General features: G+C 36.9%; 68 protein-coding genes, 13 long non-coding RNA genes and 1 other non-coding gene across 187 annotated transcripts in view; 44 read left to right on the top strand and 38 right to left on the bottom strand.

Moving 5' to 3' along the window:
* Positions 1-5,494: 5,494 nt before the first annotated feature.
* Positions 5,495-7,289, bottom strand: LOC105829610 (putative cryptochrome DASH, mitochondrial). 2 transcript variants are annotated; one of them, XR_004962477.1, is made up of 3 exons: positions 6,156-7,270; positions 5,821-6,089; positions 5,495-5,666 (listed from the first exon to the last, which is right to left on the bottom strand). XR_004962477.1 is itself a non-coding variant. In XM_036283928.1 (2 exons), the coding sequence occupies exons 1-2, from the start codon at positions 6,083-6,085 to the stop codon at positions 5,533-5,535; spliced, it is 399 nt and encodes a 132-aa protein (XP_036139821.1). In that variant the 5' UTR covers positions 6,086-7,289; the 3' UTR covers positions 5,495-5,532. The 2 variants fall into 2 exon arrangements, 1 of the variants encoding a protein (XP_036139821.1); XM_036283928.1 differs by having other exon boundaries at positions 5,821-7,289.
* On the top strand, positions 7,258-7,928 carry LOC118644723. The gene is made up of 3 exons (XR_004962478.1): positions 7,258-7,313; positions 7,675-7,730; positions 7,809-7,928. It is a non-coding gene; the product is annotated as an uncharacterized LOC118644723 (long non-coding RNA).
* Positions 7,929-14,429: 6,501 nt separating this feature from the next.
* On the bottom strand, positions 14,430-27,156 carry LOC105839727 (serine-enriched protein). 2 transcript variants are annotated; one of them, XM_036284389.1, is made up of 9 exons: positions 25,004-27,156; positions 20,731-20,851; positions 19,923-20,088; positions 16,374-16,567; positions 16,047-16,264; positions 15,793-15,975; positions 15,266-15,344; positions 15,017-15,195; positions 14,430-14,928 (listed from the first exon to the last, which is right to left on the bottom strand). In XM_036284389.1, the coding sequence occupies exons 1-9, from the start codon at positions 25,198-25,200 to the stop codon at positions 14,727-14,729; spliced, it is 1,539 nt and encodes a 512-aa protein (XP_036140282.1). In that variant the 5' UTR covers positions 25,201-27,156; the 3' UTR covers positions 14,430-14,726. The 2 variants fall into 2 exon arrangements, with proteins under 2 accessions (XP_036140282.1, XP_012541684.1); XM_012686230.3 differs by having other exon boundaries at positions 16,095-16,264.
* On the bottom strand, positions 17,143-18,078 carry LOC105839728 (probable small nuclear ribonucleoprotein E). The gene has a single exon (XM_012686231.3). It carries the CDS (start codon positions 17,963-17,965, stop codon positions 17,681-17,683), a length of 285 nt encoding a protein of 94 aa, XP_012541685.1. The 5' UTR covers positions 17,966-18,078; the 3' UTR covers positions 17,143-17,680.
* An 18,660-nt stretch (positions 27,157-45,816) lies between the features above and the next one.
* Positions 45,817-122,214, top strand: LOC105839724 (frizzled-2). 3 transcript variants are annotated; one of them, XM_012686224.2, is made up of 2 exons: positions 45,817-46,209; positions 115,958-122,214. In XM_012686224.2, the coding sequence occupies exon 2, from the start codon at positions 115,984-115,986 to the stop codon at positions 118,300-118,302; it is 2,319 nt and encodes a 772-aa protein (XP_012541678.2). In that variant the 5' UTR covers positions 45,817-46,209; positions 115,958-115,983; the 3' UTR covers positions 118,303-122,214. The 3 variants fall into 3 exon arrangements, with proteins under 3 accessions (XP_012541678.2, XP_012541679.2, XP_012541677.2); XM_012686225.3 differs by lacking the exon at positions 45,817-46,209 and adding an exon at positions 61,025-63,695; XM_012686223.3 differs by lacking the exon at positions 45,817-46,209 and adding an exon at positions 90,472-91,151.
* LOC105839726 lies at positions 85,344-94,525 on the bottom strand. Of its 5 annotated transcripts, none has more exons than XR_003626688.1 (2): positions 90,519-90,642; positions 85,344-85,722 (listed from the first exon to the last, which is right to left on the bottom strand). XR_003626688.1 is itself a non-coding variant. In XM_028194020.2 (2 exons), exons 1-2 carry the CDS (start codon positions 94,047-94,049, stop codon positions 85,577-85,579), a joined length of 420 nt encoding a protein of 139 aa, XP_028049821.1. In that variant the 5' UTR covers positions 94,050-94,525; the 3' UTR covers positions 85,344-85,576. The 5 variants fall into 5 exon arrangements, 1 of the variants encoding a protein (XP_028049821.1); XR_001139329.2 differs by having other exon boundaries at positions 90,401-90,535; XR_001139326.3 differs by lacking the exon at positions 90,519-90,642 and adding an exon at positions 89,646-90,293.
* Positions 122,215-131,179: 8,965 nt separating the features above from the next.
* On the bottom strand, positions 131,180-141,032 carry LOC105828379 (serine/threonine-protein kinase ppk1). Of its 3 annotated transcripts, none has more exons than XM_012666675.3 (7): positions 140,139-141,032; positions 138,896-139,145; positions 137,332-137,593; positions 136,184-136,466; positions 135,116-135,304; positions 134,278-134,396; positions 131,180-134,198 (listed from the first exon to the last, which is right to left on the bottom strand). In XM_012666675.3, the coding sequence occupies exons 2-7, from the start codon at positions 138,959-138,961 to the stop codon at positions 132,898-132,900; spliced, it is 2,220 nt and encodes a 739-aa protein (XP_012522129.2). In that variant the 5' UTR covers positions 138,962-139,145; positions 140,139-141,032; the 3' UTR covers positions 131,180-132,897. The 3 variants fall into 3 exon arrangements, with proteins under 3 accessions (XP_012522129.2, XP_012522130.2, XP_012522131.2); XM_012666676.3 differs by having other exon boundaries at positions 140,468-141,032; XM_012666677.3 differs by having other exon boundaries at positions 140,565-141,032.
* A 6,990-nt stretch (positions 141,033-148,022) lies between these two features.
* LOC105828915 (serine/threonine-protein kinase Nek4) lies at positions 148,023-175,709 on the top strand. Of its 2 annotated transcripts, none has more exons than XM_036284580.1 (8): positions 148,023-149,468; positions 164,474-164,677; positions 165,572-165,724; positions 166,070-166,316; positions 167,787-168,138; positions 168,263-168,391; positions 168,538-168,643; positions 168,778-175,709. In XM_036284580.1, the coding sequence occupies exons 2-8, from the start codon at positions 164,483-164,485 to the stop codon at positions 170,884-170,886; spliced, it is 3,291 nt and encodes a 1,096-aa protein (XP_036140473.1). In that variant the 5' UTR covers positions 148,023-149,468; positions 164,474-164,482; the 3' UTR covers positions 170,887-175,709. The 2 variants fall into 2 exon arrangements, with proteins under 2 accessions (XP_036140473.1, XP_028049520.1); XM_028193719.2 differs by lacking the exon at positions 148,023-149,468 and adding an exon at positions 158,095-159,524.
* Positions 175,710-175,821: 112 nt separating this feature from the next.
* Positions 175,822-201,792, bottom strand: LOC105828912 (choline transporter-like protein 1). 5 transcript variants are annotated; one of them, XM_012667477.3, is made up of 17 exons: positions 200,851-201,792; positions 182,198-182,361; positions 181,722-181,835; positions 181,498-181,646; positions 180,562-180,639; positions 180,272-180,362; positions 179,960-180,023; positions 179,514-179,622; positions 179,211-179,319; positions 179,005-179,124; positions 178,796-178,921; positions 177,933-178,039; positions 177,413-177,669; positions 177,089-177,261; positions 176,923-177,015; positions 176,747-176,839; positions 175,822-176,663 (listed from the first exon to the last, which is right to left on the bottom strand). In XM_012667477.3, the coding sequence occupies exons 1-17, from the start codon at positions 200,870-200,872 to the stop codon at positions 176,601-176,603; spliced, it is 1,932 nt and encodes a 643-aa protein (XP_012522931.1). In that variant the 5' UTR covers positions 200,873-201,792; the 3' UTR covers positions 175,822-176,600. The 5 variants fall into 5 exon arrangements, with proteins under 5 accessions (XP_012522931.1, XP_012522932.1, XP_012522933.1 ...); XM_012667478.3 differs by having other exon boundaries at positions 177,095-177,261; positions 200,851-201,780; XM_012667479.3 differs by lacking the exon at positions 200,851-201,792 and adding an exon at positions 190,575-190,924.
* On the top strand, positions 184,650-216,851 carry LOC105828914. Of its 2 annotated transcripts, none has more exons than XR_003626628.2 (2): positions 184,650-185,561; positions 216,409-216,851. XR_003626628.2 is itself a non-coding variant. In XM_012667486.3 (2 exons), the coding sequence occupies exons 1-2, from the start codon at positions 185,539-185,541 to the stop codon at positions 216,690-216,692; spliced, it is 363 nt and encodes a 120-aa protein (XP_012522940.1). In that variant the 5' UTR covers positions 184,665-185,538; the 3' UTR covers positions 216,693-216,851. The 2 variants fall into 2 exon arrangements, 1 of the variants encoding a protein (XP_012522940.1); XM_012667486.3 differs by having other exon boundaries at positions 184,665-185,617.
* LOC105828913 lies at positions 203,996-217,283 on the bottom strand. The gene is made up of 6 exons (XM_012667485.3): positions 216,858-217,283; positions 210,765-210,973; positions 209,072-209,207; positions 207,087-207,220; positions 205,732-206,038; positions 203,996-205,316 (listed from the first exon to the last, which is right to left on the bottom strand). The coding sequence occupies exons 1-6, from the start codon at positions 216,892-216,894 to the stop codon at positions 205,231-205,233; spliced, it is 909 nt and encodes a 302-aa protein (XP_012522939.1). The 5' UTR covers positions 216,895-217,283; the 3' UTR covers positions 203,996-205,230.
* A 167-nt stretch (positions 217,284-217,450) lies between these two features.
* Positions 217,451-218,222, top strand: LOC118644867. Its single transcript, XR_004962657.1, has 2 exons — positions 217,451-217,593; positions 217,910-218,222. It is a non-coding gene; the product is annotated as an uncharacterized LOC118644867 (long non-coding RNA).
* Positions 218,223-225,044: 6,822 nt separating this feature from the next.
* Positions 225,045-247,867, top strand: LOC105834747 (probable Na(+)/H(+) antiporter nhx-9). 11 transcript variants are annotated; one of them, XM_036284586.1, is made up of 18 exons: positions 225,045-226,064; positions 227,467-228,634; positions 231,997-232,260; positions 234,872-235,068; positions 236,517-236,773; positions 237,237-237,454; positions 238,617-238,819; positions 239,469-239,558; positions 240,393-240,463; positions 240,796-241,014; positions 241,106-241,241; positions 241,650-241,790; positions 241,875-241,947; positions 242,047-242,151; positions 242,412-242,513; positions 242,896-243,063; positions 243,344-243,502; positions 244,571-244,815. In XM_036284586.1, exons 2-18 carry the CDS (start codon positions 228,106-228,108, stop codon positions 244,813-244,815), a joined length of 3,177 nt encoding a protein of 1,058 aa, XP_036140479.1. In that variant the 5' UTR covers positions 225,045-226,064; positions 227,467-228,105. The 11 variants fall into 11 exon arrangements, with proteins under 11 accessions (XP_036140479.1, XP_036140480.1, XP_012532895.1 ...); XM_036284587.1 differs by lacking the exon at positions 225,045-226,064 and adding an exon at positions 226,239-226,465; XM_012677441.3 differs by lacking the exon at positions 225,045-226,064 and adding an exon at positions 226,546-226,795 and having other exon boundaries at positions 227,838-228,634.
* A 147-nt stretch (positions 247,868-248,014) lies between these two features.
* Positions 248,015-252,292, top strand: LOC105834748. The gene is made up of 12 exons (XM_012677444.2): positions 248,015-248,656; positions 248,951-249,028; positions 249,108-249,202; positions 249,295-249,372; positions 249,463-249,609; positions 249,933-250,008; positions 250,096-250,283; positions 250,408-250,552; positions 250,715-250,930; positions 251,197-251,315; positions 251,473-251,608; positions 251,747-252,292. The coding sequence occupies exons 1-12, from the start codon at positions 248,357-248,359 to the stop codon at positions 252,056-252,058; spliced, it is 1,890 nt and encodes a 629-aa protein (XP_012532898.1). The 5' UTR covers positions 248,015-248,356; the 3' UTR covers positions 252,059-252,292.
* LOC105834749 (uridine-cytidine kinase-like 1) lies at positions 252,205-257,852 on the bottom strand. Its single transcript, XM_012677445.3, has 11 exons — positions 257,725-257,852; positions 255,622-255,782; positions 255,367-255,491; positions 254,367-254,537; positions 254,159-254,265; positions 253,857-254,027; positions 253,702-253,773; positions 253,351-253,602; positions 253,066-253,275; positions 252,699-252,884; positions 252,205-252,619 (listed from the first exon to the last, which is right to left on the bottom strand). Exons 2-11 carry the CDS (start codon positions 255,675-255,677, stop codon positions 252,308-252,310), a joined length of 1,662 nt encoding a protein of 553 aa, XP_012532899.2. The 5' UTR covers positions 255,678-255,782; positions 257,725-257,852; the 3' UTR covers positions 252,205-252,307.
* A 299-nt stretch (positions 257,853-258,151) lies between these two features.
* Positions 258,152-261,029, top strand: LOC105834750 (ras-related protein Rab-10). Its single transcript, XM_012677447.3, has 5 exons — positions 258,152-258,598; positions 259,253-259,313; positions 259,375-259,513; positions 259,607-259,696; positions 260,172-261,029. The coding sequence occupies exons 1-5, from the start codon at positions 258,472-258,474 to the stop codon at positions 260,355-260,357; spliced, it is 603 nt and encodes a 200-aa protein (XP_012532901.1). The 5' UTR covers positions 258,152-258,471; the 3' UTR covers positions 260,358-261,029.
* Positions 261,030-261,439: 410 nt separating this feature from the next.
* LOC105834746 (protein lifeguard 1) lies at positions 261,440-266,907 on the bottom strand. Of its 2 annotated transcripts, XM_012677437.3 has the most exons (6): positions 266,674-266,907; positions 264,206-264,272; positions 263,492-263,605; positions 263,042-263,219; positions 262,689-262,959; positions 261,440-262,560 (listed from the first exon to the last, which is right to left on the bottom strand). In XM_012677437.3, exons 2-6 carry the CDS (start codon positions 264,252-264,254, stop codon positions 262,201-262,203), a joined length of 972 nt encoding a protein of 323 aa, XP_012532891.1. In that variant the 5' UTR covers positions 264,255-264,272; positions 266,674-266,907; the 3' UTR covers positions 261,440-262,200. The 2 variants fall into 2 exon arrangements, with proteins under 2 accessions (XP_012532891.1, XP_028049803.1); XM_028194002.2 differs by lacking the exon at positions 264,206-264,272.
* Positions 266,908-286,270: 19,363 nt separating this feature from the next.
* On the top strand, positions 286,271-289,247 carry LOC105831323 (U3 small nucleolar RNA-associated protein 4 homolog). The gene is made up of 4 exons (XM_012671367.3): positions 286,271-286,506; positions 286,647-288,186; positions 288,643-288,945; positions 289,037-289,247. Exons 1-4 carry the CDS (start codon positions 286,403-286,405, stop codon positions 289,151-289,153), a joined length of 2,064 nt encoding a protein of 687 aa, XP_012526821.1. The 5' UTR covers positions 286,271-286,402; the 3' UTR covers positions 289,154-289,247.
* A 2,818-nt stretch (positions 289,248-292,065) lies between these two features.
* On the bottom strand, positions 292,066-363,493 carry LOC105831316. The gene is made up of 4 exons (XR_003626437.2): positions 362,775-363,493; positions 292,741-296,413; positions 292,579-292,663; positions 292,066-292,445 (listed from the first exon to the last, which is right to left on the bottom strand). It is a non-coding gene; the product is annotated as an uncharacterized LOC105831316 (transcript).
* LOC105829083 (mitochondrial distribution and morphology protein 34) lies at positions 342,405-419,754 on the top strand. The gene is made up of 4 exons (XM_036284410.1): positions 342,405-343,743; positions 363,491-363,768; positions 413,162-413,473; positions 414,887-419,754. Exons 1-4 carry the CDS (start codon positions 343,482-343,484, stop codon positions 415,307-415,309), a joined length of 1,275 nt encoding a protein of 424 aa, XP_036140303.1. The 5' UTR covers positions 342,405-343,481; the 3' UTR covers positions 415,310-419,754.
* LOC118644807 lies at positions 359,639-363,216 on the top strand. Its single transcript, XR_004962584.1, has 2 exons — positions 359,639-359,819; positions 359,948-363,216. It is a non-coding gene; the product is annotated as an uncharacterized LOC118644807 (long non-coding RNA).
* On the bottom strand, positions 393,094-440,476 carry LOC118644808. 2 transcript variants are annotated; one of them, XR_004962586.1, is made up of 2 exons: positions 440,258-440,476; positions 393,094-395,351 (listed from the first exon to the last, which is right to left on the bottom strand). It is a non-coding gene; the product is annotated as an uncharacterized LOC118644808 (long non-coding RNA). The 2 variants fall into 2 exon arrangements; XR_004962585.1 differs by having other exon boundaries at positions 440,280-440,476.
* Positions 423,884-426,687, bottom strand: LOC114255527. Its single transcript, XR_004962587.1, has 2 exons — positions 426,603-426,687; positions 423,884-425,737 (listed from the first exon to the last, which is right to left on the bottom strand). It is a non-coding gene; the product is annotated as an uncharacterized LOC114255527 (long non-coding RNA).
* On the top strand, positions 428,135-431,312 carry LOC118644809. Its single transcript, XR_004962588.1, has 2 exons — positions 428,135-428,264; positions 428,595-431,312. It is a non-coding gene; the product is annotated as an uncharacterized LOC118644809 (long non-coding RNA).
* A 136-nt stretch (positions 440,477-440,612) lies between the features above and the next one.
* On the top strand, positions 440,613-444,625 carry LOC105829414. 2 transcript variants are annotated; one of them, XM_012668211.3, is made up of 2 exons: positions 440,613-441,097; positions 443,456-444,625. In XM_012668211.3, exons 1-2 carry the CDS (start codon positions 441,021-441,023, stop codon positions 444,189-444,191), a joined length of 813 nt encoding a protein of 270 aa, XP_012523665.1. In that variant the 5' UTR covers positions 440,613-441,020; the 3' UTR covers positions 444,192-444,625. The 2 variants fall into 2 exon arrangements, with proteins under 2 accessions (XP_012523665.1, XP_012523666.1); XM_012668212.2 differs by lacking the exon at positions 440,613-441,097 and adding an exon at positions 441,340-441,493.
* Positions 444,626-444,829: 204 nt separating this feature from the next.
* On the bottom strand, positions 444,830-489,972 carry LOC105829413 (tyrosine-protein kinase Src64B). 3 transcript variants are annotated; one of them, XM_028194503.2, is made up of 7 exons: positions 489,613-489,972; positions 453,175-453,427; positions 452,464-452,655; positions 451,649-451,859; positions 451,304-451,557; positions 450,318-451,028; positions 444,830-450,214 (listed from the first exon to the last, which is right to left on the bottom strand). In XM_028194503.2, the coding sequence occupies exons 2-7, from the start codon at positions 453,215-453,217 to the stop codon at positions 450,000-450,002; spliced, it is 1,626 nt and encodes a 541-aa protein (XP_028050304.1). In that variant the 5' UTR covers positions 453,218-453,427; positions 489,613-489,972; the 3' UTR covers positions 444,830-449,999. The 3 variants fall into 3 exon arrangements, with proteins under 3 accessions (XP_028050304.1, XP_028050306.1, XP_036140304.1); XM_028194505.2 differs by having other exon boundaries at positions 450,000-450,214; positions 452,524-452,655; XM_036284411.1 differs by lacking the exon at positions 452,464-452,655 and having other exon boundaries at positions 450,000-450,214.
* LOC114255521 lies at positions 465,080-478,412 on the top strand. The gene is made up of 2 exons (XR_003626778.2): positions 465,080-472,268; positions 474,080-478,412. It is a non-coding gene; the product is annotated as an uncharacterized LOC114255521 (long non-coding RNA).
* On the top strand, positions 481,863-488,806 carry LOC114255520. Its single transcript, XR_003626777.2, has 2 exons — positions 481,863-487,356; positions 487,942-488,806. It is a non-coding gene; the product is annotated as an uncharacterized LOC114255520 (long non-coding RNA).
* Positions 489,973-491,873: 1,901 nt separating the features above from the next.
* Positions 491,874-495,413, top strand: LOC105834326 (ubiquitin-conjugating enzyme E2 variant 2). The gene is made up of 4 exons (XM_012676723.3): positions 491,874-492,097; positions 492,942-493,084; positions 493,453-493,578; positions 493,670-495,413. The coding sequence occupies exons 1-4, from the start codon at positions 492,073-492,075 to the stop codon at positions 493,808-493,810; spliced, it is 435 nt and encodes a 144-aa protein (XP_012532177.1). The 5' UTR covers positions 491,874-492,072; the 3' UTR covers positions 493,811-495,413.
* Positions 495,414-495,764: 351 nt separating this feature from the next.
* Positions 495,765-499,691, bottom strand: LOC105834327 (cytochrome c1, heme protein, mitochondrial). Of its 2 annotated transcripts, none has more exons than XM_012676724.3 (8): positions 499,396-499,691; positions 498,357-498,404; positions 497,973-498,121; positions 496,963-497,095; positions 496,725-496,889; positions 496,469-496,582; positions 496,193-496,327; positions 495,765-496,123 (listed from the first exon to the last, which is right to left on the bottom strand). In XM_012676724.3, the coding sequence occupies exons 1-8, from the start codon at positions 499,465-499,467 to the stop codon at positions 496,010-496,012; spliced, it is 930 nt and encodes a 309-aa protein (XP_012532178.1). In that variant the 5' UTR covers positions 499,468-499,691; the 3' UTR covers positions 495,765-496,009. The 2 variants fall into 2 exon arrangements, with proteins under 2 accessions (XP_012532178.1, XP_036140305.1); XM_036284412.1 differs by lacking the exon at positions 499,396-499,691 and adding an exon at positions 499,019-499,314.
* Positions 499,692-500,608: 917 nt separating this feature from the next.
* Positions 500,609-508,850, top strand: LOC105834325 (protein LSM14 homolog A). Of its 2 annotated transcripts, none has more exons than XM_012676721.3 (7): positions 500,609-500,846; positions 502,578-502,732; positions 503,386-503,581; positions 504,511-504,703; positions 504,994-505,284; positions 505,577-505,753; positions 506,072-508,850. In XM_012676721.3, exons 1-7 carry the CDS (start codon positions 500,726-500,728, stop codon positions 506,355-506,357), a joined length of 1,419 nt encoding a protein of 472 aa, XP_012532175.1. In that variant the 5' UTR covers positions 500,609-500,725; the 3' UTR covers positions 506,358-508,850. The 2 variants fall into 2 exon arrangements, with proteins under 2 accessions (XP_012532175.1, XP_012532174.1); XM_012676720.3 differs by having other exon boundaries at positions 500,610-500,846; positions 503,386-503,680; positions 506,072-508,841.
* A 533-nt stretch (positions 508,851-509,383) lies between these two features.
* On the bottom strand, positions 509,384-520,282 carry LOC105834317 (peroxisomal hydratase-dehydrogenase-epimerase). The gene is made up of 13 exons (XM_012676710.3): positions 519,861-520,282; positions 519,332-519,458; positions 519,049-519,155; positions 518,579-518,752; positions 518,202-518,335; positions 517,981-518,127; positions 512,376-512,521; positions 511,954-512,129; positions 511,388-511,514; positions 511,156-511,262; positions 510,680-510,853; positions 510,372-510,520; positions 509,384-510,025 (listed from the first exon to the last, which is right to left on the bottom strand). The coding sequence occupies exons 1-13, from the start codon at positions 519,951-519,953 to the stop codon at positions 509,794-509,796; spliced, it is 1,893 nt and encodes a 630-aa protein (XP_012532164.1). The 5' UTR covers positions 519,954-520,282; the 3' UTR covers positions 509,384-509,793.
* Positions 520,283-522,277: 1,995 nt separating this feature from the next.
* Positions 522,278-531,643, top strand: LOC105834316. The gene is made up of 13 exons (XM_012676709.3): positions 522,278-522,413; positions 523,449-523,569; positions 524,203-524,326; positions 524,479-524,585; positions 524,915-525,088; positions 525,389-525,543; positions 526,602-526,713; positions 528,993-529,154; positions 529,468-529,594; positions 529,991-530,097; positions 530,166-530,339; positions 530,502-530,659; positions 530,978-531,643. Exons 2-13 carry the CDS (start codon positions 523,477-523,479, stop codon positions 531,111-531,113), a joined length of 1,629 nt encoding a protein of 542 aa, XP_012532163.2. The 5' UTR covers positions 522,278-522,413; positions 523,449-523,476; the 3' UTR covers positions 531,114-531,643.
* Positions 531,644-532,388: 745 nt separating this feature from the next.
* LOC105834322 (15-hydroxyprostaglandin dehydrogenase [NAD(+)]) lies at positions 532,389-534,705 on the top strand. Of its 2 annotated transcripts, none has more exons than XM_012676717.3 (6): positions 532,389-532,587; positions 532,668-532,794; positions 532,938-533,044; positions 533,210-533,383; positions 533,916-534,079; positions 534,410-534,705. In XM_012676717.3, exons 1-6 carry the CDS (start codon positions 532,492-532,494, stop codon positions 534,537-534,539), a joined length of 798 nt encoding a protein of 265 aa, XP_012532171.1. In that variant the 5' UTR covers positions 532,389-532,491; the 3' UTR covers positions 534,540-534,705. The 2 variants fall into 2 exon arrangements, with proteins under 2 accessions (XP_012532171.1, XP_036140704.1); XM_036284811.1 differs by having other exon boundaries at positions 532,390-532,587; positions 534,389-534,429.
* A 1,215-nt stretch (positions 534,706-535,920) lies between these two features.
* On the top strand, positions 535,921-538,087 carry LOC105834321 (15-hydroxyprostaglandin dehydrogenase [NAD(+)]). Its single transcript, XM_012676716.3, has 6 exons — positions 535,921-536,085; positions 536,148-536,274; positions 536,408-536,514; positions 536,763-536,936; positions 537,074-537,231; positions 537,871-538,087. Exons 1-6 carry the CDS (start codon positions 535,954-535,956, stop codon positions 537,992-537,994), a joined length of 822 nt encoding a protein of 273 aa, XP_012532170.2. The 5' UTR covers positions 535,921-535,953; the 3' UTR covers positions 537,995-538,087.
* Positions 538,088-541,117: 3,030 nt separating this feature from the next.
* LOC105834323 (15-hydroxyprostaglandin dehydrogenase [NAD(+)]) lies at positions 541,118-543,889 on the top strand. Its single transcript, XM_036284812.1, has 6 exons — positions 541,118-541,283; positions 541,356-541,482; positions 541,613-541,719; positions 541,999-542,172; positions 542,608-542,771; positions 543,298-543,889. Exons 1-6 carry the CDS (start codon positions 541,188-541,190, stop codon positions 543,419-543,421), a joined length of 792 nt encoding a protein of 263 aa, XP_036140705.1. The 5' UTR covers positions 541,118-541,187; the 3' UTR covers positions 543,422-543,889.
* On the bottom strand, positions 542,000-544,174 carry LOC118644921. Its single transcript, XR_004962698.1, has 2 exons — positions 544,069-544,174; positions 542,000-542,207 (listed from the first exon to the last, which is right to left on the bottom strand). It is a non-coding gene; the product is annotated as an uncharacterized LOC118644921 (long non-coding RNA).
* On the top strand, positions 544,151-553,014 carry LOC105830465 (double-stranded RNA-binding protein Staufen homolog 2). Of its 4 annotated transcripts, XM_036284808.1 has the most exons (9): positions 544,152-544,312; positions 545,561-545,638; positions 546,513-546,721; positions 546,796-547,410; positions 547,634-548,181; positions 548,276-548,801; positions 548,916-549,124; positions 549,325-549,511; positions 550,893-553,014. In XM_036284808.1, the coding sequence occupies exons 2-9, from the start codon at positions 545,586-545,588 to the stop codon at positions 550,895-550,897; spliced, it is 2,352 nt and encodes a 783-aa protein (XP_036140701.1). In that variant the 5' UTR covers positions 544,152-544,312; positions 545,561-545,585; the 3' UTR covers positions 550,898-553,014. The 4 variants fall into 4 exon arrangements, with proteins under 4 accessions (XP_036140700.1, XP_036140701.1, XP_036140699.1 ...); XM_036284807.1 differs by having other exon boundaries at positions 544,151-544,312; positions 546,796-547,404; positions 549,325-553,014; XM_036284806.1 differs by having other exon boundaries at positions 549,325-553,014.
* Positions 553,015-553,702: 688 nt separating this feature from the next.
* Positions 553,703-555,431, top strand: LOC105830466 (cilia- and flagella-associated protein 20). Of its 4 annotated transcripts, none has more exons than XM_012669795.3 (4): positions 553,703-553,977; positions 554,120-554,180; positions 554,277-554,646; positions 554,865-555,431. In XM_012669795.3, exons 3-4 carry the CDS (start codon positions 554,371-554,373, stop codon positions 555,168-555,170), a joined length of 582 nt encoding a protein of 193 aa, XP_012525249.1. In that variant the 5' UTR covers positions 553,703-553,977; positions 554,120-554,180; positions 554,277-554,370; the 3' UTR covers positions 555,171-555,431. The 4 variants fall into 4 exon arrangements, with proteins under 4 accessions (XP_012525249.1, XP_012525247.1, XP_012525248.1 ...); XM_012669793.3 differs by having other exon boundaries at positions 554,120-554,211; XM_012669794.3 differs by lacking the exon at positions 554,120-554,180 and having other exon boundaries at positions 553,704-553,977.
* LOC114254382 lies at positions 555,383-556,533 on the bottom strand. Its single transcript, XR_003625747.2, has 2 exons — positions 556,395-556,533; positions 555,383-556,248 (listed from the first exon to the last, which is right to left on the bottom strand). It is a non-coding gene; the product is annotated as an uncharacterized LOC114254382 (long non-coding RNA).
* A 231-nt stretch (positions 556,534-556,764) lies between these two features.
* LOC105831655 (zinc finger protein 891) lies at positions 556,765-564,855 on the top strand. Of its 3 annotated transcripts, none has more exons than XM_036284810.1 (5): positions 556,765-556,960; positions 560,903-561,142; positions 561,227-561,456; positions 561,760-562,140; positions 562,393-564,792. In XM_036284810.1, exons 2-5 carry the CDS (start codon positions 560,930-560,932, stop codon positions 562,736-562,738), a joined length of 1,170 nt encoding a protein of 389 aa, XP_036140703.1. In that variant the 5' UTR covers positions 556,765-556,960; positions 560,903-560,929; the 3' UTR covers positions 562,739-564,792. The 3 variants fall into 3 exon arrangements, with proteins under 3 accessions (XP_036140703.1, XP_012527385.1, XP_028049361.1); XM_012671931.3 differs by lacking the exon at positions 556,765-556,960 and adding an exon at positions 559,238-559,405 and having other exon boundaries at positions 562,393-564,855; XM_028193560.2 differs by lacking the exon at positions 556,765-556,960 and adding an exon at positions 559,434-560,586 and having other exon boundaries at positions 562,393-564,855.
* Positions 564,856-574,540: 9,685 nt separating this feature from the next.
* On the top strand, positions 574,541-584,937 carry LOC105831654 (nicotinate phosphoribosyltransferase). 6 transcript variants are annotated; one of them, XM_012671926.3, is made up of 12 exons: positions 574,541-574,788; positions 575,121-575,355; positions 576,394-576,564; positions 576,643-576,769; positions 576,983-577,194; positions 578,484-578,602; positions 578,721-578,914; positions 579,741-579,929; positions 581,313-581,538; positions 581,601-581,933; positions 583,015-583,143; positions 583,391-584,937. In XM_012671926.3, the coding sequence occupies exons 2-12, from the start codon at positions 575,151-575,153 to the stop codon at positions 583,466-583,468; spliced, it is 1,983 nt and encodes a 660-aa protein (XP_012527380.1). In that variant the 5' UTR covers positions 574,541-574,788; positions 575,121-575,150; the 3' UTR covers positions 583,469-584,937. The 6 variants fall into 6 exon arrangements, with proteins under 6 accessions (XP_012527380.1, XP_012527379.1, XP_012527383.1 ...); XM_012671925.3 differs by having other exon boundaries at positions 574,542-574,783; XM_012671928.3 differs by having other exon boundaries at positions 574,551-574,783; positions 581,613-581,933.
* Positions 584,938-587,879: 2,942 nt separating this feature from the next.
* LOC105838460 (palmitoyltransferase ZDHHC20-like) lies at positions 587,880-589,289 on the top strand. The gene has a single exon (XM_012684035.3). The coding sequence runs from the start codon at positions 588,299-588,301 to the stop codon at positions 589,181-589,183; it is 885 nt and encodes a 294-aa protein (XP_012539489.1). The 5' UTR covers positions 587,880-588,298; the 3' UTR covers positions 589,184-589,289.
* LOC105838461 (stromal cell-derived factor 2) lies at positions 589,215-591,924 on the bottom strand. The gene is made up of 4 exons (XM_012684036.3): positions 591,271-591,924; positions 590,786-590,981; positions 590,486-590,710; positions 589,215-590,398 (listed from the first exon to the last, which is right to left on the bottom strand). The coding sequence occupies exons 1-4, from the start codon at positions 591,332-591,334 to the stop codon at positions 590,230-590,232; spliced, it is 654 nt and encodes a 217-aa protein (XP_012539490.1). The 5' UTR covers positions 591,335-591,924; the 3' UTR covers positions 589,215-590,229.
* A 2,568-nt stretch (positions 591,925-594,492) lies between these two features.
* On the top strand, positions 594,493-597,372 carry LOC118644850. 2 transcript variants are annotated; one of them, XM_036284556.1, is made up of 5 exons: positions 594,495-594,707; positions 595,777-595,926; positions 596,138-596,197; positions 596,320-596,456; positions 596,645-597,372. In XM_036284556.1, exons 1-5 carry the CDS (start codon positions 594,701-594,703, stop codon positions 597,311-597,313), a joined length of 1,023 nt encoding a protein of 340 aa, XP_036140449.1. In that variant the 5' UTR covers positions 594,495-594,700; the 3' UTR covers positions 597,314-597,372. The 2 variants fall into 2 exon arrangements, with proteins under 2 accessions (XP_036140450.1, XP_036140449.1); XM_036284557.1 differs by lacking the exon at positions 596,138-596,197 and having other exon boundaries at positions 594,493-594,707.
* Positions 597,373-598,967: 1,595 nt separating this feature from the next.
* On the bottom strand, positions 598,968-600,853 carry LOC118644849. Of its 4 annotated transcripts, XM_036284553.1 has the most exons (5): positions 600,729-600,853; positions 600,237-600,542; positions 599,870-600,163; positions 599,630-599,697; positions 598,968-599,257 (listed from the first exon to the last, which is right to left on the bottom strand). In XM_036284553.1, exons 1-5 carry the CDS (start codon positions 600,790-600,792, stop codon positions 599,210-599,212), a joined length of 780 nt encoding a protein of 259 aa, XP_036140446.1. In that variant the 5' UTR covers positions 600,793-600,853; the 3' UTR covers positions 598,968-599,209. The 4 variants fall into 4 exon arrangements, with proteins under 4 accessions (XP_036140446.1, XP_036140443.1, XP_036140444.1 ...); XM_036284550.1 differs by having other exon boundaries at positions 598,968-599,697; XM_036284551.1 differs by having other exon boundaries at positions 598,968-599,697; positions 599,870-600,139.
* On the top strand, positions 600,849-602,873 carry LOC105832203. Of its 10 annotated transcripts, none has more exons than XR_004962645.1 (6): positions 600,849-600,967; positions 601,070-601,189; positions 601,267-601,359; positions 601,427-601,716; positions 601,835-602,050; positions 602,408-602,873. It is a non-coding gene; the product is annotated as an uncharacterized LOC105832203 (long non-coding RNA). The 10 variants fall into 10 exon arrangements; XR_004962646.1 differs by having other exon boundaries at positions 600,849-601,002; positions 601,441-601,716; XR_004962643.1 differs by having other exon boundaries at positions 600,849-601,002.
* Positions 602,874-603,816: 943 nt separating this feature from the next.
* Positions 603,817-612,126, top strand: LOC105841153. 3 transcript variants are annotated; one of them, XM_036284549.1, is made up of 6 exons: positions 603,817-604,000; positions 606,549-606,617; positions 607,000-610,206; positions 610,476-610,680; positions 610,770-610,972; positions 611,137-612,126. In XM_036284549.1, the coding sequence occupies exons 3-6, from the start codon at positions 607,035-607,037 to the stop codon at positions 611,535-611,537; spliced, it is 3,981 nt and encodes a 1,326-aa protein (XP_036140442.1). In that variant the 5' UTR covers positions 603,817-604,000; positions 606,549-606,617; positions 607,000-607,034; the 3' UTR covers positions 611,538-612,126. The 3 variants fall into 3 exon arrangements, with proteins under 3 accessions (XP_036140442.1, XP_012543747.1, XP_036140441.1); XM_012688293.3 differs by lacking the exon at positions 606,549-606,617; XM_036284548.1 differs by lacking the exons at positions 603,817-604,000; positions 606,549-606,617 and having other exon boundaries at positions 606,812-610,206.
* Positions 609,691-615,379, bottom strand: LOC105841155 (programmed cell death protein 2). Of its 4 annotated transcripts, none has more exons than XM_012688296.2 (6): positions 615,041-615,379; positions 614,566-614,983; positions 613,662-614,079; positions 613,331-613,433; positions 612,634-612,822; positions 609,691-609,824 (listed from the first exon to the last, which is right to left on the bottom strand). In XM_012688296.2, the coding sequence occupies exons 2-5, from the start codon at positions 614,927-614,929 to the stop codon at positions 612,634-612,636; spliced, it is 1,074 nt and encodes a 357-aa protein (XP_012543750.1). In that variant the 5' UTR covers positions 614,930-614,983; positions 615,041-615,379; the 3' UTR covers positions 609,691-609,824. The 4 variants fall into 4 exon arrangements, with proteins under 4 accessions (XP_012543750.1, XP_036140447.1, XP_012543749.1 ...); XM_036284554.1 differs by lacking the exon at positions 609,691-609,824 and adding an exon at positions 610,943-611,030; XM_012688295.2 differs by lacking the exon at positions 609,691-609,824 and adding an exon at positions 611,418-611,510.
* Positions 615,380-615,527: 148 nt separating this feature from the next.
* LOC105841156 (transmembrane protein 50A) lies at positions 615,528-617,686 on the top strand. Its single transcript, XM_012688299.3, has 4 exons — positions 615,528-615,730; positions 616,022-616,128; positions 616,564-616,724; positions 617,100-617,686. The coding sequence occupies exons 1-4, from the start codon at positions 615,632-615,634 to the stop codon at positions 617,204-617,206; spliced, it is 474 nt and encodes a 157-aa protein (XP_012543753.1). The 5' UTR covers positions 615,528-615,631; the 3' UTR covers positions 617,207-617,686.
* Positions 617,687-619,670: 1,984 nt separating this feature from the next.
* On the top strand, positions 619,671-625,050 carry LOC105840693 (hypoxia up-regulated protein 1). Of its 2 annotated transcripts, none has more exons than XM_012687702.3 (9): positions 619,671-619,886; positions 620,085-620,222; positions 620,381-621,341; positions 621,423-621,685; positions 621,788-621,921; positions 622,052-622,242; positions 622,821-623,112; positions 623,328-623,757; positions 623,925-625,050. In XM_012687702.3, the coding sequence occupies exons 2-9, from the start codon at positions 620,085-620,087 to the stop codon at positions 624,318-624,320; spliced, it is 2,805 nt and encodes a 934-aa protein (XP_012543156.1). In that variant the 5' UTR covers positions 619,671-619,886; the 3' UTR covers positions 624,321-625,050. The 2 variants fall into 2 exon arrangements, with proteins under 2 accessions (XP_012543156.1, XP_012543155.1); XM_012687701.3 differs by having other exon boundaries at positions 619,673-619,886; positions 622,052-622,287.
* Positions 625,051-625,494: 444 nt separating this feature from the next.
* Positions 625,495-627,657, top strand: LOC105838031. Its single transcript, XM_012683293.3, has 4 exons — positions 625,495-625,895; positions 625,969-626,171; positions 626,974-627,097; positions 627,297-627,657. The coding sequence occupies exons 1-4, from the start codon at positions 625,842-625,844 to the stop codon at positions 627,522-627,524; spliced, it is 609 nt and encodes a 202-aa protein (XP_012538747.2). The 5' UTR covers positions 625,495-625,841; the 3' UTR covers positions 627,525-627,657.
* A 220-nt stretch (positions 627,658-627,877) lies between these two features.
* Positions 627,878-629,895, bottom strand: LOC105838038 (N-alpha-acetyltransferase 38, NatC auxiliary subunit). Of its 2 annotated transcripts, none has more exons than XM_012683306.3 (2): positions 629,557-629,895; positions 627,878-628,446 (listed from the first exon to the last, which is right to left on the bottom strand). In XM_012683306.3, the coding sequence occupies exons 1-2, from the start codon at positions 629,629-629,631 to the stop codon at positions 628,201-628,203; spliced, it is 321 nt and encodes a 106-aa protein (XP_012538760.1). In that variant the 5' UTR covers positions 629,632-629,895; the 3' UTR covers positions 627,878-628,200. The 2 variants fall into 2 exon arrangements, with proteins under 2 accessions (XP_012538760.1, XP_012538769.1); XM_012683315.3 differs by having other exon boundaries at positions 629,569-629,883.
* A 195-nt stretch (positions 629,896-630,090) lies between these two features.
* LOC105828517 (GATA zinc finger domain-containing protein 14) lies at positions 630,091-637,933 on the top strand. Of its 7 annotated transcripts, XM_036284542.1 has the most exons (16): positions 630,092-630,671; positions 630,791-630,875; positions 630,966-631,037; positions 632,389-632,484; positions 632,932-633,301; positions 633,377-633,703; positions 633,831-633,875; positions 635,676-635,726; positions 635,843-635,990; positions 636,095-636,208; positions 636,330-636,440; positions 636,557-636,670; positions 637,130-637,243; positions 637,361-637,447; positions 637,554-637,664; positions 637,765-637,933. In XM_036284542.1, exons 5-16 carry the CDS (start codon positions 632,945-632,947, stop codon positions 637,878-637,880), a joined length of 1,695 nt encoding a protein of 564 aa, XP_036140435.1. In that variant the 5' UTR covers positions 630,092-630,671; positions 630,791-630,875; positions 630,966-631,037; positions 632,389-632,484; positions 632,932-632,944; the 3' UTR covers positions 637,881-637,933. The 7 variants fall into 7 exon arrangements, with proteins under 7 accessions (XP_036140434.1, XP_036140436.1, XP_036140435.1 ...); XM_036284538.1 differs by having other exon boundaries at positions 630,791-631,037; XM_036284540.1 differs by lacking the exon at positions 630,966-631,037 and having other exon boundaries at positions 630,092-630,875.
* Positions 637,934-638,929: 996 nt separating this feature from the next.
* LOC105828516 lies at positions 638,930-644,953 on the top strand. 4 transcript variants are annotated; one of them, XM_036284546.1, is made up of 14 exons: positions 638,930-639,165; positions 639,270-639,344; positions 640,776-640,886; positions 641,335-641,704; positions 641,777-642,103; positions 642,231-642,275; positions 643,179-643,229; positions 643,357-643,513; positions 643,618-643,731; positions 643,835-643,948; positions 644,183-644,287; positions 644,402-644,512; positions 644,587-644,670; positions 644,773-644,953. In XM_036284546.1, the coding sequence occupies exons 4-14, from the start codon at positions 641,348-641,350 to the stop codon at positions 644,886-644,888; spliced, it is 1,581 nt and encodes a 526-aa protein (XP_036140439.1). In that variant the 5' UTR covers positions 638,930-639,165; positions 639,270-639,344; positions 640,776-640,886; positions 641,335-641,347; the 3' UTR covers positions 644,889-644,953. The 4 variants fall into 4 exon arrangements, with proteins under 4 accessions (XP_036140439.1, XP_036140437.1, XP_036140438.1 ...); XM_036284544.1 differs by having other exon boundaries at positions 638,930-639,344; XM_036284545.1 differs by lacking the exon at positions 640,776-640,886 and having other exon boundaries at positions 638,932-639,165.
* Positions 644,954-645,526: 573 nt separating this feature from the next.
* Positions 645,527-651,478, top strand: LOC105835272. Of its 4 annotated transcripts, none has more exons than XM_036284533.1 (13): positions 645,527-646,039; positions 647,595-647,964; positions 648,037-648,363; positions 648,491-648,538; positions 649,452-649,517; positions 649,617-649,773; positions 649,880-649,993; positions 650,119-650,226; positions 650,344-650,445; positions 650,559-650,672; positions 650,782-650,868; positions 650,975-651,088; positions 651,184-651,478. In XM_036284533.1, the coding sequence occupies exons 2-13, from the start codon at positions 647,608-647,610 to the stop codon at positions 651,300-651,302; spliced, it is 1,713 nt and encodes a 570-aa protein (XP_036140426.1). In that variant the 5' UTR covers positions 645,527-646,039; positions 647,595-647,607; the 3' UTR covers positions 651,303-651,478. The 4 variants fall into 4 exon arrangements, with proteins under 4 accessions (XP_036140426.1, XP_036140429.1, XP_036140427.1 ...); XM_036284536.1 differs by having other exon boundaries at positions 645,531-646,039; positions 649,452-649,505; XM_036284534.1 differs by having other exon boundaries at positions 646,031-646,164.
* LOC105835273 (39S ribosomal protein L43, mitochondrial) lies at positions 651,422-652,720 on the bottom strand. The gene is made up of 4 exons (XM_012678388.3): positions 652,549-652,720; positions 652,267-652,373; positions 651,837-652,042; positions 651,422-651,709 (listed from the first exon to the last, which is right to left on the bottom strand). Exons 1-4 carry the CDS (start codon positions 652,683-652,685, stop codon positions 651,545-651,547), a joined length of 615 nt encoding a protein of 204 aa, XP_012533842.1. The 5' UTR covers positions 652,686-652,720; the 3' UTR covers positions 651,422-651,544.
* Positions 652,721-652,756: 36 nt separating this feature from the next.
* LOC105835271 (NADH dehydrogenase [ubiquinone] flavoprotein 2, mitochondrial) lies at positions 652,757-655,108 on the top strand. Its single transcript, XM_012678385.2, has 4 exons — positions 652,757-652,896; positions 653,364-653,426; positions 654,317-654,775; positions 654,859-655,108. The coding sequence occupies exons 1-4, from the start codon at positions 652,861-652,863 to the stop codon at positions 655,030-655,032; spliced, it is 732 nt and encodes a 243-aa protein (XP_012533839.1). The 5' UTR covers positions 652,757-652,860; the 3' UTR covers positions 655,033-655,108.
* An 877-nt stretch (positions 655,109-655,985) lies between these two features.
* On the top strand, positions 655,986-660,180 carry LOC118644987. Of its 4 annotated transcripts, none has more exons than XM_036285056.1 (5): positions 655,986-656,118; positions 656,385-656,593; positions 657,814-657,934; positions 658,120-658,293; positions 658,849-660,180. In XM_036285056.1, the coding sequence occupies exons 2-5, from the start codon at positions 656,417-656,419 to the stop codon at positions 659,454-659,456; spliced, it is 1,080 nt and encodes a 359-aa protein (XP_036140949.1). In that variant the 5' UTR covers positions 655,986-656,118; positions 656,385-656,416; the 3' UTR covers positions 659,457-660,180. The 4 variants fall into 4 exon arrangements, with proteins under 4 accessions (XP_036140949.1, XP_036140948.1, XP_036140951.1 ...); XM_036285055.1 differs by having other exon boundaries at positions 656,011-656,118; positions 656,373-656,593; XM_036285058.1 differs by having other exon boundaries at positions 656,012-656,118; positions 656,373-656,593; positions 657,856-657,934.
* Positions 659,705-663,490, bottom strand: LOC118644986 (protein ANTAGONIST OF LIKE HETEROCHROMATIN PROTEIN 1-like). Its single transcript, XM_036285054.1, has 6 exons — positions 663,430-663,490; positions 662,989-663,209; positions 662,106-662,505; positions 661,809-662,022; positions 660,735-661,007; positions 659,705-660,580 (listed from the first exon to the last, which is right to left on the bottom strand). Exons 3-6 carry the CDS (start codon positions 662,492-662,494, stop codon positions 660,251-660,253), a joined length of 1,206 nt encoding a protein of 401 aa, XP_036140947.1. The 5' UTR covers positions 662,495-662,505; positions 662,989-663,209; positions 663,430-663,490; the 3' UTR covers positions 659,705-660,250.
* Positions 663,491-663,542: 52 nt separating this feature from the next.
* LOC105834078 (mismatch repair endonuclease PMS2) lies at positions 663,543-667,373 on the top strand. Its single transcript, XM_012676298.3, has 5 exons — positions 663,543-663,795; positions 663,908-664,067; positions 664,995-666,193; positions 666,551-666,800; positions 666,958-667,373. The coding sequence occupies exons 1-5, from the start codon at positions 663,709-663,711 to the stop codon at positions 667,275-667,277; spliced, it is 2,016 nt and encodes a 671-aa protein (XP_012531752.1). The 5' UTR covers positions 663,543-663,708; the 3' UTR covers positions 667,278-667,373.
* A 69-nt stretch (positions 667,374-667,442) lies between these two features.
* On the bottom strand, positions 667,443-670,181 carry LOC105834079 (glutamate-rich WD repeat-containing protein 1). 3 transcript variants are annotated; one of them, XM_028194132.2, is made up of 4 exons: positions 669,873-670,181; positions 669,251-669,744; positions 668,492-668,893; positions 667,443-668,020 (listed from the first exon to the last, which is right to left on the bottom strand). In XM_028194132.2, the coding sequence occupies exons 2-4, from the start codon at positions 669,727-669,729 to the stop codon at positions 667,528-667,530; spliced, it is 1,374 nt and encodes a 457-aa protein (XP_028049933.2). In that variant the 5' UTR covers positions 669,730-669,744; positions 669,873-670,181; the 3' UTR covers positions 667,443-667,527. The 3 variants fall into 3 exon arrangements, with proteins under 3 accessions (XP_028049933.2, XP_028049936.2, XP_012531753.2); XM_028194135.2 differs by having other exon boundaries at positions 670,033-670,181; XM_012676299.3 differs by lacking the exon at positions 669,873-670,181 and having other exon boundaries at positions 669,251-669,777.
* Positions 670,182-670,645: 464 nt separating this feature from the next.
* Positions 670,646-673,188, bottom strand: LOC105834073 (diphosphoinositol polyphosphate phosphohydrolase 1). 2 transcript variants are annotated; one of them, XM_012676291.3, is made up of 3 exons: positions 673,054-673,188; positions 672,678-672,848; positions 670,646-671,524 (listed from the first exon to the last, which is right to left on the bottom strand). In XM_012676291.3, the coding sequence occupies exons 1-3, from the start codon at positions 673,150-673,152 to the stop codon at positions 671,228-671,230; spliced, it is 567 nt and encodes a 188-aa protein (XP_012531745.1). In that variant the 5' UTR covers positions 673,153-673,188; the 3' UTR covers positions 670,646-671,227. The 2 variants fall into 2 exon arrangements, with proteins under 2 accessions (XP_012531745.1, XP_012531746.1); XM_012676292.3 differs by having other exon boundaries at positions 672,693-672,848.
* A 1,980-nt stretch (positions 673,189-675,168) lies between these two features.
* On the bottom strand, positions 675,169-681,906 carry LOC105834074 (E3 ubiquitin-protein ligase ZNRF1). Its single transcript, XM_012676293.3, has 4 exons — positions 680,608-681,906; positions 679,445-679,540; positions 678,538-678,643; positions 675,169-678,212 (listed from the first exon to the last, which is right to left on the bottom strand). Exons 1-4 carry the CDS (start codon positions 680,987-680,989, stop codon positions 678,155-678,157), a joined length of 642 nt encoding a protein of 213 aa, XP_012531747.1. The 5' UTR covers positions 680,990-681,906; the 3' UTR covers positions 675,169-678,154.
* A 940-nt stretch (positions 681,907-682,846) lies between these two features.
* LOC105830437 (xylosyltransferase oxt) lies at positions 682,847-687,667 on the bottom strand. The gene is made up of 7 exons (XM_012669749.3): positions 687,228-687,667; positions 686,649-687,133; positions 686,426-686,568; positions 686,183-686,349; positions 685,308-685,689; positions 684,121-685,082; positions 682,847-683,413 (listed from the first exon to the last, which is right to left on the bottom strand). The coding sequence occupies exons 1-7, from the start codon at positions 687,396-687,398 to the stop codon at positions 682,955-682,957; spliced, it is 2,769 nt and encodes a 922-aa protein (XP_012525203.1). The 5' UTR covers positions 687,399-687,667; the 3' UTR covers positions 682,847-682,954.
* A 173-nt stretch (positions 687,668-687,840) lies between these two features.
* On the top strand, positions 687,841-690,845 carry LOC105830438 (protein ecdysoneless). The gene is made up of 5 exons (XM_012669750.2): positions 687,841-688,365; positions 688,456-688,949; positions 689,037-689,544; positions 689,660-689,861; positions 689,949-690,845. The coding sequence occupies exons 1-5, from the start codon at positions 688,086-688,088 to the stop codon at positions 690,373-690,375; spliced, it is 1,911 nt and encodes a 636-aa protein (XP_012525204.1). The 5' UTR covers positions 687,841-688,085; the 3' UTR covers positions 690,376-690,845.
* Positions 690,531-694,060, bottom strand: LOC105830439 (tether containing UBX domain for GLUT4). Of its 2 annotated transcripts, none has more exons than XM_012669752.3 (8): positions 693,926-694,060; positions 693,212-693,461; positions 693,051-693,106; positions 692,715-692,964; positions 691,941-692,411; positions 691,509-691,866; positions 691,255-691,420; positions 690,531-691,180 (listed from the first exon to the last, which is right to left on the bottom strand). In XM_012669752.3, the coding sequence occupies exons 2-8, from the start codon at positions 693,296-693,298 to the stop codon at positions 691,015-691,017; spliced, it is 1,554 nt and encodes a 517-aa protein (XP_012525206.1). In that variant the 5' UTR covers positions 693,299-693,461; positions 693,926-694,060; the 3' UTR covers positions 690,531-691,014. The 2 variants fall into 2 exon arrangements, with proteins under 2 accessions (XP_012525206.1, XP_036140946.1); XM_036285053.1 differs by having other exon boundaries at positions 691,047-691,180; positions 691,248-691,420.
* A 77-nt stretch (positions 694,061-694,137) lies between these two features.
* On the top strand, positions 694,138-697,166 carry LOC105830440 (N-alpha-acetyltransferase 60). The gene is made up of 2 exons (XM_028188882.2): positions 694,138-694,861; positions 695,777-697,166. The coding sequence occupies exons 1-2, from the start codon at positions 694,507-694,509 to the stop codon at positions 696,352-696,354; spliced, it is 933 nt and encodes a 310-aa protein (XP_028044683.2). The 5' UTR covers positions 694,138-694,506; the 3' UTR covers positions 696,355-697,166.
* On the bottom strand, positions 694,961-696,145 carry LOC118644988. The gene is made up of 2 exons (XR_004962750.1): positions 696,011-696,145; positions 694,961-695,931 (listed from the first exon to the last, which is right to left on the bottom strand). It is a non-coding gene; the product is annotated as an uncharacterized LOC118644988 (long non-coding RNA).
* Positions 697,167-697,870: 704 nt separating the features above from the next.
* LOC105830441 (cap-specific mRNA (nucleoside-2'-O-)-methyltransferase 1) lies at positions 697,871-702,020 on the bottom strand. The gene is made up of 4 exons (XM_012669755.3): positions 701,817-702,020; positions 701,515-701,623; positions 699,366-701,442; positions 697,871-699,020 (listed from the first exon to the last, which is right to left on the bottom strand). Exons 2-4 carry the CDS (start codon positions 701,555-701,557, stop codon positions 698,519-698,521), a joined length of 2,622 nt encoding a protein of 873 aa, XP_012525209.1. The 5' UTR covers positions 701,558-701,623; positions 701,817-702,020; the 3' UTR covers positions 697,871-698,518.
* Positions 702,021-709,360: 7,340 nt separating this feature from the next.
* On the bottom strand, positions 709,361-712,396 carry LOC105837578 (zinc finger CCCH domain-containing protein 15 homolog). Its single transcript, XM_012682471.3, has 7 exons — positions 712,183-712,396; positions 711,818-712,025; positions 711,427-711,665; positions 711,109-711,312; positions 710,671-710,845; positions 710,390-710,584; positions 709,361-710,119 (listed from the first exon to the last, which is right to left on the bottom strand). Exons 1-7 carry the CDS (start codon positions 712,249-712,251, stop codon positions 710,010-710,012), a joined length of 1,200 nt encoding a protein of 399 aa, XP_012537925.1. The 5' UTR covers positions 712,252-712,396; the 3' UTR covers positions 709,361-710,009.
* Positions 712,397-712,653: 257 nt separating this feature from the next.
* LOC105837577 (eukaryotic translation initiation factor 3 subunit E) lies at positions 712,654-716,248 on the top strand. Of its 2 annotated transcripts, none has more exons than XM_012682469.3 (9): positions 712,654-712,921; positions 713,002-713,118; positions 713,543-713,704; positions 714,087-714,209; positions 714,319-714,551; positions 714,631-714,748; positions 715,006-715,217; positions 715,325-715,562; positions 715,973-716,248. In XM_012682469.3, exons 1-9 carry the CDS (start codon positions 712,832-712,834, stop codon positions 716,000-716,002), a joined length of 1,323 nt encoding a protein of 440 aa, XP_012537923.1. In that variant the 5' UTR covers positions 712,654-712,831; the 3' UTR covers positions 716,003-716,248. The 2 variants fall into 2 exon arrangements, with proteins under 2 accessions (XP_012537923.1, XP_012537924.1); XM_012682470.3 differs by having other exon boundaries at positions 715,325-715,588.
* LOC105837576 (probable RNA helicase armi) lies at positions 716,235-722,388 on the bottom strand. Its single transcript, XM_012682468.2, has 7 exons — positions 722,250-722,388; positions 720,403-721,260; positions 719,422-720,301; positions 718,401-719,251; positions 717,372-717,941; positions 717,050-717,295; positions 716,235-716,958 (listed from the first exon to the last, which is right to left on the bottom strand). Exons 2-7 carry the CDS (start codon positions 721,228-721,230, stop codon positions 716,641-716,643), a joined length of 3,693 nt encoding a protein of 1,230 aa, XP_012537922.1. The 5' UTR covers positions 721,231-721,260; positions 722,250-722,388; the 3' UTR covers positions 716,235-716,640.
* Positions 722,389-722,895: 507 nt separating this feature from the next.
* On the top strand, positions 722,896-725,102 carry LOC114255531. The gene is made up of 2 exons (XM_028194587.2): positions 722,896-723,522; positions 724,078-725,102. The coding sequence occupies exons 1-2, from the start codon at positions 723,117-723,119 to the stop codon at positions 724,146-724,148; spliced, it is 477 nt and encodes a 158-aa protein (XP_028050388.2). The 5' UTR covers positions 722,896-723,116; the 3' UTR covers positions 724,149-725,102.
* A 193-nt stretch (positions 725,103-725,295) lies between these two features.
* LOC105837401 (maternal protein tudor) lies at positions 725,296-737,593 on the bottom strand. Of its 2 annotated transcripts, XM_012682164.3 has the most exons (12): positions 737,351-737,593; positions 736,021-736,703; positions 733,988-735,028; positions 733,485-733,898; positions 732,586-733,154; positions 732,414-732,484; positions 731,388-732,302; positions 730,771-731,188; positions 730,251-730,444; positions 729,405-729,566; positions 729,048-729,202; positions 725,296-728,970 (listed from the first exon to the last, which is right to left on the bottom strand). In XM_012682164.3, the coding sequence occupies exons 2-12, from the start codon at positions 736,659-736,661 to the stop codon at positions 725,448-725,450; spliced, it is 8,103 nt and encodes a 2,700-aa protein (XP_012537618.1). In that variant the 5' UTR covers positions 736,662-736,703; positions 737,351-737,593; the 3' UTR covers positions 725,296-725,447. The 2 variants fall into 2 exon arrangements, with proteins under 2 accessions (XP_012537618.1, XP_028046299.1); XM_028190498.2 differs by lacking the exons at positions 729,405-729,566; positions 737,351-737,593 and having other exon boundaries at positions 736,021-737,344.
* Positions 737,594-737,953: 360 nt separating this feature from the next.
* Positions 737,954-742,600, bottom strand: LOC105837402 (E3 ubiquitin-protein ligase RNF146). Its single transcript, XM_012682166.3, has 4 exons — positions 741,689-742,600; positions 740,518-740,769; positions 739,298-739,585; positions 737,954-738,906 (listed from the first exon to the last, which is right to left on the bottom strand). The coding sequence occupies exons 1-4, from the start codon at positions 741,768-741,770 to the stop codon at positions 738,659-738,661; spliced, it is 870 nt and encodes a 289-aa protein (XP_012537620.2). The 5' UTR covers positions 741,771-742,600; the 3' UTR covers positions 737,954-738,658.
* A 1,677-nt stretch (positions 742,601-744,277) lies between these two features.
* Positions 744,278-860,227, top strand: LOC105835896. The gene is given in 18 exon segments (XM_028193669.2): positions 744,278-744,739; positions 744,862-745,014; positions 773,975-774,060; positions 788,878-789,694; positions 825,082-825,304; positions 841,407-841,806; positions 843,675-845,168; positions 853,317-853,468; positions 853,470-855,290; positions 855,708-855,919; positions 857,045-857,309; positions 857,530-857,751; positions 858,047-858,196; positions 858,261-858,368; positions 858,496-858,648; positions 858,715-858,825; positions 858,911-859,012; positions 859,105-860,227. Coding segments are annotated over 14 exon segments (5,445 nt in total). The 5' UTR covers positions 744,278-744,739; positions 744,862-745,014; positions 773,975-774,060; positions 788,878-789,694; positions 825,082-825,178; the 3' UTR covers positions 859,234-860,227.
* Positions 745,997-765,228, bottom strand: LOC105836750. Of its 14 annotated transcripts, XR_003626605.2 has the most exons (29): positions 764,967-765,228; positions 761,436-761,767; positions 760,917-761,077; positions 760,726-760,829; positions 759,931-760,518; positions 759,741-759,856; positions 759,352-759,458; positions 758,546-758,891; positions 758,184-758,461; positions 757,638-757,878; positions 757,305-757,535; positions 756,533-756,940; positions 756,193-756,396; positions 755,595-755,994; positions 755,228-755,475; positions 754,767-755,042; positions 754,477-754,676; positions 753,892-754,189; positions 753,421-753,571; positions 753,145-753,310; positions 752,902-753,055; positions 752,595-752,773; positions 751,738-752,167; positions 751,332-751,411; positions 750,622-750,807; positions 748,934-749,025; positions 747,552-747,671; positions 747,286-747,340; positions 746,876-746,956 (listed from the first exon to the last, which is right to left on the bottom strand). XR_003626605.2 is itself a non-coding variant. In XM_028193658.2 (27 exons), the coding sequence occupies exons 2-27, from the start codon at positions 761,752-761,754 to the stop codon at positions 746,808-746,810; spliced, it is 6,075 nt and encodes a 2,024-aa protein (XP_028049459.1). In that variant the 5' UTR covers positions 761,755-761,767; positions 764,967-765,228; the 3' UTR covers positions 745,997-746,807. The 14 variants fall into 14 exon arrangements, 10 of the variants coding, with proteins under 10 accessions (XP_028049459.1, XP_028049463.1, XP_036139518.1 ...); XR_004962408.1 differs by lacking the exons at positions 747,552-747,671; positions 748,934-749,025 and adding an exon at positions 748,277-748,416 and having other exon boundaries at positions 746,871-746,956; XR_003626603.2 differs by lacking the exon at positions 747,552-747,671 and having other exon boundaries at positions 746,875-746,956.
* On the bottom strand, positions 765,538-769,142 carry LOC114255324. Its single transcript, XR_003626611.2, has 2 exons — positions 768,639-769,142; positions 765,538-765,734 (listed from the first exon to the last, which is right to left on the bottom strand). It is a non-coding gene; the product is annotated as an uncharacterized LOC114255324 (long non-coding RNA).
* Positions 860,073-861,496, bottom strand: LOC105835897 (dimethyladenosine transferase 1, mitochondrial). Its single transcript, XM_012679541.2, has 3 exons — positions 860,835-861,496; positions 860,607-860,760; positions 860,073-860,515 (listed from the first exon to the last, which is right to left on the bottom strand). The coding sequence occupies exons 1-3, from the start codon at positions 861,463-861,465 to the stop codon at positions 860,254-860,256; spliced, it is 1,047 nt and encodes a 348-aa protein (XP_012534995.1). The 5' UTR covers positions 861,466-861,496; the 3' UTR covers positions 860,073-860,253.
* A 9-nt stretch (positions 861,497-861,505) lies between these two features.
* On the bottom strand, positions 861,506-862,653 carry LOC105835898 (cytochrome c oxidase assembly factor 3, mitochondrial). Its single transcript, XM_012679543.2, has 3 exons — positions 862,526-862,653; positions 862,032-862,115; positions 861,506-861,961 (listed from the first exon to the last, which is right to left on the bottom strand). Exons 2-3 carry the CDS (start codon positions 862,039-862,041, stop codon positions 861,684-861,686), a joined length of 288 nt encoding a protein of 95 aa, XP_012534997.1. The 5' UTR covers positions 862,042-862,115; positions 862,526-862,653; the 3' UTR covers positions 861,506-861,683.
* Positions 862,654-881,957: 19,304 nt separating this feature from the next.
* LOC105840044 (regulating synaptic membrane exocytosis protein 2) overlaps positions 881,958-1,009,186 on the top strand; it is a 162,922-nt gene continuing 35,693 nt past the window's right edge. Inside the window, exons 1-12 of one of the 5 annotated variants that reach the window (XM_012686769.3) lie at positions 881,958-882,429; positions 922,073-922,413; positions 938,623-938,734; positions 952,637-952,715; positions 955,133-955,292; positions 957,924-958,175; positions 963,105-963,258; positions 963,813-964,118; positions 967,232-967,430; positions 978,749-978,924; positions 985,602-985,670; positions 999,301-999,425. In XM_012686769.3, coding sequence (XP_012542223.1) covers positions 922,378-922,413; positions 938,623-938,734; positions 952,637-952,715; positions 955,133-955,292; positions 957,924-958,175; positions 963,105-963,258; positions 963,813-964,118; positions 967,232-967,430; positions 978,749-978,924; positions 985,602-985,670; positions 999,301-999,425 — 1,668 coding nt within the window. In that variant the 5' untranslated portion in view covers positions 881,958-882,429; positions 922,073-922,377. Of the gene's footprint in view, positions 882,430-922,072; positions 922,414-938,622; positions 938,735-952,636; positions 952,716-955,132; positions 955,293-957,923; positions 958,176-963,095; positions 963,259-963,812; positions 964,119-967,231; positions 967,431-978,748; positions 978,925-985,601; positions 985,671-999,300; positions 999,426-1,009,186 lie in introns of all 5 variants that reach the window. The other 4 variants (XM_012686768.3, XM_012686770.3, XR_003625753.2 and 1 more) reach the window with 4 other exon arrangements.

Raw genomic sequence — 1,009,186 nt, 5'->3', positions numbered from 1 at the left:
TCTCTAACAAAATAATAATTTTCAAAAATTCTTATGCTGATATCAAACTAAAATTATAATTACATTACAAAATTATGTAAGATACTATGTAATTATTTTTACTTTGTAATTATATTTTTTTATTTTATTTTAAATGTTATATTGAAAATTGTAAAAATATTTGTAAAAATATTCTATTCATTTAAATCGATACTTCGCGAGCGAAATCATTAAGAAAGATGAGACCTGTAAAACGTGACAGCCAAAGCAAAAAAATAATTGTATGCGATTTTCAAAAAGAAAAAATCTGTACACTTGTTGTAACAATAAATATTTTTTTTAAATGTTATTACAGTTGTCACAAGATTTTTGCATAATTTAATTTAAATTGCGCTGATGATAATATAACATTTTTTTATTTAAAACGCAAAAATTAAATTTCATGAAGATATCAAGCTTGGTAATAATATTTTTAAGCAATTTTTAATAAAATTTTTAAGCAAAATATTAAAATTAAACGTATAATACACAATTTTGTTTATGAATTGTTTACGATTATTAACAACAGATCCATTATAAAAATAAAAGTGTTAAATAAATTCTAAATCTTTAACAGCAAAAAATAATTTTGAGAATAATAATTTTTATTTTCTTAATTATTTCAAAATTCAAATAATTTACCTTACATAAAGTATTTGTAAAAGAAATTACATTGGTTAATACTGCAGTGATGTATAAAAATGTGATTACATTTTTGTGTATTAATGCTTTTGCAATATTTAGCGATGTAATTTCTTATTATAGCTTTATAAAACGCAATAAACTTTAGTATAATAAAATTAGTGATTAGCATAAAAATTTTAAAATTCAATTTGAATTAATTTATTGTAAAATAACAAAATAATAATAATCTGTAAATTTGTAATTTCCATTTCTTGATTTCTTATTTCAAACATTTTCTGTTAACTTGTCGACAATACCAAAAAGTATATACTTTTATTATTAAAAAACACGAATAAATTTATCTTTATCGTAGAAATATTTCGTATTAGTGTTATAATTATTAGTATTACTAATATTTTTGTTTGTTAATAACGTGCCAAATAAATACTGACGCAAGTTATGTAGTCGTTAAATAGATTTAGAATTATTTTTATATCTAAAATCATATGTGACGCAGAACACACACAAACATACATATATAATGTATATAATATGATAGTAATATACATATGCGTATACATGGGGATGTATGTGTATGAAATTGTATTGCGTGGAAAGAAATGTTATATCTTGCACATATGTTACATTTGAAAGGTACAAATTTAAGGTAGCTCACTTGCATGGTCATGGGGTCACGCAAACGTGAAGTAATGGGAGAGCAATATAAAAGGAAAAGTGATAAACAATAGGAAAGCGGGATAAAGATTCGACTGCAATAACAATGAGCACTGATGGCGGTATTAGTCATTAGTATTAGATAATAATGGCCATAATATTGTCACGGTTTTTCGTCGTATATAACAAAGATTGACATGTAGCGAATTAATATTTGATGGGATTAATCCGTGCATGTTTGTATTATGAGAAATCAGGACAAATGGTCATGTATGAACAGTAACATTTGCAAATACGCAGTATTTCTGTTTTAGCCTTATTCCAAACAAACAATGCAGATAAATAAATGTAGATACATAACTCCGACAAAAAAAAGGCGTTTCATGCAACTGTATATGTTACGTTTTTAGAATCCAGTTTTAAATAAAAAATGTACATATAACATCAAATGTAAATATAATGTTATAATTTTCTGTATTTTTTATTTTATTTTATATTTTACACATATAATATTTATTTTATGGTATATTTAATTATATTCTTATGTGATACAAGAACCTTCGATATCCAAAATGTGATTGAAGGATCCCATAAATAGAATTTTTGTTCTTAATGTTAAAAAATCTGTTTTATTCAAAAAGAACATGTAAAATTCTGTACATTCATTATTTAATCGCATAAGAAGAAATCTAAATCCTCTTTCATTTCGTTCGTAGAACATTCGCAACTATGTGACTGACACAAAAAAGCGATGCAATGATCGCACATGTTGAATAGTCGCGTGAATGGCGTGTTTCACAGCATTTCCTAATTATCTTCTCGCTCGCGTATAATTGAAATCCCGCGATCTTCCTTGGCTCGCACGAGCCTAAACGCACGAGCACGCGCGCTCTATTCGCACGCGGGCGCGAACGAGTATCATGAAAGGAAAAAAAAAAAGATTCGACGGCCGACGTCTCAATTCCGAGACAGACGAATCGATGCTCGCTTGTGCAACAGCCAATTGCCTTTAACGAGATTCCACCGTTTTAATTAACAAGCGCGCAAGCCAGCATCATTCGCTCGCGGTAATCATTACGCGAGATGAAGATGAACGGCGGAGGACGCGAACATCGTCTGATAAATACATCGTGGCGCACACATGTACGCACTAGGTATACGAGACGTCGGTAGCCGTTTCACCTTACAAAGAATACAAAGCCTGCACCGCTGCTGATATCATTTTCGTTGCGATGGAGTTTTTTTCATGGCTCTCTCGTCCTCGATATATCCGATAGCGAGGAAGATGTAAAATTCATAATCTTATATTAATATATTTTCTCACAGTAATATTCTTATATTAATGTTAATATATTATCATTTTTTGTTTAGCCATAATTTCATGCAAACCCTCAAAGAAATTAGACTAACGTATAAAATGTAAAGTGACTTGTGTAATTCATTTTCAATTTTTCTATGAAAATCGAATATTTTAAAGATAAAATTTTTGTCGATTGACAATCAAATATTTAAATACCTTTCTAAAGCTATCTTTTTTTTAATGATTGCTATAAAGGTCTATATTTTGCAAATGAATTCACAACGAGTCATTTCGGGAAGACGTTTTCTCTCTGCATTTCAGTTTTGGATTCTCACAGGTGTCACGACCGATTTTTGCCGTCGTTTTGTCCGACAACGTAACCGTTGAACACAGCTTCGCTTTTAAGGTGAAGTTACGGTGCGATTTGTAGACCTGTTCGCACGACCAGTAGTGCCTTCTGCCAGGAATTTAATGCAGGCCGAACGAAGGACACACACAATCGCGATTCGGTAGACGAAGAAATTATTCGATTCGTGTAGCTCGTACCAGCTACGTGTCGACAATCGATACTTTGAGATTTTCATCGAAGAAAATAGAGAGAACGAGAAAAAAAAGAGAGAGAGAGAGAGAGAGAGAGAAACGATTGTATAATATAGTTTTGTATAGTTATTTATAAGCTTGAAAGTTAGAATTTCATGTAAATCAAAAGTAAAAAATAAAAAAAATATATAATTGGCTTATATCTCTATAAAAATATTATTTAATATCTTACTGAATGCTTCAATATTGTAACTTGTAAATTTAATAATCACCACCAGCAACGTGTTCTATCAAAGAAAAAAGAGCGATTTTAATATTATTATAAAATGTATAACTGGAATTAATATTTGATACTAAAATATTTAATGTTATTCGTTAAATCATATAAAAATAAAATTATGTTACGATTGTTAGTTTTGCGACATGATAAGTACACACCGGCAGAAATGGTGTCCCGCGACGTTCAGCGCGCGGCGATCACCCACACACGCGAAGCGCCGTACGTGTTACTGGGCGCGCGGAGGAGCCGAGGAGATGGGAGAGGAGCGAAAAAAGTGGGGATCGCGCCGGTGTTGCATCCTTTACCAACGTCGCACGTTGAAGAAGGATAGAGCTAAGATGAGTGAGAAGACGTGATACCGACTCGATGGTGTCCCAATATCCGTTTCACTCGCACTCGATACTAATATCGTCTCTCGCTCGCCAATACCGATGCGTCGTGCTTTCCTTTTTCTTTGAGAGACGGCTATCCGAGTGCACGAAGCGTCGACATTTATTCTATTAGCATGTCATTCATTACTTTATATTATGTAAAGTGATAAAATTTAATTTAAAAAAACACAAATTTTTATTGAAATATTAATTATGTTATACATAGAAAGAAAAAAATTAACGTTTATCCCAATTAATTATTGATTCACTTATGATTGTGTAATAATGCTTCTTTTTCATCCCGTAACAAATTTTTGTGGGAAATTATAACCATCGTTACGGATAATTTTCAGACTCACTATAAGAGTTTCTTATCCATTTACAAATTTAGAGTATAAGATTAATTTCTTGTATTGTAAGTAAGCTTGCAAAATTGTGTAAATAATAATTTTAAAAGATAATAAAAATTTTATTTTAACATTTAGATTTATTTAATGTTGATAGTTTGTAAGTTAATTGTAGTTTGTAAGATAGATTGTAAGTTAATTTTTTGTTTATCTAACATTTAACATAATTAAATTTTATATGCTATTTACTCGATTCAGTTAAAAAATACATAAACTTACCAAATCCCAATTATATCTGTTCAAAAACTGACAATTTTATCAAACTAATTCCAGAATACATAACAGAAATAATGCGATATGTTTATCAATTCAATTAAATAAATTTAGACAATATTTTAAATATTTGATTTTGTTGCCTGTTCCTTTTCCTTGCAACATTAACAAAATATATATTTTAATTTAAACAAAAGACTAATGATAAGATAAGTTTAAAACTTTATAATCTTTTATCACTATCACTATTTTTATACACTTACATTTAATTGTAAATTCAATTTTGCAAGCTTACTTACAATACAAGAAATTAATCTTATACTCTAAATTTGTAAATGGATAAGAAACTCTTATAGTGAGTCTGAAAATTATCCGTAACGATGGTTATAATTTCCCACAAAAATTTGTTACGGGATGAAAAAGAAGCATTATTACGCAATCATAAGTGAATCAATAATTAATTGGGATAAACGTTAATTTTTTTCTTTCTATGTATAACATAATTAATATTTCAATAAAAATTTGTGTTTTTTTAAATTAAATTTTATCACTTTACATAATATAAAGTAATGAATGACATGCTAATAGAATAAATGTCGACGCTTCGTGCACTTGGATAGCCGTCTCTCAAAGAAAAAGGAAAGCACGACGCATCGGTATTGGCGAGCGAGAGACGATATTAGTATCGAGTGCGAGTGAAACGGATATTGGGACACCATCGAGTCGATATCACGTCTTCTCACTCATCTTAGCTCTATCCTTCTTCAACGTGCGACGTTGGTGAAGGATGCAACACCGGCGCGATCCCCACTTTTTTCGCTCCTCTCCCATCTCCTCGGCTCCTCCGCGCGCCCAGTAACACGTACGGCGCTTCGCGTGTGTGGGTGATCGCCGCGCGCTGAACGTCGCGGGACACCATTTCTGCCGGTGCGAGATTAGAAAATTTTATGTTTTACAAATTATATTCACACGAAATTAAGAGATATTGTGAGTTCATGTATATAAAATCTGTAATTTTAAGATATATTTTTTTATTTAATCACAATTTCACAAATTTTTACTTCTCATGTTTTAATAACACATATAATATAGACATTATTTAATTTAAAAAAAAAAATTGTAATTATGAAAATATGTCCCTCCGCCACGGGCGCCTCGCCCGCCTCGCCCGCCTCGTCCACGCCATGCATTTCCTCGTCTGTGCCCCCGGCTGTGTCGGCTTTTTTGCCATCGTCGGGCTGAAAAAGTTTTCATTCATTTATTCAATAATTCATTCAATTGATATAAAACAGTTTTTTTTTAACCTCAAACATAAATTCTATAAATACGGAAAATTTATATAGCAATTTGAGGAAAAAAGGACCGTTCTAGATTTAATGCAAATATACTTACGAATGTTGGTCGCAGGTACTTCTTGTAGTTCGCTCGCCACCGATTGGCCCGCTTCCGGCTCGCTTTTCCCCGGCTCGCTTTTCCCCGGCTCGCTCACCCCCGGCTCGCTCGGCTCCGACCCGCTCGCCACCGGTTCACTCGGCCCCGCTCCATTTACTGTATCGTGCGGCCCTGTTGGCCCGGCCACATTTGCTGCAGCAATATACTGCAACAAATGTTTAACCTGGGCTTCCAGGGCTGCTATTCTTTTTTTATCTTCGGCCATAATGCTAGAAAAAGTTATATAATTTTAATAACTAATATTTTAAAATATTAGATGTAATACTCCTACTTACACTTCGTCGTTGGCGTCGTCCACGTTTTCTTTTAGTGGAAGATCACGGATCAAAAGACAGTAGATGCATTAACCCTAGAGCATAATTCATGGATTCTAACATTCGTGCACTATTGGTCAATTATTGACTAACCAATGTGCTGCTCGGATTTACGCTGTAACCAATACAAGAATTGACAAATGTTGTGTCAATGCTCTAGTTTACACCGTTAAATCGGTTGGTACCCGTACCAAGTTGGTACGGATTAAACGCTTGGTACATCTCTGTTTACACCATGGCTGCATTCCGAGATATTTACTGTTAGTACTGAAAATCTACAGTATATATAACGTAAACTATAGATTTTCAGTACTGGCAGTGAATTTCGGAACGCAGTCCATATACGATCAAACGAACCAAACGGACCAAGTGTTTACAGCGTGCTAAAATCTTTTGATACGCGTACCAACTTGGTCTGATATTCGTATTTCAGGAATACCAGACCAGAGCGTACTAAAATAGTCCATGAACGTTTACACCGTGCGCATTAAGCGATTTAGTACGAATATGGTGCTTGGTACGCGTATCAAGTACTCTGTGTAAACTAGGCTGGTGTAAACTAGAGCAATGTCTAACGATATCGGATCGATATTGGCAAATATCGATACTTTAAGGCTGATGTATTGGATATATCGATACAAAAACATTCAATACGTATCAATACCAAGTATCGATATTTTTTAATGTATCGCGCATCCCTACTTGACGTGAGCTGGCGCGTGGCGCGAGCAAGCAGGTGCGTGGCATGAGCGAGTTGGCGCGAGCGAGCCACTTGCGACTCACGTGACTTTTAGATGATATATGTTCACCCCAACGCACTCCAATACGTTGATTCCGATGACGCTAACCTATTAGAGTGCTTTGGAGTGAGTAGGAGCATATCGGGGCATGGCGACGCGAACAAACCAATGGTGTTATAGGGATTTTTTAAGTCGATAATCAGAAAGGGTGCATGTACTTTCTGACATCATGGCGCTGATAACGCGTTTTCTGAAAGTGGTTGTATACGATCAATCATTAATTTTATTATTAGTGATTGTATCTGTTATTGTGAGGAGACACGGTAGTGGCTTGCATTATTCGTACGACGAAAAGATTGTAGTTTTTAGCGATAAGAAGGTAATTTTATACATTATTTTATAACATTCACGTTATTTTATAAATACATTGACCGATACAAATTTTTGGATATGTCAAAAATCTGGAAATACAGAATATGATTATTTAAAAAAGGAATTAGGATGTGTATTATTCTTTCTTAATGCTTCTTCAATATCTTCTTGATGACATGTCTAGGTATTTGTGTCGGTTAATGTCTATTTGTAGTTAATTTATAATAAAAATCTTGATGACATGTCTAGGTTAATTTATATTAAAGTTTATATTAAAGTTTATATTATTGATAAAACTCAGACAGATTAATATAGTTTGAATTTTATTTTACTGCGTTTGATGTTAATAATTTTACATTAATTTATAGGTGAAAGATTTTTAAGCTTGTGCTGGTTGGTGCGTTTTTTCTTTGTGCAATAAAACGTGAGTATATATAAATATAGAATTTATAAACTTAATAATTATGATATGTAATACATAATATAATTTTATATTATTAAGGTAATTGGTGGTTTGCACAGAAGGTGGTTAAATCCAAAAGATATAAAGGATTTTTAAATTATTGAAATGTAAGTAATAAAATTATAAATATGTGTTATTATTTATTAAATATTCATAAAATTTAACAGGATATTATTACTTGAAATCATGTATTGTCTGTATATCTATGAATCTCTGGAACATTTGCTTGTATTTTTAGAAAAAACATTTTAAGAATTAAAGATTAGAATAAATATTTAAAAAATTAATAAGCATATGATTATGACGTTTTATTTTAAAGATATTTCAGAATCATTCTAGAAGATATTTTGACAGTGTTACATAACAGATATTTTGACATATGTGGATATCTCTGTGAATATATTTTGTTACTACGGAATAGATTTTATTAGTAGTATTATACATTTTTAACATGTCTTATTCTGAGGTATATTATAGATATCTTAAATTTTACTTTGTTGAAATGTTCAATTTGTTTAATGTTTTTAAATATAAAAATTAAAAATTAAAATAAACAAAAATCTAATATCTTGGAGACCGATATTTAAGACATATTTTTAAAATATATTGATGACTTGTGTCAACATCTATGTAACAGATATTCTGATATATACATATTTTCAAAATATTTCTGTGATATATTTTGTTGTGGAATATAAATAGATGTCTTGACATTTCTGTATATATCAAGATATTAATTTTTGTACGTATATTTTACTATGTGGAAACGATTTTTTATATTTATATTTTGAGAAGAAAATTTGTTTCAAAACCATTAAAGTTTTGTAAATTATGGATATATCTCAAGAGACGTGATAGTAGCTCGCGCCAAGTGAACGCGCAGCGAGACCGATCGTGTTCTTTACATAACTTACGCGACTTTTATTTTATTATATTTTTATGACAATTCTACTTGCACCAGAAATAGTTTTAGAGTTCCCGATAGGATTTAACAATAGTTCTGGCCTTTAAACATTTTTTAACAATTTTTTATTTTGGCCGCTAGCACCGCATCACAAGAGTAAAGTACTACTTTACGACGAGTTTCCAGATTTTACGGCATTTTCCAATAATTCGTTGACAGTTCTTGCCTTTAGCCATTTTTAAATATTTTTTAAGCACCGCTTCCATGGAACCACAAGAGTAAACTATCACCTTATAACGAGTTTCCAGTTAACTTTATGACATTTTCCGTTAGTTCTGCAATAATTTTGACGCTTTTTGTACGTTTCGTTGACAGTTCCTGCCTTTACGCGTGTTCCAACATTTTTTAATAAAATCAACTGGAACTCGTTATAAGGTGGTAGTTTACTCTTGTGGTTCTGTGGAGGCGGTCTTTAGAAAAATATTAAAAAATGGCTAAAGGCGGGAACTGTCAACGAAACCTACAAAAGCTTTGGAACTATTGCAGAACTATTGGAAAATGCTATAAAGTCGACTGGAACTTGCCATAAAGTGATATTTTACTTTTGTGGTACGATGCCAGCGGCCAAATTAAAAAATTGTTTAAGTGTTTAAAGACCAGAAGACTATTGCTGAAATCTATCAGAAATTCTAGAACTATTTGGGGTGTAAGTAGTAGAACTGTCATAAAAACTTGCGGTGCAGAAAGCTGTGGTGCCAACTTCACATATTGGATTATATGTAAGTCTTTTTTCCCAAACCTTCTGTATTACAATATGATTTTCAAATGAACCTAATATATACTTTTATGGATGGAAAAAATCAAAATTATTTATGTATTAAATAAAATCCACGATAATAATATTTTTCATCAAATTCAACTTAGGTAATATACTGGTGACTTATAGGGGAGTATAATATAATATCAAAATATTTTACGTCAACTATAATAATGGATATTTAAGTACTTATTCCGACAAATGTTATTAAAACAATTTTAATAAAGAATTATTATATTTACACACGCGCACACGCACACATAAATCTTTTTTACAAAAATAATATCAAAATATTTTATGTTAATTATAAAATCATGGATATTTATATAAACTAAAATATCTGCTTATTATTCTTTGGTTTTTGTAGTAAAATATTTATTTGTATTAAAATATTTGTAATATTTGTGATTATTTGTATTAAAATACTTATTTGCCAGCTCAATATTATCTCCTTTATTTGTTGCCAATATGCTTTCTGACAATTGTTTTTAGCAGGCGCACAGCAGCCTCGTATCGGCGCACAGCAGCCAATAATTTAATACAAAAGGCTAATATTAATAGTTTAATCTTATATTTAAGAATCTTCTTAAGTTTATCGTTAAAATACTTCGTAATTAACGAAATTGTATTTAAAGACAAACTTAAAACAATCAAAGCCAGACTAGAGATTGAGATTGAGATTGAATTAGAACCAACTAATTGGTTACATTTTAATTCAATCTCAATATCAATCTCTAGTCTGATACGGACTTAATGAAAAATCAAACTATAAATGCCAGCCAAAGAATAACAAAGTAGATGTTCTAATTCGTATAAACATCTATTTTATAGTTGGCGCATGTTCTATATATTATATCATTACTTTTATAGAAAAAAAACCGTAATATTCTCATTTTATAGTGTCAAATTTAAAAAATTCTTTTGTATTATAAAAACTGGCTAAAGAATAGTATTAATGTTTTAGTTTCTATAAAAATATTTGTTCTTATAATTGGCGCAAAATATTTAGATATCACTATTTTTGTAAAGAAGTTAATTTGTATATGTGAGTATAAACTTTAAAAATTTCAGGAATATACCCAGAGAACATTATGACGTCTTAAAGACGTCTAAAAGACGTCTTATATTTCTATAAGACGTCTTATAAAACTATCAGAAAGACGTCTTTTAGACGTCTTTAAGACGTCTTATGACCCGATTTAAGACGTTTTTAAGACGTCTAAAAGACGTCTAATTTTTTTTATTTATGACGTTTTTGAGACGTCTTATATAAAAATTATTTTAGACATCCCTGGCGAAAAAATTTCTACAAAATTCTAAAAAACTACAAAAATTTACAAAAATGTTCCAATTCTGGCATTTTTTTGTAGTTTTTACAGAAAAATGCTAAATTTGAAACACACTTTTGTAAATTTTTGTAGTTTTTTAGAATTTCGTAGAAAATTTTTCCACCAAGGATTCCAAAAGCTAGGTTTATTATTTTTTATTTTTTATTATTTTAAACAAAATACTTTATATTTATATTTCATTATTTTTATTTTATTATTAAGATAAGTTTTTTTATAAATAAAAAATTTTATATTATATATTTCAATTTTATTTCATGTTTTCGTGATTGGAAATTACAGAATTTTACAAAGATACTGGATTCAGTCACATATTTTACAGCAACTTAAGCGCAACACTATTATCGTCCGGTTTATTAATTGTCAAAAACTGTTGTCAGAAATGTTGTCAGAAAGGTTAATTATTTCCAATAACAGCCTACACACGCGATACGTACGAGAGTTAAAAAGTTGTGTTGTATTAACGTATCCACACTCGGCTGCGTTACACAGCAAACCGGGACAAAACGTCCCAACACACACGCGATACGTGCAAGAGTTCAAAAATTGATACGGGATAAGCACGTCGATCGACTTGATCGCATCACACGGCAGATTTGGTTATGTGCGTCATTCGACGTCTTAAAAACGTCTTTCTCAGACGTCGTAAAGACGTCTAAATGGCGTCTCAAAGAATATGTCTTAAAAAGACGTTTTAGACGTCTAAGAGAGACGTCTAAAATAAGACTAAGTTTAAGACGTCATAAAGACGTCTTTTTAATAAGTCTCAAAGACGTTCGCTTTAAGACGTCTTAAAGATGTCTTTTAGACATGCGTGTTGTCTGGGTATATTACTTAGGTTGATATGTATTATTTAGGTTGAATTTGACACACTTAGTATATAATACTTAGTTTGAATCTTTCAAAAGTATATACCACTTAGGTTAAATTTGATTAAAAATTTTATTTTGAATTTGTAATTTTTTTCTTAAAAGAAAATATCACTGAATTTAAATTCAGATATCACTATTTTTGTACAGAATTTATTTTGTGTGTGAGTATAAACCTTAATTTCAAAAATATATATTACTTAACTTAAATTTGGCGCATTTAGTATATTCTGTTATACCCGTAAATTTTACAATATTTTAAATCTAGTTTATGCAAATGTACATAAAAAATGTTCTATAAATGTGCAATACCATATATACATGATATAAATTCAATTAATTGATTTGATAAAAATTCACTCACCGATTGCTCCTACTGCTGATGCTGCTGTTGTTACACTGCTATATTCCTTTTCCGCTTTTGATTCTGAAGTAAAACAATTCGCTCCCAGAGTTTTGTATCTCTGTATGATTGCGCGACGACTTGTAAAGTTTCATTATTGGCACGATCGACATTCTACCGAACGGATTGCCCTCCTCGAGCGAATACGCGCACACGAAAACTTTGCCCGGAACGAAAATCAGCAGGACACGAAAGTGGCGTGACGTCACGTAACCTCATGGAAACGCAGGCCGAGGAAAGCGATGAGAAAACCGTTTGAATGAAAATTACGCGCCGAGATACAACAAACGGAGACAAATTCGTTTCGAGAATTTCGTATGCTCGCACGACGACTAGTAGCGCTTCACTTCACTTCACTTAATTGGCACTCGCGATACCGAACGTATCCCCTTTGAGAAACACTTTGCTCGAACACGCACACGAACATTTTACTCGAAACCGAAGAGACAAACGCATAACACGCGTTACAAGTGAATACGATCTCACATGCCTCGCGGGTCGTCTGTTAGCGCGACGGCATTCTCAACAGACCACCGTACCTGCGCACAATGAATTCTGAACGCGAGACACGCACGGAGTCGACAGTGCGTCCGACCGGCACTGGAGCGTGAGGGAACAATGGCGGCAACAGCGTACGGGACGTACGTGACCGTTGACCGGCAGACTCGGCGGTACTCGGCGCTAGTCGGCGCCACTCGCCGCGCCTGCGCCGCTGCCGCCATGTTGCTCCGTTGCTCCGCGCTCCAGTCGTCACGTACGCCTCTCCAGCGCCGGTCAGACGCTCCGTCGACTCCGTGCGTGTCTCTGCGTGTCTCGCGTGTTCAGACTTAAGGCCGAAGGCAGAGAACGAGACGTAGATGTCGTATTCGTAGTCGTAGGGTAAGGCAGAGAAAAACGTAAGTCGTAATATACTACTATTCTAGAGGATAGAATAGTATACTACGACATGTACGACTTACGTACCTACGACTACGACTGCGACACCTACGTCTCGTTCTCTGCCTTCGGCCTAAAGCCTCGTCTACAGAAGTCGCAAGCAGCCAGTTGCGACTTGCGACAGCCAATGAGTGCCTAGTTTCTAGTTAAAGCTCGTCATAAAGCACAATCATTGGCTGTCGCAAGTCGCAACTGGCTGCTTGCGACTTCTGTAGACGAGGCTTAAAGTGTGAAAAGGATACGTTCGGTAGAATATCGCGAGTGCCAATTAAAGTGCTACTAGTTGTCGTGCGAGCATACGAAATTCTCGAAACGAATTTGTCTCCGTTTGTTGTATCTCGGCGCGTAATTTTCATTCAAACGATTTTCCTCGGCCTGCGTTTCCATGAAGTTACGTGACGTCACGCCACTTTCGTGCCAGGTTGATTTTCACCGCCAATCAGACGAGCCGTCCTTTTCACTTTTTCAAATGTAACGGTCGCGCTAAGTGAAATTCTCGCGCGTAGTTTACGTTTTACTCGTGTGTGATATAGTATCCGTAATATCGGGAGTGCCGAATAAGGTATCGGGCGATCGTTATTAATGTGCGGTTCGAGAAAAGCAGGACGATGTCAGCAGAAAGCGGCATCCATGAATCAAGCGACTCGGTATTAAATATACTATTTTTTCAAGTGATACATTTCTTTACCTGCTTTTGTGTTTGAGTTTAGGAATGATATTTATCACATTTTCAGAATCAAAACTGGAAAAGGAATGTAGCAGTATCAGCAGCAGCATCAGCAGCAGAAGTAGTGACAGCAATCGGTGAGTGAATTTTTATCAAATCAATTATTTGAATATATATCATGTATATGTAGTATTGCACATTTATAGAACACGATATGCACATTTGCATAAAACAGATTGAAAACATGAATGCATATAATTGTAAATTTTACGGGTATAGCATGAAACAAAATCAAATAAACGTGGACATAGCATAGAAGAAATCCAAAAAGTCATACACATTATCTACGGGATTCATAGATATTTGACTACATATAGTTCAATGTGCACATTTTGTGCACATAGAAGCGTCATACTCATGGCAAAAGACACAACGATTGGTTAAATTGAACTTACAAACATAACTGTTCGTAAAAATATCAAATAACAAATGATATTCAAACAGTAAATAATATGTATGTGCCAAGAATATTTGAATAGTTTCAATTCAGTAAATATGTTCTCCTTGTCTATGCTCATTTATGCATGCTCTTCACGACGTTCTGTTTGGCGAACATACAAATTGTTTATTACATGTAGTTCCGAGAGCACGTTTATACTTATTTTTGTTAATTATCAAGTGCCGAAGCCAAATGAGTATTATATAAGTATCGAAAAGATTGACATTTATTCGATTGATATTTATTCGAAAAATTTACAAAAGGTATAAGTACATATACTTGTACAAATGCAACATAATTATAAAAATATAAAATGTAAAGAATAATCAGTCTTTCCTTATGTCGTTGCTTTAAAATTATATGTATGAATATAAGAGTATGATTTGCATGACTGGTGAATTATTGTTACTTTTCGATGTATAACACGAAATAATTCCCATGGACGGAGAATAAATCATTATATATTTATTAGATACAAGAAGAGCGATGTATATGCAAATGGTGGTGATAATTAATTTAGTGATTGGACTTGGGAGCAGGATGACTCGGGGTGAAAACCTCATAGTCGATTACTGAGAAATGATAGTCTCCCATGAGCAATTGATTAGATGCGTGGTCGCCATCGTAACTATGCGGAAGATTACTGTAACTCTCCTTGTTGACATTGCAATTGCTCGATATAAGTAGATCAGCTCCGGCACCAAAGATTGGTCCTATGCTGCAAGAACACAGATTATATTAAATTAAATTATCTTGAGAACACGGCAGCCGAAAAGATCTCTTGTAAAAATCGTAGTGATCCTTACTCCGGATGGTAGCAAATCGCGAATGATTTCTTCACAATATCAAACTTCGTTGGAGGTACGTCTTGATTATTTGTCAACGTGAAGAGAAAGCTCTTCTCTGAAGCAATGTACTGTGCCTTCGAGTTAGTTTTTCCCCACGGAACATCGCTGAATCCTCCGCATATCTCGCCACGCACTCCCTTAAACACAATGATGCGGAAGCAGTATTAGTAAAAGAAAAAGTTGAATGAAAATTATATTTATACTCACCAACACTATCACGTATGTCGGACAAACGTTATCGCAGTGCCGATGAAAAGATGCCGCTGAGTAGCCATGATTGGACGCTCTGAAAATAATTGATTGCAAACTGTGATTATCCAACATAAGTTGTATGTGAAATATATTTTTGCATATGATTTATGTACATATTTCATATATTTCTTATAATCATCAGCACTTTCTGTACAATTTGTACAATTAAATCTTATGAAAAACAATATTAATTTTGATCGAAATTAAGATATAGGATTTATAATGAGGAAAAATATACAATTCCCTTTAAATATCTCAATTTTAAAAGAAATTCATTTAATTTTGCTTTTCAAATAACCTATTTAATTATATAGATATCATAAATGATATTCACAATTGATAACTATGTACAGAGCACCGAAGGGAGAGTTATCGAAATGTTTAAAAAATAGAAATAAATAAATTACGTGAAATACTGTTATCGATTACTGTCATCTGATGCTTCAGTTTTAACAAATTTTCTGCACGGTCTTGAAACCTACCGATAGACCAATCGCCAACCCTGTTTCGACACGCCATACCACTGATTTAGGACCCGCTGGAAACCGACCTTGTCCCTGGAGAGGATCTGCGAACCCGGGAAAAGGAACGGGCTGACACGCGGCTGCAGTCGCTTGTCGGAGCAGACCTCCGAGTACTTGTTCGGCAGGGCTGCATACCTATACCTAAAGCAAAACGTCGAGATCGAAGGCGATTCCGCCAAATGGCGGGTGAATGCCGCCCCGTTAGATCGTACCTTAGAAATTTCGAGCCGCTCGATCGATCGGGATTGAAAAATTCGTACCTCTCCAACGACATCTCTATCGGCACCGCACCGGTCGGCTCTACCTCCTCTGCAAACACCTGGCTGTCAATCAACAGCAAGCGTACGTGATTTATTACACCGGACAGGTGCTGGCACACCCTCAAGCGCTCTTCTTCGGTCCAGTGTTGGGTAGGCTGCGTGACTCCTGCCTAAGTGTTATTTAAAAGTTCACAGTTAGTGAGACAAGTTTGTCTAACTTCTAATAAATAAATTTGGAGCGTTACAAGAGATACCACAAGACTTTTAAAATAAGTATACCTGATATTTAGCCCAGTTCAGGACTGCCCGCCACACGTCCTCTTCCTCCAACCCAAGATAATCCGATGATATTAATTTTACTAAAGCGTCCTTTGGAAGATTGCAGAATGCCGTCGTCTTTACTGTGTCCATAGCATTCTCGCCGATAAAAGCAAAACATTTCTCGATGAATGATGAGCAAGCAGCCTTCCCACCTGAGACATACAAATGAACAGCAATAGAAAAAAGATAAAAAATAATTTTAATCTACGAGTTTTTATATCTAAGAAATTATTTCTTAAAATTATTAAATATGTTAATAAATTAAATATATTATATTCAAAAAATTACTTATCTCTTTAAAAAATATGTATTTATCTATCTCTCTGTTTTAAAAATATAAAGTTATAATTTAAACTTATTCGTAATTATGTAACAGCTTGAGCATTAAAGTAAATTCATAATCGTTAATCAAACAAATTAAGAATTAAATGCAACATTGAATCACTTCAAATCTAAGCAAATCCAGGAATTTTTCTATAGAATTTAAAAAAATTTTAAAATATATCTACACATAAACTTTCATACAAGGACATTCTCAATAAATAAATAGTAATTCTACATTTTCAATGTAAATTTTGAGTTTTTAAATAACTTCAATATATTATATTATTTTATAAATACCTTTAATTGTTCTAACAGATATGTTATTTATATACTTTTCTCCATAAAACTCCTAATCATTTTTTATACAAATATTTAGGTATTTTAGGTAGTAATGACAAGAATATTTAGAATACGAAATTATTTAATAATTACTTATATACATTATGTTTATCTTGCGTGTTTACTATTTTCACATAATAAGTTCAAAATGGATTTCTACAAAAATTGTTACATTGTGACATACAAAATAAATTGATATATCTGTGCCCTTAAGCAGCACATATGATTAAAATTGCAAAATTAAATTTGTGTAAGTTAAATCTGATATTGGGATGTGCGTTTATGCTAAACATTTAGTGGTCCTTTTCTCACAGCAGGATTTAACTGTATCTCGCATTTAAGATTCACATACAGCAGAAAAAAAAACTTGTATCTCTGAATAACACAAATACGAATCTCCACTAGGTACAGTCATCATCAGTCACGCGATACATTTCTCTTTGTACGTCTAAAAAGTTATTGGCTTTCACATTCAACGCAACTCCCTGAGAAGAGCTTTTCTTGTCGTCACAGTCCAAGAAGAGACTCCAAGTTCTTCGGAGCCAATCTTCTTACCCGGCGCCCGCCGAAATCGCCGCCAGGTTGAGGTTATGTTCCCTCCTTTAGTTTACCGTGGGATTCGTATTTTGAATCAACGTGATGTTGTCGCCTTTCAACATAATCCGTCCAAGTGGCTTTCTGTTTTTCGTCTTCTGGTGATACTCCTCGGCGTCATCCAGCACCAGATTCATGTACTCGTCGAAGCCGACGATGTGTCCCTCGATCCGAAGGTTCACGTTCTCGAAGAGCCAGACTTGCACGCGCGAACGGTTCTGCAGGTAGCGAAATATCAGGTTGATGGGCTGCACCATCACCTTCTGGACTTTCTGCGGTCCTTTGTACGACATCCTTGGGCCGTTACGTAAAAAATAAGGGCGTTAAACAGCGATGTACTTCGCGTGCGTGCCTCGTGAGCGTGGGACGCCGGAAAATGGCGTTTTCAATTGCGACGCTAACGTAACTACGTAACAGCGCTGCTCGCCTGCTTGCCTCTAGTGCCTTTTGGTCTCGTAAAAATCATTACGATATTAGAAAATATTTCGTGTCTTCAATACAAAGTTTTGGATAAATAATTACTTTGATTTTGACATTGACAAAAATGTATACATATTATCTCAAAGATTATTTGGTTATGATATATGTATGTATTTATTTGGTGCAATCTATTTTGCTTTGAGAATCATAAATTGTCGTGCAATGAAATCTGCGTTTATACAATATAATTTATTTGTCAAATGTTAATTATTAGACGCACATAAATTATTTGAGCGGCAAAATTTATCGACTGCAGATTGTCTTGTCGATAATTCTAGCTGTGATATCTTCTAGTATTTAGAATTACCATTAGATGGCGTCATATAATACTAGACCGTGAAGCCGTGAATGTTGAGACCTGTTGTTTTATCTGTAGTGCTAATAGTATTTCGCACAATGTAGTCGTATTTTCTCCATGGAGCTAATAGAGGATCCCCGGAACCAATAATTTATTTGGTTAGAAGAGTTATTCGCTTTTGCTATTATGGATATTCGGATTAAGGAAGAAAATGTTTCAGTTTGAAATGAATGAATTTGGATCTTCCGATTCTGAACAAGAATCCGAGAAATCTATACTTTGTCGGTTATTTCGAGTTCTCTAGAAGAAAGAGATACTGGATTCTCTTACGAAACATACACCTTTATATCTTTAGAGATGGACAATTGGAGACAGTAACGAAGAGAATTTAATCAATAGACATTACTAGCATGTCTGATGCAACTTCTACTCTTGATCCCAAAAGAGAACAAATGTTCTTTCTAAATCTCGTACCATAACTAAAGAAGTTGAAATGTAGTACGAAAGCTCTACGTAAAATATCAGGTACAATAGTTTCTCGTTCTACAATCAACTTTACCAATTACATATTTCTTATCTAAATAATAATAGATAAGTAAACAAATCAACATTTATACATATATATAATTTTAATTACATTTTTAATGAGAAATTTTTGATAATTTTTCTTCTAACGCACTCTTTAATTTAATTAAAATTATAAAAAGAGTTTTTTTCAACTAAAAATTTTTATTGAAAATATATAGATATTATAAATGGTTTACTTTTTAGATATCTACTTATATTAAGACTTAGATATTATAAAAATTGTTTTATTATTAATAAAAAATTAAATAATTATTTGAAGCAAATATAATCAACACATTTTATTTTATTTGCTATTTTATATAATGAATTTGATGCACTTGAACCAAATTCTCTATAAATATTAGTAGCTTTTTTAAATATGCATTTGATTAAAAAAATCATAATTACTTACAGTAACTTTTTATTTTATCTTGTACTTTTAGTACTTTAATGTGTTTTACGATAAAGTATTTCTACAAAAGATATGTTTCAAGTAATATTTTTAAATTTAAATGTTTCCTTTAATAATTCTATATTCAATTTAATAAACATAATGCATATACAGTACATAGACAAAAAGATATCTTTTTTTTATCAAATATTTTATAATTATTCCAATTGATTTATATGTGCATTTTAAGTTCATACTAAAATTTTATATTTTATAATTAGCAGGGATGCTGCGATGAATGGATCTATATCGTGCTATCAGAAATATGTATATAATCAACGGAACATGACAATGCACTTGGCAAGAAAATATTCTTCGTTTGTTCTGTGAGTAAAACTATTCCATGTATTTTTTATATGCATGCATTATGATAATGCAATTAGAAGTCTAAAATGCATTACATACGGCGTTACTTTATCTCATAAAACTAAATATATAGATGTTACATAAATACCTGGAACTCGTTCTTGAGCTTCCAAAGCGGCAGTTAAAAGTGCACACGCGTTTCCGGGACTTAAAGTAACAGACACATGTTCTTCACAACTTCTCCAAAGTTCTTCTATTCCAAGTTCCTGCGCTAGACCCAGCATTTCGAAAATCCCACTATCTTGTAGTATTATCTACAATCAATTAAAATATTTATAACTAACATTATTATTTTACAGTATAATAGAATTGATTGTTCCAATTTCTCGATAAACCTATCTATCAGGTAAGCATGTGTCTATTTTCATTTTTGTTTTCTTAAATACGGACACATATTTACCTGATAGGTAAGTTTACAAAGAAGCTGGAACAACCAGTCCATAGAGTTACAGAATTTTATCACAAAATCTTATTATTAAATATATAAGTTTTTAAAATATAATTCTATGTAATAATAAAAATATAATATCATTTTTTGAAAGATAAAATTTTTTTAGAAAAAAGGGATTAATTAATAACATAAAACTTATGTACATTAAAAATTATATTTAATAAATTTTATTAATTTATATAACAGCAAAAATAATTTAAAAAAAATATCTTTTAAATGAATACAATATTTTACAAGTAGCATAACAGTCATTTAGAAAAGTTCCTTGAAATTTCTGAAATTACTTTCTTATCACTTTATCACTTTTCTGATTAAAAACAAATGTTAATAAAAGAAAGACTTTGAGATGTGTTGTGTTAGAAAAACACCGAATGACAGCGTTACAAAATTATTTATTTTGCTGATTGAATATAGAGCGTTATTAAATTTCACAACTGATACCTACCATACCGGTGTAGATGTAACGAATAAACTGGCGGAACGTTTCCGGATGCGCGTGTGGCATTCGTACCGGTGTCGGATTACCGGCTGTGCCGATTCTCTTGGCGGCCGTGAAGTTCTTGCATCTGCGAAATAATTTTTGACAACGTGTAATACACCGAATCGCCTCGAGTTTCAAATAATCTATTCTAACTTTATTTTTTCTTAAAACAAATAAGCACGTCTTTTCGCCATTGTTGTGCATGCTACTTTTCACGCGACGGTTTTCATAACAAAAGAGCTTAATTGACTTTGTCATGAAACCGTTGAGACATACGAAACCGAGGTACAGCACGACAGAAGTGTGCTCTTCCCCTATCCTTAGAAATTAATGGCAACCTTCGGTGGCACCCTCATGCCTCGTGTCCCTCTGCGTTAGAATGAGCACGAGATAGTGGAGAATGCGGAGATCAGGAGAAACCCCATGTCGTCCATTAATTGTCCGATCTAGACCTTTCGAATCGTACGAGAAATTACGCTCTATTGGTGTAATAAACGTGAAAATATGCGTGCGATGTGAAATAGATCGCTAAACTTTGGCATATCTTGCTCATTTTGAGTAAAAATCTATCAATTTTATAAGATTGCTGCTTTTTGCTTACATTTTGATTGTTATGTGAAACCAGGATGATTTCCCTCTAAATATATAATATTTAAATTTTATATTGGCAAATATTGAATTATCTAAATATTTAAATACTGAAGTATTGAATTTTTATTATGATTTTTGATAATAAACTAGGCGAAATTGAATTGCATATAGCAGAGTTAATTTCAAATATTGATATCGCATCTGTATAAAATTGTGACGCGATATACACGAATTAAATTTATTTTACATTTGTTATCTCAATCTAGAAGCATAATATTGTAAAACAAATCAAAATGAGAATTGACATATAATTAAATGAAACTCAAATAAATGTCACGCCTAGAAAAACACACTCCGACATCTTAATAGTATCTACCTACTGGATATATCGAACTGAAATTGGATTTAAGAGGTGGAGGGTTTTCAAGTGTAACGAGAAAGAATGAGAAGTGAAGTTACAAACGCCAGTCGTCAGACCGGGCGTAAATTGATTCGTTTTTCAATCGACTCAGACAGACTTTGTTTTTATTTCGCGTAGTCTTAACATCGTTAATTAGTTTTGCCAGACAGTTTTGTAAAAAGAAAAAGAAATCAATGATAATTTATGCCTTCAATAACGACACTTAAAAGTTAAATCCGTTAATAACCTTTGTATTATTCTCCTCGACTGTTATCCTGTGAGCACTCGAGGCAAGCATTTTTCTTATGAAAGTTTCTTATGCAATAGCCTTTCTTTTTAAAGAGAACTCTGTAACATTATCTGGCTAACATTAATTTCACGAATGCTATGAATAACAAGATTTATTTTTTTTATATTTTACTCTTATTTTACGTATAATTTTATATAGTGCAGTTTAATATTTTCTCGATAAAAAATATTACAAATTTGATTATTAAAAAGTATGATTACATTCTAACTACGTGTATAGTGTATACACAGAAAAAAAAATAATATAGCCAATAACATATGTGATTGCGGGCTGCCAACTACATAAAATATTCAATACAATATTTGCTATTAATGCAAGTACAATGTTGATACTGCAATAGCATATATTATTATATTGAGTATATCTGTAGTTGGCAGCCCGCAATAACATATCTTATTGAATATATTACGTTTTTTTTAGTGTATAAATTAATATATTGTAATATGTCACATTTACTGCAACGTTAAATTGATATCATTTTAGTTTTAGCGAAAAAAAAAGTTCTTTACTTGCTCCTATAGAATTTTATAATATAATACAATTTTCCTATCTAGAAATGCATTAATAAGATATTGCATAATAGTTGAAGAGCTAGTTTAAAAGGTTAAAAGAATTTAACATATCGGGACTTTTTAAAGTGCCGAAGCGCAATAGCGTAAAGTACATCAGCGCTTCCTATCGAATCAAAAAGAACTGTGTCAAAAGGCACGTAGGCGAAACAGTCTTTGAAGTCTAGCGTGAACTGACGTCAGAGAAGCACGCCAAATATATGTAACGTCTAGGTCGCGTGAGAAAACCGGAGATAAAGTGGATGAAAAGCGCGAAAATACAGCCAAGCGCTCTGGTCTCGGTTAAGCTGAACGTTTTCGACGGACGTGGCAAAAGTTTCGAGCTCTCGGCACGAGAGTGTTGACGATGCGTATGAAATCAGGAAAGGGTGAAACGATGTTTATCCAAATAAATTTTGTAAATCATGGTTATACACCAGAAAACATCACGCAGAAAATTATTGCCATATGTACAAGAAATATATATAAAAAGTTATTTTGTCATCTGATAAACGAATTACTCATATACCAAAAAATATGAATGTTTACAGTTCACATAATATATTTGTACATATAGTCATAAGCAAATAGCGTTTACTTGTATAAATACATTTAATGCTCGGTTATAATTACTGGAATTATTGCAATTGCCGCTAAACGCGCGATTATAGTGCTGTAACAACTTTTTTTACCTTCACATTCAAACAGATTAAAAAATAATTAATAGTTTTGGAAGACGTAAGTACTCGCGCTGAAATAACAATATAATATTTTACAAATATCCTAATTTTTATCCATATCATACGGTTGTCATCCAGTTCTTTAGCTCCATTTATATTTGTAAATTGCTTTACTCTACGGAAACTCCGTTGAAGTAAAGATTACCGGAGAAGAGTTTACCGGGAAGGACGTTAATATTACGCGTGCTCTTAGAAAATTTTATTTCCATCTTTTCAGAGTCCGCTACTCGTCGTGGACGGGCGAGTCCTCGAGTGCGCGTCTCTTTATCACGATTTTCAATGCAGAAGAGCGTCGTAAAGAGTTTGAGCGCGCAGTAGCACGCATTGTCCATTCGTTTCAACCGCGGACATCTGTCACTAGCACGCGTAACTTAATTTTCTCAGGTTCATGTTGACGGGTAGCCGAAACGAGAGAGAGAGAGAGAGAGAGAGAGAGAAATAGAGGGCAGGGAGGGAGGAAAGGAGAAAGAGAAAAGCGGGAGAGAAAGAGAATAATACTAAGGGGTGGAGATGACGGTGGAGATGACAAAGGTCCTACCGTTACTTTCCGCGCCTGATATTAAAGGGATTCGTGGAAATGTCATAATTGACTTTACAATTAGCGCCGCCTTGTCTCACGATGTGCCAACCCTTCGCCTTCAAGTTCGCCTTTCCTCTAAATATCAACCGAATTCTCCTTCTGTTCTTCGGAGAGAGAGAGAGCGCCAAGGGATGAAAGTGGTGTAGAGTTATAGAAAAAGAGTGCTCCTCTCGCTTTGTAACTAATTAGAACAGCCGATCGATCCGTAACTATCTTCATAAACCGTAACAGGCTTAATTAAAATTTATCGCTAGCACGAATTCCAGCGCCTCGCGAAAGTTCAATAAATCGCTTTCTTTCAACAGCCGTGCTTTTCCTATAATATTCCTTACAAGTTACGGTTGATAAGTTTTGTTCGTTTCATTTTGCATGAAAAAAAAAGTACGTTTTTAATGGAAATGAAGGGGCTTTGCATCTTATATTAATATCCTATTCAGTACTGTTAACTAATGGCCCTTTTCTCTCACTGAAGATCGTATTTCTTCTAGATATATTATTTTATTCCATATTAAATTTAATTCCGCATAATACGTATATTCATCGTTGAATATTTCGTGACGAATATCCGCAGTGGAAATATTTCCTTCACATCTGAAACTCGTGCTCATTAAAATCGCGATGTTAATTCTCCCTTGACAATTAATCGCGTACCTTTACGGTATTTAAGCTCTCTGAGGAAATCTCGCCCGTAGCAATTTAATCAACATAATAACGACGGGATGTTACAATAAAAATTACTATTACAATTAATCCAACACCCAGAGGGTATTACACTCATAACTTCATCGAAATAATTAGCATCATTCAATTTGGAGTCCTCACGGTATCGAGAAATAACTATTTAGTACAAATAATTTTACATCCACTTCTTGGAAAGTTCCACTCACACTAATCGAGATTTATTTTTCTACAAATATTCAAGATTTATAACTTGTACGAGTTTCTCCGCGATATTAAAAATTCCATTCGTTAATTACACAACATTGTAGGGATATCGCGAGATCTCATTTTCTTCAAATTAAGGGTAAAATTAGCGTTTTCATAAATAATGGCTCGTTAAGGCCTAACCTGGCTTGAAGTATTATTCTGTGGGCATAAACAGGGGTCTCGTCCCTCCCTAACAGGAACACGATATCAGCCGAGTCTTTATCCTCTGAGAGTCGCGCCAGATCCTCCAATAGTCTTGGTACACCAGCCAATCCCGCCTCACCAGACATCCCGGCAGCACCTGCCGCCGCCGCAACGGCAACAGCTCTAGTTCCCATTGTTCTCGTGCTCGTCCCTGTATACAGACGATCGTTAATCAAAAGTGAATTAAGTAATCGGCTTGAATAATTAACAAAACAAATCCTCCAGAGCGCAGACTTGTCACCCGTGCCATAAATATCAGTATTGTGCGCAGATCCAACTTAATTCCCATATTAAAAGCACGGGGCACAATTGTAATTTAAAAATTAAAATTTACATGTATCCTCCTAAAACGAAAATTTACTTGTGCTGTCTAAAGAATATTTCCTATATTACTTAATATAGGAAATATAGGGGGAACAATTTATTTATAATTAATCTGCACTCTTTCTGAATCGCGAATCCAGACGTAAAAACGTAAACGAGGAACGTATTTGCTCTAAAGGGAGGCACCCATTTATCATTTATTTCTTATCGCACCCCCCGTTGTGTCGGGAAAATCTCGTAATGGAAGACAACGCCAGCAATTTGCGATAATCCGAAATTAATAGGACTGCGAGAGCAGCAAGAAGTTGACAGTTGCGCGCAACGGATGGCGACGCGTCCGGTGGAGTTGTTCTCGTTTTTTACGAGTCGGTTGCGGCACATTACGGACGCGGAAATTCGCGGTCGTTGAAGAAAAAGCAAAAAGCGACAAAACCGATTAAGGTACAATTGGTGCTAATTGCGCCATTAATATTTGATTTGCGCGAGCATGCGCGTTTATTGGTTCATCCTGTCGATCGAGACTCGCAACCAAGAGGGATTTTGCGCCACTGCGGAGTGACGACGCCAATGGCGATCGGGCCTTCTGATTCCCTTTTAATTAGTTTGGGTTTTGTAGTTTTCGAACGCATTGGCCGTCGATTGTACCGTGACACGAGAGTTCGCAATCAGCAGCTATCATTACCCCTCCAGCGCGTCTCCCCACCGCACACGTCGTATCTAGGCAATGTGATTCGATTAAAATGTCATTGCCAGGGATGCTCTAACATCCACCTCTGATGGTGTCATAAAGAAGTAATTAGCGTTTAGATTGTCTCGGGGTAGAAGCTTGTGATAATACGCGTTGATTATTAATTTCCGCAATAGACTCTTGTGTTTAATATAGAGAAAAGTCATCAGTGCCGACGTAGGCCTTCTAACACAGCACCTCATTATTTCTTGAAGCTTAAACATTGTACTGTGTTAATACTGATAAAAACATAATAACATATTTAGATAATTTAAGACATAAAACCCATAGCTTATATTTTTCTCTTTCGTATTTTCCTCGTAATGCATTTCCTCATAATGTATGAAGCATAAAATCATCGCAAATAGGACAGTGTGTGATTTACAAATTTATATCTATTATACATAGATTTCGCAAACATAGTTCCCCAAAACAATATGCAGATACTTTTATCAATTTAATTAAATTAATTAAATCAATTTAATTAAAAATAACTTGCAAATTGCTTATTTCTTTAGAAAAGTTTTCATAGTTTCTAGTTTTTACAAAAAAATCAAGAAGTGTTGTAAATATAAACAGGAATTTGTATGACTACACATAAATAGGGACGACATAATGTACGATTTTTCAAAGCTTATCGTAAAACGCATCAATTATTATTGATCGCTAATATACTTGCTTTTGCCGAAACGCGTCTACTCTTATGAATTGAATTAACGTCTCATAAAAATCACGTGTGGAATATCAAGATCGTTTCGCTTCACTTAACAATCACCATTACAACAATCACACATTGAAATCTCATCTGTAATTTGATGCAAATAACACCTGTAGTAAAAAATATTTGAAGACGTTTATTTTTGATTCGTATGATCAAAAAATATATATCACGCAAATATATATCTGAAACTTCTACATTGACACGTGACAAAATATAAATGGAATCCGGTTACGAATCGAAGATTAAGAAAAACCAGATCGAATCTATCTGTATCTATATTCGGATATTTACATATTTAGAAACTTATTAATCATAAACACTTTTTTATTATCATTTAATATTGTAATCTTTGAATATATTTAAGATTATAATTAAATGTTAATATTATAATAAAAAAGCATTGAGATTAATAATAATAAGTTTTTACGTAATAATAAGTGTTTGATACATGTCCAATTACTGGGATGTTTACCTTACTTGTCACATTATGACACTGTTACACTATACTATTCGATTATGATAATGTTATTGATTGCATCCGGATTTTAACAAAGAAATCGCCGAAAATCCAACGCCACAAACAAGTAATCAATCGAGTATAACGCTTACCTCGCGCGCCCGACCGGATCAGCAAGTTGCTCGTCAAGAGCACGAGAGGAACTAATTCCTGGCAGATCACATGGACGAGGCGATAATCGAACTTTGCACTGTATATCTCTTTTTCCAGGTGTCGTTTTAAAACAGTTTCGCTTCCGGTCACTTTGTAGTTTTCGTCGTTTCGGAAGAAATCGTCGCGCCAAAAGAAAATTCTGGGAAAATTTACGTGCCTTTGCAGACGAGTATGTTTTACGAGCGCTGGACCATGTCCTCGCGCTCGACTATGCTGCCTCTCGGGCAATCTCAGAGGCCGGTCGCTCTTCCTCTTTCTCTTTCTCTCTTCCCGTCTTCCACCATCTCTTTAACTCAGTCGCACCGCGGCAGATACCTATGTGGCTCCTTTTTCCGCACGTGTTCACCGTGCCTCTATCTCACGGGACTTGTACTCCCGCAAGATCACTGCTCCTTGGGCCCCGTTGTTGCCAGATCGTCCGTGAATCACACGGTCAAAAAGCGTTCGCAATGTTATATTCCGGTGAGCTGCGACTCTTCCGTCTCTTCAGGTTTCATCGCATTTTCGCAGTGTTCTTCGCGCAGACAAATTTAATAGACCCATATCTCTGATTTAGAAATGAATTATATATTCTATTATTTATTAATTATGTATTCATATTTCTACGTCAGATATAAGATTAGAAAAATAATTTACGATATGTGAATATATTAAATAACAAGAAATTTTAATCTGCCAAAAACATTAATCGAAAGCCTATTTTATACCTTTGTAAAAAAAATTCTATTTTTTAATTTGAAATTTGGTAATAGGAAGTAGACTTATTACCATTTCGGAAATGATTTCGCATACCTTGCGGTTTTGTGGTGAAGTGGTGGAACGATGCAATTTCGTTTAGTCTTCGAACGAAAGAGATAGTCTTGTTTATTTTTACCATCATGGCCGTTCAACTTTCTTTCGATTCGGGACCAATTGTTTGAAACGCGGATCTAGGATTATTATATCACTGTGGAATTATTTTGGAATTCTTACTCACTCAACAATATAATTAAAATATTGTAATTTTTAATTAACACAAACACACAAAATGACTTTATAAAAAATATTTATAGACATTTTGTTACAATTTTTCATATATATAGTATTTTAAAACGTCAATAATTAGGATATAAAATATAAGAAAGAAAGAACATTTCATAATTTGTTTCTTTTCTAGTCTTCTTGTACTTTCACTATATTATATGAGTGTTTTGTTTCCTGCGAATCTGCAGGTACTGCAGCTACCGCTAATAGGTACAATACAACAAATGGAAAGTTCCTCGAAGGTATATCGAAGAATATAAAGAACCGTTTTTAACAGATCGGAAGAAAACATCGGTCGATGGTAAAGCAGGTTTAAAATTTTCACGATCCTCAATAGATGTCTAACATTGATTATTGATCCCACTAAACTAAATCATCACACAATAAATACGAAGTGTTTTTATTAACGACCGTTAATTTTATTACCATTAAATGATTTATTAGAAAGATATCAAATTTACTATTAAAAGAAATTAATATAGACAATAATAAATCAAATATTAAAAATTAACATAGTATTTACAAATTCTTTTTTTTACGATTTGATCAGTTTTTAATTAGTATAAACTTTGTAAATACTTAAAAATTTATATTAATTTTATTAGGTTAAAAATTTATACATTAGTAATATATTTTTTATTTAATTAGTTAATACTTTATTACAAGAGTAACATTATTATTAAATTAAGAGTGTACGAGAAATTTTACAATCATTATATAATCAATTATTTTGATTAATGAGAATATTAATATGAAAATATCGGGATATATTATTTTGAATTATTAGCGAACAAAGTAGGCCATAAAACGAAATATAGTGTCATTCGTAACATATACGCGTCTATTGATTTGTCATTTATTTATTATAAATTAATTAATAATACAGATGTGATATTGATTTTAAAAGTAAACTAAAAAGTAATTAGAGCTAATTTTGTTTGTTAGTTTTCCATGTTTATTTATTATATACATTATAGCAATCAGTTGATTGACAAAGTATTAATAGCAAATTTTCATATATACATAAATGTATTAATAAAATTTCAGAAAAGATTATTTTATATTTTTTTTATTTTTTGTAATGTTAAAACAATTTTGGAAACTGTTAGTGATATTTAAGAAAAAAAGTTAATTTAAATAACCTCTTTAAATCTTTTTAATAACTTTTTGAAATTAACGTATAATAGATTGTATTTGGTACACTAAAACATATTGTAATATATATTAAAAATTAACATATATTTAATTGTGCCGATCTATAATTGGGATTTATACGAACATTTTTTCAAAATTCATAATCAGTTTATTGAATAATAATAATAACTTTTGTTTGAAACTATAATATTTGTTACTTATATTAATAATTCTTTTAAATGTATCTAATAAAAATTATTTTGACTTTAAATGACCTATAATTAGGACTATCGTCTTAACTTCATAGTTGTGGAATTTATTTGTAATTGACACAAGGAACAAATTATTTACTTATGAATCAGTTTTTACCTTATAGTATATTAAATATTTTTTTACGACCTGCGTTTCTTGGCTGTTGCAAATGTATACACATTTGCTACCATCTGCACGTAAGTCTCAAGCAGAGAAGAGCGCAAGCTGCTCCTATATTACTATTCCTCGAGACATAATTGTTTTTTTCAACAATTACCGACTCACTTGCGTGGTAGCTTTTTATAAAATCTATGTCTATTTTATTTAATTTGTACATTCAATTTGTGACTATAATTTAATCATACGGTAATAATTATTTCTAATATATGTTTATATAATATATAATATGTATATGTGTGTGTGTATATATATATATATACACATATACGTGTGTGTGTGTGTGTGTGTGTTTTATAAGGAATGCAAAATAATATTTCTGTGGCACCAGATTAAATAATTCAAACTGAAATTGTGACACACTGATTATTTATTAACGATTGTTTGGGACGAAAAACAATAGTAAATAAATATTTGCCATACATTTATTTTACATTGAGTTAAATATTTTAAAGCGACAACGAATTGGCCAGGTTAAGGCGCGCAGTTTGTTTTTTGTAGTACACATAAGGTAATACGCATAATCACCTTGTTTACATTCGCATGATGAGATTGGAATCAGTCGTTAACGGTAAGCAGTGTCTTGTAGCATCATTAACCGTTGAGATATGATTGCGACGAGTACCGAAATGTCAGTTTTCTCGAATGCATTAGTGATTATTAACCTACGCAAGAAATTAATTCTCGCGATCAATAATTCCCAAGTGTATTGTGAGTATTCACTTACTCATGAATTTATGTGAGTGCTACGAAGAAATAAAGAGAAACGAAGAAACAAAAGGGAAAGAGCAGGCTTGTGAAGAAATCGAACGATGGCGGAGCAACTGTAGGGTGAGTGATTTGTTTATCGTTTTATTTGTTACATGCAAAATTAATCAGCCATAATTATTTCACTCATGCTACAATTATTTCTTGAAATATTAATTGCTTTCGACATTTTGGTGTAATTTGGATATATTTGATTTACCATTTAACGTAGTTTATGCTATAATTCCGTTGCTACGCGTGTATCGCGTGTTGGTGGGTAACAAATTAATTTTATTTTAATTTAAAGTAATCTATGAAAATTTTATTAGATATGTGTAATTATATTTACATATAGTATGATTATATTTAATTAAAAACGTGTTAATATTACAAATAAATATAATTTATATAACTATAGATTATTTCAAAATGGTAGCATTAAAACAAAAAAAATTCAAAAATGAAAATAATAAAATTTATAAGCAATATTTTATTAATAAATTTTATTGTATATTATTTAAACTGGTGTACGAGTAAATAATGTTCAAATTATTTTTTAATATGTTAATCAACGAGTATAAGTTTAAAAAATCAGAAATATTTTCTAAAAACATAAATATAAAGGATGCATTTGAATTAATATATTTCATAAAATCTAATAATTATTTGCATTTATTTTACTTTTTATGATGCTCCAATTTTGTTATAATCTTTCTCATAGTTTACTTAGAATTCTTGATTTCTTATTGATTGTGTGTGTGTGTGACAAAATAATAAAATATAAAAATAATAAAACGCGATATTTGACAGTCGAATAATTTAGTGCGTAATAATTATTAATTACAAAATTTTCTATTAATAATCAACTTGCCAAAATCAGTTGATTGCTACAGTGTACATAGGGGTTTGTACATAAGAAAACAAAATATACGAATGCTGAGCAGTCAAAATTTATATCATTTTGGTATTTAAATATTTGGACACTATGGTTTTCGATCTTAATTCATGATCGTGAAAATATAGTATTAAAATGTATAATGACGGAATAATTTATTTAACGGGATAATTAATTAACTATTAAAAGTGATTATTGCAAATGATTACATAATGTTAACATAATTTAAGATCATTAGGCTGATTATTGTTAATGCGATTTTGCTAGATAAGAATTAATCTATAGGCGAAAATGTGCAATTAGAGTTCACCCTACATCATTAGAGAGCTACAATAGACGATGTCGATAATGCTCAAGTGTTTTTTCCTACCGAAATTATGGTTGGCGTAATTAACACGGGAAGATTTTAACGAGCCTCCGAGGCAAGAACCAATAATAGTTGTTTGCAACTTTGTGAATTTATTCCCGTAACCGTTAACAAAGTTGTTGGGTCTGTCGCAATGGAAATTGCTAAGATCCGACGTAGTAAATGAGAGACGAGGTGGAGATGAAAGACCAGTAGAAAATGTCTCATATAGGATTTTCCCAGAGTGTATCGGCCTAACAAAAGAGGCCTAGCAGACGTGGAGAATCGTTTTGCATAATAGATTCCGTACAGCTTGTATGCTAGTGCAAATAGAAACGAATTCCTCGGCGCATTCGATGTAACAATCGAATCGGTAATCAAGCCGGCCTCGATAATCGAATCAGACCGGGTACACGTGTAATTGAAATTTCACAGTCGACCAGCGCAAATACCATGGCGCGCAGCCATTCTTCGAAATTACACCACCAAATTTCGTTTTGCTTGTCGGCGACATCGATCAGCAGAATGAGTTACGCTCATGGGAATTCCAATTGTAAACGTGTTCGATTTAAAGACTAATATGGAAATACATGGGTCAATAAATGGTAATGGAATACTAACCGAGGAAGCATTTGTTCTCCGAACATGTGTTATTATTTGAAAATGAAAATGGGGAATTACGATTTTCTGCAGCTTAATTAATTTTTTACATGAATTGTCTCAGTAATTAAATAAATTAAATTTTTATTATAAAACTAAACGCTATTTTAAATTAATTGGAAAACGAAGTCTGGTACATTCATTATATTCTAAATTTTACTCACATTTTAATTCTTTATATTAATCCATTTTCCGTAGGTAATGATGTAAAAGAAATTATCAAAGTTTATTATTTTATTATTGGGAAAGTTAGTATCAATAAGATAGTTTATGATAAATAATTTAAAAATATCAATTAATTCGAGGAGAAACAAGTATTTTTGACGAATAATTAATTATGATAGACAGGAATGGATACTCAATTATCTTTTATTCCTGGAGGTGTAGTCGATATTGGTCCAATTCGGCGCGAGAATAAGCAACCGACGGCGAGTTTTTTTTGACGTAAAAGAAAGGAAGCAAAGCAACAGAAGAAAGCAATGCTGGCGAGTCACTCTTCGACCTCGTCTTAGCTTCCTTCGTGCAAATTGACCCTAGCAAAGAAATCTTCTCTCGCCTTTCTTCTATCTCTGTGCGCCCCTGAGCGTCACCCGTCTTCGGCACGGCTTTGTCCCCAAAGCCTCCTAAAACCATGAAGTGTGCAGGAAGTAATGCAACAATATCTGTTACGATTTTCTAATAACAACAGACGCTATTGGCAAAGAATCGTATCGACTACCAGCGTTTCAAAGTTCGGATAATTTTCTCTCTCAGGATACTTTGTTTTGTTGCTTTGTTTAGCGCATTTATCATTACGATTACGGGAATAATGATAAAGTCACTGCATTGATACATTGATTATCATAAATTTTATTTAATATCTTAATTATCTCAATTATTAATGTTGTACAGGAAAAAATATTAATAAAAATAAAGTAAATTTATTTCAGAGCTATGTTAAAAAGTTCTGTAATTTTACCTGGAATTTCAAATAAAATTTCTAGAAATCCGGGAATCTCTGAGGAAATCTTGTTTTTTTTTCTTTTTTTTCCAGAAAATTTGCAAAATAAACACTCTGTCTTATGTTCGGCCGCATAGCATTCATTCTCTCTGTTTTTTTTTCCTTATTACGATGTAAGCAAAAAACTTGCATCACTGAAAAGAGAGACGGACGACGATGTACATATACACACCTGCCTTATGAACATGTTTGTTGAGTTTTTTTTTCCAAGGACGGGACATAGGGAATGCGTAATACGTCGGACAATAGGCGACACGCTTTCCAGCGACTTCACTTACATTCACGCATAGGCCGCGCCATTATCTTTTCAAGAACGTCCACTTTGCACCGTTTGTGCGAGTCGCCTCAACCGGGGGGAGCGACTCACCCCTCGCGGATACGAGAGACTCGATTCTTCGTCGGAAGAACCGGCGCACACGTGCGCGCATGCAGTGCGCGAATTTCGTATCGTCGATTAATCAAACGGGAAACTGGTTTTAATCCTCGCACGCTCGCCAGATAATACATCATCCGCGTGTATGACTTTCAAGTGTCAAAACTACGTGCGCGGCGAACGCGGGAATGTAATTTATGTGCGATGACAAAATTATTTTCTTCGCGCTGTCCAATGTGAAAATTACACCGGCGATAAAAATCTATAAAGGGAAGGATGAGCGAAGACTACGCTACGTCCACACTTTGCGTGCTTTTTAATTTCCCAACGAGGCGCTCGCAATCGACCAAATTTCGCGTGTTATGCGACACGAGAGAGGATCGTCGGTGACATATGAACAATGGTCCAGTATGCAAAATAAACGCGGCCGCCGACAGCCGAGTGTATCTCGAAAACGGACGAGGCGTTCCGCGCATATAATATTCGGCGGCACGCTATTGTGGCCGCTAATGGAGAGTCGGGGACGGCGCGCAGGAGGGTGGGTGCTAGAGGAGGAATATCGACGTGTATTTCCGCTTACGCGTCAACGCGACGGGCGTCGCCGGCGCCCTACGCTCCCTCTCTTTCTCCCCCTCTCTCTCTCTCTCTCTCTCTCTCTCTCTCTCTCTCTCTGGAGCCGGTAACTCCAGCGCTCTAGAGTATCAGAGAGCGCTCTCGTGAAGAGCGCGGAGCGTTCTATGTCCCACAGGATATAGGCGCTCACACGACGAATCCCGCTTGTCACGATGAACACACGCGCGCGCGCGCGCCGAAGTTCTATCTATCTATCTTCCCCTCTCCGTGTCCCCTTCCGCGTTTCTACCGCGGCCATTATGCCGGCGTGAATGGAGTCCGCGTTCGAGTACGAGATTCGAATCGGCGCGGCACAGCCCGGCGCACCCCCGGTCCATCGGACCGACACTTCGCTCCTCTGTTCGAATTGTCAATGGAAAGAGCTAGGGGCCCCGCACCGCGCTGGGGGAGACGCGCGGGAACCGACGCCTCTCGACAATGGAGGGACAACTCCGCGACACGTCGAGGCTAAGCTTTTTTTCTTCCCGGTGATAGTGGTGCCGGCTCTCCGCCGCTGTCACTCTCACGACTGACACGTCGTCTACTCCAACGGAAAGAGGTGTGGTATCGACTCCGCGAGAGAGAGGCCGGAGATTCGAAATAACACGTCGGCGACACGCGTCCGCGCGCGGGCTCCGGGTCCAGGTATTCACGGTGTCGGCTCATAACTGCGACAGCCTGCGCAAATCTCCATGAGATTTTCAGGAGAAAGAGAGAGAGAGAGAGAGAGAGAGATCTTTCCGCGGCAAAGCGGATTATACTTGTCCACGATGAAGGATTTTTATATATATATATCGCGTTTTTTACCTGTTGCTGAAACGAGTGCACTGTATTGAATGCCACGACGCACTTTTTTTTATTCATACGCGGCAACGTTTCAGAATGTACCTCCTGTTATACTTTTTATTAAATTTAATTTATCGCAATCGCACACAATCTGAGACTAAATTTCCGTTGAAGTCCGTTAGGATTTAAAACGGGAAAAAGAAATCTTATTATCGATTCGCTTTCTCTCTCTCTTTTTCTATTTTTCGAAGGAAATCGTTTTCTTTCATTCCATTATTAACACGCATCGTATCTTGCTCGTCGATCGCGAGGAGAAACCGAATTTGCGCCGACAATCGGACGGCGAGAGCAACACAAATTCCCATCCCAAGTTCGTGGATTAAATCGCTTGCGCTATTCCGCCCTCGAGTTAATCCGATTACTTTCTTTGATTCGCGATTGCTCGCAGGCACGCACACCAGATTACCCTCCGATCGTTCCTCGTCGATTCGCGTCGCTCATGACGTCACGAGGGACGTGCGGGTACGTACATACATCCTTCGATCTCGAGAAGTAGATTCGAAGCGAGTGATTGCGGGTTGTCGGCGCGGTTGCTTCGGTTCGTGCGCGTGCAACTACCGAAACGTACGGAAACGATAACGAACAGTGACTTCGACCCCCGCGGCGACCAATTACACGCCAGGGGTGTCTAAAGAAATGCCGGGGGCTCGCGCCACCGCTTTGTAACGGCACACAAAATCGTTACCTCGAGTTTTGACCTTTCCGTTTTGAACGGCTCCTGTAGCGTATAGCCGAACATGTGGACAATCGCGTGCCCCGCTGGCGGTAGCGTGAAACGTTTGTTTTGTTTCGAGAGCTTCATCGTGCCAAGGCTTTGCCCCTTCGACGATCACCTGCTTTCCATAAAGGACCCAACAAACTGTAGCTATGCATATGTAACATAGTTCAACAAAAAAGTGACTTTTTTCCTACACCAAAACTAGACCAGTCATTTCTTATTGTTGCGAAACGTTCTGCTGAATACACGAATCTGGTTTTGAAATTGCTTCATCACGTCATAATTTTGAGAAATTTGCAATTCTTAAAAGGACAATTTTCACATATTTTGTCGTTTTATAACTACAATATGTGATGATATTTTGTTACAATCAAAAGTTATGTTATGAATTTTAATGCTCAAAAGGAAGTTTTATATTGACGATTAATAAAATATTTATGATTAAATATGATGTATATATTACATGTGAGAAATCCCTATATGTAACTTTGTTAAAATTCAAACGTAATTTAACTTTTGCCTGTTATGCTAATTCCATCATTTTGAATTTGTAAAGTTATATGTGTGTGTGTGTGTATATATATATATATATATATATAATATATGTATATATCAGAAAGTTCTAAAAATGTTTCAACTTCTAATTAATTCCCAATTCTTTTGTTATTTTTATTACATTTTACTCTTTGTCTTTTATCAAAGTTAACATTAAATTAAAATCAGAACGTCAAAATTAGATTTATGACAATGATGATAATCATCATAATACGATTACATGAATCTTTTATAATTTATAACCTACAATGCATATGAATTACCCTCATTCCAGGCTTTTATCGTTTCATGAATAATTGTTCGTTACCCCATTGCCATTTATCCTTCGTTCAGTATAATTACTGTTGTCGTTATCACATTGCACGCGCATACGTTCATTTCCCAACACTCGTTTGATCAGTAATTCGATCGTGTTTTTCCGCTTATAGCTAAAAGAAACTTTTTTATAGAGGGAAGAGGATGGGAGGGTAATATCCACATGATTTCAAGGAGACGACGACACTCTCCGTCGTAATTCTCGTTTGGAAACTGCTCGGTAAAACCACTAATGCCGCTTCCATTATAACGTCACATTCGATTTGGCATACCGCTTTGGCGGCGAGCACCTTCTCCCTTGGGATGAGTCGAGGTTCGTAGAACGAAAGGTAGAGAGAACTTTGTTATGTATATCGAGACTCAAATTTCCGTGGCGTAATACCAAGACTACGCATACAATATCGGCTCTTATTTGCATTCATTAGATTAAAAGTAACCGCATCCATGACTTATCTAAAGGAAGGTGAAAGTACGAATCCATGTTACAATTTGAACAAGTTCCTCTTATAAGAAAATTAAGACTTAAATTATTTAATAATATAATTTTATCAATAAGTCGAGTAAATAAATAACAAAAGATTTTTTTATAATTAACCATTGTATTAAATATATAAATATAAAACGTATTTTTACAAAATTTTAATTTCTAAATTCAATTAAAGGGTAGATTTTTGTTAGTAATTGTTATAAAATATTCAATTGAGAGATTTAAACGACATATTTTTTGCCAGTGGCTCAATTTCCTCTGATTTTCTTTCATCTTGTATTCTCAATTTTTCGTCTGTCAAACGGACCGCGCATGGTGAAGTCATGTGATATTGCAGCGTACGCTAGTTCCTCGAAAAGGATGCAGCGATCCCATTTCACACGGATGACATTTAATGCTCATGCGAACTGCAGAAGAGCGATTCGAAGAAAACAGCTTCAAAGGAGAATAAATGAAGCTTCGTGGATTACGTCCTGAAAAGGGGGAGAAAAAAATGAGTGCAAGGCACAGAAAAAAGGTGAAGGAGGAGAGGAAAAATGAGGGTGTGAATGAGAAATATGAGGAAAAGAGGGATGCGATGAGGGAATGATCGCATGATAGTAAAGAAGCACCTATTTGTGAAACGTTGCTCGTATCACAAAATGCTGAGAAAGTAACGCCGAAGCGAGAATGTTAGGGCGCACGTGTCCTTTAATCCTTTAATCCGACGTTGCTCCACGAAAACTCTCCCTTCTCGAACGTTGCAGCTGCGAACTTTCAAGACGACGACATGTCGACATTAAAACCAATGAGAATTGTAGAACGAGATTTTTCATCCTGCAACCTTAGCATTTGTGCCACAAAAACAATACAATATTTAAAACTGAAGACCAAATAGCGTTACGCAGCTATATTTGCGGAATCAAGATTATTTGCAGAGCGATTTTATCTTAATTTTTAATTAATACAGTAAAACTAATATACAGTACGAATACAATTTATTCACATTTTGTTATTTTAACGGAATATTAATGATAGATGGAATTGAGTTAACAAAACATTATTTAACAATAATTTTATTATACACGTGAATACGTTTTGAATTGGAAGTTCTTTTAAAATAAATATACAAATAAAAACATATTTATTTTCAATTGAATGGCTTAACATTACGAAGTAATCTCGACATCACTTTGATAATGAAGAATTGCGTAGAACACGCATATACATCCGGAATCATGCATACAGCATTTGCATATGTAATTTAAGCGGTATCTGTGAATACAATACTAAGAGAAAAGGGCAAGAGTTCTTTCCAATAATGAAAATTACACAGTCGTCGCCGATGTATCAAAGGGACTTCGTTAATACATTTAGAAACGTCGATGCTCTTCCGTTTTTTTTCCTCTAATTATCTTTTTCACCCACACCATCCTTTTCTTTCGGTTCTCTTTTCAATCGCACAAACCAGTAATCTTTTCTGATTCTTTCTCGTTAAAAATGATGTTTTTATATAGAAATTGTACTATGATAACCCTTCACACTTTTTAAATAAATTCTTTTAAAGCAGAAAAATTTTAATCGTTATTTGAAGTTTTTGTAATAAAAAATAAACAATTGCAATTTGAATAGATAAATATATACTATCTATATTTTTTTTTAGAAACGATATTTTCTGTTAAATTTTTTTTAACAGAAAAAATACAACTAATTGCAAAAATATTCCGTAATTATTATATTTACAACTTTAGTTCATGTTTTTTAATACATTTACATTTCTAGAACTTATAGGATAAAAAATAATTTTTATGCATTAATACAATGAAATAAGTTGACTTGTTTAAATTCACCGTTAAAATAATTAGAGATCGTTGAAAATTTTAAGATAAAGCTATAGAAAGCTATATAGAAAAAAATACCACCCGGATGTTAGAGTTGACGATTTAACGAGTCGTTTTCACAATCTAAAATCATGCTACCAGAGCAAGTTTTGCGTTTCTTTTTTCGTAGCTCTGTCTCTCCACAACAAGACTGGAATAACAAACAGTCTGGAGAAGACGATACCGGATCGTGGATTATTTTCCGGCGTCGCTATAAAACTGTCTGGAACATCGTCTACCGATCATCACCCTCCGGCCAACATACGCCGCTCGATACGTAATACGCCATGTCGCTTGTCGTACAATGCTTACGAGAAAGAATAATAAATAATCATTTTGAAACGAAAACGAAATGACGAAATTAGTTAACAACATTGAAAAGAATTTTTCAATTATTAGATTGATAAAAAAGCTTAAAATTGAAACAAATAATTTTAATATTTAAGAATAATACAAATGTCAATTTTGTAACATTTTTTAAGGTGATTATAAGTAAAATTACATCGCAATAATTGCCGCTGCTAATGACACAGTCCAGTCAATCAATCAAGCGATTGGCGCGATCGTTGTGTTTCATTATCGTCCGTTACGACAGCGTTGCACGTGCAACAGCATACTATGACTTACAACTTTGCGAGGTGACAGAATGTTTACACGCCTCGGGTGTATATTGAAGGTAAACGAGAAGCTCGATTAAGTCTGTTACCCGTGCAATCGATAAATTAACTTCCCGTTCTTTGAAAAGGGAAAATGCAATGTCAATAACAAAAAAATAAAAAAATAGAATACAACAGATCTTCGCGTGCAAATTTTTATTTTGCTACAAATATTGATAACAGCACTACAAAACTGGACCATACGATATCTTATCACATGCCCTAATTACTTGCCATCAGCAAGTAGCGCAACGGACGACCTATATCGACGTTCGCTTACTTGCAATTTTCCACTTTAATGAAATTTGCCACTTCGATAAGCCACTTCACACGATCCGCATTTACAGCGGCTTAAATTTAGGTGCCTGTTAAGGACACTCTCTCGTTTTCGAAGTGCAACGAGGAACGCACCTTCGCGCAATCGAGCGACAAAACAAAAGTAGTTTAATGTGCGATGCAAAAATAGAAAATAGTAGATTAACAGATTTATCAAGACATAAGAAAACTTTACTTTACGGTTCATTAATATAACGTGATAACTTTGTTATCAAAAAGCTTGTTGTCGGGCGGAGTTTACGATTAAAATCGCATTTTCGTAACGTCACGCGACAAAATCGATTTAATAGTTAACGCAACTAATTGACTGTTTCTCTCACCGGGAGCCAATGATTAATTTTGACAGCTGCGTAAATTTGCAACATATAATTCCGGACGAGACGTAATTTGTATGCGCGAGATATTATACGGCTGCGCCGATTAATAACTATCGGTCGTGCCGCGATTTCCGGGCGGACGCTAATTTCCGCGCGATGAAGGAAAAACTCGTATTGTCCGAGAACTCGATACGCGACGATACCCTCGACCCCTTCTCTGCGGCAATCGTTATATAATGTTTCGCCTTAATTGCGGATTCGAACCCCAGAGCCATCCGCGCGGCAGGGCGGCTGCGTCGCCGCTGCCGGGTGATACACTTTTAATTGCGTCCAGATTTACAATTCAGATTTGTCAGACTCAAATCGGTCGCCCGTCCCTCGCGCGTACATCCTAAATTCACCCGAGTGCGTGAGGGCGAAATATGACACATTGCGTGTGGCGGGGTAAGCGCGTAGCTATCAATCGATGGATCCATCGGAAAAAAAAGAATGGCTTGATGAAAAGCGCAATACATTTGCGCGGATATTGTAACAAATATTGTTCCACACTGGGTATCCTCACGCTCTCCGGAAACGAAAACACAACAAACGAAACCGATACGAAAACCGTTTGATATTAAATCACTCTACCAGTTTGATATAAACGAAATTGGAATGCTTGCAGAAGAATGGAGTCTTTCGTTACAAAGCGAACAAAATATTCTCGACAACCTCGTTTAAACAATTGGTATCATCGGATGAGAGAATTTCTAAAGTCTTTCTCTTTATTGTATGGAATTATTCTTGCTATATAACGTAAAACCCATTTTGTCATGGATGAGAAATACATATGTCATTTATGTTCGCACATATGACTGACATCAATATTTCTCTAGATAACAACGCCGGCTTTTTGACTTCGTGTCTATTAAATATGACAGCAAAGTTCTAATAGTGTGATTTAATATCAAAGTTCTTCGGGATTAAAAGAGGAAATGATCACGTTTATTATTTTAAGTCTGAATTTTTTATAATCATCATATCATAGAATCACATAAAATATAAGAGAGAATATAATTAGAGATTAAAATTATCCCGTCATACACGGCTCTTTCTGAAGACTTACGCTAGAAAAATGTATATTTTATTGAGACAGATATAAAATTTATTATAAATAAAATAAAGGCAAATTGTTTTTATTTCTATTTAAATATAAATTATTATCATTAACACTCATGATATAAAAATAATACTTTGTTAATTCAATTATAGCGTCCAATTATTTTATTATCTGTTTAATTGGTTAAAAAAATCTCTAAAAATTTATGAACATATAATAGTTTTTAAAATAAATGTCTATCTTTTATTTTGAAAAAAATAAAATGTAGTTTTTATAATAAATGCATATAAAGAAATAATTCTAGAATTTTCCAATGTAAACATAAAATTTTGAAAAAAATACAAAAACTTTAAATTCCATAAAAAGTATAATTATTCAGATATAAAAATAAATGATTTTATTATAAGAAGCAAATAGAAAAAATCGAATATTGCACAAATAAGCACTTTTTATACTTTAGTGCAAAAATAACGTCTTTTCCAAGAAACTCAACGTTGACTTTCTGGCATATAATACGATTTGACACTTCAATTCCTTCTAAATTTACTTTCTTTTAAATAAGTGATTTTCTTTGGGAAAAAATAATTTTTAAATAAAAAAACAAACACGAATTTAGAATAAAATATTGTATTTTTGCAACTTTTTACTTTTCATAAAAAGGAGATTGAATATCTGAATCCGATACAAAAATGAATTTTATGTTATTCACGAGGAAATTGACGGCTTTTATCGCATAAAGATCTTTTCCGCTTCGAACATTTTTTAGAAGGGGATAAGGAATGAGGTATCCCTTGAAGTCGAGAAATATTCATAAAAAGTGATTGGACATGAAATATTCATATTTGTAGGAAAAAGGTTAATCAAATTTATATTTGATTATATAAAAAATTGGTGTACAGTTAACAGTAACTGTTTCAATGAAACCTTTTTACAAAATATCGCAAAATGACAGGTGACGTTATTTCTCGGCCGCCTTTCTTCTCGCTCTCCCAATATGCTCTCGACACACGCTACCGTCCTCCCGATAAGATGGCAAGCAAGAGACGCAAGCGTCACGCCGAATAGAGGAGCTCGATCGAGTGGCCGATTCTCCTCTTTTGAAGCCGCCGCCGACCGCGCTTCTTCATCATTTCGCGGTACATCCTCTCCTTTTCTTTCCTAGCCGGCGCGTTGGCAATGTAACGGGGAGTCAAAGACGTTCTCTCGACGGGTGTTGCCATGACACCGTGAAACCTGCATCCCACGAAATCTCTCTTCGAACTCTCGCACATTTTTCCCCTGCGGCGTTCTCCTCTGAGCCTAGGGTTCCTTGGCTTCGGATTCGATAGACATCTAAACGTGCGAGGGTAACGTAACGTCAAATTGTACACCTACATATTGCGTCGAATTATATATAGGGAATGTCTTCTCACAAAGTAAGTGCACAATGTGAATTGCTTTCAAAAAATTAAACAATGCAGCATCACCGTCGCGCTGAATTACTTGTCGAGCCAGAGTGAACCGTTCCATTAGACGAAATCTGCCGCGATTATCATTCACGGCTTAAAGTCTGCTGCTTAATTCTTTCTGGCAAGAGCGAGTCTGGAACTCATTTGAAAATGCAACCTGGCCGCTTTCCAGCGATTCTCTTTTCTATCTCTCGACTTTTACCGTAGGACGACGCGCTTTTCCACGCCGTTTCCCTTTTCATCGTGACGTCCGCAGCTCGATGCATTTTACAATTGCTTCCGATACAGTCTGAATCTGTTTGATCGCTATGGAGCTTTAGCCATTATATTTACGCTCCGCCTGTTGTGGATTTATCGATGTCAACTTTATTTTTATCGCGGTTACGCAGTTTGAATCGATCGATCGAGTCCATCCAGGTTACTGTGGTCACAAAGCAGCGTTGTTAAGACTATCTTTTAACCCGGCGCAATCAACGTCTTGCCCCCGCGGTGCTCATTGTACAAGTTTGCGAACAAGTTAATGGAAGAAACTTCGCTGTGGTATATTAAAGGCGCAGTAGTATATTAAACGTTTTCAGAACTATCCTTATAGAATGTTAACGTCGCATAAGTAATGAAATATCTAAGACTTAATAAAATTAATAATGATACATTATATGTAAGTTTATTTATACACATTGAATATTACTATATCACACGGAAAAAATTTTATGGTAAAAATTACTATGGTAAATTATAATAAGAGCGGACCAAGGAAGAAATTTTTATTATGTTTTTCATCAAATAGTATTTACATTACTTATGGTATAATTCTCTGAAATTTCTTCTTATGATCCGTAGTTGCTATCGTATATAGTAATATTTAATAAGAGTTTTATGTTCCGTGCACACGAGGATTCACGTTCCTAACGTCTGTCTTTCGCGCAACAAGTTTCCTATTTCTATTCGTAGAAATTCGCAGGCTTATTCAGAGAGCCATAAACGTTTACATAATTTCCAGCATGTTTCGAACCACGTTAGCGTATTTTATCGCGGCCGTGCCAATAAGTTTCAAGCCTATTCCAGCGGTCAAGCTTAACCGCGAGTTATATTGTACCTGACAGAATTTATCTCTGCCCGGCGTAACATTTGTAAGGAACGTCACGGAATGAATTTCTGGATTTTTCTCCATTATGAAAATGTGCCGAAGTACGCGCTGAAATTTACGACTGCGAAAATTTACCGGAATGGGCGGCCGCCCTGCCGGCCACCCTTTCCAAACGATAAATTTCTTGGACTTTATCCAGCCACGTTTATCCGTGATTGTCTTACGCATAGTTTGTTCTACTTTAGTTTGTTCTTTCGACGCTCCGTTGGTTCCTTACTGGTTTTCTCCGGCACCGTGCGTCACCGGAGACGCAATATTTCGTCGCACTAACCCTCGAGTGAAGTAGAACGACCTGAAACAAATTCCGCCATCTCGAGTCGCGCACCTCTAGTAAGTCTGATAGAAAAACTCAATCTCCATTCTTTAACTACAGTAAAGGTAAAGCTATTGTCTATAAAACGATAGTACTGTAACTTTAAATTTATTTGAGTTGTATTACTAAAGTGTGAAACTAAAGTAAAGAATATATTAACTGTAGGTTTAAATAAAGTACGGTGAAATGTGTCAGATTTTGATATATTAAAAAATTATTTTTTTATAATTTGTGATATATATTAAAAAATTAATTCTTTATGCTTTTAATTAATTTTTTAGTATAAAGATAATGTGTTAGAATGTCACTTTGTGGCACTAATTTATTGGCGCGAGGACCAGTTTTGTGGCACAGTGAACACATTGATTGCAACATTATTCAATAATATTGAATGCAGAAATCCGATACATTATATTCAAGAGTTTCACGTTAATCCGGAATACGTGTATGCATTGGCGATTCGCTTTGAATTGCGTATACGCTTTCGCAAGAGTTTCTGAAAAAAAAAAAATATCTAAGACGAGGCCCTCTTCGCGCGAATGATTGTAATACACCTTCCGGAAGGGGGATGCACGCTCCGCGATCCTCGTAAAGGGTCGAATAGAGAAACGACAGAGAGAGAAAGAGAGAGAGAGAGAGAGAGAGAAGGGGTGAAACGCGGTCCCCGGAAAAAAGCTCGCCGGAGAAGAAGAGGTACACACGGAGCCAGCAAACGCGCGCGAGAAAGAAATTCCCATTACTTTGGCCCCGGCGACGTCTACAACCCTGCGTCTTCCTCTTCTTCCGTTTCCTGCTCGCACTCCCTCCTCCCCTCCTTGCCTGCGCCGCGTCGCTTTACCGTACCGCCGCACCCTCGCCTCTACCGCCTCGTCGTCATCCTTCTCGCCGGTTTCTCCCCCTCGGCTAGGAGGGGATGAGGAAGGACCACGATGCACGCATGTGCCAGGGGCCATTCTATCGATTTCTCTGTTTCGCACGATAGTCACGGGGAGGCGTCCCCGGTGTGTCGCGCCGTGTTCTCCCGCCGTGCTGTACGCGCCACCCAAAACAGCCTCGCTATACGTACGGTCGTCGCCACCGGATTCCCTTTTCAAGGTTAACCCGTTAAACGTCGCCCCGACACCTACGCACCGGGCAGACGTTGACCGGTTGGCTAGAACTCGAGCTGCCGGCCGCTTCCTTTCGCACGACTTTCTCCGTTTTCCCTCATTCTCTCACTTTCTCGTGCTTCGATTGTGCGCCGCGATTGTACGAGTGACAAGGACAGTTTCCCGAAGGAGCACTGAACTACACAGATAACACAATCGAAAAGACACTTCGGCCGCCGAGGGAGTGCGGCGATTGCAAGTGTCTGGGCACGATCGTACCACGTACCTGTTTTTCTCGGTGAGTACAAGTTTCGATAAAACTTGACAAAATAGAAGTTGAATATCTGGTAATCTCACGATAACTCCAAAACTCTGACAGAACGGAGCGACAACCTTGCAGTGACTTTTTCGTGTATCTCTGACAAAACGCGATAATTATAATAAAGTTTTTTTTTTACGGCAATTATATCGGTTAAAAGATAAGGATAGAGAAGTCAAAGATTATCGTTAGACCTTCGAAAGAAGACCTTTCATCGCGTGACATTTCGATTCTGCTGTTTGACGACGGCATTTTTTAGTTGCCATGCATTAGCGCTAGTTAGCAGTTGAAGAATTCCTTTTCGCGCGTGTAACAATATAAAAAAGACGGCACACATTCAGCCTTGGAAATTGAGTTTGTTTAGCGAGTCTCAGCTGGTTGAGGAAATTCTGATTTAATTAGTAGTGAAAGCGCGTTGCTTCAATCTCGAATTTTGTCATAACAAGGTACGCAAAGAAAACGCGTATATTTTTCTAGCGTATTATCATTACAAGTATTTGTTTAAATTGAATCATTTACGAATGATTTGTGATTATCTTAATCATAAATATGATTCAGCATTTGAGGACATTTGCATTCAATATATACAAAAGGGTATAATTAAATTGGGATTTTAATATTATTGTACATCCAACGTATGTCGACGAAATGGATATTAATGTTTGGTTCAGGATTTCTAATACATTACACCTTACGCTCATTAAACTCGCGCTCGAGCGTATTGTCCACTCGCGGATTGACGCGAACTTTTTCCTTGCATACAATTTTACAAACTGCCGCTACGTCGCCGATTTTATTTTGAACGGCTGCGCATGAGATAGGGAATGTCTTCTTAACCGACGCGGCTTAACGGCGTCATTAATAACAAAGTTCTCGCTGTACATTCAACCACCGTACAATGGCACGCGACAATCTTTCCCGGCAAATCCCGTTATAAATGCGAGGCTGTAAACGCAGCCGTGAACGACGTTAGCCGACAATATCTCCATCGCCGACTGGGTTCTTTTTTTTTCTCCACGGCAATTTCCTTCCGCCTTCTCTCCGTCCGCGATAAGCACCATTATCTTTCGCCAGCGCGCGGATAATCCAAAGGACCATTCCAGTCTTTTAAGGATTGCGTGCGCGTGTTATCAGCAGCGCGGGCGCCGGTGGATGCATTCGCGAAAACCTCGAGCAGCGAGTAATCCTCGAACTTGTTACGTGAATCGCAAGCTCCAAGAGGAGAGAGAGAGAGAGAGATTTCTTTTTCTTTTCGCCTCTCTTTTTCTCGGCTTTGCTCTGTTCCTCTCGCCAAATCCTGTTGTCTCCTCCGAACCGAACCGCGAGCTCTGCCCGCTCATTTATCTCACTCTTTTTAGCACCCTCGTTTCTCGCATTTTCATACGCCCGCTCGTTCGCTCGCTCACTCTCTCGGCGCTAGGTAATACGAGAGCAATTTGAATTGACGTGCCGCGCCACGCTAGAGGAAAGTAATTACAGAGTGACGAACTACACTCGCGCGTGAGAGCAGACCTCTCTCTGCCGGGATTGTACAATACGTACGTGCCGATGTTGTACCCGTAATCTATGCGAAAGGCACACGTGTGCCCGTGTACCTCGCGCATATATTGCAGTTTGCGGTAACGTTGATTAAAATTACTATGCAAATTAGACGGAACCAGGCTAGGCGACGAGAGGCGCGCGCGCGCGCCCGCGAGAAAACCGGAACGGAGAGTAGGAAGTAACGAAAGACCAAGTCCTCTCCTCCTCTCCGGGAGAGCTGGAGCAGAGGAGCTCGGCGGCGGTCGTTAACGTTTTTAGTGGCTTCGTCTACAAATTTCGTCGGCGCGTACGTACGATAAGCGGCCGCTCTTAAACGACGTCGTCGCCGCGGTGCAGATAAAAAGTCGTCTTTTGTCTTCTCCGCGCGCACCGCGCAGTTGTAATTTAATTACGCGAATCTTCCTAAGTATTATTAGATGGACGTTCCCCTTGATAATATTAGATAGTGCAGCACGTCGGTTGTCGGCAGATGTATTATTAATAAATGCAGAGCTGTATTTTATTAGATATTGCATCGCGCGAGGAAAAATAGCTCCTTCCTCACAAAGATATGTTTTTTAAATATTTAATTGAGCGAGATTATTGCACGCACAAAAAAATTACAAATAAAATTGTGCGCTGATTTCTCGCGAATTATCAATTACCTAAAATAGATGCTTATAGGTACAACAACGGAGATAACAATAGACAGTAAACGGTGGAAAAGGTTAACTTTTTATAGCGGCTACGATTAAATCTTGTTCTTGCAGACAGATGCGTTTTTATCTTCTCCAGCTTGACTTTGGTTTCTTCATTCGACTCTTATCCAAGAATGTATGGAATGTTATATATCGATCGGGCGACTCGTCGCGACTGTACCATCGATTTCGTGAAACGAAATGATCCCTCTCCGCCGATTTGAGTGCTCGCGAGAGAGGAATGCACCTTCTCGTTAGATCGAGAGGAAGCATCGCGATTCCCGTAGCGAGCGACGCACGAGGGTAAGCTTCACCCTCGAGGCATGTGCGCGTAGGGCAGGCGAATTGATCGCGTTGGGGTAGAATCATCCATCACCGAGTGACAGTCCCGAGCTACCTACCATATCCCGCCACCCTCCACATCCCCTTTCGTCCTCTCTTGTCCCGTCCTTCTCCTTCGGTAAGAGGAATGGACAGAGGCAGGGTGGTAGTACAGGAAGGGTGAATATAACCGAGGGAGGGTGGCAAACGGTGGCGGCCTCCAGCGACGAGCGACGAAGCAGGCAACCCTCTCGACAATGCTCAGGCTTATCCCACGAGACAACGCGCGTTCCTCCTCTTCGTCTCTCTCGTCTCCGACGATGCCGGGTGTTTCTCCTCCCAATTCAGTGCCACCTACTACTGTCCGCTTTTATTCCTGTCGGCTCCTCCGCAACGAGCTGCTTACCTTAATCGCCGCACTCTGGCCCTTCGCATTCTCCGCGCTGCCTCGTCTCGTGATACTTAATCTAGCGTTTTCGTGAGCTGGCACGACGAAACTGAACGAGTAGCTGCGCTGAGTACCGCTATCAGCACTTTCCACGTTTATTAACGGCTCTCAACCGTCCATTGCTTCTCTGTCCGTTCATTTACATGCATTACCGTATCATTAGCGACCCGTTATAACACGTAGTAACATTTTACACGTTCCAATCCATCGTAAATTAATAACTGTTTCACTGTCACGTGCAACTCCTTATTCCTCAAATATGTTATCAACAGGCCGAGTAAATTTTCTTGATCGCGCTAACAACGACGTGTTGTCGTCCCGCGTGTATCCGTGTAGCGGTAATCACGGTGCACGCTCAGGCGGTTTTTTTTTTTTTTTTTTTTTTGGAGATGCAAATGCAAGGAATTGAAGTGCGGCCAAACGATTTCATCGTGGATTGTATACCACTTGACGCTCGGCGAATGATGAATATTCAGCCGGCTTCCGCGGCGAGCGATATCCCGCGAAAGAACGATAATAACATTATATACTGTATCATCGAGCCCGCGGTGCATTACTCAGCGACGGGTAATCGCATCACCGATTCCGGCTCGACCCCTCCGGCTGCGCCTCCTTGCTTTGCTCCGCCGCAATTTTCTCGATCACGCGACACAAAGGACGGAAATCAATAATCTGGTGAAGTTTCTATTTTTGGCCCCGATCGTTTATTCCTGAATTTCCGATTTCCGTATTCCACTATTCCTCAAATTGTTATTTACAGATGACTTGCTGTCCGTTTGGGAAATCGTCACAAACACGATTCAGATGTATCTTTTTTAATTCTTCTCTCTCAATTTAACTGTTGCATTAGTTACCAGAATTATAGTTATTTAAAAATGTGTTCTTTATTCCACGATTTTCTCGATACAGAAAAAATTTTATGTCCTTCGAATTCTCATAATGGGGACAATGGCCGATCACGCGCCCCTCTCTCTGTATTGACGCTTCGGAAGAAAATGCGGATATTAGATCGTCGGTCCTGCGCTCCTGTAATCTTAAAGCAATATTTGCGCTGTGCGCATTCAGATCCGCCCGGGGGCAACATCATGCGTTTTGCCTCCATCATGGTGCCGCTTACCGTTCGCGAACACCAATAATATTCGCATATGTGGTTAGTGCGTAATTGAACCGTGTACTATATGAAGCACCAGAAAAATATAAGAACAAATCTTCTGAATTTAAAGCCATTCCTTTCTTTAAAAAAACCTACAAAATTATCATTAAATAAACCGCGAAGAATAACAAATATTACAAACGTTTAATAGAAAAAGGATATTTTATAATAACAAGTAAAACGAAAAGGCAAAATATGTCAATCGTAATAAGCGGTGAGCAAATAAATTGTAAACATAATATCAAAGTAAGTAGATTTATTCAAATTTGTACATTTCAGCATATTTTTAAGTCATTTTTCGCACAAAAGAATTTGTTTTCAAAAGTAATTAAATTATACTACATTTTATTTTTTTCAAAACGAAGTACAGATATTTGTTCTAGAAATTTGTTTATGCAGAGACATTTTTAGAAAGGTGTGTTTATGTAGAGACATTTTTAGATATTTTTTTTAAATCACTTTAAATTTAAATGAACTGAATTGTGATGGATCCAACAAGGTACTTTTTTTTTATATCGTACCGTAAAGATCCAAATGATTAATTAGGTCCAATGAAGACCTTTTGAAGGATATTTTGAATCTTGCCGCATGGTAGTACACGTGTAATAATTGATAAGAGCTTACCCGATTATTTTGCGTCAATAGTAGTGCGCCACTAATTATATCCTTGATGCTTGACTGCATGTATAAAGTGAAGAGGAGGTGCAGTTTTAGTACGTTGACAGCGGGCGACACGGGGGCGTTTATCACATGGTGGGCGTGGGTGGCACATGTGCGTTTTACATATGCGTCTCAATTATGCTCCATTCGCTCTCCGATAATAAATTTAGGAACTGCTCGCATGGGAGACAGCAGGGTCATTCGCGTGATATTCGCGACGTTTGATGTGAATCTCATCTGTTCGCAAATTGGGGTACGTTGTGACATTATTTACTTTACGCAATAAATTTTATTTTGATGTATAACTCATACGATCGTACGAGATATTAAATAGAAATATTAAATTGAATATTAAACGTAAAGAGTAAACAAGTTTTCATAAATTGTTTCATTACTCGCAACATTAATAATACTTGCATTCTACATGCATATTAATTTTCCACCTATCATATAATTTTAGTAAACAGAATCCTTTATGTTCTTTTATTACGTAGACTTCATTGTGCAGAGTACGAAAAACAAGAGAGTAGATAAAAATAAGCAACACGCAAAAATATATAATATAAATATGTCTCTGTCTCTCTCTACTACAATACGTTATATCTGCGATATATTTACCTGTTGAAAGACAGTTTTATCGGAAAAATGACGGAAATTTCACAGCTGTTATAAATTTTACAAATATCAACGTTCTGGTTACAAAACTAAACTGTTACACAATATATGTTCCAATTTCCACGGAAACACATAGCCTTTTATAAATTTAGTAGTTTTGTGAAACTGCGATAAGACAAATAGTTCAACGCAACGCAAAAAAAACGTATTTTTCAACTTGGGGTTTAATTTACTTTTATACGACATTATTGTTTTCCATTTTAATTTGATCGATTTAACCAGTTCATCCGATTGAATTCTACGTAATATTGCAACGCCAGCGCGTGCGAGACGACCTGTTCAATCGCCCTATGAGAAGCTCTTTTGAGGTTAACGCTATGCGTGGCATATGCGAGGTGAGAGAGCATTGTGATCTCGTAATGGACCAATATTTGCGATATGTACGCGGGAGGGTTACCGCGGCTTACACTCGCAACCCTTGCGGGTTAACACACCAGTGGAATTTAATGAAATAATTACGAGCCAGACTTCTCTACATAGAAGACGACACGATAACCGATTTTACTCCCCAGAGATGAAAAAATGCAATGCTCTATATTTTTGTAGAGTATAAGAATTTTTTGTAATGATTAAATCATATCAAATATTTTATTTAAAGTCTTTTTTTTTTAATTCTAGATTTTCGATAACTTTATAATTATAAGGATCGTAAATATTTTTTTTACAATCTGCAAAAACTACACAAGCAAATACATTTTAATATTAATTAGATTAATTAAAAATATATATGTATAATATATATCGATAACGTAAGATTGGAATATATCAGGAAAAATGCAGGCGTGTGAAAATGTATGTCTATGCGGCGCGTAATATGGCCATTTTTGTCGGTTATACCGAACCTGTCGACTTATTGAGCATCGTTGCGCGTGGGACGATGGTTCTGTGAGTCGGCTATTCATATGAAGACGTAATTGGGCCGGTTGACAGTTTCCGAGTCACTCATTTGACATGTGACATGATTCAGAAGCGTCGAGTCGTTGTCACATCTTCAATTGGCTCCTCCGTTCGAGCAATCAGCGTCCCGCGATCAACAAGAATCGCATCGTCTCCGTCATCTTCGTCTACCACCGCTTAGTCGCCATAGCTCTTTGTTTGCCACTTCGAAGTCGCCCAATGACGACTGCCCGCTTTCTTTCTGCGATGATACTTGAGCAATTCATCTTGCGACACACACACACACATGTTCAGCATACATGCATACTATCGCTTTCTGATTAAAAGCGTTTGTCAAACTCGCGAAATATTTTAGAGGGAATAAAAGATTCATAGTTTTGTTTTGAATACAAAGTATCTCTGCAAAGTTGAAAAAGACGAATTATTGATGCGTCTAATATTTTTCTTGATTTTCTCTCAGGAACCCAACGAAATCAATTTATCTCTAGATATATTGCAGAATGTTAATATATCATCGCGTTGAACACGGAAACCAATTGTAACTTTCAAAGAGCAAGTATGCTATTGACATCTTTAATGTCAGCCTGGTCCCAGGTAATACAAGAGCGGTTGAAAAATATCGTGCGGCCAGGGAGAAATCGTGGTGGCCGAAAGGCTAATCGCGTCGCATAGATTTCCCATCGATATGTCAATCGTACCGCTGCGGGCGGTGTTCCGAGTGCCGATAACGGTAAAAGTTCGTCCGTAATGTACTTTATTATGCACCTTGGTAGTCGTTACACCTGTCTAACTCGATGGCAAATAGAAACCCTACGCGATAACGAGCGACGGCGACAAGTGTGAGGAACACGAGATTCGCCGGTGTTCGGTTCGGTATGAGCTCCTCGGAATTTGTTTATCAAAGCGTTTAGTCGGAAATGATAATTCCCGGCTGGCATTTAATCGTAATTATACCCGGCGCGCTAATTGTGCGTTATTAGACGCCCGTCAAGTGCCTGGCAAACAATCGCGTGCGGTGTCGAGATCCGCACATCCGGTGTTCTCGTCTCACCGACCCACGGGGTTGGCCGATCGCTGCTAGAGCAGCACCAGCAGGGCAACGCCAACAAGGTAATCTCTCGCAATTCCCCGTAAACTCGTTACGAATGTAGCAATACGGCCGGACGAATCGGCGACGAAAGCCCAGGAGGTGGGAGAATAGCGAGGGAGGGGAGAAGGGCAAGCGATGCACCGATCGAATCCGAATGATGAAGCGTTCAACGAAATTGCAAACTTCATTTCGCGTTATCAAGCGAAATCGATCCACGACGATGAGGCAGGCGCACGGTTGAGCACCTCTACGTGGTTGGCAACAAATCAGCATGACAAAGAGTATAGGGAAGGAGGAGGTGGTACTCGAACGCGTTCGGCTCGGTATACGCTGCCAGTTGAAGACCGAAGGGGTGTGCGGCCAGTGAAATCTGTCACCCGGATGTCAATCAATATTTCGTGGGGTTCGTACGCGCGCCCCCCCTCAACCAACCTTCTGTTCAGCCTCTCTTATCGTCCCCCGCCCCTCTTTCCCCGCTTCTCTATCGTCCCCGCGTGCTCGTCTATCTACCTCTCTCCTTTTCTCTCTCGCGTGCGTGGCGATCGCGTCATGCGTGCGCGTCAACTGGCTAGGTGGAATCTGCAGGACCCGCGTACGCGATCACCACCGACATCCGACCGACGGCAAATCCCCTCTCTCTCTCTCTCTCTCTCTCTCTCTCTGGAAGCGATTAATTTTCTAGTGGAAATTAATCAAGAGGAAAAAATACGTGCCGGGCGTGCGCGGACGGAACAATACAGTGATCTGATGGTAGATGGGAATGTAACAGCCGGTCGTAATCGTCCGGTCGTAGTCGCCCCCACGACATATAATGCCTAAGCGAAGCACTCTGTCCATTAATAAATCATAACAGGTTCTTCCGATTGCGTCGCGTTAATACGCCAGACGGGCAACTTCTGTTGTTGCCTCGTGACGTTCTAATTTCGCCGACGGGGCCGATAAAGGATTCTCATTATCCTTCAAGTCTAGCCGTTAATTCACTGTAAACGTTCATCATCGATTTTTCCTTGCGCAAAATGTATCACGCGAAAAAAGTGCACGGATATGATCTGTTCAAACTAATCGCGTGATCTTTCCGTACTGGTAGCATTTTCATATCCGCGCCAATAGCCTCGTCGCTTGTCGATATTCAGAATAGCTGCCCGTCCACGATAGGCGTAATTAAGCCGACTTTAAGGGAGCTAGAACGGAAAGAGCCCTCGATGTCGAAGCGAGAGGCCGGGCTATATGTAGGATGAAAAAGAGGGACGGGATTCATGATTTTCCCGTTATACGACCAGACGCACTTCACATTCGATTCCGCGTCGACGCCGACGCCAACGAACGTCGACATTCCCCATCATCATCGTCGAGCTAGCCGACCGGGCTCTCGTAGTTATCTGCGCGCCGCGGAATATTACGAAAATCGGGGGGGGAGGGAGAGGGTGCGCGCACCGTGGGTGCATGTTACCGTGCGCGTCCCTCAAAATAGAGTTACGAAACTGTAACTACGTTTCGATGCATTAATGCGACATAGGGCCTGGGGTTGGACCCCGGGAACTTTGTTGGAATTCATGGCGGCGTGGCGCGGCCGCTCGCTGTAACGAATCGATCGCGGTTACGTCGCTTTTCGGTTGCGCCAAGAGGGAAAGCCGTTTACGGCGGCCTGATCGCTTCGCTCGCTCGGGGGTGTAACCTCGTCATAATCGTCGAACAAGGAGTAGATTGAGAGACGTGACGGCACAGTGGAACGGACTTAGAATTACGTTGACACCGAGCCATTTACAAGAACGTGTCTCGCATCAGAAATTATCACCTCCGACAGGAATAGCAAAATAGAATAATAGTAAGATTAACATAACGTGATATAATAGGACATGTAATATGGTTTAAAAATAGTGTACGCGTATTATGACAATGTACAATGTAAAAATGCACATAAGAACCGGTGAGTTTTAAATATATTCTTTACATATTTCAATATCGTATCAGTCCTGGACAAGCAACAGAAGATAGATAATCCGCAAGGTACATAATCGATTGTTATTTCTCAAACAGTTTTCACACATCGTTGTTGATCTTACTCGCCGTATGCTTGATCTTTTACTTATTATTAGCTATATTTTGTTTCGCACCAAGTTTAGTCGGCGTTCGACTCCTAAGAGGATTATTACGTAACGGTGTTCGGCGATTAGTATGGGTCGTAGAAATACAATTCATCTTGCGTATTTTTAAACGTAAACAGAAGTTTCAGTTCTTCCAGTGATTAAATATTTTATGATTATGATTCCATAAGATAAATGGCAATAATAAAATTTAGTAGCGCGAATGGGACACGTGTCGTAGACTTATTTTCAGGACGTTGCAGAATGTAGAAAGTTGCATGCACATTTCGTGAATTCTGATTGCACGGGAGACAACAATGCGGGTCATTCCGAAAGAGGACCGCGAGCTATGCGTACAAAACCAAAACTGATTTCGGAACTGATCTCTAGAAATTCGAATGGCGTTCGGATTATCCGCGCTTGGTTTCTACACGGATGCATCAAATTCCCGCTCTGTGAGACCCCGGTTGAGCTTTCATCGCAATCCGCTGGCGTCACAGAATGTCTTGCATCGCGGCGCGTCGACGATGGCAAACGATGAACGGTACTTTAAGGGCGCGGAGTACTACACTCAGCAAGCGCCTCACAAGCGCCGAGCTTTGCCACTGGCGTGTATTACGCTCGAGAATATTATTTTTTCACGTTCCAAATTCCTCTCCTCTCCTCCCGCATGAAGTATCTGTGAATTTCGCGGAAAATCGCAAATTTACTCGGGTGGAAAAGCATTATTGAAACCATGAATAATTATTAATATTTGTTTTGTGTTACACTAATAATGCAATAATTAATATGCGTACAGTATATTATTATTAAGGATTGCAAAATCAGATTTGTCATGTAGGAATCCAATGTATCGCGCTGAAACACATAGGTTTAATTTCCAATAATATTCATGAAGCGCCAACTCTTCTACACATGGAAAGTTTATTCATCGATGAAATACATCCAGAACAGTGCAGCATTCGTCTGTTATTATTGTTCGCCGTCATCGACAACACGTGACTGTGTTGGCGGAGAGCAGAAGCGGAGGTTGGGCACAGGAAATTCTTTCTTTTCGAGATATTTCCTTGGTGCAGCAACCCTCGCGGCGGCACGGGGGCCACAGTCGAGCCACTTTGATCGCCACTAAAACATTTTCTCTACCCCTCTTCTATGAGCCGTCGACCCCTTCCGTACCTTGCCTTGCCGGCACCGATAGTAGAATTGCTGGCGCTATTTATACGTCGCGACGGCGACGGCGGATGGTCGCATTGCCCGCTACCAACTAATTACAGCGCGGATCAAAGAATTCATCGACGTCACTCCACGTCGCGTCGCGTCGTGTCGTATCGTGCACGAGAAAAGCATAGAAATGGAACCGAGGGAGCCGTACGTACCGAGCCCTTACATACCGCGTAAAACCCAGAGCAAGCGCCTATATAGACACGCTTTTGCTCGCACCAAAGAAACACGTCGCCATACGAGTGTTCTATTACACTCGCCCGCTAACTCAACGACGCCTACAAAAAGCTCAGATAAATTCGTTCCCATGCGGTTTCCCACGCGGGTGTTGTTTCCAGAGCTAAATGCTAGATTTGCGGAACGAAATTACATGGACCTGTCAATCGAAAAAAAAATTGTAGTACACTGACAGAAAAGAATGCTTGACTCAAATAAATATTCATTCGAATAGTACCAATAACATATTTTATGGAAAATTAATAATACTTATTTAAAACGAGTAATACTATAATTTCTATAATTTAGAAAATATTTCTCATTTGAAATAAATATTATTCATTTTCTATAAAATATGTTATTGGTACTATTCGAATAAATATTTATTTGAGTTAAGTATTTTTTTCTATTAGTGTACGAACGAATCTTAGAACAGTTATGATCATCAAGTTTCATGATATTTCCGAACGCTCATCGTGGCGTTATCTACAGTTGTTTCTACTCGGTCGAGTCTTTTTTTTTACCTATCTACACTTGTCTTCCAGACGGAAAGTTATGAGAAAACGACATCGTTGAGTCTCTTTAACGCTTGACAAGTCTATAAAAACCTCGAGAGAATATCTTCTCCCCTTCGAACAGACTCAACTTTGATTCGTTTCAGTTATCATTACTTGTCGACCTATTTTTCATCTTAATGTTTTACTTTTTAATTCCCTCCCTGCTCTTCTTCTTCCTTTTTGAGATAAAACGAATTTATATGTAAGAATAAATAAAGTCGGAACTCTTTTCTTTGTCGTGAATAGCTCTGTTCGGTGTTGCAACGCGATTTACAACGCGAAAATCACCGTCGCAACTCATCAACACGATCTTTTCCTCACAAGAAATCCACCAGGCAAATATAACGAGTGAAAACGATGCGGATAAAGAGGGAAAAGAGGCGAAGCTTTAGCGAAAGTTGGAGCGTCCCGACGCATCAAAGCAAGGATGCTCCTTCTGTCGGAAAATTAGGCCGCGTTACGTCTTTGAGGATTCTTTCCCTATCCGTCGACTATCAGCCGCTTCGACTACTTTGTTTCGATGTTAACGAAGACATTTCGCATTGATAAAAAAAAAAACAAAATTATTTTTGCGCGTTCGTCGATGCGAGACTTGCACGCGATGTCTTTGAGGATCGGGTGTCTTCTCGTGATGGCCTCGATGAGATCGAGAAACCTTCTCCCTCTTACCATCGCAATACGCGCTTGAGAATTACGAATTCATGGAAAAACAAGCGCACTCATTAAGATCCCATCGTGATTTTTTTTCTCTTTTGTCTCTGCGTACACGAGCGAATGTACTTTAGCCCGCGCACTCGACTATCATTCGTCAACGACAAAGACTTTTCGGCCGAGCGATTGTTGTTTCTCATTTTACTCATCCATCTGTATGAAAATTATGTACGCGATGAGTAGATGGAAAAGGACAAGGAGGAAAAAAAGATAGAGTGGGTTTCATTCAGCATACACGCACAAGGGTTGTCATCAAGTAAATGAAGAGTGCAAGACCAAATTCGTGATAGGATTCGAAAAAGGAGAAAACCATGGACGAGGGTAACGTTGAGAGAAGGAATGAGGAAAGGGCTTTCTTTCGCTTTTTGACCGACCGTTCTCTATGATGTCACAAAGTATAATACGAATTAATTACCTCGTCGTCAAAGCTACACTCGACTGCCACTAGGGGAATAATAAGTGGATACTTTCGTGAACTTTTCTGCATACGCGCCATCGAAAATAAACTCGCCTTCTAACGTAAGAAGACAAAGAGACGGAAAAAAATCAAAAATGAAAGCGAGAAATCTAGGGCAAGGAGAAAAAGACAAAAAGCAAAAGAACATTCAACAGTGGATGATTATTAAGAACGGGAAAATCCACCACGGAACGATAAAAATTATCGAAAAGGCATGAACGAGAAGAGCTTTCTTTCAGCTGATTAGATCCGCGAGGATGATGAATGGTAAAAGTTCTGATTTCTGCCAAAGATCCGGGTTCAAATCCTCCCAGAACAAGATTTTTCAAAATTAATTACTTCTCGGAAGGCAATGACAAATCGAGAGCACCTTTACCAAGGTAGTCACCATGGAGCAAGCATCAAATAGAGATTACGATCTTCAGTTATGACGAATCGACTTGAGAAAGAGAGAGAGAGAGAGAGAGAGAAAACCTGCAATACAAAAGAAACTAAAGACGAGTGAGAATGAGAAATAGGGGTGCGTGCATATTGTCATCTCAAAGCTTCGTCGCCCCTCGACTCTTTTATTTAGCGTGTAATGCTGCGTGTATAAAGAAAATCAAAGTAGGTACCATCATCCGGCTACGATGATCATCAAATGCAACTCTCCAAGAAAAAAACAGTGTAATTAGCCTCTTCAGCGTTTCATTCTCATTTGGATCCCGAGATTTGTCGGAAGCACGTTCGGCGACATTATCGTTGTATCTCTTGTACTCGAAGGAAGAGCAGAAGAACTTGTTCAGGTAGGCGGAAAAAGTGAAGGAGAACGAATGTGAGTGCGCACGTGAGTACCAGAGAGTGCCAGGATCTCCCTTACGTTGTTATCGGGATTGCCGTTCTTTCTAGTTGCGAGCGCAATGCATACGAACCTCAGGAGAGTCGGCGGGGCCGCGCGGCGGGAAACTTCAAAGCCACCGAAACGATTGTTCGGCAACGCTCCCGTGCGTGTGAGCCTCGAGAGGCAGGCGAAGGGACGCAAGCACTTGCGAACGCGCGCGCCCATCCCTTTGATTACCTTCGAGCTACTCATACCCATGCTCCTTTACTCTCTTTCTTCGTAATTCTCTCTCTCTTTCTCTCTCGGCAGAAGAGACGAAAAGCCGATAAAGAAGGGCTGAAACACGCCAGAAAGACGCGACGCGCATCGTGTTCCTTGTGCGTGAAGCGCGAACGAACGGAAAGAAAAAAAAAAGTCTGCATGATGAAGGAGCGCGCGTTAAAGGCAAAGGGTGGCGCGCGCGCGACCTCCTCACCAGGACGGAGCGAGTTCATTGATTTTACGAGCATTCGCCTGACCTCACCTCCGGTCGAGAAAGAGACGTCGGTAATTAATGCTCCATCGAATCTCATCTTCTTCGTTCATTCCTCTTGAACGATGAAAAAAATTCAAATTACCACCAGCTCGCTGTGAATATTTTCTTCGCACTGCATACTTCATTTACATTAACTCTCCGATGCAACAAACTTAAAATTTGTGTTTTGTAAGAAGGAGACATAAATGATTATTTACACGTATTATTATTATTATTATAGGAGTATTATTATTTATACAAAGTAGTCCTCGTATCGATCGCCAAGGTATTTGATACTTGGAATGGATTGATGGCAGAATATGTTTCGAACAAAGGTTTATACTTATTTTGAGAGGTACAAATAATTAATTTTTGAAGATCATATAATCATAAGGCTATCGCTATTTTTTTAAAAGGAGTTATATAATTTTTTTACGTATTGACAATTATTTTAAGTATTACATTTGTATATTGCATATTTTTTTGCATATTATAATTTTTTTAATTATTCAGTATATAAGAGTATTGAAATAGAGTTATCGACAATTCAATAGTTTGTGAAATATTTTATACTTTATGTTGATGTACATGCCATAATAAAGTATATATGAAATCTCTCAAACTATTGATAATACTCTACTTTTATATATAGAATAATTAAAGGAATTATATTGTACATAAAAATATATAATTTTATTTAAAATATTAGCAACTTTTTTATAGAATTTTTAAAGTTTATTTTTACCATTATTTATCAGATTTATTATCACCAAAAACACTAATTAATTTTTAATCGAAACATTTTAACATCAATCAATTGAAAGTATTTAAAAAATTGCGGCAACCGATACAAAGATCATTCTGTATATTATTTACTTATACAAATCTTTGTAAATATCCGTTAAGTTAAACTTTCAAAAACTTAGTATATCTTTAAAAACCTACCTGAAGCCCTTATTTCTAAAGACCTACCTGATAGTAACGTTGCGACTTGATGGATTAATCCTTCATCCATCATCTATTATAATCGCGCGTTCTTGTGGAAAAACACCAATAGTTTGGGTTATTGAAATAATCCAATTTAGGTAAACTTGTGGTATGTGTCTGTTCATCTTTTGCTACCTGCCAAGCCGGTTTTAGCAAGTCAACTATTTGTTGACACCCTGTTACAAGAAAGGCTAAATATCTGCGTGATGATCATAACTTTTACGGTCTCTGTCCTGAGAGGCGCCATTCGGCAACTGCAACGACAAACTACCACTCGAGCACTATCATCAAGAATTATGGACGTCATTAGCATTCGGAGTTGTATCAGACCAAGTTCTCTCGCGTCTTGAGAGATACGGTCCGGTTCCTAGCAATGCGGCGACAAGTTGCGAGTTGATTCTTGATAATCGGTGTTACGACATTCGAACGATCCTGTGAAATAATTGGCAAAGCTGTAACTCAACATAGTTCGCAATTTCTTTATGTAATTTATTCTACTTGACAGCCTCCTTACTTGATGTAATAATTTCGTGATAAGGTCTGATTTTTAAATTTAAGCCCTTGATCCACGATTGGAATTTTCCATCTCTCATTCTGTACTTCGGGATTCCATGAACTGGTTCTCGATTACCAACACGAATAACAGCTACGCTCGAAAGTTATTAATATCTTAATTACGGGCTCTTGTTTTTGCGAGGACGTCTGGTTCATCGGTTCTTTCAGGACAAGAGTCTGTCGCATGACTATTACGGCGATACATACGATTGCATGCAATCTTTATTAAACTCCTCGATCTATCTCCGTCGTTCTTATTGTATAATTTATATATTATAGATTTTATATTCTTAATATGATTAACATAATTATACTAAAAAAATTTTTGAAAGCGTTAGTACCAGTTTATCAAACACGCGTAAAATTGTCAATTTTGTTACAGCCATAATCTTTCTCAACGAGTATTGATCATTATATTCTTAATATTTTTTCTCTTTTTAAAACAATTTTTTTTTACATAAATTAATCTTTTTAGCAATTACATTATTTCTAAAGTTTTATTTAAATCAAACAAGTATTACAGTAAAAGAAAGGGAAAAATCTGATCTGAGCAAGAGGCGGCAAATCAATTTCTGAGCATATTTTCAAATTCTGTATTTTGTATTTTAATTATTATAAAGAAATTATCATATATATATAGAATCATTCCTGGCATAAAAATGTAGGGAAAGTTTTTCTTATCACATTAATATAATTTAATTATAATAATTAGCCGTATAAAATGTCGGATATCGAAATTGTGAAAACTGTCCCAATGAGCTCCAGTCTCCCCTATTGGCAATGCAGGGACATGGCAAGTTTCCGTATAGCGGATGATTGCGGGCGGGCGATATAAATCTGTGATATCTCCCAGGGGATCGCGAATCACGGGCGGAGGGGCACGCACGCGCTCGCGATCGGTGGAAAATTCGCAATTATGAGCGAGCGAGAGGGTGCGACGCGACTCTCCCGCGGGGCAGAACAGCAGCCGGAGAGCGCGACGACGACACGCGGACGCGCGCAGCCGACGCGCGCGAGCAATGGATAAAAGCGAGCGTCGCCGCGCGGCGCGTACATTTATCGCGCGTCTACGAAACCGTCAACCAGAACGACGGCACGAGGGGGAGGAAGACGCGCGCGTCGGTAGCTCCGCAAATCCACTCGTACGTGATCGGCCGGCGCACATTTTCCCGCTTTTAACTGCGATAAATTGCGCCAGGAAATCAGTGCAAACAAGCGTCGTCGAGAGTGCACTTCGCGCCCGGATACAAATTAAAGAGAAAATAAACCGAGCACTCCCCGTGCTCTTTTTTCTCTCTTCCTCGCGGAGGAACGGACTTCGGAGCGGAGATAAGTCCCGTCGCATGGAGAAGCACATCCTCGTCGAAACGGTGTGACGGATTTAAGACTGTTGCGGTAGATGATTCGGAGACGCCGGAAAAGCGCGATTTTCTCTGGAAAGAGAAGAAACGGTTGAGACGAATAGAATGTGACACTCCGGGCCGGACCAGAGGCTTTGCTCGAGAGGAAAATCGCATCGACGCGGACCGTGATGTCTGACGTGAGGATGCCGCTGTCCGCGACCAACCTGGCAGGATAGAGAGCGCGAGAGAGAGGAAAGAGAGTGTGTGTGTGTACGTGTGAAAATAGTCGGAAGAGAGTGAAAACACGAGAAATACATTCGTCCGCACGATTGTTCGGCGCGTGACGTCAATGGACTGGATGGCGAGCCGATAATCGCGGTGCGATAACTGCACGCTACGTCGATACTTTATCAGTCGGGCAGCGCGTAACATACAAGCAGAGAGACAGCACAACGAGGACAGGCATTGCTGGAGAGATTCCAAGGAGCTCGGCCGCCAACGTCGGCACGGCGTAATCTAATCGGGACCGGCTGTCAGGTGAGAACCCGAGAGATAGCGAGATGCGGAGTCCGCGGTGTACTTTATATACCGGTTATAGAGCGTTTATCGAAATTAACCAGTTGCTGCGCGAATCAAATTATCTCGCCTCCGGCGGTTCGTTGGACGATGCCCTTCGGTTGTCGCCTCGACGTCGCAAAACCATCTCGTACCTGAGGAAGACAAATTGTCTCCGCGGCAATTAGGAGCGCAGGAACGTAGATATTTATCGTGACAAAATCGCGTCTCGGTCTCGTTTTGACGTGAACGGAAGATGTCTGTGTCTTATCTTCAACCTGGCATCGCAAAACCAGAAAGTTGACGCGACAGAATCGCGACGCGACCAGTCGAATATTAAAGTACGAAAGACTTTGCCCCGATTTCACCGCATATATTAGCGTTTGTACAGGGAAATATATATATATATATATATATATGCGGTTGTAACATGCAAATATAAATCACACGTAACGTTAATCTATCCATATATCTAATCGCTGTTAATTAAAATGATTAATGAGGAAAGCTCATTAACATGTATGCGGATAGCAATCGGACTCGATCGGATTAGTAAGATTTCAATCTCGATGTTGCACGCCTTCGTGGCTTCATTCACGATTTATTTAAAATCAACGTAGCATGCGAGCCATGCATATTTAATAAGAGCACGCGAAAATTGTTTTCGCACTTCGAATCGCGGTGGCTGAAGGATATCTCGGTTTCTCTCGGTCCATCTTCATCTGCCGTACGTCGCGCGGTATCTGCAATCTCTCGTTGGTTCACCACTCGGGTTTGTTTCCGCGTCCGATCATTCATTAGCTTCGTGTACCGGATGCTGCCGCACTTCTGCCGATCGATCTCATCTTTGCCTAGCAGTACTTCGTGCTCTCGCGGCAAACACGTGATCGTCGTAACTACTTCGAGTAACGAGATCGGATAAGCGCGAGCGGTGAACCCGCTCGCGAGATGAACCCGACGATTTTTCTCGGCGATTTCGTGCGTGAACGCGCGAAGGGAGCGATCCTCGCCGGAAGGGAGGGAAGAGGGCGGCTGGTCGGGGCGTTCCTCGAATTACCGGCGGAATTACCAGGCGGAATTAGCCGCGACGCGGTACATCACAATTAATTCGTAATTAAATCCTTCAAGCGGGAGGGAGGAGGCGTGGTCCCCTTTTTCGCGTGGGCGTACAGGATACTCGAAAGCTACGCGCTCCGTCGAACGAACGAACGAACGAACGAACGAACACGATGATGTCGAGGGGGGAGCCGCGTATCGTCGCGCCGGTGTGACAGCAGGAAATAAAGGGCAAGCCGTGCATTAACGTCGACGGTCAAAGGGTCGCTCGAATATCGACCGAGAGACGGTCGACAGTGTTAAATTGCCATTTGTCGGTCGGGGAAAGTCCCCGCTCGTGCTTCGTATCCGCGCTCACTGTCGTCCGATATATGTCGCTCGTCTTGCGTATTTTGACTTCCCGTCAAAATCCCGTGTAATCCCAACGCTTCTCTCGCGATACCTACGAGTTCCCCCCTTTTTTTTGCATGTCGAGTATTTTCTTTCGTTTCGATTCATTTTTTATTTACCGTCCCGATTCGCTTTCACGCGTCCAAATAACCGCAAATAACAAGATATTTCATTGGAGTGGAAGTCGCGTTAATCGCAAGCGACACGTTTTTATAACGAGATCTGTCTCAACTTTCTTTCTGTATATGCGGGTATCTTATACATTAAGGAAACAGATAAGAATCACTAAATTACATTTGGAAAGAAGGAGAACGAAAAGAAAAAAAATTAGAAGTATAATAAAAGAGACAGATTCGTTATTTATACTTTAACAGATAAATTCATATACAATTTGATACTTTCTGAATGTTTCTATTTTTTTCAACTTTTTTTAAGCTTTTGCTTTATTTCTTAAATATACATTAAACGTATAGATTATAAATTAACTTATTTTAAATTGGCTTTTGGGCTTACTACGTATTTTTATGAAGAATACAATATTGTCACTCGATAAAAATTTATATTTAACATTGTTAAGAAATATGAGTTAATTTTTTTAACGAATTACTGCCAAATCAATACGATTATATGAATTGAATATTGAGTATAGTAAGAAAATGTCACGATAAATACTAAAGTATTAATGGTTTATATTAAATCGCAAATAATAAATATTAAGTGGCAATTTATTTTTGAAAATATTGATTAAAATATGACTTGACGAAGATAAAATTCGGGGAGAGAAAGAGAAGGAGAGAAAGAGAGAGAGAGAGAGAGATACTTAGTCTCGGAGAACTCTCAAAAATATAGATCCCAGATTGTTTACTATAGGATCGTACTCGATGTGCCCGAAGATTACTTTCGCCATCCTGATCGCATTTCTGATCGAGTTTCCGAGCAACGTGGAAAACTCGATACGAATTACCGCCCGGGGGTATAATATCGGCCATCCAAGCCTAGTCGCATCCTCTCCGACGCCAAGTGGAAATCCCGTCTGATCCCTTCTGCCGATTTCGCGTGCGTCACGTTTATCCTCTCTTCAATCCACATCGCGTGGCTTTTATTACGCTATTATTATTATTAAGACACGGGGGATTATTGATAAAAACTCAAAAATTTTACAAATAACTCCGGCAGAATTTCCGTTATCGAGCATCGTAGATTATACGGACTATGGATGTGCTGTCCCCATATGTGGGGCAAAACAGGCACTTAAGCTTATATCGATTGTTTTATATTCACTCAGTATCGAATATTCAATAGATGTTATCGAATCTTTCCCCCAAAAATGTCAATCATCTGTAATGTATCACTCATGATAATAGAAAATTTCCACGACACATTATTTACAGAATCATTGTCCACGAAATTATTAAAACTTTCTCTATCAAACTTTGTTTTACTATCTCATTTTTTATGAAGTGTTTAATCTAGCATCAGCAAACGCGCGATGCATCACGCGCACACTGTGCAAATTACAAGTACGAGTAAATAAAACAATCGATATCTTTTTTTTTTCTAAAATCCCGGTTCTTTATCTCCCGCAGCGGAATGAAAACTTTAAAGCGCCGGCAAATAATGTATATACCTGCACGGCATACAGAGCGCGAGTTTCTACTTCTCATTTAATACATATGCTTTTATAAAGTGTTTATCAAACAAGACGTATACGAGCCTCGTTTCTTTCCTTTTTGCATCTTCTTGCTATTCTCGTGTACGTCATGACCAAGTTTTAAGACAAGTCGTAACTGAGGAGTTGACTAAGAATATCGCAAGTCGTAAAAGTATCGCTTTAAAAGGAAAGAAAAATGCTTTGAATATTTAAATTACATACTTTCGACGTAAAATATTGAAATAGATTTTGTGAGTAGATTTATTATTAATATTTATAATACATTACGTGCGCTTATGGTATAGTATAGCATTTGATACAATCTCAAAATGCTTATCTTACTAGTCATTATTGTGGTGTTGAACTTTTATGTACAAAACGTGTTCTACATCGATAATTTTATACCTTCCGTGACGAAGGACAAAATTAAAATATCATCTAAATAAATGAGGGGTTACAATTACGAAATCCCATCTGGCGCAACATCGGAGCAAATCTGCTGACGTTACGTTATGGCAGCCAGCTTCTCGATCCTAATCTGACCACGCGAACGTAATCGCGCCGGTATAGTTATTCTCCATTTTGCGATCGTCGAAGTGTCGGCAGAACGAGAAGAATGAAGTCGCATTACTGGTGACGCCATTAGCGCTCCGTCAAAGGGGTGAACCGGTGACGCACACACGCCCACAAGTGACAGCTCGCGAGTTACGAGCGTGCTCGTTAAAAAAAAAAACCCCGGTATAATATTACACATATCGCGGAGGTACTTGGAAAAAACGCGGCGCGCCGTGACGCCTTTGTCGCCGGTATAACGAGTCGACGCCGCGACGTCGAGATTTCGGGGGCGAGCGAGCTCGAGAACGTCGGAGAAATCATCGTCACCCAAATTCCCGTATTTTCATGCAAATTCGCAGCTGTTGCAGCCCGTAACTCGCGCTCTCCTTTTTCCGACGCGTTGTTCATCTTTGCCTTCGTGTTCTTAACTTGCGTCGCGTCGCGTCGCACCGCGTCGTCGTCGTCGTCGTCGTCGTCGCCGCCGCCGCGTCTTTTGTCTGCTGTCTGCTGGTCCGTGCGAACAGTTAGGAATTAGTATTCGACGCCGCGTTTCCACGGCCCTTTTTCGTATGCCGCGAGGCAGGTCCGAAGCCGACGAAACATGCGGGAGCAACGGAATTTTTTCTACGACTTTTCCTGCTTTTTTGACGCCGGAGGGAGATACTTTCGTTTGTTGGTACGTACGGTGAGCTGGACGTACTTCGAATGCGAATCGTCGTTTACAACCGGCCGCAGGAACAACGCGCATCTCGGGCTACTTGCACGGACGAAACGTTATACGCCCGAAAGAAAAACATTGACGTGACTATGCTCATAACAATGAGAAGCTGTAGTAAGAAGAATTAAAGGTTAATTTAAATGAGTTTTGTTATATTTGATTAACGATTTTTCTTTCCGGGATTAAAGTACAATTTCTTTAAAATTTTACCTCATTTTATACTTGCGAGTTAACAATGGGGAAGAGGATTCCACAAGGGAACCTTAGAAAGGTTCGATATTAGGCTCCCGCTTATCGAAATGCATTACCGATACCTCGCTCTCTTTTGAGTCTCGAGTATAAAGAACGACACATCGGAATACCAGAGATCCAGTTATCTATCTATATGTCCTCTCTCCATTTTGGCAGGCGAGATCGATCGTCTTGGAGAAATATTGTTATGTTTCGTCGCGCAAGGAGAAGAAGAACGGCGACGGTTCCATCCGTTGGGAAAAGGCTTTCAAATAGATGAGATTAGGCTGCATCGAAAGGAGCGTAAATCCCTGTCAAAACAGGATTTCTAATGCGCGGCCTGAAAAGCAGACCTTATCGCTTCAGGTCCTTAGGCATACAGCACGTGCGTACCTACGCTACCCAGATTAGTTTTATGCATTGACAGATACGTCGCGCGCTCGGACGACACAAATCCGAGCGATCGTGACGCATATTGATGAGGCCAACCACCGACCCGTTAAACCGCAGGGCTAAGAAATTGATTTTGCAGACAAACAATTCCCCCGCAGTATCCAATTTGTATGATAAATGATAATAATCACACACAAAACAAAGATGCTACTTATAGATATAAGTATAATCTATTACATTAGTGAAATTTAATAAAGTTTAAAATTGTTTTGCATATAAAATTAATTTTGAAAGAATATGTCGTGAAACCACGCATAATCCTTAATTTAAAACTTTTATCTTCTGTTGTGAAATATCTTCTGATTTTATTCTAATTAATTAGATCTTTACTTCTCCTAAAATGAATAATTAACATTTCATTATATAGTGGTTTAATGTCTTATTATTTTATTATACATTTTATGACGCGTTCACCTATACATAACGGAAATGTTTCCTTATATTAGAATATTCTACGTTCTTGTTTTAGTTTCGCGTATCTGCTTGATGCTACTTCTCGCTCAAAGTTCGTGACTCGAAATTGCTTTGTACCTTCGCTTGTCCCTCGTTGATCCTGCGATTAACTTGCAACACTTTTGCTTGGCTAAACGAACGATAGGTATCTCGTAACCGAGGTTAAATTGCCATTATTTATACGCGCGGCACGCGTCTCATTGTCTCGCTGCTCACCGGATAAATCGTCTACCATGCGGCAATAAAATAATGAAACGCGCGCTTCCGTAGCACTGCTTCGTGCAAGATAATCGCGATGTCCGACAACCGATTACAAATTCGAATGCTGAATTACAACGACAAGTACACGTAGAATGATAAAATCTTTCTTCTGTTTGATAGAACGGGAAGTAGAAGAACACGAGATGTAAAAGTTTCAAGGTTTGGAAAAAATTAAAACTCAATATAAAGTTTATATCAATTGTCAATTAAAATTTAATAATGAACATTTTCACAGAAAGAAGATGTAGAACATATTTTAAACGGTAATTTTACAGTGAGATTGTCATCATAATGCTCTATAAAATTTTGAATTATATTAACGGTTCTAAATTTCTCATTTTCATGCTCGTATTTTACTAAGAATCCGGTTTAAAAAATATTTATGGTCTAGTTTGTTCCGCTTGCCTCCGTGTTATTAAACAAGATCAGTGCCGGTTCTAAAGTAGCCTCGTGTTGGCGATTTATCGGCAAAGGAGCGATAGCAGCGTCGCATAAAGCGGCGCGCGATGAAGAAGTAGATCACAGCAGAGGAGGAAGGAAGGAACGAGGTGGACGAGATGCAGGAAAGGCGACGGTCCGGACGAGAGGGGTCGGGGAGGAGGGGGAGGGGTTGCGGATTGACGAGAGTGAGGAAAAGGGGTGCAAGGTAGCGACAGGGAGCGCCCGTAACTAACGCACCGTGAAATCTACTAGGCACGCGCCATTTCACTTAGCCCACGGCGGCGGCTCCTTTTCCATGCAACCGCGAAGAGCCGGCGCATCCTCTTTTTTCCCCCTTCGCCCCGACCGCGCCCCGTCGGTTTTCCGTCGCACGACGGTCATCGATTCTCGAAAGAGTCGGGAACACGCGAAATTCAAATCGTTCCGCGAATTTGCGACGCAAAGGAAGGGAGAGAAAAATACAGCATCCGTTTAACATTCCTCCTCGTCGACAGCGGAGGAGTGGGAACGGAGGAGTGATCTTTCCAATCGCATACGCGACGGAGAAGGAAAGGCTTCGGAGTTTTTCGCTTCTCTTCTGACGATCGAAACGCTGACATAGTTACCATCGATCGTCGCTTTCGCGAAAATTCTCCTTTAGCGAATACCTCGAACCGTAACAATGCTCGTCGACCACTTTACCGCTGTAGCTAACAACTTTCCTCGATAAATCGTGCGGTAGGTTCTACAAAGCTGTCGAATATTCAAAAGAATTCCTAATGTCTCTTCGCGTTGCTGCTGTATGGCGAGAGAGAGGGAGAGAGAGAGAGAGAGAGGCGAGTGGAACAGCGCGCGAGGCTCGAGTTGAAACGCGCGAAGGGCAACGAACTTTCGTTGAAGTCACGACGGCAGACACGGTAAACGCTGCACTAGGGATTCCGCGGTGGTATGTGTCGCTTAAATAAACTTCAGCGAGAATAGATCGTCGAAGTGGAACATTTGATTTCAGCTACGACTGTCAACTGAAGGTGTACGTGCGGTTTTTACCACGGCGCAAAGAGCGATGCACTCTTGGCTCTTGTGCTCTTGGTTAGAACAACTTGGCCGAGGTATTTTGCTGCACCTAATCAATTCTTCGTAGAACTTATTTGCAGAGCTTTCTCGACCTCTTTCTAAATAAGTCTATTTTTTATAATCTTCTAAAATTTTATTTTCTTTAAGCATTAATATTTTATTATATAGAGCGAAGAATAGCATGCATACATTTAATAATTCAATAGAAATAGTTTTGAGAAATCATTGGTTACTTGACTAAGAGCATTTTAGGTGAATTGATCTATAATAAGACTATTATATGACATTTATTCCCCTATTTTTCTATAATAAGTAACACATCGTGATAAAAAGTCAGTTTTTGGCATTTAAGGGAGTTCCGCTGCTAAATAAAAATGAGCAGATTTTCATGAAACTTTGTAGAGAAGTTTAAATTAGTGATATAAATTGACTGTAAAAATTTCAGAAAGCTGAACTAGCTAGTTATTTAGATATTAAATATTTTTATTAACATGGGCTCTTATGGGAATCGATGAATTTTCAGGATTTTTTAGTTTTTATTGTCGTATTAAAGGTAGAAGTAATGAACACATGTTAATGAAACTTTACAACTGTATATTTTAGCTGTCTAAAAAAGTACTGTTAAATTTTTGAAACGATGCACTTGTTCGTTTGAGTGAAATAATTGATAAGATAAAAAAAGTTCACAATAATCGAAGTAATACTGCATACATAAGTGTGGTAAATGTATGCTAGTGATATAACATGAATTTCAAATTGTTGTATTTAATTATTTAAGGGTGGTATAATAGTGAAGGTTTATTCTCAATTTTTAAAAAAATTATTTCAGTAATGAAGGTAGTATTTTATAGCCGAATTTTTTCTTATATTCACCATTATTAACTTTATATCATATACAACAAAAAAAAAAAAGAAGGCAACAAAATGGTCATTTGAATATTTTTCTTTACTTGAACCCCTGTACCTCGTTGTGCCGGGCCTAAGCAGAGGAACTCCCTTAAGCGAAATTGGAAAGTCATCGTTTGGTATGTTAAAAATATCGCATTCACGAAGCCGAAGGGTGTGATCGATCAGCGTGACACGTACAATTAATACCGGGCGAAAGACGTATAAGGTAAATATCGCCGAGATTGCTTGGCTATCTAAAAAGAAAGAAGAAAGAATAATTGTGCTCAACGTACGTTTAAAAAGCTCCCGAAATACATCCATCATTTCTGTATACATTTTTCTGAAATGCCACTTGATATCGCGTATAAAACGCGGCGAATCCGAACGTCGATTCTACGTGCAATTTATTCACCCTCTTGATCGACCGTCTCCCCCGTGACGCAATCGTTCGTTCTTATAGGAACGTTACACGGTCAATACGGACAACAAATACTAACAGTAGCATTGATCGTGCATGGTTAATACCGATGAGAATATTGACATATGAGAATAAATTTCTTTATTCTCGAGCATCAGTATCGCTGTGTAGTAGGGATATTGACAGCAATACCAATTGTATGAAGAAGAATCAGTATTTCTGTCAGTGTAGTTCCACAATCATGGTTGACATAATCGCAAAAGTAATCTCAAGTTATAAACAAAATTGATGCATCCTGTCAGTATTACTGATCGGTATCACCAATCGTCTAAGGTCCCTTCATCTTTCGTGACATGTTTCTCACCGCGTACGTTCGCGTCTTCGGGAGTCCTTTTACCGCGCGCTTAGCGTAGGGACGAGGTGTGAACGAAGAACCACAAGTGGCCCGGAAAGGGCGTCCCTTTTCACCCCCGGTGGTAACTCAATCCGCCGACCAACCGACCGGCCAGCCGGCCGGTCAACTCTGCCGTCGTCCGCGACTTTCACGGAGTTACGCGTTTTCCACGGAGTTACCGTATATACCGACATTACATTCGGTATATACGGTATATACGGGGCCATCGCTGGAGGTCCGATCAGCCACGGTCGATTGGAGCTACGCCCTTATGCCACGGGAATGAACCGCGCACGCACACGTGAGAAAGAGAGAATAAGAGAGTGCGAGAGGAAGTGAACGCGGGAGTCTGGGGGGGTTGGCGTATCGCCAGGAATCCCCCCCCCCCCCCAAAAGCCAAAGTGGAGATATCACGGCGCGGTGTGGGTGATTCACGTGCGCGCGAGCGAACAGTTACCGAGCGACGATGCAACAAATTAACCGGCAGTAATTGGTTGTCGTATAACGTTACCTCGCAATTCGCGGAATTCTCTAGGGAGCCCCGCGGGCGTATATACGTCAAACAGCAACGTCCGCCGTGTTATTTCAATAGCAAACCGGCCGTTCGGCAAATGTGTAGATATTCTACATCGTGTTGCTTGAATCACTTAATCACGAGGTAGGTCGAGTGAAGATTTTGGAATTCTTTTCTAAACGTCGGGTAATTTTAGATTGGGATATTTATTTATGTTAGGACATACCGCATAGAGTGAGTTAGCGTTTCTGTGAACGAATAATAGCACGTGTTGAAAGATGGATCGAAAAAATAATCATTGACTCTTTTTAAATATGCATTTTTATTTTATTTATATATATATACTTTTGTGTGTGTGTGTGTGTATATGTACCTTTGTGTTTTGTAGATTATACATGTATCATGTATATATCTTATATGACTGTAGAGATAAAATGCCTATTTCTAGCAGAACATTAATCTTCATATAACTTGTCGCCCATTTATCTTCAGAAGCTTAATATACGATTTAATTAGTAAGCCAGTCGATGACGCAAAAGATCGTGTACAAAATTTATATTAATTTAGCGCTTCAAATACTTACGTTTTTATTTATTAATGTACAAATTTGTAAATAATTCAGTCTTAAATTTACGAAAAGGAAAAGAGAAGGGGAAAAAGAGGAGGCCGATATAATTTTTTGATACACAATATAGGTGTAAATGTTACATTTCGCCGGTTAGTAAATTTGTCGAGACTTCGAAGACGGCCGTGTGACGGCTATGGAGTTAAAGCGTAATGAGTATCACGGATTAAAGAGCCGCCTCCAAAAATTAATTGGTGTGCGACGGCCTCCGCGGCAGCCGACAACCGGCCGACATAGTAATTGGGAAGAGAAACGAGAGGGCCAATTGTGGCCACCTGTTCTGTTATGGGTACGTAAACGAAAGGGGCGCCTTAAAACACTTCGCGTACGCGTTTCACAATTCCCAGCCATTACCTCGCTTCAAAGCGTCCCGTCGAGTATACTCAAATAATCCCCAGGCAGGACCTTGGCGCGAATGCGAATGCCCGCTGAAGTTTTCAGCACGGTGTACACGGATGTCCGTTCAACATTGATCAAACATCGGGCGATATTAATGATATTAACAGCAGAGGTGTGGGAACCGAGGCTTCTCTTGACGCCGAATCCAATCGATTCATTGAAATGCAATTTTATTTGATAACATAATTATTGTCAGATTGAATTTTAAGACATAGTTGATACAAATTATTATGCAAAGAAAATATTGATTATATGAGACGTAAAGTTATTTTTAATACAATTTTATTAAATTGCTAATATAATTTGTATTCGAATAGTTTACACATCTCTAGTTGACAGCACTAATACAATGCAACATATATCAAGATTGTCCTCTCGATACTTGGCATTCAGTTTGTGGCAGACATTAAATTGGTTTTCTTTTTTTTTTCTCTCTTCTAAGATTAAGACACTTTACACAATTATGCACAATATTGTATGCTAAGCATAAAAAGACTGTAGGTTTAGCTCATTAGAATAAAAAACCTTGCTTCAATACCGAAAGGGAGGAAGTGAAAATACAGTCATTAGAAGTCATTAGTCGCCTACGTAGCTTTATACGCGTGAAAAGAAAATTTACACAATACACGCATGGGCCATTGTCGCTCACAGGTAGGACGGCAGGTTGAAGGTTTCTTCACGCCACTCATCGGCTAAACCGGCAGTAGCCGGCAGTTCGTTTATTTTACTCGTAAAATCTCGAGATGTATAAAATGTTCATGACGACGCATCGTGCGCGTCACGAGACTCGGAACTTTCACGCGAGTTCCCCTTTATATTAGAGAAATTAGGACTCGATCGTCACTATCGGACGGCCCGTTAGTAGGGTTTTTTGTCTCGCGCACGTCTCGAGGGGATAACGGCTCTCTCGAAAGCTTAATAGCGAGCGAGGCCTTGTGTGAGGCCTGTCAACTGTTTCCAACGTGCCAACAAGCGACGGCTTACTCCTTCTCCGAGTCTTTCTCTCTCTCGTTAAACGATGCTTACTACGGGATACAAGAGGCGTAGGTAGAAACATCTTTCCCAGGGTGCACAAGGACGCACGATAAACATCGAGATCGGAAACCACGCGTTGAGCTGTTTTTCGAGGAGGAGGGCCAGGTAGAAATCTCGAGAAACAATTTTTAACGACGGCCACTGCCGTCACCTACCGTCAAAACGCACCTAGCCAGCTGTCCTCTTGATGACGGTGCCTCTTCTTCTGGCAGTCTCAAGTATTCCTCGTTGTTCCGAGGAACATTCGCTGCTTACCTACCTGGTGGTGAACAAATTTCTCAGTTTTACATTCACGGATGTTACGGTCATCAGCCTTTTGTCAATCGGAGGTCTGTAGAAATATGCCGTTTAACAATTGGCCCGAGAGACGCGAGGAAACGCGTCGAATCGACGTAGTGACTGAGTATTCTTGTAACTCCAGAAATCGGAGGCCAGTTAACTGTTTTGTGTAAAACCAGTCTGTCATAAGTCTTCTTCCGTCTAAGATTAATTGATAGATAAAGATTAAGCCGTGAATCTCTTTCCGTCGGAGGAAGGGAATCTTAATAACGTCGATGAATTCAAGCGCATCCTCGCTTGAAAAACGTCATTGCCGGCAGCGAGGGTGATTACGTTGTCAGAGGTTCCGTGGGAAGTTATAGAGCGAGATTGCATCTTAATGCCTCCGCGACGCGGGGGAACAAAGTTTATTTATCGCCCGTTGTTGCGCCCCGCCGTCTGTTTGGCATTACGAGTAATTTTTAATAACTCTCAAAAGTTTCTATTCTCCCGTTAACAATCCCGGCCTCTCAACGGTCTCGTCCGCAGTTCTCGCGACGCGACACGGTACTCGCTTCCAACGAACGCGAGGTGCAAAGTTATCAGCGCGATTGTCCGCGTTTGATGCAACGACTGCCATATCTGTCTTTTTTTTTTTTTTTTTTTTAGTCGACTAACAGTCGACATATCGTATGTCGCGTATATCTTCCGCGAAGCTTATGACCTTCTTGCCTGATCCCGTGGCGAGTGTCCCGTTTCACGAAACTGGCAACCAAAATGGTAATAGGATCTACCACGCGGTAAATGGTTGGAAGAGTACCCTACTCTCGCAGATGGAACGGCAAGGGAATATTCGAAAGTTGCGCTATTGCCCGTATGAAATCGTCCGGCGCTAATGACACCAATAAATCCCGCGTCTTCGAGGGTCCAGCGCCGCTGAACGTGGCACCGTATTCGCGGCGAGAAAGTAACGACGACGCAACGGGAGGGAGCCGCACAATCGCGTTGAGAACCACTGCGATATCGCTTGTCATAAGTCACTCAGCGTGTGGTGTACAGCGAACACGGGCCCCGTAGGATCTCTCTACAGGCCCGTTCTCTCGACTTCTTCCCTTTCATTCTATTTTCCTTGGTCCCTCTTCTCGCGTTCCCTCCATCCGTGGCCTGCGATTCCTTTTTTTCCCCTCGGCCATCCTCCTCCAGCCCGTTCGCCACCCTCTGTATCCCTCTCCTCGTCGCACTCGCGCGACGTCCGTTCTCTCGTTATATATTCAACCAGATCCTGCGAGCGTTTTACGGACCACTTCCAGCAGGCCAGGACATCGCGCGTCCTCCGCCCCACTGAGCGGCCCGTCGCCGTCGAGCGAGCTGTTGTTCGTCCAGCACGCAAGGCTAATCCAGTCGCGCCATCGAATTCGGTGCCGCGATGCGATTTGGTTTAGTTGTTAAGCGAGACAAGTATAGAGAACGTCGATAATTCATTTTATGATCTACACACAGATAAAGTCCCACGAGGAAGATGAATCGAGACATTATTTATTACACGCGCCTCGACCACGCGTCTTGTACCTCGGCGAGTCAGGACGGTATGAAAACATTACTAAAAAGATTTAAATTAAAATACAGCCAACTCATTGCCTATAATAGAATAAAAGTAAAATAGACGGGCAGTAGAATAGAATTAAAATAGAAGTAATTCTCCAAACAAGAAAAGTGACTAAAGCAAAACCGTAGCATTAAAAAAAAACCTTTTTTGTGGGATACGATCCTTCGTGTACGATTCTTTTTATGGGTAGAGAAAGATGGACTCTCATAGAGTTTCACTTGTAAATGTCACGTAAACGACTATTTGCAGTCTCTAAAATATAACGTCTCAATATTCCACTCAGCATTAAACCAAAAAAAAAAGAAGACTATTGATTGCTTTATATAACGTGAATAGTCACGAACCACAGACGGAATGTTAGTATATCGACGCGGACTACTTTCAACAAACAACAACAAAAAAGAAGAGAACGAAGATTTATAACAGTCATAAAGCCAAGCGAAGGAAGCTCCGGGAGGTACTCTCGGGTACGTTCCCCGGTTTCCGATTTCGAGATTTTTTTTCTCCTCACACGAGGAGTCCGGCCGCCGACGCTACCTGGAGGAGGAGAGGAGATTTCTCGCGCTGCGATGTGACAGCGCGGTGTCGTGTAACAGTTTATTCCACGTCTCGAATTTCCCGGCGACACTTAATCGATCCCCCCCAAACGAGAAAAGTTCCACGCGGCACCTGGAAGTTAATCCATGTTTCGAATTTCGAAAGATATTTTCCCGCGATTCCGTCCGCCCGGACGCACCGCGCGGGAGGACGCACAATCGCTCGGGCGAGTTACCGTTCAGAAATAGCGTTCGGGCATCTGGCGCGTCGCTTTGAGATAACCCGTGAAATTGATTCGCGGGCCACTGGCAAAATATACACGGAGAGGAAGGCCGTGAGTTACGAAATCCGCGCGCGCGGCGTAAGCGAAAAAAAAAAAGAAGCGTTAACGTATCGCAATTCATCTTTTCGAGATTGTATGTAATTCTCGGGAAATTTACGTGACTTGTTCCAGATGACGTAAATCCATATCTACCGATCGAATTATCTTTTTCCTTCAACATCCAATTTGTATGTGGCACGACGCGCTCTTACTTACACGATTGTTTTTACGCCTCGTGAATATAAAACGTTCCGTCATACACATTTCTTCTTCTCGTGTATTCTTTCTTTTTCTCTCTTTCTCTTCTCTTTCTGCGATTCTCTCGTTCTCCCCGGTGCTCGGTTCCGCTTGCCAAAGCCAGCACGACGATCGTCCACGAGAAACGAGTGAAAGAGACAAGGGGAAGGAGGAGGGGAAGTTCAGTGAGAAGGAAAGAGAAAACACATAATGTCTATTCATCACCGCGATCGAAGATGAACGTCCTTTCCAAGGGTTTGCTAGCGTAGCACGCATTTGAATATGAAAATATGCCGAGAATTAAAATAACACTGAGCTACGGAGCGCGATCTTAAATAATTCATGGGATTTTTCACTTCATGTATGCCCAATGTAACGATGATCCCGAATGCCGAAGCGATCCGCTCATCTCATCGAAGAATATCGTGGGAGTCAGCTGTTTTTGATCGGTTACAAAGAAAGTTTTGATCTTATAGCAATAAGTGGAAGAGAACCTGGAAGAGAACTCAGTTACACTACTATTTTCTTGAAGATAGTTTTAAATTCCAATTCTCTCGACGCAATATTCTTCGGCGTATCGCGACTTAAAAGTACAAAGTTGACATGCACGTTATCGTTCGCGAAAGTTCAAAATGTTATCAGCAAAAAAAAAGTGCTATTCTCTTATGATTATTGTTCCATAATATGGTCACTAGGCATCATAAGCTATTAATACGGCTGGCACAAAAAGACGTTGTGTAATATTAACCACTGAATTAGGTCACGCACAAGTGATCCGTACAACATCAAAGAGATTTCGATTTAATGTATCGATATGCGAAGCACGATTTTCTAATTTTAAACACAATTGAATATTTCACGCTATTTTTATATTTACAACCATATATTATCATTTTTTCTGATATCAATTTTCTCAGTTACAAATTTAATTATATTTTTAATTAAATATAAAAGATTATAAAATTTTCCAAGGCGAGATATGAATTACAAATAAAAAATATCTATATAAATTTTTAATATAAAAGTGAAATTTTAAATACAATTAGACAAAATATTATACATAGAAAATTATGTAGCGTCAATCCACACCGCTTACAGACGGTGAATTGAGATAAATTTTTGCAAAGGTCAAGATCAACGCGACAAGATACAGCACCAGCAATTTATCTCATATTCATTTCATTTTATTCGCAACCGTTGCTGTTAATAATATAAGCGAAGACGTAATGTGTTATAAGTAACGACTTACTTCTATTTTTTTTATAATAATGATTTAGTGTAATAACGTTATAATTTTTGATTGTAATGATAATAATAATGGTTAGAATAACTACTTTTGACAAGTAATTCTTTACCATTACTGTTATGAAAACTTGTAACGTCATCCAAATTGTTATTATAAAAAAGTAACGGTAACAGTATATAAAAAAATTGTATTCTAGGAACTAAGAGGATACTCTAAAAATAAGAGGAAAATTCTAAAATTGAAAATAGCCTACTCAATTTTATTAAAGTTTTAACCTCAACTTTAGAATTTATTTTTATTTTTAGAATATCCCCTTGGTTCCTAGAATACAATTTTTTTCGGTGTAATGTACCTTTATGAAAGGTTATAAATTTCTGAGAATATTTTTTATTCAGTATCGCGAAGCACAATGTGTTTGTGTACCTCATTGGGTTCAAAATTTATGGTTTATAGGTGTTTAAAGTTCATCCCGCAGGTCATAAATAAAGGATTCAGTTTGCGGGTAAGGCTACAAGGGCACTGCGCAGCAGTGCAATTAAGGCAACTTACCGAGACGGCAAATGCGATTTGGACTGACTCACAAACTTTTCCACGTTGAAAAGAAAACTTTTGACTGTAATCTCGGGATTTATGAGCGCTCGCGCGCATGTTGCAGGTACCGCTAGTTTGCTCCTTAATCTATAGCCCGAGCATACATTATCTCACGCGCCATTATTTCGCAATTTTTAGATCGGATGCCGCAGATTCTGTGATAATCAATTATCTACATTAAACATTTATTAAAGTCATAATATTATACATTAGTTCTTTGAACGAGACTTTCCTCGTGGCCGACCGTAGAGCATGTGACATATCTTCTCGTCTTATCGTTATTTATCTGAGTTCAACCGATGTTCAGGTAAATAGGACCACCATGCAGTCTATACACAATGATAGAGATTTCTTTATGTTCGATTGTCGAGAGGGGCTTTCGGCGATAGCCGCATAACGGTTCGAATCTTTTTCCGAACTACTGTACTTACGCGACGATAGATAAGGCGGTTTATCTTCCATGAATACCAAACCGGATAATGTCGTAACACTCTTATCCACCATGCCCGTGCAAACATTCTTAGTTTTTTTTTTATATATCGGTAAGTCAATTTCCGGTCGTACTGCTCTTATCCGTAGAACAACCACAATAGAAGTTAATCTGTTGCATTTTCTAAATTTCTTTCTTATTATGCTATAACATATGAGATAAAAATTCTAAGTTTTTCATTTTTTTATTCAGAATAATTGAATTTTTTATAGGATATTTATCAGATAAAAAAAATTAACGTTTGAAAAAATAAGTTTTAAAACCGACAAAATAGTAGTACACTTGCAGCACTACATTAGCTTTTGCTTTTCATTTAACATGAGTCAAATAAGAGTGGTTATATAGGATAATTCCTAGAAATCTTTCACGTTCGAAACGCATTTTGTCGATTTATACAAATATCTTATGCTGTTTCGCAAGATGTAACACACAAGATGTAAACAATATCTAAAGATTAGATTAGATTACCGATAATAAATAGAGGTTCTAATATATTGTTTTATTCTATCCTAATAATTATTATTATAGTATATCTTATCAACAGGTATCAGTTTACGCTACACCTCGATTTTATCGTTTATAATCATGTAATGAGAAAAATAAAGAAAAAAGTTATAAATAAAACAGTTTTGGGACACTACAAACATGAAATAATCTAATATTATTAATAATTTTAATTATTATTATTTAAACTATGCAATTTGCAAAAGAAGAGCGTGTAAATTTTATTCTTTTTTTGGAGAATTTGTTTTTAGTAGAGTTTAGCAGAGAAAAAATCTACGAATGTGTGAACTATGAGTTTTTGGTTTTTTATATTATTTAAGAGATTGTTTTTATAAAAATACTGAATGTTTCATTTTCGAGAAATAAGAGAATATTATTTTAGAAGATCTATGTCGATATTAGCGACATTTCTTTCTACTAATTTCAATTTTCAATTATTAAAATATATAATCGTAATAAAACACACATATTAGAGCCCAATGTGAAGTTTCTCAAGTTAAGCTAAAAGTGATTATTTTATAATACTGGGAGACAGTGTCGATATATTATACTTATAAGGAGTTAAGCGCTTAGGCGGATTATATTTTACATTTTATAGCTCCAATATATTCAATAAGCTTCTAATTTATGTCAAGTGGACTTTATAGATACGTACAAGAACTTGATTTAGCTTTGAATTATCAGGATACCTTCGCTGAGGAAGACCGGAGAGTTCGAATGGGTAGAATATAAATTTCCAGAGTGCCGGCCACCCGGCATACTCAAAAACGTACACGTATAGTGCAACAGAAGTTTTGCTCTACGCGTTACATTTTCCATACGTCCGCGCTTTTAATGAAGTCCGTTTTGACGCATATAAAAAAAAATGTAACGGCACACAAAAATGGCCGTCGGCAAACGACGGGCGAAATTAATTGCGAGCGGCAGGTCCGCAGCCACGCGCCGCGGGAGAAACGTTCCGAAAGATTACACTGTATCCGTTCCTGGTAGGTGTCTGATGCGGATATCATGTAGCAGCGGCGCGGTATGTAGTTACCGGCGAAATCGGCGCGTTTCCCTGATAAATATACGCGCGTTTACACGCGCCGGAGGCGGAGAGGCATGCAACGCGCGGTTATACGATGAGAGCCGACACGTCGGTAAATTTCACCGTGATCACCGGCCGCGGGTCTTACGACAAACGGAAGAGAGGGGCTCGGGTGCGTACCGTAATATTCTGTCGAATTTACGGGGCGCCGTCCTTTACGGCTTTATTACCGCAGAATTCGCGCGCGAGAGTAAGCCACGGAAGTATATATGTATTGTACGTGCCTCCGATGTGGGAATGCGAATACCTTCTCTCGCTTCGATTCGTCGCGCCGATTATCGGGAAGAAACCGGGCGGGCTGTCGCACGCGCGAAATGGCATGCGAGCGTGCGGGATCCGTTCGTCGTGTGACTCTACGACGCGCCCGGATCGTTCGCCTCGGTCGTAATAAAATTGACATCGTTAACTTTTACTGCACCGTGTGTCACACGTGGCGTGCGGTGACTTTTCCAGATTTCGTTACGGATTTTACTGGCCCATTGTCCAACAAATGTAACAGTATATCGCGAGTACTCGATGGGTTGACATAAATATTTCCCCGCATAATGTTCGGGTTCTACTGTCTAAAATATACAGTGCTATATCGTATGCGTCGGAAAAACATGTTTTTTTTCTAAATATATATTTTTTTAACGAGCACCCTATTTACGATAACTTGTTATAAAATTATTTACATTTTTAAAAACAAAATTATTAAATTATTGAAACATTAATTAAAGAATATGCGTTCACCGTTATTAGACGTCGTGCAATTATGCTAAATAAATGTACTTGCATTTGATATTAATTTTGATTTATGAGTCATAATGAGTCCTCGTTATCCAACGTTGATGGCTCGTCATCGCGAGAGGCAGGCCGTGTAAGGAAGCTATCGACACGATATAATTTTCCCTCCCGTAAGAAATTGCGGATAGAACGTAATTAATTTCGCTTGCTTTATCGTTATCGTTAAGTTCTTTAATTAACTGGCGACATGCGGCCAAAACGACACGATGATGGCCGCCGCATACTAATGGAAAAACGCCTCGTCATTTGACGAATCTCGAGACACGTATATGATTGCTGCGTCGTCGATTTGATTGACAATCCGAGTTTTATATTACGCGTTCCTTGCGCAAGATAGAAATCTACATTGTTGTTTTTTTCCCTCGTGTACCGATGAGAACCGCCGTCGTCACGCACGGGTATTATTTGTGGAAAGAAGCTGGACAACTTAGCAGCGCGTTACACGGACTGGTGTAACGAGTACTCACGTCACCCGGGAAAATAGAATAGCATAGCTTTACATAAAAATAGAGGGCGAATTAAGGGCCTCATCCGAGAGTCCATAATCTTACGACGTAGGAGGGCCCACCATCCGGTACGAACTCGAGAGTTGCATCCATTGAAAGCTGATGGAGAGTGGCCATGCCGCTGGAGTACTGTTGAAATATATTTTAAATGTCGAATGTTTTGCCGTGCGCCCCCGTTCCCAAGAAGAAACCCAAGAAGATGAGATACTGAAGAGACCTTTAATCCTCGCGAAACAGAGAAAACCTCTTGTTCCACGTGTTTACGTCTTTGGAAACCGGATCAGAAATTTGTATTCCGTCGCCAGATAACCAGCTGAATTTTTTTTCGGGCGCCCGAAAAAGATTGTCTTACTTGCAGCACGCAAAAAAAATGTACAAACGTCGCGATTAAAATACAATTTAGAATGCAAGCTCCAAATAACTTATGAAAATTTACACATAAATGTAAATAATAAAATACACACACACACACATACTTTATTACTTTTTTTATATATGGGTGTTTGAAACGTAAAGAAAGATATTGAAGTCAACGAAAATATAAATAAAAAAAATATTTACTTATAGCACTGTGAAAATACAAAGAAGTTAAGTACAGCCTACTCGGTCAACCTTTTTGCATAGAGAATAACATAATTAATCAATACATTTTCCGTACAGTTTTTCCTTTATAAAATATCGTTCATTTACGCCTATGTATGTCTTATCGTCCACGACGGAATCGAGTCGCCACAGAGATCTGTTAATTAGGACCTTTGTCCCCGAATCGATACAAACCCAAGGCGGGAAGGGATTCGAGCGCACCAGCCTAGTAACACAGATAATAGAATCCGATAGCAGTTGTAATGGATCACGGAGATACGATCGAGATTTTGTATTTTCGCGACCACTGTGCCAGCGCGCGGTCTGCTCCTCGGTCGTGCTGGTACATTTCGGTAAGATACATCGATCGGCGGCGGGCGGATGCACGTCCCACGGGGCTCGTTAGGAGGACACGATCGCTTGCGCACCATCTCTCCCCCGTGTCCCTGTGGTGCCGCGACAAGGACAGAATTATCGGAGAACGGCAAGAAATCTGACTCTCCGTAGGCGGCTTTATAATGCTAAGACGTCGCCTACCTGTGCCGTGGCACTTATTAAATCTCGCTCTGGCATCTTCACCGTACCTTTCATCTCGGGTTACCCGCTCGGCGGTCCACTCGCTCGCGCGGGTACCCAATCGCGCGCTGCCTACGCTGCCTCGGATGTCAAGCTCCTTCGTCGCGATTTGTAGGAATCAACGTCTTTTATTCTCGAGCTGCGCGCGTCGTTTTCCGAATACTTCATCGCCGAATGCATTCACCGAAGAGTATTCATCTTAGCCGTATATATCTCCGTCGACAGCTGCGAAATGCTTGCGTTTCATCCGCTTTTATCGCACGCGACATGCACGATAACGCGGCTGCGTATGTATATAGCGAGCAGACGCGAGAATCGAACAAGTTCTCTCGAAGAAGAGAGCGTGTTCTTCTCTGTATGAGAGAATCGGTAAAGAATACCGATTCGTAAGGAAATGTGTTATTAGATTTTTCACAGAACCTTTCCGGGACAGTTTCCCATAGATGCGCTTGCAATATATAAATTTGCATATCATATACGAAATATTGAGGCAAACGCGTACAGAATATTAAAAATGTGTGTATAAATGGAAAAAGCATCGTTATTGCACAATTGTTGAAAAATAGAGAAAAATAATATGTAATAGTCTTCATGAAATTGAAGTAGTGATAGCTTCGAATTCTTTATTATAAATACAAGTGAAATACACATAATTTCTCTCTCTATGAAAAAATTATAAACAAATTACAAATAAATTTAATAAAATATAACGCACAAAGTTGAATAAAAATAAAACGGCGATTAAAAAAATATCTGGAACTTTTAGATTTACATTTTGTATGTGCCATTTATTTATTCAGTTTTTTTTTACAAATGTTTTTAATAACCGAAGCGCTATAAAGCAGCGATTCAATTCCGGGTCCAATTGTTCGGAAAGATGTATGAGTCTGATCGACTAGGGCGGGCCGGACTTTTTATGTTGTTTGCAAACTTCTGCCAGGCATACTGCAAGGGAGATCGCATGCTTTCTAGAAGCGTATAATAGGACGGAAGTTGCTGTCTAGAAACCGAAAGCCATGGCTACATCTTCCACTGAAGGGCTATGTGAGAGACTGTATTCTGAAAATGGCCCACAGACCCCCGGAGAGCTCGTGTAGTATAACGTCCTGGTAGTATCGTTCGTCGTCCTTCCATCTTCGACGCAACCTAGCAGACAAGGAAGAAACGTTTTTGGTCACTTGACTCCCTAAATATTAATCTATAGGCGATGGCACTCAAAAAAGAAACGTCTCTACCTAACATACATATGATGAGGGTTTCTCAATGAGGGGAGTCTCGTTTCTCTTTTGGAGGGAGAAAACGGGAGGAAGGGAAGCACTTAATTTATATTAATTTTATTCTCCGCGCCCAAAACAGATACGTAAACTTGACAAGACTATATCTCTCTTTGATAGTAAATGCACTCACACACACACACACATACGTACACACATTCGCTTACGCATTATGATTGACGTGCTAATGTAAGGAAACGACTTTACGATCTTTTCATAATAGCGACTGCTATTTTATTTGTAAAGAGAAAAATTATAAAAATCGAAATCGACTAGAATCGTAGAAAACGTCTGAAAGACGTTGCTTGTAAAAACAAACACCTAAACGGCCATGATTAATCAATTTCTCTTGGGCGTGTTTACAAAACCCGGACGAGCCAAGACTAAATCATACGGTCGTAGCGTGACGTATTATTATGAGAACCTCGAAAGCGCAAGAGTGCACCTGGAATTGGTGCAGTGTTCGCGCTGTGATACGACGACGGCCGTTATCTGCCGAGGGCCCTGACCACCCGACCCTACCTAAACGCAACGCGTTATGTAGCGCATACCACGCATATGTGATGATAGGTGACAGGAAGTCGTAATCTACCCCCCTCGCTATCTCCCGACAAACCGACGATTGTTTACATCGTGAGATTTTTAAACAAGCCTCCTAAGTAATTTATTCACGCCTCCCTCCCCTTCCCCCCCTTCCGTCATTATGTGCTCCGGTCTCTAGCGCGATTCACACGATAAACAGTATAGGCCGCAGCGGCGTGCATCGCGTGTCGTCGACTCGCGCGATCGACCCGTGAGACAATAAATTCTCTGGCCGGAGGGAAATTCGGTGGGGGATTAGCGCGCTCCCGTCTCTCCCGGATGAAGGAGAAGTCTCCTCGAGACGATTCACTCGAGCGACCGGGTGCGAAGGCGCTGGTGGTACGCCCCGCATCTATAAGCTAATTTTACGTTGAATAAAAACGCGTAATATCTCTGAAAGGGAAATCCATTTAACGTTCGCTCCGGCTTCTCAAGATAAATTGCTTTTCGAGGGAGGGCAGGGGGCGTGGGAGGTGAGGGACGCCTTTCTAAAGCTCGACATTGCTCGAAGTTCGGGGGTGACAGAGTTCCTTTGCCGAGAGACCCGACGAGACCTCCCTCGAGAATCCCCTGTTTTGGCTTCGTTGGCGTTGGTGTGGACGTCGCCGAGCGTAACAGTCAACCGTGACCCAACAATGAGCGCGGGCAGCGGGAGGGGGAGGTGGGGTATTCGGTATACGCAGCCGAAAATCCACAGGGGGCGAATATCTCAACGTAGACTTCAATACGCGCTTCGGGCACCGTTTCCTGCGTTTCTCTCTGTACGTCTCCCATCGTCTCGATGCGTCTCGGCGGTATTGAGTGTATATCCACTGCGCTCCACTCCGACGGAAAACTTGGCCTCGACAAGCGTGTCTCGCACAGCGCTGTCTCTATCGCGTATCTAGGAGACATTCGCCAGATTTGATGAAACGGGTATCGGATAGTTTCTTTTTGCCGGATACCCTTATCGAACTTTCCGAGACAGTAATATCGAGTAGTGACTTCTCTTTATATTATATTATATATATATATATATATGAAAGGGAGACATTTTACTTTAGAGTATTCCCTCTTATCTAGAGGGGAACGTACAATAAATATGAAATACGATGATGATAGCGCTGCTGCTCTATTTATAACGTTTTTTCTTATAACAATAGAAAGATTAAAGTGCGACAGTTATGAACGCAATAAATTGAAAGGCAAATAGATTCGCGCCAACGTTATCGTTATTCGGCCGGACTACGCAACATCGGCTTTATCGCTCCCTTACTGTTATAGAAATTACCTCCGCGCTTGTAAATCACTCTCGCAAATAGCGCGTTCCGATAAATCGCGTTAGCAAAACAGTCCGTTATTGGTTAGATCGTAGCGGTTCTCATAACGCGGTTATTGAACCGAAACGCGATTTATGCGCGTCAGCTCATCGGGGATACATTAGAAATGGATCCGTGAAATCGCATCTCGTGCCACTTGATACATTTTGCAGACGCATTTACCATAAGCATAGTGCAGCTCGTTGTGAAATTAGATCTAAACTGTGCCGCGACCACCGCAAACTCGCGAATAGGAATACGCGCGGCATCCCGTCAAATCGCCATTCCTCTTTTAACCTTTAAACTCCCGTCAAGAGTCACCCTCTTCCCCTCTCCTTTCCCCTCCCACCCGTTCCCTCATTCTTACCCTCTCGATCCGATTACCAGCCGAGAGAGATTGCAACGGACCACCTGGCTCGTACGGGGAATTACATTCGCCGCTGTCCGGTCGAGGTTTGAGAGTGGAGCGTCTAGACTCTGAAGCCTCGCGAAATGGTAATCGGAACTTGCTCCGGACCGATCGGCCGTCGTCGCTCCTTTGCGACGCGCGGACGACAAACGCTGGAGACGAGAGTAGCCGCTAACCAAGAATCTTCCCCTTGTCATTTCGGGGAAAAACCCTGATCGCCCCGAGGGCCCTTGTCTTCCCCTCGTCGCGGATATCGCGGCCACTACGGCAGGATATTACCGTCGGCCGAAGGGAAACCGACGACGTATACGCTGGCATGTAGTGTGCATCCGCATAGTGGCCGTCTGTGCGCGAGCAACGAAGGAAAAAAAGGTTTCCGAGGGATTGACGTCGGATCGCGATATGACACGGAATTCGTTTGAGAGCGTCGGAACGAATGTTTGGCACGAATGAATCTGCGAGCGACTATTGCTATTGGCATATATGCGAGAGATATCGTCGGCATACGCGGCGTTCAAAGATCAGTTTTTGACGTGTGGAAACTGAATTTTTATGTAGAAGATTCAACGCTCTCCGTGACGCTTGTTTCACATTGTTTGTTTACATTACATTCTCTTCCGAATTGCGTTTCGATCGAAATCAAAGCCGCGTTCAAAATAAATCACGATGCAAAGCTTTGTTTTCCAGTTTTATAATTGCGTATTGTCCCGTTTTTTTTTTTTTTTTTTTATTACATGGCCGTCTAGATTGTGGGTGTCCCGCATAAAAAATAAAAAATCTGGTATGTTGCGAAACTTTAAGTTACCGAATATTCGGCGTACAATATAATATTCGGCTTCGCGCATATCGCGCGCGAGTTTACGGCGCAATAAACATGCCAGTTTTCAGAGTCCTTTTTTTCTCTCACACACACTCTCTTTCTCTCTCTCTTGAAACACATAAACGACACCTCTCACACGCCTAATTTTTCGCACGCGTGTCCGCCGCGAACGTCCACCACAGCCGTAGATGCAGCATGACGTTCGCGAAAGCGCATAAAATTCAGTGGCAGACAGTTACACGATACCCTCTCTCTTTCTCTCTCCGTGCAATGATGCTGGACGGCTCCATTTTACATCGGCGTCACTCTCGAACGCGATAACGAACGGAATGGCGAGCAGCCGGGCGGAAAAAACGAAGGCCAACGGTATTTTTAGCCGTGAATCCCGCGACAAAAAAGCGTTTAAGCGGCTTCTCGTATCTCGCAGGTGTTCCGGATGAGGGGGTCGACGGTGTTACTTATTAATTCGCCTCCTCCTCCCCCGACACGGCCGGGCGTTACAATCACGCATTTTTGCAGACGCAGGCAACGGCGGGCATCGTTTCGCCAGCAGCGACACGCGAATTGGAAAGTTTATCGCGTCGACCCGGCGCACGCGGACCCGGGATCGTCGAACTCGACCGCCTCGTGTCCTCGAGCCCCGATCTCGATACGAGGAGGTAGGTAGGAACCGGTCGTGACCGTACCTACGCGAGACGTCGTTAATACCGCGCGAGAGCGAATCCACCTACGAGCCGAGGGGATGACCGCGTCTCGCCGCTCGTAACCAGCCCGAAAAGAAAGCAGCAAGTCGCTCAGCTCGGAAAGGAGATGAGAAAGAGGGAGGGAGAGAGAGAGAGAGAGAGGGAGAGAAAGGAGAAAAGGGGGAAGAAAGAGAAGAACTGCGAACCGATAATAAGTGGTCGTGAATCTCGAAGACCCGAAGCAGAAAGGGAGAAAGAAGGGAGGGTAGGAGGGAGAGGGACGGTCCTGCCGACCGTCTCTCGTTATCCACGCCACACGGCGTCCAGCCGCGTGACGTCACCACGCGCGTGTAGTGTGTGGCCCCGGCGATGCATCAGGAGGAAGGGAGGGGGATGGATGGATGCATCGCGCGTTCCGCATCGTACGTACGTACGTACACATCGAGAGATGCGATTCCTCTCCGAGGCCTATGCACCTACATACACACGCGCGCGCGCGCGTGCGAGGCGAGCGAGCGTGCATGGCTAAACAGAGGAGTCGAGTCGAGTCGAGTCGTGGCGACGGCAAGCCAGGCGTCCGAGAGAGAAAGAGAGATGCATGACGCTGCACGGTTCGCTAGCAAATATATACCAGCCGTAGGCTGCTGGTAGGGGGAACCGAGGGGCCGGTAGCCGCGACCGAGAGCCGACGGAATCGCACGAGAGCTCCGACCGTCGCGTCGCTCCGTCGCTTCCCTCTCTCTCTCTCTCTCTCTCACCCTCGTGTCCCCTCGCTCGGGTTCGCGTTGCCTCGGAGTTCGGAGTTCTCAGTGAGTCCGTGCCCGTCGTGGTGGTAGGATCGCGGCGCTCGTTTCCTCCGCGATCACGCGCGCGTACCTCTTTCTCTCTGTCCCTCTCGTCGTCGTGTTTTCCAAGAAAACGAGCGAGCGAGCGGGCGAGCGCGTACCCGTCATCTTGCTACAGCATAACAAAATATTTGGAGAAACCGTCTGTTGCTCCGTGTGCCCCGTGCGCACGTCGTGAGCGCGAGCATTCGGAGTATACACAGCAAAACACACACGCCCACCGGCCTGGTCGTTTTCATGTGCGCGCGCGGCGCGGTCGCCCGATGTTTACGGATCTGATGTAGTGTTCTCGATCTCGCGCGCCCGCGTATCGCGTGTACACACGGAACGCGCGCGCACGCCTGCCTCCGTCCGGCTGCGACGGCAGCAACAGCAGCAACGCGGCAAGTGACTACCGACAACGAACAGCGACGTCGGACTGGGTTTCTATATCGTCGATAGCGAGCGAGCGTGTTTCTATTCGGCGCGTCGGAAGCGCGCGCGCACGCCGCTCGCCGGCCGGTGTTCGCTTTTATCAGGACAGGGAGAGACAATGGATTAATTCCCGCGTGCCTGCTGGGTGCGAGCAGCAGCAGCAGCAACAGCAGCAGCTACCACCAGGCACTGGCGACTGCTCGATTATAAGCGGAGCGCGCGGCGCAGCGGGAGTACGCGATAAATCAAGGTGAGAATCCGGCTTTGTTTTCGAGAAGGGTTAGCCGATAGCCTTTCGTTGACCAGCCTCGCCAGCTCGCCGAGAACCCTTTTTCGCATTCTCTCTCTCTCTCTCTACTTCTCTGCGCGTTTCTTCCTCTAGTCCGTCGTCCCGTTCGGACGAGGCTTTCTCCTCTCCCTCTCTCTCTCTCTCTCCCTCGACTCTTTTCCGCTTCTCTCTGCCGGAGATCCCTCTGCAGCGAATGCTGCAAACGAGCATTCAACGAGCGCGGAGCATATATTCCTCCTGTCCTCATCCTCCGCGCTGCCGCTCCTCGCGCGAACCTCGAAGAAGAGAAGGAGAGAAAGAGAGAGAGAGAGAGAGAGAGAGAGAGAGAGAGAGAGAAAGAGAGGGACACAACGGGCTCGCATTTCTCCGGGTTCGGACGACGGATTTTGATTGCGAATCCACAGCCCCGGAAAGTCGTCACAGTTGAAAGCCGCGCGTGAGGATCTATGTCCCATTAAATTAGGTCCTCTCCTCTCGCGAAACGGAACCGCGCGCGCCGGGTTCGATAACCCCCTCCCCCCTTCCCCTTCCCTCCTCCTCCTCCCCCTCGCCGTTCTCCGCACTCGACGAATCAATTGTGAAAAATTGAACGATCCGCCGCTATCTCGAGCGTGACATTTCGAAAATAACTCCCCCGACTTCTCCCTCTCTCCGGGGCTATCGGAAGCTAATTCGTAGAAACTAGACGGATTGCAATAAGTGGCTTGCCTCGAAAATCGACCGGTCCGTTTTGAGAAAGCGGTGGTCAGCGGGGACTTCCAGCGGAAAAAAAAGAGAAGCGATAATTCGCTTGTTAAAGTCCGACGCAAAAAACACGAACTTTTTTTTTTTTCGAGCGATACGTAAGATTTAACCGTTACACATTTATACGCGATATATATATGTCGAGTCGGAATTCCTTGTAACGCTCTCTCTCGAGTTGTCGGAACGAACCCGCGCGTCGACGGGACGCGCGCCGCGATATTCGCGGTTAGGCGCGCTATAATTTATCGGATTTATACGGATGTACAACCGGACGGCGGAGTGCTTAATACAGTGCGATCATTGTTATCCCGCGGGATGGCGGATGCTTATTTGCTTAATGTCCCGGTTGACTGTACGAATGTCTGACGTTGTTGCTCCTTCCGCGCCTTCGGTGAGTCCGACGCGCGCGGAAGTTCATATCAGCATAAACGCATACATCGCATAGCGGCGCACGCGATAAATATTACACGCACGAAACCGCGATGAATTGAGGGGAACCTAGATATAAAATGTATCTCACAATTAGCGTGAAGTATATTATTATGTTAACGATGTATAAATATAATTTGTCATGTACACTCGCGGGGAAAGATACTTAAAAATTTATTTCGCTGAAATGAGTCTTTGCTTGAGTCTTTCGTTCCTGACTATGTATTTTCCCCTTTAAATTGAAGAGAGGACAAAAGTCCAGTTGTTTTGAAGTTAAACTGGAGATTTTTAGCGAAAGAATATTCGATTAGTACTTAATTTAAAATATTCGTGATATCTTGTGTGTATTACTCAGGACGAAAGATTTAAATAATTAATAAATGTCGAATGTTATAAGTGACATTTAATAGGTGATATTTCTATTTTTTCCTCATTGGAATTAATTGATTATGTAATTTATTAGGCATCGAAAAAACTGTTTTTAAAAGGAGAGGACTACATACTTTGCAATCTTTTTTAACACGTATTCTTAACGAATAAGAAATATTTTTTAAAAGAATATATATTTTTCTTTTTTAGAATCTTTGAAATTAAAATTTTTTTTTTTTTTTTGACAAGCTTCTGAGCGATGATATTTCATACAGACTATGTTTTATTTAGTATTTGCAACAGTTACAATTTAATTATTAATTTAATAATTTGTGACACTTATAATGCGGATCAGACGATAATAATAATTCAATCTAGTCGTTTCAGACAACATGTATACTTTAAAGAACGGTATCTACAATTTTTATTGGTTTGTTTTTAACTTTAACGGAAAACTGTGTGTTGAATAATATAAGATTCAATATTTGTGAAAATACATTTTCTTTCATATTAAGAAAATTAAAATACCTAGTATTGATCTATTCTTTTTAATATCTATAGTTTTTAAAAAATTTGGTTAAACGGTGCATTATTTTATATTACGTCGTTGTTTAGCTGCGGTATATCATTTGACATTTTATGTCATGACATTTATTTGCTTCTCGCAAGTGTTAAAAAAAAATTCAATACACCCGAGTCACTACCGATCCCCAGGACACCACTGAAAAGTCAGGGGTATCGGTTACGAATGACTATAGCAGCCATCGACACGTTAATCGTGAGTTTTCTTTTCAAAACTCACCAGGTTCAAAGTGCCATCACTTTTTTTCCTTTCGAAGAGACCTATGCAAATTAAGACAGACACGCACACACACACGTCGCATTATTTAACTCGGAGAACAAAAGCGCGCGTTTGTACTGAATTTCTGAAAGGAGGCCCGTAATCGCTCTTACCGCGGCGTCGTCGTTGTCGTCGTGTCACAATATACAAACGGCACACGAGATGCCGTGTCGTAAGCGTAGGAATGCGCATAACGTATTACCATAAATGCCGTGACGACAATGCGCGAAGTCGTGTTCGGTTAGGGCTCGCTCGTCGACGTGAAAGCGCGGCGGGCGACGATCGCGCTCGCATCCGGAGCGTATATTCCGCGCGGTACTATCGCGCACTGGGTAACGCGCGCGCGAGAGAAAGCAAACTCGTTCAAACTTGGACGCGGAGAAGAGAAGCGCCCACGAAAACACCGTCGTCGTTTCCGACGCGTGTCCGTCAGGCAGTTTTACGATTATCGCGCGTATACAGCTTCCGGCGTGCATACGTAAAACTCGTTAAACTCGCGCACGCACGCATGCAGGCGCGTTATTTATGGGCACGGCGAATACACGCGCGCGCGCGCGTTTAGGCGTATTCGCGCGCACGCGGTCGTCTCGCTGCTCCGCAGCTCTTTCGGCGCGCGCGATAGCGCCGCTTTATCGCGCGCCTTAATTTTCCCCGGCGGATGAATCGGATATTTACAAGCGACGATAAGGCCGGCGTTGCTTTGCGGGCTCGTCTCAAGGGGAAAGCCGAAAAGAAGCCGCCCTAACCTGCAACGCCGTCGTAACGCGCCTAATTACATTCGTCGCGGACATATCGTACATATTTGCATCGCAAATCCTCCATGCGGTAGCCAACGTCGTAGACGTTGTTAATTTCGTTATTCTCGCCTTGCACGAATACGTCGGAGATAGAGATAGATAGATAGATAGATAGATAGAGAAAAAGAGACCGGGAGAGACGGGGAGAGAGCGGGAGAGACGGGGAGAGACGGAAGAGACCGGGAGAGACGGATAGAGACGGGGAGAGACCGGGAGAGACGGGGAGAGATGGAAGAGACGGGGAGAGACCGGGAGAGACCGGGAGAGACGGGGAGAGACCGGGAGAGATCGGGAGAGACGGGGAGAGACCGGGAGAGACCGGGAGAGACGGGGAGAGACCGGGAGAGACCGGGAGAGACGGGGAGAGACCGGGAGAGACGGGGAAAGAGAGAGAAAGAGATCGAGATCGATATGAATATCGAAAGTATGCGCATTGTACATAAAATAAATATCAATAGCTCCTAACATAACTTAACAAAATTGCTTTTTAATTTGAGTTCTCGTAGAGAGAGAGAGAGAAAATTCTGACATGAGAAACATCTTGTAATAATAAAAGCAGCTGCTTGAAAGATGCTTGAAAGATGATTACTGTTTACGATATTAATAATTTATATCTCTCTTGAATGAAAACGGACTGCTGTTCTCTTTTGTCGTGCACCGTGGCGTATATTCGATATTAAGATTCCCATTTCCTTTCCTCCCCTCTCTCTCTCTTTCTCTCTCTTTTTTCCTACTATTGATATTGATATTGATAGATTATACTTTTAAAAATATCAGAACATTCCTAAAGTATCGGAATGTTGAAGCGGAAGTATCGATTATATGTTGCGAGACCGTATCGCAACATTGTTGTCTTAAACGCTGTCATAAAACTCCAAAGCTTTCCGCAAAACCCTCGATAAAATTTCACCGTAACGGAAAATCCTCGAGTATATTCTTGCTTAGGACAATCGCCCCCGATTATTGGAGTTGGAGCGATGTTATCTTATCGTTTTCCCACCCGAAGCGCGCTCGCGTGACTCTCGACTTTGTTTCGTTACGCAAAGTCGCCAGTTTAATCTTTGACCGGAGTTGTGCAATTTTCAAAATGTACGCCGCGCGGAACTCGTTCGTTAGGATGATCCCCGCGGTATATTAGCCGCGCTGCACAAAACTCTTGAAATGAATGCCTCGAAGTTTCCTCAGTCTGAGGTTATCGATATAGATTTTATTTGCTCCGACGAAAAACCACGGAGAGAGAATATTATAACGTTGCGCAATAATACTACGGCCATTTCGCCTACGCGTTAAAGATTAAAATGCGAGAAATGATACATAAAGGGATATTCGTTAGGCATAAGATTGAAAGTCTCATGAGCAGCGACACTTATGGCCAGTATAATGTCGTACAATAATAATTACCGTAGGCTTGTTTTGTTCGTGCTGGCCGCGATCGTCGCCTGGTGAGGCAATAAAAAAGCCGAGTTCTCTCGTTTGTAGTGATATATCGTTCCGCGCAGGTGGAGAACGTCTATGGGCGAGCGATTCTCTCTCTTTTTCTCTCTCTCTCTCTCTCTCTCTCTTTCTCCCTGCGATCCTTTTGGATATTTCAGCGATCGTTTGGGTCCTTTTAGTGCCCTCTTGGGCGAGGCTGCCACATAGCCGGCGCAATTAGAACGCGCTATAATTGACTCGTTCCGAATGCCGGCGAGAAGGTGAATTATGTCGCGTACGCGCCCGACTTCGGATAAACGATGAGATGCGACGAAACGGGTCGGGCGTTCAACATCGGAAAGCGATATAATTCGCCGCGATTACTTTATGGGCACTTCACTCGGGGGGTTGGCTTTAGGGTGACAACGCGTTAAACCGCATACAGCGATTTTATAGACTAGCGCTCTCGCTGAAAGAGACCATAAATCATTAACGAGATCAGGGGTACGTTGTTCCGTGACGATCCTCGGCCTCGTCTTCTTTACTCAAATTCCTTTGTATCTAAATCTCAAGGATACTAGACGATAATTATTTGGCGAAATGTCTTTTATTTGGCGAAAGATAAATAAATTACGTAAAGATTCCACATAACAATGTTTAAAAATAACAAAGAAAGATCAAATAAAGGGTTATGAGAGTCGAAAAATAATTTAAACGACATCTACATTTAATAAAATATTCGCATATATAAAATTTTAAAATACGACATAAATTAAAAAAATCAACATTTTGATTTATTTTAAAGTTTATTTTCATGATTCCCAGTTGCTGAAATGAAAATCAGAAAGCCATGCATGTAATAAACGTAGATAAAGAGAAGTCTCTTTGATCATTAAGTAAAGCTGGTATTTATTTTCAGTTTGTTTTTTTTCCCTCGCGTGAGATGTGTTTGTTGATGAATTATTTTATATAATTTTATTTTTTAGTAAAAGATATTCGTACGTTTAAAAACTGACGCGTTTTTTACCTTCAGCTCTACGTTAACTTTGTCCGCATTTGATATAATTTCTGGCGGCGAACTCGATCGAGAGTGCACGGAAACATATGTGCCCGCGTATCTCTCGACGTGGCGGGCGAGAATACATTTCGCCCGCCTCGCTTTGTCCGCTTTGTCAAAAGTGTACTCTGGCACACTTGATGCGCGGCCCCCGCGATGTTGGAGGACGCGTCCATCCGTTTTGCAAATGGATTCGCGGAGGCTACAGTGGCTTTTTGACGCGCTCGAGAGTCGGGCCCCGCGCCTAAAAAAATCCGTGAATGGCGGAGGCGATCCGGAGCCGTGAAAAGAAGGGGGCTTAATGAAAGAAGGAAAATGTTTACAGAGGCCGGAGAGAGAAAAAGAAAGAAAGAGAGACAGAGAACGAGAAGGGATAAAGGTGCGCAAGGAACGTTTAAACCTGCGCTGTCGACCGCACACTCGGCTCTCTCTTTTTTTTTTGTTCAGATACTCGACAAAAGTTTGTGGCTCTCTGTGTTATATCGCGCGGTCTCGCAATCTGGATGAGAGGCATTAGGAAAGGAGCGCCATTGTCGTAATTTTGCGTTCTCGAAGAACGTTATTATTTACGGCGAAACTTGGCTCGTTTTTCTTTTACGGATGATAGAACGCCGGAATGTTATATCTTCGCGGGCGACATTGAATTTTTATGCTTCTCCGATTGCGATCTGGTAATTTATCGAAGTGGCTCGTTAAAATATGCTGCGATTATTTCTAACAAATAAATTTATTTGCAGGACTAAATTGTATATTTGATCTTTAACGATTCCGTTTTTATGCTAATTGTACGAATTTCCCTGTTGAATGGAAAGTTTTTGTCAAACAAATTTAATTATCGGAAAAATTATTAGTAATAAAAAAACGATAATGCGCAATGTCTATAATGTGCCTTTTGTAATGACTGGATAGTTTCGTCATTCCAGTTGCGTTATTCTCGAGCACTGTGCGGTAACTCAACGCATTTGCATTTATATTTGCGGTAATGACTCACGTTAGCATTACAACCGTCTATAAAAAATCTTTGGACTTAATACGAAAAGAAAAGAGAAAGAAAGAGAGAGAGAGAGAGAGAGAGAGAGAGAGAGAGAAGGAAAGAGTATAATATATTTCATATTCGCTCAAATCTCAAATTCGCTGATAATATGGGTTTATCGATAAGAGCGAGGAGTAGCGCGATAGCGGAGATATCGTCATCTGCCAAATCCAATATTTGAGAACCTATGATTCGTCAGCCGTATGTTTCAACAATCCGTTAACACTCTTTTAATCCTGTTCTCTTATTTTACGATGTTTCGTTTTCGTCGAAATTTCTACACGTCGGCGTAACAAATCTCGGTAATAAAATCGGTAAAATAAAATACGTCGAGTAAACAATTAACATCAACGTTTCATCAACGAACGACTCGGGGATTTGCGGGAGAGTAGTGAAATTTCCACTTTCTGTTCTCTCGCCACTCAACATTTTTCACGACGTCGTGGTTGTTAAAAACGCCCATGTAAAAACGGACGCGGATTTTTCCGTCGACGACAGACGCGCGCGCTGGGACCGTGCGCGGAGGTTAAGCGTAATTATTCTCGCGCGTTACGCGCGTCCGCCACGGTGTTTTCCGTTCTGTTGTTTCGCGGAAAAGTACAACGAGCGTAAGTCCCGCACCACCGGATTTTTTCGCCCCTTCTCCCCGCGCACACGGTTACCGCGCGCTGCCGTTTCCCTCGCGGGTGAAACGTTCTACGAGAGAATCCGCGCGCGCCGAGCTCACTTCCGAACCTGCCTGTGCCCCCCTTCCCTCGCCACCTCTCTCTCCATCTCCGTCGTTCTACCGCGCCTCTGCGGCTGTTCGTCACGGTATAAACGGAGAAACGAGAAGGAGCGAAAGCGACACCCTCCCTTTGTCTTGCGTTCCTCCTCACATTCTCGGGGGCAGGTGAAACCACGATACGCGTGTGCGTGCGTGCGTGTGAATGTTCACTCGCGTGTGTGCGGGTGCATCCTCCTCGCTGCAACATTACTTATTCACTAACTACAGGTTACGGCGCAGGATCGAATCTTCACGATAAACTGCTCGTTGTGGTATAGAACATTGTAGACACTCTATGTACAGTCTTAATGGGATAATAAGAGACTTTTTCATCTCTCACGTTCAATCTCCGCCGTTGTATTGGTTTACAATACTTTTTTATTGCTTATATTTTTACATTTTTCTCTCCGTTACTTTCTTTATAAGGTATAATTAAGCTAAGATAAGGAAATTGAGTACCTTCGGCAAAAGTTTGTGTTAGTCGAGACATTTTTTGACGGCAACTAATTTTTTTTGTTGTATAGAACGAAAATTAAACGAAATATTTGTTATATAAAACAACTCAACTAAACAACTTTTGCTGGAAGCACAAAATTGTTTTCTACTGTAAATTTCCTAGTTTAACTATATATGCGAGTGTAGTCTAAAGAGCTGTTTTGTTTTTGCATTTTATTTAAAAAAGGCTCATTCAATTAAATTATCATTTACATCCGTTCTTTTATCCCACTAAAAGTATTTTCAGGAATAAGACGGGAATACTTCCGTCCACAATGATATTTTTGAGATGCAATGAAATAGCTGAAGGTTTCAAGATTTCCAGATTGTAAAAAAATTATGACAAAATAATGAAAGATTGACAATTACACAGCAATTAGGAAGAACGACAGGCTACAATATTTAACTGCTGCACCGCCATATCCGAGATCGCTGAAGACATGGTTTTAATAATAAGCTTCCGGAGAGATGCGAACCGGTTTTACATTAGATCCACTATTTTTCCGATATAATCTCTGCGTGAAAACGATCCGCACGCATTGAGCGGTGCGTGCTTCTTCTTGTTCTTCCGCTGCCGTTAACCTCGCGCTCCAAACGCGGTTTTCACATAACAATTACGTCGTCGTTAAACCGGTCCCGCGTTATCGTTAGCGGCTGGATTGTTGCCGCTCCGCGATTCTTCATCTCATTTAAACAGGGTGGGCCGGCGGAAGGAAGGAACGGGGTGGAACGGAGAATCGCATCTCGTGTGTCTTTTTTCGGCGCGCCCGAGGGAAACATGATCTCGCACGCCTTGTCGCGCTGACCGGAAGAAAGCGCCATTAGGAAGGATTTATCGCCGATTCGGGGCTGCCCGCAGGCTTTGTTTACGTTACAAAGCGCCGGCGTGGGGCGAGACAATGTCGAGGGAACCGTGCATGAATCTCTTCGTTTGCGTAGTACAAATCGGTTAACCGACTGTGAGTTTGGTTGAACTAACTGCTAGTTAGCGATTCGCCATACCTCTCTACGTTACGTGATTAACTGTAATATGCGGAAAAAGTTCCGACGCTTTAAGTTCGATCGGATTCATCGAATCGAGAACGTAAACACGCGTTAATGCAGTCGTTAATTTCTTTCGCATCCGGCCGGTGTAGACGGTATACACGTTGATGGAGAAAGTAATCTTTCTTATTGCTGAACGGCTCCTTCATAATACGTCTTTCAAATTACTTTGCTTAGGTTTAATTGTTTCAATAAACAGTACAAAATTTAACCCGAGAATAGTCCTGAGACTAATGTAAAATGCTCTTTACAATTGCTGAAATTAACTGTGGAAAACACCTAGCTGATCGTTACAGTAACATAACGAATAACAATATTTTAACAGAGATTGAAAATAAAGAGCAGAAGGTAATCGTGTTAACGCAAAAAAGTGGGATAACTATTTCCGGGTTAACAACGTAAATTAAGCAAATAATGTTACACAAACACATGTGTCCATTATTAAATTAATTTAACGTATCGCACACGTGATGCGGTTATTAATTTTTGGTTACTCGCTTTGTTACTCAACGTAACTATATTAAAGGGGAATCTCTGGCGCTGAATACGTGTGAGCATTTACGAGCACAAAAGGCTTAAATATAAATTCAGGATAATCCAGGTTTTAGCCCAGCGATCCGTGTAGGTGCAACAAGCCCCGTGGCGCCCGCCTTCGCTTCGCCGTCGCGATATTTCGCGGGGCACCACCTCCGCATTTCCGACGCCGCGAGAAATGATTAGCCCACGCGAGGGGAAAGACCCGCCGCTTCTCAGCCCTAATTGTGCAGCAGCGCGTAATTCGTACGTTTCGCTAATGCACGTGTGGGTCGCGCGTTTTCGCGGAATCGCAAATGTATATACTTAAACGGCCGTGTGCACACGTCACCGAAAGGAACCAAGAAAGAGCACGGGCCGCCTCTCATTCGTCGTGCGAGTTAACAACACTCGAGGAAATCGGAAGGGAGAAAGGGAGGAAATCAGTTAATACCTCCGTCATCTTTCCGGTCTCTTTCGGCCTCCGTGTTCAATCGCTCCTACCTCTTTTCCTCCCTCCACCTTTCAACTCCCCGCGAAGCTACCGCAGGAATCTGCATCGAGATGCCAGGTCCCCTCCTCCTCGGGAGGTTCGGGGGAACCCCCGTGGATCGCCGCGTGATCCCCCGATTGTGATTCCTCGTTCGGGAATCTACGGACCTCGCCGTTCCACGAAGCGACGCGCCTCGCGAATAAAGGAACAAAGTGTCGTCTCGCGCGCCGCAGGCTGCCTGCCTGATTTACCGAGGGAAGCAAGAAACAGTATGCAGACGCGAGAGAGCCGAGGATCGGGAAATATAAAAATAGAATACGGGAATAAAATACAATATTACCAATGCACAATGGCAGCAGCCGACCGTGCCGGTATACATACGTAAGGGATGGAATAAAGGTAAAGCGAACGTGCTGTTCTACGTTCATTCGACGCCGTGTTCTGCGACGTTTCGCGTTATATAGAAATAAAATGGAACAAAAGAAATATGAAATATTTGCGGAAGAGAAAATGCTTTTATTCAAGGGATGCACGAATTTATCAGGATATTATACATTAATAGATAATTATGCAAAAATAGATAATCATTTTTTTACGCTGTTAAAAGAAATTTTAAAAGACATCTTTTAGTGCGTATGGACTGTAATGTATATCTACGTGGAGTCACACATATGATGGGAATAACAGAAAAAAAAAGTTGATGGGAAAGTTTGATCGCATGCCATGAAATCATAACTTTGTTGTTTCGTCAGGACGTGTAATGCATGGGCAGACGGCGCGATTTTGTCGCGCGAGATTTTGCTCGCTTTTCCACCGGCAACCTGTATTTTAAGACGTGTAATACGCAGTCGTAGAATGTTCGCGTAATCGCTTCAAGCTATTTTTCGAAATTGTAGAGCTTCGAGAAACACTTTAACGACGCCACGGTGTAAATTAAAATCAAAATCTTTCTTTTTGTTATTAGAGAAGGGAAATGCGAGTACGCGTAATCAACGTATGCAGAAGTACAAGTTTAACGATCGAAGGAATACAAAATTAAGTCAATTACGGACACTTGTGCGATGTTATCTATAACTTAATCTCCAAGTTACGACGTAAATTTTTTTTTTATGAACACCGTTCGCACGCTCAAGATGTAAAACGAATCATTATTCTATTCAATTGTATTCTGTTCCACGAAGAGAGTACGTAGCATTGCGCTTTCAGAAATTCATGTAAATTTATGTAAATTCATGTTTGTTATAGAAAATTTTACTTACACACGATACACAACGTATACGTCCTCTCTCTGCATAATAAATGTATTTCGTAACAATTGTTTGCGAAGAGTAACTCTCGAGCGGCATATCAATGTCGCCGGGCGATGGAACTCACGCATTTTTAATAATATAATTTTCATAGTTTAAATTACCGTGTTCAAAGCTGATGGTTACATTGATTCTGAAAATTTAGCATACAGCTCCCGCGGGAGGCAAAGTTGGGTCGATAGCAACACCACCCTTGGAAAGCTCTTTCAAGGGTGAACCCTACGATGGGTGGGCGGCTCGTCGGTGATGGTAGGTAATGCCGGTGGTAGTGGAAGCGGTGGTTACGCTGATGTTGGTGTGACTATCGACCGAGTACCGACGACGTGGAACGTCGTCGTCGTGGTTGCGCCACGGTAAGATTTCTTACCGTCTCTCGCGCGGTTTCTTTTCTTTCCTTTATTGCCGAAAGTTTAATCAGGCGTGCATTTTTCCCCGGAACATCTTATAAATTATGTTTCTCCCGTCGGAGTAAAAATGACTGTAATGAAATATTCACGTCTTTACCGAATTACCGAGGACTCTGGCTCGCATTTTGATCAGAGGTATGATTACGAATCTTCTACAGACGAATGACGTTTCTTTCCGTAACGTTTCTTTTTTCGTAGCAACTGTCCTTGTTTGTTGATTACAATTAGTTAAAATATACTCGTCCAGTTAGGGGACTCCCCGGCATTTCCGTCAAATTTCAAGTTTGCGTTTAACCAGACTGTATTTGCCACGTAACAAACAACGCTAGCACCAGGTTGATTGACGACACGCCCTCCGTGGAGGCAAGTGCACACCAGTCTTAATTAGTTTCCTCGTGGAAGCTGCGGGACAAGAAGCGCGGCAACGTGCAGGAAGCTACCTCGCCGTAATCCCCATTGGTCAGCGCGCGCCTGCTCCCGACGACGGGCTTCGTTTTATTCGCGATTAATTAATCCTCGCCGAGCGAGTCCGCCGCGTGGTTCGGCCGAGGTAAGATTTCTCGATGCGGGGCAACGTGTGCAAATAATTCCGGTCGCGTTCGCGCTCGTACATACGTATGCGTTATGCACGGGTCCAGAGAAACGTCGCCGCAACGACGGCTTCTTTCCTCCTTGTCTTGCCCCTGCGAAAAAGTCACCGCTTCCTTAAGAGACGCGCAAAATAATGACGTACTTATTCGTCTCGTTCGAACAGGTCCTTTTTAAAACGACATCGTCTTATGGTGTCCGCAGGTGCGTGATCTCTTTAAAAAGAACTTCCAGAAATGTTACGGATCACACTTACAGTACAAGTCTAGATAGATATGTTAAATAAATAATGCACACTTGGGGTCTTCTAACTTCTGCAACAGTAGCGTCGATATCGTTATACTATTATTGCATGAGTGAGTATTTTATATTGGAAATACAATGACAATGTAAGAGTTACAGAATAGACTCCTGAGATTCAACGATAATCTTTCGATGTGTTAGACTTTTCTCCATAGCCTCTAAGGAGAAATATTCTGAAACCGCGCAACAACAAAAAAAGCGATTTTAAAATTTTTAATTTAAGTCATTTTTGTCATCTTTCTCACTTGTTATATTTAGCTAAATGGTTAAAAACGATATAAATGTTTGCAGTGTTACTTGATACTTTATATTATTTAACTTGTTACCATTATTGACCTAATATTTATTATTAAATAGAATGCCTCCAGAATTGAATGAAAAACGTAGAAAATCTTGATTGAACAAACTAACATTCTCTAATTAATGCTTAATCGTTGATTATCTACTATTGGATAAAAGATTCCTCACTTAGGATTTTAATTTAACTTTTCAGTTTGAAATAATATTTGGCGAAGGGCACTGGAAAACATTATCGTGCGTCGACATTGCGTTATGCGCTTTATCTCGTCGGTTCGCAGATAATCCGTGTAAACGCGCTGAATTTGCTGCACGTTAGGCACGTTAGACAGGGACGACGACGCAGGCGTTGTGTATCGGTCGTTCCCGACCTGTTTCTCCCTGGGCCTCGGGGCTGCTGAAGCGGACGGCAAGCGGGGAAACTTTATCGCGAACGCAACGAACGGTTGACAGCTCCGTGATGCATCGGTAGCGATTTGCATTGGCGTCGACCGCGCGGGAGCCAGCTGCGTACCTGCATGAACGAAGAAATTCTCGCCATTCTTCGGCGTGCATTCCGACCGCGCGTTTATCGCTGAACGAATCCGCTGGATTCTCATCTCATCTCACGTTTACCGCGAATTTCATGTTAAACAAATCAAGTCTGAGAAAGGGGTGATCACGTTTCACGCTAAACCGACTGATAACGATATGATGAGAATTATAAATGCTTGTTGTATATTGTTATTTGATACTTTATATTAATTTGGTAATTATTTACTTAATATTTATTGTTAGATCAGAATTCCCTTAGAGTTGAACGAAAAATGTAGACAGGATCTTGTTTAAACAAATATTCTCTAATTGCTTAATTGTTGGCGTTAATTGAGTTTGATTTTAATTATCTAAATTTGTCAGTTTTTTTTCCTAATACTAATGAAAATGGATTAGAGGGACTGAAAAATGTTTGTCCTTAAATTTGGACAACCTTATTTGTATAGATGCGTAGAGGAATAATAATCGTAAGCCACTGGGAAATTGATTTTCAAATTCAAACAGACTTTGAACGGCAAACACTCAAACGAACGAACCGTATCTTAACTTTGTTGATTTTCCTGTAGGTTCCCTGCAATATTGACGCAAAGTCGGCTAGGACAGACACGATACAGACAGGTTCAATTATGGAATCGTGATTGCCAGGAAGCTGTATAATACTTGTGTAACATCTGCTTAATACATTGTGCTATCGTTTCACCTTTGTAATTATTTTCGTTAGTGTATCACAATCAATTTGGCCTTATCGCACGATATTCACTAGTTGTTATTACTTCGGTAATCGTTACAATATTATAATATTTCTTATCATACTCATTTATTATTATGATTTAGTTTCTAATTAATTATAATTTTATTCCGCATTAATTGTAATTTTGCATACTTTTCACGTTGAAAGTTTCTTTTATGAAAATTACTTACTTATCGTGACTCTCACGGGCCCGCAAATTCCGATACAGAAGCTAACTTTGTAATTCATCTTTTATCGAGCTTGTAAAATTCTTGCAACGGTCAGATTCTCATCGTAACGCTCATGGATTCCGTAGATAGCCGTCGCGATAATGTCGCCAATTTGTCTTGTGGAAAGCGCTTCCCACGCGCTTGCACTGGCATTCACACTCGCATCGCTGTAACTTTCTAAGGCGCGGAGAATAATCAGCACAGCGAAACAAGGTGACATCGATTACAACTATTCATTTCGATTATATCTACACAATATATTTATATAAATATGCTAGAGATGTACGAATCAAGATTTTTTTACACGAATCGTTAAAACACAACTTTTAATTAACAACATAATTATTGTTGGAATGAATTTTAAGCCATAGATAATGAAGAAAGTTTTTCTATGTAAAAAATAATAATTATATAACATTTAAAATACATTTAAAATGATTTCATAAAGTTGTTAACATATATAATTCAAACTTCTTAGATTTGAAATTTTCAAATAAGGTTGGAATTGAAGAAAAGTTTGGATTGAAATAGTCTGCACATCTTTTTATTAAATATAATATAATACAAAGAATCCGTATTATAATTAAAATATATCAAAAACAAGATTAAAGATATATTTCATTATTGTAATACAAAAAAAAAACAAAATTATAATTAATAATTACCGTAGAAAACGTTAATTCGCTGATGAAAGTTAAAGTAAAATCGAAATCTGAAGTCAAACACAACAGAGCTGTAGTAGCACAACTTGCAAAGCGCGGAACAGCGCAAACAATAAATTCAATACACTTCTACCAGGTTCTTGCAGCGTCTGCGAGAAACCAGTCGTAAGAAGTTCTTTACTTGCGCTTCTCCTCACAGTAAAGCCGTAACGTTAAAGGCGATATCCGTAACGGATAACTAAAACTTGAAAACAAGTCAGCCACGCTTAGCACAGAATACGAATACAAGTCTCGGTCTTTGAATTTTCCTTGAGAATAATACGGTTACGCTGTGCCGCTTTTCCTTTTGCCTTGACTCCGGATTTTCACTTAAGCCCGAGCGGAGACTTACGACACGCTATTTAATTCCTACGAGTAATTAAGCGGCGCGAGACCTCGCAAGGTACTCACTAAACGCGGTCCAAGCCGGTCGCTTATCTACGCTCGACGCGTTAAGAGGACTCATAAAGGACCGTTGCCATAAATCGGACTTTGCTGCGATCTTAATTAAGGGCTGACTGCAAAATCTACTTTCCGCGAGACGCGTTGCCAAGTGCGCATTCTCGGCATTTCATATTCGTTGCCGTGGAAAATATCGTCGCCTCGAATTCGCCAATTATAAAAATTCAAACACTTGCTCGCTGAGAATGTGTGGGGCTTTTGAAAACATTTTAATTAAATCTAGAATTGGTAAAATTCCATTTGAGAAAAGATCAAAATTGTATCGAAACTTTACAGAACCGGTAGAAAAATTAAATATCCTTCGGCCACCGTGATGAACGTCGTCCGAATCATCGTTTTATCTCACCGTAATCAAAGGTCAAACCGGGTTTAATCTTGCGCGTCGTCTCGGGTGTTTCTCGAGAATACGCGAGAAGAGATCCCGAGGGATCTTGTCGGAAACATTTCGTTCGGGGTCAATATGTCAGGTAGGCGACAGATTGTCCCGGATATACTAAATTTTAGAATCCGAAGAAGGCAGTCGCATAACGAGCAGCGGATATCTCTCTGACTCCTTCGTCCCTATCTCTACACACACACACACACGCACCCGTCTACCTGTTTATCCATTTATCTCTCGATCTCTCCTCTCTTTCTCTCTCCCTCTCCTCATCCCCCGAGTTGCTCTCTGCTCTCTCCCTTCCTCACACGCGCCGTCATCCGCGCACCGTGTAAGGACGATGATTTACGGTTTTAAAGTCCCGTCTTGCTCGCACTCGCGTTGAAGACGAAGCGCGAAAGAAAGAGGGCCTGCCTGCCCTTCTCTCTCTCTCTTTCTCCGAGGAAAAAGTGCTCGGCCGGTTTCAGCTGGCTTCTCCGCGGCGCGTCGAGATGCGCCGGGATGTGGTCGTTGCTTTTGCTGCCCGTCGCACGTGAAAAGTAAATAGCGAATGTGGCAACGACTCGTTCATCTTCCACGGGTCTCGCGGGCCCGCCCTTCCTGTCTTCTCCGATCTCTACTGCCATCTCCTGTTAGCCGCGAGCACGCTGGGCTTCCCTGTGACCGGCCAGCCGCGACAAAGCTGGGGTATATACCGTCTACCTTATCAACGCGTTTCCATCGAACACGTTCGGGAACGTCAGCGGGCGCAAGACGCGGCCGGTATTTTCTGCATCGTTGCGGTTTCGAAAGATGAGCCCGGCGAATCGAACGCAGCGACCGACTTCTATCTTCCAGCTAACGTATAATCCGATACTCTTGGGTAACGATCGAACGATCATCATGGGGGCTGCTCAAAGAATATAGAATCGCTTCGTTTCACACCTTGCGGCTCCGCGGCTTTCGCTTTGGCGAACTTAATGAATTTGTACCGGAGCGATGACCGAATTCTATAATCGGCGAGGCCGTTAGGGTGAAGAACTGCCTCGTTTACCTCGGCTCCTCCCGGAGACCAAATTTCCCTCTCGCCTCTTGTACGCGAAGCAAACAAAACTCTCGACGATCACGGCGATAACGTGCCAAACGGCGAAATCATTAAGGGGCGGGCGAAATTCGCAGCGCGAAATTTCGGACGGTGCGCGATGTGCGTGTCGATAAGCCCGTCTCGATGGGCGATACGTTCGATAGCGGTGCGCGATTCAAGCTGCGGCCATTCTGTCGCCGATTATCGCGCGTGGTTCTCTTTCTCTCCCACTCTCCCGCCTTTCTCTCTCTCTCTCTTCCTCTCTCTCTTTCTCTGAATCGCGAGCCAAGGTGAATCGCAAAATAGCGGACGCTTTCTGGGGCCGAGCGCTTCGCGCCTCCACGGGGCAACGGATCCAATTAGGTGCGAGAGCGCATGAATCCATAATTCATTCGCTGATTAATTAGCGCGCGTACACACAGGCGGAAGGTGTGAGCGCGAAGTAAAGAACGGGGAGGGAAAGGTGGGACGTGGATGGTGAAACGATGGGGAAAGGGGCGTGACGAGATCAGTGATCCTTCTCGGCCGCAGTTTACTCGCGCTCATACGGCGGCGAGTGGTTGTACATAGGTGTGCGCAGCCTTGTAAACGCGCGGGAACAAAAGGAATCGCGTTTACCACCAGCCTTAGCGATAGCACCTACGTACGTACGTATCATCCCGTGTATTTGCGGTCGTGAGGTGTGCGCGTGTGCGTGTGTGTGTGTGTGTGTGTGCGAGCGCGCTCTTGCGTCGTTTTATAGGGAGATAAAAGGTATCCCGACATGACAATCTTGCTCGCTAGACCCCGCGGGAGATTATTACGAGCCTTGTGTATCAAATTGGGATCCTCCTCGCAGAACGTTGTTACGTTATTACGGAGGATTCTTTGTACGCCCGGCGATAACGCGCGCTAAAGACACCCGATTAATCTAATTGTAATTTTTTTTCGTACATTGTTTATTTACTTGTTTTTTTTTGTCTGTTGTTTGAAATTTGGAATTTTTATCTTGAAACGATGGGGAAAGATTTTCTCTTGTGAATTTACGTTTTACGGCACTTTTCAGTAGGAAATAATCAAACACTTTGTGATAATATTAAGTTTATTACGACTTATTCATTAAATACAATAAATATAATGATGAAATACTTGCAAATGGTGACAAATGCAACAATACAGTTATATACACACGGAGAAAGATTTCTTTAGATTTAATAAACAGTTTTGTTCAACTATTCCAAAGCATATATTTCTTTGTTCCTAATAAATTTCATTAAATCTAAAAAAATCCGTTTAAAATTTATTGAAATCAAAGGAATACATGCTTTGGAATAGTCGAACAAAACTGTTTGCTAAATCAAAAGAAATCTTCCTCTCCGTGTAATGGTGTTACAAAGACTAACCGGAGAAGAATGAGCTTACACACGTGGATTCAATTCGATAAAAATCACAGAAAGAAAATAAAAATGTTTCTCGACTAATGCAACTGTACTCTTTATAGAATTACGATCGAAGGAAAGTTTTGCTCTCTGCAATTGCGCGAGCAGGATTTTTCCGGTTAGGTTCTCGCGTATCGCAGCACAACAGGATACGACGACGCCGAATGCTGCTCGCGCGAGAGAAGCCTGTTCTCGCATTGCCGCTCCGTGTATTAAACGCGATGATTGCTGGGAACGCGTTGAGCGCGCGTGCTCGCTCGCGAGGAGGATCACCTCCGGTCTCACATCGGGCAGAACAGTAACGTCCGTACAGGGAGAAAGGCGCGTATGTACAGAGGAGGAAACCCGAGGCAGGAAATCGTTATATCAAGATCCACTTCGCGCGCAATCGACAAGCGCCCGTGTCGACGATCACAGGCGGAACTTCATCTCCCGGACAAATGATACGTTCGTCGCGTGTGTGTCCCGGGTTATCCCGCCGTTGCTGCGGATATGCCATGGTAACTCGACGGCGTGCGATTATCGTTCGTATCCTGATTGAACGAGCGATGCATCATCGGCTGTTACGCATTTCTTTATCGCGCTCGGGCAGCGCTGAAGCGAAAATGAGAGAGGAAATGGAGGATGATGGATCGCGAGCGAACGATGCTCGCGCGGTTTGCCGGCCGGCGCAATTACAAATACAAACAGATAAACCGCGAGCGATACGGGGGAGGAAGTGGCACTTTTGTGTCGTGATTGCGCGGCGTTGAGCGTTTCGATAAAATTTAAATAAGAGAAACTCTACCAAAACGAAAGCCCTCGATTGAAGAATGGCACTGCCCCCGTTATTTATTTGCAACTCTCGAATCTCGACGGGGTTCCCCGTAATTTTCAGGATTAATTAAATCGGTAATTACGTTTCCGTTTGAACTGTCGCGACGGAAAGGCCGACGTCGGATTGATCAAAGAATACGTCTGCGGCCTGACGAAAATTTAACGGAGCACCATGTATATATATATATATATATATATACCATACCATGGCAAACGCGCCGCTTTCACGCAGGCTTTGGTAAATCCGATCTTACGTGTATTCTGGGAATCGCGCGCCCGTGAGACTTGAGTAACAGTGTACAGTTTCGCGTAGCTGCCGCGGCGCGGATACGAAGGGAAGAAAGACCGGGATGGTTCAGCAGCTAAAATCCGCGCGCGATATTGGGAATATCTTCCGTACTCTTTTTACCGTGGCCGTCTGTTAATCACGCGTGAAAAAGGCGCGCGAGCCGCACACCTGTAACGTGCATCCTTCCCGCATTGTGTTCGAGAATAAATAAGAAAAATGTTCGCCTTTTCTCACAGCCACGTATTTCTTTGCGGAAATTCGTGTTCGAGGTTTTATTATTATTAAATGTCACGGCAGTACCATCGATTAATTTTAAATGTGGAAGATGTTTTAAAAAGGATTTCATTTCTTATTCGGTAAAGATTTTTATTTTTTTTTTATACTGGTTGGATTTTGTGTACTGTTGATTCAATTTTGTTCGTTGCAATATTTTACGAGACGACGTGACCGAAGCGCACCCTGTACGTTACGGCACGCGGGAGAAACGTGGCGTTCGAAATGCGTGAAAGCGTGCTTTATGTTCGCATAAAGGCCCGAAGTGCATGTTGTCGGGCGCGAATGTGCGTATCGCACCCGGGGGCTCTAACAAATAGTTCCGGTTATCGGTGCTTTCGCGCGCGACTTGGGCTCTCCTTCTCTCTCCCTCTCTGTCTCTCGCACACGCTCTGCATGTTGCACCATTAATAAACCCATCCAAAAGGAGAGGCCTGCGTTCTCGAAGGCCAAGTTTAGATGTCCAGATTCGTCGGGGAAGATAGATACCAGAAGGAGCTTGCTTGCTGCGCGCGCGTAAACTATGCGGAGTTAACTTCCCGGGGAGATATATGTATGTATACGCGCCGTGCGTCAAACGCCCTGTTCGTTCATGTCGAAATTGTGCTACTCCGTATCTCGATCGGAACGGAAGTTCGCTTCAACGGTGCGCGATATCTGCCGAATGCATAAATTGTTATTACAATAAATTCTTTCGTGAGAAATACATTTTGAGAATAGAAACGACCTCGGACGTACCATTTTCGTATCGTCCGATGTAATCGAGAAATATTGATTCACTCGTTTTGCTTTACCATAATAGTTTTATTAAATTAAGCTGCAAAATTTATTTTATATATATAATAATTAATACTTTCTGTTATAATTATTTTCCAAAATTTTTGTTACTTATATATTTATAATCTAAAATAGATAACTCTCGAGATAAATTGAAAATTAAAACAAAATGGCACGTTAAAATAGGACTGAAATTAATTATAGACGCTTTATGTGCGTCTCTTTTGCAATGGAAATCGTCACCACGTGAGGTTCCCAACATTCTTCTTGTATAATAAATCAAAACCCCGCGCGTGGAACGTTATTCCTGTCAATGCAAAATTTTTTATAACTCGTTAAATCAAAAAATTAGCATAATTGAGAAGATTCTATGTATACGACACACGTGGAATTTATGAGCGATGTTAATTGCGACAGTGTTTATTGCACAATTAGCATACAGTTAAATCTCTCGATAAGCTGCTTCTACGAACGACGGGACGGAAACTCTCTCGAATGATGATGCAAAATGATATTCGAAGGATCGAAGGCTGAATCTCGACGGGCCGTTTCTCGTACCTTGTTTTTCTCGGCTCCTCAGACGCTCCTTAGAGCGACAGATGCAAGGGAGCGGGCAAACACGGTGAATTCGTGATTAATGCCCGTGAGACGCGCGATTTGATATAAAACCCGACACCATCTGACCGCCGTCAGTTTTACCATCTAACGAGGGAGCATAACGCATACCTTATCCATACCTCACCATAAATCTCGTCGCTCGTTTTGATTTACGTACCTTTAGGAGCGTTTGCGAGGAAACGTGCGATATCACGGCGAGCTGCTGCTGCTGCTGCTGTGCTTGTGCTTACACCTCGCTGCTTTTCCCTTTTTTACGAGCCCCGGATGTAACCCCGACCTTCCCTCGCTAACGGCGAAAATCGAAAGCCTCGAGGAGACGGATTGACAGCGGACAAATCGCTGTTTTAACGCGAGATACGCGCGCTATCGACATGTTTTCTCTTCATCCTCGCCGATGATCAATCGAGCGAAAGCGAATAACGGCGTGGTAGAAAGGACTTGCGGGAAATATTAATATGTATAAAAATATAAATGTAAATATTAATATATGCTTTTAATTAGCTGTCGCGAGACGCTGACGATAAATGGATTGCGTTTATGCGCGCGCTATTCGCAGAAACTAGTTATGAGAGAGGATAGACGTGGGAGAGAGAGAGAGAGAGCAAAAAGAGCACACAATTTCCATAAGAGAGGAGTGTATCGTAACCCAAACAACGTTGGCCAGCAGCCCGCATAACCCGGGCAGCAGGGGCGAGATTTTAAAAGTGATTCATTGGCGAGGTCCCTACCTCCCTCATATTACCTCTGCTTTATGCAATACATTAACGGATATTCGTTTCGTTGAATAAGTTTTATGTATAATAGTTCCCCGTATCGCGTTCGTTGATATGCCAGCAGCCCGCAAGGTCAATTTCGTTATGTTATATCGCGATCCTCGGTGGGGTCCTATTGGTCACGCGAATTTATCTCTCGAAAGGAGGAGAAGACGAAAGACAGACAATAAAAGACGGAATTTTCCTAGGCGTCTTTTCCTTTGGCGTCGTCGCCAAAGTGATTAGGTGGTTATTTTTACATGATGAAGCGATGAAATAACGATTGGACGCGCGATACGCATGAAGCTCTTGCAAAAGTGACGAATGAAAAGCGTAAGAGATGCTCGTTGATGATTATATAATCGACGCGCACGTTCATTACGGCGCGATCGCGCGCCACGATTCATAATAACGCATTCTCTGTAATATTGTCGGACCGGGGTAGGGGGAGGGGGCGCGGTCGTGTCGAAGGGAGATCGCGATAATGCGTCGTTGACGGGTTCAACGATGCTCGGCGGAGGCGAGGCGAACTCCGTAACGAAGGGAAAATCAAAAGCGCATACGTCTCTATTGAGGAGAAGAGAAGGCATCGGGAGCCTCGTCTCGCGCTTCCGCGCAGCTGCGGCGGATGCATCGCGCCGCGGTGCATTTCGTTATACCGCGCGCAGCGCGCACGCCAATCGGCCGTATCGGGCATTTTGAGCCACACACGTAGCGGGACTTCTCCTCCCTTGATTCCCCGACGGCGGACGGGCGGGTGCATGTACGACGTCGACCGCGACGGCCGTGTCTTATAAATAGCGACGCCCCGCGTCTCGAGGCGCTAGCAGTTAACAAACGGTAAAACTAACACCGCCTCCTACGATAACATTTCGCTCCGGTCACGTGTTTTCCGACTATTATAAGATCCGTGAACTGCTTCGATCCCTTTCTCTGCCTCTTTTCTCTTCTTTCTTCCTTCTCTCTCTCTGTTCTCTTTTCTCCCCGTCTTTCTTCGTCCTTTCTCATTATACCCTTTTGCCTTTCGCGTTTCCTTCACTCTCTCCTCCGACAGCCTTCGATTCTTCATCATACAGAGAGCTGCATTCTTCTGAATAAATTTGTACGTATTTTGTTATTTGAATAAACTATTTTTTTGCATTATACACGGAAAAAAATATTCCTTTCGTGCAACAGAATTATGGTTGACAACCGAAATTTTCTGTTCCCTGGGAACCAGACGAAAATTCGGTTGCAGCAACAAAAATATTCTTGTGGGACATTTCTGTCGCTAAGACAATTGTTTTCGGTTATCTTAAATGACGGATTAATAACAGAAATCTTCGGTTCCTCCAATCGAAAGTATTTGTTGATAAAGACAGTATTTCAGTTAATGCAAATAAAGCTTTATGTTACTGCAACCAAACTGAACTAATTGAAAATTCTGATTGTTTTAGCCGAGTTACTTTTTCTGTGATAATTGAATCTTTTGTGGTAAGCACATTAATAACAGAAATTTTCGATTTTTTTAACCGAAAGCATTTGTTAATGTGAATATTTTAGTTAATGCAGATAAGCTTCATGTTACTTCAATTGAACTAAGTCAACTGAAAATTTCTAGTTGTTACAACTGACTTATTTTTTCCGTGTACACACACGAAGAATATAAAAATGTTATAGCATTATTATTTGTATCTCGCAAAAGGATAAATATTTGATTGAATAAAAACTCTGTAAAAATTGATAAAATAATTTATTTCTAAATGAAAAGAAAACTTTCCACACTCTAGCTCGATCATATTGATGTAACACATCGTTCGAACAAAATAAAACAAAAGAGTACATTATATACATTTATACATGATACGCAGAAAGATCTTATATATTCGAATAGAGTTATCTCTATTCACGAATAAGATTCTCTTCTTTATTTGTTATTCGTGAATTTATCCGGGCTCTCAAGCCGACCCTGCAGCTCTGCGAGAGGCGTACCGGTTTTCGAAACCGGGTATCTAGCGAACGATCGAAGCACCGACGTTGATTTATGTACGAGACATTCGAACGCTACGCCCTTGCTCGTTAAGGTCGGCCGAACGAACGAACGAGCGAGCGAGCAGCCAGACGCATCCCGCGCCGGCTGGCTATTTAGGCATCGATCGTCGACTCGGACTTTTACGAAAGAGCGGATACACGCGGTGCGGCTCGTCCCGCGAATTACCCGGCCGGGTTACCGAAACGGCACCGTGCTGCTGCTGCTGCTGCTTTGATAGTACGAATTGCAAACGGAACGAGACCCGTGCGTGCGTTCTGCCTGGCAGTCATCGCGCTCCTCGCACGGAATTCGAAACACGATACTCGATACGCCCAGTCTCTCCGAAACGGTGATGAATACTCTGTCTTCGGTAAATACTCCCTCATCCTGCGAGTTACTCGTTATCCGCGGAACAAGTTATTAGCGAGAATTGATGTTGGGAAAACTGTTATTGAATCACTCTTCGGAAGGTTCAAAGTCAATATGACTAATCAGATGTGTAGACAGTTGGATGTTTGATGAAATTTTATTATTATTGCAAGTCGTTTTTCGAACATTCAGTAAAACATTAAACATGTGTTTTACACGTATTATTAAATATAGAACATTTATTTATGTGAGTTAATAAAATATACAGACTAATTGGATGAACTTCTATTGTGACACTTCTATTGTATATATCAATTTCCTCAGCTGAATATTTTACAGAGAGACAAAACTTAGCAAATTGCAAGTGCGTCCCTATATTTTTTACAATAAAAGAAATTTTACCGTGAAAACATTAATACTAAAACAGTACTCTTCGCTTTCTGTTGCAGATTGCAGTTATGCGAGCTCCGCAGTCATGAACCGGACGTCTTTGAGTATGAGACCGGCGCGACGGACAAAGCTATTTCCCACACGAACAATGACAAATCTGTTAACGTTACTGGTACTCGCGACAACGTTCGCGAATGTATTACCAGAATCTGCGATAAATCCGATAGGTAGTATCGTCGGATCGGGATCAGGGGTTTCGTCCTCGTCTGGCAGCTCCTCGTCCTCGTCGTCATCGGTGATCGGCGTGGTATCCGACAGTTCCAGTCCTAACGGCAACGGGGTTGGTGGTGTCGGAAACAGCAACGGCGTTGGTGGCATCGGCGGTAGCGTCGGTGGTGGCCATTCCGGCATAAATGGAGGTGGCGGCGGACATTCCGGGATCGGGGGTGGCATCGGCAAGGGCCGATGCGAAGAGATCACAATACCCATGTGCCGCGGTATCGGCTACAATCTCACCGCCATGCCGAACGAATTGAACCATGACACGCAGGATGAGGCCGGCTTGGAGGTGCACCAGTTCTGGCCGTTAGTCGAGATAAAATGTTCATCGGATCTTAAGTTCTTCCTGTGCTCCATGTACGCACCGATCTGCCTACCGGAGTACACAAAACCGCTGCCGGCGTGTCGCAGCGTGTGCGAACGGGCGCGGACAGGCTGCGCGCCATTGATGCAGCAATACGGCTTTTCGTGGCCGGAGAGAATGGCATGCGAACGACTGCCGTATCACGGCGACCCAGAGAACCTGTGCATGGAACAGGATAATCACACCAGCACTAGCACAGGCCCCGGCGGTAACGGCGGTGGCGCGGCGAGCAGCGGTCTCCCGGCACCACCGGGCCCGCCGTCGCGACCTACGCGTCCCAGCAAGACTTCCCAGCCGGCTCGTTGCAAGCCGGGCAAAAATCAAAAAAACTGCCAACACCCCCCGGGGGAGAGGACGAGGGACTGCGTGTGCACTTGCAGAAAACCCCTCGTGCCCCTGGGGGCGGGTGGCACGGTGGGGATATCAGGACCGATAAGCGTCAGCGGCAGCGTCATCGGGGGCAACACCGGGGCCAACACGGGAGCTGGCTTGGCCGGCATGGCCGTAAGTGGAATAATGCCGGCGCCAGCGCCACCGTCGATGGGAGGTATCGGTCGAAGCATCATCCAGGAGATCGCAGGAGTGCCGGATTGTGCCCTACCGTGTCACGGCGCATTCCTCACCAACGAAGAGCGCGGGTTCGCGGCCGTGTGGTTAGCCGTTTGGAGCGGCTTATGCGCGGCCAGCACTTTCGTGACCGTCACCACGTTCTTGATCGACACCCAGCGTTTCAAGTATCCTGAGCGTCCGATCGTCTTCCTGTCAGCCTGCTACTTCGTCGTGTCCGTGGGATACTTGTCACGCACCGTGTTTGGCCACGAGGAAATCGCCTGCGACGGTCCAGCATTGAAATCGGGCGCACAGGGTCCGGGTATCTGTGTCACCGTTTTCCTCCTGATTTACTTCTTCGGTATGGCTTCCTCCGTGTGGTGGGTGATCCTGGCATTCACGTGGTTCCTCGCGGCCGGTTTGAAGTGGGGCAACGAAGCGATAGCGTCGTACTCGCAATACTTTCATCTAGTGGCGTGGCTGGCCCCGACCGTGCAAACGGTTTGGGCGTATATCGCGGGTGGCGTCGCCGGTGATCCCGTTGCAGGAGTTTGCACAGTCGCACCCGAAGGAGTACGCAATTTCATCCTGGCGCCTCTGTTTGTTTATCTTTTGCTGGGCACGACCTTTCTTCTGGCTGGTTTCGTGAGTCTTTTCCGAATACGATCGGTGATTAAGCGTCAACCCGGTGCTAAGGCAGATAAATTGGAAAAGCTGATGATACGGATTGGCGTGTTCAGCGTTCTTTATACGTTACCGGCCGGCGTGGTGTTGGCTTGTCATATCTACGAGTCATCTCTACGAGATGAATGGATCAGCTCGCTGGCGTGTCCCTGTCGTCCACGGTCAAGGCCGCTCTACTCTATCCTGATGCTGAAGTACTTTATGGCCCTCGCGGTCGGCATTACCTCGGGAGTTTGGATCTGGAGTGGCAAAACGGTCGATTCCTGGAAGCGGTTATGGAGGCGTTTATTTGGCGGCGATCACGGTCACATGGGCGCCGGTGGCGGGATGGTGGCCGGCGTGACCGGTGTTGGCGGCGGTATCGGCAGCGTTGGCATCAAGGGCGTCGTAGGACGAGGGATCGCGATGCCGTACCCGTCGGCACCGGGCCCGGGCAGCGCTCTGCTACCCCCTGGCAGCGTCGCCAGTGCGTCCCAGCATCATCTGCACCATCATGTACTCAAGCAACCACCGCTTTCGCACGTATGACGTCATCAGTCCGCGGGGGGCGATATGAACACCGCTGGATGCGCCGAACAGCAACAAGAGAGGCCTTCCGCCCTCAGCAATTACGGGCCCATCTAGCCCTTCGCCTCGGCTTCGCGCAGGCATAACGCGACGCCACACGCGACGCCGCATACGGCACCGCACACGCCTCACTCGGCGGCGACTATCTACTCCAGGAGGTCGCTCGCGTCCACGACCGGGCCGCTGACGCCGGCGCACGGGATCGCGCCCTCTTACACGCAGGCTACCGAAGTATGAAAGGAAGGATCACGTGGAGTCTCACGTGGAGATTGAAGAATTTGATTCAGCGGCCCGATGTCGCTGTCGTCGGATGCTGCATCCTCCTCCGCGCGACGGACGACGAGCGGCCGCGGTGCTTCTTGATTACCCGATATACGTATTAGCCTGTACGTGTCTTCTACCGCGGGAATCTCAAGGAATCCTCTCTCCAGTTCTCCGGATCATCGGCGATTTCTTCGGCGCCTTCATCTTGCCGATCGATTCGAAGGAATTTCTGTCCTGCGAAAGGACGAATCGCGAGGACGATCGATGAAACGAAGCCAGTACGTTTTGGTATTATCGACAGGGAGGGTCGCTCGAGTGTCGCGGTATAGTGAGATTGTGATTTAGAAAAAAAAAAGACCCAGCGAGTGGTATGCAAGAACGCATGTACGTTCATAGCGATGAACGATGTCGATTGATTTCTCTATCTTTATCTGTATCTATCTATCTATCTATCTATCTATCTATCTCTCTCTTTCTCCTTCTCTTTCTTACAGTCTTGTAAGTGGCGGCGTCGTAAAAATCCGCCAACGTGTCCGTCTAACGTGTATCGTCTCGTCTATTTATCTAATCTAGCCATTAAAGAGCCATGTTTGGGGGATGCACACACGGATGCGACGCGTACGCGAAAAGCGGCAGCCTGCCTTCTTTCCTCCCTTCTCCCGGAAGAGAAAGAAACTGCCAAGGTGTTCTCGATATCGCGCGCCGAGAGATATCCCTTTCCGGGAGATGTTCCCCTTTTCTCGCACCAACCACCCCTCGTCACTGCCACCCTTCGCGATCCGGGGGGTCGCGAAATTTTGAAAGTAGTTCTGACCGAAAGCAGGCCGCCGCCGCCCGCGATAGACGCGCGACGATAAAGGAAAAAGCGAATGTACAGGATGAAGTAACAAACGCTAAAGTAACAAACCAGGTAGAATGGACAAGTGTAAATACTTTAGATGTTAGCCGATGCTGTAAATAAATAAAACGGTCGCCGGACTCGTTTATAGAATGTTGAGGCGCGAAAGACGATCGCGCTTGTGGCGAGTGCTACGTCGTTTTCCTTTCACGAGCAATTATCAGACAAAACTTGTCGTACTCGATATAGAACGGAAAAGTCCGTTAATTGGTTCGGCGTTATGCAATGTCGACGTGAAATACGCCGCTTTCGCCAACTTTCCTTGAGATAATATTCAATTTGTGATGGTTCGTTGAAAGATTTAATCAGATACAGCCCTTTGTTTCGTTTAACTAGAATTCATTAATTAATCACAACTTATCGAGTTGGTTTTAACTTAAGATCCGAACCGTTAAAATTCAATAAAATTTATTCTCCATCTAATGAAAGTGAGATAAATTGATGAGATCTGGCATATATGTTATTTTTGTTGAAATTTTAGTTTATAAATATGTAAATCTCATTATATATGTAAATCATATATAGATGAAAGTTATATATTTTTTAGTTTATGTTAATAAATAAATCAATATAATTTATAATTTCAGATTACACAACAGATTGCGCGATTCGAACTGATCAATAATTTTGACAGATTTTAATCTGATTTCACAATAGTAGAATCGAGCGTTATTGTTATTGCCACGAGCGGACAATCGTCGCGGAAAACTAGATTCGTATGCGCGTCCATGGAAAATGCGTAATAATACAGATATATTATATATATATATATATACAGGACCGCCACGCGAAGAGATCACACGTAATTTAACACACACGTTGGTGTTGTACTAGTTTGAATCTTTTTATATCATAAGTAAGGATGTGTCGCGCTCTCTCTTGTACGCATTCGTGTAATTCACCAAGTCGCAACCGTCGCGCGGAACCAATAGTAACGGAGAGTAAGAGATGCGACGTTCTACTTTTAAAAAAAATTTTTTATTTTTTACTGTACTTCGTGCGGTGGTCGGGCTCCTTTTGCACACGTGTCGGGAAGGGCGGTCGACGCGATAGCGCAAGCACGTAAAAGGGCGATCAACCCTTCCTCGCGCGCAAAGGAGCACGGAGAAGGAAATCCACGTTCATCCCCCCGAAGCATAGTAAGTAAAGGAAAATTATGCACGCGCGCGTATGTAATTCTTATGTAAATCCCGATGATCTAGGAATAGTCCCCGAGCGAGATTACGGGCGAGATACAACGGAAGTAACAGCCCTTAAAAGTATATATTATACGCGTGACGACGTCAGTCACCAGCACACACAATCCAGAATCTTTTCTAGTACCGGAAACCGAGGTCGTAAAGAGAAAGCGGAATCGGAGAAATTTACAGCATCTCGTAAGCGAACTACGTTCGGACGTAATAAAATTTAATTATATACGACAGAAATTTGGGCAAATTTTACATAATGTATTTATCGTGACTCAGGGATACTATTTAAGCCCTGTAAGAATAATATTGTAAGCCAATAACGCGAAATTTAATTTTCGACTATAGATAAAGATAAAAATAGATAAAGCGATAAACAGGCTTGACAATTCTGGATTACTGCCCGCTGTATTTCTTTACGAGATGTTGCGAGCGCAGAGCACAAGCAAAAGAACTGAAAACAAAAAAAAACAAAAACTGCCTCATCCAACTTAGCACATCGACTGCCACATCTCATTCACGTATGAATGCGCTCAGTTTTATGACAGATTCTCAGATTGCCAAACGCATTTCGTTTCATAATTCATCTCTTTGCCGTAAAATGTCACTGAATGACTTCTTACGAAAATTTGATGTCACTTATATTTGAATGACGGGGCCATCTCGAAAATAACGAATACGTATTCGCATACGTGACACATGCGACTGTCACAGTCGATGTGTTAAATGCGTTAACCGTCGTGTGTCTTATACACGGTGTAGATAGAAACCTTTGCCAAAACGGAGCGTACACACGTAATGTTTGTAAATTAGTGGGAGTAAAGATGTCTTACAATTAGTGTCCACATATCACGCCAATAAGAGAGGGGGTAGTGAACGATATCGCGTTCGCACGAAGGCGAAAGGAAGGGATGCGAATTCGGAGTGTGAATGCCGGAAAAGTGCGATTTCTTCCGACGACAATTAAGATGAGCGAAAAGACGTCCAGGAGTGGCGTAGAGAAAACCAGAGGGTAAGAGGAGGTCTTTATAAGTAATTTGTATAAGCCACTTTTTGTCACACTAATTGTCAATAAAAAAGGAGACTACTGTGTGTAAATTGTGAGTGTGTGTTTCGAGATGTATGGAGTATGTAGCCGCTCTCCGCTCATTCTTCGCGACGATATCGGAGCCTCTCTTAGCCTCCCCTCTTTATTTTTTAATCCGTGCGTTTTCTCTCTCGTTCGATCATTTTACGTTTCTGGATTGCGCGACGAGTTTTACACGCGGTTGCCGTCGGCCGCATCTGTACAATTTTTACGTTGCCATAGTAACCATAGGTGTAATCGACCCCGCCGTCGGTTGCAAAAAAAAAAAATTAAAAATATACATATATAGGTATTTATATACATGTATATGTATATACATAATATGTATGAAAATATATTTATATAGATACATATACATGTATACGGCCGCGTGTACATACATTACGCGTATATATCCAAAATGTATACGACTTTTAATACATTTTATTATTATTTAATTTCTCCTGCGTTCAATTCTCCCTTCTCTCTTCGACAACGACGACGACGACGACCTTCACTCTCTTGTCACGGCGTCGTTCGTTCTTCTTACGTGAGTTTTCCTCGTGCTTTCTTAAGTGCGACATTGGAAGGCGTGATGTATCACGACGCGTCTCGCTGATAAATCTGCGTTCTCATCGCTGTTGGATGACGACCGTAAGAATAACGATTTATATTTATTTTTAAGCTGTAAACATTTTTTTATAAGCGCAATTTCTTTATATATATATATACACATATCCTCGTAATAATTCTTTTATTTATTATTTTTTTTATTATCCTTTGTTGTTTGAAATCGTACCTTCCACGTTACAGCATCGAAATTGTTTTAGCAGTCACGTAGAATCTTTGTTCAGTACTTAACTTTAAGCATCTGTGTAAGTTTTAGTTTATCTGACGTACTTTTTTTGTGTTAAAGAGCAAATGCTCGGATTCTTTTATTCAATTTACGAAGTTACGTCGCATCGTTGCTACAAAGTTTCGTATTCCTTGAGCAACGATAAGAAGGCAAAGACTGCACATCGCCAGGCAAGACGGGGGGTGTACCACCCCCGTAACGTGAGTCAGCGTGTAATGGGGCTGAAGAGGAAGGAGACGACCGGCAGAAAAGGGGTGCGGTTCGAATTTATGGTTCGCTTCGTGGATTATGCGTTTGCAGTCTGGCTACTTGGGCCGAGAGATAAAGATCTGTTCCGTAGTCGCTCGTAATTGTTGCATCAACCGATCGAGTTACGCGTCACTTCTAATTGGATCCTCACAACAGCGTCGTAGACGAAAAACATCGCTCTGACGAAGTACTGACTGTCGCAGTAGCGTAAATACTCCGAACGAACGTTCGTTGCAAAATTAATATCGCGTGCGAGCGAAACTACTCGAGATAATTCACCATTTATGTGAAATTATTGAATGGTCTTTTTAAATCATTGAGACGGCGCGGCGATGGTAAATCTAGAGGTACAGCCAGCTCTTTAACCATTTCGAAAGTTAAAGTGTCATATACGTCTGGCTAAATTAATGATTTAACTTGCTTATTTACGAGAACTATTTATTAATATTTTAATAAAGTCTGGAAGTCAATTACGGCATTCGATAATTATACATTTATAATGATCTGAATTCTAAATCAATGCAGACCGAAAGAGAGCACAGAATTAAATAATAGCGAGAGATGAAATTTTTTAATTGGTTTTATAATAGAAAATATAATATAAAATTTGTATAAGCGGTTCTAGAATGGTATATTAATGATTAACAATGCAGTCATTTCGAGCGCGGTTTAAGCCACTTAACGACATCAAAATACTCTTCGTTTCTTTCGATGACTGGTCCGTTTGATAGCTCGCTCCTCCGTCAATAATTAATCTGAATTATGAGTCGCGGGACGAACGTTTATCGCGTCTCGTTATTGAAATAAACGCGCGCCGTCGTCGTAATCTCGACCCAGCAGGACACGAATTATTATTGTCCGAGAGAGAAAGATGTCGCATAATAGCGCTATATTGACTCCACGGAGTCGTAAAATTGAAGTTTCATTGGCGATATCGGATATCGGCCGACCGTCTCGTTTGCATTCGTACATTCGTTGTATATACATGCACACATATAGATGGTGTCATAGAACCACTGTTATCCCTTTCCCATACAAATTCCTTGACCAAGTGAAAGTCGATTGTTATTTTCATAAGAATAAAAGATTATTTTAAAAGGTATAAATTATTAAAATTAATTAATCTGAATTACATTTGTCGAAAATACAAATTATCATTCTGACAATATTTTTCATTCAGTATTAAAATTAGTAAGGATATTTAGTGACAATTTTTTTATATAATTGTGACAATTTACAGCCGTTTATCAAGTTTTTATCAAAAAGAACTCTTTCCTAAGATCAGCAAAGAGTTTGTAGCATACGTCTGAAACACCCTGTACACACTGCTCCAGTGCACACAAGCAATCCTTGTCTCAGTGGCAAAGGTCGCCGCGATAGCGGCGATTCGATTTGTTTTTTTTCCGAGGAATCAATCTCCGCAGTAATAATATATAGAGAGTAATGATACAATTACTCTTTCTCTATCTCTTTCTTTCTTCTCTTTCTTCGAAGTGTGCAATATGATTTTTTTAAAGATTCCATTTCGCGTCGACTCGAATCAACGATCGATTGAAAACAACATTATGTTCTCCTATTCTCTATTCGTTCATTCGCAGAATCCAGATATTCCAAATTACTGAAAAAAAAACCCGATATACGTCGATGTCTTCTGTGAAAAATCCTTTTAAATGAGATCAGCCGAACATTAATTCCCGCCGCGACTGTGAGAAAGGATTGGTATTCGCTGATCCCTCATGATTAATTCATTCTGGAAGTGATTAAACAGAGAGGACAGTCCTCGTCTGTTCTTGAACGTTGACGAACTTCTCCATTACCATAAGATCGCATCAATTAAATAATTATTTCCATTTATCTTTTATGCCATACAGAAGAAGCGTGTAGAAGTCCTCCAGAATATTACGAAAACTGCAATATTTACAGATTGAATAATTAAAATATTATTTTATGAATTATTATTGAAATATTGATTCAGTTATATAATATTTTTCTCAGTTATATAATATTTATGATACATCAAGTAATAAATTGAGAGAATTTTATTTTTCGAGAAAAATAAACGCGAGCTACTTCTTTCATGAAAATTGTTAAAATAAAAATCAATGTAGTATAAAATTTAAAATCCGAATTATCAGCGGTTTATTTTTTCTTACATATTTTTTCTCTATAAACAACACGCCTTCGTTTGTAGCTCCATTGTCGAATGTTCACATCGAATGAGTTTCTGAATACCAGTTTAGGCCAGATATCGCCGCCAACGTCAACGCCAACAAAGAAGAGAATGAGAAAGAAAGAAAGTAAGAGAGGGAGAAAAAGAATTTCTCGTCATTTTGGCTCTGAAATAATATCAGCCTGTCCACGAAGTCTTGACGCGTTGAAATAATATTTTCACAAGGGCGTCTGTCCGTCGCGTCGTAACCTAGAATCCGGTAGGTACAATATCGCTGTTTTTCAACCAGCCGCCCCGGAACGTCCCGATGCGCTTCGGTCACCGACATCTCGTGGATCGATCTGCGGCATGCGGGAATAAACGCGGCAGATCTCGTGTTCTGGTAGAGCAGCACGAAATGGTTAACTGGTGGCTATACAGGGTGTTTCGTGCCAAACGTGTGTCGAACGTATAATCTCAAAATTATGGCTGTATAAAGTGTTGATATCTGTATCTCTATCTTCGTGTTTATTTAGGACATTTTAGGAATATAATAATTTCGACTGTCTTCCGTGTGTGTGTGTGTGTGTGTGTGTGTGTGTGTGTGTAGGAAAATAAAGCGTAAAACACAAAGCGTGCTCGCATATGCACGTGTTCTACGAGTGATATTTTATCGCGTGTTACGACATTCGTGCACGGTTACTTGAATGAGGGTGGCGACAGTTGAACACCCTATAACCCTTTCCGTGTCTCCGATATATCTCTCTCTGAATCTGAAGTATGCTAATTCTTTTCTTGCGTTGGAAGCACGTGCGTTCCTTAGATGACGCACAATAAAAATGTCGCAGAAATTATATAAAGTGCAATTTGATCATAATGCATATGTTTTTATTATGCTTAAATGTTGTACACATTTGTTTTGTTGTTTTACAAACAACGAAAGCTTCATAAAAGATTTTTGACGATTTTTCAAATATCTTTGTACAATACAAAAGTATCTGCTTTATTTTATAAGTCTTTATACTATTGAATTAATTGAATTATTATATATCTTTTAATTTTTTATTTTGTTGCTTAGAAAAACACATGTATACCCTTATATGTATAACAGACAACCGATTTAAGAGTTTCAAAATAATATTAACTTATAGTGCTACTGGAAGTAAATTTTCAACCAGATGCTAATTAATATTTAATACTTTAATACAGTTTTTGTTATTAAAATTCTAATAATTCAAAATAATATTTCAATAATATTCTAATAATTTACAATATGATTTTTTAAAAATTGGAATATTGTTAATTCAATTCTAACACCATGCAATCCATAAAATAGAAGAAATTAAAAAAAAAAATTTTTTTAAGTAAGAAAGTTCTCAATTACGTGAATGAATTTTCACTCGGAATAATACAGTATTATTCGCCAAAATTCAAACTTAAACTCTCTCAAGCGTTGCGTCACGTTTATTAAGACCCCACATCGAACGGTCGGCAAGAAGCGATATAAAGTGTGCTATTCACACGCAGTCCCTCGTATGCCTTGGTGAGATGCCACGCGCATTACTTACGCGGCCGCATTATCGAGATGAATTTACAACGTCGTTTGGCGATCCGCACTTCGCGGGCGGACCATAACGAACCTGTTAGTGCGGAACGTAGTTACGGCGCCCACACACGGCGAGTACGATTTTAGCCGGCATCTCGGCGCGCTCGCGCGACTGCCCTTTTTCCATATAAATTCGAAAGCGGACGGTATTGTGCATATTCTAGTTTTATTTTAACGAGCTCTCTCTCGGCTAAGCTAATTGCGAAACGGCCAAAACGCGCATCCGTATGTGTAAAACGAAGCCAGGCGATGAAAACGAGATCCTTCGCGAATATAATCAACAACTTTCGATCGCAATAATATTCTTGCCTCAACTTCTCAAGGCTTTCCAGTGGAATACTCGTTACGAATAATCTCTTTTTTTTTTTGCGTAATTTATTCCTATGATATTTCGTTCGTCCAGTTTTACCTTTAGTCATTTAATTTTTATGATGACAGTTGACACATAACAAGTCTTTATTAATTCAATTGATAATATTTCATTACTCAAAGTAATTTCGCAAATTTAATTGCGTTCCGCAGAATATGAAAATTTGTTAATTTGAATTGTGCAAATGTTCGATCATGCAATTCCGTGCATTTATCCATTATTCCGCCCCGGAACTAACAGTAGTCGCGAGAGAACCGACATCCGTTTTGTTACCGTAATATTGATATTGTTTTAAGCCGCTATTAAATTTCGATGCTTTTGAATATTTAATTGAATGACGATACCGGATGAAACTTTACGGCGCGTTCATTTTCAATCCGTTTTGCCAATGGCTGCATGCATTCGCGCCAACCAAAGCCAGCTCTATTTCACGCGTGATGATCAATCGATCATGCTGCACCTCTCAGTTATTAGGAATACGCGTTGTACCGCGAACAATCGACGTTTCCGTTCTCGTTTGCGACAGAAAGAGCTCGGAAAAGAGAACGAAGAAAGTTGGCGATTAGGGGTTGCCTGGCATATGAGCGCACGTGTTTGAAACGCTTTCGTCAACTCCGTGATTTCGCCAGAGTATACGGAAGGCGACTCACGCATCCGTTTCCGTTCGTTCATAAAGACGTTCACAGCGGAGCCGTCGGGAAACGAATTCCCCGGTAGTTCTCCCCACCAGCCTTGTTTCGGAGTTAAAAATGCTGGGAATAATGACGATGGCATATTCATTAAGAAGACTTAACGGAACAGTCGAGCGAAAGGTGGTGTTGTCGTTGATTAATTTGGACATTTTTTATTTTGCAAGGTTCATTTTGGCGTCTAAAGATGTGAAAACAATTCTAAAACGTTCTTTAATTTGTATTGATATATATTTTTTGTAAATTTAAATTTTTACTTTTCATATACCTTTTTTAACATTTAGAAAGAATTAAATTCTGGTCAATTCAAACTCATGACGTATCCATATACGGTGTATAAAAACAAGTTATAATATTTAATGTAGAATAATTATATAAGATATTTAAAGAAACAAAGAGAAGGAATTAGATAGTAAGACTGATTTATCACAATTAAATTCATACGAGAGGCTTTGGTCAGATCCGTTCCTTCATTGCATCCTGTTCTGTTTTTGGTATTTCGAGTCTTCGATGGCGACTTCGAAAGTCGGCAACCGGCTGGGATTAATTCAGCCCTTCGGACACCTACGTAGAAATGGAAGACGGTAATCCGACACCCGGTTGTCAGCTCGGCAGGAAACGGGCTGAGGGACCGAGGATGAGGAAGAGAAGGAAAAAATGGGCGAACGAGAGAGCAGGGAGAGAGAGTGAGAGAGAGAGAGAGAGAGAGAGCGATGAGCGATATTATAGCGAGTATTCTACCACGGCGCAGCACTTGGAATTCGCTTGTCGATATATTTTATTGTCGCGCGCGAAATCGTAAAAGAGCGACGTCTTCCGCTCGCCACGCATACGTCTACTTTACGACGTATTATAATGATCGACGTCGGCGCACCGGACCGTTTATGCCATCTCGGAGCCGCTGTTGCGACCGGCGATTAATGTCCACGAGGAGAGAGCCGCGTTTTACTCGGCGAGCCCGGGCACAGCCGGACAAAATCGAGCAGCGCGTTTCGAATTAGCGGGGCCGTGGAACGCGCGCTCGTCATCAGAGATCGGCGCGCGATGATTGCTTTCGATTTGATCCGATTTCGAGGGCCGGCAAGGATGACGATGTCGACTCGCGCGGGAGGGCAGCGAGGTCGGGCAGTTGCATTTGCACGCTCCATAAACGATTAATACGCTCTCTCGTCACGTCCCACGTGTCGGATGACGGCGCAACGCGCGGGCACACATTCTCCGCGCGAGAAACGCTCTCGCGCGAGAGATCGACCGTTCGCTCTCTCTTTCTCTCTCTTTTTCTCTCTCCGCGACAGGAAGGTTCTTTCCCCCTCGACTTTGCTTGCTCGAAGTGCTTCTCTCTCTCGTGCGAATATTACGGACGTGATGGGCTCGTTCTCGGCCGTGACACACTCATTGACTATGGATACCCGATACTTATCGTACCTACAATCTCCATATTCATTAAGGTGACATGCATGTGTTAATGTAATCAGATTAATTATTTTATTCAAAAAATATAATTGAGAGAGTGAGAAAGAAAGGGAGACAGAGGAAAGGTAGGTGTCAGATGTTAAAACACTGACTCCTTTAGTCAATTTATAACATTTATAACATCATTTGTATATCGTTATATATAACATTATTAATGAAATCAAGCATAGAGAACAATCAAGCATATCAAGATAAAAATCAAGATTGTATCATTGAAAAAATGAAAAGGTGACACACGTATGCAGTTACTGTAACTTTTTATTATATCTATAATAACTCGTATTGATTATTTATTGTTAATATAAAACTCTTATGTCAAATACATTATAATATCAAATAATTTATAATAATATAAGTTATTTTCCAGTTAATTCTTTTATATGTATAATAAGCTTTATGAATACTTATCTCAACATTAGAAACAAATTTAGTTTTTTGAGGATCTTTTTTTAGCGACCAAATATTATTTTACAATCAAAAATTTAGTTGTTTTAAAAAAATACATGTAAATAAAAAATATTTGTTTAATTAAATTATTCTGACCGATATTTTTTATCGAGCAATTTTATTTTATTCAATTAATATAAACAATTTATTTGCATCCACTTTGTAAAAACTACATTTTCTGCTACATGAAACTATTGAAATGAAAACATTTGATATTAAATAATGCCTCAATTAAAGCATTTTTGTTCAATTTTTTTCTAATAAAACGTGCCTAATTGAAAAGTTTGTTTAAAGGCAATTAATAATTTGTTATTAATAAGTTTATTTAAAGGCTATAATAATTATTATCAAATATATATTACAAAAATCTAAAAATATTGATACACAGTAGTATTCTTTGTCCATTTATGGTTAAAAATTAAGATTGACGTATGGGATATCTCTCTTTGTCGAAAAACGTAAGCAGAAACTGTAAGAAATCCGTTTTATTTATTGTAACAATATCATTAGCGATTACAAATTTGTACATCCCCTTGCGATTCCGCGCGTAGATCCCTGGGCTCCGAGACGAGTCGATCCCGAAATAAATGTCGCCGAAAGCGTTACACGTAACGAGGATGCAGAAGGTTGCTAAATGGTACCAACGAGGGGGAAGCTGTGGCACGCCATTAACACCAATTGTGGTTTCATCAATTTTCATCCGCGCGGCTTTTGGACCGGCACCGGACAGCAAAGGTGTCAAGCGTTACGCTCGGCAAAGCGACGATTTTCGGTCAGCCACGTTTACCAACTGCGCTCCACGACGTATCAAGGACAGCCACGACTGTTTCGTGAGCGGACGCGTGGTACACAGTCAATAATTACCCTGCAGCTCCGGGTGGTCCTGAACGTTGGCTTTACAACAGCGTCAAGACCGACTCCGACAGCCGCGCGCACATTTATGTGCTCTTATTAGAGCGCATATATGACAACGTGTGCATGCACACACTATACTCTGTACACCGGTGGCGTATAAAATCAGTAATTTGTTACCCAATAACGAAGCCGTCAGTACCAATATTAATTTACTAATGACAATCGACCAAGTATCCGCGAAACTACATTACAAACATACATTATGGGAAACGTGTTACGTCGTGCAATTGTAGAGAGATTTATTTCGTTGGTGCTACGAGAGCAGATTTATAATGACGTCACGCGCGATTCGAAGCGTCAATTAGTAATGTTAAAGCTGACTTAGGCACTAATTAACGCGCACGTCGCAGAATCTTCGAGTTCGCCGTCTCGCCGGTCCCATCGAAATACAGCCGGTTAGCTCCCCACGATAAACAACGTACCACCTTCGCGTTGCGGTCTCCTCCATATCTTTCGCACACTTCCGCGTTACTCCTCAACGTCAAAGACGACGGTAATTGCGCCTCTCGCGCGATATATGTTACTTTACGTATCTCTTAATTAATTCGTGCCACGATCCGCTCGGGAATTATTTTCACATCGCCGCATTTCGCCGTTGCCTCTCTCGCCCCCGTGATCCCCCCTCCCCCTCCCCCGCGAAGAGCCCCGTCCTCTTCTCCCCCCCCCCCTCGTTCTCGACATCCTCGCCGTCGTTCTTGCTTCCGTCGACCCGACGACGTCGGAGTTTAAGCGAAACTTGCCGCCGAAGGAAGCTTATCTAATAGTCACGGTCGCCACCCCATGGTAAATCAGGTAATATCGAACATCCGATAACTAATTAGCAACTCCGCGGAGCACCTGTATATATCTTTACCTGACAATCAGTTCGCAAAAATATTATCGATAATAAACGACCGTTTCGTGCTTTGTATAACATGCGCGAACGGTTTAATATACGCGTGTATATTTATCGCTCTTGTTTTTATTATTCTGTTCTGAAAATTGCGAAAAATATTGGGGTATTTCTGTAAATCGATCGTGCGATGTATAACTAGCGCAGGCAGGCCGATATGTTTTTCATGTGTTTATATATAACTGGCAAGAGTGCATGTCTGAGCTGATACCGTACATATTCAAACGTCTATGCGGAAACGTTAATTTTATCCTCGCTGCTCTTCTTGGTCTGCGACCACAAGTCGCGTCGAGCAAAATTACAAATAACTTATCATTCGATATGTGATATGTGATAATGTCTTAATGAGAAAAATAAAGTAACATATTAAAACAACAAGTATCGCCTCTCGAAGGTAACATGCCTTTAGAGCACACATCAATGTACAAATCATTATATTTATATGTTTCTCGTATTTTGAATTTCTCAAAATCTATTACGTTTGAATTAAGGGAACCGCGGGAAGTAATGTCGTATTTATAAATAACGCAAACAGTATGTATTTTTGTTAACATAATTCGTTATTTATTTAACTATATAATGGTTATAATTTTCTCTGAGAAATGGTCCTTGTTCATTTATTTGTTAATTAAAAAATTTTAATTTTTTTACTCGAAAAAAATTAACCGGCTTTGAGCTTAACATGACAATTTTTCAAATCAAAGTTAATTTACTTTTCCGATTGAGGATTAAAAAATTTAATTAATAAATAAGCGGACCATAGAAAACGATGGCAATTATATTATTGGGTAAATTAATCATATTGATAAAACTACACCGGTTACGTCATTTATAAAAATAACATTACTTTTTGATGCCTCTAATATAACATAACCAGATAATATACGATCTCTAATATCACAAAGCACGTATAAATATTCAATTCGCACATTTTCACATATCCCTCTGCTCTCAATCGAAAAGTGGAGCTGTTAATGAAACGCGCGCATCCTCGCGTCACGTTGGGACAATAAAAATTTTCACCGTTTCCCACGGTTCGGACGCTAATGGCCTCAGGAACATTCCTGCACGGTGCAACTCCTTCGAGACGCCGCGCTAATTTTATCCCGTTAGGCTCGGCGAAGCGAGCGACACGTGGCGACATAAGTGTCTCTCGAAACTAATGAAGTATAATGTACGTAACGTGACATCTCCATTCATTCTGTTACATACGTTATTTTTCGCGACGGCTTTACACATCGAGAAGAGTATCGCGTTGTCCTGTGCCAACACACGCGCTGGCTTCCCGAAGGAATCCCTTGATAATCTTTAATTGTAGCGATACGTCGAGAGCTACGTCAATATTATTACATATTTTCGCGCTTCAGGAATCTTTCGGGTTCGCATTTTAAATCCAATCTAATTGTATTTCTCCGCGTACATCGATAGCAATTGACTAGCTCGAGTGTCCAATTACTTCGAGGAGAATTCACGTGTACGTTCTCGAGTTAGTGTCTCAATTGCTCACGGATCGGCTACCGCTGCCAGTGGAATCTTGCCTAACAGTATTCACTCTCATCGGCAGGATTACTCCCTGGGCGATGCCGTAGTGTTGGTACGCGTCTTTTCCGTAAGCCACGTTCACCGCCTCCGCCCGGCCCTGACCGGGTTTACTCGTGCTCGACGATGAGCTCGCCTGCAGCGTGCCCGTGTAGCTCTGCGTTGCCACGTGAGAAACGGCCGACGTCGGGATTTGCGACGAGACCTCGATCCGGCCAGCGTTGCCGGGGGGTTGGGCCTCGGCTGGAGACGCGTTGCTCGTTATCGGCACCGCGGGTGCTCTGTCAGACGCCCGCGCGGCCGACGGACCGATCGATCTCGCCGGTGCTCGACCTGTCACCGGATACGGAGAGACGGGGTGCTTCGCCGACGCACGTGGCTGATCCTCCGTTGTTTCCGACGTCCGTAGGACCGTCGCGGACTGGGCCCTTCTCGCCAGCTCGGCCCGACTCTCGGCCGATGTTCGCGTGTCCGAAAACGGCGCCGTGTGAGCGCGATTCTTCCTGGCCGGGATTTGCGGGCTCATCGGTGCGGTTCTCCCGCCGCCGTCCGGGATGCCCGTAGCCGTCTTAGGCGGCGACCGTTTTACGGGGACAGCAGCGGTCGACGGCGATTCGTCTCGAGAGTTCTGGTTGACGCTGGGCGCGGTCGATTGAGGAGGATTGCTCGAGAAATTATTCGCCGCCGTCGTCGTCGTCGGTGCGTCGGCGGTGACGTGGTTCGCCGAAGTCGCGGGAAGATCGCCGCCGTTCCGCATCGCGGCGGCGAGCTTCGGATCGCCGTTGGGGAAGCTGGCGAACCGCGCGATCGTTTCCCGCTCCTCGGCCACTTGAGGAGCAAAGGGTACTTTCCTTTCGACGGGCGGCCTGTTCTTCGATGCGACGCGACGACTCGCGGCCCTGCTGCCTCTTCTCCTCCTAGGATCGGCGCTCGTCACGGCGGCCGGACGCCTCTCCGGGAAATGTCTGCCTCTCATGGAGACCGATTCCACCTCCTCGCTTCCGTTCCCGTCATTCTCCCGATCTTCATCTTCATAGAACTCCGAGTCTTCGTAAATATCCGACTCGTCCTCCTCGTTCTCCTCGACGATCGCGCTGGCCTGTATCCATTCCCTGATACGATCTTTCTTCTTCGAACGGTCCACCGTCGTCTCGATGCCGTACGTCGTGAGCGTGCGGAGAAGTTGATTCTTCTCTTCCAGGGAACTGTGGAAGCTGTACATAGACGGGCAAAGCTCGTCCCTCTCGTCGGCGCCGCCTGCGGATGTAAAAACGAGTGTCGCTGAGATATCGCTGACATATCACCGATACTGTCGCGATGCGAAGTCTGAACTGACCGTTCATAGCTTTTTCGATCCCGAGTTTCGCTAGCCACCTGTCCTCTAAATATTTATTTACCTCCAACACGCTGACTGGCCGCTTTTCAGCCTTTGGATCCAACAGCCTCTTGAACATTCTTTAAGAAGTCAAAGTACTCGTTTATTTATATAATTCATATTATCATTGTGTAGATAAATTTGCACTACACTCTTAATCATGTGTGTACTAGAGATTGAAATGAAAACCTTACGTAATTATAGGGGACATAAGTACCATATGTAATAAGAGGGAAAATAGTACCTCAAAATCGGGAATTTTTCATATCAAAAAATTATATTCATATTTTTGACATAAAAGTTTTAGAAATCTTTTTTTTTTTAATTGAAAGTGATAGTCGTCTAATTTAAAATTAACATGTACATCTAAAATGGTACGCCATTTGCTCAATCTATAAATATGTTATATATCTATTTATAATAAAATCAGTACGTGTAATTATATAATTTAATATTAGAAAAGTTAAATTATATCACCATTAATATTTCTTACTACTATACATATACATTACGTACTTATCACTAAATTCATTATTACCTCATATATTTCCGTTAATATATTAATGTATAACTCAAAATATCATTTCTGTTTAGAAATTTGTACTTATAATTAGAAATTTTCTCTACTACTTAATACATGATTAAGAATATATGTCGTTTTTAATAATTCAATTTTGTCTACACTTTTGATAATTTGATGACAAAGAAATGGTAACGCATGAAATGTGAATAATCAAATATATTAGATGTATGCATGGCGCTTAATTTCGTATTCTCGGATTCCCAAGTGTAGACCTACCTCTGCGCCCGCGAGCTGATCAGCTGAAATAATTTCGGTTTCTTGGCGATGTTGAGCGTCGCGTTGTGCCAGTTTTGATATCTGGTGTAGCGTGGATCGTCCATTGCCGCCTTCTGCCATGGCAGGCATCCGGTCAGACAGACAAATAGGACAATGCCGAATTGCCAGACGTCGTGCGACGTGCGAGCTCTGAAAGTCGACCGTCCATCACCATTAGAAAATAATATATTCTCGGCGACTATGGCCGCACTGCATTTCAAGTATTACTCATACGTAGCCGGTTACACTTTTATATCCGACAAAAATTTTGAATATGAAATAATAATAAAAAAAGATAGGATTCAAAAACTTTAGAAGAGACACAGGAGGAACAGTAAAATTGAATGCCCATTTTTGTAACGATAGGTAAAGAATTTACGCAATAATAGCAGAAAATTACGATGTACTGTTGATATATTTATATTCAATAGCATATCGTAATTACTAAAAATAAAATCCGTCTTTTCCAATTTTATACTTCTTTTTTTGTTCTTTCAATTTTCTATGAGCATAAATATCAATGATGACATCAATAAAAACATAATATACAGAGTTGATTAGTAATTAGTCTAAAAATTGAAAGTTAAATGATAAAGTTAAATTAAATAACTTTTAACTTAACCTAGTTATGGCGAAACCTAGTTAATTATAAATGAGTTAATTTCTAACTTCAACTACTTATTTTTAAAATACATAAACTTTAATAATTAACAATTAATTTTTCTAAATTGAAAACTTGTTTATATAAAAGAAAAAATATTCTCATCTAAAAAAAGTTTTTGTTTATTTTTATAAACTTAATTTACAAATATATATGATATTAAACTTATATAATTTCTTATAACTATTTTGTTATTTAGTGTAATCTAATTTTAAAATATAATGACATTTTAATTTAATATAATTTTCAAAATTAATTTTTTAAGGCATTAATCTTGCTTAATGTAATTTAAAAAATATTTACTTACCCAACCCTAGTAAAATATGTATATATAGGATTAATCATATTATACATTTATATATAATTACTTGTACGTCTCGTCAGTGTCGATCTGCAATACTTCGGGCGGTGAGTACGGTAGCCACTCGTTGTGCCTTCGCACGACGGTGTTCACCCGTCTGGTCTCGCCAAAATCACAGAGCTTGATACGCGAAAAGTCACTGCGAAACACGAGTATGTTGTCGAGTTTGATATCGCGATGCACCAGCTCGCGGCTATGTATATGATGCACCGCGGCGGCGAGCTGCCTGGCCACCCTCTTCGCGTGCAGCTCGCCCAACCCCGTCTCTGTTACATTCGACGTGAGATCGCCTGAAAATTGATGACACCGTAATGTATGACATTTATGAAATGTATTTTCATGCAATGGCAACGTGAATGTCATATTATTCTTTGCACAATGATACTTTCATTTATACATGACATCGCATTTCAGAAAATATTTAAAACTGTTGTTCAGTTTTCTTGTACTATAAAAGAGGTAAGTAAGTTGCATAAATAATAAGTGCAAAATTTATACAATTTTATATATAATTTTTAAATTTTTATTTATTAAATTTTATATTGTATACACCATTTTACAGTGTATACACTTAATGACATATATTGTGAAAGTGCTGCGGCTATTCTGTTTTAAAAAAAGCAAAAATAATTATTAAATTAATTAAAAAAACTATAAAAAATAAAAATATTTTACATAATCATAAATAATTTGTGAATTGAACTAAAGCACTCTTTCAATGTATTGTCATGAAACTAACTATCCGAACGTACGATACTAGAAATTTATTTTATGTTACAAATTAAATGTTATAATTTTTATAGGGAAAGCTTGATTGATTAGTTTCATAACTGTATCATGGTTTTTTTAAAGTTTATAGTATTATTATATTTACGCCAATTAAATAAATTAAATAATTATAATAAATTACCACATGTTTGCATATAGTTTTGAATATTTATTGAGATGAAACAAACACTACGACTTACTTGAATTAAAACGTTGCCTTGTGCCAATTTACACGGTAAAGAAAATAGATTGCGCAACGCGCGGACTTGGAATTCGTTAACGAAAGAGTTAACGAACGCACCTGATTCACAGGGCGCGCAAAAAAACGGCGCGCACGTGCGAGCGCGCCGAACGTCGTCAAGCAAAAAAAAAAAAGAAATCTCTCACCGAGCGGGGCGTATTCCTGGCTAAAAACGTAGAAGCCGGCTGTCTCGAACGCCACATCATAGGTGGTTATAATGTTTCGGTGCGCCGACAGATGTAATCCATAATGAAACTCCCGAAAGAAGTCCGAGATGCCGGTGTACGCCTTCGGCAGGGCCTTCAGCACCATCTCGGTCTGCGTGCTGCGATGCTCGGTCAGCAGAATCTTGCCGAACCATCCCTCGCCGACGATCTGCAGGATGTCGAACTCGTCGATCAGATTCACCTGTCCCAGAGAATAGTTAGCTCTCGACGCGCTGCCGTACATGACGTGATCGATCGGGAGTCACGTCGCCGTTTTTCGAGGCTTTGAAGTGCCAGTCGGGGCTTTCCTCAGTCGAATGGGAGCGACGCCCGAACTCGGGGGACTCTCGGGGACAAAGAACGCGACGCGAACAGGCGTGGGTGTCACGAGGGAAATGCAATCCCGATGGGAAACGATTCCGCGACGCACGACAACGACGACGACGGTGCGTTATCCGCTGCACGCCGAATAACGACGCGACGACGCTCACACGCCCTACGCCCGATCTTCACGCAACGTCTATTTTTACTCCGACGCACGTTTTCATCCCAATGCGAACTCAACGCACAAGACGGTTTTCCCTCAACATCATTTCATCGAACTACGTATCTTATTGCACGCGAGTTTCACGTCTTTTCGACGAAATCAAATAAAAGCTATGAATGTCTGCCTGAGATAATAAAGTTACTTTTTATTCCCATATTTGATGTAATGGAAAACTTTTTGTGTGCCGTTGCAATATAAATACAAATGCAAATTACCGCGAAATTTTGATTTAAACTTATGATTTTATTTACAAACGTTATTAATTAAACTGATAGTAATAATTGAACCGAGAGATATTGAATTAATTCTCAATATATTTAATTGACCCTGAAATAAAACACAGCCACCATCAATTCTCCCGTGTTTTAGCATACACGTGAAATAAATAAACTACCTTCGTTATATCGGGATATAAAGAAACGTCTTCCGCGTGAAACACAGATGTTTTCAGTGCCGTATTTCAACCGAAATATTTCCGGGAATTCATAAATGAATCTCAAATTTCATTTAGGCTCTGTGTCACCGTCGGGAATGCAATCACAGTATATAGCCGTGTGATTCAACGTTAGAGAAATACAAAGTCACAAAGTGATCCAATGACTGTACGACAACGACAGTTCGTCACGGTCGCAGGCGTCGTCGTCATGATTCTCCGTTAGGGAAACATTGGTGCAACGCCAGGCGGGAGAATGGCCGTTAGTCGAGCGAGCATAATGAAATGCCGCTCGTTCGCGAATCCTATTTCGGGATCTCTCAATGTCTCGAAACTGGAAAAGCTCCGCTCGCTGCAGCCAGCAGCCGCTGTCGCGTCGCTGTAGTTTGGGGCTTTATTCTCGAGGGGGAAACGCGAGGGACTTCAGGGAAATACCGAACAAGCTTGACAAAGGAAAATCCAATTGCGACCAGTTTTCGCGGGAGAGAACGTGGAGAAGATACGGAAAGAGAATGGCGCCTTACCTTCTCGAGCTCGAACTCCCGTATTCTGTGAATGGAACCCCCGATCGCCTTCTTCATGCCGCTCATCTCTCTCTCTCTCTCTCTCTCTCTCTCTCTCTTTCTTTCTCCGCCGCTAATCCGCAGCCCCTTTTTTTTTATATATCACCGAGAATAGGTTTTACGGTTCGACGCGTCGGATGTTACATCCTGTCGCTCATAAATCTCATCGTGGCATCGTCATCCGCGGCTCTTCGAACAGGCGCGCCCAATTCTGCAAAACGTTTGATCGATGTGTGAGAACGAAACGTTGCGGGGGAGGAGGAGGGCGGGGGCGAGAGAGGTATGGACTAATAGAGACGATCGTGTCATACGCGGCGAGTGTATATTTGCGTTTGTACAAATTACACGCGTCGGCGCACGTGCGCAAGATGAATAGGATTCCGACGGTGCGGCAGCAGCAGCGGTCGGATCGAGAAGTGGGACACGGATGGAAATCGTCGGACGTGTTGGTATATACCACAATATTCCGCCGCCTTTAAGGCGAGGTGTGCCTAACGACGCGACCGTTTTATTTCCGACCGTTAACGGGCACGAAACGATCGCGATTCCCTCGCTGTGTTTGTACGCGGGGGAACCGGCTATATAGGTATTTTTGCGTCGTGTACGATTGTTGCGCAAGAACGCCGGGCGAGAGCGGCTGCAAATTTCACGAGGAATGTACACGCGTATATACGACGTATGATTTGGCAGATCGCGCGCCCGGATCGACAATACGTATGCGAGATTAGCGGCGTTTCCGAAGAGACATCTCTAGCGGTGTTGGACGGCGAGCCTCCTGACGCAAAAAGGCAAAGGTCACCGACGCTTTCGCGAATAATTGCGTGCCGATTACGAGCGGCCTTTCCGGGTCTCGTCGCGTGATTCTTCCGCTCGTTCAACGAGCCTCGCACGTGCCCTCTCTTCATCCCGTCGCAAACGTACACGTTAGATACGAAGATTACCGCGTTATGCTGAAATTCGAGACGTCAGACATTTATCTGATCTTGACGAGGCAACGCGATCTAATTAAGTCCGTTTCGTCCGGTCGTTTTAACTCGCACGAACTCAACAAACGCGACCCTTATTGCCAGACCGATTGTACAAGAGTCCCTCTTCTCCTCTCTCCCCGCAGCAAGCGCTTTCACCGCGAAAATCGAGGAAAAAAAAAGAAACATCCGCAACCCAATAAATGCATTTTCATTGAAATCCCATTCGGGGAACTTACGGTTGATGGAACTCGCGAATCGGTCCCCCGTCGTCGTCGGTTATTTATGTAAGCGCCGATTCACGATTCACGCGAAACACGCACGGCAAGCACCGGGGTTGTCCATGCAAATTTACGGATCGCGTGCACCTGCACCACCCCGCCGCTCTCGTAATCCGTCCTCCGGTGCACGCCGCATCGGGGATTCGAGGAGGCACTCGGAGGCACGAAGGGGCACAATTAACACCACCGGGAAGGCGCGTTCCGGAAGAGGTAACATCCGCGAGGGTGAAACTGCGCGAAGAACACATACACACACGCGAGGGTGAACAACGCGCTATAAAATCCACCTCAGAATGAGAGATAAGTCAGATCTCTTTCTCTCGCTATCTTTTCTCTTTCTTCCTCGCAAGTCGCGCAAGTCGCGCAAGTCGAGCGGCCACGCACCTCGAATGATCTCACGACTGGTCTGCCGTGTTCGGTGCACTGTTTGCCTGTCTGCAGTATTTATAAAACGCTAACCGGAAAGCGCGGCTGGCGAGCTGATCTTGGCGTCTTGCCGGCTTGCCCGTGTACCATCTCTTCCTGGGGGCGCGGACCACGTTACGGTCACCAGTGAACCTAAACTCCAACGGGATTTGGGTGCGGTTGCGTGGAAGCAACAGATTAGATTTCAAGTAATTAAAATTGAGTTTTGATCTCAACAATAATGTTTATAAGATAAGTAAAAGAAAAAAGAACAATTTAACCGAAGAAAAAATAAAAGAGAAAGAATTAATCGAAGTTAGCTGTAAACATTTTCTGCTGGTACAATGAAACTGAGGGTTATTGGTTCCAAGTTATGAATACAACACATTTATATTAAAATATAGTTATAATAATAAATATCAAAATTGTATTGAATAATAATGAACATTAAAACATGGTAATTCTTTTGTGATGAGCCATGCGAGACTTTACAGGATGTGACTTGTGTTTTATTTATACGCGAGAGTATTCGCAAATATATGCGTAAGGTCGAGGAATGAAATAATAATATTGTATATTATAATTTTACTTCTCGCAGTCAATCTTTTACATTAATTTGGAATGTGTAATAATAATAATGGGATTTTAATAGAAAAGATTCCTATACTTTATTCTCGTTCTAGTAATAAGTACTTTCGCCGGTTTATTGATAATTCGAGCGTATCAAAATTTTTATTGTTTTCTAAACATAAAAAGGTACAATAAATTCGTGATACATCGCGAGCGCGAAAAATTATTACTTCGTTCACGCATAATTTTTGTATGTCATTGGTCCATTCATTTATATATCACTCGCATATATAGAGATACAAATTTACAAGCGGGCAATAAAATTAAATATTCATCACGTCGCGTCGTCCAAAACGTATGACGTTGCGTAATTTCAAAATCAACATGGTCGAATTTATAATATTCGCCGAATCGATAAATCTGGTTTCGCCGGTTATCGACCACGTTGACCTATCGTAATTTATAGCAAAAATATTTTTTGAATATTTTTCAACGAACAGCTCGGCGGTACTAAATGCTAATCATTTCCGAAAATCTTATAAGTTTATCATGTAAAAATTATCTTTATTTTTAAAATTACTTGTGAGAAAAAATTTCGTAAAAATATTCGTGGAAGAATAAAAAATTAGATGCGCGAACGTTTCAAGGTTTCTCAAAGAAACATTTCAACAGAGATCAACAAACAATACGATCATTTTCCGTCATTTTCATATTTAGATCACGTTAACATGCCTTTTACCATGTTGAATACAATCTTACGACATCACGCGGGAATTCACAGAACGTCGACAAAGATTAACCGACCGAGAACGCCAGTTTATAATTTGAATATCTACTTTTATCCAAGATTACGATATAATATTTTTTTGTCCTCTTTTCTTTTTTGTTCATTAATGTTACTTACTACATTTTAATAGCGATAAAATGTAGAAAAAACTCAACTGATTAAATGTATTCATAATCCACAGTAAATCTTAACCAACAAAATTACCTTTCTTATAGAAATACTTTATAAGAAATCTTATAAAATCTATCTAAAAGTTATTTAACAAATGGAAATGTTATCAATAATAACTGATAATCAAGCAAAAACTGATAGATAGTAAAACAAAACCCAATTAAGCCACATTAATCGCATTCTTGTATATATACTTATTGATATCAATAACATAGTCTTGGAAATATTGAAAAAATGCGATCCGGGCACGCCAAGTTTTTGCTTCACTATAATCCCATTAGTTGATTTTAATCATTCAATTATTTGAATATCAAGCCCGTTTATTATTAAATATTTTAATAAAAAATTATAATAAATAAATTTTGTATAAATATTCTAATAATTGGTGCATTTATTTTATATCATTATTTGCGTAGAGAAAACAATAAAACAATTTACCTAATATAATAGTTTTTTTCTTAGGAGCGCACATACAGACACTTGGCGCCTTTTTTTACCTTTTTTTAAAAAAGATAATTTTGTTAAGATATCGCGCATTTTGTAGTATTAAGCATTTTATTTAAAGTATATATATTTGTGCAATAAAGAATCATTATATATGACTTACATTGATTTACATTACACAATTCTTTATATTATATTATTTTTTATATTATTTTATTTTATATTATATTATACTACCGTGTCTCTTGATTTCTGCAATAGGCTGACAAGTGCAGAAAATATCGAACTTTTACAATACACAGAGTGTTGTAAAAATTAATTTCTGCAATAGGCTGACAATTGCAGAAAATAACGAATTTTTACAATACACAGAGCATTGTAAAAATTATTTTCTGCAATAGGCTGACAATTGCAGAAAATATCGAATTTTTACAATACACAGAGCACTGTAAAAATTATTTTCTGCAATAGGCTGACAATTGCAGAAAATATCGAATTTTTACAATACACAGAGCATTGTAAAAATTATTTTCTGCAATAGGCTGACAATTGCAGAAAATATCGAATTTTTACAATACACAGAGTGTTGTAAAAAATAATTAATGCAATAGGCTGACAATTGCAGAAAATATCGAATTTTTACAATACACAGAGCATTGTAAAAATTATTTTTTGCAATAGGCTGACAATTGCAGAAAACATAGAATTTTTACAATACACAGAGCATTGTAAAAATTATTTTCTGCAATAGGCTGACAATTGCAGAAAATATCGAATTTTTACAATACACAGAGCATTGTAAAAATTATTTTCTGCAATAGGCTGACAATTGCAGAAAATATCAAATTTTTACAATACACAGAGCATTGTAAAAATTATTTTCTGCAATAGGCTGACAATTGCAGAAAATATCGAATTTTTACAATACACAGAGTGTTGTAAAAAATAATTAATGCAATAGGCTGACAATTGCAGAAAATATCGAATTTTTACAATACACAGAGTGTTGTAAAAAATAATTTCTGCAATAGGCTGACAATTGCAGAAAATATCGAATTTTTACAATACACAGAGTGTTGTAAAAAATAATTTCTGCAATAGGCTGACAATTGCAGAAAATATCGAATTTCTACAATACATAGAGCATTGTAAAAATTATTTTCTGCAATAAGCTGACAATTGCAGAAAATAACGAATTTCTACAATACACAGAGCATTGTAAAAATTATTTTCTGCAATAAGCTGACAATTGCAGAAAATAACGAATTTTTACAATACACAGAGCATTGTAAAAATTATTTTCTGCAATAGGCTGACAATTGCAGAAAATATCGAATTTTTACAATACACAGAGCACTGTAAAAATTATTTTCTGCAATAGGCTGACAATTGCAGAAAATATCGAATTTTTACAATACACAGAGCATTGTAAAAATTATTTTCTGCAATAGGCTGACAATTGCAGAAAGTATCGAATTTTTACAATACACAGAATGTTGTAAAAAATAATTAATGCAATAGGCTGACAATTGCAGAAAATATCGAATTTTTACAATACACAGAGCACTGTAAAAATTATTTTCTGCAATAGGCTGACAATTGCAGAAAACATAGAATTTTTACAATACACAGAGCATTGTAAAAATTATTTTCTGCAATAGGCTGACAATTGCAGAAAATATCGAATTTTTACAATACACAGAGCATTGTAAAAATTATTTTCTGCAATAGGCTGACAATTGCAGAAAATATCAAATTTTTACAATACACAGAGCATTGTAAAAATTATTTTCTGCAATAGGCTGACAATTGCAGAAAATATCAAATTTTTACAATACACAGAGCATTGTAAAAATTATTTTCTGCAATAGGCTGACAATTGCAGAAAATATCGAATTTTTACAATACACAGAGTGTTGTAAAAAATAATTAATGCAATAGGCTGACAATTGCAGAAAATATCGAATTTTTACAATACACAGAGTGTTGTAAAAAATAATTTCTGCAATAGGCTGACAATTGCAGAAAATATCGAATTTCTACAATACATAGAGCATTGTAAAAATTATTTTCTGCAATAAGCTGACAATTGCAGAAAATAACGAATTTCTACAATACACAGAGCATTGTAAAAATTATTTTCTGCAATAAGCTGACAATTGCAGAAAATAACGAATTTTTACAATACACAGAGCATTGTAAAAATTATTTTCTGCAATAGGCTGACAATTGCAGAAAATATCGAATTTTTACAATACACAGAGCACTGTAAAAATTATTTTCTGCAATAGGCTGACAATTGCAGAAAATATCGAATTTTTACAATACACAGAGCATTGTAAAAATTATTTTCTGCAATAGGCTGACAATTGCAGAAAGTATCGAATTTTTACAATACACAGAATGTTGTAAAAAATAATTAATGCAATAGGCTGACAATTGCAGAAAATATCGAATTTTTACAATACACAGAGCACTGTAAAAATTATTTTCTGCAATAGGCTGACAATTGCAGAAAATATCGAATTTTTACAATACACAGAGCATTGTAAAAATTATTTTCTGCAATAGGCTGACAATTGCAGAAAATATCGAATTTTTACAATACACAGAGCATTGTAGAAATTATTTTCTGCAATAGGCTGACAATTGCAGAAAATATCGAATTTTTACAATACACAGAGTGTTGTAAAAAATAATTAATGCAATAGGCTGACAATTGCAGAAAATATCGAATTTTTACAATACACAGAGCATTGTAAAAATTATTTTCTGCAATAGGCTGACAATTGCAGAAAATATCGAATTTTTACAATACACAGAGTGTTGTAAAAAATAATTAATGCAATAGGCTGACAATTGCAGAAAATATCGAATTTTTACAATACATAGAGCATTGTAAAAATTATTTTTTGCAATAGGCTGACAATTGCAGAAAATATCGAATTTTTACGATACACAGAGCATTGTAAAAATTATTTTCTGCAATAGGCTGACAATTGCAGAAAATATCGAATTTTTACAATACACAGAGTGTTGTAAAAAATAATTAATGCAATAGGCTGACAATTGCAGAAAATATCGAATTTTTACAATACACAGAGTGTTGTAAAAAATAATTAATGCAATAGGCTGACAATTGCAGATATTATCGAATTTTTACAATACACAGAGTGATGTAAAAAATAATTAGTGCAATAGGCTGACAATTGCAGAAAATATCGAATTTTTACAATACACAGAGTGTTGTAAATATTAATTTCTGCTATAGTGCGTCAAAATATCTCCACTCGTAGGGCACGTAGAAAAATAAAAATAGTTCTCTTATAGGAATCAAACCCAAACTTTTGATTGAGCTTAGTTAGAACTCGATCGGTTTAGTCGTTATTGAGATCTGGGGCTCGATTCTTGAAGTCATTCGCAAGAGAAACGTATACGCAAGTACTCGCTCTAACAGAAAGTTGTAAGTTTATTGGTTAATAGCCATACGATAGCCAATAAATTTCCAACTTTTCTGTAAGATCAGAATTTGCGAATACGTTTCTCTTGCGAATGAATTCAAGAATAGAGCCCCTGGTAATTTCAGGAGCTTGCAAGTCGCGTACTCGCGTATAATACACGGGACGGTCTTGCGCTGCGCGTTCACTTGGCGCGAGACACTACCGTGTCTCTTGATTAAAATTTCAATTTTTAATACAAATTTTTCTAATATAATTAGATTATTATCGACATATATATTGTAATGTCTAATAAGATTAATATAAAATGTTACGACGAGGAGTGACGGGGAGAGACGGGGAGAGACCTGGAGAGACGAGGAGAGATCGGGAGAGACCGAAAGAGACCGGAAAAGACGGAGAGAGACCGGGAGAGATGGGAAAAACCGGAGAGAGACCGGAAGAGACCGAGAGAGACCGGGAGAGACGGGGAGAGACTGGGAGAGACCGGGAGAGCCAAAGAATGTTTCTGTTGTGTTTAAATTAAGGTAATAAGAAAAATAAAGATGGCTGTTATTTTATTGAAAAAAGGAACTTATTTAAAACAGTCTTTTGAATGGATTTCTAAATCCATGGCAGCTTTTAGAAAAAGATGTTGATTTATAAAATTAATTAATAATAAATTAAATACATACACTCTAATTCAAAATGCTTAATTAAAAAAAATGGGTATTTAAAAAAAAATTTGGTTTTTTTAATTGAAAATTATTTCAAAGTTTTAATAAAATAAGATTTATATTACATTATAATAAAAATACAAAACAATAAATAGAAACAAATTAATTGAATACAGTGCCAAAGGCAATAAATAAATAAAGTAAGTTAAAAGTACGTGAATAAATGAATTAGATTTATTAAAGATAGATAAATGCTTATTTAAAAATAAAATAAAAAGAGCAACAGTAAAGCAAAGCTGTTGAAAGTTAAACAATAAAAGCAAAGAAAATTTGAAAAAAACGTAGCATAAGAATAGAAAGCCGCAGCAACGCGTGGCAGGGCATAGCTAGTTGTATAATAATTATATATATATATATATATATTGTTAACATTATGATCTTATATATTATAAGAGACTCTAAACTCCATAAAATTAAACTTTAATAAAGTCAAAACAAAAATTTATTATTTTTGGATTTTCTATTAAAAAATTTTTATTTTTTTATTTTAATTTTGTATTCAGTAATTTTTAAACCTTTGACGATAATGACACATTGTATATTCGATTTCTTAAAAAATTTAGTTTTAAAAATTAATAAAATGTTTAATTATTTCACATTATTTATAAGAACGACGTTATTTGCAAAGTCTTTACTATTTTATTAAAGTTTGCGTTGAAGAAACCATTGTGCAGTAACGCCCTCTTGACTAAAATTACAACTACAACGAGAACCATGTACGGATGGTATTACATTATTTGGATAAAAGCACCATTTATTAAAGAGAAATAAAAGTTAAGACATGTGAAATCATTGAAAATCGTCGGCGTAATTCAAAAGCAGTTTTCCACTTTGCGTGTACTCGGCTTAAAATATTGCCGTGAAATTGGACGCGAGAAATGAGAAGGAAAAAGTTTAAGGGAACAGATTTTACATATTTCTATCTTAATCGCAATTCCCTATTTGCATTTTTTACAAGATATACTTTTCATTAATAACATTAATTAAGAAAAGATTTGATCAAGCAACTCTAATCAGAACAAATTTTCTATAATTTTCAACGCGTTGATGAATTCGTAATTAAAAATGTTCTATCATGTTTTTTTTTCAAGCAATGTAAACAATTCAAGTAATGAATCGTTTGCTTGTTTTCCTTCTCTCTAAAAAGAAAAGAGAGCGTAGGTTTGGTTCTGAAGTGTGGGAAAAGAACCAACAACGTATCTCATTTTTTCTTGGAGCTTCGTATTTCGCGCCATTTGCGGCCTCGCGCGACAGTATCCGTGTTCGCCGCGAGATGGCGGCTGCAGCGGCGACGAGCGGCCGGCTGGCGCTAGCAGAGCCGTTCCGAGAGAGTGCCGTCGCGGAGTCCGCGGAGTGCATCCTGGAGTATACGTTCCACCAGCTTTCCCGTGTATGCGCGCGCGCGTGTGTGTGTGTGCGTGTGGTGTGCGCACGCCCGTGTCACCGTCGTCATCGTCGTCGTCGTCGTCGTCGCGCCGTGTCGTCGCCTCCTCGCGCCGTTTACGTCGCCGTCGTCGTCATCGCCGACAGACCGGAGAGAAAAAGAGAAAGAGAGAGAGAGAGAGCGAAAGAGGTAGGGAAGAGGTGACCCGGCAGTGTCGTGCGTCGGTCACGGGGAGTCCGTGGTCCCGGATCTCGCGCGCGTGTTCCTCCGAGAGAATAACGGAAAAAACGGTGAAACGGTGAAACAGCGGGGCGGCGGACGACGTATGTACGTACGTACGTAGTAGAGAGGTACGTTCTCCTCCGTGTACACGTGTGCGTGTGCGTGTGTGTGTGTGCGTGTGTGTTGCGCGCGGAGCGCTCATGTGTCGGTGCGCCCATGCGTGTGCTTGCGCGCGCGCGGTCGTACGCGAGGGAGCGAGACAGGCGGCGGCGAATTGACGGAGCGGAGGAGTGAAAGAGGAGCGGAGGAGGTGCGAAAGAAAAAGTGGGAAGTGTGTCGCGCGCTCGCGGCACCGACGTCGCACACCGACGTCGTCATCGGCGAGGAAGGTGCCCGGAAGTCGCCTGCTAGTGTGCCGTAAACGCGCGACTAGTGTCCGACGGGCGAATAATAGACAAAGGGGAGAAAACTAGTGACCGCGAGTGGGCGAGGTAGCCCCCGCTGTGAACGGGGGGGTGGCGAGGGAGAGTAGAAAAGGAGAGAAAGAATACGGGACCAGAATACGGAGTGCCGTCGAGTGTAGGAAGGCGTACGGTTGCATCAAGAGAGAAGAGGAGGAGGAGGAAGAGGAGGAGGAGATCCATCAGCGAGCGCACGAGTCTCGCGAGACGGAGAACGGCGAACGAAGGGAAGAGAGAAAAAGAGAGAGAGCGAGAGGGCTGGAGAGGGGTCTGCGTCGCGGACGGAGGAATGCGAGAAGCGACCGAGCGGTGCCGTGTAAACACGCGTCTCGAGTGAACCAACCGACCGGAGGAGAGGCGGCCCACCAGCGACGTTCGATGTCGTTGGCTTCCCCGTCGTCGCCTTCGTCGTCCCGCCGACGGTCCGCGTCGTAGAAGCTCCTCTCGCGCGGGAGGAGCGACCGGGACATCCCCGTGTGTGGCATCGATCATCGTCGTCGTCGGCGCCGCCGCCGCCGCTGCCGCCGCCGCCGCCGCCGGCACGGCAGACACGCGTAAATGAATCCACATCACAAATGACGGTGGGCGGACTAGCGAGGTGCTGCCTGCTGGACTCGTCGTCTGCTGCTGCTGTTGCTGCTGCTGCTTCGTCGATTTAACGGACAAAGAGGTAAGTGTCTCTTTCTTTCTCTCTGTCTTAATTCTCTTCAGTGGACTCTCCTGTGAAAATGGCTTTGGACGTTCTCCCCGTCTGCCGTTTGTTTGTTTTATTGTTCCTAAGCGGTTGTTGCACCGGCCATATGATGTTACCGCCGATAAGATTATTTTAACGCGATTATGTGTATCGATAGCGCAACGTCGATACACGGACGGTTTTTCCGAGCGAAACGCCGCCGCGCACGTCGCTCACGACGACTCTCGTTTTGACGACTGCGTCGTAATTGACGCCGCGATGCTAATTTACTGCACAAATCAGTGCGTTCCCTTTTTTTTTTAATTTCGATCGTGTCTGGAGACAGAGCACAGAATCTCGCAGCATTTCGTCACGAATGAAACCTGATAAGTCACAGTTATCAAGTGAGATAAAATACTTTCGAAGATACAAAATTACATGCTCTTTTTGTTTCTGTGACATTTCAATTAGCCTTACGAGAAGAGACGAGGAATATGAGATTAGCGGGGAGAGTCGAGAGAATAGGCGAGAGCGATAGAATAGAGCGAGAGCGAGCGCGGAGAGGTAGAGACGCGAGCGAGATGCTATCTCGAGCATCTACTGCATATCGAGCCGGAAGAGAGGGCTACGTACGCTCTAGTTCGATCTCCTACTCTCGCTCAGATCTTCTCTTCTCTCGTCTCTACTCTCTATACCTCTCTCTCTCTCTCTCTCTCTCTCTCTCTCTCTCTCTACTCGTATCCTCTATATCTATCGCTTCGATCTCTCTCTTTCTCCGTTCTCCACGGATTTCTTCTTTTTCCTCCAGACGAAGGATGCAAGGATGCACCTCAATGGAAATTCGCCTCGATTAGACTGTAATTAACTGTAAGCTCGGTTAAACTCGCTCTCCACCTACCTCTGACTCTTGTTACATTTGTTTCGTGTCGGAGTATCAATATCGCAAGGCAATTAAAAGAGGACGAATCCATCGATCACGCATCTCGCGCCTTGATTATTCGCGCGAAAATGGTACCGCTCGCACATACCCCTGTCAAGCGCAATAATATCGAGGCTCTAGATTTCTAATACTTTTTTTATCGAGAAAAAGAAAGAGAGAGAGAAAGAGAAAAAAATAGTCCAAGGTAAACGTCTAGTTTTTCCGCGAACGGGCGAGCGAGAGAGAACCTTCCCGGCGCAGGAAACTTAGGCGAGAGAACCTCGAGAGCCGATGCATATCGGTTGCATAACGGTCCCGTCGCCGATCGGTAACGTCTTGCCAATGCACTCGCCAATAAATAGCAGGCCGGTCGTTAGTATAGACACTTTATTTACAGCGCTATCCCGCGATAATATCGATCCCCCTCTGTGCTGCGGAGGGAATCGCCCCGTTTCCGGGAAACCTATCTCCTCCGAGAGAGATATTCGGGCGGGTCCGTCGTGCATCCGATAAATTCTCGCGACGTTTCTCGCAACAGCTACGGCGGCGATGGTGGTGGTAGTTGGTGGTGGAGAATCCTCTCCTCTCGCGAGAAGTTCGAACGGGTAAACACGGCACGAGCGCGCGCGGCGTAGCCCAATGTAACGCGAGAGGAGTTGCTTGCTCCGTTTCTCTTTCACCGAATATACCTCGTATATCCCCGTATCGCGGTCTACATTGTGTACATTGTCAGGTGAAACAATAAGTTAGCCCGCCGGACTAATCGATTATCGTTCTACGGAAACCCGATATTTCCCCCGAGATCCGTATAAGTTTATCGAGGGCCGCGCGAATGTCGCAAAATCGCGTTTATCGCAAAATATCGCGGAGATAGGAAAAGTTGAACGGCACGCTCTAGTTACGATTAATAATTTATTCCCCGAGTTAGGCGAGGAGCAGCGGCGGCGATAATTCCGTATCGCGTATTATAAAATTTGCGAAATAATGCTGATAATGAATATTTCATAATTTTGCCGTCCGGGATGCGCGCGGCCGTGGTTACGTAATATTGCTGTAATAAGGCTAGCAGAAAAGGATTTTTACTGAAATATCCATCGCTGGGGATAAATTATTTAGTTCATTTAATAATAATAATAGTAATAATACTAATAATTGGAATTATTTGAGCTATTATAGTAATAATGATTAATAATACTTTGCCAGTCTTATTAATAAATAAATCGTAAATTTCGTTTTATGCAAATTCAAATAAATTTTATTAGGATCGAAGAATAATAAGCGGAATAGAGATGATTTACGAGTCCTCTGTATTAACTCCTTTTATCTTTTTAAATTACATATTCTGCGAAAGTGTTTCGCCGATTACAGTCTTTCGCCTAAATTAACATCTGGCTTTTAAATGGTCCAATAAAATTGCACACGTGAAACATTAATTACGTAGCTTTGGCAGAAATTACAATTCGTACAAAGCCGCAAAAGTGGTACGCGGCAATTCTGAATTTAATAGCGATATTATTGTGTGTTAACGCTTATCGCTGTAATATCGAATATACGGGCATAATGGAATAATTGGTGTTCGATTAATTAAAACTAATTAAAATTAGATACGATGTTTTGGATTATATAACGTACACAGACCATGTGTGACTTTAATATAGTTTTTCATATTTTCTCTCGTCATGAGAATTTTTACAATAATTTGCATTTTACCGTAATTGAAAGCCGATATGGTAAGAGTAAGAAAAATGATTGACGCGGAAATAGAAAGACTTATCTCCTCTGAAGTTTCCTGTGGAATACTACGCGTGTAAACTAATGTGAGCTACGATTATCGATACACAAACGATTCCACGAATATGTATACGTACACACGTGTCTATCATCTCAGATACACGCTGCTCGATAATAATTAATGCAATACATTTTTGTCAGAGTAAAAAGTTTTGCCTGTTTTTGCTCGTTTTGTTTTTTTTGTTGTTTCGTTTTACAATTGATGTTTGTTAATGATATACGATTGTATAACTCGGGAAAATAATTTTATGTCTTTAACTTAGTTTAAAACCAATATCTGTTAGGATTTTTTTGAATATTCTTGGGAAGAAATAAATTTATTAATTGGATAATGTTATTTTTAACTCATTCCGGTCGATATTTCTTTCCGTTTGTTATATTGATGAAACTTATTTGAGGAAAGTTTTACTAAAATATCACGTAATCTCGCATATTTTCCCCCAAGTTTCGATGAGGTATTTACATATAAAGTTTTTAAGAAATGGGTCTTTTCCAAGAAGTGTTGTATATTACTTTTAATGGATGGGCGTTTCACTCTACTGACTGAAGGATTAAAGCATCAAAGTGATGGACCAGGTCAGGAAATTTCAGACTAAATATAATTAAGTATTATGTAATTGATCGTATGACGAAGTTAATAAAGTTTCCTGTTATTGCAAAAATGCTTCTCTCGTCGTGATAAAACGGAAATGTTTGTCAGATCGTAACCATAGATTCGAAAAAGTCAGTAATTCCCACATGAACTGTTTAACATTTCTCTACATCGACCCTGAAGCATGAAAAAACAAATTCAATAAAACTGGTAGTCGTTTCTGGCCGCTAATTCTATTTGAGCCACGTGGCTTTACAAATTGATCTTAGTTGACTTTTTTGAGTGGTTACTTTTAAGGGTTTTTTCCTTCTCTAATGTATTTTTTTCCCGAGACACTTTACCCGAAACTTTAGATAAACAAAAATCGACTTTTCTTTAGTAAAATGTTTAAAAGCACTATTTCTTTTTCAATATAGAGACAATAAAATATATTAATAATTAACTTTTGGATTAAAATTTTGATAAATAAGGTAAGCTCGAACTTAAACTACATTTTGCTGTTTGTATCTTTGAAACTTGATTTGTTTGTTTAAATTCAAAACTCAATTAAACGAAGTTTTAGTTACGTAAAAATTTATCTTTAAGATTTTCTAGAAATGTGTTATATTGAAAGGATAGGAAATAGAAGACACTGTATTATATGACATTCTTGAAATAGTTTCTGTTCCTATTCATGTGTTTCCTCTGTATTTAAGTGGAAATATCAAGACTTTTGGCATTTCAAGAGCTTGAATGGGATACTCAATGGTACAGAATATTTGAGAAACTAATATCAATAAACACATTTATAATTTATAACTTACTAAATTATTATAAAGCAATTTATTTGCGTAGTTACTTCAGCATGAATGATCGCACATAAATAAGGAAATATTATTAGCGTTCTAATGTAATTATTGATATTATATTTTTATTAATTAAAATTTTTCTCGGTAGTAATGATGTCACTGCTAATTTTATTACGTAATATTACTGATAATTGGATAACAAACATCTCATTTCTTTATCAAAGAAATTTAAATATTGTAATAAAAAGTTTTTTTTAAACTTTTGCAAAAAGTTACAATATATTTTTTGTAATTTATAAAAGAGAATATGGTATTATGACCTTTATTTACATTTTAAATATACTCACAATAATTCCGTTAATCAATATTTAAATTAGAAACTAAATATTTAAATTAAAAACGTAATATTTTCATTCATCAATATATTGTTCAATCAATTCTAGACTCAAAATTATAAAATATCTAATATGTAGGATGTTACTTATGAAAATATGACGGCAACCATTGATTGAAGAAAAACAAAAATGGTAATGTAATTCCTCTATTAAAAAATAAATTTAGTGGAAAAATTGGTTTTGTGTATAAAAATAGTTTTTTTATAAAACTATATTTTTAGAATTAAAATAAAAAGAAAATATTGCAGAATATATATGCAAATATATGTACATACATATGATCTCTCTTTTTAGTACATAAATTGCAGTATTAAAAAATTGTAATATATGTAATGTAAACTATAGCTTAATAAAACGTCAATCAATTTATCGAATAATTATTTCGCTATAAAAACTGCATAATAAAATGTGTACGGAATAAAATAGATAAAATATTAAATAAGAAAACACTCAAATTTATATAATATTCATATAATATTTATTCATATAATAATATACAATGCTCATACAAGTTTACTAGGAATAAAGATACAAAAAAAAGAATAAAGAAGTATGTATAATTCAATTCAAAAATATATCTTAAAAAGGTTTTATAATTAAAAAAAAAAAAATAACAAATATCTTATAACAAATGTCGATTGTTGTGTATTAACATATCAGTGCTACTGTATAACTGCGGACTATCAAACAAATAAAATTCCCTTAGTAATCACTTCTCATTTAATAATAACAAATGATATTACGAGTGGCTATAATATTTACAAGAGCCATCTTCTTCTTCCCTATTAAATATTTTCTAAAAGCAATTTCTATCTCTCTACCGTTGTTCATCGTTCGAGACAAGTTCGGAAAACTCTTTAACTTGTCCTGTGAATAAAATAGATTATTTCCATTTATACTTTCTCTCGATTGCACGTGAACTATTGTTGGTTACCATCAAATGGCCAACGGTGTTTATGCGAGGGAAACGACTAAACGCAACGGCGTTCGGAAGTGGAGATCAATCCGTTTGTCGAGTGTATTATCTCAAATTACACAGATCCGGTCGCGTCAAAGTAATCCGTGCCAGCTCGCGCTGTAGAAACTGTAGAAATGACACTTGTCTCCGCGCGTTGCATTTCGAAAAGGAGAAGCGAGAAAGAGAAAGAGAGAAAAAGAAAGAGGAAAACGTGGATCCATAAAAAATATTAGTTTCTCGCCGCACCTCTATCGTTAGTAAAGTAATCAAGGAAAAAGTTTTCACAGTAATGGAAATATAAAGCCCGTATCACACAGACTCCGCGCGAGATTGTGATTCCGAATTATAGATTAAAGTTTGACCAATCAAATTAATTTAATTTTAATTAGTTTTCCTTTGATTGGATTTTAATCTCCAACTTACGCCTTCTCCAACGCGTAGTGTAATATAGACTAATGGATCATAGGGCCTCGGTGAATTGAAAAATAGAACATTTTTCAATACCACATGAAACTTTTATTTCAAAGAGATAAATCAATAATGTGTTTCTACTCTTTGAAAAAGTATGTACTTTTAAAAACAAAATTGACCATAAAATAAATATGAAATAATAACTTTCTAAATAAATGCGTGTGATCGTGTATATATTTTTTTTCAAAACAGAAACACATACATGATCGAACATATATTTCACGGTTTTTCCATAATTTCGAATCGTTTTTGAAATATAAGTGATGTGATCCTTGAACACATGATGCTGTTTCATGTGATACTTCATGAAAATTACTCCATTTTTCGATTCGCTAGAATCTTTATAACCCCATAACTCCTTAAGAATGGTACGTCTCGCACATAAGAAATCACTGAGGTCTCCATGTGCGGATGTAACATCTCTTCCTTTTTATCCCTTTTTTTTATCTCTTCTTTCTTCCATTGTCAGTCATATTGTCGCTAAATCCGTACGTACAAGTGCATCTGAAAATATTATTCTGATCAAATCTGCACGAGAGATTTCCATATACTTATTGCCGATAGCTTATCGACACTGCCTTTCTGCAACTCCATTTACCGATATCATCCGGCACTGTCAACATGTCATCGCGTATATCAAATACGCGAGTGCGGATTAAAGCTTGCGAAACTGACGGTATACAAAAACGTACAAAAACGAGGGGAATGCATTTCGCAACTTCTGTCAGACGCTAGAAGCGTGATCTCGGAGGACTTTCTTTCCCGGCGAAAGTTTGGATTGGATCCTCGACTCCTTCATAATTGGATCTTCTCCGCGACACTTTTGACTCTTTTCCGACAGTACGGATTTTTTTTCCCGTCAATGTCAGTACACTCTTAACGCAATAATATATGATTATTTCTCATAATATACGATGTTAAAGACGCGACTCGATTTTTTTTTTCTACACTTTTCCAAGGCCAAACCGGGCATAATTAATTTCGCCTTTGTTCGTGGCTGTTCGCAGTCACACACGGCAATACAAACGCTCTAATCGACGTAATTATCATCCTCCCGTGAGGATGAACGCCGCCGCTGTTCCCACTGGCGGCGGCAGGCGCGGATTAGTCGCACCCCTCGGGATAATATCATATCGTCTATTTCTTCGCGGCGCGCACGGTGACGCCGCGGAATCCCGATAACGGTATGCGAGCACTACCTGTTACGTGCCTACGGTACGTTTACGTTACGCATTATCGTCACGGGGCCATATTATCGTCGCTTCGATCGCGAATCCGCGCTCATCAATTACCGTTACCGGCCGCCGTATACCGCCGGTCGTACTTTTGGTTACGCAAGAAAAGCGGATTTTACCGGAAAGAAAAAGAAAAACAAAACGCGCTGCGTAAGAGATACATTGTGCGTGTCTCGCAATCCGGGATAAGTTCCCCTTATTTTTTTCAGTGCAGCCAGAATTCCGGATAATCCCACCAGAATTCAGATAATCTCACACCGGAATTCAGTTTCAACTTACCAAACCGTATAGTGAATAATCGTGTAACCAGAATTCTGCTTAATCTCACCAGATATTTTTCTCACCGTATCGTCACCCAAACCGACTGCTTCAGGCAACTTTTGAGAGAGATGCATCGCGTCCCGGTTCGGTATTCAGAGTGTGCTGCTGTTAGAATTATCCACTATTTCTTGAGGAAAACTCGACCTTTTTCCTCGGGACGAAATTTTTCAAGCAAGTTTGAGATAAGAATGTACGTCCTGTATAAATCAGGATGTTTATTTAGTAGCCACGTAGGTGGAGAATGTGCGAGGGCGAAACTGTGTGTAACCCTTCGCGCTGGATAATTTGCAACCGCCTTTGCTTCTCTGACCCGCACCTGATAAATATTACGTAAGCACTGAAGAATTGCCTTGCCCGCTCCTTTATTTTTCCCCCCCTCTGCAGAGATATCCCGACAAAAAGTGTTAAGGTCAGATCCCGAGAGTTTACCTGCTTCTCGGGTAAAGTAATGGGACAGATGTTTGAAAAATCATTTTCGGAAATGAACACTTTCTATTATATTACGAGATATATATACGTGATCCTATTATATACTTTATATTATACCAGAAGTAATATTAAACCATTCTATAGAAACTTCTTCTGAAGTTTCTTCTCTTAGTGAAATTTAATCCATTAACGCAATTCACGTCTCCTTAATGAACAATCGTGTTTTTCGAGTGAACTCGGCACACTGATATTTTCTATTAGAATTTCAAATTTATCCACTTTAATCGCAAAAATTGTTTTATGTTACGATTACTGCGTTTTTTTATTGCATTAAATGTTAGCCATATTTTTAAGAAAGTCTTGATTTATAATACAAAAAATTCTATACGCTAACAAGTTCTACTCTTTCCAAATTCTTACATTTGTGCTAATAAAAAGATAATTCTGCAAGTTTTCATCATTATGCTGATTGGATCTAAAAAGTCGCATTAAATTTATAAGGTACATCTTGTAGCCAATTTTGCAGAATTTATAACGCTACATTTATAATACTGCAATTTATAAAATACGCACAGAGAGAGAAAGATTTCTTTAGATTTAATAAATGATTTTGTCCGACTATTCCAAAGCACATTTCTTTGATTTTAATAAATTTCATTAAAAATCTAAAGAAATCTTTCTCTTTTCTCCGTGTAGAAATACTGTGTAGTATAAAAGTTAAAGTTACGCTAAACAGAAGAAACTTTCAAAAAGCCCCGATTCAAGCTTAGAATTCGTTTGGATTTCTCCGCTAAAAATTTGTACGTTGTACATCGTATTTTAAAGCTTTGACGCTTTAATAGCTTATCTCGTTAAATACTTTGAATAACGTTAATCTTATCTGCGCGTACGTAAAAATAAGATGGGATCATGCGATGGTGTTTTAAATGTCACGTTTTTTCCGATAGAGACGGTAAACTTTTCGCAAGAATGCACGCCTCGCCGGACAGATTAATTGATTTATCGAGCGAGAGAGAAGTGCGAGGCTTGTATTAGTGAGCACTTGGTTCCGTATACGCGTGTATTCGCATTGGAGTAATACACCGACACCATTACATCGTGACTCGATTTCCCGGATAGCGGCCAGTCGGCAGTCGTTGGCCGCGCCGGCACGTTGTTCGACCTTTCTGTAACATCGAACTCCACCGGCACGCCTGTCAATCTCTCCTCTACCGGTTATTACAGATAACACGGCGGTACGGTTTATTCCGAGTCCGCCTTGGTGATCCCATCGCCGACCTGCATCACGTGCACCATCGCGATGCGCCGCCACGCCGCCGTTCGCTAATTCGCGACTTCCGCGCGTATATACGAAAGTGTTCAAGAAAGTGTATACGACGCTCCGTTTACTGCCGCATCCGGGAAATGCGGTCTATGGAGAGAACGCATGGCGCGATCTAAATTTCAAATGCGGGTCCACGCGCGTTACGCTCATCAACAACGACGGATTATACTTTCTAAGCGCGAAGTTCCCGTTCCCGAGGCGGAATCTACGGCCTCAGACACGTACGTACGTACGTACGTTTGCGAGGGAAAAAAATCAGCGGCCCGCTGAAAAAAAATCTTCCTCCGCTTTTTGCATGAAGTGATAAACGTGTTACCCGTAAAATTATGGCGCGCGCAGTTTTATCTTGAATGTTATCCCGATATTGAAGGAGCGCGGTGTCGCGCGTAATGTTTACTTTCAGCCTCGTGCGGCTCGTATTATTTTCTTGCCGTTTAATCAAACCGGTAACGAAACACGTAACTTTCACACTTTTTATGGAGACTCATTTTGAAGTAACAATCCACGAGCGTCATCGATCGTCCGAATCCTCTCGATACTTCGCGATTGGTGCCGCAAAGTGCGTGTGTTTCAAGGTGTCGGCCCCAAACAGTCGTAAACTTATTACGTGTAACTGACGCTCGTGCATCTCATTATTGCACGGACACGTGCGGTAAAAGCAGGTCAGGCTGACATCGCGGACGCGCACAGGTAGATCTTGATAGCGGAGGACGAGCGTCGTTATCGGTTAAATGTCAAGTTCAATTCGCCGCGACCGACGTGACGGATCCGGATGGATAAAGGATGATTTGGACGTTCGCATTCCCCGCATGTGGAAAATCACTGCGACGGTAAACGCCTTGAATGTACAATTGATGTATTTCGTCGTTCGAGCAGCAGTCCTTTTATTGATTAGGGAGAATGCCAAGAAGCGTTTGACATACATTTAATATTTATAATATATTTTATAGATGATTTTTAATGTGTAAAAAATTAATGTACAAATAGAGAAAAAGAGATATAATTGTATCATGAATTTAATATATAATATAATAATCATTTCTATTAGATATGAAGTTGCGAATACAATTATCTCTCTATTATCTAAAAATAAATTAGTAGATTATAACGAAGCTGATTAAACATTCGTTAATTAATGATTTAAATTAAATACTAATTTTGTAATATTAAATATTATATTAAAAGTTATATATTTAAGAAAAAATTGTGTTTTTTTATCGGTTATTGAAATGAATGTATGTTTAAGCTAAATATTAATTTTATAATAGCAAATATTACATTGTGAATTATAATTAACAAAAATTTTGTATAATTAACTTAAAAAATAATGAAATTATTATTTTGCATGAAAAATAACGTTTTATTTATAAGAAATATAAATACTATTTGATTTCAACTTCGAAATCTCGAACATGTAGTTCCATCGTAAATAGAGAAATATCTGAACACACGTAACTTTATTTTTATGACATTACGAGCTTTGTGTCGCATTACTTGACAACTGTTTATCTTGTTTTCTTTCCGATGGATGTTTTATCCTATTATTTTTGTCGTGTTGTGTAAGCCCTTGTATTTTCTCAGAACTAGCGTAATTCTATAAAGCGCCAGTGCTGCGCCAACGATAATTTAAGAATCCCGTGACGTAGAAAACTCTAATGTTATTATTTAGATCGCTGCAAATACCTAACCGCCTTCGGATTTAAAATAAAACTAGGATGCTCACGTCAGTCAAATTGTTAATCGTATTCTACGCCTATTAATTGCACTACGCGTAAGTCCGGATAAAACCGATGGAACGTTCACGCGGTTTCGCGATAATTGCGAATTATCCCGTAATGCCGTAATGGCAGCAATTACGATTACATAACGGCAATTAATTTCTCATGATAACGGCGAAAAGAATCGAACGCGCCGTATTTTATTTAAATTGAATGCGCTTCCGAAGAGCGTGCAATCGGTCGCGCACACTGCGTCTCATCTCGCGAAAAAAAAAGACATCTGTTGCACGGCGTAAACGTTTCGAATTTTCTGCCAGTGAACAGGTACTTGCGACAAGCGTCAATTTGTCTTAATGGAATTAACACACGTTGACCGGATAATTTATTTTCTTAACAATGAACGGGGTGGTGCAGGGATACGCTCGTCGATAATAATAACAGCGACGAGAATGAGAGAGAATACTCCCGTCTTATTTATATCGCGACATAGGCAATGGACGCGTTTGCGCGAAATAAAAGCCGTAAACCTCGGCGGCGAGTGAATGTCAGTCTTGCGTCAGCATTTGCTATAAATTGCACGGCAAGCATGGATGATTCGATCGTTAAAGCATTAATCTGATCTGTTTTCGTCGAGAGGTACCTTTGGGACACGTAGCGCATTTTCCGAGAAGAAATTTTGACGTGCGGGTCGAAAGAAGCGGTTCGTCTCCTTTATTGGTACCTTCTCCGCGTCGCTCGAGAAGGTTTATTTTTGCGTTCTTCGTAATCCTCGTTAAGAGTATCCGGAGCACGCATGGTGAAGAAATGATTCGCGCAGCAGCTCCCGACGTGTGCTGCTACGCGTTCCGCACGGCAGGCAACGGAGGCGAGAAACTCCTTTGTGGATCCCAAAGGAAATCGTGGGTGTAGTCGTGGGTCGAGATTTTCGCGACCCGTTGTCGTATTGTATTTTCGTGCGCCTATATATGAGAGAACGAGAGGAAGAGAGAGAGAGAGAGAGAGAGAGAGAGAGAGAGAGAGAGAGAGAGAGAGAGAGAGAGAGAGAGGGAGAGCATTATTAATTTATCCTAGAAATGATCTCAAGCATAAGAAAAAGGAACAATGATGCACATAAAAGGAGAATAAATATTCCAGTATAAGCAATCTCATTTTTATCTTTATATTTGAAATAAATATTTATTATAACTAAACAGAAATAAGCCTTATTTGGTCAAAGCGTTTTAGTGCTTATTCTACTTTATTGGATCCAAAAAAGGCATATTTTTACAGTCTTTTTTTTATAGAAATGTATTGGAGCAATTAAGAATGCTTTTGCAATGCTAATTACATAAAAGTTATTGGAACTTAAAACTGCAGACTTCTTAAGTTTATTTCTTTTTTTAGTGATAAAAGTTTTAGCTAAGAATGTTTTAATTTTAATTTTGAAATTAGTTACAAAGAACGAAGCAACGAAAAATTTAGCTTATAATGACTTATGCAGCGAAATTGATCATATTTTGCTGCAGTTTGTAGTAAATAATTTTTAATTAAGTAAAAAGACTTTCAAGAGAATTACTTTTTGACACAAATACTTAAACATATGACAATATGAAATTTTTACATTTTTGGTGATGCCTTGAGATATGACACATCCTTAAGATGCAATTTTTGTAGAAATATTTATTGATTTTATATAATGGTTTTTTGTTATCGTAAATTATCCGAAGATAATATTGGGGACTGTAGATTACCCTCTGCGCGAGTGTTTGAAAATCATTGACCTAAATTACTTAAAAGGTGAAAAATAATTTTTTTATATGAGGTCATGTGCCAACTAAATTAGAATCACTATTTAAATTGAAAATTAATAAAATGGCGACTTTTCAAGATTATTTTAAATATTTTAATTTTATTTTAATTTTTAAAAAAACATCAATTTCGAATTTTTAATGATTCTAATTTTATTAATGCACAGTCTTATATTAATTAATAAAATTTGTTCGTTTTCATGTTAAGATCAATTATTTCTGCAGCACATTTCCAATTTAATACATGCATACATTATCAACTACAGTCCATTGCTTTCATATTTTTCTCTCAAAAAATTCTTGAAAATAAGCCTTTTTTCGGATTCAACAGAGTATAAAATACTTTCTTATATAAATATTTATTAAAATAGACAAAGAAACAGGAAGCACGGGGCATACATCCAATACGAAAGCAATGTAGAGGAGGGAGGTGCGGAATGCGAGAGATACTGCACCGGGCGAATCGCAGCCTCGGCGCGTCGTGTCGCGACGCGGTGCACCGTGGCGACGCGTTTCGCAATTACGTTCCGCCAAAGACAATGCGTTCCCTCGGCAGCAACATTGGCTTCTATTCCCATCCAGCGCTAAATTTGATCATGTACTGCTCACCCCGTGTTCGCATTAGCATTACCTTTGCGCTAGACAAACGGGAATGGGACGGACGAGCGAAGCGAAATCTCGCGCGTTTACCGTTATTTTTTTTTTTGAACTTTTATTTATAAGTTCGTCGATCCTTCTGCAAGTGAACGATCGTAAGCGATAAGCGATCCCGCCGCGTCGCGTCTCGATACAATCGATGGACAACAGATTCTCGCGCTCCAGTTACTCGAGTTTCTAACCCGATATTTCACCGAGGAAAAATCAATTCGCCGAGAATTATGCGCGATTTCTATGCACTCTGGGTGCATTCTGGGCGCGACGTAACTACGTTCACTCGCGGAGTAAAAGTTTGAATCGGATAACTATATTTATAGCGTCGAAGTGTACATTGTGTTCGGTACATTAGCTTTCCACTACGTATTTTTCCGAAGCGATAGTATACCTCTTGTCATTCCACGTAATGTACCTTTTTCACTGCTGTGCCGATCACACGTCTCCCGATGGCGAAGCGATTAATTATTGCTTCTACTAAGCGCTAAAAATAATAGTGACCTCTTTCTCGTGCGGAATGGACCGACCCGTCGTACTTACGCTGACTGTCGGCGAACATTTCTAAACGATCGATCAGAATTCGATATTTCGAGCTCGTCCATTCAACATTATCGTACGGGGGCGAGAATACACTCAAGACACTTTAAAAAAAGAACGGACGAAACACTCTAGAAACTGTAATACTCGCAAATGTGTGTGTGCGTGTATGAATAAAACATTTGGTTAATGTGACGTCAATTCGGACGGAGCTGTTTATTTTATAGAACGCGATAATACGTTTCAAAATGTATGTAATTCTATGTCATGACGACCACAAATTTGCAGGTGCTGCAAGATAAATTGCTCTCTTAAAACTCTGACTTAGATGAATATTTATTTTTCTCTTATGTGTGTCACATTTGATTTGTATGTGTATATAAACATAATACAGGTATTTCTCTACTTATGACTATCTCTTACAAAATCTACGGACTTACGACTGGCATGTTATTGACTAAAACTGAACTAGATTATAACGATGCTGAATAAAAGCATTCATTAATCAGTGATGCAAATTAAACGTTAATTTTTTAATACTGAATATTACACTAAGAACCGGTTGTTGCAACTTCTTGGTAAACTATTAAGTAAATATGTGTCTGTCTTTATTTATTTAAGAAAAAAAAAACAAAGATAAGATATATGCTTACCTGATAGGTAAGTTTACCAAGAAGTTGAAACAACCGGCTCTAAGAGTTACGTATATTAAACAAAAATAGGATATGTTGTTTTTTAATCACTTGTTGAAGTTTATCCATGTTTAAGGTAAATATTAATCTTATAATAGTAAAAATTATATTAAGAAATTAAAATTAAAGATATTTTGTTTTATTATAAGTGAGTATAATATTATATTTATATGAACAACTGTAGAATAGACTTTGTCATTTCTTAAGTAGAGATTATAATTATTTTTAATAATAAAATAATTATTTTGTATAAATAATGTTTTATTTATGTGAAGTATAAACGCTATTCGACTTAGGTTCAATTCGATTTACGTCATGAGTAGAGGAACACCTGTAGTTGTTTTAGATAAATGTCTTTTTTCATTACTGCATAAAAAAAACTTGTAACTTGCAGCGGCACGAGATGAATCGAAGAGTGGGATATAGCAATTACGATGGCAAGATCGCCGGGCTTTACGACCTGGAGGAGACCCTCGGCCGCGGTCACTTCGCCGTGGTGAAGCTGGCACGACACGTTTTCACCGGTGAGAAGGTCGCAGTGAAGGTGATCGACAAAAGCAAGCTCGACGAAGTCTCGAGAGCTCATCTCTTTCAGGAGGTGAGAGAAATGTAATCGCGGTTATTTCCAAATGCCAAATCTGTCGCGATATACTCAAAGTTCTTTGGCGGTTCTTTCTCCTTCATTTTTATGTCTCATTAATTTTAAGGAAAACGAATGACATACTTCCTTTACTCAAAAATGACTTAAGTAATTATTGGAAAATCGGAATGTATAAAACTCATACATCTTCCGTCCTTTTTAATATCTTTTTAACATAAAGCTAAAGATTTATTTTTTGTTTTATATTTCTCGTTCACAAAAAATAGAAAAGAAAGAACGTTTTTACTGAAGCATCAAAAATACTAGACTTTTAGCTGTAGCTAATCTAGCTTTAGCTATGCAGATTTAAAAATAGTTTTGTTGGCCCATAAAAATAATTATGGGATACTTAAGCTTATGATGAGTAAGATTGTAAAAAGTTTCCTAGAAAAAACATTTGATTTTGAATATCCTATATAATTCTTTGAATCATTATTTTTTAATCTGTTTTTAACTACATTTCCAGACACTTTAGCAAAGCCACTTATATTCAGATGCATTCGACAAATAGACGTTCTGATCTTTGTTTCTGTCTTGCATGGCACGTGACTGTGCAATCGGGTCACAGTTACTTTCCGCCTGTTTGATATCCTAATGGAAACGATAGAGAGTGATGACATCCTGATTCGCGTAATGTCATTTTGATGGCTAGTTCGTAAACGGAGATCGAATCATCTCGCGTAGTTGCATCATCGTACAAATGCACGATAAACCTCATGGCGGTGAATCTAAGCAAGATAATGATACAAATGGATAACAAACAGAAACTTGGTTGATATGTGAATTAAATTCGTTCAGGCGAAACGAATTTCGTTGCCTGTTTATCGTAATCGTGAGTTGTCTGTGTCGCAGGTGCGGTGCATGAAACTGGTGCAGCATCCCAATGTAGTGCGGCTGTATGAGGTGATAGACACGCAGACCAAGCTATACCTAATTCTAGAGCTCGGCGATGGGGGGGACCTCTACGATTACATCATGCGCCACGATAGCGGCCTCAGCGAAGAGGTATTGTGGCACGTCTATTGTCGTTTTATTATGCCATCAGCTTGCAATTACCGCGCGAACAAAGGATACAAGTTTAGCTCTTTGATATATAATATATACGTTGAAGGTAAATTTTCTTGAACGTAAATTGTCACAAATTGATATTTAAATTATATAAAAAATCAAGCTTTTCATGAAAGTTGTTTTATGTTAAATTTAAAGTTAATGTAATTAAACGTTTTCTTAATAGAACTTTTTATATGTAACTTTTTCACAAAACATGTTTATTAAATTTTTTAAATTATAGGATAATTATTATTCACAAGCGCGACAAGCATGTTATGAACGTTTGATTTTTTGCCTCAGGTGGCCAGGACTTACTTTCGCCAGATAGTTCGAGCTATATCATACTGTCATCGTTTACACGTAGTGCACAGAGATTTAAAACCTGAGAATGTCGTGTTCTTCGAAAAGCTCGGTACGGTAAAGCTGACGGACTTCGGGTTTAGCAATAGATTCTGTCCTGGTCAGAAGCTCGAGACTTCATGCGGTTCGTTAGCGTACTCTGCCCCAGAGATACTTCTGGGCGATAGTTATGATGCCCCCGCAGTAGGTAAGTTTATTAATTAACATAATTAAGAAAGAAGATGACCTAAGTTATTAAGACTCTGTTGCATTTATTCAACGACTCTAAATTCTAATTATAACTACAGAGAATTAGCGTTAAAGTTATGTCCTTCGTCGAAAGTTCTACAAAAGGTACAATAGACTCAAAATTTAAGAGAAAGAATTTTATTTAAAACTAGCTATGCCCTGCCACGCGTTGCTCTATTCTTATGCTACATTTTTTTCAAATTTTCTTTGCTTTCGTTGTTTAACTTTCAAGAGCCTTGCTTTACTGTTGCTCTTTTTATTTTATTTTTGAATAAGCATTTATCTATCTTTAATAAATCTAATATTCATTTATTCACTTCTAACTTTTTTTTTCTAAAAGCTGCCATGGATTTAGAAATCCATTCAAAAGACTGTTTTAAATAAGTTCCTTTTTTTCAATAAAATAACAGCCATCTTTATTTTTCTTATTACCTTAATTTAAACACAATAGAAACATTCTTTGCCTCTCCCGGTCTCTCCCGTCTCTCCCCGTCTCTCCCGTCTCTCCCCGTCTCTCCCGGTCTCTCCCCGTCTCTCCCGGTCTCTCCCGGTCTCTACCCGTCTCTCCCCGTCTCTCCCCGTCACTCCCGGTCTCTTACCGTCTCTTCCTGTCTTTACTCGTCTCTCCCGGTCTCTCCCGGTCTCTCCCCGTCTCTACCCATCTCTCCCCGTCTCTACCCGTCTCTCCCCGTCTCTCCCGGTCTCTCCCCGTCTCTCCCCGTCTCTCCCGGTTTCTTCCCGTCTCTCCTGGTCTCTCCCGGTCTCTTCCCGTCTCTTCTGGTCTCTCCCCGTATCTCCCGGTCTCTCCCCGTCTCTCCCGGTCTCTCTCCGTCTCAATGTGTCAAAATTTCAATAATATTAATGAAAAACTATTTTTTACACTTAAATTATGGCCATCATTTTTGAAACACCAGTATATCCAAAATCAAACCCCATAAGAACACTCCCGTTTTCGAATACAACATTGTGTCAAAATTTCAAATCCTGCCATTGATTCTAAATTGTCATATACACGCTAAAAGAAACATTCTTAAATTAAAGGCCTGCATTTATGAAACGACCAGTAATAAATCTAATATTTATTTATTCACGTACTTCTAACTAAATTTAATACAACGTTGTGTCAAAATTACAAAAAAATATCATTTAAAAAATATTGTTTAAAATTAAATTATAGCCATCATTTTTTAAATACACGGTATTTCTCAAATCAGACCCCATAAGAACACTCCCGGTTACGAATGCAACGTTGTGTCAAAATTTCAAAGCAATCGGTGAAAAACTTACGGAGATCTTAGATGAGGAACAAACATTTACATTTTTATTTATATAGATTTAAAATACAATACGCACATACGACTTAAAATACGAAAGTGAAATTGTCGTACTCGCTTTGATAAACTATATTTGTTATTTCAATTTGTTGTAGATGTTTGGTCCTTAGGTGTGATACTGTACATGTTAGTATGCGGCCAAGCGCCATTTCAAGAGGCGAACGACAGCGAGACGTTAACAATGATTATGGACTGCAAATATTCGATTCCGTCACACGTGTCCGACGGCTGCAAGCGACTGATCGCGAAGATGCTCGTGCGGGAACCCGAACGCAGAGCGTCCCTCGAGGAGATTGCCGCGGATCCGTGGTTGGCGATAGGTTCCGACTTGGACACGATGGAGACGCTGCCGCTCGTATCGCGTCAACAAGTCTCTGATGATCATCACAATCATATAATATCCAAAATGGTTAACGGTCACATCGCCACCAAGGAAGAGATATTGGAGTGAGTAGACATTAGGAAGAGATTTGACCATTTTGATCGTGCCTTTTTGCGTGTTAGTATATTTTAAGGATGCGTCTTTGGCGCTACGTTTTAGTAGCGATTTTCATAACTAGTCTTCTTACAGAGCGCTGGACAGGAATGAGTACAATCACATTACTGCGACGTATTTTTTGTTGGCCGAAAGAAAATTGCGCGCTCATCGACAAGAACAAATGCAGAAAGCTCGACCCGAAGCCCTGGACGTTTCATCAGGGTATGTGTTAACTACTGAATCACTCATTAGTATCGTTGCTGTATGTGACTCACTTAGAAAATATGCTACATCTAAATATTTATGTCGCATACCACCTTTAATGAAATCATTAATATACCACAACGCATGCTGTTAATTTTATGCAGCCGGCAGGACGATCTAACAACAACTCTACGCGCGGACGACAACTCCCTGAGCACTGCAAATCAGTCATTATTAACAGTGCCACGAACACCGGGTGACATACCACAGGTTTGTATCGCGCGTTTGGCGTCTAGAAAAACATCGATCAATACGTGACTGAATGTAACATTAAAACAGACAATCGCATTTTTACCGGAAAGCGTTTCTTGCGCGGAAAACAAAGATGACTATTCTCATTGCAGAATGTTCGTACGCGGAAATGTAGTATTGTCCAAGAAGAAGAAGATGAGGATGACGTATCCTCTGGCCGAGATGAACGCGGAAGTAACTCTGCACTCAATTCCTTCAATCGTCGTGGTTCTCGATCTGAGGGAAAACTATCTCATATACTACAAGAACGATTGGCACAGCTTCCGGAGAAGCCTGTGCCGAATCAACGGCATTTGCACCAAAAAGAGGATGCCGTTATTGCTGAATCGTCTCATAGGGGAGAAAGAAGACTGAAGACTACGAAAAACGAGAAAGATGATAAAACGTCGTCGCCGATGCATTCGAAAGGAGCGGACAAAGGAGGTAATGTACTTTTAGAAAAACTGCCCCCGAAGATTACCTTAACGTGTGAAGAGAATATGAAGAATCGATTGAGTGCGAACTGTCCATCGACCGGATGGGCGGCGAAAAAAGCCACGAGCACGGAGGCCAGGCCCAAATCGGTAACCGAATGTTTGAAATCGACTGGACCGATACCAGCAAATAAATGGAGAATGGGCGCTCAGCATCATAGATTTAGCGTGCCGCTTACAGAATCTTCGTCGGGGATTCCTTTAAAACCGTCCGATATACCTTCGACAACGGCGACGACGACGACGACTAAAACACTGCACGAGTCGTCGACTGTCTCAATACCGCTTCATCCAATCAGTGACAATCAAGTTACTTTAACACCTAAATACAAGACGATGCCGTCCCCCAGTGGTAACTCGTCTGCGACACTGAATGAAATCCTAGAGGACGGGGATGACACGCATGGATCAGTAAACTCTATGGAATGCGGGGATACGACGACGTCGAAATGCCGCGTTGTCAGGCGAACAACGTACGAGCAGCGAAGAAGCAAGTTTCATAAAACGCGCACGACCTCCTGCTCGAGTTCGGATGCCAGCGATGATGACAGTGAGAGCAGAAAGAAGAGGGCGCACAAACTCGGCGCTTCCACGGGTAAACCCTTACCTCCGAGACGCGACAGTCACGACGACTCAAGCGACTCACAAGATCCAGGAGGAAGCGGCGGAGGGCGTGGTGGTGTCGGCGGAGGAGGGAGCGGAGTGAGTAATGGCGAGCGCACGACAACGGATACACAACCGACGACAACCGAGAGCAATCGAAACCATACTAGTAGCGGCACTAACACGACAAATACGAGCACAACGAACGGAGGGGAGCGGCATCGGTGCACCGAGAATCAGGTAATGTTTGGTAGGAGGCATCGAGCTGGTAGGAGAAGAGCCGGCGAGACGCGATTACGTGAGAGCCAGTCGTTGAATCGTATCACCGAGGTCCAGGAGGCCGAGGCACCCTTGTCCTGTCACAATCATTGTCATGTGTCGCGCAATTCAACTGTAATTGGCACGCAAAACGTCTCATCGTCGTCGTCAGTGTCGCAGAATAGCACGGCTTCTCAGCACAATGTTGTCCCGCCTGTGTCTCAAATAGCAACCACTACTGTACAGAAAGCCAAAGGTCTCGGGGCGAGGTTGTTGCAAAGCTGGTCGCTCAGTGCCGGAAAATCCCTGATACCGCAAGGGTTAAAGCAGCAATCTGCCCGCAGTCCTGATGGAAAGAGGAACGGCTGTCCACGACAATCAGATGATTGTCAGACAATAAGCGGCACCAACGATGAGCGTCGCGGTACGGATCAAAAGTGCGCGAGTCAAATGATGTGCAACGACAAGGAGAACCGCGGTAACGGCTCAATAAATCGAAACGAGTGTAAGAACAGGAAGATTCGATTGTTGAGCCGTTACTTTGCCGTGCACAAGAAGCTCTGTGTACCGCTGCCAGGTATCTTTGGCAAAGGACGCCTTTACAAAGCTCGCTCATGCGGCAGCATTACTCGCGATCGCGTGAGCCCGCCGTCACCTAAATCGATGCTGTTGGTCGAGGACAAGTGGCGGGAACGTCGTCAGTGGTGTGATGCCGCGACAAAGCATCGTGGTAGCGACGGAGATATCAATCAGAATTTAGGCCTCGCGCATCTCGGGCAAGAGAACATCGGTAAGGGCTGCACCGGTATGCCCAACGTGTGCCACATTCATCTCGGAGACGCTTCCAAGTGTTGTAGCCTTTGTTGATAAATCGCTTCCGCTTGAAAGAGGCAGAGAACTCAACCCCCGCATCTTAGATACGCGAAATGAGAGACACGTATGAGTGCGAGTAAGTAAGATCAGATTCGTTCTCGTGTCAGTGACGTAGCTAAGTGGCATATGGTCGCGAGACGTCTTTCACGATAATCTTTTTTTGATACTGCGAATAATTTCTAACGGGTTATCAAGAAAAAAAAAATTCCTATAGTTTGAAAGATTTGATGATTTTTTGGAGGGGGGGGGGGGGGGGAAATCGTAATTCAGAACGGCGTAGATGCCACGTCTTTGATGCAATCTTAAGGAGAACAATAGTTAATGATTTCTGAATGTAAAATCGAAATCAGATCTGTTTAGGAATTATTTTATAAGCAATTCAGAGTGCAAAATGTGCTCATAATTAATATTTCCAGAAAAGTATGAACTGTTGCTCGCTGATGTCCAAGTTACGTTAAGGACGCGCAACTGATATTCGCGCGAGTGGTAATTGTTAACCACAATAGTAAAGATTACGTGACTCTGGTCTGCCATCAACGTATTTGACTGATCACATCATATCCCCGTTGATCTGTAAAGCACAGAGAACAAAGCAACAATAAGAGAAAGAAAAATGGAGCGTACCGATATTTGTTGGTCGTTCCGAGAGAGCTGTATCTAGTCCATATGAACAAACAATGTATTAAATATTACAGAGTTTATGATAATTATTATATTATTATACTATTATTATGATATTATTATTACCACTATTACTCTACTGCTACTATTACTACTATTTATCGCTACTATTACTATTACAGTCGCTATTACTATTGCGAGAGAGATCATTATCATCTCCATACTATCATCATCATCACTATTATTGCCATTATCATTATTCATCTCTCTAAATATTTACTGCGCAAGAAAACTAGCACGGGTGTAATGTATAATGCATCGCAAATAGTAAAACAATTCCACGTCACGATTGAAATTTGCAGTCGATCGATGCGGAGTCGTGCAGTATGAAAAGTGTCTTCCTCGTTCTTATTTTTCTTTCGATTTCTCCTTTTTCTTTAATGCGAGATTCCTCTTCTCTCTTCTCTCTTCTACATGACACATCATTGCCTTTACAAAGCTTCCTAACTTATTAAGACGAAAAGCAGATAGTTTTCAAATGGCGGTTGATTATATTTATATAAATATATATATTAACGCGCGCGCACAAATTAACATCGGATGGAAATATAAGTGTTCTACAACGGTAGTTTGCAACTGAGTTGCGTAAATGAAAAGGAATTAAATGATTAAGAGAGAGAAACTCGCTCCGTGGTATTTGTATACGTTAAACCCGGTGCGGGAATAGAAGTATTCTTGAGCAAGCAATGCGCAACGTAAAGCCCACCGAATACGTGAATATTCTGCGCGCAGATGTTAGAAGCTTAAGGGTAAGGCGATAATAGCAATCGTCATCTATATTGATTCATTCTTGTAGATCTAAATAATCGGCAGCGAACAATAGGTGCAAGATTTGTTGAACGTGCTTGCCGGTTAAGCCACGTTCTTTGATCATTCGTTCCTTCCAGTGTTCGCGCCACGTATTACGATGGCGTATACATCTAGACAGGATCAATACGAGATCTAACTTTGCAAGTTTTTTATGGAAAGAAATGGAAAAGTCGTGATTATTTCATTGTTAAGACCATACTTTTCTCTATTTTATATAAATATATAAATTGGCGTCGTTTTCATCAAATTTTTCTAAATCATAATTTTCATAAATACTACGTTTATCACTGCTCCTACAAGACTCATCAGAAAATAAAATGACAAACTTTATGAAATTTAAACATACAGCTAAAGCTTGACATGCTCGTTTTTTGAAATATTGAAAAATTTTTGAATAAAATGGCAATTAGTCAAGGTCAACATAGAATTTTTTAAATTTTGAATTTTTGTTCATTTTTAGCTATGACAAAAAAAAATGAATATCATAAAAAAAATTCTGCGTTAAACATTAGTTTTTAGTCTTTGGAAAATGTTTATAAAATTACATTGATCGAACCATCTTGAAGATATAGATAAGTAGTCACACGTTTTTAAAAATATAATTTAAAGTAACATCATATTTATTGCTTTATAATATAATTTAAATATTGAATAGAAACATATGATCTTACTATGAAATAGATATAGCTTATTATCTATTATTTATCTTTTTCTATTTTTTCTATAAAAAAATTCACAAAGCCTCGTCTAGGTGTACATGCCTCCTTAAGTCACTTATGTCACATATAGACGGATATCATCGTCTCTCTATCATCGTCATCATCGCGAGTGCATCCGTTGTTTAAAAATACACATGACAATGGTAAAATAAGAAGTGTTTCTCATTAATGTAGAAGAAATGCATCAGTTTTATTTTTTTCTTTCATCACGATGGATACTTTCAGAATGTTTCTTGCCGGGAAAAAATCTAAAATTTTCAAAGAATTTTTTCTTTATCTTTGAAAATCATGAATTTTTATGGAACTTTATTAATACGGAAATTTTTGAAATTTTACCTTTAAATTTACATTTTCTTTAATTTGTTTTATTTTAAAATCTACCTCTTTTCTGACAAAGTTTTGTTTCTTTGATCATTTTCTTGATAATGCAAAATTGATTAGCAATAAATGTGACATGTTCACGTATATTCTCGTGTAACTCGCAAAGTTTTTAACTTAAACAATTATCGACAATACAGTACATTGTTCTAAAATAATATTAATATTATTTATTTAATCACTTCACCGTTTTTGTATTTTCGGCGAGCTAAATTCGTGTATTGCCAACAGATCCTTATATACTATATTTAAAATTTATATTACTTTTTTAGTACTTTTTCAAACTTAATATTCAAAATTTAAAATAATTTTTTTGCAATTGTATAATTAGTGAATATTGAAAGGTATAACAAAATAAATTTATCTCACATAAAATTACATAAAAAGTTTTTCCAATTTTATCTGGAAGAATTTTGAATAAAATACTTAGAAAAGACCCAGAATTCTTAAGGAATATTTTTATAAAATTTTGAATAAATATCCTATAAACGCTTCTTTACAATATCGTTATCCGATCATTTCTCTCACAGATTAAAAAACGGTTTTGCTAAAGTATTAAAAAATTTAGATCTGAATACAGATCTGAAAATAATTTTATTAAACTATTAAAATAATTGCATAACATTATTCATTATGTTTAAATATCCTTCACAATTATTTTAATGGTTCTACAAAAGTATTTTGTGTGATAGATGTGTATCTAATTAAAATTTTAGATACTTGAGCAAAACCGTTCCTTTTTATGCAAATTCACGCATTTCTGTCCAATTTGCGAATCTCGATGATCGAGTGCTGGGCGTTCGACAAATATCGAGATGACTTCTCATGAGTTCATCCATTTTTTAGCTCATCCGTTTCACTTACAATATTATTCGATTAGCATAAAAGTGTAAGTTCGAAAATGATACATAATAAGAAGATGTTAACATAAGGTAACTATCGATTCGCCGCCGCTCGTCAAACTCCTCATTTGCTCCTCTGTTTTTCGTCTTTAAGTTCGCGTCTACAAGATGTGTCGATTCTAACTTTTTTGATAAAGACTGAAAATTCCGTAATGACTTCTCAATAATATCTCGACTACCAGATACCTGCGCGTCGCACGATGACGATGACCTAACGAGACCAAAAATAAATAATTCGTAAGATTCACAGACCTAAGTTTGCACTAGTTGCAAAGTGCAATACAAAGTCGTACAAAGCCAAGTACCTTGTGTCGATGTAGTCGTTGATTTTAAGGATCCGACTCAATTTTATCTTTTTCACCCATTATTGTAGCGTATTCAGCAACTCGGGAGCTACTTTCGAAACTCGAAGCTAATAATCGCGGTGTACACATGGGCATTAACGTTATTTCACTGTAACGAGAGTAAATATCTCGGAAATGATAGGACTTTAGGGTACAAGAGTCTCTCCGTTAGGAACAATCGAGCGAAGATTATTGTTGCTGTAATCGACGGCGAGAGAATTGTCTAGCGCGCGAAGCTCAAGAAGGATTTCCTCGCAGGCGCCCCTAAGTCACGTACGGCTTGTCTCAGTCCTATATTTATGTAACAAAACAAAGGCATCTCTCGCATAACTCGAACAATGTATTATATATTCTGGAGTTGCAAATAGAGCGAAGTGTCTCTTCCATGTACATATCTTTGGCATTTTCCTATATCCTGGGAAAACCGATTTATCCTAGGAGAGCTATTGATAAGTAAGAGAAAGAAAGAATGAGATATTTTCGTGCTAAAATACGGAACGTCGATTCGAACTGAAATGCGATAATCGCGCGCACACACACACATACACACACACATATACACACACATATATGTATATCGTGAAATTTACGTACAAGTTAACGTACCACATCGAACGCATGTGATTTCGTTGCAAATCTGCCGGCTTTATTGCTGTTGCGCTGCTCGTGTTAGTCGCCCATCCTCCCCGTTTTAGCGAGTAACGCCGCTATTTCGAACGCGCTGCACCGCAAGTATACGAGAGAGAATTTTCTAAACGGTCTACTCTTTTCATTCGTCCTAAACGTTTATCCGGCCTGAACAGACCAAAGTTTTCCCTCCCGCCCTTGTCATCTCCCGTAGTGTCCGACTCGTCACCCCGATTTACTGCCAAGCTCAGTGTTAACGACACACTACTTTGCTAAACCGGCATACCATAAGATCTGTAAACCGCCAAGCATGAACGTTCATGCACTGTGTGCCCAGATGAAATAAATTGAAATGATAAAGTTGACACTCACGAGACTTTCGTACTTCACCCTCTCTTTTTCATTATTGTCTTTCCCAGCATCCTATCTTTTTTATGAAAAGGATAAAAAAAAGTGACAAGTTGGTAATTAGGTTTATATTATAAACTTTTGTAATTGTAGGTTTTGTTTTTGTTAATCATATATAATATTAATATTTTTCTTTAAATATCATGACTATCATTAGCGCTGTCTAATTATATCCTACATATTTGTATCAAAATGAAAAATTATTCATCTCTTAGGCACTTATTTATAAAAAAGGAAAAAATATTTACAGCGATTGAGAACTGACACATTCGTAATACTATAATCTTACGTGTAAACTTACAATCTAATAATATATAGAACAGACGTCTTATAAATTAATTTGATCGTTAATCACTTCTGACTGTACGTGAAAGGTACAGATCGTAAGTTTAGGCTGCCAAATCAGTGTATTCGCAACAGCTGTGTCTATCTTGTTTCAGTTTATGTAGAAAAGCTATCCTGTCATATAAAAAATATTTTTAGAAATAGGAACTTCTAAAATAGAATGATTCGTAACATTCGTTGTAATCAGTCGTGGTCCATCGGATTGATCGAAACAATCGATTGTGCGCATTATTATACTTTGCTAGTGGAACGACTTTGATAATTATGTTGCATGCTAAGAGAAGACGATTTGTGCGTAAGAAAGGAAGCTGTTTCTGTCCCTTTTACAATTTCGTGGAACACCTCCCAAAAATTCGTATATTAAAAGAATACTCAATATTACTTTGTAAAAAAAATTCTATCGTACGTTTTATATCGTTCGTTGTACTGACCATCGAATTTCCGAAACAATCCACAAGACATTCTTTCAAACAAAAATCTAATTCTTAAACTTGTTATGTGACCGGAGAACCTTGTTCCAATTGCCTCAGAGCCTTCTTGCTGTTCTCGACGAATTCCTGAATAAGACAAATTTTTTTTACAAATAGTTTTACGGTTAAGGAATGATAATGTTGATACACTTATTACGACTAGTACGAACCATCAAACCGCGGCTCATGAAATAAGGCCGGCTGATGCCATCATTCTTTTCGCAATCCTCACAGAAGCATATAAATATCGTATCAATGATCATCTGTGAACATTTATATTTTTTCCAGTGATTATATTATTTATTTTATAATTTATCTACTATTTCTTGCTTTGTATGCCACTCACCTCGTAAATAGATATGAAGCAATGCGCGACCAAGAATGCGAATATCCCCGCAAGAGTGATTGGTATCCAAGGATGATTAAGTCCTTCCTTTTTCTGTGAAGAGATAAAAAGGATAAAGTGCTTAGTAAAGCCCTTGAAATATAAATATATAGTAGTATAAATTTACCTGTACCTGCATCAAATAAATTCCTGAAACGACCGTAAGAGTGACGACGAAGACTTTACCCAGAAATAGAACGAAATCACCGACGCTATTAATCGCTGCTACTCGCAAGATGTTACTGGACAAGACTTGGAAAGCCTTCCTTCCGCCTGTGCAAAAGTTGCATCCGTATATGGCTGAAAAAATAGTATTTTTTAAAATAAGTACATTAACAAATAAAAATGTTTTTAAATTTTTATTTTGATGTATCATCACATAATAGATGAATTTATAAAAGAATTTCTGCAGTATTAATGAAGAATTTAAATTTTTTATTTTCGCAGTTACCTGTTTCGATGTAAGCATTCCTAGTGAGAAATTTTAAAGCACACTCAAAACACCAGAGACAACATTGGCAACACCATAATATTCCTTTCGCGATAGCGTTATCGTAGTTCTTCAGATTTTTGTGGACGAAGGATATCATAGCCCTGATTACTCGAACAATACCTATTATCAAAGCCCCAAAAGCCACGGTACCCATGTGATATCTGATAAGATATCCGAAACCTTTTGCAACTGGTAGGGAAAGACGATTTTTGTCCCTGTTAAAACACAGAGTATTTTCTTCTGTATAAAATTTATGCAATGCCATATAAAAATATAATCTACATCGGACATTGTAACATGATATATATATATAAATAGAAAACTATTAATAAAAACTCAATAACATTTCAAATTTCTAGCAGATAATATTTTAAATTATTATTAGTGCTCAAAGTGCTTAAAATATATTGTCTTGTGCAAATATTCTACTTTTTAGCTGTGTTTTGTTTTATTTAATATTTTATACTAAAGATCTCACCTCGTGAAGAACCATCGAGCAACAGCGCAAGCAACCACCATGTGCTGGCAACCCAAATAGAATTCACACGCCACGAAGAACAAAAACAGATTGTACCATCTTGTTGCCTAAATTAATTCCATTTGTTATGAAAAAGGAAATAAAAGAAATATAGCTAAATCAATTTACATGAATAATAATCGATAATACAGAATAAATAACCACTAACATTTTCAATTGGAAGTATATCTTATACTTAGTAACAGTTCTTGTGAATTTTATATGTTCGAAAACAAAGAATAAAAGTAACACTCATAAAAATTATTATTAAGTATAAAATTCCATGTATAAACTGAAAATGTAAATATACATGATGTTTCAGAATTAAGAGCATATTCTATTCAAACTTTAGAGATAAAAAAAATCATAAACACTTTCTGCTTGAGGAAAAATTTCTTAATATTGTATCGATCGATGAAATGGCAAATAAGAGCCAATTGAATTTACGTTGTCCCAACTTAAATCTTAGGATTTTTATTTATGAGAACATCTCAAGACTCTTGATATCATATCGCTTCGTGTACAAATTATCGGAAAACTTTAAATGTCTTTAACTATTTATGTTGATGTAAGGCATGCACAAGAAAATCATATAATCTGATAATTTCTTTAAATGTTCTCTTGAAATGTTCTTAGTCTGTTGTAAATAAAATGTTTATAACTTAAAAAAGAAGCATTTTTGGATTTACGTTGACATGATCTTTTTTTTATCCTTACAGTGAGTATAAAATGTGTTTTTAAAGTTGAGCACATATTTCTGAAACGTTCTGTATATATTTATTCTAAGAATCTTTATTAGTCGACAAAGAAATATGCTCACGTACGATGAGTAATCCATCCTTCTTGAACCGAATATGATTTTTCCTGTTCATGTAAATATCGCCGGCGCTCTCAATCCACATCATACAGTAGATCCATGCCACTACTGTAAACCCAATCAACAGATACGTCTGAAAACAGAGAATTTCCGCGTTCACGAAATCAATTCAATATGGAGAACCGAATTCGCATAATTGAAACGAGAAATGCTCACATAAATCGGTTGTAACAGCAATGCCGGCATTGAATACACGGCTTTACCCGCCTCCCGGAAAAGTTGCACAACCAGCTCGATTCTTTTCCTCATCACCAAAATCACCAGGAGTACGATAACCTACGGCATATATATGCGTATTACGTATATTTTCGTAAAGTTTGCGCCGTTAGCGTAGTACACAGCACTATAACGATTTTCCTTACAGCAACGACCGACATAATAATAGCGTAGATGAAGTAGGGCTCCACGCTAGAATCTTCTGGGGAAATTTCGCCCCTATCCATGCTCTTCTTTTCATAATACCACGCCAACCTATACAGAAAGATTTAAATTATTTCGCTAGATTTAAGATTAAATATATAAACAAGAGATTTTCTATTTGCATAGGGATAGAATATCTATTTAATATCTCATGTAAAAGAGCATTTTTAAGTTAAAAAATTTAAGATTAATTTGATTTCTGCTATATCGTTTTAATTTTCAAAAATTAACGTAATTTTCTTTACCAGAGATATGTTGTGCCGCCAATGCAAGCTATAACTGCGCCAACCATTACGATATAAATGACATATTGTACCATATAACGGAAGGCCACCAAAATAGCGAGAGAAAATGCTGAAAAATCATCGGTCGCAATCAATCAAAGTTCCTATTTGACGTCGCGCAGAGAAGTGACATAAGAATTTAAATAATGAAATTTAATACGCGAAAGTTATTTCGATAGGATAAGATTATACTGCTAGTATTAAAAGATTTATAATCTGAAACTTTATATTTCTATTGTATTGTGCGAATTGCTTGGAAAACGTATAATCAAATATTTAAAAAAAATACTTGAAATTTTATAGATAGATATAAAGGAGAAATTAAATACATAGAAAGAAATTTTAGAAACTGTAAATGATATTCTAAAATAATATACGCTATCTGTATAAATTTTTTTAATACCTACCCAAAGCTATGAGTAAAAGGTAAATCAATTCACGCCATGCAATTCCCAGATCAGTAATTGCATCCTGAAATAATGATACATTAGATTACTTATTAGATTACTTATTTTAACTAATGAAGACAATGCGACATAGATAATATGACATTCTTGAAAGCTATTATAAAATAAAATGTCTTTTGTTACTGTAATAAAAAATATGAACTGGAAATATAAATGTAAAGTCATTAACAAAAAATCCAATTTTTTTAAACTCAAGATTAGCTATTTTTATGTGAATAATCTCAAAAACAATTCTCACAAACAGTTACTTACATTGTAAAAACTGTCTAAACGAAGAGTTCTTATTAGGGAACTGATAGTTTCTGTCACCTTCTTGTGTATACAGCGATTCAGGAATAATGCTCTGCAAGACAAAGAGAGAGAGAGAGAAAGAAATGAAAATTAATGTTAGAGAAAACAATCGAAAAAAAAGATTAAAATTATATTTGGCGCATGAAATCTTCTGCGAAATTGTAATTCTGGTAATCATTTAATTAAATTAACGTGAAATGCGCAATCAGAAACGCATGATACAAGATATAATGAGTCTCAATTTTACTAACTTGGTCTCGTCCACTGTGCAGTTTGCCACACACGAACGTTTCTTCACTCCATTCACTTCGAGGTCAATCTCGAGATACCTATAATAAACACAAAATGTAAATTATCAATGAAGAAAACAATCAATACGATCAAATTCTCAAGACCTTTCAGTACAATAGCGCAACAAATAAGATTATCAAATCAACGTTATACGTTTAGTATTGTTATACTTTATTTTTCGATAACTTAGCCTTTTTACTGATCTTAGTTAGACTACGTATATTTTTTCAAAGAGTTCTTGCTACAATACTTTAGCTCCGATAATTAATTCATTAATTTGCTAACAAATTTGTTAACTTGTGTTATTTTTCAATAGTATAAATCATCAGTTTCTACATAAATTTCAATTCTGCTACATGAATTATACCTTTTCAGAAAGGATTTCTGATACCAAGATAAAAAATATTCTTGACTTATTTAATCTTATTGCAATCTCATGTAGTATAAAAATAAAACAAGATTAAGATTAAATCAGAAATTTCTATTTTCGGAGCGGTTTACAAATTTACTAAATCATTTTAAGAAAATTAATAAGATAGCATTAAAATTCATTTTATTCTAAATTTAAGAACTTTCCATTTAAGGATTCTTCCAATTTCTTTGTAAACTTACCTACCAGGTAAGCATGTGTCTATCTTCATTTCTTTTCTTAAATAAAGACAAACATATATTTATCTGATAGACAAGTTTATCAAGAAGTTGGAACAACCGACCCTAAGAATAAAATATTCTTTCTTTGATAATAAATATGATTGGCGCTATAACAATCCTATTTTGTGATAGATTGAAAAGTAATATCATTAGGTCCAGAAATCTTTTCTGTGGGTATATATATACTAGCGAATCGCGAGGAAATTTTATTTCCAATTAATACAAATATTTAAAAATGCACTCACGGTTTTTTACTGTAATCTCCACCCTTGCAATGGAATTTCGGGTCGTTTTCGTATGCGGTAACGCGGCCGCAGACGTTCCCGCAATCGTCAAATCCGTATATCACGCGGAAAACGTCACCCTTCTTCGCCACGTTCGTCATCATGAAGATCTACACACGCGAATTACAAAATAATTTTTAGCAAACGTGTTAGCATTATGACGTGAACGAAAAAGTATCACTTACGAAACCACCCGCGAGAACAAGTATCAAGATCACAGCCCAAAAGTCGGTGCATGATCGGTCCTTTACGAATATCTGCGTTGAAATGTTCGACGGCGAGCCCTGATTATCGGGTGTCTAAAAAGAAAGAATTGTATAAATGTAAATCTGAAACTATCGAGAGAAAATAATATAAAAATTAAAATTGTTAAAAATTTAACGAGCCGTGGTAAAGAATGCAAGCGAATTAGTCAAGATGCGACCGAAAATTAATTCTTTATCGCGGCAAAAAAATTAGGTTGATTAATTTAACGAGTAAAACTAATCATGAAAGAGTTAATGTTGGACAATTTAATTTGAGTTGCGTGTTTGAAAAACATACGCGTTTTACGCTTCACACAGTAGATGCATAACGTTATTACTATTTTTAACGAGCATGCTAAATATTCATAAATATGCGGATCCCTTTTTTAACAAGCGTAGTAGGAAAAACTGTTTACCGTGGGCTCCACTTTGGACGAAGGCTCGTCCGCACAACCGCAACAACCCATCTCTAGACTCGCCGGGGCGACTACCTCCTCCAAACGATCGTGCTCTTCCTCCTCCTCCTCCTCCTCCTTCTGGTCGCCCTTCGACAAGTCTATCGCCTCCGAACACGCGCCAGCTTCAAGAGAAAACAAGCCGGAGATACGATTATCAATTGGCTACTGTCACGAATTCACGAAAATAATCAAAATCGTGTAGTCGCTAGCAACACGTGTGATAAATACATGGCAGCAAGCGATATAATGCTTTTTTTTTACCGTGACACTCGTGATTTGATCAGATCTTCACACAGATATAAATATTTCAGACTCTATTAAAGTAGCACGCTATGTTTCTGAATTTGAAACTTGTTGAAGCAATGATATCAATCACTATACTGAATTCTATCTAGTCAAGATTTCAATTGACGGAATTCAAAGTAAATTTCCATATTTTATTCTTAATGCATGGTTGCAGATTTAATTTCGAACACATTTAAACAAGTTTGACTTGTAGGTACGGATAAAGGATATTGAAATAGTTTAGATGTGAATGCAATTCGATTGCCATTGTTGTTTTCCGGGACATGTTCCTTAAATGAAACCTGGGTCACGTCAATATCGATCGATTAATACACACGGGAGGTTGCATGCTTGGATATTGTTGTCGCAACGCCGATGAGAATCACGCATCATCCATGGCAACAAAGTAGAACTTTCAAAAAGTAGAACTTGGAAAGATTGATTGAAATACATTGAATTTTCTAATGAGTTTACGAGAGATAAGTAGCTATTAATTCCCATCAAAATTTAAAATAATAAACTAATCAATAATATAAAGAAAATTGAGTATCCATGGCATTCGGATGGCACTCGCACAATGGACCTCACATCTCTTTGTCCATTAAATGATTGATATTAATAGTAATACTTATAGTTGGCATCTTTACAGGCCGTAAATTTATTAGCTACACACTATGAGACAGATATTCGGTAATGAAGTGGCGTGTAAGATTTATTTAGCGCAAAATCGCTCTTCACCAGCACTAACGAAAAATTACTATATATACACATGTAAAAGTCACACAAATATATATTGAGTGCAGTAGGTTAATGTTACTTCCGTGTTTCAGTCACGAAAGAAACGCGAGAGAAGTTTTTATCACGGCAACGTGAAGGCGAAAGGAGAGCTTTAGTTACGGCGACGTGGTGTTGAATGACAGCCGTGGATACGGCTATTGCCTCTCGAAGACGCTACAATTACGTCATTACTTCCTGCCTTTGTCGTGGCCGCTATTCCGAGATATTTCAAGTGAAATCATTGTCGCTCTCGTTAAATCGTGCTATATCACTTGTATTAAATGCGACTGATTACTTCACGTGAAATATCTTAAATAATATACGCACAGAAACACATATTATACTTAATGTAGATCCACTTTATTGACAGAAAAGTGACGCGCTTAAAATTAACTACTTTTTCAGGAGAGCATTTTTTAAATTCTAAATTGAAACATAAAAGATAGTAAATATATTTCTTTTACATTATATTTTTACACACACAATTATAATGTATTCTCTAAACTGTCACAAGTTTTCAAAATTTCATCCCTTATCAGAGTTGTAATATTTTTCATTATAAGTTGCACTTTTTCACTATAAGTTGCACTTTTTCAATAAGTTATATGTCAATTTTTGTTTAAAAAAAAATCTCTATTTTTCTTCATAAAGTATCCATTTTTGATTTGTGTTACTTTTCGACATATTTATTGATATATTCATATATTATTTCGAAAGACTTGCATTTTTAAATTCTTTTGTATAGGATTTTTTTCACTCTACTTTTATTCTTTTACTATTTTACATAGCGGCACATGAAAGTTTCCTCGGCATTTTACCTCGTCGAATTAATCATCAAGGCAAGATGCCATCAATCAAAAATCGACGCGGCCGAAATTAAACTTTAATCAGGCCCACGGAGAATCAAATTACCCTCCCGTACGTGTGTATATACCATGTCGCAAGGAATACTCGTTAGAACGTAGACGTAAGACGGATTAACGCTTCTCCGGCCCGGTCGATATCAAATAAATCGTGGTGCATCGCCCTATGTGCGAGTACACTGTCCGTAATTTCGTTCGTACGCTCAGACTAATAACACCTGATAAGGTCAGATTGTCACAAACAACATCATATAATTCCGCAATAATCAACGATTGCAAAAAAAAAAACGTATTCCATGTAATCGACAATTGATTATCCTTATCGCAACAATAGATTCGACTCAGTTCGCGCAAGTGTTATCTCGCATAATAAGTGCATATAATCTTTATTATCCTATGTTTTCAATTTTCACGAGACAAAGGAATTTTTTACGCGATTATGCGTATACGTACATGCGCACAGTGCAATGACTCCTTCAGCCTGACTGTCCTTGGAGTAACTTTTCCTGCTAAGGAAACGGATTCGAGGAGAGACGCGGCCCGGTAGATTTGACTACCGGGCCGCGTCTCTCCTTGCACGCGAGTGCAAGAAGCTGTAAATGTTTACAGAGCAAATCCGTCGTTAAATCCGATACGGGACATTTCGGGTTTGCAGTTTCGGACGCTCTTCTATTTGACTTGGGTTTAGCCGCGCGACGGGATTTCAGCCAATATTAGACGGCTCGGGTTGTCGCGCGGTATTACATATACCAACCGGTTTGCCAACCGCTATCTTACATGCCTCAATGAAATTACGCTGGTTTACGTACACACCCGCGCGAGAGAATAACTAAATACGTTAATCAGGCAGGCCTACCCGATAAAGGGGTAATCTCTCCCGCTGTTTCGCCGTCGGCGAATCGCGAATTATTTTCGCGCTGGTGACCTGCCAGCCTGCGATCTATTTTCGTGTATCCAAAGGCATCGCCCGTGGATTTCAGAGCGGAGTTGCCGTAAAGTTATGAAAGACGTATTTCTCTCGAAAAACTTGCGGGCATCGCGGCGGTATAGACCTTTTCAATGAAACTTCGGTGAAAAGATGCTCGAGAGAAGGAGAGAGAGAGAGAGAGAGAGCGAGAGGCTTCTACGCATTCCGTGGAAAAATTCCGAGGCACGAAGTTGCTGATTTTTCTTCTTGTGGATTTCTCACCAGTCGGCGAGCTTGGATATATAATCTCTTCTACCGCAACGCGTGGGACGAAAGATGCACACGAGAAAGAGAAAGAGAGAGAGAGAGAGAGAGAGAGAGAGAGAGAGGACTTGGAGATTACATCGAGCATAATATGGCAACGACACGAGTCTTTCACACGCCCGCGATGGAGATTACGCGGGACAATGGAAAAACAGCTAAACGACGAGTTAGTGCGAGATCCTTGTTCTAATTATACGCTCTTACGAGGAATTAAGAGGAATCGTGAGTCACGCTTGCACATGCATGCCCGCAAATACACACGGTATAACGTCACACACACACATAACAATTACATGCTTCTTCCATCTGTTATTACTTGATATCACATTCTATCTCTGTGTATCACATTAGTACCTACTCTGTTTAGCACGGTTTAGTAATCATTCGCGAAAACTAACAATAAGAAGGAAAAACTGAACTGACGGTAGATAAATTTAGTCCACACTATAAATTGATTTACACCAGTAATTGCTGTCGCACCTTTTCTCGTCGAAGCAAACGTCACCGAAGAAACCGACTACAACTGAACAGGTTGGTTCGACGTGCCAGACCGAATGAACGCAAACTCTGCTTCTTACCACAACTTCGTCCCCTCTCCAAGCTGTTTCTCCTCGATGAACAACTTTGCCACGAACGATATCATTACATAACAATGACGATAATGCTACATTATACCTGGTAACACTGCTATTGAAACGTGATATCTGATAAATAATTCGACCGAATGATATCTACAAGTTGCATCTTTGTCTTCACGTCCACGAGACATTTCGTACACTTATTGTCAGCGTCGCGTGCCTGTGCACATTTCACGTTTGAAGCTGGACATCGTCGCAAATCGAACACGTGCGAAGAATTAAGACAAGATTAAGAAAGAATCCTCCTAATCTTAGATTCCGTTAAAAGAAAAAAATAGCTTCGAATTGTTTAAGCAGTAAGATGACGGGCGAATATTGAGGAAGAATGCACTCGAAAATCTAAACTTCGTACATAAAAGAATACCTAGACGCTGGACAGTTCGGTTTCCGTGGACCAAAGGAACATCTGTATAGGACGTTTCGCGAGAAATGCCGAGCAGAACCGAAAAGACCCGATTTCCCCCTGTAGCCTTACTTTGTCCTGATCTCGTCACTCATCCCTGTCGGAATTGACACAGCATTTCAGGTATATTTCTAGCTCACGATCCTCAAGAGTCTAGGCTTGGTCTCCGAAGTATAATATTCAATATTATTAAAACTGTACATGAGAGAGAACTCAATATTGTTATCAAATCAATATGTACATGTAAATCGTGCGATACAGCTATGATCCATTATAATTATAATTTCTTAGCAAAATCATTGGTAATCTCGTTTCGGTTACGCAACTTCTAGCAATTAACACCGTCGTTGTATGTGGCAATCGTTAAATGCAAGTTAACAGATGGTACCTACGTCAGTCGCCAAGATGCTTCGTGAGTTTCTTTTTTCTTTTTTAATGAATTACGAGTCGGATAATTAACGCGTTTCAAGGCCAACGCTGGTTTCCATAATTTTCATCGATTTTACCGTAGGTTTCATAACAAATTATTTCAATGAAATAATCACGCCCAGCCCGGAATTCTCGTGTAGGTGCAAAATTATCGCTCCCGGAATTGCGCAAGAAGCTCGTTTGCCCACCAACGATATATTAGGCTTAAAAGTTAAATCGCTCCGCAGCCGTTGTACATAACGCTTCGAAATGGAGCAAATAATCGAATAGCGAATCAGGCCGATCAATCTTTATGCATGGAGATATAATTTATCTGAATAATATTCATTTCACAAACGTATTCAAGTGTAGTTAATGAGCTCGCGGTAATGAAGGATGAAGATATATATATATATATATATTATAATTGATTTAATTACATTTATTGGCGATAAGGAGATAAAAAGCACATATTCCCCTCGTGATTCACAATTATACGTTTTACTCTTGTTAAATAATTATTTATTCAAATTTACTTACATAATGAAATCACATTTCAAATTAAAATCGTTTAAAATATTCACGCGGCTCTTTTTAATATTTTCCAAAAAAACGCGTTTTATATTAAAAGCGTATACGTTCGAAGATAATCTCTGTCTTACACTGTATCAAGCTTAACCTCGACGGATAACAGAAGTAATAGTAGTATATAAGGATTATAGCACAACGTAAACGGATGTAGGTCGTACCTTGATGAGGATTTCCCCCGGCGTCATTCACGCATTATGATAATCCCAACGAGTTCTCCGTTCGTCAATTATTCATGAAACTCGCTCTGACTTTCCTGCTCAAGCTTCCTCCTCGCGTAAATAGATATCAGTACGTTCAATTCGTTTAGGTACATAGGTGGGCTATACGCTACATTTTCTGCATTTTTGACAACAAATATAACTCGCGTACCACTTATGCTTATCCTGGTCGCTCGAACTCGCGTAACCCCTTGGGTCACGATCGATGCACTATCAACACAACTGTCTGAAGATAGGCTTGTAGCGCGCGTTTGCATTTGCTCGATTTAACATATATCTATCATACCCTCTTTTCCTCGAGAGTATAAAAAGAAGTACAATTTATCCGCGAAATACAATGAAGCCGCTTAAAGGCAAAATGAAATCTGCAGCGGGATCATATTAAATCTTATGTCATGTCATGTCATTTATCCGAATTAGCGACTCATGAATTAATAATCATCTTTACAAATTGATAATCTTTGTGATAAACAAATTTGCAGAATGTGAGAATTTTTAAGCGAAGAAATATGAAGAGAAATATTGAATAAAAAATCGAAATGAGGCTGTTCCGTTTTCGCTCAAAGGTTCTTTGTTTTCTCGATTCTGATTCACTGACCCGGGGAACGCCTTGGTCTTCTGACGCATCGTCTACGTTGATCGAATGCGGTAGACTACGATTAAAATGAAGGACAGACAGCAAGTCATACGCTCTCTAAGTTAGGCGAATATTTGCTTGTTCAACGTGACGATAACGAGAATTAATATGCATACATAATTGATTGGCGTAAGTTAAACGATTTTGCATGCGATTATTAGCTTTCGCGAACAAAGTCGAAATCCGGAGGACATAGTACTGCTTGTGTAGAGCACGTTTAAAGATGTTTTGGTTCTACAATATCGCAGTTAAATAGTATCAAAATTTAAATTAAAAATTGAAAGCTTCTTGGATTTATTTTTTTCTAATTAATAGCAAAAAACTTTAACCGTGAATACACGAATTTTGGCCCCGAAATCAATTGCAGAGGACGAAAAATTTTGCTAATGACTTATGCAATAAACATGATCATATTTTTCTGCAATGTTTGATAAATAAATTTTAAACAAGAGTAAGTGGAGCCAAATAAATTTTTATATGAATATTTATTAGAGCTTTATTAGTATACGTAAGAAATTAGATTTAATCTATAACGTTACTTCCTCATTAAATTGGGTAATCAACGCTATTTTATATAAGAATTAAGAGGAAACGAAAAAAATAACATTCAACTCAATAAGAGAATTATGCTTAAATTGTGCCACAGATATTCGAACGTAATAAAAAAAGAATCAAGTTTTTATATTTTTTTTTAGACGTGTGACAAATTTATTCTTAAAAATATAACAGAATATTATCGCATTTTCAATTTTAACATCAACGTTATATTTAAAAAAATCACGAGATTTGTTATTTCAATCACCCATTACAGATATGTCCTGAATCGAAAAACTGCATTCGATAAAACATAACACAGAAAATGCTATTATTAGGACGCGTTATTTTCCCGTACCTTTCGATTTTTCTTAATTGAATACACCGCAACACATTTGTTATTATGAGCGCGTATCGCCTCATTCATCTTGCATCACTCACGTGCATCCAAGGACCCGCGCGTACGCGTGCACCTGCGTACCGTAACCCGCACCTGCGGTTGCGAAAATAACGGAAGAAAAAAAAGATACTCGCCCGAGAACACGTGAAACGTGGTTTTGTTGGTCGAAGCAAACGTGGGGCCACCTCTACAATAGGATTATCAATATTCATCGCTAAGTTGTGCGATAAATTATCGCGTCGACGAATATTGAAGAATTGTCAATACTGGAAATAACGCAGGGACAACTTCGTTGAACGGCAACACGTTCCCGTGTGTTGTCGATAAATATTGTCGATGTGGGTCACATTTTCGCGTACTATAATGATGAAATGGCTGAACAAACTTTCTCGGCGGCTTCATATATCTCGCCGACGTGAGCTGGATAACAATAAATATTTAGAAATTAACAACGGTTTATCGAGCATATACGTCCCGGCGCGACGGTGGAATAATTGGGAAAATAAACGTTGGCCGGCGTATGTTGCCGGCGGACTCTTAAGAGAGTGACGTACGTGGGTCGGAAGAGCGTCAAAACACTGGAAGCATTTCGCGTAGAGATCTTTCCGTGTTTCGCCAGCACGCAAATGGCGCCAACCCGTGAAGCGTGTCACGATCTGCCGTAACGATCGTGACACACCTGTGGGCGTAACTTGGGACGGGCGAGAGGGAAAAGAACCGTGCGAATGAGTGCGAAACAACAGCGTAACCGATTCCTGATGTTGAACGTTGCGAGGCATTTCCCGGTCGACGATATCGGAGGTCGTCTTATCGCGCGTCGGCGACTCCCGACGAAGCCGGGCGAAGAACTGAACTGTGCGCGCGTGTGTTGAGTCATCCGAGAGTAAACATACCTATCCCGATTAGATTAGAGCGAGTATGGCGGCGACCGGTTAGTAAACCGTTAGCATTCCAGCGAGAAGGCAAGCTTGCGCAAGCCGCGCCATTGCCGTGCCACCTGAAGCGAATCGGCTCGTCGCTCCGCTCCGCTCCAAGGTCTCAACGGGCTCGCGTTGGTTACAGCGCGGATCTACGGATTATCCCGAACGTCGTCTCACAAGCGCCGATATTGAATTGGTTTTATCAGTCGGGTCGGTTATTTTTGACAACTTCGAGAATAAACTCTGAGAACATTCTCAAAAGAATTCGAAGCTCCGAAGCTTTAAAGCTTCCAAGTTAACTTCCAACTTTGAAACTTCGAATCTTTGAAGTTTAAAGTTAACTCTCCAGGTTACAACAGTCTGGTGGATTCAGTTTCTTTTTTTTTCTTCCTCGCGCAAGTTCTCTCGATGATCGGAGAAGTAAACGTACCTCTCGGTAGGTCAGCCTTCCGAATCGGTGTCCCCGCAGCCGACCGCTAGAAGAGAAGAAGAAACTTCAACTTCGTGGACAACAATGGACGACAACGGCACGCGGCACGCATGTGGGATTCTATCTTGGAGAACGGAATACACCCGTACGGCGCGACGCGACGCGACGCTGGTCGCTCCGCTTTTGTTGTTGCGTGCGAGTCGCGGCTCGCGACGACACGAGTAGTCCGCTCGCACACTCTCGAGCTCAGGCACAATACTAACAGCCGCCGCCGACTCGTGTGATTACCAACGGGGTCTGGAGAATGGGCTCTCTGTATGCCTGCCGGTTAACGATACTCCGTTGCAGTCCACGCTCTGCTCCTCCTCGCGCTGTCCTCCTTTCTCTTTATCTCTCTCTCTCTCTCTCTCTCTCTCTCTCTCTCTCTCTCTCTCTCTCTCGTCCTCTTTCGGACGTTCCTCTCGCTCTCCTCCCACTTCTCTCGCGTCCTCTTCCTCTCTTTACGTCCCCCCCTCCGTCGTCTCTCTCACTCTCTCTTACGCTCTTTCTGAATCACTCTCTTTGTCGCATTGTCTGTCCGTCATGCACGCACTCGTTCTCGACTACTGACCTTTCTGTCACTCCCTCTGTTCCTCCTCGCCTCTCTTCTGTCTCTCTCTCTCTCTCTTTAGCCTTCTGTTTCTCCCCCTACGATCTCACGATATCTCCTGCGATCGAGTCTACGAATTATCCGCGACAACCAGAGCCGGTTCAAGGTCCTCTCACGTTAGCGACTACGTACGCTAATCACGACGGTAATTTCGTTAGTCAACTTGTCGGGGGCAATTTCGGGCATCGTGCGACATCCTATCAATCTCATCCGAACGATGTAAACATCTTATCGGTACGTCGCGCGTCGCGTAGTTAGTTAATAGTTTGCGCTGCAATTTTACGTCACGTAAAATTACGCATAATGATTTTCGCAAGAATCATTCTCTCTCTCTCTCTTCCTCTCTTCTTCTTCTTTTTTGTCTTCTAACGAATCATGACAAGATATGCGCCACTTTTACGCAGCACGAGTTTCTCTATCCCCGTTGTATAAATTATACTCTACAATTTTTAAGAGGTTTGATAAAATCTCGTGCAACGGTATAAAGTAGCACTCGTTTCTTTTTATATGAGATTTTAATGACAGCCCCCTCCCTCCCTTCTCCCTCTTCGGAAAAACCTAAGCCCGACTTTTCTCTCAGGCAAAAATTATAAAGAGCTAATTACTCCGAAGCTGTTTACCCCGTCGAGAAATCAAGGACCTTCGAGAGAGAAAATGAGTAAATAGATAACAGGGGCTTTATCTTTTGGTTAATTTTAAGTGGATTTTAATAGAATGGAATTTGGCCGGCTGGCCGAGCTCAATGTTGAACATTTGAAAATTGCAAGGGGGCATTTGATGCGCCATTTGATTTCCCGCGGTGGAAAAATCAATTTCCGTGAACTAGCCTCGCGGAACTTGCCATTAAAATTTTATAGCATGCCGGCATGTACGGCACGTTGTAATATCACGCATTAAACATGTCGAATGTGTCAACCAGCCTTTTGATTTGTATATATATTAATACGCTCCCTCCGTCCGTATATGTGGAACACGTAAACATACATAATTGAAATAACAGGAGACGAGTAATAAAAAGCGCAGGTAACATTCTATTATTACGTTTATTCCATTTATAATGCGCTCCGCCGCGAGACACATTGTATCGCAATATATCCCCCGCGCGAAATACGCACGGTTATTCAACGTGGCCTGAAATTGAGGCTGCCTGGAATCCCCGCGCGCGTTTCCCTTTCGTCTAATATCAGTTAAACGAGACCGCCGAGTGCATTTCAGCAAAGCGTTTCCAACAAGCGGCTCTTTGCGCACTAATAAAACATAACGCGATTCAGCGCAACCGGCGGTAGCATTGAATACTCGCTGTAAGAAAACGGGACGAGCTCTGTGCATCGTCGCGCGTAGCGCGCAGAGACCCGGGGCCTTTGAGCGCGGATACGCGGAATTGTCCACGCGCGCAAAAAAAAAACCCGGGAAAGAAGAAAAGAGAAAAAGCCGGACGCCTTGTAAATATTTCAGGACCGCTCTTTGGCGGGGGCAATGTAATTAGACCGCGCCCCGGCTGCCCCGTGAATGAGCTCATTGAAAAGCTGATTACCTCATCAGACTCGTCGAAAATAACTGCGATCTCCGCGACATTTTAAACATCTGGAAAAAAACTTTGTTCCAAAGTTTACATATACACACATTGAAATTCAACTGATTTCAAGATACGAGGGTAAATCGATAACGGAGTAAAGAGAGAGAGAGAGAGAGAGAGAAAAGAAGGGAGACAAACGCGTGCTCCCATGCAATCAGCCCTCCCATAATTTTTATGCGTTTCGCACCCTCTCCCGTCGAGGCTGATTACCTTTACGACCCGACGCTCCTCCGACGCTTTTCCTAGCCCCGTTAGACAATGTACACGCGGTCGCGCGATGGCCAGTTGAAAAATAGCGGTCGTTGCTCCGTGAATTTTTTATATGACGCGGACGACCCAGCCAGCACGCGACATGTCGGGCGATGCGTTACGGATAACTCGTAACGTAACGTTGTACGTCGAGCGCGCCGAACACAATAGCCGCGTTTCGATTCCGCGCGGCGAGACGACGCTCTCTCTCTCTCTCTCTCTCTCTCTCTCTCTCTCTCTCTCTCTCTCGGAGTGCAATTTGTATTAGCAATGATACATCGGTAATTGCGACCTCGCAGAGCACGGGGGTGCGCGCAATTGCGCTCGCGACAGACTCGCCGTTTCGCATATTCGCGACATCGACGAGTACAGCAAGAGTATAGCAGTGCGTCCAACTGTAACGACATTACCTTCTGTCATCGGACCGCGTCATTTATCGTCGGTTCTGCAATCGCGTCGCAATTATAAGGGATATTCGCTAGAATGTGTAAACAGGCCGCTATCAAGTTGCATTTGCACGAAGAAAATCTCTGGCTGATGCGTTACGGCAATAAAAACTTGGGGTATCGCAATCTACCTCTTTCGCTCTGTTTTTATATTATTAATTTTTATTATTTGTATAATGCAAACGTAATGTAATTATTTGACTGCTGAAATTAATGAATTTTTTATTCTGTTCTTATTATAGTCGAAAAATATGGCAAAACTTGTCGTGACAACTTGATAAATTATTTCTAATTTCGAAACTTGTTTTTCTTTTAGTGGAAAAACGAAAGATATTATCTGAAAATTTTCTTCGAAAATATCGATAATATTAAAGCTTGAGATACTAAATGTTTGTCGATTCCATTTACTTATTGATACACTAATAAATCTTGAAGAGGCTAACGCCCATTGATAAGTGGCATATTTACACACGTACACACATGTACATGTAACAAGTTCTTCATAAAAAAAAAAGTACTAATGCGAATGCAGTTTCAAGATATGATATTGCAACTTTCAGAAAAGAGGCGCTAACTCGGTGCCCTCCTCCACCCCAGACGTTCAATAATTCATCGAAAAATACATTTCTCTGAGAGGCCCTTCGCTCGGGCCACCTAAATATTTATCTCGGAAAACGTTGAGTTAAGTTTCTCGCCGTATGTCAAGCTGACAGAAATTGTTCTTGACGAACTCGCGGAACAAGCAAGCAACTTCCGTCGTCCCCGCGGAGGCGGAATACGTCCGTCCAGGATCCGGGGCTCGTATTCATATTGCACGTCTCTATAAACGGCACCGGATATATTTTGGGGTATTAATCTCGGGTATACGTATGCACTTATGTCCCAAATGTGACAATGCCGCTTGTCTCGCTTGTATATTGCGTTTACATCTTAGACGGCGGTCTCGGTTGTCTTACAACGTTACGCTGGTCGTATAAGAGGTCAAGGCACGCCTGGAAAAGACGTGCGCGTTCTCCGCCATCATGAAATACGCTCTCACCTAAAGACATCGGTAATCATGATAATTGATCGTAATTCGCTATCAGCCCTCGGAAACGCAATTAGAATCGCATGACCGCGTTTAGCGCTAAATGCGGCGTGGCCTAGGCGAACCCGAGTGACCCGAGCGCGGTGTGTGTTCGCCAGGTACGAGGTCGGTACCTGAGCACGCAGGCGTAACGGCTCCGGACGAGCGCCCCGAAAACGACGTTAAGCCAGCCGCATGCACGCGGCGGCGCGCACGACGACGCGACGTGGCCGTCCCGTTGATATACAGGCGCGCGGTCGCGAGATAATTCACCACGCGGATGGGCTTCGTGAAAAATTTAAGGCCGCATTAAATTAAGAGGGCGAAGCTCGTGCGCGCGCGGCACGACGTCGTGACACACGTCGCGCCGTGTTTTGCGCCCACGGGCTCCACGGACCCCGAAACCCCCGGTGAAACGCGCCCGTCCCGCGACGAATTAAGCCATTCAATTAGACCCGCGCGAAAATACATTTCTTTCCGGGATGCGCCGGACGCGTGTCGCGCCGCGATAATGAAGAGGCATAGACACGCTCGTGACGCTCGGGCACGCCTTCGTCCTCCGTCCACCTGCTGATGCGCTCGATGATTCCGTCACGCCGGCGAGCAAAACCCGTTTTTCGATAATTTCTACATGCGAAAGTAAAAACCCGAGACAGAAACCATAATCTTAAACCTGTAAAAATGAAAATATAATAAAACGTAATGGTAAAGTAACGATAAAACGATTTACTTAAAATCATCTACTTTCATGGGACTCTACAAGATTTAAAAAATCAAATAATGGGAGATAATGAGTTGATAAGTGATCAATGTAATGCATTGTGATCCTTTTACAAATGTTCTTCAAATATTATGATTATTATTAATTGCTTTGTGACACATGCAATGTGGTCTGAACGCGTTTTAATTTTGCTTCAAGTCATCATTGGCGAATTACAATTGAGCAAAGAATGGTTTAAAAAAAATGTTTTGTTACAATTATCATTGACCCAAGGTAAAGAATCGATAGATAAGAGCTCGAAAGGAAATGAGCATTACATTTTCCTATCCATGCTTAATAGGTCAGATAGATTATTCAGCTACAAGAAATTGTTAGACAACGGGAATTACGATAAGCGACACAATTGTAAAACGAAGCGCTTCGGTGACATACCAAGCAAACTGCCAATTTTCGATCTTTTTACTGTCTTGTTAGATATTTAAAGCGATGTGAAAATCAATCCGACGTAGGGCCGATTGTTTCAACTTGTTGGTAAACTTACCTATAAAATAAGCATGTGTCTATCTTCATTTTTTTTCTTAAATAAATAAAGACAGACACATATTTATCTGATAGGCAAGTTTACCCAGAAGTTGGAACAACCAACCCGTAATTAAAAACTTTACAAGTAATGATGACTTTCTCGAAGAGCACGAACGAAACAAAATGTTGCTAACAGTTGACAGTTCCGTTTCTTTTTGTATAATAAGAAAATTTTTCGCTGTAAAAAGAACTTGACATTGTTTGATTGAATAAAGAAAGCAATGAAAATGCAATTAAAAAATAATTAATTTAATTTGAATGTAGTACTTTATTATATTACATGATCTAGCAGCACCAAGTTTCTTTACATTAAAAATTACTTTCCAATTTAATTTTTTCATTTTATACCTCTTTAATTCTTTATGATTAAATCTTTTATTCAATTAAAATATACATATCACTTGGATTTTATTTTGTAAAATTACTATTATAAAAATATTATATTTGGTTTAATTTTTTAAATTGTGCAACAATTGTTATTTTTCGAGGAAATATATTCTCTTTCTAATTGACGCAATTTAAATATTTCATATATTTTTAAAAATATGTATCACTTGGGTTAAATTAAATGACGCGAAAAATGTTGCGATATTATTTTTAAAAAATTACCATTTAGGTTGTATCTTTAAAAACCTAAATAGGACACTTGTGGGTTTGTGGTAAAAGTTTTTTTATTCGAGCAGCACATACATTTTTTTTATTTTTTAAAGATAATTTTGTTCAGAGAGAGATTTATACTATATAAGCTGAAATAAAATGAAATCTTATCCACAATCTTAAATATCTTAAAACGGAAATATAATTCTGGTTCTCTGAAAAAAGCGTACAATATGCTAATGATATTTATATTTTATCAGCGTATAATTATATTATTTTATTTTTATTTTTAGATTCGTCCTTATTTTCGTCTTTCTCGTTATTAAATCACTTGTACTTCCTTATTTATAGCGAACTCAAAAAGATGTAGCCAAATAGAAATTAATTTAATTAATTATTATTTCTTATCTTGATTAAAGTACTTTTTTGCAATAAATTCTTATAGTGGAGAGCACTCTTACAAGTGCTTCTCAGTATCAATATTACTAATCTAATTCAATTAAAAAATTGAGTTTTAAGATTAAAAGTAACGGTATGCATTTCAAAGAATTAGAAAATGTAAAATTATATAAGAAATATTATTAAATACTAAAAATTCTGCTATAACTATTGATCTCTTGTATATAACTATTAAACTCTTTTCTTAGTTTTAATTGTGTTATACACATGTTTTATCCCAATTATTGTTGAATTTTAATTATTTCTTTGTTTGAAATTACACACACACACACACACACACACACACACACACACAAAACACATATTATAATCTATCAAAATATATTTGTACAAGAAAAGAACGTTTTTTTAGCAAAGTATCTAAAATTTTAATTAGATATTAATAATTTTGTCGAACCATGAAAATAATTATGTGTGAAATTCAAATAATGCTGGAAAAATTTTTAGCCACATTTTCTAATAATCAGTTTAAGTGTCCTACACAATTATTTTAATGGTCCAATAAAATTATTTCCAATGATTTGCATCCACCGAAATTTTTACGTACTCCAATGACACTGTTCTTTGTCGTGTAATTAGAATCTGTTACGAATTAAAAGTAATTAAATCCTTCATTTTCAACAAATAGATTAGAAATAAAATACCTCGCGTATTTCGTGGACGATAATTTTAATTTGTGTATTACATCTTCCGTGTTGCGTCGTATCTAAAATTTGCCGTCTATACGAAACGCAGTTAGCGTAATCTCGGCGCGCGCGCGCGGACGTGTAACTTTTATTTCAAACGTAACCCGCACGTATTCCGCGTGTAATTTCAACTCGTTGTAACGCCCGAACTTCCCCGGATTGTTATTTTCCGAGTTTCCGTCACCCTCGGTCCCCGCGTGCACGTGAGGGAATACGCTAGCGGGGAATCGTCGTCGATTTGCGCGGGGCCGTCGCCCGCGGCACACAACATCGTCGCATTCCACTGTGACACATTAGTGGTATCGGCGATCGTAGATCGCCCCCGCGATTGCGTGACCGTGCCCGTCACCTTACCGTCACCGATGCGCGGCATCGATACGATCGGGAAAATTATCGATCTCCCGGTGCCCGTTGGGTGTAAGTCGTGCATACGGCAACGATGATTCCAGCCCGCGGCTGAAAGTCGATACATTTCACAGAAACGGCATAGCATAAAGGATTCCGTCGGTTCTGCCTTCCCCCTTCCCCTCTTGCGCCAAGTTTTCTCCCGTCAAACGATATTCGGCACCGGGCTAATGACACGGTGTCCTCTCACGGTGTCGCGTGACGAGGCGAAACGGAAGAGAAGCCCTCGTCGAGTGTCGTCGTCGTCGTCGTCGTCGTCGCGATAAACGCCGCCCGGCGAGGTATATTTTACACCGGTTTCATATTTATATATATGAGTTTCGCGTTTGATCATGCAAAATGCAGCCGGAAACGTCGCACGCTTTATTAGCTCGGCATATATTTTGCGTGTGTACACAATAATTGAACATAACTTATTCATAAACGGGCGCTGTTTACGGCCGCGAGTCCGATCGGGTGGCAATTCGCCGCCCCCCGCTTTTGCGCCGTCGCGACCGGAAGATGATCGGAAATGAAAATATTCGCGAACGCGCCTGTTGACGCCGGCGCGCTCGACGCGACCGGCATTCCGAGCGAATATCGTCGGCGCTCATTTTTTCAGCGATATTTTTCCGCCGGGGTAGAACGTGGCCGGGTGAGGGGGGCGATGGACATTATCGCAATTAATCAAACGCCGTATCGACCGACGAAACGGGGGTTCGGGGGAGGAGGGGGAGGGAAAAAGCAGGACGAAGAGTGGTTGCGCCGCTGTCACGGCGCAAATTACGGCGCGATTAGCTTCGCCCCCGCCGCCGATTCGATTTGTTCGCGTTTAGGTGTCATCCGTTACCCTCGCGCGACTATCGGGAATATCGGGCCGCGATATTTTCACGCCGGGACGTGTATTTCCTGGAAAGGCAATTACCCATACGCGCGCCAGGTGGAGACGCGTGCAGGTGGTCGAAACTCGGCCGTTGTTTCGCGGACGCAGCTTATCGGGAGCACCTCGTTGCTCCCGCGCGCTTCCCGCTGATGACCACCCGCTCGGCTTGTAAGTTTTGCCGCTCGGCGCATGCGAAGCGCAGAAGCTTAACCATGACGAAAAACACGCGAGTGTACGTTGTACGATAGGCTCCGTCATCGTCTGACGTTTTTACATCAGAATTTTAAGACGCAAATTAGTATCGAATGTTCCTCTTTCGGAACATTTTATTTTCACATCGTCATATATGTAATTATAAATATATTTCTTAATTATAATTTCTGCTTTGTTTCGTTAACCTTAGAATGCTGCTCACTTTTTTTTTTCTTGTACTGACACTACTTGTGGTGAAAATTTATTCGTGTAATTAAAAATTTTATTTTTAACTTCTTTTTTTACCTTACATATGTTGCAAGATATTAGAATAAATGGTCTATTAGGTGAGTGCAAAAACCTTGGTCTTATCTGAAGAGACGCCACACGCTGTCACTCTTGTTACATGCAGTGTGTCAATTCCAATAAACGTTACGATGAATTGTTGGAAAGGTGATGTCAAAAGTTGTTTATAGAAAGAAAGATTTAGTGCATTTGAATTTGATTTGCAGTGCTATTTTGTATGAAAAAAATGGGATAAAATAGTAAAATTGAGATAAAGAAGATAAAAAAAAATTGCATATGCTACTACAATGTATTGGCTTCGGAAAAAAAGGTAAATGCTGTAAACATTAGGTATTCGCAAAATATATCACAAGTGCTTTTTACAATATCTACTTTATTTTTGCTCCTTTTCAAAACTCGGACATTATGATTGCATACAGGTTTGAATAAAAAGTTAATATATTTTGTAACTAAATTAAATTAAAGTTAATGAGTTATAAAAATAATTTAGTTACGTGGAAAGTTAAAAACAAAAACAAAAGTTTAATAAAAAACTAATTTAGTTAACAATTACATTAGAATAAAATTAAAGTAAAAGTTAATTTTTTGTAAACATTATTTATATTAAATCTAAAAGTCGCAATTTTAAAAAATTAGATTACTTAAAACAATTGTAATATGGAGCATCAAATAAATTTAATGTTTTACTTGTAAATTAAATTTATAAAATATAATAAACAACAAAGTTTTTCATATAAATATGTATTTTTCTTATATAACTTTTTCTATTAAATAAAAACAGATAAATTCTTCACTTAAAAAAAGATTCAGAAAAAAATTAAAGTTTGTGTTTAAAAAATATCTGGTTGAAGTTAAAAATTACATTATTTAAAACTAAAGTTAAGCTAAAAGTTATTAACTTTTTAACTAGTTGCTACCCAACTTCGATTACATAAATTTTTTTACCTTTACCTTTGCTGGCACAAGATAATACTGTAAATAACTCAAATAAAATCAATTTCTTATTATAGAGACTCTTGACGTCACATTTCTTATTATATAACTTGCCGTAATTGTTGACACACTGTACACAAAATCAATTCCCAAAAGGTCCAAGATTTTTGTACTCAATAACATTATTATAATGTAAAAATAATGTTTTACTAAAGTTAAAGTTAAAAAATACATATGATAAAAAGCGCATCTTTCATTTTGCGCATCGTAAAAGTAATTGGATTAAAGGAATTAGATCTTCCAGATAAAGACTCTGGAGAATTTGAAGAAAATTGCAGTTCTAAAAATAAATACTGCTGAATAATGTTTCTGGCGCACGGTGTTTTGACATGCATAGAAATTAGCGAGCTCCGTGCGAATTTATTAACAGTGTCCAATTGCTCGTGGCGCGATACGTCTTGCAAGTTCGCCGAGAAAACTCCTCAAGGGAGTAGTCGACGGAGGCAGGTGCGTACGCAGGCGGCATGCATCCCCGGGACTCACTCACCCTCCTCCAACAGCGACTCCATGGCGGGATCTCTCGGGCAGAGGTCCAAGTAGTCCGGAGTTCGCGAGAATTTCTACGGCGACGGGCGGCCGGGTGAGTGTTATGGTATTTCCGGCTGGTCCGGCGCCAAAGATCTCGGCGTACGTTCGTTTTACACGAACGATCGATGATATCGTCAGAGCCGCCCAGTACCCCAGATCTATCACCGTCGCGACTTCCACGCGGAGATACGAGAGATCAATTCCCCTCCCCCTCCCCCTGCGGACCCGCGCGCGTATCGATACCGGGTCGAGTCAAGGGTCAAAGGGTGGAAATGCGCGAAGCGAGTAATTTCGCGACTCGTCTCTATTGGATTCGCGCGGATGTTGTGCGCTCGCGGAATGTCACGCGCGCACACATTCGTGCTCGGCACGCAGGAACGACGCTCGCGCGGTAAGCAATTTCAGCATCTCGGAAGATTGGATGCGGAATACATTATACGCATTAATGCGTTTGCATTAAGTTTGCCGATTGTTGGGATTCGGCGCGCATCTCGTTTCACGTCTCTATAGACAAAGAGCCACGCGGTAATTCGCGATACGAACGCGAACGAGGCGCGAATTAACGCGATGTGCAAAACCCTCGGCCTCGATCGCGGATGATATCACCGTCCGAATACCGTGAGGCGTCGTCGTCAGCGAAAGGACGCGAACGCGATTCCAACCTCCGTGCCAATCCACGGATGCCTATAGCGCGAGTCCTTAGACTCTATTTTCGAGGCCCGCGGTTAGCCCGCAAATAGCACGCTTGCGTAAACCCGTAAACGCGGAGGAACTTCTTCGCGGATTCTCGTCACTGCGCCCATACGAATCGCACGCGTACGCGGCACGAATTTTTCCGCTCGCCACCCCGAGGGAAGGACCGCCCGGACTGTACGCGGCCGACCCCTCATCCTTTCTCGAATCCCCGACGTGACGCCGCTCCGGTTTTCCCGTCGCCAGGCAACGGGCACCCTCGTCCGTATCGCGCACTGGGCCACGGCGTCCTAGCCCGACGATATATCCACGAGCGCCTGACGTATGCCCGCACGTCTACGGTCTGGCGCCATCGATTGCCTGCCAGCCGCCCCTAGCCACCTCGTGGACCACATTTCCGAGGATCAGGAAACGAGGCGGTACCTATAATACTCCACGCTCTCAGAGTCCAGTAATTTTTCCCAAGGCGAGAAAAATACGATCCCCCGCTTACTGGTGTAGTAAATAATAAATACGTTTATTTATTACAATAGCCCATTGTTGTGAATAAATGCAACGACCGCTTTCGTGAGCGGCATCGCGGATGCTAAACTCGGCGATATTGCTGGTGGATCTCGAGCAGCGACGTGCCGAACGATGCGTATCCCTTTGTCTTATTTGGATACGCAATTCCCATACGTATAACTCGTCCGTTGCTTTCAGCCGTGATTATTTTTTGAAATTATTTAATCTGTTAACGCGATGCGGAGAAAATATGAAATTATGAGAAAATTTTTTTTTTGAAACTTTTGGACGCAGAGTTTTACTCCAGTCCCCTTCGTTATCCGAATATTGCGTTCCTGTAAACTCTTGGAAAAATGCAATTTTCCTCCATGCTTGCGAGAAGGACATTACAATGAACAATCGAATTGTTACTGTTGTATTTTACGAACACTTCAACGAGGAGAACTGTTCAACGAGATCCTGATGAGCTAAAAGAGAAGAATATCGAAGACTTTGAAAATCTTTTTATAATAACTATCCCGACTAAATCTGCAAGTAAGCCAAGTTTTGTTAAAAGATGAATTCTTAAATAATTTTAAATAATTTTTCGAAAGATTGTGTCAGATTATTTTTCTAAAAATTTAATAAAGGTTTGTCACCTGTCAAAAAATTAAAGAAGATTCAAACATGCAAATCTTAATAAAATAAAAATTAAACATTTAAAACCTTGTTACAATTTAAAAACTTATTGAAATATTAGTATATGATATACTATAATTATGACTGTATTTTTGGAAAAATGTGTAAAAGAAGAAGAATAAAATGGGGTATTTTAAGATACTAACCCAATTTCTCTGGTATACAAATGTGCGGTGCACAAATATCAAAAATACTCGTGTGTGTTCATATATTTCGCATAACGGCACAGAGTAAACATTACGGCGTGTAATAATTGAGTTATCACATTAACGGCGTACACACACGGCGGTCATGCATAAATAAATATAATAATCCGCAAAGCGGCGTTCCTCGATTTGCCGGGTGAATTAACGCGTGCTTTTGTCGAATGATATTTTATTTAATGTCCACGAGAATCGGCCGTTTTCACGGGTAGTCGACGACCGGTAGCCCTCTTCTTTGCGTTTGTGCATTATTTAAAAGACGGTATTGTTTTAACGCCGATCATTTAAAATGGATAGATGTTTTCCCTAGCGTAGAAAATAAAATTGTTGACCCAACGTGCTTACAAAATAATTACTATATATAATGAAATTTTGTTTTCCTCTGTCTCTCTCTCTCTCTCTCTCTCTCTCTCTCTCTCTCTCTCTCTCTCTCTCTCTCTCTCTCTCTCTCTCTCTCTCTCTCTCAACAAAAATAATTATTTTATACTCCTACTGTTGGGCTTATCATTGTAATAAATATATTTTTATATCACTATCAATATTAATATAATAAATATCTATATAAATATTTGTATTAATATTATGTACATATATATAATATACATACATAAATGTATATATACGAGAATTATACTGTGGACTAGCTATATTTGTTTCTGTAACATAAAAAAAGAAAACTGTAAAGAGTTGCTTTATTTTTAATATTTTTCTCGAATATTCTATTCTTATATTATAATTTTATTTGATAGCATACTTAGCTTGAACTCGATGTTATAGATTTATAGAAATATTGAAATATTCAGCGAAAATGCATTTAGAACAAAAAACGATTGATATCGAATATCAATAAGCGCAAACGGCGCATGATAATTTATGATGTTATCAGGCGATATGATGAATGGACATACCTACGCGCAGACAGATTCTATTTTGCATAATGTAAAGAAGTATTAGAATGCGGCGGTTTGAATTGCGTCGAGATGTAAGAAAGAATAGAGGTTACATACAAAGGAAACACAATGGCAATATACTTAATGAATTTATATAATAAACTCCAGTCGTACTGTACATCAATGAAATCAGCCTCATTAATAAATTAATTACGCTTTAATATATATGAAATGGAATGACCGAGATACACAAATTGTGTTATTATCATATATATATATATATAACTCGATATAGCACATCTTTTCCTCGCTTATTATATAGTACATAGTATCCCCTATAGAAATAGCAACACAAAAAAGAAGTTCGCACGAATATCCGATTCAGGTACATCATCTCGCACACTGTAAAATACTTAGGCGGGCTGCAATATATATTTTCTCGAACACTTTTTTTCAGTTATTCATACAGAGAAAAAGTATAATTGTATATGTGTGTGTGTGCGTGTATCTATGTGTGCTGTGTATGTCTGTGTGTGTGTATATAATCGAGCGAATTTACATACTCATCTGCCGTGTCACATTTGCGTATATTTCCGTAGGTGTGTGTTTGTATTACGTGTACATGTGTGTTTTTACGCTGTCGAGAACTCACGTACATTCATGCTACGTTATAGTCTCCTTCTGAGTTATAAAAGTACGAAAAAAAAACTATCTTTCCATACGATGCGACGTAAACGTACTATATGTATGTATACCTACACATTGCAAACACATTATTCCCGCTGGAAGGAAGCAAGAGTACACATGGTCTAATAATAATAATAATAAAATAACTCCCGAATATATATATATATATGTATATATATATCGCAAGTATATATAAATCCAGCCGTCTTTCGTCGCTGTAGTGCTTTTTGGACATTCGTTGATCGTCGGATGAGTGTGAACGTCGGATAAATCGTCTCGCGGGAATTCGCCCTTCGTCCACGATTCTTTTTTTCCTCCCCTCGTCCTCCTCTTCCGTCGTCCGCAACCGACATCGAATTCTCTGTCGCGTTCCGTCACTTCCATTCCTCCCCGCCGTTACAAGCGAGCCTTTCAGGGTTTCATCGCTGTGACGTGACCCAAGGAGCTCCCTGTGTTCGCTCCTCTGTTGTATATTGCTGCTGCGTGGTGATCCGAGGCGATCCCATAGAGGAAACGTCATCATCGCACAAAGCGTCTCTCGAGCCCTCCACCTCCTTCTCTTCCTCTTCCTTCTCGTCCACCTCCGTCCTCGCCTCCTCCTCCTTCTCTACCTCTTACAAGCACGTCGACATACGCAAAGTGTTCCACCAAAGCGCGTTTCTCGAACGATGCACTACATACCATTTAACGAATGACGATTAGAAGAAGCGCAAACAATTCCATGACCATCCTCGCCGACGGCCGCAGGTTCACCGCGAAGGACCTCAGCACTGAAAAGTCATCGAACGAGATGCTCTGATAATACTCGATATCCCATTCTTTGTTTGTGGTTTTTTTCCCCCCCGAGGGATTAAATCGTTCAAGAGGAGGAATTTAGATCGCGGTTCAGCGTGGCGTGGCTTCCTCAATGCCCCGGCTATGTCCGACTCAAAGCAAATGCTTAAAAAGCTCAAAGAGCTCGTCGAATTCACCGGATGTTATTCGAAAAGCTCGAAGAAAGAAAAAATAGAACGCGAACAAATGGACTCTGTCCGCGCCCAAAGATTCTAGAAGTATCGCGAATTTCGATAAATAATCGTCGGGCGACGATGTATTTACGAGAACCCTCCTCCCCCATCGTGATAATGAAGCCGCGTCGCGCTGACCCGACGCGAAGATCTTCCCGGCGGGAAGAAGCTTTTTTACCTTTCACTTCAGCCTGACCGTCAGGTTTCTTCTGGCCGGTCTGAAAATTTGGCGGTGGCTGAAGGTAGTTGATGCCGACGATAGTCGCGGCAGGCTCGTAGTGTATCACCCGCGGCCGGTCCTCCTCGGCGCTGACTTCCGTGCTCTGCCAATAAATGTCGTATATCGACGCGCTGCAACGTATCTTCAGCTTGCCGCTCACGAAATGGTCGTGCGTAACCAGGAACTGGAGTCCGATCTGCGAAATCTGCCACTCCGATTCGTTCGTGTCGAGCGGGCTGTACGTGCGAACGTGCGACTTGATCGGCTGAGGAAGAGACAGGAAACAGAAGAAAGACGTGAATTAGTCATTAGGGATTTATGGCAAACGACTCTAAACGCGCGGTCTATATATAAAGATAACATAGCTACTGTAGAGCGCGGCTATAAAGATAACATAAAGCGTCGCGCTATAAGCGTAGCGCACAAAAAAGAATGGATAAGATTATTAAATTTGTAATCGCGCGTGTACGCCAGAATCATATATTCTGATATGGCAGTAAATGACCTCGAATACGTTTAATTTAAAAAAAAAAACTAAAGTTAATTAGGTTTCATCATGACCGTGATGAGTTGATGATAGTATAATGGGCTGCTGAGGGATAAAATAAATACTAATATCTAGCGGTATAAAGGTAAAATGTGTACTCGCGCTTCTTCGTATATCGTTAATGCTACTGTTAAATAAATTTTCGGTATATTGCATGGCGATTTTAATTTTCCGACGATCGCGCGTTCGTGCCCAGCACGCGGAATAATTTAGACATAGAGGTGCGTCGACGTAAGGTGATTATGGAAACTATTTTGAATATTGCAAATGTGTGCGACGTTTCGTAAATATACCGAAATTTTGAAAATACATATCCAGTCTTCAAGTTTTTAGTATTATATTTTATCGCTATTTCCCTGGAAATCCGGATTTAATTATTTAAATAATTATTTGGTAATACATTGAACCTTTTAAGAGTATCGAAAAATGATTTAAAGCGCTTTCCGAACATTGTCTCCGTTAAGTCTTAATTAAGATAAATTAACGTTAATATCGCACGACAACCGAGGATCAGAATGTTAAATTATTTTCCGCACCGCGGACGCGCGCTACTCTCTCCAACTTCGGAACATCTCGAGGAGGAACGTATCCCATAAGCTCCCTTGTCTCTGACGTTTGATCAGGGATAATGGATCAAAGCCGGGGGTAAACTAAATAGAGGTATCTGATCCCCCCCCCCTTCCCTCTTCTCCCGTGCTCCTTTCCGTCCGTCTATCCTCCCGGTCTAACCGCGCGAGCATTACTATCATTAGCAGTTAGAGCATACCTGTCGATCGTTGATATACCAAGTGAGATTCGCGGCTGGTTTGCTCCGGCCGGATGTGCAGTTCAAACGTAGCGGATCTTCGACGCGGTATTTCCTCTTTAGTCCCTGTATCGACGGCATCTCAGAGGGCAATTCTGCGAAGGCAATATATACTCCACGTATATAGAGTGTTCCAGATCTAGCGGCCTCAAACCCTGGCTCGCTGCCTCGGCCAAGCCAGCCAGCCAGCCAGCCACCACCTCCGTGCATACATACCACTTCGCGGTGTCGAAAGCAGATTTTCTCTCTCTCTCGGCGAAAATATCAAGGGGAGGCTATCTCTCTCTCTCTCTCCCTCTTTTCAGCGAATCTTCAATCTCTCTCGCGTTAATGCGCTCGCAATAAATTCTCATATCGTATGTCGTATTCCAAACCGACGAGGTACAAAGCTCGTCTCGAGTCGGATTAAAATTGACGCTATAGGAAAATCCTCCGAGAGGAGAAGAAATCTTTCAATCGCACGTAACTCGACCGTTCCGGGTTTTCCAACGGTTTTTCTTTTCTCCTTTTGCGGAGAACGGATTAGACGAAGAGTACGTGTACGAGAGGCGATCCTTCGGTGATTTCGGACCACCCTGTACACGTACGTGTACGCGACCAAGCATCGCATGAGCTTGCGTGCAAGTCGAGAGACGTTCGACGCTTTGACCGAGCTTGACCGGACCCGTCGCCGTCTCCCCCAAAGCCCGACACAGTCGAAACTTTCGACTGGCAGCGGCGGCGGTGACGGTTGGTCGATACGAGGGGGTGAAAACGGTCTCTCGTATCCTCCCCGCCGTCCCTTCCCTCGGGGCACTCTCGTCCCTCGTACGAAAAATTCTTCTCTTACGATAGACGCAGCGATTCGGCGGTGCTCGCGTGCTCGCCCGCCGGCCGTTTTCGCTATCGTCGTCGTCAAGTGTAATGCGCACACACACACACACACACACACACACACGTACGCGTGCGAGTCGTTACGCGAGCGTTACCTGCACGTGTCGCCGGCGGCCCAGCGAAATATCGCCACTTTTTTTCGCTCTTTTTACGAGCGAACCGTAAATTCGCACGCGCGCGCCTCTACAACGACGTCGCCGCGTCTTTACGACGGGTGGGAAACGCAACGCAAATAAAAATGTCGCCGCTCTCCGAGACGCGAGAATTGAATAGTCCCATCCTCGCGGAAGATTTGTGTCGCATCCTCGAAACTCCGCGAGCTCGTTACGTACATTTCTTCCTCCTCATTCGCCCGCCAGCCGTGCTGCTGCTGCTGCTGCCGCCGCCGCTGCTGGCGGTGACGCGCGCGCGAGTAATTAAAAAAGACATTTAATTCTCTCCACCGAGGAAAGGCGGGAGGGTAAGAGAGGTGGTACGTACTGTAATATCAGAATAGATTACGGTAAATTTCGAAAAAGAAGTCCCTCCCCTCTTTCCCCGGGCAGAATGTTGTCGGCGTTGTAAATTTATCGGATGCCGCGTTTTAATGAAGGAACCTACGAAAATAGCGACATGCAATTTACGTAGTTAAAATATATTACGCTCGATGCGCAGCCTCCGTAAATTGCGAAAGAAGCCGCGAGGCGTAAAGGCCTTTCTCCTCGCATTTTTCCCTTTTTCCTTCCCCCTCCTCCCTTCTATTTTTTTCCACCCCGCTCGCGGCGCTTGATACGCCGAGTGAGTTATCGCGAGAGAGATATTTTATTGACGGCGAGAATGCGACTTAAATAGCGCGCTTATTATTATTCCCCTTATCAAAAACACGATATCCGCGGGATATGGTCGGACGGCGAGGCCGACCGCGCGTTAAACCGCCCCGCTGCCGCCGGTGGTGATAAACCGCTCCGCAACGTGTTTTTACGCGGTGTCGACGACGACAGAGCCCCGAGTTATTAACGTGTCGCGGGGAGAGTAAGAGGGTTGAAGTACGGGAGGAGGAGGAGGAGAAGAAGGACGAAAGGAGACACACTTACCGACGACGTTCATCGCCGCGTAAACTATGGCCGTGTGGAAGGAAGGCGCATCGGCTGACACCTCGCAGCTGTACACGCCCGCCGCCTCCAATTCCAACTTCGTCAGCACGACCTGCGTCGCGTTGCTCTCCGTTTTCTGCGGGACAACGGTAATTCATTACGAACTCGAGGACACGACGAGGCATCTTCGCCGTCGTGATTATCCCAGACACGAGGGGACCGCGGGAATTCTCCCGGATGATACACGTGCGGCATGTACGTGTATACATCCGAGAATACGTAACGGGCTTACGAGAGAGAGAGAGAAAGAGAGAGAGAGAGAGAGAGAGAGAGGAATCCGTTCAATCCATTAATGACCGATGCTTCCGCCAATCGGACGACATGCAATCCCGACTCGGTTATTCGATATCAGAGCTCACTCCGGTTTGATTCCCAAACGGGAATCCCCGTGTCTCCGCGCGGCGTTAAATATTCGCGATGTACTCGCGCGGCTTGCTTTCCTCTTTTTTTTCCCCCTCCCGTACGTATGTACACACGCCGGCCGCCGATTGCCGAGAGTCGTTATTATCGGCGATGTTAAAGGTAATGAATATCGCAGCAAGGTGTCCGAATTGCGTTTCGAATTGCAGCCCGCGGCGCTTGACGTCCGCGTGCAAAAAATCGCAAGAGCGCTGGGCGCGCGAGCGCCAACAAACAGTGTAAACGCAGGAAAAACGCTATAAAACCGCGCGTGCGAGCGCAATAATGCGGAATGATCTATTCGACGATGTCACCCGCGTCTCACCGTTCGCTCTGCAAACAGCCGTCATTAGATCGTAATCGGAGCTGTCGCGTTCGCGACACGCGGAATTTTAAACAGAACTGCCGCGCATAAAATTATATTTAACGGCGTTTTAAGCAACGGGATTGGCGCGCGTGAACGTGTGTACATCCACGAAACGCGGCCCGCCAGGTAGAATAGAGTGACGCAAAATGTAGTCTCATTTAGAAAAAAAAAGCACTTGAAAAGTAGTAAAAATTGCGATTTAACGGCGCGACATTTTGTATACGTTATAGCACGTGCTGCAACTACTGACAAAAATAATAGAATGACATCGATTCTCTCTCGCCCCCCTCTCTCTAGCTAAATTACAAAAATACAATTTTTAAAAACTGTAGAATTTGCGATACCATAAATCGAATATAAGACTACAGTATAAAAAAAAAAACGCGATAAAACTCCTGTCCAGTTAAAAAATTAAAAAGGAGAATAAAAAAAACGAAATTTAATGGAGGGAAAACGCAACACACACACACGCCGACGAGCAACGCGCATCAACGATGGCCATCAGTTACCCCTCTCGTAGGGAGACAGCTCGAATTCAAAAACTTCGATCAGCCGATATGTAGAACGGTGGAACGGCTATACAGCAAGCAGGAACTGTACGTTCCGGCGCTATCGGCGTTATCGTGTTCTATTCGCAACTTCTCGACCGCAATAAATCCTCATCCCTTCCCTCTCTCTCTCTCTCTCTCTCTCTCTCTCTCTCTGTCTCTCTCTCTCTCTTCCTCTTCTTGACACTCGCTTTTTTCTCCCGCCTCCTGGGACACCGTGGAAGGATCTCGAGATTTCGTGACGCACCCGCGGGACCCCCGCGCGGATCGCGCGAGCTCATTCGTCTCCCTGAATCGGGGACGATCGAGGAGAACTTACCTTCACCGTCAGGTTCCCGATGGGGAAAGTCTTGACGGGCGGGCTCTCGTTCGGGGCATAGCGATAAAACTCCCTGCCCCCTTTGTACCACTTGACAGCGTACAATTGGTCGCCCTCGGTGTCATACCAGCATTTCAGCGTCGCCGAGTCGCCCTTCCTCACGGCCGTCGGTATCTGGATGCGCACTCCCCGTAGACCCGAGCAAATTCCTGCGAGCAAAGGAGAGAGATCCGTTAATTATATTTTATCGGCCCGGGTATTATACACCCGTCGTCGGTTTGTCGTTGGCTGAAACGCGAGCCAGTCCGGCGCTCGCCTATCGGGACGGATGATCTCGGCGAGGTTATTAGGGCACGTGCGGGCTGCAGGAGAGACCCGGAGACTCGCGTACGGATCCGAATCTCGACTCATGCCCCCCCAGGGGGAAAAGAGGAAATGAAAGCCGAAGGTGAATTTCTGCCGTGTCATGTCACGCGAGAGAGAGAGAGAGAGAGAAAGAGAGAGGTGGCGCAACGCGGCGGCTGAATATCACTCGCGATGCATACCTCATCGATTACGTCCCGCGGACAGTGCCTCCCAAATAGGAAAAGTGACGACGGACTTTCGGAGGCCCGAAGGGCGCTGAAATAAAGGGCGCTGCTACGTCACACATAATATTCTGCGGCTATCGATTTTTTAAGTCGCCAGAGATGGTCTACTTCGATTTAATATTCCGTACGAGCCATTCTTTCCGTGACTCAATCTTCCCGCTAAATGTCATCTTGTTTGTTATTTTCGGTTCGATGATACGTACGGAGATAATAATTCGCGGTTGTCCGATCTTTATAGTGAAATGTCACTACACGTCGCTACGTTAATTTGAGTTTTTTTCCAACTTGAATTTCTTCACCTTTAAATATGCAGCATTTAACTTTTAAATGTATAAAATATGTAACAAATTAACGTACTTGAACTTCAAGTATTTAATACATCGAGCTGGAGGAAAATTCAATCAAGTTGAAAAATTCAGTCGATCCAACAACTTCTTTGCCCCTCGGCGTGCACCAAGGCTCTCGACGGAAACGAGAAGCCGTCCGAAGACACATTACGTTAATTAAAGATTATATTCCCTCTTTCAGTGCGAGTCTGTGTCGCGCGAGAAGGCCTCATCTTTTAATTAGATCAAACGATCGCGCGCCCGCGGGCTTGGGAACCACTGGGTTCGCTCCGCAGCAGACAGCTACACGGCCACGAAGCGACATATCGGAGCGACATCGTCATTACGCGGAAATCCCCGTAATGAAAGCGACCGATGAATACAATCACGAGAATACTCTCTCTCTCTCTCTCTCTCTCTCTCTCTCTCTCTCTCTCTCTCTCTCTCTCCCTATCTCTATCTCTCGCGAGAAATGGTTTTCTTATAATAATAACGGACGCGACGCACTCACTCACGCCCGCGGAAATTCGAAATTATTCGGCGAATCCCACGTCGTCGGCCGCCGGAATCCTTTATCGATCGCGAATAGAATCCTTCCCGCGTTGTGTGCCCCGTTGTTTCCTCCGTCCTTCCCCGCCACCCCGCCGCCGCCGCCGCCGCACCAAATATTCTCATTCACGAGGAATAGGATCGATCTCTCACGCGAGAAATAGAACTCCGCGCGTTTCCACCGAGACACACGAACCTCGTCGCCGCGGCCCTCGCGAAATTTCCACGTGTCGACGACGTCGTTCACTCTCTTTCGAAACGGGCCCTTTGTTCCTCGGCTATTTACGTCGCGCGCGTTGCGTAAGGTATTACGTAATAAATCCACGAAACATACGACATCTCGGTCAGTTTTCGAGTTTCATTATCCGAGACTTCCATTATTCGACGACAGTTTGTTAATTCCAGATTTTTTTTTTCCCTCTTTCCTTCCTCCCGCTTTTGACGTGCCTGTTCTGAAAGTATCTCAAAGGAGCCGGCTCCACCCGAAGACTTGAAATCGCATGACGCAGCATTGCAATGGTCCATCGGGCGCGCATTCAATCAAGCGGGACCAAACTTTGATGGTCAGCGACTCGTCGAGTTTAGCGATTCCGTTTACGTAAAGAAACCAGTCCGCGGTATGAAAGTTCCCGTGTAAATGACTCGCGTAGCGTACGCAACGGATTTCAATGCGACGGTCTCTTTACCCTATACGAGAGGAGTTCTCCGCGCGCGACGGGGGAGAAATTCTTAGCGCTCTTTCTTTCCGCTCGGGGATCGATATAATGCCGGCTCTCGCAGTTTCACGGATTGGATGAGGGAAGGGGAGAAAAAGGGGGGGAATCTACGTATCGTAGGGAAATATTGCTCCAGCGCATTAAAGGGTGTGACGATCCGGGGCGGAATGTCTCTCCCTACCCTGCGTTTAGAGGCACTTACGGGGTATTTAGTTACAAAACCACGAGACCATTCTCTCTCTCTCTCTCTCTCTCTCTCTCTCTCTCTCTCTCTCTCTCTTTCTCTTTCTCTCCCCCCCTCCACCTTTTTTCTCGCGGTCGATCGTTAGCCATTAATAAAAAGTGGATTTGCTGTGAGCACAGCGACTACGACTGACGAGCGAAGGGGGTTGAGGTGACGACTCGCGAGACTATCGCCGTCGCCGTCGTCGTCGTCGACCCGGCTGAAAGTAACGAACGTGCCGTCGTACGGAAGAAACAGATAAGCACGCAGGAGACGCCGTTAACGCACTTCTACTAGTACTCTCCCGTGGCGACGACGATTAACACCCGGCCCGGACGGCGTTAACGAGCCGAGCTCGTTCCGAGCCACTCGAGTTTTTTTTTTTTTCCCCGAGAAAGGTCGAACGTCGCGTATACATATCCATTCTCTGTCGCGGAATAAAAAAGTGAAAAGGAGAGAAGTGGATGCGCAAACAGGGCGCTACGCGATATAATTTCCATTCGATCCCTCTCACTCCCCCTTCAATGGCGAAGTGGGTAATATCAATCTGCTCGAGAGACGGGGCGGCTCGATTCGGAATATTCGATGCCGATACGGGAGCGAGTTCAGCTTAATTCGCTTACACTAATGGCGATACGCTCGGTTTAACGGACAGCTCTCGCACGCAATGAATGCGATTTCGCCCGATCGGACAATCGCGCGGACGGATCTGCAGAACGGATATGACGTTCGGTAGAGCGATCGGCTTAATTAGCTGCCGAGCGAAGCGACGAATCGCATTTCGAATCGAAGAGGGAGAGAGCGACAGAGAGAGAGAGAGGGAGAGAGAGAGAGAGAGAGAGAGAATGGGCCCGTATCGTCGTGCGCTTCGACGCTTCGCGTCCCTACACGCTCCAATAGGAAAGCTTATCTTTTGTGCACCGGCAAAAGGCTCGCGCACGATTGGACGAAAATTACCGGCGACACATCGTGCGAGACGCTTCGATTTGAAATTTCGCCAACGGAAATGTTATTTGAATTCTGTTATTTTCGGCACAAATTGATAAAGCGCGATGCCGTAATAAACGGAACAATCGCCGCCGCCGCCGCCACCGCCAGCGCGCATCGTTAGTGCGCGTCGTAAATGATGATAACGCGTAGATAGGCGAAGTTCCGTCATTCCGTTTTTTTTATCCTTCCGGAAAAAGGGGTAGAAAAAAAAGGGCGCGTTATAACTCGCGTTTTTCATACGGCAGCGGCGCGGATCTCCCCGCTCGTAAAAATATCGCGCTAATGCAGATGGGATATCTCGCGTTTAATATCGGGTTTCGGAATCCGTTCAATTTTGAAGCGCGTGGTGCTCGTTTCCAAGCGAGATGTTTGTTAACGTCAGATGCGCGGGTTTCCATGACGTAGACGTAGATGATTGCGTGGAGTATACATTTTAACACTTCATTTATCAAACGTTATTATTTGTTAGAGGGATCGAAAATAGTATAATTCCAGCGAGTTTATTCCCCGATATTACATCTCTCTGCCGTCTCTCCATTTCTGTTGCGACGAGGATACGTTGAGAGATTATTTTCTCGCGCATCTTCAGAACGGAAGTCTTAATTTATCAATTTCAATATGTAATTAGTCTCACACGTCGCGAAAGATGGAAATCTCTTATTAATACGTCAACGTGATGATAATTTCGATTTTCTGATTCATTAATTTATATTAATACCAATTTTCATATTGTCGGACGAAACGACGATGCTTTAATGTCGGTCCATCGTGCAAATTATACCTTTCCCGCAATCAAGTATTGAAAGAAATTTTTTCTAAAAAAAAATCTTTTACCAACATAACGTTTCCTTAATAACTTCGACCTGCTGATTTATTGATTTGCTGACATATCATACTGTCGGACGAAACGCCAATGATGTTTTAACGTCGATCCATCGTACACAAATCATGTCTTTCTTACAATCGCATATTAAAAGGAATTCTCTTCGGAAAAGAGTTGCTCTCTCCGACGGAACCGTTTTAAAATATACACATCCCCGCGAGAAGGAGAAACAAAGATTGACGTAGGACTGACAGCGAGCAGGAAGTCTCCATTTACAAACGCGAGAGTCGTCGCGAAGTTTCAGGATAATCGGACATTTGATCGCCCGCTCGACGATCGTTAATATTAAGGAGGCAAACACACGCGAGCGTGCGTGCGTGTGAGGGAGGGAGGAAGTTTTCGGCGAGACCGAAGAGTCTCGCTAGCGCGGAGCGCGCGACGGGAAATGGGGGGAAGGGAAAAACTCGCTCGCGCGCGCGGCGCATCGTAAAATCGCATTCGCCGGAATGTCATTAATGCGATTATATACCGGCTGTGATGGGAATTCGTTAAATTTGTTAATGCCCTATTACGAGGAACGCCCGCGCGCGTTTTATGGCGAACGCGGACGCGGTGCAACGACCCGACGCCGACCCGACGTCGTCGTCGTCGTCGTTCCGGCATTTCTCCGGGCACACCGCCGCCGCCGTCGCCGCCGCCGCCGCTGCTGGTTCAATGCTCGGGGGCGAAAAGGATCCTCTTTCTCAGACGCTGCGCCGCGCCGCGTCTCTCGTCTCTAGTTTTTGCGCTTTGTTCCCCGCGACGTAGCAACGCCCATTCTCGCCGAGACGAAATCCATTTCGCGGACTCGGGGAAATCCCGAGGAGAATCCGCGAGAGAGAGAAAGAGAGAGGGAGAGACGTCTCCTCGCCGGCGACGACGACGTTTGCGTGTCGCGTTATTATCCCTACGACGACGGCTTCGCATCGTCTATGCATGTACTTTATGCTAATGTCCGTAATGGAGAAAGTTCCTGATATCGTGAAAAAGTGTCTAACCCGGAGAGCACTCGGGCATGAATTTTACGACGGTGCTGGTAAATTAACGATACGTGGTAATGTATAAGTTGCACGGTTAGCTTGAAATTTTTATAGCTTGGCGCCATGCGCTTCGATGCGATAATACGTTAATTTAATCCCCCTTAATATCGGCAATTTAATTTAATCCATGTTAACATAATAAATTCATTGGGTTTAATGTAATAGCTTGACCGAAAAGTCGAATGTATGTGCGCATGTAAAATTTATATCGGCTCGCACTCGTATACGCGCGCGCGCTGCACATGTTTATTCAGATGTGTCATCGCGAAACTCGTCGAAATTCGTTTTCGAACCCGAAACATTTGGCCACGGCTAACTTAACAGCTTGTTGTTTTTGTAATTTTCCAGGTGCGGGCGCGTGCCACCGTCGCTCCGGCCGGAACGCGAAAACGGTCCATCGCAGCATCGTACTCGAGCGGAGTAGAGCGGCTCCTCGCGAGGACGATACACGCTGCCTGACGGCCATCGGGGGTGCAGCAACCCTCGGCCTCGGTCGCCAGGAACGGATCTATACCGAGGGTAGGATGCCGTTTGTCGGGGCAACGAATGTGCGAGCCAGTCAGCTATCGGGGAAAACACGCGAGTCGAGGAGGCAGGAGGGAAATTCTGGAGCGCGTGCATGCCGTCGATGACACCAGCGGATGCACGGGCACCATCGTTGTCAGATGCAACGCAGAGGGAGATTCTGCGTGCCGTGACGACGTGTACCGTGTATAGTGCGTACGCGTACGGACCTGTGTGCGTATACGCGTAAGTAACGTAAGGGGCGGTGGGAAAGGAAGACAGAGGCAACTCACCCACGATGTGAAGCCACAGCAGGATTTTCAGTTCCATGGATGCTCCTGTCGTCGCTCGTCGTCGCCGTCGACGTGTCTCACCACCTGCAGGGTTGCCTGCGATCCTCGCTCGTCGTCCGTCGTCGTCGTCGTCGTCGTCGTCGTCGCGTCGGACGCGTCTCTTCGCATGTCGTCGGAGAGGCACCTCTCCGCGCGCTCTCTGTCTCTCTCTCGCTCCTCTTCAACAGCAGCAGCAGCCAGCGGTATAGCGCGCGTGTAAAGGGATAGTAGCGTAGGAGACTGACAACGGTAACATTCCCTTTACATAATACACCGCGATCGGGCCGAGCTTGGGGTGCTGCGAATCCTCTCGCGACTCGATCACGGGGGAAAAATTACGCTCCCTCGGCGGTGGAGGAGTAAGTAGTATGCGCGGCGCCCACCGAGCCCGGCTTCTCTCTGGTGGTGCACGGCTGGCTCCGTCGCCGCTGGAACTCCCGTTTGCGCTTCGCGCAGAATCAATTTCCTCGCGGTGGAACGACAACGACGGCGGCGGCGCCGGCGACGCGCGCCGCGAGCGTGCGCGAGCGTGACCGCGCGAAACCGCGCCTGCGTCCCCGCGTCGTTTGAACGTGTCTTGACGACCGGGTGTACGTACGTAGGAACGTTCGCACTCATACACGCATACGCGCAGAGACGGAGAGCGACACGCACCCCCCGCCGCCGACGTCGTCGTGTACCGCGGGGGTGAATGTGCGTACGTACGAGTAAAATCTGGTCCACCGATAGATTCCGAACAACTCCGAGTCGGCCTCGATAGGCCAGTCTCCCCTTTCCTCCCCGCGTTCGTAGCGTTGTTTCCCCTTCCATCACCCCTCCCACCCTTCCCCCCGCACGTATGTGTGTTTGTGTGTGTGTGTGTTTTGTATGTATCCATTCGCAGAATGAACGCACTCCTACTACGAGACGGGCGGTCTTGTCACAATGTGTTCCTTTTCTCCTTTTTCGAGATATATACCGCTATCGATATTCTATCAGACCGCCTATCTGGATATCCGTTTGTCTATTTGCAGGTCTGGCTGTTCTGTGTATCGCTGTATTTTACTTGGGTAACTATTCACGATGAGACGCAATATCGCTTCGCTGCTTATTTAGGATCTCCCGTCCGCCGCTTCTCGTTTACCTTGACAACTAATTGCGAGAAATTACGCGATAATATTTAATTGATTAAATTATCGTTCATACATATCTCGATGTATCGTATAATTTGGCGTTCCTCTGTACATTCATATGCATCTGCCCTACTTTAAGAAAGAAACAACGAATGATTTATAGAAATAAATAGGAAAGAGATGACGATTCAAATAAAAGGAACAATTAATCCGGCGTGCTTGTTCATCCGTTCGCTTAACGGCATTGTCTTCCTGCCATTTCCCCGCTAGTTCTCGTACAACAGTTAACGTAACGCCGTGGCACAATGAACGAGACTTGTCTACGGCACAGATATTGTTCAGCTTTTATCCTCCAGAAATATGTGCGGACATAACTTACGTGAAGAGTATCATATACAGGGAGCACGGGGATATCCACGGATTATTTATCGCTGTCGCCCACCCCGCTGTAATACAAGAAAGTAGAGTGAACCGGGGGGGAAAGGATGGCCGTCGTATCGTAACGTAACGGCGCACAATTACTTGCGTAAGTAAGTAAGTGCCGTCGTCGTCGGCGTGTGTTTGTGCGCCGATTGCGGCAGTGACGTAGCCCCCCCCCCCCCCCCATTAGAAGGCGACAATGCAACACTACGGAACTGCATGGCTGCCGGACTTGCAATCCGAAATAAACTTTCGGGAAGGGAAACTCGTTCGATTCCCAATGCAGCCGGCGACTTAGCGGAATATTATCCGGTCTCCCGGGATTATCAATTTTAATTAAAACGAATTTTCGTCCTCCCCTCCTACGTTCCCTTTTGACGCCACCGACGCCTCCTCGTCGTTTCCGGTCCGGCCTTCGTGACCAATTACGGCGAATTAAAACTAATTCGAAATAATCTTCAAAACTTTTCACCCGCCTCGGTTCAGCGGCCTTTCAGTCCCGGCCCTATCGCCCGTTTCACCGCCCTTCCCCTTGCGCGAAATGATAAAACTCGAACTGTGAATCCCCGTCATTCGTCGCCACGTCCTAATTTATATTCCGACTCCTCGCCCGGAATATAAATAACTTTAATCGTCATTGCATCTACGTACCTGCATGTGTCCATTAAACGACGAGTGGACACTTGCGCGCCGCGACACGTTTACGTCGGGGAATTTATTTAAATTCACGCCGAACACTTCGCGCGTGTGTGTATCCGTTTCCCAAATAAACTAATTACATCCCCGCGCGTCCCGTCTCTTGATCAAATTATCCCCCACCCCTCTCTCTTTCTCTCTCACTCCTTCTTCTCCCTTCGCTCGATGCGTCGAATCGCGGTGAATTTCCGCGTGATGGACTTACGTTCCGTAAATAAATCGCGTCAACGCGTCGTCGCAAAAATAGTTGCGGTTACGCTGCGCGGCCTTCCGGTGAGCAAACCCTCCTTTCGCGAGGGTCTTGTTTACGCCGCAATAAACCTGAAAGGTCTCCGGTGAGGCGCGGAAAGATGGATGGCGCGTTTCAGCACTTCAGAAGCTGCGACGAGTCCCCGTGCTGAAATACACCTAATCATCGTAGACGAGACGCGGACCGCCGCGCGGGCGTGGAGAGGGACCCTCGTCGGCAAAAAGGACGGAGTGCGGGGCTAATCGCGAGGAAAAGTTCGCGGGCTGACGAACGCCAATTTTCCCCTTTCATTTCCGTATCCGGCACGGCGTGCCCATGGTATTTCCCGAGCGCCGGGGACGCCGCTGGACTGACGGTCTCATTTTGGATTCATAGGCGCGCGATCGCACGAATGAATAGCGGCTAATTAATATACCCATCGGCGCCCGGCATCTGTTTAACATCTTAATTACGATCCATTCGACTGTTCGCGGAACTATCGCCGCGCGCAACAACAGTGCCGTTCGTCCAATTTATCGGGAAAATCGATCCCCGCCGGCTTTCCATTTGTATTTCGCTGGTTTCGACATCGCCGATTTTTCTCGGATAGAAAGAGCGATGGATGCAAAAACATACGCCAACGTAATCGCGTGAGTTTGACGTGGTGACGCATACGTGTTAAGGCCACCATTCAACGTAAGACGCGGAACGCAAGGTCGCAGGTCGCAAATGCGGATGTGATACGTCTATCAGACACGTCGATGATATTATTAATACCTTTGTTTTGCTGTCGCATCGCGACCTGTGACTCGCGTTCCGCATCTTACGTAGAACGGCCTTTGTATTAAAAAAGCGTAACAAAAAGCAAAGTTGCAACACAGAAAAAGTGCACTGCGTGCGGTTACACTTTTTTATAGCAGCGATAACGAATTCAGCCGTTATTTTTTTGTCGTTACTTTAGTTCTCTATTATTTTTTACCTATTCGACATATTCGCGCCGATTCTTCAGTGTTCAAAATACAATAATTGACGCGCCGGATCAAAAATTACATTTTACATCAAATTCAATTATAAAATTAATTTGTTTTTATGTTTCGTGATATATTTTAAATGTTGAAAAATGTATTGTACTTTATATTTCAGGCTGCATTTCAATAATCACGCTCGTACATATAAAGCATACAATTTTTGTATTAATAATACCATATAATATTAGTAATAAAAACTGAAATGTAATAATAATATTAATGTTTTAAAACAATGAAAATGTTTAATAAAACTTGCGTTTGTGAATTACAATTTAAATTTCAATAAAGAATAAATGTACTAAAAAATAAAAATAAGGTATAATATAAAGAGAATTTTAAAAGTTATTAGAAAAATTTAATACACGAGGAGAAGCTTCAATATTGATTATATTAAGTAATGTAATTATAAACTCTAATATCATATTTTTTTTAATTACAAAAAAGTAACGCGAAAATAGCAGCGAGTCTTTGCTTTTATGAGAAGTAACGTTCCCAACCCTGACAAAAAGTACAATCTATTGTATAATGTTCCTTTATCCAGAGGCGTCTCAATAAACTCCAAGCGTGAATAGCGCTCGAGACGCGGCTACCGCCGCGCGACTTACGTAATATCCATTAATCCTAATGACGGGAGGTGTCGCGATTGAGTTAACGAACTCGGACCATTTCGCCGCGCGTAAATAAATCGCCAGGACATCTGAACGTCTCGTCTTATCTGCCCCGGTATCTGCGCGGAGCCGTCCTGTCAAAATCGTTACCATTATATAAATAGCTTCTGTTGAAGATGGATCCATTAATATGCGATGAGCGACTGTCGGCCAGCCGACATTCCTCCAGCGTCGCCGTATGAAAATTTCGTCGCCGAGACACGAACGCGACAATTCGCAAGTACCGTTGCTTTCAACGACGTTGAAAGTATCTCTCTCTCTCTCTCTCTCTATCTCTCCGCCTCCTCTCGCCGGCTTTCCCTCGCCCACGGCTTCCATGCCACCCTCGCGGTGGAACCCTCGCGCACCCTCGCTTTTCGCACCGGGGGACGGAGGAAAGCGGACGAGGGGCGACGTAGCGGCCCCGTTAACGCAGCGTTGACCGAGTGCGCTCGTCGTTATATACCTCTTTCGAATCATCGAGCGATACGCCGTTGTGCAAGGTATACCTTCTAAATAACGTAGCAGCGTATTCCCGCAATGTTGCTCGCCGGGGAATATAAGCCACCCCTCTCCAATCTCGCCGGTAATAGAGGCAAGAAATAAGACACAAATAAGACGAGCAGAATTTCGATTCGACGTAACGTCCGTGCCACTTTATTAGAGCCAACGTTTTATTCGCGACCGAAATATCGACAGCGGAAATGTGGGAAAGTCCGTCGCTTACATCCTGTGCAGCTGGGTTTCGTATAATTCTTTGAAAAGCGTAATAAATATAGCGGACTTGTGATAAGTTTGTGTCTGACTTTTTGTCGCAAGTTGCATTTATTTATCCAATCTGTATTTGCATTGCAGAATCGGAAATGCACCGTTAAATATTAAAGAATTAAATTTAAACCAATTTCTTGAGCTAAGTAATATTTTATTCTTTTTTTTTTCACACATGTGTGTCGAAATGTATTAGTTTAACGCAAAACACGTATAGTTGAAAGAAAGTTTAACCTCGTATAATCGACCCATTTCTGTGAATTATTTAGTTTCAAAGTAAACAGCGCCGATATTAACGTGTGCGCCTATAGTAAACAGTAAATTAAATCTGAGTCAAGTTTCAACATTTCTTCAATTAAATTGTTTAACTCTATTTTAATTAAATCAGGAATATATCGAGCAGGAACAATAACAATCTGGATTAAAAATAACTCAAGCTGAATATAATTCGACACTACACATTTTAAACCGTACAACTTTGTATAGTCGAGTGACGAATCTCGATGACGAAAGATCATTATCACAAAGGCATGTCATCATTTTAAAGTCTTCGCTTTTTTTTGATACTACAGGTTTAGTGTGCGAAACGTACACGTAACATACAGCTTATATTATACAACCATAACATGGCTTACGTTGCAAAGGGGGATTGTTAGCACACGCGTTTACGTGGATACACATCTATTGTTGTTTCACTTGCGCGATATGCCAATACTATTCGCAAACCGTTGCAACGATAGTTTCCATTTCGCGAGAAACGCAATCGTTAATATATGTACCGGTCTGATTAAAAATCTACGCGGGTTTATAACTCCCAGCTGTGTGCTGTTCTCTCTCTCTCTCTCTCTCTCTTTCTCCAGAATGCTCCCTTAAATTATGGAGCACGGGGAATGTCGTATACGTTATACGGTTGCGTGCCCCGCCGCAACAAGCGGTAGCCGATTGTCCCGGCAGGGTTGTTTGCAAACCCTTGCCTCACTTGCCCCGTATCCGCGGCCGGGCTTGGTATAACGCCGCCCAGATCGCTTCTGGAACGATACCCAGCAGGCTAATTTCAGGATAAGCCGCGGTAATGCCGCGTGCAATCGTCACGCAGCCGTCGCGCGAGGGTGAATTCGGAATCCGGGCTACGCGCGCGTCGCGTCTGGCCGGTTGAGGCTTGGGCTTGGATCAATGGCCGCCTCCTTTATTAAGACTCGTCCGTCAGAAATATTAATGACGATGAAATTACAGGCTCGATGTAATTGATGAGATACGACGTAGGGTCGGTCGCTCGTTACACGCGAGATCGCGGGCTCTCCGTCGTGCTTCGCAACCGCGCCTTCTCGTCCGTCCGTCCGCCCGTCCACTTCTGCTTCGTTTCCCCCTTGAAGGAGGGGAAGGGGAGCCTGCTTAGTCCACGACGCGGAAATAATGTTCCTCGATTATGCTCTCGGTACGAAAAACCCGACAATCCAAGGTTGCGCGTGGCGTAACGAAAAATCGATAGCCCGCTAGACACGAACGAACGACGACGAGTCGACGGGGGAACGAGGGTGAATAGAGCGGGCGAGACAGAGATGAAGAAAATAGATGTACAATGTCTCTCGCCGTCTGTTATTGCTGCTTTTATTAATAATGCATTCCAGGAATATGAGAATGATCTCTTTATCGTGAAAATTTTATGAGAAGATCAAATCGCAGAACAGCGCACGTGAAATTAATGACGTTTTGACAAATGAAATGAAATAAAATATGAAATCTCGTTTCCAGTTAACGCGTCAAGTGGCTGTAAAGAGATTTAAACGATAGGAATTCGCGAGAGATAATAGTCTCTTTCTCACTCTCGTACATGGCACGAAATATTTATTATAAGAGAGAAATCGACCTGTTCTTTAATCCGCCGTTATTAATGGCGATAGCGACAGAACGCAGAATAATAAAAAAATGGAGCGAGATTTTTTTGGGGAACGATTTCTCCCATCGCTTTTATCATCTCGTCGCGATTGCGCCGATGAATGGCGCGATAATGCGGTGTCCTAAATCAAACGGTGTGCACCGCGGGCTCCACCTCATCGCGCACGAAATTCTACGGAGGACGAGCGGATCGTTTCTTATCGTTCCGCCGCTAATCGCGCCTTATCGTTATGCAAACAAGCGATTCCTCGCATGCTGGCGTATACAAATAGCAGCGTAATCAAAGAGATCACGGTTTTCCGGTCGAATGACTCCTTTTGTCGATTCAATGTCTCGACAAGCGATGACGGTACGCAGAGCAATCAGGAATTTGAATCGCATGTGACTTGAAAAGCCGCTCCGATCAAACTCCGATTAATTTGATTGTTGATTAATAAGTGATATATAATCATCCTAAACCTAATCTTTCCGTCTGAAATACAACTGGTCATCCTGAATTACCTTGTCGCGTTGGCAACCCTTTAATACACGATTAAGTTAATTGGAGTTTGGTCGAAGTGGTTAATCCTAGAAGAAGCTGGAAAAGGGGAAACCCCCGGCGCTCTAAATGCAATTCTCGGGCCAACGATTCTTACATTCTGGGTGGATTTGCACTCGCCGCCGCGCGACAACGTACGGCGTCGGGGGTTGGGAGAGAAGGGGGGCCCCGTAAGCCTCTCTAGATCTTGATAAACACAGGACGGTTGTTGAGAAGGGTATATACGGGGGCAGAAGATAAGCGCGGGAGTTAAGCGAGAGCGCGCCATGCGCCTCTCTATCGTTCCGCAAACAGCAAAGCTGTCTTGCGAGCGTCATTTGTCAAGGCAGAAGCACTACTCGACGTCCCGATAATTTTTTTTTTCATTATGCAAGCAGGCCGCAATAAATCCTTATCTAACCGCATTTCCCGCGGCGCGTCGCATGCACTGCCGCGCCGCGTTGCGCAAAAAAAGGCTCGATCCGATCAGCGGTTCGCCGTGTCGGCGTCACGATAATCACGGAAGGGGAAAATTACGGGATCTCCAGTGTCTACGTCTACGTCTCCGTCGTCCTCGTCGACGCACGACGATTCTCGGCGAGGATTGATACGCGCCTGTCAACGCCGTCGCACCGCGCCAGAAGGACGCCGGTGAAGAGGAAAGTCTCCAATACTGGCACCACTTGGTTTTTGAATAGTATTTCTTGGACAAAAGCTGAAAATAAAACCTTGAAAACATAAATCTAAACTAGAAAATGTCTTCAGATGGTATAGCAGTTTATGTAACACTGCTTTATATTTTGTAATGATTAATATATGTTTTTATCAAGAAGAAATCAAGCAAGAAATCAACAATAAATGTCTGAGAAATTGAATCTCAAAACTGACATACAATTTTTTTCCTTCTTTTTTCCTTTAAATTATTTGTACAAAATATTTGCAAGTTAATATGAGAATTCTCTGAAGTTTTTCAAATGTGAAACATTTTTTCCGTCGTGTTTTTTTTTGTCGTCGGTTATTCAAAATACTTTGTTTTATTTTCCAATATGTAGTGCAACTTTGTGAGTATATATAACAGTTAGACTTTGTTTTTAAAATAGATTTTATCTAAAAAAAACTCATAAACTAATAATTTTTATTTCTTTAATTTCCTGAGCAAGTCATATTTTTATCAGTATCAACTCTAAGATGCCAGATGCCTTTTCTTGCTTACGCGAATGTCAGTCAAGATTTGTGAGACTCTGTCGTATATTTTGACATGCAATTCTAGTGTAACTGTAATCAATTTATAAAACTTTGTTTCCCACGATAATTTTAAACAGTATAGAATATATAAGGACATATCTCTCAAAATTTGAATTTTTTTCAGTTATACGTTGTATAAGTTAATTGTTTAAAGAAGTGTTTCCTATGATTGGGTGAAATGCACGAGTTTTTGACAGGGTTTCTCAGACTGATGACTACATCCTAGGATTAATACAATGCAATATTCAATGTTCAAGGGATAATTAGGTGCAGCTTTAGATAGTCTATACCGGTGTTGGCGCCGTTCTTTTACGATTTTCGCTGAAAAATTCAGCCGGCGGACCGGCCGCGAAGAATCGAGCGATGCCAGCACAAGTATCCGGCTTGCGCAAGGTCAAGGCCTCGCGGGAGGCCCGCGTTGCGTCTCTCCGGTTTAAGATCGGCGGCGTCAGTCAGGGCTTCGCGCGGCCGTCGCCGAGACGTCGAGACGCCGGGCATCGCGCGCACGTGTGAAAGTGGAACGTCTCGCTGTCGCGTCTACGCGGCTACGGAGCGGGCAAATAGCAAGTGCTGCTCGTTCGTGCGAAGAAAACCACTATCGGGGAAAGGGGTGAGAGGAGGCGAAAGGTGTCTCGCGTTTCAACCCCTTCGCGCGAGCTTATATCCTCTCGTTTCTCCTCGCCGGCGGACGATGCGGGCGTCAAATGCAAACGGGAATGAACGCTGAGAACCCTTGGATTCTCGCAGCAACGCAATTCGTAAAATCCAACCGCAAACGAGCGTGTATAATAACAACGGGCGCGAGAGAGAAAGAGAAAGAGGAAGAGAAAGAGAGAGAGAGTATTTCTGGCGGGAGAGAACAATTTCCGCGGGAACACATCGGCGGCGCGTCGGTGCTCGAGGGTAGCTAGCTATATCGGGGCGTCGCGACGCTTGCGCGGGTTTCATCGACGATCAGCTGGCTGGAAGTTCTCTCCCGTCGTGGTGGGAGCGCGCGACTCGCGGCGGAGGGTGAGAGGAACGCGAACGGAGATAGATGAGAGGAGAGAGAGAGAGAAAGAGAGAGAGAGACCGCGGTGTAACGTGTGCGTCCATTACCTAGCGTCGCCGACGACGAGGAGGGCAGTGCCGACGAGGGCGCCTACGCACGTTTTTGGCAGCGCTTCCCCGTCGCTCGGCGTTATCGGCGTTCGTCGTCGTCGTCGTCGTCGCCGCCGCCACCTTCGTCGACGACGAGGACGACGGCAGTGCGCGTCGGAATACGCGGCCGTGCGGTGCTGCCGTTCCGTCGGTCGGTCGGTCGGTCGGTCGGTCGATAGAGGCAACACAACGCCGGCGAAGGTGCGACGTGTGCGTCCGCTACTTCGATGAGTCGTATACTTTTACGATGCGGCGCGCCCGTTATCACCGCCGCGCTTCCTGTCCCTCCACCACCACGTCGTCGTCATCGTCATCGTCGCCGTCGTCGTCGTCGTCGTCACCCCGCGCTCGCCCGCGCCGACGGCGGGTGACTCCGTAGAGACTCCGAGAGCGTCGCGCGGCGTATTCGCGAGCGGCGCGTAAGACGAGCAGCAGCGCCGAGCGTCCGTCTTCCCGTCCGCGCGATCCGGTGTCAACCCGAGTCGCACGCGAAAGCCGGAAGTCGCGTTTCCTCCCGCGTTCCCGCATACGGCTTTTCCGTTTGTACCGTGGACCGTGAATCATCGCGAGCGTGGAAAAAAAGAGATAGAGAGATAGAGAACAGACCCGAGTTTTTCCTGTCCCGAGCCGGAAAGCGGTACGTACGACTTCGGTCTCCCGTCGATCCGAGGATTTGCGAGGATTTTCCTGACGACGGCGACGACCCGGTGCAACGTCTCTCTCCCTCTCTCTCTCTCTCTCTCTCTCTGTCTCTCTCGCGCGAGAAAGACATGGACCGCCAGCGGCAGCTGTCACTGTAGCGCGCGCGCGCGACGTCTCGGCGCCGAAGCGGTATGAGTCACTCCACTTAATTATTGGATTTGACGTTTTAGTGATTTGTAGCCGCGACACTTGCCATCCTTCATTTCGGATCGTGCCGGTCGGAACCGGGTTTATCCAGTCCACGCGCGCCGAACCGAACGGCAGAAATTAAGGTTCGACTTGGTTCTCCGTTGGAAGATGTTACATTCATGCAGTGTCGTTAGGTTGCTTTAGCTCGCGAAACAAAACCGGGACTATTGTCTGTCATTGAGGAAAACAGACTCTCTGGCGAATCTGAAATTCTTCCCGAAAGCGCTCTAAATCGGTGTTGCTGCTGCATAGCGTGACGGCCAGGTTGGTGGTGGTGGTGGTGGTGGTGGTGGTCGTGGTGGTGGTGGTGGTGGTAGCGACCGACAACGACGGTGTGTGTGATTGCACTCAGAGGGTGGCGGCTCATCGTGTAAACCGCCCCTGGTCGCCGCTATACGGGGTGGGATTAGGGGAGTCAATCGCAGGGAGGCCCGCAGCAGCACGTGCGAGTGCGCTCGTCGTCGTGGCGGTTCCCTTCTGATGGTACAACGAGTAGAAGTAGTGACTCACCGGCGACGGACGAGCGCGGACGACGGCGCGGATCGTCCACGGCAGAAGCACCGTCGTCGTCGTCGTCGTCCTCGTCCTCGTCCCTGTCGTCGCGCCGCGTCACCCGCGCCATGGGCCGCCTCGTCCCGATGATCGTCCCCGCGCACCACCATCCCCCCGTCGTCGTCGTCGTCATCATCGCCGTCGTCCTGTCATGCTGTCCGGGATGCGGCCGCGCCGACCCCGCGCCCTACCATCTCGGATCCTCCGCGGAGCAAAACTTCCCGGCGGAGAAGCCGGCAAGTCCCGACTCACATGGGCCGCAGGCCGACACCGGCGACCTCCCCAGCGATCCCTACAGCGCCTATCCGGGTCTGGGCTTCGGCCCGATGGGCCCGATACCCCGCTCGGTCCTCCCGAACGACCCCGCCACCGTGCCGCGCAGCCTCTCGTCGGCCAGCGACGGTGACGATGCCGCACAACGAAATACCCTTTCCGAGGGATCGCGGCAGCTCGCCTCGGCGGCGCGTTCCGCCGACGACACCGCGGTCCAGCAGTCGCCGAAACCGGAGTACCGCATCATCAACGTCGAGTTCACGCGCGTCGAGACGCCCTTTCTCATCGGGATATGGATTTTCTTCGCCAGTATCGCGAAAATCGGTAAGTGCCGGCGAGTTTCAGAGCCCCGAAATTCATTCTCCTTTTTTTTCTTTCCCTTTTTTCGAGATGTTTGGCAGAGAGGATACGTGTAGGCGTGAGATATATGTGTCTATCTGTTTGTGTGTGTATGTGTGTGTGTCGGCATCTCTGGAGCATATCGTTCAACGTAAACAACAGACTTTTCAGTATTTAAAAACGGACTCATTGTAAGAAACGACAGACAGATATGACACTTGCCATAAACATTTGCAATAAATCAAGTATGCTCTTAAATTAAACGATACACATAACGATAATTCGTCCACAAAGTTAATATCTCGTAGCTGTGTATTTTCCTCCTTATTTGCATCGATAATACAGCAAACGAGTATTTGCCGATGTACTTAAAAAAAAAGTGGTTCTTTGTTTCTCACAGCAGCATTAAAAATTTAACGTGTCAAACACGAGCATGTTACTCCTTATTGTAAATTTATGAGTTTAATACCTGTTTTTTGATAAAAAAAAATAAGGTAAAGGTTTTTCAGAAGAGAGATAAACATTCCGTCTGTGTATCTCACACGTAATACGTATAATTAACTTGCGATAATACGCGCTACAAAATTAAAAACGATTACAATAGAACAATACAACATACATTAGTGTATGATAATTTTAAACATTACGATAGACAGTAAGTTATTTGAAAATTATCGTGCCATAAACACACTTTGCGCCTATTGTTATATCCAAAAACATATGCGGCAATTTTGTTGTCACGCCGCCTGTGCGGCATCAGGTTTTTCGCGATAGTGACGTTTTTCGATGAATGCATTAAGCGCACAACATATTTTTCCATTTGCTTGCATAACAAAACCTGGCAAATGTCATTGAAAACCGGTTGCAACGTACTCGTTATGCAAGGCTCATTACCCTTTCTCATTACAATAAAATCTGTTTTTAATAATTTATTTTAATTTGTTTATTTTTTGCAATTTACTGCGAGTGAAAATTGCACAGAGGGGAAAACACGGATGAAAAATTATTACCGTGCCGAAAATTACATCAAATGAAAAATTTGCGACCTAACGATCTGTGACTTGTAATTTATTTCGCGTAAACTATCGGAGCGGAGTAACGCGTTCACGTAAAGTTCTCTTGAAAAATTGCTAGCGCGGCAGAAGGGCCGCGATTTTGCAGATTTCGAGATGCATGAAGACGCTCCCGGCACTTCCGGACTCAAGGGCGTAGCCTTACGATGCATTGTAGATTCATTTTTGTGTGCGCAGCGCACGATAAGCGCCTCGAATAAACTCGAACGTGAGCATTCCATTTACCGGATATACCCGCTCGAGCAATATGAAACTCGATGGGCGCAATTTTTCTCTCTCTCTCTCCCTCCCTCTCTCTCTCTCTCTCTCTCTCTTCGTGCAATTTCACTCGCACGCACGCGTGGATACGCAAGCACGCGGCAAGACGTGGCGCGGTTGAAGAAAAACAAACTCTGGTACTCGCGCTGATATTTCTGTTCCGTTTGACGGAACGGTGGTAAAAGTCACGGGAGTGAAAGAACGCGGGCGGGAATATAAAATACACCTGCCTATATAAAATTCACATGCACTAGTCGGCGGGACATAAAAATTTATGTTTTGCAAAATAATGGAGAATTGCTTTAGGTAAACACGAGTAAATATGAAACAACTGAATTTTCCAATAATGTCGCGAGTCTCGTTTCCAAATTCACGATGTCGATTTGTACCACCGTTACAATCAGCGGCTTGTTAAATAAAAACTAGTATCAATCAACAATTATTGTCTCGTATAAACACGAAAAAATAAAATCTCATTTTGTAAGCTTAAATTTCAGGAAATATTTTTATTTCAATATTATAATACCCCTCTAAAGAATACTATATATATATATATATATATATATATATATATATGTATGTAATTTTTCTGATAATAGTATTAACCCTTTGAGTACACTAAGGACCAATATGTCTTCAATGAAAGTTTGCTTTGAAATATCTCTAACTTAGAATGTCAAAACAAGCCTCGAGGCGACATCTGTTATTGATTTCAAATTTCTACTTTACTATCGAACAATTGCTGTACGCTCCAGAGCGTTTCAACAATTTTCTCTTTTCCAGATATCATTTTTTTGATATGTAAACTTTGTACCAGATTTTTTTCTGATAAAAAAAAAACCAATAGCATTGCTACGGTATTTCCTCAATTAGTTAGGGTCAATTTGATTCCATGTGTGTTACGTGCGTACTCAAAGGGTTCAAAGATTCTATTTCTCTGAAGATATTGTTATTTTTTATCTAACATTTTTTTCATCTCAATTCAATAAAAATTGTTATTGAATAACGAGACTGTATTCTCCTCTTGATAAAACTGAACAATAAAATTTTTTATACAAGCAAGTGATGCTGTTCAAGATTGATAAACAACTTGATAACTCTTCAAAGCAGATTTTACATTCTTGCTTATATACAATTGTTGAATTGAGACTAATTTTTTTTCCTGCGTTTTTCTATCGCATTATACGAGTCATCTGCAATCGAGGCGAAGATTCCACGAAGAGTATCGGACGAGATGTATGAAAACGTGAGACACGAACGCGGATACATCGCGCGTGATACAGCACGACGACGCGCGCCAACGGAACCCTCCGCGAGCGGCCGCGGCGGCGGCGGGGGATCCCGCACCACGTGCCGAGCGTGAAGAAATGCGGGGCACACGCGACACGTTGCACCTGCCGTACTCGGTTGGAATCTTCGCTGCCGCGCGTGCACATCCCGTCACGGTTAATGCTCCAGATCGAGGCCGAAGTAATTTCGGTGATTCTGAGTTCCTACGTTGCGAACTGCAAAAGACAGTTCGTGACATCGGAAAACACATAAAGACATACACGAAAAAATGTACAATTCTAACGGTATTAAATTGATTAGTGTTAATTACTTATTTCGAGTATTATAAAAGCAGTATGGTTAATATTTAAAATATGTAGTAATTTGTTACCAGCCAATTTAATACTGTCAGTTTTTACAAAGGTTGTCGTATCTTGAGAGGCCTGTTTTCGAAGTCTCGAAGAGATATCTTTGAAACATTTTGAAATATCAATTCAGATATCTGTGGTGATGTCTACATTTCTACAGATATCTGAAATGACATATCTTACATGTGACAAATATTTTATGAAAATACTTCTTAGACATCTTTTTCAAAAAGATATCTCTTTAACGAGATACCGTTTAGACCTCGATGTTTCCCGGGAACTGAACCACGCGTCAGAATCGTAGAGATTAGAGCGGCCTCGGTCTCCTCTATGATGATCGAACGATTAATGATTTAACACGGCGCGATCGGCGATCCAGGTTTCCACATGGCACCGAAGCTCAACAAGATCTTCCCGGAGTCCTGCCTGCTGATCGCCGTCGGCGTGATCGTCGGCCTGCTGCTGTTCCAGGCGAGCAGCGTTCACATCTCACCGCTGACGCCCGACACGTTCTTCTTGTACATGCTACCACCCATCATCCTGGACGCCGGCTACTTCATGCCCAATCGGCTGTTCTTCGACCACCTCGGGACGATACTCCTGTTCGCCGTCGCTGGGACTATATTTAATACGATGTCGATAGGTTGGTAGAGCGGCGACACGACACGACCAGCTGACGCGGTCGATCGGCACACAAGTCGCGAGCAAATTTTCGCGACTCTGATATTCTTCTCCCTCGGCGAGCCGGTCGTTTCTAACTTGAGGGTTCGCCTCCGCCTTGCCTGCGGAAACAAATTCTGCGTACGTAGAAACGAGAACACTTATCTATACCCGCGGGATCCCAGGAGACAACACCGTGCTAGACTCTCTCCGAGTGATTTCAACCATAAAATATCACAAAGTTAAATGCGGTCGTGTGACGTTATGACGATATTTGCATCCACGAAAGATCAGAAGGTAACTTAAATTGTAACATTATTACCGCGGTTTAAAATGAAAGTTCAAGCGTCTCGTCTTCAATAATAATAGAAAACTATTTTTTTTTTGTTGGAGACAATGTTATTTAGAAAGATGAGTAAAACTATAGTCTAAAAGATTCCCCTTGACATACCCCTAGTACAGCTGCACCAAACTGCTAACATCTGTTGGACTGTATCAAAAAGTGAAGCTTTATAGGACAGCTCTCGGTTTAGCTATTCGTGGCTTTAATCCTTTATATTTTGGGAAAGTACAGACTCTAATCTCTTATACTTCTTTTTAACTCTAACATTACGATACAATCTGTTATGTCTCTTTTTTTCTTGAAACTATGAATTTTAAGTGCGACAAATAGGTTGTCGTAAAAGAAAAAGGAAGAATGAACCTTAAGTCTAATTTGCAATTTGTTGAACAAGCATTCAGTGCGCAAAAACAATTCTTAAAAAATTAATAAAAAATTTGAAAGTGTAATAAGACTCGGGCAAGTTAGTTGCGTACGTTATACATATGTAATACATATGTAAATAATGGGGGAAGTATACATAAAGGAAACTCTCCGACCATCCACGCCGCAGATGGTGGAATTTTCATTCTTCACTTTTGCTCACTATGGTCTGTTCGCGGTCTAGCGTAAGCGCAGATGTGCGTCTTGAAAACACAGAGAATACGCTTGAGAACGAAAATAGCGCGCGCGTCGAGCGCAAACGATGCTCAAGCGACGACGACGACGATGACGATGATGACGACGACGACGACGACGACGACGACAATCATGTAGAACTGTACAACATGCACGGCAATTGTTGTCTCAATGATTATCGCTATCATCGCCGTGATAATGTGGCTCCGCGATAACCACAGATTTCCAGCGAAATTGTCGCTGTGAAACCACAAGAAAAAAAAAGAGAGCGAAACCGACGCGAAGAGTCCGAGTTATTTGACGCTCGATAAGACCGCGCAAAACAATATGTAATAGGATACGATGGACACGTCGGCAGTAAACGATAGGCGCGATTATTGATTAAGATTGATGACTTCACAAAGGATTGTCAGTGTCGTATTTTTCGAGCGGTTACTTCTTATCGTAAAAGACGCCAAAATTATGTGCCAAGGTTAATAGCACTGTAAAATGCCTCGCAGGTGCCATTTACGAGACGCAGAATAAAATGCGAAAAGCGCGTTCTTATTCTTCTTGTGTAAACAAATAGAATGTCACAAATATAGCGTGTCTCTTGAACTTTTTTCACGCTTGTCTCTCGTCACCTTTGCTTATTAAATTCGTAATTATTTCAATTAATTCAATTTTGAAATAAATTATTGTGTTTACGGTTAATATTTAATTAGTATTTATTCGAAAGCGTTCCGAGACGAAATGTGGAACGGGGTACGGCTCTAATTTATTCACAGTTTTAATTCTGGCATCAGAATTCTGCCGAATATCGAAACCGTAATTTGATGCAATTTTAATTAATGCAGAAGCGAAACGTGTAGACAAATAACTTAACTTTTCCGAGTGACGCAAATATTTCTGCGAATAAATCGCGACGGTGATTTTCACGAAGACGACGCGCGGCAAAATAAAACTGCGAGGGAAGAGAGAACGGCCACGGATAATGTTACATTAAAATTTAATTATTTTTAAACGACGCTTACCGTAATTACCACGGTAAGGTCTAACGATATCCGATTAACTGAATTAATCTGCAAGAACGGAACGGAACGGAAATGAAAACTCCTTGCCTTTCTAGAATCGTGCCGCGCGTAACTTCCAAGTAGAAAACGACACGGCGAGCACAACAATGGCACACCGATCGATAGTCTGAAATTATGGAATGATGTTAATTAACGTATGTACGATGGGAATAGATTAAAAAACTACACACTATTATTGCGGAGAATCTACGGAGGGTTTTATACCTAAAGGGTTTCGCCCGAAAAAAAGAAAAGGAAAAGTGTACTTGATAGGTACGAATATAACACGTGGGCGGGGCGTCGATGTCCGATAATGCAAATTTCTATCTTTGGCGACGTAAATCTCTTTTTCTCTTTCTCTTTCTCCCTCTTTCTCTCTCTTGCCGTGGTTCAACGTTCAATGACTTTGCGGATCGATGGGATAATAATAATCGCGATAAATTGGCAATTTATTCGGACGTATTTAAAACAGATTAACGACGATATTCGTAATAATTAAGGCGAATTATGGGCACGGAAAAATTACGACGTCGGATATTGAATGGTTTTTATTCCTGCTGTTAAAGGGCTGTTTGCACTTTAAGGTGTGTCGCTGTGGCTCTTGGGGAAAAGTGGTATGTTCGGCTGCGAGACGCCTATCCTCGACATGTTCCTCTTCTCGGCGTTGATCAGCGCCGTCGATCCCGTCGCCGTGTTAGCCGTCTTCGAGGAGATCCACGTGAACGAGATACTCTACATCGTCGTGTTCGGGGAGAGTTTATTGAACGACGCGGTCACTGTCGTGAGTATTATATTATAGTTCACATTCAAGGAGGCTTGTTGCGTAGGTGGCACGTTGCGCCGCAGAAATCTCCGTCCTTTTGTTGCAAACTGTTAAAGGTCTTCCATATGTAGAGAGAGAGAGAGAGAGAGAGAGAGAGAGAGAGAGAGAGAGAGAGAGAGAGAGAGAGAGAGAGAGAGAGAGAGAGAAATTAAAGCCGATCAGTCCTAGTCGCTTGATTTACGAGATGTGCGCATCTGATAAGCATAAGAGGAAAAAGACGAGTATGCAATTTTTTTTTAATATTTGTAACGTATAGAAAGGAAAGATTTGAACAATCACAAAATAGAATAGAAAATTATGAATATTACTTTTATAAGTTTTTGAAGAACCAAACTTCAAGTAAATAAATAAAACATAAAAAAAACATCTTGTGAAAAAATTAACTCTCTTCAGCTGTGTTATATAATATTTCTACTGTGTATTAATGGTCTTGAAACAATCAGAGCGAAGCAACAATGCACCAAAGAAAGACGATAATAGCTATCCCCAACGGGATAGCTATCATTTTACGTATGATGTTTTATATATAGTCTCTTGTGCGCTTTTCGCATCTACCCAGTATTGACCCTGAAGTTGACGTAGATTAATATCCTGTCTCTCACCCTCGCGCATATCGCGCATTTTAAAATATCTGTTAAATAAACGGAGATAGTAAATAACAAAGCTTGCACGTGACACCGCCGAACGACAAACACTCGTCGGACGGCGGGGGCGATCGATATAACATTGATCACCATTGTCCATAAGCGTGAGTTAAGTACCAAATACCTTTGCCTCGCTTAAGAATTAATGTCGTATTTGCCCGCGGGCTACGTGTATGTGATGTTACCGCTTGAATAATACAAAATGATGTAATGTAAACGCATTTTACACATGCACGGCCGACATCGCGACGACTTCGAGCGATAAACGTGTCGCCGACACTCGGCGCGCCGTACGGTTATTATTATCATTCATTATTCAATTATTATCATTCATGCACAATTAACTCTTAAAAAAAATACTCGTGTGCCGTTTAATGGTAAGAAGAATTGTAGCGTACCGCAAAAAGTGTCGGTGCGGTAGTTTTCAGGAATTCATTCATTCATTCCGTTCCAATTTTATCTGTTACGTAGCGAGGACTGAGTATATCCCTACAAATAGATCAGTATCGCTACTTCGGTACCGCTTTTTTATTTATAGTTCATATTATTTGCAATAAGTCGTTAAGTGACCGTCCGAAAAAGTTTGCCTCGCTAGAAAAATTGGGTCGTGCCGGCTAAGAATGGTAATGCGAAAAAGGCTGCGCCGTTAACGATCCGTCGCCGTCTATTAGTTTCGTGCTGTTGCGAGGTGAGCGAAGGAAAGTGTCAGGGGTTACTGCAACGACGACCAAGTAAAAGGCCAACTTTAATACGAATACGCAGGTGCTCTATCACATGTTCGAGACGTACAGCGAGATGGGCCCTTCCAGGATCGCCTACACGGATGTGCTAGCGGGCCTAGGCTCGTTTTTGGTCGTGGCGATCGGCGGTACCATCATAGGGGTCGTTTGGGGCTTCGCCACTGGCTTCGTAACCAGGTTTACCCATCAGGTGCGCGTGATAGAGCCGATCTTCATATTCGTGATGGCGTACTTGGCATACCTCACCGCGGAGATCTTCCACTTGTCCGGCATATTGGCGTAAGTAAATCATCGGCTTTTCGACACGTCGCGTTGGCGTCCCCTAGGTCTCGGGGCGCGTTCCAATAACGAATATGTGTAATCGCTAAATCGAGAAATTGTGAGATCCGGCTCGTCTCTAACGAACGCTATCGGGGGATCGTTTAATCTTGGATATTAAGCGTCTATCGGCGGTATCAATTTCAAGAATAAGTTGCAACAACTTGTTGCACTGGATCCTATTGGCACGAAATTACAAGGAACTAAAATAATCCGCCAAGAATCCGCCGCGAAGGAAATATTAGATGGATCAGTACCGAATAGAGTAGTTCTAAGCGTTACGGGCTCAATTCCCGTAGTTCCCCTTCGTTATAATTACTCGCGTTTACAGGCGAAATTCCTCGCTCGCGAGCTTTAACATAACTTTGCCGAAACAACGATGATTGCCGCTTGTTTCGTAATTTGCGATCCCTTTATTCCACAGGATAACCTTCTGCGGTATTACCATGAAGAACTACGTCGAGGCCAATATATCGCACAAGTCCCACACGACCGTCAAGTACACAATGAAGATGCTGTCGAGTAGCTCGGAGACCATCATATTCATGTTCCTCGGCGTCGCCACGGTGAACAATGCCCACAACTGGAACACGTGGTTCGTCGTCATGACGATACTCTTCTGCTCCATCTACCGAGCCGTGGGTAAGGAAAAGCCAGATTTTACTTTCGAACAGCTCTATTACGAGATACGCTGAGAGATTAGCTGTTCTCGAATTAATTGCAACGTACTTTTTCGTAAAGGTCACAGACGTTTGTGCAATGACTTTTTAAAGCGTCCATAATTTTACAATTTTACGTGCCGTTTTTCGACTCAACCTTTGAAAGATACAATTTAACTCTCCCTGTCCCAAAAATTATTCAACGAAAGGAAAATTGTTCAGCAAAGCTGACGCTGGCGCGAAGAAAGTTTGAAAGAGTAATGCGAACAGAGGGAAAATGCGTGATAGGAGTGAGTGATAGGAAAAAAATAGCGTGATAATAGCGAATTCGTGTCGAAGAATTCTTACACGAGCGCGCGGGCCTTGACCGGGCCAGCCGGACGGGCGCTAAGGGCGTCGCTTCGCCGGCGAAGCGGACTAGCGTGTAAACCGATATGATTAAACGATGAAATCATAATGGGACTTGAGACAATTGACTTCTACTTACACGAGTATATTACGTCACTCGCGCAGAGCGACGCGCTTCACTTATGGCTTCTCGTTTCTAACCGGACAATTTGTCACTTGGCCGCGTGGAAAGTGTGCGAAGAGAGATAAGAGGCCAAGCCTGAGACGCCACGCGTTCCATTAGAAGTATTATATCGCCGCAAAACTCACAACGTTTCGCAACAGGCGATTAACGGGGATCGCTTAATTGTAATCCAATAAGACGATCGGGACGGTAGTTGATTTTTATCGTATCTCTAAACTGAAAATGACGTCGTCGTCATTTCAAGAATCGAGAGTGATGAATATATGACAAATATATGAGTGCGGGATTCATAGAAAATTCTTTCCACTCTGCGCTGTAAACACATTGAATAATGCATGATTTTTAAAGGAGAAGAATCGAGACACGTTTGAATGTTTTTTTTTTTTTTTTGCCTTAAAAAAATGTTTGAAGGTTGCTGATGCAATTAGTCGCCCTCGCGCATTCCAATAAGGATTTTGTTTTGCCGATTTTGTTCCAAAATAATTTATTCAATGCTCAATAATCATATCATCTCCGCGGGAGACGGAAACCATCAAAAATTCATTTAATTTGTCCCCCCTTTTTTTAAGGGAATAATCTTGCAGCTATAATCGTGCTCGAATTCGTGTTCCAGGCGTGATAGTGCTGACGGCGCTGGCGAACCAATTTCGGCTGCACAAATTGGACAAAGTTGAGAAATTCGTCATGTCCTACGGCGGCTTGCGCGGCGCGGTGGCGTTCGCCCTGGTGCTTCTCATAGATCCCAGGCACGTGCCCCTGCAGCCCATGTTCGTCACCACCACTATCGCCGTCATCTACTTTACCGTGTTCATCCAGGTAGGATCCCACGATAAGCATACGCGGGTGCACGCTTGCGATCGACGATTGCACGACGAGTCCGTCGATGCGAACACGATACGCACGTAAGCGTTGCATAACGCTCACGACCGGGCATTGCGCGTGTTCCTACTTGCGCGGAGAGTGTAAAATTGCAGATCTTGCTCGAGCAAAACCGGGCCGACTCAGTCAGCGGGGTCTTTTTCACGGAACCGATGACTCGCGTGTATTTTGAGACGTGGCCAAAGGTGGTATCACGAGTTGAGAGAGAGAGAGAGGGGGGGGGAGGAGGTTATTTAATCGGAACGGAGGAGAAAGGCGGAGGGGAAAGAAGAGAGCGCGCTGATCGCCATTAGACCCGCCGCGGATGATCCGTCCGTTTGATCGACGACTAATGAGCGGCGCGACAAAGATGCCAGCCGCAAAAAAAGCTCGATACTGTGCTTTGCACGTGTGCTTTGTTGCGCGATCGATCGGAAACCTAATATCACTATGCCGCACACACTTGAGCATACACTTTTGCGTCAAGCGTTTTATCAGCCCCGCGCGCACGTTGCTCCTTCCCCGCTCGATAAATCCGCGTCGAGAGCTAGGCGCGCGTTCGCCCGCGCGATGACGCTGATGTGTGTAACCGCGATGTTATTTCTAGGGGATCACCATCAAACCCCTCGTCAAAATTCTCAATGTCAAGAGGGCCGAAAAGAGGAAGCCGACGATGAACGAGAGGATCCACGAGAGGGTACGTTTTTTCCATTTAGTACAAAACGGCGGTTCTTTGCCGTTAATTCGGGGATTGTCAAGCAATCGCGAACCCGATAGAGTTGTATTACAAAAATTCGATAAAATCGTTTGATCGTTATCGCCACTATGACGCTACGATAATGTAGTCCATTATCTCGGTTACGATACTTTAAGAATGTATATCACATTTCGAAGTATTATCAAGAGTTTAAAATGTTTACAGATCGTTCTAGTATTACGTTTGAAAAATTGGAACGTAATACCCTTATAGCATTACGAGTTAAATCAAATTGTGTACATATACTCGTAAAATTCTAATAAATATCCGTGCAAAAGTTCATTTGGATTCATTTGCTCGTTTAATAGTTATTTACGTAAAACTGTAGTAAAATGAAATTAATTTCTCTGCACGAATCGTTATAAGCCAAATTTTTCGTTGTTTTTGTTTTTGCAACTGTTTCTAGAGTCAAAATGTCAGATCTTTTTTATCATTGGATTTGGAAGAAAGAAATGAATCTAAGAAGCTTGCACAGCTTTTGAATTTCGATAACTTTTAGCTGATATTGTAGAGCCGGAATATCCTTAATGCGAGACGACAGAGCCATACGACCGATATGAAGAATAGGGTCGAATTGTGAAATAGGATAACGTTCGTCATTGTCAAGCCGCATTATAGAATGTGTATATAGCGGCAATTTTTACTGAGACTTTGACGCATCATTCTGCTTGCGTTTGCGTGTTACGTAGCAAATCCTTGCGGATCCCGTGACGTCTGCTCGTTGTGCTAATCGAACTGCTGCAAGATAAATAACGTCTGTCTCTTAATTCTTAGATAATGGATCATACGATGGCGGGTATCGAGGACATTTTGGGGCAGCACGGCAACTACCACGTCCGAGACAAGTAAGACGCTTAGTCATAACTTGATGTTTACTCAACTTGGCGGTGTTTGCCCGAGCGTTTGCGAACAATCGAACGAGAGAATCTGTATGAGTTATTAGCGTAAAATTATAAACAGAAGCAAGATTAGATTAAAACATCTATATTATGTGATCCGTATATCTTCTATATGTCTGAATGAAAGTACATCTTTTATTAATTAAGATGAAAAATGTGATGTAGATAGACATCACGCTTATCATCTAATCACCAGAATGTTTCTTTTTCTTTCTCTCTTTTTCCTCTCTCTCTCTCTTTCTCCTGATAAAAATATTATTTGACTCTGTTTGCTGTAGATTCAAGCGATTCGACAATAAATTCATCCGACCTTATCTCGTGAGAGATCATTGTGGCGCCGAGCCGAAGATTCTGGAAACTTACTCGAAGCTGGCGATGAAGGATGCCCTAGATTACATAAGAAGAAATGCCTCCACCATCGGTAACATTAGCGGCACCGAAAGTATGTCGGCGATATTCCGTAATTACAGCAATACCGGCGGACAGTTCAATGGAAGGTGCGGAATTCCCTCCCCGTTGTTCGCCGCTGACAGAATTCTCCTTGATAAAATAAAAAGCACAGTCTAATCGCATACTTTTTCTCTGTAGCCCCAGCTGCAGCCAGCTCGAATCGGGATGGAATATCGATCTCCAGGAACTGGAGTACAATCCTTCCAAAAAAGACCTGACGGACGCGAGAATTCACCATCTGCTCGCCGAAGAGCTTTGTAAACCATACAAAAGGGTAAGAGATTATGGCCGAATCTAGATTTTCTTCACATCCAGAGTCCGCTCGTGATATATGATCTATCACGTAATATATTACATGTAATAAAGCAGTAATCCGTCTATCATCAAACTTTTTATCCATATTCTCTGACAAATTTTAAGTCAATCTATCTGAAGAAAAAATATTATTTCTTGTAATTTTTTAATTCTCGCTTAAATATCCCGTTATTCTTTAAATTTTATTATTCATTTGTGTCTTTAGAAACTCATTAGAATTCTATTCTTTAAATTCAATATTTCAAGACTTTTTTGGTTAAAAAGATTTGTTTCAAAGAAGCTGTGAATAAAAAGTGCGCTATAGATCTATCACATTTAAAAAACGCATTAGATAGAGAATTTTGTACAAGCAAAATGTTATGTTCAGCATCGGCGTTTGAGCTACAGCCGTCACGCGGTGAACGATCGCGATCTCTCGACGCAAGTCAATTACAAAATGCACATGAACATACGACGGATGGTGGGGGAGCACAAGCATCGCCACAAGCGCAGCAAAAAGCTGCTCAAAGTAAGAATCGATCAACGTCTCGATCGTTTGTCATATTTAATTTCGACGTCTTTCCCTTTTCATTTATCAATTTCGATTGTATAGGACGGCAAACAGAATCACGTTAGTTTCCCGGAATTTCAACAGCAGAACGGCTCGACAAAGTTATTTACGCAAGGTACGTATGCAAAACGTCGTCGGCAAATAATTAATTGTAACCGTGAGGTTTCGCAATTTCTTTCCCCTCCCCCCTTTCTTCATAAATTGTCGTGCACAGATTACATCAATGGCGTGCTGTACGAGCTGGAGAATGGAGAGACCTCCAAGCCCTCCAGCAAAGAGGACTGGGATTCAGCGATCACGTTCACCGCACGAACATCTGGTAAGAAAAGTTTTCCCTAACTCACCAAATCGAATTGAATTGATAAATAGGATCGAAGTTAGAAATATATCGACGTGAGTGCGGCAATGAGAAAACGATAAGGGTACCGTTATACCGAGGATAAACCTCGTTTCTTTTTCCCTTTTTTCATACCAAAGATCACATCTCTTTCTCTTACAATTTGTGTGTGTACACGTAGTTATTTAGCGTATTCTTGGAAAGAGTCATGACTAATAAAGTTTACAACCTTTGAACGAAAGATTCGCCGAATGTAAACGCGGATAATCAACACGCTACCACCGCTACTACGTCGATGGACACGATAAATACGGACGAAGGAGACTTGAAAATAGGACGCGACGGTATGTTCTCGCAGTGAGGAAAAGAAAGAGTTCGTGCGTTGGCTTTGCGTTATTGTGAAGAATCGTTTCTTTCGTTTTGCCGTCTTTCTTTTCTTTTTACATTGTTCAGCATTCCCGAGATCAGCCGTTTTGATCTTGTATCACTGCGAATTGATTTTCTCTGTCTTTACGCCTGTCCTTTTTTTTTGCATTGCTGGCCATTACTTTTTTGTTCGTTTACTTTTGCTCGAGTTTGCGGAATCGATATAATTTCGGCGGAGACTCCGGAGGCCTTTTCGTGTTTACGGCACTGAAAATTGGCGCCCGCCGAAATCATAACGGTTTCAATTTCGATCTCCGTGTTACTCTCCTGTTGCTATTAACCGCGGTATTTGACCCATAGGCGCGGAAGGCTACAGAGTAACCACCCCTACGGCCACGGAAACTATGTTACCGTGGAAACGCGAGGACGATTACGAGTCGGGTCATCCGATCAAGCAGCACGAATTTCCAGCCTGGTGCTCCAATAAAGAATACCTCGCCTACAGCTCGCCCTCCGCCACTTTCTTAGGTAAAGAGAGAAAGAAAAAAAAGAATAATGGCGAAATGAGAGGATAAATCAGTTTAGCTGCTGAATATTAATTTACTACCACAGTTTCGATCTTTTTCATAAAAAATTAACGAGCATGAAAGCCGATAGACTGTCACGACAGTTAGTGGTAAAAGTCAGTTTTCCCTTAAGAAGATTAACTGCTCTCTGAAAACTTTCAGCTCGTGAAATCGCCTATTACCTATTTATTCTCGGCGTATAGCTCACGTACACATGCCCGTTATGTCTTTCCGCTTTTCAGGTGGGATCGAACAGCCGAAAGTCCAATCCGTGATTGGCCTATTTCGACGCGAGAGCGTGTGCACGCCCGACAGTATCGATTGCCAGGAGACCGTCGACGAGGCGGACGAGACGGACGAGTACACCCCCGCGAGAATGGATTCCCCCGCGAAAACCAAGGGTACGTGACGCAAAGCAGAAGGAGGGTACGTTCGGTTCATTTTTATTTTTATTTTCTTCCATTTCCTTCCTCCCCTCCACCCTTTTTTTTCCCTCACCGGGATACGGATTATTCCACTCCCATCTTTCACTACCGCCTTCAATGTTTTCGACGCATAGAGGGAGTACTCTCAAATACTTAGCGAGACGTTCGCCGATGTACATATAAAAAAAAAAAAAAAAATTGTATGTTCGAAGTTCTCAAACAATATTTCACAAAACTCGACGATACACAACGGCTGTAAATTAGTAGACTTAAGCGAGAAATGTTCCAAGTGACACGCGAGAGATGCGAAACGTTGAGAAGCACTGCCCATGCTATTTTTTAATGCACTGTGACGGGCGTCACTCACGTTGCGTTGCACGTCCGTGGCTATTTCTGCGAGCAATTGCAAAATGAGCGTCGTACACGCGAACGCCCGCAACCGACGTTTCGGTATAGAAATATTGTTTCGAGAATGGGTTGCATGCGTAAATGTAGATAGAGTCTCTCCGTTGTGGGAATCCAATTTCCTTTGTTATAGATCTAGGCAACTTTTTATTTTGCTTATCAATGTTATTATGCACCAAAAGCAATAGAAAATATAAACTTCTTATGTAAATTTTTTGTTTACTCAAATAGATAGTTATTCATTGTTGCGCTAATCATTTTTTATTTCCTATGCTTTTGTCATTTAAGACATTGGTGTTTCCTACGAGAAACCCCACAGCGGAAAAATCGATGTCCCCTAATAAATACACTTCGTATCTACCTGATTTCGAAATATTAAATTATCAATTTTATTATCCCACTTGACTTATATCAAATATTGTATATGTTTGTTAAAACTCTCCTAAACTACCTTCTGAAATATGAAATAATGTTATAATGGAAGGAGATCATTACTTGGAAACAATAAAAACGTTTTTATCGGAATTAATCTCGAGCTACACTACTTTCAGTAGTTAAGAGACATCGATAATCGGCCAAGGCAGTGCTCGCTGCCCGCTTTCTCCCCCCAAAATAAACGGAATTTTTCCCTTTTTTCAGGCAACCCGAGGAGGAGGGTGCCCGCGAGACGGGTGTCAATGATGGAGCTCGGCTTCGCCGACCGAACTCACTCGATGGACGACGGGTCCCACTCCTTACCGGACTGCCGGCATGTCCAGAGAGTACGCCTTAACTCCCTCGCCTGTACGCCCGCCCATCTGCCGAGCCTGTCGACCGCCCTGATCGCCGCCTCCTCCACGTCGGAATCGTCGGAGGACGTGGACGAGGAGGAGGAGAGGGCTTGACCCTTGGGGACCGTCGCCGAGGAGGAGCGGCCGTCCACCCTCGCGGACCTCGAACGTCGGCGACGTCGGCCCTTCCGGCGACCACCACGTCACTCGTTGCTCACCTCGCTCCTGCGACGACCGAGTGCCCCCGTATGAGAATACCTGCCCTTGACGAGCCGCCTTCCAGCTCAGGAGGCATCTCGCGAATCTGAATCTCGGCCTGAATTTCGTTGACGCGCCCCTCACCCACGCGCGAGACAAGGTGTTGCGAAGGGACAAATTCCGTGAGAAACAACGATGTGAAGGAAAAAAATGAGAAAGACTATGCAAAACGAAACTTTCGATTTCGTACGAGGAGAAGTATTTAGAAAAACGTGAGAATTTTGCGGATTACACGAAGAAAGGAAAAAAAGCGGGGGAAAGATAGTCTTCTGAAAAGTTTATGAGGAGTTTCTCCGGGCAACGCGAGAAAGTAACGCGAATCTCTTTGGTATGAACGGCCCTCTGTTCGCGTTCGGCATACAGTATTCGCGAGATCGCTCGCCGATTTCCGGAAGGGAGTACGGACGTATATTACGAAAAGTTGAAATTTTACGAATCACTGTTATTTTCTTCTGCACGCCGCGTGAACGCGTTTGCAAGGGCGAAGGCGCTTGTCAAGAGCAGGGGCTTATTTCTAAATCCGTCTCTAAGACGTCTTGGAATTGTGGCCTTAAAAGGACTGTAGAAGTGCTTGGGCGCCTCCCCCCGGCGACGGTGTCGTATGCCGCCGTCGTCGTCGTCGGCGCAAAATTTCACTTGTCGGTGCTATCGATAAAAATCTTGTAAAAATGCGCCGCCCAAACTTCCAAGATTTACCACGAGTACCCTTCTCCCGGGGGTGGATTCGACGGTGATACTCGCTGCTGTGTACTTCGCGATTAAGCCACGGTCAGGCTTGGCAGGAAGCCACGTGCGCAGTCGGATTAAACACTCAAATCGTTGTCATCACTTATAAATTCTGAAAATAATATATTCTTTCGTAAATAATAGAAAATAATATATTCACATGGTGCGAAAAAAATCTTTAGCTATTAGCTTGCGCTATCATATTTTTAAACATATTAGTATTATTCCTGCGAGCTATTTTATGGCATTATTTTCTTTAGAGAAACATAATTTTTATCTCCATCGTCGCTTAATAGGAAATACTTTTATTCCCCTTACCAAGATTGTGGAAAATCACTAATCGCTCATTCATCAAACTGTCAATTATAGTTGTAATATGACTCAGATCTCTGCCATACGTTTTGGAAATAAGGACGACTTTATCGTCATAGAAAATTATGCATTTTTTAGTTGGATCAAAGGTGCAGTTTCACGTGCTTGCTACACGAGCAATTAGAACGACAGATTTATCGCTCTTGTCAACGGCTAAAGTTTTGTAGTTTGAACAGTTTTAACTACAAGCATTAACGCTTATACGCTATGCGATGTAAATACGCTGTACGCTGTCGCTCAGCTGTTAAATTCATTGCTTTTTTGCCATTTCTTTATGACAACAGTTGTCGCTGTAATAATTCCGCGGCAAAAGTGACCTTTTCTGTCGTTCAAAACGGCGGGTTCGAGCGGCTCAGGAAATTGCATCTTGAAAACTTTGTCAAAACTAAGTCGCTAAGTCTGGCCGTAGCTTCGCGGACGACGAGTAATCCAACATTAGGTGCGTTATATCGTTAGTAGTCCCGTTATCGTGATTCTGACGCATGTACGCACGCATGCATACAACGCAGTACATCGCAGTGTACGTAGATAGACGACATCCCGTAGCGACGCATCCCCAGCTGAATTTAGGAGAATTCCTTTCGAGCAAACTGCTACCAGTTGTGTAGAACCAGACGAGAGAGATTGCGTACAGATGCGCGCCACTCTCCCTTTGAGTATGGCCTTAAAAAAAAAAAAAACTTTCCAGCAAGCGGATACTCGTGAGTAACACGGTGCCTGTGGTGTACGGATAATACACTGTTAAACAATACATTGTTAATATCGCGCGGCCACGGCACCGCTTGGTCAATATTTAGCGAAAAGCAGTCAGAAGCATGTACATACGGTTTTTCTTAAAGATACACTAGATAATCTTCGGCATCCTCATCATTGTCATCTTCAGCAGCATCCTCATTCACACTATTTTTGTTATGGTTTAGTATTATTTCTTCGGTGAAGTGAGAGAGAGAAAGAGAGAGAAAGAGACAAAGAGAGAGAGAGAGAGAGAGAGAGAGAGAGAGAGAGAGAGAGAGAGAGAGAGAGATGCGGAACGTGAACACTAGACAATTCGGTATTCTAGTTATTATTGTTACACTTGTTACTATCGCTAGTATGTGACTATACTAGTTCTACTACTAATAATGCAGTTAATAATGCAATTATAGCCATCGCTCGATGCAGGCGGAAAGCGAAAGCGTTGAGCTCTTGCTAGTTTCGAGGGGAACTTTGTCAACAGAGACTTTTGATAGTTGGAAACTTATTTTGATTATCAAATACGAATCGTGACAGTTACAAAATGGGATCATCTCAGATAGTCGAACCTTGTCATCGATGCCCCCCCCCCCCCCGCTAATACTTTAATGGTATACATTGCAGAAATTGCAATTCTTTTTATATTTGTTTTCGCGTCATTCGTAACGATTAATATCAATTTTATTAATACTACAATTAGCTTAGACTTTCAATCATTTCATTTTTGACCTTTTAACAATTACCTCATGGCTCTTGGGGACCTTGCGATTTTTATACTTCCTATAAATGCAATTGCGGAGTACTTAATTTAGCATACGCGATCTCTGATACCGATCCACTTTTGTATTTACATAAGGGTGACAGGGTATAAGTTTGCTCTATTTAAAATCAGAAAAAAGTACAATGGGAAGTTTAATGAAAATGATTTCGCATTCGGATTTGGAAGTTCCCCTCGTAAGGAATATTCCTCGCGGCCTTTAGTTACTTAGACCGGATAAAGAACGTCGGACTAGTCTCTAGGTGCTAGTCTCTACGCTGTTGATTTGTTAAAAAGGAAATAAATGTTTATTTCTTAAAAGACTATTACCTCTGACATTTTTATACTTCACACATGTCTTATCTCCCTATCTACTCCTTCCTTAAGTAGATTATTCTCGCCACGATGACACTTGAGTACTGGAAGATCGACAAGAATTTTTTCTAAATTGTTATCAACTATCTTGTTCTTTTTTTATCAACTTGCTTCTTACAATAAAAATTATAAGAGTTGTAAATATTTCTATATATAATTCCTTGAGTATATCCAAGCGCAAAATTATTTCCAATCGCCACACCTTGAACATTTCTAATGCCACGATCGCCTGAAAACAGCTTTGTAAAGTCTTACTCGCTGAACAATTACGAGCCAGGTAATAAAATAATTATCGTTAGCTGACGAATAAATTGCACCTTCGATCTTGTGAAGATCACTCGACGAAGCCAAGACAGAACAGTCTTGGCGATTGCACGAAGCAAATCGCGTGAGTGATTTTCGTGCAATAAAGTTGTCGAGTTGTACAGAACCAACATGCCCGGAGGTGTTGTATTTTTGGTTTGCATTCCCACTCTGAGCTACGAGCATGAACTTGTGTTCGGCGTGCCGCTAAAGCGATCTAAGAGGATCGAGAAGACCAAGAATAGAATCACGGCTCCGAAGGTGGACCTCCGTCTGAAGGAAGCGAAAAGTCGCGCGCAATTGCTTACGCTCGACGATGACGGTCACGGTGACGACGACGACGTCGGCGTCGACGTCGGCGTCGAATCTAGGAAACGTGCTCGCGGATATCCCGCGCGATCGAAAACGGCGGTCTTCGTATCGATGGAAACGGTAAAGTAGAAGATTAACTGTAGCGTGTGAAAAATAATTAAAAAATTAACTAATAATCAAAATTATGATTCTCAATTAAATTATCTTTATATTAAAGAAACAAATTTTGCGTACGTGTATAATGTTACAGACTTCGTGCCTCTTCATTTCTTTAACCATTTTACTAACTTCTTAAAAAATAAGAAATTTTACGAATACCTTTTTAAATTTAATTTCAAATCAATATTCATATACTTAGATTATTATATACTTAGATTATTCATTCTTAGATCATGATTTGTTGAAATTTCGCAGGTATTGGAAGAGCTTTTGAAAAAGCTGAGAGTAGAGCACGTTGTGTGGTGCAAGGACAAGGAAGATATGTATTATGAGGTACAATGAGAGGATATATTTCTATCTGTTTGTATGTATTTCTAAATATATAATTATAAACGAGGTCTTTTGATGTAAGGTGATATTTCCGGTACCGGCTGGCGATCCCTGCGAAAATTGTATACATTGCCTCACCGAAATGGGTATCGGCGTTAAAATGAACTCGATAGTAAGGTGATTTCACTGGTCAAACTGAAAAAGTCACACGAGCGAGTTCCAATGAATTCGCGGAGTCATGACTTTGGCCATTGATTTTTTATTTTTAGCGTAATCCCGACACAATGCACGTACAGCGGTGTGAACGAGACAGGATCGCTGGCTATCAAGGACGACATTGCACGCAGGTTTTCCCTAATTGACTTTTGCTAATTAGATTACCGGAATTAAAAGCGGAAATATTTCCGAGATGGTATCTGACATTTTCTGCCCTTCAGACGGAAAGAGTCGGAGGATCGTAAGAACGCTTGGAACGAATTCGTAGGATCTATCAGATCGAAATTGACGGTAAAACAAGTGGTCGATGGCGTTCGCAGTGGCGGTGATCTCTCTTTCGATTACGTGTGTCTGGTATTAACCGCGGAGTAAGAAGCCAAACTATCTCTCTTATACACATTATCTGTAAATAAATAATTAAGACACATTTTCGGTAAGTTCGTCCGTGACCGTGAGAGAATAGTGCTCTAATGTTATCCAAAAAATTCCCTTTATCATTCATTTGACGATTCTTATTTTATCATCATGTTTTATCCATTAATTTTATCATTAATACTACGACAGCGTGCATGCGGTCGTAAGGAGAGCATTATAGAATATTGAAAACAAATCATAAACTTCATGACATTTTGCTGCAATAAATAAGCTGCAATCAATAATAATCAACTTTATGAAAATTACAATCTTGCAGCTGTCTCGCTGCACTTGGTCTCGTCGAGAACAGTGCAACTAATGTCGTTGCAGCCATGCTAGTTTCTCCTCTCATGGTAAAACCCTTTAATGCAACTCTTTGCTAGTCGTCAAACAATGTTTCGCGCATCACCTCACACTTTTGATCGTCTCGTTGATCAAAGGGACCTGTGATGTCTCTGACTTTCGGGACGATCATAGCCGACCGAGACTTGCAGCTGGTCGGCCTGAAAAGCTTGATGCTCGGCATCTTCTTGTCGATACTCTTCGGCTTCATATTCGGTCTTATCCTCGGCACAACCGAAATGCCTTGGGGCTACAACGACTGGCCAACCGACGAAATGAAGGGCAGGTGAATATCACCAAGAGTGACCAGACATGTTATTATTAATGCAATAGCTTATATAGTTATTACATAATTATATACAATAAAATATAGCTATAAATTTTATCTCAAAATAACTTTCTTTTTATAGAGGCAATTATAGATCGCTCTGGATGGGTGTTCTTTGGGCCCTTCCCTCTGGCACAGGTGTCGCAGTCGCTTTGCTGCAAGGCAGCAATGGACCGTTAATTGGCGTCGCCATATCAGCTTCATTGCTACCGCCAGTCGTTAATTGCGTAAGAGAACAATAATGAATATATCGTATAAAAATAAAGTTTATCTAATAATAAAAGTGTATTGTGTAAAGATATCCGCCTTTTTCCCTTTGTATATGGAGTCGTTAATAATTAATTTAATTAATTGATCCGAGATTGAGAGTTCGTTTTTATTTTTCGCAGGGTTTGTTTTGGGCTCTGGGATGCATATGGCTCATATATCGGCCAATAAAAATGCCCCATATCAAAGGCGAATCTTATACAAACTTTAATAGCTCCTACACATATGTATACAGCGATTACTTGCCCGTAGAATTCTTCTGCAATGGTATTATCAGTGCGTGTCTGACGTTTATCAATGTAATGTGCATCTTTATTACGGCGATAATAGTCTTGAAGGTAATTAAAGTTAGCACGCAACTCAGCTCGTTAATAGCCGAGAACAATCGCAAATTGTAGCTGTAATTTGCATCCTGTATTATTACGTCACCGGCACGACATACACGTGGCGTCGTTAATTGTAACTTCGCCATCGATTACGCAAATTACATTGCTACACGACAAATTCGCCGATTTTGATGAATAATACGTATATTATAATCTCTTACTCTTATCGCGTATACGTTATTTTTATCTTCGCCGTAATCATTCGTTCACAACCGCAGATTAAAGAAGTGGCTGCACCATACACGTCCACGCCGGAACTACGTCGATTTTGGGAACACGATATCCGGCTGGTTCGCGATAAGAATATCTCCAGAGATAACAGTTCCTTGGATTCAAGGTAAAAAATGATTACTACTGTAAATATTAAAACTATGACGTTAAACTTTATCTTGGTTATAACCTATATGAGTCATAAGTAGTTATGTAAAAGTATGTATTATAACTGATAAAAAAATGTGATAATTCTCTCCTCCGTTACAACATATTTCAATTAGTTTCTACGAGGGACTAAGTAAAACTAAACAACGAGCGTTGGAACGCACACTAAATGAAGCGGTCAGGGAAGCGATGAATGACGAAACCTTCAGAAAAGTACAAAGACTCAGTTACGGGCAACACGGACCAGAAGAGGTACGATTCCCTTAATATTTTATCAATTTAGACATTTTCTAATCAATTTCTCTAAATTATTATTTATCTAAATAAATTTATCTACATAATATATTTTTTAATAGCTTCCTTCTTAATGGTTTGTAAAAAATATTATAGATTGGCTCGCGGTTTGGGCTTCATGGTCGTGGAACCACGGGCAGAAACAACGTAAAAGATGGTGGAAGTGTTGAAAATATAATAGGTGGTGATCTACCCAAAGGTTTAGCGAATTCTGCTAATACAAGCGAGGACTTGATCGCATTGGATCGTTTAATAACATATCTCTTGAGCCAACCGAATAACCCCACTGGCAACAATTTAGATTCGTGGAGACGCTCGCATCGAGCCAGTTCACGAGGTTATAGACAGTTACGTGGCAGTCCTGGCGATATCGCGGAAACCGGTGGCGTTGGCACAACGCCTCTTTGAATATATAAGTTGACATTTAAAAAAGAGCCAACATTGCATATAAAATTAGCAATACAATAGCTGATTTTGATTTAAATGTGCCTTAAGTGTGAAATAAAACTGTAACAAGGACGAGGTACATACATAGAAATGTTACAGTAACACAATTTTTGCTAAAGATATGATAGATATTATTGATATCTGCATTTGTATCACAATTTGCACAACATAGCGAATATAAGAATTTTAAATAGAGATCTATAAATCACCTTAATCATCAGACGGCTCGGTGCCAAAGTATCTGTCGCCAAAATTGCCAATACCGGGCAGTACGTAGAACTTTTCATTTATCTCGGGATCCAACGCAGAGGTGACAATCTTCACTCGCGGAAAGGCGTATGCGATCGAATGCACGCCGGATTCAGCCATCAGCAGTGACGCCAGCAGCACATTTTCCTCGGCAACGTCGTGATCCAAAAGCACCCTGATTGCCATGATAGCGGCAGCACCGGTCGCAACAGTGGCATCCATCAATATTACTCTGTAGTCTTTGATATCTTTTGGTAATCGGAGATAGTACAACTAGGTATAAAAAATAAAACAATTTAATCTTACTATCAAGAATATACTTGTAAACGAAAAAAAGTTTTCGAGTGCTTACTTCGGGCTCGCCTGTCTGCTGATTAGTCTGGATAAGAATTTTTCCTATACGTATGTCTTTACACACATCTCGAACAGCCTGCTCCATAGTTTCACCGGCGCGCAATATCGACACGCCGCATATCTTATCCGTTGCCCCTCGCTTGCCGCCGTATAACACTCCTTGTGGTGTCTCAACAGTTACATCCTTTATATAAAAATAGTAACAGTTATAACATGCCAAAAGTTAGAGAGGCATACAGTACATCCTTTAGCCATAAAAATAGCAATTACAATAAAATCAATTAAAAATTTTAGTTTATCCAAGATAGATAACGAAATACACTTTTGTAAATAATGTTGCATAACTGCAATAAGTTTATATTTACCTCAAAAGGCAGTAGAGATAACGCATATTCGATGACTAGGCGGATCAAGCGCTTAGAATAGAAAATAAATTCATCTCTATAAGTCTCCTTATTTCGTATAAACGTATGAAGACCCTTTATCTGCGGCGTGTCCGGTAATAAATATAAAGATGAAGGCAATGGCTGTCCAATATACGAATGCGCCAATTTTTCTCTTAATTTAAAACCTCTCTGAAAGCGACATAGAGATCGTCAAAATCGATAGTAATTTTACATTAAACTATAAAATAAAAGCTGGCAATTTACCAATTGAAGTTGGGTGTGAACGTGTTGTACGATTAACTCTATCGCCACTTCATTTTCTCCTCCGCGCGGTACAATGATATCCGCATGAACCATAAGAGGCGCTATATAATAATAAAAAGCTGGCTGCACATGCTTACTATATTGTTTTAATACACCCTCCAGATCTCTGCCTCTTTGCGAAATATCCCTTCGTAAACGTCTGGCCAATCTGACGTCCGCATCAGTATCGACGAAAACTTTCATATCGCACAGCTTGATGAAACGTTTTGTTATTGTTTTTCAATATATTTCCAATCTTTTATTAAGTTAAATTAATTTAACTTAATTTAATTTAGCTTTTTATCGATTTACCTTCAAAACGTCGACATTGTAAAAAGTCAGTATTCCCTCGAAGATAATGACGTTGGCACCATACATTGTTTTCTTCCAAAGAAAGAAGGAAAGAATTGCACAAATCATATTCATTTTTTGCATATTACATATAAAATTCCAACTAATTAACTTACCGTTCTACTTTCTCTACGATGTGTTAAAAAATTATAAATAGGAACTTCTACCATGCGTCCTTCCTTCAAACGCTGTAGTGTAGTCTTGAGAAGCTCGAAATCGAAGGCGTCAGGATGATCAAAATTGTACTCGTTGTGCGCAGCCATTTCGTGCTGCTTTTCGTTTAATACCTGTAAAATAAATATACAGTAATATTGTATCTACAATATTACAAAATTATTTTCCATTGTACTAATGACGGATTTATTAAACTGTACAAAGATATTTTTAACGAACGCTCTATTGAGAATACTTAACATACTTTATAAAAGGAATCCATACTAAGAAGGGTCACCCATGGTACATCTAGAGATTCTATGATTTTTGTCGCCACTGTGGTTTTTCCAGAGGCACTGCCTCCACAAATACCTATCGTAAATATTTCCTTAGTAATAAAAGTTATAATTAAGTTATAAATTAAAAATAATTTGCTTTTCAATTTTTTAAAATAAACAATAAGTATTACTAACCAATTACAAAAGGTTCTACTTGTTGACCAGCCGAATTATACCAAGGAGGTCTACCAGCTGTATAAATGGTTCGCGTTTTACTTCTCAGGATAGATTCTGCAGACGTCTTTTTACTCGATTGTGACATGCTAGTAGTGCGCTGCCTGCGTGATCGTGGTGACTTTTGTGAACCTGTTGTCATTATACATTTTTTCTTTGTTATTTCTATATAATAATCAATACTTATTTTTAGACTATAAATGCCTCCCATTTAATAACAAATCAACAGAAGTGTCGTTCTATCTTTGTTACTTGTTGAATATTAAGAAAAGTAGTGGTCGTGTTACCAAATGAAAACCAAGATGAAAACATTCTATTGCCATCCTGTTTATAAATATATTTATTTTTATAATTTATAATAAAAGGATTTAATTAATAAAAGGAGTAGGGATAGGAATAATGGTAAGGACCTTTTTATTCTTCTATTTTTTTGTATTAGTTGTCTTCGAGAAGGTTCATTAAGAAACTTAAGGCATTGGATTGTTTGGATCTTCTTCTACAGGTACAATTTCATCGAAGGTTTTGATTCTGCAAATAGTGTATCTATATACCAAAATATTATACTAAAATAAATATAACATATAATAAAATATTATTCATATATGTATATTATAAAGACTCATATTTTATCTAATTATTTCATTCACTGAAGAGATATTTATTTCTGATGCAATCTGTACTACAGATAACTCGTTAATAAATAATTGACCTAAGTTATCATCAGATTATTATCAATTACTATACATAAAAATAAATGATACATATACATAAGAATTTTTTTCATCACAGATATACCAACATATCCTAGCTTTTACCAATTCTACAGTACTAACAATAACTAATTTGTTTGCCAACAAATAAAATAAATTATTCCGTGTGAGATCAAAAAGTTGCTCTTCGAGATATTAGACTGAAACCGTACGAGACAGAGAGAGAGAGAGCCGATAGTAAGTAGATTTACCTGTGGACGGTGGCCTCGGGGATTGCGGCGTGCTGACGTCGGAATGCCTGTAGTGCTCGGCATCCTCGCAGAGCTCATCGGCGAGAAAGACCTCGCGGTCGTCGAGGCACACGTCGCCGTCGTCGCTGGAAAGATCTCAGCGATAAAAACATTCGTGGATTTTCAACGGACGTTGACGAGAGAAAAATATGTTACAAAGTAAAAAGAATAAATTAAAAAAATAAATAAAAGGTGGACCACTCCTCGCGCCCATACCTCTCGGAGCTCGCCGAGCTCGGTGGCTCGAACGGGGGTTGTATCTTAGCTGCCATGTTTCGTCGGCCACGCTACGGTCTCGGGGCTCGTCACCACCGATGGACGACGTGCACGTCGCAGACGGTCACCTGCGGTTTACTACGTCGTACGTGAGCACCACGCTGTGGGTAAAACATACGTACGATAAACGCCAGTAACACACAGCAGTGTCTCGCACGCGGTCCGCGCGGTCAGTGTTCCCAAACCGTGGGAAAGACCCCACCATTCATTCGTTCATCCTTGCAGTTTCCGCGCGCGTGCGTACAAACGACCACGTGACTGTTGCTGCAGTGTCGTGTCTGGAAGCAGCAAGTGACCTTCATTCCCGGGCATGTTCCTTTTAGTTTAATTTCTTGCACGATTTCATCCTTTCTCCTTTTCCTTTCCCGAGAAAAAGAGAAAAGATGAACTGCGTAAAGAGATTCGGGTAAAAGTTCTTTTGTGTAATATTAAAAATAAAAGAAATACTTTGTATAAATATTTGGCAATAAAGAAACTTTTAAACAATATAGCTGACACATAGAAATTTTTGTATCTTCTTCAACATCATGACGGGCGTAGCGAGAACCACTTATCGCGGTGAAATATGTACGCGACTGAGAGAACTAAGCGCATTGTTAAAATCTATTGCATACGCGGAATTTTTTTTTAGGAACACCGATCACGCGCAGTGCCGATACAAGAAATCGCGCGCATGCGGACCCCGTTGTAGAGCATATGTTTTTGATTCATACGAAGCCTCGCAGACTATGGCTATTCGATCGGCTCTCTACAAAATCAATTTTGGATTCGAATTACGCAATCTTTATATAATATTATATACTTTATGTCGTCAAGCTATTGCTGGGCAGATCTAGATTTTGTATTAATGTTAAAAGAATTTGTAAATATTAATTAAAAATACCGAGAATATTGTAGAAATATCGAAAAGTCATTCTCTTAAAAATGTTTTCTTTTAGAAAATTACTCGAGTCTCGCTGCGAAATGTTTATAGTTTAATGGCTGTGCCTTTTCGCTTTTTTTTCTCTCTTTGCCTCTTCTCATTTCTGACACACTTAAGCACGCGTACACCGCAGACGTGCAATGACAATATAATACATCAGAGACAATAAAAGGACTGAGGGAAGCTCCCGCCTACGTGCGTAGGCCAGGTCAGGCCAGGTTGACTATCTTTGGCATGTATGTTTGCGAAGAGAGTAACGTGAGACGAAAGCGCAGGCACGCTTCAAATATCATAGCGTGTTGCAAGAAAAATATACCTACGTTAGCTTTCGCTCTTGAGCTAGCCGCGTGCTCATCTTGACCGCTCGGTATGCAAAACTGATAAAAGACACGGGAATCAAGTAACCGATGTCATATCTACGTTACATCGATATCGTATGTAACGGCAATTAGCGATAATAAAAAATATTTTAACGTGTGTGCATTGATATTATAAATAAAATTTATAATGTAAGAAATAAAATTATATAAAAAATAATCTAATTAAAATGCACATGTAAATTCATCTTTTAAAGCGTTAATAATCCCATGGATACTTTTATCATCGAGAAATAATAATTAATTTTTTTCATGTGTAATGTAGCAGGAAGCAATTTGATATGCATCAAAAATTCGAAAATGAGATTCTCATTGCATCACATTAATATACGAATACGTATGCAAAAGAGACATGTGCTTTTATTGGAAAACTGAAATTATCATCAATATTTCCCGGATTTCAATTATTTCTATTATTATCATGTCTATGTAACAAACAATCGCTTTTAATCTGACTTTAATATTAATAAAATAGAAATATGGAATATAATATATTACTTAACAAAGTACATATAATTTTTATTCTGATAAAATCAGAATCTTCTGGGATTCACTGTTCACATAAACAACACGCAAAACATAGAGTTTACATATATAGTTTACATTGTAAATACGTGGTTTATTTATTTCAAATAATTCCACATAATAGTTTCATTCGAAAAAAAAGTAAAAAATAAATAGCATGCAATTATATACAAAACACAAATGCAAGAATAAAATTGTATAAAAAGAGAAATGCCTTACCCCTTCTCCTGTACCGGCGACACGCGCGGTCAGCGAAGATAAGTGACCCTCCGCGATAACAAGCGGGAGCCCATTGTCAAAAGGAATACCACTGCGATTCGAACCGCTGCCGCCGTCGTCGCCGCCGATGCGGCGCGACGCGCTGGACGCGCGCACTCATTCAGCCGGTAACACCGAATCGTCGCTCGATCTTGCGTTGCTGTCGGCCGGTCGAGCACGACGAAGTATACGAACACAGCACATGTAAGGAGAAAGAAGGAGCGCGCGCGCAAGAGAGAGAGAGAGAGAAAGAGGGAGAGGAAGAGACAGAGAGAAAGAGAAAGAGAGAGTGTGCCGAAAGTCACCCCGCCGCATTTACCCCCGATGGCTTCTGCGTCGTGTTGACTCTGCCGTCGCGTGACGTCGCGCCGTCTTTTAATAGAGTCCGCCGCCGCTCCGCCGCCGACCGGTTCGCCCGTATGATACGACACGCTACGTCTACATATAACGTACGTCGCAGCAGCTCGTCGGGAGACGCGCCCTCGTTCGACCTTGAGCGGCTATAACCGGTGCGTAACGTTCGATGTACGGAGCATTGTCGCTGCCGTTGATCGCAACAGCCAACCGACCGCCGCCGCCGCGAGTCATCGCAGCTCCGCCGCCGCCGCCGCCGTCGTACCAGGCCCGCCGTGCTCCCGGTTTTACTCTGTTTACTTCCTCCACCTCGGCGTCTCGTACTTTTCGACGTGGGACAGCCTCGGCGACGAAATGGCGAAGAAGACTTACGATCTACTGTTCAAGCTGCTGCTCATCGGCGACTCCGGCGTCGGCAAGACCTGTATACTGTTCCGTTTCTCGGACGATGCCTTCTCTACTACGTTCATCTCCACAATAGGTGAGAAAAAAAAAGAGAGAGAGAGAGAGAGAGAGAGAGAGAGAGAGAGAGAGAGTGGGAAACGAGAGTCAGAAAGACCGGGTAGAGGAGAGTCGTTCACGACGACGAACACGCATTCTCTTCTCCGACGATTAGGTTAGAACGCGACGCTATGGTAGAACAAGAATTATAAGGTCATCACATGCCTCGTTCTCCATTGTAAAATTCGATCTAATCGAGCCGATCGCCGCCTCGCTTCCGTGTGCGAGAGTCACACACGTGCGTACGCGCGCGCGTATGTGCATGTTTTTCTCTGGGAGAAAAAAAAGTGTAATCATTGTACTTTGATCCTGCGGGGTTTTTTTTAGCTACGTCAGACGTTCGTTTTTTTTTTAACATGAATATAAGTTACATTAGATGTAAGAAAATATATTACTCTCTCTCTCTCTCTCTGCATATATAAAGGATAACTTAAATGGAAATAAAAAATAAAAAGCTAAAAACAGTATAAATTAATAGAATATAAAGGCAAAGAAAGAATGTATTTTCCATAAATTAATGTATTGAGTTTTTGTTATCATAATGATAATAATTACATAAAGTATACATTTATTTCTAAAATATTTTATTGTTTAATAAACATATGATAGAAAAAGTGTTTTTTTTTTCTCATAGGTATCGATTTCAAAATTAAGACAGTGGAATTAAGAGGCAAGAAAATCAAATTACAGATATGGTGAGTTGTCAAGTATATTTTTAAAGTTATCTATATGCTTATATGCCTTTTTTATCTACAGGGACACAGCTGGGCAAGAGAGATTTCACACTATTACAACGTCGTATTACAGAGGGGCTATGGGAATTATGCTTGTTTATGATATTACTAATGAAAAGACATTCGAAAATATTGTGAAATGGTTGAGAAATATTGACGAAGTAAGTGCAGTTTACTCTACATTTACAAATTTATTTATAAATTTATTAAAACAAAAACACCTAGTGATTATCATAAATATTTATTTTCTGCAGCATGCGAATGAAGATGTGGAAAAAATGATATTAGGAAATAAGAGTGATATGGAAGAAAGACGCGTTGTCAGCACAGAGAAGGGAGAAGCAGTAAGTACTTTACATAAATATAATTTTTAGTAGGATTGGGCATTATATGTAAAATATAAATAATCTAAGGAATCTAAATTATAAAACTTTGTTTTACGTGTCATCTATGTAAATATTAATTAAAAATATTAATCAGAGATTTAAATTTTATCAGAAATAAAAGTATACCATTTTTTATTTTTAATATTACATATTTTTATTTTATCAATATTGTCACAGATATATTAACAATTTTACTATTTAATTACTTTTTCTGTATCGATAATTATTGAATTTACATTAATTTACACTGCTTATATTGTCTACACGAAAAAGATTTGTGTGAACATAACGTAAACAATACGTAAATTTATGCAAACGTAATCGTGACAACACAATTTCGATTTTTAATATATTATGGTAAACGTGATAAAACTTGCTTTTATAAAAAAAAAACATGGTTTTTTCTCAAGCAGAAAATTTTCTTCTTATACAGATAGCAAGAGAACATGGCATTAGATTTATGGAGACGTCCGCAAAAGCGAATATCAATATCGATCGAGCGTTTAGCGAACTAGCGGAAGCAATACTGGATAAAACTCACGGCAAGGAACCACAAGATGCACCCGACAGAGTAACGGTTGATCGAAGGGTAGAGAGAAGTTCGAATCGGTGCTGCTAATTTTATATACTATTTATTTTATTGGCGCATAACGAACTATATATCAGCTCGTGCCACACTTGGGATAAATCCCTCGATATAGGATTTAGAGCGTAATTTAAAACTTAATAACGTAAACACTTCACGACACTGCCTGGATCAGATATAATCTCACTTGTTCTCCAATGAAAAATACATCTGTTCTATGCTGTAATCGAAACTAAGACATTGCAAAAGATTACCAATACGATATTTTTTAAAAATTTTGTTTTTTAGTTGCGTTTATATGAAATATATATATATAATTACATGTAAAACTGTACGTGTAATATAATATAAAGTTTCTTTAGTTTATGTGGATAAGAAAAATAAAACGCAGATTTTACTGATGGATTTTCATATTTCATATAAAACGTCGCATCGTTGCACGAACAAAAACAATTAGGACGAATTGTTTGTTATGAGGCTGCAATTTGTTACCATGTTGAGTGATGTGAATATGAGTGTGTGGCTTTCAATCTTGATAAAACTTTTTAGACATTGGACGCTTTCCTACGTGAACAGGACGCTTTCCTATGTGAATCGCACCACATGCTTATTTGTATATTAAGTTAAGGAGGACTTAAAACCAAAAGCTTTTACCGTTTTGTGTACGGCCGATTTACTATAAATATAAATATTCACAATTTGGAATTTGTTTTTATTTCTCAACATACCTCTTGCAGAGAATGAGTTTGCATATTTGTTAATGCAAAGTTGCAGATAAGTAGAATTAGTAGTAATTATATGCAAATACTTTATACGTTAAAGTAATACCTATACATATGTGTTACGCATATTATTCAAATTAGATTCCAATTTTCTTAGAAATGCTAAAAAAACTTCGAATTTTCAGAGATGCTAGATAAACTGCATTAGTAATAAAAATGATATAATTATTATCCAATTATTTCTTTTGAGCTATAGCAGATGACGTTAAAATCAGAATCATGTTACATAACATTACGCGGAAATAGTCTTGTCATGATGTAGTATTAACATGTTTGTCAAAAAAGTCACAACATAGTTACACAATCATTTGGAATCGAAAGAAAGGTTATAAATACCAGAGAAGTAAATCGTTTTATTATTCAAATTTGAACAAAGAATAAACACAATCTCAACTTTTTCTACATGTATGTTTATGTAGGCAACAAGGTACAAGCGTCTCTTAAGTTGCCTGGAGTTACACACAGTCAAGTCCAGATAATACAATATTATAACTAATGTTTTATTTTTATTATACTATATGACATATATTTATAACAATTATGCATTAATAATTGGTTTTACGCACTTTTAATTAGATGTGTACATACATTCATCGATTATAATAGAGAAATCTAAGTCTTTTAAAGAGATAAAAAATAAAGCATATGCAAAATTGATCGTTGCTTTTATTAATAAACTGGTGGGACAATTATTCAAGATGATACAAACAAAAAAAGACTAATCATTTTTATAACAATAATAATGACAATGACATACTATTCTACACATTAGTAGTTACAAGAATTTATATTTAGTTTTCTCCCAAAAATATCGGGAAATGCTTTACTGTATTATGCCTTATGGAACTAGACAAAAGGCTTCAAATACAAGCGTGCTCTTTGTGTATATTAATATTCGAAAATTTGTAAAAGCTATCTTCGTAGAAATTAAAGTCTTGCCAATATGCCTCTTCGTACTTCACTGTTTATTCGCCTACAGTGCGCTCTCAGGATAATAACTGCGGAGAGCCAGAGCAGGACGGCGATAAGTAAAAACTGACTGTATATTTCTTAGTAATTATAACACAAGTCAGAAATATCATAATTGACATCAATTAGTCTCGCGAAGCGCCAATGATAGTTAAAATGTACAGGAAGATGTTGACGACATCCAAATATAGACTTAACGCAGCGAAAATATATTCTTCTGGTGAAATAGAATATTTATGTTTTCCGCCGATCATCATTTGCGTGTCGTATATCAAATATAGAGAGAATATCAGCGCGCCGAGTGCGGCGTAAACCAAGGTAATAATTTTTCCCTTCCAGATAATCGCGATTATACCAAAAATCATTAAGATAAGCACGGCGACGAACAAAACACTGTGCAATCCGGTAAAATCAATTTTCGTCTGAAATGCGAATATCGTCAATCCTAAACAAACCGCTGCTGTAATTCCAACGGCTAGCATTACCTGCAAAAGTATCTCTATGTAGATATGTTAAGTTTGTTACGTGCTATAACTTGTATAATTGTAGTCAAAAGTTTTATTTATACACTTATATAGCAAATTCCAAATTAAAATAATTTCGGTTAACTTACTTCATCAGACTTGTACGTTGATGCAGCTGTAGCCAGCAAGAAAGCCTCCGCAATTGTAAACAGGAACAAGAATATGAAGTTCATTGGAGCCTTACGTCTCACGTTGGTACAGCAAGCCATGCATATGATCAGAACAATAGTTACGACAAAAGAAATCCAAAATAATTCTGTGTGTCTCTGAACCCATCGCTGTGTTGGTTCATGGTAAAGGAAGAGAGAAATCATTCCGAGTGTGAGGACCAACTGGCACATTAGGATGCTGTATACTTTCCTATATAAGAAAAATACACATTTAATGCAAACACTCATCCTATACTTTGAAACCTATTAAATTTCAAAAGTCTAATAATTACCTAATGAAACCATTCCTGATAGTTTTATCACTGAACTCAAATCCTTTGACCTCATCCTGCATAGGATCTTCTCCATAACCGGAACCATACATTCCTGGGTGGCCTTGTGGAGGTATTCCTCCAAATTCTGGACCAATTGGCGGCGGTGGACCACTCGGTGGAGGTATAAATCCTGGACCTATAAAAAATAGTAATACTTGATAAACAAATAATTATGATAATTTCGTAGTTTAACATTTAGAAGTAGCATTTTTTATTCAGTAAATAACCAAGCGAATTGGATATAAAGAAAATACTGAAAAATCTAATATTTCCTTACGAAGGAAATAATTGAGAAAAAGTAAGACAATTTTAGAATTTTATCTTTTGCATAAGAAATAGAATAAAAAACGGTCAATAAAGACCGTTCGATTCTTCTGATACTAAATAACATTCTCAAGTTGTATCTACCTGGTGGATTTCCACCGGAGTAAGGTGGAGGATATCCCGGAGCTTGCCCTGGAGGATATGGATAGCCTTCCTGCGGTGGAGGATACCCTGGATTTTGAGGATACGGATATGGACCTGCACAGTCAAATGTGAGACACGTAAATATCAATGTTATAATATAATATGCATGTAACCTCGATATCCAATAAGGCTTATTAAGCATAATTTAAAGAACTCTGTGCAGTAACAGCAGCCACTATTTTTACATACATAGTGCGCGTTTTATGCTTTTGTAAAATTAAATTTCCATGACTATATGTGCGTGCGTGCGCGGGCGCGCGCGCGGTGTGTGTGTGTGTGTGTGTGTGCGCGTGTGTGCGCAGTTGGCTTCTTGACGACACTAATTACACCTGACAGAATCTGCTACAATGTGATACATGAGTACAATGTAATACATAACTAATTAGAGAGCCCTATTGATGATAATCAGTACTTTAACATGTTACTGCAAGATTTATTAATAATTTCCATTATTCTAAAGAGTATTGTTAAGTAAAAATGATTATATTGACAATGTGCTTTCGAATGTAAGACATGATATATCCATTTAAGCAAATAATTATACTAACTGCTGATTAAACGATTTGTGACATGAACTGAGTATAACACAATTAAAATAATGAAATATAGTAATGTGAAAAATATATTAAAAAACAGAAGGAAAAAGATCAGAACCTTGTTGCCCTGGATAGAACCCTGCACCAGGTGCTTGCCAAGTAGTCATCTTTTGGTTTTGTTTTAGCTGAAAAAAAACCTATTATTATAACTAGGCCTTTGTGGAAAAAAAGAACATCAATGGAAAAAACTTTGATCAACAAATGTATATTGGCAATCTTTAAGACGTGTAATATGTGAACTTATTAAAATAAATTTATCCTTTACTTGTCTTACATTAACAGTATAAATTTTATATCAAATCTTTATTTAAAAAAGATACAAGTAAATTATTAAAATAAAAACAATAACAGATACAAAGGTATTATAGTTTTATTAAAAGATAAATTTTATACTTTCTTTAATTTTTATACTATTAATTTGCAATTTTTTACCTAAAAATCTTATATTAATTTATTAATTATTTATAATTCTTTTTAGTCTTTTCAAACACACGAAATGCTTATAAAAAATATAGAAACAATGTTAGAGACACAATAGAATTAAAAAGGTTAATGTTTCACACTTTTTATATACTCAAGGAATCATGTATAAACACCTGAAAAAAATGTATATTTGTCCTACTAAACTTGTGGACCTCTGACATTTACAACTATAATTTATGAAAGATCTACATTACCTTGCAGTTGTGTTTATATCATTTCTCTTACATGCATACATATCTCTTGAAAAATTGTTATCTTTCTTGAGAAGAGAGATAAAAATCAACATAATGACATGTCATCAACTCATGTAATCAACTAATTACTCATAATTAGATTAAAAATTTTGACAATGGCAATCGTTAATTAAACAAAAACTATTCTTCAATTAATTTTAAGCATGTCATTATCTTGCAACAATCAATAATACTATATATCAATAAGTATAATAATATGTTAGAGAGAATATTGCCAATAAAAGCTAGCACTGGATATTTATGTGCAAGAACTTTATTTTGGTGATGTTAAAGGCATTACAACACAATTGCAAATATGTATCAGGTACGCAAACTCTGTGAGTTTTGATTCACATTTTGAGTCTTCTTTGGTGCAAAGTATAAAAATGTAGGATTGTCTGTAGTCACAAGTTACGTCATCTTCCAAAGATGTAAAAGCAGATGTCAAAAATGTAAAGGTTCTAATTTCATTCTAAATTCATTGTCAATCATGAAATAATGGTCATTAAAATTAAAAGACAGAAAAAAGGTGAACTGTGTTGTAGACCTGTGAAGATATGATTTTGTTAGTGTCAAACAATGAAATGATCTCTCTTATTGACAATATTCTCCCTGTATTATTTGAATTATTAAAGCCTTATTAACTGTTTTGTAATTTATCAATGAGTAAAGACACAAAATAAATTACCTCTATTACATACAGTTAGTAAATTACACAATGTACAAATATTAACACATTGTTATTGTTATTATTAAATATATTGATTCATATTAGCTGTTTGTCTCTCAAAAGAAAAGGACTTATATCATACTACATATAGACATACAATGATAAACGATACTTATCACTTGCAAGATTGCACTTTGCAGCAAGCAGCAGTTTAAATGTTTACGGTAATAACGCAGGAACAGGCTTCGTTTTGTTACTCGCGGAAATGCTATTATATTAGCGAAACAGAAAATGTTTAGATTACCGAAGACCTTCTGCTTTTTTTCCGTTACTATAGGATTAAACGCTGTTTCCAGATAACAGGCGATAACTTGCGATACTCGCGTTTATCGCGATTAACTGCGAAGTCCAAATTTATCAAATGTTTCTTCGAACGATCGTCAGCCTGTATATTATTCCGATTGTAGGAAATGTCGTTTCTAAGTAACAAGCGATAGACTGTAGTTGTATTTCAACAATGTATCGTTTAAATCTTTCTGAAAAATTTACGCGTTATGCGCGCGCGTTGCATATACACATATAAGTACATATATGTATATGTATATGTGTGTGCATGTGTGTAACACACACACGCGCACGCGATATATATATATATATATATATATATCGTATTAGTCATCGCAATACATCAATACTCAAGTGTAGACACGACATTGTAGCAAGTATTAGATAAAAAAAGAAAAGAAAAGAAAAGAAAAAAGAGAATCTCCAGTTTGAAGATTGGAACATTTCGAATCGACAGAGCGGCGCTACACAGTGCATCTGGATCGATTTCTCGCGACGGCAAGGTCACGCTTATTATCAGGCCGCGGTATATAATCTATAATCTCGTGTTTATGACGGACGGTGAATTGTGGGTCAGCGTTTCTTCCGCGAGCCCATCGCGGCAGACGCCGCGAATTAAAGGGACGGAGTTCGTGCGCGAGGCATACCGGTCGCGAGACCGGAAGGAAGGAACGCGGGAATCGCGTAAGGTAAATATACGTCAGTTCGATGCGTCACCCGTCGTCCTTTCCGGAAATAGTTCGCAATCGATAACCTGCCGTGCCCTTCCCGTCGAATATTGCGATGTGTATTTACCTCGTTTCACACGCGCGGGTCCTCGTTGTCCTCGTCACTCGTGTCCACGGTTACCAGCTGCGTATAGACGCACACGTAATATGTGGAACGCGATGGATGACAATCGGTCTCGGTTTATTCGGCCGGACAAGTCGGACGACGCAGTCGCACGCAACGCACCTCACGCGCCGTGACGAACGCCCGATGATCACCAACCCGCGTTCACACCGCGTTTCGACTGAAGTGCGCCACCGAATCCGCAAACAACGCGAAGTAAGCCGATAGTCACAGCCTGGGGAGTGTCGTGGGGCGCTTGCGTGTTGCGCGCATCTTCGCCCACGTTGCCGTCACGAAAAGTTCCCGGCCGATTGTTTCCGGTTTGGATTTTTTCGTTGAGTTTTGAGAAACAGCGCCGGAACAATAATCGCGCGCAAAAAATAATAATAAATAAAATTCTAAATCACGATGAAAATTTATATGTACGGCAAAGATGAAATTTCCCTCTATGTTTTAGTATTACATTTCAGCGATAGTACCTCGAGACAGTAGTACTTATAAAGACGATCATAAATACATATAAAATTGAACTATAAAATATCACCCTTTCTCATTTTACTTACAAAACTCGTCACAGAGATTAATACTGTCTTGGTAATATTGCATATGAGAAAAAATAACTGAAAAGAAGATTACATATATTGATGCAATATTATTAAAAATAAGTTTAGCCGTAGATAAATTCTCATGCATTTTCTCTTAGTAAATCATTATAATATTTTTATCGACAATGAGAAGTTCATATGTCTGTAATAAAAGAAAATAAAGTAATAATAGCACACACAGTTAAATTAGACAATAATAATTAAATTATATACTAAATATTATTAATAAAAAATATAATAATAAAATATTAACATAAAAAAATATAAGTTTTGAATATTATTTTAATTAATTATTAATAAATCTTTTTAGAAATATTTTTAGAAGTATTTATTTCTAAAGTTATTAGAAAAAATATATATGTATATGCGTTTCGACAGAGAGGAACCTGAGAGCGATCATCGCGTCGTTTTAAGTGTTTTCATCCATCAGCGCCTCTACGTGCACAAAATGTGCACATTGAACTATGTAGTCAAATATCTATGAATCCCGTAGGTAATGTGCATGACTTTTTGGGTCTCTTCTATGCTATGTCCACGTTTATTTGGTTCTGTTTCATGCTATACCCGTAAATTTTACAATTATATGCATTCATATTTTAAATCTGTTTTATGCAAATGTGCATAATCATGTTCTATAAATGTGCAATACCACATTTACATGATATAAATTCAATTAATTGATTTGATAAAAATTCACTCACCGATTACTGTCGTTGCTCCTGCTGCTGCTGCTACATTCCTTTTCCGGAATACCGAGTCGCTCCATGGATGCCGCTTTCTGCTGACATCATCCTGCTATTTTGAATCGAACCGCACATTAATAAAATTTACTTATTTAGTTTTAAAATTTAATAATTAAAATTAATACGAGTAATGAAATAATGTTTATTTTGGAAAATATATTATAGACTACGTATGCATACGAGCCGTTTGCAAATGGTCCAAATAAAAAAAATATAAGAGTAAAATTAATTGATAAATTAACTGATAAATTTAGATTCTACGGACAATAATAAAAATGTGCCTATTAATACAAGTACATCTAAAGGTATTTAAATTTATTGATTTAGATAATGATTAATTATTGAGTCATTTTTAATAGAATATTAGTAAACGAATTTGTCAAATTATATTTAGTAAAGGAAGACGAAGTATAAAACAGCCATTCAATAGCTGAAAATAAGTCGAGAATCATGGACTAACGTATTAAGAAATTGGAACTTAACTTATAATTTTCGACAAAAAGCACTACTGATCCGAAAGGTGAAAAAGAAAACCACTTTTGCTAACGGATTATTTTTTCCAATGGAAAGATTTTGTCTTCGCTTCAAGGGTATACTCTTGTAAGTCTATTAAATATTTTAATTTTATTATATTTAATATATTTATTGAAAATAATATAATATATTATATTTAATATATTTTATTATATTTAATTTTTACTCAGCCGCTCAATAAGTGCTGTCATTGGAAAAAAGCACGGTAAAGGAAATAAATAATTAAAATATTTAAAATCCCGGACGCACATAATTCTCCCGGACAAGTTTTCAATGCTTTGAAAAATCCCTCTGGACGTTTCCGAATGCCTTAAAAAAGAGGACAATGTCTGGGAAAAAGAGGACGAATGGCAACCCTAATTACAACAGATTGTAAAACCTATTAAGAATTTAGTATTTTGTATGGAGTATTTTTTATTTAGTATTTAGTACTTAATATAAGTAGGTAGACAGTTTCATTAATAAAACAATTTTTTCTTAAATGATAAAGTAGATCTACAGCGGAGTTGAAACTGGTCTTAATATACATATAACATAGATATATGTATGTGGAAAAATAGTATCTAAAGGTAATTATTACACGCAATCAAATTTTATTAATTTTTTAAACAAATATTTAATTAAAAAATAAAATAGTTTATGACAGTTAAATAATCTCGACATAGTGGTCATTACACATCTATCGATATTACGTTCGCCTCAGCTGACGGCAGTAAGCGACCTAAATGCTTATGGACCGTCCAACTTACGTCACGTCTCAGTCCGAACTTTGCCTACGTACAAATGCCGAGTAACTATCGTGAACAAAAAATTTATTTTATTAATCATTTTTTGGGACAACTAATATCTGTCTTAAAAAAACTTCATAAATCGCAGTTTATCTGATTTGTTAACATGGTATGTTAACATATACACATAGTAAAAGTTAATATACAAAATTTAAAAAAAAACTTCATGCAAAGTTTATGCAGAATTCATACAAAATTTATTCAAAATTTATAGAAAATTCGTAGTTTATTCCTAAAAAATTTTTAATTCTTTTAAATTTTTTATAAAATTTTTATTCATTTCACATTCATGAAGCAATGGAAAAAGCACTGGGGCACCAAGAGAAAAAACAATAAGTAAAACCCTATTAATTGGATGAAAAAATCGAGAACATTACAGAAAAAAGAAATAAGTACAGAGTATTTTTTAACTCAAAAATCAATAAAGATAAAACAGAATACAAAGCCCAAGCAAAAGTTAAAAGAAAGATTGTCAAGAAAAAAAACGAAGCATGGGAAACAAAATGTAACAGGATTAATTCCTTCCTAGAAGGACAGAAAAGTACAAAAAGCTGGATAATTATAAAATCACTACGACTGGATAAGAAAAAGGATATAATGCGCCAATTTCACTTCAGCGGTGAGTTACTTTTCAAAACTATTAAAAGAAAATAGACTAGAATTTCAGAAGTAGCAACAGCAACAGAATGTCCAAGTAATAGCATCCTCAATCAAAATAACTAAGTATAAACAAAGTCATAAAAATCTGCAAATGGTTAAAAAGCGGAAAAACACCGGCAGATCCCGGCAATATCCCTGCAGAAATAATAAAACATGAAACAAGAAAGCTTTGGCAACACATGACAAGTTTATTTCAGAAATGCATAAATGGAATGGCGGTGCCGCAAGAGTGAAAAATGTCAATAATATCAACCATCCAGAACAAGAGAAACAGAGTTGTTTAATCAATTCTAGACACAAAATTGTAAAATCTAATACTAAGGATATTATTTATGAAATGTGACGACAATGCGTAGTCGGATCGAAGAGAAACAGGTGTGATAATGTGGCCTCTCCATTAAAATAGCTTGTAATTATTATGTTAAATTTTTAAACACAAAAAGTAAAAATTTTTCCGTATTTACAAATAAAAGATTAAACTTTTTATTTGCATATTGAGCATCTTTTAATCTTTTAACATTTTTTTACTCCTATCGTCGGCGCCGTATTTGCGAGAGGTAAAGTGCAAACAGTTTCGATTATTTTTTGACAGTTCTCAATAGTTCTCGCATAGTTCCAACCTATTCCATGCGTTTTAATAACAATTCCGTCAATTAATTATTTTTTAACAATTTTCTATTTCCACTCCTGTCACTGCATTCAGCAGAGTTAACTCTGCTGAATGCAGTGCCGACGGTAAGAGTAAAAAAATGTTAAAAAATAATTAATTAACCAAATTATTATTAAAACGCATGAAATGGTCGGGGCTATGTGAAAACTAGTGAAAACTATTGCAGAAATAATGATCGACTCTGTTTGCATCTCATACCTCTGATGAATGCAGTGACAGGAGTCGAAATAGAAAATTGTGAAAAAATAATTAATTAACGGAATTGTTAGTGAAACCTACGAAATAGGTTGAAACTGTGCGAGAACTACTGAGAACTGTAAAAAAAGTGATCGAAACAGCACTTTGCGTCTCGCGAATACTGTGCCGACGGCAGGAGAAAAAAGTTTAGAAAAATAATTAATTAATAAAATTATTTATCAAAACGCATGGAAATGGTCGAGGCTATGTGAAAACTAGTGAAAACTATTGCAGAAATAATGATCGACTCTGTTTGCATCTCATACCTCTGATGAATGCAGTGACAGGAGTCGAAATAGAAAATTGTGAAAAAATAATTAATTAACGGAATTGTTAGTGAAACCTACGAAATAGGTCGAAACTGTGCGAGAACTACTGAGAACTGTAAAAAAAGTGATCGAAACAGCACTTTGCGTCTCGCGAATACTGTGCCGACGGCAGGAGAAAAAAGTTTAGAAAAATAATTAATTAATAAAATTATTTATCAAAACGCATGGAAATGGTCGAGGCTATGTGAAAACTAGTGAAAACTATTGCAGAAATAATGATCGACTCTGTTTGCATCTCATACCTCTGATGAATGCAGTGACAGGAGTCGAAATAGAAAATTGTGAAAAAATAATTAATTAACGGAATTGTTAGTGAAACCTACGAAATAGGTCGAAACTGTGCGAGAACTACTGAGAACTGTAAAAAAAGTGATCGAAACAGCACTTTGCGTCTCGCGAATACTGTGCCGACGGCAGGAGAAAAAAGTTTAGAAAAATAATTAATTAATAAAATTATTTATCAAAACGCATGGAAATGGTCGAGGCTATGTGAAAACTAGTGAAAACTATTGCAGAAATAATGATCGACTCTGTTTGCATCTCATACCTCTGATGAATGCAGTGACAGGAGTCGAAATAGAAAATTGTGAAAAAATAATTAATTAACGGAATTGTTAGTGAAACCTACGAAATAGGTCGAAACTGTGCGAGAACTACTGAGAACTGTAAAAAAAGTGATCGAAACAGCACTTTGCGTCTCGCGAATACTGTGCCGACGGCAGGAGAAAAAAGTTTAGAAAAATAATTAATTAATAAAATTATTTATCAAAACGCATGGAAATGGTCGAGGCTATGTGAAAACTAGTGAAAACTATTGCAGAAATAATGATCGACTCTGTTTGCATCTCATACCTCTGATGAATGCAGTGACAGGAGTCGAAATAGAAAATTGTGAAAAAATAATTAATTAACGGAATTGTTAGTGAAACCTACGAAATAGGTCGAAACTGTGCGAGAACTACTGAGAACTGTAAAAAAAGTGATCGAAACAGCACTTTGCGTCTCGCGAATACTGCGCCGACGGCAGGAGAAAAAAGTTTAGAAAAATAATTAATTAATAAAATTATTTATCAAAACGCATGGAAATGGTCGAGGCTATGTGAAAACTAGTGAAAACTATTGCAGAAATAATGATCGACTCTGTTTGCATCTCATACCTCTGATGAATGCAGTGACAGGAGTCGAAATAGAAAATTGTGAAAAAATAATTAATTAACGGAATTGTTAGTGAAACCTACGAAATAGGTCGAAACTGTGCGAGAACTACTGAGAACTGTAAAAAAAGTGATCGAAACAGCACTTTGCGTCTCGCGAATACTGTGCCGACGGCAGGAGAAAAAAGTTTAGAAAAATAATTAATTAATAAAATTATTTATCAAAACGCATGGAAATGGTCGAGGCTATGTGAAAACTAGTGAAAACTATTGCAGAAATAATGATCGACTCTGTTTGCATCTCATACCTCTGATGAATGCAGTGACAGGAGTCGAAATAGAAAATTGTGAAAAAATAATTAATTAACGGAATTGTTAGTGAAACCTACGAAATAGGTCGAAACTGTGCGAGAACTACTGAGAACTGTAAAAAAAGTGATCGAAACAGCACTTTGCGTCTCGCGAATACTGTGCCGACGGCAGGAGAAAAAAGTTTAGAAAAATAATTAATTAATAAAATTATTTATCAAAACGCATGGAAATGGTCGAGGCTATGTGAAAACTAGTGAAAACTATTGCAGAAATAATGATCGACTCTGTTTGCATCTCATACCTCTGATGAATGCAGTGACAGGAGTCGAAATAGAAAATTGTGAAAAAATAATTAATTAACGGAATTGTTAGTGAAACCTACGAAATAGGTCGAAACTGTGCGAGAACTACTGAGAACTGTAAAAAAAGTGATCGAAACAGCACTTTGCGTCTCGCGAATACTGCGCCGACGGCAGGAGAAAAAAGTTTAGAAAAATAATTAATTAATAAAATTATTTATCAAAACGCATGGAAATGGTCGAGGCTATGTGAAAACTAGTGAAAACTATTGCAGAAATAATGATCGACTCTGTTTGCATCTCATACCTCTGATGAATGCAGTGACAGGAGTCGAAATAGAAAATTGTGAAAAAATAATTAATTAACGGAATTGTTAGTGAAACCTACGAAATAGGTCGAAACTGTGCGAGAACTACTGAGAACTGTAAAAAAAGTGATCGAAACAGCACTTTGCGTCTCGCGAATACTGTGCCGACGGCAGGAGAAAAAAGTTTAGAAAAATAATTAATTAATAAAATTATTTATCAAAACGCATGGAAATGGTCGAGGCTATGTGAAAACTAGTGAAAACTATTGCAGAAATAATGATCGACTCTGTTTGCATCTCATACCTCTGATGAATGCAGTGACAGGAGTCGAAATAGAAAATTGTGAAAAAATAATTAATTAACGGAATTGTTAGTGAAACCTACGAAATAGGTCGAAACTGTGCGAGAACTACTGAGAACTGTAAAAAAAGTGATCGAAACAGCACTTTGCGTCTCGCGAATACTGTGCCGACGGCAGGAGAAAAAAGTTTAGAAAAATAATTAATTAATAAAATTATTTATCAAAACGCATGGAAATGGTCGAGGCTATGTGAAAACTAGTGAAAACTATTGCAGAAATAATGATCGACTCTGTTTGCATCTCATACCTCTGATGAATGCAGTGACAGGAGTCGAAATAGAAAATTGTGAAAAAATAATTAATTAACGGAATTGTTAGTGAAACCTACGAAATAGGTCGAAACTGTGCGAGAACTACTGAGAACTGTAAAAAAAGTGATCGAAACAGCACTTTGCGTCTCGCGAATACTGCGCCGACGGCAGGAGAAAAAAGTTTAGAAAAATAATTAATTAATAAAATTATTTATCAAAACGCATGGAAATGGTCGAGGCTATGTGAAAACTAGTGAAAACTATTGCAGAAATAATGATCGACTCTGTTTGCATCTCATACCTCTGATGAATGCAGTGACAGGAGTCGAAATAGAAAATTGTGAAAAAATAATTAATTAACGGAATTGTTAGTGAAACCTACGAAATAGGTCGAAACTGTGCGAGAACTACTGAGAACTGTAAAAAAAGTGATCGAAACAGCACTTTGCGTCTCGCGAATACTGCGCCGACGGCAGGAGAAAAAAGTTTAGAAAAATAATTAATTAATAAAATTATTTATCAAAACGCATGGAAATGGTCGAGGCTATGTGAAAACTAGTGAAAACTATTGCAGAAATAATGATCGACTCTGTTTGCATCTCATACCTCTGATGAATGCAGTGACAGGAGTCGAAATAGAAAATTGTGAAAAAATAATTAATTAACGGAATTGTTAGTGAAACCTACGAAATAGGTCGAAACTGTGCGAGAACTACTGAGAACTGTAAAAAAAGTGATCGAAACAGCACTTTGCGTCTCGCGAATACTGCGCCGACGGCAGGAGAAAAAAGTTTAGAAAAATAATTAATTAATAAAATTATTTATCAAAACGCATGGAAATGGTCGAGGCTATGTGAAAACTAGTGAAAACTATTGCAGAAATAATGATCGACTCTGTTTGCATCTCATACCTCTGATGAATGCAGTGACAGGAGTCGAAATAGAAAATTGTGAAAAAATAATTAATTAACGGAATTGTTAGTGAAACCTACGAAATAGGTCGAAACTGTGCGAGAACTACTGAGAACTGTAAAAAAAGTGATCGAAACAGCACTTTGCGTCTCGCGAATACTGTGCCGACGGCAGGAGAAAAAAGTTTAGAAAAATAATTAATTAATAAAATTATTTATCAAAACGCATAGAAATGATCGAGGCTATGTGAAAACTAGTGAAAACTATTGCAGAAATAATGATCGACTCTGTTTGCATCTCATACCTCTGATGAATGCAGTGACAGGAGTCGAAATAGAAAATTGTGAAAAAATAATTAATTAACGGAATTGTTAGTGAAACCTACGAAATAGGTCGAAACTGTGCGAGAACTACTGAGAACTGTAAAAAAAGTGATCGAAACAGCACTTTGCGTCTCGCGAATACTGCGCCGACGGCAGGAGAAAAAAGTTTAGAAAAATAATTAATTAATAAAATTATTTATCAAAACGCATGGAAATGGTCGAGGCTATGTGAAAACTAGTGAAAACTATTGCAGAAATAATGATCGACTCTGTTTGCATCTCATACCTCTGATGAATGCAGTGACAGGAGTCGAAATAGAAAATTGTGAAAAAATAATTAATTAACGGAATTGTTAGTGAAACCTACGAAATAGGTCGAAACTGTGCGAGAACTACTGAGAACTGTAAAAAAAGTGATCGAAACAGCACTTTGCGTCTCGCGAATACTGCGCCGACGGCAGGAGAAAAAAGTTTAGAAAAATAATTAATTAATAAAATTATTTATCAAAACGCATGGAAATGGTCGAGGCTATGTGAAAACTAGTGAAAACTATTGCAGAAATAATGATCGACTCTGTTTGCATCTCATACCTCTGATGAATGCAGTGACAGGAGTCGAAATAGAAAATTGTGAAAAAATAATTAATTAACGGAATTGTTAGTGAAACCTACGAAATAGGTCGAAACTGTGCGAGAACTACTGAGAACTGTAAAAAAAGTGATCGAAACAGCACTTTGCGTCTCGCGAATACTGTGCCGACGGCAGAAGAAAAAAGTTTAGAAAAATAATTAATTAATAAAATTATTTATCAAAACGCATGGAAATGGTCGAGGCTATGTGAAAACTAGTGAAAACTATTGCAGAAATAATGATCGACTCTGTTTGCATCTCATACCTCTGATGAATGCAGTGACAGGAGTCGAAATAGAAAATTGTGAAAAAATAATTAATTAACGGAATTGTTAGTGAAACCTACGAAATAGGTCGAAACTGTGCGAGAACTACTGAGAACTGTAAAAAAAGTGATCGAAACAGCACTTTGCGTCTCGCGAATACTGCGCCGACGGCAGGAGAAAAAAGTTTAGAAAAATAATTAATTAATAAAATTATTTATCAAAACGCATGGAAATGGTCGAGGCTATGTGAAAACTAGTGAAAACTATTGCAGAAATAATGATCGACTCTGTTTGCATCTCATACCTCTGATGAATGCAGTGACAGGAGTCGAAATAGAAAATTGTGAAAAAATAATTAATTAACGGAATTGTTAGTGAAACCTACGAAATAGGTCGAAACTGTGCGAGAACTACTGAGAACTGTAAAAAAAGTGATCGAAACAGCACTTTGCGTCTCGCGAATACTGTGCCGACGGCAGGAGAAAAAAGTTTAGAAAAATAATTAATTAATAAAATTATTTATCAAAACGCATAGAAATGATCGAGGCTATGTGAAAACTAGTGAAAACTATTGCAGAAATAATGATCGACTCTGTTTGCATCTCATACCTCTGATGAATGCAGTGACAGGAGTCGAAATAGAAAATTGTGAAAAAATAATTAATTAACGGAATTGTTAGTGAAACCTACGAAATAGGTCGAAACTGTGCGAGAACTACTGAGAACTGTAAAAAAAGTGATCGAAACAGCACTTTGCGTCTCGCGAATACTGCGCCGACGGCAGGAGAAAAAAGTTTAGAAAAATAATTAATTAATAAAATTATTTATCAAAACGCATGGAAATGGTCGAGGCTATGTGAAAACTAGTGAAAACTATTGCAGAAATAATGATCGACTCTGTTTGCATCTCATACCTCTGATGAATGCAGTGACAGGAGTCGAAATAGAAAATTGTGAAAAAATAATTAATTAACGGAATTGTTAGTGAAACCTACGAAATAGGTCGAAACTGTGCGAGAACTACTGAGAACTGTAAAAAAAGTGATCGAAACAGCACTTTGCGTCTCGCGAATACTGCGCCGACGGCAGGAGAAAAAAGTTTAGAAAAATAATTAATTAATAAAATTATTTATCAAAACGCATGGAAATGGTCGAGGCTATGTGAAAACTAGTGAAAACTATTGCAGAAATAATGATCGACTCTGTTTGCATCTCATACCTCTGATGAATGCAGTGACAGGAGTCGAAATAGAAAATTGTGAAAAAATAATTAATTAACGGAATTGTTAGTGAAACCTACGAAATAGGTCGAAACTGTGCGAGAACTACTGAGAACTGTAAAAAAAGTGATCGAAACAGCACTTTGCGTCTCGCGAATACTGTGCCGACGGCAGGAGAAAAAAGTTTAGAAAAATAATTAATTAATAAAATTATTTATCAAAACGCATAGAAATGATCGAGGCTATGTGAAAACTAGTGAAAACTATTGCAGAAATAATGATCGACTCTGTTTGCATCTCATACCTCTGATGAATGCAGTGACAGGAGTCGAAATAGAAAATTGTGAAAAAATAATTAATTAACGGAATTGTTAGTGAAACCTACGAAATAGGTCGAAACTGTGCGAGAACTACTGAGAACTGTAAAAAAAGTGATCGAAACAGCACTTTGCGTCTCGCGAATACTGCGCCGACGGCAGGAGAAAAAAGTTTAGAAAAATAATTAATTAATAAAATTATTTATCAAAACGCATGGAAATGGTCGAGGCTATGTGAAAACTAGTGAAAACTATTGCAGAAATAATGATCGACTCTGTTTGCATCTCATACCTCTGATGAATGCAGTGACAGGAGTCGAAATAGAAAATTGTGAAAAAATAATTAATTAACGGAATTGTTAGTGAAACCTACGAAATAGGTCGAAACTGTGCGAGAACTACTGAGAACTGTAAAAAAAGTGATCGAAACAGCACTTTGCGTCTCGCGAATACTGTGCCGACGGCAGGAGAAAAAAGTTTAGAAAAATAATTAATTAATAAAATTATTTATCAAAACGCATGGAAATGGTCGAGGCTATGTGAAAACTAGTGAAAACTATTGCAGAAATAATGATCGACTCTGTTTGCATCTCATACCTCTGATGAATGCAGTGACAGGAGTCGAAATAGAAAATTGTGAAAAAATAATTAATTAACGGAATTGTTAGTGAAACCTACGAAATAGGTCGAAACTGTGCGAGAACTACTGAGAACTGTAAAAAAAGTGATCGAAACAGCACTTTGCGTCTCGCGAATACTGCGCCGACGGCAGGAGAAAAAAGTTTAGAAAAATAATTAATTAATAAAATTATTTATCAAAACGCATGGAAATGGTCGAGGCTATGTGAAAACTAGTGAAAACTATTGCAGAAATAATGATCGACTCTGTTTGCATCTCATACCTCTGATGAATGCAGTGACAGGAGTCGAAATAGAAAATTGTGAAAAAATAATTAATTAACGGAATTGTTAGTGAAACCTACGAAATAGGTCGAAACTGTGCGAGAACTACTGAGAACTGTAAAAAAAGTGATCGAAACAGCACTTTGCGTCTCGCGAATACTGCGCCGACGGCAGGAGAAAAAAGTTTAGAAAAATAATTAATTAATAAAATTATTTATCAAAACGCATGGAAATGGTCGAGGCTATGTGAAAACTAGTGAAAACTATTGCAGAAATAATGATCGACTCTGTTTGCATCTCATACCTCTGATGAATGCAGTGACAGGAGTCGAAATAGAAAATTGTGAAAAAATAATTAATTAACGGAATTGTTAGTGAAACCTACGAAATAGGTCGAAACTGTGCGAGAACTACTGAGAACTGTAAAAAAAGTGATCGAAACAGCACTTTGCGTCTCGCGAATACTGCGCCGACGGCAGGAGAAAAAAGTTTAGAAAAATAATTAATTAATAAAATTATTTATCAAAACGCATGGAAATGGTCGAGGCTATGTGAAAACTAGTGAAAACTATTGCAGAAATAATGATCGACTCTGTTTGCATCTCATACCTCTGATGAATGCAGTGACAGGAGTCGAAATAGAAAATTGTGAAAAAATAATTAATTAACGGAATTGTTAGTGAAACCTACGAAATAGGTCGAAACTGTGCGAGAACTACTGAGAACTGTAAAAAAAGTGATCGAAACAGCACTTTGCGTCTCGCGAATACTGCGCCGACGGCAGGAGAAAAAAGTTTAGAAAAATAATTAATTAATAAAATTATTTATCAAAACGCATGGAAATGGTCGAGGCTATGTGAAAACTAGTGAAAACTATTGCAGAAATAATGATCGACTCTGTTTGCATCTCATACCTCTGATGAATGCAGTGACAGGAGTCGAAATAGAAAATTGTGAAAAAATAATTAATTAACGGAATTGTTAGTGAAACCTACGAAATAGGTCGAAACTGTGCGAGAACTACTGAGAACTGTAAAAAAAGTGATCGAAACAGCACTTTGCGTCTCGCGAATACTGTGCCGACGGCAGGAGAAAAAAGTTTAGAAAAATAATTAATTAATAAAATTATTTATCAAAACGCATGGAAATGGTCGAGGCTATGTGAAAACTAGTGAAAACTATTGCAGAAATAATGATCGACTCTGTTTGCATCTCATACCTCTGATGAATGCAGTGACAGGAGTCGAAATAGAAAATTGTGAAAAAATAATTAATTAACGGAATTGTTAGTGAAACCTACGAAATAGGTCGAAACTGTGCGAGAACTACTGAGAACTGTAAAAAAAGTGATCGAAACAGCACTTTGCGTCTCGCGAATACTGCGCCGACGGCAGGAGAAAAAAGTTTAGAAAAATAATTAATTAATAAAATTATTTATCAAAACGCATGGAAATGGTCGAGGCTATGTGAAAACTAGTGAAAACTATTGCAGAAATAATGATCGACTCTGTTTGCATCTCATACCTCTGATGAATGCAGTGACAGGAGTCGAAATAGAAAATTGTGAAAAAATAATTAATTAACGGAATTGTTAGTGAAACCTACGAAATAGGTCGAAACTGTGCGAGAACTACTGAGAACTGTAAAAAAAGTGATCGAAACAGCACTTTGCGTCTCGCGAATACTGCGCCGACGGCAGGAGAAAAAAGTTTAGAAAAATAATTAATTAATAAAATTATTTATCAAAACGCATGGAAATGGTCGAGGCTATGTGAAAACTAGTGAAAACTATTGCAGAAATAATGATCGACTCTGTTTGCATCTCATACCTCTGATGAATGCAGTGACAGGAGTCGAAATAGAAAATTGTGAAAAAATAATTAATTAACGGAATTGTTAGTGAAACCTACGAAATAGGTCGAAACTGTGCGAGAACTACTGAGAACTGTAAAAAAAGTGATCGAAACAGCACTTTGCGTCTCGCGAATACTGCGCCGACGGCAGGAGAAAAAAGTTTAGAAAAATAATTAATTAATAAAATTATTTATCAAAACGCATGGAAATGGTCGAGGCTATGTGAAAACTAGTGAAAACTATTGCAGAAATAATGATCGACTCTGTTTGCATCTCATACCTCTGATGAATGCAGTGACAGGAGTCGAAATAGAAAATTGTGAAAAAATAATTAATTAACGGAATTGTTAGTGAAACCTACGAAATAGGTCGAAACTGTGCGAGAACTACTGAGAACTGTAAAAAAAGTGATCGAAACAGCACTTTGCGTCTCGCGAATACTGTGCCGACGGCAGGAGAAAAAAGTTTAGAAAAATAATTAATTAATAAAATTATTTATCAAAACGCATAGAAATGATCGAGGCTATGTGAAAACTAGTGAAAACTATTGCAGAAATAATGATCGACTCTGTTTGCATCTCATACCTCTGATGAATGCAGTGACAGGAGTCGAAATAGAAAATTGTGAAAAAATAATTAATTAACGGAATTGTTAGTGAAACCTACGAAATAGGTCGAAACTGTGCGAGAACTACTGAGAACTGTAAAAAAAGTGATCGAAACAGCACTTTGCGTCTCGCGAATACTGCGCCGACGGCAGGAGAAAAAAGTTTAGAAAAATAATTAATTAATAAAATTATTTATCAAAACGCATGGAAATGGTCGAGGCTATGTGAAAACTAGTGAAAACTATTGCAGAAATAATGATCGACTCTGTTTGCATCTCATACCTCTGATGAATGCAGTGACAGGAGTCGAAATAGAAAATTGTGAAAAAATAATTAATTAACGGAATTGTTAGTGAAACCTACGAAATAGGTCGAAACTGTGCGAGAACTACTGAGAACTGTAAAAAAAGTGATCGAAACAGCACTTTGCGTCTCGCGAATACTGCGCCGACGGCAGGAGAAAAAAGTTTAGAAAAATAATTAATTAATAAAATTATTTATCAAAACGCATGGAAATGGTCGAGGCTATGTGAAAACTAGTGAAAACTATTGCAGAAATAATGATCGACTCTGTTTGCATCTCATACCTCTGATGAATGCAGTGACAGGAGTCGAAATAGAAAATTGTGAAAAAATAATTAATTAACGGAATTGTTAGTGAAACCTACGAAATAGGTCGAAACTGTGCGAGAACTACTGAGAACTGTAAAAAAAGTGATCGAAACAGCACTTTGCGTCTCGCGAATACTGCGCCGACGGCAGGAGAAAAAAGTTTAGAAAAATAATTAATTAATAAAATTATTTATCAAAACGCATGGAAATGGTCGAGGCTATGTGAAAACTAGTGAAAACTATTGCAGAAATAATGATCGACTCTGTTTGCATCTCATACCTCTGATGAATGCAGTGACAGGAGTCGAAATAGAAAATTGTGAAAAAATAATTAATTAACGGAATTGTTAGTGAAACCTACGAAATAGGTCGAAACTGTGCGAGAACTACTGAGAACTGTAAAAAAAGTGATCGAAACAGCACTTTGCGTCTCGCGAATACTGTGCCGACGGCAGGAGAAAAAAGTTTAGAAAAATAATTAATTAATAAAATTATTTATCAAAACGCATAGAAATGATCGAGGCTATGTGAAAACTAGTGAAAACTATTGCAGAAATAATGATCGACTCTGTTTGCATCTCATACCTCTGATGAATGCAGTGACAGGAGTCGAAATAGAAAATTGTGAAAAAATAATTAATTAACGGAATTGTTAGTGAAACCTACGAAATAGGTCGAAACTGTGCGAGAACTACTGAGAACTGTAAAAAAAGTGATCGAAACAGCACTTTGCGTCTCGCGAATACTGCGCCGACGGCAGGAGAAAAAAGTTTAGAAAAATAATTAATTAATAAAATTATTTATCAAAACGCATGGAAATGGTCGAGGCTATGTGAAAACTAGTGAAAACTATTGCAGAAATAATGATCGACTCTGTTTGCATCTCATACCTCTGATGAATGCAGTGACAGGAGTCGAAATAGAAAATTGTGAAAAAATAATTAATTAACGGAATTGTTAGTGAAACCTACGAAATAGGTCGAAACTGTGCGAGAACTACTGAGAACTGTAAAAAAAGTGATCGAAACAGCACTTTGCGTCTCGCGAATACTGCGCCGACGGCAGGAGAAAAAAGTTTAGAAAAATAATTAATTAATAAAATTATTTATCAAAACGCATGGAAATGGTCGAGGCTATGTGAAAACTAGTGAAAACTATTGCAGAAATAATGATCGACTCTGTTTGCATCTCATACCTCTGATGAATGCAGTGACAGGAGTCGAAATAGAAAATTGTGAAAAAATAATTAATTAACGGAATTGTTAGTGAAACCTACGAAATAGGTCGAAACTGTGCGAGAACTACTGAGAACTGTAAAAAAAGTGATCGAAACAGCACTTTGCGTCTCGCGAATACTGTGCCGACGGCAGAAGAAAAAAGTTTAGAAAAATAATTAATTAATAAAATTATTTATCAAAACGCATGGAAATGGTCGAGGCTATGTGAAAACTAGTGAAAACTATTGCAGAAATAATGATCGACTCTGTTTGCATCTCATACCTCTGATGAATGCAGTGACAGGAGTCGAAATAGAAAATTGTGAAAAAATAATTAATTAACGGAATTGTTAGTGAAACCTACGAAATAGGTCGAAACTGTGCGAGAACTACTGAGAACTGTAAAAAAAGTGATCGAAACAGCACTTTGCGTCTCGCGAATACTGTGCCGACGGCAGGAGAAAAAAGTTTAGAAAAATAATTAATTAATAAAATTATTTATCAAAACGCATGGAAATGGTCGAGGCTATGTGAAAACTAGTGAAAACTATTGCAGAAATAATGATCGACTCTGTTTGCATCTCATACCTCTGATGAATGCAGTGACAGGAGTCGAAATAGATAATTGTGAAAAAATAATTAATTGACGGAATTGTTAGTGAAACCTACGAAATAGGTTGAAACTGTGCGAGAACTACTGAGAACTATCAAAAGAATAACCGAAACTGTTTGGATTTCACGCCTCTCGCGAATGCGGTGCCGACGGTCGGAATAAAAAGATGTTTAAAAAAAATTAATTAATGAAATTATTAGTAAAACGTGTACCGGGGCCATGCGCCATTATCTGGAACATTATATCCCAACAAATAGTTGAAAGATTTTGTTACTCGCATGAATGTGATCGTAAAATTTTAAGATCGCGAGTATGCGTGTAAAAAAATTTTTCAACTATCTGTTGGAGTATAATGTACTAGATAACTAGATAATAGCGCGCTGTGGACGGGCAGACAAAAGTATTACTAAAATAATGTACTTACTGCTCTCGTTCGCAGCGGTCCACAGCGATCGTCCTGAAGCAGAGACCTGAGGCAACGGCGAAAGTGGTCCTGAAGTAGCGAGAAAGGCAACGGCGAAGATAATCCTGAAGCAGCGAGGAAGGCAACGACGATGCACTTCACACACCACACCACACCACACCACACCACACCACACACACACGAGGCGATCGCGATATTCTTTTCCGATAGACGAGCAGCGTACATGTTCACTACCGAAGCTTCGCGACACAACTGACTCACCGACCCCCTCTCGTCAGGCAACTGAGCTCAGTCCGCACGGACTGCCCGAAACCGTTGAAGCGTTTCAAAGAGGGAAGAAGAGAATAGTAGGCGGAGCTAGTAGCTGATTGGCTACCGTGAGTCGCCGGACTCGGGATTTCGCAGAAAAGGGGAGATAATCGCTTCTTGGAAATCGTCGATTTCCGAGAAGTTTCCGCTTCAATGCTTCGGGTAACCGTTTCTCGGAAATCGTCGAGGGGACTCGAGCCTCGCTTTTTTTTGACGACGAAAAAAACTTCGGACAAGCATCCCGGTGCCTCGACGATTTCCGAGAAGCGATTATCCGAAGCATCGAAGCGGAAGCCTCGCTTTTTTTCGATGACAGAAAAAACTTTGGACAAGCGTTTGCACTTAAAATCAAATAGGCCGAACGCGATTTCGCGGAAAAGGAAAGAGTCTCCTTGACAATTTCCGAGAAGCGATTACCCGAAGCATCGAGGCGGAAGCCTCGCTTTTTTTCGACGACGAAAAAAACTTCGGACAAGCACCCGGACCCTCGACGATTTCCGAGAAGCGATTATCCGAAGCATCGAAGCGGAAGCCTCGCTTTTTTTCGATGACGGAAAAAATTTCGGACAAGCGTTTGCACTTAAAATCAAATAGGCCGAACGTGATTTTCGAAGAATCCTATTCAATCACTATTCTCGTTCACATGAAAAAAAATTTATTTACAATTAGAACTTAAATAACAGTGGTATAATGCATGAGGTCACGAAACAAAACCCGAAAAAAGCGTCAAGAATCGTTGAATGCGTACATCAAAACACACTAAACAGAAGTAAATTAATTCGCTCCCAGAGTTTTGTATCTCTGTATGAATGCGCGACAACTAGTAAAGTTTCATTATTGGCACGATCGACATTCTGCCGAACGGATTGCGTACCCTCCTCGAGCGAATACCGAAAATTGGTGCATGCGCAAATGCCGTACAACATGTGTATACTAAGGACGGGATTCATAGGCTGGTATTCATAGTCGAATCTTATTTCAAGATCGTCTCAAGCAATATCTTTAAGATGCTAATACAGCTCTGTGATTGGCTGATGGCATCTTAAGACAGTACTTAAGATGATCTTAAATATAAGATCCGACTATGAATACTGGCCATAGACCGATCTTAAGTTCAAGCATTGTCTTAAGTCTAGCTTCGAGCCGACTTGAGACTTACTTAACCAATGAAATAACAGCATTGACGTCTCAAGATCGTGCTTAAGCTAGCTGGAACTTGAATAAGATTCGACTATGAATTCCGGCCCAAGATTGCAGTCAAAACATATACATATATACTAAGATTGCAGTCGGTAATTCCATCTCTCATGTTAAAAAGTTGGGACAGCCATTAAAACTCACCCTGTATATGTGGAACAAAATGATATGCAAGATAAAATATTGGTTCTGTTCCTTCCTATATCTGTACAGAGTCAGTATTGCACATTTGCATAAAACAGATTTAAAATATGAATGCATATAATTGTAAAATTTACGGGTATAGCATAAAACAGAACCAAATAAACGTGGACATAGCATAGAAGAGACCCAAAAAGTCATGCACATTACCTACAGGATTCATAGATATTTGACTACATAGTTCAATGTGCACATTTTGTGCACATAGAGGCGCTGATGGATGAAAACACCTAAAACGACGCGATGACCGCTCTCAGGTTCTTCTCAGGGCAGCGATCATGTAATTTTTTTTCCTTAAGGCGGAAACGTGAAAAATGAAAAGTTTCATGTAACTATCTCTTTCTATTGGTGTTGAATAGAAAGAGACAGTAACTTAAAACTTTTCACTTTTCACGTTTCCGCTCTAGGAGAAAAATTACATGATCGATACCCTGGTTTCGATAAGAGATAACGAAAATTGAATACATAAGGCTGGATCCTCATGCAGACACCGGCGCTTTGACACCGAGCGCTAATTGGTGAAAAACGGGTGGTGGTGGTAAATATTACCGCCATCACCCGTTTTTCACCAATTAGCGCTCGGTGTCAAAGCGCCGTTGTCTGCATGAGGATCTAGGGTAAAAGTTCATCGAGAATGTTACCACTATTCGTAAGAACACGACAAAATGTCACTAGCTTCCGTCAGATGACTCTGACTCTGACCAATAAAAGCATTTTCTCGTAAAGTTTGCGCCGTCCACGTGCGTAATACGGTTATGTTTGTTGATCATGTCAATAATCGTAATCAATTATATGTGAAATTAAATTTAATTATACAGAAACAAATATTCAATCATGACCTCGCATCGTATACATAACATAAAATTTTACAATCTGGTATCAAAATCAGTGACCTGTTTGTGTCATGAATCAAAAACGAAAAAGTTAGCTCTTGCCAGGTGAGACAGCACATATTTATATGGTTGTACATTTAATATTTGTATATTTAACACTACATTTTACATTCATGTAGTTAACTCGTCGTTTTTACGCACCTGAATTTTTTATGATTTTTAATTCTTTTTGTTTCTCTGTATAGGAACAACAACTCCATAGAAATTTGGAATGTAGAGAATGCACCATTTGTTGAGTGCACCATAGCCGGTCATACCGAGAATTCGGTGGAGAGCATACTGTGGATTGATTCCAGACTGTTCTCGACGGGTCTTCATGGTGCGGTAGTCGAGTACGACTTAAATACGCTAAGTATCAAGCATGAAGTTATGGTAATAGGAGGAGCAGCCTGGTGCATGGATGTGAATCAAGAGAAGACTTGCCTGGCTATTGGCACTGAGGAGGGATATATCAATACATTTACTGTACACAAAGATAAATTGATTTACGAGAGAATATTTGACAAGCAGAAAGGAAGAATTATGTGTATTAAGTGGGATAACACAGGGGAGATGATTTTTACAGGTTCTATAGACACCATCAGGGTTTGGAGTGCCATGTCTGGACATGCGATACATAAAATGACAACCTCTAGAAACAATATTAAGAAGAACACAATAATCTGGTGTCTCGCAGTTACTGACGACAATGTAATAATATCCGGTGACTCTCAGGGCTTCCTGTGCTTCTGGGATCCTCAAATGGGAATCCAAATAGAGTCTCACGAAAGTCATACGGCCGATATATTGGCTGTTACATTGTCGCACGACATGAATGTAGTATACTGCGCAGGTGTGGACCCAGTTGTAAGAAGCTTCTGCAAAGTCACGCTGAAATCGAGCGGAAAGCCACAGTGGGTGAAAGGAATCGAGAGGCGGTTACACGTTCACGATGTCAGAGCGCTCGTGGAAGCTAATGGGAAGCTGTATTCGGCCGGGGTAGACGGGTACCTCGCCGTGTCGAGTTACCCGCCGAAAAATCTCGTAAAGTATCCACCGCTATTGCAGCCGCCGTACGCTACGATTTGCCGAAAGTCTCGATGTATCTTGTTACGGTATACGAACTATCTGGAGCTATGGAGGCTTGGTTCGGCCACTAAGGATCCCCCAGAATTGGTGCGCTCTTCCATGCTGCATCAATTGGACGAGGAACCTATCAGACTGCTGCAGTTGCAAACCAAGGGTGATGAGAGCATCATCTCCTACGCCGTTAACAAGGACTCCAAGACGCTCGTGTATTCGACAGACACTCACGTCCGAGTTTTTAATTTCGACGTGGTGGAGGGAGACGCACAACTGTCCAGATATGATACCGACCTGTCTATGAAGCGAATACAAAAGATGCTGTTCAGTCCGAACGGCAAGTTATTCGTCGCCGTTAACAACGACGGCAGCGAGAGCACCGTGACATTGTTTAAGGTGAACAAAAAGAGCTTAAGTCTGATCGGATCGTTCCAGACGACGAAGGAGTCTATTAAAAATGTCGGTCTCGTGTGTTTCTCTCCGGACAGCAAGTATCTCGTATGCACAGATCGGCAACGCGGAATCGCCGTGTACTTTATCGGCGACGGCGTGACGACAGAATCGCTCAAGGGGTGGCAATTGTCCAAGTACAGCTGTCCGGCGACGGCGATAGCCGTGCAGAAGAGTACGCTCAATTTGGTCATAGCATATTCTGATCATAAGGTAAGAAAAGAAAATACAACGCGCTATATGTACGTTATAACGATTTAAGATGAGTAACACACGCATTGTGCATTTATACGTTGATATTAAAATAATAAAAAACTGCATTGTTGTAAAGTACTTTATAACGTTAATGACCCACGGCAGTAAAAGTTTGCAATTTACTGTTAACTGCTATCGCGGTTTTATTTTTACGCGACGACGTAATTGCCTATGATCACGTTATTGAATTATCCGTTCGGACTTTATGAAGTCCTACAGTTTATTACCCTTTAATGCAGGCGATATTAAGGTTTAAGACGTGTACAATAAGGCATGTTAAATCGTATGATTTAAATTAAAAGAGCAATTTTAAAACATCTTAGAACGTGAGCACACAATCGATGACCTCAATGTTTTAAGATATTGTTGAGATATTCTTGTTACTGATAATTGTGCAAATTGTGTGATTTTCAGATCGTTGAATACAATATTCCTACGAGGAGCTACACCGAGTTTTCCAATAATTTGCAAAATCGATTATCAAAGCAGTGGCTAGCACGACCATTCCCGATAATGAACATCATATTTGATCCGCGCAACGAGAATATTATAATCATGCAGGACGATTCGAGTGTGTACGTCATCAATAAGACTAGCGAGTTGCCAGAGAAAGAAACAAAGCTTCTTAAGCGAGAGAATGGAGAAAGCGCGGAAGATAGTAATTCAATTTCCAGCTCACAGTTTCAACATACGTTTCAAGTTGTTAAGAAATATAAGGTAATATATTGATAATTATAAAAAACATCTGTTTTAAACAATCGATGATAAAAGATAGAAAAAGAAAACAACATAATTTTAACATTTGCAGCATCTTGTTTACATAAATTGGTTGAACGACGAAGAGTTGGTTGCGGTTGAAGTCAATCCTGCCTCGCTGTTGGAGAAATTACCACCTACTCTGAAACAAAAATTCTTTGGCATGTAAATATTATGTACATGAAATAATAATAATAATAATAGTAATCAAATTTTATACACTATTTTGACATTAAAATTTGTGACTGGAGTTCACTATCAATATGTCGGTATTATTTTTTAAAAGTATTTTTTGTTAATATTATTTTCAATGCATTCAGCAACAAATTCTGATAAAATTCCCTATAATAATTTCTTTTTTTCTTACTAATAACTAATTACGGTTTAATAATAATTAATAACAAAACTATTTGCTTACTAACAGTCAAAATAATTTAAATTTAATTTCTATCGCGAAACAACTCATTGGTTCGCGGTTCGTTCTTTCTGATACTTCGAGAATCGATAGCTCTCGAACTTTGGTCAGTCACGACTGGTCACGACTCACGACACGCGTTTTGCAGTGACCGTAGTGGACCGTAGACTTCAAATTCGTTCCACATTTTTTACAATTTCTTTATTTCCTCAAATTTCGAGCGCGAACAATTATGACAATGTTTCTCGTAAATGAAATCTCTGGCATAACATATCGAGTGTGATTGATTACACGATATCTGCATTGACGAGCCTTTCTATGTGTGAAATCTATCGGATACATTCTACTTGCACGTCTCATTGGAAAAGCAACGAACGCATATTTGCCAGGTGTGTGCATATTTGATCAGCTCTAGTTAAACTGCGCCGATCATATTTCTCATAGTGATTCGCTCTACTCCATTCATTTCGAGTACCTAACAACATATTTTGAATTTGCTTCTGTTTCGTGAAGTAACGGCCATCTTGTCGTTGCCTCGGTCACTCGTTACCTCGAGACTCGCGAGATGACGCCTCGGTAGCTCTCGCGGAACTGCGATTAGTTAAGAAACGCGCCGCGGCGATCGCTGAATCGCATTCGAATCCGTGTTTTCCCGCGATCGTCGTCGTCAAGAGACGAGTCTCTCGTACGCCAACGGTTTACAGCGCGTATTTCTCTCAAAATTGCATTTTCCTTGTGACGCATCGAGTGTGATTAAAGTTGTTGCTGTACGTTTTCGATATCGATAATCCGTTTCGCGTGTGCAAGAGTCCGCGTCGGGCGCATTTTCCTCCTCGCGCATTTCACCGCGCAGGAACGGCGTGCAATTCACCGGAGGGCAAAACTATCGCTAACCGCGCGTACATTTTCGCTCTATTACAGTCGAATCGCGCCGACCATCATTTCCCATGATAATTCGCCGTCTCGATCACTTCTGGTGTGTTTGCTAGGACATGTCGCATTTTATTTCTCCGCGAAAAAGTAGGAGCCACGGCCATTTTGTCGCCGCTTCGGCCGCTCGTTCCTTCGAGACTCGCGAGATGGCTCCTCGATAGTTCTCGAAGTCCGCGACCAGTCGCGAAACGCGCCGTGACGGCCGCGCTGAATCGTATTCGAATCCGCACCGTTTTTACCTGCGATCTTTTTGTCGCCCGAAAGTGAATCTCGCGCGCGAGTGAGTGCCTCTCGTAAAATTGGATTTGCGTCGTAACGCGTGTGAAATTACTGTTATGTGACCTCGAGACGTTTTGCTGCGTACGGATGAGAGTCGGCCGGGCATGCCCTCTTCCCGCATTTCGATGTGCATCGGACGCATTATTACCAGGTACGTGCACGTTTTCGCATAGTTTATATTTCTCTAACTACTTTCAAATTATATTTCTATATCGTAACTCGCTATTATCGTCATTTCAAATGTTTGTTAAAATATTTTGAATTTCACTTATCCGCGAGGCACAACTGCGGCCATTTTGTCGATGCCTCGACCTTTCGATACTTCGAGAATCGCAATATCGTTTGAATACCGATTGGTCGTGGAACGCAACGACGATCGCACAGAGTTGCGTTTAGTTGCTATTCAATTACTATTTTTTGTAATGGTTGTTTTCTAAAAATAAATTTTTGAGAAAAATTGTCGCGAATATTTTTCGTAAAATAAAATCGGGTTTTTGTCGTAATTTATTAAATATCGCGCTTTATAATTATTATATGTATTGTTATCGCAATCTGTATGCTGGAGTCAATGGAAAAATGGAATTCATATTTAATAGATTGTATTCTCTTAAAAAAATACGAATTATATTATCAGATATATTATCGGATATTTTGTCATATACATGCTTATATGTAATTGATTATTTCTCTCATTTATTATACCTCGCAGTCGCTAAATTGCTTATCAAATTTTATCTTTTATTAAATACGATAAAAAAATACTTTATCTTGTGTTGGTGGTACAAATATTTCGAGAATTATTTTTTGTCGAGATAACTTCTTTTTTTTAGTTCTTTGTATATTATACATAAATCTGGAAAGTCTGTTTAAATTTAATCTATATTGTTTTAATATTTTGTAATATATATAAATATCTACAGGAATATATAATATAATTTTGTGAAATTTTTTGTTTTATCAATATTATGAGAATCGCAATAACTTTTCTAAAATTGAATTTATACGATTGAAATTATCGACAATTTTTACTCATTATTCATATATAAATTTAGATAGTTTGTTTAAATTTAATCTATGATGTAATATCAGTTTTAATATGTTGTAGTAAATACAAATGTGTGCGTGTGTGTGTGTGTGTGTATACAAGAATATTACATTATATATTTTTGTGAAATTTCTATAAATCAAAAAATTATTCTCGGTCACTTGGTACCGAGAATTTTTAATATTTCATTAATAATATAATTATTTCATTACTATCTTAATACGATCCAAGAAAAATGTTTTACAAAATTATTTTTCTTAATAATATTTAATTTTGATTGAGAAAGATTTAAAATTAACAAAAAATGTTTTCATACAAATCACAAAAATATATTTCTGTTTGAGATACAAAAGCTTAGATATACCAATTTTACTGGAAAGGAGCGATAATAAAATTGTAATAACAAAGATTATTTTTCTATCTTCTTGTTCATTAAAAATAATGTTATATCCAATGAACATGTACATAATTAAGTGTACGTACGAATACGCCATTTCCGTATGATCAAGGCATTCAACCTAGAAAGATAAATTTTTGTTGCACCGCGCGCAATTCCGGGGTTTCCGCGGGAGGGTCGATCGTCCACCTCGGCGAGACGTAGAAACGACCTGCGAATTCCAGGCTGTATTCCGTGCGAGATGAACGATGGCCGATCTGGGCGGATGTCGTCCTGGGGAAGGCCGGTGAGGCTTTCAAAGGAATCGGCGAACGTTCGGCCGCGTCTTCCGGCGGGTCACGCTCGAAAGTGTTCGCCGGAAGTCCCGCTTTTCTGCATTCCTCCGCCAGCACCTACGGTCAGTGACACGGGCGGGCACATTGAAATTCGTCTGCGGTTCGCGTACTCTTTCTGTTTCTTTTTTTTTTTTTTCTTTCTTTCTGCTGCCGTGCGCGACTCGCCAGCCAACCGGAGTTTTTAAGGTACCTGGCTGAAAAATTGTCCGCTCAGGTGCTCGTACTTCTGCGGCCACGATCGTCGCGACAGGCTTTCGTGAACGTTGGTTTCCTTGCTGGGAACCGTGTGAGTTTACTTTATTGTTATAAATATCACTGAAACGGTACAGTTTTACGGAATGAATGTATTTACCGAATGTTATCAGCGGCCACTTCGTTTTTAGAGGCATCACCGCGTTTCGTAAGGATCACCCTCTCGGTCACCTTCTTGCTCTCTCTGCCTTGTTTTTCCTCCGACATTTGAACGTGATATTTTCTTCACACACGGCGAACAAAGTCCTCGATATTGAGACCGGCCAAAGCGTATGCTGCGCGGTTTGTTCGATACCTCGGATTGTTGCTATAGTTATCGCGCGCGGTAATATTGAAATTCTCGGCCTGTTTTTTTTTTTCTGAGAATAAACATGGAACTTTTCCATCGCTTTCGTAACTTACGTCGTGAATAAAACCTTTGCAGTGAAAATATGAAACGCCATCGCAAAAACGAATAATTTCAAATGTTTTACTCATTTTTCTCTAAACCATCTGGCGTCACGAATTTTCCAATTTTCCTTTATCCAATACACATCAGACTATTTTGCAAGAATATCGAAATGACGAAATAGATGACAATTTCACAATTTCACTGAAAACCTTATAGATCCATCATCCGATATATAACATTTGTCGCAGTCGCGGTAATCTCGCGGTTACAAAGCTAGTAGAAACGTGAATGACCTCACCGGAGAATCTTCTTCGATTGTCGAGGTGACCGGCAAATAATCAAACGAACGATAGAACGACGATAGCGTCTATCTGGCCTGGGTATGTACGTCTACATCGTCGAGGTCGCCCCAAGTCGATGTAGACGTACATACGTTCGAATGTATGAGAACATACGGGTCGAAGGATGTACTGTGTAGAGCGTATAACATCGAAGTAAAGAGAAAGAGAGAGAGAGAAAGAGAGAGAGAGAGAGAGCAAGATGCATTTATTAACCAAAGAAGAGAGAGAGAGCTGCAGAGTGCAACGTACCCAGATTACGACTAATCTGCGCCCGAGACCACTATTCGTAGCGCCTGTAACTTACATCGCTTAAAACATCAACCCCTGACTTCAGCGCCGTAGTCTGCGCCTTCATCGCCATTCTCTTCCCTCCTCTCCCTCTTTCGATGTCGATCTAGCCATCCGTCTAGCCATCCGTCTTCCTTCGTCGTCGTAGCCTGCATCTCCGTTCAATTTATACCCCCAGGGAAAATCGCGCCATCCTCTGTTCCTCCCACTGTTCCGAAATTCGAAAGTTCATCGCCGTTACTCACTTGCTGTCCTAGCGCAACTATCCAGACAGTCTGCTGCTGAAAACTCAAAACGACGATTTTTATGTATAGAATATTAATTAATCGTGTAACATACTGTGTAACATAACTATAAGGCATTGTAAAGATAACTAAATAATTTAAAGTATTAAATATAATTATATATAATTACTTGGCTGTACTTGAACAAACTAAACTTGTAAAAGGATATATATACAGGTAAAAGGATATATATATGGAGTGTCCAGATACGTATCATGTGTCTGTTTTCCACAATATTTATTTATTTGGTTAAATCCGCAAAAATCATAGCGCGAGAGATGTGTCAAAATACCGATATACCTATATCGATTTATTTGTTTGGATAAAATCTTGGAAAAACAACGCGGCGTGCGGGCTACAAATGATTCACGATTATTTCGACTGTTAGAATGAATTAGAATGCCAAACGATACCGACGATTTTAAATTAAAGTTTACTGCGCCGCTTATTTAACGGGAATCGATTGGAAATTTTGCTTTGCCTTTCCAACCGCAGACGCATATTTCGTACTTTGGACGGGGTTTGTTTTTATCTAGTGTCAGGATTAACAGAGCTCTTCTCTAACCGCTATAGAATCGTCATATAAAAGTCTGGCTGTGGGAGGGATGACCGAATGGGAGATCGCATGCATGCATTCTACCGACCTTGATGCAAATATATCTGCGCATCAGTATTAATAAATGCGATAACGTCTGCAGCTTGCCACGCCATTGTTCCATGAAATTACAAACATCCAACTCTCGGCAACAATTTCCCGTTCTAATGAACGGCAACGCAAACGCGTGAGCGTGAATTTTCGACGAAACAACCGTAGACTTATATGTACATGTATATATGCGGTAACAATTCACGCGTTATATTGTCGAATGCAATTATCTCGTTTCCAACATCGCGTTTTATATGAGATTATAAGAAAAACGATCTCGCGATTCACAGACGCGAGATTTACGACAACGTCGGTGAACTTTCGATCCCAGTCACTCGAGCTGGTATCGAATGGCAGAAAAATGAAGGGACGTCAAGGCGGGAACAGGTGAAGAGGAGGGAGGCGAAAGGGGGCACGCGGAAAAACTCGAGCAGAGGAAGTGCAAGCGCGATCTTAGCCATCGTCAGAAGTGTGAAAGAGGCGGAGAAAAAGAAGAAAGAGAGAGAGAGAGAGAGAGAGAGAGAGAGAGAGTGAGTTTGTGGGTGTAGAGACACGGCGGGGGGGCGCTGTAAATTACAAGCGGAGCGCCAAACCGCTATGGTCTTCTCTCGGTGGCGCAGGGGTGTCTAGACGTATAGATAATGCCGGGTTGGCTTGTGCGGCGGGGTAGACGCAAGCTAGACGGTCCCCGGTTGATCCAGTCAGCCGAACCAACCAGCTAGCTACTACCCGAACCAGCCAGCCAGCCAGCCAGCCAGCCAGCCAGCCGGGTTGCGCTAGACACATCGACCATGTTCCGTTTCTCTTCGTTTCTCCCGTTTCCACTACTAGCTATCTATCCGCGTCTCTTTCTCGCGCTCGCCACGATCTACACGGTGGTCCCAAATTAAACACAACTTTTAATTTGGCTGGCGAACTCGGTGACAAATTTGCAGTCGATTCCTTTATGGTGAATATCTGATTGAAAGTTTCGCTCATCAAACAGATACTCAGCGGATACCATTAATTTTGCCCTTTTTGACACAGAAGTGATTTGTTCCCATTTAGTGATATATTATCTCATTTTAAAGAAAATCATAAAAATAACAAGATAATTTTCATCATATCACTTTCTATAAAAATTGTTTTTTTTTCTTTAATGCACTTTTTATATTAATTATTACTTTATGTCAGTTTCGAGTACATATAGCGACGTTGTTCACGTCATAGGTTCTAGAAGATTCGGTTTTGTCGAAGATTAAATCTCTTTCGATGACTAAATTTAAATAAAGATCGAAGGAGAAAGATTCGTTCTTATGAAACAAAGAATACGTTTATAAAAATTGATTTTTGGTTTAATTTGGAAGCACCCTGTATGCGTCCCTGGCTGCGTCCTCGTCTTACCCGCCTATATATGCAACGCAACCGGATTTCCCATCGTTCTCGTCGCGCCAGCCGGCTCACGGACGAGAGGGCCTCCTCACCTCTCTCATGCATTCGACGCGTCCAGGAGATGCAAATCCCCAATAGCATCACCTGATATCCAAGATCCCATTGGCAGCGATCGTGACGTGGATGATGCACGAGACCGTCGCCCGACCGCCAACCCCTCCTCTCTCGCCGACTCTCGTCTCTCCTGCTCTCCCTCTCTCTCTCTCTCTCTCTCTCTCGCTCTTCATTTCTCTCTGCACCCCCGCCAACAGTCACTCGTGTATGCACCGCGAGCGCATAGAATTATTCCGTTTCTCCGCGTGCCAGGAATCTCTCTCCCACCTCCGTCGCGTCCTAGAAAACGCCCGACCCTCGAACGCGATTGCCGCACTCTCCCGCGCTGACTGCGACAGCTGCAATCTCAGAAAAATAGGGAACTTAGACATCGCTTATAACCCTCGCGTTGCAAAACGTTCAGATTATATTGGGATGATCAAAAAATTCATTCCTAAAGCTTCTCAATGTTATACAAGAAAAATGATCTGGCATTTCTTATTTATACACACCGAGAAAAATTTTCTATATTAGCAAGCAAAGTTTTAGTTGACGTGTGAATAATATCGTTTGATTAATTACAATATTTAACCATGTTGAAATATTTTAATTAGATAATTAAAGTTTTTAATTAACGAAATGATATTATTTTATTGTGTTAATAATATATATATGTATATATATATAATTAATTGGATCATTAAAATAATTATGAAAGATATTTAAGTATGATGAGCGAGGCAGCAAAATGTCTTGACATAACCAGCAATTTAGTTCTACCTAATTATTTTGATAGTATCTTAATTAAATTTTTTAGATATTTTAGAGACCGCTTCTTCCGCGTATGCTCAACATCTAGTTACATTATAATTCGATATCGAAAAATATTATAACTCAATAATCAAATGAAACCTCTAATGAAAATAAAATAATTGTCACTTAACTTCATACGACGAAAACGTGTAAAGTCGTTATCTTCTAAGATTTCTGCTTTTAATTATCCGAACCCCTTTTGGAATGAAGTCAGAACTTTGTCGATTACTTATATCGAAATACTAAAAATGGCATGCTATTTTCAAAGAGATAATATCGACTGTGTTCCGATATACACGCTGCAAGTGCGGGAAATAATCTGTACACGTCACGTGAACTGTATATTTTACCGGCAAGGTACAACGAAACAGCGTTGCGCTACAGAATACTAATTATTTTTTTTCTTCTTATATAAAACATATATCCTTCTGGAATAAAGGTCACGATCTTGAGCTTCCGATGCAGCGCGTCGCGTGTTGATATCAACGCGACGCGGCGCGACGTTCACGTCGCATCAGCGACGCAATCGCGCGCGATTTTACGTCACGTAAAGTTTTCTCGTATGATGTATCTTTTTTTTTTTTTCCGAAAAAGAAACTCGGATGCGAACGTGTATACGCGCACGCGCTTCGATCATGGTGTAACTGCCGACGTAAAGGAAGAAGACAGACCCGGCATTAAGCTGGATCACGGCGGAGCTCTCACCGTCGCCGAAGGTAACGCGCCGCCGTAATCGTTTTCCGTATTTTTCACCGACACTGTGTGGTCCTTCTCGCCGCCGCCATTCCGCCGGCGGTTGTTTATCAGAACGGGCTATAACGAGGGATTAAGAGTACGAGATACGACGACCAGCGTCTGCATCCTCTCCTCTTCTCTCGTCTGCATCTCCCAAGCGCGGCGGCGGCGGCGGCGGCGGCAATGTGGCAGCCACCGCCGCGTCCTTCGCTAACCGCGGTGGCGTTTTAATCGGCCGACTCTCCGATGCATAAATCCACGTTAAATAATACGGCAGTTAACAGCGCCATTAAGCCGTTCGAGATACCACCGCGAAACCGAGAACGCGAGCCGCCGCCGCTCTTGCAAAGTCTCAGTATTTATCGATACCACACCGAGGCGACCGACGTCATTCGCGGCGGACGACGGCGGCGACGGCGGCGGTGGCAATAGTGTCGCGACGCGCCACCGAGAAATATTGCATCGCTTTGGTAGTTCACCCCATTCCGCGGGCAAATACCTGCTCCTGGCGACCTTATCCTGACCGCTTTCATCGTTTTCTCTCTCCCTCTCTCTTTCTCTGTCTCCTTGCAAATCGGTCGAAACATAAAACACCCGTGAGTTAATCCGACGCGACGCATTGAGAGTTCAGGCGGCGAGAGGTGCTTTCAACATTTTTATATAACCGGAATAAAACTAATTTCTCCTAATTACTCCTTCAAGTTGTACGAGTAGTGCCGTATAAAAGAGCTAAAAAAAAAAAAGAACCGTCGACAAAGTTACGTAATATATGAAGCAGAATAAAATTTTAGATTCAAAGTCAGAAATATCTATTAATTTGACATGTGACGGGATACCAAAAAATACTATTAAATAAAATAAAGCTATTTTTAAGAGCTTTTTCGATCACACACACATTACAAGAAAAATGAGCTGACATTTCTTATTTACACGTACACGGAGAGAAATGTTCTGTATTAGCAAACAAAGCTTTAATTGACGTGTGAGTAATATCGTTGGGTTATAATTACATAATTTTATCATATATTAATAAAATATTTTTATTAGACAATTAAACTTTTTAAATTAACATAATGATATTATTATTTCATTACTCATATGTCAATCAATTTTTGCTCGACTTTCTTAGCGTAGGAAGAACGGTTATCTCTTTCTTTTTCATACCAACATAAAATAAATTCCGAACGGAAATAGATCGCTGAAATTATCGCGACATGTTCTATTGTCAATTTCGGACAATTTCGGAATTGTCAAGAAATAAATTATTTTAGATATCTGGGTCTTCACCGAAGTGCAATGATAGCTCTTGTCAATCACTATATCGATTTTCCTTGCGCGAATATCTTATAATGGTAGGATCATCGTTACATTTTGTCAGCGTCGTGTTCCAACTTGGTTTTCGTTCGGTGCCAAGACGAATAAAGATTCAAAACGGATACGACTCGTTAATCAACTGACCCCGGACTCGCGCGTTCTCGTTGGCAGATAGGGGAGACAGGGGTGAACATCTTGTTTCCGGTGGCTTAATGCCGCGGTGTGATTTGTTTCTCAGCTCTTCATTCTCGAACGATCGTCGGAAACGATTCGACTCGTTGACTACGATAATCCTCGCCGTTTCTTCTTCGAGCAGCTCGGTCTTCGTTAATCACGAGGCCGGCGCGACGTGTCCCGCTCTTAACGACAAATCCCTTTTGATTATTTCTGTTATTACGAGACGCCGAGGAAGTAATTCCGGCATAAATATTCCGAAGGGATGGAAAGGGGATCTGTGAAGCTGGCACGACATTTTGTTAATATATTTTTAAAAAATTAGAGTTCTAGTAGCACTTTTCAATAGTTCTCAAGTTCTTTATAAAAATAAAAAAGATTCTGCAATCTTTATATGAAAAAAATAGAAATGAAAAAAGGTGCTAACATCGAAGTTAGCACGACACCTTTCCTCTAAAATATAAGAAAGCAATAAATATTATCATTTTTAGTACCAGTTAGTACAGCCAGAGTTTGAAAGTGTTGAAAAGTGCTACTAGAAATCTAATTTTTTTTTTTCCATATTAACAGAACGTCGTGCCAGCTTCACAGATCCATGGAAAGGTGCATGGCGGTCGCTTCTCCGAAGTAACGCGGCCGATTGTAAAGCCGCAACGGCAATAATCATAACTCGCAAGGACGCTACATAGGCATTCCTCCTTCCCGTTGGCCCTTCTCTCGCGGTTTCTTCCTTTTCCGCGCTTTAACGAGCGACCACGACAATCAACGTGGCGTCTGCACCGCCGTCGTCTCTCCACTTTCGCGACCGCGAAATCTCGATCCAATCTCATTCGCGTGCACGACGAAACTTTTTTACAGCCCCAACTGCTCCCGGTCGCCGCGGGGTCACGAGGACCCTCCCTCCGGGGGGCGCGGCGGGCACCCTCTCCTCTTCGCGAATTACGCGAGGAGAAAACGGTAGTCCTCATCCGACGGAGACAGTTTTCTCGGCGCGACGTCGTGTCGAAATGACTCACTATTTCCGTGCCCCGGCCGTGAAACAATAAGTTAACGCCGTCCCTCGTTTGCCGTCCCTTTACACCCGCCTTTAGTCTAAGGGACGCGATGAGATCTTATCTCGGTTGACTTCTGCCGGTTGCGCTTGTGCACTCATCCGGTGATCTCCGAGAAAGACCGGCGACGACGGCAATGACTTTTTTCCGCGAAAGTTACGTCAAGCGTAAGCTAGTACTCGGAATGCCGTAGGTTTCCTTCGCCTTGAGATTACAAATGTTTATATATCATTAAACGATAGTATATTAAAAGTAACGAAATGTGGAAGAGGAATCCTTTAAAAAGCTGAAATTAACAACGTTTAATGATCTAAAAAAAGTACACCTTTGTAAAATTACGGAGATACTTTTTCCAACACGTAAATCAAATACATTCGAGAGATAAAGCAAACGTTATTCGTCTAGATAAAAGTTCTATTGTAAATCTCTGTTATGTTATTTCATTCAACATACAAGAAAGGTTGACATTACTCCGTAATAAAGCCGAGAGTTTTCATGGAGATAATTTAATGATTCACTGCATATTACGGAACATGCGCATTTACGACCGATAAGACGAATTAGACATAACAAAATCAGGCGATGTGTGCAAATTCACACTCTTTTTCTCGTCGCGCGTGTATTCAATTCGACGAAAACATCGCCTTATCACACGCGACTTTTATCGCCCCGACTCCTTCGCGCGTGACGTCCGCGAGTCACACAGGCTGCCGTCTGCAAAAGTCCACAGGAAATCGCGTGAGATCTTAAAATAGCAGAAAATAGCGGAAATTTACTTTCGAGGAGATACTTGGACTTTTTTTTTTTCTCTATTACTACCATATTGTGCTCGGCGCGTGTATACCTTATGGAAGTAGACTCAAAGATTCGCTGTGACTTTTATCTTTACCCACACGTCTAATTGATAAAACGTATACGAGACTTTGATAGAGAAGATGACATCACGGTGACAACATACGTGCACGTTTTATTTGCCAAGCGTATTGCTCGAGCATGCCTAGACTTTGCATTACGACATTCGCGCTCTTGAGAACTCGTCACATCTCTGGACTTGTGTACTAAAGATTGCTTGCATTCGCGCGTGTCTCATTTGTGCAAGCCATATTGAGACTAATTATTGCGGTAAACTTTGTCGAATGACTTTCATCAACAAAAAAATTGATCAAAAGTAAAAATTACGAAGATATTATTCTTGTACTGTTGTAATTTAAAAAAGACATAACTTTTACACCAAAAAGATTATAATTTTTCCTCCAGTATAAACGTACATTAAAAAAAAGTTTGGTAATTTTATTTAAGTTTTTATAAAATAATTTCAATTAAATGTTTGATTAATATATAACTAAATGTTTAGTAATATTTAATAATTATATTATTAACTAAACATAATAATAGTAACCAATCAATTGCTACAAATATGATTATAATTATTAAATTATATTAATTGAACATTTAATTGAAAGTGATTCAGCTTAGCTGTCATCTGAGCTTGATTATTATTACAGAACGTTCTTTTTAATATAAATTGTATTATATCGCGTGGTGACAAAACGCGAATAGAAAAGAAACGTCCTAGAAGACACTTAGTATTGAATTAATTTCAAATATTTACATTTCAATTTCTTCATTGTTCCTCCAATTTCAAGACGATCTCAAAGATCGATGCAGTCATAAAAATGTGAAGAATGGACAGATCTATTATTTCGCGATTTCGAGATACAAAACGTAGGACGATCGTTCCGCTGTCGACTTTCGGACGGAAGTGCTTAAATCGCACTTTAATTCTATTCGTCGGAGCACGGCGCCTCGCGTACGTGGTGAAATTCCGAAAAAAGGCAGATCAAAGCGGCAGGGAGGCAACAGCAGGGCTGTCCGCTGCAGACGCGGGATGCAAGATCCATTGCCGAAAGGAAGACGAAACGACTCGAATAAAAGCTGAAATCCTCGGAACCACCCTACGCGAAATCGCCCTGCGCACCGAGTATCACGTCCGCCACCCTATACGACGCCCCCTCGTACCCTCGTAACCCGTCCCTCTCCCTTCTTCCCGTCCCCACCTCTCTCTCCCACGTTCTCCTAGTGCAATTCGCCCGCGCCAGACATCAGACGTCCTCGCCGCAGCCGCAGCCACAACAGTTATAACCGTTGACGTTTTTGTCCCTCGTTTCATCGTTGCTACGTTCTCGCATTGTCTCTCACGGAGATCTCTTTCTCTTTCTTTTCTTCTCTCGCTCCGTTTCACACAGTTCATCTGATTATCTAGCTACTTGCAGTCCGTTTGGTCTTCAATTAACGCTTTAGTTCACCATTATTCCTATGTCATTGAGAAAGTGCTCCATTAAGTTCTGTCTTATTAAGTATGAATGTTTAATTCTCCGAATATTATTATGAGTTTCGCGTATCTTTTAAAGCGGAAATGACACGAAGTGTGGACGAATAATTATTTTTAGAATACTTTGATGGTCTCATCGATACTAAAATGTTACTAAGTTATTTTTGATTTATTTACGTTTTACGATAGACGTGTGTGAAGTTAGCATCTCAAAGTTTAGCATCTCATAAAAATACTGCAGAATTACTTGCATCCAGCATAGTTCTACAGTTCTTGATTCAACAATAGTTCCGTTGAATTACGTATTTTAATTAAATTTTTATAAATGAGATGCTAACTTCCAAAATCACATAATAGCATCTTACCGTATTTCGAATATACGACGACAGAGAAGACTAAATCTATACAGTTTTATCGTTTAAAGACGTTCTGTCAATAGTTCTGATGATTAAATTAATTTAAAAAAATTTTTTGTTACAAAACATACGTATATATGCGTATAATGTTCAAATATCGACAGTTCTATTTATTTTAACGCAGTTCTCATATAGTTCGGGACGCGTACAATATGTTTCTATAGAGTTTAGGTGTTATAATTAATTAAAACATTTTTTAAACAATTATTATGTTCGAAAAACTTGAATTTCTAAGGCTACACGTCAAGTGTTAATCGAATATCGACAGATCTATTTATTTTAACGCAATTTTCATATAGTTCGGGACGCGTACAATATGTTTCTATAAAGTTCAGGTGATATAATTAATTAGAACATTTTTGAAACAATTATTTTGCCCGGAAAACTTGAATTTTGATGGCTAGACGTGAGATACTGGTCGAATATCGACAGTTTTATTTCTTTTAACGCAGTTGCCATATAGATACGGACGCGTACATTAATTTTCTAAAGAGTTCCGGTGATATAAATAATTAAAACATTTTTTAAACATTTATTTTGCCCTCAAAATTCAAATTTTTTGGGTGAGACCGGGAGAGACGGGGAGAGACCGGGAGAGATGGGGAGAGACGGGGAGAAACCGGGAGAGACGGGGAGAGAACGGGAGAGACCGGGAGAGACCGGGAGAGATGGGGAGAGACCGAAGAGATGGGGAGAGACCGGGAGAGACGGGGAGAGACGGGGAGAGACCAGGAGAGACCGGGAGAGACGGAGAGAGACGGGGAGAGATCGAGAGAGACGGGGAGAGACCGGGAGAGACCGGGAGAGACGGGGAGAGACAGCATCTCAAAATTTAAATTTTTCGAGCAAAATAATTGTTTAAAAAATGTTTTAATTATTTATATCACCGGAACTTTTTAGAAAATTATTGTACGTGTCCGGAATTATATGAGAACTGCGTTAAAATAAATAGAACAGTCGATATTCGACCAGCATCTCATGTCTAGACCTATAAATACAAGTTTTCCATCAAGATAGTTGTTGAAAAATACTTTCCAAATTTTTTAAATTAATTAATTTTGTCTATCTGAGATGCCAGTTACACCAAATCCACGTGCGCAGACGTATACGCATATATACGTATGTTTTGTAACAAAAAATTTTTTTAAATTAATTTAATTATCAGAACTATTGACAGGACGTCTTTAAACGATAGAACTGTATAGATTTAGTCTTCTCTGTGGTCGTATATTCGAAATACGGTGAGATGCTATTATGTGATTTTAGAAGTTAGCATCTCATTTATAAAAATTTAATTAAAATACGTAATTCAACGGAACTATTGTTGAAACCTATCAAGAACTGTAGAACTATGCTGGATGCAAGTAATTCTGCAGTATTTTTATGAGATGCTAAACTTTGCTAACTTCACACACGTTTACGATAATTACACTTTAAATTTACCATGGATTATTTTTGAAACCAATACCATAGATTAATTTTAAAAACAATAAGTAAAAAATGAATGTAATTATTGAAAAAAAAAAACGTAACGATTAAGGGTAGTTGTTTTTATAGTTTTTCTGAACAATTAAGTTTTAATTAAAATTTTTTTTGTTATCTCTATGATTAGCATACGGTGAAAGTAAAACATATTTATTTTTGCTTTTAATAGTAATACTATCTTGCTTGCGATAGAAAATAACAGGAAGTCGATCTAACGCGTATCACATACAGTTTCCCTTTCGTAACATGTAATCGAATACATGTATGTATATACGATAGCTGATAAATATTAATAAAATATAGGGGAAATATATATGTATATAATATTGTATATTATAGATAATAAATTTAAAATTTCTACAAGAAAGCTAAACAAGATATTTCTTTTTTTTTTTTAAATAAATGATTTTTAAATAAATGGAACATTTTACAATTTCTTGTAACATTTGTAATGACAAAAATGCAGAAAACGTTTTATTATTATTTTAATTATAGCAATAATTTTTTCACTTTTAATTTACAAAATTTTAATTTTTTATTTTCTCAAACAAAATTTATTTTTTCATAAAAGTCGTTTTTATATTTCTTTTATAATGTTTAAATACGATAAATAATTTTTATGTATATTTTCTCCGTACATATAATAATAAAAATTCTATACTTTAATTATTACTTTAAGGATCTATTAAAAAAAAATCTCTAGACTTATTTAATTCTTGTAGAAATTTGATATTTACTATCTACTTATATTTATATTTCTTCTATGAGTCTGTTTGAGTCTTCACGAAACTAACTCGCGGTGTGATGCTACTGATAGAAAAAGATTTATATATATATATATATATATATATATATATATATATATATATATCGTTCAGATTTGCAAGGTCGCCGTCAAGGTGCCTCGTTCGCGAAAATGGATCGATGCAACCGTCTCGAAGAAAAGCATTCATTTATAATTTATTGGAATTGTAGAGTACAAAATCGTAAGAGATCATATATCTTTCCTGCTCCAAATAAATGGATAACTAAAGTATTCACTTTAGTACGTTATGTAATTAAAATCATGAAATAATTTATAATACAATAATTTTAAAATAACTTGAAGAATTTCCCGTGTATCTTTTAAAATTGAAAAACAGCTGAACAATTTAGCTGAATTTCGGTTGTCCTCGATCGTCGGCTCATTCAACGTCACCGAAGGTGACTTTCCAATCCCCGAGCGAACTATACCGTCGAGACGTAACACGGGGATTCCCGATACCGGAGAAGGATCTACTAGGAGAAAACGAGACGAGATGGCACGGGACGAGACGGAACGGGACGGGACCAGACGAACGTAAGCTATACGTCGCGATGTAAGGCGTCTAGACGCCCTAGTGAGCGTGCCACTTGAAGATGCCGTCTCGCCTGAGCAAGGATCGCGTTATATCCCGACGGAGGTAACGCAGGAATGTTCGATTTCGTATGCGAAAAGGAAGGGGCGGGAGGGGCGAGGGTGAGCCGGAACAATGGCGTAAACGGTATGTGCACGTACGTTGGTGCGCGCAGCGTCGCGACGCGTCGCGTCGTGTCGCGTCGCGCCGTGTCGCGTCGCCGTAGACGGACAGACGGCGACGCTGCGGGAAATTACGTCGCACGCACGGAACGACCACGAAACCGTAACTCCTGTCCCCCCTCATTCACCCCCCCCCCGGTCTCCCTTTCCGCCATCCCTCCGGGGCATCAGGGTCCTGATGTCCTCCTTCCTGCCCACTTGCGGACGTCGGTCAGCCACCTGTCCCCGCTGTATCCTGCTCCGACAACCGACCGTTCGCCGCCTCATGTTCACGCTTCCGGGAGACCGATCACGCTTCCGGGAGAACACCGGTGAGATGTACAGAGACGTGGCCACCCCGATTCCGCTTATTTTCGCGACGACGGCTGTCGCTTGCGCGTATACAGAGTACCTCAAAGCCAGTGTAAATGTTTTTAATCACGCAAATATCTTCTCTCTTGTCAATACGTGGACGAACTTCTTGTAACAAGGTATACCAAGCAGATCGTCATTTATTGTATCTGTTTTTTTTTTATTTTTATTATTACACTGAAAGAAAAATTTACTGGATTGAAATAAATATTTTTTCAAATAGTACCAAGCAGAAATTTTGCATAAAATAAATAATATTTATTTTAAATAAGATAATATTTTCTAAATTATAGAAATAAATATTACTTATTTTTTTACAAAACTTCTGCTTGGTACTATTTGAAAAAATATTTATTCCAATCCCAAGTAATTTTTTTTTTTCAGTGTAACTTTATAACTAAATTGTGATTTAAGTATTTAAATATGTTAGAATAGAATCCACATACACACACGCGCACACACACGATTAATTAAAAACTTTTTTTATGTTAATTTAGTTTGCCAAAAATTTCTTAATTTCTAATTATGGTTACACATGTCCTAATATTTTAACAAACAAACGAAAACATTTGATCAAGTATAATTTTAAAAACTTGTTTTTTTAATGTAATTGCCGACGTAAATCGGCAATCGATACAACAATTGCTTGCAACAGATTGCTTTTGAAATCGAGTACTTGAAATATTATGGCAATCATCACGAGTAATTTTAGTATTACGGGTAATTGTAGCAATTACAGTAATTTTACATTACAAAATAATTACTGTAATTTTTCGGTAATTTTTGCTGTAGAACGCGAATAGGTTCAGCGAAGGAGTCAACAGAGTAAAACATTCGTAAACGAACTCGTACGGATATTGAAGATACGGATATATTGAAGACGCGGATGGCGAGATCTTCCATTGCCCTTGATCGCCCTACATTCTTTTAAATCGTGCGTGTGAGCGATGCAGCGAAGTCGAGTTGCACATCAAAGAGAATGAGTAACACTTGCAACGTCAGGAAATCCCCCTTTTATCTTGCACGCGCGTGGTCTTAGTAGCAATATCTTCTTCCTTTTGACCGTGTAACGCACGCCGGTGAAACGGCGACGACGGCAGCCGAGCCGTCGCTATATGATTTGCATGTTATTAAACATTAATTCAACGCACATTAATTTAACTACGACCTTACCCGCGATGAACCAACGAATTCTCAACTGGTTGTAACAAGAGATGTTAAGGTCGCTTTTGCTTCCATCACAAACATGTAAATAATCCTCTCTTTTTAAGGAAATAAGGTTTTTTTTAATGTTCTTTAGTGAAAATCTGAAATACTCTGTATTTATATGTTCGATAAAAATTTTTTCTTTGAAATAATCATTAGATATAACGTCTTTGTTATAGAGCAAACACTAATGATTTTGTGTGTGCACCTGTGTGTGTGTTCTTCAATAATAATAAATAATTTAATTTAATTTTTTAAATAATATTTTAAAAGTTACTTTAAAACATAAAATTTCAGATATTTGCCGTTCGTCTCTTTTTCGAATATTATAAAACTCTTTCTTGTTTTTAGAAGTAATAAATTTATATTAAAATCACACTAAATCTGATAATATTATTTATTAAACACATGATATTTTAACTAGGAAATATATATTTAATATATTAATTTAATATATATATATTAATATATATCCGCGCGCGACATTGAAATAATTTTAAAGTAAAAATGTACTTTTCTTGACGATACGAAAACATCGCCGTTGAAAAAATGCGATTGGTCTGCGCGACATTCTTATGAGAAAACTATGGAAATGACAGATGTCTCCTCATCTAGAATACCTTCGTCTCGACCTGGACCGATCCAGCTCAGCTCGGTCCAAGTGCGAACTCTCTATCGTCACTTGATAAAAAACAGTTCGCCACATCCCCGGTTCATGCCGATGCATTGGCGTAATGCACCACAGACTTCGATTGCATCAAAACATAATTGCATCGTGAAAATGTTAATGTCGCTGCTTTAAGAGAATGCCTTTTATATTATGTTCTTAACATTAAATATTTATCAAATACATATTTATTAAAAACAAACTTGTACATTGTATCAGTATATCTGCAAATATTATATATTGTCTCATTATTTATTTGTAAAATACATAGATAAATTAAATGTATTAGATGAATAAAATAAGATCAAAAATGCAGGAAGAAAAATGCAAAAAATACCCATAAATAAGGCTGATTTTGTCATGCGATTTTAGAATATCATTCGAGACTTCGACACTGAACAAATATATCGACGACACATCGCAGCAGTCACCTGGACAGGCGAGGCACATCGGTCGTGCCTCGCATTTGTGTCTTGCATATCTAATCGTGACACGTGCGTTCGCAAAGATCGGTGCAGGTGTGAGCGACGATGATTCCGGGAGGTCGTCGCGACGTCGTTGTAGACGCTTGCGACGATTTCCATCGAAATGACGTCGAATGCATCTCGTTTATCCCGGTGTGCGTCGACGCCATTGTAGAAATTATCCCCTGCGACCCCCTGGACCGTCTGAGCGGTGTCTAGCCAGCGCCCCCTACCTCGAACCGGCTGAGCTCTCGCCCCCGCTGAGCCCTCTCTCTCACTCGGTCACCCTGTCCTTCCCCTCGCCTGCCTACCCATCTCCCGCTGTCTTCGTCGAGCCCGTTCGTGCCCACGTTTCCCTCCCTCTCCCTCACGGGACCCCCTGAAACCAACCAACCAACCCGACCAACCACCCGCCCACCCACTTTGCCTAACCCGTCGCCGTCGCCACCGATCCCCTACCGACCCCCTTTAGTACCTACAATCTCTCTCTCTCTCTGCGCCGACCTTCTCTCCTCGGTCGTGCGGGGGTGCGGGGGTGCAGTCTAGCCAGCGACTATAGTTCCCGCGGTGCGGCAGCGTTATATTATATACCGGGCGGCCAGATGCACCGCATCGAACACCTAACGCAAACTATATCCGTTGAAAACTCATCGATGGGATAAAGACACCATCGCCGTCGTTGAATCGCGGAGAAATCTACTTTTTCCGCACTTGCTCTAAGTGCATCCACGATCCTATCTAGAGCATTGTACAGAGCGCTAAAAGATTATATTTGATAGGAAAGAATTTAGTTTTGAAGAAACTTATTATGTAAAATAATTGCTTACATGGACTCTCGCGTGAATAATTACATTTTAATTGAGTATTATACTACTATTACTGATAATAATTTAAAAGTGAGTTAATAATTTATTTAATAACAAACAAATTAAAAAATTGAAAGACCTAATAGCTTTGTATACTTACAATAATTGACTAATAAAATCAATTGTTCTTATCGTATAATCCTTTGTGTAGCAGGCTTTCTATGATGTATTATTTCCTAAATAAAATTATTTAATTATTCATTGTTTGTTATATTACAATACATAGTTTCAACGTCATATCCAATAATGCGCTTTAATTTTTAAATACTTGCAGAATAAAGAGGATATTTTACTCAATACGCGTGATTAGGATTTAAAAAAAGAGTTTGAATCGGACAATAAATTCACACGAATTATTCAGACAATTAATTTTCATTCAATTCCACGATCAATGAATGTAATCTAAAAATATTTCTCATTGAAAAAAGGTTCTTTAATACATGATTTTATTCGTGTGTTTAAGAAATACATCTATGAAATATAATATTATCGATTTGTTTTGCTCAATAGAATACATACAAGATGTTAGCCGGATCGCCTAACAAGCCTCGTACAAGCCCCATGAAACGCACGAAAACAGTGACTCGATTCGACGGGATCGAAGTGATTTAATGGTCTCGCGTATTAAAGGAGCTCTAATCCCGTTAGCGAGACGGGTCAGGTGAATGAGAAAGGGGATGATCTTGTTCGAACAACGGTGTCTCGATGTGTGTGATTCATCGAAAGATTTAGCGATTAGCCAGATATACGAATAGATTGTTATTTTATAATTATAACTTGAAGAAATAAAATCATGTCAATAGAGCATAATTTCGTAAATTGAAATAATCGTAATCTATTTTATTAAAAAGATTTTCTACCTGTACCTTTTCGAGGAATAAATCGATCAAACGCTTTAATTTCTAAGATTAAGTAATTAAACTCTTCTGAAACATTCATTCAATTCGAAATTGAAATCTTGACAGTTGGATACGCGAATACGCTTCGATAATGATTACTTTCTGTATGTTAATGTGTATGCGTAGGAAAATTAAATAATATCAGTTCGGTATCGTGACAGCCGTATTGAAAGCTTTTCTTGCTGTCTAAAGATTTTGCTTTGGCATCGTTTGCCAATGCCTACCAAACCTCTACTACCGAGTGAATGGTGGAACGCACGCGACAGGCTCCCTTGCGCTTTTCAGACTTACCTTCTTCTCTCGTCGCGTGACTCAAGACGATTACCAATACCATTGCCCTAGCAGGGAGCGCAGTTCGTTTAGCTTCGCTTTTGATTGGGGTAGGTCCCAAGGCATAGCCGAGGCGTTATCGCGATGCAACGGAAGACTTTCCGTCTGTGCCGTGACGAGGTCAGTGACGGTCGACCGTTAATTAAGACTTCGAATGATGAATCCTACGAAAATCCGCAAATGATACAATTTAAAGCCGCGCGATAAGGCTTGTTTTTTCAAACGTAAGAGACGTTTCGTTCTCTTTTTTTTTTTGCGTGTCTATCGGTGTTTTCCTTCCATTTTTAATGCCTCTAAATGAAGACCGTCAACACAACGTGCAAATTACGATGGCATATTTATCGTTGAGCGTGTCAGCGAGGGGTAATAGGCATCCTTAGGCGAAATTTTCACTCCCACTTAGCACCCGGTCGGTTTTGGTCAAGCTGAGAGGTATGACTAATACCACGAGCGCGTCGAATGTCAACACGGGACGAGAATCGGCGGCGGGCGGACACGTTTAGTGCTAAATATGCGCCGAGAATACGTGGCCTTTGTCTCCTCATGCATATACGTACGTACGGTACGGTACGGTACGGTGTGTCAGCGTCAGAGCGGCTGTTGACTTTGATATCGAGGTGAGCCGTTATATGTACGTAGCCAATGGTAACGCCGGCGGGCAGGCTATCCCTGGCAGGGCAGGGGCCAGATGGTTGTCGTAGGTTAGTGATCGATAAAAAACCCATTTCCCCCGTGTATGCGCGCGCGATATGGCCGTTGCATTAGTACTTCTATTACAAGCCCTGCGCGTTTTATCGGTGGTGCAGGGGTCCGAGTACGGGGCGTCATCGTCATTGCGAGATCGTTTTGTTGCGTTCGTTCGCGCGGAAGATCAATGGACGGGCACGACGATGACGACGACGACGACGACGACGACGATGACGGTGGCGGCGGCGGCGAGCCGAACGGCGAGTCGTGAGCGCGCTCGCGCCGACCGGGGCTTATTGAAAAGCACGGAAATGGGACGCACGTATGAGCGGTAATGCGACCAAGGAAGTGCGCACAAACTGCACATTCAATGAGCACCCTACGAGTTCGTTCCGCCGATACGGGAAACCCAGGATCGAGACGAGACGCAAACTAGTTGGGTACCCGTCTGGGGTCCCTATTCTGCGTTGATCATAGGGGTAAAATGCTCTCCCTCCCCACAATAAGCGTCATTTGAATCTATAATTGTCTATAATTCTTTTTATCATTTATATTATTCTATTTTTGTATTATACATTATATTTATTATATACAAGGTCTTTCGAAAATAGCGAGGCTAACGAGATAATATTATAAAAGTTCGTGAAAATAAGTAATAAAGGGGTGCATACCATCTTTTTATTCGCAAAGTAATTTTTTTCAAGTATAAAGGCTTATTGCATAACCGTGTAATACCATTACACGTATCGAACCCTTCGCGATCACCGGCACTCAACAAAACATCGTTATATAATATTGTTACATGGTTATACAATAAACCTTTATAAAAGTGTTTTGTGACAATAAAAAGATGGTATACACTTTTATTAGTTAATTTTTCACAAACTTTTATGCTGTAATCTTATTATCCTCGAATTTCGAGATATCCTGTACATTAGTACTTGAAAAAATTTCGTAAATTCTAAGACAGTGAACTAACTCTTTATATTTAAATATTGCAAAGCTCATTATGTGTGTGTGTATTTCTAATTTTTATAATATTTTCCTTGCATACAAATACAAATTGTATTAATTATAAAATTGGCATATATATATATATATATATATATATATATATATATATATATATATATATATATACTTTCTGTCAGTAGTAACATGTGACGTTGTTAGGGCAGAAGTTTAATTATCCCGATGTGTAGCATAGGGTCGCGCAAATATCTCGTTACGATTGGCGCGTCGGGATATCTCGACGCAACCCTCGCTCAGCCCTTGCCTGTGAGAAACACGCAAATAAATTGAACGCGTGTATCTCTTTTACAGTATGGTTACAGTGGTCTGTCATCAAGTAGAATTGCTGTTCTCACTCGATCATTTCGAGATATACATATAATAATCGTGCATTATCTAAAATGTCAATATGAAATTATGCGACAAAGTCTGCCGGTCATTTATTTAATGAATATTCTTTGGTCATCGGGGATAATTACAATGTACACCTATTTCAACAATATCATATTTTAAATCTGTGTAATTCATAATGAATATACAATATGCATATTTATATCCATAATACGCATCATGTATAATAATAATACGTAACGTAATACCATCTGTGACCAATCTCCCTCCCCCTCCCCCCGTTGTACTTTTTAAAGAGACACACGTTTGCGTTGGAAATATTCTTCTCAAAGTACATTTCCATATAACAGTCACTCGTCTTTGACGAATGCCGCTTCTCGTCAATCGGACTGCGAGAACAATATTTTGATACGTAAGCGCCGGGTATTTCCGATTTTTCCCGTCACCGAAATCCTTTCGTGCGCGCGCGCCGATATGATGTAACGCGGTGAGAGGTATACACGCGACCGTTCGCGCAAAAATACGCGAGACGCACGCACTCACGCACGCACGCACGCACGCTGGTATGCGCGCTCGAACGAAAACACGCCCGTGCCTAAAAATAGTCGGGCGTGAGTCAACTCGTGGGTCTAAATAGGAGGTTCGCCGCATTTAGAGCTCGTATCTAGATTATATACGGTCCACATACGCGAAATAACCCAGAAAATACACGACTGCCGAAAGAGGGTCGATCGTAACGGCAGCGCGCTGTGACGCTCGCGCGTTGGACGGCGAGATGCGGGATGCGATGGGCCGGAATAAAACGCGACAAGATCCGCGGGCGTGCGGCGCGTTGAGCGCGTCCAACGTCAACCGCAGAATTTCGAATGCTCCCTTCGGCAGCGGTGGCCGGTGATCGCCGCGCGTTTGTTATTCATAACGAAGTTTTGCCGGAATATTGGCGTGTTGCCCGTATATAATATATATAATAACGGCAAATGAAAAAAATGCTTTTTTATTTCCCGCGACACGACGCGAATTGGCGCGCGGAAAGATCTTTCTCGTAGGGGCGAGAGAGAGAGAGAGAGAGAGAGAGAGAGAGAGAGAGAGAGAGAGAGAGAGAGAGAGAGAGAGAGAGAGAGAGAGAGAGATCTGAAGTTGTGGAACCTCGTTTCGGAAACGATACGAATGAATTATCGTTTACGGCCGTTCACGTAGCGGAGAGCATTATACGCAGCCGATAAACGTAACCGCGGGGAACTTTCATCGCCGATCGCGCGATAATTACTCATCGGTATCTACGTCTCATCGTGACAAATGAAGCGATTCGCGCGTTCAAGAGTATCGGAGGCGCGCCGCGTATTTGCGGTCGCGGCCTTGATTGAAAAAAAGGGCGCGAAGGGACCGGTCGTCGTCGTCTGGGTCGCGCCGGGAGAAAAGAGTCGCCGGACAGTCGTAGGAGGATGGGGAGGAGAAGGAGGAGAGGGGCGTTAAAAGAGCGGTGAAGTCAGAATTACACGCGGCCCTCCCGAGGAAAATTCAATTCGCGGTCACTTTGACGTGTCCTCTCTCGCCGAGTCGTCCGATAGCCGCCGATACGACACTCTCTCTCTCTCTTTCTCTCTCTCTCTCTCTCTCTCTCTCTCTCTCTCTCTCTCCACGAGGTAGATACGACCGTCTTTGTTCGGGGCCGCTGTCGACTACATCGCTCTCCCTTGCCCCTCGTGCCGCGTCACCGCCACCGCCGCCGCCGCCGCCCCTCGTCGTTTACGAGCGCACAATCTCGACAGTTTTATCCTGTTGCCTATATCGTGTCGCGTTCTCTCTCTGGCAAACGTGTATCACGGGATACACGGGCACGGCCGCAGACTCGTACGTACGCTGGGCGGCCGGTAACAATTCCTAACCAAAAAGCCGGAGTCACCCTCGCCTCCTTCTCCCCTTCGCCCTTCTCCCCGGGTGCGTCTGACTGCGACCGTCATCGGAGCGCGGCATCGCATCGAGACGGCGGCTGACGCCCGGGGAAAGGGACGAGGAGCGAAAGAGGAGGAGGGTACCAAACACCCGGCGTAGGACCGTGGAGAGAGGCAGAAAGGGTGAGAGAAAGAGAAAGGGGGAAGGAAAGAGTCGGGGGTTTCGGGGACACACGCCGAAAGAGATGGTGGTGGTGATGGTGGTGGTGGTGGTGGTGGTCGTGGTCGTGGTGAGAGAAGGACCGAGGACGAGGCGACGGAGACGACGCGATTGTCTGCGCGAGGGAGCGAGCGAGCGAGCGAGCGAGCCCGGGCGCGTGTCAACGGGGTGGGAGGAGGGGGGGAGAGGGCGAGAGGGAAGAAGTGGAGTACGGACCGACGGCGGCGGGCCATGGGGCCGCGGCTGGCTGGTGCCGAGGGGACGGGGCTAGGTATTCGCGTGACGTTGCGTCTAGACGCCCCCTCCATCTCAACCCGAAACGACGGAACGGCGCGGAGCGGCGGCGGGCGGCGGTGGCGGCGGCGGCGGTGGTGGCGGCGGCGGCGGCGGCGGCCGTGTATGCGCGTCGAGTAAGCAACGTTTCGGCTCCCTCTGGCCCACGTGCACGCGAATTGGCGACGGCCGGCGTTTCGACCGCGTGTTGTTAGATGGCAACACGCGGAGTCCGGTCCGGATTACGAGACAGACGTGCAAGCGTAAGACGTACCCAATTTAGAGGCTCAGATAGATAAATAAATAGATAAGAGGAGGAACGGTGAATTGTCTTATCTAGTTATTTGTAGAGCCACGTAATCTTTAATTGCACTTATTTATTTAACGGGTTTTGGGCATACGAAAGCTGAAAAGAATATATCATTGTTGTATCAACAATATATTTCAAAAGAAGTAATCCGTGGCAATATTTATGTATAAAAATTAATCTGCGTTACAAGTTTCAAAAGATGTGACTTTCATACGATTACCAAATTTCTTTATTAATTTAGATTTAGAGCAACGAAGTTATTTCTCTCGCGCCGCATAAAATAGCGATAATTAATTATTTTAGTTTTATCTTACAATTTTTGAATTTTTAACTTTGCTAATTGAGAAAGTAATTAGTAACATATTGACCCCGTTCCTTCGACCGAAATAAGATATTCTTTCATTTATATAGAGAATTTATCAGATATTATTTTAGACGTCGTTTATTTTTAATGTCTCCGATTATAACATCTGTAACAAGATGTCATAAAATTTCAAGCATTTTCATCGCGACCTACCGATCTAATGTACACATATCTGTAAAGATGTGTCAATCAATATTTCTCAACACCTCTCTTGCTTACCAGACGGTCTTAATGTTGTCTCGGGACATTGGTCACCCTGTCTGGCGTGTATTTTTTTCACGTACGCACCACGCACACACGTATCCGCGCGCCAGACGGGCAAATAAAGCTCGATCCAGATTCAATGCCTCGTTTGGCTTCTTCAGCCGTCAACGAGAGCTATAACAATCGAATACGTGACAAGCGGTAGTTGCATGTGTTTATGACGATCGCAGTCTGCGCTCGTAAAGCTCGATTGGCTGGCCCCTTAAGGCAAGGCATCATCGGTCCCGCGCTCCTTGTTTTAAGCCCGAGCGAACCAACTTTCCTAGCGAGGGATATCGATACGTACCATCGGGACGCGTACGACATTAATCGATTCAAATGCCGTTTGAAAATTAAATAGAAAAAAAGATTGCACGCACCTTGTGTTAATGATAATGTGTGAAGCTGTAGCAGATAACAACCGCTTATGAAAAAATTAATAATGATTGAAACGAGTCATAGCGAGCGAAAATTCATCTGCCTATAAATTCAATATGATAAAGTTAAATTTTAACTTGTTTGTTTTTCGAAGAATTTAACATAATGTTGTATTTAATAGTTTACGAAAAAATTGACTCATTTTTTAAAAGAAAAGTAGGTTAATTATTTATGCAATCAGATGCAATTCAACAGCTCGAGAATTTTACCAATAGTATAAATAATAATAAAGACGATACGCAAGAACAGAATTGGGTGATACACAGAATAAAAGTGGCACTGTACTACTTGAAAGTGGAACCTTGTTGAATAAGGAATTAAGCGCGTAACCGACCGCTCTTGTATGCAACATTATTTCGCACCCGGATTTTTTTTTGTCAGTCGCACCGCCGTGTCGTTTGCAAGAAAAAAACCGCGTTTGGGGAAAAATTGGATTCGATATGTGGCAGTCGAATCGTGTCACCCAGGATTGTCGCTCGGGCTACCAACAACCAATGAACGCGAGCTATTCGATTTGCATTCGATCTCGCCGAATACAAGGCGTCTCTATTGCGAGCGGCGACGATATCGCCGGGGAAATTTACCTAAGGTGATTTCGCTCGAAACAGGCGCGCGTATGATCAGGATACGAAAATGGCGGAGGGAGGGTGGGGAAAAATGGGGGATGTGACGAGGGGAGGAGGACGTGTTATCGCGCTTTCGAAAGATTGAGGACATTCTTTGCGGTCGCGATCGCAGAAAATAGAGGAGGAGATTGCGCATATGCAAGCGGGCTCAGACTGTTATACAGAATATCGTAAAGAGACCGGACGTCCTGTCGATGGGGAAACAGAGACGAGGGAGATTGAGCGAACGAGATGTGAGTTTTACAATCGTACACGACGAACACGAAGATATGCTTTAATTATTTAGCTTCTAATACTTCATTCCGGAGCGCAAATCCACTACAGGCTGATAAGGAAGTTAATCAATTCCCACAAAAATGATCTAAATTTTATTTGAGAATTATCGATCATATAGATGTTAATATTTTTGTAAAGATTTTAATTGTAATTACATTCATCTTTAATCTCTATAAAATTTCCATGAAACATACGCTACCCTTACACGTATGTTTAGGAAAATCTAGAAACCTAAAAGCGTTATACATAAATAAATACATTGAAGAATCGTTTAACAAAACTGATACTCGCTTATGATTGGCGGGATCGAGGCGCAATTGAATCCGATGACCCTGCCGAAGCGGGAGTTGACTCTCGGCGAGTGTAAGACCGCGGGATTTGCGAGAGGCGAGAAGAGCGAAGGCAGCACGGGAGAGGGCGCGTCTTTTCGTTTTGCAATTAAATTTAGTCGGCGACCGAGAAGCACGTTTTTAAAATAGTTCCCATTCTTAGCTTGCCATGTAGGCATGTAAGCAACGCGATACGTCCTAACGGCGTCTTTCGGCGTTATAGTCGTGACGCGAAAACCTCTCGGTTGACTCCAAACGTCTTTCCGACGGTATCATTCAGCAAGGAGCAACGAAAACAGCGTCGTGTTTCTGAAAATACGTTGGATCCTTCGCATAATTTCGCCTCTCGTCTGGGTGGTCCGCGCAAAAGACTTTCCCCCTCTCCCAAAAGCGTCTTTATTCGTAATCTTCGTGATACTTCACAAAATTACGACGGTCTACTTTGCTTTTATGTATTTCTATTTTTTGCACCATATTTTTCACGATATTTTTCGATATCTTTCTGCGAAGTGTCTTTTGTCGACGAGCTCACGAGCTCACGAGTTGTGCATGGCGTGCTCTCGCACGCGAAGCGGTGCGTGACGCGCGTGTTTCACGTATTTCACGTCACTCCTTTCTTGCAGCTGCAGGATATTGTTATGCTTCGATTGCAGTCATAATAGAAAATATAGTCTCTCTCTCCGTCGCCGCTTTAGTCTTAATAATAATAATAATCGCGTGAAAAACCGTGAGCAGATGCTACACTGTTTAGTCTAAGCGTGAGACTTACTTAGCTCTCGAGTTTACTACTCGCACATACGTCTGACGTAGCCGCGTATTAAACTATATCGATGGGACGCGACGAGAATACGAGACGGATACGACGTATACAAAGCGTAAGAGATAATACGACGCGCCTTGCTTGAGCGTCAACCCTTGCGCCTATGCCATTCCTATTAATTATTCGTAATTATCGGTAATGGTGTATTACTCTATAATGGAAATCCAACCGTGCTACGCGATTTCTATCGTTTGACGATTAACCACGATTATAAGTGATTGTTCAAAATCGCCTGCGTAAACGTCATTGTGCGTAATTAAGCGCGATATTGAACGCCTAATTACGCAAGTTAAATTACTATTTGTTTTAATGCACACATGCGAGGATGTTTGCCGATGCTTCATCGAGTGATATTATTAATTTAAAAATATGAACGCAAAAGCGGGAAATCTAGTTATAAATGAAAGAATTTTCTAAAGACTTTTTTTAATAACTTAGAAATAAAAATATTACTCCATCGTATTATACGCTGGTCACATTTTGATGGGATTTAATAATAAAAATAAAAAATCTTAAGAATCGTGTATGTGACATGATAAAGCACAGTTTGCAGGAAATTCAAAAACCTGATATGAAAGAGATAGGTCGATTTCGGTCGAGGTCGAAAAAGGTAACGGATGTTTTGGAGTGTCAGTTTTATGTAAGTTTGTTTCACTGTGAAAAATAAGAATATTAATAAAAATGCAGTTAATGCTCAGTTATCTGTATTAGCAAGTAAAAAAGCAATTTTTACAAACATTCTGGCAACTTGATATGGAATTCTACCACAGGCTGACCCAGGTACCGGAAGTGATGAGGGGGAGAGTCCTTTTGGTACCACATGTTTTAGATTCACATTAAAGGGCTGCACGCGAGTGAGTTGAGTAAAATTGCAAAACTATTTATTATTCTTTTTATTATAATTATTATTATTTATTTTTAGCTTTTTTAGTTTTTCTTTAATTTAAAAAAAAAATTGAATTTTTAAACAATAGTAAAACTTTATTCTTTATTTGGTGTTAGGTGAATTTTATTTTAATTGAATTTTAATTTGAGATTTAAATATTTATAATGTTGGGGGGGGGATTTGTCGCGTGTTCGATTCAAACTTTCATCCAATAAATAAAACTACATAACTATATAATTTAACAAATATTCTGTATTAGATATATTTATTCCAGTATTAACAGCGTTTGTTGCGAAAAGAATGTCGCCGATGTGAACTGCTTTGCATATACCGCCGCGTATATAAATCTCCGATCGAGAACACCAGCGTCGGTGGTTTACATCTCAGCGAGAGACACGCGAACGAATGTGATGGGGGGATCGCGACAAAAATGTCTTTGTCGGTGCCTCCGCGCGCATACTTCGACGGCCCAACAATTACATTCCACGCGTCGTTCCGCGTCGTCCATCCCCGAGAGTTCGCGTCTCCTTCGGTCCCCGGCGCGCATCCTCTCACCCCATCACCTCCCCCCCTCCTCCCCCCGGTTCTATATTCCATCTGTGCAATTCTCCGAACGGAGCTGCCGCCTGGAAAATTTCGATACACGAGGCGTCGTGCACGGTCACTCTCGCGGAGATCAAAGCTGCATCCTTTACGTGCCCGGTATTTCAATACGTCTCCACCCTGTCTTTGGCGGACTTGGCCCCCGGATTCCGCTTTTGATTTCGCGCGAGAGGGTGTCGCGGCCACGTCGCGCGTCCTGACGTTTCAATTTGTACCTACCGGGCAAATTTACGAACGACTTTGGAGATTTACGCGTCGTATTGGCCGGCGCGTCGCCTCGGGGACGGTGGGGGTGGCGACAAAAAAAAAAGACACTCGGTATATCAGCAACGTTGCTGAATTAACAGTCCACCGGATAAAAGACTTCTATGCAAATGATATGTACGTTCCGTGCGCACGGACGCGGAATGCTTTTCGCGAATTAATTTATGGCAATGTTATGTGCACGTATGTTCCAAACGTATATGAATATAATTTTTCAAATATTGATTACGGCTGCCAGATATGAAATACGATTTGGATAATATGGATTTATAGAAGCCGTGTGTTAAAATAATGGACCTCTCTCTCTCTCTCTCTCTCTCTCTCTCTCTCTCTCTCTCTCTCTCTCTCTCTCTCTCTCTCTCTCTCTCTCTCGCTCGCTCTTGCTCTTTGGTGCGCTTTAAACTCGCGGTCGTCGCTCTGTCATTTTCGCATATGTAATATTATTCTCTCTTTCGTATCTTTCGTTTATTATCCCGTGCCGTGTAATGATATGGTGGATGCATGCATATGCACCGCATGTACGAAGGGGCGCATCGCGCGACGCCAGCATGTATACACGCGTAAACGCATTTATATTATCCTTAGCGTCCGCAGCGTCGTGCAAATTTTAGATTTTTCAAGACAAGTACAAAGCGTTAACGTAATAAATGTACGGATCAAATATAAAATTCATTAACTGATCCAGGGAAACGCGATACGCGTCATTAAATCGGTGACGAGGTGTTTCGTCTGATTCTTCTTGTTTCCACGTAAATCACGTATATCTGTGTTCAGACGATAGACTGCTCGTTCAGTTAAACGCGCCAGGTTAATTGCGTGTATGATGACACGTGCGTAACGGGAGTTTTTTTTATCCGTCGGGCACAGGGCCTGGCGGCGAAAATTTATTTGGCCAAGGGCATCGTCGGCGAGAGGCTGCCTCTCTCGCTACGACACTGTACTCGCAATCTGTCTGCTCGCAGTCTGAGTGGTGGTGTAGCGGCGGCGGCGGCGGCGGCGGCAGCGGCGGTGGCGGCGATGTTGGTGCAGACGGCGTTGCTCCGCTGCCGGAGAGAGGGTGGAAGTCGGGGGTCCTCCCGTCTAGACTAACCCCCTGGCTTCTCCCCCGATCCACCCCCGGCAGACAGGCCAACCAAACCGTTCGAGTGAACCGCTCGCTCTCTCCGGCTCCTACTCTGCACTGCCGCCGCGCACCCCCTTAAAAAGTTAAAATACTCTGTCCTCGCGCCTCCGTCTCTACCAACCCCTCAGACTGCTCCACCCGTCGCTTCATCCCTCGCGCGCGCTGCACCGATCGTGGGTCCGCAGCTCCTTCGTCGTCGTCGTCGTCGTCGTCTTCTTCGTTGTCGTCGTCGTCGTCGTAGTCGTGCTCGTCTCGGCATGCCAACCCTTCTAGATTTTATTATTACCATTTCTAGTAGACACCTTCCTTCGCCTTCTCTCTCTCTCTCTCTCTCTCTCTCTCTCTCCTCGTTCTTATTCGGTCCTCCGTTCGTAGTCTCCGCGCGCGTCTTTTTTGCGTAAACGGGGATGATGGCTGGAGGGCACAGGGGCACCCCTAGCGTTCCCCCGGCGGGGCTTCTTTGAATTTATTTCGCGTAGACGAGGCGCGGCTGACTGAGTGCGCCGTCTTTCAAATTGTTTTAATGGGGAATGCATTGTGTGCCAGTTCTCCCGCCGTCCGTCGTCCCGCGATCGCACCACTCGCAAATCCCTCCCTGTCGCTGAGAAAGGCGTCCTCTCGGACGACGAAATAGATGTCTGACATTTAAATGCGAAAGCGCCCGTTAATTTGAAATTCATTCCTTTGATAGTCGGCTCTCGTTTGACTCGCTCGCGAGTTCTGTTCGACGCGGGCTTATTTCCACCTCATCGTCGTCGTCTCAAGTCTTTCTCTCAAGTGTAATATGTCTGTCGCGAGAGTATTGAGTTGGCTTCTCCATTCATGAACTAGGGGATGTATGAAATGTTTAAGTTGGCCTTGATATCTCGAAAGGTCGGATGAGTACTGTCCTGGCAGCCTACTTTATAAACTCGACAACTTTTTTCTTACCTCTCTTGAGGATTGCTGGCGAGACGTCATGTGCCTTAACACATGCATTCAGACACCTATCGGAACTTATGTAGAAAACGCACATATGTGCTCCAATATGTGCACAAGTGTGTTAGAGTACATTAAATTTTTTAACATTATCTCGAAATACCTGAACTCTCTGAATTACAATCAGAGAAAAATCAGTGAAATCAGTAATAATACACTGATGGCAATTTAGAGAGAATGTTTTCTAATAACAGTTATTAAACCACACTTATGTGCTTATGTTCAAATAATATATATTGTTCAAATAATATATAAATATTTATTTTAAATTTAACATTTAAAATTAACAACGTCTCGTAACTGATGATAATTAATGCGTGACCTTATTTTTTTTCTTGTATATTCTGACTCTACTATACACTCGACTTACGTATTTTTAACGTGCTGGAAAAATGGCTTAGTCAACATAGAAGTTAACAAGTTAGAAGACGTTAAGTAAAAAATGATCTAATGGCTGTTTTTCAATCAATTATTTTATATCCATTTAAAATTGTATTATTAATAAATTATTTTAGAATTTTATATAAATTAAATTTAAATGGCAGTAACAGAAATGCATTGCATAAACGTGTCGCGATTGTCGAACAAATTTAACTGTTTTCAATTATCGATTACTCTATATTGAATTCTACTTGTCGTTTTAATTTATTGTGTGTTTAATTTATTGTGATGAGTGATTTGCTGCAGTTTTAAGATGAATTCATTAACTCATATTTATTATTTGAAGCGCACATTTTAAGACGCATACAATTGTCGAATACTATCCAATTTTTTAATTTTCTTTCTCTCTCTCTCTCTTTCTCTGCATTGGACAACGCAATTTTATTATACGAGAATAAGAGGTTCTTTTTTCAGTAACCACGGCATAATGCATACAAATTGCGATATACAACATTCTGTACTCTGGAAAAAATAGTTCTCCCAAAATACAGTTATAGCTCATTTTGGGTCCTTGGGATTATTAAATAATCAAATTATGTGGATTGTTCTTAAGTAAAAATAATTTTTGCGTAATTGAATATTGCGTAATTGGATCGACGGAACTACTTGAAAGGTTTGACTAATATAACTTAAAAATCTTTGAAATATATGGAATAGCTAACTGCAATTTTTAATTAATACAGGGTAATTTGAAAAAAAAAAACGTAAAATTAGAGTTACGAGTAATCAAAATAATTTGATACTTAATCATGGGGCCCCAAAGTGAATTATAAAACCGTGTTTTGGGAAAACTATTTTTCCCAGAGTACATGAAGATGCAAGTATAACCGACACATGCTTCTAGAGCTATTTTTTTAATAAATACATTTAATTTCTTGAAAAAAATTTGCGCACCATTTAAGCTCCGTCTCTCTATTATAAATTTCTTTTTAATGTGTGCCGATTATTGCAATTATTATTGTCTTCATAAGACAAAAATCTAACGCGGAGGAGGAAAAAAATTAAACACGTGCATATCGGAGTAAAAAGAATCGTGCTGTTTGTTCTTTTCAGTTGGCAGCAAAAATTCGAATATTGCAAAAAAAAAGAGCGTACAGATTAGTCATTTTTTTCTCGATATCAATAAAACGGAAAGATTTGGCACTCCATATTCCCTGTCTAGATCTTGCCTTGGCTAAGAAAATTGCAAGTCCATCCCCCCCGTCCCTTCCTCATCATGCTGGACCTTCCACCTTGAATACCTGTGAAACAGTCGGTTCGAGACTCCCGTTCGAACCGCCCGTTGTTCACGACGATCAATCGTCAACCGATGAACACGACCCTCGTTCCGCCGGCGTAACTGCGGACAATTTCATTGACAATTGCCACGCATCCAATCACGCACAGACACATAGGGTGCGCGCACACAGTGCATGCACACGTATATGCCGCACACTTACGTGCGCGTCGGTCCGTACTCGGCCAGCAGCAATCGAATAGCCGTGGCGGCGGCGGCGGCGGCGGTTGCAGCCTCATCGGTATCGCGCGTCCCTCGGGAATCGGCAGACCCGTCGCTGAAATTCGCGCGCGCGAGTGTGCGTCCGACGGGCAGGAGGGGGTATACGATCGAGGTCAAGAGAGACAGAGGGAGAGAGCGAGAGGTGTCCGTGGACTTCTGTCTGCGTGTAACCGTGACGGGCCACGGCGTTGCATTCAAACGACGATAAGTCTCGGGGCTTTGAAGACACCGGTCAACAGCGGGATAAGAGGCAGCGAGGAGGGGGTTCAACGACCCGTTGACAGCCAGACGAGCGGACGCGGGCCAGACCAGTGCATCAGCCCGCTCGGGGCGACGGAACAGGGGGGCGAGGAAAGGGCAACGGGCAGCGAGAAAGAGAGAGAGAGAGAGAGAGAGAGAGAGAGAGAGAGAGAGAGAGAGAGAGAGAGAAGCGAACGATCGCGGACAAGGACGGGGCGCGGTAGTAGCGGGGTTAAAGAAAGCCGTGAAGAGAAGGAGTATATCGCTGTTATTATCGCCATCGACTTTTATCGCCAGACGATAACTCCCGGCGCTTCTGACGGTTACCCTAGACGTTCCGGCGATGCTTTTTTCTCGTTCACGTTTCCCTCCGCTTCTCTACCACGTCCCCCCTTTTTCACGCCCTCTCAGCCGCCCCCGTTTCGCCAACGCGTTGTTCTCGATGCATCTCGCGTCGCAATGGGTCCTTTTCGTTTCAGTTGCGCCTTTCTTTGTGCTTCCTTTCTTTTTATTTTGCTCTAAATGCTTGCTCGGATGCGTAGTTGTTTCATTTTTAATGAAAAAGAGAGAGAGAGAGAGAGAGAGAGAAAGAGTAGTTAAAATGGATTTAATAAAGATTTGAACAGACATGATAAGGATCAAAAATTCTCGGTTCTTCTGCTATTAAACGAGTGCGATAACGCACTAACAGAGACTGAAATTAGAATATCAGGAAATTTCAATGCTAGAAAGCTGCAGCTCTGATGCAATTTTGTTAACACTGGCTAAAGCTAGTCGCAATCAACTAAAGTAAATTACCTAACGTTTTAACAATTGTAATATTATTTCAAAACTTAACAATCAATTAATTTTAGGTAGGAAATATAGATATTTATAAAACTTCTTGTTACGATTTAATTATATATAAATATATAATAATAATAATTTAAATAACTAAAAACAATAATAATTCTGATAGTCCATTTGATGATCATAATAATCCAACTAAAAAATAATTTTTACTTATTCATATATAAGTATTATAAGAATAAATGGAATACTTTGTTCTCAATTTTTGAGAGACATATTATTTAATAAATAGATATAAATCTTGAGAACCAATTCGGTATTTACAGATACTCAATTAAGGCTAACCGAGAATTTATATTCAATTAATTAAATGCATTCCTGACTGAAAAACAGAATTCTCGTGGAATTTAACATTAAAATAATATATGATTTGTTCTGGAATATTCTGCAAAATTATTAATGAAATAGTGTATATTACATTAAAATATTTTTGTAACGATTGTTATAAAATCAAATTATAGAAAAATGAATAAGTTACAAAAAATTGAAATAAAACCAACTTATTTGTAAGAATAAATATAATTAAGTTATCAGTGTACTTATTTATTAAATAAATATTAAGTGAAATATATTTATATATATTTCAATTAATATTTATTTAATAAATAAGTATACATTTATATGTTTTATCCGACAGTGAAATATTTTCTATCCAGTTTTATTTCTGCTTATGAAATACATATTTTTAAAAACCTCTTAATTTCTCTGTATCAGTTTATACGTTATTCAATCTCGAAACAAAATATGCAAAATTAAATACGGATCTTATATTATATTAAAAATGGTAAAGAAGAAGAAAAATACAATTATGTTATAAATTTTTCTTTAATTGTACATATAGTATATAAATATTTTTCTAATCTTTATTACTCACATGAAACATACGATTAAGAATAATGTGAAAAGTTACTTAAATAATTACAAGTTTTATATTGTAAAAAAATAAATAGTTTATACGTCGATTTTATACTTTTACGTTTGTCCTTATTTCAATTACTCAGCCATGCCTAAATTCAAACATTGTCGATTCCATCAAATCCATTTTAATCTAATTAAAATTTGCAATCTAAAGGTTGCAACCAAAAATTATTAATATATTATCTCTTTATGGTGTCTCAATCGTGTATTCTGACAATTTTAGAAATTTATATATGATATTCAACAAATTGACAATTATTCCAATTCTAAGATTAAATATTTGTGTGTGTCCTAATCTGTCATAAACCATTTCTTTCTAATTAATTATAAATAAGAGATCTCTGAAATGTTATACATGCTTAACTCAGGCAGATTTGTATCTGTGGTTATAATACACACACACATTGTATAACAGTTCCGACATTAATTATATTTCATACTGTAATAAAATTAACGCACATAAAAATAACTTTATGATCTAACGCATATTATTAATACTCTATACCTACGATTTGAGCTATTCTATACATTGTTTTTTATTATTGCTATTAAAATCATATCGAATATGAAAATGATTGATTTCAGACAATCGCGTATCTATTTCATTAACTACTTCATTAAATTAATGTGCAGTGCAAAATTATCATTATTTATATAGTATTATAATTCGCTCATCAATTTGGATTCAAGTATATATGTATAATGATACTACTCCCTCAGTTCAATGGAATTCATCCTTATCTTAAACGTCGCTAACACGACTCCATCGAACAAAGCAGTAATATGCGCGGTTATTAAAATCCATTTAAAGTACAAGGAGAATTTCGGCTCGGCGTTATATCATACAGTATAGTGAGTATAGTGCTCATACATAGTTATTTCGTAGACGAAGTATTTCGTAGAGGCGAGACGGCTGGCGTACGGCCTTGGTGTTTGTTTTGGTAGCGCTGCGGCAAGGCCGCCGCCCCGACGTGTTGTCATTCGAGCGGCAAGACTTGAGATGGCAGGTAGCGGCGCGAGCTGCTTCCATCGCCTTGCACATCCAGATGCGATTGTGTCGAGTAGCGGAGGACACCGAATTCAATTATTTCCTACGAACAATTAGCAACTACTAGCGCGCGCGCGCATTTAATTAACTCCCTCGATTAATGTGTCGGATATTTGCCGGAGCAAATTTCTCGCGCGACTTACTTTTTATTTTACGTAAAGATTGAGACGATATATGATGGAAATTATAAGTTATTTTTTATCACGACATCTATGTGCGATTGTTTTGACAATGTTTAATTTTGAATATATTAGATTTAAAAAATAAACCGCGGGTTTGTTTATTATTTTTGGATTAAGAGCACAAAGTAAAACACGAATAGTCTGTTTAGTAATAATATACGTTTTATCGAATTAGAATAAAACTCAATATTTTCCTGCAGTTTTTCTTATTCTTTTGTGTTTTTGCGAAATTAAATACAATTAATGTCGAGAGTGCTAAGTAAAATTTTACTCAGTCACAACATTGCGAGTTTTTAAGTAAAATAGATTTTATTTTTAAACTTTTACTGACTGAACAATTAGTACATAAACAAGGAGAAAAGAAAAAAAGTATAAAGTGATTGACAAGTAGAATATTAATATACTTTCAGAATAAAGAATTATTTCCTTCATCATGTTCTTATTTTATGGATAAAAATTGGAACAAAACTTTACTCTCTTATATACATTTATGTGAAATAAAAATAAAAATTTTATATAATACAATAAGGTAAATTTAATTTATTTCATTACTTTAGTTATTATTTTATCTTCTTCTTTCTGGATTATTTTTTTAATATAATTTGGTTATATACATTCAAGATTAAATATTATATTATTTGGATAGACAATATTTAGAAAGTAATATTTAAATTTTTTAATATGCATTTTGTAAATAAATATATTTTTAAATAAAAGATGATAAAAAAATATGTGGTAATTAAATAATGAATTTCAACTAATTTCGTTAATAAAAAAACATGGTAATAATATTTAATTATATTGATAATTGTATAACAAATAACTTATTTTTATCTTAATTTTTCATATCCATTTTTATTTAATTATTGATAAGTTTAATTTTACGTCGCTTCAAACAAAAGCCTTTGTTTTAAAATAATGTAACGTCAATAATTATTTGACCGCAGATGTCTTACAAAATGTTTTATTAATAATTATCCGATATTTTAATAGGACCAAGTTTTATAAAAATAACTCGTTTAGTCGCTTCGTTTCTCACTCTTAGCAAAATTTACTTCTAAATTGATCTTTTTATCAAAATGTGATTATTAAATTTGTGTCTCAGATATAAAATTTTATTTCGAGTCTTTCATTTGATACGCTTTTCAATACGTGCTTCGTGTAACTAACAACTATAAATACGAATCTAACTCTGAGATGTTGAGATACGATGCGAAAAATTTACGGGCTATAAAACATTAATGACATTTATTATTCTCCTCTGTATTACTTCAATTCAATATATCGTCTCTTAAATTAGCTACTACCGAGAGTGAAAGACAGATTTCTGCACACGAAGCAAAACGGTTACGTCTTCATTTATCTATAGTAGTGTTTAATGTTTCCATTACTGCCGTCTCGGGTGTACGTTTCTTATCGTAATTTGAAAAAAAAATTATCGCTTGATTCACCGGCGTCGTTTTTTATGTTTGTTCTTCGTTCGCACGCATCAGTATCGTCTCTCGTACAGACATTTTTCCGCGAAAAGCAATAAATGTTCGACCTGCTCTTTCTCTCTTTCCCTCTCTCGTCGTCTTTTAGCGCGAATCTTCACGCGAACGTTAACGGCGCTGACGTTTGATAAGGACAACGGCACAAAGAATAAAGCCTTTTCCGCGAGAGATTTCAGATCTCGCGTTGACTATTGGTAATCCAATTTACGCTCGGCGTTTCGCGCGGGCGTATGCAAACACATATTACGCATCGTCGAAACGCATATTTTTCAACGATCGCGCCCGGTTCGGTCTGATGCACCCCATCGGCCATCCAATTATCTGAAATGATGCGTACCGTTGCGATCAAAGCGCCAATAAGGAAGGAAAGGGTCATCCTCCTCCGCCCGTCATCGTACTTTTGTAAACACTGCGAGCTCCGCGATGCCGTCACGTATAACTGATGTGCGCGCGGCATATTAATTTTTTATGATGCACTCGACGTGATATTTAACTTTCGCCGTCATGTGAGCCCCGTCGCGTTTGAAGGTCCATAAATTGAATAATTGGAAAGAAATAATGGATGGACGGATGGATTGAAATCAAATCGAGTATCAATTTTATACACACGTGTCATATTTCGTATATATTTGTTAAAGCATCGGCAATTTCAATTAATTAAAATCGCTTCTGCGTTCACTGTCTTTTTAAGTAATTTCAACTACGTTACAAGCGAAGGTAGAAAATTGTGTGTGTTGCATCAGCCATTAGTGCTAACGAATGTTGGTACGGACTTTATATGTTGTAAAGTTTCATATATACGTGTAAAATAAGAAATTTTTCAGATAATCAATACTTTTTATTATAGGAAAACAGATGGCATTTTGAAAGACACACGGAGATAATTTTCTCTTAAAAATTACCCTTAAAATCGTGGTAATTGTAAGACAACGTAAACCTTGAGGAATTTTACTATACTTTTAACAAAATTTTACTAAAATTTTAATAACATTTGGCAAAGTTTTAGTAAATTTTCTTAGAAGTATAGAAAAGTTTTCTAAAAATTTTAATAACATTTGACAAAGTTTTAGTAAATTTTCTTAGAAGTATAGTAAAATTCTTCGAGGTTCACGTTGTCTCACAATTACTATGATTTTCAGGGTAATTTTTAAGAGAAAATTCTCTTCGTGCAGAGAAAGAAAGAGAGAGAGAGATTAAGATCATTTTCATATACATATTTCATTCAATGTGGAAATTTTTAAATTAATTTCTCTACCATGAGACACATGTTACTAACGACGAGATACAATAATATTCAACGTAATGTAGTATTTACACGTAATTTATATATAATGCATCATAATGTATACATAATTTAATTACGGATAATTACACATGCCAACATTGCGTTCAACATTGTCGAATTGACAGATGAATGACGAACTCAAATGAGTCGTAGCTCGTTGCAAGTCGGATCTTGAACGCGGACGAGGAAGGAGGGTTCGTCGAGCTCTTAACCGATTTCGTTTCTTTTTTCCTCGCAATCGACCGTCTTGTTAACCGCGGACTCGCGGCCGATGCGTAAGTATATACGCGTCACGATACGCCGCGGGCTCGCGAGAATCAAAGCATCTGCTTTGTCACGACGAGCGTGATCCGCGTGTGCGCCTACGTTTTCCTTTTCTTTCTCTCCGTGCCGCTGACGACTCGCGCTTATCTCCCCTCACCCCGCGTTCCCCTCGCCGTCGTTTTTATCGCATTGTCAGTTTAGCACACAAGCCTCGTCCACGTACGCCACGCATGACGAACGCGGCGATATGACGCCGCTCGCTGTGCGTGACGTTTACGATCGGTGTCTTGAAACCGGCAGGTGTAGCCACGCATGTACGTCGCTCGTAAAAATTCAGTTTGCTTGCAGAGAGGCCTCCCCACGTTTCCCCTTACGTGCGCTTTCCTCCGTTCTCGCCGCGCCGGCTTGTCCGCGTTTGATGAGATAATAACGTTAACGCTTAAATATGTGCGCATGAAAACACCGGGCAATAGTTTGCGAAGCTTGACGGTATTTTATAATTACGGATACTTGATACAAGAGACACAGTATGTGTTCTTGGTATACATTGACTACAATATTGATTAGCAGAAGTATTTTTAACGTACATTGTGGAGAACAATGAAAGTATATTGAATAGGCTTGAAAATAATAAGTCTTTAGTTACATTTCTTTTTGTTGAATGTTTCAGCTTAAGGATGTTAATTATTATTAAAAGAATCGTGAGAGAGAGAGAGAGAGAGAGAGAGAGCATATAATTACGTGCAATTAAGGGATACGACCTGCATCTATGCGCGGCGTATCAGTACATTGGCACTACGAAGCGTATAATCAATTAAATTTTTATTGCTGTCTATTATAGCAAGAGTGATATCTGAAATACTGTTTACATTTAATTTAAAAAGAAACGGATTATATTAGCTAAAAGACACTAATTAAAAAATAATTAAGGAAAAAAGAGGAAGAAAGAGAGAGAGAGAGAAAAAGAAAAGAAGATAAATCGACCTCCCTAATGGTATTTCTCCAAAGAACGTAGTGTTTGCTCCTGACACCTTGAGATTAAAATAATGGGTCACACCCGTCTCGCTCAGGACATTCCAAACGATAATAATGACTCTCGCTCGATTGTCTCTTGTTATCTGCACTGTGAACCCATGCGCGCATGAATTTCCATAAGAGCATAAAAGATAAACGCGTAAGTGTCGTTGGCTAAAAAGCCTGGCGCGAATCCTGGCAGAATGCGCGACGTTACGCGCTTATGCTCACGGCGGCGTTATGCAAATCCGCGAAAATCAAATCGTCACCTCGGCACGGCAGACACGAGCGTTCGAGCGAGAGGGAGGGGCGGGAGGAGGGGAGGAAAGGGGGAAAAAAGGAAGAAACCGTGCGCGCGCGAAAGGATTGACTGTCTCTCATCTCGGCGACTAAACTAACGCGTTCGGGATGCGAGGTGCATAAATAAATTCCGCAGCCGAAGAGCGATGCGAGCCGCGAGTATCTCGCCGTGGCAACCCCGTATAGATCGCTTTTGCCATTACGGGACATCATGGGGCCGCCGACAAAAATAAACTCGCCTTGACAGAGACAGATCGCCTCGCTCATCCGCGAGTCCTATAACCGCGCGCGCGCGAGCGCGCGAGCGCGAATGCGCTTCGCGTCTCTTTCTCGCGCGATCGATAGATCGGAGCGGCCGGGGGAGAAACTTGGTTGCCGGAAACCTGGCGGCGAGTGGAATTGCGATTGTGCACCAGGATACGAGAATGTTCCGGTTCCTTTGGTCTTCTGGTTACATTCGCCGTCGCCGGTGTGCGCGTGTCCGCTCGTCCGTCCGTTTGTCCGTCTGTCCGACTGTCTGTCTGTCTGTCTGTCTGTCTGTCTGTCTGTCCGACCGTCCGTCCGTCCGTTCGTCCGTCCGTTGTCTGCCCCAGCGCACTTTGGACGAGTGCATCGCCGTCTGGCCCCGGCCAGAGAAGGGTCTTTGACCGATTATCACTTGGTCTTTATGGTCTTTGAGGTTCTTTTAAACCACCTCGCCGCTTCTCTGCTCCGTGTCCGTCTGCCCTCCTTCCCCCCCGTCCCTCCCTCCCCCCCCCGCGTATGTCCCCTCTCACCCTCGCCGTCGCCGCCGCTGGCGCCGACACGGCGTATACACGGGGACCGAAGGGAAGAAAATCGGCGAGACGAGGAAAGGTGCAAACGACCGACGAGGACGGGCGGCCATCGGAGGCGGGGGTAAACAACACCGTACACGTACCCGCGAGTATACCTTCGCACAATGCGAAAGCTTAATGCATCGCCGAGTGGCCACTCGTACGGCGCGGCGGTCATATTTCGCCGTCTCCTCGTCTCTACCTCGAGTTTTCGGCACGGCGACGAGCGAAGACTAAACTATGCTTATTATTATAACGAGCGACGATTTGGCAGTTAGCACTCTCTCACTTTCCGGACACATGCGCTACGCGCCATGCAGAATCCGAATGTGCAAAAGAAGATACAAGGGATCAGGGTTGAAAAGTAACGCGTTACTTGTAATCGTTACTTGTAAGTTAAATTAGTATTTTTATCTATCTTTAATAGCTTCGCGCATTTCTCTAGTATGCAAAAGTAATCTACGTCAGATTAAAGTTTACGTTGCAGTTAAATGAAATTATAAGTTTAATTTATATATTTTTATATTTTATATGATATGATATTAAATATTAAAAAGTATTTTGTTTTTATATTTTAAGATGCATTTTGATAGTTTGAAAGTCCATAGAATATAGAAAAGACTGAAGCTAGTTAAGAAAAACTATATAGGGATAAGTTAACCAACCCGAATAAGTTAACCAACCCATTCTTAATAACAATATTAATGTTTAATAAAAAAATTGAAATGGTTTTAATAAAATTTACGTTTGTGAGAGAATTACAATTAAATAATTTCTCTAAAGATAAGTCTAATAAAAAATGAAGATATTAATATAAATAATCGGAAATATTATAGATAAGTTAAAGTAAAATTCAAGAAAACCTATAATTTGAAAAGAAACTAGTTTAAACTTATAAATTTTGATATTGATTATTGAATAATGTAATCTTAATAATCTTATTAATATTTTACTTTTTAATATTACAGAAAAGTATTATAAAAAAAAAAAATAACGAATTATTAATCTTTAAGTAATGTTACTTTAATAAAGTAACATTTCCAATTCTGTAAAAGATATGCAAAATATATGAAATATGAAGAAAATTTAATAGATAAAGCGGTAAGAATTCAAAGCGGTAAAATCATCGATTTTACGAGGACGTCTGAGTTATGATATGCAAGAATGCAAGAAAATAGATTAGAAATTAAAAGATTTCGTAAGACCATTTTATAAGACGATATATAAGTCTATGGTATAGTTAATGATATTCTTAATATTCTAATTTCTCACGTATTAATACTCGTAGCGTAAAAAAAAAAATCGACCGCGCGCAGTCTCATTTTTCCCTAATAACGTTTGACATTTCGCTTACGCGGTGCAATGGCTGTGTCGGACTTGGTCAACGTATATTAGGTTGCACACGATAAATAACGGAAAGGCTTCGATCGGAAATAAAATGTGTGCGGTGTCGCCGTCGGAGCGTACTCTCCCTCTGGAAGAGTACCTCTGGATTCCTACGTCGGGCGTCACGAATTCATTAAGTAGCTAATTATTGAGGCCGATATCGCGCGCTTAAGCTCGACTCTGACGTCTTGGTCGCTAAATAAGGAATGGGGCGGGAGGGGGGATGTCGTGACACCGATACCGTAATTTCGCGAGGAACAAAGGGAGGAGGGTTGTGGAAAGACGTACGTTTAGAGGGATCGCCGTCGCGTAGATACGAAAACACGTGAGCGCGTATCGCCGCGCGGTATCTATTCCACGATTAACCCCGACTTCCACTCCCCCTCCCTCCCCCTCCTCGCTCCACTCCCATTAATTATTTTCACTGACCCAAAGCACGTCAGCATACGAGCGTATGTCAGCACATACGGACAGATATGTCTGTTCTTTCTTCTTTACGGAGCGGACAATCGACAGATTTAATTCGATCAATGCTACCCGAGATATTCCGCTTCAAATGCGATATGAATCATTATTACAAAAGTGACGTTTTGGAGTTCTAGCTACGTACGGATAAATACATCAATCGGGAAAAAGATGACGAGATCGATACGAATAAAAAACCTTTCTTTGGTCTTTTAATGTTTCTTGACTCTTTCTTTTTTTATTTTACACCCATACGTATATCAATTCGTTTATACATATATTAATTATTTTATTTGCTAGGAATTAATAAAGAAAACGTATTATTCTACTCAAATTGATTATTTTAATATTTAATTTATATTTTAATATAAAATATTTCGTAATAATGGTTTAGCAAATTCCCAAGTATTGATCGCTACCCACCGGTAAGTCACGAAAAATTTTTCAGTTATAGTAGGAATCGAAAACAAATTTTGAAATAAACTACGACTTTAAAGCCTTCAGCACACGATACGATTTTTCATACTAGATCGCATACGAGGCATCTTAATACGTGTCCTGATTGGCTCGGATGATTATGTCACCAATCGTAAGCCAATGAGGATACATAGTAAGACGCCTCGTATGCGATCTAGCATGAAAAATCGTTTCGTATGCCGAAGGCTTTACTTAAACTCCTTATACATGAAAATGACTCGCATCAATGTTGATATCTCTCTCTCTCTCTCTCTCTCTCTCTCTCTCTCAAAACTGTTATCAATAGAAATAGTAAATAAATGCATTCTTTATACCTTTGTACTCATGTTTAAAAAACTAAATTTATAAGCTTATATTTATAAAAAGATTAAATAAAATGCATGAGAAGAATAAAGTGATATAAATAATCAATTTATTCTCCCTCACTCGTTTATCATATTCCCTAAAAATAGAAGGGTCGCAGATATTTGTCGTTTTTTTTTATGAGTTGCGCTCTACATAAAAAATAAGTTTAAGAAACTCAAGCGTAGATTTATAAATTTAGATCTTTACAATGTGCCTTTTTAACAATATATTACATAATACGAAATACGTATAATACTCGTTACAGTATATCGTCATTCTTTACTCTTCTATTTATCTGTCAGTCGACGATGATCGAATAGGCGCGAATACAAGCGTCATCGTATTTCACGTAAGAATTTCGCCACCCCCGCGAAAGGTGCTGAGGTGCGCGAACTTTCAGCATACTCCAATGACGAAAGAGAGAGAGGGGGAGAGAAAGAGAGAGAGAGAGAGGGAGAGAGAGAGAGAGAAGGAGAGGGATACGATGCGGCGTGGAACGTACGACGCCGGAACGGAAAGGGGCGGAAAGCAACGAGCGCCGCCGAGACGAGACGAGACGCGACGAGGAAAGACGATGAGGGCCGACGAGGGTCGCGCACCGCGGCGCTGAACGCAGTGCCATCCGATAGGCAGCACCGCTTGCTCCGCGGATCTTCGGTTCGCTCCGGGTTCGAGCTCTCTCTGCGCTCGTTCAAGCTTCGCCACGCTCGTCACCTCTCTCTCTCTTTTTCTCTCTTTCTTTTCTATATTCTGTTCTCTTCTCTCAAGCATTTTCATTCTTCCTCTATCTCTCTCTCTGTCTATCTTTTTCTCTCTCTCCGTGTCTCAATACCGCTAGTATCGGCGTGGCGCGGCCGCGGCAGCCGCGACGACGACAACGAAGGAAAAGTCGAAGTCACCGCGGGTGGAAAACGCGGGACGCGTGCAGCGAGAACACATCGCTTCGCGTGTGTCCGGCGGCCGCGTGTGTACGCGCAGCAGGCCTATACATACGTAGTGTGAGCGAGCGCCCGGCGTGCCGTCCGCTCGCTGCATCGGCGAGCGTGCACACGTCGTCATTCTTCGTCGCGCTCGTCGCAGAGAGGAGGCTCCCTTCTCCCCCGACCTGGATGCGCGGCAATCTGTATGGTGCGTGTGTGTCTACCTTCTTTCTCCCTCTGCCTGCGTCTATCTGCATCTACCTATTTATTTATCTGACCGTCTGTCTGCATTCACGCTCGTCTCTTGCTCTCCTTCTCTCACACTCTTTCTCCCTCTCTCTCGCTCGCTCTCTGTCTGCTTTTATCTGTGTCTTTGTCGCGCATGCTCCCCCTCTCTCTCTCTCTCTTTCTCTCTTCCTCCCTCCCTCTCCCTCCCTCCCTCCCTCTCTCTCCCTTTCTCCCTCCCGTCTGTCCTCTTTCGTTCGTTGATCCTACTCCGTTGCATATCGTAGCGTCTGCATCTCGCGATCCGGACGCTTCGCAACGTGGCGTCGAGTGAATCGGTTTACGAGATGTCGGCTCTCTCCCTCTCTTTCTCTCTCTCTCTCTCTCTCTCTCTCTCTCTCTCTCTCTCTCTTCCTCCCGTCGCCGACTCTAGAACCTGCTTTTCTGCGCGTATGCAAAAGATGCTCGTTCTCAGAACGCAACGTGGAGACGCAGCATGGCCGCCTCTAGCATGAAACAAATCGTGGCCCCTCCGGCCGGTGTCCACGTTATGTTCGTATTCGCCATTTCATCTTCTAGCTCTGACGCTGCATCCCTCTTCCTCTCACGCTTTTCTCCGCGTCTACCTTTCTCTCTTTGAGTTTCTCTCTGTGAGTTTGTAAATTTTATGTGTGTACATATTCTACAATAGATTTTATATTCTTTGTGTGTGCGTGTGTGTGTGTGTGTGTGTGTATATATGTGTGTGTATCCACACATCACATAAAAAATATATATAGCTGTCGTGCGCCCATCATTTCTTCTTGCAGCGTCGCGAAGCTTTCGCTCTCGCACTTCATTCGCGCGTGTTGATCTCGCTTGTTTTTATGTTGCGTCTCTGTTGCGCGAACGTGCAACTTTTCCTTTCGCTTTTGCTCTCCCTCTTTTCCTATTCTCCTTCTTCCTCTTTCCATTCTCTCTCTTCGTGGCAGCTCTTCTATCTCTCTTTCTCTCTCGCCCTCTCTCCCTCCTTCGCTCTCTCTCCCGTATCGTTCGTCGGAACACAAATAAAGTCTTTCTCTCTCTCTTTCTCCCTTCATTCCGCAAAGAGAGGGTTCTCGCGCTCTCTCTTTCTCTCTCTTTCTCCCTTCCTCTTCCTCCCCCCAACGGCTTTTTCTTCCCTCTCCCTTCCCTTTCTACATTAGTTTCTCGTTCGTGTCCCCTGATCGTGTGTTTCATTCGAAAATAGAACGTCAGCGCGCGTGCCGCGCACGCATTTTTGCCGCGAAAACAGCGAATTCCCGCTCGCGGGCGCGCTCGCTCTTGCCATATACCCGCTTGAGCGTGCGAGCGTGCGTACCCCTGAAACGCGCGTCCTGAACTCGCATTTTGCGAGAGTTATGCGACCACCTCCTCGTAGCGAGTTCGCACGCGTGCACTCACGCGCCAGCTGGGCGCGTCCCTTCCTCTCTCCTCCCCCTCTCCCTCTTCGTCTCGATCGCCTCGCGTATTAATCTCGCAGAAATCGCGAGAGGCCTTCACGTAACCCGTGCGGATGAGCGTTTTAATGAGGGTCGTCGTTAATGCCGACGATAATGCGCTGGGGCACGCGAGCTACAGCTAATTCGAATTCGTCAGCTCTTAGGAGGGATTTTTCGTCATCTTTAGGACGATCTTCGATCTTATCGTGATGAAATTATTATGTTATAATGATTAATGATTGTCTCTTAATGCCTTTGAAAAATTTTTTCGAGTAAACCGTGGCTCTCGTATATCTGGGATAAAAGTCAAATTTATTGTAATTAAATACTTAATTTATTGTAATAAAATACTATTGAGTTACAAATTATCGAAAAAGCTTCGCGAATAATCGTAATTAATTGAAGGTAGATTTAAATATGACTAGAATTCCATATAACATTAACCAACATATCTGTACGTCATGGCGAATACGTCTATAAATATAAGTAGCGATATATCGCGTTTGAAATCCAATTTTATTTTTCATGAATACGTAAAGTGTATTCTTCCTCTACGTTGTCGAATTTACAATTTCGCGAAAATGACTTTAAAAAAAAGAACCGAAAAATTTTTTTTCCCCCCAGTGCGACCCGGAAAAAAATATTTTCCCCAAATCAATCGCACGAATCGCCGGACGGTCCGTTCGATTTACAAATCGAAGGTAAAGCAATTGATTCGCTTGTCCAATTCGGCGGATCGAAAATCAAATTCCGAGTCGAGTTATCTGCCGGTCGCGATGGGATAAAACGCGTCACGTAACACAAAGGTGAACGCCTGTCCTCCCGTCGTCGAGTAGAAGCGCGTGGCAGACGCGCGACGATATTTTGGCGGGAGAGTCGTAAAAATAGTGCCTCCGCGGTTTCCTTCCTTCAGCTACGGGACTATAATTAGCAGGTATTTCGCGTTTTACGTACGGCAGATACACGCGTACATATTCACGCGAGCGAGCAAGCGGAGAGAGAGAGAAAGAGAGAGAGCGCGTGCGTGCGTGATCTCTCGTTCGTTGAGACGATCAATCGGCCGCGTGGCGCAACGCGCGAGCATGTTCGCCGAGACGCACACCGTGCGAAAAGTCCAATCGTTATCAACCACGGCACGGTTACACGAATCTCGCATTAGACGGAGGGAGCCGCTTAGAGAACGAGACCCGGTCTTTCTCGCGGTCCCTACCATGCCGACCCTCCGCCACTAGGAATTTGTTATTCGAAGCGATAGCGGAGAGTGTGTCTCGTGACCTCACTATGGAACTTTGAGGTGGAATTTTGAGAACGTCTTCTCCCCCACCAAGGAATCTCGAGATCTTCGGTTAGTCGAAATTAAAGACACTTATCCAATTTGTTTAGCAATATTGACGATATTAAAAATAAGCGACAGTTTTGAAATTAAACTTTGCCTCGTGATTTTTACGGAAAGTCGCACAATAAAATTCTTTTAAATATAATCAATTCAAGATACTTTTAGTTTGTCATAAATGTATAAATTGCTGTATGTACAAATTTATTTATATAAGTTAAAGGTGAGATTAACAATTACCAACTAAGCACAAACAGGATTTCTTTGTAATTTATATTTAAATGACAAAACTATTAGCACATTCGTTACATTGAACGATTTAAAAACTATCGTTATCGCTTTTGTACGCGATATGAATATGCAAAATGTATGGGAGTTTTTCAACGAAAAGAGAAAAATTTCTTTTCGGTAAAGTGTCCCGCTCTCTTCGAAAATAATCTTGATATTATCGATTGCATGCCCAGTTTCTCGGTGTTCGATATGATTTTTGCGGGCGTGTCGTAGCGACGATGACGATGATCGCGACGACATCACTGATGACGACTGTGCGACCCGGCGGGCAACGGCGGCACCGTCGAGACACAACCGATCGGGCACAACAATGTCCGCGCGGCGCGTGCTCATAAAAATAGCATTTTCGCGGTTTCTCCCTCCTTACGGCTATACTTAGCCCCGGGCACCGGTGTCCCTCGGCGTAGTAAACAAATTTCAGGAGGGTCGACCCTCGTGTAACGAGAAGCGCCGTCCATATATTCCTCACTCTCGCTCGCCCGTCGTCTATTCTTTTTTTTTTTTCTTTTCAGCGCGTGTCTTAAATATTTTTAGAGGTGGCTCTGCGTGTGAATTTTTGTCGGTTCAAGAAAATATTCCACATATATATATAATTATGTCATAGCGTACGCGAGGCGCTATCCCAAATTCGTTTACTCTTCCTTTTAATATTGGAGGCTGAATTTGGAGAGACCCGAAGAGATTAAGTTTCCACGTTAAATTCCGCGTAAATTCTATTTCGAACAATGTATTTTATCATTCTCTTGGAAATTTCTCTTGGAAACTCCGGGATAACGTGGAAAAACAATCGATTGAAAGTAATAAGATGTTACCGAGTCAAATTTCAAGATTATAAGCTGAATTTTAACTAATTTCAAATGCAGTTTACTTTAATAGTTATTTGGAGCTTAACAGCTATACCCTCGATCTCCTCTCTCTCTCTCTCTCTCTCTCTCTCTCTCTCTCTCTCTCTCTCTCTCTCTCTCTCATTTCCCTTTATATTTCCTCCGTTACACTTTTAGATCAGTCACTCCCATCTAGACGCTCGTATTTCTGTGTTTCTTCGCTCTATGCAGATGGCTTGCCATGTCACCTTTATTATGCCCAGGGATTAGTTATTTAAGCTATTTTGCTGGTAGCGGGAACAAACGGTGCATAAGCATTTGAAATATAAAGCACGCGAAAGCAGTCGATTCTTTCCGATGCATTTCCAGAATCGGAGCGTTGATTAATGAATGGAGGATCGAAAATGCGGTACCTATTAGAGATAAAAACCAAAAATCGCGAGTTTGCTGTATTGAGATAATGTAATGATACTCGGTGACGTATAAATGAAACTTACCGGTTTCAGGTGATATTTTTACAGTATAATGTGAATAAAAAGATATATAAGAATAATTGATGCGAATTATAATGTAAAAATAATTACCGATTTCTTTGGTGAACTTTTATAGTGATTATTTTAACATCTGTTTTTTTTCCCCTCAAGATTAATTCTCTGGTGAGTCTTAAACGAAATTGTATGTTTGATATTTACATTGGGAGACACGCATGCACTGCTATATCCATACTCTTGCGCTCGTTATTGGACTGTTTAACCCTTCTATTCCCGATGGGATAATTGCGTCCCGTGAATAATTGGCGGCAAATGATACACGTGAACTTGGTATTGAGGTTATGTTAACATCTCACGTTAACTAACTCGGGCAAATTACCAGACACCGCGAAAATTTCATAAATATGTAAAATTCCTTGAATATTTAATTTTTCACTATTTTTTATATCTCATAATTTTTAATCTCATAATCAAATTCTATTGAAATTTTTGAGTGTAATTAAAGGGAGGAATAGAGTTTTGTTACTTCTTAACTTAATTTGTAAAATACATTAAATTTATATTTGTACAACAAAAAATTAAAATACAAATAAAAATAAAAATTTGTTTATATAACTATTAAATAAAATAAACTAATTTGTAAAGTGATTTGTAATTGTAAAGTGTTAAATTGAGAAACCATCGAAGGATAAAGAGGACGCTAAAAATGTGCGTTTCTGACGACAAAATACCTGTTAGACCAGGTATCGAATAGAAAGGTCTATCGATCTAGCTAATGTTAAGGTGCGAAATCCCTCGTTTGTTTCAGATTGCACTGTGATCCTCTGAACGCTATTTGGACAGCGTCTGCAGGCAGCGAGGACGCGGAGGAGGAAGCGGAGGCGTGAAGAAGAGCGCGAGCGGAAAGATGCCGCGTGACTTTGCAGCCGGGCAACGGCGATGCGCCGAGCGTCGTCGGGACGCGAGTCGCGGCGCCGGCTGTTCACGGGGTGCGCGATGATGGCGGAATGCCCGTGGACAGGGTGCACAGGTTCGTCCGGCCCGTCGATCGAGTACACGGTGAAATCGATCGCCTATCACGGCGGTCAACTCGTCGAGCGCAACAGGGGCAGCAGCAGCACGTGTCTGGGACGCGCGACGGGATAATAAATGCCAAAACGGCACGACGCCGGCACGAGCCGAGGTGGATCAAACGTGGGGACGCGAGATACAATCGTCGAATGCGGACAGGTGCTCGGGGAGGACCGCTGGATCGCGTGGTTGCATGTAAATCGCGAGGAGGCAGAAGACGAGGAGGAGGAGGAGGAGGAGGAGGAAGAGGAAGAGAAAGAGACGGAGGAGGCGGAGGAAGCGAAAGAGGAGGAGGAGGAGGAAGAGAAGACAAAGGACCACGACAAAGTGCTGCGGATCGCGGACAGCCGGACTGAACGGCCGCCTCGCGGATTCTCATCGCACGGCAGGGGGTAGCGGGAGCCACCACGGGGGCGGGGGTGGGCTTGCCCCTGCTTCTTCTCGTTGTTGCTCTTCTCGACGATCTCACGCACGCGACGACGGCCGCGTCGCCGGTGGTACTCGAGCCGTTGAATAGCGTCTATCACCCGGCTGCTGACGCTACTACGTACGTTTACCTGCCTACGTCGCGATCGCCCGACTATTTCGCGCCGAAACGCGTCTCCGGTATCATTAACGGCGTCGCGAATCGAGGAACTCTGGATCATCTTACATTGGCGACGCGCCTTTCACCTTCGTCACCATCCTTGGCATCACCTCTGTCGTTAACGTCGCCGTTATTGTTGACGCCGCCGCCGCCGTCATCGTCGTCGTCGTCGCTGCCGTCGCCTCCGACGTTATCGAGATCGTCGCCGCCTTCAACGCCTCTGAATACCGCCGCCGTCGTCGTCAGACATCAAGATCTCGCCGGCCTGACGGCGAGTCGTGACAACGAGAACGAAGAGACCGCAGCGCGACGAGGAAGAGCGAGGCGAGTGCCGATAAGCAAGAGATCGAAGCTGAAAGATCAACCCTCCCCGAACTTTATCGACCCCTGGCCGGAGGCATGGCGACGTGTTAACGAACACCCTCCGCAATCTCGCAAAGTGGAACCCGTACCGTCGTCGATCCACGAAGGGATTCGCCCTGCCGTCCAGACTTTCACTCCGCTGTTAGAGCCCGTCTTCAAGTTTGGGGAATCGATATTACGCCCGGAGAGCTCCCTGCGAGATATCCTACTTCGCGAAAGTGCTTCGAAGACAACCGCGACGACGGCGACGGCGGCGTTGGCGACGAGAACGATTACGCGGAACATCGCGTATCTCAACGGCGGTGCGACTCGACGAGCTGGAAGCACCGTGCACGAGAAGAATGACGTCAGGAGAGTGACCGGGGACCGAGCGGAAGGTGATAAGAGCGGAAAGCGGTTGGTGCTCGTGGGAAACGAGGATAATGGTGCGGTCGTAGTTGGTGGTGGTAGTGTCATCGAGTGGACCACGACAACAGCCGCCGGGCCGATGTCATCGTCGCGGTCGGCGTTCTCCGGAGACGATGTGCAGGTGGCCGAGCGTGTAAGGGTGCGCGCGAGTTCTGAGCGAAGCTCATTGAAAGGTGAGGAAGACGACGAGCAGCAGCAGCAGCAGCAGCAACAAAACAAAGTCGTCATCGCGCGTGATAACGAAGATTCGTTTGCATCGTCGACGACCACGACGACGACAACGACGACGACGACGACGACGCAGCATCCACCACTGACTCAAGACACCTCTATGGAAGCACGTGAGTATTAAATCTTAATTAGATGAACCTCTTACTTAATATTGAAAGGACATAAAATAAACCGATAAACTAAATTTTCAAAAATAAAAGGAAAATTGTTTTTTTGTATAAAAATTCTATTTCAGGAATAAAAGATTTTCTCCATAAAAATCCAAAATATACAATATATTATTTTTTGTAATGTATTATAGAACATTTCTTTAAAATTTTCTTTAATTGGAAAATTTTATTCTTACGGTGCAAAAGTACTTTATTGACTCAATCATAAGTACTTATTTGACTATTTTTCTACCTTTTATTTAATGTAATTTAAAAAATATCTCAAAATTCATGAATATACTTTCAAATTTCTAGAACAAATGTCTCTACTCCTTTTTGAAAAAAAAAACAAAGTTTATAGTATAATTTGATTATTTTTAAACTTTCGAGGAACTGCATTAGATAGAGATCGGTCGGACACGAAATACCCAGCATTGGGTCTTAAGATAATATACACAGACTAAAGTGTACACACATTATGAAATCATATACTTTGAACAGTGAGTGGACTATTTATATTTGAAATAATTAGACATAAAATCTCTTCAAACAATTCTGTAAATCGAATATTTACCACTTAATTTGCTATATCTTTATATACATTTGTTGAACATTAAAATATTTGAAATTATGTATTTATGTTGATGAAAAATATTGTAATCGCGAATATGCAAACTTTCGCGTCAGCAATGAGTTTGATAAAAATTATGAAGCATTCGCTCCGTTTATTTATAACATGAGTAAAAAAAAACATAAAATTAAAAAACATGAGAAACGTTCTTCGTGAGACTTTGCTATTCTATACAAAGCAATAAGGCGATCTCTCGCTTTTGATCCCTTAAATGCATCTGAATGAGACTCGCGCGCACATCCTTTCGCTGGTTTACCGCCTTGCTAAAATCCCTCTGGATCACCGGCTCGCATGCGAATAGCGCCGTGCTCGTTTTGCCATGCTCGAGCCCATGTTTACAGGAACCGCAGGATCTTCGGTCAGAGTTATTTTTAACTATTCCAACCGTGCGCGCGGGCCACCTTCCCCATTCCGGTCCTCCCTTGCGCTCCTTTTTATTTGTTTTGTATCTTCTTGTGCATCACCTCACGCTACCTTTCGTTTACGACGACCAGAACAGAAATCGGAGCACTGCTCACGTCCGTATTTTCGGCCGGACCGAAAAAAGGAAGGCAATTTCTTCGAATTTACTCATCTCTTTTTCTCCCTTTTTTTTCTTTGTTTCACAAATAAGCTCCGTTTTGTTTTTCCACCCTCTTCATCGTGAAAAAGTTCTTTCTCTCGCGTATAATAAAGACTTAGACTTCGTTTCTCATTAGCTTTATTCGTTGTGTATTAAATCTTTGAAATGAAAAAATAACAAATAATAATTATGTTTCCTAATTCTTTTATTATTATAAATACTTTTGTCAATAATGACATTAAACAGATATTATTATACAATATATCAGCTTAGTAAATGTTATTTTCGAGGTAAAGAGCGAAAGAAATTTTCCACAGTAAAATCTGTTTTATGCATAAACGCGATGAATTTATCATCCGCCATCACAGGTCAGATTAGGATTAAAATAAATGTACCATAAAGATTAGTGCCAATGGAAGAGATAGAAATAAAAAAGAAAGAAAGAAAGAAAGAGAGGGTTGATACAGGACAGGGCCGCACGGTTCGCGTGTTTTGTCTCGTGTTTTTGATTACGTCTGGCTACGTACATGAGTCGTGACTATGCGTACAAATCAGTCGATTAGTCTTTCATGCACCGACCGACCGTACTTTTTTCTATTTCTTCTTACCCCTTTTATATTCTATCACGCCTGTGTCGTCCCCCTTTCTCCCTCCACACGTGCGAATTATACAGCATAATACCGGGCAACTGCGACGGTGAAGATGACAATTGAATCCTCGTCACCGACAGCGACTATGTAAACTTAACTTTCGTTTCACGTACGAAAGGTAAAGAATTGAAGCTTGAGTAATTCATCGTTAAACCTTAAGATCGATGTTTTCTTTATTCAAATTAACTGCAATGGGATGTTTCATTACTACTAGCAAAATCTTTGCTGTAACGTTTTAAAGGAACATTTTACTTTGTTAGATCCGATAAAAGAGATCTGTTCTTAAGAATCTTTTTTACGAGAAAATTATTAAGACAATTGAAATCCAACTGTTTGTAGAAATTTATTGGTTCTTGTAGATTATAATTATTATGATTTTGTAGATTATCTTTTATTATCGCAAACTGTTTAGTGGATGATGTATAGATGATGTTAAATTGAGAACTGTTGATCTCTTTTATAAAAGTGATTGAGAGCTTGATTAACTTGAAACTTGAACCGACTGAATTACAATCAACATTAAAAATTTTTTGGTTAATCAGTAACTCTCAATCACTTTCGCAGAAATCAATAATTCCCATTTATACCTCGAATAATAATAATAAGAGATACTATACGGAAGATACCAACAAATATTTCTACAAAAAAATTGTATTTTAATTGCATTAATATTTTTCTCTAAAAGAATTCTTGAAATTCTTTTTCGGATCTAATAACAACGTAGAATATCTCATTAATTCACGATTCATATGTCATAATTTTAACAAGCAAATAACGCATTGTTTTCTTTCGAGCTCTTCGTTACATTTTGTGGCCTCTGATATATGTCGAATGAATAATTACGAAAGTACTGCCATTTTGCGTCTAGATGATCGTAAACGACAAGATAAAAATATATTGGTTACAATTTATTTATATCTACGAATATGGAATTTGTATCATCACATCAATTTAATTATCTGTGTGAATAAAACCTTCCGATGTTTGTCAACGAATTTTTACTTTAACGATTCCGACCGATTCCCGCGTTGAAATACACGCTGTCCGTACATTTGTATCATTACTTAACGCGTTTATTTCCGTGCTCCTGCAAGAGAGCGCAGAGTCGTCCTTCTCTTTTACGATCTAATTCGTGATCTGGACAGTTCCCAACGATGAGTTCTCGTGACTGCGCGATGCCCAGTATACCCGGTATAAGAGGAATGACTAAATGGTCTGAGTAACCGGTCAGGCATCCCAAAACTCGCGATTTATTTTCGTATCCCTAGAAAAGAACTGACGCACCGGTGGAGAGAAAGTACTGTTCTCGTTGTATGAATTCAAAGAAATACCCCGGCGAATAAGCCTGTATTCTTTACGAAAATCCACCGAAAAGGCTAATTTTAGCTATTACAACCATATTTTCTTTCCGTATATTAGATTATTAGAATTCGTATAATCAATACACCAATAGATTTAGTAAGAACTATTGAGTATCTCTTTAATGTTTTAATCAATACTAATGTACCTAATGTCTTCTTTTTTTTTTAATATGAATTCGCGCTGTAGTTTTTAGAGAGGAGATAAAAATTTCGTGATTTGTGATGCCATATCTGAAATCATTTTAGAAAAAGTGTTCTGTGCGAATTGAAAAATTAGAGAATTATATCTCCCTACGGAGACGTAGAAGGACGAGAAATTTAACCGAGCGATCGACTAGGCAATTTCCATCGGTCCTTGGCTGGCTATGTCGCGCTCATGTTACGACATATATTTCCGAGATTCGAGGCCGGTACGATGCGTTAAGGGTGGTGGAAACGGCAGCCGGTAGGTTACCGCAGAACAGGGCAAAGGGGGCCCTGCGGGCGAAGAGCGAAAGGGCTTCGTCGCTATGGAAACCCTGGCTCTTCGACTACTGTGGGGTGCCTCAAGTTTTTTACGGCCCCGAACGATCGTAGGGTCGAGACTCTAAAAATCGTTACACAGACCTAGATACTCGCCACCTCGCCCCTCCCTTTCCCTTCCCCTCCTCCTCACCTCGAGACGGCCGCCCTGTAACACCCGCCACCCTTCCGGTCACGGACCTTACGCAATAACGTTTCCGCTCTACGTTGTTTCACTAATTGTTATCGAACAATCTTTTACGGGTATTAGATATGTAATTATGTTTTAAATATCCTGCGTTAAAGATATTTATATCTCGCGTCTCGTTCAAAAGCGAGAGATCGCCTTATTGCTTTGCCGAGACTATTCGGTATTGACAATGAGATATCTAAGAATGATTCATTTTTAACGAGAAGATTGTTTTAGATGCGATTACTTCTTGCGCAGCAATTTCTTATCTCACTAGACTTCGGCACTTCGATAAAATATGCATGCATTGCGAGTTATTTTAGCTCCATGAATATCTCGTCTTTACTACAGAGAGATTCAAGAATATCTTACAATATTTTCTAATTATGTACGTAGTTTAACAATTTTACAATTAACTCGACGAAAGTAGACTGTAAATATTTTGTAACTTTTAAATTATCTTAGGAAATAGTTGACTAATAATGCGATTTATTTTTACCAAATTTTTAATTGTTTCTAATGTGAACTTTACATAAATTTTAAAGACTTTAATTTTATATATTCTTCTAAAAAAAGATTTTACTTTCTCTAATCAAAATAATAAAATTGAATTAATAATTACCCTTAGTTAACTAAAATTGAATTGCGTTTGTAAATCAATTCCTCGTTATTTGCCAAATGTTGGTTAACAAATTTTTCCTCGAATTCTCTTTCACGTGCTCTGCTCTTCGTAGAGGACGTTCGCAAACCGACAGAGCTCGCGATACGTTGCCGTCGGTCGTATTTGCGCACGGCGCTGGGCAGAAAGGGCAGGAGAAACGATGTAAAGCCCCTGGTGCTCTTGGCACCCTCCACTATGGTTCCTAGCGAAGGGAGTGGCGCGACGAGGGGGCGATAGCAAAGCTACGAGCGAGCGAACGAGCGAGTTCACTTCGAACTATAAAGTATTGACTTGCCCCGTTGTATGGAGAGTACTGTAAGCACCGTGTCTATAATGTTGGCAGACGGCTCTCGGGATTCGCCTCCGTCCGGAAGGAATAACGCGACTTCCGGGAGCGAGGAAGTAAATTTTACCGTGCAACCATCCGAACCGTGGAGCTTTACGCGAAAAACCTGAATACGTAAAATACCGCTTGCGAAAGATCATGACGCGTAGGGAAAGATGGTGTACCTTTCACCAATTTTGACATTTTTCATTGTGCACATTTTATTCTGCTGCTTAAAAACAATTTTTTAATATTTTTTTTTTTTTTTAATATTGACATTTTGATATATATTTTTTGTAGATGTAAATTGTTATTGCTTGTAAATGTTTTTACTATTAAAAAATTAAATTCTGATTAAAGATATACGATACAAGGATACACATAATGTACCCTTAATCAATTAATATACGTATAAAAAGTGTGTATAAAGAGAAAAGTTAAGATAATTTCATTATTTTTTATATTTCTTAAACATTTTGCATAAAGTTTTATGTAATATATATGAAAAGTAAACCTGAACAAAATAATAGTAAGGACAATAGAACAATTTTGTATTATAAATTCAATTTTGCGTAAAATTTTTCCTTCTATCTCTTTCTGTTTATTTTCTATCTTTTTATTAATTTTATAAATTGTAGATCAAGATTGACAGTGTTGAATTTTAAACAATTTTTTTGTAAATACTTAACGACATAGACGATTCAAGTATAAAATGGAATGTAAATACAATATGTGCAATACTGAAAAATTAGAATCACTTTGAAATTAAGAAAACTCTACTATTTTTTATAACAGGACATAGTTCTTTTTATTATGAAAATTGTTGGTTCTAAAGCACTTTCGTAGTCAAACTGCGAACTATTTTTTTTTTACTTTTACAAATATCCAGTAAATAGCTTCACAGGATAACATGGTCAAAGGTAAAACAGATCAAAGAGGAACACCACCTTTCCCTACCAATTTTAACTTTTTGTTCCAACCTCAGGCCCGTTATTCCTAAATTATGAAAAAAATTATTTCATCAAAATATCAGTTTTTTCTTATTACTTAATATACTCACTTTTATATTGCTCAATATAAAAAAAATGCAATATGAAAACTGAAGATAATTTTATAGGAGTAGATACTAGAAATAAATGCCGGAGGAGTCAATTATATATGATATTGTTCTGATTTTTCTCTTTACGAAGGGCTCCATTGTTGCACCTTCCGCAACAACGCGAACGCCGGAAAGTATTCGGATATTGACAGCTTCTCCGTGCGCGCGGCAATTACACGCAACGGTAGTTTTGAGAGAACACAGAGACGCGAACGACCGACAGACTAAACAAAAATAACCGATCGCGGCGTGTTCGTCGCATATGCACGTGCAAAGGACGTCTGGTGTGTGTGCAATATCAGGCGGTGAAGTAGCGGAAGTATATGGCGCGCTGTAAACAACTGAGAGACCTAACCGGGCTTATCGGGCTATCCATATTTATCGTCGATACTGTGATATTAATACTATCCTCCAACATATATACATATATAGAGAGTTAAAGTATCAAGGAACTGCTGTCGATGCTGCACGAAGCAGTTTTGAGATTGTTTATTGAAGAGATATCTCTCATCCTGTCGATTGACATAAGATGTTAGCGTGTTAATAATGGCTTGGGTTGCTAAATTCGACTGAAATGATTAGATCAGCTTTTTCTCGAGCAAATCGCTTTGTAAGCTGAATGTAATCTCCGATGGTATTGATCCGTATTCGTGCTCCATTTATCATTAACAATAAGTACTGCTTTCTATAATTTTTAGAACGCGATAATATTTAGTAACACGAATAATTACGTAAAAGAAAATAAATTATGAGATAATTTAATTTGTTTTTAATACAAGATAATGTAACAATTATTTTTGCCGTATATTTTTGTATTTCTGTTTTATAATAATTGCCAACTAATTTATCTCTTAATATGCTTCCTGCAAATGCATCTATATTATGCGTCTATATTACTAAACAAGTTCTCTCTATTTTTTATATCTGTGATATACTCTCAGTATTTTGCTCAAAGTCATGCTTTATTCATGCGGAATCAATTTCAAATGGTGCTCCGCAAAAATGAAAAGCGCCTGTCACATTAATTCCGCGACATGTTCTCTTCGAGTAGAAGTGACATTTTCGTGGCGTCAATTCGTGCCACGCATTCATAATTATATCACCGAGTAAATATTCCATTGCACATCGAAATTAAGGCAAAATAATTTTTAATGTAATACGTGTGACCCCGAATAATATTTGTACAATGTTTTTTAAAACACTAAATTATTTATACATATAAATAATGCTGTTTTACTAAGTTACTTTTTGTAGAAGAAAAAATCGTTTTTAGTTTATAAACATTTGTTAATATGAACAATACAAGAAAATATATTTTTATTTTTTTGCCGAATTTCATTTTTTTAAAACATTGAGATAATAAATGTAGAATATGCAGATAAATTATAAATGGGGAAAAATTGAAATAGATTTGATAGAAATATTTATTAAAAAAAAGATCTATCTACAGCATAACAGTACTATTTGATTAAGTATTTTGGGTATATAGTAAAAAGCAAATAATAGTGAAAATTTACGTATGCATTAATATACGTTTACTTCAAATAAGATATTTATTATTCCGATATGTTATATGGATAAATGATAATTTCTCTATTTTATATTTATGTATTAATTTTTATATCTCAAAAAATTAAAATAGAAAAATAAGATTAAAATTTCAAAAGCACATTTTATATATATATATATATGTATATATATACATATATATATATATATTATTTATTATAGACTTATATTTATACTAGACAAAATACTTATTGTAAATAGTATTTTTTAGATACATACTTTAAATAATTATTTTTATTACTATTTTTTAATATCTAATTATTTCCTCTGAATTGCACATTGTGATTAATGACCAATTGATTAGCAGAATTAAATTCGTGTCAAAAACACATCTTACTTTATGAGAATACATTTTATTACGATTGTAAAACTTATTATTGTTGAAGCGGTAGAGATCTTCGTTTGGAAATTTCTAAAGAGCAATCTTTCTCGTATCGCATGTATCCTATATATTATTGACGCGTTTCGAGAGTCTTTCGAGAGGCGCGAAGCCAGTTGACATTGACATGTGTCAAATCAATGTTAAAAGAACAAGACATGATCTGTCAGCACTGATATGAAAGAAACAATAGCGACGGCCAAGCGACGATGAAACGTGAGAAAAGGGAAGCGCGTGTGTACGCTGCTCTCGTTTGCAACTCCGACGAATGTCAGCGCGCTGTTCACGTGCGTCACTCCGACGCATTGGTTCCCAAACTCGGGATATGCCCTCTGAAAAGGAGAATAGAAATATAAGAAAATTCCAAACAGCGTGGGAGAATTTTTAATCAACAAAAAAAAATATACCAACAAATTAAGGGAAATAAACTTCTTATGTTTATATAATTTTGATTTTTTGTGATTTGCGCGTAAAAGTAAGATTAATCACAATTTTTCCCTTATGGCATTATAAAATAATTTGATAGAAATACAATTTTCTTTAATTGATAGAAAATCAAGTAAAAATATAAAAATTATAATTATTAAAAATAAACATTTTATTGGTTGATACATTTATAGTTGACTTGTGTTAAATTAAGCATAAAAAAACTGTTATATATAATGCACGCTTGAATGATAGGGGATGAATAAGTGTGCCAAGGTTTTCACGAAATCGAGCGAAAGACTGGAAAGTTTGGGAATCCCTGCTCTGGAATGTTGGGCGATGTTACGCATCGGTCAAACTCGCGTTGTGACAGATGCAATAATAAACTATAATTGCCGCAGAAAATCAAGATATTAAAAGATAACACGTATCTTATTTCTATTCGGTGTACGCGTTTAAATTGGACAGATTATCAGTTTTTTGTTTTTGTTTTTTTAATAATTCCTGAACACGTTGCATTTCATACACGACATATCCTAAAAACGATACGTCTCGTTTCTTAATTATTCTATTTGTATAATTAAGAAATATAAATTCTTATATCATTACAATTATTCAATTGTAGGTGAAAAATTGGACACAATTAAAATTAATTGTAATTATATATTAAAAGAATGTTTAGATATGATTACATCCAATTTTTGGCTTATTAAGTAAATAAATTTTCTAGACATGCGTAACAACAGTTAAACTTCGCGCATAAATTACGTGCATTTTCCTGGGATTAAACGAAATGCAGTGTGATAAAATGAGTGTAGAGTTGGCTTGAGGATTGTTTTGTTATGTGTCAGAGAAGGATACGTGAGTGTGAAAGCGAGCACGGCGAGCGTGGCGAAATAGCTGGCTGTCCGTCCACGCACGTCTGGTCCTCGTCTGCTCGGCCAAGGTCCTTGAACGAAGGTCTATTCTAAAAAAGCTGCACAATTGGATAACCAATCAGCCAGACAGTATCGTATATCAAAGAGCATGACGAAACGGAATTTACAGATGGTTTATTGTTCCGTTGTGTTGCGATGATTGCGATGATTACATTACACGTATACATAGAATGCTCCGTTAAAATCTATTCACTTTGTCGAATTACAGGAATTATCCGGAAGAAAAACAATTCCGAGACCGCGTTAAATACGATATGGCTAAGTTCAAACGTAGAATACTATAATACGTTATCTCAAAGAGAAAATCAGTTTTAAAATTGACAACTTGTTGGAGAGTATAAAGTAAAATCAGAATAGCATAGCCATAAGAAATTATTCGTATTTAGACTGGCATCTCATAGATGCCAGTGAATAACTTGCGTAGGCTCTAGGCAAAGCTTATTGGCGCAGACCAATTAATATGCGAGAATCGATGATGAGTTTACGTGCCGTGCGTAGCGATGGAACTCGTTAAAATCGTGGCGACTGACGCAACACGTATGCGTATAGTAGACCTTGAGCCACTATTACACCGGCTGTTTATGTCGTTATGCAATCGAGACCGCTTAGTCTGCGCGTATGGAGTTTAACGTAGTAAATAATGCTTTCCACCCGTTATCCCCACGCTCGTAAATCCGCTTCGGCATTTAAACGTCGCGTCGCTTTGCTATTTAAACGCCTTTGCACTTGCGAGTTGCATTTTCATAGTTCTTTTGCACAAGATGCAATAATTAATGACGCATGTAATGAGGAGTCACGCCTCGTCGCGCACACAGCTTAGCTTCGTTAATCCGTGTATATGACGTTACCCAGTCTTTCATCCAGTTCACATTAAAATAATAATTCTGTTAAATACGATTTAAATATATCGGAATAGGAAATCGGAATTGCATTAAATACGATTTACATTGAAATCACGAAAGCAGTTATATACGCAGTTATATATGCAACGTTTATTAACATGCAAATTGATATCAGCAAAATACTATTTGTGATTTCGATGTGAAATGCACACATATAGTAAATATTTATGCTTCTAAATATTTTTAAACAAATGAAATATCGGAAAAATAGTTGAAATTGTGTTGTACGTGCACAATCATTCGTATAATTGTTACGCAGCAATTAGTGAATTAGCTACAATGAATGAAACGCTAAACTAAAGTTTAGGCACGCAAATAAAAATTGTGGTAAATTATCTTTTCAATTTTAACGGTAAGAAAAAAATATTAAACGTAAACAATAGTAATTTAAGTTGAAAGAAATACAAATTACCGCAAGCTTAAGGGACATTGGTCCATTACGGAAACTCCACTTTTTTTTTCCGCAAATTAACGTAATTACGCGCAGAAAGGAAAACGCAAGAGATGGTTTTTGCAAGATGGTTTCGCGCGGATTAGAGAGATTCATTTTCCGGCAACGACGGGTTCGGGATGCACGCCATCGTGCACATCGCGCCACAGCGGCGGTCGGTGGACGTTCATGGCTTGGTAGCCCGTAGTCGATGGTCGGTATACGTAGGGAACTGGTGGCCGTGTGACGCTGATGAGATCCAAGACCGGTCTCTTTAGCCGAGATCGCTAATTTCGATCCAATTCACGCTCGAGTGACTACGCGGCCCGTTTTTCCCGATCTCTATCTCTCCGTTTTGATTTATCGCGTTCGACCGCGCTCGGTATGCGATCGAGCGTTTTTCTCCCTTTTTTCCCCGTCTTTCTCTCTCTCTCTCTCTCTCTTTTTTCTTTCTTTTCCTTTTCGCCTGCCGTCTCCGTACCTCCTCGACAGTCGGAGACGACGACAACGCCGACGTTCGGTTTCGCTTCTCGAGACGATGACGCGCGCGTGTACGCGGGGAACAGGAATCGCGCCGGGGCGCGCCTCGTATTTACATTCCGCAACCGCACTTTCAGTTTTTCCTCTTGCAATCGCGACGCTCCCGCGTGCCTCGCTGCGATTTGTCAGCGGGGAATTGCACCGTGTTGACTTAACGTGGAGACGCGCACTCCGAACGTTCGAGCAGTATAAAGATGCAGCCGGGAGGTACGTCCTGCTTTTTATTCCCCCAACGTTACTTCCTCAATTTCTTCTAAGAGACAGGACACATCAATTAGAGAAATATTGATTTTTCTTAAGCCTGTCGTTACATTTGATAAAACTATTTACATTTCACACGTTGGGGCGCGAGGGGAAACTCTTATACTCCGGGAGTGAGAGTTTCGTTCATTGTAAAAGTAGAAAATAAATCGAACTCTCTCGAAAGTAAATTCAGCAGCGAGCTCGGTTGAGAGAGAGAGAGAGAGAGACGAGAGCTCGCACAGCGCATTATTATTTCAATCGGTCTAGTTTATCTAGGTTCTGCTTCATCTTTCACAGACACGGCACGTTACGTCGCATTATCATGATATTTGCCGCCGTCGACGGAAACAGCGACTGTCTCGCGAACATCCCGTGCGAGACGTACTTGACGTTTAGCGCGCGGAACGTCTATCCGCTGGCCAAGGACGCACTTGTCGACGGCGCGACAACGCGCGTAACACCTAGCGCGATAGAGTTACGCGCCGCTAATGTGTGTCACGCGTGCGTACGTCGATTGCGTCACGTCAGCCCCGGCGCGTCGTCGTCGGGGTCGACCCCCGTCTTTTGCCGTCGTCAACGACGGCAGCGGCGGCGCGGTATAGCGATCCGTCCAGACCGACGGTGATCGGTGTCAAGTGCCAAAGGAACACGGGACGATTCCGGAAATTGCGATTAATCGCACGGTCATTGTGCGCACAAATGTTCGGCGGGAGCGCGCGTGTAAATCAATCTTCGTCTTTTGTGTGACAAACGGACGCGACCGCGACCGAGTCTCTCAATTAAATTATACTGTTATTGCAGCATCGTTATATTTAGTCTTTATGTGCTTTTTCCGGAAGTCCAGCCATCGGCGTGTAATGCGGTATAAAGTGCTTCATGAATTTATTTTCATACTGAGTATAGCTAGCTCAATGGAAGAATGCCTACTGGATTGTCTTTTGGTTCATTTAATTAAACCGATATCCTCGAAGAGGTTTTGTCCTCATTGTTTTTTGAAACTGTATTTTTATATTTATGACGTAATATCAATAAAAAACACATATTCTGCGACAGTTGGCTGAGATTAAAAAACTGTTCCCCGTTAGAAAATACAGTTTTTAGAAGGTAACAGTTTTATTTTTAATTGCATACAATTTATTTTGAAAGAAGCACAAAAAATTCTCTCTGAAACTGTTTCTGAAAAGACAGTCAGTAATAATACAAAGATATATTTTCGAGAAAAATGTTATCTTTCGTTCAGCTCTTTTTCAAAGTCTGCGTGACGTTATTGCAGGATATGATGTGTCGTTTTCCACACGCAAAACAGTGGAAGAACAATTGAATCTATAATGATCTGTACAATCTTACATTTACGTCAATAAGTACATTATACACTGGGGAAAAAATTATAGGAAAAGTACCGTGCTCGACTATAAACTGAGTGCAAATCCTTTCTAGTATAAATTTGTAAGGGAATAAAAACTATTACTATTTTTTATGTACAATTTTAAATAAATGGATTAATTTTTCAAAAAAATCAGGATAAAATTTCTAATTTAATACGATAAAATATATAGAGTAATTGCACCCTCATTCCTACACATCATTAATTTTTGATGAATTTTCCATATAAAAATTAACTAATTTTTTTCTCTACGTATCAACGTATATATAATGCACATTTAGTTTGAGATTTTTAAAACTTTATTTTGATAAAGAAGGGTACTGTCCAAATCTGGTCTATACAATTACATTTGCAAGGTATTTTTGTATTTCAAATTTAGATTTTTAAAAAATGTTAACTGAAATAAAATTTAAAAAGTCAATAGATTTTTTGTTTAATGTAATAATTGAAGCATTCTGTGTGTGTGTGTGAGAGAAGCTGAAAGATAATTATTTATTACAAATATAACGGAAAACGAAGCTTGTAGAGTAAAGTTTGTAGCTCTAAGTAACGAAAATAAAGATCTTAAAATATTTGCGTAATTGTGCGCGGTGGGATACGTTTGTACACCGCCGGTGTAGTTAAGGGTTAAGTATATATTTGCTGTCGCTAATAGCGAACCGATCTATACATCTACTTTCGCCTTCATCTGCGAAAGATAAGTTAGGATGCACACGTGCGCCGAACGCGCAGTGAACGCGTATACAATTTAACCGGAGTCTAGTCTCGAGCCTAGACACTCGACAGACTCGCGCACTTTGCACAATAGTAGGAAGCGCTAAAAATAATCCACCCCGGCTTCACCGCGTTCTGGCCTTGGCCACCTTCGGTCCTCGCAACCTGACCGGCACCTCTCCTCCGTCTCTCTCTCTCTCTCTCTCTCTCTCTCTCTCTCTCTCTCTCTCTCTCTCTCTCTCTCTTCTTCTCGCACGTTCCACCTACGCATTCCCGCACGTGGACAGCCGCTGCGTGGGCGCGGATCGTTTTTTAGACTTCCTTCGCCGCGGCAGATTGATTAAAAGTTTGCTCCTTTCTTTCACCGCCTCGCCCGCTCTCTCGCCGGCTTAATTCTTTACTTGGCAGAGGTGGAGGAACTGAAAGAAATTCGGCCTTAGCTCGATTCGTGTCCCGCAACGCGACGAAATGCGCTTCTAGGATGACTAAAAATATGACGAATCGCTTCTACGTCGCACTTTAAATTGTTTCGTTAGGTGTAAATAAATACTTGTATACTTTCCATATCTGAAGAGGAGTTTAATATGGGACACGTAGACCTAAATTTCAACAATAACAGAAAGTTCCACAATTGCAAAAAGCGAAAAATAGAAATGAACTGTGTAAAATAACATTAGCAATCAATGTATATACTTTTTGTATTTGTTATTGGCGAAAAATTTCACTCTCCGCGTAAGGGTAATCAGAATTTAGCTTGCGAATTGGCTCGAGAGTCCCACGAAAGAGTCGATGTCTCGGTAAAAACGTACACCGAACGAAGGGTAAAACCAAGAACGGTACCGTTAAGGACGTTCCGTAGTATTATGCCAACTTCGACGACCGTAGATCGTCGTTGAAGAGCGATCATTAAAGATGTTTTAACGAGGAGCCACGCAGACGGGACAATAGCGGCAGGAATCACGAGGGCCGCCAGCCACATCTCCCCCTCTTTAGATCTCTATTGGATGCATGCGAGAGAGTCTGCGTCCCCGACTCTCCGTCTGCGTGGGTCGGTGCATTCGTCGCAGGCTCCGAGAGGGAGACATTAAACCCTTTGCCGCGTGATTTAGTTGACAAAGTAGCGTAGTTACAGCCGCTCGTAGAGAGCGGGAGGGAAGAGTGAGAGAGAGAGAGAGAGAGAGAGAGAGAGAGAGAGAGAGAGAGAGAGAAAGGGAGGAGGGACCAGCTCTAACCCGTGGCCCGCAATCCCGTCTTTCGTGGCATCCTACGAACACCATCGTGACAAACACGTCGAGAGAAACATGACCCCGCAGGCTATTTTAAAATAAAAAAGTCATTGTTTAAGCGTCTTTCGGAATCCGATATCCGTATTAGTGTTTAGTCTGGCGTCGCGTTTCACCGGGTAGCAGCAGACATGCCGCGCCGGCTCGTACTTACACGTGCCATTTTCTCTCGATTTTACTTCTCTCTCTCTCTCTCTCTCTCTCTCTCTCTCTCTCTTCTGTCCGCGACTTGTCTTCGCCGTGCATCGCCATTGCCGTTAAAAATCTTGCAATCGGACATTAGTTAAACATTCTCGTGATTGGCACCTCTTGCTGGACGAAAATACTCACTCCTTTGTAACCTGAATTTCATTCGCTTGTAACTCACAAAATATTGGCGGCCTAATGATTTAAGTAGCCACGAGTAATTGATTTGAAATCTATCGGAGAAGTTAACTAACAATAAGTTAAAAACGGTACAGTACGATAGGACAGAGACTACCAAGTGTCACCAAAAAAGTTTATGAAAGTACCACATGAATTCTTGAATTCTCGATCGTCATTACGTACCTTTCACATTAATTCGTGAAAGTAAACCTTTCGCGTTTACTTTCGCGAATTAACGTGTTCGAGGTGTTAAAAGTGCGTGTCCCGTTTCTCAGTTTACCGCGGGGATAATGAGCGGTGTGACACACCGTGCCAGATCGGCGTAGTAGCCTATCTCGCAGTCCCCAACTCCGTAGATCACGACGGCGGCGGACGTATTGTCTCTCCCTCTCGCTCGTTACCATCCGCGCCTATTATCCGATTCTATTTTCCAATCTATCCTCGTACAAGGCGCACCTTGTCTCGTCCAGGCTACCGCGCTAGTCTTCTCCTCCAAGTGAATGCGGAGCGATGCGCTCTTTGTCTCGCGGCACTTCAAATAGGCGGCACTCGAGACCCCGGCACAAAGAGCGGCGAACCCGTACGGGCGGTGATAACAGAGAGCAAGAAAGCTCGAGATAAGACCGTGGGGCCCCCCTCACAGCCCGCGCCACTCCACGCCGGGGCTTCATTCCCAAGGGAGTGTATACACACACGGTACGTTGTGTCGATATACTTCGTGTGTTAGCTTAATTGAATCTCAGAATCACCGTACCGCCGCCGTAGCCGAGTTTTCTTTATTATTCCAAAGCTTTGAGAACTTTATTCAATCCTTCGACATTGCCGTTGTTCTCGTGCCGAATATACCGACAGATTAATTTCCGGAGATTCACGATAAGAAAAGGTAAGCGCAGACGTTTCCAAGAAATAATCGCAAATACGAGTAAGAGGTATCAATATAAACATCTTCCCCTCTCCCCTCCCCTCCCCTCTCCCCCCGGTCGATTATTCAACTCCTCTTTTCATCCTTAGCTCGAACAATCGCAGACTCGTCCGTCCTATCGCGATGCACGCGATACTCTTGGATGCACTCGGCGAAGCCGCGGAGAGTGCATACGTTGCGCGCACATACAACAGCAGCAGCAGCAGCATCGTGCGCTCGTAGCGAGCGGGAGGAGGGGAGGGACAAAGAGGGAGAGTCGTTCAAACGAGGGGCCCGCAGCGCCTGGGCTCTGGGCCTCGTCGCGTGTTTTTGCCCCCCGTCTGGCCCCCACCGCGGCTCATCGTTTTTTGTCTGGTGCACCGCATGCTCTGCACAGCTCACCTCGCCTCCGCCTCACCTCGGTCGACGTACCACCTCCTCCACCGCTTCCCTCCCTCCCCCCTCCCCCTCCCCTCATTCCCGTCTCTCTCTCTCTCTTTCTCTCTCTGTCAATCTCTCGTCGTGCCCGCTCCGCGCTCTCGCTCTCAATCAGGGCCGGTGTAAGCAGACACTCGCTCGCGTGATGCTCCGTTTGTAAAACGTCGATGTTGAATATTTTCGATATGACGGTATCTTACCTCTTCGGTATAGCAAAAACACTTAACATTTTTTCTCACAATATAAATCGCGAATGTGCGCACGGTAGTTTTATAATTTGTACTGACTTGGTTCTCGTTGCAAGTTTTTATATCAAATTGAGATACAGGCTTTTTTTTATTCGAGTTTTTCCAGTTTGAGTGCACAAGTTCTTCTCGTCAGTAAGTCTCGAGTCAGAAGACAGTTTTCTGAAGAATTTCCCTTTCCCATCGAGAAAAAAAACTTGTATAAATTCGAGGAGCATGCATATTAAGACGTGAAATTATTTTTCGCAATTGCAGTACGAGCAAAAATTAAACAAATGTATCTTTAATATTATTTTTTGTTTTAACATTGTGTGATTTATATATGTAATTAAAAAAAAAAATCTTTAGCATCACCAAAATAATTTGATAATTAATTGCTGAACCACTTAATTACCATTTCGTATAAGTAAATAACAAATATTTGATCTTATTCTCTTGCAATCTCTTATTCGAAACTAAATCGCCGATCTGGCGAGCGTTCGCGCCGTCCCTGTTCTCAATCTCATCGTCATCGGTCCTTCGCCGTGCCGCATCCGGGCGGTATCTCCCTGAGAGCCGAGACACGCGCACGGACTCGCGTGTCCCTGCCGCATGGTAGAGGAGGAGAACAAGGAAGCGAGCGGAGGCCGTCGGACGAAGCCGGAGAGCTCAAGCTGTTCCGCAGTCGCTAGCGAAAGGTGATTGTCGAGGGTAGGGGAGGGGGGAGAAGCACGGGAGGAAGGAAGATGCGGTCGTTCGATCTCGGTGCACCTGCCGGCGTTGACGTTCGCGATGCCGATTCGCGATCAGACGCTGCTCGTACGGTTACGACTCGAAAAGGATCGCAGGATCGCAGGATGAAAATGATTCGATCCTTTTCACAATCTGTCGTTAGTTCTTTAATCCACTGACCGATCAATCGTTTAATAGTAGAGGAGAAAATGGTATTGTGGTATCTCATTTATATTTTACACTATAACTTTGCTAATAATCGATATTTTAAATTGAAAACTGAACACACACACACCATTCATCAATGTGTTGTGCACACAATTATCGATTCTGGACTCAAAATTATAAAATATCTAATACTTAGCATGTAAAAATGTGACGACATTGCATAATAGATTGAAGAGAAATAAAGATAGTAACGTGACCTCTCTGCTATAATACATTGATATATAAAAAATTGATTTTGTGTAAAAAAGCCAGTGTTTTATAATAAAATTGTTTATTTAATCAAAATAAAGCAAGACACATAATCCTTTCAGTATATACACCTTTATAGTAGATATTAAAAATATATAATACAGGTAATGTGAAAACTGTGTGTGTGTAGCAGTAGAAGTATAACTTATTGAATAACTATTTCCATATGAAAACTTCAGAAAAAAGGTTGTATTAGGCTTGTTAAAACGTCAACACATTAGTTAGGCTACATTAGCAAGATCCTGTGCTATTGTATTTAACTTTGTATAACTCGACATGTGTATAAGCACATAAAATTTAACATTTTACCAAGTAAAATGTTAAATAATTAAAAAAAAACTCGAGTATGTACATATATTCGTGCTCAAGTTTAAAAAGAATGAGAAAGTACTTGTAATTCAATGATAAAATATGCCTTGAAAAAGTTTTAAAATGCTCAAAATGCCTTATAACAAATGTCGGTTGTTTTGTATGACATACGAATAAAAATTGTGGAATGTTTAATATAAGGAAATTTAGTTAAAGAGTATTGTCGCTATCTTCTAACGATTGAATTAATTTTTGAACAATATTAATTTTTTCCTGGAGAACTTTTTTAATATGTTTGAAAATTAGGTATTGAAAGATTTAAAAGGATATTGTTCGTTACTAAAATTATTTTATGTACGATCCAATATTTATTTATAAGAATAAACGTTTACCCGTTGTTAGTTAATTAATTGCTACTATTAATGATACGTGTGACTTATTAAAATATCTGTGATTTGACAGTTGAGTTGGGAGCCTTAAAGAAAATTAATCAAATAAAAATGAAAAATTGTTCAGCTTTATTTAAAGAAAAAAATTCTCGCGCATTGCCAAAGAAGAACAAGACTCCGGACATGCCTTTATTTAGCATTCGGAATTTATTTGGATCCAAATCCAAATATATCGTAATCAAACACTAATTATTGATCAATTAGCCGTTTTAACGACAGATAAATTTATTACCGCGTGTAGCAACATGTGTACATATGTGTTTCACGCTTTATGTGCGTTTAACTGCGTTCTGATGAAATGATATTACCTTGATTGATAACACGATGGCATAACGTTCTTCGTACACTTCGCATCTTTAGAAGAGCGATTACGCTCGCGCAGTCCTTGGCAGTGGCAAGGTTGCGGAGAATGACATCTAATCGATTCCACGTGTCGATGATTTGTGTGGTGACTCGACAAACCGCACACAGGGCATTACTTGCATCATGATCGTTTAAGTTCTAACAACTTAGTCCTGACACCACACGCATGATCCGTTTTTAAGTTCATTTTTGTGAGTAAAGAGTTATTTATCTTTTTTACTCGCATTGTTATTTTAATATGTATCTCATTTGTATTACATTGCGCATTATTAATCGCTCTACTGCATTGATATGTGTACATATGTACATAAATACGTCGCATAATGATAACTTGAACTTTTAAATTAATTCTAATTAAAATATTTTTATACTACACGTAAAAAAAAAGTTTTATTAAATAACATGATGCGAGAAAATGTAAATATCCCAGAGAGATCAATATTCTTTTGAGTGATCATGTAACTCAATGAAATTTTTTCACATCCTTGTGAATAATTCATTTTTGCATTAATGATAGCCTTATCTCTCCGCTTCGTCGCGGAGAAAAATCGCGGTAGTTGCGACACATGGAACAGATAAATGCGAAAGTTTGACGGAGATCGACTTAAAGTTTCTGTTCGAAATTACTGACCGATCCGTGGTGTCCGATTTCCGGTTACAGTGGGTGCGAGCGGCTACATCGTCTCGGCGGCGCTCGTGCTGATAGTCGGAGCACTGGTGGGTGTCCTGGCGACGATATCGCGTCATCTTCATCATCGTCGGCTGTTGGTGCACGAGCCGGTTCCTCCCGGCTCTGCCTCCTCCGCTTCTGCCTCGATTCTCCACCATCATCATCGGCATCATCATCATCGTCACCGTCATCGTCGCGAGGAGCCACCGCCGCCGCCGTTACAGCGCTGTCTTCTACTACAGGATCATTATCGTTATCCTGACACACCCGTGAGTACCATTTCATTATCGAAGATGCGCGGGAACTTTGAGGAAAACTTAGTTTCCACGAACAATGTAGAGGCTCGATTTCCATTTCGCCGATAATATAATTAAAGGCGAAAATAACGCAATTAAGGGGAGGGAGCACTTATTTCTATACGCGTCTCTTTCGAAATGTTTAACGTTGGAGAACATCAAGACAAATTTATTACGCTAACCAGGAGAATCAGCAGTGAGTTGCGTCACTGATGGATTTATACGTGTGTTATCACATATATCTGGAAGCTGTTCGAAATAAAAGCGAGGAGCAACACTTCCGCATATTCGTTGAAACTGTATACGTTGTACTAATTTTAGCAGAGTTGACCGAGTTCGTCGAATAGCTTCTTTACAAATAACGGCTCGAACGGACGTCGCACGCCTATCGCATTCTCTCCCCGGAACAATTCTTCTCTCTCATTACTTTCTCGCTGCCCGGCATCGTTCGCTGAACAATCGCCGGTCTTATTACGCATTCCCGATATCGCACGTCACGGGTCCAAAAGGCACACGCCACTATCGTCAGCGCTTTTTTTTTTTCTTCATTTCTCTCTTTCCCGTCGCGGGCAATAGATGCGCCGTTGTCGTTATAATACAGACTAGCGGGCGCACAGAGAGTAGTCACGCGGTGATGAGAACGGGGGGGTGGGGTGGGAGGGGGGAGGGAAGGAAGCGCGATTTCCCATCCAGTAGAGGTGGCGGTTATCGGCGACGTTACTGTCGACCTTCGGTGAGATTATTACACGATTCGTGGAACGTCGGAGGCTATCTAGGAAAAAGCTTCCCGATATCTAATCACGGCAGCCGGCCTGCCGACTTGGTCGCCTGGCATAGCTGCATCTAACCGGCCTGCGTTGGTTTTTTCTTCCCCCCCCTTTTTTTTTTTTAAATCACTTCTCCGCCTCTCTAGAAAGGCAGAGACTACGCTCGTGGCCTCGCATAACTTTTCATTCTTCCACACTTTTTCTGCCTCCCGATTCAATTATTTCAAACGCGATAACGCGGAAATCTGGGACGAGGAGGGTGATTCACGAGGCTGCACCTGCAGTAATCGTAACCGATAATAGCATTGTAGCTCCGCTGGGGAGATGAAGACCTTGCGGGGCGTCGACCTATTGTCTTGCATAAAATAAATCCTTTAAGCTTGCGCCGGACTATGCGCGCGATTGGAAATTCATAATTGGCCATACGAACTTCATGTATGAGATTTGCGAATAGTGTAAATGGACGTATTCATCAAGCTCGCATTCGTCATTCATCATACGCGCCAATTCACCGGCAAAGCGGCTCTGTCGACGAAATCAAAGGGCACGAATCACCACAAATCGCACATGTAGTCTAGAACTCGCTTTATCATTACGTAACTTGATGTAATATAACTCATTAATAACGTTTCAATCCTCACTCTCGTTGAAACATTTAACATGTCAACTCTAATACGCTTTCAATCGAAAAAATCGGCAAAGTAAATTTTACTATATATTCTAGAAAGACTATCTGACAATACACCTTTTCGAAAAATATTTAATTGCATCAAAGAATTATTTCGCAAATGTTTGCTGATAATCGATAAAGTGTTTCCTTCGCGCGAACTTATACCTGGGGATATGTTCGTTAAACAATTTCCCCAAAGATAATTGGCATAAGCAGCGACGCATCGTCCCGATGGTGGCGAGAGATACCCGGCGGGATCGATCGGTAGCGGAGGGAGGCCCTTTCCTCCGGCTTTCCGAGAGCCCCGAGGGTACACACGGGGGACGTCGACGGTCTGTGCGCGCGTCCACTGCGCGCTTTTAGGTTTCCATCGGCATCGGGCGATGGGGAACTTAATTTGGAAGTTACCGGTCCCGTGATTACGCCGAGGAGAGTCGGCGGCGGCGGCGGCGGGAAGTTCTATCCTCCTTCTCGCCGACGACGTCGTGGCGACGGTGGCGGCGAGACGTTGCGATGCGTTTCGTACAGCCGTCACGCCTGCCCCCTTTCCGCCGTCGCCGCCGCGACGCGGACCATTGTTATTCTAGATTGCATCGCAAATTAGATTACGGCGTACTACTACGGGACCGCCCTTATTCCCGCGCGCGCGCCGACGCCGTTGACGACGACTACAGCGACGACGACGACGACGACGACGACGACGCTGTTCTACGCTCTGGCGGAGGCCGAGAGGATGCGGCTTCCTTTGCTCCTCTCGGTCGCGCATCCTCTCGTCCTTATCTCGCGCCCCGATCCGCGCCAGATTGCAACACACACGAGCCGCCGCCGCCGCCGCCTCCGCCGCGTGCATACAGATGCTCCGAGCGACTTCGGAATGCTACGACTGCAACGTCGAAAATTTCCCCACGAGCAGAGATCCCTTCTTCCCGATATTCTCCCCCTTGTGCAACTTTGGTCGTCGGTGATTTCGTAATTTACGGAAAATTTTACGTTTTTTGCGCATAAAATGATTTTTTTTTTACGTCAAAATTAAAATACTGCAGGAAACTTAATTTTGTTTTCAATTTTACTGCTTTAGTTGTAGTCTTCTTCTAAATTTAATGTAGCTACAAATACATTTATCTTGCAGTCGAGATTTCACCGCGAGAGGAATAATAGTCAAACTTCTAAATCAAACTTCTAAAATTAATTACAGAATACCGTTATCTCTCGATGCAATCTTATTAGGATTCGCTCTCGATCTTTTCACTCCGATTTTATTATTACATTGAATATATCGCTTATACTATTATAATGCCTATTGCCTACCCGGAATAGTGGCAATTAAATATCGTGAAGGTATGTGTGATCGATATCGTTTAGTAATACAATAATAACTGTGATTAAATAAGCTGGTATCAAATTTCATTAGAAAGAGTACTCTCAATTGACGTCTCTTCGATGCCTTTTCAGAATGCGAAGTACTCGCTTAACCTTCCGGTCGACCTTCTTGGTCGAAGATAGTGATGAAACCATTGAATGTAGATAGCGGACCGTAAAAGAGAGGAGAGATTAGTCGAGATAGGAGTAAATATTATGTCTGGTGCATCTTGCAGTCGACTCCGGTTACTTCTTCGCGGACTGCCAAGGTTTCTCTCGTTTTACCTCGCACTCCTTTCTTTGCAAAAGAAACCTCGCCGATTAGTATTAATACTTCGAACTGATTTTTTTTTTAGATCCACAGAACAATCAGATTGATTGTAATTATCATTTCGAGATAGCATCATTCGTTTGTTTCTTATTTTATTATTTTATGGGTAATCTCGCCCTTGTACGAATGTAAAACTGGGTAGTATTAAATTGGCCAGTAATCAATACTTATTTTAAGAATTAAAAACACTGCTGTGAATTATTTTTAATACTGCAAATAAGTAATAATTACTGGCCAGTATTTTTTTTTATATTTAGTATTACATCTTTATAAGGGCGCGAAACGAGCAATTTAGCAGCTCGGGCGAGTGAAGCCAGCCCGAGGGAAGATTAATCGAACGGATTAAACGGAAGAATTGAACGGCACGCCAGCATTTTCCACGACACGGAACGGCTTCGTCGCCGTTGCCGTCGTCTCTGTGGAAAGTGCCACGACGACGTGGCGTGGCGTGGCGTGTCGCGACCGTATACGACGTCGGATAGCAGTGTGTTTATCCACCGTCCCGTCGTCGCCGATGGCGTCGTGGGGGTATCGTGGAGCGAGAGAATGCACTACTAAACCACCGCGAAGCCAACGAGATGCGACGCGACGCGACGCGACGCGACGGTTACGCGTCCGCTACCGCTGTGCAACCCCCGCGGATCAAGCGACACCCGGGCTTCCCCCGGTAACGTTAAAGCTCGCGCCCGCGAGCGGGGAAGCAATGACCTGATTTGCAATTTATTACGTTTGGGCGACGTCCAAGTACGGCGCGCATTGGCGCCGCTGCCAAATCGGCGACGCGACGCGGCGCGCCGCCGATCAACGCGCGCGAACGCTTCTCCCACGATCGTGAAAAACAGGGCGAGCTCCGTGTGTGCGTGTGTGAAAAAAAGAACGGGGGAAAAAAAAAAACAGAAAACTGAGAGGCAACTGGCGCGTTTACCAACTGGAAAAACAATCGGGAGAGACAAGTAGGCAAACAGAGGCCGCGTATGTCTCGCCGCGGTACGCCCGTTCGAATTCCGACGCGGGCCGCAGAATCGCGAATCGAGATTCCCGGTCATGTTTTCGCCCTCCCCCCTCCCTTCCTTTCACCCCCCGGTGCAGTGGAGGTATGTGTGCGCGTGTCGGTGAGGTAAACACGTCAAGCGTGACACGCGTCGTGACAAATCGTTCGGTTGAAACCTTTCGATCCGTGACCGTCGGAATTACTCGTTCACGCGGATTGATTTCTTGGCTCGTATCTGCAGCAGAACCGTGTTATTATCAATTAGAGATTGCTCGAGATCGCCCTCGGTCTCCCATTTTTCGCTTTTCTCCTGTGCGACACACGACGAGTAAAAATAGCCACGCGGTCGTGCCGTAACACATTTTTGTCATTTCGTTAAAATCGTTTAATGAAACCCTCGTAGAAGTCAAAGTCAGGTCTCTCGTCAAGATTCTACCGAAGGGAAGAATCTCCGTTTCGATCGCCCCGCAGTCAAGTGGAAACGAGGTCAACGAGCCCGAAACGCCGACGTTATAAAATAACGTTGTCCAGACGTGCTAAGTGGCATTTGTACAGTACCTACTTTCCGCGGCAATCGGTTATACGCTATTGATATTTTGGGAAAACGAGGGTGGGGGCCAGATTCGTGAGCGGTGCCCATATGTCATGGGGATTTGTGACTCGCGGGTGGAAACTAGAATATACGCGCGATGACGTAACGACGGCGGCCCGCCGCGCCGGTGACGCAACGTTACTCGCGATAGCGCGACGAAGGCCGGTGCGATACGCGAACATTCCGCCGCGGTGCACGTGTCTATTACCTTTTCCGGGAAATAACGACGTCTAGACTTACGGTGTGAATCATTGTCCGCCGATGTGAACAATAGAGCGGCAGAGATAAATCGTGACAATGATGAGATATTACGAATTAGAGAGAGCATGCTACGATCTTAGACTTCACGTTGGAACTGAAGGAAGATGTTATGTATGTTCAGGGTGATCCTCGATTTATGTTAATAGATTCTGGCAAGTAAATCTAGAGCGCGCAAAAGAATGTCGTGTGAACGTAAACTATTCGGATTTTATCTTTCATGCTGTGACAAGTTACGACACTCGCTCTTGAGATTCTTCCGCGGACTATCTGAATTTCATCACTTAGAAGGAAGGATTCTCAACTCGGGGGGGGGGGGGGAGAGGAGAATTATGAAGCTTAGTGATACACACAGAGAACATTTCGGTATATAATAAACTATTTTTTTGCTGCTCCAATTTATTCTGAAGAAATAAAATTAACCCTTGAAGCATGTGTCATTTTTTAAATTACCAATAAAAAAAGACAACGAAGTTTCATAAAGAAAATTTATTGTCGTGTTTATTGTATGTTCATATAATGTTCATATGTTTATTTATATTTATGCCATTTTATATAATTATAGAGAGTTAAATAAAACATAAAATACATATTAAAATTACATGTAATAGTATTATATGAGGTGTGTGTGTGTGTGTGTGTGTGTGTGTGTGTGTGTGACCCAGTTTAACAAAAAAAGCTCCTCCATTCTCAAGAAAATTTAAAAAATTATAAAACTTTGCTTTTATATAGTTTTATAATTTTTTAAATTTTCTTGAGAATTGAAGAGCTTTCTTTATTAGCCTGGTTTAGTGAGGAATGGTTGCGTTTTTCAAAGAGCTTTTGGGCTCTAAAAAATCTGACTAAAAAATACTTTTTTAACATTTAAGAATACGATTGTACAATTATATGACCCAAGATGTTTTTTATTCCACTTTTCTTTGCACATGTCTGAGGCAAAATCAGTGAAATAATTCAAAGTTAAAAAATCGTCGAAATCCTCAAATCCTTATGTGGTCTGCGGTGGGTTAATGATTTCATTTTTCTTGTTACAGATTTTTTCTTCTACTATCAATAAAACAACCCTTTATGCAAGGACTACAATATCAGCAGAAGTAATGGAGTAAGGAGTAAGAGTAACAATTGACCAATTAAAAACCGGGAGTAAACGAAATGGGCAAATCTCATTTCATATTTCTTACTTCTTACTCCTACTCCATCACTCCTGCTGACATTGTAGGTCTTGTAATATAAAAATACAACACTAGACAGTATTTAAATTGGCCAGTAATTATACTTATTTTGAAAGTATCTAACAACAGTGCTTTTAATACTTAAAATAAGTATCAATTATTGGCCAATTAATACTAACCAGTGTTACATTTTTACAAGGAATAGCGTTAAGATATTCTAAATGTAGCTTGTTAAATCTATAGCGAAATATTTTATTCTCTACGAGAATCATTGCGATTTACCTACGAAAATACCTACGACGTCCTACGAGATTCTCTATGAGAATCATACGATTATCATATAATTAATGAATTATGATTACGAGAGTTTGAAGCAAAACGCGAAGGGAATTTGAGGCGAAGCTACGCCAATGGTCGACGGCTACGCGCACACACTAACCGCGACATAACTACGCGAGCCTCGTCACGTGTTGACGTCACAATCCATGGCGCACACCGATGCCGAAAGCGGTGCCGACCGCGTCTACGCGACGTCGAGTCGCGACGAAAGCACAAGGGTTGGCGGTTTCGTGTGAAAAATCTAGGTCGAGTCGGTAATAAAATAACATCTTCGTCTTATTGCGTAACGTACGTTGGGTCTATATTTTTTTTCACTTTTTCGCTAAGCGTCAAGAAACATATAACTTTTTCTTATCTTGTTTACATATAATAAAAAGAAAGAAAAGGAGCAAAATTTCTCTCTAACTCTCTTTTTCTTTCTCTCTCTCTTTTGTAGGTTTTTTTAAACTCACGCAAAGGAGGGAGAAAGTATAAACGTAAAAAGAATCCTAAAACAGAAAAGTATTTCGATAATATCATAACCCGGAGCTACACCGTGACATAACAGTTTTTTTTATTTGTTTACGCACACATTTGTACCAGTAATTTAATATGTCAACGCGATTAAAAAAGAGAAATGCTGTCTCGCCGAGTCGTCTGCGTTACAATGTGTCTCCGTTTAACGGTAAACGTTCATCGCGACATCACACAAATATTTACACTTGTGTCGCAAGAAAGAGCACACATTGCAACGATAAAAAGAGTCGGCGATATTTTACTTCCCACTCGATCAGAAATAAACCTCGCGAGTGACATTAATTCCAACAGCTCGAAAAAATAATTCCGCTGTAACGGAAATTCTCGAAATTGTAGAAAGCCGAGGATTGAGGAGACAATAATCCCCCTCTCTCTTTCGCGTCCGTCCTCCCCTTGTAGCGCCCGGAATCCCTCGTAAAATATTCCACATAACGAACTCTCTTCGATTATCTCTCCCCGTGGAAGTGCCTCGGCTACGTTGGCCGATATATCGACTATCCGCCGCCAGTACGGGTGGCAACCCGATTTCCCTATCGACTTTCCCGTTCTCTCTCGTGGCGGCGACCCTGACCCAACGACGCGCCCGTCCTCCATAGGCGAGCCAAACATCCAGCCAACTGCCAGCCACCCTTCGAATCGACCACCCCGGCGAGCCTACGGCGGGCGTGCGCTCGCGGCGACGTTGATTTTGATCGGTCTCGAGGCTGTTTCGCAGGTAACCCTCGGATACGACCTACTTTTCTCTCACGCTATATGTATAGCGACGCGCCCCGAAGGGTGGTGAGTGTTACGTAGAGGTCGTCTACCAAGGGTGTAGCCGTCCTGTAAAAAGAGTGAGGCATTGTCACGAATGTTTTTTTTCCCATTTAATATTCAATAGGTATATGTAATAACATCTTCCAATTGGTAATAGAGAAAGGTCGCCAATATCGATATACACTTTGTTTTTGGATTATATATTTCTTAAACAAAAACTAAGAATAAATTTTTGAGGACATCAATATAAATTAGAAAGTGCCTTCTATATATCAGATGATGTAGTAATTTTTATAATATTGTTTCGAATTTTGTAATAATTAAGATTTTAGAGATGTTACTTGTTATGTTACCTTTTTGTTCCTTTTTATATAAATCTGTATAAAATTTTTACAAATTAATATATATGAGGATTTTTAGAAACCCTTCACTTTAATAAAAAGTGTTTTTTATCGCTTCTTAAAAACGTTTCATGTTATTCCGCAAGACGCAACATGTGATTATATAATATACAAAGATTAGATTAAGTTACTAACTTAATAGATATAGATACGCTGTACAGCGATTTTGTGTTTATCGAGAAATCGTATTATCAGAAAAATAAGACAAAGAAAAATATAAATAAAACAGTTTTAAATGCTAGGAACATGTAAAAAAGGATCTAATATTATCAATAATATACTCACTATCGTTTATACTATATAATTTCCATAAGAAAATTATGCAAATTTTATTCTCGCTTTTAAAGAATTCGTTTTTAGTATATTTTAGAAAAAAAAACCACAAATATATATACACAACATATTTATACTTTTTAAATTATTTAAACAGATCTTGTATTTATTAATATATTAATAAAGTGCAATGTTTAATTTCTGAGAAATAAGACAGTACTTACTTTAGAAGAACTGTCTGTATTGGTGATTTTTCTCTAATATCCTTGTATCGTTTCTTTTTAATTTAAAGTTGTTATGTTTTGTATTTTATACGAAGTCTCCTTATTACATTTGCGACAATCAAATATAATTATCTATTGACGTGCGAAAGTGCGCACATACCTATCCATCATCCTTTTTATACTGTGTTTTTACAATACATATTAAGATAATAAATTTGATATCTATTTGTCATCCAATTTCGAAGATAAATCACGAATAATTAACTCTCAAACGGAAATATTAATTTCTGAGATTCAATCATACAATTTGTATGAATCATAACTAGAAGTTCTTCAGTTATATAGAGGAAGATCATTAAATACTGACATACCACTTTGTTTTTGAGCAGTATTTCTTAAACAAAAGCAAAAAGAGTAAAACTTTGAAAACATAAATGTAAACTGGAAAGTGTCTTCTATCAGATAACAGTTTTTATAATTTTACTATTTCATAATGCTGTTTTGTAATAATTAATGTTTTTGCAACATAATCAGAAATAAACATTTTTCTTTTCTTTCTCTTTAATATAAGTCATTTGTACAAAATATTTACGAGTTAATCTATATGAAGATTCTTAGAAGGTTTTATTTCGATGTTTTTTACCGCGATATAAATACTTTATGCTGTTTCATAAAATGTAACACATAATGCGACTATACATAAAGATTATACTAGATTATACTAGTGAGATTTGTGTTTAGTATATTTTAGACAGAGGAAAACTTATAAATATATAAATTGTGGATTTTTATTTTTTAATTACTTAAATAGATTATGTTTTTATTAGCATTAATATAATACAATGTTATCGAGAAATAAAGGGTGCCGCTTTAAGAGATTTATCTCAGTCTTGCGACCTTTCTCTAATACAACATGCTTATTTATCTGCTATTTGCTTCGTTAGCAATTAATTAACGAAATTATTATTTCACGACAAATATTTCTCTCTGAGAGATTTTTTTATTAAATATTTTTAATAGATACTGTAACTGTTACGATACTAAGTTAAATGATTCAAGAAGAGACTGACAATTACTGATTCTGTAAATAACCCCGTCTCTCTGTTCCCGGAGAATCAATTCGAATCTTCACACTCAAATCTTGCAAGTTGACGGCTTGCGAAGCGAGAGACGGGTACTAGTGAGAGTTCGTGAGAAGCTCGGGACAGGCCGCGGACCGCAAGCCGCGTCTGCGGTCCTTCCGGCGGCGACCGCTCTCCGGCTACTTTTCAGATTCGCCCGCTTCCTCTCTATCTGTCTCTTTCCTCTCTCTCTCTCTCTCTCTCTCTCTCTCTCTCTCTCTCTCTCTCTCTCTCTCTCTCTCTTTCTCTCATTGTTCTGGACTCGCACCCGCCGCATTTATCGATCGCTTTACGTCGCAGTTCCGGGCAACGAATTAAGCTGCCGACTATGAAAATGAGCAATCAACAGCGCTTTTGTAAAAGGCGATTATAGTGAACTACAAAGTATATTCGATCGCAATAGGCGGGTATAAAGTTTGTTTTCTGTAATTAGCATACATTTTGAATTTTCTGCGACGTTCTTTTGGTGTAAGTAGATTAAAATACTAAAAAGTAGCCTATGTTATATCAAACGATTTCAGTGTGGCATAATAAAAGTCGAAAACTGAAGACGAAAAGTATAAAACACAAGATAATGTAATTATCGATTGAGTCAAATATTATTGTACTTTCACGAGTTAATTTTTAAGATATATTTAGCACTTGAGGTATAATTTTAGGGGAATATTTAAACTATCGCTACTTAAAACCTCGCGTATAAACAGTATAAACACGTATAAACAAATTTAGAAATTTTCATCTCCGGCGCCCGCGCCCGAGGAAATACACGCCCGTGGTTGTCATCGTCCGGCCGCCCTAGCGCATAATAAATTCGGGACTGCGAAATAGCAACACGCTCGGAATCGGGTAGCGAACGGGAGATAAATCTCCGGGAGACCGTATTTCGAGAAAACCTCTTAATTCCGAGATGAACGACGCGACTGTTTATCAACAAGGAGCGTCGGTTCAGCGACCGGTCTCGTTTCCGACCGAGACATAAAAGTAGCTGCACGGTGGGTAGCGCTCCGTGTATGCGGTGCATTCGCGCGCGTGTACATATCATCCCGCTGCGGTCAGCACCGCTTGCGCGCGTTTGGCACACAGCGAGATGGGTCTTTGCTGATCTAGCACTTCCATTATTAGAAGTCACGTTTCGGATTTACGGTATAATTGAGCGCTAGCGCTAATTAATTGCTAATTTCTTGGTCCAACCCAAGGAATTTATTGACATTACATTTCCCTCTCTCGCATTGGAATAAAACATTTAGTGTTAACATCTTAAATATCTTTATTTCAAGTAATTAAATATCAATTAAATTTTTTCGTACATTTCTTTTTTGTTTTGCAATAAGCGATTGTTAATTCGTTATAACGTTTGATTATGTTATAAATCTAAACTTGATGCATAACGAGAGAGATATCGAATTATTGGGGGAGGCAGAGCGATACCTCGAATAACAAGTACAAGAAGATTGCTTCTTGGTAAAATTATGTCACGGCTCTCGCTCATGCGGATCCGAGAAAATCTAACTTCGCGTGCACCTTCCTTTTCGAGGCGTATACACGAAGCAGCGACGATGCAATCGCACTTTTCCGACCGCCGCCGTCGCCGGCCGTCGCGCGGCTTAACGAGGTCGATTAACATAATGAAAACATTTGCATTCATTATACAGCGGCATAATGCATGGTAACCCTGACGAACGTTTGCCTTAATTGGCCTTGCCTCCGTAAGATCCCGCGCGATGCCGTCGTTAATAACGCGGCTGAATCTCGGTGCATTTCTAGAACGACAAAGTAAACCTTAAGAAGAACTCCATTCGTGACGTGCGTCCTCATTGCTTATTACAATGCTGACAACGTAAATCCTCGTTAGCGGCTGTAATTCAGATCTTTCACATTGATACTAATCGCCTACGCCTCTCCAGTTGCCATTACGTGCGGATGATTGTTTAATGACCGAACGCTGCGAGATACCCGGGCATTCTGATACCGAACGATAAACAACGTACAGTGGATGATGACTCGTTCTCGTCGAAAATAGTCGAATCCGCCGGCGAAAACAGGAGGAATTCAAATAGGACGGCGGGAAGGACATTGGGAGTTAAAAAGACGACGAAGAGGAGAGAGAGAGAGAGAGAGGGACTGGTTAGAATTGATGCGGACGAGACGACACTTCTCGCCATCCGCTGTCGTCTTACGCGGCTGCGCCCACGACCGTGACTTCTTTTATGGAGCGGGCCCCAAACAGCCTCGTCCCAGTCCCCGGGCGAGGCCGCGACCCGAAAGCCGACGGTAACCGGGTCTTAACCTCGGCCTCCCTGTTGTCCCCGCTGGCCTCTTCGACGACACAACGTAACGCTCGCGCGTTTGACGCCGTCGTCGCCATCGCCGTTGTCGTCGTCGTCGTCGTCGCTGTTCTCGTCCTCGCCATCGTCCTCGTCTCTCGTCTCTTCGCTTTTTCTGTCTCTCTTTCTCTCTTTCTCTCTCTCTCTCTCTCTCTCTCTCTCTCTCTCTCTCTCTCTCTCTCTCTCTCTCTCTCTCTCTCTCTCTCTCTCTCTTTCTCTCTCTCTCACTCGGCACGAGCGAAAATAGTAAACAGGACGAGTTAAGGATTTGCATACAAGGCCCGAAACAGCCTCGTAGGACGACCTGTCGCGTTCTCGTCCCCAGCCGGCGGACGAGTCGGGCAGGAATCCTCGTTAGCCGCAGGAATACCGGACCTTTTATTTACGGGCATGCCTTTGGTCGTTCTCGCAAGGGGAATATTTTTTTAGTGGAAGAAAATAGCTTTCTCTCTCTCTTTCTCTCTTTCTCTTTCTCTCTCCGTATCAGAAAATTTTACGATTTATCGCTGTTGTGCCATGCAAGGTGTTCCACTTTTATCGCGTTATTTTTTTATGATTCTCGATTCTTTTACGAGATTGAAATCGATTTTTGCTCCACGAGAATGTCGAAATAAAGGGACCCCGCGTATCTGATTAGGTGAGAAAATAAACGAGATCGTATTTTACACGGGACTTACTCTTGGATGGATTTTACTTCGGCGAAGTTTAAAATGGAGGTTTGGCTATAAAAACATATAGAATTATAAATTTCAAAACGCCGCGATAAATAATGATTTTCTTGGATATTTTGGTAGAAGAAGGAATCGATTTTCGGAATAGTCGAGTTAATCGTTAAAAAAATAATTCGACTCAAATATTCTTTTACATTTAATGAAATATACATCGCTGCAAAATACGCATGCATTAGTTTAATTGCGCAGTTAATATAATAATTATTATTAATTCGTCTGACGATAAGCTTGTGAAATATGAATGATGAGACTTTCGGAATATTTCATGAGTCACCCGCAATCGCGAGTGTACGACGTATGGAGAATGCTAAAAAAATATGAAAAATTCCATACATTTGTGAAAAGCTGCTCGTTAGGACGCGTGATGATTTCCCTTGTGTTACTGAGATGGTACCTCTCTCTGGACTACCTCAGATATAAATGGTTGGTATAAGATTAACATCTACATGTGTGAAGTAGTTAGGACGAAGATTTAGGACAGAGATTCCCAAAGTGATCACGAAACATTTTTTTTAGCTAACTAGGTTGAAATTGAAAATAAATTTCGCGAAATAAACTTCTAAACAATAATTAAACTCTTGTACATGAAAATAATTCGCTTCGATGTAACGTTGAAAATATTAGCAACAGAAATGGAAAATAAATGCCTTTTTCAAACTTTTGTATATCTTATATTTTGAGAGAACTATATTTATAAAATTATATTTAGTAAAAAATTAAAAAGTGGGAGGATTAAGGTGGTAGAAATAATTAATCAATTTACTCTTTTTCCCTTCCCCCGCTTTTTCAAAATCCCTAGTTAGATAAGTCGCGGAGATATTTGTCGTTAAAAAAAAAAAACGGTTGTAATTAAGGTTTGGAAATTCTACTTTAGGAGACAAGAAATTGTTAAATATTTATCCTCAATTTTCCATTTGGAAAAAGTGATCTTGGTACTCGGTGTAATCAAATTTCGGTAAGTTATCACGACGTCTTCTGGAACTTAACTTCTGGAAGTAAGTGACATCGTAATTTACATCGTAATTAACTGGCATATTGATCGCAACAGAATTGCATAACAACCGCCCGAAGAGAAACACATGGCATGTTGAGCAATGTCGAGGCATTTTAACGAATTGTTAGCAATCCAATCTTTCCGATGTCGTTCAAGACACTCATTTGGATATATTTATATCCACTTAACGCTGAACAATCACCTCACCACTATATTTATACACGTTTGTTGGCGCTATCGCGGTTTATCGCGAGCGGACGTTGCGGAGAGATCGCCACGAAATTCCGATGGCCAGTCAGCACTCCATCGATAGGCATTCCTAGTATAGCGGCTCGAAAACCTTGCGGTCTCGCGCGCGCTCGCGCGCGTGCGCTTGGACGCGACGTTCGTTAGGAAGGTGACATATCTGCGCCGCGATTACGCTTGCGTGCGGCTTCAACGGTGTAATAATATCCCGGTGTGCCGCGCGCGGTCGCGCGGTCGCTCGTCATCGCCATTGACTGCCGCACGCAGCACGTCCTTGGCGAGTCGATAAGAGCGATAAAACGCACGGCGGCTAGTCTAGACGATTACGCAATCCCCTGAAAAGGCATTGATTGACGTCCCTACGGGGGCAGAAGCGGGGCGAGGCGGGACAAAGTGCAGCGAGACGAGACAGGACGACCATATACCGCAGCCACCCGTCGTCCCCGAGTCGTCATCGAGTTACATCGTCGTTGCTTCGTACCCGTTCGCTCGCTCGTAAACCGCCGCGTATTCTGCAACAACAAGAGGAAAAGGAGGGGGGGGAGGAGGGGGGAAGGAACGGGCGCCACTCGCTCGCGTGCGTCTATCTACGCTATCTACGCGTCTGGCACGACCGAGACAACCGCGAATCCCGCAAGGTGGAAGGAGCGCGAAATTCGCGGTGATTGGAAAGACCGGCAGTAACGACGGCGAAACCGCAAGCTATAAGCGTATATACGATTTGAAAAAAGGCACTTCGGAGGGGGGAAAGAGAGAGGAGAGAGAGAGAGAGAGAGCACAGCCCGGTGTCTCGTTTTTCGATGCGTCAGACGCGTGGCTAGCAATGAGCTGACTTCTCGTAGCGACATCGACGCGTATACCGACGATGTTAAAAGCCGGAACATTATCGGAGTGACGTATTATACTCCATTGACGATCGCCTGTTAAAAGGCTAAATTGGGGCTATCGGTCGATTACGCGGTACTATGGGTATTTTGAAGAGATCTGTAATGGACTCTGTTAATAATGCACAGGCGCGCTTGGTCTCCATATTCTCATGCCGCGTTTAGCGCTAAATGCGGCTGTCTGATCCTCTTCTCTCGCGCTGACATTGAATGCAATCCTCATATTAGACTTAATTAGACCGATAAATCCCAACACATCGGCCGAGTATATTTAGCGTTGAACGAGTGCACACGCGTGATAACAGACGTCGAATCTTTTACAGATTAGATTCTATATTGATAAACATTCAAGTATGTGTATGTAAACTGTCACGCACGTGTTCCACTTTTTAGAGAGAGAGAGAGAGAGAGAGAAAGAGAGAGAAAAAAGGGGGGGATATTAGCTGCACGCGGAACGATCTGGTTCGTTCGCCGCACCCATTGCGAGCGGAATTCTCTTAAAAAAAAATCTGCTTATTGCTGCTAACCACCGACCCGTGAGACGGGTTAGGAGATAAGAGTTAAAAGATTAAACGTTAAGCTGTTATGCATGTTCGAGACGATGCAGGGTTTAAGTCCCCGCTTTTACGTGCGGAAGGGGGCGGCGATCGTCTCGACGGTTGATTCATCTCGCGCGGCTTCTCTCTTTCTCTCGCTCTCTCTCTCTCTCTTTCTCTCGTTATCCGGCCGCGCGTATTGTCATTATGAAAACGAGCAACGGCGCGCACTTAATCGGCCGGCGACGGCGGCTATGGTTTCCGTGCTTACGCGCGCGGATATAACATTCGGAATATTTAATAACCGTGCATCGCCACGCAAATCAATATACAGGATATTCCAGAAACCAAGCGAGTCATCCTCTATCTATACGTCTCCCGGAAACCCCAATTTCTGGAATCGATCTCTGATTTTTAATGGACCTGTCAGGTCTCTGCATCGGACATTTCTGTAAAAGTAACCCTCTCGAATTGTTATCTCGTAGCGAAGCAGAGTCTATAGATACGCGGGAAAAACGATGTGATTTTGCCGATGTGATTTAGAAATTCATATAGCTAGTCACAAATCTAAAGATAATCTTGTTGAACTCTCAAAATAATTATGTAGAACAGGATGCTCAATAACTGTGACAAAGGTGTTGATATTTCAGCAATCGGCTTTTGCACAATTATTTTGAGAGTCCAACTAAATTATTTTCAGATCCGTATCTAGCTAAGTTTCTTGACATCTCACCGTAAAACCGTATACTTTTCCATCTACGGCGGTAAGCATTGCGGTATGCACCTGAATTTTTTCTTCTTTTTCCTTTAAGATAAATTAAAATTCATAACTATATGTATTATAGAAATGATAACTGACTGCGGTAACCTATTATTAGGCCGCTTAACAACCGGCACGTCTGTACCGTAACCGCGCGTAGACTCTGGGGCAGGTTACGCGCTTCCATATAACTACGTCCTCACTCGCGTTGCGATATAATCGGATCGCGCGATAGCATTATTACACATTATTATTACCGTCCGCGAGACGTGACCATAATCCGCTCGCGGGTAAATCTCCGCTAGTTTTCTAGCTCGTTAACGCCAACGTACCCGCCGCGCGGATACGCACTCGCCGTCCGTTGTATCGCTCATCCATTTCCCTGCCGTGAGCGCCATTGCGTTACTCCCGGGGGCTTGATCGGTGAGTTCGAACCCTCGACGATATGGGGGAAATCTTTTTACAGCAGCATCATCTTACTCTGGTATACATAAAAGATGAGCTTAGTCTGCGCGGTAGTCTGCGAAAAATTCGGGTTGTCGTAAAAAGAGAGTTTGAGTGCGGAATTGAATACGTATGTATATTGCAGAGAGAGAGGGATGTGTGTGCCTTATAAAAGAGAGGACCTTTTAAAAATAAGAGAAAGCCTTTATAAACTTTTTTTAAGCTTATAAACTTTTACATTACACCTTTCCTTTCGTAAAAGATTGTTTCTAATAGAATAAATGCTAATTCTTGGCGTTGGATTTTAAAGGAAAATCGATACTTAAAAAAAATACAAATTTGAATTTTGTACATAATTATATTGATTTTTACATCTCCAAATATATAGATTTCAAATTTATGAATGGAATATGTGAATTATTTTATTTTACACGCTATATAAGAAATCGCAACGATTATCGTAAAGTACTTCTGTATTTCTTTTCCTTTTTTTTTAACTGAATGCTCCTAGTGCTATCCCCCTTAGGCGCCGTCGTTGCGGGTGCAATAACTCGAGGTGCAGATTCGCGTTACGTCGCGGCCGTTGGATCGGTATCCCGATTACGCGCGCGCGCACGCACGCGTTATCAACAGCGTGGCTGAAACGTTCGCAGCTCTCGCCGACTCGGCAAAAAAACCGGCCGTTGACGTGGTCCCCGATTCTCTTTCCTTCTCGCCGTCTCTCTCTCTCATTGGCGGCCTGACCGCGACGTCGACAGGCGCGACGTCGAGGTCGGTCACCCTGCGGAAGATCGGCCGGAGGAGAAAAAGGGAGAGCAGGAATGCAAGAGAGACACCGGCCGGCCGACCGGCCGGTCGCTGCGCCTTCGATCGTCCTTGCGCTCCTTCGCGCGCATCGAAAATAATCGCTTCATCGTCTCGGCTTAGATTTCGCATACGCCGCACCGAAACGATCGTCCCCGTAATCTGATCGATTAATCGAGCTGATCTGTCAACCGGCGGAGTCCGCGCTTTTAATCCTTACCCAGTGAAAAATAAACGGTGGTCGCCGATTTCGCAGACCTCTTTACTCCTTTTTCGCTTGCCTCGCTTCTTTTACACGCGAGTGGTTCGCGGAGGTATCAATAGCAGCCACGTATTGCGATTTTTGTTTGATATCCTACCAACAGTTTTTTTTAGCGAATATCAACCAGATTATGATCCGAGAATATAATAGTTTAATAAATATATCTTATTTTAACGATGTCGGCAGCGATTAAATTATTATTATTTCATGCTGGATGAATTATTGGATGAACAATTCTTATACAAGGTATTCCTACAATTTAAAAGAAATTAATAAAATTGTTTGTCAAAATCTGAGTTTAATATTTTCAAATTAAAATAGGTACACGAAAAAGCGGACATATGAACAACGTGTAGGCAAAGAGAAACGAATAAAAGTGAAATTTAGGTTTTGATAAATATAAATCAAAAGAATAATAGTTCGCTTGTAAGAGTCGATAGATTCTTGAGTATATCCAAGATTTATTATTACAATAATAAACAATATATAAAGTAAATTATAAAGTATTTTAATATTTTTGTAACAACAAATCTTGAATACACACACGAACAATCGAATTTAGATTCCCAACAATCTAATTTAATATAATATAGTAATTTAATACTACTGTCGATGGAGAAATAAGATATATTTACGAAACTATCATATATATTATCTGATTATAATCTGTGTATATTGTTCGTTATAAGAGACTGGTGGTGAGATATCAAATAAAAATCACAGCACTCGGTTATTATTGATATCTTCTCGACTCTTGTAGACATTATATTTTTTTTGAAAAAAACGAACAAAGAAATATTTATCATTGCGGATAAATGTATTATTGAATTGAAAATAAAACTAAATTTTTTTACCGTTAAAATTATTTTGTTTCACGAAACTCTCGTTTATATCACGTATCTACTACTATAATAGTAAAAAAATTATTTTTCTTTTTTTCTCTTTATCATAACCTTTTTACGTGTGAGATATATGATTCAACGCTTTATCGAAATGCGAAAAAATTCCCCCAGTCTTGCGACAGATTTTTCAATATTAAACGTACGGGGGGGAAATTTAAACATCTGAAATGTTATCGTTTTTATCTTGCGTCATTCCGATCCACATTTGTAGCCCCGGTGGCAGTTAATCGGTTTTGACGCGTCGGCTTTTACGGGGCCGAATTCTTTCGATTATCCGCGGGGTCATCCGCCTTTAATAAATCACGAGGTGTTCGAAGCAGCAAGCAGGCAGGTCGAGCGGGCAGCCAAGGGGGCAGGTAGGCAGGCAGTCAGGCAGACCAGTCAGTCGGACAGTTCCTATCCGATGTTTCACAAGTGGTGAGATTAGCGTAATCCACAAATACGCGACGTCGTCGCCGCGGCGGGGCATCCTCGCGCACTTTAGCACGCGTTTAATCGCCGAATGATTACGTTTCCGCGGTTGTTTTCTGAGGGCTGGAGGGGGGAGTGTGAGAGAGATTAATCCGGCGAACTCACGCGTTCGCCGCACGCACCATTCGTGGCATCGTATCCGTCCGAGAATTATCGTTTCCATTAAGTTCTTATCGTGCTTTCTCGCTGTTGGACTGTCGTTTGATTAAATAAATCATCGTGCCTTGACTCCGCGCCCCTTTCCTCACCCCCTCCCGACGTGCCGCCGCCGTCGCTGTCGCGCCGGTCGCGATCGCGTTTTATCGGAGTAATTAATGATATTATTAGAGGCGCATCCGATAAGCGCGGGGAATTCGCCAAAACAAGACTCGCAGGAAATGTAATACGCTATCAAAGTCCCGGCTCGAGTGCCGCATACGCAATTTATCTGTTTGCGTTTTTCCTCTCAACGACAACGACGACGACGACGACGACGAAGAAGAAGACGAAGATGACGAGGACGAGGACGAGGACGACCGCGCGCGGCGGCGGTTCTTATCCGCGTGTAACTCGTTTGCTCGCGCGCGTCTAATGCATCGTTAATTAACATCGACACGATTGCCACGAGCGGGCGCACGCGTGACCACTCTCGCTCACGGTCGCACGTTTGTTTACCGTAATACTCGGAGCGCTCGGAGACTACCGATCGCCGATATGGGATTGAGCACACACACATACACACACACACACACACATGACGCGCGGCCACGTTCGTTCCGCCACGTGCTGCTGGCAAACGGTACCGCGACATTAGAGAAGCTTTGGCTACGATTCAGCACGGAATGCGTTCCAAATATGTTGAGCGCGTCGAATCATTAGAACTCAATTATCATGATAAAAACCTACGCTGTTGTCACGCGACACCGTTAACGGTACTTGGTGATAACTTTTTTTTTCTAGTTTACGTTTGCAACTTTTTGCAATTCGTAGTGTAAAGTGACGTTGAAACGCAAAGTCCGTTTATCGTTCTCACAAACGTAGGAAAAAGTTGTGATTACGAGCGTAATTTTATAGCTGCTTTATTTAATATGATTATACTAATTATGATAGTTATGACGAATATTCTCAATTGTGTCGATATCTCTTATTAGTTGTCTCTGATTATAACTACCGTAAATTAATCTAATGTCTTATTAAATTATCGCTTTGCCACGTTTTAGCGAAAATGGCAGATTATATATATATATATATGCGCGTGTCACAAAATAACCGCTGCATTCGCAAATTGATGCGTTAAGACTCACGTTCCAGTTGTATCCGGCTTGTTTTTTGATCGTAAAAATTATTTGCATTAAAGGCGGCAGAATTATACAAATTATACAAATTTATACATATTTGCCCATTGACCGTTCGAATAATTAACCTCTTAATGACTGACATTTTTATGCGAGACAGCTTATTGATCAAAAAGTAAATAACATTTTGAGTTAAACTTAACGAGAATATAAATTATAAATTTTTTATCAATTTTATGAAGAAACAGACGTAAAAGAGTTGTAATACTGAAAAAACGATGTTAGTTTTACATCAATAAAATTACAAATAGTTGTAATTTTATTTATACAAAAAAAAAGTTTAGTCTACTAAATGTTGAGTTAAACAATGCCAACTAAATACTTGATATTTGAAAATAATTGTACTTTTCTAAACACGTTGGTTTCTTTAAAAATACTTATGAAATATTTAGAAAAGTAGAATTATTTTTTGTTACATCAACCGAATATGTAATTGGGACTATTTTACTCGATATTATGCAACTGTTACATACTTCTTCGATGCAAGCTAATAATCATACAAATTGTAGGAACAATTAGTTCGAACTTTGATCGAGGATTAGGATGTGAACGTGAGAAAGTTAATTGTAAACGACCAGTGACTATATTTGCAACATCAAAATTACAAAGTTTACAAATTTGCATCGGTCAATTCGTACATTATTTGCATGAGATTCACATTTGTCCGCGATTTTCATGCGTTACGAGTTCGAGACGGCGAAATAATTTTATAAAATCACGCTTTACATTACGCACAAACACACATTGGTATCCGCCGTTGCATCGCGGTAAATCATCTTCAATTATTCGTGACAACGCGACACGTCGCGTCGCGGACGGCTAACAGCGGTACCAACGGTTTTGCGATGGCCAATACGCAAGTGCACGCCAACATTAACGGTACATTGCCAAAAATGATTATAATACGCGGTTGTGCGGTGCGCATTTTTGCCAAGAAATCTCACACATTTCGTAAATCACCAAACAGAATCTGTTTCGCAAAACGCAGAAAATAACCCGGAATTTGAGTCGGCCGAGAGAGATCATTAGATCATCAGAATATTTCGCTTAGAGGTATATTATTTCCTTCGAATCACACACACACACACACACACACACACACACACACACACACACACACACACACACACACACACACACACACACACACACACACGTACACATACGTGCGCGCGCACGTGTACGCTCTCATTTCTATTACGTTTCGGAATTGGAAACTGGAGTATTTCGCAAATCGCAAACATTCTTTTTCGATGGAAAGTAACGAATCTAAATCCGTTCGAAGGACGCAAGATGTAAAACGCGTCAGCAGAGAAAAAAAGGAATGGGAAGGGTATGAATTTTTTATCGCATCCCCCTGCGTTTGAATCAACGAACGCCGCGACGAGTTGACGCGCCTCTCGAGTGCATCGCTCCTGATTGAAGTTGCAATGAGCGTTTGCCCCCCCTTCCCCCTCCCCTTCTTCCTTCACCGATAACGCGTCGAAGTCTTCACGAAGGGCAGATAAGAGCAAAAAGAGCGTAATCGGAAGAGGACCAAAAAGAGAAGCGGTGGAGAGGCGAATAGAAGAAGAGTTATCGCGCTCGTCTGGTCGTCGTCGCGCCATGGAGTATAAGGAGGAGGAAGAGCAGCGAGGAACGACAGAAGACGCAGGAGAAAGAGAGAGAGAGAGAGAGAGAGAAAACAAGGAGAAAAGGTAGAGATATGGACGAAGAGCAGGAGAAGAGAGAGGAGAGAGTTTGAGGGAGAAGAGACCGAGAGGGTAGAGGAAGAAGTCACGGAGCAGTAGTGGAAACGAAGGTGGAGGTGGAGGGTGATGGCGACGCGAAGGAGGTGGATGGCTAGTGAGCTACACTCAGTCCGCGTGGCGAGGATAGCACAATCCGACTGTTTTATATATTTAAATACCATGCACAGAATTTTTTTCTATAAGCATTGTTGTACTCCAGAGATAATTATTAGCAATAAGAATTTATTACATTACAACAAAAAGTAAATGGTGTCACCCTTTTAAAAAAAATCCAATGAGTATTTTGTCGAAACGCCAGGCTCTACTATCAACTTCATTCATATGTGATGCATAACTGTGTTCTTATTTTATATATTTTGGAATATTATTGTATCATTTTGCGAGAGAGAACTCTGATAATTTTAACAATTATTTATTGTCAAATGTATATATCACATATTAACTCGATTTTCGCGCGGAGAGAGGCACCATACGCGGGGAGGAGGGGAACGCAAATGCGCGGATTCTCGCTGTGGGCGCGAATGGCCGTGGTTACGGATCTGGAGGTGGCGATACCAGCGGCGGCGGCGGCGGCGGCGGCGGTAGGACGGTGAAGGCAGAGGTTACGCCGCGCTCGGCGCAGCGCAGGGCAGGACGAGAAAACGGCGCGCAAGAGTGCGACGAGGAAAGCGGCTGCACAGAGGAGGGGGAAAGATCGTCGGGAGAGGGAACGGAGGACCCGTACCGACGACCCTGAGATATGATAGCTCAGGGGTGGCCAACCGACTCCGAGGCGAGCCCTCCGAGAAGGTAACCACCACTCGCATCAGCAGCTGTCGTAGTGGAGAAGTTGTATCGACTTCTCTATGAAAACCTTGTATCGAGGACAGCTAGATAGAGCGGGGCACGTGGCCAAATCGAAAGTTCGTTCTCTCTCTACGTTTAACCGTTACGTAATCATATCTGCGATCCAAAAAGACAACTGAAGCTTTGTCGAGTAAATCACGTTGCAAACTTTAGAACTAACGATAGCAGATTATTGTACGTGCCATCTAATAGTCTTTACCCCGGGCAAACGGGAACTTGTCGACGATGGTCATTCTTTGTTTTATCGCGCGAGGAGAAGGAACTACTGCCGGGGAGTACACTTAGTGGCGAGTAAGGTGTCAGTGTTTCCATGCATCCAGCGAGCGCTCGGCGGTCGCGGTTCGCAGAGTCGTTGGATGATCACCCCGGTGATAGCCGGTTATCATGCCTCCCCACCATCTCCCGTCTCGCTGCCCTCCCTGGCCTTTTTCCACCTCCGCCGACGAGCAACGCCGGTCCCTTCGCCGCGTCGTCGTTGTCTTTCCTTTCACCCCCGCCGACCCTCGCCTTCGGCTCGGTCCCAACAACCTTCCGTCTAGACGGCGCGCGCACGCACGCACACACACGCTCGCGGAACAGCGGCCGTCGTCTCTGTGCGCGTACGGAGTCGGCCGGTGTGTTAAGCGGCGTTCACACACGCGCAACGCGTCACGTTGCCCGCAGGCACGCGCCGACGATAAAGCCTGAATAGGAGACCGCCGCCGCCGCCGCCGCCACTGCCGCCGTCGATCGTCGTCGTCGTCATCGTCGTTAGATCGTACGTGAATCGGAGGAAAAGCGCAATGTTGTGCACGCGCCGTCTGCGCTTGACGGCACGCTCCGCCTCGCGCTGCTCCGACAACTCATCGTTGTCGTGCAAGGTACAACTGGAAAATCTCGCATTCCCCCCAAGTAGCACGGACGTATCGTAGACGATAAAAGTTTCGTCTTACATCAGTCGTAAGCTTTGGCTTTTTCCTTTTGCAACATTCGTTCGGTAGACGCTTCGAGATGCGTCATCTTTTCTCTTTTTCTCCGCAACGAGAAAAGAAAAAAAAAGGAAAGACGGTGCGAGAATTGGATTAAAAAGAATTGACTTGTCGTTACATTTCGAAAACTTTGTACCAAAACACACGCACCATCGAGATCACGGAGATCTCGCGGCGTGGGAATTTTCGTTGCGGATTTCCACGTGGACGACGTGAAGGTTTTCTCGTCGTCCGATCTCGCGTCTTGGCGCGGAACACGCGCGAGACGAAAGGAACGACGCGGAGTTAATTATACGCGTTATATCGCCGGGCGTATATGAAGCGGTTAATTTGGGCTGGTAAACAACGACGTCGGAATTCCGCGAGCGTGTCGCGAGCGCACAAACACCGACTGTGACGACGGCGACGGCGGCGGCGGCGGCGGAGGCGGCGGTGACGAGTCCGTGCCGCGCCGATCGTCTCGTAACAGCCGGGCGTCTGCACGTCGCTCGGTAAATAAGGCCGAGAAACGCACGAGGGAGGAAAGACGCTCCCGCCTCTGTTTCTTTCTTTCTTTCTTTCTCTCTCTCTCTCTCTCTCTTTCCTCGACGATGAGTGCGCCACGCGCAGTGCGCGCGTACACAGACGTCGGGGCCGCCGACGAGCGAACAAACGTCGGAGACAGACGGTTCGCCGACGACGGGCGACCTTGGCCGCGGCGAGGAGGTGAGCGAGGTCGGTGAGAGTCGTCGCGTCGCCGCTGGGTGCCCCTTAAGGTGCGACTTGACCAACGACGACCAGCCGGATAACGTCGCGAAGGGTGCCGCCGCCGTCTCGCGCTCGCGCGATCAGGAGCTCACCTTTCTTTCGTTTTCGTCTCTTTTGCTCCTTTCCCCCTGCCCCCCCCTCCCCCTTCCTACGCCTCTCGCGCTTTATCCGGTCATGTTTCTCTTCCTCCTCTCCTTCGTTCCTCCCTTTCTCTCCCTCTCGCTGTTTTTCGTCCCTCGTCGTATCCCAACCGGCGTCACCGCCATTACCGCCGGGCCGCCCCGGCTTTCTCTCCCTCTCCTACTTTCTCTTTCTCATACTCACGCCGCTCGCCAGTCTCGGTCTCACGGGTGCGGGTGTGAGAAATCGTCGGCGAGAGACCGGTCGACCGACCGGCCGACCGTCTCTCTTTTCCTCGTTGCGAAACGACGACTGCCGATAGGGATGATCGGCAGTCTTTCTAATATCTTGAGGGCATGCGTGTAACACGTATGCGCAATCGTGTATCGCGCGCGTACGCTCGCTCCGCTCACGTGGAACGTGATCGGGGACAATGTCGAAATTCCGTCGGGAATATCGATCGTTCTCGCTAGCCGCAGCCGCCGCGGTTTTTTTTTTTTTTTCTTTTTGCTGGATCGAGAACGAGGCCGTCCGATTACGTCACAATAGGCGCAACTAATAGAACTAATAGAACGCACGCGGAAATCAACGCCCACAAAAATGGGCTGACCCCGATCGTTTCGTCTGTTTGCCTTCCTCCGGCTCACTCGCGGGAACGAGGCAGTCAACATGTAGATATTTTTCATACGTATCTCTCTTTCCCTTTCTAACAATATTATTTTATCGATAACTGAAGAAGCAATGATTACCTAACTTATTCGGATTAAAAGCAGTTTATGAGGTAATCTTCATAAACAAATCGACTTTTACGTCCATAGTATTTTATTTCGGTACTTGATATTTTCACGCGAGATATTTAATTATAAAAATAGTTTGAGACTAGAGACAATAAAATTAAATTTTTATTCGAGAGCTATACGAATGTTCGTGAAATAGTAAGTTCCGAGAGCTTCATTATTCATTCTTAAATTTGAATGAAGAACAAATAGAAAAGATGAACGTCAATCAGTGTGATATAATGATCTGACATAAAGAACGATGATGTTTCTTTTATGAGAACTCTCTCAGAGGAGAAAAATGCCATTAATTAGACCGTATTTAAAAGTTTACGACGGATGAATAATGGCTCGAAATCATTGTGCGTTTGATTAAATATTCACGATATATTACGATTTTTTACATTTCCATTATACACTCTATCTCAAATTGCAAAAAATCCCTTACGTTAATTCTGCCCGAAGTCGAAATTAGCCAAGCTTTCGAGTCTTGCGGAATTTCGCAAACAATAGAGCGCGCCCGCCCGCCAGCGGAACCGATGCATAATACGCGAATGCAACATTTAAGAACCGGAGCGACCGCGTACGGACGTTCCATGCGCGGATTAATCGAGTAACTCGATCTACGACGCATTAATCTTGAACTGAAGCAGTATCGATCGATCGACGCCGGTGGGGACCGAAATAACGAGCCGATATAATTTCAAGCGTAATTTCATCCTCCACTGAGCGCGATGCGATGCAATGCGACGCGACGCGACGCGATGCGCGCGCGAATTAACAGGATCGATTGTAATGCCCCGTTGTTATGACTAACTCGCGCGAATTACGCGCACTTAAACGCTCGCATTGAGTCGATTTTCCGTTTGACCCTTCGGCGCTCCGTTCGTCCGGCAAACTTTTTCCTGCCGCGCTATTTATACGGGTGAAATATAACCGATTCCCGACTCCGGTGAAACAACGTTAGCGAGAGTACTCCATTGTTTCGATCCGCGCGCTCAGCGATGCATTTTGCTAACCACGGCGGAAATTCATATTCACGGATCCGATTATCGAACTCGCAGTTAGACGAGAATTGGTCCGCGATAGAATTACATGTCTAGATGGTACGTCTAGAATTTATTAGATCGCAATCCACGTTAGAGTCTAAAGTGTCACCGAATCATCTTTTTTACAGTAAAAGACCAAGTGCAATAAGGTGCTTATTTTTAAGTCGCGCTACTATCGATCTCCATCGTCGTCCATAAAATTTGACTGAATCCGCGAGTTTTGAGGCTATTTCGGTGTACGAGTCGCGCAGAGAAAAAAAAGCGTGCGAGGAGACTCGACCTTCGTCATCCTCCTCGCGTAAAATTTTTTCGAGGGACTTAAACCAATTATTATCGGTGCGGCGGAGGCGGCGGCGGCGGCGGCGGCGTCTTAATCGGAAGCCGGTCGTTCGCGAGGCATCCTCGGACGCTGCGTGGCATGGATCCAAGAGGATCGCCCGGCGGGGAAAAGAGGGGGTGGAGAGAACGAGCGTTCGCCGGGCGAGCGAGCGCGCGGAACGCGGATGATTTTTGCGTCGTGCGACGACACGCCGAGCTAATCAGCCGGTGGATCAGCACCCGCGATACACACGCACACACGGCGCGGCGTCTGGTAGCGTGGCGGGCGCGTGGGAGCGAGCGAGACGAGGAGGGAGGGAGGGAGGAAGAGAGAGAGAGAGAGAGAGAGAACGCATGGTGGTGAGACTCGACTGGCTCTCCTCGTCCTGCGGGGTGACGAGACGAGACGCGACGCGGGCACAGCGAGAGAAGGAGCGAGGGGTGAGGAGGCGGTAAATGCGGCCACTGCGCCGGCGGCGGCGGCGGCGGCGGCGGCGGCGGCGGTGGTGGCGGTGACGACGGTGGGAGCCGAAGGGGAAACGCTCTGCGGCTTTGGAGTAAATGGAGGGGTGGTGGAGGGGCACGAGGAAAGGGCGGCGGAGCCGATGGTGCTGCGGCCTGACAGACACCGGACGCGTTCAGTCTGCCGCTGAACCTGGAATGCGTCGGGTGTTGTGTCGACGAGCGTCGCCGTCGCCGCCGCCGCCGCCGCCGTCGTCGTCGTCGTCGCCGTCGCGACACGAAGGACCGCGCCGTCCCCTGCTTGCTGCTCTCCGATCTCGCGCGGAGGCGACGCCGGACTACTACCACCGCCGCACGTTTTTTTTTCCTCCCTTCCGTTCCGTACGCGAGGAACGCACCGCGAATACGAGAATACGCTCCGTTGGATTTTCACGCACGCATGCACGCACGCACGCGTGCGACTTTCGTAACGACGACGACGCTCACTGACGTTTCTCGTCTGCGGCGGGAACTCGGCCAACTGCAGCCTGTCCCTCTCTTTCTCTCTCTTTCTCCGTCCTCGCCGCACCGACTTGCTCCCCCTCTGCTTTTCCGAGGCCGTGAGACGTGAATCCACGTACGAGGGCGGAGATTCCTGATACGCGAGAGACGGTGGTTATCTCTCGACGGGAGAGGGGAGACGTACATGATAACTGAGGATCTCCTGATGGGAAGAAGATCGAGGATGGATCGTCGTCGCGCAACGGCGACGAGCGACGCGAGCGAGCGAGCGCGCGACGAGATGATTTCGGGAGTCAAGGTCGAAGCTGTCTAGACTACCGCTGCTGCCGGCTATATATCTCGACGTCATTCAACGTCTGCGAGACGGCGGCGCGCGCGCACGCTAGCCGACTTTCCGATAATACTGACTGAAGAGTGCACAGTGCGCGCGCGCGCGCGCACACACACGTGTGTGTGCCTTTGTGTGTGTGTGTGTGTGCGTGTGTGTACGCGTGTGATTCGCGCGTCTCTCTCTCTCTCTCTCTCCCGGAAATCTCTGAGAATCTCTACGAGGGAATCTCGCGTTGCAGCGAGACGACGGGGGACGGTCGCGCGGCCGGAGGGAGAGAGAGAGAGAAAAACTTCCTCCTCTTTCTCCCCTCCCCGCGCAGCGCGATATACACGGCGGCAGGGAGGGGGATAACACGACGGCGGAGAGTCGCGCTGCGCTGCTCCCATTAGACGCAGGCCGTTAAACGACCGTAACGCTTATGGTCAAGTGGGATCGCTGGCGGAGCGCGGAGCACCGGATACAATCGAATTAAGTGGGAACGGGGTCGCTTCCTCCTAACGGGCCTCGCCGATCGATCGTCGTCGTCGGTGGTGGACCAGGCTGCCTGCCACGGCAGTGTTACTTGTCCTCGGAGTGATTGCAAGTGTGACCGGTGTGTGGTTTGTCGTTACGACGACGACGACAACGACGACGACGACGACGACGACGACGACGAAGACGAAGACAACGACTAGGGCGAGAGGAACTGTTGAGTGTCGCCGGTGGTGGTGCGTTTATGTCAGCTCGACGAGGCCGACGCTCGACGTCGACGGTCAGTGGTTGTTTCCGGCACGCCGACGGCAACCTGGCGGTTCCCCCGTTCAAATGAAGCTGAGGCGTCGCTACATGCAGACGCTCGGCGTCTCCGTGAAACAGCTGCGCAGGAAACTACTCGAGCTGGGCGCGCGAATCCTCCACGTCCAGGGGTCGAAACCGCGCGACATGGCACTAGTGGTACGTGTCCCGAAAAATTGTTTCGCTGTTCTTCTTTTTTTTTTTCCCCGTACACTTTCCTCACGTCATCCAATATTATCCCCGTTGATCTTTACTTTGCGACGGCCGTGGAAAATATGTCTCGGAGGGGTTTTCCATTCCCTTCGAAAATGTCAAACATTAACGACACCCGTTTTCCGACGTAGTAGGGATCGAGATCGGTGTAAGGCGAGTAAAAAATTCGATACGCGTTTAAAGAGAGGACGCCGTCTATATCGGTACGTCCGAATATTGAATTCCTCGATCTTCCCTCGGGGCGAAGACTTGACCAGAATTTATTCGCACCTTTTCACAAACCCATCACTCAATTATTAAGCGTCCTGTTAATTAAGCCGCAAATGAAATTTCCGTTGAAGTAAAACTAATTTAAAGTTAACCGAGGAGACAAGTTCCCGCTCGGCCATTTAGACACGCTTGAAACTTAATTTTGCGAAAGCCCTTCAATTTCTAATGTAAATATCTTTATAATTAAGTTGATAAAATCGATTAAATAAGCCGTCATTAAAATTTCAAACGCGGTTATGTCGAATCATAATCACGTTTTCACGTCAATTAGCTTGCATTACTATATAGATATTACGGGGAAAAATGTACCGTCGTAATGTTGGGCAATTTTTAAATGTGTCCTCGATTCGTCTATTATTCATAGGGCGTAGTAGCGGCGGCCACTCGATTATCCAAAGACGGACCGTTGCGGTTGTACATTTACGATTGCGAATATTTAATGCCGCGGTTTTTGGCGAAAGTATTGTACGGGATTTCATTTCACCTGACAGCCAGCGCACACACAGTAGCGAAATGAATTACGACGGACGTGCGATGCGCCACGTCGGTGAAAGTGTTTTATGTGACTAGTGCGTGAAGAAAAAAAAAAATCAATTCCGCCAAGGTAACCCTCGGTGTTGCTGCACCTTGCACAGGTGATTTACATACGTAGCGTGAAGGGGTAATCGGTAGGACCCGGTGCACCCGACATAGTTTTGAATTTCAACGATCAGCCCGGTGAAATTTAATAGGCGCAGTTTCCATACATAGATTTTCCCTACATTCCACAAACTTTGGATTAAAATACGTTGCTCGTTTATAAAAGATTTGCTGCTACTTTTTTGAAAATTTAATTACTTTTATAATCTTGGCTTACGAACCTTTATATTTTTTCATTTCTCTGAAATCTTTTAGCTCTATTAACATTTGACATTGTTTAATAATATTAACATTGATCGGAATTTATTAAAGAATCTCTCTTCATAAATGTGTCGGGCTGTCTGTTAGCTACATTTTCTATAGTTATATTTCTTTTATCCCTCCGAAAATCCACGGTATATCTTTCTTTTAAATACGAAAGTCTAAGAAAAGCGATCTTATTTTCATATTAAGTTGGTTTCTGATGAGTGCAAATCAAATTTGAAAAAAAAGAAAAAAAGAATGCATGATACAACGGCTCTACATTATTCACGCTGTTCACATTTATCTCTTTTTTTTTTTTTTTTTTTTTAGAAAATGGAGGATACCTTTTTTAGTATTTAGCACGTAGCAAAATAAAAGTAGCTAAAATATTTACGGTTTATATTGATACAAATCTCGATATAAAAATACGAAAAGTAGAGTAAGATGATTAAGAATTTGAAGCGTGGACATTTAACATCTCTCGGAGTACGGAACTGGTGCACGTCCGGACGTGTATCTGGAACACCGAGACTTATTCCGTCGTTTCCCTCTTTCTCCCTCTTTGGGGGGACAGGCCGAGCGAGTGTCGCGACGATGAGGGCGAGGTGGGACGAACGAGGGGGTGGAAAGGCGCGCTCGCGTCGAACTCGGAGCGAGAGGTGGTATAATAAAAGAAGCGGGGAACGCGAAGGAGGCCGTTACACTGTCTGCCTTGTATGTTTCTTCCGTCTGGCCCAGAATGCGAGGCAGGCTTTCACTGCAGTTTTCTCGTCTGAGTCGGCAGCTCCGCTCCCTCCACCGTGTCGTTTTCTCTCTCTCTCTCTTTCTCTCTCTCGCATACAGATGATAGTCTCTGCCTTCCGCCGCGAAAGAAAGAACGAGCGAGCGTGCACGTCGGTCGATACCTTCACGTGGCACTTTTAAATGTCATCAGCCTGCGATTTCCGAGGTCGGTCTTGCGAGCGTGAGCCTCGGAGATGGCAGCCGTTCATTAGTAGGTTCTGCGACACGCTGACCTTTAACTTTAGAGAAATCTTTTCAAACAAAAAGAGAGAGAGAGAGAGAAAAGATCACGATTTCAAAAATCTGTAAAATTTAATGAAATTTCTTTTAAATGAGGTCATACAATCTACTCTATAACATGCAAAGGGTGGTATAGTACAGAATTTATAGCACTTAAAATTAACTGGAAAACGAGGCCATCCATTTATGCTTAAATGCTTAATCGTCCGAAATAATTAATATTTTATACTAGATATTTTCATAATTTAATAAGAAACGCTCGAGTTATCATTTATTCATAATTGTAATTTTCTTTTGTAACGAATAATCGAATTTATAGGTTTATTAAATCTCAAACTGAATCGAAAACGATTTTTCATTATGAACTGTATTAGAAAAAAAAATTGGATAAAATTGTAAGAAGATAAAACATTCCTAAATAAATTTCTTGAAGTTAATTAAATACTGTGCGATATGATATCGGTAATTACATGATATATTTTATCGATAGTATTGTATTAGATGAAATGATAGTATAAAATGTAAAAATACGTCTGCGAGTATTTTCTCGTATGTATTTTCCTTGCATATTCTCTTCTCCGTAAACAAGACAATATTCTGGATCCATATATATGTTGAATGTAGTTGAAGAATCTAGCTGCTCTAACACAAATTGAAAGACACATCCCGCAGAAGATCATAAAATGGCCTTAAAGACGCTCCGTTTTATGAACCTTCTTTTCAAAGTAGAACTCCGTTTATCCATGTCTCTCTACGAAAGCGATAAAAATATCGAGTTCGTTGTAGCGTCCTCGACGACGCTTTGCGATAAGCAAGCCGTAAATATGTTATGCGTGAGCGCGAATTCGATTCATTATCGTGTATACATAGAAAGCAGTTCAACGAATGTGTAAATAGTTCATTCCTCTTTTTTTTTCGAAATATGAAACAAACAGGTTACGAGAACTAGTTCTCAATAGGATAATAAAAAATGTAGCAAGTGTGCAAACGTACATCTCTCTCTCTCTCTCTCTCTCTCTCTCTCTCTCTCTCTCTCTCTCTCTCTCTCTTAAAATACATCAGATTCTTTAATAATAATACGTAACAATAATAAATATCATGTATTAAAAATAACGTAAAAAAACTTTTTATTTCCCTATATTATTACTATTTTATTACCCTATATTGAATATCACGTGTTAAAAATAACGTAAAAATATTTTTACTTCGCTATATCATTTGAATTACAAAATAACGCTTAAATTTACAATTCGCAAATAATTGTACTAAAAAAAGAACGGGAATATTCACACAGATACAAAGTTGACTGCGTGTGTAATTTTTGCGCCGTGTCGAGATGCATCGCTTTACGTAACGCAAATGTGCACGATTATATTAATAACGCGAGGAGAAATACCGTACATTAAACCTCCCTCCCCTTCTCCCCTGCACAGAGCTCACTCCGTTCCTCAGAAAAACGCCGGCCTTTCGGTGGAGATTCGTTTAGCGGTTTAGCTGGCTCTAACGGTCGCTCTAATCGCGCTCGTTAGTATAGCGAACACGGCACGCTCGTTAACATGCGTCGGCTCGTAGAGCACGGCACGCCGCGCGCATAATTCGTGCCTATGCACAAGTACGAGCGCATATTTAATCACTATAAGTATGAGACCGTACAATGCGGGGGATACTTCTTTTTCGACTCGTCGATATAATTAAATTTGCATAAATAATGCGCAGATAAAATGAGACGTACTGCACGTTACGTATATTTTAAGTAGTACTTTCTTCGCAATTAACGAGTTATAAGTTAAATGTGCGAATAATCGAAATACAAAAATTATATACTTGGAGAAAAATCCTAATTTTTTTTTTTACTGTAGGAGTATCTACCAAAATCATCGTAAATTGAATTATTGTTATTGATTCTAGCTTTTTTTTTTACTATGTACTACTCCAGCAGAAATTAATATTTAATATTCACGTTTTACAAGGTTAATCACAAAAAATATTTATCGCAAAATCGTTTTATTATTATTCCGAGGATGTACAGTCGATGGTTTGTCTGAGAAACGCGGGTTTCTCGTAAGCAGAGTACACAGAGGTGAGAACGCGGGGAACTTGATATCTCCCCTTTTATTTTCACTCTTTTGGATAGATTTCTCCGAAGAGAGAAACCCCATGTGTCAGGTCATCATCGTGGAAAAAAAAAACGCCACGCTCGCACGTACGTCGCCTAACGTATAATGTGCAAATATTAGCTCGAATCGAAAATTGGGTCGATGGTCGGCGATATTCTTTCTCGGCCCTTTTTCGTTGTTTTCCTTTTTTTTTTCGCCCCGTTTGATTGGACTGTCTGGTCAAGAGACGTGGGAAACGGTAGCGGGAACGTTTACACAAGTGCGCCGCGTACGAGGGTGACTCGCTCGATCGCGTCTCATACATTGTACATTGAAGATATGACATTGGAGCATCTAAATCCCGCCGGGCCCGGTAAAATAAATATCTGAAACAGCAGGCGCGAGCTCTTTTCTCTTCACTTTTCTGTCTCTGACACGCGACATGTTATTTTATCTGAATGTGCAGGGAGATATGAATGTAACGGTAAAATACTTGCGAGAGTGCATCGCGAATAATTTTGATTACCAAATATCACGCAATGCCACAATCTTGCATAGTGTATATCACCAGATGTAATTTACATAGTTGACAGGAAGAATGACGTTTACTTAAATGTATGAAAAAATATGTAAGAAATATATGTGTGGATAATACTGCTGTTGAGTTATTTTCATGCGATTAAGCGCAAAAAGCACTGTAAAGCATGCAAAAAGCACGTGTTTGCTCGAAAAAAAATTTCATTCTTCAGATGATTACGTAGGTATATTTCCGCAGTATTTAATCAACTTATCCGTGAAACCCGCAAAAAATATCTGGCAATACGTGGGAAATTGTTGTGTGCGCTCGAGGCATTTATCTCACTTTGAAATCCAAATGCTCTGTGCTAATTGAAAATGTTACATAAATATCGACCATTATACAGGTCGTGAAATAGAAAACGGTTTGAGCGAAAATTTATAATGATACAGAGTTTATTTTCAAACGCCTAAAGGCAATGATTTTTTTATGCACTTTTTTGTCGTAAAAATTATTGCGCCGTTGACTTTGGTAAAATTTTACACCCATGTTATTTGGAACCATTATCGAACAAAGTTACGGCACATATTACATTCCGTTAGTTAATGCAAAACCAAGGTTACTTTAATAAATGTAAAAAGAAGCATTAAAGAATCCATCCATCACAAAATACACTTTACAAAATAGACTAGAGGATTCTCATGGCGTTTTCGAGGCCGTGAGAGACCAGTATTGCACAGAGCCAAGCATCTAGTGCGCGTTACCGTTCACTCCGGCAAGAGTGAAGGTACTCGTTTAACGAATGTCGCAAATAATCATGACGTTTTACGGCAGTCGCGCTGCCGACGACGAAAGGTTTGTGCATGCACGTATCTCTCAAGGATCTCTCGTTGATGGCGAAAGAGAAAAAGACCGTCGTGACGCATGAGAAACTCGTCGTAGGGAGCAAACACTTTGGCATTACGAGCTATTCGATTTTTTATTTTTTAAGACCGATCGCTGCGTAATGCTCTCTTACTCACGTCCAACCAGGATGTCGAATTTCAACGAGGATCTTGAAGACATCCTGATTGTACACATGCCAGATACAAGTTCTTCTAATCGAATATAAGTGGAATTTAAACTGCAAAGAAAATATGTGGTTTACTTGCATCTGTCTTGAATTGCAAATTAAATAATCTTACTTTTTACGAATTGTTTCTGTTTTTATTCTACGTTGGAGAATTCTAAATTTTATTACTACGTTATATTTTACAAATAATTTTAATTGCATTTTGTCAAACAGTATTCCCTAAAACATAAATAAATTGCTAGTATAATTTCATATTTTTATAAATAAATATAATGTTAAATTATGATATAAAAATAAATTTCAAAATTTTTTCGATACATGATACTTTATTGTCAAAGGATTTTACATTATAAAAATTTACACGAAAAATTCACATTATCAAGCAATGTTTAAAATGTAAACAAAAAGTCGTTAATATAACTTTATATTTTTTTATTAATAAAAATATATCAAAATTTTAAAATGTTTTCGATACACGGTACTCGATTGTCAGATTTTTACATTATAACAATTTGCGCAGAAATTTATTTCATCAGACGGGGTTCCCCAAAACATAAATAAAACGATGCCAATATAATTTTATATCTGTTATTCAAATTTTTTCGATACATTATATAAAAAATTTGCACAAAAGCTCACTGCTTTTGCAAAATTACGCAAAGTGCAAAACATCGCACTGGTGCACTAAGCTCTTACATAAAAACGCTAATGCGTGCAATATCTCGCGCGTATCCGCAAATTGTAATCGGGGCCCCTTGCACCTCACGCATCAGCGCGAGGTAAGCGCGGGGTAGGTCGGCGCGTTGCACGAAGAAAAAAAATATATTCTCAGCTTAGAGAATGGATGTATTCGCGCCTCCGTGCGCGCGGCGGCGATCGCCTTCGCGTCTCCACCGCCTGTCGGCATAAAGCGTAACGGCGGGATAATTTTCCCGGCCGTAAAGCGACGCTTCGCCAAGCGATGGTGCAACACAACTACGGCGAAAAGTGGAAGCGGGGAAAGTATAGGAAGGTTACGTACCTCCGCGTTGAATTATTCCACGGTAAACGGTCGCGCGGGAAAGAAAGAAAGCGGCGCGTAGCGGGGCGAGTCGCGACCCCACGGTCTTCACCCGTTCATTTTCTAATTTAGCGAGCCGCATTAGAGCGAAACTTCTGCGCTCGAGCTGAAGTCGGAAGGCACGAGGGGAAGGGACTTCTTGCCGCCCGGTAATTCAATTTAATCGCTCGATGTGAAAGGACTAAAAGACTATAGGCGGAGTTTTCTCTCTTTTTTTCTATGTTTTTTTTCTTTCTTCTTGAAAATTCTACACGGAAAGAAGGTGCACGAGAGTTAACGAAATTAGCAAAGAGGAGAATTCGCCAATATGTTACATTAATTAAAAGCACTTCGCTTGTGAAAAGGAGGGGAAGAGATTTTCCACGTCTGAAGTGGAATAATTCTTTTTCGCTAATCAGCTACCGTTAAACGCCGAGCCTTTTTAGCGCCGAGCGGCGTTTATCTTTATAATTTACAAGCGAGAACAATACGGTAATACGGTTCTTAACAGCGGCCGCGACTTCCGCGTCGGGGATCACTTATCCCCGGTCTAAAAAGCACGGCGCGGCGCGGCGCCGCGAGACGTTTAAAGGACGTGTCGCAACGGCCGCGTCTAGACGGGTCGCTGACGCTATTATCCGGGCCTCGTTAATGCCTTATCTCTGCCAAATGGGAAGCATTCTACGCAACGGCGGCGAATTGCGCAAACGCGCTCGCCGTACGTTGCACGCGCACGGTAGCGGGGGTAGGTCGGCGCGTTGCACGAAGAAAAAAGTGTTCTACCTACGCGCCCGGCGGATTGCGTCACGTTCTTGCGCTCTTTTCTGCCTCTCCCGTTTCCTAGCCTATTGACCGCCGGACACGCATAATTAATCCCCTATAGACACCGCGCGTGCACGCATACACACACACACAAACACGCATCATGCACGCGTCGTCGATTGTACACGCGACGTTCACCGGCGCGACGCGACGCGACGCTAATGTTTCCGGAGCTCTCGCGCGATCGCGCGCGACACGCGACATCGCGTCACACGGGGCGACTTGTATGTAATTCGCGGGAATTCTGGAAATCCTGAAACAATCGTCCTGCCGTCTCTCATTATTCCTTCGAGAATCTTCCGGTCGCGTGCACGTTCTGCCGATGCACGCTGCTTTCGTTCGTGGAATTGCACAGCTAGCTGCTTTATTTCTCATCTCGCGGAAATTACGCAGACAGATTATTTGTATTCTTACATTGTGGAAAATATATGTTCCACCTGTAATCTAAATTATTTTATTTTATTTTTTTCAATTTCGTGAATCATTTTCCGCGATACGTGCTCTTAAAAGTATTTAGAATGTAATAACAATCACACTGCCGTGATTTATTTTCTTTGTGGTTAATTCGCGAACGAGAGGCCGATCCCACATTAATTTTATCAGATATGACGTTTTATCCGTTCATCTGTACTTCTTGTCTGTGACGTTTTTGCGTTAAGTTATCGAGGGGGAGTGAAAATTGGACAAATAGCAGATGACACAGCGATTGCGTAACGAATATGACGTAACTTGCGTGCAGCTTTCCGTAATGCAAACATAACGGGAGTTAGTCACTTCATAAATATGGCAATGTCAGACGCCACGGACTGGCGTCATGCAAATTGGGAAATTCACGAAAGGTCTCTGATGCATACGCGGCGTAGGTTTGTTCCTCTTTCGCGTTCGCGTATCATTTGGCGTAGTCGCGACGTACCGCAACCGAAACCGTTAGATCATCAAGTTCTGCACGAGGAATCCCTGCATATTCATATCCTCGAAATACCCTAGGGTATATGCTCCCGACGTTGTTTCCCTTTATAAATTAATAATGCGCAATCGATATTCAATATAAAACAAAATAGTTAACTTTGCAAACAGTTGGGAAAGGAACTAACTTATGAGGAATATTTTTTTTGCGTCGTTTGGATTTTGCAAGGATTTCAGACAAATCAGGAAAATTGATCGTGAGTATTATAAGAAACGGCTCTCACCAAGAGAGCCGATTAATGGGCGGAGAATGATGAAACGCGTCTATAAAAGCGCGCAGTCTGAATAGTTCATTGTTTAAAACATTGAAAATCGTTGCGCGACTGCAGATAATTTTCCCACGATCGAACGCTCTTTGCGGGGTCAACGCGAGCTCTCGGCGCAATGTACCGGGCTTTATTATGCTCGCTCGCAATGCAGAACGTCAAGCGGCTTGATTTACAGTCACTCGGTATTGAAGGCAAAGTATTGTATAAAATACGATTCCGCCTTGTCGATCGACGAAATGTTCGCGCTGAAAAAGTAAGAGAGGTAAAAAAAGGAATGTAATAATATCAGTGATACTGATTACAAAAAATATGTATTTCCATAATGTATGAAGATATTAAGTAGCAGTAATAATTTATAATAATTGTTATCGCTGAATTGCTTTCATAGTAGTTTCAAATGAGTTTTTTTTAAGTAATGTACAGTAATAAACTAGTTTTTACATCAGATGATTTCTAACATTTTAATTTCGATCAGTTTTATTAACCAACACATTTTTTTATATACCGCTATTCATAGTAGATGAAGTTACCCAGACGGGATTGTTATCTCATGGAGCTAATTGTAAGAAAAAGGGTTCTTCCCCTTCGGTGATGTCTGCGTCACATTTTCAGTATTTTTATACAACAATAAAGTTCTAGTTATTTGTAAAAAAATATTTAAAATCTTGATAATTAGATGTAAAAATACACCGTCATTTTTTGTTTCTATCAAATTTGAGATTTATGAGTTCTCTATTACTTTTCAATGTGTAAGTCACTTTAATTTTGACTTGCAAAAGAGAACTCGTATTTTCTTTTGTTAAAATTGCAGTAAAAGTAAGCAGCAAGTAAAAGACACAAAAAGGAAGATTATCTTAAGTTCTTACTCTAAGGCTCCTTGTTTTCCGAATTTCCAATTTTGAACTATTGAATTTATGATTTCTTGTTGCATACAGATACGATTTCCCACATGGAATCGTGGTCAGAGCTCTTGTGACTCGTTGGACTTCGATATGTTTGCTCGACATTGGTTTGCCGTCACTCCGTATCGTCGGCACGACTTTTTTGCCTCGGAGATTTTTCTCGATCCGAGGAGTGCACTTATTCCGAAGTAGTCGAAACAATCCGGCCCCTTATCGCTCGCGTCCCCATCATATCCGCGCTCCATTCTCAATCCCCTTTTCCCCCTCGTGTTCATATTCATACGAGTAAATCGTTTTTATTTGCAGTTCGCGAAGAACGCGGAGACGGCGCGATTCTGACTTCGTCGCTCTTATTTTCTCCCCGCATCTCCGTTGTTCGGGGGAATTGTCGCGGATCGGAGATGCTTACGTTGTTTCTTTAATACGCCTCGCTTGCACATCGAGCGAGAAATCGATCCGTTCTGCTATTGACACTAGGGTGACAGTCACAAAACACTTATCTTAGAAACGCTTATCCGCTAAGAATTGCAATTAGATTATATAATAACTAACAAGAGAAACGCAATAAGCAATTTAAATCATCTTTATCTCCATGTCAGCAACACATTATCGGAATCGCATTTTGATTCAGGATACAAAAAGAGTGCAAAATTTGCGATTTGCAAAAAGAGAAAGTGAGTTTATCTCTGTGTAAAAATTGAGAAAGACAGACTTGTAAAATTGAAATGGAATTATTTCCTCTTTAGAATCTTAATTTCTTTGACGTCATTTTTCTAAATTTTCAAAAAAAGTACATCGGATTAATATAATTTTCTGAATGTCCGTAAAAAAATGGAGACATTTAGATAATTACATTACAATTTTTACAGCACGAAAATAATCCGCAATGGAAAAAGTGTTCATTTAACAAACGAGTCATTGATCATCGACCTTTAGACTACTACAAAAAAAATCGATAGCGTTTAACTCTTTCTATATAAAACTTTCCAGACGAGATGACCCCAAAAGCCGTCCAGTCAGACTTCATAATAAATTCCAAGAATACACCTAATAAAATATATACGCGTCTCTCTTCTCTTCTCCTCTCTCTCTCTCTCTCTCTCCCTCTCTTTCTCTCTCTCTCTCTCCCTCTCTTTCTCTCTTTTTCTCTCGTAACAGTTAAATTTAGGAAACGTATATGGGCTACGAGAGTGTGTTAACGAAAGTTATTTAGGGTCGTACGATTCGTTGAGCCGATAATGTAACGAATTTTTGCTTGCGATTTAACTGCAAATGAGTGTGTGAAACACTAAGACGTGAAAGCGCACATACGACAATCTTTATGAAGCCACGATAATGATTTCTTCACTCTTTAATTACTCGGATGACATATATCGTAATCTCGTTATCTATAAACCAAGGAATCATGGTTCGAACTTTAATTGAGCAGAAAATGCTCTATACTTTTAATCCGTATGTAATAGCTAAAAGTATTTGTATATTTTTCATTTATATATCTAACATCATTACTTTAAAGCACCTAGGATCCGTTGAAAATCGCATTGATTTTATTTTTCTAAACACTGAAAGAAAAAATTTATTGTAATTACTATAATTTAACTATTATTTAGAGTCATTTTCAATATCAGCTATACAAGGTGTCTCGAATGTTATGAGTCAAAATATCATAGCAACAGAGTTGTCGGAAAATTAAATAAAATAGTTATTTTTATTTTAAATAGTTTTTGAGATAAGGATTTAAAATTAATCAGAGATTAAGTTGAGTTGGTTGTTATAATCGATCACTAATACTATTTGCTCGGGCGATTTACGGATATGCAACTGTCTAAATATAATTTGTTATTGATTAACTTTAAACCCATGGATCTCAAAAACTTATTTGAAATAAAAATTTATAAATAGAAAGAGAGAGAGAGAGAGAGAGAGAGAGGTGTACGCGTGAGATTCTACAAATAAATATTTTACTTAGTTTTTCAAGAACTTTCCCGTTACACCATTTGAATTTCGAGACATATGTAATTGTTTTAACCATGCAAATTGTAGCTACTAATTATTATTATTAATAAATAAATAAATAATTAGTAACCACATAATTATTTTGTCATAGAATTACAGATATCAAAAATTTCTCTATGTGTAAAAGAGGCGAGTTAACGCGAACATATGAATTTCTTACGAATCTTGAGAGTCGAACTATTCGTAGAGAATTTGGGGCATGTTCGTGGACGCGAGGAGAGGTCGGCGCGACATAATGCGATGCGACAGCGGAACCGATTTGTCTCGGCGGCCTTGAGCGATAACAATAATTGGCAGTGCGATTACATTCGCATCGCGGACAAAATACTGTCGCCGCGCAATAGATTAGAGTCTCTAATAGCACTGGTCGACATATCGTGGAAATCTAATCTAATCCTTTAGCCACGAATACACATTCGTGCATAGTGTGCGCTGAAATCTACACTCTTAATCTGGATAATGCCAGTCTGATGTGGCATCAATCTATTTCTCATATGTTAGTAATGTTAAAAAGGAGAAAACTCAACGTGTCTTAGGAAAAATTAATACTTTGAATCTCTCCTTCTTGATCGAGCATTAAGAACTACCAATTAAATAATGAACTGTAAAATATTTAATCCTTAAGACGAGATTGAGATATAGAATTTATTATCTTAGGAAGTCATAAAATTAGATCGCGATATGGGAGAATAAAATAAACATGAAAAAAATATATTTAAAAAATATATATTAAAGATATAATTCATACATTAAAAAAAAAAACTTTTTTCACAGATGGATAATATATTTGATACAGGCATTATGAATGTCAAGTACAATATTCAAGTAAAATTAATTTTTCTCGAATTTCACGGGGGATTTCATCGTCTTCTTACAATGTTCGGAAACCGTTTCTGTGCGCTGGAAGGATTTCTTTTTTTAGAACGACCTTTATGCGCGAAGGTGTTAGCAGGTGCTGCGAAAGTATAGTCGCAGCGCTTTACAGCGAGTGCATGATGTATCCCCGGTGCATTGCCCTCATGCAGGGTGGCACGTTCTCCTCGATCGATACGTTTTACCAAACGACAACGACGACGACGACGACGACGACAACGAAGAAGACGAAAACGACAACGAGGACGTTCGAAAGCGTTTGCGAGCCAGCGATTCTCAAAACCTTACAATTTTTCAAGCGCAACAATTACATCACATATAAACTGACAATCGGAAATTTTATCTGCTGCATTATTAAAGCATAAACAGTAAAATATTAACCATATTTGAAACAACATTTCAAAAACAAGTAAATAATTTGTAATAATATTTTCAATTTAGATATTTGACATTGTTTATGTTTGAAACTTGTGATCTGCGAGATATTATCTGGCTGGAAAAATCCTTGACGGTTTATTCTTTAAATAACGCAGTTAAATAAATAGTCGTTTGATTATTTGAAGTGCGTGAGTGTCGTGAATGACGCCGGGTAAACAAGAAACAAATGTAATCACGCTGAATCCGATTTGTACGATGCGATCGTGACAGGAGCAGGTAGTAAGAAGACTTACGAGCGGCATTTCAGCTTGTTATCGACGGATCAGTATCGCCGGCCGGAATCGTAAAAGAGATGTCTGCGCGATGCGCGAATTGATTGCGATATAACGCCAGTGGAAGCTTTTACGAAAGGAAAGCAGTTCTCGTGCACACGAACGTGACACGCCTCAATTTCAGCCCTCGATATTCGGATAAAGAGATCGACGCGGTGAACGGTGACACATCTCACGCGGATTTCGCTTTAATCTCTTCTAACAGGTAGAACATAAGAATGAAAAACAAAGATATATCACCTGCGTTTTTAAGATACACATTTGCACATTGCTTATTCGCCGCAACAACTACATAATTCAAAAATTGTCATTGTCTAGTTATTCACGAAAAAAAAAACTGATCCTTAGAATTTTTTGTTAGTAATATAATTAAGTTTAAAAAAAAAAAGAGAAATGAGAAAAATATTTTGCATCAGAAATGTCATAAGTTAAAAAAAAAATATTTTTATAATAGATGAGAGAATTCAATACTACTAATGAAGAGATAATGATACTTTTATTCTTTCTACAATTAGATATTATACCAAAATCGCAATTAAAATTCACGTTTTAATGATTTTAATGAATTTTTAATTCATTAGATATTATTATAATAAAAAAATTCTTTCTTTCACATATGTATTTTCTTACGTGAGCTCTTACTGGTTAACGATTCAAAACATTTAAACTTATTTTTTGGAAACCTTGTTTTTTGAGTTATATATCGTTATTTGCAGCAAATCAACGAGATACGTAATCATTTCTTATTTTTATTTTTTTGCTATACTTAACAAATCTCTCTTATAAATTATATATTACATTTTCGCTCACCCTGAGACATCAGGAGATGTTGGAATTCACGTACACACTTTGTCTGAAATACACAATGTTTGCAACAAACGCAAGATTAAGGCGACGGCGACGAGAAGATTGCGTAATCTAAAAGACACGCAAACGGGCGACGTCGAAAATTATACGCGCTTTATCGACGACACGCGATTGGCTTAACGTATATTTTAATCGTTGTTTGTTTGTCGGTATAAAGCGCGACATTGATCGAACTGTGGTAGGTAGCGCGTCGCAAATATTGTGCTTTCTTTTTCGCAAATACTTTCAGGAAGAAATTATTTTCGGCAGATTGGATGCATGGGAAAAGAAGCTCCGTGCATAATTTCGCACTTATATCTCGCAAAACATTTTCTTCTTCCAAAAGTCCAACGATCATTTTCATTTCTTCTCTCTTGCAGAGACAAATAATTCTTTTTATTTTTCCCTCCTCCCCCTTTTTAAATTGGTTCCGGTACAATCCGTTAGTCAGCAAAATAAAAGTCAATTATTTACAATTATCGGCCAATCAGCGGCAATTACTCGCGAGATAACTCGCGTCGTCGCTTTCGATTTCGGTGTTCGCGATTGTCGGCCCCCGTTATCTCTCTCTCTCTCTCTCTCTCTCTCTCTCTCTCTCTCTCTCTCTCTCTCTCTCTCTCTCTCTCTCTCTTTTCTTTCTCTCTTTCTCTCTCTCGGCGGCGAAAATAAACGACGATGCGGCGCGGCGCGGCGGTTCGTCGATCGCGTAACTGCTGCATGCGAAGTCACACATCCACACACGAAGCTCCTCGAAATACCGCTTTGTCGTCGTCGCCGGGGTGACTTTGACGTCCTGGGAACGAGGGAGAGGGGGAGGGGGGTAGCACGAGGGAGATGTAAGTTTCTCGGGGCGTATAATACTCGCGAGCGTACGAACGATCGATGGCGACGAAGTTTACCCCTTTTCTGAAACTGCAATTTCAATCGAGCCGGCGCGGCGGAACGACGACGACGATGACGATGGAGCGTCGTCACGTTTCAAGCGAGCGGTATCGAGCGAAGGGCTGCGCAACTGCGACAGCGAAACTAGCGGTTTTATGGTCCACCGAGGTGCCAGCGTGGTTCGGGGAGCCATAAAGTCCGTTACAACATCACCGTCCGCGGGCTTTTGCGAGCGGCGCTATGGCGTTTCGAGCACCAGCATCAGTGCCCGTGCAAGCACCGTCGTCGTCGTCGTCGTCGTCGTCGTCGTCCCTTCGCCCTTCGCCCGCTCGCCGGTTAACTCTATCTCCGATCGATCGAACGAACGACCTCGCGCGCGCCGCTCGTCACTCTTTCATCTTCTCTCGCTCGTCCCCGGCGCATCCGGGTGGCTCGCTTCTCGCCCAGGCCAACGTCGTGTTTCGTCGCCGACGAAAAAATTCAATCGTTACGCAATATAGGACGGAAACGTTGAAAAAAAAACGTTGGAAACACGGCGTGTCGTTCAAGAATAAACGACATGGCCGAAAAACGAAAGCAATTTCTATTTTACAATCACTTAGGTTTATAGGTGGGATCTGTTTTGTTGGAATGTTTTTTAAGGTACAAGAAACGCTTTACTTTGCAGTTACATCCATAATAGATTCGATTGTGGAACCATGTGTCGAATTAATGAGTTCTGAGGGCTAATATTTAAGCTATTTTCAACTGAAATTTGGATGACTCGCGTCACGGCGATACAATATAACATGTACAAATCTAATCAAATGATCCGCCAGTTTTGAACCAGAATCGTGGAAAGAGATGGAGGGAAATCACATATGCACCAAATATAGCATATTCCTATATTCGGCACATATAATTCCTTTTACTGGAAGAGTGACATTGGTTTTCGTTGCTCTCCTTTCGAAATACATTTGGATGAATTTCTCTTTGGATTAGCAGCATCCCTATTCTCCACAAGAATGTACTCCAAAAATCCTTTTCTAACTTTTCAATTTTGTCAAGAAAACTTTTCTCTTTTGAAGCCGGTATTCATGGTCGAATTTTATTTCAAGAGCATCTCAAGCAATGTCTTAAGATACTAATACGGCTCTGTGATGGCATCTTAAGACAATACTTAAGATGATCTTAAATATAAGACCCGACTATGAATACCGGCCTTAGAGATAATAAAGAAATTCATATTCTCTCGAGTTTTTCGTTTGAAAGATAAAACATTTTTTTTAATACTAATTATTTGCCATGATTGTATTATTTTACGTAGGTAGTAGCAATATGATACTTACATAAACAAAAATTAAGCGTAGAACAAAGTACGTGAATTTATAAAAATTTATTAATACAATATATATTAGATAAGAGATACATTAGATTATTATACTTATCAGTTTATAAAAAGCGCGCTGGAGAAACTTATATTGGTATCGGCCAACGATTAATATTATTGATCCTAAATCCTAATGCGTATCTTCAAGTGCCTTAGTAAAACGGCTGATATATCATTTCAAGACAATATTTTACGCTTTAAGTCTTTGTCTTTAGTAACACCCTCATAATAACAGCCTCATATCTCAAGTCTTAAGTCACAAACAGAATCGCTGTTCAGTTTAAGACTTGAGACACAAGGCAGTTATTATGCGTTACTAAAGACGAAGATTTAAGTGATAAATGAAACATTGTTTTAAAATTATAAGTTAGTCATTCTGCTAAAAGCCTAAAGCACACGAAGTGCATAGAGTAACACAAACATAACACGAGACATGGTGTTTATCACTGGGAAAACCTGGAAGACTTGAAATTTTTTTTATCCGAGGAAAATTATTTATCTAACATATACTTGTATTGGCGTTCACCGCGATAAGATTCACACACACGCGACAAATAATAAGATAATAAAAGTAAGTTTCAAAAGAGATTGTTTAAAATTATATCATCAAGTGAGAAACGTGGATGTGATAGGCGATTAGCATAATCATTCGTAAAAATTGGGGATGAGAGGCAAGGATTATAACTTGCATAAAACGCGAGTGTTCCGCGATAGCATTATTGGAACACAAGAACGCTTGATGGTACTGGACGATGAACAATTCTGAAAATATCTCTGATCGAAGGGTCCTCCCGCGCATCTGCATTACATTGGCATAACGAGCGAGCGTGATGTTATGCTGCAAGTCGATCGATACGAATGGTACGCGAGCATTCATCCCTCTGTGTGTCAGTCGCTCTTGTCGTTGCTGTCTCCGCCGCGCACCCTCGCTCTGTTGTCGTCGCAGCAACAGCCGCCGCCGCCGCCGCATCCCTCTTCCGCTTTCCCTTTCGACGGCCTCGGACGAGCGCGAGAATGCGAGCGGAGGGGTGCTGAAAACCCCTTTAAAGCTTTAACGCGACCGACCGACCGACCCATCAGTCATTAATGCGCGCACGTGCCAGCGAATGTTCGCGCGCACAAGAGAGAGAGATTTCTGCATTGACTCTAGCTCGTTAAATCGCGATCAAGTTATCATAAAAAGTCATATCGATAGAGAACGTTCTTAACTTCTGTTTAGAGCTGCAGCCGATGAGCTTTATGTTTGGGAGAAAAATCGATGAAATAAAGAATGCCTTTAAAGTTTTCTGTGTTCTTATTACCACAAAAAAAAAATAATGTTATTTATATACAATATACTATATATAATTGTGAATATTGTATGTTGTTTTAAATTTAAAAAAAGTTTCAAAATACTGAAAAAAGTAAAAGTGCCTTATGACAAATGTTGACTGTTGTAACGCCATTGCATAACTGCAAACTATTAAACAAATCATTCCATAAGTAATCACCAGAATTCCTCATCTGATATGAAGATTACGAGTGGCCATTTAAAACTATTCAGTGAGCAATTTTTATTTACAAAAAAAAAATATATGATGTTCAATGAACTAGGACTAGAGTATCGGTGATACGTTTACATATCGAGAATGCAAAAGATCTGTAAATTTGGCCATAAATATCGCGATTGGTATTTTCGGACACGCGGCGGTGGGCCGCGGCTTTCACGGTCGTCGCTGTACGCACGATCGATCTATTTCGATCTTGCGACCTATTGGCGCGAACGTGCGAACCAAAGACGCAACGCGGAACGAAAAGGAAAGCGCGCGCGTGTTGCGAGTGCGTTTGCACACGACCTCGTTCCTTCGCCGTGCTCGCCGGCACTTGAAGCTCGTACGACCTTCCCCGTTTTACTTCTCGAGGTGTACACGGACCACGCCATCCTGTGGTATCGCCAACTGTCACGACGTGACGTTTCTCGGCCCGCCTCTCGTACGCGTGCGTGCATGCGTGCGTGAGCAGATGTTTTAAACCGGATCCGCGCAGGGTACGAGCGAAGAAATTTTTTGCTGGAAGTAAGAGAAAACGATCGAGTTCGGCTAATCGAGAGGTTTAACTGAGACACAATTATCTGAATTATACAGAGTCCCAAATTACATCACAATTTAGAATCACGCGGATTCTAGGAAAAAGATAGATATTAATCAAATTTAAAGGAATTTTTGCAGAGACCTGTCGAATAGAGAAGACTGTCGAAGTGCAGAATTATTTGCATAATTTCTCGAATTTACGTTATGAACTTTATAATGCGCGATTTAAAACTTAATTTGTCTTCATATCTACATGTAAATTAGTATTATACAAGTTACTCGAAATTAATTTCGCAAGCAAAAAGTATCTCCATCGGTTTTTTTACTTTCAATAAAATCTGTTTCTATTATCATATGCATATATTTACTACATATATAAATAAATTGATAATTTTTATTTAAAGCAATGCGCGCGTTTCACGACGGCCACGATTACGAATCAAAATACTTTTGCGCGCGTACCCGGTTCGATTGTACAAATAATCTACAACATCGCGGAGAAATTAATCCTGCGGATATAATGATATGATTTATATGCAATCATTTACGTGAGCCGAGTGCATCGGCACAGCACTAATATTTATATCCACGTATAACGGGCGCTCTCTCCTGATCGAATGGTCGAGCAATTTCATTTTGTGTACTAATTTATTCACGGCCGTACAGTCGAGGGCTCACGATCGCGGCGACCCTTTCCTCGGCGCCGGATAATAGCAGTCACCGCGCGTGTACGCTTTACACTGGAACCTCGTAATAGAGCACGAGCTTCTATGCCTTATAACGAGGTAAACCCTCCCCACTTCATTCTCAAACAGTGAAAACCATGAAACACGCCAATCGTGTTGTATTGCTGTTTCCCCCCCACTCAGGCTACTCACGTGCGTCGAGCGCATATGGAGTGGATTTTGCGCGCTATTTCGACCTGTATCATAACGAACAAGCATCATTGTATTTTTTGGCACAAATACCTTGCGTCGGAACCACGCGAAATTTGGAGCTTTCTCTTCGGAGCTTTTTTTTTATCTTTTATCCCAAAACATTTAGGGCGAAATAATCGCGAATGTGTGAAGCGCGAGATCGCATTAAAGTTCATTCCCGAACTTTTGGAGGAGATCCTTTGTCATTGAAAGACCGACAAAACGAGAATCCTCGATGGAGGCAACCCTCGCCTATTTCGAATATCATCACTAGATGACTCCCAGTGACATTTATTTTCGCTTTTAATATTATCAACTTCATTTTTATCAACTATCCTGTTTATCAGTCATTTTTGTTTATTTGTAGAAAATAAAACGATAATATCATTACGCAGATTAACAGCAACAGGAAATTTTGCAACGACGCGCGACGTTTCCACGCGATTATGTATCGCGCTACATATTCCAGCCTTTTTAGAAGGCGTAAACACGATCGTTGATTTTGCAGATGCTGTCGGTGAGCCAAGGAATGGAGGTCGGCAGCAGCGGACGCGGTGCATCGGCGGAAGATGACCCGACCGCCGGTGCGGTCGGCAGTGGAGTCGGCGGCGGCGGCGGCGGCGGTGGCGATGGCGACGATGCCAGAAGGCGTCGGGATATACAAGCGGTAATGATCGCCGCGGCGAGGGACCGCGCGATCCGTGCGGAGAGTGTCCGGCACGATCTCGCCCTCAATCTGCCGCCGCGACTCGAGCTCCCGGACGGCGAGGAACACCCGTACGGGACGCACCCGGATCTTCACCTTCGTAACCCGGAACAGGTGAGAGCGGAGAATTGGAGTTGGGTGGACTCGGCGCGAATGCCCTTTAACATTCGAACCGTTTGCATAAATTTTCCTCTTTGTCCTTTTTTTTTAGTTTTCTTTTAATTATTGTCGTTCATTTCTTGCAAAAGTGTTTGTTTAGATAACCGATTTCTCTAGAATTTATTACTTTTATTATTAGGGCTGTTATATTTAACCCTAGGTAGAGACACGTATATTTTTGGTACCTTACGTAGACACCTATGGATCTATGAGACCTGAGAACTTAATCGTTTAATAAAAATTTAATAACAAAAATGACAGAGTTTTAAAAATCTCTCGAGCTCTACAAACCCATAGGTGTCTATCTAGGGTTAAGATTACACAGAATTTCAATATTATTAGTCTTAAAAGAAAGCGCGACGTATTATTCTCTAAGTCGAAAATAGTAACTTTCTAATAAACATTGCTTTTTACAAGTGTAACGCTGTAAGATGTTTGCAGTACATCAACATCGCAGCATATTTACACGCAATGTCTTCGCTGTCCGTTTGCCTCACGGCCAGGAGAATGACCGAAAAACATATTTATTTATTCACTTCCTGTCCCTCCACGAATTCTCAGGTTCAAGTACTCATTATGCCCTGTCATCATTACGCAAGCAGGAATATTAAACTTCAAACCACTTGCACGATTGCCTTAAGGTTACTGCAATCACCGTAACTGCAATATACACATACACAAATTTACATTCTAGAAATTATAGCCTAAAGATATACAAAATATACAAAAAATAGTTTAGTTGCTTACAAGATCCTAAACTGAGATTGATCACTTAATTTTAAATTATAAATTTAATTTAAATTAATTTAAAAAATTAAAAATTAAATACGACATTTAAGAAATCAATAATATCTATCTCAGAAATTTTGATGAATAAAAAAATTAATAAATTTTTGGATATTTTTATAATAAAAATGTCTATGAATATATATATATAATATACACATATATAATCATAATTTTTGATGAAGTAAATTTATACAATTCATTTAAACATTTTATTTTTTATATTATTAATTTGAAAGCATGAATTTAATATATTAATAACTTTTTTTTTATTATATATTTCATGAAACAATTCTTAAAAGCGCATTAAATTTTCTTTACTTTGTATCCTTTAAAGAATTCTATCTTAGATTTTTATTTTACATTATCCTTTTACAAGAAAATAATTTTATATTTGCCCCGCAAAGAATTGAATTTTTATTAGTTTAAAAATTATTTACATGTAATTAAAGAAGAAATCTGTGTATTTTTGCATCCGATGTAAGATGATCGATAAAGTCTTATCATGTGTTTGAAAGAATCACGCGGATATTCTGTTGTTCTTTGTTCTTCGTACGCTGTAATAAATTTTCTTGTTTCCAGGAGAGTGAAATTTATCAGAAGTGCGTGCGGGCGCCGCCGAATCGCACGATATTCGATAGCGAGAGTCCGCCACCTTATCGGACGCCAAGTAGCAGCCAACATCTCCATCCGGGACTGCTCGATATGCCCGGTGATCGGGTGACGCGGAGTCAGAGCCCCAGCAGCAGCAATTTGTTATTGAATACCGCACGCTCGATGTTCAAGATGTTCCCGAGCCATACGACGCCATCGTCGACGTCGATGCCGGTCAACAAACCGCCCTTTTCCAGTTATTCCGAGTCCAGTAGTAACATGAGCAGTAATCTGAGCAGTAGCAATCTGTCCAACATCACCGTGGTGCCCTGCGAAACCGACGAAAGCCGGCAAGAGCAGCAGCAGCAGCAGCAACAACAGCAACAACAGCAATTCCATCAGAAGGTCTGATCCGCGGCGTCTTCCTTCCTTGACGCCGTTGTCGTCATTGTCGCAGCCGCATCGTCCGACCTCGAGAATGAACGATGGTTGTCAAAATCGTTCTGCGCGACTGCAATGACAATGACGACGCCCTTCAAGACTGACTCACGGGAGAAACTTCAACATAGGATAAATTCCATCGGTCGTGTTCCATCGTGTTCAGCAACGTGTATTGAATATACGCGAGAGAATATATCCTCCTCCCGGCCAGTGGTATCCTCGTTGGATCGTTCTTCCGGCGTTCTTCTATAATGTGTGTGTGTATGTGTGTGTGTGTGAGAGAGAGAAAAAGAGCGAAAGAAAGAGAGAGGGTCGTCCGTTCGTGGCCTAAAGGAGGGCCGGCGGAAAGTGTAAAGAAGCCGGCTCCTAGTAGTGACTGAAGTCAAATCAGTCATCAAGACTGCGCTCAATCGCCGTGCGTTGGTTCGCATCTGTTCTCCTTTTTTTTTCTTCGACCGAGAAAATCGATGCGCTGTCGCCACCGCCGTTGTTGACGCGTTTCATTGTGCAATTCCATACGCGGCCAGTGTCTAGCCTAGATCTCAAGATTATTTCAAAGCGGTGGTGCGGAGATTACGATATTGGGTCGAACGCGAAGAGAGGATAAGAAAGGATGCAGAATTGGACGGTCGAAGCTCGACGTGGAAAACGGCGTTACCAACGCGCGACGGAAAGCGATGGCCTATCCTGGGACGAGGGGATTCCCTGTCCGGGAATTAGACGGCGAGAAGCTTCACTTCGAGGAGAAACTGGTGCGAGCTTCGCAACTCTCGCGATACCGATTCAACGACGAAGCGGATCCGCCGGTTACCCTCTTCCAGCTCTCGATCGGAGGCTCGATCGTCGGACATCGCGGAAGTTTGTTCATCGCGACGAAGACTTAGTAAATTATTTATTATCGATATAACATTTTATTCGCGACGGGCGGCTGCTGCGCGACGGCCGGACGGGGCAAGTGTGGTTTCACGCATGGTGGTTGTGGAGAAAAAGAAAAAAAAAACGAACGAACGGGACATGAGTTGTATGAGCGAATTCGTTCGGTTGCGTGAGTGCGAGACCAGGCGTACGAGTAAATGCAAGCGCGCGTGTGCGGAACGAGTAGAACGAAAGACGCGCAAGAGGCGCGGCTAATTGCAGGGTCGAGGGAAAAAATGAAAGAAAAAAAAGACAAGAAGAACGGGGACCCGCGCGCGCGCTCGCGCGTGTTTGTGTATGCGTGTGAGGAATTGTGTAGGGGGATAATGTAGTGCCAAGAGTGAAAACGGAAAACTCTGTACATATTAGGCTAGGTAGTTCAATATCAATATACTTATTACGATTAAAAAAAAAACGATATGCTACATACCGATTTAAAAGTAAAACATCAAACATACGTTACAAACACGCATACCATTAAAAACACGAGATGGCCGGCCGTACGAAACTATAACGGGACGCGCACACACTTCCGACAAATGTATGTTCTTCTGGCAAAGTCAAAGAGTCGAATATATTCTACCTCGAATGCTATGTGTACTTGAAGCAATCAACAACGGTGAATCTTTTCCGACATAGAAATTAGAGAGTAATTATATAAGGGAAATTTGTGTCGATCTCTTGTTGAGTTTAAAGATTATGTGTTCGTAATCATTATATGTTCAATCATAATCATTATAAGTAGCAAATTGATGTACCGATAATTTATTTAAAAAATTAAAAAAGAGTTAGAATAGATGATTCATCTGTTATCGCGTTACATTGATACATAATCTCTAGAATAAAGTAAGATTTTCGAAATTAAGATCGCGAAATTTCTCGCAACTCAAATAGTTGGAACGGAAAAGTTTAATGGTTCCTCCAATATGTAGCTTCTTTCTCTTTAGATTAGAATTACATTATAATATGCAAAGAGGAAACATAAACTGCTTGGCATGGTTACATCGATATTTCTGGTTAACTCTTGCTTCTAGCAATTGCTTATCTCTTACTAAGTTATTCGTGTAAATATATAACAGAAAGAAGGGAATTTACTTCATTAACGTATTGAGTTAAATCCAATGTTGATCGACGTTAATGCAACCGGTAATTAACGATCGACTATAGTGCATTCGTGCATCGAGGAAGAATCAAATTGATCGTTATTTGTTCGATAAATATTTGTTTTGCAGACAGAGTACGTTTGTAATGGCGGCGTGCAGACAAGAGTACATTTGCAATGCAAATCTATGAGTATGCGCATCCCTTTCGCGTTCCGAATGGCTCGCCCTGTGTCCGACATAACGCTATCTTTATTATTATTCAAATAGATAAGGCCTCAGTTTTGACAAAATAGGACGAGTTCTGCTCGAATAAAATTCGAGTTTGATGACGCGTTTTGCAGTATAATAAATAATTTCATTTTAACATAACAATTTATTCTTAAAAATTAACGTGATAAATTTCAAACTTCAAACACGTTAATATCAATAGTTTATACTGATTACATGGTTTAATAAATCATTAAACTGTACATTACACAAGTTTTAACAGGATTACTTTTAAAATATTTCTAATATTATTTCTCATAAAGTATAGATATTTAAATTTTTACAAGATCAAAACATCAGCTATGAGTGTGTCCCATGCGGAAACGCCTTGTCAACTTTGAATCTCAATTTCGAGATAGAGCGAATCACTTGATTATTTCATGAGAAGTCACCAATTATTATTGTATTTCTTAAGGGTTTGCGACGTAGGGAGAAATTGCAATGAAATTATACCGATACGTTTCCCTTTGTGATTACGGATCGTGCGTGGCGTACGAGGAATGCGCGAGACGGAAAGGCAGGTGGCACGTGTAGAGCGAAATAATGTCTTGTGCGATTTTGTTGGCGTTAGTTTCGCGAGCTTCCGCTTCATTTCCGAGGAAATGTCGGCTTGGCGGCTCTTAAATATTAATTCGAAATTCTGTTAAGTGCATACAAAATTTGTATTATACCACCGCCCGTGCGTATCCGCGACGCAATTTTATCACAAATTACACTCGACGGGAGATTCAGCATTCGACATGCGTGAAAGTGTAATGTCTTGACGGCGAGGTCCTAATCAACGTTAACAAATTCTTCCTAAGAAAAATTATAAATTTTAATCTTCGTGAAAGTGTCTGGGCAATTGCGCCCGCACAGCGACGTTGTTTCGTTTCATGTTCATTAAGTCGTTGTGCGGTGAGTTGGGGGAGAAAAATATCGTCTTTCTGTTTCACCTTTGAGATGTGTTCACGCGCATGCAATATTAGGCGACAAAGTTTAATTATATTCTATGTAAAGAAATTAGCGCGTGTGCGGAGCGAAGCGATCAAGGAGAAATATTAGCAAAGATATTTTTTTTTCTTTTCGAATTTTCACTTCCATATTGTCCTTTCATTCGCCTTCATCTTCCGCCGATTACAGTCACACTGTCTCGCGCGGGCATTTATCTTTTATAGAAAAGATAAACCGTACATGCGTGTTCTTTGGAGACAGATTCTGACAAACGCAGAAGCTAAAAAACAGAAAAAAGCGCAGTATGGAAGTGAATTCGAGAAAAAAAATTGTATAATTCGATGGGTCCTGTGCAAGTTTTGGTTAAATTTGCGACGTTGTCGACTTAGATTGAATTTAAAATACGACGACGCGAGCGCGAGATATTTTAGACGATAAGTTCTAGGTGAAGTAAAATTTTTAGCAAGCTATTGTCGATTACTATTATCGCTATCAGACATCGTGATATATCTAGCAATTTGTTAATTGGGATTTGATGAGAGGTGCGAGACGTATGAGTATAATCGTGGCCTTTCGACACGAGAGAGAAAGAGAGAGAGAGAGAGAGAGAGACAGAGAGAAAAAGAGCGAAAGAGTGAGAGAGAGTGAAGGAGAGAACAGAAAGGTAAAAAAGCGATTTCAGATGAAATATCCTTTTGTTCGTCCGAATTCATGGTTCAACCTTCGAGATTGTCTTTTTTTAAGCGAAATTTTAAAAGTCAAAATTACATTTTTTGGCACAAACTAATTGTTTAACAAACTACTCGACTTACCAAATTATCAACCAAACGTTTTAAAGGCTAGAAAAAAAGAAAATAGAGATTTTTAATTGATATAATTCGAATCATCGAACATACATTTAATAAATAATTTTTATTGAATGCTGCATACAAAGTTCAAATAAATAAGATTTCCTTTCTCAGCAATCTCATTGTAACGCGAGGCGCCGGCTTGATCGTAGCATCGTCTGCGATTGTTGCAGTGCGCAACGTCAGCAGACTCCGCAGCGAAACCGTAATGTTCCAAAGTCCATTGCAAAATACGAGCAAAAAAGCAAGTCGGAAGCAGAAAGTAACAGTCAAGTCATAAGTTTTTGTTACATGAAAATAAAATTGAAGATACATATTTGATCATTCATTTCTTCACAAGAAAAAAAAAGTCTCATAAATGAATACTCGATGAGAATGAATTTATTCTTTTTTCCGATGATTTCAAGAATTGAACTGTTTCTGTGGACAGTTGTATTTTTAAAGTATTGAAGATCTTTTCGCATTTCTAATTCCGTCTTGATTTCTTATCGTTGACTTTTAAAACAAGACGATCGACCAAACGATTTGCAGCTCTCGTATTATATGAAAATTAAGGTGCAAGATCAAGCTAGCGATTGCCAATTAATCTAGTCACGTTGAACCGTGTGTCCGGCTAGGGAACAATCACGGCCGTCGATCCACCAATTTGGATAACGTAGCCGATAATACCATCGTCCTCGTCAGCGATTTTAGCGGCGGAAAGGATAAGACTCTCTCTCTCTTTCTCTCTCTCTCTCTCTTAGGCGCAATGTGATTTCCCAAGGTGTTCCAAAATAACTCGCGTCCTCCCTCCGGCGAAATTGCGACGCGGAGCGGAGCGGTTGCAAGCGGGGGTCGAAAGCGGTGTCCTCCCCCTCTTTTAAAGGCTTTCGTTTCTAAGCTGTAATTATAATTGTACTGTTGGTAGGATCGGTATGTCTAGTCCCTCGCGGTGGAAGGGAGGTCGAGAGCTTCGCCATTGTCCCTCTCGCAAAATCCACCCTGTAAGTCTTTCGATCAATCAATTCTAATTTTTCCCCTTATCTCTTCCTCCCCTTAATTCACCTTTGGCGTGAATTTGTCTGATCGATTTGTCTCGCGATTTTGCATTTGTTAATTGGTCTGCGAGTTTCCACGTGAATCGTTTCGCCATTTCCATTTTTTTACTCTTTAATAAACTTTAATTAAATGAAAAATTTATGTTCCGCGTTGTACGATACCGAAAAAAAAAATCAAAGAACTTCGGAACTATGGACCGATTGATGGGTTCAAAATTGCGAATCATATTAAACGAATGAAATCATATTAAGAATGATGTCTCGCCGTTGTTCGTAGGTACGTTGCGTCCTGCAGTCAGCCCTCCTACTGTTGCGTGCTAATAAGGGAGGCTCGTAACACGAGACTCCTTTTTACAACCGTTTTATGATCGCAAAAAACGAAAGGAATCAATGAGTCATGTGTCATCAGCTTACCTTATCAGTGCAAAAGTGTTATCTAAAAAAAGAGAGAGTGAGTGAGAGAAAGTGAGTGAGAGAAAGAAAGAGAGAGAAAGATAAGTGCGTGCAGAGGAGCGTGACAAAGGCAGAAATCACTGAACTCTGTATATACCAGAAAATGCATTTTTCCATATAATTCTTAAAGTTAGTCGAGGAAAACATTTAAGAGAATAGTTTTGTTTTTAATTGCATGGGCGTTAAAAGATTGGTCTAGAAAGTTTAGTGTTCGTTATAGTTAAATATATTTTCCTTTAATAAAATATATAAAATAGATCTTTTTATATATAAAATACATATATATTATATAATTATATATATTATATAATATTATATCTATATTATATAATATAAATACATATATGTATATGTATATACATATATTACACACGTACACACAACACACGCGCGCGCGTATAAAGATCTATTTTGAAAAGTTTATGTGTACATACATATTAGATTGCACACAGAGAGAGAGAGAGAGAGAGAGAGAGAGAGAATGAGAGAGAGACAGAGAGAGAGAAAGAGAGAGAATGCTACTTTGGAATTATTTTTTCTCGGCATTTTGAAGTACGCGTTTCGGTGTGTACAGAGTTCCGTGGCGGAAATAAAAGACAGAACTTGTCGCATGTCATTCGATAAGTTCAAACAGCAAAAATTGTTTAACTGTGGCAATGCGCGAGAGCGGGCGAGAGAGAAAGAGAGAGTGAGAACGACAGAAATGGAGAGAAAGAGATAGCAAAAATCAGGACTCCTTTTTTTTTTCAACGTAATCAATCGATGTCGTAGGAACAATGTTAAAGTAGTAGATCGCTTCTACCGAGAGTAACGCGAAGAAAAATCAAGATGCAAAGTTAAAAAAAAGTCTCATCTCGAAGGAAGTAAAAACAGTTCGCGCGGCTCGTCACGAGTAGCAGTGAAAGAGACAGGAAGGGAGAGGGTAGAGAAAGAAAAAGGAAAAGATCGCATGGATTCGTGCTGCACTCGGAGAGAGGCGCGTCGCGCTTGCGAAATTGCACATTTCGAATGCGAGTCACGTTCGTTCGAGCGCGCCATGGCAGGGCGTGAGAGAAAGAGAGAGTGAGTGAGTGAGTGAGAAAGAGAGACAGAGTGAGAGAACGCGACAGAGAGAATGAGAGATATAAAAGGGAGTTCTTTTTATACACTATAGAGAGTCGTACCACACTATCACATAGGGAAAGAAGAAAAAGACATGTTCGTTGTTCACTGCTCTGGCTTGCTAGAAAAAAAAAAAGAAAGCAAACAATGTAACACACGATAGGTCGGCGGGGAGGCTGCTCAAGTCTCGACTTTGAGAAGCTTGATGAAGACCGAAAGCCTCCGCGGGCAGTTCTCCCCGTTCTGCCTCCAATATAAATCGGCAACACTTCGACATTGCAAGATTATTGGTGTACTTATCACGCAGTTTTCTACAAAATAAAGAAAACGGTTTTGACAAAAAAAATCAGGGAATGATGCGTTTCTGCGTGATTATTTCAGGAAGACACCTGTTTCCTTGATCCGCCCTGTATTCCTAAAATATATATGTATTTATATTATATTTTACAACTATATTATAATTTTATTTGTTAATTTATAGAAAGAACATCAAAGCTATATATAATAACAATATAAAACAGCAGAATAAAATTGTAGTTTTAAAAGGTTGTGTTTACACTCCACACATTTTTTTACATTAGATTTTATTTCAAGTTGTCAAAATAAAATTCTGCTCTTATCATAAGCAGAAAATTTATCAAACAATGTATTCTACATATAGAAGCGTGTGTGATACGGGTATACAATTTTTAATTCTTTAATTTTATTATTTTTAAAATAATATGTTTTTAACGATTAATAACGTTAATATTTAATATTATTAAATTTCTAATAAATATCTAATAAACGTAATTTTATACGTGGAATTATTTACACAGATACTTATACATATTGCAAAATACTCAAAAGAGATGAAAAGTAGGTGAAACAATTCTCTACTAGATGAAGTAATTCTTCAAACTGAATCATCGGCCGAGTGAAAGCTGAAACGTTTGACGAACCCGACATGGTTTTACCGCAGAGGGAGAACCGCACGAGTTGAACGCGCAATTACGGTTGTTTAAACGCGTCCGCATCCGCGGCGGGCGAGGTCGCTTAATGAACGTGAGAGACCAGGTCCGTTCAAAATGGCGCACGGACGTGGGGGTGGCAGGAAGAAGAGGGAACGGGTGAACGCAGCGGAAGCTATATACGTCGTAAAGACGAGTGGCGTCGCGTATATTTGGTAAGCCACGCATTCGGAAATAGAACGTCCCTTCTTGCCTTACCTTATGAAAGTGTTGCGCCTCCACTTTCCTGTCGTGTACTCTCAGCTCGTATGCGCGCTTTTCGATTTTCCCATCTCTTAATCGACCCCCGATCATCCCTTCACGCCCTATCCTTTATTTCTCTGTGAGCTTTCCTATAGTCAAATATGGGAAAATGAAAACGCCCAAGAGAGCACATGGAAGGGAGAAAAAAATTTCGTCTTATTTACTTTACGATTTAATACACAAATAAGAATTATATAAAATCTAATTTAAAATTTCTTATATTTGAATCAGCCAAGATCACATCTTTCTTTTGCGTGAATAATATTGGAAATTATAAATTTTTTATCTCTGTCATTTAAAGAGATATTATCTATGTTTCGTATTAATTCACTTTACATAAATAATAGATTAGACGGAACGCCGCAATATCTATTTTATGTTTTTATATTTAAAAAGAATCTTTAGCTAATTTATGCATATTATTGTTTTATTTTTGAATAAAAACATTTGTTCAAAATAAAACGATAATATACATATAAAAACAATCGTAATTTTATTCTTTTACTTTAGCATTGTTATATGTAAAAATTCTAGTTGCAATTCAAAAATAAAATCCATATTTTCTAAGATGTTTCACTCGACTTTTCTGTGATTTTATTTATAAAGAAAAGAAATAATCGTACTTTTCGGCAAAAACAGTTTAAAACCACTAAGTTTTATTTTACGTACATATTTTTCGTATTTTCTCAGAACGAACTTTGCTCAGTTCGCTTTTTCTTGCGATGATCGAGGTTGAAAATAGCTTATATATATTCTTGGGTTAAGGGAAACTAACAAGCGACTATTCAACGGATTGCTAGATTTTTTATCTCTATATTAGATCTTAACAAAGGTTTTTCTCTAAATGTTGTATAAAAAAGTATAAAACATTAAAATATATTGAAATAATAAACACGTAATAATAATCATCAAAATGTTAATCAAAATATCTCGACAGTATTTCTATGAAAAATTTCTGATTAGTCATTGATGGCAATTAGTCTTATCAATTAATGACTATTATTTTGAATCTACTGTTTGTTTTTAATTAATATACCTGAACTTCTGGTTAGACATGATGTGATATTATTCTATTAATTATCTCGACTTAATCTACGACAAATTTCGTATTAGTCAATATTTTAGCTATATCATTTTATTATATGCTTGGATTTACTATTTGTTTTTAGTTAAAATAGTTTAAAATCCTCTGATATAATATTGATTTTTTTTTACAAAACGTCAGCCTCTCACAATCAGCCATTTATAGAAAGTTAAAAATTGTTCGTCCCCTTCCTCCTTGGACATCTGCAATTATTATTTTCGGATATCCGCAAATTATTCACCGGTTATCGCGAAATTTTCAGCCGAATCATAAAGCGCGGAGGAACCGAAGCGACGAGTTTGTTTTTCCATACACCGCGAATCCAGATGGCCGCGAGTTTTATTTCAGCGACACCCAGCCGCTTATCCGTGTCATTTCGCGTCTATTTCTGTCTAACGGAAGTTTAGGCAGAGTCTGAATATAACATGTTTGTGCCGAAAAATTGCTCTAACCATCGTCGCTTGGAATTTTGCAATCGATAAAGACAAAAATGTTCTACAAAGATAAAGTCACATATCCCTTCGATTTTATTAAAATTGCATTATATGAAAAATAAGAAAAAAAATATAAATAAAACAAATATATAATACAAACATGTAAAATGATTTAATGTTATCTATTATATACTCAAATACAAAAACCGATAAGACATTTATTACATAACTAAATCTTACACGAAAACTACAACCTGTGATTATATATATTCACAAAAATATAATAAAGTACAAAGTGTTTAAATTCTGAGAAGTAAGGGGATATTGCTTTAGAAAATTTATGTCGATATTTGGCAAATTTTTCCTCAAAATTTTATTTTATAAAAAGCTAATATACATCGACAAATATTGCCACAATAATTTCTTATAATTTCTCTATTTGTGGTAAGAAAATGTAGAAATTTCTCAGTTTTTACTTATCTTCTTCCCTAATAGGTTATTAGAATATCAATCAATTTAATTTTTACTCTTTAATACTTTCACAAAATTGCCTAGACTTGAAACATTTAATAACGAATTTCTCTATACATTTTAAAAACACAACATCTGCAGTTTTTATTGAGAAAGTCACGACGCAACGTTTCGCCGACTTCGAAGAGGAAGCCGCCTGGTTTTCGCGCAGGCACACAGACCTGCTATTGCGCAATATGGAAATATCTGATTTTTATTTCGGGGCCTGCAACTCGCGCCGAGTAATCGCCGAGTGCGAGCCTGTAATTTTTCTCCGAGTGAGTTGCGTCGGGAGGGCCGAGGAGTCGCCGTATCGCACGTCACTCAACCGGGCGCGCGATTCGCGCTTTGAAGGTACGACGGGTGTCGAGCTTGAAGACTCTCAACTGCGGATCGTCGATCATCGACGCCGACCATTGATCTTGCACTAACGATCGTGCCTCTCGAGAGTTTCTCCGGCCTATAAAAACAGACGCGATACTCAATGATCCTCTCGCGAGCGAGACCTCCGTCTATTCACGGCATTCTGAGAGAAGGTTGACTCGAAGAAGCTCAAGCTCTTATCTTACGCATCACGATAAACATCGAATTAATTTTCTTATTGAAATTACCTGTCACTCCGCAGTTATCGTGCCGTCGCGTTATCGGCTAATTTTAAAGTTCGTTAACGTTCCACCCAAAAAAATGTTTTTCCGATATAGACAGATTTCTTGACATCACAACCAAAATGTATCGCTAATTTTTGTATCAGCTAGAATTTTGGCTGTCACGTATAGAATTTGAAAATCCTGCTTCTATCAGCTGGATTGATTAGATGCAATACATATACATATCATAGCATGTGCTAATTATTTATCTACCTCAGTTAGATTTTACACACATATAATTTTCGTTGCAAGATCATTTTTTTGAATGTCCATTTAACTGAAATAAGTTTAAATTTGTTAGAGAATAATTGTGTGACCTCTTTGGATATATAACGTAAAGTATATACTATTATATATATGGTTGAAATAAATAAATTATACTTCAAAAATTCTTTTAAAAACTAAAAATTCTTTCTCGACTTTTAAAATCACGGAAAAAATATCAGATATTTCATTTCAGATATTTTTGTTAACTATCTTATAAGTATTAAAATCTTTAATTACCTTTTATGTAGCACATAGAGGGTAACTAGTCTCCATTATTTTAATATGTACAATAAAATAAAATAATTTATCACTCAATGATTGAAGTCAAATCTATTCTAAAGATGAACGCATGTTAAACAAACAATATATAGTAAGATTAATTATATAATTCCATAAGAGAGAATTATTTACCTGTCTTAGATTTAAAAAGTGTTAACCTGCACATTTTGCATCTGTCAAGAAATGAATGTTTAAAGGACTGTTCTGCCCCGAGGTGTATTCCGAATAGTAGCAGCCGCGAAAAGGGACGCCGGCCCGTTCGTTGTCTATTAATACCGGAATATATTTCAATCGATCGAAATAAAAATCGGCGCGCGATACGCGCGTGCGTGAACGCGTGCGATTTGCGTGGGTGCGTGGGTGCACCACGGGCCCAAATAGACGACAGAAGGAAGAAGAAAGGCGGCGCCGCGCCGCGCCCGCCGGCGCGTGCGCGCTACGACGTTGGCGTCGCGACGCCTTCTTGAATGAAACACTAACAGTCAGTCGCATCGAGACATCCACCCTCACATCGTTATCACTCCCGCGGGGTACCAGTCGAAGGGGACTTATTCAAAGGACTTGATCGCATTTACTTCAAAGATCTTCGACAACTCGAGATCAGAAATCGAAGGGTGTAGCACACAGTGTGGCCTAATCCAATTTTTTTATTTTATTTTTGAAAAATTTAAGAGAGAGAAAGAGAGATTAAGTTAAAAGTACTTAATAAATCAAAATAAAATTCTCGATTTCAGTTTATAGATTCATTTATAGACCCAGATTTTGATTGAAATTTTTCAAGTTTCTCATGAAAAAGAGAAGTGGAATTGTTACTGCATCCAGCCTTGCAATCGGAAACTTGTTATCTTAATGAATTCTATTCAAAATTTTAATGGAGATGTACAAATTTCCTACGAAGTTCCTACCTGTGTTCTCATTTCCGTCCATTCAAAGATTTTCTGTATCCTTTATTTTTAATCTCTAATTTCTTATTCCTTATATTCTCCTCAGCTTCAGATTCATTTCAATCAGAATTTCTCCTCTTTTAAATCGCTCCTCTTTCTCGCAACTTCTTCCCATCGCAATGAAACCAAAAATCATCACCTGAAACGCTTCGATTTCATCATACATTGCTGCGAAATTATATGTCAGAAGAACAAGAAGAAAACGTCATACATGCACTCGTAATATCATCAATCTGAAAAAAAGACAAGATTCGAGAAAAGAAAGAAAAAGAAAATTTGAAAAAAAAAAGAAATTACAGAGAGACGAGATGATCATGTACGAAAGAGAAAAAAAAGACGAGAGAGAATATCAGGAAGAAATTTAATCGTATCATCTTCTATAATTCTCGGCCTGTAACAAAAAAAAGGAACGCCTTTCTATGATCTGGAAATTCTATGACCATAAACCTGTTATAAAGTTTATCTACATGGAGATTGCACATCTTTCAATTTGATCTTAATATGTGTAACTCTTTGAAAAATAAGTGGACTATATTTCAATCATTATATCTCAATCAATAACAAAATTAATCTTTCAAGAAAGTTAATAAGAAGAAATGAAAATATAGATGAACTATGCTCAATACAAGACTTTCAAAAAAAGACGACAGACGTTTCTTTAAAATAATGTCTAATTGCATATCCCTCATAATATAATCTTTGGAAACATGAAATTTGATGAGTGGAAAGAATATTGAACAAATATTGAACGATTGTACACATTATCATTACATTGAAAGTGCACCGCAAGTTGTGTTAGAAAATTTCATCTAGGAAAGTTCCCGTTACGAAATCTCTAATAATAAACTATGTAAGTAATTTTTATATTGTGACAGGGTCACATCTGTAAAAATTAATAGTATTTCGTAAAAAGTACATATTACATTTATTTCGTAAAAATTACAGATTATAATAAATCTAATTTCGATTATTAATATCCGTATACGTTTTTGCAAATCGTAAATAATAATATTTAAGTATTAACAATTTCGCGATATTTTTTATCTACAATTTTTATTTTCTTTATATATTGCTTTTTATACATTTTTTCAAGTTGATCTTAAAAGTGAAAAAAGCTTGTATTTGATGCTAATAAGTACAAATGCTATATTTCACAGATTAACGTTAGCATATGTTTTAGCATATTTTATTCAAATTACTGGATAATAATCAATAATTTGAAGTACAATCCAATGTGAAGTAAAACAATTATGAGAATAAAGAAGAGAGTGAATCCGAAAGTTTCATTATGTCATATATATAACATTTATATATGTAATTATCAGATTATAGAAATATTATAACATTTACAACATAATAAATGTAATTTATGATCAATTCGTGATTTTTTCTCATCACGAGGCAAACGTCTCGTTGAAATACATATAGCATCATATAACATTAGCACATGTCAACTAATCTTCAAAATGAGATAATAAGAGTAAAACTCGTTACAGGATTTAATATGGATTTGGGAAAGTGCCAGAAGAGAGAGAGAGAGAGATATCCCACACGTTACTAAACTTTATTCGCGTTATATTTACAGGACGGCTTGCGTACTTTCGTGGTCGAGAGAGTTGATATTTTAATAGCATTTGGCAATTTAATAACCACGCAGAAATTTTCCCGCTGACGAATGACACTTGTGCATTAAGGCGTGACGATGGCCTAAAAGCCCTAAAGTATACTTTGCGGAGATGACAGATGAATGCAAAAGTAGACGAAGAAAAAAAAGACCTCACGCACACACGATGTAATTTCGTTAAATTTTTGTTTTTATCATTTCAACACTCATCAATTTGAACGAATAATTTTTTTTGTCTTCACTGCAAGTTTTTTTTCAAGAAAATTTTCTGTTATTTTATCAAACATTTCCAATATTTAACTTTTTTCATATAACAGATAATATAATTAAAGATAAAATATTAAATTTTACGTCATCTCTATTATCGCGTATATTCATATGCTACACATTGACGATGGATATTTGACGATGGATTTCTTTTATCGCTCAACTTTCTGTAATACATGCAGTTTCATGTCTAACTTTGTCAACACTTAAAGTGCAAGTTTGAGTTGCGTTCGCGAATTAATTCGCACTCGAGTTCGCGAGCGTTTGTACGCTCGACGAAAGCACACAGCGACGAGCATATTAAATGTTCAGATGTATTCGCATAGATATGAGTATCCGTTACGTAAGGGAGGTCTTAATATAGCGAAACACTCGCTGGATCTTAGCCACACGGATTTCGCACGCGGATATTCGAATAGCACGTCCGTCGCGCGAGGGTGGAGGCGGAAAAAGCGCGCGCTGAGCTTTATCGTTACTCGATTTCAAATCGCATTAAATCTCAGCGTACCGCGAAAACGAGAGAATATGTGGGCGAGAATAGACATTAGACTCTCGGGGCTTCATTCCAGCTGTTTGGTAATCCTATCCGGCGAGAAAGAGGAAGACGGAGTGGAGCTCTTCTTGCTCCTTGCATTAAATTAATTGCGGCTCTATTTTTGGAATAACCGCATTCCATTTGGAATAACCATTGAAGTGGAAAATTTGTTCTGGAGATTTTAATAAAGAACGAAAATTAATTTGCTCACGGGATTTACATAGAGTGAGGATTACTTTATTCTCGAGAGATTTATGAAGCGCGAAGGTGATGTATGTATTTTCCAGCACGTCTAGTGTATGTAAAATAAACGCGCTTTCTCCTTGATACTCCTCCAGAATTAATTCTCCTCGTTCTTCAAAACTCCAGGGAGCGACGTTAAGCCTAAAAATCTCGGTAGAAGAATCGCGAGGCGAGTTCAATTGAATTCAGTATTGCTGAATGTCAGGAGTGAAAAAAATGTAATCTTGGATCTTTAACGAGCGTTATGATCATCGCGAAAGTCGGCGGAATGCGAGGCGTTAAAATGGCAACAATTAGCGTTGATGTGCGGCGAGACGGAGAGATACGTACAAAATATCTTTCGCGATTCTACAGTGTGTCCCCCGACACACGCGATCCGTCACACGATCATTTCGCGTCATTTACTAAACAAACAGACTGACAGACGCCTCTTCCTACTCGCATATTTTCGACCCGCTCGTATGTGCCAAGATCTCGTGTCGACTTGATTAAGTCGCCGAAATCACGCCAGGCATCACTGCCGATTAGTACACTTGCAAAATAGTCAAGATGCAACAGGTATATCATTGTTCGAGACATCGAGAGACGTTATGTCATTCGGACAGATCCGCGACATGTATTTTATTCGCAACAATTATTCTTACATTAGCGAGAATTTATTTCAAAAGTTTGCGACGTCAAAATTAAGTCCTTACAAACATTTAATACTGGCAGTATGAAATTGAAAATTAATTATTTATTTGGAGTATTAAAAGCAAGTACTAACAATAGTTGTTGTAATCATTGAAATTGAGAACTCTGTAGTACTATTATTTTTTTAATACAGCAGCTATTACAGCAAAGTATAATATTTCGTCTTAATGTTAGCTGTCACTTGTCAAGATACAGATTTCAATTTCTAAAGTTGAAGAAATATTCTCCATTGGGAAACAAATACAACAGCAATAAATAAAGTTTTAAAATAAGAAATCGTACAAGCGATGATGTGTAGCTTCGTGTAAAAACGATCAAATCACTCACAATCGGGTCATAGCAGATCCTGATTCAATTCTCAAGTTTAATTCTGACCGTCACCCCACATATAATACATCTTTTAGGGTTATATTAAGCTTGAGGATGGATTTAGAAAACGTGAAAGAATGACTATACTCTAAAATAAGAGCAAAATCCCACAAAGAAAGTTTATAAAATTATATCATGATTTGTTCAAAAGTTGTGTAAAAAAAAAATAAAAATAAAAATTTAGCCAATTTTCAAAGATTGAGATTTCACCCGACAATTAAACATATTTAATTGTCGATAAAAAATACATGTCTTTATTTATTATTATTCCGTAAATGTATTTAAAAAATCTCTGTTTGAAAGTGGGTCTTCTAAGATAAGAATTTTGAGAAAAATTTCCAGCAATGGAAGTTTTTATTTTAATACGGCATTGAAGAATCTTTCTTTACAAGTAAAGCAATTCGAACAAGACAGATTCTTGCATTAGCAGCATTAAAAAAACCATTGTACACTTTATTTTAATGATATCAAGCGATTTGCGTCACAATATCGTACACTTCGACGAAAGAATTGGGGACTTATTTATTCTTACAACCTTTGTTTAAAAAATTGCGACTGTAGCAAAATCAAGGAAGAAGCCGAGGTCCACAAAAAATCGCAACATTTTTCACAGTGGAAGCTTTGAGTCCCAATCGAAGCCTGACATGCAACAAAGAAGAATCAGCTTGAATCACGTGAGATAAGTCTGACGCATAAGTAAGGCTTTTCAGATTTGTTGACGAGAAGAGATTTCGCGAATCAGGTTGTTTCGAGAGATCGAACGCAGATGAAGCGCAGATTGGATGGACGAAATGTGGATGATCAAGAAAGATATTCGCTATGACACGAGCGGTACCCGGAGTGTTGGTCGAGGGTGTGTCTTTTTCCGCTTTGCTGCCGCTGAAATGGAGTCCGCCAGCAAAGGGGAACAGGCCGATCCTCCCGCACGAGCAAATAATCTTCGGCAACGGCAGACGAGCAGCACTCGTGCGACACGAAAGAATCTCTGCCACGAATCGTCATGGTAAGTTAATCCCGTCTAACAGGACGGAATAAAACATGCACGGAAATAGCTACCGCGTTTTTATTTTTTTATGACGACACTCTTACATTTTCTGGTGAAAATAGCGCTTATTGATCGATAAAACACGGATTTATGAAATTGTCTTGGCTTATAAAAGTCTCTCTTGTATGCAATTTTATATTGGAAATTATCATTAAGCAGGTGTTACTGTGAATTAAAGGAACAAATATTCAGCGCGTAGTTCCGCACGATGAACTGGAAATAAAACTCATGTAAAATTATTATTATGCACCAAGATTTAATCGAAAATGACACTCTGCACCAAGATGTAACCAAACTCTCTTTATTTTATGTTTTAAATTAAAGAGTTATATTGCGAGAAGTTCGAGAAGTAGAAACAAGCTCAAGTATTTAAATTATTGGCTAATTTAATATTTAAATCTTTGCTTAAAACTCAAAATCTATTTTCTATCTTTCTCGAGATATGGATTTAATGATCAAAAACAAAGATCAGAATATTCCTCCGTTTTGTGACGACTCTATTCGTGTTTACATATATTTCCAGTCATCGCACGTCCTCCTACGTTTGTTCTCTTCCCGTTCTTTTATTACGTCGTAAAAACTCTATCACGACGTTCTGGAATATGCAATCATTACTACAGCGAACGAGTTCGTTGGTTAGCAGCCGGGAACAGTATTGACGCCCGTCGTAAACGTTATGCCAGTTAATTAATGAATACTAGCGCGCGAAGGCTGGCTCACTGTCGAATGTCGTGGGACCGATTTTCGACGCATGTCGTATCTGTCGTCGAGGATGTCGGCTTCGTCGAATGATACACTAGCGACAAGTCGTTCGGTTTAAAGTCAACGACCGACGAGCGGAACGATGTACTGAAAATAAAGATGGATGAGGGATGAATGCCTCTTTTACCCGTCTTGATGCATTTACGTTGGTTAATTTATCCCGCTTGCGCGCTTGTAAAAGCGAATTAAGATATTTTTTTACACATACTACATACATAGGTACATCATAGACAAATTATAATCAGGATTGGATAAGTTAATACTTTTTTTTTTAACTAAATTAAGTTATTATTATTAATGGCTTATAAAATTAATTTAATAACGTTAAAAATTACATGAAGAAAAAGCTAACTCGGCTAAAGGTTACGTTAAGATTAAATTTATTCAAGTTAAATTCAAAGTTAATTTTGAAAAGCATTATTTATTAAATTAGAAAGTCATAATTTTTTTCAATTAGATAATCTAAAACAATTATAATATAGATCATGAAATGTATTTAATATTTTATTTGTGTAAATTAAGTTTATAAAAGAAACAGGAAAAGAAGAAAAATGTAACATACTTGCTAGTTTTAAAGTCCAATTTCTTAGATATTTTTTTATGTCATAAAAATATTAATTATTACAAAATATAAAGCAGTATTATAAAAACTGCTATATTATTAGATAAAAAATACTTTCCAGTTTAAATTTATGTTTTCAAAATTTTACTTTCAGTTTTTATATTAAGGAATATCCAAAAACAAAGTGATGTCACATTTATGTTACGGACGAAGCTGTAATGTGTAAAGATAATCGGTAAATCAGATTATTTCATTCAACCAGTTAATGCAATTCACTCTGAACCAATTTATCAAACAATTTGATGGATGGTTCAGAGTGACGATTCAGATTGTTTGATGAAGACTTAAGAATTCAAAAAGTTTGATGATGCCTGCACTTTTTAACCGATTGTAAACCCTTACAATTCTTCAATACAGATAATCCTATCGCTCATTTTACAAGAAGCATCGGGTTATAATTTGGTCACGAATATTTACATTTCAAAGAGATGAGAAGTGATTTACAAATGCATTTAACGATGACGAATAACGGGACGTAAGATTCTAAATATTATATACGGCGTGCAAATAGGCCGTACAATTATAATCCAATAGACATTTTTAATCGACGCGTCGCAAATCATTTCTGTAACGATCGTTCGTGTTGTTCCACTTAACGTGATTTATGAACTTTAAACATTCTATTTAGTGCTCTATCTTGTGAAACGTACTTGCGAAAACGTATCGCTTATTAGAAACATTATATTAATTTGACAATACTTCTTACGATCGTCCATGCATCCGTTAAAGTAATTGTTTGATAACTAAATTACTCTTGATCATGATTTATCATAATAAATTATTTAAAAAAAAAACGATTGACAAAGTATAATTCATTTGCAATGTTCAACGTATTTTTATATTTTTTATATTTGTAATTTATGAATATTTTATATTTGAATATAATTCATGAAAACCCATGTTTCCAGATAGAATGTCTAAAAGATCAGAATCTTCAACTTTTATTTCTACACAAAATAATTTCGAACTCAGGATCGAAAAAATGATTAGAGAAATGCACTTTTACATTTTCTATTCCCAAACAGGAACTTTGGCATCTATTTTTGACACAACAGTGAGAGACATTGTTAGCGCTCACTTCCGACGTATAGAGCTGCAATCAATTAGGCAGTCGCGCAAAGAGCGACGAGTGTCGAAACGACTGCGTTTCCTGCGCGCGGCCCTTCCCAGCTAAATTATATCGGAGCGACAAATTTATGCTTATGCAGCCTTCGAGGTCTTCACGAAAACGCCACATATTGTAGTCGAACGTATGTGCAGGCGGGACATGCGAGTCCATCTAAATTCCGAAGTTATACAAAGTTGTACAAGACTTCGTCGTTACATATCATGCTTGACAGGCGACGGGACATGAATTCTAATATCAAACGGTCGACTTACGCGGGAGATTAGAATCTTGCTCTCTTTTGAATGTGATATTCGTTTTAAGTAAATTACAGTGTGCATAATTTAATAACACTTAACCGAAGAATGGTCTCGATAAAATGGAAAAGTTATAGGTATAATATCCGTGCAACAATTAATAATTTTACAGCAGCTCATGTTAAACTAGGAAAATTATAGAAAAATTATATTCACAACTTTCTAATAGAAGAATTCTTCTTAATAAAGTAAAAAAATTATAAAGGAATGAAATAGTATCAGAGATGTACAAATCGAGATCTATTGACACTGAATCGAATCGAATTGTATAAAATTAAATCAAATCGTTAAAGGATAATTTTTAATTAACAATCTCATCTGATTCAATTTAATTCGTATTTTAATCGGGTAGTCCGAACATCTTTAAATAATATATAACGTTCACAGAATTGTAGCGTATATTTTGCGCTCCGTTATAATTTATGAAGCCAAGTAAAATGCCAAATTTCTCCCATACATTTCGTCGAAGCGAGAAGCACCGCGCGTTACCTCGCGTGTTACGCGCTCCAGGCACGTTTGATTACTCAAACCGACCAAGTAATTTGGTAAGAATAGAACTCTTCTAACCGCGTGTAATTGTTTCCAGACTGTGGTAACATTTTCAACAATACGTCGCGCCTGAAGGCGTGAAAGCAGCGTTCTTCCCCGAGAACAAATCTTTCTCCCCCCGAGTTTGCGGAGCGCTTCGCGTTTCTCGGCGTCGTCGCCGATTCCAGCAACGGGTTCCCGAGGAAAATAGCGAGGCAAGCGAGTAAGAAAACGCGCGATGGAGCGGCGGATCTCACTTTGCTGGCGGGTCAAACGGTTGCTACACGGTGTGTTGCTTAGGATTATTTCCGTCATCGTTTCTCTCGCACCGTCGCGCCTGCCGCCCCCGCTTTCGGCCAACGCTTATACGCGCGTGCCAGCGGGTTTCTCGTAAATATCGCCTGTGGATCGTGAACCTTTTGGTCATGGCGACGACGTCTGGGCACGGCGAATGCGAAAAGACGGGCAGGATGAAATTGGTATCGCTTTCTCAAGTTCAGTTTTCGTCGCAGATACGGGAAAATGCAATGGGCTTTAACTCCGTTCGTACGTGGAATCGCGGTGATTGTCGTAAGGTATAGGTTTTTCAAATTCCTAGGTTGCACAAGGGAGAACTAATAGAATTATATCAATTTTCAGCCTTGTTGCAATGTATGAGAAATAATTCAAAATAATCGATCCATTCTTTCTTAATTAATAAATTCAATTGTTGATTTGTGTCTTTCACGTATTATATTTCAATAATGAAGATTATCAGATAAAATAATTTGCAGATTTTTCAAGAAAAAAACATTATTTTGAAAGATAATTAAAAATTAATTATTTGTATCGTCGTTGCAATCAAGTATGGCCAATAATATCAATCTTCAGAGTAAAAAATAGTTTTAATTGCAAAAATCAGGCTACTAGATCGCTTGCAAAGATTCCAATAGTCTTAAAAGTTTCCTACTTCAATCTTAAAATTCACAAAAATTAAGTACTTGTGAATTTTCCAATAGAAATATTTCTTTATCAATCTATCATTCTCTTCACATGCTATAATAAAAACGAAACACAGTAAAAGTTTTCCATTTAATTTTTTCCAATTAATTATGCACTCAGATTGGAAATTTTAAACAAATTAGGCAAAGAGCACAATAAAATTATCTCTTGTGCGCGATATTTTCAACTGCGATTCGATTTGCACCGATCCGATACACAAAGGAAAGCGATCTATGTTACTGTGAGAACATCAGAAATTGACATCCCGTGACAACCGCGACTGCAATTACACCAGGCAAAGGCACGTCGTGATTGCGAGCGCAGTTATAGTCGCGGAAGGTGAACACCATGAGACGGAATCGCGCGTACGCGTCCGGGTAATTATAGTACGCACGATGGGAAAATTATGAAAGAGCGAGAGAGAGAGAGAGAGAGAGAGAGAGAGAGAGAGAGAGAAAGAGAGAGAGAGAAAGCGCGGGGTCGTTCACGCCACAGTCGCGACGCTTATCCGGATAATCCTGACTCGATGTCATATCCTGCTGCATCCGGTTGCAGGCGCATCCCTGATTCTCTAATTAGCTCGCTATATCCGTAGCGGATATGTGTCAAGATGCAAACCTTTCTAGTATCTTCTGACACGTTCGCGACACCATCCGTTTTGCCGACGGGTAATAATTTCGCATTATCATAAATGTCTATTTAATTTAAATATAATATATATTTCAAATTTTTTTAATATTAAAATCTTTCTTTATTACAATCAGTGAAAATTTTAGTTCCGATGTTATTTCTTGATTTTAATATAAAAAAGTTATTTCTACAAGTAAATTTAAAAAATGCCTACTTTTTGCAACAAATGTACATTGAAATGATATTAAAAGAATGAAAGATAGATGATAAAAATAAAGATTTTGTTCACATTGTATTTCAAATAAAAAATGTAGTTTTAAGACTTAAAAATATTTTAATTTAATTGTAAGTATCTCGACTTAAAACTTGAATTTAAATTCAAACTTAAGATTAAGGTTTAAATTTAATTATAAATACTTTCAAATCTTGGATTTATTTTATTAATTATAAACTGTTCGTATACTGTCCCATCAAATTTCAAAACTATAAATCACCTATTTTTATGTGAAATATTACTTTTGTATTTTATAAAACAATTCAATTTATATATTCATTTAACAAACTTTTAAGTGTTGAGCGTATTTGGGTATGGTGACGCAAAATAGTAGCGATGCACTTACGGTTCGCATACGCGTTGTATTTACTCCGCAAGAGTATGCAACGCGTATGCAAACCGTAAAGATCGTAACATAGTAACTGCGGAAAATATAAATTTACCGTAAGAGTAACGTACGCGTGGCGTTCCGCACCGATGATCGTGTGACCGCTTCCTGACCGGTGCAACGGATATGCGTAGGTGCAACGTGCATCTATCTTATGTCACAGCCAAATTTCGGAATCTTTGTCGCGCGCTAATGTGAACGTGAGATTTTGGCCCGTTGCCAATACTTTAAAACGATTAAACGGCTAAGTTTCCGAAACGCCGGATATTGTTAATTGTTGTTGCCATTCTTTAAACAAAGCTTTATGAGAAAGTAATATACGCGAAACGTATGATATAATGTCAAATGCAATATGTTACATATGTGTAAGTGGGTTTATTATAAAATCATTTAACTAATAAAAACTAACAAAATTTAAAATTAAAAGTTTAGAAGATTTCTTCTTAAATGTAGAGAAAGATTATGACTAAATATTTCTGAATTGTTATACTCGTTATAATTCTTAATAGTAAAACGTACAAATTTTAAAACTTGGACTGAATAAGAGAAAATCTGCATTGTCTCAGATTCGCACATATTTTAAATGTAGAAATAATATTTATCTGAAATACTTGAAATATTTTTCTTGTCGGCACGTCTTTTAAGATCATTAAACGTTTCGCAGCTCAGAACTTTTCAAAAGGAATTGGAAAAAAACCTCTTGCATTACTCTTATTTTTAACGAGCAGAGAAAACGTTTTCTAATACTTGTTTTTCATCAGCTTTGATATTTTTTATAAAATATATATAACGTACACAAAAGGAGAACAATTTTGAAGTACAGATCTGAAAAGAAATATATTAGACAAAACATTTAAAATATTTATATTAAATATTTCAGTTAGTTGTTAAAATGTCAAAATTTTTTGCAGCAAATATAAAATATTTTTTGCGCAAATATTATGTTTGAGTGTCCTACACAATTATTTTGATAATTTTCTGAACATAAACATTTTTAATCCATATCTATATAATTCAATTTTTAAATATTGCAGTAAATTTGTCCTTTTCAAATAAATTTTATTTGCAAAAATTAAGTGCGCAGAATTAGAGTCCTAAATGTTTCCTCGTTAATATTTCAGTACCTGAGATAAAAGTGGATAGTGTTCCAATTCGCCAATAGTATTGTATGTCTGTACAAACGACATATATTGGAAACAATTTCTCGATAGAGCTTTTAGTGATAAATAAAGACGACCAGCCGTTTCCTCTCGCTCCATGCTCTCCAGCGGCAGGAATTCGTAAATGTTTCAGGCGCATGCTAAAATAAAGCCGGGCCGAGAGTGCGTCAGCACGTAGCGAGGTTCACCTACCAGAATCGTGGAATTTTATACGCAAGATTGATCTCGCGGATTCTTCCGATTAAAATCTCTCTTCACGAATGTCAATCTAATAATGAAATTACTTCACGCTATCTTTTCCTCTTCTTTCCGCTATATAATTCCAAATTAAAATCCCATTTCGATAAAAAAATCATGCGTTTAAGATTTTTACAAGTATGATATATATTCTCTAAATCTCTACAAAATCTATTACATTTTAAATAAAAATAAATTTCTAGATTCTCTCTCTCTTGATTTTTTATACTCAAAATTATTAAAATTATTATTAAATTTATTTCTTTTTAAAATTTATTAGAGTTTTGGTCCATCTACAATAAGCTTTATGCCATAAGAAATTGACTATAGTCGATTATATTCTTTTCATATTCCACTATAATTTATTAATTTCTTATGGTTTAAGATTTGCTACACCTATATTGTAGTATAACCCTCTAAATCATAGGAAGAATTTCGTAAGTTATTTTTACTTTTATGAGAAGAATAACGAATCAAATAAAGTTAATTTTTTGAAGTCTTTTTCGGGAAGATTAAATGGAAAAAGATACACTGCATACACGAACTACTAAAGAAAAAAAAGTAGTGAATCAAAATGAACGAAATAGCAGTACAATTTTAATGATTTTTTGTCGGCAGGGTTAAGTGACAAAGATTTTGTAAGCTATATTTCTATTCCTAATGAAAAAAGTAGCAGGTTAAATTGAATAACAGTATAAATAATTTCTTTATCATAAACGTATTAGGTAATCATAAACTTGCGCAGTTTTTTATATTAAAAATCAAATGCAGAAAGAAATAATACTTCAATCGACAGAAACTGCAGTATGTGCATAACAGTGGCACGCCTGCCAATACATAAAAGTATTATCGCAATATAAAATAATTCGTAAAAGCGTAATAAATCGAGAATCGCACGAATACTCTTATGAAAAATATAAAAAAAAGGTTGCTTGAGATCGAATATCTCATCTAAGATTCCGTTGCATTGTTCCGACAATCTTTCGCGCTCTTTCGCAAAAATTTCTCAAACACTTGGCGTGTTGCCTCGCGTCTCGCTCGCGCCAATCCGAATGTGACATACCCAATTCATGTCCTTAGCTAACCTCTTTGCGCCATCTCGATCGGCAGGGACGGAAGAAAGAAGCGGAAAGCAAACTCTCCAACAAAGGTCCAAAGCTTCCCGCGAGTATTCCTCGAGTAGAAAAAGCGACGGAGGCACATCCCGTTGATCTACGTCGTTACAGTTAACCACAGCCAACAACACGGTTCACAGGTGCTTGGCGGGATTCCGCTGGACTAACCAATCGACAGGTTCCGCGTCGAATCGGCCAATCGGCAACGCGGGCAGCCATGCCTCGGGCGCGGCAGCGCCCTCTGGAGCGCCTTCCCTCCCGTTGCGTAGTCACCGCTGATCTTCGGTCCCGCGTAGTAGTGGTGTTTATTTACGTTCGCCATTGCGACGTCGGACGGATTGATTGACCGCGGATCTGCGCGCAGTGCTGGAGTGTCACGGGAACCGCGACGCAAGTCTCTTCGAGTTACACGAGCGCAGCGAGGTACGCGCGCCAGCTGACGAGGCGGAGGAAGACGGAGGAAGGTGCGGGAGGTAGAAGCGGCGGACGCCGATTTGTCACCCACGTACGCCCGCCATCGCCGTCGCGCGCTGCATCGTCCTGCGTCGTCATCGTCGTCGGCCGATCGCGCGGCTCTAACCCAAACCAAGACCTACAGTACCCGTCCTCGAACCGTTTTCTGGCAGGACCTCCCCAGGCTTCAGGCGCACCCGCGCGAGCCCGATGCCGCGGCATCGTCGCTGACGACAGCTCTCCGCGAAGAAGAGGAACATGGGCGACGAGGACGACGTGCTGCCGGCTCGTCTACAGAGGCTCGAGATCGACCGTCGCTCGACGAGCTGTCCCCAGTAAGCGTCATCACCGCGCCGTTCTACGGCGTCTTTCAGCGTAGAAACGCGTAAACATAACATCGCGCCAACGTAGCGCCGAGAAGAGACGCGCTCCTCCAAGGTCGCGGGCGATATCACGTCGCATCCTTGGTTATCCGCGATCGTCGAGGCGATGCGTTGGCGATGAGTGTTTAGCTTTTAAGAACCCCTCGCGGATGTGACAAAGAAATTTGAAACGATGACAATTGCTTTCAGATCGATTTAAAGCGGTCTTCCCTTCTCGTGATGCGAGAACGATTGATTGATGAGTCTGGAATGTACCTGTGACTGAAGTGAAAACATCTGTGATTTCTGACAGCAGATTCCATAATTACTGCAGCCTTACTGTCATGACTTGTGGCAATTGTATTATATGTGAGGATTTCTTTGATCAAATCTCTTTTTAATGTTGGAGCTCAATATCATATTCTTGATAGCAATTGTATCTGACATTCAGATGGATAATATTAGAAAGATTTATTGAATATTTGAGATAAAATAAGAATGAGTCGCTATTGAAATTAAGTATTTGTGAATAATTCAGTACAAATTCAGCACAAGAGAAACCTTTTTTTGCCTGAACTTCTTGCATATTTGACTTTTTTTTCTTATAAAAAAGAAAAAGCAGAAAGATAAACCTGGGAGAAGTTAGCTAAAAGGAGTACATTTAATGAGTTTATAATTTTATACGTATTGTACACAAGGATTTGTTAATCAAAGAAATTGCTTTCTCATTTTAGAACGATAGGCAACATTCTTCATGAGATATATGTTTGATGTCTGGATATGGACACCATTAGAAAAATTTACTGAATACTTTATATAAAGTAGGAATGAGACACAGAGTAGCTATTCATGAATAGCTGGACAAATCAACAAGTTTAATTTTATATGTAGGGTTAACAGGTTTTGTTAATCAAATATTTATCTAATATTAATGCAATAACATCATTCTTGACAACTGTATCTGGTCATCACTAGAGACAGTATTAAATATTTGAGATAAAATTAGAATGAATTATTTGTAAATAGTTTATCTCTATGTGTGACTCCAATATTATAAATTATATGATTTAAAATAATTTAATAAAATCTTTTAACATAAATATATTAATTCGTTATACTACATTTAAAGTAATAATCCACATATAAACATAATTAATAATATATTAATAATAATCACTAAAAATCAATTACACAAGTCAATGAGTTTATTTTTATATACATATACTATTGTATGCAAGAATTTATCAAACAAAATTTTTTTAAGAATGAAAAGTCTGAATATTTTAGATAAAATAAAGATAAGTCATAAGGTTTATTCTTTGTCTATATTTCAGGACTCATTTTCTTTCATAGTTAGTTAATCAATCTTTTTCCTTTTTGTTTTTACATTTAAGAGAAAAAGAGAAAAAACTGCAAGAAATTAAATCCTAGATAATGTAGAAAAAACAAATCTACAGATTAACTATTGTTTAGGAATGGTCAGACACAAGTCAAAAGTTTAATTTTACAAAAATTTAAAACTGTAATATGAAGTATTGCAACTCATGAGAAATCCTTATCCTTAATATTTATTCAATACTGCGATAACAATATTAAACTGCGCGACATAGAATTAAAAAAAAAACTTGTCAATAGATATATGAATTCTTGGCTTTCTATATTTAAAATTTATTCAACGCTGAATGCTTCATCTGAAGTCACAGATGTTTTGATTGCAAAAATAATTGGCTGCAAAGACAGTTGACGAGCCAATATCGATGACAACAAGGTGACAGACCGTTGATTTATCGATCACTACTTTGTTTAGAGCAGCTACATCGAGTTTCTTTGTCAATTGGCGTGTCTCCTGTTGACTAATCGAGCTATCGAAACGTCTCGCGGCTGTGTATTTTTCGTAATTGCGGTCAAGGTCGGCTAGTAATCACGCAACAGTATATATTTACAATGCACGCATTTTATCGTTCGTCAAAAATTGTCGATTGCGCGATCGATCGGATGTTCGATTCATGCTGGATGAAGTCGGATCGAGTTAAGATCTGCTAGAGTCCATCGGGAGAAACATTTAGACGTTCTATTTTTGAACCTATAGGCATATCGTGATACCGGAAATAACTTGGATAGCGTCGATAGTAATAAAGATTTAGAAGAAATAAATCGATTAAGGGTATAGCATTAACAAAATGAAATAGATTCTCTGAGATCTGCGAGGGTAATAATATTTATTACTAAAATTATATATAGATGGTTTAGTGAATTTTAATATTTATTTCTACATTTTAATATTTGTACCTACAAAATGATTCCCTAACAGAATAATTTTTTGTTTGTTAGCATTGCAATGGCAGACAAATCGAAGCCAATGAGTATTTTCAGGATACGCGGCTTTAATTGCAACAACCATTGTTTCTTTCGAAGAAGATCCGTGCCTAACAAGCCTACCATGTTCCCAATCAACCCAAGGGGTATCAAGAGTACAACGAATTTTAAGCCGTCTAAGAACGAGAAAACGGTCGAGAGGACCAAAAGGAGCACCATCCTAAGGGACGCCGTTCTAAAGTTGAGCGGATCCAGTACCAGCGGTCCTAGTGATAACCCAGTAGACACGCTATTCAATAACACGTGTAAACTCAGTATTCCCAGTAAAAATTCCAAGATAATCGATCATAACTCGGTCATGAAGGACTTCAAGGCACTGAAAATTAGTAGAGACAATAGACAGATAAAAGACGATGCTAGTATTCAGGATGATGACTGCGAGAGCGTGGGCAGTTTCCATCGTGCTCGTAGTAATACGATGCCGAATCTAAAGAGAGGTCCCGGGCCGGGTGGTGGAGACCAGCGGACGACAACGAGCGGCAACAACGGACAGACTACTACGGCGGATGCTAGCGGCGGCTTACCTGGTCAACAACAATTGTCGAGTTCACCGAATACCTGTTCGGTTCAGGCACGAATATCGCCACCTCTCTCGAGCGACGTGACGATCGGCGAACTCGCCGGCTACTTCGAGGAGTTCGTTCATATTCCAAAGAAGATGTCGCACATGGCGGAGATGATGTACACTTAATAATACACTGTAAAGTATCTTGCATACACCGAACTTTGCCGACTTTCTTTTGTACACAGTTCTTCATGCTGTGTACACTTTATTCTCTATATACGATAATGCATCTTTTTGTTTACGCGTCTCTAATTTAATTATCCTAAATTATTTTTTAACGTACTACTAATACATCGGCAAAAAGAACGTTTACTCTCGCGTTAATTGTGTATAGTGAAATTGTTGAGCTATTTTGTATAAACATTTGGAAAAGCGAGATAACGATGTATCTTCTTCTTCTACATTGTTTTTTCTTTTTTTTACATCATCCTTGCACACGATATTTGGTTTCTTTAGTGTATAAAAGGGAAAATGGAATATATTATATTGTGTTTAAAAGGAAAACTTTTGTATTACGAGAGAAGAATAATTGGTTTTAGAATAAATCGCATGAATTGAAATCGGAGTATAAATTCACTTATACAGTTACTGGATATTTTTATACATCCATTTATGCACTTCCGCATTAGTACTTGACCTATATATATATATAACATTAATAATTTAATTTAATAAACAGCAGTTTAATTTAATGAATAAAATTTTCCGCATTTTGATCAAAGACATTTAATTGGACAAAGGAACTAATAAAGGTACGACAGTAATATGATACATAATATATTTATCTGCATAGGCTTACGACAATTAATATAATAACACAAAGTAATCGTTAAGTTACTTAATGATAATAAGCTTTGGTATATAAACAATGACAACAGTGTATTGATCGTTTTCGCTTTAGGTACAATACGAATGAAAACGCACGTCGACGCGCGGTGAAGTACGCGATATGAAGAAAACTCGAAACGTAAGAAAGTCATATGAGAAACGGACGTATGAGAAAATATTTGTTTTTTATGTGCGCATCACGTGAAATGACTCCGTTCTGTAAACGATTATATTAATACGACAATCGTGGATAGTTGTCGTCTTCCTTCGATAGCATGGTACTCTTGTGGTCGCCGCTGAGACGACAATGTCGGATCTTTTGTATCAAAACGCGTGAAAGAGAAAGATAGAGAAAGAGGTCTGTCCCTATATCACAGATTTACCGAAAATTTCACTCGAACAGGGACCACAAACGGATACGCTGTCCCCCAGGGAGGCGTCACGAAATCCACGATTAATTGAAAACAATTTTCATTAAGTACAATATGCGTACGTCGCTGATCTCGTCCTTTCTTAGGTCACCGTAATAATTTAAACATCGAAAATATTTGCAAATAAAAGACGCGGGAACAATACGTCCGAGGTGCTTCCCGGTAAATCCCAGAGACGCACAATATGTTTCTTATCAGTCGCATGAGAATTAATTACAGACGATTTATCAGAGATTTGAAAGAAATGCTTACTTGTAAATTAGTGAAATTTGACACCCGATATTTAGAGAGTACGCCCTTTTCACCATATGAATAATTGTGAGCTACTATGCTCGTGCTACTATATTCGAAAACCAAAAAATTGTCATGTACAATTGACAAAACATACGTTTACTATCAGATTTAGAAAAAAGTTTTATCTAGAGATTTCGTTAATGATTGGACGTAAAATTCCCGATAGCACGCGGACTTTATTTAAACAATATCAGTCTCTATATCCAGTGGAAAAAGGCCACGATGCCTTTACCATAATAATTTATAAATACATGGTCCAAATGTAATCCGAATGAAACAGTCTACGCGAATATATATACCATATAACGCGAACGCTTCAGGTCGTTGGAAATCGTCGATTTCCTTTCAACAGCAAAGTCCGAAAGACACATCTGAAATATGTCTGAAGGGCGTTTTAATTCTTCAGTTATCCAGTAAATGCCTTTAGACATCCTTACGATGTTATTTGGACGTTTCTGTTGTCTAGATCGTTCCTGTTGAGCTCACATCAGTTCTGTCTTTTTTTTTTTTTTTTTAATCTACGACCTACGGTAGCGATCATGATCATCATCATCATCATTATCAGCGAAATTTCCAAGTGATCGTTTATCATGAGAAAACAAGTTTATCATCGGTATAAAACGCTCATAGAAAAAATGTACTGGACGTAATACACCTACTCTCTAACGCTACGTAAACGTGAACGCCTTTTCACGCGCACTCTTCCATGCGATGTCGTATATAATTTTATTGGAAATATGCTATGTACCATGTAAACATTGCGGTGAGGATCTCTTATGGATTCTAGGATCTTCATAAAATAAGGACTGCCGCAATATCAAAGTGTATCCAAACAACGTAGGAGTTCGAGAGATGTTACAAAGATTAATCAGCCGTAGCTAATTTAAAAAAGAAGTTACATCTTCTAGATATTTGTGTATCATAATAACCAGAAGCGAGAATATGTCAGAAAATATGTTACATTTGTACATCTCGCAAAAAGAAACGTCTGAAAAAATATTCCATATTTATCTTTTTTTTTCCAGATAAATTTTTGTGTCGTTTAGACTTCCTCGACCATATCGCAATTATTTCTTTCACAATAATAGATTTATTGTTGATAATTAATTAATAAGTTAATAACCAAGTATCATGACCATCCAAACAATGAGTTCCTATTTCACTTTTAAAATAAGATGTCTAGTATTCAAGAAAGGGCTTTTTCTGTTATACATTCTCTTACGTGAAGATACGAAATTGATATTGCAGCAATGTTTTAACTTGTCGCACGATAATCGGTAAATATATATATATATATATGGGTTTACCGCGTTATTGCTCTCTCATTCAATCGCAGTAAAATACACATGAAAAGAGGATCACGCTAACACGGATGTAACAATTTTCTACGCTCGCATGCGCGCAATGCACTCACATTTTGTTTTCACTTTAATCACTAATATCTATCGTATCGTAATGGCTCATCGCGTTTATCGTGACACCGTAAAATGTATACACATTCAAGACTGATCGCACCCATGGTCTTGCCAGCCAACTCTGGCTCTAATTTTCTGTTTTTTTATAAGTTAGTTTTTACTACGATATAGAAAACGAGATAGAAAAGGAGAAATTAAACGCACTTAATGCAAAATGTTTTAAATGATCTTATCATATTTTTCTCTTTGTATCATCTTTGATTATTTCATTTAGCAATTAAACATTTCTTTTTATATCATTATTTCAATCATAATGTAGATAAAAGAAAAAATTAATCACTGTCTGTCACCATCGACTATGATGCAATCAACACAGATTATCTGACTCAACTGATTGCATCAACACTCAGGGTTGAATAATGCCAATTAACTATTCGCCATCCTTTTCAGATTACAGGTCTGTTCAACCTACCCACAATGTAGACTCGAGACGCAAAAATAGTGATATAATTAAGATTTTATTTGCCTACATAGTGCACTTTGTTAATAGTGCTGAATGCATCCAGTAAAGCGTCTTGACATCTTTTTGTTACAATACTAATTAAGACTTTCTACATTTCTCATCTTTACCTATCATGAAAAGTATCAGTCATTAATTAATTACAATTAAATAATAATTTAGAAAAAGTAACGCGTTAAAATTAGAGCTGGCTTAAACCGATATCGGTGCGATCAACTCGATCTCGGGTCTCGAGCGTGAAACGTACTTCGCGGGGACGACATTGAATCCTAAAGAATCGGAAGCGATTCACAAGAATATCTTTTTCGAGCACCGCGAAGAGAGAGCAAAGTCGTCGATCCGCCGACAAAATTGTCACGCTTATCGTCTAAATAATCTCTATTCTACTCGTCGTTTATATTTCCTTTCTTCCTTCGTTAAGTAGAAAATTTACAATTTTTCAGACGCTTTGTACGAGTAACATCGATGACTTAAGTTTATCCGAAAATGCATCCGATATATCCCGATGTGAAATCCGCTGCGTCGGTTTACATCGCAAACATGAGTTTCGGGACACTTTTCTTTCCCTTTTTTTTCGCAAACGCATTCACGCATTCGTACTTATCCGGATATTAGTAACTTTCTCGCTTCTCTCGTTTATTCTAATTTTTATACCCTTCTTTTTTTCTCTTCAACGAGACCAATGATACTTATCGAAAAAGTGTTGTAAAATAGAACTAGACAGCAACTGCCGAAATAAAAATAATGCAAATTTATGCGAGGTATTCGCTGCGCTTTCGCAGGATTAACTTAAATTAGACTCGAATACACACTATCCATGCGTGAAAACGCCGATAATGTTAAATACATCGGTGTGCTACGTCAAAAAAAGCTATAAAAATGAAAATCAGAATAGAAAGCGGATACAATCTAAAATAAAATCAGATCTGTTTTGGCAGATACGTTTGGCTGTGTGCACACTCGAGAGTTTTTTTCGAGGATCGTTTTCGGAGAATAAGTTAATAACAAGTTGTTATCGAAAGTTAAACTCTCATGAGATAAAACTCTCGACTGGACACTGAGACTTTCTTCCAAGTCCAAGTGAATGCATTTCATTGCTCCTTTGCGTGCGTTTTATACCCGAAAAGAAATTATTGCGTAGCAATAACAGTAAAAGGAAACGCGCCCGTAAATTCGGAATTTATGCACGGAAACGTACACATGATTTTTAACACTTGGAAAAAAATAAACAGTCAAACCTTTAATATCATTTCGCGAAAATAAACTTCACGCGGCCTGTACGCAATAATCATGTCATACGAGAATTTTCTTTTCGAGTTTCTTTCGGCAGACAAATTACACGCGAGAGATCCACATAGACATCCTTCATATTTAATTTTATTATGTTCAGCCCTCGTTTAAAAAATCATGCATTTTATTATAAACGGTACATACGAAATTTGCCTTTGAGGATTACGTGTCCAAAAACTGGACCTTAGGAAAATTCGGATGAAACCGTAATCCGAGATCAATAAAATATAAATACAACATGCTCTTGTGTGTGACAAATCACAAGTTCACAATACGCGCAAATACGCACATGCATACACTCCTTCGTATAACACTTTTTCTCTTTTTCACACACTCTCTCTCTTTATATATATCTCGTAATCATATGCTAACATACTAATATATGATTATATTATATAATCTATAATTCCGAAAATTACCTCCAAACTTGCATCGTTATTTTCTAATACCGTGACTTGTACCTAAATTTATCGACATTGCTAGCGTCTTTATTATTGTGGTTGCTCATCGTCAAAAGTATGAAAACATGCTTAAGTAGTCGCGAATTTTAAGGGCAGGTAAAACGAGACTTGTCGGTACTCTCGTGAATTCTAAAATCGCAATTGTTTCTCGTTTTCGATTCTAAGTATTACGCCTGATTGGTCATGAAGATTAGAATCTCGTCAATTCGTCCTTTCGAACGATACTTACAAAAAACACCATGGCACACTCAACTTCCAAATCGTTTGACGTTTTTAGTGCTTAACACTAAGAACATATAAGGACACATAAGGGAGGGAGGAGAAAAGAGAGACGAGAGATTAAACTTTCGGCAGCATTTGACAGTGACAGTTCGATAAGAATCGCGGCACTGTATCTCGTGAAAATTGGTCGCCAAAATTTGTAGAAAAATTTCGCAGTCGAAGAAATGTCACTCGCGACAATAATGCAAAGTATTGCGAGGACATGTATATGTATTCTCCCATTAGAAATATCTTCTCTCCGTGAGAACGACGCAACCAATCTGCGAAGGTTCCGATGAAGGCGGTGTTATACATGCTAAATAATTTACTTAGCAGTAAATACCATAAAATTCCATGGCACAATTGATGTGGGCTGGGTGAAAATGACCGTGCGCCGGCAGATGATGATTTTGCATGTACTGATGGGCTGTATATCAGTCTGTCGGCGGTTCGAGATACGGTATTTCGCTAGTGACGTTGAACGACTCGAAATAGTGATTCAGGAACTCAAACGTGGGTCGCTTCTCGGGGCTAGCGTCCCAGCACTGCAACATCAGTCGGTAGATACTGTCGGGCAGCGGATGGTTCAACGGTTTCGGCATACGATAGCCCTTGTCCACTTGTTCGATCACTTCACGACCATGCATACCTGAAAGAAAAAAATATATATGTCATGCAGATAACAAATTTAAAATGTCTCTAAATGAACTGAGAATATATATACGAATAATATGGAGATGAAAAGAATTTACCAGGATAAGGAACTTGTCCGTAAGTGAAGAGCTCCATCAATAGGATTCCGTAAGACCAAACATCGCTCTTGATGCTGAACCTGCCGTAGACGATGGCCTCTGGCGCGGTCCATTTGACGGGGAACCTGCTGCCCTGCTTTGGACAATACTCGTCGTCCTCGATTACCCTCGCGAGACCGAAGTCACAGATCTTCGCTTTATTCTTCTCGCCGATCAGCACGTTCCTCGCCGCGAGATCTCTGTGTATGAGCTGTTTGCTCTCGAGATATTCCATACCAGAGGCTACTTGGGCCGCAATGTAAATCAGATCTTCAAACTGCATATACTTGCCGTCTCCCTTTCGGAGAAAGTCCAACAGGCTGCCATTACACATGTACTCTTGCACAATGTATATGGGCTCCTCTTTCGAGCAAACCGCGTATAATGCAACCAGATGCCTGTGTCGGAATTGTTTCATTATTGCTGCCTCCTGCAGAAACGCCTCGGTCGACATGGTCCCTGGACGTAGCGTCTTTACCGCTACCTCGATTTTGTTTCGCCACTTGCCATAATAAACTTTGCCGAAATTGCCATTACCCAATTCTGAGATCAACTGTATCTCATTCCTGTTAATCTCCCATTTGTCGCGCAACTCAGGCCCAAGATCCCACATGTCCGGTTGTGGTTTCGGGCAAGGCTTTGAAAGTACGTGACAGAGACCCAATGCGTTTTCTAAATAATAAAAATACCATCAAAGATAGATATCGTCCAACACGAACATTGTATTTTTGATTTTATTTTCAAACAAAAACAATTTATATTTAATCAGAACATGAAAGTAGATCTACATGATATTAACGCAAACATATTGCTTTATAGTTACATATTATGTATAGAGAAAAAGATGTAATTATCAACAAAGTTATTGCATAAAATGTAAACGAAGAGAGCTATAATACCTTTTCCTTTATTATTTTATATACTATTTTAATAAACTTAAGACTTACTACTATATGCCATAACCAGAGCCGGTAAACTGGAGAACGTTTGATTGGTGGCGATGAAAAAACCGCCATTGTCGAGCGGCTTAATCTTATAGTGTTTCACATGATGACCCCTTCCTTCCTCCCAATCCTTAACCGACAAGCTGTAACCTCTAGGATTGTGCTCGCTCGGCCTCACCAAGAACGTACCGCGAGGATTCTCGTCGACCAAAAGCAGCTTGCCCGCCTCCTTGCGCGACACATTTTCGAAGAACCAACTGTGAAAAGCACGGTATTAGGTACACTTAACGATATCTTATCAAGAGGCGAAAGAGGACCAAGAGAAGAATAGAAGATAAATGTACTCACTCTTCGCTCTCGACCGACCGCTCGACTGCCACGAAATTCCAAGGGATCAGGCCTTCCTGCAGAGTCGTTAAGTGCAGCACTCTCCACCAGTCCGGCTCGGAATCGTCGAGCACCTCCATTCGGTCGCCTTTCATGAAACTAACGTCGGTGCTTTCTCGCGCCGTGTAATTGTACAGTGCCACCACGATCTTGTTGGATCTTTGTGAGTGCGCTGCGTCAGGAGAGAAACAGTACGTCGCGTCAAATTGTTCTCCGAGCGGAAGAGAAATCGAGGAACCCGAACCAGTTAAAGGTGATTTAACTTTAAAAGACTTTGTACGAAGTTAACTAAGTTGACTAAAGGACTTCTATTAATTATTTCATACAAAAGGGGCGATAATAATCGGAGAAATGTATCTTAACTCTCATCTGCATTAAATTTATGTTTCAGCTATTTGACATTTAAAAAATCAAAATAGTAGTATGATTTTGGTAATTTTATATTTTGATTTTGATAACTTCATATTTTCATAAATACAAAAGCATAAATTTGATGACGGTGTTTTACTAATCGTTTCTTATTTGCGTTGTATATTTTTTTTTTTAATACATAATATATATAGAAATCACTCTTTACGACGAGTAAGTCAATTACAATTGAACCGGTTCGGGTTAGAAACATTGAGGACAAATCGAAACAACGACTACTAAACGCTAAGCGGGTTCACAATGAAACGTAAAGATTGGAAACTACTTGCAAAACAAGATTCTATCTTGGTACAGGCTCGGTCGTTCTACGGGAGCAAAAAAAAAAAAGAGTAACATAAAATACACACATGCAGACTTAACAGGCGGATTCGTTTTACGGGGTTGCTGATGCGGTATCTGTAGCTTACAGGGTGTCGGTCTCGGTCGGATAATATCCGCCCGAGCTTGCACGCCTCTCTGATTTGGGTCGGCAGTGTATCGGTCCAAGGAACCTCCATTGCTGTGCTTTGAGCTGAGTCCCGTATCTGCTTTCTTATAGCCTGAATAGAGAGAGAAAAATCCGTCTCTCATCAAGGAAGATCAATCCGATGAGAAATACATATCTTTCATCTGTGCACTAAGTACTACGAATTCTAAATGATAAATTCGACATTTATGTCTCCCGCCCGAGATCATCATTTTCGTTGAGAATCTGTCCCGGAAATCAGCATCATATCAACGTTTCTTTACTTAATTAGCAATTGCCATCCTATGGCGTAACATACTAATGTATTTTATTGCATCCAACTCTCAATTAAACTCACATAAAAAGCGAGACGGATTTTTTAGTTCCTCGAGAAAAATTAAAGAGAAAAATTAAAGAGATCGGATCTATTTCGAGTCAATAATTACAGAGAGATGAAAAGGGAAACTTTACTTCTGTAATAATAATGGTTTTCTATAATAACAATAATGGTGACTTTAACGCAACCATACATATTACCATTATTTTTAATTATTACAGTGATGAAGCGATAATTACTTCTACAGTGCGTATTATTAATCGCAATTCAACTCACCGATCGGTTGAGACTCTTGCCGTTTGCTGCAACACTTCCCCATGCTGGATCTCTCTTTCCTGGTCTACCTCTGCGCGAATCCTACGCACCCTCTATCCTAGACACATTCACGGGGCAAGCCTCCATCATCCCGTTGAAACTCCGGCCCGGACGGTCAGCAATGAAGCCGGCGACGAAGTTGTATATCGCTACAAACTCTCAGAGTCCTCTCGTCTGTCCGCCCATCCTCGGATTATCGGACTCGCCGCCGCTTCTGCAACATAAGGCAGACGAGATCTGTCATGATGCCGGCCGAGGATTATTATCGCGACAATGGTCGTAGGATGCAGCGTCACGACGAAGGCCTACGAATTGCAGTCATTTTACAACGGGAAGTCGCTATGCACCGACGAAGTCGGTGACGTGATTGCGAAGTCATCGCGAGGACACTGATTAACTACAATGTCAGCGACCACATTATCGCGATTGTTATTACTTTTAGCATTTTTTATTGTTGTTACTCTTCGAGTTTCTAGTTCGAGGATCCTGTGCTCATAGATGAAATTGATATTTGATGGATAAAATTATTTTCTGATTTATACATTAGCTAAATTTTTCGATGCTGCAGTAAAATTGTTCTTTTTTGATGACGTACAACTGCTATATTATTTCAAGAAGAGGTAACATTAGCTAAAATTGCGAAACGATGAGACAACAGAAGGGATGGACGGTAAATGGAGAGCGCGGTAAAAATCGAAGTCTACGGAAACTCTCTCTCTTACTTAAACAGCATACCGCTACTCCGAGGGAAAATATCCATACAAAAAAAAAGGAACCAATAACTACTGCGTCGATGCCAAGCCGTCTACCAGCATGAAGATAATCGAAATTCCGATTATCTCCATATTATTAAATAGAACGTATAGCCTCGCCCTCAGCAGCAGCAGCACACCCGGAGTTTTTAATTAAACAACTGGATCCCAAAGAGGGGAAAAGAATTTTCAAACAGGGAAATACGTATATGGGGTGTTGGTTGATGGACGCATGTTACATTCGGTGATATCGGAAAGTATAAAATTTTCTCTTCGAAAAAAAAAATTTGAGATGTAAATAAATTCTCTCAAAAAAAAAAAAATATATATATATATATATATATATATATATACATATATATATATATACTTTGAACCACTGAGGAATACGTGAACTCGTCAAAGTTGTATTGCTTTCGATTTTCTTGAAACACCAATTGAAAGAACAGAATTTTGATGAATTGCGTTACTTTATTGTAAATAAATAAGAAATTTATCTTTTTTTAAGTTTGATAATTTTAATTTTTAATCTCATTATAAACACTATTATAATATCTTCGAAATCAGCGATATTTAAAGTGCTCGGAATCGCAGAAAAATATGGGATATAATAAAAGTTTTCGTTCAGAAAAGAAATCATTTCAGTTAACAGGCAACATGATCGTCCTGATTAACGAACGTGCCGAACACCCTGTGTGCAGGGGCTTGGGAGACAATCGTCCGGAATCGATTTGGATGTGGGTCGGCGGTCCAACCCCTATGCCGAACGCCGCTAAAGCATGGCATACGACTACCGGAGTCTCTCGTTCGATCGGTACAGCCCGACTACGACTATAGGACAACTCGAGTACACCATCCCCTGTCTGTGTGCACGTGTATGTGCTCATGCAACACGGGGTAATACATGGGTAGCGAAACGGTCGATATCCTACAACATGTATTCCTATATACGACGTCACCATCCGGTGGAGCTTTTACGTGGCGAACAATGCGCTACCGTGGACAAAGACGTATTAACGTTAGCGTCAGGGCGAAACGTCCTAATCGCGCCTGAACGTCATTGGCTACTCCGTAAGAAACTGTTAGATTTCGTGATAGATCGAAAAATAAAAGCGACTTGATAACTACGAAAACTTGATTTGGATTTTGACTTTTGTTTGTCAACACTTTGAGCACTAGAGTCAAAAGTTTTATCGAACAAATTTTGTCTAAATATAAAAAAAGGATAAAATATTAAGCTTCTTTGATATACATCCTGATACAATTAAATTTAAAAAATAATTTAAGGCTTACAGTTAATTATTATCGTGATATATTTAAAATCCATTATTAAATTTTTATTCGCAATATAAGAGTTGCATTTCTGATTTATATGATACAATGAGTATAATGGATTAAAAAACTAAACTAGCATGAATTTCGGAAGCCATTATAAATAATTTTTGTGAAACAAAAATGGCAAAAGTTAACATCTATGCAAAATTATGAACAACACTTGTAATTAAAAATATATCATATATCATATAATATCAAATTCAAATCAAAAATTATCTTCTATTATTCTAAATATAAAAAACGTAAGTTTATAATTTAAAACATATTATCCTACATCATTTTTCGATAATTATCTTTTAACATTTACGTTCTGAGTAGAGACGAGATACTATGCAATAGGGGTTAATTGTACATATCTTCCCGTTGAAATCCCGGGAAAATCGTTGCCCATTGTTATCAATTTTATTCCGTCTACAATTTCACGATACAATGAAGTGACTTCATCCGCGTGATAAAGTATAAAGTATAAACGAACGCTTCAAGAACAGCGTGACGTGAAAATTTACCGTCCAACGACGCTGTGTGTGCAGATACTAACCGTAAGGCTAGATTGTAAAAGCGAGAGCGTTAGTTATTCTCGCCCGATACGAGAGAAGTTCTCTCTCTCTCTCTCTCTCTCTCTCTCTCTCTCTCTCTCTCTCTCTCTCTCTCTCTCTCTCTCTTAAGGTAATAACTTTGTTGTTTTCCTATATAATGCACGCCAACAACTTCCACTGATATGAAACCACGAAGCGTAATCGAACGTCTTAATAATGTTTGAAACTGATATAGCGAAGCAGAGTAAATTGTTTGTCAAAGTATACAAACATTTAAAGTACTTCGAAATCAGAGATTTCCGTGAAACATTATAAATAAATAGATAAACAGATTTTTTCTAAATTTTTCAACAAGATTAAATCATAAATAATTTAAATAAATAAAATCCCTAGCGTACATCTTTTTGTCAGAAAGAAAAAACAACTAAAACCTTTATGCTCGGAAAAGTAATTATGCGATATGCTAATTAAAATATATAATTCATTATTAACTAATTACTTTTAACAGCCGTAATGTGATAACATATTCAATTATATCTGGTTTTTATAAAATAATTTTGTAACGGTAATAGCTTTCTCTGTTGGCCAAAGCTGTTCAGAGAATATACTTTTGCCTTTCAGCTATTAAAATGAAAAAAATGCGTGCACGCTCCCCCGTTGCTAATTTTATTTTCGCACTAATCGATAACGTTTACGCGTTCGAGGTAGACAAAGGAGCAACCACAAAGATTGCGAGGTACAAGGTAGATCAAGGTAGATCACGCGCCTTGAAATTAAAGATAAAAGAGCCGGTATAAATTTCAAGTTATCTCACTGACGTGATATCTAGATGAAAATATAAATGCGTCATTCCTTCGACCATTGACTAAGTCTGTCTCATCGAATACTTCAATTGATGAGACCTAATTGAATCTTTACTCGTGATGAGAATGAAGATTAACAAGAATTTTTCATCCGTTAATAATTGCATTAACTTTTCTTCATATCGATTATTTTATACAGAATTATACAGAATTAATTATAGAAATTATATTGTGCATATAAAGATATAATGCGTCTTTTGAGAATTTCCTCTTGTTGACAAAGACAAAAGTAGAGAGAGATCATCGCATGACTAGAACCGGAATCTGGTGATAAATCGATGGCGTGTTGGAATTCGAAGATCGGATTATGGGATTCAAAACTTCCGTGTGACATGACAGGAATCGCAATCCATTGAAATATCTTACGAAAGGTACGAATCTTGCGGTTCGATTTCCGATTCCAATCCGGTGACTGTAAGCCGCCGCTTGATTCGGAGTTTAAGGTTTAAACTCCGAGAATCTGTTTGAACGTTAAAACCATTCGAATTTAAATTCATATTCTTTGTTACATCTCATCGTATTCATACATGACTTTGATATCTAAAAATTTATTTATATAAATACAACAAAAATAACTTTGTTGAATCATTAAAACAATCATGTATGACGCTCAAGTTAATCGCTAGAATGTTTAAAACTTTTTGAATCATTGCTTCGTGCTTGACCTTCTAATATAATTATTTCGATAATTCAGCAACATTTTTTCAGATCTACATCTTCAGATCTAGCTACATTTTTAGATACGTCAGTAAAACTGTTCGTACAGAATAGTTACGTAAATTTGACTAAATGCGAAAAAAAAACATATTATTAATATATTTTTTATATTCTCTAAAAAATTACATATTTTGTATATCGCATGCTTAAAATATATAATATTTATATCAATATATAATATTTAATATATATTTAATAATATATAATACATAATAAAAATAGATTCACAAAAGTATCTAAATATCATTATACCCTTATACTATTATTTATAAAATAATTAACGCGAAGATATACGTATCTTGGCGTTTTCTTCGATTATTACTTTTAAAATCAGGAGATGCCGTAAAGAAGATAGATAGAAGGTTGAACTTCGTGGAGTGGTGTAATTAGCGGATTTCCGTTAAAAATCTTTCGTGACTATAGAAGCGGAAAAGCTGGAGAACTTCTCGTCTTCTCTTTCGCCCAAGTCAATGTTCCTCGATCACGAAGCAAAACGGAAATGCGTTATTGTTTCGCTGCTTAAAGGTAACACAGGCAAAAGTCTCGTCGCGCGACAATGCGCGCCGTGTTCTGATGCGGAACCGAGAGGATGTCACTGCCTTTACGTTTTAATCCTTCGCGCTATCAATTCACCTTCTCGAGAGAAGCCCGGGATTTCACCGAGCGTGTAAATCATAAAACATTCATCAGGCTGGCGTGACGCCGCCGCAGGACGAGGATGAGGTTTTGTTGTGCAGCAAAACGCACGCCGTTAGATCCTGTTTTCGCACCGATCCTTCGAAACGAGTGAAAGGGAGAAAATGAGAGAGAGAGAGAGAGAGAGAGAGAGAGAGAGAGAGAGAGAGAGAGAGAGAGAGAGAGAGACCAACTCTTGCTTCTTGTACAGGAACCTCCAACAATGATATATTAGACCCTGATGCGCCACTTAACAGATAAGTTCGCTTGAGAGGTCGGAAAGGTTTTAGAAAATTCGAATTAACAGTTTTAAAGCAATACTGTCTTAATTAATAATTGTAATTAATAATTATCAATAAGATAAAATATTAGAAGTTGATTTCATACAGAGAAACGGGATAGAGTAGATTTATTTCTTACGTAGCTTACATAATAATCCTTGCAGACACGCGCAAGGAATAGAAATAATACTGTCCTTCGGTTATTATTCTACATATGAACGTAGGTGATGGCAATGGTCTCTCAAAACTATGTCAAACAAACAAGAGACAATGGCAAGAACAATAATAAAACTTAAACTTTCGCTCCGCGGTTCCACATTGGTGCGCAGCTAACTAGAGGAAATATACTTTTTATCATTTCCTCTACATACACATACCCTCCCCCCTAAACACTTACACGTACGCGCGCGCATACACATAATAAAAAATAATACTCTACTGCTGTCGCTGCATATTTTTAGTCGAGCTCGCGAACAATGGAGGATGACAGGTGCTTTCAGGGAATTTAACGAGTACATGCCAGGAAAATTCCCACTGCGAATTAATGTCGTGGATAAGGGAGGGAAAGAGAGAAAGAGAGGGGAAAAAAGGGAGTTTAACCGCACGGGGTCCCCGCGGGGCCCCTCCAAGCAACATGGGGGCCTGATACGCGGCTGTTTCACGGTCGTTCCCGTGTGCGCGAGGACTTGAACGACGACGAGGAGGAGGAGGAAGAGGGGGAGGAGGAGGCCCGACCGCCAGCAGCCATGACTGACAATGAGTCACGTAAGCTCCGTGAGTCACGGGTGCACGACGTACCACCTCTCGGGGGGGTCGAAGAATAGACCGTCGTTAGATGGCACCGATCTGGGAGAGTGAGCTCGACGTGAGTACACCCGCTCGCGTCATATAATATAGGGCCCGCATATAGAGCCTGATCGCGCACACACCTACGTAACCCAACTCTCCTCCTCTCCCTCCCCTGACTGTCTCCTCGGTTACTGACCGACAAAGCGACACGTGAAAAATAGAACGCATCCCATAGGATGAGTTGTAAAAATGCAGGTAAAGAGAGGTATCCCCCTCGGTGTCGGGCCTTTTTGTATGTAAACTGGAGATGAAGGTACTGCACGGCACGATATAGTATCGCAGATAAAGTCGCCGTCAGGATCGACACTCGTTTCTCCTTTTGCTTCGGATAATCTCTACGGAGATTCATTCCCGCGGTGTGAGTCGATGATGGAGATGATTTATAGCAGCTACGATAGGTACTAAGGTGTCGAAGGTATTGTGTATATGCGTCAATGTTTTCTTATCAAGATCGGAATATTATATCCCATCGCGCACAATTATAACTTACTGCATTGTAGGAAAAGGCAAATTTTTGAAGGGATACGAATAGCAACACGCACCAAAGTGGAACAGGGAGGCTCGCGTGTTACGACACCCTAGGGGACGGCCATCCCTCCCGTAGATTGAGACATCGGTAGCCAAAAAATGAATACGATAGTCCTGGAGGGTCTTGTATAAAAATACCGTTCGTTCTCCGTTCGCTTTCTCGCTTCTTGTGAATTACGTATCTCAGTCTGCCGAAGCGGCAAATCGCTTTACTTCTCTCTTTGCTCGCGCCGCGCCGCGGACCTACTCGATTTCATTTTTCCCCTTATCCGCTCGATATAAACGCAGGGAAAGCCGTAGAACGCGTTTTGAGATACTCCAAGGCCTCGTCTGGCAGTTAAATGGGATCGACTTCGCCTTCATTCGTTTTATATCCTTGCCAGCCTGCTTGCCTACCTGCCGCCATCGCCGCGCACCGCTCGACGTGTTTCGCGAACGTATATTCTTCCTCTGTGATACCAGACGCTCCCTTTTGGTTTATCTTCCACACGCGGAAAAGTCGAGAGAAGCTGGGGGAAAATCTGAGAAACACAATCGCGCCCGAGAACGATCAGCGCGAAATCGGAATTAGAAGATTAAATATCTTTTTTAAAGATCTCTCTTAATCCGATAAATAGAGAAATATTTAATCGTAAATCTTCAAAGTTAATTTAAACTTTGCACTTTATACGTGAATAAATTCAAAGACAGAACACCCAGTTTTTTTAAGTTTAATTTATAAGAAAAGAACGGTTTTTAGTATCTACACAGAGAGAGAATTTTTCGTTATACATAATTTATACATACTTTATCGTAAAATTCGCTACAAGTTTTACCATGTGATAAGCCCGCGACACACTTGACAGCCTATCAAAAGTTATGAGTATCGATAAACATTTTTTTAAATATACAAGACATTTTATAAACTGTTTAATAAAAACCAATGTAGCGTTGTAAAATATCCTACGACGAAATTTTTACAATTCAAGACAAAATTTTCTTAATGTAATGTAATAAATATACATAGTATGTATAAAATTTGTCTTTATATTACTATTTATTCAATGTTATTATTCTTTTGAAAAACGCGCTTCAATAGGATTAAAACTCGGAACTATAAGTCTCCTGTTTTACAAGTTCCCGGTCTCTCCCCGTCTCTCCCGATCTCTCCCGGTCTCTACCCGTCTCTTCTCGTCTCTCCTCGTCTCTCTCGGTCTCTTCCGGTCTCTCCCTGTCTCTCCCCATCACTCTCGGTCTCTTCCCATCTCTCCCGGTCTCTCCCTGTCTCTCCCGGTCTCTCCCCATCTCTCCCGGTCTCTCCCCGTCTCTCTCGGTCTCTCCCAGTCTCTCCCCGTCTCTCTCGTCTCCCCCGTCTCTCCCGATTTCTCCCCGTCTCTCCCGGTCTCTCCCCGTCTCTCCCGGTCTCTCCCGGTCTCTCCCCGTCTCTCCTCGTCACTTTCAAACGGCTATGTCATTTCTTCTATTACTAAATATTAGATATTGTCTATTTATGAGTATAAGCAAAGCGCCGATCAATTATCATGCAACATGATAAAATCACGGCCAAGTCAAATTAAAAATATTATATTACACTGTAAAAAATATATATAAGATATTGTTTATCGATACTTGTATTTATTTTCTATCTAAAATACTAAAGAATCATAAACTGTTCCATATATTAAAAAGATTGAAATTTAACTTGAAAGACAGTACCTTTAGATTAAAAATAATCACTCATACTTCATATTTTATTATGTTCAAATATATAAAATGTGTGTAATAAATATAAATAAATGAATAAAAGTCACATAAAATTTTTCACAATACAATATTGTTCTGTACTGTATATTAACCATAATTTTGAGACTAAATTTTATGAGATAATTCTCTGTGCAAAAATTTAATTATATATAAATGTAGAAATTAAAAATCATTTTGTTGGGCCATCAAAATAATGAGACATTCAAATTAGTTATTAAAACAAACGTAGTTATTAGAACAATAAAATAAAACATTTTACACATTTGTTCGTTATTGAATATCCCACTTAATTATTTTGATGGTCCAGTAAAAGTTTGCAAATCTGTATCTATATATATAGAGCTAGATTTTTAGATATTTCAGCAAAACTTGTTTTTTGTGTATAAATTTTTAAAAAATCTTAAAATACTGTGAAAGACATATTTTAATTATTCTTATTAAAAAATTTAAAGATATCTCAAGCATAGACATTTTAATTTTTTCACAATATCATAATTATAATAGCTTTCCAAGTATATATTACTGAATCATATATTATATTTCTAATATTATTTATTCTAATTTTTTAATATTTCTCTCTCTTATTTTTTTAATATTCTAATATTACTATGTTATTTATAATTAAAAAATATTTACTAATAATTTTATCGGTATATAATAGAAAGTTTATTATAGTCTGTTACAAACTTCTACTTTTTGTTGAATACCTGAGGGCTCGTGGCGTTTGACGTTTGAGACTCGCGGCGTTTCTAGGAGCGCATATTCCGAGAGAATTATAAACGACTGGATAGCCAGCCTTCCACGGGGATATTAAGGATTCAGAGAGTACCGCATGGCTCGCCGCACGTTCAAGCATATAGATGTGAGGAGAAGCCATTATATTGCGCGTTACAATCTACTACCGTCGACCAATAGTTCTACATAGTATATGTAGAAGGCGGAATACTCCGAAATTTAGCTCTCCGTAGACCCTAAAACCTACGAAGCTTGTTAAGGGCTATCATCACCGGCGCATCGTTACACTTTCCGTAAATCATAAAGCTTAACGAATTGCCCGCAAATTACCGTGTAATATGACACAGAGCGTCCCAGATCTAACGAGCCGCCTTTATATCGTCTTGGATTGGAAAGCTAGACGTATCACGAAAGTAGAATTACCTAAATAATGCATAATTGAGAGTCGTCTAGGATGATTTGATCAATTGATAGAAACTAATCACGATGTAGTCTCGACTGAATTATTCCATAAGCAAAATATTAAGAAATCATTAATCATTTACATTGCGATAAACGACGTTTTAAAGCAATTAAGCCTAAAGCAAAATTTTGTCAAAATTATTTTTAGCAACAATTACTCTTAAAACAAAATACTGCGAGAACTTGCTTTTATTTTCTACACGGAAAAGCTAAGATATTTAAATTTAACTAGACCTGAAAATAAGTTTGTTGAGCTAAAATTATATGGAAAACTCAATCAATGCCCCAAAAAGATTTTGACCTCTGGCAATCGCCTCAAACATTCTACATAATTATTTTGATTAATTGACTTAATAAAATTATTTTCAGATTTGTATCTATGTACATATAATTAAATTTTTAAATACTTTGCAAAAATATTCGCTTTGTGTACACTGATAAAAAAAACGAAATATTAACAGGCAAATGTTACTCGTAATATTTTCTTCAATATTTGTCGGTTATAAAAACATTTATGACGAAATATATTTTTCTGTGAAATATATCTCTTTTTTCATTAACTGGTTTATTTGCTAGGAATAAACTTTTTTATTGCGCCGCATTTAAATAAATAAAGATTTATTTCAGCGAAATATAAATTTCTATTCCACAAATAAACTTGAGGTATCTTTTTTTCAGTGTAACAATGCACAACATCAAATTTCACAATGATATGAACACCATAGGCCCGTAAAAGAATTCTAAAACGTTACGTACAAATTCCTATAATTTTCTACATACCCTTCCTGCACTGCGCGGTCCGTAACTGCTTTAATATTCATATAGGAATTCATAATAATTTCGTCGCTTGGAAATTCTCGATAATCGGCAGACTTCCATTCCAGATTACTCGTACCAATCGAACGCGCGCACGAATCGGTTCAAATAATATCATTAATAATTTAAAGGTCTCCACGGTCGATAAGCCGTATTATCCCGTCATTGCGGTCGAATGCTTAAGAATGGACTTTCACATACCGTCGATATCGGCGGCCCCAGATCTAATCGCGGCATATCTGTGCGCAGACATAAGCGCGGGCATAGGCGGTGCAAACGCGGCCAATGTCGGGAAGGTGTCGACACGGCACTTTGCATTGCGTTGCAAGAGCACGCGTGTGACAGTGCGCCCGTGCGGACGCGTTAAATCGATTCCTTTAACCAGACTCGAGTGTCGCGATTAACTTCGCGACAGCGAGCAACGAGACACGCGGGAAAGGATGCGGATAAAAAGGGGAGAACGATCGAGGACGAAAGGAAAGCCTCGAGCAAGGACGGAATTAGCGCGTAACGATAAGAAGCAAAACGTAGATACACGTCACAGTAGATCCTCTAAGCGCTTTCTTCACCTACGTGACAAAATTAATCTTTGAAGATTGCAAATTATTTTCTATTCATTAAAATTGAATGAATGATAAAAATTGAAATTAGAATTAAGATAGATCTGTCTATAATTTGATCAGTGTACTTCTATACAGTTGAAAAACTTGTGTGAAATTTAACATATCCCAAACGGTTCACATAAATTTTTGTGTCAATTTAACACAAGATGAATACATTAGAAAGTAAATATTATGTTTAAAAAATTAACACAAAAATGCAACACTTTGGCACAATTTAGAAACAGAGAGAGGAAATGTGGGAACATTTTTATAATCAAATTAATTTTTATAATATGCAGACACGTACATTTTATTCATTATTCTTAGAATTTACGTTTAAAAATTACATTATTTTTATGTTAATTGTTTATTTACCCATAAATTATATTATTTTTAACACTAAGAAATATTAAAATATTAATTTAACACAAAATATTCGAATAACGTACTCACATTATAGGTCAAATTAATAGTTGGACATGTTAAAAATTCAACATAAAAAATTCAACATAAAAAATTAATGGCCTAGGGCCAATTTTAACATAAGTATAAAATGTTTTCTACTGTGTAAACAGAAATTTAATGTTAATGTGACATTAATAAAATATGATATATATTATTTAAGATATATCGATTATAATATTGATAAAATTACTATTATGTCACCGAACATTTTGCATGAACCTTCAAGAGATTGTTTCTAACTACGTAACTGTGATGAGAGGCTCAAAAGGGCACGCGAGGCAATTTCAACGACGCGGGGGTGGCGTGAGATCTACAACGTAGGGTAAACGTCTCTCTCTTCCATCGGGCCGTGCTAATGCCTCGAATCTGCTCGGTCTTCCGGCCAACGCGCCGACAAAGCTTTGATGCCCTCTCGGTACAGTCGGAAAAAAGCTCGAGGAGAAGACGGAGGTGACTTCACGGAAGAGAACTGCCGACACCCCGGAAGGGGATGCAAAACAACTAAAAATGGAAGAGAAATCATAATTATATGTCAACATTAATATATTCAACTCTATTTGATTATTTTCAAGAACTATTTATCACCCGACGGAGCGTGAAAAGGAGGGGAGAGGGGGGGATTTTTTTCGCTTTTATCAACTTCACGTTTTCAGACATTTATTTAAATAGATCGTGTAGATGCCGGAAATAGGGTGAAAACGAAACGGCGGCGCCGTTAAATTCCCCGGCACGTGCGAATTACGTGCGGAGTACGTTTTTCCGACGATATATATTTTTCGTGACTCGGAATGTAATAAAATTGAGATCCCGCGCGTCCGCAGGTCTGAATAAAAGGGTCGCGGCCACGCAGCAATTGGCGAGCCGACCTATCCAATGTCTATACCTATGTCCGTGGCGTTTCGCGCCGTGTCGAGTTTTTTTCAATGCACATGCGACCGCACGTGCGACAAAGCCGCATAATGCAACCCGTCACCGGCCGCACTCTCTCTCTCTCTCTCTCTCTCTCTCTCTCTCTCTCTCTCTCTCTCTCTCTCTCTCTCTTTCCTCCGCTGCGCGTGCAGCAGTTGACGTTCTCACGCGCGAGAATGCCACGTTCTTTCGCATGACGACGCGACGTCTACACGCTTTTCGCGTTTCCGCCCGTCGGATCGGATTTTCCATATGCATCGCCGGGGAATATCGTAAGGACGAATACGTACGCGACGAGGCGGCGAGGGGATGCGGGGGAAAGAGGAGCAGGAGGAGGATGGGGTAGAAAACTCACGCCGAGGGAGGGATCGATCGATGCGCTCTCGCCGGTTCGCCCGGAAACTCCGTCCAGAAATAAGCCGGCGAGGGAAGAAGACGACGACGACGACGACGCGATGGGGTGGTGTGCGACTACGGCGACGGCGGTTTTAAATGACAACTCATGCGAGGATTCGATCGTCAAGGACACGCCGGCGGTTTTATTTTCTCCTTTTAGGGTTTCTAAGGCTCCCTTCCCCCCCCCCCCCGATTCCGTTCCCTCGATTCACTTCCGAAACGGATTATTTATTCATGTAACGTGCTTGCAGTATCGATTGATATTTAGGCTCCCCGGAGTCGGTGAACCTAAGGAGAATCTAATGATGGAATAAATAATTGAAGTATCTTTTTAATTTCTTATTAATCACTTTCCTTTTTAACCAGCGAATCTCGGCGTGTTTCTATGCAAAATAATTATCAGATTAGGATTAGACAATGAAATAATGTGATAATTGCGTCTCAGTTGCGCATTTTTATAATTTATGACGGTTCGACAGCTGCAGTTATTTGTCACAATTATTTACTGTTGTTATCATTATTATAATCATATATTTTATTGTTACTTTATCAGTGTTGCATATATTAATATTGTATTTGGATTAATTTCATCATTTGTAATCAGTATTATTTTGAGTTTAATTTTATCATTCGTAATCAGTGCGCGCTCATTATCTCGAAAAATGTGCATACTACTAGTGGTATTGTATCACTCTTCTCCCCCCTTCTCTTTCTCTTTCTCTTTCTTCCTCGCAACAATTCTTAGAATTATATCAAACTTGAAGTAAACTTCTTCTCCCATCAAACAAACTCGTTGAATTCTCATTAAACATTTCTCCTGCATTTTGTAACTATATGTGCTTCGGTTGTATATTATTTATATCTTACATCTATTTAGTACGTTACCAGCAGTCGCAGCTTTCCCCACAACTTACATCTCGAAATAAATATTTTCTTCCACTCGAAGTCACCGAATTTCTCGTGCACTTTACCTCCCTGCATTTCACTGCATTTCGTGATTGCATGTAATAGTCGTGCGTTATATGTGTGATGTTATATACGTGACGCTCTTCGTCGCGGCACTCCAACAACGCGTCGTCGTTCCAAGAACGAAATGGCCCATCGTAATTCCCCGATTATAGCGCGTTCGTCCAAACGGCTGAGCGCCGTGGATCAAATCGGCGACTTTCAGGTTTCTGGAGCACTTGGACGCACCGTTTTAAAGGTCGGCGCCCTGTTCTCCCCCCTGGCGCCCTGTTCTCCCCCCTGGCGCGACTAACTTATACGCTCGTCGCTCGATATCCCGAAGCTGTTGTTAGGTCGGGCTTGAGGAGACTTCTCGATGAACGAAAATTGCAGCACAATCCACTCGCCGTCACGGTAAGATAGCTCTTGTTAAGGATGAATTGATGAAAATTATGCAATCGGTAACTCAACGAGAATGCGCCTTTCTTCCCTGGAGGATCTCGTCCGGACTGGAATAATTTTGTCTTACGAAAGAAAACGAGCAAGATGTAGCCTGAATTATAAATGCAATGTTCAATCTCAGTTTTAAACGGAAATGTTTTAGACGTCAACAACTTTTTAAGCACGCTATTAAAATAGTTTTCTCACAGATCAATCTTGAAGAGTGAAAATTCAGAATAAAATATCATTCCTCGTTTAATTTCAAATAAACTTTTAATAGGCTTGACAAAGTTTAACAGACTTCTAATTCAAAGTTCAGTTATAAAGATTTAAATTCTTTGAAGTAGTAATGTATTGTAATCTTCTTCTTGTCTTCCAACAAAATAGATTTAATATGATAATATTATAAGTAGTACAGAATTTCATGTATAAATTATGAAATAAAAAATATTTTCTTAGAAAACTTTTTTTATAAATGTTTAAATTAAATCTTGTACGTGAAAATCCTATTATAAGATGTGAAAAAAGAGATCAATTTTCAAAAAATTAATAGTTTTATAATACTCTATCGCTTTTTGTTAAAAAGAAAGTTTATGTCAAACCAGTTAAAGTCTATAAATCTTGAACGAAGGGTTTCGTGAATGTGTCTTTCATTCTCACTTTTAGGTTCATGCGACCGTCACTTTTGCCTGACCCTACTCCCGACAACGTGTGAAAGACTCGAGAGGCACTTCGAGCCGACGACGACCGAACTATTGATAGTACTACCAACGTGGCCTTTAAGCGATTCGTCTTAGCCCCGCTTTCTTTTTCAGGCGCGTCTATTTGACTTTCAACGTGGGCACGAACAACGTGCGCCCACTCGCGTCCTCGTCGCCGTAGATTCTCCAGTTTAGCTTGAGAATTCCAATTAATTGGAGCTTGACGCAAAAAATCGCGCCTCTATACCTCACTGACAGATGCATAATACCCATCCGTTCGAATCGACCTAGTCGTGATGCAATGCAGCTAACGGCTAACGAGCTGCAAGAGACATTTCTATAGAACTATGCTTCGTAATACCAATGCAGGACAACAAGATCTCGTATTTCAAGAATAGATCTATTAATTATCTGAGAGATTACTCTCTAACTTAAGAAAGATATGTATTGCTTATTGTGAAATACCTCTGAAAGCACTTTATTTAAAACGTTAGAAAGCTATTATTATATTTTATGTATGAGAGAGAGAGAGAGAGAGAGAGAGAGAGAGAGAGAGAGAGAGCGCAATTTTGTTATTATTTTTACGGCGAAAACGTTTTACATACTTGGATTTGCAGCAAAATGTTGCTTATATTGAAGAAAAATATAACATTTTAATGAGGTCTTAGGAGAGGATTTAGGCAATGGCATTCAGCAAGTCTCCCTTATCTCTGTGTAAGGAATACTTTCAAAATACTTTTTTAAAACACATTTTTAAAATAAAATAAAACTGACGATTGTTGTGGTGTATTCATTGTGGTCGTATAATATATTGTACGTTTTTGCATCGGGAAAAAATATATGCACAATATATGGAAAATCAATTTTCTAAATTACTTGAATGCGGAAATTTATTGGTAATTCCGATGAAGCATGAAATTGCCTTTGGTATGTTATTCTGCCGGTTGGAACGTAAATTGCACTTCAGTCTAACCAGTCCCGAGTTAAGTACGTCTGGCGCATAAACGTATTAAGCGATTAAACGCATTTAAGATTACAAGCAAGGATTAATAAAAGCAAGAAATAAATAAAAATAAAAACTTAGAACAAAAAAAATATAATAAATAATGTCTATAAGAACCGGTATAGCTTGCTCACGTAAAGATAAGATTTATTGTTACATAAATATCATTGAGTAATTATTACAAAATTTTCATAAAATTTCCACTCGTTATTAGATTCTCTTCGCTTATACATAGATACTAAGTATAAAAACCTGCAATAAGGCAAGACGTGTACTTTAATAATGTAATAATTTTGACTCATTAATAGTTGTGCAATAATAAAGCTAATTAAGTTCCACATTTTATTGACAAAATTTAGAAAGAAAGGTGAAAATTTTGGCTAAAACATAAACATAAGAAATTGATTTTAAAAGGTACTAGTAAGCGTTATTAATTATACATTGTATTGTTGATTAATAACGCATGATATAGTATGCACATTGTCATTATTATCAATCATTAATTAATGTCAATATTCATAATACTACTAACTAGCATGTCAATCGAGTAGAAAATTAAATTAAAAATGCAAGGGATTGAGAAAGCAAAGGATCTAATCACCAGCGATAAACATTGGCAACAACAGAGGAAACGCGACAAGAGCGTACGTTGTTAAACCGCGAACTCAATCACGAAAATTCACCGTTGGCCCCACCGAAACGAGTTGTGTACACGTTTCGGCGTAATTACGCTCCCCGATATTGTATTCTTGGTCGCATTAGCAGCTGTGATTTTCGATAGGGAGTATGCCGCGCACACAAGAGAGCGCGATCGATAGTTACAATATGGTTGCTGTACACATGCATCGCGCGATACATACGTTGGCTTAACACCGAGCAAACTTCTCAATTAGTACCCTCTTTCCTCGTATTAAAGATGGAGTACAATTTATTTGTTCCATGCGCGCAAAATTAATTATTAACTGCAGACAGCGCGATATCGTAAACGGAATTGTCGCCTCGTTTCCGCGAGTATCGTGTCCCGAGGGCATTAAAATTACACGGATAAATTCGGCGAAATGAGCAGTAGTTGTAATTTTGCAGACAATTAACAGCGTTTTCTAGAACAAGCTTCGTTTTGTACTAGAAAGTGCCTTCGAAGCAAATGAATGTCTGTTAATGTCGTATAAACATGAAGTAAATCCTAATATAATTAGAAAGAGAAATTGTTGCACAAAATTCCAGAACATTATTTCGCGAAATATCGCGAATATACATTCGTCTGAGTAAAATGATTAAGCCTTGTTGTTTCACACCGGTATAATAATTTCCTCTACAGTGCGTAATTTTTAATAAGTCTATCTAAGTGAAAATTGTAGCTGCATAAAAATAAAACGATGCCTTCTAAATCTCATAGAGTGAAAAATCATTCGAAAAAATTTGCACAAGCTTGATTTTCACTCTTTTAAAGAGCGACAATATATTAATTTATATAAAAAGAGATAAATACGTAAGTTATAAAGAATACAATGCAACTGTATTACTTTTCAAGGTAGTGCAAGTTTTTAATACAAAAAAATTTATGACACTAGAAATATAAATTCAATAATGTCAAAATATAAGTAACAAAAGAATAATTATGAAAACAATGTTTTTTTTATATTAATATTTCAACACATTTTCTATTTCGAAAAACCTCAACACACATGTTGCGGAACATATATAACATAACGTCTTTACGCTTATGTGCAAAATGTATTATGTAGAACATTCGTGTTATAGAATAAGAAGGTTCCTCGTTCGAGACGTTTTAATATTAAAACAATCAGCGGAAGGGCGCGCCTTCTGAGAGAGACGTGATGGGTTGGTCGCGCTTGTTTACCGATAGTTCGACAGGAAGTTGAAGTAGCGCATACTTTAGCGTGGCAAAGGCATCGCGAGAGAGCTACCACAGATGTGTCGATAGATCCGCGTGTTCATAACCGCGAGTGAGCATACAAACGAGCGAGCGAGCGAGCTTCCTCGTTGCCGCAAGAGAGACGACGACGATCCGGAGCTACGGCCCTGGAAAATTGCTCCGCTTCGGTCGAGAGAAAGAGAGAGAGAGAGAGAGAGAGAGCGACAGAAACGTAAAGGGGTGGTTGCCGTGTGCCGCTGCCGGTGTCTATTAATGTCGCGGGCCTATTTCCGGATATATCTCGTGGTTGCCGTGCGAAAATTTACCTCCCTCTCGCGCGAAACGGAAAATCGATCGATACCCGCGTGCCCGCGGGTCGAACACGGGGTGAAGATGGAACGCGAGCGCGAACGAGTGCCGCGTCGATTCGGTAATGAAAAATAAGAAACAAAAGACGACGAGTGCCAAAGAAGAGCGTAGATTCTCTCTCGCAGAAAACGGCACTTTAGATAAGATTGCTATTTCCGTGGTGCATTCCGAAAGTCAGCGACTGTGCCGTCTTGATTCCTAATTTTAGTAATTAATGCGTGGCGTAGTGTTAATCACATAATCTAAAATCATTTATAAATCGAACGTCGCATTTTTGTCGTTCAAATTGAAAATATTATATTTATTTTGAATTTTAATTAAATATCTTAATCGTTTCCTTGTTATACCTCACATCGCATAAATAATGAAGAATAGAGCAACAGTTATATATTACACATCATCATAAATCACACGCATATATTAAAGATACTAAAACAATATCTTTAATCAAGGGAAGTACATTTTCTTTTTAATATAATTTGTAATATAGAAATGAAAATTTCATAATGCATAAGCTTCATACCGTAAAACGTAGCATTTGCATAATGCATCAGCTGAAGATTCTTTTATTCATGGCTTTCCGTCGTCTTGCCATTTTCAACTCCAGCTTCGTCTATTTTTATTTACATTTAAGCTTTCATTTCGTCATACGGATTAATTTTGGGGCGGTATAGCGATATTACATGTATATAAATGTAGCGTTTTAGACTGACGGCGTACTTTACAAGCGAGACTTATAGACTATAGACGAGCCATCCAATCTATCGATAGATGAAAGACGCGATTTCCGGTATCGTATAGCACTGGATAAACGCTCATGCTGCGGGAGCTTAAGATACACGAACGGTGCGCGCGGGTATATCGGATAAATGGACAAATTGCTCGATTGCAAGTCGCAGCACGGCCGACCGATCGATGCCGCTGTGAAGATTTCACAGTTACAGGATGTATCGCGAGCGAGATATCAATTTTATCCCGCCGCAATCGCGAGTACACTTTGTGAAACGTAATATTGCATTAGATCATCAAGAGACATTCCTGAGATAGCGTCATGCGGTACAAGTATATTTATGAGAACTGTTTGTGATAAATTTCAGTTATTTATAATGGTTTGCAGTTTGCAACGTATGTATGTATATGTACATATGTATGTGCATATATCTATATATATATATATATATACGTACAAGTTGTAACAGGAAGACATTCTGAATTCAGTCGACTAGCTCACTAGCACAATCTAACTTTGTGGGTACTGTGAATTTGGTTAAAGTTCTGCAACGTGTGTGTATGTGTGTGTTTTCAATTCAAAACCATATGTTATTTTTTCAATTTGATGAGCAATTAAATGCATAAAAAAGACTAGCCTACTTCGAAAGAGATAACGTTCCCTCTTGAGGATAAGCGAAGGAATGCTTGGAAGACAATTCCACGCGAGAGATAATCAAACCGAGTTCTTCAACAACGAGGGGGCAAGAAGACGTGACGTAAAACTACGAAGAAAACAACGGAGATAATTTTTATTATCGCAAAAGGGAGCGTTATTGCGTAGTCGAGAATGCATGATACGGGGCAACGCAGGAAAAGGAAGAAGAGAGGATCGCGGCGGGTCGGTATATATATATTTTTAAGTGATCGCAGCTGCGGTTTGCGCCAAGATTAGATAATACGTTGCTGAGTCTCGTGCTCCGACAAAATCCCGTGTGCATCCTGCTCCAATGAGCATATCTCTCTTGCGAGAACAACCTGCCTTTCTACGTAAGGACGAGATCTGACATGGGGGTAAACTGTAATCTTAGATACCAGCACGTTTATCGGTAAACCGTAGGGATTGTCTTTAAAGACCGATAGCTCAGCAAATAAAGTGTGCACTTAATATGCATTACCATCACCAATCTTTATTGGATTTTTAGAAAATAATTGCCTACTAAGCTTATTTGACTCCTAACTGTCAATCGCGACGTGAATAAATAAATAAAAAATTTTAGATCGTATTTTAACTGTCATCGATTAATTAAGTTGAGTCTAAAACTTATTAAAACTTTAAACGTTATGATAAGAGTTTGAATATAACATTACAAGAGAAATTTATAATTAATGCACTGATATCCGAGATGTTTCAAAACAGCCGTCAAGCAATATCTTACAAAAATATAAAAAAAAGTGGAAATCCATGCCAGTGAATTCAGTATGCATTATCTTCAGCAAAACCCGTATTTGATTTTTAAAAATCGCCTGTCGATAAAATCAAAAAAAAAAATTATGATAGGTACTGTAGAGGGATTCGATAAAAACAGAGATATGCAATCGATGCAAACCACAGAGTGAACGAATTCAGGGCACGTCTTACAGCTGAATAAATTGCATGCACGGAACATCGAAAACGGGGGAGCAAAGGGAAGAAATCGGACGAGGGAACGTGGACGGCGGTGTCGAGAGATCATCTCTCGGTCGTCGTTGACCACGTGCTGTCTGGCATCTATTTCTCTGGAACAACGAGGAACAAGGGAACCGAACAACAGAGCGTGGCTCACCACGTGGCGCGCAGATGTGCCCCTGGATGGGTCACGATATTACCGGTTGTACGATTGTATGCCTTTCACGCGCACGCGAGCGTGCATATTAATCCTTTAAAGCTCGTAAAGTTTTTTGTTCTGTCTAAAACAGGTCTGATTATATCAAGAGAATATACGGGATGCGCCGAACAAGTGGATGCCATTTACTTTGTACTTGAACGATGCCAAATGTTTTTAGTCACATGACAGATTTTATTTATGTTTATTATTTTGACACGCAATGTTATTCAAACAAAAAATGTACATATATTAAATAAAATATTTGAAAAATATTTTTCTTTCTCTTTCCAGGTTAATTCATTACGTGAATATATACGATGCAGTGCAGCAACTGGATATACAACGAATGACATAATTCGCTTGAAGAAATCGCGATGTCGATTTGAGGGCCGTTAATCCGGGGGATGGATAGGTGACGAAATGGGACACGACTGAAGTCGAGTCGCGGTATCTCAGAGATCTGAAATGGAAAATCACGAGGGAAGGTACGCCGCCGTCTACAACAACGTCTTGAGCCGTTTATTTCAAACGTGATATATGTGAGCCGTTGAAAATACTTCGAAATAGATATATCCGCAAAATGCATCCGTATTATTTATATATTTTTTTTTTATTTATTGAAATATGACTTTACCGTACATATCATTCGACGGAGACACATAAATTCAATAAATCCAAAATCGTTTTATTGTATTAATTCTATTCCTTTCTAAAAACTACAATTTTTGCCAGAAAATTTGCTTGTGTTACATTTGTTTAAATTTTGTGTATTTTTAATTTATAAAAGAAAAAGTTAAATAAACATTAAAAGGAATTAATATAAAAAAATATACACGTATTATTATATATTGTATTCTTGTATTCAAAATACAAAGAAGCGAACAAATTTTATCTTTCATTGAAATTGGGTCTTGCTTCAATATCAGTTAAATTAAATCAACCCAACCTACAAAAAATGAGATATTAACTTGAAAATAAAGATTACAAAAGTGAAACACATAATTCCGTGTATATCTATGGCCCTGTCATATGGTATAATATCATAAAATGGTGAATCTTTGGACGGAGAGTATTAATGTAAGAAGTTCCTCCAAGAAGTTCCTACCACGAAAAACAAAGCTGATCGGTAAGACATCATCTTACACGTTATTTGTCCTCTCTCATTGTATACGCTTCTGATACTTTTGAAGTATATCTCGTGTCATCTGAGCTCCCTCGGCGATGTCATTCGGAGCAATGACTTACAACGCGCGCATTCCTTTGAAGTGTTTGCCTATGTGTTATTTATTCCTCGTCCCACGTACCCCCGCGTGTACGTCTTGGGGTCACAACTCGACCGAATTCTCGTTCTTTGTCGTCCGCGCATAGGAGATAATACAAAAAGATCCCTCGGGTGATGTCTCACCTAAATAATCCCTGCAGTCTCCCCGGCGAGGATCAAGAAATACCTCGTTAAAAATCACATAATTAACTGCACACTAATGTCATACGCCAATATTTTATTATTCGCTTTTAATTCGTCTATCTATTTGTTTAGAGACAACTATAACGAAGCTATGAGTCTATCTTCCCGTCTTTGATACCGTCTATCAAGCAAGATTTACATTTAAATTTCTGCAGGGGCTTTAGACGACGTTGATGCGTGTCTTCCGTATGCGTACATCTCTGAGATATCATTAATTCTGATTATCCATATGGAATCGACCAATTGACGTCTGACCTACAATCTCGTAATTCACTCAATGCGTTTCAGCTCGATTTAATCTCTGTAATCAATCATGTAAAAGAAGTCGATACAATTAGATGATGAAAGGTCTCTTAGACCGCTTCTTTTTCTTTTTTTAGAATCCCTTTAAAAAGTTTTTTAAATTTATATACTTAATTATCTAATAACACAAAAAATTTAAAAAAATTTTATGTTAAAATTAATGTTTTATCCATTTTGCGTACAAATAAAAGATAAATTTTATAAAGTCACTTCATACATCCCATGTTAAACTTAACTCGCTCAATATCAAACAACATTTAATTCAATCAACATCTACAGAACAAGATTGCCTTGTATTTTTTTTTATCGCTTTCAAATAGTGTATCAATATAAAATTAATCTGAAGAAAAGTTGAGAGAAAGAAAAGCCGCATAAAATTGTTTTATGGAAAATTGTCTCGCCTCGGAAGATATTCTCTTGAAAAAACGGCTAGTTATTCGAGAGAAGATGAAGAAAGAAAAAGGGCAGACAGCGTGAATCGTCGAGTAAAGAACGAATAAAAGATTGCCAGCTGACTCGCGTCTGTCGCGTCTGAAATCACCGCCTCGCCGACGAAGAAATTATTGGCCATGCGGCCGATAAAATTGAGCCGCTCCCTCCCCCCTTGCTTCTTTCACGCTCGAATGCTTCGATCCACGGCAAGACCGGATATCGATCCTTGATTCTTGTTCTGAGCATTTCAACGACTTCTGTATAACTCGAGAGACTTAACTGTGAGTATATATTAGGCAATATTTAAAATTTAATGCACAAAATATCGAAAAGAAAATGTATCTATTCAATAACTGTCATTGGAAGAGCCTCGGTTTGCTGACGCCCGAGACCTACCAACTATTGCGTAGTCTAATTTGAAAGTCTAACTAAAAGGTCAAATTTATCTTTTCTATAGAGTAGAGAATTTTGAATTTTGATAAGTTCAGACTTTTTCACAGAAAACGTGCAGAAATCTCTTCATTTATTATTAATCTGACAGCTAGCTGAAATAAATAAATTATTCCGTATAAATCGGACTGATAAAATCTGGTGAAATATGTATTTCCATATTTATAGAATTGAAAATAAAAACTTGTTTAAAATTATTAAAACAATTAACAATTCTCTTTTTTTTTACACAAAGGATATAAACTCAATGTATTAATTCATTCGACACGTATTTTCCGCTTATTACCATTTACGTTCAATACATCAAAGTGTTAATTATTCCATCGCAATAATTTATTGGCAATTTTAATCATTAGTTAGATCCAAACGATTTTTATAAAAATAGATAAATTTTATTTTAACTTTATTTTTCAAAATAAATTCTCATAAAAATTTTACAGACTCTCTTCCATAAAAACGTCCTTTCTTAAGTGTAGATGTATTTCGCCTCGAATCAATGTCTAAGCACCGATACTGGGTCATCGCGGCACGGTTCGATGAACGCGATGTTCACATAAGGCCGGTTTCTTAAGCTCGTGAAGAGCGCCTAAGCGTACTGAATACCGATGAGGCCTTCGCATTGTCAAGTGACGTTCCAGTTCCGCTTACGCATTTTTTTTTTCATCCGTATACGACAGAAAAAAAAGAGAGAGGGAGAAAGGAGATGTTAGAGAGAAACATTTCACGTGCCACACGTCTTACGTAGTCAATCCGTTCGGTCAGTAAATAAATTGTTCGAGCCAAGAGAAATCGATAATTCACCAACTTGCTTCAAGGTACAGCGTTTCATATTTGCATTTGAACTTTTTCATAGCGATATTAAAAAGTTATTTCACCTTATAAATAGCGTAACATGGAACAATTGCAGGTTGACATTTAAGATGCTCGTCAGAAGGAGAGTAGTAGGCTAAGTGCATAATTTGCGAAATAACGTAGTTCAAAGCACAAGAACAAAATACATAATTAACAAGTCCCTAAATAAAGGATCTCCCTGCTAAAGTAGAGAAATACGGACTCATAAATTATGGACTTAAGATCGTCCATCTACCAACAAGTCGTTCGGCGCTAACTTTAAGTAAATTCGCCTTTTCTCAGCCGTTCACAAGATACAGCTATAATCTAAAAAGGGACAGGACGGACTGCCTAAGCCCGGATTTACTTTATTCAACTGTCGGCGCACTGCCAGAGCCCTCATTCTACTCTTAATTCAAAACGCGCCGCAAATACCGTACAGCAGGAAACTGCGCGCCGTGTTTCAATGCTACGTCATTAACCGTTGGAAAGTGGTCCCATCGCTCCCGCACCTCTTTGTTCACCAGTGTGATTAAACTTCGTCCCGGCGTTACTTTTATGCGCCGTAGTCGTTACGCTCTCGCTCTCGATTGTCGCGTGTAAGAGCAGCAGGTTCGCAAATTCCGGCCCTACGCTCGCCCGATTACAATCAAGAATATTCGCGCGAGAGGATTAAGTGTTCTGGAACTAACAAACCGCAACAAAACGCGATCCTTTCTCTCTTACTGTTGTAAGAAAATATACACTTTACAAAGCTAATAATGCGATCGCAATTTACGTACTTCAAACAAAATTTTTCATTTTTATCGTGCATTTATTCCTCTTGTACAATTTAGAAACTCCCAACGAAGCAATAATTGTGTATTTGTATTGTTTTTATGTAAAAAAGGGGGTAAAAGGTAAAACAAGAGCGAATTTATTAAAACCAAGCGATTAATATTTTAAACTGACATGAGAAAATCAAGATCATATACGATATCAATCCCTCAAGGGCGCGTAACAGCAATTTGATAGCGTTTCCGCCCCTTCCCTCTGTGATCATTTCGCGTCCAATTATTTCGCGGAGGCAACGTGCGCCGCACCTCGTTACGGTCTAAAATCGGGGAAACAGCGAATAAGTGGCGCAGCGTGCAGAAAGAGAGAGAGAGAGAGAGAGAGAGAGAGAGAGAGAGAGAGAGAGAGAGAGAGAGAGAAAGAAAGAGAGAGATGGTATGTACGCGAGGCAATCTCTTCCCTCATAATTTCAATCATTCGGCAGATTTATTCTCTCCACGATGAGCGTGTTCGATGCATATCAAACTAAGCTTTGCTTACAGAGTGATCTCCCGTGGTCATCATGGTAAATATTCGAATTTTTTATTTTTCAAACTCATTTCTCATTTTTGTTTAAAACAGATCATGTTAATGAATATATTAGTGATAATAACATGATGGTCCCAATTATCGATACCATTTAAGGTTAAAATAATTTTCACTAATTCGTGTAAATTTTAAATATCAAAGTGTTACATCAGTGGACCAAATTGTTACACTAAAATCGTATTTAAAAATAATATTATAACGTTTTAATAATTAAAAACATTGAAACTGAAAAAAAAAACTTTTTTTTTTAGTTATACACGTTGTGCGGCAAATAAACGGTATGCGATTACTTTTAACTATATGAAATATTAATTACGTGGAGTTTCATTAAGATGAGGATTAAATGTAGGAGCAAGTCCCAAGTTTAAATTTAATGCAAGCCACAGCAGGTTCACGTTACCCGAATATGTAAGGGTTAAATCTGAGACGAGAATCCTTATGGAAGAAAGATCTTTAATCATGGAACGTTACGGTTCACCTTTTAGTTTGCCAAGCATTAAGCATCTCGTTAATTAGAAATTGAAATCCTAATTCTCTGTTGAGGTAAAGCCATCTCGAAGGTAAATAGGCGATCAAGTTTCCTCGGTACACCACGCGTATTGCGCACTTAAAGTTACGGAGAACCCCACAGTCTCGCTCTTGCTCGTAACAGAAAAAGTCTCGATCAATTCTAATACCTTTCCGTAAGAATCTCCGATCTCATACTACGACAGAGAAAATCCGCTCTCAAACGTATGTTAACCGCGAATCATCTTGTATAATAGCCATTTCTCCGTCGCGCCGGTTGCCTCGCCGTCTTTGTCATAGGGTCGCACATTGCCGACGACGTGATCGCCCACATGAAAGAGAGAGAGAGAGAAAAAGAGACTCTCGATAATTCAACGGAACAGGGCGAAAAAATCAATAGTACAACCACCCCGATGGTGGCGCGCGGACGTTGCCAGGAGGGACTGCGAGGGAACCGGGGGCAGCGGGGATGGGATGGAGGAAGGGGAGAGGGCGGAAGAGGCGGCAAGAGTCCAGGGGCCCCCTAACTCACCCGGGGACGCGTGCATATACGCGAACGCTACGTTTTCTACCGCATATACTTAATGAACACACGGCGGCAGCGTATTTACGCGCACACGGCGACTGACACCCGGCCCGGTCGGTCGTCTGCCTGCCTGCCTGCCTGCCTGCTTGCCTGCTTGCCTGCCGGCCGGTCGACCGGCCGGCGAACAGCCGACTCGTCTCATTTATTTCCTTTTTCTGTTCCCTCTTCCTCTCGGGAGAGCGCAATAACCTTTCAGCCTCTGCTCTCTCACTTCGGAAGAACGCCGGTCGCTCTTCATAGAAAGAGAGAGAGAAAGAGAGACACTTCGCGCGGCCTGGCCTCTTCCCCGCGTGGTACACCTAAGGCGCGAGGGCGGAACTAAATTTCCCCGAGAATCGTTTCCGCGATATTCTTCTCGTAACCACGATAAAACTAATAGGTAAGATTTAATAGATAATTCATAATAGTTCATACCGCGTGTTATACATGTTGCAAGTAAAAGATGCAATCTTGTCTCCAAAGTGTTGCCCGAGATGAATACCGTGTACTGTTACACACGATACGTAAGCGTAGGGTTAGTTTAGTCACCGGATGGAAGTGCACATTGTTGCAGAGACACTGTTTATTGTTGGCACTCGAACTTGTGTGCAGCATTCGAGCTAATACGATAAACAAAGCCATTTCGCGCAAAGTGACATCTTTGATTGTGCACAACTAGGTCATCACGATACATATTCCTTGGAATACGAATATATTGTTGTTCACACACAACACACACACACACACACACAATTCAAATTGATGCAATTAGTTAGATAAAGTTTACTTTCTACTATATTAAAGCACGTATTAAAATTTCCCCTTTGACTTTAATGTCCGCTTCTATGTATTAATTCGAAAATTCAGTTTACATATACAAACAATTTTCCTTCTGTCTGTTGTTGTTAACATAAACATTAAAATGCTTTATTTTATATATATAATATACACAAAAAGAAAATATAAACTAATTTTTCTTGAAGTAATGGACCACGTGACAATACCGTGGGGTATTTTCCAAATTGGGTCATTAACCACTTTGAAGTTGTACAGCACCGAAATAAGATCAGACGGCTTTCAACGTCGTTTAAGATGGGAGCAAACGATCCGAAGGGAAATACCCTTTCAGATAACGTCGTAGATCTTCGCTTTCTTTCATTCTCTTTATAATGTAAAAGAAATTGTATTACGTAAAATAACTCTACCTAACAAGATTTTCCTCAAAAGTAGTCCTTTGTAAAACAACATAAATATCTATTCTTATATTTATAAATTGTATTTTTAAAACGTCTATTATGCAATATATATGTGCAAAATATTTCGTGAAAATTATTTAGAATGGAAAGCTACCGTGTTTGTACGACTGAATAAGAAAAATAAATAATCAATTACCTTTTCAATATTATTAACTACCGTTATTAAAGAGCTACAATTATTCAAATAATCCTTAATTCTCCAAACATAAACTCCGAGAATAAAGATTTACAAAAGTACATAATAAAAATTTATGCTCAATAATTATTGAAAAAAATTACGGCATTAAAATCGGTTCGACATATCGCGTGGCAACGTCCGTTTTGAGTTGTTGCATCGGTTAAAGCACTAAAAACTAGAGACGAAATGAAATTACACGGATTAACGAGTTAATATTCATGTTGATCGTGAAATAAAAGTCTGAGCGTTTAGTTAGCCTCCTAAAGTAACTGCGTGCATGATTTTCACGTCGGCGCTGATCGAAATGTGCATTAGCGTTGAATCATTAACGAGGGGACGGACCAGCGCGTATAGTATACAGATATCATGGCGCCACGAGTTCGTCGGCAAACCAAATAGAATCATTCCCCACTTCTAGGGTTGCAGAATTGACCAGGACGAAGCACCCCTTATATACACGCATTTCATGTAAACCTAAATATATTCAAACGCGATACCTACAGCGTCGAAACCCCTGCTTTAAAATCAATAACTAAGACTCAATAGCTATCATCTTTAATTTTTGTTATTAAAAATACTTTTTCCTAATTTTAAAGCTTATTAAATAATTATTAAATAATTTTATTATATTCTATTTATATTCAAAAATATTCCTATTTATAATTCGTTTTATTTTTCTATTATATATATATATATATATAAAACCGTTATGTCAATCATTTTTATTCTTTTTGAAAAACAATTATTACACACATTCGCGAAAGATAAATTGTTAAAAAATTTATATTAATATTATTTAACCGCAGTAATTTCCCTTTAACACACAGCAGTTTATATTATTATTCATAATAATTACAATCCCAAGTATCTATTTTAATTTTACAGCATTTTTTGTGTCTAATCTATTAAATTATTATTTTAAAACTGTCACTTTAAGCGGTACCTTCCGTTTCACCATATATCTTTTACAATTCAAAATTCAGTAAAAGGCTATGATCACTTTCCAAATTCTCCATTGTGTAATCAGAAATAACTGTTCTGCGCGAAAGGAGAGTATAGTGATACTCATGTGACTCCGGCTTTTCTCGTGAGAATCCCCGTTGGCGTCACTACGTCTCGACGAACAACACAAGAAAATAAAGAACAGCACCTATTCAAGCAGGAGCGATAAAAGTGGTTGAGCAAACGGGTGAGATCTCGCCGCCTTCCGGGGTGCGGAAACGACTGCGGACTTTCGACGGAGCCTGAACTCGTAAAGGAGAATAATCAAAACGGGAGAAAAATCTTAATCCCGCATACCGCACGTCGTGTCCCGTTCGCAAATCGTAATTCTTCTACGATATTAAACGACGAGAAAACCGAAGGAAAAACTTGGCGCTACCGCGCTTGCGTGATTCTATTATTTTCCCATGCAAAAAGGGATTGCGACCATAACAAAAAAATTACGTAAAAGGGAAAATATTTAATTCCAGAAAGTTGATTCAAAATAGTCATTGTATTCAACAGATAATTATATCATGGAGACGAAAAACAAATTAGAGACAAATAAATAACAAAAACTAAATCTCATTCCCACGAAGAGAAAGAAAAATATTAGGGACAAAAAATTGCAACAAAATTTGTGATTTATTTTACAAATAATATATTTTTTCTTTTATGTAGAAAAACCTCTCCTTTTTTTGGTGCTGTATTATAAAATTTTATCGGTACACTCTTCGCGAAAATAAAAGGGCAAACGTCCTACGTCTTTTGCCTTGAAAGTCACACGACGATATTGGTTGCTTCAATCGCGTGATATTAATAGAACCCAGTGGGACTATCAAGGATTGAAGCGACGGCGTTGCTAATAACACAACCCAGCGGGATATCTATTATCTCGTTATAACGAGTCGGACTATCAAGCTATCAGAAGATTAAGCGTGGCACGCGCGCGCACGCACAGGATACTTTCTTCCTCTGATAAAAGTTTCCGTCCTAAAACACATCCTGCTACGACACGGGAATAGCACGCGGAATTCCCCTGTTTCGCGATAGAAGCGATAGAACTCTAAATAAGACTTTAATCGCGCGAAGCGACGAGCAACTATCGCGAGATACCAAACGAATCGCGGGATTCCCGGAATTACGTATGAGCTTAGATCAAGAGCTTTCAACATGGGGCATGTGGTTCCTCGGGGAGGGGCTGAATATTTTAAGGAGTCATTTCCTAAGTGGGCCACTTCACTTCCCCAATTAATAGCTGTGTGAATCATGGGCGAGAGAGAAATGGGAATAATATTTATGATCTACGATAGGATCTTTCCTCGACACGTCTGATTAGAAAATAATGCATTACGAGTGGTAGTAGTCATGCAAAATAATTACATAGTAGATATGTATATCGATTGTAAATTATAAATATACAGCAAGAGAAGGAGAAGTAATAAATGAAATTCAGATTAGGAGTACGAGAAAAAAGAAATTGAAGGGAGTCACTGTTCCAGACAGTGGGGGATTTTTCGCAATAGCGGGTCTCGGTTACCGTAAGCGCCCTAATGTGGCGTCAAATCGCGTGTACGGCGAACAATAACGTAGACCGAGATAAAAATCGCCACGGCAATTCACAGTCGGATAGAATTGCAGTGTGATTTATTATAATTTTGCGCGTTCGTGTAAAATACACGACTGGGTGGTACACGATATGCGGTAATCGCAAATTTGCGCGTCCTCGCCAGCGACATGTGACGAAAGTGCAAGTGAAAGACGCGACGCGAGGAGGAGGTACTTCATTTTCCGTCGTCGAGCGTAAATAAAACTCGCTTCCATAAAACGTCAGGTTTATAAGGCGGCCATTCACGCGTCAGCGAGCAGCTGTTTTGGTATATTTTATTTCGAACGTCGCTCTACGAGAACATTCATGTTTTCATACAATTACACGCTCGAAGAAGTTTAATTTCAATTTTACCTAAAAATAAGCCATCGCGGTAACTCAATTAAAAATTGATCAAACGCTGATATTTTTCATAAATAATGTGTTCACATAAAAATATTACTGAAATTAAAATTGTTAATTACATCTCTGAAATCTGTTTTCGGAGACTGTGCAATTAATAACATATAAGTAATCTAAGATTAAAATGTATAAAAAAGAATTTTCATGCGTAATTAAAAATACTCTTTTGCCATCTTCAATAATCTTCCAAAAATTCTACATATATATGTATATAACGTACGTTCTATACATAGAAAAAAATATCATTCTCGTACTTTTAAAGTTTTGATTTTTTCTTTTAAGTAGTGGTTATCTTTAACAAAACCATTTTCTTGATAACAGTCTTAAAATACATTTATCATTTTACTTTCAAACAAGTAGTATTTGCTCAAGATGTTCTGCATATATACACAGAAAAATACATACTGTAAAATATTTACTTTAATTAAGTAAATATTATTTATTTCAAATATTTCATAAGTTTATATGTACATCCGCAAATTTATCACAAGTTCATCAAATTTCAAAAAATTCCAAATTATATTCCAAGTCCTAATTTAATAATTCAGTCAAGAATATTAAGTTAAAACCAAATCTCTATTAGGTTTATTATTCCGACTTTTTCTGATATAATCTTATATTATTCTTCGAAAGAATGTAAATTCTTTTTTAAATTTATGACAAGTATATATCTTAAGACAATTATCAAGAAAATATTCTTTGTTGAAGACAACTATTACTTACTTAAACAAAAAACAAGAAAATTAAATAATCGCATTTCTTAGCAGTAGAATTAATTATGCTTCTACGAGTATAGACAATTTTTATGTAATACGAAACTTGTGATTAATTTAGATATTGCCGGTTTATTCATCAATTTCGCGCAAAGGAGTTTTCCAAGAAAAATCAGGAATTACGTAAATGCAAATCGCGCGCAAACGCGCGACGTTCCGTTTAATCCTTTCCCTTTCCATTGCCGCGCGCGCACGGAGCGAATTTATCTCTGCATCGCGCAACCCTCTGATTAATGTTCCCCGCGGTACAATGATATCGGATACGAAACGATAACGTCGCGTTACACACACGGGCGAGGTGCGCGCGCGGCGGGCACGGTGAAAGCTCCTACGAGGCGTAATGCGGCGTGCCCGCGTGCGTAATGATAAATTCACCGGCCGAGGAAAGCAAGGCGCGCAACGGCTCTCGGCGCGCGAAGTCGATTTACCGCTATACAAATAGACCGAGAAATAAGTATGATTTCGCTAATATCGGTGCGCGCTGAGTGGGCAATTAGCATCCGCTACAGGACACGCGACACGACACGACGAATCGACTGAGCGCAAGTAGAATTTCACCGTTAAGGCGCGCGCGGAATTCCAGAGAGTTTATACATACGACACGGTAACATCCGGTAATTATCGAATGACACGTGACTTGCGCAGCGGAGAGAATCGGGAATATAGATTTTGTAGGAAAGCATTTCAGCTGCGCAAGACGTTATTTATTACGCCTTTAAGTACCTATAATAATGGACAATATGTGGTGTAAAATATTGGAATAGCCATTCAACTGTTACGGCAAACACACCCCAAGTGCACTCGCCAAAACGATCATGCACGCGTTCACGGGGAAAAAAAATAAAGCTCATATCGAAAAGAGGAGAAAAAGGGATCCAATATGTATGGAGGAGCACTCATGCAAGAAGAGCACTGTAACAGCGAATCCCGTCGTATAATTATAATGAAAAATTTTTGCAATAACAATTGCTATTCCCGGTTGTAATTCCAAATAGAATAAAAGAGTGAGTAAAAAAAATGCCCCTTCGTAAGTGCAGGAGAAATAATTGATCAGCGTTACGCTTAACTTGAAATTATCTATACAAATAAAGATAAGATAAATGATATATAAACGTATCTTAGATAAGATGAAGTTGACATAAATTTAAACTTATTTAAATAATGGATCAAATTATGTATCTCTATCTGAATAATATTAAGATAATATGTTGAGCAAACTAATTTAGAATATAAAAACAATATATTCGTATTTTTTTCTAAATCTTTTTTCCTAATAAAAACAAAAATTCTTGAAATAATTTAATGTCAATAGAAAATTCCTCTTTTTATTTGGATCAATACGCAAATAAAGATCAAAGTTAAAAAATATAGAAGGAACATATAGCTTACATTATAACAAGACTGAGTCAAAGTTTTCCTGTAAAAGTTTTCGACCTAGTTTTCACGCAATTTTTCTATTGCACTACTATTTTCTGATTTATGCAATCTGTTGCTATCCTCCTGTTGGAATAAATGACGAGTTTGAAGTTAAATATACTTAATTCTCAATATTGCTCACAATAACTTAAATCACTTGAAAAAGATAACGCTTCTTTTATTTAAATACTCTAATAATTCAGACAAAATCATTTCTTCATCTAGATAATTTTATAACGGCCAACCCCGTTGATGATGCTCCATATAGCAAAGAGCACGAATTCTACATGAATCCCATCAATGTGCAAAATCTCGTATATGAAAACTATTAAAATTATCAGCACATATCTGGAAATACGAATTCCATAAAATATAAATTCTATACAAATAAGAAATTAGAAGTTAGAAGAGCGTATAGAAAGCTAATTAAAAAAAATAACAAGTGCAAATTGCATGTATCAAAGCTGCGATCTTAGGCGGACTTTCGCGAAGTTAATGAAATTCAATTAATAAAAAGTAATTAGACCCAGCTAATCGGAGGTCGTTTGAGATTAAGATCAAGAAGTTTGCGCGGCGTTTAACGTATTAAGGAAGTTGCAGCACGGTTCCGTGAGAAACGCAGCTTCTACCATGCTCGCCGCCAATTCGCGGTCACCAATCTCTCACCAGACCTCCCTCCCTCCCTCCCTCCCTCCCTCTCTCTCTCTCTCTCTCTCTCTCGCCTTCTGTCTCCCTCTTTCTCTCCTGTATGCGATATTTATCCCACAAGGATGCACGGTGACGCGTGCAATTTCCGATGGAAGCGAGAGCTCACCGCCAACGTGATTTAAAGGTTAAGCCGAGGTTGGCCGCGCACGCGGTCGGCCAATCGACCGTAAGGGCTCCGTGGTTAAACTTAAATCAGACCTGCATTTAAGCCGGCCTCGATCGAGCGCTCGTTACATTCAATTCTCGTCCGTGCATCTAAAGGGCCGATTAGGACACTCAAAGCGCCCACTGACAGTTTCGATCCTGTCCAGCCTTATTTGTCAACGACGGGTGAGTCGTTATGCACGGAGTAACGTGTAAAAAATGAATTTAAATGGTTTGGTACCTGAGAAAATCTAAACAGTAAAACAAAAATCGGAAATGTTATATTAATTTTTTTTTTTTAATTATTCTGTAATTTAAGTAATAAATAACACTGTGGTTATTGATGAACGATAACCATTTACGTCAGAGATAACTGGTAATTTTCAATACGGTTGTAATTTCGCTATTACGGTCACAAAAGCCTTCACACACAATACATGTTTAATAGTTTGATTTAGTGCACATTGTGATTATGCACACGTGCAATACATTAAAAAGGCTGAAAAAACAAGGCGCTTTAAATCACGCGAATATTATATTTTAATATTCTATATTTTTGCAGATTATAATTCTATATTTTAATTTAATTAAATACGTAATTATATATATATATATATATATATATATATATGAATAATATTTTCGATAAATAAGCATACTCCATAGTAAGCAAATATTGTAAAAAGAGACCTTACAATTGTCTACTAGTATTGATATCAGTACAATTTCGATTCCAACTCTATATTTTATATATTATTTATTTCTTTACAGTTTATCAGCAGCACGCGCGAAATACAGATTGAGGCGTCGGAAAATTAATCGAGAAAATATCGAACACAGCATTTACAATGCTCCATTTACGCGATTAAATGCCCCGTGAATTATCGGCCAAGTTCGAATGCACATAAATTATGGTTAACGTAATGCAAGAAAGCCGTGTCAGTCTCAGGCACGAATGTCGAGGATAAAACGAGCCTTCCTAGGACGAAGGTTTTCCATTTCGGATATTAGCCGGTTACGCCCTTCGGATAGGAAAACAAAGCCTACTTCGAAAGGGTCCTTCCCTTATTTTCCTTCAGATTGCTAAGCGTTGTGGATTGCAATTTATAATTAGAATATTTGAGCGACAAAATCGCAGCGGCTGTGGACTTTGCATAATTTTAACGATCACGTGAAACATGATAAATAAATAATAATCGACTCGAAATAATCTAGATTCTAGTCAATCATTATCATGCAGTGACATGAAGTGAACACAAATAATAAACGCGTTTTTGAAGCCATCAAATTGAAAAAAAAAACTCCAATGGATTTCGTTTTAAGATCATCGCATTAAAAATCTGCTATCTTAAATATTTTATCGCACATCATATAATCATGTCTCCAATTTTCTCACGAAAGTCTTCTTTTGCTACGATAATTATCGCGACTAATAAGAATTTCTTTTCAAAACGACTCTGCTCGATAAAAATTTGTTAACCAAATATTTCATTTCGTGTAATCATCTTAAATTTTCTCAGAACAGTCGTTTTGTTCTTTTTCCACCGCTGTCTCGATAATCATCGTAATTAAAAAATGTCCTTTTATAAGAATGACAGCTGGAGATAAGAGTCTAATAAATATTTTTTTCACTTTATGCGAAGCAGTTATCTTCTATTTTCTCGGAATAATCTTTTTACTTTCACCCTGTTTGTTTTTTTTTCTCCATCGTTTTGTGATTATCGCGTCTGAATGGGGTTTCTTTACCCAAGGGACAATGTCGAAATGTCTTCTTACCGGTCGAACGGACGACAATGACAAAGGCATCGAAGTCTCTCTATCTCCGTTTTTCTCTCTCAGGATACGAAGGATGACCGTTCGAAGGATCCGAAAGTCCCATTATCTCGCTACAAAACTAATCGCACCCGCAATCATTCGCAAGTGTGGTAATAACGTGACAGTAACAACGATCAATGTCAGGAACGTCCCCCCATCGCGTATAAATGTAACGCCCCCATGCAAGCGAGACGCTCTCTCCGTCTTTCTCTCTCTCTCTCTTCTTCCTCTCCGCCTCTCTCTCTCTCTCTCTCTCTCTCTCTCTCTCTCTCTCTCTCTCTCTCTCTCTCACTGCCGATCGAAAACAACAGATCGCCGCCGACGTCGCCTAACGGAGAGAGAGCACCATCGACTTACCGCTTTCGCAATCGCGTCGCCTGTCCGAGGATTCGTCGAACGGTTTTCCGGCAAGCACGAAAAATGAGATCCGGAGGCCGACTGGTTCAACCTGTTCCGGACCTCGTGGAGCCGAGTGGGGTCAATGGCGTATTTACATTTGTTTATTATGGTGGCGGCTCTTCCGGAGAGCTGGCGGCGACGACGCGATAATGATCGCGTATCGTTTCGCGCATCGCCCGCGGAATCAAAACACAAACACAATGGGGGAGAAGGACCTCTGCTACTCACCGTTCCTTCTCGCGTCGTCCGCTGCTCCACGGTCTCGCCACGCTCGTGCCACCCCCTCCGCTGGGTAATCCACGACGCGGCGTCTCGGGGAGGTTCAGGACACTCCCGGGAACGTGGAGGCTAGTGGTCGTCCGTCGTCGTCGTCGTCGTCGTCGTACGTTGGCACGTTGTCTCTCGTGCAACCACGAAACCGCCGGCCACACGGCGCATCGCGCGCGCACACCAGACGCTCCCGACGAGATGCACCCACACGGAACGCGGACTGACAGCTATCGCGCGGCGCCGCTCATCATCGGAAGAGAAGAGAGAGAAGAACTCCAGGAGCCACCTTCGCCTGCGCTCGCGCCGCTCGCAACTGCTCCTGCGCTGTCAACGACTCGACGACCGGCCGGCAACACGGAACACAACGCACACCGCACGTCACTCCTCCCCGCGCCATGTTCCGCTCTCCGCGACTACCGCGAGAGTGTATGTGAGAAACGCCGCCGCCCGCTCGACCAATCGGCGACCCCTACCGCAATCTCGTCGTCGTGGCGCGCCAATCAACGTCGCCTCCACTGTCACCGTCGCGCTCGCCGATTGGGATCCTCGTTTGCAATTCCGCCGTAATGTTCCGGAAGTGACGTAGAGGGCTGAAAAATTTCATTGAAAGTAAAATTTCTTCATTGAGAAGTAAAAAGGAGACGGATGCGAATAGCTATTCTATTTTATTGTTAATGCAGCTCACCTGTTATGAATCACAAGCTGTCGTTATTTCAAATGTCTTTCGACGTGATATGGTTTGAAGATATCTTTAAGTCGTTTTTCAGACCTCTAATGTTTTTATTTGGAACATGGTTCAAACTGACTATCATAATAAATGATAACACGATTTTTATACTATTTCTATGTATATTATTTTCCTCGTTAATTTGTTTCATTGGAAAAAGTTTTAATTGTTACTTAATAATTCTCTTTGACCATTAATTCCACTATTTGTGAAATTATTTTCCTTAGCAGAAAACAATAACGGTAAAAAAGTTTCTATTTGATCAAAGATTACTTCAGAGAAATGGATTCTCGTTTGAATGTAGCACACATGCTTTCTTGAGATAATGACAAATTATAATTTTTGTACAGGTAAGTTATAACAATATCGCCTTCTAAAAAGTCATAAATCTATAATAATTAAATTATAAATGTTATATAAATATAATTATATATATTACATAATTATTTTGACCTGCGATGTAATAAAATATATTATTACATTCCACGTTGTTTTCACGTTTCTATATAATGAAATCCACGTTTCTATATAAATTTTATGTGAATTCAACGTGGATTTTATGTACTGTTTTATTAGGATAAAATTATAAATCCTTTAATAATATGTACCCATACAGCACAAAGCATTCCAACAACATTACAGCAACATTGTAATCTTGCAGATTGCAGTTCAATATTGCAGAAACATTGTATATATTTGCTAACTTTCAATAGCAATGTCACACTAATGTTTTAGAAACGTTGCAAAAATATTGTAATACTATATTTTCTGATTATTATTAATTATTATTATAAAGACTATTATTATTATTATTACGTAATTCGTGAAACTGCACAGAATAAATAATATTTTCTCAACGAGAAATTCATGTAAAATTCATGTAAGTAAATCATCTTAAAACGTACGTTATTATAATCAGCATATTATATATTAATCTAGTTCTAAATCTTTATTGTTCGCCTGTACATTAATGTATATGTGATAATATTTTGTTGTACATTTTGCGTTCTAAATGAAGTAATTTTCGAAAAGATAAAAAACAGGAAGCGCAAGTTGAGCAAAAAACATATGTGACTGAAATAAACAGATCGATAACAGATTTTATGGACCGGATCTCTTTTTGTGTTTTATATTTAATAAAATCGTGGAAATGAGACGCCAGTATTCGGGCAAGACGAGAGCGAGACGAAGAGCGAGAAGTTTAGAAGGTAGATATATCGTCCGGATTCCGGAGTCCGAACTCCGCAGAGCCGTAGCATCCGTGTTTCACGTGACGAATCGTGAATTCCAGTATGGCGAGGCGCGCGAGAGCGGCTGCTCGCTCGCCCCCACGAGCGCGACGACGTTGATCTAGAGAGTGACTAGTCCGTGGGAGACGAGCGATATCTCTCTCGCGCGGAGCGCGGAGGTTGGCTGAAACTCTTCTTGGCGAAGCAAGAGAGAGAGAAAGAGATAGAGTGTATTTTCGTTGTCGGGTGGCCGCATCGCACGCACACGCTCCACGGTCGCATCGCACCGCGCCGGATTACACCGTCGACGTCCGACGTACGGGTGATGAGAAGCTCGCGCCGCCGTTAGAAGAGACCGCGCCAGCTCTCCACGTGAGTGACTTGCCCGCGTCACGGTGCGCGTTCGCCCGCTGCACTCCTAGGAGGAAAAAAATACAGCACCTCGCCAGAAATACGGAGATCATGGCGGTGCCCAACAGCGGTGTGGGTGAGTTATTTTGTTTAGACGGCCCGGCCGGTGTCCCGTCTCCTGGTTTTCTTCCTCCTTCATCCCGGGAAACGGGACGTTCGCGAACGGGACGCGGGACGATGATCGCGGACCCGGCACGATCGTGCTCTAAACAGCTTCAAAGCTTCGTGCCACGCGAGTTGACAGCGGATGTCGTGGTTACCGCGAGCCGTCCGTATTTCTCCGCGCTAACGGCTCGCCGAGACGGCGAACGCGACGATCTCCTCCGTCGCGAATCGATATCATCCTTTCGCGGTACCCGCGAACTCGCCTCGGGATTCGCGAACTATTCGAAAACTCGCGTCGGCGGAAAGGTTAGCCATGCTCGGTCACGTATCCCCCCCTCGAGCCATAACCTGTATCGGCGCGAACGTCGCGCGGGTTTCAGCTGTTGTTACACTCGACAAGTCCCAAGTTTCTTCTCTTTTCTTTTTCATAGAGTTTTTTTCAAGATTATTCATCGAGAAGCTGTTAGGGATCTAGATTAAGACATAGAATTATATACGATTACATATATAATCTATAATTTAAGGATTTTACAACACAATTCTAATTTTCTAAACTTTATATCCAAATGTCGCTGGAAAGAATTAACAAATTGCATTTAAACAACTCGTCCAATCGCGGATTCAATCAATGTGATTGATCAAGTCTTTCATATGGGGTCTCGAGAGGAGATTGCTCTTATGGATAAAAGATTTAAATCAATCTCTTATAAAGTTAAAAACGAGATGAGGATTGAGAGATCAAAACTTGGAATTTATTAATTGTGAGTTGATTTTTTCTATATAAAGCTATATGTCACAACTCACTTTTGTTTCAGTCATGCCCCGAAACTTTCGTCTCCTAGAAGAATTAGAACAGGGCCAGAAAGGTGTGGGTGATGGCACAATCAGTTGGGGTCTAGAAAACGATGACGACATGACCCTCACACATTGGACCGGTATGATAATTGGACCACCTAGGGTAAGATACCTTTCACTTATGTCGTTTATCATCACCGTGATAATGTAAATTTGTATTATCTTTTTTACACTACTTACTTGACATGAGTCCATTTTCACAAAAATTTTAGATATATGTTAAACTACAGATAAAATACATTTGTTACTTAAATAAAATAGATAATTTTAAACAATTTTTGGTTAAATACAATTTTGAATATTAATATCTATTAAAGAGAAAAATATTCATAGTATGTTGGAGCAAAACATTTGACTATAAGAATAGGACATCAAAATTGACATTTATAAAAATATGAATACTTAAAGAAATATATAGAGTGTATTATTTCTTATATTGATTATATAAAATTGTATTGACATCTCTTTTAGACACCATATGAAAATAGGATGTATAGTTTGAAAATTGATTGTGGTCAGAGATATCCAGATGATGCCCCTAATGTAAGATTTTTAAGCAGAATCAATATGAATTGCATTAACAGTGCCACTGGAGCTGTAAGTATACAAGATTACGTGTGTGCCTTTACATTAAGATTAAAACACTTCCATATGTATTGTAAGATAATGTGTGTAATTTTTGTACAAGGTGGATAATCGCAGTGTCCCAGTTCTTGCGAAATGGCAACGAGATTACACGATTAAAACTGTTCTTCAGGAGCTCCGTCGTTTGATGACGTTGAAGGAAAATATGAAACTTTCTCAGCCTCCTGAGGGCAGCACTTTTTAGCCTAACCGTATGAACAGAGATATCTTCCTTTTTGCAATAGCATGAGGTGAGATTTAAATAAAGGTACCAAATAATATTAAAAGGGTGCCCGCTGAAAATATATGTTTAAAAAGAAACAAAAAAAAACACGAAAAAACAGCTTTTGTGGAAGAAAGGTGGTAATAGCTTGGAAAGTTGAATGAGTGTGTCGAGTTTATGTATAGATTTAGATAGAAAAAATTGACAAAAACACGCATTTGTCAAGCACAGCTGGTTCGTCGCAATTTTTCACTAAAAAATAATAGTAGTCCTCCGAAACCCCCCCGATTATATTTCATTGCCTCTACTATCATGTTCGCGCACGAGATAATGACTCAGTTGTGGATACGAATTGGTTTAAGAAAACTCTGCTCCAGCTTTTCCAAGCTAGTACAATGTAAAGCGGAAAACCATATTTTGAATCTTAAAACTGGAGACACAGACTATGTAATAAAAACGAATAATCAGTAAGAACAACTTATGCCTTTGAAGTTTTTTAATGAGAGAAGAAGAGTAAACGCCTGGTGTTGCGAACTGTTTTAAGATTTCTCTTTTGTTTGCGCGCAAGTGCCATTTCATCTCTCGCAGAGGTGTGTCTCACTCAACGCTACGGTAGAAAATTTTGTAAATTCTGGACCACATCTGTACGTCCGTTTTACTTTTCCGTGCGCTGCGTACCGTTTCAATTAGAGCGATCTACAAAGGAATAACGTACGTGTTTGAGAAATTGCAACCCTTGAAAAACGGCCTCTCTCTCTTTCACGCTAAACGAATTGCGTTTCGTAATCGATGAGGAGACGTCGCTTTGTAATCGAAGTATACATAAATGACAATTTTATTTGTAGTATCTCGTATATAGCGAATGATATACAATACTGCATGGCAGAGTACATCAATATATGGAGCATTGCATGAATGACAAGATCTTTTAATCTATATCACATTTGGACATATTGTGAAAGTATATTAATTATCCGCATATGTATTTGATTGATATGATTTTATTATGTCTATTGAAATATAATACAAAAACTGCAAATATAGTGCTTTTTGTTTGACAGAGCTTCACGATTGATGTACGAAAATTTTTATTATAGTTATCAAAACCGTATCTAATTCCTAACATATTGTGTAAAGAGCAGGAACATATTAAATCTGATTCTTCTCAATCTTTAGTGCAATTACGATTAATAAATTGCATGGACTGTATTGTTGCTGAAAGCTCGAATTATATGCAGCCTATTAATGGTCGATGATGATAAATGATATATGTTCCAGCAAGAAAATAATTATGTTATTAAAACGTCACCTCGAGATTTATATTATTCAAATCGAGAGAATATCTTTATACCTAATATTTCAACCAAAGTAGATTTTGAAATATCTCCACGTTTGATTGTGTAATGTAAAAAAATTTTTCCGATTCCAACAAAGACTATACAAACCTCTTTGTCCGCTTTGCATTTAAGTATTACACTATCGGTAATATAATAGTGTAATTTAAATCATCCTATTAAAAAAGTAACAAGTTATAGCTCCATGTGGATGAAAACAAGCTTAAGGAGAATAAAGTGATTTCCTTAGACGTGAACGTTTCCTCTGTTTCTTACCTACATGTGTAAGCGGCCTTCCTTTTTAACTTGAATAAACTGATGCTTTATTGAAACCAAATGACTTCATAATACATTCACTTTTATTATATAATTTTTTTGTTTCTCATTAATCTTCGAAATTGAACAAAAACTTAATTAAAATAATTTGTAAAAAATATTGCAGGATCGCATGATGAAAATTTATCAAAAATAAACAGGAGCGATGTATTTAGAGTCAATTAAAATATTCTTTGATTTTGTACATTGAAATATTCATAAATACTTGACATATTTTGTTTAAAATTGTGAATAAATTACCATGTGTCTTATCAAAGGAGCGAACGTTTTTTATGTTAACAATTTATTTAAACCAGACGATGACTCCATTCGATATAACTATGTACAATGCTTAATTTAATAGATTTTGGTAATGATGACAAATTGACATAGTTTGTCAAATGTTATATGAGTAAGTTTGAATCTTTAGAGAGGAGCACAACTTGCCGGATATATTTGCGTAAATTGTGAAACTACATTCCGATATATCAGCACAATAGCTAACATCGCAACGTTAATTTTTCTTGGCTTTCTACGTGCGGTATTTTTTAGGGACAAACATAATTTTTGTACTCTTTATAGTTGTCCACTTGTGTCGCTTGAAATAATATGAAGCAGCAATAAGAATTGCAAATATTCCAATACCCTGTAAATAATTAATATTAAAGAAAGATGAATTAAAGTAACATAAAATGTATAGTAATGTTTACTTCACCTTAATAGTCATTCTTTTTCGATCATCGAATTCGTGATTGGCAGTCCACATTAGGAATGTGGTAATATCTTTTGATACCTGAGAGGCAGTTGCTGGAGTACCATCTTCATATTCTAAGACTTCGTCATAAATAGCCTGCACAAAGGAGTAACATCGATTTTTTATTATTATTATTATTATTATTATTATTATTATTATTATTATTATAAGTGTAAAGTTCAATATCGCCAATTGTAGTATCTTCAATTTATAAAGAGTAAAGAATAAATAACTCACCTGTGCCATACCAATGGCACCACCTGGAAAATATGGATTAAAATATTGTCCTTCTCTTAAATTTATACCAGCTGGTGGATCACAATATCCGGTCAATAAAGAGAAAACGTAATTCTGAAATATGTAAAACACATTATTAAATAATAATGCAAGTCATTAAAAACATTTTTATTAAAAAAAATTTGAAAGTGAAACTTTATATTTAATTTTTTTAATTATATACAATCTTCCTATACGTTATTCAAAATTGATTTACCTCTCCATTGTGCCTAGCATTAATCATATAAGATAGATCAGGTGGATAAGCACCATTGTTCGCTGCTCTAGCAGCTTCTTCATTCGGGTATGGCGATGGCACGTAGTCAAAAAGTTTTCCCGGACGTTTGAACATCTCTCCTGCTTCGTTAGGGCCATCTTCTATCTATATCATAAAAGTTATTGTTAAATTTTACATTCTGCAAAATTATAAACATATGTGGTATTTCAATAGTTACCATGACTTCTTCTGCGAGAGCTTTGGCTTCTGCTTCAGTGTGAGTAACATTAACAAGGTGACGATACGCCACGTATTGCAAACTGTGACAAGCTGCACACACGTTCTTGTAGACTTCCCATCCTCGTCGCATACTGTAAAATAGGTAATTAAAAGAAATAATAGTAGTAATGCCCGAATCACACTAGCGTTTGGCGATTGGCGTTTGGCGTCTACAATTGTGTCTTGACCAATCAGAAGACACCTGCTGGCGATTACGATTAACGATTCTCATTTAACCATCCTTCTATTTGTCAAGAGATAATCGCAGACGCAAACGCAATCGCCAAACGCTAGTGTGATTCGGACATAACACATTTGCAAGATTGGAAGTTATTTTGTAGAAATAGTTACTTTTTTTTTTTTCCAAAAAGTAACTAGTTATCAAGTACAAATTACCGATTCTGAAAAGTAGTATGTTACAGTTATGATTACTTAAAAAATAACGAATCATTATTTTTAGTTACTTATCTGTTAATTTAAAAATTAAAAAATTGTAAAAAATTAAAACTAAAATAAATAAATAAAATTTAATGTATAATAGTTTAAAAAATAATCTATAATAATTTAATATATTTGGAATTATAGGATCAATATTTTTCAATTAACAAGTTCAAACTGTTATAATTTCGTGATAAAATTATAAACATTGATGATCCCTAGCTTATTTTAAAATATAAAATTTCAACTTTAATGTTTACATATTAACTGTTCTCGAAGATAAGATCACTTTGCTGAAGACAGCCCAGGTTAAAGAGTAAGTTTTCAAAATATATCAAGTAACTATAAAAGTAATTAGTAAATTATAATTACTTAATAATGTAACTCAATTACAGTTACGGATGCATAGAAAGACACAAAATTAAGTTACAATTACAAAAAAGGTAACTTTAACTGTAATTTTGTTACAAGTTAGTAAATTACTTTCTAATTCTTATATTTTCATTGTATTTAAATACTAAGGAATTGTACCTAGCATGATCTAGGGAGTTAAACCATCCATAGAAATCCCATTTATATGTTGGAGGATGAGCTATCAATTCGCTAGCTCTTACCGAGCTATCTAAAGCATAGATGAAGGCACTGATGCCTCCGGCAGTCACTCCTAAGCATGTTAACAACTGTAAGTAAAGATATCAAAGGTATTATTTTTCTTTCTTATATTTTTAACTGTAGTTTACATAATATCGCTGTCATTATATAACATTGTTATATATTGAAAATATAGATAAAATGATAATCTGTCCTAACTTACTAACACATGCGGTTTGAGGGAACACAAAGTTGTTTCTGATAGATGAGGAATTGGATAAGGTTGGAATATCTCTTCAAGCAAGATAAATAAAATTCACATACCACTTTCCGACTCCTAGGCCATTCTTTCACGGTGGAAAAATTACTGGTCTGCAAAAATTAAATTTTAAATTTAAGTATAATAATATATAACATTTTACAATATAAAAAGAAATCAATTTGTAACATTACTCCACATGTTTATCTCCCCTTACATCTATTTTCTTTCTTTATATTAATTTATTTAATTTTGCTCCAATTATTTTAAATTTAAATGTCATATATTGTCTTTCTCAGCAATTATCTTAAAATTTTTTTTATTTATATTTATTGCCAATATAACTGTATACAAAATATGTTGTCAAAATAACTGTTACTATATATAATTTTCATAGTTTCATAAAATTTATGTTCCTTTGTGTATCAAATACAAATTGATCAATATCTATCTCATAAGTGTTCAAAAAATTAATATGTTAATAAAAAAAATTTAAGAGCTATCCATATGTTCAATATGTTTCTAATGAGTATTTACTATGACATAAGCAATTAAAAAAGAATTCATTTAACAAACATTGCTTGTATGTGATAACATTCAATCAGCTCCAAACTGGCAATTCAATTAACATGACAATTAACGTCAAAATAGCTTCTACAATCAGGCAGGAAAATTCAAACAGATATGCAAATTAATTCGCTGTGACAGTGAACACGATGTAACGCACGTCCACCTGTGCCACTGTAACCACACGCGGTGTATGTTTCATGGCAGCATCTCGAGTTTTTTGGTGTCGCCCGCTATTACATAACATCTATTAAAGTGCCGTCGAAACCGCTACCGAGTTGACGTTGCGCCCCGTCGGGTTCCTTTGTCGGCAACCCGACGTCGCGCGAACGTCCCGCGGGACCAGATATCGCTGAAGAAGGCGTGACACTAGCAGCCGACAGCTCGCGCGATGCCCGGTCGTCGCGAGATCGCGGATCGATGTTGGTTAACGTCAGGCGCGTCATCGACGCGGGCGCAGCGGACGTTGCCGAGATTCTCGTGAGAAAACGCGCGCGATCGTATTTGGAGGCACCGCGGTCTCCATTATACACTTACCTGGCCGATCAACGTGCCATAATTCGGTTTCAGAAGACCCGACTTACAAATCCGACCTAACGTCGCCGCCATGTTAGCCAGAGGTGCAATGTGCGAAAGGGTTATGCTAGTCAGTACACGATCCGCTGGATGGTTGTCGGAGAGGCAGTTTCACGACTATCGGAAAAATCCTACCGCGATTATTCCGGCTCCGCGGATCGATCGCGGAAGCCTGAGAGAAGGTTAAAACGTCGAAGAGGAGAACACCGTGAAGACGACTTTGGTCGGACTTGCGCACAGGCCGGCCAACATTGCGGCGCGAATATCCGTCATCACGCGCTCATCACACGATAGCGCGCGACGTAATCTTTTTGTATTTGTATCTGCAGTATTATATTAAACATTTATTCAGGGCATTGATTGTGTATCGATTGTGTATCTTTTACAATTAAATTAAAAGTTAATAGCTGAAAATTAAGTTAAAAGTTAATAGTTTAAAAATTAATTTAGGAATATCATAAAGGATTGTATGAACAAAAAACTAATTAAAAATTATATTAAGATAAAAATTAAACTAAAAATAAATTAAGGAAATGCATTATTTATATTAAATTAGAACAATATAGAGCATCAAATACTTTATTTAAGTTTATATAAAATAACAAAGAAATATTTTTTATAAAAAATGATTTTTTACATTTTAGACAAATTTTTAATTTTTAAAAAATTTAATAAATTATGTGCTTTAAACTTTTAATTTTTTAACTACACATTGTATTATATTTAAAAAAAAATAAAAAAATGCTCGAAATTAATAGGTTCTTTCTTTACGTTCCTTTACTCACACTTTTTATTTTTAATTAATCTCAATAAAACTGGAGCTACACTAGAGTCACACGTACGTTATATTTACGTTTTAAGTTCAATTAAAAAGAATAACTTTTTATTATATGTTTCTGTTAAATCGCATTTTCAATTATCAATCGCTAATAATATCACAGTGGAAAACGTAAGATAGAAATATATAAAATTCTAATCAAAATCCATTTCAAACGAGATTTCATAATACTGAACTCTTTTAAATTATTTGTCAAGCATGCAAACTTATCCAGACCGTCCTCAATTACACATTCTTGTGACGCGTTGGAAATATTTTCGCCATTTGAGGACAACCCCGGAGCCGGCGCTCCGGCGCGCGACGGCGAGAACGGTACGTGCGCATGCGCCGCGCGTCGTTGGCACTCTTGGCAGTCCGCCGTCGACCATTGCTGTCAGCTGGACGATCCCGTCAGATGGTGTCGTGAATCCTGTAAAATCACATCGATCGGTGCGCGACGGAGCCAGAGTCAAGATGAGCGGTGGTATGCCAGAGCTGGGCTCGAAGATCAGCTTGATCTCGAAGGCGGATATTCGGTATGAGGGTCGGCTGTTCACCGTCGATCCGCAGGAATGCACGATCGCCCTGGCTAACGGTGAGTACACTCGCACGGCGAGAAATCCAAGATGGACTCCCGCCGCCCGCCTCCCGCCGTCGCCGCCAGCGTCGCCGCCACCGCTGCCGTCACCGGGAATCCGCGTCGTTTTCCCATCCGGCGTCCTTCGTCGTTCGTTTTGCGCGTCTCCGTGAAAGGAGGCTCGCCCGGCCGGTGTTCTCGCGACCGGCGTCAATGTCGCCGGCCTCCTCCAGATCGTCGCCCACCCCCACCGGGCGCGGGAACGGGATCACTCATTACATACGTGATTCGTCACGTATTTCCGTCGCCGTGAATAAAACCGCAAAAGTCATCCCCCCCCGTGATTCCGCGGAAAGTCCATTGGGCTCCGGAGATCGCGGGACATTTCGGACATTCCCGCCCGTCAAATCCGCGTACCGTCGATACCGCATGTCGGGAAGTTTTTCTCTGGAAAACATCGCGTCACAAAACAATCGGGGCCGCGGCGACCTGTAGGTAGTCCCCTCGAGTAACAAATGCTTCTCGAAGAATTGTTTCTCTCGGCCCAGTAATGTTAAAGATCCGCTTTCGATGACGATCTATCGATTGCGTCAATGCGTCGTACATTCGACGAAAAGAAAGAAACCCCAACCGAGCGCCAGAACGGTTACGGATCGTTCGATTCGCGTACGATTATGTCGCGCTTATGCGCGACCAGCTATCACCGGTCAGTTGGTTCTTCCTGGCGAAAGTCGCGTCTTGAATCGTCTTGAGAGATTTTCGCGATGTCGGTGATAGGTTATTAGGTGTCGACACTCGACAGCTCCGAAAATCTCGCGAACTTTGCGAAAACGATTCGCCGTTATAATACTCCACGGATATTTTCCAAGAATTTTGAGCCGGCCGTGTATGTTATCGATGCCGAAGATGTAATTTTGAATTTCGGTTTGGTATGTGTAACGTTTGCGCGGAATGTTTGTTTCTTTTTTTTTCCTATCGAATGTTTACATGTCCTTGCTTCCCTTGTTTGATCCTGCCGGATAGACGAGCGACTGTGTGGAGAAATTTCAGAGATACAAGAAACAAATATTATCGTTGGAAATGTACTGTTGGAATCATGTATAAATATAAAATTCTTCTCTTCATGATTAATGTTGCGATTGCTGTGTAAAAGAAAATAAATATCGCATATAGATATTTTGTAGAATATATTAAATTGTGTTATAAATATTAATATTTTTAATGTATCAAATATGAACATCTATCAGATATCTATTTGTTTTATTATAAGCATTTTTTTAAGTAGAATCCTTATTTTATTTAAAAGGTAGATCTAAGGTTACTATACAATCACCAATAAAACTGTTTTAAAAAATATTAAAATAATAAAATTGCAAATTAAGTTTGATGTTTTAGATATAATTTTCATACAAATCTGGTTGAAATATTATCTTTACTTGAAAATGTTTAATTAGATCAAGTTGTTTTTGTATTGTCAGCAATACTAAATTACCTATTCAATATTAATATAACAGAAATATGTAACAATGTCTCTCTCTCTCTCTCTCTCTCTCTCTCTCTCTCTCTCTCTCTGTCTCTCTTATTTCTCCAAGATGAACAGAGAAAGAAATTGACAAATTAACGTGTTTGAATAATTCTACCAACGTGATTGCTTAATTTCCTCTCTATCTGAAATTTTGGAGCAATTTTTTTTAACCTTTGTAAATACAAGGCTTGCAGCAGTTTGAAATGGATTGTTGCTTTTTGCAGTGCGCTCCTTTGGCACGGAAGATCGAGAAACTCAACTTCCCGTGGCACCACAAAATCAAGTGTATGAGTATATCCTATTCCGTGGATCGGACATCAAAGATATCAGAGTTGTCAACAATGTTAGTTCTATTCCCAATGATCCGGCAATCGTGCAGGTAATTATTTCGTAAAATTTGTATCATATATTCTCTTTTTGAGCAAGAACTCGTCTTACATTTAACCAACAGGACATAAACGTGAAAGTAATTTGTTATTAGGACTTTATCACTTATAACAAAGTTAATTATTTATTATTTTACTATTTTTTAAAGTAATTATAACTAAACTTTGTTTCTTTAATTATATCTATAACTGTAACTGAGCTAATTTTTTAAATAATTAGTAACTAATTAAATAGTTACTTTCAGAATTTTATATATTTCTAATTTGTTCGCCAATTTTTTGGATCTAGTAAAATAAAGTGATAAATTATCTTCTGAGAATATCATGTAAATATTAAAATTAAAACTTTAAAACAAACTGCTAGAAATAGCTACTTTATAATGGATTTGTTTTTTTTAGCTAAACTTGTGTAGTTCATCTTCTCTCTTTTTCTTCCTAACAGGAGAAGAAAAGGAAGAAAGATGAATCGAGCAAGAAATTTAGCTAAAAGAACAAGCTTGATTTTATCATGAAGTTTGAATTTGGCGTATTTAGCTGAAAAACTAAACTGAAATTCTTTTGATATTTCAAGTATAAATAAATAAAAAATTATTGTAAATTGTGATGATTGATGGATTTTAACTGGCTTGGTTATCATTGTTTGCAGATGACAGTGCAGCCATCTATGGGCCAGCAATCGTATCAACCGCAGCCTAGCTATGGTCATCCGATGATGGGCCAGATGGGCCCAATGGGAGGGCAATACGGAGCCCCCTATGGCATGGGTATGGGTGCGATGGGCCCGGTAATGGGAATGCCAACCGCAGCTAGAGATCCTCGCGGAGCTATGAATAAACAGCCAAGTGAGTTGAGCTTGGGCTCTACTGAACCCATCTCTATTTCAAACTCACTGCCAACGGCCAATATCGACCCATTACCAAAAGATCAATCTCTGGAAGATGGTAACTGTTTTTGCTATGAAGTATCCCTTGCCTTGCTGGCATGCTTCTTGCTGCTGCTGTTTTGGTAATGCTTGTCCTTCTTTCTCTATCGAACTTTACGCTGTCAGAAAATGGCATTATTGTACGCATATTGTATGAGAATACATGACATTGTATTCTGGCTTTTTTAATGCATTACTTATAGCTAACATAGCAATAAATTTAGAATTATTCTATTAAAATTTAGTATCTTTATTGCACGTTACGTAGATTTTTACTATCTCGCAATTTTTATTTTATTCTTATGCTTTTTATGTATATATCTATATGTACATTTCATGATATATAATTTTAATTGAATATATTATTTGCACTTATTTGTATAAAGTTTGTATCTTCTTGAAATTTTGATATTTTGTAAATTTTGAGGAATATTTTTAATAAAAATATCTTAAAATTTTTAATTTTGTATAATTTTTATATATGTAATTAGATTTTGTTTTATTTTTTAACATTGATAAATAATATTTTTGCATTTGCATGCGTTTTCCAATTTATGCATATATCAGAATGTAACAAAATAGCAATAACAGTGATAATAAACAATTGTTTTCATGATTGTTTCAAAATCCTCAAGAGATTTGATTTTTTTACGTTAAATACACGCGAAACTTTTGTAGAATTTAGTCGCAGTCTTTCATTTCAAAAGTTGGGAATGAAAAGTATGTCTTTATTTTCTTATACTAAAGTTTCGTGTTGAGCTAAGGATGCTTGCAGTTTTGGTCGATTAGTGTCTTCCAAGGTGAATAAAACTATAAATTATATAATGCATTCATGTTGTACGACAATAGGTGTACTAGATCTCATTAGTGGTGGTTCCCGTTCTACCACTCCTACATCATCCTTGTTGACAAGAAAAAGTCCAACTATGGATCAAGGTATTCAAGTAGGACACGAACAACAGCAGCAGGGCAATAACATTGGCAAATTGAATGACAAGACAAATATCAGAACCGTCCAACCGCCTCGTCGAGATCATGATAGGTATTTTACTTAGAAAAAACTAAAATTTATTTATAATAAAATTATAAGAGATTTTATATGTATAATAACAATTTCTTAAAAATCATGTTTGTTAAGATTGAAAATACACTTGTACTTCTTTGTAACTTTCTGTTTCTTTCTGTTTTATTTCTTAGATTTTTTTTAATTATGTGACACACACATGTATTTTACATAATTTTATATTATTATTAGCTTCATAAATAGATGATTAATTTTATATAATAAATAAAAAGAAACTTTGTATAATAGATGTTTCTTTACATGTTTAGTCATGGAGGTACCAAGAACAACGCGGGTATGTCTCAATATAATGATACGAAGAGGGACATGATGAAGCAAGATGGACAAAATCAAGGTCATACGCAAGGTGGTCGAGGCAATCGCGGTGGTTGGGTAAATCGTGGCAACATGAGAGGTCGAGGAGGTCGAGGAGGACGCGGTGGATTCCGTGCGAATCAAATGAACAATACTGGTGCCAAGCCTAAGAACAATGAAAGAACACTGAAGTTTGAAAACGACTACGATTTCGAACAAGCCAACACTCAGTTCGAAGAATTGAGGTAAATGTAAAAACGTCTCGCTATAGTTTTGTTAGTATAAGTTTTACTATGAAGATTTAACAATAATTCTGCATGGTTACGTGCCGGATTCATTTCAAGTAACTTTTGAAATGACCAATGTGGACACCATGCAAAAGTAAATTATTGCGAATTTAAAGCAATCGTAGTTACTACAAATACGAATCGCTTACGCACCGCATTAACATTTGCTTGTCATAAAATTAGGTTGCTTTCAAAATTGTATTGTTTTATAATTTATATATTAATGGTGATACTATGTCACATATTACAGATCGCAATTAGCGAAAACGAAGATCGATGGTGCTGAAAATGAGAAAAAAGATGATAGTGGAAATGAAACAGGTGCTGGTGAAGGCGAACCCGAGGAGGAACCTGAAATTGTTCATTATGATAAGTCGAAATCATTCTTTGATAATATTAGCTGTGAAGCTGTTGAAAGAAGTAAAGGGTAAGTTTTATTTAAAAATATTTAATGAATATAAATACCGTAAATTAAATTTTAGCTAATTGAATTGATTTTTTTTAATTGAAGAAAATAAAATATAAAAAACTTAAAAGTATTTAAATCTATGTTTAGCATTATAAATAAATACATTTTTTTAACTTTAAAATGCATATTAATGTAGATTAAAAATAATTTTGTTAATTTTTCGTAAGACGAGTTGATTATTATATTAAAGTTATTAATCGTTATCTTATCAATATACTTTCAATAGCCATAATTTACAATTATGAAATGTTTTGCATGTAACATAATTTTTTTTAGACGATTCCAACGTACGGATTGGAGAACGGAACGAAAGCTAAATTCAGAAACGTTCGGTGTGGCTTCCACGAGACGCGGGGGATTCCGCGGCCGTGGTTACTACAATCGCGGAATGGGAGGCATGTACAGAGGCAGTGGCGGTGGCAATAACGCTGGATTCCGCGGTGGCTATCGAGGTAGCAGGGGTGGTAATCGCAAACCTAACCAATTACAGAATAACACGGGCAGTCAAAATCGTGCGACCAACGAACAATCTGCCTCTCAGTCGCAAGCAAATGTTATTTAAATAAAAAAAGAATGTAATTTGTCACCGGTATGGCGTGAAAAAAAGAATAAAATATGCCGGGGGAGAATAAGCGATGCGCTGCTAAGTATACAACTATAGATTTAAGATTTTTACAATATGTGCTCTACCGTTATGGACTGATTTGGGTTAGAATTTGGCAGTCGAATAACAAGACACACGGCCGGATTAAATGTAGATTATATTATATAACTGAGCGCGCGTTTGCAATCGCCAAACCGGTGGTTACGATGTTAGATGACAAGAATCGCACATATGGACGTTGCTGGCGCATATGACTTTTGCATCGATATTTTGCGGCTAGATGATCGAAGAAGGTACTTTTAAAGACAAATTTTCTTACTGCTTAGTCGACAATGATCACGATGAATTGACGTTAAAAGGATAGAACGTTTTTGTCATAGGAAAGTGAAGTCGATTATGATCAGAACGTTTTTTGTTCTTTTTTATATTAATACTTACATGGATTCAGATATCTGGAGTTAGACAGAGAAATTACTATTGAGGGGGCTAGTCGTTTTACTTGAAATATATCTGTTAATAAAAATTCTTAATGAAATAATCTGAAACGCGAACAATAATGTATTTGTTTGTAGTTAGGAAAACAAATTGTACAATTCGATCGTGATCATTATTTAGTCCGGTTTTCTCAAGACTTGACTATAAAAATAATTATGGAATGGCTTTATGGTGATGGTGACTTGATTAATATTGGTCGTTATGGAATAGCTGGTTTGTATCCGTATATCGGAAGTGAATGGCAACACAGACGTGCATAAAAGTACTTTCTCGTCAAAGTATGTAAAAATCGATTGTATCTAATTGCATTTGTCAAGAATAGGAATATTGTGAGGTATATAGTACAAGGTAAATCCGATAAAAATGCTATTTTTTTCTTTTATTTTGGTTTTTTGAATGTACGCAGACAAAGTTTTTCGCAAGTCCTCGGTAGTTCACATAAAAACGTATGATTTTATTGAGGCGGATAAATATAAAGTGAAAAATAAGCGCGAGAGCTAGTTTGTATAACAAATTTTTGTATTACTAAATTATATTAAAGCCCGCCTATTTTTTCTTTGCAAGATCTGCATCTAGAATTATGGAAAATATAAGCGTCTTATTGTAAGTAACTAAGTTCTAAATCATGTTACATAATTATCATCGTGTTCTGCAATTAAGGATTCCTCGATTGCTCTCATATGCATATAAAATAATCTTAATTAATACAATTATAAGACTACAATTATAATCAGTGATTAACTATATCAAACTTACAATTTATATATGATAGTTATTAAAATTATGTTTTTTTTTCCAAAAACATTTGTATTTCTGTCAGAAAACAGTATTTTGTTCAAAAACATTTGTATTTTTGTCAGAAAACAGTACAATGTTTTTTTCCATTTTAACTCCAAACTATAATACACATACATCTTTAATGGAGAACTCGTATTCAATATACATGTATACAGTGCGAAATATATTTAAATAATAATTTATTATTAAATGATAATTATTTCCATTAAATTATGTGAAATAACGAATATACATGTATATTTAAATTAAAGCAATTAGTCTTTTTTTTTTTCTTGCATAAATTTATTTAAAATAATACTTGAAATGTTTTATATAAGCAAAGTGTGCGTCACGCAAATTCGAAAGTTTGTGGCAAATTTTCAGAGCGTTAAATAATTTAATTATAAATAATAAGAATAATTTACTTATCATAATCTTGATTGTAATCAGTTATGCTCTCGAAGAATCCTTGTGGATGCAACGATGCTGCGCGTAGAATTGTGTTAAATGGCGATGCGTGTAAGATTAGAAGCATGATAATATCCTTAAAGATATAAGACGTGTGGAAGAAGCAGAATAAGAACATTATTTGCGAACTATTATTTTTCTATGGCTCGTACGGAGTCCCCAAACTCATACAGATATTATATACATACACACATAACACATACGTACGCAACTTGAGATTTAAATAACTGATATAAGCAAACCTCCAATAAACTATCAGAAAAATGCAGAGTGAGGTAAAAACAGAAATATAGGACTAAAAACAAAGTAAGCGAGTAGAAAAATGTGAGTAAATTTAACTTTTAAGTTTGATGTCCTGAGCATGTGAAAAAGAATTCATAATGTACGCGAGAATGGATTTTTGTTTTGTACAGCGGATATATTGTGATTTCCGATGCTGAATAATACTGAAATGATGAAATAACGACGTCGTCGTATCATTTCCGATCTTTCCTACACAATACTTTTCAATAATCGAGTAAAATGGTCCTGTTTCTTCAAGTTGTAATATCAACACGTAGATCGTCTATCCCCTCTCCATGTTTTTTCTTCATCGAATGTGCAAAAATGTGAGAAATAATGGTTTACGAATTTAAATGCTAGATTACGTGAATTTTAAAGACCGACTCAAGATATGAGAGATGGGTGTAGATTTGCGCGGTTTCAAAAAAAGAAAAATGTACTATCGGATGTAAATAAAATTATGTAACGTCTTTAATAGGACTCGAGCATATGTGTTGGTAAGGTAATCACAAGGTGATATTGTGGCGATACTAATATCGATAAAAATGCTACGAATTACATGTGATGTGATTAAAATGAATGGAAAAAAAAGAAGCAGCGTCTTCCATGCGCTATATCCAGTATTTTAAATACTTGATAAGCGACACAGTAAACTAGAATGATTTATTACGCGCGATATCGTACCCTTCATAGATTAACGGGCCTCGTTAGTTCGTAACTTGAATCCACTGGGAGTAATTATGTTTTCCTCTAATTTTTTACACGCAGACTTCTCATGCCGATGTTTTTGACTCGATAATCGTCACATACATTGCTAACACATTAAAACATAAAACTTCCAGTATCAACGTAATCGCGAATACACATTTATAACAGATGTTGTAATTTGCAGCATACAATTAAGTTTTGAAAGAAGTTCTGTACAAAATTTGCATAAAATATCAAGACCTTCCAAACTGGTGTTATATTTTTTTGTCAAGTATTTATTATAAAATACTTTTTTTTTTATCACAGGTATCTTCATACAATCTGGCGTTATTAGAAATAAAAATGAAGTCGAACATGTATGTATTTTTTTTTTAAAGGAGATTATGGAAACGTGAACCAGTGAGTATAATCAGATGACAAAAAGAGAGGATAATGTATGAAACGTTGCAATATGAAATAATTTAATCTACGAAGAATCTCGAGGACACCATTTTCCGCGAAACTATTGCTTTGACTGCATCTCGTTCCTCCTGCACTTCCGATTTTATCACTGATCTATGCGTGAAATATTTTCACGAAGTCTTCGGACGATTGCGCGTTCGCCACGTGGATTGAAGAAGATTTTTCAACTCTAAGTAGAGCGAGAGCGGGCGCTTGCTGGTTATCAGGCACAGCTCATCAGACCTGTCCTCGCGTTGTCGCAGACTTCCCTTATCGCGCGACCTCTTGCAACCTTAGCGTCGACGTGCGGGAAGTTATTCTTGTAGTGACGACGCAAAGTACGCGGATTCGGTACGTAAACTTCGTAAGGCACTTTACCGCTCTCGATAACCCAAATACTACCGGACTCGCCGATCCTCAAGATCGTCATCAGGCCCTGCGCGACTACATAAGGTCTGCAAAACAAGATTAAATAACGATGAGCCATTAAAAAATTTATCTCTACTGAATTGGCGATTACGCATAAGCGTCGGAGGAGATGTAACGTTAGCCTTAGGATCAGATTTACAAACTGGATCTTATATCTTAGAACTTGAACCTTCGCAGAAAATTTGCATCTTATCTTAGAGAAAAAATTTAAATTATTTCCAATTAAAATAATTAAAATGAATTATTTGGCCAAAGGATTCACATTTATATTATAATTTAATTTTGCAGAAACAATCATTTAGCGTTAATTTATCAGTTTGTCCTATCATTGAAGTTTGACGTAATACAATAACGATTTTAATGGTGACTTACGTTTGTATCGAGAACTGTTCAAGATTCTTGACAAAATCTGCCTTCATGACTCTGGAAAGAAGTTTATTTGGACTTTCTATTGTCAGAGCAGTTTCCGTCAGACCTGGACACAAAGTTATTACGGTAACGCCGGTCTTTTCGTAGTGATTCTGTTTAAAAAAAGAACATGATTGTGAAAATTGAATTACCTCGGTATTTTATAATCTACAAGAGTTATAATTAATATATATGAATGTTAGGAAATTATATATACAATAATAACAAATAAATTAATTGCATTTAATGTTTTATGTGGTTATATATATTACCGATAGTGATTGCGATAGACCAATGACGGCGTTTTTCGTGGCAGTGTAAACCGGAAGTTGAGCTGTATTTTGAACATCTATATGCTGGCTCACGTTTACCAAGATACCACCATGACCGCCTGTATCTTTACTCATATGTTGCATAGCTAACATCGCAGTATTGACCATGCCAGTCTGAAATCGATACACGACATTTAAGTTCATTTCATTTTATTGTGCTTATTTATCAATGATGTTTATTTTTCAAAATTTTTTTATATACTTTTACGTGCAATTTAATAAAATTATATTGCGACGTCACAAAAACTACAGAATAAATTATTTATAAAAATATGAAACTACATCAAATATATTCGAGACCTTAAAAAACCTTGTAAGAATTTTAAGAGAAGAAACAAAATAATGAAAATCATGAAATTAAGAAATTATCATCGATGAAATTATTAATAAATCAATAAACTGTTATCAATGCTCACAACGTTCACCGCGATTTCCTTCTCCCATCTTCGCTCATCTAAAACTCCAGCGTTGTTTATTACGATGTCAATGTTTCCTAATAGCGATGATGCTTCTTCGAAGGACTCTGTAAGTTGATACGAACAAGATAAGATACACCGAGAACGATATATTCTCAAAGAAGTTCAACGATTATAATTTTCGAACAAACATCTATTTTAACGCGATTAAAAAATCTTGTTTCATATTTACCAGTTACTTGCTTATGATTAGATACATCGGTACATATGAAGTGAACCTTCTTCTCGCCGTAAGATTTTTCGATGCCAAGTGCGAGACGTTTACTAGTTTCGGCATCGATGTCTAATATAATTACTTTCTGTAAAAATAAGCATGAAAAATAAATTATGATAATGCAGAGAAGATACTAATTATAGATATATATTTTGTAAATATTATAGAACAATTAATTCTATGGATTTAAAATGGAAGAAATACGACATTTTATTATATATCTAACAAAAAAGAAACTTTAATTTATAATAATATTAATCCAATTAAAAAATAATAATGCAATAGAATTTTTTTGATAAATGTTTCTTTAATTAATTTCAATAAAAGTTCTATTTAATTATGCATTTACGTAATAAAAGAAGTTTTATTCAAAAAATAGACTTCTTGTTTAAATATATATATTTTTTAAATATTTATAAAAAAATTAGTTTTATATAATGCTGATATTTTTTAGGTTTCTTGCAATTTTTTAAATTTATATATTAATTCATTATCTTAGTGCAAATTTTAATTATTAAACACACCTTTGCTCCGTGCTTTAAAAAATGGTTAAGAAAAGCGTAGCCCAATCCTGCCGCACCACCAGTTATTAGAACATTTTTTCCAGAAACTATGCAATTAATCGCTTCTAACTCCTTCGCTCTTTCCGAAGCTGAAGAACGACGGCGGAGAGTTCTCAAACTTGGATTTACAATATTTTCTTAACAGAAGAAAATTAATTTATTAGGAAAACTAATGGTATTAGTTTTTGAAGTATGAAAAATTGTCAATATATAATCATATATATATTCCAGAATATATATGGCATATTTTATATATATTTATATGTTTTTACAAAACATTTTTTTCCGGGACTGTTCTTTTAATTACATTATACATTATTTTTCATAACAAAGCAGAGAACATTGATAACATCCATAATTTTTATTGAAAGATTTAGACCTACCCATTTTACTTTCTATGAATAAAACTTCTTTGGCTATTCGTAAAACGAATACAATCAATTTTCTGCGCTTAAATCCTCGGGAGTGAAGCCGAAGAATCGAGAGTTTGTGCTTATAATACGTTACGACTGAACTTTGAGATCGTTCGAATGGTATTTATATACGACAAGCAGCAGGATTCTACGATATTGCGACTCCAATACATCGTGGCGGGGATGTCTTATGATCAGAGAGAGAGAGAGCGAAAGGTGGATTTCGGGCTACAAAATCACATCAACAACACATACACAGATTGAATAATTATGATAAAAAAAAACAAGATTTTCGTATTTTTTCATTAAAACCTGAGATCATCAACAGGATTAAAAACTTAAAAATTGACTGTCGCATTTTGTTAGGTACAACATATGCCAGATTAACGGATTAAGGAATATTGTTGGAGTAATAAAATTTAATTTTTATCGATTTTTTTCAGATTTATACAAAGTATATTAGATATATAATTATTTACACAATTACTGAGAAAAGAGAAATATAATTGTTTATTAATAAATGGTTTATTAAAAAATATATACTGATTTATATTACAGCTTTTAGTTTGGAGCGAAATAATTAGGGTTGAATCTAACAGCAACATATAAATAAAAAACAATAAGGAAAAATATCATTAAACAAATTTATTTAATAAAATTGTTACTCTTTTAATGATATTTTTTGCAATTTTCCGATTTATCGTAATTCTCTACTTTTTCACTGTCTCTCTTATCACTTTTCTCGTTAAACTAACCAGTTGCGTTTTGTTCTCTTTTCTCAACATCCTTGATAGCATTTTCCCTAATTAACCCCTTTCGCAGAGGCTAATTAATCGCGTCGCGACAGTACTAGATATACTAGACACAAGTGCATTCGAGCACTTCTCCTTTTACTTGAAGATAATAATAATATATAGCATTGCGGCGAATGGTAGACTAAGAAAGTAGATCATTAAATAATTACATTTCGATGTGATTGCTTTTTATGTATTATTTATGTGTCATATAAATATTTATGTGTCATTTATGTGTCACATAATAATCTATATCTTTCTTGATATGTAGAGTAAATTTTATTAAAAAGAGCTAAATGCTTTTATATAAATATAAAATTTAATTTCTGAAAGGTAGAAAAAGATTATATTAGAGAAAATTACTCTTACCCTTAAAGGAAATATTTAAATAATTAAATAATTTAAGGAATTATTCAAACTAAATATTAGATGTAATCAAACATTTGAGAGCGGGGAACAAAATAAAAATTTATTAAAAGACAACTCAGCTATGCATCTTTTTAGAATTTTCCCGTGAAAATATTTGATCTCACCCCATTGGGCCATTTTGTTAATAAAAATTTATGATAGTCACGGGGAACGAAACTGCCTGGTGGCTCGTAGATTACTCGCAGCACCATACGATGGAAAGAAATATATTTCGCCTATTTATCGCCCCCGGTTCCTCGCGCTGAGCTTTTAGATGATATGTGACTTCATATTATTTTTAAATTGATTCGTAATACATTGTTATCTTTACTGACTTTATTTGTTTTAGTCGCGTCTTTTATATCATAATTTCTTTATTTCTTTCTCCCAAAATTTAATGAGATACACGTGGTGCGTTTATAATGTAAAAATATATATGTGTCACATCTCAAAACATTACCAAAAATATATGTATTTTATACATTGTTTTATTAATATATTTATGTAAAATTTAAGCTGTGTAAAATTTTCTTATTGGTTTAAAATAATTATTAGATTTTTTGCTTACTCTTGATTCTCATGCAAAACCATGTTCTGTAATAATTATTTGCAAGTTTGATGGAGAAAGTAGCATTACAAATTAAAATTAAATTTTTTACATATATTAATAACAATTTAATAAATACATATATTAATAACAATTTAATAAATAATCGTGTAAAAGTTTATTTGTAATTATTTACTCATTTACAATTTATCTAAAATTTAAACAAAATATAATTATTGATGCTGCATAAATCAAATTATTATTTGTTTTATTCTTTAGCTGATTTCAGGACCAAAATTTGAGTATTCACCAAAATTCTAAATAGCAAACCAAATAATTTTCTTGATAATTTTGATGTTAAAATGGTAATAAATAGCATCAGCTTGCTATTTGAGATTTTTTGTCATTAATAATAAAAAAATTAATAAGCTTAAAAGTTTTGATAACTTTTAGCTGGTATTAAATAACTAAAACATTTTTGACCGAACATTTATACAGAAAACGCAGTAAAATATAATAAAAAAGGAAGATAGAGTTAACGCAAACGACTACTTGTATTATTTTTTTCGAATTGATATAAATACGAGCGGAAATGCGCGTTTGGCTAAAAATTTACAGAAACATTGGCGCATGGCGTTTGACGTAAGTGGCATTGAGAATGTGTGCACTATGCATTAAAATAAACTATAATGATTAATAGCAGGTCAAACTCAAGGCGAGATTCCGGGTACGCGACAAGTGATATAACTTTTGTTCGAGTTCAACCGTTTTCGCGTAATTGTAGCTGCAACGACTAACGCGATAAATTGTTATCGATAGCCTTATCATCAACAGTCAGCCCTAATCAAATGACCTTTTCATGATTTTACTATTACGTAGAAAACTTTACATTTTTCTCTTTCATTAAATTTGGAAATCTATGTAGCAAAACATTTACAAAATCATTGGGATAATGTCAACGAGTTGTCGTGATAAAGGAAATTTAATTTTTATATTATTACACATTGTTATTATACCTTTATTTCTATTTTGTATTATATAATGTACGTAAAATATCAAATATTTTCTTTACGTAAAATTTCTTTTATAAATTAAATAAAAGATTTTTACATATACTCTAATAAATATAAAATAAATATAAAATAAATATAAAAAGAGTACATAAGTTGTATATAAAAATGATAAAATATACTATTATTATATACTATATATACTGTTATAATTTTTCATTTAATTTGAAGATATATTTATGCAATTAAGGGTAAAAGTATTAATTTTTGTAAAATCGTACAAGTTTATATACTTCCATTATATATTGTGTAATTTTTATAGATATCTATGTAGTTTTATAGACTCTTTCCACAGTGTAGTCTATTAAACGCACTGTCGCATCGATCTAAAAATGACAAAAGCAAACAAGTGTAGAAGAGGCTGATCGCTACATCTCCGCAGTATTTGCAAATTACGAGGTACTTATCAGTCGCTCGTGGCGTCGGCGAACTTTAGAAATAACGCATTTAATACAGTCGTGTGGCACAAAACGGTGATAAGAGCTTGACGTGCGCACAGCTCGTGCTCGTTGCATCTTATCAATAGAAAAAGCACACTTAACGTCCGGCCGACGTCGCGCCAACGATAAATCAGAACCGAGGGTTGTGCGATGTCGGCTTCAAACCGATACCATAACCAGTACGAATTGGTTCTGATCGAACTTTACTCTGAAAGGAAAGTAATTTCTTGAATGGTTTTTACTTAGTTATCGCGCTGTGCTGTACGCTATAAAAACGTGAGCTTTGCATTTGTATGGTTTTATACGTTTACACTGGTGCGTCTATATTGATAGAAAAGATTACTTTATTCAAAGAAATATGTTATTAAAACTATATTTAAATAATTTATTTATATCAAACAAGTAAGTATTATTTGTTTATGGAAAATATTACTTTGAAATAAACATTTTTTATTTAATATGAAATAATTATTTAAATATATATAATATCTATATCTATATATATATATATTATATATATATATATATATATATATATATACACACATATATAATACTAATAACATATTTATTTAAGCAATTTTTTTCTCTTAGTGTACTCTACTGCATCGGTCCTAAGATGAAGCGATTCACAAACACATGTGTTTGCAAGAGATTACGGTCTTCGTGTGCGAAATAGTTAATAATTGATTCAATTGACTGTTATTTGAGGGACATTATTTATTATAGACGTTGTTGTTAAATTTCCTTATTTTTTTTACTGTGCTAATCTATGCTTGCACCATCTAAAGAGACACAATACAAATATTTTTTAAATAAAATTTTACAAACATGTATAAATAGTATATAAAATTATAAAAAAAGTTATGTATTAGTTTTTAAGATTTATAACTTTTTCAGTGCAACAGCTATAAAAGTAAACTCTTTACGATAAGAAGGATTTGATAAAATATCTAAAAACTTAGCTACAGATCTAAAAATAACTTTGTATAAAGACTAAGGATTTCCATTGGTGAGGCGAAAAAAATTTCTCAATTATGATTTCAGGAATCAAAACTAAATTTTAAAACAAACTACAATTATTAATTTTTTTATGAGTACATGAAAATAATTTTCATCAATGCAACACCATCTAAAATATTATCAATAGAAGTATAAAATACATTTTTTACACATTTATATATTTTAAGATTTATGTATTTATAAAACATTCAATAAAAAATTATATATATAAAGTAGAAGAAATAAAATAGTAAAAATAAATAATTTTCTTTCTCTTTCTCTCTCTCTCACACACACACACACACACACTTTCTCCTTCGCTTTTTTCATTTTTAAAACTGTATTATATATTGGATATTTTGTGGTTTAAAAAATGAGTCACAATTTGTATAAATTTGGAAAATCCTATGTCACTATCAAAATAATTATATAGGACGCTCAAATTAATTGTATAGAAAAACTTTTTGTAACATTTTCATTATGTTTGAACGTTTTTCATAATTATTTTAACGCACCGACAAAATTATTTTCAGATCTATTTAGCAAGTTTTTTAAATTCTTAACAAATTTTACTTATAATTGTTGCATTTAATAAATATTTTTTATTGTTGTAACCACGTTCAAAAAAGCAACATTTTTAGCGAATTAGACATAAATTATTATAAATTCTTGTATTTAAAGTAGCACGATGTTCGAGTCTAAAGTTATACGTATTAGCTTAATTATAAATTTGATTTTTATAATTATATATTATGCAATAATAATAATTATAATTTTATGATTTTATTAAGTATAAAAAAGTAAATTATAAATTTAAATAGAAATTTAATTTCTAAAGTTTTCTACATTTTTTCAAAGTAATAAAAGATTATTTTTAAATCTCTATTTATATTTAAAAGTTAAAAAATTACTTACATATAATATAAAATATTTGGTTATATAATTACTTATATATAATATAAAATATTTGATTATACATAATATTGATAGATAATTATAGTTTTAATTTAAACTTAATGTCAATTGTCGTGCAATTGTGTGTAAGTTACAAAACTAATAAACTATTTATTGTAAAAATGTGTTTGTACCTTCTATCACTTTATAGAATATTATTATATACAGGAAGTATATTAAAATTTGTTACAAATTTTATATCATATTACTCAATTATATAATTTCTATTGATCAGCATTATTCTTTATCTAATAAAATCACTCGTAAAAAAAAGCAATTCGACTTGATAATTTTGAATGCTATTTGTTTTACGATAAGTATATGGAATAATTAATCTGCGATCGATTTCATATTAGCAACTAATTCTCCGCATCCATTTCGGTCTTTTGCGGTAAAGTATCAGGAAGCAGCACTTCATAAATTGGTTTTCCATCCTCACTGATCCATACGCTACCGTTCTGTGCGCACCGAATTACATACACCAACCCATGAGCTACGGTTTCCACTCTATAAAAAATATTATTTTTGTATTTCATGCAAGTTTCAAGAACACACAAATTATGTATTAACAGTAATCTTACTTCTGAGGTTGATAATTCTGAAAAATATCAGTGTTCGAAATATCCTGCGGTAAATCTTCCAAAACTGAGGTGTCGGTCAAACCAGGACACAGAACAATTACTTTTACATTGGTCTTCTGGTAGTGATAAGGTTGCTATAAAAAATAGCTAATTACTATATGATAAGAAAAAAAGAAAGAAAAGTAATTATTATTCAATTACACTCTTAAAGCAAAGTTAATAATTAAATAATAATTACTTTTCTTTCTTTTTTGGCATCACGTTCATAATCTTTAAAAAATTAATCGTTCTCAAATTAAATAACATTTTCTTGTTACTTATTATAATTAATTATAAATTTTAGGTATTAAATTTTCCAACGTAAATATTGTACTTACTGCAAAAGAACGGCTGAAACTAACGACAGCGTGTTTTGCAGCAGAATATACCGGAAACTGAGATACCGATTGTAATCCGGCAATGGACGAAATATTTACAATGACACCACCCTTGCCTCCAGAATCTTTTCGCATTTGTTGAATTCCCATGAGAGTCCCGCGAATTACAGCTGTCTGTAATAGTGAAATTAATATTAGAAAACTTTATTTTATCAAAAATTACTTTATACAATTTTATTTTTAATTAAGACACAATAAAGATGACTTTGACAATAACTTTATAAGTCTATATGATTATAATGTATTTTTTATAGTTACATATAGAAACTATTCTATTATATCTATCATATAATATCAGAAATATCATATAATATCAGAAAATATTTAAAAGATTCAAATGATTTTTGTGGTTAAGAAAATTATTTTCATATAAACATTGATGTAGTAACGTAAAGTTAAATAACATTTACCACATTAACATCGATGGCTTTCGCAAAATCGATTTCATTTATTACGCCTACATTGTTTATTAAAATGTCCAGCCCGCCGAGAATGTTGATCGCTTCTTTGAATGTTGCTGCAAAAGTTATTATTTTTGCTTTTAAACAAATACTCACTAAATACAAAAATTATTATTAAAACATTATTAAATTAAATTGATTTAAACAAATAGCAAGCAATGTTTAAGTTTGTTGCACATTAATAAATTAATATTATTAGTAATGTGGAATAGACTTCTTGAAATATATTTACCGTCAAATTCGGAATTATTCGTCACATCACAACAAAGAAATACAGCTCGTTTACGGCCAAATTCGTTGTTTAAACTCTGTACAACTTGTTCTCCAATCAATTGCTGTATATCGATTATGACTATCATCTGGAAGAAATATTTGCATTTCTATTACTTAATAAAATCAAAAATTATTATTTGAAAATTAGACTAGCGCCATTTTATTTGCAAATTCAACGGACCATATTATTAAATTTTACAATAAGTAACTATTACGAAAAAAATAAGATAAAGAATAAATAGGTATAATGTAGATAAAAAATAAAAAACAAAAAAATATAGAATGATAAGTTTAATGAATAGTTTGAGAGAACAATATTCTTATTAATATAGTAATTATTTAAATATTTGTATGTTAATATTGTTTTCAAAGAGATTCATGTATGTAAGAAAAGTATATATTATCAACAATAATCATCTAGATTATATCTAGAAGAACTATTACGATGAAATATACAGTGCAAGATTATTAAATATTAAATTACATACCAAGGCACCATTTCGTAGCAGCTCTCTGCTAAATGCCAGACCCACTTCACTTGCTGCTCCAGTCACTATGACCCGTTTATCCTTGATCTGCATATCTTTTCCAATTGAGTCAGCAATCAAGCTCTTCCAAATATATTTCTTTACTTATAAAATAATTATAACTCTTCTCACTTTAAGACAAGTCAATAAACAAATTTCCATATGCGAATTCTATATTTTTATATCAGTTAACTATGCGGCATTATGGCGCCGAGATGCCTCTTTATCGATACGATCACTAGCTGCGACGCGGATCTTCGGCCGGTCTGAGAGCCTCCTTGAACCGATATGGAAGAATCCACTGTTTTCGTTCGGTGATCTTCGACCTCGCGATCTGCGTGACGTTCAATTCGTCAGGGTTTCTACTCGCGCCAGATTCGTTATCCATGGAGACGACATCGAAGTCTTCATGTCGCAATTGTGTAGTTTAGAGTTTAGTGGCATTCAAGAAAATTTATAAAATTTTTCAAGAAATTAGTGAAGTAAAACCGCAAACTTTGTACAAATTTTTATAAAGAATACGAAAAAGCTTGAGAGTCATACAATTTGACTATTAATGCTGTGCTCTCAACGTATTAATTTTTAGCTATTGTGCGACGTATTTATCGTAAAAATAGGTAAACATTTAAATCAATTAAGGAAATACTATAAATGACATATCATTCCCAAAAATAACTGCACATAGAAACAAACTTTACTATTAAAATTATAACTATGTAATTAATCAACGGTTGTTTATCAAGTCTAAAAAAGCTTCCAGTGCAGCGTATGAATTATATTAAGAGAAAACCTTGCCCATTCGAAAATTCTGATTTTAATATAATTCTGCATTTAGCAAATAAATTTAGAAAATTTTAATTAAATTTTTAAAAAGTTTAAAAACTGAAATCGCTCCTAATAGGTGGAGCAACTTTTTTCGATATATCTTCAAAATTATTATTAAATAATTTAAAACAATTAAAAATTTGTATTTTTGACATTAAGTACAAATAAAAACCATTTATTTATTTTATTTTATCTTTCTTACGTGCAAAATTATATTTAAAAGAATTTTAGATAAAAATTTAATACCAATTCAAAACTTAAAAAGTGCAAAGTACAAAATTTCAATATTCGACAAATTGTTTGCAACTAATACATCAATAATGTTATCTTAGTAAATATGTTAATGTTTTATGTGTTGCACGTAAAAGTTAAAAGTTTATGCAAAATTTTAATATTCATTAGGCAATTATTTAATATTCAATATATGCATCTTAACCATAATGTATTTTGCATATATTGCATATATTGCATATATACAACAAGTATATATATTATTGTAAATTTGTTTTTAAAGACATGCAAAAATTAATTCTTACTTACAATACAATGAATATGATACAATAAAAAACGGCACTTCCATTCAAATTTGGGTTTTACGTCCGATTTTTTAATCTATTTAAAATTGTTTCAAAATCTGTAGAAATTTTTAAACTTATACTTTCTAAAACAAATGTTTGTACTTTATTTTAAAAAAATAATAAAATATAGTATAATTTAATTACCAAAGATTAATTGGGCAAAGAAATTATTTAACTTAAAAATTTGTAACTTTTTATAATATAGACACATTAAAAAATGACTATAGAATTTTCTAGTTTGAGTACAAAGCTTTAAAAAAAATACAGAAATTTTAAATTCTTTAAATTTTATCAGTAATTATATGTATACGCATGAATCATACATATTAAAATATGTAATACTATAATTAGTAATACTATAATGTAATACTAATTATATGTATACGCATGAATCATACATATTAAAATATGTAATACTATAATTAGTAATACTATAATGTAATACTATAACTAAAAAAAAAACTATAATGGAATTCACACTAAAAGTTCTCCAAGAAAATTTATATCAATCTAGAAATAAAAAAATAATATTACATTCACGTGAATACTATATATGTTGATAAGTTTATTTTGAAAAACATTCATGAAATCTATCGGACACGTGGTACTCAGGGTTGTAGGAAAAGGGTTAAAACAACATCAATGTAATAATCATAAAGCTAGAGAGAAAACCGAGATATATTTATTCTCCTTAGGGATAGAAATCAAGCAAATTTCGCGATTAGTCTTTCAAAAGAGGAGGACCTTCGAACTTTCATTTTCGGGGCGCGGTCGTTTTTTCGGCGACGGTTCTAAAAATAAAAGGTGCCACAAGACCGACGACGGTGACGGTAGAATATCCGTCGGACAGTCTGCCGAGGGATCGCGCACGCACTTACGCACGTGCGTGAAGGGCACGCACCGGCCAGCGTCGCGCACACCCGCATGGTACGCAGACGCGCCAATCAATATCAGGCTATACCGGGTGTGCACCCCGACTGTCGCGGCCGTCAGTCAGCCAGTGCAACATCAGCTATCAACCACACCTTCCCGGGGGTTGCTTCGCTGTCAACCGTACCCTTTCGACGGAGGAGAGACGCGCGACGTCTGGACCGCTGCAACTCCGAGTATCGTAAGCTAGCCGGCTTGCCAGCTTCGTTCATTCACATCCCGCCTGTTGCGAAACGTCAGCACAGGTGGAGAAATCGGGAAGGTACGGAGAAAGGAATGAGCTGGTGAACGGAGAATCAGACAACATATAATAAATGAATTTTTATTGTGAGGATTTGAGAAGACGATTAGCTGAATATCGAAATTATAACATGATTTAAAAAAGTTTTTAGGGGTGAAAAGTGCGAATTGTATTAATGTAAATTGCGATTGTTATTATCAGTACATTGCTTTCTCTCCGGTGCCGACGTGATAGTCAAAGTGACAGGTGAAAGAATGGTGTACTTGATGCATGAATGCCCTCTGCCCTTGGAGAGTACATACATGGGAATGAATTAATCTTCTAAACTGGAGAGTTGAGATTTTCAAGAATAATAGATTCCGCAGTTAAGTGCGGATAAATTGAAAATTCAGATCTGATAAAAGAGCATTTTTACTTTTCTTTGTGTTCTTTTTCTTAAAACAATAAAATAATTATGTAATTAATTGTTCAAGTTGGTAAAATAATTAAAGTACTGTAAAAAATTAGCATTAGCATTGTATGAAAAATAAAACTAATAGAGCAGAAAAATAATAAAAAAGATCACAGCGTATATTGATTGGTTGTTTTTTTACTTCTTGTTCTTTTCTACGAGAACCTCCCTCTGAAGAATATGCAAATAAAGAGGTGTTATGATTGAATAAACAAATCTAAAAATAGAATTTCTGACATGCTAAATTTTGACAAAATTTAGTGATTAAATTTATTTAAATTAACAGACGTATCCATGCAAGTATTGTTAAACATTATATCTGTTAGACCGTAAAGTTAAAATATATTAGTATTGTATATAATATTTATGTAAATATTTTTGTCTAATTTTCTCAATTGACTTTAAATAAGCACAAGCGCTAAATGTACACAATTTGCTTCGCAATATTATAATACTTTTGTTAATTAAAAATATTAATCCAAGAGTACTCCGCGTGTGTTACTATTAAATTCTAATGTCTACAGGTACAAGAAAAGATAAGAATCTAAGAAGATGGAGTTAAAAGGACGAGTTGCTTTAGTGACAGGAGCAGCATCCGGCATCGGCAAGGCATATGTCATCGAACTATTGAATCAGGGTGCCAAGGTATATAAGTATAATTTTGAAGAAAACATATTTATTTAATAATTCTTTAGCCTCGTACTCTTTTTAAAATCGTCTTGCTAAAATGTTCTCTTTCTTCTAAAGGAAATGAATAATATCACTATTTAATACTCCGAGCAATAAAGATCACATTTTGTTTTTACAGTTTGGAATTTCGCGCAAAACAAGCATTCCAAATATGCCCTCGACGCGTAGCGTCTTCTTTCAAAACAACTGATTTATATTTAGACTTCTTTCAAACAGAGAATAAACTTTTCGCATCCTTGAGTTTTTAGGAAAGAATTTCGCGAAGAGTATATTTTTCGTCACATAGCGTGAATATTATTTATTATGTATTTTAAAATAATTACTCAAATAATTGCATTAATCTCTTAAAGTATAAAGCATTGTTCTGTAATAGATACTTTTTACTGATAAATGTCGATTTTTTTCTTTTGAAAAATTTTATAGTTATTTAATATCTTACAATTAGTCGCGTCAATGAAATTTCTACATAAAAAAATTTTAATTAAAATTAATATAATTTTATAAATATAAATATACAAAAAATAATAAAATAAGGTGACAATAATATGAAATTAAAATTTATTTAGGATAATATTTTATTACGTACAGGTGGCTATATGTGATATAAACACCGAAGAAGGAGAGAAACTGGTAGAAACATTAACTGAAAAGTATGGTAAAGATCGCGTGATTTTTTCGCAATGTGACGTTACGGATTATCCTCAATTTGAAGGTACAACTTGCGATAGTCGCTTGCGACTTTTAATCTATCCATTGTCGCCTTTACATCTTTGTCCGTATAAATGACTAACGCATACATATGTACCTATCTATTTTATGTGTAACGTAACTGTTATTTAACATACTATGCAAATCAATTTTCAGAATCGTTTCAGACAACGATCACAGAATTCGGTCATATTGATATTGTTATCAATAATGCTGGTATCCTGAATGACCGGTTTTGGGAGCTTGAAGTAGATATTAATCTCGTAAGCAAATATCCTATAGATTTATTACAATAAATTCCTGCATGTTCCATGTCTATAACACGTTTGTGAAAATTAATCTTTGATTAAAAGATTAAATTTTTAAAAGATTTACAATGTTTTCATTAAAATGTTTTTCTCCCCCTTCCCTTCTCTTTCCCGCTTTTGATATTTATTTATTTTTTATTAATTAAAGCAATTTTATAGTGTTTTATATATATTTATGCTTGTATTTTTTTATTGAATTCATAGTGTTCCATAAAATAATAATATTTTTTATATTTACAACATGTGTATAAAAAATTTATGTATCTACAAATATAAAATTGCAGAATGGAGTAATACGCGGCACTTTGCTTGCTCAACGATTTATGGGCACCGATAGGGGTGGCCAGGGTGGAATCGTTATTAATACTGGCAGCAATGTTAGTATTAACCCTTACGTCAGCGTGCCAGTTTATTCAGCGACGAAAGCAGCTATTGTCAGCTTTACCAGAGCTTTTGGGGTAAGAAATCTTCTTATGTAAATCTCTCTTATATACTATTTTGATTATATTAAACTGTATCGTTTCGAAATAACAAGAATGTAGATTAACAAGAATATGGGTTTTCAATTGTTCCTATTTGCAAAGATTAAACGAGCAATTTAAAAAAGTTTTGTTCAGAGATTTAGGAAATGAAATTTAATAATAGAGAGAATTTAATTTATTTACATTTATAAATTTTAATTTATATTTAAATATTTTTTTTATTAAGCACAAAAGATATAAATGTACTAATTCTTTTTCTTGATTCTTCTTCATAAGGACCAATATCACGTAGATTTGACGGGTGTTAAGGTGATGTCACTTTGTCCGGGTGCCACAGATACAAAATTGGTACGTGATGTCAATAGAAAGCTTCTATTGGCTCGATACGAGGATGCTTGGCAAAGAGATATAATATCATCAATTCCTCAAAGGTATAGTTTTACATAATTTCTTCTCGATCTAATTAAATCGATAATTCTCATAATTAAAAAATCTTTTCTTAATTACTAAATAATAAGCAACTGTTATTTCCTTAGGATTATTTTATATGTTCAAAATAGTTTTCATTATTTAAAAAAATATAATTGAATGACTTCCTACAAAAATCAAGCAAGTTCAAAAAATTAAATTTCCAAGAGATAAAAAACATTTTTAAACTGCAAATTGTTATTTTGTAAATATATGTAATAATTTTTGTTTGAACATGCAATTTGTTTAAACCATAAAATAATTTTTATTTATAAAATTTGACAAACACTGTTCTTAAAATAGAAACATTCTTTTATGTTTTCATTGTATAAATGGCAATTTTTCTTTAAATATTTGCAAAACAGATATAAAACAAAATTCTAGCCTTTAATTGATATTTACCATTTTAAAAAAAGTAAGAAACCTCAGGATTCTTTTTGTTTGGCTCTTAAGAAAACGTTATCTTTATATTTGTATCTCTGCCTATTTTATATTTGTATTTTCCATTTTTGTATTTAATGATTTTTACCAAAATAAATTTGTTCACGATGCTACTAGTAGAGAATGATTTTATTCCATAACCAAAGGTTCTTTAAAAATAGACTTGTTTGATTTTGATAGAAAGTCTTTTAATTATAGCATAAAACTTACTTTTACAGCAACGATATATATCTGTCTTCAAGTATGTAGAAAAAACGATTTTGCTGAACAGCATATGTAAAAATTTAATTAGATTATCTCTTTTAAAGTCTACTTTTATTAGACAATCAAAATAATTATTTAAAAAATTCGAACATGATAAGCAATGTTACAAAAAGATTTGATATTCTAGCATTGACATTCTAACTTCCAGTTTAAACTTCTTCCATAATTCTTCCGGTTATAGTATAACAAAATTATTTTCAGATCTTTATTCAACTAAGTTAGATATTTCAGCGAAACCGTTCTTTCCATGTAGAAGTGTAAAGTAAAATTAGCACGTAGAATGTGAAAGATTTGAAAAAGACATCCGACACTGTAGAACGGAACACGTGGCCAAGGCGTTGGTGCACGTGTTAAACACCGGGAAGAGCGGAAGCGTATGGATGGTGGAAAAGGATCAGCCGCCGTACGAGATCAGCTATACGAAGCACTAAAGAGGGTCCCGCGCGTGTGCAATGATTCTTCCTCGCTTCGCTGCAAATATCTATGCCGTACCGCACAATTAACTGTAATTTAATATCGAGGTATAATCTATCCCAGCGCGCCGTCAGAAAGACGTAAAACGCGAGCGAAACGTAACTATAATATATTCACTTTCGTACCGGAAAACACTCGAAAGACCAATTGCGTTCTTCATTTCTCTTTTAACAACAGCATATGCGTTATTCGAAGTTAATCATTCATCTTTTGATAGAAGGCAAATCCTTTTGATACGTTTTATACTCAGCCGCAGCTGAAACCCGCGACGCGTGTCCTCGGATTTGATAATTACGCGAAAGAGATAATCGCGATATTTGATAAGAGAAGAATAAAAAACATTTATTGCAAAAAAAAATGATGTAAAACGATGTAAAAACAATGGCTTTCGCTTCCGTCCCGCACTTGCGTTGTGAGTTTGCGTCGGTTTTTGCACAGGCCTTCAGCAATGATCGTCAGTCAAAAATTTTCGTACTTGAGGAATCCCAAAATTTCTCGAGGAATTTTTAAACTTTGCCGACACCTGTGTGAAATCACACCGACGGAAATTGTCGCAACGATTTAGATCCTGCCGCACTCTGTAACCGTCGCGTGACTTGCTCATTTGTTCTTACGCACACGTCGTAATATCGATGATTCCTTTAATGCTATTCCGTTTAATAACGCTGCACGTAATGTAATCGCGTTTCACAAAGAGTATAATAGAAACCTTTTTTGTATTTATTCCTTGTATGAGAAAGACGGGGAAAGAACGTAAAAGAGATAGAATGAAAGAAATACGCATTTATTTTCGTGCTCTCAAAACGTACAAAAAAAAAAGAGAAATCTTACATAAAAGAAAAAGATTACATATGTTTTTTATGATAACTAGTGCAAGTAACTCTGGATCCATGAAAATTGCCATGTCACGAAAGTTGTCGCAAATTTATTATAATTATGTCTAGCTAAAGAAAAAGTATAATATATGTATAATTAAACAGAAGTGAATATATATATACATATATATAAATAATTAGTTACTTAGAAGTGTAAGACACAATCAATATAAATGTCATTAAAACATTGAAAGCATGTAGAGTAACTAATAGAATTAGTCTGTCTTACAAAAATATATAATATTTGAATATAATTAAATTGTTAAAGAGAACAGACAATCTCGCTCTCTTATCTTGTAAAATTTAAAAAATTTTATAAAAAATCTAGAACTTTGATTCCACTTCGAAGTTCAAATGATAAGATGTTTCTAGAGTTATCTGCATCAGTTGTTAGTAACCGTAAATACAATTAAATCGAAATCCGTCGGACAATTACTTCAGAAATGATATATCCAATCTATGTCTATAATTTTTCTACAGTATTTTGAGGGAGACAAAAATGTATTTAGAGACGGTGTAGCGATAGAGTTAGAATCTGTAGCCTAAGTGCACAACGCTCGACGCGATCACGTTCTTTCGATATTAGATATTAGGAAACAATTTATTCAAATTGTTCGCAAGCAGCTCCGATCGATATATCGATCAGATGTTTAGCTAACTAGTGAGTTTTGTTTTTAAATGTCGCCCGTTCTATCGAGTAATTCTTTATTGTAGCTTTTTATCGATGAAACGATCAGTGGCGATTTCGTTTTCGTTATATATTATATGACATGTATGTTGCTAATCTTGCCAATAAAATGCATTGCTTTTTAATAAAATCAGTGGACCAGCGATTTGCTTTCTTTGTAAAACTTCTTTCTTTCACAAATATATTTTTATATCTTTTATAAACAAATTATTTTTTCTATCTTTTCTCTTTAAATTGTTCTTAAATTATACAAGAAACATAATTATAATTTAACTAAAAGTATAGAATGATACTAATTAAGAAAATAATATAACTCGACAAAATAAATTTGATCCTATGATTATATTACCAAGATGATGATTCTATTCGCATTTTAATAATGATATCTTATATAATGTTAAGAAATGCATGAATTGTTTCTCTTGTATTTTTAGAGGTTTTATATTTCATGCAACACCCTCATGTAACATCGAGCGGTTTTTTTCTCATGTTTCTCTCATCTAAAGATGCGCAAATCCGATCTTGTTTACCTCGAAAATGAGCTGGCGTTATCCGATTTCAATTCCTATCCGCACCCGATATTTTATCATATACCGACTTCTCGAATTTCAATGTTTACGACTTCTCGTTAGCCGTATAGCAACTTCATTTGTGGATTGGTGTTGGATAAAATCACTTTGTGATTCAGATTGATTTGATATTCGTATACTGTCTCAAAAGCATATTGAACGCGTTTATAATGAAGATTCAAGGGAAAACTGCACTCATCACTGGCGGAGCCAACGGTATCGGCTATTGCACCGCTCATGAATTACTTCAACGCGGAGCGAAGGTAATTTAAAAACTTATAATGTTATACAATTTGTAAATATTTTCTATAAATTATTGTATTACACATTTTTAATAAGAAAAATAAATTATATAATATAATTAAAAACTAAAATAATAAAAATAAAATAAACTGCCTGAAATTTAAGATTATCAAATTTTTTAAAAAAGATTAAATTATATATAAACAAGAACAAAAATTCTTGCTTATATATAAAACAATTGTTAACGACAATATGTATTAGTTTTAATTTAAAACCGATATTATTTTGTGTATATATTTTGTGTATGTATTTTGTCTTAATTGCGCATTGCAGGCCATTGCAATCATAGATTTGCCCGATTCAAACGGCGATAACGCTGTTGCGGAATTAAAGAAGGAATTCGGCACAAAGCGTGCCATTTTCCTCGTTGGAAACGTAGCTAATGCCAAGGAATTAACGGGTATTGTTGTTAACCATCATGTATCAATCATAATTAAGAATATCTACTAAATAAAATTATAAGACACAATACGTAGTGTCTTAATGTCACAATGTCTTAATTGTCACAAAGAGTAGTATTACAGTATAATAAAATTCCTTTTATTATTAATTATTATAAATTACATCCTTCTTTTACTTTGTTATTTATTTATTAATAAATTATTTTAAAACGCAATAATATTTCCGCATACTTATATCGAACAATAAATAATACATTATAGTAAAATAATTATATGATTTAAAATTCATATGTACATTGATTTGCAAAATACGTACGTAATTTAATTAATCTAATGGACTGTATTTCGAGAGAAAAAGAGAAATTGTTTTTATTATATATTTACAATTTGTGCAGCTTGCTTTGAAAAGGCAATAGAGTCATTTGGCACACTGGATATTGTTATCAATAATGCTGGCATCATGAATGATGCGGAATGGGAACCAATGGTGGATATTAATTATGTAAGTAACGAAAGATCGATTTATTATGGAAATTTGTTGCTTTTGAATCTCATCGCATTTATAATCAGAAAGGGATTGTACGTGGTACAATATTGGGCCTGAATCACATGGGCAAGCATAAGGGCGGAAAAGGTGGGACTATCGTCAACATGTCTTCCATAGTCGGCTTGCAAGGCAATCCGATAGCGCCGATTTTCGCCGGAACGCAATTTGCCATAGTTGGTTTTACTTCATCGTTACTGGTAAAAATGCAATTATAATGGTCAATAACAATGTTCTACGTTTAAGTTAAAATCTGTCTGTTTGGCTTTTTCATACTTATTTCAACTACTACACAATTATCTTATGCTGGATAAATACTGCTAGTCAAAGAATTGAGTCCTTTCTCTTTTGCATACTTTTAGGCTTTTTACGAGAAAACAGGTGTACGTGTATTAATAATATGTCCCGGTGTTACAACCACTGGACTGGCTTCAAAATTCATGTCGAGCAAAGCCTACGCGATGGATCTCCTTGATGATGACATCGCTGCCAAGGAGATGACGACAATGGAGAGCCAATCGTACGTTTTATTTTGTCATAAAATTTAAGTGAAAGTTATATTTATAATAATAAAATAAATTATAATAAATGTTAAAATAATATAAAAATATATCCATATTTATATAAAAATTAATTATAATTTTAAAAAATTAAATCCAAATTTATCCAAAATTATAAATTAATTTAAACTATGAACGAATTTTCTTTTATATTATTTTTTATATTATCTTTCATTTTTAAAATATTATTTTACAGTTTAATTAATAAAAAAATAATTAATGCGTGAAACAATATTTGTAATACATTTACACAATATATGATTTCTTTCACTTGATAGACCCGAACATGTCGCAACTGCTATCATGGAATTGATTGAAAAAGGAGAAAATGGCGCGACCTTCGTCAGCGAAAACAATCAATCTGTTTACGCTGTCAAATTACCATTCTATACTGATTTGAAAATTCCACTGTAAAATCTGCAATTTATAACAAATCATACTTGTTACACGGACACGTCTCGATACTTTTATGATTATTAAAAATAAATATAATTCAAGCAAAATTCTAAAAATGAATTTTGCGCATAAAGTTTCCGATTATTAATTATTTAATAAATGAATAGTACAAAAAACGCTATTAGAGCTAAAGCTGGTTGGTTTTGCTTACAATAGACAATTTAATAATTAATAGTACAGACGTCTCGGCCATTGGTTTTGGCCATCTTCAGTGTAAAAGTATCGATGTGTAGTCACAACGTCATCGGTTAATGTGTTGAATACAAAAAAAGCCGGTACAAATATACATGTTTTTATTCTCTCTAGAATTAGATATATACTAGTTGTAATAAATTTGGCAAAATGTTAAAAAGAAATAGATAGAGTCAACACCGTAAAGAAATGATCGATAAGTCCGATCGTAGCAATATTCACGCACAATATGTGAGAGAGTTCATTATCTGTTTTAACATAGAAGTAAGTTTATAAAAGTATATTTTATTTATTTTTGTTCTGACTCTTATTGATTACCCTCCTATTCTTTTTCCTTTTATTTCTATTCTTAATAAATATATGAAAGACATAAGTGAAATTCAAGAATCACTTAAAACACAGTCATTTAGACTTCTTCTATTTATAGCTTCTAATTATCATAAATTTTATGATAGCGGTTTCCCTTGTAAGCCCACTTAAAAAGAAGATTAAAAACGACTAAAAAGCGATGATCAACGCGTCAACAATAATTTCACACCCTCATGGGTGTAAAAATCTATTGTCAAAATTATTATAAATATAAATATAATCTAATAATAAATATATATAAATATAAGTATAAAATAATAATTAATAATCAAAAATAGTAATTCAAAAATCGCGATTTAAAAGAACTGACAATATTTATGACGAATTCGGTTGGATTGCACCAGTGCGCACTAGTGCGCACTGAGTGCGCCCTCGTTTAGTGCAGTTTAGTTTTTCCCATTCTAAATACAAGGCAACAGAATACGAAACACTGAACGAGGGCGCACTAGTGCGCACTGGTGCATCCAACCGAATTCGCCATTAGTTAAGGGACACGAAACAGCATCGCGGTACAGATGCGCCGTCACTGAGAGAAAGCTCCGCGCTAAGGCCTTGAGCGTAAGTGGGCCGCTGGGCGGTGAGCCTCGGAGATCGGCCGAAAAGTGCAAACCGTGGACAGCTTTGCATAAAACATTTAGCGATAAGTAAAAACAGTATATTTAAAAGTTTTAACGTTGCTTTATCTGTTTTATAATTTAACTGTATTTACATACACGTACATGTATTTAAAAGTACCGCACGATCATTTCTTTTATAATCTTTATAACATCACACAATGGACAACGTGCAAAATAAAACGGCGATAGTCACTGGAGCTGGCTCCGGTATTGGCTACTGTATTACTGAAGAATTATTGCGCAAAGGCGCAAAGGTATTTTATAATCAAAAATTTTTTATATTCTATTAAAAAACGGAGTTGATACTTTTTTTCATTTATTTTTCCTATTCTAGAAAGTCGCTATCATTGATTTACCGATAGCACGTAGTTATGATGCGACAGTAACTTTGCAAGAAAAATTCGGAAAAGACCGTGTTATCCTCTTTCCAATTGATTTAACGAACTTAGAAGTGTACAGAGGTAATTGTCACCTATCTTAAGTATTTTTTGTTAATATAGATCACCGATAATACCGACATTTATTTTATATTTTTAGACGCTTTTATATTTTTAGACAATTTTAAAATAATTGAGTTAAATACACTAATCGTTTTAATCTTCAGAAACCTTCAAGCAAATTATTAAGGTTCTCAACGGACTTGACATACTTGTTAACAATGCTGGAATATGTGATGATCAGTGTGTCGAGCAAACATTTGCTATTAATGTTGTAAGTAAAAACAATAAATTTCAACTAATAAATTTTAAAAATTACTTATTTTAGTAAAACTTATTTTAGTAAAAACGGTGATCGGAAATTAATTATCATTTAAAAGTCATTAAATGATACATAAATTATTATACAATATTGTTTTATTATACAATATTTCTACAGGTAGCACTAATTCGCGGCTCACTGTTCGGCTTAGATTATATGGGTAAACATAAAGGTGGCAAAGGAGGTACTATAATAAATGTAGCGTCATTAGCTGGTGTTAATCCTTTCCCTTTATGTCCGGTGTACAGCTCTTCAAAATTTGCTGTTGTTGGATTTGCTCTCAATATTGAGGTAATTTACATTTCATAAACTTTTAATTCTCACTCTTATATTAATGCTAATATTTTATAAGACTTACTATCTTACGTGAATTAAAAATCACCATTAAAATGTGATCTTTTATGTGTAAGATTATTTGAAGATTCTTGGCTTCTTGCCACAACCATATTAGCTATGTTCAGTAGAAAAAGCAGCTATATTATATGATTGATTTATACATTTAAATTTGACAGAAACTAAAAGCAAGAATCTATCATATTAAAGAATTTTATAAGAGTTGCAAAGCTACTTTTTCTGCTGAATGTAGCTAATATATGTATCTTACATAATTAAATTACTATATTACTATGTTAATATAAAAGTATATCATTCTATTTAAAAAAATGTTGATTATAATCTCTAAACAATCGAGTTATAGGAACACTCTCTATTATTATCATATTACATTATAATTTTATGCATACCGCTAAAATATTTTATATTAAGAGATGTACATAGTTCTTATAATAAAAAGAAATCTTATTGAACTACACTTTTTTTACAGAAATTTTATTCTAAAACGGGAGTTCGTATTCTAACAATATGTCCTGGTTTTACAGTAACGCCATTGTACAATATTGAAACAAGAGAACCTCTTAATTTTATTGATGATAAAGCTATTAAAATGCTTCCTGATGAGGCACAAAAAAGTTTTTATGAAGCTCAATCGTAAGTACAAAACACGCAATATGTAGGAGCGCTTTTGTGTGTGTGTGTGTGTGTGTGTGTGTGTGTGTGTGTGTGTGTGTGTGTGTGTGTGTGTGTGTGTTAGACAATGTTAATTAGGACCATTACTTTTACAGGGAAGAATATCATTCCTTTTATCAAATGCATTTATTTATTATTTTCTTATTAATATTAACATTAGCTTAAAAATGCGTACATGAGAATATTCTCTTGCAAACAAAATATAAAAGTTATTTATATTATTAGATTATTATAATATGCTAATAATAAAACTTATAACATCTTTTTAAGAACATAATACATTTGCTATAGTGCTGAGCATGTAGGACAATCTGTAGTCGCGGTTATTCAAAAGGGTAAAAACGGATCAATTTGGGCTGTCCGTAATAGTGAACCGCCATTTCCGATCGAATTACCGAAATATGTCGCCGGTGGGATGTGAAATTTTTCAACGCTGGAAACAAACCGCTTTACACGAAGAACGACATGTGCAAAAAAAGAGAAGAAATCTCTATAAGTGAGAAAAAATTCTCACAAAATAATATATCAACTACATCGACATATAAAGACAGAAAAAGTACTATAAAGTAAATAAATAAATAATATAATATAATATAGTAAAAATTGCAACATCTTAGTTCCTCTTTGTATACAACGCAAAAGAAAACCAATTTTCGCTGTAGCAATAATAATGACACAAGATGTGAAAATAAAAGTAAATAAATCAGACCTAAAACGCTACATATTATTAAGTAGCACATTATATCTATTACATTTGTTGGAAACGTTATTTCTTCAAACAGAGTCAAGACTTTTGTACTCATATAATATTATATGTATATAATAATATGTATTATATACGATACACAGAGAGTATAAATAATCAAATAAAATAAAAATAAATGTCACACTTTTTACTTACAATCTTTAAAAGTCTATTGTTATAACCAGTGATTGTGATTGTGTAAAGACATTGCGCAGCTAAAGCATTTCCATTAACACAACAATACATAAAAATTTTACGTAAAAAGTTTGTGCAACTGAAGCACTTTTATCAGTACAACTACACGTATAAATTTACATATATGTATGATTATGTTAATAAAAATATTTTAGCTGCGTAATGTTTTTACAACAACGTGAACCGCAATTGTTGATTATAGTGATAATTGTTGTACATAAGTAATAAATCTTTTTAACACTTTTACAGAAAATTTAAAATAAATCTAAAGTGTTTAAATTTTTCTATAAAAATAATTTATATATATATATATACATATATATATATAATAGTTGCTTGCCAGTACTTATTATAGAATTTTCAGAGTTGTAATAAATATTAACCCCATTATAATTATTAAAAATAACTTTTCTATAAATATTTTCTTTAACATTATTTCGTTTAGTACATCTTATTATATTTTATTATATATTTATGCAGAATTAATAACTACTTTATTTCGTTTAGTACATCTTATTATATTTTATTATATATTTATGCAGAATTAATAACTACTATCCCTCCTAAAAATTTGAATAATGATCTTTGTGTACATATATACATATATCAGACATGTTTTATTACAATATATTAACATAAATTTGCCGTATAAGATATCTCTTAAGAAAAAATTTTTGTGAAATACTTTGCTTCGAATCTGCTATTGACTGTAATTATATACAACATAAATAAAATACAAAAATCTTCCAAACTTGTACGGACGGTAATATAGCTTCTAGTTATCATAAAATTTTTAGCGTTAAGTGTAAAGGCAGTATATTTAAAAATTTTACACGTTGCTTTATCTCTCTTTACTGTGCGCAAGTCTGATTGTTGACATACATATAAAGGTACCATGGTCAACCACTTCTTTTATAATTTTTGTCACACAATGGACAACATACAAAATAAAACAGCTGTAGTTACAGGCGCCGGATCTGGCATTGGCTACCATATTACTGAAGAATTGTTGCGCAAAGGAGCGAAGGTATTATACAATAAAAAATAAAAAATAGAGTTGGTATTGTCTATTTGTTTGTCCTATTCTAGAAAGTTGCTATTATCGATTTGCCGATAGTACGTAGTTATGACGCGACAGTGACCTTGCAAAAAAATTTTGGAAAAGACCGTGTTATCTTTTTTCCGATTGATCTGACGAACTGGGAAGTGTACAGAGGTAACTGTTGATTCTCTTAAATATTTTTTGTCAAACTATTGATCAAGTAATGATATTTAGTCTAAATTTTTAGACACAAAACACTTATTAAATTAGAGCAATATATACATTAATCGATTGTTTTAAATCTCAGAAACCTTCAAGAAAATTGTTAAAGCTCTCAATGGACTTGACATACTTGTTAACAATGCCGGAATATGTTATGACCGTCTGGTCGAGCAAATGTTTGCTATTAATGTTGTGAGTAATATAACATTAAACTACGACTTATTAATTTGAATAATTTTAAGAGTTTTGAAAATAATGATCAAAAATAAATTGTTATCAAGTAAGAATTTTGAAATGTTATATTCTTTATAAAATGACTGATTTAATTATTATAGCTCATATATGTATATAAACGTACAATTTTGTTAATAAAATGTACAAAACACAAATATACAAACATTAAATAATGCATAAATTTTTTAAGAGCACTATTTCTGCAGGTAGCAGTAATTCGTAGCTCTATGTTAGGCATAAATTACATGAGTAAGCATAAAGGTGGCAAAGGAGGTACCATAGTAAATATATCGTCAATAAGTGGTATTATTTCTTACCCTTTACGTCCGGTGTATGGTTCTTCTAAATCTGCTGTTGTTGGATTTGGTCTCAATCTGGAGGTAATTTATATTTTGTAAAATATAATCTTTACAATACTACTAAAGATAAACTTGTACAATTACTTTTTTTTTAACTACATAAAAAAATATGGTAAATGCACAGAGGTAAAAAGATATTAAAGTAATACTTTTTGCAGAAATTGTACAGTAAAACGGGAGTTCGTATTCTAACAATATGTCCTGCTTTGACAATAACGGCAATGTCGACGACTAGAAATGAAAACAAATGTCTCGATGTTGTCGAAGAAGATGTTGTTAAAGAGATGTTAAACAAAGATTTTTTTGTGTCTCAATCGTAAGTAATAATACATAATGAAAATATTTATGTATATTTTACTTAGAAGCACCTTATATGTATATACACATATAATTGATGACAATGTGTCCGAAAAAGGTAAATTTTGTTAGATCCAAATCAAGCAATTCTTATAGATTTTTATCACTAAAAACGAATCTGTAAATAAAATTGTTTTATCACAGAAAATTGAACTAAAAATATCATATATGACTCTTTATTATTACTTTTGAGTTTAAATAGCTCAAAAATAACGTAATAAAGTAAACTTACGGATCCATTTTCAGTAACAAAAAAATCTCTAAAAATTATGTCCAATTCATAATCTAAATCTATCTTGAACATTGTAGTTATAAAAATATTACTTTTGATAGAAAAAAATACCGTCCTTTTTATCAAATATATTTATTTACTAGGTGTTATTCATATTTATTTATTATTAATATATTATTTATTATTATTTCTAAAAACTCACGCACGCAGGTATCCTACTATAAGAAAAAAATAAAAATAATTAACATTATTACTGTATCATTTTAAAATAGAATAGACAATAAAAAAATATGAATATTCTAATATAAATATTCTAATAGAAATATGAATATTCTAATAGAAATATAATACGTTTATTTGTCATAGTGCTATGCATGTGGGAGAATCCGTGGTCGTAGCTATTCAAAAGGGTGAAAATGGATCAATTTGGATTGTTGAGAAAAACGAACCACCATATCCGATCAAATTGCCGCCTTTTGTTGCTGTTTAAATGTAAAATTCTTCAAATATTGGTTCATACAAAAAATTTTGTATGAACATTGCAAACAATATATATATGATGCGAAATGAGAAGAAAATTACGAAATAATATGTATACCTGTCACGTCTCAATATACAAAAAATAAGTTGTAAAATAAACAAGTAAATTAGACAATTCTTTTAAAATTATAAAATGATACTTCTCCGTTCCTATTTGTAATACAACGTAAAAAAATCAATATTCACTGTAATATTAAATATTCAATGTAGTTAAAAAACGACAAAAAATATACAAAATATAAAGATAAAAATAATAAATTAATGTTAAGAAAATTCTACAGTTAATCACCATTTTTTATTAAAAAATATTTTTGAATTAGCTTTATCAGAGATATAGAATCCAAAATATATAACATCCCTATATACACACACACACACATATACATATATAAGTCTCTGAGCACACCTATGATCATGTTTTAAACATATTATTTATTACCGTGATTATAATTTAGTGTCTACGTTTTATTAATATATTAGTCAATATCAATAATAATTTAATCTATATTAATAATAAATTCATAATAACTGTTTCCATAATTCTTAAAATATGTTATATTCCTTTAATATAATCACATTTTGTACAATTACAAATAATGATAAAAATGTTCAGAGTATTCCTTTCTAAAAAAGGCGTCACCTGTGTGAATTTCGTTCGTGTCGTTGCCTTGAGGCCTCTTTTCCGCGACGCTGATCCTTTCTAAAATTTCGTACGTATCGATGCCTTGAGGCCTCTTTTCTGCGAGGCTGATTCTCTCGCTTGTTTCGCTTCGTGTTGCGAGAGTAGCTGTCAGCGCGATTGAATTTTGACAGTTGTGAAGTTTAATTTTGACAGTCACGTGACAATTTTTAAAAAATGTTAAGACTGTCGTTATAGAAGTGAGGAAGATTCTTTTTGGTAAAGGAGAAACGAAAAAAGAAAAAAAGAAACGTAAGAGAGAAATAATTAAAGAAGAAAAAAGAAAGAAAATTAGGTAATCAAAATAGTGAAAAGTAAGAGAAAAAGAGAAAGAATCACGCACTTCTTCCTCTCTACGCGTCTGTGGTGTCAGTTTGCGTATTTTACGTATCTGAGAAGAGAGAGAGAGAGAGAGAGAGAGAGAGAGAGAGAGAGAGAGAGAGAGAGAGAGAGAGAGAGAGAGAGAGAGAGAGAAAGAGAGAAAGAGAGTGTGAGAAATATGTTTGTAGAAAAAATGTATGTTATATTCGCGTTTATTGTATAATTTTGCTATTTTAATTGTAGTTTTGGTAAGAATTATTCTAGCTTAATTGTTGCTAAATGCTTTTCTGAAATTAATTTTAAATTAGTGGTAAAATTGTGAAGATTGCATTATCTTTTTTTTTCAAGTTAAACTTGTTATAACAAATAAGAGATTAATATAATCGTTAACGCAATCTTATTTCTATTAATTCACATACGAAGCGCAGTAAGAAAACCAAACAGCATCAGAAAAGAGCAGACAATTCGTAACACTTGTCAAAAACATACTGCTTTATCGAGAATAGATTTATATATGTTGTGTATTTTGAATTTTTTTATCTTTATGTATATAATGTTTTTAAAGAAGGAAGAAGATTAAGTAATAAATTAATGTATGTTTTCGCTATCTCTCTTTTTTAACCATTCCTACTGTACATAATTATTTATTTAATATTGCATAATTATTATTGCAATTATTACTATTTCCGAAAAGTGAAAAGCTAAATAGCGCGCGCGTAGCGCGCGCTTGTGTTGTTCTAGTAAGATAAATAGTAAAATGGAATGCAGAAAATGTCACACTCTATCTAAAATCTTAAAAAAATCAGTTATCATTAGTTACCAATGTTTGCAGTTGTGTAAAGACGTTGCTCAACAAAGCATTTTAACATTAGCACACCCATACATAAAAATTTTATGTATGATTGTTAGCAAAAATAGTTCAGCTGCGTAACATTTTTACGTAACAATGTCAACCGCAATCGCTGATTATAATGATAACTGTTAAATACAAATGTTAAGTGATTTTTTAACACCTGTACACAAATTTCAAAAATTTTAGTTTAAATAAGAATAACTTATTATAAAACATATAAAGAATATCTCTCCAAAAGAAGAATTTATTATAATACATATAAAAAGAAACTGACTTTTCAAAGAGTTGCTTGATAGCAATTAGAATTTCCAAAATTGTAATAAATATTAACATTGATTACGATAATCAAAAACAACTTTTCTGTAAATATCAGAATACAAATAGATATATTATTATAAAATTGATCTATTAATAATGACAAGTCAGTGTCTATCTATTAAGTTAGTAACCTAACTTAATCTTTATCGCTCTACATATTTTTATAGTACAGCATATAGTTGTAATATAAATCAATAAAAGATATTTTATGGAAGTAAGAAGCTTGTAAGATCTAATATTGTTAATAATTTGGTAATATTTTATATAAATAATTTATGTAAAGAAAGGAAGAGAAGTATTAGTGTCTCATTAGATTAATTTTGAGACATTTATTTCAGATGCTCACTTTTACTTATCTTCAAAAGTTTCTCTCTCTCTCTCTCTCTCTCTCTCTAAGTTTTTCATGATTTATGCTCTCCATGGCGACTGTTTAGACTAGACTATTCTTGATGTCATTACCCTCCAAAAGATGTTGAACAATTAATTATTCCAGATTTGAATCTGTAATCTTTGACACAGAGAAACGCGCAACTCTTACGCTACGATCACTAACAAAGAATTTAAGTAATTACCGTAAAATTTAAAATAATGTTATAAAACCTGTTCGTCACAGAAAAAACATTTCCTATATTTATGTTTCCAAAGTATCACTTTAGTTTTTGTTTAAGAACGGAAGAAACACAAGAACAAAATAACAGAGTTTAGCAACCTTCCATGTGTAATGTATATAAATGAAATACAAGAAAACTCTTCTAAACCTATAGACAGTCTGCGAGCAGATAATTTTTTAAATACAACTTTTAACTGTAACAAAACTTTTAACGATAAGTGTAAAAGCAATATGCCTTATCTCCCTTAAACTGCACGTAAATCTTGACATACGTATAAAAGCACAGTCAAACATACTTCTCTCCTTCTGTGTACATGATCTTTTTGATATTTATAATTCTTATAACGTGATAACATTAGATAATGGACAACGTACAGAATAAAACAGTAATTGTTACGGGGGCCGGGTCTGGCATTGGTTACCAAATTACCGAAGAATTGTTGCGTAAAGGCGCGAAGGTACTTGATAATTAAAAATAAAAAATAAAGTGTTTGTATTTGTTATCTATGTATCTATTTGGCTTATTCTAGAAAATTGCCATCATCGATTTGCCAGTAGCGCGTAGTTATGATGCGACAGTGACTCTGCAAGAAAAATTCGGAAAAGACCGTGTCATTCTTTTTCCAATTGATGTGACAAACTTGGAAGTGTACAGTGGTAATTATCAAATTTTTAAAGTATTTTTTGTGAAATTATTAATCAGCGATAACCATACTATTTATTTTATGTTATTAGTTATAAAACATTTAATAAGATAAATAAATTAATTAATTGTTTTAATCTTCAGAAACCTTCAAGCAAATTGTTAAGGCTCTCAACGGACTTGACATACTTATTAACAATGCTGGAATAATACATGACCGTTGTATCGAGCAAACGTTTGCTGTTAACGTTGTGAGTAATAAAACATTAAATTTCAGTTCATTAATTTACTCGTTTTAGTAAAAGTTGCGTTCTAAAGATGACGATCGGAAATAAATTGCCATTAAATAAAAATTTTTGAATATAATATCCTTTATAAAATAATTTAATTATTGTACAAATATATTAGTATTTTATATCTTGCTTATATAATTTATATAAACATGAAATTTTGTATAATCACAAATATACATATGAAATAATGTGTAAATTATATAATTTTTTTATCTTTACTTTAATATTTTTCTACAGATAGCACTAATTCGGGGCTCGTTGTTGGGGCTAGATTATATGGGCAAACATAAAGGTGGCAAAGGAGGTACCATAGTAAATATGGCGTCAATAGCTGGTATTCGTACTACCGGTGTATATCCAGTGTACAGTTCTTCTAAATTTGCTATCGTTGGATTTGGCAGGAATCTTGAGGTAACTTTATAAAACATGAATCCTCATTCTTACTGCTATAAATAGATAATTTTGCTATTATAAATAGATAATTTGCATACTATGTTTTAACTCTTACAAAAAAAGAATAAAAACGGAAAGGAATAAACACAGAAATAAAATTTACACAAAAATAAACACAGAAATAAAAATTTACTCAATTCTCGTAAAATTTTGAAGATTTTAATTATATTAAAAAATAAAAAGAATATTTTAAAAAACGCATTTAAAAAATAAAAACAAAAATAAAATATTAAACATATTTATACCTTAAAAATCAAATTGTCTCACCTTACACATATTTTTCTATATTTTATAATTCTTATACATATTGCTAAAATATTTTATATTAAATATAATATATATTTTCTAGATAAAATCTTACTAACAATCTGACTAAAGTAATATTTCTTTCAGAAATTATATGATAAAACGGGAGTTCGTATTCTAACGATGTGTCCTAGTCTTACATCAACACCAATGCAGGTGGCTACTGATCTCTCTGAAGAAAGAACTCTCGATATTATTGATGAAGAGGTCCTTAAAAATCTGATGATAAACGTTAAACAGGAGCCTCAATCGTAAGTACAAAACATAATAGAAGTATTTATATACAGGATGCTACGAAAATTCGTAAATCAAATACTATAGCAAGAAAGTTTTCCAAAATTTATATAAGTAAACTATTTCTAAATTTGTATTATAAATAAGTTATAGAATATAAACATTTAAAGCTTAAAAACTGCTATTTAAAATGAAAATTTAAAAATAAGTGGATTTATTTAATGTTTTGAGAATTTTCTATAGTATTTTATTTCGCGAACTTCGAGTTTACCCTGTATAATATGTATTAACAACCATCACGTTTGCCAGAATTTATAATTAGAAGAATTATTTTTGACAAAAAGGAATTTTCTTCTTAAAATACACTTTATTATTTTATTATTAATATTAATTAACATGAACATAAACTTAAAACACGCGCATATGCAAGTATTCTAATATAAAAATAAGAGTAATTAACATTATTAGTGTTATTATATCATTATAACATAGTAATAAGAAAATTACATAAATATCTTTATGAAAACAGTACATTTTTTATAGTGTTGTGCATGTAGGACAATCTGTGGTCATGGCTATTCAAAAAGGTGAAAATGGATCAATCTGGGTTATTGCGAATAATGAACCAGCATATCCGGTCAAATTACCACCGTTTGTCACCGCTTAGATGTTAAAAAATTCTTCAAACAGATCAAAATCTTTTGATCTCTTCTGCGAAATAGCAGAAAGTGAGAAAAAAAACTATATTCTCATTCCGAAATATATTAATTACCAGAGCGTATATCGACACATACAAACGGAATACTATGAATAGTAAATAATCAAATAATTCTCATAAAAAATGTAACGTCTCAGTTCTTGATTGTAATGCAACGCAAAAGAAAAATAAATTCCCACTAACAGCGAGAGAGAAAAACGACATATTGATATTAAAAAATAAAAATAAGTAAAAATTTTAAATAATAACACGTACATTATAATATATTTATGATCATATTTATGGTTTTAAACAAATACACCTTTATTACTCTATGAATACGCGCGCGCTGCTTATTTTAATAATTTATACATTAACAATACAAAAACATACAAAAACAGTGCAATAAAGAAACACTCTGTGCAGCCGTGACAAAAATAGCAATTCTTTTCATTCTGAAAACACATATATCCGGCAACGAGTCAAAATAAAATTCGTTTTCTATTTTATTTAATTTCTCAATTATACGTTCGTTCGTCACTCCGTTGTCCCTTCCCGCGATTTTGTAATGATGAACGTACGTACATCATACATACGTACGAGATTATAATACGTACCTATCCGTACGTGCTGCTCCGCGCCGGGATGTTGCCGCCGAGATGACGTCACCGCTACGCCACTAGCTCCACAGCAAAATGGCCGCATTTTAGTCTACCGAGTACTTTTCTTTACTGTTTGCCAATAGCCGTGCCGAGGGCCTGGCGGTGTTCGTTTGCGTCGGAGTGCGTCTGTTTCGCCGGAAATTTCCCCGTGTCGCGTGACACCCACCAAATTTCCGCGAAATAGAGCGAACATTACCGGGTAAGTGCGGATAAAAGTGAGAGCAAAAAGGGTGTACGCGCGAGCCGCGCGCGCGGCGTGGCTCCGATCTCACCGTGCGGACGAAGTCCGCCGCCGCCGCCGCCGGACCAAGCCCATTACTCTCTATCGGGGGGAAACGGATTTTATTAATAGAAAGATCGACGCCCGCACGTGGTGGCGGATCTCCCCGCGCGTACGGAATCGCGCGCGACCGCGCCGCGCGACGACGTGTGCCGCGCGAGATCGCGCGGCCCCGAGGTTTTGGTACGACGTCGTCATCGTACGTACCGGCTCGCCCTTCCCGCGGGAAGGTTATATCGCCTTTCCTGTCCCTCGCGGTCCTTCCGAGATTCCTCGTCTACGGGGAAAAAGCGAACGAAGGGGAGAGGGGGAACACGCGCCTTGCTCCGAAATCACATTTCCAAGTGAATTTTGGAGCGCAGGTCGGTTTTTTTTTCTTCGGAGTAAAACTCAGAGGAGCTCTCGGAGTTGCGTCCTCCTGTTGTTGATTGGCGCGTATCGCCCGCCCGATTTTGATGTGATTACGAAATTTGTTTGCGTTCACTCCCCATCGTGTAGCAAAATCGGCAGAAGAATAGAATTTGTAGCCTGTCGATTGCTACGCAAATGGTGGCAGATGTATATTTACGTATTCACGTACACACGAGGAAAAGTTTTTGATTGCCTTCCGACTGGTTGCGTGTATACCACCCGGGTATAAAGATCTGTTTTATATGTGTGTCACGCGAACTCTGTCATCCAAAACGTTATTAGGCCTCTGTTCGTGTTGCTTGTATTTTTGCGCTTAGAATCTTCGCTCTCCTTCTCCCGAGCGTTCGAACGTATGTTTATCTTGTTTTAAGTGCAAAAATATTTGGAATTTTGAAGCAACGCAGTTAGAGAAATACATGGTATAAAATTCAAAGGTAAACATTGCGCATAACGGCAGCAGATTAATAAAACAATCGATCAAATTTTTGCCCCTAAAGTAGTACAAAAAACAATTTCTTTTGGATGACATATAAACAGTAGTTAGATGGATTGGACAAGTTTTTAATAGATAATTCTTATATATAAATTACTAAACCTTTGTGAAGTCATTTGCTTTACAACAATTTTTATTATTATTAATTAAAGAGCAGTTATCGTATAGAACAATTGTGCATCCTTGATATACCTTGTATTCTTATACCATAGTCTGAAATATGTTAAAACAGAACTGATTGACTTTGTTCCTTTATTTTACAGGTTTGTCTGTGTAGATTCTTGTAAGATGTTACGCCACCAACATCACGCGATGCAAAATCAGCTTCGAGATCATAATAGGTTAATATCCCCTGTATCACAAATCTTAACGTTAGCTTGCAAGATCAAGTGAATCAGAATCAAATAAAAAGTGCAATTAAAGTCTACTCTTTTCTATATATATGTAGAATTAAAATAAGTAATTTTAATTATGTATTTGTACAAATTATTAAAAATTAGCGAACAAACGTTCTAACGATACTGTTTAGTGACCAGCAAGGTTAATTTACAATGTGCTCTTTGCTTCTTGTTTCTTGCTTTTTGCCTCTTCTTGTTTTTATTGGCGAGATAAAAGTTAACAAAACTTTTGTCAAAAGAGACAAAAAAGGATTATCGATAAAATAGCCTGCAGAGAGGCAAAAAGTAAGAAACAAAGAACATATTGTAAATTAACCTTTAGTAATATGTTGTTTTAACATATAAGTAAAATTTTCAAAGAAAAGTATAAAATTATCAAAAAAGTACAAAATTAAAAAAATACTATAAAGAGAACTTAATATATACAAAGAAAATATACAGTGATAATCATCTTGCATCATCTCTTGATGATAGATAAGTAGAGTTGAACTAAATAAAAAAAGTTTTTATCATTTTGCAAGTTTTGCAATAATTAATGAAGAAATTTAATTAATAAAGATCCGCGAGAAATCAGCGTGCATCCGAGCGATTCGGCCGTAAAAGACTGCCAAGCGTAATTATTTAATTAATTTCTCAATTCATGAGAAACTCACAAAATAATTCGCTCTATTTGTCCACAAGAGGTAATGCGATTATTACCGGATACTTTAGATATAATGAAAACAATAATAATTGCATTTTTGCCAATTTATAATTAAGTTAAATGTGAAGAATTTATTCAATAAGATTTGTTATAATCGAACGAAAATGAATACAGAATGGCAGGACCAATGCGGCCTATGCAGCAGGCTAACATGCCTCAGCTACATCAGCCGCAGCATTTGCTACCGCATCGGAATCCGCATCAACAAATACTGTCCATGCCCCCCCATCAACAGCATATGCATCACATGCAGCATCCTGGCCCGCCGCATGGAAATCCAAGACAGCCAATGTTGATGGGCATGAATGCGCACAATACAAACAGTAAGTACTCTCTTAGTAAAAAATTTGATCTTTGTTCTTGATTATCGACAATTAATTTGAAACGTTTACTTTAGATACCATGGTTAGCGTTAGCATGAAGGATCAAGCAAATACAGTTTCTGTGACTCTTCAAAACGTACAACAGCCTCCCCAGTATCCACATCAGCAGCAGCAGCAGCAACAACCGAATAATCAGCAAAATCAACCTGCTCAACAACAGCCGCCACAGCAGCAGCAAATGCAGCAGTCTCAATCGCAGCAACAACAGCCGCAACATGTACCGCAGCAACCAAATGTGGAGCAATCGAAGGCGGCAACGAATGATTCCAATGGAGAGTCCAGAGACGACAATGCTTCCGATCAGAATCATGCCAACGCAACTAATAATCCAGCTTTGGCAAACATGAAAGAAAAAACACCCATGTGCTTGTTAAATGAGTTGGCGAGATTTAATAGGATTCAACATCAATACAGACTGACCAACGAACAAGGACCGGCGCACAAAAAGAGATTCACGGTGACACTAAAACTGGGCGAGGAAGAATACGTTGCTGAAGGTCCTAGTATAAAGAAGGCTCAACATAGCGCGGCGACCGAAGCGCTGATGAAGACTTGGTACCGTCAACCTCCACCTAAACCAACCAAGGCTATGAGAATCGGCCATCTAGGCAAATGTCCGACAGGTTCTGGTAATTTCATATTATAAATTCTATATAGACAGAATATTGATTTGCAACGCGTTATCTTTCTCAGCACCAATTATAATTGTTCAGCGTTAATTATCATTACTCAGCGTCAATTATAATGTCGACTTACTAAATCGATTTATAAACTTTATCTTTTTTCAATTACAAAATCTACATATTCTTCAATTATTTAATTTATGATAAATGTGTCTTTTTTTAAATACAGGACACTTGCCACCCACTGTCGAATTAAACGCGTTAGCGATGAAACGGGGCGAGCCAACTGTTTATACGTTCCGACAAGCACCTCCAGCTGCGCTACAACATCAGTTTATGCCACACGGATTCGGCAATTTTCCACGAATGTACAATCCGCGGCTCCCGTACAATCGTGGTGTTCATACAGACCTTCAGGGATTGTATCTTGTCACTTTAAAAGTTGGCGAACGCGAATTCACGGGTAGAGGCTTAACAGGTCAAGCGGCACGTCACGATGCCGCCAGCAGAGCCTTAGAACAGCTACGCCAGTTGCCATTACCGGAAGAGATTGCAAATACCAGTAACACCAATGAGAATGGCACGCTAGGTGGCATTGACGATCCGAATGCTGAATTGAAAAGTCCCGTATCTCTTGTTCACGAGACTGCTCTGAAACGTGGACTGCCAGTCAGTTTTGAAGTCGTATCTGAAAGTGGTAAACCTCACATAAGAACTTTCATGACAAAATGCACCGTTGGCGAAAAGATTACTGTGGGAGAAGGATCCTCAAAAAAAGTAATTTCTCAAACCTTTCACGCTCATAAAAGAATAATATAAATAATAAGTAATAACAATAATTTCTATATACTATTCATCATTTTCTATCTAGGTATCAAAGAAACGCGCCGCCGAGTTGATGTTGGACGAACTGAAACGTCTTCCTCCGTTACCGGCTACAATACAAAATCGAGCAATGCGAGTAAAACGTAAACCGCCAGCGACAAAGAAAAAATCTCGTAACTTGATTAAGGTCTATCAAGAGCCTCGCGCGGAGAATGAAGCCGCAGAAGAGGTCAATCCAGTCTCCCGATTAGTTCAAATTCAACAGGCAAAGCGAGAAAGGGAACCAGTTTACAATCTAATTGATGAAAAAGGCGCGCCGAGACGCCGAGAGTTTGTCATGGAAGTAATAATGGGTCAGCACTCCGCTCAGGGAATCGGACCTAACAAGAAATTGGCTAAGAGAGCCGCGGCTGAGGCTCTCTTGACGCAATTGGGATACAGTAAGCCGTCGCCGCAACCCGCAAAACCGTCCATAAAGACGGGAGAAAGCGAAAACACAGAATCGAAACCTAGAAAAGTTACATTTCTCGAAGATGAACAAATAAACGACCCTCAACCTCATTCGGTAGGAGGTAAATAAAAAGCTCGTAGCTATTTTTAAAAAATATTAAAATTTTATTGTATTATAAAAGATATAATAAAGATAAATAAAGTTTTATATATATAGATAAAATATAAAATTTTAGGTTCCGTAGGCCGCCAATTAGTACCTGGTCTTTTATTGGTGGATGGAGGTCAAGAATCTAAACTGGGGAATGGACCTAGCGTACAAATAGTCGCTGAAGAATTGCGCGAACAGCAACAGCAAAATACGGCTGGTGTTTCACCGAAGGATCAATTGCATTATTTATCTCAGTTATTTAATTTTACTGTAGAGTTTAGCGATTTTCCCAAGGTAATTCATCACGATTATTTGAGTCTTAAAAGAATATTAAACTATTCTTATGTTCTAATTACTAAAAGTAGAACATTGTGCGTGCGTGCGTGGCGCGCGCGCGTGTGTGTGTGTGTCTGTGTGTGTGTGTATAAACGAAATAATGAATGTGATGTTGACGCATCATCAAATTGAACCCTTATTTCTCATTAATGTTTCAGGGAGTGTCTATAAACAAGGAATATTTGTCACTTGTGTCACTAAGCACTGATCCACCGCAAGTTTGTCACGGTAATGGAGCGACAATAACTGCGAGTCGCAATCAAGCAGCTCTAAGGGCGCTTCGTACTCTTAGTAAATTGGGACTTGATAATGCCTCGAACGCAGCACAAGTGAAGAAGGACAAAGGTGCGTCTGGTGATGGAATACACATTAGCATTCAAGTTAAAAATAACATAATGGATGGAGCTATCGATAAGTAATTGAATAGCGCTTAAGACGTATATAATGTTGAGTTATATTTATGCTTCTTTAGGATACTGCGAAAGAATTCCATTGTTATAAAATTTGTTCTTTATACAATATGGGGCTATTATTAACATTGTTTATTCATTGCCTGTTTCACATTGCAAATGTGCTATATCTTCGACAGAATCTTTTTTCATCAATTGCATTAAAAAGAAGGTCTCAGTCGCGATTCTGTTAGTCAAATTTTTATTAAATCCAATTCCTCTATTCAAGGAATCTGATCTATTAAAATATCTATTAAAATATCTCTTTCACAGAATGTTTCTATATAGTAATCTATCTAGAAAAAAAACTGTTATACGATAATCTGGCTGTATTTGTAATTGTATATTTATATCTATCTCAAAAATATTTGTCAATGATTTAAACAAAGCGTTGTGTGTGCATGATCTAGATATTTTTATTTTACGCATTTATAATTTGTAAATTGTTGGATTGCTTATTATTTGCCGAAATATGATAAAAATCGAATGGTTATAAATTCGGATCAATTTATATAAAATTATTTAAATTAATTATTAGTATATGTTATATAAAAATCTTCCTGATCTTTTGCAGTGTCCTAATTACAATTAAAATGCTGTTCAAGCACCAATAAGCGATATGTATTTACTAATTGTGTAAGAATTCAGAATTTTCGTTTAATGACTAGGAATGTCCGATCAATCACAATAGACAGTAATAAATTTCTGTGATTATCGGAAATCTGTTATTATGAATTACAATAGTATCATTGAACGATTCGTATATTACAGCTCTTACAAAATTAATAATGCTATGAAATATCGCGATAAACATTATTGGTGCTTGATCGTAATTGCGATCCTAGCAGTGATCTGATATAACTGCTATATTTATTGTAACATTTTCATTGAGAGGATCACAATATACTTATCTACAATGATTCAAAATGGTCATTCTCCAGTTAGGATCAGTCTATAATATATAATGAACACTATAGGCGAACATTAAGTGAAATCACAATCTGGAGATGAAATGCGACCATCTCTTAATTTCTCAATTGAATCCTTAGCTTTCGCATTATCAATATAAAAATTTTTTGTTATCTAATTAATAATAATTATAATGTTCCTCTTTTTTTCTTTTTTTAATCTTCAGCTGTTCGAAAATGATCAATTTATATTTTATGTGTGTATTATATTACTGTTTTCGTCGATTTATTATGAAGAGAAAACATATTAAAACTTATCATTTTCCATTGAGTCGCATATAAAAATTATAAAACCACGTATTTTTCCAGAATAAACTCTGGGAGGCTACGTGCGCTTAGAGGTACGTGTTGATTAAACGATTGTGTGAAAGATTATTAAGTAGCTAACATTTAAATTGATAAAACATAGGTAATGCGATATATACTGTCCCTATGCCCCAATTTGCTTTTCTACAGGGGCCAGAAGCAATCTGGGGCTACATATTCACATATATCGTAAAATATTGAAAAGTGAAGGGAAATAGAAATTTCCATACATCTGTCATTCGGATAAAAAGTAATGATATGTTGCATGGGAAATTTCAGTGAATATAAAACGAAAAGAAAAAAGATAGTAATTAAAATTTTGCATCCCGTTGCGTCAAGACCATTGTAAAATTGTTTTAAATCTCGATAAGAAAAAGAACAGCGTGAATTTTGTCTGGTTAAGAGGCGAGGGGAACAGAAATTTCCATACACCTATCGTTCGCAAGTAGACAGTAATGATACGTTGCATCGGAAATTTCCGGCAAATCTTAAAAAGAGAAAAAAGAAGAGAAGGCAATAATTCAAAATTTGTCCCGTTGCGTCAAGACTATTACGAAATTGTTCTAATTTTGCTGAAGATATAATCCTGAAACAACGGTGAATTTTGTGTTACTGTCAGGAAATATTAAGGAGTAAGAATACTAGAGTGGAAGAGACTTAATAATGAATGAAGACAAACATTGAGAAATGGTACAAACTTTGAGCATTCGCGTACTTTTACTTTCTGAACTTGAGTTCTATGCGCGTTCCGCGCAAAATTGTACGAACGTTGCCTTTTAATTGATACGGTGTAATGACATAGAACTTTGTACCGGTGTTCTCAGCCAAGCTACTTGTTGTCTTCTATTCATTACTCTGTCGTGTTATATGCGATTTACTGAACAACAAATACAAAGCAACTTACTATAAACTTTAACTGTATAAACAGTTGATAAGCTGTATTATTGTTCACTAAAATCGTGTGCATTTTAATGCCCGATACTCGGTACATTGAAAATTTGTAACAAATGTTCGCGATATAATTGGATTTGTCGATTGAATTGATGTTTCTTTGCGATGCATTCGCTGAAAGAAAAATTATTTATTGACTCTTCGAGACTCTAGTTGGGTTTTGTTTTGCCTGATACCGATTGCTTTCATAAGTGAGCCTTTCTTGTTCATGTGGCATTCAGTATTATGAGACACGGTGGTAGATTCCATTATATACATATATAGTTTTTCAAAGCCGAATAGAACAGAAATGCGAATTGAACGATTTAACATCGCATACATTGCAAGAGGAAAAGAAAAAAAAGATAAAGGACGCCATTTTATGCTAAGAACTGTAATACCGTATAGTTAATATTATCAAATAGATAAACGAATATAATGTATCAATTTACCGAGATACCGGAAACTAAATCTTTCGACACTTTGAACAGAAAAAGAGAACTCACTCGTTCACGTTGATGCATTGTCGATTCTGATCTGCAAAGTGTCGAAAAAACGCAGGCCGATGTGCCGACATTGTCAGGAAGGAGAAGAGTTTGCGAAATACCAGTTTCATAATGTATTTTGTTCCGTTATATTTCGTTTTAATGTCGTCGCACATATACGAGCGCTCTACGAAACGTTTACTTACTTTCGGTTAGTATTAAAAGGAAATCAAGCAACCGTTGCCGTTTCACCATGTTATAATATTTGCTACGTAAAGCTGTAAAATATATTCTCGCCATTTTTCAGTTAGTTGGCGACCGCTTATACCGAGCGCGCGAAAGAAAATACCATATACCGTAATGTAGTCCGATTATGTTAGATTTGCATTTTAAGTAATTTGTTCGTATGCTGTAACGTACTGTATAAAACAGTTACGTACTGCGAGTCCTCGGCAGCCTTCATCGAAAGAATGATCGCCTCTTGAGTAAATGAGTCCTAAAAGAGATTAAAGAGGTCATTCGTATCGACGAAGCTTGGCATTTTTGAAAGTGAACGAATTGTACGACATATAGGAATCTACTGCTTTCCTCTATCCGCAACAGTTTGTATTTGACGTTGATGATGAACGATCGTAGAAAGGTTTCACGTACATGTATATGGCCTTTTTACTGTGCGTTTCAAATATACGCATGACAAGGTGGCACACGAATACTACGAATATTTTATTTTACTTATCCTTATCTAAGATATCCTAATTGTATTAATTTACTTAGCAAAATCTCACAATTGATATCTAATTTTTTAATGTAGTATTTCTTAATTTGTCTAATTATTATAAAAATTTGATAGACTTTAATAATTGTTATATAATTTTTTAAATTCTTTGTATTTACAAAATTCCAATATAAATTTCAGAATTTTGCACAATGTTTGTATAATTTCATAATTTTTTAAAAAATTTATCTAATTTTTAAATATAAATTATACCTTTCTGGAAATACTAAGAAAATTAACATCTTTCCTAAAATATTTTAAAAAATTCGAAGATTTCTCATCCTATAATTTTTGGAAAAAAAAAATTTTAAGTTTATTTTAAAAAAATTTTCATAAATTTAAAATCTAAAAACTACAAGATGAAAATTTTTCATTAAAGAAAACGTGAATATCTAAATGAAAAGGATTTGTAAAAAAAAACAATCTTTCGATATACATTATTTGGAGCTATAAGAATCCCCTTTTTACCGACATAACAAAAAATGATAAATCATGGTTCAATCTTTTATCAAAGGAGGTCGTCCATTGTATTCGGCAGCCGCGATGTTCCATTGGCCTGTTCTTTTTCGCTGCACGGGCTGCACCTGGTGCGATAAGTTAGAATGAGAAAAAATATATTTGTCTTACTTTAACTTGTTGCTCCAGTCAGCTCCAGTGTAGCAGTGCAGCGAAAAAGAACAAGCCACATGCTTGAATCATCGGTGTTTGAACCATTAGAATCTCAAAGACGCAAAATTTTATGAATTATAATCAAAATTATAATTTACTTATAATAATAATTTCAAGTTTGCTGTTCTGACAATTTCCTGAGGTCTAACGCGCCCAAGTTACAGTTTCGTATATTCATATGAATATACATTGGTGAACGATGTATCGATCAAACATCAGTTGATTACAGGTTAGAATCGCTGCCAATATTCCGTAAGACAGTTCAAGGGATTAACAAAGTAAAATGATAACCGATGTACTGCAAAGAGCGGAAAGTTTATTATTTCAAATATAAGCATGAATTTCCTAAACCACCCGTAACGTATTTTCAGCCCGCTCCTCTTTGTTTGTCAATGTGATGTGGTGCCTTCAATCCCGCTGTGGAATTATTTAGTACAATTTATTTAATTTAAAATGGAAAAAGGTTAGCTTTGTTATTTGTCAGCGCCGAGGAATCGGCCAAATTAAATATTGTAATTCAAATTCCAGGCTTGACAAAAAAATAGGAGGAGAAAGAACCTCGTTTTTAAACGTACGCTAGGGAAAAGTTATTGAAGCAGCGGGAATTCGAGTGAATGCGAAAATGTTCAAGAACACCTTCCAGAGTGGTTTTCTCTCCATTCTGTATAGTATTGGCAGCAAGCCGTTACAAATCTGGGACAAGAAAGTGAGGAATGGACATATCAAAAGAATCACTGACAATGACATACAGAGCCTTGTTCTAGAGATACTGGGCAGCAATGTTAGCACAACATATATCACATGTCCTGCAGATCCAAGAAAGACTTTGGGTATAAAATTGCCTTTCCTGGTAATGATTATCAAAAATTTAAAGAAGTATTTCACATTTGAGGTTCAGGTGAGCATTTTTATTATGTCGATTTATAAAGAAACTTAAAGAAGAAATCTTTAATCAATTTTATTGAAACATGAGTTCTTAAAACAAATTATCATTATCATTTATCTCATATACTCCTTCATTCTAATTTTGATGTTAGCTCTAAAAAACCAAGCATATTTTTATTTATTATTCAATCTCTCTCTTCTTTATAATAAAAAAATTTTTATTTATTGCAGATAATTGACGATAAAAATGTACGTCGCAGATTTCGCGCTAGCAATTATCAATCCACGACGAGAGTAAAACCATTCATATGTACTATGCCGATGAGATTAGACGATGGATGGAATCAGATACAGTTTAACTTGGCTGACTTCACACGTCGTGCCTATGGAACAAATTATGTGGAGACATTGAGGGTTCAAATTCATGCTAATTGTAGGATTCGACGGGTGTATTTTTCAGATCGATTGTATTCGGAGGATGAATTGCCAGCGGAATTCAAATTATTCCTGCCCATTCAAAACAAGGCAAAGTGTTGAGAATTAATGAAGGAATACGCGTGCATTATTAGTAAAAGGAAGAATTATACCCAATAAAACGTTTCTTTAAAATCTTGTTCGAATTACTTACAAAATAAAAGATTTTCAATTGACGATCACCTTAACTTTATATGATGCTTAAAAAATAATGTATAATATTTAAGATTAATTTGTTACTTAATAGAATATTGATTATATGTCTTATACGTTTACATGTTAAGATGACTGTATTTATTTATCACTATACATGGATAAAAAGTACATATACTTTCTTGTTTATATGCATTTTCCCATAATTATATTTTCAAATAATCTGCTAAAAAGTGATTAAAATAAGTAGTTTATTGCGAATACATTTATCGCAATATTTCTCTGCTTTTTTATAAAACTTCTTGACTATAACAGATATTTTTATGTCATATGTGCATACATTGATGGTTCTAATCTGCGATATCGCAAATCCTGTAATTTTTCGAAAAGTTTCTAGTAATCTGTGGCTGTAAAATTAAATATAGTCTTATATTCATCATCAAATATGTGATTTTTTGTTCACTTTTCTTTCTCAGTTAAAAGTGAAATGTGTTTAAACATATTTGTATTTGTATCTTCAGCGCTTTCTTCGATATTAACCAGAGATCTTAAATGATTGGCGATACTTTTTTCACTCTCTTTTATGTGTTTATAATTAGAGATAACATTTGCATCGTTTAAATCGTTGGACACATTGTTTATTTTATCAAGCTTAATGTTTTCAAATAGATTAAGTTTAAAAGCAGATGGAGAACTGACAGCAGATACTCTAAATTCGTCTATTTAGCTTTTTTTTCTGTTTGTACATTATTAGTGTTGTTACTTGTGTACATCTATCATAAAGTTTTTATAAAGCATCTGTGTACTTGTACTTCCAGTTTGAATCACAGATTCAAGTTTTTTACGACTAACATGAGAACAGGGAGCGTTACATTCAGAGCATGACAGATAGTTATGCTCATACTGTCCTAAGGCTGTACAAGAGTGACATGTATCCACAGATCTCGTTCTTTTTCGACATCTTTTCATTTAGAGCTAAATAAGTTTACTGAAAACAAATTCTATAAAAATGACAGAAAGGCTGCAGATTTGAGGCTACAGAACATCTAGGGATATTAAACATAGGCAGAATATCAGGAGATATATAGCAAAATCAACAAAATATGATAAATTAATGACTGATAAATTGCAAACCTTAATGTACTCGCTACATAACTTGACGACAGAAATCAAGCCGAATCTGTCGAGATTTCGCGCGATTTCTGCCGGCAGTTTCGAATCAGGTTATGTCAGAATTCGCCGGCAAAACGCCGATTTGTGCCAGCGATTTCTGATCTGCTGCTTGACTGTCCGCTTACTAGGATTGCAGAAGGAAGTATCGACATAGTTTCTTTCACGAATGGTAACGTGACTTTCGTTGAAAATCTGAACATGATGTTCCCTCTTTCTCGCGATAAGACACGCAGGTGGAAAATGACGAGAGAATTTGGCAACGGTTCCTATGATTTTTTCTTATTTCGGAGTGGGACTTTAGAGGTTATGTTCCTCTTCGTTCATTCGCATTTGTTTCCGTTCGCTTCCCCGCATGCGTTTATTTATTATCGCGATGAAAAACGGAAGAGCAAGACGTATTTTCGACTAACGGACGTGCATTTTTTCATCGAGCAAGATCTAAAATCTAAGATCTGGCAACGCGATATACACGGCACACCCGTTCTACGACGGCAGAGAGAAATTACAGGGACATTGCAATTAATGAGGTATATTTTTCAATTCTTTTTAAATTTCTCCTCGAATATACCCTCTTTTTATGCTAAAAAAGAACCGATTTGACAAGTTTTTATTTGCCTGCATGGAAGGTTTATCGCAAGACTGCATAATTGTGCATTAATAAGTTGCGGAGAGTGCGGCGAAGGTGTACATTGTATATTCGTTCCATTCGGCTCTACATTGACGTTTAATCAATTTATTGCGCTTTGTGCTAATTATTATTACGGCATGTCAAAAGCGTCGATGACGAGATAAGACGTGTGTCCAATCGAAGACGTCATCGTGAATCGCGACAACGGCATCGATAATTACATCCACCTCTTCTCTCTCCTATACCGCTGTATTAAATCCCACCCGAAAATGAATTTTCGCAGGGTACCCTTTTCCCCGCCCGCCCCTCTATCCCTCCCATCCCTTGGCTCGCGCGCACCAGCGAAAATCATCCCGTCGCCGGGACAAAAAGGGGAGAATAACAAACGTCGATACGAATAATTAACGAAATAATGATCGTGTCATTATAACGAGCGCGGCGCGATAAGGGCTGCGGGGGGTGAGGGGAAGAATCGGCGAGGTGAAATGGCAGACGGTGGCGGAGAGGGGAGGGGGAAATCACGGGACACACGTGCACACACGTACACTCGACGGGCGTATTAATTGCTAATTATTAAGTATTGATTTTTTTAAATGGGGACGTGAAGCGTAGCGCCGGCGGCTCTCCGCTCCTCCCCTCGGCCAGGGGGGAGGGCAGGCGCGCGCGACGCGGAGAGAGGGAGGCGCTCGTTCGCGTCGAGTGGCCGCGGACTATTTTCCGCGGCGCGCAAAAACGCGTGCGCGCGCGCGCGCAGTGGCGCCCACAGCGTGGCGAGAAATGGCGGGAAAGCGCGGGAAGCGTCGCGCAACGATCGAGAGATGATCGCGATCTCGACGGCGTGCGAACGAGCAGGCGTCGCGACGTCGACGGCGAAGCAACAGTCAGCGATGCGAATACTTGATGACGCGAAAAAGACGAGAAGAAAAAAAACTTCGGCGTCCCGAGGAGGCGACCGCCGGCGGCCAAGATGGCGGACCAATTAAGAATGCCGCGGCGTCGCGATGCGTTTTATTCTTTGCGCGCCGCATGGCCGCGGCAGCGTCGTCGCCGTCAGTCGTTGCATCGATGTAATATACGATTTTCGCGGCGGAGAAGGAGGAGGTGGAAGAGGAGAAGGAGGAGAAGGAGGAGGAGGAGGCGGCGACGACGCCGCGGATACGTATACGCGCGCGCTGCGCCGGCAACGGCGGCGCGGTAACGGGGGGCGCCGCGCACGCCGCGCGCCTATCGCCGCGCCGCGAGGCGCCGGCGGAATCCATAAATAAAACAATTGGTTATATACATATGTTTTTCAAATCGACGAATGCTATTATATATTTTGTATTGAGCACTCGCGGCACACTCCGGGGAAGGAGGGGTAGCGGGAGGAGGGTTGACGGGACGGGAGGGGCGAGAGAGACGGACGGGGGACGGACGCACGCCGACGCCCGACGGCTACCCGCGCGACGACGAGAGAAGAGCGCGGGCGAGCGCGCGCGTCTGTTTTTATAAAGAGCACACGGGCACGACGACTCTCGCGTCGCGTCGCGCCGTGCCGCGCGGCTTATAATCTCGCCCAATCCGCGGCTCCACTCATAAAGTATACGGCGGAACGGGAAAAAAAAGAGAAAGAGAGAAAATCGTTATAGAATAATCAAGCCCGTCGGTCGCGCGCGCCGTTCACCCGCTTTCGGCCGTCGTCACCGTCGGGAGATACACCACGCGGCTTCTTCTCGGTCGCGCGTCAGCCGCCTCCGTGAGATCGTTTCCGTCGTCGTCGCCGCCGCCGTTCGTGACCGAGGATGCCCCGTCCCCGTTGCCCGGATACATGAAGACGTCGCGACGCGACGGGTCGACGGTTCGGCGATTCGGCGTTTCGTCCTAGTCAACCACCGGTCTTCGAAAAAAGAAAAAAAAAGAAAAAGATCGCCGACGTGAAGTCCGTCGCCGAGGATCGAGGCCGAAACGAAGTCTTCCAGCGGTGGAACGAGAAGAAAAATCGTCTTCCCTCTCCTCCTCCCCTCCTGGCACGCCACGTTATCCTTTCTTTTCGTTTTTCCTTTCCTTCGGCTCTCTCTTCTTCCTTCGCCGCTCTCTTTCTCTCTCTCTCTCTCTCTCTCTCTCTCTCTCTCTCTTCGTTTTCCCCCCTTTTTCTTCCCTCCCTGTCTTCGCGCTCGCCCGTTTTCCTTTTTGAAAAATGGGCACGGCGGCACGCGATCTCGAACAGCAGCAGCAGCAGCGCAATCGGCAGTGTCGGATCTGTGCAGCCGACATCGTCGCCGACGACGACGGGATGTACATTTTCGCCGAGGACGGCCGGCGTCATTACCTGCAGACCAAAATACGGAAATATCTACATATCCTGGTAAGCGAGAAACGCACGCGACGCAGCGCGTTTTTTTCGCGCGTCAATCATCTTTTTTCCCCTCTCCTTTTTTCCCCTCATCTCTTTCTCTCCCACTTTTTTTTCTTTCAAAATTCGTCCCCTTCAGCGCGACGAAGTGTCGACGAGTGTCGCGATCACGTGCCGGTCGCCCAAATTTCGAATCCCTCACGTCGGCGCCGCTCGCCGATCGAAGCCGATCTCTCGGAATCAGCCGGGATCGCGAGAGATCGTACTGCGATCGCGGTTTCTCGAGAATTTCTCGAGAATCCAAGCAATCGCGGCCGACGATCGCGAGAGATCGGCAACGGTTCGAAGTCGCGATCGTCCCCGCGCGCGCGAGATCTCATCCCCTTTTCTTCTAATCATCGATGATACGAGCTCGCGCGTAAATTGACTCCAACTTTAGAATCTAAATATAAACGGCGACGTTTTTGCGGTACGAATGCTTGAAAGGTCGGGGAGGAAGGGGAGAGGGGTCACGCCTCGCCGAAAATCTCCGGCCGGAAAATTTAATCGGCCCTAATGAGCCGCGAAATGTCAACGAGCTGACGTCGGTGACGTTGCGGGACGCGACAGTGACGATTATTATTTCGCAAGGGGGAGGACCGATCGTCATTATATTTAATACGTGCGTCGGTCGGTCAAGCGCGACCATTTTGCGCGGAGCTACAAAAGTGTTAAAAATTAGCATTTTATTGATTGCAATAAGTATACCGTGTGCTCTCCGCGCGCGCGTGTGTGTGTACGCTGTATTACACACACACACACACACACACACACACACACACACACCACACACACATACACACACACATACACACAATATAAGCGACTACATCTATAAATACAATCGGAAATGAGGGCCGCGTCCGCGGTGAAGCGACGTCAGGGAGATGACGTCGCGCGGAATAAATTACGTCGACCGAACGGACGTGGGGCGTGAGGAAGAAGAAGAGGAAACAAAAAAAACGATTTTTTTTCGTAAATAAACAAGGCGTCCATTTCCCAACTGCCATCCCGACGACATTATGTTCGCAAAAGCTAGGTTAATTGTCTATCGAGACATGCCGCGCAAGGATATGACGATCGAGAGATAAGAAATGACGAACATAATGACGAAATGATAACAGTAATAAAAATAATGTTCAACAAATAACACGGTAGAGACAATTTATTGCAATTGACGTGATCTATTACGATTGGCGTGAATTATATGACGTCGGTATCTGGAAATATGAGTCACATTGAATTGTATTAAATTAAATTTACGAAATATATTATAGATTAACGTGTAGAAAAAAGGTATAGATTAACGGAATAAAATAAAAGAAATTTTAAACAAATATAAATTAAAGTGATCATTTTACAATAATTGTTCTTCTTTTTGAGAAAAAAGTAGAAAATGTCTTCTGAAGTTTATATTACACTACATTATATTTTTATAGCTTTTTATATTCATTTTCAAATATTTTGTAGGTATCGTCGGAGGACAAATTTTCCAAAATGGTCTGTGCTACATGTGTCAAAAGACTGGAAGGTGTACATCGTTTCGCGATGATGGCGTATCGTACCCAGGAGAAGTTGAGATCACAGCTTTATGGTAACATTGACAATACAAATCCTGTACAAGATGACGAGATACAGAGTATTAAAGATATACAAGATATCGGAAAGAAAACGGAGGATCGAGGGCTATTACATTCGATATTGACAAAGGTATGTGTGTCCATAGATTGTCCTTTTACATATATTACATTTTTATTTATAACATATAACGTGTCATCACTGTTTTTCCTGTAGGGTGCAATAGAAATTTTAACCGAGGACGAGCCGTTGGGACCATCGGAATCAAATTCCCAAGAGGACAAACGTTGTACTCCGAGCATGGAAGAAATGGAGGTGAAAGTAGATCCAATGCTATTTTTACAGTGCGGTATGGAACAGTCTGCATCTGAAGCTTCAGATTCTTCAGATAACGAGGAAGAGATAACAAGGACGCATACGCCGGAGCCATTACCTTTAACCAACAAGTAAGATTCTTTATATCATTAATAATAAAGCTGAGCAATGTGCTCTTTGCTTTCGATTTCTTATTTTTTGCCTATTGCTTTTTTTGCCTCTGTGTGTTTTATCAAAATTAGTCATAAAATGCTAGATAAAAATTGACCACTGAAAGAGACAAGAAATATATGACAAGAAACACAATTATCGATAAAATAATACACAAAGGGGCAAAAAGCAAGAAACAGGAAACAAAGAACATTGTAGATCGAACTTTAAAGATCGATTAAATGAATGTGTTCGCTTAATCTTTTATTCATTTATTCATTTAGAAATTCTGAAATGGAGGAGGAAGACGAAGAGAAGAAAGATGAAAGTGAATATAAATCACATGAAGACAGCAGGAAAACTGCATCGGCAAAGCCACACGAATGTACGATATGCGCCCGATCTTTTGTATCACAAATCGGTTTGCAAAATCACTTGTGGTCGCATTTACCCAGAGAGAGAAGATTCGACGGAAAGCCTATTTCACAATCCCATCATGTTTATTCTACGAATGGTGTGCTTCATACGAACAGTGATAACAATTCGTCCAGCAATTTTATCTGTCCAATCTGCAGTAAAAAGATTTCTACAAAGGGAAATTTGAAAGTGCATTTAGAGACTCACAGGCCTAAAGGAAAGTACGGCTGCGACATATGTGGAAGAATGTACGTTTGCATTTTCTTGTGATTCTTGTAACAACTTAGTATTTAATTTTTTCCTAAATATTTAATTAAAATATTAAAGAATTGTTGTTAAACCTTTGTAAAGAATTGCTGTAAAGAAATTAAAAATTTACTTTTATATTGAAATAATATTAAAATATTTTAACATTGAATTTTTGACTGTTTAATAATGTATTGATTATACTATTGTTTTTTTTCAATAGCCATTAAAGAAAATTTGATTTTTTGTTACAGTTTCAAAACTCAATCGAATCTATTTAGACACAAGGAGTATCACGGCGGCGTACAGTTTCCGTGTACCGTGTGCGGAAGAGTGTATCCAACGAATTCGACGTTACGCGCCCACAGCATAACGCATTCGGACTTGAGACCACACGCATGCCCGCTTTGTGATAAGACATTTAAACGAAATCAGGATTTAAAATTCCACATAAATCAGCACACGGGTGCGAGGCCTTATCAGTGTCCTTACTGTCCGAAAGCTTTCGCGAGCTCCGGCAATTGTTTTTCACATCGTAAAAGAATGCATCCCCGGGAGGTCCATCGGGATCGACAGAGAGCGGCGGATTTAATGAGATGAACCATGGGCAGTCAATACGAGGACTGGTCTTAGAATTTCAGACGAATGTTCTGCCGAGATGATCATTTGTTGATCATGTATTCGTATCTGTCGTAATGTAAACCCTTTATTTCCAGAGTTTAACGGTGCTAAGGTACGAAAACGGAAAAATTTTGTATGTTTTATTCTTAAATTATTTATATACATTTAGCATTAAGTATGTTGTTGTTGGTATTGTATATTTTGTTAGTTATTTATTGAATACGTATGTCTTTCTACTGTCTGATAGAAGATGTTTGTTAACATGAGATATTGGTGAACTTCCATTATTGTTAGTAAGCTTAGTGTTGAAGCTTTACTACGGTATAGCAAACAAAGTAAGTTTGAAATTTCATAGCCAGATTTAAGTATTGATATTTCTACTCTTGTTTTTTTACTACATATTAATGCAATTTATACACATGATTTTAATGGTAGGAGATAATAATTGTTAAATGTTACTAGGAATACAATATGATTGTATTATTGTAAATTATTATTATTATGTACTTTTGAAATTAGTTAACACATCTAAATCTAATAGATTCTGTTACATATTAGCACATTTTATTTTTGTGATAAAAATGTCCACACACTGCCACATTTTTGCGCATATCTCTTAATTTTTTAATTTTTGTAAGATGTAAAACAGTATTAAAGTAGATAGTAGAAATTACATAATTTGTGTGTGTGTGTGTGTGTGTGTGTGTGTGTGTGTGTGTGTGTGTGTGTGTGTGTGTGTGTGTGTGTGTAATGTACTTCCAAAAAAGTTTAGTCAAATATATCATAAAACTAACTCTATACTCTATATGACATTATGTTGACAACTCTGTGATAATTGTATTGGTACTTGTCATTTTATACTGGTTATGAAATTTATAACTTACCATATAATAAGAATACTATTCTACAAGTGTAGATTATACATGATCGTAGTGTTATTCAGACAGTGACGAAGATTCTAAAGAACAACTTATTTTACTCACAGCGATTGAGAAAACAGATAATTCACAGAGAACTTTATACGGAATATACGTATCGACCAAAAAGCGAAAAAAGAAAATTTGTGAAAAGAGGAAAAACAGAGTTTTGTAGTCTGTGACATATTTTTAGCACAATACAAACATCATCGTAAATGTTAAGACTGTATACGAAAATTATGTGTCAAATTAGATAACTTTAAGAACGGACAAGACCGAATGTTGAAACACAAGTCTAGTCGTCTGGCAGTATTAATTATCAATAAGCAGGACGTGTATAGACGCCGTAGTCGATATTACAAATACAACCGTGACGTTATTCTTATAAGCGAGATATATGAGATAAATGTTAAACAGAAGTCTGAGTAGTTTTTAGGATATAGTTAAGTTAGCTAAATAGATAGTTCGTGTAAACGTAGATAATAGTCCGTGCTTCCGTATACATTCGCACATGTGCTAAAACAGATCGCAAAAGGTATAAATAGTGAGCATTACAGGCCCTGAGAAAGAAACGAGTAATACATACAACAGTCAGTACACACAAACAATAAGTAGCTCGTACTACGTATTGCAGAGAAAGAGGAAAACTACATGTGTAATCACATTATATTAATGCAGCATTATTAGCTCATAGAGATACAAGCGTGTATTTTGTGATTACGTTTTTCCGGACCGCTTGCCGACATATATATTATATACACAGACACTTATAGATAACAATAAAAAATAGTGATTATATATATATATAAAAATAATCAATTTTTGACAAAGAAAGAGCATATCCTAGTGCTCGCGGCTCAATCGTCGTCATTCATGCATTTTAGACCTTAGAGAATCAAAAATTGAGTATTTTTCTAAAACCGACACGCCAAAGACACAGTCCTAGCAATCGAGATTAGTAATTAACAATAATTCAGAAGTGCCAGTTGTGTAATGCAGAAAATTAACATAGCGTATTTAGCAGCAGACAAATACCATGGAGGAACATTCTGTAGAGTTAATAAAAAATACACCATCTGTGACGTATATATGAAATAAATTAATTGTATAAAATTAGTCGAATTTACATCCCGCATATTTATTTATTTGCATAAAGAGAAGAGATAAATACATGTCATTGAACCCACGGCCGTGTGTGTGTGTTCAATGACTATGCAATTACAAATAAAAATGCAATTTTAAAAGGTCGCGTCATTAATCCAGAAAGAAGTGGAAAAACATTTTATCGCAACGCGCATAAATGAACATCGTATATAAAATGTAATAATAGATAATGCGATTGTAAACACATCTCAAAGGAATTTCATGAAGACTGTTTCTGAGTTGCGCGTTATCTTTCATCGTTTTAGGAGACTTCAAACATGATCGTCAGATTTTTACCCGAGTGAAAGCCTTCAAGATTTCCTTTATCATTCGAGAGAACGTCGCACATGCTCTGTTTACTTAGCCTTGTCCGTTCGTAATCTTATTCCGATACATTTACTCTATACACTTTAGAGTTACTAGAGGCTCAAATTAGATAATTAAGAAAATCTTATTACCCTAAGAATAAAATTATTTTATATCCATTTCTAAATAGGTTTATTTTAATTTCGATTTAATTTATTTTTTACCCCTTTTTTAGTAAAAAAATTAAATAAAAATAAAAAGTAAATCGAAATTGAAGTTAACCTAATATTAAAGAGAATATTAATGTATTCTTTAACTCTCTTTCATTTTATTTCTTAATTTCCTTTTTCAAGATGCGTAATTTTCTTTATTATTCAAGACGTCCATTCTCGTTTTACACTATTTAAGTAGTATTTAATAAGTATTTATATTTATCCAATCGTAATCTTATTCTAAAATTGTGATTCTATACATTTTTATATAAAATTACAAATTTTACAGTTACTTTAGAATTTACAATGATAAACGAGAATTATGATAACATTGTACAAATTGTTCGGAAAACTGCGTATCTGTATCAATATCAATATAGAGATTTTTTATTTTATTTCTTAATTTTCTTAACTTTATAAATACACTTAACATTATAAATCCATTTCTTCGATTTGAAATTCAGAAAGCATATATATATATATATATATATATATATATATATAATTTTGTTGAAGTGTCTAAAAGTTAAAAATCTGAAAATAATTAATATATTAAACAACGAAAATAAATGTATACTCGAAATATTTGCTAGATTGTCAAAAAACTTTTTACAGCCTTACTCATTATGCATTCTATATAATTATTTCTTAAGCATTCTATATAATTATTTTTTGATAATTTAATAAATTATTTTTAAATGTGTATTTAAATTTTTATATGCTTCAGCAAAACCGTTTTTTTTCCTTGAACGGTTAATATCGATAACCAGAAGATTGCAAAATAGCATACAAAATAAACATGATTTAATGCAATAAATAAATTTCCGCGCATTTCACCCAACGAAATAAAGAAAAATCCTCGAAATATATTTATGTTACGTTTAGTTGCATATGGAAATACGTTGTTTTAGTTTTTTTGAAATTGTTAGGAGTAAATGTTACAACTATTTTACATACAATGATAAACGGGAATTGAAATAATGTTATTCTAAATGACTCAAAAAACCGTATAGCGATATCAATATGTAAATAGTCCAGTTTTCTCGTGGTTTACATATATCTAGTACCAATAATATCTTTCATACTATCGGAGTATTGCGTAATGTGTTATTTGCATCTAATTGCTTTTTGAGTGTAATTGTATGTATTGACTCTTATATTAGTGTTTTGACGTTTCAAAGATTAATCTTATCTAATCAATACTTTTTATTTATGTTTTTTAAAATAACGCATTTTAAACGCGCGTTTTTTTACATCTTGTACAGGGCGTCCCAAAATTTACGCATGCAGAATACGATTCTCTGCGACAAAAAAAGTAACATTGCCAGTTCCTGTGACGAGATGATGCGTGATTCCATATGAAAACGGATGACTTATAATTACCGGACTTAATTACCTCATATATTTTCCAAAGATTGTGTCAAGGACTTAGGTATTTATATAATTAATTAATTCTTTCTTTAATGGATACACAGAATACTATATCGGTCAAAAAACATTTTTCTTATCAGACTAATCAGAGTCTTAATGTTCTTAATGCAGGAAAATTGTTTTAATTCTAACTAAGGAAAGTGTGCCTTGGTCAAAATTATACGTTTAAAAATATGCGCGTGCATGCGATCCTTTTATATAACATTTTTTAAAAATAAATAATAAATATTTCTAAATATTTATCATAATATCGTGTATTGTCTGTGTATCTAGGAAGATTGCCCTTCGATTTCTATCATCGATTTCAGAGACAGAAACAAGATTGATTAAAGATAAACACATATAGTATGTCATTAATTCTGTACATATCTTAGAGGAAAAATTTCTACAAAATTCTAAAAAAGCTACAAAAATTTACAAAAGTGTTTCATCATTTTTAATAGAAAAATGTTAGAATTGAAACACTTTTGTAAATTTTTGTAGTTTTTTTAGAATTTTGTAGAAATTTTTCCACCCGAGATATATATATATATATATATATAAATGAAAATAATATTCAGAGTAAAATGTTACTTTTTTGTCACTCTTACGTAACAAATAATATATGACGCGAATACTATGAATTAACATATTGACATAATTAAAATAATATTTAACATACTTACAAAAAAAGAATTTATTTTTATTGTTAACAGGTAGTGAGATGACTAGTTATATATTGTTTACTTGCTACTTTGACGATGGCGTTTGGTACACTTTGAAAGAGATTAAACGAAAATTATAGGCACTAGATATCACTCTTAAAGATATCTACAGACACAAAATTAACACAATGATACCACACAGTTTCTAATTGCTGGAATAAAGAATAGTAAATAAGATATCAGTATTATAAACTATATATACAAAATTTTCGAATTACGACATCGTCGCGCGGATTTACGCAGTAATACATCGAGAGATATTAATCATGACAATTTATACTCTGAATTTTTTCTTTACATTGTTCTATTGATCTAATAAATAATACTGCCAAGGAAATAGATTACGTTCGTTCGCACACGTGCATTGCAGATACACGCGCATTGCAGATACTACAGGAAAGACATAAACAAGTTTGCCCTAGTTTTTACTTACATCTTGTAGATACTGCAATATTCCTTTATTAATGACAATCCCATCATTGGAGTACTAAAACCTTTACCGATTTGTATAAAATATTTAATTTATATTTAGTCTATAAAATGATTGATTGCATTACTTTCCAGACAACAAACAAAAATTATGATAAATATTCATAAATATTATTACTACGGAGAAAAATAATTTGCTGGTACAGCATATTTTATGCTGTCCTAGCAAATTACATTAGTTATTACATGGACAACAAAACAATATGTTAAGAGTACTAATGTAATTTTGCTACATAAACAAACAAAATTGGCGAGAATAGAAAAAACTTTTGCTAAATTAACGATCTGATTTGATGATTTTGTTATATTGACAAAATATATTTGCTAAGAACAAACTATTTTGTTTCCACAGTAAATTAATATGTTTCTACGGACAAATTTACTTTAGAAAATTCGTTTATAATAGCTAAAATTTAGTTATAATAGCAATTTTTTATTGTTATCACATCGAATATACTGTAGCAGTAATAGTTTCGCTGCAACAGCAAAATTATTTTTTTCCGTATTTATTTTTTAAAAATATATAAATTTAATACATATAAATATAATACATTTTATACATATACAAATTTCATATACATAATATACAAAAGAAAAACTTGAAAATTATAACAATTTTATTCAACATGTTATCAAAATATAGATTAAATATTTTATTAAATATTCAATCTAAAATCACGAAGATATTTATAAAATATTTTGGTAAATATTTATTTAAATTATTTTAAATATTCAAATAATTATTATAAATTATAAATTTAGAATATTATACTCTTTTTAAATACTCTTCAGATATTTTATATATTATTTATATTATTCCTGCAGTAAGAGAAAGATATTCAGAAAGAGAAATTGTTATAATTACAAAAATAGCAGAAAATTAGTATCCCCGATTTAAAAAGAGTCGATAGATCTACTACAAGGAGACAAACAAAATCGAGGACAAATAATGCAGAACGGTTAAAAGAGCAAGTTAAAAGTTTAACAAGGATCAACAACTTAACGAGGATCCCGTATCAACAGTTAATGTCATTCACATAATTTTTGCATTATATTAATAAGCTTGGTAAAAATCTTAATTAGCAAGCTCTATTGCTTAGATATGAGTTGCAGTTAAAACGGTTAATAATTTAAAGTTTGAAATCAATGACATTTAATATTGAAAACATCATATCTGTAAGATACGGCATTTTTTTGTGTGATAAGATAATTGTATATATTATTTGTAAGAGAACTCTTGTCTTTGGCTCAATAGATACGATGATTCTACTAATACAATAAGTAACAAGAAGTATAAAACGTAACGTAGAAAAATTTTAACCGTGTAAAAATATTTTCTGGAATTTATTTAAAAACATGTAAAACGTTTACAATACTTTTTTTTAAAGTAAAGCTTATTAATTATTATATACAAGCTTAATAATTATATATTAATATAAAAAACAATTTATTTGTTTCTTTTTTTATTTACATAAATTATAAATTATTAAGCATTATGTTAACATTTACAGAAAAGACCTACAAAAATATGGATTACTGCATGGTATGCGTCACACTTAGTACGTAAATACATGTACAAAATTTCTCGACACGATGCATACATTGCTGATTTTAATAAAACCTTCTCAGATAGCACATATTCATTTCACAAACGTTTCACAAATGTTTCATAACCGGTTCTTGGAAAACGTTTCTAATTGATAAAAATGTCCACTTAAAAAACATTTAGGAAAATGTTTTTTTAATTAAAAAAAATCGTTTAAGAACCTGTTAAAATTTGTTTTTTTTTTATCTGTAAAAATTTTATTTTTCCGCAAATTTAAAATAATGCATTCACGCGCTTGCGCACGCGTTTTAAAATGAGACGTTTCTTATAAGTGTTTGACGGTTAGAAAATATTGGACATGTTTAGAAAACATTTATAAAACGAATATGTGCTACTTGGGTTCTTATGCAGAACGTGACTCTGCAAGTTTATTTGCGGTAGACCAAAATAATTAAAACTTTAGCTAAATAATTGTTACACACAGATAACTGCAGCATGTAATACGTAACAGGCGGTTAATATAACCGGTTTCTACCGGTCGGTAGAAAATGAGAAAATTTTGTAATACAAAACAAAGAAAGATAAGAGTGAAAAATATCTACTGTTAAGAAAAGCAATTCTATTGCTAAGAAAAGCGATTATTTAATTTATTTTCCTTTTTTCAGTTATCGATTATTTTTCACAAAGAATATCCTCTCTCGAGAAAGTAAAATAATCGTTTCTTACAGTTTTTGAGATAAAAAATCTAAATAAAACTTAAAATTACGTCACATGACAAAAACACGTAACAAAATGAATTTTAAAAAAATTGAGTTTATATAAATTATGGAAACGCGTAATATACATGTTTTAATAGTACATAATGTGTTACATTACATTTTGACATTAAAAGTATACAATATCTTATAAAATATTATATTTAGTGTATATATTTAGTTATTTAGTGCGCTTGCACGAACGTGTTCGAGATAATTTCTACCACTCAGCGAATAGCCGTCCAAGCGCAAAAATTTTCTGTAAAAATTATACCTAATATTTTTACTATTAAATATAGCATTTTAGAATATTCTATACACTACTTTTAATGTAAAAACATGATATATCGTACTGTGTACCATCAATACATATAACATAGTATTGATGCGATTTATCTTACGAGTAATTGATTGCGATGTCACGCATTTCTCTAATTTAAACTCAATTTTTTATATATTTTCATAATGTCGCCATTATGTCACATAATTATAACTAGCACTATCAAACTTCGTGTCTTAAAAGCTATAAAAAACGATGTCTGTCTTACTTTTTTGAAAAACAACGAAAACAGAACTGCTATTCCGTACACGATTACCGATAACTATCAGTTCGATAAGTGTCGTTGCGCATATATTTTGATACATGAAAATATATTTTATTCAAATGATAGTACATTTCTCTGTGTTTCTCCACACAGAAATAATTTAAATAAATATTATTTGTTTCAAATAAATAATAAATGAATTTTAAAATTATTATCAAGAAAATACTCTTTGTAAAGATATATAATAATCGTTGGTTAAAAGGAAAAACTGAAATTGAATAATTTTCTTTTCTTAACATTAAAATGATATGTTCGCTACCTGTGCACCGAAAGTGTTCCTTTTTCTCACCTGTCAATTCACACTTAAGGATCACACTTTGACGCACAGGTAACAAAAAATATTGTGTGCAACATGTGCGGGTGAACGCACTCGCTTATCATGTATCCACTTCCCGTACTTACGGGCAATAGCCGACTCAGCGCACTTGTTGCACAATATATTATTTCCTGTGTATATTCATATATGAGATATAAAAACTGAGATAAAAATTTTGATAGTTTTTCGTGTTTCTATTATAACGCCACATGTAAAAACAATAATGTATAAGACTGTACATGTGAATAACACAATGCAAGTAGAGATAGGCGAACCTTCTTCGAGGTAGAAGGTTATATCTTAGTTAAATTGATAATATTGTGATATTACTAGTTTTATTTTAAGCCGCGTTGAAAGTCCGAAAGTAACGGCACACAGTTCGAACAAACTCTATAATATAGAAAATATATATAAGCCGAACAATGAGATCCGTTTTTTAAGACCGTTTATTTATTTCCTTGTTTTGTTTTTTTATTTTTCTTTCTCTTTCTCTCTTCCTTTTTTTTCTTTTAATAATATCAAAATATTTCAACTATTGATAAAACTGATTTTCTCGAAAATACGCATATTATCAAAAATGTATTATTATCAAAACCGAGTAAAAATGAAGAATAAAATAAAACAATTTCCAGAAAAGAAAAGTAAAGATATGATTTTATAATTTCAATTTTGAAATAAATAGATCAGAATCTCGATTTCAATAAATCTCAAAATAAATTTCAAATTTCTGAGACTCAGCGAGGGATACATACTCGTCGAAGATTCATGGAATGGAAATATAACTGTCAGGAAAATTCCAACGTAGTTAAAGAATTGTTATATATAAACTACGGATAAGCGTGATTCATCGAAATGAATTGCAAAGTTCCACTTAGCGACTTAAGATTCCAATTGCGGGAGAAGTGACACGCGACTTATAAAAGCACAGTCTCGCACATTAACTCTTTTTCTTCCACACGCGAACTTTGACCGGATTCAAAAAGTATCTTTCCTCTTTTTTTCTCTTGCAAGGCGAAGATTGCCGCAGTATGCAACGTCGTCAGAAACCGACGTCGGTTGCGGCAATGTGTTGCCCCTAACGATACGTGTGTTTAATCGAACTATTTGTTAATTACCACCGTGCGCGCACTATTATTAGACTTAATTCCCTTACTACGATTTTCGATTTAATGTAATCCGATTTTTGAAGAAACCCGCGAGTGTCAAAACTTAAAAAAAAACTGTATATCAATTTAGGAATTAAATATATAGCAATATATATAAAACATATTAAATTATTAAAAATTATTTCATCACACATATGTACATATATAATATAATAGTAAATATAATATAATATAAATGTATATGCATACAAAATATGTAGATTTTCATTAAAATTCAAATTCAAAAAATTAGGAACGTGGAATAAATAATCTTCTTCACGATATTAATTCCAAAAAATTATATCTTTGTCAAAAGATCCAGTATAATAATTCTAATAAAGAAAAAACCTTAAAATAAATATTCAAACTTAAATTCAAGAAGAGGTTTTTTTCGATTTTTCTTCTTATCGTTAATGCCTTTTTAATCTGATATAAGTATAAAAATATGTAATTGCAAAGGAAATTAGAAATGTAGATACATAATAAAATGCACATTAGAATATTTTACGCGTGACAATATCTGTTTGCGTATATGTATGTATATCTTCAGAATGATATAATGCAGCGAAATGGAAGATTCAGTGAGTACATTATTCTATATCAATTTGCAAACGGAATTCTCTTTTTCCGAATGAATCTTTTCTTTGCTCTTCGTTGCATTATCTTCGTTGTTCTGTATATAAAAGAGAAACGTATGACTGTCGTTATTTAATTGTCCTAAATCTTCTTGTGTTTATTTTTATTTTTACCAATCAATTAATTTTAATCTCAATTTAACTCACGCTTTATCTTTCTTAAATTTGTTTAAAAAATTTTAAAGAACTGAGATTAAAGTTAATCTACGTTGAGATAGAATATCATTCTATCCTGTTGCGATTATGACGGCCTAAAAAAACTCGTGGAATTTAGAACTTGAACTCGAAACATTAAATTTTATCTTCCAATACATTCATAGAAAAATACTTAATGTTTTAAATTCTAAATTCCACGAGATGTTCGAGACAATCTAGCCCATCAATTACCACAACAAGATGACAAAGATATATTAATATTTGTTTTTACCAACGTGATAAATTTTAATCTTGGTTTTCTTAAGTTTATATTAAACAAGTTCTTACAAACATAATACCTTTTTTTCATTTCTCTTCGGTTATTATTGCTGATGAAAATTTTTATTGAAAATATCTTCAATTGATCCATTTCATCAAAATTTGTTAAGATTCATAAAATTTATTTTTTAACAATAAAAATAAAATAATAAAATAAATTTAATAAATTCAAATAAATTATTTAACTTTAAAAAAATTATTTTCAATAAATTTTAATAAATCTTAATAAATTTTAATCAAAAGTGGTTAAATTGAGAGAAATTTTCAACAAATATTTTAATAATATATGTCCATTATGAATCCCCATTGAAGGTTTTTTAAAGTTATAAAAGATTCTTTATTTCTTATTCCTTCCTAAAAACTATACTTTATTTTAGTTTTTTCTATAAAGTACAGATATTTGTTTTAAAAATTTTTATTCGAGAAATTTTTATAAATCAAAGCTTTTCAATAAAATTAATCAAAGCTATAATTATTTCTTCAATGCAGATTAACTTTAATTTCTTAATTTCTATTTTATCTTTTTTTCTGTTTTAAGAATTAATCAGCGGTTGCTGGATAATGAATCGACAGTACTCTCATTATCAACTAAATATTTAAATAATTTATAATTTGCAATTAATTAATAATTTGTTAATTCGATCTTAATTTAATCATCTTCTCTAAATGTTAAACAAAAAATCAATTTTTCTATCTTTATATTTTTTTACGTAACGCAATACTCAAAAATAATTGAAGTTATTGTCCGTTTCTATCCGTGTGGATTAATTTTAATTCTTTATCTTTTTAATAATAATTTAATTTTTAAAAATCTTTAAAATTTTAATGTTTTTATTTTATATCAATACTATAATCATATATAATATATTAACAACCTTAATTACTTTTTTCTGTATTGTGATCTAACATTGCTAGTATTGTCCACATGAAAAGTGATAAAAGCTAATGTAAACAACCTATGTTAAATTAAACGTAATCACGTACGACGAGCCTGATAGAACAACCTCGGGTAGAGATAGATATAAAATCTATGCGCAATCCCTTGTTTTCGCGGAACGAGAGATGCGCATGCACGGGGGGATCCAGATCCTGCGGATGATGATTTCCAAGCGAACGACCGACTCGGCGCTCGCGCGTGGGCAATTAGCAAAGTCGCTAGCGGGTGTAACAGGCCGTGCCAACGGACGGCGCCGCGCGTCCTTCAAATGTTCCCTATCGATTCTCGCGGGTATATTACATCGCGACTCGCGCCGAGGCATGCTAGTCGACGCTATCACGTCGGCATCGACGTCAGTGACAGTGCGATCGTCGTCGGATTGGATACCGAGGAAGATTCCCCGTGCGAAGTAAGGTCCGCGTTCCTCGTGTTCCTCTTCTCCCCTCCGCGTTTCCCCCTCCTGAACGTCTGATCTGCGCGCGAATCGGACATTTTTTTTCACTGGGTAACGAGGGGTCTTCGGATGGGGGTGGTGGGGGCCTTGTAAACGCTCGTTGAATTAAATCGCATTGATAAAAGCGGCTGTTATCATTAATTTTTACAGACGGACATAAATTTCCGTCGAGGTTATTTACGCGCAAATTCAGTGCGACATATAGTGACATGCATGATACAGATATATCTAATGAACGCGCATAATGCATTTTCACGTATATATGTATATATATGTATGTATGTATGTGTAGGGCCTGTAGGGTACCCGCTTCATTTCCGAGATGCGGAAAGTGCAGAAGGTGAGTGCAGCTGGAAGTGCGAGTGGTGCCGCTGCCGCTGCAGCAAGTGATCCAGAGAGCAGCGAACAGTACCTCCCGAAGCGGACGCACGCAAGAAGTCCTATTTTCGAGATGTCGACGGACGACGAGAGTGGAATGACATGCTGTAACTCGCGGCAGAATGGCATCGTTCAGCCGCTGCTCACAGGTAAACGGAAATCAGGAATGCGGCCCGCGCGTTCGAGCTAACCTCAATCTCTCTCTCTCTCTCTCTCTCTCTCTCTCTCTCTCTCTCTCTCTCTCTCTCTCTCTCTCTCTCTCTCTCTCTCTCTCTCTCTCCCCCCCCCCCTCCCCCCTCTTTCTTCCTCTCTTTTCGCGAGCATCGTCGAGGAACGCGGCGCTCGTCCCCGAAACAGAGAGAACGCTTGCTTTCTCGGAAGAGTCGAATCAAGACGGCCATCCACGCGGAGAACGAAAAAAAGAAAAACCTTCCTCGAACGGTGGACATCGCGTTTTCTTTAACGGGGAGCGAAATTTGTTTCCTCTTTTTTTTTCCTTCACGTCTGAACACCGATTTCCTTGCACTACATTCGATCCCCCGAGCGTTCTCGCGCGCGTAGTCGATCGCGAGAGGCGAAAGGAGCAACGCCGACGAGATATACATGTGGAAAAAAAATCGCGTAGGATTACTCGCGTAGGATTACTCGCGTACAATCCGCGCGTGAACCATGTACACAGTGCAGAGAGAACGTGATCATGTTTGTAAATATTCCAATGGTGATGTAAGCCACGCGCAAACATCTCGGCCGGCGTATCTCTCGCGGCGATTTGTCAATGTCTCTGCTGCCTGTTTATTAGAATGTGACACGCGAGAAGTGTCGCTTTCACATGCAAAAAGACCCGCGCGAATCGCCCGCGGTATGCGCACCGCAAAACACCGTTTCCCCTAAGATAAAACATTAAAACTACGTGCAATTTTCCTGCCGGCAAAAAAGCCGCGCGCCATATTATGCAGCTGATATTTGCGCGCGATCGCAGAATATCGAATGTACAATTTGCCTTGGTAAATAGCATGGTTTGTTGCTTCTTACGTAACATTTCCTTTTACTGGTTATCATTAGTATATCTATAGTTCGCGATGTATCTATTGTGATCTGTATTCTGCATAATCTTGAGACGATACTGAACTTTTGTAGGTCTTTTATATTTTAAGTTTCGCTTACTGAAGGATGACTTGCTTTTTCAGATTTGTATCAAATTACTATGGCTTATGCCTATTGGAAGAGCGGCAAAATGAACGACCATGCCGTATTTGATTTGTTCTTCCGCAAGAATCCCTTCCAGGGAGAATTTACGATCTTCGCCGGTCTTGAGGAATGTATCAAGTTCTTGAATAAATTTCATTATTCCCCTAGTGGTATGTATTTGTTAGAGCTACTTTGTGTATATGTATTTTATTTTTTTATTAATTAGTGGTTTTTTTTTCATGTTGCAGATATCAAGTACCTGAAGTCGACTATGCCCGCTACAGTAGACCAAAGATTCTTTGATTATTTGCAAAGTCTTACTGCAAAAGATGTCACAATATACGCTATAGACGAAGGATCTGTTGTTTTTCCAAGGTAAATTTATGAAAGGCTTATTTAAAAAAATTAACAATTAGATATAGTAGTGACATGAATTGTTGCAATAGATAAGAAGCTTTCAATGTAAATAATAAGTTAAAAAGATTATAATTTTAGTTTCTTTATCAATGTAATTTTAGTTTTTTATATACTTGATTAAGTGAATTTTAATTATTTACTTAGATTTATAATCAAATTTAATTGTTGTAGAGTTCCATTGTTAAGAGTCGAAGGATCATTGATAATGGTGCAGCTCTTAGAAACAACTTTATTAACATTGGTTAACTACGCGAGTCTAATGGCAACAAATGCGGCAAGATATCGCATGGTTGCTGGAAAAAATATAACGCTGCTTGAATTTGGTCTTCGAAGAGCGCAAGGACCTGATGGAGGATTAAGCGCGTCTAAGTACAGCTATGTTGGTAAATACTTTGTTTTACTCACTCTAGTTATGTTGATTTAGTTTGACAAAACATGTGCTCTTATTGCATGTGCATTACAATACATTTAATGTTGATGAAATATGTAATTATTTTTTTATACAATGTATTTTGAACAATCAAATTTTTATTCGTGAGAAACAAAATTGAAAACAAGTTTTAAATATATATCTCTACAGTCTGCAATGTAATATATAATGAAAATGGAGGTGTCTACTAACTACAATCAGCTCATCATTTTTAAAACAAATTTGTTATTATAATTTTTAAATAGAACTATTTAGCAATGTTAAATAGAATCATTTAGATTTAAACAAATTTATTGCATAAGAAATTTATGTCAATTGCAACTGGTATCAATTGCTATTTTTGTTCGCACACGGTTATTATACTAATTATTGTGCATGGCAATTATACAGTATTGCAATGGCCTACATTGCGAAAGTATGGACATAAAAATATATAATGTAGGAGTTATTGCATATAGGTTTTATTGCATGTGCATTATGTATACAATATATTTAATGCTGATGAAATATGTAATTATTTTTTTATACGATATATTTTAAACATTCAAATTTTTATTCGTGAAAAACAAAATTGAAAATAAAAAGGTTTAAATATATATCTAAATATATATAGTCTGTAATGTAATATATAATGAAAATGGAGGTGTCTGGTACCACTCCAGCACCCTTACACTATACTTAACAATTCACAAAAGTGAAATCAATACATTGTTCTACTCGGTGCCAGTTGGTACTACCTAGGTGATGAGTAACAATTTATGAGGTCAAAGGATATAGTTTCGATTTGATGTACGTGTACACACACACACACACACATACACACACACACACACCTACTGTCTCATGGAACTACTGAAAATAATTAGCTGCCATTTTTTAAAATACATTGGAAGCAAAAAAGTAGGATTATCTTTTAATAGAAAACATTTAGTAGTTTTATTTATGTGATGTAATTTTATTACATTATGAAGTAAAGACAAGAAATATTTTTATCATTCAATACATATTTCTTTAAAAAATAGGCCACTCGCGCACATCGTCAATTTTTGTAAAATATAATTTTTTAAATATAATTTTATCATTAGATTTGAATCAAAAAAAGTAAGACTAAAATTATTTAAATTTCATTTAAATTGAACAAAAATCTCAAGAAACATGAGAAATGGTGTCTATTTTATTTTTTGCACTGAGAGCACAGCGAGGTTTTAATATACTTCTTTAAAACAATTTACTCTATTATAGGTGGGTTTGATGGAACTAGTAACGTCTTGGCTGGAAAGCTGTTCAATATACCTGTCTGTGGTACACATGCACATGCATACATTACGTCTTTCACCAGCATTAGCGATCTGCAAGGGAAAGTAAGTGCATTTGATAAGAACTTTCTCTTATCAATTAATAAATGAATTAAATATTTAAATTCTGTGGGAAATGTAATCAAAAAGAAGAAAAAAACTAATGTATTTGTTTTTCTTGCAGACATTGGCGCATAAACAAACGGGCGACGTTTTAGATCTATTGGAACTCGCTTTTAAGCATCGCGAAGCTATTGCTGACGATTTGGGAGCTTTAGCCTCGCAAGCATCTAACGGAGAATTGGCGGCTTTAATTAGTTATGCCGTCGCTTTCCCAGAAAGATTCACTGCTCTTGTAGACACGTACGATGTTAAGAGGTATGTAGTCATCGCACGTTTATTCAATATTTTTAATTTAAATAAAAAGCTTGACATATTAGTTTTTGAAATTTGAACTTTGTGTATTTTGCTTATTTTTCTATCGCACTCATGTCACATCAATCTTTTGCATGGAGTTTACGTAAACTTTTTTGCTTATACCTATTTTTTTGTATTAGTTATTAGTAGACTGTATGTTTATGTATATGTTTCGCTAATTAGTTTGCTGTTTTTATATTTACATTTATTTAATATTTATTGTAATAATTATGTATAAATTTAACAAAAAATATATAAGGGCAATATAGTGTAATTAAATCTTCAGCAAAAATAGATAAAAGTAGATTATTCAAAGTAAAGTCAATTATTTTGAATAAAAAATTAATTAAATTTAAAGATAATCCTTTAAAGTAAAAAAATTATTACAATATTGTAAGCTTGTATTTTGTGACGTGCACACATAAATTGCGGTCAGTGTATTAGTTTTTTATACATATGTATGCACTAAAAACTATTTGTAATATATAATTAGAACAGTTTTTACATACATAGATTATACGCATAGATGCAGTGTAATTTGTAGAAATGTAATTACGATTCCGAAGGTCAAGTATTGTATTTTATTTATGTTATAAGATCTTTTTTATCTCATTACATATTTATCTTTTACCTATACAAATAGAAAATAATTAAATTCATATTTTAATTAAACAAAAGTATATTAATTTAATTTTATTAGCGTTATTATTTGTCATCGCGTCGCGCGAACACATGGCATGACGACATGCATATACACACTTTTAGCCTAATAGCAGTGTGTTTGTAGCATTGAGACGTCTGGCAAGGGGCAGGCACAAGTGGCCAGCCTAAATGTAAAGAATAAACTTCTAACTAACGGGTCCAATACACACGCCCAAAACGGTGTAAGAAACAACCCATTTATATCAGAATCGACTTCGCAACTTCACAAGAATGGCTTTTTAAGACGAGGCGAATTGGGTGAGCTCTATGTGAGGTACGATATCGCTCTGTTTGCCTGTTTTGCAGAATGTGATTTTCCCTTCCCCTTCTTTTCATCAGATCTACGCTTTGCAAACTATATTTTAATTTTTGTCATACCAAAGCCTACATCGATATCCTTTAATAAATAATATTTTAATAGTTGAAATTACATTTAATGGGATATATAGAAAGTCAATTTTAAAGTATTTTAACAATTTAAAGCTTCTTTGAATTGTTTAATAGCTGATATGATTGATTTAATTTCTTTCTTTATCTTTCGCTTAGAAAATGTTAAATAAAGAAATATTCTGTAAAACGGGCAAATTGCAAATTATGTTATCTTATCATGTTACTCTTCTGACGTGCCATAATTAGATATAAAACAATCAGAATCTTAAGCCTTCGGCACACAATACGATTTTTCATGCCAGATTGCATACAAGGCGTCTTATTACGTGTTCTGATTAGCTCAGATTATGTTACTAATCGCAAACCAATCGTAAGACGCCTTGTATGCGTGCTAGCATGAAAAATCGTATCGTGTGCCGAAAGCTTTATTTTTCGTTAGAATTTAGTTGTTAGTCATTATATACTTGTAATCTTATATAGTGCCCCTCCCAATTCTGCCCTTTAATTCTCTCGATAATTGATATGGGCACATTCCACATGTAACGCAAATATTTTGTCTTGCAAGAGTTTATCTACAAAACACTACTAAATTAAAATATTACAAAAGAAACTATATTACAAAAAACAACTAAAAAGTAAAAATATATATTTTCAAAAAAATAAATTTACTCCAATAATCTCAGTGCATTGATACTATCAATTGACTATACTTGAATGTTTGTTGTTAGAGTATCAGAAAATTTTCTTTATTGGAAACATTTTAATAACAATATAACTGGGGTTGAAAGTTATTACTCTGTTACGAATTAACAACGAATGCACAAGTTTAGGTAGCCTTAGTTTTATTGTGTGCTTTATTCTTTGTATGCAATGTTTCTTATCTTTATTTTAAACTTGGCATTAAAAAAATAAGTTTAACTTTGCAAAGAATATAAAAGTAAATAATAGAAGTTCAAGAAATTTATTTTTAATATAAATTGAATATATTTTTAGTAACTTAAGTTATTAGAAACATTTTTTATCTTTTTCGTATATTAATTAAACATGAGAAATTATAAGTACAGAAACAAGAATATATAATTTTCAAAAATACATTGCCAAGTTTAGGCTTGATTTTATGTAATGTAGAATTACAGCATAAAAAGTGTGCAACTGGATTGCTTTTTAATTAACAATTATAGTTAATAGAAGTGTAAAGTATTGCTTATATGTCTCATACATATTTTATATGTAAAAGATGTCTCATAGATAAATATTTTACGAATAGGAGCGGTCTGTTAAACTTCTGCGCGGTCGCGTTAGCTCTGAACGACTTAGGATACAGAGCCATCGGAATTAGGATTGATAGCGGCGATTTAGCGTATCTCAGTAACGTGGCGAGGGATATTTTCGAAAAAATTGCTGTTAAATATAATATACCGTGGTTCGCAAAATTGATGATTTGCGCATCCAACGACATCAACGAGGAGACAATAATAAGCTTAAATGAGCAGGTAAAAATTTACAAATAGCAGCGGATGTAGTAACAAATGATATGAAGGATATGGATGTAAAGGATATTTTCCAGAGTCACAAAATCGATTGCTTCGGAATCGGAACGCATCTCGTGACATGTCAGAGACAACCGGCGCTAGGCTGCGTTTACAAAATGGTAGAGATCAATGACGAACCAAGGATCAAGCTCAGCCAAGAAGTTGGAAAAGTCACAATACCAGGCAGGAAGGATGCCTACAGATTATACGGGTCGGATGGCTATGCATTGATAGATCTCTTGCAAAAAACGACAGAGGAACCACCGCAAATGATGCAGAAAGTCCTTTGTAGGCATCCGTTTCAACAAACAAAAAGAGCTAATGTTACACCAACTCGAGTAGAGTCTCTGCACAAGGTATTGTGTTAATTAAAATTGAAATTAGTATTGGTTCGACCTTACTGGCCAGATTTATTCTCAAATCGATACACTACGTTTCGATCCTAGATTTGGGTCCTTATCAAGTGTGATAAATTAAGATTAATTCTTATGACTCACGCAATTTTTTATAGCATGTGTTAATTAAAATTAACCAATTTTCGGATTTTTAAATAAATTGTCTAATAAGTCTATTCTTTTTAATTAAACTTCTTGCATCATTTGTTTTGTCTCCTTTTCTCTACGTTAAAAAGGAAAGATGAATTATGCAAAAAATTCTACTGAAAATGACAAACTATTACATTAGTATATAAAGCCTTCGGCACACGATACGATTTTTCATGCTAGATCGCATACGAGACTTCTTATTACGTGTCCTGATTGGCTCGAATGATTATATTACCAATCGTAAGCCAATCGTAAGACGCCTCCTATGCGTGCTAGCATAAAAAATCATATCGTGTGCCGAAGGCTTAACATTACTGTATGATAATATATATTAATGTGTAAGATACTATTTTGCTATATTATAGCTTGCTCGTTTAGATTCCTTTATCAATTTAAAGTTTAATTTTTTCTTTGCAGAAATTGATTATTTTACTGTGCTTTTGACATTTAAACATTATATATGTGTTAAACATATTAATGAAATAGAAGGCTCTGTAAACATCTAAAATTTAGCTTAGTAGCTGTATTTCAAGACCGATAAATTGTCGGCGCGCAATTTATATGGGCTGAGATTATTACATTAATATATTATAAAAATTATAATTAGCAACAAGATCTAGCTGTCAACCATATAGGGCCTTCTATTTCATCGATATGTTTAAAACGTGATGATCAGAGAAGTAAAATATTGTCATATGTATTATATATGTGTTGTATATATATTTTTTTTACATTAATTAAATTTCTTTATTAATTAGCAACACAACGAATATAAGCAAGAATATACTTCTATAAATTGTTCCAATTATTTCATAAGTGACATTTATACACATCATTATTATCGATGTTAACAGTATTTATACTTGTGATTAATAAATAAAAAATTTTACAGATATATTGGAAAGATGGCAAACTGTGTCAGCCATTACCAACATTGCAAGAAATTCGCAGCAGAGTGCAAGAATCCCTCAATACGTTACGTAACGATCATAAAAGGAACTTGAATCCAACACCATATAAGGTAAAAAATTGTTTAGTATTTTGAAATTTGCTAAGAATATATATATATATATATATATATATATATATATATAATTAAAATTTGAAAAAATATATAAATTCTAATATTTTAAATATTAATTTGTTAATATTAATTACTAATATTTTGAAAATTTTAATTTGTGTATCACTGAAAGAGATACTTGCATTGTTTGTTGAAATCTCGAAACATTATTTAAATGTTTTTTTTTTCTCAATGTATGTTACAGGTAGCTGTCAGTGATACTTTATATAGATTTATCGACGAATTGTGGTCTCGGAATGCGCCGATTGGAGAATTACGGTGAAGCATACTACTCTTGTACAAGAATATCGTTAAACTAGTCTCTAGCAATTATAAATATAGTAATAACAGAATCACAGATTTACTGAGGAAATGCATAATAAATTTTTTCTCAAAGAGCAGTGGTAACGTACTGTTGCAATCGAGCAAACATTTGTGCATTATAAACACGATTGCACCGTAACATATACCATGAGAGAGAGAGAGAGAGAGAAAGGGAAAGCGAGAATCCTATAAAAGATATTTTTCACAGTTTCCATTGTTGAAAATATCGAATTATATTATTATTGTAACAGTATATTTTGGTAAATTTTGCGCAAATCATATAACATATTTGTATAGTTTTACACGATTTATAGGATGAGATATTTCGTTACAAAAGTCTATTTACGAACAGTAGCTTTATCGCGCATACACATATACGTATTCTTAATCCTACTTAAAAAAAAGTACAAAATAGTGTACAAAAAAACACGTATATGTGTGTGATTTTAGGCATGCACAATTCAAATTTCCGAATAATGATTAATTTTTTAGAAATAATCTAGGTTAAATATATGTACACACGATCAAATATTTCAAAGTATAGCAATATGTGGTAATGTAATCGTTTCACAATTCTTTTTCGATTGCATCATTGTTGCGTTACTGGTCTTTCTCTTCTTTTTTAAATATTTTCTTTCCATCTTTTTTGAAGATTTGTTTTATTATAGTGGAAAGTTATATGTATATGTATGTATGTATGTGCGTGCGTGCGTGTGTGTGTGTGTGTGTGTGTGTGTGTGTGTTTGTAAATTTTTATTGTATTATTATTATTGTTATTATTATGTATTTATAATTGCTGAAGACTGCTTTAATAATATTCTCGTATAAGAGTGATACATTCGATATATTTACCGTTGTTATTTACACAAATGTACAAAGAGCGTGTAAGCATAAAATAGTTATACATATTCATAATTTTACATGCATGTGTACAATATGTATAAAAGTATGTATTGATGTACACACGCGCGCGCACACACACACACTAAGAGAAGGAAAAAAAAAGAAAGGAAAAAAATGTATTATATCAGATTAACATTTGACAATTAATGAGCAAAATTCAAAGTTAATTTCGTTTATTACTTATACGTTTTAATTGACAGTTACAGTATGTAGGCCGATATATATGTAAATAATGTGTCCCAACAGATTTTGTCCGAATATTTATTCAAGAAATGGTTTATTATATATCACTCTTCGAGTAATTTTATCAATATTATGCTATTCTTAAGATTAATCTATGATAAATCGTTTTAGTTCTACAGCTATTTGTTTTTAATTGTAACTTTACTGTATACTTTCAACATAAGATCTGTTATCCTTTTGTAATGTTCATTTACAATACATCGTTTATGGTATATAAGCATAATTGTAAAATATACTCGTGTTTTTTATAGTGAGAAATAAATAACATATAGCTGTTATGTATCTGCTTGAATGTCAATAATTAAATCCTCATTAGTCTTATCCATTCTGCTATTTGCGAAATGTTTCCTGAAGAGTAATTTTTTTAATTTGAAAAAATTGTGTCTTATAAACAGATAAAAATAATTACATTTCCAAGTTTCCAAAAAATAGTCGATATCTTAGTGAACGATTTATAAAATATTTACAAAATAATGTTTTAATAAAAATTTGTATGAAAGATTTAAAGATATCAGTTTGCAATTTATAATTTTTTTTTCTCAAACACTTTCACACTGATAATTGTTTAGCAACTGGTGCAGTGAATATTCTTATTATTTAGAAATGAGAGATCTTGATGTAATTACGATATTTTGTACATGAGTACGTATGTTCATACATTTTATTAATGTTTATCAACAACATGAGGTCATACTTGATTACATGACATACATATTGAAATGTGCTAGTGAAAACATGCAATTATTGCTGCAAGAAATAAGAACATTTTTAAAGAAATTATGTCACGATAGAGAGAAACCTGAGAGTGGTAGTCATCGCGTAGTTTTAGATATTTTCATCCATCAGCGTCTCTAAGTGCACAAAATGTGCACATTAAACTACGTCAAATATCTATGAATCCCGTAGGTAATGTGCATGACTTTCTATCTCCACGTTTATTTGGTTCTGTTTCATGCTATACCCGTAAATTTTATAATTGTATGCATTCATATTTTAAATTTGTTTTATGCAAATGTGCATAATCGTGTTCTATAAATGTGCAATACCACATATACATGATATAAATTCAAATATAATTGATTTGATAAAAATTCACTCACCGATTGCTATCGCTGCTGATGCTGCTGTTGCTACTGCTACTGCTTCATTTCTTTTCCGGTTTTGATTCTGAAAATGTGATAAATGATTATTCTTAAACTCAAACACAAAAGCAGGTAAAGAAATGTATCACTTGAAAAATTAGTATATTTACCGAGTCGCTCCATGGATGCCGCTTTCTGCTGACCTCATCCTGCTATTCTCGAACCACACATTAATAATGATCGTCCGATACTTTATTGGGCACTCCCGATATTACGGATAATATATCACACTCGAGTAAAACGTGAACCGCGCGCGAGAATTTCACTTGGCGCGACCGTTACATTTGAAAAAATACATGAAAAGGACGGCTCGTCTGATTGGCGGCGAAAATCAACATGGCATGAAAGTGGCGTGACGTCACGTAACTTCGTGGCCGAGAAACGCAGGCCGAGAAAACCGTTTGAATAAAAATTACGCGCCGAGATATAACAAACGGAGACAAATTCGTTTCGAAAATATGAAATTTCGTATGCTCGCACGACGACTAGCACTACACTTAATTCACTCGCGATATTTTACCGAACGTATCCTCTTCACACTTTGCTCGAATGCGTACGCGAACACTTCACTCGAAACCGAACGCACGATGCCTCGCGGGTCGTCTGTTAGCGCGACGACATTCTCGACACAGCACCGTACCTGCGCACAATGAATTCTCAACACGCGAGCACGCACGGAGTCGACAATGCGTCCGACCGGCGCTGGAGCGTGAGGGAACAATGGCGGCAGCAGCGGACGTGACCGTTGGTAGGTACACTCGGCGGTACTCGGCGCTAGTCGGCGCCACTCGGCGTTGCCAAGCGACCGTTGACTTGTTGACTCGCCGCGCCTGCGCCGCTGCCGCCATGTTGCTCCGCGCTCCAGTCACGTACGCCACTCCAGCGCCGGTCAGACGCTCTGTCGACTCCGTGCGTGTCTTTGCGTGTCACGTGTTCAGAATTCATTGTGCGCATATGAGATCGTACGTAGCAGAGGTATTCATGTGTAAAGCGTGTCATCGTGCGTTTGCCTTCGGTTTCGAGTGAAGTGTTCGCGTGCACGTTCGAGTAAAGTGTGAAGAGGATATATTCGGTAGAATATCGCGAGTGCCAATTAAGTGAAGTGTGTTACTAGTGCTACTAGTCGTGCGAGCATACGAAATTCTCGAAACAAATTTGTCTGATCCGTTCGTTGTATCTCGGCGCGTAATTTTTATTCAAACGGTTTTCCTCGGCCTGCGTTTCCACGAAGTTACGTGACGTCACTACGTCACTTTTTCGTGCCATGTTGATTTTCGTTCCGAGCAAAGTTTTCGTGTGCGCGTATTCGCTCGAGGAGGGTAACGCAATCCGTTCGGTAGAATGTCGATCGTGCCAGTAATGAAACTTTACTAGTCGTCACGCAATCATACAGAAATACAAAACTCTGGGAGCAAATTGCTTTTTACTTATGTTCAGTGTGCCTCGACGTACGATTCTTGGCGATTTTTTCGGGTTTCGTTTCGTAACGTTACGCATCATACCACACTTTTCTGCCATATTTTCTTTTTTGATTCGTCGCCAATCAGACGAGCCGTACTTTTCACATATTTTTTCAAATGTAACGGTCGCGCCAAGTGAAATTCTCGCGCGCGGTTTACGTTTTACTCGTGTGTGATATATTATCCGTAATATCGGGAGTGCCGAATAAAGTATATATCGGACGATCGTTATTAATGTGTGGTTCGAGAATAGCAGGATGATGTCAGCAGAAAACGGCATTTATGGATCGACTCGGTAAATATACTATTTTTTCAAGTGATACATTTCTTTACCTGTTTTTGTGTTTGAGTTTAGGAATAATATTTATCACATTTTCAGAATCCAAACCGGAAAAGGAATGTAGCAGTAGCATCAGCAGCAGGAGCAGCGACAGCAATCGGTGAGTGAATTTTTATCAAATCAATTATATTTGAATTTATATCATGTATATGTGGTATTGCACATTTATAGAACACGATTATGCACATTTGCATAAAACGATTTAAAATATGAATGCATATAATTGTAAAATTTACGGGTATAGCATGAAACAGAACCAAATAAACGTGAACATAGCATAGAAGAGACCCAAAAAGTCATGCACATTACCTACGGGATTCATTATATGTATAGTGTTCGCTTTTCAATGTGCAACGTGAGTTTGAGGTTATATCAGTAAACGAACTCCATATGTTGAAAATTGATAACACTACGTTTATTAATGATCTTTAACGATGTTATGTATCTTTGTATTAAAAAAGAATACATAGTTTTTTGTATTTATATTTATATAAAATATACATATATATATATATATCCTTCCAACAAAATAAAACCATCAAGAAAGCTCTCTGATAAATTTATCTTTTAGGAAATACAAATAGAAGAAATTTTATGTAAAATGAAAGAAACTTGTGCATGAATAGATGTCTGAAATTGGATTTACACGTCTGCGAAAGTTATATTTGTACATCAGATGTAAAGATTGTTTACTGTGAGGTATGCCTCACCCTCAGCACTTAAAAACCTGTTTGAGAATCGTCAAACAAATATGTCCGGTGGTGACGTTAATGTGCACCGTGTTTGTCATCGCGATTACGATTTACATCGGCGAGAAGGTCTCGCCTGTCTTCATCTTCCTTTGCATGCAGGTGTACCTAAACTGGTACTCCGTGTACAGCATCAGCTGCAAGTCGACTCCAATGAAGGTGAAAGAGGTACAGAGTGGTAATCTGTACAATGTTGTCATTCAGCAGCAGCAGCAACGCAAGTACGAGCAACAGTCCAACAATGTTGTGCAGCCACCGGCGCACAATACGGCTTACAAGTTTTGGCACTGCGACCGGTGTCAGAGCTACATGTGCAAGCCAACGCAGCATTGCGTTTTCTGCCGCAAGTGCTTTCACTTCCGGGACCACCATTGCTTCTTTCTGGGTGCTTGCGTGCTTCGCCAGAACATGGGCAACTTTATACTGTTCTGCTTCTACACATCACTGACCTGTCTGTACTCCTTGTGCGTGCTGGGCCCGTACATGTACGAGAACATCAGTCACATTGTGAAGAGCGACGCGGACTACCTCAATATATTCCTGAACTTCTGCTTCCCGATCGCCCTGGCAAGACTACTGCATTCCCGAGATAGCTCGAGTATACTTTTAGTCACGACGTTTGACACGCTGATGTCGATTCTGTGTATCTGTTTGGTACTCGGCGTGTGGAAGCTGCACAGTTGCTTGTCCGGCAAGCAACGTTACGTCAATGTGACGGGAAGACAAAATCTGCGGGAGATCTTCGGCAGCTATGGTCTGTCGAATATTATCTTCCCATACAACGGTCTCATAGGCACGCGAGATATTAACGGCAAATATGAACTAAAGGAAGTGTGAGACTCTAGTCAAGTGAATAAATAAACTCTGATTAAATATCTAACACATACACATTTCTTTATTATGTACTTATATAGCAATAAATACAGTCATATGTACAACATAATTATGCATTCATACATGATGGATAACACAGAGATAGGAGCGCATTTTACAATTATCAAATAATATTTTCAGTTATTAATAAAAATTTTATAGATATTATTCTTAAAAAGAGGTTACAGTAATTTCTTTTCGAACTTGTAATTTTTCCAATTAGCTCACTACTATTTTTTTTAATACTCCTCATGATTAGCAGAAATATCATATTATTGATTAGAAGTCTAATTGAGCATAAATTATTTTCCAGATTGTGTAATAAATAAAAATTATTTCTCACATTTCTCAATATAACATAAGATTTAGAACTTAGGTTTGTTGAGGCTAACCCAACATGTGTATAAGTATATATTTTATATAAAGTATATTATTAATTTTATTTTTATGATAATTTTCGGTTTCATGCTCTATACTTGATTCGATTTATTTGTTATTTATGCCTGACAGTAATATAGATTTCCTAAATAATAAATTTATTTTAATTGATTTATTTAAACTTTAATTTATTTAACACGATCATTTTTATACACAAGAGAAGACTCATACTTTTTAATTTATTTAATTTATTAATTTAATTCAAATATATAGTACATATATATATTAAAATTTATAATGATGCAAAATGTGATAGTAGGGCTCAGAATATTGTTAAATTTAAATTCAATGTAAATAATTTTATTCACAAAAAATTTTAAAGCAACTGATTCTGTGTAATTTTTTTCAACTTAAAAGGAACTGATTCTGTTTTCTAAAAAAATACAACATTAATATTATCACAATAAATAAATTGCGCTCGAGAAAGAAATGTCATTTAATGACATTTTAAGTCTTTTTCTGATAACTTCTTAACATTATAATGATGCACTTTCGCCTAGTTTATTCACGCATTCTCTGCAACGCTTATATACATGCCTTGTAGAAAGAGTTACCATTTATAAAAATTATCTTTATAATTCCGTGTGCAGAAAATGCTGTGCTTTGAAGTCGCTGGGATGAATAAACAGTCCTTCCATTACCGACCATTGCGTGTGTGGACTATTTGGAGAGTATTCGCCTACTACTTCAGTCTGTCCACTAATTGGAGTACCATAAGTTCTGCCAGTAACAGCCAAGTACCTGTGAGAACGCACAATATAAATTATATATTATTCTAGATAATACTATCTTTTATTTACATTTTAATCCACAAAGAAATATACTTACTTTTCGGTATCAATATGCTTCAGCATGATTGTATCATCTCTTTCCCAAAAATCATTGTGACATATCAACATCCAGTTATCGCCGGTATCACCCTCTCCTCTGGCATCCCCATAGGCAGAAACTTCCTGCTTTCCGGTTAGCGGCGAGCTAACGAGATGTGAGTGAAGATTCTTCTTTGTTGCAATATGCTCCAGTCTGATAGTATCTCCGCATTTAATCGGCATCCTATCAAGAAAATTTTGTTACAATTTGCTTGTATATAAAAATTATCGTTTTAAATGTATATAAGCTTTAGCTCACCCTCGCATACACTGCTTTCCTGATTCAGCTTTAACGAGCCAATAGGAATTACCATCTTCTTTGGCATTGGTACCTGTTACCGATTGCTGCCCACTACCACTACCATACTTTACTTCGTGGGAGTGTAGCCTCACATTGTAATCTACATTCATTAATTTCAGTACAGAGCCACAGGTTACATGCTGGGTTCCCTTGGCTGCAAAATCAGTAAAATTCAAATATAAAATAGTTAATAAAGTTCACACACTCACAGTGTTTCTTGCTTTAAGATTTCGAGCGATACGCTAATTTTCTGATTTGTATGCGATTAAAAGTACACGTAATGTAAAGTATAACGCGAATAAAAACGGCAGGAAATAAAATTAATGCCAAGATATTAAAAACGCATAGCGCACATAACACGTAAAACGACGAAAACAACATAACCTCCATTAACTTCATATTTACGGGCAAATGTGTTCCTACGAGATAAAAACGAGGAGTACCTTGAATCCAACTTATGTAAAGCAAGAGTACTGCGAGGCTTGAAAAAAGCACCATATAATCCATCTCGCGATCAGGTGCTCCTGGCAACAATTGACAGGAGAATTAAGCTATACGATAAACCCGTCACCGGCAATAGTAATTAATACATGGGGGGCGTAAGGACGTGTCAACTTTCTATTGGTTACTATCCACGTGTCTGCGTTCTGGACGATACTTCTGGATCTGACCTGACACGAATGCGATGCTCGTCCAGCTTGCACTACACTTTCCTCCTTTTCCTTTCCTAGTGAAGAGAAAGAGAAAAAAGTAACAAATCAGTTAAAAGGAACAGTTATATTGAGATATAACGAGATTGTTTCTATTTGACATTTAATAAAAGAGGAAAGAAGCGAAAAATAAAATAGAGAAAGAACCTTTCAACAATTTTTCTCTTTTCCTAAATTCCTCTTCTGTATATAAAATTCCTTTTTCAATATGAATTTGCTGTAGATAATGAAATATTTTTTGCAAAATTAACAGAATTAATGCCTATTTCACATATTTCAATACAATTTTGATTTCTATTAGGCTTCTTGGAAACATTTTTGGAAACTGGGAAAAAACTGCTAAAAAAATTTTTCTTTCCTTTAAATATTTGTCGTATTTTTCAATTTTTTTTTTCTTCGTAAAGAAAGGAGACTATTCATATAAAAACATTCATATTTCATTATTAGATCTTTCTATATTTTTCTAAAAAAAAAAGAAAAAACCAATTTTCTTCCTTAATTTTTCCAAAAAATTAAGAACACACTACTATTTGTATTAGGAATTGGTCAATTTAAATAAAACTTCCAAATTAATACATATTTTTCAACTTCTTTTAACGATTTGTATTATTTTCAGACTAAACGAAGTAAAACAAGATATTTATTAAGAGCATTAAATCACATTTCAGCTAAATAAAATATAATTTGAAATTTTAGTTAATCTTATAATCAAATTTATTTAAACGTAATTAAACAATATTTAAAAAAAATTATATATAAAACAATTCTAGGGAAGTAGGGAGAGATAAGGAAAATATAATACACAATACATATTTATATATAACAAATATATTTTCATACCGCATTGGACCCATATTCATTATTTGAATACTTTACATACTAACAATCTTCCAATTTGATTTATAACTATTAAAACATATATATTTACAGATATGGACTCTCTCTATGTGTAATGTTTAGAGAAGTATACAAAAAATAGTCAGACAAAATATTTCATGAAAACGAAATTCTATATCTTTATATAACTCTATGATACGTGATTCAATGATGGAAAGAACATGCATGAAAAAAAAAAGAATTAAGGAAGACCTAGGGCGGAATTCATAGACTGATCGTAAGTTCAAGAATCGTCTTAAGTCTAGCCACGAGCAGACTTAAAGCTTACTTAACCAATGAAATAACATATGAATTCCGTCCATAAATTACAATGAACTCAATACATTGTTTCGAAGTAAATAAACTTTACTCTTTAAGAAACGTGATATAAATTAACTTTTCTTGTGCTTGTAATGTTTTTGTACAAAACATTTAACCCCTTTATGCCTTTTTATATAATTATATAAATCTTAATATATTACACAATTCTTGACTTGAAAAATATTCTTATCAAATTAAATAATACAGACATTTGCAAAAATAGCATTCTGTTTCCAGTTTTATAGATTGGGATACAAGATTCTCCCTGGAGAGAACAGTGGAATGTGCCTTCTTTTAGAAAAAAAAACTTATTCATATATCCATAAAAGAATGCAAAGAATTTTTGCATTGTCAAGGTGTGGTTTATGCATTAGAACGAATGGACGACAAAAGTGGTTACAAAATGTAAGCTGATTAGTAATCAAGTAGTTTTGGACGGGTTTTAACATAAACGTATGCTGCTATTATCACAAATATTGCAGCTATGGTGGGTAACACGACTGTGAACACCCGCTGCTTATTTTCAAGAAACTCCTTTTTCCGTTCCTTCTTCTGTTTGTTCGTCTCTTTCGTCTTTCCCTTCAACTGCCGCATATTTCAGCTGCAAGTTAATACAATTGTATTAGGGCAAACATATATTTCTTTTCTCAATTAAATTAATGCTCAGTACTCAATATACATCTAGGACATTTGTGTTTTATGCATTTCCTTTCTTTGAAATTTCTTGTCAGCTATAATTGATTATAATATTTATATACAATATTTTAAATACAACTAATATTTTAATACTTTTTAAAGATGTTAAAGCATATATCATTAATTTTTTTTATACTTGTAAGTGAACATTAACAAACAATCTATGGTGTGTGATAAGAGTTCAAAAAACAAAAGTATGTACTGAGTATTAAGATAAACATTCATATGTTTTTTGAATCTATTTAGTGTGTTACTGAAGACGTAATCAACTGTACATATGTATAGTTGATTATGTCTTCATGAATTCGATATTAGCGCGAATTGCTGGAAAGAGTGAGAACTAAATTTCAAATAATCGTTGGAGCGAATTGAGATTCGTGTATTGAAAATATTCTAGCAGAAAAAACATCAGCGGGTGATCTTCGTCAAAGCGACAACAGTCGCGTTCGTCACGCATATGTTTTCAAGCGCTGATCAACTACATAAAACTGTACGTTCACGCGAACTTTCCAGAACAATCGTTTCGGATTCGTGAGCATCGAAATATCATTGCATACCTTCGAGGATGCACGAGACGACCAGGTACGAAAAAGAAATACGGAAGGATAAAGTTACGTTCGTCAGTTTTTGGTGTAAGTTAGATTTATGCACATGACACGTAGCTGCTATTATATCGAACTACCGTTGGCAGGGAGAGACATTGGTTTACATTGGTTTCTGTAGCCTGTCACTCACTGTCACTGCCTGTCACTGCTGCACGCCAGCCACCACTACCAGACTGGTGGCAGTCGTGGCACCAGTAGTGCACGCACTGCACGCACGTAATGCTAAGTGCGTTCCTAAATTCATCGCAGCAAGGCACGCGAGAAAAGATCTTTTAGGCCGGATCTACAATAAGGGTGCTTTCCAGCAATGTACACAGGCGACACTGTGTAACACAGTGTACGAACTAGTGCTTTCCAACTACGACACAAGTCGACACAATCGTACACAGCTAAAAAGCTAAGTTTGACCGTGCCGTCACTCCACGAATGCCAACATTTTTACATTTGGTATCACTTATTTTTTTATAAATTTCTATACATTTCTAGTTTTGGCTAAACCGATTAAACGTTACGTTTAGGTTTAGGTTATTTTCGTTTGTTATCATAGGTGATCATAGGTGTTTATCGATTTCTGATCCATTTTCTGAACTTTTTGACATTAATGCAATCTAATTTTGTTTTGTCGCTGCCATCCTTAACCAATGTAAAGAAAATTTGCCTTACACATGGAAGGTAATTCAATGCATACTTTATTTTATTATTTGTTGCAACTACAAATGTAATAAATACATTGATAAATTTACTATTATCATACTTATCTTTTATACATACATGTTAACCGTATTAACTCTTATACATTTTTATCTTTATTAATTTTAATCAATTTCGAGAATTTGATTCTTTAATATAAACCACGATATAAATTTATAATTAAAAATTTACATAAATTTACTAATTAATAAAATTAACGGTATAATTTGAAAGTCGCCAGTGATGATTTTCAATAAATGAGATTAATTTTTTTTTTCAAGTTGACACAAATTTTATTCAGACAATTACAGTTACGACGTTTTGGCCCCTGCTTTGGGCCCTTATCAAGTAGTATACAATCACATATGAATTTGTGACTCGCGTCAGCAAATCATGATTATAGGTGTTACATTAAATATTCGTGTCAATTAATAATAATATAGTTAATGAAACCACTGCCCGTGACAATTACTGCTCACCAGTAAAGACTTATATTGTCAACTTTAATATTCATAGTATTATTTTTATAAATTAAACAGGCAGTGGTTTCATTAACTATATTATTATTAATTGACACGAATATTTAATGTAACAACACCTATAATCATGATTCGCTGACGCGAGTCACAAATTCATATGTGATTGTATACTACTTGATGAGGGCCCAAAGCAGGGGCCAAAACGTCGTAACTGCCCAGATAGCAAGTATGATATAATAAAGATATTAGCATCTTGCTACGCATTTATGTCGTCTCTTGTGCTGTTGTTTGCTAGCATTCGATGTCGAAAATAAAATTCTTTGCACGTTTCAAACATTATGCTAGCATTACTTAAGATCAGTGTCGAATGCTAGCAAATAACAGCACAAGGGACGACGTAAATGCGTAGCAAGATGCTAACATCTTTATTAGCAACATGAGAACAATTTGTGCTCATACATACATTTGTGGCTATCTGGGTGTAATTGTCTGAATAAAATTTGCGTCAACTTGAAGAAAAAAATTAGTCTCATTTATTACTAATTAATAATTACATAATTTTTCATTTACAGCAGTGGAAGGATTTATTTGCAGGCACTGCGGTGCATATATTCCTTTGTTAGAAACAGCATCCGTTCATGAATGTTTTAAAAACAAAGATGTATATGTAGACAACAATAATGTTTTATTTGTACATGACAATTTGGATGGCCATGATAAACGTAAGTTTATTTATTAAATTGACCTTATTTTACTTATTATAAAAGCCATTTCTTGATCTATTTTTAAATATCTCTTCCTTCTCTATCTCTCATATAAATAAAAATTTAAATAAAATTTCTGTATGTGTGTGTGTGTGTGCATGTGCATTTTATGTTATTCATACAATTTTTTAAATATACATAATTTATATTTTCCATTTATTTTTTTCAGCATGTAATGACTATGAGAAAACAAACACTATAGAAAGTAGTGAACAATCCACTAAGCAAAGTAAATTTATATATATTATATATTTATTGTATATATATATTATATATATATATGTATATGTATATACAATATGTTTGTTTTATTTTTCCAAATTATCTTTAAATGCTATTTATATTTCACAGGTGCTGTGTGGACTGATAAAGCTATAATGGCTCTTCTCAGCCTTTACGAAGCCAATGTGCATATGTTGGATCATCCAAAGAAAAAAACCAAAATTTGGACAGCAGTATCAGATGGTTTAAAAGATTTCGAAATCGAGGTATGACAAAAGTAGTATATTATAAACGTTTTTTATAAACAAAATAAAACAATTTTATTTGTATGTTATCTTTAAAAACATCTCAATTTAACGATCAACGATATTTTAAAATCCAGCTTTACACACACCATAAACATACATATATGTATATATTTTCATCATGCTTTTATTTAAAAAATTTTTTTTAGATGTCCCCTGATCAAGTAAGATGGAAGATGAACATATTGCAAAAAAAATACAAAGAATGTTGTGACAACAATAACAAGTCCGGTAGGGGTAAAATGGAATTTAAATGGTATGATCAATTGGATGAAATATTTGGTAGAAATAAAGACGCTATTGCTGCCCATACCGTATCAAGTAAAATAATAAAACAAGCTTCCGAGTCTACATTATCCAGCCAAAAGAACATTGGAAATTGTACTTCTGAGTCGCCATCGTCGGCTGAGATTCCTGCAACTCCTATTGCTTCTACTTCTTTGCCAATTAATAATAAAAATGCAAAAAAACCATTTCGTATTCGGCGTGGAACAGGTTCGAACTTAGCAGATAAAAAATTAAACATTGAACATCAGTGGCTTAAATTTTTAGAAAACAAAGAAGTAAGAGATACTGAACGTGATAAAAGGATTGCGAAATCTGAAGAAAGAACAACCGAGAGTTTCACGCTCAAGAAAAAATTAATAGCTTTAAAAAGACAAGAAATAGAACAAAAAAGAGAATTATTAAATAAAAAATTAAAAGATAAAGAAAATAGGCATGCTGAAATTATACAAATAGAAAAAACAAAATGTAAATTACTGAAAAAATTATTATATCAAACAAATTTAAAAATATCCGACGATTCTGACGAATAGTAACTGATTAACATTGATACTAATATTAGAGCAGTTAATAAAACTGTTATAGTTAGAAATTATTGAAGATAAATTTATTATTTGTGAAGTATTAAGGCCCGGTTCCACAACTCACGGTTAAATTAATTGGCCGATTATTCCATTGGAATTGACCAATTGTATTTGTCGTTAAGCAAAATTAACAAACACGATTGGTCAATTCCAATGGAATAATCGGCCAGTTAATTTAACCGTGAGTTGTGGAACCGGGCCTAAAAGTTCTAGAAAAACTCAAAATAATAAAAGCTAATATTAAAATATTACCTATTGATTGAATTGCAGTGGTACTCTCAACTCGCAAGTGTTCCTTAAATTCTAAATCTGTCCAGGGGCTCGATTCTTGAATTCATTTGCAAGAGAAACGTATTCGCAAATTCTGTTCTTACAGAAAAGTTGAAAATTTATTGGCTATCGTATGGCTGTTAACCAATAAACTTGCAACTTTTCTGTTAGAGCGGGTATTTGCGCATACGTTTTCTTGCGAATGAATTCAAGAATCGAGCCCCCGCTATCAACAACATGAAGATAATGTTCAACTCGATGTTTCTTACGTCCATTAATTAAATATTTCAGTAAAGGCAGTAATAATATACAACTATCATTTTCTTCACTGTTTAAAGATGTATTGACTGAAAGGCTGCTATTATTCCAACTGATTTCACTGATACTTGAACTCTCAGTACTTGTACTAGTGTTTAGTACATTTTCCATTAAAAAATTAACCGCTATCTTTTGATTCGTGTACTTCTGTAGTTTTTAACTTTACTAAAAGATACTTGTGCTGTAAGTTATTATTTAAAAAATTTTTTTATAAATGAAACATTTTCTAATAAAAAATACATTTATGATGTTCCATCATATCTATAAAAGTATTTTATAAATAAAATTTATTAATTGTATAAATATATTATACTAGAAAGTTGATACAGTGCAATTTAGTGAATCATTTCATCTTCGTTATTTTCCAAATATTAAACAAATAAAATAAATGTATCTTTTATTAGAAAATGTCTCATTTATAAAAATTTTTTTTTAAATAATAACTTACAGCACAAGTATCTTTTAGTAAAGTTAAAAACTACAGAAGTAATATATATTTATAAACTATAATATACTATAGTTTATTTTTAATTATAACAGTTTTAATTAACTGCTCTGCATTTTCAAGTATATTTTTTACTAAAATATTGTATTTTATTTTTTTATTTCATATTTTTATTTTTTACATTTTATAAAAATGCTTTTTGTTTAAACTACAATTAAAACAAATGTGATTTAGTATGTAAGAAGTAACATTAAGTGAAATTTGCAATAATGTGCAATCCAATTAAATGTAAGTATTAAGAACATTATTTAAAAATGTAAAAAATAGACAAAAAAAATTTCTAGGAGTAAATTGTTGGAGTAGGAATAGGAGTAGGAGTAAATCGTTATTGACTGTTAATTATTTTATAAAGAGTATTATTTACTTTTTATGACTGCATTCTAATATTTATTATTAGTATTGAAAATTTATTTTTATCTATGGTAATGTATGTAAAATCTAAATATTAGAACGTAGCATTTGAAAACAATGATTGATTTTGTTGTATTCTTAAGAATAATAAATCAGATATAAAAGCTTAAGAAAAGTTCAAATTTATTTTGGTCCTTTTTCATTCAGTACAATTTATTTTTTTATACTTAATTTTATTAATCAATAAGTCGAACATTAAAGTGTATCGCAATTAATTTATAAGCATTTTGCAAGAAAATTTTATATAATATTGTGTCTCAACGTTTTTCCTATTATTTTTTATATACGTAATCAGTATTTATACATAACTTATATATATAGTAATCATTACACACATATATCTATTCCTGGCCAAATATTTCTCTGAATACTTGCATTCGTCGATCTACCTGAAGTTCACAATTAACATCTTCATTAGTATCATTATTTATATTATCATTTGGTTCCTCGATTTCTACATTATTATCATTAAAATTGTCGTCATTACAATTCAAACATAAATTATGTAAGATACATGCAGCTACAACTGTATTTGTAATAAATGACATTTTGCGGTATTCTGAAAAAAATTTAATTCGTCGGAAACGTCCTTTCAAATAACCAAATGCTTTTTCTACAACCATACGTGTTGAAGAATGTATAAAATTAAACTCGGTCTGATGAGGAGTAAGATAACCATTATCACGGAAAGGAGGAACAAGCCATTGTAATGACGGGTATGCAGAATCGCCAATTATAAATTTTTCATTGGGAAAAATTACCTCTCTATGTTCATTAGCTGAATTGTATAAAACAGATTTTCTCAGGACTCGTGCGTCATGAAGAGAACCTGGCTGACCACAATATATATTAGTAAATTTCATATCCGCATCTACGACAGCTTGTAAATTTATAGAAAAGTATTTTTTCCGATTGCAATAATCTCTTGCATTCTCTACATTAGGTTTTTCTATTTTAATATGGGTATATACAATCTATAGCACCTATTACATTAGAAATACCTCGTTTAGTGTAAAACTGATGACAAACATATTCGATGTGTTGTTCTTGAGGCCATTTGATAACGTTATCTAATTTTGTCAAAATCCAAGCTGTTACTCGGCGAATTACTCGAAAGACAGACGAAATTGAGACATCAAATCTATCTGATATTGTTCGTAAAGGTTCAGTGTTTGCCATGTGCCATAAAAAAATAAGAAAACTCAGTTTTGCTTCAATTGGTTTCGTTCCAAATGAGTGTGAAGGAATAAAATTACTTTCACGTAATTCATCTAAAACATATAAAAAATTATATACTTCAAATATTAAAATAATAAAATAATGTTTAAAAATAAAGTTTTATATCATTGTTTAAAGAAATATTATTACCTATTAATTGAATTGCAGTGGTACGCTCAACTCGCAAGTGTTCCTTAAATTCTAAATCTGTCCAGCTATCAACAACATGAAGATAATGTTCAACTCGATGTTTCTTACGTCCATTAATTAAATATTTCAGTAAAGGCAGTAACAATATACAACTATCATTTTCTTCACTGTTTAAAGATGTATTGACTGAAAAGCTGCTATTCCAACTGATTTCACTTATATCTGAACTCTCAGTACTTGTACTAGTGTTTAGTACATTTTCCATTAAAAAATTAACCGCTATCTTTTGTTTCATGTCCATCATATCTATAAAAGTATTTTATAAATAAAATTTATTAATTGTATAAATATATTATACTAGAAAGTTGATACAGTGCAATTTAGTGAATCATTTTATCTTCGTTATTTTCCAAATATTAAACAAATAAAATAAATGTATCTTTTATTAGAAATGTTTCATTTATAAAAAAATTTTTTTAAATAATAACTTACAACACAAGTATCTTTTTGTAAAGTTAAAAACTACATCCATAGACTTTTTTAAAGCCGTGTTCATCAGAATTATGAATCAGAATATATACATTGAAAAAGCTAGTGACAAGTTACTGCTCTGCTCTCTGACGGTAAAATAAAAAAGCTAAACAGCGTTCCAGCTACAAGTCGACATTGTGTAACACTGTGTCACACAGTGACAACACAATGTTTCATAGCTGGAAAGCAGCCTAAGTGTAGTAAGCCTTAAGAATCTGACCAATTATAATTGAATGTGAGAAGAATAATCGAATATAATTGGTTAATTCCTTATAGCTTAAGGCTTACTACACCTATTGTAGATCCGGCCTTAAAATGGAATTCATCGTGATGCCGGAAGGAGACGAGGGATGAAATTCATAGACTGATATCTTATTCAAGATCCATCTTTTTCGTCCATATAGTTTGGAAACAACTTTTGGGTAATTAGCAGTCTCGTATTTAAAATCTACCAATTTCAAATACTAGACTGCTAATTTTTATTACATGTAAATGCGAGCAACGAAAGTTAAAACTTGGCTATAACATTTCGAGCGACATCGCATCGAGGACCGGTTCCAAGTTACAACTTCTTGGTAAACTTACCTACCAGGTAAGCATGTGTCTATCTTCATTTCTTTTGTTAAATAAATAAAGACAAACATATATTTACCTGACAGGTGAATTTACCAAGAAGTTGGAACAATCGATCCCGAGTCTCGCGATGAATGCAGATGAATGTGGGGTGCGGTCTGGCCCTATTCTTGAAATAGTTGCGCATACGTAAATAGCAAGTTGCGAATGATCGCAATAGAAAATCCCTAGAACGGTATTCTTGACTGTCGCAAGCAGTAACGTATACGCAATTTTTCGTGTACGATGCAACGAATGGTTCAGACCATTCGTTTCATGAGAAACGTATACGTTTCGATGGTGAAAAGCAATAGTAAAAGCCTCCACGTATTATTAGGTAAGCATATATTTTATAAATTAAAAATAGAAGTATTGAAAATTTACTACACATTGCGTTTTTTTGCAAGTGAATCCTATCAATTGAATATTAATAAAAATATTCATATTGGTGTTAGTCAGCCAACAGTCTCTCGCTGCATCCACAAAATTATTGATGTTATAACAAGAGAAGAAATAATGAAACAGGATTAAGTTTCCCAGTACGTTAGCAGAATTGAACACGTTATCCTGGAAGCACTCGCAATACATTTATATGGAATAACTCATATGCAAAAAACGTGCTATGGTTTATCTCTACAGGCGCTATCCACACAAAAATTTCCATTTAGTAGGTAAGGTGTTAAGAGAAATAAATGACGAGTAATGTAATGCATTATTTAATGTTGAAACTTGCAGAAAATAATATATATTTTCTGCAAATATGTATATATGGAGGAGTAAAAGCCTTAGTGGTGTAAGTCAATTGTTTAAAATATTAATTTGTGTGCATAGATGCAATTTATATATTGTATAGATTGCATCTGTGCACACAAGTCAATATTTTTAAAAATTTAACTTAAACCACTAAGGCTTTTACTTCTCCATAATATTAAGAAAATTTTCAGAAAATTATTAATATAAAATCCTAATTTCCCCCACAAAAACAAATAATATCATAAATTTTTACGTTAAAATGTTTTGGATTGCAGGTGATTCAAGGTATTCTCTCAGACCTTGGATGATGACTCCTATAATAGATGCTATTAAAGGTAGTCCAGAAGCTGAATATAATACCAAACAAATGAGATGTCGTGCATTAATAGAATAATGCAATGGAGTTCTGAAAATGCGGTTTAGATGTCTATTGAAGTATAGAGTACTCCATTACTCTCCACCAATAGCATCTAAAATTATATATACATGTGCTGTTTTACATAATATGTACATTGCCCAAAATGTGTCACTGAATCTAAATGACGATAATAAAGATGTAGATTTGGGATGTATAATAACAAAAATCGTATTGAAAATGAAAGAAACGTCCGTAGAATTGATCCAAATATGGCAGCTGGTAGAAATAAACAGCAATTAATGATTGCAAATTACTTCTCGTAAATTATAAGTATCGTTTATCATTTAGTATAATTTTTATCAATAGTGGATTTATATTAATTAGGAATATATTATATTTTAAGTCAAAAAATTTTTATTTATTCTTACAATGTATATGAATACAAATAAAACATATAATATGAAAGAATTATATAAAAGACTTTTAAATATTATAACGTATTCTTTATGGCATGTAACATTCCCACTTTTAAACATTTATTAAAATGTAAAATAAAATTAATTCTTATAATAATCCTCTTTCTTTAAAATTTACTAAAATTCTCATGTATTTATTTATTAAAAAAAGAAACGATTTAGTAAAATTTTATTTTATAATTTTAGACGTCTTATTAAAAAAATTAAAGTAGTAAACTATAATACTTGCTTTTTCATATATTAATATTGCGTATAAAATCTTTTTAACTCAATCTTACTCAGTCTTATTAATTTCATCTAACAATTAAACCTTGACAAGTTCAAGATCACAATTGTTGCAATATATTACATGAACAATCTTATTTTTTTACTTACAAAGATGTAATAAACATGTTAGATGTAACAAACAAGACTTAAATATAATAAACTCAATATTTTTTATAATTAATTTAAATAAGCGCATCTTAGCTTTATTAATTTTGTCGATGTTTGTAGAAATGTACGTCTATTTTCCGACGTTGCCAAACGTAAATCAGTGCAATGAAAAGCGTATACGTTTTCCTCTGCGAATACTACACTTTTATGTTCAAGAATACCATGTCAGAAACGTATGCGCAATTTCACCGTTCGCAACGTGCGTATACGTAAAGTTGCGTACAGTTTCAAGAATAGGGGCCCTGGGTGCGGTCCCATGAAGCGGATTATGCGGAAGCGGAACGAGCGGATCACCAATCGCGGGATCATTCTAATAGAACTCTTTCAAAGATTCCGTCGAAACGGTCCTGTGATTGGTGATCCGCTTGTTCCGCTTCCGCATAATTCGCTTCATGGAACCGCACCCTGACATTTGAAAAAGCAGAGCTCTCATTGGCTATTACTTATCGCATCCAGTGTGCGAGAACCACAAGTCTCCTCTTATTCAACGAAGGGGAATTCCCGCGAACCTATTTTCCCTGTCTTTCTTTGTGTACTTTTTGTTTATGCGTCTCGCACAATAGGTTATGTACATCATCCGAGGTGCGAAGGAGTTTTAGGTATGTTAACTTTCACCGATATATTTTTTGGAAATTAAATTTCGCAGTCAATAAAAGTTATTCTCACTCTTACGCTACATTTACACTAAAAAATTTTAAAGAAGTGATAAAACCATAAAATGGTTTTGGAATAAGATAAGTCAAATAGGATTTTACGTTATTCACGAGACTAGACTATAATTCATAATCATTTCTATCAATGGATTAACTTTAGTTTCGTTTAATTAATTTTTCATCTCTTTCTATATAGTTTTAAAATTAGAAAAAAAACAAACAGTATAAGCTAAACTGAGTTTAAGGTAAATCTCTAGATGAAACAAAATAACATCTACAACTTTTTTATTTTTATTCAAAGATTATTAAAAATAAAATATTTAATAAGCCATTTTTATCACAATAATTATGAAATTATTAAGTACAATAATTATATTCAGAAATATGAATTTTCTCTGTTTCTCTCTTTCTCTATTCCCTGTTTCCCATTGTCCGATATTGTGCAAAGGCCTTGAGGAGCTGCAAAACATTTCTTAATGAATTGTTTTTTATTCTTCATTTTCTATTCCATTTAGGATGCGTTTGAAGAGATTAACTTTATCAACATCAGTTTATCTTTATTGTTAAAAGTAGAACAAAGGTAGACTGATGCTGACAGTACTAATAACTTATCCATGAGCATATCCTTATCATGCACAGTAAAGTAGCATTGGATATATCTGACTCATGTCACTAAGGTGTTAATTTAAAAGATACTAAAAAAAACATACTTATTCAGAGCACAAAATCTTGATAGGAATTTGGTAAAATACTTGTAGAAATGGATCAAATTAATATAAGCTCTCTCTCTTTTTACTACAATTACAAAAAGAAATACAAGTTTACACAACACATTAATACAATTTAATTATTCAATTCAAGTTTTTATGCAAGTTGAATTTATTTAACTTAAGGAAAGGAAAATTAAATATATTAACAGAAAAAAATAAAAACTCATTAATCATATCGTTAACTTGTTGTAGTAAATGTATTACTTTATATAAATGTACCGTAAAACACATGTACTCTTTTGCGCAATAGTTACAACACGATACTCTCTCTTGCTACGTCCACTTTTGTTTGCTTTTCGCCAATGACTACCTGTTCATCCAAATAGTTCATCCTGTGTCGATCCCTCATCTCATGATCTCTACACGTATTATAATAGAACCTTTTATAAAACACATATAAATACATATAAATACATATAATGAATACATATAAATATTCGCGCTTGTCTCCTTGCTTTGTTCATTGGATGCTTATAAACTTTGAAAAGAAGTGTATACCATATGCTAACTCATGACTTATCACCCTTGTCTCAGAGCTATGCAAATGATTTTTGGAGCTCAGTTATAAAGATGAAGTTCCTTATCTGTACATATATACATACATAATTTTAGCGTACATCTATTGGTTGTGTTCTATAATTTATGTTACATATACTATAGATTTTCAGTACTGATAGTGAATTTTGAAACACAGCCACTGTGATACGTACGTTGCAGTAATATATTTATACAAAATTAATTTTTTGATAAAAATATTGGGGATACTTTATGCTACAGGTTTATCGAATATAATTATTTAAAGGAAAACTTGATTGGAAGTGAAAACACTTTGTGTGTGCTGGTAATGCATTTTCATCAAAAATATGCTTTTGATTTGTAGTATAAAATAAATGTGTCCAAGTAATTAATTTCGTGACTGTATATAAAATTATATTGTTTAATTATTTTGCCATAATTTTATCATCTTTTACACGTTTTCAAATTTAAATAAACAGATAAAGGTAAAAGACAAAATCATATCGGCGCTTTGTTGCAGCTTTATTTAAATTTTTCGATTTGATTTTGTTAATAACAGGCTAGTGAATTTTTTAAGTTTGAATATAAGTATGATTTTGATGGAAACGTATCACTGGTAAGAGTCTTCGCTTCTAGTCGGTTTTTCTTAAAAAAATTAAAATGTTTGAAGCATAAATTTGTAGCATAAAATAACTTTCAATATCTTGAGTGTCCGCACAATTAATTTCATGACTATACGCACAAGAAATGTTAATTCTACTGTTAAGAAAAACGACTATTCAACGATTTATTATTTTTCTTTTAAATAAGTATTATCTTCAGCAATACTCATTATAAATTTTAGAAAAAATGATTATGGTTTAGTAAAAAAATTTTATACTCTTTCGAAGATTTCGAAGAATATTATAAAATTTTATTGAAAAGAAAAGCCAGGATAAATAAATAAATTAAATTTTTATTTTAATATTTTTGATTGAAATATTAAATTATTAAATCAGAATACATCTTGAATAAATACGATAATTATGATGTAAGTACTTATAATACATACAAACTTATGAAATATTTGAAATAATTAATATTACTTAATTCCAGTAACAATTTACAATATTTTTTGTATATACTTACATATAAAAATAAATATCACATGTTTCTAAATAATAAGTGTATTTTAAGATTATTATTAAGAATATAATCTTATGTTGCAGATTATCATTACTTAAAAGAAGAAAAGTAAATTGAGATTTTTGTTAAAATCAGATACTAAAATAACTCAGGTAGTAACTAGTTAAAAAATTAAAAATTAAATAATAATTATTTTATTTAATTAAAAATCTTTAATTATTTATTTTTTAAACATATAATATGCAAAATTTTATTACCTATAATAATTATTTTCTATATTTAGGAAATAATTAATTTTTTTAAGATTATAATTTTTAATATTATATTTGTGCTATTATAAAATTAATATTTAATTTAGGGATAGATTAACTTCAACAAATGATTAAAAAATACTATTTTTTAAATATATTTCTTAACATAATTCTTAAACTGAGAGCTCTGATGCATTCACTATATTTCACTTTTCTATGGTTCTGATCCTTGTCTATTACTTGAATCTCAGAATATTATTACATGTATATTATTTCATTACAGATTTGTTTCGTTATAGACAGGAGAACAGACACAGTATGAAACTTACCACAGCGAACACAATACATTTTTTCAGTCAACGTATAACGTATTATAATGGACAATGGTATTGTTATCAATGTAAAACTACATTCCAAAATTTGGAGGAAGCGCAACATCATTCGAAAAATGATCACTCGAGTCAAACGGAAACGTCTGATTTTATAGACAAATCTATTATTAAAATATTAGCAAATAAAAAATACAAATCCTTATTAAAACAGGGTCTAATAATAAGAGATGTTCAACAGGATTACGTTTGCGTATCTTGCCAATCTTCAGTATCTACTCTTGATGATTTTTGGGAACACTCAAAAGAAGAAAATCACCAAAAATCTGCAAATGACATATTAAAAAGTTCTACAAAAGAACGAGACACGAACGGCAAAATAAATAGTATTCAAAGTGATGGTCCTGTTAATAAAGAAAAATCAGCGGAACATAAAAACAAATCAAATCTTTTGGCAAAAGTACAGCCGATCTATGAGAACAAATTAACGATAGACCACTCGAACAATTCTACGCAAATGACAAACTACCAAACTATTGCAAGTGTGCCTTACGCTCTGATGCAGGAGAGGCAAGCGTATAAACAGTTCGTAATGCAACAAACATTACATTATGGACAATGGTATTGTCACTGGTGTAAATGTACGTTTCAAAGCTTGGCAGATGTAACGTGTCATTTACATAAAATTCATCCCGACATCGGCAATCAAATAACAAATTTCAATAAGTTTAATAATTTTACATTGTTAGACACGAATTACAGGAAGTTATTGAATAATGAAATAGCAAAACAAAATTACTTTTGCATACCATGCCAGTGCTCCCTACCATCCATAGATCATTTTCATGAGCATTCAATGGGGAAGAGACATACACACATGATCAGTAAGAAAAAATATATAGATGCTAATATCATATCAGAAAATCTTGCAAATAAACAAGAAGCTTTAAATAATGAAACAGAATCTAAAATTTACGATCAAGCTGTTTCTCTCAATGTCGCTAAAAATTATTTAATCAGAGATCTTCCAAGCAACTGTAAGGCAAAAAAGGAAAATATAGTTTCTTCTGAATCCTATAGCAAAGACAGTACTAGTGATAATCTACAAATTGAAAAATATATTTATAAGGCTTTTTGTTGTTTATGCGATGTGTTTATCTTTAACACTGTTATAAAAAATCATGTAATAATTGAGACGCATGCATTTATTGCATCTCAACTAGAAATCTCCAGTAAGCAAACAATGTGCATTATGAAAATAGAAGAGGAGAGAAACACTATTAAGGTAAACGGTAAATACTTAGACGGAATAATATGGCCAAAATACACGTCAACGGCAACAAAATACATTTGTGATCAATGTAATAAGACAATCGAAGAGAATGATGTAATAAATCACGAGAGAACAGTACATGAAAATAGTATGATATCGTCGATGAAATTCATTTGTAATTGGCCATTGATTGGAGATTTTAATATTGCTATTTATTATCCACTGTTTAAGTGCTCGTTCTGCAATGAAATAATACATGGTGTATTATCGTTGTCAATGCATTTTTCGAAATCTAAGCACAAAGAAAATATTAAATTAATGATTGACATTAAAAGACAGCATGATAGTTACAAAAACGTACAAATATATTTGGAGCCTATTGAATGTTTAAGTCTAATCTCTTTCGAAAATAATGGCAGAATTGTTCAAGTTAAAGAACAACCTGTAATGTATATAAAAAATCATTGTACAACTTTCAGCAAAAACATTTTATTCGATAAATTAATTTACATTTGCTTTGCTTGTCAATATACGTGTTATAAAACTAACGATATAATTCAACATTTATGTAATAAAAAACATTTACAAGACTTTAAAAATATTTTTCTCACATATAATTATATACATAATATATCTACATCAAAAAAACATAATGTAAATAAAGCACACGAAGTAAAATCTTTAGTTTCTAAAGATGCGTCAATTAGCGATGGATCATCGAACTATAATATTAACAAAACACAAGTAAATACAAAACAACATTGTAATCGTAATTTGATGGGTGCAATAAATGCTGATAACAAAAGTGACAGATCGCGTCAAAATAAAAACAATTTTGGTTTTTTTATATCTAGCGATATATTCGCGGAAATTAATAAATTAATGGTACCAATAAAGTTGGATACAGATTTCAATAAAAAGAAGGAAAACATTCCAAATCAAACACATAAAAACTATAATCAAATGTATAAAAGAGAATTTCTCGACTTTGAGGACATCATGTTTACCTGCAATCAAAAGAGGCTAAATGAGATTAAATTGAATCTACAATTTTTCTTATTACGTGACGATAAAATGCTTTGTCTTTTATGTAACAATTTGCATGCACACGATGCACAGACAATATATGAACACATAAATACTGACATACATACTGCAAGACTACATAAGAACAGTATCGAACATACTGAACTATTAAAGGAGTTAATAAAAGTACAATCTCACGAACATGCTAAATGTTTTGCCTGCAATATTGATGTGTGTGCAGATTCGCACAAACATAGAACGTCTGCACCTGGACAATACGTTCCAAATTATAAAGATCATATTACACATTCCGTACACAAAACCAATCGCAATATGATGCATGTCCGGGTTGAACAAATATTGAAAGAATTTCAAGATTTGTGGTACAGTATTCAGTATTTCGCTTGCGTCGAGTGCAAAGTGAGAATCAAAACAAAGATACAATTTATGAAACATCTTAGCGCCGTACACTCTGCAGTCCTGAAAAACAAGGACAATTCGATGTTTGAATTCTGTTTGACGTGTGCCACTTTATGGTACAAAACAGAAAAATATGGTATTAACATTCGTCAAAATTATCAAGTACACTGTCAGCAATCGACGCATAAGTATTTAAAGAAAAATAATGATTTTGACATATCGCTGCCTCTGAAGGATTTGCTGAGTAAGGTCAACGAAACTACTGCTAATTTGTTTAAGTTGTCGAACGACGTATTAAATGATCCGAAAGTAATTCAACTCACGAATGCATTAACGCATATCTTTAAAACACATCGATTACCTGTAGAAGTGTATATATTCGGCTCAAGGATCACTGGCTTAGCATTGCCAGATAGTGACATTGATATATATCTTAACTTTGGTAAATATGTTTAATTATATTTCTAATCTTTATACATATAAGGTGTTCAGCAACAGATGTGATAAAATTTAAGGATTTTAAATAATAATAAGTTGAAAATATTAAGAATTAAAACAAAATTAAGGAGGGGATTATCATTTCGAGAAAAAAGCTATTGGAGAATTTTTTTTTAGAAACTGCAAGCAATTTATTTAAAATTTTATAATAATTTTAAAATGTAGAACTTATAAAGAAAAATTGTATATTATAAAAGAAAATTTTTGTGTTAGGTGGCGAATGTACCGATCCTAAATTAATTAAAAACAGAAGTAAGCAAATTCAAGACTGTCTACGTACCGACAAAAACTGGGACATTGAATTAACTTTGGACACGAGTAGAACACCTATAATAAAAGTAAAACATAGATTAACGGGACTCTATTGTGATCTCTCGTTTATAAATGGTCTGTCTGTGGAAAATTCTAAGTTTATTAGGTATGAGGTGTTTCTATATTTTCTATGTTTTGTATTTCCAAGAAATGTATGAAATATGTTCATACGAATATCTCTGTTAATAAATCTAGGTTTTTCAACATGGCATGTCCACTGTGCCACAAGTTAACACTCTTTCTGAAAAAGTGGCTTTTGCTGAAAGGTTTGACCGGCCCTGATGGAATAACGAATTATACCCTTACCTGGCTAGTCATCTTTTATTTCCAAGTCAAATTTCAAATACCGACTATTGCTACCTTAATAAAAAGTTATAATCGATTGAAAATCGTTTCTAGTAAGTATTTAAAAATTTATGTAAAAATAATATATTGTAGCATGTTATAGCTTGGAATCTGTAATTGAGAAAGATTTTATTTTTATCATAATAAGTAAATTACAATAATTTTATACATATTTCAATTTTGTATAATGTATGTTATATATTGTGTTATACTTTAGATTGGGAAACTGAAGTTAAGAATACTATTCTTATTAATGTACCCAAGATATCAATCGAGAAATTGCTGTCGGGATTTTTCAACTATTACAGAAAATTCGACTACAAACAATTTGTAATATGTCCGTTATTAGGCCAGGTATGCTGCAAGAGATCTTTTACGGAAGTATCGACTTTACCTGAATGTATGGTCTTGTACGTTGCACAATTGCAGAATGAACAATGTGAATATTTTCGTATTGACTCGCCTATGTGTGTGCAAGATCCATTTGATCTCTCACACAACTTAACAAAGGCTGTACAAATTATAACTCTTAAACGCTTTAAAGATTATTGTGACACAAGTTTTTCAATGTTACATCAGATTACGACTTCGCTAAAACAAAATTATAAAAATTTATAATTGTTGGTTTTTGAAGCGAGTTTTTCTTGATAACAATTATTTTTATTAATTTGGACTTTTGGACGATACATTAATAATCTATTATTTGCTAATAAAACCAATAGTTTTATTAGTTTTATTAGCAAAACATAGTATAATAAGATTATGTTATATATGTAGCAGTATTCTGATAATCTATATATAATGTTTGCGATATACATTGTAATGATGATAAGTGTATTCCATTTTCTATTGCTATATATTTTATATTCTTTAATATTCTATAATACATATTCTATAATACAATATTCTATAATACTTTAAGAAATAATATTCGAATTGTCAACATAAACCAGAACCTAAAAATCTTTCCTAGGATTTCTACATCAGTTGCTGAACAGTCGTCAGTGAATGATTGTTTAAGAAGAATATTAAAATAATAAAATGCAAATTAATTGATAATTTTTAATCTAATTTTTGTATAAATTTGATTAAGATATAATCTTTTATTCGAACAAAATATAATTATTTTTTCTTGTTTACTGATTGAGATGCAATAACTCTGTATTTAATCATTTTTTCTGTACTTGCCCAAAGATGAAAAAAAAAAGATTTTTCATTTCATTTTATTTTACGAGGTTTAATAATTATAATAATTATTTTTTATTTACTGCAATGACAATTCAAAAATTGTTATTTCCAAAATGTCTAAAAGAGAAATCTGATGAGAATTTAATGCACTAAAAATGGATAATCTATAATTTATATCATTGTTATATTATAACATTTTATAATATTAATATTGTTAATTATAATATATAATGTGATTCTCTCTTAAAGTAGATTGCGATATTTTCGAAAAATACTTGATCAGAATTCTATTTTTATAATATATTTTAATATATATTTTAACTATATTGTTATAATTCATATTTTATCATTGTATTATTAATTTCTTTATGTACTATTTAATTCGCGTTTATTGCTTTATTTTATAATACATTATAATTTCGTCGACAAATTAATTTTTTATGATAAAATATAAATCAATCTTTCTAGGTGAGATAAGATATAAAAAGATAAAGAACATTTTAACATTAAATAAAATGTAACATACTCAAGTATTCTGATTTATTCTCGATTCAACTTCTTCCTGTACAATATCTTGCTTCCATACATATTCTCTTACATACTTGCTTTTAATAGGTATACAAGATTGTTTGCATGTGAAAACTGCCAATACTCCCCAATCAAAGGACTTTATAACATCTTTTAAGTTAAGAAAATTTAATAGTTGTGGCATTATCTGAAAATCACATTTTTTATTTAAGGCCATGTTTCAATGTACGTTGTCAATTGCTAAAAACCTATAATATTGTTACGCGCGCTGCTCGCTATACTCTCCGTCCGCGAGTCAACTGTCGAATCGGCGATGTCGATCGGTGGCGGCGGTCAGCTGTCTGGAGCCGGGCAACGGGAATTGACAGGAATAAACAAACAGTCGTTAAGAGGCATCGAGCCAGATCGGTCGTTAATTGTAAACGCTAAGAATAAAGCTGTTCGTTAAGAGTATGGAAAAGTGTCTTTTCATTTCCGCGCGCGCGTAACAATATATATTACGTAAACTACAGATTGATTTTCATTATCGAGAGTGTATAGCGAAAGAAATCCATTAGGAGTACATTTTATTTGATAGAAAATTATATTTTAAGGAAGTCTAAAAGTTTTTACTTTTCAGATTTTTTTTATTTTATTCAATAAGATTTGGTATAACCACCCAATTTAATATTTGTGTATGAGTAAACTGTACGTACTTGAAATTCGAACTGTCTCTCACCATTGCATTCCTGACATTTTGGTATGTCCGTTATTTGATTATGTGATGAAATATAGAGCACTTTTCCTCCTCTATCATATCTGTAAAATAAATATGGATCAAATGTTTAAATTTTATTGAAATTGTAAAACAATGTGCTTCGACATTTTTATAATCGTTATAATTTCCATTATTTTTATATGCCAAATTTTTTTAGCTAAAATGTGTTATGTATATAATTTAAAATAAATCCGCAAAAAATGTTCCAAAAAAATCTCTCAGCTCAAAACAATATAATACTCCCTTAATACTTTTGCAAAGAGACGTACCTCAAAATCTGATCTGGAAAATTATCTATTTTCATACGAAATTCTGCGAACGTCTCATCTTTTTCATCGTTAGCCATTTGAAGTAAATCATCGTTAACATTCTCATTTTGAATTCCAAGTTTGCCATCTTGCAACATTGCATTGTATTTTTTAACTTCCTCTTGTTCACTTTTGGAATCGTTTTCCTCAACATTTTCTTTCGCAGTGTCGTCGCTCTCTATGACAATCTCATATTCAGGAAACAGAAAATTGGAATCGCTATTTTTCGCTGTTTCAATGCCACATGTATCTTTATGCCTATTCTTCCAGTCGTACACCTGATGTATGCGTGAGCAATAATTGACAACTTTACATTTTCCGCAATGATTAGGAGCTAAAATCCCACAGACATGGCATGTTTTTGCCCATTGCAATACATCTATGAAAACAAATTATTATTATTAAACTTTTTATTAATCTTCTATGTACTTTTATTAGTTTACAAAGAAAGCTTATATAATATTATGATTTCAGTGATGTAATAATACTATGTCAATAAAACCAATCATCAATTATGTAAAAATAATTAAAAAATTAAATATAAAGTTCAATGATGGCTAAATGCTGATATTTCTTATGTGATTTTATATACATTTTTTAATTCATTAAACTGTGCATCAAATAAATTTAATGGACTTGAAGATAGTTTTAACAAGATGTAAATTGAAAAAGAACAGTAATATCACAATATTAATAATTAATAATTACCTACTTTTTTCAAGAGTTAATTTATAACAGTTTCAAGGCTAAAAATTTATTCAGTGCATAATTTGGTAAACTTGGAAATGTATATAAAAATTGCACAATAAAAATCAGCACTAAGATTGAATAAGATCAACAATGACTGATTTAATTATTACTATACCAATGTCCGTTCTCCAATCCTCTTGTTCTACTGGTGGTTCGGCTGGATAAAAATCGTTTATTCTATTCAACTGTGACCTGAAGATCTTCAGGTTTCCATTCTGATTTGGTCTGCAACAATCTGCATTCTTGCACACAAAGATATATACAATCCTGTGAAATGTGTTAGCGTCCTCCTCGTACGGTGCGTAGATCTGGCAGAGAAACACGCAGGGATCGCCACAATAGTCGCACTCCAGGTCATCTTTGCCGGGAATGTTTTTCATATCTAGCCAAGCTGGCTTGCCGCCTACTTTACTGGGAAAGAATCTGCTTTGGAGTCGCCAGGACTCACATTTTTCCACGAATCCCAGATCAATTGCCATATTCGAGACCGTCAGGAAATCGCATACGAATGTGTCACAAAGTGTGCTGTCGATCTGGAAACAATACAGAGATAAATAAACGCGAAAATACACGAGAAAACGCATACTTACCTTGAAACATCAAACTGGACTATTGGACGCACGTGGTCTTTTGTGTACACTGCTGTTTAGATAATCTCTTTTTGAGTGTAGTTAATGTAGGAATCGTAGTAATCAGTAGAAATGGCCAATTAAAACAACACATTAGACCATTGGCGGCGTCTAATTGGCTGAGGTTGTTGTAATTCTTGCACTTTACTATATACACTCGAGAGACAATAAAAATTTAATTTTGTCATTTAAAAAACGGAAAATAAAAAAAATTTAGAAACTTATTTGATCTATTTCTTCTAGCTTTCTGATAATAGATAAATCTCCCTTTAATTTAACTTACTCCATTTTTATGGAGTCTAATCGGAGTCATTATTTGGAGTTGTCAAAATTATATACACGTGTACAATTTATCCATTAGTTACCGACGGAAAGTAAATTTGAGCGCTGCCGTTCACGAACTTCAGCACCATCGTTTACATCTCTCGGTACTACGTGGTACTACGTTGTGAATGTTGTGTATATTGATACCTGTCACGCGTATACGGTTAGCTACTCGACCCAACTGAAAGTCAGCAAATTTACCTGCGTTTTTCGAAAGGCGTGGCGAGGATGACGTCCTGTTTCGAGAATATGCAGGTGCCGTCCTGCATCTGGTTCGAAGGTGGTGAGAAGAGGAACGCGCTCGTCTCGATGCTCGCGGGCATACTGGTAAATCTCATAGATTTCACGCTCACGATAGTCACGATAAACTTTTTTCGTCACGACAAACAAAACACGCATACCTCCCACGAGCGAGTTGTCACATTATCGACAAGCACAACTGTCTCTAGCATGCTTCCTTTCTTTGATTATTTGTCAAATTTTGATTTTCTGTATAATATTACAAATATATTTGTCTTATATACATATAAAGATCATGTGCTTTCAGCGACTCTCATTTCTCGCGTTTACATTTTCCTTGTAACTAGTACAAGAAATCTTACTGAAATGCTGTTTTAGTTTTTCGTGGGATGGTGGTTTATAATAGATGCTCATGCAAAATATCCGAGTGAAATGGCAAATGCATACCATGTTTGTGGAGTATTTGGTACCATATCGCTCTTCATGTAAGTAACATTAATAGTATTATCAGTAATATATATGGAGGAATAAAGTAACAGAAGGGAGTGTGACAGGGTGAGAGATATTTTCAGCAGCTGGAAGGAGGGAGTAGGCACAAGACTTATCAAAAGTTTAAGTATAAGGATATATATTCGATATTGTGTTTGGTGTCAAAATAAGGCAGTCAATCAGATTCTTTACTTCACCTCTCGCAGTTTGTAATATCTCTCTCACCCTAACACTCCTTTTTCTGTGTATGCGTGCGTGTGCGCGCATGCGTGCGCATGCACGTGTGTATGTGTGTGTGTGTGTTATTCTTCCATGGTAATACATATATATTATAACGGAATATATAAAAATTGAAATATATACTACAGAAGAACCTCTTATTATGATTTACATTATCTACTATTGTATGGAAGCAATTAATATTCCTACAGGGTCAATTCAGTAACAAATGCACAGATAAGAGGAGAAGCTTACAATGGTGGTTGTTTAGGAGCAAGAGGAGCTCGGAGTTGGCTGTTTATTGGATTTGTTATGGGATTTGCAGCAGTAATAGCAGCCTGTTGGATCTTATTTGCCAACTTTGTAGCAGCAGGTATTAATAAAACAATTTAACATACAGAACTTTCACAAGAAAAGTGACACAAGTCATAAAGTGTCCTTATTCAAGAGAGAGCAAAAAAACTGCATTTTGAAATTATTTACAGCAGTATTAAATATAAATAACTTATAGTTAATTATAAATTGTTTCCAGTTTTTTAGAAAGATAGATATTAATTCTATTATAGCATTATGTTAGACCCTTATAAACTATTTGTTTTGATTTGTATTATTTTTTATTTTTATTTTTTAAATTCAATTTTGAATTCAACACATACGTTTTTTACAGAAGTTTAAAGATATATATTATATTTTTTATCTTTATTAATATTATTTTTTATTTTCACATTACATTTAATATCTTTTATAGGCGCAGTACATCATTGGCCAGGAGTAGGATTGTTCCTACAAAATATATTTATTTTTCTGGGTTCGCTCACATATAAATTTGGTCGATCCGAAGATCAATGGGGTTAATAGATGTGTGCTATTGACGGAAAATGTTTTTATCACCATATAGTAAAATCATACACTAAGCGGAACAAACTTGAGACGTCAACATATACTTTGTACTGCTTCGAACGTGAAATCCATTTTGGTCACAGAAAATAATTCTTATTATAATAAGCATTTCCATATACATGCGATAATTTTTATTTATATTCACTAGAATTGTGGACACAGCAATTACAAGTTCTAATTATAGATTTACTGTAAAAATAAGCAGACTAGATTATCGACTTTTATGTGATAGAGTTATATACTACTTATGCTACGCTAGTAACGTTAAATCACATCAGTAACTTTTTGATCTGTGCATTTTCAAATCCTGTATGTATATATCTTACTTGTTGTTTAGTTATTGGTATTTTATATTTGATACTTACACAAGAAAGATAATCATAACTATCTGATGAATTAAAGTTAAATAAATATACTACGTTCCAAGAAAAAACAGAGTTTTTAAAGATTTCTTTATAATTAAAGGATTTATTTTATCAAAGTAATTTCTTTCATGCGACTGATTTTTTACTTGTTATACTTTTTTTAAATCAGTTTGAATAGATTCTGAAGTCTATTTATATAAATTTAAATAGACATGTAATTTAAATAAATACAAGATAATATATATGCAAGACAACTTTGATTAAATTCTGATGAACTTAATTAACTTGTCAAGTAATAGCTTAAGTATTTAATATAAATAAAAAATGTTAATTTTTTGTTTTTAATGTATGAATAATATTATACTACGAATAATTAAAATTTTTACTTTAAGTAAGATATATTTGACTGATTGAATCAATTACCAAATAATCGATTATAAGTTAATCGAAATGTAGTTAAAATTGCATACAGAGACGCCGACTTATCACGCGTATTTAACGTATAAAGTCTATCTCGACGAAATGTAACGTTTTTCATTTTACATTCTAGAAATTTTTTTTTCATACGCATGAATTTATACTTGATTGATTAAGGCCCGGTTCCACAACTCACGGTTAAATTAACTGGCCGATTATTCCATTGGAATTGACCAATCGTATTTGTCGTTAAGCAAAATTAACAAATACGATTGGTCAATTCCAATGGAATAATCGTCCAGTTAATTTAACCGTGAGTTGTGGAACCGGGCCTAAATTGATGAATTAAATTGATCATTAAAGATTAGAATTTAACCAAAGTGAAACTGATCAAGACTAAAATTTGTCAAATTTTAATATTCAATTAAAATTGCAATTTATGAGACGATTTTGTCTGGGCTTTAGCCTTTGTTTACAATAGATGTAGTAAGCCTTAAACTACAAAAAATTGACCAACCACAGTTGATTATTCTTCTCACATTTGACTATGGTTAATTTCTTACGATTTAAGACTTACTACATCGAGTCAGTTATTTCAACTTCTTGATAAACTTATTTATCAAATAAGCATGTATCTATCTTCATTAGGCGGCGTCTACAATGGCATCTTAAAACATAAGATTTAAGAAATTGACCAATCACAGTCGAATTTTATAAGAATATTCAATTGTGATTGATCAATTTCTTAAATCTTACGTCTTAAGATCTCATTGTAGACGCCGCCTAACTTTTTTAAAATAAATTATTTTATTAGGGAAAATTCACACCTTGGCAGAAAAAGCAGAATTCATGCTGGTAGTAAATAGTGCACTCTGCTTTTCTGTTTTAAAAACTGTCAACTATTGACGCGACTTCTGATTGGTTTTTTGCTTTTTTGTCAAGGTGTGAATTCTTTCTTTACGTTTATTTTCCTTAGGCCCGGTTCCACAACTCACGGTTAAATTAACTGGCCGATTATTCCATTGGAATTGACCAATCGTATTTGTCGTTAAGCAAAATTAACAAATACGATTGGTCAATTTCAATGGAATAATCGGCCAGTTAATTTAACCGTGAGTTGTGGAACCGGGCCTTAGACCTTGTCTACAATAAAGATTTAAGCTTTAAGCCGTAAGAAATTGACCAATCGCAATTGAGTATTCTTATAAAAATTGACTATGATTGGTCAGTTTTTTATGGCTAAAGCTTAAATCTTTATTGTAGACAAGTGGTCTGTTCTTTCTAGCTGCACTGTTGCACCGGTGCAATAAGTTAAAGTAAGACAAGTATATTTTTGGTCTGTTCTTTCTAGCTGCACTGTTGCACTGGTGCAATAAGTTAGAATGAGAAAAAATATACTTGTCTTACTTATTGCACCGGTGCAACAGTGCAGCTAGAAAGAACAGACCATTTTTCTCATTCTAACGTATTGCACCAGTGCAACAGTGCAGCTAGAAAGAACAGACCAAAGGCCTTACGAATATGTTCTCGATGGAATTGACGTTATCGGCACGAATCGCGCGATACGATTGGCTCCGATTTGCCAACGCGGACCAATAGCTTGTGGCGCGTTCCGCCAATCACGATGTGCCACACCAACACATGGTGCTCAGCGGCACGAAGTGACGGAGTGTCACGCAGTATCACGGATACGGAGAGTGTTGCGGTGGAACTGGTGGAAGGTGTTGCGGTCAGTTTTTTGTTGATTTAAAAGGGGCTGGCGATGCGCGAGCGTGTGTTCTGAATGGTGTACAGCTGAGAGTAGCCGCCCTCCCCCGAGTACGTCGTGTGTTGTCACAGGACCCGAACGCAAGGTAAGCGTGCCTGCTTCTCCGATCGACGTGTCCCACGTCGCCGGTATTCATAACCAATCTTTGACAACTCGCTCGTGACACGGCACGACGGCATGTACTATCTCGTATCTCGATCTATCGCGAGTACGTACACGTTAACGTTCTTGAAATCTCGCTGTCACGCTGCGTGTTATCATAATCATCTGTCTTGGTTTCCAGATGGGATTCTCACAGAGAGGCATGTCGATGGCGTCGCTCGCCCTGCTCGTAATCGCCACTTTCATCGGCATCAGCGAAGAAATTGCCGTTATGAGCATCGACCTTGGTAGCGAATGGATGAAGGTCGCTATCGTCTCGGTACGTAACGTAATCTGTTCCACGAGCGTTCAATGAATTGACGTTTTGCATGAGAGTACTTTGTCAATTGAATATGTCTGATAAATTTTTTTACTTTAAGAAATTAATCCTGTGAACTGTTTATTATAAAGTACCTTTGTTATTCTATTGCTCTGCAGCCTGGTGTTCCTATGGAAATAGCTTTAAACAAAGAGTCAAAGAGGAAAACGCCAGTGACAATCGCGTTCCGGGATGGAGAGAGGTTATTTGGCGAGGATGCTCAGGTGATTGGTGTCAGATTTCCCCAAAACACCTTCTTCTATATTCTAGACCTCCTAGGAAAGCCTATAGACAATCCGTTAGTACAACTTTACCAAGAGCGGTTTCCCTATTACAACATCGTCGCCGACGACGAGAGGAAAACCATAGCGTTTAGACTGAACGAGAACACAACGTACACCCCGGAGGAGCTGCTCGCACAGATACTGCACAAGGGCAAGGAGATCGCGGAGGCGTCTGCCCATCAGAAGATCAACGAGGCCGTCATCACTGTACCAGGTTTCTTCAATCAGGCCGAGCGGCGGGCGCTGATACAGGCGGCGGAACTCGCTGGCCTGAAGGTGTTGCAACTCATCAACGATTACACCGCGGTCGCGCTGAATTACGGCGTGTTTGGTAGAACCGAGATCAATGATTCCGCTCATTATATCATGTTCTATGACATGGGTGCCAGCAGCACCACCGCGACTGTCGTCAGCTATCAGAACGTAAAAACGAAGGACCGAGGTTTCCTCGAGACCAATCCTCACGTGGTCGTACTGGGCGTGGGATATGATCGCACGCTCGGCGGTCTGGAGATGCAAATTAGACTGCAGCATCACTTGGCGCGAGAGTTTGATGCTTTAAAGAAGACGCCAAACTTGGTATTCAAAAATCCGAGAGCAATGGCAAAGCTCTTTAAAGAAGCTGGACGCGTTAAAACTGTACTTAGCGCCAACGCGGACCATTTCGCCCAGATAGAGGGTCTAATAGACGATATCGATTTTAAATTGCAAGTCACAAGAGAGAAGCTGGAGGAAATATGCGCCGATTTGTTCAAACGTGTAGCGAATCCTGTGAAGATTGCACTGGAAACTTCGGGTAACCTATTATTTTACAAATAGAATTATAATTATGATTTTTGCAAATATGTACTTAAACGTATTGTTAAAACTGTTTTAGGTTTATCAATGGATATTATATCGCATGTTGTATTGGTGGGTGCAGGTACTCGCATGCCAAAGATACAAGAGACATTGTCTCAATATGTGAAGACAGAATTATCAAAAAATGTAAATACGGATGAGGCAGCTGCTTTAGGGGCTGCGTACAAAGCGGCTGATCTTAGTCAGGGTTTCAAGGTCAAGAAATTTGTAACAAAAGACGCTTTGTTGTTTCCGATTCAAATCACTTTTGATAGAACTGTTGATAATAAAAATAGACAGGTAAAAGATTATTATTTGCTATTTTACTTTAATATATTTTTATTTTTTATATTAAAGTATTGTATTTTTTTTCTTTTCAAATTTAAATTTGGTTTGGTATAGGTGAAGAAGACGTTATTTGGCAGAATGAATCCTTTCCCACAAAAAAAGATTATTACATTTAATAAGCACACGAATGATTTTGATTTTCAAGTGAATTATGCCGAATTGGATTATTTGCCTGCTAGTGAGGTAATGTAAGTATCTGCAACTTTTATTTATCTGTATTATAGATTTTATAACACTGGAAACAGGATAAATTATCATGTTACTCTAAATACCAAAATTTTCATATCTTTAAAACTACAGAGATTAAATTTGTTACAGTTCTATCGGTAATTTACATTTATCTACTGTATCACTGAATGGTGTAGCTGAAGCTTTAGAGAAGCATGCCAACGAAGGCGCCGAGAGTAAAGGAATCAAAGTGCACTTTAATATAGATGATAGTGGCATATTAAACTTATTGACTGTAGAATTAGTTTCCGAAAAATCGAGTACTGTTGACGAAGAAGAGGGTACTTTCTCAATACTTGGCTCAACTATTAGTAAATTCTTTGCAGGTTTGTGCCGAAGGAAGTGCAAAAAATGATGTCATTAGTTTTTGTTGCATGTTACAAATCTCAATTTCGATGATATTTGCACTATACTGGTTCTTTATATCCGGCTTTCACATACATTGAAGAACCTTTGTTTCTTAAGAGAAATATGTTACTTTTAACTTAAAAATTGCACAAATTATTTCATGTTATTTTTTAAAATCATTTTTTGCATTTTTATCAAGAAATAGCTAGATGCTTCTAAACAATACTATCATCGAATAGGGCTCAGATTTTGTTGTCGTTGACAATTAAATATGCACTATTATAGCGAGAGTTCTTACAACTTTTACATTAATATAATTTATATATATATAAACAGAATATTTTTTATTTAGTGTTCGCATCTACTTAAAATTCTATTAGACATTACATGAAGTTTTCAAGTTTACAATTTGTATAGTTTATGTCAATAACATAAAATTCTAAGCCCTGATTACAGATTATCCTAATATGTAGAAAGGAACACATATTAAATTGAAATCTTAATCTTTTAGGTTCTTCTTTAGAGAAAGAAACAGAGGAAAAGACAGAGGAGCCACCGAAAGAGGATATAAAACCAGTGCATGAAGAACCAGAATTTTCGGAGCCGACAAAAGAGACAGAGGAGAAGGAAAAAAAGAAAAGCGAGGCGAAAGTGAACGAAGATAAGGCTGTAAATAAAACCGAGAAAGCAGATAAAGAGAAGAAAGCCACGATCGTTCAGATCAAGGAACCTATCGGTTCGAAAGAGGTCAAACTTGGATCACAAATTCTATCTGGTGAAAAACTCACGGAATCTCTAGACAAGTGAGCAGAATTTTTTTTTTGCAATTTGAGATATAAATTAAGAAATTATTAACATCTTTGATATATATTTTTTTCTTATTTAAATGTTAATACAATTTTAATTTTTTGTTACCTCCCTTCTCTCCCTTTCCTCTTTTCTCTCTCTCTTGACAACCAAATACATATTTGACATATAATAAACTTTTTTATATTATTTTCATAAAACTTTTTTTTAGAATACACCGTTTGGACGTGCACGATTCGGAGAAAGCTCGCCGTGAGACTGCGTTAAACAACCTCGAATCATTCGTAATTGACGCGCAGCAGAACTTTGATTCCAAGGAATTTTCGGATGCGGCTACTGAGAAAGAGATCGAAGAGATTCAAAAAGCATGCTCTGAGATTTCCGAATGGTTATACGAGGACGGATATACCGCAACTGCGGAAGTGTATGAAGAAAAGTTAATGGAACTGCAAAAGTTAACCAACGACGTATACGAGAGAGTCTCTGAGTCCCGAGACCGACCGGAAGTCCTAAACGGAATGGTTTCGTTACTTCAGGGCAGTAGATTATTCCTAGAGAATATGCGTAACTTGAGTCTAACGACTGAAATTATTACGCCTGTTGAAGTCGAAACGTTAGAAAAAGTGATCAATGAGACACAGGTAACAGTTTAATACATCTCTAAAATATAATTTTAAAAAATATATATTAATTAAAAATAATTCGAGTTAAAAATAAAATATCGAAAGGGTTAGCTTAAAATGACAATAGTATGCTACTGCGTGTTTATAACATTAATCTAATGGAAAAAAATGATTTTTTTCTTCAGGATTATCATGATACAATCACGAAATATTTCGTGGATGCGCCGCTAAACATACCAGTAAAATACAAGGTCCGTCATATTGCAAATAAGATGGAACTACTAGATCGAGAAATTAAATACCTTCTTAACAAGGTAAAAATTTGGAAACCGAAACAAGAAGCTGCAACGAATCAGACAGATAAGGCTGAGCGCACAATAGAGAAAAACGAAGAATCCACAACGGATTCCGATACTAAAAAAGACAAATCTGCGGGAGAACAACCGTCCGATAATTTGGAAAAACAACAAGAACAACCGATATTGGAAACGACGGATTCTACACAAGATCCACTTTTATCGAAGAACGAGAAACCGTTAACTAAGGAGGAAGTTAAAGAAGAAACGCATCAAGAACTATAAAAAATTATTTATTTAAAAGAGTGTAATTCTCTTATTGATCGACGATAATCGTCGATTTAGGCAATTTTTATGTAGATTACTTTTTTCAGATGCATTTAAAATCAAAGCAGAAATTGTCTTATGCGTTGGCGTTGAATAAGTTATTTTACAAATGTGAATACTTCCCATTTAATTAATAATATGTATTTATATACGAGATGTAGTTTTTCACCATTCGTTCGTTCATTCATTCATTCATTCATTGTAGAAAAGTTATTACAAGAGTGTTAATCTTATCATTGATCGTTCGCGATAACAATTATGTTACACAAGTGCCAAGCAATAGCAGATCCCAACAATTGATTTATGTTTGATAACGAACACGCATAAAACAGGCCAGTTCCATGAAGATTCATCTCGAGTTTTTACAGTATAAAATAATTTGTGACTTTACATGTAAAATGCTTCTGCTGCAAGTGTATACATTATTTACTTATGTACTACTACGCTACAGATAAAGTTGCAGTATAAAGCATACTATTGCTTGTAAAAACACGAATTATAACATATATAAAATGTTTGTTCATAAAGCGATTCTTGCATATCTTTCAGGGGTTCTGGATCTTTCACGTAGCAACAAGTCTTAACATTTTCGCAAATGTAAATTAGTAGTAGTTTTGGAATGAATTTACATCGTATTTCTTATATTACATTGATCTGTATCATCTTTTTTTATAAAGAGTCACTTGGATCTTTTTTTTTGTTATTTATAGTGATATCATACTTTGAAAAAGTGACACATTTCAGATATATATTTCTTAAAGAAGTTAAAATGTATATTATATATATATATATATATATATATATATATATATATATATAAATTTGCACGATATAAAGTAGATACAGGTTCTCGAGAATTATAAGATAATATTGCTTTTTTTGTAAAACACATTTAGATAAATTCTCTGAAAATAACAAACACAATATTATTATTCTACTGCCAGCTAGGCTTTTGGGTTAAAAAATTTTTTATCATTCCAATAAAGATAATTGTAAATTCAAATGTTATTCCTATTTATTATATATATAATTTGAATGAATAAAAAATACATTCAAATAAACGTATTGTCACATTGTTTTGTTTATAAAAATATGACAAAATTATTTAAATATTTTAAATCTTTGTGTATGGAAAAAGAAATCGAATATTGTAGTCGAATTTTATATTCTTTCATTTTTTTTTATTTTTAACTTCTATAATTTTTCTTCTTTTGTATCATTCTCCCTATCGTGCTATCAGCCGATTTCTAGTCCAGTAAGGTTATGTACACAGTATCGTTTGTCGTTTACTGCGCTCTTTGAAATTTCTCTTTCTACGTGAAGAAGTGCAATGCATTTTTATTTACATCAAATTTTTTGGATATATGGACAAAAACTTTAAAGGAAAATTAAGAATAAAGAGATTGCCAAAAATTGCCGGTTCCAATAAACTAAAAGAAAACTTGGTTCTTTTGCCTATACATTTATTATTAGCAAAAAATGGCAATGCGTCAAGTTCTTCGAAAATTATGGAAAAATATTAATCCCGCAATGGTGAGGCTACAATTCATTCCATGTTTTAATTTCTATTTAATTTTACTGAAAAAAACTCCTAAATTATTTGCAGTACACATCAGGTATGTTATTTGCACATTGCACCTCATTTGACAAGCCTAGTGAAAACGACAAATTAAATTTGGAATTACCGGATATAAAGAAGTTAACTCACGAGTATATGATAAAACAATCCGCATTGGACACTGTTAATAGTGCAACCCAGGCTTTAACAATCACTTATATGGCTATAATAGATTTGAGCAATACATACAGGTAAATAAAGGTAATAATTGGATAATGGCTCAATTACTGACATTATCAATAGAAATTCAATCCCAAATGCTTGTCCTTTGAATATATTATACTATTATAATTGTATTTAATTTTACTTGAATTCTTAAGAGGATGCTAAAGTCAAACTTGATCGGAGTTGATAATGTAGTCATTCGTGCACATTATTAACAAGATTTCATACATATATATATTTTTCTTTTTTGTAGATTAAAAAATTCTTTTCCAGAATTAAAATCAGTTTTATCTATAAATTGGACTTTATACTAAAAATATAAAAATTTTTTCAGACTGCTATTTTTATCATTCTGTATCTAAATTTGCAGTTATAAAAAGTTAAAGGAACTGATCTTATTTTCTATGCCTTTAATCTTAAGTTTAAATTACATGATTATTGTTTGTAATCAGATGGCTTTAGGATCCTCTTAAAGAATTTACTAGAATTCACGTGATGAAGAGCGTGCAAAAGCAGAAATCAAGTTTACAGAGGTTCAGATGAAATTAAAAGGTTGAAAGAATACGGAAGTTTGACTGCAATTTTTTTATTGCAATTTTTCTTCCATACATAAAAAATTCTAAATATTTAATTTTATCTTATAATTTATAACATTCAAAATATTAAGCCAATATTTATAACATTTAAAAACAAAATTGTAATGTATTAATTAAAAAAAAGCATTTCAATTTAATTTCCTGTATTTAAAATACTGTCAGTAATTTAGCCATTTATTCTATAAGTCTATCAAAATGTTTCTATATAATATTTATTGTGACACTTTTGTAGAACATTGTTGGACGAGCTTATTTCTCTTTTGGAAGAGACTGTGACACACAACGTAAATGACGCACACTGGGATCTGATCGTGAAAGTGCGAAACGAGATGCAAGACAAAAAAGAGAAGATTACGGTAATAAAGAATTTCTTAAGAATAATTTTTTTTGATATTTCAAATATTAAATATTAGTATCTAAAAATAAAAAAAACTTTATACTACAAAATATAAATAGAAAATGGAAATTGTTATATAACATATCTTAATTATCTTAATTATCCATTAAAATTATACATAATTATACAAGTTCAAACACAAATATTTTTTCAATTAGAGCTTAACCACCTATATGGATTATGTGCACAAAATGGCTATGGCTAGCGCAGAACTAAGTTACATGTGTGGAATGGATAGTTTAACCAGCACACTTCAACATAGGATAGAGGATGCATTAAACAGAGTTAAAGCAGAAACTAATAGCAATACAGAGATGGAACGAGCATACTGGCGTATACAGGAGCGGTGCATCAAAGATAGTAAGGAAACAACCGAGAAGCAATAAACTTTTATAAAAAATAGTCTAACATTCGCAAAAACGACTAACATCCGTTTTATTTAAAAAATTAAATAAAAATAATTGATATTGTTATATTATGTATATAATTTTGTAATAATAAACAATTTATCTCATCTACTAATTTAATGTACAGCATTAATTGTATTCGGTCCTTTCCCATTTTCAAAAGTGTACTCTATTAAAGTTTGAAACAGATTATTTAATTCTTAAATATTTGTTTTATTATTTAGAATTCATATCATCTTTATCATAAAAATACAATCAGAATAAAACTTTATTTTATTTTAATCTAATCATGTATTACCAAGTCTAATCATGTATTCAAGAATCATTCAGGATTATTTTTGCATTCATAATATTTTCAAGTTTGCTTTGACAAAATCAATAAGATATAGTACAAATATTATGCTAAACATATGTGCTGAATACATTAATAATTATTAACAGGATTTGCATCTCTTTCTTTTTTTCTTCAACTTACTTGTATCATACAAAAATCAAGTTCTCAAAATGATAAAGACACACACACACACACATACACACAATCATATTATATTTAATGTATAATATTAAAACAACACGCACGTCAATATAATAAATAAACAGGGAAGAGAGTATTTACAGACTTGCAAGAGGGAGAGAAAGAGCAGCGTTGCCTGTCTCAAACATCTAAATGTATTGAGACAATGTGTCGACCAGGCACCATCACCAAGCCTAAAACTCTTGCTTCTGTGTGCTCCATGGATAGGTATTCGGTGCATGAGCCCAGAATAACGTTGGCATCGCGATCAGTGCACAAGAATGCCCCTCTCAACACTCGCCCGTCAGTCATCTCAATACGCAGATGTCGGTTCAGCCAGCTTCTCAACTTCTGCTTGGCTGGTGACTCCTCAGAGATAATCACCTGCTGCAATTAAACAAGAATGTGATATAACTCTGAAAAATATAGTGAATATATCTAGCAGGACTTTATTCTTTAGAAATTTCAATAACTCTGTACAATTAAATTTGTGCTTATGGAAATATTTGATAAGTTGTATGCCAAATATTTGCATTAAGAAAAGATATATGCATCTATAATCTATAAGAGTAGATATAACAGTTTCTATTTAATACTTAACACACCTTGGAACAATTATGCCCTATGCATTTCTTTATCTTTGAAATAGTTTAGCTGGTATATTTAGTTATAACATTTATATATAATTTTAATATTCAATCATATAAATACTTTTCAAAGATATTAAAAAATATATAAGAGCCACTTAATAATTTTAATATTTTAAACAATCACTAGCAGATTCTGATATCAATAATGGGAGAAGAGAGGTTTCATAAAATTTTTTGCTGAACATCATACATCAGACATTGAACAGTTCAAACACAGCTAATGAATCTTATGTATAAGAATTTGATCCATAGGTGCCCGTGATAAATGGCCATCATTTTACTTAAATTTTTTTAACGGATCCAGTAAGACTGATTTTTTTAATTTGGAAGAGAGGAAGTTTTAACCCCAAACTGCTCCCTTCTTCCACCCTAGAATCCACCAGTGAAAACAATGAATGACTTACAAAGCCTGTTCTTTTTAACTGAATTTCTACATATTTTTTGCTTTTTTCCATTGAAAAAAAAAAGGAGAAAAGTTGAACTGTGTAAGTTCAGATAAAAAGAATAGATCTATGGTAATAAGAGTAACAAAACAAAAATAGATGTCAAATATTAAATAATGAAATATGAAATGAATACATGATAATAATCTTTTGCATCATTTTTTTCCTCTTCAGCAGGAAAAGAAAAAGAAAATAAATAAACTAATAAGCTAATAAAGTTCAGCTTAAAAAAAAACAAAGGTATAATTTCAAAATCAATTAAATTCAGGATTGTAATACATAACCTATGTGCTCAATAAAAATTGATTGATCAGAAATGTTTCAAGTTGTTTTCATGAAAAAAAAAAACACAAAAAGAAATTGTGCAAAAAAATTAGAAAGATAAATACAGAGAAAGTCATTACTTGTAGAATTACCTCCTCGCTCCTGTGCTCATTGTTACTCAAATTATGGGCCATTTCCTTCATGCTCGCACTCATCGCACTGTCGTTTTATATTCTCATTGACGAAAACGACAGGGTAATCTTCAAACGAATACTTCAACCCGGCAATCTGACTGTGTCGCGAGAACGTATATTGTATAATACGATTTGTTTTGAACCTGCTATAACAAATCTTGTCCGGTTCCGACTTCCGACTAGTGATTGTTCCCAGCTGTTAGTGCGATAAGTTAGAATAAGAAAAAATATATTTAGGTTTGTTCTTGGTAGCTGCACTGCTGTATTGGTGCAATATAAGTTAGAAAGAGAAAAAAATATATTTGTCTTGCTCTAACCTGTTGCACCAGTGCAGCAGTGCAGCGAAAAAGAACTATAATCTAATCTTCTATTTTTAATAAACAATAAAAATATAATGCAGCCTTTTTCTCTTTTTCTTTCTTTTTTCTTTTTTGCCTTTTTTAAATCTACGATGCTAGAAATCAATGGCTGCGTTCAGCAGAAAAAGCAGCTTTACAACTGTTGTAAAATTCTTCAACACTACTGGTTTATACGTTTAGATCTAACAGGAACTAAGAGCAAGAACCAATCGTATTGAAGAATTTTACAACAGTTACAAAGCTGCTTTTTCTGCTGAACGCAGCCAATATAATTGGTCTAAATTTAGAGATCTAACAGTAAGGATCAATAATCACTGACCGCTCACCGATCACTTGTGTTTTCTGAACGTAACCATTCTTTACTATGATTGGTTTCTGCTTCGAAAACCAACGAAGCATTAAAGGCAAGAACCATTCATATTAAAGAATCACTGAGCGCTCACTGATTCGTCTGCTGAACGCGCCCAATATATGAAAACAAAGTTGTGGGGAGGAAAGGAGGATACCACTGATCTTTAGATCAGCCGGATCAGCGGGGGAATACCCGTTACTTATGCACGGGCACGCACAGCCGCGCAGGTAGTGTGAGATATACGTTATCTGGTTACCGTTCACCAGTTAAGTATTCATCGATAACTGTCGATAACGATGGGACGGACCCGTCTTTGTTCACTGTAAAGATTAGAAGTAGAATCTCTGAAAGTAAGGCTGAAATCTAATCAACAACTGCCAGTATTGATCAGTACCTATAAATCAGTACTAGGCACTAGTGACGATAACTGCATCGGAAATATATATTTTTGAATCCAAATTTATCATAGGACAACCAAGGCTAACGAAGTCGTCTTTGTTTCACGTTCAAGGTGTTTCAACAAGTGTGATTTTTAAGCATTCTGCATCGAACAGGTGCGGAATCTTATTTTCAATCATATTTTCAACTGGTAAGCATATTAGGAAATTCATTAGAAGAATAATTGTAAGAATTACATGCTACAGTTCATCAAGTAAAACTTCTGACACGTCATCATCCAATGACCATATTCTACAATAACGTATCTAAACATATTGGTAAATTGTCTAAGATATATATTTCGCTTTACGCATGACGCATTAGATTAATTTTTATTTTATATATTATACTCAGGACGAAATTCATAGACTGATCTTAAGTTCAAGAATCTTAATCAAGAGTCTTAAGTGTCTAAGTCTAGCCTCGAGCAGACTTAAACTTACTTAACCAATGTAAATAACAGCTGTATTGACGTCTCAAGATCGTACTTAAGACGGATCTTGAATAAGATCGGTCTATAAATTCCGTCCTCGATTGATGTATAAAGAGCTAAAATAATGCATTATCATGAAATAGAACGCACTCTTAATTTAAGCCTTCGGCACACAATACGATTTTTCATGCTAGATCGCATACGAGGCGTCTTACTACGTATCCTCATTGGTTTAAGATTGGTGACATAATCATCCGAGCCAATCAGGACACGTATTAAAATGCTTCGTATGCGATCTAGCATGAAAAATCGTATCGTATGCCGAAGCATATTTATATTAAGCACTTTAATACGCATTCTAATTATAAATATAATTTAACAAATGTTTATCAAAAATTATGATACAAGTAGCTTGTCTATGTTATGCTATTATAAAATATATGATTTTAACAAAGAGATTGAAAACAGTGGAAATATAACTGTTTTTGAAAAATTAAAAGATTTAACTGCAAATAGAAAATTTGTTTTAATTTATATTTATTTTAAAAATAAAATTAATAGAATAGCTTGTTATTTATGTGTCGACTTGCATGTAAATTTTAGCTTTAATATTTTCAACTTGAAAACTTATTCTTTTTTTATTAATAAAATATATTTTAGAGAAGATAATGAGAAATGTTATTAATTTAATTTTTTGTTTAAAGTTCTACACATATATTCTAGACATATATTCTACGCATATATTTCTAGCTTATAGAAAAAGTTGTTGAATTTTTTAAACTTAAAATTGGTTAAATTAAAAAATGTAATTTTTACTTTTTAATGTTAAGAATAGATAATATAATGACATATTTTATCAATTTTATCAAGAAAACATGATTTGTGTTTGAACACCGAAATCAGTCCTAAATATACATGAAAAGTGCAAACACAGTAGTAGATTTGCTTACCATTGATAAACTTGATACTATACTTATAAGCATGATGTTCATATGTGCTGACATTTTTTTAGACAAAGGTGCTCTGATATTTAAATAAACAAGAATTTTATTTATAGCAAATTTAAATTTTAATTAAATTAATTGAAAAAAAACATTTAATTTGAATAATTTATATTTAAATAATTTTTTTTTTATTTTAAAATGTAAGATTAATTAATTTTTTTAAACAATTTACTCAAGCATCTTACATCGTAGATAAACATAATAATCTTATAAAGATTAGATAAACTTGAGTTGATCTAAATTGTCCTTGGCCTGTGAAATTTATCTATTGTTTTCAAAAAATAACGGGTAAGTTTATTATATTTAAACTTATAAAGATTTATATTTTACATTTTAATTTTTTTGTATAATTTAATCTGAACTTACAGAATGAATTAAAATTTAGATTATAAAAATATTTTAAAGATTTATTTTCTTTTAATTTGAATTAGTTATTAATATTATTTTTTAGTTAGAAAAGACAATTAAGGGGTTATAAACCACTATTTTGTTTTATTTAAATAATTTAGTAAATTTTTATATGATAAATTTTGTTGATACAAGTTTGTTATCCATAAAGTTCTATATGAAATATCTTGATTTCCATAACATTAGTACCACATCTATAATAGCTTTATAATCGCCTTATTCTCTCTTCTATATTTTACATTTAAATTTACATTTAATTTTTTAAATTTAGTTTTGAAAGAAGATTAATCTTATTATTATTTAGTATTAATTTTATTCTTTTTTAAGTTTTACATTCAATATGGAAACACACGCGCGTCCTCCAGCTCCTTTAAGAAAAGATGGTGACATGGCTAGTAACTGGCAAAACTGGAAAGAAGAGTTTCTTATATTTATGAAAGTAACTAACTATATGGAACGAGAATCCACCGATAAGCGTGCGTGTCGTTTAAAAAATCTAATTGGAACAATTGGTATTGAGGCAATACGAAATATAACTTTTGACAATGAGCAAGATAAAGATAATATGGATATATTGATTGAAAAGCTCGATAAATACTTTATTCCAACAAAAAAAGAAGTGGTCGAACGACATCAGTTTTTTAGAATATCAAAGAAGCAAAACGATTCTATCGAACACCATATAACTTTGCTAAGAGTACGTTATATATTTGGTTATATTTTTTGTTATAAATTTAATACATATATGTATTAAAATTTTAGTTATTTGTAGGAAAAAGCTAAAAATTGCAATTTTAAAGACTTGACAGATAGTATTATACGAGACAAAATCATTCTTGACACTCATGATAAAATACTACGTCAGAAATTTTTGGAAGCAGACGATTTAAATTTGCCAAAGTTAATAGCGATTTACAATGATTACACTAATACTGAAAAAAGAAAACAATTTACGCAACTTTCTTGTTCGAAATGTGGCACTAAGCATCCAATAAACCAATGTCCTGCCCAGGGATCAAAGTGCAAAGACTGTAATGAATTACATCGTTCCACTGGGCGTTGCCCAGATCTAAAAAAAAATAAAAAAAGCAATGATAAGGTAATGAATTATTAATGTTATTTTGATATAAAATAAACTGATACTGATTAAAAGTACCCAAAAAGATTTACTAGTTTAATCGGTTGTGTTGTATCTATTTGTATAATTTTGTATAATAATGTTGTAGGCAAAGAAAAATGTATTTGATGAAACACAAAAATCTACTCCAAAGGTAAAGAAATAAAAATTATAACATTATTTTTTTCTATATATACATGCCTGCGTCCATTTGCAACATAAACACATTAAAATTTCCTAAATATTATTTATGTATAAATCTTTTATCATGTAATAAAAATAATGTCTTATTTATATAAAAATTATATATGATTTTATTCTACATACTGGGTGACCTAACCTATTTTAATAGAAACAGGAATATTTTTTAAAGAAATTAAAGAGAAATGATTCAAAAGTTATAATATGAAAAGGGACAAATAAAATCAATTTTTGAAAAAATCTTTTTTAAGGTCAAATTTTGAAGATTTTTTTACAATTAAATTCTGTGATTTTACAGTACTTCTCTAATTACATTTAAAATCCTTTTTTTCCAAAATTTTATTTTTATTAAAATATAAGATACTTAGTATAATTATAATAACAATAACGACAAAATAAGATGTCTTTAATATGTTTTTTTTTATTGTACATTAGAAATAAAGACTTGAGAAAAGTTGACTTATTTCAATATTGAGATATTAACAATTTTTAATATCTTAAGATAATGAAATGTAAAGTGAAAGTAAAATTTGTTACGGATAGAAGTATAGGTAACATTGATATGTTGAATATTTTCTGCATTATTATTTGTTATGCTTATACTGAATATCATTCTTTAATTATCATGCTTATTTTAACATTATATTATTTTTTATTATGTATTAGTTCCCACTTATTTATCAATACTCAGATACAAAATATCTCCAAAATTTTTGCAGAACTGATAAACGCTATTGAGAATATTGGTAAATTATTGGTCTAAGTATATCCAAAAAATAAAGCAATTTTATATTAATCACAAGTTGAATATAAAGTTGCCAATTATTGCCTAATTCCACATCAATCAAATTGAATATTTTTAACCTGAAATCCTAAAATCAATTGTAACTCCATAATGGCTTAATGTAATCCAATATTAAAATGTCAATTATGTATTAATTACAGGATATTTAAATGGAGAAATATTATATATATATATATATATATATATATATATGCTTTTATAATTAAATTAAATTTTTGAAGTGTTTTGTAAAAAAGTAATTATACGCTTTTTATAAAATTTATTAATAAGACGTTTATTTGAATTTTTTTTACACTACAAATAATAATGTAATTTTATGTGTACTATTCTCTTTACACGAACGTACACTTTTCATGCTGTTATTCCTTGTCACGTGGAGACACTTGAATTGAATGCGTTTCAAGGGATGCTTTCCATTTACATGACTTGTGTCGACACTTGTGTGGAGAAACAGCTTTTAAACAAAAAGATTTATAATTGATTTAGAAATGATCTAGAAATGACCTTTTAACGAGTACAACAATTGGTGTATATTTGAGAAAAAAATGACTTTATGTTTTAAAGCAATAATGGTTCGAGATATGTCCGCTTATAGGGTTAATAATTGATCATTGATTCAGATTTTAAATCCTATTTATTGATCAATAACTAAGAATTAGTATGGTGTTTTACTTTTTTTAAGGTCATATTTGATTAAAAAGTAATCAATTATGTTGGTCTCCATGGAGTGAACGCGGAATTGCCGTTTCTCCATGATTTGCTATCTGGGTAGTTATGTTAGAAGTAATTTTATGTTAGAATCAAGTTTTCGACTAGCAGGATTGTTAACATCTTATTTTGACTGCAATTTCTGTGTTCTGTATTATTTTGTAAATTTTTTTTTAATTTTTTTATTATAATGTATAGTAATAAAGTTATTAATGTTATAGCGATAATTTTATGTTGTAGAATAATGACAAATGGAATATTCAAGCAGATTCTGCAATAAAAAAGGATTTAGTAAGTGAAATGCTACTTATATTACTCATAAATTAGAATTTGTTACATTTTAAAATAAGTTAATACAATCTATATAAGTATTAATATAAATAGATTATGCATAAAATATTTTCTAGATTACTTTTCCTGACGTTCCAACAATTTGTGATGAAAATGCATCTGGCGATAAAGATTCTACTTTTAATTTTCCAAAAAATAAACATGATTTACAATTCTGGAATGATAAAACCATGACTCATTCAGCAAATTTGCCTAAAAAAACAGGTCCGTATTTTGTAATTATTTGTACTTCCATAAAAATATAATAAAATAACTTTTTACAACGTAAATGGCAATAAATAATAGAATACTATGATTATTTATTACAGAAGAGAGTTGTTCATATAAAAAGTTCCCAGTCAAGCCAGACGAAACACATACTACACGTTTAAAATTACAAAACGATACCATGCATCAGTCAGCAAATTTGCCTAAGAAAACAGGTGCGTATTTTGTAATTATTTGTACTTACATAAAAGTATAATAAAATAATTTTTGAAATAACTTAACATAAATGGCAATAAATAATAGAATATTTATGTGTTTATTTTATATTTATTACAGAAGATAATTTATATAAAAAGTTCCCAGTCAAGCCAGACGAAACACATACTACACGTTTAAAATTACAAAACGATACCATGAATCAGTCAGCAAATTTGCCTAAGAAAACAGGTGCGTATTTTGTAATTATTTGTACTCGCATAAAAGTAGAATAAATAAATAACTTTGAAATAACTTTAAAATGTAAATAGCGATAAATAATGGAATATTCGATCTATTTATTACAGAAGACGATTGTTCTTATAAAAAGTTTCCAGTCAATTCAAACGAAACACATATTACAAATTTAAAATTACAAAACGATACCATGAATCACTCATCAAATTTGCCTGAGAAAACAGGTACGTATTTTTCAGTTATTAATATTTACATATAACAAAAGTATAAAAACTAACTTTTGATCAGCGTAAATGACAATAAGTGATGGAACCATATAATTACTTATTAGTATTGAAATAAAAACATGCAATAAGCAAGCATGCTATTGTTTTCGACATCGATTCCACGCTATGCACTTCTCTCTCGGCATCACCAAAAATAATGAAGCGCTTATTCCAAATGTTTTCATTTTTGTTTATTACAAAGGATAAGCATTTGTAATCAAAAATCAACAATCGAGCTAGACGAAATATACGATACAAATTTAAAATTACTGGAATCATCCAGCAAATTTACTTAAGAAAACATGCGCAATTTGTTGTTATCTGTATTTACAAACAAAAGTATAGAAAATAAGTTTTAATTAGTGTAAGTGTAAGTGATAATAATAAGTAATAGAATTATGCGACTGTTTATTACAGAGGACAGTCATTCGCACAAAAATTTTGCGGTCAAACCAGACGAAACACATGCGAATTCGAAATCGCGGACTGATAATACCACAAGTCACTCAACAAATTTATTTAAGAGCACACGTGCGTATTTGACTATTATATATATTTACGTAAGAAATAATTTGATCAATATAAGTGACAATAAATAATAAAATATGTTTATTTATTATAAAATACATTTGTATAAAAATTTTTTAGTTAAGCCAGATGAGACACATAATACAATTTCAAGATCATGGTATGACAATGCCATGAATCATTCAACAAATTCGTCTAAGAACACACGTGCGTATTTTGCAGTTATTTGTATTTACATGACTAATAGTGTAAAAAAAAAGAATTTCAGTGTAAGTGGCTATATGTAATAAAAGAATGCGATTATTTATTACAGAGAATAGTCATTCGTACAAGAATTTCACAGCCAAGCCAGACGGGACACATAACACAAGTTCAAAATCATGGAGTGATAACACAACTCACTCGGCATATTCGCCCAACACACGTGCGTATTTTGAAATCATTTGTGCTTATTCACATAAAAATATTTTTAAAAAACAATGTTTGATTAATAAATGATTGAACAATGCGATTACTTGTTACAGAGCATGGTCGTTTGCAGTTTGCTCAGCATACAGTCACGTCAGATGGATGGACAATTTCATCTAAAAATGAAAATATTCAAAAGAAAAAAGCAGATAAAGATTGTGTAGTGTCTTAAATTTTGCATTATATGTATATTGTATGAATATATATTAACAATTAAAATTCTAATCCTCTTTATTTTCTTTATAAATAAGATTATATTAAATTCCGATAAGATTAAAAATTTGTATTAAATAAAAATATTGAAAACGTTATGTATTGATATTACATTTGTAAAATAAATAAGATTGTTTAATACTATATGACACCCTGAATTTTTTGCACTGTTAATCTTTGGGTGGAAAATTATTTGTTGGATTCAAAGGAACCAATCATCTTCAATGCTTCTGAGGGAAGACGCTATTACCGCTATCAGCATCAGTATTTTTCTATTTTTAATGAACATTGAAATTATAAATTCAATCTTTTTCTTTTTTTTCATTTTCGCCTTTTTTTATTTCTAAAAGAGTGAGCAACAGTGATTGGTGTATATTATTAATTCTAAAAGTATACAATCAGTAGAGACAATGCTGCTCACTTTATATTTTCACTTTTTTTAAGATTGATTGTTTCAACTTCTTGGTAAACTTACCTATCAGATAAATATATGTTTGTCTTTATTTATTTAAAAAAAGAAATAAAGATAGACACATGCTTACCTAGTAGGTAATAAGTTTACCAAGCAGTTGGAACCAAGGTCTGTAGATGAACGAAGAGAGGGGAAGGAAGGTCTTCGCATGAGCGCCATTTTGGAGCTATTAAGTGTATGTGTAGTGTTTGTTGTACAAGAAGAGTGAGTGAGTAGTAGTAAGGGGAAGGTGGAATTAATACATCGTATTGGCCTCGGCCATATTGGGGCCAAAATGTATAGCAATGAATAGGAAGATTTTCCTTTCCTTCCCGTCGTTCATCTACAGACCTTGATTGGAACAACCGGCCCTTAGAAATACAGAATCAACACTCGCTCTCGAATGAATAAAAAATTGGACAATCACATTCGAACAAATCTAATACGATTGGTCAAGTTCGGACTTGTTTTATTTTGAGAAATTTTGATACAATCGTCTTTGTATTTATCTCAAGAATAATTTTTTTAAATAATTTTATACTTTAATTTTGCGTGCACGTGTGTATTATAATGTGATTGTATCCCCGTGATTTTCATAAGAGAAATATCAATAAATATTAAGTCGAAGTTGTAGAGGGAATACCCGTTGACACATATGCACGCGCAGGTAGTTTAGTGTGAGACATTCGTTATCTCTTACCCGTTATCGTTCACAAGCATTTATCGATAACGTACGTTGTAATGGAACAGACACGTCTTTATTCGTGAAGATTAAAAGTATAAATCTCTGAAAGTAAGGCTAAAATCTAATTAATACATATCAGTACTGATCAGTACCAGACGCTGGTGACGATACTGTGTAGGAAATATATATTTTTGAATCCAAATTTATCATAGGACAACACCCAGGCCAACGAAGTCTTTGTTTCACGTTCAAGTTGTATCAATCGTAATTTTTAAGCATTCGAACAGGTGAGGAATCTTATTTTCAATCATATTTTCAATTGGTAAGCATATTAGAAAAGTCATTAAAAAAATAATCGTTGTAAGAATTGCAGGCTATAGTTTATCAAGTAAATCTCACTCTTGACACGTCATCATCTAATGGCTACATTCTATATATCTACAATAACGTATAAACGTATCCCTAAATTGTCTACGGTGCATTTCATTTCACGCATGATGCATTATTTTTATTTTATACTCGATGAACAAAGGGATAATATAATGTGTGAAACAGAACGCACTCTTAATTTATATTAAACACTTCAATATACATGCTAATTAATTATAATATAAGTATCACAAGTTTGTACCAATAAATCGATACACTTGCATAAATAAACAATTTACCTATGTTTATAATATTATAGAATAATCTTAACAAAGAGATTAAAAGCAGGAAATATAACTGTTTTAAAAATTAAAAAATATAAATGCAAATAAAAAAATTAAGTTTGTTTTAATTTACATTATTTTAATAATTATTTTTATTATTTTAGATTCCCAAATTCTATTGTATAAAAAAAATAAATTGTGTATATCCAGACAGCACACAATATTTATAAAGAAAATATTTGCAAAATATTTCATTAGGTATTTTGGAAATCTTAAATTGAATAAATCATAAAGATTTATCATAAATATAAAAATATATATAATATTACTATAAATATTTGTTTTACTTATCACAAATATTGTATGAAATATGTGTAATTTTTTAAAAATAAATTGTAATAAATATTTATAAATATCTATTATTAAATATTGCACTCTGTCTGGGTATACAACATATTAAAAAATTTATATACACGTAATAGAAATAATGTGTGTCTTGCTTGTAAATAAATTTTAGCCAATAATATTTTTAACTTGAAAACTTATTGTTTTTTAATAAAAAATATTTTAGAGAAGATAAACATAAATGTTAATAATTTTTGTTGTTTAAAATTTTACACATGTATTTTTAAATTTATAGAAAAATTTTTTAAATTTATTAAATTTAAAATAAATTAAATTAACGTAATTTTTACTCGTTAATATAAAGAGTTGATAATATGATGACATATTTTATCAATTTTAACAAAAAAGTTAAACATGATTTAAGTTTGAACGCTAAAGTCAGTCCTAAATATATACATGAAAAATGCAAACATAACAGATTTGCTTACCATAAACTTAATACTACCCTTATAAACATGATGCTCATATGTGCTGACATTTTTTTAGACAAAGGGAAAAAAATGCTTTGATATTTAAATAAATAAGAATTTTATTTATAGCAAATTTAAGTTTTAAATTAATTGAAGAAAAACATTTAATTTGAATAATTTACGTTTAAATAATTTTTTATTTTTATTTTAAAATGTAAAATTAATTAACTTTTTTTATAATTTATTCAAGCATCTCACATTGTAGATAAACATAATAATCTTATAAAGATTAGATAAACTTGAGTTTACCTAAATTGTTCTTAGCCTGTAAAATTTATCTATTGTTTTCAAGAAATAACGGGTAAGTTTATTATATTTAAACTTATAAAGATTTATATTTTACATTTTAATTTTTTTGTATGATTTAATCTGAACTTACAGAATAAATTAAAATTTAGATAAAAAAAAAATATTTTAAAGATTTATTTTCTTGTAATTTAAATTAGTTATTAATTAGTTATTATTTTTTAGTTAGAAAAGAGAATTAAGGGGTTATAAACCACTATTTTGTTTATTTTAATAATTTAATAAATTTTTATGTAACAAATTTCGTTGATACAAGTTTGTTATCCATAAAGTTCTATATGAAATATCTTTATTTCCATAACATTAGTACCACATCTAGCCTTATAACCGCCTTACCCTCTTTTCTATATTTTACATTTAAATTTAAATTTAATTATAAAATTTTAGTTTTGAAAGAAAATTAATCTTATTCTTTTTTAGTAATAATTTTATCCTTTTTTAAGCTTTACATTCAATATGGAAACACACGCGCGTCCTCCAGCTCCTTTAAGAAAAGATGGTGACATGGCTAGTAACTGGCAAAACTGGAAAGAAGAGTTTCTTATATTTATGAAAGTAACTAACTATATGGAACGAGAATCCACTGATAAGCGTGCGTGTCGTTTAAAAAATCTAATTGGAACAATTGGTATTGAAGCAATACGAAATATAACTTTTGATAATGAGCAAGATAAAGATGATATGGACATATTGATTGAAAAAATCGACAAATACTTTATTCCAACAAAAAAAGAAGTGGTCGAACGACATCAGTTTTTTACAACATCAAAAAAACAAAATGAGTCTATCGAACATCATGTAACTTTGTTGAAAGTACGTTTCATATTTAGTTATATTTTTTGTTATAAGTTTAATACATATAATTAAAGTTTTTATTATTTATAGGAAAAAGCTAAAAATTGCAATTTTAAAGACTTGACAGATAGTATTATACGAGACAAAATCATTTTTGACACTTATGATAAAATACTACGTCAAAAATTTTTGGAAGCAGACGATTTAAATTTGCCAAAGTTAATAGCGATTTACAATGATTACACTAATACTGAAAGAAGAAAACAATTTACGCAATTTTCTTGTTGGAGATGTGGTACTAAGCATCCACAAAATCAATGTCCTGCTTGGGGATTAAAATGCAAAGACTGTAATGAATTACATCATTACACTGGACGTTGCCCAGATCCTAAAAGAAATAAAAAAAACAATGATAAGGTAATGAATTTATTTATTAATGTTATTTTAATATAAATTGGTATTGATTAAAAAAGCATCCAAAAACATCTACTAATTTGATCTCTTATGTTGTATCTATTTGTATTATAATTTTGTAATGTTGTAGGTGAATAAAAATGTATTTGATGAAACACAAAAATTTACTCCAAAGGTAAAGAAATAAAAATCATAGCGTTATTTTTTTCTACACATACATGTCTGCGCTCACTTGCAACATAAACACATTAAAATTTTCAAAATATTTATGTATAACTTTTAATTATGTAATAAAGATAATATCTTATTTATATAAAATTTAGGATTTTATTTTACGTACTGGGTGATCAATTTTCATAGAAACAGGAATATTTTTAAAAGATATCGAAGAAAAATGATTCAGGCAAAAGTTATAGTTAAAAAAAACAAATAAAATCAATTTTCGAAAAAATCCGTTTCTTAAGTCCAGTTTTGAGAATTACCTTTTTTTTTAATGGAATGTGTGATTTATGTTACATAATACTCCTCTAATTATATCTAAAATCTTTTTTTTAAGATTCCACTGTTTCCATTAAAATAAAATACCCAGTATACATATAACAATAACGATAAAATGTCTTTAATATGTATTTTTTTGTATATTGTACATTATAAATAAAGACTTGAAAAAAGTTGACTTCTTTTAATATTGAGATATTAAAAATTTTAAATATATTTTAAGATAATAACATGTAAAAATGGAAAAAAATTGTTACAGACAGAAGTAAAAGTAACCTTGAATAGTGAATATTTTCTGCAATATTATTTGTATTATCTTTACACTGAGTTTTATTCTTTAATTATCATGCTTATTTTTATCATTATACAATCTTTTATTACGTATTAATTCCCAACTTCTTTATCAGTAATTATCAGTAGTTTTATGTTAGAATCAAGTTTTGGACCAGCAAAATTGTTGATATCTTATTTTAACTGCAATTTCTGCCTTCTGTATTATTTTATAAATTTTTATTTTTTATTTTTTTATTATGTATAGCAATAAAGTTATCAATGTTATAGCAATAATTTTATGTTGTAGAATAATGAGAAATGGAATATTCAACCAAATTCTACAATAAAAAAGAATTCAGTAAGTAAAATGGTATTTATATTACTAAATATTATTCCATGACAAATCCGGATTTGCTACATATTAACATAAGTTAATATCATATGTAATATCAATATAAGTAGATTATACATAAAATATTTTCTAGATCACTTTTCCTAACGTTCCAACAACTTGTGATAGTGATAACGAAAATGCATCTGTCAACAAAGATTCTACTTTTAATTTTCCAAAAAATAAACATGATTTACAATTCTGGAATGATAATACCATGAATCACTCAGCAAGTTTGCCTGAAAAACCAGGTCCGTATTTTGTATTTATTTGTACTCCCATAAAAGTATAATAAAATAACTTTTTGCAACGTAAACAGCAATAAATAATAAAATACAATAATTATTTATTACAGAAGAGAGTTGTTCATATAAAAAGTTCCTAGTCAAGCCAGACATAACACGTACTACAAATTTCAAATTACAAAACGATACCATGAATCACTCATCTAATTTGCTTAAGAAAACAGGTACGTATTTGTACTCACATAAAAACAGAATAAATTAACATTTGAGATAATTTTAAAATGTAAAAAGCAATAAATAATAAAATACTTCAATTATTTATTACAGAAGAAAGTTGTTCATATAAAAAGTTACCAATCAAGCCAGACGAAACACACACTACAAATTTAAAATTACAAAACAATACCATGAATCACTCATCAAATCTGCCTAAGAAAGCAGGTGCGTGATTTTCAGTTATCTATATTCGCATAACAAAAGTATAGAAAATAACTTTTAATCAGCGTAAGTGGCAATAAGTAATAGAAAAATAATGAATTACTTATTAATATTGAAATAAAAGTATGAAATGAGGGCGCTATTTGTTTTTGACACCGATTTCACACTATGCAACTCTCGGCACCAAAAATAATGGCGCAGTTATTCCAAATATTTTTATTTTAACGTTTATTACAGAGGATAAGCATTTGTATAAAAAGTATACAATCAAATCAGACGAAATACGTGATACGTCACATTTAAGATTACAGAATCACCCAGCACATTTGCCTAAAAAAACAGGTACGCATTTTATTATTATCTGTATTTACAAACAAAACAAAAGTATAGAAAATAAGTTTTGATTAATGTAAGTGATAATAATAAGTAATAAAAAAATGTGACTGTTTATTACAGAGGACAGTCATTCATTCAAGAATTTTGCAGTCAAGCCAGAAACACATGCAAATTTGAAATCATGGAATGATAATATTACAGGTCACTCAGTAAATTTATCTAAGAGCACACGTGCGTATTTGCCAATTATCCATATTCATTAAAATGTTTATTTATTATAAAAGACATTTGTAAAAATTTTTCAGTCATGCCAGACGGGACACAAAACACAAGTTCAAAATCATGGAATGATAATAACACAACTCACTCGGCACATTTGTCTAACACACGTGTGTATTTTAAAATTATTTGTGCTTATTTACATAAAAGTATTTTTAAAAAAAGAACTTTTGATCAATAAAATGATTGAACAATGCAATTACTTGTTACAGAGCATGGTCGTTTGCAGTTTGCTCAGCATACGGTCACGTCGGATGGATGGACAATTTTATCCAAAAATGAAATCATTCAAAAGAAAAAAGCAGATAAAGATTGTGTAGTGTCTTAAAATTTTCATTTATATGTATATCGTTGATATATCGTACATATAAATATATATCAACAAAGTTTTAATCCTAGCTCTTTATTTTCCTTATAAACGAGATTACAAGATTAAATTCCGATAAGATTAGAAATTTGTATTAAATAAAAATGATTGTAAACATTGAGTAAATTTTTACCGAGGGTTCAAATTGGATCAGAGTCGAGCCAATTAGCTAATGACTATGCTGGTCACAACGGAAATTAGGTTATTTCCATTGTAATCAGCATAACTAATATTGGCTAATTGGCCCGACTCTAATTTGATTTGAACTCTTGGTGAAAACTTACTCATTAAGCCTCGTCTACGGAAGTCGCAAGCAACCAGTTGCGACTTGCGACAGCCAATGGCTGTCAAGCTTTAACTAAAAACTAGGCGCTCATTGGCTGTCGCAATTAGCTGTTTACTACTTCTGTAGACGAGGCTTTAGTAGTTGAATGCGGGGTTTACAATAGCAGCAGGAGTAATGGAGTAAGGAGTAAGAGTAACAATTGACCAATTAAAAACCGGGAGTAAACAAAATGGGCAAATCTCATTTCATATTTCTTACTTCTTACTCCTACTTCTTACTCCTGCTGCCATTGTAGACACCGCAATAGGTTGACGTCATCGGGATCAACGTATTGGAGTGCGCTGGAGTGAATAGGAGCATGTCAAAAAGAACAGACCAAATATGAAATCGAAATTGTGGTGGGAATACCCGTTGACATGTTTACATATGCACGTGCAGGTAGTTTAGTGTACGACCTATGTTATTCAATGTTATCCGCTATTGTCCGTTATCGTTCGCAAGTTAAACATTCATCGATACAGTATAATGGAATAGGCGGCAGGCCGTTTGAGACCGTCTTTGTTCACTGTGAAGATTAGAAGTAGAATATCTGAAAGTAAGACTGAAATCTAATCAACATCTATCAGTGTTGATTAGTACTAAAAAAAATCAGTCTCAGGCGCTAGTGACGATAAATGTATCGGAAATATATATTCTTGAATTCAAGTTCATCATAGGACAACCAAAACTAACGGATTCGTCTTTGTTTCACGTTCGAGTTGTACCAAGCGTGATTTTAAGCATTCGAACGGGTGCAGAATCTTACTTCCAATTGTATTTTTAATTGGTAAGCATATTAGGAAATTTATTAGAGAAATGATCGTTGTAAGAATTACATACCAGAGTTAATTAAGTAAATCTCACTCCTGACACGTACGTCATCTAATGGCTTATTCTACAATACATATAAACGTACGTATTCGTAAATTGTCTATAGTGTATTTCATTTCATGCATGATACATTATTTTTATTTTATACTTGATGGACAAAGGGATAATGTGTGAAACAGAACTCACTCTTAATTTATATTAAGCGTTTTATTTAATACATATGCTAATTAGGTACTACAAGTTTGTAGCAAATCATGATACACGTGCATAAACAAGCAATTTGCCTATGTTTATGCTATTATGGAATGACCTTAACAAAGAGATTGAAAACAGTGGAAATAAAAAAATTCTGTATTTTAAAAATTAAAAGATATAAATACAAATAGAAAATTTAAGTTTATTTTAATTTACATTATTTTTAGTAATTACTTTTATTATTTTAAATTCTCAAATTCTATATATTTGTGTATAGAAAAAAATAAATTGTGTCTACCCAAACAGTACACAATATTTATAAAAAAAATATTTGCAAATTATTTCATAAATTTTGGTGATCTTAAATTGAACAAATCATAAAGATTTATCATAAATATAAAAATATATAATATGTATACATATATAGAATTTTACTTCTTTTATATAATATTTGTGATAGTGTAAGTAAAACAATAAATATAAATATTTATTGTTTTATTTACACTATCACAAATATTATATAAAAGATTTGTAATATTTTTAAAAATAAACAGTAATAAATGTTACACTTTGTCTGGGTGTGTAATCCATATTAACTATATACTTATAGTATATAAATATATATATGATCTATTGTTTTCAAAAATAACAAGCAAGTCTATTAATTTTATATTTAATAAACTTCTAAAGATTTATATTTTAAATTTTTAATTGTTTGTATAATTGATCTGATAAAAAATGAATTAAAATTTAGATTTTAAAAAAGAATTTTTAAAGCTTTATTCTTTTTTAGTTTGATTTAATTTTTAATTTTATTTTTTAACTAGAGGAAGAGAATTTAAGGTTATAAACCACTATTTTGTTTTATTTAAATAATTTAGTAAATATTTATGTGACAAATCTTGTTGGTACAAGTTTCCACAATTAAAGTTCTTTATGAGATATTGTAAATTCCATAACCCCACATGTAGAGAGAGAGAGAGAGAGAGAGAGAGAGAGTTCATATAACTATCTTCTTTTCTCTATATTTTACATTTAAATTTGTAAATTATTATTTTAGACTTAAAGCTTTTACGATTGATGTTGCTTCCAACAGAAAGTTTTCGGGATACATGCCGCGTCCTGGTACAGTGTTGCGCTGACGTTTCGCAAACGTTGCAGTTTGCATCATCAGGGCTAGGAGCTCCGATACGGATTTGCGAAACGTCAGCGCAACACTGTACCAGGATGCAGCTTGTAAATAATTTTTTAAATCTTAATTTTGAAAGGATATTAATCTTTATTCTTTTTTAGTATTAATCTTATTCTCTTTTAAGCTTTACATTCAACATGGAAACACACGCGCGTCCTCCAAGTCCTTTAAGAAAAGATGGTGACATGGCCAGCAACTGGCAAAACTGGAAAGAAGAGTTTATTATATTTATGAAAGTAGCTAACTATATGGAACAAGAACCCAGTGATAAGCGTGCGAATTGTTTAAAAAATTTCATTGGAAGAGTTGGTATTGAAGCAATACGAAATATAACTTTTGACAGTGAGCAAGATAAAGATGATATGGACATATTGATTGAAAAGCTCGATAAATACTTTATTCCAACAAAAAATGAAGTGTTCGAGCGACATCAGTTTTTTACAGCATCAAAATGGCAAAATGAGTCTATCGAACATTATGTAACTTTGTTAAAAGTACGTTCTATATTCGGTTATATTTTTTGTTATAAGTTTAATACATATAATCAAAGTTTTTTTTATTTATAGGAAAAAGCTAAAAATTGCAATTTCAAAGATTTGACAGATAGTATTATACGAGACAAAATCATTCTTGACACTCAGGATAAAATACTACGTCAGAAATTTTTGGAAGCAGACGATTTAAATTTATCAAAGTTAATAGCGATTTACAATGATTACACTAATACTGAAAGAAGAAAACAATTTACGCAATTTTCTTGTTGGAGATGTGGCACTCAGCATCCAATAAGACAATGTCCTGCTTGGGGAACAAAATGCAAAGACTGTAATATATATAATCATTATACTGGGCGTTGCCCGGATCCTAAAAAATATATAAAAAGCACAGATAAGGTAATGAATTTATTTATTAATGTTATTTTAATATAAATTGGTATTGATTAAAAAAGTATCCAAAAACATTTATTAACTTGATCTCTTGAGTTGTATTTATTTGTATTATAATTTTGTAATGTTGTAGGTGAATAAAAATGTATTTGATGAAACACAAAAATTTACTCCTAAAAAGGTAATGAAATAAAAATTATAGCGCTATTTTCTTCTACACATGCATGCCTGCGCACACTTGCGACATAAACACATTAAAATTTATAAAATATTATTTATGTATAACTTTTTATGTAATAAATATTATTGTCTCATTTAATAAATATTTTGTCTCATTTGTATAAAAATTATGATTTTATTTTTACTGGGTAACTTATACATACTAGGTGGCCCATTTTAATAGAAACAGGAATATTTTTAAAAGAAATTAAAGAAAATAATTCATGCAAAAGTAAGTCTGAAAAGGGACAATAAAATCAATTTTCGAAAAAATCCGTTTAAGGTCAAGTTTCGAAAATTACTTTTTTTTTAAATGGAATTTTGTGATTTTTGTTACATAATATTCCTCTAATTATTTCTAAAATTCTTTTTTTTCAAGATTCCACTACTTCAATTAAAATAATTAAGATACTCATTATATAACGATAATGATATGTCTTTAATATGTATTTTTTGTATATCATATTAGAAATAAAGATTTGAAAAAAGAATACTTATTTCAATATTGAAAGATAAAAAATTTTAAATATAAGATAATAAAATATAAAACGGAAATGAAATTTGTTATGGGTACAGTTTGCATTGAATATGTTAAATATTACATTTATTATTTGTTATGCTTATACTTAATTTTATTCTCTAAATATTATGCTTATTTTTATCATTATCTTTTATTATGTATTAGTTCTCAACTTCTTTATCAGTAGTTAGAAATAGTTTTATGTTAGAATCAAATTTTTGATTAATACGATTGTTCATTCCTCGATTGCAATTTCTGCGATTTGTAACATTTTATTATTTTCTACTTTCTATTTTTTTATTATTATGTATAGCAATAAAGTTATTAATGTTATAGCGATAATTTTATGTTGTAGAATAATGACAAATGGAATATTCAACCTGCAGATTTTACAGTAATAACGGATTCAGTAAGTAAAATGGTATTTATATTACTCATAATCAGAGTGCTACATATTAAAATAGATTAATATAATCTATAATATCAATATAAATAGATTCATATATAAAATATTTTCTAGATCACTTTTCCTGAGATTCCGACAGCTCCTTGTGATAGTGATAATGAAAATGCATCTGTTGACAAAGATTCTATTTTTGATTTTCCAAAAAATAAACATTTACAATTCTGGAATGATAGTACCATGAATCACTCAGCAAATTTGCCTGAAAAACCAGGTTTGTATTTTGTATTTATAATTTGTACTCTCATAAAAATATAATAAAATAACTTTTTGCAACGTAAAAGCAATAAATAATAGAATACGATAATTATTTATTACAGAAGAGAGTTGTTTATATAAAAAGTTTCCAGTCAAGCCAGACATAACACGTACTACAAATTTCAAATTACAAAACGATACCATGAATCACTCATCTAATTTGCTTAAGAAAACAGGTACGTATATTTTGTAATTATTTGTACTTATATAAAATATAATAAAATAATTTTTGAAATAACTTAACATAAATGGCAATAAATAATAGAATATTTATGTGTTTATTATATATTTATTACAAAAGAGAGTTTATATAAAAAGTTCCCAGTCAAGCCAGACGAAACACATACTACAAGTTTAAAATTACAAAACGATACCATGAATCACTCAGCAAATTTGCCTAAGAAAATAGGTGTGTATTTTGTAATTATTTATACTCACATAAAAGTAAAATAAATAAATAACTTTTGAGATAACTTAAAAATGTAAATAGCAATAAATAATGGAATACTAATTCTATTTATTACAGAAGATAGTTATTCCTATAAAAAGTTTTCAGTCAAGCCAAACGAAACACATATTGGAAATTTAAAATTACGGAATTACTCAGTAAATTCGTCTAAGAAAACAGGTGCGTATTAATTTTGTTATTTGTATTCACAAACAAAACAACAATATAAAAAATAAGTTTTGATTAGTATAAATGATAATAAAGTAATGGAAAAATGCGACTGTTTATTACAGAGGACAGTCATTCGCACAAGAATTTTGCTACCAAGCCAGATGGAACACATGCAAATTCAAAATCATGGAATGATAATATCACAGGTCACTCGGCAAATTTATTTAAGAGCACACGTGCGTGTTTGGCAATTATCTATATTCACATAAAAAAATAACTTGCATAAATAACAATAAATAATAAAATATGTTTATTATATAAGAAATTTATATAAAAATTTTTCAGTCAAGCAAGATGAGACACATAATACAAATTCAAGGTCATGGTGTGACAATTCCATGAATCATTCAGCGAATTCATCTAAGAGCACACGTGCGTATTTTGCAATTATCTGTATTTACATAACTAATGTAAAAAAAATAAATTTTAGTGTAAGTGACAATAATAAGTAATAAAAGAATGCGATTATTTATTACAGAAACCAGTCATTCGTACAAGAGTTTTACAGTCAAGCCAAACGGAACTCTTAACACAAATTCAAAATCATTGAATGATAATAACACAACTCACTCGGCATATTTGCCTAATACACGTGCGTATTTTGCAATTATCTGTACTTATTCGCATAAAAGTATTTAAAAGAAGCACTTTGAATAAATGATTGAACAATGCAATTACTTATTACAGAGCACGGTTGTTCGCAGTTTGCTCAGCATACATCAGATAAAACAATTTTACATAGGGCTAATTTACCAAAAAATAAAAAGATTCAAAAGAAAGAAATAGCTGATTGTGTAGTGCTTTAATTTTTTATTATATATTTTATGAACATATATCAATAAAGTTCCAATCCTCTTTATTTTCTTTATAAATGAGATTAGAATAAATGCTGATAAGATTATGAGAAATTTGTATTAAATAAAAATATTGACAACGTTGTGTACTGATATTGCATTTATGAAATATACAAGATTATTTATTACTATGTGTACAGATTTATATACACCCTAAACTAAAAATAAGAATTGCTATATTAAACATTAAAAAATTATGCTCTTTGAATGTGTTTTGAAATTTGTTCAGAATCTTGGTGGACTTTTGCAGAATTGTCAGATGTGTCAGATGTGTTGTCAGTCAACTGCTGAGCCTTGAATAATTCGACAAGTTGTTCTGTTGCTGTAGGATCAAGCTTAATAGCTGCACCAAGTTTCTCCTACAAATAGAAATGAAATTGTCGTATATTTTTTATCAAGATAATTAATATATTATCATATAATTAACATATTACTAATAATTTGAAAAAAAAATTGGAAATCTTATCTTGAATAAAAAATAATTACATTAGGAAACTGTGTCAAGTTTAACATGGGATTTCTAAAGGTGAATGGTGTCCATGGTCCCTGGATGGATGGAAATTCTGTGTGCCACAGTTTACGTAATCTCAAGGAAGGGCCGTTATGAAACTGCGTCCGTAACAATTCCATCCATTTGATAATATCCTCCCGGCTATAATTACCAACTTCCATCCATTGCCTATCACCATTCACTGGACAAAATAAATATTCTATATTAGTATTAAAATAATTGTGATGAATTGGTGTTCGTCAGAATGTTTAATTTTGCAACTGTTGCAAGTTTTTTTCACATTAATTAGATTAGAGGTACTTTTAGATTAAAAAAAAAATCTTATTAAAACAAAGAAAACTTCCAACAGTTGTAAAATAATCTGCTGAATGCGACCATATTTCTTTAAGAAGAATGCAAACATACAATATTCTGCAACTATAACCGGCTGCCTGTGTCTTCTTGGTTTGACATATACTACCACTCCTGGATTTTCATTTGCATAATTAACTAGATCATGCTCTATGAAGCCTCTGTAAAAAAAATTTAATATTAATTTTAAAAAAGGAAAAACCAATTTTTTTTTGGTCGGGTACTTAGTGTGCCTTCAGCCTACACCATATAATTTTTGGCTATATAGACACAAAAAAAAAATGAATTCATAGTGATATAGGTTATATACTATGGATTTATATAGGTTAGACAAACCTTACTCCTCTACTTGAACCATTGCTTTTGCAAAACTTTAAAGTTACTCTCTGCAACTGACAGACGTAACGTCCGATCCCGAGGCCAAAAGGTGCCCGCGGGAATCCTGATTTCATAAACAAATGTTTGTTCGACATTTTCTGCTCCGGTCTGGTTTTACCTGAAAGTCTGAAGCGCGACCTGCCGGCCAGCTGCGCGATTTCCTATGGACTATAGAATGGAGCCATGAAATAGTTGACGTTTGTTCACGTCTGTTTGACAAGGTGTAACAAACAGGAATCTCGAAGAATTTTGTCGTTTAGCCGCGTCGACATGCTGACGTCTATACGTCGAGCTTGCGGGCTCTTCGTGAGTAATCCTTTTCTGAAGGTTTACCATCGCCACAGTTTGCTTCTCCAATATAACCTCAAATACCTTATATAATCTTCAATTTTCAATTGTATTAATTGATTCTGTAACACACTCTATTCATGAATGTAAAAATCAGTTACTTGAATTTTCACGAAAAAATAAGGCTTATTTAATATAAAATATTTAGTACTAAACATTTTTACAAAATGACCATTTGTTATAAAATACCTTGTTTAGTAAGAGTACTTTATTATTTTATATTTATTTTCCTTTACTTAATTTATATTATTTTTAAATAAGAGTTTATGAAAGTTAAAATAAGAAAGAAGTTGTACAGAAGTATTAACATATTTGAACGCACAATGATTACTTTACTTTGCAAAGTTTATGTATTTGATATCTGTCACTTGACTTATTTGATCTATAACTTGACTCATATTTAAGATGAATTCTATGATCAACAGGCTCCAAGAAACATTAGAGGAGTACAAACAACAGCAAATTGTGCATCGGATCAGCTGTTTGTTGTATGTATTAATAATAAATAATAATAATAAATCAGAATAAATAAGACCAATGGTATTAGGAATAAAATATATGTTGAGAGGAATAATGAGATGTCAAATATTATGAAATGTATACAGGGGATATACATAAACTAATGTAAACACCTAGAAAATATATTACTTATTTTAATAAGTCTGTTTCAACCACTAATATATAAAGAAATAATTTTAATAATTTACAAATAAAATAACTAATGATGAATATATTACTTTATTAATGATAAAACAAAATCAAATAGAAATAGTTCATCTTTTTTTTTTATTACTTTTACATTATTTTCCGCAATCATCAGCCTATTACAGAAATTAATTTTTACAACACTCTGTGTATTGTAAAAATTCGATATTTTCTGCAATTGTCAGCCTATTGCAGAAATTAATTTTTACAACACTCTGTGTATTGTAAAAATTCGATATTTTCTGCAATTGTCAGCCTATTGCAGAAATTATTTTTTACAACACTCTGTGTATTGTAAAAATTCGATATTTTCCGCAATTGTCAGCCTATTGCAGAAATTATTTTTTACAACACTCTGTGTATTGTAAAAATTCGATATTTTCCGCAATTGTCAGCCTATTGCAGAAATTATTTTTTACAACACTCTGTGTATTGTAAAAATGACAATTGCAGAAAATATTGAATTTTTACAATACACAGAGTGTTGTAAAAAATAATTTCTGCAATAGGCTGACAATTGCAGAAAATATCGAATTTTTACAATACACAGAGTGTTGTAAAAAATAATTTCTGCAATAGGCTGACGATTGCGGAAAATAATGAATTTAATTTTAATATTAGTCACTTTACAATTTTTGTTCAATTGAGATATTATATGGTATTTAAATTTTAGCACAGGGACAGCGAGCATGACAATCCCAATATACCATTCGAGTTTAACGAGGCCAATAAGAAGCGAATTGAGGCGCTCCTCGCGATTTATCCCGAAGGTCATAAGCGCGGCGCAATGATACCTCTGTTGGATCTGGCGCAACGGCAACACGGCTGGCTACCCATTTCGGCCATGCACAAAGTCGCCGAGATACTGGAATTGCCGCGCATGAGGGTGTACGAGGTGGCCACGTTCTACACGATGTTCAATCGCAAACCTATGGGCAAATATCACATACAAATCTGCACGTGCACGCCGTGCTGGCTGAGAGACTCCGACTCGATAGTAAACGCCGTGACGAAGGCTGCGAACTGCGAGCTCGGCGGTACCTCCGTGGACAAGATATTCACCGTCTCGGAGGTGGAATGTCTCGGTGCCTGCGCCAATGCCCCGATGTTCCAAGTGAACGACGATTATTATGTACGCAATCTATCTTTTGGGAATTAAATGGCAGTTTTAAGTGAAAATGTAACTATACTTATCGCTTCTTTTTCCTTTTGCAGGAGGATTTGACCCCAGAGACTGCAACAGCTATAATAAACGCTTTCAAGAAGGGTGAAAAGCCACCGCCAGGTCCACAAAATTCTCCTAGATTTGCAGCTGATCCCGCTGGTGGACTTACATCGTTGACGACCCCACCTTCAGGTCCCGGGTTTGGAGTTAGGTCGGATTTATAAAATATATGTTTTTGATAAGTCTGTAGTGTACATTAATGAATGTAAAAAGGTTATTAATAAATGTATATCAAAGTAATGGATTATTTTGTTGACATTTGTTCTGTGTATGAAACAGAGATATGCATCCAAGCATTTATATGGTCAAATTGAATTTGAAATTTTTATATTAAGCCTTTGGCACATGGTGCGATTTTTCATGCTGGATCGCATATGAGGAGTCTTACTATGTATCCTCATTAGCTTACGATTGATGACATAATCATCCGAGCCAATCAAGATATGTATTAAGATGCCTCGTATGTGATCTAGCATGAAAAATCATATCATGTGCCGAAGGCTTTAAATTTCTTCAATTTCAAATCAAATTTTCCTCAATTTATGGCATAAGCTGATTTGAACATAATAAAGTTTAAATAATGTTAACTTTTTTTCTTGTTCAAGATAAAATACACATTTTCCTCATTTAAATATATATTTATATTTATTTAAATATATTTTTATTAAGAAGTATAACTATGAATTGAATGACAGTTTAAATTTATATATTAAAAAATCTTGTAATGTATAAAAAATATATATTTTATTATTATATAAATAAATTAATGTATACAAAAATATATTTACTACTATAAAATATCATGTATTTGTTAAATTATCAAATATAGCATATATTCTGTATTTTTTCTAAATTTTATTTATTAATTTTTAATTGTGTTCAATTAAAAAAAATTTTGTAATTTTTTTTCGTTATCTTAGAATGAGCAAACTGTAGTTTCGTGATCAGTTTCCCACATGCATCATAATACGGCTGCGTTCGGAAACACACACTGGGTACACACTGGTGCACACCAGCTGTTCGGAAACACTCGTGTGTACTCGGTGTGTGTCCGTGAGGGGTCGTTCGGAAATAGTGAGTGTGGCACACCGTGTGCCACTAAACCACCCGACGAAAAAGTGGGTTGACTCGGTGTGAATCGGTGGCGCATGCGCAATTATATGCATGCGCCACCGATTTCATGCATGCGCAATGTTTGTAAATAATAATCTATAGTGAATCTCTCTGAACCTAGTCGTATCACAGCTAACGTAAGTTAACTTAATTAATATTAAAAATATTTCTTATTATTTATTAAAATGTTATATATATTTCTTACATACATGTAAGAATTTATTGATTTAATTATTATTATATAGTTTCCATGTAAATATGTCATGTTGGATTTGCAAACATTTATTTATACTTTGTGATGCTATTGTAACGATAGAAAATTGCATGATATATTTAGTATATATTTCTGTTTTACATATTGTTATTTATGATATTCTTATGATGATATTAGGATTCTTACTAGATTTTATATCGGGATCAGTATCCGTTGGTTTCATGTTGGCGGCGGCGATTATCATCGCTACCAGCCAAGTAAAGGATATTCTTGGGCTCAAAGTTTCCGGTACCAAGTTCGTGCAAGTCTGGCGAAGTATTTTCGAGCACATTGGCGAGACGAGTTGTTGGTATACCGCTTTGGGAATTGTCTGTATAATCATTCTTCTACTTCTTCGAGTAAGTGCAACACTATTGCATTACATTTGCAGTTTAGTTTAATTTACCTCCTAGCTAACCAAATCTGCAAAAGCAGAATCCCACACAGCAGATCCATAGCCTACTGTGTCCGCATTAGGCTTGTGTTTCGTAGACAGAATCTGCTGGACAAAATCTGACAGCATATTGGCAGCAGAAAAAAAGCAGATCAGTCGAATGCAGTCGCTGTCCGACAGAACACGAGCCTAATGCAGACACAGTAGACTATAGATTTGCTGTGGGATTCTACTTTGGGTTTGGTTAGCTGGGCTGTTGTTTCGGTACTTAGACAGTAAAGTCCGGCCACAATTCTCTTTCAATCATTTATTATAGTCTATAGACTTGAAATTATGTTAAAACTAAATAAAGTTAGAAGTGTGATTCCGATTTCTATTATAATTTTGTTATTAAAAACCGGTAAAGAATTAATTAAATTTTAATCAATTTTAAATAATTTATAATCATTTTCAATAAGTTTCTCAATCAATAAATCACAAATAAAATTATTTTTATTGCTTCGCTATTAGAAATTGCATACGTAAATTAAAATATAAACATATAACAGCAACATGGCAACAATAAATGATTGATAACAAATGTATGCTGACACGTTGCTATTAATTTGACATTGTTAAAAGTAGAATTTAAATGAGTTTAACCTGACAGACATAATGCTGTCTCACCTTGTTCCGAGTTTGTTTAAATTAGTTACTGCACGATTGTTGGCAACATAACTGCAACATTAAGACGTTTGACTATCTGAGATCTTGATGTTGCAGTTACGTTACCAACAATCGTACAGCGTTGATAACAACATGTCAGCATCAATTTGTTATCAATCATTTGTTGTTGCCATGTTGCTTTTATATCGCCAACAATATAATGTATTATTATTGCTGACTGTTTCCTTTTTTAAATGTCCTCAACCGATTGCATGTATAAGTAATCATGCTGCTGAATTTGTAATGTGTAATGCAATATGCCAAATATGCCAAAATATATCTATTTAGGTTTAGGTTCTTTACTTTAAATATTAATAAAATTATCTTAACTTGTATAATTATCATTGATTTTTTATTATATGTAATTAGACCAATGTTTTACTTTGTGTTTAATATATAATTATATTTTTAGTAGATTTAGTTTATTTATATACTGCTAAAAATTACACAATTTTTTTAGTTTATTAATTTTTATTACAGATCAGTATACATACAATGTTCAATAATATCATATTAATACAGGGTCGGCACAAGGTTGTCATGAATGAGGACAAACCTCTATTGAATAGCGATGGAAATTTACTTATCCAAGATATACAAGGTGACGAGTTATTATATAAGTTTCAAAACTATATAAAGAATAAAGTTAAAGATTATTTTGTAATTTTTTATTTTCAGTTTTAATACTTATAGATTTCTATATTATATATAGATATAAAACAGTAGTTTTTCAACAATTATGTAATTATTGGTTATTGATTAAAATATAATTATTTTATTTTACAGAAAATGAAATCTTTGCTGTACCTATGTCTAAAAGTACTTTAGAGTTTTTCAATTTATATGTGAATCAAGAGTTATATAATGAGGCTTCAACATCACAGAACAACGAATCAATGTCATGTGACAATGGTTCAAATGATGCAGGGTGTTCAAGCAAAGTTCATAGCAATTTAGCAGGTAAAATTTTACTTTTACTCCTTTAGTGCTCTTTTAGGTTATAATGTTTATTTGAATGTAATGATTACCGATATATATCCAGTGCATCCGCTACCGATACTACATCCAATAAATTGCAAAGGCCTTGTTATTTTTCGCGAATGCCAATGATAAATTGATGCAATTAATTACAGTTTTGCAACTGGCGACAAGGCATTCAGATAAAATCATTCTGAATATAATAGTCAAACATTTATTTATATTTTGTTACTAGTAACAACATAACATTGCACCATCTGGATTGTTTTAATAATAATGAATTAATTGTGTTGTTTCTCGCAAAATAAGCACATTGTCGCACTTTGTACATCATCAGAATATCTCTCATTTGCTGATTTATGTCATATGAGGATGCATCTATGATCAACGTTATCATTTTCAATCTTTGAATTTCGTCACTATGCAGATAAAATATAGCAAATGTATTTGGGCGTTTGCAACTTATTGTAGAAGTACTTTATAATTACTTAATAATATAAGTACTTTATAATATTATTGTCTATGTAATTTTTGCAGTTTCATCAACAGCATCTTGGAGAGATGACAACGAAGTAAAGTGTCTCATCTATCTTTGGCGAGATTATCAAAAACGTTTCAAAACTATGAAGAGTCGGGATGTGTGGGCTTTAATCTGCGAAGAATTACAAAAGACGTCTTCTGAATGGAGGAAGAAAACTGCAATTCAATGCGAAAACAAGTGGAAAGATATCAAAAGGAAGTACACAGAAGTAAAGGATCATAATAATCAATCTGGTAATGATCCCAAAACTTGCAAGTTTTATGAGGAATTAGAAGACGTTTTAGGAGAAAAACCATGCGTTAAACCTGTCGCTGTTGCGTCTAGTCTTAACAAGAGAAAAATGCCTTCCAATTCTGAAGGCAATTTTGAAGAAATAAATGAAGATTCTGAAACTTCAACTCAGTCTGAAGAAATTCCTTACCAAAGAAAAAAGAAAATGACTAAAATTCAGCGAGAATTAAAAGACTGGTCTGCCGCTCTTATTGCGGATGCAAAAGTTCGGGAAGAAGCGAAGGAACGACGTCACAGAGAAGCTATAGCTGAATCAAAAAATGTGATAGATGCCTACAAAGAGATAATGAATAAATTAATCGATAAATTGTAAGTTCATTTAATATAACAGTTATATAAAATTACAATTTTTATGTTCGGAAAGACAGTATTAACGCTATCAGCATCTATTCTTATCCTACTTTTAATAAACAATGAAGATAGATGCTTATAGCGCTAATAACGTCTCCTCGAGTGTTGCAATACTACATTTTTACAATGTGACTAAAACAATGCTCAAACTTACGGGATAAACCTTATGAGATATTTTCATATTTATTTTCTTATAAACAAAATATTTTATAACGTTATTACATATATATGTTTATTATTTGGTTTTAACATACATATAGTTCGAAAGTATACTTATAAGTATAGCTATTGCATAGCAAAATAAGGTTTATATTAATATTTTGTTAGAATATATTTGCGAAAGATATTACATATATATATTACATACAGTATTACATATGTATTTTGGTTTTAAGGATTTTATACTATTGATCTTATCATTATCATTATGAAAGGCTTTCAGGTGAATGTCGCGTATTAAAACAGCATTAAGCCAATATTTTGCGAACACTGTTTCAGTACGCTACATTTATCCGGAAGCTTTTTATAATGATAATGACACATATTTTATTCCTATCTATGCTATAAAACAGACTGACTAATTATTGATTTTAATAATGTTATTTTATAATAAGAAATACTGATTTAATCTTGTGATAATAAAATAATGTTAAATTTATGTCAAAATAAAAATAAATTTATAAATATTGAGAAGTTGCTTATTTTGTATAAATAAATGTTAATACTAATTTTTTAATAAATTTTATTATTGTGATATTACATTTCTAATGCATTGTGTATCAAGAGGGCCGTTAAATAATCTCGGCGGATCAATCCCCTATCGTCATCAGGTAACCGATTAGGATGGAAATCATTTGCATTATCATCATCATAATCTTCTATATCCTGTATAAAATCCTCAACGTCTTCACAACCTTCGAGGCAAATGTTATGTAATACACAACATGCCAAAATGACATAGGGTATCAGGTGAGCGCAACTCATATCCAAATATTTTAATCGTCGGAATCGTCCTTTAAGAAGAGCGAAAGCTCTTTCAATAACCTGCCTCATTTTTGATAACTGCTCATTGAAATTCTTTTGTGCCTATAACAAAGAAAAAAAATTTAATTCCATCAACAAACTTTGCAGACGTCAGAAACATTTCTGTATTCAAAAACATATAAATTTAAAACTAAAGCATAATTATTACAAACATTCACGAAATAAAAAAATTAAATTTTCCAATAATTAATTATACCTCGGTAATATTGCCTCTGTTGATGTATGGAGTTAAACACCACGACAAGACAGGATAGGCTTTATCACCTATGATGTATTCTTTATTAGGGAAGAAGGCATTTGTATTCGCCATTACTGCATGCCAGAGGTCAGAATTCCTGAAAATCCTCGCATCGTGAACGGATCCAGCAAAACCAACAAAACAGTCTGTAAACATAAGGTTTGCATCACACACAGCCTGCAGTGTTATGGCATATTCCTTCTTTCTAGTTCTATAAGAAATCGGATGTATCTACAAACACAGAATCAAAATACAAGATAATAAAAATTTCTCTTATTAAACTCTATTTTCTGATTTAAAATAATGGCAAATAAATATAATTTTTTCCCCTTCAATAAAGAATACTAAAGGCACTCTTCTGCACACTGCTACCGATAATTGTAGACTCGATAAATGGCATATCTTTTCATAAATCAAAAAAGATAAAACAATGATCGAACCTACTCATATCGTCACATACTTCTTATTCCTGGTATTATTTTATTTTTTTACTAAAAATTTATCTGATACTGTAATACAAAGATTTATATTTTAAAACAAGTTTGAGTGCGTTTTTACTAAGTGCGTTAGTCCTGGTCTACAACCTTGCTTTAATAAATAATTTAAGCTCTAAGCTTTAAGAATTGATCAATCATAATTGATTATTCTTGTCAAATGCGATTGTGATTGGTTAATTCTTAAAGCTTAGAGCTTAAATTATTTATTAAAGCAAGGTTGTAGACCAGGACTTACGTGTCGCATTATCTATTCTATCAGCTCATTCAGATTTGTATCTTCAAATGATACAATAGAATAAAGCCTAGAGCACACGATGCTTTTTTACCTGCTGGATTGCTTGCTCGCGCCTGTGCTACATGTCCTGATTGGTTCTTCTTGATAGTTACAATTATGAGAGTCAATCAGAATGCATACCACAGGCGCGAGCAAGCGATCCAGCAGGTAAAAAAGCATCGTGTGCTCTCAGCTTAAGTCAATAGAATAAATGACGCGATACGTGACGTACTCAGTGGAAACACACTCCTTATAACTTACTTTAGGTGCAGGAATAGCAACGTGACATCCGTCAATTGCCCCAACAACATCAGGAAGTGATCCAATTTGAGAAAATCGACATTTAACATCATTTAATCGGTCACCAACCGGCCATTTGATAAATCTATCGACTATATTATTTAAGGCAGCCACCACTCTCTTTAAGGAATCATGTACGAGTGATTTACTGATACCAAAACGGTCAGACACAGATCTTTAAAAAAATTGCACTTTATTACTTTTTTCGAATATAAAAACTGCATGTATTTAACAAACTTATTGACAACTACTAACTACCTGAAAGAATCAGGAGTTGCGAGTATCCACAAAACTGCGAGTAATTGTGTCCTCACATTTAAAGTATTTCTTCCAGTTTCTGCTGTTCTTATTAAATAAGGTGTTAATATTTGCTCTAAGTTTTCGAATGTTCTTCTAGACATTCGAAAATGTTCTCTAAATTGCCTTTCTGTATAATTTGGTATTGTCATGGTGACATAATTTCTAACTCTTACAACGTGGTTTAAATCTCGGTCAAGAAGCCGCACTTGAAGCATGTTTGCTTCCTGATGCCATCTCTCACATTCATCATCACTACTATCTTCATACGATAGTCTTTTAACAACTGTTCTTAAAATATTGTGTCCAGCCATTACATTGATTATAATAATAATAATTTGTCTATCCATTATAATATAATCTATAATAAAAACCAAGAATTAAAAAAACTAGGTTTAAATATATATATATATAACAATATGTAAAGTTGGTTACTAAAAAATCACACTTTATTTTTTGATAAGTGTTAAACGCAATCTTGTTTGTGATTTAACATAATTGGTTAAATCCATGTGCAATAATTAATCGCTTGTCAGTGAACAAGCTGGATTTCAAAAATCACCGAAAAAAAGTATTGTAATCTTTTAGCAACTATATGCCCGGATAGCCAAACGTCTTAATGTTGCAGTTATGTTGCCAACAATCGTGCAGTAACTAATTTAGACAAACTCGGAACAAGGTGAGACAGCATTATGTCTGTCAGGTTAAACTCATTTAAATTCTACTTTTAACAATGTCAATATAATAAATGATTGAAAGAGAATTGTGGCCGGACTGTTTAAGTACCGAAACAACAGGTAAATTAAACTGAAATGCAAATGTAATACAATAGTGTTGCACTTACTCGAAGAAGTAGAAAAAAGCAATACAGACAATTCCCAAAGCGGTATACCAACAACTCGTCTCGCCGATGTGCTCGAAAATACTTCGCCAGACTTGTACGAACTTGGTACAGGAAACTTTGAGCCCAGGGATATCCTTTTACCTGGCTGGTAGCGATGATAATCGCCGCCGCCGACGTGAAACTAACGGATACTGGTCCCGATATAAAATCCAGTAAGAATCCTAATATTATCATAAGAATATCATTAGGAAAGAAAAAATTAAATATATAATTAAAAAAATTAAATTTAATATTTTTGTTAATGTAATATTTAATTGTAATATTTTATGAGAAATTAAACTCTACAAGATATATATAATTCATCCATATGAGCAATCAATTTAATTGACCATCCCCTACCCAGAATTTTATTAAAGTGAATGTAATTAAAAGATAACCTACTAGACACATGCAGGCACAGCGTCCATTCGTTCCTCAGCGCACCTCAGTGTCACACGTAGCGTTCGGAAACCTTCCACACTCGAGAGCACACGATATCCCCACTACTTCTCCACTGAAATCACGCAACCACACCACCAGTGGATGTTTCCGAACGCAGCCTACGAAGGTGCGACTGAGACACATACGTTTTGAGTGGGTTTAAAGTTAGTGTAATTTCATCAATATTCAGAGATATTTGTGACGTTGCGCATACTTAGGTATGTGGGAACAAACCGTATAATGGATGAACCTATTGCAACAACTGAAAAATCAAAAAAGATAGAAGCTATAAACAGAGAAACAATTCATCACATCTGCTCCGGCCAGGTAAGGTTAAGTATTTAATAAAGAGCGCGTAATTTGTTGCGAAGAAATATGTTTCATAAGAAAAGAACTGAAAAATATTATCCAAATTTATTATACAAATATATTTCATTAGGTGGTGCTGGATCTCGCGATCGCAGTCAAAGAATTAGTGGAGAACAGTTTAGACAGTGGTGCCACGGTAATCGACGTCAAGCTTACTGATTACGGTAAAACATGTATCAGTATAAGTGACAACGGCAGTGGCGTTTCGGAACAGGACTTCGAAGGCTTAGGTTCTTAAATCAATGAAATTTTCAGTAATTAAAAGCTTAATTAAAAGTTTGGAATTTTATTTAGAATCAATCTTCTATGCCTGATAAAAGTTTTTTTATTTACAAGAACATATATAAATATTATGAGATATATCTATAAATGTTTATATTAGTTTCTTTTTTGTAAACTTTTTGTTCGATATAAAAAAATAATTAAAAGGATAATTTTTACATTGCTTTATTGATAAAAAACTAAGTTATTTATTTTTTTAATCATAAGTATATATGATTATATGTGAATAATTTTTTGTCATATCTTCAGACTTAACTTTTTGTAAAAGAAACGATACAAATTATCTTTTTGATTTATTTATTTGTTTCCTCATTATTCCTATTATTTTTCTTATACCTGTGAGATGGAAAAATATGAACATACATTATAAATATATTTATATATGTTCTTGTACAAAAAAATTTTTGTCTTTAGATGTTAATCTTGGAATACTACTGTACAAGTGATTTTTTACTAATTATTTCAATTTAAGTTTAGTACAATTTTTGTTATTGAAACTTTGAGCTTAAGATAACGTTTAATAAAATCTTTTATTTTAATTTATTTTAATAACTTATATATTTTAACAATTTATGATTTATGTGCAAGGTGTTAGACTAAAAAAAGACTAAAAAGAAATTCTTAATTATATAGGTGAATTTTCACCCAGATGTTAATGTAATGAAAATTAGAAATACCATTCTCCCTAATTAAGGCTTATTTCTACTAACATAGATTAACTTTAATTTCGGATTAACTTACTCTTTTCTTTAATTTTTGGAACTAGAATGAGATAACAAGTAAATGAAATCGAGATTAAAGTTAATCTACATTGGTAGAAACGGGCCTAAAGAGATTAAAGATAATCTTTAATGTAATTTTTTTTTTTTAATCAGGCTTGAAACATCACACTTCGAAGCTTCGGGAATTCACAGACTTAACCGAAGTGAATACATTTGGCTTCCGTGGTGAAGCGTTGAGCTCTTTGTGTGCTCTGTCCGAGTTGAGTGTCGTCACTAGACATGCCACGAGCGAACATGGTTTCAAATTGGAATTCGATCGGAATGGTGTTCTCACGAAGAAGGAACCGTGCGCCAGAGAGAGAGGCACTACGGTGCATGTGAGGAACATATTTAAAAATCTGCCTGTGAGAGCGAAGGAGTTTCAGAAGAATCTGAAGAAGGAGTACGCGCGTGCCGTTCAAATCTTGTACAGTTACTGCCTGGTCTCCACCAACATCAAGATAACATGTTCCAATTTGATGTCAGGAAAATCGCCCAATCTAGTGGTGGCCACAAGGCATACCGATGACGTGCTGGACAATGTCAATTCCGTGTTCGGCAAGAAGTCCGTGGACGGAATTGTTAAACTCGAGTTGCAGCCTCCGGACGAAGCGATGCTGCAAGAATACAATTTGCATAATGACCCTGTTATAGATTTCGATTGGGAGTGCTATGTGAGTACCTGCGACCACACGATTGGACGTTCCTCGCCCGATCGACAATTTTTCTATGTAAACGGCCGACCGTGCGATCTCGCGAAGATCAGCAAATTGGTTAACAACGTGTACCATAGGTACAACAACAAACAGTATCCGTTCGTCTTTTTTAATATCAAATTAGACCGGCAATGCGCCGACGTTAATGTCACTCCGGATAAAAGAACGATATTCGTTACGCAAGAACGTCTCATATTAGCGACATTGAAATTTAGTTTGATGACAAAATTGGACAAATTGCAAAGGAATTTTACGGTCAAAACTTTAACGGAGTTAAATTTTGGCTTGAAAAGGACAATCTCGCCTAATCACGCGCATCCACCAGCTAAAAGATTACAAGTATCATCCCCTTCAGTATTGCATATTACGAAAGAGAATGATATTCAGACTAATTTAAAATCAATGAAAAAACCTGTAGATGTAGAAATGGTAATAAGTATAGCAGCGATAAAAGAAAAATTAAATGAGAAACAGAATGTCGATAAAGCACCTGCCAGTACAGCTAAAAGAATAAAATATAGAGTACAAATGGAAGCTAATCAAAACGAGGCTGAAAAGGAATTACAAAGAGAATTGACAAAAGACTCATTTGACAAGGTTGGTAATATATTATACACATATCGCTCATTTGCTACAATAATAAACTTAAAAAATAATGTTTTTCAGCTTAAATATTTTGAATCGTTAAAATTTTGTTATATCTGTTATTTTTAATTACAATTTTGATATAATAATTTGATGTGTTGATTACAAAGGAATAAAAGTAGTATTAGTCCTTTACTCACAGTATATTAAATACTCATAAAAAAATATTTTGCAAACAACTAAAAAATTACCATTTTTTAATTATATTGTTGTAAATGAATAACATAAAATTCTTTATTAAGTAAATTTTTATTATATCGAAATATTATATGTATATATTTATGTCTTGAACTTAGAAATCTTTTATAGATGGAGATAATAGGTCAGTTTAATCTTGGTTTCATAATAGCTCGCTTGGAAGATGATCTATTTATTATCGACCAACACGCTACTGACGAAAAATTTCGCTTTGAGAAGCTCAGTAATGAAACGAAGCTGAAAACTCAAAAACTTATTATACCAAAGTTATTGAATTTCTCTGCATTGAACGAAACAATACTTATAGAACATCAGGAAACATTCGAAAATAATGGATTTACTTTTAATATTAATGAACAAGGTATACATATATGCAATCTTCAAAATTTTTATTATTTATTCACAATTAATTCCATATGATTCTAATTAAATAGAAATATGTAAAAAATGTGAAAATAATGGAATATTATACTGCTGCAATTTTCTGTATATTACGTAATTATTTTTACAACTTTTAGCTGAGCCTGGCAAGAAAATTGAATTAATAGGAATGCCCGTTAGTGGTAATTGGCAGTTTGGTCAAGAAGACATTGAGGAATTAGTATTTCTCATTAGAGAAGCGGGAAATGAAAACAAGTATATGTATCGTCCAAGTCGTGTCAAGCAAATGTTAGCGTCCAGAGCGTGTCGCAGCGCGGTCATGATCGGCACAGCGTTGAACACCAGTGAGATGCAGAGGCTAGTAACGCAAATGACGCAAATGGAGAACCCGTGGAATTGTCCACATGGGAGACCTACCATAAGGCACCTGTTATCTTTATTACTAATAAACAAATAATCTGTGATGTTTCGCGTTTTATGAAGATATTTTGTCTTTAAATATAAGCAAATAATTCTTCATCCACAAGTCCATCTTTAATTATTAAATTCTCAATTACATTAAAATTAAAAAATCACAAATAAAAATTAAATGGATTTATAAGAAACAAAGATTGTGTGTGTGTGTGTGTATAATTTTACATAATATATTGTTTTTCACAGTTTCTTAAACATATTCTTTTATATTATTCTAGAGAGTGACATTCTTATTATACACTAATCGTACGAAATATATTAAATCCAGAATGCGCGGTCGATATCATAGTTCCTGGACATTGCGAGTGCCAATGCAACTCTTTGATATCCGACTGACCCTGATGTATGAACAGTAGCTGTGGCGGTAACTTGGCTAATACGCTGTCCTGAGGCTGCTCTTCCGTGTGGTCTGCTTCCACCGACAGATCCCATTGAGCGATTTGATCGTCAGCCCCGCCAGAGGCAAACACTGTGGCTTCCGTGGGATGCCATTCTACGGTGGTGATTGGTGCAGTGTGTTGCTTAAAAGTAGCGACCGGAGTCGTGTCGTTGGATCCGAACTGCCGCAGATCCCACACGTGGAGCAGTCCGTCGTCTCCACCTGATACCATAAATTGACTCTCCTTCGGATTCCACGAGATAACGTTGACATCAGAGGTGTGAGCATCAGGTGTCATCAACATGCACGCATTCTGCGGACTTGCTCGTGTGTCCCAGATTTTTATGCTGAAATAAATGAATTTATTAATATAATTAGCGAGGCAACGTATTCAATTCTCAACGTATTAAATTCGATATAAGAATATATAAACAGGAAATATAATATAATATAATAACATGAAATCTTTAAAAAGTTTGATAATCTTAAATCTCAAAATTATTTTTATTTCAATATTATAATAGCTATCTAAAGAGCATATGATTGTTTTGATAATAACAATATTTAAAAAATTTTAATTCTTGGTTTAAAGATATTTTGAAGTTATTTTGTCTGACATTTTTTTCTCCCAATTGACTAAAAATTAATATTAAATAAAGATGAATTTATTTTTCTTCATGAAAAAATACAAAGTTTCTTCGTATAAGCAAATTATGTCTAAGATTATCAAAATTTTAAAGATTTTATATTCTTATATATGAGACAGTAATTAATGATTTCATACATTTTTTTGTATATATTTTGTATGAAATACTAACCTTTTATCCACGGAACATGATGCTAGCACATTCTTTTCGCTTGGCGACCATTGTAAATCTTCTACACTGTGTGGAGCATGTGAATTGTATGGCCTTTGATCTACATGCCAGGATGCGCCGCTGCTATCGATTCGCCATATATGAATGTTACCTTTGCAATCGCCAGATGCTAGAGTGCCCAGCTCCATGTGGCTCCAATCAAGGCCAAATCCTTCTGATAGATGACCTTTAAACGCATATAATGGCTTAATGCCTGCACTAGCTTTATCACATTTATTACGATATTGAGTCAATAAGCTGTGATTTTCAACTGCGTTCAACTGTTCTTGCAAGTTCCAAATATTTACACGTCCCAATTCACTCCAACTGGCAGCCAAGATTGCTCCACCAAATTTCGTACATCTATAACATTACAAATAAAATGTGTGTCTAATATAGTAAAGTTAGGTAGTAAGTAATTAGAAAGTTAAAAAAGTTAAGTAATAGTTTTAAAAATTAATAACTTTTAACTTAATCAATTTTTAGTTAATTTCAAAAAAATTAATTTTTAACTTTAACTATGTTACTAAATTCTTGTTAACCAATACATTCAAAGCATGAATGTGTATGTATGTGGTTAAGTTTTAATTATAAACCAAGTCTCTTCTTGGTATATAAGTAAATAAATAAGTGAATAAAATCTATGAACATTACAAGTGAAAATATCTGTAAATATATAAATCTACAATCATTAACAGTACATCTCTATAGAATACTCACCTCACTCTATTAATACATCCTTGATGTTTTATAGGAGCAACACTCATAACTGGCTTGCGATCCTCATCCTCGTCCTCCGAATCGCTCGATTCAGTCTCTGAATCTTCGGAGTACTTGTTAGCGCGTAAATTGGACATTTTCATGACAAGAAGATTATTAATGTTCGCTTTCGCGGCTTGCGTCCCGGCGACTATGTACATGCTTAGGGGATAACTCTCCCTAGAGTTACCCAGGTTGTCTGGTATTACGTCGAAGCTGAGGCACGGTGCTCCGGATTGCGCATGATGCAACAATTTATATGCCGACTTGTCTACCACAAGCTCTTCCCCCTTTTGCAAAGCCTGTCCTGGAAGATACACTCGCGACTCTGCTTCCTCTTGACTCTCGTTCGCTTTCTCGCCTTCTTCCATCGACTCATCGTCGCTGGTCTCGCTGCTCTCGTCTTCGTTTATAACACCCTCCATTGGTTCCTCCTTCATTTTCTTGGATATATCCTTAAAGTGAACAAGCATGTTAGACAAATGCAATAAGAAATTATATAATTCTTTAATGAGATTTTAAAAAATTTAAAAGAATTTTTATTCTGTTGAAATTTTAATGCATGTGTAATATGTACGCTAACCTTAAAGATTATTAAAATATTGCAGATTAAATAATTATATTAACTAAACATATTTTCAATCAATTTGTACTTAATTAAAGAAATATCACAATCAACTTCTTATTAATTTACAAATTTTTTTCTTTTATAAATACGAGATTAAAATTAGCTTTATTCGTACAAGTCACAGTAAATCACAACCACGACCACGTGGGATTATTCACTATCTGTGACTGCGCATGCTCATTATGCGCACACTTGCATACCTGAGTATGCATACATGTATACTTAATCAATGACACTATTTTATTTTGAAAAAAGAAGTTAAAAAGAAACAAAAATACAACTAAAAAAGAAGAAAAATAAAGCTTATTTTAATTGCGTTTGAGTAATAGACACGTATTTAAACTGTTCAGAAGAATATTAAAAATAAGATGCAACAAGCAAGGATAAAAAGAATTAAATAAAAGTATGTAATTTAAATAGTAAAAATTTAATCTTATATTAGTCTGCTACAAAAGTTGGTTGTTTTCTCGTTCAATCTTTCCTTTCCACAAAAATCTCGAAAATCTAAGCTATACAAACTATTTGTCATTACAGATTATCGCAAGAAAACAAATACAGAAAAATTATAGATACCTAAAGTCATAACTTTGCGTTCGATAAACTTAAGCTGTAACAACGAAATATTAATGAACCTATTGTTACATTGTGTTTGCAAGAAATTCGAATGGTTTTTCTTTTTACCACAGACGGAGGGTATAAAGCAGTGTACATCTCTCATACAGAGATAATTCGCAGAAATCATTACAAAATTTATTCACGAAGTTAATATACAAAGTACACAATTTATCGTCTATATATTAACAAGTACAACGCAACTTTTTCCTCGCCTTGATGTGAAATGTAGTTCGCGCAGCTGTATAGCTAGGATATGCGATACGTGGAAAAGGATCACGTGTGTGTATGTATGGCATTCTACATATATTAGGCACAAACACTAAATAATAAATGATCGTAAAATAATTGACAATCACTCTTCTCGCGCGTTCAATAAAAAGTCATCATGAAATGAAAGAATCCAAGTTACAAAAAAGAAAAAAAAAGAGAAAAAGTGCTCCATCATGAACCGATTTATCAACAATCTAAGACTAAACATAATAGTAATCGTAGTAATTAACCTAAGAATATAATGATAAAGATAAGTATATAGATAATATCAATTTATATATATAAAACACAACAATAGTTGCATATCAGATTCCCTTAGAAGGGGTAGAAAGGAGAAGTAACAGCAAGTTTTCTTTTTTGCTCGGAGAGAATCCATAGCGGTCGAATTTCGGTTTAAAAACAGAGGTTTGATCTCCGCGACGATATTAGCTGTGTTCGCTCAAATGGGTATTATTACTAGAGTTATTCATCAGCTCGATAGACGCTATCGTGGAGTGCGAATGATTGGACAGCTGAGAGGTGGGATTATGTCGTGGATTGCTGTGATGGAGTCTGTCCAGGTAAGAGCGCTGGACGGGTTTATGTTTATCGAGCTGCAGCAGGGCCTCCGGTATGGTGAACCATTTTCGCTTCCGGCCGATAGCGCGCGAGTCTTCCCACTCCGGGAGCTCCTCGGTCACTCGCATAACCCACACTTCCGTTCGGTGTTTGTGCTCCTTGTTCTGTAAAGGGAGACTCATGTGAAGGAAGAATCTGCCTTGCAGAATGGTCATTATCTCTCGTTTGGAATTTGTGCTGTCTCGAATAACACAAACCAAGTGCGATTAATGTCCATTTCCACCAATGTAGATTAATTGTGATCTCGGTTTGTATAACTTATCTACTCTTTATCTTTTCTAGTTCTAAGAATTAGAAAAAGATCAGGGTTAGAAAAGGTTTTTTTTGTAATAACTATTTACATATATTGTTACTTAAAGCGCGCGAGTCTTCCTACTCTGGGAGCTCCGGGAACTTACTAAAAATTTGCTATTTTTTTCCATTACTTTTTTAAATGCTATAACAAGGTAAAATTAAGTAAAACATTTATTTTTCCAATATTTTTTGTTTAAATATTAATAAAAGCAATATTATTCAATTTTGTATCTCAAACTCACAAAATTCTAAAAAATTTATTAATTTTTATTGATTTTTAATGTGGATTTTCTAATGTTGTAAAAATAAAAACTTTTAAATGTTTAAAATACAAATAAATTTTTTATGTTTAATTTAAAACTCAAAATTGTAAAATTTTTTAAATATATGTGGCAGTATAATTGGTTTTTATTAACATTTTAAAACTATATTTAACAGTTTTAAACGTAACGGACTATAAATACCAATTGAAGATTGAGCATATACACATACAACAAAAAATGTCACAACAGATTTAAAAAATGTTAAAAATAATAATAAAAATTGTTAAATTCCATCTGTTACCATTGCTAAAAAATGTAACTATGTCAATGTTACAATCATTTTAAAAGATAATGCCATTACCAATTTGCTATTATAAAAAGAGATATGTAACATTATTTTTCAACCTTGAAAAAGAAAAGTTACACTGAAATCCAAGGTATTCTACATTGGTGAAGGTAGACATAGGGCTGCAATATTACATGATTTAGCGATCATGTAACTTTTCTCTTGAGATGGACATATAAAAAGTAAAAATTGTTTACTGTTAAAATAGAGAAATTTGGCACCTTTTACGTTTCCATCGTAGGAAGAAAAAGTAACATGATCGCTATTTGCAGTTATTTATGGAATGCTAATAAAAGAAAAAAATATAAAGAGCACGACATTGAAAGAGCATAACATAATATATGTGTGGCATACATCACGAGTTATAACCTCAAATGTGCCGAGGCAACGGCCTAACTGTCCAAGAACGCCGGCCTCCTCCCGGACCTCGCGAAGAGCCGTGACCGCCGGCTCCTCCTCGGGCTCGACGCCGCCGCCTGGTACTATCCAACTGTCGGGTCTTCGGCTGGATGTAACTAGTAGTACCTGCAAGAGTTACATGGTACATGTGAGGGAAACCGTGGCGTGAGGAGACAGGCGACCGACTTTGACCTCGACCAGGCGAAAGTCCAGCCCGCGGATCGCAATAGCCGAGGGACTCGGAGAGAAATTAGCCGGTTCGCGCGACAACCGCGTGCCGGCGCGGATGCACATACAGGTGGCTGCCATCTGCTTGCCACAGCTGGCTTACCTCGTCCTCGAGATCGCTCTTTACGCAGATGCAGGCGGCCCTGCGTCTGTAGCCCTCCGAATCGTAGATGCGGATCGAATTCGCCTTCTCCTTCACCATGTTGTTGATGTTGCTGCTGCTGCTGGCTGCTGTTGTCGTCGTACCCTTGGACACCTTCGCCTCTGATCTCTCCGTTGATTCATAAATAATCGTCAAACGGCCCGACGGGCCATCCTGTGCATCCGCGTCGTCCTAACGTCGCTCGTAGCCGACATGTTATCGACATCGAGTCCACTGTTTGCCGTACGTGAAACGCGCGAGCGGCCGGGTTAGATTCACGTGTGCACGCGTACGGTGGTGGTGCCGCGGTCAAATGCGCGCCGCCACCCGTCGTAATGTCAACCCGCGACGACGAACGAAGCGCGTCTGCCGTCGCCGATCTGTGCCACGCGCGCGGTAAGCCACCGACCAGAAATCCGATCACCTTCGCCGGACGCTCGCTCGACTTCGCTATAACCTCCAAGACACCCCCGTTGGCCCCCCGAGGCGCTCCCGCAGCATCGACCAACCACAAGTACCACAACTCGCCGTGAACGCCCCCTCGGGCCCTCTCTCGCTTCGCGTCGTCCCGCTGTCCCACACAGTCGCACAACCAATCAATTCCGCTCGATCCCCACGCACCGCGCGGTGGGGGACTCGCGATCTTCGAGGTACGAGAGTCGACATCCAATAGGATGTCCCGATATTAATTTCTATTATGTTCCAATCACGTTTCGAGTCGCCTTATCTCGGAGTGCTTGTATGACCATTTTATTAATTGCACGAATTTTAAAATGTGATCCATTGTTAGAGAGGCCTGTTCCTTTTCGACTGAACTTCTTGCACGGTTTACCTTTTCCTCTTCTTTTCCCGTCGAAAAAAAAGGTGAAGTATAAGAAGTTCAGGTCTTAGATTCCAGATAACTCTGAATGTAAGATTGAATTTTAAATGCTTCTACCCTCTACTGTGAGACTTTTTGTAACTTTTTTGTGAATGCTTTTTTGAGACCTTAATCCATTTCCTTGATACTTAATTTCGAAATGTGTATCTTCAGTTTTCTCATAAGATAAATTCCGATTGAGGGCCTGGGTACTGCACACACGTTAAAAGATTTCACCATTTTAGATTTTTGTGTTTTTAGTTCTTAAGTTTAACTTAAGAGAATTAAGTTAAACCAAGATTAAATTTAATCTACATTGGTGACAATAGGCATAAGCCTATTAAAATTTAATTAAAGATTAATTCAGTTTTTTCAATTTAATTTAAATGCTAGATAAACTTGTAATTTAGTTTTAAACTTTAAGGATATTGATAGATTAATATAAATATATTGAGTTGATGTCAGCAATGACGATAAACGGAAATTCCACTCCAAAATTGCATGTATCTGTAATGTATCTTTGAAAAACTAACAGAAGCAATAGAACTATTTCAAATTGAAATTGTATTAGGTATCTGTGAATTATTGAATTCAAACAAATTCGTAAAAAATAAGTAGTCTTATTTCTGAATTATTTGTAAAAAGCCGACTTGATTGAAATAACGTCGAACTGTATGTTCTAAGATAGCAGATAAAGGAAAGCCATTATAATAAAGTATCCCCACAAAATAATTCACTAAATTATAAAATGATATTTAAAATAAACTATGTTGCTTGAAAGACATTCTTACAGTGTATAATATAGATATTTTTAAATCTGATTCTATGAAAAACAAAGTTGAAATATAATACTTGGATAATGTTTTCTGACAATTGATAAGAAAAGTAATTCATTTCTACAAATAAAAATTCACTGAGTACATAATATGACACATAATGTATACACATTTATGTAACAAATAATTCAATAGTTTTCAGTTAAAATAAGTTTAGACTAAAATATTAATATTAAATTTTTTTCAAAAATTTATCTTTGTATTATATTTATAAATATTCGAAATAATCAAAACTTAATCTTTGATAAATTATACACAAATTTTACTTACAGAATTTCAATCCAGTATTAAAGCAAAATTATTTTGTTTCTCAATCTAATATTTAATACATATTCAGCTTAACTTTTAATAAGACAAAATCAGGCTAATCAAAGAATCAACTGTCTTGTATAATAATTATTCAAAACATTTACTCATAATTATGCGCGATTGCACGGTCGCACATAAAAAAACAATTCGTAAAATTAGACGTCTTGTAAATCGAACGTAGCTTATAAACTATATATTTAAGTCAATAGTGTCATACATACAAATGATTTCATTATACAACCTGTGTGTCCACAGTTACAATCCTGCGAGTTTAGGCTTCCATCCGCCTTCCTTTCGCAAACTCTTTATTCTATGGAGCTAGATTAGACGCACTTTCTCGGACTTTCACGTTTTTATTTTTTGGTGACAATCAGATCGTTATTGTGTTACAATCCCTCAGGTAGAGGAATTCCGTACCGTACATCTTAAAACAACAAAAGTATCGTTATTGTGACAGTCCCTTAAGTAGAGGAATATGTTTTATGTCTATCATATATTTTAGAGCAACAAAAACTATCGGTAAATAATTACGGCGACGGTCTGTTACAATTCTGTACAGATGTCCCAAGAACCAGTCGTGAAATTTTTTTAACAATTTCAAATTAATCTTTATTTTAAAATATTATACAGTCAAACAATTAAAACTTACGGTTATTTGATGAAATTTCAGAGGAAAAATAAATAACAAAAATATTTCTTAAATGTTGCATTAAATATTAAAGTTTCAGGAATTTTAACATAAAGTTTGTCAAGTAATGGTCAAAACTAAATATGCGGCGATTCAGGAACATTCTGTAGTTGGAAAATAAAAGACATATAGATACGAACAAACATTAAACTTATTATCGTTATTTCCTTCATTATTCTTTTTTTGTTTGTAATAATTAAAAAAAATGAGTATCGCATTATTATTTTAAATTTAATTCCTGAAAATTACTATTTTACTCACAAATACACCGCCGCCTTTCATTTTTTTTAAATACAGCAAGTGTGAAAAGGTACAATAAGAGATGAATCAGATAGATTATGTAATTTTTCCCTTAAGACGGAAATATAAAAAATAAATTTCCCTTTACTTCAACGACAAAATTGTTTACTTTTCACATTTTCCTCTTAAGAAAAAAGTTACATAATTGTTATTCAAATTCGCAATACGGAATACCGCTACCGAGATTTAAAACGAGCACGTGCGTGAATGCGCGTCGCGGCACGATACACAGCACACATGCAACACACGTGCTTGCAGCAGTAAGTCATAGGACATACGCTATCTATTTGCGTTCCTCGTCATCGCGCGCTCATACTTTCCGCTTTCTTCCTCGCATTCCATCTTTGTATTAATCATCGCATAAAACGAGCCTTACATTATCGTAAAATCGATAAACAACCAAGAGCGCCGCGAGACACAATCCTCGTTTCGTATCAGTAACGAAATACAAAGACCTTCCCCCGCAACATTGTTATCGCTACTACCGACATTTTATCTCGGTTCCCCCTTCCACCCTTTTTTTCTTTATTTTTAAAAATTTCTTTACGAAATCGAGCTTGTCGCTACGGCCACTTACCTCTCGTATAGCTTAAAAAAGGTGCGCATATATATACATACTGGATGTTTTAGGCGTCGCGCACTTTCTCTTGAATACAGATACTTTTTCTTTGAAATTATTAGTTAATTTATTAATTTCTTGATATCTCTAAATAATCTTTCGAATTTCGAATACATTAATTATATCATTTTCTTTAAAGACTGCTTGTAGTCCAAAACGAGCAACTCTCTCGACTCGTGTAAATTTTTTAATTTTTTTCGGTGAAAAAAGTGTTTACCCGATATATATCTATATATTCTATATATCTGTCGAGAGAAAGTGCGCGAGAATATGCATATATATATGTACACATGTATATGTACATATTTTATATTTACGCATTCGGTTTTGTTAACATAATTTATATCTAGTTTCTCCCTTTCATCGCGCCATCTTCATTTTTCCATTTTCTTCGTATGTATCATTGCTCTGTAATTCCTTTAAACCTCACACAAAGACAAGTCCTCGAGCCGAACATACACGGTTTGCATATATTACTGGAACAATGATAGACTTTGATTGTTCGTATTACAAAAACTACTTCTGCTGGGTTATGTCAATCCTTATCCATATACAAAAGAGATTAATTATACAGTAGGTAATAATCTTCGTGTAATCGATAATAGACTGTACATCTCGGTAACACGGAGCGTGTTCAATTCTCTCTAATAACAACAAAAGAGATTATCACATTAGTATGAATCTCAGTAAGGAAGGTTAAATCAGAACCTTTATTGTTACTACAGCATCAACAGTGTTACGTCGTCATTTCCAGCAAAAACTCGAAAACTCTTATACATTCTGGCTCTCCCTTTTATGAAAGTATCAAAAATATCCTTTCTAGCACTCATTCCCCAACAGACAACGGAAAATTACGATATCGTTTCAAATACTAAAACTCAATAAAAGTATAACTAACTTGTCTAAGGTAGAGCTCACCTGCTTCTATGCAGGCCTCTTTGACTAAGATTCGTCCTGTCTCCCTTTTCCAGAAAGAAAAAAAAAGAACCATAAAAAGAATAAGAAAAGAAAAAATCATGATCCATAATAATAAAGATTGTCCAGCTTAAGCGCTAAATCGAGTTCAAGATGTAAAACTAAGTAAAATTTATAAATATGGTACAATTGATATTTAAGCGATAGAGCAATAATAGATTAATTATAGATACGTATAGGTAATAGCATTGTATCGTTGAATCCTATGGCGATTTTTTTTGTTATTTAAGTCCTCCACTTAACAATAGTAGAATTGAAGATTGAATTAAACATTCTGTATATCTGTGTGTTCGATTAGATGAGCGAGTCTCGTTCAGTCGAACAATTAACCGCACGCACCAATCACCATTGCGGACTAGCAGCCACCTTGACTAGCTTTTTTTTTTAATTTCCTGCCACCTCAATCCCATCGACGTGAACGTCCTCTGGGCTAGCAACTTGTTCCACTATACTCCATCAAGTTCAACAGGTACGAATCAATCTCCAGGATGTTCAGGGCAGCTACGATTCACTTGAAACCACTTATCAATACAGCTAAAAGAAACACATGAAATTTTATATTATTGTCTATCCTCTCACTATTTATGTACTATCTATGTATTAGCAACTGAAGGTAATGTATTTTTTAATTCGGCAGTATCTCTAAGTAATTATTAATTACTTTAATATTTATTATGCTTTAATATTAAAAATTTCAAAACTAAAAATAATATCAAGATTTTTACAATAATGTTCATTGATACTAATATCTTTCTTATTAAATCTTTCAGGATAATGAAATGTTTTCGTTATCAACATATTTCTGTTGCTAATGTTAAACAAAGAATAAAAACAAAGAAATAAATCCCATCATACATACTTTTTATGATATATACAGAGACAGGGCAAGCGAGCTATAAGATCTCCAGATTGTAATTCTTCCAAGCAAATGACACATTCACCTTTTCCATCTGTCAGCACATCCTCTGTCATGTAAATAAGCAAAAACATATGTAATTATCATTCTAACAATTGCCACTAGCTACTAAATCAGACAAGCATTGCTTTATCGAAGCAATAACTTGTTATCTGGTAGACAATAAAAATGTTTTAAAAATGTTATAAATGTATAGGTTATATAGGTAAACATAAGATACATTTGCATGTCCATTTCTGTCAATGTAAGTTAACTTTAATTTCATTAATTTTAATTTTTAAAACTAGAAGAATATAAAAACAAAGAGAAAACAACTAAAGGTATTCTATATTACTAAAAATGGACATTCAACTGCACCTTACAACAACATATAAGGCCATCGTTTGATACATATACCAAACCATACCAAACTGTACCAGAACCAATGGAATATAAGTAAACTTTTATCTTATTGGTTCTGGTACATGTACCAAACAATCGCCAAAAATCACCTATAATTACATTTATACTATTGTAGAATAGTCTAAAGGAATGGAACTTATACTGTTTTTTTCTCACACTTCAGGGGGCCTATTTTAAATAGTGTCTGTACTGTTATATTATCGCAGGCATTTTATATGGTAAAAAAGCTGACATATAAAGATACCAATACTGTGGTTAAAAGTTCACAGAATATATCTTTAGGGTTTCTTGCACGATTCATCTTTTCTATTTTTCTTTTCATAATCAGAGAGAAAAATAGAAAAAATAAGCCAGACAAAAAAGTTCAATTCTAGGATATGGAAAAAAAACAAACCTTATCCTTTGTCAGATAGGTAGAGACTTGTCACTATTCCCTCGGGTTACTTACCATTGTAACTGAGCCGTGGCTTGGTCAGGCACATGACCAGGTGACACTCGATATCATCTGGCAGAATAAACTTGGAGCATACAGGACACTTTAGACCTTAAAGGTAAAGAAGAGAAATTAGAAAAAAACGGGAAAGAAAACAAAGCAAGGATGGGAAGAAGGTATAGAGCGAAGATAATAATTAGGGAGAGTTGCAATTCGCAAGAACGCAATAAAAGTACCGTAAAAGACCCGTCTAACTCGTTCCACCGGGACCACAGCTTCGGCCTGATGCTCGTTCAGGCACGAGCTCACTATTATTCCCATAATAGACCCGACATAACCTCAGCCGTGAGCCGCGGTCCCGCGCGGCGATCCTCTCCCGGTGAGCGCCATCGTCTCTCTTTTTCCCTCCCCTTCTCTCTTCCTCACGCAAACAATGCTCGTGCACGAGCGACACGCCCTTTCCTTTTCTCCTCTCACCGACACCGTCTCGTCGCCGACGATTTTTCGCACCCACGAGTTTCAAAAAAATCACCCCCAGGCCCCGCTGGTGTGTCCTCGGATTGCCATCGATTGTGGTATGCGGTTACCGGGCCAACCACCCCGGCAACACGCGTCAAAACAAACGCCCCCTGTCCCACCCGCGAATCGTTGTCGCGCACCAATTTCGCGTTTCCGCGGCGGAGCTCACTGGCTTTCTCGCGCGATTGCGCGACCTAACCTCGCTTTTTTTGTGCGGCGCTCGCTCGCCTCGCAATTAGGTTAGAGAGACCCCCCTCGATTGATAATTTGCGAGAGAGAAAGAAAGCAAAAGAGCGAGCGAGAGATAGCCCTCAAAAAGCGTCGCGTGTATCTGCAAAGCACGCTTGAGAAAAAAACTCATGTCGCGCGAATATGGACAGCGCGACGAGTAACTGGCGGCTGGCTGGCGAACAGTCCCATGACTACCTCGGCGACATTGTATAGCGAATTCTTCCTTTCGAGACAGAATAAAAACCGGTCAACAATAGAAGTTGTACAGTCGTAAACGGAGATGTCGTTTAGATTCGCGTTAGGATAGATCCGCGGGAAATTAACGACAAGCCGCGTATAACGCGCGAACAGCTTCCTTTGGTCCTGGTCCGCGAACGGGCGGACTAGGTGTAAACACGCGTGAATGGAAGGATGATTCAGGTTCTTACCGTTGAGGGACCAAATGTGCGAAGGCAAGCTGTGAGCGGCGTAGACGCGACCGCTTTCCTCATCCGTGTCGTCGGAGTCGAGCTGCGGCAGGCCGAGAGCCTGGCCGACTCCGACTCCGACCGAGGTGGAAAGGCCGGCCTGCTCGGCGGAGGAGAGGTCCGGCACGGAGCTCAGTGAGCGTGCACGCTGTCTACTGTCCCCGGACATACGCGTGTTCTGCGACTGATTCGCTTGCTGATGCTGATGCTGGAGCATGCCCACGCCACCAGGCAGGGAGCGGAGCATGGAGAAGCCCTGCATCGTGGTTGTCTCGTTGGCCCCAGTGGAGGACTGACCGTTGCCACCAGCGGATTGTGCTACAGTGCTCGCCTTGGCTCCCATCCCAGTTGCGCGATGTGAATTTGAAAAAAGAATCGCGTCACACCACGTGTCCGTGTCCCCGCGTTCTCCCGTTCCCGCACCCAACGTCTTATCCGCGTCCACCACCTTCCCGGCGATAAATTTTCATTTGTCACCCAGCGGTCAGCGAGCGCGGTCGGTCGACCAGGTGCGAAAACCGAGAACAGGAGGGGAACGACGCGACGGATCCCGGGTTGGTCCCCGCGGATACCTCAGATCCTGGCAGTGGTACACGCGCACACACATACACTGGCACACCAAAGTCCTCGCGCCTTCGTCTCCTCTCTCGGCCTCGTCTCTTTTTCTCTTTCTCTCTCTCTCTTTCTTACTCTCTTGCCCCCTCGATCCTCACACACGTCGGCGTCGGCGTCGGCGGCTGGACAGATGGCTGGACGACCTGGCACGGCTGCACCGGCGGCGCGACGCTCCTTACAACACCTTGGGATTTAACTTAGGCCGGAATTTAGCAGACGTGCGCCACAACGAGCAAGTCATTTCGTCCGCGAGCATACCAGCGGCTCGTTCCACAAAACATTCCCCGACATCTTAAACTTCCTAGATGTCAACACGATCGGCTCGCGCAGACACTCCACTTCACGTATCGCAACTTTGCGCGTGCACGCCCCGCGCGCACGAGGTAACCGATTCCTCGCGTGCCGCTGGGTGTGAAGTCGACGAAGTTTCCTAGCCGAAAGAGCGACGATAGCGCGATGAAGCGAGGGATCCGATTGGCGACGCCATATTGTCGCGATGCAAAGGCGCGATTGATTGTTTAAAAAATGACGTAATGTTTTTTTATATCCTGTCCTCTTGATAGTTCGTCGAGTTGTTTATATCTCTTTCGCGATAATCTAATCTAGTTTGCATTTTTAATTAAAGTCAGAAACTTTTGAGTCGGATCTAAATAAAAGATGATGTAATATATCTAAATAAAAAATGTAATATGTGAATGAAACTGTTTAAAGCAATAATTATGAGAATAATCAGATCAGTGCTCGAAACGTCAGATGAATAGTTTGGACAGTTATAATTTGAACCTTTTTTGAAAATTTTTGTAATTAGGCCTGTTCGTGTTGCTCGCACTTTTTTTCATTAAAAATCTTTGCTTTCTGTATGTATACATATATTTATCTTGTTTTAAGTGTAAAAATTTTTGAAAATTGTAAGTAATAAAAATCGAATAGAACAGTAAAGAACTGCTCGGTATTTCTAATATATACTGCGTTTTTAATCTTTTTGTCCTGTTTAAACTTCAAACATAACGAATTTACACTAGTCTGATCATTTTACGAGTTTAAACTGTCCAAAATATTTGACCTGAAAGTCTGTTTTTTGAATACCTCGAATTATTTGAACTCTTCGGTTATTTTATCTAAAACCTAATTTAAGACGTAACAAATTAATTCTATAAAAGTGCACGCACACGCGCAGCATTTTTTCTATCCTCAATATTTTTTTAAAGCATTTGCGGCAATTAAAATAAGACACCCTGTATAAATTGTATAACATATTTTTAAAAAATTAATCATACCTTTCTTTAATTAATTATAACCATCGGCTTAACTTCATGAAATGTGTATTATCTATATTACCATCCAATATAAGAGCATGCTCCTTTAGGGGCTGTTCTTAAAAATGTTTCTTCCTTAAAATGTAAAGAAATTGACATTCCATCTTATTAATATAATCCATTAATTTTTAATGTGAAAATATTCGACAGAAGTATTAATCACACAACATATACCAAAAATGTATGTATACATATATATTTATATATATATATATATATATATATATATATATACACATTTTTCTAAATATTAAGTATATACATATATATATATGTGTGTACAGTTTAATCGATATAAAAATATCTAAAGATGTCTTTATACACGTATAATAAGTTTCAAAACGGCGAAAATGGCACGTAGTTGGTAAAATAATTAATTAGTAGTTTTGACATAGGTTACGAGTATCAGCCTTTGAATCGGGGCTCAGGGAGCTCCAGAGGGTATCCTGACATTTTTGTAGCTTCGATTTGAACAGAGTCTCATCGTCAACGTCACATATCTCGTCGATCTCGTAGTGCTCGTATACTAATCTGTCCAACCAATTGTCGAGATCCTCATCAATTCTATTCTGACTCTGCGCAATCTGGTCGCTTACTATTGCGGATTTCACTAACTTCGACCAATTCTTATTCATCTCCTCTGTAATATGATAGACGGTGCTCGGGCCGTCTATTATTTCCTTCGCCTTATCTAAGTTTATCTTCTTGGCCTTCCAATAGGACAGTGGAATCACCAGGAATTTTAATTTTGCTATTAATTGAGTATCAGCAACTAATAATAGCCGCCAAGTACCAACGGTCAATTGTTCATTTAGCTGCGGCTTAACATGTCCTATCTGAAAGAATAAACATAAAGTTATGTAATCATTGAGAAAAAAATGTTTAAAGTCCAACCAAAAGAAAAAAACTGAATTAAAAGCCAATCAAAAGTAAAAAGAGCCAAATTTCTGAAGCTCTGGAGTAACAATTATATATTTTATATTTTTTATAATTTTTGTACACATCGGTCGATTTCTGCGTAATACTATATTTTATTATAATTTTACACTTTTTTTAATCCTTACGGTCACACATCCAAAAAATTTTTATACTGTCACTGGGATCATGGTGATCCCAACAACTTTAAACAGTTGTCACGTTAAAAGTATGTGCTTTTGACTTGAAAAAATTACATGTCAAGTATTCTAAAATGTGCTCCAATGGTTTACGTAACAAAATTTTAATATTGAAAATAATTTATGAAAAACATGACTTTTTTTACCTTTTTCAAAGTTTTAAATATGAAATTTGAATTTGAAAATTTATTGAAGTCACTATGATTTCGGGTGACTGTTCTTATAATAAGTTTTTATATATTTAATAATTTCATCATATGAAACTATTAAATATATAAGAACCTAGTTTTTCACTTTCTTAACAAATAAAAAATTTTTTAATCTGGATCAGCAGCTCAAAAAATTACAAAAAACTATACCGTTTCTACTTGTAACTCCAGGAACCAACGTTGGCCCATTTTACCCATCATTTAGCGCATGATAATTACCAAGATCATCTCTTCAAGCAGCACGTGATTCACTTCAGCAAGGCGACCATGCGGATCAATCCATAAGATCGATACATTCTGCGGTATTGTAATACCTGCGTCAAACTCGTAAGCCAAGACCGGAGACGAGTACGGCCCTATGCTGCCCATCAAATTCCTAAACGTCTGCTCCTTTTGATCGTAGTCTGTGCTAACAGAAAGACTTCGTATCTTTCCTGACCATAATTTACTGGCGGAAAAGTTATGTCTCATGGAGATTAAAGCTTCTACGCGTTTCGCGCGAATGTTAGGTGGTACAGGTATGTTGGAGGACGTTTCGTCTTTGTTCTCCGCCAGAATTAGTATACCAGCAAAACGGTTTTCGCGAAAATACGCGGTGTTTTCTAACAAGCGGACATTCTTGTAATCCACATTCAGTTTGCGGTAAACCAATCTCGCCAAAGAATACGAGAGCGTTAACAAAGCATCGTCCGGTAACGGACTCAGATCTGCGTGATGATAAAGACTTTGCCAGTACATGTCGTAGCTCCACAATTTAGCCGTTTTGTTTGTTCGATCGGGATAAAGCCATTCCTCTACGCGGTTTATGATTCTATGATCGATGACAGGTTCAAATTTACGGGCGAAAAATATATTGCGGTCCATTGTGTTTCTCAATCGATTAAAATCCTCGAGCTTGAAATCATTCGGACTGCATCCGCACCAATCCACCACGGCCTTGTATTGACACTTGCACCCCAATTTTCTCTTCCAGTTAGTCATGTGTAGATTATTATCTATATAAGTATTGCAGAATCGTGAGTTTCTCAACACCGTATGAAAAAATGATTCAGCCGGTAGCAAAGTATATTTGAACAGTTTTAACAGATTGGCCACCAATTGATCGGGATTCGGATTAGCAACGTACTCGACAAAGTCTCGGGTCAGAGCGAACCAATCGCTACCGCCATCAATCTGAATACCTATAAAGATAATGAAAAATAATGTATATAAAAATTTTATATATATTTTAAGTTAATTTTTCATGAGATGCAAGGAAGCAAGCATCTCAAGTTTATGAATAGTAGTGCATATGTTGTAGACAAGTTTATATCAATACTGTTTGTACCAGATCAACTCTTTCAATTAAAAAAAAATATATGCATAAGAAAACTAAAAAATTGTAAAATAAAAATTTTTTAACATACCATCTGGCAATTTTCGATCGCCGATTCGCCACATGCGTGCCTCACATTCGACGAAGGTCTTGTCTAAACCCTGTTTAGCTATAAAACGCTGAACCTCTCTTCCGTGCGACTTTGCAAAGTTCATACCTCTGTTCCAACTGAGAAACTCAGTCAGCTGATTATTGCTTTTCAAAGGGAAGTCGGACTCTGATAAATTTACAAGAAAGTCCCAGTGTTGGTTATACGCGAGCATTTGTTGCGCGGACTTCAGAAATGTTGTCAAGAGACTTGCGCCACCCCAAATACTTGCATGTCGCAAACCCTCCCCTCTCGCCACTTTGATATTGTTTAATTTACATGACTTTTCCAGCTCTAACATTTCGCGATATAAATAATCTTGCCTCTAAAAACACACAATTTTATTAAAACAATTAATCAATTTATCAATGTTATAATAAAAACAATTCAAAAACCATTACAGATAAAGAAAGTTTTTTTAACAAAAATATATATAATAAAAAATTTGTGTTTTATAATGATTTCAATTATCCAATGTTATAAATGCATCATAGTAAATTAAAGTAGCTGCTTTATAATTTTACAGTGTTAATTGTCCATTTGTCTGCCTACAAGATTTTTCAGAAATACAATAGTTTTACTTTTTCAAACTACATTTTTGCTCAAGAGCCTTAGTTCCATCAAAGCAAAATGAGTTAAATTAATTGATCAGAAGATCAAGATTTGTCAAATTTCCATGTAGTAATATAGGATAAATTCCAAGTGGGTAGATAGTATAAAAAATAATTTTCGGCTGCATTATTTATTCACATCCATTTGAAAGGATTTATTGTCTTATCCAAATTATAATTAAAGTCTTTCGTTTTTGTTGTACTTACCGCATCAACATGGATATAAAATAAATGTGAAGGATGATATAAAATACTGATAAGTCGTTTCACTTGCCGACTCGCCCTTCCATTCACCGTCAGCAGATAAGCTATTCGCACAGGTTGCTCGAATTCATTCTTCAAACTAGAATTTTTCGCTTCTTGCGCTTTGAATCCTGAATCAAAATAAAAAAGACTCTTTAATAATACAGCACAGATCGTAGGCGTCTGTGCTTATTTGTATTCATTTACTTTGAATACCAGTCCAATATATGTTAATCGTTAAATAACCACCACACGTCTGTTTCGGATTGCCAGAGCATTTCATATTGCAGCTGGAATCTGGTAACCGTTTCGTCTGCAATGGCTCTTCCATTCCGCAAAAACATTCCACCCTAAAAAATCGCATGATGCATTGAAAAAGGATTATGCAGCGCATTAATATATCAAATCTCAAATTAATCAAGATACTAACGAGTATTCTGTACCAGCATATGGAAATCCCGATTGAAGACACATATAGGCGCAACGCTCGGGCGTATTGTTCCCTTTAAAGACGTGATAATAACCAGAGAGCGCTCTCAGTGTCTTGTCATCCTTGAAGCAACCCAAGTTGATCGGTATGCCTGTGAAACCTGGAGAATGGGGACACAAGGATTGTACTCCTTCCGGGTACAACAAACCTTGCTGGCTAAGGCACGTCACATTGACAATGCGTTGCTTGCATGCTTGGCTCTGAGCACGCATCACAGCGCTCACCGCCTCCCGGACCGTGACCTCGCACGCAGGCGTGAAATTCAACGATTTGCGATCCAGCTTGATTTTGGTTGTGCGATTTCTTGGTAGCTGTGATTGCGACCAAGTCTGCCTATTCGAGTTTGCTTGCTTATCAGGTGGAAGTTTCAGTTGACGTAAGCCCTTCGGCAGACCTTCATCCTCTTCAGGTTGAGAAGACCCTCCCTACAATTCAAAGAAAAAATCAGACAAATAAATTGGTAAATTGGTTTCTATCGTTACTGTCGTTTCTTCTAAGAGACGAGGACAAACAACTTACCTCTCCAGACGACAGCCGGCTGGATTTGCTCTTGTCATCATTGTCCAGACCAAAGAATGTATGCAGGTAGACCTGGACACATAGTACGGTTATGCCAAAGGCGAAGACCAGCCGGTACTTGCGCAGGCAGCTCGACGAACGGCCGCCTGGGTGGCCCCTGGCGATTGGCATTGTTCCTCAAGGCTCGAGGCCTTACGATTCACCGTTGTCGACACGCTTCGATCGAGGAAGCCGGATCCATCGACGACAGTTTCGGTCTCTCGTCGGTCACGAAGGCGACTTCATCAGCGAGATAATTCATCCACGTCACCATTTGCCTTTCCCTCACTAACGGAGAGATGAACGCGCGTCTCCACTCATGCGCCCCGCGTCGCGGCACCCCAAAGTCGTCGCACGCATCTTTCGCTTTCGCACGAATACATCGAACGCAAGCGAGCACTGCGACACGACCACGACAGCATCCCCCGTGAATAATTCAGCGCGGAGGTTAGGTCGTGGGGCTAGATTAAGTTAGGTTAGGTTAGATCGGTTAGCTCGTGCGTCATAGCGCGCGTGCCCTGAGGCCTGGAGCTGCGTTTGCGTTGCGTCGATTCGTCACGATTCGCAGACGACGGTAGATCAGACGGTAGAGCGCCGAATAGGTTATGGTTTTCGCGCCTTAAATAATGCAGTAAACAACTTAAGTCACGCTTTTTATCGGTCTATGCGGTCATCCACGAGGAACGCCCATGCGGCAGATGACCGCCGTGAGACCATCGCTCGTCTGTTCCGAGAAGTCGACGCGGTGAACACGGGGTGACAGGTGTATGCGCGCTGTTGGCGGGAATAATACGCTCGGGAATAATCACGGGATTTTAGATGCGACGGAGCCAGAAAATGGCAAACGCAATGCTGACACACAAAGCCAAGGAGGAGGAGGTCATAGAATGTTTTCTTTACCCCAAGTTCTGCTACACGACGTCCGATCCGGATATGGTGATGGAAGTAAGGCTGAGCGAGGAGATCGCCAAATATAACGAGGAGATCGCTCAGTTCGTCGCCGAGCACATCTGGCACTGTGACAGCCTGAATTTCCGTCCCAGAACCAAACAGGCGATGCTGCTGAACCGAACCCTCGAGGGATCGGCGGTCGAGGAAGGTGAGTGTTTCATTTCGAGATATGACATAGTTATACTCTTCGAGATAATTCACTAACAATCAATAACACTAATCAATTTTTCTCTACTAGATTATCATACCCTGCCTCACATCTACGCGAGTCTACGTTTTGATGAGGATATAGGAGACGAGTGGTTAACGGTGTTCTTGATATTCAGACTCACTAAGGTCTTCGATGGATTGATCGCCAGAGTGGTGGACTCTGACGGGGAATTCCTTCTGATAGAAGCCGCGAACGTTTTGCCACTCTGGGCCAGCCCTGAGACGTGCCAGGACCGAGTGTTTATTCACAACGGTGATATTCACGTTATCAGAGAGAGGGGAACGTCGTTTCTCAATCTACTGAACAATATAAACAGCAAGCCACACATATCCAAGATGTCGGAGAAGGTGCAGCTGGTGTTGCAGAAGCGAATCGGCATCTATCCTGATGAAATACAGAAGAGAAGGCACAAGGCTCGGGCGTTCCTGCCAGAGAAGGCAGCCTCCATACTTCGCGTAGAACCAAGACTCATAGCTCTAGCGATTAGAACTATCTGCCATTCGGATCCACTCGAACGCAAAGTACAACATAGAATTAATTTAATTTTTCTTTTAGGTGTTTAATCGATTTCACATATAACGTACACTTATTGCTGCGTTCTATTGTAGGTTTGTCGTGCCATGAGATATTTTCCTCCTGAACAACGCACCATGGTCAACGTCAAAATGACTAGGTGTTTATACGCGATGGTGACGCACTGTCGTTACACCGGTGATCCAAGAACAGGTTGGAACATACCACCTGCGACTTGCTCAAAATACAATGCTCACGTTCTCGGAGTTAAGATAGCATGCGGTTTAGAGATGCTAGTAGCTCGGGCTAATGAGGAACGTAGAAAACGCACTAAAGAACAGTCGAACGTTCCCGATGATGTTGAAAAGTTGAAGCTGAACGAATCGGCGTTCAACGCTTATCTAGCTCGCTTAGAGGCGAACGGTTATTTTAGAGATCTGTTGGAGAGTAGTCAGGAACGTGATAAACTGCTGTCCACGGCGAAAGAGTATTTCTTGAAGCATGCGACTTTGTTTGATAATCTAACAAATTTATGTGAGAGCGATGCTCAAAAAGTTTTAGAAGCATGGGAGAACATACAGACGAATGACATTGAGATGCATGGTAATTTATTATTTATGTATTTAAACTGTTTCAAAAAGTAGTATGCAGATAATTTCCATTAAAAATCTTACACCTTTTTTGGCTAGACTTAAGTATTTTTTTTTGTTATATGTAGCTCAAGATGAAACCATGTTGAGTCCTGCCGATACCGATAGTTGGTTACATGTAGATCCGGCGCAATTAGAAGCATATTTAAATCAACAGTGGGGTAATGTTAAGAGTAAGAGAAAATTAGATCAAGAGCCGATGAGTCTCCGAGAAAAAATGCAGTCATTCCTCAACCAAACCAGCGACGTTGATGGCGTGCATTTCTTAGGGTATGATTTCAATCTGTCAGTAGAAAATAGGCAATTCTAAATTTATTTGTAAAATGATAGAAAACAGATTGTTGATTTTATTTGTAGAGAACAATCGATGGACAATGACATGCAGGACACGGAGGATGGCGCGCGAATAGACTTCGATGCGGATGTGTTCGATAGTACGTTGAGAGGTATCCTCGACTTAGTCGTGCCGGGAGGAGAAGACGAGTTCGAGGGCAGCTCGGAGGGATCGTTGGGCGGCGATGATGAGGACAAGGGTGGCGATATGGACAAATACATGCGGCTGTTAGACTCGCAACTGCAAGCGCAGATGGTAATGGACGAAAGCTCGGTGGTAACGGACGATAACAATAGCACAGATCCCGTAGAGGCGAGTCTGCGAGAGAGTATCGAAGCCGAGGCTGGCGGTTCCGGCCCGGTCGGGAACATAATCGGCGGTCCCGTTCGGAGGCTCATGCATTTGCAGTTGCAATCACCCACGACGGTACCGCCCGACTTACAAAGTTAATGGTACTACATATAATAAGACAATTAGTATTAGTCAATTCACATTGACATTTCGTAAACATTATTACAACCTTTTCGCTTCATTCTGCAAAATACATTACAGCATTTGCCATTTAAACAAACAAGGAGAAAAGACAATGGACTAAAAGCCTCATTACTATTCAAATTATTACACATTTATTACTTAAAATATATACTTAATGTTATCGATCAAAGCACCTTTATCACACAGTTAGTACCATTGATACATATTTCACAGTTGTACTTTTCATCACTTGGCTATATCACTGTTTTTCATACAAATTATATATACAGATGTTAAGATGTTATTATCGCGGCCATAAAGTTAGATGGTAAGAATCCTACTATTTGTATTATTTTGTTTCCACTTTTGTAACTAATTTTAACTGAGCATCAGACTCTCTCTTACGTGTAAAGCTTTGTACATTTCAATTATAATAATGAGAGACACGGACGTTTATTATTGTGTACAGATTTATATATTTTATTAAGACTTGTTAGAGGAATACGACATGTATGCGCGGACACGTGCTCGCGTATACATAGAAGTACCGTATAGTATATTATTTGTATTAAAATTTAAGGAAACACACCTTTTGATGATTCATTAGGTATTCGATTATTTGAATGTCTGTTTAAACCATTTTGGTATACTGTTTTGATTCTGAGCTGATGATGATGATTTGCCGCTACCACTTGGTCCTGGAGTGCTACGATCGTTCTCTACAACTGTGCCTCTATCACTCTCAGTCGTTAGATCTTGTTCTTTCCGCGTCGTAACGGTCCTATAGACGGAATATGTAAAATTTATACAATTATGTGACAATCTACATCGAGTAATGTGATCAGTACATTTTACCTAGACTTTACAGCTTCAATCCCGGCAACTCTAGGATCTGTCAGATTTGTTTTTACGCTTGACTTCAGCGCCGATTGTCCGGAATAATAAATGATAGCAGAGGGAACAAGATTTTCGTCTATTAGTCGTGCGTTGGGATTTAAATTGTGCCTCGGCGGGGTAGTATCTGCATAAAAGGAAATAAAATTTTATCAATGCAATTATTACGTATTTATCTTTTAAAATGAATGTGATTATAAGACGTTGTTACTCACAGATAGTGAATTCGCAATCTGGATCATCCAGATAGTTTTTGATGAAGTCTTTAACAGTTTGGATGGTCTCCAGCGGTCCGAACAAACCTTGAAGAACGAATTGATCAGGAAATTGTATGCGAATCACGGCGCGACGGTACTTGTTCAATCGATTCAGGAAATGTTTGTCGCGATCCAGCTGACGTTTTGCCTCCGTCAGAAGCGGAGCCTCCTCAAGCTGCTCTCGACGACGTTTGACATCTCGTAAGAGCGTCTTCGCGTCGTGTAGATCAAGATCGAAGAAGCTGTCGGGCAACTCATCCTTCGGCAATGCTTGAGTACCAGCCTGATTAAATACCAGAGCGTTTCTCTCTCCTAACTGTAATACAAAATCTTCGATAAGTAAATGCAATCACCTGAATGCGATTGCACGTATACACAATTACACCTTACAAACTTAATCTCGTACGCATTTTCTTGGACGGCGCATGCCTTCGGGACATGCTGATCTTTCTCGTAGCGATCTTCGTGGCTGGACGTGGCAATGGAATGACTTTCTTCTATCTTAGATATATATTTTTCTTGTTCTTTATTACTAAACGTATTTACTTTCTCATCTTTTGTGTTGTCGGTCTTTACCTCCTCACCCAATTCCTCCCGATTTTCCATTTTTGATGCACTTTTCGCTGGCATGTCAATCGTCTTGTTCACTTTCTCACAGTGTGAGGTGGATGGCACTTTTTGATAATCTTTATCGTTCGATGAGACATCTGCAGGAACCGACTTCGGAAGCAAGAGTGTAGATACATGTGCCTGAATCTTTAGCTGTTCAGGATCACGATATATCAACCTTAATATGGCCCTTCCACTGTTCAGGCCTAGCGACTTTAACGTCGTTTTCTCTAACATATCTCTACCATACACCTAGAAATATTTGAAATGTTCTAGTATTTTATTTGTATGCTTATGTTATTTTATATAAATTACGTATTATTGCAAAATATCAATTTTCTATGACATATATGTGCCATATATATGCTTGTTTGCTACAATGACAAAATTAAGAAACCAAAGTTTTGGTTGGAATGTTTTGAGTCGTCAAGGTTCAATAGTAATTCAAAAAATATAACAATAGGATTACATGATCACCGTGCAGAATCTACTTTTTTTGTGAACAATTAAGAACAATACAATTTTGACTGTAGCAAACAAGTGATAAGCACGTACTTCACGATGCATGTAAATCAAGACAGCTCTCTCGAGGTCAGAATCAGGATAGATTTCCGTCAATGCCCGAGCCAGCGTTGTATTTGGCGGGAAGTCGTGCAATACTCTTTCCCCGTTCTCTGGTTGAATGCCAATCGTGACATTCGACATGGAACGTGTCCTTGTGCAGGCCACCATCTCCAGCTGAGCATTATTCGGCAGACCAGTGAAGCGGAATATTGTGTTAGGATCTAACACCTGACGATTGTGTCTGTAACGTAAGCAGCGCAAGAGAAATTTATTGAGATATATGCGGTGTTAAGGAAATGATATGGAAAATTCGAGTGTCGTGCTCACTTGATGTCATACTCGTCGGCGTTAAAGCCCTGCTTCTGGCACACCTCCTCCAGAATCTGCAAACAAACCTTTCGTCTGAATTAACCGTGCTAGGAACGCTCCTGCCGCTTTTTCCATCGACATCGCTGACTTTAACGCGAGAATCCTCGCGCTGGACTCACCTGCAGGATTGTTGTATTAACTGTAACTCGCACATTCTGCCGGCGGCCGTTCGGCGTGAGGACGACGACGGTTTTGTTTGCCGCCATGGTGATCAGCGAAACTTCAATTCAAAAGTGTGCTGAGTGACTGAACTATCGCAAAGCCAACAGCTGATTCACAGTGACTCGCTCGCGCAGATGTTCCACTTGCTGCCTCTCCCCTCCATGAGGCCGAATAAAGCCTCGTGTTCAATGTTAAATGTTGATCGACCTGCAACAAAAGGAGGGAAAGCAAAAGTTAAAAGGGACTCGAACGCGTGTACATCAATTTAAAGGGACCTTTCTATTTTTTTGCTCCTTTAATTCTTACTGTGTGAGCGTTATCTACGTGCTTACCTTATTAAGAATGTAGAAAACACTTTGCCTTTTGAAGGGATTATTTAATTATTATAGATATAGTTTACGTTACTTTTCGCCTCGAAATAATGTAACGGGATAAACAGAGAAACCATTTCTGAAGAATTCCTTTCTCTAATATCGTCTTAAGAATTTTTCAGACGGAAAAACAATGCATAGTTTTAGCCTTACAAATAATTAAGGAACATCAGGACTACAGCGGCAGTCCCTCTGATCCTTGTAAGAAACCCGTTAAACTATAAGAATTAATTATTGTAAGAAAAAGAAAAATAAATTTTAGTTTTTTTTTTAAATCAAAATCATGAAATATTGTCTTACAACGTGAAGACAGTTGCGTCTTCGTGAATTTTTGCTGTCGCCTCGCGGCAGTCCCGTCGATAGCTGTCATCCGCTAGCTGTCATCGCATCCGGACGGATCTTCTTCGACGCTTGCGCGCGCAACTTTAAAAATCGTAGCCGCGCGTTCGTACTCTTCGTACGTCAGTTGGCAAGGATCCAGGGGAGCCGTTGCGACTCGCAAATTCGTGTGGCCGACCTGCACGTGTACGTAGCGCGGGAGGAGAGGGTCGTTTACACGGGCGCGCGGAGAAAAGGGAACGGAAAGAAAGAGGAGGAGGAGCCGCGAGAAACACAACGAACGCGTGTGTCAGACTTGTCTGGCCCGTTGGCCCGTCGCGTGGGATCAACCGAACAAGGGCGCGAGACATACGGACGCGACTCGCGCGGAGTGGAGGCAAGGGTACCTGCGACGCGCCGCCGTCGCTGTGTTTACGAGCGACAACCGTCGCCACCACCGCCGCCGCCGCCGCCTGACGTCTCGCCGTCGCCGTTCGCCGTTAGCGCAACAACGACACAAATGACGGACCGCGAGGTGAGACCAGGCAAGCGACCGCGGCGCGATGGTCGTGTCTTTTAACCGGTACTTGCCGGTGATACTGCCGGAGATCGACGAGAGCGAGCTCGGCGGTGCCGTCGCCGCGTGCAGCGGCGTCGGCCCGCCCGACGTCAAGCAACGCGCCCCGTTCACCACGGATGAGACTGTCGCGAGGAGCTGCTCGGCCAGCAGCAGTATCACCACCATCGGCAGTGGTTCAACGACGACGACGACAACCCCCGTGACGACGCCGCCGGTCACGGTGACGACGTCGGCGGTCACAGTACCGCTGTGCGTCCTGGGCGAGGTACAACTGCGCTTCCTCTGCCCCGACGACCTAGAGGAAGTACGCTCGCTCTGCCAAGACTGGTTCCCTATAGGTGAGACATCAAATTCTTGTTTGCCTAAGTTTAAGGAGAGAGAACGAGATGCAGAATTAAGAGATATTTTTCGAATATAATTTCTTTTTTTTTAACCTATTGGGACTCCAACAATAAAGAAAATGTAAATAATTTAGGGAAGATGAGAGGACGGAAATGTATCTAAATGTAATGCTTTGCACCTGAAGAGAAAGAGCTGCGATGTAACAATACAAACGCTATTATCTATATTATATATCTTGAGTTTCAAAACAAACATTTATGGAGCAAATCTTCAGACAATAAAGATGATACATATCATTAATAACAGATGTACTGTTTCATTAAATTTTAGAATTTCAGAATTTAGATTTATGTACTTATATCTTGATCAGAATTGTGGCATAAATATCAAAATTATGATTGTTTACTTTAGGTTTATACAATTCTTTTTCATAGAGACAATACAAGTTTATAAGTAATATTATAAATTGGATAACATAAAAGAATAAGTTATAACATAAGATTATCAAGATTATTAATACATCTAACTTTAATATTGATAAAATAAAAAAATTATAGTATTTAAAATATTAAAAACAAAATATTTTTACTATTTTTTAATCTTCTATGATCTACAGTTTATTGTTTATATAGATGACATGTAAAACATGGTTTATATTGTACACATGTAATGTAGATTATATTTTACATATAAACATACAACTCTGTATCTAATAGAAATATATTTAAAATATAATTATTAGAAATGTATCTTAGAAATGACATCTTTTCTGTTTACATTATTTTCAAAAAAATTGTTAATAATATTATATAAATGTTACGTTCAAAAATTGTTAATAAATTACCAATCTTTAATTTTTAGTTAATATACTAATTATTAAATAAATATATGGTTAATTTCTATCTGCCAAGATTATCCTTATTCATGGTATGAAGACATCACGAGCTCGTCGAGGTTTTACGCACTCGCGGCGGTGTATGGAGGTGTGATAATAGGACTGATCGTCGCGGAGATAAAGCCTTACGCCAGGTTGAACAAGGAGGATCGTGGCATCTTGTGCTCCAGCCTAGGAAAGAATTGTCTTGTGGGTTATATACTTAGTTTGGGAGTACGTCGCGCGTACAGAAGAAATGGCATAGCCTCACTGCTATTGGAACAGCTACTCGCCCACGTCACCGCACCTGAACGTTCCTCCGTAAAGGCAGTCTTCCTACACGTGCTCTCCAGCAATGCTCCTGCTATATTATTCTATCAGAGGTGTCACTTTCGGTTGCACAGTTTCCTCCCCTATTATTATTCGATACGGGGAAAGTGTAAGGATGGCTTCACGTATGTCCTTTATGTTAACGGCGGACATGCGCCATGGGGTATCTGGGACTGGGTCCGTCACCTGGCCGGCGCGATGACCAACCTCGTGCCGTGCAGAGTACCGCGGTGGATCTGGCAACGTCTCTTGTGGGCAACCACCATTCTTTCTTACCACAGATGATACATCTTGTGATTTGTTATGTTCTGTTATATATTTATTTGTCTCTTTTTTTTAATTCTCGAGATGTTATATGCATGTAAAGTGCCATAAGTTGGTTAACGTTCTGACGGATCCAAAGTAGATAGCCATAGTGTGGCTATATGATTTTATTATTATTATTATTATTATTATTATTATTATTATTATTATTATTATTATTATAGTCCTGTGCTAATATGAAGTTAGAAATGGACATGAATCAATTTGCATAACTTGAGCAGGTATTTAATAAATTTGTTCTCAAATTTGGGCAGCAAGGCGTCAGAGTATTTTAGCACAGCTTTTGTTACCAAGGATTACTAGTTATTAAACATACTATCGTTACAATTATTGTTATTACAATGTTGTAATAGTTCGAGGTATGTAACTGCCAAAAATAATTAAGTTGAAATCATTTGCATGTTAGTATCTAATATTCTTCCATTGTTTCCAAAGCTTATGTAATATTAAATCGTTATTAATTTACGAAAGCACAAACTTTAAGATAATTATTGATAATTTGACTGTTTTTGATTTAAAAATCATGTACCATAATTTTATCTAATAGAGACGCAAATTTACAATTTTTAGTCTTCAAATTTCTATTATTATTAAAATTTGAAGATTGAAAATCATAAGAGCAAATTATGATATTTTAAACGAGAATAATTTAAAAGACTGCATTATTACAATTCAAACTTTGTATACCTCTGCTGCCATCGACTGTATAATATATGTATAAACTGTGTACATATTTTGTATATTAAATAAATACTTAATATATTAACATGAAATAGTAAAAGATTTGTGATATCCATTTTAATTACTTTAAATTTTTTAGTGGAATAAATCTATGGGGAATTAAAAAGACACCTCATAGTAATATTTTCTGTGTGACGTAAAGCACAGTTTCTTTAAAAATAGTTATAATTTTTATAATTAATTTTAATAATTATAAATATAACTCTAAACATACGGAATTACGTATTTTGTCAAAACGAAATAAGTACTTTTGGTTATAAGGAATATATTTAAAAAAGTAATTTATACAAATTAACAATTTACTAGGAACAATTTTAATACATTTTACGCATGCATACCTAAATCTTTTTTTTTAAATGTAATTTATATTTACAGATATTTACATTTTATATAAATTTCTTATTACAAATGCTTTAGATATCACGTTCTCTCTCTCTTGTTTAGTTCCTATGCTTATATTTAATATTTACATGAATTATTTCTACATGTATAAAAAATAAGATTTTAAAATAGTCTACGGAAACAAAATGACGTTTTTAAAAGTACATATATGTACAGTATATTTACGTATATATGCAGTATATAAGTATATATATAGAATGAGAAAACAGTATTGAAAATAATGAAATAAGATTTTAAAATAGTCCACAGGAACAGAATGTTTTTAAAAAAATATATATGTGCAATATATATATACTGACGATATATACTGACAATTATTTTTTTGACAAGAAAACTGATCGGTTTTATTATTTATCATATTACTCATGATATATAATTTGTAACTATGATTATACATTGTTGCTTTAAGATCTTGCATCTAATACCGCAAAATAATCTGACAAAAACAGATATGAAATTTGTAACAAACTTAATTTTAATAATTGTTCTAGGAAATAATAGAAAAAAATTATTAACTTATTCACGATTTGAAAACATTTGTTCGTTTCATTCTATATATACATATGTCTTTTTTCTATGTATGAATCTATGAATGTCAGAAATATCTTTCTTCAGGTGCTTTTCAACAACGACATTGGCAACATTGTGTTACACAGTGTTTGAAATGATATTATAATATTATAATTTCTATATTGTACTTGGGGCCATGGATATCAACATTACATTTTTGTGGTGGAATAAAAAAAATTAAACAGCATTTTTGATGCAAATCAACACTGTGTCACACCGTTTCTGGAAAGCACCCTTCATCTCTTGTTACGTCGTATAAATTGTTCTTAAAAACGATTTGTACTTGGCATCCAACACCGAATACTTTGAACAGTTCGGACGGTAAAAAAGACTGAAAACGCGACGTGCAATTCCAAACAAAAAAGTAAAAATAAATACAAACTATGTACATGCAGCTGTAACTTTACTACCACTATTTTCTGTGTGGATTCAGCATTTGAGTTATAGCGTTAACTAGAGAATCCATATTAAGCGTATTGTTTGTGTCATGTGGCCAATTCCAGATGACTCTATCATTAAACGCCCGCGTGAAATTGGCCTCGGCCTCGGGTGGTCTGTTGTGCATTTTATTTCGGACTTCATATTCCGTTTGTTTCGTAACTGCGTTATAGACATAAAATTCGCCGGTCGTCCTACTAAGATGACGCGCCCATGGCGGAGCGATACTTCGTATAAACATTACGGTGTTGAAAGCCGAGTACACGGGTTCTTGCATATCAGTATCGCTTTCGTATTCTTGAGGACTTTTCGGAAACTCAAATGAGATGGGCATTTTTACATTTCGGCGCTGTGTGACTCGCAGTTTCTTCTGTATATCTGGGGTTAGCCAGAATCTTGGTTTAGCACGAACGCAAATGTAATCATTGGGTATTGGCTTCCACAAGGCATCGCAAAATTTCTTCGTAAGCTGATACCTGAAACATCAGATATTATTCATTAAAATATTAGTTATGAGTATTAGTTATAGTAATTATATATTTCATTGAACTTCAAGGTATTTCCCTTAGAACTAGCGCTCAGATGATTAAAATATATTGCATGTTTGATCTGTTCGATCTCATTCGAAATACAAAAAAGCCTCTAATTTATAAAAACTTGACATTAAATTAATTTGACAAGTTATTAGCTTAAATTTTATTTATTTAGAAATATTATATTAACTTACACCCAACCCCGATAGCTTTTATATTTCAATATCAATATTTTAGATCATGTTACTGATATTTTTATATATTTGATAAAAGACAAAAGAGATTTACCTCTTGGATAAATACATCTTGCTCACATCCTCTCCACCAAGCATATACGCATCCAAAATGTGTAATGCGCGCGTTTTCAAGAAGAACTTTCCACTTGTCCATTTTGTCTCGTACACCAGCTCGGCGTATATGAGAGTATTGGCTGGTAGTTCGATCTTCGCGTCCCCCACAGATTCCCATTTGCCTCTCAGATATCGAAACACCTTTCTTCTTCCTAGGCCTAAGTAAAACGTCGCCTGCTTATCCTCCTCAACGTATGGGCCAGAACCACATGGCATACAGTACCAGTCGTATGGTTGACTCAATATCTGTATGTTGTCGTTCTTTAGTTTAGTTGATTCGCAACTGAGCAGTGCTAGGTCACCACCCAGGATCTCCTGCGCCTTGTCCTGAGGCTTCGATATCGGAGGCCTCATTCTAGCTTGAACTGGCAGCTTCCAATACTTAAGGCACTCCTCCTTCATGGTCGCCTGCTGATACTCGATCAATGTCGGATCTTCGCAAAATGCAGCAATCTTGAGAAGACTTGTTATCTGTTTTTGTCCTAAAATGTTGTTGGAGTTTCTCATGTAACTTATAAACTCCTTGTCCGCCTCCAACACATCGAGTGGTACCAGTTCAATTACGTCGTTTTTATCGTCCTGCGATGAGAGCATGTTATTGACGTGAATCAAATAATTCGTGATCTCTCGCGTATCGAGCCTCTTCGCCTTGCATATCAGGTAACGCTCTGAATTGGCTGGCCTGGAACTGTTGGGTTTGAAAATGGAGATACTGTCGAAGCACTTGTACATCAGATAAATAAGCCCGATGCTGAAAGGCGTGAATAAGTCGAACAGCTTCGTAACAAAGTGTCCGCCCGGTCTCACTATTCTCAGGGCTACCAGGCACTGGCACAGATATAACTGTTTCGACAGAATCTCCTGAATGTTCTCCTGTCCCTCCACTGAGAATCCACCGTCTGACATCATAAAGTGCACACCCTTGTTGTTGGTGTGCTTCATAATCAGCGATTGAAATGCTTCTTGATTCTGTGCGTCCATTACGTCTCCGTTTTCCTTGGGCCCATAAAACGGATGGAAAGTCTCGCATGGGCCGGCGAAGAACTCGTCCAACGTGAAATCGTTACTATTCTTCAAAGTGAATCCAAATCCTTTGGCGTGCCAGTTCTTCCTGAACATTATGTACTCGCTGAAGCCACCTGGACCGGCGCACACATCCGCAAAGTATAGTAACTCGTTAGAGTCCACGTTCTTCGGATTAGTAAACATGAAGTCACATGCTCTATCTATATTTGCCATCTTCACGGCTGCGCGATTTAGGAATTGCATGCTGCGAATTGTCTCATACGGATTCGCACGTGCCCTCGCCTTACGCATCTCTGACTTGTCTAGACTGTCGAATATGGTTTTACTAGCAATCACTCGTTTCAAAATGTCCGGATCGCAAAACAGGTTCTCATCGTCCAAACTGTATTTCTTCCATCCCAATTTCAACCAGTCGAGTAACATCGGGGACGTATCTGCAGCAGAGTGCGCATTTTGTAGCCATTCAATATCTTCTATAGCTTTTATCTCTTCAGTCTTTGGATTCCATCGGAGACTTGCTTCCTTGAGACCAGGAACAACATGCCCAAATCCTCGTCGACCGTGTTGTGCGACCGCTTCTATAGGCTCTGCACGACCCTGGTCATCCTTTCCGAGACCCTTACCCGGTTTGTATCCCATTTTCATCATCATATGCTGAACCTTGTTAGACACATTAGTCTCGCCACCACTGTCAGCATCTGCATTGTGGACATTATATGCTGCTTCATTCTCTTCGGTATACTTTTCTTCTGGAGATGCATCAACGCCTATAGCCTCTTCGTTATTCAGCTTTCTCTTCTTACTATGGCTTTCACGAATGTAACTATTTTCCCATTCGTACTCCATCTTCAAATACCTTGTTTGATGAGGGCTGAATAGCTCGCTGTTAGAACTTTGTGTACACTGTCTTATATTATTCCGCTTGAAATGATTGTAGAATTTGGTATACTCGATAGCATCTAACTCAGAAGGATCAATGTTAGAAATACCTGACAAAAGACAATCCAATTATACAATTTGCCTCTAGAAATAAAAATGTCAAAAACAATTAGAATACATACAGTATGGACACTTTTCTTTGGAACATGCAGAAATGACACCCATGCCGATATTAACCGCACGTTTCTCAACGCTTTCAAAAGCTCGCTAATCAAAATCGACCTTCGCAACCTGTAAAATAATAAAAAGCATTTATTAAATATTTCAAAATAAGAAACATTATAAAAACAATTCTGCATTTAATACATTTTAGCTAAGTTTATAGAGGCAGTAAAAGAAAAATACACTTTGTGAAAGATAATTAAAGAAACAGTTGAAAATTATACTTTTCGATATTAGTTTGAAACAATTTTAATAAACGTACATCTTGAATATATTTGTAGTTAAATATTTAATGAAATATAAATGTGATAATAAAATCGTTCACGGTATGCTATTTATTTTACAGTTTATTCATGCTTATTGGCATTTTTTCTCTTTTATATAAATGTTTCCTTATTTTAAGTCACAACATCACATTTAGGTTAAATTTCGGTCCTGCGCAATATGTAGCAATGGCCATGTTTCCAATGGCTTGTTCTTTTTAGCTACACTGCTGCACTAGGTGCACTGATGCAATAAGTTAAAATAAGACAAGTATATTTTTTCTCATTCTAACTTATTGCACCAGTGCAGCAGTACAGCGAAAAAGAACAGGTCATTTGTTTCACTTTAATTTGTTGCATTTAAAAAGTGCAGCTAAAAAGAACAAACCTAATGGTAACCGATAGGAAAGAAACACAGGAAAAAGTATTTGGTTTTAACGATGGGAACGAATATGCCATATATAAAAGTATACGTTCAAGATAACCGTTAACTGGCGCCAGAAATTGAATGTTTTTCATTGCAGTATATAGTTGTATAAACACACCGATGAGATACTATTAATTCTGTCGAAGAAAATGAAATGTATGTAAAACTACTCGAAAATATTTCTAATTACTTTTGCATTCTAATAAACAATTGTTTATATTCTTAAAAATATAATTGTTTAAATTGTGAAAATATCTTTCAAAAATTTTTATTAATTTTTATAATTATGGGATAATCTATAATGCATTCAACAATATGTTTTATAAATATTTGAAAAGATTATAAAATCAATAATGCTTAAAATAATATTTTTTTAATATTTTGCAACAAGATTATAAAAAGAAGAAATATGTATTATTAAAGTTTAAAATAGCATTAAAAAAATGTATTTTACATATTTTGGAAAATATTTTGGGGGTAATAAAAAACTATTCTTAAAATTTTTCTAATCATTTTTTAATATTTTTAAAATTATTACCATTTGTATGTTTTTAAATTTATTTTACACAAATTAAATTTTTTTAAAGTGTCTATTTTTTAAAAAATATTATTTGGAAATATTTTTCAATATTTTATCTCGCATAGGATATTAATTCTCACTTTTATTTGGCATTTTTTAAGTAAAATGTATTATACAACTACTAATTAATCCAAACCTAACAAAACGTTTATTAAAAATATTTACAATAATTTTTTTTAAATTTATTTTTTTTATATATAGTAAAATTTTTTTTAATGAAAAAGAACTGTTAATACAACTATAGATATTATATTAAAGACAGATCGCTTACAAACTAAGCTTTTAACAGTGATACCCACTTATTCTCGTAAACTAAATATTGCACTGTACCTACTATAAAAACATGATTATTTGTTTAAATAATAATATAAATAAAAATATAATTTATATATACGGGATGTCCCATTTTAAATAATCTAGCCCAATATCTGGAAAATTAAACCCAGTAAACTAAAATGTTTTAGACAAAAGTTGTTTGACTCGAAGGGAGACATAAGATGGTGCCATTGATTTGATTTTGGATAGTCCTCTGTAGGTCACGTAAAAATTATACCTTTATAAACATATCTTTCTAAGTGAAATTACATATTTTTTATTACATATTCTTATAGCTTATTTCGAGAGTTGTATATTTTTATAATTTTCTTAAATATATAAAATAAAATCTATTAATTGTAATCAAATTCTTTAAAAGCAAGAATAAAATTTGCATTAATTTTTTTGCAAATTGCATTGTTTGAAGTAATGCGTATATTAGATTATTTTATATGTTTGTGGCTTCTTAAAATTATTTTGCTTCTATCTCTCTTTATTGTATCTTTCTCATATTGCGATATGAAATATAAAATTATCATGGAGCGTAAACCAATACATTTCTCTATTTTTGAGAACAAATCATAGTTTGTAAGAAAACGTTAGAAAGGCAAATAAACTTTGTCAGAATTACAAGATTTATAGAAACAAATTGTGTTTTATTGATATATTGTCCACAGTTGAGTATTGGTCGTAGGGTGCATCCCGATGGAGAAGAATTAACGGAACGGAATAGAAACGGAATGGAAATATAGAGAGAGATTGACCAATCAGAGTAATTCCATTTCACTTCCGTTCCGTTTTTTGATGAGCTGGATCCCCATATACAGAACTGTCTCGGAACGGATACACTTTTAAAAGTGGCAAAGCATATCCTGCATGGTCCGTCGGGCGACTTTTATGACGCATTTTTCTGCATTTTGCACTTTACAAAATTACTCTGATTGGTCAATCCCTCTTTATATTTCCATTCCGTTTCTATTCCATTCTGTTAATTCTCCTCCATCGGGATGCACCCTAATCCTTGAAGCGTCTTTTCCCGTTTGCGCGTATTTCGCCACGTGTTCCTTCGTCTCGGTTGCTAGGTAATGTAGTCCGTTCTTATCATATTATAATTTTACTTCAAATAAATTTTTATTTTTTAGATATTTATAATAGTAGTTAAGTAGTAATAGAAATTAGTAATAAGTAGTAAGTAATAGAAATTACTTTTATTTTTTTAATAAGCAATTTAAGGGGATATTCTAGAGTAACCGGTCAAAAAAATCAAATTTTTTTTGCATTTTTCGAAGGTTTATAATATATAAAATAAGTATGCAAAAAAATTTCTTCGAGTCAGGTCAAATACCTGAGTTTTGAAGGTCGTTAGGGCGAAGCGCGCACTTCCTCTAAGCCGCCTACCATCGCGTGAACAATAGCGTTACAATGGCAGGTAAATTTTTTCTAGCGAAGGCTACAAGAAGTTTTTAAAATTTTAAACGTGTTTTTCTCCAAACCACGTTTTCAAGATTGGTAGATATAATAGCTCAAAAATTAATGAACCGATCGCGCGCGCGCGGGTCGCCTCTTTGCACACATCTTCAGAGAACGTGTGTCTATAACCCGAACAAGAATTACATTGAAATACTTATTTTTACAAAAGTTATTAAAGCCCAAAAAGTATATTTTAAGAATCCTTTTTATTTTTTGGTATCAGATTATCTAGAGAGACAGAATCATGTTTACTATCCAACACTTTTTTTTAGGTTTTGTCAGGATTACAAGATTTATAGAAACAAATTGTGTTTTATTAATATATCGTCCACAGTCGAGTATTGGTCGTGTAACCCGTGAAGCGTCTTTTCCGGTTTGCGCGTATCTCGCCACGTGTTCCTTCGTTTCGGTTGCTAAATAATGTCCGTTCTTATCATATTATTTGACGATTTTAATGAAAAATTTTTGGGGGTAAAATTAAATAATAAATAATAAAAAGAAAAAGTTTTGATAACGATATTGTTTATCTACTTTCTTAATACAATTCTGAAAAAAAACTGAGAAAGTATCCGTCGCACTAGAATACCTCCTCAAAGACTAAGAAATATTGTATATAGAATTATTTGTTCCATAAATTTCAACATACACATATGTTTTCATGTCAATTTTTATGTTTTTAATAGAATAATTATTTGTTTATATCAAAAATAATTTATCTACTGATATTACGATAAAAATATTTATTATATACGAGGCAAATTTTATCATTTTCTATAATAAAATTAAAAACTATTAAAAACTTTTATCTTACCTGATAGAAAGACAAAACGACGTTTACGAAGATTAACGAACTAGCTCCAGTTCTAGCTGCAGACCGTGTCCGAAATCTGACTGTCTGACGACCGACTGATGCAAAATGATGCTCAGTCGAATCTCGACTTCGTTAACTGCCGAAAATCAGAATACAGTACATGCACCTGCTCTGTGCAAATATGTAGTGGGAGAAATAAGGACCAATAGTCTTAGACGGTAGGAACAGTCATAGGCTGAATCAGTTTTATACAAAAAGGCAATGAACTCGACAATTTGTCATCCGAAACTGAAAACAGGTACCTAGGTACACATGCGGACAGGAATGCTTGGTCATATAAAGTTAGCGTCCCGATTTTTCTATAGAATACGTTACATGCACTATAGAAATTTCGGAACGCAGCTAATTTCATGTGGCTAACCATTTTTGCCCGCGTGTGTAGATATTTCAACAAAATGTAAAAATATTCCACGGTTTCTAAGAAACTTTTTGGACGCAATTAAAATTTAATTAACCAATATTAAATAAAGTATAGCGATCACGATGCAGTGAATTGTGCGTCTGCATTTTGTGCCAAAGATCTGATTTAAATCTCGATCAGAATAATCTTTATTTGATTGCTACTTCTCGGAAGGCAATGTCAAACCACCAAGAGTATCCTACTCAGAAAGTACCTTGTTTCTTTAATTAGACCATTGGAAACCGGTGTTAAACTGTATATCTGGCCTCGTATATCTGTAAATTGTAGGAAACGCACATCACAAAAATATACTGAAGGATTGCCTATATATAATCTGTTCGAGATAACCCTGCCGAATCTTAGTAAGCTAGAATATTCAAATCATTGTACTAGATACCGGACTGGAAGCAATAAAATACATCCGGTGACGGTTGCGTCTCTCCAGAAAGGTTTTCCAAGAAATTTTCAACTTCCTCTTTTAAACAAAAGAGGCCTTTCGGGGAAGACGCGACCGTTGCAATTTGACCACGAAGGGTTGCTCTATGCGTTCTTCGTTGCTAAGCATTTGTTCCCAAGTCCTTCGTGCGATCACCACGTTTCGTCAACTCTTCACATTCTCGCGCGACCTTATCACTCGGTGCCTTTACCAATTCCACGGGACCATATAGCCTCGAAAACTTTTCTCTTTACCGCACAAGTTAATTACCTATCTTAATTATAGTAAAATTGTTTGTGCAGTGTTGTGTCAAGTAATAAATTGAATTATTTGTTATTAAGTCGGCACCTATTACCACTCTATCTCGCTACCCGATATCTCGCCCTTCCATCACGATCATTCGTACCTCTCGCGCACATAATCGTTACGGCCATGGCACTATAGGAAGAAGAAGAAATAAAGTGTAGTTTAATAAAATAATGTTCTAAAATTAAACGACTTAAATAACATTAATTAATTATTATAAGAGTTAGCAAGAAAATAAAATTGGTAATAGGATCGGGCGTAAAAAATTATTATTGACATAAAGTATTTTGCAAAAATTAATTCTGCAAATTGTTATAAACAGATTGTTAAAAATTGACTATAAAAAAATATATATTTTGCATAAACAAAAAATGGCATAAAAAATAGCTACATAGTTTTTTTTCATAGCTACATAAATGTGATTTTTTCATTTACCTCTACAATATTAATAATAAAGTTCCTTTAATTATGTACATGTCCTTCAAATAAAAAGAAAAACGTGAATGTTTTTAGAGACCGCCCAGATAGCACAAAATGTTTATAAAATATTTGTAAGGAAAAGTATTTATGATAAATATTTTGTACATATTTTTATGTCCGAGTTTGCTAAGTATGCAAAAAATTATAATAAATATTTATAAAAATATTTAAAATAAATATTTATACTATTATTATCAAAGAATATAAAAAATATTTCGAGTTCATATACCATAAATATTTTTCAGTATATTTTAAAAATATATTTTATATATTGTTGATAATAATTTATGTATCATTTATAAATGGCTTATAAAAAATAATTATATAATCTTTAAAAAAAGTTTTTGAAAATAAATTTGTAAAATATTTATAAATATTTATGATAAATTATGTGCTATCTGAGCAGTATAGAAAAACAAAGATATCCGCTATAATAAAAGAAAAATTTGACGTTGACGAGGGATAAGATTTGCTGCTTTCCATTTACATCAAAACTCAGATAATTCTTGTGACGTCACAATTATCTGAGTTTTGATGTAAATGGAAAGCAGCAAATCTTATCCCTCGTCAACGTCAAATTTTTCTTTTATTATAGCGGATATCTTTGTTTTTCTATATCGCTCAGATAGCACAAAATTTATCATAAATATTTCTAAATATTTTACAAATTTATTTTCAAAAACTATTTTTTAAAGATTATATAATTATTTTTATTAATTATATATTAAGATAATTTTATCATTAAAATAAGCATGATCACTTGCATTTCTTTAAATCACTAAGTAATGACGTCACTATCTGAGTATAAAATACTCACATTATTGAGTAACTCAGTCTCACTTTCAGATAAATGGAAAGCAGCAATTAATTGAAAAATATAAACGATAGAGAGGTACAAAAGAAATTTCTTTTTTTATCTCTATATACACACGTGGACAGCAATGCTTGGCCATATAAAGTTAGTTGCGTTCTGATTTCTGTATAGAATGTTACATGCACTATAAAAATCCCGGAACGCAAGTAACTTTATATGGCCAGGCTTTCCTGTCCGCGTGTGTACATGAACGGCGACAAGCCCTGAGCACAAGGATTTTCGAAAATATATTGCGACACGTTTAATGTAACAAAGAAAATTTTTTCCTACTTTTTAATATGTTTATAGAAAATAAATAAAGGAATCTATTGACAAAATTAGACGTTAATGAGGAACAAGATTTATTTAAAAAATATAAAAGAAAAAGAAACAAAAGAAATTACTTTCTTTAATTATCTATGTACATGGGCGTCGGCGGATCTTCAGCACAAAAAATTTTCGAAAACATGTTGAGACACGTTCAATGTAACAAAGAAAAATTTTTTCCTACTTTCTATGTTTATAGAAAAATAAACAAAGAAAACCTCATTGACCTGAAATATATGACATTATTGTCTCCATCTCTTGATCACCCTACGGCTCTGCCCCCCCTCCCGCATAACGTCACGAAGGGGCCCAGAACTCTCATAACTCTACTTTACTTAAGTTTTTCTCTGCTGGATTTAAGGTGCCTTTTCACGCTGACGCTTGACGCTACAAACGTTTCGAAGCATTCTTTAATTGGTCAATTCATAAAATTCTTTGTTTCGATTGGTCGATCAAACGCTTCAAAGCATTTGTAGCGTCAAGTGGACCGCAGTCTAAATCGAGTTGGATCTGGAAAGTCTGATTATAGGACAAAAATGCCTAGCCATATGAAATTAGCTGCGTTCCGATTTCTACATAGAATATGTACTGTGGAAGTCTTGGAACGCAACTAATTCATATGACCAGACATTCCTCGACCTGTCCGTGTGTGTACAGATATCGACAAGAATGGTGTCCCTTGCCAAACTTCACTTTCTTTCCTTGCTAAGAGTGGGAGCACAGACTTTTGCATAACGCATAATGCATAAGAGAATTAACCAATCAGAAGTCTTTATTTCTATCCCGAGGAGGAAAATAGACGACTTTAATTGATTGATTCTCTTATGCCATGCACTATGCGTTATGCAAAAGTATGTGCTGTAGCTTTTAGGATGCAATATTCTGACTACGCCGAGAGCTGTGTTAAGTTTGACAAGGGACACCATTCCTGCCATTCTATAAAATTTCACATTATAAAATTTGACATTATAAATAAAGTTGAGTTAGATTAAATAATTAAAAATTGTAATATTTATTTAATTTTATCTAATTGGGAAATCTACTTTCTTTCAATAGTCTCTGCAATAAGAATTTTATATTTTATAATATTAATTTTAATTTATTCAAATAATATAAGGATATAACTCTATAGCTTCTATTGAAGATAAAAAAAAAATTATCGTTTTATAAAAATATTTAAAAAAAAATAAAAACAAAATATTTGCATTATCATAGAATATAGTGTGTTATCAAGATTTTGATATTTTCCTATATTCTTATTATTGTATTATATGTGGACAACTTCTTGACTAGACTGTACATTTTATTTTTTAAATGTTTCTAATGGCAAGAAAATTTTAATTGGAGAAAAAGGAAAAAAGTTTCTTTGTATAACATTGTGTGTCAGATATAAATGCCACGCATATGTCAATATTACAAAAATAATGTACATTATTTAATGTGTATAACACTAAATATCCTGATATTTATAGGTAATAATCAGATAAACAGGATATTATAAAGACTTGATTTTAATTGATAGAGATGGCGATGATGAGTTCTGAATTGTATCACTTACTTGTGCAGTTTTCTGTATACATACTCGAATACACAGATGTCGTATTTACGTAAATACAATTCAATATGTACACTATATAATGACTTGAAATTGATTATCCGAGTTGTGTGTATTTAAGGAATAAAACACAAGACAGACGTGGTGAGGAGACACATTTGGGACATCTGGCTTACTCCTCCAAGTCCAGGTCCCCCAATTCTTCTTCCAAACCCTCTAGGTCTTCTTCCACGAAAAGATTTTCGTTAATAGCTACTGCAACTGCACCCTCGTCCACAGTCGCTGTAATAAAAATTGAGTGTTAATTATCGAACAATGTAGTTCGCCAATAATAATAATTAATAATTATTGTCCACTAAATAAATTCTTCCATTTAGAAAAATATAAATAATAATTACATAATGTACAATATATATAAAATTACATAATATATAATATATAAATGTATATAAACGCTTAAAATAACTTAAAGGATTTATAATTTAAATGCTTTTGAGATTAAAGTGTTTTATCAGTGGACTATGTGTTAACGTTAATTGATATAATTGTAACCTGTATCTTTATTGTTATCAGTGGCATTGTTGGACTTTAACCGATCTGCAGTTGCCATTGTGATACCCTTGGTATCAATTTCACTAGCTTCAAAAGCAAGACGGTCGGTATCGAGTTCCCTATATTGAACATCTTCAGATTCGTCATCTTCTTCACGAGAGTAATTAGATATTGCTTCATCTCCTTCATCAATACCTATAACATTTAAATGATAATATATATTAACAATAAATCCTATTTATTAGAGGAATTTTAGTGAACTGTAATGAGACCCGTCTTACCGTCTCCTGCTGCAAGATCCGGATTGAAGTAGAACATTTCTCTTCCCGATATGCCAACTTGGCGACCAGCTTTATAATCGCTTCTCTTCTTTTCTTCATCTTTGATCGCCTGCTCCATTTTTTCTTTCAATTTTCTCTTCTTCCAAGCCAAAAATGTCTCTAGCGTTATTTTGGTCTGTTGGAAATTTTTATCACATGAGAAATATAATCAGGAAACATTTTTATATATTTTTTAAATGTAAAATTGACTTTTTATCTGACAATATTATTACATTTTGTCATACAACAAATTTTTAAGCCTATTGGTAGGTTGCAACATAGAAAATTTTTAGACTTCAAAAATTTTTCTATCTTGCAGTCAATCAACATATGAAAATTTTGTTGTATGACCAATATAATATCAGTCTAAGATTTTTACATATTTTATGCACACAGTACTTGATTAGGTCCTAAATTGGCCCTTTCCGTTTCTATTAAATCCTCCAGAGAGATTTCATCCTTCTTGTCTTCTTTTTTCTTATCTTTCTTCAGGACAAATCCAGGAGGTAAAGCATGCCTGTAGATGCACTTTTGACCAGATGGACACTCCCAGAACCAGCCATATTTCGACTTCTCCACTGCTTCCAAGAAGTGCTTGCATATCTAGCAAGATAAAGCAACTTGTTTTCATATTCTCTTAACTTGAGCAAAAATTTAAACCATTTTTGTACAATTCAATTGTTATAAACTCTAGCTAGCTACTTGTATAGTACTTACAATGTCAGTATTTGGACGATTACCACCACCATGTTTCTTTTCTACAACCTCTTTTAGTTTATCTTCATCCCACTTGTCCATCGTATCCGTCTCCTTATCGTCATCTCTCATATCACAATATAAGGATCGTTTCTCGGCTTTCCGCTCAACACTCAAATCGTGTGAGAATTTACACTTATCTCCCTTTGTACATTGTCCCTGCTTAAAAAACGCGCATACAACAGATTTGGGATCTATACCTATAAAAGCAAAATTTTTAATGTATCATTTTCTTACTTAAAAAGTAATATAAAATTGGTTGGCAATTATTACTTATTTTAAGTGCTAAAACCATTAATCAACAATGCTTTTTACTGAAAGTATTACATTTTGGTAAGTATTGTTAATGTACCTTTATCTATCTTCTGCGTTTGAACAGGCTTGAAAATGAGGGCTAGTTCCTTCTGTTCCTTAAGCTTCTTCTCCTTCTCCAACTTCTTGGCATTAGGATCTTCGAGCTTGCGGGGATTTACGCCACCCGATTTTACCTGCTTTTCAACTTGCTGAATAAACTTTTGCTGCTTGGCACCCTTCTTGTTTTTTATACCAAATGTTTTGTCCTTTAAAAAAGAAAAAAAGATTCAAAGTTTAGCCCATGTTTCATACGTAAATACGTGTTAGTAACAAAAAATGTGGCGTAAATTAATTTTCATATTCACGCAGGAAACATGTGGAATTTTCGAAAGTTTTTGGTTAAAGGCATAAGGTGTCCCTTACCTCGATAACTTTTTCCTTTTTCTTTTGCTCCGTCTTTTTACTTGGTGCCGGTGCCTTCTTTGGTGGCATTTTGTTAACTCGAGCACCTTACCCGAGTGACCGGAAAAGCTTAAAATCCTTTAGGAAATTTTAATAATATAACTACACTTTTCTTCCGAATATACTGCATTGAAAGCCGCTGCGATCCAACGATTATCATCACGTTATTTTGGATCAGGGTGACAAACTTCGCGTAACAAAACTTACTACAGATACAAAATTAATTGTAACTGATTATTATTTATATAATTTATCATTTATAATTAATCAATTGTTAATGCGTTAATAATGTTATTGTACAATAAACAAAATATTGTTTTTGTTAGATCGCCCTTTTGATTGATCAATCAATCATCTTTTTCATTCAGCAATTTCCATTTTTGCATTGGCAAACTTGTAGCGATTCCTGCCGCTAACTTCAGACGCTTTCGCGCCACGTTGCTACGAGCCTACGAGTCTACATGTCTACAAGCCGTGACTGATTGCTGCGAGCAGCACGAGTTGTGACTGTTGCGAGTTCCTTTATTCGGCGCGCTCACGGTGATTAACGTGTGGTTGCAGTTGGTTTCAGTATTCACGAGTTAATTAACGTTAAACTGAAGCTGCTGCGATGGCGAGATTCGACTTAACGTCTCGCATAGGTCAATACCTAGATCGGCATTTGGTGTTTCCTCTGCTGGAGTTTCTGTCAGCGAAGCAGGTAAACCGAGGCGCGATAACCAGGCGCTTCAACGTCTGCGGGTTGTTCTTTAGGTTATGTCACATGTGAATGCGTTTCAGGTTTACGATGAGGACGAGCTATTACACGCGAAACTCGACATCCTCAGCAAAACGAACATGATTGACTACACGATCGATATTAGAAAACAGTTATATCCTAATGTGGAAGTGCCAGAGGTACATGTCGTCATTAAGCGATTTTTGGCGATCGTTTGGTACATTTACCAAGGTTGATATTGGCAGGGGTGGAGCTTATCCTGGTACGATGTACCACTACCATGTACCACTATGAACGCTAAAACGGACTGGTTCTTTTCTCTTTTCTCGTATCGCAGATTTGGAAAAAACTACCTTACTTTGTTGCAAGGTATAGCTGGTATCAACCAGAAATGTACCAAAATGGTTAGCCATGCCTTAACCAAAAAGTACCAAACATGTGAAAACGCTGTTTTTGGTACATATTGGTACACTTTGGTACATGTATCAAACGATCGCCAAAAATCGTCTTATATATGCTTTGTGGTCGCGAAAGATCATCATGGATGCAGATCATACTTGTGTACGAAGGGTGTACTAATGATAGCAATGTTACTGGTTCTAGGAGATAAAAGCCAGACGCGCTGACGTATTACAAGAACTTAGTGTACTCCAGAACAATGTCTCAGTAGTCCTGGCCCTTATGAACAATGAGGAAGTCATGAAGAAGATGGAAAATATGCGTGATTCCAAGGCGCTTAATAATTACCTTACTCAAGAATCAGATGTAAGTTAGAATATTTATTGTTATTATTAAATCTATATAAATAATTATCAAATTGATTAAATATGAAAATAATAAAGAAAACTGATGTAACGATAAAAGTAATAGTTGAATTGATAAGATGCAATTCTATGTTTATTTTTGTCAAGTAGCTTTAATCTTTGTTTAACTTTTTATCTTTTTCTAGTTTAAAAAAATAAGAAAACTAAGATTAATTATGTTGATGGAAAAAAAGAATACAAATGCCTTATAATATTTTACAAACACTTACAATTATGTTTATGTTATAAAATGACCTTAATGGAATATTTTATCTAATATTCTAATAAATTATTATGAGACATTACGAATGTGAAAGATTTTTGTTTTTACTTGCTTGTTACAGTTTAGGGTAGAAATGATGGACAGTTTTGTGAAGTTGGCAAAGTATCGCTATGAGTGTGGAAATTATTCTGTTTCTACATCATATTTATATTTCTATATGTTAATTATGTCTCCTACTGATAAGGTACTGTTAATTTTTAATAAATTATGAAAATTAACTACAATATTTACAATCCAGCAAGTGCAAGTTTAATAAAATTATCTAATCTAAGATTTATACATTTAATTTCCAGAATTATTTAAATGTTTTATGGGGAAAATTAGCATCAGAGATTCTTGTACAAAATTGGGAAACGGCATTAGAGGACGTAAATAAGTTGCGAGAGTATATCGATAGTAATGTTATCGGCAATTCGCTGCAGGTATTACAGCAACGCACATGGCTCATTCACTGGAGTCTATTTGTGTTCTTTAATCATGTAAAGGGAAGAGATCTTATTATCGAAATGTTCCTCTATCGGCCGCAGTACGTATAATATTTTTATAGAAAGCGTTTAATATGTATTGAAAGTGAAGAAACTATAACGCAAAAAAAATTTTTGCAGTTATTTAAATGCCATTCAAACCATGTGCCCACATATTCTTCGTTATTTGGCTGCAGCAGTTATCGTTAATCGTTCTAGGCGATCTATTCTGAAGGATCTTGTGAAAGTGATACAACAGGTCAGATTTTCAAATTGTTTTGAGAAAGATGTAAAACTTCATTCAAGTTTTTTGTACTAAATAATAAAATCTAGTCTCAAAATCAAGAATTATAAAAAATAGAAACCATATATTTAAAGTTCTAAGAAAATATTTCAGATTTGTTATGTGTATGTGTGTGTGTGTGAAATCTATAATTACGAGAAACTGTAATATTTTCTATACTGTGTATATGTACATAAAATATCTAACTAAAAATTCCATTTTTATGTATGTAGGAATCTTATACTTATCGAGATCCCATCACTGAGTTTCTGGAACATTTGTATGTTAATTTTGACTTTGATGGAGCTCGGCAGAAATTGCAAGAGTGCCAGACTGTTGTTTTTAACGACTTCTTCTTAATCGCTCTATTGAATGAATTTGTGGAGAATGCACGATTGATGATTTTCGAAACATTTTGCAGAATTCATCAGTGCATCAGTATTCAGTACGTAATTTTTTGCGTCATAAAGACATCGGATTAATTATTTATTTAATTATTTATACTTAGTTTATCATCTTAATTATTTTTAACTTTTATATTTTTTTAAATAGAATGCTTGCGGAGAAATTGAATATGAACGCGGATGTTGCGGAATGCTGGATTGTAAACTTGATCCGTAATGCACGTTTGGACGCTAAAATCGACAGCAAGTTGGGACACGTAGTAATGGGTGGACAGCCGGCATCTCCGTATCAGCAACTTGTTGAGAAGATTGAGACTTTGAGTGTGCGAAGCGAGGCACTAGAAAATCTAATTGAGAGAAAATTAAAGGCGAAGAATCAAGACCCAGTAAGTATAGTGTGGAACTAACAGAGGTCAGTATCATTCACAATCACATTTCCGCGTATAACATCACATTTGGTTTATTTAATGCATAACACGTTGCGATGTAAATATGAAAAAAGTAAACGTGAAGTTATGTACATTATAAACATTAATGTGTATGTCAAGCAATTGTACACTGTAAACACAATAGTTTATTCAATTTTTGTGTCTAATTGTATTTAATGTTTAATTCAATTTTTTTTATTTTAATGTATCTATTTGTTGAACTTGTTATTTTTGTCACTTACATTAAAGCTGAAGTATTTCTTTTTGTTTCTATTTTGTCATTATATGTGTAGTTGTTGTAAATGTGTGACGTTTTAAAAAATGTCTTCTTGCATACAAATATTAAAAACAATTTACTTTTGTTTCAGTATCAACACTCATGGAATTTGGATTTCTGACAACTCGATGCAACATGGAGAAGTAATGCCCAAAAGAGATATTCCACCTCCGATTATTAGCAGTAATCAAGCTTGATGCAATGTGTACTTTTTAAATGTAAAGAAATAATAGAAATTGCATCGCGTGACATCGTGAAATCAGATGTAATTTTATTCGCTGAATATCAGTATCTTGGAATCGTCAAAAACGATATTACAACAAATAATATCAATTATTGTACAACCAATAACATTTTATAAGAGAAAGATATTGTATTTATTTATTATATATATTATCCATACCTTTATAAATTATATTTTTAAAATTAGAAATCATTATTGGCCATCCTATTAGATGGTATATGATTATAAAGTTTTAAAAAATAAAAAACAGCTATTTTATATTCGGAGTTTAAACAAATTCATAACTTTAATTTCTTGTAAACTGGAAGCTCGATTGTAACAATAGCGTGTGAGAGAATCACACTTGGTCACTGTTATACTAGATTAAGATAGAATTCTAATTATTTTTATATTATGAATGCAATTGTAGAGTTACATGATTATACTTTAATATAAATATATTAAATATTTTTCAATCTTATTTAATTATTATTAGAGACATTATTTGCGTTTTCAAAAATTATTATCTGCGAAAGTTAAAAATTACATCCTGTATATCCACCATGATTAATACAATAAGTTAGAATGCTCCTCCAAGACGGATCTAAAATGAGTAATTTTGGATTTCCTAGTACGATAAGTAATGCACGAGCGCGAGTGATCGCGACGTTGAGTCTTCTGGGTGAAGCAACAAAGCCCATGGAATGTTTGATGTCCTCGTCAATTAAATTGTTGCACGATCTGACAGCTGAAATAATGATTACTTTTCTCTCTTGGCCTTGAAATCCTTCCACGCTACTGATCTTTGGTAATTTCAGATCTAACTCTAACAGCAGATCTCGGATTTGTTGCACCTTTAATTTATAAAAATGGTTTTCATAGAAAAAAAGAAAAAAATTGTTTTTTAATACATTGTTGAATTTTACTTAAAATATGTATGTATACCTGTTGTTGATAAGGGGTTATAACTCCTATATCATCTGGCTCGAGCCCATATTTGTACAACATAAGTAAATAGAGATACACTTGGGTCGCTTCTTCAGGGTTATACCAGCTTGGACTGTTGGTGTCTCTGTAATTCTCACCATTGACCCCATGAAAAATTACGGCCGGTGGCGATCCATCTCTCTCGGGCAATTCTGCTCGCAGCATTTCCAATAATTTAGCTTCCTCACTATTCTGAGATGATATCTAAATACGATCAACAAAAGTTTTAGTTAATTAGCAGAAATTTGAGTTTGATTGTAATAACAATAATTATACATACTTGTGGCTGTAATTCCGACTCATAGAACAGTCTGTTCGGTACATCCAGTATCTCTGGTAAACTCCGATAGTTTATTATAAGTTTCGTAACGAGTCTGGGATCGTAACCGGTTTCGAATCCTTCAGGGTCCCTTTGGTAAGGAAACTGCTGTAAAAGCCTCGATAGAAACGATTCGCCGAATCCCAAATTCAACGCCAGTTTGCTTATCACGACAGGGCCAAGTTGCATCGGGTCACCCGCGAGAATCACTTGGCCGTGATCGGAATGAATGAAATTCAAGGGAATCATGATCTCCGGTTCGGTCGCTTGACCGGCCTCATCGACTAGAACATGCGAGAAGTGACCACGGGGAAAGCCCATATTGTATAATGTTCCTAATGCGCTGCAGGTGCCGATAGTAATTCTATGGCGACCGAGTACGGATATAGTACAGTTCAATCTCGTTCCATTCTCGTGATAATAGAAGCGATCAGTTGTTCCTTCTGCTGCTATATCTGCCGTAGCACAATAAGGTAACAATTTTTCGGGTATGTAATCACTGTCCAAACAATGGTGAGCTATCAGTCGAACCTACAACATATAATAAACAAATATAGTGAAAATAGGAACTATTTAATAATTTTTAATCTGGTTATCTGATAATTAAACTTTTTAACGATTTTATTAACCCTAATTGATATTCGCTACAAAATTTTTTTAACTATTAGTATTTACAAGTCCAGTATATCCAAAAAACTTTACATTAATGTATCTTTGCTGTAATATTATTAAACCGTTCTTTATTTCGAAGATTAAAATCCGAAAAAACTTATAACTGAAAATTATGTAAAATTGCAAAAAAATGTAAATAATTTTTTACTACTACCTGGAGATTTAGCACATAATTTAAAAAACATCCAAATCCAATGAACTAGCGAATATAAATTAGGATTAATAATATATTACAAGTATATAATTAGTTTATATAAACATTTTTTCAGATATAAATCATAAAAAAATCAATGAAAAATCTATAAAAAAAAAACATACCAAATCGCCTGGCTTAAGTATGTTACTATCCAATAAACGTTCCGTTATTAGGTTTGCTGAGCTGTTCGACGGCGTTGCGATGAGAAGTCTGCTTTCGGGGATCGTGGTCAAAAGTTGTAAAATCGTCTCACATATGGTCACTGTTTTCCCTGTTCCAGGCGGGCCGAATATAACATAGGGTAGCGGGCGCGCCAATCCCAATATTATATTCTTCACAGCTTCTTTTTGATAATAATTCAGTCGTTTATTGAACCAATTTAATTTTCGTTTTTTTATTTGACTAATATATGGTTTTAATTTGTCATCATTAATCTGAGCGGTCGACTCATTTGGCGTCCTTGAAATGGTACTATTAGCAACATTACCGTTAACATTTCTTGTCAAATTTGTTTTAAAATTTGGATTTATTCTCGTAATCGATGTCGTTGTCTCTTCAATAGATTGCATATTCATTAGTCTTTCTGCTATCAAGATTTTCGAAGTTGTTTTGGCAATATTATCAAAGGTTGTATCATCGATAGAAGTGATAGAGGAATTGAAACAGTCAGTAGATATAGATTTATCCTGTTTGTTACGAACTGGCGTGTAAATAGATTTATTTTCGATCTCATACTCCTCTAAATTAAATTGCGGCTCTTTTTGTATTACTTTGGTAGGAAATAGAAAATCAGGTCCAAGACGATTAATAGCTAAATTAACGGCATTGTGACTACGTTGAATGGTACCGTACGAGCTTTTAAATGTCACTTGGCAATCCTCGCCATGGTATTCTTGATGAAACCTTTCATTAAATTTCAAAAAAATTTCTGTACTTTTGATTTTATGAATAAAACCTTCATATTTTAAGTTACCTATTACAAAACAAATATAAAATTAAATTATCAATGCTTTAATACATCACAAAGTGAGTTTTAAAACTACATTTTTTAATTTTTTAATAATACATACAAGTATGTGTAATATCAAAATATGTTTTTAAACTTCTTTCTTTATTATTCTTATTAAAACATTAGTACATTACCTTGAGAACTATCCCACTGAAAAGATATTATAGCTCTATCGCCAACAAGAAGAGAAGGCCTTTTCTCTGACAATCCTGGCACTTCGAGCACAAGATAATCACCGCATCGTCGCATAACCGCGCTTTTTATGTCAAATTTTTGCAAATAGAGCGTTAGTGCTATCTCTTCTAGGTACAATAAAATGTGGAAACGATCCTTATACGTCGCAAAGGAAAGCGGTTTTTGAAGACAAGGTATCTGTTCTTCAAAAGTAATCTCACACTCTCTCTGTGATTTTTCATTCTGCATAATATCCAAGACCAAGCTCCAAATATATTGTGGTACTCTAAACTGTCCACTGCGTACTTTGATAAACGCAGGTGTTTTGGTTGGTCTTATCCCAGGAATACATGTATTTTCAAGTAACTCATTCAGATCAGGTAAATTAACTTTCTCAGTTTTTTGTATAGTAGATACAGAAGTCCTTTGTGAAATGTTCTTTACATTGACAGTTATGTGAAACATTCTAGCTATCTGGAAATCTTTGAAATTAAAGGTAAACATCTCCTCGGACGTGCCGACAAATTTCGCCTTGCATTTGAAAGTATAAGTAACGCTCTCGGAAGGATTTATCACTGTGCTAATGTTTGTATTTGTTGGCGACACCAGTGACAACTGAGATGGACTTTTTTGCAACGCGAAAGAACCACCTTGCAACAAATGAGTATAAGTGCCATTATTTCGTATCGAAACTACCAGGATGCTCTCATCTCCTACATTCAAATTGAAGTTTAATTCGTCGTCTACGACAATACCATATTTATTTTTTAATAAGTTGTCGGTATTTACTGTGGAAGAAATATTGCTTATGCTTGGTAATTGAACGGATTTATTCGGAACCTAAAACAAGAAAATGTATAAAACATAAAATAAATATTTAGAAATTTATCATATACATTAGTATCTCATTAGTAACTTTTGTAAAATACTTAAATTCTTACCTCAAATAATGGAACTACAGCCACCGATCTCCAAATATACTGTCCTTGATCACTCTCTATGCTGTCGCTCACCACGTTGTCACCGATACAAGGAATGTAGCCTAGGCCACAGGCGCGCTTATGAAAAATCACCTGTTTATTAATTATTCCCACTCCATTTTCCGGATTATACTTCGATATCACGCCGACATGTAGCATAGATCGTAACGGTTTGATTCTATCGACTTCCAAAATTTCACCACTTAAATCCTCAGAATCCTCGTTCAATTCAACCAGAGACTCTAACGTCAACCAATCGCCAATCAAGGGAACAAATTCGGATCGTACTTTGGATAGGTCAATACGAATATTATTCGGCTCAACGATAGCTATTCGGCCTTCGCGTTTTGTCACTTTGGCAATTACGCTTCTCGGAATCATATGAGTGTGAGCATTCTCTAATTTGATATTTGAGTTGTTCCAGTTGTCACACGGATCTATCACACTGATAATTTTCCGTACTTTCGGTTCTGCATTCGAGTCCCGTATGTACAGCAGATAGTAAACTTTGTCACCTATTTTCAGATTATTAGTTGAGTCGTCAATCTTTTCATACACATGGCAATCATCTATTAGAATGTAATCTGTAGCAATGCGGGTAATACTTCCCAGTTTGTAGTAACATCCCTCCTCGTTCTGTGCTTTCTTTTTCTTTTCAATTAGATCTGTTTCGGCTTCCTTTGCACTTTCTATACGAGCTATGACTTGATCTATGTCTTCTTCTACAATTTTATTCAAATTTTTGTAGTTTAGAGCATACTGAAGTCCATTATAAAGTAACGACAGCATCTTTAATTTCTTTGACTCCTGTCTAAGTATCTATAAACAATTAAAAAAACTTTAGATATTTAAATAAGTACTTATAGTAAACTGTGGAATTTACTGTGGAATAGACATAGTGAAGTATAATATACTCAGGAAAGAGAGAGAAAAAGAGTTGAAGAGAAAAAAGATGAAGGATAAGAATGAAAGCAAAGATAAATCTTTAATAATATTGTAACTAGGATTGAATAATAACTAGTTAAAAAATAAAGTTAAAATAATTAATAATTTTTAACTTAACAAATTTGAACTTTAACTAGTTATTTTTTAAATATATGAAACTTTTAAATTTATTTTTTTGTAAGTTAAAAATTTACATGTGCAAAAAAAAATAAAAAAAAGTTACAAAACTAATTTAATATAAATGCTTTTCAAAATTAACTTCTAAGTTAATTTAATTTTAACATAACTTTTAACTGTTAGTCTTTTGCTCATATATATTTTAACGTAATTAATTTTATATGCCATTAATTTTAACTTAATTTAGTTAAAAAAATATTTTTAACTTACATAACTAATTGTAACAATAAGAAAATGTAATCTAGAGGTATAAAAGCTGTGTGAGATAAAGTAATAAAATAAGGAAAGTTTGTAAGAATACAAAACGAATCATAATGGGTAATACATATTAATTAATAATTAAGTTTAAGGTATGGATACATATATGTGATTAAGAAATATTGTGTGCTTTCCAGCAAGACACAGTGTAACACAGTGCCCACTAGTATGAGTGACACACTGATGTTCTTTCTCACACTAATGGACACTGTGTTACACTATGCTTGCTGGAAAGCACACATTGTAAACCAAGTTTTTTGACAAAAACTAATGTAAATAAATTCTACTCTAAATATGTTTATTTAAATAATATAATTAATATTTATTAATTTAAATAATTAACATAAGAATATGGAAAAGTATAATAAAGTTATAATAAAACGAGGGAAAAAAAGACAATAAGAGAAAAAAACACGAATAATATTTACCGATCTATCGGCTGATATCGCCACTCCGTTGCCTTAAGATAGTCGAGTTCCTTTCGCAAGGATTGTACACGTTTCGCGTGTAACTCCTTCAGGAATCGTTTACGCTGCTTCTGTTCCTGCAGCTCCGATTTCATCTGATTTAATATTTTGGACGTTTGGGTCGTGCTGGAAGTCAGCTCCGAGTCCTGAGATTCTGGCGTTCTTTGCCCGGTCGAGTGTCCTAGAGTGCTCGTTGACAGGGTGGACGAATTCATAATTTGATCTGCGCGTATTAAGGCAACCGATCAGGCGATCACGTTTTCACATTGTTGAACACCTAACCTAACCTAACTTAACTTTTACCTAGAAACTTCAGACTCAGAGTTTGAATGGGTTTCAAAAGAATATTTCAAGAATAGTACAAGATTCTGCGATAATATCCAATAATTCGATATCCGATCATATGTTCAGCAAAGCAAATAGAATTCCTTTAAATAACAATACTTTTTAGGGAAATTATAGAATTTATTTTCCCTAGAAATCGATGCTATATTTTTGTGCTAGTTCTTTCTCGTCGGGCATGTCTTCGATTGAATATTTAAATTTTAAATTAACAATTCTTTAATTTGAAATGAAAACATTTCTAATAAAATAATTTTAAAAAACTAAAAAATTTTAGGAAAAAAAAGATTATTTAAAAACCATCTCCAGCAACATGATTAAATTTTTCTGTTTAACGTGAAATCCCTCAATTGTTTCGCTTCGGCACAAATAATTAAAAAAATATTTTGTAATTACGCAACATGTGATTTTTAATCGGCAAATGATTCCTTGAAGCGAAAACCGTTCTTTAAATTCGCGACATATAATCGATTGAAGAGCTACGACATGAGGAAGGTGCCGAGCAAACGAAGTCTCACAAAATTGCCACGTTCGCGATTACCGCAGAAACCATATGGATTTTGCTGCGAGGAGAAGGACCAGGATCCCGAGAAACGTTACGATATGCGAAATCCGCCGTTTTCATCGTCCTTGACGAACGTTGTCCTGGGCAACGGTGGACCTGGTGTGAAATTTCGCGTTCAGGACATCGGTCCGCTACCCTATCCTATTCAACGAAGAATTCTCGAGGACAAAGACAGAGCTTATCTGGGACGCTGCAAACGATGTCGGGGTCCCCTGCGATGGTACCTAGAGGATGAAATCGCGCTTGCACGCGAACTCCTCGCCAAGGAGAGACAGGATAATTACAACGCGAGCGTAAAAAAGAATCTGATGATTGCTAAACAAAAGGGTGATACTCCATGCTTTCAACAAAATGAAATTGAGGCTAATTTGTTTCAATGTATTAAATTTAATCTCGGTTTGAAAATGACTTTCTATATTTTTATTTAATTTTTAGAAGAAATGAAACAGTTTAAAATTAATTTACATTGATCCAAATAAGCCTTTATTTTAATTTTTATCACGTATTTTATCGAAGATTAAATTAATTATATTCCTACAATTCTTTATATTTTTTAATATCTTTATTACCTGTACCTATATGATAAAATTTAACAAAACAAATATAAAAAGCTTGTTAATGCTAAGCAAAAATAATACGATAAACATCTTATTTAATATATTGACCTGTTTATCGTGTTATTTTTGATAAAATTTAAATTTGAACAAATCCTTTGTCTCTCTATGCTGTATATAACAAATATTTTCATTTAGATAAGATATAATTCTTAATGATTGTAGAGTTAGTGAAATTTTCAGTAATATTAATTATACAATTAAAAAGTATTTTTAATGTATATGTATAATTAAAAATCATTAATAAGATTTCTCTGAATTAATAAAGCTAGAGAACGCAGCAGTCGCAAAAAAAGAAATTTGAAGAGCACTTCTAAAGTTATACAGGATAACTGGTAAAATAATATATAGCCGTGGAAAAAATCCATTGTATACTATGCGGCGCATTGCAAGTGTTACAAGGATCAAAATAAATGATAAAATTTCCTACATTTGCGGGATAAATATGCAGACAACTATAAAATGCAGCAGGATATCTTGAAATGTTTATTAGAAAAATATATTTTAGCAGAATACAAATACAAATTTATACAGCTTTGTCTGTCAGTTACTATAAACGTATGTTATACACGTTAATAAAGAATTATAGAAAGAAACGAGGGAACTAAATAACATAGGATATTTGAAATAAATTCACAATTCACATTTGATATAATATATGTATATAGTTTCAATATATATAGATATGAAAAATGTACATAATATATGACACAAATAGCAGCTTTTCTTTCTCTTACGATACGTTTTGAATATAAATCATTTTACTATATTCTTATTAAAGCTCAAGGAAACTTCAAGTTACAATTCCGTTTTGGACACTGTTGTTTTACATACCGTATTATAACGTTGTGAAAATGTTTATTTTTAGAATCGTGCATTTATTGAGAACAAAAAAAAACAATCTGTGCATTATTTTTATAAGAACATTGGTAACGTTCAACAGAAAAAGTAGCTTTTGTAGTTGTAAAATTTTTTATGATAAGATTATTTTTTTTCTTTTCTTCTTATCGAATACAAATGTCTAAAGCAATCACTTATCAAAGAAGCTTGTGGCAAGTTACTTTTTCTCCTGAACGCCAATTAAATTATTCCAAACATTTGATTGTTATATCTTGTAATGATTATCAAATACGTATGTCAAACAAGTAAATTTTAATTGGCTTATTATATATCTCAAAAAATAGTGGTATAAATGATGAATAATATTTATAAGTCTAAAAAAATTTAATTGTATAACTAAAAGCGAAAAATTACAAAATATCGAATTAAACAGACTTGTAAACCTGAAAAGAATTTAGAACGCTTATAAGAATGTGGCATATTTGTGTCGCTTATAAAAGAGAAAAACTAAACAGTCGCCATTGCACATTACTATGTGTACAATTAAACTCTTTTTTTACATCTACATACATGTGTATGTTATATATATATATATATATATATATATATATATATATATATATATATATAAAATAAATATATATACATATATGTAAATGTGATTAGAAAACGTAAATAAAAATGATCCTTTGAAAAAACTACATTATACATGTTTGCATTCTTATACTGCAAGTTTATATGTACATACATAATGCGTATGCGCATACAAATTTGCAGTACGTATCCGCTGTTATAAAATTATAGGTACTTAGGAATGTTATCCTCTACAGAGATACTAAATACCTCGTCACTTTCATTTGTGCTGTCGAGGACTGGCTGTACATAGGGATTCACAACAGCAGCCACGATTTTTTCGGAATATGCAATCTTTGGTGTCAGAGTACATTTTGCTTCCAGCTTTGGAGATGGCACGTCTTCGGAGACACATTCAAGCACATCCTTGTTCTCCGATTGTTTTTCTGAATGACTGTGTTGCTCAACTGGGTCAGTCTTAATTATGGACGATGACTCCGCCTTACTAGTTAATTCCAAAGAGGAATTGTTACTCGTATCTGTATTCAAACCATTGTTTATACTTTCAGAAATGGTCTCATTCTTTGTTAGATCTTGTTTCTCGATCTGCTCGAGAGTTGTTTGTTCTTTTGATAAACACGATATTGTTTCAGATTTTAAAGATTTTTCAGATTCCATCTTGTCGCGTATTTCTTGATCTTCTTCTTTGGCTTGACTAGCATTAAACTGCATGACATCCTGGGATTCAGTCGTTGCTGATGAAGTTTTTAAATGCTCATTGTCTCTTTGCATACTTTTTAAAGTCTGTATGTCCGAAGATTTATTTATATCTACAGATGGAGTTTGAGAAAGTGACTCTTGCTGTTCATTCATATCGGTTTGAGCGACATTTTGTTGCATTTTATATACATTTAATAAATTTGCACTATCGATTTGTTGCGATTCTATATTGTTAGTGGCATTTCTAATCATGTTCTCAATTATGTCGTCAACGCTAAGTTCAACAGGCGATGATTTGAGACATGGTGCAATGGATGTACTTGCATTAGGAATAATTTTATTTGTGGTAACATCTAAATTCTTATTTATTGCGGTTGTGATATTCTCTTTCAATTTTGAGATATATTCAGCTACTACAACTTCAGAATCTTTCTCTATATTCTCTTTAGATTCGCTGAAGCTCGCAACTTGTTGATCTGTAGAATTTTTAATTGATTCACTAAACACTACTTCATTAATTTCAAATTCCTCTGTTTGGTTATTGACACATTCCATATTATCCGTTTGATTAACCAGTTGTTCCTGTTCAATTTCCTTATTTAAATTCTCTTCATTATTTTCTGATTGATTCTTATAAAGTTTTACGGTTTCTTGTTTTTCGATATTAAGAGCAACTTCCGTTTCGGTTGCTTCCTCAATTTTTGGAATGTTTTCACATTCAGATAGCAAATCAACAACATTTGTCCCATCTAAACTTAATCGAACATGCATCGGATCGTCTTTGTCGAGTGTTTCAAACTGGAACATTGTGGCCCCTTCGGCGGCGAGTTCTTTGAATTTATCACAAGCCTTTTTGCTCCACGTAATGTCATCCGGTTTTCCCAATGTGCATCGTTTCGATAAAGTGGGAATGTTTACGATATCTTCCGGTAGCACTCTTAATTCTTCCGTAACCGCGGAATTGCCATAATCCATATACAAGACCTCCGTACCCTCTTCACAACGCGTAACTATCGTGGCTCTGTACCAATAACCGTCTTCAGGATATCGAGCGGCGCAGACTGTGCCCACGTCGAGGTTGTTCAATGTGAGGAAACTCTCTGCATCTCGCAGGCGATCCGACATCACCTCTAGTTCGCTTATGCTGCTTTCGGCTTGAATCCAAAACTCGTTCGGACTATTGATGTGGCTGACCATCACATTCGGTGAATTCTCTTCACCGAGCGGTGGCAATCTCTCTTCGATAACCGGTGATTTTCGCTCGCACATATCGCCAAGAATGTCAATGACGTTCTGACCGTCCAACATTAGTTTCACTAACGACGTCTCTTGCTCTTTCAAAACATCTAGGAGGAAAATCGTCGCGCCGTCAGCAGCTAATTTGACAAATTCCTCGCGTGCCTGCTCCGACCATTCCTCAACTTGTGGTGGAAACTCTAAACAGCACTTTCGCGATAAGGGCGGTATGCTCGCTAGATCTTCCGGAATCGTGCGAATTTCGGTGGATACCGCGGAATTTCCGTAGTCGATGTAAAATACTTGTGTGCCGTTCTCGTTGTGAGAAACAACGCGCGCTCTGTACCACTGTTCATCCTCGGGATACTTAGCAACGCATAGCAAGCCTTCTTTTATATTCTCGATCTTCGGGAATAAGTCGGCGACCATAAACCTGTCGGCCATCACTTCTAAATCGGCAACTGACTTTTCCTCCTGAACCCAAAATTCGCTTGGTGAATTGATATGGCACACAAAGGCGGAATGCGGATCCAGTTCAAGATCGACTATTTCGTCTACCAGCTCTTGTTCAGTATTAATTATAATGGCATGCTTCTCCTCGACTAATGTCTCGCTGACGCTCTTGTCGTTTATAAACAGCTCCACGCGTCTAGGTATAGTATCCGCTATTATCAGCGCCTGAAGGCTTTCTTCTGAAGTTACTAGATTTTTGAATCTCTCGCAGGTTGACTCGCTCCAATCCTCCGTATCTACGGGTACAACATCGAGTCTGCATTTCAATGCGAATGTTTCCGAGCTTTTCCAAATGTCCGGTAATTGCCGAATGTGACTTGCTTTACTATCAATGATGTCAGTATTGCCATAGTCTATAAATCGGACAGTCGTAATGTCTTCGTCTGCGTCCAATACTTCTGCGCGGTACCATAAATCGTCAATCGAATAAACGGCCGCACACAAGGTACCCTCTTCTGGTATACCGTCTATCGACGAAAAGTCAGAAACTTCTTGTTGAAGCTGGTCTTGTTTGTCATTAAGAGATGTCATTTTGTCCATACGCAGCAACCAGAACTGACTTGGGGAATCCACATGAGATACGCACACGTCGAATTTGTCAGATGTTGCCGTTGTCGTTTCTGTTTCAATCCCAGGTACCTGTTCAGATAAAGGTTCAGACACCGTTTGTTCTATCGTGGCTAGATTCAATGAACAAAGTTTATCGCTAAGCTTTTCTTCGTTTTCAATTAAGTCGACAATCCACTTCTTATGTACGTTGTAAAATATAGCCATGAAATCTTTATTCATCAAATGAGTTTGCAGTACATCCTTCTGTTCAGCCTCAGTGCCAGTAAGAGATACAGATAATGATACATTTATGGCCAATTGATGAGGTTCATAAAATTGCGGTTCCAAAATCATAATTGAGTCTAGGTTGACCTCCTCAGTATTGCCATAATCAATGTAATTTATGTAGGCCGTTTTTTCGGTAAGACTAACGATTCTTCCTCTGTACCACTGGTCGTCCTCTGAATACTTCGTTGCGCATAACAGATTCACCTCTGGTTCGAGTCTTTGTCCAGAATTAGTGTAATATTCTTGAAGATTTTCCGACAATTTAGTTTCCAACTCCACATCAGAGTATCGTTGTAACCAGATAGAATAATCCGTAGAAGATACAGAGATACAATTCACCTTGTGAGTTGAACTTAGAATAGGCATTGCACATAAAGGTGATATTTTTTCTTCAGTATTCATTATTCCATTGCCAAATAAATCATACAATCTTACGATAAGTCTATACAAACAAAAGATATTAATCCATTAGAAAAACTTGCTTGTAATATTTATAATTGCAACATAAAATTTACAAACCTGCTATTATTGATTTCTTCCACGCAGATTAATACTTTTTTGCCTATAAATTCTTTCAATCGTTTATCTGCGTCGGATGACACTGGCATATCTTGTAGGGAGCACTCTAACGCTTGATTTTGCATAACCGCAAGCTCTCCAGGTAGAGCCAAAGCCTAGATTATTATATTGTTTTACATTCATAATAGAAATTATAATATAAATATAAAAACTATATATATATATATATACATATTTATAATTACAACCTGTTTTAATATATCGTAATTTTATATTGCGACGATGTATGGCATTAACTGCATTGCATAGTAGAATAAAACTTGTAATTTTTGTAAATATTTGTCTCTGTAAACTCACGTCGTCCAGAATCTCATCGCACGTCCCGGTATCAATGAGCTTTATGTCAAACCCAACAGACCGTGTACAGTTAGTTACTACAGCTCGTCTCCATGTTCCATTTGTATTGACTAAACAACCCGTGCCAAGACACAACTCGCGGATTGATAATCGCGGCATCACCTAACATTATTGTAACTTTTCCTTATCAATAAAATTCGATTCAAGTTCATGCGATTGATATTAGGTTGAATGAGAAGACAAGCTATTTCAATGTTAAATTGTTATTTTAGGAAATTCGCGAATATTATGATGAAATACATAAATACATGTCACAATTTTTAATCATAGTTGATTTTAGCTGTTAATATCATACATCGTGCAATGATATTTAAGATCTTTTATAGAATCAAAATTAAAGTTTTGAAAAGTATGATTTAATTCATTCATGAGTGTCAGATTAATATCATAAATTTTGTTATATGAATAATCAGGTGTTGGTTATTTATGTTAACAAAATATTAAATTTTTTAATACACAAATTTTCTTTTCCACCACCCTAGTATATCATTTAAAAACCTTAAGCTCAAGAAATTATATCCAAGTAATTTTTTTATTCAATTTTTGAATCCTAGGATTTATTCAATCTTTTAGAAAATTGAAAAAAAATTGTTATAAATACAAGGGAATGTTGCTGCTCATTATTAAATAACTAATAACAGATACAGTTCGTCGTTAAGATAAGCCATTAGTTCATGTTTGTTAGAAAATAAGAAGTTACTTTTCAAATTTTTCATAAAAGTTTATAAGCAATATGACAAGGATATAATGTGTGATCGGCTGAAATATACTTATGCTAATTAATACCTCCGTATTTTTATCAGTCATATATTGATTGACAAGGTTTTCACATTTTGTGGCAGATGGAAGCTGGACGTAAAACTGATTTGCGTTTTCTACATTAGAAATTCTCATTTTGAGAGTTTGGCCACTCAAGAGGCTTATGTCCACTCTTTCTACATCACTAAGCTTTTTTATTTCTACATTAGATGTTTCTGCAGCTAAAATATAAAAAATGTAATGTTGAATTGTCGTATGATCTTTGATCATAAAGTTGGAGGAATAGATATTAGGAATAGAAATTGGTATCTTAGAATCAAATTTCCTTAATACTATAAATAATAAATTGTCTTGTACGACACATTTGTCTTAGTATAACCATTGTTACATGCATTTAAATGTTCATTAAACAATCTAAAATTTTAATTTCTCTTATCTAATATTCTTTTATTTTACGCAGAGCCTAACATTTAATATTTATAAGCCCTAACTTTTGTCAGATAATGTAATGCATTGAAACATAAATAAATTTTGCAATAATCCTTACCACTGGTTGCTTCAGTTGAAACTTTTGTAGCAAAAGCTGCAAGATTTTGTTGTACTAACATATTACCCACATCTTGTCCATCACGATTTAATGAAATAATATATTGATCGTTATTAAAACTATGGAATATACATTCGTATTTATCGGCATTGAAGCAATTATCGAGCGCACTATTATCTACTTCAGACCAACTTGAATTATTAGGCACGATGTCTTTTAAGGAACACTGTACTGTTAATCGCGGCAGTAGCATAAATTTCTTTTCAACAGAATAGATGTCATGTTTATTTACGGTTGCGCAATTTCCAAAATCTATGTACTGAACTACATATGTATCTTTCAGCGTATTAATATTCACGATTTCTGCTCGATAAAAAGCTTTATCTTCAGAAAATATAGCTATAACTGCCGAACCAATCTAAAAAAAAGTTGTACACTTTAATTTATTTGATTTACATTGTTTTTCAAATACATATTATGTATCAATATTTAAAATAAAACTAGTAAAATTTTGATAAAATAGAATATAAAAATATAGTACAAGTTATGTGTTAAAAATATAAATAGTAAATTTTAATAAAATATAATAAATATTGAATAAGTATAATGTAATTTACCTGTAATTTATGTGTCACAGGTTTCCTACCAACATACGTTTTTTGAATTTCGCTCATCATTTTTTTGAATTCTGCTTCCTTAGATAACAGTTGACAATATAATTTATTAGGATTTATAAACCATGTCACAACTATATCCTCTTTAGATTCAGGCTCATATAATGTTGTTTGCCATTTTTGATCAGGAAGAGCATAATCTATAGCTGTAACTGTTTCATTCTCTGTTATGGTATTAAATGTTTTTTTATTTGCATTTTGTTTCGCTTCTGTTAAATCTGCGCTCGTGAAGAACTCATTTATATAATTAGTGTTTGGTACACCGTCAACAACTTCGCATAACAGTACTTCATACATTCCATTCTCTTCAGAGACAAATTCCACTTGTAAAGGTTTTCCATCGACCTTCTCCACGAAATTTTCATATTGATCATTGCCCATATTTGATAATCCAAGCAGTTTACAATGTACTGCTTGCATTGGCAATTTTAAAAATTCTTCTGAAATTACTTTAATATTCTTCAAGTCGATTGACTCTGTATTTCCATAGTCAACAAATTCCACAGTTGCACTCGTCTCTTCTACAGATTTGATTATCGCTCTATACCATTTAAGATCTTCGGAGTATTGAGCGATACAATATGTACCACTTTGTATTCCAGAAGTTTGCATTGTTTCTCCACCATTCTCGTAAGTTGTAGCAATATTTTCCATTATAGAATCCAATTCCAAGGAATCGGGACTCAATTGAATAAAAAAGTCCAATGGATCATTAATAAATACAACTTCGCAGTTCTTCACGGAACCAAGAATAATATCTATTTTTATTAATGAAAGTTGAGATGTTCCACCAGTAGTAATATTATCTTGTAACCCTTTGTTAATATCGTTTGTATCCCATGATTCAAAATCAGTCGTCTGTAAATAATATATGTGCAGGTATTTTATAAAATGTTGAAATTTATCAAACATGTAAATATATAATTCATTTTGTAATATTTATTATCAATTTTAATTAATTTTTCCTACCTGATTGTATAAAGTATTATTTGTATCACCTTCTTGATTTTTAAATTTATTATCATGGCTATTGTGGTCACCTATATACAATATATTACAAAAAACATTTATTATATTATACATTAAAATCAATATCAAATGACACATAAAATAAGCAAAACACATTTATAAATACTACTACCATTGAATTTCTCGTTTCTGTAATTAACATTTCTATTATAAGCTGATTTTTTGTCATTCCAATTAGAGTCATTTTGCCATTTGCTCGACGTTCTATCATCACGGCTGCCTCCTCGGTTATCGTTAAAACCGTTACGTTTAAAACCACCTTTTCCTCGTCTATCGTTACCTTTGGACGACGTATCCGAATCTTTATCACTATTTGCTTTATCAGAATTGTAACGGTTGTATCTTCTTTCATTGCTACCGAATCTATTTCCACCATCGCGAGGGGTTCCTCTATTACCTCTATTAGGTGTATTTGCATCATTCTCTCTATCATTATATTTGTTAAACGATTTTTCTCTGTCAAATCTATTATTCATCGATTTATCCTTAATAAATCGATCGTTCTGTGAACCGTCCCGAGGGGGATAGGTGCCACCGGTTCTTTCGCGTCTATTATCGTGTTGTTTCTCTTGAGACGATTCATTTCTCCAACTTGATTTATTGTCTTGGAAAGACTTAGCGTTTTGATTACGATTCCAAGAATCCATGTTACTTTTTTTATTAAATTTGTTCTTATCTTCACTGTAAACAAAATATAATCATATCACAATAAATTTATTTAAACACAAATAAACAAAAAATAGCAATGCAATAATAAAATTATTCAACTTTATATTAAATATTTCCTTTATCAAATTTGTAGAGTAAAAATCGTAATAAAATTTAATGTGACATTAAATTATATTGACAATTGCATTATGAATAAACTAATTCTAATACTTTTCAAATGTATGTTTTATATATATATATATATATATATATATATATCACATAGTGTGAGTATAACTTCAGAAGTTATACTCGAAGAATATTAATGAGTTTTAGATCGAAGATTGTTATTCGATTTCTTACCTTTGGAATTCATTCAATGGCCTAACAGGATGCTGAACTTCTTCATTTCGCGAACTTATTGTAGAATTTTCAGTTTTATCGCAGAACATATTATTCAATAACTGAGGATGAACGCTTCTCATCGAGTCAAATTCAAATAAGTCAACTAATAGGCCATTAGGTTGTGCGGCGACTACCTTCATATAAAAATTTTTCTCGAGTGTCAATCTTTCAAAGTGATTGGCTACTTCTTGATCTAATGAGAGAACTTCATAGCCATTCAATGCACACTGTACAGCTTGTGCAGGTAATTTTGTTACTAAATCGTCATGAATAGCACGAAGAGAGATTACAGGTAATAACTCCTCGTTTCCATAATCAACATATACTACTTTAACTTGGTCTTCAACAATACCAAGGATTTGCGCACGGTACCTATAAAAAAATACGATAGAACACAATGATAATTATCATAAAATCTAAAAAATAAAAATATAGAAATGTTGCACTATATTAAAACTTACCATTGTGAATCGTACAGAGCAGCACAGGGTAATCCTGTTTTCAGTTGTGTTATATTTAAGGTAGGCGCGGTCTTACAATACTGCGCCAGGCCAGCCATTATTGACTCGAGGGACTTTATCCCACTGTCTAGTTGCACAAAAAACTTTTTACATGACTCCACATAAGAGACATGCACAACCTCCTGGAAATCTTTCGATAATCGTCGTAATTGTGGATAAGAATACGTTATCGGTACCATTGCAGCTGGTGCTGGGAATGCCTTCTTCAGCATGTCTTTTACGTTAACACCATTGTCATACAAGTCGCCGTACTGGATTAATGGTGGTCCTTCTGGTGGACGAACGTGTAAAATGAGTAATCTTCTGTACACTAGCTCCTTAAAATACTCCTTCATCTCCGATGTAATGGTCAGTTCTTTTAAGCCACTCAAGGTGAATCGAATGGAAAGAACTTTGGGATTAATGTATTCAGGTGGTAATTGAAAAATGTCCGTATACGGTAAAACTTCCGTATGGCCGAAATCGACGTAGTACAGTTTGCATTTGTGCTCCATCACGGACATTACTACAGCCCGGCATAGTACTCTATCGCCTGCGGTGTCCTTGTAACGTCCTAAACAAACAGATCCTGGTAACGGTGGTTCCTGCAACGATTGCTTCGGATGGCTGTTTATCTCGTTCATAAGACGAGTCAGTACGTCCCTGGCGCTTTCGACCTGTACGGAGAACTTTTGCGGACCATCCTCCACGTGCGATATGAATACCTCGTGACTCGAGCCCACGTCTAATACACGCGATTTAAACACGAGCGCTTCTTGAATGAGCGGTGGTTGCGAATGATGTGGAATCGGTTGAGCAGTAGGTTTATGTTGATTTATATTAGGAGAATAAGTTTTATGATATGGTCCTTGCATATCGGCATTGTGATTCATATTTGGGCTTTGCATTATTGGCACTGGTGCAAAGTTATTCATATTGCCTTTGTTCTGTGGCTGATAGGGCATTTGTTGAATCATTCGAGGTAGTAGCGTATGCTTTGGTCTATAAATAATGAATAAAAATTTAGAAAAAAGAAAAGTAGCCTTAAAAAAGTAAATATTAAATCTACAGTTTTATGTGTATAAGTTAATATTTTTAAAATTAAATTAAGTTAAAATTAATAGTTTATAAAATTTAGTTAATTTTAATGTAATTTAAATGTCGTAAAAAAAAGCTAACTCAATGAAAAATTACATTAGGATAAAATTAAGTTAAATTAGAAGATAATTTTGAAAAGTATATATATATATATATATTAAAATTAAATTACTCTAAACAACAAACGCACGCACGCACGCACGCGCGCACGCACGCACACACAATTGCAAAATAGATTATCAAATAAATTTAATATTTTATTTGTGTATAATTAAGTTTACATAAAATAACAAAAAAATTTTATAAAAGAAATATTGAGAATATACTTTTTCTCTACAATAACAATTGATTTAAAGAACTTTAAGAAAAAGTTAATTATTTAAAACTTATATATTTTAAAAATAATTGGTTAAAGTTAAACATTAATTAATAATGAGTTAAAAGTTATCAATTTTTGACTAGTTTCTTAATTCTAATTAAAGGACCTTGCACAAAACACATGGAAAAGTGGCCCTGAATAGAATTGGTTGAAATTTTAGTATGATGAAGCCCTTGACTGTCCTGATTGAAAGTCTCAATAGCCAAAATTCAGAAAATGTCTAGTTTCTGAGATATTTGTTGTCAAAGTTGAAATTGATGACTCATGCATGAAAAAGCTCTATTTTCAGAACTTTGTAACATGTTTAAGGTTTTCTTTATATATATATATATATATATATATATATATATATATATATATATGACAGTTTTAGGATTGTCAGCATGTTTGAAGATGTACATGCATTTACATCTCTACATACACATCCATATATCATACAGAAGGTTCAGATAAGCCTAATTGTACTTTTCTACATATTTTGTGTTCTTTAAGAAATTAATTACAAGATATATTATACCTGAACATGTCTTGCAAAGTGGCTGGTAGAGCCAGACGTTCCTTCACCAACAGCTCACTAAAATCTTCGTTGTTGTACCATAGTTTAATCAAGCAACAATCGTTCACCATCTGGACCAATGCTCTGTATTCATTGTAACATAGAATCTTTTTAATTGCCTCAATTGTCCTAGTTTCCCAAACGCCATTCACTGGTAAAACATTAAGCAATGTAAAGTCAGATGCCATCGGTGGATAAGCTCGTAGTGGTTCAGCTCCATGTATATTGTCCAGCAGATGAATTTCGTTTGGTAGTATATTCTCCACATTGCCATAGTCTATAAACTGCACAACAATTATGCCATCAGGACGTATGTTGAGTATTTTCGCCCGATAGTAGCCTTCGTTTCGAAATCTAGCACAGCACAGTGTGCCAATGATCAGTCTGTTAGCTTTGGGTGGACAGCCATATCCTTGATTGAACTGTTCGACCAGAGGATATATGTAATGCTCTACAGCAGTAGCAGCCTGCTTATCCATCTGACCCCATATCTTCAGGTATATATCGTCAGGTTCCACGTGGGTGACGAAGAGAACGGAAGACGGCTGCTGGTTCATGTTGACTCGCTCTGGCAACATCTTTTTTAGGTCAAACGGTTTCATATGTATCACAGAATATTATTCCGTGCCTCGTATCTAACACTTCTGTAACACACGTGACAGGTAGTTAGAACCTCGTCGTAGCAACAAAGGAACCGTATCTCGCTCGCCTTCGACGAATTGCGTACGAAAGGAGAGGTGTGTTTTGAGTTACGACGGGAAGTGTTGGGTTACGTGTTGTACTGATTATATACACGCGATTCGTCCTATGTACTCGGACGACAACGCGGCGGCGGCGGCGCCGGGTCCAATTATTATCTTCGTTTCAATTCGCCCTGACAAATCTCGAATCGCCGGCAATTTCGCTATCAGCTCGCCACAACGGCACATTCCATACAATCCGTTACCATTCGGATTTCGCGTAGTTATTACGCCTACTTCCAAGTAATCTGCAAGCGCGCGTTCCACCTCATTAGGCCTTCTTTTTTTTTTTCTCTCTCTTTTCTCCTCACCTTCCTGCCTGCTCACGCCGCGCGCGACGCACGCTCGCCGAAACAATCAATCCGTGCCCTTGTCGTGTCGACCCTTCGTTCTTATGCAAGAAAGTATAAACGCGTTGTGTATAACGCACACTTCAACCGACGATCCGTATACATGCCCACGACCCACGTAACTTTTTGGGACGCGAGAGGGGAGAAAAAATCCGCGAGCGAATGGAATGCGACTGGATGTTTGCGCGTACAGTTACTTACCTGAACCGATGTAAAATTCTCTCTTCGTGTTACTTTTTTTCGCCCGATTTACTATGAGAGACTTACTCAATCGCTAATGATACACACTCTCCCGTACCTCACGGTCCTCACGCTTCGAAAAACATACCACTTTTGGCGCTTATCCTTTGTTTGACACGAATGTATTCTGCGAATGGACGCTTTTACGTATCGAGAGGGCGCCAAATTCAAACCGCTTAATATTGAATATACGATAATACAATATAAATAAAAAAAAAAAAAATATATATGCATATCCTTATCAGATATGGAATAATATAATCTTGGATAAAATTTGCGAATAAAAATAGTGTAAGAAAGTTCTTGAAAGGTAAAATAATGAAACCTTTTATCTCAAATAGTAGATTCGAGTTTCTTTTTCTTGCTATTATTTTAATATCATTTATAATATTGTAAAATTTCGCAATTGTCAGTCAATTCGTTGATACCGTTTTGCGCGAATTATTTTTAAATATTTTTATTTACGTATGTGAAGCCGTTTGCAAACATATGTGGTAAATTAAAATATTTTTATAGCATTTCTGTTTTGTTTTATTTGAGGAATAAACTATAAAAGGAGGAAACTTCAGAAGAAAATGCATCTTTTATTTCTATGTGCAATACAAGAGAAGATAATTCGAAGATATTTTTAAACATCAAAGATTATAGATTTTACTCAAAACTAGTGATTATCGATTAACGCGAATGTTGCACTTGGTTTTCTTAACATATTTTTTTATTATATATTCTCTTTTTATGCGCCTTTTTAAGGCATGAACACATTTTTATATTAGAAACTTTTAATATATTTTAGAATAGCTACACGTACCTTATTTTATACGACTAATTGTTGTTAGCATTAGTTTTATATTGGTGCTAAACAACAAATAGATCTCAAAGTTAGACTTTTAAGTACATTATCAACAAGTAGTTATTTTGTAAATTGTAAATGTTTTTCGCAAACTCTTATTTTCAGTGATAACTTGATTATTTTTTATTCGTTATATTAAACAATTTTTAAAACCAAAGAAGAAAAAAATACTTATTGAATATGGATGGCTACTTAACTTGAAATATTTAATTGTATATCAATTTCCATATGTTGTAGTTGAGCAATGTAGTTTGCTAGATCAATAAAGTTTATGCACTGCATTTCTAGCAAATGTAATGTGTATTTGTATACTATCTTATTGAGCTGAATAGCAACACGAAGAGTATGGAAACGAATTGGAGATTCCGAAACAGGACTACCACGAACTCAGATGAATACAGATTTTTCGATATTTGTAGCTATGAAAGAGAAGGATGATCCGAAATCGACGCGTCCTCCGTATCCTCTTCGAATTCATTATCGCTGTTTAAGGACAAGTGCTCCCTTAAAACTAGAGAACGCATTTGTTCTAGGACCTGATGCAGAGACTCGGATCTCTGATCTATTCTATCATTTAGAGGTGTAGCATCGCCACTCGCTGTCCCACCTGCAGGCGTTTGTGGCGTATTACTAGGCGGTATAGGAGTATTTGTGCCATCTCCTGTACCTATAAATACAGTATTCTTTACATTTGACCAAAAATATTTTTAAGTCCATATTAGACTATCCATTAGAGATTGAAGAGATTAGAATTTAATCAGATAATTATAATTATAATTTTAATTCATTTTATTTTAATTGAGTGAATTCTAATCTTAATTTGCAATTGTGATATCGGCTTCAAATTATGCATTGAAGATTGAAATTATGTTACACATAATCTTATTAATTTTTAAATTAGAGATTAGAGATAATTCAACTAATTAGAATGGAATAAAATTGAATGGTTAAATTTTAATTTTCAATTCACAAATCTTAATCCTCGATTCATAAATCTTAGTCTCTAATGCATCTGATATGGATTTTATTGTAAACAATTTTATTATCTTGTTTCCTACCCATACTATCACTCGCAGGACTAGCTGGCCGCTCGGCACCCCTTATTTCTCTTACAATCTCCTCGTCTTGCACATTAAGTCGTAATCCGGCAACTCCTTTTCTTGGAACATTATACAGATCTCTCTTGATCCTCCTTCGTCTGGAAGGATCATTCCTACGCAGCTGAAGCATCGAACCGAAATCAGCGATGTAAAGGAATCCTGCGATCAGCAACTCGCAAGTCCTTTTGCCCTGCTTATATGCCGTTTCTAATTCAATACTGGTACGCTGATCATATTGCCACCATCCTGTAAAAATTTGCTTAAAAGCCATTTGTTTTCCATGTTACAATGAAAGTAACAGATCATGCGTCACTCATTTGTAGTACATTAAAAGATACGTTGTAAAAAATTGAAGTTGGGAAAATATAAAAAGATTTAATTTTTAGTAGAATATAGTTTTATTAAAAGAAAAAAAAAATATATATTAAAATATATATTCTTTTATATTGTCTTAGCTGTAAAAACACATTATATCAACTTTTTGCTATTAATTGTTAAAATTGTTAATATTCACATATTTTGCAAACTAGCATACTTATAAAGTAGTATATTTGTCAACTAGTATATACACATAACTCTTGTGCACACAATGTAATTTATATCCAATATTGTTTTTACTTATGCAATGCTTCATTGTGATAAAATGCAATATGTAATCTTTCTACAATGTTGTAAGAAATCAATGAATGAACATAGTTCGGTATGCAGTTAAATACAGGTTTGGAATTGGATCTTCTATCTTAACAAGTAAATAATCCATGTTTTTGGTATGGGTTACAAGTGTTATCGTACACCCGAGACACCCTTGCACGGAGCATCTTTTTTGTCACGTTTAATATTACGTTTGTAACGTGGGTTGTATTTTCTATATTGACAGTTGTTTTCAAAGTCAATTACGTAAAGCATGCCACAGATCAAAAGTTCGCATTGCGCTTCCCCTAGTTTGTAAATAGTCTCCAGATCATTGCTTGTCCTTGGATCATATTTCCACCAACCTAAGAAGGGGTAGGATATCAAATTTTGCGCGCCCATGTATAAATGCTTTAAAAGAATTTGCGAACTAGTGAATGTTTCATTCACAAACGTAACGTTGAACGAGAAATTTATAAGAATTTTCCGTCAAAGGACAATTGCAGATTTTAAGTGCCAATCAAAATATAATTCAATTGACACTTTACCATTTCGGCCTTCGTAAAACCATTGGTACTCTTCCTCAGAATGTTCCGAGTCCTTCTGAGAATCTTCCACTTCTACCAGTTGAGGTCTCTCTAGAAAATCTGGTGGGATCTCTTGACGACACATCGGACACCGTTTGCTCTGATTAGCGACACCTTTTACACATAGATAGCAATATATATGACTGCATGGTAATCGTGCTGGATGAATGCAAGGCTGCAGGCACACTGCACATTCTGGTACAACAGTGGGACCTAAGACAAGCAACACAAAACTGTAGATATATGTGTATAAAAAAATTATTTTGAAAAATAAAGATAAATTACTATTCTCTTTTATTAGATATCTTAAAACACACATCCAATATAATTATGGAATACTACATAAAAAAGATCTATTATGTTTACTGTTACATATTATAATACATAATATAATATATAATACAATGAAATTGTATTATAATTTTTTAATAATAATTATAATTTGACTATTATAAACAAGGATATTTGAGTACAAAGAAAATAAATTTTTTGGCTTATTTTATAAAATAAAAAATCTTATAAACATACTACTCTACACTGCTTTATTTTCCAAATACAAAGGGTTAAGAAAAAACATTTTTTTAATTTGAAAAACCCTTAGAAATATTATATTTAAATTTAATATGTGGCATTAAGAATTGTTTTTCAGTTTCAAACATTTGTAGATCCTTTATTTAGATTGTTAGATGACACCTTGTGTTTTAAAAACAAAGCAATTTAGAATGTATATTTATAGGACTTTTTCTTTGTGAAATAAACAAAGAAATATCCTTTTTCAAGAAATTATTCTGTATATCTATTATACTATTATATATTATCAATAACTAAAGTAAGATTCTACAGATAAATCTACATCATGAAATTGTAATGGTGTCAATAAGATCCAATATAGAGTAATCTTGTGTATAAAAGATTTTTGTTAGCTACACAAGAATTTTGTGTATACACGATTACCCTGCGTAGACTCTTATCATCACTATTGTAACTCTTTATGGATCATTATTATAATATAATATATGTAATAGAAGTAGTACACGTTAGATATTTTTTATTTAGTTATTTCTTCTAATATCAATTCTAGATTATAACGCAATGATTCGCGATGGAGGAGAGCAAATGACTTGACACGCACCTTCCTTTTCCTCAGAGTCCTTGTCTTTCTCTTTAATGCCACCGCCTGATTTCTCCGGCACGTCAAGCTTCGCTTGTGCCATGGCAGCGCGTACCGCGTGACTACCGCGGGATCAGAGCATCGATGAAACCGATCCCTTCGTTCAGTTTGTAAACAGGAGCACGCGTCTCGTCAATACTCGCGACGGTCAGCCATATCGCTTGTTTATGACAGAATAGGGGAGAGGGGAGAGCTGTGACTTTGGCGACATTAGTAGTAGTAATCTGTGCTGCGATTCCGAAGCTGAACATCACGCACACATCGCACAATTTGCACACCGTTTATCCGTGGCCTGCTGTGGCCATTGCGCGTTCGACTGCGCTCGGCTACATTCGGCCGACTCCGGCCAGGGGCCACACTGGAAATGGACTTATATATTAAGGGTTCCCTTCTTATTGGTAGATGGCGTTACTGATGTCACAATCTTTAAAATTTATATCAGTGATATGTAGCATTATACTAGTGTATGTATAGGGGCCACACTGGTTGGTCCTCGAGCGAATACGCGCACACGAAACTTTGCGCGAAATGAAAATTAACATGGCGCGAAAGTGGCATGACGTCACGTAACTTTGTGGAAAATGCAAACCGAGGAAAGCGGCGAGAAAATCGTTTGAATAAAAATTACGCGCCGAGATACAATGAACGGAGACAAATTCGTTTCGAGAATTTTGTATGCTCGCACGACGACTAGTAGCGCTTCACTTCACTTCACTTAACTGGCACTCGCGATATTTTACCGAACGTATCCCCTTTGAGAAACACTTTGCTCGAACACGCACACGAACATTTTACTCGAAACCGAAGAGACAAACGCATATCACGCGTTACAAATGAATACGATCTCACATGCCTCGCGGGTCGTCTGTTAGCGCGACGGCATTCTCAACAGACCACCGTACCTGCGTACAATGAATTCTGAACGCGAGACACGCACGGAGTCGACAGTGCGTCCGACCGGCACTGGAGCGTGAGGGAACAATGGCGGCAGCAGCGTACGGGACGTACGTGACCGTTGGCCGGCAGACTCGGCGGTACTCGGCGCTAGTCGGCGCCACTCGCCGCGCCTGCGCCGCTGCCGCCATGTTGCTCCGTTGCTCCGCGCTCCAGTCGTCACGTACGCCTCTCCAGCGCCGGTCAGACGCTCCGTCGACTCCGTGCGTGTCTCTGCGTGTCTCGCGTGTTCAGACTTAAGGCCGAAGGCAGAGAACGAGACGTAGATGTCGTATTCGTAGTCGTAGGGTAAGGCAGAGAAAAACGTAAGTCGTAATATACTACTATTCTAGAGGATAGAATAGTATACTACGACATGTACGACTTACGTACCTACGACTACGACTGCGACACCTACGTCTCGTTCTCTGCCTTCGGCCTAAAGTGTGAAAAGAATACGTTCGGTAGAATATCGCGGAGTGCCAATTAAAGTGCTACTAGTCGTGCGAGCATACGAAATAGAAAATTTTAGAAACGAATTTGTCTCCGTTCATTGTATCTCGGCGCGTAATTTTCATTCAATCGCTTTCCTCGGTCTGTGTTTCCATGAAGTTACGTGACGTCACGCCACTTTCGTGCCATGTTTCGTCGCCAATCAGACGAGCCGTCGATCCTTTTCACTTTTTCAAATGTAACGGTCGCGCTAAGTGAAATTCTCGCGCGTAGTTTACGTTTTACTCGTGTGTGATATAGTATCCGTAATATCGGGAGTGCCGAATAAGGTATCGGGCGATCGTTATTAATGTGCGGTTCGAGAAAAGCAGGACGATGTCAGCAGAAAGCGGCATCCATGAATCAAGCGACTCGGTATTAAATATACTATTTTTTCAAGTGATACATTTCTTTACCTGCTTTTGTGTTTGAGTTTAGGAATGATATTTATCACATTTTCAGAATCAAAACTGGAAAAGGAATGCAGTAGCAGCAGCAGCATCAGTAGCAGAAGTAGCGACAGCAATCGGTGAGTGAATTTTTATCAAATCAATTATCTGAATATATATCATGTATATGTAGTATTGCACATTTATAGAACACGATATGCACATTTGCATAAAACAGATTGAAAACATGAATGCATATAATTGTAAATTTTACGGGTATAGCATGAAACAAAACCAAATAAACGTGGACATAGCATAGAAGAAATCCAAAAAGTCATACACATTATCTACGGGATTCATAGATATTTGACTAGATAGTTCAATGTGCACATTTTGTGCACATAGAGGCGCTGATGGATGAAAACACCTAAAACGTAAACGACGCGATGACCTCATAACCGCTTTTCTCTGCGTAGCGCGATGTGTGCGTGAAGTGTGCTCGGACTTCGGGCTTGGAATAATCGCGAAGCACAAATTATATAATCAGAGATTGACCATGGTCGACCATGGCTGCGTTCCGTTTCACGTATGATGCGCATAATGCATGGTTCATCTTTGTTTAACGTCAGACAAACAACAAAGATGAACGATGCATTATGCGCATTATGCGTGAAACGGAATGCAGTTCATGATGCGGTTTCGTCAAAAAAAGAAGCGGGAGAAAAAGATGTAATTACTTTCTCATTCTCTTTCTCTTCTATCTTTATCTTATCTTTTTCTTGCATTCAAGAATAGCTGAAAAATGGTGGACCAATAAAAAGAGTACATAGCTTTTTCGTTACCAATCTCTCTGATTAGTGTCCCTCTAGTGACTTAAACTTTTATCACACTCTCCGGGGTCGCGGGTTGCAGCCCTGTTTCGAGATTGCGATTCTCGCAGCCGCGATTGCGATATTTGCGATAATCGGCGAGAGACTTACGTAGTGTTCGATCGGACGTATGTGGTGCGGATTCCCGCGGTATAATTTTCTTACGATACGAAGTCTTCCGATTATAATTTCGCTCGATTCATTTCTTCCGACGAATTCGGAAACTTGTCCGGCGTGAATCTTCGATGCTCGTTTATCGTCCGCGATACTTTTTTACGTTCATGAGATCGCGGTGGCGGCGACACGACAGTGTTTCCGAGGAGAAAGGGGTAATTGATTCTCGCATGTAATTTCGTTTCGTAGTTTTGTAGGCTAGATTCAGAATTTTAAGGCTGCGTTTCAAAATTTACACTGCTAGTATTAAACATAAATATATGTATATATTTTTTAGATTGTGGCGGAGTTGTGTGAACCGAGAGGAAAGATCTGAATTCGGAGGCTTATGCTTGGGACTATGAATTTTTTTCCTCGCTTTGCAACTTTTTTGCGGTATTTCCGTTGAAACGAAATGGCGGGAGAAGGAGCCGCGATGCCGGCAAGTGAGGTATGTATATTTTTATCAATTAGCAGAAGTGAGAGATAAGCGAAAGGCTCCTTTGAAATCGTTTAGTTACATGATCGCGATTATTAAACATCGCATCGTATCACGGTTCATAAAACGATATAAATTCCTCTCTCGCGATGATAATGCTCGATACTTTCTGTTAGCTCTTTGTTATATCGTGATTAAGGCAGTTTTTTATTTATATATAAACTTATAAATACGTGTCTCTATTACGACGCTGTACAGAAGTTGAATTGATTAATCCTTGGCTATAGGGTGAGGAATAAGAGGCTTGATTAATTTAATCAGCGATAATTTGGCTTGACGAACAATATTTATCGTAACACGAATAGAATTCTAGAAGAATATTATTCTTCTGTGTGATATATGGAAGCAAATTTGTTTCAGGAACAATGGATTATATGTATGTAGTTAACACGTTTGTTTTTGTTTAAACGATTGTCATCAAATGATTAAGTTAATCATAATTTGATCGAAATTGCTTTCAAAACTTCAATGTTTGACTTATTCTGAATAAGTAATGATAATTTCAAGCAATATCTGTATTATTTTATTAATGGACAAAGTTGTTGATTTTTTATTCCTTAATATATGGAAAAACATAGTTTACGAATTATAAATTATATAGCTAGAATTTGTTTTAAGCGATTTTTTAAAATGATTTTGTTGCTTGAATATGAATTAATCGAAGTTAGTTGTAATTTCTTTCGGTATGACTTCAACATATTCTGATTATCTCAATCAGTGATTTTATTCATCAAACGGTATCCATATTATCTTGTTAATGGATAAAATTATTAAATTTTTATTCTTTAATATATGGAAAAAATTAGCATTAAATTATATATAGTCAAAAATTTGTGATTTTATCAGTTGAATTAATGAAAGTCGAAGTCATTCGCATAATAATCTTTAATGGTATAAAATTCTGAAGGGGATGGGGAATAAAGAAAGAGTAGGCTTTTTATATTTTTTTGAGATTCTTCAAGAACGGAAAAACTGCTTTATGAACTCGCTCTTTACAATAAGAGATAAGAAATTATTATCCTACGGACTTACACGGTAATATTTTTTACAAGCACCTTCATAATATTGTATAGAACGATATATTTGAGCACGGCAGCTTTTTATCAGCTGCAAAGAGAACGTATCGCGTCCGTCACGATCACTAGTCACTATTGTTAAGCTCGTTATCACGTCTCGAATCTTTATTGTAGCAACTATAACGTCTTGTCACGAAGAAAATTCGCCGATCGTGAGACTGGTCCGAGCGAATTTCTTTTGATGAAACTATTTTTAGCTTATAGCCCGGTGTGAGCTATTAACACGAGCCTTTTGAGAAGCGAATAACTCTCTCTGTGATAATGAATGATGAACCGAAAATGGAAAATGTCAAATGTGTCAAGTGCATAAAATCGTTCTTTAACATTAAGTTAATTAATCAATAGATATTTTCTAATTATTGAAGCAAACGATTAATTATTCAAAAGTCTGAAAGATGTCTGAAATATATTCGAAATGTACAATGTCTTTCTGACATATCTTAGACTTTCGTGCTATTTGGATAATCTGACACGTTTCTTTTTGTTTTTTGATTTGTTTGATACAACGTCGTATATATATATATATATATTTGAAAAAATCATAAAGTGATATTTATGAATTTGGCACTCAACACGCTCGAGATTTTCCGATTTGATTGAGGAAAACGATTTGTTGTTCCTGTGGATATTCACAACAGTCCTTTAGAGCAAAGTACGGATGATCCACGATCAGTCCAGTGATAACATCGATTCGATAGAGGATCTATTCCTCGATGATAAGTTCGGACCACCGAGATAGCTCAATGGATTGCCGAAAGTTCGTTGGCCGTCCGGCAAGAAGATAGGAGACGTATTGAAAGTTATCGGCTTGCCTGGTACTAAAATAAAATAATCTTCGTAATTAACTCAGTAGATCACTCTTTCGAAATTATACGAACTTATTTTATGGCTATTTAAAAAGCAATCAAAAATATAATTTTATTCGTGCGGTAAAAGTTAAATTTGCGAGACAATAAATGAAATGTAAGAAAAATAAAATATAATTATATTTTGTAATTATTTTTTATAAAAAGAGATTAAAGTAAGACTAAAATAGAAATTTAATTTTTTTTTAGATTATTGTAATGAATAATTAAAAATTTATTTCAAACTTATTTAATTTTTTAAAATTAAAGCAGGATATTCTCTTCGTTTGTGTTATACTGACCCAAGTAGTTTCCTTGCATCTTCGATTGTCTTCCAATGTCTCCATCCACAGACGCCTAAACGAAGCGAAAGTTTGTTTTAAAGTACTCAACCTCTCGTATAGTACTGGTGAAAAACAACATAGATTCATTCTGTTTTCTTCAGTCTTTCTGGTTAGTGCAATGTATATGTAGCAAACACGCTCAGACACTTTGAAGGCTCGCCTCGTAGAGCTTCAGAAGTTTCTGCAGCTCAAAGCGTGCATGCGATGAAGTGAATGTTTCTCACGTGCCACCACGAATAAACGACATCAGGCCCGTTTCGACATCAGGCAATTTGGATTAATCTATGCACTCGTGCAGGTTTGCGATAATAGGCTTCGTCGATGTCTTCGTAGAGTCTTCGTACCTAAATCGATGATTGGTTTAACCTGGGAATGGCACTGGTTGTAATTTACATCATCGGGTTAGATCTCTCGATTCAAAAGTGTGAAAACAATTTTACTTGTCGTAAACAAATTGCGACGGTTATTTCTTTATGTGACATCCAAAAATAAACTTATATCAAATTATTTAGAGAACGGAATTTTATATTTCTCTTTGAATTTTATATTTTTTGAAAATTCAAGAGAAATTGAAGTGATTCTTCGATCATACTCCTCGGATCTTTAATAAATTCCTCTCGAGTATAATAAAAAGAATTAAATTATTATATCGGATCATCATGCACATGCTTATTTAGTAACGAGAGAAAATGTTGCTTACAAAACATGATTCATAAATAACGTGTAAAATACAACCTGTCGAATCGTTTGTTCATTCCCAGGGTTAAGAAGAGACTTTGTCATGAAGAAAGGCGGCGAACTTGCGAGAAGAAGCTTTGGCGGTGTAGGAAAGGCGTGAGAGATGGTTACAGCGATGCAACAAACTCGAGTTAATGGAAAAAATCGTATATTTCTTCTCTGTCGTTTTCGTCTGTATATAACATGCTATAAAATGTATCTCAAGACTCACGGATTAATGTCTAAGAATTGCTAATTGCTTCAGAAGAATATAAATCTTTTCGTCATTCCGATTAGGGGATGCATCGTAAACGTTCTTATTTAGAGAAGGATGAGGTACATTTGAACACGCATATCTGTTTCGTACGCCAGCTATGAATTGATGAATTGTTAATACAGCATTAATAAAATATTTAAAAAATGACAAAAATAAAAATTCAGAAATTGCCAAAAGTTTAAATCGTAAAATTCAAAACGCTAACAGTCCGCTAATTAAAGTGTCGGGATAATAAAATTTTTTGTATCAATTTCAGCCGTGACAAAACATTTTTCTGATTCATAAATAAATTGTAATCTTTTGTGTGTAATAGTTTATGTTTTACCTGTAGCCATTAAATAATCACAGTAATACTAATTAACTGTAGAACTACGATTATTTTATGATTACATGTAATGCTCAATCTATATTCTATAATATTATCCCAAAAAATTTTTTGTTAATTGCCAATGCATATGGAGAACTTTATTTAGATATAATTTTTATATCATTAACAATATTAAATTCTGCGATTTAGAGAAGAATGAAGGCTACGAAAAATGCAAATCAAGATGCGATTGTTGAGTTAACATTCGTATAGATTATCATCGACGTGCATGTGACACATCGTACCTCTATAATTCGCACGATGTTTTCGTTTCATCGGGTTTTAAAATGGAGTCTAACGGTATAACGCTCTCCTCAACATTAGACCAATCCCTGTGCTGAAAGTATGTCGGATATATTAAAGTCTGAGGTCGAGATCGGATTTTGGATGATTTCGGTATGCTTTGTGAATTTTATCGCATGATTATTTTGTGTGATCGCCACCAAAAGCACACAAACGTCACATTTTGTACGATTGTACGAAGCAGCGAAATCAAACTAAACAGCCTCGCGAGTGTACACAAAACAAACAAATTAGAATTATTATATAGAATTATTATATGTTACTAAAAATAATACAAAGTATTCTTAAAATTTCAAATTCGTGATATTCATTCATTGTCAGTATAATTTCAATATTAGAATAGTTTGCTTCCTTTTGTGTGTACACCGCAGCCATCGATGACAATAACATAAATTTATGCTGTGGTGACCTTTCTTTAGTAGACAATATTTCATTTTAATTTATTAAAAATAAAATTGATTTTTTCATAAATTTCTCAAAGTTATAAGTTTTTTTTATTCTCGATATTCGTTGTAGATTTACTTTCAATGTTATTTTGAATTCGTTATTGTTATTTTATATAGGCACTAGAGTCTTAAAATAGTCTTTTGTTCAAGCTAAGTACATATGGCTTCTCCTACAGCTAATCAATACTGGAAAAATACTGACGACGTGCTACATAAGAAACACAAATAGGTGCTTGACTATGACACTAAACTTTACATTACTCGAATGTCTTTCTCTCTCCGAATGTGGCTGTGAGCCAAACTTTCAATCAAATGTATACACTGATTTATGTGTAGCTAAATCATAAAATTAAATAAGTAAAACGCGTAGTTTATGAATTAGTGTTTACGTTGCAAAGTAAAGAATATGCGACAATTTCAAAGCAATTTATCAAATTTGCACTGACCAATTGTCATCGTTAGAAGAAAACGCATTATTTTACTACTATTTTATTTCTTAATAATGAACTTCTATTCCGCACGTAAAATGCGATTTTGAGCGGATAATTATGCGTGTGCTAGAACTAGTTATGAATGGCCAAGTATTACAGGCGCCTAACTCACAAATTTCCCGTTTAGATAAATATTAGAAATTTTTAGTTAAGCACCTTTGACATTAGCCATGTTACATTTCAACCACACTCAGCGATCTTGTTACGTACTCACAGTAAGTAGCTAAATCGTACCGTCGTAAAATTTACATGTGATTGTCATTTAAGAACGATCGCTTTATGCGATATTTACAATAGTTGAAACGCGCGACTGCTCTTGAACTTTTTAATTATTGTCGTCAGTCAGTTCAATTGTTCTTGAGCGCGATACGCGGACGCGACGCCGACGTAGCCTCTGCCTCGAGACTGGCGACTCACTTCGTCACCATTGACCAACTTCACCGTGACCTTCTCGGGCCGAACTCCTCCGCGCAGCTTTCTGAACTTGATTGGCGCGTTGAGGTCGAGACTCATCGGTCTCTTCGGCATGGTATTATTTGCTGCACTCTTCGTGTTATTTGGTTTCGGTATTATACGTTCGGTTTTGATCTCATTCAAACCCGTCACGGAAAAGTTTGTCTCGAGGAGGGCCTGCGTTTCGTCAGGGTCCAGTTCGTCAGTCAAAGAAGCTTTTCTTGCCGTCTTGTTTCTTACCGGCATAACTAGAAGCTCGCCATCTCGATCGTTATTCGTGTCCTTTTGCTCCTCTTGCTGATATTCCTGTGTTAGTTGATCTTTGTTTTCGTCTACCTCCGGATCCTGGGTGTCCTCTTCCTCTTCTTCTTCCTCTTCTTCCTCGCGTTCTTCTAGTTCGGGTTCTTCTGTTAGATCTTCCATTGACTATTGGAGAAAAACGAAATATTTAATAATTATTTGAATTATGGCAATATAAAAAATATTACGCTACGTTTATTGGGCATTGCGAAGAAAGCGTGAAGGATATGTGAATATATGCAAAAATCGTATTTGAGAAAGGTTGAAAATCATAATGGAAAAATTATCTCTGTTATTTTGATTTAATACTTTTATATTTTTTCATAATGCAATAAGTCGATAGATTGAATTGTAAATTTCGTGCGAAGTCAGAGGGAAGAACGATATACGCGCACTTTAAAGAAAAAGCAATCCAATCAATTTATTATTATTTTATGCGTTCAACGTGTGTGTGTGTGTGTGTGTGTGTGTGTGTGTGTGTGTGTGTGTGTGTGTGTGTGTGTGTGTGTGTTGTAGGAATGCCTCAGAACATGAATGAATGCAAATACAATAAATCAACCACAATTTCGACAAATTCATGCAAAGCCTTTTTGCAAGCTTGACAAAGCTAAATATGCATTTTTTAACGAAAAAAAAGAAAAAATCTTTACGAATGGGTTCGGTTTCACAGGTTTAATGACGATGCCTGTATTTACCCCTAGGAGCTCCTTTTTCTCTGGTTCTTCGTCTGCTGTAATGCATAAAATATCGATTAAATCTCGGTAAATAAAATTTTGTACATACATGATGTAAAACAAATGTGCATATTAGACATTCTTATACTTTTTTATTTTCCATTTTCAAGAATTTTAAATAAAAAATCTTTTCCTTTTTTTACGAACTCCATGCAATATTGATATGACAAATAGTGTTTTAAATATTTTATAGATGATAAGTGTAAGTTTAATATTTACTCTTAGACTTTATTCGAACGGAAATCGAAAGAAAAAGAAGCTATTCTTTCTCATATCAATTTCTTCATATTTTTTACCTACAAATTGAAATAGATTAGATTACCTTTAATGTGAACTTTTTTATCGTTCATTAACTCCTTGGGTTCTGAATTCGGCAGTGGTTTGTATTCTTTGGAATTGGGTACTTTTACGTGAGTTCCATTCGGCCTCTTGTCATCGTCCATCTTGAAGCCGACCGCTTTCACGCCAGACGCGGTGACCAGGGATTCCGTGTACTGTTGCGGCTGCCACCTCTGCGAACCGGAAGCGGTGGTCGCAACAGCTCCTGAGGCCGCGTCGCGACGTCGTCGACGATCCTTGCGCGCACTTCGCCACACCTCGTAAATGCACCCGATCACCGCGGCCACGAAGACGCAGCATAGAGCTATGAAGATATACGTTCCCGCGCCTTGCTCTTCCTGAGTAGCGCCCGAATATTGCGATTTATATAGGATTCTTTCCGGTGGATCCTCGACCCACGCTTTATCACGGCCCTTTAATGAAATATTTTCGCAATTTGGTATATCAATTATTTTTTGTGTCGATATAATAATTGAGAACAACTTGAGTTAATATATTGTATAATTATATATTTTAAAATATATCAATGGAGCGAATATTATCTAAAAATTTATCATCATAAAAAAATCAAATTATTTGAAATCCACAAAATACATAAATTTGCTACAATGTTTTGTTTAATATATAGTAAGATAACGAAATTTAGAGAGAACTTATGGCGAATTCGGTTGAATGCACCAGTGCATACTAAGTGCGCCCTCGTTTAATGCAGTTTAGTTTTTCCCATTCTGAATACAAGCCAACAGAATACGAAACATTAAACGAGGGCGCATTAGTGCGCACTGGTGCACCCAACCGAATTCGCCATTAATGAAATAATTAATTTCGAGTTTCTCTCACCACGCTGTCATTCTTTGGCGGTTCAAAACCACCTGGTTGAACATGGAAAACCGCGCATTGAGCACTTCTAACGCCGCCGGGTATCGTTGCTCGCACGGTCTCGCTGCCCTGTTTCGTAAATAGCATATATTCCTCTAACGGTTTCATGTCAGGGCCTCCATTGATAGATATCACGACGTCTAAAAGTATAATTTGTAACATTTGTCATGACTATAACTATGCTTTTTTGTTTAACGTAAGAGGGATGTAAATAATGCTAAGTGACACTTAAATTTAGTGATAGGCACAAAGAAATTCGGAAACTCACTGCTGAGACAACCGGTATATCCCTTATAAGCAGTAAATCGCGAATCGGTGGTATTCAATCCACCAAGCTGTATTTCCGTGGCACCCGGAGTTTCGTCCTCGTCTGGTATCGGTATTCCCGGAATTGGTAGCAATTGGACGGGTTCACGGTCAATCTAAAAATGTATACAAATTATATAAAAAATACAGCATTTTGTAGAAAATAAAAATCCTAAAGCAAAATATAAAAGAAAATATAACTAACTAAGAGAATGGCCGTGTTATTATCGCGAACGTAGTAGACGCTGTGACGTGCACCATTCAGGAAATTCCGATCGCTTAGGCGTACTCCAGCTGCCGAGCCGTCCCTGTCCTCTTCGAAGATTAGCTGTCCCTCGGACGTCAAGGCCACCAATAAGTAGTAGCTCCTTCTGGAAAAAAGTTCTTCGAAAGACATCCAGGACTCCAGGCGTCGGTGATTGATGTCGATACGGTCGAGTATTACACGGGGATTAAGAAAATATTAAGATCGATGCTTTACTTGTTGTCGGTTTGTACCAGCAGCAACGCGGTGGTACGCTGTCGCAGTTCGTTCGTTGAGAATGCCAGCTGTACTTTCACCTGATTCACCTCGCCCTCGAGTTCGAATTCGCGTTGAAGTACACTTTCCCCGCTGAAATCGGCGCCCTTTTCTAAATGATAAGAAAAGATCATTTTCATGTAGAGATATTAGAGTCTTCATTTTTCTTCAATAATTTTGTTTTGTTAAATAAAGTAATTTATTTTATACAAATAATCTTCTCGGATGTATGGTGAGGTGAATTTTTGTTTTTCCAGAAAGGATAATTTTTTAATTTTGAAATGTATCTAAAAATTATGCTTACAAATACATTTTTTAGTTTTACAATTTTAATTTTTTAAAATTTCGATTTTTTTAAATTTATACTTTCGCGTTAATCCAAGTTTGAAAAGTATATTTTTTTAATACAACAAATAATAACAAATAACTTACCATCGGCACAATGTTCGCCAAAATAGGACGTCAGCTCGCAGTTACAAGAAGATTCCTGCCTGCCGAAATCCTCTGTGCAGATTCCTAAATTTTTGCAGGGCATCGCGTCGCATTTCATTTGACAATTTGGCAGAACACCTTTACTCCCTTCATGATTCGCTTCACTGGCTAAGCTCGGTAGATCGACGAGATATTTGCCGATCATGAGTCCTCGCAAGCAACCAACGTATCCTTGAATTAAAGCGCCTTCCTTTCCGACTCTGAGCAGATTGTCAGGATCGAATCCTCCTAAATTTACCTAAATAGATATTCATTAATTTATTTAGGTATGTTTGTATGCACACACACTTTAGCTTTTATATATTCACTGATTATTTTATATATTATGTGCATCAGAAAATAATTCTAGGAAGTTATTTTTCATTTTATAATTATGCTTTATAAGCATATTTTCACTTTATAATATCCTAAGAAATATAATTTTTTTGGACTCTTTAACTTCTAGGCTCTTTAAATATCTGTCAGATTTTCTGTTATTGAGATTTTAGTTTGAAACGGAAGATTAATATTTGTTCCAAGACTTACTTGGAAATAATCAGTGGGAGGTGCTGGCGGCCGTTGCGGTGCGAGAACTTCTTTCTCTGAATTCGTCCAAGGCTTGTTTGAATATGTGTCTAGGAGTATCGGTGTCGCGTTCAATGTGACGTTATATTCGTTCACGAACAACGTAGTCCAATTCTCGCCTCGAATTATAGCTATTTGCACGGAGATTCCTGTGTTGACATCTGAAAAAAGGAATTATTGCTCTATAATTTTTAATATGCACCTCGCATATATGTATTTACTTACATATATATGGTGAGATTCTAACTTACGTGGATTTTCCACGGTGATATTCTTGATCTCATTGCCCGCGTTGAAAAGGTATACGATATTGGTACCGTTTGAGATGTAGAGATGTACAAAATTGTTCAAATGATCATTCGCATAAAGTATCAGAGAATGAGTATCATAAGTTCTTAAATTAATTAAAATATTTTCTAGTAGCATGCTTTTCAACTGCAATCTCTCCTCGTTGTCGTCCGACCCGAAGTAATTTTTTTTTAAGAACGCTTTTGGTGAGGTAAATGTTAAAGCTTTATTGTTGATATCTGAATTTGAAAATATTATTTTAATACTCTCTGCATATAATTGTATACAAAATTGAACAATGCGTTTCAATTTAAATCATTATTTATGAAGATTAAAAAAAAGTAAAATATACATATAATATCATATATATATTAAAAAGAAATTTCGAAATAATTTTTTCAAGTAATCGAGCAAAGTTACTTACTTGTCTCGCAATAAGTGCCTAAATGTGCCCATCGATTTTCGCATACGCATTCGAAATTACTCCACAACTCGACGCATTTGGCGCCGTTTTGACATTTATTAGGTTGACACGAAGGCTTACAGTCTTTAATGATTTCTGATAAATGTACCGACATATAACTGTGAATGTCTAATATTTCTCCGTTAACAACGAGACCACGGAAACAACCAATAAGGCCTTGTCGAACAGAAGAAGTTTTCAAATGCTCTCTGAAAATTGGAAGATAATTTGAATAAAGAGTTAACAACAAAAAAATATGTATATATAATTTATTATAATATTTCTTGTGATAATTATCAATTAATTATCCATTTGTGAAATTACTCACGCAGTAGCTCCGCCAATGAACATAGATCCCTCGAAGGGCCCAAATTCCTCTTCAGGAAACAAATCTACCATTCGAAAGTCAGTGTTGATCATAAATCTCACGTGATAATCATTGTAGTCAATCCAAATCTTCTGCCACTCGCCATTATTCAGTTTTCGTCGACTTTCTACTTGTAATTCGCGATTAGTACCGGTATTCAGAGTGAAATTAAAGGTCAACCGATATTCCGATGTTAGGGCGACCATGAAGGAAGGATAGTTACTCCGAATTGGCGGTTGATAGAGAAGAATAGCCTTCTCGCCTGTTGTTCGAAAACTGAAGGCTATGTCACCCTTTCTCCAACCAGGCACTTCGATGTATGATTGCGACGTCGTGAACGTTACCACGTATTTTTGTGTATCTAGAAATCATTATTAGTTAATTTTATAAATTCGATATTGCTTCCAAAAATGTTTTGTTATATATAGATATTATTCGTGACCTATGTAAAAGTGTGTACATATTAAAGATACTTTTTAAAATTAGATTAAAAGATATATTAGAAGATATTACGTATAGAAGATATAACTTCTATGTAAATCAGTGTATATTTACGTACTTGTTTCAACACATTCCAATGGCCCTAAGGTGATACGTCCCCGAGCATCTTCTTCGAGATCTCTTTGTTGCAAGAACACCATTCCGGTGATGCCTAAGGAATCAGGTGTTTCGTAATATCCCTCATCTGACAACCATTTTCCGGCGTTTCCAGTAGACACATCGCAATTGCAGCTCAAGTTGGAATTCACGCATGTTCTGTTCACTAAAGTAAAATTAATAAATAATAACCTTTGCGAGACAACGATTAAATCTTTGCAAACACAAATTTTTTTAAAATTTATTGCCGTAAGTCGCACTTAGAATAAAATTCATAATAAAATTCATAAGGAAGAACTTACTTCCACAAGGACAGGATCCACGATTGACGTTGCCGATATAATCGACAGTGGTACCTTTGGAACCTAAGAACCACGTAGCGCTATGCAAGTCCAAGGGTGCCTTGTAACAATCGTACTTTACATATTGACTGCAATAAAGCGAGTGCGAGATCAATTCTTGCAGCATTTCGGCGGTGAACTGCCTATACTTGATATTGAAGGAGAAGTCGCTCTCGGTGATAGATCTGACGTCCACTTGGGAGGGTAGATTGTGTTCGACAATCGTTTTAGTCGAATCTTCGATCGATTGAAATTCGCACTTTACCAAGGCAGGCGGAAATCTACCGTTTCCATCGATGTCGATTTTATAAACGTCATCTTGCGTGTATCCCAAAAGAGCCAATTCTTCACAGGTTTTTCTGTATTGTGCTGAAAAGCGATATAAGAATTAAATTTAAATGTTATAATGATATGAATAATTATTTTAATTTTTTATTTGTAGTAAATTTTAATTAATTTGTTATATAACAAGAAAACTATTACGTAAAAGTATTATTAACTTTTAAAGAGAACAAATTTTTTATCGTAATTTTAAAGTTCTAAATTGAATTAATGTATAATACATATATCGTAATCATTTTAAAAATTACATATAATTAATCAAATTGGCTAACAGTATTTTCAAAGGATTAATTTATTTATCTTTCTGGAAAAGGATTTTATAAAAATGATACTTTTTTGTTTTTAGTAATGACACTGATATTGTTAAATTATTTATCATAATTTATCTTACCAAAATGGCAGTTCTTTCCAATATATCCCGTATCTGTGCAATCACATGTGATCCTATCTTCCTTGACCGAGCATTTACCGCCATGTTCACAAGTGTTCGGCCTCTTGCACGGATCCACAAATTGACAATTGTCTAAAGCGACTTCTCCGACTACTCTTTCGGTATTAATTACGTGTCTAGGTTCGATTCTTTGACCATTCACTCGTATCTCACGCATACATCCTACTAGACCTAAATTATCCAAGAAGATTATTTTCCTTATTATATGTATGTACATATATTGGAATTCTCTCTCTCTTAATCTTTCAAATTTAATATCAAATCTCTACTTACCCGCATTACTTTTACCACTTCCTATAATGACTTTATCTCCCAACTCAAATGCCATAGCGAAGAGCTTGCTCTGTTTATTTCTGTAATCGAGGAGGATGTTAAGTTCACCTTTTGTATAATTAAGCTCAACTGCGTGCCAAGAAGTATTGTAAGGCGGAAACTTCACGGAAGTTGATACCGTAATGTTTTCCGTTAAAACTGGTACCAGTTGGAAACGAATTTCGTCATTGACTTGACGTAACTGTAATTATAGGGAAAAATATATAAAAAAAGATCGATTTTATTGCAGTCTCTACAAATTTAGCTATAGACAGACGGAAAATAATATTATGTTGGACCATCAAAATAATAATGTCAGACGCTCAAGCATAATAATATTGCTGCAAAAAGTTTTGACATTCTAGCAAGCATTGTATTTTAGCTTAAAAAATATTTAATATAATTTTTTAAACAGTTTAACATGATTATTTTCGGATCTGTATTTCAGTAGAATTGTTCTGTGTAAGAATGTAAAAAAAAGAATAATATATGAAAGTATTCATATACCTCCCAGTAACCAACACCGCGACTGCTCTTAACATCTCCTGAAGCGACAATCGCGATTGGCTTTGAGCTTTTGAAATCGAAGTTTAACTTCAGCGAATTAGTTCGCTCGATCGGCCACCAGATATGACTTCCCGCGAAAGGATACGTGATCGGAATGACTTCGACATCGGCTTCGTAGTATTCCGGTTCCAACACACCGATGTAGTGCACCATAGGGTTAGAGCGCTTCAATTCGTATATAATTGATTTGTCGTTGAAAAACACATACTTCAGGGAACCTGGCAAAATGCAAAATTGTATCAAATGAACAGAATTGCCTGTCCAATAATTAGCGTCGGATATTGTTAATAGTTTTATCAAACCTGCAAAATTATTGTGCGACAGGAGACCCTTCTTTTTGTGGAGCTCCGGACCACCACCGATGTATATTTCCGGATCGATAATCATATTCCAATTTTCTCCCGGTATTTCTAGTACCTTGACCTCGTCGTCTAAACTGACGAAGACGGAGGATCCGTTATGGAATATGGTCAAGTTATTCCAATGATCCGACGTGACGTAATCGCCCAACGTGGTGGAGATCTTCGAATTATGTCCGAAATCGAGTTCAACGTGAACCGATTCGTTTATAATGGAAGCTGCAATGTAATGCGGCGTGCCGTCGATTTCACCAGAAGCATAAAACAAGACAGAATTGTCCCATTTTGTCTGAAATTGACCGAATTTAATTACAAACTAGATTTCTACGATCTTTTTAACTGATATATTATGCATAGTATTTTTAATATTTTAAATTGTAACATAATTTGTTATAATAATTTAATTCTGTTCTCTGTATATCTTTTTCTTTCTGTGACGGGAAAAGTATTCAGTGACAATAATTGCATACTGCAGCGTGTGACAAATTTCATTGTGTCCGCACAATGACCCACTACGATACAATTTGAGAAGTGGAACTCGACACTCTCTCGAGAAGTTTCCACGGTGAATTTTTCGTCATAGAGAAGGAGAGAGTGGTGGATAAAAGCAGCTGCTCGTGAAAATACTAAACGCGCCCCTCTCGACTCCGACAAAGAGAAATAGCGTCTCGCTATAATGAATCAATGAGCCCGCGACAAGGGAGAGGAACACGACGGTCCCATTACAATAAGCGCCCGTGGTCAAATACCTTAAAAGCGAGGCTGATCCTGTTGACAGACGAGTGAACACGATCCTTCCAATCGTACACGCGAAAGGACACGTATGAGGAGCCTCTAAGCGTCAGTATGGTCGCGGCTGAAAAATGATGTTACATTTCAAACTCCATTAGTCTTGTATTGGAATATCCGGACCCTTTTAGACGCGCATAAAAGTCCTATCTCTATTTTCTGGGACTAATACAATTTATATAGGATATTTATCGTTTCTACGTGATAGAATATTTGTCTGATAATAAACGCTAACAAGCGTTGTAAGAGTCTCAAATTAAATCTCTTAACTTAATTGTTAATTATTTGATATAAAAATATTAATACATATATTCTAACGAAAGGTATTAAATTCAATTACTTTACGTACTGTACACATCGCAACGTTCACCCTCATAATTCGTGCCGAAACAGTCACACGTCAGACTATTATAGTGATTCACACATTGATCGGGGACGAAGCACAAGTTCTCTCGTGTCCTGCACCTAAATTGGAATCGAAGATTCGTGCCATTACTTTATATAGATTCTCTTCTGTCTTTTTTAAGAAAATGACATACTTATCGATACATCCTTCCTTAACATTCTCATGCTTGGTCGCGATTAGTGGTCGAATGGGCAGTAGATCGCTGGCGGATTTGCCGGAACTCAGAACCATATCCCTGATACAGCCGACAAAGGATTCTATTATGTATTTCACTCCATGCAATCGTTCTTCGGAACTCAGTCCTGTCAAAATAAAGTGAAAATAAGTGATAAAGAAACAAAAAATTCCGTGGGGAAGAAATCTCTCACCTCCGATAAGGACTACCGAGGCCAGTTCTTCGGATACTCCGTAATTAACGATGCGCTCTAAAACTTTTAGAGTAGTCTCGGCTTGTTTATCGTCGACCCTGGCGATTAACTTTGCCCCGTGCACGTCGATCCTCACGAGAACGCTGTGCCACTCGTCTCTGTTAAGTCCTTGACCGACTATTAAACTAGTCGACTGTTTGCCGAATACATGAACAACTTTTAACTGACCCTTCTCTACTATCACATAAAGGGCATAAGGGTCGAGGCTCTCTGGGCGATCTTTGACACTGTGATAAACTAGCAAACCGTGTGGAAGCTTGGTGCGGAACTTGAAGGATATCTCGCGACATAATCTGAATATATTAAATTGAATGAATTAAATATATTAAGTAACATTGTTCGAAGCAGAGTGTAAAACATTATTTTCTATAATTAAAATTATACAATAACTATGACTTTTAAGAAAATAATAAACTTATTAAATGTCACGTCGTAATATATTTTATTTCGCAAATTGAAGGATTTAATATTCAGTAGGCAATTCAAATTATTATGTTCACCTCAACTGGAAGGTTTTGATGCCAGGGCCGTCGAGCTGGATGAAAGTATTACTTTGTGCGAACATGAACGTTTTCTCGTGACCAGATTCCATGAAAGTCAATTCCTTCGGTAAAAATCACACGATAGAAATCATATTCCTGGCTTGCGTAAAAAACAACATGTATTCATATGAATTGACGACTGTCTCTACCTTTCCTCGTAGGTGCTTTGGCACCGGCGGTTTCGTTGGTTTCGGGGGTGTAAAGGTCGGTCGTGGCGTGCTACTGGTGGTCGACGGTGGAGTGCTCATTGTCGTGGTGCTCGTTGCCACAAATACGTTGCCCTTTGTTACAAGATAAGGCGGTAGCGTATCTAAAAATAATTAATAAATCCGTAGCATTTTTTTTCAATCTTCATTAAATATGATCTACATAGGATTTTTATATAGAATCTCTATTCTTACGTTTTCTTCTATTTTAATTAACAATTAGATATGTTAAATTTATATAAAATTTATATATTATTAAACATGTCTTTTATAAATCTTTAATTTTTAAAAATTAGCTTATTATTTTGTCATGTTACTTCATTTTTTCAATGCAAAATATATTTGTTTTAATATATATTTAATTATTCTTTTGGATTCTATACCTACATTTTTTCTTTTACAATTGATTATATTATATCAATTATTGTGAACTTTTAATAAATGTGAGGGGAAATATCTTACGATCGGCACCACCGACGCAATAATGGAGGCACTCCGCCTCTGAATTAAATCGATTTTCATTTCCCAAACAACCGCCGTAAGGAAAAGTTCGGCATTTTCCTTCGGCCTTGTTGAAGGTCCATTTGTGTACGTAGTGCTTGCAGGGTCCCGGTTCTGTCTTGACAAGACATCTGTCGGGCAGAATCCTTTTGGTCGTAGTAAATTCTTCGGTTTCTTCGATTATATCTGTTTTTGGCGAATCCGTCTGATTCGCCGGCATCTTCGCGACTACGTTGAGCAGGACAAGGATCCCGAGGATCCTTTTGTCGCGGTAGATCATCGTTCCTCATTCGCTGAAAGAGCAATTCAATTTCCTAAAAGATTTAATAAGATTTTCGCAAATAGCAGTAATATAATAGATTCATTTAAATTTAATTATCGAGTTGCGCTTTTAATAGGTACACGTATACTATTTTATATAGGCAGATAGTAATTCTTATAGCATTAATAAGTAGTCGAATATATATAGATATTTAATTATTAGGGACACGTATGTATTTATTATCAATTCTCTAATTATATTCTGTTAATGAATCACAAGTTACCTCTAATTGTTATAACTCGATAAATCGGTCTAATTAAATTGAACTCAAGAACAATCATATTTTTACGATAGTTTGATACGCAGTGATAAAGAGAAGTTTTATTTGCAGTCTTATTTGATAAGATTCAAAATGGTGCCGAGATCCAAAGGTATTATTAAACCTAATTGATTTCATTAATTCCATTCTTCGAGAACGCGCCCCCATTCTTATACGGAAATAAAAATATCAAACATCTTTCGTCCTGCTTATATTGGTGCTTTTCCTCGCTTAGAGCGCGATGCAATCGATTAAGTCGGCAGCGGCACGGGGAGACCGATTAGGATCAAGTCTGACGCGTTTTCATGCTCGGGAGCTGCTGTTCGCTCACCTCGCGCGCTTACTTAAGCGCGCTTTTACGATTCAGGCCACGTGGGACACCCACGCTACCTTCCATAAAGCGCTTAAAACCCGCTCGTCCTTCCGGTGCGTCTCGTTTAAGGCTACCTCAACGCGGCCCGATGGCAGATGCAATTTTACGATTGTGCAGTTGCCGCTTTCAAATTTACGACTTCCCCTCACGCGTCGCGATCCAGGTATTGGCCCTAGGAGAGGAGGATCCTCATATGAATGATGCAACGAGCGGTACATCCGACGCGACCGGTTAAACCCCGTCGCTACCGTTTCGATACGATCTTTCATTTTTTCTCTCTCGGAGGAGTATCTTGCGCTTACATCTAACCGAAAGGGAGCTCCGAAGTAGGAGTCAAAGTGCACACCGGTACGAGGCCATGAACCGGACCCTCGGCCCGATGAAACGCGATACGCCGGACCCGATACGCCTTTGACAATAAAGCGTATCAGCATACGCGAGACGAAATAAAGCGTTAATTTAACGCTAACATAATACGCTACGATGAGTAGAATAATCTGACCGAGGCACAGACGTCGCCCGTGGTTTTTCCTTTCGAACATCATTGGAGTATCTCTCTAGGAGTCTCTTGCAATTATCTCTTTCACGGGGTCAATTGGGTTTGATCTACGAAAGAAAGATACGCGTCGCGCTCGTTCGTCCGGCATGGATAATCACCGGGCCGGCACTTCCCGTTCGGATTCGCCTTTAATGGGACTCCTCGGGAACGCGTACGCGCGCACGCACCTTGGTGAACGGCGAACGCTCTTTGCTCTACGGCGAACGCCTTCGCTCGCGCACCGTTGCGTCCGTCCGCGAAATTGCCCCGTCGCAATTTATCGAGTCAGTAAATAGCGCATCTCCGACTCGAACTTCGACGTCCGTCGGAGCGAGACGCATGCAATGACCTTGACGGATAACGAGGACCATAGGAAAAGAGCCTCCACCGGTTATACCGTGCTCAAATTGCGACAATTGCGAGATCGGGACGGAGAGATCGTTCTCTTATTATTATTATTTTTTAATTCGTCATATCTTGATCGTGATAGCCTCCCCGTCGTAACGATCACCGTCGAGTTTCTCTTGCTCTCTTTCTCTCTGCGACGGTGTCTGTACGCGTTTCGCGCAACGCCCCAGTTAATTAGAAGACCTATCATACGTCATCTGAAATTTCATGCCGCGGCAAAGAATCTCGTGCTCATGACCACGAAGACATCACCGCGACTCGCGACAGCGGTCCGCGATAGCATCTGGTCTTTTCGACGGATGCTTTTCGATCACGCACAGTTCTTACACAATCTTTTGCAGAACAAGAAATACTCAAATGTTTAAGATATTAATGCATGATGATTTGTTGTATCATATTTCTTTTTTCAAAGACGAGACATGTAGAATGCGGTACGAAATATTTAAAAAGAATATATATCTCGTGACAAACTTTTATTTAAAAAATTATAAGTAATATAAAAATGGATGTTTACATGATTTATTTGCCAGAGATAGATAAAAATTCAATCAATTTTCTATTTACGAAATTATTACGAAATATTAAAAAATATGTGATGTTTTAAATTCTATATACGACATTTTAATACTCATTTTATTAAGAAACAAGCAAAATAATATTGATGCTTATTCTTGATTTACATTAGAATTTTTAAATATATAGTAGACATATGAGAAATGATTCGTTTAACAGGCTTAAATTAATAAAATTGAATTTCTCAGCGTAATTTTTGTCGTTATTTTTTTAGATCCTTTGAGATCTCGATAATAAAATATATTAAGATAGTAAATTACTCTGTAAGTTCCACTTATAGATATTACTTTGTTGTTAGAATCAATGTCACTATGGTGATCTTGTCTGTTAAAGCTATTAATATCATTATGCATATTGATCGTATTGACAAACGCAACGTGTAGACTTTGCATATGATGCTCATTTGGTAATTTATTCTTTGCTTTGATTGCTAGTTCGTTATAGTGTTTAATCTGTTGTTTCATATAGATTATAAATTTGTTTAGAAATAGATATCAGAATCAGGATAAACATGATCATAAATTAACTTCTATTTATAATTGCCTTTCAATATCCACGAGTATGATCATTCTAATTAATCTTAGGATTTATTTATCTAACATTAATTCTAATTAATCGTCTCTATCTTTTTTTACTTTATGTAATTAATTATAGAAAAGCACAACTAATGCAATAATTGTAAGAAAATTTTGAAATATTTAAGACATACACAATGAGAAAAGAGAAAATGAATTAATTCTGATCAGCATCAATATTAATTCAGAAAATCTCGGAGGCTGCATAGAAAAAAAAAAGAGATTAAACACATTATTGCCAAGTAAAGACATATCAGATTATCGATGTAAGTTTTTTTTTTTTTTTTCAAAGCTGTGATTTCTCAGCAAGGTGACCTCGAAGCGTTATCATCTCGCGTCAGTGACGCGGATCCTTGAACCCCTGAAGAAAACTTGGTATTCGTTTATCCGAGCGTTTTAAACTCTAGCGGGCTTTGCGCCGTGCGAACACACGAATCTGCGTACCTTCGTTCGTCGTGGTCCAGATGAGATCGCGGGCTCTCGGTACAGGCCGCGGGGCAGGATGTGACGTCAGAAGGCCCCCGCTGGGCTGAGCACCGTCCGACGGACGGCGACGGCTGCGAGTCAATTGTCTTCTTTCACACTGACACACTGGCCAAATCCCCGCGCATCGACACGGCCAGTCACAAGTATTCGCACGCACGCACACCGCGTGCACACACACATACGCACACACACACACACACACTCTTTCGAGGTTCGCGCCTCCTCCTCCTCCTCCTTCTCCTCCTCTTCTTCCTCCTCCTCCTCCTCCTCCACCACCTCCTCTTTGTCCTCTTCCTCCTCCGGACTCCTGTTACTACTGCTGCTGCTGCTGCTGCTGCTGCCGCCGCTGTTGCTTGTAGCAGCAAGTAGACACTAATTTATTAATGCCACTCCGACCACTATACTCTCCGTTACTCATCACGGTTTATTGACTTTCATTGCGATCTCGTCTCGCGCGCCACACTCGAACGTTCCTTCGCTCTTTTCCTCCCCATGCGACGGTCAGCCTTTCGTCGCAGCGGCTCGTTCCTTTTTCCCTTTTCGCGCCTGCGAGTCCCGCGGTTGTATGACCTCTTGTTCGGCCGTTAATCATCTACCGATCGATGTCAACCGTTCTTTTTCCGCGAATCATTATTTGTTCTAATACCGTTTCTTGAACCTTTCCCAAAGAGGATGTCTCTACAGCGATCCCATCTAGGAGCGAGTGCGATCCTCTAAATGAACATCCTGAAATCGAATCGACGCTGCATTAGCAAAATGGGTTTAGCAATCATTATTGTAATTTCTCTTGCGTTTACTTCCGATTGTACTGGTTAATAGAAGTTTTACACCGGTAGGCTTTAGGTGAACCGTTCCGAAAGGTGGGGTCGATACTTCCGATAAACGGTAAATAGAAACTTTTTTTACGGGTAGTTTTTACGAGAGTCTTCCGGCGATCGGTATCGCGAGTAGTTTTCACAGGGTGGTCTCGGAGCAAAGCGCGTGCTTCCCGACGTGAGAAAGGGGTCGTTGAGTCGAATCGATAGGGTGTGTATTATGAAGCAAATAATAGCACACTGGTGTGCATTTATAAACGACGCGTGACGGACCGTGTATACGCCGTATACTCGTGCGGGTAACGAGTTACTATCGATATCGTCGTATTACAATTCCGTTTCTATTATTGACGGCGTCCCATCGATATTCTGTTTCGAGACTAACGAATCTTACTTTTGCCCAGATGTGCGCCTCTAAATCGAAACTGATTTTTACAGTCCTGATTTTTCGTTCAAATCCACGGTTTTGTTCTAAATACAATGGGAAAATTCGCTTGGAGATGTAAGATCATCTTCGTTGATGGCCTATACTTTCCGTTCTGCAACCCTTGGTATTCGCGGCCTAGCGTGTTTACTGCGATAGAACCGCTCCTCTTTCTTCCTCTCTTTCCCTCGTCAAGTTGTTGAAAGATCGATATATCGAGCAAAACCGGTGACTGGGTCATCATAGCGTTCGCGTTTTTGGTTCGGAGTAACGTTTCGTAAAAAGTACAAAAAGCCTTGTCGAGTATGTCGGAAAAATGTCAAGTTTTATTGCTTTTTGGTAAAGGAAACATTAACGAGATTTGTACGTTTAGTTCGATGCTTTAATGTAACGCGAATAAAAAATGTACCGCGACGGAGAAAGCGACGACAATCACCTGTTAGATAATAGATGTATGGACATTGTAGTTAGGTCTTCATGAAGATAGAGAATGTCGACCTATAGATTCATCCGCGTTAAAAAGAATATTTCTAGTTGTGCTAGTCGTGCACATAATACAGCAAATGACTCATACCACGTGTCGAGTCTCCGGCCTTTTATACGGTTTGGGAGAGACTCGTCGCATGTGACGCTGTTTAAATAAAAGTGACGATTTGCATGGAGGAAGTTGGCCGTGTAACTGCTGAATAGACTACACGAAAACCGTGGAAGGAATTGATTAGTGAGTGGCGATAAGGTCGGTGACTCAGACGCGTGACCAGTTGCCGAAATGTCTTTTAAGTTCCTTTAAAATACCTTTACAATTTGAAAAGTTATCTGATTATTCTTTACAGTTGTTATAATTAGTAGTACAGTAGTGGTATGTAGAAATAATTAAGTGAGAAGTTGTCTAATATAGAAACGCAGTATAAGGACAATTGTTAATATTATTCTTTTTGTTACATTAATTTTTATATAATTATGTATTAGAATTATTATTATTATTAATATCATGTGTATTGGGATTATGTAAAATACATTGAAAAAAAGAGTTATTAATAGCTACCAAATGAATAATGTTAGATGATAAAAATAAACATCAGATGAATAAAATAGTGCCGATTAAACATTTAGTTAATATAATTTTATTTTTTTTAATATTTAATAAATATAACTGAATTTATTATAATATTTACAAAATATTTAGAAAAGTAAAATTATTTTTGGTTATATTAATCAGATTATATTAACATTTAATTAGCATTATTTTACTCAATATTTGATAATTGTTTCTAAACTCTTTTTTTCAGTTTGCAATATTTTGCGTTTCTATATACCAAAAGATTTTTTCCTATTTAAACACAAAAATTTTATGAAACATTTATTTTTGCACTTTCTGCAAATATTGTTTCGCAAATATTGCTGCTTCTATCAAATCGATTTTTACAGTTTATTATTTAAAATTATTAAAAAAAATTTCAGTTTTCTTATAATCACATTACATTAAGTTAAAAAGAAAAAAGGCTAATTACAAAACATGTGTAATGATAATTAGGTCGACAACAAATATAATTTATTTAATCAACTTTTGAATGATTTTTGAAAGATATAATTCACGTTGTCTTCATAGATATCATTAGTACATCGTTATCAGAGAAGCGTCATCACCTGTACATTATGATCGACACGAGCACTTAAAATTTATGCATGGTAAATAAAGGCGAGCAGTTGAAACCAGATAGACGATAATACGAAGAGCGTAACAATTAGCACCAGGGAAGAAGGGCAAATAGCAGTAAGTTTCGTTGGTACAAATGTTATAATAATGGTATGTCAATCGATCTGTTTTTTTTAGCAAACTGCAAATATTTTGTATTTTTGTTGGCAAATCTCTTCACATTTTTTGTGATTTTTTATGCAGAATTAATTAAAACTTTTTAAAAGTCACTTTAATTGAAATTATCATCTAATTTATTTCAAATAACTTGTATATGAAAATTGTGTGCTTAAATTTTTTTATTTTCACTTTAAACATACTTAAATTTTGTAAGAATTTGAATCAATGTGCTAAGTTCTGACTAAACGGTAGAAGTTATTTGTCACAATTTGACACTTTATCGCAGATTACCAGCAATTAAGGCAGTCTCTTATTAAGATACGAGAAAGATACGAGATTAACCTGAATGTGCCAGGAATATTTTTCCTCTTTACGAAATTGACATATACATGTACTTCCTTGTTACGAACGGGAAACACGTAAGGAGTCATGCATTTATAAAGAACAGAAAAGAAGAAAGAAGTTTCTGAATGTAGTTTTAAATTTATAAGTTAACAAGATAAAAACAGAGCGATATGATGGCAAGTGTACACGACACTGTGGATTTAAATAATTAATTATATTTTGATTCTTACCGGCGATCTCGTCTTCTTAAAACTATAATTTGCTCCGAAACCACTCACTCGGCGGAATCGTTTGGCGGAAATTCGCGACACTCACGGTAATCGAAGTCGCGAGATCTTCGGTCGATTGAGATCTTCGGGAAAAATTGTGGAACCGCGGAAGACGCGTCCGTCAGTTCGACGAGAGGAAAGTTTCCGTTCAGTTCCTGTCGGGAATAGGAAGGAGCATGCAGCCTTCTCTCGCGAGGAAGATCGGTCTTCCGGTCGCGTTCCCGACAGCGGACGTGGACGGACTGAACGCGCCCCTCGGCGTGACAGGGTCCTGTCTTCTTTTTCGGGGGAACGGACTCCCTCTCTCCCTCTCTCTCTCTCTCTCTCTCGTTCTTTCTTCGCGCTTCTTTCAGCCCTCCGTTCCGCCGCTTCTTCGCCGCGTGCGGCTCCTCAAGTACGCGGCGCGACGGAATCGCGCTCACGACTGGGACATTAGCTTCACTCTCCCCGTACTCCGGTCGTGCTACCAGGCTTTTCCTCCACCCACGTCCACCCAGTTGCGTATCAATCGGGGGCACCGCGAAACTCATTCGACTCGTGCTTCTTGTGCTTCGTCAAGTTTTAACTTGAGGAGCTTGTAGAAAAAAAGTTTACCGAGGGATTGAGGAGCGAGAGCAGTTTCGAGAGAGAATTCTTATCATAAAGTTACGAGGAAATTTATAGGAGGAACAGAGAGATAGAGTAATGGCATTTGATATTTAATATGTGATATACCTTAACTGAAGTTTTATCGGCTAAATAAATTGCAACGAGAAAGAATCCGTTGATCTCCGAGATCCGATCGCGCAAAACACGTGTGCGTCGACGACTTTGGAGCGACCACACTCGAGAAATCAGAATTAATTAACTTGCACTGAGGAATCTCAGACTGGTGGAAGTCGCACGTATGTGCCGCGTCGTGAGAGACGTTAGAAGTGTAATAAATAAAACTGACAACGAGATAATAGACAAATTGGCCCTAAACACATCCGACTCGTTAGCGGGGTATCAGAAGGTCGGGTTTCGTCAGTGTGGAGGGAAGCGGTCACACTTTTCACCATCTTGTTGCAGGAGGAAACGCAGACGGTCGACTCTTTCCTGTAAATCTTTCGCGTTTCCCCCCCTCCGCCCAAATTTATCCCCTCACGCTTAATTGTTGCGCAATTGTTTTGCCATTTGTCGTTCCGAATAATTCCTGATAACAGGAGTAAATACGAGGGTTGTCGACCTGTCATATTCGTCACGCTCACCGTGTGATCGTTACCAGGCATAATTCAGCATAGCCTTCCATGCTAGGACAAGCGAGATTTGAGATAGGTACAATTACTTCTAAACCGGATAAATGTCTTTTATTCGAGAATTAGCCGTCCCTTCCCGGCCATCTCGTCGCGTTTTATTTTTTCTCATGAAACGCTTGCTCTAACTTGTTTCGCGTTCATTCAAATGAATAAAAGCTTGATCCATATTGAAGTTTCAACAAGTCGGAAGAATAATAAATTAATAATAAAATATTGTATCTTTTTATTTTTGTTTGATATATTAATTAATGTTAATTAAAAAGTTTAATGCAAGAACGAAATATTATAAATTCTCATTTAATGAAGTTCATAATAAGTTTAAAATGAATCTTATTAGTTGGAATTTTACCTTACAATGGATGTTGCGAGTTGTAAATTTACTTTTGTTTTTAGTTTAGTTTACACAAAAAAGTTTTAAAAAGAAAAAAGAAATATAAATCTTTGAGCTAGTCTCCACCCGACGTTTTTCTTAACATAAATTTATACCTGTTAAGTATATATAAAATAAATATTAATATAAATTATTCATTTTGAAAGGTATTTAAAATGTATTTTAAATATAGAAATTAAAACTTTGAACGCAATTAATCAAATTTAACACATTCATGACAGTTAATAAATGTATTGCTCACAATGATTTTTATCGCGTAATTACTAGTGTGCAATCGCTATCTACGCTTAAGAGCAATTCTTCCATAGCTGAGCAGCCAATTTAAGCGTATCGTATATATACCGAACTTCCTTGAAGCCAATTAGACGCAAACTGTTTGCGATTAAACGCATAACGTTCGTGCGTTTCCTTTATGCGAAACGAGTTTTCAAATTGATGACACTCGAAGCCGTTTTTATTTTTCATAAACACTTCTTGATAATTATATATGCCAATATGATTACGCATGTAGACTCGATGAGATATAAGAAAAACACTTCAGAGATAAAAATGGACAAATGCCTTATATCTAAGGTGTTCAATATTTTTTCAACCATTTTGAAGTAGATTTTTCTTTAATAGAAACAGAAGCACGATTGTTCGTAATAAACAGTTAATAAAAATCCCAAAATTTATAGATTCAATAAATATATTCAATAAATGATAGTACACAGAAAAAAAAGTAATATAGCCAATATGTAATTGCGGGCTGCCAACTACATAATATAATCAATACAATAATATTTACTGTTAATGCAAGTACAATATTGATACTGCAATAGCATATGTTATTGTAGTGAGTATATTTGTAGTTGGCAGCCCGCAATTACATATCTTATTAGATATATTACTTTTTTTTTCAGTGTACATTAACTGCCTTACATGTTAGATCATAATACTTTATGTTGAAAATCCAATTGCACAAGTTCTGCATGTACTTTTTGACTGGAATAATATTTTGGTAAGAAGGTAAACTATAGTAGATCTTGATATTTGTAAGGTCAAGGTGTAACCTATTATCACGCACGAATGTATGCGACAAGCTCTCCATGCGTACCGGTATACGACTACACTGCGAACCCAAGTGTGTAGTTTTACACACTTAAAGTGTAAAGTGTGTACAATTACACAGATAAAGACGAATACACACGTACATGAGTTTACACACTTAAAGTGTGTAAAACTACACACTTGGATTTGCAGTGTAATCGTATTACTTAATTTTATATGCTTTCCTGAGGACATATGTTATTCACACATGTGTCTTTATCATGTTATGTGTCTTTATCATGTGTAAATAATTAGACTATCGTATATTGTAAAAGTTATATAAAAGATACATAAAAAAATCCAATTGATATTTATAGTCGACACTTATTTTAAGAACGTCTTAGATAATATGTATCTGAAGATGTTAATATGATTAGTTGATAACAATTTAAGGTTGTGTACGCGATCTTAAAAATACAAGAATGGATTAAATGAGTACAAAATCAACTGTACAAAATCAAACGAATAAAAAAGAAAAACTAAGGAGAAAGACATCTCCGAAAGAAAAAAAGCTTGGTCATAATCTTGTGATAATTACAATTAGATGTTTTTAATACGACCGGAATTTTAATTGAAGGGGGTGGGGAGCTCGAATTATAAGAAACCGCGTACAAGTCGAAATTTATGCTGGTTTATGAGACATGTAATTATTCAGGTGTACTTACACGATATTTAAGTTATTTGGCGAATACATTAACATTTAACGGAATCGCATTTAGAGCATTATGAAAGTAAACAAAAAGTATTACAAAATGAAAAGACTTAGGCCAGTATTCATAGACAGGTCTTATATTTAAGATCGTCTTAAGTACTGCTTTAAGATGTCATCAACCAATCACAGAGCCGTATTAGCATCTTAAGACATTGCTTGAGACGGATCTCAAAATAAGACTCAACTATGAATATATATATATCGGCCTTAGAATAGTAATTTTAATTTGTCCTTTTAGTAACAAACATTTCAAATAGTAAATTTTTACAAAAATGTATATTTAATTAAAACATGTAATTATTTTGATATTTGTAGAGGAAATAAAATAAAATAAAATAATTTTTTTTTTATTTGCATTCAAGGCTAAATAAGACTCTTATCTCTATGTTTGTTACATTGTTACATAAAAGTGTGCGCAACATGTATGCAATCACTTGCACGGTACACAAATCTTCTGTGCCTATTAATGCACAAATCAGCTATAAACTGGTCGCAAGAGAGAACAAAATGAGTTGGCGAGCAACAGAACTTTGCGTGCTAACATTTAATAAAAACACGAATAGGATTTTGATCAAAGCGAATCTAAATTAAATAGCTCTTCAAGGCCTCTGTTTACTTATTTTAAGAAACACGCAACGCGTTTTTTAATGCAATTTGCATTATACTATGTCTAATAACGAAAACCTCTCTCGATTTAAAATGCATCAATACATGAAAACGATCGAAGCATTGTTCTCAATCTTTTGAATGTTTTTTGGAGAAGTAAAATTTGATTTGAAAATTGATCAATAATTATTATTTTAAAGTATTCTTAAAACATTTTCCCCAAATATGAAACTGAAAAAATCATGGCGGATAAATAAGAAAACGAATTATTATTCTACCTCATCATTCGTTGTTACATTTTTACTAGTTGGTTAAAAAGCATCTTATTTTTAATTTATTATTCATTAGCTTGATCGAGAAACTAATTGTCGCTAATTATGTGGAACTCATTATTGATGCCTAAGTTGTTTCACACTATTAACGACCATTTAAGAAATCGAACGTAAAATCGTCACTGTGCGCGATAATTGTTGCTAAAATATTTGACCCACATGTTACGTCATGGTTATTCACATCCTGTTTAGCTTCTTCTTGCTGGATTTTTATTTGCGCTCGCAATATCAGATTGTTTAACAATGACGCGGCTTCTATATCAAACATTGTGAAATGATAAGGATTCAAACTATCAGCGAAAAATTTTACCAAAGCGGTCATTTAATATTTAGTAGTTAATATTTAATTTTATAATTTTTAAAAAATAAAATTCAACATTTATAAATTAAAAAAATTAAAAGTATATTACTCTTTTGAATATTGTTGTTCAAAATTTGGTATAATTTTAGAAAATTTTTAATGAATTTCTTATGAATTTTTTATAAATTCTCTTTTAAATTTTTAATGAATATTCTATAAATATTAATGCAGAAGATTTATAAAAGTTCAGAGAAAATTTGTAGAAAATTTATAGAAAAATTATAGAGAATTCATAGAAAATTTATAGAAAATTTATATTGTACAATGTGATAGCAAAATTAATAATGCGCTTTTTTTTAATGTAAATTTTAATACATATAGAAAAAATAAAAAATATTTTTCTAAGGTTTTGCTTTTTAAATTACAATATTACAAAAATTTATAACTTTTGATGCTGTTACTTATAAATAGAATATAAATTTTTGTAATTAAAAATTACATATAACATGTAAGACATTCTACATTTACAATTACTGATAATAATATTTTTTCTTACAAATTAAACTTTAGTTGCTACTTATTATTACAGATGGCGTGGAATGTTTCAGCAATGAGTGACCTCTCACTGTATTTTCTCCCTGCATTCGCATTAGATGGCAGTAGCATAAATCATTGGTGAGCTTTTTGAATGTATATTTTTACTGTTAAAAAAATTTATTGAAGAATTTTATAAAAGAGATGAATATACATATATTTATCACAAAAATAAGAAACGATAGTGAATATTATATCCAGAAGAGACAAAAAATTATTTATTCGTATATTGTACATTGCCAAAAGTTAAAAGAAACAAATAGTAGCTCTGAATTATCTCGTAAAAAATATTTATCTTCTGAAATTTCTCTCTCTTTCTTCCTCTGTCTCTCGCGTGTGTATATTATACAGTATATACATATAAATATATACTATTATGTTAGATTTATCATACTTTAAATGTGGTCATACATAAATAATTTCTTTAAAAATATACGAACAATTACTTTTATAATCAACAGAAATATATTACAGCTTTTGAAAGACAAGGATTTGATACAGTGCTCTATCATAAATTGAAATAACATAAGTTGTTATCAGAAGTGGTGACATACTTCGATATTTATCGTATGACTCGAAAGAAAAAGGCATTTATTGACCTGTATACTTGTCTAGAGATTCTAATCTTTCAATGTGAAATTAAAATACAGTCTTACACATTACTAATCTAGAATCAAATATGAAAGAAACGTTAAGTTTGTGTTATACTCGCACCTAATAATCCATATAATGAAAATTGCAGATTTCTTTCACGAGTAATAAAGGACGAGTAAAAAGATCACATTTAATGACAATTTACGAATACATAAAAAAAACGTTTTTAAACATTTTGTGTAAACAACGTTGTTAAATATGACAAGTGTTCGAGAATTTTGACAATGTAGGTACATTGTTTAAATAAAAGTATACCTTTTATAGATCGAATATATTTTTCTTAAGAAAAGATTTTTTGAAATAGAAGAAAAAAAAATATTTTTTAAAGTGTAAATAAATTTTTTTAATGTTGAGAAGTTAAAAAAAATGTCAGCTTTAAAGTTTTGGTAAAATATAAAAATTGTTTATATGATTTAGCTTTCAGTTCACTGAAAGTTCAGTCACTTTCAGTTCTTATTTTAATTCTATATATAGCTTTGCTCAAATATAAAACATAAAAACCTTAAAACCAGCCACCTTTTGTGTGTGCTGCGTGCGAAAAATCTGTCAACAGTTTAGAGAGGCTTAATATGTGCAGCGTAGGTTCGTTAACGACTCCGTCTATCCTATGTGCTACTTCCTGAGAAGTCCAGGCAGCCCTTACGTCTCTCCGCTAATTATTAGCCGAGCGCGTGAATCGCGTGACCAGCGTCGTCCCACAAGAGCCGCGAACCCGGAACCATTTCCTACACGCCGGTTTTCTCCGCTTCCCTGCGTTAGTCGCCGGTATTTTTTTTTTATTTTTATTATTATTCTATCCCTCGACCGGTCGTCGCTAGTGAGAGGTACGATACCGTGGCCGCCGTTCTAAGTTCTCGTGGGCGGAGTCGTACAGGAACACCGCGGAACAAGTGAAATTGTATCGCGTTCGGGGTTCCAGATAGAAAGTATCGCGGCCTCTCAGCGGGGCACTTCGTGCCTAGCAAACTGGAACGGTCAGATTAGATCCTTAGACACACACGGCTATCCTTTTGAAGAATGGAGTGAATTCGGATGACAAATTTATGAGGGGAATAATCAAATCACAGGGATATCAAATCAGAGAGATAGAACCAAAATTAATTTAGTAATACAAAATTTACTTGGAAAATTAATTTCAGCTAAAAATATTAATTAGGCCACCTGAGATAAAAGCTATCTTGATTTTATATAATAGAATGTTAGTGTATTTATAAAAACTACAAGCAATCAGAAGAAATATGTCATATACATACACACACACATACATACAAAGGAACTGACGTATCTTATATCATCGTTATCAATCTTTCATAATCGGCGGGTTCATTTAATCGTCATTGGAAAAGAAATAGACAGTCGTCCATATTCGGTATATTACGCAAGGGACGAACTTATTCGCAATGATGAGCCGCAGATCATTCGGCAGAGAGTCGCTCGTAAAGAAAGACAGCTTTACGGAGCTTTCGAATACACGTAATTGCCGTCGTGGACTTAGTGAAATCGGTGCATTCAACGTACAATTACGTACGCGCCCGCTCGCACGGCCGACTCGGCGAAGGATCGTGACCTTTATCAGCAACGAAGCTCGCCGTTGGCGGTAAAGAACGTTATTCTTACACCTATGGATAGTATTTATCTATCGTGCAACGGTGAATTACGTATGAAAATCAACATCTCACCTTTTCGCGCGTTATGCGTCTTGGTTCGTTAAGTATTACTTAATCGAAAAAGCGTTTCTCATGTTTGTACTTGTGTTACTCATCGATAACCCGCTCGCCAAATCGCTTGCCCACGCTCGCGCCGATTCCGGCGGCTGCTCCGTTATGTAAACGAAAAAGTTGCGCTACCGCCTAGTTTTCCACGCGCGCCCAGATTCACCGCAATTTCTGGCCGGATTACCCAACTGTCTGACGCTTTCCATCGAACGTAGTTTAAAGGAATTTCCCAAAAACGCGCCAATCACGTTTTTCATGACGCGAGTTTGGTGTTTTCATTCATAAAGATGTCGCGAAAAATGTCCCGTTGCATAATGAAGCTTAGCAGCGTAGGAAACTTATAGATATAACCAGAGACTTGTCAGTTTAAAAGAGGAGGCTGTTATTTTATAATAAAAAAATTAACTTGTTTTTATTTATTGGTGCTCTTGCGATGCAATAATTAAAATTGCACATATGATAATGAGACATGTCAACAACATTGTTTCAATAATTAAATAAGATTTTCGTAACAGAGCAATTAATCAGAGCTTAGAAATCAAAGAACTGCACAATTTAGACAATTTTAATCATATTTTAATATTGCTTGTCGGTCACAGAAAAATAATGCAACTCTCTTCACACATATACACACATGTGCAGTTGCATACTTATTTCATATCTTATTTTCGTTTATGACGGATAGACGCTCTTTAAGAATCTCTTTTTTTTCCAAGAAGAATTGCAAAAATTGTAGAAATAATTCTCCTGAAGAAAAGTCGCAGTCGTAAACGTCTCTTGGATGTCGCGAGGACATCTTTTCTGAAAAGGAAGACGAGAGCAAAACCGTGAGAACTCGCGTATCGCGTGTCGTATTGCTGGAAGGTACGTTTTCAGCAAAAACGATCGATCTTGTCCCATTATATCGACGAGAGGATATCACGGCCGTGAGGCGCGTCAGGACGCCTTCCCGGCATCGCCATCTTCTCTCTTTCTCTCTCTCTCTCTCCTTCTCGCCCTCGCCCTTGGGCTACGGCCATATATGAAACGTTGGGCAATCCTATCAGACGTGGGTGGTGTGGTGTGGCTGCGGGGGGGGATACCGTTATACGTTACACCCACCTTTATTCTATAATATAGATCAGAGCCGAATGCGCACGAGAGAGAGAGAGAGAGAGAGAGAGGGATGGAGGGGAATCCGCGGCGGTGTGCATAAACCCTCTTATATCATCGTCCGCCGTGCGGCGCATTGAACGTTTCATTACCTATACTTTACATAAGCCGCACCGACAACGGGAGAGGAACGCGCCGTTCCTCGACCGTTCCAGAGAAGGCTCTCTTAAGGCCCGGCCAGGACTCTCTGCCTCGCGCCTCCTCGAGCAAAACCAGCTTCCAGCGACGGGCTCGAGCCGGACTTTGTCGCGAGTGACATCACGTCGCGACGTTTTGAGTTCTGACATTTACCGTGCAGGAACAACCTGAGAGGCGCATTACCCACGTGTGTTTCACATATTCAGTAAAATTTTGGCCGGAGCGTGCGTTCGGTCATAACTGATTTATTCGCGAGATGACGTTATCTCACGCTGTTGTCAGCGAACACGGTTAATCACGAGCTTGACGGCTGGAATTATTACGTAGTTCAAGAATTTTTTAATTTATTATATTTACGAAAGAGAACTGAAATAAATTTAAACAAGATTTAGAATCGACTGTAACGAGATAATTAATAAAATGGACAATGCGAGCTATGTATAAAGAGAAAGTTAAATACAAGGTCCCAATTTAGCTGAAAAGAGATAGGAAGATCGCCCGCGAGCTGTAACTCACGCGCGTTTCCGCATCTAATCGCGCGAATAGCGCATTTGAAATTAAAAACGCTGAGGAGCGACGACTTTTTCCCGTACGTTGCGGGAAGCGACGAGGGTCGCGTTGTTGTACTCCCGGACGGAAGAAAGAAATGAGGGGACGATTTGCATAACATGCGGCGCCGCGTTTGTTCGTCTCGAGGACGCGTGAATCTATCGCTCGCTCGCTCGTTCGTTCTCTCGCTCGTCTTACGATCGGCCGAGTAGCGCTGAATCATAGGATAAACATAGTCGGAGATGTGCTCTCTTCCTGAACTTTGCGTGCATGCATGGTTGAGACGCAATGTCCGGCACGACGGCGTTTCCAGCGGTTGACGAACGTGTTTCCGCGGGACAATGCAGCCGTGCAGTCGCGGCCAATAGATCCCCGGTGTGTCTCTCTCTTTTTTCTTCTTTCTGTCTGTCTCTCTTTCTCTGGCGATGTGCCGCGAATACGTGCCGTATCGCAGGAAAGAAAAGTCTCTCGGCGAACGACATATAAATTAGGGTCATCTCCGGCTACCGGTTCGACGAAGCTTTCCTTCGTCGGCCGGCCTGTAAATTTCTGTCAAACTTCCTCGTAAAGTTCCCCTCGCGGAAAACATTTCTCTTTAAAGACATATAAATATTATGTTGCCGCGTCACTATCTATATTAAGGAATACGTTATATAAGAGTGAGTGAACTATAAATAAATTTTATGCATACAAAGTATTTACACACGAGATAATTAATTTCTTTAAAATTAAATGTTTATTATTCCTGTTTCATCTTTGTATCCCTCCCGGGATCGAGCTATGCGAGAGCTTTATCGTGATTGTGCCTCGCGAGTAAAAGCGAAACATCATTGCCTGTATCTGTTTAACATGTCAGAAGTAAAAGTAAATAAATGGTCCATATACTTCGGTTCGATATGTCGAACCGACCAATAATATGATAATTTCGAGAAAGCTAGGAAAAGAGCTAGGGGGAAATATATATGTGTTTCGGGCACCGCGCTGCACAGGCAGGTGCTGAAAGTATCGGTAACAGGACGTCAATTTCCATTCACATATACGGGACGCTCACACGCGCGCGTATTTCGCGCACCCACGTCCACGTGTAACGCCTGGAGTATGCGTTTGCGCGTGTTTTTTTCCTCACCGCGAGAGAAAGTGCCTGAGCGACACCTTTTCCCATGCGCGCACAATTAAGCTCGCAGGAGGCCAGGCGAGGCGCTCGGCAGGCTCGATATCCGCGTTCAAAGCTTCATTCCGCGACTCGAGAACCGCCGTTGAAATCGTTCAAGTCGCGCGTCGCGATTGTCATACAGATAACTCGGAATTCTTAATTCGATTTCAATGCACTATTCTTAGTAATATCACAATACTAATCTCGAGTTGCGGAAATATACGTGTAATGAATATTTCATCGATGTATTGTCCCAAAAGATTCAAATCTGATTACTACATATATTATATATTTTGTTATGCTCTTGAGAACGGTCCTAATATTTATGCCGAAACGAGCTCCAAGAATGTTGCGCGAAATAAATAGGACTCACTTGAGAAGAAATGATTAATTAAAGATATACAAAGCGTTGACAACTAAAGCGTGCGAGTCGTTTTAAAGCTCAAGACAATCTGACAGTCTGTTTGTGCTATGATAAACAGTAAATTGATCGTCAGGAAACATTCCGTTTCACTTTTGATGCTGATCGCAGTTCGATTCGGCATGAACGTCAGAGCCGAAGCGTTAAAGGCAATATGTATTTGTCACACTATGTAGGTCACTTCCGCCTGATGATAATTTATATTTGATTTAATTAATTAGCAGAATGTTTTTATCACTACCTTTCAAAAATTTGTAAAAGGGCCTTACTTATTAGTTAGTATGTCTTCGCTTGTATGTTTACATTATAATTAAAACTTAAATATAATATATAATTATAACTAAAACTAGCTTAGAATAAATATACATAGATAAGAATGTCTGAAAGAATGTTCTATTTTTATCTTTATCAACAAGATAAGAACATTATGTAAAAACTTAAGTAAAAATTTTCTATTTTAAATGAATATTCTATTTATTAATCTTATCTTATTTTTTATTTTTTAATAACTGAGCTAGAAGTTAAAAAATTAAATTATAACTTCCTTAAAATTTCGTAATATAATATATTATACTTTTATCTCCATTTTGCAGCTTGAAAGTCTTAATCATTCTTGACAATAAAAAATCGTATATGAAATATTTAATAAATTGTTAAGTTACTCCAATTTCAAGATTTTTGTATTAATCTGTCACAGCCTATGTATTCCAAGATAACGGATCTGTACTATGAATTTACTGTACTGAATTTATATTTATGCTTTTTTGATGTGTATATATATATATATATATATATATATATATATATACATATTACTGATATAATGTTCACGAAAATTTATTAATATTATTAATAATAACGCATTAACTTAGCTCATAATTGTTTGTCATCTGAGGTCAGGCTTTCTCCTCCTCCTTCAGATTCGTCCATTGCATTCATATAATACAACTCGTGAAAACATGATTAATTACGTGCATATTAATTTTCATAATAGAATAATCACCCACATATTGCACTTTCGATATTAATTTCATGCACTTTACAATGTTGCGACAAAATCGCACCGATATGTGACCGCAAAAATAATACAAGAAATTAAAAAAACAAAACTCTATTTGATTATAACTGATTTCTTTTATATTCGTGAAACTTACAAAGCATAATGAATAAAAGCTGAAATGATATAGAGCTTCAATCACAAATTTATTCTGTACATATAATAAATATTAAAATAAATAAATAAATAATAAAATAATAAAATTAATAATTAACTAATTGACCTTACTCATGATTATACTTATTAATTAAACTTATCGTGAAATTGCTCAGAGTCGGCCCGTTCTATATAAAACGTTTACAACGTCCATTTATGTTTGAAAATAAAAAAAAGATTAAGCATTATAGGTATATATAATATATTATAGAATTTAGTACATTCGGTAATCTGCGTTTTCAATTTGAAAGTGATGAATTATGTAATCAGCAAAAAATTCAAAGCTCGATGCATGTATTCAAATATAGATATTGTCAAAGAAATCCATTACTGCCTTATACGCACATAATAAATATCGTGATGAAACAATGCTTTATTATTTCCATTATCTATTATTAATATTTAAATGAAATACATAATTCGTGCGAGGTATTTTTTTTTCAATAAAAATAAATGATTAATTTTAGTCGCGGAAGTTAATTAATGGATGATAGTTAATTTTTCATAGTTCAGAAATAATTGCGTTTTGATGAGTAACGTAACGATATGTGGATAGGCATGCGTCACAACCAGTCGACTTAGTCTTGCCGGACGAATGACAATACAATGCACGCGGTGGCCTTGTGTATGCAGCGCCGGACAAATGTTGACTAACGAAATCAAAATACACATCAGCTGGTTCCGCTACATATATTATGAAAGATTTAATATTATTTTAATACTATAGTTACTTGTACTTTTTAAATTAATTTCAAGAATATTATATTTTGCTCGTGTGTTAATTTATTTAGCATCACATATCACATAAAATAATACTAAATTGCACTTGATTGAGAAAGCTTTTTGACGACTACTGGAACTTAATTTTTTCTTTCTTTAAGATATTAAAATCATACAATTTTATTTTCAGGACGCAAAAAATAAGAAAGAAAAAAAATCATAAAATTATATTTTTCTGAATGCTTTTAAATAAAAATAAAGATTAACTTTATTTTTCAAATGATGAAATTTAATATTTTTTACGTATCAAGATTAAAAATGATTAATTTCAAACGTATATCTTTACTTTATTAAATTAATATAAAAAATTTCTAGAATTATATGTTTCTCATTAATTATAATTCCAATAACAATATTTTTGTTACAAAACATTTTAATTAAGCATAATTTTTTATCATTATTTTAGATGACATTAACAAGTTAATAAAAAAAAGCGTTAATATGCAATAACAAGCCAATTATCGAAATTAATTTAAAATATAAGGAAGAAATTATCTGATATGTGTAATAATCATGGGTAATTATTCCATAATAGTTAATTTGCAGTTGAAAATTTTTTAATAAAACAAAACTGACTAGCTTATACTTATAATCTTCATTTTGATAGCGATGTGTTAATAGTGTATATACGATTATGCAATAACAGAAATTATTATTGCCTTAAAATATTTATTATTTTACAGAATACAATCGCGCAAAATATTCTATTTCTTTAAATTACTTTATAATTATATTTAATGATAAGTAATAAAGTTAGAATCTTTTTTGATATTATTCTTCATAGGATCTCTAGTAAACGTAGCTAAACATTCAAGCGACATTTAAAGATAAGTGTCGAAAAATCGAGTCGCACATCCGTGAATTCCGTTATGCAAAAGAAAAGTGTCCCGATAGGAACTATGTAAAGTCTAGAGTCAAGATCAGTGAAAACACTAATTACCACGGAGAAATCATTAATTATATCGTTGCCGCTCTCCTCTCCCTTTTTTCTACATGACTCCGTTTCTGTCTTGTTTCCTCTTTTTCCCTCTTCGCCCCACGTCCTTCTGTCTTTCGCTTGCATTCTTCCGTGATGCTAACTATGTGAAGTACTCCCACGACACAAGAATGCCGCTTCAAGATCACGGACTTACGGTCGTGCCAGTCGACGACTCTCTTAATTATTCCCAACGTTTTCCTCTTCGCTTCCACCTTCGAGACTTTGCTTCTCTTGCTGCTGTTGCTCAAGATGAAATATTACAGTTACTTGTAAAATAGAAAATCCAGTTACAAATAATGATATTTGCATTCTGATGCAGATACCGTAGAAGTTTCTGCAAAGTTGCATTATTTTATGAAAAATTCGAAATATTATTAATACAATAATTACAAAATGATTATATTACACGTGTTAATACTCGTTAACAAAAACAAATTATTTTCTCATTAATTATGTCTTATTTGTTATTAATTCATTTATTATTGTTTATCTTTTTATTAATTAATTAATGACAGCATTACTGTCAAAAACAATAATAAAATTTCAAGTGATTATTAAAGATATTGAAAAGAAAGAGCTACAAATTAATTTGCTTATAATTATTTCTTAGCAATTACATTAATATATTTATATATCATGATAATTAGAAATATCAATAAAGCGCAGTATGCACGTGTGATATCTAGATATTTATACTCAAAAGTTTAACAAGAATCTTTGCTGTCGCTTGATCAAATTTTAACGTGGACATAAATACAGGGTTGTCGCTTCGCCACAATTCGGAATCGAGTTCACAGCCAGTGAAATCTTCAGATCGAAAGCGATTATATTTATGCAAGGTGGAAATTTAAAAAAGAAAAGCATGAGAAGCGTGCTCGCTTAACTGTCGTCGTTATCTTATACTGCAGATCGTGCCGCTATTTTAGCTGTAATGCGGTGACTTTAAAATATCATCGCGGACCCAGCACCGTGTCACACTTCTCCTCGGGGTGACGTAAAGACGGACGATTAAAGCAATTTAATATTAGCCCATCGTTACCTTTTCTACTTCCGAGAAATCTGGTTTTTTTTTTTTGCGAATGCGAAGTAGATTCCTTTTATGCTGCATGTACTTCTTACTTTCCGCTAACTGCTTCCAGGCAGTAGGAATGAATTTATCTGTGTTTTATCGTGCGAACATCGAAGAATATTTCAAGTACGCCTATGGTTTTACCTTCTCTGCACGAGAGGCTCATTTTCTTGTTACAAATGTGAGGAAAATTTCTTTCGTGTGAGTTACTTTTCCTATTTTTTTTTGTAATTTTCTTTTTACGTACACGAAGATGCCTTTTCTATGGTGTGAACACTGGAAAGTGACTTAGTGAACACTTCCTAATTAGTATTTGCGCTCAATGAAGCTTCAAGAGGCGTCACTTCACTGAATTACTCGTTATCTTGACAATCTCCTTCGCTTAAAACTCGCGCTTTCCTTCTTAGAAATCTTCCTGATGGAGTTTCGGCGATGTTTTCCTCTCGTCCGTTTCACCTTTTCCTTTTTTTTGTATATTAAAAATAAATAATTCATGAATAGCATCGTTCTTTTTAGCGTAGAGAAATTTAGGATAATGATGGATCGTGCGGGAAGCTGCGCTATCGAAGCGATAATTGTGCGAGCTTTCGCGAAGTCGAAAACACAGATTTTGATATAAGTGAATTGAAATAAAATCATTTGTAGAAAGTGACCTTGTGTTACCAAATCTTAATAATAATATTTCTTATATCGAAGTCTAAGAGACAAAACAATCATTCAGAGCATTGATTCACTTTCTTCGATTATGTGCGTTTATATATTTTTTTATTCATTTCGTTATATATTTAATTTCAGGCTAGCTTGTTACAATTATTTCTATTAGCACCTTGCATTTTCGACAAATTTTGTTGTTATTTAATGTATAATGCGATACCTGGTCTATTTATAGTAAACGAAATGATGGAAGTTAAAGGAGAATGCCCTTTTCCGCGATCTAGGCTCAAACGAGAAAACGCTCGTTCTTGTCCTTTTGCACCTGCCCAAGAACCTAGCGCATCCTGAACATCCCGAGCAATTGACGATGCACTCGAGAAGGGGTCATCCTGTCGTTTTTCATGGGCAGATATGTGCACCGCTCCCTTCATCTCTTTCTTTTTCTTCTACCGCTCTTTCTCCTCTTACTCTTCCTCCCAAGTCCACTGACCGAGACTCGCCAATGCCGCGCTGTAAAGTCGTAGAAAAAGTCTCGATCGTAAAACCCGCCTCGCTTCCGCACTTCGCGATAGCTTCGCCGCTCGCGATTAGATTCGCGGCGGCGGCGGTGCAGCTTCACGGAAATCCGCGGCTGGACAATAGAAATTTCAGGAAATTCTTAATCCGATTGATAGGCGGTACGCGGAAGATTTTATCGAAGCTAATCGCGTAGCTGTGCGACGAAGCGATGTAGGATGAGAAAAGAATTCATACGTAGGTTGGAATTTCTTTGCCACGCACACAAAGAAACGACTCAACACCAGTGTCTTGTTAAAATTTTCTCTTATTGCTAAAAGTTGGCTATTGAAGATGAAGTGCATTTGCCGTGAGACACAAATTTATTTGCTGAAATTAAAAGCGAATTTCGACATGCAATAGCAAAGAAAGTGGTAGCTCTTCCTTAATATCTTACGCATGGGAAGTCGAGCGTTTGATTCGCAGCTGACAAACAACGGCGATAAAGTTTTGTATTATTGTATTACTCGTAAGTAGAATAGAATAAAAGTCGCAGTATTGTGAGATTTTTCATTCTTGTCTTGAAATAAGAAAATTTTATTTTATCAAAGGATTCGTCGAAGTTGAGTCCTCAAAATTAGGCGCTTCAAGATAAAAATAAATAAAAGATATATTTTGACAGTACACTTGAATTTCTTTCTATTAAAAAATTTATTCAGGAATTTGACATTTCCTTTAGGAAAAGTTCAAAGCATCAACGATATAATCTCGGCTAAGAGATCTAGTCTTACTACAAATATTATTCATATTATATTTCTATTGCTAAAAGAAAATAATGTGACTCAGCTAAACATTATTTGATTTTCTGTAGAATTTAATGGATAATAAAATGAGGTTTGATAGTAATGACATTAGCTATTTTAAAGATACACTTAGTGCTACGGCTGTATTTCAGTTTTATTGGCTAATTCTTTCTCTGGGTGCATACATTCCATCTTTTAATAGTAATCAACAAGATACTTGGACTTGTAAGTATCGAAGTCAGTTGTGTTTGAGAATTTTTGTATTCGCGATTTTTATATATGGCATATCTGAAATAATATTGTATAATATCATTATTTTTGCGCACGTAAATTTGCTCAAGTAAATTTAAACAGATGACGAAAGTACATCCTCCCGTCCCATGCATTACGTTACGTGTATTTGTAATATTCCAAGCTCGCAATTTGATCGGATACGATACGCGTTTACAACTACTTGCGCCTCTGTGATTAGATCTGAGGAGCCGACTTCGATTTTTCCCGCGCATAATCGCGAGTACAGAAAAGACCGCTGGATATGAACGATCTTTAATCCCGTACTTAACTCACGTTATTATTACGGTCATTTCGGCAGAATGATATAATCCCTCTCGTAATTCGCAACAGTACGTTAACGAAGCTCGAGCACATGTCGCGTTTGAACGCTGCCGTAATAAAGGATAATCAAGGTTTAAGAATGCATCTGTACGCGATGATTATAATCCTTGAGGAAGGGACGGGGAGAAAGCAACGAGAAGGGCTGCGCGTCTATCTCGCGTATCGCGACGAGGGGGAAAACGAATAAGTAAAGAGGCGAGAACGCGTAATGACGCGCGAGCGAGCGAGCAGGAGGAGCTGCGTCTGTGCCGTGCCCGAGCGAATGGGACGAGCGGATAGAAAATATGGCCATGATATTTACTAACTCGGCCTCCGCGTGAAAGTGTTCGCTCTTCGCTTTGTGCCCCTCCTCGTCGAAAGAACGCGCGCAAATGATCCTATGTAACGGGTGTCGCGATAAATCAATCGAGACAGTCAATTAGCATCTCGGAAAAGCGACAACAATATCAATAACATTTCCTTTTTAGAGAGGGATGCATTAATTATAGTTTTTAATATTTTATATTATTTTTATATTACATTTTATGTATTTAGCGTTTGTAATTCGTTTTGGAAGTTGTTTTAATGTTAAAGTATACTATAAAATTACATAATCGAGAAGAAAAGACTCAAAAAATGAAAAATTTTGGTTCTAGTCACTTCTGCTTGAAAACAATTTAGGTTTATTTTAATTTATTGGTGAATTGGTTCATTGAGCCCCATCTTTCAAAAATTCGTTTGATGAAAAAATTGTGACAATAACTGATAAGACTTACAAGGCTTGTTTTTTGTCGCTGCACTGCTGTACTGCAATAAGTTAGAATGAGAAAAAATATTTCTGTCTTATTCTAGCTTATTGCACCAGTGCAGCAGTGCAGCGACAAAGAACAGGCCTGCAGTTAATGCTGGTTTATGTTTTCATTTTTGATTATATAATTGTTTATGTATCTTCTGAGTAGGAGAAATTATTTGTCTTATCATTTGGAATATGAAAGACATATGAATATATAATTACATGTCATATTCATATAATATGATGTAATACTTATATGACATGCATAAACTCAGAAAAGGTGAACAATCTTTCATGAGCATACAGCAATAATCCCATAAGTTTCTATAAATCTTTTTTTTACGCACTGCTGCAGAGATATTTGTATTCATCTTTCATATTATATTTACTTATATAAAATTACACATTGAAGTTATATTATTATTTATATTTATATAATATATTTTTTAATGTTTTTATAAGTTCTTATTTTTTATTTATAAGTTCTTCTTTTAAATAGCCTGTTTTAAGATAATACACGATCATGTTAGAATTCAATAAAGATTTATTATATTACTTAAATTGTAATTTTATATTATATTAAATATTTTTCTTTAACTTATTAATGAATTTCATGTATTCATAAATATCAGAAAAAATGTTAGTAATATTAAAGAAGCATTCAATCACTTCAATAATCCTTAAGTTTCAATTTAGTTTTCAATAGTTACTAAAGTTTGCGTCGCGCGGCCTTAGTGCGGTGAATTTTATGTATGAGTTATTATATATTAGCGCTCCAGTTAGTTACCTAGCGGTAATTAGCATGAATAGTGATCTCAATATGAAAACAGGTCTAAGACCGGATAAACAATTTATTTCATAGAAACGTTTTCTTAAAGCGAATAAATTTAATTGGAAATGTAAGGAATAAACATTATGATTCAGTAAATATTAACTACATCGCATAAAATAGTTGTGATATGTAATAAATGATTTACTTAATAGATTTATATTTTACGAATAAATAAACATGCTTTCTTAATTTGAAAAATTTAATGCGTTTAGTTGTATGCAAATATAAACACAATTTATTTAAAAAATTAAAAAAATTTTATTTGTAGTACATTTTATTCACAGTGCAAATGCTTGATGGCTCAGTACTGTTTTTAAGTAGAATATGTCAATGGCGCAATCCTACTTACTTGCGAGCTTTCGGTGAGCTCTTTTGTTCACCTATTAGGTGCATCTTGTTCACGAGAAATTCGCCACCTCGTAATAATGAAGTCATTCCGTTCGCGTGCGAGGGCACGTCGTAATGCATGACAAATAAAAAAAAGTGTTTACTATTATATAAATAAAAAATTCTTTTTCTTTTCATAGAATACAATTATTTTGTTCAATAAATGTTTCTTTAAATTTAATAAATTATTTTTTTTAAACATTTACTTTTTATAAGTAACCTAGCTATTTATTATTTTTGTGAAATTGAAATTCGCTATTTTTTGAAGATATACTCATATAGTTAAACTTGGATTTTTTAAGATTTTTTAATTATGTATGACACATATAACACATGTGATCTACTTCAAGAAGACAGCAAATTTCAATTTAGGAAGATGTCGGAAGATTAAAACAGATCATAATGAACGTTTTTTTTTCTCTCTAGTACGATAAGTATCAAAGTGTGTCCCTATTATTTCTAGGTATGGTTGCGAATGAAATGTTAACAATCGGATTCTTTTTTTTTTTCGTTACAGATCAAGAGAATTCGAAATCGAGGTTCGAGCTGTCCCAGATCGGAGTGTCATTAGACCCAACAAATGCCGGAAATGATTATCGGTTTATCGGGGATCCGTGCGCGAACGGCGAGTGCCAAGAATTTGGTCAACGGAAACGATAAGCGCGCGCGGGCTATCATCGGAGGAGTACGAGTACGTTCCTCCGCGTTCCGGCACTTCGCTAAGAAGAAGGGCATCGTCGACGAGGAGAAGGGGGTCCGCGCGAGGTGGTACGGGCACCTTTCTCGCGCGCGCGGCGCTCACCGTGGAATGGCAAAAAAGAGAGGAGACCCTGTGACGTCACGCGACTCGCGCGGCGGTGCCGCTAGCCTCTCACTTGGTCGCCGACGTTCGGCCCGCTCGGTTCATCGTGCTCGTCGGCTCCGCGCGTTCGCCTCTCTCTCTCTCTCTCTTTCTCTATCTCTCCCACGCGATTCGCGATCGTTACCTCGATCTTTCACGTACGATTAACGATTTTTCGAGAGGAAGGAAGAAAGAAAAAAAAAAGAGAGGAGAAAGGAATAGAAGCAGTTTGACCCTCGACTCCGGCGCGACGACCGGCGTCGCCGCGTTTCAGGGGTCATTCGTACTCGAGCGCGAACGGGAGTGACATCAACGGGGACGCGGCGCGGTTGTGCGTTTGACGCGGTGACACGGATCCCCCCGGATAGACCGCGATAGTTCCGCATCGCGCTTGGTGGTGAAGAGTTTTGTTTTTTTTCTTTTTTTACTTCTTGATTTGTGCCACACGTCACTCTCTGGATATGATACCGGATGGATTAAGCCGGCATTGGGGGTAAGTGCCCTTTAAAGTTTTTTCTTCTGCTGCGCGACTGCGAATCCGGCATTCTAATCTCTTTCAACGTGAAATTGAAAATTTGTCATACTTCTAAAAGTAGGCCATACGTTGATAAATCTTGAAAATATTCAAATCTGACAATAATGTATGTATTTAAAATAATAATTTATGTTTGATTCAATTTATTGGTGGGGTCTCCCGATTTTAAAAAATTCTAAGCAGTGCCATTTTTTGCGCGTACCTTACTTCTAAAAAAATTAGCTAGAATATGCAGGTTTATTTCTTTATGATTATATATTTCGTATATTTTCTGAATATGAATAAATTATTTATGTCCGACTCCGTCTGAAATATAAAAGATGATTTAACAGTGTCTACTTATACATAATGCTTGTATGATTTATATATATTGTCTGAATAAACGTGTATTTCTTTAATATAAGTGTCTTTCGTGAAAAAAGTTTTTTGGGGAGGGAATAAGAATTTTTTTTTAATAGATGTGAGAAATTAAAAAAAATATTTGGAAATAAACAAAATTTGCTTCAAAGTTTCAGTAATTAGAAGATTTAAAAATAATTCGCGTTTGTGTTCTCCGATTGTGGATCGTTGCTTCTTGCAGTCATAGAATTGGAATTTTTGTATAGTTTCAATAATTCATAGACAAGGATCACAAGTTGTCTTTGTTGTTCTCGAATGTTTCTTTTCGGTGCGTCAATTATTGATTTCACGAAATTGATACTTCAGTATTTTCTATTTGACAAAATAATAACCGTTAATACGGCAAGTAGGAATGTAGAGCGGGGTTTATTATACTCTGGTGTGACCAGCACGGAACTTTTCGGAGGTGTGACCACAAAAGTTTAATATTTATTTAAAACTTTTGATTATTAGAATTTTTGAGTCAATATTAATATTATAAATTCAGTAATTAATGATTTTAATTGTGGATTTATTTATATTAATTTATTATGATAATCAAAATATAAAGTTTTTTTTAAATAAATTATATAAAATAATTAAACTAGAGTTTTAGTATTTGAAGTGGAAAATTTGTGAATAAAATTTACCGGTTTTTTATAAATTTAAACTTATTTTATGAAATAATTAAATGTCATAAAGCTATTATAAAAGAAACTCATAAAATTTTTATAACCGTTGACTGTCTTATTATCATTGCAAATGTTCCATTATAATAGCAGTGTCAGACTGAAGTAAATTGCTACTTGTCACAGTTGTCGTAATTTATTTCGGTCAACAATGACAACATTTTATGCAGCTGTTCTAATTGTGAAATCTTAGTGATCGAACTTCAAAGCATGAGAGATGAATCGCGAAATGAGCGTATACGTCGTAGCGTGCTCGACTTATTGTTAGTCTTGAAATGATTTTCGAATCTGCGATAAATTTCCTTTTTAAAAGTGTGTTGATAGAGATGTTACCTGCAAATAATAAAATCTGACAGGCGTAAGAACTATTATTTCCAATTATCCTGATTACCAATTCCAATTATGAGAATTTTCATTATTAAGCGTTTAATTACCCGAACTATATTTATCTTGTAATCTTTTCAAATAATTTTAGATTGCATTACCATTTTATATCATATGTATATTATATTTAAATATTTAAGTATATAATATATGTTATGTCATCTTTTGATGGAGTCTTTAAATGGATTTTAGTTGTAGTCAGACATAAATAATTTCTAGTATTAAAAAAATATATAAACAATTATATAATCATGGCAATGGAAAGATAACTCGCATTAATATATATATATAATAATATATATATAAATTTTTGGAAGATGGGATTTTCTCATTATAAACCATTGCATTAATAAATCGAAACAAACATAAATTATTATTAAATAAAAGTGACTTAAATTATGTACATTTATTTTTGGATTTAGAATATATACAATTTTTTTGCAAATAAAAAATTAGCAAGGTGGCTGAAGTTGGATAGGATTTTGCGATGTTAGGATTACATGTTAGTTTTGTTAATTAAGATTACTTTATAAGTTATTTTTTATCAGGATTGAGTACAATAATTGTCTCTTCATAAAGAAACGAGGGATGATGAGAGATACCGTAAGTGCACCGTGATTTTTCTCGAAATGACCAATGGTGCATCTCACGTGCGCGAGAAAGCGACGAAACTCCACGATTGGACTTGGTAAATGAACTCGTAAATAAACTTTCAGTACAGTCGTTAAATTTGTGGGTCATTATTTTTCTTCGACGATTATCATCCGGTTCATCCGGCTTCCGCCTGTCCTTGTTACAGTTCATAACGCATATCAAGACTTTGTCGTAAATTTATTTACGGCTAATTACAGTGCATTAGCTTCTTTGTTAGTTCTAATTCTCGCTCTTAGTAATCGAGATTTCTGAAGGTTTCATCACAAAAGCTACGAGTAATAATTGTCTTGTTTTTTTTTTCTGTTCGACATTCAACTGTAATGTGATTGTTTCCTTGTAGATATTCTTTTTTTTTAGTGTAAGATTGATTCGAGCGAGCAATAAGAGCGAGCAGTAAGACATTCTTGTTTAATGTTTAAAATTTACATTACGAGTTGAGAGTTTATTTCAATTTTACAAAATCCAGGAAATTTTGTTTAGCAAAAAGAAATATGAATAATTTGCTCACAAATATCTTATCATAAAAATCGCAAAAAAAACGTCCCAACATGTTATTCGCGACTTTCGTTATTTCATAATATCTCTCACGAGTTCGTAATCTTTAGTTTAATTGTGTTACACGAATTGAGAATGCGACTGTAAGAGTTAAACACATACCATCGGTATAATGTATTCTACTCTGTCATGCACGATGGAGTCGTGACTTTCTGAAAAAAATCGCGCGCTCCAAGGGGATTGGCCTTTCAAGGTGGTCGCGTGAGACGAATATGCGTAGGCCTGAAATAAATCGTCGCGAGTTATCCGCTTCGAAATATATCAAACGCGGGCGTGTACCCGGCCAGTGTCTGTCATCTCGGGACCGGGGATTACGGAACCGCGCGAACGGCCACGCTGAGAAACGTAATTGAAAACGCCCGTACGCTTTTTATTACCACGACGTATGTAGATAATCGTCGAACCCGCGCGGTGGCATCGCGAGAACATTTATGCAAGCCTTTAAAGAGCGCGAATGCCCGCGGGATACCCCCGCGAATATCTCGCAATCGCCTTTTCAACGGCGAATATAGCAGCCGGTATAGGCTAGTAGAAGTATCTAGTATATGTCCAGTTCCAGTAAACATCCTGACTTTCCTCTGCCGACGCGCCGCGCGCCGTCAAGACCGGACCAACCTCCGTGCTCGAGGTTCGTGATACGAATAAATTTCTCATGGAATATAGAGCCCACGGATTCTAAGCCTTGTTCCAGGAAACGTGATCACGTGTATGGCACATAGATATGGTATATAGGCTCAATAATGTTCAGAAACACGGACGGACGCTGCGCGTATTAACTGTGGATTCACGTTGCTCGACCGTGCACCTCTTTTTTGCAACGTGATGTATATAATTATCGCAGACAGACTAGACGAGATAAACATCGGCGAGGTTCGTCTAAAGTTCTTCTTCTTCCTGTGCACGTGTAATTTTTTTCTTTCTTGCTCAGCTGACGGTAATGATATATCGATGTAAAAGCGCGATTTTTGTGGGAGGGTATTTTCATTACATTTATCTTACACTAAATAGACATTTAACCTTTTCGGCTGCGACACACGAAAAGGTTTTTTTTTTATCATTGACAAACAAGGACTAGACTATAATTATGATATGCCATCTCGATTTATCATTTCCATGTTAAAATCGGCATAAAATACGGTGTGATAAATTGGCGAAAAGAAATTGTTTATTTTCAGATACATATATGTTAGGAATGAGTTTCGCATGTACATCTTCCAATAAGATTTTAATGCATTTTTCAATACATTTACGTAAGAAATATTCATCCTGGGGAAAAAAAACAAGCGACTTTGTTGTATAAATTAGCATAAGAAAATGATATATGTATGATATTTATAACGTATTTACATTATTGTTACGTAAGTCTTCTAGCGTTTCGATTTTCGGCGGAACTTTACACTCGCGCATTGAGAGCCGATTGCGTTTTTCATCGTTCACAGTCGCACGATTATTGTATTACAGTTACGGGTCAGAGCCCGGGTGTAACCAACAGGGCGGGCATATAATTTAGAATGTTTCGTCGAGAATAAGATGGTCGTTCTTGGCCGATCGCGAGCGGCGGATTGTCGCCGGCAATACCGATTCGCACGAACGACAGAGATTATATACAGACCGCGGCGTTGTGCTGTGCTCCGTTCTTATTTATTGAATCGGAACGCTCTCGTGGAGCGGAGTCCGCGCGCGCGCGATCGATCGAGCGCGGCGGGAACAGGAACAAAAAGGAGTGTCGATATAGATTTGCATCGAAAGAGAGAGAGAGAGGAGAGAGACTTCTTTTCTCGCGGTGCGCGCTCGCGCGACATCGAGCGATTTATTATCCGCGCGGCGGCGCGGACGATCATTAGACGTCCGTTTCTCCTTGTCTTCGGGGGGGGAAGCTCATTAGTCCTCCCGCGGGTGCGAGGTACGGTGCGCGATATACCCTCGCGACGCAGCCGATTGCGATTAATAAACGATGCTGGATTACGCAGCAGATCGTTGGATTAATAAGCGTACGTTGACCGGAACGTAGGCAGCACACGGCCGGCAGCTTCGCGCAAACGCGCTTGATTTCTCTCGCGAAGGCGTCGGAGTGACGAGCAACTTACCTGGCGCGATCACACAAAACCTTGCACTTTAGCGGCTATTAATTTGACGTGTGGGCATCTGCTGTTCCGGAGCTCATCATCTCTTTCACTTATCCCTGAAAGTACCGTGTATAATTAAACGTTGGATAGTACAGACTGTCTATATACTGTCTATAATCTTTAATTTTCATATAATTGAATATATAAAGTATAATTATATATACTGTATGTATATACAAATAGGGAGAAGAGACAGCTGGTTTTCACATATTTTTTTAAATAACGGATCGTTTGACATTGATTTGACGTTAGTTTACCCCTGACGGAAATGTCGATGCACATTTACCTTACGCTTGCTTTCAGCGTAATTTGTGAAAAAAAAAAACCAAGAATTTTCTCTTCGGAATTGTTGAAACCGAAAGAGAGTAAATAAATTACAAATCCTTTGTTTAATTTTTCACGGGCTTTTATCAAAAATTTGAAACTTTATTGTAAAGATATACAATGTTGAGAACTAGAAAGTTGCATTGAATGCTAATCACTCGCGACGTTTGCATTAAATCGACTAAAAATTGACAAAGATACGTTTGTGCACGTAGGATTTTGTAACTTTACTCAAATTTCACATGTCCATGAGTATCTTTACTTAACATTTTCGTCCACGTCTCACGGCTGAAGCTAAATTCCGACTATATACGGGTGCGCTCGCGAATGTTTAGCGGGAATAATAGGCGAGGGCCTCACGTCTTTGTGAAAGCGAACCGGATCTCGTTAGTAATTCGCGTTTTACGCCCGCGAGGTGATGTATCGTTCAGGAATATCACTTGACTGCCGGCGAATGTGTATAACACCGGTACGGTACCGTCCGTGGATGGAGAGCCCTTCGTTCTGTATGTTAATGCGTTACACGAATAAACCGAGGGAAGCCGATACTGTGTTTAAACATCGAGCTTCTCTTAAGTCCAGGCTTCGCCTGGATGTTGTGGCGTATATACAGACAGACGTCGTCGTATTTATAGTTGTCGTCAGCGATAATCAACGGAAATAATCTCGTGGGGGGTCGGCACAGTGATGTCAACGTCATCGACTTGTGACGCAATTGCAATCTTACGCTCGTTAATTGCGCGTATCAATAAGTGAAAGAGACGCGAATCGCCGCTGAGACGTCGTAAATGCAAATCCAAAGCTTTTATTTCCGTTGCGGAAAAATATCGCATTTGAATATCACTGATGGGTTTGATGGGAATGAAACTGGCATGCGTAGACATTAACCTATCAATCTCCTGAAACGTAATTGCTTTATTAGAATCAAATCATCGACATTGACGGACGAATACGTAATAATTACTTGCGTAATTCCTGACGCGCGGATTATTTTTGATTCGTCATCATTTTCTATCAGTGTAATTTAATTGTGAGATACATAAATTATTAGTTAACTTAAAATTCGATGCAATCGACTAAATTAGTCTAAATCTGTGCAATATATATACAAGTATAACGGAAATACGTATAATTATATCGGAAATATGTATAACGGAATATGATCGAGTGCAAATTAAATTGCCATTGATATTGATGCGTATGCCGTTACAATGTAGACAAAATTATACCGTCATCTATGCAGGTAAATTGAAGCCGATCCCTCTTCCGCTATACAATCCATGACGAGCAACCGCGAATCTTATCTCATCGTTTTCTCTTGAGTCTCTTCAGTCCCGGCCACAAAATGGAACCGAGAAGGAAAAAAAAAATAAAAGCGCCAGCAAAAATTATTATGAATCTTGCGAAATAAAAGTGACACGGCGCGGACGTGGACCGCGATGAGTAAGGGTAGGATTTCTAGCCGATCTTATTACTATTGATCATTTCATCTCGCATCACGTGCTTTCATAATCGAACATATGATAGCATTTTCTTGATCGGTCAACGGGAATTTTACTTTTCTTTTCTTTATCAAATTAATATCTTTGGATATTAATTTTTGCAGCGTTAATCATTTTCCTTTTGTTTAATAAGAAATGGATATTATTTTTTGTGTTAATTTAATAATAATATATACGGTTTAGAGATTGTGAACCATTTGAGCATGAATCAAATCGAATCAAATCAAATAAGAATCTCTATGATTTCGAATCTAAGTGGCTCGAATACGAATCACATATACATTGACAACCTTATATCAATCATATTTAAAATGGCTTATCATGTAATCAATATTATTTTTCTTACAATATATATGTATCTTTTGATATGATTTATTTTTATATTAATATGCAACCTAATGGTAGTTATGTTGTTATGTATCAACAATTTGATTCCATTTAATTCGATTCGATTCGGCGTCAAGAAAGACAACACCCAGATTCGCACATCTCTGATATAATTAAAATGGAGAGACGTCAAAGCACGTTTCGACATAAGTGAGGCGCGTGGAAAGCATGAGAGTAATTTTTTAAAATCCGGAAGTCAAATGCGTGAATTTTCGTAACGAGATGGCGGCTGCAGCGAAAACGAAAGCCTCGCCACGGCCACTTGTTCACGAAAATTGCGATTTCTGCCGCGATTGACGCGGTTACTTCTTCGGGAGCGTAATATGTAATTATTACGACGTTTCACTTGGCGTTTCGCCGGTGTGTCCGCACTCGTATCCGTCGGTGAAAACACCGATGGCGATCGGCGACCCGCCCTGGATCCGTATATTTTTCAAGCGCGGCCAACTTTCGTATATGAATTTCAGTCGTTTAAATACTGATCGTGAAATGGAACGACCGTGACGGCGCCATTCGGTCCCCTTCATAATTTCTCCGTCCGATCCTGCCCCCCCCCTCAAATTATCTCGCTAGTTCTGGAAATTGATACGACTTCCAAGTCGTCGCGCCGGGAACACTGCCTCCGCGCTCGTTCGGTTATTTATTTTACGGTTAGTTATATATTAAACTCATTTAATATATTTACGACACGGGGTGGAGGTTCGTAGGACAATTTAAACACGCACGAGAATAGATTTTATCTCCCCGCTTACTTTGTGCTACACTCCCGTAATATCTTTATTCTCTCGCATGTTCCGCGGATACGATTTTAGGACGCCATCTAAAACGTAGGTGACAGTGGTGGCCGGGGTGAGGGCCGGGCTATCCGGTCTCAGGGTTAACGATCCTGCCGGGATGATATCGCTATACGGAACGGATGCGCATAAATGTCTAACCGTACGGGCGAAACGAGCGGATCTCGGCTCTCAGGCTAATAAAAATTCAGATGGGGGGAAGGGGAACATCTTGCCATCTCGCTATCTCGCCCGTCACCCGGTGGTGGTGGTGCGTGCATCTCGGTGCACTTTCGATCGAGGTTAAAAACACTTTCGCCGCGGTCGAAATTAAGGAGCACGCGCGTGCAAACTGCGCGTGCCGTGTCGGCATTAACTCGATTGGCTCGCCCGAACACTGGTAGCATGAGAACGACGGCGGCGAAAGACAATCGTGAAAGCATCCCGGGAAGAGACGACCTCCCTTCGATTGTCTCCCGTAGAAAGTAAACACGAAACGGAGGTAAGAGCGCGCCTCTTCACGAATTCACCGACCCCTCATTATCCCTTCGTCTCGCGCTCACGCGCGCTCACGCGCGCGCGCGCCCGCGCCCGTCACGGTTCACACCGGAATTCGTGAATTAAGTTTTGTTTTCGCGCTCGGCTGCCCCGACGTGATGGACAAGACTTTTGTGACGGATTCAGGCTGAATTTGTGGCCGGAAACACTCGCGACACACAGCCACCGCCGAAAATTGGGCCGTTTCCGGATCCGACTTTCTCCGACATATATTTGCTCGAACGGTAGTCTAACAGCTTTCAAAAATAAAAGATAAATATATTTTTCTAATTCTTTATATTTTCTCTGTTATATTTGATTATAATTATCGTGGTATTTATTGATTATAACTATTCAGTATCTGGTGTGTTTGGTTTTAATTAATCATAGATTAATTTAATCACAAAAGATAGTAGAATCTTCTTAGGAATATAGAGTTTTAACGGGTAAAATTTAGTATTTGTTAAACATCAATTAAAATAATTATCGCTCATACTACTTTTTCATGGTATAATAGTGTAGGTTTCCGATAAGACATTTTTTACGACCCCTTTTATTTTCTATAAAATTAATTACACTGACATTCTCAACTGTTGCCAAAGTAATTTGAATGCACGACTACGTCGATTAAAAACATATAAATGTCACTTTTCGCTCATTTTGAAGAAACACGAAGAATCTTCAAGCAATTCTTATTTTTTATTATCCTCGAAATAAACGTGTGGGTTGGATGCTTCGAGCATCAAGCACGTGTGGCCGTCGAGGTCTTTTGTCTCGAGTCTTTTTTTTCTTCCCGTTTCTCTCCGCACTTGAATTTCTCCTTCGTTCTCTCTCTCTCTCTCTCTCTTTTTTTTCCACGGTCATTCCGGCCATAAAAATGAAAATTTTCGGTACGCGTCACGAACGAACGGCGAATGGCGATCGAAGAGCATCAAAGCGCCGACAGAAACAGGTTTCCAAAGATGCGAGGATGCGTGATGCATCCGCTGTACACACGTCGCTACAATCGCAACCATCAGTCACGAGGTTGTAGGTAGTAGAGGAGGAAAGGGGAGAGTAGACTATACAAAAATCGGAGTGACTTCTGTGGCCGGAGTCTGACCCTGCGTCTGTGATCACGTACGACTGTGCTTTACCCCGTGCATTATTCCATCTTATCTCGCACGTCGAGAGCACTTTGCGGCATTCGGTGTTCAGTGAAACGCACCATTAAAATGCATCCTTCGGACAGAAGGTTGCGTACGGCGACTGAAATCCGATCTCGAATTTTTGTTTGATTCATAATCGCGATAATGATGTTAATATCACAATAATTGTTGTATTCAGTTGACGGATGTCGTATTCAGTTGACGTGTGGTTGTACATTTACGTTTGCAAAGGTGTGCTTTTATGCAAATTATAAAATAAATTAATAAAGTAATTTTATATATGCTTTTAAAGTTACAGTGAGGATTCCAATATACGCAATTATTGCAGTTTAATTGCTAGTTTAATTGGAGTTACATGCGACGTACAGCAAGTAATAATTGTTAATGTCAATTATACAAGAGGAAGATTATGACTTACGGATTTACATAAATTTTAGTCTAGATAAGATTGATATAAAAAAATATATGGTGTAATATGTTTAATAATCCATGCTGTACTCGCTTCGCTAATACTATAAGAGTTTCAGATTTCTCGATAATTATCAATTTACCTAGGCGGATATCGAATATCCGGAACAAAACCGGATTATGTGGAGTAGAACCGAAACTTGATTATTTGCCTTTTAATTATTTTGGACGTGCACCGTTGCTATGCGGAATGAATTTTCAAAAAGGAGAGTTGTCGGAACTTTCTGTCGTAAGGGTGTTCTAATAGTGGTAAAAGCTGTTCTTGCAAAAATAAAAAGAAACAGGAATTCCTACATTCACTACTGCTTTTCAGCTAACTTTATGCTCCATCTGAAGTAAGAAATTACCTGTTTATCATTTCACCTCTATGAAGAAAGCTAAAAATAGTAAATATATTGTAAAGAGAGACATGAGTGGCGAAACAGAGAAAGATAAGGAGAAAAAGAATAAAAGTCATATATATATAAAATAACAGTATAGTATATAAATAATTAAAGGACTTTCAAACCAATAAATTAATAGAATATGAAGACAAATAAGAGTCAAGTAGTTTATGCGCATATTTTAACAATTCAATACAATATTATTAGTAACGATTTCTATTAATAAGGTGTTTGTTAGTTAAAGAAATGTCTTATTTAAAATTGTTACTATAAGTAATATTATATTAAATTGTTAATATATGCGTATCAACGCAGCGCTTAACTTTCCTTTGTCTCCATATTTTCTATTAATTTAAAATGCAATATAAATATAATATATGAAATATTATATGTAATTTTATTCATATTTATATTCGCATTATACTTATAAAACTTTTATGTGAAAAGATGATTTTATCAGGAATTTATGCTCTATATTCGCAGAATATATTGCCAATCTATTTCAGCTTTTTGTTCATTTATTTCTTAACGTTTTTTTTTTGCTTGAATGTAATGTACGCAGTAGAGATAGGATTAATGTTATCTTTGCGGTTGAGTTTCGCGTCGATTATCGTCTCGTTAACGGAGATCTTGGCGTTCATTTTCTCTCAAGGACGAGAATGTTCCATGATATCTGTGAATAGATAGAAATGATAGAAAAATAAAGGATTGATTTCGCGGAAAGTGCAAAACAATTGATAGTCTAGGAAGAAGCGCAAATAGCAACAGCGGAATAGCGAAAAAGAACGAGTGGGGAGAATTGAGAACTTCGCTCTCTGAGCTGGCTGGTCGCTCCGTCCAGTTACAGATTACGTTCTAAAAACTCGTCGGCCCGAGGTTATTAACTTGTGAACAAAAACGACGGAGGAACTTCTGAATTAATTTGACTCTGTCACTGCCATGGGTTTGCGGTTTGGTTATACGTCATCTATTGCGTAATTAGAATTTAAAACCTCAATAGATCATCTAGATTGACATGATCGAAAATAAAAACATATTACCCTGTACACTGAGAAAAAAATGTTGTTAATTTGGATAAATTTTCCAACTAAATTAAATTTTGTCTATTCAAGTATTTATATATTTCAATTAATTTTATAGATACTAGAATTGAAATTTGTGCATTTAAGTTAAATGCATATAAATTCTTGAACTGACAAAATTTTAATTTAGTTGGAAAAACTTTGTCAAATCAACAATATTTTTTTCTTGTATATATCGTATTTTTTTAGAATTTTAAATGGAATCAATTTTGAATGCATTTTTTAAATCACACGAAGTTAAAAAGATTTACTGTATATTACAACGATATGTATGCATGTATGACATTACATATTTATTTTTATTGATAATATTCAATGTCGATGTATTATAGATACATAAAATTTAGCTCGCTACAAAAATAGCGAAATATAAAAAGAAGTTCTTGTACATTGCTACATTTATCAAATCAAAATATTCACGAATCTATTTTTATAAATCATATATTGATGTATTAAAATTGCAGAAATTTTTACAAATCGTAATGTTGAGCTTGAATTAATATAAAAATTGAGTATCTATCCGCGTTCTTGGTATTTGCGCATGCCAGAATCAAATTTGAAGAACATCACGCTTATAACGGGATAAAGGAGTGATGACGCAGTTGCATAATACGAAACCTAGTAACCTTTTGTGTTTCGATACGCCGACGGTGCCGTGAACAGATAATATATACCGCTTCGCCGCGTAATAATGGACGCGCGCGTTATCCTAAGGTCACTTGTTCGATACAGTGCTCGAACAAGTCACGATGTACATGTCTCGACTAACATGACAGATTCTTCCTATCACTTTTCACACTATTTGTCTCTCAAAATTCTTTTGAAATATATTCAAACGATATGAAGTTTTAATAAATAAACATACCAATACTTTTTAGAAATACTAAAGTATACATCTAAAAGTTATTGAAGAATTTTTTATTTATAAAAGCAATGAAAATTAACTTAGAATTGTTGTAACCCATGTATAGCGAAAGTACTGAAAAATAACGTGCACAATTAAAAGTATGATTGATGAAAATGTGTGAAAATTATGAAAATAACATTTTTTTGGAGTTTAATTTTTTTTTAATGGTTCAGAATTTTCACAAGTTTTACATTAGTTCTACTTATGATCCTCAAAATAACTCGAGCACGTGTTTGATATTATCGTGGATCAATTAACGGTATAAATGTTTTATGGAAATAACCGTGTTTCTCAACAATGATATAAATAACCCGCATTCGTTTGACCCGAAAGCGAAACTTTTCTATTGCATGCTGCAGTTGAATGATGAGCACGAAAAAATTGCGGCCTGCAAACGATGCACGGCCTTGATGCAACGAAAATGCAATAATGTTTCAGGCGCGATTATGCTCGAAAGAACGATTACGCCACTTTCGTAGAAATCCACGCGAGAAGGCTCCACCTCTCTTCTCTAGAGAGTTAAATCGTTATTCACGACGGCCGGCCGTGCCGTTAGTGTGCTGCGGGAAAATGGAAACAGGTTACGAATATATCATCCGTTAATTCACTCCTGCCGATGCCGCGCCGAATATCGCGCGTGTAAATCCTACGAGAGTGCCGCACAGTGGGCCAGATCGTTGATCCGAATGTATGTACAAAGGCCGAAAGAATTCATGCTTTACAGATGTTACGATATCTTTCTGTTCTTTCGTAACGCCTACACTTTTTTTTTGCATTTTACGATTTCTCATTTCCTGATATTTAAATGAAGTTGTGCAAAAAATGGTTGTTTTTAGAAATGTTATGTAGTCCACTTTTAATATATTTTTTAATGTTTTTAGTATATTTTTTGGACACATAGAATAAAATTTTAAAATATGTGCAGTATTAATACGAAAAGTATAGGACTATATTTTATAGGTAATAACAATTTTTATACATTTCATGAATTTTATTTTCTAAATATCTATTTTGGAGAAAGATGCGCGTATAAATTTCTATTTTACATTTTTGGAATTTTATTTTGTTTGTACGCGTTGCTCGAATCCCACGACGAGCTCGATACGCTGGAAGCACCTTTCCATCATTCCACCCAATCTAAGAGGCTTGTAGATAATTGCGCGCCTAACACGATCTTGCAAGCAAGTATGCAAATCCTCGGGAGGAAATCCTGATCCTTTCACCACATTACCGTAGCCTGTATCTAGCTTATCCCGATCCACATACGAGCGCTTAATTATAATTACGTACTTTCAAATTTAGCACCTGGTGCGTTAAGTGACACACCTTTGCAGATTACAAGTGCAATTCCGTATTACGACGCATTCCTAGTCCTATTTTTATTTATATCAGACCAAATGGATTGGAAAAAGTGTGTCACGCTGGCGCTCGCGGTATTAAAAAAATCATCGTTTTTTCATAATTAACTGGCAAAAATGAAATAATAATTGCAAAAATAAAATTAGGCTTTCATAAAAGAACGTTATACATATCTTCTCAAGAAACTCGATTTTTTTATCACTCAACAATTAAGTATCGTTACAATTTTACAAATTGATGATGATGCATGGGAAAGTTCACGAAGGACTTTGGCGCGACAACGTATTACGCAACTCGGCAAGAAACAAGTATCAATTACAATGAAACATCGATGTGGTCGACAATGGGTGGTCACGTCCGCTGTATGTTCCCTTCGGCTTTCTTTCCACGAGTGTGTGAGAATCCTTTTTCGTCATCTCGCGAATACAATAGGGCTGGTACAGCGCGCTGACGGCGAGGGACGTTCTTGTTGCTCTCCACCTTGGCTGGGTTTCCCATTTGCGGGTGACCACGACGACGGATGACGATTTCGAGTTGAACAAACCGCGTTCAGTGTTGCGATTCAGTGCAGGCTACGAATACCGGTGACCGTTAACCGACCAGAGAGGCTCAACCGACGCTCACCACGGTTGTGTGGGCTTCGTTCGCCGGGATATTTCTGTACATGCTCGGCTGCCGATCGAGAAGTAACGCGCGATCGGGTTGAGCGTCTCTAGTCGCGCCGTGTGTTACGCCATGCCTGCAAAGTGTGTCAATAGGAGAACAAACAGACAAGTGTGTTCCTCGTGACTAACCCACTCACCAAAAGTCGTTTATAAGGTGCCCGCCGGTCTGCGGAGACTTCGATGCCCGCTAAGCCATATCTATTTGCCGATAGCAAACCTTTTGTCTGGCGAGAAGGATTTGACGAATTAGGGGCAAACGCAAACACAAACGAAGCACTATAACTCTAATCGGAGTTAGAATAATGTTGAAAGTATAACGGGAATTTAATAAAAAGAATTCTTGCTTTAAACTTTATTAGAAGTCTTACACAGCTGTTATTTTTCTTTCCGTAGAGTATTCTTCGTTTAATTAATTTGTCATATTTGCAAGAAGCAAATAAATACTTAAATATTCCCGTTCTTTAACGTTCTTTTTCGAAGCGCGCTTAACGTCTCGACAATGTAACTCTGAATTTATGTTACGAAATCAGGTTGCGATTGAGATCGCTTAAACGGAGAAGATAATGCTTGACTTGTCGTTTAGTGATCGTTAGTAATTGTGTTACGCAAACAGGTAAAACCTACATTCGAGGTATTAATTCAAAGCCGCGAGGCATACGGGCTGGTAGGAAACATAATCGTGGCATACAATACACGCCGAGGAAAACCGTAAGGGTTTAAAGTGCACGAGGAATAATGTAACTGTGCGCAAGACTGTTCTCGTCGCCGTTTGTGAGAATTGTCGCGCGAGGCATTTCGTCGTCGTTGCCCGTTGTTCGCGATTTCTCGCAGCTGGTGCGTGCCAGACTCGGCGCGGCCGAACGTAGGTTAATCCGAACGTCCACGTAACCAGCCAGATACCGCCTTTTATGCCGGCGCAATCACGCGACAGTTCCTTTCTATTGCCGCGACGGCGACGGCAGAAAAGTCCCGTAATGCGACGTCCGTCGCGTTCAACGCGCGCCGCGCCGGTGGCCCGCAGCTTGTCGTCTCGACGACAACTTATCGACTTAGGTAATTAATACCGGTCTGGGTGGTGCAGATCGGAATGCGGCACACAAACTTCTCGGGGTTTACGCTCGATACCGGAACGTCGGTTCTCGGAAATCATCGGTTCGCCGTCTGGCGAACAGCGAGCGTATTTGCGGGGACGACGAGTGACAACGTTTGCACTACGGTAATGGCCCTCGAGGAGTTGACGAAGTGACGCAGAGGATTAAGTGGGATTATCAATGTTACAGGTTCGAATTTTCTTCGAAGTTGGTAGGTGCAAAATTAAATTAAAAAATTGACATATTATATATAATTTTGTAATTTTTTGTCTAAACATAAGTTATCTCAGGATTTATTCTGTTTGTATTTTAAATATGCACACGGAGAGAATTTTCTCTTAAAATTTACTCTCAAAATCTGCTAATTGTGAACTAATGTGTGACCTCGAGGAATTTTACTATACTTTTTAGTAAATTTTTCTATACTTTTAGGAAATTTTATTAAAAGTATAATGAATTTTTTTATACTTTTAGTAAATTTTACTAAAAAGTAAAATTTCTTGAGGTCCCACAATTACCAAATTTTGAGGGTAAATTTTAAGAGAAAATTCTCTCCGTGCAAACAATTATTTTCCGAATTCTAGAAAATCAATTCGAAAAAAATTCGTACCTATATGTCGGTAATTGCGTCACTAAGGAATTTCTATTTGATTTTTTAATCGTATTTTGTAAGGTTTTTTTTTTAATATCGCAAATGAACGATAATCGTCGCGTATTTCACTCTTGCTCGAGCTGAAAATAAATTTTCCGTTAATCGAGCCGTCCGGTCACCTCGTTTGATTAACGAATTCCTATTGCCACATGAAATACTCGGGTAAATTTCCACCGCGACATTAAGCCGCATACTGGAACGCGGCATTGGAACCTGCATTGTCGCATTTCTTCCCGACGACGTCGCATCACATTGCGACGTCATCGAGGCGGAGGGAAGGGAGGGGTTTACGACAAACTTGAGAAGAATGAGGATTGACCTGGTTGGCCGGAGTTTGTGAGCCGAGCGAACGGTTGACCGCGCCGGTAAAAAAAACTTGGGAAAATGGCGGTGCGACCGGTTCGAATTGACTCGCTATCGAGAGGAGGAAGTGCTCCGTCTCGCTTCCACCGCTTTTCCAAGTCCGGCTAACTCGTTCTACGTCATTATTTGTTGTCGTACATCAGTCACCGTTACTGGTGGTCGCGTATGTATAGTCGCGAGAAAAGAGGAGACTTCAACGTCCGATTGGCAATGTCGCGCGCCAGCTAGGTTGAATGTATTAGATAAATTATTCCATTCCATTGATCCATTCCGGATTAAACGGTGAATTTGAATGAATTTATTTTGATGAGAATTCCACGTCAAGTTATATCTAGATATGTGTGTATCTTATCTAATCTGCACGTTTAAAATGGCATATGTGGAATGATAACCTACTAAAAATAGAATAGTACGGGTTAATTGCCAATGACGAAGTGGCAGCGGAATCTAGTTCGGAGTAAATGAATCTAATTAAGTAGCAGTCCACCTGATCTCATCACCTTAAATATGTCTTTTATTACGTTATATTATGTCTAAAGAAAAAAATAATTTGTTGAAGAAAATATAAAGATTTATAGAAAAGATTATTCAATATGATTTTTTTCTTATATTTCCGATCTTTTGCAAAATTATGCTAAAAATAGTGACGAAACGAGTCGCGATAAAATAAAATATTTCTTTTTTTTTGCTAACAGAAAAATCTAAGAAAGTCCTTATATTTTTAATCTTTTGATACAATTACATTAAAAAATTTATTATAGTAACATGAGCAATAAATATTTATTTCTCTGACAATTTATTGAACACCACTATTTAGATTATCACATTTTATTTTTTCTAAATAGAAAACATCTAGAAAGAACATATAGGCTTTCGCGTTACTGTCGGAAATGTTATCTATCATCGAGCCGGACGTGTTCTTTCCACGGGTGCATCAGTCATACGTCACACGGCTGGTGTACGCCGTGTAGGAGACACTTGTGTAATGTCGCAGCGGAGGCTGTTAACCTTATCCGCGGCACGGCGTGGCGGCCATTGTCTTCGTTTTCCCGATTACTGGGCAGCGTTACGTACGATACGACTAGGTTAACTATTTAATAATTGACTGGCAGCGCAAAACTCAGTCCTCGTTCTCCGTGCTCGTAAGGCGTGTAATTTAATCTTTTCAGAAAGATACTTCTTTGATAGAGACATAATATTCGAGATGTATTTTTAAAATATTCGGGAAAGAATACGATTTGTATAATAATGATGCAAGAAATGTGTGCGTACAATACTCGAACAAATGTAAAATTATTATTGGAAGTTGTTGATAATTCTAATCTTTTCCTTTTCCCTTTCTCTTTCATTCTCATGTATTTTGCAGAAAGGAATATAATTGTCAGGAGAGATAAATTTCCCGCACACATTTCTATCTTAATATTTTAAATTACCTCGTAATATACACGCGGAAAGAAAGGATTAGTTGCAGCAGCGAGAATCTATGTGTGTATGCTAGTTAAATTTCAGTTGCATACAACTGAATTTAGCTACCACATTCTCGCTACTACCACTAAGTGCAGCTAATCTTTTTTTTGTTCCAGAAATTTTCATATGAAAAAAAAAAAACTTCATTCAAGTGACCTCGATTACACATAATTGCGAGAACGCAATGTAATGTACATAATCTGACTTATACGGTTTTATGTGCCTCTGTAGGTTCAGGTTTATCATTCTTCGTTTTATTTCACTAGTTTGTTGAACAATATCATTGTTCCTGCTGCGATGCTAAACCTTATCTGTATCGTAATAGAGCTATGTCCTCTTATGGCAACTTTAATTATCTCTGCTTGGACATTGCCCAATTCCGCGTAATATCTTTCAAAGTGGCGATTTGTCTTGCCGTGACTTCCACCGCAACGGGAAACCGGCGTGGCGCCTGTTGAGATATCGTCGAGGGTTAAACGGGAAATCTTATCGCGCGATATATATTCTAATTACGACCTGTTACGACGATTAAGTGCCCATTATTACGCGCGATGTAGAGGAACGCGTGCTTATTTACGATCGCGTTTACAGATGGGGCGTGTTCGGATTTCAGAGCGTATTGGGATTTCAGGAAATCCCGTGCGATCGCCGATAACCTTTTTACGTATATATATATATATATCCCGTACATTCGTTTTAATTATTAGAAAACCGCGCGTATCAATTAACGGTGATTACGGCCGTGAATATTCCACACATTATGATATCGTTTCGTTCGCCGTATCCTGGCGCGTAGAATTTATCGGGCTTCTCGTTAATACACGTCGGTGAAGATCTCCCGCGGGATGACGTAGTGTATATTAAGCGCCAGATTGCAAGCTAGTGCACATACCGATGGCGAATTAAATTGAACGTCTGATCCTCTTGCCTCGAATGAGATCGAAGGAAGTTCTTCATGACGCGTAAAAGTTTAGTAAGAGCGGGAGATGGAATTTTATTTGATGATATTTCCTGAGATGCAGCGCCAGAGTGAGCTTTTAGAGGCGAGCGATACACTCACTTTCAGTATCAATATCAGTGAAATGTCACTCGTGAAGTTCGAAAATTGACTAGATTATTGCAATATCGTAGCATTGATGTTAAAGATACCTGTTTGTGCTTTACATTTGCTTTTAAAATTACAATAATGAAAGATTTAATTATCAAAAGATTTCTTAAATTTCTTATTATCACATTTGTTTCAATTTATATCAAATGATACAATTCAATTCAGTTTAGCGATGTGTATTTGTTTGCAAACTAAATATTTTAATGTGATTATAAAAAGAAAAAATTACATATCGTTTAGATTGATGTTCCAATCACGGATGATGAACATATAATTGCCAGCGTAATAATTAATTCTTTGTACACTCGATGGAATAATTCGTACGCATTTGTTTTCTTTGAAAACTAAGAATTTAAATCAATTATAACATTCATATACAATTTTTTTTAATAAACACAAAAATACTTTCTATTAAAGTATGTGTAAGATCATTAAAGAATATTCTTATACTTGTTTACTTAGAGTAATAAAAATTAACCGAGAAACGTCGCGATTCGCTCCTGTGTATAGAAAGTATCGAAAAAACAAGGTGCGTACAGAGGTTTAATTAATTTTAACGACATGACTCAAATCTTTTTCTCACGAATGATAATTTCTCGTAAACGTCTTAACAGCGAATTATAATTTCCCCTCATCATTTTTCCATGTAAAGGATTAAAGATATACATTGAACGTTTAATGAAAACGGAAGCTTACACGCATCACGATTATGAACCATGGGAAACTGATACTACTAAGTATGGTCCTTCTTGGTGACCTGCGGTAAACGGAGCGTGAACGTCGGCCTGATCGACGACGGCAAAACCATTACAGAGCGGCGCCAATTTGTTATAAGAGCAAACCGGCACGCACATTCGCGCGTACGCGTACATACGTGAGAGGAAAGGCACTTTAGCGGAGAGGACAGCGACTTCCCTGCCCAAGACAGCACATTATGAGGCTTACTTGCACGTTCCCGATCGTGATTATTTATTTGGTAGATCTCTTATCTCTCAGCGCATGAGCAAAATTGCCTGCTTTTTTTGTGACTGGCAAGTGCGTATAAACGTGCTCGATACGAGTGCGTGTCAATAAAATACATAAAAAGAGTGATGTGTGCGCGATAAGAGAACACGGTTAACAAATATCTCCAACGGTTATTGATATAGTACTTTTAATATCTACGCTCTGATTGTATATTACATAATAATACGGTTCGTTATATTTCTATATAAATAGAATCTCAATCTCTTTTCTTCAGTTTATATTTATTTCTTTTTAAATTGAATTATTTCTGTAGTATATATAAAGAAATATTGTTATACAATATTCTTAATAAATTAAATTATGCAAAATTTTAATTGAAGCAGAAAATAGTACATAACATATAATAAACGTGACAGATAATTGCAATTTAATAATAATTTTTGTTAATTCTAACTTATTTTTTAATGCACTTGAATGTTTCTTCGATTACGCACTAAATCTTCAGACAACGTTGTAAATAATTTTTATTAATGTTTTTCACATTTCTTATATAATTTTAAGTTGCGTAATGCTTTGGATGTTGATCATTAAAGTGAAAAAGAGTCATTCAGTTACATTAACTTCAAGCAAAGGTGCATTAATTTAAAGTTTGGTTGCGTACACAGGACTCGCAAATATTAGTTAAAGAAATTTCACAGGAAATATCAATTAAGGTTAAATTATCGGAAATGAACAGATAGCTTTCTCTCTTGCTATTTCCTCTCCCTCATATACTATATATATATATATATATATATATATATATATATATATATTTTAAAAGATTTTATCATAATCAATTAATTTTTAGTAATTTTTTATTCCGATCTATTTAGGCATACGGTTTTTATGAAAAGCATTTACGCATAGATTGCTATTTTGGGTAAGAGATAATGAAGGATTGAAGAATCTACCCGTGTGTGTGTGTCACATTATCCGTTAAAGTTATTTAGTAATAATACATCCATGCGTGGGTGACTCTCTCGCATCAAGGCCATTTTCGCAACGACGTCGGATTTCAAAGGCTGGTTTCAGACTTTCATCGTGTTTCTCGTCGCCACATTGGAGCTAAAGATATCGCTTTAATTCGATTATATTTTTATAGACCTCGATTTTTTATAATAACATTAATATTATTACATTATTCGATGAGATAAAATTTCATATTACTATATATATATATATATATATATATATAAAACACTAGATGCTTAATTTCCCCAGAGCAACGTTTATTTTACAATGACATCTTCAATTTGCGAGATAACAATTTAATTTAATAGTTGTCGTCTAATCGTAAACACAAATTGCAATAGATATGGCTCGATTACTCTCTCAGGAGAATCGCGCGCAGCTCTCTATAAGTGAAAGTGTATATTGTCGCGCGATGGTACATTAAATATTCAAGTGTCTTCGCGGTGTACGGTACACCGTATTTATAAATTATGCGATACGGTATACTGAACGTTTACAAACAGCACGAAAGCAAGTATCACTTTACGCGATGCGTGTTACTCGGACGATGCCACGGCGATGCGGCGCCGATACGCGCGATGAATTCCTATCGAAATCGGCCCTCGATTCGCCTGCCAACGACGATGGTGTGCTATGTATAACGCGGCATCAACGCGAGAGCGTGACGACGACGATACGTCTCTTTGGGCACGCAATAATTAATTGATCTAGAACCCTAACCGATAGCTAACTGGGTCGTGGAAAAAACGCAACTCACATACGCCGATACGAAATGAAGACGCGGTCAGAGCGGTCGATTTACCGAGATAAGTTACCGCGGATGGTTTTTACTTTCTCATGCGAGGAATACAACACGAAACGTAAATCATTTCGAGCGTAAAGACCTATCTAGACTATCACAGTTTCAAAACTCTTACCTCGCCCTGTTGTTACAATCCGGTTGAAAATTCGTGAAAAAGTAATCCCATCGGTTTACGTTGGACAACTTTTTTCGAAATTAATCGCTCCGAACTCTCTTGCGCCTCACATTCTTTCCACTATACGGGCAGCCAGGAAAGCCCCATTCGCTTTTGCGAATTTTTGTGTCGGCGATCGCGTGCGTGCGTTACGGGAGGAAAGGTGCCGATACCGTCGGCATTCCGTCCGTGCGTTCGCGCATACACATGTACATTAAGTTCTGGAATAGACGGGACGGTGCGGGCATCGAAAAAAAGAGATTGGATTCCGTAGTAATTTGCATGGTGTTTGCATGGCATTAATACAAATGCACGCACGCGGCGTGCCTTCGGTCTCGCTCGCCGATCGCGCGCCGCGCCGCGCCGGTCGCCAGCAGCGGCGAACACGAGAGCGCCGTGAATCGATCTGGAGCAGCAGCTCGACATGGCATTTTATATACATACACTGTCACTCGGCGCGGCTCGCCATCGCTTCTTTTGAGAATAGGCGTCCCGCTCACCTGGGAACGCATTCCCGAGCGGCGCGCTCCGACGAGGTGCGCGCGAGAGGCTATCTGCACTCCACTTTTATCGGCGCGGCCGGAGAAAATACTTTCGAATTATTTCTTATTAATCCGTTAACGATTTCCTAGTGCTACATTTTCGTAGGAGTACGAACGGCCGATGAAGTAGTTAATAGTGCGTCTGTGCAAGCGCGCACTGTGGAAACTCCGAATGTCCCAAGACGCAAGTCGAATTTTTTATTCGACGATAAAGTTTTGTATTTGAGAAGCTTCATTAATTTGTACTGTTTGCGTAAAACGTTAGTCTTGTACGAGAATAATTAATAAATACGTCATAGGAATTATTAATTGAATAACTTAACGGACGTGCCATACGCGTAAGAGCCTCGTGCACGGTTTCTTGGAAGTGTTACGAAAATATCTTTGACGACGCGAAGTCACGGGGGTCATGAAAGTGGAAGAACGAAGAAAGACGAAGAAGGATGGTCTGGAAGGAAAGGGAAGAAAAGAGGCTCTGTAGAGAGACAGAAAGAAAAAAAAAAGCGAAGAAAGAGAGAGAGAGAAAGATCCTGAGGCTGCTTGCGAGGAATGTTTACGCGTGCCGTACGTAACGAATCGCCGAAGAGAGGCCACTTTCATGGAGCGAGGAAAGCCGTCTACCTACATCGTGTATGGTAGACAGGCTACATCTGGGTGTCAGACAGGGCGACCGTATTTTTCTTTTGCGTGCGACTAGGACAATAGAAAATGAGAATCTAGGATACTCACATTAAAAAAAAAAAAAAAGAATTTTATCGAAAAATTATCAAATCTTCCCCTCTGTTTTGTAGATCGTTTTGCCATCGATTGAGAATTGAATTATGAAACAAATTAAAATTGGAAAACAGACATCGGCCACGATGACATCTTATATTTGGAGATTCGAAATTTTATAATAAATTCCGTATAAAATCAGGACAAATTCCACTCGTGGAGAACCATCCGAAAACAAGTATCTCGAGAGGAGATATGTTCCTAGATACCGGAACATCTGATTAGCCCAACGTTCGACGAAGGAAGCACAAAGATACCCGGGCCATTTGACTTTCAGACGCGCGCGCGACAGCGCGGCACGGGTTTCACGAGCCAGGAAACTTCGTTCGTTCATTTCCTTACTTAACGTCGCGAGGAAAGGTAAAAGCGGGAGGGGGGGGGGAAGAGCAGAACCGTGCCACCGTATGATAAATACGAGCTAAATAAGGTCCATAAATTTCCTCGTCATAAGGCGGTCACTCGAGCAAGACCGCTGCGCGTCGCCGTATGATATAAAAACACGAGCCAAATAAGGCCTCCGAATTTTCTCGTAATAAGGGGCTCTCGCTAGAAGAACCGACTGATGAATGGCGAGTTCGGCGAATAACTGGCTCTCAGTCCTGACGGAGAATAAATAAGCGAGGATGAAGAACTCGCCTGGAGAGACGTGCTGGCAAAAATTCAGGAGTTTGTCTGGCGCGCTTAGATTGTTTTTAATTTGTGTCGCAACTGCACGTGGTTCAGCGAAAATTGAATTTCTAAAATTGAATTTCATTAATATGATATATAAATTATATGCCAAAATCTATAATGTACGCTCTTGCGAAAATTAAAGGTTAAGCATGTTATTGAATTTCCGTACGCAATACATCGTTTTAGAATATAGATTTGACCCTCTTTGGTTAATTTATATGATTATCTTTCTCTCTTAACGCCATTCTCTCGTCAATGCCATTAAGATGTATGCATCTCCGAAGGAATATTTAAAAAAATACCGTCAAAAATAAATAAGAAAGCAGTAATACTTTGTGAATTATTGATACATAAATACCAATGTTAGAGGATTGAACTTTATATGGTACGGAAAAATAATTGGAATGTGATGACTTTACCGATATCAATACACCGTAATTTTTGCTTGCCAGCGAAGCTGCATCGGAAAGGTTAATCATCCGGTGACCTTGTACGTTGCCGTAACCGGTCATTAGCGGCGGATTAATTTCAATGGAGGATATTCCGGCTAATTCCGGCTTACATTCGAGAAGAATCTCATCTCGGCGATTGCGTTGGCCAAAGTAATTACTCACGCCGGCGGTATATCACTGGCGTGCAATAAATTGTATTTTATTCAGTTTAGTCGCGGCGGCTCGCGAACGAACGTCTTCGTCCGTGAGCCTTAGACGCAACGGCGAACCGCTCGCACGTAACACGAGGTACACGTAATGTACGGCCTATAAACGGCATTCTTCCGAGGAGCGAGACATAAACGCGACCGCGACGACCTGCTCTTCTCGGAAATAGCGACGTTCCACGTCTCAAGGAAACGTTATCAACGCCATCCCCAATTTTTATCTCGCGCATGCTAGACCGTCTGGTGACGGGACAATCTGTCCAACATTTTTTTTTTAAGTCACCGCATAGCCGACCTGAAAGCGATCTCACGTGTGTATTAAGGTCATTTCCGCTGCCTGCATTTACGCGGACGTTTGATTCTCAACGGACGCAGGCAGCGTTACACACGCGGTTATTATATGGAACAAAATAGAAGATACAATCAGGCGATCGTGTCCAACGGTAAATACGAAGTACGAATGCAGATCTCGAAGTATGATTGTGGCACAAGTGACTTTTCACCAATTTTCGCGCCAGACGTAACGAGTTAGAAAAACCGCATGGCACAGGGATTATGTACACAACATCGGGAATATTATTGGAGCCTATCGTAACGGTATCACCGTTGCTCAACGACGCATCGGTTATTAATGGCGCCATTTCAAAATGATTAATGATGAGAAAGTCCGGGCTATCGTTTCTAAGTGTATTGTTAATATTATTTAATTTGAGTACAGCGCGCGATATCCACGGTCGACTGCGCATTGCTCGGCGAAGGTCGTCGTGTGTATTTCTGAGCGTATTTCAAAGTGCGTTGCTTCGACAGGCTACTAAAGATACACGAGAAACGACTATGGTGAAAACGCAAGTTGCTTCGGGGCGGACGTTTCCTGAATCATCAGGGTTATCGTCCACTGATTGTTTCCCGATCTTCGATTGTCTCGAATACTCGAGCTGTAACACGAGACGTCCATCTTGCCGAATCTTTGCGAGATCTAAAAATGTATCTTCGGAGTGAAATCGAGATTCCGGATTAACAGGCGTCCGAATTTATCCGATTAGGATATAACGAATATTTAAATTTTAATTTTGTCTCTGCATAAGTCTAAGTAATTTTTATTACAATGTGTAATTAAATTGATTTAGTTTAATCGTAAATTTAATTTTATCAATATGATATAACTTTATTAAATAGAATACTGAAATATTTGAAAATTTAGATTTGAAACTCTTTGCGATAAAGAGAGTAACATTAATTAATGCCGTGAAAGTATTAGTCTTGGAGTTACACTTTCGTGCGCCGTGTTGTGATTAAAGTCAATTGCATACCTCAGACGTCTCGGATTACGGAAGGAAAAGTCTAATTTCATCATAAAAAAGGGATCGGGAACACTCACTGACCTAGGATCTAAGACGAGCTGCCAGGTGGTCGGGTTCGTCCGGTATGAAAGTGATCGGGGGCCCACGATAAAGTCCACAAGTAGGTCAGCGTAGTGGGGCTCAGCGGACTGGTCCTCGAGGAAACCATAAAATTTCATTTCATTTTTGCGCCTCGTCGAAAGTTAATCTTGCTTTGTGCGCCCAGCCCTTGTTCTCCCGCGTCCAGCCTACTTCCGCTGGAATCCGTAGCCACTCTTGTTTTGCTCGGCTTTGCTTTCCTATTCATCCATCGGACTAATACTGGGTCAGTCATGTTGAAAACTGTCCCGTTACCGAGCCCGTCCCCTCCCGCAGCGGCCTCTCGAATATTAATCATTGCGTGTGATCACAATTGATGCGTTTTAATTAGGAAGTTAATTTTTCTTGGTCCAGTAATAAATCATAACGACATAAAATAATTTATATTTGTGGATGTCATGTATTTTTTAAAAGTTATTACATTCAAAATTTTTATATATATATCAACAATTAAATAATAAAAATGAATTATAAGTTAAACAGAAAACGTCAGTTTATTTATGGTGTAAAGACTTTTTAATTAAATGTAACGCTATATAAACAGGTCTTGATTTTACGACGTTCTCAGATAAACAGGAAAATGTGATCAATTACTACCTGACTTTTCCTCAAAAATTGTGTTATACAACGACAAATTGCTCGTCCATTATCTTAATAGTGCACGCTCGGTGGGCTAATCGTTTGTATTACGACGTCAGGAGATTCGCCGTGCGCGCTCTGCGCGCCGGCCAATCAGAAATGCAATCAGCGCTCGTAATTATAACGCGTAATTCGCGATACTTTCGCAACCGCAGCGCAGGCTCGGCAAATAAATCCTTCTCCGCTCCTCTCTCATTTCCGCGCTGCGCACAGCAGCAATGGCAGCAAATCCTCTCTCAGGGGGGGATGATTCGCGTTGTGCTTCTCTCGCGTTTCTCCGCGACGAATGCGTCCTTGTTGCTGTCACGTGGAAGACGCCCCATTATTTTCCTTTTCATTATCGCAATTCTACCTTTTGTCGTTCAGCGTAGGATTCTTCATTGAGAACCGCAGGCAAATATTTATGTAACGCAGAGTGTAATTTTAACAACGAAACAAATTTTTTTTAAACAGGAAAGAAAGGATATAGGGATTTTTTTTTTGTAGAAAATAGAAGGTGAAATAACAGGATAATTTAAGAGAAAGGAATTATAATCGAGATGTATTATGTAAATTTCTATCTTAAAAGTTCAACACAGTTGTCCGAGGATTTATACTGTCGTACTTTTATTTTACTTGATCTTTAAGATAAAACTAGAGTAGATTTGCAGATAAAAGTGGTTAAGATTTTTCAAATTCCTCGCTCCCCTAGCTCGGAGATCTCTCCCGCTCGTGCTTTCCGTCGATCGCCTGTTCCGTATGTACTTTAACGCGTTCCGATACGTGCCAATTTCACGCTTCGGAGATCTCCCCGCAAATCTCCGCCTCCGTCGTCCTGCGATTTCTTCTCTTACCTTCTTCTTTGCGCCGCGGCCGAGCAACATGTTATATTTACCGTCCCATTCATTCTATTCCGCGGCCGATTCCGCGATGCATTATTTCATTTACGCTGTTCTCGCGCCTTTCGCAACCCGCGCCGCCGCCGCCGCCGCCGTCTCAATCGAGTGGTCGCGCTAACTTGTCGGAGGATAGATCGCGTATCGCGCTGTTCATCGGGGATTCGCACTTTCCCAACTATCTTTTCGAAATACAGAGAACGAGCGGCGGCGGCGGCGGCGGTGTTGCACGCGCGTCGCTTTATAAATCTTGCATCCTGCTGATTTATCGTTGCACCGTCATTCGCTGCCGTAAACAGTGTCGTGTTTGTGTACGTGTTTCGTTTGTAAGCGCATTATTGCGATAATATTTTCTTTGATAAGTTTCTGTTTCTTTCGTAATGTCGCAAGTAATGTCGCTGCTACAAATCCATCGCGGACACATCTGTTAATTTCTTTCACGACTTCTCCGTCAGATGATACAAAGGGTGCCAAGAAGGAAAGAAGTTCCCTTTTAATAGAAGAGATCTGCATTGATTCAAACAAATTTGTAGATCGTTACATAGAGAGAACTAAACAAATACGATCTTATTAAGAAACTTAGGCATACGAAATTAATTTTACGAGGAAGATAGACCGTTGATATCTAATTTCCTTTTAACTATCTGGATTTTTATGTAACGTATATTTCATTTTTATATAATCTATAATTTACATATAATGCCCTGTGAAGTAACATTTAAACAAAGAAATGAGGGATTCGTGATGAAAGACGCAAACTGAAAAATCGATAAACATTACGTTGAGAGATCTAAACAGATACCTGTATACACGGTCTCAAAAAACTTACGCATACGAAATTAATTTTACGTGTCAAGGGAGATGGACCGTTGATATCAAAGTTTTTCCAAATTTCCTTCGCAACACCGACCGGAGTTACGCACCGTTGCGAAGATCACCGGTGCATCGACTGGCAAGTCGGAGGATGCTGTGCCGCAATATCTCCGCCGCGGGGAGCACCGAGGCGCGACTCGAGCGAGATAAATCTGCAGCGATCCGTAGTTACGGAGAGACAGCGAGTGAGAAAGAGAGAGAGAGAGAGAGGGAGAGAGGAGAGGGCCATTATTCGCTTTCGTGTCGTTTGACGTGCGCGTGCCGATCGCGGCAATTTCACGCTTCGCGTCATCGAACTTCGCCCCCCTCGGGACACGGTCTTCTCGCCGTGCTCGAGATAACCCTTCTCGATGGGCACTCGATGAATCCGTTAACAGCTTTCGACGAACCTGTCGAGAGCGGTCATCTGCTAGCGCGCGCGTTGTCTCACCGGCCTTTTCTATCCGTTGCCGATCTCGCGCTCCGTGTTCCGTGCGCGGCGATAACCGTTCCTCTCGAGAACCGTTATCGGCTCCGACCTAACCATCACCTATCGGAATCATCATTCGGCTTCACTGGCACTTTGTGAAAACAGAGTTCCAAGGCACGTTAGGTTATTTGGGCGATTCGTGACAGAGAGACGAGAGCCGGACGACTAATTGACTGTTGAGAAGAGAATCTCTTCCGAGTCCCGAATAATTCTCTATTTGATAGTCAATTAGCCGGTGGACTGTCACTCAATAGCCGTGGTCCATGAGAAAGTTAATGTCTCGGCCTTCATGTTGGCTTTCATCTTTCCAACTTGATCTGCTTTGACGCTGATACTTTTGCTCATCGATCTCTTTTTCTTAACGGAGTTGATATATTTTCTAGAGAAAATATGTCATTCTATGCATGCATATTTTACTTGCATAAATATATATATATATATATAAAACTCGTACGTTATTTTATATTTTATTATTTTGCATTATAAAACAGTTATGTTGATAAATAACTTGTAAATTAACAGTTACAAAATTATATAGTTTAGACAAAAAAGATAATATAGAAAACGTCATATGACAAATACAGAAAAAAATGTGTGTAGAAAACGAGGATAAAATTCTGATATTCATTGATAGCTATTCTACGAGTTGAAAGTAGAAGGAAAGAAATGATGCCACAATACATACGTTTTCGCTTTAAAGTATGCGGTATTATTGGTTTAATAAAAAGCAGCGGTTACTTTCTATTTTACTTATCTGCTTAAAATATAAGATAATAACTTAAATGTCCTGAAAAAAAATCTAAGATGATTATTTATTTAATAATTATAAAATATATTGTTAAAACGTAATGATTATTAATTTTGTCGGTAGAAAACATGCGATTTCACATTCGTTCCACTGTCACAATTACCTCGATTAGTTATTGTGTGTTTAAAAACATTAGTCATATATTTTCTATATCGTTCATAAAAATTACATAGAAATTGTGTTAAATGATAATCAACAAAAGATAAACAGAGAACATGCAAAATCATAATAAAAATTCCTTTTTACATTTCTATTTCGAATATATCTTTTATATTTAGTTGTACAAAAATTAAAAATTGCTTTTTAAATGGAGGAGATAATCAATTTTATATTATGTTTTATTTATGATTTTATTTATAACTTAATTGGTTAAATTTGTTGTCACTTGCACTTCTTTACTTGCGAGTTACTTCGGATAAACGTTAAAAGATTGAATTTATACATAAGCTAAATGATGTACGCGAAGTTTATTCGAAGTCATAATAATAAATTTATGAAGAATTTGATATAAAGGGAATATCATACAGTTTAGAGTCACGATAAATTTAAATCTCCACATCTGATGTTTTTAGTACATTATGGCAGTAAAATGTTGTTTGTCCCGACACAGGCATTCAACACCGAATGCACGGCGCGACATTGCTTTAATAAAAATCATTGTACGCCGCGACGCTGCATGACGATGAGAGTTAGTCGGTGCGGATTAACAGTACTCGGAGTATGTGCTGACGTTGTCCTTCGAGAGGTGTGTTAACCTACATTAACGGCATGCTGCATGTCTCGCGTTTCTTCCGGAAGATGAGTCGTGAGGAGACTTCGGTCGGACCTTCGTAATCCGTAGATCTTGCACGTGGAAAGTGGCGAAGGACAAAATAATTTCCTTATTTCTCTCCTGTGATTATTATTAAGTTTGTATAGAGTACTTTAATGTCAATGATAATATTAATCTTTGTTACTTTTACGAATACATGAATAAGTAATTAGTGATTACGAATTGCAAGGATTTTTTTTTTCAGATCTTTCTTTGCAAAATTTAAAGATCTTTTCACTTGTGTTTTAAAAAATTGTTTTTAAATCAGAATTGATAATTAAATCATCAATTCGGATTAAATCATCAATCATTTTTTCTCTATTAAAATTTAAATCATATTAACATTTTTGAATTATTAAATAAATAAAGGGGTAAGAGAGAAGTAGTGAGAAAGATGCACAAAATAATGATATATCTTTCAACCATGAATTAGTAATTTTCTATTTTAATTTTAATATGAATGATAAACGATATTTCTTTTGTGATATTTTAACGTCGTGGCACATTATTGCGTACAAGCCGATGGCATCGAATGAAAGGTTGACACGTTTTTATCCTTCCACAATTTGCGTCGATGATTATTCCACCAGGGAATATAATCAGCGTGCGTATAACAAGGCTGAAAGATGATCGTACGACATGGCTAAGCAAAGGATTATCCACAGTAAGAATCCGCAATCATGTGAATTTTTACATTCGCAACCGAAGAAAATCTCTATCGTTATATAAATAATGGCGATTTTTTTTTATAGTTCTAGGACATCTGATTTCACATCTCTCGTCGCATTGCCAAGATAAATTACTTTATAATGACTCGACTGAAATTATAATTTTTAATCATATTAATATTTGCGTCCTTCTCCGTAGTCGGAGAATCGATCTGCCAGATTTGTGTCGACGCGTCGAAAATTCGATTCCAGGGTCCGAAGGAAAACACCTTGTTATGCAAACTCGTAAGATTTTGCACGGCGCGCGGTTGATTTGTTCGGTGTTTCGGGCAGACCCGCTGATTGCCGTACGGTAACGACATAATTGTCCGTTATGCGCGATTTCCTCGACTATTACTTTTCACGGCGGCGATTTATCGGCGATGTACAACGAGCTGCGCACACCGTGCGAATAATACACGTGCCTCGGCTCGCGGCTTACACGGTCGAGGAAATGCGCGGTCTTTCGGTTTTACGGTGGATTACATCATCATCATCGCCGTCCTGTCGCTGATTACTTGTGACGGCACGATCGCAACGTCATTATTGCACCAAACGCACCATACAGAATAATATGCCACGTATCCCTTCCATCTATCATTGATGGAAAACCTTTCGAGGAATTTAGAGGCAATTTATTCCTCTCTAGCGAAAGTTTAATAATAATTCATTTCCTGGTGCTTTCTAATTCCCGAATAAATATTTTGTCTCAATTAATCAAAAAAAATTAAATCAATCAAGAATTTTAATTACTCTCTTTAATTTCTGACGTTACGTGACTTTGTAATTAAAGCGAGACCGCAAAACTTTTGGTGGAAACACATTAATTCTAGATCCTTTAAAGTATATTATTGCATTATATTTTATTTATGATTCTATTTTTATTTTATCAAGAAAAGCTTACCGCAAGAATGCTTCTTGTTATCGTGTACTGCCGGGCCGCTGTTTTCATTCAATGCGATTAGGAATAGCGTGATTCAGATCGGTTTTGCATCGCGTAATTATGGGCCGCGGGAGAGCTAGTCTATTTTTCGTAGACGAAAGGAGCGCGACAGACGCAAAGTATCGACGGCGATTTCGAGGTCTCCGATTATAGCCCGATATTATTTTTAGAGTTCATATTGCAGTGTCGATTCCCTTCGGCTGGTTTCTCCTGCGCCGTTGCTTCGGCGTTAGGCGTTGCTTAGACGGTACCGTATCATTACGAAAGCGAATGGCCGATCATTGTCTTTCGGCGAGTCGCGCACACCCCGTTATGGAGTCGGCGCTGCTCCTCTTTGTTCGTTTCCAGTTTTGCAATTCAATGAAACGCGATTCGCATTCGTGCAGTTTGAGTAATACGGTCATTTGTGTTCCACGTGTGGGAAACATGTATCGCATGCTCACGTAAATATTAGAGATGCGAGAAAGAGAAAAATACACTGGAAATATAAGAAAGTTCAATATATAAAAGCAAATTTAATTATCATCGGTTAACGATTTGTCCACTCTGTATTATGTGCTTCGCGTTTACAATTGCCATATAAATTGTGCCGACAAATCGATGCCAATTGCTGTCTCGCGCAATTAATGTCGCCTTCTCCTTCTGAATTTAATGGACACTTTCGCGGTGATCTAGTCCGCGATGTCGCGCAAAAATAGCTCCGACTAGTCTCGGTTTTTATGACCGTCTTGTTATTACCCGACGTGTGTGTTTACTCATACATCACGAGCGGCCGGGTGGTGGTGGTGCATCGACGAGCAAGAATCTCGGGAATGCATTCCACGGTCGTAACGCGTCGGCTCGGTCGGTGGCTTCGCCGCGGACATCTTTATTTGAGCTCCATGCGCGTACGAATGCAGTTCGAATGCAGGGCCGCACTCCGTGGGGGAACAACGGGTTTCCACCAACTGTAGCGAATTTCGTAAATCGGAGCTGTAGCGTAGATATAAAATTCGCTTTATGGTTAGTACAGGTGTACGGTGTACGTCGGACGAAATTCAGTAAGAACGAGCGACGCCGTTGCGTGACTTCTTTAACGAAAAGGACCGTATATACCTGTAGTTTTATTCTTTCTTCTCGAATTAAAGATTTTAATAAATAAAAGTTAAATGAAGATCACTTTCGAAATTCGGACAGACTTGTATTTACCGTTAAATGCGGCGTGCATTACGACGCAGTTGATGACAATCCATCCATTAGACGCTCGGAGTCGCCAGCGTTTCTTCCTCTCAAACAGTTATCCGCTCCATTTATTTGATAGTCTCTCGCTCTGTTAATTAAATACTACCGAGTCACTCCGTGCATTGCGTTCCCTCGTTTGTGGAATTAATTTGTGGGGCTCGTTTGCATTGACTGTTAGTTACAGGCCGTTGAGCGGTTCATACTCTTATTTACAATTTTTCTTCGTTTAACAACTATGAATGTGAATTCGGTGAGACTCACGTGACTCGTCTCCTTCTTTCTCACTTTTTATATTTTAATTATTTCAATATATGAATTTTATTAGCCTTAAATATTTCAAAGTAACGTACCGTTTTCCATGTCTGATAGACTGAAGTAATTAGCTAATACATTATTTATAAAATTTTCCTATTATTTTATTGAGTATTGTCTTCTATATTTGGCTTTTAGATAGATCGTAAAGAAAAATAAAAGTTTTAAATAGAATATTAATTACGAATAACCGATTTCAGATTTGTAATATAACATATGTTTATTAAGATTTTTAAAAATAAAATTTCTATATTATAAATACTGATATCTATTTTGATTAATTAAACGATATGATTACATAATTGAGATTGAGTTAGCGTTTTGTATCTGATTTTCCAATTTATGGTTTGTAACCATAAATAACGTGATTACTTTTTCAAATTAATCCCATTTAATATTTATATTTATTCAAAATTTTATTTACGTGTGTATATATATATATATATATATATATATATATATATATGTGTGTGTGTGTATATATAGCTTATGTATATATAGCTTATGTAAAAAATGTAACAATTGAAATAATAGGAACTGTATAATTAGAATAAAAAATATGAATTTGTTATTAAGGACAAAAATTAGTAAAAATAATAACTGTGCGCATTGCCGCAACTTACTAAGTAACGAAATCGCGAGTTAAATGTGGCGTCACGAATATTAACGGTTTGGTAGAGAAGTATTAACTGTATATCGAAAATAAATGTCAATTACAAATGTTATACGAGTACGTGGCCAAGCCTAGAACCAACGAAATATATTCGTGTGTATTCAGTGCACGTAACATCGAGACCCGTAACTCCGGCGAATTAACATTTCCTGGACGCTTTCTAGGTCCGGCCGAATATCTCGTCTGGCGCGACGAAAATTGTGCAATCGTGATCTTCTGGCGAGAGAAATTGCACGGTACTATTGTCAGGTGCGGTAATTTATCGCGATTATGCAAGGAAAAGCCGCTTTGCTACCGTCGAATCCGAACTCATCATTTCGTCGTTAAAACGTAGATTTCACTATTGAGATTTTAATTCAATCTTCATCATATCTAAATATGGCTTAGAACTCCTTTATGAAACGCAAGTTAAATACGGGATAAAATAGAAATTTTGTTGCATTGGGATAAGATGGAGGAAAATGTAATATTATGGTACTCTTTGTAGGTACTTGCAATATTTTCGTTATTAGGTGATTACGAATTCCAGTGATTACTTATGGAATCACTCGAATCACATGATTTGTTAAGTAGCCCGCCATTATGCAGTGGCGCTGCAATATTAATACACAATAGCTGATATTTGTACATTTTAAAATTTAATTTATACATTTTCTCATTCTTTTCAAATTTGAATATATGTACACTCAAAGAGGTTTTGTTACTTAACATTTTATTCGGCTGTATCAATTTCCAGTTTAGCAAAATTAAACAATAGCATGTGACCTTCTCTTCTATCTCATACTGAATACTGATAAAAGATATAAAGAAAATAATATTAATTGTATAAAGCTACTTTTATAAAACTACGTATTAAAACATTAAAAATATGGAACGTTTCTATTTATTCAAACATTTTTGTAGCCTCATTCATTTTGTATATTAAGAGACAAAAATAGCATTGAGATAATTACAGGTCCGCTTAAAGGAGACAATTTTTCCTCTGTTACAGATTGGCCACGACCTGAGGATGCGAGATTGCGCGAAGGACGGAGGGGCGCGGACTGCTGGTGCTGCGAGGACACTGAGGTCTGCGACCGTCGCGGGAAATGACCATGACGAGCGTGGCTGTCGCCCCGGGTAGCCTCGGCGCACCGTCAGCTATGCTCACCCCGAAAATGTATCATCTGCAGCAGGGCCTGAACCCGACGTCCGGCTCGCCCAACTCCGGCAAGGTAAGGCCGGCGGCCGTCACGAAATCCGTCCGTCACAGTTCGAGAAATTCGAGATCACTCGGACGTCCGATTGAAGTCGCGCGACGTGCGATGCGCGAGAGAGCGTGTCTGATGCGAGAGGCTCTCTTACGCGGCGGCGTTTTACGTAACGGGAACACAACCGAGGTTGGAACCGTGGTACCTCCTCCGCGGTCGGTCATTAGATACAGCCATTGTGGCAAGCTGCAGCGGATTCTTCAGGGGAGCTTTCTTCTTCTGTACTATCTGCATTTCTCCGTGCAGCCTAATTGCTACCTGTAGCCAGTCAGATTCTGAACGGCCCTCTTCTTCTTACGTCTACGAACGGAGGAAAGGCCGTCGATGGCCATCTCTGTTTTTCCTTTTTCGAGACGGACTTTACGCGGGGCTTACAAAAACGCTTTTACATAACGAGAGCATATAATTTGTTAGACACAGAGCACTTGCGCGGCGAGTGTTTAGAGGGAAAGTCAATATCATGGCGCGTTAGAGTTTTTGCTTGCAAGAGGCAAATTAATCATTTTACGGATGTTTATAATAACAACAATCAACAACAACAACAACAATGGAGAAAGAACGATGCACGAGCCGTGGCTGGCGTGTCAAAATAGAGAAAGTGCACGCGGATAGGCTAATTACTCGGTATAAGCCGCTTGCATAACGCGGGGATGAATGAACGTGACGTGATGGCTTATCTCCCGGATCGCGGATTTTTTTTTTTTTCGTTACCTCCACTCTCCTTTTACCTTCATCCTTTCCATTTCGTTCCTCGTACCGGGTTACTCTTGAGCAAGGCTGACGTTAATAGACGTCAACGTAGATGATAATTCAATCTGAGAGACACGTGTCAACCATTATTGTCTCTTCGTTATATTATAAAGTCAGTAAAAACTTTATATCGAATAAAGTGAAGTTAAAAAAAAAAAATGCGTAGCCTATTAGATGATCGTTGTCTTCGCAAATCATTGTATCGAAAGTAACTGATACCTTTATAAAGGCTACAAAACATCTAGTAGAAGTGTAGAAAAGAGGGAACGATCTCTTCTTCCGACGTGCATTTTCTCTTACGTAATCGCGGTAGTACGTGATTGCGATCGTAAATTGCAAATTTCTCCGTCACGTATAATGTATACTATATAATCGCGTTAATGTTTTATTCAAAGTATACGAGGCTTGTCAGTGTGAAGTGGAATCTAAAGGCAGACGTATAAACGCGTATCTCGGAGTAGCCCGGATCTGTTGCAATATAAGCGATATTACGATGACGTATACGCTCAGCCGTAACGTAAGTACCCCTCGAGTAACGATGCGACACTTAATTGCCATCATCGTACATCGATAAGCAATTTAGTGCCACGATTGCCACGCTATAGAATTTTTACCATCGGCCAGGAATTGAATCGCCTGAGGAGCGTGAATTGAACGTTCACGTTTTACGACGCGTCGGGGATTGCGCGCGAAGTGCCGCTTAACACTTGCCTCGATAGACAGTCCGCCGGACCATCACTTGACAGTTGAAAAACTTACGGCTTGGGTTTGCGGTTTGGATTTCTATATTCCTGCTTGCGTCGCGAGAGATACACTTGAACAAAATTTACGGTGGAGTTTGTGGCATTTGTTATTTGTGATAAATTATATATATATTTTTTTGTATTGCTATTTCCCTTCAAACATTATTGAATGTTCGGTCGGAAACATCTGTCTTTGAATGTTTAATTAATATAATGGAGTTGCCAATACCGTTATAGGTCTCCTAAACGACACGCCCTTGTTTCTTAGAAATGAAATATTACACTTTATTAATACCGATGAAAACGTGGTCTATTCAGATAATTGAAGAAATAAATCTATAATTTACACACACACACACACGCGCGCGCGCGCGCGCGTGTGTGTGTATAAAATCGCCTAAAAATGAATTTTTCAAATGCGACAATAATATTCTTATCATATTTCTCGTTTCGTAATGTCGATGAATTAAAAATGTTACGTGATTTATATTCCAATGTTATACAATTAAGCTTGATATATCGTGTTATGGGATTCGTGTCACGAAAGAGGAAAGTAGAGAACCCAAAGAGAGAAACGTGGCGCGACGTAAAAACCAGAAATTTTGAAACAGAAAACGTTTCGCGAAGGACAGCTATCACAATGACGTAAAGGCGCTGATTGTGAGGCTTACATGCTTCAGTTATTCTGTCGCTCGAACAATGACTCGCCTGTGGTTTTACCTTAAAACCAGTTGTCGTTGCCGATTGTGATATTGTGATACTTCGCATTTACTTCGTCTTGGTCGCGATTATTATTACCTTTCTCGGGCTTGCCTTTCTTAGCTGGAATTTCGAGTGTCAGTCACTTTAGTCGGTGACCAAGTTCCGGTTGATATTAATCGCGAACGTGTATTTCTCTCTGTAAATTATATAATTAGTACATAATTTACATATATTATATTTCTTAATAAACCGTACAATTTTTTTATCGTGCAGCAGTATTACCTTATTACATGACTACACATCAGTGAGTTTGCAGTAATGAAAAATACAACTTTTTTAAATAAAATATTTTCAATTATGTGATCGATTAACATAAATCGATATGTGCTTGAAACTGCACAAATTATTATGAATAGTTCAAGTCTTTTCGAAATACATACATCATATAGAGGCGTGTGTTTAGTAATTGCAAAATATGTGCTACATGCGGTTAGTGGAAAAAAAAAAAAAAAAAAATACGCTGTGGTTACAGTGAACGAAAACTCGTGTGGACTCTATTATATTTGCTCACGTTGATTTATGGCGGCGCCATTTATAAGTAATGTAAGAGGATTTATAAGTATCATTACTTGGCGCTTGTAAGTATCATTACTTTCTACCGCATCGACAAGTGTTACGAATGGGGATAAATTTGCGCAATTCCGCGAGTAATCCCGCGCACGCTTATGCGGCAAAAGGCCGGTCGTTCGCCATAGAGAGTGATATGCGGAATCGAATATTAGCCGAAGGTAAGAGGAACAAACTCCGGTGATCGTTCGTGTATAAATCTTCCGCTTCTACCGCGAGTATGTACATGCGCTGTATTTATGCACCGCACGCATCATTTAAATACTTTAAGTTTACGACTTACGGGACTGCCTAAAAATATATTTCAGAACTTTAAATATAGCGAAAACACGTGCAGTTGACAACATGGCGCTGTAATTTATGCTCAATTTGAATTGTTTTCTCGATAAAAAAATTTCAATACATATACGCGAAGGTTCGCATCGAGTAGCGTGAGGATCTAATTGGATAATCGAGCTCGTAAGAAATCCTTGGAATTGCGCACGAAGCGATAATAAGATATATTGATGCACATGGATCGCGAAATGTTGTTTTAATAACAGTTGCATGATATTTCTTCTGCTCTTCGTTAAGGAACTAAAGAGAAATATCGTCATCGTAAAATTTAAGTAGGACGATTCTCGTTTCATCTTTACAACGCGCGGTCATCTCTCTCTTTCCCTCTCTCTCTCTCTCTCGCATGGGAAAATAATGAGCATATTGAAAATATGGCATATAGAAATGATTGTCATAATTTGACAGCCACTTTATTCACGTGTGAAAATACGTGGAACCAATGACAACAGAATGCAGGTTTTAAGAATCTGTCGATTCACCAAATTATATGCCTCTTTTCTTTCCTTTGGTAATTACTTGCCTGTTAGTAATTCTGTAATTCAGGATTTGGCAGGATTTCTGCGCTGTGTGCTGCGTGATACCAGTAATAGTTTATATAACTATTCGAGCATGGTACATGGATTTCTCACAGGCGCGTGACTTTCCATGCTCCTTCGAGCGTTCGCCGTTCTTGCGTGCTAGAGCAACTAGTTTAGTTAGTATTTGGCCCACATTGCTGCGAAGAACTTTCAAGATTTTATTCCCCCGCAATTTCTTGCTTTTGATCGTGATTTCATCTTAGGCCTCGTATCTTAGGCCGATAGAACAATACAGCTTTTTAACTTTTAAAAGAAGTCAGAAGCCATTACTTTAAATATGTTTTATATATGTCAGAATTTTTCTTCATATCTCTTCAGCAAAAAATGTAAATTTTCTATATTTTATATATTCTCTTATAAATATTAATTTTAATAACGAAAATTTAATCACGGTGACAATTTTTTAAAATTTTTAGTATTTATCTTAAACATGATGGCATTTCGGTACGAATAAAAGGTGCAAGTACTTTTGTCGATATTATGTGAAACTAAAACGTCTTTTCAGTGAAACGTGCAGTTTTTCTTTTTACGAACGTCATAAAGTGAGATTTTATTCGAGTTTTACGCGTAAATTCTTGCACTGTATTGCAACTTACGTCCATGGAAGAAATTTCTACTTATAATGAATGACATTATCGTATTTTTACGCATAAAACCGTACGTGCGCAAGTTTCGTTCAATTTTAACTAACATTTGTAGGAACGCCAATAAGCGATCAGGTTCAATTCGTTGATTCCCTTGATCAAACGAGCACACTTGAACTCAGAGTTTTCACATGCACAACCTGATTTCCCCAGCATTTTCTTATCTAATCTTTCTACCGACATCGCAGATTCTACAGGTCATCACTGGTGTTGCGCTTAGATAATTTAAAATTATGTTGCTAAAAAGATACATGTAAACATATATGTTTCAGGCAAGATAAAGATGATTTAATTTCAGAAATTTGAATCTATATAAATTTATATATTGTTTTAACTAAATAATATCGCTGTTGAGCAAAACAATTTAGAATATAAAAATAATATATTCATTTTTTTATTTATAAATTTTAATTTTTAAAAACCAAGAGTTGTGTGGTCTTTAAATAATTGAATGTGATAAAAAAGATTCCTTTTTTAATTTGAACTAATATAGAAATAAAAAACCAAAGTTGAAAATATGGAAAGATTATATATCTCATATTACTATGGCTAACAAAGTTTTTTGTAAAAGTTTCGAACTACTTATAGTTTTACTATAATTTTTATATTGCACTATTTTCTAATCTGTATAATCTGTTATCACTTAAAAAAATTATCTTGTTAAAATATATAGTAACTTGAAGATCGAAGCTAAAGATAATACTTTATACTCATTGTTCACATTAATTTAGATAATATAAAAAAGACAATATTTTTTAAATCTAAGATATAAACGCAGATAGTGTATATTCTAATAATCTAGATTCTAGATAAAGATAAAATAAAGCCGTTTTTCATCCAGATAAATATCGATATAAAATTTGATATCTAGATAATTTTATATAAATGATGGCAAGCGTCACATTCACTGATGCGTATCGTCTTCAATCTTTAATATCTTCGTCCATTATCGCCACGACAGTTTCTTTGCGAGGTGAAAATTTTGCCGCCGCCGCGGGCCGCCGAGCGTGTCACTTTCCTTTCCTTGACGTAATTTTCGCGCAAAAAAGAAAATAGTTAGATCCCATATCGATCCATTCCTTTCTTCTTCAATCGCGACTAATAAGCGGCTTTTAATCGTTCCCGCAATTACGCAGTACGTTTTGCGTCATCTCGGAAGATCCGTGCGTAACGACAATCAGGAGATGCGATCGATCGTTATATCGACAGCCGGGTTGCATCTATCTCGATGTTGCTTAACCAGTTCGACAGGATCTTCTTTTCGTCAGAGGATAGGGAGTCTATTAAGAATCTTATATGTTTAATTGATAAAGTTTGTAAAACACATATATTTCAAACTGTCATGTTTGTGTTATTTTTCATATAATATTTCATCGATAAATTTGAAATGTGGAATGCATGGCAGTAACTTTAGGCTTAAATCATATTAGTGAAACATTGAATACCAGATAAGAACGCAGGAAATGCAGAAACATTTTAACATTATTTTCATTTAAAAATATAATATATTGCGTTATAAGTCTAAATCTAATTTTTGAAGTTATTAATTCTAAATTGAATTATTGTAACATATACTAATCTTTAAAAAATTAATGCTTAAATATATGTTGTAGTATTAGTAGTATTAGTGAGAATCGTCTTAACACAATACATTTTATTGCTCAAATAATTTTAGAAATTAATTTTGTAATTATTGTACAAATTATTTGAAAACAAAAGAAAAACGTTACAGCATAAAATTATACAATTATTATTTAAGCATTCTTAAAATAAAACATTTTACAAAGAAATTTCAAGTAACATGCATAAAACATAATACTATTTCAATATCATTTGCAAATATTTGATATAAATGATTGAATAAATTATTTATGAAAGATTTACTAATTGTAATCACAAAGTTGCTTTGCAGCAAAAAAATATGATTTTTGCTGCTGCATATGCAACAATTATTGCGAAAGTTTCCTGTCTAGATTTTGAATATTATTTTTCATTGTCTTTAGTATCAGATATTTATCACGAATCTTTATGAATATTATAATTTTTACGATCATCTATTCGATACAAATCTGGCCTTAATGCACTACGAGATGTTACGAAAATGATCTGTGTGCGTGTATCGAAACGCTCTCGAGGCACGGTACTTGCCGTAGCGGCGTCATAATAACGCGTTGAATTTTAGCGTATATACGCCGGTGACGGTCTGTTGTGCAACGCAGAGACGCACCGGTGGAGTCACAAGGATGATGTATCCGCGGTGCATCTACCGTGACCCCGGGATGCACATGCACACGCGGTCGGCTTGGCTACAAGATCGCGTGCGATAGTGCCTTGCGTACGCAACTCTCTTTCTCTCTCTCTCTCTCTCTCTCTCTCTCTCTTCGCAATACTTATAATAAATAAGCAAATATATGTATGAATATGTACACACATACATATTGATATATAAATATTGCAGCAGAACTGTAAATTGTAGAAAGTCCATAGTTGATTCAGGTATTATGTATAGGTATCTGTATTAATTATAAAAAATCATTATGATTTAGGTTATTCAATGTAGTATTATCTTACAAGTGACACGTGCAGTTTTAGAATGCATTAATTAATTAATGAGATGTGACATATTTTACGTATAAAAATAATTTAATATATTGTTCTACTACTTGGACAAAATGCATATTTAATGGTATTAGACAATTTTATAAAAAGATTGACGGTATCCTTCGCACACTTGACTGATCCATGTGTTAAAGAGAAATTGACTAATGGATAATTTCAATAAAGACCATTCATACATAAGACGCAAAACGTATGTCGTAGATCGCAAACGCGGACGTGACGACCAATCAAAAGCGTCAATGGTACTATTTTGCGCTTTTGCTTGACGGTCGGGGTCTGCTTTTGCGACCCGTGTTTTCCGCGTGTTACGTAAAATGTTCTTTATATTGAAAATTTTTTGTCTTTTGAATACGTAGACATTCTCTAGGACACAATTCTATATATTAAGTTGCATAATCATATTGTTGCACACAGCGTTCAATTCATTCGCAAAAGATCATTTAAATGGGATGCACAACCATAAGCCATCCGTATTGAGAAGCGATAATTTGCGTAATTAACAACAAATGACATGTGACGTGTATTTTTCTCGAAATGAAAAGAATAAAAGTGGTCGACAGTTGCGAACATGAGGCATTATTGTGCACGATCTCCTCGAAATAAAAGCGTATTTATCTAGCAATAGTCGACGTACTTGTGATCATGATTTTTTTCCATTAGTCAGTCATCCTCAAAGTTATGGTTTGCTCTGCGATGCATGAAAAACAACTCATGCACTTAGCGTCACAGAATTGCACGCGGCGATAAACATATGTTTGAGCTATTACGATATAACAATATTGCCGTTCAATTTCTTTCAGGTACAAATTCTTTGTTTAATCTTTGTTCATCCTTTATATTAATTCAGTTTATAAATAAGCAAAAACAGATGAAAATTTAGGCAAGAAATTAGAATTAATTGAAGACTGAAATTTTATTGTCTGTCTTTATCATTTAAAACATACATTACGCGAGAATTATTATTCATTTATAATATTTATATTTCAAGAGACATCTCGGTGCGCCTTGAAGAAAGGAATTTCAAACTGTTCGAAGAGATAAAAGACGGGGTGATTTTTTTTTTTTAAGGAACCTCACAATTCCGAGAGTTTTTCCCACACGAGTTCAATGAAGGGTTAAATCAACTAAGCCACGAGATATTTCCGAGGCGGAACATCTGGCTTGCCAGAACATAAAGCCAGGATGCTCTCGCATTCATCATTTTTTTCTGTCTCCTCGCAACGAACTGGGGAATTCCGCGGTAACGGATAGAATGAAATTGTTACCGCAGTTATGACTGGTATTATGATTTGGTGCAACTGGCATGAGCGAGCCGATGATGGTAAAGCAGGGGCTGGAGTACCGCCCGCCCGCCGCCGCCGCCGTTGTCTCGGAAAAGGTAATGTCGTTTGCGTGAAGGAGGAATAGATAATTTCTCAAACACTCTGCGAGTCATTGACCTGCCTGCCATGGTGTATCAATATCCGAGCCGGAAAGGTACGCTTACTTGAGCGTGACAGACGCGTTTCCATCCGGAAAGGTAATTGTCGACACACTGAACCGGCAGACTGCTTTTTGAGGCGACTTCTCGTGACTACGTGACGCTAAAGCGTAAGATATGGTTCAGTGATGAGAGATATTATATTACCGAAGGCAGATAGCTTACGGCGGGAACTTATTTTTTCTTACTGAGAATAGAATTTGCGTAAAATTCTTCTGTGCGGGATAATTTATACGGCACGTAGAAGTATTTACAGAAACCTTGTACCTTTTATATTCGTAAATGATGCAAAATATATCGTAGAACCTTAATTATGTAAGACAATGATATTTTTAAGCCGTTTGATCGGCGAAAATACAGAAATATTATTTGTTAATTAATTGAATGATTAACAAATAATTCGTAAATATTAAGATTTAATTATTTTCGCCGATCAGATAACTTGAAAATTTTGTTACCTTGCGAGTGAGTTATGGGAGAAACGATGCGACGAGTAATACCTATATAGCTATTAATTAACAAGGGGGAGTTTACTTTCCCCCGTGACTACCATCTGTGTCGAGATGACCTCGGGAGATGAGCGGCTAAAATGCACGCGAATGCTCTTTCACCTGTCCCTTTTTATTCATTTTCCTCCTCCTCCTTCTCATCCGTTTGTCTCCCCCTTTCACAAGAACTGTCACCGTTTTTCCACCGCGACGTATTTTTTTATGCGCCATGCTTCTCATCCTTCTTTCGGATCGCGTTGCCGTATGAATTAACGTATCTTATCAAGAGCGAGATCTCATGTTCTTTCAAGGATACTTGATGCCTATTTCATGCTCTTCTTCATTCAGCCAAGTTAAAACGCGTCGGCCAGAATACACTGGTAAACATTGTGAATTGGCGAAGAGAAAAATCGGAAGGAATCTCGGATACCCGTGTTTTTATTTTAGAGGAGAGAAATACATAGATTGGATTGCTTTCCCAAGACTCTTTAACGCTCTGTGATCAATTAGATACGGGGCATTAAAGCTTGGCAACAATTCGATCCATTTGATATCTTTGCGTTCGGTATTTCTCTTTTTTTAGAACAAAATACATGGGTGGTTGACCCATAATCTTTTCTTTTAAAGAAACAAAGAAAGAAAAGAATTGAGTAATAGAAAATTTTGCGATTTCAAATATTAAAAGTTTCTTTGTTTTTTTTTTTTGAATTTTTACAATTAAATGTATATTTGTTGTCTCGAGTTCTCTATGAAATATTATGTAATAAGTAGCAGGTTCTTCTTCTGAATCTGCTGAATGAGTTAGTGTATGTTTGACAGTGAAAATATTTTATCTCGTGTTCTCTCAAGAGTCAGTTGTGGACTAACATTGAAGAAGTGCCGGTCGCGAGAGGTGCGTCTGAAGATCGCGTATACTCGAACCGGTAGTTTCTAAAGGAAGCAGTCTCGAAGCTTTCATTATATGAAAAGGTTTATAAGGCTATGTTTGTTGTTTCAATGAGATATCGTACGAAGAAGGATAAATCGAAGTCGGAAGAATCCGGATCGTAGTATATACAGTCATGAAAGTAATGTCTAACAAGATTATGATTACCATGATAATCACGATATATCCGAATAAACATTTACTTTACGTAATTAGCAAATCTTTGTGCACTTTAACGCGGAAGTTTTCGTATGTTATAGAAATACTTTTAGGGAAGAAGCTCAGGAAAGAAATTATTTATAATTTGTTGAGAAATTCATAAAAATTCTGCGCCAAGCGACATTCTAATTTAAAACAATACACGAGTATATATGAAGTATTACAGTATAATTACACTTAAAAATTACTAAATATGTACGAAAGAAACGCTAATATTAGTTAAAGCGAGTCTTGATGCTTAATAATAATTTTTCAATTAATTTGTGTACACTGAAAAAAGTTTGGTAATATCAAACATTGAATGTGTGTGAAATAATGCTAATTAAATATTTAATTATTATTATTGAATTTGGTATACTTAATAAATATTTAAAAAAGTAAAATTATTTTTGGTTACAACATTACATTAAACAAATATTTAATTGGCATTGATTCACTCAACATTTAGCAATTATTATTAAAATTTTTTTCATTGTAAGATGCCCATTACAATAGAACGCAAGGAAATTCAAGTTCAAACCTTGTATGCGGTAATATTTTTATGAATTATTTACAGTAACCCTTTGAAATTATTAAATTAAATGTCAATTTAATTTGTGATATCTCGATTCAATTTTGGAACTGTCGTTTCAAGACAAATAATCGGCACACAATTTGCATGAGCAATTGTATAATTCATAAGAAATTATTATTAAGCATCAAAAGTTATTTTAATCGATATGGTGTTTCTTTTACTTACGTTTGACATTTTCATTTAATTATTCCATCCATTTTCAATTAATTAATATTTTTTACGAAAAATTGTATTTCTTATTGAAACGTATGGTATCATTTTCATTTACGTTTCTATATTGCCACAAGACAAATTTCTCGTCCGATTTAGTTTAAGATTAATTTCGTCAGCCACGCCCGTTTTCGCCTTGCACCTGCAAAAGTTGTACGCATACCCGCCTCTATGTGTATTCGCTTGCATACGAGCCGCTTGCTTGTACTTATGCTAGTTTACTTTCTGTTTTTCGAGACTGGCCGCGGTCGACGGGCGGCTCTTACGTGAGCTTGTGGGACAAGATTTTTACGAAAGTCCTGCATGGACGAGAAAGTAAAGTGCACCTCGCTGTTCGCCCTCAAGGCAGTCGATTGCCCCATTTTCCGACCTTATGAGTTTCATATGTTGCACGATGCGTTGCTTTGTTGTTACAAACGCGAAAAAAATAATTGAAGTAAAAAAATATAAAAGCTTCTTCTTGGCAATGCATGAGTTAAATTATTTCAAGATTGTTATAGGATGTTTGACAAAAGCTTGTTGTACGTAATTATAATTATATCTGCATATTTATCTATATATAAAAAAATTGCTTCACTTTTATTGCATTATTATCATATTTATGAAAAAAACTTTCTCACTTCAAAATTTTATTACATTCTTGTTTGCATTTTACGATTTCAATTACGTTCATTAATTGCCACGCATTCTTGAATGTACAGTGGTGCTCGGTTTTTAATTTTTTTGTCATTCATACGGCTTAGCTCGATTTATAATTTTTGTAATCAATATTTTAATGAACGTCCCATTTTCATTGTTCTTATCAAAGTAAAATTTTGCTCAAGTAAAAATAAAATAAACATTTTTACTTACAATTTTCGAAGTTAAAAATTTTTTTACTAATCAAATGCGATAAAAGACGCTTTTATACGTTTGATCTATTAATAATTAATAAACAATTTCCTCTTTTCGCAGTCAATGAATCTTTATAATGTATTAATAATACAAGAGTACTTATAATGATGATACTATTGAGAAACGTATATAAAGACGCTTGAACGCACAGACCGTTATATCAGCAGGTGCGGATCCCATGCGGTATCAAATGCAAATTATGCCCACAGGTGTAAGATAGAAAATGCATCGCGACATTCTTCTTTGTAGCACACACAAATGTTACTTTTAACATTTTTTTTCTTCCGAGATCTCTGTATCTTCAGGACCTCGTTAAGAAGAACTTGGACGGAGAGCGATAAACGATTCTCGTCGAGAGATATATTTCCAGAACGCGCAACAATTTCCCGTCACCAAGCAGAATTGCCGGATGAGATGTCCGTCTTTCCGTTTGCTTTTCGCAATTTTTCGCATAAAGAGGGGAAAAAAAAAAATAAGTCGAGTGCATATCGCGCAGACCTTCTCGGTTGCAGATTGCAGATTAGATTTGGCCTCCAAGCACGTGCGTTGCGAATAAATCGACGCGCCTCGCTCTCTCGGTTGAGATGTAATTCTCATTTCACGCGTAATACATTCCACGTTGCACCGCGGAAGAAAAAATACGTGCACGCGGTTCGGGGATAATTATAAAGAGTGAACCGAGCGGATAATGGTTTAATAGAATAATTGAATAGATTAATCTGAATGGATCAGATTAAGAAAATTTCACGAGGCGCGTAAAGATAACAATGTCCTCCGACGCAACGTCGCCGCCGCGTTCCGTTCGTCGTCCACGGGAACCTACTTCGATTTAATCGTCGCGAGCGATCTCCTCTTTTGTTAGCCGCGCGCGCATTAACCGTTGGATCGCCGCGCGATTTTGGAGAGCGCGAATCCCGCAGAATCCCATTCCGAACAACAACGCGTAACGGTACGGCGCGCGTCGCTCGGTGAAATTGCATCGTGCCTTTTCCCCTCGCGCGGGAATTGCAATCCCATGAGGTGTTATCCCACAAAAAAAAAAAAAATTCGCGGAGAGAGAAAGAGAAAGAAAGATTTTTTTTTCAACCTGATTTCTGCAGCTGATCCGTTCGTCGGCGCCAATTTCGCGCCGAACTTGTTATCACGCTCTCTAAATCGGTGAAAAGTCAGTAAGGTCAGTGAAAATGCACTGATTCTCAATGGTAGACTTATAATTTACCAATCAGTGAAATAAATACACTGATCTTTCCAGTAACATACACTAATTCTGAAGTGAAAAATCACTAAAAAAAAAACAATGATTACTCCCTAATTATCTAGTTATAATTATATCACCGCAAATCAGTGATAATACACTGATTGCAATTTAGAGTGTCGTATACATGCAATGTTTTCTTTTTTCACGCGCAGGTTTCCTCGAAGGACTCCGTGCCGTAGAAATACGGTCCGGCAGTTCTCCTCGACGACCGGACAGGTCGTCTCGCTGAGAACAGTTCTCCAGTTTCTCCGTCTTAAAGAGATTTTCCCTCTTCCTCCTCGGGTTCTCCAAGCTGGCCTGACGTCGGCTTTTTCGTTCGCGCTTAGACGCGCTTAGGCACGAGCCGGACTTCTTGCATCTCCTCAACGTTCGCCTTTCTCGAGAGACGTTTCTCTCTTTCTTTGTCTCTCTTCCTCTCTCCGTATCTCTCGCTCGGCCGACGGCTTTTTCGACGGACGCAACGGGACAGGCCTCGTTTCGTGCCGAACACTCATTCCGAAGGGAAATGATTTTAAAACTTCATACAGCGATTTCAGTTGCGACTGCTGACTTTTTTTGTCAGGATGCGCTGTTTCTAGTTTTGCCCTCATCGACATTCTCCTCGGTGGTTTTCTCGGTCGGTACTTTTGTCCCGCTCTCTCGCAACATAGTAACGCTTCGCGAAGGAAATTTATGTATTATTGCAACGAAAATATATACAACAGAAAGAAAAAATTTACTCTGATTTTCTCACAAATAAAAATGTACTGCTTATCAATAAAAAGTAGAGTACCGTTCGAATCTATTCCAACATATCAAACACGTGATAAAAATACTGTCATTGGCAACATAATTCATTTGTAAATGAATTATAATTGATATCCTATTCATTTTCCTTTTTTCTTGCCGTAAAATTTACATCGGGAAGTCCCATTTCTTTGGAAATACACATTAATAAATCACCCCTTTCTCACCCGCGCTGTTTGATCTCTTTCTGTCTTCCTCCCTCTTCCCCGTGAGACTCTCAAATGGAGGGAACGTGTGTGTGTGTGACGTTATCTCGACGATTTCTCTAAGGGGGAAATGAATTTAAATTGCCGATCGCGAGCGATTCCTCTACCGTCGTCGTTCACTTTCCCTGAAACGCGCTTGCCTTCTGTTCCTCTTCGCCACACTCTTCCTCGCTTCCTTCGTATTTCTTTCTCCGCGGTGGCTTCTTCCACGTCGTGGTGCTTCTTTGTGCTTACCCGTTGAGGCCTCTCGCATCGCGTACTTACGTCCTCTCCGTTCTTCTTCCTTCTTCGGAGAACGCAATGCGGCTGACGAGCAGCAGCGATTTGCGGAAGGGAATCGCGAGGCTTCTTGGACGTGAGGAGGTCGACGAGGAGCGGAGACGATCTTGGCTGCACGTGCTGTTAAAGGGAAATCGACAGATTCGTCGATCGATTCTCGTCGAGGCGATTCCCTTTACGGAACGAAATCACGGACGAGAGTGACCGAGAGTCGGGTTGAAAGGCCGTGCAATCTGCATTTTGCGCTCCTGCACTTTTTCTTCTATACGAGAGAGTAATGCGTAAAGGGAATTCGCTTTCGCTGGTACCGCGGTAAACTGCGATAACATGGGAAATGAAACTTACAGCAATTCGTAAGAATTATAAAAAAAAAATGCGCATCGAGTAGATTGTCTTGCACTTAGTGCTAATCGTCTTTGAATCTGAAACTATTCCCGATGCAAAAGACTCAGAAGTCTCAGAAATTCGGAAGCGTAGTGCCTTCAAATATTATATCGTGTTATGAAAAATTGTCTTATCGGTTGAAAGTATCATTACCAATGCCACCGACGAACGCAGATGCAGAATGCCACTTTAGCCGAAGACATATTTCAACGTCGTTCTAAATTTATAACAGTGATTCTCCTCTCTTCATAAAAGAGATGGATCACCTTGACGCGATGATATATTTCCGAAACGCACATACGTGCTGCTAAGTTTCCAATGATATGCATCGGAATTTCGTTTCTACGGGCGTAAATACCGATGTCGTATGCATACCGTATGGGCTACGACGTGCCTTCGGGTAAACACTAGCGTTCCCGAAGATGGGAAGAATGACGATGGCCGGGACAATGACGGGGGAGCAACAATGGCCCCCTCTGTTTTGTGTTCCGGACGGAGGAGCATAACTCTGGCTATTCAGGTGGAGAGAATGTCGCGTGTTCTCCGTACCCAGGAAGTTATTATAGGCGCGCGGTATCGACGACAGACCGAACCGGGGGGAGAGTCGACGGAATGATGAATCCATAATTACCGATAGTCACCTTATTGTAGGACCGCCGCAGATTACACGACGCACGGCAGCAGATACATTCGGATGTTTCTTACGTATTGCGGAACGTCCAATTTCGCCCGGGAAGGAAACAGACGTAATCACACGTTCGATAAAAAGTATGTTAGATGTTTCGTGACGACGAATGTATGGTTAAAGTAATTTTACACGTCCCGAGCGATGTGTAACGTTGCGGCGTTAGTAAAGATGAATGAAGAGAGAGATCGTGCTCCCGTTTACAAAAAGTCACGGGAGATTGTGCTGTCGCATGTCCTGATGCAGTACAGAAATTCTCACGGCAAGAGTATCATATGGAAATGCAATATTCATAAATTTAAAGACTTAAGATTATGATTACAATTGCGACTATATCGTAAGCATCGTATCTCTCTTTCTTCATTTTTTTTTATTTATTACAAAAGCGGAAATAAATATTTATTACAGAAGCGGAGCCTAAGAAGAAAAAGGGAAAATATAGAAAAGATGATTACTTCAATTCGCGCGCGATATTACATAACTGTATTGCAATTATGTTAAAATCGATATGCTTGCTCCTCGGATATCCGAGAAAGAGAGAGAGAGAGAGAGAGAAAGAGGGCATGATATTCTTAATACGTTAAATAATATAAATATGATTGATGTTCGCTCGTCGACCTGACCCTCTCGTCGTTTATCATCTCCGCTCAATTGCCTTTTCTTTCTTGACTGATCACAGAGCTACGATACTCTGAGCAAGGGCAAGAAGTCGTGGAGCGTGCGGCTGGGTCTGTCGCGGCAGCACCAGAACCCGGGGGATGACCCCGGCAAGGGTGGCTGGGGCACCATAAGCGGCAGCAGCGTGCTCTCTCGCCAGATGATCTACAGCGGCGATCCTTGGCTGTACGGCACGGTCAGATCGTCGCGGCACGACCCGCCACGACCATTCCTTACACCGCCGCCGCCGCCGGGCGCGACGCCGTTGCTCGTGGTATGTTCCTGCCCGGAGTTCCTCGCCGGCACCGTAAGGAAGCTCGGCAGCTGCCGCAAATGCGGCGGCCACCGGATAGCCGGTCTGCCCCTCGGAGGGACCTGCCGGCTACCGTCGACCTCCTCGAGGTCTCGGCCAAGCCTCGCCGGTAAGTGAATTGTTTTACCTCTGATTATTCTTTCCGCGTCTTCGAACACTCGGACACCAGCGAACGCAGCAGTAGAGTTCATTCAGGGCCGGTTGTTCCAACTTCTCGATATACTTATCTATCACGTAAATATATGTGTCTGTTTTAATTTATTTAGAAAAAAAAAGAAGATAGACACATGCTTATCTGATAGGTAAGTTTACCAAGAACAACCGGCCCTCAGTTATTCATGTCGATTTGTATTCCCAGTTATTTGGAGGTAATATTTTTAAATAATTTCTCTATCGCCGCTGTTCCTATATACTTAATATGTCATTTCATTTAATTAAAACAATGGAGTTAAACAATTTAACTGAAGAAATGTGTTAAATTTCATTTAAATTTAGTTTATTATTTATTAGATGCACACTATATAAACACCGTTTTAAAATTGGGAAATTTTATCATATATAGAAATGAGTTAATTAGATACAGTTGTTGTTTTTCAACCACATGTTTTGTATTAAAATAATAATTTCGATGCACACGGAAATTATAAAAATAACAAAATGTTGTTTAACTGAAGAAATTCATTTAAATTTGATTCTTTAAATTTTAACAGCGTTCTTCGCTTTTTCTTACGATTAACTTATATCTTTGACTATTTCACAAAGATTATTCGACTGATTTTCTTAATATTCCTACGATACGAAAGGACTTTCTTGCCGTATGATGCGTCGAAGAGAAAGAGATATCTACGAAGTGGAGTCTCCTGTTGCGTGTCGTGAAGTATGAGGGTGTTCCGAGCTCGAAAGATAAGTAAGCGAGGGCGAGATGTAAGAGTTCCCGCCTGTCGTGCCGGCAATGATGTTCATGCTCTAATTGTACGCGCTGTATTAGAGATTTTCTCCTTGCTCGCGTTCGAGATAGCGTGCATGCGGCGAAGCGCAGAAAGTTCTCGGCCGCGGGCGAGATAACTGAATTTTATTCAGCGACGAGAGATGCTCTCGCATACCCACTTTAGTTTTGCATTTAAATCGTTTTCCGACCAGATTATATCTTTTTGTTTGCCGCGAGAGACGATTTGAGAGACGTGTACTACAAATGATACTTGGCGAATAGAAATGTGGAACGACAAATCTTCCGATTAGAGCAATCGATACTTTACACACGAATGATTTTCGCGATGGTGATTGTTTCTAATGTGGATCCATTATCAGGGGCTCGATTCTTGAATTCATTTGCAAGAGAAACGTATTCGCAAATTCTGTTCTTACAGAAAAGTTAGAAATTTATTGGCTATCGTATGGCTATTAACCAATAAACTTACAACTTTCTGTTAGAGCGAGTATTTGCGTATACGTTTCTCTTGCGAATGACTTCAAGAATCGGGCCCCAGATGTTGCTCGTATTTTTATTGGCACGATTATCAATGATAAATAAAGATAACAATAATAAACAGTTAAAAATTTTGTATATTTTATATTTCTTGTTTTTAATATTTAAATATTTCTGAAATATGATGACAAGTAAAATGTATCATTATTTATCTCCTTTCAAACCATACAATTTTCTTTTGAACGTATTTTTTATTCGATCTAGCTTTGCGAAGATAGAAGGGGTGACGGAGTAAAATAGAGAATACCTCGTCATTCATAGCGCACTAAATTATAAATCTTGAAAAAAAAAAAAAGATTAAGAGCACTTGAATTCCCAGAGGACATCTCGAGAGTATAATTTCTCCGATATCTATATTAGAAACCGAAATCAGCGTCATCAGAAATTTTCATTATTCGATCTGGAGATCTAGGTCGGCGTAGCAAGTCGAGTCGAAACGATTTGCGGAACGATTTCCTCTCGCGAGTACAACGGTTAAACCTATTTGTTAGGCGTGCTGAGGACCGCTATCGACGATCCGTACGACCAGATGCGACGGAACCGGCTGGTGGAACCGAGATCCCGGGCGCGCAGCATCTCGCCGCACCGACCGTCCTCATCGCAGCGAGACTCCAGGAGCCAGAGCATGGTCCCGCGGGCCGTCGCGAAGGAACGGAAGGGCTCGACCGAGGGTACGTCGTTGCCGTCGTCCAGATCCGAGTGGTTCGACAAGGAGCCGAGCGCGGTCGTGAGGTACGACGATCGCAAATCGCGACCCGGTTTCACCAACGGCGGTGGCGCGTCCTCGGACGATTGGATGCTGGACGGGGCTTCGGAGAATCATTCGCGAATTCATTCCGCCGCGACGACGTCCGCTAGCCGGCTGACTCACGTCGCGAAGAGGCCAACGAGGGAGCCAACGAGTCAGAGAAGGATCAGCCAGGACGACTGGAAGAACAACGGCACGGCAACGCCAATTGGCGCGGACTCGCGGAAAAGTATCCTCGAGTGCGACGTGAATCCGTATCTGTTGCTGAAGAAGCAGAAGGACGAGGACGATCTGAGCGACGATCTGTCCGATAATGCATTGGAGCAGGACGACCTCCGAACACGGTCGTCCAGCCTGTTCGATTCGTCGAAAGTGAAGTCGATCGAGAGGATACCGAATAGGAATGCCGTAGCGGCGATTGGAGGTCAACGGATCAGAGTGTTCAACGAGCGGCCTAGACAAATATCGGACGACGACGATGACGACGACGACGACGACGACGACCTGCCAACGCCGCCGGTCACGAGGATCCCGATACCGAAGGTGTCGCCAAAGAGACCGCCGCGGCGATTGAAGGAGGCCCGGCAAACGCTGAAGAGCATCCTGAAGCGCGGCCGTGTGATCGAGAGCAAGAGAAAGAACGTGCTCTTCAACGTCGGCAACGTGATATTCGCGCCCGAGAAGCCGTCCGAGGCGACACGGCTCTCGTGGAGCAGGATCGGCAGAATCGCGGCCAATTGCGGCAAGGAACAGCGGGAGAATAACAGCCCTGAGCAGCCTAAAGAGGAGGAGACCGAGGCGCCAATCGTGCCGCAGGAGCAACAGGAAAAACACAACTTCATCACGATCCCAAACATCAAGGATCCAAAGGTGGACAGAGTTAAGTACAAAGAGTCGAGGATCGTGCCGGAAGTGAAGAAAATCACGCCGCCCGGCCCCGACAGGATCAAAATAGACAAGTTCGTTCCGTCCAGGAAGTCTGATCGTTCCGTGGCGTTCAAGAAGCAAGAGAAGATCGGTAACGAGCCGCGATTCTCGCTCGACAACTCGCTATCCTCCTCGAAGATCGGCGTTCCCAGAGACCAGAAGAGGATATTACCGGAGCAGAGGAGACTGTCGGACGAGAGAGCCGTCAGGCTCGAGGACGAGACCGAGCTGGAAATTGAGATCGAAGAGCTGAAGGACCGGCTGCCGGGTATTGCCGTGGACGAGAAGGATCTGATCCTGAAGTCTGAAGGTAAGGTTCTTCTGAATTATTATAAAATTCTTACATCAATCGCATAACTGACTTATTAAAGCTATATTTTAATCAAGTCCAGATTTTTAAAATTTTTATTATATAATTCTGTCGCTTTAAATGAATTTATAAATTATGTATTCCGCATTAAACGTTAAATTTGAGAACAAGGTATTACTTTCCATTCTAAAAAAAAAGTGTTCGGTACTATAAAATTGTAAGTAGAATATTCATAACAATATTAAAACAAATCTTTGACAAAATTAACTTTGCATACATTTTGAAAAAGAGGAAATGTAATTTGACGTTTTAATCTCTTTCTCTTTTATCTTTTGGTGCACTGGAAAATTTTTTCATGCTTTGTCATGCGACATGCGCTTGAGTATATTATAAATTATTTATTTATGCATTGACTTATTAAAACTACGTTTTAATCAAGTTTAAATTAACAAATTTCCATTGATATAATTCTGGAATAATGATGGAATATATAATAACATTTATTTATAGGTATTATCTGTTCGTAATTTTTATGAGTTATATAATATTTATAACACGCAATAATAATTTAAACACGTATCATTTTTTCGATTAGCTGCACGTTTGATGCTACGCTGTCCTTTATTTATTTTTAGTTTCTTTTAGTTATAACTTTTTGATATACGGGATCATACGTTAACGTTAAACGTTTCACGATGATGATCTCGGACGTATAATCTATTTCTCGAAATACCAGTGTTAGATTTTTGTAATAACGTAACTGTTATCTCAGAGCCGCATTAGTAGCTCTATTAATAATATAGAAGTAAATTAATGATTCACTCTCTCTCTGCGGTGATAACTATAACCGGTCAGTTTATGATCACTGACGGGGGACCAGTTCGCCTCGAGGACGGTACGCTTATAGCCGACTAAGGGTTAATCTCGTATGCGGAAATTAGTAACCTAAAAGTACAGCGGTTATTCTCATATCGCGGATAGGGATCTTCGAACATCGCGGATCGATAATTTTGCACGGGCTCATCAGCTCTTATCGTATTATCATCCTCGGTCACGGGCCTCGGTTTCATCTCCATGCATTATGATAATGTACGCGTGATTAATGAGACATTGTGGTTGACACGACTTATCAGGCTATCTTTGAACTTAAAAAAAAAAGTAGTTACGCATTCAAGGATAACGGCTTGCTCGTGCTCCTTCTAATGGTGCAGTTTTGATCTCGAGGATTTAATAAAGTAAATTCTCTGCGATTCACGATATCTAGCTGCGACGCGATTTTTTTCCGGGAATACAGGTAAGAATACAAACGTGTGCAATGAATATGGAAAGGATTTCTTTCTCTCGCGTAAGTGATGATCGTTTCTGTTAGTTATACAAGTGGATGTTTATCGCGCGCAAAGTTTGGCAGGTTAACACGAGAACGAATTAACGCTATGGATACTGGCTGGAAGACGCGAATGAAATCTGCGGGTAACCGTCCTTAAGACGGCTTTGCCGGTGACAAGGGGAGAAAGGTTAGTAGATCCTGATGTCCCTGAGTCTTATCCTCGGGCTGTCTGGCACGCTTTTAAAAGAGCCGTTTAAAGGAGTCGTGTCCGGAGCATTCGAAAGTGTATAAGGTCAGGGCTATCAGCTGGCATCAGGCCTGGCTGCTTACTCCAAACATTCTGACTAATAGCAGAGTTGCATATTTTTAAAAGTCTTGTGTTCTCTTAAGCATAGAATGCACAGAAGGATCATGTCATCTTTAAATGTCATAATACGCGAACAATTTAATAGTCGATCATAAAATTTAGTTTTCTGTCCGCGTCGCAGGTAGGGAATTTTATCATTTATATTTTTCGGCAGAAAAGACACTTTCTATCATCCATTATAACGTTGATGCAGAATCGCCTCTTTCATTTTTTCTCACAGGATGTGAATATTAAATTGTGTGTTTATAATTTCTACAAGGATATCTTTTAAGTTATTTTAACAAACGGTGTTATCGCAAAACAAGCGATACTCCACGGCGGAATTATGCTGCGGATTCACGTTTCCCGAGCACTCGTGATGAAAGAGAGACAGAGAGAGAGAGAGAGAGAGAGAGAGAGAGAAAGAGAGAGGCCGCGAAAGTGGACGCGTGGGAAAGATACGAAACGATGGGGGACAATGCGAGCGGCGGTTGTCCGCCTTATACGGAACGACATGTACATATTTATCGGCACGTCGGTGGCAGCCCGTCGGCGTATCGTAAACGCCTCGCCCAGAGAGGAAGAGGAGGAGGAATAGCTACATACTAATTCGATCGGCGACGATCCCGTCGTCTTATTTTTTTTTTTTTAAGGGGAGGAAGAAAGGCGGAGACGCGCGTATTTCCCGGTTACGATCGGCGTAGGCACGATCTCGTTGATCGCATCGAGCACGCTCGCACGTGCTTCCGATAACAAAGTGCATCACGTAGCGCCGGTTTGCGAGACTACCGGCGATACGCGAATTCCGGAGTTGCGGAAGTTCGCGATTGAAAATATAATTTTGTGAAAGTCTTTCGCGGCTTCCGACTAGGTATGAAATAATTTCCATCGGCAATCTCTCTCGCCGCTTCGAGGTATCTGTTGTTCTGCCGTTGCGTCAAGATTCTATCTCGTTTGGATAAACAGAAAAATTTCTCTCTTAATCGGAAATGTATTATGCACTGGAAAACTCATTTTACTTATTTCGATTTAAAGAGTTTAAATAGCACTAAGTGACAAAAAAAGTGACAAAAATGTGTGTTGGACTATAATAATAAATATACTGTAATCGTTTTTTGTTTAATTAAACACCTAGAGTTGTTTAATTTTATTATTATTATTGTTCTTGTTATATAAATTTATCTTGCATTTTTTGGGAGGCAAAAAGAAAAATTTGTTATCGCACACGTATATTTTGGAAACTTAATTTGCGAATCTCCGCTGATTTTTCACGTTTTGCTATTTCATGTAGTTAAATCTTTCTGTTCCAAAAAGGGCTTCGGAACCAGGTCTGTGGTTTACGGCGTGACGTGCGAATTCGAGAATGTAGAGCTCGCGGTGCAAATTGAGTCTGCACGCGGACACGTGAGATAAGACGTGACAGCGGGGGGGCAAAAAAGCCGTGCGAATTAACTCGGATGATTGGCGGTAACGTCAGAGTGCTGAAATGTGCCGACCGCGCCGGCCGATTTGTATATGCGGCCAATATGAGCGCCGGTCCCGACAGGAAAAAAAATGTGAGTTACGTGAATACGTTCTATTAATAGAACGAGCAATAGCGTTAACGACGCCGCGTAGACTCTTCGCGTACGTCATATTAATTAGTATCGCGATTAATTGATATTCCGCGCGCGATCTTCGCTCGCCGTCATAAGTCACGTTCGCTGTTATTAACAGCGGTTGTAATAGTGGTAATACAGCAAAGTGTTATATGCGCTATGGCGCAATAGGAATTGTACGACACTACGTGTGAATAAATGATAAAGTGCCGGTACACTTTTCGGAGCCTGGCGTATTTGCTCGCGATACGTCGACTGATCGAGACGAGTTAACATGTAGCTCAAGCAGTTCATGCTTCAATAATCGAGCACGGCAGTAAAGTTCGTGAGATAGCTGACAATTTCTCTTGGAGAGACGTTAAGAGCCATTCCTTTCTTAGAATGAGACTAAAGCCCCGTTGCACCAATGATGTTGGCTGACGTTGATCCCGATTAACTAAACGCCTCTCCTTTAACCAGACGGTAATCGAGTAATTTATGGGCATCTTCGGGAAATTGAGCACAAAAAAATTACTTCATACACATGCGAGGAGCATGTAACGTGTTACAGTTACCTTTGTAATCTGATTTCTCTGATAATCGTCCTTTGCATTTAAGTCCGTAATTAGAAAATTCACGTAACTCGACTTTCTTCTCAAATATTATGTGATTTATTCCGTAATGGAGAAAAAAATTTTTAAAAATAAAAATAAAGCTTTACTTGTACAAAAATGTTTTCTTTTATGTTTTACGTTTACTCTGAACTTAATGACGTGAACCTTTATATGCTCACGGTATGTGTGCGTATATACAACTTAGACTAAAACAGATCGGTCTACGATGATTTCCGGTGATCGTGCTTCCGGTGTAAACGCACTGTGCGACAACACGTTAGATAACTGCGGGCGAGCGAGCGAGCGAGCGACCGAGACGCCTCGTTGACTCGACGCATTGAGGTTTCCTCTCCGCTTCGCATCCTCGTTGCATCCGCTTTGTTATTTATACGCCTTTATACTAAATAAATCATTAATCTTACGAAGAGAAAGTCATTAAGTGCACCTCTTTTGAAAATAATATATTAGTTACAGTTAACGACAATTACAGCTAGTTACTTGAAATATGAATTATAAGTCTTTATAAAAATAATTAAATATTTTCATTTTTACAAAGTTCCAAAATAAATTTAAATAAGCTTTTTTTTGCTTTAAAATAATTTAACATTTTTAATCACGCGGAAAGCCACGGCTAAATGTATGTGAGAATTGGCCTTACGTTTTTTTTAATGACATCGATGCGTTGAGGTGTATACAATATATATTCTTAGGGGGATTTTAAAGACAGAATATCTCCATTCATTGCTTTGCACAATCTATCTCCGTTCTTCCTTCGCGGCGCGTTTTAATTACTTCCAGTCTACTTTCTAAGCTCGGGCACACAAGCGAACGCGCGTTCGAATTATAAAATCTAAACGGCGATTTCTTTTCCCAAGCCAGAATCTTTTTACGCTCGTTTCTCCTCCCGCCCGCGCCGGTCCCCGGACGAGCGAGCCCTCCCATGCAGGAGCGTGATGCGTATCGCGGATTATATTTTCGTTCAGTTTCACGTTTTATATTGTGCGTACGGTAATTCAGTAGTAATAGTAATGTAATAACTCAATGACGATGATTTACACGGGATTGCTTTCGCCACGCTCTTTCCACTTTGAAAATTAATAACTGCAGCCCATCTTGTTTTATAATTAAATTGAGGCGTGCCTGTTGCGCTATTCAGATCATATTTGAATATATGCAAATTGAAATTCTTAATTGCTGCGTTTCATTATCGTTAATTAACGATTTGAATATAATTTCGAGCATGATTTTCTCGATATATCAGAGTGGTCGATTATAAAAAATAAAAATAGAATAAATCAGAGGAAATCTAATATCGCAATGTACATCTTGTATAAGTTTCCATGATGCAATATACACGGAAAAAATTTATATAAAACATTATTACGTACGATAGTAGCCACGAGAAGAAATTTCAGAGAATTATACCATAAGTAATGTAAATACTATGGCAATTTGATGAAGAACATGGTAAAAATTTTCAGAATTCCTTCCTTGATTCTCTCTTACTGTCCATCATAATAATTTTCACTATAAAATTTTCTCCGTGTATCCAAATATAAGTTAAAAAAAAAAGAAATACATAAATAAGAAGGATTAAATGTAAAGAGTTAAGTAAAATAAATAAATAAATGTAGATATAAAGGATTAAACGTGAGCAAAATGGAAGCGCGAAAGAGATCTTCCTTGACGAGTACTCGAAGCATTTCAGAGATACTATCGATCATGCATAAGCACGAACTGCTCCAGCCACGTGCTGCGCCTGTAATAGATGCACCAGATCATACGCAGCTCGCAGGGGGGCGGGGGGAGGGGGAACCTTGATTCTTTCACGCCGTCGTTGTTTACCCACGGGCCTCATAAATCATCGGTTCGTTCCCTTGATCTGCGCGCGCGCTCGCTCGCATGGTCCAGAACCATGTAATTATGCTTTTTAGAGATCTCTCGTGTTTTCACTCCGTTCGCGCCGACGACGAGGCAGCCAGGCGCGAGGCACGATAAACCCTTTTTCGCACCGCGGCGATTCACGGTCCGTACATCATCAGAGAGCAGAGGTCTTCTTCGTTTTGCACGCGGTGGCGTAAATCCTCGCGCGAACGAGGGACTTCGTCGTTCATCGTTCATCTCGTGCTTTCTTGCTCGAAGAGAAGACTGGCTCGTTGCTTAGAATGTTTTAGAGCGATGTTCTTTTAACCGCGGCGCTCTCTCTCTCTCTCTCTCTCTCTCTCTCTTTCTCTTTGTTTGCCACTTGACTTTTTTTCAATCCATTGTTTGCATTTTCTACGCTTAATGTGGATGCACATTCTTTTTATGTTCGCCTTATTTGTCGGATAATTGTTTGAAACTCTCGGGGAAATATGCGCGCGAACATTATCTTTTTTTCCGCATCTTTCAGTAGCGCGCAAACTTTAAGCTAAGGAATTTTAAATATTATATGATTGTAATCTATTAATATTAGATCTTAGTTTTTCGATAAATATATAATATTATAATGGATTGGTTTTTATAATTATATTTAAAATATTATATACAAAAAGTTGAGATATGACAAACTAAAAATGGGAGACAGATTTACCACTTTTGAAAGCATTTTATACATCTGTACTGGCTGTGCGTCAATGCCATTTAACTTCATGCTAATGGCCAACGTGGTTAAATTCTCACAAAGAAGTCTCATCAGTCGCCGTGGCACAATGCTTAGTTTCGCAAAACCTCGCAGCGGCGGCAATTCATCTTTTCTTTTGCGTGCGTAAAGTTGATCCAAACCATAAAGCCATAAACGAGGCGGATCGGCGATTTGTGCAATCGCTTTTGCGGCCGGATAATCGCACGCGTCTCAGAAATTCCTGACGGCTGCGTAAAGTGGAGCAGCCGTGGAAAAACCGTTGAATTTTCTCGCGGCGAGAAATTTCGAGCTCGTTTACTTCGCAAACCATCCAAAATCGGTGCACTTTCACCAGTCATCAGAAATGCATGTCAAAATAAATATTCATTTAATATAATTTTATGTTAGCTTGAATAATATTTAATAAGTAAACCGATTTTTTTATTGCTCACAAATTCAAAGTTATGAAAATAGAAGATTTTAATTCTCCAAATAAAAATGCACGTACCTTTCAAATTCTAATCTGAAGTAAGTACCAGTAATTTAAAAAATGATATAGTTAAAGCTATTTTGAATCACTAAGAGTACAAACACATTAGCATTAGTTAACTTCATTGGAATTTCTTGCTTTTTACCGGGATGTACAATACTATTGTTTTACTAGAAAGACTAAGTTGAATGTACTTTCCTTCTGCGAATGCAATTATACATTATTTAGCGATACCATAAATCTGCTAAGAAGCAGTATAAACTTTCTCAGAATATGCGTTTAAGTAAATTTTGGTATCAAATTGCGCCGAGCGTATTTTTCACGGGTATCCGATTCTAGCTTTATGCTTTAGGTTTGCGGTTTCCCTTCCGGGGAATTTTAACGTTGCGGATATTCTCCAGACCCGAACGGAAATTCTCGCGTTGCACAAAGGGAGAAGAAATGCCTCCATTTTATTTTAATACAAAACGTAACAAACGGAAGAAGAAAATAAACCGCTGAGTTTTCGAACGTAAAATTAAATTATCCAAATCGTATACTTTTTCATAGCCCGAGTTCAAGAATTGTAGAAATGTTACCGCCAGCGTACTAGTTCGATTTTATTAAATTCTGTAGATAAAGGATGTTAAAGAGATTTGCCCTAAATAAGAAAATTATCTGTTTCATTGAAAATAATATCAACCGTACAGCTAATTTTAATGATACTTGATTTATTTTTATAGTAGAGATATTTTCGAATCTTTAAATATAAAAAAATAGATTTTTTTTCAACTGAGAGCGTACAAAGAAAAACGGAAATAAATTTTAGTTAATATTCTTGACTTTTTATTTTTGATACGTTTTACATGTAGTATGTAATAAATTTATAATTTATATGTTATAAATGTGCAAATTAACTCTAACGCAGATAAGAATATTTTTTAGATACTGCATAATTTTTAACTATAATTAATGGCTGCATTTGAATGAAAAAGTAACTTTGCAACTCCGTTGTAAGATTATTTAATACGTAGTTTTTAATTTTTGTCAGATCTAAACTAATGATATTAAATAATCCTACAATAGTGGCAAAACTGCTTTTCATGCTGAACACAGTCAAAGATATGTAAATTATTTATACATTGCGGAATTAAAATTTTGCATCGTCGTTATTTCATTTAATTACCAGTTGATCCCTTCTCAATCGCTGCAGAGAACTCGAGGAAATCCTTCTTAACGCGGAGTCAAAGCGACCGGTCGTTCAGTAAACCGGAGATCTCGGCGGGTGACATCCTGTTCTCGGATACGATGCGCCTCAGCCTTAGCAAGAAAATGAAGGAGTCCTCGTCGCCAATCATCATCGGCATCATCGTCGCCCACGTGTGCAATTTCGCGGGAGGATATTGCCGAGGAAAGCTCGCCGACAAGAAAAGGCGAGGCGGAAGAGCTCGAAGAAGAAACGGCCGGTAAGTCGTTTAAAGAGTCCGAGGCTAGAAAGAATCTCGAGGAAATTCCCGAGAAGACTGGCGACAATGTCGAAAGGGAGACTGAACCGCCGCCAGACGCGCGCAGCGATATTTCCGACGTGAGCAACGAGCATTTCCGTACGATGAGGCCGACGAGCTGGTCTCCGCCACCCGGCAGGCAGAGGCATCGCTTCAAGATCGGCGACTCGACGGCGAGCGCGGATCCGGACGAGAGTCCCGCCAACACGATCAGGGATCATCGGCGAACGATCTCCTCGGCGTCGACGACGTCGTGGAACTCGACGAGCTCTTACGGATCCTCGAAGATCGAAATCAACTCGCCCGAGAGCAACGTCTGCAAGATCACGGTGAGCCCGCGCTCGTCGCCGCTCGTGCATCGGCTGCAGATCGGTCCGGATTCCGGCACGAAAGGCGCCAGGAGAACGTCCATCCTTATCAACGGCGATCAAAATGCAAACACGGAAGTGACGCCGGGTAACAAGGTGACTATCAGCGTCGGCGGGGAGGACAGCGTGTGCAATCCGACGGTGATCTCCGTAAACTCGCAGGATACGCCGAAAGTACAGAACTCCGTGGAGAATCGCACGCTGGTGATCCTCCAGAATTACAAATCGAACATCGTGATCGAGTCGCCGAAAGACGACTCGCGTTCCAAGCAGATTGGAAAGGATAATCGCGCCGTCGAAAATGGCGAGACGAACCTAAAGGCGAACGGCGAAATGCCAGTATCGTTCAGCGACGATACCTCGTCGTCGTGTCGACACGCGGAACAACCGGCGACGAATTTCGAGAAACAGAAGAGGCTGAGCGTTGAGATTAAATCTTCCAATTCTAATCAGTCTTCGAGATTTTACGCGTCGGATGAGAGAACGGCGCGACCGGAATCCAAGACGCAGTTGAAGGACGTCGAAAATCCCTCCAAACTGTCGGGCCTGTCCAAGGAGGCTCTGATCTCTAAGCTGCTCGAAGATTCCTTACGAAAGGCTCGTGAGAACGGCGAAATTCTGGACGAGGACAGCGGCCAGGCCATTTTGAAGATCTTGAAGCAAAGTTTGCTGAAGAGCAAAGAGTACGAGAGCTCCGAGTCCACTCTGGAAGCGAATTACTCGCGCTCGTCCAGTCTGAACTCCGATGGCGATTTCATCTCGACGAATCTCTTCCTCGAGGAAAATCCATACGAGGTGATCAAGGAACCGATCTACGAGGAGATACCGGACGAGCCGCCGCCGTTACCCCTGAGTCCGCCCCCCACGGAGGATTACATCAAGGACAGAATATACTTCGGCGACGTCGAATATTACAAGAAGGTCACGCCGGGCCAATTTCTCGGTCCCTATTTGTCCGAGGAAGTTTTTAAGAAGTCCAACTCGGAGGAACTGGCGGAGACCTACTTGTCCAAGAGTCCCGAGAACTTCTTCAAGAAAATGTCAACGTCCCCCGAGGATGAGAATAACATCTCCACCAAGTTCGAATTGTTGAACTTTCTAATGGATTCCAAGGATCGCGCGCGGCCTGCGGAGGAGGACGAAGATGAAGACGAGGACGAAGAGGACGACGCCGAAGGGGACCTAGAGGCTCTTTACGAGCAGAAGGAGACTAGCCTGGGCGATCTCAGTTCCAAGAGTTCCCAGATCTCCAACGTGTCCGACAGCAGCGAGGAGTGCAACATTATCATGACGAGCTCACCAGAAACGTTGAAGGTAAGTTCAAAGCTAGCGCTCGGAGTAAGATTCGAGTAAACGTATCTTCGTTTTTGCGTTTAAAAATAACTTAAATAGATAAATTTGAAAGATATATAATTTACATAATAATTAATAAAATTTTTTGTAAAAGTTTACGAATCGATTATACTTTTGGAGTAATTTTTACATTGAGCTATAATCTCTTGGTCTGTGTAATTTGTCACTTCAAAAAATTCTGTTAAAACAATGTTTTATCTATAACTCACATAACTTAGAGATTTAAAAAATATATAGGATAATGGTAGAGGAAAATATAAATTATAATAATTTAGGTGAAGATAAATAAAATAAAGTCTCTTCTTCATAGATAATTATTTGAATAATTTTATATAGATAACGACAAACAATCTTAAATGTCTCTTATCGTCTTCGCAGTCGAGAACGGTCGATATAGAGAGAACCGACAGCGGAGTCGGCTCCGAGAGCAGCCAAGCCAGTAGCACTCGCTGTGTCGCGAGACGGTGGAGGACGGGCAACGTCTCTTCCGGGCCGGGAAGCCTCCTCGGCGGAATGCCGCAGGTGATTTCCGGAGCCACGAAGCTGTGTGAGGATTGCGAGCAGCGGCTGGACCCTCTGATAACAGACAGGTGAGGCCTAACAGACTTGAAATATCGGGTTTCAAAACCCGTTCAAGTTTTCGATGCGGTCCGATACGGTCTGGTGCAACACAGATAGGGGAAAATACGAACCGATATCTTGATGGACACATTCTCACAATTTAGTCTCGCGCCCTTTTTATAGCTTCGCGTCTCGTTGGAAAGACGCGAAAGCAAATGAACGTATAAACGTACTGCTTCTCGAAACTCGTTCCTTAATGCCTCCTCCTAAATCATACGCTATTATCATTTCCAGCCGCGGATTCGCAGATAGCGCTCGATGATCCGGAGAGAGAGGACATAACGGTCCTTCACTCGGAGTCCTCGCTAGAGCGTATCTTCCGCGCGGTCGAGTTTCAACCGTGAGAGATTCAGTTTGCTGCGAGTTCCGCGCGCGGGATTCGCGCTCGATTCGCCTCTGAACTATAAATCCGCGAACAAAAGTGCCGTTCTGCGTTCCAGCCTCTCGGGAGGTAAATCCCGCGAATCGAGGGAACGAATGCCGTTTCGTTACGGTCGCGGACTTTTCACAACTGTGATCCACCTGATACGCGTCCGTCTCGCCCGTAGCGATCTATACCGATCCTCTTCCCGTGAGAAATCAATCGGAAAGATCATCTCCTCACAAACTCGGAGGCGCATCGGTTCTCCGAAAGCTCTCTGATTAATTAACACCTCTCTTACCGTGTCTGCGTCCAGTGTTTTTAGTTCACGGTGCAAGGCTATCGAACGCGCGCTTAGAATTCATTGACCTGAGAATGCGCTCGGGTAGATTACGCGACAAATGCTGCGCGGGAGACAGTGGGCCACTTTCTCCCGGCATCGGTTTTTATTTGCCCGTGAGCGAAAGTGTCGTTATCGAAGAAAACACGGTTGATGCTTGATGAATGGATAATGCAATATGCGACTGGCAGGTTGCGACAGTCACTTTCATTCGCGATCGCAGATTGTACGTACAAATTCGTAGCACAGCCGCGAGCAGCCGCGTATTCGGATGTCTTCGCTTTCATTTGACGTTAATAAAATCCCTTTTAATAGCAACTTCCTTGTATGTAACGTCCGCGTGTCGCGACGTTGTGAAAATGTTTCTATTTGTTTATTTTTTTTTTTTTTCAGCGGTGTGGTTTATGCGCCTTTCGTGTGCAGGAAGTGCTCGAAGAAACGCGCGGAACGGAAAGAGATTATCACGGAAATCGTGGAAACCGAGCAGAAGTACGGCAGAGATCTACAGATCATACTCGAGGAGTTCCACCGGCCGATGCTAAGAGCGGGCCTTCTCACGTCGGAACAACTGTCGGCGATCTTTTTGAACGTCGAGGAGTTACTCGAGCACAATCTCGTTTTAGCTGAGAAACTGAAGGACAGCGTGGAACTTGCCCAGGTAAAGAAATCGTGCACTCATGTGTTTCGAGTTTTTTGATTGTATGGCTGGTATTTACAGTCAGAATTTTTATATTTATAATATTATCTTAAAATGGATAAATCAATCGAAGAACTGTATCAGCATCTTAAGATGAAATAAGATTACGAATACTGACTTACGAGCGCGCATTCAAAAGTTCACGTTGCGTACAAATGCCTGATTTTTTCGATTGCAACAGGTATCCGGGGATGAGGATCTCTTGACCGTGGACGTAGGCAAAATTTTCCTCGAGTCGGAAAGGATGCTCCACGCTTTCGAGAGCTACTGCACGCGTCAAGGCGGCGCCAGTCTATTACTACAAAATTTAGAAAAGGAGAAGGAGCTTCTTCGTATTTTCCTCAGGGTTTCTCAAATGGAGAATACGGTTTTGCGAAGGATGAACTTGAACTCCTTTTTAATGGTAATGTTTATTTAATTTTTTAAATAGAAATGTGCGAATTATTCGAATATACTAAGAAAGATTCGAATTAAAATTATTCAAAAATTTCGAATCTAACATTAAGAGTTTTGAATATGAATTATATATGTTGATAATCTTAAAATGATTTTATATCATATAATCAATATTATTTTTCTTACGATATAAAAATTTTTTATTATTATCCACATATTAATAAAAATTCGGCGCAAAGATTTGTACCTCTTTATCTTTGATTTAACTTAAGGACAAAATAATTTTATGTATTATTTTTCAGGTTCCTGTCCAAAGAGTTACGAAGTATCCTCTGCTTCTGGCACGTTTGCTTAAAGCGACACCCTCTGTTCGACCTGACATTCAAGAAGCGAAAAAGAGACTTAAACAAGCCCAAACGAATATCGAGCTACATTTGGAACATATGAATGCTGTAAGTACATTACGCACTGTACGAATGTAATACAACATTGAAAATAAATGTGTTTAATTAATAGGAGGCAAAGGATGTTACGTCGACAAAATTATGGAGGAGAATATCCATTATTCAGAATGGCAGACGCTCCATTGGCGAGCAGGATATGGTGAATATTAAGTTGAGAAAGGTGTGTTATTTAATTAAATTTATTTTATATTTATTTAATTTTGAAATATTAATTATTTGAATCTCTAATTTTCTACTTAAGTCTTGGTTATTTCATTTGTTATTAATATTTATAAATTTTTTTCTAGATGGCTGTCGAAATCTTAGAATGGGCACACGAAGAAGCTAGGTTTGTTCTCGAAGGACGTCTTTTGGTAGCGCAGCCAACTGACAATAATTGGAGACGCGGTCGAACTGTTAAACTCGCGCCTGTTACTGCCATGCTTGTCACAAATGGCAAGGTAAATACATGTTTTTCAATATGTCTCTTGAAACAATTTTGTGCTTAAATATATTTTTATTTTCAGCCGAATACTGATGAATTTAACGACGACTCGCTCTTTCCAAAGCATATAGGTATCAAGGAAGCTACTCTACTTCTGGTCAAAGAGAAACTCGGACGATATTCTCTACTACGAGTAAGTCATTTTACGTTATAATTTTCTTATTGTTTCGTAATAATATTAATACGAATTTTTTTTTAAATCATCGATATTACTTCAGGAGCCGCTATACCTCGATAAATGCATAGTATGTTGTGAAACGGATCTCGAAGATTATTTCGAAATACAGGAATTGTCTTCTAAAGAGACGTTTATATTTAAGGTAAGGCATTAGTTTTTTTTTCAGGGGTGACGGATTTTAATTGCAGAGAAAATTATTAGTATTAGTACGGATGGTAAATTGATTTATTATAGGCAGAGGACGGCGCGAGAACAAAAAGATGGTGTCGAACGTTACAAGCTCATGCGCAGTCTCTCGGTGCTTGGCGTAAACGTCGAGGGGCTCTTCCTAATATCATGATTTGCGGTGTAGCGAGGAACTAATAAAGGCATAGATTTAATAGGCGTACATGTAACGCGAACATTATCGCATTCGCTTAATGCATTTTTAAGCAATACTGAAGTTCTTCCACAGTGCGAAGAAGTCAACGATAAATTCACGTTCATGATCTCCAGATGAATTGGTAATGATTTATTGCGGAGAGAGAGCGCTAGACCAAAGGATTTCCTCGGCTTGTTGACACGCAGCTGTCAACGAGCGACACGAAAGTCTAGTTCTTATTGAATTCGAGGTATAACCGTTTGTGTTCGGTTGTGTTACAGTACGTTGCAGAAACTTGAGTTTCCTACGACCACTGTAAAATAAAACGCTACGTGGCCTCGAGAGAGTCGTGCATAATTCCATCGATTCCTAATAAATAAGTTTAGGTATACATAATATATATGTCTATAGGACTATTTAATATTAATGATTAAACCTTTCAAAAAGATGACGAGTAGCTGTGATATTGACCGGTGTATTGGGTATCGTTTTCTTCTCGCAGATTATTTACGGATGTTAAATACTTTATCCGTCACATTTTCCATCTGCGATTCTTTTTACCAATATCGCTTCTTGCGAAAATGATATTAATATAGGGTAGATTTTATTAGATTCGAGGTCATAGGGTTCGCAGATTAATAGCATCGAAAAATTCGCGTGAAGCGTCAAGGATACAGGGGTGTGTATGTGTATACATCCCGTATACGCGGCGTGCATCGAAAACTTGTAAAATTAGGAACTACACTTATTTCCATTCCTCCAATATTATCTTCTTATTCTTTCCCTCCAAATAATTAACAGTATTTTTACTACGTCTAACAAAAGCAAAATGCAAATTGTGTACATTGTACTATATTTTTAATTAAGAATTAAGCCATACTGTGTATGTATATAAATGTATATTTACAGATTCCTTCACACAGTTCTAACTGAAATTATAACGAATTAATGCTGCTGCAATGCAACCTGCGATTTAATAAAACTGAAATTTGATGCATGTCTGAGAGTATAAATTGTCCCGATTAGATACTCATTTCTTCCGGCATCTCTGCACAGTCCTCTACTACAACATCTTGCGTATTTTTTAGCGGTAATAAGTGCCGAGACGTGCGATATTCGTATAACTCGAGCTCCGGATGTTTCTTCAGTAGATATTTATAGGCAGTTGCCAGTCTATTGATTTCCTCCACTGTAAGTTGTGTCGGCCTGAGCGTCGGATCCAAGTCAGCTAATTTGTACATCATCAAACCTAAATCTTTGCGATTTTCCTTGGGGAATAGAGTCCTTAAAAAAACACAAATATAAAAAAATTTATTTCTAAAACTAAATTTGTGTTTATTATGACTAAAATAAATAAAAAGATAAACGAACTTACTCAATGCCTCGTATGCTATACTTTTGTCTAAAACTAAATACGTGTCTTGCTATTTTTGCAAAAAATTTAAAATCGTGTTGCGTGCGTGGTTTGACTAATGGTACAAACGACACCACTCCTACATCAACCTCTGGTTTTGGAATAAAAGCTTCGCCTGTAAATTACGAAATGGAGTGTAAAATTTTTATAAAATAAATTTAATAAAATACATGAGAATCACTCGATTACCAGGTATAGTGAAATGGAGTGATGGAAATGTCCAGGTTTGTGCCATTACTGACAGCCTACATCGTTGCTCATCGAACGGTTGAGCCACCAAACGTTCCGCTACTTCTTTTTGGAACGTCAACGTCATCTTTGTCCTGCCGAACGCCCAGGGTCCGCGTTGCTCGGCCATCGCATGTAGCCATTTAATTATGAGATATGTCGATACACTGAATGGTAAATTGCCTATGAGGAAGATATCCGGAGGTTTATCGGTCCAATTTCTCTTTTTTTCTGCCGGGAACAAACTCTCTATATTCGTTTTCAGGATATCGTCATATATTATATCCATCTTTCCATTAATTACGCTGAATGATTCCGCCAGCATTTCTAAAGTAGGCTTAAATCTTGGATCCTTTTCCACGACTATTAATCGTTCAGGAATCTTTTTCAGAATAGATCGGGTTAATCCACCTGGGCCAGGACCAATTTCCAGCACTTGACTCCCAGTGAGCTTTCCTGCCTTCTTTGCAATTTTGTCAGTTAAATTCTGATCCATGAGAAAATTTTGTGACAAACGTTTTATAGCACTCAAGCGGTATAGTTTCAATATGTCTCGTATGGTTGGAAGTGGTGGCAATCGTGGAGCAGACATCTTCAAATAATTCTTAATTTTTAAATAGATATTTCTATTCTTTTTCTTATGCTACAGATACACTTGTGTAAAAGATAATTTACAAAGTATAATATCTGAGAAGGAAAAACTATTACTATTACTTTACAAGTTTTCTTTTTATTATATAAGCGAAAAATATAAGCTTTTTAATAAACATAAATCATAAGCTTCTTTCATATTTCTAATAAAGTATCTTTTTAAGCCTTCTCAATCGTCTTTTCTGGCATTTCAAAGTCGTCTAAGAATTTTTCTTGTTTAACCGCATATATGGTATAAGCATAAATTCCAAGTGCTACAAGACCCAAAGAGATAGCGGTACGATTATTAGATCTACGATATCCCTGTACTTTCTTTGCTCTTTGAAAGTTCTGCTCTTCCATACGTTTCATATAAACTACATCGGTAGACTTGAGTTTTTCCCCGTCTTTGATTAAGTCGACTTTTGGCATAGTCTCATTTTGTGTAACTCGATTATCTGTGGATAAAATAATTAATTTTACTTATCCAAAAAATACTATATAAAATATTCAATTTATATAATTCACCAGGTCCCATTTCCCACACACCAGCGTCCTCAATTAGAACAGATATTGGTTACTTTTCTTCCTATATCAATTCTAGTTCAAAACCTGTAAATAGAGAAGAGATTGATGGAAAAGATTGCTTATTTATTTCTACAATAATAATATTGTGTTGAATATTGTATGTAACTAATGAAAAATATGAATTAGTATCTTTAGATAACACACATTGAAAATTCACTATATAAGTATATATAAATGTTTTTTACAAAATTATAAATATAATACATAAATTCAATAAATTTGTTAATTAATTTTTCTAAAAAATTATAGATAAAACTATAAAATAACTAAATTTTACTCAAAGTTACTTAAAAATTCTACTTAAGATTTTGAGGTTAAGTTAAATTTGTAGTAATTCTTTATTATTTATCTTGTGTGTATGACAATTAAATATTAATTAAGGGATGCTCTATACATTTGATAATAATATTAAAAGCTGCAAAAATTATACATACGATTGAAAAATTTTATAACTCAATTTTTATCTCACATTGCAAGATCACACGCAATCTAACACCTGTACACTGTAGTACTGTACCTGACTGTACCGTACCGTTCAGTGCAGTGCCGCCATCGCGACGATTATGGGCAATGCACGAAAATAGCTTCGACCATCTCCGTTGGTATTACCATGCTTTAATGTCAATTTAAATTTATCGCGACGTTTATTAATATTCTTTGATTTAAAAAATGAAATTAAGAAATGAGATATGTATATTCAACGTTCTACGTTTATCTTTAGTAAATGTGATTATTATATAATTGCAGTCATTTATAATTTTACCGATACTAAAACTTAAATCCATAAAAATCGATGAAGTATAAAAAAATACATAATCAATTAAAAAATAGCGCTTATCAAGAAGAGAATTTAAAACTGAAGAATTAAACTGTTTTTAATTTAAACTTTTAAAGTGAATATCAAATAAAATATAAGATAAAAAAAGAGAGTATAAAAGATATAAAAAAATCAAGAGACGTAATTTCAAAAGCACTTACCTTTATTACTGTTAGTAAAATCTTTACTTCTTGCAATTCACTCTTTTATAGTATAAATATATGCCATTCACTAATCAACTTTTCAATTACTTTGTTGATTCCACATAGAATATTTGGGGTAAGAATTAAACGATCTTAAGGTAAATATTATTTTAAATATCTCATATTTTTAGCGTATAAAAGCTTTTTACTGCTTTATTATAGACTCGTATTTCAACGTAGAGAGTACAATCTAATTTATTAGGTAAATATGAAAATGCGTATATTATAACTAGAATAGATATTGCGCAGAAAAGAGGCGAAATTATAAATTTAAAAGCCAAGAGTAGAATACATATATAAAGTTACAAAAGGATACATAGAATACATGCAATGCATATAGGTAAAGAATAGAGAAATTTTCAATAAAGAACGAATTTCTAATCTAAAATAAAAAGAATGATTTGCAATATTTATTTAACACGATATCGATACAAGATATTGTAAAATATATATTTTTTTTACAAAAGTTTTCGTATAAGCGTCAAGATAGAAAATGTATTTCTGCAATCTCATTAGTGATAACGATTTGCTTGTAGTACAATAAGGTATTGTAGTAAAATAGGGGCACCGGAGAAAGTAATCTATTCACTGTCGGTGGTTATATCTGTAAGACTCGTCGTCTCGTCGACGTCGTCGTCGTCGTCGATCGATTGGCTGCTCCTTTTCGAGAGGAGCCTGACAGCCATGTGCGTTGTGCTCTCACGTACTCACTCGGTACGTTAATAATGACGTGCACGCGTGGAATTCGATAGATTGCGAGCGATCCGCCATTGAAATTCGACGTACAATCGGTAGCCGGCTCGCGAGTGGATTAGGCGGCTCAGATAAATTTTCAATTGGATCGCTAAACTCTCTCACAGTAACTCATGTTGCACGTTACGCGCTGGCATATTCCCCGATAGGAAGATTTTGCAAATTGTACAATAATGCCATTAAAGATTGTGCTAAGATGATTCGTCATAACGTAACAGTTTGCAGGATATAATTCTTAAATAATGTATGTTAAAGATTAGACAAATTGAAACATAAATATTTTGCAATTATTTCAGCATTTAAAATTATTACATTATAATCTTCAATATTTTCACAATATAATGCAATAATAATGCAGCAATAATAATGTGCAATATTTATAGCATTTAATCTTCAATATCTAATTCGAAATTAATATCAAAAGGTATTACAATGAATTTAACAAATATCGCTTATTTACTAGACATTTAATAAAGATTTAAGAAAAGGCATTTTGTCTGACAGATTAATTGCGTCCGTTGGAGAATTAAATATCTCATTGATAGTAATAGCGGTCAGAAACTTTTAAATCATTCCTACATTATAATGCATAAATATTGAAACATGCAATATTATACATTCCATGTTTCAATATTTGTGCATCATAATTTAGGAATAATTGGGAAATAGTTTGAGTCTTTTGTGCACAATTATATTTCTAAATGTTTTAAACATGTTACAACTAAAATATTTTTCTCAATTATTGCACAATTTATTTTTAAATTTAATTTTGCAAATGTGTTGTTAAGATGATTCGTCATATCACTATTGTTATGCCAACACATTATTTCAAAGTTTAATTGCGCAAATATTTATTAATGTTTTATAAAAAGTTAATGATTCTACATCTATTTTCTCAACTATGCCCTCATAATGACGGATTATAAATCTTTTACAATTCTTTTATCATACAATTTTATAAATCTTTTTCTATCGGGGTTTCATAACAATTAGGCACATTTCACGAGCGGACAGCACGTACCTACGTTTAATTCCAAAGTCTAATATCAAAAAGTAACGCGAGAAAGAATAATTGAATGAAAGCGAAGACCTTCGATGATATTTGAATATTAAAGTTAAAATTGCATCTTCTAAATGTTTATAAAATAACGTTTCTAAAAAATAATCGTTATTTATCTCGTAACTATTGGTTCTATAAGTGATCAGGCAATCTTTCTAAAAAACAGATATTTCATTGAATTTTTGGTTTTAATGAGATAAAAATAAAATACAGGTAAAGAACTGCGTTTGTGTCGGAAGTCGAACCAAAAATTAATTGCAAGTCGTAATACCGCGTATATTACACGTACATCCAAACAATCGGTATACGTTTTGTACACAATTTAAAAATTTAGCAGATTTGAGCTTTTCAGTGATCGTGCATTTTACGCGCTTTTTTTATTTTTCCCGAATCCGCTGGGAAATGCCAGTTCGCCTTTGTTTCTCGTTAATGAAAATCAATGCTCGGACACTCGTTAAACGCTGGCGATTCGCGTTCGGCCGGCGGCTCAAATGTTGAACGCGTCGCGCCCGATCCGAAATCAACGCGAGTTCTCCATTTCATTTGGATTTACGAGCACGCCGGCTTTAGTTTATGCTAGTGTCCTATTTGCCGCTGACTGATTTGTGATCTTGACGCATGAGTTACGTCCACATTCGCGTGACACACGATGTTAAAACGTATCTCGTGCTCGCCTTACGTATCACTTAAATTCAATCAGATTTCGAACGAAAGCATTATCAAGAATGTACATTGTTCGGGCAAGTCTCACGCACTTCCAATATTTTATATTTATAATTTTTGCGGCACTAATACTTTCCCCATTTGTTTTACTTTCCATTAGCCCAGAATTTGCTTCGGTACCGTTTAATATTTATTTATATTTCAAAGAAATAAAATATTCATAAATTAAACAACTCACGATACTCAAATAAACAGATAGAACGTAACAAACATGAAATTACTTGAAGAACAAAACCGTACCTATTACGTCTAAGTATAATCGATGCAGAGATTGTGAGAAAGATGCGATTATCGGGTGGTATTCAAACTCATTTATTAATATTGTAATAACTGTGCGTATGTTATAACATATATTGTACAGGGCAAATCTGAATAGATAGAAGGAAAACACTGTCGAGCCGGTTGAAATAATAATGCGTTGCATGCATGTGCCACGTATCCGCAAGAATGCGCACAGTCATTTTGCACGATAATTATAATTGAATGCGATTTGAAATTAATGATTACCGGCACACTGAGCTATTAGTGCGAATTTTATCTCATCTGTTCTTGTCTATTTAATGCGGTGATATGGTGCCATAATAATGCATCGATTTACGGATTTGCAATAAAAGCGTATACACGCACACGCATCTATTAACATTTTCAGAATGCTCAACGTTTCGAGATAGCGCGCCGATTACGGAAAGCTCTATATCGGATTCCTACATCCATTGTCAGCAAACGTATCATTAACATCTGAATTATTTGAACATAATTTTCGTATCGCATTGTGCCTCGTATTCAATACGGTGGCAGATCATATTCACGGCTGAATTAATTCGTTCAAAAGGATATAATCTTGCTTATATGTCGTTCTGTTATTATAAGCACCATTATATACAGCTTTTTGAAGCTAAACTCGTCGATAAAACGCTCGCTTGTAATTAAAAAAAAAATTAATTGCCGACGTATTTTTACTCGAGCGGATTCTTGGATTATCCTTTATTTCATGAACAGGTCAATGGCGTATAAAGATTGAATCTCCGAAGTAGAAATCGCGAAATTGCGAATACGGACGGCACGAACCATCAACAATATAATAATAACGCAATCGTTACTCAATTTCATTACCAATTTCAATTTTTTTCATTAAATAAGTAAAGACCGTATAAGAGTTTTGTTTTTTCTCGCTAAGATATCGCTTTTCTTGTGGAACTGTCGGGAAGTGAAGCGGCGAGTTCGTAGAGCGCAAGATTTGCGTATGCATGAGAATTTTTGTATTAATAATTCAACGAGTATTTTCCTTACACAGAGCAACATATTATCGATTTCTTTTAACAAAGTTCGCCGAAGTTAGACGGAAAATGCTCCTTTCGTTTTAGCATACAAAACTGAAAATTCCAAAGTTAAATTCTTACGATATATTAATAATTCATCCAGTATCGCCTTTTTAATTGCGAAGAGTTATAAATATTTCAATTGCAAAATAATTAAGTTATTAATTAATACATTTATTTTTTATAATTCTACTTTTGAAGATCTAAACAGAATTTTTATAATAAGTCATCCTTTTAAAGGTAATATTATATAGAAAGTCTAATATTTCACGAAGAGATAAAATACAATTTTTCAAAATTTTATCTAAGATTATTAAAACTGAAATTTTTTCTATTATGTTATTATGTTTATATAAAATAAATCGGGTATACGAAAAAATTAATTTTTTATTTTTTATAGCTTAACAAGAAAATAGCCAATATTTTATGTATATCCCATATATCAAAGGTGGATGTTAAAAAAAGAGCTAATTTTTGTTCCCAAAGGTATAAGTAAAATAGTGTAGTCTTTTACAGATTTTCAAACTAAAAAATTCGTTGGGAAACTTCTTGGCAATAGAGTATGTAGACATGTATGTTAATATTCGGATGTATGAAGTCACTACAAAACGCGCTGTAAGTTTTTTTTAGATTAAATCAATTTAACTGTTTATTAGATACTCTTATTATTATGATACTTAATAAGAAGACTAACAATAAGTTGATTTAAATTTTCATTAACCTTTTATTTCTTTTCTCTCGTCGAACTCGAAATCGCAACGAGGATGACGAGATATAATTCCTTTTATATTTTGTGTATTTTTAATTTTTTATATTTTGGGTATTTTTTTAGTATCTTTTTTTAATTGCTTTACATTTTTCTCATTTATTGGAAAATATATTATAGCGTACAACGTAATAAAATAATTTATTTTTCAATTTGTGTCTTAATCACAAGTGTTCGCATTTTCTAAAAAAATGTTTTGCATCAACGACGCTGATGATAATATGATAAATGTTGTGCATATGTGAAATGCCATAATAATAACATGACATACGAGCTCGTATTGAGCAACAATCTACTATAGGATACCTGATTTTGCTTGTTATTACAAAACAATCTTCTTCCTCCTTAAAAAAAAAACTTGTACGGATACGTTTCGTGGTGGTTTCATACGTCACCCGAATTTCTATATATGAACACATGTTCATATTCTATTTTCAAGATATTCCCTAAGCCTTATGAATTTTTTAGTAATTTTATCGTATTCAGGAAGGCAAAATCTACAAAAAATACTATTTATTTTACTTACACCTTTTGGGGGCAAAAATCGGCCCGTTTTAAACATCCATCTTAAGTAAGTGATATTATACAACATATATATTAAATATATCAATTTCTTCTTAATTAAACTGAACTATAATATCTATATTATAATATTATGCATTAAATTACTCAGAGAAATTTATTGTATAAATTAATATAAATTATATCTATATTACTGAAATATTTTATGCGATAAATTATGACTTTATTAAGAGTGCTATTAACCAAAAATGGTCGGTATGATATAATTGCGAGAGGAACAATGCGGTTTGCGATACTTCCATTGAACAGATGAGATAAAGTATGCCATTAACTAAATAAGTAATTGATTACTACCGCATATAATTAACTAAATAATTAAATGGATAATTAATTGCTCTGCAATTATCATCATCTCGTATGCATATGTAACTGATACAGTAAAAATCTTCAAATCATCATGTGCGTCATGTACGTTTAGCTGTATAAGCACACAATATGAAATCTATAATATATGTATATATATTCCGTTGAAATATACAAAATATTTCTTGCCGGATGTGATGCAACAGCTCCATGTTTCCATTAAACTAGACTAGTATCACTAACGCAAAAGCTGACCTGCGAAATGATTCACGATGAAGTTTGCACTGCCCGCAAAATCGAATTACGAAAGTTCACCGAAGGTAGCGACCCATGCTCCGGATATCATCGCCTTCAAAAGAGAGAGAGAGAGAGAGAGAGAGAGAGAGAGAGAGAGAGAGAGAGAGAGAGAGAGAGAGAGAGAGAGAGAGAGAGAGAGAGAGAGAGAGAGAGAGAGAAAGACGGGTAGAAGGAAGGGTTAGGAAATTTTGATTCAATTTTTCCATTCCTAGTTGATTATTATCCAATTTGATTCGTGACGTGGGCTTTTCGGATACACCGAGAAATTCTCTCCTTCCAAAAGTTTGCAATGAAATTATTTCCAGCAACTGGAAGGCAGACCGTTTTATCTCGTTTATACGAGCACCGTTTTTAAAGTTCCGATTTCACGATCCAAGCAAAGATAGATTTCAGAAGTACTGACGAATAAGAGAAAATCGGAAGGGAAAGAACGCGACTGGAAAATGTGATTTATCCTACATGGAAAGTATGATTTTGCTAAAATATCTAAAAATTTTGCTGAATACAGATTTAAAACCAATTTTATCAAATTATAAAAATAATTGTAGAACGCTCAAAATACAGGTCATTAGAGTATCAAAACATTCTATAGTATTCGTATAGCTTGTCACGTAAATGTCTTATACATCTAATTATTTTGATAGTCAAATAAAATTATTTCCAAATCTGTGTTTATATAAATAAATTTTTAGATATGGAAAAAAATTGTTCGGAAAAACTGTTCTTTCTAGACGTAAAATGGTAAATAAATAAAACAAATAATTAGTTGATTGTATAAAAATCGAGAGTCTTGCAATTATTATATCGTTCTTTCTAGAGATATAATTTTCCAATATAAAAACTCTAACACAGGAAAAGATTTACTTTGGGATTAATATTCCGCCGTAATAAATCAGTACATTTTAATAATTATATGATAATATAATATAATGATATATGCGGGATGAATCTCTTTCATGCGTTTATTAAACATTGAGGTAGACTTGACATGTTCAGCTTTTTATATATATATATATATATATATATATATATATATATATATGTATAAAATATTAGTATAATATCCCTGAATCATATTGAGTTATCTGTTAATTAAATGCTTCGTCCAAAACGAGCACTAAATTATAAAAAAAAGAGAAAAAAATGTAACGTTTTTTTCCTCGACATCTTTAATATGTCAATTAGGTATTCTGTATATAATTGGATTTTTGAATCTCTCCCAAAGGTAATATACGCAAGTACTTCCCGCAAATTTGCATTGGAAGGAAAAATTCCAAATTCATCGCACCTGTCTCACGCGCTTGAAAGGTAAGCTTCATAGAGGAGCTATCTCGATGTGGAAAAAACGGCTTCCTCGTCGCTACAGCTACGTTTCGAGACGGGCGACAGTATGGAGAACGTAAGTGGTACTACGGCGTATCGAGCGTAAAGTGTATTTCGAAGGGATGGGAAGAAAAGGATGAGAAACGAGACTTCTCAGCCGAAGAGATGGCCGAGGAGAAAAAAAGAGAGAGAGAGAGAGAGAGAGAGGGAGAGAGAGAGAGAGCACGACGACGGCTGCGGCGGCACGGTCCTCTAGGAAACTCCCGGAGAGGAGACGCCGTTTTGTCGGCGGCGGATTTCATGCCGCGGGACGATATTTTTTATTTATGAGGCCCGTTAACGTACCGAAGCCCTGAAGCTAAAGCCCTCGGCCAATATCTATGATAATGCGCGATATCGTGTGACACAGGATTCGACGATGACGATGAAACGTGCCTGCGTCACGGAATCGCACGTGCGTATCGTGCGCATTCACGCAGAGCGCGTTATTAAGTTCGATTACGGCACAACTGTCGCATTATACAAAATAATAAACACCTGAGAAATGCACCTCTTGTTTCATTAATGAAATATCGGCCATTTGTCTTCAATACAGATTTTATCCCTGTTTGAAATAAGGTCATATAATGCTTAAATTGTCACCAGTATAATGTCACATCATTCTTCTAGCAGAACACCTTTCAACGGAGATATTGGAGGATACTTCAGGGATATTGGACGAGAATACCTATTTTTCACTCTTCTTTTCAAAATTCTGCTCACAATGACTCGATAAGATTTAAGTCAATTACACTGGCTGAAATAAAATGTTACTTTTAAATAACAAAGGGTAATTTTGAAGAATAGTTTGAGAACCAAATGTCTTCCTCCAACATAATTTATGTAATCAATTAAAAGATGTTCTGCTAAATAAAATAATAGAATTTGTATTAAAGATAAATAAATATAAATAAAGATAAATAAAGATAAATAAAGAAAAAAAAATAATTTCTCAGGTATTTACACTATTTTGTCCATCCTCTGAATAAATATCTACAATATATAGAAGAAACAGTTTTGCTAAAGTATCTAAAAATTTAGATGAATACAGATTTGCGAATAATTTTGCTAAATTAAAATAATTATATTGGATGCTCAAACTAGTTGTTAGAATGTCAAAACTTTCTGCAACATTGCTTATCATCCTTAAACATCCTTCATATTCATTTTGATAATTTAATAAAATTATTTTCAGATCTGTATTAAACTAAATTTTTACTCATTTCAGCAAAACTCGTTTCTTCTGTATAACAATTATTTGCTAATGTATTAATTTATAACAGTTTCAATCTTTCTCAGACTCTTTATCTCATAATTGGATGGTTAAAAGACATGCTGTTTTCTTAGAAGTCGAATACACGGAAAAGCGTTGTCGAATTAATTAAGAATATAGCAGTTGTAATTGAAAATAAGCATTTATTATTAATTAAAAATAATTATTATTTATTGTATCTTGCACGAGGGGTACAATTATAACATTTCAGTATTATAATTGAGATTATTGCTATTGAACTTGTTTTGTGTTGTTATCACAGATATAATTATTATAATAATAATTATTAATAGTTATATCAATAGTGATTATTTGATAAATAACGTATTGTTGATTCTTAAAAGTATGTTAATAGTATGTGAATATAAACTGCTTTATTTCTATGAATAATATATTTTTATCCTCAGACTAAAATCTATTCGAAGCGTGCACGTATCAGTTGCTACACCAGGTTTATCATTGCTTAACCATCAAATTCTAATCTTACTCTGGTATTATGTTATCGTGCTGAACACCATCATGTATCGAGTGTACAAGCCGTTAAAAGGGCAACGAAGGAAAATCACAACAGATGTTATTTAATCCTTCAAATGATTACTATTTTTATCTACTTAAAAAGTATAATAGCAAAAGCTTGAAACAATAAAAAAATAAAGATAATAAAACGGTACATTGTGTAAATACAAATGCAGATGAGAAGTAGATTTCATTATCTGTATTCCTAAAACTTATATTCATAAAATTTCATAAGGCTCTTTAAATCACCATACCATAAAAACAAAATATCAATCATCACAATTTTTATATTGGAAAAAAATTGAATCTAAATAGGTCAAAAAATATATATAAAGAAAAATATTACATTATGCAAATTACATGTATTTCTTGATATATTTTTCATTATTGCTGTTAGTTAAATTCAATCATAGATCTAATTATAGATCCAATCTATATTATATTAATAATATATTTTTTATTATTAATCCGTAGTCAACGTTAATAATTTTTTTACACTCAAGAACACGTGTCGCTTACGTCAAATCGATCTTCATTACCGCGCGTACCCGGAAGTCCCTTGGCTTTTCCTATATAATGGTGATAGAAACAAGACTCGAAGAGGCAAGCACGCGAGCCGCTCGCGCTTCCGCACGGAAGTTTCCGTGCTTCGGCTATTAATGTTGAAGTTATTCTTAACTCGCGTCAGAAATCGAGCCGTTGTCTTTGAGAACTTCATGCGCCGGCTCGCAACATTAAAATTGAACGGCACGTGTCGAAGAGCGTAAAAGTGTTCGTCCCCGATTTCTAGTGATTTTCTGTCGCGTTCGTGGAAATCCGATAGTCGGCAGAATGCGCTAATAAGTCGTGCGACCTGGTTTCGAGAGGATAAAAAGATCTTCAATAAAAATCCAACACCTTTGTAACAATTTCTGAAGAACTTTCTTAATTATGTGTCTCGAAGTTTTAGAACGTAAAGTATTTATATATTAAATGAGAAAAATTTTTCACAGTCTCTCTTTATTTTATTGCAATAATAATAGACACAATGGGCAATATTTTAAGAAACGTGCGCTTCTATTTCTTACCAAAAGTTATATCAGGCGTAAAATTACTGAAGATTCGTGTAACAGATTACTCCTCATCGTGGCTCCCGTCTTATTACACAACTTACAAAAGGATTAAAAAGATTTGCCAAGGATAATTGTGATTTAATCAGTTTTCGTGCTACATTATGCTACACAGCTGTTCACGCTGATGAGAGAAATTATGTAGGCGTGAAGAGAGGTTCATAATACGTTGTTGCTATATTAATGCTTCATTGTTTATAGCTTACAGCGCTGATCTATAAATGCATATTTAAATACAAAAAGATCTCAAAACTTTTTATTTGGTGAAATATTTATTCGAATATCCCCTCGCTGCTAATAATAAATAAAAATCGATAGATTACGTAAGATAGATTTTTGTAGTTTATATCAATTGCAGGAATTATATAATCTGGAAGATTAAATTCTAATTATATAGAATGAAGAAAATGAAGAGATTAGGAGAGAGAGAGAGAGAGAGAGAGAGAGAGAGAGAGAGAGAGAGAGAGAGAGAGAGAGAGAGAGAGAGAGAGATATGAATTTAAGCGAAACTTTAGCAAGGTGAATGCAGGAAGGGTCAAGGTAATCAGCGCAAGATCCTGTTTGTAATGTAAACTAACGTACGCTACAACAGCTGACGGATGCCGCGGTATATTGTATAAATAATTGTTTTCAATACTGCGTGCATTGTATTAGTACGAGTTGAAAACTGCAATTGCTCGCACTACTTATGTTACAGTTGCTTGATCAGTGATTATGTTGTGATACGTAAGACATATACGTTTTAAAGTAAGAAAGTAGTTTTAAATTAAAAAATATATATTTATGAGAGAGTTGCCAAATGCATACCGATTGCTTTTAAATTGTAATATTCATAATTAATATAAATAAAAATATACTAATTGCAAAAATAAATTCAAGCCGGTTTTATTTCGGCATACTTATCTTTTTGTTATTGTTATTTATTAATGATTAAATTTTTTTTTTTGAGAAATTGTTAATAAAATAAGTTAATAATTCTTTAGACTTTTAATAATTTTAATCTATAAATTCAATACTCTTCTTTAAAAGTGATACAATCTACGAGATCCACAGATATGATTTAAACTGGTGTCCTAAATCATATCTTTTGCAGCATGTTGCCAAAAGGCTTATAATAAATTAATTTGTTATTGGTGAAAGATTAACATCGCAGTACTTGTAACATCAAGCTACAATTTCTAAAATTTATTTGCATACAAGCAGTACCAAATAAAAAATATAATTAAAAATAACTTAAGTGATACGCATTTAGAAACTTTAACATTAAAAATTAAATTTTACACTTATTTAAGTTTATTATCAATTTATGATAAACTTGGTTTTTGATAAAGTTGGTTCAGTCCTTTCTCAAAAGCAATAGAAAACTATAAAGCAATTTATGTTTGAATATATTATTTCAGATTTCCAAGCAAGTGAGAGAGGAGAGAATTTAAATTTCAATGGCAAAAGGCTCTTGGGCATAACTCAATATATATCTTTGAAATAATGTTCGACACGAAAGCAACGACTGCTACTTCGAGTGTTATAGTTTCTAGCTAACTGCCTAACTAGATTTACAATCTCGATTTACAAAATTAATGGACTTACGTTTTCAAAACGAACAATTCAGTTGTCCTTGTTACTCGTGGAGCGTCTCGTAGTGCGGAATTAATTCAACGCTACTTTGACTCAAAGCGCGGAAAGACAAGTTGTTGCGAGCGTAGGAGCGCTCCCTCGTCATTCGGATGCGCCATCCCTGCTCGTCCTCCGCTCTCTTAATTTCTCATCTCCCAGGCGAGAAACGCGAAGCGTCGGAAGCGAGACAACGAGGTGTTCTCGCGGCTGCCGGAAGAAGCTGTACGAACTATGCGACGCGGACGGTTAGCACGCGACGCTATTAGCGCCTTAACAGAGAGCCGGGTTAGATACCCGCCTTCGTATAATTACATAGTTACTACAATTTCCACGATAATCCACCGCGGATTATCACGCGGGTACCATCCGGGTGCATAAGCTGAATGCGGGCCTGCTATATCTATAATCAGTGTTTGTGCCGTTATCTATATCGAATTATTCAGATAATTATCTAGATGAAGAAATAGCTTTATTTAACATTATCTAGATCAGTAGAATGTATATTATCTCCATCTTTAACTTGGATAAAAGAAGTGTAATCTTTTTTAAATTATCTAAGTTAATATGAACGAATAAATGTATAATGTGTTGTCCTTATCTCCAATCTTTAAGTTACTATTTACCCTAAGATTGAATGATTTTTTGAAGTGATAACAATAGTTTGCACGGATCACAAATTAGTAGCGTAATGTAAAAATTTCTCCAAAAATGGTTTACAAACTTTTACAAAAAACTATCATTATAATATGAGTTATATATTTCCTCTATATTTTTCAACTTTAATTTTTATTTGTGCATTGATTCAAATAAAAAAAAAATATTTTTTCTTAAATAAGATTGAATTATTTGAACTCTTATTTTTAAGAATAGTAAAAATTTATAAATAAAAGTAGAAATATATTATTTTTATATATTAAATTGTTTTATTCAATAACAATATTATCTTAAAATAATCTAGATAAAATAACATAATTTTATCTTTTATTTAAATAAATTTAAATTAAATCACGTTTAGCTTATCCAAGATACGCTTTTATCTTATCTGTAGCTAAATAATTTTAAATTACCGAAGCCCAACATTGTTTACAACGCGTCACAAATGGTGAGAAGAATGCAGGCAGATAAATACTTTTTCTTTTCACTGCATCAGGTTGTGGAAGATTGAATCTCACCTCGTGCAATTCCGTGTGCGAAGGCGCGTGCGTTCCCTATTATCTCTGCGATATTTGCCACGTCGTCAAAATTACAGGCGTAAAGTCGGCAGTTTCAGTGCGTAGCTTATCCATTGGGCGCGTAGTCTCCCCGTAATTTCTTTCGTTTGTTCGCACGTGAAAAAATTTCGATTACGCAGCACGCGTCCGAGATTCGGATACGAACCTGATAAAAGCATTTGTATTGAAAGGAAAAAAAAGCGAAGAAAAACAAACGGGGAAAAAAAAAGAATTTGATCGATTGCGCGGAAGAGAAAAATATTGTACACAAATATTTGCGCACGGCAAAATTTTGTGTATTACAGTCGGTAGCTTTGTTGGACCGGGAAACAAATAGTTTTCACGACATTTCGAAAGCACGCAGCCGAATTTGCATGCAGCTGAACGATGTTACGAGATAACGTTCGCAAATTGATATAATTATGAAACCATGGAAGTAAAATAGTTAGAGCGGAGACAGTTAAAATAATATTTGACTGCTAAAATTCTACTCGGATATCCGCTTGAAATAAACGTTCGCGGCGACGTTGCGCTCACGTAAAATCAACGAGAGTAATTAATTCACGTAGTAATAAAGTAGAATAATTATACTTCTCCTCTGGGTTAGCGAATGCGTTGTTTCTGAAAATTCATCGCGTTATATACGGAAACGCGTGCAAGTTTTATGCTCGGGTTAAGGATTATAATGAGACCGAATTTTCGATTAAATTTTCGAAGCCGCCCTCACATTCATACTTTCGCGTTCATAATCTCGCACGGCTTTCGAATAGATTACCATCGATTATGTCGAGATTATGACGTGTATTCTGTTAATGACAAAAGAAATATTTTATTATCAATGTTCGTGCGCGATTTACAGAACTGAAAAAAAATGTATATATACAAAATTCTCGTAAAAATTATTATTTTATTACTGGGTCACCAAGATCCGCTTTGACCGAAAAAGCTTCTCCTCTTTTACTTGCGTTTATACCGAGAAAAAGATATTTAAAAAAGTATTTGTAGAGTATAAAATTAACTATAATAAGTCTTTATTTAAATACGGCGAAATAAAATTTTATTCCTAGTAAATGAACCGATTAATAAAAAATATGACATATGTTTCACACAATTTCGCCGTCACAATGGAATTTTTATTAACCAATCAATATAGAAAAAGCCATCACGATTGATATTTGTTTGTGAATATATTTCAACTTTTTTTCTTAGTATTTACATCAACAATGTTTTAATGAAAATCAAGCCGTATCGATAAAGTTCTTTGTTAAATAAAGTTCTAAAGTACACACTAAAAAAAGAACAATGTTCTTTACCAATTTTTTTACGGGAAAGAGAGTATAATGCAGACGGCGTCTGTGATCCTTGTTAAGAGCAAAAAATTATCAAGAATTTACTTCGATTCTCATCCATAATGCGCGACCTTGAGAGTTCGATTTCAAATCGAGGTTTTTATTAATCCCGACGATAAAATCGTGCTTCTAGCTCCTGACCGATAAAGTTGTGTGCCATCGCGCCGGTATCGAATTAATGGAAAAAGTTTCGCGCACGGAAAAATTGTTGCCATAAGTCGGCGAGCGAGAAATGAAACGGAACTCACCCTAACTTTTTTTTTTCCAATTAACCAGACGATTGCGTGGGTGAATCGATTCGCGGCAGTTTGCATCGTTCGTCTTTACGTTGTACAAAGTGGATTCGAAATACCGATGCTCCGCTTTCATGGCAAATATCGCTAATCGTCAGTGCCCTGTGTATAATGCGAATAGTTGGGTTCTGCTGCAACTATAAGATCCACTGCTACTGCTACTGCTATTGCGTTTCCGCTTTTGGCTCGCGAAATGCGGCATACCCGAATACGAAACTGTCCTCTGTAACTTTCGCGCGCAAGGGATTAATTCGCGCACTGTTATTTGAAGGAGTCCTTTGTAATTCCCGGCACTAGAAAAGACGATACGTTATGCTGGAAACAATGTTTAATATTCTCCGTAAAGTGAGCAGTATGATCTCGGTATCTCGGTACGCGGTAGTTGAAGAAAATGTAAAAAGAATGAGAAGTATTCAATGCTTAAGATACAGCCTAAGGTATTTCGTATAATAAAATATTCCCTATTTTATAGGGTTTTTAGGAAGGGGGGAAATTCTCTTAGAAACAGTGTAAGGAAAATTTTATTGCTTCGTTATTCGTAAAAACTAATTCAGAGAGAATACATGAAAGTTCTACATGAACGTTCCGTGAAGCAACAAACTTCCAGACGATTTATTTCTATATAGTTCGAGAATTAGCATTACGTGAACGAGAAGCGAAAAATATATTTTATAAGACACTACGTGTTTACTTTCTGCCTCAAGATTCGTATTTATAACCGTACTATATTCAGAGATAAAAATTATAAAACAGGACAGATATATAATCTCAGGTTTGACGTCACAAATATCGAGTTGACTCTCAAGATCCATCTTTTTGAACTATATTACTTCTCAAAACTGATTTTAACTAAGTTCTGCTGGTTCCTCAGCAGAAACGCGATTATAAATACGGGCCTTCTCCAACAAAGTTTTGCGGCTTGAATAATATTTCGTATTACTTTTGCATACTTCACAATGCTTCAAAGACATTCCTGTATCGTAAGAATTTAACGAATATAATGGTGCCAGAATTCAAAGAATAATCAAGATCCAAAGCGCATGGATTCTTTTAAGCAAATTGCACCGCGAGAGATGAAAGAGGATATCTCAACGTGGCTTGGTATTCCTTTGTTGTTGATGTAAATGATTAAAAACACAATTTCACCCCAATTACTGAACGAGTATAAATATCCAAGTAGGCAGAGAGTTGGAGGGAAATTCTTTACATAAGATTTGTGGAGGCAAAAGTAAAATCGTTCACACTTTCCCAACGTGTTTCAAGCTAAATTTAATATTTTGAGAAACTCGAAGAAGCAAAGTTGCTTATATAATTTATATTTAATGTCGTCGAGATAAAGGAATAGGGTATTAAAAGTGTTTTTTACAATATTCGTAGACACACGTATTGTATAACATTAAAACTTAACGTACTTACTAAAATTTTTTAGCAAGTACAATTTTATAAAATTTACAAATGAAATAAAATCTTTTTGAATTTATCTTTAAAAAGGGGAATAAAAACATACTATGTCATACAGTGTGATTCTTGTAACTCGACCATTTAAAATATCTGTTGTTTTTAATGATATAAAAGCTACATTTTTTTCATGCTTATTATTTTTACGAGATTTAGAGATTGTCAACATTTTTTTAAGATAGAAATGTAGCAATGTAGGTCATAAAAAAACAACTATGTAGAACTTTGACCTTAAGATAATTTTAAATAAAAAACCTTCTTTTACATTATTACATTATTACGTTAATGAAAATGTGCCAAAAAAATATTAATGATTTCTAAATGATCGAGTTACAGAAAACATTTTGCTACCTGAATACTTAGAACCAAAATTTTTATTAAATTCGTTACCCAAATAAAATTTCGTATTATTCATTACGTTTCCATTATTTGTTAATTACATAATCCGTTATTTTTATTGTATATTATTTCAATGTATATTATCTTTTTGGAATATAACGTTAAATCTTTTAAGGTTTTTTAAGATCAACTCTTAAAATCAACATATTTTATATGAATAAATTTATATAAATTATATTGCTACATTACTGAAAACATGTCAATAAAAAAATATTCATCTCTATGATCGTGTTACAGAAAACATCCTATGTCAGTGCGAAGAATAGTAGGGTGTATAATCTCGCTATTTACCATTCCAAATAAGTAACAAGGGTTGTGTCATCAGAAATCTAATTTTATCGCAAGACGTTTTTCCAACCTCGCCAGGATCTCCACCGCGCAATTTTCTGCACTGTTCGACACGTCGAAGCGTCCATGCCTTTCGCGCACCCTCTCTCGCGCCCACCCTCATGCCGGAACTCTATTCCAACACCCTCGACGTATAATAACCGAAGTGTCCCGAAACGCGCGCGCTGTTCGTCGCCTGCGCATCGCGAAATATCCTCGTCGCATCCCCTTCGGACAGCGGCGGAAGGAAGGAACGAAAGGGGCTGCAGGATAACGGAGGGGCAGGGACACGAGGGAGGCCACGAGCCCGACCTGAGCCATCGCTAGGAAACTTCCTCTCCGCGCGCGCGAAATCGATCAGATAGTGACGTTCGTGTGACGTCTTGTCAGGATCCACTCCGCAGGCTCTCCTCCTGCGGTCTTCACGTGGCTAATGAGGGTGTCGCGAACACGTGGAGCATATATATATATATATATAGGAATACCTTACGTCTTACCTCAGGAATGGAATTCCTTGATATATTCAAAGTCAATTTGGAGTCAAATTTGTCCCTTGCGAAAATATCAAAGGGACAGGTCCTCAAACCTCAAAGAATTTTAAAGAATTGAGTTTTCTACGTACTAATGCCGTTAGAATGCCAGCTGAAAATAGAAATCAGTGAAGAGACCGGTCTCACCGAGGTTTTTACAAACTTGGGTCTTTCAGTGCGAAAATGCCAATTCCGATAAGCTAATCTGACACGAAAGTCTTCAGTGATACGTTTGTCAGTCCGACACACACACACACACACATACGCGCGCGCGCGAAGTTCTTCAGCGTTTATCTCGTGTTATCTGAGGTATGCAGTTTTCTGTACGACCGTGTTGCAAAGCAACAGATTTATCTCGGTGAAATTACGCCCTAAAGAGATATTTACGAGCGATGCTCCAAGAGGATTACCCGCTTTCCCGTTTCGAATTATGTGACGAGCACGACATGTCGTAATTAATCGCGAAACGAAGTTAAGATTCAGCGATGCAGCTTGATCTCCAGCATTTCCGATTAAACATATCGACGAAACCTACGGTTGTTTATTCAGTTACGCGACTTGCATACTGGCACCGCGGCCAGTAATATTGCGTGCGACTCGGTGCGCAACGCTGTCAAAATTTCACGATTTCGTACTTTGATTTGTGTTTCCGCTTTACGTATGCATGCCGCGTCTATTTGCTTATTCCTGCTTGCAACTCGGTATCATTTCGCATTCCCGATCCCTCGGATTAAGTGATAACGCAGATTTATATCCACCACCTATTTCTCACTCATCCCCCCCCGGCAAACACATCTGCGTGTGGGTTAATCGCGCAATGCGAGTCGCGAATACGCAAGTACGCGAAACATATTCGTCGAGGTAAGTTATACTTCAACAATTAGAAATACAATTGACAATCGCATGACCAAATTATGCACAATACATCTCAATAATGAAAAATATCTATTATATTCAAGAAAGATATATTTACGCTTATAACATATGCTACTATTAAATCTATGTGAATTGTTATGTAATCATCAAGTATCTGCTTTAAAAAAAAAATCCAAGTTTAAGAAATATTAAGAACTTTTATGGCGATAATTTATATTTAAGGAAAAAAAAGATATAAAGAGATTTGCCTTTATTGCCTCCTCCCCCCCTTGTTTTTTGTCACATCCCTCTTGCGTGAAAGTGTCGACTTCTCTTCTCATATCCTTTCCATTGAGCTGACAGCGAACATCATATTCATTCACCAGCGAGTTAGATCAACGACGTGATATACGACCTTTCCTCAAGACCGAATGCGAGGCGATCACGCAGTGATCGAGATCGACGTATGCATTGACGACGCACGCTCGTCCCGGTATGACGGTATCTTCGTCTTGTCCTTCATCGTCCTGCGTCGGCCGGTCGTGAGGCAAAGGCTTCTTGCTCCTAACCCTCGAAGAGGGTAAGGGGCGCGAGCTTGCGCCCTGAGCTGCTCGTCGAGAAGCTCGAGGACGAGGGGAACGCGAGGAGGAGGGTGAACGGATTGGCGTCAGGTGGGGTTGAGAGGTGAGCTTTTTCGGGGGAGGACGCGTTCGTTCGCTGTAGAACGTGGCTGGTGCAGGGGGTTGTCGCGGCACACTGACAGGAAGGTGGAACAGAGGGAGGAAAGCAGGGGGATAGTGAGGTATAGTGGTGGCGGTTCTTCGGTGGGAGAAACGGTAGACCCGGGCAGTCGAAGCCGGGCTGCCTGCCCGACGATACGGTCGCTCTGTTGGGGTGTCGTGGTAATTTGTCTCTTTTTTTTTCCTCTGCACGCAAGCTGAGCTTGATATCGCCCGTTCAGGAGGTCGGTTTCCCTTCTCTTTCTCTCTCTCTGTCTCTCTTTCTATCTCTTTCCCTCCTCTTTTCTCTCGCTTCCGGCGCGCACGTCTGTCGGATCGTGTCTTACCGGGAGGGGAAAAAGTGGGCGCGCTACCTGTGTCAAGACAATACCGGAGAGCACGTGCATCCGTGCGAAAGGGAGCCGAAGAGCGCGCTCAAGGGATCGTACACGCATCCCTCCTACCCCCTTTTGGAAGCTCGTGCTGCCGACAAGTAACAGGTTGGTGTTGTAGCAACGTCTTTAGAAGCGAGCAATCGCGATCAATCTGTGCAGAAATGCACGAAGTATGTGCGCTCGTCTATGTGGCAAAGCGATCTAAACTGCTGTCACTCTGTTTTCGATGATCGATTTGCGGATATAAACATCCTTGGAATGTTAGGAATCAAGAAGTCAAGTAATAGTTGGTGGCGAGAATATGGTGAGAAATATATATGTCTATATCTAAGAGAGTGACATGTCTATGTCTACCTGTGATATATGCACGTAATAAAGTGTCCGAAATACAAGTTGTCGATTAAATCACACGCTTCTGTCGGTTTACTTTTTACGTATGTTAATTGATTACAAATCATCATGGAGGCAAATACGTGTAAGAGTGACGATCGCGATCCGAGAGATAGTGCATAATCTGTGTAAAGGTGGCGAGGCACGTAGCACTTTCGGTGATCAATATTCAGGTGTGAACTCGTTATAACTTGCGACAGCAGTAGTATAGGTTTAGATAGGATCAAACCGGAAAATATGTTCAAAAGTATCGACAATGGCGATCGGTCCGAGAGAAAATTGTAAGCAGCTAATCTCTCTAATCATTTGTTCGTCTAAAATATATTTTTAACTCTGACGGCCATTTTGTAAATTTTATGCAGTTTGTAACATGTTTCAAACAGAGAAAACGTATTCAAGCTCGATGCGAAGCGCATCATAATGTGAATGTCATACATAATAACGTCATATGTAATAATAAAGATTAAAATTCATAAATTTTATAATTTCATTCTTGTTTTTATCGTTATGTACAAAATTTATGTGCAATAAAAGAATAAAGAAAATTAATAAATCTTTGGATAACTTTGGAAGACTTTTTATAATTTTGATGCAATCTTATACAATATGGAGAATCTAGAATAAAGTTAACTCTCTAAAGTTCAATTGGAGATATTTTTCGATTTTGTCGATTTTATTTCAAATTCGGACAACTACAAAAAAAAATCTAAAAAAATGTTTTGAATTATATAATTGTAAAATTATAAATTTCGAAAATGCTGAAAGTGTATACCAGAATTTTTTCAGATTTTTTAGAATCCAAATTCTTTGAAAAATATAATCTTTTCCAGTTGAACCAACTAAAAGCAGGGAAAATAATAAATTGGACCTCAAAAAGTGGTTGAAAAAAATATCAATTTTGCGATATCATAAATGTGCTCTTCATCAAATTTAAAATATTATTTTAACTAACCGCGATCAAGTAATAGGAGGACAGTAAATTGCGATTGTGTGTCTCGCGGTCATCAGTGCTCGATAACGATCGATTTGCCGCGAGATGCAGCTGCTTGCTTTCCAAGACGGTTAATGAGGTGATAGATGACGAGGCGATGGATGATGCTTGGTGGTTTCCGCGGTCGGTCTCGGGCTGTGGGAACTCGATATAAGTTGGCGAGTTTCGTGCTAAGTAACAGGTTGCCTCGGTCGCAAATTAGAGCGGAGATTTGTTTCGTGTCAGTCTCCCCGCTGAGTACGAGTATATGATACATAATTAAGTTACACGCGTAACATGCGGGATGGGGTTGAACTCGAAGCTCTCGGTGCCAGTCGTCCTTCAGTTGGGATCACTTTATCTGCGTCGCATATTTTATGCCCTTCTTAATGATCTACGATCGAGTTCGCTTGATCTAAACCCGTTAATCTCCCCGTAAATCGGGAGCCTTATTTAAGCGTATTCGAGTAACAGGTTGGCGCACTCAAATCCGACGTTAGTGCTGTCTAACAAGACAGTAATTGCGACACTTCGTAACTATAAGTTCAACAGTTTGTGCAATTAGCGTGGACGCGAGTGCCGTATCTCTTGCAAGAATTTGTTAGTGTTTATAGCGTTGCATTAAACAACGTATTAAATATCGTATACATTCTGTATTAATATAACGAATGCACGTTCTGTGTCGCTCAAATATGCGTGTATTCGATTACAATTTATTTATCATTGCAAAATGTAAAGAGAGTTTATGTTTTCGCTGGTAATTGCCGTACCATCTCGAAAATGCAGAATAATCATTGTAGAAATGATCGTTTCAAATGTTCTGCGAGAAATTATTTTTCAGTATGAAATCGGGACACTGTCATATTTTTTTTATTTTTTATTATTTTATTATTTATGTTTTTATTTATACACAGAGAAAAAAAGTTGTTGATTTGACTAAACCTGATTAAATTTCTTCCATTCAACTATTTGTGTATTTCAGTCAAATATATAAATACTTAAATTGAAGTTCAAGTATTCTATGTATTTCAGTTAATTGAAAAAATGAACTTGAACTGAAGAAATTCAATTCTGTTGAAAAATTTAGTCAAATGAACAACATTTTTTTCTCAGTGTATAACTACATATTTGGTTATTCTGTTGTCTCTTTTTTAAACACGTGACCTCAAAGAGCTTAAGGCTTATATACTTAGGCGTAAGAACAGTTCTACGAAACTTTTCCTGTTTCCTACGATATCCTATTATGACGCTTATTGTTCTGCTTGTGACGCCGATAAAGAAGTGGAACTTCTTTATGTGTGAACTTACGGCCTGAATATACAGACGCGAATAGTGTCATCTAACTTACGTGACGCGAGATATTATAGCCGATGACGGTATTATCTTGATCCATTGTCTCTCGTTTATATTTATTCGATCCCTGATATAACAATTCCGCCCGTATTTTGGTTTCTCGATCGGATGTTCCTCAAAAACCTATTAGTAGTAAATGAGGCAAATTTGAACCATGGTGGAAATACGCATCAACAATGCAACATCAGTTTTAAAGGAAAGAAATTTCTCCTCGGAAAATTTTTTACGGATAATAATGGTGTGACTCCCGTCACAAATAATGGCTTGCGTCTTCAGGTATCTGATTTCCTTATTCGCATGGAGGGACATTCGAAAAGTTTCCAGTTCAAAAGTTCTTCTATTTTTATCCAAACAATTTATACAAACAATTTCGGTAAAAAAATTAATAGGTGATATTATAATCGCAAAGGCACGCGCAATTTTATTAACACTCAATTTTCATCGAAAAATGATGTTTCTGCGAATTTAATTAAAACGTCAGTTACCGCGCATCTGTGTGGAAATGATCGTCGGTGAATTAAAAAAAAAAAAAAAAATCAGCAAAACCGCATTTCGCGATTGTTGAATAATAACTGAGGTCGAGCGCAATGTGTTCGGTGAGAGAGTCAAGCCTTTTCCTCGCGCGTTTAATTTAATTTCGCGTAATTTCAAATTTTACATATTCGCTCATCCATAAACGGTCGCCAAAATAACTAATGTTAATATCATTAATATATGTTAATATATATAATATTAAATTATTCGAGGAAACCTCAGATAATGTGACAAAGTTTTGTCAAATAGATGATCTGTAACAACAACGCCAATTGGATATATTGTATATTTTCCACGCTTTTAATTTCGAGCGAAATCGATTAAAGCGGGAGCAGCTGCTCAACTGTGCTGCGTTAAAACGAAAGTTGCATCGTGACCGAATTTTTGAAGTGGCGGCGGTTTCGTTATTGGTAAGTCAATAGCGGCTTCAATAAGCGACGTTAACGCGGCCACCACACCAGAGCCATCGAGAACCAATAAATTCAATGTAACACACAACAGAGTGCAGCCGTTGGCGAGATGCGGACGAGGTAGGCGCGTGCAGGCTCACAAAGGTAATGTTTCCGCGATGCCTTTTCTCATTTCGCCAATTGGCTCCCGGATTCGCGATTCAAACCAAACCAAACGAAACCCTTGCGCGCTCGCGCGTTTCCACATCGCCCGGGGATTGTGCAACGCGCAACTTTATGGGCCTTATTTGCCCATCGATCCAAAAAGCAAGTCCGAGTCCACGGGCGCTTTTACGTCAGCGCGGGGGTATAAAAGATCGTCGAACTATTTCACGTCATCTTCCCGCCGGGCGCTGTTTACCGTCCGAAAATCAAGTGCCGATATATGACTTACACGTAGGGCGCAAACCTTCTTTATTTACGATCGCGCGAGGGTTATGCAAAAACTCTCGAATCTGCAAATTGCTCCGTGCAAATTGCGCAACGGAAATATTAAATTCTCCCGCGGAACTTTTTTGTAATTTTCCCACGCAACTTTGGACGGAGTCGCATGATTGTGCTCGCGCATAAAAATGTTACTTCGCTCGCGTGGGTATAAAACGAGCGCAAATAACGGATTATTAAATGCATGAAGTTTAAAGGATTTAATGCAAAGAGAGTGGTAAAGGGGACACGAGTGGTAAGGTCCATTTCAGTGGCATATCCATTTTCTTCAATATTGTGCTTTAGACGTATTAAAAGTTTTAACGATGCAACCGCAATATTCGTGTAACAATATAAAACATGAAAAAAAGTGAAATAAGAAAACTGGTTTCATTGAAATGCTGTTCTACACGTGTGTGTGCCTGTGTCCGTTTGAAAGAGGCAAAATATTATAATTTGTATTTTAAAAATATTTTATCATCACCTACTCTTGCTTCCATTTTCTTCTATAAATAAAAAATATCTCTTAAAGAGAGATATCTATTCTATCGGAATTAGTGAAATCTTACTGGTTTGCAATGTTATATTTTTAACTGTCATCATCAGTGACTATTCACTGTCTTCTAGTGGATAATACTGAATATATAACTATATTATAACATATCAAATGCTGAATACAGTCATATTCAGCATTATCCGCTGAAAGAATAGCCTGATGTGAATAGTCTGATTTCAGCGCTAGATAACTGATTCCGATTTAGAAAGTATATACGCGAGGAAACTCGACGAGACTCGCATGGCAGCAATTGTTGCTATTAAAGCAGAGCCGCAACAATGATAATGCTAAAGCATGTTGCTGAAGGAGCAGGAAGAATAGTGCGATTTATGTGAAACGAGGTCGGTCAAACAGCAAACAACGCCGCGAATCTCTCCTCGGATTGTTCTCGTTTTTTAAGCTCTTTTGAAAGGAAAAAGGTCAGGGTTAGTGTCATCGTTCAAAACGTAGCCCGTTTCCACGCAAGTGCATCGCTTTCACGAGAAAGAACGAACGCAACAATTCGGCATAACCTTGATTTCGATTTTGCTTAACATATTACGTGTTACTTGTTTAATCAAGATATTCGGTAACCATTTCAATTTTGAATTTCAAAGTGCTAAAGTAAACTGATAAATTCTAGTTCATGTATAATCACAACTGTCTCTAAAGTAGTATATTCCTACCGTGTATTTGATTTACAGATTTTGCATCTGTATACATAGCTTGTAACTGTATAATTATGAATGTATAATAGATTTCGTGTGTAATTATATATATATATATATATGTAATATTTTTAAAAACAGATTTAAGCACGTCATATTTTTAAGTATAAAATTCATTAAAGTATTTGAATATTTTTTAAGATTCATAATTCGTGAAAGTTTTTTAAAAATTTTTATTCCTGACTCGCACAGAAAACGAAGAGGTAAAAGAATCGAGAAAACTCACCATGAGAAAGAACGCTACGCAAACCTACCTTTGTTCGAAAATATCGTTAGCAAGCTACACGTCTCAATTCCACATTTATTCTTTTAAAGCAATGAACGCAGTAAGATCTGTAAGAAAATTTATTCCGCGCACGAATTTCGATCGCAACTAGCATAACTGCCCAGAGCATCCACCAATTTCGAGCGAGCACGTTTTGTGTGTGCACTACAAATCAAATTACAATAAGATGTATTCCAAATACGTGCTTTCAGCTGTAAACTACCGTTGCATCCCGAAATTCAATAAATTTGACGAAACTCGAGTGAACCCCTCATCTTCGAGCGTAGAAATTAGGCTGCATCCGATCAGTCAGCGCATACAATGGCGCGAGACGCGTTGAAAGACGCGCGTAATCGGGTTTATCAAAAGACTCGCGCTGGAGGCTACGAGAACGCGAATTAATTTGACTTACGTCAACGTCAAAAGCTGACATACGCGTGACGGTCGTTTTCGTTTTCTCGTTGGCCGTTCAATTTCATTTGTTCTTTGTCGACGAACATCCGCAGCTGGGCTGGCACATAGAGGAAAATAACACACTCGCCTAAAGCTCTACCCGTCTATGAAGGACTAGAATTCCTCAAGGGAGAGTCTGGTAAAGCAACGTTCAGCTTTTGATTGATGTAGCCATTATAGAGTAAAATATAATAATGAAAATAATGAAAATACATTATTTATTTAATATTACAATGCACTGCCATTGTTTTTATTATCGTAAGAATATTTCAGATGAGTTTAGATCCAATTTCGGATACCACAAGTTATAATTTTTTATAAACTTTGGCACATTGCTTCCGTATGATATATTCAGTATTAAAAGTAAAAATAATGTTATAATGCTAGGCTGCAGTGTATCAGAATATTTTAACAGTAAAAAAACTTGAATCCAATTCAACAAAGAAATAAAATGTTAATGTGTCGAATGTATAATAAGCCGCTTCTATCAATTCCATTTAATAATATTATTTTAAATTGAAGATATTAAATGTAATATCTTTTAAATCTAATATATGTATAATATAGCGAGATGTAGAAATTACTAGTTTAAAAAAAAGTGTGTTTATTATAATAACTATATATATTGTACATATTCTCTTGAGAGCAAGAGAAATTTAAATCTTTTAATATAGTTTAATATAATTTAGAATTTTTTTAAAGTTATAAGAAAAACACATTTGTTTTGTTAAATCAGATATATTTAATTTTTTAAATAAAACTTATTTTAAAAGTTTCTATTTAAAGTAAAAAATTTATATAATTTTTTAAAACTTTTCTAAAAATAATTTTGTATGTGTTTTTATCATATTTTAGATTATTTTATAATTAAAAAAATAAAGTTATATTTAGATAAACTACTTTAAATTAAGACCGCAAATAAAAAGAAAAAAAGGCAATCTTACGATAATAAAACAATAGCTATTGCATTGTAATATTGTGCAAAAAAATAATGCATTCTTGCTCTTATTCGATATTCATTTTTTACTCACTTTTCAACTTTTCTAGAAAAATCACTAGACTGCCAACTGCGGGTCACAATAAAGCGACTGACTGAATCAGCCAACTTGTGCTTAAATTGGAGTTTAAACACGAACTGACAGTCAAATCATCCTTCAGTTGGTAGTTTTATACGCGCTTAATGCGCACTACCCTCTTCATTCATTCTTCCTTTTGTTTGTAGAATCGCGATCACACTTCAGAGAAGCATTGTCTCCCGCAATTCTTCTGAAAGCATCGCTTTGGATATTGCGAGGAACGAGCAGCGTGTGCTGCTCTCACGTCTTACCCTTAATAAACCACACACGAGCCCCAGCCCTTGTACCCTTTTGTTCCTCCGCCGCTCTATCTCTTGCGCTGGACGAACACATGAAAAATTCAAGTATCTGGCCTTCACTTCTCGGGTCTTCTCGGATAGGTTGATGGTATGCTGCGCATGGTTATCGCTATCCTTTTGAGCGAAGTATCAATTTTGATTGTGTGTGAGAGTTAATTAACGTTGCGAGGGATAACAAGAAATTTTACGTGTAATAATTTTATGGTAATAAAGTCTGCATTATATATAATTTCCTTTGTGGGCTAACGATAGCGGCCATACTATCTTTTCCCTCTACGGAGGTTTAATTATAAGAAACGCTAATGTATTTCCTGAATAAGGAAACGTTTTATGATAAAGTAATCAAAAGTGTGTTTTCAAATTTCAAGCGGGATGATTAGAACGTCGAAAGAATCTCATAAACGCATCACGAAAATCATCTTAATTTTAAGTTAATTTTAATTTAAAAGCAAATCGAGCTTCGCGTCATTCGTTAAGTCTCTAAAACTGAGTTTAACACTTAAGTTTATAAACATACTAAAATTAACTTAAAACTTTATATATAACTTTATATTTTTTCTAATTTACATTTGACTTTTAAAGTAATCCTTTTGAAAAATCCTTTTGAAAAATGGTTTACAAACTATGGACACTCTACGATATTCTCATTCCCGCTATTAGATGTGTGACGACAGATATTTGTGTTGCGTGCATCTCAAAAGTTTATGTACGTCGAATGAAGTTGGAAATACTATACGCGTATCGATTTGCATGCCTATCCTAGAGACGCTCCAGCGATTATCCTACAAAGAAAGTATGTCAACTGCACACGTCTCGAAATTCCCTTTTTATCGTATGTCATCGGGCTGCCACGTTCCGGCTTACGCTCAGATTGTGCGGTTTTATTCGTGCATAAAACGGATAGGGTACCAACGTGTACAACGTCTACTATAATGCAAACGCGCGCAGTCAAAGAGTTAATTCGAAAGTTTTATACGCGCGGGCCTCGTTTGCGGAACTACCCCCGTAAACTATCTCCTTACGCTCGCTGTGCGAAAACGTATCGTGAAATTGTATTGTATAGTTAACTTGCATTTTATTGCCACCCATTTGATCCCCCTTCCTTCTTTCCGCTATTGAAATCTTTCAGCATCACGCGTTCGCTGATTTCTCAACATTACACGTTTTCACATTGTGCTCTCGTTTTTCTTCCCGGAAACTTTTATTGTGGAAACCTTAGAATGCGCTTGCAATTTTTATTAATTATTTTTAAAAAAACGACTGTACAGTTTCCAGGAAGGAAAACGAGAACGGGAATGTTGCAAGGGCTTTAACAACAGTAAGAACCGATGTTCTTGCTATTATTAAAGGTTGAGCGATAGATTCTCTGGAACTGATCGAGTTTTTATCGCATTCTGCCGGTAACAATTGGAGCAATCATGATTTCATAATTGGTTTATACGCGCTTTAATACTCGAAACGCTACTTGAAAAGCGAGATATCGCGCGTACCGTTGGAAAAAAAACAGCAGATGATCCTCTTTTACAGCAACGGTTCGCTCGCAGCGATATTTGGCGAACAGCAAGTGCCCTCCGATCGATTTTTGCACCATGGTTGTTTATTACACGCTCGCGTTTCACACAGTGTAATTGCTTTGTATTGCGCCGCGCTTTATATATTCGCTGCTAATGAAGATTAATAAATAATAAATGGTCAGCGAGAGAAACCGTGTAGTATCATTCGACCAAGTATCACGTATGATTGATGATACGACTATTATTTGATACAATTACACCGTAGAAAATACAGTTAAAATAGTAACAACTTTTTGAATGTATTTCCTACACAGTAATTTCCTACAGAAACCAACAAATGATAGAAACAACATATTTAAAAATTTTTCGCGAAGCAACGATATTTTCCTTTGTGAATAAGTCTTTAAATTAAGAGACTTGCAAGTCATATGTATAGCATCTTGTATAAATCGCGCTTTCCTTATGGAAATGCATGAATACACAGGAATTGCCTCGTATTTTTTGAAAAAGCGCATGGAATCTAATGCAAAATACAGGTTCCTTTTCTTGGTACACGGAGGATGTAATTTACATCTTGACGAAAAACCAATGCAGATAAAGTATATAATTAATGACCCGACATTCGCAATCCTCCTTTCGAGATTGTACCGGTTGCCGTGTCGCAGAGTAATTTAACTTTTTTAAGATAAGTTGCTCAAAGGAATCTGATAGATGCGAGACAAATCGCGTGCGCTTGCTGCTTAATGAGGTCGCCCTCGTAGCTTAAGTTAACGTTTCTCGTAACTGAGGAGCGAATGACTGCCATGAATAGGTAAATCTCGGATTTAGAGCTAGAGTGACGTACGCAGTGCGTCTCTTTAACAGCCATTAGGCGTTTATGCTTCGTTACTAAATTTACATGCTGAGCAGATTTAGCCTTTGTTCTCCGGTTTTATTGAATTCGCTTTTTGCCGTTAGAGCCAATTTCGTATATTCGAGTCCGTCATGCGCGTTTTTTCGATCTCCGCCGACCTCGCTCTTAGTGGGCGAAATTGATTACTTTTTTAATCGGATTATACCTAGAAGCGTAAATGACGTAATAAATACTACTTTATGGACGCTCATTGAATTAAGTATCGTTGAAATTCTGGATTAGCGTGAAGTTCTTCGCGCGCATGTTGCGATATTCGATAAATTTAATATATTCGAATTAAATTTAAACATAAAAAGTATAGGATTGTTTATGTGTTATTATTACAATATTGATGAAATAATACACAATTCGAGTATACACGTAATTCGAGTCAATATCTTCTCTAAAAATTATGTTAATTTACGTTAATTACATTAATTACGTTCAATTATTTGCCATTTTCTGTAATTTTCTATAAAATATTACATAAGGTAAATAATTCATCAATGTTTGATATGCAATTAAAAAAATGGTTTGTCTCCATTGTATGGTCACCTTTTAAATTCTCGTCGCTAAGGTTACGTCAAGCATTTTTTTCAATCGCATGTTGATTTCGAAAGGAACGCTGTATTGAAAAGCGAAATCGTAACGATTATTTGTGTTCAGACAGCGTATGATTAAAAAAAAGAGAGAAAAGGAATCTCATTGCGTTGCTATGAGTATTGCACTGAAAAGATAAGTCTTGTTCCGAATGTCATCAGCACTTGAAAAAACTTGACTATGCTACAATTATCAATTATTAATCTATCATTAACGATTATTTCACGGAGATTTTACATTTATGTACATATTTGTAACGTTAATTGCTGAACAAAGAACCAGTTTGCGCGAGATTTGTGGTTTAACAGTTCAAGCGAACCGTACATAGTACAGATGCCGGATGTTGTAAGAGAATAGCCGCAATTTTATTATTCGTCGTCATAAAACGTATTGCCGAGTGATCGAGCAAATCTTCAGATATCTTAAACTCGTAGATTTTCTCAGTTTATGGTGCACGGCAAATTTATGAGGTCGCGGGGAAAAGCGGCAAACGCTCCGGTGCGGCGGCGAGCTCTCGGCGTCGGTGGCACTATTATATCATCCCGCTGATCCGTAATATTCCCGAATTAATTCTATGTAAATTACCGTGCGGCATCACAAGTTGCGATCTCTGGCATTTGATATCCAATAGGATCATGTAGCTCGCGTCGCGCCATAACGCTAGAAATAAACGACTATATTCAATAAAAACACTTATGACGTCATCGCATAATTCGTTGAATAATAATTAATATAATTTAATATAGTTCTTCGTGTATATATATATATATATATATATATATATATATACACACACACACATAAAATAATTTAAACATTTCACATTTTAGGGACGCGCGTACGTTAATAATTTTGCCTATTTATAAACTGCTCCATGAATCTTTAAAGATACATAATAATTTCAGAACCAAATTGTGCGTGTGTAAAAATAATCCTGACAAATTGAATGAATAACATATTAATAAAACATTGAATGAAATACTCTTTTCTTTTCATTTAAATATAATTTTAAAGATATAATACATTTCTTTAACCTCGCGTTATTAATAATTAAAAATTATGGCTTTGTAAACATTGTAAAATGTAATTATATTCTTTTGCATTTATACTACTCTAAATTATCATTTTATATTACGCAGTCTTGACTCCGGATTCTTTATTAAATTCGCGGAAATTACGGTTTCTGTGTTAACACTTGTCATTCGTTAGGCCACCCCTGAAAATTACTATAGGTAATTTCCGTGCTGGGTGTGCATCGTCCTGGTTATTTACCGCAAGAAGGTCACCGGTTGACCCAGTTTCCCGATCCGGGACATACACGATCACGCGCTTCTTCTCTCTCACTTCCCTCCGCGGATTCATTCGCGCCGCGTTCTAAGAACGTCAATTACGCGTCAGGAGCCAGGATTAAATCGAATAAAAATGTAATTACCGCGACACTGGGCGTTTATTGCGCGTGACACTAAAACAGAACAGCAAATAAAACAAAAAGAAACAAGTGGCTGTGGTCGGTGCTTCTTGTAGGAGCATTAAAAGGTGCTTAAAAAAAATTTAAACGATAGTCTGGATAAATTATTAGAAATAAGATAATATTTTGATATTTTGAGCGTCTTATTATACTTGAATAAAATCAGAATATGTGACAACAAATGTTTCATTAGAGTTGTTACTTATAATCATTCTATAATTAAAGATTTTATTATGCATAATTTTGTAATTCTTTCAATTTGTGTATAATACGAATTATCGTATATTTCACAAGTAAATTACCTGTTTTCTACTTTATTTCATAATTAATATAATTATCTTTTAACTTTTCTTACATTACCCAATTTTATCTACAATATACGTATATTAATATTCTACCATAAAATAGATAATGACATTTTAATCTATTTTTGTTCTTAAATTTTTCAATTAAAAATAATAAGTTAAAATTATTGATTTTAAAACTTAATTTAACTTTATTTTTAATTTAATTATTTTTATAATTTAAAAACAAGAGTAGATCAAATATCTTCGTTCATTTTTTCGCCAAATAACATTATATTATATTATATTATTAAAGCGTTATTAAATATATATAATATACAAAGGGTGGGGTTCAAAATCGTTAAAACAGAGCATTAATGTTACATGATGTATGTATAGAGCTTCTATAGATAATAACGATCTTACGATTATTACTACTATTTTAATGTACAATCGATTATCTGCTTTAATGTAGACGATGCGTTATTGTCAACAGCATTGTTTTGCAGGATGTAACAAGGCTGTCGACTGCCCTAGTTTTGCATTTCAAGGTGCATGATGATTACTTATTCCTCTCAGAGCGTCGATCGATGCGCCCAGACGATAAGCCTCATTTCCGAAAATGTATCGATATGTTGTTATCGATACGTGCTGTTGATCAATTACAATACAACGCGCGGATTCCATGTTCAATTGTAAATTGGGCACATTTATGCCGCCATTGTCGAGTAAAGAGAGAATGGTCGACCTAAATCTCGCTTGCGCAGCGGTCCGTTTAGAGAACGTTATCTATTCCTTTCCGTCTTCCTGTCCCGTCAACTTAGAAAATGATATTTATGTGGCTATTAGCACTCCTAAATCACACGAAGCGCGGAAGACGGCCAAAGAAAACTTTTCAACGAACTACCGCCCAAGAGATTCTCTTCTAACATACTTGCGAGCAGATAATGCATTTTCACCTCGTGAATTTACCTCGTAAATTCTTTAAGCAGCAGTTTATTCGTATTAAAGGTGTGTAAATGTAAACGTTACAATATATCATTAGCTTTGTAAAAGTTAAGAAAAAAAAAAAACAAGAAAAATCTATCAAAAACTTTGTTAGAAAAATGTTGTTGAATAACTTAACTCTTCTTCTGCGAGCTAAAAATATTACCAATTTTGTAATTTCCGAGTCAGTTGAGTATCGCACGTAAGTGTCACGCGTATAAGATCGAGCACGTTCGATAGGAGAGAAGTTCCGTCATGTTTATTGCATCTCCCGGAGAAAAATATCTCAAGGTGGGAAGAAGTCGCGCCCAGTGCGCGCGTAGTTGTTTGGTAAGACGATACGCTTTTTCAAACCGCTTTCTACATAAAGAGCAAAGGGAGAAAGAACCCTCCTTTCCGGATCATTGAAGGATAAAAATATGAAAGATTGCCATCTTTCAAGCCTTCTTTAATGGCTTCCTTGTGCACGCATATAATTTTCTGTTTATTTGAAGATACACCGAAAACAGAAAGTGGTTAAAATCACATTAAATTAGTATTCGAGACACGAATAATGAGAGCTGATAAAACGTAAGAAAAACATGATAAATGTTCAGAGACAAAAAGCACTTTAGAATTTATTATCTGTAATAAATACCCACACATATTTGATTATGACTTCTCCTATATTTTTATGTATGCTTTTCAAATTATAATTACAAACATAATTGCAAGTCGCTCATAATTATCAAGTTAATCAAATTAAGCTTAAAGATTGTAAAAAGATTTTTACAAAGACGAAGTATTCTGCTTGATAGTAATAAAAATATAATAAATTCTTGAAGCATTAATAGAGATAAATTATCTAAATTTCAACGTGACACATATGGAAAAGTTAAAAATTGCAATCTTTACAAACACGAATATCGAAATGCAATAAGCTTCCTCCATTAGCTCCTTTTTTGCCGTCATCCGGAATTTATCCTTTTCATATAAATCTATGTAAAATGAGTAAGCGAAAAGCACGTAATATAGAATGAGTTCGCGTGCTTGTAATTTTGAACACCTGTAGCTAAGGCGATCTATAAGCCGACCTGAAATTTATTTGCCTCTTTTACTTACATTATTGCTGAGAACAATGACATTGACTTAAGTGACTTATTACTGATAATAATTATAATTGTCTACATTTAAGATTAACAAAAAATAGTTCTTATGTTTAAATAAACGTCTACTTTTTATTTTATCTAATTAAATCTCAAAAACATTAATCTAAAAAAAAACTTTGACTTAAAAATATTAATTTCTTAATTTTTTTAAATATTATTTTATATATACACATATACTTATATTTCAAATATACACATACATTATCATATATACTTTATAAACTGCGCTCTGAACACCGTCTTGAAAACGTAATAATCGTAAACTGAAGCTAGAAATAAATACCACAAATTAAATCGATCATCAATTTATTATAATAATGCTACAAATATTGCTAATAATATTGGGGACCAAGATCCAGTCTTAATCGTAGCAGGCGCTTCTTTATTTATTTGTGCATTTATTATTAATTTCTAATTTATTAATCGTTTAACTGAATTACTTTTGCGAGGAAGTTAATTAAATATTTCAAACAAAATGCGAACACGCTTGCACATCACCGACATCTTTTTCAAGAATAAAAAACCGACTAGCACTGGTACTTTCGGACACCTGTAGCTATATTGATCGGCTGGAGTCGGTCGACAGCCCTCGACCTCGAAACCACCCTTTCGAGGCGGGAGCGAAATTCAATCCTCTTTCCCTCTTACTTCAGTCGCTAACATAGCCTTGGGTTCAATTCGTACCGAGTTGCTCGTCGCTACGGAGAGAATTTTCTTCCGATCGACGAAACGCGCCTTCATTACGTGTCACCTATGTATGTACTTTCAGCAGACCTTGACATCGGTTCTAATATCAGGCTCCATAAAACATTGTCATAAAACAGATACTATCATCGAGTCACATAAACGCATATTTTTGTTGTGTTGTATCGAATAAGACATGAAAAAAATTTTAATAAATTGGAAATTAAAAAATTTTTTAATTATTATTTTTTAATACGCCATATATCTCTATATTTCTATACTTATTTTAGTGGCATAATATGCAGTAATAACGTATCGTTCATGCTTTTAAATATTTTTCTGCAGAATGGCTCGGTCAAACTTTACAAGCTCGACTAGTACAACACGTATTGCTTTATTTTTGCATCGCACGCATAAGTTATTATGCGAAGTTCTCCGCGAAGTTGCTTGTGATTGCACTGACTTTAATGTTTGAGGTACCTCTACAGATTGCCCGCCAAGTATTGGTTTACAGCATTAGTTCCCTGTGCGTTGCATTATGCGATACCTAGCCGTTATTTCAGCTGTATATTTAATACTGAAAACAAACCGCTCGATTTTGAATAATTCACCATGGTTTCTCTCCTTAATACTGCTGTTCGATCATTTTAATATTGTAAACTGATCGTGCCGAGCATATACTTATCAAGCGTATAATAAAATAATTTGTATCTGGAATCAAATTCTGATTATTACTGATATATTTTTGGTTGTTAATTACAAATCCGTTTTAAATTTTGAGAAAAAAGTGACGATTTTGAAGTCCTTTTTAATCTCTTTGACATCATTTTCTCTAAAAATCATGATATGAGTCAAATTTTGACAACCATATAATTAGCGGACAAAAATACAGACTATTCATACTCCTGTTGCAAAATGGTGTTGAGGTCAGTGTAATTAATTCTCAGTTAAAAATTTTTCGAATTTGCTGTATTGTGCAGAAGAGCCTCGTTTGCACAACTATACGACCAATTTCACGTCATCACTCGATGCACCTTTTGTTAGCATTAAGCAATCGAAGTATTTGTAAATTTGAGGGCGTAGCCGATCGTATCGTGATACCGCACGATGTATCCGAGAGTCGTAGTCACGCGAGATCACGAGAAATGCCCGTCGTAAAGTTTTCAATGAGCTTACCGCGAAGTTATCACGCGGACGCGATCGAGCCACGCGAAACACGCCGTAAAAAAAAAAGAAAAAAAATACGCGCGACGGACGTCGCGATAACATTATCGGACACCACCCCGCTGTGCGTACTGCTCCCACGCACATACACTCCTTCGCACGTACCTTCCCTTTACGACTCCATCGAGATATTCTTCGATTCCTATCCTATCCAACCTCCGGGAACGTGGGCGGCTTTTCCCACTCGACATATTTCATTTGCGGATCGTAAAACGCGTTGTGGCGTGCCGCTGTCGATGGTAATTTAAAGGAATTCGCATTTTACCTGGCGAATGGCGGGACGGACCTCCCCCCCCCCCCCCCTCTTCTCATCCTTTTTCCACGGAAATCTCACGAGGGTCGTTGACCTAATGATTAATGAGATTTCCGTCGAGATTGCGTTTGCCATCCCCGTCCTTTTTAACAGAAATACGAGCGGTATACGTTATACATTTGGGTACAGCGTGCGCGAGTTCGGTGTACGTGCCGTGATAACGCACACAATTTAAAAATATGGTATTACACCGGTGATGGTGATATTAGCTGAAAAACGAAAATGGTCGATAACCATAAAAGGGACCATGATTTATACTTCACGGGAGCTTTTATCGTAAATAAGTGTAAGAGGAATTGTTATCCGTTTCTTTCTTAAACTTTCTATTACCCGGATCGTTTATATAAGCTTATTTATCTTCCAGACATTTTACGGAACTCGCGGACAATTCAAATACACTCTGTTATTAAAGAGAAAAATAAATCATGCTTGACACTTTGATATTTATTGCCCTTTGTACACGTAAGCTGGCAATATATCGTGCTTGTGTTATGCGTAAGAGCAAGAACAGAGGGACGCGATTATGTTACAAACTGTCGAAAATCCCGCGTTTCAGCGATCAATAACGACTTGATACGAGTTCTTGAATTTCACATGATGTACTTCCGCTTTAATGTCTAGAAGATATCAGCCGTCAGGATTCGTGGCTGGGTCGGATACACGGCTTCCGAGGGCAAAGTATGGTAAGTGACGCGTGATGGATGCGACGCAAGCTGGGAATTGCAATGTCAATACTTTCGAAATTCTTGTAACTTATAAAGCCGGACGACTGATTTTTTTTTAACGCCGCCCATCGTGATTTATGAGTTCGGTGTTTGAAATTTCTTACGATAAAATATGATCCTCAATGTAACACATTGTTCGCAACTCCGAAACTGGGCTTTTCTTTTGGAAAAAGACAATGTTTACGCGCTGGAAAACAAATTTTCTGCGAGAAGCAAAAACATTTTGCAGCGTAATTCACAATACCTTTAATAACTTACTGTAAAATTTATGGACAGAAAAAAAACAGTATTAATGTAATATAATACTTTAGTAAATTAAAACTAAAATATTCTATTTAACAATTATTGTATCATATATTAGTAGGAAATTATAATGTTTTCATTTAACATATTATATTCAACATATATAAAATAATAATAGTCTTGTTTATATGTAGTTTATATATTTAAAGAATTTAATAATTTTAAATTTTAGTAAAATATAATTTTATATTTCAATGTTATAATAGACATCTAAAGCGCATAATACATGACTGTTTTCTCATAGTAATATTAACAATAATAATAATATAAAACAATATAAAATCTTATTTTAATATTTAATATTTAAAAAATATATTCGCGAAACAATACCTTTCTCTATGTGATAATATAAAAAATTCTCTGTGATATAAAACATTCTTTCTCTGTTAAACATTTTATTTTCAAAAATGCAAACAAATTATGCAATGTATAATTTAAAAAATTCATATGTATTATAAAATTTTTTAGACAATAATTTAAATTTTAAATATTTTCTTAAATATTCTATGTATTTCTTTATTTAAAATCTAAATTAATCTAACATCTAAAGTCTATATAAATATCAAATATTATATAATAACATTTAAAAAAATGATTACATAAATATTATATTTTCTACTTCTCTCTCTTTGTAACAATAAAATTTAAAAGCATTTTATAAAGATATCGAAATAATATAACAAGTTATAAGTGATGTAGTATTTTTTGCAAAATTTACATTTTTAAATACATTACATTTACATTTTTATTGAATTGTAAAATGGCTTGTGACAAACTGTAACAAACTTAATATTGATGTTTACAGCCTTAAAAACACAGGATAAAATCTCACAATCTTAAGCACGAGTTTAATACGGTCCTGTCATACGCAGGAGTGCCAAACTGAAATTGCAGCCGCAGGCTTTCGATAAATCTGTCGCTGTGGAAAGGAAGCGACGCCGTTGTAACGAGGTTTCAAGCGCAATGTAACGAGATATTGTTGCCACGTGTTTGTCCCCAAAACTCCAGCAAATTGAACCCCCGGTTCTCTTTCAGGGTGCCACGACACAACTGGTGAAAAAAAATAAACGCACTTTTTTTTATCGTCGTCCCGTGGTTGCAATTTCACATGTATACGTCCCTAGAGAACAGATATGTGAAATACGGAGTTTCATGAGCTAGCCGATCACGATGTCACCCGATTCGTCGTAACGTTCTCTCCGCATATGAAGTACCACCTCTCTCTTTTTTTATTATTGGCAGACGAACTGATGCTCGCGCATTCGAAATATTGCTGGAATTTTGGGTTAAAATTTGATTGATCTTTTGTGTAATTCCGACTTGTTATGCTTAAAAATATGGCTTGAAGTCACTAGATATATTCGATACGAAGTTCAATGAGAGAAATCCATTTTAAAGAACTTTAATTCCGTTTTTTTCATCCAGTATCATTAAAAGAAAACTTTTACACAAAATATTTGAACATAATAAAGTAATCATTTTCTAAATTTGCGCATATTGCTAAAAAAAAAAAATCATGTCAGAATTGGTGGAAGTATTTTCTAATTTTTTGTTTTATTTTAATTTTTTAAATTTAACAATTCAATTATGCAAGTAATATCATAAAGATATATCTTTTTTGTAATTTTATTTTTGTAATTTTTCAATATCGAAATAAATATTTGTGTAACATGTGTTATCAGACCGACCGCTTGCTTGAATAAGAAATCATGTTGTTCAGGTAGAAAACTCTTGCGCTTCTTTCTTCTCCGTGGTGTCACGAGAGACTACGCTACAAGTGACTTATGAGGTTCCGCAAATCCTTGATCGCTTTCGAAAGAAATAAAAGATACCGCTACTTTCTTCGGAATAAATGTTTCTTATGGAAGTTTGAGTTAAGATAGGAATTTACATTTGGTTCATTGTCGATTTTTAGAATCAATTTCCAACACAAGATTTCGATTGGAAACTTGAATGTTTCTTCCGAACAAGTAACAATGCTGTATGTGTAGTGAATATTTATAATGCAAGATTTAATTTTTTTCCTGAATATCAAATTCGAATATATTTTACATATATATATATATATATATATTTTATTAAAGCGTATTTTTATTTTTTAAATAATAATTAATGTATTATCATGATTTCACTGATTGTAATTTAAAAAGTATGATATCTTATAGAAAATTTTATGTAAGAAAAGGTATAGTGTGTTTTTGATTAATTTTGATATTTTCCATTGTACGAGTTTCATTTTGACGTTTAGAAATTTTAAAATAATTCTTTCAGTATTTTTATAATAATATATATTTTTTGTACGTTTAAATCATATTTATACTATTTTTAGTAATATAAAAAAATTAATTCTAGTTAAAGCTGTCACACTCATAATGTACCTTTGATCAATATACAAAAATAAAATGTATAAAAAGTTAAAATTATTTTCATATATTTATATTTTTAATATTGTGTGTATTATATAAAATTTTATATCATGCATAAAACATTTAATATTATATAAAATATATAAAAAATAATTTGAACAAACTAAAATAATATATATAAAGACAATAGAATAGAAACAATTCCGTATTACAAATTCAATTTTAACGAAAATAAAATTTCTTCGTAATATATCTTTCTCAAAAATCTTATTTTAACCTTTATCAATATTTTACATTTTTTAAAATACAATATCTGTTACTGTTAAAAGTATATATTTGATAATTTTATAAATTGTAGATTAAGATTAAAATTTAAACAATTTTTTTCAGACAACTGCTTAACAATGTAAACAATAGAAAATGTGCAATACTAAAATATAAGATGGAATAATAAATATAAGATACTGAAATAATAAATTATTTTTTATAGCAGTATTTCTTTATTAAATTGTATCAATAAAATTATTGGTTATAAAGCACTTTTGATCAAACTGCAAACTATGCAATTTTATTTTTACACATATCCAATAGACAGTTTCACAAGATACATGATCAAAGGAACACCTTTCTCTGTTATATTTTAATATATAGATTTATCATTTCCAATTATATCGCACGTTAAAAAATGTCATCTTTTTACTTTATTAAAAACATGAAACATTTTAACGATAAACATATGCAAAATAACGAAAAGAATGGAAGAATATTGTGATATTTTATTGCAAGTCTAGCATCCGCTTAAAATACTATTGGTTTTCACGTCGGCCGCGATTTCTAACGATGAGTATAATTTATGAGAATTGTGGTATCGAATTTGCCGCTACAATGTAATGAATAATTAGCGCGCGATCGTTCCCAACGAGTCAGTATCTTAAGGGCATTCGGTGTTTTGCTTGTTTTATGATGGTTTTTTCGATCCACGACATTAAAGAATCCATTAATTAATTTACATAGTTTCATAAAGTATGTTCGACTTATCAGGTCAGCCTTAATTACTCGAAGAATTCTCAGAGATGTAATATAAGTTTTGGAAAGAAAAGCTTTTCCATTCTTCAATTGTTTGTTTTCTAATTATTCGAAGAATAAATAAAATTTTCTATTACAAATGAAACAATTAAAATGTCAGTATTTTTTCATGCATGAAATAACCTGCTTTTTTAACATTTTTCCGTAATCTTTTCGCAGAAAAGTTTCCTTAGAGATATTTTTGACATCACTAAATCAGAAAGCAATAATTTGATTAAAGAGCCATTTCCATCCACGTGGTGAAATATAACACGTTTACGTTAATTACAAAAAAAGACGTAATTATGAAATAACTAGAGTTATATTTTATAAGCGAAGCAAGAGAACAGCGTGCAAGAACACGGTCGCAGTTTTTGTTTGCTTTTTTCTATTGCATTGTGCATATGTGTTACTTTTTCTTCAAACGTTCTTCAAGACAAATAGATCTCATAGTCACACGCGGTGTTAATTTATTAAATTTGTTATTTTCTATTCTTTCACATCTTAGCTTTTTATATAACTATAAAATTATTAAAATTACTTATAGTAGAAACTTGTGTGTTGGTAATTGTGCAAATGTATCAAATATAATGACTCTCTTATTTGTGTCCTTGAAACGATAAAAAAAATTAAAATTTTGCGAGTTTCTCCTTTTAACTGTTACGTAATAATACTTTATATAAATAAAAATATATAAATAGGTAAGTCAAAAAATAAAATTGCTTTTCGATTTGTTTTTTACAACAGATATTTTAATTACTCCAATATTTTTTTGACATCAAACTGCATTAGTAAAATGAAGAGAGACAGAGGGAGGGGGGGGGGAATAATGTGTTTTTCATGTAAATTTTCTGCGAAAAAATCATATTAATGTAATTTTTATGACGAGTATGAAGAATAATATAAAATCTGCTAATTATACGAACAAATTAGTAATGATGGAGCAAATGCAATTGAAAATTGTTTGGTACGGCACAGCTTGCATATTCAATTAGATTATAGCTGTGAGTTGCTGTCCTTGTACTCAAGTAATGTCAAGAAAGCAGATCAGAACACACATGTATACTTCAAATAACTGGAATGTTGGCTTCTATTTCGGTGATTGACGATTATTCTTTTCGTCATATTTATATGGCTCGATCAAGTCGAAGAGTTAATAAAATTCGAATTCGTATCCGAGTAATAGCGTCTCCATGACGACCCCATAAAGATACTTTATCTCCCGCATTGTAGCTATCACGGGTCACAGGAATCAATCGAGTGGGCCGTATTCTCTACAAAGATATCTTCTACCATTCTATTCTGTCTCCTTACATTAATTTACATTCGCTACTAAATTATAATCGAATGAATCGATTCACGTGTTAGCCATAAGGATGACTATATTTCCCATTTAAATTTATAGCTCGGTTGAGCTCACGTAATGAATATAAATCGACACTCCTGTTAATTTTGACATTTACATCGTTATCCGTCACTTAAATTTAATACGTTTAACGTTCGATTTGCGCAGAAATCAGAAGAGTATAATATTTATGTCATATTATCGTAAAATAAAATAATAAGTGAAAATGTATTAATGTATTGTCATTGGTTATGAAACTCATATTCATTATATTTTTAGAACTTTTGCTACATTACTTTTTAATACATGCATTTTTTATAATTTCTTCAAGGAATTGTGAATACATCTTCTTTGAATTTGTCATTTATTTTACTTACTTGATATTTAATTTGAAACTTCATATCAAATAATAACGTCCACTTGAAAAGTTTATTTCTAGTTCTCAAATGCTTATAAAAATTGATTTTATATTTAGGTTTTCTCTCTAGGGAAATTTTAAACATAAATTCTATTATTATAATATAAGAGCTCGATTTCTTTTGAGTAGAAATAAATTTTTAAGAGTTTCTTCTGAATATAAGAATCTAGAAAAGACAAATACAGAATAGCTTTATGGTAAAAAGAAAAGGAACTTTATCCTTCTAAATTTGTTTCTAGAATTACGTTATGGAAATAAATACAGCGCGGCGAATATATTCATCATATTCGCTCGCGATGTTATCTCATGCAATTTCCCCCCAGATTCAAATATCGAAACGACAAACTTATTCATTATGTTTACCGTGTCACGTTGTCGCATCCATATTTTCTGATTCCGCCGTCGGAATGTCATTCGTATGATACACGGATGATAAAATCGCGTATATCGCGCGGCTGTTGCACAAGGTTGCACCAGCGGTGCGGCGTGTTTGTAAAGCCCCAATTTCTTTTTGCGGAACATTGCGAAGGATGAGTCCGTCATATGCAATACCCCGCTGCGAAGGAATCGACGGCGAAGGACGAGGGATACGTAAGCTTGCAGGGTTTTCTCGATAGAAGACGGAAGGCGAAGGGGTGAGGCGCGGCGAGAGGAAAATACGCGCGCACGTACACACTCGGCTTCGCCGCCCTGCCGATCAATAGCTACAGGTGGCAGCCATTTCCTAGCCAACGTTGGCACTTGGCCTCTCTCTCTCTCTCTCTCTCTCTCTCTCTCTCTCTCTCTCTGCGCTTCATCCCTTTCTCTTTTCCTGTATCTGTCTTCCTACGTTATCCTTGCGAGATCACCGACGTTACTATTAATGACGGTGGACAGCGCGAACAAACTCCGCCGAAAACGAAATGAACAACCAAGACCACGGGAGCATTGTCGCGCCTACAAATTAGTTGAGAAGAACGTGAGGCAGAATCGTGCTTAAAATAAAAGCATTTCCTCGTAAAGACTACGACGAAAGTATCGACGTGCAGAGAATCGTGAAATGGCGTAAAGATTAAGGAACGAACACCCGCGCCTCACAGGATCTAAAATAGTTAACTCTTTCGCAATATTGTTACATTATGGAATAATCTCTCTTTCACACTTAATAGTAAAATTTTTTTAATAAAAGTACGTGATATGAAATATTGTAAAGTATACGGCGAGAATCGTTAGATGTGCCATCTCGTGTAGAAATGTTTGAAAAAAATATTTCAACATTAAGTTAAAGTATATAACATCACATTCAATATTATATCAAGACACAGCAATGAATGATGAGTTTTATATTATTATACGTATTTTACCGTTTATTTATCCTTTTCATGATAAGTATATTTCTGTATTTTGCAGTCGGCAGCTGTATATTTGAATATATCAAATCATCGTACTTCGTCGTGTTAACGTTTGAGGAAGGAAATATCAAGATTACTTCTGTCAACACACATTCTCTTCGCGTGTCAAATATACACTAGGACTTGAGAAAATTTACTTTGCGCAATTCGACTACGATATTCGATAAATCAGAATGGAGCAAAGATGGTATCCTACCAGTATCTTGATGTAACGTACGATTCTCACGAACATCTCTTTGAATTCAAGGCAGTGATAAGAAATAGTTTCCGCCCTATACGCTATACGCGAAGGTACTCGAAGGTGTGTGTGTGTGTGTGTGTACGCGCGCGCTAATTTGAAATTCTCGCCTCGGTTAACTTCCAAGACTTGTATCTCGTAGCGCGATTACAATGAACGTGTCCTCCCGGCTGCAGCTTTGGCTGCTTACCCACCTCTGTAAGTAGGTATACACGCGCGTCACTTCTCGCGTTGTCTCTCGCGCGTCACTAGGAACTGCGCTAAATCGCGGAAACGCGGCCCCTTCGGGATCGAGTTTATCTCGGGCTTGATTGCGACGCGGAACGAGCTTTGATTGGGCCGCCGGCAGTCAGTCGGGCAGCTTTTAATCGAGTCGATCGATCACGCAACGCGCACAAAAGCTCTTCCGTTTCACGTAAAAGACGGGAAGCGAGTCACCTCGAGTAACAGTGAACGAGATTAATAAAGGAGCTAATGAACAATGCTGCTGCATGCCCGGATAAGAAGCAGGGCTTACAAACTCTATCGAGTTTCGGATGCACGCGTCACAATCGAGAAAGATCGACGAAGGAAAATTGAACAAATCTACTTAACAGCGACTTCATTATGAATTACGATACGCTATTAGTTAAGCGTTGCTGAATCAAATATATTGCATAGATTACAATCTACTGTTTTTTTTTTAAATAAACGTATTACGATTATTCGAGTAAAAATGTTTTATCGTTCAAAATTTTATTGTAAAAATCGAATAAAATTTCCGAACAATATCTCTTGCGTGTCAACGTAGAACGTTTGCGTTTCCGTGAAATGAATTAATTTTCGCAGCTGTAGTTGATAACTGAAATACTCGTAGCCTTTACTTTCAGAAAATAAAGGGATGAAAGTATCGATATCACGTCGCGGTATCGATTGAAACGCGTATATTGCGATCCATTTCCGTCGACTTAATTAGAACGGCACGAGGCCGCTGGAATAAGTCCGTGTTCCGCGTGTATATGTATATGTAAACCGGCTGAATTTCCAGGAATATCCAGAGGGATGCACAGGGCTGATTTTATACCGCAAGCCTCGACCCGAATATTGGTTCCGGACCGATAATAATTAAGGGCTTGTTGGTGCGATCCGATGGGCGGTATCATGAATTAAGCGTTATCGTTCATCACTTCATTCACTTACTGATAATCTCTGTACGTTATGGCTTATGTGTTTTCCAAATTTATATTGCAATTTAATTACAAACCTTATAATGCTCATTTCATTCAATGAAGCTTATAATTAAATGACATAAAACGTAGAATAAATCTTCCCATTTCGTGTTTAAAAAGATACAAAACCCTAGCGAATAAAAAAATAGGATATTTTTTTAACATGTAGAATGTAGATCTTTTATTTAAGGAGATTTATAAATAATGTTTCTGTTTTGAAAAATAAGTATATTTAAAAAGTAAGATGCAAAATTACATTGAAAAAGTTGTTGACTTTAACTGTATTGTCAAAATATCATTTTTTTAAACAATAGCCATAACAATAACATTGTTTATCCAATCAATTTGATATTAAAAAGCAATATTTTTAATAATACTCAACAACTCAATTCACAGAAGCTGTTTTCAACTTTTAACTTTTTAAAGTTATAATAAAAAAAAACAAAAGTTTCCGGAAAATGCAACTTTTAAATTCAGATGTTTCGCAAAAAATATATTTTTTAATTTTCTTAAAATTAAAAATGACAAATTTAGAGTAAAAAAATGTTTACTATTTAATTTATTGAGGCTTACCATCCAGATATGTGCATTTGTTTAAAACATTATTATTATTTTTATATTTATTCTAATTTTGCAGGTTATTTCTCTTAACAAGAATACATATTTACAAAACATACATATTTAATTATCTGTTTAAATAAAAGTTTTACTTAAAAGTATTAAAAAATATTTCATTTTTTGATTCGATAAAATCCTATGTCTTCTTAATTTTGAAATCAAAATTTTACATATATATTTTCAAATAAAGGAGCATGTAGTAAATGCGTTCAATATTTTTTATTATATCTTGAATTAAGAAAGTCTAAGCAATTTGTGCAAGTCTGTAATATGCAAAATATTTTTATTAGAAATTTTTAGTAGTAAGAAATGTAAGTCTATTTTTTACAATTTGCTTTCTATGTACAAGTTTATCTATTCTTTTTAAGAAAAGAAAAAGTAGAAAAGAATGTAATTCCTTTGTTATTTTCGAAATTCCGAAATTCCTTCCTAAAGATGTCAATAACTCGATACCTTAAAGAGTTTGAGATAACTCGAAAGTAATATTACATGCTTTTATATATCATGGTCACAGTTATTGGCTGGCTTCCAATCGAGGTTATTCGATGTACTTTGGCAATATAACGATGCATCGTCTCTCCGAAGTATTTTCTTCGACCAAGAAATATATAATTCTTGTCATTGTTAAAGAACTGGAGGATCATTGTTATGTAATGCAAATTTTTTAATTTTCACTTCCTTTATTCGCGAAGTGGTACATTTTGACAAGCGATGTAGAATACGATTTAAGATGTTTATTTACCAGAGATAAATTTCTGCATTCGGGTCACGTACAACTATCTAGCTCTTGTTTTCTGAAGTTACGATATGTTTATACAAAACCTAGGGAGATGCGACGATAAACAAGAAAATATATCTCAAACTTTGAATAAATTATTGTAACTTCAATGGTGAATAAATCTTTTATTTTTCTTAGCAGCTTTTCTTTCCTCTTAAAACCTCAGTATTTACATTAGTACGATCTATTTTTTTATGCCAGTTTTTTTGTAAAAAAATTTTATCTTTCAAAATTTCGTTGCTTAAGTAGACGAGTTTTTTTTCAATTGTCTCAAGTTTTAACTCTTCTTTCGATGCAGTGTATAGGAAATGTTTCAGTGCAGCTATTTAAAGTCATCATTAATAATTATCCGTCCTTAGGCACGACACTTTAATACCTGACAGCTTCATTAGCGAACTCTGTTATGGATGACCCTGTCGTAAAAGTTTAGCATCCTTCTCGTTATCCCTTTAATGGACTATACGCTCGTTGCCTTTACGATCTGTTCGACGTTGGTAGCAAACAATAACGAATTGCCGTCGCACGAGCATATGTCGCGTAAAGTATGCCACAAAATTGGTTTCAATGCGATTTGCTTCCCATATGGCAAATGTAATTGTTTGATTTCTAAATATTTTAAATCAATTACATAATTGACAAATGATTAAGACTTCGTAAAATATTACTGGAAAATAAATTGCGGATTATAAAATTTTTAAACATATTCTTTTACAATTAGAAAGAGCTTTGTAAGAACAAAGAATGTATATCTCTTTATTTCATTTTAAATTTATCAGTAAATCAATAATATTCAATCACTAGTTAATTTCGTTAGGCGCGATTTAATTATCAAATCTTAATAAGCGTTTTTTACTAGTAAATCAAAATCAGTGATCAATAATCCTGTACAGTACAAAAGTAATAATTAGTACTTCTTGATAATCTAATTATCTAGTAGTACTAATAATTAGATACTAGATAATTAGAGAAATAGATAATCAAATTATATTTTTCAAAACATATTGAGTTTTGTGATAAAAGTCATTAGGATAATGTATATTAATTAATGGTTTCTAGAATTAATAAAATTTATATATCATTAATTTTATTGTTTTTAGCAATTTTAGAAAAATAATATTTAAATAAAAATTAAAATCTTAAGGCCATTGTATAGAAATCATAACAATTTTGTTATTTATAATATATTTTTCAGTATGACTTATTATATTAATCGATTTCCTTTAATAACAATTCGTTAAATATGTTTGCTCGTGCATCAAAAGATTCAATACAAAAATATTTATTTGCAAAATCAAAGCCTCATATTGTTATGGACTGAAAGAAAAACTAACAACCTCTTGTTAGACGCTATCGAAACAATTATATTTCGCTGTTGATTGGTACGATAGGATATTTCGCTGTGTATCCATTTGTCATAGTCGACATAAACAACGACTGATGAGTCGCCATCAATCAGTGACATTTGTTTTGCGCATCATGAAGTAAATTCACAATAAATTTGCTGTATTAATTTTGTTATTAAGGCACAATGTATTTGTCACACTAATTAATTAATTAAATTTAAAAGACTTTTAGTTTTAGCATAATCTAATTAATTGTGCATTAATTAACAATGTGGAAGGAAAGCGTTTTAACGCGATACGGCGCTCTCGTGCTTCTCATTCGTGTTCAGTGAAACTTATTATCCTATTGAATTAATTTTATTTTTTCATGTGGTAATCGTATGTCATTATGCCTTTACTCGGATGTGTAATTTTTGTTGGGAGTCACAAGAGGAAACCTTCAAACTAATCTCCAGAAAAAGGAGAGGAAAGGTAATTCCCGCAAAGTGGTGGCGCATAACGAGATCTTGCGGGAGTGGAAGTCACGTTTTTCTTGAAAAGTCGCTTGGAAAAATTCGCGCCGTTTACAGAAAATTATTCACGAAAATTATTCGGCTAGGGCTCGGAAAACCTCACATTTCCTTAGATTTTCTTGCGAGCAAAGTCTGAAAATCCCCGATGCACTTATATATTCGTAATTTTCGTTTCGACGTCTATTCCACGTTCGTAGTCTATTCCAGCGTCGCCGTGGGAACATGCTCTTATTCCATTTAGGACAAATAAATCAAGAATTACTTACTCGGGTCTAATCATTATTGTACCTCTGTGGCACATCACGGCGGTGACGCCTACCGTTCGCGGCCGTTTTGCCTGTTGAATAAAAAATGAGAGGGAACGGAGCGCGAGGTGGAACGACGCGCGCGTTGTTCCCGAGGAAGGCGGGCGTGCCCATGAGAAATTGGATTAATTCTGTATACAAGCGAGCAATGCGCGCCTACACCACCGTCCAACAGTATCTGCAGAGCACGATGCTTTAGCTGATGACATCATCAGACCTTACGCATTACAAATTAAAGACAATAATAACTTAAAGTTTTATACATTAAAATGAAATGAAGAAAATATGAAATACATCATGATCAGTGTTTGTCGTTATCTCGTCTTTATCTATATATTTATATTATTAAAATATATATTATCTCAATCTTGATTTTAGATAAAAAAAAAGTGTTTTAGCTTTTTTCAATCTAATTTAATGTGAACAATAATAAATATGAAATGTTATCTTTTCAACTTATCTAATCTTTTGAAATGATAACAACAAATTGCACAGATCGTAAAATATCATAGTAGAGCAATGTAAAAATATTATAATAAGATCAATAGATTTTCAATAAAATTCGGTAAAATTCAATATAAAATCGAGAGTATAAAAACACATTGAAATTGAAACACTAATTCTAGAGTGTGATTCAAATCATATTGTTTCATATAAAAATATATGGTAAAACTTTAAATTTTATATATTATTATTGATAATGTAGCAATTATTGATAATGTAGCAATATTTCCTTACGTCCTATCAAAGACGCTGTCGAAGATTAAATCTGCCACTACGTAGAGAACGCTTCGATTCTGTGCGACAACAGCCGGATATCGGCGACATAGTATGCTTGGCAGCTCGTGCAGCCAGATCGCCACGTAACAAACGGATGCGCACACACGCGCGACATGCTTACAAGGATGAAATCTGATATGGGATAATAGGTTTGAATCCGCTCCAACAACACAGACGTGTGGGGACGCGCACGTACATACACTCAGATCGTTGCGTGCATACAAAAACGGTACCCGTGCGCTTGCAAAATTATAATATTGTATGGCATAGTGTAATCATGTAAATGCACATCGAGGCGCGACGTATTCACATTTCCTTCTATCAAAGTTTTTTTTTTGCTTTCGACAGAAATTTCCGCTCATAGGTGGAAGCGTCGTGACTCCAGAGAGATTAGTTTTATAATTTTTATCGGACGTATATCAGGGTGTTATAACAAATTAGAATTTTTATGGAAGAGAGGAGGAAAGGTTGTAGATGCTGCACTCAATTCACCTTGACATAATAATGTTACGTTATTGCGTGCTGTGTTATTATTGTACGTGATACAAATTCATTCATTCATTTATTTTGTTTTCAAACAAAGACCGACCATTTCGAATATAAATATTAATTTTGATTTTGAAAAGGTCGCATTTGTTTTACCGTCACGTACTGCTGTTGCATTTATGGAACGTACACGGCAAAATATTTTCTTTACGCTCGCTTTTCAATCGCGATCAAACGGTTTTTTAAATTAGAGATTATCTTATTCAAACTGATTTATTTGCGGTCGATATTCGGGAAAAAAGAAATTTATTTGATTGAATGACTCTTGTGACGGAAGTGAGAGGCTCTTTGTCAAGAAACGAAAATTTTACTTTTCACAGCGAGAAAATCGGATAACGAATCGTTGGCGGACGTGGCTAGATTGATTAGATTCATTTGTTATAGTCGCGCCTTTTCTCAGGAGAGCGAATTTCAGGCTACGCGAATAGTTCATCTTGTGCTTCAAGTTTGGTAAGGATGAGAGACCAGTCGGTGCGCGGTGACGCTAAGGATCACACCGCGGAAACTCTATTTCGAGTTGACATGGATGGAGGATCGATCGCCGCTAACTTGATGTACTATTTACGAAATTTTCGAATGGCGAGCACGTATGGCGTAAAATGAGGTCGCGTGCGAAAATAACGAATGTTACGAGCGACGATGAATATTGCGCAGAACCTGCTTTTCGATAGTACGTGAACAGCTAAGATATATATATATATTATTCCAGCTTTCATAAGACATTGGATTAAGAAAGCAAATTAAAGAATGTATAAACATTTATTATCAGTATTTTGGAGAACTTAATGTAAACTTTATATTTTAAACATTAATCTTTTATACATATTTTATAAATAATATATTTTATCAATATATATTTTTATGATATTTTATGTATTTTCTATTTACAAATTGTATACATATCACAAATAAATTATCAATATATATTCATTTAATATTAATTGTATAATGTTTTACAATATTTGTTTCTTGTTCTTTCTTTTATACGATAATAATTTACTCCTTTTTAAAATAAATTTAAAATAGAAACAATAATAAATTATAGTAATAAAAATATATTATTTAATTTATATTTACTATAACATTTTTAGAAAATCTCTTAAATCAAATCGTGTATCAATGAATTCTTATCACCGCAATCGAATGAAACGAATAGTTTCTCGTCATTTATATCTATAGAAGTTCATAGAACGACATTGAAAGTTCAAGCCCAGAGTTTAGCTTCTCTCAGAAAACGGAGATATCGCACGGAACTACAGACAGGGATATTTCTGAGATAAAGTTTCCTCGGAAGCTAGCGTGCGCTTAAATTCAACGGGGGATAGACGTAGAAGCGCTGACAAGTGGAGGAGCGTCCTATCTGATCAGCCGCAACAAGTAGAAGCGGCTAGCGCGTGATCAGCCGACAAGTAGTAACAGCTAAAATTATCACCCACGGGGATTTGCTCATTCGATGCCAGAATCAATAAAGAACTATCAGTAATAAAGTTGTCAGCGTGTGATACAAATACCAAATTAAAGGTGTTTATATGTCTCAAAATATTATTAAAAATTAAAAAATTTATTAACATTGTTATGTTTAAGTATTCCTGTGTAAAATTTAAGCATAGTTTTCTTATTGATTTTAAAACTATTTAATTTTTCATTTATTCTTTATTCTTATATAAAATCGTGTTTTGTAGTTGTCTTACTTGCAAATTGATGAAGAAATAGCATTACGAATTAAATCAAACTTTTTCAATGCTAATAAAATTCTAATAAATATTCATACAAAAATTTATTTAAATTCATTTATTCGTTTAAAAGTTATTTAGAATTGCAGCATAGAATTATTTTTGTTGCATAAATTATACATTTAAATTTTTCGTTATTTTCTTCTTTGCCACTGATTTCAATGCAAAATTCGGATATTTTTGATCAAAATGTTTGGTAATTAATTGGGGGAAAAAAATAGATCTAAAAAGCCTACATTTTTTCAATAATTTTTAACTAGTACTGTAGAGCCAAACATTCTTAAATCAAAATCGTAAATTATTAGAAGAATGCATTAAAAAGTTTAGATATTTTCACAGCAAAGTATTGTAATATATAGCAATAGCATTGTGCATATTACATGCTAATAATTATATTTGCGAATATTTTATTCCCTTATACCTAATTTTCAAGTTTTAGTTTACTTCGTACACAACAGACATAAACCGCGAGATATTGCTGCGTTTACCGTATACAAATTATCGTATTGAGTATACACAATTTGTCGTATTTATCTAACGATAATGGAACATATTATGCGTGTTCGCTCTAATACATATTACTAGTGTTTCAACGATAACACCGTTGTGTGTACGAGAAACCGGTAGAGCGAAACTCGCAAATCCTGTATGCGGGAGCAAAATGCATGTACAATAACGTAGAACGATGGCGGTCTCTGGCTAAGCGCGGTATTAAAGTATACAGTGAGCTCAACAAGTAGCCACTGGGACAAACATCGTTTCATGGGAAGGGTGAAACTAGGGGTTGCTTTGTAGTCGCGGTTATAATCCCCGCGTACAAACGAGGCCTGGATACGCGTATTATCGATCTTTCCGTGCAACGTAGCAATTTATCAAGCTATAAGAAAGTATCGTGGATAATAGACGAAGTTGTCTTTGTTTGTTCTTTAGACTACCCAAGTTAAACCAAATAAGAATCAGCCGGAAAGCCTTCTTATTAGACTCTTACTTCTTCCGTGAGTGAGGTATAATTGATAAAACTAAATCGTGATCGTTAAAACGTAATCGATGATAAATTTGTGATTATAACTTTATAATTATTCAAGCATAAAATACTTTAACAGCTTATAGAATATTAATTAGTTAGTCTAAAGCTTACATATTATCAATAACTTTACTATTAATATTAAAGCTTAATATTAATAATTTTAATGTTAAAGCTCAATATTTGTGACATATAAGAAATGTGACGTTTTTTCTATTGCCACGTTAGAAAATCTTTCTAGATTGGGATACTAAATTTTTGTTTTCCACATCATTATATTTTCAATAATTTTTCATTTCCACTAAACGATATCGCATAAGTTTTCAATTTATTGTAATTTAAGAATAGTTTCCGGTATTTTATCGTATTTGTCCAACACACGTTGCTGTAGTAAATGCGAATGCCTATGTATTTGTTCGTGCACAATCGACTAGAGGTCCAATTGAACGCGGTTGTTTCTCGATTTCCTCTCGAGTTAACGTTTCCGGTTGGGCTGCGGGCTTATTCGATATTCGAAAACGTAATGGGAGAGCCAAAAGCGCAATTGGCTCATGGCGAATTCCATTGCTATTTATTGCTATGGATAAACGTTCCTTCTTAAATGAATTTTTGTCTGGCAAGCGGATCAAATCATACACGTGAAAAATACATACACATCTTGCATCATCCTGTCGTTAACGTGGAACTGGAATATGAAAGCGTTTTGTATAACAAAGCAAGAGTATCTGGAGAGAGCTTTGGTCCGCAAGTAATTTAAATAAAATTTTAAAAAGGTAACATGCGACACGCTTTATATGACAAGCATAAACAAATGTGTAATGCAGTATTAAAGTGATTATTACAACTTGATAAAACTGAATTAGAGTAACAATTAAATTTGTTACGCCATTTGGTTTGAATATTTCTCATCAAGGACGATTTTAAATTGCAACATCGCTTTGAGCGACGAATTTAATTAACGGCCTCGCTGTATGCTAGCATTTATGCCAACGTGATCACTCAAAGAGTTAAAAACGCAATGGAATTATTGTCCGCGTTGTTATGAAAACGTTTTCGAGCAACAGCGACGATAAGTAATTTGAATGTATTTTACGAGGAATTTTGTGTATGTAAAAGAAATGTAAACCGCCAGCATATCGCATATCCGTAGGCAGACAGCATGCAGCCGCTTTGTGCTGCAACCCTAATATATCTAGTTTCACTTCCTCTCGATTTACCAGTTTTGATTTAACTGCGGACGATGTCATTTCAACTTCGTGTATTTTAGGCGACAAAAAGTGGGTCGCTCGAAAGTCGCTAAGCGCGTTGGTAAAATTATCGATTCAATGCATACTTGATAAACTTAATAAGTATAAGCAATATACTTAATTGATGGAACGTATATGGAACGTATATATCGCAGAAAATTGTCCGCGCGAGAGAGAATCTATATATATGGGCAAAATTAAAAAATTTTAAACTTCTAAATTTAGAACGCATACACTTCCCTCAGCTCATATTTAATGCGAGCTACTGCTATCTCCGCATCTTTTTATTTCCCTCATGTGAAAATCGTATATTATTTCAAGTTGAATATCAGGCTGCCATATTTTATGTTAAATGTAGGATGCATAAATATTCCCTTCAATATTTTAGACATTACATCGACATAAATTTCTTTAAATAGAACCCCTTTTTTTGCGTCTGAAACCGCCACTGAACAAGCTTTTATGAAACACCTAATCTAAGCATTTGATATCTCATTAGTCAAAAATCACAGCGATAAATCAGCGCTTAACAACATACATATAAAGAAGGAAGCCATGATATCAGAGTCCCTTTTTAGATTTATTCCCTCTGGCTGCATATTACCGTTGCATTGTGCGACTGCGAAACCCGCAAGAAAATTCTCTCCACGCCTTTTCACTTCGCTGGCCTATTCTCTCTCGTCGTCGGTGGCATTACATGCAAACTGTAGCTCCCCGTGGAGGTTCTATAAGCGTGTCGTTCATTGTGCGCGCCTGCAAACGCGGCTGGTGGAGCTCGTGTCCTTGTCCCAATCATGCTGAACTCGTTCCTGCGTTCCGAGCATAGACAAGCGCGACTGATCTCTCTCCTTGTCCGGATAATTTTGTCTCCGCCTCGTACGTCATCGGATACTACCTCGAACCGGGTTATTCGTTACACGTTGCGGGGGTGGCTTGTTTGCACTCCGTTCTGAAGCGATTATCCATCGTGAATATTGCGTGCTGCGGCACGATGCCGCGCTTTTGCGTTTCCTTCCTTTCAGATATTCCCTTAAAATTTCTCTCAATACCGATAGGCATTTCAATACCGATTGCTTATTGCAAACGTTGAAAGTATTTATAAAAAATTGCTCAGTATTTATATTAAACATCTCATGACAATGAAGAATTTTAAGTAAAAGTAAATTTTTATTTTACTTAAAAATAAATAAAATGTTAAATGGCAAAAATGTTCAAGATGCGTGTCATTAAGTACAAACGAAATGACATAACAGTTAATAGTGATGTAAGACTACAATTAAACGACAAGTCGCCTTCATTTGCTGTAAACACGCGAGATACGTCGGTCATTAACATTTCCCCCTCCCCCCCCCGTACGAACAAGCTGCCTACGCCTTCGTTAATTAACGCAGCTCGTAGAATTTAATCCCTTAGCGTAATGATCTACGAAATGGCAAACGTGTTATTCGATATGATCTTAGATTATTCCCGTGCGTTCTTGCGGCGCCCGCCGCCCGGAGATTTTCGAGTAGCTCTGAACTTTGCACTTCACTGATCCCGTCGATCGTGACACCTACGCGAATATTAACTTCGGCAATTAATATGGGCGAATACCGTGCTGCTTCTTGTCGCCCCGCTTTCTCGTCGCCCGGACGACAGAGCGCCCACATTCGAGGGATATTATCCGTGAGCGTCACGACGGGATCATTATGGGATAAATTAATATACGCCGGAGTATTACGAGCGCGAAGCGCTTGAAATTCCATTTCTCTCATTGTTCCATCCCGTTCTTCGTTTCTCTTTCCCTCTCTCTCTCTCTCCTTCTCGAGCATCCTCCTCTCTTTTCTGCGGTTCCATACTCCTCCGCTGTCATCTCTTTGATACTCTTCTTCGCCTTCTCCTTTCGTTTTCGAAGATTAGTATAATCGCATCATCACCATGTCCGATTGCATTTTCATTCTCTGTCTCGAGAAGTGCTTCGCTTTTCGTATCTTACGCGAAATTTTTCTCATTATTATATGCTCTCGCGGATTTTCTCTCTCTCTCTCTCTCTCTCTCTTGAAAGAACTCTATTTTCTTTGTTTACACTCTTTAAAATGTTTCAATTAATTAATGTTTATAATTAATATTTTTATCCGTGCTACGCACTTTAACATTGCAAAAGAAACAGTTATACGACAAGCAACATTATGCGAAAATCCTGACCGCATGAAACGGGCGGTAATAACAAATTTTGGCTACAATGATGTTAGAACGACAGTGAAGCAGCAGCGTTACGTTAATGCTGCCGAGCAGAACGGTTAACGAAGCCATTTACATCGCAATTACTATGATTCACGTAACCATGAAACCCTGCAACCGAAATTTGTCGCGGCAGGTTAATTGCCTGATCCGTGGAATGCGACGCGGAAGAGAATGTGGCTTCCAAAACGCATACGGTGAGACAAGTCGACTGCTGCTTCCTGTAGCGTGGAATCAATTTGAGTCGCGCCAGGAAGACTGCCTCGGAACCGAAAGTTTACTAAACGACCGCAATTGTAGGAGGAATTAATTAATGCTTGCGAAAAGCGGAATTGCCCATTTAACTGAATAACTTTCGGATGCAGCTTCGCTATGCAAGTTGCGGTTGACAATCTAATTTATTATCATTTTAAAAATATTTATTCGTAATGCGATAATAATTATATATATATATATATATATAAAATATAGTTAAATTGCTTGATTATTTTATTTTATTAAAAACTTTTAATTGTGAAGACTCTAATGATTACCAAGTTTATTGCAGAAGTAATAAGTTTCGTCGTAAGTTTCACGAATTAACGATAATTAAAAGAGAAAAGATTCTTCTCTTACATGGTAAAAAACTGTTAAATTAAATTTGTTATTTGACACTATGTCAGAGATATTCGTAATAATCATTCAAGATAATAGTATGATTAGAATTAACCGTCGATAAAAATACAAGAACAGAGAGAGAGTCGATTACAAATATCTCATATTTCTCATGTTTCTATTTCTAATTTAATAAAGTTTTCTGTACTATTTAGACTCCAATTTATTTTTCTGATGTTTTTACCGTTTGCTCCTACTTTCTTCTTTCTACTTTTTTCTTCAACGCAAAAAGACATGTACATGTATGTATGTGTAGTATGTATCTGTGATATAAATGTCTGTACAATATATGATAAATTTGGGTTCGTGAGGTCGCTAAATCCAAATGACTGTACATACAAATCAATGTAAAAATCTCATTATCGTAAAAAAAATATATATATTGATTACAATTATTTGTGAAAACTGTGTAAAATATAATGTGTACACACGCGTACAAATGATACAAATTCATTATTAATTTAGATGCAACATCGTTACGGAGTTTGAATTCGTAATTAAAGTACCATCGTGGTCAACTATGCCTGTGGGAATTAAGGGCCTCTAGTTGCTGCGCGGATGATTTCCTTGATTGAAATTACAGCTAATAAGGATGAGTGCATATCGCAGCGCGTCGGTTAAGTTTGACGTTGATTAAGTTCAACAAACTTGGTTCAACAAACTATCGTTATACCTTTTAGCGATTCTTAGTTGGAAAATAATATTTTTAATAACTCAAAATCACGCAATTTTAAACGCATTAATCTCTTGTAATTGGATTTAATTTTCCTTTACCATAAATATTATAATCGCAATTTGTCCAATGTAAATATCCGATTAAACTTCTTTAGATTTTATGAACTATAGTATACAAATGTATGCTTGCGCTTAACTGTTGCTGGATAAAATTGATGTAAACATTAGCTTTTGTCTTAAACACGTATTGCAATTTATGACATGTTTTATTCATGCGATTAATTTTGGAAACTGATACTTTTCAGTTTGCTTTCGAAATTATCGGTTCCATCGTGTATGAGGACGCGTGTGTTAAATTAGCTTCCATACATTAAAATTCGATAATTCTGATATGAGTTCCCGTTTCATTTTGAAGAGATACAGAGTTCTCTGTAGTTTAGAAAAATTTTTTGGAGTTTCGAATAGATCTGATTACATTTTTGGGTAGTTTTCGACGAGTTTGTTTTTAACTATTGTATTTTAAAATCGAATTTTTAACAATTTTTAATTTTTTTAAAATTAATCGAAACTTTTTTATGCTTCAGAAACTCTAGATAATCGCAAAATGAAGTTATTGAGCCATTCAGTATTATTCGATCTGAAATTTCGATGAAAAGTACCTCATTTTTAAAATTGTAATTTCCGACCCTTAATCAACGGAACTCTTTTTCTAAACTACAGAAAACTTTTTATCTTTTCAAAATGGTACGGAAACTCATATCAGAACTATCAAATTTTAATGTGTGGGGATTAATTTAACACACGCCGCGGGGATAATATGCGCATTTGATGCAATCGTTAAAAATTTCTCGATTTCATACGAGACATAAATGAGGTCAAGCATTGTTGGTTTTATCAACGTGTAACAATTATTAGTGTTTAAAGATTTTTTTTACAAGAAATGAGTACGTTTCCATGTAAAAATCAAATTGCTATAATAATCAAATTGAAACAAAATTATTGAAAAAAAAAAAAGTAATAGTCACATCTCGTGTTATCGTTTCAACCGAATAACGTTGTTAGACGTTGATACTTCAAGACTAAATTATTAATGTAACGTATTTTTAATTACCTAAAATACCGCCTTGTCGCGCGTTAGGAAAAGTAAGATTAATCATTTCACAACGTATATGCACTCACTCTCGGAAACTGACATGCGACGAAACAAAGCCAGATATTAATTTGCGCGCGCAAATATTTGTTTGCGTATAAACTTTCTAACGAGGTTACGTTCAGCCAAACATTCCTCTCAAAGCAGCTATCCTGCGAAAGGACTGTTTGTGAACTACAAAGTGGTATATGACGCGGGAACTTTGAAAACCTCAAAACCGCCTTTAAAGTAGAAATCCATTTACTCTGCGTTTGAAATAAACCAGAAATATTTTCAGTTGGGTATAGGCCACGCTCGACGAGACAGGCTTTGATGATCATTGAATCCATTATCACGATCAAGCCTCGTAATTCAAAGCAGAAGTGGATCGAGTCCATTTATCAAATTCATTTGAAGCATGAAGTCATATATAAGTCGTATGTAAAGTGAACGTTATAAATGATGGACTTGGCCCACTTTTGCTCCGTGCCCCTCAATCGCACGTAATTAAATACTGGTTGATACTTGGTTTTCAGAATCGCGTGACAGCACGAACCGGAACAGCACTCATGTCGCTTTGAAGAATGACGGCCGTCACAAGAGATGCTTTCGCGGCAGGAGGGCGAGCCGCATCACGGCTCCATCTTAGACCAATCAAGATTCTGCAGTTCTAGAGACATCAAGGAACTGTTGTGAGATCGACGCTTACGAATCAATAGCAGGCACGGGCCTTTATGCATGAAATTCAGCACCAGGAAGTGACGTGAGAGGTGCAACTGGGATTTAGAAATCCCCCGTCTCCTCTATTAAGAATAAGCGGGATCGAAGCAGAGTCGTCAGGATGTTGCGCAACAACGTAATGTCCTTCATGAAGAAGGTAAGTGCTGCGTTTTATATACTCGTTATAGAGTTTCGAGATTGTAACAGATCATTTTTAGTAAATGTAAAGCGATATTTAACTATTGCGTGATTTTTTTCACGTGGTTTATTCAATCCCAATACATTGCTTCTATTAAACAGCATAATGTAAAAACCAATTTTAATTAGTCAAAATTGCAGATTAAATTTCAAACATGATATAAATATATAAAATATTAGCTTGTACTCAAGTACGCGTACGGTTAAGTTTGCGTAATAACTGAAAAAATTACACATGTGCTCCTTTTTCACATGGGTATGTTTTTTTTTCTTGTTCAGTATTTGCTTAGTGCGCACAGAAAAATTTTTACTCATTGTTTTACCCTAGTTTCTAGATAAACTTCAACAAAGTTGATTTTCGTCGTTTATTTTTAGTTTTTTTTTTAATCAAAGAAATAGCAGTGAAAAAATTTTGGACGACATATATGGCGAGAAAATTGTGTCAGCAAGCACATTCGAAAAGTGATATCGGTGCTTTTGAAGCGACGATTTTGATTTCAACGATCGATCGAGGTCATGTCACCACTCTACTGTGAACAAAAACTGACGATAAAGAGCTGCAGAATCCGCTTGACAAAAAGCTAGCTGTGACAGCGTTAGCTTATTTTACATCTTATTTTACAACTTATCCTTACAAGTGTTTTAACGTGTCGAAAAAGAATTCGAAGTTGTGCGTACGCTTAAATAAAAAAATAATTTTGCTTCCAATGCTATTAGAGAGACGGATCTGCAATGAAACTCAAGCAGAATACTAATTGTCACGAATTGGACCGTTGAATAATTTCATTTGATATACATTGATGATATTTCGTTCATATCTCAATCGGAATGCGAACAGAATCACATCTATTTCCGAACGAGTATTTTTAGACATAATGAAATGTAAAACCATGCAGATACGAATTATACGCTAAAATGTTCGTAATTACATCATGGGAGCTGAGTCGCGGGAGCTGCTCGGCGATCCGCATGAATCAAATCAAGATAGAAATCCCTCCCCCCTCCCCCCGGTAATCGATAGATCGTGCCCAGAGTACGCAGGCAGTTATTTAACGATCGGTTTTATCCTCATGGATACTCCCGGCGCATCGAATATTCAACAGTTGGCATCGATCCCCGGAGCATCCGGAATGGACGATCCCAAATGCTGCCAGATCTGGCCTGCGCCTAAGACCCGGGATCGCGTGCGATTAGGTACATAGATACGGCGGGAGGATCGGTCCTGAGATCAATGTCAACGCAAAGCTTTTATTCGTGCAAATCGGTCATTACGACTTCACGAAAGTCACTTTAGAATTGTAAATTTTTCCTTTAACATGATATTGCCATTTCCTTCATCAATGAAAACTGTTTATTTAACATTAATCGTGTTATGTAATTTAATCAATTAAAACCCATATTTTAATGTCATAATGTTACAATATACGACGTCACAACAATATATATGTAATTAAAATAAAATATTAAAATCTGTCAATATTAAAAATTAATATTGTTGCACTGTTATAATCGCGAATGTTCAAATGTGACGTCAAAATATGACAGGAGCTACATTATCAATTTATCAATTATTTTCGAAATTTTATATTTTTTTATAATAATCGTAACATAGTAAATATAAAACTATGCAGAAACGATAAATACCTTCTTTTGTTTTCATCTTTTTGATAAATCGTCGCAATTATTAATTGTTTAATATGCTTTTATATTTTAGATATTTGTTATAAGACAAATTGAATGAAAGAAGAAGTCGGCACACTCACGACATTCGTGTCATTGTGGCACATTCGTGACACAAGGATTACATCCTTGATCTTCTCGTGTATAAACTTAATCGTGCATAGTCGGCGTTTCTTTACGTGTGCATCTCACTTCTCTCTCTCTCTCTCTGTGTGTGTGTGTGTGTGTGTGTGTGTGTGTGTTTGTTTGTGTAAAAATCTCTTTGCGCCACGTCCGCGCTTTTCCAAAGGCGGCCTGGGTTGACCCGGCGAGATGAAAGCTTTTACACGCGGCGTTCTTTCTTCTAGCCGGTTTCGCTGGCAATGTTTGTACGTCGGTCCTCTCTTTGCCTTCTGTATTCACAATTTCACATTAGCTTTGGAATTTCCGCGGTATCATATCCGCTGTTTCTTCTCGCTTTTACACATCTATTTACATTAATAAGAATATTTGTCTTGATGTTTCATGACTATGAGCCTTCAATTTCAGTTAATGGGACCTGTAAAGCTGGCACGATATTCTATTAATGTCAAAAAAATAATTACAGTTTTAGTAACACTTTCCATAGTTCTTAAGTTCTTTATAAAAATAAAAAAGAATTCTGCAGTCCTTATATGAAAAAAATAAAAATAAAAAATGTGCTAACTTCCTAAAGTACGACACCTTCCCCATAAAGTACGAGAAAGCAATAAATATTATCATTTTTAATATCAAATCCAGATAGTATTGCTAGAGTTCTACATTGTGTGATAACAAAAAATTTTTATAATTTCTTTTTTTTACACTTTTAATATTAAACACGGCACGGCATTTGGACAAAAGGTGTCGTACTGAATATATATAATAGGGACAATTCTCGGTAGTTTTCATATATTTCTATGCTTTGCAATCATTTTTAAACAGACTTCCGACGATTAAACGTTTTTTAATAATTTTTTAATGCCCGAAATCAGCACGAGGGGTGTCGTGCTGAGTATTTCGCAGTTCTCGCGAAAGTTCTCACTAGTTCTTGCAGAGTTCTATGCTCTACATTCAACTCTCGCTAGAACTGTGATAAATATTTGGTACAATACTTTTTACTCGAGTGTCGTGCTAATATTGGGCATTTAAAAATTATTAAAAAGTGTTTACTCGCCGGAACTCTATTTAAAAATGATTACAAAGCGTAGAACTGTGTAAGTACTACCGAGAATTGACGCTAGAATTATCATAAATATTCAGCACGATACTTTTTATCCGAGTGTCGTGTCGTGTTTAATATTAAAAGTGTAGAAAAAAAAGGAAAAGGAAATCGTTATAATTTTTGTTTGTTATTACACATAATGGTAGAACTCTGCAGTATTATCTAGAACTGGTATTAAAAATGATATTGCTTTCTTGTACTTTTTCATTTTTATTTTTTTAATATAAGAATTGCAGAACTCTTTTTATTTTTATAAAGAATTCGAGATCTATAAAAAGTGCTACTAGAACTGTACATAATTATTTTTTTAATATCAATAAAATGTACCAGCTTCACAGATCCCAGTCAATGCTGATTGCTTAAATATTATAATTCTATTTTTATTTAAACATTTGACACGCAAATTTGTTCTTATTTATTTTTTGTTTTCACGCCATCTGCCTGTGTCTGCTTGTTTCCCTCTTTCTGTTTCTTTCTAGCGTGCATGCTATTTTATTTTTACATGTTCTATTTTCTGGAATTACATCAGGCTAAATTCTACCGTAAAGGCACTTTGTTAATGTTATTATATTCGCAGTAATATATTTTTTTAAACAACATCGATTTGCAACATTGTTAAATTATTCTATGTTTTAAAATACTCAACAAACTGCTTGCAATCTTAATACATGTCCAAAAAATGTAAATTATTTTTCATAATTGATATGTGTATACGCTCTATCTTTTATGATTAAAAAATTAAAAAAAAGATGCATTAAAAAAATAATAATAATATAATACATTTTACCTTTTTATAGACGCATTTTATGTACGCACATATGAATCCCTGCATTCTATACAAGTTTGACGCGATCCATTTTTTTCATAGTTATATTTTCTAATCTTTTCAAGAAACCTTCGACATATTCGCACTCTGCTGAGATATTGAAAAGCATCGTGTGTTAAACCGTCCTTCTTTAAGTACGGTTGTTTTTTTCTTTTTTCACCTCGCGCGAATGTTCCAACCGAGCTATTGTGTGGAAGATATCGGGCTGTGTCTATTGAGCAGTCGTTTCGAAATTTATCGAGTCCACGGCGTAAAGCTTATTTATTTGCTCTCTCGATGGTCTCAATATTCGACAATGGCCTTAAAGGTCGATCGTGGTACAGCAGGGAAAGGTTTGCTTTTTACAGTGTCGCAATGTCAGCAATTCTTTCCGCCGAGTTACTTTCATCGTCAACGTAAGAATCGGGCGCCACTCAGATTACGTCGAAGACCAGACAGACTTCATATATATTTCATTGAGTGTTAATATTCATAACGTGCGTGGAGATACTAGCCATAAATATTATATATACATAAATCAGGCTCGCGAAGAGATCAATTGCTAATGCGCAACGAGTGAAATGCGACAGCATATGATTTGGTATTCCTTTCGCGCAGACAAACTGTAAATTTTCAATGATTCGGTAATAAAAATATTATTTTGACATTTTCCGTGTTATATACATCACGAATAACATATAGTAAATATTAAACTTCGTATATTTGAAGTAACCTTATGAATAAAATTTAATCTTTAAATTATTAATTTTAATTTAAATTAAATTTTATTCATAAGATTGTACAGGGTAGTCGTTACAGGAACAAAAAAAGCGCGTATTAAAAATAAAATATTCAAAATAAAAACATATTGGATTGAAACTTCAGTCTTAAAATATGATAAATCCGGCAAATCTGCATTTAGAATATCGCACTTCACCTTTCATTATATCGTTTTACCAGCGTGCTCCTTTTCAATTGCTCGCAATTTCACGACTTCATCCAAAATTTCATTGCAAAGTGCCAGGCGCACACATCACGGCGCGGCAAAATGACGCGTAATCTCATTAAGGACGTGCTCCGCCAGTCATCTTCATTTTCATCCTCTTATGGGACCGGAGAATTTTCAACTTTTCCTGCACCTCTCATCTCCATAGCGGAGGCATGAAATCCGGTTCTGCTAAATCATCGTCACCCTCGTCCCTGCCTTGCGCCCCTCTCCCTCGCCCCCGCGCGATACCATAAGCAAACTTTTATTAACAAACTTTCGTCATAAAACTGTATCAGTGCTAATGACTGGAATTCGCAAAAGTTTGTCATTCCCAGCGTTGCGAAAAGAAGAAAAGGCTTAGTTTTTTGAGGTAAAAATAAAAATATAAAAAAAAAACCATAAATGGTACACGCGAAGCAACCGATCCCCCGTGACGCAAAAGCAGCCCCGACAAAATTTTTCGCTGACGCGCGCTTCCTCCGTCGTGGGCTGTTCGCACTTAATACGCAAAAGTGAGAAACTCTAGGAAACTTGAGAACGAGACTCGAAAGGTCGAATCTGGCGCGATTCTCCACCTTCTATTCGTCGTAGAAATTGTATAGAAAATGCGTGCTGCACCCACGCATCAGGCGGCTTTTCGGTTGCGATCCTATACGCCTTAGCGCGCAGTTTCCTGATGGAAATGTATCGCTACATATTATTGTAAGTGCTGCAGTAAACTCCGCCAGTAACATAGTTGTTGCTGCCACGACGCTTTCTTATTCCATTCCGCTTATTTCTCTGCGGCGCGGCGGCTCGTTTGTTTCCGAATACACTCCATATTTTCTATTGACAAACTGTTCTTGTTGTGTGTATAAATTATTATACTGTTTATACGTAACACACGCGCCTGCGCATTTTGTCTTGGAATAAATCATTTACATGTACGCGTTAATTATTACTAAATTTAATAATGTATATAATTAAAGACATCTTTAGTTAATTACAGCCTTACAATCTTGCAAAGAATTATTATCGTTTTGATTATATAATTATTTGTTAGATGTTCAATAAATCACTTCTTGTTAAGTTTTTTTTATACGTGCAATAGGAAATAGCTTGCGATGAATTATGAAGTATTTTGAGGACTTGACAATGATCTTAGAGCGCTTGGGTTATTTCGAAATTAATCAGATTAATTATTGTATTTGCCTGGTCTCTAATGTTGTTATTTTTGATCTAGGACTATGCTCTATCGAGAATTGTTTTTCCAGAATAATATCCTCTTACTGAAACGCATTTTCCTAAGTATAGTTTCATCGGGGAACATCTTTTACAGACCATTTACGCTGCGTAAAGATAGCCATTGCTGAATCTATGTGTTTGTCGTATGGTAAATTCTAAAACGCACCCAAACCCTTTCATTTCGGCGCCATCGTGCGATTACTGGAGTTCAACGTGCAATTTCATTAACGGTCACTTCTCTTACGTCGAGTAGGAAACAGGGAAGAGATCTGACCTTTCCCTCTAATTTGCTAAAGATTCAATTATCCGTATTACATGTTTCTCTATAAACATGCGTCGGAATGGACCTATCGCGTGAAAGGTGATGTGTCACGTCGCGTTTTAACACGCAATTCAACATATTGTGACCATCGAGAAAACGCAAAATTTTATCAAATCATCACCGGTCGATCGCTTTCCAATGAATGAATTATCGTCACGCCGCGTGAGCGATCGAGTGCGCGAAAGAATGCTGAGACGGAATTAATTCGCGCCACGTGCGACAAGAACAATCCAAAAAAGAAAAGTGAAAAATTCGTCATTTGCATTTTTGCAACCCGCGTATTTCAATTCAAGCGTGCGCACTTTGTGATATTAACGGCTCCTCGTCGAAGTAGGTCATGGCGGACCAACTTCTTCTCCAAAAAAAAAAAAACGGCTCAAAGGAGTACTTCATATCTGGATAGAAAAAAAAGGGAGGGCTGTTTTATGTACGACTTGCACATGCTCTTTACTCCTACGCATTTCTTTATGGAGTGCATAAAAATCGATCCGTTCCGCTTTAGCATGTAGCTTCATCAACGCGATATTGAGCGGCAAACACGTTCTGACATTTAAAGGCCCAAATTATTATAACTAAATCAGAAGATCGCGAGAGCGTTTCGCTACTGGAAAGTGCACGCTCGGCAACGATTACGTCGTAGCTTTACGAGGCTCCCGACGCCATAAAGTCGACAGGTGTCAAAGGTAGCTTAAAAGCCCGACGGTGACGTGCAATTGCTCGCGTCATTAACACGTTTACATGCTACTACCTTTGTTCCTGCGACTCATTCAGCTGTTAATTAATTTGTCGTTTGATCGTTAGTTGTCGATAGAATTAGTCCTCTGTATGAATAGAAAATTATCGGCTTGTTAATATAGCTCGGCACACTTACACAAAATGTCACGCGTATAATATTTTCTAGCGGTATAATCTTCAAATTATTTTGATAGCATCTGCCGATATTTAGTAGTATGTCTTCCCTCTCAGAAAGGATTTCTGATACCAAGGCAAAAAAATATTCTTGGCATTTAATCTTATTACAACCTCATGTAGTGTAAAAATAAAGCAAGATTAAGATTAAATCAGAAATTTCTATCTTCGGATCGGTCCATTCTTAAATATAGAATATCATAAGATTGCATTAAATTCAATCATTCTAAGAAAATTAATAAGATAGCATCAAAAGTCTTTTTATTCTAGATTTAAGAACTTTCCATTTAGGAATAAAATATTCCTTCTTTGATAATAAATATGATTGGCGCTATATCGATCCTATTTTATATGATAGATAAAGGAGTAATAGCATTAAGTCCAGAATTTTTTTCTGTGGGTGTTCCTTTCACAATACGTTATTACTTATGCTATAATATTAATATAAATTAAATTGTTTTCCTTTTCTATGCAAATTATATTTGCATTCTTAGAATGTTGTCAATTACACGAAGTAAATTCAAGAGTAAATAAAGACTTCGCGGCGAGAGACGACGTGGAAAATTTAAGATATTTATTCACCGTAAATAATTTACCGAATTAATTTTTTGGAAAAAAAAACGTCTAACTACAGTCTAAATTTTACCTCTCGAGTTTTTCTCGCGTTACTCTGAACCGTTGTTGTTGAGTGCCAACAAAAAATATAGGAAGAATAAAGTTTTTATTAACCTACTTCCAGCATTTTTGTAGTCCTAAAATTTTTTAATTAATTAAGTAACGATTTTATTTTTTACTATTATTCTATTTAGTAAAAGCGTGATAAAGAGTATTATACTATATCACTCATTATAGTTTCCATTTTAAATTAACCTTTTTGCTTACGGTATGATTAGTTACTTAGCTCGCCTATAAAAAAGTTGTACTTCCAAGAAAAATTCCCGTTCAAGAAACTTCAAGTCAGGAAACATTGCACTATTATGCTAGACGGGGAACATTTAATGGTATCCTTCGCGTAAAAATAGCGATAAAGGCGTAGTGCCAGTGAAAGAACGTCGACTTTCGCTATTACGAACCTAAAAACTTCGCCCGTTAGCGCCGAACCCTCGACATAACATAATTAAGGCGTGTAATATCATTCCTAAACTTATGACTTTTAATTTTAAAAGTTAATTTTAAAAAGCTCCACGACTTCTCATTTCAGCTTCGAAAAATATGCCGCGGGGAATATGACGTAGATAATCCGTCATTCGGTGGTTCAGAATTAAAGATCTTTTTTCTGGTGTATTCGTGAAATATAAGCGTACCGGGAAATACTCATGCGTACATCCGGCCGGGCCGAGTTTTTTGCCTATCTTATCGGAACGGAGGAAACAATTTCATAGAACCGTAGCTCTTTGAATACATAGGAAAGATTTTCGATAAATCGAAGAAAGCGCCTGTTCAATGCTATGTGTAATCCATACGAGAAATCCCCTTTTTCAATGGAACGGACATCATTCGTCATTCGATAGGTCGTGTTATTCTGGCATGGAAAATATATTTGGGGGCATGTTTATATCACCATTTTTTTTTTTTTTATTCCAACGTTTTTCTGATCCTAGCTTTCTATGATCCAATATTATTAACACAATCGTAAAAAGCTTATGCTTTCACATATCGTATTTTATGAACTTTTATACGATTTTCATTTAATATATATAAACAATAGGATGTAACTATTATATTAAAAAATTCCATTAAAGAGATTATCACGTAACAAAAGTAGTTTCTTATAATTAAAGATTGTTAAGTCTTACGCCTCTACACATTATAGGGCTCGACAAAAAATGCAATAAAGACATTTGTACTATTGTTTAATATTAAATATTCGATATAAAAGCTTAAATTTTTTAATTGATTGAAGAAAAACTTTATAGTTGCAACTTGACATAATTTCAAATTGATATTTTGTAATTAATATATACATACGATTTATTGATTCACAACAAAACTGGATATACTTTTAGTAAAGCGCTCGCTTTTATTTCTAATAAACGTCGGCGTTAGCGCAACTTCCACGTGTGAATACATGTTTAATTAACTCCAATTTGAACTAGCCAGCTACGACAAAATTTAATTTTCGCTACACGGCGTAATTCTCTTTTTTTATTCACTCTCATTGCGGATTTTCCTTTCGCATGCTCTCAACTTAATACGGTTATTTATCACAACTGTAGTGACCAATAAGTCAGGAAGCGAATGTGGATGCGTGGATTTCCGTGAGTGTCTACGCAAACATGGGCACATGGCCATTTTCATCTATCATAAGATTATATTTCTCCCGATGTCATAAATTACACGCTATATGCACAGATGCGAATCGTGACCGTCCATTAGAGCGCCGACTGTTGCGTCTAACTGCATGTTACACGCTTAGAGGCTATGCGCAAATAACATTCTTAAACTAAAGAAAATATTAATATTTCGCTCAGCAAAATTTTAAACATAATTTACACTAAGGCAGAGGAGATCTTTTTTGCACTAAATTGCACTAGAAATTCCCTTTTTGCTTTTGCTAATTTCAAACGTATACATGTTTCATTTTAAATTTTATTCTGCTTAAAAAAATAAACCTAGGGTTTTTGTTTCTCAACACTGTATGGCGATTCCTATGTGCTATCTAGTTGTTAAAAAAGAATACAAAATTTAAAAAGTTTCGTCACTCATAGATTTTGAAAAAAATGGCATCAAAATACAAAAGACAATAGATTTTAAGGATTTCGATATTGCAGCAACGGTAACAAATTTTTCTGAATTTAGTTTTTTCTACGCGAAAAAATCAACTTTGGTTACTAAAGTTCGATTCATTTCGATAGCACTTTTCGTTTTTAAAAATATATTGAAATAATTAAAAATAATTTGAAGATTTAACTTTTTTTGCATCACAAGTATTAATGTTATTTCTCATGTAATTTTGTCTAAATCTATCCTAATTAGAAAAAAGCAACGCTTTTGAAAGTTGTTGACTTCTTTGACGCCATTTTTCTCAAAATGGTGCTATGATAGTACATTAAAAAGGTACAATAAAAATGACATTTACTCGTGATGCAAAAAAGATCAAAGGTTTTATCATACGGTGTGTATAACATGGTAAAAAGTCAGGTATATTTTGAAAATAAAAAAGCACACCAAAACGAATCAAAGAGAATTTTAAACATAAAAATTCACACTTTTAAAAAACATTGGCAAAATTTTAAAAATTTTGCTGATGTTACAATATCATAAAAATTCTTAAAATTTTCTTGGCATCTTTTTCAAATTAAAAATTAAAGGATGATGAAATTGTTTAAAAAGGATAACATTTTCCGTTACCCTACTAGAAACACCTTGTTGAGTTTTAAATTTTAAGTTTCAAAATTTGATACTCAGTATTAATGTACTGTTTATAAATTTAGCATTGTATTGAAAATATTATATTTGTAAAAAAATGTATCATACAACAAGGATATAAACAATAACAAGATTTCTCGATCGTAAAGTAAAAAATGTAGCACGTTTTAATTTTAAAGTTAAAAAGAAATATCTCTGAAAATGTGAGAGTAAAAAAGAGTTATCGTGCCAGTGAGAAATGTTCTATGTCTACAGAAATATTAAGCAAAATGGCTCGCTACATGTGATTATTTATCACAAGAGTGATAATACTTATAAAAGGCCGGATGTTGAAATTTACGAGAACCCACGCGAGTTTTCTATAGTTCCGTGTTACATTCTTTTCCAGCGCTGGATAGTAGCAGGATAAAGGTACAAACACAATGCGAAAGTATTAGCTTTTAGATTTAAAATATTCTTTGGTTCATTTCGGTATGATTTTTCATTTTCGAGACAAAGTAAATTGAAGACAACTTTTCTCTCACATAATACACACTGTTCTACAAAACCCATGACCTTTTTTCATCATAAACACAAAATGCATAGTACAGCATAAACGTAAAATAAGACCATCTCTCTTGTAAATCAATATGACGATTTTATACTGGATGCTGAATCATTGATTTAGCGGTCTTACGTTATGCTACACTATGCATTCTGATCGAGTCCTAAGGGACTGTGATGCATAAAATGCATAGTATAACATAGCACGAGATTGCTAGACCAACAAAAATCTTATGTAAATTAATATGAAAATTTTATTGTTGGATACTCATTGCTGAGTTTAGCTGTTTTATACGGTACGCTATGCATTTTGTGTGTTCAGGTCCTAAGGCATATTGAAGGTTAAATAAATCTATCTAGTAGATGATGTGTTGACTACATGCGAGACGGCGCATGTAGCTGAAGCAAGCAGCCAAAGGCAGCAGCCAAACGCCGAGCAGCCAGGGCCGAACGTTACATAGGCGTTCCAGGGGACACCATTCAATTAAACGTTAAAAATTCCCTGGTTATAAGATTTTCATTTGCGATCGTTATTAATTGTTTAGTGATTTTTTAGATTGTTAATTACGTTTGTCATATAAATACAAGGAACGCTGTCTTCAAATTTCTACGAAAATATTTTTTGAAGTCTAAAACAACTTAATTAACCGTATATGAGAAATTTTTATGAAAATGCATTTTTGCAAAACAGTTGATTACCAGAATAATGCAGCGATTCTTTCTGCAAAGTACATTACCGCTTTTGGCTGCACCCAAAGCCGACGACGAGAACGTAACGGTTTCACGGCTCCAAACGATAAAAATTAATTAAAAAAATATTTATAACAATTAGGAAAATGCACGTCCTCCCGTGAATGATCGATCAATCGATTGTGCGTTACGGAAAGATATTTTCAGCCAAATTTGAAGGAAATCGTATTCAGCGTTTAAGCGTGAGGCGCAAAAAACGATAGAAATTAATTTTTTAAATATTTATAACAATTAGGAAAATGCACGTCCTCTCGCGAATGATCGATCAGTCGATTGTGCGTTAGGACAAGATATTTCCAGCCAAATTTGGTGGAAATCGTATATTGCATTTAGGCGTAAGGCGCAAAAAACAATAAAAATTAATTTTTCAAATGTTTATAACAATTAGGAATTTGCACGTCCTCTCGCGAATGATCGATCAGTCGATTGTGCATTAGAACAAGATATTTCCAGCCAAATTTGGTGGAAATCGTATATTGCGTTTAGACGTGAGGCGCAAAAAACGATAAAAATCAATTTTTCAAATGTTTATAACAATTAGGAATTTGCACGTCCTCTCGCGAATGATCGATCAGTCGATTGTGCGTTAGGACAAGATATTTCCAACCAAATTTGGAGGAAATCGTATTTTACGTTTAGGCGCGAGGCGCGGAAAACGATAAAAATTAGTTAAAAAAATTTATAACAATTAGTAAATTACAACTCTTGTCGCAAATAATCGATTATTATATGTATTATAATGACTAAACTCTGCAAATTTTTCAAAGTTTCTTAAAAATCTCATAACCAGGGAATTTTTAACGTTTGATTGAATGGTGCCCCCTGGAAACGCCTATATGGCGTTTGGCCCTGGCCGCTCGACGTTTGGCTGCTGCCTTTGGCTGCTAGCTTCAGCTACATAGACGGCGCAACGTTCGAACGCAGAACTTCAGTTATGCGCGTCATAACGTTTGCAAATGCGACATCGTGTTATCGGTAACGCGGTCGCTGTTCGACAACTCCCATCACGGAGAAATGTAAATGTCGAGAATTTCTGATACATAAATTTTGGAACGCGAGAATATATCGCTCCTCGCTACATGTGCTTATGAATCAGCGCAATTAACAGCGCGAGCTGTTAGAAAACCGAATACATCGATACGTCTCTTATCGCAATTTATTGCGCAATTCGCAATAATCAATAACAATAAGATTTCAACAGTGCAAAAGACATATATAGGTTAAACTTTCCGATGGAATCGTGTTCGTAGTATCGCGATATATGCAGTCAATTGCAACTATTGCATGCGCATTGTTGTTTCTACTTTCGCAAGATTTGCAATTCATGTGTGATCATAGCAAACACACGATGTAGAATCCAAAGGGCGAAAGTCACGCGGGGATCAATCCAATGTATTTTAAGAATGGATTTTTGCACAGCCGTGTAGCCGTGATTAATTAAAATATATCCGAAGTGTGAACATATTATCTATATTCAGAATTCCTCTCTATTTGCAAATTGAAATATTCCGAGCCATAGTTCAAACAAAGAATTCATTTGTAGCGGTGCGACAGTTATTTCGCTACCGCGAGATCAACGCGGGTAGTTATTGCAAATTATACGCGTTGCAAATCAAACGCACGTCGAACTTAATAACGACATAAAGGCTATACGTGTGCAAAGGCTGCGCTGATCAGTGAAATGACACGCGCAGGCAGAAACGAGGATGGAGCGGTCTGCCGTGGTTTGCCACACATTTAATATTCTCGGTGTATGTGTATATGTATATTCGCGCTGCCGCATTTCATCAGGGGCAACCTAGATCAAATCACGGCGGTGTCCCAACGGCTGTTTCCGACCGCTGAAATCGTTTCACGAACGGAGCTTGCATTATGCCACGCTCAACGTGCCGAATAATATAGCCGAGGTATAAGGAAAGTGTGTTTGCACGTGCAGGGTAGAGTGAACGAGAGAGCGATGAGTACTTCGGACAAGAAGAGCTTGTGGCACTGAAAGCATCACAAGTAGAAAGCGAAGTTCGATATAAGATAGAGAGAGAGAGAGAGAGAGAGAGAGCTGGCAATCGGCCAGATACGGTGCAATTTACATCTCGATTACGAAATTGGCTTTCGCATGAACTCACTTGTGTACCTGTAAAGATATTTACTATCGTCCTACTTCAAAGGTCACCGCGACATGATCGAAGGAGAACGTTGACGTTCGCGAAGGAATAGAAGTCCTTCGGAAGAAATAACCATTGTTCTCATTTTCGGAAGAAGGAGAAAAGAAATTGAATTTTGCCGGTTCATGCGGTATCCTTGGATTTGATCTACGATATTTTATTTTAGTATAGCATATTTTATTTTAGAATATAAAACGCAACTTTTTTCGATATTCTCGATAAAAAATAAAATTCACTGGATTATGTACCAAAATTATGTCGCTTGATTATATTTTATGTTGTATAATTTATTATGTTCATTCTGCCTTGATAACGATAACAACGCCAAAAGAATTATTAATAAATTATCGTTGAAGTTTTCATTGATATAACGTGAACTCTATTAAATAATTCAAAATATAAATTAACAATATCTTTTTGGTAATAAAATAAATATTATTGTTTTAATTTCTTATAAAAATTTAAAAAGCACTTCAGACATTCTTAATAATTTAATAATTATTAATTTAATCGTTGCAAAATTATTGTGATCTTGTATTTATCGGAAGGCTTTAAGTCTCATTTAATTTTGTAATAAATTATAAATAAAATTACAATTTATCATATAAATTAGATATATTCCCCCAAAAATGTTACAATTTCTAGAACTTAAATTATCGAAACGATAAAATGAAGTTTTGACTCGTCACTAACTTGTTCATGAATTTTGTATAAAGTAATGCATACGTAGACTGAAAGTTCTTATCATTCCGTCGAGGGATTTGAGGGAATTACGATGATCCTTGATTAAAATCTCCGAAGTTTGCAGGTTGTTCAAAGCCACAACGACAATTTTGTGAAGTATTGTAGCGTCATGATAAAACTCGTATGTGTAAAAATGTATAAAAATAAAGTCTCAATTTCAATACATTTTCGTTTATGACGGAAGATATTTAAATCCTCTGAGTGTCTCTTAACATTTCTCCTTGCGTAATCACGTTAACAGAATTCGAGGACATCAGAGTTGAGACATGATCTGCGAGAGATCTATGAGTTAGATGTTAATTAATATTTACGTTTGTCGGGTCAAGGTTATTCAAGCAGATGAGGATCGGATTACGAATTAGGTCGTTTCACGCTTATATGTATATCGTGTCTTATTATTAGCGTGTTATCGGTAACATTGACGGGCATATTTAATTCTGATCTATTAATTATACTTTCTTTTAAATTTTATTTTTAAATTATACTTCCTTTGAATTGACATAAGAAAAAAAACCGTTCAATTATTTGCAAATTAAAAAATAATATAGACATTATTGATGAGAGATCATATTTAGGTCATCGCTACTTTCTTAAACAGAATTATATGTTTTTTAAATATAAATCTTCTAAAAATGATAAAGTAGAGTTATTAAAAAATTAATAGTTTATGAGATATTTTTATTCTAGCATATTTCGACATAAAATACAAAATATTTCTAAGCAATTACATTTTTGGTGACTGTACCTTAACACTTTTATGTATAGAATGAGATAAATCAGTTAGTGCAAACAAAACACAGTTGTTTTTCGAAATTTTACATTTTACAAAGTATATAATTACATATTGTAAAAAATAATTATTTTGTACGTCAATTTACTTTATTATTTTGTATACAAGTATTAAAATATGTAACTATTAAATTACATTTCGCGTATACACAATCACACACGTGTATACAAATTAAAAGTTTGCAATATATTTTATATTTTATGCCAAAATATATTAGAATAAAAATACCTCTATTAATATGAACTATTGGTTTTTCGACGACTCTACCTTCGTTCTTTCATATAAGAATATATTAAAAAATTATATAGTTTTATTTTTAAAAAATGACAACTTACAAATAATTATGAAAAACTGATTTTTTCGAAAATTGATTTTATCATTATTCATTCTCTTTCTTTCATAATCAGATCGTACAACTTTCAGCTCAAACATTTTAAAAAATGTTTTCTTTTCAAGATAAAAATCTAAATATGTCAGTTTAAATTTCTAATCATAAAAGTGTGTGTAATCAATTTGTAATCAATAAAAATGATTGACAAAACAGGTTAACAAAAATACTAATAAAAACTCGCAATAAGAAGGATAATTCGTGTTTTGACTTAAGATGTATGTATAGCAATCACGTTTCAAATGAGCATTAAAATATTGTTTATGTTACAGATGGGAATGACGCAACAGGAAACCGGTGCATCAGGTCCAGTCACGCCGGAGGAAGGTGGAAAAACTTTAAGCAAGTTATTGCAGCTGGGAAACATCATAACGGCGGGAAACGGTAGGTCTCGTTGCTTACCTTAGCTCTTAATGTTCGCATTAAACCGCACACGATTATTATAATACAACCAATTTCATTTCCATTCATTTAATATTAACTTTCCCTATGTCTCAATTATAAAATTATGTACGAGAGAAAATTTCGCAGTGAAACATTACTCTAAACTGCCATCAAAAGACCAATTCCTCTTCTATGCTTTCCCATATCTCATCTTGTATCTTTCAAAGTCCATTTCAAAGAAGCTTTAATTTACTTTACATACTTTATGCGTACTCTCCAATTAACATCAACGACCAGGTCACTGTTAGTGCAAATCGTAAAACGCGTTTGAACGTCGTACAATCGGAATTGTACCATCTCTTCCTGTCCTATTTCTCTCCCGTAATTTCTTGCCACGTCACTTCAAATTCATTCATGCAGTTTTCCTCACCGTTGGTACCTGACCTGACTGTAGAATCCAAGCATCTGCTCTGGAGAATGATTCCGTTTTCGCGAGCATTTTTTATTTCACGACAATCCCTCTCGCTCGAAATCACTCGAATTTGTATTTGTGCGTAACACGGGCAAACAGTATTTCGTGTCGGACCGTAACACTTGCATAAATATCAGCCCGTGTTTGCCCAATTATAGCGGCGCTGCATTGGAGGGTGAAAGCACGCGGGAGGAGGAGGAGAGAGGAGGGGGAGGTTAACGTGTATAGCGCGGGGAGGCCAATGGGGGTCGAGGACAGTCCGCGCGGGCAAGGGCGTTTCCGCGCTTTTCATCATAGAAGCATTTTCCTTTTCCTCTCATTTTCCACGATGTACGACCGAAAGCGCCACGTACACCGCTGCCGCTGCGGCAGAAATATTAAAGACGAATGCTGCACCACGGACGCAGGGCGCTCGCGGCAGCCGCAGTAATGGCCCCGACGCACCTGCGCGGCCGTACACGCAACCGTCACGCCGCGCCCGCGCCGCCGTACCACGCCGACGACGGTTGTCCCGATACAATGCTGTCTATTTTGATTTATGCGCCCCTCGGCGAGTTGAAGAAACGTCACACGCCGTAATTTATCAGCGTGGGATATATTGTTATGCGCGTCGATTCATCGAAAGCTTTTGTCGGCCAGTTTTGGCGGAATGGGCTTGTAGTTCTTCTCCTTTTTCCCCCAAGACTGCGATAAAATTATTCCGTTCCACTTCCATCTGCATTTCGTTGATGGCTTTTTAATAGATAGACGTAATGGTATCTTGGCACTGTGCGTTCCTCTGCCTGGTATTTTACCGCTATTGGCAAACATAATTAATAGTCCCGCGTGGTTGCCTAGGACTTTAATGCTTTTACTTCGCTAAAAGGGAAGGTACGAATTCAATTTACATTTTTTTACATTACTCGACGTAGGACACTCCGGAATACTCCGCGCGCACATACATACTCGTATACACATCCGGAATATCTCAAGTTGCAATCACGTTTTCACAGAGGTGCTAAAAGTTTAAAGGTTACTTGGTGAATTCAAAGGAATATACCAAAATACGAAGCGATGCATCATTCATAGTCGATTTGACAAGAGAGATCCGATTGAGAGAATGTTCACGAGCTCGATTATCAAACGATTCCATCAGGCGATTGGCGATGAGAGTTAATTTCGAAACTGAGAGTCACGTATGTAATTGCTGTGATAAAATTTTATCCATCCAAATTTTTCGGATTACGACTCTTTTAAAGTAATATAAAATAAACCTGGCAGTGTAATCTGTGGAAACGCGACGCGCGCAGTTTTATCTTCCCTATTACTGTGCAAAATAAAGAAACAATATTCGAAGGAAAACCCATTAATCTAGAAAACGAGGGAGAAAGAGAGAGAAAACACATGCGATGTAGTCAAAAATCGTAAAACAAAATCTCGTTGAGCTTTATTTTAATCCCAGGAAAAAACTTTAACAAAGACAAGTGGGAAGTATTGTAAAAATATTCTCTAGGCGAGTCGAACTCAAATGCGCGGGGCGGGATTCAAATGACAGAGATTCAATGGGATATAAAAAAAATGTTTCCTTCCGATGGGACTTATTTTCCTTGTTTCATAACGTAAATCGTGCCGCAAATTTTTATCCTTTCCATTTGCATATCGGATTACATTAAACTCGATCATTTAACGATACCGCATAACAACATGTTGACTTTAACTACTTTTTTTTTAAATTAACATTTTGTAATTTATTATACGGTATTTTGGACAGAAATCAGATGTACAAGAATTAGAATAGAGACTTGCTCCCAATGCAAATATGTGCAAAAAATATTGTAGAGGAAAGAAAGAACGTAACTTTCGTAAGCAGATTTGTTGGAATAATTGAGAAAAAAAAATGGTAATAAACTATTTTATCAGAGAAAGGAAAAAAAAGACAAGGAGAGAGTCAATGGTTAAACGAAATTAATTATGAATTATACTTTTATCTTTAAAAATTTCTTGGAGATTAAATTTTTATTTCTGAAATGAGAAGAAACGTATTAATTGCGAGGAAGAAGGAGTACGATAAGTCTTTTGACAAGACCGGCTTTGCGAAGATCGATCTTCCATTTCCTCGGGGTCTAATACACGTTTTGTTCGCCCGATCGTTAAGTAATGATGTTTAAGCCTTTAATCGCAATCACAAACGATCAGACGTAAAGGGAAGTGAGTTAATGTCGTTCTACCGACGAAACGGGCAGTTCTAATTAATCCACTTCGTACCCTCCGCGTCCCGGGCCCTCACACGACGATTCGACTCCGCTTCATCTATTGGCGGAGATTCGCAGCTCGAGAGTTTCCCGGGAATTTCGCCTGTAACCTTCTGCAGACCTTGCTACACCCACTGAACCTCTCCAATCCAACTCTAAAAGGGAGAAAGGGGAGAACGGGTACTTCCCGGCGAAACTCTCTAGTTAACTGAGTCTGAAACACGCTAGTTAACTCGGCGAATATGGCGGCTTTATTTTTCGGATAATCGTGCTGCTTAACGGAATGTAGACGGATGATATCATATTTTGTCTTCCTACGAAAAGACCGAATCGCGAGAGGTTATTATGATTGATATACCGTAAAATACGTTCGGAATGCGACACACGGATTCACAAAGTGATTTGGCTAGATGAATGGAGCGTACAAATTGACAACAAAATCTCTTTTATATTAGTGATATAAAAGTAATAACAATATATATATATATATGTACACACACACACACATACTCACACGCGCCCGCATGTTACATAAATAATATTGAATCAAATATAATGGCAAAATATATCACGAAATATTTATGTGAAATCAAATTGAGAAATATTTATAAAATTCTCATAAAAGAGAAAGAAAAGAAGAGAGAGAGAGAGAGAGAGAGAAAAAAAATGCTATCTATAGATAAAAATAAACAGAAAAAAAACACAAGGCCATTTTTATTGAAAAATATGAGAAACATTACAAGAGAAAAGAAAAAGGATTGCTCTCTAAAAAATAGCTGTCGACATCCCTTTTCATTTCGCTTCCTCGCCAGAAATTTGAGCTATTTGCGAGAGCGACCGGATAACGCGAGGCGTCGGGGTGATGGAGTCGTGAAGTCGGCATAAACGGAAGAGCTCGAGCGAAGGAAACTTCCGAGGAGAGTAGAAAGTTCGACAAAAGCGGCGTTACTCAACAAGCCGGGGTCTGAGGGCTCCTATGAAAAATGCCAGCATATGTTCAGAAGGGATGGAACACGGAGACACGTACAAACAGCTAGGTAACGATACGAGAGAGATGCAGATGCCCTCGGGGTGAACACAACGGAAGAGGGAAGCGATGGAATAGTAACTGTTATTTACACCTAGAGCACCGGCTCCATACGATATCCGTCCGCAATTCCCGCGGGCACATTGGCGATGCACATGCTCTTCTTTCCCCCCGTTCTTCGTGGCGTGACTGTCAATTTGGGATTTTGCAATTGTCTGTTGGGAGATTACAAAGCTATTATACGTACGCGATTTTCTTCATGGATAGTATAAATTCAACTAAAGTCGGAAATATATCAGATAAAAAGTTTATTTGTCAATAATAAACAACTTTTTTTGCAAATTAATTGACCTTTAAAATATTGCGCTTTGAAAATATGATTAAAAAAGTGGCGTCATTATATGTATATAATTTTTGAATAAAATTTAAATGTAAATAGAGAAAAATAGAATCTTTGCAGTGAAATACATGCGACTTCTCTATTTTCTTCTTATTGTCAAAAAATAATCAGTCGGGATTGATATTTTTTACTGCTTATGTCTTAATGTTTAGGTTTTTGTAAAGACATAATTTGCAGAGTGTGCGAATTTTGAAGGCATCTAATTAAAAAATGGATAGTTAGATATAACATTAAAAAATTATAATTACTCTTTAGAGTAAGAGCATTTAAGGAAACGGTAAGCAGAGCTCAAGTTCCAGACTTTTTATATCATTTATTTTTCCCTGACTTTTTCCCCGACCTCGTTTTAAATTTCCATGACTTTTCCTGGTTTTACTAGTTTCCTAGGTCTGTGTGGTAATTCTAGTAAAATAGAACTAGATAAGTAGTAATAATAAAAGTAATAATTAATAAGGATAAAATCAATTACAAGAATAAATTCAAGTCAGATTTATCTCGATATTCTTACTTTTTTGTTATTATTATTATTTATTGATTATTAAAAATTTAATCAATTATTAATAAAGACTTTTTAGTTCATAATTATTTACATTTTTAATTATTTTTATTAATAAATTCAATACTTTCAAAGGCGCGATACAATTTATGACACTCACAGATACAAGTAAAATGACCGCGGTTACTTAAATTGCATCTTTTACAACATAAAAGACTCATAATAAATTAATTGGCATTAACGTGAGAGTGAGTGAGAGGGAGAAAGAGAGAGAAAGGTTAAACATTGTATAATAATAGGTATCTAAAACATCAATTATATATATACAATTTCCAATTTGCATACTACAAGAAAAATATTATAAAAAATAATTTAAGTATATGTATGTATTTAAAAACTCCCCTACATTACTTATATTAAAAAAATACTTTATTGTTATTTGCTCGTTGCAATATAGGTCAGTCTCGTATAAGTCGTCTTACAAATAACTTGTGTCTTTATTAGCTAATTAAGTATAGTTATTGCAAATCCCTGATTTCATAACAATTCACCGATTCGAAGCATCTTTCCGGAGCCGCTTAGAATCAACAATGTCTTGTAAACGGGAATCAACCCCCTAGGGGGTTTCATGCAGTCAACGCGATGGAGTATCTGCTTCTCGTGTGGTTTCGATTCCGTTCTAGTGATCGCAAACTAGTGTGTGCACGTGTGCGCGCGTTATATGTAAAATATTCAAATCTACACCCGCTATATTGATTTTCATCCTGGTCTTCCCTTCTCTATCTATCTCTCCTTCACCCGCTGTCTCTCGTTTCTTTAATCCCTCCTGGCAACGCGCTTTTTCATTGGTCTTCGAATACAACTACGATCTTCGATCTTTGAGGATTTACTTTCTGATCCTTCCATTTCGGTAGATCTCTTTCAAACGATTCTGCAGAAATTCTATAACGTATTTGCCATTCCCAATGAAACGAGAAAGTGCAGATAACTATCTTTTTTCTCAGGGTCGCTTCAAAATAATTCGAGTATAAAGTATGTAATATCGCTTTCTCATACAGAATGTGATTAAAAGCATTAGAGAAAGATCCAGTTTCATGATTTTTAATTTAGATACTTTACTTTAAATATTTGTTCTGCTGTTAAAATTTGCAATATAAAATTTCACTCGAGATAAATTTTTTTGTAAGTCTAACATTTCAGAAGAAAGCAGAGAAACAAAAAATGCATAATTTATATTCATTTACATCATGAAGTAATATTTTTACTGTATTTTCTGTACTTTTTACTCTTACTACGAAAATAACGATTCATTTTTAAATGTAATTTTTTTTAAAAACAATTTTTCTTATTAAAAATGCAATTTAAATAAATAAAAGAGAAAAAGATAGAAGATGAATCGCTAATGAGTGAAGTTTTGAACTGAAGATATTCGCTACGATGGAGAAAAGTGCAAGAAGGAAAGGCGCAAGTGATTCGAAATCCCCGAGCCTCCTTTCTATTGAAAGTCGGATTTCGCGTTATTCGCATACATATCCGGCGAGAATGCGATGCCTTTGTTCGCGTCTTTGAAAGACGATGAGAAGAGAGGCATTTTGAATGGGCCATCTTTAATGTTCAAGCCAGGCACCATCGTGATATAATTCAGCGGTAACGCACGAGAATACGACCGATTCCAATCTCGCATTTGCTCACTAGTACCTCTCCTCTTACACACCCTTCGAATCGCTAGCATCATTATCCCATATACTGTGAAATCTAATTTCGACATCGTAACAACGGTATATAACGTCATATTGCGATTTGCATTGAAAACTGATCAACATTTGTGTTTTTACCTCTAAAGCGAAGCATTTCAAATATTTTTAAGTTATCGTATAAAATGTAAACGGGTGGCCATATTACCACCTTCTCTTCTGTTATATATTTGACAAGATTATCTTTCATCGTTCTCAGTTTTTAACGCAAAGGATGAAATATCATAATATTTTTATCAAATCGATTATGTTTTCGATTATTAAATAAAATGACATTACTTTCATATTATTATTGATATATCAAATGAATACGTTTTTTATTCTGGCGCGAAATACGGGAATTATTGTCAAAATTTATTGTTACCTTGATACACGTCAGTCGCATCAAGATACACTCTGCGACTGCTAATTCTATGGTATTCCATTCAACCAGCCAACTCGCTACCGATCCGCTGCTCCATTAATTACAGTGATGATTAACAATGTGATTGTACCTAGAGATCAATTACCAGCAATAACCCTACCAATAGCGCACTGCCGTCGGGCAGTAACACGCCCCATTACGATTCATTAATTTCACTTCATCATTTGGTTAAGCAATACTATTGTGCGTGTGAAATACAAGTTGTTTGACGATTTTATGTCATAGTAAAACAATTCTCATATAAAAATGCCCGTTGCCTATAACAGATTGTTGATTTAGTAGTTATATGTATAATCTGTGATTAATTACTGGGAACTTGTTTGATAACACAATAAGTTTTGATTAGATTTAAATACTAATAAGCTATACGTACCATTTATAAACATTTAATATTCAATATTATTTAATATATTATTTCAATATCTGCAGCCCTTCTCTCTTTTCTATTGCCAAATTAATATTTATATCATTATTGATGGTGACATTTGTTCGCTTTTTATTTTAACTCCATAATATTTGTCGTAAAAATGCATCGCGTGCATTTAATACACACACACACACACGCGCGCGCGCGCGCACGCACGCACATATAAATTACCAAATTTTTTAAATGATTGAAGACTGTAAACAGAGATTATACATACATGTATTTTCTTCCCCTCTTCCAACAATTCTAACAATTTCATTATAGTTTCTTTATTTAAACATTATAAAGTATAATAGCAAAGATATTTTATTTATTTATTAATAATTTATATATTTAATTTTACCAACTCGTTTACGTCTATATCACAATTAAATGATATCAATTCCAAATTCTAATGTAAGTTATATTTTTCTTCTTGTTTACTGTAAAAGGTTCATTTATATTCTTCGCATATGTTTGTTCAAAAGAAGCATGTTATCCAGTTAGTCTGGCGGTAGTTCCAGATTAAAATTCTAGCGAATGAATAGCTTGTTATCACGCACGTATATTTTTGTATTTCGATAAAATAAACAGTGAAAACATGTTTTTCTTTATAAATGTAACATCGATTAAATATTAAAGATAATTCATCGCAACATATTTAGAATTTATAAAACATTTTTTTAATGTTTTATCAATTCTAAATATATGGTGATGAATATTATCCGAATATTACCTGCCTAAAATGACAGATTTATCTAACTTTTCACATAAAATGAAGAACATCTGCCAATTACATAACATTTTATCTGCACGCGATATGGTTATACAAGATTAAATATTCGAACAAATTCACATTTTTAAATAATTTTATATAACAAGACGCCTCAAATAATTACTACATTTACTATATTAATATTAATTGCATTGAATTGCGTGAACGCTATAAATAGGTCATCAGCACTATGTTATCTCTAATATTACGGAAGTGTTACATCAGGGATTGGAGGCTTTAATTACATGTCCGTTTATCATGCGCTGAATCGGGCACAATGTCAATCGACAATATCGACCCCCTTCTGCAGCAGTCAGCGGTGATATCAAAAATATGTCGCGTATCCAATTACGCGAATACGGCTTATTAGAGAACGATGAAAATTCGTGGAAATCAAGCTGCGCACCTGACAAATATTTGCAAGCTACGTGCTTGTCGTTATATTTTTTTAGTGTACAGCAGCCGCGATAGTATCGATATCACTGACGATCGTACTGCCATTTGAAAATATGAGCTGTTAAAAATATTATGCAATGGTCGAGAATCAATAATACGTAGTCGATCTGAATGATATTGAAATTAATACATTTTCGCTTTTGCATCTAAACATATTGCTCTTCGTAATAGCGCGCGAAATTGGATTGGATTTACATTTTAAGAATGTTTTGGATCTGCAATACCAATTAAAAGTTATAAAAATTTAAAAACAAGTTTCTTAGGTTTATTCTTCTTTTTCCTAATCAGAGATACAAAATTTTTGCCGTGAATATCCGAATTGGACTTTGAAATCAACTGTAAAGAAGAAAAAATTAGTTTATGCAATGAAGTCTTTAAAAGCTTATTTTGCTGCGGTTTTAGGTAAATAACTTTTCAATAAATAAATTTAAATAAACTTTTGCACAAATAATTATTAGAGTTATATTAATCTATGAGTTTTATTAGCCTAAAAAGTTTGATTTAATTCATAATGCTATTTTCTCATCAAATTTGCAAATAAGTAGTGTAAAATATAATTTTTAATAAGAATTAAAAACAAAAAATTAAATAACTTTTAAATCAACAAGATAATTATGCTTAAATTTTACACAGATACCCAAATGTAATTTTTAAATTGTCGATAATATTTTGAGACGACACATATATTCATATAAAATACCGAAACAAATTTTTCGTGTATTACGAATGTATCAAAAGCTTCGACAAAATTTAGATATGTATTAATACGCAAACAGTAAATGCGTAATATAACAAAATCGAAGAAATCTCATGTATTTAATATCGTAAAATTATATATTCGACAAGTGTTTCTCTTTTTATCATTATTTTAAATATAAAAAATTTTCTTTCTTAAATAATATTGTAATAATAAAGTCAAAATGTTATTTGAAAAGAATAAAGTATTTATTTGTCATATTCTCAACAAATTTTCTATTACATTTCCATATCACCGGATCGACACAGTGGTTTCGGTTCTTTTTGCAAGTTTTCAAGTTTTTTTGAAATTTTCGATGAATATTATCTTAATAAAATGTCTTTTTCCAATATTTTTTTATTCAAAGATTCTGCGTTTATTGGAAAAATATTGGAAGCATGCTTCTAGTTGCGAAAAATAAATATCGTGAGAGATATTGATTTTGTAGAATGTGTTGAAAAAAAAAAACGTACGTTTGCTACATTTATATCTATAAAATATCTGATTTTTATTAGTTGAAGAATGTCAAGATACTGCTAACGCAATATTACTCGTTATCATTTACAAAACATTTAGCTCTCGTTATATTAAAGCGATCACGATTTATTGTAAGGGGTCCATATTGAGCGATTTATCAAGTCCTGTTATTATAGGAAGATATTCGTACGAGATATAGAAGCAGAACATATTAATAATTTCTAATAGTGTAAAAGTAACGGAACTATTTATATATAAAAAAATTTTTTAATGAGAAAAAGACTGCTATAAATCAAATGAAAAAAAAAGCTCACAAAAACATCCACGTCGCTTTGTTAATTAATTTTCCTAAAAATTATTCCATATTGTGAAATATCGTGTTACATGTTTTTTAATAGAATATTTTTAATAAAACAAATCTACTATTCTTGTTTTTTTAAATTATTAGAATTTAACAATTATTACGAATGTCTTTTCGTCCCATTCAAAACGATAAATCGATATGAAACGATAATGCAAGTCGGTCGTGGTCGACCTCTTGTTACACAACTCTCACGAAGTTAAATCTCGCGTGTTTGTAGCAGACCATCGCACTTCCGAAAACTCGAAGCCGCGAGGAAGTTCGGGCTGCCTCTGTTAGAAATTCAAGGAGATGCTGTTGAGCTTTCCATCAAAAGGAGGGAAACCGTCTTGTCTTTTCTATGGTTATTTGGAGTCCTGAAAGAACGATAACACGTCATGAACAGCATAGCGAGTTCTGAGATATACAATCCTCAACACGTTAAATACGTCGAGAGTATAGAGAGCATTTTCGTCCTTGGTTAAACGCGGTTTTGAGAAACCCAGAAAGCATTGTCTTCATATATAATCCGTCTTTCAGTGTTCTGGAGGTATTGAAACGAATAATGTGTTTCGTAAGCTGTTTTACATTATATGGAAGCAAATAGTAAGCGCGTATTTCAAGAAAGGCATTTTCAATAAATGGCAAACTTGCTTAAAATCATGCTGTGCCAGATCTATTATTTTGTTAATATAATTTATTAAGCAAACATACATAATAAAAAGCTTTCATTAATTCTATTAATAAAGGCCTTTTGCATTTGCTTAATAAATTTTGCTTAATCTAATTATAAGTAATATCAAGTTTAATTAAAGTCATTTCTTTATTCCTTGACTAGATCCTATAAATCTTGCATTTGGCGTGAGGCAAAAACGAAGGAGTTGTAATGATCACTTCTATCCTTAAGGGAAGTAGGAACGTTCTCCCAATGATTTTTCGGACAATTAGCTAGATAACGATTTGTCTTGCGTCAAAGCACGGAGCTCTTACGTGACCTCAGTGAATTCCAACGATAACGAAGTAATCGCTACAAGAAGGAAAATCCTGACATTTCTCACACGTCGTTCAGAGAGAATTTCTTTTGGTGCGCTCGTCGACTATACTGGTAATCCGCTTTGTTAACGTCAACAGAAAAGCAAACGCGATTTCCAACCATGTCTTCACAAAAACACCGTGGCAAGGTGCCAGCGCGGAGAGAGTTAATTTCATTAATAAAATCGAGTCGACAACGTTGGCATATGTTTTCGCAACAATCAAATCGTCAAAAATGCGGACTAGTGAATTATATTCGTAATTTGATTCTTCAACGAGTGCATATGCGCATCAAGTGCAATCAAATTACTATTAATTATTAATTATTAATTAATTATTAATTATTATATTATTAAAGAAGATATTTAAACATTTAATTATGGGAGCATACAGGATTTAATTGTTTTCCAGCTCTATGTATTATAGAATTTTATTAATGTATCTGAAGGAGTATATCATACTTAAATAATATAAATTTTTAATAAACAAAAATTTCTATGATAATTTACCAATAGAGATAAATAATATTTAGAAAATGATATACATATATAAATACATAAAATTATTTAAATTATCAAAATATAACATTAACATTAAATATTAATTATTTTTTAAATTAGATTTTTAAGTATTTATATGACAGTATAAATAATCTTTTTCAAGTTTGTTAGTGTATTTCGTCTTGCAAATTTGTTATACATTCTTATATATACGAGTAAAAATGTAATACAATTTCAACGTAGTCGATCTAAAGATTTTATAGAACACAGCTATTTTATTCACGATTAAACTGCTACATTATTTAAATTATCGGAAAATTTCTATGTATATAGAAATATTTTCCATAAAGTTTGCATTTATGAAAAATCAATTTTCAATTTGTTTAAAAAACTGTACTAAAATTTTATAATACTGTACATAAAATGTTAAATGTGTACATCATAAATAGTTACGCCAAAAACTGTATTGTTATGTTTTCTTATTCGATCTATGCCGCGATTAATAAAATAAAAAATCGCTTTAATAGATATAATAAATGTATTATATTTATTACAATAATGCTGTATCAATAAAAAATTAAATAGAAAAGTACAATTTTCATCGCTCACGAGCGAGAATGAACGAAATTAACAGTTCAATGGTGAAGCAACGTTCCACGTATGGCGTATTTTCCAGAGTCATAACTCACGTAAGATTCGATCTGACGGTTAATTTCCGCGGCGAGAAAGATGATATGTGGTAGATCATGGGCATCTAGTCAGTTTTTCTAAAAGTTTAATTGGATCCACGGGCAATCCAATTTGACCACATACGTTCGCACACAATTCCGTTTTTACCGGATTTTGGGTCGCTGCAGGAGCGATTCTCCGTTTCACATGCACGAAATTACAAAGAAATTTATCTCGCAAAAAGTTATATTATCATGCATCAATTCAGTAACTGTTAATTACAAAGCAATGTGTCCTACTTATACCCTTGTTTTTGTCCCTATCTAATTTTTAAAGAATGTTTTTTCCATGAATTTTGCATGAATTTTTCTAAATTAAAAATAGATGTTTTAATAAAATTATAAAAATCAAAAATATTTGAATTAAAACTGACAAAGCATCAAACCAGTTTCCTAGACGCTAAACTTTTTTTTAGGGAAAGAATAAAAACTGTTCATCCAAGTATTCTTAGTATTTAAAAAAAAAATGCGCATGACACAAATGTTCTATGATGTGTATTAAGTGTTAAATATGGAAGTTGAAAAATTGTATACATATACATATACACACACACACACACATATATATATGTATATATATATAAGTATTAAAAAATTTTCTAAAAAAATTTTATAAAGATAACTAAATTATTATAAATTTTCTAGCAAATTTTACATTTTATTGATAGCTTATAACATAAAATAAATCTTTAAAAAATAAAAGTTTATATATTTTTTTAAACTTAAGTTCTAATCTTCAAAAAATCCTTAAAAGAAAAATACTACAACGGTGTAAAGAAAAAAAAATGCAGGACACGTTTGCGGGAAAGTTAACTTCTTTTTCTTGACTCACGGTACAGTAATCTCTTTCATTCTGTTAATTCATACCGCAATGTTGCTCGCGACGGAAGAAGAACCACATTATTTGATTACTCGTGAGAGTATTTGGGTTAATTGAGAAGCTGCAAAAGCATTGCTTGGCAATACAGTAATATATATCATTAATGCTAAGAAATATTTTCTACGACTGACAATGATTTTCTCAATTAATATCTTCTTCTTATTAACGATGCAAAAAAAAACAATGCAAACAAATTAAATATTATTATGATAATCTAAAATCGATATTTACTTTCTCTCTCTTTCTCTCTATGAATAAAATTATAGAGGCAATTCTATTCGATTTCTGTTCGTTTTTTTTACATAGCCGTAGTTTCAGGAAACGTTGTCGAAAAGTATTTCCTCTTCTTTTTCTCTTTCTTTTCTTTCGACGAAATACATCGGAACATCGGAAACTCATTTCTGTCGATAACAGCCGACCCTCGAAATCGCGCGGCCGTTTTCCAACAAAGATTTGCGATAACGCCGCCGCTCGATTAGGAAGCTTCTCGGCAAATCGTGCAAGATAAAATCACTGCGGCGTTCTTCCTTACTAAAAGGAAGGCGGGACTGAATACTTAACGAATTCTCCCGGAGATATTCTTAAGGATCTAAATGGAACTTTAAAGACCCTACAGAGGCGACAGAAGGGCGGAAAAGCTGAGCCAATCGATTCACCAATTGCGAGGAATCCCGGGAGGATATAGCTTGTAAGAAAGCTCGCGGATAGGACTGTCACAATCTCTTCGTGAAGTATGATACTATAAAAGAGATCATTTTCTTTTTGCAGTGACAAAGCCGGCCAAGGTCACTCCGGTGGAGGACATTCAGCCCAAAGAGGATTCCACCACAATTGAATCTCTGAAACCGTAAGTTTCTATTAAAATTCACACAAAACATGTATTGTAATTGCAATTGCATTGCGCAATTTTCATTCTATGAATTTTGCAAAAACTGTGCTTTAAGTCGTGCTAGTAATACTTAATCCTGTTTTAGCAACATATTGTAGTAAAATTAACTAAATAAAAAATGGGCATATTCGTAGAAAATTAGTAAAAATGTCGATATAAGTTGAGAATAACAATGTATAAAAATTTTATTACAATTACTTTACATGGCTTATATTGATTCTAATAGAAGTTCTAATAGAAGTGAAAAATTCTTTATATAATTCAATTTTTTATAAGCAACCCGAAGTTTAATTATATTTATTTATATTGTTATACATATCATATTACCATTTATAATATCATATAATTAATATAATTTAATTATTAATAATTCAATATCTAACATTTCAATTGTTAACATACATAATGTATTCCCCATTACGTATTATTATCATAAAAGATTTTTTTCATTTTTATGTAACTTTAAATTAATCAATTTTCTCACTATTCCATATTAGGATATTATCATATGTATTTCATAATATTTCAAATATTATTCAATAATTAATTATATTGATCTGAAATACAATATTATTGTATCAAATAATATATCATATATGTATCATATAACATATATAAAATTATTGCTTTTAGAACAATTTTATTTAATACCGAATTTCTCAATAAATATCACAATTTGAGTATCTTGTAATCAAATTTAATTACTTTTATATTAAAATATATATTCATTATTGATACGGACACAAAATGATAACTTAATTTTGACTTAATTTTGCGAGTAATGATAATGGAAAAAACAAAATAGTTTTTAGTATCTTGTAACAATAAAATCCTAGTATTGCGCTTTTATAAGTTTTATTTTTTTTTTTTAAGGGATAACCTGTCAAACTGCACTCTATTTCCATTCAAACTGACACTTTTAAAAGCAATTAATCCTTGACAAAAATAATTTGTAACGATACAGTATTTATTCGTACGCTAAAAAATGTGTCTAATAATTAAAAAAAATATTTAATAATATGTAACTATTAAACTATAACTCAGATATAAAATAATTAAGAGATTGAAATAGTATATATTAATGTGAAATGTATGATTAAAAAAATGCAAATCCTGTAATTTAATTCCGAAGTTTAAAAATACGATACTTTCTCTCTTTCTCTTTATATTACTTCTAAAATTTTCATTGCTTATAAAAATTATTTTTTATATTTTAATTTGTATTCTCAAATTTACTTTCATAGTTCATCTACTTTCTTTATTTCCAGTTTTTCTTTCATATTTAATATCAAATTATATTAACATTAGATTATTAATTACAGTATTTATTCTCTATTTTTTATTTTAATAATGATAGCATTCTTCAGTAAACGTCAATTAAATGATAAAATTCTAATGTTTGCGCGAAGAAATTTCACTTGTTCACAATTTTGCTAGTTGCAATTTAAAAACTATTTGAAAATGTTTTGTCGGGGTAACGGCGCGTCGCTGTTAATTTGTGCATTATTATTTCGTGTGAGTGAAGATTAATTCGTTGGAAACGCACGTGCAAATGAGCGCACTGCGGCGAATAGTATTCATATGGAAGACGATCTATGAAGTTCACTGTCAGTTTAAACGGGTGCGACCCACCTTTATTTCTACCGTTTGCCCGGCTCCATTTGCTCGTGCACCCAGTCGAGCGATATTTAATACGACACGTCCATTAAGGACTATGGATTGATTCCTCGTTGATCAGCTAAGTAACCCGCGCTTGTTCAAATAACGAGCATGTTGTCCCACGAACGAACATGGTTGTTCGGATAGAACGACTAGTGGTTATGTAATAACAGTTCTTTTACAACCTGCTTTTAACAACGACTATAAAATTATGTTTACGATCGTAGAAGATGTATAAAATGCTTTTATAGAAAAATGAAGATACATAACGCGCATGTGTATTATAAGAAAAAGATTATTGAGAACTTGGTTACCTCGACTTTTGCATAATAATAAATCAGTTTATATCATAATTCAATAAATTTGTTCTTTTATATATATATATATATATATATATATATATATAAAAGTTACTCAAATAAACAACATATATTTCTTCCAACTGAATAAAATACAATATATTTCAGTATTCTTACAGTTATCATTATTGTTAAAAGTAATCAATATGACAATTCTTTAATACTTTTCGTAAAAAGTATGCTCTATATATAACGGTAGAATGTAGTTAATTATTTTTGTATTGCGTAGTAATTTATCTTAATGTTCTAACAACAAATGTTTAACAATAATCTTGATAATGGAGGACACGTTCAAAAAGATGGTCGTGCCAAATGAGAATCTGCACTTAATAAAGTTTATCGGGTTCGATGTTTCAGAAAGTCAGAAACGGGCGGCAAGACAAGCAGCGGAGACGACTGCAGGGTATGCCGGAAGTCGTTTGGCCCGGAGGAAGTCTCGCGAACTTGTTGCGAGTGTCAACATAAGGTCTGCGAGGACTGCGCCTCGTATTCGACGACAACGAATTCCGACGATCCGGTGAGTCTGCACGCCTCCATTTTTAATTAACCAGCTTGTTCATTGTTTTTCGCTGGTAAATATTGTCGTAAAACAAGATTGGATGGCGTCCGGGCGCAAATTAATTGCCGAAACTGACGAAAGAAAAACAGGAAAGAGTTTTGAAGACGAGAAGGAGAAAAAACTGTAAAAATATAATTTCGAGAATAACATCGTAATTAATCGTGACATTTACCATTGCTTCCCTTAAATGTTTATTTTTTAATTTATATGTTATATATAATTAAAACCCCGGCTATTCCTTTGACATTTCACATTTAATAATGACGTCGTTTGCGATTTTTATTTGATTTTCCCTTTCGTTGCCAAGGGGTCAATTTATTTGGTTATTTATTAATAAACTTTTACGTTACTACGTCATATTTCGTATAACGAAATAAACATGTCTATAAGCGATTTATATTTTATGCAAAGCCATACGTAATAAACATTTTATATAATGTTGTCTATCATCATATCATCATATCATTGAGACAGAAAATAAAATATTATGCAGGAATAAAAAATATATATCTACTTCGTATAATATTGTAAAAAAGCGTCTAAAATATCCTAAGAACGAAGATTACTTGCCTTCGAAGCGTAAATGCGAAAGACAGTTAATTGCCGATCAATAGTGACAAGAAAAGCCGAAAATTCATGACGGCAAGAACAAATAGAAATCCCTAATGCCAACACCAACTCGCGTAAATTACATCCAACTCTGTTACTCGCTGATTTTCACTCTCACTTTATCCCCCCCCCCTCTATCTCTCTCTCTTTTTCTCTTTGTAGATTTTGTCGTTAAAAGAGAATTTCTGTCACCACCATAAACAACGTAAAAAATTCCCGTGAAAAATTATTGAAAGTTCCATCCTTTAACCATTCAAAGTTTTTTTTTTTTAAATTGCTAAGACAATTATGCTTATTCGGCCGAACCGTTTCATGCCGATAATTAAATCCATGAGATAGAGAAAAAAAACAACCAGTATCTTCGTAGCTCTAAGCTTTTACACTATATATTGTCGTAAACGTGAGGATCTAGCGGAAATTTATTCGCGATTCGCGCGAATCCGCCACGCGTTTAGTCACACTGAAGATTAATTGGTTTAATGGCGATTTTGTTTGCCCTTCACTCGCTGATACGCGTGATGTTGATCGGGCGTTAATTCTAATTACACGCGTAATTGATAAATTCGGTAAATGCGCGCAGCCGATCGCATGAGATTTAATCTCGCGCGGATTACAATGGATGGCATGCCCTTGCGCGACATTCCTGCGGGCTACCAAAATTCGGTAAATGTGCGTAATCATTCTGAGTCTATTCAGCCAGCACCTCTATTCATTTCTAGCATACGGCATATTTCCATGGTAACCGAAATTCATTAAAATCTACATTCTTCTACATTCAATAAAGCAAAACGTCGCGTTACATTGTGTAGAAAAAATTACATGTACATGTGAATACGATGAAAATGCGTGCATTTAGTAAATTTCAAGATTTGCATTCGCGCTCTATTTTTAACGCGGTGTAAAAATGTGATGATAGAAAGAGAATATGTTTTGCTTTTATAAAATATATTAAAATTTTTCTTTAATTCCGCATATTATAGATAAAATAAAACAAGTCAAGCCAAATATATAATACGATTATATAAATAAATAAATACAGTAATTGTAGTAACATTTACAAAAGTTAAGTTAATAATATTTGTATGTTTGCTGCATTTGTATTGCTGCAATTTGTCGAACTAAAAATGATGCGTAATATCGCATGAGTGGGAAATTACACGGAAACAAAACATTTTAAAATTTGCGGATTAATGTAATTTTCTTTTAATCAATATGAATTAAATGTTTGTATTTTATTTTATCCATTATATTTTCCACACAGTGTGCTTAATTTGACCGAATTTCGCTATTAATTTAGCTTGTTTACTTGTAAATATAGTTTTATTAAAAATTTGTTTATCTTAAATCTTAATCTTTCAAATTAGCCTTTTTTTAATTGCTTATTCAAATCAATACTGAGTGACGGTTGTTTTTCAAATAATTTTGAATACTATAAAAACTTTAAAAAATGTGAATAAAATTCTAGTACACTCTTTCAATATTTAGAAATGCGTACAATTGTAAGTATGACCGGTGTTTGGTTTTTCGCAATTGTCAAAGGTATATTCCGAACGGTGTTTGATTTACTTTCTTTCTAAATGACTAGACCTGTAAATATTATAATTGTAAAGAGAAATTATTATATATTCAATAAATCGATTTTGAAAAAATATTTAACAGTGTTTATACATAAGTCCTAATTATGAGTCAGCATAATTATGCAAAACACAATTCGCTAAGAGTATTATAATTTCAAAAAATAATTATGCACTTATTGGAAAAGTGTCTTCTTTTATATCTTAAAAAGCTTAATAGAATTATTTTGATGGCAGATTCAGTCAAAAATTATTCTACAAACAGTCTTCATGTGCTCTTTCATAAAACTCTGTAAACTAGTATTATTGGAGGATACAATGTGTCAATATTAGAAATAAGCTTGTCGCCAGGAAATGGACGAATACGTGAACGAGAGTTGATTGCTTTCTTTCGGAAATGTTACAGTCTTCCTGGCGATGTAGCGTTTGCCGTCGAAAGATTGCCTCGAGGGACCAGCCGATAGTGACACAAGAATCTACAGATTCGATGCTAGATGTGCCGTGTTTGGAAACTCTTCACAGGAGGCACAGCGACGCCCGACTCGGTCCTTCTGGAAGTCAGATAGGTGCACTTGGAAGTGGATTGGCTCCACCGAGAAGTCCAGAAATTCGAAGGCATTCTGATGTTTCGCCAGCTAGTCTCAAGGAATTAGAGAAGGTAAGCAAAAACTTGGTCTACGATAATATATGTTTCCCTGAGTTGAACAACTAACCGAAAGTAGATAGCGTAACTGCTTCATAAAGACTCGATCTTTTTGATCGCTTTATATTACAATATGAATAGATGCCATATTGCCTCCCGTAACACATAGTCGGGGTTAAAAAGTAACATCGTTACTATTACAGTTACTTTTTCAGTAATAATTTTTTACGATCAAAATACAATTTTTCTTTGAGTCAGAAATTATCTTTCTCAAAAAATATATTATTAGTTTTTAAGGATCTTTCTTTTTCTTTAAAGAGAATTAATATATTCAACGAAATATATAAAATTAGTTTTCTTGCGTTAAAAAAAAAACAAAGATAAAGTTTTCAAAATTTGAAAAATAAGGGCCACGCTTTACGTGCGCACCGTATCATTCGACTGGCTTTCAATGTTATTCACGACTTACTATCGCACGAGATTCCCCTTTCCCAGTGAGGTGCATAATTAAATATCCTGAGAGATATACTGTTATACGCGAGAATATTTGTGCAGCCATGTTTGAAATTAGGGTTGCTGAATTACCGCTGTCAAATGAGTCAACGTATATAATATGCTTTAAGTGTCCGCTTGAACGCTTTAAGCTACACTTCGCTGTTATCTTAAATGCATACGCCATACTATTCATCGAGATTTTTGCACATCATCTGCATTATGTAACAAAGTGCAGATCGCTCGTCGAGAGAGATTTTGAATTATTCCGATTGTAGTCGACGACTGCGAGGACGAAAGAGTCAATTTTTTTTTTTTCAATCACAGGTAATGTTTTTCTAAGTTGCGTCCTTTCCGCAATTTTCAAAACGTCGTTGATTACGTAACGTGATTTGATTCTTATTGTAATATCAATCCCGACATCACTCTACATAACAATTGCGTAGAAAAATTGCCGTCTATATAAATCGTATTTTATCATGATTTTTCGTAAAATTATTATAATATTTAGAGTAAAATATCTAACTTAGTACAAAAAATCGCGTCTACATTAACGATATTTTATCATAACTTTTGTTAAAATCACTATAATAGTCAGAATAAAATATTTAATTTAATACAAAAAATACAGCTTTATTACTTTTAGCTTTAACAAAATTTTTTGAAACTCATATATTTTTTCCAACTGGAAACAATATCATTCACAGTGATGTCGCCTAAAGTAAGGAAGTAACTGTATACGCCTAAATCAAGCATTTTACTTATTATCCCCTTTGTGTTCGACTAATTTACGTCAGTTTACGAGAGGTCGTAAATTGTACGGACGATCATATCGACGATCGTCCTCGTCACGTGCGGCTTTAACGAGGTACGCTCCCGGTGTCGGTGCCGGGCTCGACGCGGAGCTCGACCACGAGCTCTCCACGAGATCTCATTGCGCGTAGACCGTGTGCACTTGTCACGCAAACGGAGCACACCCGCGCAGACACGCACGCGTGTATATCAGAAACGAGTGCACACCAATGCGTATCTCGTACGCGTGTGTGTGTGCGGTCAGACTTCTCATTACTCGGCACTCAGACAGACAATTATCGGACGCGTAATTACCGTGCAGCCTCGTGGCGGTAGAATGCTACGAGAACGAACGTCTCGAACGAAAATGTGCCGTAAAGGCACCGCGCACAGGCGTTTTACGACCTCCGGGATATGATGCCTCTAAAGAGCCATTGTTGTTCCGTTTGCAAATTGCAAGGTGGAAGATCTAGCGATAGGAAGTTTTAACGTGCAAGAGAAAGCACATCGGGATGCTCCGTCCTGCCGTTTCTGCGCCTATCGATACTCGTTATCAGTAGTTTTAGCTGAAATTTCCCCGGCGCTTTCTTATCGCCATATCGCTCCACATTGCCGTCCGACTTACTTCGCGCTTACAAGATGTGACATTTACGTGAATCAATACCCTTGAATTTATCGAAACCTTCGGTTATTGATTGTCACGCAGCTCTTTCTCTCTCTCTCTCTCTTTCTAAAGCTGAAACTTACACTGTGCCAGCCAACAACTTCGCAGCACCGCGTCGGCGGTAGACGTCTCACCCTCGAGAATTTATCGACAATCGTTTTTGTCGCTTGGCAGAATAATCGGATCTGTGCGCGCGCGGGCGGAAACGGCCGCGGAAACGAAAGAAAGTGGAGTGAAATTGAAATGAAGGAGAGCGTGTTTCTGCACGTCACCAGAAATAAGGGTTTAAAAATGGCAGATTTGAAGTAGCTATTTCTTATGATATGGGATTGCTTACTATACAAAAATAGAAAAAAAAAAAAGATTGTAACGTTCGTTAAAATCCTCATTTTAGCTTTTAATTTTTGTTTAATAAATTCGTTTATTGAGTTACATGTATCTTGTATCTCGATTATAACGTGCACACACAGTTTCGTTCTCATAATTAGGTTATTGTGTATCTTTAAAAGAATCGTAAATTTAGAATAGTAAAAATTAGAACTGCAATATTTTCACTATTATTTAATAAATAATAGTGAAAATATTGCATAGAAATAAAAAATGTCTTAATTATTCGCTTACTTTTCGCTATTTTCTCCTTTGCGTTCTATTTATTTACATCGAGTAAACTGCTGTTAAATCTTTTTTTCATAAAATAACGTCTAATTTAGCTGGACGTGATTCAGCGCCGTTTGTCCGACGAGGTTCAACGTCGAAAAAGGGGCGGATTCGGGCTCGTAAATCCGCTTTGTCGGAATTGTCATGACGTAATGAAATACGTCCTTCGAGCGTTTACGCACGTACGTAGGCGTAGACAAATGCGAGAGAGAGAGAGAGAGAGAGAGAGAGAGAGAGGGAGAGATATGTCTCGTATTTACGAAATGGCAACGCTAATTCTGGAGTTTATGCGCGCGCGCGCGTGTGTCAGTCACCCTCGCGACACACGCCTCGCTGAAGGGCACCTGGCGCGTTTATCTTCCTCGTGGTAATTGTCGTTGGCGCTTTTTCCATCTCGAGATTCAATCTACTTCGCTGCCATTCGCGCGTCACGGCTACCGGTTTCTCGAGCGAGCTAAAACGGCCGTATGATGGATGACACGGAACACGACTGCTGCAATGCTGCCGGCAAAACTGCGGAAATGCACTCGCAACGTTCAAGGCTCAACATACGACGCGAAAAAATAATTACTAAACCTCAGAGACACCGATTCAATCGGATTATCGCGTAAATTCTTAATTGCGAACAGTATTTTTAACCGTGCGACATAAATATTCAATCGAATAGATTCTGCATTTATGTTACAATTACAATTTTATTAATTTCATAAGAATATTTCATTCGAATTGAAACGTGCAATTTTAAGATTACGAATTTTTCTTTGATTACTATTATTCCCGGCAGCTTTGATCTAAAACTGTAACGCGATTTCTCAGCGTCTCATGTGACTGTGAATGCGGGCGCGGAATCTACATCCGGATTAAAATTGCATTTGGCACTTGTGTTTATACCACCCAAGCGCCCTACATTACGTCGCTGGCTTACTGTAGCTACCTACACATTCACTTAAACGTTCCGACTACGCCTATTGGATAATTTACGGCCGGCTGAGCATCCTGAGTGATGCGCAACATGCGGAGTATCCGCGCTACATCCCCCTCCGTGTCACGCGCGCGCCTTGCACTTCGAAAATCATCGGCGGCATATATGTACTCACGTCGGCATGCGTTACTTACAACAAGGGCTGATGCAAATGGCGACCTGGTTTTTCTCTCGAATAGACTACCGCGGCGAAAATGTGTACACCTGTAACGTGATTTCGTCAGGAGGGAATTATCGCGGCGTTCTTTGCGCCACATCTTCGTCGCGTTAAAGTAACGTTTTCCTACACCCTGCGCACTGCATCACCATGAATATTTATGGCGGCGCGACAGGTGCTCGAAAGCGGAATCGAGGCAGCCCGCGCTGTGTGCGGCGCACACATCCGGCCCGGCAGCGATGAGCGCCGAGAAAGGCGACGTGCCCGCCATCGCGTCCCGTTCGTTGCCCCCCCGACCCTAATGGAGCCTTAATGCCGAAACCCTCTCGAGCTTGGTACGACGTAGCCAGCGTAGCGCAGCAGCTCGCCTCGGTTTAATTGTTACCGACGTGCAATTATGACGCGCGGCGGCCGGCGGGTTTGCGTGACGAAAACGGGACGAAGTTAATTTTCGGATGTGGCCGTTTCATTATTATCGCGAACTCTCAGCCGTGTTTCCGCGGTCTTCCTTCTTGTTACCCGCAAGCGCGTCTCGGGGACGCTATTAATTTTCATTATCAAAGGGCAGCGCACCCACACCCAGAGCTTCAGAGCTCTTTCGGGCGTCGAGCGAAATGTCTTTGTTGCAATCTGCCGGTGGAACGAATTATTTAATTCAGATCCACGGAATTGATTCACGTTACGTTGGAGCACTGGTACAATCGCTCGTTTCATTCACAGAAATAATTTGTTACCTTCTCAAACAGCTCTTGAGTCTAAAGATAATCACAAACTTGTATATATCAGATTATTGTTATATTTATTCCAAATATATTTAAAATAAAAAGTAAAAAAAAAGATACAAACAAATTTGTCCTCATAAATAGAATTTGATAACTTACGGATACTGTTTCGCCATAGAAAGCTTGAATAGCTCTTTTAAAATCTGAATGACGAATACGACTGCACAGCTTCGATCATTCGAGTAATCATAAACCCCAGAGTCGTAAGCTGATCTCTGTGCATTGATCTAACCATGAGCTTCTAGGTGTTAATCTGTGCTGCCTACTAATGTTGTACTTGCATTTCCCTGCCCGCCCACCCTTGCCGTGTTGTTGGGGATGCTTGGACTTCCTCTCTGCCCTTACTCACGGCCTACATGTGGTGACGTTACCCGCATCGAGCCCTAATCTCTGTATCGTAATGTTGTAGTTTCGAAAGGTTGCAGGAGAACGTCAACGAGAGGAGCTCAGATGGGAGCGCGACCTGGACCGGAAGAGCAAGTCGAGGGGCGGCTCGCCCGATCGCCATCAAGCCTCTGATAGAGGGAGAGCGACCAGCCCTCAGAGAGTCGTCATGCCGGCCCAGACGGGCGGTAAGGATCATTTTACTCGTTTGTACGAGATATCTGTTGCTCCTTCAGATCGCAGATGTCACATTTCGCGTAACGACCGTATGTTACGATACAATCGAGGAAAATAAGAAATTATATATGTAGCTCGTTTTTCTTTATAATGGAGAAAGTTGGGGTTATGATACGATACTATTATTATTAATGTATTGTAAAACTGGACTTATTTTACTTTAATTTGATAAATTGTCTTTACGGATACGTTTTCAAACTTCTAGACATTTCTTAATTTTAAGAACATATAAAATGCATAAAGATATTTCTGTGAAAATAAATTAAACATATTTTCACGAAAACATTTCTTTAGATCTATAAAAGTCGTTTTATAACTTTGCTATTATAATTGAGCTATTTGCATAACGAGATAGCTAATTAATTCTATCACATTCAGTCAGGCAATATTATTTAAGATCAAAATAAGTTTCAAACATCGTTCTACGTTAACTGCATTCGATCGCGTATTTCAATTTACTTAGCATTTTAAGCTCTGACATCATCTTTCAATTTCCTTGATAAAGCGATCGAGCAGGAAGGCGGTGATCCGGACGACGAGGAGGAACGTCGTCGTCGCGCTCGTCGTGGAGGCGGTACGGTTCGCCGTAAATCTCGTGTGACCAGGCAAAGGTCTTATGACGATGAAATCAAAACGGCCGCGATGGCTGCCGGTGGGGCGCAGCCCACGCATCCTGACACCGGCCTAGGACTTCCGGTTCAATTACCAAGGCGAGCGTCTGCCTACGACGTTTACGCTGTGCCCGGAAGTAGCGGCCTTAACGCAATGGCCATCGCCGCCGCCCAACAGAGAGCCTCCATTTCGGCGCAAGGTACGGTGAATTAATTCATTGACACAAATGAGACATTTATTCTTTGATTTCCAGAAGCTTGCGTTTGTTTTCATTATTGGTTGCATAATTTAATTATTATTTAATAAAGAAATTAAAGGACTCCTAATTGATTTATATCAATGCAAAAAATAAAAAAGTTACGGAAAATGGCGCGGTTAATTTTTAATTAAGTTAATAATTTAATTTTACTATACACACATATATATATATATATATGTATTATACACACGTAATATATAAATACTTAAACTAGAGAAATTTAATCAGACTGAAAATTTTAGTCAAATATCGAAATATTTTCACATAAATCATCTCTTAGAAGTTCTTCCAAAATTACCGGAGATATCTGCATCGATAACCGTGCTACATTACGTATATGTACACACATAATTTCACGTAATTTCTCTCGTTAAAGCGCTATCTTTGACCTCTCCCGGGCTATTCTCAGCAGGAACTTAGCAACCGGCTGTTCGATCCTGGCGAAGGCACCGAAATTTCCAACTCCCTCCTCACTTCCCTCCCGATAGCAACACTAGTAACACGTGCTCCGCCACATATTGCGCGTTTACGAGTTATCGCAACGGCATCCGCGGCAAGTTAGAGATTGCTGCGCTCTAAGGGACCCCAAGGATGGCAAAAGCTGCCGGCTAGGATAATCGAATAGACCTTGTCGAGCAACAGTAACTCTACCCTGTGTGTATTGTTCGTTCTGTTCCATAGCTTCCTCTGTTTCGTCGTAGAAACAATTCGCTCCATTACGCGGATGCGGGCGTCCTGCTCGGTGTTTCGCCATCAAAGGCAACCCAACTTCGGAGGAAATGAATAAGCCGATTTTCGCTAAACATATTTTGACCGAATTTTGATGCTGGCCCCGTCCATTCGCTCGACATTTTCTTCCGCAAGGAATGTTAGTGCATGGTGTGAAAACACGGCTGAAAACTCCCGATTTACAAAATGTTCAAACCGCGACTTCCATTTCAATTAACTTTGCGATCCCGTTCGTGATTTAAATGTCTCCAAACGGTACCTATCGTGTTATTGCGGTTTGCAGGTAAAACTTCATGAAAATTTCACGTAGCGCATCAACAAATTGTTGGTAACCAGTTGTTGAGGGTATCATTAAAATTTCCCGCAGGCAACAGCTTTAAATAGCGACCGCGCGGAACTAGTTTCAGAATTCCCATTTTCATGAATTCAATTGAGCGTCTGTTGGACGTGTGTCGCGTATCCTGAGATACATTTCTATGACCGTGTAACTTCAACACTGCGCGCGCATATTACCTACCAGTCTGCGTGATCGGAAGCACTAAACAAGCATCTCGACTCGACATAGAAATTCCGCTTTTCTCTTTCCTTTCCTCTTTCCTCCCCGTCCCCTCCCTCGTCTTTGCTCTATCGAAAAGCCTTGCACAAGGCGGAACTTGCAGTGAACTTTCCGTGGAAACTATTTCCGATGCGTCACAGAGAAGCGTACGGACGTAACGCGGTTTCAAAGCCATCAGTACTCATGCATGTACGCATTGATCGGCTATTCGGTTGCTTCTAAAATTTCCATTTTGCCGAGCGCAACGTGTTATAGCCTCAATTCGATACTTGGTTTGATGTAACGTGAGTTTCGCCCCTGTCAAGGGGCTGATATTGCACAAAATAATATTGGGTGTACAGTAAAGCAAACCTTGGTCAGCATACCCTAAACTTGAGTTTTGCATAAATCGAGATATCAAGCGAGAAATTCCTTTCTCGAAGTAATTCGTGGACGCTTAAGGGGATGCTGAACCCACCCTGCTTTACCAATTATTTTGATTATTTCCAATTCATTAATCTTTTAATTGTATTTACAGAATCGTCTGTACGTCTGTACTTTAATTGTGGAGAAGGATTTTTAATTCTGTAAATACAATTAAAAGATTAATGAATTGCAAATAATCACAATAATCGGTGAAACAGGACAGCTGCAGCATCCCCTTAAGAAAATGTCTTGTAACATTATTAACACATTACTGTGTTCAAAATAGAATAAACAACTGCACGCAGATAAAATGACATTTTATCGACTATATATATAGCGTCTTTGAATGAAAATTTTATCCTCGTAAAACTTTAATCGACGATTTATTACAAATTCTCACAATTTTTAATATTAGAAAGCCTATAATAATTCAAGTTTGTTCGAGAAGAAAAATTAAAACGATGAGAAATAAGATTTAGTTATCTACTTCTGACCCCGAGATTATATCATTAATTTTTTAAATTCTTTCCTCCCTCTGTATCAATTATAATATCAATTATAATGTTATAGTATCAATTATAATGTTAATATTTCGTTTTTTCCTTCTATCTTCACAGTCACACAAAAATATACCCGTATTCGTGTAAAACCCGTATATATAATGTGACCTACACTTGTTTCTCTATGCAGCCAAGAGCTGAAAACTCCACTTCCTGTGTTAGAGAGAAACAACATTGGCATTCGACCCGCATCGTACTTTGGTGTGAAAACAACCATTTTGACTATTTTATTTCTTTCGAATATATGTTTAACTTTTTTAAAGTCTTTGTGCAGTAACCAGATATTTCAATATTCTACTGATATCGGCTTTTTCACGCGTACTGTTATTTCTCCGACACAAAGAAAGCTAAGAAAATAAATACATAAAATCGATCTCTTTGAATAAAATTGATTATATGTTCGTTTATATATAATAATTACAATATGGTTTTTCTCCAATCATGCACATATTAGTTATTGATAAAAACATTTCTGTGAAAAATATTTCACGGTTGCAGATATAAATATACGATATCGAAACATTTCATCTGTAAAACACTGATTTGTTTCAGTTTTCCGATAGACATATCTATCTATTATAGTTTTAAAATATATTGCATAGCCTGATTTTTGTCTCTCTCTACCAGAGCATTTTATTAAATTCATGCTACTCTTTTATCTTTGTACTAACATAATATCATAAGGGAGATATCAAGGGGGACTTTCTTATTCAAGGCGATTTTACTACAACGGGTCACATTTAATATTTCAAGTGTAATACGGTTGGCCTGAAAACGTCGTTGGTCGTTTGCTTCTTCCGCAGGCACCCGAGAACCTGAAGAACGGCCTCGCAGGTCGTCTTTCCGCGCCGTGAAACCGGTGATGCCATACGACGTCGCGGCCGACGATGAGAAGATGATTAAGCTAGACTCGTCATCTGCACCTGCGGTTGCACCGCCTGTGTCCCAACCTGTTCTTGTACCCGACGAAGAGAGGCGCAATCGACGAAGAGGCTCCCAATTGTAAGTTAACGTTAGCGTTATATCATGAGAATTTATTATGCAAAAGCATGACCGCGGATGTTTCATAACATAGTGTAAGCAAAGTGAAATTTACTTCTTATGAAGAAGTTAAGTCATTCAACTTAACATACTGATAATCTAACTCCAATGCGATTTAACTCAGCGTCTGTTACGTGATAATATGCGGGATTATTTCTCTTCTTATTGTTGTATGTTGAATCTCTATAACCATTGAATAGTTAATGTATTTGAATCCTCCGTACAATATAATATTCAGGGTATATATAAAACCTGTTTCCACCTTTCTATATTTCAAAAATTATTATAAAAAATCGTAAAATGTGTGTTCAATAATTTCGAAGAGCTATTAAACTCCCTTTAAAATCATCTTTAAAAAATATAGTTCCTCGAAATGATTGAACACGTTTCGCGGGTTTTCATAATTTTAAGCTGTTATAGAAACATTGTATAATCTTATGCTTGAGTAAACATAATTATCCATTATATAATGGATACAATGCAATTAATTTTAATTAATTTTAAATAATCGCACTCAATACAAAAAGAACACGGCATATTTAATCTTCTACTACTTTAATTACTTTGAGATTAATGGAATTTCGAACAATCTCCAATAACTCTCTAGCTACCCTGGAAGTTCAAATCATTTCCAGTAACGCATTCATATTTATTACTCCGGGTTTTTTTAGCAGTGGAAATGACGTACGCAATCTGCCAATTTCAATTTCGTACTTCAATTTCGAGCTCCCATACATTGCTTGTTTTTTTTTGACGCCAGAATTTTGATGTCGAGATAGACACTTCGCCCCTATTTCCTCGAAAGTAATTTAAACTTTTACACTTGTCTACGTCGAAACCAAGCTTCTAGTTTTTTGTTTGCAAATTAAGTATTTCTTATTCAATATCAAGCAGTTTTAACTTTTTACCTTTGCACAGGTCCTGTCGAATTTCCTAATCTAAAAAGAATAAAAAAGATTAATGAACGCAATAACTTCTTCAAATAGCACAGGAGAGATTTTACTGTAAATTACATTTTTAAATTAATTTCTAAAAGTAAGTTCTTCCTCTTTCTCTCTAAGAAATTCTCTCAATACACTTCAATTCCACAAAACACCCTTTTTATTTTTCCGAGTTACTATTTCCCTCCAGTTAAGTGTGTTTGAGCTTACAATCGAAACTTTTTTCGTATTGTTACATAATCTGGTTAGTTCTATAATTTTAACAATATAAGTTACTTGCATAAAAAAACATGAAAGTTGAAAATTGAAAAATAAACCAATACATCTCGAAATAAATCGTTAAAATATTTTATTGAATGACGTATCAATATTGCGTAAAGTTTTCAATCCGCAAATGTTAGCGATATTGATTTGATAAAAGAAATAATTGGAAATAGTCACTATCATTTACTATACAAAGTATCTTGAAATTCTACATCCCTACACACGTACACTGCACGCGCTTATCTAGAATATTTCTACTAAAAGACTTTCACATTTTCCATATTGACATTTCTTGACGCGTAAGTCTTGACATCGATCAGTAAAATACGTTCAGATTTCAAAATAAAGTAATATAACAGTGACGTAAAACGAGTCTCAGTCGTTCAATCTACTTCGAGAAAACGATGTAATTACTGCCTAGTGTTTACATCTCATTAAAGCTCGTTTGTGCCAACAAATTTGGATTAAACAAACCGATCTCAGCGATTCTCTATCTGATTTTTTTTTATAGTTTTATTAGTGTGATACGGACAAAGAAAAATTTACTTAGCTAAATTTAGCTCTAAGAGACCTGTCTTAAGTTTCCTTTTTTTAGTGAACGAGTATCGATTCGCAAGCAACGAAAGATTCCAATGTAAAACGAGCATTTCTCTTGTATCCATCGGCGCGGCGAAAATAAGGATCGATTTTCTCGTCCGTGATTTTACCCCTTTTCCGCCACACTATGGCTTACTGATGATTACTTCTTTTCTTTTTTCTTAGCGAACCGACATGTAACGTGTAAACGTTGTAAGCGCATATACGCGCATCGCGAGCAAGAGGTCGAGTGGATCGCAAACAGAGGAGTTTGCTACTAGAGAAATAATTAATACCACCCTATCCCCCCCCCCTCCTCTTCGTTAAGTGTGCGCATTTACTCGCGCGCGAGCATCTGCGGTTCTTGCCAAAGTCGAGTTCGAAACTGTTACAATTTTGGAGAGCTTAATTTTATGCTATATAGAAGGTTACTCGAAAATACAGCACGGCAAGTTTGCGTTATTAACTGTACTGCAGAGGCTTGCGTTTATACGGTACTCAAAATGAGTAATATGAGTTAATACCACGAAGTTGCACACATTTAAAACACTTTTAAATAATGCTATTGTTTGTGTATAAATTATAATTTTTCTTGCACATTTACACATACATGCAAACACATACACGCAATAACAATGTTCTCTACTGCTACTACACGGAAAGAATAATTTTGCTGAAGTATCTAAAAATTCAATTGGATCTGAAAATAATTGTATCGGACTATCAAAATAATTATAAAACGCTCGAACATGATTAGTGCTAATGCAACAAATTTTGAATTCTAACAATCGGCTTGAGCGTCCGTTATAATTATTTTGATAATCCGATAAAATTGTTTTAGGATGTATCTAACTATTATATACATTTTTAGATACTTTAGAAAAATTATTGTTTTTGTTTAATAAATTAATAATGTTAAAAAACCAAACGTACGCTTGCCAAAATCTTAAAAAAAATTTTTTTATATTTACGATTAAAAAAATCACGACTAAAAAACCTTTCAATGCCGATATAAAGCCAATAATCGCGGTCAAAGATTTCTTTACGCATTTTCTATGTGTGAAGGGTCGAAGGGTCGACATCAAGAAAGGCAAGGAAGTGTCATCCCTCGGACAGGTTGTTGCTTATACAAACGAGTTTGGGAATGTTTAGCGGAAGGGTCGTGCGTTGGGTGATATATCGTCCTTGTCAAAATTGGCTTAACCTTCGCGATCCTTCGTCGTCATCGTCTTTCTTCCAACCAAGTAGAAAAGTCCGTAAAAGACGACGAGCTAAAGTCATCAGTCAACGTTATTACCTCGTACAGTCAGGTACCACTAAAAGCTGAAGCTGTTGTATACATCAAATCTTCATATTCAAATCAGTTTTAATACATATTTTAAAGATATTTAAAGATATTAATTACTATATTAGTTACTGGAAATTGCAATGTTATAAAATTTTTCGATAACTTTTTTTATAAATATAACATATAAAAAATTAAATTAATGATAATATTGATTAATATTTCAAAATATCAATCTAATTAAATGAGTTGTAAATTATTATTTCAATTTATTTATCATTATATTGTAAATATTTTTACACCCAATTTCTTTAACGTACATCTTTCTTGCCATATTATTTTTCAAAAATTATGTTTTGTAATTTGTGTTACGTGATGAGGAATTAATTTGTTTGTTTATCGAATGTAATAAGTTGAATCTAGAAGAAAACTGCACTAAAACTACGTCTCGTAATCTAATATGGTAAACAAAGCATATATACATGTTTTCCAAAATATACGGTCTGTTTTTCTTCGCTTTCGAAGAAAAAATAGTCGATTATTCATGATCAACATGTACTATCTTAAAGTGGCACCATTCGTCGACCTCAATTTCAAGGTGCCTCGACAGATTGCTAAATCGGGAGACACGAGAGTGGTTGCTATTAGAATTAAAACAAGTGTGCGGCACTTTACCTTCTGGCTTATGTCAGCTTACATCGGCGAGACGTCGCCCGACAGACGCTGCGACTTTAGAATAGAAGCACACTTGCGCTTTAATGCGACCTTGCTGCGCTACATCGAAATTTGGTCGTGCTTCGAATGCTTGCATCGGGGTGACCGTGCGCCGCACCAACCACGACCTGGGTATCGTCATCATCGGTAAACCGCCGGAAATCAGGGTAAATCGTTCCCGGTAATTCTAGTGAATATCGCACACCTTAACTGACATACTTTCCGTTGCCGCCGGTGAATTTTCAACTCACGCGCGTCTAGTAAAGTTACCTTATCTTTCTCTTGCGGTAACTTCAAAAACTCAGTTCTGCAACAATAAGTCCTGTCTCCTTTGTGTAACGAACGTTTACGTTCTTGGCAAATAATCACTAGTTTATTGACGTTGTCTTTGACTTCATAATATACGGATAAAGATAATAAATTAACAATAAATTTTTATATAGGTTGGTTTATCATGGCAATTATGACTTTTTGAAAGATTGAAGAAACTTGTTTAGCCATTGCTTAGCTAATATTACTCATTTATAGAAAAATATAAAATTGTTAAATCAAGTAAATAATTTTTTTTTTAATGGAGATTTTATGCAAAACATTTAAACATTATAAAAGAAAGTAGTTTAAAATCTTTTTTTTAATTTTAATTACGTAAGTAATTTGCCAAAAGTTTTAAAGAGAAAGAGCGAAAACGGCTTACGTCACATTTTCTTCCTTTTCTCAATAAAACTTAGAAATGTAATAATAAAAGTTTTAATTCTCGCTTACTTATAACCTGTCCGAGCAATTATTGTTTCGACCGCGACATAATTATTTAATTTGTGTAACCTTTTAATTCCTATTTACTTATGGAACTACGATTTAACGTAATTATCGCGTTTCGTTATTCCGCTCTGTGTTCATCCTCCTACGTAACTCGAGTTTTCGTAGAAACTAAAATATCATCGTAACAGCGCAGACGTGAAAACCTGTAATTTATCGCAAAAATTTTTTAACTCTAACAAAAACAAATTTTATATAATTTGCAATAACAAAATTTATGTTACTTGTTTACATAGCAATCAATTTCTGTTATCTACAGTTTCATAAGTTTCTACAAAATAATTTTATAAAACCGAAACAATAAAGTTCAATACATATGAGAAAATATGTTAAACGCGTAGAAATTAATTTTACTTCTTATTATTGACAATATACGTTGATACACTTTAACACAGACTTTATGTTTTTTTGTTATATCACAACTAAGAACTTTACATTTTCTTCAATAAGAAAATAATGTAAACTCGCAAGTAAAACAGGACTTTATTTTTCTATAGACTCTCGACAGAGTCTGTATGTACTAATCGATATCGCCGCGCAGCTCATTCTTATTCAGCGAAACGACCAGGAAAAGCTTTTATTCTGGAGTTCGTGATGGCACTGCGCAATTAAGCGATTCTCCTTCAAAGAGTGGCTATGAGCTGCGATGAAAAGAACGGGAAGAATCTCATAAAGGGATATGATCTTGTAAATTTCCATCTAGCTTCAGCTAACCCTCACAAAACTGAGCAAGTGAGTGTGTGAGTTAGTGAGTGAGTGAGTGAGTAAGTAAATGTGTGTGTGTGTGTGAGATCCTCTTTTAAAGCCGACATGTGACATTCCATTGCATTTGATCGAGAATTTGATATGAATGCAATACGTCTTTCCATTGAAACGAAAAAAAAATTTGATAAAAATCCAACAAGCTTTTACTTCTGTGATCAAATGTCAGAGTCTAAATAATATTTAAGTGTATCTCATTATGCAGTTCACATGCTTGACCTCTTTAATTTCCTTTTTTTTTGCTTACTAATTTTCTTGAACTTTTCTAATTTAAAACTTTTTACATTTTATTATGCCAGTTACATTATCCGTACATTTTCGTAAAAATTTTGTTATTATTATTCACATTCATGTTAATTTATTTGTATCATCCATACACAGCCAGTCTTAATTTTAAAGGATACATATTTGAAATTTAGTTTGCTTGACCTGAGGACACGATTTTACAAACAAGAAAACTTTTGTCTCATTCATGAATTATTTCTACATAGTTATAAATAAAATTTTTCTAAAATTTTAATATAAATTTTGAAATCTGAATTATTTAATCGTATGTAAAAATGGAAAAAACTCTCTCTCTCTCTGTGTGTGTGTGTGTGTGTGTGTGTGTGTGTGTGTGTATGTGTGTGTGTGCGTGCGTGCGTGCGTGCGTGCGTGCGTGCGCGCGCGCGTATATACATATTCTATTAAGCACTAATTATATAGCAATATTATATAGCAACTAATATTAACATCAATATTATAATTTCCTATTCAACAATGTAGCTGTTACGTACAACAATGTGTATATTGCATTTATATTATTAAATGAGAAATAATATTGATGTTATGTTACTGTTAGTGTTTACTAGAATACGTGTGTTTCTCATATCTCAAATTTATGCTCATTTTATTCACACATATTTATATAAACTCTTGCAATTTTTTTCCTGAAAAATACGATGATTAATACCTTTTGTAATGATTATAATAATTATAAAACAAACGATATTAACTGTAAAATAATTGTGTAGAACACGAACTAAAATATCAAGTAGTTCTAAGTACCTTTGTACAAATAAAAGAAAATGGAGAAAATATGTTTAAAGGGAAACTATGTATATGTATATGTGTGCTAGCAAAACATCAAGAAATCTCGTCGTTCTGCACGCAATTTTATCCGTTCGATCGAAAACGCACTTTCTACTCCATCAAAAATACGAGATTCGGCGAGAAAATCAGATGTGAGATCATTCGCAATTTTACACTTTGGATCTACACGATCGAGATGTTTGAAAAAAGACTTTGTCGACGGCTGTTATATTTTGATTTTTTGATTCCCACCGAAATAAACGTCCTGCACGCTCGTGCGTTTAACGCAAGATTTCATCAAAACAATGGTTTCATATTTGAAAGCTTGATTACTCGCGGTAGAAATCGTTTCTTGTCGATACCAGGTGAATTCGCATGACTGAACGCGGTTACAGAAGAAAGAACTATCAATGCAAGATGAAAGGAGATTTATTCTAGCCTTTGATACGGCAATTCCGTCTTTCTAACCGTCGCTATTAATAACAGACTCTTTAATCATTTTCAATCAATTTTTTGATAAAAAATTGATAAAAATAATTTCATTCTAAAATGATCTGACATAGTAAAAAACCATTTGTATGCATTTTAAAGCATTTTTAGCAAGCAAAACTTTATTACAGTAATAAATAGACAAGTTAAATTTGAACAGTGATATTGAATAATCGTTAATCAGGATTGTAAAAATCTACATCTGTTTTACATTTAAGAATAATATAGAATCTATAACACGTTTTTTCTCGTGCCGCCTGTAATAAAGAAAAGAAATTTGGAATTGAGACTCATTTTTTATAACTACATTCAATCGTATTCTAAGGCGGAACGACGATTGCGAGTAAGTATTACAAAAGAGAGATTTAAAATGCGATTACAAACGTCTCGAAAACGATGAAATATAAGAGAGGAACTTACAAAATGCGGAACAAGGAAGTCTTTTAATATCACACTATCGATCCTTTACGTCATATTATATCTAACTTAAAAAAACATAGATAACGCCGATATTTCTTTTTATGTATAGCTACTCCTCTTCTCTTTTCACTTCCTCACAGAACAATTCAATGATCGCGTGCTGCGATCGCGGAGTTATCTCAGAGGATACGGAAACGCTTTTGAGGGGACGAGACTCGTTAAAAGTTGCACGGCTCGTTTGAGATCTATCTCGTTCGCCTCGGCGTTACACCGTTTTCTTCTTCGTGTTTTTGTTATCTCTTTTTTTTTCGGGTCCTCCAACGCTGCGCATAAAAATGCGAGATAAGCCCAGCGCTGCGGGGCGCACGCTGCCACAGCCGTCGGCGGAATTGCAAGTTTCAATTTGCAAGAGAAACGGAAGATGCAGCGAGGCGGTTGCATCAACGTCATGCACGCTATGATATCGTTTGTTTAATGCAGCGCAGCCGCGGGGCTTCCAGACAATAGTTTGTAACCGGCTTGCAACCGACTTATGAATTTCTATTTATTCTGCGAAACGGTCCCACTTTTAACTTTTCCGGGTTAAAAGTGGAACGATGGAAACGCGGTAGGAACGCAATGCCTACATTCCTTCGATTCATGCTTGAAGATATCTTTTGTAGTTATTGCACCAGCCCAAAAGGATGTCGTGAAATTGTAACTGACTTCTTTACAAGAACAAGTTCCGACAGTCGAGCGGTCACGTTTTCTTGATAATATGGCTTTAAAGGAAATTCTGTTAAAAAGGTTCCACCAAATCTTCACGATATAAATAAATCATCCAATACAACTTCTCAATTTTTAATAAATTTCAATGGAGGTTTTGACATTAATACTACTTTCCAACATTTAAGAATTTAAGGACTTTGAAAGTTACAAGTAGAGGAGAAAGTGGTATAAAAGTACCATCTTCATTTACATTCTGTATAATAACTTTGTTAATAATTAATATTTTAAATTGAGAAGTTATCGATTATGTTTGAAGCGCTTAAAGTAGTTATTCCATGTTTATAATTCACATTATGGATTGTTAATACTACAGTCTATATGCAAAAAGATGTATACCGTACATACATTTACATATATAATATTGTTTTAAATAAGTATATAATTTTATAACAAAACACTGTTTTTTTAAACCAAACCAATTTTTTTGAATTTATTTTCACAAAGAAGAAGCAGAGAGATACCACATTGTTACTCTTGTTTCTCTTCAATCTGTTATGCAATGTCTTCATTTTTATATTTACAAAATAATATTATCTTTTTCTCTATGTATAGTTTCAATTATAAAATAATAATCAATAAATAAATATAAATGTGAGTTTAAAATTGATGTACAGATAAATGTGATATGTTAACAGCTCCAGTCTTTATAAATTTATATTTCTAAAGTGCAAAAAATAAATATTTATTCATATTTCTTTATTTATTCTTTAGCTAGTTTGCAGCAAATGTTTTCTCTTATTCTAACTATCGCTTGAATTTATTCTTTACACGGTAAATTTTTGACACAATTACGTCGACAGCTTTCAATATGTTCATATAGATACCAAACTATACGTAGTACATCGATATTTTGATGCTTTTTTTAGCATATGTATTTACACTAAACGTCACATTTTAGATTTAATAATAAATAAATCGAGTCTTTTTGAAAAGCCTATATCTTTGCAGAACAAATTTTTTTAAATTTCAATTTCTGAAAAAATATTTTCACACACACACACACACACACACGCGCGCGCGCCAATAAAACAATATTAAATCAAAATATTTACGTGTAAAATATAAATAATCTACATCACGTATAAACATTATGTAAATTACGTTTTACGTGTCATCTATGTAAATAATAACTCATAAATCACAGAAGAGTCAAATTTTATCAGAAATAGTGAAAATTATATTCCGTTTTTTAAATTTTTAATATAATGTTTTTATTTCATTAATACTAAAATCAAATATATTAACAATTTTATAACCTAAATACTTTTTCTCTATTGAGTTATCCAATTTATGATAATTTACATTTCTCGTTTGTCTATACATAAAAAAAAAGATTCATGTCCGTAAACAATACGTTAATAATTCATGTAGATTAATCTTGAAATTTACAACATAATCCTGCATTAAACATTTAATTTAATGCACATTATGCTGCATTATCAGACGTGAACAAAATATTACTCTAATTAAAAAATTTTCGATAAATTATTTTAAAAAGTTAAAAAAAATCACAAAAATATCAGAGAAACTGGTTCATATGGTTTAATCCCAAATTTTTTATATTGCATAAAAATCGTGTAGATATTGTTTCGGGGTGAAGTCAGATTTGCATATTTAGTGTTAAATTTCCAACGAAATTCAGCACGGAGCTATCGGTTGCTTTCGTGGGGGATAAGGTGGTGGTTATAGCGGTTAGGTCTACTTTATGAATCTCAAGCGTAAGCTTCCTTAGCCTTTATGGTGCAGAATTAGGACGGTAATTTGTGTCCATGGCATCACACCAACGTGGGCGGGTAAATTTATTGCATGCCCGGTGATGCTCATCGTGCTGCGAGAAGTTTAACACGATTGCGACTACGTTTGAAAGTCTCGTTACAAAGTGAAAAATACTTCGTTTTCGTTTCGCAAAAATGTCAGTGGAGTGACTACATTTTTTAATATTCTTTTCAGTCGCTTTTTCCATTGTGAAAAAATTTAATTTAGCAGTTAACTGTTTTGTGTTGAAAGTTAGAAACATCTGATAAATTAAAGCGCGCAAAATTACACAACTACAAAGTCCAATTTTTTTTGTTACGTTTGCAAGAGTTTCTTTTTCTTCATTACATATGTTATTCAAATAATATATATAATAAATACTAAAATATTTAACATTTAATAAATTGGTTATAATAATGCGACACATTTAAATCAAATTTATTTTAAAATTACCTAAGTTTTCTATTTTTACAAATTCATATATTTTAATCTTATCAGTTAAAATTAACCCACATAAAGTAATCTACTTAAAGTGTCAATTAAATATTCAAAACAAAATATTTAAACTAATATAAAAGATACAAAATAAGTAATACAGTACTATTTAATATCGTTGGAATTTATGCACCTGTTAAAGATTAATTTTAAGATAATATAGTCAATATATGTATACATGTATATGATATAGTGATTTTACATATATAGTGATATTTATAATATTTCTCCGCGGTTTATTAACGTAACTTTAACCGAGAAAGCTGAAAGTCGATATTGGATGTAACATTTTTCGAGCTTTGCCCCGAGCGTTGGCTAAATTATTAAATTTGTCTTGGCTATTCCGAGATAGTTTCGCAATAATAAAACTCGCTTCAACGTGGGCAGTCAATATCAATTTTGTGGCTTAACCCACGAGGATCCGAATCCACCTAATCCGCATAATGGTTATAATCGGTCGTTTAAAATCGGCTTAAGTCCGTATGCTCGTAGTTATAAGAGTCTTTAGTGGTTTTCAAAATGGTTTTTAATAGATCAAGTAGTTCGCTGATATTTTCTCATTTTGTTAATGAATAATTAATAATTAAAGATAAATTTGTTTATTAATAAATAATTAATAATAATTAAATATTAATAAAAAATCTTAAAGAAAGTAATTAAAAATATTGTGCTTGAAACCTATAAATCAAATAAATTCGATTCAATAATGTCCATCAAATAAATGCCTTAGCTGTCTCATTTTAATTGTTTCTATTAAATATTAATTAATTACAATTAATTAATTACAGTTATCTCTAAATCCCTTTTCTTAAAATAACAAATCTTTCTTAATTTCATAAGTCTTATAAAAATATTTATATTAATATTGTTTTTTTTTCCAAGATTTCGCTAATATTACATTGATCTTTTATGTGTTATTTTAGACCCGACATAAACGCGATAAGAGCGTTAACTTCGGCTCAACCAGGAGCGGCAAAAGGTGCCCCTGCAGCGGCAGTTAGCAGAGTTGCAGCTGAAGAACGCGAATTGCCTAGGCAGGGAAGTCTGGTCGACGGGGAAGGCATCAAAATCGTTATTCATGATGTCGATAGTGATCTTGGTAAGTCTTACCACAAGAATATTTCCGAAATAATGAATGTATGTGTTAATCTTTATCTCTGCATTACTACTTTTTTATTTACTGCAGTCTTTAATATTTTCTATATCCTTTGCTCAAAAAATATAATTTATTTTTAAGTCCTTAAATTCGAAACGCATTGTAAAATGATTTTTACATATTTGTATAATATGCAGTGATTATCTATCTCCTATAAATAGATTTCTTTTATTATTAGATTATAAGTAAGGGATTATAGGTAAGGGTACGTAAGGCTTATCTTGTCGTGAGTTATTTCAAGCCTTATTAAAGAAACAGAAATGTTTTGCTAGGCTGCATTCAGAGTATCACCCGATATCAGAGTATCACCATGTATCATCATTCTTATTGTTCAACATTAAATGAGAATAAAATGATACATGAGAATACTCGGACGATATTTCTAACGCAGCCTTATGAGTGTAAATGTTAGCGTTATATAAAAAAAAGAGATACAAGCAAGACAAATGTGTTTGATCGATCGAGCTACAGGCTTGTCGGAACGGTAATTCAATTCCACGGATAACATCCGTTTCAGTTAACCCCGAGATTTTGTCCTGCCAGTGGTGGAAATCCCGTTAATTAGTAAGCGGGAATTTAATTTCGTAGGTCACCGTAGATCCGCGCTTTCTCGTTCGAGAGAGGTCCAAAGTGCCGAGCTCAAATGTCGATTACTTTACAGGAAATAACGAAACGGTTCGTGTCTTTCCATAGGATAACCCGACATTTATGATAATTGTTGTGCAATACCCAATTTCAGCACGATTGAATATTGACATCGGTTTGCATAAAGTTCACGCGCGACTTACTTTTAATAAAATCACTCTTTTGCATAGAAATGGCATTACAATACATACCCAAGATCGATAACTTGCATGACAATATGACGAAAGAATCATCTCCGCCGATCTGTAAATAAACATATATAAAGATTACTTTCGCAAAAATAATATATTCTCTCTCAAATAATAGCTTCTAATATTAATACACTTCAGTCAATTAATTAAAATTTATATAATACATCTTCTCAACGAGATTTTAAATCTATCGTGAAAACATTTTCCTTTCGCAATATATTACTGGCAATAAATATTCTGTTGTTTTTTTTAAACAATTCAAAAATTTGCAAAGAAAAAAGAATGATCTTGTTGTACAATAAAGCATTAAAATGCATGCATATAATGAAGGACTCTTACTTAAAGAGTTAAGATCATGGCCTGCATTTCGTTTGACAGACAATTTTTTCCCTTTTTTTAAAAATATGTATAACCGAATGCACGAAGCAAAATCGTAAGATTATAATTTAGGATCTGTTGCGAGTTTAAAAAGTTTTTTTCTTTCCTTGTTTGAAAAGAGAATCGTTCCATAGCTCTGGTTCGACATAGTATTTTTCCTGCACGGATTACCAGGGTTGGAGGATCTCAATTAAAGCCCACTTTATATTCTTATTTTATGTTCGTTCTGAGCTTATTTATTACTGCAGAAAAGAAGCGAACTTAAACACTTTTAATCGATTATTTTCTCTACTGCAATTCTTGAATATGTAAACATAATTATAATAGAAAAAGATTAATTATTCTATTTTTGAAATATGAAAATGTTATTTAATGAAAATGTTATTATATTATTTAGAGGCCTTTCGATTTATGTTTATAACGTTAAAAATGAACATTTGATATAAAGTATTTTAAACAATAATTATGAATCTTATGTTTGAACAATCGATGATGATGGACATGCGACAAAATTTTCTAGTTTAATGTTATGAAATTAGTACCAAAGATCTGCACGCAAAAAAAGGTTTTGTTAAAATATCTAAAAGTTTAGTTTTATATAAGTTTAATAATTTTGTTAAATTAAAATAATTATGTAGAATTCTCAAGCTGATTGCAAAAATATCAAAAATTTTTGTTCATCATACTTAAGCATCATATATATATATATATATGTATATATATATATAATTATTTTAATAATCTAACAAAATTACTTTCAGATCTAATATTTAGTGATTCAGAATTAGTTAAATGTTTATAGATACTTCAAAACCGTTCTATATATAGGTAATTTTTGCGTTAGCTGAATGATGTTATCATCCAGACCAGAGGATAACTTAATTCGGTCGTAATGATGCACTATCTTTTTATTAGCTGACCTAATTTTTTAAACCTTTCTGTAAAAAGCTCCCACTTTTCCATCATATTTAATTAAAATTACAGGAAAATCACTTTTTGAAGTAGTTCAAATATTGATTCAATAAACAAGTTAAGTCTTTGATGTATTACTTTCATGAAATATCTTTCAAAAGAGAATTATTCAATTAATAATTAATTAATAATGTGTTATATCTTGTGTCTAATATTTATAATAATTTTTAAATATACACCTCCTGTTACCCATATAAATATAATAATTCATCGTAAGATATTAGAAATAATGACTCCCTTTTGTCTAGCATTCAAACGTTATTTCACATTTGCGAAATTTTTAGGTAATTTTAGATAATTTTACGATTTATTATTTAATAACGCAACATGAAAAAATGCGGAAAAGAAAAGAAATTGTTTCACCCGGCGATACTCTACGTCGTCTCTCATCGCGGTTATAAAAAAAATTGACGATCGACAGAGGACGCTTGAAAACACGCAAGAAACTTGGATCGCTTCCAACGCGCTTACAATTTGCCAAAGATATTGTCGCGTCCGACCGCTCAACGCAGTATTTTCCTCTTCACTCGGTGCGGGTCATGCGAGTTATGGCTGCAAAAACGGACTGTTTCGTTTTTCTCGTTCGGCAGGCAGGCAGGCAGGCAGGCAGGCAGGTAACTTTCCTGCGTAGATCCGCGCACAATATCGATTGCAGTAGTCGCAGCAGTTATCGCGATCTGACACGCTATGCAAGAGCTACGTGGGAATCGCGATCTGTCCACGTGTTCATTAACGACATGTCGATCGGAAGGCAGATTATGCCATCGTCTATCTCGCCGATAAACTGCAATGCAACGAACTGCACATGAGGTGAAACGAGAGGGCAGCGAGGGAGAAAGAGGAAAATAGCAGAGAGCGAAGTAGAGGTGCGAAGATAACATGTACCTTTTATGCTAAAGTGATTGTAATTTTACCGCGTGCAAGCTCGCCGCTGCGACGGCGGATAACGCAGTTTGCACAAAGAGCCGTTTGTTGAAATCGTTAGTGGGTCACGTAATTGATTTACGTCTCGTGAGGAGAGATAAGGCCTTTCCCATGCGATATCTCGAATTAAAGGAAATTTACAAAGATGCGTGATAAAAATGTGTAGTCATGAGTATACGTAAACTAAAAAATTCAAATTATTTTATCTAATAATTGTTTTAACAAAAACTAAAAATATTTCATAAATAAATTGCAAGGATTGCTTTTCGTGCCGGCTTGCAACTTAGATGGCATTGTGTGGTCGAATCTCTCTATTTTCGTCATGTTTTCTTGTAAGATCAACATATTAATTACATGTAAATGTTGCCTAAACAAAGAAACAAATTAATAGACATTAGATTAATATATAACAAATTTATACTTGTTGCTGCAAAATTGTGTTGTGACGTTTTCCAAGCCTAGAGAGTTACAGTCTTGCATTATATTTATTTAGTACATAGCTATGCCCTGCCACGCGTTGCTGTGGCTCTCTATTCTTATGCTACGTTTTTTTCAAATTTTCTTTGCTTTCGTTGTTTAACTTTCAAAAGCCTTGCTTTACTGTTGCTCTTTTTATTTTATTTTTGAATAAGCATTTATCTATCTTTAATAAATCTAATATTCATTTATTCACGTACTTCTAACTTATTTTATTTATTAGTGCCTTTAGCACTATATTCAATTTGTTTCTATTTATTGTTTTGTATTTTTATTATAATGTAATATAAATCTTATTTTATTAAAACTTTGAAATAATTTTCAATTAAAAAAACCGAATTTTTTTTTAAATACCCATTTTTTTAAATTAAGCATTTTAAATTAGAGTGTATGTATTTAATTTATTATTGATTAATTTTATGAATCAATATTTTGTTATTTTTTCTAAAAGCTGCTATGGATTTAGAAATCTATTCAAAAAACTGTTTTAAATAAGTTTCTTTTTTTCAATAAAATAACAGCCATCTTCATTTTTCTTATTACCTTAATTTAAACACAATAGAAACATTCTTCGTCTCTCCCCGTCTCTCTCGGTCTCTCCCTGTTTCTCTCCGTCTCTCCCCGTCTCTCCCGGTCTCTCCCCGTCTCTCCCGGTCTCTCCTCGTCTCTCCCGGTCTCTCCCCGTCTCTCCCAGTATCTCCCGGTCTCTCCCGGTCTCTACTCGTCTCTCCCCGTCTCTCCCGGTCTCTCCCCGTCTCTACTCGTCTCTCTCCGTCTCTCCCGGTCTCTCCCCGTCTCTCCCGATCAATATAATTATTTCGAAATTATTTAATTTAAAATGATTTAATTTAAAATAATTAATATCATATCTATAATTATTTCGAAATTAGTGTTCGATTTTACCTTTTTTAATCCTGTATTTATCCTTTAATATAAACATTTTTCTCAAATTCTTTATTATTTAAATTTACCATTCAAGCATTTATCTATCTTTAATAAATCTAATATTCATTTATTCACATACTTCTAACTTACTTCATTTATTTATTGCCTTTGGCACTGTATTCAATTAATTTGTTTCCCGGTATATCCAAAATCAAACTCCATAAGAATATTCCTATTTTCGAATGCAACATTGTGTCAAAATTTCAAATCCTGCCATTGATTCTAAATTGTCATATACACGCTAAAAGAAACATTCTCAAATTAAAGGTTTGCATTTATGAAACGACCAGTAATAAATCTAATATTCATTTATTCGCGTACTTCTAACTAAATTCAATACAACGTTGTGTCAAAATTACAAAATATTATTAAAAAAATATTGTTTAAAATTAAATTATGGCCATCATTTTTTAAACACACGGTATTTCCAAAATCAGACCCCATAAGAATACTCCCGGTTACGAATGCAACATTGTGTCAAAATTTCAAAGCAATCGGTGAAAAACTTACGGAGATCTTAAATAAAGAACAAACATTTACATTTTTACTTATATAGATATGGCAAATTAAAAAATTTACTTGCTAATAATACATCGTGATAAAATCAGTGTGCGAAAAAATGAAAGGCGCGCAACAGAAAGATAATTAAGCATTTTTCATGCTAAGTAATCGCACAATATTCAAGCTCGTCGCAGCTGAACTACTAATGAAATTCGCGCAGAATCGTGTTCTACGCGACATTTTTCATTTAAAGTTAAACCGACTTGGAAAGTACACGCAATTAAACAATCTTTTTACGCGCATTACAATTATGTTAAGAAATTTCCCTATTTGTTGGGAAATTCGTCGGTTTTGCACAAATTTGAAGAATAATTAAAATTTATAAATGTTTAAGAAAAAGTTAATTATAGCACGTGCAAAAAGCAGTTTAATCTTCACCTTATTTAAACTTGTATAATATATTTCCATATTCTATGCTAGAACACTATAGTTCTTGAATAGGCATAGTAACAATATAATGCCGAATATAAAAATATTATCTTATTATTTTTGTTTTTTCAACAAATCTATCTGCGTTTCACACGACCGAAAATTTACCTCGCTTTCACCTCGTCATGTCGATAGGTTTTGGTCTCAAATTTGCCCGCGGATCATCAACTTTCCGAGGCGACCGTCGTGGCGTGTTGGGTTTGAGCGTAGAAGGGATGTAATGTAGGTTGTGCCAAAATCGCCTTTACGCTACATCGAGCAGAAATCGTCGGGGCGCATTATAAAAAAGGAATTGTTCAAAAATCTCTACCGTGATTCACTTCGCCTCGCTTCGCTTTTATAGCTTGCCGTGGCGCGTGTATTAAACAGAATTTTCCGCTCCTGCATAAAATGCAACAACTCTAGTTAAGCTTGTTTCCTTACAGAGATACTGATTTATACCAGCATATATGTGAAAAATGACTGATAGATAATATTACGTGGGCGTTTCACGTTCTCTGTAATTCGAAATGATGACTGACAGCGTTAGAAGAAATTTCATTTCTTTTTGAATCCGTCATGTTATAAACTAACTCGAACAGCGTGTATTTGCTAAAATCATGGCTAGTTTTATGACCATTCTTCTCTTCTTCGTTTTATATTTTGTGGAAATATTCCAAGTTATTTTTTTAGTCGTAAACATATTTCAATTTATGTTTCAATTTTGAGAGTTTAAAAAAATATTGGTTTTTCCTCACACTTTTTCCATATTTCACAAAATTTATTTTTAAATGAAATCTACTGCAGATGTTTTTCGATTTTTGTGAAGTTAGGCTTATTACCTAGAATTTCGTTACATTGAAAATTCTAGCTCTTCTCTCGAAAAGTTTTAAATAATTGTATAATAATACTATTGAATGTTTTTAAATCTTTTTATATTATATTATCTTTACGTGCTCTTTGGGTATTCATATAAACTTGTTTATATACTTTTTTAAATTAACTTTATTTCCATGTAAGTTATTTTTTTTTGATATTATTAAAACATAGAAAACTGACGGTTAATTGAAATAAGTTATTAATATTGAGTTTTAAAGTTATGTATTTTGTATCTTTCAGCTCCCCGGATGAATGCGAAGAGAAGGGTAAAGCTGAGAAGAGATCCAGTTATGGATAAAGGACACAGAAGTAAGTATATAATTAAATGACATCAATTACTACAAATTGAATCATCTTCGATGTGCTTGAAACTTGAGATTTCAAGGAGTGTCTGAAACTCGTTCTATAAACTCTTCTATCGATCGGTCACGGTTCTTCAACACTGATACGGTTGATTTATATCACTGATATTTATTATTGCGCAAACAATAATAACAGTATTTTATATTATATGCCATTTATACAATCTTGAATGTTGATTTATCGTAACTTCGAGTTACATTAAAACTTTTGACGTTATTGACGTCTTAGTGAAATATACAAAAGTTAGTATTTTGAATAAATTGTACTATTTTTTAAATATCTAGATAGATATTTAAATATCTAAAGAGATATTTAAAAAATAAATATATACTTAAAAAATATTAATATTATTAGAAAAAATTTTAATATATATTACAAACATTTTATAAAATGCATCTTTTCAAATATTGAAATAAAAAATAATTAAATTATTTATTTATTTTATTTCATATATAATTTATATTTTTTAATTCTTACTATATAAAGATTAAAGATAGTTGTGTGTGTGTGAGTGTATGTGTCTTCCATTATATAACCAGGTAATTTTTTTAAAATCTATTTATATTATCCGTTTATATTTTTTAGTCCTATCTTTATAACGGTATCATCATTTCACCTTTAAAAATTATCGATATCGTTGAGAATTCAAATAAAAAAAAAACTGTTTATAAAAAATTTAATAAGAATTTCAAGAAAAGATTATATGACGTAATACATATCTAAATGTCAAGAAGGACTTGCTTACAGTAAAGTGAAAGATCAAGAGTTCTATCTGACAATAGGTAACTAATTATAATAAGTATAATAGCGTTTCTCGAAAAGACGGCCGTTATTACGCAGAATAATCGTTTGCTGAAGGGGTGCAACAGGTTCGGCGAGTCTGGTGTGATGGTAATCGAGAGATTAACGAATCGCGAGGTACTTTGATAGGATCCCAGTTAATCAGTAACCGGGGCTGCGACACCATTAATCTTTCACCACTCTCCGCGGAACTCCATCTCCCTTTATCATCCTTTCGCGTGCCACTTCCTCTTCGACTATTTTCTCTCACTTATGCTTTTCGTGTTTACCCTCCTCATCCATTGTCATTGTATACCTCAATCTTTTAGATTAGATCCTTTGTATCTACTCCGCTGTGGCGTTCCATGTATCGTTTTACATTTACATTTTCAATGAATTATTTATTTTTCTTTCTATCTACATATACCCACACATACGCGAGGTTTATTCCGAGAATTTAATCTAATTTATATCCTCTTTTGCATAAAAGAGAAAGAATAAGGATTTCAATTCCGAGAAGTTTTAGTAACATCGTTGCTGTATATCATTGTTCCGACTTATTACACGCGTATCATTTCACATCATGCTGTATACAATGCGTTTGTCAATGTGGTACCTTCACATCATACGGAGGTTGTCGATGCAGCCAACCATTGCTCTAAATGAGTGACGGCTTACAGTTATATCAACCGTTATGTAATAGCTACTGCTACAACGTGCATATATGTGTGTTAGGTAAATAGCCAGGTAAATGAGCGGAGATGAGAGAGAGTGAGTGAAGAGAGAGAGAAAGAGAGAGAGAGAGAGAGGGAGGGGGGGAAAAGAGAAAGAGAAGAGAGAAAGAGAGAAAAGCGGTAACAGCTCTAAGCCTGCACCTGACGAGCAGGCGTGCGATTGACGTTTAATTATTCGTTGCGCATTCAGACGCTTCGTTTCCTCTAACGCGCTCTCGTCCGCGTTCTCGTCGTTTCTTCATTATGACACGACAAGCAACGCGGCAAGGGTTACCGGGAGAAATTCACCGATTATCTTTCCGTGAAAATAATCAGAATAAACATATTCAAGGAAACTGTCCCAGATGATTGTGATTTCACCAATATGAAAACTACTCCAAAGCATTCTTAATACATATTTAATATATATGTATTATATATATGTATTTGAGATTTAAATAATTAAATCAATTATTGATAAATTCGAGAGGATCACACAAAGACCTTTTGCTGTTTTGATCATTCGCTTAGTTGTAATTAGGCCGAGTTTCATTGCGGATGTTTTTGCAATAATAGTTTCAATCGATTCGTGGCCTGTCTTCTACTACATATTTACATATTCGTCGGCCTCGCAAATTTCGCATTGTTATACAATTACCGCAGGCACTTTAATCAAATATTAATATGTACGCTAATATTTAGAACAATTAATGCATTTATTTAATAGCACGAAATTCGCCGATTCTGATGATCGCACACCGTAGTGAGTTTACGGACGGTCGAGTTTCATCAGTGCTGCTCGTTCAATATCATGAAACTGCGCATTACGCGTATATTTGCCTGCTGCACTTATTACTCGTTTAAAACAAATACACAAGCGATATTTTTCATTTAATTTTATTCCATGGAATTCCGTGGAAAGAAAGTTTGAATTCGAGACAATATATTCATCGATATAAGATTCAATTTAATATTGAGTCAGCATAATAAAATATTGATTAAACATGAAATTATTAATCTCGAAACAACTGTTTTTGTAGTTTTCACCATTGCATATTATTAAGTAAAAATTATATACGTAAAAAAATATTAAATAAACAAATTCTAATTTGGTTAATTCATGATTATTTCAATTCGAGACCAATGCTTTTATTTTTTATTATATATAAAATAGAATTTTTTAATATTTATCAAAACATTTATTAAAACGTAGCATACAAATAATTTTCAAGAAATTTTTTATTTTAATTTACCAAGTGCACTTTGTTTCCGTTCTCAACCACTTGTTATATTGTAAATACAATTGTACGATTCGTAAAGACAAAACTTTTGCGCCAAGCGCGAGCTGATTTGACAAATACATGTCTCCCTATGGCGCCATTTATATTATACATTGTTTTGTCTTTACGCATGGCACAGCATCTACTAATCACGGTATTATCAACAACTAATCTGTTGTAATCACACAGAAAGCGCAATAACGATGGTACCACTTCACGTTTCGTGCAATTCGAAGGGAAAGCCATTAAGCGCGATGATACGTAATACACGGACATAACTGGATGCAATTGTAATTCCAGGTCGCAATTTCACAATGACAGCTTTTCTACGATGACAGGGCAATATCGTGGCGAATAAACATATAATATCCGCATTTGCAATTATTGTTTTCTTCAATTGACTTAATTAAAAATAAGGCGATTAAAAAGTCTCGTAAATTTGCAAATTAGTTGCAAGAGTTATTAAACGTTATCGATATGAAATGTGACAGATAAGCTCTATCTTAAAAGTTACATATCTTTATTCGCGTCACATTTTTCCAAGTAAAAATCGAATCAATATCGGGAGAAAGAGATTGAATAAAAGCGAAGAGAAAATCGCGTATCCCCTTTGCAAAAATATTCTACGCAAAAACTCTCTCTATCTCTTTAAACCGCAGTGGAACTAAACAGGCATTCAGCCAAAAACTGCGAAATATAAAGAGTCATATAGGTTTAAACGTTTCATAAATAGTGACGACGGGAAAGTGGGGAGCTCATAAGAAAAACCTGTCGCCATGCACGAATCCAAATTGCAGTTGCCGACATTTGCACACATCTATCCGCGGATAATAGCTTTTCGTGCGAATCAGAGGACATTGCGGACACAGCTGTGCTCGCAGCCCGAAGGTGCGCCGATATTCGGCGCGATCGATCGGCTCCCTCTCGCCGCAGCCTGCTCAATAGAGACACGTTAACGCAAACGGACATGTCTCGTATATTTTACAAGTCCGTTTGTAAACCGCTTGGTTTCGCCACGTATGCTGGATATGTTACGCGTCGATCAACCGCCCCGTTGTCTCGGTCTGCCACACGACTCCGTATCTGTGGCAGACTTCATACAAGTGAATTCGCGCATGAGATAAAGCAAAAGTTTCAAAATGGAAAATGATCGATCTCGCAATATTACTAAACATCCGTAATTTCTGAAGTTGTAAATAATTAATGGTCGACAAATCTACACTGAAAAAAAATCTAGATTCAAATAAATATTTCTTTGAATAGTGCTAAGAACATATTTCATAGAAAATCAATAATATTTATTTAAAACAAGTACTAGATTTCTATAATTTAGAAAATATTACTTGTTTGAAATAAATATTATTGATTTTCTATAAAATATTCTTAGCACTATTCAAAAAAATATTTGTATCTAGCAATTTTTTTTCAATGTAAATTAACAAAGTTTCAAGAGTGCAAATAGATTGCAGAAGCTGACTTTTCATTTCGGAAAAATCTTTATTTTGATAGATTAAAAGGCAGGCGTGAAACTAGAAGGAAGTCGATGTACATGAATTTTACATAAAGCTATATTTTTGCCGAGTAATCTTGTGTGAAAGGTCGCAAGAGAATATTTTTATGGGTAACAATCGATGCGACAAACAATTTGCAGGTGTGATCTGTCCGTTATACGACGGCTAAATATTTTTACGGAGCACGATAGCGAATAACATATTGTGAGAAATAACGATGTCTGGAATTAACGATCAACAGGTTGACTATATGGATGCGACAGAAATCTGTTTTGATTTAATCACGAGAAATGGGGACGTATGCTGTGGCAGTTTTGGTGAATACTGTCAGGGCTGTTTAATCGGGAACATACGCATGAAATAATAGGACGAACATTATTACAAGCAGAATACTGATCATTTAATATACGATATGCAAATTTCACATCAACATAAATGTGAATGCTGTAGCAAGAAACTGTATACATATATTATATTCTATTTAAATTGCTGCTACGCAAAAAAAGTTGGTATTACGATTATACAGAATGATATTAAATATTATTTATTATATTCATAAATTGCGTAGAATATCATATAGGTAGATAAAATTAATTGCTCGGTATTCATTTCGAAAAATTAAATTTGATTAAAAGTTTACAGTATGTGTGCTTGTGGTATTTTGTTCAAACAATTTTGTATCAATTAGAAGGAATTATAAAGTCTCACAATTTTAAATGTAGAGGAAAATTGCTGAATTTGTACTTGTCCGCGGTCGTCAAATTCATATCTCTCTTATTCATATTTTATATTTTGACTTAATATAAGCAACATTTAGTAACAAAAATATGAACTAAATGAAGAAAAGTAGGGAATAGACAAAAATTTAACAAGTTACATCTTGTTTTATGCGTGCTAATACTATATTAAAATCAGATACAACTAATGTAATTTTAAATCAATTTATGCAGTCAATAATGTAATCATGAAATTTTATACTAAATCTTTATACTTCCATAAAAGAGGGTTTATTGTAGAATATTTTACATTCGTTGTATATCTACTCTCTAAATCGGAATCAATGTATTATTTACTAAATGATGACAGTAAATAGTCTAGTTTCACTGATTTATATTTAGAAAGTAGATTTGCAAATATTATAACAAAAATTATACCTATATTTTTATAAAATCTTACCAACTTTTCCAGATCATACTACTACAATTTTTTTAATTATAAACGACATTAATGTGTAAAATTGATAACTAATAATAATAAAATAATAGATATGGATATATATGTTAATTATGAAAATATATTTAAACCAGTTTTATTTCAACGTCCTAGTTTTTTCATTATTTCTATTCATTAAAATTTTATTCATAATATATTTGATTCTATTTTGATAAATCGTTAATAAAATTATTTAATGATAGTTAATAATTCCTTATATTTTTTATTATTTTAATTCATAAATTCAATACTTTCACAGACAATGCGATTGAAAAAAAATCCATAATACGATTTAGATACGATTGAGGATTACTTAAATCGTACCTTTTGCAACATTATAATAAAAAATTTATAATGAATTAATTTGTTATAACTGAAAAATAAAACATTGTAATAGGCACTCAAAATATCAAGCTACAACTTTTATTTGCATACAAATTAATATTAAATAAGAAATATAATTAAAAAATAATTTATGAGCTAATAAGCACAAGTCTCCTATATTTTAATATTATATTTTGCTATATCTTTCAAATAAATAGAATTTAATAATCTATTGTATTATAATTAGTATACTGTATAGTATGCTGTTCAATATGAAACGTTAATAACGAACGATTAATAATCAAAGAGTATACAATTCGAGAGCTGATGTATTATATTCACGATTACCCTCAAAAGTACAGCGTACAACAATTACAAGCTCAATTTCGATTTATGCGGTTTGACACGGTTAAAACGCAATTGCGTAAGTGCTAGAGGATGAGATAGATATAATTCGTTGAGTTGACGCTTTCAGCGTTGCTCGGAAAATGCAAATCGCGGAACACACCAGCGAGCAGTAACTCAGCAAGTACGTGGTCCCGACGATAGGAAAAAAAAAAGAACCGATTGTTCGTGATAGACACGCAAAACTGTAAAAAATCTCCACGAGTGACGACGCTCGCGTGTAACCCTCAGTAACAATGCAAATTAATTCGTAGGTCACGTTTTCCAGAGTATGAATTATCGTGTCGCGCTGCTGCAAACTATAATTTAAAGCGGAACGCCTCTCGCTTTGTCGCCTTCATGCGCGTGACATCGTTATACTTCGCGCAAGAAGAACAGTGGTAGGTGGAAACGATTTATTTCACTCGGACAATAATTATAATTAAACGACGTCAACGAATAGCGCGGAAAAACACGTACTTGCCACCGGGGTTTAATTGCGCGCAAGAAGTCGGCCTCTAATCTCAACATGATGTATTTAAATTGTTACTTCGGCGCATAACCGTATAAAACATGTTAACCGTAATCCATCAGTTTGATAACGTCGTCATGAAAATGGATCTTGATAGATCACGTACATTTTTAATGCAGTTGTGAAAGAAGTAACGATTTAAATTTATATGTACACGTATTCAAATATTTCTAAATAATATGACATATACATGCAAAAAGATAAAATTTCGTTAATATTTATAAACAACATTTAAATAACCAGTTTTAAGCGAGTTTTATTAAAAGTACGTTGAATAAAACATGAAATTGCAGATCTCATCCGTAAAATAAAACATGTTTCCTACTTTTTATAAAAGTAAGCAATGCTTTATGTACACTTTTTTATTCCAAAATACAGCAAACTTATCCGAGATATCAGAATTATTGTTTCTTATGATTTATCTCGTACCTTGTTTTATCAAGATTCTTGATAATATTTCAAATTTTTATCAAGCACTCATCTACATTCAACTGTACCATCTCGCAAAGATCACCATTCAAATTAATATTTCCGTAAAAGAAACTTTTCTTCTCGTTTGAACATTTAGAATCTACCTGCACTTAATGATCGAGAACTGGCAATCGTACAAACGAGGACAAACTTAATGGAAATGACGGGCGAGAAAAAACATAAGTTTACTGCATTGCAAGCGCAAATAAAAGCTTGTTGTCATTATTATTATTTACACGGGTTCTGAGCGAGTTCTTTTTTGTGCATATTTATTACAGAAAATTACGAGAGAGTACGCGAATCAAATCATTATCATTTTTTACTTTGTTTTACGAAACGGTTCAAAACAGTTGGTTCATTTCACAAAGATATTTCTCATTATGTAGAAGCAAAATGATAAAAATAATATAAATTTTATTTTAATTAATAAAGAAAATATATCAAGGTATGTTTTAATGTTAACATCACTGCATTATCAATCGTCATGCAAAATTTAATAATAAATTTTTATCTCAATAAGTGATAGTGCATTCATGTGACAATTTTTCAACATTTTCGTCGAAATTCAAAATAGCAACTAAATTTAGATAAGTTGGGGAGATGACTAAAGAGGAATAAAAAGAGGGTTGAGGAAATGAGAAAATCGTCTATAGAAACGGAATCCATAAAGAGATTGCGCCTCGAGCTTCTGAACTGTCCGCAACAGGTACGCTATTGTGGCTATGAACAGACACATTTCCCGTTATCGCGGCCATCCCCTTGTCCCTTCAAACCCCATCGCCTAATTACGTACCATACTCATGGTCTGCCACGTGCGTGTAATTATAATTCATTTTTAATAAACATTACGGTATTTCTTGATCAAATACCATAGTATCAGACTAAGCAGCAAAAAATATTGGCATTTTATTATAATTTTAAAATTTAATTTCAATTTATACGTACATGAAGTAATTCAATGATAATAATATTATTTAGAATTAACATCGCTATCGCAAGCATGAAGCAACACGTGTAAATGAGAGCAGCATGCAGTCTATAATTATGCAACTTGCGCTCGTAATTAGACCGCGCTTCTTGCAAGTTACTAAGCACCAACGCGAATTTTAATTAGCTTTGTTGTTTTCGATCGTTCTTTATATTTCTTTTCGCTAAATAAATAATCGCGAATATACTCGAGTTCAGAGTTTTATAATATTTATTTTGTCACTATCGTAAAATTGTTTTTTAAAAATGTTTAAAACTTTTTTTATTTAGATTAATTACTATCACATATTCAAACCATATCATATTTAAATTCTAATATACTAACAAATTAATAATAAATTTATTTTAAAAAATTAAAATTAAGAACAAAACACTATTCTCCCGAGTATCTAGCAAAGACACAACGCCAACAAAATTTGCGTACTTTTAAATTAATCATAACTGATCATCACAACTGATAGATCACAACTGATTATAACTGATGGTTATTGATAATCACCATGGCGTGCAAGCGAAATCTCTAACCGGATTATTCCCGCCGCTATCCTGTCGCAAACGAGATTCTCCTTAACCAGTTCGTCAAAGCATAACAGATAATCCCGCTGCGCCCGAGAACTCGATGACGTTGATCAATTAAATGGTACGACATCGCGTTTCTGTCGTATCTCGTTAAAGTCGCGTTTGTGCAAACGCAGGTTTGCATGTCGGTCAATACAATAGTTCGGAAATGACAACCGATTCGTCAGATTGATATTCGATGACTGACCGAATTAAAAATCCCGACTGACTCGACCGCGAAACATGGACATGAGGTTTTAACTCGATTTACCTCAAATACGTGACATTTTTTACTCTTTGTCAACTGCGATGATTTCATTCGATAGTACGTTCGCCGAATCGTTGATATTGTTTCTACGAGTTCATTATGGACTAGCACTAGTTTCCTCAAAATTCAAATAGCATTTATACGAACGCAAATTATATTTACAATGATGTAATATGCATACTTTATTATAAATTGTAATATTATTGATTTTCTATATAAAAGACATTTTACATATAAATCTACAATATCAGAAGAGAAATTCTGTGGCAAATGCGTACTATTCGCTTAAATCATATCAATATTTCATATTTTTATCTAATGTTTAGCAAAATTTAATAACAAATATAAAATAAAAATGAGAATTTAGTAATATAGATAAAAATTTAATAAATTATTTTGTTTTATGCATGCTACACTTTAAAAAATCAAGTACACTTTGACGTAAATTTTTCATTAGCTTATACAGCTGATAATGATATCATTATGAAATTTTATTCCAAATTTTTTTGTTTTTATAAAAGGTTATTGTAGAATACTTTACATTTATTGTATAATAAAAGTTATAAATTGTATCACCATAAATTTTATTTCTTTTATAAATATTAATATAAGACTGATAATAGAGCAGTGGCAATAATTGATATAAATAAAAATATATTAATTGCAAAAATAAATTAAAGTCAGTTTTATTTCCTCATCTTATTATGTTATTAATTAATTATTAAATATTTGATTTTTTTCAATAAATTATTAATAAAGTAAGCATTAATTAACAATTCTTTGTATTTTAATTATTTTAATTCGCAAACTTAATACTTTCAAAAGTGATACGATTTAGACAATCGGTTATTTAAATCGTATCTTTTACATGTTGCAAAAAAAGTTTATAATAAATTAATTTTGTTACTGATGAAAAATTAGTACATGGTAGTAAAATGTTGTAATACTAGATTGTAGACATCATATACCAAACTGTAATTTTCAATGTCTCTTTGCGTATAAATTAACATCAAATAAAAAACAATATAATGAAGTAACATAGTACGAGGGTAGTCCCAGAAGTACTCGATCTAACAAAAAAATAACAAAAAAAAATTTGGGAAAAAATATATTTTTATTTCTCAATGTAGTCTCCTTTTAACTCGAAAATTTCAGCACTTTTCACTGATAGCAACTTCTACACCTTCCTTCTTTATCAAAGCATTATCGCCAGAAAGTTACACAGAATGCGTCTCGTAATCGTTGAAATATATCGACAGCATTTATCGAATGTTCCCTTACGATTCGAGTATACGAAAGGGCGGCAGAATTACGCGCGGCAGCCACAGGATTAATTCGTACATATCAGAATGAAATTACCCGCGCGGCTAGTACGATAACACTTAATTAAGTGGTTCTCCTCGCGCGCGAGTTTCGGATTTCTCACGTTAATACACACGGGGGACAATACCATTACCGCCAACGCGCAAGAGTGGGACACGGTCGACAGTGGAAGCTTAGGTACGCAGAAAGCAAAGATGTTGGCTGCGCACGCAATATGCATAGCAGGAGAAACGCCATAGAGGCTCTCGTACAACGCTCGTGTGTTGGGGTGATTGTATATCAAGCTATACCCTCGACGTCTCGACCACCCTTTTCTCATGGCCTTTCAACCCACGTCGTATCCTCGGCGAAAGCTCTTATACTACGCCCATGTCATTCGGCGACCTTACTGGTAACTCCAAATATGAGAGTAGAGATCATGGAGAAAGGAAGAAACTATTTTCCGGCAATTATTAGAACACCAAAATAAAAAATAGTTGCCGAAAATTTAAATAAGGATTTATACATTGATTTATTAAGAATTAATAAATGTTTGAGATTGTATTTGCAACGGATTTTAATCATTTTTAATAACAGTACTTCAATCTCATTCGAGTCCGTCGATATTAAACAATGAATTAACATATTCATGACAGCGTGATCGCTATCCGTATTACTTATTCTACTGAACTACCGATCAAGCACTTTCTACGTAAAAAACGGCAGCGGTATCTCTATAAAATATGCATGTGCTACTTATACGCAGCATAACTTTTAATTATTTATATTGAAAAAAGTAGTATATTATGTGAATAATAATTTCAGACTGGAGAGCAATACTTAAGGGTTTTATCCATTTAAATCTATTGATAAAATAAATATTTTTTCATTGACATTCTAATTTTGATTCAAAATTCATAAGAAAATATTGTAAATAACGAATGCTGTAAACTCGCTTTTACGGTGTAAACGTGGAAAACATCGAAATGCTGTTGCAGTCGACGGTTTGCTTCGCGTGTAAAAATGTGAAAAGTCAACCTGGCAATTTTTTATTATCACCATACAGGGAGTACCAAATTGATAATGTTATATGCTATTATCGGTAAATCTCTGTTTTTATCGCTTCCTTTCTGTGCTATTCCCCTTATCTAGTCTCTCTTTCTCTCTCCCCTTTTCTCATCGTTATAGTTTTTTTTTTGTTAAAATATCGGCAAATGTTCATATTGCAAAAATAGCGCGAAATTTTCAATCTGTCGCATAATTTCAGGTATAAACCGATCCATCATTCAGTTGAGAACAGTTACTGCACGATATTTTCTACAATTCCGCGACTACATTAATTTATATGTCAATTCCAACAAACTCGATTTCCGCCGGGAATGGAAAACTAATTCGCAAATACGCTCGAAATGAAATCTCAAATTTATATTTATAGTATCTATATGGCTATTGCAATTAGAATTCAAATTATACTCCATCGTCATATTTTGGCTTTAAGGATATTTCTTAATTTTTCTGTTTTCTAAAAAATTATTTTCTAAAAAAAAATTAATATAAAATCAATTCTATAGATATTTTAGTAGTAGTATCAAATTGTAAATTGGAGTAATAATACATATTGCAGAAAAAAAGTAATATTATAATAACATGATAAATTAATTATTAAGTGTTATTTTTACTATTGTTTTAATGTTAGTAATAAAGCATAACCTAATGTTTATAATTGGCAGAGAAAATGATTATGAATTGTAGTTAAATTCTAGTTTATTACAATTACAATCACTTTTTTTATCAGTGCATCTAAATCCGAATAATGTATCAAATAAGAGTAAAACAAGATCTCGATATTCCTGTTCATTTTATTTCAAGTAATTTCCAAAGCTTTTGCGGACACGTCACGCAAGTTCATCCACTTAGAGTTCACAGAATCTGCGGTTGCCTGTGCTAAGGGGATTGTCTGTCGAATCCGCATGGTTAATCGTGATGCGAGGGAGGTTTATCCAGATGTTACGAAATCCTTAGACCCAATAGTTCGAAATTGGCTTGGTCATGTCAGGTTGTATTTCAGTGCGCTTAATCGCTGAATTTAGCGAAACAGGGCACTGAAATAGCTTTGTCAGCATAAACGAATTTAGAAAGAGACAGTACATGTCTCACAATAAATAATATACAAAATTTAAAGATAATACATCAAAGTGTCTTTCTAATATGTATAATTTATACATTATACATTTGTTTCATTAAAATTTTTCTAAAAAACAATATAAAACCAAAACTCATTCATTCAATAGTATAACTCTCTATACGCAAGATATTTGAAATAACATATAATTGATAAAAACGTCAAAAAAAAATTTTTAATTTGCCCTTGTCTGATCACTGATATTGTAGAGACCTTAAAGTGAAAAAGTATATCTATGAAAATTATTAAATAATACCAAAAATTTTATGGTTGATAGTAAACATTCTATTTGATTATTAATTACTTAAAAAATGATTATAAAGGTACACGGAGAGAATTTTTTCTTAAACGTTACCCTGAAGAAAATCGTGATAATTGTGAGACAAACTTTGAAGATTTTTATTATACTTTTAACAAAATTTACTAAAATTTTAATAAAATTTGGCAAAATTTTAATCAATTTTACTATACCTCTAAAAAAATTTAGTAAAACTTTGCCAAATTTTATTAAAATTTAGTAAATTTTGTTAAAAGTATAGTAAAATTCTTCAAGGTTTAGGTTGTCTCACAATTACCATGATTTTAAGGGTAATTTTTAAGAGAAAATTCTCTCCGTGTAGAAATACCAACGATCAGATAAGCAATTCGCACGGCAAAATCACGATCACTCGCATGCGCATTAGATTCGCTAACAACGTGATATTGTTATTATCCCTCCAACAATCGGTGCAATTGCCGCTCGCATTTACAGCGGACGTGGGCGTTAATTATTTTCCTAGACCCCGACGTTGTAGCTTCAGCTACACTCGCGAATACGTGTAAATTCTGCTGTGGGGTGGAAAACTCTGTACGGGGAAGCTGTGCGCGAGTTACGCCGCCTAAACGTAAATTGCGTTTCTCTTCGAAACGGCACGGCGGCCACACGTGTACAGCCCGGTTGTTTCTCGTCTTGATGACGCAAATCCTACCCACGGAGAGACGGGAGATACCCGCGGAAATTGCCGCGATATCGTATTGCTTTTCGCTGCTGGTGTGCGCAACTTCCTTCTTAACCCACGTCCCTTTGTTGCAGCGCGTGGATTTGGCATGAGGGTGGTAGGCGGCAAGACCGGGTCGGACGGGCGCACCTTCGCGTGCATCGTGTGGACTGTGCCGGGTGGCCCCGCCGAGAAAGCTGGCTTGCAACAAGGCGACAAGGTACGTGTATTATGTATTACATACATTCACCCTACAATCTCTCAAGGATCGTAACAAGATTATCTTTTATGTATAAATTCCAAAAATAATCTCGACAGTTGGCTGTCGCGCGTGTCGTGAGATCTTTAACCTTTCGGAAGTTTTACAAAAACGTTAGTCACCGTTTGTGTCAGTTACTTATTAACGTCTAATTCACGTTTGAGGCACTAAATATTTTAGAATCGCGCATCCTATTTAATTTAAAAAAATATTAAAATATACTTATAATATATTATATATTTATCACTGCTGCTTTTATATTTAAAAAATATCTAGAAAGAGATTAATATCTGTTCATTATTATTATATCTTGAATCATATACTTACAAGAATTTATAATTATCTAGTTTTATCATTTTTACAAAGAAAATTAAACTCCACTTTGAGTAAATGTTATTTATTAATGTTCGATCGATCGGATATCTGTTCGCGGTGAAGATTACAGTATTAACTTTACTGCTTCATTCAGAACCATTCGCGATCCGTTTTTAAAATACAATAACACATCGCCTCTAACTCTTCGTGAATTTTATTATCTCATGCAAGGTAACGTTATTAAACAATATAACGTAACGTAAACGCTCGAGAAAATACTACACAGAATATAGTACGGATATAGAAAATATTTTCCCACGAGATGTTTATCGTTACCTATCGGGTATTATGAACGATAAATGCGTGTAAACACCGACATCCCTCGATGCATCAATTTTAATTGAATTTAAAGTTGAAGTACTGTTAGCCAAGTGAAGAGTCATTCTGCTCACTTGCGTGTTCGCACCTAACAAACTGATGAATTTTTATTTACTAAACTGCACTTTATATATTATAACAGAAAAACACAGCATTAGAAAATACATTTATTAAGTTAATTACCTAGTTTTTATGTACTATTATGTTGTATGTTAAAACTGCAGACAGCATAAGATATTTGTAAAAACATTGTGCATTAAAGTGAAAAAGTCCTTATATATATTAATCCTTTGTAAGGATTTTGATTACAAATAGGTAACTCAAAAAAGAAAAAAAATTATTATTACCTACTATATCGGTTTCGGGTCTCAATTATGTCAGACACTCATTTTCGTTATCTTACGAAGAATTTAATTATTGCAAAATTCAATAATATTATAAAAACCGTTATATTATCTGATAGAAGATACGTTCTAATTTGTATTTATGTATTATTTAGTTTTATTTTTTTTAGTTTTTATTAACTAAATATCAAAAGTGGCGTATTGGCAATCTTGTTCTAACATATTTTAAATGCTTTGATTATTAACATATCACAATATATCCACTGTAAAATGTTCAAGCAATACAAAATTTAAACCAAAATCTTCTCGGACAATAAATGATTTAAATATCATGACACCACCTAGATGTCACTCAAATGTCAGGTCGTGCGAAAAGGCGAGAAGTGCAGTCCTTTGAACCCTCTATCTACCCCTCGAGTGTCATCACACATAAAGGATCGGTATAGAATAGATAGATAAGTACGAATGATTGATCGTTCGGAACGACGAAAAGACACTCTCTCGTTCTCGTTTACCATTATTATATTTTCATAAATGTTTCCCGATTACTGAAAAAAAAGAGTTTAGTAATAATAATCAACTTTAAGTGATACTAAGTTTTTTTTTAGGGGAGGGGATAAAATAGTTTCAACTAAATGTTTAATTAATCAAATATTTAGCAACTGTTTAGTAACCGATTGCTATTACTATTTGATTGCTATTACTGTTTGATTACTATTAATATAATTATTAAATATTACTAAATATTTGATTATAATAATCAAACATTTCATTAAAATTATTTTACTAAAGTGTAATTATTATTACTAAATTCTTTTCTATTCAGTTTAAGTTTTTCTCTAATAAAAAACGTGTAGATGTCGCATAGTGGCAATTAGTTTAGAAAAAGAGTTCTATTGATTAACGGTTGGAAATTACAATAAAAAAATGGGGTGCTATAACATCTTATCAAAATTTCAGATCGAATAGTTCTGAATGGCTCAATATCTTCATTTTGCAATTATCTAGAGTTCCTAAAGCATAAAAAAATTTCGATTAATTAAAAAAAATGTTTTAATTCAATTTTAAGATATAATATTTTTGAGATGTTTCTATTGTTATTTTACTTATTTCAAAGAGTTTTCGACAAATAAAAAAATTTAAATCAAAAAATTAAAAAATGATAGACTATAAACAAAATTTCAAAATCAGTTAAAAATGACATGTATGTATTTGCTTATCATGCCATCCAATCGTTGACTTGTGTAAGACTTTTCGTCAAAACTCGTCGAAAACTATACCTAAAAATGTAATCAGAACTATTCAGAACTTCAACGAATTTTTCGACCACTGTTTTGTGATCAAATTTTGCGATCACCGTTCTAATATGTGGCAATACCTTGCAAATCGTTGATCCGATCGCTTTCATTTGTAAGTCTCTCTTTTCGCTAAAATTCGTCGAGAACTACCCAGAAATGCAGTTAAAACTATTCGGAACTCCAAACCATTAATCAACAAAACTCTTTTTCTAAACTATAGAGAACTCTTTATCTCTTCAAAATTAAACGGAAACTCATATCAGAACTAACAGATTTTAAAGTGTGGAGGCTAACTTAACACACGTCTTCGTGTGTCCCGTGGATTCAGTAATGCTTTGTTTAATCCGCTTATATCCCGTCCATCTTTGTAAAATCGGAACGGGCAAACTCGTTCGACAAAATCCATGACGACCAATTTGCTACTGTCATGTTCTGGAATAGACAGGCGTAATGCTAGAATCATGTGTACATAATTTCCGCAATTGTGCCCCATCTGTTTGTGCTGTTATGTCCTGACCATGTGATGGCCAAGTTTCCTTATTTAGAATGGCGATTGTCATGTGCTTAAAAACGATCTTGCCAATATTCCGTGCTTATGCGAGCATTTAGTTACCGTTGCTACAAAATGCAATATATTACAGTCGGATATCGATTATTATCTACGGACCATCAAAAAAATGCTTATATCTGCTTAAATAATTTTACAAAAAATAATACAATCAAAATTAGTCTATGTTTTATCTTACATCGTCATTTAAGTAAAAGAAGGAATTACTCTCGTCATTTCGCGTGCAGAAAGATATGTAATATATAGACTAAAGATGTGATTTATGAAAGTAATTTCCTGTAGTAATTGGCGAAAACAGATTCACGATGTAAAGCTTCACAAAAACCTGACCTTGTCGCGCGCGATATTACCAGCTAAATCTAGATTACTTTATCCGAATATCTATTTGTTGTCACGCGTGCAAACCTATATTTAACAATACGTTTACGACAGCAAATGGATAAGGTACCGATTTGACGATAGAAACAGAAATACTCAATTTACTGAAACGAACAGAAAAAGCTCCAACACGGGAAATCTTTTTTATCCATCTTGCAAGAGCTTTATCGAACGATCCTGGGAATAGAATTTTGTGGAATTCAAGAAGAACCGGCATCTCTCTCTGTCTCAGACACACATATACATGTATACCTCTATAGAGTGGTTTAAAGTTATCTTTTCCCTCTCATTCTTCAAGCCTCATCCCCTCGATTTTTTCCCCACGATCTCATTAAATCTCAAGAATAATTAAACTTCTTCCCTGCTAAGCGAGACTTCTTGAAGATCAATCGCCGAGATCGCATTTCGATACGACTAAATTTCAGGGAAGTTTATCGCCAGCGAGATTGTATATACTTTGACTGCTACTTCAGTCGCCCCTCAAAATGTCTTGAAAAATCTGAATGGTACTTCACGACAAGTCCCGATTGTAGGAAAAAGATGACATAAATAATTTTGCAATTTACATAAAACAAATACATAAAATATGAAATCTTTTGAAATGCAGTGTTACTTTCACATTTTCTTCTGTTATTTTAATAATTTAACACTGTACTTGAATTAACACAACAGCAATATGTGTTAAAGTAACAAACAAGTGTATTGAATTTTAACATAAAAATTTTTACCAGAATATTTTTTAACGAGAAAACATACATTTTCCAACTGTGTAGATAAAATTAAATATAAATAGATATGACATAAATCACGAATTCTACAACATCTTATAAAATAATTGTTATTAAAATACTTGAATTTTTATTTTTATATAACAAATTTAATATAAACATAAAAGCATTCATTTATATTATATATGTTTTGAGTAAGTAAAAGTATTTCATGCTTTGGTATTATTCTACTTAGACACATTAAATAACGGTTAGCAAAAGAGAAGAAAAACAAAGTAAATGGAGATAAAAAAGCATTCTTTCTTCTCGCCGGAAGTGCAAAGTAATTAGAATCCCCGCGAGAGCAAAGTTCCTACTAAATCGGACCTGGAAACGGGGAACGGGAACGTAATTAAATATTGATCTTTCATTTTGTATCGTACCGGATAAAAAAAGAGTCGTAAACGGTTTTACATTTCACACGTTTCAAATCTAAAAGAATGTTGATCTTTCATCAATTGTTTGCAATAAAAAGATCGAGTCGAAGTAAAGAATCCGTCATAAAGTTTGATGGAACGAAAATAAAATCCAGATCAAGCTATTATCGATGAATTGAGATTCTCCGGATTAAATGTTTGTGAAATTATTCTTCCGTGACGGAAAGTGACGTCAAAATGGAAGAGATTTGAAAATTTGCTTCTCGCAATCCGCATTATTTCGGCGAAGATTTGCATACGTGAGCTATGCTGCCCTTAAGCTGTGCCATATTGCCGGCGTGATATATTTGTCGGTCCCGGCGGATCACGAGACGGCGCATTGCGTACATATACTCATGGTTAATGGACGATCGCCCACGCGGTAATTAATAACAATAAAGTTTGACGTTGAGTCGATCAAACAGCAAATCCAACCCCCAGCATCTCGCGCTCTGACAACGTTTGCCCCTCGGCGTCACGTGTACGTCGTAATCGCGCCGACTTACGTCGAAAATGAAACTTAACGTCAACGAGAACATAGTACGTTGTTAAATAGCGTGACGTGATTCGATAAATTGTATAAGAAACTTTAGTGCTGACCAATACTTTCACGAATTGTGTGACATGAGCGTGTTTTATTTGTAAATTACTCTTTGTGCCGAATAATACGAAGATAAATTAAAAAAAAAAATAGAAAAGTGCAATTTTCAATATGATTGAATAAATTATGATTGTTTCGTCAAATTCTGTTTCAGCCAATGAAATACTTGTGAAATATTTCATATATATCAGACCATGTAAAAAGATTTTTTTAATTTCCTGACTTCCTTATATTTTTCAGACAATGGAAAATTTTTCATGATCCCAATACATAATCTTAACTCACGAAGTTTATAAAGTGAAAAATAGATCTAGTGCTTGGCATAGTCCTTTTCCGAAATATTGTACTTAAACAAAATGGCAGCTGGTTAAAGTCGACATGGTTTTCCATTATAAATTTTACTTGTTTTTTCGGCTGCGACAAAAATACAAAGTATCGTAAAAAATCTTATATCAAAAATTAGTTTCTAGTATCTAAAAAAACATGTATAAATTTGCATATAGATGGCAATCGATCTTTAATATGTCACGTTTTAAAAATATAATTTAAAGCGATGGCATATATATAAATTTTAATGTCAAGTGGAAAAAATATGATTATAAAACGTTTTTATCAATACGATTTCTCTATCTTCTTATAATCGGATAATAATCCAATTGTGATTGGTCCTCATTTTTCTTACTGCTTATGTCTTACTGTTTAAGTTTTTCGACAGGAGAGCACTAATGCGTAAGAAATAATTCGTAGTTAAAAGTGCGTCAGTATTAAATACATTTGATTATAAAGAAATGTTAGATATAAAATTAAAATAATTATTAATAATCTTTAAAATAAGAGCATTTAAAGAAAGTGTGAACAAAGATTAAGTTCCAGACTTTTTAATACTATTTCCTAACTTTTCTAGGTTTTCCCTGGCCAATTTAAATTTTTCATGACTTCTCCCGATTTTTCTGCTTTTCCAAGTCTGTAGCAGTCCTGTATATGTCACTAAATGAACAAAATTTGTTTTGTATGTAGCAAAACTTATTTAAAATGGAAATAAGTTTTGGAATAAATGAAATAATTTTATGTTTAATTCTGCAAATTAAACCCGGCAAGCTGTACAAAAAAAATAAACCAAAAAATTAAATTTAACAATGCCTCAAATTAAATTTGAAATGTTAAATGTGAGTTGAATGTTTACGTTGGAGATTAAGATTGGAAGAGATTTCAATGTCAAGAAGATTAAAATAATTTATCCCAATATAAAATAAAATAACGCCATATGGTTTTTCTCCATCATGTGGTATCTTTTTTTAATATTTTATCAATCACAACTTGGTTATATAATTTTATGACAATATATTTAAACAAATATTGTCAATTTTTTAGAAAAAATTTTTATTTTAATTAAATTTCAATTTAATGATAAAAAGTAAGCACAAAATATTAATTTCATCGTATAAAAGTAAAGCCAATTTTAACATAAGATAAAATTGCCAGCGCATCGAAAGTGCTTTTATATGAATTATTCATAATGAGCTTGAAAATTTGAAAATTTTGTTGCTAAAAACTAAATAAATTTCACACTAAATTTAATTTATAATAAATAAAATTTAGAAAATACAAACAGTACCTCCCTCTCTCTCTCTCTCTCTCTCTTATTTTTCAATTTGTTATTTTGAATAAATATTTATTAAACAAATATATACATTTATATTTGTTACGATATTTATATTATAATACCCACGGAATAATAAGTATATAAATATATAAATGAAAATATAGCATAATACAACAATATATAGTATAAAGAAACAGTCAACTCACCGCAAAGACAAAATACGAAAATTAAAAATTTTTTACAGCACATGCAATGTCTACTTAATATATTTAATAAATAAATTAAATCAAATATTATGAATGAATATGCTGATGCATGTAAGTTTCAGAAATAATGTTTTCAAAAACTTTTCATGTTATTATTTCAATAAAGATATCTCTTACTTTAACCCATTAATCAAATAAATATCATATTAAACTTTCTTCTATTAAACAATTAAAAAGTTATTGCCTAAATAATTTACAAAATTAAATAACTTAAGAAGCTGCTAGATTACTGCAACGTACGCATTGCAACTCATTAATTGCAGTGTTTCTCTATGAAAACGTATCGTATTTTCCGAAATTTTATTTTTAACCAACCTGTGGAAAAAAAACTTTTCACGCTCCGCATATATTCACGCATTATATCTGTTGCGTCGTGATATTTCTGTCACCACGTGAATATTCTATATGGGTACACCCACATTAATCTCATGTTTCACGCTTTATCTCTGCGTCGCTCAAACACGGTTTTCTCGTGTCATTATATCGCGAAAAATATATGACGGGAAACACAGCACTCTTCCTTTTTTTTTCGCAAACGTCGCGAGGCAGATTTCCTATTGTTCGAGTACCGCGTTTCCACTTTTGCATACGAATGGGATGTTGTAAATTTTCGAAACAACGCGAAACTAAGAAGCCTTTTTCGAGGACTGAACGGTCGCAGGAGACGCGCGCGAGTCACTTATTTTAAATAATGCTTTTAAATGGGGCGATATACGGAACACTTGTGTATCGTAAATAAACGGGCAAAATAAAGAAGACTGACTTAAGAAAAGAGAAAACCAATTTCGATTCAAAAGTATCATAGCTGCTTATACATGCTTATAGTTAAAAAAAAGATACAAAAAATAATTTTAATAATTATCAGTAAAAATAGAATTAACTTTGATTTAATCTGTCATATTTATATTTATATTTTATTAAAAATTATATATATTTATGTAAAAATAAAAAAAAAGATAATATGCGAAAAATGATAAATGATAATATTTCTATCGGATATAATAATTTTAGTTTTAATGGAGAAAAAGTTAATTTGCAGATAAAATATAATAAATTCATTAACTTTACTATGTACATTATTATTACGACTACGAAAAAGATTAATCCTATTGAATAATCATATCGAAATAATTCTGCAATACAAAAGGATAAAACAATTTCGAACTCGATTATTTTATAATTTCCGTAATAAAAATATCGTTAAACACATTGTGAAAAACCGCAATTCGGCAGCCCGCATCTCACATCCCGTATACTGCATCGGATTGTAGTGATTTGTAACTCCAATATAGAGTTTTCGATAGATCAGCATTTAAATTGCATGTTTTTATTTTTTAATTTTTTTACTTCGCGGCCATTGTGTCACCGCCAGTATTCTATGAATATTCCTCGGCGTGTCCCCCGCTGACGAACGCATATTGGATTTTTTTTTCTGACTGATTGATGCAATATATCATACAATGAACGAGGATCACGGAAATAGCGAACCACCAGCTGATCGCTTTCATACGTGTCATTTCCTGTATCCAGTTACTGCATCTACTATCTTCCCTTTATAAAGATTCAAGGTAGTGAAGAAAAAAAGTCCACGTGGATACACAATGTGATGTAAACGCTGAAAAGTTTATTTTGAAGCACCGAGATAAAATTGTGTGTGTGTGTGTGTGTGTGTAATACGGAATATGTGGGCATGAAATAGGATGATTATGAGTTGAATTGATTGCAAGTCTGATTATCAAAATGTAGAAGAATAATTCTAAAAAAACGAGGAAAAATAATTTGGCGAAAAAGAGCTGCGAAAAAAGCCTGCGAAGATACTTCAGTTTATTAAAAGAACTTATACATTGAGAAAAAATGTTAATTTGATTAAATTTGTCAACTTAATTAAATTTATTTAGTTTAAATATTTATTCATTTAACTTAAATACATAAATTACTTAAACTTCTATTCAAGTATTTATATATTTGACTAAAATACACACAGATGCTTGAATTAAAGAAATTTAATCAAGTTGAAAAATTTAGTTAAATTAACTTTTTTTCTCAGTGTATAATTGAAATTATCTACGTTAAATGTGAAATATTAATAATGTTAATCAGCTATGATTCGAAGATAGGGCTAAAAATGTCTGACAAATAAACAAGAAACTGTAAAGTCAAGCAAATAAAAAATACATTAAAGAGATGGAATTCTCCGTTGAAATGTAAGCAAAGTGTATACATATATGGACATAGAAAAGTGCTTGAAAGATCTTCTCGAAGCAAAAAAAGTTCACTTTTATAAAACATAAACAAAAGTTGATCAAATGAAAAATTCTGCTTACCACCTACGTGGAATCAATTTTCTATCTCTCTTATCTCTTTCTCTCTCTCGCACACACACACACACAAACACACACACACACACACACACACACACACACACACACACACACAAATCTCCTATGGATCCTTTAGTATCCGGAAATATGCAAAGGCAGAAAGATTCGCACACAAAAGCTATTCGACAATATTTGGAAAGTTCGAAACACCTTTCTACCTGGTTGGATAAATACTTCCATTTCAATGCAAAGTTTCTCATCGCAGGCATTTTCTGGTCCGAAAAGGAAAACTTAATTTCACTCAAGCACACTCGTACACAGATCCGTGCATCGCAATTTAATTATTATATCATTGCTGCGTTGGTGTTTCATTAAATATTGTAGAATTCAAAATTACACATTTTTTCGCGAATTTCTTGCATTTCTAACGTCCCCCGTAAATTCTTTTTAGGACTGCGGATCTTTCG

This window comes from Monomorium pharaonis, chromosome 3 (assembly GCF_013373865.1).
Source record: "Monomorium pharaonis isolate MP-MQ-018 chromosome 3, ASM1337386v2, whole genome shotgun sequence".
In the NCBI taxonomy this organism is placed as follows: Eukaryota; Metazoa; Arthropoda; class Insecta; order Hymenoptera; family Formicidae; genus Monomorium; species Monomorium pharaonis.
The sequence above is the reverse complement of the archived record's forward strand: the minus strand, read 5'-3'. Positions and strand labels throughout refer to the sequence as shown.

What these genes read in the sequence shown, in the direction of transcription:
- LOC105830466 (XM_012669795.3), top strand. Translation starts at nt 554,371, where the DNA reads ATGTTCAAGAACACCTTCCAGAGTGGTTTTCTCTCCATTCTGTATAGT. An exon ending in ATTTCACATTTGAGGTTCAG is followed by an intron (nt 554,647 to 554,864) that starts GTGAGCATTTTT and finishes TATTTATTGCAG; the next exon opens with ATAATTGACGATAAAAATGT.
- LOC105834325 (XM_012676720.3), top strand. Translation starts at nt 500,726, where the DNA reads ATGAGCGGTGGTATGCCAGAGCTGGGCTCGAAGATCAGCTTGATCTCG. An exon ending in ATGATCCGGCAATCGTGCAG is followed by an intron (nt 502,733 to 503,385) that starts GTAATTATTTCG and finishes CATTGTTTGCAG; the next exon opens with ATGACAGTGCAGCCATCTAT. An exon ending in GCTGTTGAAAGAAGTAAAGG is followed by an intron (nt 505,754 to 506,071) that starts GTAAGTTTTATT and finishes AATTTTTTTTAG; the next exon opens with ACGATTCCAACGTACGGATT.
- LOC105834750 (XM_012677447.3), top strand. Translation starts at nt 258,472, where the DNA reads ATGGCGAAGAAGACTTACGATCTACTGTTCAAGCTGCTGCTCATCGGC. An exon ending in TACGTTCATCTCCACAATAG is followed by an intron (nt 258,599 to 259,252) that starts GTGAGAAAAAAA and finishes TTTTTCTCATAG; the next exon opens with GTATCGATTTCAAAATTAAG. An exon ending in GGTTGAGAAATATTGACGAA is followed by an intron (nt 259,514 to 259,606) that starts GTAAGTGCAGTT and finishes TATTTTCTGCAG; the next exon opens with CATGCGAATGAAGATGTGGA.
- LOC105831655 (XM_012671931.3), top strand. Translation starts at nt 559,238, where the DNA reads ATGGGCACGGCGGCACGCGATCTCGAACAGCAGCAGCAGCAGCGCAAT. An exon ending in TACATTCGATATTGACAAAG is followed by an intron (nt 561,143 to 561,226) that starts GTATGTGTGTCC and finishes TTTTTCCTGTAG; the next exon opens with GGTGCAATAGAAATTTTAAC. An exon ending in CCATTACCTTTAACCAACAA is followed by an intron (nt 561,457 to 561,759) that starts GTAAGATTCTTT and finishes TTATTCATTTAG; the next exon opens with AAATTCTGAAATGGAGGAGG.
- LOC105841155 (XM_012688296.2), bottom strand. Translation starts at nt 614,929, where the DNA reads ATGGCAATTGATCTGGGATTCGTGGAAAAATGTGAGTCCTGGCGACTC. An exon ending in GGATTGGAGAACGGACATTG is followed by an intron (nt 614,080 to 614,565) that starts GTATAGTAATAA and finishes TTGTTTTCATAG; the next exon opens with ATGTATTGCAATGGGCAAAA. An exon ending in AGAGACAGTTCGAATTTCAA is followed by an intron (nt 612,823 to 613,330) that starts GTACGTACAGTT and finishes TGTGATTTTCAG; the next exon opens with ATAATGCCACAACTATTAAA.
- LOC105839728 (XM_012686231.3), bottom strand. Translation starts at nt 17,965, where the DNA reads ATGTCGTACAAAGGACCGCAGAAAGTCCAGAAGGTGATGGTGCAGCCC.
- LOC105837576 (XM_012682468.2), bottom strand. Translation starts at nt 721,230, where the DNA reads ATGCTGTCGTTACTTTATAATGGACTTCAGTATGCTCTAAACTACAAA. An exon ending in TCAGTGGGATAGTTCTCAAG is followed by an intron (nt 719,252 to 719,421) that starts GTAATGTACTAA and finishes GTTTTGTAATAG; the next exon opens with GTAACTTAAAATATGAAGGT. An exon ending in TACTTAAGCCAGGCGATTTG is followed by an intron (nt 717,942 to 718,400) that starts GTATGTTTTTTT and finishes TATATGTTGTAG; the next exon opens with GTTCGACTGATAGCTCACCA.
- LOC105834079 (XM_012676299.3), bottom strand. Translation starts at nt 669,762, where the DNA reads ATGCTTGTTCACTTTAAGGATATATCCAAGAAAATGAAGGAGGAACCA. An exon ending in GGATGTATTAATAGAGTGAG is followed by an intron (nt 668,894 to 669,250) that starts GTGAGTATTCTA and finishes GTAATGTTATAG; the next exon opens with ATGTACGAAATTTGGTGGAG. An exon ending in TCATGTTCCGTGGATAAAAG is followed by an intron (nt 668,021 to 668,491) that starts GTTAGTATTTCA and finishes CATTTATTTCAG; the next exon opens with CATAAAAATCTGGGACACAC.
- LOC105839724 (XM_012686224.2), top strand. Translation starts at nt 115,984, where the DNA reads ATGAACCGGACGTCTTTGAGTATGAGACCGGCGCGACGGACAAAGCTA.
- LOC105834326 (XM_012676723.3), top strand. Translation starts at nt 492,073, where the DNA reads ATGGCGGTGCCCAACAGCGGTGTGG. An exon ending in GGTGCCCAACAGCGGTGTGG is followed by an intron (nt 492,098 to 492,941) that starts GTGAGTTATTTT and finishes CTTTTGTTTCAG; the next exon opens with TCATGCCCCGAAACTTTCGT. An exon ending in TGATAATTGGACCACCTAGG is followed by an intron (nt 493,085 to 493,452) that starts GTAAGATACCTT and finishes CATCTCTTTTAG; the next exon opens with ACACCATATGAAAATAGGAT.
- LOC105829414 (XM_012668211.3), top strand. Translation starts at nt 441,021, where the DNA reads ATGGGCGACGAGGACGACGTGCTGCCGGCTCGTCTACAGAGGCTCGAG. An exon ending in CGCTCGACGAGCTGTCCCCA is followed by an intron (nt 441,098 to 443,455) that starts GTAAGCGTCATC and finishes TTTGTTTGTTAG; the next exon opens with CATTGCAATGGCAGACAAAT.
- LOC105837577 (XM_012682469.3), top strand. Translation starts at nt 712,832, where the DNA reads ATGGCGAGATTCGACTTAACGTCTCGCATAGGTCAATACCTAGATCGG. An exon ending in ATGTTCCTCTATCGGCCGCA is followed by an intron (nt 714,552 to 714,630) that starts GTACGTATAATA and finishes AAATTTTTGCAG; the next exon opens with TTATTTAAATGCCATTCAAA. An exon ending in TTGTGAAAGTGATACAACAG is followed by an intron (nt 714,749 to 715,005) that starts GTCAGATTTTCA and finishes TTATGTATGTAG; the next exon opens with GAATCTTATACTTATCGAGA.
- LOC105834321 (XM_012676716.3), top strand. Translation starts at nt 535,954, where the DNA reads ATGGTCAACCACTTCTTTTATAATTTTTGTCACACAATGGACAACATA. An exon ending in AAATGTTTGCTATTAATGTT is followed by an intron (nt 536,515 to 536,762) that starts GTGAGTAATATA and finishes CTATTTCTGCAG; the next exon opens with GTAGCAGTAATTCGTAGCTC. An exon ending in GATTTTTTTGTGTCTCAATC is followed by an intron (nt 537,232 to 537,870) that starts GTAAGTAATAAT and finishes TATTTGTCATAG; the next exon opens with TGCTATGCATGTGGGAGAAT.
- LOC105837401 (XM_012682164.3), bottom strand. Translation starts at nt 736,661, where the DNA reads ATGAAACCGTTTGACCTAAAAAAGATGTTGCCAGAGCGAGTCAACATG. An exon ending in ACTTTGCAAGACATGTTCAG is followed by an intron (nt 735,029 to 736,020) that starts GTATAATATATC and finishes CATTATTTATAG; the next exon opens with ACCAAAGCATACGCTACTAC. An exon ending in CAGAAACGAGAAATTCAATG is followed by an intron (nt 732,485 to 732,585) that starts GTAGTAGTATTT and finishes TATTGTATATAG; the next exon opens with GTGACCACAATAGCCATGAT.
- LOC105834074 (XM_012676293.3), bottom strand. Translation starts at nt 680,989, where the DNA reads ATGGGAGCCAAGGCGAGCACTGTAGCACAATCCGCTGGTGGCAACGGT. An exon ending in GCCACGGCTCAGTTACAATG is followed by an intron (nt 678,644 to 679,444) that starts GTAAGTAACCCG and finishes TTTACATGACAG; the next exon opens with AGGATGTGCTGACAGATGGA. An exon ending in CTCTGTATATATCATAAAAA is followed by an intron (nt 678,213 to 678,537) that starts GTATGTATGATG and finishes TGTTTCTTTTAG; the next exon opens with CTGTATTGATAAGTGGTTTC.
- LOC105834073 (XM_012676291.3), bottom strand. Translation starts at nt 673,152, where the DNA reads ATGGTGAAGGAGAAGGCGAATTCGATCCGCATCTACGATTCGGAGGGC. An exon ending in AGAGCGATCTCGAGGACGAG is followed by an intron (nt 672,849 to 673,053) that starts GTAAGCCAGCTG and finishes TAACTCTTGCAG; the next exon opens with GTACTACTAGTTACATCCAG. An exon ending in TTGAGGTTATAACTCGTGAT is followed by an intron (nt 671,525 to 672,677) that starts GTATGCCACACA and finishes CTCCCTTTACAG; the next exon opens with AACAAGGAGCACAAACACCG.
- LOC105830439 (XM_012669752.3), bottom strand. Translation starts at nt 693,298, where the DNA reads ATGGCGGCAAACAAAACCGTCGTCGTCCTCACGCCGAACGGCCGCCGG. An exon ending in GCCGACGAGTATGACATCAA is followed by an intron (nt 692,965 to 693,050) that starts GTGAGCACGACA and finishes CTTACGTTACAG; the next exon opens with ACACAATCGTCAGGTGTTAG. An exon ending in ATGCGTACGAGATTAAGTTT is followed by an intron (nt 691,867 to 691,940) that starts GTAAGGTGTAAT and finishes TTTGTATTACAG; the next exon opens with TTAGGAGAGAGAAACGCTCT.
- LOC105834327 (XM_036284412.1), bottom strand. Translation starts at nt 499,105, where the DNA reads ATGTTATGTAATAGCGGGCGACACCAAAAAACTCGAGATGCTGCCATG. An exon ending in GTGCCATTGGTATGGCACAG is followed by an intron (nt 496,328 to 496,468) that starts GTGAGTTATTTA and finishes TCCTTTGTGCAG; the next exon opens with GCTATTTATGACGAAGTCTT. An exon ending in GAAAAAGAATGACTATTAAG is followed by an intron (nt 496,124 to 496,192) that starts GTGAAGTAAACA and finishes AATTATTTACAG; the next exon opens with GGTATTGGAATATTTGCAAT.
- LOC105834078 (XM_012676298.3), top strand. Translation starts at nt 663,709, where the DNA reads ATGGATGAACCTATTGCAACAACTGAAAAATCAAAAAAGATAGAAGCT. An exon ending in ATCACATCTGCTCCGGCCAG is followed by an intron (nt 663,796 to 663,907) that starts GTAAGGTTAAGT and finishes ATATTTCATTAG; the next exon opens with GTGGTGCTGGATCTCGCGAT. An exon ending in TTTTAATATTAATGAACAAG is followed by an intron (nt 666,801 to 666,957) that starts GTATACATATAT and finishes TACAACTTTTAG; the next exon opens with CTGAGCCTGGCAAGAAAATT.
- LOC105834322 (XM_012676717.3), top strand. Translation starts at nt 532,492, where the DNA reads ATGGACAACGTGCAAAATAAAACGGCGATAGTCACTGGAGCTGGCTCC. An exon ending in AAACATTTGCTATTAATGTT is followed by an intron (nt 533,045 to 533,209) that starts GTAAGTAAAAAC and finishes ATATTTCTACAG; the next exon opens with GTAGCACTAATTCGCGGCTC. An exon ending in GATTTGCTCTCAATATTGAG is followed by an intron (nt 533,384 to 533,915) that starts GTAATTTACATT and finishes CTTTTTTTACAG; the next exon opens with AAATTTTATTCTAAAACGGG.
- LOC105834748 (XM_012677444.2), top strand. Translation starts at nt 248,357, where the DNA reads ATGCCCGGAGGTGTTGTATTTTTGGTTTGCATTCCCACTCTGAGCTAC. An exon ending in AAGGACGACATTGCACGCAG is followed by an intron (nt 249,373 to 249,462) that starts GTTTTCCCTAAT and finishes TCTGCCCTTCAG; the next exon opens with ACGGAAAGAGTCGGAGGATC. An exon ending in CGGCGATAATAGTCTTGAAG is followed by an intron (nt 250,931 to 251,196) that starts GTAATTAAAGTT and finishes TCACAACCGCAG; the next exon opens with ATTAAAGAAGTGGCTGCACC.
- LOC105829610 (XM_036283928.1), bottom strand. Translation starts at nt 6,085, where the DNA reads ATGGCCGAAGATAAAAAAAGAATAGCAGCCCTGGAAGCCCAGGTTAAA. An exon ending in AGTACCTGCGACCAACATTC is followed by an intron (nt 5,667 to 5,820) that starts GTAAGTATATTT and finishes AAACTTTTTCAG; the next exon opens with CCCGACGATGGCAAAAAAGC.
- LOC105828914 (XM_012667486.3), top strand. Translation starts at nt 185,539, where the DNA reads ATGGAAAAACAGCTAAACGACGAGTTAGTGCGAGATCCTTGTTCTAAT. An exon ending in ACGAGGAATTAAGAGGAATC is followed by an intron (nt 185,618 to 216,408) that starts GTGAGTCACGCT and finishes GTAATTTTCCAG; the next exon opens with GTGCGGGCGCGTGCCACCGT.
- LOC105841153 (XM_036284548.1), top strand. Translation starts at nt 606,933, where the DNA reads ATGGTTCTGATCCTTGTCTATTACTTGAATCTCAGAATATTATTACAT. An exon ending in TGATATATATCTTAACTTTG is followed by an intron (nt 610,207 to 610,475) that starts GTAAATATGTTT and finishes TTTTTGTGTTAG; the next exon opens with GTGGCGAATGTACCGATCCT. An exon ending in TCGATTGAAAATCGTTTCTA is followed by an intron (nt 610,973 to 611,136) that starts GTAAGTATTTAA and finishes GTTATACTTTAG; the next exon opens with ATTGGGAAACTGAAGTTAAG.
- LOC105830438 (XM_012669750.2), top strand. Translation starts at nt 688,086, where the DNA reads ATGCGACGGAGCCAGAAAATGGCAAACGCAATGCTGACACACAAAGCC. An exon ending in CGGATCCACTCGAACGCAAA is followed by an intron (nt 688,950 to 689,036) that starts GTACAACATAGA and finishes GTTCTATTGTAG; the next exon opens with GTTTGTCGTGCCATGAGATA. An exon ending in GAATGACATTGAGATGCATG is followed by an intron (nt 689,545 to 689,659) that starts GTAATTTATTAT and finishes TGTTATATGTAG; the next exon opens with CTCAAGATGAAACCATGTTG.
- LOC105834749 (XM_012677445.3), bottom strand. Translation starts at nt 255,677, where the DNA reads ATGGCAGCTAAGATACAACCCCCGTTCGAGCCACCGAGCTCGGCGAGC. An exon ending in ATCGTAGAGAAAGTAGAACG is followed by an intron (nt 253,774 to 253,856) that starts GTAAGTTAATTA and finishes TTTCTTTGGAAG; the next exon opens with AAAACAATGTATGGTGCCAA. An exon ending in TTCACACCCAACTTCAATTG is followed by an intron (nt 253,276 to 253,350) that starts GTAAATTGCCAG and finishes TGTCGCTTTCAG; the next exon opens with AGAGGTTTTAAATTAAGAGA.
- LOC105838461 (XM_012684036.3), bottom strand. Translation starts at nt 591,334, where the DNA reads ATGGATTATATGGTGCTTTTTTCAAGCCTCGCAGTACTCTTGCTTTAC. An exon ending in TTACATAAGTTGGATTCAAG is followed by an intron (nt 590,982 to 591,270) that starts GTACTCCTCGTT and finishes CTGATTTTGCAG; the next exon opens with CCAAGGGAACCCAGCATGTA. An exon ending in AAGCATATTGATACCGAAAA is followed by an intron (nt 590,399 to 590,485) that starts GTAAGTATATTT and finishes GCGTTCTCACAG; the next exon opens with GTACTTGGCTGTTACTGGCA.
- LOC105834316 (XM_012676709.3), top strand. Translation starts at nt 523,477, where the DNA reads ATGGAGTTAAAAGGACGAGTTGCTTTAGTGACAGGAGCAGCATCCGGC. An exon ending in GCTTTACCAGAGCTTTTGGG is followed by an intron (nt 525,089 to 525,388) that starts GTAAGAAATCTT and finishes CTTCTTCATAAG; the next exon opens with GACCAATATCACGTAGATTT. An exon ending in TACTTCAACGCGGAGCGAAG is followed by an intron (nt 529,155 to 529,467) that starts GTAATTTAAAAA and finishes TGCGCATTGCAG; the next exon opens with GCCATTGCAATCATAGATTT.
- LOC105839727 (XM_036284389.1), bottom strand. Translation starts at nt 25,200, where the DNA reads ATGGGAACTAGAGCTGTTGCCGTTGCGGCGGCGGCAGGTGCTGCCGGG. An exon ending in CGACATACGTGATAGTGTTG is followed by an intron (nt 15,196 to 15,265) that starts GTGAGTATAAAT and finishes ATTGTGTTTAAG; the next exon opens with GGAGTGCGTGGCGAGATATG. An exon ending in GCGATTTGCTACCATCCGGA is followed by an intron (nt 14,929 to 15,016) that starts GTAAGGATCACT and finishes GTGTTCTTGCAG; the next exon opens with CATAGGACCAATCTTTGGTG.
- LOC105830440 (XM_028188882.2), top strand. Translation starts at nt 694,507, where the DNA reads ATGGTCGTGTCTTTTAACCGGTACTTGCCGGTGATACTGCCGGAGATC. An exon ending in CCAAGACTGGTTCCCTATAG is followed by an intron (nt 694,862 to 695,776) that starts GTGAGACATCAA and finishes CTATCTGCCAAG; the next exon opens with ATTATCCTTATTCATGGTAT.
- LOC105828517 (XM_036284541.1), top strand. Translation starts at nt 632,945, where the DNA reads ATGGAAACACACGCGCGTCCTCCAGCTCCTTTAAGAAAAGATGGTGAC. An exon ending in ATAAAAAAAGCAATGATAAG is followed by an intron (nt 633,704 to 633,830) that starts GTAATGAATTAT and finishes ATAATGTTGTAG; the next exon opens with GCAAAGAAAAATGTATTTGA. An exon ending in GGCATATTCGCCCAACACAC is followed by an intron (nt 637,665 to 637,764) that starts GTGCGTATTTTG and finishes TACTTGTTACAG; the next exon opens with AGCATGGTCGTTTGCAGTTT.
- LOC114255531 (XM_028194587.2), top strand. Translation starts at nt 723,117, where the DNA reads ATGAGGAAGGTGCCGAGCAAACGAAGTCTCACAAAATTGCCACGTTCG. An exon ending in GATGATTGCTAAACAAAAGG is followed by an intron (nt 723,523 to 724,077) that starts GTGATACTCCAT and finishes GAATTAATAAAG; the next exon opens with CTAGAGAACGCAGCAGTCGC.
- LOC105828912 (XM_012667477.3), bottom strand. Translation starts at nt 200,872, where the DNA reads ATGGAGTCGCTGTTGGAGGAGG. An exon ending in GTTTAGACAGTTTTTACAAT is followed by an intron (nt 180,024 to 180,271) that starts GTAAGTAACTGT and finishes TCATTATTTCAG; the next exon opens with GATGCAATTACTGATCTGGG. An exon ending in AGAAGGATGGATTACTCATC is followed by an intron (nt 178,040 to 178,795) that starts GTACGTGAGCAT and finishes GAATTAATTTAG; the next exon opens with GCAACAAGATGGTACAATCT.
- LOC105835272 (XM_036284533.1), top strand. Translation starts at nt 647,608, where the DNA reads ATGGAAACACACGCGCGTCCTCCAAGTCCTTTAAGAAAAGATGGTGAC. An exon ending in AAATTTGCCTGAAAAACCAG is followed by an intron (nt 649,774 to 649,879) that starts GTTTGTATTTTG and finishes TATTTATTACAG; the next exon opens with AAGAGAGTTGTTTATATAAA. An exon ending in AAATTTATTTAAGAGCACAC is followed by an intron (nt 650,673 to 650,781) that starts GTGCGTGTTTGG and finishes AAAATTTTTCAG; the next exon opens with TCAAGCAAGATGAGACACAT.
- LOC105835271 (XM_012678385.2), top strand. Translation starts at nt 652,861, where the DNA reads ATGCTGACGTCTATACGTCGAGCTTGCGGGCTCTTC. An exon ending in GTCGAGCTTGCGGGCTCTTC is followed by an intron (nt 652,897 to 653,363) that starts GTGAGTAATCCT and finishes TATGATCAACAG; the next exon opens with GCTCCAAGAAACATTAGAGG. An exon ending in CATCGGATCAGCTGTTTGTT is followed by an intron (nt 653,427 to 654,316) that starts GTATGTATTAAT and finishes TTTAAATTTTAG; the next exon opens with CACAGGGACAGCGAGCATGA.
- LOC105830441 (XM_012669755.3), bottom strand. Translation starts at nt 701,557, where the DNA reads ATGGGTGTCATTTCTGCATGTTCCAAAGAAAAGTGTCCATACT. An exon ending in CAAAGAAAAGTGTCCATACT is followed by an intron (nt 701,443 to 701,514) that starts GTATGTATTCTA and finishes GTCTTTTGTCAG; the next exon opens with GTATTTCTAACATTGATCCT. An exon ending in AAGATGTATTTATCCAAGAG is followed by an intron (nt 699,021 to 699,365) that starts GTAAATCTCTTT and finishes CTGATGTTTCAG; the next exon opens with GTATCAGCTTACGAAGAAAT.
- LOC105840693 (XM_012687701.3), top strand. Translation starts at nt 620,085, where the DNA reads ATGGGATTCTCACAGAGAGGCATGTCGATGGCGTCGCTCGCCCTGCTC. An exon ending in GATTGCACTGGAAACTTCGG is followed by an intron (nt 621,342 to 621,422) that starts GTAACCTATTAT and finishes AAACTGTTTTAG; the next exon opens with GTTTATCAATGGATATTATA. An exon ending in AAGTGATCAATGAGACACAG is followed by an intron (nt 623,758 to 623,924) that starts GTAACAGTTTAA and finishes TTTTTTCTTCAG; the next exon opens with GATTATCATGATACAATCAC.
- LOC105831323 (XM_012671367.3), top strand. Translation starts at nt 286,403, where the DNA reads ATGACCTCGCATCGTATACATAACATAAAATTTTACAATCTGGTATCA. An exon ending in TAGCATATTCTGATCATAAG is followed by an intron (nt 288,187 to 288,642) that starts GTAAGAAAAGAA and finishes TGTGATTTTCAG; the next exon opens with ATCGTTGAATACAATATTCC. An exon ending in AAGTTGTTAAGAAATATAAG is followed by an intron (nt 288,946 to 289,036) that starts GTAATATATTGA and finishes TAACATTTGCAG; the next exon opens with CATCTTGTTTACATAAATTG.
- LOC105830437 (XM_012669749.3), bottom strand. Translation starts at nt 687,398, where the DNA reads ATGCCAATCGCCAGGGGCCACCCAGGCGGCCGTTCGTCGAGCTGCCTG. An exon ending in ATATTGGACTGGTATTCAAA is followed by an intron (nt 686,350 to 686,425) that starts GTAAATGAATAC and finishes ATTTTGATTCAG; the next exon opens with GATTCAAAGCGCAAGAAGCG. An exon ending in TTTATATCCATGTTGATGCG is followed by an intron (nt 685,690 to 686,182) that starts GTAAGTACAACA and finishes GTGTGTTTTTAG; the next exon opens with AGGCAAGATTATTTATATCG.
- LOC105835273 (XM_012678388.3), bottom strand. Translation starts at nt 652,685, where the DNA reads ATGTCGAACAAACATTTGTTTATGAAATCAGGATTCCCGCGGGCACCT. An exon ending in GGTTCAAGTAGAGGAGTAAG is followed by an intron (nt 652,374 to 652,548) that starts GTTTGTCTAACC and finishes TTTTTTTTACAG; the next exon opens with AGGCTTCATAGAGCATGATC. An exon ending in GGTTATAGTTGCAGAATATT is followed by an intron (nt 652,043 to 652,266) that starts GTATGTTTGCAT and finishes TATTTTGTCCAG; the next exon opens with TGAATGGTGATAGGCAATGG.
- LOC105835897 (XM_012679541.2), bottom strand. Translation starts at nt 861,465, where the DNA reads ATGTCTGCTCCACGATTGCCACCACTTCCAACCATACGAGACATATTG. An exon ending in ACTCCATTTCACTATACCTG is followed by an intron (nt 860,761 to 860,834) that starts GTAATCGAGTGA and finishes CGTAATTTACAG; the next exon opens with GCGAAGCTTTTATTCCAAAA. An exon ending in TATAGCATACGAGGCATTGA is followed by an intron (nt 860,516 to 860,606) that starts GTAAGTTCGTTT and finishes TGTTTTTTTAAG; the next exon opens with GACTCTATTCCCCAAGGAAA.
- LOC105834317 (XM_012676710.3), bottom strand. Translation starts at nt 519,953, where the DNA reads ATGCAGATCAAGGATAAACGGGTCATAGTGACTGGAGCAGCAAGTGAA. An exon ending in AAGCCATCGATGTTAATGTG is followed by an intron (nt 518,753 to 519,048) that starts GTAAATGTTATT and finishes TCACTATTACAG; the next exon opens with ACAGCTGTAATTCGCGGGAC. An exon ending in GAACAGTTCTCGATACAAAC is followed by an intron (nt 510,026 to 510,371) that starts GTAAGTCACCAT and finishes CTTGTTTTGCAG; the next exon opens with ACCTTATGTAGTCGCGCAGG.
- LOC105828516 (XM_036284546.1), top strand. Translation starts at nt 641,348, where the DNA reads ATGGAAACACACGCGCGTCCTCCAGCTCCTTTAAGAAAAGATGGTGAC. An exon ending in CACAAAAATTTACTCCAAAG is followed by an intron (nt 642,276 to 643,178) that starts GTAAAGAAATAA and finishes TTTATGTTGTAG; the next exon opens with AATAATGAGAAATGGAATAT. An exon ending in AAATTTATCTAAGAGCACAC is followed by an intron (nt 644,513 to 644,586) that starts GTGCGTATTTGC and finishes AAAATTTTTCAG; the next exon opens with TCATGCCAGACGGGACACAA.
- LOC105838460 (XM_012684035.3), top strand. Translation starts at nt 588,299, where the DNA reads ATGCCTCACCCTCAGCACTTAAAAACCTGTTTGAGAATCGTCAAACAA.
- LOC105836750 (XM_028193644.2), bottom strand. Translation starts at nt 761,754, where the DNA reads ATGATCTACCGCGACAAAAGGATCCTCGGGATCCTTGTCCTGCTCAAC. An exon ending in CAAAGCACCTACGAGGAAAG is followed by an intron (nt 760,830 to 760,916) that starts GTAGAGACAGTC and finishes TTTTTACCGAAG; the next exon opens with GAATTGACTTTCATGGAATC. An exon ending in CTCCCACTGATTATTTCCAA is followed by an intron (nt 754,190 to 754,476) that starts GTAAGTCTTGGA and finishes ATATCTATTTAG; the next exon opens with GTAAATTTAGGAGGATTCGA.
- LOC105831654 (XM_012671926.3), top strand. Translation starts at nt 575,151, where the DNA reads ATGCGGAAAGTGCAGAAGGTGAGTGCAGCTGGAAGTGCGAGTGGTGCC. An exon ending in GTCTAAGTACAGCTATGTTG is followed by an intron (nt 577,195 to 578,483) that starts GTAAATACTTTG and finishes ACTCTATTATAG; the next exon opens with GTGGGTTTGATGGAACTAGT. An exon ending in GAGTAGAGTCTCTGCACAAG is followed by an intron (nt 581,934 to 583,014) that starts GTATTGTGTTAA and finishes AAAATTTTACAG; the next exon opens with ATATATTGGAAAGATGGCAA.
- LOC105830465 (XM_036284806.1), top strand. Translation starts at nt 545,586, where the DNA reads ATGTTACGCCACCAACATCACGCGATGCAAAATCAGCTTCGAGATCAT. An exon ending in CAGCTTCGAGATCATAATAG is followed by an intron (nt 545,639 to 546,512) that starts GTTAATATCCCC and finishes AAATGAATACAG; the next exon opens with AATGGCAGGACCAATGCGGC. An exon ending in GAGAAGGATCCTCAAAAAAA is followed by an intron (nt 548,182 to 548,275) that starts GTAATTTCTCAA and finishes TTTTCTATCTAG; the next exon opens with GTATCAAAGAAACGCGCCGC.
- LOC105828379 (XM_012666675.3), bottom strand. Translation starts at nt 138,961, where the DNA reads ATGAGCGGCATGAAGAAGGCGATCGGGGGTTCCATTCACAGAATACGG. An exon ending in CCAGGAATACGCCCCGCTCG is followed by an intron (nt 136,467 to 137,331) that starts GTGAGAGATTTC and finishes ATCAATTTTCAG; the next exon opens with GCGATCTCACGTCGAATGTA. An exon ending in GATCGAAAAAGCTATGAACG is followed by an intron (nt 134,199 to 134,277) that starts GTCAGTTCAGAC and finishes TTACATCCGCAG; the next exon opens with GCGGCGCCGACGAGAGGGAC.
- LOC105834746 (XM_012677437.3), bottom strand. Translation starts at nt 264,254, where the DNA reads ATGACTACTTGGCAAGCACCTGGTGCAGGGTTCTATCCAGGGCAACAA. An exon ending in CTCCGGTGGAAATCCACCAG is followed by an intron (nt 263,220 to 263,491) that starts GTAGATACAACT and finishes TATTTTTTATAG; the next exon opens with GTCCAGGATTTATACCTCCA. An exon ending in ATCAGGAATGGTTTCATTAG is followed by an intron (nt 262,960 to 263,041) that starts GTAATTATTAGA and finishes TTTCTTATATAG; the next exon opens with GAAAGTATACAGCATCCTAA.
- LOC118644987 (XM_036285056.1), top strand. Translation starts at nt 656,417, where the DNA reads ATGTTGGCGGCGGCGATTATCATCGCTACCAGCCAAGTAAAGGATATT. An exon ending in TCATTCTTCTACTTCTTCGA is followed by an intron (nt 656,594 to 657,813) that starts GTAAGTGCAACA and finishes TTTTTATTACAG; the next exon opens with ATCAGTATACATACAATGTT. An exon ending in AGTTCATAGCAATTTAGCAG is followed by an intron (nt 658,294 to 658,848) that starts GTAAAATTTTAC and finishes TAATTTTTGCAG; the next exon opens with TTTCATCAACAGCATCTTGG.
- LOC105839726 (XM_028194020.2), bottom strand. Translation starts at nt 94,049, where the DNA reads ATGCACGCCGGAAGCTGTATACGCGCGATAATCGTAAAACTGCCTGAC. An exon ending in TTGTCGTCACGGCATTTATG is followed by an intron (nt 85,723 to 93,775) that starts GTAATACGTTAT and finishes CTTGTCTGCTAG; the next exon opens with GTTGCGTCGAAGATGGAAGG.
- LOC105828915 (XM_028193719.2), top strand. Translation starts at nt 159,426, where the DNA reads ATGTCAAGTTCAATTCGCCGCGACCGACGTGACGGATCCGGATGGATA. An exon ending in TGTGGAAAATCACTGCGACG is followed by an intron (nt 159,525 to 164,473) that starts GTAAACGCCTTG and finishes TGTAACTTGCAG; the next exon opens with CGGCACGAGATGAATCGAAG. An exon ending in ACCAAGGAAGAGATATTGGA is followed by an intron (nt 168,139 to 168,262) that starts GTGAGTAGACAT and finishes GTCTTCTTACAG; the next exon opens with AGCGCTGGACAGGAATGAGT.
- LOC105828913 (XM_012667485.3), bottom strand. Translation starts at nt 216,894, where the DNA reads ATGGAACTGAAAATCCTGCTGTGGCTTCACATCGTGG. An exon ending in TCGGGAACCTGACGGTGAAG is followed by an intron (nt 209,208 to 210,764) that starts GTAAGTTCTCCT and finishes GTTGTCCCGCAG; the next exon opens with AAAACGGAGAGCAACGCGAC. An exon ending in CGGTCAGGCTGAAGTGAAAG is followed by an intron (nt 205,317 to 205,731) that starts GTAAAAAAGCTT and finishes ATGACTTTTCAG; the next exon opens with TGCTGAGGTCCTTCGCGGTG.
- LOC105829083 (XM_036284410.1), top strand. Translation starts at nt 343,482, where the DNA reads ATGTCATCGTCGCGGTCGGCGTTCTCCGGAGACGATGTGCAGGTGGCC. An exon ending in AGACACCTCTATGGAAGCAC is followed by an intron (nt 343,744 to 363,490) that starts GTGAGTATTAAA and finishes TTCCGGTTACAG; the next exon opens with TGGGTGCGAGCGGCTACATC. An exon ending in ATCGTTATCCTGACACACCC is followed by an intron (nt 363,769 to 413,161) that starts GTGAGTACCATT and finishes TTGATTTTGCAG; the next exon opens with ATGCTGTCGGTGAGCCAAGG.
- LOC105829413 (XM_028194503.2), bottom strand. Translation starts at nt 453,217, where the DNA reads ATGGGGAAGTGTTGCAGCAAACGGCAAGAGTCTCAACCGATCG. An exon ending in TCCGCCTGTTAAGTCTGCAT is followed by an intron (nt 451,860 to 452,463) that starts GTGTGTATTTTA and finishes CTCCTGACGCAG; the next exon opens with CGCACTCACAAAGATCCAAC. An exon ending in CGGTCGGTCGAGAGCGAAGA is followed by an intron (nt 451,558 to 451,648) that starts GTGAGTACATTT and finishes TGCTTTTCACAG; the next exon opens with TTGGTTCTTCGAAAATGTGT.
- LOC105834323 (XM_036284812.1), top strand. Translation starts at nt 541,188, where the DNA reads ATGGACAACGTACAGAATAAAACAGTAATTGTTACGGGGGCCGGGTCT. An exon ending in AAACGTTTGCTGTTAACGTT is followed by an intron (nt 541,720 to 541,998) that starts GTGAGTAATAAA and finishes ATTTTTCTACAG; the next exon opens with ATAGCACTAATTCGGGGCTC. An exon ending in GATTTGGCAGGAATCTTGAG is followed by an intron (nt 542,173 to 542,607) that starts GTAACTTTATAA and finishes TATTTCTTTCAG; the next exon opens with AAATTATATGATAAAACGGG.
- LOC105837578 (XM_012682471.3), bottom strand. Translation starts at nt 712,251, where the DNA reads ATGCCACCAAAGAAGGCACCGGCACCAAGTAAAAAGACGGAGCAAAAG. An exon ending in AAAAGGAAAAAGTTATCGAG is followed by an intron (nt 712,026 to 712,182) that starts GTAAGGGACACC and finishes TCTTTTTTAAAG; the next exon opens with GACAAAACATTTGGTATAAA. An exon ending in CCAATTTAGGACCTAATCAA is followed by an intron (nt 710,846 to 711,108) that starts GTACTGTGTGCA and finishes AATTTCCAACAG; the next exon opens with ACCAAAATAACGCTAGAGAC.
- LOC105838038 (XM_012683306.3), bottom strand. Translation starts at nt 629,631, where the DNA reads ATGAGTGCGAGCATGAAGGAAATGGCCCATAATTTGAGTAACAATGAG. An exon ending in GCGAGGAGGTAATTCTACAA is followed by an intron (nt 628,447 to 629,556) that starts GTAATGACTTTC and finishes GTTTAATTGCAG; the next exon opens with CAGGTGATTATCTCTGAGGA.
- LOC105841156 (XM_012688299.3), top strand. Translation starts at nt 615,632, where the DNA reads ATGACGTCCTGTTTCGAGAATATGCAGGTGCCGTCCTGCATCTGGTTC. An exon ending in GGTACCATATCGCTCTTCAT is followed by an intron (nt 616,129 to 616,563) that starts GTAAGTAACATT and finishes ATATTCCTACAG; the next exon opens with GGTCAATTCAGTAACAAATG. An exon ending in TGCCAACTTTGTAGCAGCAG is followed by an intron (nt 616,725 to 617,099) that starts GTATTAATAAAA and finishes TATCTTTTATAG; the next exon opens with GCGCAGTACATCATTGGCCA.
- LOC105837402 (XM_012682166.3), bottom strand. Translation starts at nt 741,770, where the DNA reads ATGGCACAAGCGAAGCTTGACGTGCCGGAGAAATCAGGCGGTGGCATT. An exon ending in GGACTCTGAGGAAAAGGAAG is followed by an intron (nt 740,770 to 741,688) that starts GTGCGTGTCAAG and finishes TGCTTGTCTTAG; the next exon opens with GTCCCACTGTTGTACCAGAA. An exon ending in TCCTGCGAGTGATAGTATGG is followed by an intron (nt 738,907 to 739,297) that starts GTAGGAAACAAG and finishes CTGTATTTATAG; the next exon opens with GTACAGGAGATGGCACAAAT.
- LOC105838031 (XM_012683293.3), top strand. Translation starts at nt 625,842, where the DNA reads ATGGCAATGCGTCAAGTTCTTCGAAAATTATGGAAAAATATTAATCCC. An exon ending in GATTTGAGCAATACATACAG is followed by an intron (nt 626,172 to 626,973) that starts GTAAATAAAGGT and finishes ACACTTTTGTAG; the next exon opens with AACATTGTTGGACGAGCTTA. An exon ending in ACAAAAAAGAGAAGATTACG is followed by an intron (nt 627,098 to 627,296) that starts GTAATAAAGAAT and finishes TTTTTCAATTAG; the next exon opens with AGCTTAACCACCTATATGGA.
- LOC118644850 (XM_036284556.1), top strand. An exon ending in TTTGGATGGCCATGATAAAC is followed by an intron (nt 595,927 to 596,137) that starts GTAAGTTTATTT and finishes TATTTTTTTCAG; the next exon opens with CATGTAATGACTATGAGAAA. An exon ending in TGAACAATCCACTAAGCAAA is followed by an intron (nt 596,198 to 596,319) that starts GTAAATTTATAT and finishes TATATTTCACAG; the next exon opens with GTGCTGTGTGGACTGATAAA.
- LOC105834747 (XM_036284581.1), top strand. Translation starts at nt 228,106, where the DNA reads ATGGGCCGCCTCGTCCCGATGATCGTCCCCGCGCACCACCATCCCCCC. An exon ending in GGCGGACAGTTCAATGGAAG is followed by an intron (nt 241,015 to 241,105) that starts GTGCGGAATTCC and finishes TTTTCTCTGTAG; the next exon opens with CCCCAGCTGCAGCCAGCTCG. An exon ending in GTTCACCGCACGAACATCTG is followed by an intron (nt 242,152 to 242,411) that starts GTAAGAAAAGTT and finishes TTTGAACGAAAG; the next exon opens with ATTCGCCGAATGTAAACGCG.
- LOC118644849 (XM_036284550.1), bottom strand. Translation starts at nt 600,792, where the DNA reads ATGAACACGGCTTTAAAAAAGTCTATGGATGTAGTTTTTAACTTTACA. An exon ending in TACAAAAAGATACTTGTGTT is followed by an intron (nt 600,543 to 600,728) that starts GTAAGTTATTAT and finishes ATACTTTTATAG; the next exon opens with ATATGATGGACATGAAACAA. An exon ending in TCAGTTTTACACTAAACGAG is followed by an intron (nt 599,698 to 599,869) that starts GTATTTCTAATG and finishes GTGGTCAGCCAG; the next exon opens with GTTCTCTTCATGACGCACGA.
- LOC118644986 (XM_036285054.1), bottom strand. Translation starts at nt 662,494, where the DNA reads ATGGATAGACAAATTATTATTATTATAATCAATGTAATGGCTGGACAC. An exon ending in GCAACTCCTGATTCTTTCAG is followed by an intron (nt 662,023 to 662,105) that starts GTAGTTAGTAGT and finishes ATTTTTTTAAAG; the next exon opens with ATCTGTGTCTGACCGTTTTG. An exon ending in TTGCTATTCCTGCACCTAAA is followed by an intron (nt 661,008 to 661,808) that starts GTAAGTTATAAG and finishes CTGTGTTTGTAG; the next exon opens with ATACATCCGATTTCTTATAG.